General features: G+C 37.8%; 2 protein-coding genes and 1 pseudogene across 6 annotated transcripts; 1 reads left to right on the plus strand and 2 right to left on the minus strand.

The window, feature by feature from the left end:
- Positions 46292-969703, plus strand: IMMP2L (inner mitochondrial membrane peptidase subunit 2). Of its 5 annotated transcripts, XM_021079087.1 has the most exons (8): positions 46292-46373; positions 46867-46939; positions 50896-51004; positions 85274-85410; positions 113450-113553; positions 641901-641966; positions 722780-722882; positions 945600-946277. In XM_021079087.1, the coding sequence occupies exons 4-8, from the start codon at positions 85276-85278 to the stop codon at positions 945735-945737; spliced, it is 546 nt and encodes a 181-aa protein (XP_020934746.1). In that variant the 5' UTR covers positions 46292-46373; positions 46867-46939; positions 50896-51004; positions 85274-85275; the 3' UTR covers positions 945738-946277. The 5 variants fall into 5 exon arrangements, with proteins under 5 accessions (XP_020934746.1, XP_020934748.1, XP_020934745.1 ...); XM_021079089.1 differs by lacking the exons at positions 50896-51004; positions 945600-946277 and adding an exon at positions 969644-969703; XM_021079086.1 differs by lacking the exon at positions 50896-51004 and having other exon boundaries at positions 945600-946280.
- Positions 193830-203622, minus strand: LOC102167474 (annotated as a pseudogene).
- LRRN3 (leucine rich repeat neuronal 3) lies at positions 464225-505112 on the minus strand. The gene is made up of 2 exons (XM_003134770.4): positions 504529-505112; positions 464225-468285 (listed from the first exon to the last, which is right to left on the minus strand). Exon 2 carries the CDS (start codon positions 467924-467926, stop codon positions 465800-465802), a length of 2127 nt encoding a protein of 708 aa, XP_003134818.1. The 5' UTR covers positions 467927-468285; positions 504529-505112; the 3' UTR covers positions 464225-465799.

The following is a 1020301-nucleotide window of genomic DNA, read 5'->3' on the forward strand; positions in this document are numbered from 1 at the left end:
TTTACTTTACTCATTTGATGAGAAAACCAGGCAGATGTTGTGCCATTTCAAATATAACAGTTGAAAAGCCACATACAAAAGAATAAAGTTGGATGGATACGTTCCTTACACTATATACAAAATTAATTCAAAGTGGATCATAGACCTAAATATAAGAGATAAAACAATAAATGTCTTAGAACAAGATATAGGAAGTAAATCTTTGTGACCTTTGGGCTAGGCAAAACCTTCTTAGATACAACATCAAAAACCCAAGTGACCAAAAAATATTAGATAAATTGCATTTAACCACAAGTGTGTTTCAAAAGATGCCATTAAGAAAATGCAAAGACAACCCACAGAATGGTAGGAAATGTTAGCATATCGTATATCTGACAAAGAACTTGTATACCAACTATGAAGTAGTCTTACAACTCAATAATAAGAAGGCAATTCAATTTTTAAATGGGCAAAGGAATTGTATAAACATTTCTCAAAAAAAAGATATGAATGGCCAATCAATACAGGAAAAGATGCCCCAAATCATTACCTACCAGTGAAATGTAAATCAAAATCACAGTGTGATACCAATTCACACCTATTAGGATGGCCATAATCAAAAAGACAGACGATAACAAGTGTTGACAAAGATGTGGAGAAACTGGAATTCTCCTACACTGCTGTAAGTAATGTAAAATCGTCCAGGAGCCATCTGGGAAAGCAGACTGTCAGGTCAACATCACAAGAGTTAAACATAGAGTTACCATATGACCCAGCAAACCTACTTCTAGGTATACCCCAAGAGAAGTGAAAACATGTCTACACAAAAACTTATACATGAATGTTTATAGCAGCATTCCAAAAAGTGAAAAGCAACTCCAAATGCCCATCAACTCATGAATGGACAAGTGAAGAAAGTAATATCCATACAATGGAATAATATTGGACAATAACCATGAAATCCTGGTATGTATGACCACATGGATGAATCTTGAAATGTTATGCTAAGGGGAAGAAGTTAATTACAAAAGATCGTGTATTATATGATCCTATTTATGCAAAATTTCCAGAATAGGCAAATCTGGGTTGGTGAGAAAAGGGGAATTACTAATAGGTACAGTGTTTTGTTTTGTTTTTGAGGTGATAAAATTGATCTAAAATGGATTGTGATGATAGTTGCACAATAAACCAAGAACCATTGAATTATATACTTTAAATGGTTGAATTGTATATTATGTGAATTATATCTCAGTAAAGCTGGTATATAAAAAAATGACTAAAATTATGACTGACGACACATGTTGTCTGATATTAGGCAAAGTAGCACCAGGACTCCAATAAATAGAAATCTACCATCAACAGGGGAGCATTAACAACTCTCTAGAAACGTCACATTTAGACTTCGGTTTCTGAAATGTTTGTATAATGAGATTTTACTCATACAAATTTAACCTAGAGCAGGCTAAATGTCTCTTCTGAATTGATAACTCTTTCCATTTAATTCATCAACAATAACATATCAAATAAACCTAAATTTTTTTTTCTAGCACCTCTCTTTTTATAAGATGAAAGAACAAATCTTTGTGATTTTCAAGGAGACTTCAGGGGAGTTTCCACTGTGGCACAGCAGGTTAGGGATCCGGCATTGTTCCTGCAGCAGCTTGGCTTTAATCCCTGTCCAGGTGCCTTGGGTTATGGATCTGGTGTGGCTGCACTGGTGTCATAGGTTGAAGCTGTAGCTCACATTCAGTCTCTGACCCAGGCACTTTCATATGCTTCAGGTGCAGAAAAAAAGGGGAGGGGGAGAAGAGAAAAAGCAAAAAAAAAAAAGTATTTTCTGGAAAAATCTCAAAGACAGTTTTAGTTCTCTGTGGTCCTCAATAAGCTTGATGATCCCTGAGGGGGTCAGAGGCCAAACATGCCCCACTCAGGACAAAATTACTCCTTTTCTCGAAAAATGGAAGCATGTATAATGGCTGCATTTCTCTGAAGCTATGGCTCCTAAGTATAGTCTACACTGGTTATAGCACTTATAAATTTTACCCAAAGTATAGCTAACTTCTATTTCATAGAGAAAACTGGCGAGTAGATAATTGTTGGTCTGTCACACACCAGATTCTGCAGCACACTTGCAGAGGCCATGAACACACCCAACAAACTTTCTGCTACCACACACATCATTGACGTCTGCTTCTCCAAGTGGCGGAAATGAGCCCCTTCATTACAGACTCAAGACATGGGGTCGTAAAAATAAAAAGCAAGAGGATATAAAGTTAAAATTCTGATTAGTAATCAGCATTTCAGTATTCTATCTTACTGTCTTAAGATACTTACTATCATGCTAATTAATATTAAATGTCCACTGATTAACTTAGTGTCAGCCCAAAGTTTTTTTTAATTTAAAAAAAATTTTTGATTGATTGATTTATTTTTAATTGTTATTTCCCCAATACAGTTTTTTTTTCTACTGTACAGCATGGTGACCCAGTTACACATACATGTACACATTCTATTTTCATACATTATCATGTTCTATCAAAAGCGACTAGATTAGACATAGTTCCCAGTGCTACACAGTAGGATCTCATTGCTAATCCATTCCAAAGGCAATAGTTTGCATCTATTAACCTCAAGCTCAAAATCCATCCCACTCCCTCCCCCTCTCCCTCGGCAGCTGCAAGTCTATTCTCCAAGTCCATGATTTTCTTTTCTGTGGAAATATTCATTTGTGCCATATTAGACTCCAGATATAAGTGATATCATATGATATTTTTCTTTCTCTTTCTGACTGACTTCACTTAGTATGAGAGTCTCTAGTTCCATCCATGTTGCTGCAAATGGCATTATTGCATTTATTTTTATGGCTAAGTAGTATCCCATTGTGTATATCATATCTTCCTAATCCAATCATCTGGGACATTTGGGTTGTTTCCATGTCTTGGCTACTGTGAACAGTGCTGCAATGAACATGCAGGTGCATGTGTCTTTTTTAAGGAAAGTTTTGTCCAGATAGATGCCCAAGAGTGGGATTGTGGTCATATGGAAGTTCTATGTATAGATTTCTAAGGTACCTCCATACTGTTCTCCATAGTGGTTGTACCAGTTTACATTCCCACCAACAGTGCAGGAGGGTTCCCTTTTCTCCACACCCCCTCCAGCATTTGTTTTTTGTGGACTTATTAATGATGGCTATTCTGACAGGTGTGAGGTGGTATCTCATGGTAGTTTTGATTTTTTTTTAAAATTCAATGAATTTTATTGTAGTTTTAGTTGTACAACCAACATCACAATCTAATTTTAGAACATTTCCATCCCCAATCCCCCAGTGCCCCCCTTACCCCACCCCACCCCTTGCCAACGTGTCTCTTTTGGTAACTGTAAGTTTTCAAAGTCTCTGAGTCTGTTTCTGTTCTAAAAATAAGTTCATTGTATCCTTTTTTTAGATTCCACATATAAGTGATAGCATATGATGATTGTGTCTCACCATCTGACTGACTTCACTTAGTGTGATAATTTCTAGTCCATCCATGTTGCTGCAAATGCCGTTATTTCATTCATTTTTATGGCTGAGTAATATTTCACTGTGTTTATGTACCATATCTTTATCCATTCCTTTGTCAATGGACATTTAGGTTGCTTCCCTGTCTTGGCTATTGTATATAGTTCTGCAATGAACATCAGGATATATGAAGCTTTTTGAGTGATGGTTTTCTCTGGATAGATGCCCAGGAGTAGGATTGCTGGATCATATGATAATTCTATTTTTAGTTTTTTTGAGCACTTTCCATACTGTTTTCCATAGTGGTTGCACCAATTTACATTCCCACCAACAGTGTAAGAAAGTTCCCTTATCTCCGTACCCTCTTCAGCATTTATTGTTTGTAGATTTTTGATGATGTAGTAGTTTCGTTTCACATTTCTCTAATAATTAGTGATGTTGAACATCTCTTCATGTATTTTTTTGGCAATCTGTACAGCCCAAGGTTTTAAGTTATCTATCGATTTTAGAAATTGTCTTTAAACTGACTTATGACAAAATGTAATTACTGTTGACAAAAGTTTATCAAAATAACTTAATCTAGATAAACACAAATGTACATTTTTCATAATCTTGAACATTAAGTAGAAGTAATGTAGGTTTATTTAATCAATATATCTATTTAAATTTAAGAAGTACATATCCAACTAAAATAAAATTCTATAGTTATGTATTATACTTAACTCTGGCAAATCATAGATGACATAACTTTTTTAACAGAACCAGTAACGTTAAATTTGTCTTGTTTACTAAATTATGTGAAAGTGAATTCTTAAGACATTTCTGAGCTGAGTACTTTTTTAATTTGGCACATTGAAACTATGAGAAGTTCAATTTCCTTATTTTCTGAGAATTTTAGGAACATTCTATCTGTTCTTATTTATTTCCATAAGCCAATCAGAATAAAAAATTTTAAGATACATTTTATAATTTAATTTATTAGTACTATTTGGAAGTAAGAAAATATTACACATTCACCTGATGAAGAGGGAGAAAGCTTATAGCTTCCATTCTAAAATTTTAGCTGTAGGTCAAAAGTAATCAAGGGATTATAAAACTCACCAGTGGGCACAAAATTCTTAATTGATTTGATGTCAAAATAAGCAAACAAAAAAGACTAACACACTGGATTCTCTGCTGTCTCTCAGCCAGCAGAGTTTTCTGTTAACTGTTAATCCATGTACAGAGATCATCAAATGATTTGGTCATAAAACCAAATGGCCAACAACTCCTGGGAAGTAACTTATTGGCCCCAAAGCATCCAAACACAAAACATAAAATTGGTAGAGAGGAAACAAAATTAGAAAAGCAGAGAGGGAGCAAAGTTCTATTGCCATTTTGGATTCACCTCTGGGAGCCACGAGAAGATGACCTTGGGCATAAACTGCTCATGGAGTGTGCGTGTCTCCTAATGAACTTTTCCTGCCCTGGCATGTGAATGCAGTGAGCATCTCAGTGGAACCTCCAAAACTATTAAAGGATGATTTTCTAGAAAAGGTAAAATTATGACTCTCGTATGGATTTAAAAATGAACATGTGTTGTAGATTTTATTTTACTCCTTTGATGAGGGAACCGGGTAGATGTTATAATTGGTTTAAAGGAAAAGTCAAAAGACACAAATTTCTATGGAGTAAAGGAATAGGATGCAAATGGAGGGAAGTCAATTGAAATTCTATCAGACCAGACAGAATATGCATGTGCATCAATTTACAAAGAGTTGTAAAATAGTGCAAAGTTAATGAAAGGCTAAAATCTAATAATCCAGAAGGATATGTTGTGTGTAGATAACGCATAGTTTTCCATTGAAACACAAATTAATTTTTTTCTACAGTCTGTTCTTTTGAATGTCTTTATATAGCATCTGTTCATGTCTCCCGTAGACCCCATAAATGTTTAATTGCTCTGCAAATAAAACCCAGCTCTCCTATGACTGGCTGTTGAGACAAGATTCCTTCTTATGTGGTAAATGCAAAGCGGTTTGATTCTTTTCCCCTTTAAATAATATTGAGTTACTGGTTCAACTGATTTTTTTCATTTTTATATTAGTTTTCTGGGCATCATTTGTAGATAAAATACAAAAGAAAAGATACTGCTCATAGTTGGGAACAATTGAATTTATAGGCTGAAGGGGAGGGGCTCAGAGCTCATTTAATTGATTGATTGATAGACTGATTTAATAATCACTTAAGGAGTGTTCTCCATGGGCTAGACACCATGCTATAAGAAAATACAGTTTTGACTTTCAAGAATTTAAAATGTATCCGAGGCAGTAAACAAGGATGTATAATTTCTAAATAGTGGTGAGAATATTTTAATGCACGTATACAGAGGGTGTCTTAGGAGCACAGCCTGGGAGTCTAAGACACCTAAACTGAGTCCCGGGGAGTTAGCAAGGTCAGGGGTGTTTGTAGGTCTCAGGCACAATGAGTAACACGTGCATGGGTTGGAAGGCAAAAAAGCAGCTATCATTTTGGAAATGATGATTCCCTCCATGTAACTGAAGAATAGAACGTGAGAGGAGCAGATGGCAAGAGATGAGGGTGGGAGGAAAGTTGGGGTCCGCCGTGGGATGAGCCAATTCGGACACGCTAAAGAACCAGGGCCCTCGTTTGCTGCAGGTAGAGCATTTTAAGCTAGAGAGCTCCGCACTCAAATTTGCATTTTAGAAAGTTCTCTCAAGCAGCAGGGTGGGAAATGGATTGTTAACTCCGATGTTTCTCAGTGTATATTCTATGAATAATTTAGCAAAGATTTTTAAACCGATTTTCAGGTTTCCCCCCTGCAATCTTTGTTTACGATGTTTGGTCTGTAGCCACGGCTTTGCTGCATTTGGAGTGCAAGGCTGTGACTTTGAGATAGAGGATGAATGAAAAGAAATGAAGGGGAAAAATTGATGATATGAAGCAGGAGTCAGCAAACTGTGGCTTGCAGGCCAAAGTCCGTTGCTTGTTATTGTAAAGAACCCTTTATTGGAACCCAGCCACGCCCATCTGCTTCCCTAGAGTCAATGGCTCCTTTTGTGTCACAGCAGCAAAGCTGAGGAGTTGTGACAGGCTGTCTGGAATGCAAAGGCAAACATATTGACTCTCTGGCCCTTCAAGAGAAAACGTTTGCCAACCCCTGATATGAAGAGTTAAAAATTTGTATGTTAACTTATTTAGTTTATTTGATCATTTTTTATTTATTCCCTGTATTCAAAAGGATTTATGCAAATGTGTGTGGCCAGCCCCATGCAAAACCGTGAAAGCTGTGCTAGTAATGACACTTATGAAGATGACTATATTAACCCCATGTAGAAAATCATCTTTATGACATTAATTCTTCTCAACATCCTCCAAGAAGGAGCAGAAAGACCTGGTTTATATACTATGGTGCTTGATCTATTTTTGTTCAAGAAAAGATATTCGATTACAGATAACATTTAAATATTCTGCCTAACTTTTAGGACTTTTAATTCTGCGTAACTTTTGTGAATTTGAAAACCTCACAGAGAGTAAATACACGTATACCACAGAATAAAGTGTAATAGCAATGAGTTCCCCTGGATTCCTGGTTTAATGTCTCTGGCCTTAGCACAATGCCGTTATGTGTGGGAGAAAAGCAGAGACATATTTTGTCATTGACTAATTTTAGCGCCAATCTAAGCAAGACTGCTTTGGATTGCACCAAATAGGCACCTTACAGGGAGGATGGGACTCAAAGAGGTCAGACACAAACACTTCATAGCCAGTGTTTCACAAGCTGTCAGCTCAGCCACCCTTGGCTAGAACACCTTGAATATTTGAATATTTAGAAAAGAAGCAAAAACCTGTTTCGTGGTTAAATCTCCTGTAGTGTCTCAATACTCATCTCAGGAGACCGACTGACACAATGCTTCAGTAGCATTTACTTAATAAGAAACTTCTTTGAAGATTTTAAGTCCAGAGACAGTGATGTTAAAAAAAAAAAATGTATTTCAGCCCTTGATTGAAATTATCCAACATTTTGGGAAAAGTCAATTTGCATAACAGTTGGTGTTTCACCTCCTGGTGTTAAACCCATCTTCCCTACGCTGTCTTTTTGGATCTGTTAATCAAGTTTCCTGCCTTCTCTAGACAGCAGCCTAATTGCTTATGTCCTGCAGAAACCCCTCACTGAGAAAGTGATTTAATTTGTAGCTTAATCCAATATTTTTTATGCAGTATGGTGAAACACTATCACTTGTTACAGTATTTTGTCAGCTTCATCATTAGTCTCCTAATAGAATCTCTTTTTTGGATCTTAATCTGACTTCTCTTTTTCTGCTACCTCCGTCACAACTTTTGGCTTTCTTTTTTTGACCCAGAATATCCCTTCCTGCCTGAGAAAAATCATCATCACCTAAGAAATACTGATTGCTCGCCCATGGAGTGCATTACTCTGTACCTGCTTTCTTCCCTGATGCAGCAGAAAAACAAACAAACAAACAAACAAACAAAAAAACCCAAAGAAAATTCAAATAGCCAAACAACTACAAAATACAAAGAAAAAACACCCCACTTTGTGGCATTCTATATATTTGGAGAAAATGAAAAGCAGTATCCCAAAGTGTGAACCAGGCTCTAACAGGAATCTCAAAACCAGGTGACTTAATTAGAAATGTATTCAAGCCTGTAAGTATATTAGGACCGACCTTCCACCCTGTTTGGTTTTCTGTTTCTTGCCAGCATGACTTTCTCTTCCATCTACCTTCTTCCTTTTTGCCCCCATCTGGCCTTCTGACAGCCACAGAATGAGTGTTAGCTATGTACTATTATTTGACATCCTTCTTTTTATAAAATTGAATTTCTTTTGATAAATGTCAGAAGGGGACACACATTCTTCAGTAAAATGAGCTAAGCCTAGAACAGATTTGTCACTGCCACCTCTCCAGTCATCTCTTTTGCTTCTGACAAATACAGTATGTCCTGAGCTTGTCTGTCCTTGGTGACCTTAAAGAAATGGAAAAGTGATCCCATCCTTTCTGATTTCAGCACTGTGAATTGTCACAGAGGGCAAGTTAGAAATGATTAAAATGTTTACATATTCTTCCTCTGTTACTGTCCCCTCTGGGCAAATGTATAGAAGGATGGCAGAACCAAGCAATGTGAAAAGCCTTCTGGTAAATAAGGTTATTCTGGATTTTGGTTTGGAAACTTTTAATTCTCTGAAGATTCTATTAGTTTTTATTTCACAAATCCTTTTACAGTCCTGATAGAGGGATCGATTTTAAAAATAACCAATTCTTCATCATTGATTTTCCTTTTATGGATCATATTTTTAAAAAAGAAAGTCACATCAAATAAACTTTAGCTTTATTCCAGTGGAAGAGAGGAGGAAAATCATGTTCCTCCCCTTTCTAAGTTCTCTGCTGGGACACCTATGACAAAAGAAAGGTTAGCAGAAAAGAGCATGGCAGGGAGCTCCCTCATGGTTCAGTGGGTTAAGGATCTGGCATTGTCACTGCTGTGGCTCTGGTTATAGCTGTGGTGCATGTTTGATCCCTAGCCTGGGTACTTCTGCATGCCACCGGCAGACAGCCCCCCTCAAAAACAGGAAAGCATAGTGATGCATTTAATGTAAGTTTTAGGGGACACAGAAGTCTTTATAAGGAAATGAAGACTCAAAGAAATGGTTAAACCTGAGTTTTTTTACGTTAGCTTTGATGAAGAGAGGAGAGTCCTGGAAAGATGTAACAGGATAAAGAGTATGAGCTATATAGTAGCTATATAGTAGCTACCGTATAGCTATATAAAAGGGGTGGGGGAGGGATTTAGAAAGGACTGTCTACTCAAATTTCTCTCTGTGTCCCTTTATCTTTGGAGATAAGGATACTTCTTTCCTCCAGGTAAATGGAGGGCACTTCTCACATGAGGGTTTTATGACATACTTCAAGGGGAAGGTCAAAAAGTCCTTCCTTTACACGCCTTTTCTCAAATTTCTTCAGCTTAAAATATTTAATATGCTCAGGTGCTATATTTGGTAAGTGCCTGTGGTGGATGTCAGCTTAAAGAAAAATGCACAACGTAAGAGCTGTGTGTGAGTTAAGTTTTATTCAGGATTCTACTGAGGACTATAGCATGGGAGACAGACTCTCAGCTGCGCAGAAACTGCTTTGAAGTGGTAGAGAAGCTAGTTTACACATGATTTTTTGGGCTAAGAGATATATTCAGGAAAACATGTGTATTTTGGTCAAAGATTATTGCTAATCACAAAGAACAGATATCTCAAGTTAATGATTTTAATGCTTTTCCAAGTATGGAAGATGCAAAAATCTGGAGTCATTGAAATTCTTCTGAGGTATGCATCTAACTACATAAGCCTATTTATCCAAAGCACAGACTTCCTCCTGCTGTTTTTCATTATTAATTCTTCCCAGGTTGCACTGTGCATCCTGACTACAGTGAGTTAGGACTTAGTCCTTATAGAACTGGGTGGTGAGCAATATTCTTTTATTCTTTGTGCACATGGGGAAGAAGAAATTTTCCTCTATCCTTCTAGGGTCTTCACCTGCTCTAAGAATGAAATTGATATGGGATGGGTTAATAGCAGAAAATCAAACAAAAGCTTAGTAACATGCATGCATGGGCGAGACCCAGGAAGACAGTAACTCGCCCAAATGGTCAAAACCCTTACCTTATGTACCAAACTGAGATGAAGACAAAAGAGGATGTTGGGATAGCGGACTGGGACTTCAGAGGGGAGGAAGGCAAATCATATGAAGATGAAAAAGCAAATCTTCGGTAAACAAATATTTGCTGGGCCATGCAGAGACAACCAGGACAAAGAAAAGGATTTTACAAATAGACTTTGCTTAGTTCCTCTCTGTCTACTAATACCTACCTCCTACTGTAGTTTTCTATGGTGATAGCTTCCTTCCTGCAAAAGATCTTCTATCTACATTCATTTAGGCACCTAAGGGGAAAGTCAAAATTTCTTCCTGAGTCTTTTCAGCATTGACTGTTTTCATCTTAAAATAATCTGCATGACAATGAGTTATTTTGGGGTGGCAAATTTTGCTCCCCTGCACCTGTCCTGAACTCTGTTACAAGCTAGTGATCAGTCCTTCTCTAAAAACATGGTATTAGGTGTTAGTTATGCCAATGTCAAAACTGCCCCGAAGAGCAGAAACAGGAGATAAAATGAGCATGTTACTGTATTGAGATGAGATATCATCCTATTTTCAGGCAGTTAGTTCTAGCAATGATAGGAAACCCTTCTTTCTCAAATCTGCCTGAAAGTCTATAGGAGAAAGATTCTAGTTAGATTTTACACATCACAAATGAAGTGGATCATTCATCAATTTATTCTTTTAACAAACAGTTAACTAATCTCTATTGTGTGCAGATGAGGTGTTAAGCATGGAATGGGTGAAACTGAATAGACAAGGTTCTTGCTCTCATGGACTTGTCAGTAGACAAGTGAATTAATCTATAGATTATGGTATTGTCATGAAGGAAATAAGACGTGAAATAAAAAGTTAAGGAAGGACTACACTGGACAACAGTATGGAATATTGGAAGGCTTTATTTATTAAATAATTCAACAACACTTGTGGATATTGATCATGTATGGAGCATTTAAGTGTATGCTTAGTAGTCTTCTAAGTGCTTTAAATGTACTAATTAATCATCACAACAATTTTATGACGGAGGTTTTCTTGTTATTCCAGATTATGAGGAAGAAACTGAGGCACAGAGAGGTTTAGTAATTTGCCCAAGGTCACAAAGATAATGTGTAAGAGCCAGGACTTATCTTAGGTGGTCTAGCTCCAAAGCCTGGCCCTTAACTACTATTGTTAGTGTGATTTATGCAATAATTATTACATAATTTACCTAAAGTGTTGAATGTTGCCCAGTGTTGTAACTGAGGTCCAAATATGGATGAAAACGGTGCATTGCTCTCAGAAACTCACAATCTAGAGGGGAGAGAGAATGGTAATTACAAGGCATGGGGATAAATACAGTACTAGAAATATGAACAAATTACATTATGAGCACTGAGGATATAACAACACCATGGTTAGTGCTTATTGTTTTCTTCTTAAAAAAAAAAAAAAGCTAATAGACAGTAATCCGCGGTGAAGTTTAGAAAAGGCTGCTAAATTTGCTGCTAAAGCAAATGGGAAATTAAAGCGCTGCTAATGACTCTTTCCAAACTTGTGGAAATGTGTTGGTCCTTATAAGCCAAGTTCATTAACCCTCAGTGATGCCAACTTTCTCTGTACCCCTGCCATACAGAAACAGAATTTGGAAATGGGAGGAAAACAACTGTGTTGAAGTGGGCAATTAAGCCCTGCAATTATATTCTAAGTTATAGACTATTTTTCGATGAAGTTTACTTTTCTTTGTCCAGCAGTCTCTTTATTCTCCACTCTTCAAACCTATATCCATAATCCCAATCCTGCCTAACATCCCATATGAGTATTTCCCATGTTTCTCATCGTCAACATGTTCAACCCACGGTATTGATGTCTTCCTAGGCTCCTATGCTTGAAGCTTCTCTCTCCTTTACCCTGTAGATGAGTTTCCTAGAGCTGCTGGAACAAAGTGCCATAAACTGGGTGGCTTAAAACAACAGAAATGGATTTTCTCGGAATTCAAGAGGCCAGAAATTCAAAATCAAAATACAGCTGAGCCATGCCCCTTCCAAAGGGTTTAATAGAGTCTTGCTTCCTGCCTCTTTTGATGGTTCCTGGTATTCCTTGTTTTTTTGGCATCGTAACTCCAGTCTCTGCCTCTATCTTCACGTGGGCTTCTTTAGTTTGTGTCTGTATCTTATAACAAAGATTTTCTTTGACCGAACTCTAGTCAGGAGTTCTCTAAACCCTCTTCTTGACTAGGCCTCAGCCTTGGTTTCTTAAAAACTGCAGACTCAGAGTTCCCCAGTGGCCTAGTGGTGAAAGGATCTGGCATTGTCCCTGTTGTGGCTTGGGTAACCCTTGTGGCATGGGTTTGATCCCTAACCCTGGAACTTCCACATGCCACGGGTATGGCACAAAAAAAAAAAAAAACCCCAATGCAGGCTAAGCACAAATGATTTTGTCCATCCTCCCCTCCTGCTTACACATAAAAAGACTTGAATAAACATTAGCATAGTTTTAAACAGTTCAAGGCCGAATTTCTAGGCTGACTAGTCCAGTCCTCTTAAGTTCCTATCTGGGAAAACTCCAGGCTGCCAAAAGAATTTACTGTCTATTCCAGCCAAGATCTGAAGATAGGGCCTTATCTACCAGTCTCTGTGTGAGGGTAGAAGCTAACTCTGATAGTGCCAGATTAACAAACCCAGATGGATTTCATGTGGACCAAACCTACTCCTGGCCCACTTTCTGTAAATTTCCACTTCCTTGACTCTGCTCAAAGCCCTGACCTTTCTCCCTCCCCACTCCTTCATTTTCCCTTTAAAACACCAAGTCACTTCTGCACAAATTGAAGTTGCACTCAGTTCATGCAAGAGCCTCTTGCCTGTTCTGATAGTTTATTACTGATTAAGACTTGTCCTTAACCCTTTAACTAGTGTCTGGCTCTCTCTTTGACGTTTACAAAGACACTCATTGTATCCAGGGCTCATCCTAATCCAGTCTGTTCTCATCGCAGTCATCACCGTATTAACATCTGCAAAGACCCTCTTTCTAAATAAAGTCATGGTCTCAGGTTCTGAGTGAACAGAAATTTTAGGGGCACACAATTCAATCCACTAGTATCCAATTAGTCACTATGGCAGACTCATCATCCACCTAATATCCAACGTCTAATTATTCTGTGCTTTTTTTTTTTTTTTTTTTCTTTTTCCGAAAAGACATTGTGATCAGCCTCTAATTAGTGTTAGGCATCCATGGTCAGTCTTAGGTGATGAAGACACTCCCATCCCCCACTTAACCAGCCTCCCCTGCGTGTAGAGGCTGCCATGTGAGCCAGCTCTGGCCAGTGACACCTAATTTTGCTTTGAAGGAGAGGGTTGTTCAACATCTTGGGGCAAAAACCAAGAGAACTGAGAAATGTCCCTGACATTGGCAAGCTTCTGCACCGACACCAGCAGCCACCTGCATTTACTTGAGTAAAATAAGTCCCTACGTGTTAAGCCCTATTCAGCAGATATTCTGTTTGTTGTATTCAGATTCATTTCTAATTGATTTGATCACCAGGCTCAGTTAATTTTCTTTTTGAAATGTCTCTCCTATTTATTGCTTCCTTTCCATTCAATCAAGTCTTCGTCATTTCTCACTGGACAATTATAACATCCTAATTAGCCTCCGAGCCTCATTCCAGTCTCATCTATTTCCTGTGGGCTCACCAGAGTAATTGTTCTGAAACACAGATCGTGCCCTCTGTTCAAATATGTTCCTCAGCTCCCAATTATTTAGAGAATAAAGTCTAAAATGGTTAGCACTAATGATCTGGCCTCAATCTATTTTTTCTAGTCTCATTTACTTCCATATCCCTCCATATCCCTCTATCCTTTGCACCACCAAATTACTTTCCCAGACCCGCCACTTATTTTCACATCTCAGCCTTTCTCCTCCATCTGGAAAAAATTGTGGGAATCCTATTCGTCCTTCAGAATCCAGCCCAAACATAGTCGTCCTCATGAGGGCTTCTGTAATCATCTAGTAGGAATTCATCTTTGACCTCACACAGCATGTTGTTCCCCTGTATCAGGCAGTCCTAGGCTTTAGGATGCTTGACTTACAGATAACGTGGACCTCCATTCACCACGCATCTACACAGCTCATCCTCTTTCCTATGCAGAGTGTAGACTTGCATCCTTCACTGGTAAACATTTCACACCGTCACCAGGGGCTTCTGCTAGACAGCGAAAGGTTTTACCTTGGCAGCTTCATCATCTCCATCCCTTTGTAATATTCATGGAATTATCTGAATGTCCTAATGCATTTTGCTCAATATTCTATAAACATGAACATGGTCCTACTAATGAAAATATAATTGGGGCTAGCAATAATATCATGAGATGGGCTCAGTTTTGCTGTATCTTTGGCTTTGATCAGATACTCATTCTACTTAAACTGGTCTGCCATGTTTAATTATGAAGAAATGGTACAAAATTTAGAGAATAGGTAGAAAATGTGGGATATACTGTGGAAGGTTATGACTGGAAGTCCAGGTCTAGCAATGGGAGAAATGAAGACATATTTTAAGTTACAGATTAAGAATGAGCTGCAAAATACATTGCAATTGTCCAAAGGCATAGAGACTATCGCAGGTCCTTACAGCTGTTGATTGGAAGACAACTTAATAGGAATATTTTCTTTGAAGAAAAGAATGAGGATTGGTGATTTATTATTTTTTTTTAAATTAAAACATGTTGAAAATTTACAGGCCACAAAGTCAGCATCACATTTTCTGCAAAATCTCCATTAGCAAGTCCTTCTCCCCAAAATGGAAATAACTTTTTAAATAGGATATTAAACGCCATCTACGAGAGATAGAGAACTCTAAATTGAAGTAGAAATTACTTTAGAAAATTGCTTTTATTTTCTCTATTTAACATTTAATCTACATTTAGAAGTTTCTTAAATGTTAAAAATAACCGTGTACACATGCCAGAACACTTAGGGATAAAATAAACTGCACATTCATATCCTAATTACTTCTTGCATAACATGTTTAGCTCTGTCTAAAGAGAATCCCCCACATAGCTGGTCCCTGGTAGCTCAGTTTCTGCAGGCACAGTCCAAGGGAGATGTTAATTGAGCTCCAAAAGAAGAAAGACTTCCTGATCAAGTAAGTCTAGGAATGCCTTTACTACATCCCTGTCTTGGCGGTTCAAAATACACATTAGTGTATTAAAGAAGTCCCACAGTAAAAAAAAAAAAAAATCCATTTAACTTTTTAAAATTATTTATTTGTAAAAAGGAAGAATTTTCCCCCTCGGAACACTAACAAACAGCCTTTTCCCAACAAAAGAAAACAAAACTGTGTAAAAATTGAGTAGCTTTCCCTTATTCTCAATTTAAGAATCCTAAACAATTGATTCAGGGAAAGAGGCTTTATTTTGAATTATCTGCTGTACGTAGCACAGTGTTTAGTATAAAAGCTCTCAATAAATACTTAATACTTAATTAACGGGAGGGAGAAAGGGAAGACATGGTATGTCTGGAGCTCTGAAAAACTTTCAACATGCTTGACTTTCAACCAATAATCTTTTCTGGTGTATGTGCAGTAACATACACCTAACATAAAGTTTACAATTTGAACTTTTTAAAGGATACCATTCAGTGGCATTAAGTACATTCACGTCACTGTACAACCACCACAGCTGTTCATCTTCAGAACCTCGTCATCATCCCAAAAAGAAATTCTATACTTACTGTAGAGGAGGAATAAAGTTTTCTTCAACCCTCTTAGAGTCCCTGGATGGGTCTGGAAATTTTTTCTTGTTGTTGTTCTTTTTGTTGTTGTTGTCTTTTTTAAGGCCTAACCTGTGGCATATGGAGGTTCCCAGGCTGGGATCCAATCAGAGCTACAGATGCCAGCCTATGCCAGAGCCACAGCAGTGCCAGATCCAAGCCACCTCTGTGACCTATATCTATACTGCAGCTCACGGCAATGCCAGATCCTTAACCCACTGAGCAAAGCCAGGGATCGAACCCGCAACCTCATGGTTCCTAGTGGATTCATTTCTGCTGCACCACGACGGGAACTCTGGGTCTGGAAATTAAACTGAAAAGGACAGATAAGCAGGAGAAGAGCATACAAATTGATTTAATGTACGTTTTACATGACACAGAACCTTCATAATGAAATGAAGACCTGAAGACATGGTTAAACCTAAAGGTTTTCATGGCAGGTTTGATGAAAAGTGGAAAGTGTGGAAAGGTATTGAAACTGACAGCATTAGCCAGAATGCAGATTGGGACTTGAACCCAAGGTTTTAAATTAGAATCACTCACCCTGCGTCTGGACTCACTGAGGTTCAGGTTCTTCATGTCTCTGTGCAGAAGGAATTCAGCGAGAGACAAAGTGATAGGCAAGAAATAGGTTTATTAAGATAGGACACTTTGTGAGAGGTGCAAGTGGGCAGGCACAGGAGCTTTGCCCGAGGATCTGGTGGGCTGCAGTTTTATCCTCCAAGGGGAGTGGGGGTGGGGGCTGGAAAAGCCCGCCTCTTCCTTTCCGGGAGTAGCAGCTCCTCCTTGGTATCTAGTAAGGTGTGTACTCAAATCAGTAGAAGGGCAGTCCTCAAACTCCTGCCCTTGCTCTGGATCTGAATGCAGGCTTCATCCTATCCCCTGCCCAATGACCCAAGGCAATGCTAGCACTTCCTTTAGTCAAGCAAGCTGCCTTATCTGATGGCTTTTTGAGCAATTTATTAACTTAGAGTGATCTCCCAATGTCCCTTAAATTTCCCTCATCGTCTATGATCCTCTACTGGGACTTCTACAATGACCTGTGCCTACTCCATCCCTATCAGTATGATGGGACAAAGGTGGGTGAAGTGCACTAAACTGGGGGAACCTGGCAAGGCCAGCTGGTTTAGATTCTTCTAGATGTCCCTCTGAGGCAGAATATTAACTTGGGTAGTCAGTGTAGGAGCACGGGCTTCCAAGCATTCTTTGACACGGCTATTGATTAACATTTGTGGCTTAAGGGCTCCGCAGTAACATCCCCACAGGCCTTGTTTACTGTAGGGAATGTACCTATGTCCAGATGGACAATAATCCCTAGTCCCCTGTGACTCAGTTTATGGGAAGAAAAGGGCAAAGAAATGATGAAACCTACAGGACATTTCCACTCCTAAAACCCCTATTGGATAAGGACTGATACAGGTGATTGAGCAAGGCCAATGGAGAAAAAACACATCTTTCTGGACCCCACGTGGGCATCCCCCCATCTTTGAGAGATAAAAAACCCCTATAAGACAATAGAAAGCAGGGGATCTTTTCCCCCCTCCCAGCAGCCCTGGGAGCTATTTGCTTTCCTTTAATAAAGACTTTGCTTGCTTGCTGCCTGCGTGTTCAAGGAGTTCATTCTTCGACTGCGTGAACAAGAACCCGGATTCCGGTGACATCTTTGCTGCATCACCTCCATCTTAGTGATAAGGATGCTCCTTTTTCCAGATACAGGTGTGGTACCTCTCACATGGGGTTTTATAACGTGCTTCTGGAGGTCAGAAAGTCCTTCTTGCACATGCCATTTCTCATTCCTCAGCTTGAAATATCAATATGCCAAGTTGCTATACTTGGGAGTAGTGTGTCCTGAACCCCATCACTATTAAACAATAACCCCATTCTCCACTTCCCCTCAGTCTCTGGAAACTTCTGTCCTTCCTTTCTGTTTCTACACATTTTAGGCACCCCACAGAAGTGGAATCATACAATATTTCACTTCTTTCACTTAGCATAATGTTTTAAGGTTTACCCACATTATAGTACATATCAGAATTCCATTCCTTTTTAAGGCTGAATAATATTCCATTGTATTGAAGAGGCTCAAAGCAAGCCTCCCTAAAATGAGCCACTCTGGCCATGTGGATTACTTTGAGCTGAAAGTAATCAAAGCCCAAAAAACTCAGGATGCTTTTTTGCTTTGCTTTGTTTTGTTTTAAACCTTCTCCTGAACTACCTAGAAGAATTAGATAGGGGGCTTGGATCAGAGAGAGAGAAGGAGAGATTACCAAGATAACTTTTTATCTGAATGACCTATGTGTATGGCAAGGCAAACATCTAATTACCAAAAGCCACTCTTTTTTCAGCCTCCTGTGAATCACCTTCCTTCCTACGAGCCCCTATACTTTTCCTTAACTCAGGATGGCACATAAACCTCTTCTTGCCTGACTTGCTTTTGGGGACTCCTGTTTTATGGACTCCTGCATATACAAAAGTAAATTGCTTTTCTGCTATTAATCTGTCTTATGTCAGTTTGATTAGTAGACCAGCTAAAAAACTGGGAAAGGTAGAAGGAAAAGTGTTCCCTGCCTATAGTGTCTGTGTTCTGAAGGGGTTCAGAACATGCCGTCCCAATATATGCCACTTTGGTATATTGATCATTTTGAGCTCGAAGGCACTTGAAAAACAACAGATGCAGGAATGATCTCTCCCGTTGATACCTAAAAGCAGACCATAAAATTTCACATGAGAGGGGTGCCCTCTCTGTGCCAGAAAGAGAAGAAACTTATTATCACTGGAGCCTGAGAGCCTTCACCAAAATGGATCTACAAAAGCAAATCTGCTAAAATAACCGATTAGTGGAGTTCCTGTCATGGCTCAGTGGTGAACGAACCCGACTAGTACCCATGAGGGTGAAGGTTTGATCCCTGGCCTCACTCAGTGGGTTAAGGATCCGGTGTCGTAGTAAGCTGTGGTGTAGGTTGCAGACACGGCTTGACTCTGGCAGTGCCTTGGCTGTGGGGGGTGTCTGGAGGCTGCAGCTCTGATTCGACCTCTAGCCTGGGAAACTTCATCTGCCGTGGTGCAGCCCTAAAAAAAAAAAAATTATAGATATATATCCTATTAGTTATTTTAGTACGAACCTACCAAAATTAAACAAACTTATTAAAATAACTTCCATTATTTCCCACATATATTTTTTAGCCACTGTCTGACAGTTTACTGTCCCAACCCCAAACCCCTTTGTCTCATCACATCTGAACAATTTCCCATTCTTTGATTAAAAGGTACTCAAGGTTTGGGGCCTAAGGGTTTCTTTGGGTGTTCATTTTCCTTTTGGAGATTTCCTATGTACATGGGAAAATATTAATTAAAATTGTATTTTTTTTTCTCCTGTTGATCCGTTTTGCCGGTTTAATTCCTAGGCCCAGCCACAGAGTCTACAAAGGTAAAAGAAGTTTTCCTTCCTGTTTAATACACATTTTGTTAGCCGTTCATCTGTGGAGGGACACGGGTTATTTCCACTTTTTGGGTATTATGAATAAGTCTGCATAAAACAAAGGATGTTGCTTACCATCCAGTCGTGTAAGGATACAAGGATCAAGTCATTAGCCACTGAAATAGCTGACTGACAGTACACCCTGAATTTCAGGATGAAAAACAAGATAAAGCACTCTGTGCTTTGGAAAAGCAGATCCCTTAGAGATATTTGGAAAATACTTTAATGCACCCAGATTCTTGCGTCTTCTCATACATAGACAGCACTGAAATCATTAAGTGAGATAACTGATCCTTGTGACTAGAAATAGCCTTTTATTAAGATACAAGCTTGAGGGAGTTCCCGTCGTGGCGCAGTGGTTAACGAATCCGACTAGGAACCATGAGGTTGCGGGTTCGGTCCCTGCCCTTGCTCAGTGGGTTAACCATCCGGCGTTGCCGTGAGCTGTGGTGTAGGTTGCAGACGCGGCTCGGATCCCGCGTTGCTGTGGCTCTGGCGTAGGCCGGTGGCTACAGCTCCTATTCAACCCCTAGCCTGGGAACCTCCATATGCCGCAGGAGCGGCCCAAGAAATAGCAACAACAACAACAAAAGACAACAAAAGACAAAAAGACAAAAAAAAAAAAAAAAAAAAAAAAAAAAGATACAAGCTTGAGTGAAAGCACTCCACAGCCAAAATCACATAAATGTATATGGTTGTCCCCCTACCTCTTAGGAGAATTTCCTCAACTCGACCTGAGAGTCTATTTCCTCAGTAAGGTCTCCAAATAAAACTGAAACTCCTTTGGATTTTGTCTTTTTCTTTCAGTTGACAGTTTCTATACCCATTGGATATAAGTGTTTGAGCTCCTGCCTTCCATTCTTTTGGGTATATACCTGGAAGGGAAAGGCTAGATCCCACATTCACCTTTATGAGGAATCACTAGCCTGTTTCACACAGCGGCTCACCATTCCCCTCAGCAAAGTGTAAAGGGCCCACTCTCATGGATGTGAAAAATATCTCATTGCAGTTTTGATTTTATTTCCCTAGTAATTAGGGATGTTAAACATCTTTTCATGTGTCTATTGACCATTTTAATATTCCCTTTGTCTGTTTTTGAATTCCAGCCAATCCTCTTTTAACACAGTAAGATCAGGGAAATCTCCAGCTTGGTGATCAACTGGATATGTAAGTGTCATAAGTGATATAACACTTCTTTTCAATATAATTTTTGGCAGATGAATGAGAAGGTATAGGAATACATTTAATTAATTAATTAACTAATTTTACTTTTTTAAACTTTTATTATTATCATTATTTTAATAGTTATTTCCCCAATATTAATTTATTAATTTTCTTTGCCTTTCTCTTTTTTCCAGTTCCTATCTGACCTTGTATATAGTGAATAACTAGGTTTATTTAAAGAATGTGACAAAGAAGAATCTAAGAAAATAATTTTATGATTTTTCTAGATTATTCTGTCTCTCATAGATTTTCATATGTTTTTTTAAAAAAATTATAAAATATTTCAAATATTGTAAATTTTCATTTAACTCAAGATTCTCCCAGTTTTTCTTCCTTCCTGTCCTATAAGGAAATCCCATCAGGAAGAATTGTGCAAGATTTTCAAATGGGCGCAATTACTAGGTGTCCTTTCATTGGAATGTCTGACACTGCCCGTCTCTCCCCTCAGGTTCTCTATTCTCTTGGGGCCTCTGCTTTGAACTGTCCTTGACTTAACTATTTCACCACTCAGAACTTTGTAGAAAACTCACTGATAGTAAAATGCAAATTATTATTGTCCATGGACATGTAAATAAATTTTGTCACAGAGACACAGTTGATTTCTTCTCTGTAGAAAAGATGATTAAAACATTATAATTTAGTGCCTATAGGATCTATTTTTTTACATCTATTAGCAAATTTACTTCAGGATTCCTGACTGCCTTACGTATGTCTGTTCTGATTCTTTTTTGAACAGGTGACAGTATCTTACTGGCTTGCTTATTAATTAATGAGTGAAATAAAATCTTTAGCCTATGTTCACTTAGTATTCGTATTTCACCATTTGAAAATCATTCTTTGACAACTTAATTCTCAGGAGTGTTTATGTACATAGTTCTCTGGTCACCTTAGGCAAATTTTTAATGTAAGCAACACTTTGTCTTTGAACAAATCCAACTTTTCCCACTTAGAAAGTCAACACTGCCTATTTACCTATTAATAAAATATATTCTTATTAATTTTAAGAAGTATTATTTTAATATCCTCTCATCTTTTCTTCATCCCCATCTCCCAATACATTCTAATTGTCTGTTGCTTATCCAATCTAGGAGGGGTTTCCTTTTTTTGACAAGATCATTCAACTAGTAGATTAAGGAAATGTTGTGGAATTTAACTGTATATCTGGACTTGAGTATTGCATTTATTCTTTTCTGATAATTTTCCGTATAGAATTGAGAAGTGCAAACTGGGGGAGACTACAATTAGTGCTGTCCCTATCTTAATGAATATTTTACCAATCACTGTTATGCTCATTGTGGGGATGATTTAAATTAATTTTTCTTGAACACATACTGTTTTCAGGCACTTTTATTGTTATCTAATCTATGAAATATTATATTTATCTTATGTATGTTCAAGGACTAAATTAAGATCTGTAACTGAAAGTTATAGGGAAAATAATTTTGCTGAATATACAAGAGCAATTTTTTAGTTGTTAAAGCTCTCTGAAAATGGAAAAGTATGTTTTATGAAGCAGAAGGTAGTGGAGTGGCTAAGAACATAAAGTTTGATGTTAGGCAAACCTATATTTGTGTGTTCCAGGTCCATCATATACTAACTTCATGACCCTAGGAAAGCTCCTTATTTTCTTAACTTGTAAAATTAAGAGATAATAGTACCAATTATTAAATCAATAGTACCTAGTGTTCGCCCCCCCCCCTTTCTTTCCTAGCAGTTAACAATGTCCTCTCACCTCTCCTCCCATAGCGTGTGCCTTCACCAAGTTCACTTTGCTGAGGTGGATATTCTAGTAGAACCAAAGGCAACTGGCACTAGGATTGGAAGTCAAGTTACTTGACTTTATTAGTACTTCAGAGGTAGGTTGAAATGCAGCTGGAACTTCCTGGGAATTTTCATCAATGGACATTTGAGGAGACTCCAGGATCCAGGTTGGGTTAAGCTCTGATGAGTTCTTTTGAGTCTAGTTACAGCTTGAAGCTCCTCCTAGATCTTTGGGTTCCAGTGGAAGATGATGCTTTAGATCCTAAATTGATGCAAAGTAGCCTGAAACAACTGTAGAGCCAAGAAAGAGGAAGAAAAATTCAAACGTTGACACACTGTGGTGAGAGAAATATCCAGTCTCCTTCATAGTGTTTTTATGAGGAGTAAAAAGGATAGCATTTTAAAGTGTTTATAGCACAGAGTCAGGAACATAGTAAGTCTTCAACAAGTGGCAACTTTAAAAAAATACTGGAATTGCTATTTCTTTCTTTGTGATCCAAGGAGAATGAGAAACATATGGAACAGAATCAGTTCAGTTGAGCCCAGTCTAAGTCAGCCAATCCTTAGCTAGTCCATAGCCAGGAACAAATATAAATGTTCATTGTTTTAAGGTACTGAGTTTTAGGATATTTGTTATACGGCAATGGCTGACTAATATACCAAGATCTCTTTCAGTTTCAACATTCTACCATTCCATGGGAGGGTATCGGGCCTGTTTGCCCCCGCTTATTTGGAAGCTGAATTACAGACACTTTTCAAACATGAAGTGAAGAGTAAAATGCATCTGTTCTCATCACAGATGCTTATCTAGGTTTCCATTTGCTACACAGTTACTGTCTCAAGAATCTACACTTGATTGCTAATCATACTTCATGTTTCTTTTACAATCCTCTCATAGCTTATCTCTCAGAAGACAGATTATTGTTTGGTATATTACTACAAAAAGGCCAAAGTCTGTATCGCATGCACACAATGACTTATTAATATAAAAAGGACTGCTTTGTGTGTCCGAAATCACTGAAATGTGTTTTCACATTAATTCCTTATGATCTGTTCCTGCCATTGTTAGTGGAAGAATAGGAGAAATCTTTCTAGACTTCAAATAACCTCCTTCACAGCTTCAGGAGCCTAGGAGTTTATTTAAGATACTAGTTAATTTTAGTTATTTATGCTCAAGGATAATCTCTGTGCTTCATATCTGGTTTACTTTGAATTGTTAGTTGAATCTTAGCTATGTACAGGTAAAATACAAATAATAACTTATTTGGAATTGATTATTCAAATCATTAATTCATTTTTTTATTTTGTTGGATTTCAAAAATTACCTCCTTCACAGAAATTAAATAGATCACTAAAAGGAGATAAACTCAGACCACACAGTTTTATTTTATATTGTATGATGTAAATTATTAAAATATTTTAAACATAATTTTCAATTAAGTATGTGTTTTATCAGCAATTCATTCCTTTGTCCCATGTTAGCATACCAGTGTCTAGGATATGCTTACACAGTTTAAAAGAATAGTAACTTTTAATTAGGTAACCAGTTATTTTGAAAGAACTAAGTTGTTGAATTTAGCTCAGCCTTTTCATCTTCTAAATAATCTTCTAAGTTTTGTGGAAGAGTAAATTATTGAGACTCTGAAATGTTTATGTTGGTCTTTATATTCAAAACCTTAGTTTTTGCTACTGATTATTAATTTACAAATTAAAATTAATCCTAAGCATAGAAGAATTGTCCCAATATTTATTGCTAAGACTTTTTCTTTAGAGTTCTGATATTTAATCTTCTCTATGGCCTTGGGCAACTCACTGGAAATCTATGCAGAAAGATGTTTATTTCAGAGTATTTGCCCATCCTTTACTTACTGGGAATTGCTCCTGCAGTTGAAAGGGATGGACTCTGACAATCAGATTTCCTCTACTAGGGCCTGACCAACTGGTACAGCTAATTGCGAGACAGGTAAGTTCTTAGCTGTACAAAGTGATTCTAGCATATTTAAAAAGAAAAAATAATTATTGAAATAATTTAGGAATGCTCACAGCATCCCTGAGAAGAGCTGAAGCACTGGCCTTGGGGGGAAAAAAAAGCAACAACTAAAGGAGACCATAACATAGAACAGCCAAAGTCCTGCCACGCAAGGAACCTTGGGAGCATGTGCCTGCTTTCATTGCTCAGCAGTCATCACTGCTCACCACACTGGAAGCTGCTACTGTACTGCTACCACAGAGAGGTAGATGTTAAAGTCATGGATGCCACAGTTATAGAAAAAAAATCCCAATTGTTTGTATTCCTTGCTCCAGATTCAAAGTTCCAGACAAGAGGATCAGACTGGTTGAGCTAAAGGTCACATATGTTTGTTTTAGGAATCAAAGAGCCAGGAGTTGGAATGTCTGTCCATCCATCCTGAGATTCTCTTTAATTAGACACTTTTGGATGTTGAATAGATACCACTATTCAAGGTTCCCTGGAAGGATAAACTGGGCCAATCAGATTTTCTCTAAATACAGCTAATCGAAAACTCTTGATTTCAGCTTACCATCTTTGGTCTCTCAAATAAAAGATGGCTGTGATCTACCCAGCAAGTGGACTGAGAGGCAGAGAAAGCCTATCTTCCAAGAGAGAAAAATAAAGTAAACATGCAGAAGAAGTTATGAGAGATAAAGTAAGACCTGGTAACTTTTTAGCTCCTTCTTTAGGCTTGACTCTTTTCTGTATCCTGTTTAAAAAAAATTGAGTTATTTTATTTTATTTTCATTTTTGGCTACCTTGCAGCATATGGAGTTCCCAAGCCAGGGGCCAGATAGGAGCTGCAGTGCCTGGAGGGGCTTGAACCTGTGTCCTGGTGTTGCAGAGACACCACTGATCCCATTGTGCCATTGCAGGAGCTCCTCTTGTGTATTCTTTTTTTTTTTTTTTTTTTTTTTTTTTGGCTTTTTGCTATTTCTTTGGGCCGCTCCTGCGGCATATGGAGGTTCCCAGGCTAGGGGTCGAATCGGAGCTGTAGCCACTGGCCTACGCCAGAGCCACAGCAATGCAGGATCCGAGCCGCGTCTGCAACCTACACCACAGCTCACGGCAACACTGGATCGTTAACCCACTGAGAAGGGCAGGGACCAAACCCGCAACCTCATGGTTCCTAGTCGGATTCGTTAACCACTTCGCCACGACAGGAACTCCCTCTTGTGTATTCTTAAATGACGTTCTTGCTTGGGAAGGCTCAATATAGTTTCTGTTATCTATGACTAGGGGCAATAGAGAAGCCTATTTAATACAAAGTGGGTACCAGGGGCAGGTTTTTAAGAGATTCTTAAGCAGGAAAAGTGGAATTGGTGAAGTCAAGGTAGGATATAGGGTAAGAAGAGAGGGGAGGCATAAAGTCTTGGCATAAAAATTTATCAATTTCCTGTGAAATCAAGTTAGCGGGGGATTGGTTCCACAACAAAATTCACAGATGCTCAAGTCCCTTATATAATGACATAGTACAACCTGCCCTCTGTATCCGCGGGAATCCACATTCGAGGATTCAACCAGTGGCGGATCAAAATTCTATCTCAAACACAGGGTCCCCTTGAGGGAGAAATGCAGGCCAAACAAAATGTCTGAGACTTGAATTTGGCTCACAGGCCGCTAGTTTGAGACCTCCCATGCATTTCATCACATATATCTCATTATATTTTTTTCACTGGCCTTCCTGTGTGCAATCTGTCTTCATCCCTCCATAGCTGCTACCAGTCATTTAGACCTCCTTAACTTTGCTCAAGAACCTGCCATGGCTCCTCACATCTCCTAGAATGAACTCCTATTGTTTGCCATTCTTCAAGGTCAAACTGAAATACAAACCATTTTCTCAAGGGTCACCTTTCCAGTTCTTTCCCCAGCATTCCTCTATACACTATTTTGTTCCTTACTTCTTGCCATTCCCAGCATTCTAGTAATTTTAAAAAATTGATATTTAATTTGCAGTTTTTTGAATCTGTGGATGCAGAACCCATGAATATGGAAGACCGAGTGTGGTTAAATTTATGATGACATACAACTGACACCATTGTCTACCAAACCAACAGAGAACTTGATTTAAAAAAAAATATTGTATCTATTTTTTTAGCTGTCAGTAAAAGATTCAACAGCAGCAAAAGAAAATCAAGTTGCATTTGCATGACTAAACGCATATAGAGAAAATCTGAGCTTTCAAATCCATTGCTGAGGTTCAGATGAAGAAATAAATCAAGGAGGTTTGAACTGCAGTAGTCAAGTCCTGATTTGACTCCTCTTTTTTGGTGGATAAGATAAATGTCCTGACTGGGAAAGTGCAGGATCCTGGAAAGAAGAATGATGCTATCGTGGAGGAACCAGAAAAATTGTGAACCATTGACACTACTCCCACCTCCTTACCCCCATCGCTAAGATAAAATAGAAGAACAGGGACACCGCACCACAGCTCAACAGAAAGAAGGAATGCTGCTATTCTTACTGCCTTCCGTTAGGCCAGAGTTTATAATTTCTGTCCTAGGGTGCAGTGAGGATGGCAGAACCTTCAGAGTTGCTTCAGAAACAGTCAAAGGAAGGCCTGAGTGGAGTGGCCAAATCCTGGTTATTCTGTTGAGAAGGTAGAAAATTTTCAGCACATGACATAGTAAGATGCGTGCTGCTGGATTTTAGCACATGGAGTCCAAAATAATGTGACACATAGCCAGAAAGACCTGTAGGAGTTGAAATGCTGTTAAAAAAAAAAAATCTAGTGAGGAGTTCCCGTCGTGGCGCAGTGGTTAACAAATCCGACTAGGAACCATGAGGTTGCGGGTTCGGTCCCTGCCCTTGCTCAGTGGGTTGACGATCCGGCGTTGCTGTGAGCTGTGGTGTAGGTTGCAGACGCGGCTCGGATCCTGCGTTGCTGTAGCTGTGGTGTAGGCCGGTGGCTACAGCTCCGATTCAATCCCTAGCCTGGGAACCTCCATATGCCGCGGGAGCGGCCCAAGAAATAGCAACAACAACAACAACAACAACAAAAAAGACAAAAGAAAAAAAAAAATCTAGTGAAAGGAACCCTTAGTTGATGCAAACCAGAAGGGAAGGAGACTCAACTCTTAGGAAATTTTCAGACCCAATCCAAAAGACAGTAATACCAACTGGAAGCTCACTATTGGATCACTGAGAAATTTTCCAAAGGATTTATGGCAAAATTATGCCTGGGTAAGTCATAGATAATTTTGCTTTTCAGTCTGCCACTGGCTAGCAGAATAAATCATATGTTCTGAACCAGTGACCACTATGTGTTTTCTCCTTTTGCTACTTCTCTGTATGAGAATTTCCCTCCAGTATTATGTATTAGATATATTGGAGGTGGAGGTGGTTAAAAAATTGTAAGAAGATAGGAACTAAATTAAAATTAAATTAGAGAAGGAAATAGACATCACCAAGAAATCACATATGGCCCCAGGACAACATCATTTTTGGGTATGATATATCATCCAGTCATTACCTGGGGTAGCCTTCTGCTTCAACGCATTTGAGTAGGTATGTGTGCATGTGTATTTGCACTTGAATATGGGGTGCTTGGACCTTAATACCTTTGTCATATAGAGACGGCAGTGTGTGTACTTCTTAATATATGTGTGCACGTAGAGTGTGCTGATCCCCTAGATGCCTTCCTCATGGAATAAGTTGAGTGTACTTATCAGGATATCTGCCTAGCCATCTTTTCCAGGAATTGTCACATCCATAATGGCGATCCACTGACATCCATGTTTTTCCCTTGAGTAACTCAGCTAGAGCCATGATTGATTGGACCTAGATGAATACCTGTCTCAAAGTGGGACAATGAGTTTTTCTATCTCCAGAAAAAGGAACTGGTAATTGAGGGAAGGGTATCCTCTTCCCATCTCCACATTTCTCCCTTACGCCATCATATAACATTTTTAATCTCTTGGCAATATTATGGAACGTTTCTGCCCTTCTTTCTCCCCTTCATCCTCTCTTATCCCCTTGGAAGGTGGTGGAGAGACATAATTGGGAATTTGGGGAAAAGGTCCTTGAGCATTTTCTGACCAGGCTCTTTTTTCTCTTCTTGCATGTGTGCAAATAGAGTATGCTCACCTCCAGGATGGCTTCTCCATGCAGAAAAAATCACCAGATCTGGCCGGCACCCAAGATGGAAGAAATGCAGTTGCTTGATGATCTGCCTTTGATGGAGTGAGTTCAGTTCAAGGGGAAGTTGTAGAAAACTCGGTTTCTGCCCCAAGTTCGAGTCACCTTATCCAATCCAGTTTTACTGTGATTATTTATCAATTGGCATAGAAATCAGAAGAGAGAAGGATGTGATGAATTGGTAACATAAAGTCCAAAATAATTGAGGGAGCCAGTCATTCTGGGCTGGTCTCTTGAATGATAGAGATGTAAACTAGGGAGCTGTGGAATAAATATCTCCCACCTATCACGCAGCTGAGTAGCACAGAAAATACATTTGTAGAAATAGAGAACAAAGCAATTTATAGAGAGAAGCAGAGTCAAGACAGAGAGAGAGTTCTGCTGGCTTCTGTCCCCAGCTGCATTATGCTAGCCTTGGATTCTGTGAACCAGCCCTCAATCTTATACTGTCTTTCATTTTTGCTTAGGCTGGCTCAAGTTGCTTTTGTAATTTACCAAGAGTCCTTCCCAACACATTCTCTGAATTTCATTATTCTTATCCATAAATGGCAATTTTAATACTTGTCCTAAGTATCTCACGAGGAGAATAAAGTGAGATAATAGAGATAGAAAGAGTCATAAACTCTTAAGAGTCCCTTTGATAATATCCCCAATAAGTGGTTGTCCAGCCTTTCTCCTTGACAGGAAATCACTATTTCTTGAGGCAATCTGTTCTTTTTTCAGAGTTCTCTAGTTGCTAGAAAATGGATATTTATGAAATCAAAATTTTCTTCCCTATACCTCCATCTCATTTATCCTAATTCTATCCTCTTGGGTCTCACAGAATAAATGCAATTTCTCTTGTTCAGGACAGCCCTTGAAGTTTATGAAGCTAGATATCAAATTCTCACCTGAGCCTTTTCTTCTGAAGGCTGAACGTTTTCAAGTTGTTTAAGTATATGTCATTATTTCCCTGCATCTGAGTGCCAATAGTGACCAAGTTAAGTCTGGATGTATAAGTGAGAGAGAAAAAAATTTTGATTAAGGCCTACATCTTTGAAAGAGAAAAAAAGACTTTGTTAATAAGGCAATTGGTCTGCGCATTCATGTTTTTACAGTGATTTTCAATCCCCAACAGATATCTTCATGATTAAGGGGAAAAAAAAGGAATGCCAGGAACCGTAAGTTAATGTTTTTTTTTTAAAATCGTACTTTTGTTTTTAGATAATGATGGGTGACCATAATAATAAGCAGTGTGTCATTTTTGATAATACAGTTATTCTAAAAGTTTCAGAGTTTTCGCTGGAAAAAAAATGAAAAGACAACAAATACATGAGTATATATTTCAATAACGTGTAAAAATGATCTCAACCTGGTAATAGAAAAAGTTAAGAAGAGAAAATTAACACTAAATGAGCTCCAAATAATGCTGATTAAAAAGCTGAAATTTATTTCAAACTTATCATTCTTATTTGTTTGTTTGCTTGCTTTTTAGGGCCGCACCTGAGGCATGTGGAGGTTCCCACGCTAGGGGTCGAATTGGAGCAGCAACAACAATGCAAGATCCCAGCCGTGTCTGCAACCTATGCCACAGCTCACAGCAAGGTTGGATCCTTAACCCACTGAGTGAGGCCAAGGATCGAACCCACAACCTCATGGTTCTTAGTCGGATTCATTTCTACTGAGCCACAATGGGAACTCCTTGAACTTATCATTCTTCAAATAATAATATTAAAATACAAAAAACACAAACTGCCCTGATAATCTTGATCTCTGTTTTGTAACAAAAATTCTACATGTAGAGAATTTTATCTGGCATTGACTCTTGTGGAATTGTTAAGTGTGTGTTTAAAAGCATCTTGAAGTGAGCATTATAGAACATATCATATAAGTGTCTTTATTTTTATTTTGTCTGCTTGCCTTGATTTTGGAAATTGATATTGCTTTTGATAATGAAGATATCAGATCAGCTTCTTTTCACGTTGTAATGTTCCCTAACAATTCATATTTTGGCATGTCTTCTATTAGACTAGTTACAGAGCTGACTTCTGCTTCTAGCCAAATTAAAGCAGCTTTGTTCCTACTGGGTCCTCCTTCTTAGAATTAAAAGGCCTGGGCATAACTCCACAAACAAGCATAGGAAGGCTCTGAAGTTTCAAAAGAAGGTGGCATATTGGGACTTGTGGATGGAGGTGGCAGTGGGTCATTCCCTGGATTTCCAAGTTGCCTCCCTTACATCCTGGATAGGCCCCTGCAGAAGCTTCTAACCGGGAAGTACCAAGAGACGTACACCCAAAAACTCCAAGAAAGGCCTATTTGGCCACAGATTTTTGGTAATACCTGTTCTCCTCCAGTCAAACAACAATGGAAAAACTACACATCTCTCTCACTGGAGGTTTAATTGAGGCCAAACAGAAAGTTGACTTTCTATCCCACTCACTGGAAGCAGGCCACAGCTCTCTGGTTCCTACACAGGGTGGTGTTGACTGGCTGAGGGGCCAGCTGATCTTCCATCATCAGTCTGGCAGAAGCAGGTCTTCCCCAGAGTTTCCTGGTGGCTCACTGGGTTAAGGACCTGGCATTCTCACTTCTGTGGCTCTGGTTACTGTTGTGTCATGGGCTTGATCCTGGTTACTGTTGTGTCATGGGCTTGATCCCTGGCCCAGGAACTTCCACAAGCCTCAGGCTTGCCCCCAAAGTCCCCATAAAAGAAGCAGGTCTTCCCCACTTCCTGCCAGGATAGTATTACATCCATCCTTGGTGGCAAGCAGACTTATTGAGGCAGTAGGATGTAGTGTCACGACCTTGTCTCAGTTCCCACCCACTCCCTATCCCACCCCCAGTGTCGGCATCAACATCCGACACTTCATACCCAGCCAGCATCAGTAAGACTGAAAAAGAAAGTGTGATTCAAGTCTTGTCACATTCCACTCCCCGTGGAAGCAATGGGTTGGGCCAGTGGTTTACCGAGCCTCCACTCCGAGGCAGGGCTAGTTGGCACTCTGCTTACCTCCCTGCCCTCCCCTGGTGTCAGCAAGTCTCCATGAAAAACTGAGAGCTAAGATTCCACCCAACTCTGGCAGCAACAAAATGGTATGAATAGGCTGTCTGCTACTCTGCTCCCTGGTTATACGCCCACTCCGAAGTGTCTAGACGGTGGGAATGGGTGCCTTACTTTCACCCAGTGACATCAGGGGAGAATGAGTGAGGGGTTCCATTTTTGCTTGAGTGCTGTTGGTGGGCCCAAGGTGGGTTAAATATGCAAAATTCCCTGGCTTCCTGCTATACCTCATAGGGGATTTGTTTAAAAAAGTGGAATTCTACGTCTTATAATAGCCACAACATCCAGGATATAATTGAACATTTCCCATCATATGAAAAGCTAGGAAAGTCGCAACTTGAATGAGAAAAGAAAACCAACAGATGATGCCAAACCCAAGATGAATTAGATGTTGGAATGATCTTATATAGATTTTTCTCAGGGCTGCACCTGCCACATATGGAAGTTTCCAGGCTAGGGGTCCAATTGGAGCCAGTTGCTGGCCTATGCCCCAGCCACTGCAACACCAGATCCCGAGCCGTGTCTGTGACTTATACTGCAGCTCACGGCAACGCTGGATCCTTAACCCTCTGAGTGGGGCCAGGAATTGAAACCTCATCCTCTTGGATACCAGTCTGGTTTGTTACCACCGAGCCACAATGAGAACTCCCTTGTTCAGCTTTTAAGGCAGGCGTTATAAAAATGCTTCAACTAACAGTTACACATTATCTTCATACAAATGAAAACAAATCTCAGCAGAGAAATGTTATTTAAAAAAAACAACCAAATAAAAATTATAGAACTAAAATATATAAAAACACAATTAAAAACGTGTTGGATGAGTTCAATTGTAGCGTGGAGATGACTATAGATTGAACTAGTGAATGTGAGGACAGATCAATAGAATTCACTCAACCTGAACAACAGAGAGAAAATTAGCTGGGACAAAAAAATGGACAGGGTCTCAGGAACCTACAGGCGATAACAAAAGAGCTATCATTTATATCAGTGGAATCTCAATAGAGAGGAGAAAGAATGTGAGATTCAGAAAGTATTTGAAGAAATAATAGCTAATAACTTCCAAAATTTGGTGAAAGTCATAACCCTGCTAATTTAAGAGGTTGAACAAACCCTAAATAGGAACAAAAGAAATCCATCCAAAATATCCCAATGCTTCTGAAAACTAAAGATAATTTTTAAAAAATCTTGAAAGCAGCCAGAAGCAACATATTGCTTACAGAAGAACAGTGATTTCAATGAGAACGGATTTCTCATTTGGCAACAACGGGGGCCAGAAGGAAGTGGCACAACATTTTTCAAATACCTTCAGGAATGGGGGAAATAAAGATATTCTCAGATGAAGGAAAGGAGAGAATCTGTCAATTATACATTTTAATCATATGCAGTTTTAGCCATTGCTGCATCATTTAAAAAATTGTTTCTCTTTTATTTTTATTTTTAAATTTATTTTTCTTTTTTTTTTCTTTTTTTTAAGGGATGCACCCACAGCATGTGGAAGTTCCCAGACTAGGGGTTGAAACGCAGCTGTCGCTGCCGGCCTACACCACAGCCCCAGCAACATGGGACGCGAGCCCTGTAGGCGCATACACCACAGCTCAGGGCAACACGGGATTTTTAACCCACTGAGCAAGGCCAGGGATTCTAGTTGGGTTTGTTACCACTGAGCCATGATGGGAACTCCCTCTTGGTTCCTAGCCGAATTCATTAACCCCTGAGCCACGACAGGAACTCCTCTTTCTCTCTCTTTAACATTAAAGTTTAGTTGATTTACAAGGTTGTTAATTTCTGCTGTACAGCCAAGTGATTCAGTTATACTGAATATTTATACATTTATACATTTTAATGTCATTTTCCATTACGGTTTATCATAGGAAATTGGATAGGGCTCCCTGTGCTGCTATGCCCTAGGACCTTGTTGTTTGTCCATTCTCTATATAATAGTTTTCACCTGCTAACCCCAACCTCCTACGCCATCCCTCCCCCACCCTCTCCCCCTTGGCAACTATGTCTGTGAGTCTGTTTCTATGTTACAGATAGATTCATTTGTGTCATATTTGAGAGTCCACATATAAGTGATACCATACGGTATTTTTCTCTCTCTGGCTTCACTGAGGATGATCATCTCTAGTTACATCCGCGTGGCAGCAAATGGCCTTGTTTCATTCTCTTTCGTGGTTGAGTGGTGTTCTACTGTCTTTTATGTGTCCATCGTCTTCATCCATTTATCTGTCAAGGACATTTATGTTGTTTCCATGTTTTGGCTATTGCAAATAATTTTGCTATAAATATTGGGGTGCCTTATCTTTTCAAATCATAGTTTTGTCCAGATGTATGCCTAGGAGTGGGATTGCTAGATCATACAGTAACTCTCTTTTTAGTTTTTTAAGGGGCCTCCGTATTGTTTTCTCTAGTGGTTGTGCAAACTTACATTCCAACCAATGGTGTAGGAGAGTTCCTTTTCTCTACATCCTCTCTGGTGTTTATTTGTAGACTTTTTAATGGTGGCCATTCTGACTGGTGTGAGGTGGTTCCTCACTGTAGTTTTGATTTGCATTTCTCTAGTAACTAGTGTTGTTGTAGATCTTTTCATGTGCCCATGGGTCATCTGTGTTTCTTCTTTATATGAATGTCCTTTTGGGTCTTCTGCCCTTTTTTCTATTGGGTTGCTTTTTTTGTTGTTTAGTTGTATGAACTGCTTGTGTATTTTGGAAATTAAGCCTGTGTCAGTCACATCATTTGCAAGTATTTTCTCTGATTCTGTAAATTGTCTTTTGTTTTGGCTGAATCGTTTCATATTGATTATTCCTACTAAATCTACAATTCAATGTTTTTAATTTTCAGAGTTACCAGCAAGATATGGATCTTGGATTTTTTCCATTTTAAAAGACTTTTACTATATGCAGTTTTATTTGGAATTGTTCATTCCATTAGTAGTTATTATGGAGTGCTGGTTTGTAATTATTATCTGGTTAATTCATCAGAGAGAATTTAAGCAATTCCTTCAGATATGTCAGAATTGTCAATCAAAAGCCAGTGAAAAGAACTGCAAAATGTGAGGCAGGCCAGAATCTTTCATGTAACTGTTTCCTTCCTTCATGAATCTAAGGCTTTGGTTGATAGAATTATTTAGTAAGGCTTAAGGCAATTCTAATCCCAAGAGTTAATTTACATAAGTTATTATAAGGGAAAGAAATGAAAAAGATGAGCTATTTTCTGGCTTTTATATTTTGCATTATCATTTGTTGTTTTCCTATTTACTGCTTTGTTTTAGCTCTATAAGAGAATGGGGGGAGTTTACATTGTGTCTCAGTAGAGACAAATCTGACTAGTATCCATGAGGATGCGGGTTCAATCCCTGGCCTTGCTCAGTGGGTTGAGGATCTGGGGTTGCCATGAGCTGTGGTGTAGGCCACAGACATACCGAGGCTTGGATCTCCCATCACTGTGGCTGTGGTGTAGGTCAGAAGCTGTAGCTCTGATTTAACCCCCAGTCTGGGAACTTCCATATGCTGTGGGAGTAGGTCTAAAAAGCCAAAAAAGGAAAAAAAAAAAAAAAAAAAGAAAAAAAAAGAAAAATCGAGAGAGAGAGGGAGAATAGGGGAATGCTGCCTCTCGTTATACCAGATAAGAAAGGCAATGTCTTCACTGGATGGCATTATTGTCAATTATCTTGTGTGTAAAAGAGGGATGCAATCACCTACCTGTAAAAAACTGAGTAGGTCATGTCCCTGGGATTTGATTTTTGATACTTCTCTCTTATCTAGCATTTACCAGACCTTTGGAACTCATTATGAGTAATATCAAACCATAAGGAGAAAAAAAAAGAACTTTGTGGATAACTCTTCTAACTGATTTAGGTTTTAGAAGTCTGAATCTTTATACCTGGGTGATATGAATATCCTCTTAATTAACAGGGAAGAAAAGTAAGGAGAAGGAAGACTTCTTTGATTTTTGGCCAAAAGTGATCCTATAACACTTAGAGCATGAATAGTGTTTCTGAAAATGTGAATCTAGGTCATTCCTATCTTCTGGTCAGTTTGTGTACTGGGGGCTTACTATCCACATTGCAGGCTGACTAAAGACCAAACAGCAGAGAGTAATGACTCTTTAGGGTTAAACCAAGTCACATACTCCTGCTTAGAATTTGTCAAAACGAGGCAAAGCTAACAGATTTGGACATGAAAGGAACAATGAGCCTTTTTTTTTTTTTTTTTTTTTTTTTTTTTTTTTTTTTTTAGATGGGATCAGTTTATTACTTACTTAGCAAAAGCAAGAGTAGCTAAAGGTGCCAGCTCTCTGTATCTCTTACATAGGATGACACGGAAACAAAAGGGGCCCAGATGACTGCAACATGAATGATAGGACTCCCTTTTGTGGCCAATGCCAAGCTTCAGATACATAGTTTTATAGTCTGCAGCTCTACCCTAAGGAGGGTGAGGTAGAAAGTCTCATACCTCATCGGAGCCCAGGAGACAAGGAGAAACTGTCTCGTGATAGCCTTCACAGTAGATAGGGAGGGAAATGAGAAATAGCCTGTTAGCAGCTCCTCCAAAGCCTCCCACGGTTTTTGTGTTATTAAAGGGCATTTCACCAAGATTGAGATCAGCTGTGGTTGACTTGCTCACGTGGCCTGTGTGGAGATGTGCAAGGATGCCAGGGCACCAAAGTAGAGCAATTCGCCGCTCTTAGTTTCTTCCGCTATATGTGCAATTGTGATTTTGCTAATTAATAGTAATGACTTGGGTCAATACATTCTTTTTTTCTTCTTTTCCGGTTGTACATGTGGCATATGGAAATTTTCAAGCAGGGTCAAACTGGAGCTGCAGCAGCGACCTATGCCACAACTTGTCACAGTGCTGGATCCTTAGCCCACTGAGTGAGGCCAGGGTTCAAACCTGCATCCTCGCAGACACAACATCATCTCCTTAACATGCTAAGCCATAGTGGGAACTCCTGAATAAATTATTTCTTGAGGTAAAAGACAGATCAAGTAGGACAATTATTTCAGTAAAAAGAAGTCAAAATAATCTAATATAATAGCTTAGTCTTCACTAAATCAAAGTCACTGATTGGTTTAAATTCTAAATTGTTAGGATGAGTCAATCTGCCACTCTATGAGGCTGTTAATTGCCTCTTCATTTCCACTCTCCTGTCTCCCACCCATGTTTGCCCTGTTTTGTGGAACAAATATTGACCAGTAAGAGACAGAAGGCAGGAAAGAGTCCAGTAGAAAAAAAAATTGCAGGTCCTTTCCCTTCCTGGAGGATGGTTCTGTTATGTGGCACTTTCATGTGGCCTTCTTGAGCTGCCCCATGTGTTGAAGCAGCCAACTGCATACACTGTGGGGCTCTGATCAGCTTGTAACTTACTCCCCACATTTTCCTTCCCACTGTCCCTGCCTCACTCCCCTCTTTCCTCACTTCTGCTCTTTTAGGACTGTACCCAGCCCCTTCCCCCTGCCCCCATTTAGCATGTATACTTTCTCTCAGACATTGTTTTCCAGGAAATCTTAGTGAAAGCAGTTACTTATATTTATTTAAAATCTTTATTATGAAAAAATTTTGAACATACAAAAACAGAGGGAAAAGTATAATGAACTCCCACCTAATCATTAGCTAAAATCATAATTATTCACTTTTGTCAAATTTATGTCATCTATCCCTTTTTCTTTCTTCTTCCCTTTCTTTTTCTTTTTTGGTTCAGGGTTTTTTTTTTTTTTTTTTTTTCTTCTTTTTTTCCCCCAGTTTTCTTGAGAAATAATTGATGTACATCACTGTATATGTTTAAAATATACAGCACGATGATTCGATTTCCATAGATTGTGAAATAATTATCACAATAGGTTTAGATAACAACTATCATCTCATATAGATACAATAAAAACAAAAGTGAAAAAAAATTCTCCTGGTGATGAGAACACTTCGGATCTATACTCTTAACAAATTTTCTGTACAGGAATACCTCAGAGATATTCTGGGTTTTGTTCCAGACTACTGTGATGAAGTGATTATTGTAATAAAGCAAATCTCACAAGCTTTTTAGTTTCCCAGTGCATATAAAAGTATATTTTCACTATATCGCAGTGTATGTACAATATCTTAAAAATGTGTATACCTTAGTTAAAGATGATTTATGCTAGAAAATGCTGTCATCTGTGCCTTTAGTGGGTTGTAATAGTAAGTCACAGATTACTCATCACCAATCACCATAACAAATATAATAATAATAATAATAACATGATGATAATAATAATAAAGTTTTGAAATATTGTGGAATTATTAAATTTGTCACAGAGACATAAAGTGAGCAGATACAGTTGGAAAAATGGCACCAATAGATTTGCTCAGTGCAGGGTTGCCACAACTTTTAATTTGTAAAAAACACACAATCCGCAAAGCATGATAAAGCAAATTGCCATAAAACAAGATGTGCGTACATATCATCCAGCAGTGTTTACAGTTATCATCCCTACCTTCTTTTCCTTTTATTTTGGCCACACCCACAGAATTCAGATGTTCCCAGGCCAGGGATTGGACCCACATCGTAGCAGTGACTCAAGCATTGCAATGACAATGTGAGATACTCAACCCTCTGAGCCACACGGGAACTCTCCACTTATTTTCATTTAACTGGAAATTTGTACCTTTTGACCACCTTCCTCCAATTTCTCCTCCCCCCACTCTCTGCCTCTGGCAACCATAAATCTAGTATCTTTTTCTATGAGTTTAGAGCTTTGTTTTGTTTTGTTTCCTTTAGATTTCACATATAAGTGAAATCTATACTGTATTTGTCTCTGTCTGACTTATTTCACTTAGCAAAATCGTTTCAAGTTCCATTCATGTTGTTGTAAATGGTAGGATTTCCTTTTTTTGGGTGTTTTTTGTCTTTTTAGGGCCACACCCATGGCATATGGAGGTTCCCAGGCTAAGGGTCCAATCAGCGCTATAGCTGCCAGACTATGCCACAGCCAGCAATGCCAGATCCAAGCCGCGTCTGTGACTGACCTACAGCACAGCTCACAGCAACGCCAGATCCTTAACCCACTGAGGGAGGCCAGGGATGGAACCCGCCTCCTCATGGATACTAGTCAGGTTCGTTAACCACTGAGCCACAGGGGGAACTCCGGATTTCTTCATTATTTATGGCTGAATAATATTCCATTGTGTGTGTGTGTGTGTGTGTGTGTGTGTGTGTGTACACTGTGCATGTGTGTGTATGTGTATATATACATTTATATATATAACAACTTTGTCCACTTATTTATGGATGGACATTTAGGTGCTTTTAATGTTTTAGCTATTGTAAATAAAGCTGCTGTGAACATGGAGGTGCAGGTATCTTTTTCAGTTAGTGTTTTTGTTTGCTTTGGATATATTCGCAGAAGAGGAATTTGGCAAGATCGTACGGTAGTTCGATTTGCAATTTTTTGAGAAACCTCCATGACGTGTTCCATAGTGGTTGTACCAATTTACCATCCTACCACTGATGCACAAGTGTTCTCTTTTCCACACATCCATGCCAGTATTTGTTCTCTTGTCTCTTTGATGACGGCTGTTCTGCAATTTGAGGTGATATCTCAGTGTGGTTTTAATTTGCATTTTCCTAATGATTAGTGATGTTAAGCATCTTTTCATGTTCCTGTTGGCTGTTTGTGTATCTTGTTTGGAAAAATGTATATTGCCCATTTTAAAATTGGATTATTTGCTTTTTGCTATTGACTTGTATGAGTTTAGATATTTTGGATATTAACCCCTTATCACAAATACGGCTTGCAAATATTTTTCCTCATTTTATAGGTTTTCTTTTCACTTTGTTGGTGATTTCTTTCGCTGTGAAGAAGTTTTCAGTTTGATATAATACAATTTTTCTTTTTCTTTTTTTTTTGTCTTTTTGTCATTTCTTGGGCCACTCCCATGGCATATGGAGGTTCCCAGGCCAGGGGTCGAATTGGAGCTGTAGCTGGCGGCCTACACCACAGCCACAGCAACTTGGGATCCGAGCCACGTCTGCAACTTACACCACAGCTCACAGCAATGCCGGATCCTTAACCAGCTGAGCGAGGCCAGGGATCGAACCTGCAACCTCATGGTTCCTAGTCGGATTTGTTAACCACTGAGCCACGACAGGAACGCCAATCCAATTTTTCTATTTTTGATTTTGTTGCTTGTGCTTTATGTATGGCTTCCAAAAAATCCTTACCAAGACCTTTGTCAAGGAGCATTTTACCTGTGTTTTCTTTTAGGAGTTTCATGGTTTCAGGTCTTATATTTAAGACTTTAATTGGTTTCAAGTTAATTTTTGTGAATGGAGTAAGATAGGGGTCAAGATTTATTCTTTTGTATGTGAATATCCAATTTTCCCAGCACCATTTACTGAAGAGACTATCTTTTCACCATTCACTATTCTTGGCCCATTTGTCTATTTTTGTTTTTATGTGAAAACCACACTGTTTTACTTACTATAGCTTTACAATATAGCTTGGAATCAGGAAATGTGATGTCTCCTGCTTTGATGTCCTTTCTCAGGATTTCTAGATTTAAAATGTATAGAAACACTACTGATTCTTGCATGCTGATTTTGTACCCTGCAAATTTACTGAATTTGTTGATTAGGTCTAATATTTCTTTTTTGGTGGAATCTTTAATATCATGTCATCTGGAAATAGACACACTTTTACATTTTCCTTTCCAGTTATGATGTCTCTTATTTCTTTTCCTGCCTGACTGCACTAGCTAGGACTTCCAGTACTATGATGAATAGGAGTGATAAGAGTGGGCATCCTGTTTTGTCCCTGATCTTAGAGGAAAATTTGATAATCTTTCACTGTTGAGTGTTTTGTTAGCTGTGGCTTTGTCATATATGGCCTTTATTATGTTGAAATATGTTCCTTTTATACCTAATCTGCTTTTTTTTAAAAAAAAAATCATGAATGGATGTTGAGGTGTGTCTAAAGCTTTTTCTCTTTCTATTGAGTTGATTCTTTTCTTTGATTCTATTAATGTGATGTATCACATTGATTGATTTGTGTATGTTGAACTATCCTTGCATCCCAGGGATAAATCCCACTAGTTCAAATATCTTGAAGCAAATCCCAGACAGTGTGTTAGTATTTATTATTATCTTTAAAAAAAAATTTTAGGGCCACACCTGTGGCATATGGAAGTCCCCTGACTAGGGGTCGAGTTGGAACTGCAGCTGCCAGCCTATGCCACAGCTTGTGGCAATGCTGGATTCTTAACCCACATTGTTGTGGACACTATGTTGGGCTCTTAACCCACTGAGGCAAAAAGGGAACTCCCAGACAGTTTGTCATTTAACTTCAACTACTTCAAAATGTTTCTCCAAAGATAATGGACATCTTCCTAAATGAACACAATGCTATTACTATACTCACTAAAATATCAGTATTTCTTCGGCATTATCTAATACCAGTCCAGAGTCAAATGTCCATGAATATCTTAAAGCTTTTTGACTGTTGCAGTGTTTAAATTAGGACCTAAACAGTTCACACCTCGCATTTTGTTGCTATATTCTCTTTATCTGGAGCTCCTCGTCTTTTCCCTCCCCTTTTTGCCCTGTTATTAACTTGCTGCAGAAACAATGTCTGTTGCTTTATACAGTCTGTCACATTCTAGCTTTATCTGTTACCTTCTTTGTGGTGTCATTTAACTTGTTCCTTTTATCCTCATGTTTCCTGTAAGCCTTTAAGTGGAAAGTCACCTCTAAGCCTTGATTAGGTTGTTTTGCTTTTATTTTGCTTTGTTTTGTTTTGGCAAGAACACTTCATAGGTGTGCTGAGTGCTTCAGATGGCATTAGACGAGGAAGCACATGATGTGTGGAGTCCCATTCGTCGTAATACCTAAGAGTATTAGGCTGAGGTAGTGACACTGGTCTCTATTGTAAAGTACTCCATTGACCTTTCATTTAATTGTTTATTCTATTGATGATTATTGTTTGAATCATTTATTTCACAAAAGATTGCTAAATGGCAATTTTCCACTTCTGATACTTCTTCAATACATGTAAAAAACAACTGACCTTCAACAACGATTTGGTTTTCCGAAATGCAGTTAAATCAGGAAAGGCACTGCAAGTTCCAATTTGTTTCTTTTAATTGATGATTTTAGAATAGGGAATTTGTGTGCTAGTTACTTGCAATGGTGTCCAGTGAATTGTTTTGTGTTTCGTGTTTTTGTTCATTTTTGTCTCCCTTCTTTGGAACATCATTAAGAACTCTTGGGCCTTGGAGTTCCCGTCCTGGCGCAGTGGTTAACGAATCCGACTAGGAACCATGAGGTTGCGGGTTCGATCCCTGCCCTTGCTCAGTGGGTTGGCGATCCAGCGTTGCCGTGAGCTGTGGTGTGGATCGCAGAAGCGGCTCGGATCCTGCGTTGCTGTGGCTCTGGCGTAGGCTGGTGGCCGCAGCTCCGATTAGACCCCTAGCCTGGGAACCTCCATATGCCACAGGAGCGGCCCAAGAAATAGCAAAAAAGACAAAAAAAAAAAAAAAAAAAAAAAAAAAAAAGAACTCTTGGGCCTTAATACATTTAATGTATTTCAAACAACTGCATTCCTTACTTTTTTTGATTTTCAAATTGTCCCATCTTTGGCCAAAAGGACTTTTTGATTTTGGTTTCTGTCACCTTTGACACACTTATTTATTGTGGATGGATTCCTTGTTTTGTGTCACAAGATATTCCACACTTGTCTTGTATATATCCTGCCCCAGACCTGAAATCAGACACTCCTTTGAATGGCCCTGGTTTCTCTGAGTTGGAAATTGTATTTTAAATCCAATACTGAATGACTTAAGTTATCTCATTTGTAATAAAAATGAAAACTTATAAAGTTTGACTTCAAGGCAGGAAGTTTAGAAACTAGTATTTGTTTAGGTAATAAATAAAACTGTAGTTGCCTGTTTTTTTTTTTATGTTAAGCTCATTTTAAAATTATCCATGTAAAAGATGCACCTCATTCATTATAAGTAAACATAAAATTCATTAATAACCACATTTCATTTTCTCAGATGGTACAATTTATATTCAAAATTCTCCAAAAATATTTGAAATGATGGCTATAAATGAAATCTCAATTTTTTTTTTTCGGACTTTTTGTCTTCTAGGGCTGCATGCGTGGCATATGGGGGTTCCCAGGCTAGGGGTCGAATTGGAACTGTACCTGCCGGCCTACGCCATAGTCACAGCAACGGCAGATCCGAGCTTCGTCTGCGACCTACACCACAGCTCATGTCAATGCCGGATCCTTAACCCACTGAGCGAGGCCAGGAATTGAACCCACATCCTCATGGATCCTAGTCAGGTTCACTAACCTCTGAGTCATGATGGGAACTCCAAATGTTGTCTATGTATTCAAAGAAGAATATCAATTTCATCAGAGTTGCTATAGTAAAAAGCTTTGAAAAAACTTTCAGAAATGTGATAGTTTGATATCAGCTGTTAAGTTTGAGTTTTAGCTTAGAATAAGTGAAGGACTGTAATTTCAGGTGTTAGAAGACTTCCGTGTGGGAATGCACGATATTCAAGTAAATGAAATGCAAAATGCAGCAATTCTCAAAGTGAGATCTGAGGACTCCTAGGGATTTCTGAGATCTTTTTAGGGGGTTTGTAAGTTGTCTCTTTTTAGCCATGAATTTCAATATGGGCCAGTTTTCTCCATCATATTTTAGTTATAACAACACATCACTACAGATTGAATGCAGAAGCAGAATGTGAGCTCTGTTAAGCCAGACCAAAAAAATGTGAGAAAGGCCACTTTTCTCACTAAAAAAAAAATGTAGTCATTATTCAAAATATTATTAGTAGTAAACATGAGATGGGTTTATTATTTTAAAAATGAGTTAATAAACATTAACATAAAAAATTTTTTTTTTCCCCCTAGGGCCTCAGCTGTAGCATATGGAGGTTCCCAGGCTAGGGGTCTAATTGGAGCTGTAGCTGCCAGCCTACGCCAAAGCCACAGTAACGTCAGATCTGCATCTGCCACCTACACCACAGCTCACAGGCAACGCCAGATCCTTAACCCACTGAGCAAGGCCAGGGATCGAACCCACAACCTCATGGTTCCTAGTCGGATACGTTAACCACTGAGCCATGATGGGAACTCCCTAAATTTTTTTTTTTTTATTTTATTTTTTTTAATTTTATGGCTGCACTGTGGCATATGGATGTTCCCTGGCTGAAGACTGAATCCAGCAGCTGTGGCAATGCTAGATCCTTTTAACCCACTGCACTGGGTCAGGGTTTGAACTGCTGCAGTTGGATTCTTTACCCACTGTACCACAGTGGGAACTCCCTGTTTTAATTTTTAATACAGTAAGTATGGACATATATAAACCTCCTCAGTGACCCGAGCTGCTGCAGTTGGATTCTTTACCCACTGTACCACAGGGGGGAACTCCCTGTTTTAATTTTTAATACAGTAAATATGGACATATAGAAACCACATAAACAAAAGCTGTTTAAAGTCATCAACTTTTTTAAGAATGTAAGATCTTGAGATGAAGAATTTTGAGAACCTTTATTCTATGATATCTTGCACTATTTGCTTACCACTTGTAAGTATGTATGAATAGGGATATATTCAAAATATAAATGTGTACATAGAATTTGTAAACTTTATTTCAAGTTAACTTTCTTATATATCTCCCAGAAAAATAGACATGATATCTAACCATAATTTAATTTTGTAACTTAATTAAAAATATGATTCATTTGTTTTCCTGAAGAAATTAAAATTAATTTTAAAATTAATTGTAAAATTAAAAATTAATTAAAAATATATGATTCATTTGTTTTCCTGCAGACATTAATACCAGATGGAGGGCTGCTCTAATATAAGGAGACAACTCATTATGTTTCCATTATGCATATAAAGCCAAGTATTCAGTTTAGAATTTATGAATTTGAAAAATGAATTTATGAATTTGAAAAATATGGGATATTCTGAGGTTTACCCAAGCTTCTTTTCCCTTCTAGGGCTGCACCTGTAGCATATGGAAGTTCCTGGGCTAGGGGTTGAATCCGATCTACAGCTGCTGTCCTACACCACAGACACAGCGAAGCCAGATCCGAGCTGCGTCTGCGACCTATACCACAGCTCACGACCTATACCTAAGGCCGGATCAGTAACCCACTGAGTGAGGCCAGGGATCGAACCAACATAGTCATGGATACTAGTCCGATTCGTTTCCACTGAGCCACTAGGTGAACTCCCTTCTTTTTCTTTAATCCACGATTTTTTAAAGAAGAGTTTTAGGTTCACAGCAAAACTGAGCATAGAGTACAGAGAACTCACACTTTTCCAGCCTCCCCCACTATCAACATCCCGGCACCAAAGCGGTACATCTGTCACAACTGATGGAGCCACACTGGGACATCGTTATTAGCCAGAGTCTATAGTTTACATCAGGGTTCACTCTTGGTGTTATTCATTCTTGGTGTTATTCATTCTATATATATTCTATATATTCTATATCATACAGAATATATTTTCAGTGTCCTCAATATTCTCTGTGCTCTGCCTATTCTTCCCTTCTTCAATCATAACCCTTGTCAACCACAAATCTTTTACTGTCTCCAGTGGAGAGACTTTATGCTTTTTCAGATGGTCTCAGCTTCTTAAGTACATTTGATGAAACTTAGTGACAGGCTGGTCAGATTTAGCAACTCTTTTTGTATGTTTATTTATAAACATTTAATTAAGAAACACACATATCTGTCTTTGCTGTTTTTCTAGATACAGTCCATTCCAGGCTGCTCAGCTCCTAGTAGCCCAAAATTCCATCTATTTAATTTAGGACCACCTAAGTTAATTATTAATTAATTATTAATTACTAGTGCCAAGGTGTCCCAGTCCAATTTACAAATCGATTTCCATTGCTATTTGATGAGGGTGCTCTTATTAGCTGAGTGCCCTTGGAATTAAATCCTAAGCATTAGCAAATAAGAACTTACCTTACAGTAATTCCTTCAGTGACAAATAAGAAAAACTACAAAAACTGGTACATAACCCCTTCACAGGTGAGCAATTTTACTCTCTTCATGTCCATTTAAGTCTCTGAGTTTGTTTTGAAACCTTTAGAATTATTTTTAAACCAAAATACCAGAGCATCTGGTACTTACATTTGTGTTAAATGATTTGAAAATGCAGAGTAGTTTGTTAGTAACCAGAAGGACAATAAAAACAGACATACTCAGGGACGTATTTTGGAGAGGGGTATAAAAAAGTAGCTCTAGGTTACACTTTCTTTGAAGGTTGAAATAACCCAGCTTAGAGTTTGTGCCGTTTGAAGGCAAAAGCTTTGATATGAAATTCCAGTTTCTCCAAAGTAAACCACCTGTTCTGGATTACTCCCTTTGGCGTATCTAGAAGCAGCAAAACAATAGTTTTCCTGTGCCCACTTCAGCAGAAAAAACGCAGTAAGGAGGAGTCGACAGGGAGAGCCTAATATGGCAGTTTGCCACTGTGGCCTTGCACCCAAAGCAACTGCTGGGGTCTCAGTTTCCCCATCTGTAAGACAAGGGAGGGGGTAAAGACACAGTTTCACAGGTTTTTCAACTCTTGTTTCTCTTTCTGCCCTCAGTATGGTGCAGAGCTTGGAGCAAGTGCTCAATAGTGACTTGCTGTTAGTGTTATTTTGATCCGTTGTCGATCCACGCCGGGTTTTGGGCTTAACCCGCGCAGGCGCCCGGGAAGGCCGCTTAACCGCCCTGGGCGGAGCTTCGCCCGGCTCCCGCGCACAGGGGGCGGGGGCGGAGCTTGCCGCCGGCGGAGGGCGGGGCCTGCGCGGGGACTTCCCTTGGGCTGAGCTGCGCAGCGGGTGCGGAGGGTGGGGGGCTCCAGGACGGGTGGGAGGCTCTGAGGTTGGCGGGGGTGGGCCGGCGCGCCACCCCGGCTGACACCTGGTGGTCCCTAGAGCTTGGGACCCTTCCCCGGGAGCTGGTCCCAGAGGGGGCGGGCGTTGCTGGGAGGCGGAGGGCTGCTTGGCCGCAGGTCCTGCGGTGTTCGCGAGCATGAGTGCGTGCGCGTGTTTCTCTGAGGTCGGGCGCTGCGGCCGACTCTGCCCCCTCCTCCCGCTAACTCGGGTCGGCAGCGGGAGCCTAGAGAAGGCAACGTGGAGCCCAGAGCCGAGGCGCCCTTAGATCGCGCTCTCTGTCCCCAGCAAAGGGGACAACTCTGGCCCAAGTCCTGGCCTAGAGGGAGCGCTGTGGATACGCGCTGCCTTCTGCCTGGAAGTGTTGGGCAGGTGGTGGGAGTTCCTGAATGTCAGGGTTTTAAAACACGTGTTTGTCTCTGTCATTTTTACTTTTTAGGGTTTTGGCCAAATTGGGCGAGGGCACAAAATAACCACTTACCCCTTCTCACCGAGGAAGAACGGGAGAAAGGGTAAGTAAAGAATGGTCAAGGGTGGAAGAAGCTAGCACTTAATTCTGAGAGCGCTAGGGAGAGGAGGACGAGGTCCAGAACTGCCCTAGGGGGATCTTGGGAGCAAGTTTTATCATGTTATTGGGAAACTTTAGCCCACCTTCACGGGTCACAGGCTCCAAGCCCAAGAGTTGTTTCGGGTTTCCAGAGCCCTGGAGTTGGCTGGGAGTTTGACAGCTGGTATAGATCCCTTTTAGCCACTTGACCTGGCAGAAAACTCTCATTACCCTTCCCTTTTCTGGAATGTTGTTTGTCTCAGGCCCCTATGTCTGAGCTAACCTCCACCAGTCTCTGAGACTGTAGTGTTTAGGAGTCTTGGCTCCCTCTCTTCCCTCCCAAAGATCTGTCGTTCTTTCATTCTTTCTGCCTGCTCTCTGGGCATGTGGAAATTTCGGGGCCTGGGGTCAGACCTGTGCCATAGCAGTGACCTGAACCGCTGCAGTGATAATGCCAGATCCTTAACCCATTGCCCCACAAGGGAACTCCCTCAAAGATCTTTCATATTTGGGAAGGGGACTCCTGTAAAAATCCTAGTGGCTGGGGTGTAGGCCTGAAGCTGCAGCTCCAGAGTGGACCCCTAGCCCTGGAACATATGGAAGTTCCATGCCATGGGCGTGGTGGAAAAAAGAAAAAGAAAAGAAAAAAACCCTTTAGGATTCCAAAGTATAAAGTTAATAGTGCCATCACAACTGTTGAAGTTCTTTTGGGATCTTCTCCCAAGCTTACAGAGGAAGGTATTTTGTGAGGGAGAAATGACAGACTAGGCCTTTTTCTCTTGACTTTCACTTGATACCCACCCCTCACCAGCATTCTGTTCACTTCTGAAAAGCTGCCAAATAGCATAGTGAATTCTTTGAAGGTTTGCTGGGATTTTCAGTGCGGGCTCTTTTAATGGTTCTCCTCTGGGACATTTCCATCACTTCTCCAATCCATCACTCCTTCCTGACATGAAACACAGCCACTTTCAGAAGTTTGGGAACACCTTATGCATCCTCTCTCATATAAAAAAATGTTTAAAGTTAGTTAAAATTCAGGTTAGCCACAAGTGAGAATGTTGTAAAGCACATTCTTGGGTACTTACACAGGAAAACTAGACTTGCCCTCCATGGCATCTTGACATTGGATGCATGTGTCCTGAACCTGCCTTCTCATTTGTTTGTGCAGATGACCACATACTTTATTTTCTGAAAAAAAAGAAAAAAGGGAAGTTGTTTTTTGGTGGTAGGTTCATTTATGGACACACTAGATATTTGTCTTTTTTAAATTTTTTATTTTCTTTTTTAATCAAAGTGCAGAAAATAGTTGTTTTTTGGTGGTAGCTTCATTTATGGACACACTAGATATTTGTCTTTTTAAAATTTTTTATTTTCTTTTTTAACCAAAGTGCTGAGCACTTTTGATGCAAGTAGGATGGTAGAGTGAGGAGACTGTTGGAGATGGCTGTTGAGGGGCAGGCCCTTTATCAGTTTTCTTTGGATTTTCTGAATCGCTAGGTGTTAATGAACAAGACCTTCCCTGTCCTCCTGTAGTGGTTGTAGTGATGAGGGAGAACAGTGTTATTTTCTTGCCTTTCTGATATTTTCAGATAAAAACTTGCAAGGATGACTGACCAAGGTGATTTGTGCCCTGTAGTAAAAGTATTATGGTCATTTTCCTGTGTAATAAGTGTATTGAACCAGCATAGTAATTAGATGAAGATAATTTTTTGAAATGTTCCACCAAAACGACCTAAGATTAGAAAGCACAATGTTGGAGTTCCCGTCGTGGCGCAGTGGGAACAATCCGACTAGGAACCATGAGGTTGAGGGTTTGGTCCCGGCCTAAACCACAGCCACAGCAACACCAGATCCGAGCCACATCTGCGACTTACACCACAGCTCATGGCAACACCAGATCCTTAATCCACTGAGCAAGGCCAGGGATCGAACCTGTGTCCTCATGGATGCTAGTCAGATTTGTTTCTGCTGAGCCATGACAGGAATTCCTGCTCCTTAACTTCTTATCTATCAAAACAGAACAATGAGTATATTAAAAAATGTGCAGAAGGCAGTGCCTGGTGCACAGAAACTAAAATTGAATTCCCTCTCTGTTTCTCTATCTGGTCTCCTGCTTTCTCTTGATCTTCCTTGTGATTGTGGGAAGCAATCTAGTGCTTAATTTCCTAAAGGTGTTAAGCCTCCTGGGTATTTGCATTTTCACCTGTTCTATCTGATGCTAGAATTTCTGGGACAGGGACTGACACCCAAGTTCCCCTATCAGATCACTTCACAACCCTTTGGGGAGAATGTCAGCTTGAAAGATGAAGGGGCAGGGTTTCTATGATGTTGCTGAAAAAACTCTGACACTGTTCCCAAAGTGAGAGAGAAACACTACCACATTTAGCTGAGTGCTTAAAGTTAGAATTTCTATTTCAGAAATGCCTTTGGTTTATAAGAATTACCGTAACAAGGCCGATGCTTTGTGTCCAAACTGTCATGATTTGGCCAAGTTGTGGGTTTAATATACAGCTAAGCTGTGTATTTAGTGTAGCTAATACTGCTCTGGAAGCCAAGAAGACAAGTCCACAGACGTCTCATTTCACCCCAGACATCTGATTTCACTTTGCTAAGGACTACGTTTTGTCTATAGATTATAGGCATATCGGCTGTACTGCTGTCGTTGTGGCATTTCTGTCACACACCCTGATCTGTAGGGTTTAGTATGATGTTTTATTCAAATGACAGCACCCTGCAAATGAGCACCTGGTCAGAGAAGCACATTTCCCACAGGTGTCTCCTAGTGTCAATGTTCGTACAAGTAAACAAGGCGAAATTGTCTCTAGCCTTGGTGATTTTTTGTGGAAGAAAAATATTCTTAAGGAGAAGTCTCACTTAACCTCTTGTATGCTCTAAATAAATTTTCAAGACCACTTTTGTTTGTCATGTTTGAACAATGGACTTACAGAGAAAAAAACAACAAAGTGCATTTAGATTTCCAGGCCAGGATCCCAGAGCTTTGTTCACTCATTGTGTGCCGTTATATATCAGCAGTACTGTAGACTCTAACCAGCACTCATGATGGTGTTTTGGGGACTAGCGTTTTCTGGGTTCCAACCTAGAATGGCTGGACCACATTCCCCCTCCGTCTGGAGGTGGTCATTCCTGGCTTCTTGGGCTGGTGCTGTCATTGCCTCGTTGTGTGACCTTGGACACATATTCCTCATCTGTAAAATGGGATTACTGTGAGATTTAGTGAGTTTTTTTTTTTCATTTGTTTAAATTTAGTTTTATTGGTGTATAGTTGACTTACAATATTGTATTCGTTTCAAATGTACAGCAAAGTGAATCAGTCATACGTATGTATAATCCATGCTTTTCCCATATAGATTATTCCAAACTATTGAGTAGATTTTCCTGTGCTGTACAGTAGGTCTTCATTGAGCATCTCTTTTATACAATAGTGCGTGTATGTTATTGTCACCCTCTCAATTCTTTCCTCCCACCAACGGTTTCACCTATGGTCACCATAAGACTGTTTTTGAAATCTATGTTTGTGTTTCATAAATTCTTTTGTATCTTTTTTTTATTAGATCCCACATATAAGTGATATCATATGATGTTTGCCTTTCTCTGTCTGACTTCACACAGTATGATGATCTGTAGGTCCATCCATGTTGCTGCAAATGGTATTTCGTTCTTTTTATGGCTGAATAATATTCCATTGTATATATGTACCACATTTTCTTTATCCATTCCTCTGTTGATGGACATTTAGCTTACTTCCATGTCTTGGCTACTGTAAATAGTTCTGCAGTGAACATGGGGATGCATGTATCTTTTCGAATTATGGTTTTCTCCAGGTGAGTGTTCTTAGAGTAGTGCAGTATCTGGTACAGAATAGATCCTCAGTAAAGAGCAGTTTCATTTTCCTTCCTCTAGGTCCTGGCCACAAGGACGGACTCCTCCTCTCTATTACACCCCAGACTTGTGGCTTCAACTGAAGGGCGTTACCCCTGGAAGCTGGGGTTTGTGGTGGGACGGGGGAAGGGTAAGAGAATAATGACAAAGGAGAGGCACGGTGAACTGAGAGAGGAAGGTGCCGGTCTTTTGCTCAGTCCATGGACTTGGGTTGATGAATTACTTGAACCAGAGGAAAAAACCACCTTTAGTTCTGACCTGTTAATCTTTGGTCGGCTGCTCCATTGGAGACTCTTAGCTCCTAGTTGCCTGCTTAATCCGATGACAACTTTATCACCTTCATACTACCTGAATGACTGTATATTTATATATTTTTATTTTTTTATTTTATTTTTTTTTTTGTCTCTTTGCCTTTTCTAGGGCCTCTCCCGTGGCATATGGAGGTTCCCAGGCTAGGGGTCTAATCAGAGCTGTAGCCATGGCCTACACCAGAGCCACAGCAATGCGGGATCCGAGCTGTGTCTGTGACCTACACCACAACACCACAGTTTGCGGCAATGCTGGAGCCTCAACCCATTGAGCGAGGCCAGGGATCGAACCTGCAACCTCATGGTTCCTAGTCAGATTTGTTAACCACTGAGCCATGACGGGAACTCCTATTTATATTTTTTTAATGTGTGGGACTTAGTAATAGATATCTGTACTTCCTTAAGATCTAGAATTCTTTTTTCTGTACTTCAAGTGCAGTTGATCTTGTCCTTTTGTTAGCCTATAGTTCTTTCATTAATTCCTTTTTTTCCTATATGCTATGTGCATTGAATTAGTGCTGAGGATGTAAAGATGAAAAGTCATTTTCCCTGACCAAGGAGCTTATGGTCCAGAAGGGCAACATCTTGATCAACAGTTCTAATATTGTGTGCTGTTTGCTGTAATGGAGACATGTACACAATGCAAAGGAAGCCTAGGCAGAAGCTCTTGATCCCTGATGGAAATGCCAGGCAAAGGCTTTAGCGGTGGTTGTGTTTGAGCTGAGCCTTTTTTTTTTTTTTTTTCCATTTCTTGGGGTGCTCCCACGGCACATGGAGGTTCCCAGGCTAGGGATTGAATAGGAGCTGTCGCCGCCGACCTACACCATAGCCACAGCAACGTGGGATCCGAGCCGCGTCTGCAGCCTACACCTCATGTTTGAGCTGAGTCTTGAAAGCTGAGTAGGAGTGGCCCGGATGATAAGCAGTGCAGAGAATTTCCAGGTGGAGCTAATAGTGGGAGTAGTTTGGTATTAGGAGAGTGTAGTGTATTCTGGGAGCTTCTGTAGGTCATTATACTAGAGTGTGAAGGGCAAAGTTGAGAGTGAAAGGAGATGAAAGTGGAAAGCTAATTTAGGGTGTGTTTCCTGTCCCGTAAGTTGTCGTGAGCCACGGAAGAATTGTGAGTGACATGACAGATCACTGTGCTGGTAGATTGGGATGGAGGGGGTGGGGGTGCGGGGATCTGCCGAGACTGGGGCCAGAGCAGGCTGTGCAGTTCCTGTGGATCAAAGGAGGCTGAGAGCACAGACAGATGCAAGTAGTGGGGATGCTCAGAAGTGAGAATGTTTGGGAAAATACTTAGGAGGAGGGAGAAGTGGCTGGTTTTTGGTGACTGTTTGTAAAAGGAAGGGGAGCGTGAGGCCACTGCAATGACTACCAGGTTTCTGGGTAGTGAGAGGGAAAAGAGAAGAGGAGGCAGTTGCGAGGGGGAAGGTTTGCACGCATTGCGTTTAACGAGCTTGTGGTGGGTTGAAGGCATCTAGGCGGCAACTGGATATAAAGATCCTGGAGCATCGCAAGAGCTGTGGAGGCTGGAGATAAAGATTTTTGAGTGCTTGTCATATGGAGCGTTGAAGGCATAGGTAAAAAGAGAAGTGCTCAGGGGAACTGCAGAGAAAGAGAAAAGCATGGAAAGTAAGTCTTAGAGCAGACTGAAATTTTAGGGACAAACCAAGCAAAAGAAAGATGTAAAGATACTGAAAGAGAGTGGCCAGAGAGACTGGGAGAAGAGAGAAAACAAAACTTTTCAAGCCCGTGGCAGAGTTTCACAAAGCAGAACCCAGTTAAACTTTAAAGTTGGGAGTCAGTCATTAAGTGTGATGAAGATTGAAAGTGCCTCTTAGAAGTCACTGGTTGGAGTGGGGGGCCAGGTGCTAAACTAAAACTCCACAGCTGATCTTACCTTTGAGTCTCATTTTATCTTGTTCATGCTCCTCTTCCCTGGCTTAGGGGCCCCTGCTGTCTTGCTCTCACCACATCCAGCCTTTTGCATACATTATTCTCTAACCTAATCCAGCTGTGGGGGGAAAATCTCCTTTCTTTTATTAAAAGTGGAAAAATTTCAAGAGAATGTCTACTAGGAGGCCACGAGGGAAATAACCATACCAAACATAAAGATAAGACATACAAAAATCATACAGTTCAGCAAACACTGTTTTCATATCTGCTATCTTCAAGGCCCTGGATATAGAAGATGGCAAGAATGAATAAGATAGGGACCCTACCATTAAAGAGCCCTCAGGCCAGTAAGAGAAATGGATGTGGAAGTAAATGCTTTGTGCAATACGTGCTGTTTAGAGGTAGAGTTCAGTGTAAGATGGATGCAAAAAAAAAAAAAATGGGCTTCTTTACCTTCTGTGATCTGGAAGCCTTTACAGAGGAGGCGATGCTTGAGTTAAAGCTCGTCGCAGAGTTCAGACGGGGGGTGGAGAGGTTCAGGGAGTGGGAGCAGGCAATCAGGGGAATAAAATTTTCCTTGGTGGTCCCACGATAGCAGCAAAATGGGTTTAAGTTTCCCATCTCTTCCTCCTTCTTGTTCTGCTTCATTTATCGCAAGGTATCTTTGTCTTCGGGGATAAGGATGTTTTAACTTATGTATAAAGATATGCACAATTTCTCCCTCTATGGCATACACTTTTTGTGAATTTATAAACCGCTGGTTTGGGAGTTCCCATTGCGGCTCAGCGGTTAACAAATCTGACTGGCATCTGCGAGAACTCGGGTTCGATCCCTGGCCTCGCTCAGTGGGTTAAGGACCTGGTGTGTCTGTGAGCTGTGGTGTAGGTCACTGGTGCACCTCTGATCCCGCATTGCTGTGCTTGTGGCTAAGTTGGCAGCTACAGCTCTGATTTGACCCTTAGCTTGGAACCTCCGTATGCCACGGATGCAGCGTGAAAAGGACCTAAATAAAGAAATAAATAGGGAGTTCCCGTCGTGGCGCAGTGGTTAACGAATTCGACTAGGAACCATGAGGTTGCGGGTTCGGTCCCTGCCCTTGCTCAGTGGGTTAACGATCCGGCGTTGCTGTGAGCTGTGGTGTAGGTTGCAGATGCGGCTCGGATTCAGCGTTGCTGTGGCTCTGGCGTAGGCTGGTGGCTACAGCTCCGATTCAACCCCTAGCCTGGGAACATCCATCTGCCGTGGGAGCGGCCCAAGAAATAGCAAAAAAAAAAGACAAAAAATAAATAAATAAATAAACAAACCACTGGTTTATAATATAATAGATGGCTAAAACAGATCAAAGCAATTAAATCAGAATTTCTGGAGGCTGATACCCAGGTACTGGTAATTGTCAAATTGCCCTATAGGCATTCAGGTAGAGAACTACTGGCTAAAACATGGACAGAAGAAAAGTATGGGATTTGGAGCTAAAAAATTATACGTCGATTTCTTGCAATTCCTTTTAATAACTGGGTGTCCCTGGTTGAGTTACTTAGGCTCTCCTTAGCCCCATCATGCTTTGGAGAATGGGGATGATCAGAAACCTGTCCTACCTGTCTTGTGAGACGGTCAGAGGGGGTGATTGTGTGAGGGAGCCTTTCCTGCAGAGGTGGTTGTAATGGTGAAATGTTCTGTTGACCTTCTCCAGGAGCTGGTAGGCCAAGAGCCAGGCACCTCATCCTCCAGGATAGTAACCACTCTGTGGATTGGGATTCAAGATTTCACTGTCATGAGCATTTTGATGATACATTTCACTATACTTGTGTAATGTGGAAAGTTGAAGACTTAAAGCAAAAAGGCAAATCCTTCAAGAAACAATGAGCAGTTGCGCTAAAAACATTAATTTTGTTTAAAATTATACTCATGTTTATTGTGATTAAGTTTGTAAAGCATACAAATATGCGCAATGTCAATAATGTAATTATTTAGTATTAAAATCCTATCAATATGATAGGTTTTTGTTCTTAAAATCTGTATATTAAGAAAACAAATCTTCCAGGAGTTCCTGTCATGGCTCAGTGGTTAAAGAACCCGACCAATATCTATGTGGACCTGGGTTCGATCCCTGGCCTTGCTCAGTGGATTAAGGGTCTGGTGTTGCCATGAGCTGTGGTGTAGGTCGCAGACGCAGCTTGGATCCCGTGTGGCTGTGGTTGCGGTGTAGGCCGGAAGCCGCAGCTCTGATTCGACCCCTAGCCTGGGAACTTCCATATGCTTTGGGGTGTGGCCCTAAAAAGACCAAAAAAAAAAAAAAAAAAAAAAAAAGAAAAGAAAAAAAGAAAACAAATTTTCCAGAAGAGAGTAAAAACCCCAACAAGTACCATGGAGAGTCACAAATTCAATTATATTGTAGGTCCCATCGTGTCTGTTAAGTGAGCAGGAATATGTGCTCATCTTTGTACTGTGGAAAGCCTGGTGTATTAGTGCTGGCATGTTGTCGTAGAGGAATGATCATTCTTCTGATATTATAACTTGTTTTACTCGAGAAGTGGTGTTTAATGATGCAAAAACTGAATCTAAAGCTAGAGCCAGGATTCCAGAGGTGGTTTAAGTGCTCACTCCTTTATGACAGTAGGTAAATTTGCCTCTTTGAAGCCTGTGTGTAAAACAGGGCTGTGTTCTCTGTTGCTTTGTAAAACACAGCAAAAACATAGTGGCTGAAAACAGCTGTAATCCTTTATTATCTCATCGTTACTGTGGGTCTGCAGTTCACATGGTTCTGGCTCAGAGGTTCAACCGAGTGAGACTGTCATCAGATGCCAGGTGGAGGTACAGCTAGTCGAGGGCATGCCTGGGGCTAAAAGGGTCCCTTCACAGTGACCTCATCACGCGGCCGGCAAGTTGGTGTTGGCAAGCAGCTTTCCAAGGGGCTGTCCTGACTCTGTTCCTCAGAGTGAGATACAAGAGACTAAGCTCTCTCTGGTGTCACCCAGCACCATTACCCCAGTGCTTGGTACTTTGTTCGTGCTTCATGGGTATTTACTGAACTGAGTTGGATTGCTGGTGCAACTCCAGCTTCTATGCCTCCCCTGAAACATCAGATACAGAAGGGTTGTTTTTTTTTTTTTTTTTTTTTTTCCTTCCTTAGGTGGTGGTGGTGATCATGACTCCTGCCCAGAACCATTTGTAAGCCTGTCTTATGGGTCTCTGATTTGCCCCTGGAGTCCTCAGCCTCTCCCAAACGACTTAGGTATTTGGGTCTGCCAGTGCTGAGCCCGGCCTCCTGATTCATGAACAGAGCGAACCAGCAAAAAAACATGCACACATACCCCACAGTCTTTCTGCATGACTCTTGCAAAATCTCATTGAACTCTTGCTCACGTTGGTAACTCCTAGCATGTTTCTGATGTCTGAGATTAAGAATACCCAGAAGATAAAAGTGTCCATCTTTCTTTCCTATAATAAATCAATTTTATCCAAAAGTGTATTCTGAGAGCTAGGTCTTTGTAATGGCACTTTGACACACACACTTTTACATGTCTTTCTGTTGAAAAATGTTTATAGCATTTATGGTCAATTTTTGAGAAATCATCTTGCTCGTGGCTGGAGGACACACTGTAAACACATCATCAGGGTCTAGTTTTGGAATCATGTTCAGCAGAGACATTTTTTTAAAGATGGGAAATGCTTGTAATACCGTGTTTTGTATTTTAGGGTCATTTCATTTCATTTGTTTTTTGCATTATGTAGACCGGTAAGTTCAGAGCATCTCAGGATTGTTTTCTCCTTTCTGTGTTCTCTCGAGTATTTTCGTATAGATTCCCCTCTTTAGGAATTCTTTATCTTCTTAGCCCCTTCCTGCCTTCTCCATCTGTTTTCTGTGCCTAATTTTCTCCTTGTCTTTGGACTCAGTCTACCAGTATCATGTTAGAGGGTGAGCAGGCTACAAGGGGCAGAGCAGGTGCTGGGAGGAGCAGTGTGCATGCAAAGCAAAGTGTCTGCCAAGGTTAGGGTTGATGGCCAAGGGTGCTTTTGCTAAATGGGTAAAAGTAGATGGATAAAGCAGCAATTGAAAAGACTGTAGAGTTGCCGCAGATAATTTACCTTACATTTTTAACATAGACTTTATTTTTTAGAGGGGTTTTAGGTTTACAGAAACATTGAGTGGAAGGGACAGAGATTTCTCATATACCCCCTATCCCTACACATGCAGAATTTCTCCCATTATCCACATCACTTTCCAGAATGTACAGTTATTGATAGGCCTGCATTGACACATCATTTTTACCTAATGTTCATAGTTTACGTTAGGGTTCACTCTTGGTGTTGTACATTCTGTGGGTTTGGACAAATGTATGATGTCGTGCTTGATTCACCATTAGAGTGTCATTTAGAGTAGTTTCTCTGTCCTAGAAATCCACTGTGTTCCACCCGTTTATTCCTCTTCCCTAACCCCTGGCAACCATAGATCTTTCTACTGTCTCCATAGTTTTGCCTTTTCCAGAATAGTATATACTTGGAATCTGTCTATCTATATGTAGAATGTAGCCATTTTGCCCACATTTTTACTTTGCCTGGTGTAACAGATTATTTACAAAGCATTTTGGTATTTTTTCCAACAGTTTGTTTAGTGGTTACTTTAAGAAGACTTCTATTAGTGTTAGATTAAAATACTAAATAACTATTATTTGGTTTGTTAAATAATAATGATTTAGTATCATTATCTAAGAGTAGTTTGAAGCACTTTATAAACTAATTAGCTTGTGTTTTTTGTGAGTCTCACTTTTTCTTACGGGTAAGAGAGGTACTATAGGAGTTCCCACTGAGACAGTGAGTTAAGTATCTGGTGTTGCTGCAGCTGTGGCATAGGTCGAACCTGCAGTTGGATTCCATCCCTGGCCAGATATGGCCAAAAGGAAAAAAAAGAAGAAGAAGTACTGCAGTCAGAACAAATGGGTTATGATAACACATTAAAAGAGTAATAGTTTACAGCATGTCTGGTGTATATGAGCACATGATGCTAATACTCTAAACAGCTTATTAAAAATTTTTTTTGAAATTAAGAGAGGCATTAAATATAAATTTCTAGACATTAAATTGGTAATATTAGTAAAAAGAATTTGGATGGGGTTATGAAGATTTATTCAAGTGCCAGCTCTGCTGTCAGCCATGTGAAGAACAGGCACTTTTGGTCTCTGAATTCCAGTTTTCTTTTGGGGAAATGGAGATAACACGTACTTCATCAGATAATTTGTGGACTGTGCGAGCTATTTCTAAGAATCCTATGTAAATTTTAATTCATAAAGAAATGTGAGAAGTTATTTGGTTAAGAATCCTATGTAAATTTTATTTCATAAAGAAATGTGAGGAATTATTTGGTTAATGAGGAATTATTTGGTTAATTACTGTCTCCAATTTAAACATTTATTATATTTTTTTAATTTTGTAGAAAAGTAATCAAGGAGAATAATGATGGGGCTGTCCTGCTGAAAAGATGTTTATTTAGTTGTACCTGAGAAAAAACTGCATTTTTTTAAATCTGAGTTTGTCTTATTGATTAAGCCTGCTTGTATCTTCTTATGAAATGTATACACTTTGGGATATTCTGTTTGTGTGCTTGGCTCCTAATCATATTTAGTACCTAGTTGTCAGCTTGAAATGTTAGTCCTCCTTCCAAAAGCATGAATTATAGTGCCACATTCTGTATAGAGTCAGAGACACATTATTTCCTGTTCATGGTGGGAAAAGCCTGGATTCTAAAGCTCTAAGCCTCTGTGTGGTTGAAGCCACAAGGGCAGGGTAGAGTTTTGTATAAAGACTCTGGGAGGGAAAAATAAAAATAGTCCGCTGAAGTTGAAATCCTGAGGCAAGTGAAATGTTAAATACAATTTCGGTTTCAATCAAAATGTTCTTGTAGTTTAAAATACTTAGAGGTATGGTCAGTGACATACTAATGAATTAAAATTATAGGAAATTTTACACTTCTGAGTTTGAAAATGCTCAATAGTGCTTAATTAGTACAAGATAAAACTGTAATAGTCTTTTCCTGTCAGTACAACCGACATCCTTATTATATTGCAATCTCAACTTTTTGTGTCTCTACTAATTTACAGAGTTTTAAGAGAATTAATCTGACAATCGTATAGGATCAGTGCAAGGTAGAGGGAGTAATGAAAATTAGACCAATTGGGAAGCTGTAATTTGTTTGCGAGGTATTAAGGATTTTCACTATCATCATTGTGGGAATAGAAAGTAAGAGAAGCTCAGTAACCACTAAAGAAAAAAATGATAAACCTTGATTATCTGAAAGTTTTACATTGACAAAGGTAGAATTAAAAAAATATCAAAAAGTAAAGACACACTAGGAAGATTTGCAGTTCATATTGTAGGAAAGAGCTAATTTCATAAATGCATATAACACCCCACCAAATCAATTGGAAAAACCAGCAATCAAATAGAAAAAAATGGACAAAGATATGAAAGGATGTGAATAGATAGCTTATACAAGAGAAATGCAAAATAAAACTAAAGTGAGATACTCTTTTTTTAACCCATCAAATTGGTAAAGAAACAAATTTTGAGCACATGAGATATTATCGAGGGTTGGGGGAATAGGCAATGTTACTACTGCTAGTGGACATAGGAATTTTTCAGTTTTCATTGAGACCAATTTGGAAATAGTTATCAAAACTTAAAATGCACATGTTATTTGATTCTCCTGGTACAGTTAAACCCCCCATAGATCTTGTACGTGTGTGAAATAGTATATATTTTAAGGATATTCTTAGCAGCAATTGGAAACAAATACTCATCCTTAGGAGACTGATTAAATAAATTATGGTATATGTAGTGGAATATTTAATAGTTATTAAAAAGAATAAGGCAGATTATATATACTGAAATGGAACAATTATTAAGTCCAAAAGGCAAGGTCCAGAACAGAGGGTAAGAGTAGGTTACTATTTTGGAGGAGGCTAAATTGAGATACATATTTTCTTGCATATGCAGGAAATTATAAGAAAATGGAGGGAATTATAAGAAAATGGAAAATGCCTCTGGGGATTGAAATGGGAGGGAGTCTCATTTTCCACTGTATACGCTTGTTTGGATTTCCTGAATTTTGTATATGTTTTTGAAAAAGCCTAGAAGAGGAAGAAACATCTTCAACTCAAAGTATAGCTCTGTAGTGCTAATAGTCAACTCTGAAAAATTAGGGAATCGAAAAGTGAATTAAAAAATAACTCTAGGGGAGTCCTCCTTGTGGCTCAGTGGTTAACAAACCTGACTAGGATCCATGAGGATGGGGGTTCCATCCCTGGCCTTGCTCAGTGGGTTAAGGATCTGGAGTTGCTATGAGCTATGGTGTAGGTCGCAGATGAGGCTTGGATCCTGTGTTGCTGTGGCTGTGGTGTAGGCCGGCAGCCACAGCTCAGATTCGACCCCTAGCCTGGGAACCTCCATATACCACAGGTACGGCCTGAAAAAGACAAAAGACAAAAAACAAAACAAAACTCTGGTTCATATATCTGATAAGGGGTTAACATCCAGAGTACATAAAAATTCTCAAACACAACAACAAAGACAATTCAATTAAAAACTGAGCAAAAGACTCAAAGAAACATTTCTCTGAAGATATGCAAATGACTGATAAGCACATGCGAAACTCAAAATGACTAACCATTAGGGAAAGGCACCCTTAATACCATGACTATTATTACAAAAATAGAGAGTAGCAAGTGTTGGTGAGGATGTGGAGAAATTGAAAACCCTGTGCACCCTTAATGAAAATGTGAAATGCGGCAGCCACTTTAAAATAAAGTATGGCGGTTCCTCAAAAAATGAAAATAGTATTTTTGTATGATCCAGCAATTCCACTTCTGGGTATTCGCCCAAAAGAATTGAAAGCAAGGTCTCGAGATCTATGTCCACAGCAGCATTATTCATAGTAGCCGAGCGGTGGGAGCAATCCAGGTGTCCATGGGCGGATGACTGGAGAAACATAATGTGCTATATGCACACAGTGGGGTTTATTCAGGCCTGAAGAGGAAGGAAATTCTGACATATGCTTCAAGGTGGATGACCCTTCAGGACCTTTTGCTAACCCCAATTAGTCACGAGAAGACAAATACTGTATGATTACATCTCTGTGAGGTTCTTGGAATAGTCAACTTCAGAGAGACAGAAAGGAGAAAGATGGGTGCAGGGGCTGGGGATAGAGGGAAATGGGGGGACGTGTTTAGTGGGTATAGAGTTTCAGTTTTACAAGATGAAGCTTTCTGGAGACATCAATGTGAATAGACTTGTCACTACTGAACTGAACTCTATACTTAAAAATGAAAAAGAATCTATATATGTCTGTGTGACTGGGCCACTTTGCTGTACTGTAGAAAATTGACAGAACACTATAAATTAGCTATAATGGAAAAAAATAAAAATCATTAAAAAAAGAAAATTTCATTTGATTTGCATGATTAAGAAAATGGTGATGATTGTAAATTTTATACCATGCGTATTTTACCACAATTAAAAAAAAACCTAGTTCCTTTGGTGGTTCCTTTGGTGGTCTTTTTGACTAGTATCCACGAAGATGCGGGTTTGATCCCTGGCCTCGCTCAGTGGGTTAAGGATCTGGTGTTGCTGCAAGCTCTGGTATAGGTCGCACATGCAGGTCCGATACCAGGTTGCTGAGGCTGTGGTGTAGGCCAGCAGCTGCAGCTCCGATTAGACTTCTAGCCTGGGATGTGGTCCTAAAAAGACCAAAAAAAAAAAAAAAAAGAAAGAAATTAGGTAATATAATCCCCTCCCCCCCAAAAAAGATCCCCATGGTAAGAAAGATGGCTATGTAGATAAATAGCTGTGATTCTGAATATAATTGTGTCCAGAATGAGGTATAAACAAAGCTTTAGGGTAGCACAAGATGGGATGTCGATAACGGAGATTGCCTATGACTTTACACAATAGGAGGTGATATTTTGAGCTGGTATTAGAATGCAATATTTATGGGGTAGAGAGGGTAGAAAGAAAGTCTGGGCTGAAGGAGTATCACAGGTAAAGGCATATACAGGGAGAGGGACGATGAGAGGTACCATCATCAGAACAAAATGATGCTGGAAAAGAATCAAGACAGAGGAGTTCCCTAGTGGCCTAGCAGGTTAAAGATCTGTGTTGTTGGTGAGGTGGCATGGGTTCAGTCCTTGGCCTGTGAATTTCTGCATGCTGTGGGTGCAGCCAGAAAAAAAAAAAAAAAAAAAACAAAAGATTCTCAGTGTCTTTGAATGTTGGCGACAACCAGAGCCAGAGCAGTGACAACGTTGGATCCTTAACCCACTGAGTCACAAAGCAACACCTCGTTGTGAAAGCTTTTGAACTGAGTAATATCATAGTTTACATTTTAGAAAAGCATTATTTTTAGACAGGATATAGGGTTGTGTTAGAGGTACGCAGAATACTTAGGAGCCTGTTGAGATTCTGTGGGCTCCTTAAATGTGGCCATTTTGGAAGATTGTGCCTTTGCTTTACCGCAGTGGCCATGCTTCCCTCTCTAGTCAAACAAGTGGATGAATTCTGAGTATACCATTCAGGGTTGACTGGGAGATTAAGATGTGGTCAAGAGAGGTTTCAGAGAATTTGTAGGAAGCCTCTATGGGCAGAACTGACTAAACAGGCATCCAGAGATGCCTGTTTTCTTCTTCTTTTTTTTGCTAAGGGCCGCACCCGCGGCATATGGAGGTTCCCAGGCTAGGGGTCCAATGGGAGCTACAGCTGCCAGCCTACGCCAGAGCCACAGCAACATGCGAACCATGTCTGCGACCTACACCACAGCTCCCGGCAACACTGGATCTTTCACCCACTGAGCGAGGCCAGGGACCGAACCCGCAACCTCATGGTTCCTAGTCGGGTTCATTAACCGCTGAGCCACGATGGGATCTCCTCTGTTTTCTTCTTGATTTTCTTTTTTCTTTTTGTAGTGGGGCAGTTAAGTGTTTATTTAGAGAGAGAAGATAGGTAGAGAGAAAATATAGGCACAGGCAGGCTGGGTGGAGGGCGGGTGAAAGGGAGAGAGAAAGACAGAGGCACAGAGAGAAAAAGCAAGAGAGGAAGAGCTTGGTTTTCTCTTAATGCCATAAGGTATGTTGTTCCTTTGATCTGAGAGTAGGAGAGAGACAGAGAGAGACAGAGAGAATGAACACATGAGCCAGAGACTCAGTTCTGGGTGCAGACTTCTTTGTTCTTGGCGATGTATCTTATTCTGCCTCTCAGAATAAGAGAAGTAGGGTTTTGCCTTTTTCCTCCTTGGGTTTGCCTCACTCTTGTTTTGGGGTGTGAACTGCTCTCAGGGCTACTTTAATCCTGCTGTTTTGTTTCTCGCCAAATTGGTTTCGGCCTATTTCATTCTTAGAGTTACCAGTTACATTCCTTTCCCTGTACAAAGCCAGCATATATGATTTCACGTATGTCGAATGTACATTTTCCCTCTCCAGCCGCTTCTCTGTCATCTTGTTTTGCGTCTCTGTTGGAGGGTAGCTTGGGTCCTATTTGCCCTCCCCCCAGAGGTCATCTTCTTAAAGTTTTCCTCCCGCCAAGGGAGCAGGAAATGTTTAGAACCCAAAAAGCTAAAAACATTGTATTTCAAAGTTTTTCCCTAAATAAGGCAGTATACAATATCAATTTATGGGGGCTTATCAATAAACATCTAACTTAGTTGTTTTGTTGATGTTTCACTGTTTTTTCTCTCCATGCTGTAACCTTTTTCTTTGACTCTTTGCATTAGAGAAATATGAACTGACTTCCTAGAGTTGAGAGAAACTCCACGCATTTTTAAAGATAGAATTTGTCCTTTCAGTAGATATTAGATGGCTCAGTTTGTTTCCTTGAACTCTTTTTCTTCCCGATTCTCAGGTGTTCAAGGCAATGGGATACACATATCCACACACCATTTAGTAAAGGGGAATGGAGTGGATTCTGAATTCATCTTTTCTTGCTAATTTTTCTCTCCTGCTAGGAGAAGTGCAGGAGAGAAAAGTCTGAGAAAAAATATTTTCTGATCAGCTTCTATTGAAAATACTTAATCAAAGTAGTCAAAGGAAGAGAGAGATGCTTAAGGATTGCTACCTGATTATCCCATGAAAAAGTTATAAATCTATCTGAGGTGTGATTCTCTCTTGGGGAATGTTTACCATCCTATTAGCATTGATTTGCATATCTTTACTTTTAACAAATATGTGATTGGATCTGAAGATGGAAGACTACATTTGCTCTCATTCAAAATTTAATTTTATGGTAATATCATCTACCTAATTATTATCTTTGCTAAAAGTATCCATGACTGAGAAGTCTGGTTGGTTAGAAAGTGTGCTGTTGAGACCAGTGCCGTGGGGTTAATCAAGGGTGGTCTTGGCTCACAGAGAGGGCCCGTCTTGGCTTTTTACTTGATACATATTTTTGTTCTCATGCAAACTAATGTGGGTAAATCGAGGGAGAATTTGTCATATTAGTTGGCCCTACCAATGACAGGAGGTGACTGGGGTCGACTGACAGTGGTTTCATCAGCTTTGTATTTTAAAAGACAGAACACCCTAATAGGGTTTTAAATGTTTAAGAGTTAATGAAACCACTGCAGAAAAAGTGGTCGTTTAAAATTAATTGCCATTTTTGTTTAAAAAATGTGGTTGATTTTTAAGTACTTTGTTCTGTGTTTGCTTTTCTGTTTGCTGTAAATATTACACATAAAGATTATGCTTTAAACACTGTAAATTCGTTTTCTAGTATTAACTAAATGATCGTGGAAAATGTTACACTTTAAAGGTCACGTTGATTTTGTGGCATTTCCAGTTTTACATTTTACACATACATTTGAATTGGTTTAGTGTCTAGTTGAGTGTTTAGAGATCCAGGTAATAAATATGGAAGAGAAATTGCAAAAGGGCACAGTGTTTTAGAATGCACATATCTCTATATCTTCCATCTTTCTTTTGTTTCATTAGCGAAATTTCAAATTCCAAGAGGCAATTCAAAGGGCCGCAAGGACAGCACAATAATAAGAATGTTCAATACTTAAGTTCAAAGACAACTCTAATTATATTTTTCTATTAATTGTTATTACATATAGATTTGTACTTTTCTTCCTTTTGTAACCCTTCCCATTTGAAAATTAGTTAGAAACGAATGAGACTTAAGCATTTACCTTTTATATAGAAGAATAAACAAATTGTATATTCAGATACATTTTATATAAATTGCATCCCAGTGCTGTAAAAGCGGTTATGACATCAGTAACTCATCCTGCTCAGTGTTTAATGGGAATAGTGAGTATTTATGGGGAGTGATTCATGAATAACTGGGAGACAGTGGAGCGTGGTGCTTAAGTGCATAGACCACAAGGCAAATATTCTGGGTTCAGCTCTGCTGCTTACTATCTGTATGACTTTAGAAAGATTTCTCAAATACACTGAGCATTAGTTTAAATTGATATTTAGGGATAAAGATAGAGTTAATGTAGGGATTAGCTGATGTAATTAGAATAACAATTTTTATTGTAATATTGATATAGTGATATACTGTTTTACACAACACAAAATGAATTTTCCTTACTAGACTGAAATTTTTACTTCATTGGTTTCACAAGGGTTTTTTTTTTTTAACATTTTTTTTCTTTTTCTGATTAATGCCTCTTTCAGAGTTTACAGATTTGATAATAACTTGTAAAAGAGTGTTTTTGACTGATTTTGTGTGAGTGGCCAATCACTCCATCTTCATTACAAATGAAAGAAACCCTCACTGCTCTCTTTGTCAAAAATTTTTATGCAGTTAATATTGTTAACTCCCCAAAGGTAGCAAAATGTTAGTATAATTTTGGCCAAGGAAAAATAACATTTAATTGTTTCCTGGAGGATTGATTCAGTTTTCTATATATCGGTTCTAAAACGGACCTTTCATCTTTGATGGCTCTTTTTGTTAGAAAAGAAGAAATGAAATTGCCACCTTCCTTTTTAATTAATTAGACAACAAATTACTTGGCCAGGGAAAGGTCTTTGGGTGATATGCCTAGTCTTTTTATAGAAAAAAGGCTACTTTGGGTTCTTTAAAACTTCATTATTCAAAACTGAGATATTAATTTAAATTGCTTTGAATTCTTATGTGGCTCACGTTTTTATCTAGCTTGTATAGTCCCCCAAATCTATCAAAATTGTTAGTGGATTTTCTTTCTAAGCCACTTATTGTAACAACTATTGTGACGTTCCCTAATATTATTCGATGTTGATCAGACAATAAAAATAAGTTTCTTACAAAACTGGAAAGATAAGGGAATTATTCTCAGGGCTACTGAACTTTTGATTAAGTTGAAACAACCTAATCAAATTTGGTAACCTATAGGTGATCTATTTGGTGACCAACATGAAAATAATTTTGTTTATTATTAGTGGTGCTTCTTTGCAGATGGGGTCTTAACTTATATTTGCTGCTGTAAGCAGGACTATATTACAAGTTTCCCCAAGTGTGGGTATTATCCTTTATGGATCAGTCAGCTACTTGCTGTAGATTTGTTACATGAAGTGCAGATATGAAGTAAAGTTCAGACAAGACATTTAATAGTGCCATCATTAGAAATAACCATACTTTCATGAGTATGCTCACCTGTCACTGAAGTCAGAAAGGTCTTGGAGCACTGGTGCAATGATGATGCTGGGAAGTATCATGTGAGACAGGTGATTTTAGTACTGGGAGGACAGGGCCATCCTGTGGATTTCTGATATGGAAGATAAGGACCTGGAGTTAGACTTGTAGAGTCATAGATAGTTGGAGACAAGAACCTTAGAGGTAGTCTCTTCAAGTAGATGAAAAGAATTGCCTAGTCCTTGGCCTAGCTGGGACTTGAATCCAAGCTTTCTGATTTCTCATTTGCGACTGAGCACGGGAAGAGGAGAAAAGGTTTAACTCTAGAAGAGGAGGCTTGCTTGGTTCTTTGGAAATGGCACCTGCATGGAGGTGCTGTCTGATGGATTGGGCGGCTCTCAACACAGCCTGCTCTGGCCACCCGGGATTTAAAGGAAGGGCGTGTCTGATACAACCATACCAGGCTGTCTTCCCCTCATCTTTGCAAGTGGGTGGTAATAGACACCATATCGCAAATTAAACAAGCAGTCAGGAAACATTTATTTGGCACCTGCAAATGCTTAGTAAAATTCTCAGAGCCTTCGGGTGTTTAGGGAGGCGTGATGCATGGTGCTTCCTCTTTTGTGGAGAGGTGGGGAGAATGGACTTAGCTATAAAAGATGACTGAAAGTACTGCTGGCAAATGAGGGTATGGCTGGTAAATGCCAGCGGAGTTTGGGGGTGGAAGGTGGCTCTGTGGGTCACAGTGCTGGCCTAAGGTTTCCCAGAAGAGGTGAAAATTAGGTTGGTTGGTTCTGTTATTATCAAACACAGAGGCTGCTAGAGTGAGGCAGCTCTGATGCCATGGGAGGACCTACTTAAGCCAAAATCTAAGCCTGTAAATGCCTCAGGGTTTCAAGATGGCAACCTAAGGACAACCAATCACAAAAGACCAGTTAGGCTTTCAGTTGTAGCCATTCAGCCCTTTCTTTGCTTTGCTTCCTGCCTTTCTGTGTGCAGGTCTTTCCCTGAGCTCCTCTCAGTGAGGCTCTTCTGACCACTTCCTGCTCGGCACCGCCCTGTTCAAATTGGTTTTTGGTCACATGAACTCTTAACATTTCAGATAAACTCAAGACAAACATACTTCAATTTGTCTTTTAACCCTTCTCAGCACAGTAGAGTTTGTGAATAGCTATATGCTCTAAAGATTTTCGGATTCATCTTTCTGTTACAGAGCCGGGACTTGATTGCAGGTGTTTACCTGACTTCCAGTGGGTACCATTCCACAGTCCGCACGCTGGGCTGCATAGGACAGCAGAGGGCTTCTGGCTGAGGGCATCCCATTTCTACTTCCCATCCAGGGGTGTGTTCACCAGCAGAGCAAGTTCTCTCCACCGGTCTTCTGAATGTTGCATTCAGAAGCACCCCCTGGTTTCAGCTACCTCGTTCCCCTTTTGTTTCTTGGAAAAATAGCTAAAATTACTTGTTCCATGTGGGTTTGGTGCATTTTTTCCATTTAAGATGATCTTTTCCCTAAGACTACGAGAGTGAGATGGGATATTTGTTGATAGTAAGTGAAACATAGCAGCAGCTGGCATTTACAGTGGGTTTTTCTGTTATTCAATTAGATTATTTTGATATTCTGTGTTATGAATCGTTAGTCTGGAGATTGGTACATAAATAATGCCATTAAACCTTATCAGATAAATAAATTTAGCAACAGCCGTATCAGAGAATAAATATACCTTTCAAAACTCATGTTGTTTCTCTCTACCTAGATATTTTTGCATTCAAATGGTATTTCTCATTTTAGCACACGTAAGGGCCTATAAACCTGACAGAGATGAATTTACTCTAAACAAGAAATATGAAAAGACATTAGGGCTTGACTTATATAGTGTGAGCCTCAATCTGCTGCTCATTCTTTAAGGCGGTGATTTTTAACCTTTTTCTTTGTTCTTTTTCTTCTTATTTTAATGCAGTGAGCTCTTCTTTATGGAAAATCTTTTTTGGAGTTCTGTTCTTTTAAAAAAAACACAGCAGATGAAAGCACAGTGACTCTGATTGAAGCAGGGAGTCTGGGCTCAGAGCTGTGCTCACTTAATTCTAGCTCCTTTTGGTCCCAAAGCCTCTAGGGAATCCTCAAGACACCATGGACCATGGATTAAAACACTTCTTTTAAGAAAAAACGTGCTAAATACTTTTTTAAAAGAGTAAGCTGTCAATTGAAAAGACAATTCTTTCTTTTTTGAAAAGAAAATTCTTAATGCCGTGTAGTTGAATGGGTTATGAAAAGTTCCTTGACCCTTGTTACCCATCTTTACTGCCTTTAGACATGAGTGCTGTGCTATGATTTATCGAAGAAAAAAAGCACCGAAAAAAATCAGCCTCTTGAAGTTATACATACACTGCCATACACAAACATACATAATTAAGAAAAGAATTGCTTTCTTCTTAAATATCTTCAACTACCAAGTAGAACTATCAGGTGAGAGATGGAGATAATCAGAAGAACATATGCACATGCTCACATGTGTGTGCACGTGCACAACATACACACAATTTGTTGCATGTGGTCGACCAGTGCCTTTTTCTCAACCCATGCGTCTGCAGCATCCCTCACATTCTGAATCTAATGTGCAGAGTCTACACAGACAGGGAATTTTGAGGTTAGCCTACCAAAATCATTACTTAAGGACTTGTTTTTGGTGACGTGTTATGGGAAGTTATTTGTTAATTTCCTTAATAAACCTGTATTGACCATTGAACCCTTCAGTGCAAGGCACTGAGGGATGGCAGAAGACAAGGGTCCCTGCCCTGGAGGAGAAAATCCATTGTGATAAGTGCTAGACTAGGGGAGGCATAGGATTTATGAGAACACACAGAAGAAGCATCTAATTTAGATTTGGAGAGTCAGGGTAGACTTCCCAGTGGAGTGGCCTTTAAGCAAACCTGAGAGGTGGTGGCCAGGACAAAGAACGGTGGGAGGAGTGATGAAGACAGAAGGAAAAATGTGTAAGGGGCAGGAGACAGTAAAAGCATGACATATTCTAGAAATTGCATGCTAAGGAGCACAATATGCTAATGAAAGAGGAGAAATCATGAGACTAGGGACCTAACCCTGCTTATTAGGTCGTGTGTTAAATCTAAGGTGCTTGTTATGTTACAGGAAATGGAAAGTTAGCGAAGGCTTTCAAGCCAGAGAAGTTATCCGTTTTATTTTTTCAGCAGAGGGCACCTTGGTTAACTCCTGTGTTGACCTTGGGGCGGCTGTTTGGATGCTACAGTCATTCTCTGCGAGTAGAAGGACCAGACTATAGAATACTGTGTAGTTTGTCTTTCCATAACACCCCAACTGCCTCTCTCTTTTATGAAATTTATCTTTCTTCTTGTATTTTTATGGCCCTCTGAACCTTATCGCAAGGCCAGCGTCATTCAAAAGAACAACGGTTAATGTTCAGTCTCTATATAGACAGATATATCTTCATTCTTTCAGTAGAGAAGCAGTTTTGATGCCCAGCACATAATAGTTACTCAATAAATGTTTATTGGCATAAAAGGAGTGAATACCAAAAGAAAAGATGCCAGCTCAATTCTCTCTTTTTTTTGGTAACCCTTACTCTGCCTCCTCCATGTTCTTTAACTTTAGAGAATTTCCCTATCCGCTGTTCTTTAAACCTGCAAAAAGGTCCAATCATATATATATATTAGTAGTACTAATGATAATTACTAAAACTGAACATTTTAAATAGTTCAGATTCACAAACTCCATTTTTCTGCTAGTTCCCAAATTCACCTGACAGTTGATATGCAGATATAATAAAGAATAGTGGAAAACTTCAGTCAGCTCAACAGGAGTACTTTGGGAATTATGTAGAAGGGTCATTTATGAACTGAAAAAATTTCCCTGCCAGTGAACTTCATTTCTAACATATATCTGAGAATGATCACAAAGGAAAACACTATTTTGCATTTGATTAAACAACAGTTTATAAAATACATACATGGTATTAACTGCTTATACTAAATTAAATTAACATTACTCAGTTTACCTTTTGAGGCTAAATACTCAATTCTTTAATACTTCCCAATTTCAGAGGCTAAGCCAATCCATAGTTAGTTTTCAATGGTTTATATCATTACTGACCTAATATATTTAGGTGGACATACTTCCTCATATTTCACCAGTAGGAACACCTTCAAGGCAGGCCTGTGTGTCCTTTTGATGTGCTTCCGTGGTTTTTCTAAGCACTTGGCCTAACAAGATATTCCAGGCTCATTCTATACCTTCCTTGCCCCAGCCCTGGAGTCTCCCCTTTCTTGAAGTGCCCTGGTTCCCTATTGAGAGGAATGATATTAGAACCTAAGATCCAGGTACTAGATACACTCTTTGCTACTGGAATATTTTTTTTTTTTTTATGGTCAGTTGATTTTTAAAAATAATTTAATCTTGTATTAAGATATAGTTTATTTACAATGTTGTGTTAGTTTCAGATGTATAGCAAAGTGATTCAGTTATACATATACTTATATCCATTCTTTTTCAGATTCTTTTCCCTTATAGGCTATTACAGAATGTTGAGTCGAGTTCTCTGTGCTATACAGTAGGTCCTTGTTGGTTATCTATTTTATATATAGCAGAGTGTATTCGTTGGTATCAAACTCCTAATTTATCTGCCCCCCTCCCCCCATTACTGGCTTATCTTTGCTTTTAAGTCTCCAGAGGATTCTTCCTTGGCTTTCCCCTGTGTATTTATAGCTCCCCTTTTCCAAAGAGAGCACCCTGGCTCCCAGCTAACACTGTTTCCTTTCATTCAGTGCTATTGTGTATCTAAAACAGTTTCACAACGGTTTTCCTTATTTGCATTTCCCCTTTGCCTACCCCAGTTGAGGTTATGTAATTAAATACTATGTTCAAAAATTAACAGGGTTAAAAGAGGGTGCAAGGAAACTTTTGGAGGTGTCTGATGTGTTGATGGACTATATTGTGGTCATGGTTTCATGGTTTATACTTCGCACGCATCAAGTTGTATATATTAAATATGTATAGCTTTTGGTATGTCAGTCATACCTTATTACAATAGTTATTAAAAAAAAGAAAAATGATGGGTGAACTACCATGGTGGGCAATACAGGGTGAGTTTGAACTGCCTACATTCAGAATTTAAAACAAATTTTCTTTTTTTGGCCACCTTGCAGCATGTGGAGTTCCCAGGCCAGGGATCAGATCCTAAGGAAGGCTGGGACCTAATGCCTGCCTCAGGTCCTTAAGCTACTGTGCTGGGCCAGTGATCGAACCTGTGTCCCTGCGCTCCAGAGATACCACCAATCGCGTTGAGCTGCAGTGGGGACGCCCAGAATTTTTTAATGTGAGAAAGAAAATAAATCTCTCTCCTGTTTGTTTCACTTAAAAAAGGTTAACCGAATTAATCCCTCCATTCACCACAGTGGATACCTGTTTAACTTCTGTCTTGTTTAGATTAAGTGTCTAGTGGGACAAGGACCATTTCTCTTTCTCTCTCTGTGTATATAAACGTGTGGTGTAAATCAAGAATATTGAGGTTGTTTTGCCCAGTGTTTCACATCTTTGATTAGAAACTATTGCTGAAGCCAAGTAAAGTTTAATATTTCTTTTCTTTTTTTCATTTTTTACATAGAGAATGTTCCTCTACCTTTTTGCATTTTACTCAGAAATAGCAGAGACATTTCTCTCTAACTGCTGTGTTTGCATTCCTGAAAAATCTTTAATTCTGCAAAATCATATGCTAAAAGTGATAGTGCTTCTAGGGCAAATAGGGTTAGGAACAGATGGTTTAAAACCGGTGAAATTGTGTAAACAGAGTCAGTATCAAAAAATGATAATTGTTATAAAAACACCAACATGGTTAAATCTTCACTGGCCTTTACATCCACCCTCGCACTTAGCCTTAAACTCTAGTTTTCTTCCTTTAAGTTATGGGTCCTTAAAGTCATCCACTTCTAACCCAGACCGATTTCATCAAAGTTAAAAATCTGATCCAGGGTGTTTTCCTTTAAACACAAGGGGAAATATTTTGCATTTCTTCATCTGTACTCTCAGCTTCCTTTGGTTGCTTATGATAGTGGAGAATTTTAAGGCAGCGAATGAGACTTTCCACTTTGTTGCATGTGAACTAATTTACATTAAAGAAATATCTGTTGTAGCAGAAAAGACCCATGTCAGTGTGCTTTAATATATACAGATAATATATACCTATTATTGAGAATTGAAATAATATGGAAAAGTATAAGAAAAGTAAAAATCCCTTGACTGCCAGTAAATACTGCTGTTGTCATTTGTGTGCCTGCTGTTCCTCACCTGACCTTTTCTGATGATGATGATGATGTATATAAAATTTCACATAAATGAGTTCATATTGTATTTCGAGTGTTCCAACCTTTTTTCAAGACAGAACGTCTAACAATATAGCTATACGATATCCTTTTTAATGATTTCTCTATATGCTTGTTGTAGTTTCTTTCTTTTCTTTTTCTTTTTTTTTTTTGCACAGACATGCTCCTGTTTTCAGTGTATTCTCTGTTACAAACAGTGGTGTACTGGAAGTCCTTGCTCACATCTTTGTGCCTTAGAGATGATGTCTCTGCCTCAGAGATGTGTGTCCATGTGACACTTTGGCACGTGCTATTCTATTACGTTCAAGAAAAGTTGTACCCATTTACATTCCCAGGAGAGCTTGAGAAATCCTGTGCTCCCACACTGGGTAGCTTTAGTTTTCTAAGTCTTTATCAGTCTGGTAAGTTAAAAAATTGATATATATATATTTTTTTTGTTTTTGTTTTTGTTTTTTTTTTTTCTTTTTATGGCCGCGCTGTACCTATGGCATATGGAACTTCCCAGGCTAGGGGTCGAATCAGAGCTGCAGCTGCCAGCCTACACCACAGCCACAGCAACACCAGATCTGAGCCGCCTCTATGACCTATGCCACAGCTTGTGGCAATACCAGATCCTTAATCCACTGAGTGAGGCCAGGGATCGAACCCGCATCCTCACAGAAACAACACTGGGAGCTTAACTCCCTGAGCCACAATAGGAACTCCAATATTTTGTTTTATTTGTATTTGTTTTATTATTAGTGTGGTAGAACATCTTTATATATATATGCTATCCATATTTCGCTTTCAGTGACATGTATTTTACTCATTCTTCTCTCGGAACATTTACCTTTTTTCTTACAAGCATTGTATAATTTTAGAGATATTAAACCTTTGGAATTAATATATATTGCAATTTTTAGTGTCATGCTGATTATCTTATAACCTTATATTTGGGATATATTTATTTTTATGATGTCAAATCTATTAATATTTTTTCTTTTATGTATTCTGGGTTTTGTGAAATGTTCAAAAAGCTCTCTTTCCACTCCTAGAAGATTGTTTGCCTTTATTTTCTTTTATTACTTTTATGTTTTTATTTTTACACTTAATCTTTGAATTATCTGAAATTTATTATTCTATAATGAATAAAATAAATACTGACCTTTGGTTTGTTTTTTTTTTTTCCTCCCTCCAAACGGTGGATAGTTATTTAATATCATTTGTTAATTCAGTCCCCTCTCCTTCATTGCAAATGTCTCTAGCATATACCAGATTTCTTTGTGTCCTTGGATTTATTTCTGGGCTTACTATTGTATTTGATATTTCTGCAGAACAAGTTACCCCAAACTCAGTGGCTTTAAATGTTTATTCTCTCCCACGGTTTCTACAGATGGGAAATTGGGGAGCAGCTCAGCTCTACAGTTCTAGGTCATGGTCTCTGTTAAGGTTGAAGTTAAGATTACAGTGGGAAGCACAGTCATCTAAAGGCTTAAGTGAGGCTGGAGGTTCTGTCTGGCAGGTAGCTTACTCCCATAGCTGGTCAGGGGGTGCTGGCTCTTTTGGGGAGGGAGGCCTCAATTGCTCCCTAATTGGGCTTTTTTCTGGGGCTGGCTGTCCTCAGGACAGGTGCTGGCTTGCCTAGAAGTAGTGATCGAGGAGAGAGAGGCAGGAGGAAGCTATATTTTTAAAAACTAGCTTGGAAAGTCATATAGCATCACTTATGCTACATTGTGTTTCCAGAAGCAAGTCCAGCCTGCCCTTAAGAAGATGAATATTTTTAAACTGCCATAGTTCCCTTGATTGTTCCATTCATGTATTTCCCCACTTCTGCTCTAATATACTTTTTAATACATTGATTCATTGAAAGAGTCTTATATCAAATTGAGAGAATATTCCATAATACCCTGGTCAACTGTATTTAACAGTCTTTGAGTCTTATTGGTTAGGTATCTAAAAATAGATGCACAAAATAATATCGGAAATAATGTGGTCACATTTTAAGTTGCTTTATTTCCTAAGTTCTGATACTTCTTTGGAATTATATAGTGGGGATTGTTATATTTCACTGGAGATATCTACTTACAGCTTGAAACAAATTTTTTCATATGAGATCATATTTCTATGAGTAATTTTAAAGGCTTTGATTGGCAGATACATTGTAACTTCAGGGCACTGCCTATTAATGAAATTTCACAGGCATCTTAAACAGAATCTTCTAATATACTGGCAAGTAGGCAAAAATCGCAATAAGGCATTTGCGTGTGGGGAGCAATCTAAGTAAACATCTCAGCTCCATATGCTGCACTGTTCACCAGGGGCTCATTATGATCCCTGGACTTTCTGTGCAGCAGACACTTGAGTCCAGAGAGTGCTGTGCTCCATCTGCCTTAGTCTCCAGGCTCTATAGGAGGAGCCTCTTTGTGCTCTGACCTCTGGGCTGTCTTTTTTCTTTAACATATTGCCAGCCTGGCTTTTGCTGCCATTTCAACAAGTGCATGTGCCTGAGGGTGGGCTTGCACTTCTAGGTTTAAAGGGCCACAGCCCCTCATTGCAGAGGCCTGGGCTACTGTTGCTTTCCCTTTAAATGGTGTCAGTCTTCTCATCTGGCTCGGGTCTTTCTCTGGTGCCCAGCCTGCTCTGCCACTGTTGGAGCTCCCCGTGGACGTGCAGCTGCCATAGATGGGCTGTGGGCAGCCTTCCAGAACTCCCAACCATGGTTTGGACGGGTTTTCTTTTTGACAGACTAATCAGAGCCTTAATGTGCTTCCCCTGCTGGGGGAGCCTGTGTTTCTAATTTTTAGATTTATTATTCTGGGAAGAGTAATATCAGACCCTGGACTGGCCATAGGTTTGCTGGTTACCTTGTATTTCCCAGGTCCAACTTTTTTTTTTTTTTAAATAATTTTACCTTCCCATCTTTGCCCCTTTAGAGTCTGGTGGCTTTGACTATTTTGAGAAACCTTCCTATTTCCTCTTCCCAATCCTGATCAAAGGAAAAGCCCTGTTTTTGTTCCTTATCCCTTGATGTGAATTGGAGTTGGTGTCTGGTTAAAGAAAGCAATGTATTTGAGGCATGAGGGCTAGGGGTCAGGATAGGATTTTCATGAGACCCTCAAAGCATGTTCTTTTTAAAAATTCCCATTTCCACTTATTGTCCAACCCATTGGATACCCTTGTACTCTTTAAAACTAGGAGAAATGAGTAGGAAGTACTGTGAGACAGTAGACCAGACTCGGAGGTCGCAAGGCAGGTCAGGGCAGCTGTGCTCCAGGGACTGTTTCACATGGTGTTTCTGGGGACATTTCCCATCACTTGCATTATTGCCTGATGCTCACTTTCTGATATTCTTTTTGTTTATCTTGTGCCCCCCCCCCCCGCATGCCCCTTTATTTTTGCTTTTTAGGGCTGCACGTGTGGCATATGGAGGTTCCCAGGCTAGGGGTCAAATCCGAGCTGCAGCTGCCGATCTGCACCACAGCCACTGCAGCTCGGGATCTGACACACATCTGCGACCTATACCACAGCTCACAGCAACGCTGGATCCTTAACCCCCTGAGTGAGGCCAGGGGTTGAACCGGCATCCTCATGGACACTAGTTGGGGTCGTTACTACTGAGCCACAATGGGAGCTCCAAATTGTGCCCTTTTACACGTAGGTTCTCAGTGTTACCGTCTTTTCCTTATTTCTCCGGTCTCACTCCTATTTCTTAGCTTTGATTTCTGAAGGGTTTTGAGATTTTGTTTTTGAGAATGTTTTTTCTGTTTACATGCTCTCCATTTTTTAAAAGCCAATTTCACTCACAGCCTAAATGCTAAAAAATGTATTTTCTTTTTAGCTGTGTAGCACATATTCTGATACCGGAAATATGTTCTTTGGCTAATTCAAAATATTACTGCTTCGGGAATAAATATGCTTATGGTGAATAGTCCAAGGTCCTATAATTACTTTGTTTAGGTTGTGGATAAGTATGTGGTCTGCTTCATTTACACATATATTTCAGCTGCCACATTGTTAGCTTAACATCCATATTGCTTTTGGCTTTTACTTAATGACAGCAGTTATGCTTTTCTATTAAAATGGAAAAAAAGAGAGTGCAGTGTTGCAATCTAAATTTTGTGGTTATTGGAGTTTAAATCTTACCAAGCTTCTCCTTGCTAATGGTTATCATTTAATAGGATTTTTCTCATTCCATAAAAAGCTATTCGCTGTCCTGTTAATTCTTATGGCAAACTATTTTTGCAGAATTTATGGCATCTGAATAACTGAACTTTGAGCTTGGGCCTTAGTTGTAAATGCAGTCAAATGGTATCTATGTAGACTTAAAGGATAAGAATAATATGTAGGATTAGTGTGGCTTGCGCTGTCTCTTAGAGAGGGCTACTGCTGTGATGTGGATTTTGTCTATGTGGTTTCCAAAAATATTGTCGTCATGAAGATTTCCGTATTGCTAAGGAGCAAAATAAAGCAAAATAAAAAAAAATAAATATACTCTTCATGTTTCTCCTATTCCCTGGTCTGGATAGCATTCTTCCTATCTCAAATAGGCCATATGTACCTTTCCTCTCACAATCACATTTTCCTCTTGTCTGAGAAATTGACCAAATGTAATTTATCCTTATTTTTAACATTTTAATGAAAAAATCTAGACATATGGAAAAGTTGTAAGAATTTTATAGTGAACATTTTTAAACCTACCATGTACCTTCTAATTCATTTTTTTTCTTCTCAGCTTTTCTCATGATTTTTTTTTTCCTTGCAATTCCAGCTCTTACCATTCTTCACCCTCCCCCCCAGTCATGACTATATAATTTATTCCCGTGGTCCAGTTTTGTCACTAAGTCACGTTTTTCTTTTATTCTGCTTAAAAAATTCTTAAAACACCTAGAACTGTACTGATGTTGGCACTCCATAATTCTTGTTAATTGGCCAGTATCAGGAAATATGATCATCCCTAACCCATCAAATCTTAGAACAAGATTAGGTTCAAAGCAGACTAAAACTATCACTCTGGATGTTAGGTGTCCCATTATTTAGAAGATAGGCGTTATTGGTTTTATTATATATAATGGATATCCTTATATCTGTTGTCATTTTAAAATTTGCATTTGTATTGCCATAGTTTTATTGATTTTCAGAATATTAAAATAATATTTCATAGTGAAAAAAATAAAATTTGTATGGCTAGTCCTCTTCTTTGGACATGGCTAAGGCTTTTATCTGAAGAAATACCTTTGATTGTTCTCTAATACATTACACATATATATTCAGATGCAAGTTTTATGGGTTTTTTTTCTTTTTTCTTCATACGAATGCTTACTTAAAAAAACCACACACACATATGAACATTCTCCAAGTCCAAAACACCCGTAAAGTTTTTTTCACATGATAAAATTGTGGCTCAGGAAGATGCGGTAATTTGCCCAAAGTCACATAGGTGAATCAGGTTTGACCTGTGATTTTTTTTTAAATTCCGGACACGCCAACTTTCCACTGAGTTTCCCTCTTTGCTGATGCTGCTTCTGCGGAGCCCGGCCAGCCTTACTTCTAACAGAGGGAGTGCACCTCTTCTGCTGAGGCAGAGGGGGAGGTGGGCGTAAATGCATGAGGTTTGCAAGCTGAAGGAGTCCTTCGCAGATCTCAGGAAGCCTTTGTAAATGTGCATCTCCTAGTGGATTTCTGGTGGTGGTCTCTCTATACCGGCTGTAGTACAACATGCCGCTGAAGTTCATTTGCTTTTAAATATTTCTGACTTAAAATTAAATATGTCAATTTTCACCTCTCTTCTCTTAGCATCCAGCTGCTCATCCTTCTACCAATAGAGAGTTATAATTATCTCTGTTAAAGAAGCAGTTTTAGGTCAAGATAGAGGACACTTATTCTCATTAGTCTACCTGAGTGGACTTCAGAATTGGGCTTCTTTGCCAGAAGATGATTCACTTTATGTCTAACCCTATTACATTTCTCCCCTTTATTGTTTTTGGCTAGTTTTTCTTCATTCTTTGTTTCATCTTGCCTTTTTGTCCTTTCTGAGAATTTTTGAGTGAGAAACTCTTAAATCACACACGTTACAAATAATTTGATGCTGGATTTTACCTTCTAAAGATTACCAACTCTCTATTTTTATAATATCTATTTATAATCTGAAAGGAGGATGTGGCCCTGATTTTTTTTTTTAAATTGATACCCACTGATTGCTTTCCCAGATCTACTTCCAGTGGAATCTGCATTTTTCTTGTTCATCGGTTATTTTTTTTTTTACCCTTGATTCAGTTCAGATGTATTCTAATGCCTCCTGCCTCCTAATGTACCTGCTTAGGCTGTGTCTGCAGGGTGAGGGTATTAGTACCAGGAGCTCCTAGAGAGGTACCTGGAGGAGGGTAGCCTGATCATATGTCGTCATCCACTAATTTCTTGTGATCTGGTCACAAGTCCTTTGGGAAGGAACTATGACTCAGTGTGCCTTTTTACTTTTGGTGTCTTAGCATAGTGACGAGCACAAAGTAGGCACTTAATGTAGAAAGAATGAAAATGTGGCCAAGGGTCATGCCTGCCTTGTTCTGCATTGTTTTCTCTGTCCTTAGCACAGTTACATAGTAGGTGATCAATAAATATATGTTGACAGAGTCAGGAATTGGGTATCAGGTTTACTTGGACGCTGGCTTTTATATTCTCTGATATTCATAGTTTGATGTATAGTTTGAGTTTATAAATAAAATCTTGATTTGGTTATCGAAGTGTGCAGGCTGATTTCTATGATTGAAAGGTTACATTTTACATAAGATACTGCTTTGTAATTAATTGTTTTCCTCTTACTGTCAAACTTCCCACACAATTTTTAAATAGTTTTTATAACTAGGAAGACTTGAAGTGTATTTATTCACCTGGTTGCTATGAATGAGTGGTAGATGACTTTGAATGCAGGTGTAAGAATGGTCTTAGATGAATTCATGCATGATCAAAGCATAACAAGTTGTGAGAGGAAAGAGGCATTTAGAGGGCAGAACATTATGTGGTTGAGGTCAGTATCACCAAAACACTTTTATGTGCAGGTGCTATATACCAGACAGCAAATATGATTTCAACTGAATCTGAAAGCTTATTTAAAAATATTCTGTTTATGCACTTCAGCAATAAGCCAGGTGTGCCCTACTGCTTAAGCAATAATTTTCTCAGGAGTAATGTTTTGAACCTAAACGACTTGCGTGGTTACTAGAAGAATGAGGTTACTGATAAAAATTATTCCTTTTTTTGCTGGGGATGGTTTTAGCATCACATTATTATTGCTTAAAGGACATTTTCTCTGAGGAAGCAGACACTCGGTGCTTATTAGTGTGGTAGTTTTAAACATTTAAGGTGTGAACAAAAGACCAGATCATCCTAATGATTTTTTTTTTTTTTTTTTTTTTTTTTTTTTTTTTTTGCTATTTCTTTGGGCCGCTTCTGCGGCATATGAAGGTTCCCAGGCTAGGGGTCGAATCAGAGCCGCAGCCGCCGGCCTACTCCAGAGCCACAGCAAGGCGCGATCCGAGCCGCGTCTGCAACCTACACCACAGCTCACGGCAACGCTGGATCATTAACCCACTGAGCAGGGGCAGGGACCGAACCCGCAACCTCATGGTTCCTAGTCGGATTCGTTAACCACTGCGCCACAACGGGAACTCCCTAATGATTTTTTATAGAAAAAGAAATGCATTAACTTTAACAAAATGTGAGTGTTATAAAGTTTAAACATTTTATTTGCTATGACTTGACATAGAAATATAATGTTCGTTTCTTTATATATGGCTTTAGTATTCTAATGATAGCAGCTTCTAAAAGGGTTTTATCATTATGAGGTAGAGGTGTCTTTCACAGTTCAGGTAGGACAGGACTGTGCTGAGACTTCGCTTTTGAACCTCTGAAAACAGCAACCCCTTTATTTGCAAGGTGGCTTTTATTTTTTTCCCTTTGTCTTGGGGCAGAATCTGCACACCTTGAGACTGGTACACCTCTCCCATGTTCTTTGAGAATCTCTCAGTAGAAAAAATACGTGTCCTGACTGTTGGGCAGGAGATGGTGGCAGTGCCCTGGTCGCCCGTGGGGTTGCAAGTGTGAGAAGCGAAAGGGTAGTGACTTTCTGGTCTTCATCTGTAATCGCAATGTTCTTTTACATAATCTCCATTCGTTCTGGCTGCTTCTCTGCTTCCCTGTTAAACCAGTTGTTTAATGAAAGTGAAGTCTTTTTTTTCCTTTCAACACTTAGACAAAGTCTCAAACCTAAAAAATATATTATCTCTTCTTAGTCAATAATAACCTAAGTGCTTTTCTTTTAGTATCTTCCCAAAGTTCTGGAGAAACAATTGGAAAATATATAGTAATATAGAATGTTGACCCGAGGAAGGATCCTAGAAATGGAGTCTAACCCCTTCCTTCCTTCCTATCTCTCTTTCTTTCTTTCTTTCTTTTAAAAAAATTGTAGTTGATTTACAATGTTGTGTTAGTTTCTGGTGTACAGCGAAGTGATTCAGTTACAGATACAATATTCTTTTCTATAATGGTTTATCACAAGATGTTGAATATAGTTAAGTTCCCTGTGCTATGCACTAGGACCTTGTTGTTTATTTTATATATTGTAGTTTGTATCTGCTAATCCCGAACTCCTAGTTGATCTCTTCCCTTCCTCCTTTCCCCTTTAACCATAAGTTCATTTTCTCTATCTGTGAGCCTGTTTCTCTTTCATAGATGTGTTCATTTGTGTTAAATTGTATTTTGCTTATCTCTGGAATCTAATATATGGCAGGAATGAAACTTTCCACAGAAAAGAAACTGATGGACTTGGAGAACAGACTTGTGGTTGCCATCAGGAGGGGGAGGGAGTGGGATGTAGTGGGGGTTTGGGATTAGCAGATGCAAACTATTGCGTTTGGAGTGGACAAGCAATGAGATCCTGCTGTATAGCACAGGGAACTATATCTAGTCATTGTGATGGAACATGATGGAGGATAATGTGAGAAAAATAATATATGTATCTGTGACTGGTTCACTTTGCTGTGCAGTAGAAATTGACAGAACACTAAATCAAGTATAATGGAAAAAATAAAAATTAAAAAAACCTGTATTTTAGATTCCACATATAAATGATGTCATATGGTATTTGTCTTTGTCTGACTTCCTTCACTTAGTGTGATAATCTCTAGGTCTATCCATGTTGCTGCAAATGGCATTATTTCATTCTTTTTAATGGCTGAGTGGTAGTCCACTCTATCTCTGTATCACATCTTGATCCATTCATCTGTTGATGGGCATTTAGGTTTCTTCCATGTCTTGGCTATTGTGAATGGTGCTGCTGTGAACATTGGGATATGTGTATCTTTTTGAATTAGAGTTTTATCCAGATGTATGCTCAGGAATGGATTGCTGGATCGTATTAACCCCTTTCTTTGTACAGATGAGGAAACTGAGACCGAGAAGTGAGTTGATCAAAGAGGCAGCTAGTTAGAGACAGAGCCAGAAGATGCCATCTCAGGGCCCCTGACCCTCCTTACCGTGCTCCTTCCTGGGTACTACAGTGATTGAGTGGAGTCGCAGTAGAGAGAAGAGCATATACTGGAAAAGGAGTGGAGGTGTAAAATTCTGGGAATCTGAATTTAATGCAATTTACGTTAATGTCTCCTCCCTTAATTTACATTGAACTTGTACATGCTACCTTATAACTGGGCTAGCAGCAACACCATCATATCTTAAAGCTTTCCTAGTTTCTATTCTGCTGATATCCCAAATTATTTAGTGATGGTCCATGCAAGTAGGGCACAAGGAACAGCAAAGAGAACAATTATTATATTTCCTTGGTCATATGTTTGCTACTTTTATTTTAAGAGCTACAGATGTATAGAAGCATGTTTTTCTATTTGTATTTGTCCTATTCATATATTTTTTTTGAGTCAAGTTCTCTGGTTGTCTAAACCTGTTTGATCTGATCATTAAAATATTTTTAAGCAAGTATAGATTTGTGTGTTTAAAGCCAGTTTATTAATTTCTTACAATAGTCAAGTGGTCAGATTTGTCCTAATATGAATTGTTAGCATATTTTTTTGTGTTTGAACTCAAGTGCTTACTATGGGTGAATAGGAAGATAAGAATTTCTAAGGTTTTCAAACTCTCAGGACATTTTCAAAAGCATGTAATATTTTGTCATAGCCAGCATTGGCTATAAAAGAATTGCAGTCAGTTAAATATATTGATTGCTGCATAAATAGGGAAGAATTTTACTCAATGTTTTTTGTTTTGTTTGGAGCTACAGAGAGACTGGACTGAGTAAGTTCGGTTTGTTTATTTTGATGGGAAGGAGTTTTGGACTTGCTTTACCGCATAGTATCTATGTATTAAAGTAACTTCCTAGGGCCATTTTTCTTCCTTATTTAAATGTTAGAAACCCACAGAAGTTCAAAGAAGAAAATGGTCATCATCTATATTCCTAACACTTAGAATTTACCATTCTTACTATTTTGCTAAGCCTGCTTTTTTTCTGTCTCTCTCCATAGTTTAATAATAATTCTTGACATATGGATGTTTATTAAATGATTAAAACAATGATACAAAATAATAATCTATTTAAATTTTTTTTCTTTTTTTCCTTTTTTTGCTTTTTAGGGCTGCACCTGTGGGGCATATGGAAATTCCCAGGCTAGGGGTCAAATCGGAGCTACAGCTGCTGACCTATGCTACAGCTCATGGCAATGCTGAATCCTTAACCCAGTAAGCGGGCCCAGGGATCGAACCCACATCCTCATGAATACTAGGTGGATTTTCAACCTGCCGAGCTATCCTGGTAACTCCCAGTTTAGTGAGAATTTTTAAATGATATTATACTGTATTTTTAGCTATTTATCTTTATACACCCTGCACTTAGCGTTGGTTTTTTAGCAGTCAATAAATAAGTGCTAACTGAATAAAAAATTAACATAATTAAGTTTGTATTACTCCATCCAAATTGAACTTATTTTATTTTCTTAAACACCCAAATTTTATTTTGCTCCCAAGCCTTCACACATGTTGCTACTTTTGCCGGAAGTGCCCAGGTCTCTTCTCAATTTCCATTTCCCTTGGGAGGTCTTCCCTGATCATTTTCTGATAGATAAACTTCCTTCCTCCTTCTTCCCATGCCCCAGGGACTTTCATCCTTTTCTCTTGGAAATATTTTTTAAGGGCAGTCTTCCCCGGCACATAGTAACTCCTTGGGAGCAAGGACCATGTCAGCTTTTCACTCCTGTATCTTAGACCCAACTTATGACCTTGTACTTAGTATGACTGAGTAGAAGTTTGAGGGGTTGAATTATGAGCGTGTTTTTGGTACTCTGGAAAATAATCCAAGGGAATGACAAAACCACAGTGTTTGGATAGGTCACTACTGCCTCTTCTCTTACCTCCTCTCCCTTCCTTCCCCCTTCCCCATCCTGTCAGTTTTTTTGTTGTGGTGGTGGTTTTTTTTTTCTTTTTTTTTTTTTTTGGTCTTTTTAGGGCTGCACTCGAAGCATATGGAGGTTCCCAGGCTAAGGGTTCAATCAGAGCTGTAGCTGCCAGCCTACACCACAGCCACTGCAGGATCCAAGCCGCATCTGCGACCTACACCACAGCTCATGGCAATGCTGGATCCTTAACCCACTGAGCGAGGCCAGGGATCAAACCCGCGTCCTCAGTCCTCATGGATGCTAGTCGGGTTTGTGAACCGCTGAGCCCCGACGGGAACTCCCAATCCTGCCAGTTTTAACCTCTAAAATATGTATGTTAATCTCCCCTTTCTGGCCCATCTCTACCACCACCACCGTAGTCCATCCGACCATCATCCCTTGGGCCACTAGAATAATCTGGTCTCCCTGTATCTGTCTTGTCCTGTTCGAGAAATAGAACAGACTAAAATTATAGTCTGTTATATAGAATGAATAAGTATTGTTTTGAGAAACTTTTCAATTCTTATTTGTTGTGTGTGTGTGTGTGTGTGTGTGTGTGCGTGCGTACATGTGTGTGTACTCAGTTATTGCTTTGTGAGGAGAAATTTTGTATTCAACTTTTTAAGTGGACTTGAGCTATTGAAAGGAGTTAACTTTAGTTAATGTATTTGCCTTTGGGATTTCAAGTCAGATTTATTCCAACAGTTGTGGGATGAGTGAGAAACATTGAGATGATGTTGCTTTTTCTCAACACTTATTTTTCTAGTGCTCCTTTTGTGTTTTTGTTTTCCACTCTTTTTGAGACTAATTTCATATTTGTTTTCTTTATGCTTTTAGGTATGGCACAGTCTCAAGGCTGGGTGAAAAGATACTTCAAGGCCTTTTGTAAAGGCTTCTTTGTGGCGGTGCCCGTGGCAGTAACTTTCCTGGATCAGGTTGCCTGCGTGGCAAGAGTGGAAGGAGCATCAATGCAGGTGAAAACTAATATGACTTCATTCTCTAAAGCACATGCTGCATTGTTTCTCCAGCACCAGAAATTAGATTTCTGTAAATTATCTCTATCCTGGAAATTGAAAGCTTTGAAAAGTGCTTTGAACTCATATTTTACTTTACTAAATTTCTTTACAAGGTCTTCTAATGCAGTCATATTAAATCAGAGCAGAGGTGAATAAAATTAATTATCAGATAGTTTTCTGTATCTGTAGTTTTTTTTTTTTAAAGGAATTTCAAATGGAGAGTCTAAAGAAATTTTACTAAATGGTACCATTTTTTTTGTGGCTGTGGCCTGAGATTTTTAAGTTTTTAAAATTATCCGTATTTGAATGTGATCAAATTATTAGTACAGTTGCAGGTTGGATTTGGCTCAAACTCAGTTACATAATTGTTTTATACACGCACACACACGCACACACACTTCTGATAGGTAGAAGTATCTAGAACATTGGTTTCAGATACTCTAGTGTGTTCTTTAAGCATGCTGCTGATTGAAAAGATTAAATGCAATTTACATTGAAAGAACTTTGGAGTGGAAATTTCCAAAAGTTACAAGTTACGTGCAAAGTGTTCTGGAGTAAGTTAGAGAAAACTTTATTATTCTGAAGTTGATGTTAGGCACCTAGTTGTTTAAGTAAGTTAAGGCAATTAAGAAGAATTTACATTTTGTAGTATGGTTTGTTTTCTTCTGTTATTAGCATGTACATGCATGCATTGTGCCAAATTGGTGTATCACACAAATAAGTGAAATGAATATATAAGCTTCTAAGAGCTTAAAATAATACAGAGAATAACCAGCTTACATTTTTTTTCTTTTCGTCTTAGAAATAGTTGAAGGCATTGACATCAGCTTTGAGGAGTTAGAATGAATCTGCTTTTTAAAATTGTAATTATTGTCCTAAAAATCAGGTCTCTTCCTGAGTTCTGGTGGTCAGGGAGATCCTTAGAGTGTGTGCTCTTTGGGTAAAACTGAGGTTCTAGAGCAGGGCTGGCTGAATATTTACTTCTTCCATCATTTGTGGTGGTTGGAGTCTTCTTTTGAGCAGGGGGTTCTGAGCTCAACCCTATCTCTCAGGTTCCCTCTTGGAATCACCAGCCCCAAGCACACTGGTCACTTACTGTGAATGCAAAAATACTGTATTTCAGGGGTACAGCAAATATAAGAAGAGGAATTTACAGGTGAATGGCTTTATTCCTAAATCCAGTTAGTACATTTAACGCAAACTGGGTTTCACATTTCCCTCCTCTTTTTGAGTTTCCTAGCAGCTTCATCTTAGACCCAGTTCTTAGGAAAAGTGGAACTTTCTTTGCTGAGCTTTTGAGACACATCCTTCATTTGAGATTACAGCTGCCTTCCCCATAGCAACCCAAGTTCCTTTTTGGTTCCTTTGATCTGTTTGAACCCATAAACAGATATAAATCTTTTGGTAATAAATAATCATGTGAATAATGATTTTCTCCAATTTTGTTAGTGCTGTCTTACTGTACAACTGTTACTGTCCCTGAGATGGATTTTTCCAGAACGCAAAACCTTACCATGGATCTTGTGATATTCCAGAGAATCCCATGGCAGTCATAGCGTCCCCATCTTCATGTTGTTAGCCCACTGTATACCCCCTGAATATCTATGTTCATGGTTTATGCTAAGAGGAAATTCACTAAAAACACAAGAAACCAATCCTCTTAAGGAAACAGAAAGCTTATCTCCAGCGAAGGAAGTGTTAAATAGTGTCATCCTTAATGCCAGATCTGTTGACTAAATAGTAAGTTTGTTGCCGACACAGTAAGATTTCCTGTAGTATTCCTGGACCCTACCTCAAGAAGTCAAATGTGTTAACTTGTATTTTGTTTGGTATATTATGTAGAACTTCCATGGCTACTGGTTGTAGAAACACAGCTTGAATCGACTTCCATCTACAGGGAAATTGAAAGGCTTAAGATGTACCTAGGAGGAAGGCAGGAGTACGGCAGTTGTCGGGGACAACTGGAACCAGGAACTTGAATGCTGCCAGTGTGCTCAGTCTTTTCTGTTTTCATGTCTGCTTCTGACTTCATCTTGGCTTGGTTCTCTCAGACCAGCTTTCTTCTCCATGCAGGGCACATGGCTACTGGCAGCTCTCGTGCCTTTTTAGATGCCCAGTTTCATCACTGCCTGAGAGAGATTGCTACTCATGCCTTAATTTCACCTTGAAAAATCTTGCAGAAGGACTGTGATGGATTCAGCTTCGGTCATATATCCCCATCCTTACAAATATAGATCAACTCTGGCCAGAAGTTTATTGTGCCATGAGTGGGCTAGCTTGGAACAGGTGCACACCCCTAGCTATTGGCTAGGTGGAGTGAGACAGGGACAGCAAGTATTTGAGTCACATGGTTCTGTGGGCTTTCATGGTGAGGTATGGGTGTCATTCTGAGAAGAAGAGGTAGTGCTGTTCTTGGAATAAAAGGGGAAAGGATGTTCTAGGAAGAAAGGAAAAAATATATGTTAAGGTAGGGTCTATATTTTAGGAGTTTTAGCCTACTTTTAAGAATAATAGGTAATATATTTCCACTTTCGTTACATATCACCAAATCATACTTAAAATTATTTAGGAGCAGAAGTTGCAATAAGAGATATGGTGATTAGTTAATTCAGCATATATGAAGAGATCTTTGCAACTGTACAGCCTTGATGAACTGAACCTGTTTAGACCATGGGGTTCAGCAGAATTTTTGACAGAAAATTCAAAAAAATTCTTGTCTTCAAATTTCTCTAATGATGCAAGTACTAAATAGCTGGCAGGGTGTGTGGAGATCTCTGGAAGTCCCTGAGCATCCTGCAAGTAATACACCTGCTCTTATTGACTCTGAGGTCTGCAAATTATAGCTGTGCTATGGCTGTTGGTTGATTTTTCTGTGAACAGAAGGAATATTCTGGAGGTGTAGTGATATCTTCCTTTACCAAGGCTAAAACATGTGATAAGAGAGGCAGAAAAAGCAAGAGGCGAGAGAGAAAAAAAATGTGGAAAAGAGGAAAGAAAATACCATAGATCAGTGTGTGATAGAGGATGATGGAGAGAATTATTAGGTAACTGGGACACTGAGCAGGGGCCAGGGTGGTACAAAGGACCAGTGATGAACAGATTCAAGTCAGGAAAGGGCCTCAGGCCTCTTTGTGGAACCTCCCTTGGAGTTAGTTATACCTTGAATGCTGACCCCTCTCTGTGACATGTTTGCATGTAGCTTTGTGAGGTTTGTCCCCTAGCTATCCACTGTAAATCTCAGCATTCTTTGAGGGCATCTGTGTCTCATTTTGAGGGAGTTCCTGTAGGTGAAGGTTATCCGTCTGGAGCATCATTCATTGCATAGTGCTTTAGTTCTCCTGTGTATTCAGGTAGAAAGATCATATCTAGCCATTTCTGTCATTTCACATATATGAATAATTTTGTAACTCAGAAGATCATTTTGGGATATGGGCAGTAATAAAAAGCAGTGGTACCTGTGAGCTGGAATGGAGGATCTCTTATCAAATGACTGGTATGTGCAAAACCATTTTAGGTGCCCTAGGGGTGTGGTGAGTCAAATACTGATTCTGTTTTCAAGATACTCTTGCTTTAGCAGAAGAGGCTCAAGAATTATTAATCCTCCATGATGGATACCTCTTCTGGTGAGATTTAATATAGACAATATGAAGCTGTCAGATGTTTGGCCTGTTCCTGGCATATCCGGAAGTGAAAAAAAAATGTTTGATTTAGCATACTATTTTGGAGAATGACCTGGAAATTTTAATTTGATGCAGAGGGGTACCAGAAAAATATTATCTCGAGCCCTTTTATTGTTGGCCCATGTATTAACATTTACTGTGACAACAGAGAGATTTCAGCAGTTTACATAGCACATCTTTAATCCTTGCTCATGGGTCTGCAGACTCTAGACTAAGCGTTAGGTTCAATCTGCTTCCTGTCTCTCCTTGCAGGGCCTCTGCTAAAGGAGCAGTGACTGCCTGGGGCTTGCTTTTCTCATGAGCAGGACACAGAGAATGAGTAGAAACACTCAGAACATCTTAAAGCCTCAGTTCAGAACTTCCAACCTTCTGGTCCACATTCCTTTTGTCAAAACAAGTCACACAGCAAAGTCCAAAGCAGTTAGATTGGAAATGTATTCTACCCACAGGAAAGTCATGGCAAAGGTGGGGAGGGAGGGGAGAATTGTGCAAAGGTGAGTTTATCTACTACAGCCACTAGGACTCCAAGGACACATGATTTCAGAGATCATCTAAAAAGTTGTACTTACCTTTGACTCTGCCTAGGATGACCCCAGTCTTTGTAGTCCAAGTCTGACAAAATTGGAATAGATTGAAATTCTGAGTCACTGAATTCTGGAATTGATTGATCCATTTTAGGTTGGAAATAGCCCAGGGCCAATTAGATCGTCACTTTAGAGTGGCTTTTTTAAAAGGTCATGCTGCAATGTGTAGATATGTTATTTGAGAAAAATGCAATAATTGAAAGTTTGAATTTCATTAAATGGACATATAATACCACTCCTTTGGCGTTTATTGAATAAATACTATTACAGCCCTGGAAATTCCCTTTGAGTAACAAATTTTGCATTAGAGATCTCTCTCTCTCTCTCTTTTTTTTTTTTTTTGTTCTTTAAAAAATTCTGTTACCTTGAGATATAATAGGAGAAGCTCATTTTCAAGATTCCCTATTATAAGAAAGAATTCTCTACTTTTAAAAGTCAGTGGTTCTTTTTTTAAGGTTAGGTTTTCCATAGTAATTTACATTTCACTAGGTATCTGATTAGAAGGATGGAGTCATGGGAAGTCACAGCTAGTTGAAGCTAAGTCAAAAATGTAAGTAAAACTAATGACATAATTCAGTGACAAATAGGATTCAGTTTATGAAACACTTGATTTGTTATCCATTTAAACAGGTACATCCCTTTAATTGAATGAAATGTACCTTTAGTAATGCTCTGCACACAAGGAGCACTAGCAGAAATTGTTGGTTAATGATTATTCATACTGACCTATTCCCCTCTCATGCACATGAATCATTTCTACTGGTTGCTGAAAGGTTACTCTGAAAGTAGATGCACTTTTTTTTTTTTTTTTTTTAAAGCACTACCACATTACTCAACATTAATTTAACTCAGGCAACGAAGACTGATATCGAATACAGTTGAAACTATGGAGGGAATTTATGTCGCTGAGATGCAATTATTCAATTAGAAGTTCAATTGCTTACAGAGGCTTTTCGACTAAAAAGGTGCCCTAGGAATAGTTTAATGACCTCACACCAAAGTTTCAGATTTTATTTGAGTGAGAGTGCCTGCAGCTGGGTCACTGGTTCTTATAAAAGGTGTATGCCTCCCAAAATTAAAATTAAGATTTAAGACTTAGAAAAAAGAAATAATTTCAAGTGTCCTTGTCCTGTATTTGTTGCTGTTGCCACTTAATTTTGTATATAGTATGCCATGTTCCTCTTTCCATGTTGCATAGCCAGAGGGGAAAATACTTGAGAACATTACTACCCAATACTGTCTCTCTAGCTGAGACTTCAGAGAAAGATTTATGCAGAATCGATAAGAACATTGGAGAATGTGAGGGAAAATAGAGTCTGATCAGCACTGAGGTCTCTATTCATCAACAGCACACATTCATTGGTTCAAAACCATCTTGACTTTCAGCAACCTACAAATGATCCTGAAGAAACTGGTTTGTAATAAACCTCTTTTGACTTCTACTTGGCTCTTTGTAGTCATTATCTTGTTCCCTGCTGAGTTTAAAATGAAAAGTTCTGTCAAAAAAAGCAAGCAAAGAGGCTGATGCTCTTTCTCTCTTTCTGTCACATTATTTATTTTATTTTATTAAGAAAATTTTAAACCCATGATGGGCTTACTATACAATAGTTATGATTGGGTGCAACTATTATTTTGACCTTCTGAGAAGCCAGATGCAAATACTCTCAAGAAAAGAGACGTGTTGTCATTTATGTACCAGGGTTTAAGGTGGAGTTTGGGAGCTTTATGTTACCTGCTGAATTTGCACTTCCGAGATGCTGTGAACCACCTGGGCACACATTTCCTCTGATGCTGACTGCTCTCTGCTCTTATTCCCCTAGGTTGGCTGGGGCTCTACTTGAGGGAAGCCGGGACTTAATGTTGGAAGGCTTTACTGGCTTAGGCATGTACTTTCTTCCCAAATTACTTTTGGCTCAAAACTCTTACCTGAGGTTTTCACCCCTTAGGATATTATGCATTTTTATGTCGTTCTGCAACTTGTCATTAATGGAGAATTCAAATAGATCAGTTTGTATTTATAGCAAGAAACATATGTGATACCGAAGCAGTTGGTGAGTGATAACTTTATAATGACGCTTCTTGGATTTTCTTCATGTCCCAGGATAGGAAAACAGTATGCTTCTGGTACGTAGCCAGGGTTATATCTGTTATTTAAACACTGACGTCATAACACTCTTTCGCTCCCTTTTTAAATGCTAGGTAATTTTAAACTTACAGAAAAGTTCTAAGAGGAGTCCAGGCAACTTCCAGGTGTCCTCTACTGAGATTCACCAGTTTCTCAAGCATTTGCCGCCGTTGTTTTCTCCGCTTCCTCTTTCTCTTTCCTTTCCTCTTCTTCCGTTTATAACATATAAGATATAGCGACCTCTAATGTATAATAGGTATGTTTCTATGTGCATATGCTCACTTGTACGTGTGAGTATGTATACCCACAAGCGTTATTGCACCAGTTGAGAGTAGGGTGCCTGCACCCTTCCCCTCTAACAGTACCTCTGTATACTCTGCTGATTGGTGTATTCATGCTTTTCTTTTACAGACTTTCAAATTCAATACTTTATTCAGGCTCATAGGTATAGAACTTTTGGGACATTAAGACGTATTTATTCAGGTTCTAAACTTCGTATTTGCAAAAACTGAGGCCAGACATTTGAGACAATTGACCTAAATTCACACAGCCATTCCATTTTACAAGTGGCTTGAACCAACTCTGATAATGTGTTCCATTTTTACTAAATCATGACAAATGAAAGTTGTGCCGTATCACAGTGCTCTCATGTCTCCTTAAGGTATTCCTGCTCACAGAGATACTTTGTTCCATTTTGGTTTTGTTGATTGAATGATGTAATCAGTAAGTTATTTAATTGGGATGTCGTTTATAGTATATTTGGCATTTAAACAAAGATAGACATTAAGCTTATAAGTGGGAGATGAAAGATTTTAAACTTTGAAACTCAGGTTGATGGAAGATACCCTGTTCTACCCTAAAGATTACAGATTTTCTCAGAAGGAGTTAGACTTCCGTTTCTGGAAATGTGGCAGAGTAGACCTCTTGAAAATATCCCCAATGCGGAACTCATTAAAAAGTAGAAATACAACATTAGAAATCTTTAAAAATGCATAGCGACATTGCAGGAAGGTAAAGGAAATGATCAGAGGCTGCAGATAAGGGGGTACAATTCCAGAGAAGTAAGTGTGCGTTAAAATAAGCAGCTGTCCCATGGGCATTTGTCAGTTCCTGGGAAGTTTAATGGCCACATGGGGATCAGAAGAAAAGGCCCTGGGCTCATTCAAGGTAGAGAGTTGGAATAGAAGTTCTGAGTAAATTTGGGCCCATGGAAGAGACACATTTTTAGGGAATAGGTACACTGAAAACAAAACATTCTAAGCAAAAAGTTGTCTAGGCTCTGAGTACAGGGAAAAGCCCTAATGTGGGATTAGGGTTTAAATTCACATTCCCTGTAACTGAACAACCCTAAACAAAGATATTAATTTACAGTGGACTGGGCTTTAAGGCAACCTCAGGCACTTGGCAGAAGCTATCTCCAGCCTTCCTGGGCACGTGCAGTTTGATGCACATGATCTTACAGTAAAAGATATCACACAAGGAAGTGAGGACTGTGAGGGAGGGTGTTACCGAACAGCCTGTAGTAGGATCAGACCTTAAAGACTAAAGTCTTTAAGCATTAGAACTGTCAGCTGTAAGGGTTGTATGTTTAAAGGAATTAAAGAGGAAACTGAAAGTATGAGAAAGCAACAAAAGATTAAAGTGGTCAAGCAAAGTGCCATTGCTTTTTTTAAAATCACTTGTGCTTTATTTATTTATTTTGTCTTTTTGCCTTTTGTAGGGCCGCTCCCTCGGCATGTGGAGGTTCCCAGGCTAGGGGCCCAATAGGAGTTGTAGCTGCCGGCCTACACCAGAGCCACGGCAACGCCAGATCCAAGCTGCTTCTGCGACCTACACCACAGCTCACTGCAACGCCGGATCCTTAACCTACTGAGCAAGGCCAGGGATCGAACCCACAACCTCATGGTTCCTAGTCGGATTCGTTAACCACTGAGCCACGACGGGAACTCCGATCACTTGTGCTTTAATAGATTTTTTAAGATATAAAAATGGTATTGTGGTCAGGATAAAAAAATCCTTCCAAACTATGAATCTTATAAAATTTGCAATGAAATATCTATTAAATACCTGAGATTTACTTTAAAATGGATGAGGAAAAGTGGGGTGGGATTATAAATGAAACAAGATTGGCCATGAGTTCATAATTGTTGAATATAGATGATTGGATAACAAGGTGGTTCATTATACTGTTCTGTCTACTTTTTATAACATAAGTGGATTGAGGTATAATTTATGTACCTTTGGATTTACCCATTCTGAGTGAGTTAATGATTTTTAATAAATTTATAAAGTTGTAAAGTTGTACAGTCATCACTTTTTAGAGCATTTCCAAGATCCCTCATGCCTGTTTGAAGTTAATTTTTGCTTCCACCTTGCCTCAGGCAACCACAGATCTGCTCTGTATACAGATTTGCCTTTTCTGGACATTTCCTGTAAACAGAACAAAACAATATGTGGTGTTTATATGTATTGTACCATATATCAATTGTTTGTATGGTTTTATTGCTGAATAGTTTTGCATTGTATGAATGCACCATCTTTTGTTTCTCTTTTCACGAGGTGATAAACATTTAGGTTGTTTCTGCGTTTCCATTCTTGTGCATGATGCTGCTGTGGATATTTGTGTATTGGTTTCTGTGTAAACATGCTTTCATTTCTCTTGGGCGGATACATAGGATGGAATTGCTTGGTCGTGTGGTACATTTATGTTTAAATTGTAAAGAAATTGCCAAGCTCACACTTGGGTAGGAGAAAGTGGGCTGATAGCATGACACGCTCATTCTGCCTCTTTGTTGCTGGTTCATGGGACATGAAGGGGCCCTGTCCAGTCTCCCTGCTGTGGGTGAAGCTCCAAGTCCAGCTCCCCGCTCAGCCCACTCACACTGTGGTGTTGGGCCACTTGTTTTCTTTCATGTTTGGGTAGATTAGGACCGGTGTTATAAAAAAGGGATTTTGTGGAGTTCCTGCCATGGTTCAGTGGAAATGAGTCTGACTGTTATCCATGAAGATGTGGGTTCCATCCCTGGCCTCCCTCAGTGGGTAAAGGATCTGGTGTTACCTCGAGCTACGGTGTAGGTCGCAGACATCGCTTGAATCCAGTGCTGCTATGGCTGTGGTGTAGGCCGGTGGCTGTAACTCCAATTCGACCCCTAGCCTGGGAACCTCCGTATGCCTCAGGTGTTGCCCTTAAAAAAAAAAAAAAAAAAAAAAAAAAAGAAAGTGGTTTTCCTTACACCTGGCTACCCTTTCCCTGGTCTTCTCTTTAGAAAGGAGGCTCCTGTGGTGGCGTTGTTGTCCTGCCTGTTGGTGGTTCCTGGCTGCAGGGCTCTCCAGCATCTCATCTAGGATGCACAGGAGGGAGCCAAAGGGAAACCCAGGGAACTCGTCACCGTATCATTCTTCTACCTTTGAAGGTCTAACCTACTTTTGAGGGTCCACCTTTCAGAGTTTTCCTGTATTCATTGATTATGTCTGGGATGTTGTCGTTGTGAGAGAGGGCTAGCAATGAACGCAGCTACGTCATTTTGCTCCTAGACTGGATTATTTTTCACCTTTCCTCGTGGTCACATGTGACTGAGTTCTGGCCAAGGAAAAAAAGACCAGAATAGTGAGGTGTCGTTTCCAGGCCCGACCATAAGAGCCTTCTTTGGGATCCATACTCTCTTCTGTCTGCTGACCGGATGCAGAGGATCCGCTTGAGGACTCAGAGGCTGCAGGAATTGATGGAGCTGCAAGATTGGAAGAATATGGGATTCTGAATGACTGTGTGTAGTAAATCCACTCACGATTGTGTTATACATTGAGTTTGCAAGATTCTTTTTATAGGCAGTTAGCCTAGTTTGGCTATATAATAGGACTTAAAACTATACCTTTTCCTCTCTGCTTTTTCTTATCTTACACTTCTTTTAAGGCCAAATCCAAGTCGTTTTTTCTTCATACAACCTTCCTAATTCCATCATTCACTTATTTGAAATCCTACAGCACTGTACATTTAACTAATGATTATAAATTCTTTTGCATTGTCCTCTAGTCATCTTAACTATAAGTTATTACTAGCTACTTTATGAGCTTCTAAAAGAAAGAGACCACGTTCCTCTCACCTACCTGTTTAGGGGATGCTGAATAAATGAATATTAAATTTGTTCTTTGAAGCCTTGAAGTGCCTGAATAATTAAACCCTGCAGAAATATGATAAAATGAAATTATCATCATTAAAAATTTTTTTCCTTTGACTTTGAGGGTGTTTCTGCACTTTTCACCTGAAAAACTTTTAGATCCTTGATGAATCCATCATATTCTTTATAGCAGAAATTTCCAAACCTTTTTGCTCATGACTCATATTAAATAATATAGTTTTTCATTGCACACATAGACACACGACTGAAACAAAAGTTTCATGTAACAGTACTTAAACCATAATTACCATCATTATGTGCAATGCCCTCTGATATTTTCTATTCTGGTTGCAAGCCATTAAATTGATTCTATGACTCACTCATTGGTCATGACCTGTAATATGAAAAATGTTGCTTTACTGCTAGAGGGAGGCTTGCAAGGATGAAGCTGTTCAAATTGAGCTATAGCTAAAGGAGAGGAGCATGTTAGCTCTTGATTCTGAAATTTTAAATGTGGACTTGTCCTCACTGCTTCAGGCAGTAAATGTAACACAAAGGGTAAGGAGGCCCATGGTGTGAGAAAGCACCCCCCCCCCCCGCCTTTTTTACCTGATCTTTTTGTCTTTTTAGGGCTGCACTTGAGACCCATGGGAGTTCCCAGGCTAGGGGTCCAACTGGAGCTATAGCTGCTGGCTTACTCCAGAGCCACAGCAATGCGGGATCCAAACCGCATCTGCCACCTACACAACAGCTCACGCCAGATCCTTAACCCACTGAGCAAGGCCAGGGATCGAACCTGCCTCCTCATGGATGCTAGTCAAGTTCCATAACTGCTGAGCCACAACGGGAACTCTGAGAAAGCCCTTTTGCAGTTAGTGTGGTCCTGGGCCTATTTTATTATTATCACTTGGGTACCTGAGCCCCATTTTGGATCTATGATTTAGAATCATCACTAGGACCTGGGAATTGGGAATTGTGATAAGTTTGAGAATGCCTTTTTATTTATTTATTTAGAACTCCGGCTCTTGGGTAGGGCAAATTTTAGGGGAATTTTCCAAACATGGGAACTGCCTCGTTTAAAAAATCCTTATTGTCTTGGAGTTTCCACTGTGGCTCAGCAGTTAGCGAACCCGACCGGCATCCATGAGGTCGCAGGTTCCATTCCTGGCCTTGCTCAGTGGGTTAAGGATCTGGCGTTGCCTTGAGCTGTGGTGTAGGTCACAGACATGGCTTGGATCCCAAGTTGCTGTGGATGTGGCATAGGTGGGCAGCTACACATGTGATTGGAGCCCTAGCCTGGGAACCTCCATATGCTGTGGAAGCATCCCTAAAAAGACCGAAAAAAAAAAAACAAAAAAAAAACCCTTGTTGCCTTGGTTTGTTAAGTTCTTGAATGCTAATTCTTAGTAGTTTTAAGAATATATTTTTTCTTTTCCACTCTTTTGTCAGATTATTCACCATCTATTTCTACTAGTTTTAGCTTCTTGTTTCTAATCTCATACCAAGTTATATCAATTTATAATACTTTCAATTTTGATTTTTACTAGTTTATAAATTTTGTTTTATTTCTTCTTCCTAATTTTAATTTTATATTACCTTTCTCCTTTATTAAAATTTCAAAAATGTCTGCAACCTACACCACAGCTCATGGCAACGCCGGATCATTAACCCACTGAGCAAGGGCAGGGACCGAACCCGCAACCTCATGGTTCCTAGTCGGATTCGTTAACCACTGCGCCACGACGGGAACTCCTGTCTGCAGTTTTTAAAATGACCAGTAGGAAGCATAGAATGTCTGCAGAGAGAATGGCCCATTCACTTAGCATGGGAGACTTGTAGATTTTTATGGGAATGGCTCCTCAATGAATCTTACTTCCCTCACTGATTTGTATAGTCCCCCCACCCCCTCCTCGTTGATTCTGGCCATGCGACTTGCTTTAGCCATGAGGCATCAGCAGGTGTCATTCAGGTGGAACCTTGGTAAGTACTTTTGACCTAGGCACAAGCGAGAAACTCAGGCTATCCTGCTAGAGAGGACACTGGAGGACAAATGAGACATTCTAGGCAACAAACAGCAGGTAAATCCCTGATGTATGATGAGGGCCATTTTGGAATTTCCAGCCCCACTTGAATTCCAGGTGACTGCAGCCACATGAGTGACCCTAGGAGAGAGCAGAAGAGGATCTGCCCCACTGAATGGAGCCCAAACGGCAGGATCATGATCAAATAAATGGTTGTTCTTTTAAGACACAGTGTTGGAATGGTTTTTATGAAGCATAGGTAACTGAAACAAAAATTAGTATTTTTAGTGAGGTGCTGCTGTAACAAAATGTTAAAACGTGTAGCATTGGTTTTGGGACTGAGTGGCAGTTGGGGCCAGAAAAATGGTGAAGAGATTGTTGGTAAAGGCTGGAAAAATGACAAGCAACTGTTAATGGAAGCTAGAAAGGTGGTGAGGAAACTGTTTTTGGAGGTTGAAATGACGGTGACCCATTTTTATAGAATGAAACAATTTTATAAAATGTCACTTGCAGAAGCTTAGAATCCAGAGGATATATGTACTGAATTTATGGATCTGACTAAAGATCCAGGTAGAATATTGAAATTGTCAATTGGCTTCTGAGAGCTTTGTATAAGGTATGGGAAGAGTGAGGCCAGGGATCAAACTCACATCCTCACAGACACTATGTCGGGTTCCTGAGCCACCACGGGAACTCTCCTTATTCAGTTTTATGAGGAAGTAAAATATTTGTCAGCATATAGATGTATCTATGTATCTTGGTGTCAGTACATAGGTTATCCATGTAACTGGCTTAGATCACATACAGTAATCTCTCTTCTTGATAATATGTAGAAATGTTTATATCAATATTTCATTAATCGTACATCATGTTTCTCCTTATGATTAATTAGAGTTAGAAATTTGAATAGCTGTCTCCATATTTACTTTCTTAGCAGGGAAACAACATACATACATTTAATGGTAGTGTTTTATAATTATTGCATTATTGTGTTGAACCAGAAAGATTGCAGGTTTTAACCTTGCTATCTCGTTACAGTGATCTGAATAAGGGGGGAGCTTAAACACTAAAGAATTTGTTAAAAAAGAAAGGAAACTTCAAAAATATTTGTAATGAGCGCATATAATAATCAAGTGCTTTTTTTCCTTTAAAAAAATCATTATTTCCTTCTTAATCTAAAGCATTGCATTTTGATTAGAGAAAACTTAGAAAATACAGAAAAATACACAAAATAAAAATGATCTATACTGGCTTCCAGAATTATTTTTAAGACATTATTGTATAGGGAGTTCCTGTTGTGGCTCAGTGGTTTACAAACGTGACCAGTATCCAGGAGGATGTGGGTTCGATCCCTGGCCTTGTTCAGTAGGTTAAGGATCCGGCATTGCCATGAGCTGTGGTATAGGCTGCAGACACAGCTTGGATCCTCCGTTGCTATGGCCTAGGCCGGCAGCCACAGCTCTGATTTAATCCCTTGACTAGAACTTTCATATGCGTCAGGTATGGCTCTAAAAAGCAAAAAACAAAACAAAACAAAAAGATGTTATTGCATAATGCTAATAGTTAAAAAGAATGGAATGATCAGTGTGTTCCAGGCATTATAGTATTCACTTTAAATATAATAATTTATTTACTATCCCTGGAAATCCTATCACGAAGGTACTCTTACTAACCCATTTTACAGATGAAGAAACAGGAGCAGAGAGATTAATTTGTTGACAATTACTCAGATTGAAACCCAAGCTTTTGACTTCAAAGTTTGCACTTCTAAACCATTATAAATTCTTATCCCTTTCTGCAGTTTTCTTCTCTCCTTCCCTCCTTCCCTCTTTCCCTTCCCTTTCTAAAATGGTTCATACCAATTTGTTTTTTCCATTTAATCACATTTTTACTTAATTTCTTTTGCTAAACATATCTAAATATCCTTAAATATTTCTCTGCAATATGATATTTAATAGCTCTGGTATCCATGTATCATATGGTTTAACCATTATTATTTTAATCGGTTTTTGTTATTGGCATTTAGGTTAGTTTAATTATTCACTTATTGTAAATAATATATGATGAACATCCTTGTACATATTTTTGATTATTTCCTTAGGATAACTTTCTAAATATGACATTTCCAGGCCTAAGGATAAGACCACTTTAAAGACTTTAGATACATTTTGGAAAATTACCTTTCAGATAGTCTGTAAAGATATTTCTTTGTACAAGCAACATATGCAAGTGCCCGTAAAACTTTGATGTGTCCTTCTATAAAATTAGAAAATACAATTTAAAGATTAGGAGGATGAAAAGTTAACAGCTCACTATTTTTCCATGTTAAAATGGTATATATCCATTTAAAATTGTATTAATACAGCTTCAGAGACTTGCTTTTTAAAGAAAAATTAAGAAATTTGGTATCTACAGAAATACAGGTTATTTTTATGTGAATAAAATTTAATGGAGAAATATCAAAAGGATAAGGAAAATATTCACCTCAATTTAAAGTGAATATTTTTTAAAAGACTCTTAAATCTTTAAAAGGCTCTTAAATAAATGTGATTTTATTCATATCTAGAGTTTCAAGGGTGAGGAATCCTATTGCCTGGCACAATGCCTGGCAGAGTTGGAATTCAGTAGTTTTTCAATGATGAAGGAATTAATGAGTGAAAGAAAGCATGAAGGAATTTTTATAATTTCACCTCCTTAACCAAGTCATCCTATGTTATCTTTTAAGTTGGATGTATAAAAATACATGTCTGTTCCAACTCATGTGGAATCTGTCCAAAGCCTACATATTTGAGCAGAGAGGCTGCCAGAATTATCTGGTCCAGGTGGGGTCTAGGCCAGAGCTCTAAAGTAACAGAGTGAAAGGGGGTTTCATTTTGTTTTTCTTTTCCTTTTCCTTTTTCTTTTCTTTTATTTTTCTTTTCTTTTTTCTTTCTTTCTTTTTTTTATATAATTTTTTTTATTTTCCCACTGTACAGCAAGGGGGTCAGGTTATCCTTACATGTATACATTACAATTACATTTTTTCCCCCACCCTTTCTTCTGTTGCAACATGAGTATCTAGACAAAGTTCTCAATGCTATTCAGCAGGATCTCCTTGTAAATCTATTCTAAGTTGTGTCTGATAAGCCCAAACTCCCCGATCCCTCCCACTCCCTCCCCCTCCCATCAGGCAGCCACAAGTCTCTTCTCCAAGTCCATGATTTTCTTTTCTGAGGAGATGTTCATTTGTGCTGGATATTAGATTTCAGTTATAAGTGATATCATATGGTATTTGTCTTTGTCTTTCTGGCTCATTTCACTCAGGATGAAATTCTCTAGTTCCATCCATGTTGCTGCAAATGGCATGATGTCATCCTTGTTTATGGCTGAGTAGTATTCCATTGTGTATATATACCACCTCTTCCGAATCCAATCCTCTGTCGATGGACATTTGGGTTGTTTCCACGTCCTGGCTATTGTGAATAGTGCTGCAATGAACATGCGGGTGCACGTGTCTCTTTTAAGTAGAGTTTTGTCCGGATAGGTGCCCAAGAGTGGGATTGTGGGGTCATATGGAAGTTCTATGTATAGATTTCTAAGGTATCTCCAAACTGTTCTCCATAGTGGCTGTACCAGTTTCCATTCCCACCAACAGTGCAGGAGAGTTCCCTTTTCTCCACAGCCCCTCCAGCACTTGTTATTTGTGGATTTATTAATGATGGCCATTCTGACTGGTGTGAAGTGATATTCTTTTTTCTTTCTTTTCCTTTCTTCCTGCCTGCCTGCCTGCCTTCCTGCCTTCCTTCCTTCCTTCCTTTTAGGGCCACACTTGTGGCACATGGAAGTTCCCAGGCTAGGGGTCAAATCGGAGTTGTAGCTGCCGGCCTCTGCCACAGCCACAACTACACCAGATCTGATCTGCTTCTGTGCCCTACACCACAGCTTACCACAATGCTGGATCCTTAACCCAGTGAGCGGGGCCAGGGATCCAACCCGGGTCCTCATGGATGCTAGTCAGGTTCCTTAACTGCTGAGCCATGATGGGAACCCCCCTGAAGGGGGGTTTCTAGTGGGGACTTTAGAATATCACCAGATGCTCCTTTGGGGAGCCTCTGAAATTTGAAACAGGTTTGAAGAGCCCATTACTCTGTAGTTATTAATAGAGTGTCAGATATACCTAGGATTTAATAAGTATAAATTTCCTGACATGCTTTATAATTTGGATTTCTTCCTTCTAGCTCTCAAATGACTCTAGGTTTCAGTTACCTTGCCAGGTTAAGGGCCCTGAGGTCAAAAGTTTGAATACGTTTTGAATTAGATGGATTGTCATTGTAGGGGGAGGGTCAGGTATTAAGGGGTATGAGTAGTAAGTACCCTTTACTTGGAAAGAATGCTCCGTTTCTAACTTAAAGCTTCATGCACACTTGGGTATAGTGTAGTCCATTTTACAATGCACGCCCAGTAATACAAATCTGAGAACTCTTAGAAACCATGCAAACAGTACAGACCTCTGAGTAGCAAGAGAAGGAAGATAGCTTTTTAGACCAGGTTCTTTCAAAACTATGTCATCTAATAATAACGATGATGATGATTCTGTAATCAGACTCTACATTTATTTATTTATTTATTTATTTATTTATTTGGCTTTTTGCTATTTCTTTGGGCCGCTCCTGCGGCATATGGAGGTTCCCAGGCTAGGGGTCCAATCGGAGCTGTAGCCGCCAGCCTACGCCAGAGCCATAGCAACTCGGGATCTGAGCCGTGTCTGCAACCTACACCACAGCTCACGACAATGCCAGATCCTTAACCCACTGAGGAAGGGCAGGGACCGAACCTGAAACCTCATGTTTCGTTAACCACTGCGCCACGACGGCAACTCCCTCTACATTTATTTTAATTGTACTCCATGCTTCCTGGCCAGGGCTACAGTGTTAGAAAGTTGAAAACAAAGTGCTATTGCACCTTCTCTTACTGTAATAGCTCCTCCCCCATTATTTCTCTAAAATAACGGTTCTTAAAAAAAAAGTCTGAGGGTTACTGTTGATTTCTCATGGCTGCCACTGGGGGACATCTCATTGAAAAACACAAAATACTACTTAAACATTTTAGATAGAATATAATCAGGGTGGGTGGTACTCTTTATAAGTCTGAAAATGTTGACAGCACTGCTCGCAAAGTGAGGTTAAAACCAGGCTTTGTTGGTAGACTATAGTTAGTGAATTATGGCTATGGACTTTTTTTTTTTTTTTAATTAAAAAGCGAATGAGAAAATAAGTGAATAAGAAATTTATAGGAAAAAATCAAAACCAGAGTAATGTCATTTACTGATGGATGACTGGGCTAAATCTTAGAAGGTGAGAAATCTATCATGTCTCTGTTTAATTCTCTAGGGGAGTTTTGTTTTCCTAAATCAAGACATAAATTTCTCCAGAACTGTCATATGATTTGAACTTAGACACAAGCTGAGAATTCAGATACCTTGACAATAATGTTTGTTTGTAGGAGGAATAAAAATCCTTCAGCATAGTCTTTGATTAGAGAGAACATTAAAGCTCAACTTCTGTTATATTTGTTTCAAAAGTAGGTTTGATATCTGCTATTTCAGATATATTTATATATCAAGCTGTAACATAATTTATTAACATCTGTTGAAATCTCCCGGCTTATATTCTCTTTCTTAGAATGGATGATATAGTGCTTAGGTCAGAGCAAAGCTTGTAACTTATTTTTAATGTAACTTAAAATTTTTCAAAAAAAAATAACGAAAAAGAAAATTGTAATCTCATCAACCAGAGATAAGAACTTAGATTTTTAATATGTACTTTATATATGTGTGTATATGCATGTATTTTTAAAAATGAACATTAAGAACATCATGGGCATAATGTTTCTCTAGAAGATATTTTTAAGTAGTTGTGCATGTTGATTTTTTTTTCTGGGTTAAGTCCTAAAGGCAGAACAATACAGATCCAAAATAATAGAATGCTTACTTTACTTGCTTAGATGAAATGAATAGTGCACCAAGAATTTAGCAATGGAGGGAGGGTAATATTTTGAGCGTGAAGACTTCCAGTTTAGTTTAGGGATACCTCAGAGGTATTGCAGATTTGGTTCCAAACCACCAAAATAAAGTAAATAGCACAATAAAGCAAATCACATAAAGCTTTTGTTTCCCAGTGTATATAAAAGTCATATTTACATTATACTTTTGTAGTCTAGTAAATGTGCAGTAGTATTATATCTAGAAATAACAAAAAAATATATTGCTAAAAATTGCTAACCAGCATCTGAGTGTTCAGTGAGTCATCGTCTTTTTCCTGGGTTGTGCCTCACTGTTGATGGTTGCTGACTGAAGAGGGTGGTGGTTGCTGAAGGTTGGGGCTGCTGTGGCAGTTTCTTTTCTCTCTCTCTCTCCCTCTTTTTTTTTTTTTTTTTTTTTGGCCCCACCCCAGGCATATGGAAGTTCCTGGGCCAGGCATCAAATTTGCACCTGAGCCATTAGCAGTGACAATGCCAGATCCTTAACCCACTGAGATCTAAGAGAACGCCATGGCAGTTTCTTAAAATGGAATAAAATGAAGTTTGCCTCACCAATTTACTCTTCTTTTCATGAACAAGATCTCTGTAGCCTGCAGTGCCATTTGATAACCGTAGAACCTCTTTCAAAGTTGGAGTCAAACCCTGCCCCTTCTTTGTCAACCAAGTTTATGTAATATTCCGAATCCTCTGTTGTCATTTCAGCAGTCATCTGTACTAGGAGTAAATTCCATCTCAAGAAACCACTTTCTTTGCTCAGTGAGAAATAGCTCCTTATCCTTTAGTGTTGCTGTGAATTGTAGCAATTCAGTCACACCTTCAGGCTCCACCTCTAATTCTGGTTCTCTTCCTATTTCCACCATATCTGCAGTTACTTCCTCCACTGAGGTTTTCTACCCTCGAAGTTAGCCATGAGGGTTAGAATCAATTTCTTCCAAGATTCTGTTAATGTTGATATTTTGACCTCTTCTCACGAATTGCTAATGTTCTTAATGGTATCTAGAATGGTGAATCCTTTCCAGAAGGTTTTTGATTTACTTTGCCCTGATCCATTAGAGAAATTGCTAACTATGGCAACTATAGCCTTACAGAATGTATTTCTTAAATAGTAAGACTTAAAAATTGACATTATTCCTTGATTCAAGAGCTGCAGAATGGATGTTGTGTTAGCAGGCATGAAAACAATATAAATCTTGTTACACGTCCATCAGAGCTCTTAGACGACCAGGTGTATTGTCAATGAGCAGTAATATTTTGTAAGGAATTTTTTTTTTTTTCTGAGCAGTAGGTTTCCACAGACCTTAAAATATTTAGTAAACCATATTGTAAACAGATGTGCAGTCATTTAGGCTTTGTTGTTCCATTTACAGAGCACAGGCAGAGTACATTTAGCATAATTCTTAAAAGCACTATGACGTTAAGTATTGGCTTCAACTTAAAGTCTCCAGCTGCATAAGCTCCTTACAAGAGAGTCAGCCTGTCCTTTGAAGATTTGAAGCCAGGCATTGACTTGTCCTCTTTAGCTATGAAAATTCTGGATGGCATCTTCTACTAGTATAAGGCTATTTCATCTACACTGAAAATCTCTTATTTAATGTAGTCCTCTTCATGGATTATCCAAGCTAGATCTTCTGGATAATTTGCTGCAGCTTCTACATCAGTGTTTGCTGCTTCACCTTGCACTTTGATGTTTGGAGCCGGTTTCTTTCCTTAAACCTCATGAACCACCCTCTGCCAGGTTCAAACTTTTCTTCTGCAGCTTCCTCACCTCTCTCAGCCTTCATAGAATTGAAGAGAGTTAAGATCTTGCTCTGAATTAGATTTTCATTTAAGGGAATGTTGTGACTGGTTTGATCTTCTATTTATACCACTGAACTTTCTTCATGCCAGCAATAGGCTAGTTCACTTTCTTATTATTTGTGTGTTCACTGGAGTAGCGCTTTTGATATCTGTCAAGAACTTTGCCCTCACGGTTTGGCTAACTGGCCCAAGAGACTTGGCTTTCAGCTTATCTTGGTTTTCCATATACCTTCCTCACTAAGCTTAATCATTTCTAACTTTTGATTTAAAGTGAGATGTGTGACTCTTCTTTTCACTTGAACACTTAGAGGGCATTGTAGGATTATTTATTGGCCTAATTTTAATATTGTTTTGTCTCAGGGAATAGAGAGGCCAGTGCCAGGGGAGTGGCTAGTCAGTGGAGCAGTCAGAACACACGCAGCATTTATCAATTAAATTTGACGTCTTATATGCGTGGAATTTGTGGTGGCCCAAAACAATTACAATAGCAACAGCCAAGATTACTGGCCACAGATGGCCATAACAAATATAATAAGGGTGAAAAAGTTTGACATATTGCTAGGATTACCAAAATGTGACACAGAGACAAGAAGTGAGCATATGTTGTTGGAAAAATAGCACCGATGGACTCTTGATGCAGGGTTGACACAAATCTTCAATTCGTAAAAAGCACAATATCTTTGAAGCATAATAAAGTGAAGAAATAAAGTGAAGAGCAGTACAGAGAGGTATGCCAGTATCTAAAAGGAAAAATGTTCAGGTGATAAATAAAAGCTTAATCTTGTCTTGAATCTTGTGGAAAGGATACTGTCCCTGTTTTGTTTCCCTTTGTCCTGTTGTTGCTATTACTATTGTTACCATCTTTTTTGGTGACTGATATCATCTACTGTTAAGAATGTTTTCTGGATCCTCTCATAATTCTCATAACAACCCTATGATGTGGGTGGTACTGCAATCCCCACTTTATAGATATGGCAGTGAGGTTTAGAAAGCTTAAATGATTTGGGTAAGCTGGCCAGTAAGGGAATGAAGCTAGGATTTGAACATCGTTTTCTCTCAGGAGCAAGGGCTCTCCCAAAGACTTTACCTAAGGTGTTTGATTTTTAACCCTAATGCTCCACATTAGAAGCTAAGGAATTGACTGTGTGAGAATGCAAATCATGGAAGAAAACTTGGGCAGAGCAGCTCCTGGGTTTATTTTCTTCTTTGTTGGTAATCCCAGTGACTGGCTGTGTTTTTCCTCTTACTACTGGAAATCTCCTTGACTGGTGGCAGGAGCATCTGACACAGTCACTCATTTTGAGATACAGGTAGAAGCGTCTAGATTGGAGGGAATGTAGAGAAAAGGGAACCCTCCTACACTATTGGTGGGAATGTAAATTGATGTAGTCACTATGGAAAACAGTATGGAGGATCCTTAAAAAACTAAAAGTAAAGTTGCTGTCTAATCCAGCAATCCCGCTCCTGGGCATATATCCAGACAAAACTATAATATAAAGATGCATGCATCCCAGTATTCATAGAAGCACTGTTCATAATAACCAAGACATGGAAACACTGTAAATGTCCATGGACAGATGAATGGATAAAGTGCATGTGTACACACACACATAAACACATAATGGGATACTACTCAGTCATAAAAAGGAATGAAATAATGCTGTTTGCAGCAACATGGATAGTACCTAGAGATTAAATATTAAGTGAAGTTAGAAAGAGATAGAAAAAGACCATATAATATCACTTATATGTGGAATCTAAAATATGATATAAAGTAACTTATTTACAAAATAGAATGGACTCACAGACATAGAAAACAAGCTGATGGTTGCCAAGGGGGAAGGGAGGGGCGTTATATTAGGAATTTGGGATTAGCAGATTCAAACTACCATAGACAATATAAATAAAAAATAAGGCCCTACTGTATAGCACAGGGAACTATATTAAATATCCTATAATAAGCCATAATGGAAAAGAATATGAAAAAGAATATATATCTTTATCTGTATATAAAACTGCATCACTTTGCTATACACAAGAGACTAGCATAATATTGTAAATCAACTATACTTCAATAAAAAAATAAAACCCCTAGGTTAAGTACTCTTTGAGGTTTCTTACTTCAAAAAAGCTTTATTGTTTTCAGTTGGTTATAATTTTGGTGTAGTCTCTGGGAATCTAGGATTTGAAATGTTAACAAAATGACAATATAGACTCTGGTTACATTGGGTTCCCAATTTTTATGACTTTTTATTTCAATTTCATATGTATTACTTGATTTGAGAAGATTGCTTGTTCTATCTGAAGCAAACTGCCATTCACATAGGGAACAACAAGATGTAAAATTTCCAAGAAATAACATGGTTTACTGATTTTTTAAAAAGTACATAATCCACTTTCTGCATTTCTTATACAAAATTTTCATTGTGAAGTCAGTGCATTATTTTTCTTCTAAAAATTTGCTTTAGGAAACTCAAGAGGTAGTGTTTTCTCTTTTTTAAAAAATTTTTAATTGAACTACAAACAACTACAGTTTTTATAGTGCTACAGGAATAGTTTCCCAATTAAAGTTTTTTTTTTTTTATGGAAAGTGTTATTCACATTGGTAACTGTTACTCATATTTACACATGATTGTAAAGAAAAACTTTTATTCTGTTGTAATTAGCATTATCTCACTATGGATACTAATAAAGCTCTTTAATGCTTATTAAAGTCCAATTTTATTACTAATGCTTAAATTGCCTGGTTGATGCAACACAAAAAATTTCTTACAATATTTTCTCACCCAGGGTATGTTTCATTGAAAGAGATGTATACATTGTTTAGATAATGTACATTTCTTGGGAAACATCTTATTTAAATATGCTTTCAAACGTCTTTAATCTTTTAAGGTTTAAAGTATGGAAATACAGTCTTTCAGCCATGTTCTGGGACTGGGTATACTGACATGAAGAAATATGGTTCCTGCAATTGTTAAACTTACAGTTGAGTGAGAGTCATATGTATAGGCAGATACCTAGAATCAGGTTTTAAGAGCCATCCCCAAAGTTTAACTAAATTGCTAAGGGAGCACGGATGGGGAAGTAATTAATTTAGTCTTGTGAAGGAGAGGAAAGGTAAAAGAAAACTTTGTTGTTTCCTTTATAAAATCAAACAAGGTCTTCCAAGTGTTGACTGATGATTCTAATATTTTACTGCTTGAAATTAGACAGGCTCCCTTCTGGGATTTTTTTCCCCCCCTACATAAATCTTTTGTTTATAATGCATTACTTTTTGGTTCTAACAATTAACCTTAGAAAAGTTGGTGGATGATTGATTCTGTAAGGGAAAGATGAATGCAAGTGTCAAGATTTGAATCTATGGAGATTCTTCTGTCATCAACCACGGAGCGCCAGGATGTAATTTCCTAATTTCTGCAGGGGAATTTCAGGTTTTTTCTTTCTTTCTTTTAAGGCTTCACAGAGAATTCACCATAATCTGAGCTGGGCTTTGAAAGATAAATAGAAATTTTCCAAATAGGGAGAAGGCATTCTGGGAAGAGGGAAAGTCTGATGACAGGTGACTCAATAGGGAGAAGGCATTCTGGGAAGAGGGAAAGTCTGATGACAGGTGACTCAATAGGGAGAAGGCATTCTGGGAAGAGGGAAAGTCTGATGACAGGTGACTCATCCAAAGCCCTGTTTTAGCCCTGTAGGTGACGACTTATTAGTAGGTTAGGAGTTGAGGCTGACTCAAGAGTTTTCTAGTGTGGGGATAGGGTGTCTGGTGATACTGTAACTAAGGAGGGGTATATGGAAGTAACTTTGGGGCTCGGATGGAATATGATCTCTTTTGGGTATGTTAACTTGGGGAGTCTTTGAAACTTTCATTAATTGATTTTTAAGAAATTCTTTGCACTAAAATTCATTAATCATCTTACTTGCCCAGGTGTCAATAATGCAGACGTAAGAAATAATCTATTCCCCAAATCCTTGTAGACTCTTGGAGAGTGAGACAATCCAATAATTACAATATGCGCTTAAAACTGCTGTGATAGAAGCAGTCACAGGTTTTGATGGGGAAATTGGGAGTTTTGATCACCTAATGGAGATGAGGAGTGAGAGGAAAAAATTCCTGTAACATTGCCTCATGGAATTCAAGTTGTGAAGTATGAGTTAAACAGCTGATGGGAAGGTGGGAAGAGGGGGAAACATTTCAGGCAAAAATATTTATTTGGCAATGTGAAGAAATAACCTCTGTATAGATTAGCGCTTGTAATTGCTTTTATCTTGTAGGAATTATGGGATTGGTAGAATCCTACAGATCAGGTGTGTCTTGATTTTTATGTTGAAGACAGTCATGCTAGTAGTATTGGAGCTAGTGAAGAATTTCCAGTAGGGGAGTGGCATGATCAGATAAGATGCCCAGCAACCAGTTAGAATTATGTGCTAGAATCTCAGAATAGCCACTGGGGATAGAGTGGAAATTTAATTGGTGGTCATAATGGATAAAAAGTGTTTCCTGCTTAGGTGTGAAGACAGGTAAGTAAAAATGACATTTCAGCATGCTAAGTGTAGTATGAAGTGCTATGGAATGAGTACAGAGGAGGAGCAAGTGATTAGGAACTACACATAGAATACTCACTCGTAGGTGTGTGGGTGGTATTTGCAACTGAGAATATTGATGAGATTCTCTAAGGAAATGAAGACAGAGATGAAAGAACTGAAGGTAGACTTCTGGAAAAAGGCAGCCTTCATAGGAAAAGGTTAAAGAAGGATCATCCAAAGCCCTGTTTTAGCCCTGTAGGTGACAACTTATTAGTAGGTTGCAAAATCAGTAATAATGGGTGGGAAATTAATATGTTTGGTGTTAGACAGAATTTTAAAAACATGGGTTAGGAGAGAATAGAAATTATCAGGGCATATGTAGCAAAGGTAATTATTATTTTGTGACATTTTGTTCAGATGTGTGTTTCTGCATGTGTGTATTGGATACAGTATAAAATGCCTTTCTTATTATGAGTCGTAATCACAAATGTTTGAAAAACAGTACAAGAGACTAAGGAAATGTCATTGGAAATACTTAAATCACTTCTGTTCTTCACTACTCTGATGACAAGGAAAAGAAATGGACCTAGTGAAAGAGCAATGGGAAGGAGATTTTATGGTGCCAGTGGTCTCCTGCACCGTACAAGGACTTGCAAGATACTGAACTCAAAGAGAGGGTGAGGAAGAGAGAGGTAGAGAATATGAATGATAAGTATGGATGGGAGAGAATAAACCCCTATGGAGGACTGACTTCTAGCCCATCTCTATTGTGTGATGGCAAAAGCTCCATTCCCTAGCACCATGGCCCAAGGAAGCCCCCTGGATTTATTCTGCCATATCAGCTCTACTTCTTGTTAGGGATAGTGCCAGAGGAGAAGCCTGCGAAAAGGGTATAAAATTACCTCTCATTAAAATTATGATTTAGTCATATCCATAATAGAAGTTATTGAGAGCGTAACCACAAGTCAAGAACTGTTCTAAGCACTTTAAATGACCTCACTAAGTTAGTTAATACTTGTAAAGCCCTTAGAACAATGTGTTGCTCATGATAAGCTCTCAGTAAGTATTGGCTATTATTATTTAATTATTAATTAGGGAATAGTTACTGAATATCACTATTTTACTAGTAAGGAAATTGAAGCATAATAAAATTAAGTAACTTGCTTGAGATCATATAGCCAGAAAGAAATGGAATCATTCACTTTTGACATGGGGGGGGAGAGACTGATTCGTGTAGGTGCATGATTTGTTATATGATGATTGGTGCTTGAAATAGGATAATGGTAGAGAGAAAAGATGGGCCATATGTGAAAGACATTATGAAGGAAAAAAACCCCTTTAGCTTCGTGACTGGTTGGATATCAAGTAAAAATATAAGATTTTAATTTGGTTGACTGGGAAAATGGCACATAGGGTGTAAGAAAATAAGGAAGAAAACTTTCTTTGTTAGGAAATGACAAGTACCATTAAATCACGTTGCATTTTAGATAGTCAAGTGTTGAGTAGCAGGGAGTTCAAAACTAACTTTAGAGATATTTAGGCATTTTCACACAGAAGTCGCAGAAGGTGCAGGAGTATTTGAGCTCTCCAAGATAAGTCATGTTTTTGGCCATGGAAAGTCTGGGGAATCAAAGATAAGGTCATGATAATAACCCCCACAGAAAATTTCTTTAGGTTTCACACAAATCTGCTTTGTAGGTTTTGCACAAATCTACAGGTAAGTAATTCCAGGAATCTCTACAAAAGAGTATGTCACCACTGCTGCAGGGATGGGCTGTTGTCTGGCACCCACTGTTCTCTTCCCTTCTGCCCTGGTTGCTGTGGCTGTGTCTCCTCTTGCTGTCACTCCTGTGAAGGTGGAGAGAATCAGGAGTGGTTTGGAACCTTTCCCACCACCCCGGAAACTGCTGTCTCACTTCAGGACGTTCTCAGAGACCCTGGAGAATCAACAGGGGAAAAAGCTCTCCCAAGTCTTCATATTCTTTTGTTCACTACTCTCACCTCTCATGTCAGACTTGATATTTCTTGGCTTTTTCTGCACCCTTGTCCAGGTGACAGGTATATTGGCATCCTGGTTCCTCAATTTTTTATGCCTAGGTTCCTGACCTAAATAAAGATGAATTCTTACCCCCAATATATCTTAATTCCTGCCCCGTCAATCCTCAGAGACATCTAGACTTGTCTGAATCCTCGGGCGAAGGGTACTCATTTCATTAGGTTTAAACTGGGGTCAGGACCCTTTTTGGATGCTCTCTGGAGAAAAGAGATGCCAAAGCAGGAAATTCCATTTTCCAAGACTGTCCTATCATGTCTTACTTTTGGTCCCTAGACTTCTTCGTATGGTTGTTTTCCCAGTTGATCTGAGATTATTTCACCTTTCCCCCAAATGGAACAATAATGTGTACTACTGTGGAATTAGATCCTACCTGAATATTTAACAAAATACTGCTATGTTGTTTAGGTTTGGTTCACTTCTTCCTGTTAATTCTTCTCACAGCTTTCCATGCCTCTTTCTTGGAGTTTAGTAAAGATTTGAATATCTAGCATATTTTCCTTTCAAATAAGTATTGGTAATGTATTATTTTTTTTCTGGTTCCCTGTGAAGAATCCCAATGAACCTTTTTGAAAACTCATCATTTGCAGTTATTTTAGAACAGCAATTTATTGAAAGCTACTACATTAGAAATGTTTTATTGGGAGTTCCCGTCGTGGCGCAGTGGTTAACGAATCCAACTAGGAACCATGAGGTTGCGGGTTCGGTCCCTGCCCTTGCTCAGTGGGTTAACGATCCGGCGTTGCCATGAGCTGTGGTGTAGGTTGCAGACGTGGCTCGGATCCCGCGTTGCTGTGGCTCTGGCGTAGGCCAGTGGCTACGGCTCCGATTCGACCCCTAGCCTGGGAACCTCCATATGCCGCGGGAGCGGCCCAAGAAATAGCAACAACAACAACAACAACAATAATGCCACGGGAGCGGCCCAAGAAATAGCAACAACAACAAAAAGACCCAAAAAAAAAAAAAAAAAAAAAAAGAAATGTTTTATTGAACTGCACTACAGCTCTGAAGTGCAAGGAACCATGAAGATTGAAAAATACAAATGATAGATGTGTCTCTTTCTTCTTATTTTTTTAGCCTTCTTTGAATCCCGGGGGGAGCCAATCGTCTGATGTGGTGCTTTTGAACCACTGGAAAGTGAGGAATTTTGAAGTACAACGTGGTGACATTGTGTCATTAGTGTAAGTGAATCAGAGGCATACTATCTATTTGTTTATAAGATTATTTATAATTATTTCACTCGTAATTCACTGTTGGAACCCATATTGTCAATGATTAAATTAATAGGTCAATTTAAAATATGGTGCTTTTTAAAAGAAATCAATTTTGAAATGTAACAATGCTATAAAAAAAGGATTTTTCTTTTATCCTTAAAATATATCAGTTGGTTGACGTACTTGGCTTTGGCAAAATGTGTTTGGTGAAACGTTGATTAGAAATTTTTATGTTGTATTACCTGTATTTGGTATTTGGATTATTTTGAAATTTTGCATCTTGGAAGCAGCTTTCATGTTACTCTCATTAGCTTGGGCAGCTACCAAATATTTCTAGAAGATGATAGTTGTGACATGAAATTCAGTGACATTTATATCTATCAGCAATTTGACTGAAAAAAGGAAGTTTGGAAGGCTAGTAGCCTGGAGGCTTTTGTTCAGGACCAAAAGGTGGCACTGTTTCTCTGTTAAAGTATTATGACTGATTGGGAACAAAATTTCATTCCAATCTTAGTGTAGAAAAGGAATGTCAAAATGTACATAACTGACACAATGATAGTCCTAGTACATGCTTGAATGGTTTGTATTTGAGGTTTGTTTGCTTATTCTAAAAGCAAATTCACACCGAGAAGGCTGCCACAGAACTTGCCTAATTTCTGCTGGTTTCAGTTACCTATAAAAATGTTTTAATATGATTTCCCGTGTTGCCAGTTAGTGGTAGCAATTAATGTAGCAGTTACTGTCATTTGTTTTAATGATAGTAAAATCCTACTGTTTGATGAAGCCTTCCAACTTATATTTCTGATTCTTGAATTGGACTGATTGTTTCTTGTTGGGTGATAATTTGCAGTTGTTTGGTAAAAGCAGAACGTTATCTACTTGTTCATACTTACCTTTGGCTAGTGCTTTGTGGAAAGAGATATTGTCAAGCCTGTTCCCCCAAGATTTTTTTTTGGAAAACATATTAACTAAATCTGGTTAGTAATTAATGGAATAAATAAATTTGAGTGGAGTTTTGTATGGCAGGCATCCAAGGATGGGATTAAGTGCTTCTCGTGTTCTCGAGTGCTTTCTCTAATATTAGCCTACTCTTAGGAGTATACTCTTATTTTGTCATTCAGGGCACTGTTTCTGCAGCCTCCTTAACAACCTTTTCATGCTGGGTTAGCCTGTCGTGTGCTCATTATTCTTTTGCCTTTGGTTTGACAAGGTTACATCCTCACTTAGTCGGTGATGGAGAGGATACCCACCCAAGTGAAAGAGGTCACACTATAAGCAGACAATTGTGCAGCATTTTTTTCCCCCGTGGGAAACATGCTGACTATCTCTAACCCAGTGAATCTGAATAGGTAATGGGGAAAAAAAGGCTCCTTGAAATTCAGGGTGCATGGGTCCATAAAAGTACCCTAGCATATTATTGGCGATGTAAAAAAGGGAACACTATTCTCTTTATAAATATTAAAGTGATAATAATTAATATATAAATTAACTTCAAAAGCTGTGTATTCAAATTGCAGTTGATGTAGTAAATTATAGCTACTTTGGTTGAAGTGTATTTTTCACGAGTTAATTATGTGCTATTTCTCCATCATGTACAAATAAAACAAATTTTCTTTCATAATGCTAGTTGCTAGCAGGAGCTGTTTACATATAAGGATGCTTAGTGATTGGTATCGTATTATTGAACAACAAATAATCATTAAGCAGTAATTGTTGCTGTCTTTTGATGAACAGGAAGTCATACTACAATCTTTAGCGTCATGTAATACAGTAGAAAACATGGTTTAAAGCATCTTTTTCGTTTTATGAGCAAGAATATTTTCTAGACACATGTCCTTATATTAGAATATCCTATCTGTGTAAGAAATGTGTGACTAATATAGAAATGCATGACTACATTTTGAATTTTTGACTAAATATAAAATATGTAAGATACTAATTGTTTTGATAACACATTTCATTGATACATAAGAAATCTTTGGAAACAATGTAGTATGACAGTTTATATTTTAAATTACCCTGGGACAGCATTTTATTTTTTCAGAGTATGTGGAAATGCAGCATTTCTATTATAATATTATGTATGTGTTTATATATTAAAAGGCATATGAATTTTCTAATAAATAAACACTGCAGTAAATGTCAGATTTTACTTAAAACAAAAAGGTGTAGTAGCTTAATGGAAGGAGACATGAGGAAGGTTTGAGACTATCTGTGTTTACAAGGGCCAGGGGCATTATCATCTGAAGCTGCAAGTAGAGAAAAGATTACAAGCTTTTTAAAAAATGTGCTGATCTGAGAGATGTAGGCTCAGCTCGTTGTTTTGTGTTGCTTTGTTTTGTTTATTTATAACTTTATTTTTTTTAAAAGAAAGATCCCAGTTAACCTTGCAATAAACACTTCTAGGTGGAAGGTTGAACGCATAATACTGATTCCTTCCTAGCTGGCTGCTGTTAGTGTACTTAGCTTTCTGTTGCTATTATTAATGAGGCAAAACATTAATGACCTGGGAAGAAAATCACATATGAACCAGTGCAGCTTAGGCTTTATACTGAAATTCTTTCTCCATCTACCAGCTGCCTATGAGCTAATTCATGTTACAGGAACACAGGATGTAGCCTAGCCGACTGTCCCTTCTATTGCAAGAAAATTTGTTCAGGACTTAGTGACCAAGGCTGTTTCCTAAAGCAAGAAAAGTCTGGCTGAGGAAGGGTGCATATTGGAACATGCTTCTTTGCATTGCTTCCACATCTTTTCCTGTCACTTTCTTTCTATAAAAGGTTGGTATCAGTGGGGCTATTGTTTAAGCACATTATTCAGTATGGTTAAGTCAAAAGGTATATTTATTTAATAGCATTATTGGTGACACAAAACATCATCTGCTGTCATCAAGTCCTCAGTATTACTGAGTGTATATAGGTGACTTCATACTCTCTTAGTGGATTTGCAAACTAATCGTGGTGATTAAGGTAGATTTTCTATACTTTGGAATTGACTTTTCATTAACCTGTGTGATGGCCTTACTGCCATTGACTTCACATAAGTAGCACCATTTTATAGTGATATATCAATTAACAGCCCCCTTGGGACAGAGGTTCCTTCCTAATAAATTTCGATTAATCACATTTAAACATGTTTTAACTTTTTGTTTTGACATAAAATTAAAGGCTGTAAAAATATTATGGAGAGTTCCCATATATCCCCTAATAGTTTTTGAGCTTTATTAAGGTAAAATTTAGTTTTTAAGCTAAAATATTAAGGTAAATATCTTATAACTGTAAGATATTTAAAGTGTACACTAGGGTGAATTGATATATGTATCCATGTGAAAGGATTTTTCTCCATCAGATTGATTAACATGTCACCATTTTACCTTGTACGTGTGTGTGTGTGAGAGAAAGAGAGAGAAAGAGAGAGAACATTTAAGTTCTCTCAGCCAATTTCAATTATATAATAGAGTTCCTGTCATCACCATGTTATACATTAGCTCCTCAGGCCTTATTCCTTTTTTTTTTTAAAGGCTAAGGATTGAAGCCTATGCCACAGCCCCTGCAACGCCACATCTGCAAGCTCTGCTGCAGCTCACAGTTTGAACCTGCATCCTCATGGATACTGGTCGGGTTCTTAACCTGCTGAGCCACAATGGGAACTCCCCTTATTCATCTTATACCCACCAATATTAACATTATATACAACTGTAGTCCAGTTATGAAGTCCAGAAAATTGACCTTGATACAATACTGTTAACTAATCTATAGACCTTATTTGAATTTCACTAGTTTTCCCACTAATGTCCTCTTTCTAGACCAAAATCCTACTTAAGATCCTGTAATTCATTTTTAATTTTCATGTCTCTCTAGTCTCTTTTAATCTGTGTCAGTTCCTCCATCATTCTTTGTCTTTTTTTTTTTTTTTTTTTTTTTTTTGTCTTTTTGCCTTTTCTAGGGCCGCTCCCACGGCATATGGAGGTTCCCAGGCTAGGGGTCGAATCGGAGCTGTAGCCACCGGCCTACGCCAGAGCCACAGCAATGCGGGATCCGAGCCGCGTCTGCAACCTTCACCACAGCTCACGGCAACACCGGGTCCTCAACCCACTGAGCAAGGCCAGGGATCCAACCCGCAACATCAGGGTTCCTAGTTGGATTCGTTAACCACTGCGCCACAACGGACACTCCTCTTTGTCTTTTTTGACCTTGACCCTTTTTGAAGGGTTCTGGCTAATTATTTTGCGGAATGATCCTTTTCAGTGTTTGAGGGTCAGTCTGTCTGCATTGCTGTGATGGCATTTGCTGGGGAAGCTGAAGCCACGGGAACAGTTGGGGAGGTGGATGAGACAGGGTCAGAGGAGAAGGATATTTTCAGGAACAGTTCTTTTTAGTTTCTTGGGACCACATACTTGGGTCATGACTAAGAGGTTCCACGGCTTCTAGAATTCCACACAGTCAAGTTGATCGATGCTAGGAAGCAAAAGGGAGAGCTGTGCAGATGGGGGAAAGGCTGTAGTTGCTAGCAAGGGTGGAAGGGAAGGAACTAAGGCTAGGTCACAGATTATAGCATACTGTGCCAGCATTCAGTTCTTGGGCAGAAGGCTAGGGTGAAGGATTTGTCCTGTAATGAAAAGCGCTGCGTGTCAAGCATTGTGCTAGGTGCTCTGTATGTGCCATTTTAATTCTCATAACACTATCTGGAGATAGTTACTATTTTTGTGGGTGGTAGACCTATTTTTTAATTTATTTTTCATTGAGGTAACATTGGTTTGTAACATACAAGTTCCATATGTACAACATTATATTTCTACTTCTGTATACACTAAATCTTGTGGAAAGAGTTATTTTTAACATGATAAAACTGAGATTTAGCAAGTAAATGGCAAGAAAATGGCAGAGCTAAAATTTGAATGCAGGTCTTTTTGACTCTAAACCAGTATCGTATGATACAGTAGGCATATGTGGCTACTGAGCCCTTGAAATGTGGCTACTGCCACTTGTTAAAATAATAGTGTTTGGGTATATCCAGTCAAATAAAATATATTATTACAATTAGTTTCACCTATTCATTTTCCCTTTTTATTGTGGCTAGTAGAAAATTGGAAATTACCTATGTGACATTATGTTTCAATCGGACAAATGCTGTGTCTAAACCTTTCTTCAGTCTACACTGCTGCTTTCCTGGAGTGTGTATGTGTGAACTAAGATGAGATCCTAAAGCCTGAGGTAGGAAACATACTAAGGTACTTGCTATGAAACAAAGCACACTCTCAAAGATAGGTAACCACTGCGTTGGTAAGAGTGTTGGGGTGATCAGGTCCAAAGGCAAAGGTAAAAGGATTTGTAATCTACAAAGAGGAAAAAAAAATTAACCACAATATTTTTTTTCATAAAGCTGAAGTCCCTTTATTTTTAAAAATTTATTTCTTCTTTATTATTGAAATACAGTTGATTTACAAGATTGTGTTACTTTTAGGTGAATAGCAAAGTGATTCAGATATATATATATGTGTGTGTGTGTGTGTGTGTGTGTGTGTATTCAGATTATTTTCCACTATAAGTTGTTACAAGGTATGGTTCCTTGTGCTATGTGGTAAATCCTCGTTGTTTATCTATTGTATGTATAGAACTTTTTATCTATGAAGGCCATACTCCTAATATATTTCTTCCTACCTCTCTTTCCCCTTTGGTAACCAAAAGTCTGTTTTCTATGTCTGTGACTCTTTGCCTATTTTGTATATAGATTCATTTGTATTATTTTTTAGATTCTACATGTAAGTGATATCATATGTTTGCCTTTCTCTGACTTCACTTAGTATCATATTCTTTTTTTTTCATTTTTTTATTTTATTATTTTTTTATTACTCAAATGAATTTATCACATCTGTAGTTGTATAATGATCATAACAATGTGGGATGGAAATCCTGTGAAATTAGTATCATATTCTTTAGATCTACCTGTGTTGCTGCAAATGGCAACTTTGCATTCTTTTTAATGGCTGAGTAATATTCCATCACATCTATCTATCTATAAATATATATATAATTATATATATTATCTATTGGTGGGTATTTGGGTTGTTTCCATGACTTGGCTATTGTAAATAGTGATGTTATGAACATTAGGGTACATGATCTTTTCAAATCAGTTTTCATCTTTTCTGGATATATGCCTGGGAGTGGGATTGCTGGATAGTACGGTAGCTCTATTTTTAAAGGAACCTCCATACTGTTTTCCATATTAGCTGCACCAATTCACATTCCCATCAACAGTATACAAGGTTCCCTTTTCTCCACACCCTCTCAAGCATTTATTATTTGTAGACTTTATCTTGATAGCCATTTTGATTGGTGTGAAGTGATACCTCATTGTTTTGATTTGCATTCTTGAATAATTAGTGATGTATAACATGTGCCTCAAAACAGTTTTTAGTATTTATTGAATGTTTATTATTTTCTAGTCACTGGGCTGAGTTCCATGTTCATTTTTATTTAATCCTTATTAAAAATAACCCAGAAAAGTAGACCTGTTGTTATTCCTATTCTATAGATGAGAACACTGAGGTACAGAGAGGGTAAGTAACTTGCTTAAGAACATATAGTTGGCTGACAAATTGAAGAGCAAAGATTTAAACGGCTTCCCATCAAATCCTGTCAAACAATAAAGCTCTAACTATTGTGGTGATGGTTTGCTTGAGGACACTTGCTCTTAGCAAAGAAGTCATGCAGGCTCTAGTGTCTATATATCTATCAGATTATCCACATTTCTGTAATGAAATTTCTGATATAATATTTCCTGAAATGTGGTCTCTTCAATAATATCAATAGTGATAATACTTTAATATAAATATTAGTGTGCATATAATATTGACTGTTGGTTTGCATCATGCTAAAGTAATTGCCACTTTCTAACTGTGATGGCTACATCTCCAGCAGTAAATATGAGCAAAGAGTTATGAAGATTTGAGCCAAGGAAATAGATGAAATAGAATAGAGCCTTTGGAAAGAAAGAAAAAGAAAGAAAGGTGCTAGTTCTTTGTGTCTTGAATGCTTGTAAATCTTTAAAGGTCCTTTGACCCACCAAGGGAAATTAATTGCAGTCTGCTAAAACACGAAATCCATGTTTTGAAACAAATGCCCAGGGCAATGATAATACCGAATAATGACCTATAATTGTATTAAATGTCAGTTAATCTGTTGGGCTGGGAGAATATCATTGTAAATCCTCATCTATTCTATCTATACTTACTCCTAATTTTTTTTTTTTTTTTTTGGTTTAGAGCCAAATATTTTTTTGAGTTTTCAATTACCATTGTACATTTCAGGAACATAAATTTAGAGAGAACATGACTTTCAAAGTAAGACTTTATAGATAGAAAGAAGTACCTAGGTTTTTGGTTTTTGTTTTAAATTAATTGACAGTAAAAATGCTGGAGAGTGAAATCCTGGGCTGCAGTTTGTTTTGATGGGAGATTTAGTTTTTGGCACTTTCAATTACCCATAATGATTTGCATTCTTTACTAAGTGTATGTACAAATGATACTTAAAAAAATGACAGTATAAATATTATTGCTATTATTTGATATAAATTAAACTGCTTTTATAAATACTCTTCAGAGGCGTATAAAAAGTTTTGGTCCTCTTAGGGTAGTCCTTAACAGCAATTTCCTTTCTTGAGTTGGATAAGCTGCCTTCACAATTTTTATACATTTAATTATGCAATGAAACATTTTCTTAGTTCAGAGACAAATTATAGCTTAAAAATGTTTCAGTGATCATAAATTTCAATTTGAATTATTGAGACTTTATGGTAATGTACCTATAGGAGATATCCATAGCTTCTGCTCAACGCATTGCATAAATCTCATATCCTTTGAGAGATGACTAGAAGTTGTCAAAGAACAAAGTTATATAGGCAGCATTCTATGAAATAGTGGGTACTTAAAGTACTTAAAAAAAAAAAAAATTCAAGACAGCACTTAAAAAAAAAAAGTTCAAGACAGCACTTACAAAGAAGGCGCTCCCAAATGTCCCATATACACATTATATCTTATGGGTATGGATTCAGATTGAACTTTAAGGAGAAGCATGTTGAATATGTTTAAATAATAATTTTATCAGAAATACTTGAAAAATTGAAATATTTGAAAAATTTAAGAAGTAAGCAGCTTAGCTTTCAAACAGAAAAATAAAGTAGCCCATAAATATGTCAACCTATCTTTAATATTTTTGGAACCAGTAAGATATGGATATAGGCATAAAGAGAGAGCCACTAGAATCAATCCATATCTGATTTCCACTTTCAGGTATGATAGCCTACTTTATTTGAAGCTAAGGCCCATACTGAAAAAATCAGAACATGGTGTTAAAAAGAATACTTAAAGGGATTGTAGTACTACCAAGAGGGCAGAGACCCCAGAGTAAAGAAAAACATGTTGAGGTGAGCCCTGTATTCAGTGACACTTTTCTCCTTGGATTATTTGGCCCTTTGTAAACAGCACAGGCCATGAGGCTGCGAAGCAAAGCAGTGGTCCCTAAGATGAGAGATGCTGAGCATGATTTTTGGCAGTTTCACAAACAAGAATTCAGGGAGGGAGATGCAGGACCCTGGTAAAACATTCTAAACTTTTAATTGGGACCCCCGAAGAGCTAAATCCTAGGAGTTAGAACTAGAAATAGACTATAAAGTTACAAAAACTGAAATCAGCTTCTGATAAACTCAATTGTGATTTTCAGGTGATCTGCCTTTAACTGTCTGCCCTTGCCAGAAGCAAGAGACATCATGCAGAGTCTCTATAAGTTTTATACACAGCACCTGGCATTCTATAAAAAAATTACCATGTATATCACAAGCCAGGACCAAGATTAAAAAAAATACGAAACAAGAAAAATAGCAACAGTTTCATAGTGTTCTAGCTTTTGGAATTATCAGACATGGACTATAAAAGTAATCAATGCATTAAAAATTGAAGATGGATTTTATTAGTGAGTCAGAATCTAGAAGAACTGAAAGGAATTCTAGAAATGAAAACTAATATAACTGAAGAACTCAATAAATGAGTTTAATAGTAAATTCGACACAGCTGTGGAGAGGATTGTGCACTGGGTGATAAGTCAGTTGGAAAATATCTAGGCTGTGGTAGGAAGAAGCATTATCTGAATAGATAAAGGCCAAGCATGTTCTAGAACTCATGAAAGATATCAACCTACAGAATTAAGAAGTACTGCAAATCCTATCAGGATAAATACAGTGAAAAACCATAATTAGGATATGTGGTAGGTAGTCAGACCACTGAAAACCAAAGAAAAAGATAAAACACTTAAAAGGAAAAAGTATATTTTCAAAGAAGCAAAAATATAGTTGACTTTTCAACCGTTAAGATATAGGAAACAACTGAATGACATTGTTAAAGCACTAAAGGAAAAAAAAAAAATCCCAACCAAGAATTTTGTACCTATTGGAACTATTCTGCAAAAATGAAAGAGATGTATACTCTTTTCCAAGCAGATAAACCCTCAGGATATGCTCCACTGTCTATTGGATTTACAAAACAAATTACGGTTTTCACTGTATTCATTCTGATAGGATTTGTAGTACTTCTTCAGAGTGCTACAAATAATATCTGCAGAGCATTAATTAAGCCTCAAGCATGGGGCTCCTCTGAGCCAAGGCCCGTGGGTGATTGCACTGGTTGCATTCCTATGTAAGCTGGCCCTGTGACTGGTACAGGGGTAGACACTGGACCTAAGCAGGGCCAATCTTAGCCATTCCTGGAAATGGATGTATAAATGTTAGGAGTGAAAATTCACATTTTTGTTAGAGTTGTTAATTTTGGACAATATGACCTGTTAAAAAAAAAGTCTCTTTTTTAAAGTTTAGGTCAATAAAATAGGTTCTGAGCATAGCAGGCAGAATTTTGGTCTTCAGGAAGATTCCATGCCCTAATCCTCAGGACAGTGAATATAATGAAATATCGTGCCCATAATATGTTACCCTGTAGTAGCAAAGAAGCTTTGTGGATGTAATTAAGGTTGACTTTCAGGTTGACTTTGAAGTGAGGAGGCTAGCCTGGGTTATCCAGGTGGACCCGGTATAATGTCAGGAATCCTTAAAAGCAGAGGCAGAGGGAGAAATGAGGGAGAAGTGGTGGAAGTCAGAGAGACCCAAAGTGCAAAAAGGATTCTATGTACTTTTGCCGGCTTAAAGATTTCAGGTGCTATGAGCAGAGGAAAGCAGGCTGCCTCTAGAAACTAAGAATGACCTCTTCCCAAAGGCCAGCAAAGAAATGAGGACCTCAAGCCTAGACAGAATTGAATTTTGGTAAGAACTTAATGAGCCTGGAAATGGACTCTCCCCCTGGAAAGGACCCAAACTGGCCAATAGCTTGATTTTGGCCTTCTGAGACCCTAAGCAGATAACCCAGTTGAACCTGCTGGACTTCTGTCCTAGAAAATGGTGAGATAATGAATGAAAGTTATTTTAAACCTTTTTCTTTTAATCACTCCCTCTGAATATCAGAGTGGCAATAGAAAATTTTGTTGAGCAACGGAAAGATACAAAATGGTTTGAAGACTACCCTTAGAATGTATAAGGATGTGAAATTTTATTAAAGATTCTTACCAAACATTTGAAAAACACTGATTTTATTTAAGCAGTTGCTCAACTAAGTGAAAATTATTATTTTCCTTTACATAAAAACCTGTAAACCTCTGTTAGTTCCTTGGTACAAGAATATAGAAGTAAGCTTCAGAAGATCTTGCTTCTTTCAGCTGTTATTATTTAATAACTGGCTTAATGACCTTGGAGAGATTTTCCAAGCTACTTTTTTTTGTTTGTTTGTTTGTTTGTAATGGCAGCACTCAAGCTATATGGAAGTTCCCAGGCCAGAGATTGAATCCAAGCTGCAGTTGTGACCTAAGTTGCAGCTGCGGCAACTCCAGATCAGGGCCAGAGATCAAACCCGTACTTCCTCAGTGGCCCTCGCTGCTGTAGTCGGATTCTTAACCCACCGGACCACAGCACGAACTCCTTTCTGAACTACTCTTTAGGGTCAGTTTTAGCACCTGCAAAGAGGTATAGACTAGTTGGTCTGTAAGTTCTCTTCCATTTAAAAAATTGCATGAAGGTGGTTTTAGGAATCGAGAAGGAAACGTTAGAGCTAAACATAAGAATCAGTCCCTCAGAATATCGGAAAAATATGTTGCTTACTTTTGAAGCTGGAGTCAACATTGATTTGACATTTTTTAAAGAAGAGAAGCCGTCTTAGTACATGAACCAGAAATTTTAGAGTGGGTAAAGAGACCTTGAACAAAGGGCTTTTTTGGTGAAAGGTATCAGACGAATATATGCTTATTAAGATTTCACCTTCAGTTGAAATGATTGAAAAATTAGAAAAAATTAAAAGTTGGCAGGCAGATATTTTACAAGAGGTTGAGCACAGAGTCCATTCCTATTTAAAACTGTTCAAAATAAGCTATAGAAATCTTAGATATTTTTTATCCCGTGTAATTTATTCTGGGAGTTGAGTTTTTGACTCTTCATGGTTAATCTTGTTCTGGTTATCTTCACCTCTTGTCAACCTCAGATGAATTTCCCACCTGTCAACACTCTGAGCACTTAGAAAAAAAAAATGGTCCTAGATCCCATATTCTCTTTCATAGTTTAGGTCCTGGAAATGTGGAAGAAGTCTCAAAATGAAACTTAAACATCACCTTATTTGATCTAAAGTCAGGAGCTACTTTCCCCCCCTTTTTTTTCCTGTTACAAAAAAAAAAAAAAAAAAAAAAGACACTGTTTTTGGTGAGAGGAGATGGCAGTTGCTGGGAAATGTGTCTGTGGCTGATAAGGAAGGGGAAGGGCTTAAAGCGACAGCCACCCAACTTCATTAGTGTTTCAGAGCTCAGGAAAACATGTCTTTGCAAGAAGGGAACAGGAATACTTTTTTTTGTAATTGTTTATTTGCATTAATGAAAAGCCTTAATGACCCATATCATGAAAGGTTACTCTTTGCATAATCTAGTGACAGGTTTACTCACATTCAGAGGTCACATTAATATTTACTGAAGGCACAACAAGTATAAAGTTTCACTGTATTAAAAATTGGGTGGCTCTTGAAATTGCTGACAGAAGCTGACTCAGTTTGATTTGCCTGTGGATATGATAATTGTAACATGGCTTGCTGTGTTTTTAGAGGTTATAAGTTGCAAGATGTGTATTTGCATCTTGGGAAAGTTACCATAGCCTGCTTTGACAATGCAGTAGGAAGTACTTAAGTGTGAGTAGTATGTCGTACATAAATTGTGGCAGAATTAAATAAGAATCATTAAAGTATGCCAGGTTTATTAAAAATTCATTATTCTACTAGGGGATCTTTAAAGAGCAGTAAGAACTTGAAGAAATAATAGGAAAGCTTTGGTAACAGTGACAATGTGTTAATTGAGTTGAAAGAAGGTAAAGAATGTATTAACAGAATGGATCCAAATTTGGCAAAAAAAGATTTGTAATAAATCATGGGAGGAAATCAGTTAATAAAGAGGCCAATTATCAGTGAAGGAGGGGAGTGTATTTAATGATTCTAAGTGAAAGGTTAAACTGCTTTTGTGAATTTCAGTTTAACAAAAATGAAGAAAAGCAATATGGATAATTAGACAGTAATAAGATCATACTGAAAAATATCAGAAAACTGCCTTAGGTGTTAGGGGACTGTTGGTTAATGAACTTAAGCTCCTGCAATTATCTTCAAATACTCATTTTTTGCTCTAGAAATGGAGGGAGTGATGTTTTTAGTTATTTTTTGTCTTTTTTTTTCCCCCTAGGGCCGCACCTGCGGCATAGGCATATGGAGGTACCCAGGCTAAGAGGTCGAATTGGAGCTACACCTGCTGGCCTATGCCATAGTAACAGCAATGCCAGATCTGAGCTGCATCTGCAACCCACACCACAGCTCAGAGCAATGCTGGATCCTTAACCCACTGAGTGAGTCCAGGCATCGAACCTGTGTCCTCATGGGTACTATTCAGATTTGTTTCTGCTGGGCCATGACAGGAACCCCTGTTTTTAGTTATTTTTAAGGAGGTGTGATTCTTTAGCACATTTATTATAGTGTAGATTTTTAAAATGGTAACAAATAGTGAAATGAATTTCTCATGAGAAGCATATCTGACATCTGTAATTTTTTAAAGTACTGTAATTTTTGCTACGTATATGTATTTGTTAGGGGTCAGTTATTTACATTTGAATTCTACTTTATTCATCTGTTTCATGATGTAAACAACTTGAGACTATCAACCTATTTGAACCAATCACAGAAAATCAATATAGGATGTTATGATTCTTAGAAGAAAAAACTTTATTTAGACAATATTGGGATTTTTATGTATGTGTTTTTAATAAGGCCTTAATTGAGATTCACTTTTAATTAACCCAATAAAATATCGATGTAACGTATAATTATATGTTTACACGTATGTATAAAATCAATAATTATTAAAATCTATAAAGATGTTAATAGATTCTTGGCCATTTTTCAAGCTTCTTATGGCTCTGAATTTTGAGAAGGTCTTGGTAATCATTTCTGGAATCAACATAAGGACTAATTTTATATGACCTCTGTACTAACAAGCAAACAGAGGGAATAATAACCAATATAATGAAGTTCATAGATGATTCTAAATTAAAAGATGGTATGGCTGTAGAATTTGGGCTGATCTCAACTCCTGTGATGCTATGTTGAAAAAAAAGATCCTTTGATATATATGGAATTATCCTTTATAATTATAGACTCTCTTTGTCACTGATTCTTATGATTAGCTTGGTTTTTCTTTTATTATGTCAAATGTAGTTCAGCATCGTATATTAATGTTGAAAACCAATGAAAAAGTCCGCTCTACAAAATGTTAACAGCTTCCCAATAGGTTAATAGCTCAAATAGGTAATAACCCAAGGGGCAGTTCATGATTAACTAGTCAAAAAAGATTTGGACCAGATACCAAGAGACCTGGGTTCTAGGATCACTCTGGCACTATGGGACTGTGCATCAATTAATTTGTCAATTAACTTTTGTGGATAGGTTTTCATTTTAATAAAATGAAGGGATCACTCGATAATTTCCAAGGTATCTTTTAACTTGATAGTTCTTTTCTCTCTGATTATTTTATTTTCCACATGAGTAGGTTAAATTGATTTATGATAGGAGCATATCACAGCTTTACTGGACACTTAAAATATTTTCTTATATTTAAAATAATGACAATTTAATTATTTGGCAGATATTTTCCAGTTGTTTCCCCTGGGCACAGAACTAGCTTCTGTGATTAAAGCAGTAAAGAAAATACACAGGAAAAGCACCTCCCCTTATGGAACTTAGTATTCTACTGGATGGATGTATCTTGAATAAGACAAAATTGAAAATAGACATTTTTGAAACTTGTCAAAAATGGGAATACTAGAAGGGAAGCTTGATATTCAGTAAATTGGCAATTGCACCAAGCCTGGTATGGTGCTTGTACTGGTTACCAAGAGTCACTGTGCCCACATCTTTCCATCTCCGCATCAGCAACTTCATGTTGGTAGCTTGAAATCGGCTATGGTGGAAGTATTTATATCAGGGCAAACTCTACCCATCAGGGCTCATAATTGTTTACATTACCTGGTTTAGCAGCATACCATTGGTGTTAAATGTTATCAGGTGGCCCAAGAGAGATGGCAGACAGACAGTTTCTATCCATGTGTGTTGATTAGAGACAACAGAGACACGTTGTGTGATGAGTTTATAGGGCCACACAAACAACTGTTGATAATGAGTTACTGAAGGGAGAGGAGCTGAAAGAAAAGTAGGTGTGAATTTGAAGCCCGACTTCAAAGATGGATGGTTAGTACTTGACCAAAGAAGCAGCAAGGGAGTTTTAGAATTGGCATACATAACAATTTTGAGGCAAGAGTGAGTAGTTGTGTGGGAGAAGTGGTGAGGAGGTTTGTTATTCTTGAACAAGATGTCAAAGCTTCACCTCATAGGAGCATAACAATGTCTAAGTCGTATATTAGCCTATATCAGCAATGTCCTAGGCATGGCCAAATTTCCACAAGCATTGAAAAATGGAAGACTATTCTAGAATTGTGACCATATCTTTTAGTGATGCTTTGAGAATTAGAGAAATAATAGTTTAGAGCAGATTATAGGCTCTGTACCAAACTGAAGGCCTATGAAATGTTGCTTGAGGTAAAAATTTTGTTGAATGTTGATATCAAATGTACCACAGGAACTTCTGTGATTTCCTCACCATGACCTGCAAGTTACTCTTACTGTGGAACAGGTTCTGCAAGCATCGAAGGAGCAGCCATCATCCATGGCACCATGCTGGATTATTACGGTTTGTAGGCATAGATGATGGTGTGATGCCCAGCATCTACCATGTGCAGTAAGCTGAAAGAGGCTAATACAAGCAGGCAAAACTGGAAACATCTTTTAAGAGTAAGCCAAAGCTCTGCTTTCCATGAGGTAGCTGGGTCTGCACTTGGGGAAATAATAGCAGCCAGTGGGCAGGCTGCCGTATAGAAATGTGGGATGGTATACCTTTGAAATGGATGAGCACAATAATTCCAGTTATGTGAAGAGGGGTCACAAACAGCAAGGCAAAGAAATGAAAACATGCAGATGGAAATTGAAAACACCTCTTTGGAAGACACAGTTGTTTTGTGCATGCATAACTGCGTTAGCTAGATTTGTTTTTGTTTTTGTTTTTGTTTTTTTTTTTGCTTTTTAGGGCTACACTTGCGGCATGTGGAGGTTCTGAGGCTAGGGGTTGAGTTGGAGCTACAGCTGCCAGCCTATGCCAGAGCTATAGCGACACCAGATCCGAGCCTCATCTGCAACCTACACCACAGCTCACGGCAACGCTGGATCTTTAACCCACTGAGGGAGTCCAGAGATTGAACCCGAAACCTCATGGTTCCTAGTTGGATTCCTTTCCACTGAGCCATGATGGGAACTCCTGCATTCGCTAGATTTGTGTCCATCTTTTATCAGTGTGGTACAATGAGATAGCAGCAAATAGGCAAGAAGTGGAAGCTGGTATTCTTTACTACTCTCAATAACGTCATTTTGGAACGCCAAGAGTAGTTTTATTTGTGAAAATAAATGCAGGGCGTATGTATGCAGAATGAAATAAACATAATGCCCAGTCAAATAATCTTTTCATTTTTTAGCACTGTATTTTGGAGCGATAACTCTATAATGAAAATAACTATCATTTTGGCAGTTATTAGCTTATTAAACTATCTCACAAAATTAAGTACTATGCACAGTTTAAAGCAGTTTATTTTTTAATTTCTCATGGAAAATTAGCTTGAGAAGAAAATGCTATTTAAAAAATTGTGCCCTTTTTTACATGGGAGGTATAAGCAGATTTATGGTAGCTTGGAGTGTTAAAGAAATTACAGCCAGAGATTTTGGTTGGTTATAATTATTGGTGATCCTGAAACTTGGCTAACCTATAACATAGTGGATGAATGAGCTCTGAAGATTTCATTGGGCAAAGTCAGACTTTAAATTCTGCCAGAATTTGAAATATGGTATATCATGATATATTATAGCTGTACTTTGAATTTGCTAATTTTTAGCTTTTCATGAAAATTGCATTAAAAAGCCCTGATGTTTTTAGTGAGTTACCATTCTTGAGTGGCAGGCAATAACACAAGAGTTGAGAAGTAAACTCACATGAGCTTTTTCAAATGTTTTCTTAAAACGGTTTTTTAGGGACATATACTTGAATGGATGATACTGTCTTTAAAATTGTATGGAGTTGTGTTGAAATAAATTCTGAATGTACATATGCCCCAAATAAAATAAAAGCAAAATATAACATGGGTACTTTAAAAGATTAGTTATAATATGGGTTGAGTAGTGAGCATAGGACACTCTTAAGGTCATGATTTTGATGTTTGGAGGTCACATTTTTTGCTACAGGCAATTCATTTTGTTGGATATGGCATAGTATGAGAGTGTTTAACAGCTAAGATATTATTAACTTTTTAAATTTAAACATTTAAATTTTCACTGATATTATTTCAAGAAGTGAAATAATAGAGGTAATACCCATGGGTAAGTTCTAGTTGGATTTTGCTTCTAACTAGCCAGGTGCTTCTAATTATTTGTAGATTTTTTTGATGATGGCCATTCTGACCAGTGTTGGGGTGATAACTCATGACAGTTTCGATTTGCATTTCTCTAATAATTAGTCACGTTGAACATTTTTAAATGTATTTTTGTCCACCTGTATGTCTTCTTTTGAGCAGAGTCTATTTATATTTTCTGCCCATCTTTTGATTGGGTTGTTTGTTTTTTGATTATGAGCTGCTTGAGTTGTTTGTACATTTTGGAGATTAATCTCTTGTCAGTCACTTCATTTGCAAATATTTTCTCCCATTCTGTGGGTTGTATTTTTGTTTGTTTTCCTTTGCTATGCAAAAGCTTTTAAGTTTAATTAGACCTCATTTGTTTATTTTTGTTTCTAATTTCATTACTCTAGGAGGTGAATTGGAAAAGATACTCTTGCGGTTTAACGTTGAAAGGCATTCTGCCTGTTTTCCTCTAAGAGTTTTATAGTATCTGGTCTTACATTAAGGTCTAATCCATTTTGAGTTTATTTTGTGTATGATGTTAGAGAGTGTCCTGATTTCATTCTTTCACATGTAGCTGTCCAGTTTTCCCAGCCCCACGAACTGAAGAGAATATCTTTTTCCATTGTATATTTTTCCCTCCTTTGTTGTAGATTAATTGACTCTAGGCGTGTGGATTTATCTCTGGGGTTTCTGTCCTGTTCCATTGACATATACTTATGTTTTTGTGCTAGTACCATACTATTTTGATGACTGGAGCTTTGCAGTTTAGTTGATTTCAGGGAGCCTGATTTCTCCAGCTCCATTTTTTTTTTTTTTTTCTTTCTCAGGATTCCTTTTGCTATTTTGGGTCTTCTGTGTTTCCATACAAATCAAAATATTTTTTTGTTCTAGTTCTGTGAAAAATTCTCTTCTATCTTTAACTCTAGACATTCTCTTCAATGTTTTCCTCTCCTCTAAAGAATTTTTAAGTCCTAAAATTATTTTAAAGATAAAATTTCAAGCTTTTTTTAAAAAAATAAATTTATTTATTTATTTATTTGTTCATTTTTGTCTTTTCTAGGGCTGCACCCGCAGGGCATATGGAGGTTCCCAGGCTGGGAGTCCAATCGGAGCTTTAACCTCTGGCTTACACCAAAGCCACAGCAACGTGAGATCCAAGCCATGTCTGTGACCTACACCACAGCTCACGGCAATGCCAGATCCTTAACCCACTCAGCAAGGCCAGGGATCGAAGCCACAACCTCATGGTTCCTAGTCGGATTTGTTAACCACTGAGCCTCTACAGGATCTCCGAAATTTTAGCTTCTTGATGGTTAGTGGAAGAAACTAGGCATCAAGTGTGGATAGTGTAGCCTGGCAGCCCTTGGATACTCACAATAAATGGGAAAACACATGGTATACTTATGTGTATACTCATAGATACTCATAGATTCCCCTATACTCATGTATACTCATAGCTAGGTTAACAAACAGATTTCCTTGTCTCCCAGTAAAAGAAGCCCTGTATAGTTATTGCAGTTTCTTAGCAGCAGCAATTAATAGCATCCTGGTATCAATGAATGATGTATGCTTTATTTACAGATACACTTTCTGTGCTTGGAAACTAATATAGGGAAATATCTTAGTTAAGCCATGCAGCTTGGCTGACTTTTCATAGGAAAACGATAGATCCCCTGAGGTAATACTAATGTAAGTAGAAAGTAACTGGCAGTTAGTAGATCTAGTTGGGGTGAGAAAGAATGACTTTGTTCCCTAGTTTTTGTATTTTTTCAATTGGTTGTCTCTTGGTTTCGTTATTCTCCTAGCATATTTTATTTGAATGTGATGTTAGTTCTTTATAATGCAGTGTATTATTTCACCCAGTCCAATGCTATTTTATTAACCTCCTGTGCCTTAGATGGCAATGGGCTTCCTTTAGGTAGCATAGTCATTGATGCTGGGAAGAAGAGGATAAATATTAAATATTGGGGGGTGTTACTTCTGGGAGACCTTTAAGAAGAACCAAATATGCTGAGGAAGTCATTTTTGCTGTCATTTCATGGGTGTTTGTTTAAAACCTAATTGCTAGATTTGAAAGAAAACTAGAGGTCATAAAAAACAATGAATAAATAGTGAACAGGGATATTTTTGCATACAGTGAATATGTTTTGCCCTTTTCTCAAAAGAAAAACAGGATAATAGCCAATCATCATATTTAAAATGGTAATTAACCTTCTCATCTCTAATTCCAAGCAAGCGCGGGCATGAACTCAGGATTCAGCGTATTGTTTTAATGTAAACATCAGTCACCAGTGAAACTTATTTTCTAAAATCACTTATACTGTGCTAAAGTGAGTATAAACAGTGTGGCTCATAAGTAGAAGGAGAAAAGCCCCAAACTGTGACTGCAAGAAAATATTCCCTTTAAAGTAAATATGATCTTTCGTGGAGCTGTATACAGTTCTAGACATATATATATATATTTGGAAGTTTTAGAACTAAAAGTGTTTGAGGGCTTACTGTGTGTCAGGTATAGTTCTAAATGCTTTGTGTATATTAGCTGACTTCATCTTCCCAGTAATGGAGGAGGTAAAGAGCAGTTATTTTTACAGTGAGGAACCTGTGGCCCCAAGAGGCTTTGCATAGGTCATTCAGTAAATGTGGGAGTGAAGATTCAAACCAGGGCCTTCTCACCTGAGAATTGTACTCTTGGCGACTTGGTTCTTCTGCCAACTAGTTAGTCATGTAGTTGGCTGGTTGGTCATTCTACTTTTATAACAATGAACTCTATGGCCCCCACTCTCAACTAACAGCTAGAACTCTCATTTCAAGGATGTAAAGATAAAATATTTTGATGTATTGATAAATATGTACTGATATAAACACACAAATATAGTACATTTAAATGTATCTCAAAGGCATTTTGCACAGTAACAATCATCACTTTTATTCATGACATTTATTACATTTGAGATGTGTTCAGCTAAGCCAAGTAGTGAATTTTCTTCTAAAGTTTTTTTAAATCAATTTTTAACTTGAAGACTCAGAATTTGCAAAGATCAATGAGAGTTCTTTTCCCAGGTTATCTCAACTACTGACTCTTTCTCAAAATCCTATTGAATTTGATTTTTTCTTGTCCTTTTTGAGTGACATTTCCGCAATTAAACAAAACCGAGCATACACATTTTGGGAATGAAAATTGCTATTAAGGACCATCTCTCTGGCTGAAGGAGGGATTTGGTATCTACTGTTTAAAGAGCTTCATAGAACCTGGGGTAGTGGATGGGAGTTTGGTGTCTCCCATGCAGCCTGGAGCAGCCCAGGTTGGGAATTGATGAATACCACAGTCTTGTCTGACAGCATGCAAAGTCATCAAAAATGAGTTGAAAGGAAATAAAACTGATGACTTAAGATGTACTGCCAGTGTTGTCAGGGAGCCAGCTATCACAGAAGTGACAGGTCTTATTGACTTTTGAGCATTAGGTAGGTTGGATAGTAAAAGTGAAATGGTTGGCTGTGCTTTTAAATGTTCCTAGAACACCTTTGGGTAGGCACTTGGGGTCTACATAAACTGATTGAGGCTACATTGATTTAAAGCATAGATCAAGGGAAAAACATCTAGTTCAGAATGCTTGCTATGAGCCATGCATTGTTCTAAGCACTCGTTCTATATCAACTGATTGGGTTACCATAAAATTAATGTAAGTAATTTGTTGGCCATCTCACATAGCAACGCTTTGACTTATATACTCTTACTTTTACACCCATTTTATTAGCATGCAGCAAAGTTAAGTAATTGGCTTAGTTTATACAGTCCAGTAAGTGGTGGAGGCAAGAATCAAAGCAAAGCCATCTGCCTTCATAATCCATGCTCTTAACCTCTGTCATGCTGCTTCTCTAGATGAAGAGACAAGTGAGAGAGAGCGAGAGAGCAGAAGAGTAAGAAGGAATACATGGTATTGAATGATGCCTTTACTACCAGTTAGTTGAAGTATTGATTTGAGGCATCCATGACTGAGGTTACATTTGTGTTTAAAGTTTTGATAAACAAATCTTTTAGATCATCTCAAGAAAAGAAGTGGCTTATCCGTATGTAAAAGACAGGGTCTTGGTGAGAAACAGATGGCACGTTGGTGAGGGTGGTGAAGAGAGGTTAGTGAAGGGGCTGTTTACAAAGAGGTGGGCAGTGCTACAGGATTCTACCAGCAAGAAATGGTGAAGCAACCAGGGACTACTAACTGTAGGAAGTTATGGCAGCCTTATGCCAGAAGGGTCAAGGAAAGAGAATAAATTACTCGTACTGGTGAGAGTTTGAAGCCTGGGGAGCTGATGGACAGGAATGAGGGCCTTGAGAGACTGAATGTAGTGCAGTAAATTCCCCCTCTTCTCTCTTCTATTAGCTTGTGATCTCCTGTAGGTGGCCTCTCATTTATGGAACCCAATCAAAAGCAAGAAGTCAAGGAAGCTTGGGGGCTGTAGTTCACAGAAATCAGCCTCTGGGTAGATGGAAAATCTTTAGGTGCAAAACTCTATTTAGAAAATTTAGAAGCAAGATAGTGTTACTCAAATGATGATCATGTAATCTATCACATGATTATAAATCTATGATTATAAATTCTGTGTATCAGGTTGGAAGGCTGTTGATATAATTAAGCCACAAATTGACATGTGTACATAATAAATTGCTCAAATAATGATTGGTTATATTTTGAGTTAGTTGATAATTAAAAAAATTATAGAGTTTGGATAGTTATTAAAATTAAAGCATATAAAACTATAAAGATGTCTATAAAAATCACTTATAATATTAACTTGCTCCCTCCAGAAGATTCTATTTTTACAAGTATATGTGCATCCAGGTTTTTTTTTTTTTTTTTTTTTTTTTTTTTTTTGCTGTATTTGTGTGTACACATATATGTATATAATATGTTAAAAATAGAATTATGTCATATAAACATTTGTGTAGCCTACTTTTAAAAATGCAACAGCATAATGGCAACTAAACTTTTTTCTATCTCAGGAAATACAGCTTGAAGGACTACTGTGCAAACCCTGAAACCAATAAAGTAACGATTGTTTCCAAATTTTGTTAAACAGCATTGTGATAAACATACTTCTGCCTCTTAAACAACATGATAAACATCTCTGTAGGTAAATCATTGTTATCCAGTTCTTGTTCTGCATAAAATCCAGTTTGCATGATGAACAACAGAGCATCCAAAAAAGCAATTGCCAGTGTCCAGAATAAAATGAAAACTTAGTAGCATATCTCAATAGGAAAAAAATTCAGTAGGATAGAGAGAGATGCCAAAGTCAATGTATAAACAAAGACTTGAAATTTAAAAGAAGACTTTGGGGAGTTTTCGTTGTGGCTCAGTGGAAACGAGCCCAACTAGTATTCATGAGAATGCAGGTTCGATCCCTAGCCTTGTGCAGTGGGTTAAGGATGTGGCATTGCCATGACCTGTGGTGTAGGTTGCAGACATAGCTCGAATCCCATGTTGTTGTGGCTGTGGCATAGGCCGGCAGCTGTAGCTCCTGTTCGACCCCTGACCAGGGAACTTCCATATGCCTCAGGTGTGGTCCTAAAAAGCAAAATAAATAAATAAAAAATAAAAGAAGACTTCATGATAAACCTTAAGCTACACAGCAGGAGTAAAAATGATTATAGCCCTTTAAGGAAGCAATTTGGCAGCATGCAGAAAGAGCCTAAAAATTTCATATGCCAAAATATGAAAAAATGATTTACTTGGATCAGTGTTGTGGGTTGTCTTTTTTCCTTTTGTCTGATGTTCAATATGTTCCATATCTTCTATGTTGATTAATTAGTTTTATGGTGGGAAAGATAAAATAAACTTGAATTGTGATTAAAAATGAGTAACACCATATTTGGTTTTCGATAATAATACTACCTGACTCTAATGTTTATGGTAATTGTGGGACTTTAACTATAAGAACAAATGACATCGAGGAAGGATATTAATAGGATTTTTCTGGATTTCAGAATTTGCTGTTGACTGTTCTCATTCTCTCTTTTTCTTGTCAACTTTTCTACCTTTACCAGTTTAAAAAAAAGTCATTTATTTATGAATCTTCTATAAATACCTTTACTTATGAAATACAAACAAAACAATAATAAAAGACCTTGTTCTTCTGTCTAACCTTCTAAAATGTTAATTGATTGGCATTAAACTTGGTTCTCATTTCTGATTGGGCTTCCTCTAGTTTCTTGTAAGTCTTGGAATTTCCACTGAAACTCCTAATTGCCAATATGTTTAGCTGTGTTTTTAGAAGAAATATTCTTATTTGGTAAGATTTAGATTATAGCTGTTAAGGTGTCTTTAGAAGCTCAGCTTATGTGCCCACATTTTTAAATGTTTGTTCTGTTTGGTTGATTCATTGCAATTCAAATATATTGAGTTTGAGTTATATTTGATACCTGAGGCTCTGGCTGCAGTCTCACCTCCTTCTTCCCTGACCTCTCTACCATTGACCCCATCTACCCTTATCCCAGGGTGACACTCAGCCCATATAGCTGAATTGTAGCAGGAAGCATTTTGCTTGGTTTCTAGCTGCCTATTTTTTTTTTTTGAGCCCCTAGAGCTGCAATAAAACTCTCCTAGAGCCCTCCTATGAAGCATTTTTGTTTCACTGAAATCTATGAAAATGTTATTAGAATTCTGTGAATTAAGTATTCTCTGACTTTCTAAGTCAGCTTGATTTCAACAGTGCCTTCTAGGTTTTAGCAGCTTGCTTCGTTGATCCACATTTTCTTAGGAGAGGGGGCTGCACACCTGCAGTTCTTCCAAAGGGCCTTCTTGCACTGAATTCTTTTTAAGGGAGTTTCCTGTAACTTTCTGCTCAATAAAAAGTATATGTTTTAAGAAAGAGAACTTCATTTTACCATATGAAAAATGATTAATAATAATAAAAGTAACAAACTTTGCCTGCCATTTTGGTTGTGGTGACAGAGGGAGAAATAAGACAAATGGCCCTTAAAAACATTTGCCTAAAAGTATCACATACATGTGATACTTTTGGACAAAGCAAGTGAAATGGTCACTTAAAGCTGAGTGGAAATATATAGCAAGGATATAAAAGAATGTTAAATATTTATGAGTACTTTGATGCATATGATCAGCTGATTAATTTAAGTGAAATTGAGTACTTACTGCTTGCTGTTCACTGTTGTATTACCATGCCTGCAATATGTACAAAATAGACTAGATCTCAGATCTTCTGAAGCCAACATTCTTATGATAGCCCTATTTTGGAAATAAACTTCTCAGAATTATCAAAAGTTTTCATCATGCTTATGTCTTTTGGCTCCATAATTTCACTTCTGGATTCTATACTAAGGTGATAGTCTTAAATAAAAATTTGTGTAATGATAAATATTGTAGCTTTGTAATATTGAAAAATTAGCAACCAATGTCCAGTAAGGAAACAGGGAACTTTTATGAACTTAGAGAATATTATGCACTCATCAGTTTGTATTGAAAACAGTTGTTACATTTTTAGTGGCAATTTAGTGACCATTTTAGCATCCTGTGATGAAATAAAGGTAACATAGTTCATTCTGGGCTTAAGATGTCCCCAAATATGGGTTTATGTACAGAGGTATTAGGAGGATTGAGAGAAACTAGAAGTTTGGAATTCTGATAGCATAACAAGTCATTCAAATAGTCATACCTTGAAGGTAACTGGAAATAGGGAATCAGAGATTGGTTGGAGATTAGGGCTGAAAACATTGTTTGTTGATTAATTAGTATATAAATGTTAGTTGAACTTGGTAGATGAGCTACACAAGGAATGAATTAAGAGGAAGAAGAATACAGGCAGAGAATCAAAGGGGAGTGGTGGTGGCAGAAAGTGTGAAAAGTACCCTGAAGAAAGTGATGAACAGAACAGAGGGACTGGAGAATTAGGAAACGGTGCCGTTTTGGGAAATTTTGAGGTAAGAGTTTTTAAAAGGGAAAGAGAGCTGAGAGGTAGAGGGAGAAGAGATGGGGTAATTTCATTGGTACTTTAAACTGGGTTTTTTTTTTTTTTTTTTTTTTTGGTAATAAGGTAGAACAGTGGTAGGTTATTTATTTGTTAAAATAGAAACATATCATAGATATTATTGATGGTAATAATACCTTTCCATAAAAATTGATCAAAATTTTTTGTCCATATTAAAACTACATTTATTAAAAGGATCAAATGATAAAGCAGAAATAATTTGCATCTTAAATTGTACTCATACAAAGGAAATGTACTCATGCAAGGAAAATTCATACAAAGCTTTATGCTAACCATGTACTCAAAAATGACTTTATTTACTTACTGAAAAATAATTTATGTCTTTGAAATTGAAGCAGATTAAGTTGCCTGAAAGATTCAAAACAGAAGAAAATAAGAGGGTTTTTTTTTTTTTTGACTTTTGACTTTTGACGTCCCCAGGCTAGGGGTCTGATTGGAGCTGCAGCCGCTGGTCTAATGCCAGAGCCACAGCAACGCAGGATCCTTAACCCACTGAGCCAGGCCAGGAATCAAACCCAAAACCTCATGGTTCCTAGTTGGATTTATTAACCACTGAGCCACGAATGGGAACTCCAGAAAATAGATTTTAAAAATCCTTTAGATAAAATATCTGGGGAGTAGGATTCTATTTAGCAACTCAGGGATTTACATGGTATATCTTGAAGCAACTGAAGGACATGATGGCCATTTTTCATATGTCACAGTGTTTTGTATATTTGCTTTAAGGGACAAATTAGTGACATTTTAAGACTTACAATAACTTCGTGAGAAGAACTAGGGCATTTGCAACGGGAAAAGTGTAGTTTTGCCATGTACCAAAAGGTATGTTATAAGCTAGTAAAATGCAGCAGCATCCTGTATACCTGGAAGGGCTGCTGTGGCGGTTGTATCTGTATGGATCTCTTTTATAATTCTCAAAACCTTCTAGTTTTGAGTGAGTACAGAGAGGGTCCTTAGGCAGGTGGTGCGGTTGGAATACATTTAAATATTTTGTTGATGCTTTCTGTGTTCTTGTCCCGCTGTAGAATCTAACAGCGAGGTTTCTGCAGTGTCCTCCTTTTCTTTCAACACATTATGAGAGACTCAGTATTAAGTAAAAATTAACAGGATCTGACTGGGATCACTGATAAGGATGTGGAAAGACTATTAGGTTTTTAATTAGGAAAAGACTTAGGTCAGCTCTATTTCAGCTCATTTTTGCAAATGAAGAATTTGAGACACAGGGTGATTAACTGTTCTAGTCCTGCAAGAACTTGGCCACTGAACTGCCACTATTAGGTATTTCCACTAGTCTCTGCTATACCTAATTTTACACTATCAGGGCTGAAATGCCAGTGTAACCAGGTAGAGAATTTTCTCAGGTATAAGGGCTAACTTGCTGTTGATAGAGTTTCAGTAACTGCGCAAGTCGGTTACCAAGTACCATTTGTTAGGTGAGGTGAGAGAGGGAAGAAGGACAGCCCCTCAGGGAGTTCCCGTCCTGGCTCAGTGGTTAACGAAATGGACTAGGAACCATGAGGTAGCGGCTTCGATCCCTGGCCCTGCCCGGTGGGTTGGGGATTGGGGATCCAGCGGTGCCATGAGCTGTGGTGTAGGTCACAGATGTGGCTCAGATCACCGTTGCTGTGGCTCTGGTGTAGGCTGGCAGCTACAGCTCCGATTAGACCCCTAGACTGGGAACCTCCATATTGCCACGGAGCTGCTCAAGAAATGGCAAAAAGACAAAAAAAAAAAAAAAGAAAAAAAGAAAAAAAAAAAGGACAGCTCCTCGACATGGGACCTTACTCATAGGGTCCGGGATACAATTTTGATGTTGCCACTTATTAACTATGTGACTTAGGGCAAACTCCTAAACTCTCTAAAATTTCTTCAGATATGAAATGAGAGTCATGATTGTTGCCATACTTCAATGAAGATTGTTAGAATCAAGGCTATTGTGAGAAAGAGTCAAGGTCAAGTTTACCAATGTTTATAATTATTACTATGTTCCAGGCAGTACTGCAGACCCAATAGTAAAGAGCTATTAAAACTTTCATAACATACTATGAAAAGTCAAAAGTTGTGAAGTAAAATTTACCAGGAAATCTGATGGATAATGCTGATAAGTATTGAGAATAAGAGGTGTATAACTTGGAAAAAGTATTTGACTCTTCAAAACAGGACTCTGTCTCCTTTATCCTCAAGGAGTTTATTTATAACTATTTTTAGAGAGAGTATCCTTTAAGCAAAAAGTCTTAAGTTGACTGAGATTGTTATAATAAAGCAGTTTTACAAACTGAATTAATAATAGATTGAAGATGGGAAAGGAAAGTCACCAGGATATCAGAAAGAAGGAGGAAGATTATTTGCTTAGGAAGAATAGGAGTGACTGTCCTTTTTTATTTCTTTCTGACTTTTACTTTAAACCAGCCCTTTTATGCTAAAACAGCTTTCCTGTCCTTTTACTAGAGATCAAACCACCATTACCATTTTTTCAGTTAGCAGCAGATTGAATGTTGTTGATTCAATGAAGGACCCCATTTTTCTTTTTATGGATAAAGGATTATTTGTCTTCACTAAGATTTTGGGTCTTCATTTTAAGATTCATACATTGCTTGCAATCTATGTGGACTGTAATATCTCAAATATTTAAGTAATGATGATTATCCAGTGACAGGGTTTCTGATTGTAAGCTATTTGCCATTTATAATAGTGTTATATATTTGTGCACTTAGAACTATGTTTTTGTGGCTTCCAAAATGGAGTATAGTTGACTTGCAAAGTTAGTTTCATGTGTACAGCGAAGTCAATATATATTCTTTTTTCCCCATATAGGTTATTACAGACTATTGAGTAGTTTGTCTGTTCTATTCTGGAGGTCCTTGCCAGTTATCTATTCTATGCATCATAATGAAATTGAGTAGCTTCTTAAGTCCCTTGTTGGCCAGGTGGTGCTTTTGATGAAGTTGTTATTGTCTGTGCATGTAGGAATGTGGTCAGAGTGTCAATGCTTTGAGTTATGTATAATTTAGTTACCACTGTAATTCCTCAATCAGTGATCTGGCCTTGGAAAGATAAATTGTATATACACAAAGCTATGGAAGCAGAGCGTAGAATATATGACAAAGATGAAAAAAAATTACAAGAAATCTAAAATGATAAGAAAGCATTGTGTCGTAGTTGGTTGTTTTTTTTCCCCTCAGTGATATAGAAATAATAAAGATACATCATATAATGCTGAGGCTTTGGGTTCACTGATGTGTATCATATTACTTTAGCTTAAGTAATATAAATGGGACATATGATCTAAAGGAAATTTTAAGAAGGTGTGTTCATGGGAAGTGAAAGTCATTTCAAAAGTCATAGTTTTGCTTACAGACTCTGAAAGGTTACTTTTTAAAAAGTCATATCTTATTCAAATATAAAATGAATATGTCAAAGATTTTATTTAGCTCATTAATCAGGGAGCCGATAAGATAGTACAACTCATTCACAGAATTAAAAGAGCCGCATACACAGGCAATCAAAGATGTTGAAATGAATGTATGACAGATGCAAACTTGTCAGTATCCATAGGACATTGATACTGTGAATCAGATCTTCAATGACTCCCCCCTCCCACTGGACACAATTTGTTTACATTTCAATGGAAAAAAATCATTTGTGTATGTATTTTATAATGTAAAGAGTTATGAAGTACCTAAAAGACAATAAAAGGCTTAAAAGCTTTGATAGAATTGAATAACTCAGGCTACACCAATAGGATACCCACTAATATTTTGTGCATCTTTCAAAGTCTTTCACATCTTCTGACAAATCTTAGTCTTGGGAAGTTTTCCCAGCAGGCCTCTTAACTGAACTTTAACTTCATAGGAAGGATTGCATTCAGACCATGCTAGAAAGATCTGTATATATTACCGTTCTTCCTCTCTCACTCATTACTCCATCTAGATGAATTAGTGTTACTAATTTTGAATTTCTCTTATCTTTGGTCCAGTAGACTGAATTTAGCCCAGATTATATTTTGGGTTAGAGAAAGTACTTGAAAAAAACTTATAAATTAAGAATTGATGGAGTTCCTGTCGTGGCTCAGTGGTTAACGAATCCAACTAGGAACCATGAGGTTGTGGGTCCGGTCTCTGGCCTTGCTCAGTGGATCCGGCATTGCCGTGAGCTGTGGTGTAGGTTGCAGATGCGCTCCATCCTGCGTTGCTGTGGCTGTGGCGTAGGCTGGTGGCTACAGCTCCGATTAGACCCCTAGCATGGGAATCTCCATGTGCTGTGGGAGCAGTCCTAGAAAAGGCAAAAAGACCAAAAAAAAAAAAGCAAGAATTGACAAATACTTATTGATCATAGACCTTTTAAAAGTCCAGCTAATGAAAATAATTATATTTTGTTTCAAGAATTCTTTTTTTTTTTAACTGCAAATATGGGTTTTTACTTATTTTTTAATTTATTTTTTATATATATATTTTTTTCAAGAATTCTTAATAACAAAACTGTACAAATTAAAAAATCCTAGCAATGTTTCTTTGAAATGACGTAAACAACACATACTGTTAATGAACCTAGCTATATTTGAAAACAAGTCTTTGTATTTAATACCTTTTATACTTTAGTGAGTTAAGAATAAAATAATCCCAGTATTTTATATGAGCTTCTTAAATATGAAAAAATGGAAAATTAAATGTATTTGGTAAAGAGTAGAATGAAAATTATTATAACAAGATATGTATTACTTTAAAATTGAGAGTAAGTTAAAATTTTCATCCTGTTTTTGATTCATTAATTTTGGAGACAAGTATTCCATTTATTGTTGGCTGTATGACTGAGCATAAATTGTCACTCGAGAATTACTTGATTCAAATCAAAATTGTTTCAATTTACTGTTATAAAATTGTCTTTGATGTGTTGAATATATGAATGCATAAAATTCTTTTTGAATATCCATACACATTTATCTAATATTAATGTATTTATCAGTTGGTAATATACATTTTTGAGAGATAACCTTTTACATTTAAAAGGTTAAATGTAATTAATTGGGGCCAAACTTCCTAAACCATAGGGAAATACTCATTGATTCATTAATTTATTTAGCAAATATTTGTTAAGCACCTACTCTATACTTAGCACTTGTAAATACATGTTATTTTAGGGCACTTTTCATTCCACAACTAACAGGAATGATTGGGTTTTACTGTGTTGAAAGTGATTTGGGGTTAGCTTGAGACATTGCTAGGAGGTAGCCAATGGGTTAATATCTGCACTGCTCAAAATTACCCTGTGCCCTAGTGGCCCTGTCTTTCCAGTGTTTTTATTTTGTCCCTCACCAATTCAATGGCAGCTAGTTGGGCCCGGAGTTGTTTCATATTAATAGTAAAGGTCATTTCTTTGTTATATCCTGTCCTATAAGTAGCATTCACCTCTGTATGTACGTAATCAGTTAAAGGCAGAAGCTGACATCAAATAAAGCTACAACTTAATTTGAATACTGTTACAGTAATACATCAACATCTATTTATATATGTTAAATAGATTCACAGGTGTCCATGAATCTATTACTAATGGACTTTTTTTTTATGGTCTTAAACAACAAAGATCTATTTTCTCACAGTTCTGGAGGCTACAAGTCTGAGATTAAGTGTGTTGGGCACATTGGTTTGTTTTGGGGCCTCTCTCCTTGGCTTGTAGATAGCTGACTTCTTGTGTCTTCACATGGCTTCTCCCCTGTGTGTAGTCATGACTCTGCAAATTTCTTCTTGTAAGGACACCAAATCCACCCTAATGACTTCATTTAATCCTAATTACCTGTTTTCCTTCCTTCCCCCTCCCTTCCTTCCTTCTCCCTCCTTCTCTCCCTTCTTTTCTTCCTTCCCTTCCACTAATAGCCTTTTATGGAGGTTGTTGAGGGACTGTGTTGATTGGGGAAAATTCAGAGTACATCTCCTATAAAGGTGGGGAAAAAGCATAAAGGAAAGAACCTACACAATTACATGCTTTGAGTTCTTATGGCCAGAAAATAAAATCAGTGAAGAACAAAAGTACTGTTAATGTTTTAATAAAAGTTGATGCATACAGCTATCACTTCCAGGTGTTAGAGTAACAGACTGTTACCCATGATAATGATATTAGGCTGGGAAAGGAAAGGTGAAATGAAAATGAAGTAACCAGAATTGAAACAACATGTGGTTTAGTAGTGCTACCTCAGATGGGCGGGTAAAGCCTCAGGCAAAGTAATAGTTGCTTCCATTGTTGTTTTTTTCGAGTACCTGTGTTGTTTCTGGTACTGCTCTAGTTACTTGGGATAAGTCAGTGAACGAAATGATGTGGATCCCTGCCCTTGTGAAGCTTGCATCCTTTCTAATAAGAAGAGATAGATTTATTGATAAACGCTTAGCCACACTTATCAAGAAAAATAGAGGACTCATCAATAAAATTAGAAATGAAAAAGGAGAAGTAACAATGGACAACACAGAAATACAAAGATCATAAGAGACTACTATATGGAACTATATGCCAATAACACAGAAAACCTAGAAGAAATGGACAAATTCTTAGAAAAGTACAATCTTCTGAGACTAAACCAAGATGAAATAGAAAAGATGAACGGATCAACACAAGTACTGAAATTGAAACTATGATTAAAAAAACTTCCAACAAAAAAAAGTCCAGGCGCAGATGGCTTCACAGGTGAATTCTATCAAATGTTTAGAGAAGAGCTAACATCTCTCCTTATGAAACTATTCCAAAAAAATTGCAGAAGAAGGGACACTCCCAACTTCATTCTATGAGGCCACCATCACCCTGATACCAAAACCAGGCAAAGATACCACAAAAAAAGAAAAATACAGGCCAATTTCACTGATGAACATAGATGCAAAAATCCTCAACAAAATACTAGCAAACCAAATCCAACAATACATTAAAAGGATTGTACATCATGATCAAGTAGGATTTATCCTGGGGATGCAAGGGTTCTTCAATATCCACAAATCAATCAATGTGATACACCACATTAACAAACTGAAGGATAAAAACCATATGATCCTCTCAATAGATGCAGAAAAAGCCTTTGTCAAAATCCAACACCCATTTCTGATAAAAACCCGTCAGAAAGTGGGTATAATGGGAACCTACCTCAACATGATAAAGGCCATATATGGCAAACCCACAGCAAACATCATTCTCAATGGTGAAAAGCTGAAAGAATTCCTGCTGAGATCAGGAACAAGACAAGGATGTCTGCTCTTGCCACTACTATTCAACATAGTTTTGGAAGTCCTAGCCATAGCAGTTGGAGAAGTAAAAGAAATAAAAGGAATCCGAATTGAAAGGAAGAAGTTAAGCCATCACTATTTGCAGAATCCTAAAGACTCTACCAGAAAACTGTTAGTGTTCATCCATGAATTTGGCAAAGTCACAGGATACAAAATTAATATACAGAAATCAATGGCATTTCTATATACTAACAACGAAAGATCAGAAAGAGAAATTAGGGAAGCAATTCTGTTTACCATTGCATCCAAAAGAATAAAATACCTGGGAATAAACCTACCTAAAGAGGCAAAAGACCTGTACTCTGAAAACTATAAGACACTGATGAAAGAAAGATGACACAAATAGGTGGAAAGACATACCATGCTCTTGGATTGGAAGAGTCAATATTATCAAAATGACTATACTACCAAGGCAATCTACAGATTCAATGTAATCCCTATCAAATTACCAAGGACATTTCTCACAGAACTTGAATAAAATATTTTAAAGTTTGTTTGGAAGCACAAAAGACCCAGAATAGCCAAAGACATCCTGAAAAAGAAAAATGGAGCTGGAAGAATCAGGCTCCTTGACTTCAGACTATACCACAAAGTAACAGTCATCAAAACCATTTGGTACTAGCACAAAGAAATATAAATCAGTGGAACAGTATAGAAAGCCTGGAATTAAACCCACGCACCTACAGCCAACTAATCTATGACAAAGGAGGCAAGAATATACAATGGAGAAAAGACAGCCCCCTCAATAAGTGGTGCTGGGAAAACTGGACAGCCACATGGAAAAGAATGAAATTAGAACACTCCCTAACACCATACACAAAAATAAACTCCAAATGGATTAAAGACCTAGATATAAGACCAGACACTATAAAACTCTTAGAGGAAAACATAGGCCAAACACTCTCTGACATAAACAACAGCAACATCTTCTCAGATCCACCTATCAGAGTATTGACAATAAAAACAAAAATAAACAAATGGGACTTAATTAAACTTAAAAGATTCTACATAGCAAAGGAAACCCTAAACAAAACAAAACAGACAACATACAGAATGGGAGAAAGTATTTGCAAATGAATCACCTGACAAGGGATTAATCTCCAAAATTTATAAACACCTCCTACTGCTCATGACCAAAAAAACAAACAAGCCCATCAAAAAATGGGCAGAAGATCTAAACAGACACTTCTCCAAAGAAGACATACAGATGGCCAAAAAACACATGAAAAGATGTTCAACATCACTCATTATTAGAGAAATGCAAATCAAAACCACTGTGAGGTACCACCTTATACCAGCCAGAATGGCATCATCAAAAAGTCTACAAACAAGAAGTGCTGGAGAGGGTGTGGAGAAAAAGGAACCCTAGTACACTGTTGGTGGGGATTGTAAATTGGTACAACCACTGTGGAAAACAGTATGGAGATTCCTCAGAAAACTAACAATAGAACTACCATTTGATCCAGCAATCCCACTCCTGGGCATCTAGCCAGAGAAAACCATGACTTGCAAAGACACATGTACTCCGATGTTCATTGCAGCACTATTTTCAATAGCCAACACATGTAAATGTAATAAATTCACTGAGTAAATAAAGTCAATGCAACAAAGAAAAAAGAAGAGATAGATTTTAAAAATTGTGTAAAATAAATAGGAAGTCCTACAGAAAATATTGGTATAAAGAAGATTAAGAGTCTTGGATGAGGAGACAGTGGCAGTTGCTGTATTAAATAGAGTAACAAGTTGGCTGTGAAGAGTAGTAGCAACCTACTGTTAAGAGTTCTCTCTTTTCCTTTAAAAATCCAGAGAACTGAGGTTGGGCCTTCCTCGAGAGATTAGTGAGATTAGTGGCGGAGGAACAGGAAGTCAATGGTGGTGTGTTTTTCAAGATTATCATAAAGTTCAATAATGAAGAAGAAGAATAAAATATGTGATGGCCTTTTGTCCTTTCTTCCTCTAGTCGACAATAGGAAATAATAAAATATGTTATAGGAAAATAGGCAGCAAAATATTCATTCAAAAATAGGGATAAGTTGGAGTTCCTGTTGTGGTGCAGTGGAAACAAATCCGACTAGGAACCATGAGGTTGCGGGTTCAATCCCTGGCCTGACTCAGTGGGTTAAGGATCCCGTGTTACTATGAGCTCTGGTGTAGATTGCAGATGCGACTTGGATCCTGAGTTGCTGTGGCTGTGGTGTAGGCTGACGGCTACAGCTCTGATTTGACCTCCATATGCTGCAGGTGCAAAAAACAAGCCAAAAAAAAAATATGGGTAATTTATTGGAAATAAATCTTATGAAGTATGTTGATATCATATGAGTCATGCTTTATAGGCATTGTATGACAATTTTGTATAACTCTGGTTTGTTTAGGAAATTCATAATTTTTTAATCTCCTTCTCAAAAGACCAGTATAAACAATGTTTCTTTGGCAAAACCATGCATATCATGACAACTTGTCAAAATAATAGCTTCTGGCTTTCAGTTTCGAACATACAGAATGTATTGCAAATTGCCTCACTAAACCTGATTCATATATATAGCCATGGCAGATTATACAAAATTGTTGCTGATAAGAACCTTACAGTAAGGCTCAAAATTAGACTTAAACCTGCATCTTGATTAACATGTAGATGTTAATCTACACTCTTCCATGTATCACTGAGTAATAGTATCTCCTGGAGGTACCTCCCTTCCTCAGCCCCACTGCCTGTTAGTGACCAGAACTAAGTCTGGGTGGAAAGACACCATTAGTTTTGTATTTTCTCTGATCTATATGTTTTTTCTTCTGCTTAAGCCTTCCTTTTAAAAAAGAATTGATTTCTTTCTTATGGTACCAGTGATACGTTCAGAGACAATGTAGGATTTCTTTCTTAACTAGGTAGAATTCAGACATTTATTTGGCTACAATGGCGTTTCAGTCACTGATTATGCTCTATTAATTTATGGCCATTATGCACCTAGCCTGTTTAGTGGGACATCTCCTTTAATACTAAATCAATTTGCCTTGTCTCCTTCTTTCTTGCCTACTTTTTCTTGTTCCTCCCTTTTCTTCAATTAATCCTATTTTTCAACCTCTGCTCTTTTAGCACTTCACAAAAAGGGTAATTTAATTTGAGCTCAAAAGCATATTTGAAAATGCTCATAATATCTTAGAGAATGTGCTATTGAACTTCTATTCTCTATTTGTACTTTCAAGTTTCATTATTCTTCGTCTTCAGATTTGTGCTTCTTTTTATTCACAATGACCTTGTGCGGTGTTGGTCCTCTGAAGCCTAAAGCGATTTAAACACACTGTGTGTGTGTGTGTGTGTGTGTGTGTGTGTGTGTGTGTGTGTCTTCTCAACTCTTTTCCAGGGAGGAGGAGCAATATGTTGGTAGGAAGGAAGGGAGAGAGTAGGATGATTTCTTACTTGGGAAGATAGTCCCGATTTTAGCTGAGAGTGCTAATAGTGATAAAATAAAAGGAGTCGTACATTTTTCTTGGTGCCCAAGGTTTTTCTGTCTCAGTACAATATATTATGGTATGCATGGGGGTCTGTGAAAATGAACATTTTTCTGATGGAGCAGGAGATGGGTAGTTGTGAGAACTGAAACGGGAAAGGAGATCCTACGAGGGAGGCATTTTCTCACACAGATCAGTTTTAAAGAGTTTCTATGGAAGTTGAGGAGCTGGAAATTGATTCCTTTAAAAATAATGTGTGTACCTAACTACCCCTTAGGAAAATCTTGGTGTGATGACAGGAGTGTATGTATCCTAGTTTAAAGACCACTGCAGTATACATTAAAGTTGCTAGTCTCTGATTATTCTCTCTTATTTGTGTAGGTATGTAAATTATTGTCAGGCTTAATTAACTGTGGCCTGGTGTTGGTTTTCTAGGGTAAGATGTATGTAAATATTATTTATAATGCTGGATTTGATAGTTAAGCACTTGATAAAGATAATGCAGTGGAAATGATAATGATGAAAAAAGGAAGGAGAGAAGAAAGAAAAGAAGGAAGAAGTTAAAAACCAATTTCAAAGATTCGACACTCTTTACAGATATTTAATAGTGTCAGATACTATTTTAATCACCTTACAAATATTATATCTTTATTTAGCCATATTTAGAACCTAAGAAGCAAGTACTATTTTACTCCCATTTACCAGGTAAGGAAACCACACAGAGGTTAAGTAACTTGTCTAAACTTGTGAGTGATGGAGCCAGAGCTTGAACCAAGTATCTTGCTCTAGAGCCTTAACTACTGTACCACTTTTCCTGGCATATGTGTGTATGTGTGTGTTGGTGTGTGTGTATACATATACATGTTTGCTGATGCACTACAATATAAATATTTATATTAACAGTTGAATATGCAGATTATTTTAAAACATGAGAGAAAATTATTATTAATGGAAAAAAGAAGAAACAAATTCCAGAATCTGATAATAGTGAGATGTAGAAAAACAGATAACAAACTTCTCCCAAGTGATAAAGGAACTAATTTTTTTAGATAAAAGTTCTGCTTTTAAAAATTGCTTTCATAGAAATTTAAGGCTATGTATTTAATATTGTATGATATTGACAAAGAAGTAATTTAAAAGTCTATTTAAACATTTTTTACCTTTCAAAATTGGATACTGTCAAGACACATACAAATATTCTTTACACTTCAGTTTTCACATCTATAATGCATTAAAAAATTTCCTCCCTTTATAATGGATAGAAAATCAAATTACTCCTCTTAACCCCCCACTTCTTTCCATTGTGCATGTATAGAAAGAATTGAAAATACAATGTTTTAGAATGTTTACACAATTAAAAGTGGAGGAAAATTGGGTAGTAGTTGAATATATTTGAATTCGTTATGATAACTTTTGAGATCTGTGTAATTTCAGCCTTGTCAGTGCTGTTTCAGAACATTTGAAAAAATGGATTTTGAAATCCCTCTTAGATATTTTGAGGAAAGTTCTGATGTGTGAAGCTTAGACTGGGAAAGAATGTAAGCCAGTGGCCTGAAGTGTCCTCATACTCACGACTCGACTTGACACACGTTTGAGCTCTGTGTGCTCGTAGGCTCCAAGCCACATCACCTGTACCAGGTTTCCTGGGAGTTCAGTTCACACCGCTTATGTTGGCCGTGATTGTTTTCTCTGCATCCTTCACCAGCCCACTCAAGTTTCCTCCTCTGGGGACCATAGTCAGAATATTATTTTGAAGGTAGTGTGGTGCTTGGATAGATTGACAAAATAACTTACTCTATTGTATTTGAAAAATGGCCTATGTAATGGAGCATAGGCATAAATAGAAGAATTTTGTGTCTAATATCTTGTGTGGTCTTGTGTGACTCACCCTTTCTAGGTTTCATTTTCTCACCTTTCAAAAGAAGAGGATTGAATGAGATGATCTTTAAATCTTCGTCTTATAAACAGTTCATGCTATTATCTGCATATGTTTTCACTAACTGGTTTAACTGTTGTGTTGGCTGTTCTGGAAAGAGAAAGTGAAATGAAAAACGCTCAGTAAATTGTGGGTTTCAAATTGTGCTTTCAAAGTGATACGTAATGGAGACATTCTAGATGGTTGTGTTCCTCTTTGATGTTGTTCTTGTCAACATAGAGGCTTTTGTTCTGTTGTATTTAAATGGTAATTATCACTAGGACCCAGCCGGCTCAATTTGGCTTCTCAATTCAAAGGACTTGCTTGGATGGCAGCAGTTAATAATATGGGATCATTTAAGGTTAAAAACACTTTTCCTCCTATGATTTATAAAGAACCTCTTGGCATGTAACTTAGAAAATTTGGTTAGTCTTTACATTCAGCATTGAAGTATTATGTGCCTCATTAGATGCATCTAGTCTGACTTTATTTGTACCAGACTTTTTTTTTTTTTTTTGGCTGGTAGCTGGCAATTCTTTGAGGTCTCTACAAATAGATTGTAAGGAACATCTGGGCCTTCTCATCAGCATAGGCCGTTACTAAAGGTTAGAGGTGTACCTTGTAGCCTTCCTTAGTCTGATGGCTGGTTTCAGGGTTATTTCATCCAATCTCCTGGCATTGATGAAAGTTTATATTGGGAGCAGGGGGTCATTAAAGGGGTAAAATCCAGTATTTGGAAGGTCTAGAAATCAGTCAACTGCAAATGATGAAGTTCTCAAATGCATGTCTGTAAAGTTACTTCCAGCGATTGAAACTAGTTTTGAAAAGGCAAAAACTTGAAACAGTTTTTGATAAAACTTCCTGTAGAAAAACTGCATGAAGACTATCTTGGGACCGATTTGTGTCACATGATAGATGGTGCCCAGAAGGGAATCTGTCCTCTGCAGTGAGTATTTAACTGTATTTCTTTGGACATTCCCATGATAACTAGCTCAGACCACAATGCCTGCAAGTACTTTCACCTGCCTTGTTTTCTTGTTAGCTATGTACTTGTCTTTCTCTGACATGATGTGCAGACACAAGTTTTCTCCCCCCACGTCAGCCAAGTCTGGGTGTGCAGTTTTGAGGAGGTGTAAGAATAACCGAGGCAGAGAGAGTGCCTGAGGTGGGGAACCTAAGGGCAACTGGGAAGAACCATTTCTGAAGAGCAAAGATGAGGGGATTAGCTGTGGATTATGTGGATAGAATAGCTAGGGGAGGAGATAAGCCCCGAGGGGAGGAGATTCCAGAAGAAGAATAGATGTTGGGGTGCAGAACAGCATGGTTTAAGATGAGCCTCAGGAGTTCCTGTTGTAGCTCAGAGGTAACGAACCCGACCAGTATCCATGAGGATGCAAAGTTCGATCCCTGGCCTTGCTCATTGGGTTAAGGATCCGGCATTGCTATGAGCTGTAGGTCATAGATGTGGCTTGGATTCTGCGTTGCTATGGCTGTGGTATAGGTCGGCAGCTGCAGCTCCAATTGGACTCCTAGCCTGGGAACCTTCATATGCTGCAAGTGAGGTACTGAAAAGCAAAACAAACAAACAAACAAACAAACAAACACCAAAAAGATAAGTCTGCCCTGGGCTGAGGCCTGGAGAGCTGTTTGGCACTGCTGGACCCCACTTTGATTTGAGGCTGTGCCCATTGTTCCATTGCTGCCAGATCGTGACCTCAGATGAGTGTGAAGCTCCTCTGGGGGCAAGTAGTGTTGCCTAGTCATGCTTTATTCTGTTGGTGCCTAGCACATAGTAGACAAATTAAAAATCATTGAATTAAGTTCACATTCTCCAAGTGGGGAATAGGGTTGTGATTCTATTTTATGGGTGTGTGGGAGTAGGGGTGTGTTTGCAGGAATGAGAAACGTACTGTTTAGTAGCTGGCAGCCCTACTGGTCAGCATCTGTCTTTTAGGAAGATGAACGACCAAGCCTACACATTCTTTTCACATTCTTTGTATGCTTTCTTTGGCTATCAGCTTCATCTAAATTGTAAAAAACCACCCAGAAGAGAAAAGTATTGTATTTCATCATTTTTTCAAGCCACAGAGTTTTGCGTGAATAGAACAGTCTCAAGTAAGGGAGAGGTTGTTTACCTTGAATTACATTTCCCAGGAAATAGTTCTAGCCTTTAATTTTGATGACACTTGGAATTTTTGTTATCCAGAGGATTGTCAGACATTATTATAAAAAGAGCTATGTTTGGAAAGGGTGAGTATGGGGCTCCTGAATATAATTATAATTTAAACTTAAAATCCCTTATTTTATAAAACAGAGATGGCAGTCTATAAAAAATGGAGTTCTTTTGATTTTAATGCTTAAAATCCCTTTCTGTGCTTAAAACTCTGAATTAGAATTGAAAGTTATGAATTAGATATGAATATGAATTAGATAATGGGGTGTTTGTGTGTGTGAGTGTGTGGTATTCTTTGAAACTAATAGAAAATTTTAAAAACAAGTGGGATGTACCCAGTAGTAGGAAACTTAGTGTCTTTTGATTGAGAGAGACTTTAAAAAATTGATTGCTTTCTTAACTCACCATGATCGGCCTTTAATAGGTAACTCTTGCGGATTGGTTTCTGCCTCAGAAATATTTTGCGTTTACAGCTTTCATGGAATAATAAGGAACATAGTCATACATGCTTATGTGAAATACTGTTAGAGAAAATTTAGGAGTTGAAAACTTTTTTTTTTTTTTTGCTTTTTAGGGCTGTCCCCAAAGCATGGACGTTCCCAGGCTAGGGGTTGAATCTAAGCTACAGCTGCTGGCCTACACCACAGCCCCAGCAGCTCAGGATCTGAACCGCGTCTGCAACCTACACCACAGCTCACAGCAACGCCGGATCTTTAACCCACTGAGCAAAGCCAGGGATCTAACGTGCAACCTCATGGTTACTAGTCAGGTTCGTTTCCACTGCATCACAGTGGGAACTCCCCAGGAATTGAAAACTTTGAAGAACACATGTTTCTGGCAAGCATGCAGAGATGGGTGTTGAATCATCCCTAGAGACAGTGACAGTGTTAAGATCTCTGGCCGTTTTTGACATTATGATAATTAAGCATTCATAGGCAGGCCATATTCAACTGTACAGGTTTTGCCTTATATAATGATAGTGATGTATGCAGAACTTAACATGTCTGTATGTGTTAACTCTGGGGGTGAATAAGACGGGAAACACTCCTTTACTTCAGAAATCTACATTTTAGTGGGCCAGAAAGGTAATAAACCAGTAGATGAGTATGTATGTGAAATGTATCAGATAAAAATAAGTATTATTTATACAAATAATTCAAACAGTTTGATGTGATGGTGGTCTAGTGGCTAGTTTAGATGAGGTGGTTAGAAAGAAATAATAAAATGAAAAGAAATGATGATTTAAAAATAAAATCTTGGAGTTCCCTTCGTGGCTCAGCGATTAAGGAACCCGACTAGGATCCACGAGGATGCCAGTTTGATCTCCAGCCTTGCTCACTGGGTTAAGGGTCCGGCATTGCCATGAGCTGTGGTGTAGGTGGAAGACATGGCTCTGATCCTGCATTGCTGTGACTGTGGCCTAGGCCAGCAGATACAGCTCTGATTCGACCCCTAGCCTGGGAACCTCCCTTTGCCATGGGTGTGGCCCTAAAAAAAAAAAAGTGAAAATAAGATAAAATCTTTAAATGGCACAATTAAAATTATTATATATATATTTTTCGAGACTCATTTTTGTGCTTCTATTGCTAAAGATACTGAGTCTGACACAATTCTTTGTTTTCACTCTGGATTCTTTTCAACCTGATGTAGCAGTGGAATGTGTTTTTTAAAAGATCTATTTTGGCTGATATTCATAAATAAAGAGTAAGTATAGTTTTGTGTAACCATTTAACGTCAAATTTTTTGCATTTAACTCAGTGACAAGATTCCAAGTGTAATAAAACAAGGTTTTAAAAACTTTGAATAACTTTATTTGTATTTTTATACAAGAGTTTTTTTCTTAAGTATTCAGTGATAACAGATCTAAGATTGGGAAGACAATACTTTGAGGATAACTCACCTGTCTTAGTTAAAAATGCATCTTTAATTTTTCTGTCTTATGAGCAGTTTTGTTTTTGTGTTCTTGCATTGTTTGGTTCAAACTGTTGCTTTTTCAGAGGATAGCATACTGCCTTCCAGCCTATTTTCCAATTTTTTTTTCAAACAAATCATTTCCATGTCACCACTTGGGTTTTATGTCCATCATTTTGAATAGCTTCAAAATAGAAGATCAATTTGGTATGCCATAATTTATGTAATCATCCTTATTTTAATAATTTTTGATTGTTTCTAGCAATTTGCTATTGTAAGTTATTCTATGATAGACATTTTGTGGCCCTCAGATTTTTTTTTTCTGTATTTGGATATCTTAAGGGAGATTGTCCAGGTGTGAATTTCTAAGTATTAATTTTTTTTATCTAAAGAGTGTAAACATTTTTTAATAGAAATTAAGGAAGTTTTGATTTTATGATTATGTCAAATCGTGATTAGACAGTCTATGAAGGTTTTAACTAGAAGAAACAGAAGAAAAAATTTCTGAAAGAGAAACTATCTGTTGACTCTTCTACCAGGTTTAGAACTAGAGTTTTTAGTAGAGTTTTGGTAAAGTGTAATGGAAGCAGTGCTTTAATAAAGTAGGTAATCGAAGCTTGGAACTGCTTATATTTATCAAAAAACAATTTTAAAGTGTAACTGATCTAATTTATCTTCTCATATCTTAATTTATGTCTTTGGAATCCTCTGGAAACAAAAAAGATAAAAGCAGATAGTTCTACTAATCTTCAACTGTGCAAATCATTTCTTTCTCTTATGGTCTTCAATTCATTCTACCACACTTTTATGGGCCTCTCACCCTGTTATTTGTTCTACTGCATTTTATGGACTTACTCAGAGATTGGACTTAAAAAATTTCAACTTGAAGATTGAAAAGACTGGAGAGAACCTTTGTCATCTTGCATTCTGAACATTACTTTTCTGGCCACCTATCATAGGTGAATGGATGTTATGATACCAAAGTCTTTGCCTACAAAGAATTTATAGATAAATAAAACTAGTAAGAGTTTACAGATAAATAAAACTAATGAGTAAAATACTTTATTATGTGTGTGTTCTTGAGACCCAGTAAGCAAAATGACTTGCTCGTGAGTGTATAACAATTTTCCTTTCCATTGACCAGTGAAATCTTGAGAAGGTCCAAAGTGGTTAGTAATGGATGTTACTGTTTCATAAATTGCATTTCTTCTCTTGTTTATCAGGATTTTATTATCTAACAAAACCACTATAAATTCTGTCCTTATGCCACAGAAGTGTAGCACGTATAGTAACTGTCACTAAGATGAAGCATTTTTGTCCTCGACATAAAATAGTACACAATATATTTAAATTTAAAGTGTCTATTTTCTGTTTACTTCCTGGTGTAAAAAGAAAACAGTGAAAATATCTGAGCTGGTAAAGTTTTTTATTTTGTGCACCCAGCATCCAGGAAAATACTTTGTTACTCTGTTTAGATCCTTTAAAACAAAGTTTATTATTTTTAAAAAAAGTTCAAAGTAGTTATCCCACTACTTTTCAGAGTAATGAATTTTACTTGGCTTGCTTAAGTAAGGATTTTGTCTTGAAGATGGAGTATCTGGCAAATTAAGGAAGTTTTGGGGTAAAGTATAAGAATTTTATCTTCAATTATTCATCTCTTCCAAAGGCAAGTAGCAACAGATACTCTTAAAATAATAGCTCTGGGAGTTCCCGTTGTGGCTCAGCAGTAATGAACCTGACTGGCATCCATGAAAACATGGGTTCTATCCCTGGCCCTGCTCAGAGGGTTAAGGATCTGGTGTTGCTGTGCACTGTGGTGTATGTTGCCGATGCAGCTCAGATCTGGTGTTGCTATGGCTGTGGCCAGCAGCTGCAGCTCTGATTCGACCCCTAGGCTGGGAACTTCCAAATGCTGTGATTGTGGCCCTGGAATTAAAAAAAAAAAAAAAAAGAAGAAAGAAGAAGAGTATATAGATCTGTTATAAACCCAGAGTAAAAAAAAAAAAAAAAAAAAAAAAGGACCGGGTTAAAAGGCATACCTGATATCAGGCTTTCCCTAAAAAATTAGGTTTTCATGCTTAAAATTTTTTTTCCTTCTGGGAAAGAAAAAAAGAAAAATATTTTAGAGTGCATTATTTTTAGATAAAATAATAATAGTTTTTGAACCTATGTCACTTAGCTTATTCAGGAGGCAAACTGCAGAGATCGTGAACATATCAAATAAATCTTCCTCATCTTATTATTGATTTCCAATACCCTGAGTTGATTATGTATTATCCAATTTCACTTTTTTTCTTTTTTTTTCATTTAGAATGTTCTAATCAGGCCCTCAAACAGGGCTTTGTTATTGATAAGATAAAGCCAGACAGACTAGGTGTAGAGTGACTCAAATGTGAAAAACGTTACTTCATGTTTGCTTTGCATATATGTGGCACTAGCCACTGAAAGCCAACTATATCATGATCATTCTTGTCTAGAAACTCACGTCCATCCAACTAGTTTTAGAGCTAAGACCCTAAACCTCCTGATTTGCTTCGGGCCCAGCTTTCCATGTTTCACTTCTCCTGTTGTGCGTTTGATTCTTGAGTGTGGATTTCTCAAAGTGTGAGCTGACATGTTCAATAAAGAAACTTGCAAAATTATTTGCCACCATGGTAAATGTTTGTGAAATGTTCGGAGATCCCTGAGAAGGTATCATTTCTCTAAAGTTCTATTGACTTTGAAAGGGAAAATTTAGCTGTTGGAAGTCTCAGTTTACGAAACAGACTGTTTCATCTGGGTTAGAGTTAAAGCAGATGTGAATCTCTAAATTCTAATTCTTCTGGGCTATTGTGAAAGGATGATGTTTGATAAATATGAAATCAAGGATTTATGTTGATTTTTTCTTTTGGGAGGGGTGCTGACTTTCAGTGCTTTTGTTATATACCGAGGTCATGGTTACCTGCTGCTCTCAATTCAGGACCTGTGCCTGGCACCGTCTGTGGGTGCCAAAGCTTCCCTAGTCTGCATGGAAAGTTTACTTGTTCAAGCTGCCTAGCCAGCCTCTTCACTCAGGCCTGACTGCTTTGGATGGCAGGTGAAAGACCGTGATGAAGAGGAATTTTTAAAAAAAGGATAGGTTGTTTCTGGAGATCAGGAGAAGGAGCCCTTTGTGTGTGTGTGTGTGTGTGTGTGTGTGTGTGTACTCTAATAAAGACAGGTGGTCTGTGTATCTGCATGTTATCTTCAGGCACGTGGTAGGAATTTGGGCCGTGCTTGGAAGAGTTTTCCCTGCACAAAGGCCTGAATGCTGACACCTGAGAACTTTTGTGTCCTAACTTCAGTGCCACTAAAAGTAAGTTTTGAGGAGTTCCTTTTTAGGCTCAGCAGGTTAAGAACCTGACTAGTATTCATGAGGATGTGGGTTTGATCCCTGACCTCTCTCAGTGTGTTAAGGATCTGGTGTTGCCGTGAGCTGTGGTGTAGGTTGCAGATGTAGTTTGGGATCTGGCATTGCTGTGGCTGTGGTGTAGGCTGGCAGCTGCAGCTTCCATTTGACCCCTAGCCTGGGAACCTCCATATACCATGGGTGTGGCCCTAAAGAGACAAAAGAGAGTAAGTTTTGTGACCTGTTGTAGCCCATTTAGGCTTTTAATTTCATTTTAAAGAAATGTGTTTAACAATGTAGTTTCTAACCTCTGGAAGGGTAGCTAAGAGGTCTGGTCCATGTGAGCGCTCTGGTTAATGAGAGCCCCGAGTCTGAGTTTGTCCTGTGTGTTTGCTGCAATTGTTAGCATGGCTCCCCACCTCTGAGAAGACTACCTAGTATTGCCTTCCATTTAATTAAACCAGCAAAACACTTTGCAATAATGGGCCATAAGCTTCTTCTAGGTAATGATACCTTTAGGAAGCTCTTAATCTCCTTCAGAAATGAGTACACGAGTGGATGTCTATACACACTTGCCACACCTCCCCGTAAACCTTCACGTTTGTATCCACACCAGTGTGCGTGCCCATGCTTTATAGTCCCTGGAGATTTGTAAATCCCTTCCTGAAGTGCATTGACAGCCTCCAGGTTAAGAACTTCTGTAGGTGTTACTTAAGTGAAAGGAGGACGGAAAGATGGCATGTTTGTTTTTCCCTTGGATGGAAAGCGGTGTATTAAGTGGTTCACCTGTGCTTCTTGAGCATCTCTTCATCCAGCTACCTCTGTATCCACCCCGCCACGCCCTCATTTATCCACGTTTTGTCAGAACACTTTTATTTTTCTGCTTTTCCTTTCCTCTTAAATCAGAAACTATACTATTTTCTAAAGAGCTGTCGAAAACGAATGATTCATCACAACCATGAAGCTTTTCAAGGAGAGACTATGTATGTATTTGCTTGTGGTTGTGCACTACTACGCTTTTAAGCATTTGCAGATTTGGGAAGGTTTCGGGAATAGTCGTTTTAGCTGTGGCTTGCTTTATCGCCAACTTTTTTTTTGTACTTGGGAAAGTATTCCTTTGAACTTTTTATTCTGTTCTGGTTTTAAAATAAAGCACATTGTCAGCAAAAAACAAACAAACAAAAAAAACATATTTTCTTGGGTAAATATAAAATTATTAGGCATCTGCCCATTTCTTTAGAAAGGTACTCTATCAAAGTATTTTTTAAAGTTTTTAGTGAAGATTGTCCTCCTTTTACTCAGAAAAAAGTTTAGTTTCTTTTTGAAATAATAGATTAGTTTATTTCACATATTAATCATTTTTTAAAGATTTTTTTTCTAGGACCATAGGATTTCACTTAAGTATTTTTAGACATTCAAATTTTTTATATTATTTTTCTCCTAGCCCTTATTGCTTTAAAAAAATTCTGTCGAAACCCTTCCTTTAACATTTTTGGTATTCACTTTTTATTGCCTTATGTCTTATTTACATAAGAAACCAAACATCTATTTTTTTATATAGACAAGGAAGGCAGAGTCTCATTTGCTAATTGCTCTATTACTTTCATGATGATTGAAATACAAGATCAGGGAACAAAAAGAGAATCACTCTGAGTGTTGCAGTTAAAAAAAAGCAACATGATGGTTCAAATGTGTACAGTCTTCTGATGGGACTTTGCAAACGAGGCATGCAGCCTGTGTGTGGTTGCTCACAGCCTACACCTGGATTAAGAGCATATCTTAAAAAATGAAAAAGGGCAAATCCGTACTGATAGCATTCCAGTTTTTAAATGAATATAGTTAACATTCCGGCAAAAGAAACTTGTTTCTTGAGAGGGAAAGGTCAGTGTTGTGGACTTACCTATAGAACTAAGCCTGAGGCTCTGTCTTTGCTTCTGGGGCATTAAGGAAGATTTAACTGTTTTGAAATCTTTATGATATGTTGGGCTAGATTTATAATTCAGTGGTAAATATGACGAATGCTTTTTTCCTAGTAGAAATATAGCATGGAGATTAATAAGCTGATCAACGGTAAAGATCATTTTGCAAAATTGTTCTCAATGAATGGACTGTCCTGGTGCTCTGCCAGAAACATCCTTTTCTGTTTAAAATTTATTAATTTGGGTCACTTAATTGCCTTTCAAAGTATAACCTCAAATTCTCACTTCTTTTTAACTCCAAGTGATAATATTTTTCTATTAGTTTTCTAGTAGTTTCTAGTAGTTTTCTATCAAATAGTAAGCCATTATTATATGTACTAATGGATGAAATCAGGTTTGTCATTGAATTTTTTTTGTCCTAGAAATCTCTTTTCCCTAGAATTTCTGAATATCTTCATCTCCTTTAATAATGCAGCATTCAGTTTTAGAACTCTCAATAATACCTTTCCTACCTGACTTTTTCATAGTCCCTCAGCAGAAAAATCTGATTCAGCCTGGAGATCATTTGAAGGTACCCATAGAAAATGGTTTGAGACAAATGACAAAGCATCTGGAGTCCGAACCGTTAGCCCAACTCAGTCACTTAGAATTTTTTTTTCAGGATTATTTGAGGTGAAGGTCCAGTGATATTTCTATTCTCAGCCACTAACAGATAAATGATAAAAGAATTTTAAGGTCTTTGCTAGTGAACTCCTTAAAGAGTGCCAGTTTTGGGTGAGCAGTGAAGTAAGGAGTTGAGATCTGAGAGGGAGCAAATGAAAAACTCTCATGACCCTAAAGTGGTCAGTAATGCAGTGAGACTAAGAATTAGGAATTTGTTACTAAACTGAAAAGATAAAATGAATTCTGGCTCACCTTAACTCATGGACCAGGTTAAAAAGCATGTCTGTGCAATTGCCTGCATATGTGTATTCATTTAAACATTTTTATTGTTAATTACTCTTTATTGAACAGTAAGCACGAACCACATTTAAATCTCATTTAATTCTTACATTAAGCACATGAGTATATAGTGATACCTACATTCTGCAGATGATAAGACACATTGATGTAAACCCACAGGTGCTAGAATTTTGCTTGAGTTGGTTAAAGAGGCAAACTGCTCATTAAAGGAATTGGGACCGTCCATATGCCTTAAAAAGGAAGATGTAAAATATTTAAAATATCTCACTAGACGATAGACAGTTTGGACAATACTTTGACATTTGTCCTTTGTGCATTTTATAGTGGGCTAAGTTGCTTTGGGAGATGCTTGTTTTGTTTTGCTTTTTAGGCCCGTACCACAGCATATGGAGGTTCCCAGGCTAGGGGTCAAATTAGAGTTGCAGCTGCAGCCTACGCCACAGCCACAGCGACACCAACACCAGATCCGAGCTGCATCTGTGACCTACACCACAGCTCACAGAAGCACCGGTCCCCTACCCACTGAGCAAGGCCAGGGATTGAACCCACATCCACATGAATACTAGTCGGATTCATGGATTCATTACCGCTGTACAATGGGAACTCTGAGGTGCTTGTGTTTTTATTTGCTGCCTAGTCTAGGGAACTTTTCTAATCCTAGAGTATTGACTCTTGGGATTTTATGACTTTAGAACAGTGTTTTTTGAAGTGATTACCAGGTAAAATTTGTTATAGAAAAAAGTCCTTAAGAAGTAATAAAATCAGCTGGGGTCATACCTTTAATTATTTAAAGTGAAATACTTGAAGCTTGGGTTAAATGGTAAACAAAAGGTGCTTAGATTATATTGGTGACTGAAGAGATTGCAGAATCTTTCAAAAGCAGTATATAAGACAGTAAAAGGAGGATCTAACATATGTACATGTATTTTAAATATCTTGATATATTCATGAAGCAACTGCCATGTTACTCTTACCTGTAAAATAAAGTTTTTGTGTTACATGTTCACATACGCAATTTCCCACAGACTAGAATGAATTTTCTCCATCTGGGAAAATTTTACTTCTCCCTCCTGTTCCAGAAAATGCCCTTCCAGCCACATTCCTGAAACCCATAGTCTAAATCACATCGTATTACAATCAGGTTGTCCTTTGACTTTAACACTTAGAGATAATCTGGTACATAGGTGTTTGAGGAGTATTTGTGGAATGAATTGAAAGAGTGTCCTAATTTAACTAGATTTTTATCCAGTCTTAACTATTGGGCTCGATTTTTATAAAAAAATAAAATACTCAAATCAGTGGGCAACAAAGATCATAGTTCAGAATCTTTGGGAATACTTCCTGATTCCTCGTAATTTACTGGGTGAATTTTAAAGTAAAAAGGATTGTGAAAAATGATCTTGTAAATCGCAGAACATTTTATTATCAAAATTTTTGAACATGGAGAAGTTGAAAGAATTTTACCGTGAACACCAGGTTACCTACTTCTCACTTTAGTGAACATTTTGAGTTATGTTTCTGTCCATGTGTTCACCCCTCTATTCATCCATTAATCCATCTTAGTTATTTTTGATGCATTTCTGCCTAAATACTTCTCCATGTGTGTCCTCATCTAGAATTCGGCAATAGTTGCCAGTTTTTTTTCTTCTTGAGGTAAAATTGAAATGTAGCGGACACAGCTAGATCTTAAGTGAACATTTGCTGAGCTTTGACTTACGTCCATACCTGTTAACCCAAGCCTCTGTCAGGATAAAGAACACAATCATCCCCCCAGAAAGTTCCCTCGTGTCCATTACCAGACATCCTTTACCCTCCCATCCTCAAAGGCAATAATTTCTGATTTTTTTCCTCCACTCATTAATTAGTTTTGCCCAAACATGACATATTTAAGGAATCAAAGCATGTATATGTTTAACTGGAAAACATAGGAAGGTGATGAATTGCTCTGTGAAATGCTCTTAAGAATGATGGCCTAAAAACCCGAGAGGGCAGTCGATGAAGGAAAGCTAACATGACTTCAGGAAGTGACTAACGATGTAAATTCAGGGCAATGCCAGAGGTACACACAGCCAGCGTCCATTAGGCCTTGTAATTGCTTATAATGGCATTAGATTATATAAACCTGTAAGTCACTTGACAGGTTTTTGCTGGGTGATCAGCAAAAGTGACACAATTTTCTGACCCAAATAAGCATCTAGTTTTACAAAGATTATAAAGTTGAAATATGGCAGTTGTTTTCAAATGTTTTGCTTTTGTGATAGAATATGTGGCTTTTAAAACGATCTATCATAAAATGTTGATAAAAACAAAGTTTTCATTGTGCCATGGAGAAAAATATTTTGGAATATATAAAAGCACTTTGTATTTAGACTCTGTATTTAAAATACAGTTTTAATAGTGTAGTGAAATGTCATATATGGTTACAGGTGTAATGAATCCCAGGTGTTACGCAGGTACTTTGTATCTATCACTACGATATTTAGATTCTGAGCTTTAGGCAATAGTGAAAGAAATTACCAATAAAATCTATGAAATAGTAGTTCCTGTTGTAGTGCAGCGGAAATGAATCCAACTGGTTAGTATCCATGACGATGCGGGTTGGATCCCTGGCCTTTCTCAGTGAGATCTGAAGTTGCTGAGAGCTATGGCATTGGTTACAGATGTGGCTCACATCCTGTGTTGCTGTGGCTGTGGTGTAGGCTGGCAGCTGCTGTTCCAGTTCAGCCCCTATCCTGGGAACTTCCATATGCCGCAGGTGCAGCCCTAAAAAAAAAAAAAAAAAAAAAATCTATGAAATAGCACAGCCTGGACTGGGGACTGGTCCTCAGTTTATTAACTGCTTCTAGTCTCTAACCTCTCTTTTTTTGCATAAAGGCTAAATATTAGCTGATGGCTTTTTAGAATCTACACATCCCACCTGCCCAACTTCCTACTCTTGCTTCTTTTCCTTAATTCTCTCCTTCCCTCTCTCCTTCCTTTCTCTAATTAAACAGATATTTACTGTGTACCGACTATGTAACAGCATGTTAGATACTGGAGGTACAATGATGAGGAGAAAGCATCCTAGTGTAAATCAGGTTCTAAAGATGCTCCTTAGATTTGTAAACATTAACTTGTGATGAATCAGAACTTTAAAATTAATCATGCATCTTGGAATCTTTAAGTAGGTTTTGCAGAATATAGGACATATTGGTATATGTGATAGATTCTTTGAAGTTGATTGAATATTTGTGCCTTAGGCTTAATTCCTTTCACAACCAAAACACTGGACTTGCTCTGTTATTGACACCTGCCCTACCGCATCAACTCTTTGTGTTCAGTGAAGTCATCAATACTTTTAGCTATTTCTTTTTTTTAGAAGAGATTCACTTGTGCCTCTTCTTCTATAGATAGCTTTTTACTTGTTTTAAGAGAACTATTCTTGGTCAGAAAAATTTGGAATTTCTTATGTGATCTCTCAGTTTGCATGGTATTAGAGAACAAAGTTCATGGAACCAGAAGTCAGAAAACCAGTTTTCTTCATTTTATTAGCTATGACTTGGGCCAGCTTAAGTGCTTAGTTTCCATTATTTATAGTGATGTACTATCCAAACCAGGCTGAATCTCAGAAAAGAATAAACAAACATGTAAGTATAATTACTTGAGAAAAACAAATTTTTTTTACTGTTTTTATTGTTTTATTACCACAATAAAAATTGTTTTATTGTGATAAAATTCTCATAATGTAAAACATTATTTTAACCCTTCTCAGTGCCATTAAACATATCCTTGTTGCATAACCATCACTTCCATCTGCAGAATTTTTTCTCTTTCCAAACTGAGAGTCTGTACTCATTAAACAGTAGCTCAGTGACTCCTCATTCCTCCCCCTGCAGACTCTGGAAACCACCATTCCACCTTTTGATTCTATGAATAGGACACTCTTTTAAATAAGAGGAATAAGTTTTCTCTTTACTTTCATTCCTCTTAGGTAAAAACATAATTTTTTTCTTTTTAGCAAGTGTATCAATCAGGGTTAACTACTGGAAGATGTGTATTCCACGTCTAAATTCAGTTCTTTAAGTTTTTAATGTAACCTTTATTTTTTTCTTCAGTTGAAATCTTTTTGTCTTGACTGCCAATATATTATTCATATATTGGAATAACTTTATCCTGCAGCTGTGTGGGAGGTGGCAACAAAAGCTTTGAAATAAGTGTGCCTAGGCACTTGTATAAATGTAACCTATTTAAACTTTAGCTCTTCTATGTGAAATTAGGCATTTCATTTGATTTCCACCTATGACTATGGCTTTGAGAAATTTGATTTAATATTTATTTGATGTAATTTCAGGCTGAGAATATCTCTGCAATACAATAAATAGAAATTAGGTTATTTGACACATGGCTTAATGAAGCGTAAAGGGTATGAAATGAAACATAAATAAAAGGTAACCTAGGGAATATTTGCATAAATGGCATTTAGCTATTGAGCATTTTTGTATTTATAAGTGCATTTTTATAATACATAAAGGTTTTATGAATGTTGGATCATTTAGAACATTTTAAAAGTGAATGAGATGATTGATATTTGTGTTTTCATTTTATTAAATGAGTTGGTATTGTCAGGCTAGCATTTACTTAAGTAAATTGTGTGTTCAATGTTTTAGTCGTTTGAATAGCCATAACTGTAATTGTATTAAGAATTTCATTGTTATTAGCAGTACAAAGCACAAAGGTACTCACTGTAACCTAATTACCAGGAATGACATTTGTTTACTGAGATGTGGGTTGTGTTTGCTTTTTTTTTTTTTGGACTGAAGTTAGAAGAGATACCAGCTAAGGTCCAGAATGAGTGGAACGCATGTATTTCAAATTAACCCTTTTAAATCCCGGGATTCGATGACAGTGTTCTGACTGGGTTTTTAAATGTTGTAATATATGAGGAGTGAAGGAACAAAGATGTTGAGATTGCCAATTGATAAATAGATATATTTTTTTGATAAATAGATATTTTAATTGACATAATTTCCTAGCATCAGCGGCAGAAAGGTTTTTCTGGGGACTTGAAATTTAGACTTTTTGTAGGAGAGAGTCCTCTTTAGGAAAAAACATAGAAAAATTTCAAATACAAATTAATGTATACAAGGTAATGCTTCGAAAGAAAAATGAAATTAAAACAGATGGCAGATTTTTCAAAAAAGGTAGCTGCTGATGTAATCATCACACTATTTAGAAAAATGGACATTTTAGAACTTCTGGTTGTACTTTTAAACTACTTTTTAAAAATTGACATCTATGTGATGCATAGTCTTTGATTGCCTCGCCTTCTGACAATGCTATTCCAATATGATTTCCTGAAAAGAGATTAGAAAGATAGGTAAGTCTTTCCTAGAGCCTGGCTAATAAAATTTTGTTTTTATTACTAATAGTTGAAGTGTATAAAACATGCAGCATCACTCAGACATACTCATTTGTTCATAGAGCTGCTCTAGAGTTATTTGTAGAGCTGTGCAAATAGAGTTTGAGAAGTTCTATTTCATAGGAGTTGCATAGAAAAGAAAAAAAAGTATGATGCATTTATAATTATATATGCATTATCAATTATATTTCTAATTAGAAGTTCTGATTTGACTGGTCATTAGCTTAAAACTTAATTATATGCTTATACTATTTCATATATACTGTTTGATATATCATGATTGGAAGAATTTACCACAGACTATCTTCTAAGCTGTGTACATTTCAGACTTGCTTCTCCTTCACTTATCACACACCTGTGGTTCCAGTGTCCATGAGTCACCTAGATGAAGCCAGAGACCTCAGACTGTATACCTTCATTTCATGGCTCCAGGTGAGTTGGTGCAGTGAGGAAGAAGGTGTATTCCTAGAAGCCATGCCCCGCAGCAGAACAGATAGCAATAAATAATTACATGGGAAAATGAGTGGGAACCACATATATATACATATATCCCACTAAACCCAAGTTGAATGTATCAGCAATTTACCTTTCTATTTCTTGGACCCACAATTGCCTACTCTCACATCATTTGACACAAGAGAAAGGAACGCTGAAGCCTAAGCTTCATGAAGCATGTTTATGGTAAACCCAGCTCTGTGGATTTGTAGCACTGCTATCTACCATGGTGGAAATCTGCTGTCCAATATGGTAGCCACTGGACACATATAGCTGGTGATTACTTGAAATGTGACGAGTGCCACTGATAAAATGAATCTTTAATTTTATGCAATTTTAATTACTTTAAAGTTAAATAGATACTTGTAGTTAATGGCTACTGTATGGGACATTACAAATCTAGCGTCTTTATTACCATTTTATGTAAAATTAGAGTTTATTTAATTTTTTTAAAAGATACCATGTATTATATTCTGCTTAATTTATGTTGTTACTTAGGCATAAACTCTCCACTGCAACCTAAATTCTTTATTACATATGGTATTATGGACAGAATTTATATTTGAAGATCTATTTAAATTAAACTGAAAACAAAAAAAACACCTTTGAAATGTTTCTTATGGTGGGGATATTTTGCTTGTCTTGCTGGGAAACTATTTTGAACTAATCATATTATAATCTTAAATTAGGTATTTAAATATGTGCTTTCAAAGCAGGGGTTAAAAACTTGTTTGAAGCACTGTCTTTTTTTTTTTTCCTCTTTGGAAATCTAATAAAGCATTTCCAAAGACAATTGGAAAGTGGAATGTTTAATTGGTATGCTTAATAGTATATTTGACTGATGAATTTGCTAATCCTAGTGCTTCAACCAGACACTAAAATTTGGGCCAGATCTTGTCTTGCTATGACATAGCATTTGACAGTAATTCATGAATATTTAAATTGACAAAAAAGATAAAGCATGCATATAGTTTAATGCAGTTTTGTGAACCACCTCTGTGGGATATCCTTAAATGTATGCCATTCTGAAACTTTGCAAATTTTATTCATCATATGCCTAGCTCAGTATAGAACATTTTCATTATCGTTAATGCAGTCTACAGGTGACCTTTCAAGCTTTGTGTATGAAGTTTCAATGTGTATTTAAATGGGATAGTTGATGATTTTCTGTTCATGTGCTAGTGATTTTTTTATTTGAACAGCTGACTGTTGACAGAAAATGGGAATAGATGTTTTCTATATATCTACATATAATAACTATAACTAATATTCAGATTACTAGATTGACTTTTTTTAGTTAAGGTAAAAATCACATAATATAAAATTAATATTGTTGAAGTATACGGTTAATTGGCATCCACAATGTTGTGTCATCTCTGTTTAGTTCGCAACCATTTTCATCATCACCAAAGGAGTCTCCAGGTTTAAATGGATACACCTGTTACAGATATTTCATATAAATGACATTATACGACACATAGACTTTTTTACATTTTAGCATAATGTTTTCAAGGCTCATGCATATTGTAGCGTGTATTAGTTTTATTTCTTTTTAAGGTTGAATAATAGCCCATTGTATAGATAGACCACATTTTTTTTCCCATTCATCCATTTGAATAACTTTAAAAAAACTAAAAAAAAAGAGTTATTGAAGTATAGTTGATTTAGAGTATTTTAGAATAACTTAAATATAGCTGAAACTAGGTCCTTCAGTAATTTTTCTTAATCAGTTCTAAGCCTTTATTGACCATAAACATTCTTGTATGTAGTTATTCAATACTACTCAAGTGTAGCTCATTGAAATATGACCAATACTTCATTTTTGCTCTCAGACCCATTCATTAATTTCTCATACCCTATTTTGTGCTAAACTTATATATATATATATCTATATATATCCCTTAAAATTATTATTATTATTTATCTTTTTAGGGCCATAACCATGGCATATCCAGGTTCCCAGGCTAGCGCTTGAATCTGAGTTGTAGCTGCCGGACTACACCATAGCCACAGCAACTCCAGATCTGAGCTGTGTCTGCAACCTCCACCACAGCTCACCACAAGGCCGAATCCTTTAACCCACTGAGTGAGACCAGGGATCGAAACTGTGTACTCAGAGATACTAGTCGGGTTTGATACTGCTGAGCCACAAGGGTAACTCCTAAAATTATTTTTTAATGTTAATAAGATAGCCTTGTACAAAGGCTCTAAATTTAGTCTGGTGAATCACGGAATGATAAAACTGGAAGAAAAATAAAACTTGAATCTATGAGACCGATAATATTTTAAACTCTAATTTGATAAGAAAATACAAAGAAAAACCAAATATCATTTTTATCCACTGATCAGAAAGTCATAAAAATCTCCAGATATTAAAATTTTAATATCCCCTTTCATATCAGTGAATAGGAACTTTGTAAAAAAATGGTGAGCTTCACCAGAATTTTAAATTCTGATATAGAAAATGTGTTGAATGATGTTGTAAAGGCTCTTTGTTTTTAATCTCTTGTTTAGCTAGGCTGGGCATCACTTGACACATAGAAAAACATGAACATTGTTTATGGTAGACCTCTATTCAGAAGGTCGGGACTCATGACCTGTTTTGTTTGTAGATTTTTAAAATTTTGTTTTCTCTTGGCATTTTTTTGGAGTAAGAACTTGTACATATTTGCTTTCAAAAAATTAGCACTTGATAACTATTTGCAAAATTTTTAGTGGCATTTAAAAAGTGGCTTTCTGATGAATTGGTTCTTGCATTTTATTCTTGGTTGTGCTTTTTTTTTAAAAAAAAAAACAGGCTGTGGTTGTGTCATATGTGGTAGTTGTAATTTGCCTTTTCAAAATCTCAAATGCCAGCTATATGCAAAATAATTTACATTTTTATGATTGCGAAATTCAGTTCATTTTTCACAATAAACAAAAACCCCAAATGATTTCTTTTAGCCTCATTTGTTGACTTTGGTGCTCTGTTGTCATGTGACTAACAGACTGTAATAGTTTTCCATCCCTAAGTAACGAGTTACCACAAACTTAGTGGCTTTAACCAATGTAAGTTAATGATCTCAGAGTTTCCGTGGGTCAAGAGTATGGGCTCAGCTTAGCTGGATTCTTTGCTCAGGATCTCACAGGCTGAATCAAGATCTTGGCTGGGCTGAGGACTCATGGGGTGGTCTGCCCTATTTGTATTGTTGTTGGCCTCATTCAGTTTCTTGGGGGTTGTATGACTGAGGTCCTAATTTTTTTGCTAGCTGTTCACTGGAGACTGCTCTCATCTCTAGAGGTCCTCATAGGGCCTTGCTACATGGCCACCTCATGGAGCCCTTTTCTTCAAGGCCAACAAGAGAATCCCTCCCAGACTTCAGGGCTCTTCCTCAAGGAAAGGCATAATCCCTTCTAAAAGCTCACCTGATTTGCTCAGAATAATCTCCCTTTGACAGACTTAAAGTCAACTACTTTGTAACTTTATTTACATCTGTACAGTCCTTTTACCTCTGTCATGAAATATCATTTAATAGAGGGCATGAACCCTATCATATTTTCATTCAGGACTCTAAGAGATTACAGAGACATATACACCAAGGAGCAGGAATCTCGGAGCCCTGCCTAAGCTATACTTGGTTATGATGTGATATCCATTTAAATTTAATTTAAAGTTTTTTTTTTAAAGTTTTATAGAAGTGTACTTGATTTACAATGTTGTAATAATTTCCACTGTACGACAAAGTGATTCAGCTATGCATACAAACACATCCATTCTTTTTTAGATTCTTTTCCCATATAGGTCATCACAGAATATTGGGTAGAGTTTCATGAGCTATACAGCAGGTCCCTGTTGGCCAGTCATTCCATATACCAGGGTGCATATGTCAATCCCAAACCCCTAGTTCATCCATTCTACCCCCCCTACCTGTCCCTTTGGTAACCATAAGTTTGTTTTCAAAGTCTGTGTCTATTTCAGTTCTGCAAGTAAGTTCATTTGTATCCTTTTTAAAGATTCCACATATAAGAGATATCATAAGATGTTTGTCTTTCACTGTCTGAATAACTTCACTTAGTATGGTAATCTCTACGTCCATCCATGTTGCTGTAGATTATTTCATTCTTTCATTCTTATTTATTTCTGATTAATATTCCAGGGTATATATGTACCATATTTTTTAAATCTATTCCTCTTTTGATGAATGTTTAGATTGCTTCCATGCCTTGTCTATTATAAATAGTGCTGCAATGAACAGCACTTGTTGAATTACGATTTTCTCCAGATAGGTGCTCAGGAGTAGGACTGTTCGATCATATAGTTCTATTATTAGTTTTTTGAGGCACCTCTATGAGATTCTCCATAGGGATTGCATCAATTTTCATTCCCACCAACAGTGTAAGAGGGTTCTCTTTTCCCCACACCCTCTCTAGCGTTTATCATTTGTCAATGTTTTATGATGGCCATTTGGCTGGTGTGAGTGATGCCTCATTGTAATATTGATTTGCATTTTCCTCTAATAATTAGTGATGTTAAGTATCTTTTAATGTGTTTTTTGGCCATCTATATCTTTTCTTCAGAGAAATGTATATTTAAATCTTCTGACCATTTTTTGATTGGGTTGATTGGGTTTCTTTGCATATTGAGCTGCGTGAGTTGTTTGTATGTTTTGGAGATTAATCCCTTGTCATCGCTTCATTTACAAATATTTTCCCCTGTTCTTTGGGCTGTCTTTTGAACAATGTGGAAGTTAAGGACACTGACCCTTTGAGTAGTTGGAAACGCAAGTATAATTTATAGTTGGCCCTCTCTATTCCTGATTCTCTGTACCCCCAGTTTTGCATCTTTGGATTTAGTCAGCCCAGATCTTATTGTACTGTAATATTTGCTATTGAAAAAAAATCTGCACATAAGTTGACATTGGCAGTTCAGACCTGTGTTGTTCATGGATCAACTGTATTGTTAGATTTGCTTTGGTAATATTTTGTTCAAGATCTTCATGTCTATATTCATGAGATACACTAATCAATCATTTTCTTTTTGTGATGTCCATTTGGTTTTGGTGTCTTCTTAAAGTAAGTTGGGAAATATTCCTTCTTCCTCCTTTTCTGAAGAAGTTTGTATAGGATTAGCCTCATTTCTTCCTTAAATATTTGATAGAATTTACCAGTGAAGCCAAATGGTCCTAGAATTTTCTTCATGAGAAGACTTTTAGTTATAAGATCAATTTTTGAAATTGATGATGATCTTTTTGAGTCAGTTCTGTAAGTTGCATTTGTGAAGCAATTTATCTATTTAATCTCTTATCAAGGGTATTGGTATAAAATTATTCATAATAGTCTCATTGTTTTAATGTCTGAAGCTTCTATAGAATGCCTTTTTTTGGTGTGTGAACTTATTAAATTTAGTATGAGTTTGTTTTTTTATTATTCAAATGAATTTATCACATCTGTAGTTGTATAATGATCATAACAATCTGATTTCACAGGATTTCCATCCCACAGCCCAAGCACATTCCCCCACCCCGCAAACTATCTCCTCCAGAGACCATAAGTTTTTCAATGTCTGTGAGTCAGCATCTATTCTGCAAAGAAGTTCAGTCTGTCCTTTTTTCAGATTCCACATGTTAGTGAAAGCGTTTGATGTTGGTGTCTCATTGTATGGCTGACTTCACTTAGCATGATAGTTTCTAGGTCCATCCATGTTGCTAAAAATGCTGGTATTTCATTCTTTTTGATGGCTGAGTAATATTCCATTGTGTATATGTACCACATCTTCTTGATCCACTCCTCTGTCGATGGACATTTAGGTTGTTTCCATGTCTTGGCTATTGTAAATAGTGCTGCAATGAACATCGGAGTACATGTGTCTTTGGGAGTCGTGGTTTTCTCTGGATAGATGCCCAGGAGTGGTATTGCTGGATCAAATGGTAGTTCTATTTTTACTTTTCTGAAGAATTTCCATTCTGCTTTCCACAGTGGTTGCACCAATTTACAATCCCACCAACAGTGTACTAGAGTTCCTTTTTTTCCACACCCTCTCCAGCACTTCTTGTTTGTAGACTTTTGGATGATGGCCATTCTGGCAGGTGTAAGGTGGTACCTCAGAGTGGTTTTGATTTGCATTTCTCTAATAATGAGTGATGTTGAACATCTATCTTTTCATGTGTTTCTCGGCCATCTGTATGTCTTCTTTGGAGAAGTGTCTGTTTAGATCTTCTCCCCATTTTTTGATGGGCTTGTTTGTTTTTTTGGTCATGAGCAGTAGGAGGTGTTTATAAATTTTGGAGATTAATCCCATGTCAGGTGATTCACTTGCAAAGATTTCTTCCATTCTGTGGGTTGACTTTTCATTTTGTTTAGGGTTTCCTTTGCTGTGCAGAAACTTTGAAGTTTGATTAGGTCCCATTTGTTTATTTTTGTTTTTATTGTCAGTACTCTGATAGGTGGATCTGAGAAGATGTTGCTGTTGTTTATGTCAGAGAGTGTTTGGCCTGTGTTTTCCTTTAAGAGTTTTATAGTGTCTGGTCTTATATCTAGGTCTTTAATCCATTTGGAGTTTATTTTTGTGTATGGTGTTAGGGAGTAGAATGCATTTTTAAATTTCTGGTGTTCATAATTTGTATCTTGCATTTTATATTCCCTTAGTCATTTTAATATAGAAGTTTATCACTCAATTTTTTTTTGTAAAAAAAGCAGATTTGATTTGTCTGTTTACAATATCTTTATTTACTCTTAAAAATTATTTCCTCTTTTCCTATGATCCTTCTGTCATGGCTCATCAGTAATGAACCTGACTAGGATCCACGAGGATGTGGGTTCCATCCTTGGCTTCACTCAGTGTGTTAAATATCTGGCATTGCCATAAGCTCTGTGATATAGGTCACAGATGTAGCTTGGATCCTGCATTGCTGTGGTATAGGCTGGCAGCTACAGCTCTGATTTAACCCCTACCCTGTGTGTAGCCCTGGAAAGACCAAAAAAAAAAAAAAAAAAAAAAAAAAAAGAAATTTGTCTTTTAAAGCTATAGATTTTCTACTCCAAAATTTAGTTGCAAATTAAAATAATCTAAGAATTTGTAAAATCTACCAGTAGTTTTTTCCAACCCGGTTCATTGTGATTTAATTGTTGAAATGGAAATGGGTACAATGGGATGTTTAAAACCTCCCTAGTTGACTCTGATGAAGTCAACTCACATTCTGTGAAGCACCGGTAGGAGCACTACATCAGCTTCTCCCACAAATTCTGTTAGGTTGTGTTTTCATTTTCATTCACTTTAAGATAATTAAAATTTTCCCTTGTGATTTCTTTGATTGCTCCCTTGGTTGTTTAGAAGCATATTGTTGGATTTCTAAATATTTTATCTTTTTTTTCTTGATTTCTAATTTAAGTCCACTGTAATCAAAGAAAGTATTTTGAATGATTCCAACATTTTAAAATTTATTGGACCTTTTTTTTAGGCCTAACATGTGATGTCTCCTGGTTAATTTTTCATATGCACTGGAAAATTATGTGTATTCTGCCATTGTTGGATGGAATATTTTATAAATGTAAATTAGGTCAAGTATGATGATGGTATTAGTCAAGTATTGATTCTGCATACCTCCTGAATTTTTTTCTTTTCATTTTATGAGTTTACTATGAGAAGAATATTAATCTCCAAGTATTACTATGGGTTTATTTATTTTTCCATTCAGTTCTATGTGTTGTTGCTTCATGTCTCCTGATACTCTGTTATTAGGTGCATATACATTAAAATTAAATATTCTTGATGAATTAACTCTTTCATTATAATAAAATGCCCATATTTATCCTTGGCAATATTACTTGTTCTGAAATCTACTTTTTTTTTGTCTTTTTGCTATTTCTTGGGCCGCCCCTGCGGCATGTGGAGGTTCCCAGGCTAGGGGTTGAATTGGAGCCATAGCCACCGGCCTACGCCAGAGCCACAGCAACGTGGGATCCGAGCCGCGTCTGCAACCTACACCACAGCTCACGGCAACGCCGGATCCTTAACCCACTGAGCAAGGGCAGGGACCAAACCCTCAACCTCATGGTTCCTAGTCGGATTCGTTAACCACTGCGCCACGACGGGAACCCCTGAAATCTACTTTGATATTAATGTAACTACTCAAGCTTTCTTATGATTAGTGTTTGTGTAACAAATCTTTAAAAAAAATCATTTTACCTTTAACATATCTGTTTTTATAGTTAATTTAGTTTTAATTTAAATAGCATACATTTTGTTTTATTTGATTTATAAGCCAGCAATCTGTCTTTTTTAAAAAAATTTTTTTTGGCTACAATTATGCATGCAGAAGTTTCATAGCTGTGATCTGAGCCACAGCAGTGACAAGCCGGATCCTTAACCTGCTGAACCACCATGGAATTCTCTCTGTGACTTTAAATTGAGTGCGTATTAGACTTGCTCATTTAGGCTTCTGTAAGAAGAATAAGCCTACAGAAAATGATGAATGGATGTTTTCCCAATTTTCCTGCGTGTGGGACAAAGCAAGTCCCAATTGAGGTGCATGGGGAGAAGTTAATTTACTGCATACAATAAATGCCTTAGGGCCCTAGGGCTTAATTCTTCTGGTGAGCCCTGGTTAAGAGGCTGCTTTAGATTTCCATGTAATGTAGTTATTTAAATATGTTGTCTTGCTGTTTGTTTTCTCTTTGTCTATTTTGTTTTATAGTTGTAATTTCTCTTCTTGCCTTCTTTTGGGAAAATTAAGTATATTTTAGGTGCCATTTATTGCCACTATGGCTGTATGTTGTTATTTTTTAGTGGCTACTCTGGAGTTTACAGAATATGTTACTATGTATTACATTAGTATCTTATGTACAGTATGTATTGGTAACACTTTATAGTATATCTTCAAATAATTTTATAGCTTTTCACTTATAATTAACTGACAATAGTATACTTCATTAGCCCCTTCCATCTTTTATGCTATTGTGGTTATACATTTTACTTCTACATGTGTATAAACTCCTCAATACTATATTTTTGCGGCACACAAGTCAATGATCTTTTAAAGAGATTGAAAATCAGGAAAAAGTCATACACTTACTACACTTATATTGTTTCCATTGTCCTTTATTCCTTTATGTAGATGCAAATTTCCATCTTGTTACTATTTTTCTTTTACTTGAAGAACTTACCTCAGCATTTTCTATAAATATAGGTCTACCAGCAACAACATCTCTGCCTTTATTTTGTGTTTAGTTTTGAGACATTTGGGCTGGATATAGAATTTTAGTTTCATATATATTTTTTGAGCATTTTAAAAGTAGCATTCTGTTTCCTCTGACTTGCATTGTTCCTGGTGATACATCTGTGGTATTCTTTTCTTTGTTCCTGTGTACATAATGTACCTTTATATTTTGCTTGCTGCTTTGAAGATTTTCTATTACTGATTTTCTTTTACCAATTTCATTGTAACATGTCTTGTGTTTTTTTCTTTATGATTACTTTGCCTGGGCTTTGTTGAACTTCTTGGATTTGTAGGTAGTTTTTTATTAAATTTAGAGCATTTTGGGGCATGGTTTCTTTCAATATTTTAAGCCTTCTTTTCCTTCTCTTTTTAGGATTCTATTTATACAAATGTTATATATTTGATGCTGTCTCACATATTATTGAGGCTGTATCCACTTTTTTGTCTTATTTTCCTTCTGTACTTTGATTAAGATAATTTATATTGCTGTGTATTCAGTTCTCTGATAATTTTTTTTTTCCTGCAGCGCTTAATCTACTGATAATCCCATCCAGTGAAATTTCTATGTCAAATGCTATTTATCTTCAGACAGTTAATATAGTTCTTTTGGATATCTTCCCCTTTCTCTTCTCATTATATTCAGGTTTTCCTATAAGTCTTTAATCCTATCAAGCCTATTTTAAATTCCCTTTATGTTAATTTTTTCTTTTATGATTCTGGATCTATTTTTTATTGACTGAAGTTTCTCCTGGTTTTGTGGGTACCATTTTCCTGCCTTTTTGCCTGTTTCTTTTTTTTTTTTAACTAAGTAATGAGCATTAGAATTTACATTTTTCATCTGAGTTTTATGGTTTCCTTTAAGTAGTGTTCAATCTATTTGCAGATCAGTTTAGATCATTTTGAGGCTCATTTGCATGCTTTTTTATATTTCAATGATATATACTCCAGAGCTAGTTCAGCCTCACTGCTGCAGGCATGACTTTTCCAGAGTCTCTGCAGAAGGCCCTGGGTATAAAATGAGGTCTCTACATTTTGGAAATTGTTTAGTTTAACAGCTCCCTTGAAATGGCTCTTTGGCTGCTCGTTGTTCTTTGTTTGGCCTCTTGGAGTTTCATCCTATTCAGCTCAGATTGTACTCAAAGGGTGCTGGGATTCCTATGCCAATTACTGCAGCTTTTTTTTCTGCATTGCTCCCCCTTCCCCCTTTCTTTTTAAAACCAGCACTCTGCCCCCACAAGTTCTGGCTATCTCAGCCTCCCCAAATAGTAACTTTTGTTTGTTATGCCGTCTGTGAGGTTCTTTTTGGGTTCCCCATCGCTATTCCACAGACTGACTTTGCCTTTAGGATGGGCAGTCTTAGCACCTGATCTATTTGTCTTCTCTTAATTCACAGGCCTGTATTGCCTTTTGTTGAATACCTGAAATAGTAGAAAAGCAAGCAAAAAAAAAAAATACATATCAAACTATATTCAGAATTGGGAGAGCAGTTGAGTAGCAGTTCAGCATAGTTAGTTTTTCCACTTAAATTCATTGTGGTAAATGTAGTTGCTCTAAGCCTGAGTATTGAATTTGGTTACTTTCAGAAGCAAGCTTTATGTTGTGGTATATTTTTATTTCCAGAGATTTCAAAGACTTGTTTTATAGAGACTGAAAGGTTATGTAATGAAAGTTATAACAACATCTTAAAATAATAGTTTCTATAGAGTTTAAGACAAGCTTTAAGTCATTCTCCCCACCCCCCTTTTTTGTGCACGTGGTTATTTAATTCATTACATTGGTAATATCTACAGGTTTTTTTAAAATTGAATTGGGACTCAAAATGAACACATGCTGTTGTAATGTTTCTTACTATAGTGTGTGTTGAATTATGAGAGTTACTCCTGGTGATATTTTACCCAGGAAGACTATTTAATGTGCTTGGTTATATAGATCTACAAATTTTTAGCTATGGGCCGATATCCATATTGAATTATAAATTTATTATTGATGTATTGCATTCTGGGCAGACATGTTATACTCTAAGGGTAGGAATTCATTTCTGTTAAGGAATGGTTTCTTTGGCTTTAAATGAATGCTTCAAATATGCATATTGCTAATTTGTATAGCCAATACACAAAAAGAGTTATTTAATTATTAGATTGGAACATTAATTACAAAGTTTTCTAGTAAAAATACTAGAGGAAACATTGAGGGAAAAATATTTCCACATAAAAGCACTTTAACTGACAGAAGCTTGTCAGGCTTAGGAACATTTATTCACAGTTATAAATGGCACGTTTTTAAGCACCGTTTTTATTCTAGCTTCCATCGATATATCATGTAGACAGAAAGTGCTGATGCGGATTTTTGTCTCAGCCTGGAAAGGTATTAAAGGTGAATTTGGTTTTAGTTATACATCCTGTTTCTTCCACAGTCTGGGTATTGTGTTTTATTAGGCTGTTTAAAATAAATTGTTGTCAAATATATGGGCTTTATATGAGGTGCTTTCATTTAAAAAAATATTAACTCCAGATAAGGGAGTTCATTTATCAGCTTTCTTATTTAGGACTATCTCTAAATTTGAGAATATTTTACTGGAAGATGCATGAGAAGTTATTGCCCCAAGTTTTCCATTCAAATTGGTTTACTGCATGTGAAATTTATAACTAAATTTTCATATGAAAAAGATAAAACACACTGTCATATCATCCTGTCTCATTGTACTTTTCAGTTATAGGAGCAATGATACGCCTTCAGTTTAGTGACATGTTGCACTAGAAAAATTTTTATTATAGTGTTTGTGACTCAGTGTGGTGTTTGTGTCTGTTTATGCCTGACTCATACAGAATAAAATTGTGCATATATACATACAACTGTGATGTTTCTGTATCTGTAGAAAAATACTGTTTCAGTAGTTTATGGGTACTCTTTGTATTTGTTTACAAAAATTTTCCCTCTGAATATGCACCAGTTAGTGACCAAATTATTCTGTAATAAATATGTTTGTTTATTTATTACTGGTTTCAATGGCTAGTAGAGATAATTATAACTGTTCCAAGTTGGTCACTTACTGGACCATCTTAAATATGCTATTTATGATAAGCTTACCATGTTTATATACATATGGTGCTATCTTTTGGTTTTGATGTTAATTCAGATAAATGCTCTATTTAGCCTTTCAAGGTAGAATGATGTATTTTTAAGAGTATGAATCAATTAATATATTCTTAATGTATTTTCTTCTATGGTATGAGCATGTAGTTAAATTTCCACGAGCTGCAGTTATTTCATCTGTGTATTGGGGATGAAATAGGTCCTGTTACGTGGGCTTACAAGGAAAATTGAGTTAATACACGTGAAACTCATTGAACAGTTATTGACCCCTAGCAAACTCACCAAGGATTAGTTACCACCATCATTACTATTACTTTATTTAAAAAAATTTTATTTTTATTTATTTTAAATTTTCACTATGATTGATTTACAATGTTCTGTCAATTTCTGTTGTATAGCAAACTTCCCAGTCATATATATATATATATATACATATATATATATATATTCTTTTTATCACAGTATCCTCCCTCATGTTCCATCCCAAGTGGTTAGCAATATAGTTCCCTGTGCTATACAGCAGGAACTCATTGCCCATCCTCTCCAAATGCAAAAAGTTTTTATCTAATATCCCCAGATTCCCAATCCATTACACTCCCCCCAGCCTGGCAAACATGAGTCTGTCCTACATGTGCATGATCTTTTCTGTTTTGTAGATAGATCATTTGTGCCATATTTTAGACTCCACATATAAGTGATGTCATATGGTGTCTGTCTTTCTCTTTCTGATTTACTTCACTCAGTATGAGAGTTTCTAGTTCCACCTATGTTGCTGCAAATGGCATTATTTTGTCCTTTTTTACGGCTGAGTAGTATTCCATTGTGTATATGTACCACATCTTCCTAACCCGTTCATTTGTCAATGGGCATTTAGGTTGTTTCCATGTCTTGGCTATTGTGATTAGTGCTGTGATGAACATATGGGGAGCATGTATCTTTTTCAATGAAATTTTTGTCTGAACATATGGGAGCACGTATCTTTTTCAATGAAATTTTTGTCTGAACATATGCCTAGGAGTGGGATTGCTGGCTCATGTGGTAGTTCTATATTTAGTTTTCTTAGGTACTTCCATGCTGTTTTCTATAGTGGTCGTACCAACTTACATTCCCACCAACAGTGTAGGAGGGTCTCTTTTCTCTACATCCTCTCCAGCATTTTTTTATTTGTTGACTTGGTAATGATGGTACTTTAACTGGTGTAAAATGGTACCTCATAGTAGTTTTGATTTTCATTTCTCTAATAATTAGTGATGTCGAGCAATTTTTTGTGTTCCTGCTGGCCATCTGTGTGTCTTCTTTGGTGAAATGCCTATTTAGGTCTTCTACCCACCTTTCAGTTGGGTTGTTTGTTTTTTGTTGTTGAGTTGTATGAGTTGTTTGTGTATTTGGAGATTAAACCTTTGTCAGTTGAGTCATTTGCAAGAATTTCCTCCCATGTGTGGGTTGTCTTTTTATTTATTTTTTTAATGATTTCCTCTGCTTTGTAGAAGCTTTTGAGTTTAATTAGATCCCATTGGTTTATTTGTGTCTTTATTGTCTTTATTCTAGGAGGTGGATCAAAAAAGATGTTGCTGTGATTTATGTCAAAGAGCAAATGCAAGAGTTTTTATCTACTATCCCCAGATTCCCAATCCATCACACTCCCCGCCACACCTGGTAAATAGGAGTCTGTCCTACATGTCCATGATCTTTTCTGTTTTCCTATGTATTCCTTTAAGAGTTTTATAGTGTCTGATGTTACATTTAGGTCTTTAATCCATTTTGAGTTTATTTTTGTGTATGGTGTTAGACAATGTTCTAATTTCATTCTCTTACATACAGTTGTCCAGTTTTCCCAGCACCATGTATTGAAGAGGCTATGTTTCCTCCACTGTGTGTTCTTGCCTCCTTTGTCATAGATTAATTGACCATAAGTATTTGAGTTTATTTCTGGGCTTTCTATCCTGTTGCATTGATCTATATTTCTGTTTTGGTGCCAGTACCATACTGTCTTGATGACTGTAGCTTTGTAGTAGAGTCTGAAATCTGGAAGCCTGATTCCTCCAGTTCCATTTTTTCTTTTCAATGTTGCTTTGGCTATTCGAGGTCTTTTGTGTTTCCATACAAATTTTAAAATATTTTGTTCTAGTTCTGTAAAGAGTGTTTTTGGTGATTTGGTAGGGATTGCATTGAATCTGTATATTGCCTTAGGTAGTATTGTCATTTTGACTATATTGATTTTTCCAATTCAACAGCATGGTGTATTTTTCCATATATTTGTGTCTTCTTTGATTTCCTTCATCAGTGTCTTACAGTTTTCATAGTATAGGTCTTTTGTCTCTTTAGGTAGGTTTATTCCTAGGTATTTTATTCTTTTTGATGCAATGGTAAATGGGATCGTTTCCTAATTTCTCTTCTAATCTCTTCTCTAATCTCTAATCAGATATGTCATTGTTAGTGTATAGAAATGCAGTTGGTTTCTGTGTATTAACTTTGTATCCTGTGAATTTACAAGATTCATTGATGACCTCTTATAGTTTTCATGTAGTATCTTTAGGATTTTCTAGGCATAGAATCATGTTATCTGCATGATGAGTGATAGTTTTACTTCTTCTTTTCCAATTTGAATTCCTTTTATTTTTTTTTTTTCTTCTGTGTTTGCCATGGTTAGGACTTCCAAGACAATGTTGAATAACATTGATGAAAGAGGACATCCTTGTCTTGTTCCTGATCTTAGTGGAAATGCACTAAGTTTTTCACCATTGAGAATGATGTTAGATTTGGCTTTGTCATAAATGGCTTTTATTATATTGAGGTAGTTCCCCTCTATGCCCAATCTCTGGAGAGTTTTTGTCAGGAATGGGTGTTGAATTTTGTCAAAAGCCTTTTCTGGGTCCGTTAAGATGATTGTATGGTTTTTATTTTTTATTATTTTTTAAAATTAATAAAATTTTTTTCTTTTTGTCTTTTGAGGGCTGCACCCACGGCATATGGTGGTTCCCAGGCTAGGGGTCAAATTGGAGCTACAGCTGCCAGCCTACACTGCAGCCATAGCAACACCAGATCCAAGCTGTGTCTGCAACCTACACCATAGCTCATGGCAATGCCGGATCCTTAACCCACTGAGCAAGGCCAGGGATCAAACCCATAACCTCATGGTTCCTAGTCGAATTTGTTTCTGCTGCCCCATGATGGGAACTCCCTGGTTTTTACTTTTTAGTTTGTTGATGTGGTGTATCTCATTGATAAATTTGCAGATTTTGAAGAATGCTTGCATTCCTGGGATAAATCCTACTTGATCATGGTGTATGATCTTTTTAATATATGTTTGTATGTAGTTTGTTAATATTTTGTTGAGGATTTTTGCATCTATGTTCATCAGTGATAATGGCCTGTAATTTTCTTTTTTTGTGGTATCTTTGTCTTGTTTTGGTATTAAGAGTAATGGTGGCTTCATAGAATGAGCTTGGGAATGTTCCTTCTCTAATTTTCTGGAAAAGTTTCAGAAGAGTTGTTACCTCTTCCTTGAATGTTTGTTAGAACTCAGCTGCGAAGTCATCAGGTCCTGGACTTGTTGTGTTTTCAAAGTTTTTAAATCACAGTTTCAATTTCAGTACTTGTGATTGGTCTATTCATATTTTCTATTTTTTCCTGGTTCAGTCTTGGTAGGTTGTGTTTTTGTGAGAATCTGTCCATTTCTTATAGGTTGTCCATTTTATTGGCCTACAGTTGCTCGTAGTGGCCTCTCATGATCCTTTGTATTTCTGCATTGTCAATTGTTACTTCTTTTTCATCTCTAATTTCATTGATTTGAACCCTCTCCCTTTTTTTTTCTTGATGAGTCTGGCTAACGGTTTATCAGTTTTGTCAATCTTTTCAAAGAACCAACTTTTGGTTTCATTGATCTTCTCAATTGTTTTCTTTGTCTCTATGTTATTAATTTCTGCTCTAATATTTATGATTTCTTTCCTTCTACTAATTTTGGGCTTTGTCTGTTCTTTCTTCTCTAGATGTTTAAGGTATAAACATCTGTTTATTTGCATTTTTTTCTTCTTTCCTGAGATAAGATGAAATTGCCATAAACTTTCCCTCTCAGAACTGATTTTGCTATATCCCATAGGTATTGGATTGTTGTATCTTCATTGTCATTTGTTTCTATGTATCTTTTAATTTCCTCTTTGATTTCTTCAATGATCCATTTAGTAGCATATTGTTTTGCTTCCAAGAGTTTTTTTTTTTTATTGTTTTTCTCTTGTAGTTTATTTCTAGTCTGATAGCATTGTGATGGAGAAAATGCTTGAAATTATTTTATTTTTTTAAATTTATCAATGCTTGAACTGTGGTCCAAGATGTGATCTATCTTAGAGAATGTCCCGTGTTACTTGAGAAGAAAGTGTATTCTGCTGCTTTGGGGTAAAAGTTCTATAGATACCAGGTAAGTCTGTTTGGTCCAGTGTATCATTTAAGACCTGTGTTTCCTTGCTGGTTTTCTGTCTGGATGATCTGTCTGTTACTGTAAGTGGGGTTTTAATGTCCCCCACTATTATTGTGTTACCGTCAATTTCCTCTTTTATGGCTGTTAGTAGTTGCCCTGTATATTGTGCTGCTCCTATGTTGGGTGTATATATTTTTAAAATTGTTATTTCTTCTTGTTGTGTTGATCCTTTGATCATTATGTAATGTCCTTCTTTGTCTCTTGTGACCTTCTTTATTTTAAAATCTATTCTGTCTGATGTGAGTATTGCTACTCCTGCTTTTCTGTAATTTCCACTTGCATGTAATATTTTTTTCCATCCCCTTACTTTAAGTCTATATATGTCCTTAGTGGGTCTCTCTCTCTCTCTTTTTTTTTTTTTTTTTTTTTTGCTTTTTAGGGCTGCACCTGTGGCACTTGAAGGTCCCCAGGCTAGGGTTTTTAATTGGAGCTGTAGCACTGGCCTACTCCACAGCCACAGCAATACTGGATCCAAGCCACATCTGTGACCTACACCACTGCTCATGGCAACGCCGGATCTTTAACCCACTGAATAAGGCCCTGGATTGAACCCACAACTTCATGGTTCCTAGTTGGATTTGTTTCCACTGCACCATGATGGGAACTCCAGAAGTGGGTCTTCTGTAGACAGCGTATATATGGGTCTTGATTTTGAATCCATTCAGCTAATCTTTTTCTTTTAGTTGGAGCATTTAATCTGTTTATCTTCAATGTAATTATGGGTAAGTATGTATTTATTGTCATTTACTTAAATTTTTTTTTAGATTGCTATTTTGGGTGTTTTTTCTTCCCTTCCTCTTTTTGTTGTCTTGTCTTGTGATTTACTGACTATGTTTAGTGTTATGTTTGTCTTGGTTTTTCTTTTTTATGTGTGTGACCATTATAGTTATTTGACTAGTGGTTCCCATTATATTTTGATATATACATTTCTGTGTGTGCAGAATTGTTTCATCTTGCTGGTCTCCTTAATTTTAAATGCATTTTCAATGTTCTGCATTTGTCTTCTCCTCTTCTCATGCTTGCTAGTTTAGCTATCGTATTTGTCAATGGGTGATTTCCTACTTTTAAATTATCTTTGCCTTTATCAGTGAGCATCTTCATTTTTAATATTCTTGTTTCTAATTGTGGCTTTTCCTCTTCTGCTTAGAGAAGTTCCTTTAGTAATTGATGTAGAGCTGGTTTGGAGGTGCTGAATTTTCTTAGCTTTTGCTTGTCTGTGAAGTTTTTCATCTCTCCATCAAAACTGAAAGAGAGCTTTGCAGGGTGGGGTATTTTTGGTTCTAGGTTCCTCTTCTTCATTGCCTCAAATATATTTGGCCACTCCCTTTTGGCTTGTAGAGTTTCTGCTGAGAGCTCAGCTGTCATCCTTCTGGGAATTCTCTTATATGTGCTCTGTTACTTCTCCCTTGTGGCTCTTAGTATTTTTTCTTTGAACTTAATTTTTGCAGTTTGAGAATGCTGCTATACATATTGTTTACCAGTCCTTTCATAGATGCGTATTTTTGTTTCTTTTGGTAGATTCCTAGATGTGGGATTGCTAGATTGTGTGCTAAATTGATGTTAAACTTTTTAAGAAACTATGAATTCTTTTCCATAGCAGCTGTGGTTCCATTTTACATTCCTACCAGTTCTAGTTCTAGTTTTTCCACAACCTTGCCAATATTTGTGATTTTCTGTCTTTTTGATTATAGGTGTAGTGTTAATGTGTAAAGAAATATTACACTTCCCTAATTAATTTCCCTATAGCATATTCTAATGTGTCTTACCCAAAGCTATGCCCCCTCTCTGGGAGTACCATGCATCTCACAATACATCAATATGTGGACTCAAAGACCTCAGATTCTCAGTTTGGGAATTCTGAAGTGCCATCCCCACTCGAGGTTTCAGTGACATTGGTTGAAGCCTCTGTTGCAACTACATTGCAGGTCAGTTTCTCCCTCTGCCTGTCCTGCTTCTTTCACTCCCTTTCAGGTGTTTTTCCTAAAGACATTCTCCTAAATGCATGCAAATCTCAAAGATTTGGAGTCTGTTTCTTGGGACTCTAACTAATTTATAGGGAATGATTGAGGAAGGTGGCCTCTATCTTGAAGCAGTATTAGAGCAGAGACATGAATAAAATGAGAAAGTATGCCAACTAGATATCTGTGGGGAAGAATTTTCCACAGAGGAAAGTAAGTGCAAAGATACTAGGAGGACTATAGTTGATGCAAGGAGACCCGTGTGGAGAAACCAACAGAGCCAGATCCTGAAGGGCTTTCAGGGTCATACCCTGTGTGGCCTTTGAAGTATTTTCAGCAGTGGGTTCTCAAGATCATTCTAGATGCATTGTGAAGATAGAACGGAAGGGGCTGAGAGCAGCAACAGGGAGCCAGTCAGGAGCTCTTGTAATGCGCCAGCTGAGAAATAGTCGTGGATTGAGTTAGAGTGTTAGGATTGGAATGGATAAGAAGGGGTCAGATTCTGAATGTATTTTGAAGATAAGTAATTTTTTGGTGGTTGGAATAAGGAGAGAAATGTGAGAGAAAGAAATCAAAGATGATTCTAAAACTTTGGCCCAAGCAATAGGATGAGCAGAAATGGGCATGTGGAGACATGGAAGTTGTAGGAGTAGGTAGGGTTGGATGGAAATGACATTTCCAGTTTTAGGCATATTAAATTTGCATGCCTATTGGAAATCTGAGCGCAGATTTGACGTGAAAAGTTGGAATGTATGTCTAGATCCAGACTGAAAATAGAATGTGGGGAGCTGTCAGGGTATAGATATAAAGCTGTGGGTCTGAGTGCATTTCCCTAGACAGGGCTGGACAGACCTTTTCTATAAACATTCAGGTACACCATAAGGTCTGTTGCAACCATAAGACTTTGCCCTTGAATTGGGAAACACTGTGAGAGTATTGAAACAAATGGGTGTGACTTTGTTCTAATAAATCTTTGGTTGTAAATATTGGTAGTATGTTGAATTTGGCCTCCGGGAAGCAGTTTGCTGACCTCTGAACTAGATAATGAATAGAGAAAGATCTTAGGTCTGACCCTTATCTGGGCCCATGGGTAGCATACCCCTAGAGCCAGGAAGATTGAAAGGAAGCCAGAGATGTGGAAGAGAAATTCAAAGAACGTGTTTAGGTTACAACTGATGTTTATCCTCACTTCACTTATATTTGTAATTAGACAGGTAATTAATGTAAAAATATAAATGTGAAATATTTTAATCTCTTTTGGTCTTAGACATGCTAGTTCTCTAATATTATGCTTTATAAATCATTCCCTAGAATTTACAGAAATGTATTATGTAAACTGCTCAGAATTCTTTAGACATATGAGTGTGAAGTTCTAGTCAGAATTTTTAGTGCATTATTCCAATAAATAGTGAAAGTAGAGGAAGAGAGTTCCAAAATAAAAGATAAATCCTTTACATTTGAGCATTTTTCATTTCTTAAGACCTTTGGAGTCTTAAAGAATGTTATACACTTTCTGTTAAATAACTAAAGAATGAACTGTGTAATTGCATGCAAATTCACTAAACCAGAGTTGGTAAAAAGGAATGTCTAGTGTCTTAGCTTACAAATATAACTGATTAGACATTACTGGAAACTTTGGTCAAACTTACATTTGATTTATAAAATTGGAGTTCTCATAAGTTATATGTGGTATAATTTTTATTTTTCTGATATTGTTATAAGTAGCAGATACAAGGTGAAGTAAGAATTAGGGAGCTACTTAGACATAGTTTGTTTTTGGAGTTTGGTCACCAGAAGTGATTCTGAAATTTTTGCCTTGTCTACAGTTAGGCATTATGTATAAAGGACTCTCATTATTATAGGTCACTGAATTAATTTAAGAAATACCCATTGACATGATTCCTTTAGGGAATTGTGGGCTGCTGTTTGATATTATTGTCTTTGTCAAATATGAAAGTCTAGAGTGAATTTTATTTTCAGTGTTTTGGGACTTCAAGAATGAAGTGATTTTTCTCTTCAAATTTAAATCTTCTCACCTGGATCAGAAGTGAAATTTATAGCCTTTATTTCCACCTCACCAAGATAGTTAAGTGTTTGAATTTTCCATGAATTGCTGTATGTAGTCGCTTATTCCTAAATGAAAAAAGAAACTTCTAAAAAGCGTTAAAAATACTTTGAGTTGTGCTCAAGTCATTTTTTACTTGTGGGTGAGGGTGGTCATAATTGGTATTCCTTATGTGCCTATTATATCTGAAAGCATTTTTATGCTGTCAAATATAACATGTTCCAGATGAGATCATTAAGAAATAAAAATTTTTCATTATCATTATAATAGTAGTTAGTCAGGCCTTCTTTTGCTAAAAGGCTCTCAGTAATTTCTAACACTCCTAATATTTCTGCTTTTTGTGATAACCACTTTTAATTGTATCACACTGAACCTGATTTTTTTTTGTATACTAGTTGTGTTAAATTGATTTTCTCTCTATGATCAGGCCTGGCCTGGCATTTTTCCAGTTGCTTCTTCACAGTTATTTGAGGAATCTCCTGCAGAAGCAGTGGTCCACTACTAGTCAGAGCCCATTTTTGCAGAAGTGCTGCAAGAAGCACAATCTACAGTGAACCTTTGAAAGGACATGGTTGGGTAATTTTCCCTGGATTTTATTGCTGAAAGAAGTACCTTAAAATTTGGAACAGTATTAGAGCTAGTTTTAATCCTCTCTACTTATCTATATTCTTCTGATGCTAAAATCCTTTTTGCTGCTACAGAAATCATTTCTTTTTCTTTAAAGAACCATTTTATTCTACTTTGTGTTATTGTTGAACATAAGTTGATTTCACCAGAATGTATACTTGTTGGGAAAGAAAACCTGATTTTGATTGCTGTTGCTCTCCCATAACTCTTAGCACAGGTAGGCAATCAGAAAATATTTAAGATCCTATCCTTAATAATTATATGTAAATATTCACTAGAAAATTGCACTTTTATTTTACTGACTTCATTTGAACTCATGTTGTAACTTGATGTATCACATTTGGAACATTGGCTAAATTTTATTGCATCTCCACAAGATACACTATCTCAGCACATGTCACCAATTTTTATTTTTAGAAAATAAAAGCAAATCCGTTCAGTCCAAAGTGAAGTTATTCCATAAATTTCTGAAAATATTTTTTAAAAAGCCAGACTAGAGCATGGAAAGCAGAAAATATAAAAAACAATTTTTTTTTTTTTTTTTTTTTTTTGCCATTTGAGACAACATGGATGGAGCCTAAGGCTATTAGCCTAAGTGAAATAAATGGAACAGAGAAAGACAAATAGCGTATGCTCTCACTTACATGTAGAATCTAAAAAAAATCAAAGAACAAAACTACACACACACACAATACCAAACTGATAGAGAAAGAAAGCAGATTGGTGGCTGTCTGACACCAAGGGTAGGTGGTTGGAGAAGTGGGTGAAGGTAGTCAAAAACTACAAACTTGAACTTATAAAATGAATACGTCCTGGGGATGTGCCTATAGTTAATAGTTCTCTGTTGTATTTTGAAAGCGGATAGGAGAGATCTTAAAAGTTCTGATCACATGAAAACATTAACTGGTGATGATGAATGTTAACTAGACTTATTATGATAATTATTTCACAGTCGATATAAATACTGAATTATTATTATGTTGTATACCTGAAACTAATATAGTTGTGTGTCAGTTATGTTAAATAAAAAAATCCCAAACCACCCCAATCTCTCCACATCAGAATATATTTGAGGGAGTTCCCATCGTGGTGCAGCGGTTAACGAATCCGACTAGGAACCATGAGGTTGCGGGTTCAATCCCCGGCCTTGCTCAATGGGTTAAGGATCCGGCGTTGCCGTGAGCTGTGGTGTAGATTGCAGTTGCAGCTTGGATCTTGTGTTGCTGTGGCTCTGTCCTAGGCCGGCGGGTACAGCTCTGATTAGACCCCTAACCTGGGAACCTCCATATGCTGCAGGAAGTGGCCCTAGGAAAGGCAAACACACACACACACACACACACACACACACACACAACACAGAAAAAAAAAAAAGCATATGTGTGTGTGTATATATATATGAGAAGGACTTACTAGTGTACAAAATATATATATTTTTGGTGTGACTAAAAAGCTCAAATGTTGTTTCTATTGGTGATCATTATGGAAATGAGTTATACAATTACAAAATGATATTCATCCTCTTTACTACATAGATAATTTATTTTAGAGTAGAAATGCAGTCATGCCTCATGCCATATGCTCTCTAAAGATGGAAGCAGATAGGACGAGGGCTCCTCCCCAGACTCCATGCCTGAATGTTCCACGTCACTGCTGTCTTCCCGCCGAATGTCATGGCAATGTCCCCGAATGTAAATTTACCACGAGAAAGGTGTATTAAAAGGTGTTGTCATTCAGACTGCATATGCGCATGCTTGATTACATAGAAAAGCCCTGAAGAGAACAGGGTAGGAACATTTTAAAAGGACAGTAGGATAAGGTTGAGAAGGTCAAGTGTAGAAGTTGGGGGCAAGGCAAATACCTCTAAGGTCAAGGTCCAGCAGCAAGGAGTGTAAGATTCGGTTCTGGAAATAGAGATTATGTCATCCTAGAATGTTGAACTTGAACAGACTTAATAGATAAACTTATTTTATTAAGAATTATCCATTTCTGAATTGGACACCATAGCCTTTAAAGATTAAATGACGTGTTTACTATTGTAATTATAGTTCGTCCTTGAACAACACAAGTTTGAACTGGCGGGTCCACTTATATATAGATTTTTTTCAGTGAGTTATAGTACTTTGCATTCTTGTGTTTTTGGAGACTATTGAGGGATACTGAAAAATGCTGTTTTTACACTGTCAAATTAAAAAAAAAAAAGCTATGTACTGTTGCCATAATCCCAATAATTGAAAGGTGAAGTATTTATGTGTAGACAAAGGACTGGAGGAATACATAATATATATGTATTGTGAATATATCTATTAGTTGTGATTTATAATTTAAAAAAATATTTTGTTTTCTGTAGCCGTATACATTATGAGGAAAAATTAAAAGCCACAGACTAGCAATATATATTGTATTTATACAAATAATTTGTCAACCATATTTCTTAGGGCAATATGATATATCAACATTAGTTAGAATTACAGTTTAAGTAAATTTATTTAATAACATTGTTCAGGCATGGGTCCAGGCTGAATCATTATTTCTTAGTTTTCATTTATGAATGTTACAGAGGAGTTCCCGTTATGACTTAGTAGGTTAAGAACCTGACATGGTCTCCATGATGTTGTGGGTTCAGTCCCTGGCGTTGTTGAGTGGGTTAAGGATCCAGCGTTGCTGCAAACTGTGGCACAGGTCATGGATGCAGCTTGGATCTGGCGTTGCTGTGACTGCGTATAGGCTGGTGGTTGCAGTTTCGATTTGACCCCTAGCCTGGGAACTTGAATATGCTGCAGATGGGGCCTCAAACAAGAAAAAAAGGCTACGGAATGTTACTACAGTTAATCGTATATTTTTGGTATACCAGAGTTTAAACTATATTATGCCTTTAATCAAGTTATTTTAAATGGGGTAAAGTAAAAACCAGCAGAGTAAAGAAACAGTTTCACCTATAAAAATACCAAAAAGCTATATACTGTTTGTACTCTTCTTTTAGAAATACTGTAGCTATACTGTATTTGTCATTAATATGTGGATATTTTAAAAAAATTAGTATGTGTTTGATTTACAATATTGTGTAAATTTCAGGTGTATAGCAAAAATGATTCAGTTATATGATACATCATATCATACACTTTTCAAATAATTTTTCCATAATTTATTTCCAAAATAACCTAAAGTTATTACAGGATATTGAATATAGTTTCCTGTGTTCTAAGCAATTCTTGTTGCTTACCTGTCTTATTTATAGTGTATTGTATCCCTTAATCCTATACTCCTAATTTATCCCTTCCCACCTTTCTCTCCCCTGTGGTAACCATGTGTTTGTTTTCTGTATCTGTGAGTCTGTTTCTGATTTGTATATGGAGTCATTTGTATTAAATTTTTAGATTCTGTGTATAAGTGATATCATATAATGTTTATCATTCTCTCAGTCTTCTCTTACTGTGATAATTCTCTAGGTCCATCCATGTTGCTGCAGATGGCAATATATATATTTCAGTCTTTTTATGGCTAATATTCCACTGGACATATATACATGTGTTCTTCAGCCAGTCATCTGTTGACAGGCACTTGGGATGTTTTTGTGTCTTGCTCTTGTTAATAGTGTTGCTGTGAACATAGGGGTGCGTGTATCATTTCAAATTAGATTTTTCATCTTTTCAGAGTCTAGGCCTAGGAGTGGAATTGCTGGGTCGTATGTTAAACAGGTTTAGGGTCATATGTTAAACAGGTTTAGGTTTCTAAGGACCCTCCATACTGTTTTCCATAGTGGCTTCACCAATTTACATTCCCACCAACAGTGTAGGAGGGTTCCCTTTTCTCCCCACCCTCGCCAGCATTTATAGTTTGTAGATTTTTAATAGTGGTCATTATGATTGATGTGAGAAACCACCTCATCATGATTTTGATTTGCATTTCTCCAATAATGACTGATGCTGAGCATCTTTTAAAATGTGGGTATTTCTTATACTAGTACATTCATTAATGGGAAGTAAAATGACTTTGCCGAAATGACTGTATGATACAGTATAAAGTCAAAATGACTGCAAGTAGTAATGTGTGATTAGGCAAACAAAATTGGGCTACAGTTTTTTTGTTTTTTGTTTTTTTTTTTCCCAGCATGCGGGGCTGTTTATTGATGTTCACTTCCTCACTGGTCAGGGTTTGAAGAACTGGGGAGGGGATTGGGAGGGGGTACAGATGGAAGCCAAAAGGAATACTTCGAATGTGCTGTGATGGGTTGAAAAGAGGTCGTGTCTGAGATTGACAAGCCCCCCATTTTAGAGGCTCAGGAAGTTGAGCCCAAGAATGCACATTCCTTCAGCCAAGTCCCTGCCATCTGCTGGCCCTCATGCCAGGCATCTTCCAGACTGGCTGTTGTACCAGTAGGACCACTAGTGCTGCAGTGGCTTTAAGAGTCTTGACTTAAACAAACAGGGGACACCTGTCCTGGCTTCATGTGCACAAGCGGAGACAAAGGTGACTGATGAGCAGGAGATCTGATCTGCGGGACACAGAGGATGGGAGAGGGCAGAGCTTGTCAGCATCAGGTAATGACTCTGAGATGTAGTGTAAATCTGCAAGGCAGGACATGGGGATAAAGTAAGAAAATGCAACTGTCAGCTGCCCCGGCTTCTGGAGAGACTTCCGAGGCAGTCTCTGCTCACAGGGTGTTTCAGTCCCCCTGGCTCTAAACTATCGGGGAAGCAGAAGGAAGTGGAAGCCTGCCCAGCTGGAGCCTGGGGACTGTCATGAGTGTCCAGCTCTCTGTGGTCAGAGGGCATCCCAGCCACCTCAGATCCTGAGCCTGGGACAAAGTGAGGGAACAGGACTTTGGGCCCAGGGCGGGGCGGGGGGACCACCCCCACCGGGCTCCGCAGGCCGCCTCTCCTACCGCCTCTTCTTGGCCACCTCCTTGGGCCTCTTGTTTGCAGAAGGAGCAGCGGCCTTAGGCTTCCTCGTCACCTCTGCACTTCTGGGCTCAGATGGTTCTGCCTCTGCCTCATGGGCCTTGGGCATGGGCACAGTGATGGCCAGCACACAGAGGAGCTGGAAGATGGCCCCCAGGAAGAGTCCATACTGCAGCAGGTTCTCCAGAAACGTGGGCTCGGGCACCTCGGGAGGGGAGAAGCCCCAGCTGCCTGCTGCCCGAGGTCTCCTCCAACTCAACACTCTTCAAAGCCCACCTCTCCTGTGCTGCTGCGCCACCACCCTGGAAGTGGGCTACATTTTTTTTTTAAATTTAATAGAATTCTCTTTAATTGAACTAGGAAAGCATTTTAGGCTATTGTGTACGAAGACTGAAAAAAAATGGCAGAGGGTAGGAGACTGATGTGGAATAAAAATAACTTAAATCATCTGAAATTATGAGTTGGTAGTTTAAGTTAAAAAAGAAAAGCATTAGAGGCATTTTCAAAGACTCCAAACTGTGGAATTGTCTTACATTCTATTATCCAGTGAGGTTTTTTTAATAGTCTATTATCCAAATAGTCTTTTGATTTGGTAGCTAGTAACAGGGTCTTACAGGATCTCGAAGGATATTGAAGTCCTTTTATAGGAAAAGATCCCAATCTGTTGGGCTTGAATCTTCTGAGCCAGGTCATTTTTGCACAACCTTTAGCAATTGCATCAGATTTTTACTGGTCTCACACATGGAGAAAAATGCAAAGTTTAGAAAATGAGGACAAAAACAAAGGCACTCCAAGAAAAAGCTGAATTAAGGACGATGCATCAGAATTCTAACTTAATCTATCTTTATTTCTGAATTTCCTATTACTTGTTTAGAAAAATGATGATGACAACCACAGCAAATAAGATTTATCGAGTACTTCCTATATGACATATCCAATGCTAAGTGCTTTACAAGAGTTATCTCTGGTGATCAACCAGAGGCTGTTGGGAGAGGAACTCACTATATTTTATCAAATTTAAGACATATCTTTATTTTATATACCACTAAGAAGAAAGTACTGTCACTTAAACTATGTCATCATTGACTATAGGATAAATCCTGATTCCAGAGATGATAGAATATTTTAAAAATTGTATCCTAATAAATGAAATATGTTGGTTGGTGGATGGGAAAGTGGACTAGCAGACCAATCAGTTGCTTTTTCTTATCTTGAAGGTCAGTTTTTAACAAGGTCATTGTCACTGAGAGGAGAAGATGTTGAAAATGGGAGATCATGGCAATTAAAAAACAATGCATGATTCAATTCAGAATGAAGTTTAGTGGTCTATTCTACTACTTGGGCCCTTGGCTATCTTTTGGGTCCTTTTCTTTTTGGGAAAAGGATGTGTATATAGAACTCATTTACATGAACAAAGAATCAGAGAAAAACATTCTTGGGGGGACTGCCTGTCTTCAGGTAGGGCTACTTGTTTATGTTTGGCAAAAGCTAAGCTTTAATTTCTCTTAGTTTTAAACATTAGATCACAAAGTTGTACCCTTGGCAGTGGGAATGGTGATGAGGCTTTATTTGTTTTATTGTTTTTCTTTTGACCACACTCAGCCATGTGGAAGTTCCCCGGGCAGGGATCAGATCTGTGCCACAGCAGCAGCAGAAGCCACAGCGTGACAATGCTGGATCCTTAACTCACTGCACCACCAGGGAACTCCTGGGAGGGCTTTAAATGTAAAACAGAAAAAGAACTTAGAGAAATACATTCTTCTCAGAGAAATGGTCTTTTTAGAGACGTTGAACCTGTAAGCAATTCTTTCCTACATAAAAGGTCATGAGCAAAATTAAAAAGCTCCTCCTAGTATGTAGTGTTTACACACAGCAAATAGTCTGAGTGGAGCAGACAACAGACTTAAGTCTAATTGAAAATGTGTGATATTCAAAATCTTGCCTGTTATCTGGTACAAACTTGGATGAAAGAGGGAAGGGAAGGAGAAATGGGGGAAGTTTCCCACTAGAGTTAATGTGAGAGGAGCGGTTAAAGAGTGTGGGTCACAGTCAGGGGCTCTTGCTTGTAAAGTAGTCTATGGAAAAGTGGGGGAAGGAAGGAGGAGTTAACGTATTAATGTGGTGCTAGAGAGAGATGTTTGGTCTTTGTCTTCAAGTTCTAGCACAGAGCTCCTAAAACTCTTGGAACCTTCTGTGTGATAAGAGTGATATGAACATCTTTTGTTCTAAGGAGGCAACACTTGACAGGCTTTTAGGTAACTCTTGGGGATGGCCGGTCACCAGAACTGCAACCCCTTTGAGCTGCACCTTACAACCTCGGCTAGGGGAGAGAGATGGGAGATTGAGGAGGTCACTGATGGCCAATGCTTTAATCAATTTTGCCTAAGTAATGAAAACTCCATAAACCCCCTAAATGACAGGGCTCAGAGAACTTCAGAGTTGGCAAACACACCCATGTGCTAGGAGAGTGGCACACCTCAACTCCAAGAGCATGTAATGTCTCATGCTCAGGACCCTTTCGGACCTCACGCTATGCACCTCTTCACCTGGCTCTTCATTTTTATCCATTATAGTGCCCTGGTAGTAGAGTGGAAAGTGTTTTCCAGTGTTAAAGGCGCTATCCTGGTGAACTGTTGACTCTGGTGGGAAGAATCAATTGCGGGAACCTCCCGACTCTGTCTCCACATTGGACAGAAGTGTGGGTAGCCTGGGGGCCTGTTGCTTGTGACTGACATTTGAAGTGAGAACATCTTGTAGGGAGTCTGACGCTAACCCCAGAAACTTAGTGTCAGAATTGCATGGAATTGTAGCACACTCAGTAAGTGTTAGAATTGATTGGCATCAGGAAGAAAGACGCTTCTTATTTGATGTCAGAAGTGGTGTGAGTAAAATCTGGTAAAGCAAAATAGGAAAAGCATCAAGTTAAAGGCCAAAAAATTCGAGGCAGGTGAGGAAATACCAGGTTGATGGGAAATGCAGTGAATGGTAGCAAGGAAGATAAGCCAGCAGACTATTTGTAGTAGTAGTCAAACCAGATGCTTTCTGATCTAAATCTACAAATACTAGGCCCATGGCAGAAAATTCTAGTTATGGTGGCTCTTGTACATTTCCCATAGGCAGGGAATATTGACCATTAAAATGTGGCTCAAAGAAGAAAAAGAGGCTCCACTGGTCCAGGTAACCTTTTTTTTGTGGCTAGCCAATACATCCTTTGGCAAGAGTGCTCACAGGATTGGAAATGTGTTCAAGTGAGTAATGGCTCATGTGACTGTGGGGCCAAGAAATAAATACTTGTTTGAATCCCACCTTGGGTAGCAGGTGTCCAAAGAGAAAATACAGTTTGCAGATGTGATAGGCTGGACACAAGTGAAATCAGGTTCATGATGAAGAATCCATATATGCAAAGCAAGGCAAGGACACTGAAGCAAGCAGGGAAAGAACATTTACTGAGCCTTCACTGTCAACCAGGAAAAATGAGCCTGCGATGGAAGCAGTGCCTGCTGTAGGTCAGAGACGAGGGGGCAGGACTAAACATCATCCTTAAAAACAGAGGGCAGCAATCCCACCTAGAGAGGGGAGGCAAATGAAAGAGAGGCGTGGTTGTATTGCTGTGTACTAATGAATCCTGTCTTGGCTTCCTTGAACTCCTGTTCTTATCTCACTATTTTATGTATTTGCCAGTTTTTGTCACAGGACTGAAAGTCTTTAAAAAGTTTGAATTTTTGGAGTTCTTGTTGTGGCTCTGTGGAAATGAATCTGTCTAATGTCCATGAGGATGCGGACTTGACCCCTGGCCTTGCTCAGGGGATTGAGGATCTGGCATTGCCCTGAACTGTGGTATAGGTCATAGATGCAGCTCGGATCTGGCATTGCTGTGGCTGTGGTGCAGGCCGGCAGCTGCAGCTCTGATTTGAATCCTAGCATGGGAAATTCCATATGCGACACCTGCAGCCCTAAAAAAGCAAAAAAAAAGAAAAAAAATTGGAGTTTAGCATAATCATTCTTGTGTGAAGCACATACATAATGTGTTATCTACAATTTATTACTTTGATTTATTAAAAAGAAGAGATTTAAGACACAGAGCATTCCGAGTGTAGAATCCTTCTAGATTTGAATGATTTTTTCCCCCTAATTGTCCAGAGTCTAGCCTTGCTCAGACCTAATATGTTTATATTTTTATTGATTCATCTTTATTAAATCTTCACAGCACATAGTACTTATTTTTCTTAGATACAGGTGTTTTACCCCTTTTGCACTTTGATTTGATCAGCTTATGAACGATTTAATTAAATTACACAATTACAGCAACAAGAACAATTGCTAACAAGTGTGGAAACAAAATAACCACCTTGAGTTACAGCTCTGGGTTGGGGTAGAAAAGCAGATGCATGGTAGAGATTGGCCGCCCAAAGGCATCCGTCTGCGTGTTTCACGGGGGAATGGAAAGCGTCCACTAACTGGGTATCAGGCGAGAGATCTGCTACTGTCTGATGCTCAAACTCTCCAGGCTTTTTTATTTCTATGCTTTCTCAAATTCTGTAGTCCTTTGAGAATCTTTGATTTACATATTAACCATAAGCCATACTTATAATTATTAGTACAAGTGAACATAATGAATTAGATTAGTAATTGGAACTGAAATTGTAGTAGATAATAGAGTTGCAAATAAAAGTTGTAAGAAGTCTCAAATTTGTAAGTAAAAAAAATTTTTTTGAAAGTTGAATGCATTTTGTAGTAATGGTAGGGAGTGATGATACAAATTGATGATTGAAATCTGTTTTTTTAGACTTACCCTATAATTACAATTTTACTCTTCATAGTTCTATGTATATGAATTTGTGTTTTCTTTGTTTCAAAATGGGATACTAAAAATGCACACAGAAATTGAAATTTAGTCCCGCTGCAGTCCCATAATCTCCTCTTATTTTGTTCTGTTGCTAAGTCAGAATTCACATTTACTAGATTATTATCTATTGCCATGGAAATCATTTTGTTATATTTCAATTTCACTACAGGAGCAAGCCGCAGGAGCTAATGGACCGTAAGAGGAAATTTGTTGTTTAAACAATGATTATCTTTTATATTTGGCTAACATGAAAAGGGGAAAGTACAATTTTTCTGTCACACAGCATGAGAAGGAGAGTGATGGGAGTTAGAGGCAGAATTCACCTTAAGACAATTCACAGCTATCTTGTGAGTCAGAAGTAATGTTACGTGCTCATAGGACGCAACTGTAAAATGTGCCCACATCAAGCTATGTTTTGACGAATACCAAAGGGAGAGGCCTGTTGTAGGTTGGGTTCCCCAGAAGCAATCATGGAGATGGAATGGGGATGCAAGGCATTATGTCACGGCTCAACCACTGTGAAAGGAAGGGGAACACAGAGGATTGGGCTGAGGAAGAAGCCAAATTCCTGTGCAAGGCTGATAGAGCTGCATGCAGGGGTGGTGGGGAGGGGTGAGGTTAGTGGGGCTTCTGGAGGCCCTACTTCCCTCGGCTTTGTCTAGGGTCACCCCTGCTCTGTGGAAGGATGTGGAACCCCCAGGATGGGGCTGCCTGTTCCCTCTCTGCAGCTGAGGCAGGTGTCAATCTGGAGACTTGTCAACTGACCACACTCCCACGAGCTTGTCCTTGAAGAGGAAGTAGGTGACACATGTCTTTATCTACACAGGCCGTCCTAGTTCATGACCATCAGGGCTGTTCTGCAGTTTTATCCTGAAGATATTTGTAGTGCTCAGAAAATATATCACCTTTAATCAGCCAAGTATCGCAGAAGAATGGACAGTTGATTTTTTTAGACGTATTGCTAATGGAAACCCTTTTAATGTCCTTATTTTGTTTGAGCACTTTTAGAATTATGTAGGCAATCTTTTGTCTATAGCTGTAGCATACTTTTTTTTTTTCCTTTATAAAGTCATAACAGATTGTGGCTTTTCAAAGAAAGTTATGGTTTTTCTTAATAGTGTATGAACATTTGTGACCAAACATTTCTTTTTTTTAAACTTTGTATTTTACAATGATTTCACACTTAAACAGTCCAAGAATAGGATAAAGAACTCACATATGTTCTTCACTCTGATTCCCCTCCTCTTAACATTTGGTTATAATTGTCTCATCATATTTTCTCTATCTTCTCCCTCTTATCTCTGTCCCTTTCCTCTCACATATTATTTTGAATTTTTTTTTTTTTTTGGCTTGAGAATAGAAGCTGCAGACATGACGCTCCAGCACTCCCTTAGTATTCCAGTATTTCCTAAAGACAAGGACCTTCTCCCACATAACTTTAGTTTTTAAAGCTTTTATTTATTTATTTTTCCTTTTTAGGGCCACCCCATGGGATGTGGAAGTTCCCAGGCTAGGGGTTGAATCCGAACTATGGCTGCTGGTCTACACCACAGCCACAGCAACAGGAAATCTGAGCCTTGTCTGTGACCTACATCATCACTCACGGCAATGCCGGATCCTCAACCCACTGAGCAAGGCGAGGGATTGAACCTGCAACCTCATGGATCCTAGTCAGGTTCGTTAACCGCTGAGCCACGAAGGGAACTCCTCCCACATAACTTTAATATAACCATCAAAATAGGAAATTCCTCTTGGTATATCATCACCATCTCTATCATAAATCCCATTCATAGCTCCCCAGTCACCCCAGTGATGTTCTTCCTAAGTCCAAAATCCAGGATGTGCCTTGTATCTGTTATGTCTGGCCCTTCGGTCGGCTTCAACTAGACTTTGTTCCTTAGTCTTTGATCTGGACCTTTTTGAAAAATACAACTGAATTAAGTAGGTTTATCTGGTGTTTCCTTATGAACAAGTTCAGATGATGTATTTTGAGCAGAATTATCACAGGACTGGTCTTGTATTCTCTATTTATTATGTTAAAACGTGGTCCAGGTTTATTTTATACTTTTCCTGTCCCAGCCTTAAAGTTATTAGGATACACAAATCTCTGTGTAAGTATGTATGTATATATCTATAGGTTGATCTTAAAAATGATCACAAAGATATCTCCAGTTCCAATCCCAAACACGATTTGTCTTTTCCCCTTTTTAATACTTGTAGTTTATTTCTTTTCTTTTCTTTCTTTCTTCTTATTTTTTTTTTTTGGTCTTTTTAGGGCTGCACCTGTGGTATATGGAGATTCCCAGGGTAGGGGTCGAATCAGATCTGCAGCTGCTGGTCTACACCCAGCCATAACAACGCCAGACCCAAGCCGCGTCTGTGACCTGTATACCACAGCTCAGGGCAACACCAGATCCTTAACCCATTGAGCGAGGCGAGGGACCCTTGTCCTCATGGATGCTAGTCAGAACCGTTTTTGCTAAGCCACGATGGGAACTCCTATACTTGTCGTTTCTTGAATGTTAAAAACTCTGGCTCTCATTATCCTCGACAGGTTTACTTACTTGCTCAGTTCCCCCTGTATGTAAAGAAGCTGTTATTGATTGGCCACCTCCTTGGTGTGGCCCTGCTGTCTCCAACCAGCCTGGTTATATACTTGGTCTTGGCTTTTTTGGCCATGCCAGCTAATTCCTCTGCTTCAAATCAGGGAAAGGGACCCCCCCCCCTGCTGCTTCTTGTATTTTCCAGGCCTTTTATTTTCCTTTGGGTATAAAGTGTTACCGGGTCTCTAAAAGTGATTATGCTGAGCAGGCAGTATTTGTTATGGGTTATATCAAAAATTTAACCAAGTTAAAAAAAGAATTCTCTAATATTTTAGTTTTTTTATTGAAGTATATTTAATTTAAAGTGTCGTGTTAGTTTCAATTGCACAGCAAAGTGATTTACTTAAACGTGTGTGTGAATGTAATTTTCAGATTCTTTTTCATTATAGTTTATTACAAGATATTGAGTATAGTTTATTGTTAGTTTTTTTTTAATTATTATTCTAAGGTGTGAATGACAGGATTTTAGTTCTTAGCTTAAGATTCTATTCTGGATGATAATAATAGCACTGGTATATGTGCTAGCCATATCTGATATTAAAGAGTTTCTTAATAAGAAACGGTCTATATTGTAAAGGCAGATCCTTCTTCAGTTTCCTTTGGATTTATTTCTTGGCATCTCAATAAGCAATGGCTGTTAGCAAAAACAATTTTTGTTGAGCCTTGTTTATTGGTTTGCAATAATGAGAACAGTTATTGAGTCCAATAATTTTGTGCTTTTATTTTCAAGTAACAAAGTGTTCTTGTTTCATGATGATACCAAGGGAAGGTGGTTTAAAAGCTAGTTTTAAAGGATCTGTAGCTTTGAGAGGTTATAATTTAGAATGGAGGCATGGTGGTCAGAGGAAATGAGCCAAAGTTAAAAGCCTTTTCTGTGCCATTGCATCTGTAACCATCCTCAGAGTGCTCTGCACTTTATGTCACAAAAAAGCCTCCAATCCTGTGGGTAAATGTTATCTGCAGGAACCTCATCATTTCTAAAAACAGTTCTTTTATTCTTATAAGAGTGTTTGAAGAAGAAATACAAATAGTAGTATTTTCTTCTCTTTTTGCAGGACAACAAATGGGTATAGGGCTTCTTCTGCTATTTTTGAATAAATGCTTTGTGATGTAAAAAGAAAAACCAAATTTAAAATTAATAGATGGTAAGATACAAGCTGAAGGTGTTATCTTGGTTAAATCTCTCTTTTGCCTCTTTTGTGAAGCAAGGGTATTAGTTCTTGTCTTTTTTCTTGAGATGGTTTTATGCCTACTTTTCTCTTGGAGGATAAAATATAATTACTTGTCAGCTAAAAGTTTATGGGGTAGATATTTTTGCAAGCAGCTTTAAAGGTAGATCTGGATTATATATAACCTAAGGAACACAGGGAGCCCAGAGGATGTGGGCAAAGCAGTTGATGAACAGTGAATATGTTTGTACAGGGAAGAGAAGTGACTGAAGTCTCACTTCGTTATTTTTCTTTAAATACCTTTGCATTTTCTCATGTGTCTTTTATGATTTCTTCTATTCTCATCTAATGTAACTTTAGTTGCTTCTTTTCTTGTTCGCCCTCTTTTTTTCTGCCCCTCTCCCTGATACAAACTCACACACGTGCATGTACATTCATACTTGAATTTAAATAATTGACATGTGTAGAAATATCCCCAAATGAAAGTTACACGGGGCCTTTCTATATAATTGGTGTGCATTTGTGCACAATGCAGATACTGTGGTAGAACAGTTAACCACTCAAAGGATTTGGTTTATGATAGGTCTTCAGCTCATGTTTGTTAAGTGAATGAATATCAGCCCCTGAACCAGAAGTGATACGAAGGACTAGAGCAAATTAGGCGAAGGAATGGGCAGTCTCATGGAGACCTAACTTAATGCATGGAAGACTTGTTGTAGAGGTGGTGACTTCAGGGTATTTAGTAATTGTACGCAACAGTTGTTGGGTTGTCTGCTCCTTTTACCACTGTCCCCTACCCCCAACTTCTGAATCAGCTTTCCCTTGTGATTGGTAGGGAATAACTACTGGATGAAGATGGTGACTGGGGTATGGGACCAATTTTTATACTTTTCCCTCCTTCTTATTTCAGCTTATTTTCTGTCTTGGGTCAGTCCAGTAACTCAGTAGAGTCAAATGACTTTGGTATGATCGGAACTATAATAAACCACTTAGGACACTAGCTTTTCAAAACAGCAATAAAAAGATCAAACATGCTCCTGTTACACCTTTAACATTGTACTGTTTGGAGTGGTACTGTGACTTCTGTCGATGGAAATTGCCACTCAGCATCTTTCCGGAGTCGCTGAGTGTGCGACCAGGGACCCACTCGAACATGGGATGGTGCTCTGTGCCTTGTTTAGGATCTTCTGAGCCGCTTTCACGATGTGCCTAGAAAGCTAACGACAGGGCTCTGCTGCTTCTGCTATTTTCCTGAACGTTGACATCTTCCTCTCGTAGAAGTAAATTGCTGTATGTTAAAGAGCTATAATAATCAGTGGAAATCCAAGATTTGGGTTACAGTTCAGACTAACACCACCCGCCTGGTTCTGTGCTTCCCCGTTCAGGTCTCTGCTCAAATATCATCTTGTCACTGAGGCCTTCTTTGGCCATCAAAAGGGCCTCCTTTTCACTCTGCCTTATTTTCCCATTAGCACCACTTGGCGTATTTTACATTTTATTTATTTTGTTTTTTATGTCTTCCACATTAGAAAAAGTTCCACAAGGGCAGGGCTGCTTCAGTCCCAGTGCATTGCTGATGAAAGGCATTTATGTAATATTTGTTGATGTATGAGGCCTTACAGAACACAATTTATTTAAGACTTCATTTCCGTAAGTATAAAATGGAATATTTGGAAGTACTTCATGTTCTGTGATGTACTTTATAAGGTGCTTTGCCATTATTAATCAAGTTAGATACTCAGTACTTGGTAAGCACAATCTGTACACTTCCTAACTTACTTTCTCCAGGTTGAAAATGTGTGTGGAGTACTGTTGATAAAATTCAAGGGGACAGCCCCAGCTGCTGGCTGTCTTTTTGGCTTCAGCTCTGTTGACTCATGACTCATTTTTACTGTCTCTGGATCTTCCTGTGAGCCTGATGATGTATGGATTTCCATAGCTCCAGGCCAAATGGAGCAGTGATTGGCTGATGGGTCAAAAGATTGTTCCTTTAGTTCTTCCTGTCTGGGCCATCAGATGAGTTCAGGTTGTTTATCCATGAAACAAAATCCTTCTGGGTCTGTTTCTTTCTTCAAAAAAAAAAAAAAAGGGATGGTGCTGATGGAGTGCTCCTGGGCCCAGTAGCAGCCCAACACAGTGCGGAGGGAGTTGAGGGGAAGGAGAGATGAGGTGTAACTGGAAGCAGGGACTGATCTTGACCATGTGTTCAAGGCCAGGGATACAAGGCCGAATTTAGCCACCTCTGATTTACTAGAGGAGATATATTTAAATAACTAATTATACCAAAGGGCTTAATAGAGATATAAATAAAGCCTGTGAGAGGATAGATGAGGGCAGTGATACTTAAATCTAACTGGGCATATCAGGGAAGACTCCCTTGAGAAGACGACATATGAAATTCATGGATTTGAACATGTGATGGTAGAAGGGGAGAGGACTTCAGGAGGGTCAGGCAGAGGAAGAGAAACATGAAAAATAAAAGAGGCAGAAAAACTTAGTGAAAATTTTATTTTTGTCTGTTGCTAAGGGCTTTTGGATAAGGGAGTTTCAAGGTGGGATTTCAATAGTCGAATCCCTCTGCTTTACCCTTCCTGGGTTCTGGGGTTCTGGACTGAAGAATGATTTACGAAAAGGTTTGGAAGCCAGCAGGGAAATAAAATGCTGCTTTGTAGCCTGGTGACTGCTTGGTGACCCTCCATATCTGGCTTTTCTGGTGGGTGTTGAACCGCGAGGCTGGGGTTCAGAGGCTAAACTGTGTTTCCTACTCCCACGAGCCTTACTCCCACTTAACTCCCAAAGTCGTAGGTGGAGGATATGGAGCAGAGAGGAGATAAAGAAGGCCAGGTCTCTGATATTTAAAAATCAAACAAAATTATCATGGCCATTCTGCCTGGACGTCTAGAACCTGCCTAGGTGCACCTCTCCAGTGCTGGAAATGGGGAGAGTGGCGGTAGAAGGAACCTGGGTTCCTGTCTTGAAGGCACAGTAACTCCACCCATAAGGTTTAAACTGTGGCTCAGTGTCATGGCTGTGTCTCTTCCCTTGCAAAGGAGCTAGTGAGGGGCTAGAAACTTTTCCCTCACATGTACGTGGGTGGGAACCCTAGGGGGACATTCCTCTTTGAGACTGAAGGCAATCATTTCTGAGAGGTTTTGCGTACTAGAACCTGTTAGGTCTTTGGCCGTGGGGTAGACTGACGTTGGCTTGCCCTGTGATGACTCTGTGCCCTTGGCTTTAGAACACGTGCTATAACTAAGTATTAATCAGAGACTTGGAATTGTGGAACCACATTTGCAGTTATGCGTAACTAAAGGAGCCCAGTGATTTCTATATAACTTGAAAGATGTTTTAATACAGAAACTAGAGTTCTTATTTGTGTCAGAATTGATTGTTATCTAGTATGCCACTTTTACTTCTGTCTTCAGGGGAAAAGATGCTCGTTTTCCTTGTGCAAGTTGCTTGTCCACCTGCGTTCTAGGTTTTCTCCTCCCCCTGTCCCCGCTCCTCAGGTTTCCGATCCATGCGTTATTCCATTTTTTTTTTTTTTTTTGGCCTTTTTAACCACCCTCTCTGCACTAACTGCTTTTTTGAGCTTTTGAACATGTTCAAGTCTCTGTCATATCAAAAAACAAAGATGAGAGCACCCCGCAACCTCCCTTTATTCTGTGCTCACTGCTTTGTTGTTCTTTTATTCACAAGCAGGGTTTTAGAAACAGCTGTCTCTACTCGGCCTCTCTCCTTCCTGGCTTCCCCTTCTAGAGTCTTACCTATTCCCCCCTCTCTGCTAGAATCACCTTTATGAAGGTCCTTGATGATCCCTGACTTGCCACATGTGCTCTTTCCAGTGCTTTTGTGAAATTATCCTTCTGATTTGATCTTAGGGAATGTTACTTAGGCCTTCTTTTTTTGGCGTCTGTGATGCTACCCTTGATGGGTTTTTCTCCTTCATATCTGGTCGCCCATTAGTGGACTTGCTGTCTCCCCTTTTCCTCTTTTTTTAGTGTTCTTAGTGTTGTTCTTCCTTGGATCCTGTAGCTGTTATCATTTTACAGTCTTTCTCTGAGCAGTGACACCCTTCTTAAGAATCAGCTGCCAATTAAACACTAGTGCCAAGCTCTCTAGCTTGAGCATAGACCCTTCTCTTGGATTTTTAGATCCTGCAATCCAAATGCTTCTCAGATGTTTCCATTTAAAAATCCGTTAGGCAACTCATTCTTGCTGTATTTGATAAGACTTCCTCTTGTATGGGCGACTTCAGTGGATATTAACACTCTCCTCTCCATTTGCCATTCCAGAAATGTCGATAAGCATTTCTGACTTGGATAAGCTTATTACTGCATTTACCTGGTTACTCTAAATTTTATTTTATTTTTTGCATACATCTTCTCACCAGACTCTAAACCTTTAAAAAATTTGTTTTAATTAAAAAAAATTGAGCCTTTGTGTTTCTAATGGGAGGTCCAGTGCCTGGTGTAACATGCCTACTCGATATATATTTATTGAATTACTCAAGTCCAGAAGAGTTGTTCACATGTGTTCAAAGGCAATGTTTTAACCATCGAACTTAACTAGCTACAACATTTTGTATGGGGTTGTCTCAGCACTGGCTGACGGAAGCGCAAGCATCTGCATGAAAACATGGTTCTCTTTATCCCCAGATCTGCTTGTATCTGAACAAGGAGCTCTGATTTGTTCTCTCATTTTGACGCTGTGCAAGGTAGACAGCAGTGAAAACAACTGTCTGTTTTTCACTTGGAAGCAACCTAGATACTCAAAAGAAATAGGTTCTTTTACTTTTGGTGAAGGGAGCTGAACTTAAGTTTGTACTCTGAGGTTAGCAATTTACGCCCAGTATCTTAAAAGAGATTTCTGATGACATGATACAGTCTCAGAGTGTATCAGAGATAAGCCAGATGGCTTGTTTCTAGACTAGTTTTACTGCTAATTAAAAGGCTAATTTTTCTCTCACATACTCAAGAGTGTGACTATATTTATTTTCAAAATATTCAATCGCTGGACCAGCTGAATTGGCCCAGGAAAATCTAATTGGGTATTTTCCATTTTGCATAACTCTGGTGCTTGTGTTTAAAAGAGCCTGGGGAATGGCTGTTAGTAAAGGTATTGATTATAAGTCTGCTGCATTTTAATAGCTGTGTATTAACTTCAGTTAAGTTTCAGAGGACTAAAATTTTAAAGAAAAATAAAAATCTATGCAGTTAGTACTAGTCCTGTCACTTCCACTCAGGTGAATAGTTTCACTTTGATTACATTCTCAGCATTGTTGTCAGTCTGTGTGAAGAGAACCACAGGACTGGATTGCTCTTATTTTGACAAAAGATCATTATCTGGCCGGAACATGTCCTAGGAGCCAATAAAGATATAACAAGCTATTTCACATTCTTTGAAGATGTTAAGTGTGGCCTCATTTTGATTGTAGAAGGTGTTTCTTAGTAAATGTTAAAAAAACTCTTGGCAGGGTCTTAAAGTGACAACTAACAAAAATATGCCATTGGGCAAGTGACAACAACAACAACAACAACAACAACAAACATATTAAGTGAAGTGTCTTCAAATTATTTAGGTGCAATAATAAAGTATCATTTTTTTTCCCTGACAAATAAATTAGTGATGAATGAATTCGTTCATGTTAATTTGTGTTGAGAAATATAAACAGAAGTTTTGATGAAGCTATTTCTACTGTCTTGTGGTAATTCACTTTTGATTTTTATTCAGGTAATTTATAATGTTTAATTATCTGTAGAGAACAGTTGCCATTTATGCATGTATATAAAATAGATGTATGATATATAATTTTTTTTTGCCTAATCTTACTGTGTGTTTATGAATCCTGTTATTAATGTTAGGAAAACAATACAACCAAGATCTTGGGTTAGAAAATTGCTTGTGAATGTTAAATAGTTTTGTTATTTAGAGTTTGATGGTACGTGCCATTTTGATATCTCCGGAGTTTTCTGTTCTTGGAGCTCAAAGCCTTCAGATATGTATTGTTATTACTGATATTACCATTATTATTCAAGAAAGTGACTGGCATTTTACTTGCCTTTCAACATAGAATCTTTCCACTATCTTCACATGACTAGGGAACTGCTTTCTGGCTCAGCGAAATATCAACAGTGTTTTTCTGAGATGCAGTAATCTAACGTGAGATTATTTTAAAGTGCAATGTTATGAAATTTTATTTCACCATTTAGTCATTATGGCCTATCTTGCAATTTAAAGAATGACTTGTATTTAAATACCTATAACAACAGCAATCCTGAAAAATGGATGTTTAATTTATATGTACTCATTATATAAGTTCTTTGACTAGAATGTAAATTTGCCTTAAACCTATCAGTTTAAGTGGGAAGCTGATATTGCACACGATCTTTCTTATCTCTGATATGACTTTTTTACTGTAAGGTTTATGAGGAGCTTTTGGTGATATTTTATGTTTAATTCCAGTCTTCTCTTCTGTGTACAGATGTCACAGATCTTGTTCTCCAGTTAATAAACAGCTTGTATTCTACTGTCTCATTAGCCTTTCAGTAAATGAGATTCAAAATGTCCTCATTAGCCTTTTGATAAATATCATTTTAATTAAATATGCATACATATGGAAAGATCTACTGTGTAACAATGCAGTAATTACCATGTATTTTATTATTTTGTATTCTTATGGAATTGTGTACCTATTTGTCATGCAGAATAATTACACTATTAAGAGTCTACACTAACCTGTTTTCTTTGTTTGTAAAGATCACTAGTCTATCAAGTAGGTATCTTGAATTAATTTGATTTCACCTTTATCAGAATGCTGAAGGAAATGATATTCTAACTTCTCATGTGCCAAGAAGTAAGGAACTCAGGTTTAATAACTTTTTGTGCTAATTTAGAAAAGTAATTTGTTGTTCGCAGGATTTTTATAAATAAAGATGTTTTAACGTAATTGACTGTTATAAAAGCTCTTCAGTTCAATATCTCAGATAGTCATTAAAATCATTGTTAAGATATTACAGAGGTGTAGGTTAAGAAATGAACTTCTGAGATACGAAGACCTGACTTTGAATCTCAGATTTGCCAGTTAAAATATCACAATGTCCTTGGGTGATTATAATAACAACACCTGCCTCCTAGGATTGATTTAATGCATATGTGAGGTAATACGACTTATTAAATACTAAAAAGTACAGATTATAATTCATATCATAATAATTAAAGCCATGAACTTTTTGTCCCAAATGTATTTAATTTTTTTGGAAATTTTGTTCGTCAATCTTTGTGACAATTACAGAATGTAGACCAGTGGATGAGTGTACCATGTTGCCAGCTTTTTAGGGGAATAGCTTAAAGGACAATCTAATCAGCACTTTGAAAACATTACATAGTTGACATTTAGTAAAATTGAATTGAATTTTCATGGCTTCAACTGCTGCAAGATGAACGTCATGCACTTTTTCTTATTTCCTGATATATAATTGTTTTGTAATTGTGTATTATCTGTCAAACTAAGTGGTAAATAAAAATTGATTAGAAATTATTTTTCAGGAGTTCCTGTTGTGGCTCAGTGGTTAATGAACCCAACCAGTATCCATGAGGACGTGGGTCTGATCCCTGGCCTTGCACAGTGGGTTAATTATCTGGCTTTGCCATGAACTGTGGTGTAGGTTGCAGACGTGGCTTGGATACCTCATTGCTGTGGCCAGCAACTACAGCTCCGATTCATCCCCTAGCCTGGAAACTCCCATATGCCATGGGTGCAGAACTAAAATGACAAAAAAAAGAAAAAAAAAATTTTTTCCGGTTTTCTCTCATCTAAAAGTATACACATCTTTTTCTAACCACCAAGTCTATTCAATAAATGTTTGTTGGATTCTTTTTTCATTTTTTAATTGTTATTTCCCCAATACAATGATTTTTTCTACTGTACAGCATGGTGACCCAGTTATACACACATGTACACATTCTATTTTCACACATTATCATGCTTCGTCGTAAGTGACTAGACATAGTTCCCAGGACTACACAGCAGGATCTCATCGCTAATCCATTCCAAAGGCAATAGTTTGCATCTATTAACCCCAAGCTCCCAATCCACCCCACTCCCTCCCCCTCCCCCTTGGCAACCATAAGTCTATTCTGCAAGTCCATGATTTTCTTTTCTGTGGAAAAGTTCATTTGTGCCATATATTAGTTCCAGATATAAGTGATATTATGTGGTATTTGTCTTTCTCTTTATGACTGACTTTACTCAGTGTGAGAGTCTCTAGTTCCATCCATATTGCTGCAAATGGCATTATTATTTTTTTTAATGGCTGAGTAGTATTCCATTGTGTATATATACCACATCTTCCTAATCCAACCATCTCTCAGTGGACATTTGGGTTGTTTCCATGTCTTGGCTATTGTGAATAGAGCTGCAATGAACATGCAGGTGCATGTGTCTTTTTTAAGGAAAGTTTTGTTCAGATGTATGCCCAAGAGTGGGATTGCTGGGGCACAAGGTAGTTCTATGTATAGTTTTCTAAGGTATCCTCCATACTGTTCTCCATAGTGGTTGTACCAGCTTACGTTCCTACCAACAGTGTAGGAGGGTTCCCTTTTCTCCACACCTCCTTATTTGTGGACTTATTAATGATAGCCATTCTGACTGGTGTGAGGTGGTATCTCTTGGTAGTTTTGATTTGCATTTCTCTAACATTCGATGATGCTGAGCATTTTTTCATGTGCTTGTTGGCCATCTGTACATCTTCCTTGGAAAAATGTCTGTTCAGGTCCTTTGCCCATTTTTCCATTGGGTTGTTGGCTGCTCTTGAGTTGTATAAGTTGTTTGTATATTCTAGAGATTAAGCCCTTGTCAGTTGCTTCATTTGAAACTATTTTCTCCCATTCTGTAAGTTATCCTTTTGTTTTCTTTTTGGTTTCCCTTGCTGTGCAAAAGCTTGTCAGTTTGATTAGGTCCCATTGGTTTATTTTTGCTCTTATTTCTGTTGCTTTGGAAGACTGACCTGAGAAAATATTCATAAGGTTGATGTCAGAGAATGTTTTGCCTATGTTCTCTTCCAGGAGTTTAATGGTATCTTGTCTTATATTTAAGTTCTTAAGCTATTTTGAGTTTATTTTCGTGCATGGTGTGAGGGTGTGTTCTAGTTTCATTGCTTTGCATGCAGCTGTCCAGGTTTCCCAGCAATACTTGCTGAAAAGACTGTCTTTTTCCCATTTTATGTTCTTGCCTCCAAAGATTAATTGACCATAGGTGTCTAGATTTATTTCTGGGTTCTCTAGTCTGTTCCATTGGTCTGTCTGTCTGTTGTGATACCAGTGCCACACTGTCTTGATGACTGTGGCTTTGTAATGTTGCCTGAAATCTGGGAGAGCTATGCCTCCTGCTTGGTTTTTGTTCCTCAGAATTGCTTTGGCAATTCTGGGTCTTTTGTGGTTCCATGTAAATTTTGGATTGTTTCTTCTAGTTCTGTGAAAAATATCATGGATAATTTGATAGAGATTGCATTGAATCTGTAGATTGCTTTGGGTAGTATGGCGATTTTTACAATATGGATTTTTCCAACCCAAGAGCATGGAATAGCTTTCCGTTTCTTTACATCTTCTTTAATTTCCTTGATTAATGTTTTATATTTCTCAGCATATAAGTCCTTTAGCTCCTTGGTCAGGTGTGTTCCCAGGTATTTGATTTTTGGGGTGCCATTTTAAAAGGTATTGTACTTTTGTATTCCTTTTCTAATATTTCATTGTTAGTATACAGAAATGTGACTGATTTCTGAATGTTAATCTTATATCCTGCCACTTTGCTGAATTTGTTGATCATTTCAAGCAGTTTTTGGGTTGAGTCCTTCGCTTGTATAGTATCATGTCATCTTCATACAGTGACAGTTTTACCTCTTCTCTTCCTATTTGGGTGCCTTTTATTTCTTTTGTTTGTCTGATTGCTGCGTCTAGGACTTCCAGTACTATGTTGAATAACAATGGTGAGAGTGGGCATCCTTGTCTTGTTCCATATTTTAGTGGGAAGGCTTTCAGCTTTTTTCCATTGAGTATTATGTTTGCTGTGGGTTTGTAATAAAGGGCTTTAATTGTGTTAAGGATGTTCCCTTTATACCCACTTTGGTAAGAGTTTTTATCATGAATGAATGTTGGACTTTGTCAAATGCTTCCTCTGCATCTATTGAGATGGTCATGTGGTTTTTGACTTTTCTTTTGTTAATGTGGTGTATGATGTTGATTGATTTGCATATGCTGAACCATCCTTGTGCACCTGGGATGAATCCTACCTGGTCATGGTGTACAATATTTTTGATATGTTGTTGGATTCAGTTGGCTAAAATTTTGTCAAGAATTTTTGCGCCTATGTTCATCGAAGATACTGGCCTATAGTTTTCTTTTTTGGTGGTATCTTTATCTGGTTCTGGAATTAGGGTGATGGTAGCGTCATAGAATGTCTTTGGGAGTGTTCTTTCTTCTTCAACCTTTTGAAAAAGTTTAAGGAGGATGTGTATAATTTCCTCTTTGTATGTTTGGTAGAATTCACCTGTGAAGCCATCTGGCCCTGGACTTTTATTTGTAGGAAGTGTTTTTATGACATATTCAATTGCATTTCTAATGATCGGTCTGTTCATTTGATCTATTTCTTCTTGATTCAGTTTTGGCAGGCTGTACATCTCTAGAAAGTTGTCCATTTCTTCTAGGTTGTCAAATGAAATAGAGATTAAAAAAACAATAGAAGGAATCAATAAAACTAAGAGCTGATTCTTTGAAAAGGTAAACAAAATTGACAAACTTCTGGCTCAACTCACCAAGAAGAGGAGAGAAAAACCCAAATAAACAAAATCAGAAATGAAAAAGAAGTCACAAGGGATACTACAGAAATACAAAAAAACTGTGAGAGAATACTATGAACAACTGTGTAAGTTTTTTGTTTTTTTTTTTTTTTTTTTTTTTTGAATACTTGTTTTTAGTTCTCTTGGGTATGTAGCTGGGGTGAAATTGCTGGATCATATGGTAACTCTTTTTTTTTTTTTTTTGGTCTTTTTGCCTTTTCTAGGGCCACTCTTGTGGCATATGGAGGTTCCCAGGCTAGGGGTCAATTCAGAGCTGTAGCTGCCGGCCTATGCCAGAGCCACAGCAACAGGGGATCTGAGCCGTGTCTGCAACCTACACTGCAGCTCACGGCAATGCCGGATCCTTAACCCACTGAGCAAGGGTAGGGATTGAATCCATAACCTCATGTTTCCTACTCGGATTCGTTAACCACTTTGCCACAACGGGAACTCCATGGATCATATGGTAACTCTTATATTGAACCATTTGAGAAACTGCCAATCGGGTTTTCAAAAGCGGCTATACTATTTTATGTTGTTACCAGCTGGGTAAGAAGGTTTAAATTTCTACAAATTCTCACCATGTTAAATGTCTTTTTGTTTATAGGTATCCTAGTGGGTGTGAAGTGGTATCTCGTTTTGTGATTTTAATTTGCATTTACCTGATGACTAATGATGTTGACTTTTTGTGTGCTTATTGGTGTATATATATATTTTAAAATAATGAAGTCATGAATTTTTTCACTTTTATAATTTGTATTTTTTATCTAAAAAGGTCAGATTTTCCCATTTCTTACTTTTCATTTTTCAATTTTTGTGTGAGTATTCAACACAAATTTAGTTACTCATAATTTCTCTGTGAGCTAAGTATTATACCTATAAAAAATTAGGGCTTAGAAAAGGTAAGTAATTTGCTCTAGGTCACAGAGCTAGTAAGTGGTATAGAATTTGAACTTGGGCTTATTTTTTTAATTGTAATTTTTTTTTTTTTTTTTTTTTTTTTTTTGCTTTTTAGGGCTGCACCTGCAGCATCTGGAGGTTCCTAGACTAGCAGTTGAATTGGAACTGCAGCTGCCGGCCTTATGCCTTAGCCATTGCAACTCAGGATCTGAGCCATGTCTGCGACCTACACCCCAGCTGACGGCAGATTCCTTACAACAGGAGTTCTTGTAACCGCTGAGCCACAATAAGAACTCCTGGACTCAGGCTTATTTTAAATCCAGTACTTGATTTCTTAAACATGACATTATAGTGAATCTCAAGATACATATATTCTCAAGTTTACTGTGTTGTTGTTTTGTTTTACTTGCCTTCGTAATCTGATATGACAAAGACTTACATATCAAAGGGACCTCATAGGTCATCACATAGTTTTGACTGGAGGTATAAACCTGTCCACAGGTTTCCTAAGGCCTCGTTGTAAAGCTACAGCTGGGGTTGTATGTCGTTTTCCACCTACATCCGAATCAACTCAGTTGTTTGTTAAAAATGCTTTTTTTCTAGGCTTCAACCCTCCACTTCCATGAATGAGCCAATTGTGTCAGGTACTAGGAACTGACATTTTAAGCAAGTAGATTGATGGCATACATCTCATTCCCTCACAAGGCTACTGTTTTGTTGGACACGTTTTCACCTGTTTCCTGGTTGCTTTTATCCTTTGATTTGCCTCCACTATTTGTAGCAACATTCAACAAACCTATTCCCTTTGATGCTTGGCAAATACTCCTCTGGTTGGGGAAAGACAGGGCATTTAGTCTGCAGTTTGATCCCAGAGGTTCTGCTGAGTTAATAATTAAGAATCTCTTGCTCAGCACCTCCTGAGTAAATGGGAGATGATGGCACCTCTACTGTGCATGACCTCTGCTATGAGGGAGGTAAAACTCTGGTAGGAATTTTAACCATTAAGCAGAAATACTGAAGTCTTCTTCATATCGTGTTTGCATATATCTGATGTGAAAGTTTCATTATTTTTTCCCTTTGGAAACAAAGATCTAGTCTTAGTGATAACAGTTCCACCTGGTTTGGTGTAAGAAGTTTTCTGAGCAATGTGATAGCTACAGCTAATATCAAGTGCAGCACCCAGTGTCCTGCATAGGCGATAACCCCTACACTTTGTTTTCTCACTTGAGTTGCCAAGCTAAGAGAGAATACTATTAAAGGGTCAGACTCATGCGTTCAGGTCCTATTAGCTTTTGATTTATGACCAAAGCCATTTCACTTATGTCTCTTCTTATTTGACTCTGAGGACTTGACTGTCCTTTGGTTTTAACTTAACAAGAATTGTATGGATGGCACTTTTGCTATTAATACTGTGAAAAAATGCAAGGAGCATGATGATAAGTGGGGATTATTAGATATAAGAACAATAATAATGTAGTAACTGCATGAGCGTGGTAAAGCTCAATTTGTACAATTGCTAAGTTCTGTCACTTTTTTCTAATGTTGAATATTTGCTTTCCCTCCTGCAAACTGGCTTCTTTTTACCAAGTTCTAAGGCTTTATCTTAGTCATTCTCCTAGGCTGCATTTCTTTCCTTTTTTTTTTTTTTTTTTTTTTTTTAATACTGTCATTGGCCTAGTTTAGGATATTATTAGCTACAAAATGATCAATACTAGGAAAGGTTATAAAAGTCAGATGTTAATTTATTACATGAGTATTCACTTGATTTATGCAAATGCATTGTCAACAACTTACTGATTTGCATTATTCAATATTCATTTATAGGCACTTATGATGCTGTCAAACTCTAGCATATGAGCAATTTTTAAAGACCTGCTTTGTGCTTAGTTCAAAGCAGCTCCCATTTAATAACTTGAAGTTATGATGATGAAGGTTTGGGTGGTTTTTTTTTTTTTTAAGGAATGAGATCTTTACTGAAGACTAAAGTAAGAAAGGTCAGGGCAAGCCTAGAATTAGAAAGAGGTATTTTTACTTTTTCCTTCATGATTAAACAAAAACAAAAACAAACAAAAAAAACAGTGGATGAAATAAGCCTTTTAGTAACTTTGATTTGAATCAAAAGAGTGTTTTCTAAAGAATAAGCCATTCCTGTGATGTGTGAGTCCCTTACCTTAAAAATAGGTTCATTTAAATCTCTGATGTACTTCCCCAGGTTCTCCATTCAGGCTTAGGGTACGGGTGATCTTTGAGCTGTTGTACTCATCAGAGGAGAAATAAATTTGGCACCAAGTATGTAGAATTGGATCTTAGCCTTTTTTTTTTTTTTTCTTTTGGTGTAAGAATTCATTCTGTCCTCACTACTTCATCCTTGAAGGCATTTCCCTTTACTTCATCATTGTCACTGATCAGTTTGTCACCTATAGGAACTTATACACATAAGCAAAGCTTATAACTGAAGTTGTCAAGAAAAATGGACAGATGGAATCTTTACCTCAGTTCAGCTTTGTGAGTAGCAATGGGGGGAGTACCAGGGAACCTGAGAGGGATCCAGACCACATTGCCTGTTTCCCGCCTTGCTTACTTGACAGCATCGAAAGGCAGTCTTCTCATCTTTACTCAGTGTTTTTCTCAGTTTGAATATTTTTACTACCTGGCATTTTCCAAGCATTTTTGCAAACATTATCCATTTATCAAAACAGTGCTGCCTGTGGGGTGGTACCAGCCTTTCTTCCAGCACACCACACTCCCTGTCCTCCACTATAGCAGCTTCTTTGACCAGCTCTGATTTTTTTTCTTCTCATAAAAAATTTGTTCTCCTTTCTTGGATATTTTCAAATAAATTTAAGAAATGTTTGGAAATTCCTGTTGTGGCTCTGTGGTAACAAGCCCCACTATTCATGAGGATGAAGGTTCAATCCCTGGTCTTGCTCAGTGGGTTAAGGATCGGGCATTGCCAGGAGCTGTGGCATAAGTTGCAGATGCGGCTGGGATCCCGAATTGCTGTGGCTGTGGCCAGCAGCTGCAGTTCTCATTCAGCCCCAAGTGTGAGAACTTCCATATGCTTCAGGTGCAGCCCTAAAACAGCCAAAAAAAAAAAAAAAAAGAAATGCTCATTTAACAACTACTCTGTCAAGAGGTATTTGATATCTTTTCTTCTGAAGTTAGAGTTTTTTTGGCATCATTTATACCATTTTAACTGCTTTGGATTAAGAACTTAATCCTTTGTGATGAGAAAACTGTATAATTTTGTAGGCCCTTTCCCTTAGTAAATAACAAAGAGTTGCAATCAGTATTTGGTTTTTCACTTTTATCCTGACTAGTTTTGCACCTTAAGTGTGTAGGTTTATGGATATTTTGTGAGAGTGTGTTCCATGGTCTCACAGCACTTGAAACTAGAACATGAAAATGGTTAGGAATCCTGACCGCTCAAGCCATTATTTAGTTGGTTTTAGTCGTGCAAAACTTGTATTTCTTGCTCATACTTGTGCCATCCTTGCTCGTACTTTATGATCATGACCTCAAGACGAGAAAAAAGCTATTATAGCTCAAATTTCCTTACCCTGTCTGCTACTCTGCCCCCAGTCTCACCATTTCATGAAACAGAATTTGCTTGTATTATAAGCCCATCAGAAGAGATGACAGTGTCAGTGATCATTTGAAAGACTGTGTACACCTTTATTTATTAATTTTTAAAAATAATACTTTTTTTTTTTTGTCTTTTTTGCCATTTCTTGGGCCGCTCCCACGGCTTATGGAGGTTCCCGGGCTAGGGGTTGAATCGCAGTTGCAGCTGCCAGCCTACGCCAGAGCCACAGCAACGCGGGATCCGAGCTGCGTCTGCAACCTACACCACAGCTCATGGCAATGCTGGATCCTTAACCCACTGAGCAAGGGCAGGGATCAAACCCGCAACCTCATGGTTCCTAGTCAGATTCATTAACCACTGCGCTACAACAGGAACTCCTACACTTTATTTTTTAGAGCTGTGTTGGGTTTATAAAAAAAAACTAAGCAGGAAGAACAGAATTCCCAATAGCTCCCCCAGTGCCTCCACCACACACAGACTTTGTTCTATTATTGACACCTTGGGTTCGTGTGGAACATTTGTTGTAATTGGTGAGCAAGTAATGATATCATATTATCAACTAAAGCCCATAGTTGCCATTGGAGTTCACTGGTTGTGTTGTTGTAGTCTGTTCTGTGGACTTTAACAGAGGTATGATGTCATGTACCATTATCACATCTCCCTGCTCTAAAATCCCCAGTGCTCCACCTCCTTCCCACCCAACCTCCCAAACCCCTGGCAACCACTGTACTATTTGTTGTCTGCACAGTTTAGCCTTTTTCAGAATGTTATACATGTGGAGTCATAGAGGGTGTAGCCTTTTCATAGGGTATGTGGCCTCTTTCACTTAGGAATGTGCATTTAAGTCTCCATGTCTTTTCTTAGCTTGATAACTCATTTCTTTTTTTTTTTTTAATTTTCTTAAATTTTTTTTTAGAATGTAAGTAATAGAAACTTTACTTTAGAAAATTAATTACCGATTCATTTTTCATTTGCCACAATCATGGATTCTGATTTCTCACAATATTAAGAGAAAGTATGCTAACAGTTCATTTCATATTTGCAAAAGCATTTACATTCATCTTTTTTTTTATTTTTTTTTTGTCTTTTTAGGGCCGCACCCAAGGCATATGGAGGTTCCCAGGCTAGGGGTGGAATTGGTGTTGTAGCCGCTGGCCTACACCGTAGCCACAACAATACCAGATCTGGATTGCTCATTTCTTTTTATCACTAAATAATAACCCATTACACAGATGTACCACAGTTTATCTCTTCGCCTGTTGAAGAGGACTTGGTTGCTTCAAAGTTTTGGCAATTATGAATAAGATGTATAAATAAATATATGCGTCATGGTTTTGTATGGGCACATGTTTTCACTCAGGTAGGTAAATACAAGGAGTATATATCTTTTTTAAGTGATTTAGAAAAGTAGAATGCCAATGAATATTTTGAGCTTTTAAATAATTCATATAAAAAAGAGTAAACATGCTCATTAAAATGATTGTGTTTGATTCTTAAAATACATTGTGAAAAATGGAAAGCACTTTGAAAATAATTAAGAAAGCAATTAATTTTGGAAAATTATTGACTTGAGAATGTTTATATCATGTATGAAAAGTTATTTAAAAAATAAAAAGAGGCCCAAATTACCCTTTTGAAAGCTACATTCCAGGATTGATAGTCATAGTTTTTGGTAGTATTTGAATGTATTAATTTCACATATTATGAGTCCCAGCCTTCCCTCGCTTCGGAAAGAGTAAATCTTGTCAAGTCTAGAAACAAAACAAAACAAAACAAAACACCTTTTTTCTCACCCTCACTTTTTTTCTTCAAGAACTCTTTCTGGATATTCCTTTATGGACAAATGCTGAGTAGTTTCTATATGCTGGGGATACAGCAGATAACAAAACATGAAAATCATTGCCGTCGTGGATAGTACCTCTTAATGGGAGAAACAAGCACGTTACATTCATAGCGCAGCAGATGTTTCCAAGTAGTCATGGAAAGATTAAAGCAGATATAAGGGATGAGGAGCCCCTGGTGATTCTGGGGTTGCCCCCTTGGCCCCCAGGGCCTTGGGTAGAGAGGTGACCTGGGAGCTGGGACTTCTCTGGAAGCCGATGAGAAAGGGGAAGAGACGACCTGACACATTTAGTTTTGATGATCCAGAGGGTGATAAAGTCGCTAGGAGTGTGAGTGTTGTTCTGAGTGGGGGTGAAGGCTCTGTTTTCATTCCTCTCAATGGCTTTACAGGCCTCGGGGAGGATTGGTCCTGTCTGGTGAATGTTTGCTGATGGAGGCCCAGAGATTGAGGGAGGTGATGGCTTGCCCAAAGTTCAAAAGCCCCAGTGACCTTTTTTGACAGATAAAAATGAGAAGACTGGGGAGTTGCTGTCATGGCGCAGTGGAAACGAATCTGAGCAGGAACCATGAGGTTGCGGGTTTGATCCCTGGCCTCATTCAGTGGGTTAAGGATCCGGTGTTGCCATGAGCTGTGGTGTAGGTCTCAGACGCAGCTTGGATCTGGCATTGCTGTGGCTGTGGTGTAGGCCATCAGCTGTAGCTCTGATTAGACCTCTAGCCTGGGAACCTCCGTATGCTGTGGGCATGGCCCTAAAAAGAACAAAAAGACAAAAAAAAAAAAAAAAAAATGAGAAGACTGGAGTTGGGCTAGGTGTATGTGAGGCTGGGTCAGTGCCTTGACCAGGTCACCAGTGTCCCATGTGCCCTTCACTGCCCTTGGTACCTGCTTCCTTCTACCGCAATCCATGTCACTTCACAGATGCACCTTCTCCCGCCCACCATCAGAAAGAGAACGAGAGATGGGTGGGCTTTTCCGTTATATGTCTCCATTATTTTGTTGAAGTAATCATTATAAAGCAAGCTGTAACCTGAAGTTTTTTCCTTTGTTTTGTTTTGTAATCATTTGCAATTTTTAAACGCAAGGCCAGGACGGAGCCGTCAGGCAAGCAGTCATGCAGTGCTGGCTGCTCCTTGCTGCTAGAAGTGGGAGGCTGAAGTTGTGGAAAAGCCAGGCTCTCTTACCCAGAACGGTGGCCATTTGTTAATGTGCTTCACAGCTTGGAGACTGGCAATTACGTTTGAGTAGCTAAAATCTAAGACATGCCACTTTCCAGCGCATATTTGATGCTGACAGGCTCATTTTTAAAAAGAGTGATTTTGTATTGTGTTTTGTTGGTTTGTATGTGTGCTTGCTTTGTTTGGCTTTAAGGAAAAGTTTCCCAAGCTGAGTTTGTTTATTCTAAAATACATACACACACACCCTCCTCTTTACACTTTTTTGAATTTTAAACTTCTGGTTTCTGCCATGTATATTTGCTTCCTGTGTCTTTCAGGGAATGACCTTTCTTTGTGGACTTGACTTGTGCATTCAGTCTCTGCATTGTCTCTATGGTGAAACTGTATCTTTATGAAAGGAACGGTCCATTGCAGGTGTCTGCCAGTTATGGTGTACCTTTCTTAGAAATCTCACAGTACGTGCTGTACCATAATCTTCTTTTGAAGGGTGCTTAATGCACATAGTACCAACGTGTTTTAATCCTGTGACCTCATCATCCTGATCACTGACTATAGGAAGAAAGGCAAAACACATAGTCATGGGAGGGGCTGGACGTGAGAACTCTCTTCCACGGGGTACTCTCCACCGGAGGTGTGCAGATGTTCTGAAAGAAGGTAGGCAGCAGAATCCAGGAGGCTATAGCAGCCACAAAGAAGACCGTGCCATGAGCTGATGGGAAAGGGCATACTGAGAAGTTAGTGTATTAGTAAAGCAGACTGAGGAGGAAGAAACTAAGTTGCCACGTGACTCCTCAAGTCACAGTGTATTCTGAGGGCAGGTGGAGTCTAGTTTTCCTTGTCTTGTATCCTTTCAACAGCCCACAGTCTCCTCCCACCCCCACCCCCCAATTCCTTGTCTTTGACAAACTGAGTTTCTGGAGCTGCCTGAAATTCATCCCTGATGTCTTAAAATTGCTACTTGAAGAATAAATTAATTTTTGAAAAGTGATAATACAATTCTTAAATAAAGACCTTGCATAATGACTTTGTCTAAAACCGGAAAAATACCAGATAGAAAAGTGAAATATCTTAAAAAGAAGTGATATTATAGGTCTTTGTGTTTATGTTTTCTTAACATGTACAGATACTATTTATCTTTAATTAAAACTTGGTTATATCATAGCTCTCAAGAAACTACATAATAGTTTAAAAGAGAAAGAAAAGATGGCTATATACTAATTTGGCCTAAGAGAGCTCATTAACATAATGGCTTTGTGTGTGTGTGTGTGTGTGTGTGTGTGTGTGTGTGTGTGTGTGTGAGGTTGCTAAGTTCCACTGATTGGGTGTGAATTTAGAGAAGCTATCATCCTGATGACAGTGTTGCCAACTATACTTCATCCTCATTTAAATTTCTCTTTGTGTGTTAACATTTGGTTATTCAAGTTTCCCAGTGTTAACGATTTTAAATACACATCAGCCTCACAGGGAAATGATGTATGAACAAGGAGACAACAAAGCATTACAAGGTTTTCCAAAGATATTTCCTGTGTAATTTCCAGGAGATTTTTGACTGTTATCTCCCATGTGCCTGGAACAGTGCCTGACATAGTGTAGGTACTTGATAACAATTTGCTGAAGGAAGACTCCAACAGAGATATGGATTTCTATAACATAAAATAGATTCATGTTATAATTGGAGGGGAAATGCAAGATCTCAAAGTATGACTCCATGAGTCGCTTCACAGATGAGGAAATTCAGACCTAGTGAGATGAAGTGAATTTACTTAAGGACACAATCACTGGTAGAAGGAGGGCTACATTCTGTGTCTCCAAACAACTTCTTGAGTTTCGCTTGCCCAACAGGAGGGTGGGAACTGGGGTTTAAACTCAGGTGTGACGGACTGTGAATTCCAGTATCTACATAGGAGTTTATTTGTATTTTTTATATTTTTATAAAGGCTTAATATGTTACTTTTTCTCTGTAGTTCTTTCTCTGCCCCCAAACAGAATTAATTACATCCTTGACAGCACTAAATAACCATCTGTTTTCTAGTATGTATGACATTACATGCAGTCGGTTTTCACGGCTGTGTGTGCCTTAAGGCCAGCCAGCAATTTTTATTCCTCTTTATTACCCTAGAATTTAGCATAGCGACTTACATGAAAGATGGAGTTCCTTGTGTTTGGAATTGGGTTGAGAGTTGGGAACAAATGGTATACCCCATCTTAGATTTAGGGAGATGAAACTTTCATGAAGAGGAACGAAATCTTACAGCCTTTCAAATACACTTAATACTTGATAAATGTTAATATTAAATAATCATGATTCTTGTGGACGTGACTTAATCACTGTTAGTCTTCTTGGTTCGAATGACTTTTGGAAGAAGACTTCACTTTAATTTTTAAAGAGCTCGTAACCTTTTCTGTGGTTGTCTTGGTTTCAGTACTAAAACTCACGACCTCATGATAAGTCCTCTCACTCTTGTTTCAGATCCTCACCAAATTAGAAAATTTTGCTTGACCTTGCCTCCAGTAATTTTAGATCTCTTTGGTAAATTGAATCCCTAGCCCTGTTATGGATATATTCCTTAGTAAGTGCACCCATCAGTTTTATGCACATTTAGCTGAACATGTCTATCCAATCACCATTGAATTTTAAATGGAATTATTCTCTTGAACTTGAAAGTTTTAAATAAGGCTGTTACTTATATAGCATTTGAAAACATGAAGGAAAGCACCTATCAGGAGAATAATTGTGATACTAGAAATGTAAAAATCTGTAGAAATTGCATTGTTTTCCTGTGGATATTAAAAATATCATATTTTCTCTATAACACTATTTCAAACCTATTTATTTTTGTATAGCTAGATCTAGTGAGGCATCTGATGTTATTCCCTTAGGGAAATAGTCTGAAAGTATTTGGTTCCTGTTCTTAATATTAGATACTACAGTAACATCTTATTTATTTGAGAGAAGAAGACTATATTTGTATTATTTATATTTTAATATATATGATATATATAAATATAAATATGTATTTATAAATATAAATGTTAAAGAATATAAATTATTTAATTTATATTAAAGAAGAATGGGAAATATTAAAGTCAGCAGTTATCCATGTCCTAATTTCTTGAAAGAAGGTCTATGTTACTGGTGTTTTCATTAAGAGTCTGATCTTTTCTATGAAACATAATATTTCATTCAGAGATGAGGAAGAAAAATGAAGAATGAGTGAATGCACACCTCAAATATTCAAGCCTACTAATGAAAACCTAGGCCAGAATGCAGATCTTCAAATTCCTTGGCCAACATATTTTCTGATATGCCACACTAATAGAAAAGAGTAAAAGTCATCCAAAGGAATAATTAATTAGATTATATAATTTTCTCTCCTTATAATTTTATTCTCTGCCTTTATCATTTTTGTTACCATCTTTGCCAGCAAAGGACACAGACTGATTTAAAATCAAAAAAGGAATTTACTAGACGTTCCTAGGATGGAAAAAGCTTTCAGCATTGAAGGAAGAATGCATAAATATGCTTGGAACCGAGAGGAATCAGGCAGATGCAAAGAAGGGTCTTGGTAGCAGGAACACTAGACAGAAATGCCCAGGCTCTGTTGCCAATGTGGTCATTTCTGACCACATCGTTGACATGTGCTGAGGCTCTGTTTAATAACCCAAGTCCCAAGAGATTGTGTTTGATTGACTAATCTTGGTTCTGTGCTAACCAACCTGTACTAGGGGTTGTGCAGAAATTTTGCTGAAGCTGCCTCTGAGGGACGCCTTTGGTTTTCATAATTGGAGAGCATGTATTTAGATGTATGTTTCCATTACGACAACATAGCAGAGGTGAAAATTCCCCAAAAGGGAGTTGAGTGATGTCAGGAAGCGGGGGCGGATGCTAGGCTGCTACAAATGACATATGTTCATGTCATCCATCTGTCAGTGATCATATTATGCTGGAAAGCCTTTTCTGTGTCCAATAAAATCTGCCTTTTCTGAACAGCATACTAAGTACATTTAAAATGTGGGTTACTTAGTATACATAGATGGAGATTATTTTTAAAGTTTTACTCTACTGCTTTATTTCTGGTAGCATTTTAATAACTCAACAATACTTTTTTTTTTTTTTTTAAAGACCCATGAGGGGTCAGTGGAAGTAAGAAACAGGAATTCAAATCTAAGATAGTGTTGGTTTTTAAATTTTATATACAGCATGTGCTGCCCACAGTGAATAGAAGTAATGGCTATAATTTACTTTTTACCTACTGGTTTAAAGTACTGGATTTAAAGCACTATGGTCATTTTAGCTATATTTTCAGCACAAGAATGATTTGAGGTTAGAAACTTAGGTTCAGAAAGGTAATAAAAACAGATGGAGAATGGTATTTATAATTATGGGGTCTAGAATGAGATTTCCTGGATTCAGATTTTCACTCTGACACTTGCGAGATGTGTGACCTTCTACAAGTTACCCACCTTTCTGTTTCTGGGTTTTCTCTGTCTGAAGAGAGGGAAGATAGTAGGATCTATGTCATAAGGCTGATTGGGATAGTTGTAAAAGATAGATATTAAGCACTTACTGACATAGCAGTGTTAGTAGCCCAAAACTTAGTAAGCAATATATACTTAATTACTGATATGGTGGCATTAGTACATTGAACTTAGTAAGCAACAAATATAAGCTATAATTATTTGTAGTAACCCTGGTTAATTGTATTATTTATTAACATAAACACACACACACATATACTTTTTATTGAAGGGAGAAAGACCAAATTGAGGAATAAGGAAGAAATTGAAGAACTGGGCATAAAAACAGTACTATGCTTTTAACTCAGTGTAATAAAAATAAACTGATGCTTATTACTCCAGAAATACTTATTAGTTTATGTTGTGCTTGCATTGTGAGGGGTTTTCATATTCTTTAATTTTTTAAAAAAAATTGAGGTGTAATTGACATATTACATTAATAGTATTAGGTGTACAACATAATGATTCAATATTTGTATACAGTGCAAAATGACCACCACATTAAATGTAGTTAACATCTATCGCCATACAAAGTTACTGTGTTTTTTCTTTGTGATGAGAACTTTAAACCATTCTGAATAATTTTTTTGTGAATGGTTTAAGATGCAGTCTAGTTTCATTCTTTTGCATGTGGCTGTACAGTTTTCTAACACTGTTTATTGAGGAGATTGTCTTTCCCCATTGTATATTCGTGCCTGTGTGAATAAATTAATTGACCATATATGTATGAGTTTATTTCTGGGTTCTCTGTTCCATTGATCTGTGTGTCTGTTTTTATGCTTTTGCTGTAGTGTTTTGATTACTATAGCTTTGTAATGTACTTTGAAATCAGGGAATATGATTGCTCCAGCTTTGTTTTTCTTTCTCAAGGTTGCTTTGAGAAAGAAAGTATTTGGAGTTTTTTGTGATTCTGTACAAAGTTTAGGGTTGGTTGTTCTATTTCTGTAAAACATGCCAGTGGAACTTTGATAGGGATTTATGGAGTCTGTAAATTGCTTTGCATAGTATTGTCATTTGAACAATATCAATTCTTAATAGTCCGTGAACCCAGAATATATTTTCATTTATTTGTGCCTTCTTCTCTTTCTTTCATTAATATTATACAGTTTTCACTACACAGGTCTCTAACTTCCTTGGTTAAATTAATTCCTCGATGTTTTATTCTTTTTGATATAAATTGTAAATGGGATTGTTTTCTTAATTTCGCTTTCTGATAGTTTGTTATTAGTGAATGGAAACACAGGAAATTTTCATATATTGATTTTGTACCCTCAAACTTTACTGAATTGGTTTGTTCAGCAGTTTTTTTGGTGGAATCTTTAGTATTCTGTATATATGAAATAGTGTTATCTGCAAATAGTGACAGTTTTACCTCTCTGTCCAGTTTGGATGCCTTAATTTCTGTTTCTTACCTAATTGCTCTGGCTAGGACTGCCCATACTATATCAAATAAAATTGGCCAGAGTGGGCATCTTTTTCTTGTTCCTGATCTCAGTTTTTTACTGCTGAGTTTGATGTTAGCTATGGGCTTCTCACATATGGCCTTATTACGTTTCCTTCATGCCTGTTTTGTTGAGGGTTTTTATCGTAAAAGGATGTTGAATTTTCTCAAATACTTTTTCTGCATCTATTGAGATGACCGTATGATTTTTATCCTTCATTTTCTTAATGTGGTTTATCATGCTGTTTGATTGGCTTATATTGAACCATCCTTGAATCGCTGGAATAAATCACACTTGGTCATAATGACTCTTTTAATGTTGTTAAATTCAGTTTGCTAGTATTTATTGGGGATTTTTCTTTCTGTGGTCATCTGTGATACTGGCTTTTAGATTTCTTTTTTAGTGGTGTCCTTGTCTAGTTTTGGTGTCAGTGTAATGCTGGCCTCCTAAAAGGAGTTTAGAAATGTTCCGTCCTTTTAAATTTTTTGGTAGAGCTTCAGGATAGGTATTAAATCTTTGATTATTTGGTAGAATTCACCCATGATAGCTGTCTGGTTCTGTTTTTGAGTGGAGGGAGAGGTTTTGGTTACTCTTTCAATCTCTGTACTAGTGATTGTTCTATTCACATTTGCTATTTCTTCATGATTCAATCTGGGAAGATTGTATGTTTCTTGAAATTTATACATTTTTTCTAGGTTGTGCAACTTGTTGGCATATAGTTGTTAAAGCAGTCTCTTAGGCGCCTTTGTCTTCCTGGGTTATCAGTTGTAACTTCTCCTTCATTGCTGATTTTATGTATTTGAGCCCTCTCTTTTTCTTGGTCAGTCTAGCTAAAGGTTTGTTAATTTTGTTTATCATTTCAAAGAAACAATTCTTAGTTTTATTGTTCTTTTCTGTTGTCTTTTTAGTCTCCATTTCACTTACTTCTGCGTGATCTTTATTACTTTCCTTCTACTAAATTTGGACATGCTTTGTCCTTCATATTCTAATAGTTTTGAACTAATTATTGAAATAATTTACTGAGCATTTTATCTTTATTCTCCTTTGTAATATGCTACTTTACACACATACGTAGTTATATATTGAACATATGTAGTTATGAAGTGCGGTATCAAGAGGAGCATTTGTGGAGTTCCCATCGTGGCTCAGTGGTTAACGAATCCGACTAGGAACCATGAGGGTGCAGTTCGATCCCTGCCCTCGCTTAGTGGGTTAAGGACCTGGCGTTGCTGTGAGCTGTGGTGTAGGTCGCAGATGCAGTTCCGATCTGATGTTGCTGTGGCTCTGGTATAGGCCGGCGGCTACAGCTCCGATTAGACCCCTAGTCTGGGAATCTCCATATGCCGCGGGAGCGGCCCTAGAAAAGGCAAAAAGACAGGAAAAAAAAAAAAAAAAAAAAAAAAAAAAAAAAAAAAAAAAAGGAGCATTTGTCTATCTTTCATGCATCTGCCTCATTCCCCTGCCTCTCTTACATGAGCTGGGTTTTGTCTTTTTCATTCTTCTGCCTTTTTTTTTTTTAAACTTATTTGGAAATAATTTTAAATTACAGATAAGTTGCAAGGATGGTACAGAGAACACCTGTATACTTATATATGTTTAGCAACATTATGTATCCACCCTACACACACAAACATAAACGTAGACATTCATCTTTTTTTTTTTTAGAATCTTTTGAGAGTAAATTGAGGATGCCATTGCCTTGCTTCACTGTTAAATATCTCCGTATGGCCTCCGAAGGTGTTTGTATGGCCACAGTAAACGTTCCAACTTCAGTATGTTTAATACTAATTTTGTCTAAGTTACCATCCATGTTTGAATTTTATCAGTGCACCCGATAATGTACTTTACATGATACATCTGTGTTTTTTCTCTTTTACAGGATCACATACTGCATTTGGTTGTCATGTCTCTTTAGTCTTTATATAATCTGATAAGTTCTTTTTAAATTAATTAATTAATTAATCAATTAATTTGGGCCATGCCTGTGGCATGTGGAGGTCCTCGGGCCAGTGATCTGAGCTGCTGCAATGACAATGCTGGATCCTTAACATACTGAGCCACCAAGAAACTCCCAACGTACAATTCTTAAGCTTTTTTGTTTGTTTTTTTTATAACATTGCCATCTTTGAAAAATACAGTATTCTTCCTGTTTTTTTTTTTATAAGCAGAATGACCCTCTTATGAGGTAGCTTTGATGTTTCCTCATGATTTAGTTTCAGACTTCACATTCTCAGACAGAATACTAAAAAAGTGATGTTTTCTTTCCAGACATTATATCTGAAAGCACTCAGTGTCCACCTGGTCAAGGTGTTGTCGTTTCTCCCTTTTATAGTTAACAATTTTCCCCGTGTTGCTCGTGAGCAGTCAGTGTCAAAACGTTATACACACATATAACCTATCCAATTTCTAATAAAAATAATAAAAATTTCTAATAATAATAATAATTCTAATAAAAATTTCTCCTCTTGACTTGGCATCTGTTGCTAATTCTTGCCTGTGCCTGGTGTTACTCTGCTGATTGCAAAACGATGACATTCCAATACCAGCAGCAGGTCCCTTTTTACCTTCTTTCCTTCCCCTCCCGTTTCTATTTTTATGATTTTCCTTCAGCGATTTATCGTTCTAAGTCCTTATGACATGTCCTCTCAATCTTTGAGCATTTCCTTGCTTTCTGGTATAACAAGATGTTCCTGGCTCAAGGATACCTTCTTTGCTCAGGCCTGGAGTCAGTCCTTTCTCCACGGGGCTGTGTTCTTTTTAGTGAGGAATGGCTTTAAACAGCAAGATCTGGGTAGCAGGTTTACTGTCTTTGTAAGTTGACTAAGTTGTGGTTTTTAAAACACTTGGCAATTCTTTTCATCCTCAAGCCAACTGGTTATTTACTGGGCATCTCTGACTTAAATATATATACATATATACATCCTTCAAAACATATGATGCTTTTAATTCTTTGCCTTATTTGTAGTCCTTTATGTGTATGGGGTAGTACTTCTCATGGGTGTGGGGGTCGGCCTCCCTGGTGTAGGACATTCAGTAGCGGCTCCATGCGGGGTGAAGTGAGCAGCTGTACAGGATTAGTAATGATATCTGTCTCAGGCAGAGGGAGAAAACCTTGTGAGGTGGGATTGTTGAAAAGGGTAAGCATGGAAGTATTTTCAATAAATGAAATATTCATGACAGCAGATTGTGTTTCAGAAGCTGAACAGTTTCAAATAATCACTTAACTTTTCTATATCCTCCTTGAAGTTACAGGAAACTAAGGAAATAAAGAATTGTGCAAAGGCCACTCCAGGATATTAATGTGATACTGAATTAAAATTTAAAAGTTCAGTAGTATGAAGATTAGGACCTGCTCATGTGAAGTTTATCTTATTTCTTAAGGAATTTCCTTTTGATTTAACATTGTAACCCCTAGAATTTTTGCTATATTGAATATGATTTTAACAAAAGTTGATACTATATATGCAATGTTTATAATTTATATAACATTTCATATTCACATCCTCAATTTGATACTTACCTAATATGATTTTGCAGTTATTATTTAATTAATATAAAGGAACCATAAATTGAGACAGATGATATAATTTTGCCAAAGTCAGGTAGCCATGTTCTTTATATGTACTCACATCCAGCCTAGGAAAAAAAAGGAATTGAGGTTGATTTTTTTTTTTTTTTAAAGGATAAATCCAAGACACAGAAACTGTCAGATGACGTACAAACACTAAAACACAAGAGCAGGGAAGAACCAAATATGCTAATTGTAAGAGCTATTATAGTGCTATGATTAAGAAATAAATTTCATTTTATTCATTTTGACTTCATCTTTATCACTTGCTTCATGCCATTAATTTTGTTAGTCCCTGCAGGAGGTTCTTGTCTATTTAAGGAGACAGATTATTGAATATAAAATAAGTGCTGTGGGGAGTACAAAGAAAAGAAACTTTATCTGTTGTGTGTGCATGCACGCACATACCTGAAAGCTTCCTGGGGGAGAAAATGCTTGAGTTGGTCCTGGAAGTACAGATACAAATTAGCCAGAGAATAAACAGGGCAAAGGTATTCTAGGAAGGAACAGCATAATGGATGGTTACCACACATGGTGTACGCAGGAAGCTATAAAGATAATTACGGTAGGCAATGAGAGGTGGTTACGTGATGAGGCTAGAGAGTGAAACAGGGGCCTGATAATCATGGCCTAATATACGTGTATTTTATTTTGAGTTGGAAACACTTGAAGGGTTTTTTAGCAGGCGGCTGCCATGGTCAGATCTGTTACTAGATTCTACTTTCACAGCTGTGGGGAGAATACACTGAAGGACATTCCGCAAGTCCAGGATAATGAGGAAGAAATGTGTTTCCTGTATATTTAGTTGGAGCCTTAGGGTTTTACAAAATAAACTGCTTGGTGCTAATAAGATGGACAAAAATAGAAGCATGAGGGTTACCTAATTCTTCTGATCAGAAAGGAGGAAACACTATTTCTTCTCTAGATAAATTGTTTCTATATATTAAAATTTCAAAAAGTATTTATCCCCTTACATCAGTGTTTATATACTTATCTACATATAAATCACCTGGGGATTTTGTCAAAGCAGATCCTGATTTAGTAGCTTTGGGATGAGGCCCCCAAATGTGCATTTCTAACAAGATCACAGATACTGATGCCTTTGTTCTGAGGACTATACTTTGAGTAGCAAGGATCTAGAGAGCATACTTAGTGCTGTGATGATTGTGCCACCAACAGTAGTTTTCTAATGTTTACAGAGGTGATCTTCATATGATTGCTTTCTATGAATGGGCTTGGGGAAGTATGACAGATGCCCTTTCTATGAATGAGCTTTGGGAAGTATGACAGATGCCCTTTCTATGAATGGGCTTTGGGAAGTATGACAGATGCCCTTTCTATGAATGGGCTTTGGGAGGATGAGAAACTGGTTTACCTGAGAAAGCATCTCTCCAGGAGGTTTTCCTTTACAAACTCCCCTCTCCCAACTTCTCTTTGATGTTGCAAGAGGAAATACAGATAGGCCTCTCACCCATTCCTCTTCTTACTATGGTGCATTTTTCCAGGGTGGAAAATATCCCTGGCATCAAGCAGAGGATCTGTTAGAAATATTGGTATTGATATTGAAAAAGTGAATTACTTAAACACTAGGTAACACATTCTTTTGCAACTCAGATGGTTTCCAGCTTTTTGTTTTTGAGAAACTTGTGGGAAGATGTAATTGACTTATCAGATGATAGAATATTAAAAAATATTTGTATGATTAATTGTGATTTTTAATAATTGTTATTCTAACAAAATGCTGTACTTATTTAAGTGAACAAGGTTTTCTCAGTCCTTTCATAAAAAGAGAAAAGGATAGAAAATTGATTTGTAATCTTATGCTAGCAATAAGTAATATTCAGAGACCTATGAACAATTAAAAAAAAAATCTAGCCCCATCCATTTCTTTATATTTTTAGCTTGAACTTTACAGTCCTAAGAAATAAAAAGTTTATTTGTAAGATTTTAAGAAATATTTTATTGTAGATATGATAGGGTGGTCAATAAAAACTTTCAGAAATAATGTATTATATAAGGGTAAAACTCTGTGTGGAAGTGAGATATAATGAATTCAAGCAAAAATGTGAACCCTGTAAATTTCCTTGCTATTAAATGCTGTATTTTGAAAACAGGTGAGGGTTTATATCAAATGGCTGTGAAATTCAGATTCCTTTGGTACTCTTAAAAGAGAGATGTGCAGTTGTGTTAAAAATGAGAATATTTGCAACATACCGGAAATTACACCTTTACAGCTGTTCAAGCTTAAAGTGAAAAATTTTGAAGGTCAGATGAACAAGTGTGTTGAAAAATTTTAGGAACTCCTTTTGGGATTATGGGAGGAAAAAAAAGAGGGCTATTTCTTTAGAGCCCTTTTTCTCAAACCCTAGCTTTCCTTAATAAGACTTTCGGTAGAATTTGGATGACAAAAAAAATTGAGATCATACTCATTGAGAGCGTATCATAGAGTTAGTAATGGAGAGCTGGTTTTTGGTTTTGGGGTGCCTGATAAACAGATCGTGATAAAGTTGGTATTCTGCCATTAAAGATGAGCATCCTAGACAGCTCTCATAGATGAACGCTTTACACCGAAAGGAGTGTCCTTAGGCAACACCAGAATTTTCCTGAGAAAGAAATCTTTGGATCAAGGCAGACATTTGAACAAATAAGCTTTTTTTTTTTGGCTTTTCTAGGGCCGCTCCTGTGGCATATGGAGGTTCCCAGGCTAGGAGTCTAATCGGAGCTGTAGCCACTGGCCTGTGCCACAGCCACAGCAATGCTGGGATCCGAGCTGTGTCTGCGACCTATACCAAGCTCATGGCAGCGCCGGATCCTTAACCCACTGAGCAAGGTCAGGGATCAATCCCGCAACCTCATGGTTCCTAGTCAGATTCGTTAACCACTGTGCCACAACGGGAACTCCGAAATAAGCATTTTATTAAGACTCCATAAAGCAAGACAGGTATTTAGAAAAAATTTTGTGATGGTTTCAGCCATAGTTCATTGTGCTACAACTGCTACTGCAAAATGTATAAACCAAACAGTGAGTTAGCTGTGAAATACACTCTCTGATAATTGAATTAATGTATGTAATTATATAAAAATCACTGTATAATCTTGGATAATTAAATGTTCAAGAATGCTTGCAAAATGCAGTGATTTTAGGTTTGATACGCTTACTGTTGAGTTTGTCATATTGGTATAAGTGAGAATGATAAGGACCAGATGTCCCCACAGCTAATAGTTGTGGAACTGGTATTTAAACCCATGTCTTTAATACCATGTTTTTTCTACTATACGGATTAGAAAGGCCGCCTAGTATTTTATATATGAAGAATGCTGGTCAAATGTAATATGATGTATTATTTATTAGAAGAAATTCTGGCAGTGTTAGAGAATTTTGCTGATTTCTTTAGTTAAAAGAGAGATCTTAAAAATTGAGGACCCCAAAGAGCTTTGGTTTACATGGCTAGATATATCAACACTTAGCACCTTAGAAATTTGAGAAGATTAAAAGTACAAGCTCATTTAAAAGGAATAGTACCCATCATATGTTAATATAAACAAGATATTTTTATGAAACATAACTATTTCCTAAAACAATTATATCAAGAAGAGTGACCTTTGTCAATCTCTTTAATGTGTGGTTTAATAGACACAGCTGGATTCCCATATCTGCTCTTGTGTTCAGGCTGATAGAATACATTGCTATGGTTGAAGTAGGTGAAGAAAATCTACCCTTACACAGGTACATACTTGGAAAAGGGAGACCTCATGGCACTCCTGGAAGGTTCTTAGGGCCCCCACTGAAGGTCTTTGGACCACACCATGAGAACTGCTGCTTAAAAATATTGTCGTAAGCATTATATCCAACCTTTGTAATGTGTATGCACATAATAAAATAGGACTACAGCTTTTGAATATGTGTTGTTTTGATGTCTGCATTTGATTTTTAGCTTCATGTATTATGGAAGACTTTTCCCTTAACTCGTAGATATGTAATTAAGTTTATGACAAAATTATAATCCTAACCTGAAAGCATTTAACTAAAATTATGGGGTATATTACAGCGTGGCTCAGCGGAAATGAATCTGACTAGCATCCATGAGGACGCAGGTTCAGTCCCTGGCTTCGCTAGGAGGGTTAAGGATCCGGTGTTGCGGTGAGCTGTGGTGTAGCTCTCAGATGAGGCTTGGATCTGGAGTAGCTGTGGCTGTGGCCTAGGCCAGCAGCTGCAGCTCTGATTTGACCCCTAGCCTGGGAACCTCCATATGCCATGGGTGAGGCCTTGAAAAGACAAAAAAAAAAAATGTGGGGTATGTTAGAATATAAGTTTCTATAGGATGGGCATTTTGGACAAGTGTTTCTCTCATTCAGAAAAATCAATAGAAAAGAAATTCAAATATATTATTATTAATTAAAGTAGTTATAATTCTAAACTTCAGGAAAGTATTTATCCCATAAATTCTTTAAAATAATCTCGGTCTCCATCTATCTGTCCATCGTTTTCCAATTCTTTCCAGCTTTCCCTCCCTCGTTCTTCTTTCATCTCCCTCTCCCTCTTCAAAATTCATTCAATAAATATTTGTTGGATTCTTTCTAGGTTAAGGTGAGCCCTAGCTTCTGTAACAAAGAGGTGAAAATGTGCAGTGGGAGTTTATTTGTTGCTGCATGAACGAACCTGTTTCTGTTTGGGGGAGGGGCTGCCCATTGCAAGAGGTGGCTGGACAGCTGGGAATACTGTAGTTCGTGCCCCATTCAGGAACCACCTCACAGCTGCAGCTCTGGGATCACATTGTCCCTGCCGTGACTCACAGTGGTTAAATGGATACCTGCCCTGGCTTGTGACACTCACGAAAGCAGGAATTGGACTTTCTGATCTGTGGTGCAGAAAAGTCAGACTTTCCCCTGACTGATTCTGCAAGTAAAAACAGCAGAGACCACAGCAGCCGCCCGGCCTCCACCCTAGTGTGTTTTAACTCCGACTTAACGTCATGTCAGTGCGTCTGCTTGGCCAGAGCCAGATTCTGTGCCAAAGTCTGGCTGTCAGGGAGCTGAGGAAGTGACCTCTAGCTTTCTAGCTTAGCTTTCCAGCTGGGCATGCATGACAGCATGGAACTGGAATGGAGTTGAGGGAACCAATCTGTGGACATAGAAATAAAACAAAAAAACTGATAGGAAAGATTTTAGAATGTTGACAGCAGAGCTCCCTGGCCTTCTCCTTCCTTTCCTGTCTTGATTTCCGTCCTCCTCCATGTTAATCTTCATCACTTTAAAAGAACCTTCTCCGTTCTCCTCTGGCTTTTACACTCTCTCCCCTCAGTGCTGTAAGAGCCTAAGACAGTTCATCATTTCCCACAGCCCCAGGAAGCCTACCTCTGGGGTGAGAACGTCTCAGCCTTCTCACGGGGATGGTAGTGTGTACTGAACTAGCCAAGCCTTTCCGTGCGTCTACTCTGCATGTTGAAATGGGTCAGCCTGGGTCATTCTCACTCTGCTGCCTCGTGGGGATGCTTTTGGATTCTAACTCCTAACTGAGCTGGGGCATTATGGTGACCAACATGTATCATGTCATGGAGGAAACCAAGACGACGCTATGCTCGGTGTTCTTTCCCCTCAATAGGTGGGAATTGTTTCATCTCTTCCACACTGATGCCTGTTGAAGTCTCCATAGCGCATACAGTGAGAAAAAGATATTTTTGCTAATGCTTGGGGGTTGCCTAAGTAGCTGGTGGAGTAAATAATTTGTTCTCTCTTCTGGGTGCCTGATATCCTGGTTCTTTGAGTGACAGGGATAAACAGAAGGTAACAAGACAGTGCATTTGCAAGTGGTTTAAGTGAGGAAAGATGAAAGGGTAGTTCAGGAAGGAAGCCACATCCAAAGATGCCTGGGCTTCAAATCAAATAGTTCATTCTAGAGAGACCCCTAGCCTGGGAACCTCCATATGCCACAAGTGCGGCCTTAAAATAAAAAAAAAATAAAAAAAAAGACAAAAAAAGAAAGAAAGAAAATCTATGCAGAGGGTAGAGCAGAAACAAGCCAGTGGTTTTGTTTTCTGTATCCACAAGCTAGGTGGTTGACAGGCCAGTGGAGAAAGGGTGTCCAGAGCTGAGGCAGGCTCTCCTAAGGGTGGGGATCGCCCTAGGGTGAAAAGCTTCGGTTCTTTTCGGCTTGTAGAGATGAGTGAGTGTGAGAGAGGGCTGTGCATGGTGTAGGAGTGGCACAGCAGTGATTCTGACACTGGCTGGTGCTTTAGCTTATCTTCAGTTTCCTAGTTCATGGGAAGATCTATCCCATTTGGTTAAAGGTGCCAAAAGAAGTGGACCACAGCATCATGAATATCTTATCTATAAATTCTTTATGATGACTCATGTTGTAGTTGGCTGAGAGTTTTTTTTTTTAACGCATTGCTCACCTCATGAAAATCAATTTGATGGATTTAGTTACATTAATAAAAATATTTAGACATCATAGCTAGAGCTGGTGAATGTTACCAGTAATATAAATTTAAAAACCAAGTACAACGTTCAGACAAAACAAGTTAATTTAGTTGACACAATTCTGAGTTATAAAAGCACAGACCAGCATCTGAAGGGAATGCGTTTAGGATTTTTAATGTGGCAATTAAACATGGTTAGGGGCCTATGTAAATTAGCATGTTTTTAACTGCATTTATGGTCATCTTAATCTGATATGGCTGACTTAATTTCATAGTCATTTGAGGATAGTTAATTCTACTTTATAGTTACTTACCAGGAAATTATGCCTCATGCTGTGTAGTGAGGTTTTGTAAATGAATCTAAAGAAAATTGTTATTGTTGGGGGAAAAAAATTCTTTGTTTAAGCACCATCTCACGGTTGCTGCCTCTAAGGGATTGTTGCTGCATGGTATTTAAAAAAAGATTTTAATGTGTTTTATATCTATCTTGTCAGTTTTTGAGTAGAAAAACACAGATGTGTGAGTTTAGTAAAAAACTTAAATACCTCTCTGGGACCAGTCTATGGCCACATCTCCCTGAACTATTGGTGATTATTTCTGTGGCATAGATGAGTTTGCAGTTTATGAAGTACTGTACTAGTTGATAATAATCTTTTGGCTTGTACATACATATTTAAAAAATCTTTCAAATAAAATATATGTTAAGGGAGTTCCTATTGTGGTTCAGTGGTAATGAACCCAACTAGTAAACAGGAGGATGCGGGTTCGATCCCTGGCCTTGATCATTAGGTTATGGATTTGGCGTTGGCATGAGCTGCAGTGTAGGTTGCAGACACCACTCAGATCTGGCCTTGCTGTGGCTGTGGCATAGGTTGGCAGCTGTAGCTCTGATTTGACCCTTAGCCTGCGGCGGTGTGGCCCTAAAAAAAATAAATCTGTTAAAATGTCAAATCTTTTCTTTTTAAAATCCTGTTAGTTTTTTAAAAAACTAAACTCTTTCTCTTTGTTGATAGTTTAATCCTAGCTAATGATGAAAGTTAAGTAATTTACTCATAAATAGTATTACATGTATGAGAGAATTCTGCAAATTTTCAATTCTCTGTTAAAAAACAAACATCCTGGATTGGATACCAAATAAGGCATTATTTAAACGTGTCGAATGAATGGATTTATTAGTGTAAAAAGAAATCTGAGTCTTGATTTTATACCTGACAGTATTTTATTTAATATATGTGGCTTCGTGTGTATGTAATACCTTTGTGTGTCTAATTTTCTAAATTCTGTGTCAAACCCCATATGGCTTAAATATTATCCTTTGGAGTTATTTTTCAGTTTTGGAATTGTAAGATTTTTAACACTATTAGATATTTTTAGATAATTAAAGACCTATTGATGGAAAAATAACTTGAAAAATACTCGCAATAAAGCTTCAACACAAATCTTTGAAAATTAAAGCAAAATTAAAATAGGTTGCATTGTATTATGTTTTCGTCAATTCATGTTTTGATTCTTCAGAAGAATGATTTGTTGTATTATAAATTATAGATTAAATTAGTTGTATAGGTAGAGTTTCAAAGATTATTGTCAACATTCTTGTATATCTCAGTGAGTAGAGGTTTTTAAATTTTGCTTTTTTCCTGCTTTAAAAAATGTTTTTCTTTTTTTGAGTAGGTTTTCTTTTTTTTTTTTTTTTTTCTTCTTTTTAGGGCCGCACCCATGATATATGGAAGTTCCCAGGTTAAGGGTAGGAGCTGCAGCTGCCAGCCCACTCCACAGACATGGCACTGTTGGAGCTGCATCTGCAACATACACCACAGTGTGCAGTAATGCCAAATCCTTAACCCACTGAGCAAGGCCAGGGATCAAACCCTCATCCTCGTGGATATTAGTCGGGATCAAACCCTCATCCTCGTGGATATTAGTCGTGAGGTTCTTAAATCTGCTGAGCCACAGTGGAACTCCTGAGTAGATTTTTCTCTTCCTTCCTTCCTTCCTTCCTTTCTTCCTTCTTTCCTTCCTTCCTTCCTTTTCGTCTTTTTTTTTTTTTTTTTTTTTTTTTTTTAAGGCCACACTTGTGGCATATTGGAGGTTTCCGGGCTAGGGGTCTAATCGAGCTGTAGCCGCCGGCCTGCACCACAGCCACAGCAACACCGTATCCAAGCTGCGTCTGCAACCTACACCACAGCTCATGGCAACGCCAGATCCTTGACCCACTGAACAAGGCCAGGGATCGAATCCACAACCTTGTGGTTCCTAGTCAGATTAGTTTCCGCTGTGCCATGATGGGAAGTTCCTGAGCAGGTTTTCAAAAAATGGTTTTAAATACATTTAAAGCATTTATGAAGGAAATTAAAGAAGAGCAATAAAGTTTGGAGAAATATTGAATTAATAATTAGGATGGGTTATGTAAACTAGGTAATACTGCTCACGATGACAGTCTACACTGAAAAGTTTTGAAGACTCATAGCAATTTGCATTTGTACCGCTGGTTAAAGTCTCAAGGTGTTTAGTTATTTTCATCATTTATTTATTTATGAAGAGAAAACATTCTGCCCAACTTACTTCATGCTTGCGTATTATTACCTATGTTATGTCCGTTTAACTTTTAGAAATTGATTTCATTTTGATTTTTAAAAAAACAACGTGTTTATTGTAGAAAATATGGGGATTGCATAAAGTATATTTACTTTCACCTTTCAGAGGCAACTGTTGTTTATATTTAATGGAAAAGTATCAGGTTTAGTGTAATGTGATACATTCATGGAGGCATCATAAAATGTTTGCCCTTGATGATGGTGCTGCAGATTGACATGGGGGAAACTGAATTCATTAGCAGTTTCGCAAGTGGTTTTCTTCCCAGCGTCTCTGTATTCTCGCCTATTTTATTCTCGTACCGACACAGTTGTATTCATTTGTTGAGATATTTATTTATTTATTTATTTATTTTTTTAAAGACTTCTCCTGGTCCTCTCGATCTTTTTTTTTTTTTTTTTTTTTTTTTTTTTTGTCTTTTGTATTTTTGTCTTTTGTTGTTGTTGTTGTTGTTGTTGCTATTTCTTGGGCTGCTCCCGCGGCATATGGAGGTTCCCAGGCTAGGGGTTGAATCGGAGCTGTAGCCACCGCCAGAGGCACAGCAATGCAGGATCCGAGCCGCGTCTGCAACCTACACCACAGCTCACGGCAACGCTGGACCGTTAACCCACTGAGCAAGGGCAGGGACCGAACCTGCAACCTCATGGTTCCTAGTCGGATTCATTAACCACTGCGCCACGACGGGAACTCCTGTTGAGATATTTAAAACATCTGGAATGGGGGGGTTGCTATAAGGTAGGCAATTAATTTTTTGTCAAATGAATGGCATTTCTTCATTTTTCAGAACTTTTATGTCCTTTGGTAAAATCTTATAGCTTTCTTCTTATAAATGGCACATTTCTTTTTAGATTTATTCCTATTTATTCCACATCTTTTTGTTGCTATCTCTCGAAACATCTTATTTTTTTTCCCCAGTCAAATTTGAAATTGATTTTTTCTGTGTGTAGGAGAGTGATTAATGTTGACTTTGGTTCTGACCACATTTCTGCATGTTTTTATTCATTCTTAATAAAGCTTTTTAGTTGATTTTATCTGTCTTTATTGGTAGGCATAAACAAAATCTTGTACTTCTTGTTTTTTCTTTTATTTCTCCTTTGATTAAAACCTTGACTTTTTCCTCTCGACTCACATGGGAACCCTTCTGCTGTTGACTATTGATTGAGTGTAATATTTGTTTTAGGCTCCTCCTATGTCCTTCTTTCCTCTTATTTGGTTAAGAGGCTCTTTGGGATTTGTTGTCTGTTTTTTGGTTGTTAAATGTTTATCTTAAAGTGGAGGGGAGGTTAGATTTTAAGTACTTTTAAGTATTTTCAACCTTTGTTACTAGGAGATCAATCAAGATAGCAATAGGTGTGTGTGGCATTTATCTGCTGGTATGGCAGATAAATATCTTTAAATTTACTCATTTTGCTTACCCGTGGTTAAGTCCTATTTGGTCATGAAGGGATACTTTTATTTTTTTTGTTTTTGTCTTTTTGTTTTAGGGCCATACCCGTGGCATATGGAGGTTCCCAGGCCAGGTCAAGTTGGAGCTGTCGCCGCTGGCCTACGCCACAGCCGCAGCCAGATCCGAGCTGCATCTGTGACCTACACCAGAGCTCACAGCAACAATGGATGCTTAACCCACTGAGCAAGGGCAGGTATCAAACCCATGTCCCCATGGATACTAGTCAGATTCGTTTCCATTGAGCCACGACAGAAACTCCAGGGATAGTTTTAAATATGTAGTGGATTTGTCAAGATTTTATTTGGTGGCTTTGCATCTTTATTTAAAAATGTGAATTTGTAGGTTTTATTTTCTGGCATATTTGTTAATTTTTGATAGCAGAGATAGACTAGCTTTGTATCTCCATTACTCATACATCTAAAGCTCTATGCTGTACCCTTGATTGCTTTTACATTCTCCCTAAATAGTACCTCTTCTCACCATTCCAGTCACATGCCTGCCTGTACCACCTCACCACTAGCATCCTACCAGAGGGCCTGCCATAGGCAGCAGTACTCGGTATTTCAGGTGTTTTCAGAAGCAGCAAGGAGGCAAGGGGAAGAAAGATGGTGGAGGTAGAGGAGAAAGAATATTATCAAAATTTATGGATAAAACCATTTGTTTTCCATAATTGATGTAACACATATAACTAAATACATTTGGGTTTATGGACTCTATCATTATATATCTTAGCTTTTGTCTTTTGACATATTAACTGTGTAATTTCTTTTTAGTAAATTATCTTTTGTTTACAAATATGTAAATGTGTATATGTTTATGTTTTTAATACCCACAGCCCTTTTCCCGTTAAATCGCATTCAAACTTATTACCATTACAGTTTTATGTTGGAGAATAGATTTAAAACTTTTTAAAGAAGAGTTACATTCTTATTTTCTGTGTTCTAAGTAGGCTGCTGAAATTTACAGCTGATGCAACAGTCTTAAAATCCAAAAGGTTTTTGCGTTGAAGGAGCTGAACTGTGTTTGATAGAAAAGGTTTTGAGTTTTCAAAGTAAAGCTCTGAAGATGCCAGTGCATAGATGTATTTATTTTTGAAAATTTAAACAGTACATTGGAATTAAAATTAGCTAGAAAAATGAGACAATCTCATCATAATGTTGTATAAGCACTCTCTTAGGCTAGGGGGAGATTTGTGATAGAAGAAAGACGCAGTAGACCTGGTGGTCCTGCGCCTTCCCTTTCTTTCCTTTTCAGGCTGAGGCATGGAAGAAATGGCGAGAGAAACTCCCATCAGGTGAAGCTTGAGCAGATTTAAGCGTCACTCGGTAGGTGAAAGCTAGGGAGATGGGAGGACTTATATAAACGCATACAAGGTCCTGTATGACTGTCGTGTGGTGGCAGAGCATTGGAATGGCTGGAGCCCCTGCCCCTTCTGGAACTTGACGAGGCGACCATCGCATGGGTGTGTCCTACACTAAAGTGACATGGGGTCAAGTAGGGTAGAGAGGCTTATGAGAGGAACCTGGAGCCAGAGAAGATGAACTATTAATCCCTGTTTCCCTTTGCATCCCAGGAGGCAGCTAGGACTTTTTGTATTCTGGGCCAGAGCAGTTGGTTGAGAGACCAGTGCTGGCAGTTAGGATGGCGGGGATGTGAGAATGGCAGCATGTAAACGATTGCATTTGGAGTGGATAAGCAATGAGGTCCTGCTGTATGGCACAGGGAACTATATCCAGTCACTTGTGATGGAGCATGACAGAAGATAATATGGGAAAAAGAAAAAATATATATAATGTATGTACAACTGGGTTACTCTGCTGTACAGCAGAAATTGACAGAATGTTGTAAATCAACGATAATAAAAATGTTTTTAAAAAAGCAAAAAAAAAAAAAAAAAGAAGAATGGCAGCATGGAGCATCAGCTCTATCACTGAAAACCAGAGGCCAAGCAGACTCCAGCTATATCACTGAAAACCAGATTCACAAATGCTGTTGACTAAAGACTTGGCAGATGCCAGAGCAGGGTACTTCAGATCCAGTGCCTCCCATGATGACATGTGGGTGAATTGCCCCTCACCTATAACCCTCACCTCACAGACAAGGGAGATGAAGAGGCCTGAAATCTTGAATTGAACTTATATAAAAATTACTGAGGAAACCCAGAAGTGACTAAGTTTGTCTAGAAATGACCTTACATTAGCTAGAATAGGAACTTGAGTGATAGGTGTCAAGTTACACTGTAGAAAACAAAAATTTATATTTGCATGTCAGAATTTTTATTGTATCTAGTAATGCATATATAAAATCAGTATATACTTTGGAACCTAGCATCCTCAAAATGTGGTTAAAGGAACCCCTGGATAGATACCTGAAACCCTTTTAGGGTAGTGTCTATGAGGTAAAAACAATTTGTACAATAATGCAAAGAAAGTTATTTGCCTTTTTTCTTTTTCTTTTTTGTCTTTTCAGGGCTGCACCCATGGTGTATGGAAGTTCCAGGTTAGGGGTTGAATTGGAGCTGTGGCTGCCAGCCTGCACCACAGTTCAGGGCAATGCTGGATCCTTAATCCACTGAGAGAGGCCAGATATCGAACCCACATCCTCATGGATACTAGTCAGGTTTGTTACCAATGAGCCATGATGGGAACTCTTTGTTTCCCTTTCTTTTTTTTTTTTTTAACTTCGATTCCCTCATGAGTATACAGTGCAGTTCGGCAGAGACTATAAGACTTGACATCACAGCAGATTAATTCATAAGTGGATATAAGGATCTAGTTCTCTCTATAAAGATTCAGAAAAATGTAAAACCCTGACGCTCTTTAAACTGTGTTGGGAAAAATACAGTTAGCTTTAAACAAAATATGTGTTATATATGTTAACAGGTAATGGGTTTGTTATCGTTATTTTAAAATGAATTAAAAATTTTAGGTCATCAAGTTTAGTTTCTAATATGTTGTAACTTGATGAATACAATCCATATAAGGGAGAAGTTTTTAGAATCTTTAGTAATTTTTTAAAATGTTAAAGGGTCCTAAATCCAAAATGTTTCAGAACCATTTGCTTAGGCTAATTAGATCCAGCATCTGGACTGGAGGTTGGAAAGTGAAAGGAGAGATTGAAATCTGATTGGTACTTGAAAAACATTGACTATGTTTCTGAGTCTCATTTTCCTCATTCATAAAATTGAGATAATAATGTTTAATTTATAAGAACTTGTGAAGGTTAGAGACAGCATATGTACATTGCCCACTCAAGAGTCCTGTCCATATTAAGGGCTCAATGCTTTTTGGGTGGATGGACGGTTAGATGGATAGTTATAGTCCAGATATGACTGGGGACATCTATGTGAAAATAACCTGTAATTTTTTTTTTGACTTACTCTGTCCTTGAAACCCATTCACAAGTTACAAAATGGTTGAAAAGATTATTAATACTCTTTCTTAACATAAAATGAACAAATTTATAGATAATGATATTTATAGATGAATATAGATGAATATAGATATTTATTTATAGATAACATGAGTTTATCTTTCCCTAGCATTTTTGAGCCAGCTATTCATCAAATATTGTTTCCCTATGCCATATAGCTTTAATTTATTCTATACTTTCTTTCTTTCTTTTTTCTCTTTTTAGGGCTGTACCCATGGCACATGGAGGTGAGGTTCCCAGGCTAGGGGTCAAGTCAGAGCTACAGCTACCAGCCTACACCACAGCCCCAGCAACGCAGGATCTGAGCCATGTCTGCGACCTATACCACAGATCACGGCAACGCCAGATCCTTAAGCCACTGAGTGAGGCCAGGGATTGAACCCACATCCTCATGGGTACTAGTCAGGTTTGTTTCCAGTGCAGCTTTTTGTCAGCTCTATACTATGCATATATTTTTTGGTCCTGTTTTTAAATACTGCTCCCATAGCCTGCCAAGCATTACCATTCATGTAGGCTTTGTCATGACTAAGGTGTTTGTGCCTCTGATTGCAAACATCTAGCTGATGGATTGCATTTATACCTTTTATTCATATGTCTTGGTGATACAGAATCATTTGTTATCTTAACGACAGACTGATAAAAAAAAATGCTACTTTAAAAAATGGCACCGATAAAGGAAATATTCCCAGTCAAATGCCATGTTTAAGTGAACATCTTTTCACTGAGAAGCTGCCGCCTAATCAAATTCAGTTTTATATTAATAAATCAAATATATTGAGGCACTCTGTAGCTGCTGTCTTGAAATACACAGATCCAAACCCCTCAAAGGAGGTTCACTGGATATGTGATACAACATGGGTGAAATTGAAATGGACGGTGTGTCTGCATTTCCTCATTTCAGAAGGATGAGGTTTAACATAATAATGAAATAATTAGATAATACAATAAAGAATCATGAGTGGAGCCTTAATTTTTATAGTCTCATGTTATTATAGCCACTCACATAGCAATTTTTATCTGTGGCACCTGTTTGAAATTGACATATCTCAAAGGAATAGGGTTTTTTTTGGCGGGGGTTTGGTCAGGAATGGAAGGAGAACTTGATGACAAAATGATCTTGGTGATGAATTGCTCCCATTGCTGGTTATCTTCTTGAATTGGGGGTTATCTACAGGGCCGTTTAAGAAAAATAGATGCCACCCTCATTCTTTTTGATTAAATGTGTTGCAGTAGAATGCAAGATACCATTCCCCCTGCCCCCACCTCCCCCAGCGCACATGCAAGAGTGAATTGAGCAAAAACAGTATTCAGAAAGCTTTTTAGTTTTATGTCAAAATCGATACCAGACTATTGTTGAAAATTTTAAGACGATGATCTCCTTATCAATTTGTGTTGTGCTTTCATCTCCTACAATGTGATATTGGCCATGTAACCCAATACCATTAAATGCAGTGATTGCAAATGCACACTTTTTCACTTATCTCATCATCCTGAACAGCAGTACTAGTGTTCTTCGTTTTGTTCTAAGTAAATGGAAGCTCTGTGAGGAAATCAGTGTCGTGGGGACGCAAATAAAAATAGATCAAAGATGTAACGGGTGAAAATCTTCACAGTGACTGTAAACAAACTGTCACACGTTTGGGATTATTTTTGAAAAAGTGTTCATTTCTGCTTCTATTTACTATAAAATACTGTGCAGAGAGGAAAGGAAAGAGTAAACGTTCCATGGTAAAGTGAAGCTGAAATCTCCTTATCAATTAGCCGCTTCATAGAAAACCGTCGATTACGTATGGAGAATAATTGTATAAGACTCAGATAGTTAGGAATCTAGAAGCTCTTATTTGTGGGAGGAACATCGTCTCATGATAAGGTATTGAACACCTACGATGTATTTCCACACTCTGCAACTACTAAGATGACCCTGCCCTCAAGGAGTTCATTGCCGTGTCAGTTCTAATAATACAATGTATTGGTAAGTACAAAATAGTGGTAAGTCAACAGAGTGACTATATATGCAGTTTTAATGGGGAATATATTTTATTATTTTAGCAATTGGTATCAGGGTTCTCCCTTAAGAAAGCAGTATCTTTGAATAAAATAATGCAATCGATTCAAATGAAGTAGATGAGACCCATGATATTGCAAGCGGTTTGGGTGGGGAAACTTTGCTGCGTCAGAGAAGAAGCAGCATTCATTTTGATGTGGACAGGGAGAGGGTTGTGTGCGACATGAGAGAAGAGGGAGAGGCCCAGGTCTGGATTTGGGGGGGCGGAGGGTCTGACGCTCCCTGGCAAAGACCCACAGGCCTTCCCCCTCCTTCTGTTTCGCTGGTGGTGGTTCTGGCTCTTCTCTCTCCTCAAGTCTGAGATCCCACTCTACTCAGCTCACTGGTATCATATGACCACCCTTCTAGAGACATTCTGAGTTAAAGCCTGTTGGAGAGGATTATCCGTCAGTGTTTTAACACCTACATAGTTAAGGCTCATATGGCTTCTGTGAAAGCCAAGATGAAGTTATTTGCTTTACTAAAGTTTAGAGGGAAAAGCTGATTTTTATCATTTGAAATTTAAAAAGGCACCTGTTGTAAATGAACTGGCTGCATTTGTTGAATACTTGCTCAAAAATCTTTGAACTATTTTGTTCTTTCATGTGTGTTCGACCCCAGTTGCCTGCACAGTTCTTGGAGTGTAGGAATAAGATTTCCTGCAGTTTGGTTACCTTCCTAATACCTAACATAGCAGCTACCCAACATATGGACTCATTCATGTTTGTCACATAATTTATTGTTCTTAATATTAGTAAGTAATCTTTTTTTTTTTTTTTTTTTTTTTTTTTTTTGCTTATGTTCTTCAAATTTTAGAGAAAAATAAAATTGAGATTGTAATCCCATGTTTTGATTCTGGTAATTAGGGCTCTAGGAGGCTCCTCTGTTTTGCTAATGCTCAAAAATCATTCTTCGTGGTACACTACTTAAATTACAGACAAACTATATCTGGAGGGAAAAAAGCCTAGGATGTGTTCAGCATGCAAGACCAAGCTTATGAAGTATTAAGAAATCAGTCTACTTGGGAAGAAAATAAATAGTTGAAAGGATTTTTGATGAAGAAAAGATTTCTTTGCTAGTTTAAATTCATCCTAGGCCTAAGGTCCTTAGGAATTTATGATACATACACATAAGAAGGACAGAAAAAAAAAAAAAAGATTCCTTGTTTCAGATATCAGAAGCTTTAGATGGCAAGTTAGCTAGTAAGTAAATGGCAGAGGTTTAGTTTCTGCAAGGAGAACATAGGGGGCCTATGAGACCTAGTTTAATGCTATCTTAGTAGGTTCTAAAGACTCTCCCACAATTTTAGTTCTATTAGTGTTACTAATAATGTTACTGGGCATATTGAAAAGCATCACAAGGACAATGACCTTATTTGTAGGTCAGATTCATGTGAATTCTTTGCTACAAAATATTGTCCGTATTTCCTGTGCTATGCAATATAGCCGTGTAGCTTTTTTATTTTAGAGGTTGAGGATTGAAGTATTTGTGTTCTTTTTGATGACAGCCGTTCTGATAGGTATGAAGCGATAGCTCGCTGTGGTTTTGATTTGCATTTCCCTGACTAGGGATGTTGAGCATCTTTTCATGCGCCTGTTGTCCATCTGTATTTCCTCTTTTGAAAAATGTCTGTTCAGGTCTTCTGCCCATTTTTTAATCAGGTTTTTTTTTTTTTATATTGAGTTACATGAGCTGTTTATATATTTTGAATATTAATCTGTTATCAGTTATGTCATTTACAAACATTTTCTCCCATTCTGTAGTTTGTCTTTGTGTTTTGTTGATGGTTTGCCTTGCAATTTTTTTTTAAAGCTTTTATGTTTAATTAGGTCCTATTTTAAATTTTTTGTTTTTGTATCCTTTGCCTGAGGAGACACATTTCAAAAAAATACTGCTATGATTTATGTCAAAGAATGTTCTGCCTATGTTTCCTTCTAGGAGTTTTATAGTTTCCAGTCTTACTCTGAATCTATACTTTTCCCTGTTGCCTGCTTTTCTGGAAGAAAGAGGATCTCTTGTTTCCATTTGACACTTGTTCTTGTGCTTGGACCCATTTCTCTCCTATTGCTCTGAAACCAGGTTAACCCGTTAATCTTTTGTACCTTAGTCCCTCCTTGTTTCCAGGCTCTTCTCTTTCAAACTCTAAAGGCTTGTGTCATCCATCAAAATAAGTCACCTTCCTCCCCTGGCTTTTATATCTTTCTACTTTCATAGCCAAATTTCTTTAAAAGGGTAGACTACACCCTGGCATTTAATTTTATATTTGTCCATCCATTGTTACCTGGCTAGCCCTCAAATAATTTCAGGTTCGTTATCTTTGAAACTAAACTCCAGATCTTCTTGCTTGAGCCTGACTTGCCTGTGTTCCATCTCTGAGTTCATCCAGTTACCTAAGCAGAGACCTGGAGTCACCCTAGACTACTTTCTGACCCTCTCTTCTTCCTTCTCTTCCTTGTCATTGTCATGGTAACTTGTAGTGAGTATTTTATGTGATGTGGGGCCTTTCTAAACCTTCTACATTTATTATCACAGTAAATGTTGCCACCATCTCCATGACTTAGGTGCTCTTATCCCTGTTTTAGAGTTGTAGACACCGAAGTACAGCATCAATCACACAAATTACATCATGGAGCTGCAATTCATACCCTAGTCAGATCAGAGCTCACATTCTTAAACCAGTAGTATACCACAGCTCATAATTTTAACCATCACTGAGTGCTGTCAAGTCTGCTTTTTAAATCTCTTGAACCCTTGCACTTTGTTCCATCCCCATGTGACTTATCTAGTTCAGACTCTTGTGCAGGAGTCATTTGGACTGTTGGGAGCACCACCTTATTCCTCAGTCTCCAGTGTGGCTTTCTTTCCATCCATCCATTTATCAACCCTTAGAGTAAATGTTTAAAGTTACTTTAGTAAATGTATAATTCTATCTCTTAAAATACCAAATGGCCTTTTAACTGAGGTACATTCAGACCTCTTCCTAAGCATTTGACGGCTCATCTTGAACCTTGCTTGGTTTAGCCTTTCTTTTCAGTTACTTGGAGAAAAATGTGGTTGTTGACATTGATCACATGAGCAGCTCAAGTGAGTTTATATATTAAATGACATAATTAGGATTTGACAAATGTTCAGAAGCTTCTGTTCCCCCATCTCCCCTCCACTCTGCTCAGGTGTTGCCTGAAATAGTCCAGAACAGGGGCTAGGCTTTGGAGTCAGATGTGTGTTCAATTCCTGTACTTGTCACTAACGATATAGCCTCTAGCAAGGATTTCTATTTCTGCCTCTAGCAAGGATTTCTATTTCTGTAACCCTCAATATCTTCATTGTAAGATAGTAATTATAAGCCCATCCTTATTAGGATTTGGTGAAATGACATACAACACACTTAGAGCATATGTTGTCTTAATATAAGGTTAGTACAGTTGGCTTTGATGGTTGAAATATAGCAATAACATATTTAGATGATAGTAGTTAGGTAGTTAAAGTGACTTAACACCATGCCCTACAATCAAGGTTACAGTTGAATAAGCTAACGCCGTCTAATCTGAAGACAGGAAAAATAAGGCATGAAAGTACACATAGCTTTTTCCAGATCTTTGTAGGAATGTCGAAAGTGAATTTGACTTATTTTCTTGGTTCTAGGGAGTATAACCTACCTAATGGGAATACATTAACTAGTTTATTTTATTTTATTTTCACTTAAGTAAAGAATTCTGTGACAGAGATGTGTTAAAACAATCTGTCGGATATAGCAGTTGTTGTGATGGAGGCCAGAGTGGTCAGATGGGACATTAGTGCTTTGACTAGAGATTCAGACCTGTAAACCATTAGCCAGAACCACCACCAGGTAATCCCATGGTGCCACTGATCTGTGTTGTTCCGCGAGTCAACTCAGTTTTTGTACAACGTATTATTTTTCAGCATCTCCCACCTGGCCATTTACAGATCATAGTTTCTGTGGTAACCAATCCTTGCAATAAGTTGCATTCCTCAAATAATCAAATACCATGCGTTATTTTTCCTTCTGTAGTGGCTTACTGGCTTTTATATTTCCCCAAAGTGTTAAATCTGGCCTTTAGGAATCAACATCCTGTAAACCCCAGGAGGTGTTCTAATGCTTGTCTGCAACGTGAGGCTTATTGCAAACAGCTGCTTATTGCAGAGTGGTGGGGAGCAAATTGTACCTCAGGTGACCAACATAAAATGAACCCGAGTGCATCCAGCTCTCATGAAGCACAACTGAACCATTTGGCTGTGAGTGTAGGTACATGGCATTTTCACCCCATCTCAAATTAGTAATATTACACATTCAGCAATATTAGACTTACCTAGGAGTTAGAAGGGAATTGATTGACTCATAAAATTTGGATTACATTCTAGGCTATTCTATATGAAATTGCCAATTCTCATGCTTAATATTTCTGCGCAGGGAAAATTCCGGGAAACACCATATGTGAAATGTGAAATAATCAAGGTTAATCTTTGCTACTACTTCTGTCCTCATCAGTTTTTCTCCTGTTTAGTCATGTGTTTCAGGGACTCAGATGTTGTTTTGCTTCATTTCTTCCCCCTCCCAAGCCTTATCATGTGTCTTCCTCCTGATATCACCACCCTTAGGTGGCACTTCAGTTTTAGAACTTTCTGAATTTATTTCTTTTATCAAAGCTGTCAAGTATTTTATTTTCTATTTCCCCATGATCCTATTTCATCCCTTCTGGGGTAACAACTCTCTACTTTTATTGACTCAATTATATCAATCCGTGCCTTATCTCAGGTAGCTTATGCATTAACGATAATCTTCAGAACAGAAGGCATTTATTCAACTCGGTGATGGATGTCAGACTGTTGAAGGTGAAATTTAGAGAAAACAGGGAAGCACTGTTCACATCAAAATAGACTGCACATCCTCTGCCCATATACAGCTTCCCTTCTTTTCATCTTCCTTCCTGAAATGTTTTCAGTCTGTTGCTGTGTACGGAGGCATGGCTCACCACTTTGAGAATTTGCTGCGACGAAGGAAAGTGTGGTAATAGAGAATACTGGGACTGTGGGCTGGGGGAACCATTTACATATGGTGTTCAGGGAAAAGTCTCTCCGAAGAGAAATGACATTGAAGCTGAAGGACGTTCAGGAACTGACCCTATAAAAAGTGAAGAGGAGAGAGTGCTACGCAGAGAGAACAGCACATGCAAAGGTTCTGAGGCAGGAAAAAGCTTGATATGTTGCAGGATCTGGAAGGAGGCCAGCATGGCTGGAACTTTGTGAGGGCATGGGTGGCTGAGATGAGTCTGGGGAGATCGTTAGGGGCCACATCATTTAACAGGGCAGTAGGACATCTTTGAGGGAGATTTCAAGTAGAGTGACTGTTCAGTTTATAGTTTTTCTGACAGCTCTGTGATAAATAAATTGGATAAGGCAAGGATGGGAAAAATTAACCTGAAAGTCTAACAGAGAAACTGGGTTACTGCGGGGATAGAGAAAAATGGAGAGAAGTGGGCAGATTAAAATCCCTCTCTGGAGGTAGACACACAGGCTTTTTGGTTAGATGGGGTGTAATAGTAGAGGGGGAGAGAGGAAATACAGATGATGGCAGGTTTGCTGGTTTGGTCGGTGAGTAGATCGTTGCATCCTGTGATGAAATGGTAAAGGCCCCCCACTTTACAGAAGAGGAAGATAAAGCTTGAAGTGCTTCAGGAATTTCTCCACGGTCACCTACTTCTCTTCTCTGCTTTTTCAAATTTAAGCAAATGCCCAGACTATGGAATTATTTGTGTGGGAAATATATTTTTATTCTCTGCTGTGTCCCATGAACCCAGCATTCATATTGTTTATATCCAGGGAGGGCATTTATATCATTCACTCATCCACAGATAATAAACTTTCTAGGTGTCATCGGGTACAGAGTAGTGACACAGAGAAATGGTCCCTGTCTTGCTGAAGGTGGGGACGGTAGGCCATTAAGTGGTATAAGCCAGTGAGAGTTTATTCTAGGGGTGAAGCTCTGGGTATGTGGGGAGCCAGGAAGGTCTTGGTGCAGCTCATTCCTTCTTTCAGGTCGGTCTTGGAGGCTGAGTAGAAGTTAGGATGAAAGATCAGGGAATAGTATTCTAGGGAGAAGTGACACCTCGTATTTAGGGCTGGGAATCCACAGAGCTCAGAGAACCTTTAAGTGGAGCCATGTGGTTGAAACACTCAGTTCAGACAGAGTGGGGAGAGGTAAGACTGCACACATAACTAGGGGGTGCTGCCTCAAAAGTCCTTTTGAGAAACTTTGATATGATTTCTGTGTTAGAAGGGAAACCATTTATGACTTTTAGAAGGGGCATGACTTGACAAATTACCATTTTAGAAAGACCGTTGTAACTGTACTGTGGAGAATGGATTAGAAAGGAGTACAACCACTCAATAAATATTTGTTGGTAATATTCTACAGATGTCTAGTGTGCATAATAGGCAGTTGCGAGGATTTGCAGCTTGGTTGGGTTGAACTGATGAAAGATAATTTGAAGCCTCTAGGGAGTGGCATAAACAGGGCTTCAGTGAGTTTGACTGCTATTTTATTCTGTTATTTGGATTTTTAGGCAATTTGATTGTCACATATACATTCATAAGTATTTTTTCAGTTTGCACTTTTGTACTAGAAGGATGTTAAAGTAGATTTTAAAAAATCACGTTGCTTTTTAGAAATTCTTATACTTTTTATATTTGAAAAGGATATATTTACTGATATAAACATTATTAATCTAGCTAGAATTACAATAAAAATTAACATATTAAAATACTTAAAGATAATCTTTCAGTGAAAAAGGAATATAAAGTTTTATTTCTGTTATAATTATACTATATATGTAATTATAATAGCCTTTTAAGACTTGTAAGATAATAGAGTAATTTAAATGTCAGTTTATTATGAATGTAATGTTGCGTATGGCTTTTATTTTTACTATAGTATATATACAATAAACATTTAAAATATGCCATATTTTAATATGTTTTAAAAACTCCTAATTAATGAGTCCTATTGTTAGGATTAAATCCTAGAAGAGTCCTATAGATCACACTAACCTCCCTCCAGATACAAATTATTTCAAGTTTCTCTTTTAACACTGCCTTTTAAAATGTTTTGGTTACTTAAAGGTCCTTCTTAAATATTGTCCTAATCTCTTTCTCTGAAAAATCTGCCTCTTTGGTTCCAGCTCTGTCCTCTGTGGTTTCAAGGAAATGCTTAAATATTTCATGTTATCAAGACTTACTCATGGAAGATTTATGCAGGAGTGTTAATCCTGGGACAGGCTTTACTTCACAGCCTGATGAAATAGTTATTTAAAGCTAGGTTCCCTTCTGTGTTTATGTGTGGTCATATATGATCACACTGGATTGAGAGTTTCATTTGGTATGTATATATCCATGTCTGTAACTTTTCAAATTGTTGATTGCAGTTCCCCCTTCCCTTCCCCCTCCCTTTCTTCCTTCCTTCCTGCCTTTCTTTTCATTATATTTGCTACATACTTTCTATTTCCACTAGAGTAAAAATGACAAGTGCTACAACAGTGCTCTATGTGTAGTAAGCTCACCTGAATATTTGTTAAATGAATAAATATGACTTGAAGTCTTTCAAAAACAAGAAATCTCCAGAAGATCTCTGAGATTTATTGGCTATTAGAATTATCTCTGGGAGGTTAAATTATGTTAAAGATCCCATGGCTAGTTGGTAGAAAAGTCATTACTAGAATCTGATTATTCTGATTACTCCTGCTAGGATGAATTCATGACTCCAGGACGTAGTCCTAGAAAAATTCTGATGTATGCTTAATGTTTTGAGTGACAATATTAAATCGAAATATCACATGCAAACAGAAAGGCGTGCACATCCTAAGAGTACAGCTTGGAGAACTTTCCCAGGGTGGTTGCCCAACTAACCACCACCCAGGTGAAAGTGAAGAAAGTTGTCTCCCTCATGCTCCTTTTCTGTCCTTCCTTGACCCAGATGACTCTTTTCCCCATAGAATGGTTTTACCTGTTTTTAAAGGTATATATAAACTGAATTATACAGCATGTAATCTTTTGTGCCTTTTTTTTTTTTTACTACTTAATTATGTGGTTGATCTTCCTCCTCACTATGTGTGGTGAAAATTCACTTTTATTGCTAGGAAATATTCCTTTGTAAGATTACTCCACAATTTATATTTCAGTTTTACTGTTAATAGACATTTATGTTGATACCAGTTTTTGGATACTACAGATACTGCTTATATTTCTATATATATATCTAGGAATTTCTCTTTGTTCTTGACCCAGGAGTGGATTTGCTGGGGACGTAGAGTATGAATGTTTAGCTCTAGGAGATACACCTAAAGATTATTCTACGCAACAGAAGAAAGGGTGGGGGAAAAAAACTGTAACTGCAATGTATACATCTAAGGATGACCTGACCCCCTTGCTGTACAGTGGGAAAATAATAATAAAAAAAAAAAAAAAAGAAAAAAAAAGATTATTCTAAAGTGGTTGTATTATGTATTAGAACGTGGTGAACATCAGGAATGTGTTTTGATGAAATGGGTATCATATTGGCAGAAAATATTGTTCTAAGAAATATAAATAATATGTTATTTTTAAAACACCTAGAATAGTATCTTTTATACCTTTTTGTCCCAACTTTTTAATTTGATACAGAGAAAAGCTGAGTGGGTAAGTGTATTACCTTTTAACAGTAATCTTGAAGTACAAAGAGATCGGTAACTGAACTTTAAAAAAATTTGAATATCAAGGGAACATATTAAGTTACCAAAGATACACTTGATGCCCAGTAACAATGATTTTTCTTGCTCTATATATACTATAAAAAGTGACCTTTGGACTTGAAATAAGGAAAAGAAAAAATTGCAGATTTCAGTTCATTTGACATCTAATAAATTTTAATTTCTTTCCCTCTACTAGAGCTTCTTGATTATGTTTAGTGTATTACAGACAATGAACTGTGTCTATAGTATTCTTTATACAGAATGAAAGTTTCAGTGATCAAGGTAGGAATGATACCTCTTTGGCAATTTTAATCTCTTTTTAACCCCAAATTAGCACTTTGAAGGGGTATATGCAGATCTCACCATGCATTCTGAAACATAGACATCCTTATTTTAATATGGTTTTTGAGTGCTATTTCAGTCTCAGTTACCTTAAGTATAGTGTTTGGAAAGTATTTTGAAGTATTGCAGAGGCTAAGGGCTCAATTTCACCAAATTCCTTTAAGCAAGAGTAGGTTAGAAGAAGGGGTTGAGTTGAAGTTTTTAAATGAGATGGCAGACTGAAAATATCACTCATTTTCATATCTTTGTTTCATATTCAAGTTGTACTGAATGGCTTTTTTCGAGCTGAGAGCAGTGGTATAGTTTAATTACTCCCCTTTACATCTGGTTCTTTCAGCTAGTATTTCTGTAGCTTTGGGTAAACTCTGCTTCACTGAGTCTTAGTTTCATTATCTGTTACATGAGAGTGTGGGACTAAGCTGGCCTCTTCTAGAGCTAATTTCTGGGTGTGTGTTCTATATATTAATATAGGGTTGCTGAGACCAGCTCAGCAGGATGGGGCTGAAGATCGGGTGCTGTGAAACTTAAGGAAAAAAGTTAACATAAAACAAGACACAGAGACATTTATCTTAAGTAAAGGTGGGAACCGGGGGACTCAAGGTCTCAGGGACCAAGAGCACTGCCTCAAGAAACCACACTGCTTTTATTGTGCTTTTTAGGATGACATCAAGTGAGGAGGGGGCTATAGGTGGAGGATATAGGGTTTTTTTTTTAATTACTTTATAAGTTCTTTTATTATTTTAAAAGTCACTTAGCTGGTAGGTAGATGGTTAAACTTTTACTCTGAACTTTAAGCATTTAACAATCATTAGCATTCGAGTTAGCTATCTATACACAGCATTTCAGAGAATCCTCACTGTGCTTCTGCAAAAGACATGCCTATTTGCAGCAACCCTGCGTGCCTAGGTTTGCACCTTGATTCTCTTTGCTAATGCATATTCTGCTAACGACCACTCATAAACCCCTTGGCCATGAGGTTCCTCTTTCTCTTATTCTTTTGAGGACACATCATGCTTGTGCAAATGGGCGTGCCAAGACCAACACATTATGTCCTCATTTAGCTGACCCTATGAATAGCTTATGCCTTTAGGTCTTTGTTCATTTACCAGCACTGCGACTGTTTTTCAAGCAGGAAGATGGGGTAAAGTAAAGCAGGACAAGATGGAGTTTTCAGCAAAGAGGCTAAGAAAATATTGTAGAAACATGTCTCGTGACAGAGGGTATTAGGTGTATATTTAATAAAGTATTGCTTCAGTGGGCATCTCTGGTTTTCTTTCTTATTCCTTACAAGAGGAAGGGGATATTTCAGAGAGAATAACTATCCTTTCCCTTCCATACTTTCATAACTGGTGCTAAATGAACCAGGGAGGAGAGAGATCTGCTGAATCATGGCATTGAACTTGTTGTTCTAAGCATTATACTTTCAGATGAATAGTGTCTCAGGAGACTTTTGTAAAATGATACATTCTGACATCCAGTGACCTTTTAAGCTAATATTTCCATTATATAATTCTGTTGCTTCTGTTTCCTGGAGGTAATAACATTAGTTTGTACTGAGGTAGATAATGATTTTGTTAGCAATTTCCTTTGTGGTAAGTGTTTTTACAGTAATTTAGTTTGAAGGAAGAATAGTTTGTACAAATAAAAGCCAGAGGAGCTCACCTGTAGTGTACTGTGATCAAGACAAGTGATCAGCGACTTCTGGGGTAATAGTCTTGAGACTAGGGGTAAATGGTCACATTGAATTTATTTTGAGGAAACCTTGTTGCCAACTACAAATCTTTTTAAGACACAAACACACACAATACAATGGCAAAGGAACAATGCAATGGAATCAGACCTATTGCTGGTTCTCTCTGTGATGAGAAGCAACATTACAAACTTGGGTTTCTTTATCCATAAAACAAGTACTACTACTTTACAAGAGTGTGCAGTAAATATTAAGTGAAGTGATAAACAGAATCATCCCCTGTAGTACCTGGTGTGCATTGGTCTTTTAATACATATCAGCAATTTTTCTTTTCCTTCATGGATGCTGTAAGGTCCTAAGCTGCCAAAGACAATTTTGATATGCTTAGCTAACTTTTACTGCTAAGTGTATTTATTATATTCAGATGCATGTTATAGTCATTAACTTTTTACCAGTAATTGACTACTGAGAATACCTGGTCATTGCTTATGCCTGACGACAGTTTACTCTAAGTAGAATAAGGAGGATGGAGAGGCGTCTTACATTTTAATCTAAATTCTTTGTAGTCTTAGCAAAACTAGAAAAAAAGAAATAGCATTTGTTTTCTTCCACAGTTTGCTTCTATTCTTTATTCGTACACAACTTCCACACACCTCTCCTCTTCTAAACTGATCTCACTGTTGCTCACAGGCCATCACCTCCACCACTGCATGTGATGGCAGAAGCTTCTCTTCTCTGCTGTAGCCGAGGTCTTGTCCCCTCTGTGAGGTTCTTTTACTGTGCCTGCTTTTGCCTTCTTCCATTATCTCACCTTGTTCCCTGTATCACCTACTTGCCACTGACACAGCTACCTTGAGTTGTGTAAGACACACCCTCTTGGGTTTGTCTTCTCCAGCTGGATTGTGTGCAGAGGCATTCTTTGTTATTTATTTGTGTCTCTAGTGAATCTTAGAGTCCTTCACAGGGCAGATTTGTAGTGAATGTCTGTGGATGCTGTCGATCTTTCTACTCCTACAGATGTCAAAAAAAAAAAAAAAAAAAAATGGAAAATCTGCCCCTAGACATATGACATTTAGTTTTGTCATTTCTCTCATCACTTAGAATAACTAAGAAACTCTAGGTTTGATTAATTTGAGATCAGATTTGATTCTTTCTGCTGAATGGTTAATTCATTTCCATTTATCTTTTGTCCATCTGTTCATCCATCTATCCATCCCAATAATTTATTTGGTGCTTTCATTTAGATAATGCAAAGCATGTGCTAGACTGCATGTGAAATACCAAGAAATAAAAGAATAGGGGATGATTACACTAATCACTATTACTGGCTATTCCTAAATTGTTCTATATCTTTAAGTTCGAAAGACTAGCAAATCAATGTTTATTTATATTTCTAAGTTAAAACAAACTATTTATTTTATTACTTTTTATAATTCTTTGCTTTAAAAAGGGACCATCTCAGGGAGTTTTTGTTGTGGCTCAGTGGGTTATGAACCCAACTAGTATTCATGAGGATGCAGGTTCGACCTCTGACCTGGTTCAGTGGGATAAGTATCTGATATTGCTGTGGCTGTGGTGTAGGCCGGCAGCTGCATCTTTGATTTGATTCCTAGCCTGGGGACTTACATATGCCATGGGTGCAGCCCTAAGAAGCACACACACACACAAAAAGGCAAAAAAAAAATTTTTTTAAAGTAGTTTTTATTTGCATTTACATGAGCGCTGTACCATCAAAGTAAGTTTATTTTTTATTTATTTATTTATTTTTGTCTTTTTGCTATTTCTTGGGCCGCTCCCGCGGCATATGGAGGTTCCCAGGCTAGGGGTCAAATCGGAGCTGTAGCCGCCAGCCTACGCCAGAGCCACAGCAACGCGGGATCCGAGCCGCGTCTGCAACCTACACCACAGCTCACGGCAACGCCGGATCCTTAACCCACTGAGCAAGGGCAGGGACCAAACCCTCAACCTCATGGTTCCCAGTCGGATTCGTTAACCACTGTGCCATGACGGGAACTCCCGGCAAAAAAAATTTAAAAAAAAGAAACCATTTTTTTTAACTGACAACTGTTGATCCTTGTTGCATTATTTAGTTTTAATTCTAATATAAAAATCATACTGAACCGATAAGTATTATAGGATTTCTGAAGGCTGAATATTCAAACTTAAATAATAGCCATGTAGGCTTGCTTTTAAATAACTTGACTAAAATTTGGAGTTGAAACAAGATTGGAGAACCGAAGATTAAACATATATGAGACTTGCTAATTTGTTTCTTGCACCATTCGTGTTTATTTGGTCTATCTCATCTGATCTAATTCTGTTGGGCCACTTAATCTTCTCCAATAAATGACATAAAAAATAGGAAAAAATGTACTTTTGAGAAAGACAGCTTGATCAATAATGCAGTCACAGATTTGCTTTATATAAAATTAGTTTAATGGAGGGATCTGATAAAAACTTTAAAATACGTATGTTTGGCTTTTTCCTGGTTGATAAATGAAGAAATAGCTTCCACTGTACTAGAGCTAGAAATTATGTAGCAAAGCAGGCAGAACCAAATATGAATGTGTGGATATAAAAAAAAATTAGAAATTGTGGAATTGAAAAATGTCAGTGAAAGTAAAATACCACTCTAGACAGGAAGCTTTTTAGAAAATTCCCAGTAAAATTTTTTGAACTGGAACATGTTGTTGTGGAATCCATACCAAGATCAAAGATAGACAAAAAGAAAAGGGTAAAGGAAAATATAAAAATACTGAGACTAAGGGATAGATTGAGAAATGCCATCATAGCTAAAAGTATCTAAAACATTTTAAATAAACTATATTTTTTTAGTCTATCATTTTCTTTAAAAATAACTTAAGATGAAATTATACAAGTATGCCTGAAAATATTCTTGATGTAACAATTCAAACAACAGGTAAGAATATACTGAATTAAGAAGTATAAGAACTGGAGTTCTCTTGAGTTGCAGCGGGTTAAGGATCCTGTGTTATTACAGCAGCCTGAGTTGTTGCTGTAGTACAGGTACAATTTCTGGCCCAGGAAATTCTGCATGCCATGGGTATAGCCAAAAAATAAAGCACTTTTTTATTTTTTTAGCCTGGCCCAGTTCCCACCCACAGGTAACCACTATCCACTTGGCGTGTATCACTCCTGATCTTTATTCTTTTATTTACATGTAGAGATAAATGATACTCTGCTTTTTATAGGAGTTGAAATTTTTTGTATTGTTATATACCTTTAAAATCACTATTAAAACTCCCTTTTTAAATTAAGTATGTCTCTAGAATAATAGATGGTTAGAGATGGAAATAAAATTGTTTGCAAATTTTTAGTTTTGATCTCCTATAAAGTTGTATCACTTTACATTCCCACCAGTATTGTGTGGGAATGACTGTTTCCCCAGAATCTCACTATAATGCTGGATGTTGTAAGTGAAACTCTTACATTTGTAATTTCATGGCGAGAATATTTTTATTTTATTTGTAATTCTTAAATTATCAGTGATGTCGGATATCTTTTGAATTCTATTTTTATGTTAACTGAATATTGATAATTTTTACCCATTTTTATTTTGAGTTGTTCTAGATAATAAATATTAACCTTTCATTTGTTACATGTGCTATAAATGTTTTCTCTCTGTCCGTTTGCCATTTTGCTTGGTGATATTTCTACTCTTTAGATATTTTTCTTTTTCAAGCTGTCCATTGAATTTTTAGACCTCTCCGGGCTTATGTCATATATATAGATACTTCGTGTGTTTATCCTTAAATTGTTCTTAAATAAAGATAGGTCTCATTTTTATCAAAAATGGTTATAAAAAGAGAAGGTATGGGAGCTCTAATTTTCTGTGGTTTCCTACCTTTTTTGTAAGGAGCCCTTTCCTGTCTCCCCTACTTCTTGTGCCAGTGGTGAAAAGGTTAGTTTCCAGAAGAGCAATAGTGTGAGTCTCTCCTGGGCTCATGGGAGTGGCTTGTGCCTTGTTCCCACCGCAGAGAGAAAGGCCAAGGAGAGCTACTCATCAGAGGTCTCTATGGGATGATGAACAGCACAAGAAGAATGTGACTGGAGAAAGAATAGGTGTCTCAAAATTTTGTTTTCCCTTGTTACCTGTTTCTGCCTTAAGTCGGCTTACCTTTTCCTTTGGTTTTCTTTGTATTGAGACATGGTAGAAAAAGCGAAGGGAATGTTATAAATAAAAGTAAAGTGTAAGGTAGTTCTATATATAGTTTTCTAAGGTGCCTCCATACTGTTTTCCATAGTGGTTGTACCAATTTACATTTCCACCCACAGTGCAGGAGGGTTCCCTTTTCTCCACACAGCTATAATGGAAAAAATAAAAGTCTTTATTAAAAATAGAATAAATAAAAAAAAGTAAAGCAACCTGGAATAAATAAAGGAAGGATTAAAAAAGAGAGACAGAGACATTTAGTAGTCTCGGATCTCGGACATGGGGCTGTATACCTTCAGGGAGCTCAATTTCCAGGAACTCTTTTGCACCATCAGGACAAATGGAAAAAACAGTGAGAACCTGCAGCATAACTGGTCCTATCTTTGTGTAGTCATACATGTAGGAAATACCATGTTACACTAATTTATATTTTGAACGTCAGCTGAGGTTTTAATTAATATATGGCACATGAGTCCTTAAAAGTGGAGAGAACCTTTTTAGACTGGGTCAGAGCTGGGACAGAAGAAGAAAGAGAAGTGAAGTATGAGAGGCGTGGACAGTCTTTGCTGGCTCTGAAGATAATTCATGTTTTTATTCTTTCAATTTCATTGAAAGGAGGATGTCAGTCTATGGATTTTCATATGATCAGTGTTTTAAAATATCTGATATATAGTGTTTTCATTGCAATTTTTAAAGATTTTTTTGGGTTGTATTTACCCTTTTACCCTAGAGTTGTTCTTAAATTTTTTTTTTTTTTTAATTTCAGGTAGGAAGGGCTTTTTACAAATCTGCTTAAATAACATTTAGTTTTATTCCACTGAAACCAGAAAGTATTGGTTATAGTATTTCTATTTTATAGAACTTACTGATATTTTCCTTGTGATCCAATACATGATTGATTTTTGTGATATTCCATATAGAGGAAGGTTTATTTTCTATTTTCATAGTGTGAAGTTTAATATATATCCACAAAATCACATTACTACTTATATTTTTGAGTTAGAAAATCTTTTCACACTTTTAGTCCACCTGATCTCTCAGTGGTATGTTAAAGTCTCCTATTGGTTTTACTCTATCTTCTGGCATCTGAGTTTTTGCTCTACAGAGAGGAATGCTGTGTCATTGGCTACATAGGTAGTATATTTGTAGCTTCATTGAGATTTTTGGTTTTCCATATTAAACAGTGTCCTCCTTTTTTACATTTAATAGTTTTTGTTTTGCATTTCACTTTGTTTGATATCAGTGTCACTATCCCTGCTCACCTGTTGTTTAAATCCTAGTTTATTTTTGCTTAACCCTTCATATTTAGGCTTTTGACTCATTTTTCTCTTCAGGTGTATAGCTTATATACAGTTTGTAGTTAAGTTCTGCTTTGTGAGCCAGAGTAGAAGTCTTTTCCTTTTATTAGGTTGGTTAATGTATCCAAAGTTAATGAAAAGACTATTGTGTTTGGTCTTAATTTTATCGTAGTATTTTGTATTATAATCATTTTGCATGTGACAGTATATTTGCTGGGTTTCTTTGACTACGTGAAATTTTTCTGTCTTTTATGTCTTTGAATTTCTTTTCTAGAAAGGCTTTGTTTTTGTTGTAGTAGTGGAATTATGCCTTTATTCCCAATTTAAAATTTTCATTTTTTAATGATCTGGTTTGTCAACTTTGAATGGTATTGCCTATACAACAAGCTTATTCTACTTTATTCTTTCCCTTTCCTTCTTATCCCGTTGTTCTCAGTATTATTTCTACTTCGTGAGAATATTCAGTACATAATGTATTGTATGTATCATAGAACATATTATTTCCCCATATTAACCCTGTCTTTGTATCTTTTATCTACAAATATATATGTAAGTACACATTATTAAGTTTTGCTTAACTTTCCCAACAGTTACTCAATGGAATTAAGTTCTTCTTCTAATGGATTCCTCAAGGACTTGTGGATGCAGAATTCCTTGAGCTATTACATGATTAAAGCTGTTTTTTCTGTAGGTTTTATATTCAAAGACAGCTTGGCTGGATATAAATCTTTAGATTCTACTTTACTTCATGGACATTAATGGAAAGGCTGCCCATTAGTGTTTTTCTTTGTGTCTAGTGTTTGACAAACCTTGCCAATATAATATTCTTTTCTTTTGTATATTATTTGAATTTTTTCACCAGGAGACCCTGCAAATTTTTCCTTTAATGTTGGCTAGTTTTAGTAGGAGTTGGTCACTGCTGGTCATTTTTCACTGGTGCCCAGTGGTCCCTTTCCATGTATAGATTGAAGTCTTTCATTTTTGAACGCTTTATTAGAGTTTCAAGTATTAGTGCTATTCCTTTAGAATTTTTTCTTTAGGAATTCCATTTATATGTAAATTGGATTTTCTTTTGTCTGTCTTCCACTTAAACCATTCTCTGTGACCCTTTTAAATTTTTTATCTCTTTAATTTTGTTCACTTGGTGGTTTTTCTGTTGTTCATCTACTATCCCTTATTATGTTTTCATCCAAATCTATCTTTCGTTTAGCACTTTGTAATTTAGTTTTTATTTGTGGTATGACTTTGTATTTTTCTGTTTTTCCCTGAGTTCAGTTAACTTTTATAATTCTTGCTTTTTTTCTGATCATACATTTTATTTCAGTTTTTAATTTATGTTTCATCTACCTAAATACGGTTTTGTGGGTATGTTATATTGTTTTCTTCTTTTGTGGCAACTTGTGAGGAGGGGGTAGAATTTTCTTCAGATGAATTGTTTGGTTATCATTTTCAGTTTTCTTTTTATTGTAGTTTTTTTTTTTTTTTTTGGTTTGTTTTTCCAGTGAGTTGGGATGACTCTGATGTTCTTAGTTCAAGAGCGCTGTGTTCTGTCATTGCAGGCAACGTGTTGTTTCTCCACTGGATGTCATGCGTCTTTTGATTTTTAAATTTTCTTTTGTCTTATGAGATTCTGTTTCCCCTTGCCTCTTTACTTCTCTGAGTATAATTTCCAAAGAAACCTTTCCTTCTGTTTTAGCTCCTTTTCCCTCCAATAGCAATCCTTTCTGATGTTGCCTTGTCATCTTCAATATTCTTTTTCAGGTGCCTTCTCTGTGTCAGTGCTTTTTTTTTTTTTTTTTTTTTCCATTTTCTTTATAGGGCTGCACCTGTAGCATATGGAAGTTCCTGGGCTAGGGGTGGAATTGGAGCTGCAGCTGCTGGTCTGTGCCACAGCCACAGCAACACCAGATCCCAGCTGCTTCTGTGACCTACACTGCAGCTTGTGACAATGCCGGATATTTAACCTGCTGAGCAAGGCCAGGGATCAAACCAACATCCTCACAGGCAATATGCTGTGTTCTTATCCCATTGAGTCACAACAGGAACTCCCTCAGGGCTCTTTTCCAGCACATATTGATTGTTCAGTTTTTTCTCATATAGGATTAACTTACTAGCAGTGGCATTAAATCACATTCAGGGCTGTCATTAGCTCGCCTCTTCTTTCTCTGTAATTTCTCCTGAATTGCTTTTGGTCTCTGTGAAGCCTGGTGGCAGGAGAACCAGTGAGAGCATGCTGGAATTTAATGTTTATTTTAAATTATTTATTTATTTATTTACTTTATAATGATTTTTATTTTTTCCATTATAGCTGGTTTACAGTGTTCTGTCAGTTTTCTACTATACAGCAAGGTGACCCAGTCAAACATACATGTATACATTCTTTTTTTTTTTTTTCCTGTCTTTTTGTCTTTTTAGGGCCACACCTGCAGCATATGGAGGTTCCCAGGCTAGGGGTCAGCCTACACCACAACCACAGCCACGTCAGATCTGAAGCATATCTGCAACCTACACCACAGTTCATAGCAACGTCGGATCCTTAACTCACCAAGTGCGGCCAGGGATCGAACCCACAACCTCATGGTTCCCAGTTGGATTCATTTCCGCTGCGCCATGATGGGAACTCCACATGTATACATTCTTTTTTCTCACATTATCATTCTCCATCATAAGTGACTAGATATAGTTCAGTGCTACTTAAAAGTAATTTGAAATAGAGAGGTTTCTTTCTTCCAGTTACACTGAGTTATGAGTTTGTGTAGTTAAGTTTTTCCTGTTTTTGTTTGTTTTAAAAATGTTGGGACTTGGAGATTTATATCACTCCCACTGCTTCGGCTATTCAGAATCTTCTCTGTCCACTGATGGCACTCAACATCATGTAGCAACTGAAATGTTTTTAAATTTTGCTTAGTATGAAATTCAAATATTGAATATACATGAAAACTTTCCAAAAGAGAAGATATTTTAGATAATTAAATTTATACACCATAGGCTTTATCATACACGTAGTCTGAGCAAGGTAAGAAAAAGGGGATTCTTAGGTCTTACCAAGGTCTTACTAATATAAAAATCAATGGCTTTTTTTCTCTCTGTTATTAATGTGTAGACTCCCTAATGTGTTTTGTGAGGCTAAATAATAAAACAATGGGAGTTCCTGTTGTGGCCCAGTGGTTAACGAATCCAACTAGTATCCGTGAGGATACAGGTTCCATCCCTGGCCTTGCTCAGTGGGTTAAGGATCCAGCACTGCGGTGAGCTGTGTCGGTCGCAGGCACGGCTCGGATCCTGAATTGCTGTGGCTGTGTTGTAGCCCGGCAGCCCCTACAGTTCTGATTTACCCCCTCGCCTGGCAACCTCCAGATGCCTCAGGTGCAGGCCCTAAAAAGACAAAAAGAGAACAAATAAATAAAACAGTGATCTTCTTTTCAAGGGTGATGCATCATTTACTGCTGACTCTTTTTGCTAAGAGCCTCTGAGACAACCGCGTGTGCTTAGTAAGTCCAAGGGTACGTTGAAGTTTCATGTGGAAAAGTTACATGGGAATTTGCTGAAGCAGTTACTCTGCTGTTTAATGACAAGTAATTATCCACATCACTTCCCAAGCTATACATCTCTCTCCCCTTCAGCATCATGAACATCCCACCCGTTGTTATGCACATTCCTCTGCACAGTATCCAGCTGTTACCTACTCTTAGGACGGAGCACACCTCTCATTTATATAACTAAATCTCGATCTTGCTTCACTGGGGCTTGTAGATCTAAAGTGTTAATTTTGATAATAGCCTTTTTTAAATCATTATATTCTTCACACTGTGTAATGCTTTTAGAATCTGTGGCCCCTGAAATAAATTTTGTACCAATAAGAAGCAAGAAGGGACAGTAACTCGCCTACTGGGGAAAACTGAATAATCTCGTAAACGCATTTCCAGTTATCATTCTGTGGACTCCTTATTCATTTCTAGCTGCCATAGATTTCTTTGTAACATGTCATAATTGCCCTAATATTTTTTAAATTATCTTTTCTGAATTATATCAGTTTTTAAAGCATCTTTACTATTTCTTTGGACCTGCTGCAGTATTGAAAAGAACTCCAGCTGTATTGACAATTTTCCAAATAACTTTTAAGAGCTTATAGGAGCGTATTCTGAGAGAGCTGTTCCAGTGGTGCTCTTTTTAAAACCCAAGACAAGTTCTCTGAGTAAGATTGGATCATTGTGCTTTCATTAGTTCTATTATGACTGAGAGGTCATGAAGTGGCTACCACTGTTATCTTTTATATTCTCCAGCCTAGCAATGAAAAGATGGAAAAATATGAGCAGTTCCTGTGCTTCATAAGGCTTTTTTCTTACACTTATTTCCACATATTGCATGTTACGATATTTACCTCTCCTCCCCAAATATGTGATCATGTATGTAGATAAACCCCATTTTCACACCAAAATCAAGAGCTTTTTCATATGGAGACACGTGGAGAGTCCAGAATTTTTTGTATTATGTGCTCCATGTTTTTCTGCTTCCATTTCTGACCTCGAGCAATTTGTGGCTTTCTCCTTCTACCGCTGCATTTCTCTTAGGTAAAACAGAAGATTTGATGATAGTATTTAAATTATCTAGATACCATAAGATTACTTTCTAGCTTCTAACTTACTTCTGAAAATAGCTTAAAATATTTTTACTCTTTTACTCAGAAGCAGTGCATTGATGAGTTAAGTTTTCATATTTTTATTTAGCTTTTCTTTGTTCACATATTGTACAGTTGATTGTATCAGATGTCATGAAAAATTTGGTTCAGTCTTCTGGGGTGCAATGAGGTAGATGGATAAATGAACAATCAGTTACAATAGCTTGCAGAAGCACTTGTAATAGATAAAGTGCAGCGATGGAAGTAGGGAACAGACCAAGGAAATTAAAGAAATTGTTTTTTTACGGAGACACGTTTATCTGAACTACATCATGATTTATATCTATGTTGAGTGAAAACACAGATAAAGCAGGTTAAATGAGCCATTCTGCTGAGGCAATATTTTCTCATGTAAAGTTTAAGAGCTAGTATCTTTAGTTAGACTCTGGTTTTTTTTGCGTATTAGTTAGGTTTTCTCACTTAAGTTGAGGAGAGTTCTACTTTAAAACCAAGATACACAGGGTTCAAAGAAAATCCTCAACCTAGAGATTGTAAATTACTTTTTCTTCTTTGTACAGATGCTCACTTACTCTATAAATAGCCATACAGTGCTGTCATTTATATAATAATTATTGAACTGAAAGTGTTTGAGTGACACATATCTAACCTTAGCTAAGTAGTGAAATCACAGTCTATGTTTGTGCTTATTGAAGAAGAAAAAGCTTTTAGGAAATTCTTTTTAAAACTCAGTATGGGGATTTCCTAATTTCTAAATTTCACAATGTGAAATAATTTTTACTAGATGCATTTGTATTCTGTATTTCTAAGTTGTATATTACATATTTGCATATGTTTTCTGAACACATACATTATTTTGTTTTCCAAGATTTAGTTAAATTGACTTTGGTAGCTGAATTAAGTATGCTGTCTCTTTTTTTCCACTGCTGGTATATTTAGTAAAGTCTTTGTTGCTTCATGCATATATCATCTAAAATGATCCGTATTTTCAAATTTGAGATGATAAAATGAAGTTGCAAGTTATAGAAGTAAAAAAAAAAAGCACCTAAAAACTATAAGTAAATAAGATTGGTACTTGAACAATTTAATGTTATAATCCTTATTTTTATTTTTGTCCAAATAGCAATTGTGTTGACAGAAGAGACAGAAAGGAGAGAAAAAATACTCCAAAGCACAAAAATAAATTAATACAAAGGAAATGATACCTGCTGCAGTCACAAATTGGGTGACTTTTGGCAGGTGCGGGAGGAGAGGCCGCTCTCAAAGCATGTGGAAATTCCCAGGGCAGGGCTCAAACCCATGCCACAGCAGTGACTTAAGCTAATGCAGTGACAATGCCAGATCCCTAACCTGCTATGCCACAAGAGAACTCCTGTGTGGCTCTTTTGGGAATCTCACTTAGGACTTTGAAACAGTGCTTCATCCCATAACAGTTGTACTTAATGGACAAAGAACAACTACACCTGTTAATAGAATGGCAAAGAATACTGGGTTTGGAATAGATTATTTTAGATTACATCTGTAATAAGTACCAGACCCTTCTTTTTAAATGGGATAAAAAGTACATAGCACGAAGGGAGTGTTTAAACTGTAATGTCATTATGAACCCGTAATTTTCCGTTAGTCAGCTAATTTAGAAGGATTAAAGAATTGCAAATTAACTATTAACTATTCAGGTATGGGGGCCATCTTTCTAAATCAGTTTACTTGACAAGACAATCTGTAGTTATCTATGTATAATTTAATGTTACTTTAATGTTATTTAGACTATTTAGTGTTAATAGGTATTTCATGTTAATATTAACTAATTTAAATATTTATACTATTCCTCTCCCCAAATATGCAAGATAACAGAAATCCTCCATATTTTCACCACTCTGAATATTAGTACTCTTCCCAATTAATGTGGGTTTTCAATAGAGCAGTTTGGGATTAGACTTTTGGAGATCAATAGTTAAAATGTTCATACTTACGTATTAGAAAGGAATAAAACTATCGTCCTACATAAAACTACGACTACCTCTTTTTACACCTAAGAAAATGAACAGTAATTGTGTAATGTCGTCTGATATCCAGTCCACAACTGTCCCCCAAATTGTCTTCCGTAGTTATTTTTTTTCTGGTGCGAAGACCAATGAAAATTTACAAGGTCGTTATGTCTTACACATCTTTTTAAATAAAAGCCAGTGCTTTCTGTTTGATAGCTGTGACTATGATAAAGAGAAGTAGCTCTCTCCCAGGGATTATCTCTGGGAAAAAAAAAAGCAGTTTGGGGTGTTTGCCACAAAATCGTAGTGGTGTATAGTATTAAAGACCTTGATTAAGAGTTCCCATTGTGTTCAGTGTAATGAATCTGACTGGTATCCATGAGGACACCGGTTTGATTCCAGGCCTCACTGAGTGGATGAAAGACCCAGTGTTGCTGTGAGCTGTGATGTAGGTTGCAGATGTGGCTTGGATCTGGCATTGCTGTGGGTGTGGCATAGGCTGGCAGCTGCAGCCCTGATTAGACCCCCAGCCTGGGAACTTCCATATGCCATGGGGGAGGCTCTAAAAAGGCAAAAAATAAAAAAAAAAATAAAGTGCTTGATTAATCTCCTTTGTTGACCCAAATAGAATTAACAATGTAGGAAGCAAAATTGTCTGAGTCCATTCTTACCTCTCCATCTTTCCTCTCCTTCACTTTGCCTTTTGACCTCTGTTAATCCAGATTCATGAAGCAGGAATGTCATTGGGGAATAAAGGTAGCTAAATGGATTTTTGAGTTGGGCCTTACAGGAGACAGCTGAAAACTGGCACTTGGAACTTTCCATCTGGAACCAGCTTGGAACATTCACTTCTGGAGGAAGATTATGTATTACGGTTTTGGGATTATTATAACTTTGATGTTAAAAATGAAGAGATTTTATTTCTAATCTCTGATCTTCATTAAAAACTTCTTTTCTGTGATTTTGAAAATCTTAAAAAAACTTTCATTTATCAATTGTTTACTAAGCATTCTTTTTTTTTTTGCAGTCTCAATGTTAAATACAGATAATTCATATTCTTAATTAAGGTGTGATGATGGATTAATTGCTTTAAACATACCTCATAGGTAAAAGACTCTTAAGTATAATTTTCTTCATGTCTGTATAAACCTGAAAGTAATAAGAAGGGAGGACAGAAGACATTTACTCTGATTTGGTTTGGAAGATTTTATGAAATGTAACTTTAATAAAAGTACTGTACATAATTTAAGCAGAGCATGTCTTACCCTGTGTGGCTTGAGGCAATAATAAATTATAAATAGCAGTGTTGCTCACAATTCAGTTATAGGCAAAGCTACATTATAGTTTAAATTCAAAGTCCAGTAGTCTATTACTATGGTAAAATTTCACAAGAAGTTCAGCCTTTCTAATAAAGAAATGCAGATGAATCAACTGTGGGATGCTCTTTTGATTTACCAGATTGACAGTGCTAAACAGTGATATCTAGTATGAGCAGGGGTTCAGGCAATGGAAGTTTACCCTTGTGGTGGTAATGTAAAATTCTTCAATCTTTTTGGAAGGAATTAGATGATATGCATTAAGATTTGCATCTTTTGCTCCACTAATGCCACCTCAAGGAATTTTTCTCAAGTCATCAGAGAGGTACACAAATAATTACATGAAGTGTTTTAATTACAGAAGGATTCATAATATTGAAACATTAAAAAAATACCTAAACACTAAAGAATAATGCAATGATGAAAACTATTTTGGTAGGTCCAAATGATTATCACAATATGCATTTATTTAAAATGACCCTTTGGGGAGTTCCCGTTGTGGCGCAGTGGTTAACGAATCCGACTAGGAACCATGAGGTTGCGGGTTCGGTCCCTGCCCTTGCTCAGTGGGTTAACGATCCGGCGTTGCCGTGAGCTGTGGTGTAGGTTGCAGACGCGGCTCGGATCCCGCGTTGCCGTGGCTCTGGCGTAGGCCGGTGGCTACAGCTCCGATTCAACCCCTAGCCTGGGAACCTCCATATGCCGCGGGAGCGGCCCAAGAAATACCAAAAAGACAAAAAAAAAAAAAAAATAAAATAAAATAAAATGACCCTTTGGAAGTTATTTACCGGTATCTTAAAATGATTATATTATTAATATTAAATGAAAAACTGAAATACGAATTGTATTTATTTTGCTTGCTTTCACATTTGTCTTCCTTAAAAGTATATATTTATCTCCATACAAGACTACTGAAGTAAAATATACCAATAATGTTAACGATTATTACTTATAAAGATAATAGATTATTTTAATGGTCCCATTTTATATACTCTTGAATCTTCCAGGGTTTCTACTATTAACAGATATTATTTTAAAAGTAAAAATACATTATTTTAAAAAGCTGTCATAATTAGGCAAAGAATATGCACCTACAAATAAGCATGCATATAATTTTGTGACTAAAATCTTGAATTACCATTTTTTTCTTCTTGACTAAAGTATTGTTGGATTTTATGCTAGTAAAATAATATTCACCAAATATCGCATTCTCTGTGGGATAGCATTTACAAAACTCATATATTTAGAGAACACAATTATGTCACTGAATTGAAATTAATGAAATGGCATCCCACACAGGCACCATAATTTGCATATTAATTTCAGTTAATGTTTTTATGGATGTGACAGACTTATTCTAGTCATATTTGATAAAAAAAAAACAGATTGTGAAGCATCCAAATGTTGAACAGTTGTTCAGTAGATTCACAATATTCCAAAAAACATCTTTAATAGGCTATTTTTTGGCACTTCGGCTTTTGATCTATTTACCTCTTAATACTTTTTATAGTCCAAATTCACTGTCAATAAATAGGTAGTTGTTGGGAGTTCCCTCCGTGGCTCAGCACTTAACGAACCCGACTAGGATCCATGAGGATGCGGGTTTGATCCCTGGCCCCACTCAGCAGGTTAAAGATCCGGCGTTGCCATGATGTAGGTCACGGATGCGTCTGGGATCCCGAGTTGCTGTGGCTGTGGCCTAGGCCGGCAGCTGTAGCTCTGACTAGACCTCTAGCCTGGGAACCTCCATATGCCGTGGGTATAGCTCTGAAAAAGGAAAAAAAAAAGGTAGTTGTTGGTGCTGAATATTTATTTTTTTTGACAGTCGAAGATTATTTCTTCTCTCTTGAATTGGAAATCCTCATTTAAAGAAATAACATTTAAATTAAAAAATTAAATTACACATGACCTTAAATAGATTTTGTTATTTGAATCCTGCTACCATTGTTAAAAATATTCAGTGGCTTTCCTTTAAGGTGGTATATCTCAACATAATTTAAGGGACCTCTTGTGAATTATGGTCTGTAGGTGATGAATTAGTTCCACCATTTTTCTGCACATTTGTTCAGTAGCATTTGCTCTCTATTAAGGTCTGTTTTGCCAAATATTTTATTTCATCTATGTCTTCAAATTTGTTTTCATGTGCAATTGACTCTATCTTATTATTTTTTATGGCTGCACCCATAGCATATGGAAATTTCTGGGCCAGGGGTTCTGATCTACACTGCAGCTGTGACCTACACTGAAACTGCAGCAATGCTAGATTTTTTTTAACACACAGCATCAGGCCAGGGATTGAACCATGACTTTGCAGTGCCCAGAGCCACAGCATTCAGATTCTTAACCCACTGAGCAACAGCAGAAACTCCTATCTTATTCTTTATTTCATTTCTTCCTTTCCTTTTCTGCTTCATCGCTTTTGATTATTTCTTACTATTAATCCTTATTATGTTTTTGGACTTTCTTTTTTTAATGTATATATATATATATATAATGATTTTTTTTCCATTATAGCTGGTTTACAGTGTTCTGTCAACTTTCTACTGTACAGCATGGTGACCCAGTTATACATACATGGATATATTCTTTTTTCTCACATTATCATGCTCCATCATAAGTGACCAGACATTGCTACACAGCAGGATCTCATTGCTAATCCATTCCAAAGGCAATAATCTGTATCTGTTAACCCCAAGCACTCCAATCCCTCCCGCTCCCTCCTCCTCCCCCTTGGCAACCACAAGTCTATTCTCCAGGTCCATGATTTTCTTTTCTGTGGAAAGTTTCATTTGTGCCATATATTAAATTCCAGATACTCACCCTGCTCCCCCTTCCCTTCCCTCTTAAAAGTTAAGTTGGCTAGTAGTTTGTCTATTTTGTTGAATGTTTCAAAGAGCTAATCTTTAAAAACATTATGGCAGCAACATTGACATTTAACATTATACTAGTTTCAAATATACAACAGAATCATTTGATATGTGTATGTGTGAAATGGTCATCACATCATCACAGTAAATCTAGTTAACTTCTGTCGTCACATATAGTTAGAATTTTTTTTTCTAATGAGGATTTTTAACATCTCCTTGTTCAGCAATTTTCAAATGTTCTATACAGGGTTATTAGCTATAGTCATCATGCAGTGTACACGTCCCCATGACTTATTTTATGATTGCAATTTGCCCATTTTGATGTTTTTCCCCTCCACCCACTGCCCTGCCAAACGCACATAACACTCTAGCAACCACCAATCTGTTCTTGTGTCTGTGAGCTTGTTTCGTCTGTTTCTTTGTTTTGATTTTTGGATTCTATGCATAAGGAATATCATACAGTCTTTTCTTTCTGTAGATTATGTCGCTTAACGTAATGCCATCACTGTCCATACATGTTTGCTGTCGGGTGTGAAGTGATTTCCTTTGTGGTTTTAATTTGCATCTCCGTGGTGATTAGTGATGCTGAGCACCTTTTTCATGAACCCAGGGCCATCTATATGTCTCTCTCTTTTTATGTTTATTCAGAGTCTCTGCCCAGTTTTTAAGTTGTATTTTTTTTTTGGTAGGGGTTGTATAGGTTATGTGTTTTGACTGTTGGCCCATTATTAAATATATGAGTTGCAAATACTTTCTCCCCTCGAGTAGGTCGGTCGCCTTCATTTTGTTGATTTCCTTTGATGTGCGGAAAGCTTTTAGTTTGATGTATTCTCACTTGTCTATTTCTGCTTTCATTGACTTTGGCGTCAGATCCAAAAAATGATCATCAAGACCATTCACGAAGCACATCATTATGCTTTTTTCTAAAAGTTTTATAGTTTTAGGTACTATATGCAAGTCAATTCACTTTGAGTTAATTTTTGCATATGATGTAATATAGTGGTCTGATGTCATTCTCTTGAACGTGGCTGTCCAGTTATCCAACACCATTTATTGAAAAGATTGTCCTTTTCCCATTGTATGTTTTTGCTGCCTTTGTTGCAAATTACTTGATCTTGTATGTCTGGGTTTATTGCTGGGCTCTCTGTACTTTTTTTTTAGATCCATTTATCAATAAGAACCAATTTCTTTATTAGTTTTATAGTTTTTCTATTTTTATTTTTTACTAATTTATTACTTCTGATGTTGTTTTGCTCTAGTGATCTATTTCTAGCTTTTGAGTGCAATGTTTAAATCATTTTTTTCCTGAAAATTTATGTTTGTAAATGTTTAATGCTATGGATTTTCTTTAGAGAAGTGCTTTTGCTGTGACCTCATAAATATTAGGTCGCTTCTGTTTTTTGGTTGTTGTTGTGATCAGATAATGCTATTGCTGTATTTTTAGGTTAGTATTAATATACTACATTGTAGTATTATTATTAATATACTGAAATAGTACAGGCATACCCTGGAGATATTGCAGATTTGTTTCAGGCCTCTGCAATAAAGCACACACTGAAATAAAGTGAATAATGCAAAGTTTTTGGTTTCCCAGTGCATATAAAAGTTATGTTTGCACCATACCATAGTCTCTTATGTGTGCGATAGCATTATGACAGAAAACCCAATGTATATACTTTAATTTTAAAATAATGCTATTGGAAAAAATGGCACTGATAGAGTCCTTGATTCAGGGTTGGCACAAACTTTCAGTTTTTTTTTTTTTTTAAGACATAATATCTGTTAAGTTTAATAGCACGAAATGACTAGAACAAGCTATGCCTGTATTAATATATTTCTTTTCTTTTCTTTCTTTTTTTTGGTTCAGTTTCTGTGCCACACAGACTCTGAGTTCTTTCATTGTTTTTGGCACCTGTATATTTCTCTCCCTTAATTTCAGATTTGGCTATCCCCTCAAATTCTTGTTATTCCCTTCCCCCTTAGCATTTCACTGATTTGGAGGAGAAAGTGACTGATGATTCTGTCTGCACAATCCACTATAAAATTATGCTGAGGTTACACTTGTGTTTTATTCAAATTCAGGGTATCTTTATGATGTAAAGTAAAATTCTGTGCCTAACCAGTCACAGGGTCAATTTGACCTCACTGAATATTTATTGAGAATCTGCTATCTGTCACGTACTATTCCAGTGGGTCAGGCATAAAGGAATTTTCTGAGACACCTTCTTATTTGTTAGTAATTGCTCTGTAGATATCAAGTCCTAAAGTCAGAGTGTCCATGTTCAGGACTAATTATGCAGGCAGCATGACAAATTGGAAGCCTTTATCTTACATTCCTACAGGCATATTTCTTGGCATTGTTTTTTTCTTGCAGAAATTACAAGGGTTTAAAAATGAAGGGATGGGAGTTCTCGTCGTGGCTCAGTGGTTAATGAGTCCGACTTGGAAACAATGAGGTTGCAGGTTCGATCCCTAGCCTTGCTCAGTGGGTTAAGGACCCGGCGTTGCCGTGAGCTGTGGTGTAGGTCGCAGGCTGGCTGGGATCCCACTTTGCTCTGGCCTAGGCTGGTGGCTACAGCTCCGATTCAACCCCTAGCCTGGGAACCTCCACATGCTTCGGGAGGGGTCCTAGAAAAGGCAAACAAACAAACAAACAAACAAATGATGGGATGTGCTTTAAGTATTGTGAACGAAGCATCCTTTGTTTTTTAAAATATGTTGGGTTTTTAACATAGTTTGGATTTTAACATAGGCATTTTAAGTTAAAGCATTTGTGTCCTAACTCAGAGTATTTTAAAGGTGTGTTACGTAGCCACAAAGGCAAAGAGGAAAGCAGAGTCTTGGAAGTATTTTACAGAACCTTTGAAAAGGCATGCTCAACTTTTCTATACGAATTACTGTACATTTCTACACCTTTTAATTAAACTGCTATTTATGTTGTTTTCCTGTTACTCTTGGACTTTGAAGAGTGAGTCCTTTAAGAGGATATTTAAAACTACATTAAAATATTTATATTCAAGGATTTCTGAATTTAAAGATTTCAGGAATAGTAACATAGTGGCTCCGAGCTTTGGATTTAGGACTCCAATTTGGAAATGCAGGATTTTTTTTTAAGGACTTATTTTTTTTCTTTAATCACTCCCAAGATATATTGCAAACACCTGAGAAGCTCAACCTCAAAGATAATTTAGGAAAAAAAGATTTTGGTAGATTTTTTTTCTCCCCAGTTGAGAATATTTGCATTTAATTTAAGACATGAGTACATGATCTCAAATCAGAGCTCTGAGCAGTTGTGAGCTTCCAAGGAACACTCAGAATGGATGGAAAACATTCTTTATAATTACTGTCATTTATTTAATCAGTGTGCAGTGATTAAATCATGTAAGGAAGCAGGATTTTGATTAAAATCCTTTTCTTTGAGTAGAGGTGGTACTCTGCTGATGCTGAGCCAACTGGGTGCTGGCTTGAACTCTCATAGCATGACTAGGTGTTTATTCAGTACCATGGGGAGACAAACAAGGGTAAGTCAAATCTAAAGGCCAGCATTGCTCTGTAGACTCTCAAGAAACTTTCCTTGATTCACTAGGAGTCCTGGAATTTCTGACAAACTCTTAGGTGTTATTTTTCTCTTTTCACAGACCAGGAGAGCCGCTTAGCATAGTTCATATACATTTTGGTGGTTTTTTTTTTTTTTTTTTTTTTTTTTGAAGAAAGCATAGATTGCATAACCTGTTCATCCCCACATTTATTTGTGTTTTCTTTTTTATTCAGTAGATATTTACTGAGAGTGTCATAGGCTTCAAATAGTATGCCAAGCACCATGATACTCTTATGAATAAGGTTACTTCTGCTTTTGAGGATCTTATAGTGAGGGATGGAGAGAGGGAGAAAAAGTATGAACGGTATGGTAACTCTCAGCCCAGGGTGCTTTTGCAGCACATGGATGGGCAAATATGAGAGGTCTAAGCGTGTTTCCTGGGAGCCAACAAACTGAATTAAGCTCTGAGGAGTGAGAGCTGGTGAGACTTGGTGCTGAGAGAGTATGGGTTACTCTCAGTATATTCTCAGTTGAATTCCTAAGTATTGTAGCATTTGCTGTTGTGAAAAGCAGCGGTGGTTAAGAGAGGAAGCTTGAGATTAAACAATCAGATCGTAAAGGACCTGTAAGTTGTGTTAAAGAGTTTGAACTTGATCTCAGGGTGGTGGGGAGCCACCTAAAGGTTTTAGGAAGATTACTCTGAGTGTGTTCTGGGGCATGAATTTGTAGGTCATGGAAACAGAGGCAGAGAAACCAGTTAGGAACCTGATTAAAGAACATGGCTTAGAAATGCTTACGTGAGCACTGAAGTGGCCAGTTGCAGAGAAACCAGGCAGTTCAGGAGCTAATAAGAATTTGGACTGATTGACTGTGGGGTGAGAGGGAGAAGGTGGGGATGAGTCCCAAGTTTCTGATTTGGGTGACAAGGTGGAGGTATGGTGATGCCACTGAGTGAGGACAGTGAGTGAGGAGGCAGAATTAGTTTCTGCCCTGGACAACCCCCCGGGGAAGTGTCCTCTGCTTTCCAGCGCTGTGAAGGCCGTGTGATCTCCCGAAGCCTCACGTGACTTAGGGCTGGGGATCAATGACTGACGTCTTCTGTCTGCGAAGGTGTCTTCCTAGGGTGGGGGATGCTGTAGGGACAAGGGTATTCTTTTAAAAAGACCTTTATGCACAGACATAAACGGTAATGAATAGCTAAAGAGGGAGGAAAGAGTTCCATTTAATAGTAGATAAGTTAAAAATATAGATGAGAGAGAAAAATAGACGCAATTTTCAGGTAAAGTCATTGTTATAACCTCCTGTAAAATGTTGCACTTGAAATATTAACCATTAGTTATTCCCTCATAGGCCTTGGGCATTGCCTGAAAGAGTGCCCTGAAGATATATCTTCAGCCAGTGTTCTGGTGTTCCTTTAATCCGTTTGTTGCCTTGTTTATACTCTGTGCTATTTTAGCATTCTAGGAAGTCTTGGGCATTAAATTATCAACATTGTGACTAAGACTCTCTTTCCTAAAATAGTACCTGTTCCTAGAGAATATATTCTTCCTCGAAACAGATTATGGGATTGTTCTTGAGGGCTGGCCATTGGGATAATCACACATATAACACTGGTTTATGATAAGACTTGGGGTAATTCATTGATAATGTTCTCTTGCGATCTGCTTCCTTAAGCTTCTCTCCCCATCCGTTCGCACCAACTCATCAGACAAAACGATTCCTGTTTGGATTTGCTCTCCTGTTAATTTTTTACTCTTTTTTAAATAATATTGTATGACATTTGGAACATATTGAAGTCTGTAATAGGTAGTACGTTAGTGTAGAGGGATATTCTACTTTTCGTGTGCAGAGTTGGCTTTTAGTGCTTATGGGGACTTCAAGCCTTAAAACATCAGGATCACAACTTGGTATTGCTGACCAGTTCTCCGATGCTGTGAGGGTGAAAAAAGAATGCTCTCAGCACTTCGTTGAGTGTGACATGATTACAAATGATGGCTCACAAAGTCCAGAATGTATATAAGCATGCCCTCAGCCTTGTCCCTGCAAATGTGTGTGATAGCTTCTACTTAAACTCTCTAAGTCTAATGGAGTCTTACCTTAAGGCACATGGTGGTTTTTTGATTACCATGATGACACGAAAGGGATATTTTCTTTTGTTATCCCAGTGTGTGACAATGTGTATACAAGTTTTAAGATGATACAAACAAATATTTGCTGTGGATAGCTAACCTCTGGCTAATTAGCAGACCGATCTTAAGAGTTACTCAGCATAGTCTAACACTGAATCTTGCAAAGAATAGACAATCTACCTGCCCTGTAGTTGGTTTGACAGAATCATTTCTACACTCAAAATATAAATAACACTGGATATTTAATAGTCCTACTTTAGTAACTAAGATATTTTTAAAAGGTCTGTTAGCTAAAAGAAATATTTCTCTCTCTCTCTCTCTTTTTTAATCATTTGTCTTTTTAGGGCTGTACCAGTGGCAAATGGAGGTTCCCAGGCTGGGGATCTAATTGGAGCTGTAGCTACTGGCCTATACCACACAGCAGTGGGATCTGAGCTGCCTCTGCAACCTACAGCAGAGCTTGTGGAAACAGCGGATCCTTAACCCACTGAGTGAGGCCAGGGATCAAACCCACATCCTCATGGGTTCTAGTTGGGTTTGTTAACAACTGAGCTACAGCGGGAACCACAATGGGAACTCCAAGAGAAATATTTCTTAATTATATTCTAGTTCCAGTCAGTCCTCCATGTCTTCAGGTTTCATATCTGTGAGTACAGAGAGCTCCCTGTACTATGTCATGTTACATAAGGGACTTGAGCATCTGCAGATTTTGGTATCTGCAGGGCCTCCTGGAACCACTTCCCATGGAGACCAAGGGACAGCTGTATTTAGTCTTCAAGTGGCTTGTTAAGGTATTGTCTTTCCCAAGTGCTGTCTTGCAAGTTTGCCATGTATCAGAACTAGAAAACCACTTTCTAGTTTGATCTGAGCCATACCAGTATTTTGCAGTGAATGATTTGGTTGCGGTTTAGTGATGTTGAAGCCTGTTGTAGTTTTGGCCCTGATCTGAGGCTCCCTGTGATAGCTTTTAGGGTGAAATATTTTTATGGGGAACAGATTCCCATACCTCCCTTTCTCTGCTTCCTTCAGACATTTGTATGTACCTGCTATCATTTATCGCCAGACTTCACCGCCTTCTCTTGTACTCAACTTTGAGTATATGTCTGCTGAGATCCTCAGCTCTTGGTTGTAAGGGACCCAAATATTAACCACGCAGCCGGGGAAAGGCTGCCACCTGCTTTGTGGCAGAATCAATCTGCCTTTCAATTATACTGAGACTCAGACGTCTTCAAGGTCCTCTCCTGGCACCTGTGGCCCTCCTTCCCACTTTAAATTTTTAGACTCTGTCCTATATCAGAAAAAAATAACTGCAGAATTATAAGCCAACATAATTTCTATTTTTCTACTCCTCCGTAGCTCGGATAAGTATAGCCTTATAAGGATTGCATTATAAGTAATGTTTATATTTTGTTAATATTTATTTAATGTAGTTGGTGCTCATCAAAGGGCAGGTTGGAAAAATGAAGCTTTTAAAAACATAACTGTCTACTTGATACTCTTTTAAAAAAATGAGAACACATAGAACCTATGACACATTTTATTCAACCTTTCCTGACATTTTAAAAGTTTGATTTAACTCTGACAGGTTTAGGAAGTAATGAAATGTTAAACTCACAAACTTAAATCTTACTCTGAATAAGTTTAAAGAACTTTAAGAGTCTTAAATTTTCCTTAAATTGACAACAAAATAAACAGTCTTTACTAACCCAGAGAAATCAGTGACTTACAGGCTGTCCCCAACAGCTCTCTAATGGTCTCTTATTAGGCCATGGTAATTAGACCTGAGAGATTGAAGAGGAATTGTTGATTTTTATGATTTTTCAAATTTCCAAATTGAAGAATTAAATAAAATCTCATACGCTCTTTGCTAAGAATGCTTGCCTTTAATTTCTGGAGCTTTGAATATTTTATTACTAGTTTATTCCTCTAATTTATTACTGCTTGGTCTTCAAGATGCTGAATGTCTAGGGTCTGTTTGAGTGATAAACCTCAATTTCTTGGGAGCCGTGTAATATTCTTTGCATATTTAATGTTGGATCATAACGTAGAAATATTCAGCTAAATCACATTGTGCTTGACTAAATCTTTGTTTCTACATCAGGTCTGAATAATAATGCGTTGACAATTTGAGTATTTATTTATCTCTAGATAAGAGTGGCTTTAGATATTTTTGAACTTTGTATTATGCGCATCTCTTAGGTGAAATCCTGGTATGGATACAGAGTTTAGGGTCCGAGGCCTGGGTATGAATCTGGCTCTTCCATGTCCATTTATCCTCTTGAGCCACTTTTCATGCCTGTTTAAAGGAGCCAATGATCCTCTCTTAGAGTTGTCAGAATTGTAGGAGATTAGATGTGAGGTCCCTTCCAAATGCTCCTTTACAATTGCTTAGAAATTTGAGGGTGTAATTTTTCTTACTGAAGCATGTAAATATATGATATATGTGCTCAGATATGTTCATTCATCTCTTTATTTTCCCTTTCTTCCATCTTCTTTTTTAAAAATTTACTTATTCTCTCTACTCCTTTGTAAAGAAATATGTTAAGATGAGGTCCCTGGTAGCCTGAGTCTTTTAGTGCTGTGGTGCTTCAGAATGGAGTCCTAAAGAATAATAAAAACCACTACAGTGATATAAATCTTTTCATTGCTAAAAATTTGGGGGAGTTTTTTTTTTTTTTTTACTTTTATTCCAATCTATGTATTCATCTCTTAAATGGTACACTCAGATCCAATGAAGAATTTTACTTCGTTGGCGCTTGATGCAATGCACTATGTATGCTGCTTTTTAACTCATGTGCCTACTTCCTTTTTTGCCATATCCTCTTCTCTTTGTTCATGAATTTCACTTAAGGTGGCTGGCTTGTGCTTTAAATACATCCAGTACCTCCCTGACTTCATCTCTTAACTTAAGCCTTTGCTTTTACCTTCTCCCCACTTGCAGTTCCTTTCCTCTCCTGAGGTGCTTTCCTATTAATGTTCCATTGAGGCACGGCCCATGGCATAAGTCTTACCTCCTCCATGAAGTCTGCCCAGACTGCCGTAGCCAGTGGAGTTATTCTGTTTATCCTCCTGTGGCATGATTAGCTCTACCACTTGTCTTTTCATTAGTTGAGAAGTAAGAAAGCCTTTTTTTTTCATCTTTTTCTAAAAGACTCTAAGGAGTCTTATCTTGTGTGTCACTTGCCTAATGGACTTAGTATCATTCATTTCTACTGAAGTACTAGTTGGTGGTAAAGAGGTGGTACCACGATTAGTTCAGATTAAACAGAGCTTAACTCTGAAGCTGGTGCAATGAATTTGGGGGAGTAAACTGCATTAAATATACAGATAATCTAATAACACCCCCCCAAATGTATGCGTAAACTTTAAAATATCCAAGATCCTCAGAAATAGTTTAAAAATCAAAGTCCTTTCTTTTTAGGAATGCATTACGTCCAGAATCCTACTGAAAAAAATTTAAATTAATCTTCGCTACTTGAAATGAAAAGCAGTATTTATTTCTGAGTGATGATAACTGTGAAAGGGCTAGTTTATGAAAAAGGATTGTTAGGGATTGGATTGCCCTGGGCAGTACAGAGGAAGAGGCATATTTCGTCTCGGACCTTTTCCTACCTCATCTGTCAGTATCTGTCCCTTTCTACAACTTCTTTCCCCGTCTCTTTAAGCATCTATTGAATATTTATGATGAGCCATTCCTGTGCTATGTGCAGTGCATAAGAATGGATAATAATTGGTCCTGACATCAAAGGCTCTCAAAAGCTGCTAAAGAAATCAGATGAATTTTTAGCAAAGTATCATTAAGTCCTATTACAGGTATAAGCAAGATGCTTAGGGAAGCACCTGTGTTCTGTTTTCTTCTCACCTACCAAGGCTAGTTCTCTATTTCTTGCCTTGTTGCTTGGACCTCCCTCTACTTAACTGCCCCAATTTTCCATAGCAAGGGCTTAATAAAAACGTTTTGTGCAAAACTATTGATTGTGATTGAAGAGGACCCCTTTCCTGGTGGGCAGTATAAAATGGGCTGTGATAGTGTCACAACTGATTGCCTTTTAATACGATATGAAAAAGTCGGTGCTGTTCTGGGGGAGGGCCACCTTCAAAGCAAAAGGAATCAATTCTTAATTTTTCTATGGGTGGGATTTGCCACTACACTTTAAAAATATTTTCCTCTTGGTTTGCTTTGGGGAATTTCTAGTCCTTCTATTTCACATGTTTGAGGGAATACGACAGCATTTAAATGATAAACGGAATATTAAGAGTAGATTTGCTGTAAAACAGTCGTAACAAAATAAGTGAAAAATAGAATATATTCCACGCCTTAACTCACATTGCTCTTGACTAGCTTCTCTTTTCAGTGATGTTCCACAGGTCTCCATCTTTTGTTTAGAAAAATCTGTAGGATAATTTTATTAATCTCAATAGAGAAACATGGTTATTAAAGTGGTCATTAGAATATATATGGATAGTTTTGAAATGGGCTTACCTGACAGATTGATTAGAAGCTTGGGAACTTATAAAAGGAAGGAGGAGGAGAGCCAGGCTTTTCTTAGGCAGTGAATATAGGACAAGTGGGGATTTAGTTCAGTTTATTGCACCTTTAGTGCTATTTCCTCTCACTGGAATAGCTAACTGCTCTTCCATTCCCTCAGTGTCATGCTCTCTAATCAATCCTCCTCTCCTCTGGCAGTTATCTTTCCAGGATGCAGGTTGGATCTTACAGGGCTGCTGTATGAAGCCCTCAAACACCACGTGATCAGCTGTAGGAGAAACAGAACCCTATTTCACCCCTTGTAACCCGTCCAGCTTTTTGCCCAGTTCACCACCCCCCTCAGCTTCTCACTTGATATTCCAACCGTGTAACTTTCTGCCACTTTCCAGGCATGCTTTGTCACGTGTGTGTACCTCTGCACCTGCTGTATTTCTGACCTGGAGTACCCCTTTCTTGTTATATTCTCGCCAAACTCTAATTTTACTGCAAGGTGTTCACTTCTTTCCTGAAGCCTCCCTGACTCTTTTGTGAGCGGTAGTTCTCTCTTCTCTAGATCTGGTGCACGTAGCCTAGTTCTTATTATATTGTATTTTGTTTCTTTCCTCAAACTAGTGTTAAAAACTCCTGGAGTTGATTTTTGCCTATTTAACTCCAGGATTCGACACAATAACTGGTACATGGGAAATACATGTTGAACATTGAGAAAGCTAAGATAGAATGAAAAGGCATTTTGAGTACTCCCGTGATACCTTTTTTTTTTTTTTACAGTTCTTAATTTACCATTGAGCTTACTTGTTCTATGGTGAAGCAAAGATAAAAACCGCCATACTCTATTTAACCACTGGTGTTTAATTATGTGCCATCGAGGGCTGTCATCTCTCAGCTCCATGCCTGCCCTTGTACACTCCACTGCAGGGATACAAAGCCTGTGAACCACGTATGCCAGACACCGTTGCTAACAAGGTGTCTGTTAGATAGAGCCAGTGGAAGGTGATGATGAAAGATGGAAGGGCGAGAAGGAAGAAGAAGCTGTTCCCCTTTATTGGAAAGTGTCCTTCATCCAGCAGGAGTGGAGGATGACTGAGGGTCACTACACGTGGCTGGATGTTTTGCTAGCTCTGGGCTTGGTTTCTTAAGCATCTCTGTCTGTGCTGCTGTTGAGAAATATGAGCTCCACGGAGCAGTAACAGAGCAGTCCCACGGCCACTGTGGCAGTGTTTCCAGTTCAGCAGTAGTTGCAGGCGTGTGGGCCCCAGCCCAGCATGGTAGTGCCCTGGCTTTGATGAGCAGCCCTGTTTTTATTTTGTGCCTCCAGCTATGCACCCTGTTGTTGTTCTAACCCCTGCATATTCAATTTCTCCTGTTAACTTCCCCATGTTTGAAATACCCAGAATAATTCAATTCTAGGGGATAATCACCAGGACTGGTCTCAGAAAAGATTTCAAAGATGAGAATCTGGAATCGCTTATCTGGACTGATTGGGATTGACCACAGTAGGCTCTCATTGCCAGCATGCCCTGCCATGTGCTTTTAGTTACTTAAATTAGCAGCTTTCTTATTGGAAGTCAAGTGTTCTCTAAAGCCAAAGCTTTGGGAAATCAAATGGAAGTTGTAATTGACCATTGTCGTGGGAATGATGAATGACTTCCAGGAGTCTCCAGTGGGTTGGCTGCTTTTGACTGCATAGAAAGGAAATGATGAGTTTAGGGCTTTAAACTCTCAATTCGAATATGGTGAGAAAAACAGAGAACTCCTTGATGCACTTGGTCCCTCAAGATTGTCCTGTCTGTTATTGTTGCAGTGCTGATGCAGCAGAAAATAAGACCCCAGATTTCCCCCCTGAGGGTTGTAGAATCACATGTTAAGTTAAATTCACAGCCTCCCGAACTTTTTGATGTAAAAGATAAGAATCGATTGGGTAGACATGGGAACAGGAAGCTGAGGATTTTAAACATCGGTTTTCTCTCTGCTTTATTTGTAGTTTCACCTGTGCTTTATTGTGGAGCCAGCCCCTCCTTGTTTCTCTGAGGGGATTAATTTTTCCCAGCTTGAAGACAATATAATGGCCTCAGCTAAACTAGGGAGATAATAGTGGATATATCCTGTGTGACCCACAAACACTTGCCTTGTTGAGATATTGGGAAATGCATCAGTGGAGGGAGCGCTCGAATCTTGAAAAAATCCTGGGATGCTCTAATTGCCTTGGAATATGTTACGTGCCGCTCTTGAAATGGGCTCTCATTCTAAATGGAATCATGGAATCCAGGAGTCACAGAGGCTGGGGGTCTAGGTGTAACTGTTGGAGGCAAGGTGGGTATAGTCACTATAATGTGTAGAAGAGCCAGAGTGACAATCGAAATTGTGTGACCTCAATGTGGTTACCATTGGTGGTGGCTAAACCATTAAAGTACAGTCTTTAGGGCAGAAACTTTTGGGTCACATGAGCAGAAACCCAATTTCATTCACCTTCATGGCACACCATGGGCTCTCACTAAGTTTCTAGACCTGATCCAGTTAACAAGTCCAGTACCCTTAAATAAAAGGGGGAGAGCTGGATTCCTTTGGGAATAACCATTGCTATTGCTATAAATATATACTGAAAATCTTTGTTCCTTGGTGGGATCTCAGTTATTGATCAGAGTGATTGAACATTATAGAGGGGAAAATTCTGAGCTCTTTTAGAGGTTCCTAGACATGACCTTCACTTGATACTAAACTTTGCAGGGAACCAAACCCTGCCATCATTCTGGAAGGATGAGACCTTATGGTGAACAGATGATGATTTTGCTCCTTTCCTCTTTCCCTCCCTCTCTCCCCCTCTAGATTGAGCTCATCTCACTCTAGTTCCAGGGAGTCTGTATATCTACTTTATGATCATTGTCCTAGTTCTTTGATGCTTATTACCCTACCGAACTTTTATATTTTCTCTGAGTCATGGTATGAGGGGTATTATGAAGAAAGGGGGCCGAGTGGAAAGCTCTGGACGTGTTCTCCAATCCAGGAGACTAAGACTATCACAGGAATTGCACAGATTAGAGCTACCCTGACATACTTGAGCAATTCAGTAGTAGGCATTTTATCACATACTCATTTTATTCACCTTCTTGGCTTGTGCAAAAGGAGGATGGGCCTGGGCAGCTGTGATGTTTTATTGTAAGTTTAATCAGATTGTGATTCCAATTGCAACTACTGTTCCAGATACAGTCTTTTTACTAGAGCCAGTCATCCTGGACTCTGGTGTGTAGCTGCTGATCTTGCAAAACCTTTTCCTCCCCTTCTCCAATATCCATCAACCAGGATCACAAGAAGCTGTTTACATTCACTGGGCATAGAAAGCAGTCTACTGTCAAGGTTACGCAACATCTTCTCTCCATCATAAACTACTTCATGTTGAAGTTACTTTTAAAATAAATTTAATACTTTTCCCACTGTTAGTGTAAAACTTGAAACAAAAGAGCACTTGCTAGAACCAATAAAGGAGGGACGAGGAAGATGTCAATTAGTGCTTAAAGCTGTTTTTATTTGATTGGCTTCAGCTAAGAAGATTGTCCTTACAGATTTAAAAAGTAAGGCAAAACTAAAAAAAAAAAAATTTAACACAAAATATAATTTTAAGCTCCAGAATTTCATGTCTTCTTCTTTCCCTCACCTTGTTGGGTTAAACATAAAAGGTGTTTAAGAGAGGTTTTTTTGGTCAATCTGGGGAAGTCCTTGGCTGTCACAGAATGTTTTCAGATGCACAAAATATGCATAGGATTATAAAACAAATGAGTTAAGTTGAAATATAGTCAACAAAATACTTTCAAATCTCCAATATACTAACAATTGTATGGTAATAATAAGTAAGAAATGGTATTACTTGTATTAAGTTATTTTAATTTTGGAGTTAGTGATGAGCATGACACTATTTCAGAATATCTGTGATCACTGTTGGCCCAAGGTAGTGCTAATGCTACTGTCCTTTATTGTCTGCATTCTTAATAGTGAGAAATTTAAACATTTAGTTAGATGTAAGTGAAAATAAACATGTGATCTCTTTTCCATCCAAATATATGGACCACCCCCCAGATTCTCTCTGTCAAACTTTCTGGCGAATGAGGGAGGAGTACATGAGTCTCGCTTAAAGAGCCTCTTTTCTGAATGGATTTGTGTAACACGATGGCCCTGAGACCACGAATATTTATTACCTTCTGAACATACTTGCTTAATCACACATTTTACCACAATGCTTTATTTCCTTTATGGGGAAATAAAATTCTCTAACATAATGGAAAGAGAAGACTAAAGTGAGTCTATGTGAACAAGTATTAATTCTTTGGTCAGTGACATACCACATAGTACATTAACTATTCTAATATACTGAATGTTGCCTCATGGACATTTTGAAGTAAAATTACTTTAAGTGCATGCTTTGTTTTGCTCCATTTTGTCAACTGGTTCAAGCTCATTTGCTTGTAATGCTCAACTAGACTGGCTGCATAACATCTCAAATTTTTGTTTGTTTCCGAAAGATTGAGCTTCTGCAATAATCTTCACTAATTGACTGGTGTGAAATTCTTACTAGAGTATTTACAAAAGTATTATTTGTTGTACATTTGTCAGCTCCCTCAAATAAAACTGCAAATAATGAAAACAACTGCATTTTGCCCATTACAGCTACAAAATAATTTCTGCATTTTTTTTTTCCTTATCCACATTTTCAGCCCCAAATTATGACAATTTCACTAGCATTTGAAAAATTATTATGTTTATTGGATTATTTGCAGGTGGGGCTCTGGGCTTTGGTCTACAAATCAGTGGTTAATTTAATGATGCACTAGTTTATATTTAGCAAAATGAAGCATAACAAGCTCAGCTGAAAAAATGATTCTTGTTTTAACCAGTGATCTTCACACAGCTGTTTAAATACCATATTGTACTTGTTTTTTTTCCCCTTTCCTTATTTAGGATGGCACATGGTACTTGTGTAATCTTTGCTTATTTTAAGCTGGCATAAAAGAATGGCTCTCAGCAAATTGGAGGCAATTTGCAAAACTAAGGGATATTCTTATGAATTCAGGCCAAGTTAAATTATTTTTTGAAGACTATGTCTTTTTCTCCCCAAAATTTCTCCTTAGACTTTTTAAAAAAATATGTAATATTATGTTTCAAAGTTTATGACAGAGGTACTTTTTTTCATTTGTTCCACATAATTTTTTTCCTTCTGTGTGATAATACCTTTAAAGTCACATTGGCCAGGAAAAATCAGATGTTTTAAAATTGTAGTAGTTCACTTTTTGTGTTACCAGTTTTATAATATTTTTCTGCCTAGAAAATATTGTAGCTCTTTAAATACAGATGCAAATGCTGATGAAAATATGACAATGAGGTGAAAAGTTGAAATAATTATTTGTAACGATTTCCCCCCAAACCCCCACCCCCGACCTGGTTCTGCAGGGCTCCTCTCCTCCACTCCCCACTCCTACCCCGCCTCTCAGAATCGCTTTGCTTTAATTTTACTTTTGTACCAACTGTATCAAATGAAACTGTCTCAAGATTTCATTATTTTATTTGCCTTTATACATTTATTAACTTCCATATTTTCATGAAATATACTGTAATAGTTTCAGATAGTACCATTTTGTCACAATACCTCTGTGAAGTAGGACACTATACTAAGTCTAGATCTTAAATCTGCATTTTCTTTCTTTTGTCTTTTTGTCATTTTCCAGGGCCACACCCGCTGCATATGGAGGTTCCCAGGCCAGGGGTCTAATTGGAGCTATAGCTGCCGGCCCATACCACAGCCTCAGCAACGCCAGATCCGAGCCGCATCTGCGACCTACACCACAGCTCACAGCAACGCTGCATCCTTAACCCACTGAGCAAGGCCAGGAATCAAACCCACAACCCCGTGGTTCCTAGTCGGATTCATTAACCCCTGACCCACGATGGGACCTCCAAATCTGCTTTTTTGTGTAGTACTCTTTCCTGTGACCTTACTGTCTTGCACATATGAACTTGGAGACAGTAACCACAATTGAGATCGGAAACCTAAGGAACAGAGTTGCAGAAACACAGTCTTTTTCTTTTCTCTGAGTTGAAATATACCCGTGTAATTGTTCTACTTTGTAGAACAGCTCTATCTGCATTTCTGTTTCCTCTAATGTGTAGTATAGCTTAAAATGCATAATTATATTCTATATATTTGTACTCTATGTATTTATCCTGGATTCTCTGGATGTCAGGCCTGATTTTGACTGTATTTTTTTTTTTTTTTTTTTTTTTTTTTTTTTTTTTTTAGTTAGGCAGAATTATTATGTTTTTGTCTTATAACTAGATGTAAATCTAACAACTACAAGCATTGTCCCGGAGCTGTTATGCCAGTAAAAGTTGTGCTGCTGTGGATTTTTCAAGGAAATTAGAAATGCAGTGAGAACCTATAGGGAATAGTTTTGAGTAAGGAAAAAAAATTCCTGTCAGAGTAAAGTTGTGCAAATTATGAGTATGGGTAAAACTTATGGTAAGCTTGTGACTTGATGATTAATTTTTTGAATTAATAATCAGTTTTATTTATAATTACATTTTATAGTAATGTTTATAGTAAGTTTTCCTTTACAGATAAACTTTATATATTATATGTAGCATGTTTAATTTGAAGAAGTGAATATTATTCTGGGACCTTCTATATTTTGACCTGCTTAGAGGCAGATGATCAGTTTTTCCTAGTTGTATTTTCTGATAGAATATAGCATATATGAATATGTTTTGCACAAAGTTCAGGACTAAAATTCCTAAGTCAAATTAGAAAGAATGGAACTCAAAATGAAAACTCAATGACTTGAAAGTAATGGTAAATGTTATTAAAATAAGAATAAAATGACAGAAAAACATTCTATGATATAGCTCTCAACCAAAGAAGCAATTTTAAAAAAATTAAAATCTTTAAATAATGAAAGATGTCAATAAAAGACTTCTAGAGTTAAAAAATTAGAATTAGGTATTAAATTTTTATTATGTTAAAGTATGTTCCTTCTACATCCACTTTGGTGAGAGTTTTTATCATGAATGGATGATGGACTTTGTCAGATGCTTTTTCTGCATCTATTGAGATGATCATGTGTTTTTTTTTTGACTTTTCTTTTGTTAGCATGGTGTATGATGTTGATTGATTTGCATATGTTGAACCATCTTTGTGAACCTGGGATGAATCCCACCTGGTCGTGGTGTATGATCTTTTTTATATGTTGTTGGATTCGGTTGGCTAAAATTTTGTTGAGAATTTTTGTGTGTATATTCAACAAAATATTGGCCTATAATTTTCTTTTTTGGTAGTGTCTTTGTCTGGTTTTGGTATTAGTGTGATGGTGGCATCATAGAATGTCTTTGAGAGTGTTCTTTCTTCTTCAACCTTTTGGGAAAGTTTAAGGAGGATGAATATAAGTTCCTCTTTGTATGTTTGGTAGAATTTGCCTGTGAAGCCATCTGGTCCTGGACTTTTATTTGTAGGGAGTGTTTTTATGACATATTCAATTTCATTTCTAGTGATCGGTCTATTCAGTTGATCTGTTTCTTCTTGGTTTAGTGTTGGCAGGCTGTAAGTCTCTAGAAAGTTGTCCACTTCTTCTAGGTTGTCAAATTCGTTGGCATATAATTGTTCATAGTATTCTCTTATGGTTTTTTGTATTTCTGCAGTATCCATTGTGGTTTGTCCTTTTCCATTTCTGATTTTGTTTATTTGGGTTTATTCTCTCCTCTTCTTGGTGAGTCTGACCAGAAGTTTGTCAATTTTGTTTACCTTTTCAAAGAACCAGCCCTTGGTTTTACTGATTTTTTTCTATTGTTTTTTGAATCTCTATTTTATTGATTTCCTCTCTGATCATTATGATTTCCTTCCTTCTGATGACTTTAGGTTTGTTTGTTCTTCTTTTTCTAATTCAATTAGGTGGTGGATTTAGTTGTCAATTTGAGATTTTTCTTCTTTTTTGACGAAGACCTGTATTGCAGTGAATTTCCCTCTAAGCACTGCTTTTGCGGCATCTCATAGATTTTGAATGGTCATACTAAGTGAAGAAAGTCAGAAAGAGAAAGGCAAATACCATATGATATCACTTATATCTGAAATCTAATATACAGCACAAATGAACCTTTCCACAGAACAGAAAATCATGGACTTGGAGAATAGACTTGTGGTTGCCAAGGGGGAGGGGGGAGGGAGTAGGATGGACTGGGAATTTGGGGTTAATAGATTCAAACTATTGCCTTTGGAATGGATAAGCAATAAGATTCTGCTGTATAACACTGGGGACTATATCTAGTCATTTATGATGGAGCATGATAATGTGAAAAAAAGAATGTATATATGTAAGTGTGATTGGGTCACCTTTCTGTACAATAGAAAATTGACAGAAACACTGTAAACCAGCTATGATGGAAAAAATAAAAATAATTTAAAAATAAATATTTTACAGTAATTTAAGATCATAGATATATGGTATTTTGAGTTTTCCATCTTATTCATATGTGAAAAATGGACTTCAGTGATAAACTAAGAATAACTGAAACAAAATTATTTTAAAAATACAGAATTTCTTTTAATAGTGAGTGATCAATTCTAAAAGTTTAAATTTTAAAGTATAATGCTAATATACACCAATAATTCAAATAGTTTTCCCTCCATTTTGCTGAGTGTAGCAGACTCTTAACTTCTTCATTTTTCACTGATTGAGCCTAAGGGATAAAATTAGGATACATCAGCAAATTGATAAAATAACTTGGACAAGAGCTTGGTTACCCCTTCCTGAAATAAAAGACAGATATCATTCAGCATCCAAATGTGGGAGTTCCCATCATGGCTCAGTAGTAATGAACCCAACTAGTATCCATGAGGACACGTGTTTGATCCCTGGCCTCACTCAGTGGGTTAAGGATCCAGCATTGCTGTGAGCTGTGGTGTAGGTCGCAGATGCAGCTCGGATCTGGAGTTGCTGTGGCTGTGATATAGTTCCATCTCGACCCCTAGCCTAGGAGCTTCCTTATGCAGCACATGCAGTCCTAAAAAGCAAAAAAAAAAAAAAAAAAAAAAAAAAAATAAAGAGAGAGAGAGAGAGAAGAATGGATAATGTAATCCTATTCTTTGTAAGAAAAAGATTTGAATTTGATAAGGCCCGAATTTGGCTTCCTGTGTTTAGATTGTTATAACATTGGAAATAGGCCTATATTTCAGAAACAAACTATTTGGTTAGAAGGTGATTTGAAGGCATCAATTTAAGGGATATTTTGTAGAAAGAATAGTTATCTCTGAAAAGGATAAAAGAACAGCTCTATTTTTAATACTAGTTTTAAAACAGAGTAAAGGGAAAATATTTTTAAAAGATACATCAATTATGAAAAGACAGTGGTTCTAAGAGTAACAAGGGAATCAACGATAAACACTTTAATGTTTTTTCAATTAATAAATTAGGCTGACAATTAAATGTATTATTTATGTGCTATATGTTTCTTTATGTATGAGATCCCAGTAATAGTTACATCCCAAGGATTGGTTGTGCCACATTGTTTTCTCAGGACCGCCCATCATTATAGCATGTCAATCAGTAACCTTTTTTCTGAGTTGAAATAAAAATACCAATCTCCAACCCAATGATCATCATTGTGGTCCCCTATAAAAAATGAGAAGCTTTTAAATATTTCTGAAAATGTGTTGATGCTGATACCAGATAACATCAGATCTGCGCTAGATTTTTTTTTTATAATACTTTTTCCTTATGTAGATGTGCACTTTGGAAAACTTAGAAATTGAAAGAGAAAAAAGAAAATCATGACGTTCCCTTCATGGCTCAGTGGTTAAGGAACTCGACTAGTAACCATGAGGTTGAGGGTTCAATCCCTGGCTTTGCTCAGTGGGTTAAGGATCCGGCGTTGCAGTGAGCTGTGGTATAGGTCGCAGACATGGCTCGGATCCCACGTTGCTGTGGCTGTGGTGCAGGCCAGCAGCTTTAGCTCCGATTGGACCCCTAGGCTGGGAACCTCCATATGCTGTGGGTGCAGCCCTAAAAAGACAAAAGACAACAACAACAGCAACAAAAAAGAAAAGAAAGTCATTTACACATTTTGATCTAAGTCTGTTTTATTTCAATAAAGATATCAAAATAATCCTTGCCAATTGAGCACACTATTTTATTTGTCATTTCATAGTATTTAGAGATCCACGTATGCCTGAAATTTGTGCCACTTACCATCCTCTTACCTCCCCCACTCGTGAGAAGCTCCCCCAATTTTCTTGAGAAGATGCTTCACTAATTCTCACCTACTTTTTGTATAAAACACTGCAGATGGAGTCCAAAGGAATTGAGACCTCATCCAGGGCAGTGACAGTCTCAGAGGGAGACTGTTGTTTCAAAGACCAAGTTCTAGGATTTGGTTCTCAGCTTTGCAGGTCCTATAACTTATTCTCCAGTGTCTGTAAGTTTATCAGTTTTTCTGTTCTTGATTCACCAATGAAATTCATGAATGTATATTTATTAATTAGTTTGATTTATTGATTAGTGATTCTACTTTAAGGAAGTGGCTTTTTTTGTTTTGTTTGTTTTGTTCTTCTGGTTTTGTTTTTGAAGCCCTGAAGCCCATTGCTGCTCTTTTGGCCAAAATGCCAATTCTTTCCCAATTATCTGGCCCGTTCCCTTGCTCAGTTCATACTCTGAATTTTTTTTTTTTCCTCATAACCAACTTTCCACTCTTCCCACCTCTTACCACCCTTTGCACAGCCCATTTCATTGTAAACAAAAGAACACAGCTCCCAAGATAAAACAGTTTTTTTCTATATTCTTACATCTTTCATGGAGTTCTCTTATTCTACTTCCTCTCACAACTGGCTTCTGCAGTCTGGAGCCACTTTCCTCAACAGAAGACTCTCTCTTCCTTGGACAGTCATACTTTTAAAATTCTTATTTTGGGGGCTTTCTTTTTATCAATGTCATGCAGATCATTCTTCTTTGTTCACATTTTTAAAGGAGAAGAGGAAGGGTCATGTTTAAGCTTTTGTATTTATATTTTCCTTCTATCATGCTTTATAAAGTAATATGTGTATCATCTTGATGTTGGATATTGATGTCCAGATAGATTAATCTCCTGTTTCTAGGCTTTTTTTTTCAGAAAATATACATATATATTATATGTAATACAAATAATTATATATTTTGAATCAAATGAATATTTAACATTCATACATAAATATATATTTGTATCTATGTATATATGTGTATGTATAGATATGTAAATGTATATATATTTGGCTCAAAATATTTCTGCAAATGGCTAAACATTATATTTCGATTCTCCTCAGTGTATTTTCAGGGTATTAACTTCATTTCCATTTGCGGCACAATATTTACTGTTTTTCTCTTTATCCACTCTACTACCGCTAGTATATTTCAGCTGTGGAAAAAGCTACCTCCATAAATACCGTGGCATTTATTTTCTGTAAATGCTTTAGCTACACATTTTATTTGGACATTGATTTCTCCTCACATGACAGAAACGGCAAGGGGAGCGGTGCAGGAGAGACTCTCACCTGGGAACCATATATTCGTCCTCTCATTAGTTTGATTCATGATAATAATCCAGACAAGCTCTGACCATTAACTCCTTTTAGGCAGCAGAGTTTCCCAAAGGCCATTCTTTGTTTTTGAATAATTAGTTTCTTCAGTTCATTTTAGTGTATGAAGTTAATACTCTACAGGAATCAATTTTCTTTCTGATGCAATAAACTTTCCCTTAATATCTGAGATTAACTTTTTATTTATTTTTTTCTTTTATAGCTGCTGGTTAGAGGATCCAATAGAATATTTTGTTTCGTTCAGACTAAAGCTGGCTTGTGGTTTTAAAAGGGAGTTTGTGGTTTTAATAGTTGTTCCCTCGACTCTGTTCCTTCCATCACACCTTTTTCTTTCATTGCACAGGAGGTGATGAGGTTTCTCCAAAAAGCATTTATGAAATCCCTGAAGAAGCCTTGTAAAGGTGCTGACATTGATTTTTGTGTTTCTTTTTTTAAAAAATACTCAGAGAAATTTAAGAAGCCTATATCTTTGGGAAGCTTAATATCAAAAAACTATCTACTCAGTTCTTAAAAACTGCCTTGTTTTGCCATTATTGTTTCTGACAAATGGATCAGATATAGTTCCAAAGAACACGAAAATCAGCCAAAAGTTATTTCTTCCCCAAATGAGAAGGGAGTCTCACAGAATAAAATGCAGGAGGATATCCTAACTTTGCACAGTCGTGCTCAGAGAATTGAAATCCTCAGGCACTTTCTAGAGATAAGGAAAGGCATGGTAGAAATAAATAATCGACGTTGGCTGCTTCCAAACAGCAAATGTATGTAGGTAACGGAAAAAAAATTGGCTTTATGAGACTGAGCTTTTTAATTTATTCAGCCAAAGATTTATTGCTCTGATTTTCCTGTGATTTTCTTTTGAAAGAAAGATTTGAGAACATATTCATATTTCAAGAATTCCTAATGTTCACTGAAATAATTTGTAAATAGTAAATGTTTTAATTTTTCAGATTTCTATAGGTTCCTTGGGGGGAGAAAGGCGGTACTATGAGGACACTTAGTAAGAAGCAGAACAAAGCTTTCAAAATCAGAAAATGTTTACTTAAAAATGCATTTTTATTTTTATAAGTTTGTGTCTAGTTTCAAAGTTTGAATTGTTTCAAATTTCAAAGTGATATTTATGTAAATAAGGCTATCTTTTGCTTTCTAAAACTTCAAGAGTGGAGGCAAAGAAGGCAGTATACCCAGCTGTCTTAAGGCTGGTAGGATACAGTTAAGTTTGAGGAGGAAATTCATTGAATACTCTATTTGGGGTTGAGGTCCCTGAAGTCAAATGAAAAGCTAGGGATGTTGTAGCCTGGTAATTATCTTGCAAGTGAATTATACTGAGGAAATTCACCTTAAAGTCTGTTCTATGTCATACCCTTTCCTGATAAAGCAGTGCTTTTCTTTGGGACTGGAACTTGAAGTAATCAAATAAAAGGTAGTAAGTAATAAAGATTTTGGCATTCGTCATCATCTCCATCAGTGAAGCCAGAGAGAAAGAGGAGAACATTCTTCATTTCACTACTTTTTTTTTTTTTTTTTTTTTTTTAGTGTGATGACTAAGCATGTAAATAGCCTCAACCTGAATTCTTGTACTGCCACTTCATACAATGGGCAACTTGGTTGAGTAATTAACTTGTATGTGCCTTGATTTCCTCATTTATAGGATGAAGACAATAATAACACCTCTTAGAGTACTGTCCCAACTAAAGGAGCATATTTGGCTTTTTAAGGGATGTCATATTTAAGTTGAGAGCTGATGACAAAAAAATATACTGTTGTGAAGATCTGGGGCAAGTGCATTCCAGTGAAGAGTTTCTAAGATGTGCTCAGAAAACAATAAGAAGTCTGGTGGTGCCAGTGGGTAGTAGCCTGGGCATGAGCCCACTAGGTACAGCCTGGGAAGCTGAATGGGATCTGGTTTTGTAAGGCTCTGTGAGCCTGGCCATGGAGCTAGGATATCATTTTACATGTGGCAGGGGACTCTTAAAAGGTTTTTAAGCACAAGACTGGCATGAACTCATCCACATTTGTATAACTATTTTGATTAAAGCCTGTGGTAAGGCACTGTGGTATTGGTGGAGGGACAGACACATAGGTAAATGGCACAGAATATAGACCCAAGAAATAGTCCTCCACAGAATTTTGACAAACTAAATTTTGACAAAGGTGCAAAAGCAGTGCAGTGGGGGAAGGATAGCCTTTTCAATAAATGGTGCTGGAGTAATCAGACATTCACAAGTAGAATAATAAAATTGACCTAAAACTCATACCTTATAAAAAATTAACTCAGAAAGAATCATTTATTTAAATCAATGATTTAAATCATTGATTTAAGTCATAAAACTATAACAATTTTAGAAACAAAAAATAATAGGATGAGATTTTTCAAGATGTATGGCTAGGCAAAGAGTTCCTAGACTTCATACCCAAAGCACAATCAATAGGAAGAAAAGTCTATACGCATGACCTCGTTTGTTCTGTGAAAGACCTCTAAGAGAATGAGAAGATAAGCTACAAATTGGGAGAAAATTTTGCAAGCCACATACCCAACAAAAAAACTAGTATCTAAAATATGTAATTAACTCTCAAAATTTAGCTATATAAAAGCAAACAGTTCAATTAGGAGATGGGCAAAAACAAGAAGAAATATTTCATCAAGGAGGATATACAGATGGCAAGTAAGTACATGAAAGATAAACTTTTCTCTAATGGATCATTAGCCATTAGGGAAAAGTAAATGTAAAACTACAGAACCTTATTACTGCACACTTATCAGAATGACTTAAAGAAGGTAACTTCACCGAATGCTGCCGAGGATGTGAAGAAACTGGATCACTCCTGTGTGCTGGCAGGAATGTAAAACGGTACTGCCCCTCTAGAAAACAGTGGTGGTTTCTCATGACTCTACACGTGCAGTTACCTTATTACCCAGCAAAAGCACTCTTAGGCATTTATCCCAGGGAAAATGATAACTTATGTTCACACAAAAACCCATACTTGAATGTTCACATTAGCTTTATTGGTAATCAGCCCAAATTGGAAATATCCCAGATTTTCTTTACAGGTGAATTGTTAAACCGCGACACATGGAATCCTACTCAGCAACAAAAAGGAGTGATAGGTGAAATGACTTGGGTGAATCTCCAGGGAGTTATTCTGAGTGAAAGAAACCAGTCCCCAAAGGTCACATATTGAATGATTCCATTTATATAACATTCTTGAAATGACACAATGACTAAATGGAGAACATTAATGATTGTAGGGTTCGGGGCCAAGGCTTGGGATTGGTGGGAGAAAGAAGGCGATCATGGCAAAGAAAGGACAGCAGGAAAAATCCTTGTGGAGATGCAATCATGCTGTGTCATCACTCTTTGAACATAAGCATCCTGGTTGTGAATTTGTGCTATCATTTTGCAAGATGTTACCACTGGGAGAAACTGGATAGAGGGTACATGGCATCTGTCTCTAATTTTTTTTTTTTTACAACTGCCTATGAATTTATGATTATCTCAAAATAAAGAGTTTTAAGGGAAAAAACTCTTATTTTAGCAGATCAGTAGAGAATGTATAGCTTCCGGCCAGTTTATTTTGACTTTAACTCCTCAGAGCTGCGGTCTGTCTTGTACTTTTAGGAGACCTTCAAGTGATTCTCCTGTGCAGACAGGATTGAGGAGCTCGGAAAAACTGCATACAAATACCTCCAGACTTTACATGTGGGATGTTACCATGCCTTCTTTGGGCTGTGATACTTACTATAGGTATTTAACATTGTGTCTGTGACCTCATCCCCGGGGAGTAGTGTCACTTTCTCCCCTGAGACCACCAACTAAATTATTTGAGATATCTGTGTATTTACACATATCTTAATATTTTCCTCTTCAAAGTATGTTTTCCTTTGTGTTCTTCTAAGGCCTATTCAGTTTTTATTTCAGACACTTATTGAAGTGTTTTCATGATAGTTACTGTAATTTTGTTAGCAGGGATGCAAGCACTGCTTATTCATGCTTGCAGGCTGTCCTTTTGTTCCCCCTTCTTTTTAATAGGGGCCCTGGCACCAAAGTCCTGTGTGTGAAGACAAGTCCAAGTTTCTTTGCTTGGTAGTCAATTTAAAAATAACAACATCAATTCAAAAATAACAGCAGTAGTATTTAATTTACATATCAGATTCCTCCTTTGAGTGCCTGCTTCTTAAGATCAGAAACCATGGTAAACTGTTACCTTATGAACAAGTTTTTTTTTTTTTTTTTTTTTTTTTTTTTTTGTCTTTTTGCTATTTCTTGGGCCGCTCCTGCGGCATATGGAGGTTCCCAGGCTAGGGGTCGAATCGGAGCTGTAGCCACTGGCCTACGCCAGAGCCACAGCAACGCGGGATCCGAGCCGTGTCTGCATCTACTTGATATTCTTTATAGCCTATACCATATTTTGCAAACTTTATTAGGGTATAATATACATTTAATAAAGTAAGCTCATTTTAAATATATAGCTTTCTGAGTTTAGACAAATGAATATATCTCTGTAACCAATATCACAGTCAATATTTACCACATTTCCTTCACCCCAGGTGACCCTTTGGTATCCCTTCCCACTTGGTCCCACCCCTAGCCCAAGAAATCATTGATCTTTGTGTCACAATGGATTCATTTTTCCTGTATTACATTTTTGATAAATGGAATTATAAAGGGTATACCTTTTGGTTCCGGCTTTTTTGTTATTTTTTAGCATATTTTGAGATTCATTCTTGCCATCGCTTGATTGGTAGGTCATTTTTTCTTGTGCAATTTCGTTGAATAGATGTACCATGATTTGTTTATCCCTTCATCTATCGATATTTTGGGTTGTTTCCAGTTTGGGGCTAGATTGAATAAAGTTGGCATGACAATTTACGGATAAATCTTTGTATGGACATAGGGTTTTCATTTCTCTTAGGTAAATACCTCAGAATGAACTTCCTGGGTCATATGGTAGGCATATATATATATAACATTATAAAAAATTGTCAAAATGTTGTACAAAGTGGTTGTGTCATTTTACACTCTCATCAGCAGTGAATAAGAGTTCAATTTCCTTCACATTCTTAACAACTCTTGGTATTGTCTGCTTTTATTTTTAAAGCTGTTTCTTCTGAAATAATGATAGAGTTATACTTTCAAAAATAATAGATGTGGTCCTCTATACTCTGCACCCAATTTCCTCACAACAGTAACATCTTATATAACTTTACTGCAGGGTCAAAACCAGGAATCCACAGATTTCACCAGCTTTACATATGCTAATTTTTATGTACATGTGTATATAGTTCTCTGGAGTCTTTCCATAGTTAGACTGATGTAACGACCACTGTAATTAAGATACAGAACTCCGCTCTCACTGCAGATTCTTCACGCTAACCTGTTACAGTCACATTCATCCTTCTTTGCTCCCTTCTCCCACCTCTTCCTGTTCCCTTTGTGAAACCCTGGGAAAAACTAAGCTGCCCTTCATCTCTATAATTATGTCATCTTATTAATGCCTCACAAATGGAAAAATAAAGTATTTAATCCCTAGACTGGATATTTTTACTCAGCATAATGCCCTTAATTCCTATATGCAGTGTTGGCTTGCATGTATCAGTGACTAGTGTCCTTTTCATTGCTGATTGGCATGGATGTGGCCCTTTACCTATTGAAAGATAGTTACATTGTTGCCATTTTTTGGCTTTTCCAAAAAAAAAAAAAAAAACAAAAGCTACTATGAAGTACTCTGAATATGCTTTTGTGCAGATACAAAGTTTTGTTGTTGAATTGGTTTTGTTGTTGTTTAAGAAACTGTCAAAATCTTTTCCAGAGCGGTTGTACCATTTTACAGTTCCACCAGCAAAGTATGATTTGTCCAATTTCTCTACATCCTTGCCAACATTTGATATTTCCATTTTTTTCTTAGAGAATTTTCTTAATGAATTTTATTACATTTATAGGTGTACAACAATCATCACAACCAAATTTTATACCATTATTTTTTATTTTAGCTACTCTAATAAAGTGATACTATTTCATTTAATTTGCATTTCCTTAAGGGCTAATGGTATTGAACATTTTTTCATGTGCAAATTTGCCATCTTTATATCTTCTCTGATGTAATGTCTTTGTACAGTGTTATCAGTTTTTAATCTTAGCCATTCTAATAGTGGTCTTAATTTTTATTTTCCTATAAGCTAGGATGTAGAACATCTTTTCAAGGGTGTATTGGTCATTCTTGCATTTTCTTTAGTGAAATGTCTGTTCAAATTTATTTTGCTCATTTTGAAGTTGGTTTTTTTGTCTTCTAAAGCTATAAGAGTTTCTTAATTTTGGGTGTCAGTGCATTGTCAGATAAATGTATTGCAAATATTTTCTACCTTTTTTTAGAAAATTTTTGAGGAGTATAGGTTTCTAGTTTTAATGAATTAAAATCTGTCCATTTTTTCTTTTCTTGTTAGTGCTTTTTTGCATCCTTTTGAAATAACAAATCTTTGACTATTCAAAGGTCATGAACATTTTCTCTTAGAAATTTTATAGTTGTAGGTTTTACATTTAGGTCTAGGTTCCATTTGGGAGTTAATTTTTGTTCATGTGTCACATTTTTATTATCCAATCCTCTAGTGATTGTTACTAAAATTTATTAGCATAAATAACACTGATGGCTCATGTCATATAAGGTTCTGTGTAACTATATGGAAAAGTATCTCTGGATAGTAAGGCATAAAATATATATATATATATGCCTTTATATATATTAAATATTAGTATGTATTAAATAATATATATTTCATATTAATTATATTGTAATTATATAATATAGAATAATTATAATTTATTGTAATTATATAACCTATAATTACATAGTTATATAATCTATATGTTAAATTATATACATAAAATATAATAAATTATATATGATTTATATAGTAATATATTATTTATTTATTTATTTTCTTTATTTTTATCTTTCACTTTTTTTGTCTTTTTTTTTTTTTTTTGCCATTTCTTGGGCCGCTCCTGCGGCATATGGAGGTTTCCAGGCTAGGGGTTGAATCGGAGCTGTAGCCACTGGCCTACACCACAGCCACAGCAACACGGGATCCGACCCACGTCTGCAACCTACACCACAGCTCATGGCAACGCCAGATCCTTAACTCACTGAGCAAGGGCAGGGATTGAACCCCACAACCTCAATGTTCCTAATTGGATTCGTTAACCACTGTGCCACAATGGGATCTGCAATATAATAATATACAATTTATTATGTTGTATAATTAATTATATACTATGATCATAATAAATAAATTGTTAATAATTATACATAAATAATTATATTTTTAAATAAATTATATTGTAATAAATATTATACATAAATTATTATATAAAATTCTATATTTATATTTATATTTATATATTTATATTTTATTATATATTATATATTATATATATTATATATTATATATAATTATTATAATATTAAATTCAATTTTATATTAAATATAAAAATATTTATATATTTATATACATATATTAATATAATTATAATATATATTTACATTTATATTTATATGTTAATATATTTAACATATATTAAATATAATATAACATATTAAAATAATTATATTATATATTATATTATATTTATATATAAATTATTTATATATTTATATTATTCAAATATAATAGATTTATATAATATAATATATTATTATATATAATATAATATAAATATAATATATAAAAATTATATATATTTATGTTATTTGTATATATAAAAATTATATATATTATATATAATTTATATATAAATAATTATATATATTTAATATAAATATATTAAATTCACTAAGTGTATGCAAACTGCTAATCACAATGGTTGCACACATTTATACTCCTACCAGCATGGTAGGGAAGAGTACCTGCTTCCTTTATTTTGACTTTTTGTAATTATATAATAAGATTTTTCCTTTACTTCTAAACTCAGATTTCATATTATTTTGTTCTCAACGTGCTTTCCTATGACAATCTGTGACTCTTTTCTAATTCATTTACTCTAATCTTTTGTGGAAGGAAGAGGAAACCAGTACTCATACCTGGTTCAAATTGCGTCTGAATTCTGAGTACATAGGCTGAGTGTGAAGGCCATAGGTTCTGTACCATTAGTTTAGTGCATAGTCCTTATGACACAAATTTTGCCAACCTGACCACTCTTTTATCTCCTGTTTGGTTCTCATCTTTGGTCCTTACTTTTCATCATGTTGAATTGGTGACCTCAGGTAAGTGCAATGTTAATCCATATAATTAAGTGCCAAATTGTGTGAAGATAATTTTTAATATAGTTGTGAATGTATATGAATTTAGGTGAAAATGTATATGAGCAGATGGTGATGAGAGCAATAACTTCAGTACTTCAACAGGGATCACACCTTAAAAGTCTCTTAAGTAGTAAAGGACAAAACCATCGTGTTATAAGGATGCTGGAAAATGCTGTAATACGCAGTTTGAAACTTCTCATACATAAGAAGACCTTGTATTGAACAGATGTTTCAAGTCTTAAGGGCTGCAGTATAAGCCAGTTACATTTACATAATGACTTTATAGGCTAGAGTATTAGTTATCGTCTCACTGGTTGAAAAGTCCATTCATTGCTATACAATACTTAGCTGGGGTAAGAAATGCTGGGACTAACATTCTCTCTGAGTTACCAACTTAGAAAACTACATGTGAAAATAAGAGATTCCTTTTTTAAATTTTCTTTGCTGAGTTCCTTGAATATTAATATTAGTTTTGAATTATATTTATAGAAACTGTCACTTGCATTAAATGTTACTTACATCTGGTGAGCATTCTTTCAAAATATAAGCAATTCAGTTTGAATGTGTCCTTGCCAGTTTTTGTGTCAAAGCCAGAAAACACTGAGAAATCTTTGTGCATCTTTGACAAGGTCCTGATAGTTTCTTTGCTGTGTTTCCCTAAAGTGCGTATTTTTCCCTCCTGTTTCTCTGGTAGCTAAGCCTTTACATTACGTGAATATCAAAAAAAAAAGGAAAAAAATCCACAACACAGATGTAAAGGCTATTACTTGCTTATAGCTTTATGTGTAATTTCAAACTGCTCTGCCATGTTTAAAAAAATGATGTTTGGGAGGCAGGATCAAGATAACAGAGGAGTAAAATGTGGTTTTCTCATTCTCCCACAAACACATCAAAAAAAAAAAAATCTACATTTAAAAAAATGACTATGAGCACAATTTTTTTCCCCATCATGTTTGATAGACAAATTTTAGGTTGTTTCTAAAGCCGTATAATGCACACTCTGATTTGCCCAGGACAGTTCAAGTTTATTCATTGTTCTGGGTGTGATTATTGATAGTACCCCTTTCTCTCCTGCAGTGAAATATGCCTTCTCATATATTTCTCACATCAGTTTCCTCTCAACAGCCCTGGGCTCTTACTCTGGCCCTTCTACTAACTTAGCAATATGACTGTGGGTAAAGAAAATCACCCAAACTTTCTGTGCATTTCTTTATCTATAAAGTGAAATAGAATAGTAAGAGTAAATAATCTCTGAAATACTCCCAAAAGCTGTAAAATTCTCTTTCCAAGTGCTTTGTTACTTCTAGTCTAAGAGTGGTTTAGAGAAATGGCTTTCAAAAAAATTTATTATTTTATATTTTCCTATAACGGTTATTTTCTGTTCTATCACATCTTTAAAAAAATTGCTGTTCATGACCTACTAACCTGACTTCATGACCAGAACTGAGTTGGGTTGAGATTCATGTCTTGGTTTGGATATTTTCGAGTATGAACTGTGTCACTGTGAACAGTGGCTTACCTTCCGTGGACTTGAGTTTCCTCATCCACCTCTGGTGAGGATGTTGTGAGGATTAAATGAGATAAGCTGTATAAAGCACTTCATATAGTGCCTGGTGAATGAAAGAACTTATTGTACATACTACAAACATGATTTTCCTCTGATAAGGTTATTTTACATAGAATATAATTGATTAGAAGTTTTTACCACATTATTGAGAAACCTTTTAGAATCATGGATAAAATTATATTCTTGTCCATCAGCAGTTTGGAAGCCTATCCATAAATGCTTTGTCAAAGAGTAGTTAGGTTTTTGTACTACTCCTGTGAGAGAGGTAACTGTTTGGTTTTTTCAGCTGAGTTGAGTTCCTAAGAGGACAAATATAAGGGAAGTCATTAGAGAAAACACATTATTTTGGTATTTCTTGCCCTCTTCTGGTCAGGGTTCATTTAAGTCTTTAAAAAGAATAGAAAAATTTTCACCTTGTTTTGCATGAAAAATCCTGTATGACCTCTTGACATTGAAACATATATGCCTTTCTGAAATATTAGAGTCAAAAATTGTTTTCATAAAGTAAAGAGTAGATGTTCCCATTGTTGCTCAGCATATCCAGAACCCAAGGTAGTGTCCATGAGGATGAGGTTTGATCCCTGGCCTCACTCCGTGGGTTAAAGATCTGACATTGCCACAAGCTGCCGCATAGATCACAGATGCAGCTTGGATCACGTATTGCTATAGCTGTGGCGTAGGCTGGCAGCTGCAGCTCCAATTTAACCCCTAGCCTGGGAACTTCCGTATGCTGCAGGTGCAGCCATAAAAAAAAATAATAATAGTAAAGTAAAAAGTATTAATATTTTGATTATTGCTGAAGCAGTAAGCTGTGGTCTTCTTTTCTAAAATGAAATATTAAATTTATATCTGATACCCTTTGGTCTAATACTCACTAATAGCTGGGATAAAGAGTCAAATTCAGATGTTTGGCTTCTAAGTTTATTGTGCCTATATCAGGTTACTCTTTTTGGAGTTTCCCTATGTTTCTTATCTTTGCAGGATTGCCTTTCTCCCATTCTACATGCATTGCACTCTCTTGCCTGAAAAGTAGGACATGGTGAGAGATATGTGGAGAGTTAAGGCCTTTGACTGTTCCTTTGACTAGCCTTCCATGCTCCACATTGAGTTTCATTCTGAGAGAGAATGAAGCCGTTTGACTTTTGTCATTGTGCTCTGAAATGACAGTGGCTTTGATGTTTGTTCCATGAAGGTAAGGTAATACATATTAGTAATAAATAGAACTGATACATAATTTGTATCCATAATAAATATTACTGATACATAATATAGCAGAGTCCTTATGCTATATTCTTTCCATTAGTAACTCAAGTCATTTCTCAAGATAGCCTTCTGAAGTAGGCATTACTATCTTCAGACAAGTTCAATGTTTGCCAAATAGTCCTGAAAATAGTAGATGGAAGAATTGATATTTAAACTCAAAAGTGTCTGATTTACATTATTTTAGGCTCATCCTGGGAAATTTGTGGAAGTGCTTTCTGAATAATACTCTCCAGATCACAGTCTTTCCCCTAGTGTGTTTTCATTTTCATTAGTGACACGAAATATCACCAAACCAGGATGGGATTCCAGCACTCTGAAAAACAAGAAAAAGATTACAATGCAGGGATAGTCATGGCAAATTGGAAGAACTAGTAAATGTAAACAGAGTACAGCTTAGTAGAGACATATGCACAGTCATTCGCATAGGGAAAAAAAGTGTACAATTGCAAGAGTGAAAAATTAAGAAGCTGCCGGAAATTCTTTCTTTCCTGCAGCTCTGGTCATGACTTTATTATGTAGAATTTGGAGAGAATCCAGAGGAACCCAACAGAAATTATTAAAAGCTTTGAGAAATCTGCTCTGTGATGTAGGGCTAAAGAACTGGGTTTATTTAGCCTAGAGAAGTGAGGTCTGCATAGGGACTTAATTACAGCCTTCAAGTTCAGTGAAATCACAGACACAGAAGCCATGAGTGGTTCCTAGGAGAATTGTCTTTTGACAGGCACTCTCAAATATGGTTGTTTTCCTGGTTTTCACTGCGTATGAAAGGATATTATATGAGTGATGATGAACAGCTGTTCTTTCTTCACTGCAGGGAGACAAGAAAGGGCTTAAATCACCACAAGAGTGATTTAGGGAAGAACTTTTCAACTATCTTTGGGAAACTGGTAGAGATTCCTTCAGTAAAGCCTTTTTTTTTTTTTTTTTTTTTTTTTTTTTAAGAGTTTTAATTTTGTGTGTAGACTGCCAGGATTCAGGGAATGGATGTGAGACTGAAAAAAAGAAAAAAGGTTGCATTGTTCTTTTCGCCTGGTTTAAAGGTAAACACACATTTTTTAGATCCCTTCTCTCAAAAATCTGTGAAAGTGTGAGCGCACCTGTCAAAAATAAGGCTGACTGATAGACATTTTCGTGTTATAATTTTAAGCTTTAGTTCAGTTTGGTAGCACCACTTAGGCACCACTAAGGCCCAGGAAGGCCCTGATCTTTGAGAAAGAGGGCATTCAGGCAACGTGAGCTGCTGTGACAGTGTTAGCTGTGAAGACCGTTTTATTTCTCTGCTTTGTTTTTGTTGTTGTTCCTTAAAAGCACGCTTTTGTGATTGAATTGCAAAATATTATCTGGGCCTCTTCATTGCCTCTTTACAACTAGAAGAATGTTCTTAGTGGCTAGTCTCATCTAGGTTTTAAGGCAGGGTTGGTTTCTAATTAAAGTGACATAAGTTAGAAACTATAGCTAAATAGGCCTATGGGATCTTTACATGGAATTCCCTTCTTTTTTTCCCTTCTTCCCACGAATAGTCACTGAAAATCCTGCTAGTTAACAGCCTCTGTTATAGGCATGGACACAAAACAGACAGAAATCTCTGCCCTGGAGAGGTGGATAAAAAACAGCCCACATAGTGTGTTAAATCGTGATAAGTACCACCAGAAAGAATGAAGCATTAAAAAAGGGGATTCTGCAGGTTCCAAAGTTTGGTTTGAAGTAGGTTTGTCAAGAAGGCTTCACCTATCTTGGCATCACAGATATCTTTGAGTTGCCTGTCCTGGGCTCCTATCTCTTTTTCCCCTTGCTTACCAGGAGAAATCAGTAGCTTGGCACATTACTTCTTAAGGGCTGCTGACTTCTGATAAAAATAGGGCCTGAAAGATTTAAATCATTTACTTTGTTTTTGAAAAAGAAGCCTAATGCAGTTTTGATAAACATTAATTATGGTTAAAAATTAACAGTGAAGTCATTTAAAACACCCCAATGTCTATACAAATACGGCCAGAATTTAGCAATCCTAAAGCCCTGTTTACCACCTTCAATATATCTGGAAGAATATGTCTTCTCACTTTGTATTTCATTTTATGTTGTGTAAGGAGTATGTGGGTGGTTTTGCAAAGGTCACTCGGCAATGGTGTGTGAAAGGATTCAACAGCCCCGTTCCCAGAAAGCCACTTAATACCCATGATCCACTGATGGTGGGTCAATAGCATAACCTTTATATTAGAATTAAGAATGATGTGGAATTACTGCCGTAAGCATGGGAAATGATTGAATTATATTCTTGGGGTTTTTTGTAGTGGTGAGCCGGGGAGTGCAAGACATTTAGAGATAGGGCACAGGTTAGGTTAGAGCTTGCAGCAATCTCTAACCTAATGTAAATTAGTAGCTTGCAAGTGGGTGTGTTTGAATAGGGTGTCATCCAGTTTAAAACACTTCGAGGTGGTGGATATTGAGACATTTAACTGCGCTAGTAGTTACTGTGGTCATTAATGTAATTCCAATTCCAGGAACCTTTAAAATGATGTAAAACCTGGATCTGTATCAACATCAGAGTGCTCCTGTGGGTACAGAACACTTATGTAAAAAGACGCAGCAATGAAGGGTAATAGATGTAGGTGTATCTTTTCGATTTTTGAATAAAGCCATTGGATGATGCTTGAAGTTTGTTTCTGGAACTCTGGAGTAGTTTAGATTTCATTCCTAAAATTTCCAGAATTGGTCTTATGATTTGTATATCCCTTTGAAATCACTGAAAGAACAACATGGGATGCTTACCCAGTGTTGTAATTTCACGTCCAGATTCAGTTCAACACCATCACCATTGCTTAAACCTTACGTCATCATTCAGGGCCATTCCGAATTTTCCACTAACTTGTCTTTCCAGGCTGGCTTTACTTCTTAACAAATTGCCTAAGTCTGGGTAAATAGGAATTGCCTCTTTTAGAATGCTTTCTTCATTTTGACAAAATTTAGTGTCCCCCACAAAGACGCATCTTTATTCCTACTTCTGACTGCTTATCTCCAGTTGGATATAAGATCTCCTTTCTTTCAATCTTCTGCAGCTCTTTGTCCAACATGCATATCTCAGTGCCTCAGAAACAACAGTAACAACAAAAACAATAAGCAAAAGTCCAAAATAAATTGCAGGAAAATCTTCACATGACTCTTAGAAATGTAATGTGGGCAATTTTTGATGTGTTTGCTTATGGAGTGAATTTGATTATTGTGCTTATGGAAACCTAGACTCTGCTTTGCTGAAATTTGGATAGTTGCCATTCTCAGCTTCAAATGTTGCAGACTTAATAGATGCCAAGGATTGTTTCTCTTGCTTGCTTATAACTATCTTTCATGCAGGAGGTGGCTGGTGTGAAGTTGCCCTGCCTGTGAAATTGTCTGAGGACCTTTTCAAAGGGTTGGCTTCCATTCCTCACTCTGGTGGGCTTTGCTTTTCTGGTTCTCTGTGAAGAATGATCATTTTTGCCCCTAACTCTGGACCCAAATCAGAATGATGACAGCTTTTAAGTTCATGCCAACTTTGAACAAAATTAGCAAGCAGCTTTCATGATATTCATATTCAGTACCTTGAGGGAAATGTCTTAACAATGCACCAGTGTTTTTGGTGGGGAGCCTTGATTTTGGGGAACAGAAGACTCTAAGTTGTGTCTATAACCATAATGTCGGTGCCCTCCTCTCTTTGCTACTCAGTTATGGCCCCGCTACCTAACAGCTGTGGTGCTTAAACTGTAGTCATTAAAATCAGGGTCTGCTCATATTTTTGAGCAGGTGAAATAGGAATATCTTAATAGTTTATATACTTCTAGGTGGGTGGGGTATATTCCCCTTCTCACTTTTCTTCCCACCTAGAAATGAGAAAAATCACGTTCTTTCTCTTGCAGTATTGTGACTGTATTACCACAAACTGGGAGGTGGAAAGGGGCGTGGTCTTTAACGAAAATTCTTCCTGTTATCTAATTATTGTCTTTAAGAATGATTTCAGAGAACTCTCTCTAAAATCAGTTGCAGACATCTTTTAACATTTTATTAATTCATAGCTGACAGTTCTGTAGAGCAAGTTGTCTCACTTAGGGCGCAAGAGTCTATTTTGTCGCCAGTTTGTCTTGAAAGATAACCTGAAACATTCCCTAATGTGAAATATTTTCCAGATGTTGTCTTACATGTCTTTAATAGTATGATGATGGGAATGCCTCTTTGAAAATTGTGTATCCTAAAGTCCTTGTGGCCAGACTCCAAGTCTCTAGCATCTCAGGCACCCATGGATGAGCATGATAAAGAGGATCCAGGACCGTTTCTTGAGAGAAATCATAATCTTCCTCCCACTGAGATAAGATCCACGTCCAGCTGTCAGGTTTTCATGCGATGAGGCAATCCTGGCTGTTAGCCAAGTTCAGCATGCCCTTAATTCATTCCTGTTTCTTCTCAAACTCTCAGCCACTGTGCCTTATCAAAACTCAGTCCTGAAAAATATTATCTGTGAAATATTACTGCAGCATATGTAATCCATCCATTTTCCTAGAGATCAGATCTCGTTCCTTAATTCAAGCCAGACCATCTCAGAGCTTCATTTTGACTCCCTTGAGAAGTGCGTTTACTGAGTTGTACCGTGGCGTTCTGTCATTGGCCAGACTGAGGAAAGTCATTGTCATGTTCATCACAGTGGAGCGGGCAAGGAGAAGGTCTGCACAGCACACGGTGTTTGCTTTATGAACATCTCCTGAGCCTCAATGTCAGGAGAGGCTCAACTTCTGAACAACTATTGCTGCGAATCCCATGACTAATGATTTTGCTCTCCAGCTCTGTCTTAACTTCCCTTAAACTTTTTGTGAATTGCATTGACATCATCTTTTTCTATTATTACTACTTTCCTTTACCCTGACTACTAGTCTTTGCATTGTTCTGGTGTGTTTTTGTAAGCAATCAGAAATGCTTTCGGAATGAGGTGGGGATGAATGAACAAAAAATTACCCAAATGTATTCTTTGATGGTATTGTCCTCCTTGATTTTGTTTTATAGTACTTTAGTTCGTTATCTGATCTCCCTAACAAATGCAAAACCTCTTAGGGTATTGTCTTTCTCATTTCTTGATTGTGTAGAAGTATTAAGCGCAGATATTTTTGCATTAAATAAGTATGCATTTATTGAATCTAGGTACTGTTGAGTATACAAATAAGAGTAAATACTCAAATATGAGCAAAGGTCACTGGCCTCAGGCAATTTCTTTACTTTACAGAGAGAGTGTGAAGAGTTGTCATATGCTGTAGAAGGCTTGGGAGACTGATTGGGGAAGCTCTGGAGATGACATGAAGTGAGCCTGAAAGGATGAGTGGGATTTTACAAGGGGAGACTACTTTGGGCAAGTCCGTTCTTAGCACTGAAAAGTGAATTGCCTGGGAAATTTATATAGTTCTTGGATGCTCCAGAAGCACTTTCTTTTTCCTTTAATCTTCAAGGATTCACTTTTAAGCTAGTGTTCTGAAATTTAGAGAATAATCTTCTGTAGATGACATGGTTTCGTAGACTTCACTCCTCTCTAGTTCCAAACTTTAGAGCCTTAATCTTTGCAAGTTGTCTTGATATATTAGCTTCTTCCTTTCATTTTCTGATTATTTTAAAAGCTTTTCTCTGAACCTTCTCAAGTTAATTAGATCTTTCCCAAGGAAGCCTTATTTAGGCCATGGTTTTGTACATGATGATTTCTGCTTCTTTTGTAGTACTTGTTTCTATTTTTTATTTTCCTCACAGTGTATCTTATTTAGTAGATCCTATGACTTTGGGGTTGTGGTCCTATTTTAAAGGCCATTGGTGGTCTCCATCCTGAAGACTCTGTCAGCTTGTGTCCCTTCACTTCCTCTTCATAAGTCACCCTGTTGGATGTCGTAGGAGCAGCTGCTCCTCCTCCTAGAAGGCCCTTACTGCATCATGTTGTCTCTGTACAATCCATCCCATCTTTCATGATGCTTATGACCGATGAAGCCTTGCCTGACACCTCAACACAATCACTTCATCCCTGCAGCTCATGACTCTAGGTGCACGACTCCATCAGTCCTCATGTTGCAGGTAATAATTGATATTTCTCCCTCTCTGTGCACTTGAGCTCCTAGAAGGCCAAGGCTACATTTTATTTGACTTTCTTCAATGCTTAATAGAGTGAGTTTCTCTGAGTTTGCAATTTCCTATCCAGCCATGAAGATGCACAATCTTGCAGTACGTGAAGAATCTCTTGACTTTTGATTGCCTCGCAGAGCTTATTGTCATGGCTGAGCTAGAGATTCCCCCTCTTCACTGCTTCATAAACATGTAAAACAGTCATTGTACTAGAAAGGGTCTCTGAGGTGCACTTGTTTAAACTACTTTTATCAGAAAAGTCCAGGTTGATTACTGCCTTTTTTTCTTCTTCCTAAACTAATTATTCGTGACCAATGTAGAATTAAGCAGACATTAAGTGAGTTAGTGTGGGTTTTTTACACAGAAAATTTAGCTTTTAGGTTTTTTCTTTTTAAATTCTGACCCTGTTTTATTATGTTGATCTTAGGTGACAACAAGTATATCTTGGCTACCCTCAATGATGTTAGGCAAAGCCCTAAATTCATGTTAACCTGATTTTTAAAATCTTTTTAGTGTGAAACATGGTCTGATGTTTCTCTGTCTATGGATACCCTCTTGGGAAATGCGAGTAGGTTGGTCAGATGTCATGTTTCCTTACAGAAGTCAGGTCTTTCCCTCCATGATTTATGTGTACTTAGGCATCTGCGGTTGAGAATCACTAATAGGAGAATATATTCTTAATCATTTTTCCATTTTTCTTATGTATTTGTTCACATAAACTGGGTGAAGATTTATTTAAAATAAGGTTTTTTTTTCCTTTGCATCCAATTATTTTGCAAATCAGAAGAAATTCTTAGTAAAGCTATGAAAATTTACAGCAAGCTAGAAAGCAGGGACTGTTATCAAATTCTTAAATGACTTCCTGCATCTGGGTTCCATGAATTGCTCTTTGACTTTAATGTTCAATAATAGTGAGACACCTAATACTCTCCTGATATTTTTATAAAGTTAGGCAATGACTCAGAGTCCTAGGGTAAGATTATTTTATTCTATCTTCCCTATGCAGTGTATAATTGGGCAAATAATTTTATTTCTATGATCACTGTATTATTATTTTCTTGCAAATATTTTGATTTTTTGAAAATGTCAGGAAAAACCTCTGAATTTGTATTGCTATACCCATTGATTTTGGATGATGGGAAATGTCCAGCCAATGTGAATTATGTTAAGCAAAGCTGTGGTTTAATTTTATGCTCTGTAATTCTTTGCTGTTCGAAGTGCAGTCTATAAACCAGCAGTATTTGTACACCCAGGATATTCAGAAATGTGGGAATATTTGGTCACCTGAAATTTAGGTTCTCATTACTCTTAGTTCTTATTACTCTTATTACACATCAGTGTCAGCCAAGTGCTTGTTTTCTAGATCTATGCAGACATTCAGGTCCAAATCCTGACCTACTGAATCAGAATTTATACTTTAACAAGATCCCCTGGTGATTTCTATGAACATTGAAATCTGAAAACATTGCTTTAGATTATATCCTCTTCCTGAAGCTAGCTTACCTTGAATTCTAGTTTTAGAATAAATACAGGTATTATTCCTTTTTTTCCCCTTTCAAAATGCCTCTTTCACAGTCTTCACTGGAACATGGCCAGGGCACTTGAGTAAGGATGCCTATTGTCTCTGAATACACAAACAAAGGGAGACTCTCCTGGCTTCCTTGATAACTGGCTTAGCCTTCTGACATTCTCCCCTTGAGTACTTCTTTCCAGACTCTTCAATAGACGACTCTCCTACTCTCTCTTATTTTTAGGAAAATAGAGGAGGAGTACGCCATATTTTCCCCTACCCATTAGGATTTCCAGAGCTTTATTATGCAAAATGATTCAATGATTTCTCTTTGAGAACATTTCTTCCTTTGGGTTTCTTTCTCCATTTTCATTTCCTTCAGCCTCATCCCTGCTGTTGGGGCTCCTTCTGGGCATTTTCCCTCTTTCCTCAATGGTAGTTCTTCATTGTTTTCTTCTTCCTCTCAAGGCTTGCTACTTTTCTTGTCTGTAGCATTTTTAATATCTCAGCTTCACCCTCATTCTCAGCTGTACTGACCTTTATTTCCCCTTCACTCTGGTTCTCCTTAAGTAAAGTCATCATCACTCCCACTTTTCCCCTTGGAACTCCCCAACCTGATCCAAGTTCAAGAATACTGAACTTCCCTTCAAGCTTCCCTTTTTGCACACTAGAGCCTTCTTTGCCAATTTCTCATTCCTATTCTCTCCATCACATCTTAGCTTTGTTGTCCTGACCACCACGGTGGGCAGCTATAACCGTGCCTCTTCCACGGCGCTTTCTATTTTACTTTTCCTGTACTCATCCTTGAATCCTGGGCTACTTCTGCCACATGCTTTATCTGCTTTTGTTTTCAGGCTGTTAAGCTTTGCCTGAGAAAACTATGAAACCAAGGTGACAGAGTCAAATGAAATAATTGGCTTTATAACCTCAGCTGGATGGACTCTTCTGCTCCACTGTCCTTTATGCATTTCCTGTGGTACCCAATCCCAGGTACACGTTTATAGTTTTTTAGGAGAAATGGGAAATATTCTTTGAATAGGAAATAGTAGTAAGGCTTTATGCTTTTAGATTAAAATTGCTGGTTGGTTTCTAAATCATTATGCTTTTATTTCATTACATTTTTTTCTAGAAGAGTTACAATAAACTTAATATATTAGCACATTGCTGTGTTGCCGATTTTATTATGGTCTTTAGATGCAGTTGACTTTTACCTTCTCCTGGAGATAAACAAGGGTAACAAAGATCTGGTGTCTTAATTGGTTTCATTCCCTGTTAAGCATTGTTGCTTTAAAATTGCTACATATAAGAAAGTGAAGTGGATATTAAGACTCTTTCCTAGCAGCATTAAAGTATAAGGAAACACAATTCAGGTATAATTTGTTCAATTATATTGAATAACCAGCAAGGCTAAGTAAATTTAAAAGAAGAAGAAATGTTCTTCAGTTTATGGACAAAATATCTCTAGGAATTTTGCACTGTTTGTGCAGTAAAAAAAAAAAAAAAAAAGTAAGTTCTATTAAATTGCTGCAGTGTCCCTAGCATTGTGCCAGTACTTGCGACGCCACAGGAAGTACAGCATATTTTTGCCTGACTAGAAAATGTTGTGTTATACATTGAGAGAGAATGGTAACATACACGAACACTGTGACACAGAATGTGATGGAAAACACAAATCTGATCATGTTACTTTCCTTTTTACAAAAAATTAATGGTGTCCTACTGCCCAAAATGGAGTTCATACTCCATAGAATAATGAACTTGGTCATTAACCATCTGGCCCTAACCTTCCTTTCCATCATCATCTCTCTCTGCTGCTTTCTGCTACCTCATGCTCTCCATTCACTCGAATCCGCTCTAAGGAATATAGCATGCACTTTAATAATAACTCCCTGCTTTTGGTAAGCTGCTTCTTTATGCTTTCTATTCTCTTTTTCCATGTCTTTGCCACAAAAATTCATATTCACCTTTTGAAACCCACCTTAAAAGTTGGTTCTGCTACACTGTGGAACTGTCTTGCATTTTTTTCCTATGAAGATTTAGTATGTATTCTCTGTATGCTCCTTTAACTCCTTGCTAATTCCCATGCTGTTGTTTACTGTATTTTCTTCTGATTTCCATTTCGATTTCATCTTTGATCCATTAGTTATTTAGGAGTGTCTTAGTTTAGGTAGGAATATCATAAACCGGATGGCTTATAAACAACAGAAATTTATGTCTCAGGGTTCTGGAGTCTGGAAGTCCAGGATCAGAGTGCCGGCATGGCCGGGTGCTGGGGAGGCTCTCGTCCTGGTTTGCAGAAGACCATCTTCTGCTTGTGTGTTGCAGACAAGCTCTCTGTAGCTCTTCTTAGAAAGCACTAATCCTGTTCATGATGGTTCCACCTTAATGACCCAATTTCCTCTTGAAAATCTCATGTCCTAGTACTACGATACTGGAAGTTAGGATTTCAACACATGAACTTAGGGGGACATAAACATTCAGTCCATAGAAAGGAGTATGTTATTGAATTTCCATACATTTGTGTGTTTCCTGCATTTTCCAATCTATTGATTTTTACTTATTTATTTATTTTTATTTTTATTTTTATTTCTTTTCTTTTTGCCTTTTCTAGGGCCGCTCCCGCAGCATATGGAGGTTCCCAGGCTAGGGTCCAATTGGAGCTATAGCCACCGGCCTACACCAGAGCCACAGCAACGCAGGATCTGAGCCGTGTCTGCAACCTACACCACAGCTCACGGCAACGCCGGATCCTTAACCGACTGAGCGAGGCCAGGGATCGAACCCACAACCTCATGGTTCCTAGTCGGATTCGTTAACCACTGTGCCATGACGGGAACTCCTATTGATTTTTATTTTTTTTCCATTGTGATCACAAAATATATCTTGCATCGTTCCTGTTCTTTTAAATGTATTGAGGTTTACTTTATTGCCTACCATATAGTCTGTCCATGGGCACTTGAAAAAAATGCATTTTGAGTTGTTATGTGAAGTGTTCTATACATGTCTTTTAGGCAGTGGGTTTATAATGTTGTTCAAGTCTTCTGTTCCCTTGTTGATCTTCTCTCTCATTGTTTTGTTACTGAAAGTAGCATGTCGAAGTCTCCAACAATTATTGTGGAATCATCTATTTTTCTCTTCCTTTCTGTTAGTTTTTTCTTCATATATTTTATCACACTGTTGTTAGCTATGTTTGAAGTTGCTCTATCTCCCTGATGCACTGATCCTTTTATCATTATAAGGATAAAGGTAAGTCCCCCTTTATCTATGAACTAGGAGTGGAGAGAGAGGAAAAGGCTTGGTTCAAATACCGTAGACTCTTGCTTTTCTCACAGAATTTCCATAAATTTTCTTGAATAGATACTTTTTTCATTTGCTCTTTGCCCTGAGGACCATTTCCTGAGATTTTAAATGATTTTTGGGGGCTTATTTTTTAAAATATAATTTTCACCAGCTTCACTGGAGACCAGATCAGCAGAGCTTTTAATGCTGCTATGCCAGAAGTTGATCCGTATGCTTCTTTCTATAATATGTGTGTGTTCTTTTCTTTAGTAGCTGATGAGTTTTATAAAAGTCTCGAGACGGTGATCAATTCATATTTATTTGCCCATTACCTACCGTGATGCTTGAAATATTGCATGTCAGTGATTCTCAAACATTTTCTATTTTGGACACAATTTTCAATACGGAAATTTTTGGTGGTGCCTTTGAAGGTATTGAAAGGATCAAAATAACATTATATAATTTACAAATTATGAAGCATTTATTGATAGTTTAACAGCATCCCATAGTGCCCATAGAAAGAACACAGCTGTCCTGACATCCCTGTGGTATCCTTCCAGTGCCCTGTAGCTTTCAGAGGAGAGCTGCTTACAGCCTTGACTTATCTACCTTGTAACATTATGAAATCAGTGTTTGTTTTTAGTGCAACTTGACATCAAATACTATCCCTGACTTGTCTCATGGTATCTCTATTTATGTAATATTTAGAGCTAACATATTTTAAAAAGTGTTCACTCCATAGTTATTTCTGCTATGACATTATATCTACCTAGTTTTGGCAAGAATAACTTTTCCCACATTAGTCATAGTGGATGAAACCTCTGGATTTTAGTAAACCTACTGAGTATCTTTTGCTGGGTTCTTAATCCACACTTGGTTACTGTTGGATAAATCAAAAACTAAATTCTGAAGTGTAGACTCTAAATGTAATGAGAAAAATAATGTGTATATATTTGTATTACTGGATCACTTTCCTGTGCAGCAGAATTGACCTTGTAAATCAACTATAATTAAAATTTTTTAAAATATTAAAATAAAAAATAAATGTTACGGACATCTTCCGTGTAACCTAAGCTCTAAGACTTGGGACAGTTTCTTGATTTTCAGCCTTCCTGTTCCTTATATCCTGTGTATTTAATTAATAAGTCACTGAATTTTATTGCCTTTCCCTTCCGGAGGTCTCTAAATTTCACCTTCTTTGCTGTTCTGACCGATTCAGTTCATATCTAGGCCTCGAACACTCATCAGTAGCTTGAAGTAATAGCCTCTCAATTTGTCTCTCTCTTTAGTTTGTGCCTTTTTGGAAGCCCTCCTAGACTCTACCCTCAAGACCAATTTTCTTAGAGTACCAGTCCCATCATTCCGTTTTCTTAATGCTCATCACAGATGTTTTCTGATGTTTGTTATGAGCCAATCACTGGTCTCAGGACTGTGGTCTAGTAGTACACAAGCTGGACAAGGTCCCTTCCCTCTTGGACATTCTCCTCTGTGTGGCGCTAGGTAGTAAATAAGTAAATGAATGAGAGTCCCGTTTTGTGATAAGTGTAGTGGGAGTAATAAATGCCATGAGGGGGTAACTTAAGGGGAACACCTGAGGTAGGTGGTGAGCAAAGACCTCTCTGAGATGTGATGTGATCTGGGATCTGATGGAAGAGGGTGGGGTAGCCAGGAGAAACTGGAAAAAAGGCTTCCAGGGAATACCATGTACAAAGGCTCAGTGACAGAGAGGGGCTCGGCATGTTTGTGAACTTAAAAGGAGACCATTACAGCTAGAACGTCATGGAGGCTAAGAATGTGATGTGAGAGGATGTTGATGAGAGGGCAGACCACATAGGGCCTACCTAAGTCGTGGCAAGGAGAGCCAGTTTTATTCTAAGCACTGGGAAGTTATTGATGATTTTAAGAGAAGTGAGATGACTTGTTTGTAAATGGTAAATATGGCTTCTATGTGGAGCGTAGTTTAAATAGACATGAGTAGAACTAGCAGACCACTTAGAAGGCTGTCGTCTGTTCTAGGTGAATGACACGGGGAACTTATTCTAAAATAGTGGCACGTAAAGATGGAGAAAGGCAGTAGATGCAAGACACATGTTGAAGGTTGAGCCAATAGACTTGGCCGTACATTGAAAGCCTGACCTGCTTGTTGTTTACATGCTGTATCACAGACAAAATGCTTTTGTTCCCTAAGACCTCTGTAACTTGGCCTCTTAGTGTGTCTATTTCCCTTTATACACAAAGGTACGCTTCATTCTTCGAGTAAAAGAGAGTATAACAGTTAAAACACATTCTGTAGTGTCATGCTTCTGAATTCACATCCTGGCTTTGTCCCTTCCTATGTGATCTCAGATCGGACACCCTACAGTTTCCTCATCTGCAAAATGAAGACAATAATATCACTAACTTATAGGGTTGTTATTAGGATTGAATAAGTTCATGTGAAGCGTTTGGTAAACACTTGGCTGTAGTAAGTGTTCATAGATGATTAGTATGTTTATTTCCTTGGGCTGTTGTAAGAAATTACAAAACAGGGTGACTTCAAATAATAGAAGTTTATTCTCCCACAATGCTGGAGGTCAGAAGTCTGAAACTGAGGTGTCATCAGGGTTAGTTCTTGCCAGAGGCTGTGAGGGAGAATTTGTTCCATGGCCCCCTCCTAGTTTCTGGCGGTTCGTGATCTTTTGTGATCTTGGGCTTGCAGAAGGCGCTCTGATCTCCGCCTCCTCCTGCACCGGGTCTTCCCCTTTGTGTTCCTATCTGTAGTCTCTTTTCTTCTAAGGCTTTGCCTTTGAACTTAGGGCCAGTTTTAATTCAGGATGCCTCCCATCTCAAGATCCTTAGCCTAATTACGAAGACCCTTTTTGCACATGAGGTCACACTTAGAATTTCTTGGGGTTGAGACGTGGACGTATTATTTTGGGAGGCTGGTTGCCATTCAACTGACTGCAGTTTCCTGAGACCACTCATAGGCCCAGCTTTGTGCCTCTTCTGATGTTCAGTAAATCCTAGCCAGTTGTAAAAGTCTGGTTTAAGTCTTTTTGTGTTAGTTAAGTGATCTCTATAAAATAGTCCCTACTCTGTGCAATTTGCTCTCTTCCTCAAGTAAAATGAAATACAAAAATATTGTTGACTGTTTATCAATGTAAGAACAGCCCGGGAGACTTAAATCTAATAGACTACACAGGTGCCTTGGCTTTCATTGATTATTCAGGGAGTTCACATCCCCTCTCCATGTTTTATTTCTTAATGATTAGGAAAAATATTTTATTCTCTTGGAAACTTACTTTAGTGACCTAGAAGCTATTAAAAATGAATATTTCTGGTTCTGTTAAGAAAAATAAAACATCTTGAAAGCTGGACTGGAGGTAGAGTTTTAAGTCTAATTGCTGGGGGCCAGTTAGGCATAGATTCCAAGGAAATAGTTTTGGTCATAAAAAAGCTAGATTGTTGCTATATGTGAGAAAGGTAGAGAAACTCCTATGCATATGAGCTAGAAAACGATAAAATGTGTTATGAATAAGAGACCATACTTTATTAGGTTTTCCTTCCTCATGTTCAAATTCATAGCTTGAAGATGAAAAAGCATTCAGTTAGAGCTTTAATACAAATATATATAAATCATGCATTATTACAGAGCTTCACACCGGCTGTGCATACGTCGTATGTTTATGCATGTGCCTAAAGAGGTAGGTGGAAGAGTGTTTACTGAACCATTCACCATGGTTAACTCTGAGTTGGTGGAGCTTGAGGTGATTTTTGATTTTTAAAATCATCAGTTTTGATGGAATTTTTTTACAGTCCATCATGGTCATCATGGGGGAAACAAGGAGTCAGAGAGTGACCCCCAGGCCAGTGACCTCTGTCTGCACAGGCAGGTTTATACGTTTACCCATGTTCCATACAAAGAATGGTTTTCTCTCTATGCCCCAGGATAGACAAGATTGGGAAGTGGTACATAATGTATCTGTTTAGACACAGTTGTGTTGCCTTGTGCATGTCTCATGGACACGAACACACATACATATAGAAACACACCCTTGTCTACACACACGCGCGCACACACACATGCATGCACCAGCCTGATTAAGGTACATCTGATTTGTTCAAAGTGGACTTTTTATTATTAAAATTTCACTACGATGACTTGCTTTCCTCCCCAGTTTCCCACAGGTGTGTGTTGGGTGTGGGGTCATTCTGGAAAGCAGCTCAAATTAGAAATGGTAGGGGTAGGGAGAGAAGAATTCTGATCCAGAGCCATTAGGAATTCATTACGGAACATAACCTTCCTTTTGAACAAGCTGGTTCCCCTCAGAAATATTCGAGTTTGTTGGTAGAACTGTTCATGTGCGAGAGCTTCACTGTTACTTGCAGAGGAAGAGGTGTTGGGGCCGTGCCCATGTCTCATTAGAGGGCGCCCCACTTTAGTGGACGATGCAGGCTTATTGACTTACAGGCACTGCCATGTGATCCCTAAATCCCTCTGAGCAGATCCTCTCAGAGCCTCCATGGGATTCCTAGGAGTACGCACAGGGCAATTGCATTTTTTTTTTTTTTCCAAACATGAAGGAATTCAAACAGGCTGGAAACCTGCCAAGTCTGATTTTGACACATGTCAAGATTAGAATGTGTAACTGGAGAGGCAGAGTCGTCCCTTGTGCTACTGCTTTGGAACCCGAGACTGGGGGCTGTTGCGGGGGGTGGAGAGGCAGAGCTGTAAAAGCTGATGCGTGAGTGCTTTACATACGGATGGGAGCTGCCAGTAGCTGTTCATGTCTGTGCTCTGTTGATTCTCTAAACCCCTGTGGTATTACTCTTTCTGTTGGGAATAGCAGGAAAAGCCATCCTCTGTATTCCCTGCTCCTGGGACATGTGCCTATTTGCTTGAAGACTGGTCTTTGAATTTTGGCTTGCAAAACAGTGCTTCAGAAAACAACCACAGCAGTCTACTTCAGAAAACCCTTCTCTCTTTTGAGATATAACCAGCTTGGTGATTCGTGTCTGTTAATTGCAATAAAGCTGCTATTGTAATTTAGAATGCTTGTTAAGAACAGTCCAACAGTCCTCTAAGGGACAATAGATAACCTGCTATGTGTCTGGCTTAGGGAGCCAGTAATTATTTTACTGTAAATGAATCTAACAATAGCCTATTGGAAAACCACAAGAGGGACAGCCTTTGAGGGAGGAGTGTTAAAATCAAGGCTCTTCTTTATTGACTACATTCATCAGCCCAAATTACTGGCAATAAGGTTTTTAGAGAGGTTCAAGTAAAGAAAGTAAAATAATTAAGATTCTTTTCCAGTTACTGTAAAAAAATTCTTAGTATGAGTGCATCCTCTTTCAGAATCATTTTAACCTTCCTTTTAATGGAACTTTTAAGGTCTCCTATTATGTAATGATGACTTTTTGCTTCTAAAAGGCTCTCCGATCAGATCAAAGACTTGTAAATTTTTTCCTGGAGGAATTGCTTGGCTATTCTCACTAATTTTACATCTTAGAGCTACCAACCCTGTTAGATTTTAACTTTGATTAATTTTTTTCTTTTCTGAGGAAAGCAGGTGTAGGTAAAAGCCAGGTGCAAAGTAATAATTTGGGGGTGTTATTGGCAGAGTATATAAAGGAAAATTTAGAGAAGCACATTTTCTTTCCATGGGAAGACTTGCAAAATTAGGTGTTGGCTGAGGAGACTTCAGGCAAGTTACTAATTTTCAAAAATTTCAAGAACTATATATAGTATTTAAAGCAAAGTGGAGTTTATTATAGATCAAACTGGTGGCTCAGGTATATGCCTCCTTCTGGCATCAGGTCCAAACCTCCTCTTAGTTCTGTCCGTTATACCTGATTGTCACTCGTGGTGCAGTCACATATAATTATTAGTTCTCAGAATATTAGTGCACCTTCGAGGCTTTGGGTGTGATTTTCCTTCAGCTTTGAGTGTTTCTCACTTCAGCCTCCACGTGACCCAAGCTTAGGACCCCTGCAGACCCAGCTCCCTCAGGAAGCACTTCCTCGTTGGGCAGAATGAGTGTCCTCTATCTCTGAAGTCTGCAGCAGGGTGCCCGTGCCTCTTGGTATCCTCAGGACAGAAGCTTATGAGCTCTGTTCACGAGGACCCTGCTCCCACGGTAAGATGATTGCTTTCCTGCCCCCAGCATGTCCTGTAATTTAGAGCTCGTCGCTCTGCATTACGTTCGGTGTGCCAGACCTTCCCTGGTAGGCTTCGAGTCCCAACTGCTCCTGTACCTCGCTTCTCCATTCCTGCTGCTGCTTTGCTGGTTGAGCCCCTCACTGTGTTTCTTAGATGGCCACAGTGGCCCTTTCATGCCCGTCCCTGGTCTTGTGCCCTTGAATCTCTTCTCCAGAGATTCTGTCTTTTAGAATAATCTATCAAAGGGTGAATCTTATTGTGCCAGTCTTCTTCATGAGACTTTATGGTGGTGTCATTTGCCACAAGAAGAGAGCCTATAACCTCCTTATATGTCAAGTCAAATAAGGCTGACCCCTGTCCGTCTGTTGCAGCCCCAATTCCCACTCCTTGGGACTTTAGACCTTATGCTCAGCTGAACTCTGAGGCTTTAGACCTTATGCTGAGCTGAACTCTGAGGCTGTGGATATTTTACGATGCTGGACTTGGCTCATGGTGTACCTTCTGCTTCTAAAGTTCTTCAAAACACGGTTAATTTCTGATTATCCATCAAGACTGCATTATTGCTTCCTTCAGAAAGACATCTAGATCAGTTAACTGATTTCTTGACTCTTAGAGCCTCTTAATACATACTTACCTCTGATAATCTTTGTGATCTCTTTAGAGGGCAACAGTTATTTCTTATTTATTATATCTTCCATGTCTAGCATCATATTTGGCTCACAGTATTTTCCAAGTAACTTTTTGATTGAATGGATGGAAGAGCAAATATTAAGAATACCCCATGGGCCATAAGAAAGACTAGAGCACGAATCTTGGCAAAAGCAGACATGAGTTACATGGCAAACATTCTGTTGAGAGCTTCCAATTTAAGAGATGAGTCTGTGGGGTTAACGGCTAGCAGTGTAGCTCCTGTGAAAGCCTATGTTGATTCTGCCTCAGTGTCCATTTGCAGCAGGAGAAGGCTTTTTTGCAGTGAAGAGGCTACCTTTAAAGATTCAAATAGGTGGCTACTGTTGGGGACGGTCTTATTGGGATAGCCTAGGTTTTCGTTTTAGTTGGGTCTCAGAAGTATGCTGGATTTTGAGACAGGAAAGCACTTACTGGGGCATTGTGCTAAAACACGGTCTAGGAGGATTGGTAGAGAGTGTGGAAACAGAGAAATAGGCACAGCAACCATATGGAAGCTTGGTTATTGCAGAGCTGAGCTAGGATGTTTAAGCAGTGCGAGAAGATTGCTGAGGAAGTGAGAAGCTTTCTGGAAGTCTTTATCTTCTTTCTTCCAGTGGCCAGGATTGGTCTGGATACTAGGGTGTGTGGACAAAAAAGAGGGCTACGTGAGACCTGTTGAAAAGGCTGGCACTGCGCCGTGAGAGCAGACAGAGGCCAGACATTGCAGCGAGCTTAGCCAGCCACTTTCTACTTCTGTTCACTCCCCATCTTTGGTAACATATCAAAACTGTTGCAGTTGGATAGGTATCTACCAATCAGTGCTTGGTTTGGGACTCTTACTACTAGTTAATAAGCAATACACAAGGCCTTGGGATTAAAATAGTGGCCAAGACATAATGGTTCCTTATGGAGCTTCGCCAGTGAGCTACATGAACAGTGAAAAAGCATTTTCAAATGTGATTAATCACACTAAAAGGACAGTGCACAGTGACTTGGGAGAATATAGTTGTGATTTAATTTATTTTCGTTGAATCAAGGAAGATTTGCGTTACACATGAGACTGAAGCTGAGATTCAAGGAACAAGAATCTGTGAATCTTCATTTGCTAGAAAAAAGCAAGGCGGAGGATGTATAGGGCATCACCATAAGCAGAAGCCCTGAGGTGGGATGGAGATGTGGCAGAAGGCCAGCATGGTTAAGTGGGAGAGTTTAAACTGGATGAGCCTGGAGAGATACAATAAGGGGCCTTTTTTTTTTTTTTTTTTTTTTCCTTCCTTCAAATAGCTTTTTTTTTTTTTTAAGTGATTGATTGATTTTTGCTTTTTAGGGCGAACCTGTGGCAAATGGATGTTCCTAGGCCAAGGGGGTGTTTATTGGAGCTAGAGCTGTCAGCCTACACCACAGCTCACAACCCACTGAGTGAGGCTGGGGATCGAACCTGCATCCTCCCTAGTCATTTTCATTTCTGCTGTGCCACAATCGGAACTCCAGGGGGCCTTATTTTAAAAGGCTGTGGAAAAGCACAGCAAACTTTTAGACTTTATTTTAAAAGGTCTAGGAGTCATTGGAGTGTTATAGCCTCACCATGCTTATGTTTTAAGATGATTGCTCTGTCTATATCATGGAAAAGAGATCTTAAGGGGGCAAAAGTAGAAACGACGTGTCTAGTTAGGGGTCTGTTACTTTGTTCCAAGCATGAGATGATGCTGGCCCTGATCAGAGTGATAGTGGGGATAAAGTGTATAGATTAGAAAGATGTATAGCAATAGAATAAATGATTTTGGCCAATTGATTAGATGTGGCCAGAGAGAGAGAGAGCAAGAGCGAGAGCGAGAGGTTGAGAATGTCTTTTAAGCTTTACCCTTGAACAACTTGTTCAATGGGGATGCCGATTTGTTTCCGAGGTAGGTTTTGGGTGTGATTCAGTGTAGGGTATTTTGCACTCAGGACCCTCCAAGACATCCCAAAGGGCTGTTGGTTAAGTCTGGTAATGAATTGGGTCATTCATGGAAGGCATCTGTGTGGATGCAATTACTGAGCAAGCGGCTTTCAAAGTAAGATCCCTAACCAGCAACAATAGTATCACACTGAGAACATGCAAATTCTCAGGCCCCAACACAGACCTACTGTATCAGAAACTCTGAGTGTAGGGCCCAGCAATCTTTATTAATAAGTTTCCACACGATTCTGATGTACATGGAAGCTTAAGAACCACCCCAAAGGTAATGAAAGGTAGACTGAGTCAAAAAAGAAGGTCGAGGGCATATGTATGTTTGTTATTTTACTCCCAAAGCAGCCCTAGTTTATGATGAACTCATTCCATCAGCTGGGCATGTCAGTGGAGAAGTCCACAGTTTGAATAGGAGTTGTATAATCCTGAAATGGTATCTTACGTTAAGAGTTTTGAAAATATTCATGTAAGGTAACAGGTAAGTGCTCTTTTTAGAGATGTGTTTTTGGTGTGCATAACATAAGTGAAATCCAATTGTTATATCTTTCCAGAGGACTGAGGAAAAAAATGCTCTACGTAAGAAAATAAGCAGATACATACTTGTGTTTTTGTTAGATGGAGGTCTCTTCAGGTCAAAATTACAGTCTGTAAATTGTTGAAATATTGGTATTGTGCAAAAGTTACTTAGATTAAATGCTTTACCTTGGAAACTACTTTCCAAAGGGTAAGCTGCTATTTGGTAAGCCTTTTAAAGTTGCCTTTGACAGCTAATTTGCTCACATAATAGGATAAGGTTTCTTCTCTCGTATTTCATATTTTTTAAAAGAGATTTTTTTCCTTTATAATGAACGCTGATAAACCTATGAGATAATTGATGGACTACATCTGCATAAAAAGCGTTCAGCTTGCTAAATACAGTGCTCATGACAAATGGAATGCATTTAGATGCCTCAGTTCTGGGAATGCATTCTGTCACTGTGCTCTAGAGTAATACGGAACATTATGAAAAAATGAAAAGCAGATCAGTAGAAGAGGCTTTTTTAAGGCCGCATTGAAGTTTATTTATCATAATGGGAGGCAGGTAATGATAACTTTCAAGTAATGGAATCTATGCTTTAGTACATTTGCTTGACACATTTTCTTTGAATGGAGTAGTTTTTTTTTTTTTTTTTTTTTCCAAAGGCAAGCTGGCTTCGTACTGTCCCCATTTACTGGGCAGCTACATGGTAGGCACTAGCAAAAGAAAACGTGAAGATCAATGGGGAAGATACACACACATATACACAAACACAGATGGTAGGAGTAGGAATTGCACAGATTCAGATACAAACACCAGTGGATGTTGCCTGAGTTGAATCTTGAAGGAGAGAGGAGTTAGCCAGTATGGAGAAAGGTATTCTAGTATCAGAAACAGACTGTGAAAATGGCAGCTGGATGCAGGTATTAAAGACCATGACACACTTAGGAAAGTGCGATTGTCTAAGGTGGTGTGATCAGAATATTGGGTTCTTAAGCAGGAGCTGTGGCAGTGATGCTAGAGAAATAGCTAGACACCTGACTGCAAATACCTTTGGTGCAACACCGAGAATTCAGGCCTTAATCTTGAAGCCTTGTGTTTCTGTGTAGATATATTAAAATAGGATGTCATAAACTCAGATTTGCATTTTAGGAAGATCACTGCACAATATTTTGTTAGCATATCAGAAAGCACCAGCCTGAGATAGCCTTGGCCTCTCAGGTTTTGGCTTCAAGCAGTAAGTTAGACTGTTTATCTCTTTGCCCATTTCTTTATTTTTCAAACAAAGTTTGATGCTTGTACGCGAGGTAGACATAGGAAGAGACCCAGGAAAAGTCATAGAAAAGCCTTCGTCAGACAGGAGGAAGAGAAGAACGCGTTCCTAGATGTGTGTATGAAGCAAAGCAAGGGGAGAATTTCAATAGGACCTAGTGGCCAACAGTGTTACATGGAATGTTGAGATGGAACAGGGACTAATGTTTCTCTAAAGGGAGCTGGTCAGTTCGAAGAGTGCAGTCTTCAGAGGGTTCTCTGGGGTGGAAGCAGATGCAGAATTGTTGAGAGACGAACACTAATTAAATGCTGAAGAATCAGAGTTGGGGTAAATAGTTTCTTTTGGAAGTTGAGCAGAAAAGGAAAAAAGGACATAGGTTGCTAGGAAATGGTATTATGTGAGAGCAGTGGTTTTACCTTGCAAGAAGCCAGAGGGGGAGATTGAAGATGAAGAAGAGAGAAGGGGGCACTGATTGATGATAGTCCCTGAGGGAAGTGGTTGGATGGGATCCAGCACCAAGACGGTGGCTTAGTGACAGAGGAAAGAACAGATGTGCTTGCTCTCAGAGGAGCTGCAAGTAGCCCAGGATGGTGTATTTCCAGGAAAGTATCTAGGTGGGCTTTGTTATACTCTTTAGGAAAGCATTTCTATGTGGGGAGTTTGTATTCTGTAAATTTTCTTTCAGAGGTGGTAGTGGGGGGCTTAGCTGGATTTAAACACTTAATTCCATATATTGATAATAGAATTTTGTAATTTGTTACCTCTTCTTTCATGGTGTCAACACTGTTAGTTTTTTTAAACTTTAATATATACTCTGAGAAATTAAAATTTGTATTTACCGTCACCATACACATAGAGAAGAAAATACTGTATTCACTGTAGGATACTTGCAATTATTTACAGAAGTCATTTTAAATAAATAAGTCACTTTATTCATCAATTCTAAGATGAAATAAATGATTCTCTGAAGAGAGACACCAAAACATGTATCAAACACATAAAGTTTTGTATTTGCTACTTGATTTTACAATTATTTGAGTACTTAACATGTTTTTCAAGATAATGTATACTTGATTTGGCTTAAAAACCTTGTTATTTGTCTTCCCCTATGAATGCTTTTTTTATACACAGATTTCTTATTTCTTAATGCTTATTTATGTATTTTTGTAGCATGATGAGACAATGTAATAATACAGAAACTTAAAAGATTGATATTTGTTTTGACAAGGAAAAGAATCACACAAAGGTGTTTCTTAAATGGGCAAATGCTGCTTTTGATATAAATTTTACAGGAAAACCTCCCTTGTCTCCACAAACCCTGCTCTGCCATGTAATCGAATCATGCTTATGTGTGATCTCAGACTCTGGGGCTTCGATGCAACACAGTCCTGATAGCTGGGTTCTGAGCATGGAGTCCTCTCATCTGAGGTGGTCCTGGCTTTTATGCCTTATGTGATCACTGGGCTTCGCTCCACCTACCTTTTTTTTTTTTTTTTTTTTTTTTGGTCTTTCAAGGCCACACCCTCAGCCTATGGAAGTTCCCAGGCTAGGAGTCAAATCAGAGCTGTAGCTGCCGGCCTACACCACAGCCACAGCAATGCAGGATCCGAGCCACATCTGCAACCTACACCACAGCTTTGGCATTGCCAGATCCTTAACCCACTGAGCGAGGCCAGGGATCAAACCTGAATCCTCATGGATGCTAGTCAGATTGGTTTCTACTGTGCCGCAAGAGGAGCGCTCTCCACCAACTTCCAAAGAATTAAAGAACAGGCAAGATTTGCAGATGCTTCCAAGTTACCAAGGACCAGCAAAGATAGCAGTTTGTAGAGAGATGTGAAGTTTTATGCATATCTCTACCCTAGGAGTATAGTTATTATTTTATGGGTTTTTTGTTGTTGTCATTGTTATTTTGGGGGTTTTTATGGTCAGGGTTGAAGTTTTGAAACCAGTAAGCTTACCTTTTTGCCATTGTGTTTTCCCATTGCTACCACCACAAAGCTTAAACCTATTATTGGGAGCCTGCCCTGGGCAAAACCGTGAAATAGGTGAAGTTTGTCTTAGACATTCTAACTCTGCCAGCTCCCAAACATCTAATACTCTTGAGTTCCTCCTGCCTGGGGGGCTTCACACAGTGTTAGTGATTGATTTCATCCTAATATCTTACATCTTCCAAGGATATCAGCTTTTTAAGAGACTATCTTGAGGGGTAATGTAAACCTCAAAGGAATAAATCTCTAATGGCAGAATTTATTATGTGGGGGGATGATGAGTGAGCAAATTGGGGCAGAGATCTTCTAATTCTAAAGCAAATGTATAAGTGACTGCTTCCTCTCGTGTTTTTATAAAGCTGGGGTTAATAATTAGTGCTAGTTAAAAACACTTTGAATTACCATACTTAAGTATGATAATATGCAGGCATGAATGGACCAGCATTTCCTTATGCTTCTTTGAAGAAGATATTCTATAATGATTGAAAAAATGACCTGAGACTGTTTTTATGCAATAACTCATGAACTCATCAACAGGATGGAACAATCCTTGTTTAACATTTCAATTTGTGGCCTATCTTGGAATCATATTTTAATTAACCCAGCCCATACCTTTGTGGGTGATAAGTAATATTATCTGTGGAGAATGGTATGTAGAAAAAATATAATCTCATCTGAAAGCTTGAGAGGGGAAAAAAATTATTGCCCTTATCAAATCTGTGAAAGATTGGGTTAAAGAGATAGCTCAAGGTTAAGAGTCTCCTGCTAAGAACTTGCCCAGTAAATCAGTGAGAATTGAAGAAGAACATCTGAGCTTCTGGCCTCTTAGGGCATGGAGTCACTGTTTACTTTAAGTCCGTGTTTATAATCACAGTTAGTGACCTCGGGAGACCAGCGCTCCCAGCAACAAAGCAGATGGCATGCTTCCCCCATCAGCCTACAGCTCATGAGCTACAATGCTCACCACGTAGGGGAGCACTGTTAAATAATAACAAATTAGGCTATGTTGAAATCGTGGCATGGCATATATCTCAATAACTTTCTAACTTTCTGTTTCCAAAGGACTTTAGAGTTACATTTATAACCCATTCAAACGACTTAAAATTCCTCTAGGTCAAAATCACCATGCTTCTTTTCTTTCCTTTTTTTTTTTTTTTTTTTTTTTTTTTTTTTTGCTCTTTAGGGCTGTACCCATGGCATTTGGAGGTTCCCAGGCGAGGGATCAAATCGGAACTGTAGCCACTGGCCTATGTCACAGCCACAGCAACACAAGATCCGAGCCGCATCTGTGACCTACACCACAGCTCATGGCAATGCTGGATCCTTAACCCACTGAGCGAGGTCAGGGATCGAACCTGTGTCCTCATGGATGCTAGTCAGGTTCATTAACTGCTGAGCCACCAAGGGATCTCCCACCATGCTTCTTTTCTTGCTTAAAGATAATCGCTATCTGGTGGGATTATACATATTCTGATGGTGCATTTCTATTTAGAAGGAGGAAAGGTTATCAGCTCCACCACTGGGTGAGGTCTTATTAAAGTTTATAGAAATATTGCATATTAACACTGAAAGGGATCTCAGAGGTTGGGGAGAAATTAATTTGTAATTGGGATCCTCAGACCAAACTCATTATCAAAACCACCTAGATAACAGAGTATTAAATCAGTTAAGGTTGGTCTTTGGAGAAACAAGCTTTCTGGAACATTGGAAAGCTAGGGCAGAGATTGATCAAGGGCACCTGGGCCCTGACTCTGCTATCTCCATCTGGATAAGGCTGTGACCTTGCTCACACCGAGTTTGATTCAGGAACCAGGAGAGCTGCTGTTTGTAAACGTTTCTTTTTTCTTTTTTCTTTTTTTTTTTTTTTGTCTTTTGTCTTTTTAGGGCCGCACTCATGGCAGATGGAGGTTACCAGGCTAGGGGTCAAATCAGAGCTACAGCTGCTGGCCTACACCACAGCCACAGCAACGCCAGATCTGAGCTGCGTCTGAGACCTACATCACAACTCATGGCAATTCCAGATCCTGAACCCACTGAGTGAGGCCAGGGATGGAACCCGCAACCCCATGGTTCCTAGTCAGATTCGCTTCCGCTGCGCCCCGACGGAACTCTTGTAAACAGTTCTTTAGTGGAAGCATGTCTCTAGCAGCCAAGTTCTTTCTGGGTAAATGATTTTATCCAAATGTATAAAAGTGCAGTGACATGACAACAATTTGGCTATTTCACAGATCAGGTAGGAAGGTTCCATAGCTTTGGCTAATTAAATTGGGACCTAGATTAATCCTACAGTAGGCATACGTACGTTTAATTAAGCCTTGGTTTCACAGATGAGAGAAATGCAGTTCATGAAAGAAAAATGACTCGTCTAAACTGACAGAGCATCATAATGCCAGAGCTGGAGAGGGAAGCCAGGCGTCTTGCCCCTGCCCTAGTGGTCTATAGCTCCATGACTCAGAAGCGGAAACCTTGACCCCAAGGGTTTCTGTTAATGACAACTTTGGACTTCAGTCATTTCTGTCTTCATTCATGTATTCGTTAATTTGATGCATATGCGTTAAGTACCTTCAGTGATGGGTATACACAGTGAGCAAATCAGATCAAAATCCTCATCCTCATGAGCCTAATATGGCAATTGAGGGAGACAGGCAGAAAACTAAATGAGTAAGACATGGTTTAAAGGATGTTTGTTTTGAGTACGTTACATGGTGGCCCCTGCAGTTTTACGTAGTGTGTGTGGTCAGGGGAGACCTCACCGACTCGCTCATCGTCGTTTCCCCTGTCGTCACGTAGCATCTGCTCCTGTAATGCCTACAGCGTCTGTATGTCTCTTTCGGTTTCCCTGAAAGGAAAGGGAAAGCTCCCACTGTATCTTTTCCTGACCAGAGATTCTCTGTCTCTCTCTCATATTCTAAGGCATCCATTATCCTGCCTCCAGCCTCATTTCCAAGAAATCAAGCCTGGATCACAACACCCCCACCCACCCCTGAAGTCTCCCGTGATTCCTCATTCAGCACAGCCTCTGCACCAGGAGATTTAAGCCCTTAGTGATGCAGCCACAGCTCCTCTTCCCTCCCACTTCCCTCCTACTTGGGCAGGCCACTCTCTTCCCTGTTTCTGTCTTTGCTCATTGAATGCTTTTCCATCAATTAAAACACTGGCCATCTGTCACAGTCCACCTCAAAGGATGTCCCTTACCATAGAGTTTTTCTGATTTTTTCCTCCCTTGCCACTAATAATAAGAATAATTGGAGTTCCCGTCGTGGCGCAGTGGTTAACGAATCCGACTAGGAACCATGAGGTTGCGGGTTCGGTCTCTGCCCTTGCTCAGTGGGTTAACGATCCAGCGTTGCCGTGAGCTGTGGTGTAGGTTGCAGACGCGGCTCGGATCCCGCGTTGCTGTGGCTCTGGCGTAGGCCGGTGGCTACAGTTCCGATTCAACCCCTAGCCTGGGAACCTCCATATGCCGCGGCAGCGGCCCAAGAAATAGCAACAACAACAACAACAAAAGACAAAAGACAAAAAAAAAAAAAAAAAAAAAAAAAAAAAACAAAAAAACTTCCTCAATGAAAAGAATTGTTGTTAAAAAAAAAGAATAATAATAATTCCAGTTTATTCCTTCAGGGTAAGAATTGGTCGCTTAATCATCTTTTCTTTAGCACAGCTCTTGGCACATTGTAACTGCTCCATCAGGGTTTGTTGAATCTAGTTGAATGATATTTGTCAGATACCACTGAGAATCAGAAATCTCCGCAAAAGGTGAAATTTCTTTTTTCTTTTTTTTTTTTTTCGTTTTTATTTTTAGGGCTGTACCCATGGCATATAGAAGTTCCAAGGCTAGGGATTGAATTGGAGCTGCAGCTGCCAGCCTAGACCGCAGCTATAGCAAGGGGGTTCCGAGTCTCGTCTGCAACCTACACCACAGCTCGCGGCAACACCGAATCCTTAACCCACTGAGCAAGGCCAGGGATCGAACCTGCATCCTCATGGATACTGAGCCACAGTGGGAACTCCAAAAAAAGAGTTGAGATTAAAATTTGGGTTCAATATACTATTCGTAGAAAGGGAGCCAAGACATAGGAGAAATAATACTTAATAGAATATATTTCAAACAGAAAGAAGCTTTCAGTAATATAGCCTCTTCTATGTTCAGGGGCACTTGGAGAGAGAAATGCATTCACGTGAATTTCTGTGGGAAGCTGGCTTTCAGCTGAGCCATGTGGAAATGAATCTGCCTTAAACTGTTTTCTGCTAAAATAAGCAACATTTTAGAAATGTTGTCTATCTCTTTAGGTTAGTGCTAAATTATCCCACAGCTCTCCGAAGCTCATCAAGTTAATAATTGCTTCCAATGATCTGTAAACAAGCTTGCTTTAAACAATTAACCCTTTTGCTTATTTATATAAAAGACATACTTAACAAAGGATTAGATATTGATAGGGTCAGTTCAGGATATCTGTAACCTTGACTATTGGCTCCTGAGTATCATGCTGTACAGCTGTGGGTACCAAAATCTTGCCCCTGGGCTTTTATCCCTTTCTCCATCCGCTCTATATTTACCATGACTTAGGAGCTGCTGCTTCAATAGTGGATGGCGTCTGGGATTGGATGGCTGCTTCTATACACTGTGTCCCTGGCATTGGGGTAAAGGGGCAGCCTCCCTTTTGGCCATATGAATTGTCCCTAGATGCCAACCTTAGTATCTAATCTTCTTTGTAACTACATGGTTGACTTCTGGTCTGTCAGTTTCAGAATTAATTCCAGTTTGTAATTAATTCCAGTTTGTAATTAATTCATGGTATCCAGCCCTAAATTTCCCCTTCAATTATGAATTCCTCTTGGGCAGAAACCTAAAATAAAAGATTCCTACTTGGAGAATTAGTTTCTTCTCAGCGACTTTTTCAAAAGTGTTCTTGCCAAGAGGGTACATATTAAACAAAACAATACAAATAAAATCTCCATCTGTTGTTTCCAACAGAAATGATATGGAAAGGGTTAGACTGTGTTGGGTGAGCTACTAGACCCAAATCTGGATCTCTTCTCTTAGAAGGATGAGGAGTTTTAATTCTACATAATTTTGATGATAGACTAACTCAGTGTCCTTGTTCTTTAGTGTCATTCTTAAAATGAGCTCTCTAAGAAGTCTCATTTTAAGAAGAGACCGGTAAAAAGCAAGGAATTATTATTATTGAGACTTTTATTTTCCATGTTTCCTGGGTTAATATGTGGATATTTCACTTTATTAGTGAGAAATGTGGTCGGGGACTTTTATTAAACTTTGAAGCTGAGTGTGGAGAATCATGACTGTACTTCCTATGTCTGTCTGAATATTACTGTTGTTCACCCACTCTAACCATAACCTCAGGAACCATTTTTAGACAAAAACCTATGTGTTCTACCTTTTATGGGCCTAGCACACTTTGGGTGTATGACTCTGTTGTCTTGTTTTCTGCCTTTTAAACAGCTCTTTTTATTAAGGTCACAAGTGACTTTCATGTTGCCACATCCAATGAACACATCTTAATCTTCATTTTTCTTGACCATCAGGTGAAAGGACACAGATGACCACTCCCACTTCTTTGAAATAACTTCCTTTTTCGCTCGGCTTCCATTGAAGCCATGCCATTCACTGCTCAGTTGTCTCTCCTGCTCTTCCCCTTTCTGATTTCTAATGACTGGAGTCCCCCAGTGGTCTGTGCTTGGGTCGCTTTAATAGCATTTCGTTTCTTAGTGATTTCCTCCAAGCTCATGATTTTAAGTACCATCTGTATGCTGATGAATCCCAAATACGTATCTCTATCCCAGACTCATGTATCCCGTGGTCCACTTGTCATCTCCATTTATGTGTCTGATTAGATTTGAAGTCCTGAATAGGCAAAGCAGAACTCCCTGCCATTCCCCCATAGTCTTCCTCATCTCAGTAAACGGCTACTGTATCATAATGTCCAGGTTCTTGGGCTAGAACTTGGGTTTATGCTTGACGCCTCTCTTTTTCTTATACTCCTCATCTCATCTGAAAGCCGATCCTGCTGACTGTACCTTCAAAATGTGTCCCGAATATAGGCGTTTTTCACCACCATCCAAGCCACCATCATCCTCCTTCTTTCACCTACTTACTATAACAACCTCCTAACTGATGTCCCTGTGTCCGCGCTTGGCCTCCTATTCTTTTCTCAAAACACCAGTCCCCACATCATTTTTTTTTCCCCTTCAATGGTTTCCAGTCTTTCTCTCAGAAAGTGTGAAAGGCCTTACAGTGGCTTTTAAAGCCCTGTAATTTCAGGTCCTCATTTACCACTCTGAACTCACCATTTTATGACTCTTTCCAATCATAATGTTCAGCGCACTGGCCTCCTTGCTATTCCTGCTCGAACAAACAAATAAGACTAGACAGTCAAATGAGATCAACATGACTCAGAGATCTTATCCCATGTTACTCTTAAATTATGTCAAGGAATCAGGCAATCAAAAGGCTTAAACCAATGAGAAAAAAGTCTAGGGTATCAGGGGCAACTCCCAAGGGCCTTTCTATAATGGACCTGATCCTCTGGCTTAGAAGAAATGAGATATCAAAGTGGGGTTCATGAGATTACCTCAGACAGAAGGAATATTTAAATTATGAAACATCTCCATTTTATCCTCCAGACAGTTGTATCTGTATATGACACAAATATGATACATATATGATAAGATGTTATACAGGAAGACAAACCTCATACATTTTAGGATTATCTGTAGTGAGTAGAACCTAAGCTAGGGACATCTTGTTATAGTAGCAAGATTTCAGAGATTGTCTCTTCTTCCTGGGTAAATACATTAGTCTACTTATTCAGAAGTCTTTGTAGCTAGTGTTTAGATAGTTGACCCTCTTCCAACCCCACCTCCCCACTCTTTCCTCCCACTCAGGCAAGCACAGTTCTGCTATGGGTCATTGTACTTGATCTTCTCTCTTACAGAAATGCTCTGGACCCAGATGTTCGCATAGCCTGCCCCTTAACTTCCTTCAGATCTGTACTGATCTTCTTAGTGAGATTTCAGATACATTCTTTTGGTCCCAGCCTTCTCCCTTTTATTCCTCGTCCAGTATGAAATAGTATTATCTCACTTATCCGGCTTGTCTGTCGATTGTTTGTCCCATTAGAAAATAAATTCCAGGAGGGTTGAGCATTTTGTTCACTGCCGTATCTCTAGTCCTAGAATGGTATCTGACAGTGGGGGCTGCTCACTCTCTCCTTGCTGAGTGGGTTACTGTGGCTCCTTCCCTACTGCCAAGACCATGGTTGAGGGCCTCATCACTTCTCACGTCAATTGCTGCACTTGCCTCCCAGCAGACTTCTAGATGATCTTTCTAAACATGATCTTTCTAAAGCTCAAAGCAGCTCTGTGGTCATATCTTACTCCTGCTTAAAATTCCTGTCTTGCCGTCATCTTCAAGGTAAAGTCAATATTTCTTATCATGACACCCAAGGCTCTGCTTAAATCTCTGACCTCATTGCAGCCTTTCAGTCACTTGTACTTAAGTGCTTTCCCCCTCATTTTGTTCCCAGATTTTTGTGCCTGAAATGCCTGTCTGAATAACTGGCTCCTCCTTGATGATTTAGCCTAAGGCTCTTTCCTGTATGTTTCACCTTATTCCCTTTAGTCTGGATTAAATGTTCTTCTCCCATAGCAACCATGCCTGTCTTTGCTGTAGCATTTATACATTATGTAATGTCTTTAAATGTATGTGTCTTACTCACTAGACTTCAGACTTCCTGAGTTCTACTCATTTTGTCAGTCTAAGACATTTGATAATTCGATTCATATTAGACCCTTAAAATGTGTTGAATATATGAAGCTCTTGGAGTTCCCATCATGGCTCAGTGGTAAAGAACCCAACTGATATCCATGAGGATGCTGGTTTGATCCCTGGCCTTGCTCAAAAAAAAAAGTATATATATATGTAAAAGCTCTAAGACAAAGAATAAAGGGGCTTTAGATAGTAGCTTTAAAAAATAGTTCTGACTTAGTTATAAAAGCCACAGAAGACATTTCCTTAATCAGGTCTCCTTCTGTACACCTGGTAATATATACAGAGAGCAGCAACCAAGTAGGTACCCCTTCTAGGATCAAGTCTTGGAGTGAAATGATGTTGCTGGAATTGGTGAATGCACAGGGAGTATTATGCCACATGTTTGCTTCAAAGTTCTAAATATTGATAAAGGAATTTTGAGGAAGGAATTTTGCTCATCTTTATCCCATCTTTGAAGGCTCTGGAGAAACTGGCCACAATTAAATAATTTTAATGTCATTAAATAGGTCATTAAATAGGTAAGTTAAAGAAGGTAATGTAGATTTTTTGACCCATTATCTTGTTATACGATGAACTAAGTGTTTACTCATGAAGAACACATTTTTCACCGAGATTCACAACTCTTGACTTTTTGGAGCTTTTGTTCTTGATTCCAACTATCCAAATTGGTCATTTACACCACCACCCTAGTTTATCCCTGTGTGTGTTTACGTCAAAGTCAAAGATTAATAAAAATAGGATTTAAAAATTATCAGTTATCAGAGTTCCTGTCAGAGCTCAGTGGAAACGAATCTGACTGGTATCCATGAGGATGCAGGTTCAGTTCCTGGCCTTGCTCAGTAGGTTACGGATCCAGCATTGCTGTGACTGTGGCTAGGCCGGTGGCTACAGCTCAATTTGACCTCTAGCCTGGGAATCACCATATGCAACAGGTGCGGCCCTAAAAAGACAATAAATAAATAAAATTGTCATTTATCTACTGGTTTATTAATTTAGGCTCTCATGTTTTTATTAAATCCATATACATGAGAAACTTTATCGCTAGGGTAAATTGAAAAATTCAATTTTGTGCTATATTTTTAAAAGACAGTTTATGTTCCTGTAATTGATAATACTTCTTTCAATTGTTTAATTGTTTAAAGAAAATAATCCCTTCCTGATATGTCTCACATAAAGCAACTAATGCTTATAAATATTTTTAAGTAATGCAACCCATTATGATAAAAATGTTTTGGGAAATAGACGGTGTAGAAAAGATTTTTACAAATATAGATCTAACCTGGTTTATAGGTGTTCTCCAAAGATATCAGATCTTTTTTTTTGGCTTCTTTAGTTAACATACTCACTAGAGAAGTCCCAAACGACCTACCTTAATACTAGATTCTACTTTGTAGTGAGCTGGCCAGGGGTCCAGTAGAGCTTGATCTCAGCAGTACAGAAATCAGGTTACAGTTTAGGCAGTTAATTATTTTGCTTCCTCAGTTATGTGCTAGTAGCCATAAATATAAGTATTGAAAATTAATTTTAACATGTTAATTTAAAAAATAAACTCTCATCCATAAAGCCAGTATTTAAAGAAGATTGTTATAAATATAAGCCATTATATAGAAGATACACAAACGTGAGAAGGTACTCAGTGGTTAATTGAAGCCCTTCTTTGCTGTTCTGTGAATATTTGTTAACAAATATTTGTGACTTTCATGTTTCAATCAAATCACCCTTTTTCTTCTCAAGTAGGTACATTGTACTTCTTTGTGGTTACCCCGCATTTGAGGGGTAAGTTAGCAGATCTTTAATTCATGTCTCCACATATCTGCTTCATTCATACCTGTGATGGAAAGAAGTGTATAGGAACAAATCTTAGCTATCATTATTTTATTGATGATCCAAGAATTTACTTATTAGCCTCCATGCGAAGTTGTGGGGTTCAGTAATCATACATTATTGTGCTGGAGAAACATGCTTTGCTTAATTATTGATGCAAATGTCCTTTGGAAAAAGGTGTTTTAAAGATGTATAGGGCATATATTTTGTACTCAGGGTAATCATTCTCTGTGTTGTTTAAGCAAATAAGCTAGTTTAAATAAGCCCATAATGAGTTTTTAATTTATAGAGAAATGAATCAGTAGGGCAGAGAAAGGTGCAAAGTCTTAGAAGAATTTGCCTCGTGTAATAATTGAAGAATCACTTGAGTAAAATCCCCCACTGAACTAGCTTTTGTTGGGCAAAAGAATGCAATTATATTAAAAATTAATACTTCAGTGTAATATGAAACCAACGCTGCCTGAATTATTATGTGCCAAATTAGGTTGCTGTAAACAATAACAAAATGGGTGACTGTGCAAATGAAAGCACTGAGTTATTTAAACTTGCAGTAGCATGTTTAATGAGATGCAGTGAAAGCAGAAAATGTTTAATTTAGTAACGGGTGACCTGAATCAATCTGTCCTACAGAGTGACAGGCTTTGGATTAATTTTCAGTTAAAACAAAATAACTGAATAACCACCCCTATTAATGTATAATACGGGCCATTTCATATTATTCTTTTTTTAGTCAGAGAAATGGCATCTTTCATTGGGAATTATTATGTGTTCCATGTGAAACCCTGCCAACCAAATTAAGTCTTGCTTGTTTTTTTTCCTACGGGAATCTGAGAATGCTTTGTGTTTATTTCTGGTTGGATCATTTTAAGATCATAATCTAATAAGCACATTGAAGGGAAAACTTGTTTTGGTATTTGGAATATAATTGTGTAAGTTTATTCTACTTTTATAAGTTATAGGTAGTTTAAGATGACTGAAATGATGGACCCATATTGAGAAAGTTCTCTGGAGCTGAAAAGAATTTGTGGTCATCTTTGTATTCCTTGTTCATTTATTTATTTTAGGGCCCTACCCATGGTATGTGGAAGTTTCCAGGCCAGGGGTCCAATCAGAGCTGCAGGTGCTGGCCTACACCACAGCCCCAGCAACTTGGGATCAGAGCAGCATCTGCTGCCTATGCCACCGCTCATGGTGATGCCGGATCCCTATCCCTCTGAGCGGGAACAGGGATGGTACCCATGTCCACATGGGTACTAGTTAGTTTCATTATGGCTGAGCCAGCATAGGAACTCCCCAGATATTTTTTTAAGTGCCTGAAACTGCTTCTTGCCCTTGTGTTTTCCATCTTTTAGAGTCATCACAGTTCAGGTATTTTGAAAACGTCTTTCTCAGAGGGTGTGAATTCAGTGTATGAAAATTTATTTGGGCAACCGAGGGCAGAGAGTTGAATTATTGAAGTGTCACTTTGCATCACTTGAGAGATATTCAGTTTTATTTGTTTCCTGTGATAGAGAAGACCACTTTACAATTTTACTAAAAAAAAAAAAACAAAACAAAAAAACAAACAAACCGCTTTTCACTCTAGGCAGCCTGGTTCTGTATGAACAATGAATGGACATAAAGTGAACATCTGTGTGATAATGAGAAGCAGCAAGTATCTTTTAAAAATGAACCTGCTAATTCGTAAATGTGAAGTGCAGTTGACTGTCTCAGTCCTCCTTCCAAGGGAGGTTTCCTTGATGTATCTTATTCATTTGAGTTGGTCTCCAAACTGAATTAGAAGAAAATAGCAGGTACCACCTTACACGATGAACCAGAATGTGTCCCTAAAGTCACACTTGTAACCACTCTAGTGTTACAAATGTTAGCGTATTTCTATGTCTGAATTCTGCACAATTGTGAAAGTATGGTATTTTTTTAGAAGAAATGGAATGTTAGATTCGAACATTATTTTATAAATTCAAAAATTATTATGGTTTATGCATGCACCAATTGGAGATGTGCAACCTTAAACCTATTTGGTTTAAAGGCAAAATGAAGATGTACAAATGCCATTTTGTAACTCCATAACTTTGATAAATAAATGTTTTTGAATTTAAGAAAACCCCTAAAATAACACTTTAAATAGGAAAAAGAGCAGAAGAGATGTTTTATGAGCTTGCCATATAGTATTATCAAAATCAAGCAACTCTTTTAGGTAAAAACGATCTCCCTTTTCCAGAGAAACAACACACAGTGTATTGTATAAAATTCTATGCTTCGGTTTCCTTTGCAGAGAAAAATTTTCATGGTTTATTCTTCTAAATTCTGAGCCTTTAGCCTGTTAGAGCAATTGAATATCTCTTTTAAAAAATAGAGAAAAAAGTCAAAAGCACTTACTGTTTCCAGAAACATTTCTTGGAAATTGTGACTTCGAATAAGAGAATGCAGGTAAATCTAGAATGTGGGAATTAATTTCTGGGCAGAAACAGCATATAGATAGATAATCTTTCCTTGAAAATAATTTTAATATTTAGCCAAAACTTTTGGTTTGGGTAATACTTACTACAAGATGCTCTCTGTACTTCATTTATTCCAGAAATACTCATGTTAACCAGAACCTGAGCTTTGGGATTATAGACTTCATTTCAAATCCTGGCTCATCCATCTGTGGCTCCTTTATTTTTTAGATCCTGGACATAATGCTTACCTTTCTTGAAGCTTATTTTCTTCACTTGTAAACTTGTGTTCACAATTCAGAACTCAGGGTTTTATGAGGGTAAAATGACATACATGTGAAAGTTTTTGTTAATTATACACTGTACTAATGGTATATATTATTATTAGAAGGTTCTCTATAAGGAAATGCTATAGTGAATCATTTTAAGTGGAGAATTTCTTTGTAAAATGAATGATCACCACCTTCCCTTCTCTCCCACCGTTCCTTTGTTCCGCTGATTTTATACTCTGAAACTTTCAAATACTCTGTTTAAAATTGTGTCTGTCAGCATTGTGCTTATAATATATTTGAGAATACATTCTAACCTCAAGGAAATTAGGGTGTTCAATTGTGGTCAAGGTTTAGTTTCATAAGTTATGATATTTGTAGTGCTTTTGAAAGAGAAATTAGTTTCTCAGTATTTGTACCCATGTTTATTACTATGGGAAGCAATGATTTAAACATCTATTTATTGGTAATATGCTTTTAAGTTTCCTCCATGTCTTTTAATGGCTTGATAGTGCATTTCTTTTTGGCGATGAATACTATTCCATTGTCTGGATGTATCACCGTGAATTTATTCATTCACCTTCTGAGGGATGTCTTGGTTGCTTCCATGTTTTTGCAATTATAGATAAAGCTCTTGTAATCCCAGTTACAAGAAACTTTGAATCCCAGTTGAGCAAAATATTATTCTCCAATAAGGAATCCTATTGTTTCTACTAGTAGACCTGTATTACAAAAATAAAGCTATTTTTATATTTGGGGATTTTTAAATAAAATGTGTGGAAATGGAAAAAATTCACTGGTGGTGGTAGTTATAGTAGTTAGGGGTATTGGAGTACAGGTGGAATTGCTTATAGAACTGAAAGGTTCATCAGTCCAGAATTACTTGATATATTAGTTTGGAATATAGACTAAAAATTGCAAGTGGTTTTATCTGGGTGTGGGATAATGGGTAATTAATTTTTTTTTTTTTACTTCATGTTACTTGACTTTCATTTGAGAGTTGCTAGGTAAAATTGTATGTAGAGTTGTTATGTATGTTTGCTATGTAAAATTTGTGTTGATAAAGAGCTGAAGATTATTTTCCAGAAACAAGTATACAGACTAGATAAGCATTCATGTGTAGCTTGATTTTTTTTTCTTTTTGTTTATAAAATACTAATACCTTGGGATCATCAGTTATCCAGTAAACTAGTGTTCGCTGTGCTGACAGTCCACCATGAGGATTAAATAGTGCCATGAGTACCATATTCAGTAGTGAAATGTTCTGTCTCAGGGGAGTTTTTCATCCGTGAAATAGCGTCCTTGTGTTCATTTCTGTTTTCCCAGATCACAGATTGATAGGTGAAATCAAAAATATTCCACAAGGGTTATGATCCATATGTAAACTTTCCCCTTTGCACATCTGCCTTTATTCAGACACTTTTAGGATCCTTCTGAAATGCCTAGGAGCAGCCACTTTGAGATGAGAAAATTCAAATGAGACATGGGCAAACAGATTTCTGCCCATGTGAGAACTAGTTAACTTTTCTCTACCATGAATAGCCACCAAAGCAATGTTTTAGAAACTTTTATCACCCAGAAATGTCTTCCAATGAAGGTATTTGGGGAAAATATTTATCTCAAATCCGAGATAACCTGATACCTGCATCCTGTCTTAATGAATTTATTCTAAATGGCCTTGCAATCTGTGGAGTTAGAAAATTTCCTCAAATATTCTTGTGTGGTACTTTATTGTTTTGAGAAACATTGGTGTAGTTGCCGTTAAATTAATGTGTTTCACCTAAGAATCTTGATTTTTTTTTTTTTTTTTAAATGTTGGATCAGGCCATGTTGCACCTAAAAACCCTGCTTGGCAGTGGTTTGGGGGCTGAGTTATCACTGATGTGAGTTCACTAAGGGCTCCACTGGGCCTGTTCCCTTGATCATATCACTTGCCTGGCTTTTGAAAACATTTGATTTTGCGAGCTTTGGTCCAAATACTTGTCTGACTTTAGATAAAGTTGTATGTGGCAGGTTTTGAGACTCAGTACAAGTTGATACATAGGTTGTGATTCTGTGGTAACTAACTTTGACCTCACTTCGTTTGTGTGATCTTTCTGAAACTCAGTCTTTAGATACCCCAGACTGAAGCTCTTTGAGGGATTCCCTCCACATATCACTGATATTGCGGATCGTGACCTTGGCTTTGCCTTGCTCTAACGGGCTTTATTTTCTGGCAGTCCCCACAGCCAAACAGAGTTGCATCCAGCTTCCTCTTACCTCTGCACCTTGCATGTTCTGATGTCTGGAACACTCTCCCATCCTCATTCTCTGGCTTTGCATTGTCCTCCCCCTCCTCTGTGGACAGCCTTCCTCACCCTTGCTCGTCTTAGCTTGCCTGCCATACCTGGCTGAGGGCACTTTGAGTCCTGGCTGGCACCGTCATTGCTGCACTCTGCAACCACTCACAGCACCTGTGAATATTCATTTAGTAAATGGCTCTTAAGTTTTTCTGATGTCATTTGTGTATCACAGTTCCTTCATAGCATTGATCTTGAGGTGGTTTACATTTGGGGAAGTGTTTCACCCCCCAATGTGCCTTCACACACACTCTCTCCTCCCCAACCCTCCTCTCCTTGCTTCTTGTACACAATCTAGGTGAAATCTTTTAGCACATAGAATTTGTTTGGATTACAGCGAGGCTTTTATCTTCCATGTTGTCTTTCTTACCATATTTTCCACTACAATAAAATTGGAAACATTTGTAGAAATTAGAGGATGCCCAGGCCACACTGGTAAAATTTGTGAAAGTTTTTAACTCTCTTTGTATCATTTTTAACTTTTAAAAAAAGCATTGTATGTAGACTCAAAGTAGTTCTTCATTCTTATAAATGACATTGTCAACCATGGAAACCAGTACCTTTAAAAATATATTTCCAGGAATACTCCAAAGTTTTAGAATAATACTCAATAGATAGCTGCATTTTCTAATGCTCGGGACTTACAAAAAAATGTTCATGCATCTGAAACAATATCGAAGGATATCTCTGAATAATTAGCTGCATATTGTGCCAATGCTACTAATCTTAAATAGACTCTTCATGGCTTCTCAAAAATAGAATTTTAATGTAAATGTTCAAAACACTCAATTTAGTGTTGGCTTCAAGCCGAATGCAGCATTGGAGCCACATATTATTTGCCAGAGGCTGGTATTCTTTTCCTTTCCTATATTCCATCCCAAATTATTCCTTGTCCCTTTCCCTTTTTCAGTGGCACTGTCCTCTTATTTTCTCAAGTCATGTGACAGCTATTTAAAAACCCTTATGACGACAGTTAGGGCTCTTGCTTATCTAATATGCTGTATCTCTGTAATCTGTTTTCCACACTGGAGTTTATACTGCCCAATTCAGAATTTTTTCATTGGCATATTTCTAGTAGCCCCATACTCAGACTTTCATAAACACAGAGGTAGGTACACATGTGCATGCATGCATGCACACACACATACACACACACTTTGATTTGTTTCCCTAGATGGTTGATGATGCCTGCCTTTTACATGACATATATGATACCTGCCACCAGAAGAATAAACCATTGCTTCTTTTGAGTCCATTCCTGAGGGAGAGAATTCTGCATGTGGGTATGGATTAGAGAGCAAGATAATTCTTCATACTCTTGAATGATCTACTTTAAGAAATGATTGATGAAATTCTGAGATATGTTCTCTTCTCCTTTTGTTAGAGCCAATTCTATTTCTTTTTTCTGTTTGTGTCACAGCTTTCACAGATATCAGACTGTTTTGTTAGGAAGGAGTGTACTCGCTGGGCCTTCAGGGAAGATCTTAGATTCGGGAATGAAACTCATGAGGAAAGTGGTGACAGAGTGTCATTGCAGTTTTAGATGGAAGATGGAAGTTCAATAGAAATAATACTGTCCCTCCAACTGGATTTTTTTCTTTTTTAATCCTTTGGAGTTTGTGAATTTTAAGATAAGAAGATCTGTGGAGTTGAATCTTTTACTTCTCTAAAGTTGAAATTTTTACTTCTCTAATGCTTGTAAGTTTCCTGTCACATAGGATCGCAGTCCAATACATGAAGGACTTTAAGATGTATTTTTGTTGTGGAAATGACTACTCCATGCAAGAATATCAACTTTATCAACTTGAGCATTTACTAGTGCAGTGTACAGTGCTGACAGTGTGCTTCTGCTATAGTTTAGCTTTTAATTCTGCAGGGGATTTAGATGGACGATTACTAGTGATAGTGCACAATTTCAGCAAAATAAGTATTTCATACTTCAACATATTAATACATATATAATTCATATTCAGAATAATAAATATTTCTGGAATGATTGAATATGACCAGTGAATAAGGCAACATTGTGTTTTTTAAAAATTGGTGTTACTTTTGAAGACAACTTATATTTACTTGGGGTAGAAAGAATAGGGCTGGTTTTTTAATAACAATATTTTTCACCTTCAGACATCTGAGTCACAAGAGAGTACACAGAGAGATTTGTCATGTGACAAAAAAATATTCTTCCCTAGTAAAAGACAGCTTACTAAATATAACAAACTAAGAGCTGGTTATGGAAGATCAGATAATAATGTTTCTATATAATTGAGTCATTATGAAAAATAATAGTATAGCAGAGGCCAAACTTACTTAATTGAGGAATATTTATAAAATTCCCTTTGCTTTCTGGAAACATTCTAACATGTTCCTGTCTTTAGCGTCTCACATTTGATCTCCTTCAATCAGTAGCCCTAATCTGTTGTGCTTTGGCCTTGATTGAGTTGGAGGAACTTTTACAGTGGTCACCTGACAGGTCTGGCAATTCACTGATACACGAGGCCTTCAGAACTAAGAGGAATGTTTAAACAACTAAATAAAAACCCCAGCCAGCTCATTTGCATGATATGGTTGGCTTACTAGGCAAACTACAGCTGATGCAAGAAAAGTACAGGGATGGTTCAGGTTAATGAATTGTTCTCTGTGGCTTGTTAGATTTTTCCACCACTTCAGGAAAAATCTTTCCCTACTGTTCGTTTATCTAAACTCCTGGATTGTTGCCCTTTTGTTTTCTTTTCTGCTCTCGAGTTGGAGCTATGAAAGGCAGCTTCATTTATTCTTTAGTGGAATCAGAATGACTGCAATTCCACAAACAAATTGAACTTCAGTTAGCAGTGCTTTGTCATAAATAATCCTGGAAGAGATTGTATTCTTTCCTAGCTGATAGACTGCAGCTGTATGTTAAAATCAGGGTCTCAGAGGGATTGATTTATTGCCAATCTGAGTGGGAGCTGAGCAACATACACCTGTCCTCCTCTTGCTCTATTTTGTGGTCTCTATTTCCCTAAAGTGTGTTCAGCAAAAGTTTATGGTAGGGAAAACAAATATTCTATTTTCTGAATTATTCTTTTCCCTTTAGCCTCCACTTTAAAAAAACAGCAGTTCTACAACACACAACACTCTCAGTGAATACTTCTTCATGATCTGGAAAGAAAACTTATTTCATAGACTGGTTAAGGGCATGTTTCATGGTTGGGTCAGATGCAGCATACTTTCCATATAAAATATGAAGACACTTTAAAATTTAATACATTTTTGCCACAGGCTTCAGATACCTAAGCGATACTTGCAAATGCCTCTTTTCATTGACCGTAACAATTTTTTTTGTCTCCACTAAAGGGTATTTATTTTGTTCCAAGTTATTTGGTTCCATAAATCATCTGGAGACATAGAAAATATTACAGTTTTCTCCTTCATGGAAAAGATATATGTGTGTGTATATATGTGTATACATGTATCTGCGTGTGTGTATAGATTTAGATAAATACAGTATGCACTTTGTACTTATATATAAAGATAAAAGTAAAAGAGTATACATTTGACTAGACCTTGGTCTTTAACTAGAACTGCCATAATAAGTAGCAGTTTGCTTCCTTGATTCATAAATTCTGCTGTAGTCAGTTATACTCTGTTGGTAAGGATCATTTCATGTAAGTAGACTAAGTTGGCATTAATTTTTATACATTTTTTCTAGACACTTTACACCTGTTATTTAACTTGAAATACTATCTCCATTTTTACAGATGAGAAACTTAACACTTAAAACTGTTAAATGACTTACCCTCAAATCACACAGCTCGTAAGTTGTAGAGCCAGAATTTACATCTGTGTCTGTCTAGCTCCAAAGTTTATGTATTTCATCTTTGCCTTCTATTCAGTGTCTTACGTAGAGATGGTTTTTATAGAGCCGATCATTATTTTCAATTTGATACATAACAGAAAACAGTGCTGAATGTGTTTAATGTGGCCTCTTTTTTGCAAAGATCTATTTATAAATTGGAATTATTATTTATTTTCCTCAAACAAGGCACACCTGTGGAGACTTAAAGTATATTAACAGATATTGTAGATGAATATACTTTCATTGGTAGTGTTCAAAAGCATATTAAATTCGTAGTTTTTAGAAAATAAGATACAAATATGAATTAGATGTTTGTCTAATTAAAACACAAAAACATAAGATATTGTTACTTTAATGTTTTAGGCAAGAATGTGCACATCACGCTATAGAATTGACCTGTGCCAGATATGCGCAGTTATTGTTATTGTACCACAGGTATTTTAGGGGCTCATGGGTTACATTTTAAAAGCATTTAGTGTTTATAAAACATAAGGTGCGAGTGTGTCTGACGTCTAATGTGATGCTGATAAGCAGTTCATTGTGGCAGAGACTTAGGAGTGGGAGCTGGAATGGGAATGATGATGTTTAATTCTTCTGACATCAAAGCAGCACGCTTCAGGGAGAAATTTAGCAAAGCTAATTGGAGTGACTATCAGTACTGTAAATTACGTCCATAGCCTAGACCTGTGAGCGCTAGCCTTTACAACAGACTTGACAGCAACACAAATATGTTAAAAGAAAATGGAGCTGCCCCTGACATGAAATAATGGGATTGTCATAGAGACAACACATTGTGCACTTTTTCCTTTTAATTACCGGAGGAGAAGAAAATCATGCTTTGCAGCTGATCCTTCCTCATTTTCATTTGCCTTGACTAAATCTCACACCTAGGGGTTTGAAACATGACAGACAACAGGTGTGACTCTGTATCTAATAATTGACTGTAGTTTCTGTCCTTCCTTTAAAAATTGGCCATGTTGTAAACATCTGTAATTCTAATCAAACAGCCTTCCCCCCTATGTGTTAAATGCTGTCCAAACCGTGGTTAGACTATATATCTGAATCAAATAACGAACTTAAGTAAGTCAAGTTATTACATTGCTCTTTCTAGAAGAATAGATTTTAAATGATGAGTTTCAGTGTAAGTGCAACTGGCAAGCAGGTGTTCCTTATGGCCTAGTGTGGCATTGATTTTGGACCAGAAGACATGGAAACATAGCAGTAACTGTGTGTCCTTAAGGAAGCATTCTATGTTTTTGATATATCTTGTTTCCTTAGAAGCTGCTACCAAAATTTTATTCAAATTGAATTTTGATTGTATTATAAGGAAATCTATTCATTGTTGAAGTCAAAACATTCATTATTGTGAAAATAAGGTGCTAATCCCAAACTCCTACCTTAGCAACTGCTTCTCCCACTCCTCCTTGAGGACACAAAGTGTTTTATTATAGGCAAGACCTCTTTTTTAAGCAAAAATTACAAAATATACTTAATTATATTTGTAGGAACATGTGGGCTGACTCATTGTGCAGATTAAATAGACTATCGAAACAAAATCACTTGATTTGGCTCATTTTTTTTTTTCTCCTACACTTTCTCCAGTGATTACTGCTCTCAGCTACTTGCCAAATTGATGGTACTTGGCAGTAAGAAAATAAGCAGTTGAAAATGTGGAAGATAAAGTTTTCTGAATTTCATAGAGGCTCATCAGAGAGAAAGATTACAAAAAGAGTTGGTCTTACCAGGTTGATATGTTGCTTCCTGAGTGGTCTGTTTTCAACTATAATCATCTAGACCTAATTTTAGAACCTTTGCCTTAAGAGAGAGTGTTATTTTTGTTTTCCAGATTTTGATAAATATAGTGGATTTAACCAAGAAGGTGTTGATCATTTTTACACGATTTGTCTTTGTCTTGTCATTAAGTGTCAGAACCTTAGATTCAAATTGTATTAAACGTCTGTGAAAATTAACAGTGGAAAGTGGTTTAGTGTTTAATTTGCATAAATTAGGCCTTGTTGAAATTAGTGCCTAGGATATTGAATGTTGGCTCGAGGTCTGATCATCCTGAATGCCATACATAATAAAGTCTATTTGTGTAAAGAAAATAAAGGAGGGAGGTGGTTTCAGGGACAGGAGGTAGTTTTCACTCACAGCTGTAGCTTGGATCGCAAATTGGCTATTGGCTAATGTTGAATTTAACGTGGACTTGAACCAGTCATTGAAATTCCAATTGGCAGAGACCTGGACTGAGTCCAAATTTGCATATGAGGAGGATGTTCTGAGGCTGAGGCACTAGAAGGGCTGTTGCTGCTTTGGGCAAAGTGACAACCAGCTTGATCCATCTTCTTCAGCTGCGGGGGGTGGACCTCTTGATCTTCTCTCTGCCTCCTTCACTCTGATCATGAAAGCTCTAGTTATTGTAATTATGGCAGGCACATTACACAGATTCCCATTTAATTTTCAGAATAATTCTGAAAGGTTGTTGTAAAGGTGAAAATTAAAACTCAGAGAATGTAAAGAACTTCATTAAGGTCATTCAGCTCATAAGTGGCAAAATTTGGACTCAAACTAGGTCTGTCTGATTGCAGAACCTTGATTTTTTCTACCCACCACATTAGAATAATTTTTTTATGTAACATGTCTTTATTGGGTCAGCTTTCATCTCAGCTTATATCTTAAAAGCTATTTTTTTACATGGATATTTTACCTTCTAAGAGATCTTTATCACCTAAATCCTACTTTTAGGTCATTTGGGATGGGGGCTTAAAAGTCATCAGCTGCCGGAATTCTGTTCCTAGACTGACCCTGGAATTCACCCCTGCCTGTTTTATCTTTCCCTACATACAAGCTTGCATGTAGTGCTTTCCTGCCTCTCCATTCCTCCTGGTTCTTATAATATTAAGTTATTGAGTGTTTGCCATATCTAAGGCTCTGATATATAGTTTGAAATCCATAAATCACAGGCAGGAGAAGAAGAAAAAGGAAGAGGGAGGGAGAAAGAAATGAGTTGGTTTGGACAGATGATCATCTCCAAGAGAGTTGGGGCCGACTTCGAAACCTGCCTTTCCAGGCCATCTCTGCTGTGCTGTGTTGCTTTCCCACTGAACTGTGGTCTCCCAGGGTGATGGCTCCTGCATTCATATATAACTAAGTGATTGTTCTTTGTAATAAAAATTCTGCCCCCCTCCAGGAACTCCCATGGAATCCAACTAATATCCCTAAGGATGCTGGTTAAATCCCTGGCCTTGCTCAGTGGATGGGTGATCTGATCGTGCTGTAAGCAGTGGTGTAAGTTGAAGACACAGCAGCTGGGATGGCCTTAGTGCCCTCCCCACTCCCAGTTGCTGTTGCTCTAGCTGTGGCTGAGGTCAGCAGCTGTACCTCTGATTTGACCCCTAGCCTGGAAATCTCTATATGCTTTGGGTTCGGCTCTAAAAAGCAAAAACAAACAAACAAACAAAAAACCCAAAAAACAAACAAACAAAAAATGAATCACTGTGGTGAATTAATTAGGGGAAAATGTGTGTTTTTGTGGTGTAAGCTGGGTTTTTTTTTTGGTGTTTGTGAATGTTTTAAATTGAAGATTCTTTGTTCCTAACATTCTAAACTGCTTTTAGGTCCATAGAAACAAATATACTGGCAAGAATTCTGTACTCTAATACTGCTCCAAAGTTCAAAAATGATAATTATATTGAAGTGTTGTATGTAAATTCATGTTATTTGTCTACATTTAAAACTGTGAAGAAGGAGTTCCCAATGTGGCTCAGTGGAAATGAACCTGACTAGTATCCATGAGGATACAGGTTCAATCTCTGGCCTGGCTTAGTTGGTTTAGGATCCAGCGTTGCTGTGAGCTGTGGGGTAGGCTGGCAGCTATAGCTCTGACTCGACTCCTAGCCTGGGAACCTTCATATGCCGTGGGTGCGGCCCTAAAACAACAAAAAGACAAAAAAATTAAAAATAAATATATAAATAAAACTGTGAAGAAAAGGGTTGTAGGAATATTAGGCATTTATTCATTCCACATTTATTATTTCTTTTGTATGTGTGATATCGAATCTGTGTGTGTTTGCAAATCATTTTGTTTAGTAGGGATGTTTATTTTTTAAGGAGTTTTTCCCTGATTTTCCATTTTGAACTGTCTTAAGATTCAAACTGACTTCGTAGATGGCACTCTGGAATCTGGCGATATTCCTTATGTAAGAAATTATTACACTCGACAGGTGTATTATAACGTATTCCTGGAGAAATTCTCAGAGGAATATTTCCTTCATTTTCACAGTGTCTGCACTCACAGAACTTTTTAATGAACGTTATAATGTATATTTATTCATAGTTCTCTGACTTATTTTACTCAACTACTCAGTCATCATTGATTCATTCATTTTCAGTTAATAAATATTTACTAAGTCCCTAACATATGTGTTGCTCTTAGTAGATAAAACAGGCATGACTATTTCCCTTCTGCGGCTTATACTGTGCTTGGAAGACAGATTGAACAAATAAACATACTAAGTTGACCACTGGTATAAGGAAAAGAACAGTGTATTAGGAGAGAGGCAGCTACCCACTTGAGAATGAGCAAACAGGACCGGCCTCATTGGGGCAGTAAAACTGAGCAGAGAATTAAGGGATGCTTAAGAGTTATTTAGCTCCATAAAGGTTGGGGAGAGAGCCTGTGGAAAAGCCTGTGTATCTGCTGTTTAGGGGGACCCGCTACTGTGCCATTTTACATAATGGACTTGAGATCCATAAACTCCGATATCCATGGGGGGTCCTGGAACCAATCCCCTGCAGATCCCCAGGGAAGACTGTGTGCTAAGGAGGAAGAGAGCTGGGCGGCTTGGAAGGATCGAAGAAGACCTGTGTGGCAGCTAAGAGTAAAGGCTAAAGTTGTGCAAGGTGGGGTTTGCCGTTTGAGGATTTCCCAGTATGAAGTGAGGTTTGCTAAGCTTTCATGCATTGATTGTAGTAGTAGGAAATATATGACAGTGTAAATCATCAGAATAATTTACCTTCACCGTTTAAAAATGGAGACAGCTTGGTGTTATGGTAGCTGTCAGTTTTTTTCAGTGCTTGCAAAGTTAGACAGACCAAATCATTTGATTTCTGTGGGACTTCTGAACAATTCTTGGTTTTAGTTTTATGAATATTTTTCTTTTTTTATGTACTTGCGTACATGTGCGCACGCCCATGCGTGCACACACACCCACTTGTTATTTAGCTGTTTTTCTTCTGAAGAAATCTTTATTGTTCATAAAAATGTATAAGAAAACCTCTATTAAAATTTTTATTTACCTACGATATTATCTTTAAAAAGGCAAGGTGAACTTATTTTCCATTTTTCCTTTATTAGCTTCTTGAAAAATGAAAACCCAAAGTCTTTTGTCCACATTACTGTTTTAAGCTGCTAAAGTAAAACAAAAGATATATTAACCTGTGGGTTTTGTGATTGTTTGCAGACAGCGTGGTCCTTGAACTAACAATGTAACCTAAACTATTTTAATTAAATGAGCTGCTAGAAGTGAGCATATTTTTCATTTATTACTTATATATTTCTTTTTGTATTGCATTGTCTAAAACTATTGCCTCCTTTATTATATTTATTATTATTATAAAAGATTCTGGTTGCATTCATTTGTTGAACTAACTCCTCTTAAATTCTGCCTGGTAGCCCCAAGTATTGTCTTGAGGACATTTTTGTCCCTCAGGATAACTTGAAGTTCCTGTTGCTTGAGTTCAAAATGTAAATATATTTTTTCATTATTCCTTCCAGCCTCCATTATATTATTAGTTGACTAATCTGATAAACTGGTTAAGGAGAGTATGTTTACTGGTTAATGCTAATGTCTTGCACTTAGAATGTTGTTTCACTATTTTAAAACCGAAGGAATAATGAAGACAGTAGAATGCTATCACTGAATTGAATTTAAGAGATCTTATATGTGTATGTGTGTGTATGTATACATATACATATATATATCTCATAATATGTATTTTTCTTAATTTACATTTCTTAAATACTGTTTTAGGCGAGAATATTACCTTAGAAATTGGCATTTTTGCCATTCTGTTCTACTATCTGATTGCCATGCCAGGTTTCTCCTCTGAGCTCCAGACTTCTACATCTGATTACCTTCCTGATAATCTCCACTAGGATATTTCAAAGGCGCCTCAAGTTCAGCATGCTGGAGACTGAACCAGGTTCCCTGCCAGCATTTTCTATCTTAGTGAACAACCGCAACACATCCGCTGTATAAGCACCATGTCTCAGATTTATCCTTAAGCCCTCTTGCTACCTCATGCCTCATACTCCTTCTACCACTAATTCCTCCTGACCTTATTTTTATCCACTACCATCCATCTCCAGTGATAGCATCTGAGTCCAGGACTACTGATTAACTGTGTCTCCTCATCTACTCAGCTTCACAGAGCCAGAACCTTTTGTCTCACTGCATCCAGGTGATCCTTTGAAAATTTAAGTTTATTGTCATGTGAAAAACCTTCATTTGGTCTTAAGATGAAGACTAGTTTATTAATGTGGCCTAACATTTAGTCCTGGCAAAGTCTGATCTCTGCCTACCTCTCCAGCCTCACCCCCTCCATTTTAATGTAACATTTGGAATAAAAGAATGCATGCAAAAAACTTTTAAGTTGTGAAGACAAAATAAAACAACACCTGAACGACTGAGAATCTGCTTCCCGACTTCAGAATCACTGCATCGCCTTGTGGGTACTTCTTCATTATCTTTATTGTCATTATATCTCCTGGCTGAGGTGTAAACATTCTACTGAAGTTTGTGTCCTTATAAATCCTCGCTTTAAAAAAAAAAAAAAAAGGAATTCCCATCATGGTTCAGTGGAAATGAATCTGACTAGCATCCATGGGTACGTAGGTTCAATCCCTGACCTCCCTCAGTGGGTTAAGGATCTGTGTTGCTGTGAGCTGTGGTATAGGTCAAAGATGTGGCTCGGATCCTGCATTGTTGTGGTTGTGGTATAGGCCAGTGGCTACAGCTTCGATTTGACCCCTAGCCTGGAATCTTCCATATGCTGCAAGTATGGCCCTAAATAAATAAAAATTAGAAAAAAATAGCATGATCAGTGAGAGAGTGAGGGAGAGATTGATTTTCCTCACTCGGAGATTTCCCTTAGCAGCAACGAAGTAAAGCTGTGTTGTTACTGGGTCTACTTGTAAGGTCATTGAAGGTCTCCCCAAGAGTTAGTTGCTGTGAAACCTTAAGTGAAAGTCTCCTTCAGATGCTTCTGCTCAGTTAACTCTTTCTATTCCATCCTCTGCTCAGTTAGTTCTCCATTCCAGCTTCATTGTTTATTTTTGCTCCTTGATAACCTCTTGTTTTTCCCTCCTCCCAATCCCTGCCCATCATAGAAATTACGTATATTTTGTTGCTTTTGCCAGAACTCACCTGGTCCCTGTTAACTTCTACCTGTTTTTTTCCCCTCTCAACTCAAGCATTTCTTTTCCAGATAAAGCTTTCTTCATCCCTCTTCTTCTGTAACCCCAAACCCAAGACAGTCTCCTTTGTTATAGACTATTCCTGGGGCTGTGTTTCCTTTCTTTAGACTGTATCTCATTTTGTAGTTGCACACTTTAGGAATGTGTTTGATTTTTCCCTGTCTGTCTCCCAGACCCACTCAGTAAGCTAAGAAATAGGCATCAAAACACTGACATATCTTTAGGGCTTGGCACATCTGAGTGGTACACAGTAAATATTTGGTGAACAAAAAAAAAAAAAAAAAGAGGAAAATGAAAAGAGTAAATGTAATACTACCTCAGCCTGAAGCTTCCTGTAAAACAGAGTTAGCATTGTCCCACACTCATTGTCTCTCAAAATATACTATGTGGTTTAATTATTTAAGATTTCTTGAAATTATACAACACCTTTATGAATATGTTAATAGTATCAAAATTATCTTTAAAGTAAGGGTTAAATAAGTATTTCACCTTATGGATCTTCCTTCTGCATTTCTTTCCTTTTCAGTCTCTTTATTCCTCAAATTCCTGTGTGATCTAGAGTATGGGGGACCTTGCTAACATTTCAGTTGATATCAGACCTCAGTGGGCATTTAGAAAGTGAAGAAGTGAATTATTTGTAAGAAACTGTCCTTCACACATATTAAATTGGTTGTAGAATGATCCAGTGATAAAGCGCACCAGTACCCCACTTTCATCATTAAAACAAATGCCTTTGGCACACATTTCTCTTCTCTATGCCATCATAACAAAGAAAGATCTTGTCATTCCATCAACTCATTACTGTTTGTTTTCTGGTAACGTCCAAAGAGATCTTTTGTAGTTATGGTTAGAAATTTATTAAAACATGCAAATCCCTGTTGTTCCATTAAATTCAAAATCAACCATATGCTGCTAGCCCATCCTACCGTGTTCAGGGTCCTTGTTAGAATTATATCTAAGAGCTGAGATAAGGAAACAGGTTTTTTCTTAACCAAAGTTTATATAATCTTCAGTTCTTTACATTTGGGCTTTTTCTGAGCAGTTCACCAGGGTAACGTTTCCTGCATGTTTAGACGTAGTGAATGAAAAAATACTTCTAATTGAACCTTGTCCAACATTTGTCTTTGAAATTTGAAAACCTTAGTGCACACTAATGATATGGAGTATTTAATATATGCAATAATTCCTTTTCTCTTTTAGTCACACATATCCTGTGAATTCCTCACTTAAATCTAGTATTAGCCCTTGTTGAGGTCCCTCCCCAAGTAAGCACTTACATGGCACTTACTGTCATGGAAAGATGGAAGAAGGTGGCTGGAAGCGGGATCGGGATGGGCTGAGGGGGTGTGGGAATGTTTGGAACATCTGCAGCACATTCCATAGTACCTTGCCTATCAAAAACTAGGGAGGATTTCAGCTCTAAGAAAAAGTAGTTTTTTGATCACCTGACTGTCTTTTCAGAGCTGATAAAATCGTAACTGGTACATATGTATCACTATCACACCATATTTTAGGTGTTTTTAATCACTTCAGTATTTGAGGTACAAACTACTATATATAAAAAATGAATAATTATGGAAGTTCCCTTCGTGGCTCATTGGTTAACGATCCCGACTAGGATCCTTGAGGATGCAGGTTCGATTCCTGGCCTCGCTTAGAGGGTTAAGGATCCGGCATTGCCGTGACCTGTGGTATAGGTCATAGATGAAGCTCAGATCCCGCTTGCTATAGCCGTGGTGTGGGCTGGTAGCTAGGAATGTCCATATGCCACCGGTGTGGCCCTAAAAAGCAAAATAAATAAATAAAGCAAAAAATAAAAAAAATAAAAATAAATAGTTATAAAATAAATAATATTGTAAGTCAAATTATATTCAATATAAAAAGGGAAAGAAATCTTTAAAAATGTTTTAGTGTTTCCTTTGAAACAGAAATTAAAGATTGTTTAAATCAGTATTTTTCTTTTAAGAATTAAAGATGCAATTAGTGGCGTTACTGTTGTGGCACAGTGTGGGAGTGTTGAGACGCAGGTTTGATCCCTGGCCTGGCACAGTGCGTTAAGGATCAGGCACTGCCACAGCTGCACCTTTGGTCGCAACCGTGTCTCGGATCTGATCCCCGGCCCAGGAACTCCACATGCCTTGGAACGGCCAAAAAAGAAAAATAAATGAAATTATTAAGAATTGATTTTTGTTTCCATTGGAGTATATCCATCATCATTGTGGAGAGCAATTACTTTGTAATAGTAAAGGTGATTGAGTAGAACCAGAGGTTTATACACTGTTGGTGTGTTGGTAAATTGTTGGTATTATAGGTATATGACAAATCAGGACTTAGTATGACATTAATAGTAGGTAATTAAAAGAAAAACCAGCATTGCTAGTGCTTATTGACTTACCTGTTTTGTATTTTGATGCTTATTGTTATGCCTTGGTCATTTTTTAAACTTTTTTTTTCTTGGCCTCACCTGCGGCATGTGGAAGTTCCTGGGCTAAGGTCTAGGGATCAGACTCATGACACAGCAGCGATCAGAGCCACTGCAGTGACAATGTTGGATCCTTAACCCATGAGCCACAAGGGAATTCTTAAGTTTCTTCTTAAAAATTGATATCTGTAAGGGCAGGGGATATATTTATTCATAGTCGTCTTTTTGTAAATAACCACAGGAATTTATGCATTTTTGACAAAGTTGCGGGGGGCAGAAATTCTGCCCTTGCTGAAGTTAAGAAATCCTATACAGGGAGTTCCCATAGTGGCTCAGCGGAAAAGTATCTGACTAGTATTCGTGAGAATGTGGGGTTTGATCACTACCCTGGCTCAGTGGGTTGGGATCCGACGTTGCTGCGGCTGTGGCGTTGGCCGGTAACTGTAGCTCCAATTCGACCCCTAGCCTGGGAACTTCCATTATGTTGTGGGTGCAGCCCTAAAAAGCAAAAAAATAAATAAATAAATAAATAAATAAATAAATAAATAAATAAATAAATAAATAAAATAAAATAAAATAAAGAAAAGAAAGAAATCTCATACAAAATTCACCAAACTCGCCCAGTGTATGGTCAGTTTCTGGGGTGGGTGTAGCTGTGAACGTCAGCTTGTTCCCCAGGCCTCTCTAGTTCCAGCACAAACTGGAAGAGCTGCCCTGTGAAACTGTGCTGGCCTTGGCCGTGTATTCCCAAGGATCAAGAAGCTGCCTCTGTTCTTGTGCTTGAGCTCAGTGCTGTGTAGCTTTGTGAAGATATTTCCAGATTGAGACTTTTTTGAATTTGGCTTTTTTTTTTCCACAAAAGGAAAGTTCTTCCTGTGGACTCTGATTTTTTTTTTTTTTTGTAAATGACATGACAATCTACTCTTCTCCTGATACAAATTGATTGCAATAGACTTCACACAGTTTGTACTTTCTCTTAAATTCAGAAGAGAACTGTTTTCAAGGAACTTTTTTCCTATCTTTTTTTAATAAAACACAAAGATAAAACTATTTCAATAGCAGATAATCTCTTAATAAGAGGATTCCTGGTTAGCCCAAATGAGGCCAATCCTGAGATTCTTTTTTTTTTTTTGTCTTTTTCTAGGGCCGCACCCACAGCCTATGGAGGTTCCCAGGCGAGGGGTCTAATCAGAGCTGTAACTGCTGGACTATGCCAGAGCCATAGCAATGTGGGATCCGAGCCACATCTGTGACCTACACCACAGCTCACAGCAGTGTGGGATCCTTAACCCACTGAGCAAGGCCAGGGATCAAACCTACAGCCCCATCGTTCCTAGTCGGATTCATTAACTGCTGAGCCAGGACGGGCACTCTGGATCCTGAGATTACTTCTGATGGATTTCTGTGGCCTAGGGCTACGTTTCAATGGAAACAGTTTAGGAATCTCTCTACGTGCTGCTGAAACCAAAATTTGTCATCTTGGGCTCTCTAATAAATACAGCTAATGAGAAAAACGTATTAATAGTAGAAATTTTCAAATATCATTCCTAAGTATTGATTCAATTGAAATGCTAGTAAATACTAATCTGGATTAAACTTCAAAGTGGGCCACCATGTGATACATTTTTTTCTTGTATGTGCTAGAATTCTGCTTATAAGAATGCTTTATCGATTATATTTTAAATGTAAAAAGATATGCACGGACAAACACCCATACTGGTCCTCAGATGTCTATTACATGCTTGGAGTGTTTGTAGTGATTTATTCCTGACCTACGTAGAATTATGAAAGCAGCCTTATTGGGGGGTTTCTACTCAGTTTTTGTGTTTTTAGACACTGACTCTATAGACACGTGTATGCCTTAGGATTCCGTTTTACCATAGCTCTTTGAGACCGGCTAAGCGCATTTTAGGTAGGGGTTTGGAACAGGTTGCTATGGTGCATGTTCCCTCTTGGGTTCTAAAATAACAATAATAACAATAATAATAATAACTAGCTCTTACAGCCTAAGTCTAAATGAAACCAGGTAGAAAGAGTGTAAGGTATCCCACTTCTTTCTTTGCTCACTGATTTTTGTGGACGTGTGTTGACCAGAGGCAGAGGTTTGTGTTCTCTTATAATAATTTGCGGAACATTTGAAATGCAGAAAAAAGAAGCTAAAGAAGCAGTGTTAATGGACTAATGCAGAATAGTGTGAGAAAACGCATTTTGGCCTAAATGGTGTGCTTGTGAGAAGGAAATGGCAGTATGGCCCTTCACGTTGGGAAATTGGCAGGGTGTGTGTGGTGAGAGCTGCTCTCTGTGTTCTCAGTGCCAGAGGGAGAGGTCTGGAGCCTGGCACATTCCAACGCCGCTTGCGCCCATCCCTCTCTGCCCTCTTTTCTTTTCACCATTTTCCGTGTGTTCATCTGCTCTCATCCATTACCTTCTCTCTTTATCCTGTTCTCTCCCATTTTATCAGGGGTATCACGTCACCAGTCAACTTCCTATCGTGATGGCATTTCCAGTCATTTCCTCTCCCTTGGTAATTTATCTTGACCCATATCTTGCTCATGTGGTTCTAAGGAGTTCCGTTCCTTCTACCCTATCACAATGTTGCTTTATTATTTCCTTTTCCTTGTAGCCAGTTTTCTAAAAGAATGTTATGTTTTTGTGGACTCAAAATTATTGCATGTGGGAGTTCCCGTTGTGGCACAGTGGAAACAAAACTGACTAGAAACCATGAGGTCGCGTGTTGGATCCCTGGCCTCGCTCAGTGGGTTAAGGATCCGGCATTGCTGTGAGCTGTGGTGTAGGTCACAGACGTGGCTCGGATCTGGCGTTGCTGTGGCTCTGGCTTAGGCTGGCAGCTGTATCTCCGATTAGACCCCTAGCCTGGGAACCTCCATATGCCGCAGGTGCAGCCATAAAAAGACAAAGAAAGAAAGAAAGTAAATAGTGCATGTGATTATTCTCAAGACTCAAACCAGTCCTGTGAGGCTGGCAGGTCATTGTCTTTATCTCCCTGTGGGTAATCCTGGGTTGAGAGAGGGAAGGTGGGTTGGTGAAGGCCACAAGGAGCGAGTGGCAGAACAAAGCTGAGGTCCTCTGTTTTCAATCTCCACGTCTCTTCACTGTTAGGGCACTATTTCTTTCCTTGTAACAATTCAAAAGGCATTTCATACTTTTCTTCCTAGTCTATACAGGACTTTTCTGTGGTCATTTCATATCATATGATGCCTGCACAGGGTGTGGACCTTGATAAAAATCCCGAGCAACTGAAGAAATGGCCACTACCGATAGGTGCTGTGGTCTCAGGCCTGATGCTGCTTAGAATTCTGTTGTAACCGTGAAGGTGAATGCCTTTTTAACATTAATAAATATTAGCCACCCCAGGTATGAAATTTTTAACCCCAAGGAGAACCATAGAAAGCAATTTATATAAACCCTGCAGGAAATGTGAAGCGAAACAATACAGAGAATAGAGATTTGCTGGGTAATTAAGCATGTTACCAAATGAAGTTGACTGACTAATCTATAATCATACGCTGGGATACATAATACAGAAAGCTGAAGTACATAGTATGAATTCATTAAAAAGGGATTTGACAAATTTACAGTAGCGGTGTGTTTGCATATTATAAAAATTAATTAAACATTAGTTTATTATATTTCTTTGTGGTCCTTCTTTTTGGCCAAAAGCATTGAACTGAGCTTCTCAGCAGTCACTTTATTTAATTGGAAATTTTAAAATCTTTTTTACAAAAAATTTGTTAGGTTATGTTTTTGAAACACTGAAAATGATAGAGAATAACAATACATATCCATGTGACAACCATTCAGTTTTCTCTTATTTTAACATTTTGCTATATTTACTTCTTTATAAAATTTATTTATGTATTTATTGGCCATGCCCATGGTATGTGGAAGTTCTGGGCCAGGGACTAAACCCGTATCACAGCAGTGACAGTGCTGGAGTCTTAACCCACTGAGTCACCAGGGAACTCTTATTTGGTTCTTTTTTTTTTTTTTTTAAGAAATAAAGTATTATGAAAGACAATCAAAGCTCCCTCTATACTCCTCCTGAGGCTACACTGGTCACTCTTCAGAGTTTATTATTCTGAATTTACTATTTGGTTTTTATAATGCTTGTTTTTATACTTTGATACATATACTTGCATTGATACTCATAAAGTATGTTTTCATGTTTTAATACTTTATAAAATTTGGTGTCATTATTTATCATTTGACAACAACAGTTTTTTCCCTAACATTGCTTTTGGGATTATCCACTTTAACATGTGTAGCTCTGATCGAGATATCTGATGCATAGTGTTCATTAATGACCGTGCCATAATTCACACATACATTCTCCAGTTGGTGGCAATTGAGATAGTTTTTTATAGCAAGAATTGGAAGCAGAGTCACAACAAACCTTCCTTGTGCATTTGGCCAACAGTTTCTTTAGGGTATATACCTACAAATAGAACTGCCCAGTCTGGGGAATGAATATGCTTCTTTAGCTTTACTAATTACTACTGCCAGTCCAGTTGTTTTCTTTCTATTTTAAAATTAAAAAAAATCAGATTTTAATGTATTTTGAAACCGTTTTTATTTGGAAAACTTATAAAAATAGTACAAGGAATGCTCATAAATCATTTACACAGATTTTTAAAATTTTGGCATTTTTTTCCAGATCTTAATATCTTGTCTTTATTACTCTCTGTGTGTGTGTGTGTGTGTGTGTGCGCGCGCGCATATGTGTGTATGTGTGTGTGCATATGTGTGTATAAGGTATTTTTTTCTCACCAGAACCATGTGAGAGTAGGTTGCTTTGGTCAGGTCTTTTCATCCTTTAATAGTTGAGCACGTCTTTCTTAGGACTGTGAACCTTCTCTTACATAATCACGGGACAGTTAGTTTAACACCGAAAATCCCTGTATGTAATCTACAGTCCATATTGTAATTTGTCGATTGTCCAAATAATGTCCTTATAGCATTTTTCCCCGTCTCAGATGACATTGTGTTTACCTGTCACATCTCTTTAGGCTTTTATAATCTGGAAGATTCTTTAGCTTTTCTTTGTCTTTTGTGATATTGATATTTTTAAAAGGATATAGGAAGTTATTAAGTGTTTCTCATTTTGTGTTTATCCAGTGTTTTCTCAGGATTAGATTCAGATTATGCATTTTTGGTTAAAACTAATGTTTTAGTGATGATGTATCCTCAAGGAATTATTCCTTTTGTTGGCATTTTTTTCATCTTTTGGTTGAAGAGTCATTCATTTTCTCTACCATATTTGCTTTTTTTCCTTATAAAATTAATAAGTAGTTTATAGGGAATCACTTTGAGATATTTTAAATGTCCTGTTTATAGTCAAACCATTTCCCCCGAGATTTAGCATCTCTTGATGGCACTTGCCTGACTCACTTCTTACCACTATAGTTGGAAATTGTGGCTTTCTAACTTCATTATTCCTTTGTTCTTTCTATATATAGTGCCCTAGTTCTTTAGTAGGACTTGAAAAAAATACTCATGAGCATGAATTCATAGTCTAAGTATTAAATTCAGAATTTATTTTGTGAAATTTCTTTTCCTATTAGGCATTTGTTTTCTTGAGAAAAGAAGTTAAATCATAATTCCATTGCCCATATCAATGTAGAATGACTCTGAGATCACTTACTTGTATAATTTATACCTCATTTATTTATGAAAGGACTAGAGAAAGCTTTTTAAACTGAACACAAAACAGGACAAAAAAGGTAAAAATCATGATTATTCTAGTGGTACTGTTTAAGTTGAACATTGAGTTTAGATCATGGAAATCAGCAGCTGAGGCAGAGAGACAACCATATTGAATTAGATGTGATTTCACTGTTTCAGAAGAGAAAGCATCCTGTAAGAGATTAATAAAATACATATATGCAAGGAAAAGAAGCTCATGTAATTTGAATAACATATAATTTAATTTCATGTCATCAAGAGGGCTGATTTTTGTGTTGAGCTAGTTCTGTTTATTGAAAATTTATGCACTGGTAAAAACAACAGTTCAAACCAATGCAGACTTATTTAGAACTTTCATTTAACATTTAAGATCCCATTTAAGATTCCAGAGATTCTGGTTCATTAGGTCTTAGGAAGGGTCTGCATATTGAACATCACAGATGAACCTAGAATCACACTTTGAGAAAACGGTGCCTCAAACAAAGAGATGAAAGTTAGGATTTTATTGTAATTGAGTCAGTATTGCAGAGTTGCTTGTAAAATTCTTCTAGTAGTCTCATATTTAAAGTATAATAACTTTTAGGAATTTCCATTAAAAAATAATTTGGGTTGATAAATAAACAGCTAAATAGCTAAATTGAATCCTTATGATGTACATCAGTAGTGGATTTAGTGAGTCAGTGGTGTAGACTTTTCTACTCCAGCCTAATACCTATACTTCCTCAGTATTTTCATAACCTCCTTAATTTTTCATTAGTTCATTAACTTCATTAGTTTTAGTGGCTCACCATAAATAGCTTATTAACTTGTACACATATTCTAAGTTATAGAAGGGCTTGTTAAATTCAATTTTTAAAGAGAATACTGGATTTGTTTGGGGTTTTTTTTAATATTCATTATTTTGTATTAGAGGAGACAGGCCACCGATTTCTAAGATTTATTACTCTTTTGCAATAACTGGCTTTAGCCAGGGGCCCATATTTCAGAATTGTTCATAGGAAAGTAATTTCCACGGGTGTCATTGCTAGTTGAGTGAGTGACTTTGACATACATAGCTCTGGCCTACAACTGGCCAGCCTGAAATAATTAATCAGAAACAACAACTATTTTAGTAAGACTGAATTCCAGTTTATAAACTAGGTTAATTGAAGATTTTCCAACAGTAGAGACTTTCCAACGTAGAGCACAACGGCTGTTGGGTTAATGAAAATATTTAAGATCTAAATGAAAATGTAAGCCTTGGACAGTTCTGTGATTTCTCTTAAGTCTATATGGGAGACATTTCCTTTGTTGCCTGAGCTTTATTGCTTTAGTTCTCTTTAACATTGCAATGGAAACATCTGATAAAACTTCTGAGACTGTGCTGAAAGTTTACCCCTTTGTTTTATAAAATGTAGCAAATATAGCTTATAATAGCACTGGTACCTGCATTCTTGATTTGTGACTCTTTCAGAAGGAAGACATTTATTTTCATAAGAAATGTGACATTTATAAGGATTGAACAGCTTAAAAGAGTGTGCACAGAAAGTGGTAGGACTTATAAAACAGTGGTTTACCAAGCCTGGTTGATGACTTGTGCGAGACAAATTTAGAACAGGAGCAGCGACTTAGTGCCCAGCTTGGAACATTTGTTTATATTTTGGTATTTATTTATAAGATCATGGATACAAAGCTAAACTATTTTCACATATGGAAAGGATGACTAAAGGGAGAAAATCCTTATTATTGTGCTTATGATTCAAATTCCTTGTCCACCATAGTCCTTTGAATTTTTCTGCTTATTAAAGTACAAAAAGGCGATAGCATTTCCGCAGCTCATTATTTTGAGAAGGAAAGTGAATAAAATGAAAACTACTATTGATTCTCAGCCCTGCCCCAAGAGAAATACTGAAGACCCTCAATTCATAGTAGAGATATAAACATTTCAAAATACTACATTTAATTTTTTTTATTTATTTTTTATTGTTATTACCCCCAACACACTTTTTTTCCCCCCCACTGTACAGCATGGAGACCCAGTCACACATACATTGCTAGAGTATATAGGGAATTGATAGTTATTTCATCTCTAGTAGTTTTTCTGCCCCTGTCTTAGAATTTCATTCATAGTGGCTGTTTTCATCTTCATGATTTTGAGGTTTCCTGAAGTTACTGTAATTTGCTTCTAATCAGATATAACTTGTTTTGTTTTCTTTAAATGGAAACAGTAAAGGAAGTAGATAATGTCAGTAGAACTTTGATTCCAATCAGTGGACATTGGCTGGTTTTCTACTCAGCCTCCATTTCACTTGCTTCTGTCCCTACACCTGCCTCTGTCCTTCATGCAACTCCTCTGCTCTCCTGGATGCTTCCAGAGAAGCCAAGTCCTATCCCAGCTCCAGGAGTGGGTTGATGTGTCTAAAGTGAACCCCATCTTTCATACTTCTAACAGTTTCATATGAAAAGGTTCAGGTGAACACTTGAGCTGACCGATGTTAAAGAGCAGCACTGCTGGTGACTTTTTGGAAAGTCCTCACTGGGAGAGCTTCCAAAACTGATTCTCTTTCTCTGCTGCTGGGCTACTGCCTGCATCTTAATACCAAAGGGAGAAGTAGCTTTATGCTAAGGATTCATCGTGGATCAAAGAGCAGAGACAAACCTTCCCACCCAGGAATATCACAACTCCACTGTGTGTGTATATGTGAGTGTGCTTGTGAATGTGTGCGTGTGAGAATGAGAGAGATGGATAACAGTAAATGAGGAATATCCTACATAAGAATAAACATCTGCTTCTTTTTTCCCTCCCAGAAATTTACAAAAGGCAACATTAAAATGTGCCATTTGGGGCTTTCCTTTAAAGGCTTGCATGAATCAAATCATCTGCATGCCTTTGATAAAATGTCTTTTTTCTGTTCCCCTCCCCCTCAGAGACACTTATTTTTCTCACTGAAAAATTTCAGAATGCTCATATGGTTGGCTGAGTATAAAGTCATAAAGCCAAGCCTTCTGAACCTGAAAGGCTTATTGCCTAAAATGATGTTCTTTTGATTTATAGTTAGTTTTCTGATGTTTGCATTTTATGGTGCCTCATATGGTGGAACTGGACTTCTCATCTTTTGCCCAAAAGTTATTTGATCAGAGAAACCGTTTACTTGCAAATTCTAATTTATTAGAAATTATATCCTCAATGGAAATTTAAAATGCAAGCTACACTTTGAGTCACTCCTTTTTTCTTAGGGAATAAATAAATACAGATAGAAATAGTCCTTCCCATGTTTTCCTGCTCTTCTGTCTTCATAGGCAACATTTGAAAACAATGCTCTTAAAAAGGAATACCTCAGAGGTCCGCCTGGGACCTCATATAAGTAAAGTGAGATGACAAAACTGGTGACGTGTGACTCCACACTCCAGTGACAGAGAAGATAATTATATTGAGGTCTTCAGAGTGATTTAGAGGTGACCTGGAATTTTCCAAGAGACAATGAAGTTATATTTGTGAAAAACAGACACCCGGGGGGAGGGCATGTTATTTTAGCCACATATTCTTATATATATCCTACATAACTTAAAAAAGTATGACTTTCAAGAGGACAATAAAAAAGAAATTATAGTAATCAAGATGGGAAATTATTAAGGGTTTGGGAAAAAATTTTCAGCCGAGAAGCAATGTGAAGATTAAGTATAAATTCTAACAGTCTGGTTGACAAGTTGATGAGCACATTTACGGATGAGAACTGTACAAGGAACAAAAGGATGACTCAACAGTTTTGTGTAAGAGCCAACATTAGGTTAGGTTTGTATTAGAAAGAATCAAAGTGGAATTTGAGCAGAGAAGTGTCTGAAAGAAGGAGAAAAGCAGTGTTTTGCCAGAGTTTCCTTCTGAGGCTTCCCTGCAGATGGACACGCTTTTCTTTCATGGTTGCGTGTTTGTGGGGTGGCCAGGGGCTTTCTGTATCTGACTTTTCTTTTACTGTTGAAAGAAATAACCAGAGAAATCAGATAAGAGAGATATCATTTCTGAAGTTAATCTAAATAGATACCTTTTTTATTTGGCCTGTTGTGGGTCATAAATTTGATCGGATGATATAAAGACAGCTCTCTTCAAACAGAGACGATCACCATTAACTTCTGTCTGGGAGAAGCGGGTGGCACTCCTTGCTGGGCCAGGGCTGGAGAAGCACTGGATCTGTGGTCTGGACAGGCAGCTTCAGGTCTAAGCCTGTCATTCAGCAGCTCTTCGAGTCTGAGTGAGACCCTTAATGACTTTAGGCAGAAAGCTAGATGGTCGGAAATATGGATGAGGGGCTCTCCACTGATTGGCGTGGCTCTTTAGGTGATCTGGAAGGTATCTATGGGGCTGAGGAAATAGTACTCCTGTTTTTTCCTGTTACAGTGTCTCTGCGTGGAGCCACCCACAGGCTCTTTTATCCACCATTAAACTATGAAGAGTGGTGGGGACTTGACAAACTCAGCTGACTGCCCAATTAAAGCGTGTAGTTTTCACTCAGCTCCAAGTGATTGTTGACGTGGGAATGAAGGCTTAGTTTTGCCGGAATTTTCAGAACTTGCAGTTTTTGTTTTGTTTTGATTTTTAGGAGCTGCCTGAAATAAGGATTTTTTTTTTTTTCCATGAAGTCCCCCCACCTCTCCACCCTCAAAAAAACAGCTGTGCCACACTGATGTGGGTCAAACGAAACAAGTCTTTGAGCCAGATCTGCCCTGTGACTACAGTTTAGTCTTTTGCTTTAATCTGTTTTTCTTAGATGTTTATTGAGATCTTGGTAAGTTTCATAGCAATGTACTTGCCTCTCTTTAACTACCGAACAATATCCAAGACAGTCCTGATATCCTGAGTTTTCTTTAGGTGACATTTAAACCTGTACATAAATTTGATTAAAAAATACTTTGTTGGGTTAAAGATAAGACTCCTAACAGTATATATGCTACTGACACATGGGAAGAACTAACAAAAGAATGATTGATTTCGTTTCTTTAATTCTGTTGAGTTACTACCATAAACTTCATCATCTGTGTTTCTTACAGAATTTTCTAAATGAGCAAGAAAAGATATTTTGGAAGGTTCTGTGGACATTCAAAGGTGAAAGGTGGTAAATCTTTATTTAAAAAAGTCTCTTCAAAATAAAACCATTGTCTCCATATTAAATTAATTTGTAAAAATATGTTTTCTAAGGCTTACCAAAGCTAACTACTGATGATATGTTTTATGCTGGAAAAATGTGGCTACTTGCAACTCTTCATTGTTTGTATGAGTGAAATCCTTCTATTTTTTTCCCTCTATTCTTTGGCCACGGAAATTAAGACTAAGAACTTAATTCTGCAAATTAAGAATAATAACTTGGGAGTTCCCGTCGTGGCGCAGTGGTTAACGAATCTGACTAGGAACCATGAGGTTGCGGGTTCCATCCCTGCCCTTGCTCAGTGGGTTAACGATCTGGCGTTGCCGTGAGCTGTGGTGTAGGTCGCAGACGCGGCTCGGATCCCACATTGTTGTGGCTCTGGTGTAGGCTGGCAGCTACAGCTCCGATTCGACCCCTAGCCTGGGAACCTCCATATGCCGCTGGAGCAGCCCCAGAAATGGCAAAAAGACAAAAAAAAAAAAAAAAGAGTAATAACTTAATTCTGGTCACTTGCTAATTTTTTTGGTTTGGGAAAAACTCTAGAAATAGATGAAGTGCCCATAGTTTGAATCAAATGACCCTTAGAGGTTGTTGGTTTGGGTATGGGCCCCTGTTCCAAATCAAGCTATAGGTCACTGGTCCTGTGACACAGCCTGATTGAAAGTTGATTAGACAGATGTAGAGAAAGAGTTAACCTCTGAGAGAATGCCATGGAGTAGGAGATGGCCATGAAGGATTATGGAAAGCACAGAATTTATAATGAATCCAACTGTGGGTGCGGGTGAAGACATTACAAGAGAAAGAGGAAAATATGTAGAATGTGAAGAGTAGGAGTGTTCTGGAAGAATCCAGGACAAAATACAGTTTCTACTCCAGGGAGCAGGCATATGAGGACCAGCTGGACAGTAGTATTAATGCAGAAAAGCAGAATCAATGCCTGGGAGCACTATGGGCTGGAACCTCGAAACTTCCCTACCTCCTTTCATCGCCTGATCTATTCCTCACCTTTTTCAAAGCTCCTGGTTCTTCTATCACAGAAATTCCTCTTGTCGCTAGACATTTGCTCACACTGGTCCTTCTTCTTCAATTAATCCCTGTTTCCCATTCCCCTCTCCCCTTCACTGTCCCCACATTCCCTTTGCGGCCAGCTCTTACTCATTCAGCAAGTCTCACTCAAGATTTCTTTTTTTCTGGGGTTCCCGTCGTGGTGCAGTGGAAACGAGTCCCACTGGGAACCATGAGGATGTGGGTTTCATCCCTGGCCTCGCTCAGTGGGTTAAGGATTTGGCGTTCCCGTGAAATGTGGCGTAGGCTACAGATGCGGCTCAGATGCTGTGTTGCTGTGGTTGTGGGGTCGGCCAGCAGCTGTAGCTCCGATTTGACCCCTAGCCTGGGAACCTCCATATGCCGCAAGTGCAGCCCTAAAAAAGCCAAAAAAAAAAAAAAAAAAAAAAAAAAATTCTTTTTTCCATGAAACCTTTGTTGACTCTCCATTTTTTGCCTTTGTCCTTCTTATGATCTCTCAGTTGCCCCCTCTTCCTATCTTATCACACAAGTTCACAGCCTCAAAGGACTTCCTTTTTTCTACCATATGACCCAGTGTTGGGTCCTCATTATCTCATTCAGAGCCTGAGACTTAGCCTCAAGGTGTGACTTTCTACTGCATTTCTCCCTATCCAGAATTTTGGATGCTTTTCATAAAGTGAAGGAGAAAATCATATCACCCTGCTCAAAAATTATCACTAAAGTTTTAATTAGTACTTAATTAATTCTTACTTACTGAAGCCTACCGTTACAGACTTTCCAAACAAGATTCCAGTCTCCTGTCCAACTCTTCTGACTGCTCCTACCCTGTGAGTGTCCTATGAGGGCACCAAATCAAACCATTGGCTGCTTCCACTCTTTTCCTTCTCAGGTTCCCTGTGTATTTCATTCCCATTTTCTGGCTTTCCTCCTCCCCCTCCCCAACCAATTTTTTCAGCCATCTTTTTCTTTTTTTTTTTTTTAGGGCTACAACCAGGGCATATGGAGGTTCCCAAGCTAGGGGTCGGAGCTGTAGTCACCAGCCTACACCACAGCCATAGCATCTCGGGATCTGAGCTGCATCTGCTACCTACACCACAGCTCATGGCAACACCAGATCCCTAACCCACTGAGCGAAGCCACGTATTGAACCTGCATCCTCATAGATGCTAGTCAGATTCGGTTCCACTGAGCCACGATGAGAACTTCTCAGCTAACTTTTAGGGTGCTCCTTCTTCCGTTCTGCCATGATCTGCTTTTCGGCATTTTTGTTTTTGTTTACATCACACGTTCAGTCTCACATACACAAGGAAATAGAATAGAGCTTTATCTAACACTACTCTTAAGCACGGTGATTAAGAGAATTGGTCAAGGAGCCAAACTGCTTGTGTTTTAACAGTTCTCTCTCTATTTCCCTGTGGCCTCAGAGATGCTGTGTAACCTCTTCTTGCCTTAGCGTTCTTATCTCTAAGAAGGAAGAAATTTGTGCCTACCTGACAGGGTTATTGGCCAGATTGAGTGAATGAATCCATGTCAAACACAAAGACAGTATCTGGCACATAGTAGGTTCTTCATAAATATTGTTATTGTTATAGATTGTCTAAGTGAGAAACACTTTATTGTAATGGAGTGTTTTTTTCACAAGTCATCAAATACACAAAAGGAAAGAAAAGAAGGGAGCTCGTCACCAATGACTAAATTATTTGAGTAAAGGTTTAGGGAATTGGTAAATTAAGGCATTCTCTACTTCATTTTGGGCTTGAGTATTAAGGCAATACCATAGAACCATTTTAATCTAATTTTGAACCATTTCCTCCGGGGTTTTTAAGAGTTTCATTAAAGAAATCTCAAAGTAAAGATGGCTACTTTTTTTTTAACACTGAATTTTCAAGCTCCTTAGAGTAAAGGTAAGATCTGTGCTTTTTTTTTTTTTTTTCATTTGAGCTTTTGATGTCTTTTCTCTCTTATATCACTTCCATTAATGAGAAAGCCTTCCAAATCATGGTTTAGCCTGTCTACTTAATTGCGTTTCTCAAGAATAACAGGCTGTTTTATAATAATTGCCTGAATGACTAGATTAAAAACGAAGATGAGAACAAGTTGAAGAATTCACTTCAGTTTGAAAATGTGACTTCCAGTTGACCCTCGAGAAATGTGCTGTGCAAAATGCATTCGCCTCGACAGAAACACTGGTCTGTGTTAGTTTGTGTAGTTAGTATTGAAGGTATGCCTGCAGTGGGGCAAATAGTCTCTAGCAATAACCAAATTCTCAGTGAATTTGGAATAGAGTGGCCTGAAACAGGGACTATGGATACCATAGCAGGTGGCACATTTCTTTTATCTTCTCTGGTGATGCGAAGTCAGTCTTTCTCCGTCACCTCACCTAAACCTTCCTTCTCCACAGCCCCTCTACCTCTGCCTCTAAGATGCTCAAAAGCTGGGATGACATTCATATGGCACAGATCACTTCATTCTGGGTTGGGCATCATAACACATTTGTCCATCAGAGGTTTGGGGAGAGCAAATGTCAGAAATCTCAGTCAATTTATCTCAAGCTAATAGTTCAAGGGATGGATTAAGAGATTTGGAATATGGTTTATTGATGCATGACACTGGCAGGCCCAGGAAAAACTGACCTTGGAAATCAAAGTACTCAGATGTTGGCATCACATATCCCCCTTCTTCCTCTTTGTCCCATTTTTCTCAGCTATGCTTCTCTGTATTTATTTTTTCCTACATGACGCAAGGTTTAGAGGGGCATATGGTGGCAATTATTTTCAGACATATATTACTTTAGCTTAGTTACCCAGAAGGAAGACAGTCTTTTTCTCTCATTGAACTCATGAAATTCCAGGGAACAACTCTGAATTTGCTCTGGTCTTCTGGCCAACTGTTGGCTTAGACACTGTGAATACAGGTTCAAAGATGTGTAACTGGCTAGGTTCTTGGCAGAATTCAAGTATCAGGATTGAGAACCTTATCACGTGAATTGAGAATGGGAAACCCCCCAAGGAGAGAGCAGAAAATGGGAATGGCACTGGGCAGACACAAGTAGCAGGTGTCCCTTACTTTTCACAAACCTGACCTTGATTATCTTTCACTTTTGACACCATTGCTCTTTTTTCACCTCAACCCTCTTTGTGTAATAGTAATATTTTTTATAGTTGGGTTTTAACATCATTTTATTCATCCATTGAGTGTATTAAAGCATCTGTATCTTTGTGATGCAGGGTAATACATAATTGGGGAACACAAGTTGCTTGCTTCTTAAAGGAAACTCCATGATGTATTCTTTTATAATGCATAATTAACCTTCTAGATGAGGGTTCTTAGACCACATTCATCATTATAATTCCCTGGAAATTTAAGAGACGGGAAGAGAGAGAGAGACCTGGTTTAGTATATCAAGTTGAAGACTGGGGGTATGAATGATTAAGATGATTTAATGATTATTCCAGTTCTGTTGACAAAGTAAAAAAAAAAAAGAAAGAAAGAAAGAAAGAAACAAGAACAGCATTAAGCAGGATTTCAGTCTTCTAACCTGGACTTTTGAACCTTCAATCTTTTCTTTGTTTAGTCTCCATTTTTATGTCTCCTGGCAGGTGAGCAGGGTTTTCCCACTAGTGTTTTGTTGTAAGCCTATCTACATGTTTGTACTCTGGGCTTTTCCTTTACTGCTTCCAGACTTACCTGTCTGGTATTCTTTCCCTCTCCATAACTTGTTTGAGGCAAATTCTGTCAAAGTATCCCTAAGAACCAAAAAAATACTATACAATGCAATACGATACAATACAATACCATACAATACAATACAATACAATACAATAAAAATTAAAAAAAAGAGAAACGTTCTCTAAGAGCTTGAGATTCTAAAATATAGAATGCTAAGTTCCATTAGCAGACTGGTTTTTCACTTTCACCATATTGGCTAGTGACTACTCTTACATGACAGCTGTAGCACATTTAGAGCAAAATCAGATCACAGAACAATTTGTCCAAGGAGACTGTGATCTATCTAGTTAAGGCGAATGTGTCCTCTTGAGAAATCATTCTCAGGATCTTACAAAGTCTACTTCCTACCTTCCACTTTCTCTGAGCTCCAACCCTCGTCTCTCCCTTAGTAGACCATCTTGCTTCTTTGTCTAAAAATAGACAAACATTTTGATATAACATCCTTCACCACCCTTTTTCTGTCTGGAAAAAAAAAAAAATTTTTTTTTCCCTGAACCTTTTAGCCTCTTCCTTTCTCCTTTTTCAATGACCTTGTTTAAGAAAGATTTTCCCCTCATGCATATCTTCCATCGCTTCCTTTTCTCAAAGTCAGTGAGTGGAATCCCTCTCCTTTATCTTAATACCTCTCACTCTCAGCCTTGCCCTTCATTGTCAGGTTTCTCCAAGGGAGGGGAAGCACCTGTGGGAGTTACTGCCTCTCGTGCTCTCTCATTCACCTCCTTCCAGGTCGTCTGGCTTCTACATTCCCCACTCTATGGAAATGCCTGCTTTTGAAGGTCAAAATTGGTCAGGCCTTTTCCTGCTGTTTTTCTTCCATGAATTCTCCATGACATTTACAATATTCCCTAGTGTTTTCTGCTTCAAGTCTCTTTGGCTTCAGGTTCCCTGGGTCCCCTTCCTTCCTCTCCTTCACCGGCCCATTTGCTCATCCTTCTGCTTGAACTCTGTTTTAGACTTCCTATATATATAACTTCCTAGGTTCTCTTCCAAGGTTTTGTTCTCTCTATTTTCTCCTTTTTGAGCTCATCCTTTTTTTAAAAAAAAAAAATTGATTTTATACTAATAGTGTGCTGAACATTGCTAAATCTATATTTTTCCATCCTTAGTCTTTCTTATGAGTTGTTCTTATTTTTAGCAGCCTATGTCTAATATATCTTCCTTATTTTAGGCCATCTCTTAGCTTCTTAAACTCTGCTTATTCCACCTCATTGATGCTTCACCAGACATCTCTTTCATTTCAATTAATGTGTGTCCCAGACACAGGGGCAGATCTTTGGAATCTTCAACCATCTTTTTCTCTTTCCCTTTACGATTTACTTATTTTCCTAGTTATGCCAATTATAGAATGTGTTCCAAATAAATTTAAATATCACTACATGTAACATTCTAAACACACAAAATAATACATGATACGTACAATATAACTTGAGCGTGTTTTGTATATATGTGTGTATGAGGCATAGGGAGAAAATGAAAACTCATGAACCCATTATCCAGTCCAAAAACTATACCATTGTATGTTCCAGTTTTTCTTTCTATTCTAATTTCACTTTAAGATTTGTGTTTCAATAGCCCTCCAGTTTTTCCTCTGCTTACATAATATGCTTTAAAACTATAATATATGTCTTTGCCAAGCTTCTGGTCATATGCCCTTGATCAAAAGCCTTCTCAGGTTCCCCATTACTTTCAGAGTAAAATAGACTGAGCCTAATACTTAATACCTTGCTGATCTGGCCCAACCAGTGATCCAGCCCTATTTCCTACCATTCCCATTGAATTACTCCCTGCTTGAAACTCAAAGGGTCTTCCTTCCTTCTTTCATTTCTTCCTTTCTTTTCATGAACAAACCATTGCTTTCCTCTTTCTACACCTTTGCTCCTGTAATTCTACACTGAAGCATCCCCAATAATGTTCTGCCTTATTTCCTTTGGTTAAAATCTGACTATGGTGTAGGGCCTACGTGAAATGCTTTCCTGTCCACGCAGACCAATCATACGTGGTTTCTTTGCTCTGCAGCACTCACTCTCTCTGGTGTAAAGTACTTGTGGTTTTTCTTATACAAATACTGCTTTGAAGTATTTGTAGTTCTCTTATATCTCTTTACATCCTTCATGTATCACATGAGGTCTTGTGTAAAGAATGTACTTAATAAGTATTTGTTAAAAGAATTTTTGGAGAGAGTATTTGTTTCTTCCTATAAAAAAGAATATAATTTCTACTTATGTTAAATTTCTTACTCTACTTCTCTTTTCTTTTTCATTCAAGGCAGATCTGGGGAAGGCAGAGGCCCTATCCATATTTACACTGTTCGAGGACAAATCACAATATTCTCAAGTTCTGGTATTATTTACCTTTTTTTTTTTTCCTTATTAGGGCTGCTATGGAAGTTCTGGGCTAGGGGTCGAATCAGAGCTGCAGCTGTTGGCCTACGCCACAGCCATGGCAACGCCAGATCCAAGCCACATCTGCGGCCTGTGCAGAGCTGTGGCAACACTGGATCCTTAACCCAATGAGTGAGGCCAAGGACTGAACTCACATCCTCATGGATACTAGTTAGGTTCTTAACCCACTGAACCACAATGGGAACTCCCTTATGTCACATTTTTATTAGTGTCCCAGTTCTTACTTAAAGAAAAAATTTGAAGATTTCTTAATTGGGATTCTTCCTTCAATACTCACAATACTATAATGAAACAAGGGCAGCTTTTGTTTTCTTTTAGATTTTGCCTTAAGTGGCAGTACTATGATTAAGAGTACCAATGGATATAACATTTCTTATGTTTTACTGGTTGGAGAACCTCGAAAAGGAAACACACTTTAACGTGGGTGACACTTAATATATCAGGCATAGAGGAAGGGAAATATTTCTTGCCTGTGGCAGGAAGAAGACACCTTAATGGGGTTACAAGTAAGTTTGCAGATAGTCTTTAGAGTTTTCTAAGAATGATGAGGCTCCTGTCTGCCTGGTTGAAGAGACTTCTATCTAGAAAGAGCAGAGTAGATTAGATTGAATTGTGTAAGTTTTTCTAGCTTCCAGTTTATATGTGAAACAAACCCAGTTTGAAAACCTCAAAAATTTCCACATAGTTATGTTGGAAATGTGCTCTATCTGTAAAGAAGAACTTTTTAGGGAGTTCCGGCTGTGGTGCAGCAGAAATGAATCTGACTCTATCTGTGAGGATGCTGGCTGGATCCCTGGCCTTGCTCATTGGGTTAAGGATCCAGCATTGCTGTGGGCTTTCGTGTAGGTCGAAGATTTGGCTTGGATCCTGCATTGCTGTGGCTGTGATGTAGGCCTTCACCTGCAGCTCCGATTTGACCCCTAGCCTGGGAACTTCCATGTGCCATACATGCAGCCCTAAAAAGCAAAAAAAAAAAAAAGAGCTTTTTAATTTTTAAGACAAATATGCCGCTGAAATCTCTCGTAATCATCACGTCGGAGGTCTCTTTCTATGGAAATGGTGATGCTGAGGAAATCTTAATTAAGATGAGCAAGGGAGTTAAGAACATAAAAAACAAAGTCTAAACCAAAACGCCTCACTAGGAAGGTGGGCAGTGGGGCTGGGGCGGGGAGAAGAAATTGGTTGTTCACTCTTGGAATGTGAAAGGACAGGGAGAATACCAGGCTTCCCTCTGCAGAGTGGAACAGAGCTGATGGGCAGGTAAGAGAGAGAGCCTGGCGACCAGGAACACCCGAGTCATATTTCTCCACCTGACCCAAGCCTCAGGCCCGCCTCTAAGTGTTTTCCTGACCTATTTCTGGGCAGGTCATGGCTGTTATACTAGTGCTGCAATAAAGATAAATGAAAAAACTTACCTTGTAGTTCAAATATCATTCTATGTTGTTGCTCGAGTAATCTGGTAGATATGATCTTTAATGGCTTGTTCAATACAATTACATCTTCTAAAAAGTCATTTGATTTTTTTTTTTTTTTTTTTTTGGTCTTTTTGCTATTTCTTTGGGCCGCTCCCGCGGCATATGGAGGTTCCCAGGCTAGGGGTCGAATCGGAGCTGTAGCCACCGGCCTACGCCAGAGCCACAGCAACGCTGGATCCGAGCCGCGTCTGCAACCTACACCACAGCTCACGGCAACGCCGGATTGTTAACCCCCTGAGCAAGGGCAGGGACCGAACCCGCAACCTCATGGTTCCTAGTCAGATTCGTTTACCACGCGCCATGACGGGAACTCTTCTTTTTTTTTTTTTTTTTTTTTTTTTTTCATTTGCTCTTAAAGTCTGATTGAACCATGCTTTGTGTTAGTAAAGGAGGGCATCTTATCCTGATAAAGCTGGCAATTATTTATCTAGCTAAGCAATCTTGTTGATTTAATATAGCTAAACATTTGACATTTAGGCTAAGAAATACCTTTAGGCTTGATTAGTTATGTGAGTAAATTGAAAATGAATATTAGTTTTGCCACTTTTAATAGCTGAAGCTACATACTAATTTTTGAGTTTAGATGTAATTAGTGATTGCTTAGTTTCTGAAAACAACTTTAAATTTCTCAAGAAAGAATTAAATTGTGTTCTTTATGTTTTCATCACTGTATTTTCAGAAACGGCCTTCGTTTTAAACTATAAACACGGAGCTAACACCCGTGGTAGTAAGGTAGTGGATATTTAGAGCATTTGTGCATAAATCGCCACAATGGATAATTAGGTGATTATAATGGTCCTTGCTGTGAGATAGCTAATTAAAAATATCTGTTGCTCCCAACTCTAATTGTTTGAGTAATGATCACATGTTAGCAGCTATGAAACTTCAGTTATGGCCAACCTCATTGAAGAAAAAAGAAAAAAAGTAAACATGTTGGCATTTTCTACAAAGACCCAAAGAATGGCACCGGACCAATCTTTCCATTTTCTGCTCTGTGTTCTGTGTTCAGCCTCTCAAATGTGTGTATGCTGAACCACCTACACTCTGCATCATTCATTTGATTTCACTCTATTTGTTTTGGTTTGTTTTATAACTCTCCATTTGGCACCAGGGAGATAATTTTCTGCCTCTTCTCCACCTTTTGTGAACCTCTGAAAGAAGGCTTTTATAATTAGACTTCATAGCTTTAGGAAACATTTCATAACCTGCCAGTAAAAATGTCAGTTCTCTGGGGCCAGGTCTTAATTAAATAAGTATCAGTGGGGTAATTCATCCGCAAAATAATGTAACTTAAAAGGGGTTATTAATTGAGATTTTGCTTTGATTTTGGAATTCTAATCAATAATAGACTGTGTTATGGACAAAATCTTTCTTGATTTCATCATTTCCATTACTTGGTGTATTAAAAATAATAAAACTGTGTCAATGAAATCTTTATTCTTTTTCTGAATGATTAGTCACCTGAGAAAATATTGTTAAAATATCAACAAATTATATATGGTCAAAAACGAATGTCTTGCTGTGAGTCTTCAGAACCAAAGCTAAGTGATACCAGCAATATATATGACTGTCGTTAATTGAGCTCTTAGTTCTTGGGGTTACAGGTAAGTGCTTTAGTCTATCAGCTCAATTCTTCTTACAACCCTGTGAAGTAGGTCAAACTCCCATGAAGAAACTGAGGTGCAGACTTGACTTTATTAGTGGCTGAGCTGAGGTGTTTAACCCGGGCAGCCCAGTTCCAAAGCCCAAAGATTTGGCTACCACTGTATGTCCCTTCCAAGGTAAATTTTATTGGTGGTAATGCTTTCAGTACATTTAAGCCCAGGGCTGTATCCTGATGATGGTTTTTATTATTTATTTATTTTTTTATTTTACTACAGTGGAGTTGATTTACCATGTTTCCTCAGTTTCTGTGGTACAGCAAAGTGACCCAATCACACACAGTTCCCTGTGCTGTACACAGGACCCATTGCCCATCCATTCCAAATATAAAGCCCTGAACTGCCCATCCATCCCACTCCCTCCCCCCTCTCCCCTGGGAACCACAAGTCTGCTCTCCTTGGCTGTGATCTGTTTCTGTTTTGTAGATGGGATCATCTGTGCCATATTTGAGATTCTACAAATAAGTGCTATCATATGATATTTGGCTTTTTCTTTCTGCCTCACCTCACTTAGTATGAGAATCTCTGGTTCCGTCCATGTTGCTGCAAATGGCATTCGCTTATCTTTTTTCATGGCCGAGTAGTATTCCATTGTATATATGTACCACATCTTGTTAATCCATTTATCTGTTGATGGATATGTAGGTTGTTTCCATGTCTTTCTCTGCAGCTACAAGTCCTGCACTTTTCTGGTGGTCCCTCCCCCAACCGGGTGGATGGTGAGTGTTCCCTATAGCTGCTGTGAAATAAAAACTTGAGACAGCAGGCCCCCCTCAGCTGCTGGCTAACCATGCAAACATACGCTGCTTCTGAAGTCCCCTGCTTGATTGTTGGCAGGGATCACGGAGCTTGTGCTCTTCCTGAGATCACTCCACCAGTCTGCCAGGCTGTTTAGCTCTCTCAGACTGTGTGCGTTGTTTCCAGGTTGACTTTGCACCTTCGCCGGATCTTTTGGAGCTTTCCACCTGCCCACCTAGCTTCTTGTGACTCTCCGGATCCTTTGTGTGTTTCCAGGTTCACTTTCTCTACCCCCCCATGCAGGTTGCAGCTCTTCACCGGCCCACCAGGCCTTATGTGATTCCCAGGACCTTTTGCACTATTTCTGAAATAGCTTTACCATTTCAGGGGGCTTTTCACAGCTCTCCATCCACCCAGAAGGCTCCTTGTGGATTTCCAGGATCCTTTGCTCTGCTTCCAAGATATCTTTCTCCACCCTCTGGGGAAATAAGGGCTCTGGGCCTGCCCAAGAGACCCCTTGCAGAATCCCAAAGACAGTCTGCTCTAATTTCCAAATCACTTTCTGTCCCCTAGGCAAGTTGTGGCTCTGTGCCCACCCAAAAGTCCCCCTGCAGATTTCCAGGATCTTTCCCTGTTTCTGAGGTAGCATTCTTCACCTAGTAGGGAGATCTTGGCTTTGTGCCCTCCCAGAAGGCCCCTCGTGGTATCCCATCCCCCTGTGCTGCTTCAGAGATAACTTTCTCCACCCCCTAGGTAAATTGCAGGGCTGCACCCATCCTAAGGCCCTTTGCAGACTCCCAAGACCCTGGATCTTTCTAGCTGTTTCCAAAAGAACTTTCTCCACCCCCTATGCAAATTGCAACTCACTGTCTGCTCAGGGGGCCCCTTTCGGAATCCTGTCTGTCTGCACTCTTTCCAAAATCACATTCTGTCCTCTAGGGAAAACGGGGCTCTCCACCTGCACACCGGGCCGTCCTCGATCCCCTGTGCCTCTGCAGTGTTACAACAGTCACTTCAGTGTCCCCCTGCCTGGCTGACTGCAGGCTGGAGTCCTGTGAACTGTGCAATTCCCTAGTTCCCTCGGTCTGCTCCAAGGTCGGATTCCCTCTGCTTGCTCCACTTCTTCTGTAGCCTTAAGGGCTGTGGGCCACTCAGCAACTACTGCTAAGCAGCTACTGCTCGAGGGTAGATCCTGGAGCTGGGGCCTTGGGGTCTTGCAGTCTGAGAGCACTCACGGGGTGTAAGGCTATAGTGGTGGATCCCTCCCCTTCTCGCCAGCACCCCCTAACAATGGCACTTAACCTCCAAGCCCAGCTGGGATCCCTCAGCCTCAAATGTGGTGACTCTAGACTCCAGTCCCTCTAGGCCGTCTCTGTGCTACCACTCCTAGTTTTTTCCCAGCTAGCCAGCTCTAGCTTTTTCTCTGAGTCTGATCTCCAAACCTAGAGTTTCAGTTCCCGACCCCTGTCTGCCCCAGCTTAGGGTTGGGGAGTGCAAAGCAGTGACACTGACCGTTTGCAGAGAACTGTTTCCATTTTAACTGCTTTACACCAATTGTGTATTCTCCTCCAAGACTCCGGAGTTCTTCCTCTGTCTCAGCTGGTCCCCACGCTGATGTGGGGGAACCCCCTAGGGTGCAGAGGTGTTGTTGTTTTTTTTTTTTCCTTTTCCAGTTCTCTCCCAGGGACACTGGTCCTGACCTGCTTTGTTTCTCCTTTTCTCTCTCTTTTTTTTTTAATCTTCTTTAATTGTCCTACCTAGTTTTGCGAAGTTTTTCTTTCTCTATCAGAGTCCTGGGTTGTTTTGTCAGCATTCAGCAAATTTTCCGGACATGTAGTTCCACAAATAGATGGATTTTTGATGAATTTGTGGGAGCAGGTGAGCCTCATGTGCTACTCCTCCGAATGATGGGTTCTGAATGGCTATTACTACATGGAGGTATAGGAACTCGTAGAGAGTTTGACATTGAGTATTTTGTGGTAGGGAGGGACCCGCCCCCCAAGGTTAATTCAGGAAATAGATTTTCCTGACAGTCTTAGAAGTATTTTTATAGAAATTATTTTTATTCAGAAACAATCGAGGAATAATGGCACTTGCTGATCTTTTATGTGCTTGAAATATTTACTTGCTGTGCGCCTCTGGGGCCTAAGAGTAACCCCTCGGGAAAGATGTCTCCCCTGATGAGGATTCTTGTTTGCTTCTTGGTTTTGTTCTGTTTTTCTTTTGTTATTGTTGTTTTGTTTGTTTTTTGTTCTCTAGCTTGAGAGACGAGGATACACTTGTAAGGCTCTGCTCTCCCTTTACAAAATCTGAACATCAGAGTCACTGATGGTGTTGCTCACACCGGAAAGAACATAAACATACCTTACCTTTACTGCGTTTCGAGAAGCTGATTTGGGGGAACCAACAGAAAAGACTGGAAAATTGCCCAGCAAGTCTGGGCTTATGTCGTTTAGAGCTGGCAAGCTTCGGGGGACTTACTTGCATGAAGGGATATTAAAAGAAACATGTTTTTGTTTGTTTCCTCAGGATGAATAGAGAAGAAATAGGCTTATATTAAAGCAAGCGGGATCTAGTGTTCTAAAATAGATGTCATGAAAAACCTCCAGATTTTACTACTAAGTCGTGAGATCTGAAGGAGTATATAGATTTTTTCAAATCACAGTTGTATAAGAATAAGATAGTACATGAGATAGTTTTAAAGCAGTCTGGTGTACCATTAGGAAAACAAATTTAATGTCATCCAGCTGTCTTTGGAGATTTAACACTAGGTACTGCAACGTGTTTTAATTGTGCAAGCTCGGGTTTGGAGCTATATAGGCAGTTCTCTGCTTAGAGTGATTGTGCTTCTAGATGATGCAGAAAGGCTTCCAGCCAGATTTCCCCATGTTATTATGTAATGGCACTTAATGCAAGCAGGGCACAAATGAACTCGCCCCAGCTAGTCTGATTCCTGATGCGAATCACATAAGGCCCCCTCATCTACAGCCCCAGCTTGTTCCCGTGGGCTCCTCCGTGGAACTCTGTATAGGATTAGACCCAGCTCTGGAGGAATGACAGCCGAGAGAGCAGAGCGGCAGCAAAATAGCAGGGCTGCTCTGCAGTTTCTGACGTGATCATTTTTTTTTTTTTTTAAGTCCAAAACCTCGAGGTTTTTGTTGTTGCTCTTTTCTGTAGCTTAATGTTAGTTATTGTTTTTGTGCTAAATGATTAGTTTATAAATTTCATTCATGGAGTCAAATCAAAGCGGTAAGGATGGAAGAAGGGACAAAAATCCGTATCTGGCTAACAGAAGAAACCTTTTTAATGTCCTGTGACATTCAGTGGACTGATTTCCCAGAGGAGGTGGTAAATTGGCTCTGTGACGGTTCCCAAAGAGAAGTTCTAAAAGTGACAGGGACACTGCCCTTGAAATAAATACATAGCCTGTCTAATAAAATACTTTGACATGCTGCACTCATTTGATGTGTGAGGTCTTGTGTATTACATGCATGTATTATTTTTGATGTATTTATGGAATTCACTGTATTTATGTAAATTCAGTCTCAGCACTATATAGTCACACCTCAAATCCCAATCTACTTTTTGAATAAAGATATAAGTAGACCTCCCAGCAATAATGACTATACTGACAAAAGGATTTTTTTTTTTTTTAAATCTAAGAAAGACTTGATTGTGTCAATTTTGTACTTTTGGTATGTGCCATTAGTCAAGTGAGCTTTAAAGGTTTGCTTGTTTCATCTTTTAAAGTTTATTTATTTTGTACATTGTGGAGAAATCATAGAACGAGGGGGATCAGAGCAAGGATATTTTGGTGCCATTGAGGATAGATTCATGCATGAAGCTCTTGAATGTCAGCAAAGGGTAAGTTGCAACTTTGAGTGCCACTGGTCTGCAGCTTGGGCACTGTAGGGCATTAATTTTTCATCCAGAGAAATTTTCTTGGGAGCATGAGACTGGTACAACAAACTTCTAAGGAAGTTTTCTCTAAAAAAAAAACAAAAACAAACAAACCCCCCCCCAAAAAAAAATATCAGGGATTATTGTTTCACCCAGAATCTCCTCTAAAATCCTCTGTCCTTAAAAACTCATAGATAGGACTTAATATTTTATGCTGTGATTATTTGTTTGTATTGCCTTTTTTTCATGTCAAAAAGGACTACTTCAAAGGTAAGAAATTTGCTTTCATATTTTTTTTTTTCTTTTCCTGTCTTGCATTGTGCCTGGTTCAGAGAGGTGCTCAGAATACTTCTGTTTAAAAAACAAATGACTCCCAGAGTTCCAGGAGTTCCCATTATGGTGCAGGAGAAACGAATCCAACTAGGAACTGTGAGGTTGCGCGAGTTCGATCCCTGACCTCGCTCAGTGGGTTAAGGATCTGGCTTTGCTGTGAGCTGTGATGTAGGTTGCAGATGTGGCTTGGATCTGGCATTGCTGTGGCTCTGGCGTAGGTTGGCAGCTATTGCTCTGATTAGACCCCTAGCCTGTAAACCTCCATATGCGGAGGGTGTGGCCCTAAAAAAAATGATAATAATAATAAAAAAATCTCCCAAAATCTCTCTGCAAAAATCTTTCTAAATTCTGTGTCTTTGCATCTTTGTCTATTTGATTTACCTTTTTCCTCCATTTATTTCTATCTATAAAATAGGTCAAGGGCACTTTTATTTATTTTTTATTTTTTATTTTTTTTTGTCTTTTGTCTTTTTGTTGTTGTTGTTGCTATTTCTTGGGCCGCTCCTGCGGCATATGGAGGTTCCCAGGCTAGGGGTTGAATCGGAGCTGTAGCCACCGGCCTACGCCAGAGCCACAGCAACGCTGGATCCGAGCCGCGTCTGCAACCTACACCACAGCGCAGGGCAACGCTGGATCGTTAACCCACTGAGCAAGGGCAGGGACCGAACCTGCAACCTCATGGTTCCTAGTCGGATTCGTTAACCACTGCGCCACAACGGGAACTCCCAATGGCACTTTTAGAAGGAAGTAGCAGCTGAGTAGAAGCTTGGAATTGAAGGCTAAATAGAATTAAATCTAGATTACTGTATTTTTTCTTTTTACATACTTTTAAATTTAATTTTTTTATTGTGGTAAAAAAACTTGTAACAGAGATTATTATTTTTCGGTTAATTTATACATGTCTTGGAACTGTAGTCTATAAAATAGTTCATTAAACATGCTCTTTTATGTTTCCAGATTCCTTTAGCATCTGGCCTTTGGTAAGGATTATAATCTGATATTATCATTCTATTTCTCTGCGAAAATAGCATCAGTTTATATAATTCTGGTCTAATTTGTTTTTGTTTGTTTCTGTTTTTCCCTAGAGAGTTTCTAGCAGTTGTCCATCTGTGAAAGACTGGGGTTTGAATCCTAGCTTCTTACTCTGTGGTCTTCAGTAGGTTAGTTCACTTATGTGAGCCTCAGTTTCTTTATGTTTAAAACAGGAGTGGCAGGAGGTCCTGCCATGGCTCAGCAGAAACAAATCTATTTACTGTCCATGAGGACGCAGGTTTGATCCCTGGCCTTGCTCAGTGGGTTAAGGATCCCACGTTGCAGTGAGCTGTGCTGTAGGTCTCAGACGTGACTCAGATCCCGAATTGCTGTGGCTGTGGTGTAGGTTGGCTGCTATAGCTCTGGTTTGACCTCTAGCCTGGGAACTTCCATTTGCCTTGGGTACAGCCCTAAAAAAGACAAAAAACAAAAAACGAGAAACAAAACAAAAACAAAGGTGGCAAAACATACCTAACAGGCTGTTGAAAAGATTAAATTACTTATTGCATGAAAATGTTAGGTATGATACTTGAATGTAGGTGGTGGCCAAGCTTTGTGTATGTATGTATGTGTTTTAATAATTTGTTATTTGTAATCTAAATGGCAAAGTATAGTATTGTAGAATTTTCGTGGGAGAAAAGAAACCTATAGATCATTGCATTATTATTAGATATAGCTACTTTATGTTTGTGCTAATACACATAATATACATCAGTCAGCATTAGTGAATACTTAGTATGCATGGAAAATTTTACTGAATATTATGTTAATCAGACTTTTTTTTAATGTGTGTTGTAATGCAGAGGTGACTACATACTCTGAGGTTTATTAGAGAGTAAAATGAGATTCTTGTCTTCGGCCTTGCCATTCATATTGTAATTTGTTTAAACAAAAGGGGACTATAAATTTCATTTTAAAGGTAGATATCTCTCATGAGGTATTTGCACCACTGAACACTGTGGACTTTGGAAGTATTTTCAAAACTATTCACAGCTGGATTTGTCTCAGTCATTGAAAAATTCTTGGACAGGACATAATTTCTCACCCACCAGAGAAATGATATTATTTTAGAATAATATTTTAAAATGCAGATCCTGTAAGAAGTGATAAATGACTCTGCTAAAGTGAGATTTATTTCCTCTCTGAGTGTAGATTGGGATGGTTAGACTTTAAGAGCATGACTGATCAGTGAATCTGGTCTATTCAGCGGTTCTGTAGTGTGTAGATCCTTGATATCATTAAAACTACAATTTAAAACTTATTTCTAACAAAGCTCTTATGAGGGTAACATGTAAAGTAGTCCCAAAGACATAGATTTTAGTGATTTTTTTCAAACAATTGGGACCTATCCTGAGAATTTGTTTCATCTCTTTGCATCAAACCTGTGTTGGTCTTGCCTAAAAATGGAAGAAAAGGGGAAAGCAGAGATAAAGTATTTTACCTCATGTTTGACACTGTTTGACAGTGACCAACACAGAACAAGTAGCACTGTAGATCTAATTTCTTCGGTTTTTTTTTTTTCAGTCTTGCAATTTGAATTTAAAAAAATCCTACTAATTAAAAAATGTAGTATAATCATAGCCTATTCTTTCCCAAACATTATTCCTTTTCTTCTTTTCTTCAAAAACATGTGCCCGGGCTTTCCTGACCACCTGATTTACAATAACACCCTCCCCAATAATTCCCCTTCCTCTCTCCCTCGTAATTTTTTTGTAATAGCACTGTTGCCATCTTTCATACTATGTATTTTTCTTTTTATTATCTGTCTCCTTCATTAGAAAAGCTCTGCAAAAGCAGAAACATATATCTCTTTGGTTTACTGCTGTATCCCAGTGCCAAGAACAGCACCTGACACATAGGGTTCTGGGAGTAAACATTTATTTCATGAATGAAGTCAAAGCAAAACAAATCAAAAGAAAACCTATGGCTCGCTTATTTAGATAACAGAGTAGTTCTTTTATGGCAACATTTGTTTGAAGCATCCATTCATCTTAAAGAAATAAACCATTAAACATTAGCCATTTCCCTTTTTCCTGGTATCTGTCCAAATAATTAGTCCTGATTTGGGAGGTTTTAGTTTTTACTCCCGATTTTCTAGATAGCAAATGGCCTTTCTGCAAAAAGCTGAGCTTACTTCCCCATGACTATTAGTGTTTGCAGTTTGGGGCAGGAGACCACCTCTCGAGTCCTCTCTCCTAGGCTCGGTCTCCCCAGATGGTGGGCACCTGTGGATTTCTTCATTTGTTTGCTTCGTGGTTTACTTGTTATTAGCCATCATTTTCTAAAATGGATTTCAGGAGGCCGGCTGTTTAAGAATCCACCGCAAGCCAGACACGCTTATCTCTGTTTCTACTCTACTAAACAGTCGGTATTGGGTCAACTAGAGTTGGTAGAGTAAAATCGCTTTTTAATCTCTTTATATCCCGTTCCTAAAGAGAAGTAGTCCATTTCCCCAAATTCCCTTCTTGCTCGGATAATGTTTTCCTTTGAAGCTGTATTTTTTTTAGCTGCGTTTCAACTCCTGTCTGTGAAGAGTCAATTCTACCTGCCCTCTTTACTGTCGATCATTAGCGTGCAGATACTTAGAACAAAGCAGCAGCGATGGGATTGCTGGCTGGGTTAGGAGTGCAGCTAACTGGGAGGACACTCATCTTTGCCCCTTTGGGTTTATTTGGAGTAGATCCGTTTAAATGATAGGCCTCCCTGGGAGAAAGGAAGACACTTCTCTAATGATGAATTCTACGTGACGGGAAACCCTGAGTGTATGACAGGTGTGGTTCTTTTTAATTCTTGAAACTTGTCATCAGAATTATCAGCCATGTGGACTCTGGGGCCAGAACTTCAGTTAATAGTTCCTTTTCCCAGACAAATTTAAGTTCCATTAATGGATTCTAATTGCGTTGACTTTTTCCCTGCCTAAAATCAGGATCGTGAAAGTTAATAACCTGGTATGAGGAGTTCCCGTCGTGGCTCAGTGGTTAACGAATCCGACTAGGAACCATGAGGTTGCAGGTTCGATCCCTGGCATTTCTCAGTGGGTTAAGGATCCAATGTTGCCGTGAGCTGTGATGTAGGTCGAAGACGCGGCTTGGATCCCGCGTTGCTGTGGCTCTGGCGTAGGCCGGCGGCTACAGCTCCGATTCGACCCCTAGCCTGGGAACTTCCATGTGCCGCAGGAGCAGCTCTAGAAAAGGCAAAAAGACAAAAATAAAAATAAAAATAAAATAACCTGGTATTAAAGTAAACAGAAATCCTTCACTTGGCTTCTGACTGTTTCTCATTGATAATTCCACTTTATCCTGGGAGTGATATATTTATCACATTCAAAACATGTTTAGTCAAGTAAAGAAGCTACTTCTCCAAAGATGTGCTTTGAGATAGGTATCTAGTTTTTCATGTGGATTGGGTAGTGCAAATCTCCAAAAATTGCATGAAAACTGAGTTCCTGAAATTGAGGCAATTGCCTGTGGATTTGACATGATAAATGTTGGGTGGGGACAACACATTGATTTTTATTATATAGCTGTAGGATGTAGGCATGCTCTGCATATTCATTTAATGGACTGTTTGTGTTTTCAAGGTATCTTTGGGCCCTCCAAGCATATGTGTGTGATGCTGTGTTTTTCATATGAATTTCTTAGAAGAATAGATAAGAATTGTTTCCAAATATCTGAACAAGCTGAGATAGGAATCCAGGTTGTATGATGATGAGGATCTGATTTTGCCCTTGCGGAAGAAAATAATGTAGGAAGACGTCCCCCCGCCCCACTATAATACTACATTTTTATTGAGTTTTTTTTTTTTTTTTTAATTTGCTTTTGAGGGCCGCACCCACGGCATGTGGAAGTTCCCAGGCTAGGGGTCAAATTGGATCTGCAGCTGCTGGCCTATACCAAAGCAACGTGGGATCCAAGCTGTGTCTGCGACCTACACCACAGCTCACGGCAACATTGGATCCCTAACCCACTGAGCAAGGCTAGGATCGAACCCACGTCTTCATGGATGCTAGCTGGTTTCATTACCGCTGAGCCACAGTGGGAACTCCAAGATTGTTTTTGACTAAAGTAAATACAAATTAAAATATTAATTTCTGGGAGAGTACTAAATTTGCCAGTCATGCAAACTTTAGGGTTCTTCCTATTGTTTGCAGTGCCTTTGTATCTCTTATCTGGTGAACTCCTGGTTATCCTTCACGCTCCAGGTGGAGTATCACCTCCATGAAGTCATCTTTTCTCTGCCGAGCAGTTGGTAGCTCTTTCTTAGTGGTCCCCTTACTGCTCTGAGTTACCTGCTATCAATGTAGATGTCTATTATATTTAGTATAGCCATATCACAATGTATTATAACTGTTCTGTCTCTTCCCCTCCCCCAGAAGATAGTGAATTTTCATGGGCAAAGATAATGCCATAGTCACTATTTTAATATCCTTAATTAGGACCCAGTATGTACTGGGTTCTTTTGCTGGGAAAGGTAAACAAACAAAATTGCTTGTGTCTACCTTTAGTTCATTTGTAACAATCTCAGCTTTGGGGTTTGAATTAGAGTTTGTGTAGAGAAAGCCAGTATGTCTGAAAATTTTATATGGATGTGTGCTAGATATAATAAAGAGGCTTATTAAAGATCTACCAAGTTAGATTAAACAGTGTTATACTCTCCACCACATCAATAAGCCAATTTGAAAGGATTTTATTATCCTTTATTCCAAGAAGGCAGTATCATGAATCCTGCTTTATTAATACCTAAATATGTTATATACTTTGATATAGCCGTTGCTTGGTTTTGAGTAGTTTTTGTATGATGGAAAGGATATTGAAGGAATCAGACTAGAAAGAGATTTTAATCTTCTGTACTTTTCCCTGTAATTTTGTAAACTTGCATCCCATACATGTCAGTGACGATAACTCTATATCTGTATTAAAACTTCAATATCTTCATTTATATTTAGAGTAGTAGCAACATAAAATTGAAAACCTGAGAGTGGTGAAGGATATAAAGTCATGTTTTAATAGAGAAACTAAATTGCTCCTTCAAAGAGCCTATAAAACTGAAAAGCATTCATTATAAATGTAATAAAAACTTATGAGTCCCATTTTATTAAAACTACACCCAGTTTCCTGAAGGGGTTGGATCATTTAGAGGTAAACCAGTGACACTTTATGTCTGACAACGTACTTTCTGTAAGATAAGGTATCTACTGAAATGAGGTTGGTGGTTTTAACAGGATCCCTAATGGATATCCACTCATGTTAAAAGATTAGAATTTTTACTTTAGCAGAGTTTGCAGCTTCTGATGATAATGCACCCAGACCAGGTTAATGCCAAGAGTAAATTACTTACTACTCTAAGTTCCTTCAAGAAACAGAACAATAGTAAAAGGCAAAGCTTGTGTTTCTACTAATTGGTGTGTTACATCATCCTATTGTCCTGGAAAATTCTTACTCAAGTCAAACTATATAGATTAACACTGTCACAGGATAATAACTTTATAGCGATTACCATAGACCTTTCTTTTTCCCCCTCAGGTACGGTGATGTTTTTAATGGATTATAGGAGAATCATTCTCTTTTAGTCTTTGGGTGCTTTACAATGGTTTTCACGTCTGTGTGTTTCATATTTAATTCTAGTTTACGTAGTCCGTACACATATCTCCATATTATTTTAATTGATGATGTGGTTATATTAGCGGTAGTGTTTTTAAGGTACAAAAGGAAAAATGATGAAGTGATAGACTAGGTTGTCCAGTTACTCTTGGTTTTAGAATCAACTAGCTTTAACAGGAGATACTTATATGAAAGAAATGAAGTATTTAAGTTAATATACACAGGTCTTATTGATTTATTTAGAACATAAGGCAAAATTTCTGGTAAATGATGGCAGAGGAAAACTGTTCATTCCAATTTCCTTTCTTGAAACACGTCCCACATATAAATAAATGAATTATATGATTGGAAGGGCAAATCTGGACCCATGTTTAGAGGAATCAGCATGTCAGGCCAAACTTTTATAGAAAGAAGGTAAAGCCGGTTTACACAGAATAGAGAGAACATTTTCTTCTTTTTTAAAAAAGAAGTGGAAGGAAAGCCTTATTCATTCTCTCATTAGTAATTGCATTCTGGTGTCTAGAGAATAGGAGAAGAGTACCTTCCCCCAAATACACTGGACGGCTTGGAGAAAAATTTTAGTTAAAAACTAAACATCCTTTTTTTTTTTTTTTGAGGCTTACCCACAGCATATGGAAGTTCCCGGGCTATGGGTCGAATCAGAGCTACAGCTGCTGGCCTACACCACAGCCACGGCAACATGGGGTTCATACTGCATCTTCGACCCACGCCACATCTCACGCCAACTCAGGATCCCTGACCCCCTGAGCGAGGGCAGGGATTGAACTCACATCTTCATGGATACTAGTCCAACTCATTTCTGCTGTGCCACAGTAGGAACGCCTAAAACCTAAACGTTCTTAAACTTAGTTCCTCTTCATTACACTGTTCAGTGTCATCTGTCTACAGATTTCTAAATTATATTCAATGTTTTTTCATTGTTATTTGTTGCTATCATTACTGTAAGGCAGATATTTGTCTCAAAATCCCTTCTAATGTGGGAAAATTCCAAAGTATGAAGAATGTTTTAATTTGAAAGTAATGGCTTGGCAACAAGAGAAATTTTCAGGGGAGCAAAATCGTCTTAAACTTTTAAAATTTCAATTTCAGCATTAGGTCAGTTTATCATTTTATAGAATGTGACAGTGCTAAGTAAGCACATGGGAGGTTTTTATATGATACACTAGTTTAAATATAATTAATTTTCTCATCCTTCCAGCTGACACCTCCTTTAAAGTTTCTTGGAATTAGGATGTATATATAGGAAGTGTCTTCTTCATTTTAACTGACAATATATTCCACTTTGGTTCTATAATTAATTTTTTTTGATCTTTTTAAAGATGTATGAAAAAATTTTCATCTGATAATTAACTTTATTGCCCTAAGATTTATTTTCCTGTAAATGCTTAGTTCATTTATAAAGTAATTGATTAGCTTATTGGGTCTTCATAAAGGCTGCTGTATTTCCTCAACCTTTTCAGTATTCTTCAGGTCATGTAAAAAAAAGAACTCATTATTTTAATTAGTCTTTATGAATTCTAGAAAATGCATGGAAATTTGGGATAGCTTTGTTTTTAATAGTGAAAAGGTGGAAGTAGCTCAAGTTAACCTCAACAGAGGTAAGATAAATTGTGAAATATCGATAAATTGTGAAATATCCAGTCAGTGAAATACTACGCAGATATGAAAAACAGTGAGCGAGGGCAGATATGAAAAACAATGAGCGAGTTTTGTGCCTGCTCTTAGAGTGAGATGCCCAAGAGATATATTTCATCCAAAAGAGTAAAATGTAGACTGCAAATAGTATGGCTGCACCTATGTCAAGCTAAAGCCATACAGATTCATAAATAGCAAGTATATATTCAGAGAAAAGTTCTTAAAGATTTTCAAGGAACTGTTAACAATGGTTACTTCTGGGGAAAGAATCTAGGAAAAATGAGATGAACTAACATTTTCTTATTAATTTCCTATTTCTCTGCCGTGATATTATTTTTCCTTCTTTCTTCTTTTCCTCTGTTTCTGTCTCTCTTTCTCTCTCTCTCTCTCTCTCTTTTTTTTTTTTTTTTTTTTTTTTTGCTTTTTAGGGCCACACTTGCATCATCTGGAGGTTCCCAGGCTAGGGGTCGAGCTGGAGCTGTGGCCACCAGCCACAGCCACAGCCACAGCAATGCCAAATCCTAGCTGCATCTGACTTACACCACATTTCACGGCAATGCCAGATCCTTAACCCATTGAGCGAGGCCAGAAGCCAGTGATTGAATGCGCAACCTCATGGTTCCTAGTTGGATTCCACAATAGGAACTCCTCTTTCTCTCTCTTTTTAATGATGAGCATGTATTACTTTTTTTTTTTTTTTTTTTTTTGGCTTTGACTTTGGCTTTGGCTGTGACTTGTAGAAGTCCTGGGCCAGGGATCAAACTTACATCACAGCACTGACCCAAGTTGCTGCTGCGGTGACAGCACTGGATCCTTAACCTGCTATGCCACAAGAGATCGCCAAGCATGTATTACTTTTAAAACAGAAAAAAAAATTTTTTTTAAAGTTCCCATTTGCTTGGAAAGTAAATAAGTATCTTTTGGTATCTTCCAGGACCTTTTTTAAATGAAAATTTATTATCCCCTAATTTACAGTGATAGTAAGAAAGCTTTAGAGAAAATACTCCACTGGATTAGTTTAAAATTTCTAGTGCTGACTCGGTCATTTTACTGAACTATTTATTTTTTTCCTAGTTTGTTTTTATAGTTTTATTTTTTTATGTGAAAATGAAGAGCAGGGCTATGCCTCGGCTTGCAAGATGTTCTGCAAAAGATCACTACCCTAAAACATTTTGTTATTTTGAATGAATAACAATTTTTTACTTCATTCCAAAAGACTAACAGTCTTAGTTATATAGTTCTTGTAAGGCCAGAATTTAGCTTGGTTTAAAAAAATTAAATTTGATGAACATTGCAGCATTCTATTCATATTGCCAAAGTAAATTTATAGATTTGGAGAGAACGTGAACTTTTTCAAGTGTGTGTTAAAATTTATTTAACATTTTCCTGATAATTTCAAAACATTAAATCCATATTGTTCTAAAAGGAACATGGATTTTGAAATCGTACGTACTTGTAAAAAGTACTCATACAGTGGTTAAAATGAAAACAAATGAGATATCATATGTAAAGCTTCCTGAAGAACGACTTGACTGCATAATAAATGGTTAGTAAAAATATTTGTGTGTGGTCTATTTTTAAAAACAAAAGTCCTTTCATAGAAAAGATCATATATGGTATAAAAGGTAGTGGAGCAGTGGATGAAGTGATGCAATTGAAATTTCTCACTAATGTTTGACTCTTTACTTTGAATGTACTGACTTCTCTCACTAGTGTTAGCACTTATATTCAGCCAGCCTGTCTCATTTTTATTCCTTGCAACTTTATGCTTTGATGAAATTAGTCTTCTGAAGCAACTGATAATGTCAGTTCAGTTTGTAATGAGATGACAGAAAATGCCATCACTTGAAACAGGACTGATAAGTTTAAAAAAAAAGTTTCTAGCCTCTCATTCCATCTTTCAAAGATACTAATGGGATTTAGGTTTCTACTGTCCTTCTTACTTTAGAGTAGATGCTATTAATTCAGCAGACTTAATAAAAATCTTTGTAATTCTGTATAAGGATAAATGGAAGCCAAGAGTCTACTACATACACTTTATAATGTAAATTTTATGTAGTGTCAATTACATCTTTAAAAACTAACATAAATAACATACCAAATGCTGGCAGTTAGGTATTATTTTAAAATAATTTATTCTTTTTCAGCAACTCACTGAAATGCATTATTTGAAGTTTATTATGCCTACAAAAATATAAATGATCTATTTCTGCATTTGGAATATTACCTCTAGAAATAATAGGTAAAAGAATTGTTTTATTGTAATTTGGGGACAATTTAAGGGTATAGCAAAATAAACTGGAAATTTAGTGTCTATATGCTAAATGTAAGAAGTTGATACTGACTGGAGCTAGCCAACTAGATTCTTTAAGTGATTTTGTGATTTAAGATTGGAAATAATAGCACTTCTCTTGCTTCACAGAGTTGCTGAGAATAATTTGTAAAAGAAATTTCATAAAGGAAATACTATGTTTTAGGGGTTGTTATTTTATTTAGAAGCAAATGCTGATTGATATTTTAATGAACTACATATGGTTTTATTGGATTGTGAGATCAGGACTATTCATTCCCAAACATTTATTGTACTTGGTGTGTACTAGACATTGTACTAGGCAGTGAGTTTAGTGATATGTAAGATGAGGTTCTTGCATTGATAGAGCTCACTGTTAACAGAGAGGGTTCATTAAAAGCAAATAATTATAATGCGGGCTAACAAATATTGTAAACAGATGTAGTGGAACAAAGGAAGGATTGATTCTGTTGGGGATCTCAGGAATTCTTCCTAGAGTCTGTGCTTGGAGAGTGATAAATAAGAGCGTTAATAGCAAAACGGGATAATGGTTATCATAAATAGACTGAAATTAGGCAAACATTTACAACAATATTAAAAGAATACAAAATGTAGAAGGAGAACTATAGTCAGTTCATTGAATAGCCGTAAGGGATAAATCCCTGTGTTAGCCTTGGGATGGGGGCTGGGGAGGTGGGGTTAGAAAGCTGCCAAGATCTGGTGTCTGCTCTAAAGGAGCCAGGGTTCTGCTCCCCTGTGTACTGGGGAGCTGCGCCCCGGGGCAGGGGCGGAGTCAGGGGGCTGTGGGAACTTCCTGGGTCTGCCCAGGCCAGGGCATAACTGCTCAGTCCCAAAGAGCCACCTGTGGATTTGTAAGTAATTTGGCCTCTTGAGTATTGAGTTAATAATAGAGGGACATGAAAGAGGAGAGAAATTTTAAGAAATCAATAGTATTTTAAAAACACATGTGACATAGTCTTGAACACTTAAAAGACAGGATCCCATTGAAATAATGGGAAGCTGGCCAAAGTTAAGCGTCCTGAAGTAATAGGTGCAAATAAGCACTACCAGAGGGATTAAATTTATGCTGTCTATAGATGCTGTTGCCTCACCCATCTAGAGTCTCTTAACTAGGTTTACCAATCAACGTATTTACTAAGAGCTTCCCACCTAAAGGAGGAAGTTTTTTCCCATATGGCCACAACCCTCTCTAGTCAAGATCTCTGGGTGTGGATGACTTCCCGGGCACAGGACCATATTTAACAGCTCTCTTCTCTTTCATCTTAAATAATCACTCTTGAGAAGTCTAAAACATGGTGAAATAAGAATTTTCCCCCCTTTCCTCCCTCCCTCCCTCCCTCCCTTCCTCCCTCTCTCTCTCTCTGTCTCTCTCTCTCTTTCTTTCTTTCTTTCTTTCTTTCTATTTTATGGCTGCACCCATAGCAGATGGAATTTCCTGGGCCATGGATCGAATCCAAGCTGTAGTTGAGACCTACGCAGCAGGTGTTGCAACGCCTGATCCTTTAACCCACAGTGCTGGGCTGGGGATTGAACCTGTGTCTCCACAGCTACCTGAGCCACTGCAGTCAGATTCTTAACCCACTGCACCACAGCAGGAACTCCAAGAACTTTTTTCTCTTTCAAGAAGGTTGGAGAATGTTTTATTCTGTTTTTAAGAGCATTTCTAGGTTTTTCATTACGAATCCTTCCCACACGTTTCCACCACTGGATGTATATTCTCTCAACTTTATTTTTAGCAGGCTTTTAAATTTGTTTATGTATTCATTCTTTCTTCCCTCATTCCTGGAGTGGGAGAAAGGCACTTGAATTCCCTTTGATGAACAGAGTTTCAGTAGGTGCTCTTCATCTGTCCCTTTGCTTTTTATCCGCTTCCTTTTGTATTTTAATTTCTTCTTCTTAGGGCTCTGACTAAATCCTTCAAAAGAAAGGAAGGTAGGGAAGAAGGAAGAGAGAAAAGGGACGGAGAAAGGTAGTTCCTCACACTGGTTTCCCCTCAAACTTTTCCTTTTCTCTTCTTTTACCTTTAAACAGTTGTGCTCGCCTACTATATTTATGCATTTCCTAATGTTCCACCTACCACCCACACCATCCATTCTAATGAAGCGAAGCTCAGTAAGGTTGATGAGGACTTCACGTTGCCAAACATCCTCTCCTCAGGTGCTTGATGGCTTCCGCATCTACCTGGTCTGCCATCATCTCCCCTAAACTCCGCCCTTGCCTTGTTGGCTACTGCTCCCTCTGCTTTGTTCTGACTTGGTTTTCTTTCTTTCTTTTTCTTTCTTTCTTTCTTTCTTTCTTTCTTTCTTTCTTTCTTTCTTCTTTCTTCTTCCTTCCTTCCTTCCTTCCTTCCTTCCTTCCTTCCTTCCTTTCTTTCTTTCTTTCTTTCTTTCTTTCTTTCTTTCTTTCTTTCTTCCTTTCTTCCTTTCTTTCCTTCCTTCCTTCCTTCCTTCCTTCTTTCTTTCTTTCTCTTTCTTTCTTTCTTTCTTTCTTTCGTTCTCTTTCCTTCCTTCCTTCCTTCCTCCCTCCCTCCCTTCTTTCTTTCTTTCTTTCTTTCTCTCCTTTTACCACACCTGGAGGACATGGAGGTTCCCAGGCTAAGGATCAAATCGGACCTATAGCGCCAGCCTACGCCACAGTCACAGCAATGCAGGATCCGAGCAGAGGCTTCGACCTACACCACAGCTCAAGGCAACACACCGGATTCTTAACCCACTGAATGAGGCCAGGGATTTAACTGGCGTCCTCCTGGATGCTGGTCGGGTCCATTAACTGCTGAGCTATGAGGGGAACTCCTGTGACTTTGATCTTAGTTGTTTCTTCTCTCTTTATCCTGCTTAAAAATGTGGTTATCCAGTTGAGTTCTGTATTTGATCTTTTTACACTTTGCACACTCTTGGGCTTTCATCTACTTCTCCTTGATTAAACTGCCCATTTGACTCCCCAGTCCAGTCCAGGTTTCTCCCAAGTTCTAGATTCATAGTTCCATCTGGGTGGACCAGGCACGCTGAACCCTGGTATGTCCCAGCCCTTCAATGATATTTATCTGTTGTTAACCAGAATTGAGACTGGTCTGTTTCAAAACAAACATCTCATGCCACTTTTTGGAAATATTTTACGTATTAAGTTTTGTCAGTGGAAGAAGGAAAGGCATTATGGTTGGTGGCAGTATTAGATTGTTCATTTTGCGGACAAAATACAAGCTTAGGGCATTGGTATAGCAGAAAGCAAATTTTAGAATTTTACCTAGGATATTTAAAAAAGTCATCATAGGAAAAAAGGAACTTTATACTTTTATACTAAGTTTATACTTTATACTTTATACTAAGTTCTTTATACTTAGGTCATGATATAGTATTTTTACTTTAAAATACGTATGTGACTTTAATATATCGGAGTATGGGGTCTTGCAGTATTTTTAAGGCTTCTGGTAATTTGATTGTGGTTGATGAGTATTATGACAGTTCATGGCTGTATTCTGAGTTTGTTGGCTTCTATGCGAGTCTGAGAGAAAATTACTTCTTCTGCTTGGAATCACAGTTGATGAGCCAAACTGTCGGGGATTCCAGACGTGCGGCTGCTCTATGTAAGTGCCAATCATCGTGGCCCCAGGTACCGTCTGCCAGGTCCTGATGAACACAGCCTCCCGTGTGGCCACCTTCCTCCTTGCCTCTGTCTACAGCCGCCCTCATCTGCTGAGGCCACACAGGTCCTGGTTACAGAAAGAAGACCAAGTGGCTTTCTGTTGCAGAATAAATACATTTATCCTTAAACAGCAACAGAGAACTAGAGTGATGGAATAGGGTGGGGAGAAGGATTCCTATTCTTTCATAGGAAAGGCGAAGGGCCCTTTTAAAAAGGATTTTCTTGCTTCGCTCATAGAAGATCAACTACTCTTTGGCCTGAGTTCAATTTCTAAAGGCACTCACTGATCCCATGGCATGTGTAAGGGTAAGAGAGACTAGAATCTTCTTAAAGAAACCGCATTGTGCCGCTAACCTAAAATACTTCGCAACAGGAGGAAGGAATATACAGTTACTTGCCTTTAGGGTGTTTGCTTTTAAAAGTATAGTGCAAGTCACTTCCAGTCAGAGCACTTGGTTTAGCAGTAAAAGTGTGCAGGTGGCGTGTTGGGTGTGTGTATGTAAACAACAGTATTTTATCCAGCTGCAGATTGTAACTGTATTTTTGGAAGTATTCTGTTGGCACATGTATCTGTGATGTAACGAATGCATTTTACATGCAGTAATGGAATTTAAATTGTTCTGTGAGTCTAAGTAAAATCGGTAATCCATTTTTGGCCTTGGTTTTCTTACCTGTCGTTTGGGGGAGGAATACGGCAAGGGGCGTTTTAAAAAATAGCAATATCATTCAAAATGCAAAATAATACACTGTAAGTTGTATTAAGTCATTTAATGCAGTTAAACTGAAAATGTGTATGCCAGGCCAGCCCTGGAAAAAAGTTGTGAGCAAGGCAGTACGACTTTGCCGCTTCTCACCCTTGACTGTCTCATCGAGAATGTTCTCCTACCTCTCATTTTAGATATGCTGTGGGCACTCCTTTTCTTTCTTGAGAGCCCGCTCCAAGGAAAAGGAAGTAGCGTGATTTATGTTTGCTGTGTGTCAGCCTTGGTATGAGATGTTTCACGTGTATTTTCATTCAGCTAAAATGACAGTCAGACTTGCCACACCGGCCTGCCCTCCTCGGCTTCAGTTTTTAGTTATTCAAACTGTCTAGTCAAGATTGTTATGAAATGTATTTCTTTTACGTGATGATATGCACGGATACCCACGTATCTGCTTACTAAGGTAGATTAATAATCCTGTTTTATATAAAGGAGTGGTGTGCCCATCATGGTAAAGAGTATAGCTTTTGAGGCTAGAACGCTTGAGGAAACCAAGGCTCCGGAGATTGTCACCTGCCAGAGGTCACATTTTACTAGTGAAATATCTACTCAGTGCATTTGGATCTGCCTGTGATCGGCTCCAATACCCATTCTTTCAACTACTTTCACTCAATAATCTCTGCATTGCTCTTGTTTTTATTCTATTAGTGCTTGAAAGAGTGAAATAGTTCCTGAAATCCTACATTTTTGTTGTGTATGTCACATTTTATGACAAACAAAAATAATTTTCACCTTTGTTGACTCTAAAGCTATATCTGATGATAAATGAGGAAGATCCATAGTCTGAATTTGGCAATGTGATGATGCTAGGTTTAATTTTACACCAGAGCCTGAAGGACTAGTAGAATCAGAGAAAACCTTGTTTTTTTTCTTATTTTTTTCCCTTAGATGTCATTGTTTACCTTGAGCATGAAAAATAGAGCAAGTAGTTAGAAAGCTTAGAGGAATAAAAAATAATAACCATCACGCTGCTCTGGAAATAAAAGGAAATGATAAAGCATACACCTCCTAGCTCAGTGATCAGTGATTTTAGCTATTGGCCAGACATTTAATTTAGTGTAAAAAATGGTGTGAGATGATGCTTTAAAATGTATATCTGCAGACAGTTTTTTCTGTGTCATTATTTATTTTGATATACTGACAACTGGCCACTTTAATTTGCACTTGTGGTACAACTGAAATTACTTCACCGGGAGTTCCCGTCGTGGCGCAGTGGTTAACGAATCCGACTAGGAACCATGAGGTTGCGGGTTCGATCCCTGCGCTTGCTCAGTGGGTTAACGATCCAGCGTTGCCCTGCGCTGTGGTGTAGGTTGCAGACGCGGCTCGGATCCCGCGTTGCTGTGGCTCTGGTGTAGGCCGGTGGCTACAGCTCCGATTGGACCCCTAGCCTGGGAACCTCCATATGCCGCGGGAGCGGCCCAAAGAAATAGCAAAAAGACAAAAAAAAAAAAAAAAAAATTACTTCACGGACATATACCTCAGCTCCCCTTCTACCTCACCCCCCCGCACCAAACTGGGTGGTTGTCCTGTAAACAAAACCTTATTATACTCGAACAGATATATTAAGGCTAATCTATGATAGCAGTTAGCTTGAACAGACACTTAGGCGAGGAGGCATGCTTTGCTCTTAAAAGATAGGGTGAGTCTTTCCTTCCCACCCCCAAGTCCTTCTGCTCTCCATCACTGGGGTGGGATGGAAATGGAGAAATCATCTTAAGCCAAGTGAGTTCAAGGTCATAAAAGCTAAGAAGACTGATAACTAAAACTTCACTGTATTAAAAAATGTCACCCTTATCCCCTTACCTTCATCTTTACCCTAGTTCTGGCTTAAAGGATGCCATCACTTCTACATTATTTGTAGGGCTTAGGAGAATGTGGCCCAGCACATCTTTCTTCTTTGGATTACTTTCTGTGCATGGGCTATCAGTGATTGGAACATTAAAGGAGAATCTATGAGTAGAGTGTAGAAACATTAAAGAAAAGCTATTGAGAAAATAACTCCACCATATTTATTAAGTATTAGCACAGTTTTCTGGTCATTAATGTTGAGCTAATTTCCATCCTGGCAGGCCTTTGTAGTATTTCTTTTTTTTTTTTTTTTTTTCATTAAAGATGTGGGTTCCCTGAAAGCACTGATGTCTTCAATAGTTAAAACGGATACAGAGGACTCTGGGGCCACAGAGGCAAAGTTTCTGCTTTGGGGACCAGTTTCTCTGCTCCTTTTATCCCCTTTGGGATAAACCGTGATTTTGAGATATGCCTTTAGAGTCCTGATTGGAGAAAAAGGCACAGTGAAGTGTAAAATGCTGTTAAGTTTTTTTGAGTAGCACGCTTGCACTCATGGTGCGTATAGACCATTCTCGAGAGCTCTCTCCCATTGGCTTCCTGCAGGCAATTTTCTCTCCTCGTTTATCCTGATCAGTGTGACTAGGATACCTGGGTGATGTTAACAGGAAGCATTTAGCGCTTAGGTTTCCTGGGAAAGGACTTCTCACCAGTTTCTACTGGATTGTCTTTAGTGGAACTGTTTATCTCCCCTTGCCGTTTTGTGCAAAGCTGCTCACCCCTCCCCCAGTCAGTGTTTCAGGGTGCTTTTTCCATAGCATGGTACTATATAAATATGAAGTTGGACTGGTCCTTGAACACGAGAAATGTCTTTGTTAGCCATTTAAAAAAAATTTTTTTTTTTTTAAAGTTTTTGGCTGGGCAGAAAATTCCCAGGCCAGGGATCAAACCTACACCATAGCAGTGACCAGAGCCACGGTAGGAACAACTCCAGATCCTTTAACCGCTGGAACCCCGTGTAAGCCATTTTTATAGGTCTGGTCTTACTTGAAGTTAGTTGGAATAAGGTTCTTGGCTTAAAAATAGCTTCAGAAAGTATCTTTTTAGGTCAGAAACCTTCCCTATTGAATGAGTGGAGGTAAATTTACACGATTAATAACCTAATAACAAGCTAATGTGAGTAATGCCCTGTCTCTTTCTTTGGAGGGATGGCAGAAATGGCCAAGTTTGTGGGATGGACTGGGAGTTGGGAGTTATTAGATGCAAACTGTTGCATTTGGAGTGGATAAGCAATGAGATCTTGCTGTGCAGTGCAGGGAACTGTATCTAATCACTTGTAATGGAACATGATGGAGGATAATGTGAAAAAATAATATATATATTTGTATAACTGGGTCACTTTGCCATACAGCAGAAATTGACAGAACACTGCAAATCAACTATTAAAAAAAAAAAAAAAAGTGCCAAGTTTACCTTGTGGCCTTGATGGACCCCTTCCCATCACACAAGCTTGCCTGACTCTCCTGACCCTGAGCTCCTCCCAAGGCCGAATAGTTCCCCCTTGAACTCCAGGATTCAGCTTCGTCAGGCAGCTCCTGCTGCTGAGCACTATGAATTGACCTGAAAAGTGGAATACCACCTTTATGTGGAGGCTTTTGTTAAAACAGCTGCAGAGAATTTAAGTCAGGCTCTGACCGGGACTGACAAGAGCAGAGCAGGGAGGCAGAGTAACGGAAGCTGGAGGGGGAGTTCAAGCATGGTTTCTACGTGTCTTCCCCAGAGGAACCCTGCCCAGCGTAAGGTTGGGACCCTTCCTATGGTGGACTCTCCTTCTCCGGCAGGTGTCCATCAGCCTGATCTCCTTCATCTCTCACCCTCTTAAAAGAATAATTTTCCTTTTCAATGCAGTATCATCTGTATCGGGGTAAGCCATATTCTGACGGGGCAATTTGGTGAAATGCCTAAGACCCCAGACTCTGGGGATTTGCTTCTCAGATCTGTACTTACTGAGAAGTGCTTTTAGACAGATGATTTAAGACACCTGTGCTTCAGCTGGTTCCTCTGTAAATAACCCTTGTGAGCCTTATAAAGAGAATTGGGAGTCTGTATTTATATAACCCTTAAAACAATACCTGCCATATAGTAAGCTTCTTTTAAGTGTTTCCTATTATCATCATGACGATGATTTAAAATCCTGAGTCTAAAGCACTGTATTCTATCCTGTACTCTTGGTTTTTTGTTTTTGTTTTGCTTTTTAGGGCCACATTTGCGGCATATGGAGGTTCCCAGGCTAGGGGTCTAACCAGAGCTGTAGCCTCTGGCCTACACCACAGCCACAGCAATGTGGGATCCGAGCCTTGTCTGCGACCTACACCACAGCTCATGGCAATGCCAGATCACTGATGCGTTAAGTTGGATAAGACCTCCATTAATGAGAAAAAAAAGGACCTGATTTCCTTGGGACCCATCAGCTGTGGGAACACCTCTATCTTACTCCCCTTCTACATCACCTTTTGTCACCCACCACCTGTGTGCAGTGGCCCCAACAACATACTTGTATTTTATTTACCCATGCTTTTTTTTCCCCCTGTATAAAAGTGTATACATTTATGGGGGGAAAAAATTCTACTCCGAGTAGAATAATTTAGACTCTATTAAGGAGACAGGAATATGCTAAAACTTAAAAAAAGGGTAGAGTTACAGAAAATTTTAAGGGGACATTTCCAAAAACACACATGTGGCCTCTTCCCACTGTTGTCTCCGTCTGACCCTGTTCTTGATATATGACTCCCAAAGGTTCTTGAAGAGCTGGATAGGTTCTTAGGTTTTTATATTGAAATTGATTCCCTCTTTAACCTGCCTGATAAAAGTTGAGATATGGTCCTGGATGCTTAAAACAATGGAGGGGAATGATATTAGGATGTGTAGTGGGTAGAAAAGAGGAACGGAAGCCTAAGGAGGCAGGAGGGAATGAGAAGCACCACGGCCGTAACTCCAGGTCTGGTGACAGTCGTGTGACAGAAGCCCTATGTATTGGCATCACTGGCATGTGTGGTATTTCCTTGGAAAAAGGTACTTATGGAGTTCCCATTGTGGCTCAGCAGAAACGAATCTTACTAGTTCCCATGAGGATGCGGGTTCGATCCCTGGCCTTGCTAAGTTGGTTAAGGATTTGGTGTTGCAGTGAGCTGTGGTGTAGGTTGCAGACTCAGCTTGGATCCTGTGTTGCTGTGGCTGTGGTGTAGGCCGGCAGCTGCAGCTCCAATTTGACCCCTAGCCTGGGAACCTCCTTCTGCCACAGGTGCGGCCCTAAAAAGGTAAAAAAGACACTCGTACCTTTTCTTTGCATCATGGCTTCCTTTGGTATGAATCGTCTACCGCCTATAGGCCCCTTCTCAGAAAAAAATTTTAAATGAATAAAACCTATAGGATTTTAAGGGAAGCCAGTTATAGATAAAGAATATATTTATTAGAATATTTTAAAATTTGCGATGTGCTGTATATGTGCTTCTTCATAATATATCTAAATGTATAAAATGTGTTGTGATCTAACACTTAGTGTAAAAATGACCATAACTCCAAGGTGGTGTTGAAAGGAAAAGTACTGCAATTTATGTCGGTGATGGAATCATAGCAACTGCTGATAAGACTGTGTTGTTTTTGGTGGTGGGGGTTTTTTCCCTCCATTCACAATAGAATGAAATGATTACCTTCAGGGAGAAGTTAGCAAAGGAAAGATTTTTTTTTTTTTCCTCTAAGATTTCCAGATATCCCTGAATTCTACGTGTAGACCCCTGGGTGTCTGCACCCTAGATTGAGAGCTCCTGTTCGGAAGCAGCATTGACTACAGTACCGCCAGAGTGGGGGTGTGGCGATAGATGCTAGAGGACAGTGGAAAATTCTGCATGTTGATGAACTTTATGGCGAAGGAATCCTGTCCTCCATTTTGGATTTTTAAGAGAAAATCGGAAGGGTATGATTTTTAAGTAAGGTTTTCTTCAAGCTTCAAGGCCCATTTCATTTTCCATACTAATGCTTTGAGTTACCTATAAAATTCATAGAACCCTATGAGCTTTTTCACTTAAACACTGAATATGAAATATTGCCAATAAGAGATAATTTAGGATATTTTTCTATGCATGGACATATTATATAAGTCCTCATTATAGTTTTTAGTTTAAAGTGTATTCCCCCACATTTCAAAAAACTAGGCAAGCTAATCGCTCATTTCCGATTGCACTTCTCATGTCATTTACACGTATTGAACTAAATATTTGAGCAGAGTTGTTGGCCAGTAAGTAATGCAAGGGAATGTGGCAAAGAGTTTGCTCTAATTTCCTTGCTATTCTTTTCATGAGGTTTTAGAAATTGTCTTGTTCTGACCTCTAGGAATACACTTAAAGTGAGTTTTCAGTTTTGTTTAATAGCTGTTTACTTATCTGTTGATTTTAATATATTCTTGTGTGTAATTGCCAAGATCTTTTAGAAAGAAATCCTTGGAGGTAATGTGCCCAGAACCTATAGATTTTTAAAATTTTGTTGTTACTTTTAGATCGTCAGTCCTCCTGCCTCCTGACATACAGACCGACTTCTCTCTCGTACATTTTATTTCCAGTTGCTAAATGCAATGAAGAGAGTCAGACATAGTCAGAAGGAAGAGGCCTATGAGTTATGGGTGATTGCTTTTATGTATTAACGGTGCCTACGGAGGGTCTCATTAACACACACAGCATGGGGAATTTTTAGAGCCACCACGCAGAGCTCAGAAAACCCAACTGAAAGAAGACTTGATTGTTTACATCTGGGTATTTTTATTTTATTTGGAGCTTTAAGGGACTTTAATGAAACTTCTTGGGGCAGGTGTTATGCCATGTGGCACAGGCACTGGACCACCGCCATGGCTTTAGAGATTTATTGAAGCTTCTCCTTCTAGTGGGAGTGATATGAATCCTTGGACTGTTTCCATTCAGTGATGACATGCGCGTACAAATCGGCAATAAAGCTGCTTAAAACAACCAGCAGCCTTCTAGAAAGAGACTTCTTGGTAGGGCCTGAAAGAGAGCATCTTTGTCAACGGTGTCTTTACTGGATGCAAATCTTTCTTTCTCCTTACATATTGACTTATTTTACCAATTTGATGCAGATGCTATTGTGGGGGATATAGATGTGGTTTCCTATACACTAATGAATGCTCCTAAACTCAGATTGAATCTCTCTCTCTCTCTCTCTCTCACTCACACTCACACTCACACACACACATTCATATCTATGGTTATGAAAGGTGGCATAGCCATTAAGAGCAGTATCTGGGACCTGCTGCAGGTAACACCAGGACTCACAGTGCTGTTCTGAGTTCTACCACTGGCACAGAAGCCTTCCTCACCACGGTGCGTCCACACCAGCCTTGAGGCCGGGACGAAAGAACAGCCTTTCCAGGACTGCTTGCGATAAGCATTCCTCGTGGGCTCTGTAGTGAGGCCAGAAGCTCTGGAGAACGAGACGGGGAGGGAAGCTTTTTCAGTGCCTGCCTGCGAGAGTGAATGGATTGTGTCCTCGTTTAATAGAATTTGGAGAAATCGAATATTTGTGATTAGGTCACTGACTTCAAATTATCAGTATATTTGTCCTTTGGAATACTATACATAATTCAGTTGATGCAATATAGTCTTTATAAATAATGGCACTTTGGAGGCTGGCTTATGGAAATTGGCACTGCAAATAATTTTAAATGTAGATTAAAGAATGTAGAACGACATTTCCTTATTGACTCAATTTTCACGATTTTTTTCCCCTCATTTCTCTTTGATTCCTAAGGCAGAATTAGAATTTCTCTCGGGAAGACCCCAGAGTATTTTTTGATTCATGCCTGCTCATGTACCTGTAATAAGGAGTGAACCATAATGTGAAAAAATTTCTTTCATTGAATATAAAATATAATAACTTCCATTCACGGGCACTTTCTATTTTCATAAACGAGCTACACACCTTATATTTACTCTATTATTGTGACAACAGTGCAGGCTACATGCTATTACTTTCATTTTATAAATGCAGAAAATGAGACCAAGAAAAATCAAGTAACTTCTTCCAGTTCTCACAAGCAGGCCTTTTAAGACGCCAAACCAGCTTTTAAAAAACCATTATCCGTTGAACTCCTGAGTCCATGGTCTTTCCTTTATGCCTAAAATTCTTTCTTTTGTTTCATGGCAAGTATTGCGTGGGGATTTGTAATTTCTTGAGTCGGACACTTGATTCTCTAGAGGTAAAAGGCCCAGTGATGATCTCCACAGAGGAGGAATTGCTCTTTTAACAACAGCAACAACAGCAAAACTTAGAAATGAGAGGTCATGCTAATGAGAAACAAGGTACAATATAGCTGTTGAGGAAAGTGCCAACATAACTTCTGGCTTTCAGTCTGAGAATATAGCTTCTGCTTGTCCCAGTTTGAATGCATATGTAGTCATTTCCCTTTATAACTCTCCGTGGACAGAGTTTGCAATATCAGATGTGAGATGATAGAAGTAGCTCCCGCTAAAGTGAAGCCTAAGGAAGCTATGGCCTAAAATATAAACTCTTTAAAAAAAAAAAAAAAATTGTTTCCTTACTGAGCTTGCCAATTTCCATAATTAGTCAGAGGCAATTAAGTACTTTAATTAGTTTGATCTTTATGGAATTTCCAGCATATTTTTGTTTTGTAATCAGAACTATATTTGAGGATATGACTAATATCCCTTGTAAAAGCTTACATTAACATGCATCAAAATGGTTTACTTCCCTTCCAGGACAGAGATATTTTATTGGCATAATTTTAACATGCATTTCACAAAAACACAGTGTTTATACATTACTACTTACTTGAAATATCACATCATCCATCTGCAGACAGCATGGGGTTAAGCAGAACATAATAGCTTTTCTTCATTTTTTTAGTTTAGATGCAGACACAAAATAAACACTTAAAATGCATTTATAAATACTTAATATGTCTTAGCATTTAATATAAATGATAGTTTAAATTTTTGGTATAAGATAATAGTTAATATAAAAGTTTATGTAATCTAGCAAGGCACCAATTTAAGAGAAAACTGCCAGTTTATGTCTGTAAGATTTAGCATTTAAGTCATGGTACAAATTAGGGTTGATGTGATTAGTGAATCTGCTGAGTTCCAGATTTAAATTTACATAAGCACTTGAGAGAATCCAAACTATTTAGAAACTAGCTTGAATTATCTTATTTTCCTTGTGTGTGTCTCTCTCTGCCTCTAGGTTCCTTGGTTCATTGGATATATCTATAGGATCAGATTTTTTTTCTTTCTTATTTGCAATTAAATCCTTTTTTTTTTTTTCTTTTTTTGCTTTTTGGGGCTGCACTCACGGCATATGAAAGTTCCCAGGCTAGGGGTCAAATCAGAGCTGCGGCTGCCTGCGTATGCCAGAGCCACAGCCACAGCCACAGCAATGCCATATCCAAGCTGTGTCTGCAACTTAACACCACAACTCACGACAACGCCGGATCCTTAAACTACTGAGCAAGCCCAGGAATAGAACCTGCATTTTCATGGATTCTAGTCGGGTTACCACTGAGCCACAATGGGAACTCTCACTAAATCCATTCTTGAAATCATGACTGTCCTTTACTCAAAACACACTCTCAGCTCCACCTCCAGCTATTTTTTTCTGAGGAACATGATGGAGTTTTTCTCTTTGTTGTTGTTGTTTTAAATTCTTAACCCCTTAAGTCATTCTCTTAACTTTTTCATGGGAATACTTCATGCTCTATTTTCTAATTCTATTTTTTAAACTTAATATCTTCTTTTTTTCCCCCTTTTCAGTTGATTAGTTGGCTGACAAACTCTATCTTGAATCCATGCTGAATGCTTTCTTGAGTTTACAGAGAATCTGAGGATCCCTTTGAATGGAATGTGTCACAGAGGTTGAGGGGTGGGGGCTGGGCTCCGAAGCACCTGCCTTCTCTGAGACTGAATCCTGTTGAGGCCTTCTTGATAACTTCCTTAGATAGAATAGGATCAAAGTGGTCAGTACCTGGTGGTAGTAGGACCAGAAAAATGAACAGTGAATTTGCTTTCCTTAGTGCTATTAGCTCAGCGAATGGGAATTCTGCCCCAGAGTTCCACTGAGCACCCTGAGTAATTGAGTCCTGAAAACATGGAAGTGATGAACACGTAAATAGAACTGACGGTACCGAGGGTGGGACTTGGAAGGAAAAAAAAAATAGGACTCTGTATTTTATATATCAATTCCATATTCATTCCCTTTTCTGCCACTTAGAGGAGAGAAATTCCAAAAAAATCTCCTTTTTTATGCTTTTTGTGCTTATTTTATTGAGTAAGAAATGACTGTGTTGAAATATTTATTGTTAAAGCTTTTGAATAAAAAGCATTTTATTCAATTCTTATTCTTTGTGTAAGCAAGGTTTGAGCATATCTAAAGTGACAGATGAGCTACAAAATTTATAACTATAGGTTTTAGCTGTAAGAGGTAATCAACAGCACAGAAGCAACGATAAGACGCCCTCAGTGTACTTTATTCTTGTGTTTGCTTTAATCAGACTACTGAAAAGAGTTAAGGGCAATTCTTTGTTATTGTTTGCAGCCTGCAACCAGATAAAATAACGCTGGACATTTGTTTGGGATTATCCCAGTAGCCACTTTCAAAATTGGAAAATTCAGCAGTGTATTTTAGGGCATCAGAGCCTTCCTTAGTGCCTCTTCCTGATCGTCTAAGTTTGGACTCATTGTCATGCTGCCAAACATTAGCTGTGTATGTGGGCCATAGCTTATGAATCAAGCTGGGGGCACCCATAAAAATGTATGCCTTAGCTCCTCCATATCTCCTTTCCAAACCATTAATAATTTCAGCATTGCAGGGTGGCCAAATGCATGATTCTCTGCTTTATCAAATGGATTTACTGAGCATTAATAATATGTCAGAGTATGTAGAGGATTGCATTTGTAACGGTGCATAAGACAAGCAAGGTCCCCGTTCATAGGGCTTCCATTCTATTAACCAAACATAAATAAATAAGAAAATATCTGTGTAGTGTTAAGGGTGACAAAGATTTAAAACCATTCATTAGAAGCATGTTTTATAGTGTGTGGTTAGAGGAGCTATTATCCATTCCTTCTTTGGAAAATCACATGAAGATACTGCTTTACTGATTCTATAGCCAATCACAGCAGGGGAAATTGGGCACAGTGATCTTAAGACATTCATATTATGTGGATCTTAAACATATGTGCAAATTGTCTACTGGCAGCAAAAATAGTATGGTAATAAGGGCATCAGGTAATTCATCCTCCTAATTGTATTTAAATAAGTCTACATATAGGGATAATAATTGTAAGATAATATAGTTATAATTGTACAATAGAAAGATAGTATAGAAATAATGGCATAATATTTGGTGCTTGTAAAAACTAAATGTCCTTTTACTTTTTCAGTAGCATCAACCAAGCACCATAATATGTTACTTTGGTATGCTGGGTTTAACTTTAAAGAATAGCATTTTTCTATCCTGGAAACATCATAAGAACCTAGTAACCAGTGTGCCAAAATTCTCCTTGATTTATAGAACAAAGTGCATATCTTACATAGAACAACCAGAATGAAAAAAAAAAATAGAAGTTGTGTCCATGTGTGTGCACAATTGAATCGAAAATAATTAGTACATTCACTTCAACACAATTTTATTACATGGTTCTGTGATTCATGGGAAAGATGCTTGCTGATTCCTGGGAGTATATAGGTGCTAACTAGTTGGAAATAATAAAAATATGAAAAGCAATTGGCATACCCAAGCGCATACCATGTCCCACTCACAGTATTAAGTGATTTCTTGCTCCATTTAATTGGATGACCTTATTTTTAAAGCAAAAGAATGGGACGATCCTGGTAAATGCACCAGGGAAGGAGGAAGCTAAGATTCAACTTCCTTCTCTGTGATTCCAAGTACCTTGCAGGGCTTTCCTACTCCTGGTAACCCCATCTTCTTGTAATATTTGATGTACCCACATGTAAATAAAAGAAATCTCACAAGCACCTAACTTTCAGTGAACATTTTTTTGACAAAGACTAATCTAGGTTAAAAAAAAAAAATTTGTGGGTCACCTCCAAAGGTCATTGTAACAATGATTTTAGTTACTTCATGGATTAAAGAATCTACAGTTAGTACATGGCAACGATGACTGATCTTTAGTTTTATATTCACTCTATTACTCTATTTGACACCTACACCTTTTAAATTTGGAGACGTGGAAAGACAGAAAGTAATAATTAACAGAGGAGCAAAGTGAAGAGGACAAATGTTCAAAAAGTAGGGCAGTTTGAAACTCCATAATTAAACCAGGTTTTTGTTGTAGTGACAAACTTTCCCTGACCATTTTCTTATGAATTTTTCCTGGAATACTTTCAAGATTAAATATTTTTCCTATTTTTTTTTCATACACATTTATCAGTGAACTTGAGGATTGCTAGTCATCAAGTGAAGTATGTATTCTGGAAGAAAAGAATTGTATGAATAAAGGAAAAGATATTAAAGAGGTCAGATTCTTCCTAATTTTCACTGGTTAGAAATGAACTGTATTAAACACTACTGCATAACTAGAAGAGAACTACTGACAAGCCATAGGCAATAAGAGAGTCCACACCATGGACCATTCATTTTTCTTTCTGGTTTAAATGAGTTTAAATGATTTTACATTATTTTTATGCAGCATATTTTAATTTTCATGACTCAGCAAAAGGTGGAGGTTTGATGCTTTTTTTTGGCAATCAACATTTGTGAGTATATTTACAATTGCTTTAGACTCAACAAATGACGTTCATGTGAGAAAACTCAATTTTTTGGTTCTTCTTTCCATATCTAATGCATATATGATACTTTAAGGTTGAAAGTTACTTTTAGACTGTAATGAGGCAAATACATTTTTCATATTGACTTGTGAATAAATATATTCCCCAATATAAAGTAAAATATTGTTTTTCATAAAAGAAAAAAATTTATTTCTTATGCTTAAAAAAATTCCCCATTACTTAAATTATTTTGTGTATTTTTTGTTTTTAAGTCTTCATGTTGTTTTCTTAATTCCTTTTTGGATAGTTCATTGCAAGTGTATATAATACACTTTGATTTTGTATATTGATCTTGTATTCTGTACCCTTACACAACTTGTTTATAAGTTCTAAAAGTTTTGTAGTGGATTAAGATTTTCTAAATACAAGATTATGTCATTTGTGAATAGTTTTATTTCATCCTTCTAACGTGGATTCCTTTTGTTGTTGTTGTTGTTTTTCTTGCCTAATTATCCTGGCTAGAACCTCTGATACACTTTTGAGTAGAACTGGCAAGAGCATGTATCATTGTCTTGTTCCTGATCTTTAGGGGGAAAGCAGCCAGTTTTTCTCCATTAGGTATGACGTTAATTGTGGATTTTTAATAGATGCCCCTTGTCGAATTAAGGAAATTCACATCCGTCTCTAGTTTGCTGCATGTTTTTTGGTTGTTGTTGTTTTACTGTGAAAAAGGTATTGGGTTTAGTCAAAGGCTTTGTGTGCATATATTGAGATAATTGTGTGATTTTTGTTTTTTATTATTTTGGTATGAATTATTACATTAATTGATTTTCAAGATATTGAACCAACCTAGGATTCTTGTGATAAATTCTATTTGGTTATGATGTGGAAATCTTCCTATGTGTTGCTCCACTTAGTTTGCTGGTATCTGGTTGCTATATTTGTATCTGTAGTCATAAGAAACATCTGTGTGTTTTTTTGTGATGTTTTATGTCTGGTTATGGTATCAGGGAAATACTGGTCTCAGAGAATGTGTTAAAATGTTTTCCTTCCTCTTCTACTTGGGAAGAGTTTTTGAACACATAGTTTTAATTGTTAATATGTTTAGTAAAATTTAATGGAAAAGCCATGTAGAATTGTGCCTTTATGGAAAGGTTGTTTTTTTTTTTTTAAGTTACTTTGATCTCTTCATTTGTAATAGATCTTTTTATATTGTCTGTTACTTTTTGAGACAGTTTTACTAGTTTTTGTCTTTCTGGAGGTGGTGCATTCATCTAAGTTATCTAGTTATGTTGCTGTACAAATGTTTCTAGTTTTCCTTTATAATCTTATTTCAGTAGTGATATCCCCTCTGATTTCTGATTCTAGTAATTTGAGTCTTCTTTCTCTTTTTGAAGAAGTAAACTTTATGTAATTTATGCCTTAATAAATTTAAAACAAATTTTTTTTTTACCTTTTTCTTCATTTAATCTTGTAATGAAAACCTCTTTTGTTCTGTACTCTCTACCCCTATTAGACTCACAACACTTCTGATATAAGATGTGTGGGTTTTTCTGATACTGACCAATTTTCTGATACCAGCTGTGTCCTACAATTTAATTCCATTCTGACACTATCTATATGGAGTTAGCATCAGATGCTACAAGAGTTGCGTGAGAGTGCCCCCCTTTCAGATGCCAATTACAAGTCCCAAGTTTTCATCTGTGCTTCTCACCAACCAGCTAAAAATTGGACTTTCCACTTCTTCCTTCTCAGGTTCATTAATTCGTTAGAATGACTCACAACTCAGGGAAACATATACTTACGTTTACCAGTTTATTATGTGAAAAAAAGATACAGATGAACAGCCAGAGTTTCATAGGACTGGGTCTGGAAGGGTCCTGAGTGCAGGAGCTTCTGTCTTTGTGGAGTTGGGTGTGCTGCCCTCCTGGTAGGTGGCTGTGTGCACCAACTTAGAAGCTTTCAGGACCCTATAATTCAGGAATTTTTATGGAGGCTTCATCATAGAGACCTGATTGTTTACTCAATCTCCAGCACTCTCTCCTCCTGGAGTGTGGGGTGTGGGGCTGGAATTTCTAAGCTTCTGACCATGGCTTGGTCTTTTTGGTGACCAGCTAGCATCCTGAAGCTATCCCAGAGCCCACCCAGAGTCATCCCATTAGACACTTCTGTCTTTTGGGAAATCCCAATGGATTTAGGAGCTCTGTGTCAGGAACTGGGGTCAAAAGTCAAACATGAGAACGTAAGAAGTAGCTGATACATTTATTGCCTAGGAAATTACAAAGATTATAAGAGCTCTATCAAGAAGCTCTTGGAGGGAGGAAAACCATATCAACATTTTAAGATAGATAATCTTATCTTCTTCATTTTAGAGAGAGAGAAATCAAAACGTGGAAAAATGTAAGTGCTCACCCTGATTGCTAGGGGTTGATTCAGGCTTTTTTTCTTTCAGGCTGAGTTTCGTTAAGTCTTTATCTTTTCTGGATGAAAATTAGACTTTAAGCTTGACTTTTTAAATTCAAAAGTATGAGAGCTTTTTGTTCCTATTGCTTAAGATAAAAATTTCAGTCTCTTAAATAGGAGTGATGGGTTCAAACTTTTTTTTTTTTTTTTTTTTTTTTTTTGCCAGAGGCTAGGCATATTACTGTTAACTCATCTTCCCATGAGCTGACCTAATACCATTCTAACTCTTTGAATAGGTGAGGGAGGTTTGTAGTTAGGATGCAAGAGATTGGGTATGCACTTAGACATATTTGAAAAAGCAAAACAAAGCAAAACAAAAAAACTTAAGTTAGGATGGGGAAGTGTTGGGTGCTTTAGTAAAACCTTTTCCTTGATCTTCTGCTGACACTCAAATTTATTGAGTTTGACATGGAAGCCACAAGTTACTGTGTGCTGTGTAGTTAATCCTAACCTGGCCGTGTAGAGTTGGAATACATAGCGTCAGGAGGATTCAGGAGGAAATGAAGATAGTAGTTTATTCTGACTTTCACTTTATTTCTGATATATTTAAAAAAAAATCCTTTTCAATTTAATAGAGCTCAGCATTTGCTTTCGTAAAATATAAAGGCACCTTAAGGCAATAAGAAACTATTAAGTGCCTTCTGTATGCCTCGTATGCCAGCAGGGGTCTTATCTATCTCTGATTTGTTGGCATTTTATTCTTTATTGAAAAGACCAGCCCACTTAGAGGAATTTTTAATTTTAAGCGTTATATATGTATTCCTTGCCTGCTTTTCATATTTCCCTCTGACCATATATTGCACATGTATTGATTTCAAAACATCTTTCAGATTCTTTCTAAGCAATTTGAATTGGTGTATTTGTGCCAAGAAGGGATTATATTTGTTACCGTGCACATACTTTATGAGGTTATGTTCTTTTTTTCAATAATTGTTTTACCAGAGTCAATAGGAGCCTGGTTAATAGTTTTTCATACGGTAATATAATTTTCTGAAGCAGGGAGAATGAAATAGTGAAATTTAAAAATAAGCAAACAAGGGCCAAAAGATTTAGGCTGCATATTTCCTGTAAGCACTGTGAACTTTGAGACCAGCAAATATTTTTACATGGGGTAAGGTCATAGCTTCAAAAATAAAACATGCAGTAAAAATAGAGATTATGGCTCTAAGCAGTGTGTGCGTAAATACTTCCGTGTGTGTGTGTGTGTGTGTGGTAATATTCATTGAATCAGGAATTACAAGATTAGGTTTTGTCACTCATTGGCTGTAGGAGGTCATTAATCTCTGTCTGCCCCAGTTTTCTAATTTGTATTACCCCCCTTTTTTTGCTTTTTTTTTTTTTTTCAGGGCCCACAACCTGTGGCATATTGAAATATTGAGGCTCCCAGGCTAGGGGTCTAATTGGAGCTACAGTTGCCGGCCTACACCAGAGTGACAGCAATGTAGGCTCCAAGCCGCGTCTGCAACCTACACCACAGCTCATGGCAACACAGAATCTTTAATACACTGAGCAAAGCCAGGGTTCGAGCCTGTGTCCTCATGGTACTAGGCAGGTTTGTTATGGCTGAGCCAAAACAGGAGTTCCTGCCTCATTTTTAAATGTACAATGAGATTAACTCTGTGAAATGACTGGAAATTGTAGAGTTGTTCAATTGTGAAATGGTATTATTATAAGTCCATGTGTTTGTAGCCAATTCACTGTTGATTATAGTATCATTTTAATGGGACTGAGGCCAGGGTCCCAAGATTTTTTTAAAAAGACTTGCATGAGAGAGGGAGAGGGGAGTGTGTGTGTGTGTGTGTGTGTGTGTGTGTGTGTGTATGTGTAACTTTTATTTCTGATATTAGGCAGGTAGTGAAAATTGAAGGATGATATTCTGTACAGATGGATACCCAGGGAAGGGTCATTTTGTGGGAAGTGTTGATGTTCAGAATTCATTTTAAGAGATGTTTAAAGTTATAAGTAAGCATTGTTACATTAATATATTTAACTTCAGTGTAAGTTAGATAATTTTAGAATAGTTTGAAATTTTAAATTTGTTTATTTTTAGAGATGAGAAGGGCCATGACATGCTAAAACAGATGAAGGCTGATTATTGATTTGTGGGTCTCTTAAAAGTTAAAACAACCACAGAAGGTCTTTTCGTCATAGTCGATCTATATTTTCTTGATACATGCGCTTCGTAATTGATATGTCTTAAATTCTCTTATGCCATTTCATACATGGATTCCATTCCCATCCTGGCTTGATTCTTCTGATAATATGATAAACATCCCAGCAGGCACACTGTATCTGCTGTTCTGCTAGGAATTGAAAGTGACAGTATTATTCCAGAAATACATTCACTCCTGCTCTCTGATACGGCGCATACTGAATATAGTTCACTATTACCAACCATGAGAAAAAGAATGAGTGCCTGGATCCCCAAACCATGGGGTCATCGGTGGTTCAAGCAGTATGTGAAAATCACAGATTTTATCAGTACTGCTTTTTTTCTATCATGCAAACAGAGACTTGCAGCATCTTTAGAAAGTTTTCTCTATAGCTTATAAGCAATGTGCAGCAGAATGGGAATGAGAGGCCTAATTCTGGACCCGTAATTCAGTGATTCAGGTGCCCTCGGTTTTCTTCTTGCAACAGTTGTATTTTCTCCTTTGTGAGCATTTGTATGTGGTCCTTTGTAGATTGCTATAGGAGGTTACCAAACTCTTCCAAGGAAATTGTTAGTAATAGGCGTGCCATTGTGCCCCTGATATGTGGCACTTGATCCATACATGCTTGTGCGGCAGGCATGTCCCATGTATGGGACAAACATTAGCTCATTTAATCTCGTGATAACCATACAGATGAGGAAACTAAGGCAAAGAGGTGTTGTGTAACCTTTCACACAGGTAATAGCAGAGGCACATGTTAAACCTGGTACTAGTATCCATGAGAATGTGGGTTTGATCCCTGGCCTCGCTCAGTGGGTTAAAGATCCAGCATTGCCATGAGCTGGGGAGTAGATTGCAGATGTGGCTCAGAACATGCGTAGGCTGTGGCTATGACAGAGGCTGGCAGCTGCAGCTTCCATTCGACCCATAGCCTGGGAGCTTCCATACGCTGCAAGTGTGGCCCTAAAAAGACAAAAAAAAAAAAAAAACCACCTGCTCTAGAACTCTGTTTTCCTTCCCGGTCCAAGCTCTTATCTACTTTGCTATGTTCCTTTCTGGTCAATTAATCAAACTACTGGTTAAGTTAAGTGATAAAGCTCTTAGAAAACACAAGTTCTGCTCTATGTCACCTCTGGAGAAATTAGACCATGGGGAACGCCAGGTAACACTTGTGAGTGTCTGCAGTTCGTAGAGTATCTGCTAATGTGGGAGAGGGAGATAATGGCCTTTCCAGTTTTTCAGTTTAAATTTTGTTTGGACTATTGCTTATGGTCAGTGGAAATGGCAGTCTTACTGTTCTGTCTGTGATGAAGTAGCTTGAAGAGTGAGACAGTTGGCTGAATCCTGCATTGATTCGACAAGATGCTGGGCACTATTCTGAACGTAGGTCACATGACGGAGATGAATTCAATGTCAAGACAGCTTACAGATTAGTGGTGAGCACTGTGGCCTTTGGCAAGTCTAATTTGTTATGTGGCTATAAGACTCCTAGTCTATAAAATGAACGAATTATTTTCCTTATGTTAGAATTCGCAATGTATAATGCTCTTCATTATGAGTTAAACATAGCGTGTTTAAAGATAATGCAATAAAAATCAAGTGAGCGTCCTCCTACATGATGTAACCATGACGCTTCTCAGATATTAGATTTTTTGTTTTGTTTTTACTTTTTGAATCAGTTATTAATTTAGTGTGTTTAATACTTAAATTTTTATTCATGTAGAAAAGTTTTAGAAATGACTTTCAAAAAGTTATTCTGTAAAAAATATATCAAAAAAATGTACTGTTTTGCATATAAACTTGTATTTTTTTCTAAAGAGAGTAAGTTTTCAGATGCCGTCATCTAACTGTGTTAAATTCTGAAAAAGAAACTTCACTTATTAAAATCTCCAGTCTCGGGCTGCAGCACTTTGGTAGTGATGTTAATGCCTTGGGGGAAAAGCTCTACTTCCAGGAGACTGGAATCTCCAGGGACTTTTATGCCTGAACCTCTCAGTTCTTCTCTGCTGAAATTTTTACTGGCTTCATGTGTTGTTCATTTGTCTATAGCATATGGTGTAGTAACAGTCCCTCAGCAGGTTACATTTCCCTCTTTACCATGTAGAGGGGGAGTAGTTCTTTTGTTTACATAGATTATTGCACTGTGGTTTAGCCAACATTTTACCTGCATTCTCTGCGTTTTGTCAATTGCAAGTTGATTTTAATTAATTCAATGGTGTATTGCCTGTAAAACATCCTTTTATAACACACAGCATTGAAGAAATATTGACAGAGATAAAAGTTGCCTCCTAGAATGTTGCAATTTGTAGATTAAATTTAATATTGATCTAATATCAGTAATAAGTAAAGCTACAAAGTTGCATTTCGCCTTTCTCCAAAAAGCGTGAAGTTGAGTGGCTTCCTTTTTTTTTTTTTTTTTAATTGCTTTTTTTTTTAGGGCTGCACTCCTGGCATATGGAGATTCCCAGGCTAGGAATCTGTAGCTAATTTGACCTACAGCTGCCTGCCAGCCGACACCACAGCCACAGCAATGCAGGATCCAAGCTGTGGATGTGACTACACAACAGCTCACTGCAACGCCGGATCCTTAACCTGCTGAGTGAGGCCAGGGGTCGAACCAGCAACCTCATGGTTCCTAGTCGGATTCGTTTCCACTGAGCCACGATGGGAACTCCTGAAATTAAGTGGCTTCTGCTTAGGAACCAGCATCATGATGCTACTTGTATTACAGAAGCCCGTTACATTTCATGCCATTTAGCAAACAGATTTAGCATGTGACACACATCATTTCTTTGTCTTCCAAACATTCTCAACAGTGCTTCTGTTCACAATACTGAAGAGATTATTCTGATTATATATTATGTTCTTTATTGAGATTAATACTGGTTTCTATTAAACTAGAAAAGAAATTACCAATTGCTTGTTCCCTTTTTCAGCCCACGCTATGCCCACGCTATGCCCTCACCCTTTCCTTCTAGTTACTAACTCCTACTTTCATTTCCACGCTATGCCCTCACCCTTTCCTTCTAGTTACTAACTCCTACTTTCATTTCCCACCCCTTAGCTTACTTTATTACTTGGCCCTCATCTTTTAAAATACGTGATTTAATCTATTTTTAGTTACATTTCTATCCGCTTTTAGTGTAAACTATCAGGATTCTTTTGTTTTTGTTTTTGTTTTTTGTTTGGAAGCAACAGGATTGTAATTGTAAAGAAAAAAAGATTCCTGTTGTTTCTTATCTAAGGAGCATCTTACAACATATTCTCAACAAACCCCAGCTTGATGAGGAAGTTGACAAATTTCTTTCAGGATTTTAGGCACTCCCCCTGCCCCAGATTCTTTTATTATAAACAGTATGACTACAGTCTTTAAACATTCAGTGTTATGCCATGTATTTTCCATAAATGATTGTTTAATCATGTTCTTCCGAGACAGAAGAAGCTTAAACCTTGGGAATAGAGACAAGAAAGGCTAAAATTATTTATGCTCTACAGGTTGTCTTTTAATGGTTCTCTCTGCCTCTCTGGGCTTTAAAGCCAAATATTTAAATAGTTGTTGTGATATGTATAAAATTAGGAGAGTTGAGTATTTCCCTTGAGATCAGTGATTTCCAACATTGATTTAATGTTACCCTAGTGAGTGTCTGATAATTTTGAAGTAGTACAATATTGAAAATGCCTTGCGGGAAAATTTCCTACATGGTAATTTTAAATATAAACATATGCCGTATGGTGCTCTTGCTCAGTCTCTGGCCTCTCTCCTCCCCTCTTTCTCTTCCTCCCTCTCCCCTTCAACGTGTGTATGTGTCTGTCTGTCCGTCTGTCTGTCTGTCTTGTAGACCTATGTTTCTGTTCAGAAACGAGTTGTCGCAGGTGCTTGTGAAGAAGATTGATCTCATTCGTTGCTGTATACTTAGAAAAGTCTTCGACTTTTCTACTGGTTCCTGGAAGTAAAAGGGACCTATGAAATAGAGGCAAACACATGCTCAGAATTCTTCTCTTGCTTTCTGAGCAATCAGAACAATTTTGATGGCCAGATATTTAGAAAAAATCACTTTTTTTTCGTATTTTATTATCATGTGTCTGAAACTCTGTTTTTCTGTTTCAAGAATCTTTCCAACTACAGGAGAACTCGTGTGGGTGAAATGATACTTTTGGTGAACAAGAATTAGGAAGATAATGATAGGAAACCTCAGGCTATGTTATTAATTGATCAATTGACTGATTGAAGTATAGTTGGTTTACAATATTATAATAGTTGCTGGTGTACAACACAGTGATTCAATACTTTTATAGATTATACTCAACATTATTATAAAATATTGGATATATTCTGTTTGCTGTACAGTATCTCCTTGTAGCTTATTTACTTTATTCATAGTAATTTGTACCTCTTAATCCCCTAACTTTATCTTGCCCCTTCCTCCTAAACCTATTCCCACTGGTAACCCTAGTTTGTTTTCCATTTCTGAGAGTGTGTTTTGTTATATTCACTAGTTTGTTATATTTTTTAGATTCCACATGTAAGTAACGACATATAGTACTTGTCTTTCTCTAACTTATTTCACTAAGCATAATACCCTCTAGGTTCATTCATGTTGCTGCAGATGGCAAAATTTCCTTCTCTTTATGGCTGAGTAGTATTCCATTGTGTATGTGTTTTGAATACATACACACACACACACACACACAGATACATACCACATCTTTATCCTTTTGTCTGTTGGTGGACACCTAGGTTGTTTCCATGTCTTGGCTGTTATAGATATTGCTGCTCTGAGAGTTCCCATTGTGGTGCAGTGGTTAACAAATCCGACTAGGAACCATTGAGTTGCAGGTTCGATCCCTGGCCTTGCTCAGTGGGTTAAGGATCCAGCATTGCCATGAGCTATGGCACAGGTTGCAGATGCATCTCGGATCCTGCATTGCTGTGGCTCTGGCATAGGCCAGCAGCTGTGACTCCGATTAGGCCCCTAGCCTGGGAACCATCATATGCCATGGTGCAGCCCTAGGAAAGACAAAAAGACTATATATATACTGCTGCTGTGACCATTGGGGTGCATTTATCTTTCCAGTTAGTGTTTTCATTTTCTTCAGGTATATACCCAGCTGTGGAATTTTTGGATCATATGGCAGTTCTGTTTTTAGTTTTTTGAGGACCTGCCGTACTGTTCATATCTTGTTATTTAGACATGCCCATCACTGGGTGGGTTTGTGGGATTGTCATTGCTGGAACTATCCCGTCCACATTGTCTACTTTTATATCTGCTTCCAGTGCTATCGATTTCTTCTGGAAATGACTGCCCTAGACTGTAGTCCTTAAAATGTGCTTGCCTAAACTCTTTTATTATGGACTCCTTTTCAGGCCTCAGTCTTCTTTCAAACAGCTATGTTTCTGGCCTTTATGTTCATGCCGATTGTTTAGACTTTTGCCCCTGCCATGGTCATCCGGAGAAACTGCAGAAACCAAACAACTCCCTTCTTTTTTTTTTTTTTTTTTTTTTGAGCTTTTTTATTTATTTATTTATTTATTTATTTATTTTTATAATTTTTTTTATTTTCCCACTGTACAGCAAGGGGGTCAGGTTATCCTTACATGTATATATTATAATTACATTTTTCCCCCACCCTTTCTTCTGTTGCAACATGAGTATCTAGACAAAGTTCTAACTCCCTTCTTAAATTGGCTTTCATCTCCTTGTCAATACATCTGTTTGCTGCATATCCAGATTCCCCAGAGTTAGAGATGCCTTGATTTCTTAGTTTAGTTGTTGGTCGTCTGTGGGGTTGGGGGACCCAAGTTAAAAAAGCAAGCTACCTTATTTTCTTTTTCTTTTTTTCTTTTTAGGGCTTACAGTTGTGTCATATGGAAGTTCCCAGGCCAGGGGTCGAATTGGAACTGTAGCTGCCAGCCTATGCCACAGCCACAGCCTACGTGTGTTCTGAGCCACATCTGCAACTGACCTACGCCACAGCTCATGGCAATGCTGGATCCTTAACCCACTGAGCGAGGCCAGGGATAGAGCCCTCATCCTCATGGATACTAGTCATGTTCTTAACCCACTGAGCCACAGCAGGAACTCCCCTATTTTCTTTTTTAGGAAAGCATTCTTAGAAGTAGTCTTTTCTTCCTAATGTTAAGCCCTAACATGTGCCAAACATGAGACTCACTTTCTGCAATTTTACTGTTAAACTCTAGGTTGCTTTTTGAAACAAATCCTGAATGTATACATGCATAAAGAAACCAAAAAAATTCTGTCATTTAAGCCACATAGTTTGTAGTACTTTGTTATAGTAGCCCTAGCAGACTAATCAGATTTAATTTGGTAACAGATGATCTAATACCCACTTAAAAACCCATAGAAAATTTACTTGCGAGGTCAGGTGTACAAACTAGATTATTTCCTCATGACAATTTATTTCCTATAGAGGGATTGCAGGAAAAGTCTAGACTGTCACTCACAACCTTGCTTGAAAGGTATACAAGCAGATCTTCAAGATTATCTTTAGGTCTGTTTTTCAAATTAAGGGAGTACTTGTTAAGTCCGATCTATACAGCAATAGAGAAGATGCTTCAAAGACAGGAGTACAAAAGCAAGATGAATTTAGCATAGGTCAGTAAGTGTATATATTGTCCTGGAAAGAAATATAAGTTGGCAAAGCAGCAAGACTCTTTTCTTCTTTAATGATGTGATGGTTTAAAAATGCACTGACCCACTCTCAACTTACAGGGCTGGCTCCCATCCAGACCTCCTTCTTATAGAGGCTGCTAGGTAGTTTGCTTAGTAACATACTTAATGGGACTGCAGGGAATTTGGTTTTCCAGCTAAATGAGTTTAGAATGCTCCAATAAAAGCCAAAGTTGAGATGGGAGGAAAAAAAGTAAGAAGAAAAAGAAGAAGAATTTAAGAAAGTCCACAAGTGAAAACCACTCGCACATATCATATGCAGATAGTTTTTCACAAGTTTCTTTTTGTTATTCTGTATTCACAAATAATTGACACTCAGAAGTAAATCTATTTTTTTGCAGAAAACACAGCTGACAGAAAGTCGGGTTTTAGAGTTTGCCATAAAGGTATTCCTTAAATATATCTACATTAATTTACGAAGAAGAAAACTTAATTTTTCAGAAAGAGTTAAGTTTTTCTGGCACTGTTGAACTTTCTTCAGGCAGGCATTTTAAGGGTCATCTGGAGGTGTGCCATTGAGCTATTAGAAATGATGCTAATATTTGTTGAGATGGTAATGATTTTCTCTTTTAAACCTGTTGATATGACGAATGAATGACATAGATCTTTTAAAAATAGATCTTTCAATGGTAATCTTCTTAACATTCCAAAAAGATGAACTTAAACCGTAGAAATGTTTTTATGAGTCACTGGATTTGCTTTTTAGTGTTTTGTTCACCATACCTATATTATATATAAGATAGACATATTACTTTCTGTTCTTTTCCCATTTCCTGGTTTTGTTGTCAAGATTATGTTGGTGTCATAGAGTTGGAAAATAAATCACTTCACCCTTCCTCCCCTCTCCTTTTTTCCTATGTCCTGGGAAAGTATATGATTGAAATTCTTTGTTTATTCAAAGTCTGATGAGACTTGCATCTAAAAATCTCTGATTCTGTATACTAATTGTGGAAAGATATTTTTTTAAGCTAGTAATTCCATTTTTTTAATGGTTGTAAATATATTTGGATTTTTATTTTTATTCCTTCTTGAGACTGATTATATTTTGATATAGATTTTTCCATTTGATGAAAGTTTTCCAATTAATGGCATAAAATTATTTATGGAATTATTTTAATATCTTTTAACTCTGTTGTATCTCTGATTATGTTCTCTTTTTCATTACTAGTATTTATTTAGCCTCTTTCCTATATCATTTTAATGTTTCATACTCACTAAAATTTTATCTGAATCATTTTGTTTTTTCAAAGAATTAACTTCAGGCTTAATGATTGCCTGTAAATCTTTTTTTATTATTTAATTTTTGTTCTTACCTTTATTATTACTTCAACTAATTTTATTTTTATTTTTCATCATCTAGCTTTCTAAATTTATAGTCTTTCTTCTGTCAATAAAAACGTTGTCTTTAAACTTTTTAAAAAGTGTTCTCTTAATATATGTGATAATGAGCCAGTTGGTTTTTAGATTTTCATTGGTTTACTTGGCTTATTTATAAGGAAAGTGACTTATTTATCATAGGAGCTTTAAACTTTTAATGATTTAAGTTTGAGTGTTAGTAAAATCTTCTTTTGGTAAACTCCAGCAGTAACATGGAAATTTCAGTGGACTACTCTGATGTATATAAATCTAAACAAAAACACTGCTCAGAGATTTATTAGTAGGACTTATCATTTTTCTTATATATGACAGTTCTATTGAACATTTTGTTTCTTTTTTAAATTATTGAATAACTTTGTACTAATTATAATTATGACATAATTTCATGGATGTAAGTAAAAATTTCCTTTATTTAATTTCCCATTTTATTGGTTTGGTGATATTTAATAATGATTTGTTTTGTTTATGCATATATATTTTTACACTTTTTTGATTTTTTAGGGCTGCATCTGCAGCATATGGAGGTTCCCAGGCTAGGAGTCAAATCGGAGATATAGCCGCCGGCCTATGCCAAAGCCACAGCATTGCCAGATCTGAGCCATGTCTGAAACCTACACTGCAGCTCAGAGCAACACCAGCTCCCTAACCCACTGAGTGAGGCCAGGGATCGAACCTGCAACTTAATGGTTCCTAGTCAGATTCGTTTCTGCTTAGCCACAATGGGAACTCCTGTTTATGCATATTTATAAGGAAGAACTTCACTTATCATCATTGGTGAGGTTGAACCAGAATTAAAATTTTAAAAACTGAGGGCTAAAATACCCTTTATAAACCATATCATTCAGTAAGTGAAGAACAAGAAGCCTAAAGCTGCATTGTACAATATGTTATTACCAACTGTGGAGCCCTTGAAATATAGCTAGTCCAAACTGAGATGTGTCTTAAGTTTAAAATACACACACAATTGGGATTTTTAAACTTAGTATGAACAAAAGAATGTAAAACATCTCACTAATAAATTTTATATTGATTACATGTTAAAGTGATATTTTGTTTAAATTGAATTAAATAAAATATATTATCAAAATTAAATGTTTTTTTTTTTACTTCCTTAATGTGGCTATTAGAAAACTTAAAATTAACATAGATGGCTCATCTTAATTTCTATTGGTCAGTGTTGGTCTAAGAGTTAACCTCTTCATGTAAACTTTCAAGGCAAATTAGGGAGGAATTGAGAAACAAAACTACTGACTCCCTTAGGCACTCTGACAATTTCAAAAAGTAATTTATCCTTTTCCCTTTTGTTTAGTGAAGCTTTTTTTCTGGCTAAGTGTTTACTTAATTTGGAGAAGTTATTAAACATCACAGGAAACGCTATTGTTTCCTCAAATAAACCGCATGAACCAGATAAATGTTTTAAATTATAAACATTGTGAGCAAAAAGGCTCTTTCTTAGTGGAATACTTCCATAAATATTTTAAATTTCCAAATGTTATACTATTAAGTAACCAAGTTTAGAATTTCTAAAATTATGACACTGGGTGGATTAAGTGTCTAGAGATTAAGCATATACTTATAAAAGAAAAGAGTCTTAACTGAATTTTGGTCGTGCTTATTTCATGGATAGTAATGCATTTGGGTGGATCCACAAAGTGGCTGTTGGCGAAAGGTTAAACTAGCTTCTCAGTTCAAATTAGACTGTGAGTTATCCACGGACCGAATAGTTTAAAATGGAGGCTCATATTCTACTCTACAGAACAGTTTCATTGTTCTCCAGTTTGACAGCTCAAGAAATCTGGAATAAACAATCCTTTTTCTACCTTATCCAGGAGAAACATACATATGCATAGATCTTTGAGAAAAAATGTACATTATCACGTTATCAAACAATATCAAGTGTTGTATAGCATCTGTGAATATGGCAACGCTGAGAGAACTGAATGCAGTGTGATTTAAAAAAATCAGTGTTTTGGATAGACGTTGTATTTGCACTTTGTAACAGTTTTTCATTCTAAAATTACACTTAGCAATTGTAAAAACACAAAATTACTTCCAAGCATAATTGCCACTACTTTCTATATGAAGTGAACAGTGTTTAGTCATAAATTTTATAATGAATTATATTATACAATTAAAAAATCTCATCTTTATGAATTGTGTGATGACAGCCTGTCTTTGATTGTGGCTTTCTTTTGAATGCAACACTGTTTAGAGATCGTGTATATGTGTGTGTGTGTGTGTGTGTGTGTGTGTGTGTGTGTGTGTATCTGTATCTATCCATCAATTATCAGAATGCTTGGAAGAGCTGGAAAAACTGGAATGTGTTTTCTTTGACATAAAAAATGCAGGAATCTTATAATTGTCTGATTCTGTGCCACAGTGCATGTTTGCTTCTTGAATAGTAAAAAGCTAAAATAAGATGTTCATCTTGTAAATAGATTAGGGAACTAGAGCGCAGTCACATGCTAGAAAATTGTAATAAAAATTTTGACAAGCAGTACTGACAGTAATGCCTTTTAACGCTGTCATCATTGAGGCTAGGTTTTTCCCCTGCTTTCCCTACTGTGTAGCAGAATGAGTTAATGTAAGTGTTTAATAACCGATAGTCTCTAGAAGATGTGCCTACTATTGAATTATGTTTTTCTTCTCCTATTGGAACTTACAGTTCTCTGACTGAGTGCTGTTCCCAAAATGGAGATAGAGTTCTGTCACTTTATAGACTTTTGCCTTTTCCCCTCTTTATGAAGCGTGTTCTGCCATGAGGGAAAAATCAACTCTCGTTCATAGTTGCTTAATATTATTCATAATAGAGAGAAATTTGCAATAGTTTTTTCCCAGAGATACTGATTCATAGGGAGGAAGTCAGGAACACAGATGTTCCTGAGTCATTGTTCAGAAGCACAACATTCTGCCCAAGCCCATTCCTCCAGCCACAGCAGAGCATTCACTTTTATAAGACTGAGTTTTGGCCATTCCTAATGATTTCTAAGGATAGCAGTTTCACAGTTCTTATCAATACGATGTTTTGGCATGCAAAATTCTATGGACATTATAATATACTGCAGGATTATTTTGAGTATAGAAGGGCAAATCTGTCAAAAGACAAATGTCTTACATGCTTGCTATTTAGTGATGCATGAAAGGCAGAAAATGACCTGTTTCATTATTTATAATGAAAAATAAGTGGTTTACATGCTTCTGTGATCTGTTGTATAAATAATTATAAAATATTAAACTGTTTGTACATGTGGGTCTTTTTGTATCTTTAGTGCTCTGGGGCTGAATTAGTATAAGGCAATAATTTGACATTTTGTTCCATAGTATACCTGGGACTCATGAGATCAAACTCTTTCAAGGACAAGAAAACATTTTTGTGATTAGAATATACTGTATGTGCAAAATATTTGTCATAATTTTGTCTTTTATACTTTTAAACCATAGCATTTCATTGCAAATCTGTTTCTCCTTTTAATCTGAAATATTCTCCAGACTAAACTGTGTAATTTTTCTAGATAGGAGTTTAGCAGCGTCATTAAGATTAATATTAACATCTACAAATTTATTTTATGAGCTTAGTCAAAGATGTATACAGAGATTAGCATACAATAATGTTTATATGCCATTTATTTCTGAATGATAAAGAGTTGGGAATAACATAACTTCCAGAAACAAACTGTTGATTAGTCAAAAATATATATAGGACTTCTAATGTAATGGACTGTTGTGTGACTATTTAATGTCGTCCTTTTAAAGATTGTCTGATATTGGAGTTCCCTTCATGGCTCAGCAGAAATGAATCTGACTAGTAGCCATGAGAATGCAGGTTTGATCCCTGGCCTCACTCAGTGGGTTAAGGATCCAGCGTTGCTGAGAGCAGTGGTGTAGGTCGCAGATGTGGCTTGTGTCTCGTATTGCTGCGGCTGTGGCATAGGCCAGCAGCTAGAGCTCCGATTTGACCCCTACTCTGGGAAACTCCATATGCCTCAAATACAAGCCATAAAAAGACAAAAGAAAGAAAAAAAAGAAAATTAAAGATTGTCTGATATTTTATGGCATTCTTGTTGTGGCTCAGCACATTAAGGATCCAATCTAGTGTCCATGATGATGCAGGTTCAATCCCTGGCTTCGCTCAGTGGGTTAAGGATCGGGTGTTGTCGCAAGCTGCGGTCTTCGTTCACAGATGTGGCTTGGATCTTGCGTTGCTGTGGCTGTGGCGTAGGTTGGCAGTGGCACCTCTGATTTGACCCCTAGCCTGGGAACATCCGTATTCCTCAGGTGAACCCTAAAAAGAAAAAAAAAAAGATTGTCTGATATTTTTAAAAAGAGGTACAATATAATGCTAATGGAAATAAAGTGATAACCATAAGTATATCCTGTATGGTGTTAATTTTATATTTGAAAAAATTGCACCAACTATATCTTAATTATTCATTCTTGATACTGGACATGTTACCTTCAGAGAATGGGAGTGTGCTTGATATTTTTCTTGTTTTGACTTATTTTTGAAATTTGCTTTATATTGATTATGAATTCCTTCTATGATCAGAGGGAGTCACCATAAGTATTATTTCTGAAACCAAAAGCTCCAATAGGGTGTGCTGCCTCTGCATTTTATTTTAGGTCACTAGGCAACAGGGCAGCATTAGCCCTTGATTGTGAAAAGCAAGATTCTAGTTCATAGTACTGTGAATTTCTTAAAAGTTAAGATCTTGAATTGTAAGCCTCTGCTTCCTCTTTATTTTTCATAAAATGCATGTATACCCTGTTCCCCTTAGGAGTTATTAATTATTTCCCTACTCTGTGTCATGTCCTAGGAGGATGCAAAGATAAATAAGATAGAATCCTTGGACCAGAGGGCTCTCTTTTTTTTTAAATACAAAAGCAACAGCAACCACATCAAAATTTAAAAATGAATAGGCGTGTTTGTTTTCAAGATAAATTTATGATAGCTGCACCACAGAGCATTAGTACCGTCCTTTTTCCCTCTTTATAGATCCCACAAAAGAAAAGTGACACAGATAAAAGGTTTTGATAGGCAATGACTAGGTATTTATAAGATTAATTATTAATGATGAGTCAGAAAGGAACAGGACCCAGGAATATCACTTTCTCGCTTAATTCCATGAAACACGTAAGGACATATGAGGGTTTCTTTCTTGCATGCAAGCGAATTCAACTCCAGAGGTAGTAAGTCTCCCGCCTAAAGTTATACAGTCAATCGTGGTTACACTGGGATTTGAGCGAAGAATCATTTCGCTTTTTTCCTAAAGTTACTTCAGTTAGTATTTATACAGATGTATAATTTTAAGAATCCAGCTGATTTAGATTTCCTTCTCATTAAATGCAGTTGTGAAGGAACTTTCATTAATAGTGGTGCTGGGGTAGCTGATACTAGTCTCTCCTTCCTGCCTAGAAAAAACAACAACAAAATAACAGAATAAATGAGAAGAGCCTGTTTAGGGGCACTGGAGCCAAACCAGTTCATCCAAAGTCATGGAGAAGAGAGCAGGGTAGATGTGTGAGCACTGCCTTCTCAGCACCTTTCTTCCCCTGGGCATTTGGAAGCTCTCATCATAGAGCAGAACAGAGGATGAGAAATTGGTGGCTCGTAGCAGCAAGGTCACTGGTATTTGGGATCACAGATTGAAGGAGAGCATTCTGAGACAGACAGAACCTACTGCTCCTAGGAAAACACAAAGATGGGGACTCAAACCAGTGTTCAATTTACCACATCTTTTGAAGCATTTACCTACTTGTTGGTGCGTATATGGAGAGTGAGACTCCTAGAAACCAAGCAGAACCCATGTTGCTTCCTAGGATATAAAAATTAGATTTCAGGACCAGCTGCAAGGAGGCCTCCTGATTAATACCTTGCACTTTTCGTGGGATCCTCTGAAAAGCTTTTTTTCTTGGGAATAAAGGCAATTTGAAAATATACTACCTTCAGATGGATCCAAGGTATTTTCTGTCTTGCCAGGAAAAAAAAAAATTCTCTGTAGGAAGATAATATCACACAAACTTTAGTTTTTTATGTTTATTTTCTAGTATTCTTTGAAAAATTACCAGTAATGCCAGGAAATATGGAGAAATAAGGATAAAGCAATAGCAAAGGATGATCCTGATGTTAGAAAAGCCAAACACAGATGTTAAAATAATTGTCATTGATGTAAGAAAATAAATGAAAATATTGACTATGTCACCAGAAAGCTGGATTTTCTAAACATCATCAATTGGAAATTCTAGAACTGAAAATACACAAGTAAGAAATATCTATCTTGAGCATAAATGGAAACAACTTGGGAACATACAACAAGAACTGAGATATAAAGGATATGGTTAAAAGATTAAGCAGTTGTGTAGTCGGAGTTCCAAACAGGAAAGTAAAAGAGAATGTGACAGAAGAAATATTTGAAGAGATACTGGCTGTACATTTTTTCAAAGTAATGAAAAATATTACGCTAGAAGTGATCTCAGAGAGACAGCAGTGAGTCATGGCTTGGAGAGAGATCTTCATTTTCTGCTCAGGAATTGATCCTGGGCAGCCAGGATGAAAACCAGGAGTCCTAGCCACTAGATTAGCTAGAGGCTAAAAGTACAATTGCTGTGATTCCTGCCCCCTGTTGAAAGCAAGAATGTTTCAAGGAGGCAAAGTCTGTGAAAACAGATATGAAGTTAGTGTTAGAGTCACAGGGCAACATGTGGGCGAGCACACAGAGAAGTGATTTATTTAAGTCGGAAGCAAAGAGGTAATACACACCCTAAAGAGTTGTGCGGGTGCAGGCGTCCCCCCTCAAGGAGGCGCGGGCCAGAGAAGTGATTTAATTCACTTATATAGGACAGTTCTTCTGGGTCTTCGTTTCCCTTTAGCCAATTATCTTGTTTTAATTCTCACACCTAACTGGACCCAGGACCCTCCCCAACGTGCGTGTTCATCTTTTGACAAAGATGGATTCCAGAGCAAAGGGTGCCAGGAAGGAATCAGGCCTGGCGCCCCCTCTCTTTCTGACCCCCAGGAGTCTCACTGAGCATGCGTAATTGGGGAGCTCTCCTTGACCCCAGGAGTGTTTGAAGTGGTCATCTTTCTTAGGTGAAAAAATGAAACAAGGTCTGAGAGGACACAGTCCCATGGAATGGATGAGTTCCCAAAGACAAAACTAGCCCAAGGCCACAGACTACATGACTCAACAAAACAACCCTGCCTGTTAAAAAAAACAAGCACTTCCCTGCGGTGGGGGAGCCCGAGTCCGGCCTGCTCAGACTCCTGACCACTCTGTTGGGCAGCAAACTCTGCTTGCAACCTCATTGCTCCAGCCTCTGCCTTCTTCCTCTCCTCCGTTCTAACATTCTCTCTACTCCAGCAGAGCTCAGCTTCTTCAACTAGCTTTTTCCTTGACGTGTCAAAGAGAAACAGGGCCCAGTTTACTTGCCTACCAAGTCCCAGCCCAGGGGCCCATCTATCTCCTACCTCAGAAGGAAATGCTAGATACAAAGTCAGCACACAAAATCAATTGTATTTCTGTGTACTAGTACACGATTTAAAATGAAAATGTTCAAAGATGATAATAACAGTAGCATCAAAATCATTGAATACTCGGGGTGGGGGGAGGAAATCTCACAAAAGACTTGAAAAAACTGTGCGTACAATATCTCAAAACTAAAGGAAACATATGAATGAAATGATATACATGTGCTTATGAATTGTGTCAATGTCAGTGCCACAAACTGACAGCAGATTCACTGCAATCCTGATTAAAAATTTAGCAGGGTTTTGTTGGGAAATTGACATGCTGATTCTAAAACACGAATGTAAATGCAGAGTGTCAGGATAATAAGGTCAGACTCGGAAGATAACAAAGTTGGAGGATTTACATGATCAGATACCAAAAGTTACTACAATGTTGTAGTAATAGAGTGTAGTGGTGGTTTAAGTATGAAAAGAGATCCGTGGAACATAATAGCGAGTCCAGAAATAGACCTATTCATTTGTGATCATCTGATTTATTGACAAAGTATCACTGAAATACAGTGTGGGGAAAAATAATGGAAATGCATGCCACGGAATTACATGTATCTGAAAAGAACTCAAATCCAGAATAAAGAATCACTAATCCCTAGGAAAAAATAATGTCATGAAAGTAGGAGAAATACTTCGACATTCCACAAAGAAGCTAACGCAATGGTCAATTAATATATGAAAAGATAATCAGCAACTTTAGTTCTCAGGGATATGCAAAATAAACCTGAGAGACACCTAAGTCCCACCTGAATGGCCTAATATTAAAAACTAAAGTAATTGAAAATTATCACGTGTTAGAAAGGAGAGATCCAGAACACCCAGAACTATCAAGCTGCTGGTGGCAATGGAAGTTGGTCTGACGGCTTTGGAAGACTGTTGGTTGTATGTTCTAAAGCTGAACTTAAACAGTCCCTATGCGCAAGTTCTTCCACCTTAGATATAGGCCCATCATGAAGATGCATGTGCGTATGCCAGAAACGTGTATACCAGAGTGTTCATGAACATTTTTTAGAATATCCCACAGTTGGAAGCAAATGTAATATTTGTTAAAAATAGAACAGATAAATAAATTGGGATAGAAACTTAAATTTTGTAGATCAGTGAAAAGGAATAAAGTATTAAAACCCAAACAACGTGTATAAATTGCACAGAGACGATCTGGAGCAAAAGACGTCAGAAACGAAATGAGTTCATATCATCTATTTCCATTTACAAGAGTTCAAAGGCAAAGTTAATCTGGGATGTTAGAAGCAGACATTATTGTTACCTGAGAAGTAGGGTAATGACTGAGATGGGACGTGAGGGAGGTCCCCTGGGATGGTGGAAGCAAAAGTGTTCTCCTCATGAAAATCCACCCAAACGATGCTAAAATGTGTGCACTTTACCCTATTTATGTTATGGCACGATGAAAAGCTTTAAAAAGGTATTATTTTTATTCGGTGGAAAACATGTGTTGTGATGGAAAATAACAGACAATTATATACATAGAGACCAAGAGACAAGATATAAGTACCAGGCTTTCTAGTGGTCTCTTCAGATAGATTAGGCATTGGTTGGAAGAGATGGTAGTTTCTCACTAAACAGCCCAACTTATTTAGCCACATCTACAGGACTTCACAGAAGGCTCATGCCTACCTAGAACAGATGTAAACACTGTTTCTTTCTTAGCCCCTTGGTTTCCTAGTAAACAAGCAGTTGCTAACAACATCCTCCCATTAGGCAGAGCAGCCAGAGCTAAAGGTTATGATCTAGCTTTGCAAATGCCCTTTTATCCTGAAGGCTCCTGTCACTATCCTCCAAAGAAAGGACATATATGGCTACCTCCTTCTGCACAAGGAAGTATCACAAACTTTGAGACAAACTCAGAAACAGAGAAGCCACACTCATCGTGATCTGGAGGAGAAGGCAGAATTATTGCCCGGAAATCTCTGGATGTATCTCTTCCCCCAGCAGAGTTTTATTGATGACAATTTACAGGGATTTTTACATCCCTACAGTGTCCTGAGTGACCTGTAAACTGAAACAGCGACCAAGGAGGTTATTGATTATCCCCGGTTCCCATCAGTTAGGATTCAGAACACCAGGGCCTGTATTCCGGTGAAAAGCCCTTTTGTAGCCATTGTTCCTTGTTTCGGTCTGCCACCACCATTTTTCTCCTTTGTGAAATTAATTTGCAAGTCAGATCTAACAACGTGAGTGATAAAAAGGGGGGAAAAAAAGTTGAGGACTCATGCTAAAGTGAGGACTTTCTCGTGGTGTTTTTCTTACTGTACTTTCAAAGCAAAATTCTATTTGCTTGCGCAGTATTAACGATTCTCACAGGGCAAATCCTAACCAATATATACATGCCGGATAATAATGCTAATGTCTATCTTATCTACTGTGATTTATGTTTTGAACAGAATGTTAAAAATCTGGGTGAGAAAAAAAGCAACCAGCCAGTTAGTTAGTCCAGGATAAATCAGGAAAGATAAGACAGCAGGGTTTTAGAAATATCCATTATAGATGTTTTAGAGCAGTTTTAATTTCATTTTTCACATGCTTTAGCCAACTATTAAATATAATACTGTGGCACAACAGGGCATATGCATCTTTAATTTTAATAGACTAAGAAACAAGATTAAGTAATGAATGAATCATTGTACTGTGAAATTAGTGGGGATTCTTTTCTTTTTCATAAAAAGCAAAAAGCAATGATACATGAGAGCCTTGTTAGTATGAATCTGACTGAGAGAATAATTTGATGAAATGTGAAGACTATCTGCGGTGCAGTTTCTAGTCCAAAGAATTTAAATAAGTGTTAGGAAATATGAATTTGTTTCTGCTTCATCTAACTAGATTTGGTACAATGGGGTGTGCAGTTAGGGAGAAAAAGTCTCTGGTACTTAATAAGGCAATAATTCATGCTGAATGGAGATGAGCAGTCATTCAGTGAAAAATTGATTTTTATCGTGTCCTAGACTTGGTAACTCTTGGAGATTTGTGGGCTTATTGTCCAAGTACCGTAAAGAAAATACGTGGTTCTCATTAAAAGGTGAGTCCATTTTTTTTCTGTATTTGATAGATATTTATAAAAAGTTTCAGCAGTTTTCATTTGCAATTTTGGATACTATGTTTCTAAGAAGAGTGAAGGTGAAGAGAAATAGCAGTGGCTGCAGAGTTCACTGTTTCCTCTTAGTCCAGAGTGGATGTATACATAAACTAGCTAATTTCCATCCTTAGCAAGAGAGGCTAGGCATAGTTAGTTGAGTTTACATTGCAAATCAAGACATCCTTTAGCAGTTTTAAAAAGATTATCAAGTCGGGAGTACCCTTCATGGCTCAGCATTAATGAACCTGACCAGGATCCATGAGGATGAGGGTTTGATCCCTGACCTCACTCAGTGAGTTAAGGATCCAGCGTTGCTGTGAGCTGTGGTGTAGGTCAATGACCTGGCTCAGATCCTGCATGGCTGTGGCTGTGGCTGGCAGCTGTAGCTCCAATTTGACCTCTATGTCAGGTGTGACCCTAAAAGCAGAAAAAAAAAAAAAAAAAAAAAAAGGCTGCAAAGTTAAGATTACTCATCAGAAAGTTAAGACTCTTTACTGAGTATGTTGTAAATAAAACTACTGCACTAATTCTAGATAATAGCATAGTGTGCATTTTTAGAGGGTGTCACAAATGGTAAAACAAATAATTTACTTTTAGTAGATATAAGGCTTTGCATTGACATTTTAATGACAGAGAAGTCTGAGTATTTGTAAATTAATCTTCTTTAAATTCCCCAGATTCATGATGACTTTTAGATACTGCTTTGATAAGAGCTTTTTAAAAAAGTTGAAAAGCTAGCTATTTGTCCTAAGGCAGTATTCCCAAACACATAAAATGCTCTTTTAAAGAGATAGGATTCTTTTCTCATTGTAATTATCTTCTCTTTTGGCTTATGTAAGGACCTTTAGAATTCCTTACAGTAAAACTGCAGTTTTTGCATTTATATCAAGTAACACAAAAAAACATTTCTATCCATCAGAATTAAAAAAAAAAAATACTTTTGTTGTTATTATTTACCTGATACTGTGCTAAACTTGGGATACTAGGAATAACAATTGGTTCCTAAGCTGTTAGCTCACAATCCAGTAGTAATAATTTAAAAAGAAGTATTGAAGAGCTGAGATAAGAATAAAGTAAAAATAAGGATAGATGAGTTTCATAATTAAAGCCTAAAGAAGATGATATGATGGCCTAATTTATTAGTGAGTAGGAGCTGAATTGTGGACACAGAACATCCAGCTCATGTTTGCTGTGTTCTCATAGCAAGTTCCTCTCTCTCTCTCTCTCCTCTCTCTCTCTCTCGCTCGCTCGCTCGCTCTCTCTCTCTCCTCTCTCTCTCTCTCTCGCTCGCTCTCCCTCTTCCCTTCCTCAGGACAGACATTAAAGTCGCCCAACATTACAGTGTTGAAGAAACCAAGTTAGTTGTCCTGTGAAAAGTTTCTCCCATATTGCATTTTGCTGATTCAATCTCTGTATGGTCATTGAACCTAGTTCTGTGTGCCCTAGATTTCATACAAGCTCATGATTAGATCTCCCTAGACATTTTAAAGATCTGGGGAAAAGAAGAACAAATCAACTAGATTGTCCTAGATGGGTGTCAATAGAACTTTGGCCTTCCCCCTGGCAATTATTATTTAAGTCTAACAAACATGAATTGAATCTTCTCTGTGCCAAGGTCCTCTGACACGTGGACTAGACATTCTGCAGATCAATCAAATTCAAGGTCTGTTTTCAAGGGCTCACGTATCCTTCCCTGTTACACAGGAGCAGCACTGGCCAGCTTGCTCAAGACGCCCTGGGACTATGTCCTCGATAACATCCTGACCCTAACACAGGCAGACAGAGCAGCTCTCTGGTGGGAAACAGCTTTTCCTAAGGCGTAAAAGCCATCAGTGCTTATAATCTCTCCAGGCGTCAGGAATGGAGTGTGACTAATGAAATGGCACAGTTGGTCCTGTGGAAGCCATGCAGAAGAGCAGGTAACCTCAGGTCCTCTGCTAGGAGACCAAGGAGAAAACTGAGCTCCAGAAGGATTAGTGGAGCCATTGAAATAAATATGATCATTTTTCAGAGAAGGGAGTAGCCACAAGGCTTGCTTTTCTGCCTTACAATGAATACATACACATATATGTCTGCAGACACAAATCTGTGTATAAGTATTATTTTTCAACATCAAGAGTGCAAAGTGACCAATAATCTTTTGAGTATTTGGTAGTTTTTAAAACAAAGCACAGAAGATGTGCTTTAAAACATGCAAAGCCAGCTCTGTGACAGAGCCAATCAAAGCAAAAGTCTGTCAGATGTAGCCCCAAGGACTCAGTCAGAGGTATCGCCCAAGTTTGTCCTGTCAGGATGGTTGGTTGGTTACAGGATCTTAAGGTAATAGCGGGCAATGCAGTCATTAATGCCACGCAGTTCATTTGCCTGTGGTGACAAGGGCACAGCTGAGGAGGGGACCGCGTGTTGGGACAAGGGTGGTGGACTGACTGCCTAGGAATGAGAACACCCCGACCGTGCTCGCGATGACTGGGAATTTGAGGAATTCGTTGAAGACATGAGAGGCCTTATGTAAAACTTCAGAATAGAGAGCGTGTATCTATGGTGGTTTGTATGAGCGCCTCTGTCAAACTCGAATGCAGTCTTTATCCCTGAAGGAGATCATTGTATTGTGTCTTTCCGTGTCCTGGATGACATTTTCAGTGCTTTCCATGTTATGGTTGACATTTTCAGTTTTTTGAAAGTTACCACATGATAAGGGCAGGTGTGAGAAAATTAATAAAACAAAGTAGTACTGAAAATACCGTAAAGATAAAAAGTGAAATAAAAGTCTGTTAAGGTTTGGCTTTCTGACATTATCCAAAAGCCCTGGTGAACTGGCAGTGTCTTTCTGCACGGAGTATGAGAAGAGCCAGTGGTGGGCATGCTCTCAATAGGAACGTGACTAGTCGTTAATGCCACAGAGCCCTCAAGGAAAAGTAACCTTGAGCATAAAGTGATCTCCTGTTTTTTCATAGGCACTATTGTAGATGACTCAAATATCCATTTAACAATTTCCTGTGTTAAATAGTTCTTTAAAATCACATATACGATTTTTTATTTTAAATATGTCTTTTTTCTGCTCTTACCTGTCATGAAGAGAGTTTTGGTTTTTTACAGACATCTTCATCATCAAGGTTTTCCTGACGAGAGCCATTCTCTGCATCATTTAACACCGTTTCAGAGCATATCTGCCTTTCTGTCTTAGCTGAAGATGCACATGATGTTCTAACTGGAAATTATATCCCAGGCTATGAGAAACTATTTACAAAACGTTAGGAAATGGTTTTGGGTTCTCTTTTTTTTGTTCTTCTCCCTGTAATCCATATTTGTGATGTCTTCAGCATAACTACTTATTACTTTTAACATGCTTCCGAAAAGTGTTTATTACAGGGAGTTCCCATTGTGGCTCAGTGGAAACGAATCCAACTAGCGTCCATGAGGATGCAGGTTCGATCCCTGGCCTTGCTCAGTGGGTTAAGGATCTGGCGTGGCTGTGAGCTGTGGTATAGGTTGGGAATATGGCAAGGATCTGGCGTGGCTGTGGCTGTGGCCAGTGCCCGTAGCTCCAACTTGACCCCTAGCCTGGGAACTTCCATATGCCACAGGAGCAGCCCTAAAAAAAAAAAAAGTTGTTTATTATAGAAGCATCACGGCACATGGCTAAAAGCACAGGCTCTGCATCTGGTCAGCCTCGATGCAGATTTCAGTCTCATCATTTACTCCATATGTGACTTTACACTTGTTGACCTCTCTGCTGAGGTTTCCCTCTGAAGTCAATAACAGTACCAACGAGCTAGAGTCACTTTGAGAATTCAGTGAGTTATTACATGTGAAACATGTAGAACAGCTGTTATGTGTTTCATGACTAAGTGTTAGCATTTGATAAAGAACAAAGTATCATAAGCATTTGGTCGTAATACCACTATACATACACACACTCTCTCTCTCTCTCTCACATACTCACAGACCCATACATATGCACACGGACCCCCACACAGAATATCTACTACTGGTAATTGTGAGTTCATATTCCCAGATGTTATTTCTAGAATGAATAAAGTTGGAAGCCCATCAATAATGTCAGGTGACTGCTGCTAAGCTTAAAATATGGAAATTATCTTTTTTTTTTTTTTTTTTTTTTTTTTTTTTGTCTTTTTAGGGCTGCACCCATGGCATATGGAACTGCCCAGGCTAGGAGTGGAATGGGAGCTGCAGCTGCCAGGCTATGCCACAGCCACAGCCGCATGGGATCCGAGCCGCATCTGCGACCTATATTGCAGCTTGTGGCAATTCGGGATCCTTAACCCACTGATTGAGACCAGGGGTTGAACCCGCATCCTCATGATACTAGTTAGGTTCTTAACCCACTGAGCCACACTGGGAACTCTCAGAAATTATATTTCATTTTCATGTGAATGTGTCTTTAAATGTTTTTTTTGTCCCAGGTGAAAACTGTCATCTACTTAAATGCTTTTAAAAAGTATCGAGATATAATTCATGTACCATAAATTTCAGTATTTTAAATTGTATAATTCAGTGGGTTTTTGTATATTCACAGAATTGGGCATTTGTCACCACTCTGCAATTTCAGAACGTACTCATTACCCCAAGGAGAAACCTACACTCTTTAGCATCTGTTTCCTATTTCTTTCCCCCACAGCCCTAGTAAGAGCTAATCTACATTTACTTTGTTTCTATGGACTTGCTTATCTATTCTGGTCATTTCTTATAATTGGAATCATATAATATTTGACTTATGACTGGTTCCTTTCACTCAGCATGTTTTCAAGGTCCCTGATATCATCGCATGTGTCAGAGCTTCATTCCTTTTATTGCCAAATAAAATTCCATTGTATAGATGCCATATTTTATTTATCCATTCATCGATTGATGGAGATTTGGGTTTTTTCTCCTTTTGCTTGTTATGAATAGTGCTGCTATGAACATTCGTGTTGAGGTTTCCATGTGGGCATTATGTTTTCAGTTCTCAAGGGTATATACCTAGGAGTGGGACTGCTGGGTCATATGATAACTGTCTTTAGTAACCTTCACAGGAACTGCCAGACTGTTTTCCAAAGTGGCAATTTAAAATGCCATGAAGCTCATTGTTTTTAGCTAGATTTATCCATTTTTGTTCAGTAGGTGCTTCTCAGATTATGTCAAACCTTTGGTTAATTCCTAGATTTCTGAAAGCGTTTAACAATTGTGTTTTGGTTGCTGTATGGAAGAACAGATTTTCAGAGGTCATTATTGGCCATTCCATCAATGTTTCCTGGCATCGGATGAAATGGACACAGTGGGCCTAGGGAGGGAACGGCCTCTAATGGGATTTTAGTCCCTGAGAGTAAGGCAGGATTAAGACCGAGGCATCTCTGAACCTCCATGGTAGGAGAGCAAAGAGAGGGGACAGGAGCTGTGGCAGGGAAAGCGTGCACTGCAGTGACCCAGAGGATAGATCTCTTTTTATTGGGACAGTCATAACTGTTACCAACCTGCTTTCTGATTTTCCCCCCACGTGTCGACATATTGCTGCCCCTTTTCACGCATCCCCAGTTCTCATAAAATAGTTTGTTGTGGTAACTAGTAACAAGGATGGTACAGATCCACTCAGATTGAATTAATAGGCGTCTATGTTTTCAGTTAAAAGTTTTAGTTAAAATTAGCTGCTAAACTCATTTCTGAGAATATCACATTGTAACCTCTCTTCATTTATTTATTTTTCTGCCCCTATGATTTTCCATTCCTTTAAACACATTTATTTTTAGTTGGTAATCCTTTACTCTCGCCTAGCAATTCAAGATGTCTGTTTCCCAGCTGCCATACTTTTCAGTAACTTCTCCGGGCTGGCTTCAGATGGCAATGGAGAACATCTCCCCCTTAGCATTTGGTCTAATGGCACATTTTCCAAAGCCATTTTTAGAAGTATGTTTTTATTTATTAATTTATTTTTAATTGCCCATGAGTTTTACACATTATTTCTCCCACTCCCCCAGATTTTGCTTCACATCATTATACTCCTTAGTAAGAAGTGGCTCAAAATCCTTGGGAGTTCCCCTCGTGGTGCAGCAGAGGCAAATCTGACTAGGAACCATGAGGTTGCCAGTTCAATTCCTGGGTTAAGGATCTGGCACTGCTGTGAGCTGTGGTGTGGGTCGCAGATGCGGCTTGGATCTGGCATTGCTGTGGCTGTGGTGTAGGCCGGCAGCCATAGCTCCCATCGGACCCCTAGTCTGGGAACCTCCATATGTTGCAGGTGCGGGCCCCCCGCCCACCCAAAAAAAAGTCCTTACAGCTCCTTAATATTGCTTCAGTGCCAGTGACTACCAGACTCAGCATTTTCCCTGATGCTCAGATGACACCCAGAGCGTGGGTGACAGAGCTCACCTAGTGACTCGTCTGGGCCACGCACCATTCTTACAACCTCTTCCTCTTTGGAAGCTGCTGGTGTCGGTGGTCCCGCTGATTCATATCTCCCTCCTGGGTGACTCCTTTAATATTAGCACTTTGAGAGGGTATTTTCCATCTGTGACTTGTTTATAATTAGATTCAGCTGTCCAAAAAGTCAGTCCCTTGCTGACTTAACTCAGTGTTCCATTTTGTGTTGCTCATGAGATCCTAGATCTGTTTTTTTTTTTCTTTGCTTTACTTTCGTGGAGACTTTACCAAGGTCATTATATATTATTCAAACATAATTATTTGAAAAAAGAAATAGATATTCTCAATTTAACACTAATGTGTTAAAACAAATTGCAGTAGGAGATCTTGCTAGGGGATACCATTTAGACCCAGGGCTTAATTAACATTGATATGTTAATGGTTCCTAGGTGTGGACTTAGCCCCATCCTTTCCTTTGAGCTCCTAGTATCTATACTTGACATCTCTATTCCAATTCCTTAAAGGCACCTCAAATGCAAGCATGAGAAAAGCTGACTTTCACTTCACATCTGTCTTTTAGTATTTGCTGGAAGTGAATGATACCTCCATTCATACAGGTACATGTCAGAGATCCAAGATTCATTTTTACAGATTCTCTTTCTAACCTCCATTATGCAATTCACTGGAAACAACTGTTGACTTTTACTTCTAAAACTGTCATCATTCTGATCTTCTTACCATCTCCACTGCCACCTAACCCTCCACACGCCACCACAGGAGCCTTCTGCTTGTTCTCTTAGCCTTCACCCTTCCTCCTGCCAATTCTTCCCACCAGAACCAGTGGTTTCAATAGATTTAACAGTGTTTTCTTTTAAACAGGTAATAAAAGTACAAAGATAATTTTCAAAAGGCACAACAGGCTGTGCACTGAAAAGTAAATCTCCTTTCTCCCTCTGTCCTCCAGAGCCCCTTGCATCCTCTTTTTAGAGGCACTACTCGTAGTCCCTTCAGATATATTACTTGCGAATATTAGCAAAACAGCTTCTTATTGAGTAAAACCTAAATCCGTAAATTGGCTTTTCAGGCCATGCTTTGATATACTTGCTGGAGTGTATTTCCTTAGCTGGGTTTCTCAGCACCTTCTTTAGTTTCCTTTCCTTCAGTCCCACTGTGCCTGCATCCTTTCTTCTAGTTGTTGACCCTGCCTAGCTTTCTCTAAGCTCCTTATACCTCCTACCAGAAGGTTCTTCTTCCTTCTCTTCATTTAGTAATATTTTACCTGCTCAGCTCTAACAGTCCATGGTTAATAGTACTTTCCGCAGGGAATCCTCATGAACCCACTGCCCAGAACAGGCCCCTCTGGAACCAGATCCCATGGTTAGCCTTCACAGCATCCGTCACAGTTGGGGTTTATACATTTAGAGATGGTTTGATTAATTTCTTTCTCCTCTGCAAGACTACAGGTACCCTTAGGGCTGTGTCTGGCTCCGTGTTGTCGTTCAGTATTAGTGCATGGATAGTGGATAAACACTAGCCTTTGGGAAGCACCTTTCTCCAAGTAACCCATGCAGTTTCTTTCTTATGTGCTGTGACTTTACACTTAACCAGGCCTCCAGAACTTCCACCCTCTCTGGGTTCAATGTGTTTACCTGAGCGACCCTCAGATAAACAGCAGTGACTATTTTGGGTATTAGGCAACTATGGCAGTACAAGGGAAAGGATGATTCTGGGGGTGGACAGGTTGTATTTAAGCTAGCGCACCAGTCAGCATTATGGTTCCTCCTCCTCCCCTGCCCTGTGGATACCAAAATTCACGGATACCCAAGTCCCCTAGTTGGCCTCCTTATCCTTGGGTTACACATCTGCGGATTGAACTGCAGATTGTAAACATAGCACAGGATCTGCGCTTGGTTGAAGCCATGAACATGGATGCCAGGATCACACTACTTACTCTTGTTTCTGGCAAACAGGGACTAATAAGTTATTTGCTCACTTGAAATTTAAGTTGAATGTGGCTCCATTGTATATTGACTTAGAAGTATTATAGGGAAAGGAATAAATAGTTATTAAGGGAGACTCTGGTCCATTGTCACTAAAGGCAAATAGTGGGAATGAATAAACAAGTGGTATTTGTGCTCATAGTTTTGGCTCTTTTTGTCGAGTGAATGTCATGGAATTCAACATAATATGGTGGGTCTGCCTTGCAAGTGAAATTGTCTTACAGCGTGGAGGTTTGGTTAGGCCCGCAACGAAGTCTCCTGATTTGACAAGGTTGCAGGTATAAGTTATGATACTAAAACAGAAATTATAATTTCTAAAAAGCTTTGCAAAGCAAGTCAGGATAAAGAATGAATAAAATAAAACTGTCTTAAGGGTTTGGTTACATCACTAAACCAAAGAGTGCATAAGAGTCACTCTGAATATACTGTTTCTGAATTGGTTTCTTTCTAAGGCATAACATATTTACTACTGTTATCATTTAACATAAGAATGCATTGGGAGTTCCCGTCGTGGTGCAGTGGCTAACGAATCCGACTAGGAACCATGCGGTTGCGGGTTCGATCCCTGGCCTTGCTCAGCGTTGCGGTGAACTGTGGTGTGGGTTGCAGACGCGGCTCAGATCCTGTGTTGCTGTGGCTCTGGCGTAGGCTTGTGGCTACAGCTGCGATTAGAACCCTAGCCTGGGAACCTCCATATGCCATGGGAGCGGCTCTAGAAAAGGCAAAAAGACAAAAAAAAAAAAAAAAAAATTAAATTAAATTAAATAAGAATGCATTTTCCCACAGTGGCTAGCAAGATCCATACCCAATACCCTGAGTTTCATAATGGCCCTGATGAAATTTCCTGGGTGTAGTTTCAGTTTACTTTTGTGTGCTTAAATTGTGAGAGCCATTGTCATCAGAGATATTTATTCCTTGTCTTGGCCTTAGTAAGAAGTGTCTGCAAGGAGTGCTTTCATTTGAAATCAGTGGGACAGGAAGTTCGAAGGCAAAGAAAATAAATTTTGAAGAAATAAATATTTGTAAAACGATCCGAGATAAGATTTTTAAATGTTGGCATGATTGAGCCTTTCTATTTAAAAAAAAAAAAAAAATATATATATATATATATATATATATATAATTCAATAATTGTTGGCCTTTTACAGGGAATTGCTTCTCAATATTTTAAGGGTAACAACCCATGGTGTCACAGATTTACTCCTGGACTTTTTGACCTAAGAGTCAAAGCTGCATGGTCTGGAGTCAGGGGTATCTACTCTGCTTCTTTAGCTTGGGAGGAAATTGGGGGAATAGGAAGGGGGTGTATCAGAAAAGTAAGTTACTTCTTGGAAACTTACTAAGTTATTATATAGGGTCATGATTATATAATATGCTGTCTCTTTTTAAATGAGGTGCTTGTGCTTATTTCATTTGAATTTATGTGTCTTTGTATAATAAAATAGAAGTTTCTAATGATAGCTTTTTTGTAACATTCTGATTTTTTATATTGACAGATATTTTTCTGTCTTTTTTAATTTCAAAACAAACATGCACACATAAAACAGGGATTGGCGCTCATGCAAAAGTTAGGTAATATGGTGCTTCAGCTACTGAGTAATTGTGAACTTAGGAACTATGTACTTTCCTTAAAAAAACAAGAAGGTGCACAACTCTGTATGTAGACAGTGATACAGGACAGGTTATGTTCTGCTCTCTGTCTACAACAACAAAGATGTTGCAATCTAAAAATAAAATCAGAATGATAAATTTCAATCACAGCAGTAAAAGTTTGGGGGCCAGGAGACTTGTTCATCTAATTGAGGGCACCGCCTTCTCCCGTCCTCAGGTATAGGATATTGTTCCATTTTAAGCCATTGTGGGAGAAGGGCTTTATATTTTAAATTGCAAGCTAATAAATGCTCTTTTCCTCATTAACACCCATGACCTCTATGATTTATACTCTCATGCACGCTGGCCCAGTTTCTCAGTCTCTGTTAATGATGTTGAAAACCTCTGTTTAACATGAATTATTTTCCTACTGAATTTCTGTAAATTCACAATAGATATTTATCGTAGTGATCTGCTGTGTCCTCTTTAAGAAAGAGAAATATCAAAATGAACCCTGCTTGTTGTACTTTTGTCTTATTTCTTCAATATGTGTACGAGATAAGTCCGTTTATTGGAATTATGCAGACAGCTTTGTCACACTTCTGATATGAGATTTAACACATGAGGTTCTTATTTCAAATAATAAGGTATTTACTGTTCAAATATCAGTTAGTAGAGTCGGAGCGAGAAAGGCAGATGAAGGATAACTGATAATTAAGTTTAGAGGGCTCTGTCCTACTTTATGTTCTGCTTTAATTAAATATTCTCATATTGTTTTGCGTTCCTTGACACAGGCGGTTATGGAATTTGGGTTTAATTCCAAATCCTTAATGTCTGTGGGAAAGTCTTAGGAAATGATAATAAATGCATTCATAAATGTACATAATTAATTGAGTTAATTTTTACTTTTTTAAGTTAGCCAAGAAGGTAATTTAGGGCTAGCACTTATCAAAATATGCAGCTCAGGGGAATTTTTATTCTTTGGCATAATTATTGGAGTATCATTTTACCATAAGTACCAAAAAGATATTTCTGATAGCCCTCATTTTGACCAGCCTAGGAGGTGATATTCAGGGCAGCGGAAAAATCATTCCATAATGGGCATATGAAAAAAGTAGATTTTGTTGACTCATGGAATTATGGAATATTAAAGTCAGAAAGTGGCAAGGAGATTATTCAATCCAATTTCTTACTGATACCAGGAGGAAACCAAGACTGTGAGATACAGTGATTTGTCACATGCGTACATTTTGCCAGGTTAGTTAGGAGCTAGACTAGAATTCAGTTTTTAAAATTGTTTTTCTTTATTACCTCACTTTCTTTCTTAACTCACTTTTCATAAGAATGTATTTCTACCTTCATTAAGGTGAAAGAGAATGCAGTGAAATTTACCCAATAGAATAAATGGAAGCTGTTGTGTAACAATTTGACAGGACTTTGCACTGGGCTGTGGCTGTAGAGGAGTGTCTTTGATATTCATGAGCCTTTTGGATCATATCTAAGTTTATGTAAATAAAGTGACTGAAGCTAATGGCAGCCTGGGGGCTGGTCTGCTGATGAGACTAACTGTGTGATTAACATGTTAGAGCTTTGAGCCATGTGGTAGCAGCCCAACTTCCCAAGCTCCAAGGAGGGGTGCAGGGCTGGAGACTAAAATGCCCAAAGAAACTCTGGATACAACTCAGTGGAGCTTCCCCGTTGGTTAATGAACACATTCCTGTCCTGGAAGAGTGACATGCCCTGATGTGACAGAGAGAGAGCTCATAAGCTCTGCCTTTGAAACCCTTCAGGACCTTGCCCCTTGGTTCTTGTCATTTGAATGGTCTGATTTACATTCTTTATAATATAACTGCAATTGTAAGTATAGGACTTTTCTAAGTTCTATGCATTCTGAAGAGTTATCAGTCCTGAGGATGGTTATCAGAATCCCCCAAATGTATAGCTATCTGTTCAGACATGCAAGTGACTGGGAAGCCCTCTCATGGCTTCTAAAGCGAAAGCAGTCTTATGAAGCCCTGAAGTCCTTCACTTGTGGGTTCTGTGCTGACTTTGAGTTGTTAGCATCGGAACTGAAAGGTATTGCAAAGTGCCAGTTGGGGTTAATATTGGTGTCAGAATAGAGGAACTGAGGAGCTCCCGTCGTGGCTCAGCGGTTGGTCATGAACCCAACTAGGATCCATGAGGATGCGGATTCGATCCATGGCCTCGCTCAGTGTGTTAAGGATCTGGCATTGCCATGAGTTGTGATGTAGCTCGCAGACACAGTTTGTATCTGGCGTTGCTGTGGCTGTGGTGTAGGCCAGCATCTACAGCTCCGATTTGACTCCTGGCCTGGGAGCCTCCATATGTGTGGGTGCAGCCCTAAGGAAAGAAAGAAAAGAAAAAGAAAAAAAAAGAATGGAAGAACTGATACATGAATGCTATGCAGCTTCCTAGTACTCCTCGTGATCTTTTTGTTGACAGCTGATTTGGTGCAGAAAAACTGGTCAAGTGTGAGTCAAGTCGGCTACAGATTGTGGAGCTCTGACCTGGATGCCTGTTGCTCTTCTTCAGGGTGGCATTATGCTTCCTCTGTAAGGGAACTGTGCTCAGGAACATTTGTATGTATACTAAGCTGTATACTAAGAATATTTTCCAAGTTTGAGTAGGTCTCTCCAGTTTCTACCCTTCTTGGATAAATGATACTTTCTAAAGCTTTTCTACTCAGTGTAGTTCCTAGACCAGGAACATAATCTACAGTTCAGCAAGCTCCAAGATGAGTCATAAACACAGTAAAGTTTGAGAAACGTTAATCTAAAATTTGGAGATAATGAGAAAGATTTATATTAAACTGAAACCCAAACTTTTCTCTTGAAAAAATGAAGATGAAAATTCTGGCTTATTTTTCTTTCTTTTTTTAGATCTGATGTGTATATATGGATGTTGACTAACAAAAAAGTTGTGATAAAATTTTATTTTGAGCAAAGATTGAGAGGGGAGATTCATAGGTCTATCTATAAAGGAACTAAATCCTCATTCTTCACAATATTATTTCTTAATCAGTACATTATATCCAAGACTTTAACCTTTAATATTAGTGGTATAGGTTTGGAATATGGCCATAACACCAGAAAATAATAGCTGAGTTAGTGTTGTCTCTTTTGCTTTCTCTCAGTCCCAAACACACCAGAATTTATGCATACTGATGCACGGTACAGAGACTGTTGGATTAACAGCCAGAAGATCTGAGTGCTCTACCACCAGTGAGCTATGTATTTTTCAGTGAAAAAAGCATGATGTTGCATGATTTCTATACCATTTTTTCATCCAGGTTCTGTAGTATGTGTCATAGCTCTTTCTCTCTGCTGGAGGCAGAGTAGACAAGAAAAGTCAGTTTCTAGTAGCTCCCCCAATGATATTAAATTTTGCTTTGCTTTGTCATTTAGTCATTTACCCAAGCAGCTCTAAAATTACCCTTTCAGAGGAAGAATAGACCAATTTTTCTTCCCAAGCAGCCAAATAATCTTAGTAACTTGGAGAACAGCATGGAATTAGCATGAATGAGGAGCAATAGGTTCTTTCGTTTGGCAGATGGAAATAGTTTCAGTTCTTGCACCCTGTGACATTTGTGCGAAGTTCACATATTTCCAAAATTACAAAATGCCATCTGGCCAGAATGCCTTGGCCCTGTTAACTTATTCACCCCTGCCCAATTAATATTTTTAAGCTTTCTCATCATTTGTGATCCAGGTTTTTATTAAGTTTGTTCAACAGTAAATTGATAATAGTAAAGAAAAAATAGTATTTTTGAAAGGCACACAGCTATGACTTTGAATTTTGCTTAGATTCCAGAACCCTGTAGATTGAATGTGTAAGCAGAATACATCTAAACTGACTCACCTGGGCTCAGGAATAAGTGATCCTTTCCAAAGGGTTCACATTAGCCAGGTCATTGTCATTTTGTGTCATACCTGCCTTTGCCAACCAATTTTCTAGAGGGTAGTAGAGAGCAGGTGACACCAGAGATAAGCCAACATTTAATGAGGGCAAATAAAGTCACACTTCATGTGGACAGAGGGCTTCCTCACAACACCCCTTGAGTCTCAGTCTGTCTCTCTCTTCCCTCTCTCTTGCCCCAGCACTGCCCATTGTCTCTTCCTTTTTTCTTATCTTGCCTTTTAGTTTCTGGTGTTTCTCTTCTTCTCCTCCATTTGTCTCTTCTGCTTTTCTTTTTTCTTTTCTTTGCTCCAGTTGATTATATTCCAAGCAAATTACAAAATGGGAAATTGCATTGTAATGGTAACTGGGGTTTAGTAGCTGAGACCATAGAAAGGTAAGATGCAACTGTAGAAATAAAATTAGAGTTGCAGTTTTTGAAGGAATGATGCCAACGGCATAAAGCAATCTCGTTAGAGAAAGAATTATCCTAGTTTTTCCTTTTGCTGGGGAATTGTGAGTGAACCACATTTTCGGCTAGTGAAATATATCTTAATAGATGTTCTCTTTTCCTGGCTCAAAATAGCATTTTTAATTCAGAAGAAAATGTATTTTTTTTTTTTTGGTATTTTAGAAAATGGAGATTTATTGCTATTTTTGCAAAGAGACTAGGCACTATTTTATGTGTCTTCTGTTACAAAAAGAACAACTTTGTAGATGGGGGATGGTTATCTTGAAGATCAGGATCAGTTTAATTACTATTATCTGGAATTTTCACCAAATATATCTGCAAGCTACTTAATTGCCGTATCCTTTCTTATCGTTCTTTCCTCCTGATAGTTTTTCCCACCATAGATAATTCTCTAAACTCTGGCAGGGAAGGCACATATCTGGTTCATCTTTCTGCATCCTAAAGCTTCTAACATTTTAATTTCTTAGTAAATTCATTAAACAAAGAAATATCAACCTGGTTCAGTCTATGGCCATTGTTACAGTTTATTACCTGCTCATAGAATCATTTAGGCTTTTTGCCTCTGGGTAATAGCTCTGCTGAGATTCCCAGAGTGCTAAAATTGTATCTTAATTTAGCCTTTTATTAGCTCAGTTCCAAAATTTTTTCTTCAATGTACAAAGTAAATAGGGCAAAGATAAAAATTTCAGATTTATCCCTTCTATTGGTGAAATGCCTGACATCCAATGGACATCTTATTCATTTGTTTGTTGGATTTTTTTTTTTATAGTAGCCAAACAGCATTTTGAATAAAGCTTTCAATGGAGGAAAAAATGAGGGAGTTCCTGTTGCAGCTCGGTAGTTGAAGCATCTGATTAGTATCCAAGAGGATATGGGTTTGATCCCTGGCCTTGCTCAGTGGGTTAAGAATCTGGCCTTGCCATGAGCTGTGGTATAGGTCATAGATGTGGCTTGGGTCTCACATTTCTGTGGCTGTGGTGTAGGCTGGCAGCTGCAGCTCAGATTGGACACCTCACCTGGGAACTTCCGGCCTTAAAAGGAAAAAAAAAAAATTGAAATCATGTTAACTGAAACATATTTAGCAGTATAGTATTTTCTGCTCTATTAGTAGTACTTGAATGTATCATAATTTTCTATACTCTTCCTTCCTAGAATATACAGGTGCAGACAGTTCTCTTGTGCCTTAAATGGTTTTATAAGTAACTTCTTTCTTATCTCTAATCTTTTTTCTAGCTATGTTCTACTTTTCTTACAAGACTATTTTAATTTATTGCAAATCATTTTGCAGGGTTCTATCTATAAGTTATACCTATCTTGGAACAAGTGATATCATTTGTTGGTTTATGGCTAGCTATTAAAATTTAAGAGGGGTTAGCAGTTACATAAGAAACAGTTGATTATATTTCCCATGCAATAAGCAGTAGCTACCCCAACTAAACAGAAGCACACTCTTTCCTTCTTACTTTGGTCCTCTGGCCCCAGGAATTAATGTAGGGCATGAAGTATCAGAGCTGGCAGGATGCTGAGTCACTGGACAGACTGAGTGGCTTTGGTTATTTTCTTTATGAGACTATCACCATATTTGTGCTAGTGCTGAACAGGTTAAAGCAGAGGAACACCTTTAGCTAGAGGGATCATGTTTCTCCCAGTAGGCCAAAGGCATCAGAATGGATGTGCGCAGATGTATAACTGAATCTCTTTGTTGTGCAGCAGAAATTATCACAACACTGTAAATCAATTATACTTCAATAAAACTTAAAAAATGATTAGGCAATATGACATTATCCAAATACATTGGAAAGAATGAATGAGATCTCTTTGTATTTGAAAGTAGGTTTATACCAAGGGGTAGGGAATACATCTATATTACAACTGTATTTTGAAATGAGGGTTTTTTTTTTTAAGTATAATTTCTCAACTCATTCATATTACAATTCTCACAAGAAAATCAGCACTAATTTCTGTTCTTTGGTAAAGCTGTTGAAATACCTCTTGGTCTTAAGAAACTGAACTGCTTTTGACTCTGTGCTTTTGTTATTCAGAGCATCGAAGTAGTAATTTAATATCTTTACCCCTCAGATCTAATTATTTTTTTTCCTATCATTTGCCTGCTTCTTGGCTTATCAAGCTTGATTACATTTGCCTTTTCTTACCTTGAGAATGTGGTCTAAAAGTGTACAATAGAAAAAAAAATGATCTTCATAAGTATATAGAGCAATATGCCATTGTTTGTATTAAGTTTTGTTTTGCATGATGGAAAATTGTAACTCTGGCTTAATATCTTTTTTTTTTTTTTGCCATGATTAGGAAATATTGAAATGGATCATTAGCAACTAAATAAACACTGCTTTAAAAATTCTTACTTCAGGAGTTCCCATTGTGGCACAGCGGAAATGAATCCAACTTGTATCCATGAGGACATATGTTTGATCCCTGGCTTCACTCCGTGGGTTAAGGATCTGGCATTGCTGTGGCTGTGGAGTAGGTCAGCAGCTATAGCTCCGATTCTACACCTAGCCTGGGAACTTCCATACACCATGGGTGTGGCCCTAAAAAGCAAAAGTAAATAAATAAATAAATAAATTAAATAATTCCTTACTTCAAACAAACAAAAAAAAGGTTATAAGGCATCTAAATGGCTCTTTCAGTGTGATAATTAGTATAAATTGAATATAGAATGACTCTTTCTTGAAAATTAATTCTAATTTATTTTTGGTGTGCACTTTTGTTATACCATTTTATTTATTTTTTTTTTACTTTTTATTTTTTATTCTTGGCTGCCCCATGGCATATGGAATTCCTGGGCCAGGGATCAGATCCGAGCCATAGTTGTGACCTAAGCCATAGCTGCAGCAATGCTGGATCCTTAACCCAACATGCTGGCCCGGGGATAGAACCTGCGTCCCAGGGCTCCCACGATGTTGCTGATCCCATTGCACCACAGCAGGAGCTCCTGTTATACCATTTTATATGCCATCAAAGAACTGAGATGGAGGACGTGTAATACTGTTGCCACTCGGGGTTGAGCTGAGCCATCATATCTTTGCAACTTTTCTGCTTTTGACAAGAACTGTCTAGTTGACATCCTAGATTTATCCATTTCTATCTGCATGGAGTGAGTTGAATTGTGTCCCTAGAAAAGACATATTCAAGTCCTAACCCCAGTACCTGTAAATGTGGCTTTATTTTAAAATAAGATCTTTGCAGATGCAATCAAATTAGTCCAATAACTGGTGCCCTTTTAAGAGAAAGGAGTGGAGGTTTGGATTTAGACATAGGGGAGAAGGTGTGTGGTACTTTCTTATGGCAGCCCTAGGAAACAAATACTCTGCTCATTTCCTTAAATGAAACTCAAGAAACATCCCCAGGAGTTTCTTGGTGGCTCAGTGGGTTAAGGATCTGGCAGTGTCATAGCTCTGGCTCTGTTACTTCTGAGGTGCGGGTTCAATCCCTGGGCCTGGGAACTTCTACATGCCATCATGGAATCTACCACTGGACATTTTCATTTAGAAATCTATAAAAAGTTTATTTTAAAATCTGATTTAATTAAGATTTTTGTTTCTACCCTTGGAGAGGTTTTTAGAGTAGTATCAGATGTATCAGCATAGTAAACAGATGCATTTTAAAATTATTAACTTGGAGTTTCCATTGTGGCTCAGCAGAAACAAATCTGATTAGTATTCCTGAGGATGCAGGTTCAATCCCTGGCCTTGCTCAGTGGGTTAAGGATCTAGTATTGCCCTGAGCTGTGATGTATGGAGCAGACGAGTCTTCGATCCCGTGTTGCTGTGGCTGTGGTGTAGGCTGGCAGCTACAGCTCCAATTAGACCCCTAGCCTGGTAACCTCCTTATGCTCCAGTGCAGCCCTAAAAAGACAAAAAAAAAAAAGTAAAAAAATAAAATTATTAACTATATTCCTATGGGCTATTCTCTAACCTATGTAGGAATTACAAACCCTGGAGTCCTGTGGATTTGGGTTTTAATCACTGCCCTTTGGGCAAGTTACTCAACTCTCCTAAGCCTCAGTACGTATGTAACATGCTCTTCCTTCGTCTACCTCTTCACGTAGCACTGCTGCCATTTTTTCCTCTCTTTACTTTCACTTATCATCTTAGAATGAAAAGACACAATATTAAGATTTGTACTAATGACTACAAAAAAGGAACTAAATGGCAATTCCACACATATTTCTTGACTTGCGGTTTATTTCTGACCATGGTTGTACCAGTAGGTATTTAATGTTTTTCAAATTTGCAGGTTGTGATTAATTGGTAGTTAATGAAATCAACTAATAGATCATTGAGAATTTTTTAAAAAAAGAACTGGACTAGAATAGAAAATATACTGAGTTTGAATTGCACAGTTAGAATTTTTTTGATAAAACTTAAATTTTGTGTGTTTATGTGTGTCATGAAGTATTATATCCATTTTGATGTGGACCACAGTTAAAAACAAGTTTTAAAGCCAAGTAGCTAAACAAAAACAAGCTTTAGTTATTCTCATCTATACTTTCCTGCTCAGCATCCTATTAACTCATGATGGGGTTAGAGTATTGCTGGTGAGCTAAGCAATGAATTAACCTTGGTGTATGGGAATGCTTTCATTAGTTTTCTTTTTGAGTACCTGCAATTGTCCTTCTGATGGTGACTGAAAGCCTTGTAGCTCTGTTGATTTCTCTAATGACCGTAGCATCATGGAGATATAATTGCTCTGCCTCTGTTTTCCAGTTTTCGTTTGTGTTGGTCTTTACTTTCAAAAGTATACTATCAATGAACTCTTTCTAAGCAGAGATTTTTAATTTTCTCCTCTTAGGATAATTATTTATGATATTTAAGCTATCATAATACCCATCCCTACTACCTGCTGAATGACATTTATCTAAGAGGTCATATCAGTTCACATGAGAAATTCCAAGGTTTACAGTAGCTGTTAGCAACCTAACAACCTGTCGCTTTGCTTTTACATGGAGAAAAAAATTCTTCTCACCACTGCCCATAAAAACTTACTAGAGAAATCTTGGTATGTCACCTAAACTTTCTAAATATATGTTTTCTCACCTATCATATAAAATATGCTACTGATAGAATCTTCCTCATGGGGGTTAGATTAGAATATTAGGGCTTACCATTTACTAAGCGCTGTGATGATGGCATTGGTTATGCTACTAAGCAAAAGATTTGGCATCAAGCATGATGACCCTAGCCTGCCTAGAGTTGGCTTTGCTTTCAGTTGAAAATCCTGCAGGAATTCTGTTGACATTGCTCTCCAACCAATTAAAGAGGCCTAGCACACCTGCGGGGTTGCATTCTGTTTCCGGTACTATAATTTAAGAGAGACTTTAATGACTTGGATCATCTCCAGAGAAGAGTGACCTGAATAGTTTTAAGGACACGGGTTTCTTCAGTGCAAAAAAAAAATATAGAGACATGATAGCATAATGAATTTTCAGGGCGGGCTGCCCTGCAGTACGTACATTAAATCCATTTTTTTTTTTGCCCCCTAAAATAAAACTAGAGAAAATTAGAAAGAAGCAAATTCTCAGTTGAATATAAGAGTAAAAATCTTTCTATTCCTTAAGCTTCAGAAAAATCTAATAGACTGATTATTAAGGGACTGATCTAGGAGAGAATGGTATCAGTCATGACATTGGATTTGGGGGCTGGTGAGATGATGAGGTGAGCAGTGAAGTCTTCTTTCACCTGAGACTGGAGGTCTTTAATACCATTTTTGCAGTCTGGGCAACTTTAGCAGCACTAAGAGTCAAGGTAGTAGAGTCAAGAGATAACATAAATTTTGTGGAAGGCAGGATAACAGGCTTTTATAAGGGGGAGCTGAGAGAATATGAGGTCTCTTTTCTGTATTTTCTCAATTTTGTGTAATGATCACGTTACCTTAGTAATAAAATACATAAGGCCACTAAGACAGAGTTATGTATTTTAAAATAATATATTTTGAAGGAATAATGTGATATCATGATGATGAGCTTGGAATTTTAAGTCAAAGAGGTTTTTTTTTTTTTCTTTCCTTTTGCCTCTTTCAGGCCATACCATGGCGAATGGAAGTTCCCAGGCTAGGGTTGAATCTGAGCTGTAGCACTAGCCTACAGCACAGCCACAGCAACACCAGATCTGAGCCGCATCTGCGACCTATGCTGCAACTTGTGGCAGTGCTGGGTCTTTACCCCACTGAGCAAGGCCAGGGATCAACCCGCATCCTCATGATGCTAGTTGGGTTCTTAATGCACTGAGCTACAGTGGGAACTCCAAAGAGATTTTTAGGAGAGGTTTAAGATAAAAACTCTTTTCTGAGGCCAGATTATTTAAAGTTCATAGGACTGGCTTTTCCAACTACAGTACAAATCTTTATTGCTCAGCCCATTGCCACCCTGAAAGGTACCCACAGATGTTTGACAGTATATACTTTGGAGCAATAGAAAGATTCATTGCATTTATAAATTTGATGATCATTTTATTTGATATCTCCTTTGCCATGACCAATAATTCATCCAAGTAGGTTAGCATATTTTTCCTGACATCACAAAGTAGCTACGGATGATATCTTCAAATGACAGACATAGCATACCTGAAAATGTCTTGTATCTAAAAGTGCTTGACAAATGTGTAATCAGAGGTCTATGGCATCTTCCTAAGTTTAAGATTGCAACTTTAATTCTGACATCCAGGGCTACTGATTTCATAGATCTTCTAGTACTTTATATATTGTAGCCTCAGGGATGCTAGGCTTGCCTTGTTTTTTCAGGAATGAGATGACATTTCATGCTGGGCCACATGCATACTCTAATCCAGTGTGAGTATTCGCACTGAAAAGCAGTTGGCCTGAGTACCACAGCCTATTCTGGGGCAGAGTTACTCTTATCAATTAAGTAAAAATCACTCTTGTTACACTACTTAGTAGCATTTTGTCTAAAGGCTGCCGGCTCTTCTCTTGTCCACACAGAGTGAAATGGAACAGATGCATTTGCCATGGGGAGTTGGAGCCTTCTCCACAAATAGGCGCTCACATCAAAGTGTCACAGAAATCTTTCTGGGTGTACCCAGAACTCAGCAGTTTAAATATCACGGGAGAGTAGCTGTGCCTTTACCCAGTTTATTTTCTGTTTGGAATTTACCCCTTTGTTTCTGTAAAAACTCCGATAAAGTTTTCAAATACATATATTGAAAGATTGAACAGTAACTCATTTAATAGTCATTGTATCACAGTTCCCCAAAACCTTTTTGAGATAATTTAATGGCTAAAGTATTTCTTAATTTTTCATTTTATGAGAAAATAAAGAATTTCTCAGACAAGCACAAACTAAAAGAATATAATACTAAAGCTACTGTAAAAGAAATATTGAAAGGTCTTCCCTAAATAGACAGAAGAAGATATCGGATGGAGGAAATCACAATTGGAAAGTAATGACTTAAATAAGACAGTAACAGATCAAAAGGGAAAAAAAAACTATTTCTGAATTTTTATGCTGGTGTTTATCATTTCTGTTATGTTCATTATTATATCTATTATGTTTATTATGTCCGTTAATTTTTAAGTACATCTTCAGAGTTAAACTTTAGATCAATGACATAATTCACTTCTTTAGTAATCTATATTAGACTTGCATTGACAATCTTAATACAATTTTTTTTTCTGGAGAGAGCAGTGTTGAGAAACCATAGAAAATCTAGAATGAGTGTCTGATTCATGTGGGTCAGTACTTCTACCTACTCTACTTTTTCCTGTTTTAAGTTCTTTTTTGAGTTCAGAATCTCAACTGGAAACATGTAAGAACAATTTCTTTTCCTATTATCTGAGGAAAGTGGTATCTATGAGACCCAGTTAGAACTGAGTCTGGTTTGGTAGAAAACATATTCCAAGGAAATGAGACCCACTATTTTTTCCTGATGTTCCGAAGTCTGTTTTTATACTTATATCCTTATTAAACTCAATGTAGCATATGTGTGAAATTTCTGAAAGAGAAATACAACTGACAGTGGAAACAGAATGAGATTGGTCTTAAATTCAAACACATAGGACCCTAATTTAACATTGCATGGGTTTTTATGTACAAAACTGTCCAGAATACCTAAGGCCTCTTTCATTTATTTTTCCTTCAGAGAAACAGTGGAGAGCTGGAATAACGTTTTGAGCCTCTGTTAATTTCATGGGAGATATATATTTTTTAATATCTGAAAATAGAATATCTTATATCTAATGGATTATACTTACCCTGAATGTGAAGAGTGTGTGTCTGAGTGTGTGCTTGTGAGGGTCTTGAGATAGAGTCCGTGTGTGTGTGTCTGTGTGTGTGTGTGTGGCTTGGTTTTTAGATAAGGGGAAATCTGAGAAGGTAGTGTATGTGTGCAGCTATGTCTGTTTCCTTTTTTATTTCCCAACACTTCTCAGCTGTCTAATTGGGAGCTTGTTTAGAGGCGGTCCTAGCTGTTAGAACCCTTCTGAGCCCCTTTATAAATAAAACCAGTACCATGACACAAGTGTAAGCTATCCCCATGCTTATCACATTTTTATTAACCTATATTGCAGTTACCAGATTCATTTATTGGCATCCACCTGCAGACCATAAATTTTATATGCCAGGTAATTTGTCTATCACAGTCATTATTGAACCTCAAGTAGCTAACACTCTATCTGGCGCATAGTACATCCTCAATAAATGAAGAGTGCACGAGTAAAATTCATTTATGAATGAAAACATGGCCACTCCTTGCTCTGTTAGAAACTAAAGGAGTTCTGCATACAAATGATTCATAAAAAAGAAAAAAAATCAACATGGGCTGGTATCTTTGCAATGAGCACATGATTTGGCAGAGTGACTTTGAAATATATGGAAGCAAAAATTAGCACCCATTGAATACTGAGACACTTCTTTACACATAAAATCTACATGCCAATTTAATTCTATTGAAGCTTACTAATCTATGGTAATGTTTGCTTGCTTAATGAATTACCTATTTCTTCCACTGGGACATATAATCAACTTCCTATATGGACTTCTGTAGGTTTTAATTTCATGGATAGGTCTAATGGTGTCAAGTTTTTATTTAATATTTTTGCTGCCCCATTTATCAATGAACAATCCGTGTTATCTAACCTATATCAAATAATTTTGTTCCCCTAGAACAAACTCATTTATTAGAGCTCCTCAGAACCAATGCATAAATTCCAATACATAAATTCATAAATTAGAACTCCTCAGAACCACAGTTTGTAATAGACTGTATGTAAGTTGTCCAGTGAAGCTAAATTCTATCAGTGGGCACTGACTTATGACTATCTAAGGTGTTGGTGTTTATGGCACCAACAATGCGAGGATAGGGGTGTTGGCAGAAAGTTGAAGGGAAAATTCTTCCTCCTCAATCCTTACTCTTCATGTAGGATTCTCCTTCTAAGGTCAGAATTATCATGTATGACAGACATAGAGTCAGAAAGTAAATAAAACAGGTAATTGACTATCCTGAACTTTCTGTAACGGGACTGAAAACAAAAGAGCTTCATACACGGTAACTGTGAATAGATGCGTTGAAATATTCATAGAAAAGTCTTTTATAAGTCCCTAAAAGTACTTTGCAGCCTCTGAGTACTTAGTGAATATGCTTATTTTCAAAGTTTTATTGTAAGATTTTGTGCAGGGTTGTTTTGTTTGTTTCTGCATGTGTCTTTTTGATAAACCAGTGCTCACAGTTCTGTCTTTGACAAGTAATAACTGAAAGTTGGAAAATTGGAGCCCTTTCCTGCAATTCCTCATGCAAACCTGAGATAGAATATTATAAACGAGCGTAGAAATATAGTTAGGAGGTAAGAAGCACAATTAATAAATCTAGTACACTATTGATAAATTGGTCCCTCCCCCTCATATCACCTATTAGTTATTTTTTGGGTTGGAGCATGCTGAAAAACTACATGGGTGTTGTTATTTCTCGATGTTGTGTCTTTTGGTTTTTCAGCTCTATCTTATTGTTATCTCAGAAAGAAAATTACTTGACATCTCAGAAACTGATTTACAAAATGGGAATGTTAACACTGTACCCACAGGGGTTTCATGAAAATTGAATTACTGTAAGAGTGTGTGTGTGCGCGCGTATGTGTGTTTGTGTGTGTTTGTAGGAGAGAGAGAGACAGAGAGGGAGAAAGACAGAGTGACAGAGACTGAGGGAGAGAGACAGAGCAGGAGGGTGAGAAAGTACATCCCTCGGTATCCCTGACACACAGTAAGATGGTAAATGTCCATTTTCCCACACTCCTTTACATCTGCAGTGGATTTCTTGTGACCACAGCAAATGTATACTCTGGCACTTATTCAGCATTTAGTGAATGTTTGTTTCCTTCTTTTTATTTTTTATCTTGCTACTCAGTATGAATGTATGTTCATTCACATATGATAAAGTTAATAATGTATTTATTAAAGCTATGACTTTTATGTGCCAAGAAAATATCTCCAACATCACATTGTTGCTTCAGAGTGAGCCTGGAATTAGACGCACATAACCATTGGTCAGAAAATGTAACTCCCTTTACTCTTGCAGGTTTTTGGTGGTTTTTTTTTTTTTTTTTTTTTTTTTTTTTTTTTTTTTTTTTTGGTGGAGGGGGCTATACCCATGGCACATAAGGTTCCCAGGCTAGGGGTCTAATTGGAACTACAGCTGCCAGCCACAGCCACAGCAACACCAGATCTGACCTGAATCTGCAACCTACACCACAGCTCAAGCAATGTGGGTTCTTAACCCACTGAATGAGGCCAGGGATCGAACCTGCATCCTCATGGATGCTAGTCAGATTCGTTTTCACTGAGCCACGATGGGAACTTCTCACACAGTTGTTTTTGATGTAGCTTGTTTTAAATCTGTACAAAAATATATAGATAGGACTTCGTTAGAAGAAAAGAAGAAATGTTTTCTTTCCTTCTCTTTTTATACCTTTTGTCAACTGAAGGATTTTATTTTTACCCTCAAGTTTGAATTGGATAGAGTCATAAAATTATATAAATTCCTGCATTTTGTTTGTATGTGTTTTTTTCAAAATCTAAAAACAAATAATTTAATATGAAAATTATGTATTGGAATGTTGGTTTGTTGGTTAACTGACTAGGAAACAGGAATGAGAATCCCAGAAGCTTTAAAGTTACTTTGGAGACATGACTTTTTATTCTTTATTGAATATGTGACTCCTCTTGGTAAACATTATTAAAGGGATGTTTACCAGAAGTAATGTCTTTAATCCCAGTTTTGATTGTGTATTTCAATTTTATATGGTATTCTTTTGAAGAACTTTTTTGGTGTGTTTGATCATATTCCTCTAATAATGGCCCCTCTGATGGTTTAAGAACTATTTGTCTTTACCACCCTTGAATCTGGTACTACAAATGACAGGGTCATTATTTTATTACTTTCTGATTCTCTCAATGCTAGGATTTTTAGGAGGGTCAATTTAGGCCCTAAGTTGCAGAGGCTAGAAAACATTTTAAATGAACATTGCATTTGGATTTTGAATCAGTAACTTCAGACACCATACCATATGTTTTAAGGAGAAGCTGGATTTTCCTTATAATGGTTACATAATGCTATTAGTTTCTTAAAATAAATTAGAGTTAGAAAAGATAAATATAAACACAAAAAGCATGTGAGGTCTTCAAATGCCATTTAGTTCATTCTTCTGAAAGACTTGCCAAGGTCAACCACAATCCCTTTTGCTACACTTTGTTACTCTGGACCACTCTACAAAAATTTTGAAATCGTATGTTATATTTGCTCTGAACTTATTACTCACTTAAATATCTCACTGTGCTTTTAAGAGAAAGATGTATCCATGTAACCTCTTATTTGGTACTGACTATCTGGCTTTATTTAAAGGTAAGCCAAGAGCACTCTGATGTATATGTAAAGTGAACTAGAATAGATACATTCAAATCTCTATGGGCTTATCTATTTTCAACAGGCATAAAAAGGAATTGTGTTCCATTCTCACTTGAGAATACTGAGTGTTTACTAGCACCTTTGTTATATCATTAATAAAACGTTTAGGCCAGATTTTGGAAACAATCTATATTTTACTAGAATATTCTTTAAAACTTGTCTTTTAGTAATTTTACTTGGAATTGGATATATGGACTATGGCTATTACAGTTTACTCCGATTTTGCCGTTTTATTCCTATGTACAAACTGTGTTTTTTTGTTTTCCCCTTGCTTCAGAGAAATGATGCCAAGGTGGTGTTGACCCTTAGCAGCACATAAAGTCTTCATTTTTCAAATTAACACAGGAAAGCAGCCACCATTGTGTTGAAACCGGAGTCAGTTTCCTGTCTTTTGCTAGGACTCTATGATACTGATTATAGCATTTTGATTCTACACATGGCTGTTTCATTCCAGTACAATACTGCCAAGCTCCCCAGCAGCAGCCTAGCTCGCACTGCATAAGCCAGGGTAAAATGATATTATAAAAGCTGGGGCTCTAGACTAAGGATGAAAAATATTACCATCTGAAAGAGAAGATGATTTTCGTCTTTCTGTTTAGATTTATCCCCAAAGACCATTTGGGATGTTTGATGTACTAAATATAACATACCCGTGACAAATATATTCTTTGGAAGAACTTTTACTTATTGTTATAATTTGTTTTGGCAAGTTAGAGAGTCAGAGAGACAGAGATTGAATCAAAGAAAATGTAGCCACAATATAATTAGTATTTATAATTCCCAGTCTCCCAGACAGTCAGCATTGTGATGAAGCTAAAGATGTTGCTTGGTGGTTATATATACAATGAGAATTTTTTCCTGTTATTTGTGATAGTTATGGAACATTTTATTGGAGTGCTCTCTTTCTCCAGCAAATACATATTTTTAAACTTTTACTTGTTTTAATTGTTTGCGTTCTTGGGTACTGACCTGTCACTTCTACTTTTTCTGTAAAAGGTTAATCTATGGAATTTTTCTTCATACTTATTGAAGCTTTTATAAGAGTGAATAGAGTAAGGTGGCTTCCTCAAACAATGTGTAAACATTTGGCAATGCTGATTAGTTCTTGAATTTAACTTGTCATATTTCCTTAGTGATCCATCTATGTTGAAAATAGGTGAAACATAATATTTAGCTATATTTCTATGCCTAGGAATCATATATGGTGTGTACATATGACTGTCGATTTAAGCATTCTAGGGACGGTGTTAGACTAGCCTATATATACATAAATATATAAAGTGAATAACGTCAATTATAAATTTGAATTAAGTTCCTAAGTCAGCATGCTGTGATAAGTAAAATCTGATTTTCTGAGTATCAGCATTCTGTGAGAGTATGAATTGAGCTGGATCTCTGCTAGGTAACATCGTTGACATATATTTTTGAAAGCAGTGCTGCATAACCAGAATGCATTCCAGTTGAATATAAACCCCTTAATGGTAGTGAATTTTTCCTGTTCCTTTGTGTTTTTCCAGTGGCTAAGAGCCATACAGTATAAATATATTGAATATAAACAAAAGAAAAGATAGTTAAATGGACTAAGAGATTATAATTTTAATTCATGCTTGCTGTTATGTAGTATTGCCTTAAAACTTTTTATATAATTATAATAAAAAATAACTGAAATAAGTATCAAAGTGATGCTATATGTACCATAAATCTATTTCATTCTTTATAAGCAAAAGGGTCACATATGCCTGGCAGTATATTATTACTTGGCTTTGTTGACAGTTACACACCTTGTTCTGCATTGTTTGTGTGCGTTTTTGCATTCAGTTAGACATGCCTATATTCATAAAATTTGGATTTTATTTTGTAGTGTAAATTATAAAATATGTATAGTTTTTTAAACATTGTTTTTTGTAAAGAAAAGTTTTCATTCAAGGTGAGGGATTGAGGTGATATTCAGAGAGATGTAAACTTTAGAGTTTTATTTTAATAGGGATAGTTTGCTTTTATGTCCATCACTAAATTGTAAGTTATATGCTTTGAGTCTTTCACCAGTGCTTAGTTAATTTTATGTGAGGTTTAGAAGATAACATAGGGAGTATGAAATGCCGTTCTGTTTTGAGAGCAAATGTCTTTTTTTGTTTTTTCCTCACTGGCAATTTAGATTAAAATTTGAGCAAGTGAATAGGATCATGATTTGCTTTGAGCGTCTGTATTTATTCATCTGTAACAAAAATACCTCACTTTAGTGCTCACTTTTAGGTGTCTGTTCAGAGTACTTATTTATGCAATTTCTCTAAGAAAAATGTTGCTTGCAGTGGGTTCTCAGCTTTACCATATGTTTGTTATAATTCTTCATGCAGATAGGTTTAAAAGAAACATACCAGATACCTGAGCAAGTTCTTGCTGACCTATACAATACCTGCAACCTAATAGGTCATATTTCAGTTCCTATGTTTTTGATAAATAGCCTGGCTCTTAAAAGCTCTGTCCGTGGTGCTGAAACCTCTCATGATGTATGAGCATGTCTTGCTGATAAATTCTAATGTCAGCCTCTCTGTGATAGTGATTCATCAGGTTGTAAAATTTGTGTTTGGGAAACACATGGAATTAGCAAGTTTCATATTTTGGTTGTGTTAAAATTAACACAATTTGTCCTTCAGTTTTACAGAGTTCATAACATTACCTTCTAACATTGTCAAAAACAGCTAGAATTTAATTAGAAATCATCAGTGTTGTCACAAAAGCAAATGTCTAGTAGTAACAATTAAATTGATATGACCAAAGTGCTAGAAATGTTTACAGGCCAGTGACATGTTGATAATAAACAGCAAGCTACTGTAAGAAAAGTTAAATACTTGATGATGAATAGATAGAGTAGCAATTAACATGGAAGCCTTGTAGCTTCATAGAGATAAACAATTTTCCTATACAAAATAAGGCTTATTGCCTTAGTTTTCTTTTTTTTTTTAAACTGTGTCAGGATGTTTTCTTGTACACAAATACATTTGTTTTGCAGGGCTATGAAGTTTTGTTTTAAATATGACTGAAGCCCTAAACAAATCTTGGTTGTTTTTTTTTTTTTTCAGGTAAAATTCTTGCATTTTTTTAAGAGTCTAAAATAATTCATAATGTTATTAGCACTTCTGTTAAATGATTCTCAACTTTTTTGAGCTCTGTCCTTTAGGTGCCTGAAAAGTAGTCATAGAGAAATCAATTATTTTTTTTCTTTTATTCTAAATTAGTCTCAGAAGTTTCTCTTTCATTAGCAAAGCTGTCTTCTTAAATTTCTGTTGAATTCTGGAACTTCTACTATGAATTATTGTATCTTAAAATTTAAAAATCCAAGCCTTGGGAAAACCCTCATCTCCAAAAATACTAAAATCCGTTGTTGTCCTGAGGAAAGAACCATCCACTGTGATCATAGCAGTCTTTAAGTCAGTTTTGACTAGGTCAGTTGCTATGCGAGCATATAAACCTCTTTCTTTGGGAGTCATGTAGAACATGTTCTTTCTGAGCTGCATTTGCAACATAGAAAATTATTAGATTATTTGCTTGTTAGTAGTGAAGCTCATTAAGTATTTACAGTCACAGCAAGATTTGAAAATTATACCTAGATCATTTGTCCTATTGAAATTTGGCAGTGTTTCCTGAAAAGCAAGCAGCCTGATGTTGGTCTACTACCGATTATTAAAATAAGACTTGCAGTTCCTTAGATATTGGATTTACATTATGTGGACTTAATAATGAAATCCACCGCAAAAGCTGCTTGTTAAGAAAATCTGTAAGTGAATATATATCATTCCCTAGAGGATTTCTTTCTGTCAATAAAGGGTTAAGTACAATATTACTGCCTTTCAAAATTGATAAAGTGCCTTCTAAAATCCATTTTTGTGCATTATAAAAACATTGTTGCATCACCCAGTAAAAATGTCTTACTCTTGATGTTTCAAATTTCATTATAGAAAAACACTTTCTGAAAATATTGTAATTTAAATGATATCTGATCAGATGGTATTTCCCAGAAATTATTCTTTATTTAGAAACAAAAACAAGACAAAAGCAATTAATTTTAATCCAAAATGTATTTTTCCTTATAAAAGAGGTCCACATACTCACTGTGTCTACTCTACAGAATTTGTCCATTTTTATTACACCACGTGTCAATTCAAGTTTATCTGGTCACTGCAAAAAACTCGTGGCTAATATGTGTAATACAACACAGGAGGAGGTATTGCTCAGTTCAACTACTCTTATATACTTAAAAAAAATACAGAAATGTTTTTGTCCACTTTAACGGTAGTCCAGACATAAAAGTTACATGAAAGTTCTAGAAAATGGAATTATTTTATTTGGTTGCCACAGTACCCTTTGAAGCCAGTTAATTAAAATGCTGAACTTGTACATATGTCCATTGGTCAGGAGCAGCACTGATGAAGCTTGAACTTCTTTCTAGAAAGTAAAATTTCTCTGCCTTCTTTAAAAAAGTTCCACAGTTTTGAGTTTTTCTTTGAAGTAGATTTAGTTGGTTGCTTTTAGGACATATGTGTTGGCACACCTATAACAGTTGCTTTCACTTCCAATCCTGTACCTTTTTCTTTGCCTGTTTCCCAGAGGTTGATGAGAGGAGGATAAAGCTCACCGAATGCAAAGGTTGGTTTCTGTAAGTAATTTCTCACGTAGCTATGTCCACCATCACAGTTCATTTCTTGAGAGAGACAGCTGAAAAGACATATTACACCAATAATCCCCAGAAAGCCTCCAAGGCAGGCCATAAATGTTGTGGTGTTACTCTTTTCATATCCTTTTTGATCAGGGTCCAAACTTTTGGTGGTGACATTTACACACTGTTTTCTGCTTTTTTGATAGATAGTGGGGATATCAATACAAATCTTATACTCAGTTGATGGGTTCAGATGAGTGAGATTATACACCTTGACATCAGATGGTATTCGAGCACTTTGGGCAGCACGGGCATTTTCAGTCTTGACAAAGGCTGTCCATTTAACACTGGATTTGAGAATTTTAGAACTTGCTTTCCAAGATACCAGAACCGAATGGGCCTGAACATCTTTTATTTTAATATTCAAGGATCCATTGTTATCCCGGGGAAAAGAGCCATCCACCTTGATCATAATAGACTTCAAGTCAGCACCTACCAGGTTAGTTGCTATGCAGGTATATAAACCCCCTTCTGTTGGGGTGATGCCAGTTATATCTAGTGTGCCTTCAGAATGGACATAGAACTTGTCTGTCAGAGTATTAGGCAAGAGTTTTTTGCCAGAAGGGGTTACCCAGTAGATTTCAGGCTGTGGCTCTGCAGTAGCTCTGCAGTGTAAGGAAACATAGCTCCCAGCTTCTAAATCCAGATTAGATGGAAAACTTTCAGGAGCTATAAGAGGGAGACAAATTTCCATCATTTCCCTAAAATGCACCTGCCGAACATTCTGGCCTTGGAATTCAGGTGGGTCCACACAAAACAGTGAATCCGGCTCCATAAATCGAATGTTGGTTTTGTTCATATTAATCCAGCGGATGACACAGTCACACCTGATGGGATTGCTGTGAATGCTGATTTCCTTGAGGTTCGGCAGAGACTCAACTGTACCGTGGTACAGGGCACTGAGGGCATTGCTGTTAAGCATGAGTGATTCCAGCTTGGGTAGCCTGAAAAATGCATTGGGGTGAATATAAGACAACCTGGGGTTGTTAGTAGCTTCTATTTTTCTTAAATCTGGCAAGTTATCCACAGCAAGACTGTCGATGGAAATCAACTCAGGCATATTATTTATCCCCAACTCTTTTAAGTGTAGCATATTGCTAAAATCACCCCTCCGTATTCTATTAATGGGATTTTTATTTAGATCCAAAAATTTGAGGTTTACCACTTTTTGAAGGGCAACATGGGGCACTTTAATAAGCCTGTTGTCATAAAAAGAGATGCTTTCTAAGTTTTCAAGTCCAACCAAGGCATTATCTGGTATTTCTGTGAGGTTTATACCAGCTATAACCAGGCTGCGAAGATTGATAAGAGGCTTAAAGTTCATGTCTTTGATTCGGATGATTGGATTTTCCCCTATCATCAGAATCTCCAGATTGGGAAGAGCATCAAACCACTTACTGTTGATCATCTGCAGTCTATTTGAATTGAGATGAAGTCGAAGAAGATTATCTAGGCCAATAAAGGCTCCAGGTGAAATTGTAGAAAGCAAGTTGTGATTAATATAGAGTTCTTGTAAGTTGCTCAGTCCAGACAGACATTTTTCAGGCAGCTCAGTAAGTTTGTTTTCCTCTAGGTACACAGAGAGAAGCTGAGGCATCTTTTTTATATTAATATTGGTGACTGAAGATAAATTGTTTTGCGATAAGTCCAGGCCAGTAAGGTTGACTGGAAAGTCTATGGAGGATTCAATTTTTGCAATATTGTTAGTCTGTAAGAGCAGAATCTGTGTGTCAGCAGGCAATCTGGCTGGGAAATTTAAAAGACCTAAATCATTACAGTCCACTGTTGATGCTTCCATATAAATGGATCTAGGTGTAAACCAGGGCCGGATTTCACATGTACATAATTGTGGGCAATCTGCTTTTTTATCTACAGCTTGTACTAGTGTAGTGATAGCTAGGCCAAGTAGCACATGAATTTGGAGTGGCAGGTCCTTCATCTTAGCTTTCTTCTTCAGAAATTTAATGGGCCCTTAAGGATTCCACGGTCACTGCTAGTAAGATCAGTAAAAGCTGATTGATAAGGAAAATAGTTGCATTTGTCAAATGACGAATGCCATAGAACTGCCGAGTTTCTCTTCATGGAAATAACTGCCAGTGCCACAATTGCATTGTCCAGAAATGTCATGCATATTGAAAAAAAGGTTCCTAGCTCCTTTATGATAGAATTTTGATATACTTTTTGAAGATGGAGTATGTATAAATGGTCACAGGAAATTAAGCAATTCATTTATTTAGGAGGAGAATATTCAAATCCCATGCTTGTTCAGTACTTGCAGGAATAGCAGCATGATGCTCACTATAATAAAATAAAATAGAAAAGAAACAAAGAAGAATTAGTCCAAAGGAAAAAAAGGCAATATCCATTAACTAATTGTGGTTATCTTATGTACGACATTCTTAGTTTATAATTCATTCAGTATGTTTTGATGACTTCATCCTTGTTATGACTGTCTTTAATGGTTACCGGCCCAGACATTGGATAAGCTGAAGAAATGAATTTTAGAAAACCTAAGTTACATTATACATAATGAATTCACTATCAGAATTTTTCTGTTTTTTTTTAAGCAATCTTTGTTTATACCTTGTAATTTTATTTATTTGTAGTTCTCTTTGACAGTAATAGAGAAAAAAAAGAAAACCTTTTAGTGACGGCTTTTTAATTTCTCCTAAAACAAAATTTAGAGATTATAAATAAATAATACGGTATAGTTACAATTAAATGAGTTAGCCTGTGATTCCTCAGGTTCCTAGGAGACAACATTTAGAAACAAAATTATGAAATGAACTACAAGTTGTGGTCTTTAGCTGAATTTCCTATTTTCATTCATTCATAGAGTCATTTATTATTCCCTGAGAAGAACCTACATTCCATTAGTCACCTAACAATGAAAAAGTAACTTTATTACATCAGTAAAACAGAAATTTAGATATTCCTTCTTTTAAATGACACCTGGTGTCTTTATGGTAACAATAGGCAACCCCAAACCAAGTTGCAGTTTTGATAGGTACTATATTATGAATACCACAGGACTGCGGTGAGCTCTCCCTGCGAGTGTGCAGGACAGCTGAAGCATGGTTGGGCTGTTCTTCTGAGATATCTTGCACACCAGCAGTAATGGTCTGCTGAAAAATCAGCCTGTGAATACTGTTCTTTCATCTCTGTCCAGTATCGACCTTCCTAATGGCATTGTTGACTGACTAAAATAGATGCTTCAGGGACAGAGATATATGTATTTGGAGACATGGTCTCTATAGAGATAAAACACTTTGGAAATTAAAAGAACTCTTTGTTTCTTTAAACATGTAAAACATTTACAGTCAAAGTCCTACCTCATTTTCCTGTTACCCTTAAGAGGTGTGATAAAACTGGATCATGAAGTTCACATAACTACTAAGTTATCTTGAATTAGATGTCTTTGCTTTTTTAAAAAATTACTTCATCTACTTGCTGATCTAAATCCCTTCCTTTTAAACTCTTCAGCTATTACTCAGTCTGTTTTAAGTAGGCTCTAAGGCCCTTGAGGAAAGAATTTAATACAAATCCATCTTTCCTGAAGATGCCTTATAAATCTTTGGCCCTCCAGGATCTGAAGTCTCTCCTCTCTTTCTCCATGTTTCTTGTCCTCTGCCATTCTCCTGCACGCAGCCTTCTTTCTGCCAATGGAACTGTGGATGCCTCACATTCTTCTCTCTGCCTGGATTGCCTTTTCTGTCTTTTAAGTTAGTTCTTGCTCTTTTATCAACTCTCTGTTCAAGCATCACCTCTCTGGGAAGCCTTTCTGTATAACCCCTCCCTGCCAGTTCTTAGCCACCCTCCAACATGGTTCCATGGCCCCAGCACATGCCTCTATCAGAATATTTGCTTGGTTCTCTCCCCAACCAGGCACTCACTTCTTAAGAGCATGAGGCTGCCTGACTGCATCCCCAGCTCCTGGGCATGGTAATTTGAACATAGTAGATGCTCAAGGAACGTTTCTGACAAACTGATACATATATATATATATATATATATATATAAATTGATAAATGTATATATGTATCTTGGCTACCTATAATTTAAGCAGGTTGGTTTACTTTCCTAATTTCAGTATTCAGCTGATTTAACTTGCATAAATCTATTACACAGATTGTGTGTTACTTTTATTACTAAAATCCAAAGATTCAATATGAGTGTCACACAAAAGAACTAGTCTTTAGGGAAAAGTTCATTGGGTATTTTATCTTAGTTGATTCTTTAATGTATTCAGTCAACACTGAATGAACACCTTTTATGTGCCAGTAATTGGGTAATAGTTGGAGATAAAAAGGTGACTTGGGTATGATCTCTTCTGTCATAAGTTTTCAGTCTTTTGGGGGGGACACAAGTGAACAGATGGTCACAATTCAATGTCAGAGCTGAAATGGGAGCACATAGAAGAGGCACCTGGAGACAACTTAAAATAGAAATCTGTTGCCTCTCTATTCTCAAATGAAGCAAAGGCCTGGGAACAAAGTCCAAATTCATTTCTGCATGTTTCCATAAATCACTCAGTTGCAAGTTGAGATACAATTTCCCGAGTAATCAGTTAGTTCCATTTTCTCAAGCAGAGCAAAGAGATGCCCATATTCTCCTATTCTCCTCCATGTTAACCAGAAATGTTAAAGGTGAACATTCTTTTTTTGGGATATTAACCTAATAATGCCCCTTTTTTAAAAAAAATCTTGTATTTTCTTTAATTTATATTTATGTTTAATTAGAAACTCTTTTCTGACCTTGGTTTTTCATTTCGACATAGCCATGTGCCAGAAACAACCATATTTGAACTACATATGTTCTGGAAGCTTTTGAAAATGAGGAGAGTTCTTAAAGTGGTGAACAAATGCAAATTTAATTTCTTCTGTCCATATGAAGGATTGTCAATATGGGAAGCAAAACAGATGATATGTAAATTTTGCCTTTCTTGATTGTAATATTGATTTTTTTCTCATGTCTTTGGAAGTGATTATGATAATTTCACTAATGGATTATCTGGCATGGATCATTTGCAGGATAGTAAGGAAGTAATAATATCTTTCATCTTAGTATTGGATTGTTTCAAAGCCCTATTTCATTCATTGTTTACTTTATATTAATAATGACCTTAAAAAGATTGGAGAGGGACTTTAATCCCCATTTTTTTGGGTAAGGTTACCAGGCCCAACTGCCCGAAATCACACAAGTATTAATTGATGAGGTGAAATTAGAACCCAGGTTTTATCTTTAGGCCTGCAGTTCTTTCTAGGAAGCCACACCCATACATATGTAGAGATGTGATGAAATCACTTTGACAGAAAGGTAGTGTAGTGTAGTGATTTATTTCTTAGGAAGGGCTGGCATCCCTTTGTCTTCAGCTTTTCAAATTTAAAAAATTAATTTTATCAATCTGTTAATAGTGACTGGGGTGTGATTCACACTAACCAAACTCACAAGGGTTAAAACCCAAGTGCTATTACAGTACCATGAAAAATACGACTATCAATAGAGTACTGATACCTGAATCTTCTGGCCAGTGCTTTTGCTCTATTTTTAAAATGTGCTTGGAAATACAAGTTATGAATAGTAGTTTGTGAATGTAGAATCAGAGGCAGGGAAGATATGTTAGAGTCCTTAATTATCATCGTCATCAGAAATGATAGCCTGACACACTTGCTTTAGTGAAGAGCATATGGTCAGGAAAACAGGAGCTCTCGAGTCTCATGGCCCTTAGCATGACCTCAGTCCCCAAATACCTATGCTGGGGAGCTTTTCCTGGATTCATTCTTGGTCATCTCTCACCTGTGTCATGATAGTCATTTGGTTACAGTTCTTTTTTCCCTTATTGGGCATAATTATTAGTATATTATTGCTAGACATTAGATTATTATACTATTTCCTTATTAGATATAAGAGTATTAGATTATTTTCTTACTAGATTTTGAGATGATTATTTTTAGGATCAATGTTCAGGTTACTTTTGACTTGGTTATTAGTACATTTGATTGGTTGCTTAGCACCTAGGCCAATATACAGGTCATTAAAAAAATGTTTGCTCAATGATAACTTACAATTATGATTGTGTATAATTTGTTGGATGATAGCATATGAAATAGTAATAAAAATGACTTTTTTCCTTACATAACTTACAATAAACAACATGGAAAAAGATATGCCCCCAGAATTTTGCAGAATTTTTTGCTTATTATTTAATGGTTAAAAAAATTGAAGTATCCCTGTTATACTGCAAATGAATGGGTGTAAAGTAAATGGCATGTAGAGCTCTTCTTTAAAATAAAGTAAGCCATGCACAAGTAAAACTTAATGACAGTGGATGCATTTTCATTAAATGATTTCCTGTTGTTAAGGTACACATTCATATAGGTGGTCATATTAAGCAGCTAAGAACCAACCCGTAATTAACACTTGTTCTTTTCTGTTGTTTTTTCATGTAACACTATTTTATAAAGTCATTTTGGATCCTCTTTTATTTTTCAAAGCAAGAGACTCTCTCATATATTAAAGCAAAATAAGTTATAATTGTATATTATACAAGTTCAGAAGATACTACTAATGAAATGTCACTAGGAATGAAAACCGACGTCTCAATGAAATGTATTCTATAAAGGCTCTTTTAAATGACTTGAATGAATGACTCATACGAGTTCACAGTCAGCCCTCATTATAACTTATCATCTATCTACTTTTTCCACCCATTTGTCCATTTGATTTTTCAGTAAATATTTGCTGAGAGCCTACTGCATCAGTCACTGTGCTTTCATTTCTATTCTTTATACTTTATAAGATTTTAGAAAGCCTTATAAAGGTTAAATATGACTTTTTAAATATTTTTAAATAGGAAAGGATAAATAGGATTTTTTTTCTTTCACAGAGTATAATTTGGCAGTGAACATAAGACTTTTAGTTTTTAGGGGTGGATTCAAAAAACTTATTTTCTTTTTAAATTTAAAAAGAATTTTAAGATGGGGAATTTATCTAATGCATATGTCTTTCTCTGCTTTCTGAATTTTTCTCACAGTATCTTTAATTTTTTTGTTGGCTTCCTCATGTAGATTTTGCCTGAGGGAGAGTCAAAGGTTTGAAGTGTTATATATGTTTAAATTAAACAAATAATATGTGCATAATTAGACTGAGGCCAGCAGCATGAAACCTCCCAGTTTATGCCATTAGAAAGAAAGTGATTTTAAGAATCCTCATATCTTATGATTTTTTTAATGCCTCTGGACATGCATAACTTTAGATTTATTTAATGTAAAAATAGAAATCATTTCCAGATATAATTATATGTGGGTCTTTTGAGAGCAAAGGCTACTTTTCTTTTGATTAAAAGATTTTTAGCTTCTTCTGTTTTTCTGTTTATGAAACCTTGCCCAGACACCTCCTTTTTGGCAGGCACTGTTGCAGCCACTGGAAACTCAGTGATAAATAAGATGAAATACCTGTTCACCAAGTTCTCAGTTATTGAAGGAGTAAATAGCAGAGGATGCTGCACAGTAGAGTTGACTTGTTATAATAATAGTATGTGCACTGCCTTGTGGATGCACAAAGGAAGAGGAATGCTTAGTTCTATCCGTCCAGCAGAAGCAACCTGAATGTTCTGTGTTCTTTTATGATGCTTATAAAATCAACTGAAGTAGTAGGGAAACACGTGGGCAAGAAGATTTAAAATCCACTATCTTTCAGATGAGTTTTTGCAATCCTAAAGCATAAGAACAAAGTGTAGCTTCTTCCCTGTACCTCATTGTGTGTATTATAAAGACTACAGAGTCTGAAGAAGAGAAACATTTGGATGCTGAAGTTCAAAAATTGTTAAAGATAGGAGGTTGCTATGGCTACATTAAAGCCCAGTTTTTCCTTTTCTTCTATAGCAAATTGCTAGCTAAGTTCATTTGTATAAAGAACTTACATTCTATTCTCCCATTATCTGACTTTATATTCCTTTGTTGTAAGATTCAGTCTTTCTTCAATTCTAATTGAAGGTTCTGTATCCCAAAGGTATTGTTGTGGTATGCTAAATGCATCTCTATAAAAGGCTATTCTTTTTCCCTTGGGGAATTTTTATTTTCCATTTTTCAAAACTTATTAACTGTTTAAAGTTGTATGCCACCTTTCAGAGAATGGATAATGGTGACTATTTAGAATAGTTTAATGAATCCTACTTAAAATATTTATCTGTTCATAAAAAATTGATATGGGGTAGAAATTTTGCTCTGCGTTATGAATCATGGGTCAGGTTTACTAGGTTTTGTGACTGTAGATAGGACACTTCACTTTCCTGTGCTCGTTATCAGTCATTAACATTTAGAAATTAGTTACATGATCATTACAGTCTCTTACCTTCTAAACTTATATGAAACTGCTGTGAACATGAAAGATGTTTTAAAAGATGTCTAAAAAATAGCTGTGGGTAAGCTGACTTACACTGTTTTAACGATTGCATTTAATTGATCACTAGCCTATATTTAGTACTATACTCCTATGTCATAAATACATTAGGGTCCCTGAGTTTTAGTCATTATGGGGCTTTTAGATGCTATCAGATGACTTGCCATTATTCCTATTTCATTCTATGTTTATATCTAGTGGTAGTAAATGAGGAAGATAGTTACTTGATTCATCATATTATAACAAACTAACTACTGGGTAAGTAAATTGCCTGGATCAGATCCCTTGATGGAATAAATGGACCAAAAGTGAGTTGCCAGTAATTATTAATATTGACATATAAATAGTATATCCAATGTGATTATTTTTTATCAATTTGAAAGACATGAATTTTTATAATATCAAAGTTTCAGCCACCTGAGTAAATTTAGTATCATACAAATTAACATATTTTTGATGTCAAAGAAATTTTTAGCTAGAAATGGGCATACAGAGCTATCGATTATCAACCCCATCTCAATTATGAGGCCCTTTGTTGAAATAAAGTCTCACCTAGATTCTCAGTAAGTCAAACGTAGGAAAGCTCTCTTCTGGTTAATAGATCCTTAACATGGGAGACGGGATGTTGGAGGAGAGTGTAGCATCAGGAAAGATCTAGATGGTACCCAGCTTGGCCTTCTTGCCCACACTCTTCTTGAAAGGGCTGCAAAGACCTTAGTTTTCTGAACCATTTGTCCATTTCCATCCTTTCTTAGAAATGAGGTGATGGGGGCCCCCAGGTGAAATGACTCATTCAAAGTGGTTCATACTAGAGGAGTGTTAAAAATTTGGAGAGGACTTTAGGCCTTCTTTCTAAGGCAAATTCCCCTGTTATCTCAGTCTAAAGGCCTGCCCCAGGGGCATCTGTTCCCCTTGGCCTGGAATAAATCCTAATTGGCCCCCTCTCCTTTCAAGGTGGGAAGAATCCTTAAGTGTGGTCTGATAGCACTCAACTCTGTGGGAAGTGTTGGTTGCATGAGGGGTGGGGCCGGCAAGAAGGAAGTGTTCAGGGGGAGGGTGGGTGTGGCAGGAGCAGTTAGTAACAATACATCAATGGCACACTTGCCTGGTGTAGAGACCAGTGGTCTCCTGCCTCTTGTGAGTTCTCGCAGGTCATCTCTTTCCGTAGATGCTAATATCATCTTTAATTTTCACATGTGGCCAAAAAGTTAAGTCTTGCTAGTCAACAGTCCTTCAGATTCAGATCCCCTTATTTCGCCTCTAAATCCTGTAAACCACTGTTAAATTAATTAAACAAGGAGGCCATTAACTGATAGGCCGCCACAGCATTAGAGTCCTATGTAAGCAAACTGAAATCTAAGTCTGTAAATGCCTCAAGGTTACAAGATCAAAATGCTGAGGACAGCCATTCACAAACAGCCAACTAGGTTTCAAGCTTCAGCCAATCAATAATTCCCTTCCTTTGCTACCCCATTTTCTCTGTCAAAGCCTCTGCCTGGGCTCCTGCCAGTGGAGCCTCTTAGCCACATCCACTTCGGCTTCACTCTCTTCAGATTGGTTTTTGCTCAAATAAACATGTTAAATCTTAGTATTCCTCGGTTTATCTTTCACTACCACCAAACTCTACTTCCTCTGACGTGTTTATTAGCATAACCACTTATCTCACTAACTATGCGGAAAGTTACTTCCTACAACTGGATGTGTCCACTGGGTTTTGTTGTTTGTGTCTTCTTCTCCGACAGAAAAGTTTTTCTCAGATGGAATTGAAAACGCAGTTAAGCGTTGCAGAAGGGGAACTAGAATAAGAAAATCTGTTTTCTAGGCCTAGTTTTGCTGTGCGATTCAGATACATCACATTGCTCTCTGAGTCTTAGTTTCCCATAAAATGTAGGGTTTGGACATAATTTTCACTATTACTTCCAAATTGATTATTAATGTTCTAGGAAATCCCATAAAGATTTATTTTTGTTGTTGTTTTGTTTTTTTGTGGGTTTCCCCCCCTCTTTTTTTTTTTTTTTTTTTTTTTTTTGTCTTTTTGCCATTTCTTGGGCCACTCCCATGGCATATGGAGGTTCCCAGGTTAGGGGTCGAATTGGAGTTGCAGCCGCCGGCCTACACCAGAGCCACAGCAACGTGGGATCCGAGCCGCGTCTGCAACCTGCACCACAGCTCATGGCAACACCAGATCCTTATCCCACTGAGCAAGGCCAGGGGTCAAACCTGCATCCTCATAGACACTAGTCAGGTTTGTTACCACTGAGCCACTCCGGGAACTCCAAGATTTCTTACAGTCAGTAATGTAGAGCCTCTGTTTTTTTTGAGTGAACTTGTTTTTGTTATTGTACTGAATTTACATACTAAAATATATGCAATGAATACCAATACATTTAATGGATACTATCTTTGAGAATGGTTTCCTTAGAAATTTTGAGATACTCAAATCAGATATTTTGAGATTCTCAAACTGGCTAAATTCTCTTTTATCATTATGATAGGAATAGCTATAGGTAAAAAGAAAAGATTAGGGGAGATCTGATACTGTCTTACGTCCTTATTATATGCAGAACATTCTATTTGAACAGAGACTATTAGTGCAGCTCTTAAACAAGTTTTGTACTATTTTCAACCCTCATGAAACGAGGCTCAGCTGACTCCCTTAGATTAAAATGTAGGCCTTGGAATGAATTTCTTTTAGAGAAACCAGGAGTAACTTAAATAGCACAATTCCTTTTTTTTTTTTTTTTTTTTCCTCCCAAATCTTAAAATATGCTTTGGCCAGATTTTGAGGGAGTCTTTGGACTTTTTATCTTTTTCTTCTGCTGTTTTCAGAATTTGGGGCTTGTGCTATGTGGGGAGATCCATAGGGATTAAGTAAAATAGGATCAGTATAGTTTTCTTGAAAAAATAATTCCAAATATGGCACCCCCAAACAGCAGATTTGTGGAAGCTCGTTACAGCACAGCTACAGTCAGGAGGGGTAACTTGTGGTACAAAATTTCCTCATTTATAATTTTCTTTTAGAGGGTGGGGAGTGCCATCTGAGTCTCAGGAGTGTTTCACTCTGGTGCCTGATTTCTGCAGACTTATGCATTCCAGCTTCTCGTAATCGTGTCATTTCTCATTGTGAAAAGAATTCTGATTTGTATTTACTTTTAATTACAGTTTTTGCTCAACTGAGCACTTCATTAATAGCATGATATTTGAAGTTGATTTTTGTACATAATTAGCAAATGATATTTGCTATACAAATGATATTTCTAAGCCAGAACTTGTTCTGCCTATTTATGCTTGTACTTCTTCTGTGAGACTCATTCCATGTATTGAGGAACGTAGATTTATAATGTAGCATAACAGTACTTCTCTCAATATTGTGTGAGAACCAATGGAATTTGATTGGCTGATTTGCTTTTTTAATTTCCTTTTTGTCATTCCCTTGTTATTTAGCATGTGTATAGTCCCAAGTGTAGGTGTCTGTGGGGAAAATCATTCATTTATGCATTAACCTTAACATTCACTCCTCTTAGATTGATGTATCATCATCTTATTTTCCAAGGTGGAAAACAGATTAATGGAAAATTAGCTTCAGGTTTTAGCTGAACCATAGATCTCTCTCTGGGTGATTAATAGTAGTTGAGCATCAGGGTATTGTGAAAACTTTCAGACCCAAGAACTAGGAGACCTCATGACCGTGAGGGACTTCGTTTTTATAATGAGAGGCCCCTTCAAGTGCTATAATTACATAATGTTTTGCAATAATCTTAAATAAGATCAGAAGTGCTTCAATGTATTTTCTGAGCAAACATTACTGAACAGATACTGATGGCATTTACATGGAGAGTTGATGATATTTTCAGGTTTCATCATGTTTATTCACATGTTTTACAAGTGAATAAACATATTACTGAACAGATACTGATGGCATTTACATGGAGAGTTGATGATATTTTCAGGTTTCATCATGTTTATTCACATGTTTTACAAGTGTGTCAAACTATGGTCTATAAATAGGGCAGTAATTTTACTAAGAATCAGAAGTAATCTATAAAATGATTCTTATGATCTGTGTAATTCACAGCGAATCTGGATTTTTTTTTTAACTCGTAGGTCAGGAACAATTTATATTTGTATAAAAATAATTACTCTCTTTGCAAAATGTGTATGTGCATACACACATGTGTGTTAGTTCAGAAAATGCCCATTGTGATTTAATAAAGTTGTATACTCCCATATCCCATTTGTTCCTATCAGTAGATATTTTGGGTAACTGATTTAGTTTAGGCATTGATTTGTATTTGAATATTTTCATGTGGGTAGAGAAGACAAGTCTTCCTAAATAAACTTTCCTTTTTCTCTTGATACTTTCATTTCCTAAAAGCTTGTTCTTGCTATCCAGTTCTAATTTATTAGTGAAGTTAGTGCAGTGGGATGATGTGTAAATGATGCCATCCTTTTATCTCCAGAGGCATTTCCAGCTACATTTGGACAGTTGCTAGAGGCTAGCAACTCCTGTGATTGTATGACGTGAGAAATACTTGGAGATCCCGTTGTGGTGCAGTGGTAACAAATCCGGCCAGTATCCTGAGGATGTGGATTCGATCCCTGGCCTCACTCCGTGGGTTCAGGATCTGGCATTGCCATGAGCTGTGGTGTAGTTCACATATGCGGCTTGGATCTGGCATTGCTGTGGCTGTGGCATAGTCTGGCAGTTACAGTTCTAATTCAACCCCTAGCTTGGGAACTTCCATATGCCATGGGTGCAGCCCTAAAAAGCAAAATGAACAAACACAACAAAAAAGAAATACTTATATGGTACCTTGCAGTATAATGATTTGAAAATGCATGTCTGATAAAGATGTGCTTTCAATTAATTATCCTCCATTTCAGATGAAAACATTGGGGGTCATTTTCTAGATAATTCAAGAAATTTTTAAGTATTTTTCTTCTTCATTGGAAGGCAGCCAAATACCGTAACCTAAGTCTTTGAAGTCTCCATTTCAGAAGACCGTCCATCTCCCTGGTGTAGTTAAAAGAAATACAGAGTGATTCCAGCTTGAGCTGATCCTGTGGACCAGGTGCATGTATGCTGCCCTGGGCCTTCTGATCACAAGCACTGCTGTCCCTTGGGTCTTATACCTGGGAGGACATGATAGGCATATAAACCATCCCCACCAAAAAAAAAAAAAGAAAAAAAAAGTGTGATCTATATTTATTTCCTCAAGTACAAGTAAATGCTTTCATAGTGATCTCAGGAGGGTTGGTTTTTGAAGCAGAGACATGCCCTAAAAGGATGGCAGGAAAAAGATTTTCATCATGTTTGTGTTCTTTCATTAGCTCAGTTAGGCAGAACAGAAAGTCAGTTTGTAAAGAAGATAAGGAAGCCTCTGAACAACAGTCCAATGATGTACTACCGCTAGAGAATGAAGAATATTTTGGTTGCAATATTATTACAGAAAACACAGCATCACATTTCAGCAAAGAGTATTCCTCTGACAAGAACTCAGAGTGCACGATCCCTGGGTAGTTCAGCTTCTGTTCTGCATTCAATAAAATAATTGGTTTTCATTGCTATTAAACAAAACAGCATGAATACAAGTGTTTTGTATTTTCACTAAGAATTTTGAAAATAAAACATGTTTTGAAAGGAATTGAAATGAGCTCCTATGGTCAAATGATTTCTTCAAATGCAGTGAACAAGGGGATGAATCATAGCACCACATTTCGGGTGTGTCAAGGGTCAGTGCTTGTCTGCTATGACTGCAATGATGGATGATGCTTTCTGTGACTGTAACTGAGGGATAATTTGATAATACAGATACGGTCTGTATTATTAGTTCCTTATAATGAGTGTGGAGTTGCTTGTCTATTTTCATTTACAAAGCAAACTAGATTTCCCTCATGCTCTACGACTTCTCCCTTATACTCTTGTCAAACTGTTTAAGACCACAGTGCTGTATTTGAGCCCAGGGGCTACAAGACAGATTTCAAAACAGAGCAATAATAGAAACCCAACTGAAAGCTTGCAAAACCCTTTCCGAATTTGGTTTTGAGTTTCAAAAGTAGCCATCTAAACAAGGTATGGGGAGAGGGGTTCACACCTGTGCCCATGTTTGTGCATCTTTCATTAAGAAGAAGCTCATTACTGCATGGGCCAGGGGCTCTTTCTCTAACCTCGTGTGGACAAATGATTATCATGAGATGACATGGCTGTACTTTGAGAAAGCCTGAAGGAGCAGACAGTGTTAGTTCATGATATACCGTTAAGACAGTGAAGCTTTATTACTTAACTCATGTGTAGAAATAAAAAGTACTATATGACACTTAAAGCTTTAAGTTTCCTTCTTCCTGTCACTTATAACCACTGAACTTTCCAGGAGCCTCCCAAGAGCTCTTTACTTGGCATTAATTATGTGGGACTACCGGAAGTGAACAACCTCGTAAGATTTGGTTGCCTAAAACCTTGAATTTATTTAAAATGATTATCGACACAGGGGACACAATTTGATTCACATCATTACCTACTCATCATGGGCTTTATGATGTATTCTACTTTAATAAGTTTCCAGTAATATCTAACCACCATACCATTTAAGGGTTAGGCTGCATTTGGGTAATGAATGGTGGATATGAGGTGCCCCAAAACACTGACGTAAAAAAAGGAAATAAGTATTACCTTTAAGTAGTGATCAGAAAGGATCAAAGTTAAAGGAGGAAGAGTAAATGGACACATCTTTGAAAGGGAAAGTAGTGCAATTTGTGATGCCTACAAATTTTAGTTTTACATTAATGGGCAGTATAGTTCCTTGCTAACATATCTTCTCTTACAACAGGTACCTCACAAAGAGCTTGGGCAATACTCCAACTTATGCATCTTTTTTTGAGGTTGTACTTTAGCTAAAGAACCAGTCCTGGAAAGGATTCTAAATATTAATTGAGAGAAAGGGTTCTTTCAAAGCAAAGTTGTAAATTTGCATCCACTTTACACTTAAAAGCCCAGTATTCATCTCATGTATAGGTTAAGTGAAAAACTAGGTGACACATCATCTGTTTAGAAGAATTTCTTAATAATGATAAACTCCATAGAAAATTTAGTAATACACTTCAAACTATCATTTTAGGCTAAGAAAAGCAAATAGTTTTGCGTTGTGTTATAGCAGCTTCACAGGGTAGGATTTAATATGTTTTAAATTTTTTTAAAATGACTTTTATTTTTTCTGTTAGTTGGTTTACAGTGTTCTGTCAGTCTTCTACTGTACAACAAAGTGACCCAGTCACACATACATACTTACATTCTTTTTCTCACATTATCCTCCATCATGCTCCATCACAAGTGACTAGATATAGTTCCCAGTGCTATACAGCAGGACCTCATTGCTTATCCATAATTTTGATTGCTGGATTTGAGTTTTGAGAAGACACTTTCCCTTCACAGAGTTGCATGCTTCAAAATCTAGAATCCTTTAAATTTTACCAGGGACATACACCAAAATTTACTATTCCCATGTGCCCAAAGAGAATTATTTTGTAAAGTAAGTTTTTTACTTGTGTACTTATGTAATTTTCTACCTGTGTTGTAGAAATAGCTCATATTGCTCAGCTAAGAATTATTTAACATTAATTGCATGCTATGGAGCAGCTTTCTTTGAGGCCTGAGAGTTTTTCGTATTCCATATATGTGTGTGTGTGTGTGTATATATATATTTTTTTTTTTAATTAATTAATTAATTTATTTTTTGCCTTTTTTTAGGGCCACACCTGCTGCGTATGGAGGTTCCCAGGCTAGGGGTCTAATAGGAGCTACAGCCTATGCCATAGCCACAGCAACGCCAGATCAAAGCCACGTCTGCGACCTACACCACAGCTCATGGCAATAACGGATCCTTAACACACTGAGCAAGGCCAGGGATCAAACCCCAACCTCATGGTTCCTGGTCGGATTCATTTCCGCTGAGCCACAACAGAAACTCCCGTTATGTATATTTTTCGTATCACACTTACATTTTAGATATTTTCTTCAAGTATAGCCATGTGGTAAATCTAGATCAAATCACTAGGGAGTCAGAGTTTAAGATCTAAATGCAAATAGAATAAATTTTGTGTGATTTCTCTTAACTGCAGCACATGCCACTGGTTAGTAAGATATCTTTGTGATTATCTTTGGTATTGCGTATGATTTCTTGGAAGGTATGGTTTTGTTTCAGTGAATGAAAACTACCCTCAAAATATGAGAAGAAAACTGTGTCAGGGTGATGAAAAATATGGAGTTGAAAATTCCAGTTTTAATGACTGATTCCTAGCAATTGTGTGGAGAAGCATAGATTGAAAAAGTATGTAATTTTCTCTAATATGAACTTAATTCCAATATTCATGGATGGATAAGGTCTTTGATGCTTTACTTATACTTTCATGTTTTACCATAGTCCTGATCCTAGCAATTCTTCAAGGACCTTATAATTTCCATGGATTTTTAAATTTCTTATCATATACATAATAACAGCAATAAATAACAAAAAGAATGAAAGCAATGGCAGTCGTAGTATTACATTGCAGGAAAAATGACATTTTCATATATGTCCTTATTTGATTCCCAGAATAATTCTGTCAGCATGTTCTATTTTACCCACTTAGCAGGTGAGTGAGGCTCAGAGAGACTTAGTGAGTTGGTCACAGTCAACATGCTGGTAATGATGGTTCCTGAGCTTGATCCCAGATCCCTGACTCCATGCTCAGTCATCTCTCTGTCCGACTGTGCTTTGTGAAGCTTTGTGTTATAGACACCTAAGTACATGGATGGCCCTTTTATTAGTTGTTCATAAAGCATTCTCAGGTCTACACCAATGTCTTACTCACCTCATAAGCATACACAAGGGTGAATAGTCTTTTTTGCACAATCAAATTAAAAGATAGTTCTTTTTAAAATTTGCAAAGGAGAAGTTGATGGCTCATCACAGAGTTGGCAGTAAACATGTTAAATTGTATTGAAATTATCTTAGACATTTGTTCTTTAATTTTGGCTTTTCATTTTCCTATTTGGTGATAACTTGTTTACAGACCACCTTACCAAAAGTACTGCTTCGGGTCATTGTCCCTGTTTGTTTTCCTTATATAGCATTCGAGACCACTAGAAACTGTTTATTTATTTATTTTTTGTTAATTGCCCGTTTTTTACTACCTCCAACTAGAAAGTTAGCTTTATTAAAACAGTTTCCTATTTTGTTCTCTGCTATGTCTCCAATGCCTCGATAGAAAAGTGCCTAGCTAGTTAAATATCTGCTGACTGACTGAATGAATGAATGCATATTTGTTGTTTTTAATTGTACCTTTCCAAAACAGCATCATAAAAAAAACATTTACTGTACAAGAACTTCATTTGTGACCTTGATTTTGCTGATGAAAGCTGAGTTCTTAACAATAGCGTCTCTGAGTGGAGTATTGAATGTTAACATAAAATTGGCCAAATGAGAAATAAATGTGTATATGTTTTTGATTTGGGAGGCTAAAGAAACTGTTACAAAAGCCACTTTTAAATAGTAGCACCTGTAAAAAATGTAGTTAAATACATATTGCTTAAATCTAATCACAAAGTACCTCTAATCCAATCTCTACCCTCTTAATAGTATCTTAAATAAATCCATCTGGAGAGAACTAATGAAGCTAGTGTTTTGTGAAGATACCTTTTTCACTTACGTTTTCTTTAGCTGGTTTTTACAGATTATGTCTACAGTGGTAGTATACTATAGTGAGACTGTAAGGTATATGGATTATTTCCTTAACGTTTGTGGCGTATAGAAAACCATGTAAATTTGGTCATGATATGTTCTTACTATCTGGAACTGCCACAGATTTTTAAAAAATAATAGAAAATGCTATAATGATGATAAAAAGAATAAGAATTACAAACATTAAGATAATTGCATCTAAGTATTGAGGAAACTCCTCTAGAAAACTGGTTTGGTGTGGCTGGAAGGCAGACCTTGCTCACTGCCAGCTGAGAATGGCCAAATGGGAAGTGGTCATGACATCAACAATCTAAAGTTTTCATCTTTAGTAAGCCCAATTGGAGCAAAGAATCTGTGCGGGAATATGAAATTTACAAAAACTCCACTGTGTCTCCCTAAATACATTAGGGCAAACAAACAACAAACAAACACCCTTGTAAAGAAAGTCATACGCTCTCTGTTAAGGAAAAATTTGATGCACAGTGGAATGATATCTGCTGTTAGTCAAGATTGGTTAAAGATTGTTGGTACCAAGTTTCAGTTGAAGCACCCAGAATCCACGCAACACATATGAAATGAATAAAATGTACTTAAATGTAAGCTCTGTATACTAGATTCTATAATATTATCAGTGGAATTGGAAGTACACTGCAATACGACTCCGAGCTTTGAAATGGACAGCGAGTGTTGCAAATAAATCTTTGGAAGTTCATTATTATCCAACAAAATTATTGCTCACTGTATCTGAAATAAGAAATCTATGGCTTTGACATTTAATCAGAGCATGAAACACATTTATTGAATCTCATATTTGAGATTATTTTTTCCGTAGCACCCCAATTAAAGCCTGTGGGTTTAAAAAATTCCTTTCAGACCACCTAAAATTCACAGTGCTTGTTATACATGCAGATTCTTTTTATTCTTTACTTCATGTTCAGTTGCCTTTTCTTGAACATGCTTATTCTGAGTTCTTAATGAACAGAAATGGCTTTAATATAAGTACACAAAGACCAAGCCAAGAATTTTTGTATGTGTGTAACAAAGGACCTAGAAGGATGAAACTGCCTATGTTTCCCTGTGACTGATCAGTTGAATATAAAGTATTTACAACAGAATATGAAAGGAAGTTTCTATCTGCTATAGGGCCGGTGTTGTAACATAAGGCAATTTTATATGCCTACATAATTTGAATTATTAGACTTTAAAGATGCTCCCTAGTCAGAGTCCAAGAAAGAAAGGACGGAAGAGAAGCAGAGAAGGAAAAGAGAGGGTGAGAGGATGAAGGGAAATCGAGGAGGAATCTGACTCTCTCCTCCTCTTGTTTTTCTCTTTCTAGTGAGAAAAAACTGCCTATTCATGAGCTACTGCAAATCACATACATTGCAGCTTAACTGTCATCTCTGATTTAATATAAACTTTGATTGTTTTCTAGGATTTACATCCAGAGTAATTGTTTTTGCATTTTAATATAGTAAGAAGGAGATTGAATAAATACATATTAGAAATGCTATTAAGCAAATGATTCTATGTGGTACTGTTGCATGAATGTTTTCCTTTTCTCTTATGAACAAAACACAAATTTCTCCAATTATTTTTAAATTGATTGTTCTCTATTATTGCCAAAGGAAAAGTGAAAAAAAAAAAAGAATCTATTTGTGTGTTCATTCCATTTCTTTTGTATGATTAACTGGAGCAACAGAAGACTAATACATGCAGTCAGGAACTTTTGCCTCTAAGATCTGTGAGGGGCAGTCTTATGTATCTGCATCCTGGATACATGGTGTTTTCACACATTGGGACTTTAATTCTCGCTATCTTGTTATTTGTATTATAAATCCCTAGTATCTTTTAGCAGCCTTACCTCACCAGTCTTTACCTTGTTTGAGTCCCTGCCTCAAAAGAGTCAGCCCTTAACTCAAGCCTAGGGTTTTGAGAACTCCCAGAGAGCATTTCCATGTGGTGGCAGTGGTGGCGGTACAGGACTTGTCTGTTTGGTTTGTTTGCTTTTTCAAGTGGGCTATTTTTCTTCCTTTCTTTTTAGGGCTGCACCTCAGGCAGATGGAAGTTCCCAGGCTAAGGGTCACAGTGGAGCTGCAGTTGCTGGCCTACACCCCAGCCACAGTAATTAGGGATCTGAGTGGCATCTGTGACCTACATCACAGCTCACAGCAATGCCGGATCCCCAACCACTGAGCAAGGCCAGGGATGGAACTTGCATCCTCATGGATACTAGTCTGGTTCATTACCGCTGAGCCACTAGGGGAGCTCTATAGATGTGCCATTTTTTTAAAAAAGAGCTTTATCAAAATCAGTGAGCTTCCAGAGAGGAGACTTCTGTTGTTTCAAGGGCTGATACTTGAGCTCTTTCAAAAGGAGTTGATCCTCCCAGTCAGAAGATCAACATCCGGAGAGTTTTAAAAGTTATCAAACTTGGAGTTCCCGTCGTGGCGCAGTGGTTAACGAATCCGACTAGGAACCATGAGGTTGCAGGTTCGATCCCTGCCCTTGCTCAGTGGGTTAACGATCCGGCGTTGCCGTGAGCTGTGGTGTAGGTTGCAGACGCGGCTCGGATCCCGCGTTGCTGTGGCTCTGGCATAGGCCGGTGGCTACGGCTCCGATTCGACCCCTAGCCTGGAAACCTCCATATGCCGCGGGAGCGGCCCAAGAAATAGCAAAAAGACAAAAAAAAAAAAAAAAAAAAAAAGTTATCAAACTTGACATTGCATAAACAAAACAATGACTCGAGTTTTTATTTTCAGGGCCTTACATGATCTACATTTTCTTCAATTTTAATTTTTTAATTTTTTAATGAGAGCATTATAGTTGATTTACAGTGTTGTGCCAATTTCTGCTGTACAGCATAGGGACCCACTCATACATATATACGCATTCCTTTTCTCATACTATCTCCCATCATATTCTAGCCCAAGAGATTGGATATGGTTCCCTGTGCTCTTTTAGGTCTTCCATTCTTTTAGGTCTCAGTGGAGAAGCAGGTAAAGGATGACTCTTCCTCTTCCCATTTTATTAAGAGTGGAGGTGTTAATGCACTTGCTCCTCTGTGCAGAGATGTCAGTAACGTGATGTGGTTTAGGGTCCTGCACACCCACCTTATGAACAGGCTCTGTTATGCAGCCCTGTGAGCTAAGGAAAATGCCTCCAAAGTAATGAATGATGTCCTACTTGTACCTTGCTTTTGTTTTTGGTCCCGAAAAATAAGCCTGCCCTTGCTGATGCTTTAAGCATTGAGTTCTCAGTGTATTCCTGGGCTTATCATTGATGCCTCAATGGATTAAACTGGCTAAAAGAGCCATCGATGATAAAAGTGGGGATGCTGTAAAAGACAACGGTCACAACAGTCGTGTGACTCATGCAGTCTGTATCCATCTCTTTTCTATTTCTATGGATTTTTTTTCTTTCCCATTTGCATAAATTGGTTGTATACATAATAAAAATGCAAATGACAGAAAGCAAACCCATTTTTAAAGCTCTGAAAAAAACAGATCTACTGTCAGGAGATTTCTTCTCTTGTAGCGGGAGGAACAATAAAAATACATGCTGTATTTGTGTCTTAGAAGGTGCTTGGAGGTTTGTTTTTTTTTTTTTCCTCCTGGCAAGCTAAATAGCACGTGGCAGTTGCCACAGCAACCCATTTTTGTGATTTACAGAATAAGGGAGCAAACCCGATGTAGATTGTCAGTCAATAAGTTTCTGTTGTCATTGAAGGTGGCAACATATGCAGTCTCATTTGGTCAATTTATCAACTTTTGCGGTGTTTTGTTCTCATCTGTTCTTTTCCAGATGCTGTCATTAGGAATTAGTATTCTGTTCCTTGGCTGCATAATTTCTAAGTTTCGTACATGATTTAAACTGGAACAACTAGGTGTCAGAATCATAGAAGGTTGTTGTTGCAAAATGAAGGTTATTTGACATCAGTTTTGTCACTTTTCAGCATATGACACAGGGATTCTTTGGTTTATCACATGGAGAAAAATCAAATTAATTTTGAAGGGTGATTTAAAAGTTCCGTGACTACTTTATTTGGAAATACATATTTTCAGTCCACAGAGATGAGTGCACTTTTTGTCTCCATGATTCCTTTGCTGTGCAAATCAAAATTGCTCTGTACTGGGAGCTTTTGGAAGTCACTAGCCATGTTTTCTGCTCTCTGTGTTCTGGCAAGTGGACCCACATGTTGGGCCTAACTCGCTTCTAACAGCTATTGTACCTGCAGCTTCTCTTGCTTTTTAATTTTTTTTTTCTTCTCTTTTTTTCCTCTTTCATCTGCTTGTTTTTACTTTCTTCCCCAATATTCTGGAAGTCAGGATTTTCTCACCCTGGGGAGATTTTGCCCTTGCCTCCAATGGAATGAGAGCCTGGGTATTTGCGTGTGTATTTTTAAGTTGACATGGTAGTGCAGCTTACAGCTTATTAGGGTGCATCAGTATCTCTTGCCCTGCTGCCCCCTGGCAAATCCTCGAGCTTTTCTGTTCCTAAGACCAACCCTCCCTTCCTACACTTAAGAATCTTTCTTTAGCATTTGTTTCAAAAAGCCAAAGCCTGGAAAGACTAGGTAGGGGGGATTCATGACAAGACTTTTCTAGTGTTTAACACTAGTTTCAACTCTTGCTGGCACCTCTACTGAGTAGTTAAATGTATGACATCCCCTTCTTCCTTTGAAAACTACTGTCAGCAGTAGTGCAGTCATGGCATTAGCGGCTGCACTGACAGCATAAGGACACACAAAGTCCATAAACTCAGAGCACTAGAAACATATGTAAAAACATTTCTAGAACAAAAGGTAGCACTTGGTTAATCTAAAGCAGATGACAAATGAAATTATTTCACGCTCTAGAATAACCCAGAATTGCAGCTTACAGAACTGTACAATTTATGAGAAAGCCGACACAGAGAGAGCGGGAGAAAGACAATTGCATGACCGCGCTCTCTTCTCTACCTGGGCTTTCCTCATTTCCTGGCTCCAGCTGTGAAAAATGGAGGTGTGTATGTGCATGCATGAAGGAAGGGAAGAAGGAATTCTTCAACAGCAGGAGACATTTTCCCAGCAAATTTGGCTTTCAGAATGGTTGCCTGAACATAGGCCCAAACCCAGAGATTCAAGTGATGTATGCTTGGGAAGTGAAAGGGAAATTGTAGCCTTTGCCTCAAACCCATGTTAGAGGCATTATCAGTTTTTATTTTTCCCATTTCGTCCTACATTTAACACCAGTACTTGTTAAGTAGCCATGCAAATGCTTTATGGTATTCTCTTGCCCTTTGACACTCTCAGTGGTGTTCCTGAGAGGCAGCCTAGTGCTGAAGCAATCAGACATGGACTCCAGTTCTTCCTCTTCCTCTGTCATTGATTTCTCATCTATTAAGTGGTGAGTGATGATGGTACCTACCTCAGAGGATGCTATGAAAATTAAAAGAAATAATCCTTGAAAAGCTCTTGATAAAAAAAAAAAGTTCTTAATATTAACTATACTGGAAATAAAATAATTACTGAGTGATAATCACTATCAAATTAATAATAGTCATAATAATGGTCAAATTGATTAGAATTTGTTGTAACTTAAAAGTTAGCTTGGAGGTAGTGGTGGGAGAACAGCAGAAATGACAGAGAAGAATAGAGCTACTTGAATGGCATTTGACTGATTTGAAGAAAAGGTTGTAGGTGTGGGGTTTTTTTTGTCTTTTTTTTTTTTTTTTTTTTTTTTTTTGTCTTTTTAGGGCAATACCTGCGGCATATGGAGGTTCCCAGGCTAGAAGTCTAATTGGAACTATAGCTGCCAGCTTACACCACAGCCACAGCAACACAGGATCCCAGCCAGGTCTGCAACCAACACCAAAGCTCACAGCAGCCCTGGAGCCTTAACCCACTGAGCAAGGCCAGGGAGCAAATCTGCATCCTCATGGATACTAGTAGGTTTAGTTTCTGCTGAGACACGATGGCAACTCCTGGTTGTAGAATTTTACTTGCCTTGTAGTTCAAGCATCCTTTCTGACCACAACACTATGAGATTAGAAATCAACTATGTGGAAAAAAAAAAAAAACAAAACTGTAGAAAAAAACACACACATAGAACTCAACAATATGTTACTAAGCAATTTGAGGAAATCAAAGAGGAAATCAAAGAATACATAGAGACAAAAGAAAATGAAAACATAATGATCCAAAATCTGTGGGACACAGCAAAAGCAGTCTAAAAGGAAAGTTTACAGCAATAGTCTTACCTCAGGAAATAATAAAAACCTCAAACAACCAACCTAATCTTACACTTAAAGCAACTAGAGAAAGAAGAGCAAATAAAAACCAAAGTCCGTAGAAGGAAGGAAATCATAAACCAGAAATAAATGAAATGGAGATGAAGAAAACAGGAGAAGAGATTAAACTAAAAGCTGGTTCTTTGAAAAGATAAACAAAATTGATAATCCCTTAACCAGACTGATCAAGGAAAAAAACAGAGAGGGCTTAAATCAGAAACATTGGAAATGAAAAAGGAAAAGTCACAATTGGTACCACAGAAAGACAAAGGCTCATAAGAGACTACTATGGGCAATTATATACCAATAAAATTGACAACCCAGAACAAATGGACAAATTCTTAGCAAGGTACAATTGTCTAAGACTGAACCAAGAAGAAATAGAAAATATGAATAGACCAATCACAAGTAATGAAATTGAAACTGTGATTTTAAAACTTCCAATAAACTAAAGTCAAGGATCAGATGGCTTCTATAGGCAAATCTTTTTTTTTTTTTTAATGATTTTTTTCCATTATAGCTGGTTTACAGTGTTCTGTCATTTTGGCCATATATCTGGACAAAACAACAGGTGAATTCTGTCAAACATTTAGAGAAGAATCAATACCTATCTTCTGAAACTATTCCAAAAAATTGCAGAGGCAAGAACTCTTCTAAACTCATTCCATGAGGCCGCCATCACCCTGATACCCAAAACCAGACAAAGATACTACGCAAAAAAAAATTACAGGCCAATATTACTGATGAACGTAGATGCCAAAACCCTAAAGAAAATGCTAGCAAACTGAATCTGGCAGTACAGGGAAAGGATCCTACACCATTACCACGTCAGATTTATCTCAGAGATGCAAGAATTTTTCAATACCCAAAAATCAATCAGCGTGATACACCACGTTAACGAACTGAAGAATAAAAACCGTAGTTGGAGAAATAGAGGCAGAAAAGGCTTTTGACAAAATTCAACCCACATTTCTGGTAAAAACACTCCAAAAAGTGGGCATAGAGGGAACCTACCTCGATATAATAAAGGCCATATATGACAAACCCACAGCTAATGACATTCTCAATGGTGAAAAGCTGAAAGCATTTCTTCTAAGATCAGGAACAAAATAAGGATGCCCATTCTTACCACTGGTATTCAGTATAGTTTTGGAAGTCCTAGCCACAGCAATCAGAGATGAAAAAGAAATAAAAAGACTCTAAATTGGAAACGAAAAAGTAAAACTGCCACTGTCTATAGATGACATGATACTATACATAGAATAACCTAAAGATGCTACCAGAAAACTGCTAGAACTCATCAATGAATTTGGTAAAGTTAGGGGATACAAAATTAATACATAGAAATTTCTTGCATTTTTATACACTAACAAGGAAACATCAGAAAGAAAAAAAAGGAAACAATCCCGTTCACGTGCCTTGTAGATTTTTTTTGTAATTTTTATGAGAATAACTCATAAAATGCACCACAACATTTGTCATCTCAGTTTCATTGCTTGTCTTAGAAGAAAAATTACTGGAAACCATGTACAAGTAAGTGTGGCTAGACTTAATTGAAATATTTACAAACTAGTAAGAACTATCAACAGTTGGCAGCTGTTAAAAGAAGTCAAGTATTTGTGTGTGTGCAAGTGTGTATTGCATGCCTCCATGCTTTTATCAAGTTGGCACTGAAATAGAACTATAGAAATACTATTGTTAGCTATAAATCTACAAAAATGCTAGCATAAATTTTTGTAGATGATGGGATAGGTAGTTGTCACTTCTTGAGATACAGTTACATTTGGGGGGAACAAGTCCTAAAAGATTGTTAAAACGTAAATGTCATTCATCAGTACTATAAAAAGGATTTTTCAAATGAGAGAAAATAAAAGCTCTTTCTGAAGTCATTTTGATAAATAGGCGCTCTATGCTCTAAGAGGAGATCATGTTATCAACAATGCAAAATTTTTATTTAGCAGCTCAGGGCCTTGAGTGCTCATTATTCTATTTTCATTCTTTTGGGAAAAAACACACTGTAGTTTTTTTTGTTTTTGTTTTTTGATTTTTTGCTTTGTAGAGCCACACTTGCAGCATGTGGAAGTTCCCAGGCCAGGGGTTGGATTGGAGCTATAGCTGCTGGCCTATGCCACAGCCACAGAGAAGCCAGCTGAGCAACGTCTGCAACCTACACCACAGCCCACAGCATTGCCAGATCCCCGACCCACCAAGTGAGGCCAGGGATTGAATCCATGTCCTCATGCCACTAGTTGGATTCGTTGCCACTGTACCACAGTGGGAACTCCATTATAGGGTTTTTATAAAAAGTTCGAAAAAAAAAGTTTGAAATGAGATTTATAATTTCAAATTTTGTAATTACTTTGTATGTGTTATAAAGCTTCTTGGGTCCCTAGCAAAGAGAATTAAGGAAGAATGATCTCAGACTCTTTTAAATTTGAGATGGAATATCCAAGAGGTGTAGAAATTTCCAAAAGAATAGCCCAAAGAACGCTATCATTCCATTTTGCATAATTATGAAACCTGCTTTTTGTATGGTAGCCATTTTTTAATTTGTGTTTTTTTCCACTTAATAATTTCTCTCTCTCCCTCTCCATCCCTCTCCCTCTTTCTCCCATACGCTTGACTTAAAAATGAAACAAAACACCTCTTCTGCTAAAACCACACTTTAGGGCACAAATTCAAAACCCAGGTATCAAGTAATTAACATACAGCAGCAACATATTAATGTCAATAAAATGCCAATCTAAAGAGGCATCTAGGAGAGTGACTGGATGTGGAGGATTGGGCTTCTGCCAGATTCCAGCAGCTCAGAGTTGTACAAATATGGGCCTTTCACAGGGAAAGCACTGCTGAATTTCTCTACAAGGTTGAGTTTGGGAACTTTTGGTCATTATGGTGCTTATGAAAAGGAACAATTTGATAGGAGCATATGGTCCAATCTTTTTGAAGCTCTGCCATCACAGTCAATGTGCTGTGAAATAACCTCCAGGCAAGGTTTGAATCACCTGGTTTCTGGTTCCAATTATGTATTTAAGTAGTGAGGTCACTTTGAGCAAGTGACTTAATATCAGTCACATCTCTGTTTCACGATTCTGTTATGTTGGGTCTGACTCTTTATATTACTCAGTGGCGTTTGAAGTTACTTCAGCAGGCATTGTAGCATTCATTCATTAACGATGCCAGTGGCAGTTTCTGGGTAACCCTCCTTTGAGTCCCGCATAGAATGTGATATAGCATTTAACACAAGAGTTTGTGAATATGTGGGAAGAAAGGGTTTTGCCCATTTCTGGCAGACTCCTCTTAAGGATACCTGATACCTGATCTAGATTCTGGCAGACATCATCTGAGAGCCAAGAAATGCCTACGGATATTTTTTAGACTGGGGACTGTCGATACCACAGTCTCTCTCTTTACTGAGAGCATCCACTTCAATATCCCAGCCAGATCCCTGACAACCAGACCCCTGACTCATTTCGCCATACCCTAGTCCCAGTCTTCTCTTGGGAAAAATATAACACAGTATATACCTACTGTATGCACATTCTGTATAAATTCAAGCAATTGTACATCACTAATAAGCAGTTTTTCTAAATCTGAAACAAAAACGGCAGACAATGGACAATGAAAAAAGACTTGAATTTTAACCACTAGTTCTGAAACTCTGCACACACACACACAAAATCATTAAGGATTCTTAGGATCTCAGAGATTCTGACATTCTGTGTTAAAAAGAAGCACCATGAATTTGATGGTGATCATCACACATACAGCTCAATAAACTTTGCTTTAATGTAAAAATGAATCAAAATAAACAAACATATTATATAACATTTAAACAATGTGTTTTGCAATACTTTTGGAATATGTGCCTTTGAAAATCTTGATAGAATGGCACCTGCTGAGAAAATTTAGATAGGTAGATACACAGATAGGTAGATAGGTGGAAAGATGGGAGGGCAGGAAGGAGGGACTTGGTTCTATTTGTTATATTATACATCAGCAAATAAATAAATGTTATACATCATTTCTTATCAGTATCTCAAAGTTCTCTTCATTGACTATGGAAGTATCCGTGGTCCATTGTCACTGACTAAATAATCATGATGGGGTATGAATGACTAAATGGTAAGTTAATTCAGAATATCATTCCTTTCAAAGATTCATGGGGAGTTCCCGTCGTGGCGCAGTGGAAACGAATCTGACTAGGAACCATGAGGTTGCAGGTTCGATCCCTGGCCTCACTCAGTGAGTTAAGCATCCAGCGTTGCCATGGGCTGTGGTGTAGGTCACAGATGTGGCTCAGATCTGGTGTTGCTGTGGGTGTGGCATAGGCCGGCGGCTACAGGTCCGATTAGACCCCTAGCCTGGGAACCTCCATATGCCACAGGTACAGCCCTCAAAAAAGACAAAAAGACAAAAAGAAAAAAAAAAAAAAGATTCACGGAAATCTCTATCAGGTAAAGAAGAGAGTAGTACATTGATTTTATAATTAAACATAATTATCTCAAAAGGGAAACTTTATGCTTAAGTGAAGTTAAGAACTCAATATACCATTACCTTCACTGTTGTGTAGGAAGGAGTGGGGGCAGGAAGTGGTGGTTGAAGAGGAGTTACTTTTTCTAGTTAGGAAAAATTCTTTCGGGAGTAAATTTGAACTTACAAGTGTTTGTCATCTTTCCTAGATGTACAAACTATAGAAAAATATAAAGAATTTTCAAGTATTTCATAAACCTGGTGAGCTACGTTCAGGGGAAAAGGATAGGATTGAAACATGTTCTGCATGTTTAATTTGGAAGGTATTTATGGCTTGGAAGACTTTCCTTATTTCATTCCTGATTTCTGTTCCCTAAGAAATGGTAAAAGATCTTAGATGTTCACAAATCCTTTTGGATTTCAATTATAATCTTTTTTTTTAATCACACTTTGAAATTACGCAGATCAATGGCAACGTTGAAGTAGAAAATCCACAAGTGATACTTTTATCTTAGATTGTTTGTAGTATATTAAATGTTCATTATATTACTCATAAAATACTAATCAGGTTGCACCATATAGTAAAGCTGAAGTTTTATTAATTACATAAGTTTCTGATCTATGCTGAGAAACTTAAAGCTATAGAAAAAGCCTGTTGTTGGATGCTTCTCCATGGAATGTAAAATACTTCCCAAAGGAGAAATATATTATGCTTAGTCTAATATACATATATATATATATATATATGTATATATATATATATATATGTATATATATATATATTTTTTTTTTTTAAATAGAACGAGCTTTTGGAATCAGACATTTGGAGTTCAAGTCAGGACCCTGATGCAAAGGGAATTTTGGCAAATGCTTCCCCATTCTGAGCCTCTGTTCCCTCATGGAGCTGTGACATTACATGAGATGGTGTGTAAAGCACTTAATGAGAGTCCAGGTTGTGGTATATGTTGAATAACTGTTGGCCAGCATCCCATTTTTTCTCTTCCTCCTTACTATATATTAATGTAAGAAGTACCAGGAAAAAAATCAAAAATTCATTCTTTATTTTATACCTACATTGAGTTAGGTTATTCATGATGCACAGATATTTTAACCTTTTGTCACCACAGCTTGAATTTCACTTATCAGTTGCCTGATTATTTATAATTGTTTTTTTTTAAAGTCTTCCTTCTGATAAGAAAATACATCTGACCACAAGCTCACTGAACCCTATTCCTAATTATTGGAAGAGTCTTCAGTAACATTTTGGCCTTAGTTTCACATTCAGCTTTTTCTATGTAGGACAGCGAGATTGAAGGACTCCCTTGAGAGTTCTTGGAGGAGGTCACTGAGTAGAAACGCTGAAGTTTTGCAAACAGCTAGGACAGAACAGTTCTGCTGAAGTTTTAGGTTTGGCTCAGCAGGTTCCATTTGCAAAATGGATTACAGCTTTTATCAATTAACTTTACAAGGCTAGAGGCTTATTGATAATGAGGATTGATGAATTTCATTGATGATTGATGATCATCCTAGTAGTAAAATTGTATTTGGACTGTTTTCAGCTTCCTGGTTTAAAGGAGAATTTGTGAGGAAAGGGAGGATCCCCAGATTGGAATTGGACCCAGGAAGGATTATTATAAATAGTGAAAATTGAGACCTGTGAGCTAAGCTTTGCATTTCTCCTTTGTGTTAATGGTTGCACTGCATGATCTCAGTTAAAGAAGCATGCTGAATTCTACTTGACAGAAACATGGTAAGAGAAGACTGTGAGCCTGTGAGCCTCCATTCAAAGGTCTAGCTGTGAAGTGAACTGAAGAAATCATTTTAGTTGATCAAATGGATAGTGATACTCAAACACAACTAGTATTTGATACAATTGGATACGAAATCATCCCTTTTTTTTCCCACTCAGAAACAAAAAAGGATGAAAATATGAATGAACTCTGCCAAGAGAGAATATCTTACGTATGAGAAGAATGCATGCTATGAACTGCCAAGTGGAGTGATGGTATTTGGATAGAGTCTGACTTCTGGAAGGCAGGAGAGACTAGTTATATTTTGACAATACCAACCAGAAGCAGTGTTGCCTCGTGTACGAAAGCATAGTCTTTAGAGCCAAACTGACTTTGGTTCCTTTAGTAAGTTCTATCTTAAATTAGATGAGACAAGTTGCTGTTCTTCACTAAGCCTTCTTTCTCTCATTTGAAAATGGGGTTAATAATAGTACTTGCTTCATATGATTATTGTGAGGATTCAATGAGAAAATGCATGGGATGTGTTCTGCACGGTAAGCCTGTATGTAAAAAAATGAGATCTGCTAATACTGAGGTCATACCCTTAGCCAGTAAAGGGTTGTCAAAGAGACATAATGTGATTTGAACTCATAAAGTCTCTGCTAACAGTATTTTATGTCATAAAACATGTAATTCTTCATTTCTCTGACCATTTTGTCCAATGGCTACAGAGTATGACACAATTTATAGTGTAAATGAAAAATGAGACTTTGATATTTACATGGAATTTGCTTGCTCATTAAAAATAAAGTAACTGATTAAGGAAATGGTACTTTGGCAAATATCTCACTGATTTTAAAAAGTTAGCTGAACATCACCTTATGACATTCTCTGAGCAGCTATGGCATTTATGTAAGAACATGTGGGTAATAGACTACAGCAAGACAAACAAATATAAATTGTATCTTTGGTAAGTGAATCAGTTCAGCTATTCACACAGAGTTGACTTGAAGGGTGCATACAGTCTAGGCTCGAGGACTTATAATGGCATTTTACAGTAATGTTTTTCATTTAGTAATTACTAGGAAAAGAGCTTCCAAGTTTTAAAAGTGCTTAGAATATATTTCTTCTTCATATGTGGTGGCAGTGTTGTTTTCTTCCTTCCATCCTAGTCTACTTTTGTTTCAGTGATACAGCATTGCTACCTATACTCAGGCCATTTTTACATTTTACTCTATTGTTTAATTCTCCATGCCTTAGGCACATGCAGTATAAGGCCATTAACCTCTTGGCCTTTGTAGAAACAAAAATACTGTCTTGTCTAGACGTATGTTGAAATTATCTCCTGCAACTATTGCAATTTCAATAAAGGCCATTGTGGTCCCATATACTCTGTAGTATGTATTCAGTATTTGCTGTTTCTGAGTGACCGATTTTTTTTTTTTTTTTTTAGGGCCACATGTGTGACATATTGAATTTCCCAGGCCAGGGATTGAATTGGAGCTGCAGCTGCAGGCTTATGCCACAGCCATAGCAATGCCAAATCCAAGACATGTCTTCAACTATGCCGCAGCTTTTGGCAATGCTGGGTCCTTAACGCACTGAGTAAGGCCAGGAATTGAACCTGCATCCTCGCAGATACTAGTTGGATTCTTTACCCACTGAGCCACAAAAGGAACTCTGAGTAACCAATTTTTGATGGCCATAGAATTAAACATGGAGCCCTGAGACCTTGTTAGCAAACTGTGATAAGACCAGTATGTCTTGGGTGAACGACTATAGCAATAAGAAAAATATTCTAATGACTTAAGGGTCAATATGAATTATATCTCTGAAAAATCTCTGAAATATATGTATTTTTTTCTTTTTCAATTTAATTTAATTTCTGTTTTATATTGGAGTATAGTTGATTTACAATGTCATGCTATATGTCTATTTTTGACATTTTTTAAAGTTAACCATTTTTTTCTTAATGAAAGTAAATGTGTGACAATGTAATTTAAACAGCTTGACCTTTCAAGGTTATGAGACTGTAAGAAATTATGGAGCAAATTTTACCAGTGGAAATGAATCTACTAAAATATCTGCCCTTGTTCCACTATAGTCATTTTAGTAATTTAATTTCCTAATTTTAGAGCGCATCTGTAATGAAGCGCATTCAGTCCTTTACCACAGTGCAAATGGGACGTCTTTAAGTATTGTCTGTAGTCAAACTACTCCGTGTTACTCATGCTGTTGATTAGTGTTGAGACTTCCTGTAAGCCATGGCTTGGCCGTGGCACCTGAGTAGGCTCAGTCCTGGGGGAACACATTCCACCATTCCGGAAGTTGCTGCTCTGTGCAAGTCAGGAAACACCGTGTCCTCCCTACTCCTTGGGGAACTAAATCCCAGGGATTTCAGGCCCCTGGAAATAGAAAATGTTGCCTGTTGATGCTAAGCTTTCAGTAGATTCACTGAGTTACCGGGGAGTCTATGGGCCTTTTCAGTGCAGATATGGGAGGAAAAAACAGTGACGTTTACATTTTCCTAAACTCAGAGAGTATCTGCGGAAGGCTTCACCTTCTGCAAGTAAAGCTTGACGTGCCCACCTTTCGAACCTGTGTTTTAGTGATTTTCATTTATTCCAAGGATGACTTGACTTTGGAAAGACAAAATCTCCTCTTGAAAGGGCCCTCAGAATAATCTGAGTACATTTACTGGCATTTTGAGATCTTTGAATGCTTTTTTCTCTCCAAGACTAACTTTAAAGGAGATACCAAAGAAGTTGTTTTTCTAGTGAACTTTATCCATGGGTTGTGCTTCACATGCCTTTGAGGACTTTTGTTCAAAATTTTCCAGCAACCTGGAATGTGCCTGAAACATTTACTCATCCTATTTTATCCAAGTTGTAAGGCTTTTGCCAACTATCTGTTTATCAAAGTGCAAATGCTGTCAGACAAACATATGGATGAGTAGGTAGAAGACATGCAGTCTTTTTTCCCCAAGAATAGATGTTGGTTGTGTGGGGTTTTTTACTTCTTTAACACGGGCATCTTATTATCTGTGATGCAAGTTAAGAAGTACAGATTTTTAATTGCAAAAAGCTATCCACATACGATGTGCTATGGTGCAAAGGCTGTGGAACTTGAAAGGGTTAGGCTGGAGTAGGATTTCAGGCAAGAAGGAATGGATATTTACTAAGGGGCTCATGAAATGCCAGGCACTGTGATCAGTGCTGTACCATTTTTGGAGCCAGAATACCCATTTCCTCCACATGTTAGCTCACTAGCTGTGGCCAGTCTCTAACCTCACAGAACCTCATTCTCCAATCTTAGAAGGATGACCATCATCCTTTCCCCCCCACCAGGTTCTTGGGAAGAGCAAATGCCCTTTACTCTGCAAACGGTAGAGCTCTAAACATATAGTCACAATTACTGTGTGGTTTTTTTTCCCTTTGTATCCTCCTTTACTTCCCCAAAGTTTTTGCATCTGTTCATTACTATTATCTTCAGCCAGATTTTGCGAGCACACTTAGAAAAAGAGAAAAAGGCCAAAAAGGAAAAAAAAAAAAAATAGAGCTGTAAAATTAAGGAGCTATGTCATGGTCTACAAAGGCTTTCACTCTAACCTTGGAACTGAAAAGTTACGATAGACCAGGGGAGATGGAGAGAGAGAAGGGTAGGGTTTCCATTCTGAGAACCTCCTCTGTGAGGTATAGAAGCAAAGCATGAGGATGGGCACTGTCTATAAAGAAGACACATGCAAGTGCCCTAACATATTACAATTAAACCCAGTGAAAAGGGATTAGAGACTCTCTTCAGAATTCATGGGAAGACTTCAGTGGATGACCAAGAGCGAAATAACCAATAGGTGAAGGAGAGCACTATGCATATTGAGGGAGTTTAAAAACAGAGCAAATCTCTAGTAGACTGTACCCAAAAGACAAATAATGGTTTGAAATATTTGGTTGTGAGAGACTTAAATCATACTGCTTCTATTGCTGAATGTCTACTTTTAAGTTTAGAGAACTTGATTATCTAGGTAAACACTGCCTTAAGGTTTGGGTTGGTTTGTTTTTGGCACATATCTCTAAGTCTTTCTCTTTACTTTTTAAAATATTATCTTGGAAAGAGTGAGTAGGCAGACTTTTAACAGACTGCTGGAGGGAGCAGTCTAAGGGGTTCTACCCTAGGCCTCCAATAAAGAGCTGAGTGATTTGGGATAAAGATGTTAAAGCCTTTGGGCCTCAGTTTCTTCACCAGTAAAATGAGGATATTAGACCATTTACCAAAGGTCCCATTCAATCCTAAAAGTCCACTATTATATGCAAACATCTTCCTCTTCATTTCCCTACGCTGAAGTTGTGTACTGTGCTTTTAGGAATGGCCCCTTAAAAAAAAACAGCCCTCCCTCATCACAACCTAAAGATAAATTAACATAATAGCAGTGATGTACAAATATGATAATTATGCAAATATAGTGGATGGCCCGGTGGGCACTGCGTTTCTTTACAAAATTTGAGATGAGCATTTTGCTGCATCTGCTCCCCCTGACTTAATGACTTTTAAACATCATCTACTAAGATCTTCTTCTATCCCTCCCCTCAAGTTAAAGAAGACATTTTTATTTCTCTCTGTTACTTTTTCTGTCCTCTGGCACCACCTACTTTCTTTATATGAAGTTTGATTTCTTTTTACACTGTGGCTGAGGGTACGACTGCTGTCATGTTCTGTTTGCTAGGTATCCAGCCAGACATCATTTCATCAGAAGACAGGCAGGGAGGCGCTCACTGCGTTGTGCACGGGACCCGTGCTTAGCCTTCACACGGTGAAGCTTTCCTGAGTGTAGGTTGTGTAGCCAGCCTCAGAGGGCTTTATCTTTGACAGCGCTGACAAGATGCACTGAGGCATCATTGCCTCATGTTTACTTGCTTTATTTAGTTGCATGGGGGCAAGGAATGATACCTGACTGGTTCAGCCCTAAGAACCAGGTCTCCATGGAACATTTTAGTGGCTGCACGTGTCCACTGTTTCTCCAGACTGTCTGGAGTGCCATTATTTTAAATTATTCTTTGGGGGCATCCTCACTGAGGCTAGAAGTAGGGACTCATTTTTTAGCATGCTATTCGCTTCCTTTTCAATGATCTTCTTCAAATTCCCCAGCAGATAGTTCATCTCTGACCATCTTTGGGAGCTGCTAATTAAAGATTAATATTGAACTTATTCAAGTGTTATTTTTCAACTCTGATCACAAACCTTTCTCATCAGCATCCTTAGTTTGGAATCAATACCGCAATGTCACATTACACAGGCATTTTGCACCAGGAAAAAAAAAAAAGAAAAGAATCAGAGTGAGGGAAAAAAGTAAAACATCAAATCCATTTGGTGGCAAAAAAAAAGGATATACAAACAAGAACAAAAATAGTAAAATACAGTTAATGAATTACAAGTTGATTCCCGTTTTCATAAGGTTCATAAATTGCTGGCCTAGAAAGCTGATAACACTGGTTTTTAAGCCATTAATGGCAGCAACAACCATCGAAGAAAAAATTCCACCTACTCATCAGCATTCTAACTCAGTGTGCTGCCTGTGACAAGCAACACTCTGAAAAGATGGTCCTTAGAAGCTTGTTTTGCCGGAAAGCTATGATTTCTGGTATAGCTACATGACTGGGGGAGACTGTGGTTAAGTTTGCATGTGTGGTCGTATGTCCATCATCCGGCTTTAGTAGCTGCTGGCCAGATCACTAAACTCCCTGGCATACACCGAGTGACAACCCCGGGGGCCTGGAGTGATTGTATTTCTCAGGCTCAAGTGGCCACGTTATTGATTTCTGTAAATCCACAGAATATGCACGCAAGCTTTACCGAGGTTAAGGAGTGAATCCACTGTTCTTAGGTGTCATTGATTGCAATTTTAAAATAGGTTGGGTAGGATTTAAAAATGTGTGTGTTTGATATGAAAAGTTTCCCTAGAAAAGGTCTAGCAAAAAACTGAAATCAATACTGCAATGCTACATTATCCAGGAGTTTGAAATCGAGAGGTTGGATATCTGCGTTAAGCTTTTTCTCCTAGCCAGGAACTTAGGAGGTACCTTAAAAATAGCAGATCTGTTCTGTGGTAAAAGGCACACTTCTAATGAATAGCAGAAAAGCAAATACAACACCTTTTCCTCTTTGTAATAAACCATTTTGTTTTTTTCTATAGATTGCGTGTGGCGTTTGAGGCAGAGCGAGCAAGCCTGCCAATATTTGGAGCTAATGCTTCAGCACCTTTCATTTTTCACTCTGAGCAGGAAACCTCTTCTTAAACTTGTTCATTTTACAGAGGGAAAATCGAAGCCCCGTGGCATGTTGTCAGAGCTGCTTTATTGTCATCATTTACAAAGGTCACTGGAATTAATTGACTTCTTACGTTACATATTGTGAAGTGACTCATTTTTTGACACATTTATGGGAAAGTGGCAGGATCTTAGTGGCTGGTTATTGTCTCCTGATTTTGGCTCATATCATCAACTAGAAAACCAATAGTAACTCTGAAATTGTAGTTGTTGAAAAAATAACATGCAGTTGGAAAGAAGCAGGGTCCGTTAACTCTTTGGTTAGTTGAACTAAAGGGAGGGAGGCGAGAACTCCAGAAGATGAACTATAAATACTTGGTTTGTTTTATTGTCTTTACAGGACCCATTAAAGGAGGTAGGGAATGTTTCCATGAACATCCTCAGTTGATGTTGTCTGTCTGAAAGCGTATTCTAAGTAGCTGGCTTCCTTTTACACGACTGGAAGTATAAATTAACCCACACTGTATTCCATGAATCACCGCTGCATGGATGCTCGGAGTTTACTGAGAGTAATTTTGTCTCAAAGGCATTGCTTCTGAAACTAAAGAGGATAAATGTAGGATATGAGCATTATTTACAGTGCCAGGGCACACTATTTTCTAGATAGATCTTTCTAATCTTTACTTCTTCCTTTTTTATTTTCACATTATCCCCTTTTCACTAAATGAGGAAGGTTCTACTCATCCTCCTAGCCTGCTTTCACAAAAATTAGAGGCACGGAAACAAGGACATATTGTTATAAATGAATAAATTAGAGGCAAATTAAGCCATCTAGCTCAATAACAGCAAAGGGAATATAGTAGTTGATTTGAACAAACAAGCCTCTTAAATAGGAAATGTACTTTAAAGCTATCCTGCTGTGATCCTGTTAATTACCACAGAAGATTGGAACTCTTCTGGTTCATGGGATCCTTTTACCTAGCGTGTGTCAATTCCAGCTGCATTAGCCATCAGACATTTGCACTGTCCTTTCAAACCAGTGAGGGGATGTTATTAAAGGATACTCATTTACCCCAATCCGTAAGATGTAGCCTGGCAGAAATTCAATAACTGTTTGTGATATGCTCATTCCACTGCTCTGCTTAGTGGTTTTAGCTCTTGACATGCAGCAGCATTTGCCTTAATTTCCAGCAGTAGATGAAAGGGAGAAAAATGCCCCATTTGGGGGTTGGTTTCAAAACAGAGAATGATGTGTGACCTGCTTTTCATTGCAAATAATGTGAAGCAAAGGAAAATTCCCGCGCCCTCTCTCCCTGTCTCCTTCTCTCCTCTGGTCTTCTCTCCCACTGTCCCCTTCTCTTCTCTCTTGGTCTCTCTCCTTTCTCTCCGCCCCCCCCCAGCACTGCTTTTTCTCTCCCACTCACATCCTCTGATGGGCGTTCAAGCTAGTAAAATTCATGTTGGAGAATCCCACAAACACAGCTAGACATGCACAGAGCCAGAGGGCTTTTGCATTTGAATTTCCTCTCAAAAGTAAAATGGAAAGAAAAGGCGTTCAGAATGCAGACAAGAAGAGAACATCAAAGGAGAATTTCAGTGTTCAAACAAACAAACAAACAAACAAAAAAACCCAGCAAGCATCAGCTAAACAAGAAATAGAGCATATTTAAATAGAAATGTGTATTTCAAACTTACCCAGCAAAAGCGTTTCTGTGCTACACAACCTTCCTGTCCCCGTGTGCTGGACTCCTCAGTTCCTTAGTTGCGATAATCACATGGTTGTGTTCTTGCCCGCGTATAAAGAGGTGCATACGTGTGTGTACTAAAGTATACACTAACGTGTACTATAGATACGCACACATGCCAGCAATCTTATCTCGGTATTTTAAATTACAAACGGAGGCAGGAGGCTGCAGCTGGGATTCCTTCTTTTTCCCGGAACTCTTTCTCTTAGTCCGCAGGCAGGCAGGCTGAGGCTCTCAATCCAGTGAAGAGAGATCCCGAGAGCTGGCTTTATTTCTCCTGGTTTCCATGGTGGTTAGTGGTGCATCGTTCACCCGATCAGTTGTCACACTGACATGGTGCTGCCTGCTCAGCGGTCATTAATAACCGAACACCCTCCACTCCCCAGAGAGGAGCCAATCGCTTCGGACTGCCAAGATGTAGCACTCGCAGCTGCTCCCGTCTGGTTGGCTGAAACAACCTGTCTGTTCTATGACACTGCTGCTTAGGATACAAATAAATGAAACAGGCTCGCATATTTTCCTGGGTATCATTCCCTCCCTCCCTCTCTCCCTCCCTCTCTCCCTCCCTCCCTCTCTCCCTCCCTCCCCTCCTTCCTTCCTTCCCTCCTTCCTCCCTCTCTTCCTCCTTTCCTCGCTCCCTTTCTCCTTTCCCCGCTCCCTTTCTCCTTTCCCTCCTTCCTTTCTTTCTTCCTTCCTCCCACCCTCCCTCCTCCCCTTCCTTCCTCCCTCCTTCCCTTCCTGCCTCCCAGTCAAAAACTGGGAATTTTTGACCAGGTTTCCCCTGTTTAGGTTGTCAGTCATTCAGGGAAACTATGTTTTCTCTCTGAAAATAGCAGGACACATTACTAATAAAGATTTCTCTAATATTAAAAACTCCTGGGAGAGATGCAGAGCCTCCAACTTGCTCTCTCTGAGCTTCACCCATGGCAGTATTATTTAAAAAGTGTGGCTAGAAACTGTTTGAGTGGCATTTGGTTTTCTGTAGGTCCTACTTCATATAGCATATGTGCTTGCTGTTCAGTAACACTTTGTTTTTAAAGCAATGATATTTATTACCTGCACTGACCAATTTTTTAAAATAAAGCACATATTTGCTTCTCTATCACTTACAACATTGGCCTATGAGGGGGTATTTTTTAAAAATACTATTTCCAGTTACATTCACTCACTTGTCCTTATGTGGTGAAATTAATTTGCCAGCCACATGTGAACAGGTGCGTATGTCAAGGTGTTTGTGTGGGTGTCTGTGTGCGTGGTATGTTTGGGGTGTATGTTGTACTACTTTGGGGGAGCATTTCAGAAGAAATAAAATTAAATCCTCAAGAAAATGATTTCTCTTTATTCTTAGACCTATTTATTCTGAATTTATATTTACCAGAAGAATATACTGTATACACCACATATGTAAAGCACTTAACTGAACTAGCAGAAATTTAGAAAAGAAACACAGAAAAGCATAGCAGTGTATGAGTAAATACACAGCAATTTAAGAAATGCATGTTTTAAAATCTTAATTAGTATACTAGAGAAGCATCTTGTTAAAAAGAATGGAACATGAGGATTAATTTATCAACAGGTCAAAAACAGGTTAGATTCCTGACTCCAGCCCTAGTTTTGGGAGACTACCCTCTAGTGGAGTAAAAAGAGATGACATTTTCATGTTAGTGGATTTACTTGGGGAGGGGAGGAAAAAAAAAAAAAAAAAAAAAAAAAAAGCTTCGCACCTAATTGCTCCTTAAGTATTTATTGAAACGTCATAGACCAATAGTTTACAATTATTATAATCATAATACCAGCTTTTGTTTCTAACTGCTAAATATTTTCACTCTGTGGTTTTCTTTAAAATATTTCCAAATGCTTTATTTTTTCCCTCTAAAATTTTATTCAAATGATTCCTAACCTTTTGAATAAAAATGTTTCAGTTTATCACTTAACCTCATAATACTTATTTCAGAGTGTTACTGTAAGACTCTCTTCTTTACTAGACACTCTAGTGCTTAATCTGTAAATGTTAGGGACTTAGGGTCCTGCGTTGGGGATGTTGTGATGCGCTGTGTCTACATATAATTTAATGTGCTCGTGATAAAAATCATCATGCTTATTACTCTTCCCCCAATTTTACTCTCTCCAGCTCCATTTGCTTGCATATTCCACATAATTTCACCATTTGCAGATTTTTATTTCCAAATACGGAAGAATTATGTTAAAACTGCGATAATTATTTGAAAAAGGAATTTATTTGGAAAACCAGTTTGTACCATTGGTTCCTGAAGCATTTCATTTTGGTTGATTGGTATTGACTGTATAATTAACAAATCCAGTAATCCTACCCCTTATAATGTACTCCCATAATGGAAGTAAGTGATGATAATCAAACAGCCATATAATTAAACTACTTTCTTGATTTTATAAATGAAACTAACAATAATAGCTAATATTTTAAAAATTCAGTCCTTTTCAGAAACCAAAGAAAAATCTAAGTTTAAATCTAATGAGAGAGGAATATTTTAATGCTACCTTATGCTGTACCATAGGAAGTTATTTTAATTTCCTTTGATTACCTTCTTTTTTTGCAGATGGGAGATGAGATGGTTTTTCTTCTAATTGCCCATTTGGTGTAGGCCCATGATAAATTCAAAAGGTTTCATGCTCATTTTTATAATTTCAATATATAACATGGGACATTAGAAATGAGATTTCAGTGTGAGAGAGAAAATAACCTGGCTTTGGATGAAAAGAGTGAGGGTTTTATTCTTTAGCTCTAGTTTCCTTTTTGCTGTAAGAACAGTAGCTGAGTAGAATTCACGTGTTTGAGGTGATTTTTAACTTTCCTGTCAGGTCAGTCATTTACTGGTAATGAAAAATAGCTCTCCAAAAAGATATGTTAAAAACTTATTTAGTTATTAATCTGTGTAATAAAGTACTAAATTTAAAGATGTTAAATTGTGACAGGATGAGATTTCAGGGCTTTTGAATTAGTATAATTGTGAATGATCATCAAATGAGAAACGTAAAAAATCTTAAAACTCTCTTGCCCTGAGTCCTAAAAGGTCAGGAGACTTGGTCAGTACACGTGGCTGGCCAGAGAGAGCCAGACTAGAACGCCACTAGGTCTTCCAAGATTTTTCCATGGTACCGCCTTCTCATTTACTGGATGATTGATAGATCTCTGTTTTTTCTTCTTTCCCTCTTTCCCTTTCTTTCTCCTTGCCTTTTTTTTGGTTGTTGTTGTTGTTATTGTTCAAGTTTTTTTCTTTAGAATCGCCTGTAAATACATTGTATCACATGGATGTGTACATTGGCTACCTAGTAGTTAAATATCTGCAGGGTTTCCTGAATGAGTACTCACTTGTAATGAAAATGTATTGAAATGATTTTTAAATATAAAGGAATAATTACAGACCTTAAGTTATGTTGAAAGGGTTTTGCCTTGATCATCAAATAAGAAAATATAGGGGTGTGATAAATATGCTTTTGTTGCTTTGATGGTTGTAGTTAAGTTACTCGTTTGTGAAGCTTTATTGCTGTTTCATGGAATCCTGGGTCGTGTTTGCCTGTGTGCTTTTGTGTTAGAGAAGTATTCTGGGTAGGGGAACAGAGTGCAGATCCTGAGGACAGACAGTCAGGGTTTGGATGCTGGACTTGCCACTTCCTAGCTTTATGATCCTGAGCAAGAACTTAGCATCTCTGCATCTCTGTTTCCTCCTAGAATTGTTTTGAGAATTAAAGTGGTTAATACATGTAAGAACTTACACAAGTACTTGGAGCATAGTAAGTGTGAATGGATGTTTGGATAGCAAAGTCATCATCATCATCATCATCATCACCATCATCATTATTATCATCATCACCATCATCACCATTATCATCATCATTATCATTATCATTATCATCATCATCATCATCATTATCATCATCATCATCGTCATCACCATCATCATTATCATCATCATCCCCATCATCACCATTATCATCATCATTATCATTATCATTATCATTATCACCATCATCATCATCATTATCATCATCATCATCACTTTTTCCAAATTTCTCCTTCCTTAGGAGTCCTTTTCTACCTTCCACGCTAAGTCCCTGCCTCTCACTTGTCTACCTGCTCCTAAAAAAGTTCAGTTCAAAAGCTGCTTCCCTGGTGGAATCTTCTCTGACCCTCTGACAAGATAAGAGCTCTCATTTGATCTAGAATAGCATTCTTCATCCTTCCTATCACTTACCGCTTGTTTACACATTGTAGCTGTTTCTGCAATTTGACCCATTTCCCTAAATGCACCTGTGGCAAATGGAAGTTCCCAGGCTACAGGTCGAATCGGAGCTATAGCTGCCAGCTTACACCACAGCCACAACAACACAGGATTGGAGCCGTGTCTGCCACCTACAGCACAGCTCATGGCAATTCCGGTTCCTTAACACACTGAGTGAGGCCAGGGATCAAACCTGCGTCCTCATGGATCCTAGTAGGGTTCCTTAACCACAGAGGGAACTCCCCATTTCCCTTTTTAATTTATGAGGTTCTCCTGGAGGGGCGGGGGGTCTGTTTCTTTTTTATCTTTAATATCCATAGCATATAAAAACATGGAGAAAACATTTGTTGAGTACTGCGTACGTTTTAAAAGTTATTTAATCTTCACAACATCTTAATAAGAGATATTTTTATCCCTGTTTCACAGCGTAGAAACATTGGCTCAGAGAAGTTAGGTTAGTTGCCCCCAATGTCCCAAAACTATTAAATAATGGGGCTAAAATGTGAACTGGGTTTGGTCTGCCTGTAGAGCCAAGGCTCTTTTTACTGCACAGGGCACTCAGTATTCATTTGTAAAATAAATGACTGCTTGATTGATGACTGAGCCAGCCAATTCCATGTAGTCAGCAACAAGGGATGCTAAAAATAAAAATACTATTTTTAAAAAGGAATTAATTTATGCACTAGACAGTAGATGTTTTTATACAATTAGAGTTGTTCAGCGTTAATGACAGAATTTTTATTGCAGACAGGATTTGAGAGATAGAGCGCTGAAGAAATGCAGCGCCTGGGTGGGAAAGAGGAGTGGGTACGTTAATACCCGAATGGCCACTGATGAGGAGGGGCTGACATTGTGCTGAGATCTTCTGAGGCTTTGTCCTCCCTGTCTGATTCTGAGAACAGATTAACTCTTAATTAAGTTAGAAACAGGATGTAAGGTGAGGGACCTTGGCTGTTTGTTAGAAGGTTGAACTAAAGCAGACTGGATTAGAGTTCTCATTTTCTTTTTCAAGAGAGTTTTGGGAAGTAGGCTTGAAAAAAAAAATTGGTCCTCATTTAACCGTAGGTCTTGCTTTTTAATAAGGAAGGAAATTCACAACCAAGAAGGAGGAATTTGTCAGAAATCAAAGAGATACATCTCTGTCTGTCTCCTCCCCAGATTCCTCTCTCCTCCCTTCTCCTCCTCCTTGTCTCTCATCTTGGCTTTTCTTTGCCCATCTCTTCATTGTCCCCTTTCAGAGAATTGACCTTTCCTTTTTTTCTAGCCATGTAAAAAACAGTGAAATAGTAAAATACATTTATACAAATACGTAATAGGTAAATAGGTTAGTAGATAGATAAGTAGTTTGTATGTTGCATAGAAACAACTGAAAAGAAATCTGTCAAAAAAATATTCTCAACTATTGGCAGTAGTGATCTTTGATGGGATAAGAGGTGTTTTTGTTTGTTTGTTTGTTTTTCAGAAAGTGCTGACCCGTATATGATATCATCTTTGAAAAAGTTGAAGTACAGTTGATTATATTGTTGTATTAGTTTCAGGTATACAGCGAAGTGATTCAGTTGTGCGTGTGTGTGTATTTTTCAGATTATTTTCTATTATAGTTTATCACAGGATGTTGAATATAGTTCCCTGATGTTTTGCGCTAGGACCATGTTGTTTATTATTTTATATACAGTAGTGTGTATCTATTAATCTCAAATTCCTAATTTTTCCTCCACATGCCTTTTCCCTTTGGTAACCATAAGTTAGTTTTCTATGTCTGTGAGTCTATTTCTGTTTTGTAATTAGTTAATTTATATCATTGTTTTTTTAGATTCCACATTTAAATGACATCATATGATATTTGTCTTTGACCTCTCTTAGTATGATAATCTCTAGGTCCATCCATGTTGCTGCAAATGGCATTGTTTCATTCTTTTTATGGCTGAGTAATATTCCATTGTATGTGTGTGTGTATATGTGTGTGTATATGAATATATGTACATACACACATACACACATGCATACACGCACATCTTTTTTTTAATTTTATTTTTTTGCATTACTCAATGAATGTATTACATTTATAGTTGGACAATGATATAGCATTTCAATCCCAAACCCCTAGCATCCTCCTACCCCCCAACCTGTCTCCTTTGGAAACCATAAGTTTTTCAAGGTCTGTGAGTCAGTATCTGTTCTGTAAAGAAGTTCATTGTGTCCTTTTTTCAGATTCCACATGTAAGTGATAATATTTGATGTTGGTGTCTCATTGTCTGACTAACTTCACTTAGCATGATAATTTCTAGGTCCATCCATGTTGCTAAAAATTCTACTCTTTCATTCCTTTTAATGGCTGAGTAATATTCCATTGTGTATATGTACCACATCTTCTATATCCACTTCTCTGTTGGTGGACATTTAGGTTGCTTCCATGTGTTGGCTATTGGCAACAGTGCTGTTATGAACATTGGGGTGCACGTGTCGTTTTCAATTAGGGTTTTCATCTTTTCCAGATACATGACGAGGAGCAGGCTTCCTGGATCATATGATAGTTCTATTTTTAGTTTTTTAAGAAATCTCCATACTGTTCTCCATAGTGGCTACACCAGTTTACATTCCCACCAACAGTATAGGAAGGTTTCCACATGATAATAGATGGTTTTTATTTTCTTTTTATACTTTTTAAACTTTTTATAGTCAATATGTATTATTTTTATATTCAGAAATAATAGCTATTTTTTAAAATATGAAGTTCTTTAGGGGTAAAATTTTACTTCTATATCTAGAGCTGTTTTGTTTAGTAAAATATCTAACCCTCTTGAACTAGTATTCAGTTCTAGTTATAATATAGTCATTAAAATAGCAACACAAGAACAATAAGAGGGAACCCAGCTGAGCATGTTTTGGGACTTGATAGTGTAGCTTTTTCTATCTCGGTGCAGAAAGAATTCAGCAAGAAGCACAGTGACAGGTAAGGAGTTTACTAGTATAGGACGCTTGTGAGAGATACAAGTGGGCAGGCAGGGACGTGCTGCCCTGAGAACTTAGTGGGTTACAGTTTTACAATCAAAGGAAAAGTGGGGAGTTGGAGAAGACCACCTTCTTCCTCATTCTTGAGTAGAGGTCAGACTTCCATCATCAGCTCTACCCCATGTCTGGCAGCAGAGTTTTCTCGTCCTTATGTGGTCAAACTGAGACCGTCATAGCACAATGGAAATGAACAAAAAGATGATAACATACACTATAATATGGCAAGTCATCTCACATTTCAGCATCATGTCACCTTTCCCTATGTTTTTGTTTTCAGTGTGGACAGAGAAGCACGTCCTAGGAATTGTTAACTTACTGACCTCAGTGGGCAGGTTGTGTGTCGCAAGACATGTTTCCTTGAAAACTCCACCTTGTCCTTCTTTACTTTATCCCATCTTCTTGTCTTACTTTATCCCATCTTCCTGCTTGGAAAAACAGTCACAGTGCTGGTAAATGACTTAAGCTTAAGAACAAGACCTAAAGGCTTAAGTGACTTAAGCTTAAGAACTGTTATGTGCCTAGAGGTCAGAGTAAGAGCTTAACCCTTTACCACCTAAGTAGCTTTTTAAATAGTAAAAGAACTTATATAATAGTAAACAAACCCTGTATCATCCACCCATAGCCACTCCTCACTTGCTCTCATCTAAAGAGCACAATAAAAGCAGTGTGGTTTCTTGAGGCAGTGCTCTTGGTCCCTGAGACCTTGAGTCCCCGGCTCCCACCTTTACTTAAATGTCTTGTTTTACGTTAACTTTTTTTCCTTAAGTTCCACAGCACCTGTTCTTCAGCCCCATCCTGCTGAGCTGGCCCCGGCAGTTGTGGGTCTCATTTCACCATTGCTTTATTGTTTGGGGGCATACCTCATGCTTCTGTTGCATGATTTTGTTGCTAAGCAAGCCTGCTTTCTTGAGTGATCACGACTTTGCAGGGTTCTCCCATACTTTTTTTACTTACAATCTCCTAGTGGGATTAACTATTTAATCACCTACTCAGGCCCTTTACTCTTTCCCTTTCATCAGCAGACAACATTTATTGAGTTCTTGTCTTGTGCCAAGTTGTCTGTTAAGAGTTTCTCATGAACTCTCTCACTCCATCCCCCCTACTAGAATACTAGGTAACTGTTAGTCACATTTTAAAGATCAGAAAACTGAGGGCGGTGTGTGTGCAAAAACTCGCATAGTTTCTCATTGGTAGGGTCAGCAAGCAAACCGAAGGCTGTGTCTGACTCTAAAGCCGACACCTGTAACTACCAAGCTACACTCACTCTGATGTTTCTCGAATCCCTGCCTAGTCATTCTTTCTATTCCCACTTCACATGCTATCCCTCAGCTATATCAAATGCCTTATCATTTACTGAACGTACCTTGTGTGTTGGAGTCTTAGCAGTGATTTCTTACTATTTCTGTAAGGCTTCTGCTCAAAAATCCCATCTTTTAAGACGCCCCCCCCCAATCTCAATGAGAGTATTTTCTTATTTTACCCCAATTTAAATGTACTTTTTATTATTGTATTTCTCATATTCCAATACCTATTATCTTTTATGGTTTATTTGTGCCTAAAGAGTAAGCAAGTTGAAGGCAGAAAACTTGTCCTATTTGCTTTGTATATTCAATAGTGCATTTTACATATTAAAAGGTCAGTGTTTGATTAATTAAACCTCACTAAGTGACTGAAGGTATAATTTACTACTCTCGCTTGTGTGCTGGTTTTCTTCCAAGCATTTGAGTAAAGTGAGAGAATTCTTTGGTTAATAAAAAACCTGTGCCTCCAGGGGGTAGATTTTGTCAGATCAGTGAGTTCATTTACACATGAGGTCATTCATAAGAGAGAGATTATTTATGGGAGAATAGATATGGCCGCTCTTGACATGGCTGCTTTTTTTTTTTTTTCTTTCTTTCTTTTTTGCTGGCTATTTCCTCTTTTGATCTTCTTTGATTAGTACATAGTAAATGTAGTTGAGTTCATATAAGTACTAAGATTGATATAAGTTCTGGGCAGAGATTAAACTCCAAGAACCAAATGGCAGTTTAGTTCATATGAATTCTAGGCAGAAATTATGAACCAAGGAGTTCCCGTCGTGGCGCAGTGGTTAACGAATCCGACTAGGAACCATGAGGTTGAGGGTTCGGTCCCTGCCCTTGCTCAGTGGGTTAACGATCTGGCGTTGCTGTGGCTCTGGCATAGGCCGGTGGCTACAGCTCCAATTCAACCCCTAGCCTGGGAACCTCCATATGCTGTGGGAGCAGCCCAAGAAATAGCAACAACAACAACAACAACAACAACAATAACAACAACAACAACAAAAGACAAAAACAAATAAACAAAAAAAAATTATGAACCAAGATGGAAAGAAATAGCACCTGTACAATATTCTTAGGCAAAGTCTGTTGGGATCTTCTTGCTCTTACAGGAGTTCTTTTGTAAGGTGGGCTAATGAATAGTATCAGTTTATATCTAAGCAGGAGTTAAAGACAGCGATTTCTGAGCAATAAAAAACAAACTTTTTTGTCAGTGACGTTTTTTAGGCATCTATGTATATTGCATTATAGAAGTTAAAGAGTTATCTGAATTTTCATGAATATTTTATGTTGCTTTTGCTTGACTTCTACTTGATGGGAAAACAAAGGTGATGGTTAGCATTCTCATCTGGTTCTCTTACTTCATCGATGGAAAGTATACGAGACCCAGAGCTTAAGTTCCCTGTGACTTAATGATTGTTCACAGAGTTATTCCTTTTAGTACAAGTAAGATGCTTTCAAGAATGAAAGCCACTTACTTCAATTAGCAAGGATGGTAGAATAGATGGGAGATTCCTGTAGTTATTGCCTCTACTGAGGCCACTGCTGAATTTTCAGCTTTAAATCTTTTTTCAACTGTATCTTATAATCCTCCTGCATTCTACTAGGACTCTTTGGGGTGGGGAGGTTATACTCTAATCTTTGGTTTTAACGAAATTTGTAGAAATGAGTTGATACGATCATCAGGTAGCGTAGTTCTGGGCACATACTAAGCACTCAGTACATAGGTATTTTTGACAGTTACTGCTTCAATTATTAGCCCTCTTTTTTTTTTTTTTTTTTTTTTCTTTTTAGGGCCACACCCATAGCATATGGAGGTTCCCAGACTAGGCGTTGAATCAGAGCTATAGCTGTTGGTCTACACCACAGCTACAACAACTTGGGATCCGAGCTGAGTCTGCAACGTGTGCCACAGCTCAGGCAATGCAGGATCCTTAACCCACTGAGTGAGGCCAGGGATTGAACCTACGTCCTCATGGATGCTAGTCAGATTTGTTTCAACTGGGCCGTGATAGGAACTCCAACACTCTGTGTATTTTACTCAGGTCTGACTCTCCTTGGATTCAGCCTGTTCATCAGTTGATTTCTGATTCAGGAGCTGGGAGGGGTGAAAGAAGTTCTGGGTTGTACAAGGAGTATGCAAATAAAACCATATGCAGGTGGATAAATGTTCAGACTTTGCTAGATGGAATTTGAGTTTTATCTCTCAGTGGTACTTATTGACCTCTGGGTGTAGATAGAGCATTCTTCAAGGAATCACTAGAAGGGAGTAACAAATTTTCCCTTTGAAGTAGCTGTTCATACTAATCATATGTATTAAGCAGAATACCTTTGGCTTCCAGGAAAACAAACACCGTTGAAACTAGTAAAAGGTAAAAGGTCAGGTTATGGCAAGAGTAGTAGTCTTATATGCAATAATAATATGAGCAGGGGGAAAACCGTATCTCAGAGACAAACTTACCATGGACTCACATATGCCAGGAAGTTCCTTTTCTATTCTCCTTTGTCTGCTTTTCTTGGAGTGTGGGGTTTATTCTCTTTTACTGCTGACTGGTTTTCTTTACCTGTCCAACAGCATGGCCACCACCAAGAGCACTCAAATTCTTCCCCTCATAATTTTACCTCCAGAAAGAGACTATCCTGACCCCTTTGTTACAATTTGAAAAAATCGGAAGGAAGCCCTATCAGAGCCATATGCTCATTTCTAGATAAAACACTCTTCTGTCATCCCTGCTCAAATTAAGGGGTAGGGGACTGGGAGAAGTTGCCCAGGAAAGGAAGGTGTCCACCAGGTACTCAGTAAGGACTTAATAATGCCAGATACCATCCATCGAGTGCTAGGTTCCAGACACTGAGCTAAATAAGCACTTTGCTTACAGCATCTCTTTAATGTCTTAGAGTTCACTTGTAAGCAGATTTCCTCCTCTTGCGGATAAAGAGGAAGCAGTTACTTCACTCCCCCTGGTAACACGGCTTGTGAATGGCTGAGCCAGGGTTGCAGTCCACATCAGTCTGACTCTGAAGCTTGAGTTTTGAACCCCTCACTGTGCTAAGTGTAGCATGGTTATCAAGTGAGACTTAGAGCTGTGTGTGCACACACCACTCCAAGGAGCACACACTTAATGTTTCTCCACCGCACAGCAGTGCTTTACAGCCTGTCAGGCTGTGCATGCTGCCATCAGTAGCCATGGTGCCAGTGGTGAAGGACCTGCTGACGGCCATGTGTCCTGTCTGGACGTGTAGGGAGTCTGACAGGGTAAGCCCTGGAGCCCCTGCCTGGCCCGAACCGTGTCCTCCCTTCTGCCCTCGGAACTGTGAATAATCTTTAACCGAGCTCACAGCCTGTAACCCTCACCATCTGTTGGATTCTCGGTCAAGTCGCTCCCTGAGATTTGACCTTGTTTGGTCCTTTCGGATATCTGTGGGTATTTGAGGCAGGACTCTTCCCACCTTGCCCCTCATTCCACGTGGTTTTCTTGTCACAGATGCCAAGGCCTCTGGCACCCTCTCACATACCATCATCTGGCTGCTCTGCTTCATTCTACACAAATCCTCCCAATTCCTTCCACCTTTCCTACTTTTCATTTATAAGCGGATTTCCCCTCCTTTGAGCTATAAGCCAGACCTCCTCTCCTATTTCTTTCTTTAGCGGAAATCTAATTTCCTTTCAGGACTTGATTGTTTTTATAGCCTTCTCTGCTTGGAGAACAGTTTCTTTCCCACCTCTCAGGCTGAGTGTGTGTGTGTATGTATAAGTCTGTGTGTGTCTGTGTCTGTGCACACAGGTGCACACGCATGAGCATATTGATGGGGGATCATGTTTTGCCGCCTCCCCTGGCTTCCCAATTCCAATTTCAAGCCACTAATTATTAACTTTCTGTAAGGCACATACTACTCCTTACTGCCCAGTGGCTGTTAACTTACTCGCTTCTCAATAAAATCCAGTCCAGTCTTTTTTTTTGTTTGTTTGTTTGGCTGCAGCCGTGGCATGCAGAAGTTCCTGGATTAGGGATTGAACCTGCGCCACAGCCACAGCAGTGACAAAACTGAATCCTTAACCACTAAGCCATCAGAGAACTGCAAGTCTTAACTTGATAGCTGGGAAATGATGTTCTTTTCCACCCAAACTGCTGCTAAAATCTTGGGAGATTTCAACTTTTAAGTAATAAACCAGTACAAAATTACGAAGTCTTCTTAAATGAAAATAACGTTCACTTTCACTTCATTTCAAAACCCCACTCCCCTGGATACTCCCTTGATGATGTTGGTAACTAGAATTATTCTACAGCGAAAAGCTTGAAAAGCTTGAACCGGAGTGTCCTGCTTTCTACCATAACTCTCTCTCTCTCTCTTTGAAGTGTGCGCCACCTGCATCTGCTTTTTGACACCACAGAGACCTCAGGCTGCCTGAGGCCAGTTCTCCCCTGATCATTCTCATCTCTTTCCCTCTCCTACCCACCATGGTTGATCATTTAAACCATTCAGTCGCTTTGGTTCTCTTGCTCTGATCTCCCATGCATCTGTCCAGTCAGCATCCCCCTGGCCAGTGCCAGGTCGTTCTCTGCTCTTATCTCCATGGGGCAAAGTGTTCCTGGAGGAAATCATAGAAAGTAGAGAGCATCCCGTTTCAGCTGGGTCTTCAGCAGTGCCCTTCCATCCTTGTCTTTGTCCTAAGTCAGCTCTTCTTCCCACTCTCTTCAGAGAGGATCCCAAACTTGAGCACTCTCTTCAACATCCCTTCTCCATCTCTGAATATTCTTAGGGATGTGCCATTGCTTTCAGCCTCACTGAACTCAGGCCTGTAGCTGTGAACTCCCTTCATTTCACAACCTCCCAATCTACTGATAACTCTTTTTTTTTTTTTTTGTCTTTTTCACAGCTGTACCCGCAGCATATGGAGGTTCCTAGGATAGGGGTCTAATCAGAGCTGTAGCTACTGGCCTACACCAGAGCCGCAGCAACTCAGGATCTGAGCCACGTCTTCAACCTACACCACAGCTCACAGCAACACCAGATCCTTAACCTACTGAGTGAGGCCAGGGATCGAACCCGCGACCTCATGGTTCCTAGTTGGGTTTGTTAACCACTGAGCCACAACAGGAACTCTGCAATCTACTGATGACTCTTTATCCATACTAATCTTTCTCTCTGTTATTTTAAAAGATGAGACTTTTTCTCTCTACATCCTTCTCTTTTTTCCTTCAAATTCATCTACTTCTTTGTTCTTAACGAATTTGTGTCTGGAAGGCTTAATCCCCATTCCACACTGCAATGGACATATTGCCACAGAATCCATAGACATACTTAATTCTTACTCATACTAAAATACACCATTCCTTTTTAACCTTTAATGCTACTCTATCATTCTGTGTCTGACCTCCTTATATAAAGTTTTCAAGAGAGCTATCAACATTTGGCAGTATCTCATCATTGCTTTCTACTTACTTTTCCAGCTCACTTTTTTCTGGCCATGCTGCCTTTGGAAATTTCCTTTTGGAACCTCATCAGTGCCCTTCCAGTTTGTTTCCTGCACATCAAAGCCTCCCAGTCATGCTCAGGCTTGTCCACACATTCATTCGGCTGTTGTCCTGGGCCCATCTACCTCTTAAATATTTATCCTTTCTTCTTTTGCCTACTGCTCTTCATATGCTCTCTTAGATAATACAATCTCTTCTGCTTATATATTCATTACTCTCTAAACTATATCACTGCTCTTGCAAATAAAATTCTCCCCCATTTCTATTTAGATAGGCTCCTCAGACTGATAAATGACTCTACTTGCATGAACCCCAGGCACCTCACACTCCCCATGTCTGAAACTGACCTCTTAAGTTTGTTTCCAAAGTGGCTTTTTTTCCTTTAAAAAATCAAAACAAAACAAAGCACTTATTTAGTTGTAGTAGCATCACCTGTTCTCCTGGAGACGCCTGAAGGAACCCAGGTTCTGTGGTCCTCCTTCTGTCTTAATGCAACTGGTCACTAAATCCTGCTCATTTCACTCAAATTTTCTTGAATCATGTTCTCTATCAGCTTGGCCTCTATCATCTCTTGCCTTGGTTGCTGCAGTTCCATACTTTCCTGCTTCCAGTCTCATTCCTTCTAGTTCATCCTCTGCAAAAACAAAAACAAACAAACAAAAACAACAAGAAAACAACACCCCCAAGCCCCAAAAAACCAAAAACCAAAACCCAATGTGTTTCCCATCACAAACATAAAACTATTCTAAGCTCCTTAACATCCAGGTCCTTCTGTAAGTTGAATCCAGACATTCCTTACTGGTTATTTTACTCCGGCCATGTACAATGTTTTGTGTTCCCCAAGCACCATGTTGGTTTTCCTCTCCTCTGTGTCTTTACTGACACTTGGTGTGCTGGCCCCCGTGCTGGCAGACAGGCAGGTATTTCCTTTAGCAAGACTGCCTCCCACTCTTCACCTTTAACACTCAGTTCAAAGATTCCTTCTTGGGAGAAATCTCTTGCCTGCCAAAAGAGGCTGGGTTTAGTACTCTGCCTCTGGGCCCACAGTACAAAATAATTGATCAGAATGTATTATTGAATAAATGGATGAATAAAATTTGAGTAGAGTTTTGATGGATAAGGAAGTAAAATTGCAAAATATTTAAGCACAGCAGCATTAAGCCTTTAAATCTATAACTGTTCTGATCTGGCATTGCTGTGACTGTGGTGTAGGCCAGCAGCGGCAGCTCAGATTCGACCCCTAGCCTGGGAAATTTTATATGCTGCTGGTGCAGCCCTAAAAAGACGACAAAAAAAATAAATAAATAAAAATAAAAAAATAAAAAAAATCTGTAACTGTGGCTGTGTAGACTTGTATAAATGAGACAGGATTATGCTTTGGTTCTTGTGTGAGACAATGAAGCCATATTCCGTGGCTAATTGGGTAAAATATCTACACTTGATTTCATAGAGAGTTGATGGGCAAATAGCAACCATGAGGAGGAATCCCTCACAATTTATGGGGGGGAAAAAGAGGAGCTTATGACTATCAATGATAGGGATGCAATATTCTCCTTAAAAACAAATTTAATATTGTTGTTGTTGTTCTGTTACTGTTGTTGGTTAGGGAAATACGAATGATTTTCCTTGAGCTGTCCACAAAACACAGTGGAATACACATCAGAATTTGAAAATACATTGCTCTACACCTGTGGAATTTATGTATGCTGAAACAATAAAATACCTAGAATAATAATAAATAGCATTTGTCGAGGGTTAACTACATGCAAGACATCAAAGTATGATTAACACCGAGTATGTTCAGTTTTCTTCTTATTTCTTCTTACTGTGAGAGCTTCAGGCATTTGCCCCTTTTTGCAGAAGAAGAAACTGAGGTTCAGAGAGGTTGGTTAACTTTTGCAATCTCAGAGGTACTGGGGAACCAGGACTGAAATACAGGTCACATTCCAAAGCCAACACTTTTAAAACTCTATTTTCTTCCCTCCAGCTATCTTCTGAGGTTCTCATTCTCCTTTTCTTTGCATGTTCTACACAAAAGCTTTTGATTCTTGTGTTTGCTGATTTGTAACCAGATTGATACGATGCATTCCTAGGAAAATGCTAATAATAATTTAGCTGTATTTCACTTTGCTCACTTCAAAATCTTTGACTACATTCTTGTCTTCCTAATTGGATGATTTTATCGTAGTGTGATATCAATAAACTATTATCCTCAAAGGCAAGCATTATATCAACTCAGACAATTTTTAAAAATTTTCGTGTTGGTTTTTACTATAAGATAGGGTCCGTACTTGACTGCCTCTTGGGTCAATACTTAAGATGAATGATGGCTGTCTTACTCTATTAGAGAAGCTGGCTTTTTTTCTAGTTGTTGTGTTGTCCTAAAAATGGATAAGTAAAGGGATAAATGGAAACACCTACGTAATACTTCACCATTGCTGTACTTAAAACTACTTTACTATTTTATGTTTAAAAATACCTTTGAAACTATAAACAGGCAAAATGCGTACCCTTTTCTAACAGAATTTCAAAGCTTTATCTAAGATGATTGTTATGCAGAAAACTGAAAAATCGGAAGCAGCAGACATGAGGCATAGACAGAAAAAGAATAAGACAAGCTTAGGCTTTTAAGGTAAGAACATGTTATAAAATATATTCAAATGAATGAACAACATGTGTCTCTTTTGTGAAATCCCTTATCTTTCTTTGCATTCCATAGCCATGTTGCAGAAAAGGAGTAAATTAACCCACACTAGTAAGAGGACTTCTTCCATCCTTAACCTTTTATAAAGGGTATGTTTTATTAGAAATGCAATGAATATTCAGTGTGTTGGCCATTTGAGACTTTGAGGGTGCTCCCCAGCTGTATAATGCTCACTGAGAGCCTATGTGTGGATGGCAGGGCGGGGAGAAGCCTGGCCAGAGGGGATGTGCCGAGCGCTTTCACATAGTTGCCATTACTAAGGAAACCACTCGTTTTGTCTGAACATGCTCTGAATAGATGTCTCATTTGAAGTCTAGTGCTCAAACCATGAGGATTGCATTATGGAGCCGAGAAAGAAATGAGGGGAACAAAAAATGCTTGAAAATGCCACCAAGCATTCACAAAGCGTCGTACTGTAACAACATTCCATGAGACAGAAGGTGCATTTATTTTTGCCGCATTCCAAGTTATTTTGGTGTTATAAAAGCAAATTCCTTTGCCTGCCCACGTAATCAAAATAAGCAAAGCAGATGTTCTTCTGACCTATTCTTAATTCCTTCTCTTGTTAGGGTCTCACTCAGAAGTGTGACATACCGCACAGGAAGGACAAAATATGGACTCCCATATTAATCTAGCTTTGCTGCGTTGAGCCTTGTGACTAAAAATAGTGCTGTCTCCGTGCCAATAAACAAACACATGTTCAGAGTCAGACCTCAGAATTTGCAGCCTCCAAACTGTCACGGTTGGATTCAGAATGGCTACTGCAAACTGGTGCTTGGTCGTCTTTAATGAGCCTCTACTTCAGATTGGGGGTGAGAAAACACTGCTTCTAGAAGCTGCTGCTTCCTTATCTAGCTTCCGCCAACCCACAGCAAAGAAAGTAGCTCCTGCAGCAAAATCAGATGATCTTTCTTCCTCCCCCTGGAAAGTAGGGTTCATGGGATTTTGATTACAATATAATCTTTATTAGTCCATTCCCCATTCTTTGAGAAGGGCAATTGACATCTTCTTAAATGTGCGTAAAGTGCTGTACGGACACTCTAATCAGAGGTCGCCACCTCTAAGCCCATAGAGAATGTCAAGAGCCACTACTGCAGGGAAGGGAGGCATTATTATCTTCAGTCGGAGTTACCATAATCCTTTCAGCAAACCAGAGGTGTATCAATACATCAGTTAACCCACAAATGCAGAAATTAATATCCATTTGTAGATTCCGTGCCATTTACTGTTTTGCTAATGCTCACAGCAGTAAGATAACTTATCTGCACGAGTGTCAGGGATTGAAGGGAGTCTTGGACTTCAAGCCCAGCACTTTAGCTCTGCCCTGTGGACAGAGTCCCCTGCAGTCTTTCCTTGGGACGCCGTGTTATAAAGAAGTGCTAACAAGTCTAAGACCTAGAAACAAGCATAGGAAGCAAGTGCAAGTTTAGTTCCTTCATACAAAGCCAATAGCATTGTCAGAAGGTCTTGTTTTTTTTCTAACTTCTCCTTTTCTCCCAGTTGTGCATGTTTAATAAACACTATTTCGGGTAGATGTCTTTTACAGATTTCTTGCCTGGCCAAGTCTAAGACATGCCAATCAACAAAGCTGTTTCCTGGAATTTAATTGTATCCCAACAGTACCCAAAGGGCTCTAGATTTGAAAGAAAGTTTATTCTTTTACCTAAGTACTTATCCTATCAATAATAAGTACCTAATAATAATAAGTAGCTAAGTACTTATCCTATCAATAATATCCTCACTAGTTGTGATTATGAGTCTTCAATTCATTTGGAAATGAACAGCCTGAAGCTACCAGCTGTTTTTTGTTTGTTTGTGTTTGTTTTGGCCTTTTGCCATTTCTAGGGCCGCTCCCATGGCATATGGAGGTTCCCAGGCTAGGGGTCGAGTCGGAGCTGTAGTTGCTGGCCTACACCAGAGCCATAGCAACGCGGGATCCAAGCCGCGTCTGCGACCTACACCACAGCTCACGCCATGCCAGATCCTTAACCCACTGAGCAAGGCCAGGGTTCGAACCTGAAACCTCATGGTTCCTAGTCAGATTCGCTAACCATTGCACCATGACAGGAATTCCTTGAAGTCTTTTTTTTTTTTTTTTTTGCTACCAGCTCTTTTTGATCTGAGGTGCCTACGGAGTATTTACTCAGAGTGTATGTTTAGCACTTAAGCTGTCATGGTTGCTGACAAGAGAATTCTAATACTCAGACTTAGGAAGTTTGTCTTCCAAATGAGTATGCATTAGGTCCCTTATAGGTGATCCCCTCAAGGTTTGGCACAGATCAAGATGTATATATCTGCTATTCTTGGTATCAGCAATTGCTATTTGCCAGTTGCTGAACTCTAGCACATAGCACGTGTTCAGTAGAGGAGACTGAACTGAATTGTTTGATGTGAGAAAAATACTGCAAACTCAGCATTTTTAAATGATTCTTCGCCTGGCCTAATTGAGTGTAAAATGATGGAAGCATCAAATATTTAACGTGATTTAATGTTTAGCTAATAAAGTCTAATTTTTCCATGGCCCTTCAATCACCTATAGCCCTTTTTGAAATGTTTTTATAGGTATATAAAAATGATGAAATTACACTGAAAGTATTGAATCACATCTGTCATACAGCCTTTGCTCTGTTTCAAGCCTACATGGTTATATTTGTATTTCATTCTCTTAATGGGAGAATTCTCAAAATGTCTGCAGGTACTGCGAGTCATCAGATATTCATTATAATTCCATTTCTGCCTGCAGCCATATATTTGCAGTCTGTTGTAACAGTCATTCATTTCAATTACCATCAAGCATCATTTTATTTGGAGAAGTAAGTCCTGTTTAGAAGACTCGAATTTGTTAATAGACCAAAGAGATTATTATGTGAGCAATAGTGGAGAATTTACAGTTATTATCCAACTTAATAGTACATATCTATGACTTGGTGAAGTTAGAAGCTGGTTTTGTAATTTTTTGGAGATGTTATAGTCTTCCATATGCATATTCAACCATATACATTTCTAATCGTGAAATATCTCATACATGGTTTAGGACTTTGTGTCAAGGTAGACCCAAGTCAAAACTTACCTTCCCAGGGCAGATACATTTTGAGGATGATTAAAATATAGTGAATTTAAATATAAGCAAATATCCGCTCATGCAGTATTATATTTAGAAAGTGAGTGTTTAGAAGTAATTATGGCCATATTTAACTTTGCGAAAGTTGTATTGATTCTTTAGTTTTTTTATTTCACTAAATAAATGTCCTTTTGTTTTTCAATTTTTTTTTTTTTTTTTTTTTGTCTTTTTGCTATTTCTTTGGGCCGCTCCTGCGGCATATGGAGGTTCCCAGGCTAGGGGTCTAATTGGAGCTGTAGCCACTGGCCTACACCAGAGCCACAGCAACGCGGATCTGAGCCGTGTCTGCAACCTACACCACAGCTCATGGCAATGCCGGATCGTTAACCCACTGAGCAAGGGCAGGGACTGAACCCGCAACCTCATGGTTCCTAGTTGGATTCGTTAACCACTGCGCCATGACGGGAACTCCTGTTTTTCAATTTTTTAATTAAAGAGTAGTTGATTTACAATATTATGCTAACATCTGCAGTTATAGCAAAGTGACTCAGTTATACTTAGCTATACATTCTTTTTTTAAATTCTTTTCCATAATAGTCTATCCCAGGAGATTGGGTGTAGTTCCCTGTGCTACACAGTACGACCTTGTTGTTTAATTAAATAAATGTCTGTTTAAGATTGCTTATTAACAAAATAGCCCAGATTTATTTTAGAAAATGTGCAAAATTCAGAAAGGCTCCAGAAGAGAAGAAAAAACATTTGTCCACCAAAGTAGGCATGGTAGATACTTTGGTATACTTTGTTTTGGTATGATTTTATTCTTAACAGAAGAGAAAATATTCCATTTTAAAACTATGTCATAAAAATAAAAGAATCTTTATTATTTTAAGTGCATATATTTAATACCAGATAGATTACCCATTCCCTAGGTACTGGATATTTGCTAATTTTTTTCATTGCTCTATTGTCAATAATATTGTGGTACGCATTGTAGGATAGGATTGGCGTAAGTATCTTTCTAGCCCAAAGGATTTGGGCATTTTGAGTCTCCTGGTATGTATTACAGCTGACTTTCCTAAAGTCAGTGTGTGAACCTCCTTCCCACCATGCCCTTGCCAGCATTCATTTATTTATTAGTTCATTCAGTATTCAGGAAGTATAGCGGAACACCAAGGAATCGTTCTGAGTGCTGGCAATATAAAGGTGAAAAGATAAAGTCACTGATTTCAGACATTTTATTTGTTGGGGAGATATAGGAGATGAATGATAAATAGGCAGTAATACATTTGCAAGTGTGTAATAAGGTGACTCTAGAGACTGGTATTTGAAAAAGTTAAAACAAAGTAATAGGATGGTGAATAACAAAGAGGAATCATTAACATCCAGTACTGATGTGGTTCCTTCTGAGAAGATAACATTTTTGCTTAGACTTGAATGTTGAAAGAAGAGTCAGTTCAGTTGTGATATTCTAGGCAGAATAACTGTGCATGCAAAAGTCCTGAGATGAAGATAGCATGTCCTTGGGAGAGAAGAAGACCAGTATGTCTAAGTATAACGAACAAAGAGGAAGTGATGGGACACAAGGCCTATAGTGACCTGAGCTGAGATTACCTATGGTCTTATAAGCCACTTGAAGGAATTGGCTTTTAATTGTAATGCGCAGCCATTAAATGGTTTTACGTAGGGTAGAGCTATTATTGGATTTGTTATTTTTTGTTCACTGTTTCAAAAAGCACAAGGGTACTGCATTGACAATTACTGAAAGGAAGATAGCGGTTAAGGGGAGAAACAGGCTAATGGCTCGACTCCTGAAGTGGCTGAATAGATGATGAGACACAGAAGCATTGCAGAGATATTTTAAATTTAGACATAAAAGAATTGCTAACTGGTTGTGTGTAAGAGGGATAGGAAAAGATGATTTAAGCAAGACTGCTACATTGCGGTGCACCTATCTTGGTGGGTGGATATTAAGTGAGATGTGGGATTCTGAAGGAAGAGCAAGTTGCCTCCATCCCCAGAGTTCTGTTTGGCTTTACAAGGGTGGTATAATATTTTAAAAGTACTTAAAATGCTTTCATATTTTGCTCAACCATGTAAAGCAAAAACCAAAACCAAAAACCAAAAAACTTTGCCCTCATCTGTACTACTCATTCACTTTCCTGGAGGAAGATTAAAATTTTTAACAGAAGGGATTCCAAGAAGTCATCAGTATAATATTCAGCTCTCTTTTTTCTTTAATTTAATTATGCAATGAGCAGAAGAAACAATTAGTACAAATGCCCCAAGGCATTTTCTAGCCGAGATATGGCAAGCTAGGCTCTTATTTGGGGATAAGATTTCCCTGATTCCATCTGAGTACGAGGGTCTCAGTTCATATAATTTTTTCTCCACTTGGAAAGAGACTCTTCACTATTTGGTAGAATCAAATGGAAGCAAAATAAGATCTCAGGGAAGGAAAAGAAAAGCTTTTTATTTGCTCCAGTCTGGGAACTTGTACAAAGAAAACAGTGGAGAGAGATGAGAGTTAGGTGGTTGGAGAGATGTCTTCCAAAGTGTTCTCTTAGAGATGGATGAATACATTAACTAAGCAGTAAAATCACTGCTTATGTCTCTGGTAAATATCACTGTTTTGCTCTCCCATCGCTGTTACACCATGCCACAATGCTTTGATCACACCATACAGTCAGCCAAAAGATTTTAGCTTTCCTGGGCTGCAGGAGCTGGGTTGAGAGACAATGGGCCAGAGGTCAGGGTCCCTACAGCAGAGGCTGGTCTGGTATCTGAGCTACACACTGAGTGGGGGACAAGTCAGTCAATTCAGGAGTTTGCCACTTGTGGGTGCTGAGGTGAGGATGATTGGACTATACAGAACTGCCAGGTTCTGAGCAAACTGATGAAGACAAACCACGACCAAAAACAAAACCAAAAATACCAAACCAAACCAACCAAGCAACCAACATCCCACAAAAAATGGTAGCAACCATAGATCACAGCTCAGAGTATCAGCAGGGCAAGAGGTATCCAGGTACATCCTGAGTGGATGTCAGCTCTGCTGTGCTTCTCAGACGTGAGAATCTCTTAAGGATCCAGTTAAAATGCAGATCCTGATCTAAGATGGCTGGGAAGTGTAGTATGGGTCTCTGCATCTCAAACAAGCTCCCAGATGATATCAATGCTTCTGGTCCACACACCACATTTTGAGTAGCAAGGAGCTAGTACATAAGAAGGATCATCACGAAAGCCAATAGGCCTCTCCCAGCAATGTCAAGAGGGCAGATATTTGAACAACCATTTTTCTTTTTTTTTCCCCAAAGAGAAGCAAAAGATCTCTCAAACTATCAGATCAGGTCTGTCCAGACTTAGACCAAGTTTAAACTCGACATTTTGTGCATTTGATTTTCTTAGAGCTAGCAGGTGGAATGCTAAAGGGAACAATTGTATTGGCTATAAATAAAAGTAAAGCATTACTTTGCTTTCTCTATGCATTCCAAAATAAGTCCAAAATAGTGAGTTAAGCTTGGGTTGCCTTTTAGCCAGGTAATGGCCACATCACATTTAGGATGTATAGGCATGGAGCCCAGAGGAGAGAGGAGAGTTGACTTTGTAAATTGGGAAGGCATCTGCATGTCCTTAGATGAAAGGCCCTGGGGGAAGGGTGTCCACCGACAGAGAGGTCCGGAGACCTGATGGAAAAGGAAGGAGAAGGAACAACCAGCAAGAACACAGCCAGAAGAGCTCAGTGTCAGGGAACCCAGAGAAGAATGGAGTGGCCAGCTGTTTTAATGCAATTGTGATTTTGTTTTGAGAACAAAATATTGACCCTCAGATTTGGGCACTACTAATGGAGATTTATGATGTATACCGAAAAAACTTTTAAGAGTTTGAAAGCAAGCCATTTAAAAATACAACTGCTAGAATTTTCTGCTCCCAATATAATCAGACTTCTTGAGAACATTGCCATATAGCCATTGTCTCTACTCTCTGGCTCCCGGAGAGCTTTTTATTCTACTGTAATTGGCCTTTGATTTTTGTCCTTCCATTGAAAGGTTCTTATCAGTCACCTCTGTGTTGCCCCAGAAACCACCCCCCAGATTTCTTTTTTCATACAGATTCTGTATGAATAGATTTTCAACATTTCTCTTTTTTGATTAGAACAAAAAAATACTACAAAACTACCCTTATTGCTGAAATTTGGTGTGTGATTACCATCTTGGACAGAACCAGAAGTGGAAAGAATAACGGGCATTCACATGTTTCTGAAAGTAAAAAATGCAGTATTTTAACAAAAACTGGGACTCTGTCACCCTCTTCTTTTGTAATCAAGCCTCCTTAACAAAAACATTAGAATGTTGATTCCCAGCAGGGTCTGTATGAATGAAATCTCCGAGAGCCAACTTCCCTTTTCCAACATGTGCTATATATTGTTGAGAGAATTCTGGATAGTTGGCAGAGGAATGAGCATTTAGGCAGAGCTATGTCCAAAATGGGAGAACTAAAGATATGGTTCATGGGCCCCTGTATTTTACATGGGACCAGGATTAACTGGGTTTTGCTCCGAACCTTAGGAAATAAAGCTCTTTCCACTTTGTTAGAAATAAATCTGGCTTTGAAAGATTATTGCACCACATGTAGTGTTTATGAAAATCAAACTAGTTTAGTATTCTATACATTTTCTCAGTCACATAAAGTAGTAATCAGCTAAAACAAAGAGACTGAACCATTTGATGAGGCTTCATGGTAGGTAGAGAGACCACAGGTTAAAGTATGAATAGACCAGGTTTTTACTCTGGGTCTGACCTTAATTAGTTAATTAATTAATTGATTTTTGTCTTTTTAGAGCTGCACCTGCGGCATATGAAAGTTCCTAGGCTATGGGTTGAATTGGAGCTGTGGCCTCTGGCCTATGACGCAGCCACAGCAACACCAGATCCAAGCCACGTCCTTAGCCTATACCACAGTTCAGGACAACGCTGGATCCTTAACCCACTGAGCGAGGCCAGGGATCGAACCTGTGTCCTGGATACTAATTGGGTTCGTTACTGCTGAGCCTCAAGGGAACTCCTGACCTCAATTTAATGTATTAGTTTGGGTGGGTCATTTAACCTTTCTGGACTTTGTGCTTTGTCTACAGAATGAGGGGATTAAACCTGGTTGTCTCTGAAGTCCCTTTCCGCTTTGATATTTTATGAGACTAAGTTCATCCATTGGAATCACTAGGTAGAATCTAGGGAGTGTTTCTGCACAAAAGTTACTGCCATTTAAATGGTTGAATATCAGAGCTTGGACAGTGCTAGGTTATAAGGACTGACCAAGCAGTAGAGAGAAAGAAAGTACTGGCAAGGCTAGTGAGCCCACATCCTTACGCATACCAATTTATCCCAAATACAACATTTAACATTTTTTCTTACAAAGAAGCCAAAGGTTAGTAATGAAAGGAGGTTGGTGTACAGACCATTCGTAATAAGCATCATCTTCCTGAGTAGCAAGTTCTGCTACCTAATTGGTAACACAACAAAGGAAGCATTTCAGGGAGACCTCTATTTCAACAAACGACAGTTAACAGAGGATACCTCTCCAGGGAATGGTGGAATCCCACACACTGGAGACTCCTGAAAGTGGACCCAAGTTAGCCTTAAAAGTGATGCCACAGGGAATAATCTTGCACTGGCAAGCAGATCGACACAATAAACAAATGAGCTTTCTCATTTCTTTTTGCCATGCTTCTAGGGGGCAAGTGACAATTAAGAGATAGTGTGGCTGAGAACACAGTTTCTAATCTCTGTATATAAGCATATAGGCTTGAATGAAAACAAACTTAGCTTAGGAACATAATTTTTAAAAATTTAGTTTTTGATTTAAAAAAATTCCAAACTTTTAGAAAAGTTGCAAGAATAGAACAATGATTGCCCCAATACTCCTAACAATTGATAGCATTTTGGTATATTTGCTTGCTCACTCTCTCTATATGTACACACACACCCCACACACACTTGTCATTTTTATTGCTATCATTATTGCTAACCTATTTGAAAGTAAATTGCAGATATGATGACCCTTTAACCCTAAATACTTTCTAAGAAGCTTTTCTCTTATATAACATAGTACGATGATCAAATTCAGAATTTTTGACAGCATCATAATGCTATTGTCTAATATGAAGTCTGTATTTAAGTTTCATCAATTGTTCAAGTAGTGTTCTTTATAGCCATTTCTTTGTCCTAACTAAGAATCAAGTTGAGCACCACACACACACATTGCCTGTAGTTACTCTGTCTCTTTTGGCTGTTTTTCATGACACTGGCATTTTTTTGAATTTTATATAATGTCCCTTATTTTTTTTCCCTAATATTTCTTCATGATTGGATTGGTGTTTTCTGTTGTGAAAGAAATGCAACTTGTACGCCCTATCAGAAGGCACAGGATGCCATTCTCCCCCAGTTTTAGTGATGTCGGCGTTGCTCTCTTAGCAAAGGTAGCATCTGCCAGGTTTCTGCACTGTAGCACTAACTTCTTGTGGGGAGGGTATTTGAGTAGTATGTTTTATCTGAATATTCTATTCCTTATTAACTCTTATGTAGTAGTTTTAGCATCCAGTGATGATCCTTGGCTAAATCAAGTACTATTATGATGTTACCCAATGGTTATTTCTATTATTCCTTATACCGTTATCCCTTGGTATCCACAAGGGATGGGTTCCAGGACTTCCCCCACCCCAGCACCACAAGTACCAAAATCTTTGAAATGCTCAAGTCCTTTATATACAATGACATAGCACTGTTGGCCCTTCCGTTGCTGGTGGTTCCAAAATCAAGGGATTCAACCAATGTGTGACCTTTGCCTGAGTTCTTTCACGTCACGTAGTTTTTGTGGGCTCATTCACATTGTAGCCTGTATCAGTACTTCATTCCCTTCCGTAGTGAATAATATTCCATTGTGTGTATATCCACATTTTGTTTATTCGTTTGTCTCCTTATGGACATTTGGATTGTTTCTGCCTTTTGGCTCTTGTGAATAGTGCTGCTCTGAACCTACATGTACAAGTATTTGTTTGACTACCTCTTTTCAGTTTGGGAGGGTATATACCTGGGAGTGAAATTTCTGGGTTGCATGGTGATTCTATGTTTAACTTTTTGAGGAACCACCAAGTTGTTTTCCACAGTGACTGTACTGGTTTACATTTCCTCCAGCTGTATGTGAGGGTTACAATTTCTCTACATCCTTGCACACACTTGTTATTTCCATTTTTTTGATTCTCACTCTTCTAGTGGATGTGAAAGATCTTATAGTTTTGATATGTATTTCTGTAATGCCTGATTATTTTAAGCCCCCTTTCTTGTGCTTTTTGGCCATTTGTGTGTCTTCTTTGGAGAAATGTCTATTGAAAATCTCTGCCCATTTTTGAAATGAGTTATTTGGGGTCTAGTTAAAAATATTATGTTTTATACATGTTGTCCCAGTCTCCTTCATTGTGGCCACTATGTGCAGCAGAGACTTTTGGGTTCCCTAGTGAATCCGGAGTCCTAACTCATTGGGGAAAATCACCTTACACTCAGTATTTCCCCAGTGATGCTCAATATGGCGGACTTGAAAAGTCTAGTTTTCAAAAACAACTCACTCTGGCAAGGCTTTGACCAAATTTTTGTATTTTCTTAATAAAAATTCTCCAATCACCAATTCCTTTCTAGGCAGATAATGTTTTTACTTAACAACTAAACCTAGATTTTTCTAGCCATTATCTCCATGTATAATTACTTCCCTAAACTATTATTCATCAGCTGAATACTAATCCCTGTTTGGCATAACAGTCATCAGCAGTGCAGCCATGGGACATGCTGCGTTAAACTTCAGTGGAGTGTTTTGCAGCATGTCAATTGCTGTCATTTTCAAATGCACAAGCTTCCTGTTTTGAGGTGGAGCCTGAAACTCTGTACAGTTTTGTGGCACGGCACTCACTATTTTTTTTTTTCCCAATGGGATTTATAGCTTTCTTTTTATTATTCCAAGTTTCTTGGACTTTAACTATTGGCAGGTGTTTTTATCACTATGGTTTTTTATCTAGTTTTATATTCCTGACAAAAACGTGAACCACTTTTGCTACAAATTATTTTCCTTTCAACCTATAAATCTGTGCTCTGAGGTTCTGGATAATATTTATCACCACTCCTCTGCTGTGGACAGTCTTTGGAAAAGGGTAGGGATGGCAGGTATCTTGGATGCGAAACTTCCAGGATAGTTGTACTGGAGACAGATGTGACTTTTTTAATGATATATTTGCAAATAGAAAAGAAATTTTGAGGGGACATTGTCCTGTCTTTGGCTCCAGAAACTGGTTTGATAGTACATTCTGGACAGTTTTGAAGGTAGGCTGGAGGTTGTTTCTTTTAAATTGGCGAGGCCGTCTTTCCACCTAGTTGTATCTCCAGAAAGGAGACCAGTTCCAGATGGTCCAGTCTCCCCTGGATCTCTGGGCCCTAAAGGGCAATTAGGTGAGGGTTACTTAGAAATACAGCAAGGGTCCCAAAGAGAATCATTGCTTTGCATATCTATGTGTTTAGAGACTAAAGGCTACTTAACATTGTTCAATTTAATCATCAGTGTTTATTATAATTATTAATCTCCAAATAGCAATTAAGACACATTTAAAAATATTTTCAAAAAAGAGGAATTTCCATCATGGCTCATCAGTTAATGAACCTGATTGGCATCCATGAGGTTGCAGGTTCGATCCCTGGCCTTGCTCAGTGGGTTAAGGATCCAGCGTTGCTGGGAGCTGTGGTGTAGGTTATAGACGTGGCTTGGATCCCGTGTTGCTGTGGCCCTGGCCTAGGCCGGCAGCTTCAGCTCTGATTGGACCCCTACCTGGGAACCTCCATGTGCTGCGGGTTCCACTCTAAAAAGAGAGAAAAAAAAACAAACAAAAAAATTTCTTTTCTGCCTAGAAACACAGAATGTTCTAGTTTTAAGAGACCCTAGATGCTAGTCACTACAATTTTCTAATTTTTTACATGGAAAAACTCAAGTCCAGTGTTCTTTATGGACTATTGTTATAGACTAGTTCATTATTATTTTTCATTATACCAAATGTTTGTGTTCAAAGGACATCCAACAGTTGTCTAGGAAACAAACAGCCTGTCCAGTGCAGCTTGCCCATGGCAGATGTTGCTAATAGATTGAAGTGCTCCTTCCTCCTGACCGTGGAGCTTCCTTCTTGCCATCTCAACAGTCATTACCAGTAAAAGAAGTTGGTACAAGGTAAGGAATCTACTTGCCTTACCAGATCTAGTTCAGTCCCTTCAATTTCAAGAAAAAGAGATTAAAGAAAAGTAATAGGTTATTTACCCAGATTGCAAAAGGAATCATTTGCTGAGCAGACCTCTTGCCTCTTGGTAGAGCATCCACTTTGCTTTGCCAGAGTGTTATCCATGCATCCAGCCTTCTGTCATAGCTAAGTATCAGACTGAAAGCTGAGTAGAAAGCAACTCTCTCAAGGAATTCCCCTTTTATCGTTATTGGCAGAGAGATAGCTGGCTTTGCCACCTGGTTAGCCCGTTAATTCAATGAACAAAAGAACAAAAGGGATTTGCGTTAGACTTCTGAGATGTCTTTTCCAAAATTAGAATGACCTCATGGTTTCTTCTGGGAAGTTAAAAGTTTGGAGAATAGATAATTAAGGTGTCTTTCAACGTTGCTATTGTCTGTATTAAATTTTCGTTGCAAATTAGAGGCATCTTTTTAATTGCTTTTGCAAGCACTGAGGTTTTTCTTTCAGTTGCCTAATGTTGTTATATATACTGTTATAAATACAAAAACAGTAACTTGGAGAGAACGTAATTTATTGTTTGATGTTTTTCCTTAAAAAACATTTTTTGTTGCGTTTGAGAATCTTTGGCTAAATATTAGATCCTATTCCTTGTGCTTTCTGTCATTCTGCCCCCCCCCCCCACTGTCCCCTACCCTGGAACTGAAAAGTAGCACTGTTTTACAAAATATGCATAAAATGACAAATTTAAGCTCCATATTGATTTCATGAAAATATGAAGATCAATCACTTTTTTTTTCTTGGTGCTTTTTGTGTATTAATTTATACCAGCTTGGAATTGTGAGAAATTATTTCATACAGAATACATTTTTCTCTGCCAAGGTTTACTGTGAAATGTTCCTTTCTCACAGTGAAAAATGCTACCCATCAGTCACAAACATTTTGCAAAATTATTAGTGATACATGAAACAAATGTAGCCATCTGTCTCCTCACACACTTTCCTTCTCTTATTCTGTATTCCCATGGCCTCTTTATATGTGTGTATGTGTGTGTAGGTAGGCAAGTGTGTGTACACACCCTGATACACACTCACACCCTGATACACACCCACACCCTGTTCTTCACTATGATTAATTGACCTGCATGGTGTTTACATGATTTACTTACTTATTCATATTTTACTTATTTATTTCTTCACATTTCAAATGTCCTGGTGTCACTTTGATTTAATTCAGGGTTTACTAAGCACTCATTCTTCTTTGAAGGAATTGATATCTTCACACTGCTCCCCACCACATCCCCAGTGCTTGCTGAAATTCTGTTCGAACCTGTGACCATGCATCTTCCTGGTTCTCTGCATATTTCTCTTGCTTTTCCTTCTTTATCTCCTTTGTCTACTTTCCTTCTGCCTCTCCTGGAAAGAATATCTATTCCGCTGTTAGATAAATTCAGATTCCAGTCTCACTTCTACCTTTAGTCTGTGACTTAAAACAAGCTATTTTTGCCTCTTTGAGCCTCTGTTTTTCTCATCTGTAAAATGATAACTTATTTTCTTTATCAGTGAGACTCTTGACAGGAAAAAAAAAAGGCCCACAAAGTTTTGGAAAAATTGAGAAGGATTTATTTATAGGAGGACTAATTATAAAAGTGTGAGTGATAAAGAGAAATAACGAGAAAAAGTAGTGCAGGAATCCAAGGCCCTCAGCATCACAGCGGCTGTCCCCCACCTTCGCTTCTGCATCTTCCTTTTCCATCCAAGAGGAGAAGGGGAGGGGAGGGTTAACCACATTGTAGAATGAAAAACTGAATCATGTAGAAACTTGCCTTAAGAAAAGCGGTGATTTTTTTTTTTTTTTTTAATCAAAGAGGTACATAGCCAATGTGAGACAGTCCTGCTGGGAGGGAAACCCAGCTTCTCTCTCCTCACTCTTTCTAAGCTTCATCTGAGATCCCTGTATTACGAGGCTATACTCAACCTTCAGTTAAAGAGTGAGTCTATCTCTGTCATCTGTACAGGTCAGTTCCCAAATTAGAGACCATGGTGAATGTAAGAGCTGAAGCCCACTATTAAATTAGTGGGAACTTCCTTCCAAACTGCTCTCCCCTCTGACGCCAACTGCATGTGGGAGGGAATTCTCAAAACTACCTTTAGTTTCTATATTTTGCTAGGAGGACTCACATAACTTAGTGAAAGCCCTTATCCTTAGAGTTAGGGTTTATTATAGTGAAAGGATACAGAGTTAAATTGCCCCGTAGAAGAAGCACATAGGGCAGGATCAGAGAAAGTGCCAAATGCAGAGCTTCTATTGTCCTCGCATTGCAGAGTCACACTATAACACATTATTTTCCTGGCCTCAGTGTGTGACAATATGTAGGTAGTACTGCCAGCCAGGGACGCTCAGCTGGGCCTTGGCATTCTGAGTTTGTATTGAGTCTCTGTTACATAGACAGGGTCGATTGAGTGCCCACAGGGTTGGTGTCCATCTCTGAGGGGACTGAGACCATGTGACCCAAAGCCCCCACCCTAGATCCCATTGCTGTCCTTCGCTGTCGTGGTCAGCCCTTACCCTAAACCATGTAGTTAGACCGTCGAGCATGACCCAAGGCTCCCAGGCAGTTGGGGACTCTCCTAAACTTGGGGTGAAGGCCAAGATTAGATTTTTATGACAGTGAAAAGAATAGAGAATGGGTCCAGAGGGGCAAAAGTTAGCTATCAGGCCCATTGCCTTCAAGAATTACTTCAAAAATTAAAGGAAGTAACCAATGTAAATCACTTCCTGTGATACCTGAAACAGGGTTCCTGTCTATTTAAAATGTTACCTTCCTAAGCAGTTTCTTTGAGCCTTTTTGCCTTTTACTTCAGAAATAGCATGTTTCCATAACTTCTCCTTTGTTTCGTTAGTAATTTTTATATTTTAAAGTCTCCTTCATTTGTTTATCAACGTATTCACTGAATGAGTAAATACCTACATTAAGTAGGTACCAACATTATTCCAGTACAGATGTGATTCCTGCCCTCATAGAATCCATAGCTCCGTATGGCATATAAACAAAAAACAATCAATCACACAGTAACACCCTCCACACACACACATGCACACATGCACTATCTTACACACACCAGTAAACAACAACAATGACAACTGAAATAGAATAACTCCAAATTGCAGAAAGCACTTTAAAGAAAAGAAAATGTATTGAGTCAGAGAACAAGAGCAGAACCACATTGAATGGGGAAGGAGAAAACTTTGAAGCTGAGATGCTCAGGCTGGAGAGGAGCCAGCTCTGACATGATTTGGTGGTAGTCAAAGAGCTTTCTGGAGACAGGAAAGAGCTTCATGTGAAGATAAGTGAAAAAATATACGAGTGGCTAGAATATATTGTAAGTGAAGAGCCATGAAGAAGAACATAGATTTTAATGAAAGTGTCACAGGTAAATTATTAAAAGGCCTTTATGCAAATAAATAAAATCGTTCATTTAACACTTTAAAATATTATGTTGGTTGTACATTGAAGAATTGACTAATTGTAAACTGGAATCCAAAAGACCTCTTAGAAGTCTGTTTGGGCAAGCAGAGAGAATGGCTTAGATGATAAAGGTGGCAGTGATGGAGTGAGTCCTAAGCCTGTGGACTGGAGATATATTTGGAAGACAATTTGGTAGGATTTGCAGATGAGGAATGTGGGGGAGGGATAAGAATAGAGCATGACCCCCAGCCACCCATGCTCACGCCATCCCTCATCGAGAAGTTGGTACCAGTCCCAGAGCTAGAGAAGATTGTCCATAGATTCACAGCTTCATCATTTCTGGTGCCTCCACTAAGTCTTACCTGGAATTTCAGCTGTCAGGACCAACAGTCATCCTCACCTGGACAATGAATTCCAGACTCCGCTTATTCGTCAAGGCCCTCTATGCGTTGGTGGCCTTTCTTGCTTTATTGACCACGTCTTCACTAGTGTATATGCTTCACTAGCCAGGCTGATTAGTTGCTCTGCTCTGAACGGCATGTCCGCTTCTCTCCAGTTTGTGAACCTAACTTAGCTCAGACTGTCTGCCATGTTTATCACTGAAATCTTACTTTTTAAAAACTAAGCGATATGCCATCTCTTACATGAAACCCTTCCCTTATTTTCAACTCTCCCCGTGTAATTAAAAACTAGACTAAAAATGCTTATATGAACACTCACAGACAGGCACGGTAGGAATGCAACCAGATACACAAAAACAAGCACCATTCTACTCCAAGTCTTTTTTTTCTTTTATTATGCATAAGAGATTATGGAAATTTCAAGATTTTTTTAAAAAGGGCATTGGTCCCTGACTTAATCTAAATCCCAGAAATGTAATGCCACACGTTTCTTATACTTTGTGAAGAATGAAACTCATCTAAGTGAAATACCCAAACTTTTAAGACAGTATCTGAATCAAAACAAAGAAAGCAAACTTTGAAAACATATACAGTACCCATTTCCCCAAGCAGCTTCATTTTCAATCAGGGATTCATATTGATGTATAATAATAATTAACTTTTATTGAGTTCTTAATGTGTCACAAGTCTTGCCCTAGCACTTTTCATGATTTAATTCATTTAGTCATTTGAATGAACAATAAGATGGATGCTAAATGACCTCCACTTTCATAGATTTCAGACTGAGCTTAGAAAATAGAGGTAAGTTGCCCCAGAATATTAAAACCAGTAAGTGCTCCAGCCTGGGCCTTAATACTCTGTTTTCTGAGCATTCCTAGCTCCAAACACCACTATGGTGCCTCTTCATAGACTCTCCATGCAGTATGATGAGTGTACAACTGAAGGATTTATTCTGGCTTGCTGAGGGCAAAAAGCAGCATTCTTGAGTATTATTTCATTTTGTAGATTTATATTATCAAATTTTCCTGAAAGGTCAGAAAAATAATAAAGTACACGGTAAAATAATGTGATTCCTTATGTAAAAGCCACAACGATGCAAAATTGAGGGCATTTTAAACCTTGAGTTGTGGTAGTTCCTACAAATGCAGTTAAGATAAATGAATGACTACTTCACATAGTCTTTCTGGATTGTCAGTAATAGGCTTGGGTAAAAAAGGTCACATCCATCTTGATAGCAAATGAATATTTATTTTTTAAAAATTTGCTTTTTTGGCTTCCTTGGGTTTATTACACTGCTATTTACAAAAATAAATCACTGAAGATTTGGCATGTTACAGACTCTGTTTTCTAGACACTGAAGGAAATGCTGGCACCATTTCCATTAGCTTACTAAGTAATAAGACAGCATTGGCTACTTATAAAGGATTTGGATTTTGGCAAGAACAGCTTTTTTAAGAACAGCTTTCTCCCCACAATTAGGTATTTAATCTTAAAGTTATTACTGCATGTTGTAGAGTCAAAATATATTTATATGTACATACTTTGAATGGAAAGGCTCTACCTTCTTAAGCCATATAAATGGATATAACTTTAAATACTTGAAGTCATCAATATGAAAAGGCAAGCATATTAAGTTTGCCCCTGCAGAGGATTTGCTCTGCGATTTCCTGCTAAAATTTTGAGCAGTAGCTGAATGACCCTTCCATGTGGTGCGCAGAATATGTAAATGACAAATATCTGCATCAAAGTGTATACAGCCAATTCATTGAACATTTATTGAGTGCCCTGTGTGTTCTAGCCACTATTTTAGACCCTGGGAGAAAAGAGATGGTGATTAGATAGAGCCTTCTCTACCTAATCCTCCTGAAGTGTCTAGTCTAGCAGGGGAGATAGGTCTGTAAATAAATATTTTAGGGAACTAAAGCTGGGTACTATGGGACAGTGGGCTACAAAGGGGAAAACGCTTAAATTTTCCGTGGAATAGTTAGAGGAAGCTTAAGTTTTGTATAATCTTATACCTGAAAATACACATTCAAATATTTTAAACAACATGTTTAATTTCATTTCAGTTCCTGATCCTATTTTATATGGTTAAGGTACTGCCTGTTTAACTACCACTGATAAGCTGTGAGAAGGGGACCATGGGGGGGAGGAAACATGGTGAGAAAGCATCGGGGTGAGAAAATATAATGGATTTTTGAAAGAAAAATCGAGATGATGATTTCAGGTATTCAGTTCAGTTTTCAAGGGTTTAGTTTTCTTTAAAGCAGGGCTTAAGTCAGTATAGCCTGGTCACATTTTGAAGTTGAGTATTTCTCTAAGACTTTGGTTAACTCCCCTGAAGAGTAGGGAAGATGCAAATAATTTTGATAACTCTTCCTGGATTTCTACATGCTGCTGTATTTCCAGATTTCTTAAAGTTTCATACTTAAGAAAGATGGGTTAGGAGGTAGCGTGGCACCCTACACTATATAGATTTATTGTTCTGCTCTTAGTTGTTTCATTTTCATAGATTGACTCAAAACTTAATTTAACAAATATGTAACACAAAAAAATCAAGTTGTATTTAATTGTACTATTATTTGTGATTCTGTCCTGAGTCCACATTTAATGGGAGCAGACTGTGTTCTACAAATACCAAGAATTTTGCTTTAAGCTTGTTCTTACAAGAACTGTTTGTTCTTTCATATCTGAAGTTTGAATTATTTCACATAGGCTAGCCCACACATTTCAGAAATTAGTCTAAAATATACTTTACAATTTAGTGTTGTCATGGTATAAATTTTTAATGCATTTTTATTGTCTTTTACTTGAACTCATGATAACTGAAAGTTATCTTTGAGGTGATAGCCTGAGTTAGAAAGGATGTGGCTTTACTCCCCCTTTGAGGTGCCTGTGTCTACTTTCATGTGGCTTTGAGAATAGAGGAGATAAGTTTGTTCTTGGAAATTCAAGGCATTTGACTTTTAGTTGACCAAATTCTGCCTGTAGTAGAAGTGGAAATGTTTGTTTCTTTGGGAGAGTATATTGTGACGGTGAGAGATCTACTGAAGAGACCGTAGTACAAAACCTGAATAATCTTTCATTTCATGCCTAGTGTACACATATGCTATATAAATCTCTCATGGATAAGAATGTTTTACAATTATCACATGATTGGAGCTCCTGTCGTGGTGCAGTGGTTAACGAATCCGACTAGGAACCATGAGGTTGCGGGTTCAATCCCTGGCCTTGCTCAGTGGGTTAAGGATCCAGCGTTGCCGTGAGCTATGGTGTAGGTTGCAGACACAGCTCGGATCCTGTGTGGCTGTGGCTCTGGCGTAGGCTGGTGGCTAAGCTCCGATTGGACCCCTAGCCTTGGAACCTCCATATGCTGCAGGAAGGGGCCCTAGAAAAAGACTAAATAAATAAAAAATAAAAAAAACAATTATCACATGATTTAAATTAAATAAGGAAGTTTTTACAGTGATTATTTCCTTTCTTTCTTTTTTCTTTCTTTCCTTTTTTTTTTTTTTTTTTTAAAGGCCATACCCATGGTGTATAAAAGTTCCCAGGTTACAGGTCGAGTAGGAGCTGCAGCTGCCAGCCAGTGCCACAGCCATAGCAACACCAGATCCAAGCTGCACCTGCAGCCTAACCACAGCTTGCAGCCACGCCGGATCCTTTACCCACTGAGCAAGGGCAGAGATCAAATCTGCGTCCTCATGGGTACTAGTTGGGTTCATTACCACTGAGCCACAACAGGAACCCCTACAGTGATTATTTTCTTTCTCTTGCTGGATAATTAAAGGTGGCATTTCATCTGGCTTGAAAGGACCAAATAATACTTAATGAGCATTCAGTTGATGAGAATTTTGACCTGAGGGTTAAGACTAATATCTGTGATCCCAAAAGATACATTTATTAGATTCAAAGGTACCAGTGCTACTGACAAATGCCATTTCACTGGCAAATCTTGACTTATACGTTGCCATTTATTCAGTTTCATTTAATATGTACACAGATTCCTAAGAATGGTAAATGGTTTCTAAAACTTCTTTAGAATGAGTGCCTGGAGGATATTAACCAAGAGAACATTTTATTTATTTTATTTTAAAAATTCTTAATTTTTTCTTCGGTGAGGCTTGTTTTGGTGTTCAGCTATAATGAGTAATGATTACAAGTGAAAAGGATTATTTTATTTATTTATTTATTTATTTATTTATTTATTTTTGTCTTTTTGCCATTTCAAGGATTATTTTGAAATCAACTTTATATCGCCTTCTCTTCTCAGAGAAGGATGAGCTCAAAGCAATATTAGTCCCTCCAATTTTCCGGAGAGGTAGAACACACAGACGGCTCGTTCCTGCCTCATAGAAAGCATCGGTCTGCACTAGGTGAAAGCAATACACCAATGAATCAATCTAGGAAGCAGGCTCTGGGAAATGCAGAAAAGGGAAAATGCAATTCAGGAGCGAGCATTCTTATATTAGTTACTATCCCTGGAAGGCAAAATGTCATGTCCCTTATGAACTGAAGAAAGGAATGTTATTTGCAATTTGGAAAAATTATACCCGTGAGCAAAAGTGACAGATTTTAAGATAATTATATCCAGACCTGAAATCCCGCTGAATATGATAAACTCTATTAAGTAGATTTGGGATTGTGTATAATTGATATAAAAGGGCTTCATAGTAAACAGTTTAAATATCTGAAATTTATAGCTATTTGGAACAATGCTGATATATCAACATATTTAGAGGTATTTAACCCTGTGAATATCTTCCCAAGTAAACAGTTAAAAGAGTATAGACATGGAAGACCTGCCTCCAAGTAAATAGTTAAAACAGTGTAGATAAGCGCTTCCTTTTCTTGTACTTATATATCTCAGACTTCATCTTGACTCCAGGCCTAACAGGCAAGAAGAAGGGATCACTGATCAAAGTTATTGATGCCATGGCCCAGTCTTACGTGGCTGGCGGAACTCATTAACTGTAGTGTTTTATGTAGTTGAATGTGCTATAGATGATAAAGCCTGCATTAGTGTTATTTGCTTTATTTTTACTAGAAGACTTTTATTAATAATGTTAATCCTGTTAAATTCTACGTCATGCTAAGTAAGTATGAATACACTCAGAGACCCATAGACCCACTATTTTTTTTTAAATAAACATCTTACTCTGAAAGGCATCTTTAAATATAAAATTAGAGCTGAATTTAAAATAACAGCTGTGGATCAGTTAGGTTTTAATTGATAAAATATAAATCTTACTAAATATTAAAAAACAATTAAATGGAGTTCCTGTTGTGACTCAGCGATAATGAACCCGACCAGTATCCACGAGGACAAGGCTTCGATCCCTGGCCTCGCTCGGTGGGTTAAGGATCTGGCATTGCTGTGAGCTGTGGTGTAGGTCACAGATGTGGCTCATATCTGGCACTGCTGTGGCTGTGAAATAGGCCGGCAGCTGTAGCTCCGTTTCAATCCCGAGGCTGGAAATTTCCATATGCTGTGGGTATGGCCCTAAAAAAAAGAAAAAAAGAAAGCGAAAAAAAAAATGGAATGTCGGAAGTTGTTATCAAATGTGCCAATTCCAAAAGGACTAGCCAAAGCGTGTTACTGCCATCCTTTCATCGATCTGATGAATGTCTGCTATTAGCATGTATAAGTCAATAGAATTTATCCATCATATCCCAAGGTTATGAGGAGGCCTGTTTAACTGCCTCTATCTGCGGGTTAGGCTGGTGTTTAGAGACGGATCAAGGCATCCTCTCCAAGCTCAGTCCTCTTCCCTCTCTTCCTTGGAGGCCTAGTGGATCGTTTTTCTGTCAGACCTTTTTCTGCATCCCCACCCATGGACAACAAGCTGGGGCAGAGCGGCCTAGGACAGCGTTCCAAGAATCCAGTCCGAGGAAGTGGTTGAGCGCGTCACTCGGCCAGGGTCAGAACGGAATCGGAACCAGTGCCCAACGAAAAGGCAGATATCACAACCGGGTGCAGAGGACCGGGCATGACTGGGGAGCAAGTTATGTGGGGGTTCCGACTGGCATCTTAGCCACAGGAAGAATCTTCCGAAGTTCCCGTTGTGGCACAGCAGAAGCGAATCTGACTAGTATCCATGAAGATATGGGTTCCATCCTTTCCCTTGCTCAGCGGCCTTGCCATGAGCTGTGGTGTAGGTCACAGATTGTGCTCAGATCCCACCTTGCTGTGGCTGTGGTGTAGGCCGCCAGCGACAGCTCTGATTTGACCCCTAGCCTGGGAACCTCCATAGGCTGAGGGTGCAGCCCTAAAAAAATGAAAAGAAAAGAAAAAGAATCTGCCAAGGAGGAAGGGCAGTAAATGTAGTAGAGCCCTTGCCTTTCAAGGTGGAGGCTTCCAGGCTGGAACCACATTCGGAGACAGGCTGATGCCTTGACTGCAGAAATGAGTGAGGGCGGGGTGGGTGCTACTCCTGGCAGCTACTTCGGAGCCAATTCAACTCTTTTGTTTTCTGTTAATTTATTGCTATTTTTTTTTTATTTTTTCAAGTAGAGAAGCTGTAAGTTGAGGGTATAACTTTAATAACAATTCTCTCTCCTTTACCATTTTCTTCTTTGAATTTATCACATTGAGAAGACTTTTTTGGAACCTGTCAAAGAGTTGGTGGAGAAAGGAAAAAGTCTATAATTTTTTTTTTTTTCCTGCTGTTGTTTTTAAGCACTGACAAGGGGGATTTTCTTTCCAATAGAGGAAGATACTGGCTGAGTTCCATTTCCTCTGGCCACACCATCTCTCCCAGAGAAGGCATTTCTCATCATGGTGTTCAAACTGGTGTTCAGTTTGAAAAGTCTCCTCTCCTGTGTGGTGACTAGCATCCTCCTCTGTGTGTCTGAGGCAAACATCTGCAGGAGTGTATGTGCTCAGTTCCTGAGGCATAGATCACTGGTAAAGAATAAGTCTGCATGAGGAATCGTTCGACATTTCTTGGGCACATTTAAACTGTGTATTGCAAAGACTGCAAATGGTTTAATTGGGCCATTTGGTGTGCCCTGATGCCAAGCATACATGCCAGCTGATGTCCCTTTGATAGTTGCTTCAAAATGAAGTATTTTTAAATGTCTTCAAGATAGGGAAGCTCTTATCATGGTTGAAAAACAGCTGAAAGAGAGAAAAGGACATTTAAAAAGTCAAAACAACAGAATGATTAAAAAATCTGTCTCTAGGGCATAGATTTTTAAAAAAATTGAGATATCTATGTATAGTTGAATTTTTAAAGCCTGTATGTTAAAATACATCAAGTAAAATTCTTTTCAAAGTGCTGTCTTAAAAATGTGTTTTCACAAAGAAGATGGTGGTTTTAAAGATTTTAGTGCACTGATTTGCTTCTTTCCCTAGTGACCCATTTTTTTCTTTTTTTTTTTTTTAGTACAAATTACCACTTCATTGATTCCTTTCTTAGTAATGATTCACATAAATCTAATTTCTCTTTGAGAATGACTTGATTTTTCCCGGATTACCTTACCTCACTACCATAAAGACTTTGATTAATTTGCATTGAAATACTAAATACAAAATGATTAATTTGTTTAGCAATTAAGAGTTTTAATATTCTGTAATCTGATCTAGTTCCCTCTTGCTAAGTCTTGTGAAATTGATTCAACAGAGATACACTTGTGTATCGGGAGAATATTTGGTACATTGCCATTGAATAGAGTTTCCTAGCCAAGATATGTTTCTCAGGATTCTTTCTCAGCTGCGTTTTATTGTCTGTCTGTTCTCTGACCCCTAGCTAAGCTTTTTTTTTTTTTCCTCCATGCCCATCACATGCGGAAGTTGCTGGGCCAGGGGATCAAACTCTCACCTCAGCAGTGACAACACTGGATCCTTAACTGCCAGGCCACCAGGGAACTCCTAGAGCTAAGCCTTTGTGATGCTGAGTTTCAGTGGGAGAAAGCAGAAACCTAATAGGAGGAGAGGAAAAGAACAGGGAAATGACAAAACTTGGAAGCTGATTATTTATTTAGGCCCTTGAGCTGGAGAAGCATCTGTTCAGAATGGGGAACCAGACTATAAAATTCTCTTTTCTATTGGCAGGCTATGGATTCTTATCAATATTCTTTGTTACCTATTTTAAAAAGGAAGCTGCTTATGGTATAATCAATCGTTATTCTTCTTAAAATGGTACAACATATGTTGTTTTTTTTAAGGTTCTTCAATATATACCTACTTTAAGAGTTCCCATCAGGAATAGTGGAGCAGAGGAAATGAATCTGACTAGGAACCATGAGGTTGTGAGTTCAATCCCTGGCCTTGCTCATGGGTTAAGGATCCGGCACTGCCATGAGTTGTGGCATAGGCTGGCAGCAGTGGCTCCAATTGGACCCCAGCCTGGGAATCTCATATGCCGTGGGTGTGGCCCTTTTAAAAAGAATGAATATATATATATATGTATATATATATATTTATACCTACTTTGAAGATTTTTTTATGGTGCCTTATGTGATTAGTCACAATTAGAGTGAATCTACTCTTTTTATTATTCCAGCTTATATCTAAAAGAGTAGACATTTCTCAAATATTTTTCCCTAGGAGATTTTAAAGTATGAAAGCATAAACTCTTGTGAATCTCTGAGGATTTTTTTTTTTTTTTAATGTTGACATCAACAGCCTCATGTTTGTAGAGAAATTTTCATTTAAGGGCTTCTGGAACACTTTAGAAATGTTTTGATGATAAATAAGAATAGGTGTGACTCTTCAGAATGCACAGATCTAAGACACATCTCAGATTTCTTTGTTCTGTTTTCATTCACTGGACGAGTTTACTCAGAAAAGTTCCTGGAGGCTTTCTCTGGGTCCCCCAGGGAAATATTCAGAGGTCTCAGTAACAAAATAACTTAGTGACCTATGGAGTTCCCATCTTGGCTCACCAGTAACGAACCCAGTTAGTATCCATGAGGACTCGGATTCAGTCCCTGGCCTTTTACCAGTGGGCTGGGAATCCGGTGTTGCTGTGAGCTGTGGTGTAGGTTGTGGATGTGGCTTGGGTCTGGTGTCGCTGTGGCTGTGGCATAGGCCATTGGCTACAGGTCTGATTCCACTCCTGACCTTGGAACTTCCATCTGCCACAGGTGCGGCCTTAAAAAAAAAAAAAAAGAGAGAGAGAGAGACAAAAAAAAAAAAGAAAAATAACTTAGTGACCTAAGAAAAAGACAAAGCATTGAAGCATTGATGCAGTAAAAATGCTGACAAAATTGAAATAAACACTCACAAGCTAGCCTCTCTTTGTTTTGGGATTGGAGTAAATGCATAAAAATACTTAGCCCATTGAAAAAGCAAAAATAAAACAGAAACAAAAAACAAAACTACCCCATACCCTGCTTTGTAGGGTGGTGAATATTTTTCTTTTATGCATTGTTTCCCAGTAACTCTTAAGTCAGCTTTCTCATTTTGTTAATTTCTTTTCCTGTAATCAGCTCACTCTGCTTTCACTGAGGTTTTTCAGACAAGAGACCTGATGACTAAAACAGATTGAGTATATCCTATGATTTTCAACTAACCTACTTCTTAGATCTGTTAGACATATCTCATGGATACAACAGATGTATGTTTTTATGGAGGGAAAAAAAACTTTTGAAAGGATGTGGTACATATTAGGCGGAAATGTGGTTGAACCCAAAAGGGTGTATTTTCTAGGCTTTCATCAGTAGTTAGTCAAGAATTATGCCCAACATTGAGTCATCTGTAAAACTGAGACTTAAGTTACTAAAATCCACACTCAGTAGATAATTCATATATTTGGTACGGTCACTTCAAAAAGACTGGCAATCTGCCAGACAAAAAGCAGAAAAAGAGATTTTCGCTTTACTTATTTTTATTTTTGTCTTTTGAGGGCCATACCTGTGTCATATGGAGGTTCTCAGGCTAGGGGGTCTAATCAGAGCTACAGCTGCCAGCCTACACCACAGCAATGCTAGATCTGAGCCATGTCTGCGACCTACACCACAGCTCACGGCAATGCCTGATCCTTAACCCGCTGATCGAGGCCAGGGATCGAACCCGCAACCTGGTGGTTCCTAGTTGGATTCGTTTCCGCTGCGCCATGACAGGAACTCCCAGATTTTCACCAGAGCTACTACATTAACACATGTAAAGAAAGAATGTATCTATAGAAAGGGGGTAAAAGAGGACAAGTAACCTTTTTAGTACCTTTTGATATTATGAGGATACTTTATGTTGGTTTTCTTTATTCATCACAGCAACCTTTCAATTGCATTTTTTTCTTTTTTTTTTCCTGTCTTTTTAGGGCTGCACCCACAGCATATGGAAGTTCCAAGGCTAGGGGTCAACTTGGAGCCTTAGCCTCTGGCCTACACCACAGCCACAGCAACGTGGGATCCGAGCCTCATCTTCCACCTGCACTACAGCTCATGGCAACGCCGGATATTTATCCCATTGAGCAAGGCCAGGGATGGAACCCATGTCCTCGTGGATACTAGTTAGGTTTGTTACTGCTAAACCAGGATGGGAACTCCTCAATTAGGTTTTATTATCCCTATTTTACAGATAAGGGAGCTGAGCTCATAGAGGTTAATTTCATTTCCCCCAAAGTTTTTTAAAAGGACAGTGACAGTAACTACTTGCAATGTGGTGAATTTGACTTCAAAATATGTGGGGTTCTTTTCTGTACTGCCCCCAGCAGCATCACTTTCCATGCAGTAAAAAAAAAAAAAGCTTTAGGTGAATTAGGAAAGGTTTTTGTGGGTGAGCGATTCAGGATTATCCAATAAGTGCTTATTGAATACTTCTTATGTACTAGAAACGGAACTGTTGGGGCACACTCATTTTATTTTACTAGCGTGATTGGAAAGAAATAAAGTTTAGAATTTGGGAATTCCATGCTCCTAACTCCACCCTCCCGCCCAAATCAATCATCCTCATACCTGGTCCAAGAAAAACTCACAACTCAAATCTTTGATGAGGGAGTGATGAGTCATGTTCCTTAGATTTCTAAGTGGGGGTCATATCACTATGTCACCTGTGCTCCCAGTGGCATATTCTAGTGGCGCCTTGATTTTTTCCAGCCCTTGGATAAACGTTCCCTAAGGATCTAGTTCTTCCAAAGGGTCAAAACCTTTATACTCTCAAGGTGGGTGTTGAACTGCAAAACCATTTTTTTGACTACTTCCTCTGCAAGTTCTGTAAAAGTGAGCTAGCATTTTGCTAGTACTTTAGAATTTGCATTGAAAGTACTTTACTTTGGAAGTACTTTGAGAACTTTTGTTCTCAACTTTTTGGGGCTTCAGGTAAACTGGGACAAAGAGAGTCAATTAACTATTCTGTTGTTGTACACTGTTTTACAAAGGAAGAAAATTTACTGAGTAATATAGAATTTAGGTGGATCAAAGAGAAGAACTGTTCCAAGGTAATGACCCGCTTTTTGCTGAGAATGATTGGTTGTCAGAATTTTAAAGGAATAAAAAAGTCAATTAACTATGGGCTGAAGTCATAACATCCCTTAATACTTTCTTAAAGTACCGTAAAAATCATCGCTAAGTTTTAACAAAGCAGTTTCTTTCAGTACTGTAATTTAATTAGTTGTCCTGCGGGTATTTGGCTATCAGATGTAATGGTTGGTCTCTGCTAATGGATTTGAATATGCCAATGTAATATTTGTGGGTCCACTTAAGAGATAATTTTCCTTAGATTTCAAACCGATGTATATAGTATTTGAATAATCTGATCCCCTTTAGTGACATTCACCAGCTTGTCCACAAGGGGCAGCTTACAAAGTCTTACTGCCCAAGAATGTGTCTTGAGATCAGACTGTTAGTTCAGTTCAGTGGCTGCAACAGCATTTTAGCTTAGACCACTTATAATTGATTAAATTCTTGAGTCTAGGGAAGTGTATTTTTTTTTTTTTTTAGGGCCACACCTGCGGCATATGAAGTTCTTGGGCTAGGGGTCAGATCAGAGTTGCAGCTGCCAGCCTATACCACAGCCACGGCAATTATGTATCTGAGCCACATCTGTGACCTATGCCAAGGCTTTCAGCACCGCCAGATCCTTAACCCACTAAGTAAGGTCAGGGATCGAACCCACATCCTCATGGATACTAGTCGGGTTCTTAACCTGCTGAGCCACAGTGGAAACTCCTAGAGAAGTATATTTTTAATTAAAAAAAAAAAAAAAGACCTGACAGACTTCATTACATAGCTCTACCCCAATTACTCTCTTTCTGAGACAACTATAGTTATTAAAAAAAAAAAAAATCCATGTTCTTTTTCCAACTTGGAATAGAAAAGGTGGAAATTTTAAATCTGAAGGAGACTAAGATGATAGTTACTGGGATTCTATGCAGTGGGGCAGCTGACTGTCAGTTTACATAGAAGTCAGAGCAGTCCCTCTAGATTGCAGGAGAACAAATCCACTCTTAAAAGCTGGGGAGGGAATTCTCATCAGCATCGCCCCAGCTCACTTCATGTCTCATGGTTTCCTCAAATAAGAAAGGAGTCATTGGTGGTCCCTTGTGGCACATCAGGTTAAGGATCTGGCACTGTCATTGCAGAGGCTGGTGGTGGTTGGTGGGGGTCATTGCTATCTTGTGGGGGTTAGACCCCTGGCCCAGGAACTAACACCTGCTGTGGGCAAGGCCAAAAAAAAAAAAAAATTGAAAAAGAAGGGAATCATGGATGATTTATTGATTTTATTTGCTTTTTAGGGCCACACCCTTGGCACATTGAGGTTCCCAGGTTGAAGGTTGAATTGGAGCTACAGCTGCCATCCTACGCCACTGCCACAGTGACGCCAGATCCAAGCCACCTCTGTGACCTACACCACAGCTCACAGCAATGCCGGGTCCTTAACCCACTGACTGAGGCCAAGGTTCAAACCAACAACCTCGTGGTTCCTAGTCGGATTTGTTTTCGCTGCGCCACAGCAGGAACTCCACGGATGATTTTTCAATAAGGGACTAGTCCCTAGCTTGTCTGATGAGTGGGCAGTCCAGTACCAATTCATTGTTGTCCTAAGGGAAGCAACCAGATAACCTGCCAAGTGAACTATGCCTGCATTTCATTTTCCTGTTTCTTTTGTCAACTTCTCTGCTCTTGGCCATCTTTCCCCAGCTCCTCTCCTTTTCCTTGGATGGACACTGACATCTGAATCCCACTTGCAAAGTGCTAAAAAAAAATGCCCTGTAGGAACTGGCAACATATTCATCAGATGCGTATTCTGATTTTCAAACTTAAATGAAGAACCATTGCTTATACATAGTATATTCCAGTCATTTGCTCAATGGGTCTGTATTACTTAATGTTACCAACTCTCAGAAACAGGAAAACTCTTGATAGGAAGGCTGTTTTTCATCTCTTCTACTGAAATCTCATAAAAACATTTTTCTGTGACACCTAAAAGGTAGAATATTTCTTATCTCCTTTGGTCTCTGTGCCCTTGTCATCAGCATTACTCTTTCTGGGGATAGTGGGTCTCTGGTGAGTTACCAGTTTAGTAATTAGATGATTGGAAAGTTTCACCAGGATTTAGCCCCTTTACATAAGAGGTTGCTAAACTTGTGTCCACATTGGAATCCCATAGGAAGCTTTAAGAAATGCGGATGCCTGGGCCCCAGGTGATTTAACGTGGCCTGGGTTGGCGATGTTTAAAAAAGATCCCCAGGTGTCTAGACATAGTTCCAGTGCTACACAGCATGATCTCATTGTTAATCCATTCCAAAGGCTAAATAGTCTGCATCTATTACATGTATGTATAACTGGGTCACCATGCTGTACAGTAGAAAATTGTCAGAACACTGTAATCCAGCTATAATGGAAAAAAATAAAAATCATTATAAAGAAAAAAAATAAAAAAATAAAAAAGATCCCCAGGTAATTCCAATATGAAGACAGTTTGGGGGATCACTGCCGTATAGTCATCTAGGGAGCTTTGAAAAATACTTCTATTTAAACCTCAGCTCACACCAATCAAACTGGAACATTTCGGAATGGGGCTCAGATTGGAGTACAACCAAGATTGCCAACCACTGCTCCAGAGAAACTCAAAAGTTGATATCTTTCTTAAAAAGAGAGGCTCTCTCAAACCAATATTATCCTTTCAGTCAGTTATTGAGTGCTTTCTAAATAGTTGGGACTATGACTTAGTTTACTAAGCATTCTCACTAAGCATGCAGTTGATTAGACTGTGTGGGGTTCCTGCTGTGGCGTGGTGGGTTAATGCTCTGGCTTGTCCCTGTAGAGGCACTGGTTTAAAACGATCCCCGGACCAGCACAGTGGGTTAAGGATCCAGCGTTACTGCAGCTGTGGCTAGGTTTCAACTCTGGCTCGGATTCAGTCCCTGGCCCAGGAACTTTCACATGCCTTGGAGAGGGCAGAAGAAGAGAAAAATAAATGTGTTTTATCCACATAACCTCTAAGTAACCTATAAAAAACGAGTGTGGGTAGACTCACTAATACATCCCCATAAAAACGGTTAAGTCATTGGTTTTGATTTCCTGGCTGCCAGCTATCTTTTTTTCATAGTCATTCTAACATTCTCTCTTACTTGATTCTTGAAGTGGTACTGACTTGTGGCTACAGATATTGCTGGAAGTTTATTCCTCCATAAACCTTGATTTAGCTCAAGAACCATCTGTAATTGGAGTTCCCATTGTGACTCAGTGGTAATGAACCTTACTAGTATCCATGAGGACACAGATTTGATCCCTGGCCTCACTCAGTGGGTTAAAGGATCTGGCATTGCTTCAAGCTGTGGTGTAGGTCACAGACGTGGCTCAGATCCCACATCGCTGTGGCTGTGGGACAGGCCGGCAGCTGCAGTTCTGATTGGACCTCTAGCCCAGGAACTTCCATATGCTGCAACTGCAGCCCTAAAAATCAGTAAAAAACAAAAACAAAAACAAAACCTATCTCTAACTAAGTGTATTCTATCAGCAACTACCCTTCCTTATCAAGGATTTTCCAGCTACCTAGAGGTTCAGTTCCCTTTGTTGATTAATTCCATGTAAGTGTCATGAACACTTTCTATGTATCATGTATTGTGGTAGTTACTGGGGATGTAATTTATGAATAAGACATAGTCCTGGACCTCAAAGAACTCACAGACTATTTTAATTCATTATGATGAGTGCTAAGATAGTGGTAAAAAGATGCCAATTACTGTTTTTTTAATATAACCGCTAGGAAAGTGGCTCAGGGGGCCATGACCACTTGTTCTTTTGCTGCTGCTTTTTGGAAATTGGATTCAGCAGGGTACTTCACTGTCCCCAGACAGAGAGATACATAACCCTCCTGTATCCCTTTTCCTCCTTAAACTGATCAGCCATCCCCTGTGGAGAGAGACTTAAATATAATCTCAACACTGGTAGCATTGTCATCTGTTAGTATGTTGGTTCATACACATTTTTGTATACCTCTGAAATGGCAAATAAAGGCTATCGCTGAAAGGCTAGGCTCACTTTAGTAGGTAATTCTCATTTAATTTATTTTACAATACATCTCTGAGGTAGTTTCATTTCATTTTCTAGATAGGAGGAGCAGGCATCTACATACCAATATTGTGCCAGATGTGAAACAACATGGGATAAAACTAAGCTTCCTTATTTACAGTCCAGTATCTTTTGTCTTAAATGACTTAAAGTTCAAAAAGTTAATGTGAGATTTCGTTCTGTGAAGAGCTTCTTTCATGTCATGTGTGAAGGGCTTCTAGCCAGTTTTGAATGGGTCCTGGTAATGCTCCTTTATACTGCACGGCTATTAACATCTTAAGTAGAATAAGCCCCATGGGAAGATGTCTTGCCTTCTTGAGGGTTTAAGGATCACTCCTAATGGTGCACACTGAGCCTTGCTAACTACTTTCCTATTGCCAGCCTTAAGTGTGTGACCCAGCATTACGGGATGGAGAGTCAAGCATCTCATGTGTAAAGGGAGCAATTCTTCCTTACCCATGTATTATAAAAAAGACTCAATTCATCTAAAACTGTGTCTGTCTGAGTTGTTGCTATATAAACTCTAAGCCTAGGCTTTCCAGGCCAATGACTTTATATATTTACACAATCTTTTTAAACAAAGGTCGGTAGTATATGTTAATTAGAATGTTTTGATTTGATTTTTTAATATAAAATTTCCTTATTTTTAATACTCTCTTATCAGTTCAGCTTCTGAAAACATTTTACCTTTTTTTTTTTTTGGTGTGCTGTTACTTCTATTCCTTTCTCTGGGTTCACTTTTCATTTTACTGAAGTCAAGGGCAGATGTGGTTTTGTGGAGCTTGCAGCTAATACACTTGGGGACTTTCTTTTAATAAAATAGAAAATTAGGAATGTAATTGTCAGTTTTTTTTAAAAAACAGAGAAAGAAGATCCAATAATTATTAAAGACTTGAAGATTCAGGTCCTTTCCTTATGAAATTTCTGCAGGCAGTGCTCCAGAAATGCCTGATTGATATATTTTTTCTCTCTGGTATATTCTGCAGCTTCCAACAACACCCAGAATTACAGGGTGTGCAAATGAGGGACCTTGTAGCTTAAGTTGCATTAGTTTATAGGAAGTCCTTCTCTACCTGATCTTGATGCTTTAGTTGGCTCATTCTTGAAGAATGGTTTTAGGTGATACTGAGTTCTAGTTCCTTCAAGATTTTGAAAATAATATTTAATAGTCTTCTGTAATGTTGCCAATGAGAAATCAGCTGCCAGTCTAATTGTCATCTCCTGCAGACAGTAATTTCTTTCTGGTAGCATTTAGATTTTTCTCTTTATCTTGACATACTGCTATTTCCCTATGTTGTTTTTATAGGCTGATTTATTTTTTTTTGTTTTCTTGCTTGGTCTTCAGTGTATAGTTTCCTGCATAACTTTCTTCAGTTCTGGAAACTTCTCATCCATCTTGTTTCCTAATGTTCTCTAGCTTTGCAACTCTGTCTTCTTGTATTACTCCCACTGGGTGTATGTTGGAGCTTTTCAAATCTCTCCTCTATGTCCTTTAAATGCTCTTTCATGTTTCTTAATGCCTTATCTTTTGGGGATGCATTTTGTGTCTGCACAATACTATTTGAAATTTACTAATTGCTAATTCTCTTTGGCCACAGTAAGTTTACAGAGTACTCTATTTTTTTTTTAATTTCAATAACTATATAGTTTTAGCACCAAATTTCTAACTGGTTCTTTTTCATATGTACTTGGTGCCACTTTCTACCTTTTTAAAATTTTTTATATTTCATTGAATGGAGTTATTCTTTTTATCTTTTGAGTTCTAAAACTTTTCTTATTTTCAAATCACTTTAGCTTATGTTAATTTTTTTCTGATGAATACTTACCCCAGTTTTATTTTATTGGCTTCTTATCATTATTCTTTTTAAATGTATTTTGGAATTTTTGACTGTGCTCTCATCTTATGTGAGAGATTTGAATTTAATTATAATCTCTGTTAGTTTTCTATTGCTATTGTAGTGAATTACCACAAACTTAGTGGATTAAAGCAACACAAATTCATTATCTTACAGTCCTGTAGATCAAAGGTCTGATGTGTTTCACTGGACTAAAATCAAGATGTCCACAAGGCTGCATTTCTCTAGAGACTCTAGAGAAGGATTTGTTTCCCTGTCTTTTCTAGTCTTTAGAGGTTGTCTGTGTTCTTGGCTTGTGGCCCCCTTTCATAATCAAAGCCTTGACAGTCTTTCTTATATACCACCACTGACTCTGACTGTCTGCTTTCTGCTTTTACTTTTAAGGACCTTAATGATTATTTTGGGCCCATTAGATAATCCAGGATAGCCTCCAATTACTTACAGTCATCTGATAAGGAACTTTAATTCTATATGCGACCTAACTCCCCTTTGCTCATTAATGTAACGTTTTCACAGGTTCCCAGAGATTAGGACATGGATATCTTTGGGAGGCCATTATTTTGTCTTCTACACAGCCCCCACCATTTCTGCTGTCTAGTAATTTGCATTTGCCTCCAGCCAGTCTCCAGGGTCCTGCAGTCTATAAGTCACAGCTGCCTTTCCATGCTTCTGGGTCTAGAGCCTCAGACTCCTTGACAGCTAGATGTTTCTGTTTATGGAAACTGTATTAGACAACATAGGGCACCATTTACATATAAGCTGCAGAGCATATTATTTTTAGTGGTAGAGATATTTGTATCGGTGGAAGGGTTAAGAGGGTTGATTTGTGCTGAGATACTGATTTTTTTTTTCCACTCAGTAATTTCTTATTTATTTATTTATTTTCTGTCTTTTGTCTTTTAGGGCCTCACTGGTGGCATATGGAGGTTCCCAGGCTAGGGGTCTAATAGGAACTGTTGCTGCTGGCCTACGCCAGAGCCACAGCAACGCCAGATCGGAGCCGCGTCCGCGACCTACACCACAGCTCGTGGCACTGCCGGATCCTTAACCCACTGAGCAAGGCCAGGGATGGAATCCACAACCTCATGGTTCCTAGTCGGATTTGTTTCCACTGCCCCACGATGGGGAATGCTAGCAATTTCTTTTTAAATTTCTCTTCTCATAGCTATCTTTTTGTTGTTTTGTGTGTGTCATAGGGACATGGACTTAAAGCATAAATCACAGTATCGTCCTGGCTGGAAATCTTTCCCATGTTACCTTCTATGAAATACATTTGTCAGTCCTTTGGCTCAACTAGGAATGGAGGTTAAATTCGATTTTTTTCTGAATTTACGCTAGAGTGGACTGATGATTAATGCACCACCTCTGCCATTCCCTGGCTGATTAGAGTAGCCACTTTTCACACCTGGTAAGCAAGCGGATTCTTACGCTCACTGCTGCTCCTTTCTGAATCTTGGCTGAGAGAAACAGAGGTTTATGAGGGCTATGGGGTTCACTGATCCTTCTAGATACTCTTAAGACCTACTCGTTGATTTGTCAGACCACAAGGAGCTGAATGCTGGAATTATGTGCACTCCCATGGTTACCTTCGTCAATTATATGTTGTCATGTCAATGTTGGCTTCTATTTAGGAAAATATTGATTATAGAGACATGTCTCTTGATCCCGGTATCTGGAATTTTCATTTTATTGAGCTTGATTCCATGTTATGGGGCTGACAGTTTCTCTCCTAACATGAAGCATACATTTTATTTGGGGGCAGAGAGGTAGACCACAGACAAGGAAATTAAGATAATTTTATTTAGAAATGTTAGGAAAATAAAACTAGGTGGTAGGACTGCACTGTGTGTGTGCATGCACGTTTTATTTGAGTTTCTAGTAGAGGATTTTTTTGTTGTCTTCTTTTTTGTCTTTTTAGGGCCACATCCACGGCACACAGAAGTTCCCAGGCTAGGGATCTAATCGGACCTGCAGCCGCAGGCCTACACTGGAGCCATAGCAATGCCAGATCCGAGCCGCGTCTGCGACCTACACCAAAGGTCATGGCAATGCTAGATCCTTAACCCACTGAGCGAGGCCAGGGATCGAACCCACAACCTCATGGTTCCTAGTCAAATTCGTTTCTGCTGCTCTATGACGGGAACTCCTCTAGGAGAGGTTTTAAGAAGATGATATTTCAAGTGAGTTCTGACAGAACATAGTTAAGTCACGCTAAAGTTCAAAGAATGAGTGTTTTGGGGGGCACAGGAACAAAGAGCAAAAGCAAGGGTTCTGAAGCACAAACAAGTGTGGCATATACTGAAAAACAGAAAGCATTTGCCGGAGCATCATGGGCCAGGGGGAGAGTCATAGGAGAAGAATTCCTAGAGGGAGTCAAGGTCCAGATCACGAAGGTCGCGGGAAAGGCTGGAATTCATCAGAAGTACAATAGGAAAGCAGGAAAGGCTGGAATTCATCAGAAGTACCATAGGAAAGCGGGAAAGGCTGGAATTCATCAGAAGTACCATAGGAAAGCGGGAAAGGCTGGAATTCATCAGAAGTACCATAGGAAAAGCGGGAAAGGCTGGAATTCATCAGAAGTACCATAGGAAAAGCGGGAAAGGCTGGAATTCATCAGAAGTACCATAGGAAAAGCGGGAAAGGCTGGAATTCATCAGAAGTACCATAGGAAAAGCGGGAAAGGCTGGAATTCATCAGAAGTATCATAGGAAAACGGGAAAGGCTGGAATTCATCAGAAGTACCATAGGAAAAGCGGGAAAGGCTGGAATTCATCAGAAGTACCATAGGAAAAGCGGGAAAGGCTGGAATTCATCAGAAGTACCATAGGAAAGCGGGAAAGGCTGGAATTCATCAGAAGTACCATAGGAAAAGCGGGAAAGGCTGGAATTCATCAGAAGTACCATAGGAAAGCGGGAAAGGCTGGAATTCATCAGAAGTACCATAGGAAAAGCGGGAAAGGCTGGAATTCATCAGAAGTACCATAGGAAAAGCGGGAAAGGCTGGAATTCATCAGAAGTACCATAGGAAAAGCGGGAAAGGCTGGAATTCATCAGAAGTACCATAGGAAAAGCGGGAAAGGCTGGAATTCATCAGAAGTACCATAGGAAAAGCGGGAAAGGCTGGAATTCATCAGAAGTACCATAGGAAAGCGGGAAAGGCTGGAATTCATCAGAAGTACCATAGGAAAAGCGGGAAAGGCTGGAATTCATCAGAAGTACCATAGGAAAAGCGGGAAAGGCTGGAATTCATCAGAAGTACCATAGGAAAGCGGGAAAGGCTGGAATTCATCAGAAGTACCATAGGAAAGCGGGAAAGGCTGGAATTCATCAGAAGTACAATAGGAAAGCCATGATGTTGTTTACAGAGGAGTGACGAGACTTGATTTGCATTTTACAAAACCGACCCTCTTGGCTGATAGGTGAAGACTCCTGGGGAGACCAGAAAGGAGATCTTTTGAATAATCAAGATGAGAGAGGGTAGTATGTTGAATGAGGGAGCATCTTTGGAGATGGAGAGGACTGGGCGTATGTTTAGGATATATTTTGGTGATAAAACCTTAAGGATTTACTTACAGAAAAATCTGGAAAGAGAGGGGAAAAGAAAAATCAAGGATGACTCTTGTTGGCTTGGCCAAGTAGACTAATGAGGAAGTCGAATAATGGTCCTTCTGCAGAGAAGCAGGTTTTGCTTTACCTTAGAGCTATTGTGATCTTTGTGTCCGGAAGCTAAGAATGAATTTTGTGAGTTGTTTTTAGCAATTCCTTCTAGCATGCTTTCATTACTGAAATTTATATGTTAATCTCACTATTATCTCCGTATTAGTTTTCTGTTTATATTCCCTCTACCTTATTTTTCTCACTTTTAAATTATTTTTTCTCATTATATTTTTCACATCTCTCTAAGCTGCCTTAAATTAGGGTGGAATATAAATAAGTTATAAGTAAACATAAATAAATTATAACCAGATGGCAGCCTGAGTTGTCAATTACCCATTGTCCACACACGTAACCTTTAAAATGATCATCATTCATTAGTTTGTTACACACACACAGACACACACCTTAACTTGTTGATGGTATAAACACGTATCAGATTTGATCAGCTGTTAAATTTTTGTTTGTCAGTTTTCCCTTTCTGCATCTGTGTCGTCTATCTAAAATTATTGTGTTCCATCACTTACAAATTTTGAATAGCGGAGTTCCCTTCATGGCGCAGTGGTTAACGAATCCGACTAGGAACCATGAGGTTGTGGGTTCGTCCCTGCCCTTGCTCAGTGGGTTAACGATCCGGCGTTGCTGTGAACTGTGGTGTAGGTTGCAGATGCGGCTCAGATCACCTGTTGCTGTGGCTCTGGCGTAGGCCAGTGGCTACAGCTCCGATTCGACCCCTAGCCTGGGAACCTCCATATGCCGCTGGAGCAGCCCAAAGAAATAGCAAGAAAACAAAACAAAACAAAACAAAAAACCCAAATTTTGAATAGCAAGTAATAAGATATTAATAGATTGATGAATGGTTGATCTGATTTGATCAACCATTGAGATCTAAAACTACAATATTCGATTCTAAATCTAGGGCAGTCAGAGGCATTGCTGAGTTAGTTTTATCCATTCTTTCTCTTCTATGCTACGTAAAGATGAGACAGTGATGTTGCTTTTAATGTTGATGGTGAGGATGCTTCCAAATAGATCAGAAGGCATCTAGGGAACAGTAGGTTCCTGCTACTAAAAATGGTTCAGAACACAGTTGCTTGACACAACGTCTTTTGATGATACTGAGATGACAAGACTCAACTTGAGTGTTTCATTAGTTTTGCTAAAGGATCACCATCTCTTGTATTATGAACTTTTTTTATACATATCTATTAAATCCCTTCACTGACAAAAGCGCTGACAAATTATTAGTCATTCTTTCTTATTTGAAGGTGGAGTGATTATCCCTATTTGACATTCCTGTCCACAGCTGTTTTTTGTCTCATATTTAGTAATTAAAGCATTTCCTTCTATGCTACTTTCTTGTCTAGTACATATTAACTAAGCCTTCTTCATTATGCCTCTGCAGAAATGGCATGAAGAAGGCCACAGATGTAATTATTTTTGTTTTAGACTAAAAGCTATTATATCTGAGGTCACAGATTAATAGTAGCATTTTCTAGGGTCGAAACACCACTTTTCACTGTTCTATTCCTTCTCTCTTTTTTGAAACTGATTTTTAACCCATAGCCTTTATAAGGGAATGAAATTCTACCTAAGGAAAAAATCTCAACTTCAGCTAAGGTGGAGAATATAAAATTCTGTAGGACTGAATTGGCAGATATCAAATTTGCATCTCCTGTAACGTTTATGTGTTCCCTATAGGCAGTTTTGGGTACTGTATAAATAAATCTTCAAGATATTGATGTTGGGGGGAAGGAGGGACAAGAAGGTGGGATATTAAGTAATCATGAGATTTTTAGGCTTCTTGGTTGAGTTAATTATAATTCCACATTATTGTACTGTATTAATACTTTTTCTCAGTTTCTTACAGCTTTTTAAAAATCACCGTGTTAGGTATGTTTAATTCAAGAGAGGCCTTTAAGAAAGTATCTTTTGACAATTAAAGGAGGATTTTTATAATAGAATGCCCTTGGCACTTACTGCCACTCCTGTTCAGAATTAAAGGAATGTGTGTGGATGGGGTGAGGTAGAATAGGACTGTGGTGTGTGATTGTTTCTGAGGCAAGTATAGTCCATAGATTCTGCTATAGAACTAGGAATTTGAAATTTTTTTGACTTATTCAATTTTGACATTTATTCTTTTATTCAAGAACTATTCATTGAACTCCACTTATATTCCAGGCACTCTGCTAGGTGCTGCGATATAGTAAACAAGATATGGATCCCATTCAAAACTCATAACCAGGAGTTCCTGTCGTGGCTTAGTGGTTAATGAATCCGACTAGGAACCATGAGGTTGCAGGTTTGATCCCTGGCCTTGCTCAGTGGGTTAAGGATCCGGCGTTGCCATCAGCTGTGGTGTAGGTTGCAGACATGGCTCGAATCCCATGTTGCTGTGGCTCTGGCATAGGCTGGCAGCTACAGCTCCGATTGGACCCCTAGCCTGGGAACCTCTGTATGCCATGGGTGCAGCCCTAAAAAGACAAAAAAACAAAAAACGAAACTCATAACCACCTTTCACTTCTACGTAGTTTTTGCTAGCCTTGGAAAAATAGTGCATGGGAAAAACAAGATTATCATGGATTAGAGGGAATGGAGGAAAGCTGAGATATGAAATTCCAATTGAAATCCCAATTTAGATGTTAGCCATCTGTTGTAACAGGGCAGACCTGGCTGTTCAGGATTCACAGTCAGATCCCTGGAAGAGCATTGAGTCGATCAGCCTCTTGCCTGGCCTGCCCTGTCTCCTTGTTTCTTTTTTATTTAGCCATGGACCCATGACTCTTATCAGCATTTAGGTCCCTGCTGGAATTTTACTGTTTTCCCAAGTGCCTCAAGCTTAGGTAGTATCAACAGTTTGACCTTTACAGGAGATAAAATATTTAAATGTTGCCTATGATGGCCATATTAAAAGTCAAGACAGGTGGCTTTACAAATGCAAGTATACGTGAGAGGATGGATTATAAGGGAATATTTTAAGAATCTTAAATTATAATATTACACATAAACAGATGCTTCATTTAGTCCTATGTGCTGCATTCTAAGGTCACTCTTTTTTCTTTTTTTTTTTTTTTTTTTGTCTTTTTTGTCTTTTTGGGGCCACACCTGCGGCATATGGAGGTTCCCAGGCTAGGGGTCAAATTGGAGCTATAGTTGCTGGCCTACACCACAGCCATAGCAATGCTAGATCTGAGCTGCATCTGTGATCTATACCACAGCTCAGGGCAACATTGGATCCTTAACCCACTGAGAGAGGCTAGGGATTAAACCTACATCCTCATGGATACTAGTCACATTCATTTCCACTGGGCCACGATGGAAATTCCTCTAAATTTACTCTTACAACAGCCCAACAAGGTAAATTATTATTATTATCACCAATATTTTAAAAATAAGGAAACTGAGGTGCAGAGGGGTTAATGGTTTGCTCAAGTTCATACACCTAGTGGACCTGGGATTCAAACTCAGGCATTCTGGCTCCAGAATCTATGCTTTTAACCCTAAATTGCCTTCTCTCTCCAAAATTGTGCATGGGATATTCACATGCTCTGCCCCAGTAGGATGTATGGATTAGAAATTCATACGAAAGACCTGAGCTGAGGACAGGTCAGAATTCACAAGATAGAGGTGGTGGTTAAAACCTTGGGAGTAGATAAAATCCCATTAGGAGAGGACAAATAGAATGAGGAAAGGAGATCCCCAAATATATGGCCCTGGGATCTAGCAATGTTTAAGTGACTGGTGAAAAAAAAAAGTCAGAAAGGCTGACTGAGGATGAATTGATTCAGGAAAATGGTATCTTGGAAGCCAAGAGAAGATAGAATTTCTTTGAGAGTTTAATATTGCCATGTGCCCCTAGGTGGTTAAAAGAATGCAGGCTGAAAAAGGTGCTGGATCTGACAGTTAAGGGGCCACTGGTGCCTTTTGCTAGAGTTGGATATTTCTAGTGAATGCAATAGGATGTACTGCCACAAAGACACATTTTAAGAAAACATAGGTACATGATTAGACTTTTAAATGTATTTATTACAAGTTTTCAAAAAAAAAAAAATCAGTGGATTTCAACTCTTCTAAAAAAAAATACACTTTTTTTTCTTTCTTTTTTTTTTTTTTTTTTAACCACAACCCAGCTTAGTTTAGTATATTTCACCTTGTCGGCACTTAGATATTTCTTCAATAATGGAATATCAAAAATTTATGAGCCTCAGGAAAACAATAATTTAAGATTCCTTAAGTGGTACATTACCGTCAGAATTAGCTACCAATCCCTAAGCGGGATTATCTTCTGGAAGATTTATAGTACCAAAATACCAGCTGTAAATCATAATTTGGAACAACCAGAATTACTTGAAGACATTACACATTTGTAATTGAATGCGTGCTAAAGTGAGCGATTTGAGTATTTCCCTTTAGTGCAATATCTGAGCCACGTAACGGCAGCCATGTTAATTTATGATACTTTCTGATGTAACCCAAACTTGATTTACGATACAGTGTTTCATTGCTGTAGTTAATGTCTTATACATCCTTGTTATGTGTCATTCTTGGAGAATATGTCCAAAAAATCAGAGAGCAGTCATAGACTCTTTAAATAAAGGAGAGAGAGTTTTAGATGAAAAAGTATTTCAGGATATAATCCAATGTTAGGTAAATATGGTTATCTTTGCTATAATTGTTTAGCGTAACACATTTAAACTTGGGAGGAAGGTCCCTTAAACAGTTAAGAATGAAAATTCAAGTGATTTGAATTGTTTTCAACGCCATTGTTGTTATCACTTTATGTATATTGATGTTTCCCAATTTGTGAAATGTTGTTGGTCATTGTGGCAACTCCCCTAACTGTGTAAACGGAGTATAGTTATTTACTAGAAACATCAGGGAGTTCCTGTCATGGCTCCGCAGTTAACAAACCCGACTAGTATGCATGGGGTCACGGATTCAATCCCTGGTTTCGCTCACTGGGTTAAGGATCCGGCATTGCCGTGAGCTGCAGTGTAGGTCACCAATGTGGCATGGGTCCTGTGTTGCTGTGGCTGTGGTGTAGGCTGGCAGCTGTAGCTCCAAATAGCCTCTAGCCTGGGAACCTCCATATGCCTCAGGTGCGACCCTAAAAAGACAAAAATAATAATAATAAAATAAAATAAATGTGAAATATAAAATTCTTTCAAGTGAATCATTTCAGGGCATTTGGCTTAAATTCTCATCCGTGGAAATAACCACTCAGTGTGTTGGCCATACCCTTTTATATATGGGCCTGAACACGTAAAACTAGGCTGATGAGCAGCTAGTGTGGAATGGCAGCCAGTAACTTACATGGAGAAATGGCAAAACATTCTCTGGGTGACATTTGGATGTGCTTAAGGGAGTAGCAGAGAGGCTGGAATTATTTCCTGACTTCTATATTTTTATAAACTTTGGATTAATGTGATTAAAAGTGATAGTTTTTTTGCTCTTTTAAAAATTTTTTACCATGTTAATGCTTGATTATACAGTCTAATAAGTGAGTAAGTGTTACAAAGAGGAGCGCTCACTGACCTGAACTTACATGACTTTCTTTGAATTAGGCTCACTATGCTTGATGCTAAATACAATGCTTACTGTGCAAGTAACACATCCTTCCTGATAACATCGCCCAACATAGCATCAAAACGTATCTTCCTTAAAGTGCCGTAGGTATTATATTTATATTAGTCATAAAGGTTATTAGACTTGCTTATGATACGTTTAAAGAAGTATATTCTGTTTTTTATTAAAAGTAAATTTGCTGTTTTGAAGTTTTTTATGATTGCTAAGTGGACAACACCACTCTATTTTTTCATCTCGGCTGACATTTGAATAACTGAGTCTTAATAAATAAATTGTGAAGCTTAGGCTTTCCAATTTGAGATTTTATGTTTTCCAAATTTAAAATGAAATATGTGTCCTGAATTCATGGTTGGAACAGTTACAGTGACCTCATAGACATAAAAAAATAATGTTGAGGGAGTTCCCTTTGTGCCTCAGCAGTTAAGGAACCTGACTAGCATCCATGAGGATGCGAGTTCTATCCCTGGCCTTGTTCAGTGGGTTAAAGATCTGGTGTTGCCGTGAGCTGTGGTGTAGGTCACAGATGCGGCTTGCATCTGGCATTGCTCTGTAGCTGTGGTGTAGGCCAGCAGCTGTAGCTCTGATTAGATTCCTAACCTTGGAACTCCCATATGCCCCAGGTGTGACCCTAAAAAGCAAAATAATAATAATAATAATGTTGAAAGATATGAAATCAAAGGTATCTTCATACTACTAAGGCAAACTTTCCTGTTCTATATATTGTGGCAATCAGAGTTTGGATCGGAAATTAAAAAGGAAATGATAACTGTCTTGCAAAGATTTTAAGTCTTTTTTTTTTTTTTTTTTTTTTGTCTTTTTGCTATTTCTTGGGCTGTTCCCACGGCATATGGAGGTTCCCAGGCTAGGGATCGAATCGGAGCTGTAGCCACCGGCCTGCGCCAGAGCCACAGCAACGCGGGATCCGAGCCGCGTCTGCAACCTACACCACAGCTCACGGCAACGCCGGATCCTTAACCCACTGAGCAAGGGCAGGGACCGAACCCGCAACCTCATGGTTCCTAGTTGGATTCGTTAACCACTGCGCCACGATGGGAACTCCCAAAGATTTTAAGTCTGAATGAAAAAGAAAACAATTTCTTGATTGCTGAGACTTAGAAACATATTTCTATTACCTTCTTATTTATTAGGTCATGAGTGGAAGCTTTCGTTTTGGTTAATGAGTTATCATTCCCAAGATTGACCTTAATTATTACCTATACTAGGAGAAGTTTCCCACTAATCCTCTTCCCCAAAGTTTTCAGTGTGTGTTCCATTAATAGCATGATCAATGAGAATGATCCCCGTTGCTTTTAAACGGTGCTTCACTTCAGCGTATTTCAGGTAAAACATTGGTTCAAGAAAAGTATCAGAAATGATGCCCTCTTTTGTACACACTCAAGAACCAGTCTGTGCCTCTTACTATTCACTATGTTTCCATCGAGTCCTAGAAGCAGTGTAGTTCGATGCTCAAGAGCTTATTTTACTGACGGAGCCAGAGCTCTTTACCTCTCCATTTTAGTTAAATGCTGATGCCGAGGTCATTGTGACTGCTTGGTGCACACCATTCAGGATCGTGGTTGAGTTGGGTGAGCTTGCTAACCTAGGTTAGGGTCTTTGAACCCACTCTGTTTGTTTCCAATCAGCAGATGGCGTTAGCAGAGTCAAACAGGATGCCTTTCGTTCCCTCCCTTCCCCTTCCTCCATTTTATTGTTAGTTATTGATGAGGATAAAATCCTCAGAAATAACCACAGCAGACAGGGCTGGGCATTCACGCCTGTTGTTCTTCCAGATTGCCGTCCCCTAATCTATCGCTTAACTTTTCATTGATAACCACAAGGAATTCTGGATGATCACACTTAGATTTTATAAGAATAAGACTCTTTGGATCCTTACTCTCTTCCTTTGCTTTTAAACCTTTGTTAAGGCTTTCTGGACAGACACGAGTTAGTCTCTTAATTTAGGGTATGGTGCTTATACCTACCGCTGATCATAATACAATATTTCAACTTCAAATCAGGGTTCTTCATTGCAACATTTGCTTGCTATGGTGTGGTTGATGTTTTACAGGTTTGTTACTAATTCCATGCTGATCTAGAGGAGAGAGTTTTTCTGTGATAGACTTTTTTTTTTAGGCACAGTTTTTAGGTAGTGGGAGCACATCAACACACATTTTTTACCTTTTAATAAAATGCAGTGCATTTTAAATTGTTATTTGGAACTAAATAAGCAACTTGAATATCTCTATATCTCATTTTCTGTATTTTCTGCAAAGGATTAGTCTTTTTTCATTAATCCCCTTGTTAGATTATTTTAAATTATACATTGTGAATTACTACAAGTTGTTTTTGTAAAATTTACTTTGTTATTCAAATTCTATTATGTAAATCTTAATACATGAGCGAACCCAAAAAGTAAATACTTGAATAATAACTACCTTCTTTGAAGACAACTGAGTTTATTTATTGTAAATGTTATTTCACACTTCAGTCAGTTTTACCTTGCCAGGTAATAAAGGCCCTGAAATTAAAATGACCTATTTTCACAAAATATAACTATAGGATTCATTTACAATGAAGCTGCCTCAGTTTGATATTATTCCTCCTGAAATAGGAAACAATATCCTACTGATGCATATGAAATGGGCTCTAAAACCATCCAAGGTATACTTTCCAAATTAGTGACTTATGCTTGCGGCCTCAGTTACCTCTTGTGCTTTTCCTGATGTGCTTACTTTTCCTCTGTTTCTCCTCTGACTTTATAAGGTATCTTATTGGCTGCATTCCAGATCTCTTACAAACTTTGCACTTCAGACAGACTGTGTATTTACGGCTGCCTTGAAAACATTTAGACCTGTACAAACTTGAACACAATTCTAAACATTAATGTGCTATACTAGGTATGGTAATTTAAGGTCATGGTAGCCTTTTAAGTATAAAAGCACCTAGCAGCCTGATGAGGAAAATCACCTTACAACAAAACAGTGTAATGGCGACAAATTGTTAATTAAATTTTTCCTTGTAAAAAGATTTGTTTTCAGTCGGAGTGAGCTTATACAACAGTATTGCCGACTAAGAGCAAGGGATTTATTCAGCAGTTATGACTGCTTATTATTGGTTCTTGACATTTAGTTCCTACACATATTTATTCAGCTGCAAAATATTATATCACTTTAAAACATTAATAAACAAAAATGTTTCTTTTTAATTGCAAAGCTCCCCAGATGGTGATTTCTTATTATATTAGGGAGAAGCTTATAATCATAATGTATGCATTAGGAAAATAAGTGACTACTGATTTTAAACACATTAAGCCCCTTATTTACCTCTCCAAAACTGTGGAAATGATAAAGTTATCTGGTGTGTAAAATACCTTTTTACATGGGTGCATTACCTTTAAAAAATGTTCTTTTGCATTATAGAATCAAATAGCTTTTTGATAAGGAAAGTATCAATAAAATATAAGTGTAACATCAATAAAATTCTGGATTGCATCTGGAAGTACTGATGTTTGTATTAATCCTTAATTTTTCACTCCCTGGACATTTTTTGGTGAATCGTCCAATTTCCAAATGAGCAAAGTGCTATGGAGAAAAAGGAAGAGAAGAATAAAGATCCTGTCCCAGAGGATCTTGATACTCATAATCTAGTTAAGTGTCTAGAGATAAATTCTAAAGCGCCAGAATGTCAAATTTCCAATGTCATGTAAATATATTAAAGAACACTAAGGGATTGATTGAATCAAATATTAGAAATAAAGGGACCTTAGCAATTCTCAAGTGCAAACACTTTATTTTAGAGATGAGTAAGCTAAGGCCACCAGACAGAAGGACTTAACCTGAGGCTCACTGGCTGTCCTTGGTAGAGCTGGGCCCAGTGTTTTCTCACTGTCCTTAAGGGCCTGGTTTATGCAGAAGGTTTTCAAGAAAATGTGCATTTTGAGCTGAAAGGAAGTAACATTATCAACAGCAGGAGCCACATCTAGAGATTTGGGTATCTTTTATCTTTCTAAGTTTTTTCTATTTCTAAAATTCCATATTTTTTATTTTGATGGGTATTAAAGAAAGAATAATATAAGCAAATAATGATGAAAAGTAGTTATGATGATAAGGGCTGAAAGTTATAGAACTTCGTCTGTGCGAGTCTGTCCTTTAGGCCCTTTTTTCATCAGCTCATCTAGTCCTCACAATAACTTTATGAGGCAAGTGCTGTTTTCATTCCCATTTTACAGATGAGGAAACTGAGGCTCAGAGAGGCAACCTGCCCAATATCAAACATCGAATGTTATAAAAGTAGGTATATGTGGAATGACCAAGCTTGTCAACGTCAGGTGCCTCCAATTAAGACAAGTGTTACATTGAGCAATGGAGATAAGGGCTTCTCTAGTAAGCAATTTTTTTTGAGGGGAAAAAAAATCAAAGAAAAATCTAGTAAGTCCTTATTGTGATATAAAAGGATCATGTCTAATATTTCTACAGTTTCAAATAATCCGTGATTTGAGAATGTCCAGTCATAGCTTATGTCCATAATTCTCAAGTATATTATAGCTAGCATTTATGTATGTTAGCATGTGCATGATGGAGGCAAGGATCACGTGTGTGGTGGTCCCTTAACAGTCTGTCATGCGTGTGGAAGCAGTCACTGTTTATGGCTGTGTTCTTTGGTCCAAGGTCTCACTCTAACTAAGCAACTCCATCTCTGAAAGCATTTGTGGCTAACTACGAATTCATGTTGCTCCACATTTTTCTTTAGAGTTGTGTGTATCTTATATTTCTTGCTTCCTTTAGAAAATTTTCTTTAGCTTTTCCACTTACATTTACTGAACACTAGCTATTTATGTGAGATGATGTGAACAGGGTTAACTGATGATACCTTTTTATTCTTGTCCTTGCTTTCCACTTTAGGCATGGACTGGTATTACTGGGCTAAGTGGCGCAAAAGATACATAATAAATTAGTAGTTCTAGTAAAATACTCATTTCTGTACACTTGGAGAAGCCGATGCCTTTCTGATGCAGGATTTTTTTCCTATCAAAGGAATATTGGATTCCTTAATGTTTTCTAGTTTCTTCTAACATTTTATTATTGACTTTACTTAGAAAATGATAATATATACATATCTGAGATGGATGTACCACTAATTATATGTGGAGTTTTCCTCTATATATAGTTCAATAAGCTTTAATTAACAATCTGTCTGTTCTTTTTTCATTCACCAATATTTACTCAGCTCCCATTAAGTATCAGGTACCATTGTGGGTGCTGGGGTGTGTTTTTGCCACTATGGTCATTAGCCTATTATCACTCAAGGTTACACATTGAAGTAGACAGTTTCTCAATGGATTAGATTTAAGTTTTTGCAGCCAAAATAAAGCAAATATACAGTGTTATACAGCCTAAATTTATTCTTGCTGTTCTGTAGAAATTATTGGACATAAAGCACAAGATAATAAATTCTTATGATACAAACTAAGTCTGGAGTGTTGCTATTCTGCACTACAGAATTCTGGTTTTCTTCTCCCTCCCTCCTTTCTTCTTTTCGTCCTTTTTGTTATAGAATCATTGGGGAAAAAATTAAATTAGGTCTATAAATTAAATGCATTTTCTATTAGTTCTAGCTAGTGAAAACCAGACCATTATTTGGAACATTTGGTAATATCTAGAGAACAAATTGAATAAACTCTAAAAGTCTGCTACAGTCAAAGTATACTTAACGTTTGGAATAATGTTTTATAAGCTAATATCAAAACAAATAAGAGTTCAATATCCGGTCACATAGAGGTTGATATACTCAGAAATTTTGGAGCTGTCACTGTAATTGCCTTCTTGATACATCTTTTTCCCATGTTAGCACTCAAAGTCCTAAGTCCCAGGAAACCCTTAAGTCCTGAGCAACCAGGATAGTTGGTCACCCTAATTTTATCTAAATCTGAAGATTTAATTTCCTTCATCTCATGGATGAAGTAGTTAATGAACAAATATTGTGCCCAAATGTATTTAGCTAAAGGGTTCATATTAACATGTTAATGTTTGAATACAGTGATAGATGATTGAAAGATGAGACAGCAAGTGGACAGACAGATGCATGGGTGGGTAGATAGATGAATATATAGGAAAATAACTGTGTAATGTACCTCTGAATGGTTAGGAAACATTATCCGTTAAAATCCTAATCACCTTGTAAGGCCCAGCGTTATTTCTCATCTTTTGGTCAAGATTTATCTTGCCTGTGCCTGCAAAATTCTGTTGATGACTTTATTATTTGACTCACCATAGTTGGGTTCTGTTTGCTCGTATGCATATCTGTATTCTCCGCTAAACTATGAATTCCTTGCAGAGCAAGAATTGTGCCTTAATATCTCTTTGAATTTAACCCTCCACCTGCTGCCTTGCGCTGAGTCCAAGCTGAATATGTTATTGCTGACATGCACATTTGTTTTCCTCCAATGTTAATAATCTTCATTGAAATGTAACTTACCTTACAGTTAAAATTCACCAGTTTTCAATGTTCAGTTCAGTGAGTTATAATAAAATCAAGATAAAAAACCATTCTAATCACCCCCAGAAAGTCCACCTGGGCCACTTTGCCATTACTCTCTCCCTGTCACCCTGGCCAATATTCCTTTTTCTGGGAATACAGCAGTTCATCCATTTATCTACTGAAGGACATTTAGTTGCTTCCAACTTTGGACAGTTATGAACAAAGCTGCTTGCAAACAGCCCTGTCCAGGTGTTTGTGTGAGTATAACTTTTCAACTTTGGGTGGGGGGAGGGCAAATACGAAGAATCTTACTTAGGAGTATGCTTAGTTCTGTAAGGGACTGCCAAATTACCTTCCAAAGTGACTGTCATTTTTCATTCCCATCAGCAATGAATTAGAATTCCTGTTGATTCCACATCCTTTCTAGTGTTTGGTGTTGTCGGTGTTTGGGATTTCAGTCATTCTGATAGATGTTTAGTGGAATCTCATTGTTTTAATTTGCAGTTCCTTAATGACATAATATTTGAGCATCTCTTCATATGCTTATTTGTTGTCTATATATTTTCTTTGATGAGATATCTATTCAATTTTTTTGGCCCATTTTTAATGAAATTGTCATTCTTGTTGAATTTTAAGAGATCTTTATATATTTTGAACATGCCATTTATCAGATATGTGTTTTGCAAATTTTTCTTCCAGTTTATGAATTACATTTTTATTTTTTAAATTTAATTTTATTGGAATATAGTTGATTTACAGTATTGTATTAGTTTCAGGTGTGTGGCAAAGTGAATCAGTCACACATACATTTTCATTTTTATAACTGTTTTTTTATATGTGGAAGTTTGTAATTTTAATAAAGTCCAAGTTATTAGTTTTTTTTTTTTCATAAACTCTACTTTTGATGTATCTGGAATGTCATCACCAAACCCAAGGTCACCTAGCTTTTCTCCTGTGTTATCTCCTAGGAGTTTTATTTTTGTGCCTTTTACATTTAGGCCTATGATATATTTTGAGTTAATTTTTGCGAAGTATGTAAGGTCTATGTCTAGGTTTTTTTTTGTTGTTGTTGTTACTTGTGAATGTCCAATTGATCTTGTATCACTTGTTGGAAACTTCCCTTTCTCCACTGAATTTCCTTTGTCAGTGATTAGTTGACTATATATGCGCTGGTCTATTTCTGGATTCCCTCTTCTGTTTCATTGTTCTATTTGTCTGATCTGCCTTCAGCACACAGTCTTGATTGTTACAGCTTTAGGTTAGGTCTCGAAGTCAAGTAACGTCAATCCTCTGACCTTGTTCTTCTCCTTCACCGTTGGGTTGGCTCCTCTGGGTCTTTTGCCTTTCTCTGTAAACTTTAGAGTAAGTTTGCTGACGTTCACCAAATAACTTTCTGTGATTTTGACTGACATTGTATTGAATCTGAATATCAAACTGGGGACATCTTGAGAATATTGACTCTTCCTATCCATGTAGATAAAATAGCTGTTAGTTAGATCATTTAGAGCTTTGATTTCTTACAGGCAAGTTTTACAGTTGTCCTCATATAGGAGCTTGTATGTATTTTGCTGGATTTTTACCTTAGTTTTTCTTTCCTTTTTTGGGGGGAGGGTTACTTATATTAGTCAAGGTTCTCCTGAAAAATAGAAGCAATATCTGTGCACAAGGTTCGTTCCTGTATGGGGATGGTTGCTTCTAGGACCTTTCACCTTAAGGAACAAAAACAAAAACAAAAATCTATATTTTGCTAATCTATATATATGTGTAATACACACACACAATTATAGACATTTCTAGATGTAACTCTCTGAGTCTGTATTAAGCTAAACATGAGTCAATACTTATGTCTCTTGTTCTAATACGTTACCGTGGGGATCGTTCTGATTACCACCACCCCCTTGCTCATCTCTGACCTTCCCCTCCAACAATAAGAAAATCTGGCTCCCACCATCTGTGGTTTATTAATTGTTCAGTTTGTGTGAATCTGTGTGTGTTTTCAGTTTTGTTGTTATCTTCATTTTGACACTTTTTTTTTCCTCCAAAATTCTTGGACTTTTTGTAAATTGATGCACTTCATTTATTGGCTTACTGGAGGTCAACCATACAAAATATACAAGTGAGGAGTAGAAATTTATTCGGGCAAATGAGAAAATGTAGAAGAAAATGACTTTTCAATTGGGAAGTACTGTGAAAATATGAGGTAGTTATCAGGTTGTCACTAATACTATCAGTATTTCTATGTTGCCATTTTATTAAGTCATTAATTCAGCATGAAGTTCATCTTATACAGAATTGTATCGCTGATGACTTTCTTTAGCTTCCATGTTTTGTTCTCACCATATATATGTTTGCTTGATATTGGTAACATGAATTACATGAGTAATTACATAATTACTTTTGGCATATCGACCTGATTGTATACAATATAATATTTTAAAGTATGATTTAAGAAGACAATATAAATATGAAAATAAATGACACATTAGTGTGAAGATCAAAATACAAAATAGGTTCTAAGGTCTTGCTCAAATGTTTATTATAATTATTTAAGAGAATACACAGCCAAGTTATAAGAGACCAAGGAAAATGTGTAGTATTTCTGATTGTAGGTGATCCATGATTTGTTCATTTGAAAGTTTCTTTAAATGATATTTTCTCTTAAATCAAAAATAATAATAATAGGAAGAAATAGTATTCTTGCCAAATGCTTCTGCATATTGGAAAATATTATTTTCCTCTGTGATTTGATTGGTAGTTGTTTTTAAATTACATGAGTTAAGGTACCTTAGATTAACATACCACAAAGTCAATAAGGAAGTTAAAATGGGAAATAATGTTGGATAACTATGTAGTTAATATTAATTAATGGGTAACTAATTATATTTTACTAATGATTGCATTTCACTAATGAAAATATTATTCTTAACAACCACTGATAGTGATAACTTCGATAGCCAACCTCCACTTCCAGGGAGTTTCTGAGCTTGAATCTTAGTGACAGCAACTCAGTGTGATTTTTTGCAGGAGCTTCACAGCTAAATCTTTAACTCAAGTCAAAATTGGCGTCTTTTTTGACTTCTCTGTGTTTGCTCTGTAGAGCCTTCCACCGGTTCAAAGCCTATGTGAAGCAAAGGAAAAGAAGCAAAGATATTTCCCAGAAACAAAATGCATTATGTAATCTGTTGACATACATTATGCGATTGTACATTTTCACATTAAATGGGAAAACTGGGAAATAAGAGTTTGTCTAATGAAAGGGAAAAGAAAGCTTTTTAAAGTGTGGCATCGTTTTTCAGCACATTTATGGGTCCTTTTTCACTTGTTTCTTCATTTTAGATGATGAAATTGTAGAAAGTGGCTGATATATTTTTTTAAGTAATTACTTCAACACTCTAATTTCTTTTCAGTGATTAGATGTAGCAGTTTCAGTCCCAAACCCTGTAACTCCTTTTCACTGCCATTTAGCTCTTGAGGTAGAATGTCACCTGGCAGGACCCAGACTTCTTTTGATAGTAATGAGCTGGAATGAGCTAGATCCTGGTTCTGGAAGGACTCAGGAACTTGGGAGAAGGAGTGATTCTGGAAGATTAGGTTTTAAAATTTTCCAACTGTGAAGGGACTGACACTTTGTTTTCTTTTAACATGGCCTGTGAAACATGATCTGGAATCTTGCCGGAAACCACTCTTAGGTGTCAGTATTTTTTCAAGCTGTTGTTTTTGACCAACAAGGAGTTCTTAAAAATTGGGGATATCAGGTTCGCTCTTTCCTTCAGCTGCGTCAAAAACATACTGCTTTGGAGTTCCCATCGTGGCTCAGTGGTTAACGAATCTGACTAGCAATGAGGAGAACGCAGGTTCGATCACTGGTGTCGCTCAGTGGGTTAAGGATCCAGCGTTGCCCTGAGCTGTGGTGTAGGTCGCAGATGTGGCTTGGATCCCACACTGCAGTGGCTGTGATGTAGGCCATCAGCTACATCTTCAATTCGATCCCTAGCCTCAGGACCTTCATATTCCTCAGGTGCGGCCCTAAAAAGCAAAATATATGTATATGTATTGCTGGATTGAAGTGGCTAAAGTTATAGCTGGTGTGGCAAGGGGCGAGCCATAAACTGAAATACCCAAATACCTTATGTTCTAAGTATAAAATCATTCTATTTTTTCTAACATGGTAGGCTTGAATGTATATATGTTTTTAGACTCACTGCAAAAGAGTCATAAGGAGTCTGACCATTAGTAATGGACTCCAGCTAAGACAGGGTAATTTGAGGTATTTATTTCTCCACTGAGGCTAGGCTGTTTTAATGTCAACGTTTGTAATTCAGTCTTTATTTATTTATTTGAATTTTGTCTTTCGTATTTTGAACCGTATTAAAGCAGGACATGTTTGCGTTAAACAACTGATTTGTGCCTAAAACAAGTTTTTAAAGGTTTATTCCTGCTTCACCAGAACTGCCTGATGCGGAAGCAGGTAGCTCTCTCTCTTTGCCTGCTTATTGGTAGTTTGTTCTTATACATATTACTCGACCTCCCTTTTATTTTTTCACCTGTTAAATGGAGGGAGTACCTGCCCAGAGGCCCCTACTGCACAGAGGAGCCCCTAGGAAAGTGGGGAGCCACTGTCTCCCCTTCCCCTCAGCTGGCCCAGAGGAAGCAGAGAGCTGAAACCGCCTCTCTCCCTGAAGTCGTTCTCTGCTTGACCTTCCCTGAACTGCGTCCCAGGGAAGCTGTTAAACCCTGTGCTATTACACCTAATGGTGCCACTGCTGTATGAAAATCGGGTCGATGTGCATGAGCTCTTCGTCTGTGGAAAACTCATGTAAGAAGTGATTATTTTACAAGGACATCTGATCAGCTGTAACTACCTAAAAGAATCTTATTTACCATCTTTAATTCTGTCTGAATAGTTTCTTTAATATACTATAAATAGTGATTTTTTTCAGAAGGCTGTTTAATAAACACTGTTTACTAGAGTTAGAGGAAATACTTTAAAAATGGATTTCAATAGTCCCCTTGAGTATTAAGGAATAGTGGTTGCTTTATGTCAAAATCATATAATTTTAATTAATGTACTGTGTATCCTAATTCTTTAGACATATCTCAGATTTTCTTAAGAGGAAGGTTCAGATTCCAGGGACATTGGAAGAAAATCTGATTTGATAACTTAGTTTCCGCAATACTACTCAAAAGATTTTTTTTCCTCTATCCTAAACCCAATCATTTTAGATTGCAAATACATCATTTTTTCTTTTTTAATACGCAATCTTTTCCTTGGCAATACATTGTGATATTAAGAGAAAATAAGAGACAGAAAGCAAGGAAAACCATGGAATACTAACAAAAAGCTTAGTATGTTAGCAGCATCTAGTACATATCAAAGAAACAAGTTCTCAAATAATGAGGCCCATATTGAAATACAGCCTAGTTGTTATTTTTTTCCCAGAGAACCTCTTTTTGATGGTATATTTAATAAGCAGTATCACAGACAGTTGCACCATATTCATTATAAATAAATTACATAGTCTTTCCATGGCATAAAAATCTCATCCTAGCCTTTTGCTGTTATCTTTGTTTAGAAAGAAGGTGATTATTAAGTATATTCAGCAGTAATGGCAGACATAGAGATTTCGCTGTGTTGATTGCAAAATCTAATATGTATAATTTGTAGAGCAAGTGAGAGAGAGCGAGGGTGTGGTAGAGTGCAAGGGAAAAAGCACATGCCAAACAATGTATTTTCAGTTTGTCACTGGCCCAGGTGTTCAGTATGAGGGTGTTTGATGTGGAGACTATCGGCAGAGCTGCCAAGTTTATGATTCCTGGACTTGATGGTGCAAATTCATTTTACCAAGCTTTGGCTAAGGTTAAAAAAAAGATTCTCATTTTCTGTGCTAAATTTGGTGACTTATTTGCAAACATTAAGAGAGATTAATTTTACCCCACAGGGTTGTTAAGATGTCTGTAAAAAACTGCAAAAGTAGATTAACAATTGTGGTGCTTTTATTCTTTTTAAAAATTTATGTCTGCTGTGTGTTTTTGAACTTCTTCAATTTGGAACAACAGGGACCTTTACATTATAAACTTTAAGCAAGTAGTTCTCTAAAATACACAAGGCTTATTTTTGCCCCCAGGTACCCAAATCTGTTAGCCACATATCTGTTTCATCTTGCCTTTGTCTTTTATTTTTAAGAAATCATTTGTCCTAGTGTTTGTCTATATTGTGGTTTTGTGATTAAAAATAATAATAATCCTGCTCTAGCCTGTGAATTTAGATTTCTTCCTATTCTGAATTTCTGCTCCATGAAATATGAAGTTAGGATTTTTTGTCCTTTCTGTAGATCAATGAGTTTTTGTGTTTGGGTAATTTTGAACTCTTCGATAAATAGTGTTAGACTTCCCTGCCATGGTAGATACTCAATAATGTATGTGGTTTATCGGCTGAAGATGCAACATATTATAGTAGTCATTTTAGTAAGCCCTTCCACTGTGGCTGTAGATCAATCATGTTTTTACCACGTACACTGTCCAGATCCAGAAGCTCCCACTAAACCGAGGGTTTCCCACTCCATGCCCTCAGCCATCCTCGTTGCAGAATGCTCTGCAGCTCTTGTCTTGTCCTCTCTGTCTCTCTCCCTCTGTCTCTTTGCTTTCTTCCTCCCTCCCTTCTTCCCTCTCTCCACAAACATATTCCCCTTTATTAGGAGGAAACGTTTTAGACATTTTAGCTTGTGTCATTTTGTCTGTGAAATTCAGTGAATTATATATTTTCAGGTATTTACACAGAACAAATCATTGTGATCTATTTCGTAAAATATAAAGCATCACCTGTGTTATTTCAATGCATGGATAGTTAGCAAAATAGCCTCTTTTTCTCTGCCTATCCATCTAGACCCACAGGCAAATTCAGAAAACGAGAACTCTGCCCATACTGGTCACATGCAGAGTTGTTTTCTGCCACACAGAGTTGTTTGTTTATACCATCTATCAAATAGGGTTCTGAAAACTGCAGAGGAAGTTTAAATGGCTCTTTATAAGCACCGGATCAATAAATTTAGTTGTTAATCTGTGGTGAGTTAGTGGTTAGAGACTGCTAATGAGGTTATACTCGTTACAAAATGTCTTGCAGTGGGAGAGAACATGACAAGGGCTGAAAATTTAAACCAGGTTATACGGAAAGATAAAAACAACTTATGTGGGACAAATCTACCTTTTTTCATTTATGTTTTTTATTGGGCACTAGCCAGCTCAAGAACCATCCTTCTGATGTAGACAGAAAAATCCTAAGAGAAAATTAAAAAACAAAAACAAAAAACATTGTATATCCCAAACATCACACTACAACTCTATACAATATTTAATCCTTTTTTTTTTTTTTCTCCAGCATGCTAAAAGAAACCTTGACTGAAGGGCTTCAGAGCCATGTGGGAATAATTTCAATAATTTAAAAAGATGTCGCTTGCTGTAATAAAAATTGATTCCATTTCTTTTATTTACTTGAATACATGCTAGTTGTAAACACCTTAAAATTAAATTGAAATGCACCTAATCCATGTTTTTCTGAACTACTTGATTCAGTGTTTTTGAGAACATTTGTGTGGGAATTTCTGAGCTATTTATATGTAAATGGAGTCTTCTGTAATTGGCACAAGGAGAGCCTGCTAGAAGCCCAGTAATCTAATCTTAGTTGCACATTTTTTCGCCTCTCTGTTATACATTCATTATGGCATTTGAGGGCAAACAGTTTGATCCTTATGTCAACATCACTCTCCTTAGCAATAAGGGAAAGAATAGGGAAACTTTATTTTAAGGATTAAATGGTGAAATTCTTCTGTGACACACCATCTTAGAAAGAGCTGCCAGGTTTTATAGAGAGCAAAAAGATATCATTAACTTCTAACTACTTGGAATAGGAATTTAAATTATTTGCTTCAGGTGGTAGAATGAAAGTAAAATTGCCCAATTGTTCTGGCTGTGATAGACCTTATTTTATTGAATCTTATTTTATTTTCAAAAATATGTGCTACTTGAGACTTTGGCAACAGTGGTATTGAAAGAGTTTTTCTGTTTTTGCATTTTTCCTAATTTGTGCTTTTTGGGGAAAATATTAGCCAAAAGACCTATCAGATGGACAAGGACATTTAACTATGTCAAACATCCGAGGCACTTGTTATATGCCTGTTATAAATCATGGAATGTTTAACTTTGAAGGGACTTGAGAAAAAGATCCCTGAATCCGAAATTTCATCTGGAGCTAACAATGTTAAAAAAAAAAAAAAAAAAGGAAGAAGAAGATTTGATGCTGTATTAGTTAAAATGAGATTTATTATTCTTCCAGTCATCTAGCCATCCATATTCAGGTATCCATCCATTCGTTCAGTAAATATCATGCCCAGGTAGCTTAAGCACTGGGTTGGATGCTGGGAGTACAACAGCAAGCAAGAAACCCACGTTGCCCTCATGGTGACCACTGCCTTGTAATTAGATCTGTAAGCCACAGTACGTAATTGAATGAAAGCCATATTAAAAATTTAGCTATTTGCCATTGTCAGGAACTGGATAGTTCTGAATATCTGTCTTTTCTGGATGAGTCAGAGGTAACCATTTAAGCATAACTTGTTTTAAATAGATCTCTTTCTAATGTATGACCCCTAAATGGAAAGTATTGGATACAATCTTTATGTTTTCAGGATCATGGTTTTGGATGTTATGCTGACCTGGATTTCAATATCTAAAATAATCCAGATGACTGATTCATTATTCTGGGTTTTTATTTGTGCTTCATTTTTGACTACCAGGCTGTCTGATACTGTCCTCCTGCTGGTTTCTGTATCTGCTTCTGCTGCAGAACCCTTCTTGCCCTACGCCTCGCATTTCTTTTCCTAATCTCTATGGGTACAGACAGGACACATGTTCCCTAGGGTTACTGCAATGATTTTTAAAACAAGAGACACTTTATAAAGTGAGGCGCTTTATTTTATAAATAAAATGCATCTTTTTGTGCTATAATTTATTTTTGTTTCCCAGAGGTCTTCTTCAGATTATACAGCTGACCCTTGAACTACTCAGGGGTTGGGGTGCCAACCACTGTATAGTCAAAATTCCCAACATTGACTCTCCCAACACTTAACTACCAATAGCCTACTGTTGACTGGAAGCCTTGCCAATAACAGTTGATTAACATGTAATTTGTATATTCTATATGTTATGTACTATGTTCTTTCAGTGAAGTAAGGTAGAGAAAAGAAAATACTATTAAGAAAATCATAAGGAAAAGAATACATTTACAGTAGCATACTGTATTTATTGATACCATAAGTTTATATTATCTGTTTATAAGATGAATCGCCTGTCAGTACCTACATCAATACTGTCTTATATGACATAAAACACTGTAGATGTTATATGTATTACTAACATTAGACATCAAAAAGGAAAAGATAATGTAAAAAATAAATTCACATTTATTTACGGGTATAACAGTTCATACATTAATAATGAAGAAGGAACAAAATGATTGCTTTATGGTAGCCTAGTGTAATTGATGTGGTTGTTTCACTATAGCCTAGCTTGTACACTAATGAATGAATCATTGTAAAATTTGTATGGCATACAGTATCACAGTCATATCCATAATACCATTTTGGAAACATTGTTACTTTTTAAAAAATGCTTATCGGTGATGATAGGTTGATCCACAGTTTCTCCAGTTATGAGAGATGCATACTGAACAGCAATATAATTTCTTGAAAGCAAAGTTATAAAACAGTAAGAAACCTAACACCTTATTAATTTCTTTTCTTTTTATTTTTTTTAATCTCCCCAATACGTTATTTTTTTTCCTACTGTACAGCATGGTGACCCAGTTACACATACATGTATACATTCTTTTTTTCTCACCTTGTCATGCTCCATCATAGTGACTGGACATAGTTCCCAGTGCTACACAGCAGGATCGCATATTAAATATCACTCACCTTATGCCTACAGGAGAATATATCAATATCTACAAATATTTTATGCAATCATGACATACATACCTTTTTCTTAATTTTTAAAAATATTTCCAGGCTATGTGGTTCATCTATAAACTTTTTTATATTGTTATAGATACCCAAAATTTTTTCACATGTTTCTTGAAAAATATCTGCAGGCAAATGGACCTGCACAGTTCAAACCTGTATTGTTTCAAGGGTCAACTGTATTCTTGCCTCTGTTCCTATTAGACAAAACCATACTTTTACCATCTCAGAAAATCAAATCAAAAGGATGGCAGTACCAACAATCCAATGTGAGTAATAGCACATTTTTTTTAGTATTTGTGGCAACACACCTTGAATTTTATAGATAACAAATGGTATGTACAATGCTAATTTTCTAAGCTAGGCAGTGAATAATATCTGGTTTGACTCTCATAATTCTTATGGATACAAATAATGAGTATTGGCATAAAACTTTGAGATTTACCAAAGGAAACCTTTTCTCATGTAATCTTCACAGTATTGATAGCATCACTAACCACTTCTTATAGACAATGAAACTCAATCATATATACCACCTGCCTGGTACCTGTAGATGTCTTATGTTTCAGACAAGTTGTTTGATCAAAATGACACAATCCTCAGGTGGTATCACTGATAAATTTCAGAGTGATATGGGATAGAGTACAGTGGGGGAATAGGAATGGTGATGGGATGGAAGGAGCTAAAGGGATCCCATGGATGAATCTGGAAGTCACAGTAGTAAGCTTTCAGAACCATCTTCATTCCTATTTGGAGAATCTGATAATTTGATAAAGATTATTTACAGGTAACCAAAACTTCAATAGTTTTCCCCTCCCCTAAATATTGCTGGTTTCAATACTCCCTTAATGGAACCTCTTTAGCAGTCATTTTCTTTTTTTCAAAAAAACAGCCATTCTCCCTGATAATGTCCAATATACTTGAGGAAAATTTGGAAAGTAATTAAAAGTAGACAAGTTGAAGTTCCCATCGTGGCTCAGTGGTTAACGAACCCAACTAGGATCCATGAGGATGTAGGTTTGATCCCTGGCCTCGATCAGTGGGTTAGGGATCTGGCATTGCCATGAGCTGTGATGTAGGTCACAGACGTGGCTTGGATCACTCCATTGCTGTGGTTGTGGTGTAGGCTGGCGGCTACAGCTCCGATCGGACCCTTAGCCTGGGAACCTCTATATGCCGCGGGTGCAGCCCTAAAAAGACAAAAAGACAAAATAAATAAATAAATAAGTAAATAAATAAAAGTAGACAAATCAATGATATCTTTACCCTGTGGGCCATATTTCTTTGTCCATAAGGGAATAGTAAGTTTTTTGTGTGTGTAGTATGTGTTCCAGTTATTTCGTTGTTATCAGAGGTGAAGGGGAACATCTACTTTAGGACAGGATAGAGTAACAGGGTGTGGATTTGCCCTCCCACCTGAAAAAAGAGAGAAATAGACAAAAAGCAATACATTGGGCATCAGGAAACTTAGGAAAATGTTCCTGGGAAATGGAAAACAAGCTAGGTATGCGTACCATTGTCCCAGCTTACTTCCAGGGCACAGCAGAGAAAGGAGAGACCCAGGCAGAGTCCAGAGGGCTACCTGAGTTGAGGGGATGGAACTGAGAATCAGGAAGACCAAGGCATTTGGAGTTCACAGTTTGAATGTGGCAGAGAGGAGAGAGCCAGTCCTGAGCTGTGTACCAAGCAGCTGGTACGCATAAGGAAGTTATTCAAGATAGAGGAAAGAACGATCTGGAAGGTTTAGAGGCAACAGTACCCAGTACTCACACAAGACTGGAAAACTCAGGATTGAGAAAGGTCTTGTCCTAAGAATGGGGAATAATTATCCCCAGTTGAACACTGTTTAAGAAAGCAAGATCCAAATGATTTAAACTGTTTCCAAGAAACTTAACTATGTTCTAGAACAAAGCTAAGGATATTTATAGAAACACAAAAATATCCATCACCCAAACAAGGAAACTTCATAATTCTGTTAGCCAATAAAAAATTCTCAGATATGCAAAAAAAGCATCAAATAGGACCCATAAAGAGATCAATGAAACTAAACCCAAACTGTTAGAATTCGAAGTCAAGAAGCCTAAAAGTTTTTATAACTACATTTCATATGTTTGAAAACTGAACCTCTCATATATTGTTGATAGGAACGTAAAATGATACATACCCTTTGGAACATAGGCAGTTTCTTAGAAGGTAAACATATTATATGATCCGGCCATTCAAAAACTAGATATTTACCTAAGAGAAATGAAAACATATGTACATACAAAGACATGCATAAATGTTATTAGCAGCTTTTTTCGTAATAGTCTGAAACCAGAATCAACTCAAATGTTCATCAACAGTTGAATGGAAGAACTCTGGCTTACTTATACAGTAAAATGCTCCTTAGCCATCAAAAGGAATAAACTACTGATCCATATCACAACAGGGTGAATCCCAAAATAATTATGCTGAGTGAAACAAGCCAGATAAATAGGAATATGCATTAATTTCCCTTGGCTGTCTGTAACAAATTACAACAAACTTGGTGGCTTAAAACAACAGAAATTTATTCCCTAACAATTTCGGAGGCTAGAAGTAAAAAATCAGGGTTCTGACAGCCTTTACAGAGGCTCTAGGGGAGAATCGTGTTCTTTTCTTCTTTTAGCTCCTGGTGGGTGTCAGCATTTCTTGCTTTGTGCCTTGGGCTGTTACACTCTGCCTTCACCTTCATTTTGCCTTCTCTCTTTGTTTTCTCCTCTGTGTGCTATCAGATGTATCATTGGATTGATCTCAATCTAGATAATTCAGGATGATCTCCTCATTTTAGGATCCTTAAGGAGTTCCCTGATGGCCTTGCGGGTTAAGAATCAGATGTTGTCACTGCTGTGGTGTGGGTGCAATCCTTGGCTTGGGAACTTCCACATGCTGGAAAAAAAAAAAAAAAGATTCTTAACCCAATTGCATCTAAAAGGACTCTTTCCTAACATGATAACATTCACAGGTTCCAGGGATTGGGACATAGATATATCTTTTTGGAGGTTCAACCGACCACACTGAATGATTCCATTTATATAAAATTCTGGCTAATGCAAACTAACATATAGCAATGGGGGTAGGGCTGGAAGGAGGAATTATTGAAGGATTTTGAGAAGTTATAAGGATGATGGATAGGTTCATTATTTTGATTATGGTGATGGTTTCACAGGTATATATGTCTGTCAAAGCTTACCCAGTTGTACACTTTACAGATATACTGATTATTGCATACTGATTATAGCTTAATAAAACTATTTTTTTTAAAGTATGGATATAGCTTACTGAATTTTTGACTTGGAATTTTACTTGTTTGTGAGGCCATCTGCATACTCTATGTCAATTCCCCAGATAATAAATTTCTGATTCATAATCTAGTGGTAGAACTCGCAATGACCCAATATTTTCAGTCTATTCAGATATGGGTCTAACGTGGCCACCTACAAATTACTGATATTTTTTGCTTTCTCTTGTGTCATGAGATTGCAATTGAAAATACCCTTGACTCTTCACCCATATCTCTACATTAGTGATTCTTAGCCTTTGTAGAATCATTTGCCCTCTTGGCATTTTTTTTTTTTTTCCACGCCATGGCACATGGAATTCCTGGGCCAAGGGTCAGATCCCAGCTGCAATTGCGACCTATGCCACAGCTGCAGCAACACTAGATCCTTAACCCACTGTGCTGGGCATGGGATCGAACCTGCATCCCAGGGCTCCAGAGACGCCTTTGATCCTGTTGCGCCACAAACTCCTGCCCTCTTCCAAATTTAATCATAATCAGGGACTCTTGGCCTATAGAAAAGCACATGTTGATTCCTGATGGTTTCATAACCCTCTGCCCCACCAATAATGGTCACAAAGTTTAAGACCCCGTGATTTAAATAAAATTTCCAATTTATATTTACTTGAAAAGGAGCATTTTGAACTATATGATCCGTTTATGTATTTTTTTAACATGAACGCTTGAATATTTAAGTATTAATTTAACAAGGAAGTGATGTCATTTTGTGTACACATGTGTTTAGCTGATACAGAAAATATGTTAACTCAAGTTTACTTTGAGTAAGCTTTTACATTACTGCAGATGCTAAGTAAACAGGAAGGACTTGCCTTCAGGACACTGTTAAAAGAGATGTGAAATCGCATCAGGCTCGGCTTCACACATCACAGCCTCATGTCCACAGCAGCAAATTTGCAGGGTCTTCTGTGACCATGTAGTCCTGTCAACAGCCTCTCTGCTACATTATGTATGACTCTCTTTTACTGAGGGAATGTGTAGCTGGTACAAAGCTGAAAGAGTGATTTTGTATTGTGTCTGGTTCAGGGCTCAGAAATGAATTGGTTCTGCCTTGTGTATTTGCCATATTTCTCATTCAATTTTGCAACATTTTCACATTAAAAAAAAAAAGGAAAGAAGGCCAACATTAAAAATGAATAAAATATATTTTCGACTAGAGCTCTGGGATGTTTTTAAAGGTCATCTCAGGTCTGTTGCACAGAGGTTGGGGAAGCGTCTGTTGATTTGGTGGTCCAGAAATTGGATGTCATGATATGAATTGGTGATCCTTCTGCTTCTGTTTTTAGTCCTGGAGCTACAGGATATAGATTATCCTTGAGGTGAGCCCAGGGTTTTAGTGAGTGTAGACGTATTTCTCTGTTTCTCTCTCTCTCTTTTTTTTTTTTTCTGCCCCCAATACTCACTAGGGGCATTACACATCAACAGCAGCTAATTCCTAAGATTCTTAAAGGAATATGGTGTCTCCGAGTCTCTAAGCTGGAATAGAGTTTTACAAGTCCTTCCCACCACCCCCATCAAGCTCTGGAGAGCTGATTCATCTCCACACCCCCAGATGGAAAAACCACTTGTATAGATTGACTCGTGACATTGAATCCGTCAGAAAATAATGACAGCATAAACCAAGCTCTAAGTTGTGGTGTTGTTTCCTTTGTTGGGTCAATGGGGAACTGCCTTCTAAGGATGCCACTCAAATCCTGAAGCTGCAATGCCACAGAGCTGCAATTTCTGCTGCGACTGACCTATCTTTATCCCTATCATCCTCGTCTCCGTAGGCATTTTTAAAACTAAGATCATGTCTCACCTGTCCTGCAGTGGGAAATATGAGATTTAAACACTGGCTCTGGCTCTCTCTTCACACTGAGATTTGTTGGGCAGACAGGGCTGGTTTTAGTTCACGTAGAAGGAGGGTAGCATAATGCTTAGCACAAATATTCTACTTAAGAAATGCTGTTGGTTGATTAAGATCACTAAAGAATGCAATTGTGAAGAATAGTTATTATGTATACCCTGCTTGATTTCGGATAGAATTTTCACAGGCTTATGAAAAATTAACTATTTACTACATAGATAGACAAGGAAATGAGAAAAAAGAGATGAGGAGGAAGAAAGATGGGTTGGGTCTTGGAATGAGCTTCATCTCCTCTGAGGAAGTGGCTCCCCTCTAACTAAAGTGTTTGGTGGTGGCTTCCTAGTGTAAATAATAGTGTGTTATAGACTCCTTTTCCTTATTGACCCAATAGTACGGTCACTGAGTGATTTATTAGCAATTTCAATGTATTAGAGAGATTAATTATGTTGCAGTTTCCATAAATGCTCCTGACTGCTTGAGATTAAAGTCCGGGGAGGAAGTTCCTGATGTAGTTATTACAGATTACCATAGTTTCTTAAAATGAGCGAGAATTCAGGAAACACCTCGTGACACCTTTTTAAAGATGCCTTAAAAATAATTTGAGTTATGTCTGTGACCGATTTTAAACGTCCTTCCTCCCTCCCTTCTCTTTACCTTATTTTAATGAACACCCCTTTTGGAAATAGTCTCAACGATATTGTTTTTAAAGTTTTTACACATCATCTTTAGTACACTGGAAATTGAAATGGAGTTTTTCCTCTCTTCAGAACAACTTTACATTTATCCACTTTTTTGTGTTTAGAATACATGGTAAAATATAGGAATTTATACCAAATACACAGTCAAAATATTCTGAAAGTCCATCAAAGGTAGCATGTTTCAATACTTTGGGGAAATTTAGATTTCCTGTTGATTTCAAAGGGTTGAACGCAACTCTTTCTTTTTTTTTTAAAGTTGTGCTTTGTCTATGTAAGACAGTCTACTAAGCGAGGTGAGAATTCAAAAGTGTAAGCAATATAAAGTCTATTGTCCAGTGAGAGGCTTATAAAATATGTAATATAAAGTGTAAATCTATAATTTATTATAAAATATACTGTTTTTGAATATAAGCTCCCTGGAAGCAGGGATTTGTGTCTTTGTTCTTTACTTTATCTTCAGTGTCTAGAAAGATGCCCAGCACACGGCGGGCATGCAATAAGTGTATGTTGAATAAGTGAATAGGATAGTAAGTGGCAGCTAGGATCTTTCTAGATCAAGTATCATTCCAGTGATCAGAAAAGGGCTTCAAGGGAAAGACGGCATTTTGGCGGCCATGCAGAGATGTGTGGCAGTGTTTGAGAAAAAAAGTGAAGGTATGAATCAAGAAAGCAGGGGAAGGAAGGTCACTTGAGTTTCCTTTCATTTTATGCCCTTCATTACAATATATATATTTTTTTTTTTTTCTGAGAATAATTAACAATGTCAGCAGGCCAGGCTCCAGAATCCTGGGTAGCATGTTCCTTCCAAAAACATTAACTGCTGATTTACTCTGGCTCTTAAGATGTTTTAACTCTCTAGGCATGAATCTGACTTTCTTCGGTGTTCCCTTTCAACCCTGCCTTTTCTCTTTTCCAAGCAAGACAGAAGACCCTGAGTGAGAGGAGGCGAAATCCTTTCTCTCAGTTTGACTTCTTGGTTCTTTGAAAAGGGGTGGTGGGGGGAACCCTTGCTGCCTGCCTCCCCCTCAGCCCCCTTCCCGAATGCCTCCCTCCTGCCTGCGCTCCCAGAGAGGGCTCTGACTTTCAGCCACTGCTGCTTCCCTGCTGAGGGACCCTCTCTGATTTCCCAGGCTCCTTGCCCTGAGGCTTGAGCTCCCTTCAAGCCCTGCAAGGATGCAGGGAGCCTGGACCATGAACCTCTGCAAAGAGCGGGGAAGCTGTGCAGCAAAGGCGGCAAGGAGGAGCTCTCCATCACCACTGTCTCCCTTCCTCTTCCCTCATCAGTGTTCTGGCCCCTCTGTGCCACCGGGCATTTCCTTTATGTAGTGTTGATGTATTTACCTTCTGTCTTCATTCAGCACACTTACTGAGTGTTTATACTAGGCTGAGTGCTCAGAATACAAAGATGAGGATCTCTTCTTTCAAAGAGCAGAATTATCAGGGCAGGATCTAGGCATAAAATAATGGAGGCCGTCATTGTGCTTGTCTACACCCCCCACCCCCAGCCTGACTGTGTTCACTAACTATCATAGGTAACATTTTGTCTTTGTTAACCAAGCCTGTTTATTGGAAAGATGGAGCCATGTATATGTAGGTGTAGCCTATGTAATTTAAAAAAAAAAAATCAATGTCACCATGAAATAGATATTCATTAAAAACACTGATACTTGTAAAAAAAATGCTATTTTTTTAATTAATGAAGAGCATGGACTCTGAAGCCAAACTATGCAATTCAGTTTTTAAATTTTCCCCCTTTTTTTTAGGGCTGCACCTGCAGCATGTGGAAGTTCCCAGACTAGGGGTCCAATTTGAGCTACAGCTGCCGGCCATAGCAATGAGGACTCCAAGCCACATCTGCAGCCTACACCACAGCTCATGGCAACACTGGATCCTTAACCCACTGCGTGAGGCCAGGGATCAAACCTGGATCCTCATAGGTACTAGTCAAATTTGTTTCCTCTGAGCCTCAATGGGGACTCCTTTGAGTCTTAATTCTTTTTAATGTGAAATGGAAACAATAATGTTACCTACGTTTTGGGTTAGTTGGAGTGATTGTTTAAAGATTAAATGAGCATATGCAAAGGACTTAAAACAGTGGCTGATGCACGAAAAGTGATGTACAAATGCTAGCCACTATTGAAAGCATGTCTGCTTTCTAAAATCTTAACCATGGAGTTAAATTCCTCTTTTGAACAAGAGAAAATGTTTCTTTTCTCTAGAAACCACCCTGTGTTTCAGTGCCCCGTCTTTTATGCAGAGTTTCATACTTCTTCAGTGAAGGATCTAGAGATTCCAATATATGTTATCATGTACAATTTATCCATGCTTGTTTCCCTAGACCTGCTAACACTGTGTCCCATTAATGCAGAGTCCCACGCTCTGCCTGGTGCTTTTAATGAACACCCAAACTGGTTTTGCAACCATGAAAATTGCCTCGCTACCTTTCAGAATAATGATGCTTATAAAAAATCATTTGATTTTTCCTACTTTTGAGAAATAACTTGAGTTCAAATAATAGACTAATGATGCTGCCTTAGATTTGTAAAATAGAATAGCAAACAGTTCAAGATTAGCTGTAACTTGCATGTGATCGATATTCTATATTAGAGTCTAAATGCACCAAAGATACCCATCTCTCTCATTTTCCAAGATGACCAACAGTTTGTCCGAAGGATATTAAGTGTGTTTATTGCTTTGGAAAAATAAGCCTTTGTATAATTCAAAATGATGTATTTTTGTAAAGTTAGGAGCCTTTATTTCTGCTCAATGGGTGTTTTCTTTGTTTCTGTAGGACCTTTTCCACTGGTGGTTTTGCCTACCCTCTAGGGGGCTTATCTAAAGCTGCCTGAGCTCTGGGCAGAGGACTTGCGCCGGGGTCTGATTTGGGTCTCTTAGGGGGAGAAAATGTGAGAGAGCATCAAAGGTCAGAACCAGAGAGATCTCCACCTGGGATAGGACTGGTAAAGAAGGGATTGTGTCCAACATAAAGGCCAGTTGGAAGTAAACCAAATGGGGAATAAAAAGAAAGGACAATAGCAAAGGAAGAGGATCTAAAACAATTTCTGTAATTAGGGCTGGGGGGTTTAAGCCTCCTGTTTTTTTGGTCACTGATCTGTGGTCTTTGGGATTAGAGATGCAAGACTGGGATATACCTAACCTTCCTTCCAGCTCACCCACAGAGTCATCTCTGTTAAAAGCAAGAGGTATCGCATTTTCCTAGACCTTTGAGATGACTGGAAAACAAGTAACAGCAATAGACTTGCAAGTAAGCAAATATATTTTCAGAAAATACAATTTGAATTCTATTGATTCTAATAACTGTGAAGTATTTATTGAGGGGAAGGGATTGCTGTCATCTTAGTGAAATTTCTGCTCTATTTTCTATGCCCCGAATGTTATTAAAGTGTAAATATAATGCATCTTCAAAACAATTATCACATTTTTCGGAGATATTTAAAAAATTTTGAACTTTTTTTTTTTCCAAATTTGAGGGAGAAAAAGAAGACAAATAAGTGTTCTTGTAACTAACCCTCTTCATACTAAATCCTTATCTGAGTTTAACCTAGATGAAGCACAAGGCTTTTAGTGCAAATTGAAGATGTAGTTTTAATTTTAGATGTTGAGATAGGATGTCAAAACATCTTATTCAAGCTGCCTGATCCATACAGTTGTTTTCGCAATGCACACTCAATCTCAGGCAAGGGGATTTCATATTTTTATCCTTGAAATTCTCTGGCCTTATGGCCTTGTTTTTAGCAGAACACTGTTAATGTTGCACTCTAGTTTGTTGCCTTAGGATTCTTAGAGGATTCTTAGGGAGCTGACTGCAGTGGCTCAAAGAAAATAATTATTAAGATATTTATCTGAAAAACTACTTTATAATATCACTTATCTTTGAAGGGGTTGCTGAATGGTTTGGAATTGCTCAATAGTCTCTGTTTGACAGTTAAAAGCGGCTGTATAAGAGGGAGACAAGTGTGTCAATCAGTAGACATCTAAAACCTTTTTGAAATTGTACATTTCAACAGTTTTTAATATATTCAGTGTTGTACAACCATCACCAATATTTAATTTCAGCACATTTTCATGACCCTCTGAAGAAACCCTATAGCCAGTAGCAGTCATTCTCCATTTACCTCCCATCTCCCCAGGCAACTATTAATCTATTTTCCATTTCTGTAGATTTGTCTCTTCTGGACATTCCATGTAAAAAGAATCATACAATATGTGGTCTTTTTTTTTTTTTTTTTTTTTTTGTAATGGTAGTAAATAACGCAAAACATACCATTGACAATTTCAGACAATCTTAGCCATTTTTAAAGGTACAGTTCAGTGGTGTTACGTATATTCACATTGTTGTAAGACAGAGTTCCAGAACTTTCTTATCTTGTAAATCTGAAATGATGCGCATTAAATAACAACTTTGGCCCTCCTCCCCTAAGTCCCAGGTAACCACTATTCTACTTTCTGTTTCTGTTTTCTTGACTGCTTTAGATATGCAGAGTCACACTGTATTTGTCTTTCTGTGACTGACTTATTTCATTTAGTCATCCATGTCTTAGCATGAGACAGAATTCCCTTCCATTTTAAGGCTGATAATAGTCCGTTGTCTTTATAGCTCACATTTTGTTTATCCAGCCACCTGTCAGTGAACATTCAGGTTGTTTTCACTCTTGGCTATTGTTAATAGTACTCTGAGTGCTGAGGTACAAATATCTCTTTGAGACTCTGCCTTTAATTATTTTGGATGTATATCCAGAAGTATAATTGCTGAATCATAGAGTAGTTTTATTTTTAAATTTTTGAGGAGCCTTTATGCTATTTTCTATAGTGATTTTATCATTTTACGTGCACAAGGATTTGCTGTCTCCACATTCTGCCAACGTCCATCATTTTCTGTTTGTCCGTCTTTACTGTAGCTGTCCTAATGGGTGTGAAGTGATACCTTCTGTTCTTTTGATTTGCATTCCTCTAATGATTAGGGATGTTGAAATTTTTACGCACTTTTTATATAGTCGATGGCCATTTTACAATAATCTTTGGAGAAATATCTATTCAAGTTCTTCGCCTACTTTATTTTATTTTGTTTTATTTAGGGCCACACCTGCGGCATATGGAAGCTCCCAGGCTAGGGGTCGAATTGAGCTGTATAGCCAGCCTATACCACAGTCTCAGCAAGATGGGATCCAAGCCACGTCTGTGACCTACACCACAGCTCATGGCAATGCTGGATCCTTAACCTACTGAGCGAGGCCAGAGATTGAACCCGTATCCTCATGGATGCTAGTTGGGTTCATTACCACTGAGCCATGATGGGAACTCTCTCTTAGCCCATTTTAAATTGAATTATTTGATTTTTTTGTTGAGCTATAAGAATTCTTTAGAAAGTCTAGATATTAGCCACTTAGCAGATGTATGACTTGCAAACATTTTCTCTCATTCCAGAAGTTGCCTTTTCATCTGTTGATTGTGCCCTTTGATGCACAAGTTTTTAAGTTTAATGTAGTCCAGTTTGTCAATTTTTGCTTTGTTACCTGTGCTTTTGGTGTCCTAGTCAAGAAGTCATTCCAAAAGCCTTTTACAAATTCATATGTATATGGAGAGAGAGAGGGAGAATCAACTTTTAATTATGAAAACTGAGGTCAATAATTCAAAGATTAATCCAGGAGTCATTTATATTTACCTTTCAAATGCAATTTATATATATCTGATTATGAGTGTGCCTACAGTTCTGAAAGGTAATTGCTGCAAAATCATGAAGCCTTACCATTGAACATATGACTCAAGAAAAGCTGGAAATAGGAGTTCCCATCTTAGTGCTGTGGTTAACGAACCCAGCTAGAAACCATGAGGTTGTGGATTCCATCCCTGGCCTCACTCACTGCATTAAAGATCCGGTGTTGCTGTGAGCCGTCGTGTAGGTTGCAGACGTGGCTCGGATCCCATGTTGCTGTAGCTCTGGTGTGGGCTGGTGGCTCCAGCTCTGATTAGACCCCTAGCCTGAGACCCTCCCTTTGCCATGGGTGCGGCCCTAGAAAAGACAAAAAAAAAAAAAAAGAAAGAAAAGCTGGAAATATAACTGATTTTTGTGGTTTGACCCCCTGAGGGAACATTTTACATTATCCCTCTTTCAAAAATTTTTCTTGCTAGGATTCAGACTATGCAAAGAAGTAAACATGATGTGTGTTATAAAACCAAAAAATATCATCAGACTATTTTGTGTTTAGACTGATGAGATATGCTGTAAATGAAACTTGAATAAAAGATGTGCACAATTAAGATTTAACTCTTCAACAATGCTCAAGTTACAGGAACTTAGGCTACTTTGCTGTAAAACGAATTCTTTTCCTGCTTATCAGCAAGGGTGTGAATATGTGAGTGTGTGTGTGGGAAGGATTAGTTTGCAGCGAGGCATATCCTAACCTCGACACCTGCTCTTTCTCCTCCCAGATTTCTTTCTATGTGTGAATGGCTTCCCGTTTACCACCTTACTTAACCAAGATCCTAAACTCCTCCCCTCAGTCTCCGTCTCCCTCACATATCACATCCAGTCAGTCACCAGAAGAGTTTAACTTTATCTCCCAAAATCTAAGGCACGTCCCCATCCTACTGCAGCTGTCCCTGTGCAGGACCCCATGTTCCGCCTTAAAGTGCTGCAGCAGCCTTTTTCGCTTTGGTCCGCCTGCCTTGACTTGCCTTCTTCAGTCAGAAGTCATCTTTCTAAAATGTAAGTTGCTCATGTCTTTCCCTTGCTTAAAACCTTTATATGATCCTCAGTGACTCTTATGACTAATACTGAACTTATTAGTATTGCTCACAAAGCCTGCTGCGGTCTGGCACACACTTAGCCCAACAACCTCATCTGCTATCCGTACCCACCCCTCCCTATATAGCCTTTATCATAATAACTTCTTCTAACTGCCTCCCTGCTTGTCTGTTCTCTCAGTGGATTGTGAGGTTCCTGAGGTCAGGAATCTTGTCAGTCTGTCCCACTGCTGTAGCCCTTGTGCCTACGGAGCACAATGTATGGTACATCAGGCGTGTGACAAACCTGTGTTGAACGAATGAAAGCAGCAGTGCACGTAAGCTACATGGGCCCCCGTCCTGTTCCTAATTGCAGATTGTCTTATAGTAATTTAGCATATTCACTATTTTCTGCCTTCCAAGGAGGCTTGAACAAGTTCCTAAGAATAATATAAGGTGAATCCTCTAAGCTTCCATTGCCTCATCTGTAAGATAAAGACTTTGTAGATAAATCTGTAATCTAAAGGAGGTAGACCAGGCCATCTGTGACATTTAGCAGTGATCCCAAACGTAGTCACCTAACTTTACCTAAAATTCCAGAGTAGCTACCACATATGTTATATATATAGAATAACATGCATATATAGACTATATACACATAACTATATGTGTATATAGAAATATGTTATTCTATATATAAAATATATGTATATATAGAATATATAGAATAAAATATAAAATATATAAAATGTATTAAATAAATATAAAATATTTTATGTATAAGTGTTCTAAATCTATATTCATTTGCCTGCTGAGTCCCTGCCACAGCTCAGTGGAAGTGCATAAGAATCCGACTGCAGTGGCTTGGGTCACTGTGGAAGTGTGGGTTCATCAGATAAGTGTGGGTTCAATCCCCAGCCTGGCACAGTGGGTTAAAGAATTTGGCACCACCACAGCTGTGGTGTAGGTTGTAGTTTTGGCCCAGATTTAGTCCCTGGCCCAGGAACTTCCATATGCTTCAGGTGCAGCCATAAAATTAAAAAAAAATCAATCCGTATTTGCTTTTTAAAGCTTAATCTTTATTACGGTTTATTTAAACCTTTTCAATGTCAAATATGTGTCTTTTTCAACTTATGTTTGACTTGCCTCAATGTTATTATCATATAAACATTACTCTATGTGAATACCTTCACTGTAATCTGAGAAACTAGAAAATAGATGAAATGAATATATCCATGCCTGTATGAAATATGTATTTTTGAAAATTTTACCAGCTACATGAATATTGGGTACTATTACCTCTGTCATGAGGTATTTCTGAGGGTAATGGCCATATTATATGAGGCACTTATGTTCCTTAAAGGAAGAACATAATGTAAGTTCAAAATAATAATAGAAAAAAGAGTTCCCATTGTGGCTCAGCAGTTAACGAAGCCGACTAGGAACCATGAGGTTGTGTGTTTGATCCCTGGCCTCGCTCAGTGGGTTAAGGATCCGGTATTGCCGTGAGCTATGGTGTAGATCACAGACGTGGCTCAGATACCGAGTTGCTGTGCCTTTTGTAGGCTGGCAGCTACAGCTCCAATTAGACCCCTAGCCGGGGAACGTCCATATGCCACGGGTGTGGCTCTAGAAAAGACAAAAAAAATAATAATAATAATAATAAATAAATAATTGCCTTGTTTACTCTGAATAGTCATCCTTATACATCTCAGCAGAAATATTGTGTATTAAAATTAGCTAGATCAAATATTAATTGAAATAACCATAGCCATTTCTTTTATTCAAGGTCCTTTGATCTACATTACATTTCGTCTGCTTTAATAGAAACCTCTTTCTTTGCATATCTTTTTCCACTCTGACTCACTAAATACCTATGGGCAAGAGGCTAAGAATGGACACACTTACTCTCTCGGCAACCTGAGCATGAGCAGAAGTGAATAGAAAAGTGAGTTCTAGTTACATGCTTCCTAGGCATCAAAGTCCGAGAGGGAAATGTGGCAGGAGCGGGGTTAGCAATCAGGAGGTTTCCCACCTTTTGTCATACCCTTCCTCACGCAAAGCATAGTTTCTTCCTGGCGAGAATTGATCCATAATCTACCAAATGTGTGCAAGCAATGAACAGTTTCTCCTTTCATCCATTTGTCTGTTCGTCTGCTCATCCTTTATGGAGAATTAGATCACTTGACACTCTTTCTTAGTTGTGCAACTAAGTATAACTTCAGTACAACACGGTGCCAAAATTCATTCCTCCCCTGGTGGTAAAGTTGCAGACTCTCAGATCATGCCAAAGAGACGTCTTGGCCAGAAGTTTCATTACTGAGCTGTGGGAAATGATCCCGGCCCACAAAAGAATGAAGGATCCCACAGAGCCTCTCTTTTTCACTCCCCTCCCTCCCCCAGGTTTCCTTTCAGAGGAATGACAATGCAAACTGTCTTTCCAATGTATTGCATCCCTACAGGAAAATGTTTCTTGAGAGTGTGTTTTTGTGTATATTTTATTCTTTAATGGTAACACGTACACCTATCCATTTTGGGCGCACATAGCTTCAGGAAAAGGTCAAGAGCAGGATTTCTCCAGGTATACAGTTTAGCCATCACTTAGTTAAAGTGTTAAGACTGAGTTAGATATTAATGAATGCTGTGCTCAGCAAATAGGAGTTCCTTTGAAATGTAGTTTGAGTAACACGTGATTAAGCCAGAACACTGCTCTTTCTCTTTATACTGGTGACTGGACCTCGGAATGTGCAAAATCCCCTTCGGTGGATACTGTTCTCTCTGCAGTTGCTGCCGACCCTTGCATCTCTACCATGCATCAGTGCCATCCACTTCCATAGCCCCTTCCTCGTTGTCACTCTCATCTGCTGATTTCTGGATCACCCCCTTGCCTTCCATGGTAATGGGGCACCTGACACATCTCACCCTAGGGACACTTTCAACACCTGGGCCTGCATCTTGACTTTCTTTCTTTCTTTTTTTTTTAAATCTGACAGCCTCATTAAGTCGTCAGCTTCGAAGCTGTACCTCCAACTTGTCTTCAGTTGAAATTGTGCTGCTTTTGCAGTTGTGACCGTTGAGCGAGCGTTCTTTCCCTGGCTAAAATATGGCCTATGCTTGCAACTCTCTCCTGTTATGTTCACTGCCCCTACCCTGTGCACTCAAATGAGCTTCAGTTCTCTGATTTCCCTCAGTGTACCTGGGATTGAAGACCCAGCTGGCTCTGTGACCTTATGTGAAACTCATCAGATACCCACAAACCACAGTTTGCCTCTATGTTTTGTCTTTTGTTTTTGCGTTTATCTTTTAGCTCCATACCTATGGCATATGGAACTTCCCAGGCTAGGGGTCAAATTGGAGCTGTGGCTACCAGCCTATGCCACAGCCACAGCAACGCGGGATCCAAGCGACCTACACCACAGCTCATGGAAACGCCAGATCCTTAACCCACTGAGGGAGGCCAGGGATTGAACCTGTGTCCTCACGGATACTAGCCCGGCTTGTTACCTCTGAGCCACAATGGGAACTCCTGCTTCTGTGTTAAATAGTTGTCTGGAAGGAAGCATGAATAGTCCCTTCCAATCATAAATTTTATATACTTTATCGGTAGTGAGTCTTTTAGAAGTAAGTATGCTAATAAAGTCAAATTATCAATTCTTTATAGTGCTAATATCAAGTATTTGTTTTTGATCACTTATACCTGTGAGCCATGTGCTCCTTGATTTTTTTTTTTTTCCTAGTCTGAAGGCATCTAAGTGTATATGCTGCTATTGAATGGAAGAATTCACTAAAATGATTAAATCTGATTATTGGTGCTAGAAGGAAAAGGAGGCAGTATAACAGGGAGAAAGTTAAGCTCTATCTCTGTTCACATAGTTGTTGAACTAAAATATCTGCTACATTACTGCAGACATAAGACTCTGTGATTTGTCTAAAACCTCTTATTTGGTGTTAATGAAAACATTTATATTTTGAATAACAGGTCTTTGAAAATATGTGTCAGGAATGAGATGTAACTAAGAAAAAATAAGCAGAATTTTATGCTAAGTATTCTAGAGAACCTTGTCTGCTCTAAGGCTCTCTTGACTCTTTGCCTGAAAAATCTCAGAGAAATGCTTGGAATATTTATCTATGGAACCTGCAGATATGCTGATATAGTTAAAACCATCACTGTCCAATTAGGCCGCCATTGTAAATCAGCCCTTGGCCAGGTTGTCTTAGTTGCATGGACACTGACACGGGAAATTCTTTTCTTAATTTCCTGAGTAAATGAGGGCATACATTTAAAAATAAAAATGTTGCCTGGAAGCAGTGTTGAGGAACACAAATAAGATTCGGAGCCTTTGTTTAATTTTTCTTCCGCATTTTTGCAGTACTTTCAAAACCGCCGCATTTGTTTTCTCAGCTTCTACTCAGAATATTTCAGGAACCCTAAATCCTTTGTCCAGAGGAATATGAATATGAGGGGGAGTGCTTTTATGAGCCTTTGGACTGCCTTTGACCATGTGGCCAAAAGCCAGCTTTCTCTTTTTGTTCAAACTGGAGACAGACTGAAAACAAAAACAAAATGAAATATGATTAAAGCCAAATAGAACATGTACCTTTCAGTTTGTCAACATTTTAATGCTTCGCATATTAGCCACTTAAATTGGAAACATTTCCTCTTCAAGATGCTTCTGTATACCTGTGCCTCATGTTCCTGTTCTGACATTTTTAGTGCCTCTTATGTGTGAGGTCTTCTGTTAGGTGCCCTGAGCAACACATAGTCTCTGCCCTTGTGGAATTTACAGTCTAAGGAAAATTGTTAAGATCAAAGCTAAAATGGAAAAATAGACTGAGAAATACACATATGCTCTGCATTAAATCTGCAATTAATTTGACTTGCTAATATAGTGTTAATTAAATTATTGCAATTACAGTTTTTTACCAAATAATTAGGAGACTGTTTTGGCTAAAGAGATGGTTTGCAACAGTCAAGTTACTTAGAGGTACAATCTTATCTAGAATAATCTGATAAGGGTGGACCATCAAGTTTGTTGTTGTTGTTCTGTTTTTAAGAAGTTACACTGGTAGATTGTTATGGCAGGCACATAGTGGATAAGCAATAAATGTTTATTGATTATATTAAAAGAATGACCAGAAAAAAAAAGTATAAGAAAATGTTGAAGTAAATATTGGATTCTGTGTTAAAGACCACACAGGCCAGCCAAAGAAGTTTCTGTGTGAAAACAATCATTGTAAACTGAGATTAGTCTGTGGGGGAGGGGTCTTCATGAATAACCTACCACTTTCATGATCCAAAGTGACACAAGATCAGCATATATTCTTGCTTTTGCTCAGACTATCCTATTCCATTTATGAAAATCTCCAAGTCTTTATAACTCCAGACAGGCCAACATTGGGTCTTTCCATTGCAACTTTGCTGGACCTTCCCGTATGATTATTTCCTCTGTACTCATTCAGCAAATAGTTTTCAGTTCTATGTGCCAGACATCATTCCAGCCACTAACCTCCCTGACCCAAGTCCCTGTCAGCATGCAGTCTACACAGTTTTGTGTACATATAGAGATAGGGGGAGCATTGTAAAAATAAACAGTAACAGCAAAATCATGTGTGAATAGCCATACATGTAAGCATTATGGAGAAAACTAAGGTACAAGAGGGGTAAGAAGTGCCCAGAGGCCTAGACATATCTTTTACATGATTGTCAGGGAAGACATTTTCTAATATGGTGACATCAGACCAGAAACTTGAAGGAAACGAGAGAGGGGAGAGTGTAGACATCTGTGGGAAGAGTGGTCTGGGCCGAGGGACCATCGAGGGCAAAACCCTCTGAGATAGTAGCATTCTTGCTCTGCACAAAGAACAGCAAGACAGCCAGTGTCACTGAGAGTAGAGCAGGTGAAGGTAGAAGGAAGATGACTTCAGACAAGTATTAGGGCAGTTGTAATGTGCAGGGCTTTAAATGACATCGATGAATGTGAGTAGAGGAATACCTGGATCTGGTCTGGTGAAAGGTTCCCACTGGAGTTGTGCTGAGAAGAGAGAATAGAGAGGGGCAAGAGAAAAAATGGAAAATAAGATAATAGGAGTCTACTGTAGTATTCCAGAAGAGAGATGCTTGTGGCTGAAGCCAATGGTCAGAGAGATGGTGAGTAGCTAGATTCTAGATGCATTTTGAGGAGAGGGCAAATAAGATTTGGTGATAAGTTAGATTTGGTGAAAGAGAAAGAGGAGAGTCAATAATGCCTTAAGGTTTGTAGCCTGGAAGAAAGGTGTCATTATTAACTGCAGTTTGGAAAACTGAGAAGGCTGAACAACAGGGTGGAAAGTGAGGAATCGGACTTTGGTTAGGGACATCCTAAGGTTTTAGATGCACAGGATACATCCAGGTAGAGATAACAAGTAGGCAGTGGGATATGTGAGTTTGAAACCAAGAGAAGGTGGGAATGAATATATAACATACATGCATACATGTCTTTGTATGTATGCCCTGACAGATATATGTATGTATCTATACGTACACACAAATACACATTTCAGTGGCATTTAAAAACACGAGACTGGATGAGATTAACTGGAGAATGAGTGTAGATGAGGGATGTTGTACAGTGTGATACCTGGGGAATTCTAAGAGAGGTTGGGGAGAGGATGAAACATCAGCAAGGGAGACTGAAAAGGCAGAGCTGATGAGGCAGGAAGAGAATTAAGAAAGGATTGTATAGAGAATTAAGAAAGGATTGTATTTCAGAAGCCAGGTGGAATACACAGTCCAGGGAGTGATCAGCTGTGTCAAACGGAGCTGACCCCTTAAGAGCTTGTTTTGATGGAGTGTTGGAGACCAAAGTCTAAGTGATGAAAGTTCAAGAGAAAATGCAAGAAAGGAGAGAAGTCAGAAACATGGCAGAGGTGTGGGGTTAAGAGAGCCTATATAGGTGTTGATAGAAATAATCCAGCAGTGGGAGAGAAGTTGATGAAGCAAGTGATAGAGGTGATAGTGCTTTCCTTGACTTGGTGAGAGAAGGCAGAGCTCAAAGAGCTTGCTTGATTATGGTGGGGTTTCAGAAAAAGAGATGAATGTAGACTCAAAAAGTGAGAGCCTGGTCGCTTTGGTCCAAATGAGGAAGCAGCTGGAATAATCAGATGCTGAGATTCTCAAAGGGACTGGTGACACACTCACCTGATGACAGCAAGGACTTTGGAATGTGGGTCACTGGGTAAAACTACCTCTCCTAAAAGAAATACAAAAGCAGGGAAATGTTTCCTCTAGTATAGCCTCTGTCAAAGATTTGTGAGTAATAAATGTCTCATGAGTGAATAAATATTCAAGGAAATGCTTGTGGGAAAATGTACTTTGGCTTCAAGGGATTAAAAAAATTTTTTTTTCCTGCTTTTGCTTTGCTTTTAATCACTTAGTGTTAACAGTCTATGAGCTCATCGGGAAAAAAAGGCCATTATACAATGCAAAGCCTAGATAATATGATGTGGATGTCATCATTTTCCTTTGTTCTGTCCTTATCAATCATGACAGATCAGTCGTTGCACTCTCCCCACCCCCTGAGTTGAGTGTTGTCCTTAGAATCTTTTTTCACATCAGTCAGCCACTGCTTTTTGATTGGCTTTCGCATTTGAGGTCAAATCTACATATCACCACTAGAATATTTTTATAAGTCGATAGCCACCACTAAGTCTTTCCCAAACCAAATGTGAGGTGTAGGCAAAATTCACCCTAAAACCTGTACATGTCTCCCAGACACAGACCTGGGCCATCCCCTGAGAGTTAGTAAAAGGGAATGGTGTGTGGAGGTTCTAGGAAAGCTCAGTTTTCTTTGGTTACACTTGGGCAAGGGGTCTATGACTTTCAAAAGTTGGAAAAACTACTGCCCTAGATGAAGTTAGTTTCTATTATCTGCCTGATGGTGTTCACTAAGCAATGATCCAGCTGCTAGTTCAGTGCACACGCACCCTGAAGCTCGAAAGAATTTTCCTGGGGGGCAGTCTTTGGCATTTAGTGACTAGAAAGGAAGAACTCAAAGATAACAGTTGCATTTTCCTGAGTGGTTGTCTTCATATCAAACTTGAAGAAAGGCATAAAGGAGTCCTTTCGTCACCATTTAATTACAAGAGACCAGACTTATCCAGAACAGAAGCAAATCTGGCCATTCGTAATTGTGACTCTCTTACTGGGACATCAGTAAGTGATGAACTCTGCAGACTAAATGTCTCCTTGATTGAGGCAACTGCAATTTCAGGACTCTGCATGTGATTAGTTATTATGTACCTTGGTTATGTATATGCTGGATTTAGTAGTTTCCCAAAACTACATCTTAGCGAAGAATGCATGTGTTTGCATACGTTCGTTCTCTCTGGTGATTTGGGTCTTACCTACTTTGCCGTATAGGTCAAACCAACCTACTCATTAATTTCCAAGATCTACTTTATAAAAGAGTAGGAGAAGTATTATTGCCAATAAGAAGTGCTATATCTGTCTATAGGAGAGACAGCTTGATGATGGAACAGTTTTGACTGCATATGTGCCAGCATTGTGCTTGGACCAATAGCAGAGCTACAGTAAGGCAGGTGGGATTCTAAATGTAACTGCTGACTTGGAAAGCCACAGATGAAGCACTGAAGTGACAGCCACATCAATAGAAATATGAGTGCAAGTTCTTTGAATCTTGACTATTAAAATCACATATTACAACCTTTCTCATGATAAGAGTAACGTCCCTTCAGGTAGGCTATAGGGCTGTTCATGACTTAGTAGCTGTAGCATGTATTGAATCTTACTGTGCCTTGGGACAGTTTGAATTAGATATAGCTACACTTATTGAATAGTTTTGATGGGATAAGTAGAAATATTTTTGTTTTCCTTTATACATCTACCCTGAGATTTCAAAACTCAACTTTAGTATGTATTCTTCAACACCTAGTTTTATGAATGGATTTTTTTTTTTTTTGAAGGTGAGGAAATAAACCTCTCATAGCATATGCTGAAGGAATAACTATGCCTAGCTATAGGAAGCCCTGGGTACATAACCAGAAACACATGCTTTGTGCAAAATCTATAGCGCTTTGCATTCCTTAAAAGGGATGGCTGGCTGAGGACCCCCTGTGTTTTATTCGGCTCTGGTCAGATTTCAGGGGCCATGGCTTTGCTTTTATTCTGGGGATAGTGCTTTGTTTCCTTTAAAAACATCCCTTTCACAAGGAAGTAGGAGTAGAAACTGGAGACCTTAATGTAGCGAGAGTTATTAGTTCATATTTATCAGATCTGTCCTCATTAAGACAGTGAATGGTAAAATCGTGCTTCCACACCTAGGCAGTGTGCTCCTGACCTCCCGGTCTCCGCTGAGCTACACTGAAGTGTGCTGGTCCCAGTCTTTTCGGTCCTTTCATGCAGAGATTCCATGAGGTCTGGCCATGACTCATTGCTTTCTTTCTAAAATTTATCGATATGTGCTTGCTTTTTTCCCTGACCAGCCTCATTGGTCGTGAACACATTCCTTCCCTTCGGATGTTTATGCCTTTCATTAAATAATCGATTGTACACCTCGATCCTCCCTCTTTGGGCCTCAAGAGAACTCTGTCATTTTAGGGTATCTTTTACCTATATCTTACTTCTCCTCTGGACTGATTGTATTAAACTTATTTTCAGAATTCTGTTGGTACCTCACAGCGTCTGTTTACTTATACTGCCCGCCCTTCACTCTCACAGTCTCAGGAAGTTCACCTCATCTTATATATACCAGCGAGCCCTGAAGTTCTATTTTTGTTTGCTCCATTGTGATTATATTGGCCTGTTGGAGGGATTTGGGTGGGGTCAACTTCGTAGCCCTTGGCTCTAGGCAGCGTACATCAATCTCACAAACACTGAAATGGATTGTATGTCTGTTTTTCTTGGTGACTGATTTTGAGGGTGGGGTTGGGCTGAAATCTTTTGGGGAGAAAAGAGTCTGCTCCCCTTACAAATGAGAAACTGTAGTTTGAACGAAGTTTACCGCTAATGCTCATTATTAACTTGACCTGACACTGAAATGTCATGTTCATTATTTTTAGCAGTGAAGAATTTTGGCAGATTATTACCTGAAAAATTCTTATAAATGTTTATTTAGTTGAGCCATGTGAGGTATAATTAACTGCCTTCCAAATTTCATAATAGTTTTTTTTGAAATACTTAGTTATAGGGAATCGAGATCTTTTTGATATAAAAGCAGCTGATTTTAACCTGCCCTCCCTCTCAAGTTTTTTTTTTTTTTTTTAATATCTTGAACTAATCTGTCAAAGCCTTTATAAAGGACACTATTATTTATTTAATAGTTTTATATTTTTATCACACTTTCATACATGATTGAATATAATAAGATATGAAAAGTATGTAAGTTGAAGTTATGCTCCAATGGATTTTAATTACATTGGGACCCTCATAGAAGACTGCCTTAAAAAGATGTTTGAAAAAATTAAACATTGTTTTATTTTATAGGAACAAAGTCAGACTTTTTACAATGATAACTAACAGGTAGTTTTGCACCTGCGTTAGAGATTAAAAATCATGTTTTTGTGACTCCTCAGTGACACTGGAATCCTTATGCTGTGATTCTGCAAGTATGAGTTTACCCAGGTTCCACTAATAATTCTATGTTCAGGCAGTACCACCATCTAGGGACCTGCTGATGAATTGGCCAATCAATACCGCTGTCTACATAGAATGTCTGTAGTTCTCATTCAGTGGTCTTGCTACTAACTTTGGCTTCTCTGGCTCTTTTATTATGTTATTTGTATATTTACAAAGCAAACAAAAATGTTGCAAAATATTGGTGAGTAGTTCCATATTTTTAGCCTGCCCCAGGGGAATCACCCATCTGTTTTCTGATGAGCATTTGTTAATAACAGATACATTGTAAATGGTATATAGTAGAAGGTATTTACAAAATGATGTCCCCCTTCATGCAAATACATTATCACCTAATTGCCTTTTCTGTTAGAGCATCTTCAGGTGAGCCCTTGAAATTTGTTCTTCTAAGGCAGGAGCTGTTAAAACAGCTGAAATGAGACTTAATAATAAAAAAAATTATTAAATTTTTTTAATAATGTCTGCACATGGAGCATATGAACGTTTCTAGGCATTGAATCTGAGCTGCAGCTGTGGCAGTGCTGAATCCCTTAACCCACAGCGCCAGGCCAGGGATCAAAACCATGCCTCTGCAGTGACCCAAGTAGCTACAGTTGGATTCTTAACCCACTGCATCTCAGTGGGAACTCCTATTAAGAACTTTTTATTAGAAGCAGTAGGCCAGGAATTTGTGCTTGCCTTCCATCCCTTGTGAAATGTTTTAAAAAAGATAAACTTTTAATAGAGGAGGGGAACTCTGGACTAAGAGTTATCAAGGTCTTTAGAGGTTTTGGTAAGAAGTGTGGCTATCAACAGATTGAGAGAATCTCTATCCCTCACCTTAATTTCCGTTCTTAGAACAACGTCATGTGGCAGGTGTTCAATTGAAACAACAACAGCAACAACCAAAAAAACCTGTCGGTTCTTCTGTAAAGAAATTGAATGGATCAACTTGGAAAAACTAAGGCTTCTAGATGGATAGTGATGCTCCAGATTAAAGAGAGTAAAGTCTTTTTGTTCTGCCAGTTGAGGAGGTTGGACTAAATCTGTCAGGTGGCTCCCTAAGTTTTTTTCTTTAACCTGCAAGTTGACAGGTTTCCTCTTTGCCTTTGATTCCTTTTCCTGATGCTACCCTACCTTGCACAGATATCCTAGGCAGAATTTTCCCTCAAGGGAAAGACTCAGTGAGGAAAACGTCCCTCTTAAACAACAGTGGATGATACCTATATCAGCAACTCCATCTTCTGACCCAATAGCATGTAAGTAAAAGACTGAAAAAAATGAAGAAGAAAGCTGATTCCCAGATAAAAATGTAACAATTCGTGAAACATAAGTTTCTTTTCTTAAAACAATTATCTGATGTATTTAGAAATATTTGAAGGCCCTGTTGTATCTGTAAAATAATAATTATGGGTACTGTTACAAAAGATCCATTAGAAAGCTAGAGAATATTCTTAGAGATTAAAAAAAGATTATAGAAATTATATCAATAAAGTTAGAAAATAACTTTGAGAAAATAGACAAATAGTTTAAAAATATGAACAATAAAGCAGTAAGGCATAGATGTCAATAAAGGAGGTACAGTATAGGAATTTCAGAAAAAAATATTAAAAAGCAAAAAAGAAATTAACAAGAAAATAATAGACAACAACCCAGACCTGACGAAGGAAATTGGCCATTTGACTGCTCCATAAAGCAGTCTACACCAAGTTATTAAATTTTTAGAGCACCAATGCTAAATATGAGCTTGATCATGAACTCTTCCAGAGACAAAAGAAAAGTTCTTAAAAAAGATCATGGATCAGATTAACATCTTAGGCACCAAACTGTACATCACACAATAGAGCATTGTTTTTAAAGTTTTGAGGAAAAAAATCTCTTTTTCAACTTTAATTGGTATTTGCCTTCAATTCTGTAATTGCAGACAAGGTATTTTTAGATATCTAAGAACTCAGAATATCTCTGTCCTAATCTACCACCAAATCATGTGGTGGATTGAAGATTGCTGTAAATTATTTATCCATTCATTCATTCAGTTTTTGCTTTTTAGGGCTGTACTTATGGCGTATGGAAGGAAGTTCCTAGGCTAGGCATCAGATTGGAGCTGCAGCTGCTGGCCTACGCCTCAGCCACACCAATGCAGGATTTGAGCCATGTCTGTGACCTGCATCACAGTTCATGACAACACTAGTTACTTACCCAGGGCAAGGCCAGGGATTAAACCCTCATCCTCGTGGATACTAGTTGGGATGGTTACTGCTGAGCCACAATAGAAACTTCCACTGAAAACTTTTTATGGTCCTTCATGTTGTGAGATGTGACCCTGTATCAACTCCCACATGCATTTGAGGGGGCTTTATGACTGCTTTAACTAGCTGAGTACAGTGGAAGTGACACTGTGCTAGTTTCCTAGCCCAGGCCTTCATAAATTAGCAGTTTTCATTTCTTATCATTTGGAAAACTCTTAAGAGATACCCTGAATCTCCATGTGAGGCATCCCGTCACCCCAAGCCTGCCTTCTTGAAGCAGCCCCACTCAGGCATTCTAATTGACAATCCCAGCTGAGCCCACCCTTCCATTCACCCCTGCCACACGAATGTGAGTGATACCATATTGGAATTTACAAAATTTTCATGAGAAACCATGTAAACATATGCAATGTGATAGAGCAGAGTATATATTGCCAAGTAAGTGAACTTTGATTTACTTAGATAAATATTTACTCCTTTGCAATGTGTAGCTGGTAATGGCTGGGCAAAATAGATATGGGAGGGACATTCAATTTCATGGTTACGTAACTCTCCCTGCTCTTCGTTTCTGTAATAGCCCCAGCCTAGGAGAGCGAGTGCAGTCTCTAGTACAAGGAAACCTTAGACTTCTGGAAGTAAATTGCAGGTGTTATAAGGACTATTGTAGAAATTTTAGGATGGAGGAGGTAAGAATAAAGAGGCACCTTGAAATCATGTGCTAACCCTTAAATACTAGGTTGACAAATTCATATTTTTTTGTAGGCAGTGGGAACAACTGAAGATGTTTCGCTTGGTAAGTAGAAGGAAAGGATTCTTTCAGGTCTTACTGAGGAAAGGGCATAAGCGCAGTGATCTGAGACGCAAGTAGGCAGATATCCTGAAACATCAATTTTTGGCAAAGAGATATGCAGTCATCTGAATGGACTACTCATTAAGAATAGTGATATATTGTGGAAGGAACGTGTCTGCAGGGACAATAGGCAGATGTGGGGAAACAGGGGTTAAAATGGAGCAGATCCTCACCTCCGTTTCCAGAGCCTGTCACAAACAGTGGTTTTATCAGCAGGGTCCAGTATTTAAGGGACTTTGCAAGTTCTGAGTGTTCCACATACATATGTATATTACTTTTTAATTCCCTGATTCTTTATAATAATTATTGTTTATAATCACTAATAAGATAAAGCCTGGAAGAAAATTTGGCAAACCACATATCTAACAAAAGATTTGTATCTGGAATATATAAAGAACTCTCAAAACAACATAAAAAAGCCAAGCAATCCAATTAGAAAATGGGCAAAAAAAAAACACAAAGGAAAAAAGGATATGCATGTGGCAGATGAAGGCATGAAAATATATTAAACATCTTTCATCATTAGGGAAATGCAAATTAAAACCACAATGAAATATTACTATACAACTGTTAGAATGGCTAAAATAAGCAAAAGTGGAGGCACTAAATGTCATCAAGGTTGTAGAGACTCTGGATGACTGATATATTATTAGTTATAATGTAAATGATACTGCTGCTCTGGAAAACAGTTGACAGTTTCTTATAAAACTCAACATGCAAATACCATGTGCAATTACATACCAGCTATTGTACACTTAGGTATTGATCTCAGAGAAAAGAAAACTTATGTTCACACAAATCCTGAACGTGTAAAACAGCTTTATTAGTAATAGCCCAAAACTGGAAAAAATTCATATATCCTTCATCAGGTGAATGGTTAAAAGAAACTCTGGTACTTCCATACTGGAGAACAGTACTCAGCACTGAAGAAGAATGAACTATTGGAATATGCAATGACTTGGATGGATCATAAAGGGATTATACTGAGTGAAAAGAAAATCCAAAATTATCTTTTACCTGGTACCATTTATATTGCATTCTTGAAACTGTGAAATTATAAAGATGAGGAACAGATTACTGATTACCAGCATTTAGGAGACACAGAGGGAGGTGGGTGTAGCCCTCAAAGGGTAGCATGAGGGCCTCTTGTGGTAGAACCGTTCTGTATCTTGACTATGGGCGTAGTCACATGGATCCACATGTGTGGTAAAACTGCATACAACTCGGTTTATACACCAGCACCCATACACATGCAAATAAGGGCATGTAAACCTGGTGAAATCTGAATAAGGTCATTGGATTATATAATGCCAATATTGTAGTTATGATATCGTACTTAATTATGTAAGAGTTTACCATTGGGAAAACTGGATGGAGGGTACATAGCCTCTCTATTTTTTTCAAGCTTCATGTGAGTCTACAATTATCTCAAAATTTCAAAATTGAGAAAAATAAGAAAAAGGCCTTTGTGCTTTTGTAGCCCATTCAGACAGAAAGAGGCTCTTTTTTTTTTTTTTTTTTTTTTTTTTTTGTCTTTTTGTCTTTTTGCCTTTTCTAGGGCCACTCCCATGGCATGTGGAGGTTCCCAGGCTAGGGGTCTAATCGCAGCTGTAGCCGCCGGCCTACACCACAGCCACAGCAATGTGGGATCCGAGCCGCATCTGCAACCTACACCACAGCTCACAGCAATGCCGGATCCCCAACCCACTGAGCAAGGCCAGGGATCGAACCTGCAACCTCATGGCTCCTAGTCGGATTCATTAACCACTGAGCCACGATGGGAACTCCAAGAGGCTCTTAAAGATATCATTCTAGGGAGTTCCCTGATGGCTTAGCAGGTTAAGAATCCGGCATGGTCACTGCTGTGGCACAGGTTCAATCCCTGGCCCAGGAATTTCCTTGTGTCATGGGTGTGATCAAAAAAAAAAAAAAAAAAAAAAAAAAAAAAAGATACTATTCTATGAGGAGGGACTATTTACTGGTTCTTTCCTTTCTGGTCCCAGAAGCAGTGACCATAATGAAGCATGTACTCAGCCTCAGTGTTACTTCCCAACAGCGATGACAGAAGCAGCTTAGTACATGCCTGTCACCTCTACTTGGAACGACCGCTTGTGCTGGCCTGTATTGTCTGGCACCTGCATACACCTCCAGCTTCATTAGACTGAGCTCCTCCTCACCCTCTGTGCTCCAGCTAGACGTACCTTCTTAAAAATGTGCCATATTTTCTCCCCACATGGCACATTTTCCCATGGTGTTCTCCTGCCTGTAACACCCTTAACCAAACCCTGGTTAACACTTTTCATCCTTCAGATCTCAGCTGCAATATCACTTCTTTAAGAAACCTCAGATTTTCCAAACCCCTTTACTAACCCCTCCTGCAGTATTTTGACTTGTCATAGCGCTTACACATGCCATTATATGCTTGTCTGCGTTGTTACTTGATCTTAATTTTGCAGCATAATACGCCAAAGTTTAGAGGTGTTTTATGAGTTAGACACCTACTCCAGTGGTAGAGCTGGGATTTAACTCTGAGTCTGTTTGACACTGAAATCCATGCCTTGACTGCTGTGCTCTAAGGCATCCTATGACTGTATACATTTGGAGGGATTTCTCACTGCAGGATTTTATAAATCCTGCAGCAGGATTTGTTGAAAATGACCTAATCTGTAGAGTTATATTTCTTTACTAGTGTAGTATTTCTGGTGGTTTATAGACTGGTAGGAGACACACATGCAGCTTGTGATTCATTTGGCTGAGGATACAAAGGCTGGCAGAAACTAGAGAGGAGATACAGCACATCTTAGCTGGGTGTCCCTTTGTCCAGGTTCCCTAATGGCATTCGTGGCTGCGTGTGATGTTGCAAGAATATTTAGAGTCATGCCAGATCTATGAAAACATCTAATTCTTAGAAACTTGAACCAGAAAGAGCTAAAATACAAAATCTATGCACCAGACATGTCCGTTCCAAGGGCTGGTTATGGAGGTCAGACTCTCCTTGTCATTGAACCAAACTCGGTAACCACAATTCACCTCCTTCGCTCAGGAAAGAAAGCAATTTCACCGTGGCCCTGATGACTTTGTCACTTATTGGTGGTCAGCATCTGGGAAACAGTTTTCTTACAACAACTCTTTGACATAAACACAAGTATGATCAATAACTACTTGACGATAAATACATTTCAGTGAAATTCAGGTATGAACTCAAGTTTTCTCCTTACTACAGAAGTTGCCTTAACTTTGAGCTGGGTTCAAGCAGCTCTTCTGATCTAAGTTTCTCTTCTGTGCGTTTCCAATTCCATATTCCTCTTTAAAAGACCCCGTAAAGTTCCACCTCCATGGGATTGTAGCTTCTTTTTTTTTTTTTTTTTTTTTTTTTTGTCTTTTCTAGGGCCGCTCCCACAGCACATGGAGGTTCCCAGGCTAGGGGTCAAATCGGAGCTGTAGCTGCCGGCCTACCCCAGAGCCACAGCAACGTGGGATCTGAGCCGCATCTGTGATCTACACCATAGCTCACAGCAACGCCAGATCCCTAATCCACTGAGTAAGGCCAGGGATCGAACCTGCAACCTCATGGTTCCTAGTCAGATTTGTTAACCACTGTTAACCCCACGATGGGAATTCCAGGGATTGTAGCTTCTGTTTCTCCTGATCCTTATTTCCAAGTTCTCAGTTTTTGTATGAGCCAATGACTGATGTTCCTGTTAGTTTTACTTCTCTCCCTTGTGTTCTTCAAAATATCTCCTTTTCTATCTAATAGAAATTTTATGATGGCTGCAGCTCTCTAATTTTCTATCCACCTCAAATGTACCATAGCTGTGGGCCTTTTTCTGGGAAGATTTATTTTCTTATTAAGGTCCAAACTGAAAATATGTTCTTCTGTTTCCTGCGCTTTGTTCCTTTCTCTGTAATACCAATTAAACCTTTCTCCTGCATTAGAAGCTCAGGATTGTTACTGCCTAACTCCTTGCTGTACCGTATCTCACGATCACACTTGTCATCATTGTTCACAAGTAGGAGAGGTGTTGAAGAGATTCCGTCTGTTTATTAGATAGCCTGTCATATTAGTTACTGTAACAGAAATTGAAATAACAAAGGCTAAGTTTATTTCTCTCACACGCAAACATCCAAATTATAGGTGGTCCAGAAAAGGGGGCTGGGGAGCATCACACTACTCCAAGAGGCTGTTCAGGAACCAGACTCCTTGCTGGTCCTTGGCCCCTGGGATGTTTTTGGAATCAGCATGGTCAAAACTGGAAAGAGGAAAAGAAGAGGAAGGCCTATTCCTTCCTTATACAGACACAATCTGGGATTTTTATGCGTGGTTTCTGCTCATATCCCATTAGCCAAAATATAGCCATATGGTCACACTTAGCAATAAGAGATGCTAGGAGATGTAGTGTTTAGCTGGGGACCACACTTTTCCTACTGCTAAAAAGAAGGCAGTGAGTGTAGACATTCAGGAATAACATATTATTTTGGCTTGAGGAGGGGAAAATAACTCCACGAATAAAACTTTTTTTTTTTTTTTGGTCTTTTTGCCTTTTCTAGGGCCGCACCCGTGGCATATGGAGGTTCTAATCGGAGCTGTAGCCGCTGGCCTACACCAGAGCCACAGCAACGCGGGATCCGAGCCGCATCTGCGACCTACACCACAGCTCACGGCAACGCCGGATCGTTAACCCACTGAGCAAGGGCAGGATCAAACCCGAAACCTCATGGTTCCTAGTCGGATTCGTTAACCACTGAGCCATGACGGGAACTCCTAAAACTCTTTAATAGTGGGCTGAGTTCCTCTGGCATGTGACAAAAGAGAAGAGATCCTAGGAAACTGAGCAAAGATCACCTGGGATTATCAGTAGAAAGCCAGGTGTGTGGTTTCTCTATACAAAATGACACGAAGAAGAGATAATAGTGAATGGTTTAAGGAATGAGTAAATAACTCAGAGCTGGTCCCCAACAGATTCGTGTGAGCCTGGCATTAAGGATGGAATGCACAGGGACAAAGAGAAGCTTGCTTTCTTTTTATTCCAGGTAAGAACCAATGAGAACTAGCTCTGGAGTGTGTACAGTGAGAAGGACAGAGGCAAGACAGCACAGACACTGCTGGCAAGGCAGGCTCCGCTGAAATAGGCAGAGAGGGACCAGAAGCGGAAGGTTTCTGTGCTGCGGTTTGTTTTGTTCGTGATTTGTAGTTTGCGGCAGTAGGGGAGGGGGAGCGGTACATCGAGTTTCTGACCTTTTGACTTTGAGGTATCAGCGCAGCATCCAGGTGGCTCTGTTCAGAGGAAAGACCATTGTGTAGGCAGTAAAAAGAGCTCTGGAACTTTAAGGGGAAGACTTCCTGTCCTTTTCTTTTTTTTCTTTTTCTTTTTAATGGATCTAATAGTTGAAGACATGAGAATACCAAGGCAAAGAGTGAAAAAGTCAACTTTGGGAAGGACCTCTTTATTAGAGGATGCTAGAAAAGGAACTTTAAAAACAAACAACACAAACAAGCAATCTTCATTAACGTTGATAAGATTTTCAAGGAGGAGAATTTTAGAGAAAATCAGGATACTTTTTTTTTTTTTTTTTTTTTTTAGAGAAAACAAGGACAAGGAAATAGGTCCAATGGATTTACTCATTGAGAAATCGTTGCAACTTTGAAGATACCAGTTTCAGTAGAGTGACAGGGGGATGAGCCACAGCTACACAATTAACTTCTGTGCAGAGTTAGCAGCCAAGGGAGCGGAGAGGAGGGTGCTGTGAGGATGTGTCCTTTTCCTTTCAGCCATTCACCTGACACGTGTCTGTCTGTTATCTGAGCTGGAGGGAGCTGGTATATGAGGAAAGGTTGAAAGGCAGGAAAGACTTGGGAAAACTGGTCTTTTCCTTTAAATTATTTGATATGACAGTATAATACTTCTTCTTTCTCAATCAGTTGCCTTATTCTTCTTGTGATTTTAAAACATACATTTTTTGGAGTTCCCATCATAGTGCAGCAGAAACAAATCTGACTAGGAACTATGAGGTTGTGGGTTTGATCCCTGGCCTCGCTCAGTGAGTTAAGGATCCGGTGTTGCCATGAGCTGTGGTGTAAGCTGCAGTTGGGGCTCAGATCTGGTGTGGCTGTGACTGTGGTGTAGACCTATAGCTGCCGCTCCAATTTGGCCCCTAGCCCAGGAACCTCTATATGCGGCCGGGGCATCCCTAAAAAGACAAAAAACAAATAAAATAAAACATACGCTTCTGTTTTTATATAACAAGAGAAGGTTGGGAAGTCAGTAAGTGTAAGTAGGTTATTCTTTTCCCCACTATGTATCCCCTTTGATGCAGTGAATTCTCACTAAAGAAATCATCTTTTCCCCTCCTAAGTGATTGTAGTTGGAGTCCAGCCAAGTTGTTTTAACTCTGGGGACTGAATACAAGTGGCCTACAAGGACAACATTAATTTATTTGCCAAGAACTTGGCAATTTGAATAAGCATTAATTATGGCATTATTTCTGAATATATTCTTAATTATAGTTATATTGATATTGGCTAAGAGTTTTGATACATTTGGATGAACCTTCCATATGAACAAATGCCTGAGTGGTCTGATTAAGCTTCCTAATGAATCTGTTGTATATTATAAAGCTCTTGCCAAGACATTTAGGAACTCAGTTAAAGTTTAAAAAAAAAAGTAATACATCTTTATTTGAATTTCAAATATAGCTTAGATTCTGTTTGGAAAATTAAACTAGATCATGACTCTGATATATCTTCCTTTTGAGGGCCAATAGCATTATTGATGCATTAACATTATACTTACTTCTTTGTTTAATATTTATGAAGTACATGCTTTATGCCTGATATGTTTGAAATGGGTGGCAAATCTATAATTATTATACATGTTATGGAATAACTCAGCTGTTAAATAATGCTTGAGTATTTAAGTTACTGAAACCACCAAAAATATTTACATCAGGAAGTGTATTGCCAAACTCTGTGGCTCTTGTAATTTCTAATTAATATGTGCTTAGCAAATATATAACACAGTAAGCCAGGGGACACAGGTAATGTAGAGATAAATACAAGATTTTCCTTGCCCTCGGTAGACTTAGACTCTCTTGGAGAAATCAATTGAATAATTGTATCATATTATAATTTAGGTAATGAAAAATATATACAATGCAATCAAGGATAAAAAAATCCAAGTGTCAGCAACAGTGACAGTTTCATACGAGAGAAGATGTTTAAGAAAAGACTTGGCCGATGGGTAGGATTTGGGTAGAAGAAATGGGGAAGGGCTTTCTAGGCAGAATGAGTAGCTTCAGCAAAAATAAAGAGGAGAGCAGGATCTAAATGTGGAATTGAACTGTGATAGGCCAGGTGCAAAAGGTGAGCGTGACATGTGAGAGGTAGGGAGTGATTGCCGAAAGCATGTTAACTGGAGAAGGTGCTTGCAAGTGTTTCGATTAACAGGTAATAGGAAGCTGCTGTAGTGCTAAGGATTATTGTTGTTAGACCCATGCATTTCCTATTCAATTAGCAGAGTCTAATAGTAGTACACCTTTGAAAAAGTTCTGTGTCTGAGGACAAGAACCAGAAGCCTCTCAGGGAGGGCCAGGAGGGCCCTGTGTACCTGGGTTCCCATGCAAAAGAGGCCTCAAGTGGGGGATTTGAATGTTATTCTGTACGTGCTAACACACACCAAGATTGAAAAGAAAGTGGTCATCAGCAAACTTTAAGCTTTGCTCTTATTATTGACTCACGCCACCTTTAGTGCCTTGTGAACTATTCATTGTGATGATAACAAATCTTAATTTGTGAGTAGCACAGTTTTATTGCATTGCATTTTTAAATGTTCAACACGTTAATCTGTTAAAGATAAAGGTTTTTTTTAGGGCCACCCCCACGGCATATGAGCATATGGAAGTTCCCAGCCTAGGGGTCGAATGGGAGCTGCAGCTGCTGGCCTACACCACAGCCACAGCCACGCATGATCCAAGCCATGTCTGCGACATACACTACACCACAGCTCACAGCCTATTGAGCGAGGCCAGGAATGGAACCTACATCTTCACAGATACTAGTCAGACTCGTTTCTGCTGTGCCACAATGGGAACTCCAATAAAAACATTTAGAGTAAGCCTTACAATATGTAGTAGTGTTTTGGCCCTTCTCCCATTTTTTTGTAATATGCTGAGAGGTTCAAAAAATAAAGGTGGCCTCGTCTTTCTCAACCTCGGAGAGACTTTGTCAGGCCCATAACATTTTCTTATATGTACAGAACATTATCATTTATTAATCTTCTGTAGACTTTGCATCGATCATCCTAAGTGAAGTGGTTTGAAATACCAGTACTATGTAAACAGTTCATAGGATTTGTGCTAATCCAGTGTAACTCATGAAATTTACTTTTAATTATGAAACACACATTTTCATCTTATTGCATGAAAATTAGAAAATTTTCCTTTGCAAGAGAGGAAAAAGCATTCAAATGTCCCTTTAATACAAAGGTGCCACAAGTGAAAATGAGTCTGTTCTTGTCCAGCAACGCATCAGAATTTGCCGTTAAAATTGGAGAGCCAAGGAGAGTAAGGCCAGGTCAGTCTAATGGATCAACCTTTCTATGTATCATGTAATTGGAGAACCAGCAAAGTTTTCAAGTAGGAAATGATATCCCAGGGTTCTGTTTTTAAAAGCCATTTCTTGGTGGTAAGGTAGCGAAGAGCACTTTGGCTCTGGAGTTAGGGAGGTTGGTTACGAGGTTTGTGCAGTAATGCAGGTACCAGATAATAAAGGCTTGGATTTAGAAAGTGACAGGAAAAGGAGCCTTCCCATGTCAAAAATCCAAAGCACTGAGTGTGACCCCAATGCCTATGATCTTTCTACTATTCCAGGTTGCTTGTGAAAACTAAGTATGAGTTCTGTCCTCTTGGTACTTATGATCTAATTCAGATGTAACTAAAATAATTGAGATTAAATATTTAGAGGAGTGGTGCTAGCTAGGAGTACAGAATACAGCAAGGATGATAAATGTAGGTATAAATATAGTTTTCCTGTGGTCTTAAGTATGGCCTCTTCAGATTTCTTATTCATCTTTTATATCAGGATATTTAAATTTAAAATATTGCCTAGGACGTTCCCATCGTGGCACAGCAGAAACGAATCTGATTAGGAACCATGCATGAGGTTGCGGGTTTGATCCCTGGCCTCTCTCAGTGGATTAAGGATTCAGCATTGCCGTGAGTTGTGATGTAGGTTGCAGCCCCGACTCAGATCTGATGTTGTTGTGGCTGTGGTGTAGGCCAGCATCTGTAGCTCTAATTTGACCGCTAGCGTGGGAACATCCATATGCTGCGAGCATGGCCCTAAAAAGCAAAAAAATAAAATAAAATAAATAAAATAAAAAATAAAATTTTTCCTAGTATTACTTGTGAAGGCAAAAGCCATGAATTTTACAGTATTCTTGAGGAAGTTCTCAAAAATAGTTACTTGAATGTTACATGATCAGAGTTCCCATCTTGGCACAGCAGAAATGAATCCGACTAGAAACCATGAGGTTGCAGGTTCGATCCCTGGCCTCAATCAGTGGGTTAAGGATCCAGCGTTGCTGTGAGCTGTGGTGTAGATCACAGACGCGGCTGGGATCTGGTGTTGCTGTGGCTCTGGCATGGGCTGGTGGCTACGGCTTCGATTAGACCCCTAGCCTGGGAACCTCCATATGCCTCCGGCGCGGCCCTCAAAAGACAAAAGACACACACACACACACACACACACACACACACACACACACATACACGTTGCATAACCGCTTCACCATTAGGAGAGATAATTATAAAGATAGTTACAAAATATGAAGGATGTTGTCACAATATAAATTATTAGAATGCCTTATTAATGTGGCTTTATAGATATACGTATATATATTTGAATTATTGCTTTACAACCCTATTTTCTGTGTTTTGTTGTATGCTTCTCATTAGAATCAATAAACAGAAAATAATGTATGGGTTTTTATTGAACAAGGCTCTGGATGGAAAGTGATTGCTGGTCCAGCAGCCAACACAGATACTTGATGGCACAAAATAGCACTGTCTTTGTCCATCTAGATTCATAGTGAAAGCTCAGAAATATTTGTTGTTTGTTGAAATTATAAAAGAAAAATTGGAATAAAAGTTGAAGTTATTAATTTTTTCACTACCAACAATCACTTTTACAATTTTTTTTCGTGTCTGAATAGAATTTTCCCATCAGCTTTTTGTGGAGAAAGAGAGCAAATATATACTTTGTGTTTTGTCTTTATTTTTTACTATAAAACAACTTCAGAATTTTATCATTGGTATATATTTAGTTACATATTAATATTTGTATTTAAAAATATTTAGTATACATATATTACATATTATTTTCAAAAATAATAAATCACAGATAAAAACTTTAAAATTAAACATTTATAATCCCGACACCCAAATATAGCTACTCAGAAACAGTATCTTAATGGCTGTCTTTCTAGGCTCTTTCTCGTTATGGTTTTTAGAAAAATTAGGTCAGATTGAACATTCTCTATTTATGCATCTAAATATTTTGTGAAAATCCTTGCATATTTTCAGACATCATGACATTATTCTACAACATGGGGTTCACTGAGTACATCATACTCTATTTTTGATGTTTGGCTTAATTTTACTTATTCAGAAGCAGCTTTTTGTGTCTTTTTGTTTCTCTTTGTTTCTATACAAACAAATCCAACACTGGGCAGTTATCTAGACCACATACGTGTTTTGTTTGTTTGTTTTGTCGTCCTTGTTATGCTTTGTGACCTTTCCTTACTGTACAACCCCATTTGTCACCTCTTTTTCCCTTTACACAGGCAGCAAAAGCTCCTACCTGTTCACTGAAATCTACACTTTCCTCTTCTTCCTGTGCACTGACTGGACCACATCTCACAGCTTCTCCTGTTATTGTGGCCACATGACTGGATTTTAGCCGAAGAACTATGAGTGAAGGGATGTGTACCAGTATAGGTTCGGCTCAAACTATCCCCCATAATTGCACCTCTATTTTGAATTTCTTTCCCACTGATTGGGATGGAGTCAACCTCTGGGGTGACCATGTGGTGAAGATGGAAGGGCCATTGACAGCATAATGAGGTTCAGTGGCATGCCCTCTATGGCACCTACCAAAGTGGAGCACTTTGAACTGTTATGAGCCATAAGTGAACCATGTTTAGGTTTGAGCCATGAAACATTTTGAGATCACTTTGTCAGAGCAGTTAGCCTGCACGTAATAATAGCCCCAAAACATTTTCCCTAAGCCTCCAAAGACTGAGAATTGAGGCTCTCCTTTGCCCTATATAGTCAGCTTATCCTATTTCCCTAAGTACCTCTTTTTCCTCTCTCCCATTTGTTTTCTGGCATCTCTGTTAAACTGATCTAGAACCAAGTTGTTAGAGATTGATAATAGAAAAATATGCCATTTTTTTTCTCAAGAGTATTTTTATTTTAGTAGAATATTTTTGAGAGATTAGGGATCTAAGCTGACAGGAACCGCTGCAATTTTTAATTAATATTTTTAAATGAGTGTAATGCTTCTTAACTAAATCATAGAGCAACGTCGTCCATACCATCTGTGAGATGTTAACACATTTTAGGCAAAAAAGAGATTCTATTCTTAAAGACATTTTGGACACCTGCATACTATACCCATCTGTTTGCAATGTGCAGTTCAGATTAGCATTTGAAAGGCTCTAAGAAACCTTGCAGTAAAGAAACTCATCTCCCTTCTCTAACTTAGTGTTTCCAAAGCTTAATTTCCCATGGAAACCTTGTCTTAAGGTTCTACCAATAAAATCTTGGAATCTTTAAATCTAGTGTTCCATGACACAGAATTTGGGAAATACTATCCCAGTATATTAGAGCCAAAGAAACCTTTGAAATGATTAACAAAAAAGCAAATGGCAAGGACCATTTAAAATTTTGCATGTAGTTTCAAAATGATAACTGTTCCAGTTCAAATAGAGTTGTCATTGTATTATCAAAACAGGTTTATTAAGTGGAATACAGTGCGTTGCGAATAGCTGTCAGCTCTGATTATCCTTTCCTCTGTCAAGAGTTTAAAAATAACAAGAACACTTGTTTTTGTGAGAGTTCAAATGTTATTTTCTTTCTTGACATCTTAAAAGGTATTAAAGATTATTGAATTCAGTTAAGTAACTTGTTCAACCCGAGTCTTCAATTTTAACTTGTTATCTGCCCATTCATTATAGGTAAACGTAAAAATGATGGCGTTATCTTGAAAAGAAACATTTATGATAAGTTTGATGTTTTATTCTTCCTCGCCACTAGTTTGATGTATATTTTTTCATACTCTGCTATCTGTCACCTGAGTTAAGAATTTTTGACTCTGTCAGTGGGAGTTAGCTGGAGGTCCTGATCATAACATTATGTAGTACTTGGTCTCCCCTTAGGAAAATAGGTAGTCCAAGAGGAAAAATAATTAAAGATAAAATATGTGGAACATTATATAAAGTCCTAGGGTGTTCTCTTGAAGGGGGGATAGTGTCACTGTGTGATTTTTTTTTAAATCAAGCATGAAGATGTATTTCAACCCACCCTAGTCATAGTGTCATAGCACCGGAGGGAATGTTGAGGAGACTGTGTTTTACAAATAAGCCAGCAGGAGCCCAGAGAAGCTCTGAGATTTGAGACCAGAAATTAAAATGAAGCTTTTCTATTCTAAAGTTGTATTGTTTCTTAGTTATCTTTTTAAAATTATCTTTCTCTGGGACAGGCTTCACCCTGGGGACAGTAGAGGACAATGACTACATCAGGATTTGCAAGAGACCTGGAAGTCTTAGCGTTAGGACTATATGAACTATTATTTTTAGGAAGGAGGACAGATCTTTTATTTGTGTATGCATTACCTGGATAATTAGGCTTTTAGGCTTCCTGGAAGTCTGGGGTCAAATAATTTGCTTATTCTACTTCCTCTCAGTACTTACTGTTTTTTTTCTTTCATATACAATAATTGCCAATAACTTCCATTTAATGGCAGAGCTGACCAGTTTTTCTTATATTTCTTTATAAAACTTACTCAATGTGGAATTTATCAGATGTTTTCACTTCAATAAGAATTTATTTGTTGATTTTTTCTTGAGTATAAATAGAATCAAAGTGATACATGTGTGATATTCAATTATAATGAACATAATTTTAAAGATACAGCCCTAATTGAGGGGGGAAGGCGTTAAGAGGTTATATCGTTAATGATATTTAACCTATGACTTTCCGTTTGGGATGGTTAAGCGGTCATAGTTAATGGTTCTATCAGATGATTTTTTCAAATAAGATGAGAAAAATTATGTGACTTAAGGAAATTCACAAACTACCATTTCTATAAAAGAGTTGCGTTGCAAAATCTTGTCTTAAAAAAATACCTTCATCTAAATGATGAAGTGAAGACTGGATTATTTAATTTATGATAATTAAGAAAACCTTAGTGCATAAGAAAAAATAAGTGCAGTTGGTATATACTGTTTATATCTCTTCAAATATCCATTAGTTCCCACAAAGCATACTTGTACAGTAACAGTAGAGTCTTTTTAGGTAGTTCATGGACCCTGTTGTGTTAGGTCCTTCATAGCGGACCAATTTGCTTCATTTTTGACCTAATGGGACCACCTCCAGGGATCAGAGAGTTACCAGGTCTTCATGTCTATTCAGCCCCAGGATTCTCTACTGAGACTGCCAACGGAGGTGCAAATTTTGAAGTTCTGTGTATCTTTTTCCCTCCTAATATGAGCACTTATGCAGTAAGAACTCAACTAAAACAACTTGACTTTGAGTAACTAGTGATCTCGCCAAGGTCAAAATGTTGCCCTAAATAGGGAGTTCCAAATCAATGGCTCCTTCATGGAGTGTGTACTCAGATATGTGACCTGATTCAGTTTTATACCTTTGCCTCAATGACGCAGCAGGGTCTAGCTTTTGGAAGACAGTAGCTCAAATCTCTCTCTGTTATTTTGGATAACATGAGAATTACATGGGGAACAATCACTGTGTTGTCTTTGGTTTTCTAATAAAACCTGAAATCAGTTGCAGGTATTGATAAATTTGCCCAGTTTCTACATGAGCAATCCTCACTGGAACTTTCAAAAGTCTGAAAATGATCTTGCAATGTATATTTCACCTTAAATGTCCTGTTACCAGTTTTTAATTAATCCCTTTCTATTTAGTTTCCCCATTCACTGTTTCCAAGAAAGGAGAAAACAAAGGTTAAGAGAAGGTAGTTATTATTCCAGACATTGAATACAGTTGTTTCAGTTCTCTGAGAAAGTGGCAGGTGTTGCTTTTGTGCAGTGCTTGTCTCCATGGAACAAAAATAAGGAAGGCAGCAGAAGTGGAAGAGGACCCGAAAAGTTAGTAAAAAGTAAGGTAGTTCTCAAATTTTCTTTTAAATATTTTGTCATGCCCCAGGAGAGTAATTGTAATTGTTTATTTTGTCAGTCTGGATCCTAATTGTAAGCTTAGCAAGGTTTTACTAAATGCTGTATAAAGCATGACCGATTGTTTTGATTTGCCAAATATAGACCTAACTGTAGGCAAGAATTGTTAATTACCCACATAACTTTAACAGTGTGACTGCTGCCAAACCCAATAATTCAATTCTCTCAAGGCTCTAATTTGGGTCAGTCTCTCACTGAACACCAGTATTGATAGAATAAATCAGATAATCACAAATCACTTTTAATTTGTGTTAGTCCTACCTGAAACTTCTCATTCTGTTAGGAGTTAAGACTTGGAGGAACTTGTCGTTATAAGCTATTACATTCTAAAAAAAAAAAAAAAAAAAAAAGGAAGATTATAAAATAGTATATACAGTTCTATGTTTTAAAAGTAAGAAATGTATAGAGTTAGAAAAAAATGAGAAAGATAAATACCAAAATGTTTATGCGCCATTATTTCTGGCTGATGGGAACAGGAGTGTTTTCAGGAAAAAATTAAGGAAATAATGAGTGGGAAGCCAAAAGTAATAGGAAAGTCTCTGGAGCAATTTGTAGTGATAGGCAGAAAACATTGTACCTCTTTCCCCAAGAGAATATCGGCACATGTGTATATAGATTCATGTGGGTATATACATGTTGTACATATATTCTGGAAAAGTTGTAGGTATTTTTTAAAGCTATATGTATTTTTTAAAGTCATAAAATTAAAAAATGTTTTTTAAGAGGGCATAGTATGTTTGATATACACCTTAAAATATTTATCAAGGAATTTTAGAAATCAAAATGTCAGAAAATTACCTGGAAGGGTCCACAGGGACTTTGTATCTATTGCTAATTATTCAAACTGGGATTAAATAATTTTATGTTTCCGCATGGAAATATGGAATGTTTAGCGTAGATGATACTCTTAATTTAACTGTTCAATAATTAATAGTTTGATCTTGTTTATTCCATATCAAAATTCATTGCAAATATACAACTTTTTAGAGAGAATGAAAATGAAAACAATTTTAGACTGTCACCATCAATTTCTCTTTGGTGTTACTTAAATATTTCTTTATCGCAATTTTTAAATGAAACCCCACTGACAATATTAATAGCAACCATGAGAAAGTATAATAAACTGTTCTGAGTAATAGATGAAGAGTCCTGTATGCATGGTCCTGGTCTCATTTCTAACAATCTGATTTGAGATTTTTGGAATTTTTTTTTTCCCCTAAGGCCACACCTGTGGCATATGGAAGTTCCCAGGCTAGGGGGCGAATTGGAGCTGCAGCTTCTGGCCTATGCCACAGCCACAACAGCACCAAATCTGAGCTGCATCTGCAACCTACACTGTAGCTTATGGCAATGCTAGATCCTTAACTCAGTGAGCGAGGCCAGGGATCAAACCATCTTCATGGATACCAGTCAGGTTCTTAACTTGCTGAGCCACAATGGGAACTATGTTTTTGGAAGATATGTATGGCATATCACTTCACTTTAAAAATATTACTGTAAGCATTCCAACCATGGCACCGTGGGTTAAGAATTCAACTGCAGTGGCTCCGGTTGCTGCAGAGGCTTGGGTTCAATCCCTAGCCCAGCACAATGGGTTAAGGATAGGGCATTGCCATGGGGATGGTATAAGTTGCAGCTGCAGCTTGGATTCAATCTCTGGCCCCAAAACTTCCACAGGCCACAAGTATGGCCATTAAAAAATAATAATAAATAAATAAATATGAAACTAAAAGGTGGACAAAGGTCTGTCATTTGCTGACCTTCTGGTGGCTTATTCTGAATATCTCTTAGGCTTTGGATTTCTTGATTTGTTCTTGTTTTAAAGATGTCTTATGAACCATTTGCTGAATTTCCCAAGCATTTAATACAATACTATTGTTTGTGTTACCTAGTTTTTTTTAAGTGAGGAACAATTAATTAAAATACACAGCAGACAGAACAATTAGATTCCCTTCACTTTCCACACAAATTTGGTTGATTGAAATTTAGCATTTCACTGGAGCAATTAAATTGCCCAGTAAGAATACATTTAGCTACAAATTTAACAGCTCATGAACTAATGAAAAAAAAAAAATCAACAAATTACTGGGCCTAAAAATGGCTTCATCTATCTATACCATCTCCAGTTATTAACAGGTTTTATGCAGAAGATGCTAAGGAAGGAAGGTAGAAAGAAGAAGGGAAAGAAAGGAAGGAGGGAGAGTAGAAAGAAGGAAGAAGGGAGAGAGAGAGTTAAGGGCGAAGATAGAAGCTATTTGATCTTTATTTGGGAGAAAAGTGAAGCTTTCTCCTTGGTGACAGAATCCTTGCATGTAATAGACCACAGCATACGCCTCATGGAGTGTGACATAGTGATCCTTGTGGTGAAAAGTTCATTTTGCGGTCTCAGTTCCAGAGATTATAGCTTCTTTCCCAAAGTAAGAATTGGACCCAAAGTAAGTTTGTCAGTACAATTTATTGTCTTCCTGAGGTTCGTTCTATAAAAGCAGATGCTCAGAAGCTTTTGTTTAATCATTCATTTCATTTCCACAACATTTTGGGGTCAGCAGTACCAATTGTCATCACCTTTTTTACTTGTGACATGATAGATACTGAGAGAGGTAAATGACTTACTCAAGGTGATACAGCTCACATTTGGGTCTGAATCCTAATAATATCATGAGTGCCATAAATTGTAATAAGGTCTGTGTTGTAAACTAGTGCCATACAGAATGCCTGGTACCAGGATGTCTTCCTACAAATATTTGTTGAGTTAATTCATGACTATAAGGAATAAATTCTTCAGTATCTCATACTGTATGTAGCCTTCTGTTACATTATAGTTTCTTATCATTGTATCTGCTGCCCTGGGTGAGGTTTTTATATGCTAAGGAACCCTGGAAATGGAACATCTTCCTCTTTCTTCCTTGAGTTATGCTGTTTGCTACTAGTTGTAGATCTAATTCTAGGTTAACATTAAAGTATGGAATAATTAGAATTTATTTTTTCCTGGTAGGAAATCATGTTTTCCCACTAGTTTAGAATTTTGTACATGTTTTAAAATCAGTATTATGCACTGTGTTCATTTTGGAAATATTTTAATGGCTTTTCTTTGTGGCTTATATCTTTTTTGAATGTGTGAGGATCCAGTATACTAAATTTCATAGAATTGTCATGTGGGGGGTTCCAGATGTGTCTAGACTAGGACCACCTACCTCAGAATCATCTAGGTGCTTTTAAAAAAGTAGATTCCACATTCCTAGATTTCAACCTCGGAAGTTTCCAGACCACAAGTCCATAGACTAATAAGTAAGATCTGCAGACTACAGGATTCTTCATTTTCATTTCAGTATACATTTTCTTGGAAAGAATTGAGGAATTATGAGTTTTTTCAAAGTTTCAGCTGGTATTTTTTATTTGATCATTAAAAATATACCAATATATTGCTCCTGGGTTGATAAATCATTTTGTATGCTTATGACCAAGGACTAGTATTAGTCATGAAAATGACATTTATGGGAATGGAATTCAGATACATGCAACAACATGTATAAACCTTGAAGACATTATGCTAACTGAAATAAGCCAGACATAGGAAAATATTGCATGTTTCCCCTTATACGGGATACCTAGTAGCAATATCTTGATATATTTCTTATAAACTAATCACTGTGACATACTTATTACTTGTCTTTTTAAGTACCAGTAACTGACTTGGGATGGTGTGCAATGAGAAGGTTAAGACAATTACTACTTTGATGTCTTCCAGTCTATCTGAGGAGACAGAAATAATCAAAAAATAAATAAGTAGCAAATGGGACGTCCCTGTCATGGCTCAGCAGTAATGAACCCAAATAGTATCCATGAGGACATGGATTGATCCCTGGTCTTGCTCAGTGGGTTAAAGATCTGGCATTGCTCTGGCTGTGGTGTAGGCTGGCAACTGCAGCTCATATTCAACCCCTCTACTGGGGACTGTTATTAAAAAAAAAAAAAAAAAAAGACAAAAATAAGTAACAAACGGAAGCCGGAAGCTGTTTTCCTGTTTTAGTTTGGTATTTCAGGATTTAAATAGATTACACAAATGAGCCTAATGTAACTTGAAAGAATCTAGGAAAAACTGTGCGGGACACACTAATGCACTGTTAATCAGCATACCTTCAATTTACATTGAAAGCACTCCAGTTTTGTGTTTGGTAAGATTTCTAAAGAAACCAGTGTTTCGCTGTAACCGTGACAATCAAACCTATTGCAGTGCTAATGTAGCTCTTCACCTCTATCAAGTAAAGAGCCTACCACAAAGCTGCCATTCAAAATGAAGACGCTCCCTTGGAAGAGGATGTGCCACCAGGTCAATATGTTGACTTCGGCTGACTCTAGCACAAGACACATAGGAGCTATGGTCCTGAAAATTAGCTTTCTGGGTCAAGATGGTTTATTAGTTGGCAGTTAAGAAATTCTGCATGCGTTCTCCAAAGCTAAGGTTAAGGTGATAAAGCGGTTGAGCCTTTTAATGCTTAAAGAAAGGTGGAGGTGAAATGAAATAACCATTCGAAACAGCAAATAATTAATTGAGTCTCTTTGTTAACAGGCAGGAGGTCAAGTACACAGGGCCCCAGCAACGACACAGCCTGCATTCTAAACAGCTGCTCCTTTGACTTGAAAGTGATTGGATTGTTGGGAACCCAATAAAATGGGATTTTAATCTAGAAGGGCAGTGATAGAGTCTGAAAGATACTATAAGAGATTCAGATATGACCATTTACCTTTTTTGTCTTCACATCAGTGCTGTAGGCTTGTGACCCTTGAGTTCCATTTCCTTGCCTTTTCTTTTATTAAATCATGTTACGTATTTGTTTTAAAGTTATACCTAATAGTTCTACTATAGGATATTGATTATATGATTAGATCCATGTAACTATGAGTAATTAGACTTTTATGTATTAAAAATTAATAGAAAGGAAGTATGACTATTCCAAAAACATTCGCATTAGCTACACCTTCATTACAGGACTGATTCCTCTAAGCATTGCATTTAAATCTTTAAAGCCCAGAAATATAAGGAATTAGGGAAGGGTGATTGTAAAAGATGAGATACATACAAAGTTTTCCTTCTACGTACAATACAAAACCATGTAACAGGAAATAATTGTGTTTGAAACAGAAGGCCCAAAGCATACTTACATATTATCTAATTGAAAAATGGTATCTGAGGAAAGTAGTATTCAAACCATCCAGGGGGCAGTGTTCAAAAAAATCTTTGGGAAGAAGAATTGGAAAAGACCTGAGACATGTCTTGGATTGTGCAATAAAGAATTAGAGGGAGCCATCTGAGTGCCAGTGAAGAGCCTGGAGGGATGGGCAGTGTGCTGGAAAAAGCTCACAAACAGATGGCAGTGGCAAGAAAGACCTGATAAAAGGTGGGAGAGGGACCATGGTATGCATCAGCAAGGCTTGGGGCTCTACATTTTTAAAGGAAGCTGAATCAGAGGATTTTTTGTGAGAGGTATTTTTGTGATTGTGTTATATCTTTTCAAGAAAAGCATTTTATTTTAGAGAGTAGACTCCAGTTAGTTAAAAGTCCGAAGCAGAGTTTAATAATGTACAAGTGAAACTCTCTCTCCATGTGGTCAACCTAAAACGTGATGCCATTGCCTATAAACCCACTCTAAAGTAGGTGGAACCCCTGCAAATGTATTCTATCCTGGAGATCCTTCTTAATCACTGATGTTTGTGCTCTTGTGTCTTGGCAAAGCTCCCATGCCGCAGCGAAATGAAACTCATACTTTTTTTACCATTCAGATGAAGAATGGTGGGTGGTGAGCATATGTTTCTGAGAATCTGCTTTTACTTAAATCAAAACCTGCTTCATGCATTTAACCCATGGGCATGTCAGACCAGTTGGAGATTATTTCCCTTAATTCTATTTGGCCTTGTTTTACTCCACTGTAGAGGTATTTGAGGATTACGAATGGTTATACCTGTATCTGGAAGACACTCATTAAGCTTCAGCTGTGGGAACCATATGGAAATCAGGCCCCCTGTGACTTCCCTGCACACATGAAGAGCAGAGTTTGCTTCCATTTTGACTTAATAATCTCTCACTGCTGCTCTGGTTTTGAGGAAAGCTGTTGATCATGTTTGAGCTGTAGAGTGGTTTCCGAGCCTGTGAAATGTGCAGCTCACGGAGAGCATCAACATGACAGCTGTAGAGATTAAAGTCCATTTTGTGTGTGTACAGAATTAGAGGACCAATGCTCAGGAAAGCAGGTGAGCCTCCTCACATTAATCAGTGTCTTTTAGCCTAGAATCAAAGTGACTTCCCGGGAGGAAAAACACAGGTGGGTAGACATTGTATATTCCGTTTTAAGTGGGTCCCCATTATTTGCAATAAAATTTTATGGACTAGAAAAAAAAGTGTCTACAATATGTGTAGACTAAAGCATGATAGAAAAGGGTGAATCACCTGGCAAATTGTAGCTTCGACATACTCAGTTTTTATTTTAAAAGACATACCTGAACACATTTTATAGTTATTGCTGACTGTATACACGCAACTAAAAATAGCAAGACAATCTTTAGCCTTGTGAAAGAATGCATCACAGGTTGAGATAGAGTTGTAATTTCTGAAAAGGGATTCCTCTGGTGTTCTATATCCAGAACACTTGCAACCGGGGATATTTGACTTCTGAATTTTCTTACAAAGAATAAAACTTTTCCAGGATAACCTGACAGGGGAAAGGATAATCACGAGATTGTAACAACAGCAAAACCAACTTTGTCGGATTCTGAAGCTCTGTTAAATTACTAGAAACCAAATTTAGCAACTCCAAGAGTCTTCTGTTTTCAATGGGCTATTTGGTGAATCTCCTGGCCCCCCACCCACCCACCCACCTCCACTTCGTACTTACTTGGCTGTGTTGCGCTCCAGCCAGTGCTTTGTACCTCTGTGGCTTGGTGTATCCTAATAAGCTAATTTCTGGTAGTTCTTGGAAATACTCACCCTCCTTTTTTCCTTCTGTGGTCTCCAAAGTTCCCTACATCTCTCACATTTCTTTTTTTCCATTTTATTTATTTTTTTACTTTCATTTTAATTTTTTAAAATTATTTTTTAGGGCCACACCCACAGCATATGGAAGTTCCCAGACTAGGGGTCAAATCGGAGCTACAGCTGCCAGCCCACACCACAGGCACGGCAAGGCCAGATCCAGGTCCCATCTGTGACCTACACCACAGCTCACGGTAAAGCCAGATCCTTAGTCCACTTAGCAAGGCCAGGGATTGAACCCAGGTCCTCATGGATATTCCTCGGGTTCGTTACCACTAAGCCACCACAGGAACTCCCTTTTTTTTTTTTTTTTTTTTTTCTTTTTAAATTGAAGTATAGTTGATTTACAGTGTTGTGTTACTTTCAGGTGTAGAGCAAAGTGATTCAGTGATGCATATAAATATTCAGTTACACATGCAAAGATTCTCTTCCCTTATAGGTTATCATAAAATATAGTTCCCTGTGCCATACTGTAGGTTTTCATTTGTTATCTATTCTATATATAGTTGTGTGTATATGTTAATCCCAAACTCCTATTTTATCTCACAATTCTTTTAACCCCTCAGCTAAGTACCACTTTCAACCTGCCTCCTTTTATCAAAAGACATTTATTCTCAGCCACTAAAAACTCATTCTCACTTTAAGCCCTTCTTGCTTATCAGACATTAAACTCATCCCTTTCTGTAATTCCGTTTACTCCCTCCAGTAGAAAGGAAGAAGGTAACACTAGGAGACCTCGAAACAAATAGAAGTTAGACATTTGATTTATTCTCAGTATTTTTTAGTTTAAAGCTTTATAAATAAACTATCCTACCAATAAGTTATTGCAGTATAAGTAGCAGAAAATAAATGTTGAGAAAAATGTTCTTGATAACTTAGCAATGAAAGCTATATAACTTGCTCTAAAGCTGAGCAAGTTAGTGATAATGCTGGTTCAGAGGTGACCAGTTGGCAGTTGATTTTGTAAAATCCTAAACATCATATATATATATTTTTTAAAGATAATTGTGAGTACTTGTCAATGTACTCTTGGGAGCATAAAGTTGACATTTTCAAGGGAGCAAATTATGTATAGCTACTGGAGCCTAAATGAGAATTGTTTTCTTCTGCAAACCAGTAGTACTATATTTTAAAAATTAATAAGTCCACCAGTGTTAGAACAGAAATGAGCCAGGAAGCTTCATATTGTACTTATATTCTAACCTGTACATTGTCAAATCCTCCATGAGATTGAGTGTTTTAGAGAAATTAGGATGGTTTCCATTATTGTGTGGAATTTCACCTCTCCTCACACATACACCTAATTCACTTTTACTAGGAAATTTTGAATCCAGCAGCACAGTTGATACTTTAATAATGCACGTCACCATAGTAACTAGAGATAGTAATCCAAAGATATATGCAATAGAATAAAGGAAATGTATTGGGTGCAAATTCTTAGGCCATAAGAACCAAGTATGTGAAAATATATACCTTTATATTGCCATTTCTGAATATAAGTTCCTTATTGCTAGCAAAACCTTTTTTTTTTTTCCAAAATCAGGATAAACTTAAGAGCTTTCTGAAGCAATTCAAGGCAAATTAAGTCTGTTTATGGTTCTATATCTTGTCAGAGTAGCATCTAAGATTTGGAGAGTTTATATTGTGGTAGCGTCAGGGGAGGGACAGCTGCACCTCGGTCCATGCTGGTATCTATTGAGAGATATGTTGACATGTCTGGTTCTTAGTTATAACCTGGCAACCACCCCACCACCCTCCACCCCCGTGCGGCAGCAACTGAAATGCCCCCATTCCCATCCATCTCTTTATTATTTATTGCCGGACCCGGAAAACTAGCCTGTGGTGCCAGTAGTGAGGAGACCAAAGGGGCAGGGGTTGGTAATCAGTTTATAGTCACAATTTTATCTGATCACAGAAAGTTGCGTTAAAGACTTTCCAGTCATGTTGTCTGGAATGCACACCTCCGACGGGCACATGTGAATTTAACAGCTTCTGTCCATTGCAAGCACCGGTGGGGCCCAATTAGGCAAACTTCAAAAGCTTAATTCACCATAGGTAAAATATTCATTTTTATATTTATGTGGATAAAAATGCCATCTCATTTTTTTCAGGTATTTGCCTGGTTAGAAATCCATTTGGGGTGAAAAGGTGGGTGGGAACTAAATGCTTGCTCCAGGTAAAATGGTCAAGACTGTCTTTGTTCTTACCTGACTCACTTTGAGCAGAGTGTCTCCTGCCCTGAGCTTGGCATCTCATACTTCTCAGTATGACCAATGTCGTGGCAAACTGGTGAGTGAGCTGAGTTAGAGACAGGATGACCCTTATGCCTTATTTCCATTAACCTTCTGCAGCTGACTACAGATACCTCTAATGTCTTGTATGAGCATTGATGTAAATGTCCTCACTTCAGCTCTTACATATTAGTACACTTGTCCTCATTATCCACGGGGAACTGGTTCCAGGACCACCTTGGATACCCAAATCTGCAGATGCTCAAGTCCCCTATAGGAAAAAGGTGTACTATTTGCATGTAACATATGTACATCCTCCTATATACTTTAAATCATCTCTAGATTACTTCTAATACATAATACAATATAAATACTATGTAAATAGTTGTTATACTGTATTTTTTAGAGAATAATGACAAGAAAAAATCTGTGCACATTCAGTACAGATGCAGCTATCATAGACCTCACTACATAGATGTCAACAACAGAGCATTTTCTTCCTTTAAATACTTACAGGTTGCTCTCATTTAATGATTTAAAAGAGAAATACATAGAATAAAACACAGGAGATTTAAAATACAAGTACATATAAAATAATTATAAATAGAATAAATGTAAATTCACTTCTGTCCCACACACATACTGTTCACTCTCATCAAAACCCTGATTCTGGAGTTTCTGTTGTGACCAGCAGTTAACGAATCTGACTAGCATCCATGAGGATTCAGATTTGATCCCTGGCCTTGCTCAGTGAGTTAGGGATCCGGCATTGCTGTGGTGTAGGTTGAAGATGAGGCTCAGATTCTACGTTGCTATGGAGAGGGCAGCAGCTACAGCTCCAATTCAAGCCCTAGCCTGGGAACCTCCATATGCCGCAAGTGCAGTCCTAGAAAGCAAAAAACAAACAAACAAACAAACAAAAAAAAAACAAAAAACAAACAAACAAAACCCCAATTCTTCTCTCTTGAAAACTCTCCTATGAGGATGAGGATGAGGATTGTTGTATGATACCTACAGTGCCAATGGGGTGAGGGGGCAAGGTTTCTGGCACCATTGGTAAGTGGTAAGACATCAGGTAAACTTGAACTTTCTGGCAGGATTTCAGAAGGATCATTTACGTCAGAAGAACTAAGTTCTAATCACAGACATTGACACTTTGGAGGAGGCTTAATGATACTCTCAGGATCTATGGAGGTTGCTGGCTGAGGATCTTCAAGCTTGAAGGCCAAGGCTTCACAATTGCAGATGCTTTAGTTAGAAACATTGTTGTTGAAGCTGTTTCTTCTTTTCTCTTATTCATCAAATAAATCTTGCAGTGGTTGTACACATGTCATTATTCCTTGGGTGACACAGAGGGGTCATTCCATCAAAGGGTCATACTTGAAGTTCATAGTCTGTAACACGTGAAACTGTCCAAAAAACTGCCTCACATTCTTCAAGGGTCCAAACTGATGGCTCTGCCTTCTCTAAATCTTCTGCACCATCATCACCATTGTCTGCAGAGGATTTCAGTGGTTCCTTGTTAGTAAGTGTTTCTCTATGTTCCTCAGCAGTGTCCTCTATTATGTTAGAGAAGCTTTTCCCACTAACTTCCCTTGGAACATTAAAGATATTCCTGACTTTTGCATCAGTAGCGGGGGACGCTCCTGAAATTATGGACTATCTCACTCCATAATGGCTTCTGACATGCATCGACTGTCTTGGGCTTTAGAGCATTTACAGTCTCCGTAATTGTGAAGCTCTTCCAAAAATCTATAAGTGCTCCTGAAGATAAGGCAAGTGTAAGGTGCTTTAATGCACTTGATGATGCCTGGATCAAGTGGCTGCAGCAGTGACACAGTGTTTAGAGGCAGGAACATTACTTCTGCATTCTCCTCTGTGAAGCAGAGAGACTGGGGGTGGCTGGGAACATTGCCAGTGATGAGGAGCCCCTTGAGTGGCAGGCCCTTCTTTTTGAGGTACTTTTTCACTTCAGGAATGAAACGCTGCCAGAACTTTGCCAGTAACAAGACGGCCATCACCCAAGCCTCCTTGTCATGTTACCAGAACACGGATGGGCAGTTTTTTGGTTTTCATCACATTTCATCACATTGAAAATTTGCTCTGGAAGGTAGTCTTTTTCTTCTATGAGTTTCTTGAGCTCTTCTTGGGATGCTGGTGCTGCTTTGGCATCCGCAATGCTGATTCTCCTGTGATCCTTAAGTTCCCGAGGCTGCAGCCCTTTACACAGCTAGCCAGCCATCCCTTACTAGCCTTATCTTCTGCTCGCTCCCCTAAGCTCCCTCACAGTAATGCTTATAAAAGCAAAGTGCTTTTCACATGTAACTTTGCCGTCAACGGTGATATACTCCTCTGACTTGTCCTCCAGGAGCACAGTTAAGGCTTTTCTCTGTCTTTGCAGCATTTGAACACAAACCAGAGAGACAATGGTTGCCATTGTAGAGGCAGTGCTAACACATCTGCAAATTTCAGCTTCTTTTAGCTTCTTCTCTGCTTAGGGTGGATGGCCGATTCATTGTTCCTGACCTTACTGTCTGCTTTGGCAAGAGACATGCCCATTTCACAAGAGCTAAGATTTTTGTTTTCTCTTCGAGAGAGAGCACTTTACGCTCCCCCTTAACCTTTGAGGGATGTGTTGACCACTTAGTTTCTTTTTAGGGGCCATTTTTTCCATAGACACAAAGGATGCACACAACATAAGCAGCCACCGAATAAGGCGCAGGGTAAACCATGCTTAAATGACAAGGTGCTGGAGAGAGACTGAGGATCCATGGAATGAATGGCAGAGGGCTACAGCAGGGTGTGCTTTCAGTGGATTTAGGTTTGTTTTTTTGAAAATTCCTGGATTTTTTTTCCCAAAGGTTTTCAATCTGTGGTTGGTTGAATTCGTGGATGCAGAACCCATGGATAAGTGGGCTGACTGTATTCATTTTGCATTTCAGTTAATCATGGATATGGCTTGATATAGGAAATATCAGTAGCTTGCCCTTTCAGGTTTTGTGTTTTTTGTATTCGTCAAACCTACCACAAGTGTGTACTATTGTTTCCCAACCTGCTTAAAGCTTAAAATATAAATCTGGTTAGCTTAAGTGCGATATTAAGATTATAAATCTAGATTGATGGTTTTAATTCATTTGAAGGACAGTTAATTTTATTTTATTCCATGGCCTTAAATGCAGTCTACTAAAATTCATACTCAATAAGATGTTGCAGCTAGAGGGCCAAAATCTGTCTTGACTACAAGCAAAAACCTCTCAGACACTCCTGAGTGCAAGTTCTACTCTGTCAATAGAGTAGCAGTATTTCTATGTGAAGGTCTGAACTTTGAGAGTCTATATTGAAAGAACTTTCATTATTTATGTTCAGTATTCATATCCTCCACTAACACAGATATGTTGAATTTGAAACATATTCAGTGTCTAAAAACCCAAATTTATGGAATAAATAAATAAGAGAATGTAATTTTTTATGGCCACACCCATAGTATATGGAAATTCCTGGGCCAAGGATTGAATCCGAGCCACAGCTATGACCTGCGCTGCAGCTGTGGCAATACTGGATCCTTTAACCCACTGTGCAGGGCCAGGAATTGATGCAACAGCTCCACAGCGACCACTGCAGTAGGATTCTTAACCCACCGTACCACAGTGGGAACTCAAAGGGAATTTTTTTTTCAGTCCAGAAGTTTCTTTATAGGTCAGAGGAGTTTATATAAATAATATGGTTCCATATTATATGGTAGAACACATACACATATATATATTACATATATGCTATATATTTTAAATACGTGCTACATATATTCATTTACATACAGTTCTAACCAGTGAAGTATGATTGCAGTTATGTTCATCTCCTGAAGATTGCAGTGTTCTATGTTTTGAAATGCTTGAATCAATAAACATCGGTAGAAATTAACTCATTGTTACGATTATGCCAAATTTTTTACATTTTTCACAGTTAAGTGAAGACATTTATTTTTCAGAAACAAAATAATCGATTACAAAACTATTTCAGCTTTTTCGATTGCAAATGTTAGAGTTATAATACACATTTAATTGATTTTATATAATTTAGGCTGATTTACTAAGACCAATTGTCATTATTTGTTTATTAAGTTTTTTCTAATCGTAGTCAGTGACAGAGAGGCAACTCAAATTTAACCAATAAAATGTTTATCAATAGACAACAGTTTGTTCATTAACTCTTTAAGTAATTAATTCATTGATTAGGAATTAATTAATTAGTTCATTAATTCTTTAATGTTTTTGTTGTTTCATAAGTACTATTAGAATAAATTTACTCATATAAGGAATTATAGGCCGTAAATCTGAGACATAAGCTTATTGTTCCTACTGCTACATTCTTGGATGACTAGAACCCTGACTGGAATCCCTTGGGTCTGAAAGATTCTATTCTGCTCCTCAGGAGCGTGATTCAGGAGCATTATGCTCTGAGAGAATAAGCTACCCCTTCCCTACCCCATTCCCCACCTACAAAACGGCCTGCCCAAGAGCATTGGTCCCAATTCTGTGCTCTGAAATTCTACTCATTTCTCCCTGGGATTTTCTGCACACACAGCAACCCTCCACCCCTGCTGGTGGTGACCCTTTCCCAGGATTTCCCTTCCCTAAGACCTGTTCCCTGTGTAAGAAAATATGGAATTATAGGAGAAAAATTTGAAGCATTAACCTGGGTCCTCAAGCCTCATCTGTAATTCACTTTTCTAACAATGAGGCCCTTGGATTGGAGTGTTTATGAGCTATCTGGGCAAAAGTAATTGTTCAGGATTGCATATATATGTACATACATACATACAAATGTATATACACTTTCCTGAAACTATGTATCTGAAGTTATACAAGCTTCATACTTGTGAAGATTTCAAGACTAAACTCAAAGAGCAACAAAGAAGGCTTGATAGTTTCTTTTAAATTTAAAAAATTCACATGATACAAAGAGAAGTCTTCAAGGGGCAAAAATGAGGCTGAAATGCTGACCTGTGTAAAAACTTTTAGAGTACTAATTAATAAAACTGCACTGATTTAGAAAATGAATCATTTTGCAAGGGGGTGTATGCACAAAGTTCATACTACTGCTGATGGTGAAGCAAGTGTACAGAATGGAACATGGACATTACTCATTTTTATCATGATTTTACGGGCAATACCCATTTAATTTAAAACTGGCCTGTGACTTTCCAATATGAATACAATTATGTTTCGCTTTCATGTTTCTTTTGTTAATTGTGTAATAAAACTTGCCCAAACCTTTAAATGTCTTTCTTGCCCTCTAATGCAACAGACTTTAAAAATCCTTTTATTGGGGGATTTTTGAAATAAACACTCTATCTTTGTACGTCTAAAAAAAAAGAAAAGAAAGGATCGAAACAATTTGCTTGGGTCCAGTCAATTGATCTTTCTTTATGAATTTATTTTGGGAAGAGATGGCTCAAAGGTTTACCAACTATCTGCTATGTGTTAGACCCTCTGCTGGAGCTTTCATATGTGTTCTCTCAGTTGTTATTTGATGCCAGAGGAAATCTCAAGGTTTCTAGAGGTTCCCAAATTCACATGCCCTCGGGCACTTAGACTGTGTGAAGCAAGCAGCTGGGACTGTGGCAAATCCTTAGAATCTGCTATTCAGCTCCAGTGGATTCTTTTCATGCAAGATGGTGGGCTTAGGAAGGTCAGATCTTTGTATTTTTCCAAGAGAAGCAACAGATGAGAATTTTTATGTAAAGTCTCCTGTTTCTTGGACGGCTCCAAATTTTAAAAATAAATAAATAAATGGTGCATGGACCAAACAAAACATTTTACAAGCTAGATTTGATGATATGGCTTCTGGTTTTAGGACTTCTGATCTAGCTTTATCTCCCTGAAAAAGACACTCAGACTGGTTAAAACCTTGCCTGCAGTCAGCAGCTCACTCACTGTAGCAGAGGTGGAACAGTGACTGCAGACTCCATTTCCACTGTCCTCCAGTCCATGCATTTGAAGGACACAAGGGGCCCAAGCAGAAGTGCCCCCCCCATACGTATATGTATGTATATATATTTTAAGATACAAATGTACTTCTTTACAAAACAGAAACAGACCCACAGTTATAGGAAACAAACTTATAGTTACCAAAGGGGAAAGGGGAGTGGGGAGAGATAAAAATTAGGACATTGGAATTAACATACACACACTACTATGTACAAAATAGATATACAAGCATCTACTATATAACACAGGGAACTATGCTCAATATTATATAGTAACCTATAAGGGAAAAGAATCTGAAGGTGATAATAGATATATCTGAATCACTGTGCTATATATCTGAAACTAACACAACGTTGTAAATCAACTGTACTTCGATTTTTTTTTTTTTAAAAAGTGTTTAGGCCATAGAGAATGTGTGAGATTTAATGTTGTGAGATTAAATGTTGCCAGGAAAGGGCTCGGTACACACATAGGGCTTTTCTAGCTCTAACCTTCTAGGACAATTATGTCAAACCCAGGCAACATTTTCCAAAATTAAAAAAAAAAAAAAAAAAAAGGTGGAGGGGAAGAGAAGTCATCATTTGTTAAGAATTTTTTATAGGCCTTTTTGTATTGTGTAGATTTTTCATTCTCATTTTGATGATTAAAGCAGCGGTACTTGCTTTTTTATTACGATGATGATGTAACATTGGATGGTTTACTGCATGACCATCCTTTTGGACAGTATTGAAAAAATAGCCTATCCAGTATAGGCCATTCCGAGAATATTAGTTCTTAGTTTTACCTCGTTAATAAAGAGTTGAAATTTAGACCTTGCTGTGATATATGCCAAGGTGACTTGCAATCCTGAGGTGAATTCTATAATAATCTGGGCCAATCCTGAACCATATAAATATGAAAATCTACACAACCCATAGAGGGAGGTTTTAAATTTTTGCTATAAATGAGAGCGGGGTGAGCGTGTTTAGACAAAGCATTCGGGTGTATATCTGACATCAGGGTGGGCCCTGGGGTTGGGAACAGAGAGGGTGGCACACTAGCTAATTTCTTCATTCCCACAAAATACAAGAGGGCCTCTCTTGAGTTTTGCACAGTACCCTTCCCAGTGTGCCAAACAGGATCAAAGTTACAAACCTTTGGGCCATACGAGAACACAAAATCAGCTACAGAGGTTTGGAGACAAATGACACAGCTCTGCTGGACCTGTCCCTGTGTCGAAATGGCACCACTTCCATCAAGAAGTAGAATTCAAGGAGAACAAGTGTCATGGAAATCTTATGATGATGATGCTAAACATTTCTCCTTCCCCCAGCCATTCCCATTAGAGAAAATTCTGCCCCATCAAACTGATCTGCTGAGACCTACTCAGGATAGAGACAATTCTGGGCATCTTGTCCAAACCTCTGGAGAACCTTGCCTAATTAAATCTTTGGCATAAAACAGAATGCTTAAAATCCAGGCTCCAGGAATAAATATTGTAAAAATGCTTATTATGAAAACACTAAAATTATAAATTTAAATGCAAGTTTTATTGGGTAGCATACATTGTATCCCTAAAGTAAGGCATAATTCTTCACTTGTTATTCTTCACGCTTCTAGAAGACAGGCAAGTAGCCAAAAAAATTTAGACAAAGGGATGTTCAGTGTCTTTGCAATGTAAATCTGTAGTGACTCTCCTACCGTTTCTACTTACATCCAAGTAATGCCCTCAGCAGCCTAATGATTAAAATATAGATATAGATTTTGAGCAGTAATGGGATTAATGTTACTAATAGCCTTTAAAAATGTTTGAATCATGGGATTAGATTGATTAGATTAATATTACATTAAAATTTATAGATGTATAGTTTTATGAAGTAGTAATTCATAAAACTTTAATTACATAGATAGCTTACTTTGTATATTCTACTTCGCTTCATGATCTTAATATATAGATTATTTTAAGATGTAAAATATTTTTCAAGTATCTCAAAAGTTTAAAAGCTCGTTGGTATAAAAATACTGTTTTATGCTGATAAGGTTTGCTTTTCATATTATTTCATTAATGTTAAAATCATGTCAATATCAGTGGGGGACTTGGTGATTTGTTCATGTCTCACCTCTGCCTTGGAGCATTTCTTCTCAGGCAATGTCATCTGGCACAAACATTTGTCATCTTCAAATGGATTTCCCAGTAATCTGAACCAAAAATCCTGGCATGCGTTTTATCACACATAGAACTGCACCCATCCTGCTTTGTTTTATATCCTTCCCGATTTTTCCCAGCAGAGTTACATGCATTTTTGTCTTTCTAACTAATGATGTAAGGTCACGGTGCACATAAATTTTCCAATTCGCATGTTCAATCCATATATTTGTTGATATTTCCACATCATTAAAAACTCTTTCATAACATCTTTAGTAATTGGAAAATATTTTATTATGAACTATAATTTCACCAATGTATTCTTGTTGACTTTTCTCTCTCTCATCTTTTTTTTTTGTCTTTTTAGGGCTGCACCCCCAGCATATGGAAGTTTCCAGGCTAGGAGCTGCAGCTGCTGGCCTACACCACAGCAACGCCAGATCCTAGCCACGTCTGCGACCTATACCACAGCTCATGGCAACACTAGATCCTTAACCCACTGAGTGAGGCAAGGGATCAAACCTGCATCCTCATGGATACTAGTTGGGTTCTTTACCTCTAGTAAAGAGCCACGATGGGAACTCTTCTCTTTTTTTAAAGTAAACAACTAGCTAAAGTTGTCAGCCTAAGTAGCTAAAATTTTGTATGCATGCATAACCATTTCTTTAGGATAAATTCTGAATGTAATTGATATGATAAAGAGAATATAAAATCTTGGCATATTTACAGAAAGGTATGTTACACGATCACATACATTTTGTACAGAGTACCCATGTCCCTAAACCCTCAACCACAGATTGTATTAATATTATTATTGTTATTTCTTTGTCAATATAATAGGAAGATAGTATGCAATTCTTTGGTGATCACTGAGGTTGAATATTATTTTATACATTTCTGGTTGTCTAGACAGAGAGATTTGGGGATAAAACTTTCTGTAGTTCTATAAGTAACCCTGCAGAGAGGACATGAATCCTATCATCTTTAACGTGCCCAGATCCCTCACCCTAGCTCTACATAGACGTTAATTTATAGGGAGTTCCTGTTGTGGCTCAGTGGTAATGAATCTGACTGGTATCCATGAGGATGAGGGTTCAGTTCCTGCCCTGGGAACTTCCATATGCTGCAAGTGCAGCCCTAAAAAGCAAAAAAGAAGAAAGAGAGGAAAAATAAAGTAAAAAGACATTAATTCATAGAAATAGAATGCTTAGGCAATTTTGTGAAAAGGTAGTTCTGTCAAAAACTCTGCTTAAATTTTCTATTTAAATAAAGAGTATTAATAATTTAGTGAAAATTTTGTCACTACATTTCAAAGTAGACATAAATGGTTCAGATGGTTTTTTTCTCTGTGAGATATAATGTGAAATATAAACCTTATTGAAATTGTGTATTTCCTTTGATGAAGTATTACAACTTGAATGTGTTTAATCTTTTTACTATTTGTGCACTTTTCCTTTTTAAAGGTAATTCAATTCAAAATGCAACTTAAATTGAAAATATTTTTATCTATCTCTGATTTTCAAGCACATATTAAGTGATCATTTATATGACGTGTGAGATGTCTCTTGAAACAGATCTGTTATATCAAAAGACTGAGAATATTATCGGCAGGAAATTGGATGTATTAAGATTGATTTACCCTTTGCTGTGGAAGAAAGTATTCCAACCTCTAGCAGCTTAAAACAATAAACACTCATTATCTCACACATTTTCTTTTTCTCAGAATCAGGAAGCCAGAGCAGCTTAAGTGGGCGCTCTGGCTTAGGGTCTCTCTGAGGTTGCAGTGAAACTGTTGGCCTCAGCTGCAATTTCTGAAGACTGGTGTCTGAAAGATTTACATTTTTAAATAAAATTGAAATTTAGTTGCTGTACAATGTTGCATTAGTTTCAGGTGTACTCCATAGTGATTTGGTATTTGCATATGTTAGGAAATGATCAACACAAGAAGTCTAGTAAATTACCTGTCCCCATACAAAGGTTTGACAGTATTATCGATCATATTCCTTATGCTGTATATTACCTCCCAGTGGTTTATTTAATTTAGAACTGGAAGTTTGTACCTGCTAATCTCAACCTCTGATCCCCTTCTGTCCTGGCAAGGACCTGCTTCTAAGCTCATTCACATGAAAACTGGCTGATCTTAGTTCCTCACCAAAGAAGTGTCTCAGTAGGGCTGCTGTGGACAGATATGGTTTCCCCCAGAGTAAGAGATCCCAGAGATGGGGGGGGGGGAGCGGGGGAAGAGTATTTATTTAGAGTAAATAGTATTATTTTAAGTAAACATTTACCATAAGCTATTAATCATGGATTAAAATAATTGATGCCTGCATTCAGGATGTCGGAATCTATCAGTTTCTTTTAACTGTCAATAACTTTGTTTCAGCAGTCTGAATTACATAATCTTTAAATGGCTAAACCTAAAAGTACTTTAAAAGAATTTCCTAATTCTTTATGTTTTCCAAAAAATACCTTTTGGAGTTCCTGTCATGGCACAGCAGAAATGAATCCGACTAGGAACCAGGAGGTTGTGGGTTTGATCCCTGGCTCAGTGGGTTAAGGATCCGGTGTTGCCATGAGCTGTGGTGTAGGTCACAGACTTGGCTCGGATCCCGAGTTGCTGTGGCTCTGGCGTAGGCCGGTGGCTGCAGCTCCGATTCGACCCCTCGCCTGGGGACCTCCATAGGCTTCGGGTGCAGCCCTAAAAGGACAAAAAAAAAAAAAAAAAAAAAAGGCAAAACGAAAACGAAAACAAAACAAAACAAAAACCCTTCATCATCAGTGTTTCCTTGAGAATTTAAATCAAACTCCTCTGCTTATTTTAAACGAAATGAAGAAACTTAAGTATGTTATCATTTTAAAGTAATGCGTAATTATTTTCCTAGGTATGACTCCTCTTTCTTACAGGCACTTAGCTTTAATAATAAAATTCTTTATCCTTCTGCTTTTTTTAAATTTATGTAAAATTTCAGTGTGGCTCCCTCCCCCTCAGAGGCTGAAAATGAGAATTCCTTCCCTAGCAGCTCCCTCTCACTTGAGACCTAACTAGGACTCATGTCATGTCATGGATGCAAAGGATCCTGTCATGGCTTTAATATAGCTTATTTTCTTGTAGAATTTCTTTTTGTTTTCTGAAAACGACAGACATAACTCATTGTATAACCTTATCTTATTCTAGGTCCCCGAAGAACCCGGAACAGAAGATCATTAAAAGAGTGATTGCTCTTGAAGGAGATATTGTAAAGTAAGTTCTTAAACTGTTATTTTTGAGTTCACGTTATAAATATCTAGTTTTTTGTTGAGTTTTAAATCACATTTCATGGAAGCACATCTCAGTTCAATGATAACCAAAGCTTTGGAGTCTTTCCAAATGAACTGGTACATTTTCAGGGAGTACCATCAGAATATAACACATACGTAAGCTGTCTGATAACATTATTATCCTTTAACTGGGAGGCTCAGGAAAAATAAATATTAAAAATTTTATAAAATGACCATTAATTGTTTTTCAGATATTAAAATTAGCATTATTGTTTTAGATTGTGATGTCAAGATTTATTATTTTAGATGCAAATACAGAAACTAAGGGGGAGCTTTTATTGTAATAGAGATGGGGGAATATGGAAAAGGATGTGAAACAGAAACTTTTGGATCAGTGACAAAAATAGTAGCTTTAGAAAATAACATAATGATCAGGTGCTTTACCAAAATGTGTAGCAATGTCATTTATTCTACTTGCTGATAAATCTAGAATAATGTTTGAGCTTCTGCAAGTAGGTATTGATGTGGCATGATAGGTCTCATATTGCTTAATTACCTTATTTTAAGTTGTAGCCAAAACTATACATTGTGGGATTCCATATAATTTGAAAACTATATTCCGAAAACTTTTTAATCCTGTTTTCCCAAAAAGTTTGATGCTAGACTATCTGTAATGATAGTACAGTTTAAGCAATCTCATTCACGTGAACCTCATTAAAATAGCCTAGAGCAGAATCTAGTACAGCTGTTCTCAAAAGATGGCCCAAAGACCATGGGTGTTCCAAGACCCTTTGCGGGGGAGGGGGGCAGTCTGTGGGATCAAAACTCTTTTCCTAATAATACTGAAATGTTATTTCTCATAAGTGTACAGTGGAGTTTTCCAGAGATTACATGATGTATGATATTGCAGAAGTCTGAGGCAGGAGTGGATATGGGCTTAATTTTCTATAATCCAGATACTGAAAAGACTGAAAACTATACTTTTTCACTAAACATGTTCTTTTACATGTTGCTTTATTATTGTTATTTTACATTGATTTCACTAGTTTTTTTAAAAGCCTCTGTTTTAATTTCTAATATGGTAAATATTGACATCTCATACCCACATAAGCAAGGTTCTTTGAGACCACAGTTATTTTTAGGAGTGTAAAATTTTCCTCAGATCAAACAATTTGAGAACTTGCTGATGCAGGAAAGAATGGCAAACATTTTCGTCTAGTTTACGTGTTCATTAGTACCTGCATCATATCCATGGAGTTATTGAGATATGGTTTGTTTAGTTTATATTCATGAGTATTTGTTTGGTCTTTTTTCTTCTAAAATTTTTATTGAAGTATAATTTATGTACTGTACAAAACATATACTTTAAGATATAGTTCAGTGAGTTTTAATACAAAGTTATACAATTGTGCAACCCTTACCACAATCTAGTTTTTGAACTTTTCTAATACCTTCAATCATTCCCTTCCTGTTTACACTTGACTCTGGTTCCCACCAGTCCCTCTTGCCGTTGCCACACAATCATGGATAAGTTTTCTGCCTTTGTAGGTCAGGCTTTTCTAGAATTTTATTCACATGGTAATATACAGTATGTAATCTCTTGTACCTGGTTCCTTTCACTTAGCATAGTGTTTTTGTTGTTGTTGTTCTGCCATGTTGTGAATCTGTAATATCTTCCTTTACATTATTCATGGGATTCCATTATGGATGCACAGCTCTATGACTATGAGTATATTAAAAGCATGTTTTACTTTTTAAATGGGTAATTTATGTGTTACATGAATTACATCTCAATAAAGCTATTAAAAAACCAAAGCAAAAAAGGTGATCAACAAAGCAGGCAAAAATTTCATCTTTGTAAATTAATCTAAAAGGATTAGGAATGCCAAGGGATCCATTTTATGGTATAATCCAAGACAACACAGCTTCAATTCAAGTGTATCATTATTGGTCACAAGCTAACTAGTTAACAACGTGAGATTGTAAAGCTTGGTCAGACATTAAAAAAGAACTCTATGCAATCAGATACTACAACAGACCTCTCTGAAAAGAAGGCTGAGTTGTTGCTTTCCAATGGAAATATTGGGTTCACAGAGGAGAGGCTGAGCTAGAAAGAGGGTTAATGGTGCAGGGTTGAAGAATGAGAGAAGGGGACATGGGACTATGGTAGGTTTACACCTTCTTTCCTCACTGCCGAAACCCACATGTGCAAAGTCTAGCTTCTTTGTTCCATCCTAAAAATTGACTTTGGACATACATCCCTTGCTGTCCCCCTTCACTATGCCTCTATCATAGTATAATGAGTATCAAATCTCAAGACTTTTTCACTGTCTGTCCTTTTTTTTAAAGCTAGTGATTGAATATTCCTGTAATGCCTTTCTAATAGTGTTGAAAAACGCTAAGGGATATTTAAGGAATAAAATATTTACTCATGTTCTTTTCTCTCCAAACTACTTTTTAAAATGTGAGAACACATAAAAATTGGAGGGTTTTTTTGTTTGTTTGTTTGTTTGTTTGTTTGTTTTTTGTCTTTTTGCCATTTCTTGGGCTGCTCCCACTGCATATGAAAGTTCCCAGGCTAGGGGTTGAGTTGGAGCTGCAGCTGCTGGCCTATGCCACAGCCACAGCAACGCTGGATCTGAACTGCATCCATGACCTATGCTGCATCTTGCAGCAATGCCAGATCCTTAACCAACTGAGTGAGGCCAGGGATCGAACTCTCATCCTCATGGTTACTAGTCGGGTCTTTAACCTGCTAAGCCACAGTGGTAACTCCTAAAAATTGTTTTAATATGCTGTCTATCCCTGGAAGTCATTAGTTGATTTGTGTCCTAACTTGTATTAGGCAAGGTGCTTTGGTCTATGATAGGGACTTTCCAGTCCCACCTCTATCTTGGATAATACTGGATTACCTAGGAGGCAAGCTAAGCACAAACATAGGGCTCTAGGGAGTTCCTATCATGGTGCAGCAGAAATGAATCCAACTAGGACCCATGAGGTTGCAGGTTCAATCCTTGCCCTTGCTCAGTGGGTTAAGGATCTGGTATTGCCATGGGCTGTGGTGTAGTCTGCAGACATGGCTAGGATATGGTGTTGCTGTGACTGTGGTGTAGGCTGTCAGATGTAGCTCAGATTCAACCCCTACCCTGGAAACCCCCATATGCCACAGGTGCAGCCCTAAAAAAGACAAAAGACAAAATCAAAAAAAAAAAAGTAGGGTTCTAAAAAATTTTTTTGCAAAACTTTATTTTATTAAATGACCTGAACAAAAAAAAATTTGACTTATCAGGACTTGGTTATACATACTGTGGGTTTTATAGTATTTTTATTTTGAATTATACATAATTAGAGGGTTAGAGGGAACCATACTCTTTTCAGAGGTTAAGCCCTTGAAAATTTTAATCTAGTCCTCCATTTAATGCTCTGTTAAACTCCTTCCAATTACAGTAACAGAGAGAAAAATATAGTTGAAAGAGCACTCCCTTCATTATTTTTATTTTTTATTAAGGATTTTTATTTTTTCCATTATAGTTGTTTCACAGTGTTCTGTCAATTTCTACTGTACAGAAAAGTGACCTAATCACACATATATATACATTCTTTTTCTCACATTGTCCTCCATCATGTTCCATCATAAGTGACTAGATATAGTTCCCTGGGCTATACACCAGGATCTCATCACTTATCCACTCCAAATGCAATAGTTTGCATCTATTAACCCCAGATTCCCAGTCCATCCCACTCCCTCCCCCTCCCCCTTGGCAACTGCAAGTCTGTTCTCCAAGTCCATGAATTTCTTTTCTGTGGAAAGGTTCATTTGTGCCATATATGAGATTTCATATATAAGTGATATCATATGATATTTGCCTTTCTCTTCCTGGTTTGTTTCACTTGGTATGAGAGTCTCTAGTTCCGTCCGTGTTGCTGCAAATGGCATTATTTGTTCTTTTTAATGGCTGAGTAGTATTCCATAGTGTACATATACCATATCTTCTTAACACATTCATCTGTTGATGGGCATTTAAGTTGTTTCCAAGAGCAGTCCCTTTAAAACTACATGGGGAAGCAAGAGTGCTAAGAGTACAGGACCAGCCTCACCTCACTGAAGAAGAGGAATGACAGTGCCATACTTCTTGTTCTGTTCCCTTGTGCCCTCCATCTGCTGGCACTTTGCTTTTGCCTGTCATGTTTATTTCACTTGGGTTTTGCCCCACTATCAACTCCTGACTTCCTTGAGTGTGGCCTATGTTTAAACTACCTGAGAGAAATCTGAATGAACCCCTTTAAGGTGCAGATCGAGGCTCTGTCCACCTGACAGGCCACTGGCCCACCAATTGATCAGCTGCCTTTGGGGTAGGTACCTTTCCCTGGTCTAGTCAGCTGTGTCTAGGTAGGCCATGTACCTGGTACAGACCCTGTAGTTATAAGGAACCCCTTGGAAGGGCCTTATAGATGTGGAGAATACCCTGAGGCATCCCACATTGTGGCAGTGAGATTAGCTGTCTTTGCTCAGCGTTACCCTTCAAAACCTTGTATTTAGTGAGACTATAATCTGTTCTCCTGGAAGTTCTTCTCTTCTAGGGAAGAGAAGCTTTCTTTTTAAAATTACGGAAATAACGTGTGCTTGAAAAATGAAAAGTGCTGTAATGAACATCCTTGCCTACATAACTTCATAGACTTGTGTGTTTATACTTGTCTGTAGAATAGATATCTAGAGGTGGAAATATTCAGCCAATATATGTTTGGTTTTGTTTGGTTTGGTTGTTGCTGTTGTTATTTTTAATTCTAATATATGCAGCCAAATTTCCCTCCCAAGAGGTTGGTGTATATTTGTACTTACCAACACTGCGTGAAATACCCTATCAGAGAAAGTTGATTGAAATATTATGTGATCATGTGCAACACGGAATTTGTGGACTTCAGATCCAAAAACCAAAAAACATGGCAATACAAAATTTGAAATTAGTTCTAGATGATCAAGTTATATTTAATGTTATCAGCTCACTGACTGTGTAAGCCTTAGAACCATTCATTTAATGAACCCTAGTCTAGATGCTAGAGAGACATAGCTGATCAAAAGACACAGAGTCTCTGACTTCATGGAGCTTACATTCTAGTAGTTGGAAGCTAATCATAAACAAAATATAATTCATAATGCAGTGTCATGAGCCAGAAGTGCTGTGAAGAAAAAGTAGGAAAGAATGTATAATGGGCATCTGAGGTTGCTATTTTAGATAGGATGTTTAATACATGTTTCTAATGAGAAGACGTTTGAGCAGACTCTTAAATAAGTGAGGGAAGGAGGAGGAGAGCCGTACTGGTATTAAGAACAGTGTAGACCAAAGGAATAACAAATGCAAATCTGAGATGGATACATGTTAGGTGAGTTTAAGGAATTGCAAGATGCCAGCATGTCAGACCTTGGTGAAGGAGGAAAATTGAGGTAGGAGATTATGTCCAAGAGGTTCACAGGGCTTTGTGGGTTACAGTAAAGACTCTGGATTTTATTCTCGTGGGAAGGCAGGCCAGTGGAGAGTTTTGAGCCATGGAGCAGTGTGATCTGATTGATGTTGTTGCCTGCTATGAGAAGAGACCAAAGGGAGGCAATCTGACCCAAGTAACGGTCAAAGTGTTTTTCTCTTGAGAAAATCACATCCAGCTCCTTCTAATGGTAGTTAAGTGTCCTTGTTTATGACATGAATGATGACTACTTTGGTATGTTATTTTCACAGTGACTCATAAAAATAGTCACATTATTTGTAATCATCGTCATTATGATTATATTGGCAAGGTGAAAAGTAACATTGTAGTATTTGTTCAAAGAATTCAGATGAATATTTCAAAGACTGTAAAAGAGGGAGATTTTCGGGGTCCGAACGTTTTATCTTGGCATCAACTTTGATTAAAATCACAAAGCAATTGCTTGATTCCCTGGATAGCTTAGCTAGGAATGTAGTCATTGTCATCAAGTTAACCCAAATGGGGATGCTTATCTGTAACATGAACAGTCAAGAGCTAATGAAAGTCATATTTAGGCAGACCCATGAGTTCCATCAAAATATCTTTCATAGTTATTTTTTTTCTTATTAAATTTATTATGACTCTCAGAGAAGTCCTGTTTTAGAAAGCATTGGGATGAATACAAAGTGCTAACCTACAGCAAATCAATATGAATTAACCACAACTGAAATTTCTAAGGCATCAACATTTTTTATCGGGGCACTTAACACCTCTATTTCAGAGATTTTTGTCAACCCAGTCAGAAGTAAAAATCTAACATCTTCGCTCCTCTTACTTGGTGAAATACACTGTAGAAACATTTGGAATCTGGGCTTCCATAGTTAGCAACCTCAATGAAGTAAGTGAGTTGTCTTTTTAGTGCCCAGTGAAGAGAGAAACCATATAATTTATCACCTAAACGAGGACACCTTTGAGAGTGAAAGAGGATGATGATTATTACCTGGGAATAATGGGCATAGACTGAACTGCTCAGGCAAACCTCCACAAGTGGCCGCCCTCCCAGTGAAGGGCGATCTACCTTATAACTCACTTCACGTAATTCGATTGTGTTTAGTTTGTGGCTGTCCTTGTTCAGGAGAATTCCAAGAAGCGTTCATAGAAAACAATCACTTGGTGGCCCCAGGGAGGAATTAGGTCTGGCAGGATCAATGGTGGTGTGGAGAAGCGTGTTGTGCTCACCGTGCACTGATTTTCCTGCTGCGAAGTGCAGTGCAAGACTTTCTCTCCCAAGTGTTGATAATTCAGAGTGAGTCTGAGGTGGGGAATCATGAAATTTCCCTCACTGCAAAATATTTAAATAATAGTCCCTCTTCACATCTGGAGACTACTGTGTAAAATGTCAAAACACCCTAATTTATAAAAAATAACTTTCTGCTATTAGCAAAAAAAAAAAAAAATCCATTGACTCACTCACTAGACATTAAACATTTTAAAGCTTATTGATTTTAAATGTGCTATTGAAGATAGGGAAATCAATATTAACCTATCACACACAGATGGTTGGAACATATTATGTTCCAGCAAATGAGGAAGCTTTATAGGAAGCAAAAGAGAACTAAGTAAAGTTTTCCCCAGTAAAACTAAAAATGACACATATTTAATAACTCTTTTTTATGGTTGGTGCAGTAGCTCTGAATAAGAGAAGCCTAAGTTGTCTCTTTGGCTCTCTTTGAGGACCATGTCTCCGTGTATGGAATTTTGGGTAGATTAGGGATTAGGAATGCACCTGTCCTAAAAGGAAGGATAAAATGAAAAAGGAACTTGAAAAGAAGCTTGTGTCTTGGATCCTGACAAAGATTTGTGAAGACAGTGTTTTGGAGCATGGAAGCTAATGGTTTTATTTTATAATTCTCAAATGGGAGCCAGATAGATGGTTGCTTTTGATGACAAGAGGATATTTACACACTGTGTCCTAGTTGTTGGTAACTTGAACAGAAAGTTTTCAGAAATCTCTGAGACCCTTTGGCCTGGTTTAATTTGAACCCTGAATTTTTCCATAGCAAAGGAGCATGTCAAAAGAGCAAGTCCTTGCTTATTACTTAGGGTCTAACCAGTGCTGTTAATTAATAGGTAAGGGCTCGAACAACAAAAGCAATTATCCTGGAGTCTGTCTAAGGGTTTAGATATCTCTAAAAAAGAGACATTTGTGAGAAATCACCAACTTCCCTCTGATGTGAACCTGAGAAATTATTATATATTCTGGACATTTTTACTTTCTTCTTGCCAAAAAATTTTAATTCTTCTTTATTAAAAAATTAGAGATTGGTAGGTCATCCATACCTTTTTGGAAGCATTCCTTTCTTTTATGTAGTTGTAGATGATGATTTATCACGTGACTGCTGTATCCATGAATAAAAATGGAATTGATAATAAAAACTCTATGTCTTAGCAATTGGTATTTGTTTCTAACCATCAGAGAGACAGTTACCTTCAGTTTATACACAGAAATGTTGGTCTCGGTTTTTTAAAGTTGGAGTCATCTTTCCAGCATTGCCATGAGCTGTAGTGTAGGTCGCAGATGTGGCTCAGATCCCACATTGCTGTGGCTGTGGTGTAGGCCAGCAGCTACAGCTCTGATTTGACCTCTAGCCTGGGAACCTTCATATGCTGCAGGTGTGGCCCTAAAAAGACAAAAAAAAAAAAAAAAAGAAAGTTGAAGTCATTTATGTAATTGGCTTAGCAATGTAGGGAGATTTCCAGAATTACTACTCCAAACTGTATACAGTATATACACTTCCATCTGGAAGGATGCAACAGTTGTTGTAAGTTATAGACTATTTAGATTGAATTGCTCTTTTCCAATAATGGTAACCTATATTATTGTGGTATTTTTCCCATCCCCATCAGTGTCTCTCTAGTTTCACTTTTTAAATTTTTTTTTTTTTTGTCTTTTTGCTATTTCTTTGGGCCACTCCTGTGGCATATGGAGGTTCCCAGGCTAGGGGTCGAATCAGAGCTGTAGCCACTGGCCTACACCAGAGCCACAGCAACGTGGGATCCGAGCCATGTCTGCAACCTACACCACAGCTCACAGCAACGCTGGATCGTTAACCCACTGAGCAAGGGCAGGGACCGAACCCGCAACCTCATGGTTCCTAGTCGGATTCGTTAACCACTGCGCCACGACAGGAACTCCACTTTTTAAATTTTTTGAAATTAAAGTATAGTTGATTTACAATGTTCTGTCAATTTCTGCTGTACAGCAAAGTGACGCAGAAATACACATATATACATTCTTTTTGTCATATTATTTCCCATCATGTTCTATCACAAGTGATTGGATGTAGTTCCCTGTGCTATACAGCAGGACCTCATTGCCTATCCATTCCAAATATAATAGTTTGTATCTACTAAACTCAAACTCTCAGTCCAACCCGCTTCTCCCCCCTGGCAACCACAAGTCTGTTCTCCATGTCTATGAGTCTGTTTCTGTTCTGTAGGTAGGTTCACTTATACCATATTTTAGATTCCACATTTAAGTGATATCATATGGTGTTTATCTTTCTCTTTCTGACTTACTTCACTTAGAATGAGGTGGTTTCATTTTCTTCCTTAGTCTTTGTGTCTCTTGAATAAGAGTCTTCTTTAGGTATGAAACTCTTTCATATTTATTCATTCATGCATACAGATTCAGTCTGATGTAGAGGTTATGAGCACAAACTATGAATTCAGACTCCCTTGATTTGTATCCCAGCTTTGCCACTTACTGTGTTATTTTGCCAAATTACTTAATTCTCTCAACTTAATTTTCCTCCCCTGCCTGTAAAATTGAGATTATAATAGAACGTACTCTAAAGAGTTTTCTTGAGGATTACATGAAATAGTGGATATAATTTGGTTAGCATAGTGCTTGGCACATGTGTTCAGGAAATATCAGATATTATCACTGGTAGCCGTCATAATGTAATCATTATTTATTGACTGCCTGGAGTATTTACCAAGTGCCAGTTGCTGTGCAGGATTCTGAAATTATAAATATTAAAAGCCACAGGTAGTTCTTGCCTTCCAAAGCTTATAGTTTGGTCTGAAAACATCAAAATCGGTAAAGAAATAAAATGAAATAAAAAAATTGCCACCATGGAGATGTGCCAAAGGCCCCTGGAATGTAGGAGAATGGCATCTGGTCAACCCAAAGAGCTGGCTGTATTAGAGACACCTTTTCAGGCTGAAATTTGAGATGAAGAGGGCATCCCCAGCCTCTTCCTTCATTATGAAAGTAATTCAGGATTACTACAGAAAATTCACACCATACTGGAGCACATGAAGTAAAAAGGAAAGGTCTCTTTTTCTCCTAACCCTAATCATACCCCCAGCGGTAAATCTGGTGTAGATCCTTCTAGTCTGTGTCTCATAGTATGAGATTGAACAGGTTTGAGAAATACTTATCTTACAGCAGTTTTTTCCTTGAATACACCACAAAGAAAAAATATATACTTGAGATGTATTCGAAAGTATTTCTGTTCCCCAGTATGTATGTTATTCAAGTGTATCTATGTATACTATTATGCTCTTGTACCTGTACTAGGTAGGTATTTATAAACATGGAAATTCCAGAATTACTTATTTAGCAAGTCCTAAATAATAAGCAACTAGGAGAAACATACACAAAGATACCATGGATGTATTGTTGGGTAGCAACTATTTATGACCTCGACAAAACCATTTATAGAAAACTAATGATCATTAGAGGCAGAGCAAGATGGTGGAGGGGTAAGAGGTTGCACACACCTTCTCCCACAAACACATCAAAAAAACATGTCTACATGTAAAACTACTCACACAGAGCATTAGCTGAATGCTGGCAAAAGAACTTCAACCTCCAAAAAGGGCAAGAAACTCAACATAACTGGGTAGAACAAAAGAGAAAAGAAAGAGAGAGAAAAAGAATCAGGACAGCACTAGCATTCCCGAGAGGGAGCCATGAAGGAGAAGAGGAACCCACCTTCTGGGAAGCCATCTAACTGATGAAAGATCAGCCTAGTCGGGAGGACCTCAAAGTCACTGAGAAAAGTGCAGCAGCTGGACTGAGAACATCATAGCAGAGTGAGAGCTGCACAGACCATCTGAACCACTGGCCAGGACACCACAGCCTGAGACACTCGGGTGAGGTTGGGCACTGAGACTCAGGCTCTGGAGGTCAGTCCCGGGAAGAGGACAGGGGATGGCATGAGGGGCTACAGAGCAGTGTGCCACAGGCTAAGGAGGGGAACGCCATGGTAGAGGGAACCTGGGAGAAGGTCTGGACCCACAGGAGAGGCAAGGCACCATTGTTGGGGATGGGAGAGGAGAAGGGGCGGGCAGCCATAGGAAACTCCCTGTGCTGGAACGTGCACATGCCCATGGGCTTAGAGGGCAAGGCAGTTCAGCAAGAAGCGTCTTGCTCGTTTAGGGGAGATTAGGTGCTTTTTTGTGCAAGCTACCTGTGGCCAGGCACCTATTGTGTGGGCTAAGGGCACAAGGGGCTAAGTGCAACATGGTGCTTCTTGCATGATCTACAAGTGGCAGGGACAGACTGCAGTTGTCTCAGAGGCCAGAGGGAGGTGTGGCTTGCCACCACTTAGGGCCTGTGAGTGGGCTCCATCCGCGATCCCAGTCACCTCAGGGGTTGGCAAAAAAGAATAAAAGAGGGCACTGCAACCAAGCACAATATGCTGTTGCTCTCACTCCCCTGGGAACACAGCCGCCCTGCAGCTGCCCCTGCAAAATGCTCTGGGCAGTGCCCAGACACTTGATCACTGTTTTGGGAACAACAGCCTGCTCACACCAAAGAAAGAGACAGCAAATATTCATATTCAAACTCCCACATCAAAAATAAATAGTAATAGCCCCCCCCCAAAAAAATACAAAGGATTATTCTTGCATAGAAGTAGCCTTACAAGACTACAGTTTGGCTTCCCTGAACTCACAGAAAAAGAAAAACATAAGCAAGATGAAGAAGCACAAAAACCTTTCCCAGTTAGAGGAACGGGAGAATTTACCTAAAGCAGTAAACAATGAAACAGACCTCTGTAATCTGAGAGACATTGAGTTCAAAAGGGAGGTAATGAAAATACTGAAGGCTCTAATTAAGAGAGGATATGAGCAGTAATGCAGATTCCTTTAGAAAGGAACCAGAAAATAGAAGGAAGAGCCAAGAAAAACTAGAATATTCATTTGCAGAGATACAAACTGAGCTAAAGGTAATAAAGAGCAGAATGAATAATGCAGAAGAACAAATTAGTGACATGGAATATAAAATAATGGAAATCACCCAATCAGGACAGCAGACAGAAAACCAAATGAAAAAACATGAAAGCAACATAAGAGACCAATAAAGCAGGCCAATCTATGCATAATAGGAATTCCAGAAGGAAAAGAAAAAGAAAGGGAGATTGAAAGTGTATTTGGAGAAATTACGGCTGAAAACTTTCCAAATCTAAAGGATAATGATATCAAGATACAGGAAGCACCAGAGTGCCCCAAACAAGTTGAACCCAAACAGGCCCACACCAAGACATATAATAAAAATGGCAAAAGTTAAAGATAAAGAAAGGATAAGGCAGCAAAGAAAAGCAAAGCATTAATTACAAGGGAACCCCCATAAGGTTATCAGCTGATTTCTCTACAGAAACACTACAGGCCAGAAGGGAGTGGCAAGATATTTAAAGTGCTGAAAGGAAAAAAAATTGCAAGCTATCCAGCAAGAATATCATTTAAATTAGAAGGGGAAATAAAGAATTTCTCCAACAAACAAAAGCTAAAAGAGTACAGCAATATTAAACCCATTCTAAAAGAAATACTGAAAGGGCTTCTCTAAATTAAAGAAGAGAGAGAGAAAAAAGAATTAGAATGGAGGAAACCACAATTGGAAATCAGTCACTTAAACAGGCCAGCACACAGATCTAAACATGAAGATGTTAAAAAAAAAAAAAAAAAAGGCATCAAAGTCATACAATGTGGAGAATGAAAGTAAGAATATATAGATTCTTTTTTTTTTTAATTTTAATGATGTGTTTAAGCCTATATGACTATCAGGCAAAAGCAAGCAGATATAGGAAGGGCTTAACATGCTTAAAAAACAGAACCACCACAAATCAAAACCAAACATTACATTCACAAAAACTGAAAAGAAAAGTACTCAAGCATAAAATAAATGGAAACCATCCAACCCAAAAAAGAAAAGAAGAAAAGAGAAACAGAATCAACTGGAAAACAAGGTTTAAAATGACAATAAATACATAACTATCAATAATCACCTTAAATGTCAATGGACTGAATGTCCCAATCAAAAGACACAGAGTGGCAGATTGGATAAAAAAGCAAAAACCTTCAATCTGCTGTCTGCAAGAAACTCACCTTACAGTAAAGGACACATATAAATCGAAAGTGAGGGTGTGGGAAAAGATATTTCATGCCAATGGACAAGACAGGAAAGCGGGAGTTGCAATACTCAGATCAGACAAAATACACTTTAAAACGAAGGCCATAAAGAAAGACAAAGAAGGACACTGTTTAACTGTTAAAGGATCCATTCAAGAAGAGGATATTTCAATCGTCAATATATATGCCCCTAATATAGTAGCACCCAGATACCTACAACAAATACTAAGAGACATAAAAGGAGAAATTGATGGGAATACAACCATCTTGGAGACTTTAACACCCCACTCACATAAATGGACAGATCCTCTAGACAGAAGATCAATAAGGCAACAGAGATCCTGAAGGACACAATAGAAAAGTTGGACTCAATCGATATTTTCAGGACATTACATCCAAAAAATCAGAATACACATTCTTCTAAAGTGCACATGGTTCATTCTCAAGAACTGATCACATCCTGGGGCACAAAGCTAACCTCAACAAATTTAAGAGTGTAGAAATTATTTCAAGTATCTTCTCTGACCACAATGGCGTGAAACTAGAAATCAACCACAGGGAAAGAAATGAGAAAAAACCTGCTACATGGAGACTACACAACATGCTACTAAAAAGCCAATGGGTCAATGAGGAAATCAAGAAGGAAATTAAAAAAATACCTCAAGACAAAATATAAGGCACAACCACTCCAAATTTATGGGATGCCACAAAAGCTATTCTCAGGGAGAATTTCATAGCAATACAGGCCTTCCTCAAAAAAGAAGAAAAATCTCAAATCAACAGCTTAACCCAACACCTAAATGAATTAGAAAAAGAAGAACAAACAAAACCTAAAGTCAGCAGAAGGAAGGAAATCATAAAGATCAAAGAGGAAATCAATAAAATAGAGATTAAAAAACAATAGAAGAAATAAATAAAACCAAGAGCTGGTTCTCTAAAAGGAAAACAAAATTGACAAACCTCTGGCTAGACTCACCAAGAAGAGGAGAGAAAAAAACCCAAATAAACAAAATCAGAAATAAAAAAGGAGAAATTACAAATGATACTATAAAAATACAAAAAATCATGAGAGAATACTATGAATAATTATATACCAACAAATTTGACAACCTAGAATTAATGGACAACTTTCTAGAGACTTAACAGCCTACCAAAACTAAATCAAGAAGAAATAGGTCAACTGAACAGTCTGATCACTAGAAATGTAATTGAATATGACATAAAAACACTCACTGCAAATACAAGTCCAGGACCAGATGGCTTCACTGGTGAATTCTACCAAACATACAAATAGGAACTTATACCCATCTTCTTTAAACTTTTTCAAAAGTTTGAAGAAGGAACACTCCCAAAGACATTCTATAATGCCACAATCACCCTAATACCAAAACCAAACAAAGATACCACCAAAAAAGACTATAGGGGTCAATATATCTGATGAATATAGATGCAAAAATTCTCAATAAAATTTTAGCCAACCGAATCCAACAACATATAAAAAGATCATACACCATGACCAGGTGGGATTCATCCCAGGTTCACAAGGATGATTCAACATATGCAAATCAATCAACATCATACACCACATTAACAAAAGAAAAGTCAAAAACCAAATGATCATCTCAATAGATGCAGAGAAAGCACTTAAAAAAGTACAACATCCATTCATGATAAAAACTCTGACCTAAGGGGGTATAGAGGGAACATAACCTTAACATAATTGAAGCCATTTATAACAAACCCATAGCAAATATAATACTCAATGAAGAAAATCCGAAAGCCTTCCCATGAAAATCTGGAACAAGACAAGATGCCCACTCTCACCACTGCTATTCAACATAGTTTTGGAAGTCCTAGCCACAGCAGTCAGACAAACAAAAGAAATAAAAGGCTTCCAAATGGGAAGAGAAGAGGTAAAACTGTCACTGTATACAGATGACATAATACTATGTATAGAAAACCTAAGGAATCAACCCCAAAACTACTTGAACTGATTAACAAATTCAGCAAATTAGCAGATATAAGATTCAGAAATCAGTCACATTTTTGTATACTAACAATGAAATATTAGAAAAGAAATACAAAAGTACAATACCTTTTAAAATGGCACCCCCAAAAATCAAATACCTGGGAATAAACCTGACCAAGGAGGTAAAGGACTTATATGGCGAGAACTATAAAACATTAATCAAGGAGATTAAAGAAGATGTAAAGAAATGGAAAGATATTCCATGCCCCTGGGTTGGAAAAATTAATATTGTAAAAATGACCATACTACCCAAAGCAACCTGCAGATTCAACACAATCCCTATCAAATTACCCATGACATTTTTCACAGAACTAGAACAAACAATCCAAAAATTCATATGGAACCCCAAAAGACCCAGAACTGCCAAAGCAATTCTGAGGAACAAAAACCAAGCAGGAGGCATAACTCTTCCAGACTTCAGGCAATATTACAAAGCCATAGTCATCAAGACAGTGTGGTACTGGTACCAAAACAGACAGACAGACCAATGGCAAAGAATAGAGAACCCAGAAATAAACCCAGGCACCTATGGTCAATTAATCTTTGATAAAGGAGGCAAGAATATCAAATGGAAAAACAACAGTCTTTTCACCAAGTATTGCTGGGAAACCTGGACAGCTGCATGCAAAGCAATGAAACTAGAACACACCCTCACACCATGCATGAAAATAAACTCAAAATGGCTTAAGGACTTAAATATAAGATAAGACACTCTCTTGTCCTGGAAGAAAACATAGATAAAACTCCTGGAAGAGAACACAGGCCAAACATTCTCTGACATCAACCTTATGAATATTTTCTCAGGTCAGTCTTCCAAAGCAACAGAAATAAAAGCAAAAATAAACCAATGGGACCTAATCAAACTGACAAGCTTTTGCATAGCAAAGGAAACCAAAAAGAAAACAAAAAGACAACTTACAGAATGGGAGAAAATAGTTTCAAATGATACAACTGACAAGGGCTTAATTTCTAGAATATACAAGCAACTTATATAACTCAACAGCCAAAAAGCTAATGACTCAGTTGAAAAATGGGCAAAAGACCTGAATAGACATTTCTCCAAGGAAGATGTACAAATGGCCAACAAGCACATGAAAAAAAGCTCAACATCCTTGATTATTAGAGAAATGTAATTCAAAACCACCACGAGATACCACCTCACACCTGCCAAAATGTCCATGATTAAGAAGTCCCTAAATAATAAATGCTGGAAGGGGTGTGGAGAAAAGGGAACTCTCCTACACTGTTGGTGGGAATGTAAGCTGGTACAACCACTATGGAGAACAGTATGGAGGTACCTTAGAAAACTATACATAGAACTACCATATGACCCAGAAATCCCACTCTTGGGCATATATCTGGACAAAACTTTCCTTAAAAAATACTCATGCACCTGCATATTCATTATAGCACTATTCACAATAGCCAAGACATGGAAACAACCTAAATGTCCATTGACAGATGATTGGATTAGGAAGATGTGGTATATATACTTAGTGGAATACTACTCAGCCATAAAAAAGAGCAAATAATTCCATTTGCAGCAACATGGATGGAACTAGAGACTCTCACACTGAGTGAAGTAAGTTAGAAAGAGAAATACAAATACCATATGATATCACTTATATCTGGAATCTAATATAGGGCACAAATGAACCGTTCCACAGAAAAGAAAATCATGGACTTGGAGAACAGACTTGCAGTTGCCAAGGGGGAGGGGGAGGGAGTGAGGTGGATTGGGAGCTTGGGGTTAATAGATGCAAACTATTCCCTTTGGAATGGATTAGCAATGAGATCCTGCTGTGTAGCACTGGGAACCATGTCTAGTCACTTATGATGAAGCATGATAATGTGAGAAAATAGAATGTGTACATGTATGTGTAACTGGGTCACCATGCTATAGAGTAGAAAAAAAAATTGTATTGGGGAAATAACAATTAAAAAATGAAAAAAAAAGAAAACTAAAGGCAAAAACATGAAAATAAATATTAACTAATATCCTCATTGTTTAATATTCTTCAAATTAAACTCACTATCTAAAAGGAAGTTATTAGCACTGTAACATCCACTGTAGGTTGTCCTTGGACTGAAATCACTGCAGTGCTTCAGGTAGGAAATCAATTTGCTTAGCTTAATTATACAAAAAACTTGGAGTTCCTGTCATGGCTCAGCCTCTGTTGAATCTGACTAGCATCCATGAGGACTCAGGTTCGATCCCTGGCCTTGTTCCAATGGGTAAAGGATGTGGGCATTGCCATGAGCTGTGGTGTAGGTCTCAGATGCAGCTTGGATCTTGTGTTGCAATAGACCAGCACCTACAGCTCTGAGAGCCCCCTAGGCTGGGAATCTCCATATGCTATGGGTGTAGCCCTAAAAAAGCAAAAAAAAAAAAAAAAAAAAAGAGAAAACTCCATAACTGGGGGGGTGGGGAAGGAGCTAGAAGGATGCTGTGATCTGGCCACATCCTTGATGGCATCTCCTTGCTTCGCTCTAGAAGATAGTAATCAGTTTCTACCTTTATGCTTTTCACTAAACTCCTTTTCTCTTCTCTTGGGCTGGCTTTAGGCCTTTACTTCTCAGTTCTGTCATAGGCAGACACTTCCCTCAGAACCGACAGATCATATGAAGCTCACTTTTGGAATCTGATATTTGCTAGTGGGAAGCATGTGACAGTTGAAGCTGGCTACTGTATTAGCGTTATTAGCCTTCTTAGCTGCTGGCTTGATTACATACCTTAGTAGTATTACTTTCTGAAGTTGTGGACACCAAGTTAAAATAGAGAAATGCTAACTTTTGTACACTTCTTTGAACTAAATATTGATTTTTTTCCCTCTGCTCACAGTAATGTTAAGTCTGTCAAATATTTTGAAAAGACATATAAGTATAATTATCTCAGCAGGAGGTTTAAAAGATTGTCTTAAAATACCTTTTTAACTAAGCTTAAGAAGCATGCTAAAAAGATTCAAGAATATTTCAGCCTGAATAATTACTTAATAATTAAAGAACAGATAGCTCTCTTCTCTTTTTGTTCAATTTCAGTTAACCTTGTTTAAACTTAATATTGACCATGGTTTCTCTTTTAAAATGTTTGAAAGAAGAATTTCATGTAAGGAGCAGATGTGTTTAAGGTATTGATTTAATTACTCACGAATGCTCTAAAATTACTGTTAAGTTTTTTCATATGAAAGTGTTTTTTTGAAGATACTTAAGGACAATAAGGGTAGCATGATGCAGTAGAAGGAGTGTTGCACTTAGAGGAAATTCAGAATCAGCTCCGTTTTCTTACAAGCTCTGTGACCTTGGGAAAGTTATTGACTTCTCTGAGTTTTGATTTTTCAAAAATTCCATTTTCAGGGTTATTTTGCAAAACAAATAAAGTAAATTAATATATGTACTAATCCTATATGAATTTTAACACACCATTAAAATTAAGGTAATTTAATTTTCTACATGAAATAATGGGTATAAATTGGTTAGCTCAAAGCTAACCCAGAGCTTAGCAGAATGTCTCACCACTTTAGTTAATCAATTTTTTTTTTTGTCATTGTTGAAATAATTTGACTCCACTACTAGGTTGATATAGCACCATATTTTGTGAATCTGAGAGGTGGAAGGAAAACACTTTTAAAACTTTCCATGCAAGTACTCAAATGCTGGCAACATATTTCACAATTTTGATGTATTTTTTCTTATTACACCTACAGCAGGAGACAGTATACTTTCTATGTAAAAGGCTCATAGTAAATAGTTTTGGCTTTGCAGGCCATGCTGTCTCTGTCAAGTATGCACCAAGAAAGCAACTCTCCATGTTGCATAAAATAAATGTTGTAGAAAATTTTATTTACGAAAAGAGATGTTGGACTAGATGACCCACAGGTCATAGTTTGCCAATTCTTGGTCTCTGTTTCCTACCTTTATTTCCTTAACCTGGAAATTAGTAGAAAATACCAAACTTACTTCCAGTCCTGGCCAATCGTTTAAATAGAAGAGAAGAATGAGCCTAAAAACCATGGATTCTTTGGTGATATATAGGTTGAGGCAGAGGGCAGTGGGAGAGAAAATATTGAGCTGCTTCTCTGAGATCGTTGCTGAATTGCTGGAAGTCACATGGGCACACCTGGGCAATGAAGATATTTGTCTTGAGCTGGATGGGGAAGAGCTGTTATATTATAAGAAGCCTGCAAAGCATCTTCACTAGGGAATAGTCACAATGCTCATAAAAGAGTAAAATGAATGTCATTGCCCACATAGTTTCTTTTTAATACAAAAGGAATAACCCTGCAGTTGGGAAATTTTTGTGTCAGAATATTACCCTCATGCTATTTATATATCCTCTTATAAGCCCAACGTAGAACTCCAATTATCCTTTGGCTCTTATTTTAGCTCAGTCTGCATATACTGGACCAAACCAAGAGTACAGGAAGCTAACAACCTTGAGGATCTATGTATCTATTTTCTTTAGGTAATTTAGTTCTTCAGTTCACTTCATTGTGTTATGGAAAAAAACTCAAGTGTTATCTAACTCGTTGTGATGGACTTTTGTCTACAATAGTATCTTAGGCACAAGCAGTAATTATTCTCATACTTTAAATATTGATTTTGAAGCTGCAGTCTACACAGCTTTATAAAACTGGAAAATATTGAACAAATATTTATTTTTAAAGTTTATTTGTATATTTATTTTTGCTATTTTTTTTTCTTTTTTTAGGGCTGCACCCGTGGCATATTGAAGTTCCTAGGCTAGGGGTCAAATGGGAGCTGCAGCAATGCCAGATCCAAGCCACATTTGAGACCTATGCTGCAACTTGTGGCAATGCTGGATCCTTAACCCCCTGAGTGAGGCCAGGGATTGAGCCCACATCCTCATGGATACTAGTCAGGTTCTTTACCCGATGAGTCACAATGGGAACTCCTTGTTAACAGAAATAGTAATTGTAAACTGTTCATTGAAAAAGGAGTGTCCTCCTATTTTATTTTTTCCTGCAAAGTGAGCCTGTGTGAGAATCTGAATGGTTCATGCTAGCAGAACTAATAAAATTTTGAAATTGATCATCCTTAGTGTGACTCTAATGAGAATTGGAGTGAAAGTAATAAAAAATTTCTCCATTACTGGGGGGCTGACAGTTGGTGATATTTTCTTTCAGAAGGGTAAGTTTTATGTGAAAAGTTGTATATTTGGATTATGATGAACAGCAAACCATTGACTTCAGGCTTCTGCAACTGGTCACCTGGGAACCAAGGAAATTTCCTACTTTGCTTATTACACAGATAAATTCTACTCCCTGAATATTATGCAATACTTGATTTTAATATGCACCTGGGAGCAGACAGTGATAAACACTGCGTCCTACACTGCTGCACCTCCAGCTGTATTGATACTTCCAAGGGACATTTCTGGAGTCTGAATTTCAATTTTACATACATCAAAAAGTAAATGACTATTTAATCTTTTACTCTAACATGAAGAGGAGCAAGTAATACATACTGGAATGGAGTTTAATAGGATGGAAAGCCAAACCGAAAGATTTTCTATTTGAGATGAAAGTATAATAAGCAGTAAGCTTTACAAAGGCATGGAATATGATAATAGAAGAGGAAACGAATGACGGGATTAGAATTTGGTATACATATGAGAAACTAAGGTGACCTTTAATGGATTTCTGAGGCCATCTTTGGGGGATTATGTAAATCAAGCCTGAGTTCTAAATCTAATACAACTATCATTAAAATCAAGAGAATGCTTACTGCATAATGGAAATTGAAATGACTCCTAACTTTGTAATGTTTCTGAGCTCTAGTTTTTCACATGACTTTCAAAAAATGCTTTTTTTTAAAAAATTTAAACTTGCAACATCCTTAGTAATAAAGTAGAGAAAATCAAGGAGGGTATGATAACAAAATGTGTGTGAAAGTTTTACTGTGCACATTGCTCGGACGAGCATTTCACTGGGTATTGAGCCAGCAATAAGTATTAACATCATTTTAGTCTTTGTTAATGTGAAGGGTTAAAAAATGTTTCTTACTGTTGTTTTCATTTATATTATTGCTAGTAAGAATGAACATTTCCTTTCCTAAGAACTGTCTATTCTAGATTTGCCCATTTCAAAAGGTATTAAATATTTTCTTCTCAATTTGAATATATTAAGTATGTTAACTCCTTGTCATATTTAGATTGAATATATTTCCAGTTTGTGGCTTGTCTTTTAGTTTAATTCGTTCTCATAGTTTATTTAAATAAGCTTTTTAAAAAGTCATTTAATCTTATTTTTGACAATTAAAAGTTTATGAAGTAGAACTTTAGAAATTGAATTCTTTGAACTAACTTTTATGCATTTATCTATTGTGAGTTAATGCTATTAGTGCATTAATGCTAATCTATGAGTTTAATGAATATAGAGAAATGGGACTTCATTATAAAGTTGATAACATATTTTTTTCTCACTGTTTTAGAGATATAAAAATCTAGGAACATTTAATTGTAGATTACATATGTCTAAGTACATTCTTTAGGCAGCATAGCTGGTTTTTTTAACTGAATGGAAAATTCTTTAAATTTTGCAGTGCTTTACAATTTTCAAAATTTTCACGCACAAAAGTGGTTTCCTATAATCCCACAATAACATTTCCCCAGCCCACCTCTGTCATGCCCCCTCATCCTTTCCCTCTCCCCACTGGTAACCACTACCTTGTTCTCTGTACCTGTGACTTTGCTTCTTTTTTGTTTTCCTCACTAGTTTTTGGTATTTTTTAGATTCTACACACAAGTGATATCAGACAGCAGATTCTTAATTCCTACTCCATGGCCCCAGCCCCCTCTGTTTAAGAAACCCTCCAGGTGATTCTGATGCACAAATGTGCAAAAAATCCTTGTGTTAGATCTCTCACCAAATAACTATTTGAACTTGAGCTGAGTGGTGTATCTTTTTAAACTTTTGTCTAATCAGGTATAAAATGATGCTGCTACCTTCCCACAAAATGGAGTGTAACATTTTGCATCACAGATCTCAAGTGTCTTCAAGTTGGCTCCGGCTGCCTCACTGCCACTGCCTCGCTGCCTGAGCTTAAACTCCCACTGTTGGCATTTACTTTGAGAATTTCAATGGGAAAAATATTCCCCAGTGGTGGTGCATCCCCCTGTTCTTTTCTGTTACTCCAATGAAAGCATCAGATTCTGACCACTCCTTCCACTCCAGTCATTTTTTTTTAGGAATTCACTCCTGCTTTTTTTGTAATGCCCTCCCTAAGATCTCACACCTTTAGTAAAATGGACAGCAGCTCACAGTAAATTTGAGGACCCTTGGACGAAATGAGACTGAATGATTTCTGACATGTGCTCCAGCTCATAAATTATATAATAGGTTTTTTTTTTTTTTGGTAGAAAATAAGGGAGCCATCAATATATAACTTTTTGTAGAAGGATTATCACTGAGAATCTTTCCCCATTCCAAGGTAGAGGTGGATCCCAGTGGTGGGTCATTCCCAACAGCTGCTTTTGACTCTGAGGCATCTTAGCCACCGGATAAAAGGAGAAAGCACAGAGGCAAGCAAAGGAGGACCTTCTCTCACAGTGCCCGAAAGATGAGCTACCAGCTCTCTCTGTTTTCTCCCTGGATCACAGTGCCTGCATCCTAACTGATTACCCCGTTATGCTCTTGCCAACCCATTCCCCACACTTCCACAAGTATGATTTTATTAAACTGTCAATCTTGTTGGAGGTCCCGTCTTGGCTCGGAGGAAACAAATCCTGCTAGTATCATTGAGGACGTGGGTTTGATCCCTGGTCTTGCTCAGTGGGTTAAGGATCCAGCGTTGCCAGTGAGCTGTGGTGTAGGTCACTGATGTTACTTGGATCCCGCGTTGCTGTGGCTGTGGCATAGACCAGCGGCTACAGCTCCAATTCTACCTCTATCCTGGGGACTTCCATATGCCACGGGTGTGGCCCTAAAAAGACAGGAAAAAAAAAAGTTAGTCTTATTATGCCTCCCACACTCAGGAGCATTGACATGTATGGCTCCTCATGATCCGATGACCCCTGAGTGTCTGTCCAGCTGCGTTCTCTCTGGATGTTCTAGCCATCCTGGTAGTTTTGTAGTTTCCTGTTAGTTATGCATCTTTTCACCTACCATTCTCTTTGCAGGAAGCACCTTTCCTTTTGTTTTGTTCCTCTCATTTCGTTTCTGCCTGGCTAACTCCTAGGTAGCCATTCCATTTCTAGGAATTTATCTGTAAATGGATTTGCACATGAATGCAAAGGAGTATATCCAAAGCAGCATTGTTTAGAATAGCAAAAGGCTGCAGCCTTCTAAGTGTACATCAATATAGGTAAGGATATCGGGGTACCTTCTTAAATTAAAACACTCTGGAACAATTAGGAATAAAAGGGTAGCTACACACACGTGTATATGTCTGTATGAGAGTAAACTGTCAGATATCAGGTCCTGATCACCACTTCCACCCAAGCATTTTTCTGCGAGTTCACACCCACTTTCTTTGCAATCTAAACCGGTAAGTAGATTCTAGTTAATGTGTAACCTTTGCCTTTAGAGAAGTGGAGGGCCTGGCCAGGGTCAGGAGTGTGAGGGAGAGTTTTCACTGTATATCCTTTAATATTATTGGATTTTATCTTGAGGAAGGAACATCTCTCCATCTCTCTCTCTCTGTCTCTCTCATACATACACATACACAAAGTTATTACATGTATAAATATGTGCAAACATGTGTGCATCTATGTAATGTGTGTTTGCATATATAAACCAAAGATTCAGGTCAGGCATTTCTTTTTAAATTCTTTGGTTGGGATTAGGTCCCTCTTGTGTATTGTATGCTAGCTTACCTCTCTTATACCATTTACCACGTGAAGTAGACAGGTTTCCACTTTCAGCTTCTTTCCTTCCCCATCCTCCTTACGCCCGTGTGTGAGCGTGCATACACACGTACAACCATACTCACCCTCCACACACACACACCCACTCACACACAGACAAGTGTGCTAAAGCTCTATTTTCCTGGTTTTTTAAAAAATTGACGCTTCTCTAAATATGCTCACTTTCCATCCTGTGCTCGGCAGACCCTCCTTCATTCCTGCCCCATTTAACAAAATCCTGTGTCCTTTTCCTGACGGAAATGATTGTCCTCTTTTCTGTTTCCATAGTACTTTATTGATTCGGCAGGTGTAAAATACATTGGATTGTATTAGAGCCATCGGAACACGCGTCTCTCTCTGCCTGTGAGCTCCCTGAAGTCAAGGGCAGCAATTTATTTCTGGAGCCCAGCATCTAGCAGAGTCCAGTCTTAGGGAATCCAGCATATTGTGACATGTGCTCAATAAGGATTTGTCATATTTAATGACTACAGAAGGCTCTGTGCAATATTTATAAAATTTTAATCCTGCATATATCCCTCTGTGAAACGATTCTATTTTTTCCTGGAACTATTTCAACTTAGTCCAATTAGCATCAGTCCCAACTCCTTATCTTTAAAAATGTAAACTCTCTAAATTGCTGAACATTAGTTTTTCATGTTGCTGAAGGTTAAGGAAAGCGAGTGGTAAGGAACATGAGTCGCAGCCATCTGTTTTCCTTTGCACTCTCCAGCAGCATCAGTGCTGCAGGGATTGTCCCTGCAGAGCAAAAGGGATGAGGATGTGCTTGTTTATTGTTGAAAAGGCTTGCACGGGTCCTGCGTCCCTCATCTCACACTGATTTCCTCGGTGATAATCGACTACCCCCAAATCTCCATGGTTGATTGTTACAGGAGCCTTTTTTCTCACTCTCTTCACTGTAGGTTGCGTGACGCTCTGCTCAATGTTTCCTTCCCTTAGCGACTCAGGCTGACAGGATATTAATAGGCACAGAGGAGATGGAAAAGGAAGCATGATAGAACCGTGGGATGGCCTTTAAGGCTTCTATTTGGAAGAGGCACGTATTTTTTGCACTCACCTGTCATTGGCCAAAACAAGTCATACGGCAAAGCCTGTTTTTGACAGGATGGGAAGCAAGTATTTTAAACAATAACACACTCGACTGACGTCTCTTTCAGAGTACTTCTCTTGTAAATGAATTTGGTATGCTTTTGCACCCAGCGTGCCTGTTCGACACACATTAATTGAACATGCACCGCAAACAGAGCACAATGGTGGGGTGTGAGGTTAAGTCAGGCTCTCTTTTAAGGATGTGTCCGAAGAGCCTAAAAATCCATGTGATCCTTCCCTGCATGGTGGGCAGGTTGGTGTGCTGGAGGGAGCACTTGGAGGAGTGGAGGCTGTTGGTGGAAAACTGTATGCATTTGCTAGTGATATCTGAATAGATTTTTGTATTATTATTTTTTAATCTCATCCTTAACGGTGTACTGTTGGAGGATGCATCACATCTAGCTGCCCTTTCATTCTTGTCATTATTTCAGAAATGCATATTCTACACACACGCACATATAATTACTTAAGAGATAAATATTTGCAGGTGTGGTGATAAGGTGGTAACGCTGATCAAAATGGCTGGTGTTACTGTATCAGTCATACTTGTAGGGTGTTGAATGTGTATAGTCGTACCCAGAAATCTTACAATACTCATTAATAGCATAGTTTTATAGTATTTTAACCTTCCACCTATCTATTTCATTTTCTTCTTACTTATGTGTTGCTTTGTGTAACTCTCATTTTAGTTTTGAAGGAAGAAATCTGCTCATGCCCTGTGCAGGCCTTGGATTTTCTGGCTTGGAAATTACTTTCTTGTCTGCCCACCGAATACATGGTGCTGATACCCTAAGCTGTCAGTGTTTTTCTCTTGGTAGATTATTCCTCGTCCATTGCTGTATAAATATATATTCAGTAGGATCATATTTTAAGAAAGGATTAAGTATTTCAAGGGAGAAAAAATCATTCTTCTGTTTCTAAAGCGTACACAGCTGTTAAACTTTAATTAAACAGGTTTATAGTAGGGGAACTGGAGACTAAGTTCATAAAACCAGGCAGATATGCTTTGTAAATGAAGAAGAAAACTAATTAAGCCAAGCAGAGCAGCTTAATATTAATTTTTAAAAACACATCCCATGTATTTTTTGTAAATCTCGACACTGCTCTTGCATATTTCCTAATGAGTTATTGTACAATTTCAGTTCAGCATGTGGATGTCAAGGATTCCTAGTCAGTTGGAAAATTATAAGATCTTCCCATGTTATGTTAATATTTACTACAATAAACCTAACTTTTGAATGAGATATTATTCATCAATGAAATAAACAGTGAATGTATACTTTGGAAATAGCATTTGTTATGTGAGCTACAAAAATAATCCACAGCAACCTATAGGTTTTTAAAAAAATTATTTTATTACCAACAGGTTCTAGACACCAAGATTGACAAAACAGATTTAATATTCAGTTGTGGTGCTTTGAGCTTATTCTTAAGCCTTGTCACCACGTTATGATTTTTTTTTTTAATTACTGAAGGATAGCTATACCATTTTAACAGAAAATTGAGCTCAACAAGTGCACTTATAATTCTGTGTGGGAGGAAGAACAAGAAAACCCTAATGAATTACAATTTATTGCCCACTGTCAGAGACTAAGAAGCCTGCAGATGCATTCAGTTATTGAACTGAGTTTATGATTTTCCCTTGTGTTCTACTGTGCATGGACTCCATGAAGGAACACTTTTAAGATTTTGATTTCACCTTTTCAATGAGGAAGGCATACAATAAAAACTTTAAAAGCATAAAGGTGTTTAAATTAAGCCTGATGGGAATAAATGTGGTGAGTAAAACCAAATTGTGATTTATTTAAATTATTCATATGTTTAAACCTCTGTTTCTCATTGAAGGATGTGCCCTGTTTTTTTTTTTCTCCTCAAAATAGAATTATGACCAATAAAGTAAGCATTGCACGTATGCTTAGATGCATTAATGTAATTATAAGAATGTCAAACAATTACTTAATCAGAACAGAAAAGGCCTCTTTCGCCTGTGTTAAGCATAAAAAGCACAGGCGGTGTTCACTCAAAAGACCACCAAAGAATAAGAAGATATTTAGGACCGCATGTAGTTTTTCCAGACAGTCACAATAGCTGCAAATAAATGAAGCTTTAGAAACAAATTGTGCTGAACAGTGTACATTGTGTGGCATGTTGTCTTGTGGTGCTTCAATTAATATATTGTGTAGCCATAATCCTGTCATCGACAGACCATCTCTGCCAGTGGGAGGTTTCTCCCAGTAGGTTTCTGGGTAAAATGAAATATTTCACTTACGTTGGAGATGAGAAATGGATAAGCCACTTTTCTGAGAGGTGTATTCAACCTAAAAGGATGCTGTTCCTCTAGATTCTAATTTCCATTTTAAAGGCAGTATTATCACTGATCATGCTGGATGTAACTCTCCATGATAGCGGTTTCCTCTGTTCGGAGTGGAGCATATTCTCTGGATGAATGGCAGCAGTGACGATTGATCCTCTAAGTATTTTATCAGGCCTGCTTCCTTCATGTAGCACACTGTCAGCTTGTGATGTGGTCATGATTACAACCCCGTTTATCAGCATATTCATCAGAAAGACTTCTCTAAGTTCTTCTTCTTTCCTTTTTTTCTTCCTAAACCATCTAGTAATCTAAATATAATCTGAGAGTTTTTCTTTCTCATGACACTTGAGTATTCCCTGATAAGGAAGTTACTCAGGATGTCAGGCTTCTATAGAAGCCTGCTGAGTGGGCCAACACATCTAAAGATACTTGTTGTCTTTGCTTAATTACTAAATCACTGAAAGAGTGATATGCATTTGCATAACTGGATCCAAGAATTTCAAAGATTGAGTTCAGTTCACACATGTCATTGATGAGGAAGCCAGACATAAAAGTTATTCTGTGACTTGCTCACGTTTGTGTAACTAGCTAATGAGCTAATATAGCTTGCTGGTTCAACTCCCTTAACCCTTCATCTAGCTGGATCAGATGATTCTTATGGGAAATCTGTAAACTTCTCCGCAATTATCCTTCATTCTCTTGGGTAGAGGAGTAGTTGGGTGAGCTATCTAAAAATGGTTCTCTTCCTGAGATACTATACTTTTGTGATTTCTAATGAATAACCACCAACTATGCATATGTGACATTTCATTTCTATTTGTCTGTACTATTACATAAGTATTTATAATATTTTAAACATCTTGATCGTTTATTCCACTGTGATATTTCTTAAATTAGATCTCCCTTATTTCCAAGTAAGACTTTGGGCCAATGGTGGACTTATAATGTAGCACTATTACTTTGTCCAGTTGAAGTTTATAATGTCAGGTTCTGTGTCACCTTTCCACAAAATTCAGTAGACGATTGTGAGTATCTGTGTCAAAAACTCCAGGGATCTTTTCTGTGCAAAATCTCTTTTGCTGCACTTATGCTTTTGGGTGTTACATGGCAGCTTTTCCAACAGCCCACTACATGCTTTGTTGATACAATGAATACAGTGAGTGTGCACACTTCAAGTCAGTCACTGAGCTCTACCTTAATGCTTGTGGATGTGGCTGCTTATTATGGGCATACTTTTCTAATGGGAGATAAATTTGTCTTCCCTTAAATGGGGACAGTGAAGAAGTCATTTGGTTTGCCTTTTTAGGGCTGAGGTTTCCAGAAAGAAAGGAAATTGCTCACTGCTTTATAATATTGTCAACATCACTTTCTAGGCAGTCCAAAACGCCATGAGGTCTTCAGGACAGCGTTTGTCCCACAGCAAAAAGAGTCTCAGCACATTACTTTTTGACCCTTGCATGCTGGCTGTAGGATTTTGGAACCAACCAACTCCACTTTCTGTAATTTTGCCTTAGGTCAGCGGTTTTTAAAGCCTGGTCAAGAATGGAAGCTCTTGGGCCATTTTTAAAAACAAAAATGCCTGGGAGTCATTTCAAATCAACTGAATTGGAAACGCTCAGGAATGGAGCCCAGAAATCTGTAATTCTGAAGAGCTTACCTGTGACAGTAAAAAGAAAAAGAAAAAAAAAAATCTGGATTCCCTGCCAGACTAATTAAATCCAAATCAATGGAGGTGATGCCCCAGGATCCAACATTTTAAAGCTCCCAGGGGAATTCTCAGATGTAACTAGGGTTTAAAACTAAGGTTCTAACATTTTTTTTTCTTCTGTCTCTAAGCTTTGCTCTACAGAAGCAAATAAAAGAATCCCCGACTGTCATTTGTATGTTCCTGACTGTCATTTGTATGTTCCTGAGTAAAGTGATTTGGTAATCTCTTGCCAGTCACAGATTCTGTACTATTGGAATATTAAATTTAGTGGTATGTTCAGACTTCCTGAGAGAAAGCGATTTGCATATGAAATCATCTAACATTTAGAGCTCCATTCTGTCTCACCTTCTGCTTGCTGTCTTATCTTCTAGTAAGAACTGAGTGTTAGATTTAAAGATATTGTTTCTCATAGGTGTCCATTAGAAAAAAAAATTTTAAATCGAAACTCTGTCAGTGCTTTCCTTAGTCACATGTATAAGCCATAAATGGCATATATATATATATATATATATATATATATATATGAATTAGTTTTAGAGAGGCTGTTTGTATTTCTTGTTTCATTAAAAGAAAGGTGTTTATCGCATGCGTACTTTCAGTAAAAATGTGTGTTTCCTATCTTATTTTTTTCCTTAGTCTGGCTCAGAAAAGACTATCAGAGCACTTAACCCCTGTTCCTTGACCGTATTGCTTTTACTATGAGATGTCTCCCTACCTCAGCCACAATGTGTTTCGGATCGTTTTGTATGGTTCCTCCCCTGCTAGCACCTAGCACAGTGCTCAACACAGGTGAGCAGCTTGCTATGCTATAAACGTGTGTTCAGTCATGTATTGACAACCTGCCTGCATCTCAAGGAGAGCAGATCTTATTGAATTGTTTGCTGACTACCTAATAGATGATAACATGGACATTGGCTGCTCAGGAGCCAGGAATTGCTGAACTGATACTGTGAGAGAAGGAGATAAATGTGGAGTAAGACCTGGAAGGGAGGGTTCGGGGAGCAGGAACAGGAGAAGGGAGTCAAGGGAGCCAGTGAGTTAGCGGGCTACCAAGATGACAGGCAGCCACTCCAGATGACTCCCAAGTTCATCAATAAGCTTTTAAAACTCCAAACGCTTGGTATACATGGATTTCTTGTAGAAACAGTAGGGTCTCTGTGTGCATCCCCCTTGGCACAATTGAAACTTAGACGTGAATCACAGAAGGGGGAACCCAGAGCTGAGTTACTGTGAGAGCATACAAAGTCTCTTCTGCCAGGACAATGCGATAAAGTACAAAATGGGTTTTGTACTTTCACAAATGAGAGATTGGTGGCAAGGGCCAAGTGGAACTGGCTTTGCAAAGGATAACAGCTCTGAAAGTGAAAGACTTTTTCCCACTCCCTTTCTCACCCCTCATTGTATGTGGTTGAACCAAATGATACTGACATTCTGTCAGTAAAAAATGGCCCAATGAGAGCAGTTTCATGGCATCTGGGTTAGAGGAACTAGACTCATTCACTAGAGACTCTTGCCATTAAGTAGCAGGGCTATAAGTCACTCGTGGAATTTAGAGGACTCTGAACTTGTCCTCAGATACGTAAACTGTTTCAACTGGAGCCCTGCCACTCTGTGAGTGTCTCTATTCTCATGGTGTAGACAGGGCACGTGGGAGCCCAGGGGCCCCCTCCGCTTAACACCAGCATCCACAGCCAGAGAGGGGACTGTTGTCATCCATGCCATTTCTTACCATCTTTGCTTTTTGTATTTGTTTCCATCATGAATTAGGAACAGAAATCCAAGTGGGGAGAATCTGTCCTTTGTCCTTATTGAAAAAGAGCCTCTGGAGCCAGGGCTGGCCTTATACACAGAGAAAGATTTGAGGGAAGATTGAAAACATCTCCTAAATCAACAATAACACAGCCTGGAATTTCAACATCAGAGATGAGACATGTAGAGGGAGGCTGAAGGCTTTTTAAAAATGTTCATGAGTCCTGTGTTAAGAAAGCACATAACTTTTTACAAAAGCATCATAATTTATCTCTTTTGACATCACAAGAAGGTTAATTCAGTCATTTCTCTTCTATGTATCTACTCTATTCATAGAAAAATACCTGGGAGTAGAGAGAGAAATAGGTGTGGTGGGAGCGTGAGAAGTAACATACGACTTTTCTATCAAAGGAAATCTTGGTTACTTCACTTTGCTCTAGTTTTGGCTGAAATGCCCTCCTGCGACCCCCTCTTCTTTCCCTCTTCTCCCAGCAACAGTTTGTTTCAAATTAGCCAACCGGGAAGAATGCACGCCTTGACCTGACCAATGGGAAGGGGACAGGTACATCGCCTGCATTAGGGATAAATAGGGAGGGTCTTTTCTTCTTTGCACGTGCTTTTTGAGCACCCACATCCTTCTGCAGAAGTAAAGAGCCTTGTTGAGATCTGCCCATGTTCGTGTGTCTCATTTTCTGACACTGACCATCCGAGCCATTCTCCAAGAGGAGGTGTCTTTAAATGAGGTAGACATTAGGCAAAGGTAGACCTCACAAACTTAACCACATCTCCCCTTGTGTTATCCATCTAGCACATTTCCAGATATGTCATTTCTGTTCTGTGTGGTGTGAGCCAGAGAACCCAGTGTTGGGTCAGTGCCTCATTACCTTCCACTATTCTAGGGGCATCTGGCTGTACTGTTCAAGTTCAGGGCCTCTGCCAGGCCCTTTCTCCAAGTCTATTTCTCTAGATAACACACTATGGAAATGGAGCAGCAGTGCTTTCAAGTGTGTGGAATACTTAACTGTACATGATAAAGTTAATATAGCTGTCGTTTCCACACACTTCTTGTTTGTGATTATGTTTCAAGTAAGCATAGTAACAGCAATCTTAAAAACCCTGTGGCAAAAGTGAAGAGAGTTAGAGCACTTCCCTGATGTAATATTCTGAAATAACATTTTTGCAGCTTCCCCTTATTACTGAGGGCGTGTATGGTAATATATCATTTTCGAAAATTCGATTGCATTCTCCAGAAAGGTAACATGAAATTTTTTTATACTATTTCAATTATCTCTTTCATCCTCACATTATAATTCTGGGGTTAGATTTCCATAGGGAGGACCACAGCACTCAAAACATGTGGAGAAGAAAAATGTAGGTGACATAGCTTCCCTTTTTTTGCTTTGGCAAGCACATCAAGTATTTTTTCTAACATCATTTGAGATATAAAAATGTATTCAACACACTCAAAAAATAAATTCTTAGGCGGTGATTTCAGAAAGGGTTTAAGCACATGAGACTTTTCATGTGATTTATTTATTTTGGAAATAGTTATTGAGCCTTACTATATGACTGGTGTTCTAAGCAACGTGCACAAATTCGTAAGTGTCCCTCATGAGTCTGTATGAACTGTGCGTAAGGAAAAAGGACGTGCAGAAAGACGACACACGAGTAAAATACAAGATCGCAGTAGGTGCTATGAAGACATTGAAGTGGGTGTGGTGATATCCGTTGGCTGGATGCAGTAGAGTAGGAAGGTTTGAGCATCTGAGTAGTCAGAGAAGGCGACCCAGGCCTGAGTAGTAGGAAGGTCAGGGATCGAACCTACATCCTCATGGATGCTGGTCAAATTTGTTAACCACTGAGTCACGACGGGAACTCCAGGTGTTCCTTCTTTAGGTTTTGGTCTGACCGGGTATGTGGTAGGAATGGTTACTGAGAAGGGATACTCAAGATGGGGGAGAGAACAAATTGGATCGGAATAAAGGTCCATGGGAATGAGGTGTAAGCTACCTGAACACTGTGCTCAGTTGAGAAGAGTTAGTTTTGCTGCGGCTGGTGACATCCTTTCGTAGAGGTTAGTGACGACCTTTCATTTTCATAGGCTTCTTCAAGCCAGGGAAATTCCTGATGCTCTACTTTGTCCCCAGGGAAGCATGTGGCACATTCCCGTAAGACATAGAATGAAATAAAATGATCTCATTGATTTCCGACTCGAGGCTCTCATCCTCATCCACATGCTTTACTTCCCATTGTCTGCTTGTCAGCCTGAGCTCTGCCTAAACACCTCTTACCCCTGCCCTTCCTTCTCTGGACCATTATAACTCCTGTGTCTGTCCTTCACCATCTCTTCTCCCCGGAAAAACTGCTTCTTACATTCATCAGATTTCCGGAACCCATATCCTTTACGACCTTAAGAGGGTGCTTTGAGGAGTTCCCGTCATGGCTCAGTGGTGAACGAATCCAACTAGGAACCATGCATGAGGTTGCAGGTTCCATCCCTGGCCTTGCTCAGTGGGTTAAGGATCCGGCATTTCTGTGAGCTGTGGTGTAGGTCACAGACACAGCTCGGATCCCGGGTTGCTGTGGCTCTGGCATAGGCTGGCTGCTACAGGTCTGATTGGACCCCTAGCCTGGGAACCTCCATATGCCGCTGAAGGAATCTGGTTCATGGAGAAGCTGGTCGCTATCTTTCGAAATAATAGTACCGCAGAGGGAAAGGAAATAAAGGTTTCAGCACAATAATGAAGTTTTATTGTCGAAGCACCTGTTAACTATGTATTGACTTAATGGGGCTTCTGATTTACACTGCTCAGTCCTAAATAGAACGAAATGATTAAAAACAGTACATTCATTAGCAGCAGGACTGATTACTTCTTCTGAGTGAAGACTAAATTTGCCACCAAGACTGAGAAATTTGTCTCTTGACAGACTATTTAAGAGCAGTTATCTTCCCCGAATCTACCACCTCCTTTTGTGGTCATTTTCTTATTATTGGGAACTAGAAGAAATTCGCAATTCAATCATTCTATGACATTCCTCTTTGTAAATGGCACCTTCTCTGTCATTTCTTGATCAGTGAAGAATCAGAGAGTTAATGACTCATTCCTGAGTTGTTAATGCAGAACCTTTTTTAATTTAATCATTTTGAGACAGTCATGGGTAGTTATTTAGCTCTGCCAATTCTTTGTAAGTCATGAGCCTGCCTAGGCAGGAGATGTTGAGGAACTTGTTGAATTATGCAAAGTTAGGTTCAAAAAGTCAATCTTGATTTACAGCTGTTGCATGAACAATTCAGTGCAGGCTCAGTGAAGCACATCATCTGCAAATAATACTGTACTTGTATAGAAACAGCCGAACAGAAGGAGACTTCATTGTATATGATTAACGTACAGTGCTTTATAAAGTGTGAAGCACTCTACTGATACAAAACAGAATTTATAGGCCGCATTTATAAGACCATGGGCGAACCTATCTCAAGGGTAATGAGGAGTTCTAGTGATGTCCAAGAGGAAAGGGGGCCTTACTTTCTCGAATAGAGGTAAATATCTCAGTTATACTTAATCTATACCCTGCTTCACAGGTTTCCACATTTTGTTGATTATGGCAATGAGAGCAATTTCACTAGCTATTAAATCCTGTGGGCATTAAATACCAACCATTGTAAAGTTACAAGGAATCAAAGATGCAGTCCTTAGGAATTCCTCGGATTTTGTTCTCCCTCCGCATTGATTCCCAATAGCCAAATTGCTTTGCTAAATCAGAGGGCTCTGCAGAGAAGGGAATGTGTATACACTTGAGCATCATTTTTGTTTCTCCTTTTTCTGGCTTATCCTTGGCAAGCAGCATAACTCTGCTTCTGCCCCCATGTAAGGGGACTCTTCGGCCCTTTCTTTTGGGGACAGAATTTTAGAGATCTCAATAAGGTGTCTGAAATTACAAATTATAATATTGAAAGGGAGTAGAAAATTGCTGCCCAGTGGAATCATGGCTTGGTCACAGTGCTCTACTTGATGCATATATTTTGGAGTGTTAAGTAGATAGGAGAGACAGAGGCACATATTTAATAGGTTGTTCAGACCACATGCTCCCCGAGGGTAGGGGCAGGGAAGGGAAACTGAGGCAGAAGCCTGGGGACATGGATGTGGTCCATACAGAGATGGTTGCACCAGGTGGCAGGTAGTGGGCAGGCAAGTACAGAAGAGTCAGGCAAGTAACCAGAAGAATCCCTGTTGTCAGGTGATTGCCTCTACTCTACAGTCGCTGCCCTGATTACCTCGAGCTCAGGAACTGAGAGGCTGAGCTGCCTTCAGGTTACTTGGGTTCTGAAGCTGAGAAGCATAAGGAAGGCAGATTCACGACTTGCTACGAGAGAGATATAATGTTACAACCCAGTGTAATGTCACAAATTCTCAGTAAAAATACCAACAAAAGGCATGTGCTGGGAGTGTTAATTACGCCATGAAAATGCCCTTCTCTTCTTTCTGAGTGTACCTTTTTTTGTTCTGTTTCTATTTGACTATCTCCTATGTGTAGCTGTGAAGACCTTTCTCTCCATCATACTTTTTTTTCATCATCTTTTTTCTTCTGTTTCAATGTCTTTCTCTGTGAACTCCTTTTATTTATCTTCTTTTTAAATAATCTCTTCCTTAAACAGAGACAGTACAAAGCTGAAATGTATGGTGTGTGTGCCAACATGCACACTTGTTTTTTTTTTTTTTTTGATTAAAGTATAGTCGATTTATAGTGTTCTGTCAGTTTCCACTGTATAGCATAGTGACCCAGCTATACATATACATACATTCCTTTTCTCATACTATCTTCTGTCATGGTCTATCCCAAGAGATTGGATATAGTTCCCTGTGCTGTACAGTAGGACCTCATTGCTTATCCATTCTAAATGTAATAGTTTGCATCTACCAACCCCAAACTCCCTGTCCATCCCATTCCCTTCTCCCTCCCCCTACATTTTAGTTTTTTATTGTATTTTGGATAATAAAACACAATATTGGAAATTTTATTTCTTGTTCTTAAAAACAGAAGAGTTAAATACTCTATTTCCCTAATTTTAGAAAATATTAAATTAAATATTTGCTTTTGTCTTGGGTTTTTGCCCTTCGTAGCTATTGATCTGCTTTAGAGGTCTGGTTTGGTTTGGGTTTTGATATAGAGAAATAAAAGATACTTTTATTTATAAGTTGTGGTAAATCTATTGTTTTAGTCAATCTTATTTATTTATTTCTGGCCCTGCTCTAAAAGGATTTGAGGTAGTATTTTTAAAAATAAACATCACACCAGAGAGAAAACATATCAAAAGAAAGGAAACCTTAGGGTGGAGATATGAGAGCCTCCAAAGTTGTCAAATGTGACTCATTGATTGGGTTTGAACTTCCTTAACCGAGAATTAAGCAAGGTCACTGTTCCAATTATAGAATTAGTAAATAAGAAAGCACCTCCCTCCAAAAAACAAAAATAAAAACAAAACAAAACAAAATTTAGAGACTTAAAACCAAAGTATATAGTTTTCTGTTGCTGCCATTATAAATTATCACAGACTTAGTGACTTACCACAAATGTATTGTCTTAAGGTTCTGGAGGTCAGAAGTCTCAGGACAGCTATACATATACATCTTATCAGGCTGAAATCAAGTAGAATCCCATTTCTTTCCGGAGATTCTTGGAGAGAATCTGTTTCTTTGCCTTTTCCAGCATCTATAGGCTGCCCTGTCTCTTGGCTTATGATTCCTTATCTCCATCTTCAAAGCCAGGGATGTTGCATCTCCCTAACTATTCTTCTGTACTCCTATTCTGGTCCTCTTTTTCTGCCTCTGTCCTCCCCTTTTAAGGACCCTTGTGATTACATTGGCCTACCTGGATAATCCAGGATCATCTCCCTGTCTTGAGGGCAGCTAATTCCAAGCAAATTTAATTCCATCTCCAAGCTTAATTCCCCTTTTCCGTATAACCTACCACATTTGTAGACTCCAGAGGGTATGCAGGTTTGGGGGTTGTTATTATGCCTATCGAACAAGAACAACAACATTTATCCTGCTCAGGAATCTGTAATTTGGACAGAGCTTACTGGCTCACTTTGGTACCACCTGGCATCAGCCAGTTTGGGTGGAAAGTTGGGACTGGAATCATCTCAATGTTTTCTCACTCAAATATTTGGCACCTAATGCTGGGAAGACTCAAAGAGCTGAGGCTGGAAGAGCTGGCATTCCTTGAGCATCTCTGCTTCTATGGTCCTTCCAGATGTTTTCTCCAGCATAGTGGCTTAGGTAGCTGAACTTTTTATATATATTGGCAAAGGTTTCCAAGGCATGAAGATAGGAGGGGAGGAGACAGAGTGGGAGGCAGGCAGGGACGGAGGGAGAGAGAGAATTTGAACATGTTTTTTTAAAAACTACCACAGTCACTTAAAATATTTATAGTATCCCCTGAACAGCTTTTCTTGGAGATAACAAGTAAATAAAAAAAAATTTTTTCACAGATCTCGTAAAAGGACGCATTGTGTGGTATAAAAGATGATAGCCCCACCAATAACTGTACCAAAAAAATGTGATGATAAAATTCATAGAGATGTTTATTATAGCATTTCTGGGTGCTAGTAGCAATGTACATTTCAGGGGAAAAAAAATTGTACAAGTTTCTAAAGCCTTTATTCCAACCAAGGTCCCTAACGGACTAAAGAGAATCCAGGCAAAAACTTAAAGATGATAGAAAAGTTAATGGACTATATATCCTTCAGCTGATGCTCCATGAATATTATATTTTATGATAAAACATTTAAAAGACGTGGGCATCAGAGATCGCAATTACATTTCTTGACAAGAACCAGAAGTAAAAATAGTCTTTGTGGCCATTTAAGGTTTTTAAATTAGTCTGGTGTTGAGTTCTAGATGAAATAAATAAATTGTGTTCCTCCTCATATAATCACCGATTTCAGACAAATCAACACAGACCATTTTTTATATATGGGGGATGAAAACACATCAACTTGAAATTGGTTGTTTTTCAAGTTTCAGTGGAAAAGCCTCTGAGCAGATGTCCATTTGCTGCTCTTGACCTCCCATCCTTGCACGTGAAATGGTTATAGTAATTGTTCTTCATCATTAATATATCTTTACAGGTGTTTGAGTCTGAGGAGAAATATTTTTTAAATTTAGAATAAAATTAATGAATTAAGTAAGTTCGAGTGTGAGAGTTAACTTTGTGCTCATGCTAAGTACTTTTGTGGATTACATCCTCCTATTTTTGCCTTCTTTATATTGTCTTCATTAATACTTTTTTCTCTCAAGGATTGAGAACAGGATCATTCACTCACATATTTAGCAATTAGTGTACACATGAGCAGTCTACTCTTTTCTTTGCTGTTAAGTAATATGGGACACAGACTGTGAAATGAATGAATAAAAGATAATTACATGGCATACTTAATAGAAAACTAAGTTCACCAGCCTTTTAATGTTCTTTCATTTAAGTATCCACACGTGATTATTGTCGTGTTTTTCCCCTACTGCTACTTAACAGAACAGGAAATTACAGAGAACTTCTGAATGCTGTCAAGTAGTCTAATATCATTTCTTCTCAGACATAATGTCAGTAAATTCACACGGAAAGGAAATGCAGCATCTATGCTAAAAGTCTACATAAAAGTGGATCTATGAGCGTATTTGGGGGCTGATCCCTTTGGGGTTTGTTTTCATTTTTAAAGATAGTTCCTCATATGCTCTTGATGCCCAGAGGACTGATGTCTTGTGTAAGGCCATGCTCTTGCAGTGAGAGTTGCTCATTAAGATCAAATATTGAAAATGATGTCTAACTCTGTGTTCGTTCAATCTGCTAAAAACAACATGGTTTACACGTTTAAATATCTCTGTGTAGAAAATGAGAGATGATCTTCCTCTTCTCTCCCTCTGGAGCGCTGAAATATTTCTTAGAACGGGTTTTTCTCGTGTCTTGGGCCTTAATTTGTTTGGTTTCCCCAGCAGATCCAGTTTTACAAGCCCACCTCTCCCCTGCCAACTTCTATTCTTTTCCTTCATTATCATGTACAGCCGTGAGTGGTTAGATGTATTTACAGTTTTTCAACTGTTCCTTCTGTTTTGTTTCTCTTAAGAAAATTTCCCCCCTCCAAAAAAAAAAAAAGACAATTTCCTTAACCTTTTCTTGAATGATATATGTGGAAGGCTCTAGGGCAGTATAGGGGCAGAGGCATAAATAAGAGCATTTCTTCAAATTAGTTAATCAACTGTATAGCAGTTCTACTTTGGAGTAATAATCAGAGAACATAGAAGTGATTAAAAAGTGATACATCCGGAGTTCCCCTTGTGGCTCAGTGGTTAACAAATCCGGTGGTTAACAAATCCGACTGGGAACCATGAGGTGGTGGGTTCGATCCCTGGCCTTGCTCAGTGAGTTAAGGATCCCGCGTTACTGTGAACTGTGGTGTAGGTAGCAGATGTGGCTTGGATCCCGTGCTATTGTGGCTGTGGCATAGGTCAGCGGCTGGCTTCAGCTCCGATTAGACCCCTAGCCTGGAAACCTCCATATGCTATGGGTGCAGCCCTAGAAAAGACCAAAAAAAAAAAAAAAAAAAAAAAAAAGGTGATACATCCAAAACTTCCAAAATCCATATCCAAAACATGAAGATATGAAGTTAACTTGAGAATCCTGTTCTCCTAGTAAGGAAATTATTATCTACTGTTTACTTGCATTTTTAGAATATTTAATTTTTAAGCTAAAAGCCATCTGTCCAGTTTCCCGCAGTGGCAGAAACGTGTAATAAATGTGACTCCTACATCCAAGAGGACCCTGTGACAGATGAGACAGGTGGTACCATGTGCGTCTTTTGCGGGAATCCTTTGGCAAAGGTGCTGCCCAACTGGAACTTCCAGAGTCTTTCTAACATCCAGAGATCATTTCCTTGAGAATTAGTACTGATTCTAAAATATTCGGGGGAAATAAAAATAAACCCCGATCCCTCTTGACACTGTTTTATCTACATGAGGAACTACAGATGTTTTCACAGAAACCTTTTCTCAACTCTTCGGTTGAGGTGGGTTGAAGAAACGCTGGGGAAAAAGAGAAACAGTTCTGCGCCTGTACTCATCGGCCAAAACCTGGCTTCATGCTGATGAAGGCTGGCTGTTGGAATAAAGCAGTGTTCCACGTGAAATCACAAAGTGAGGGGGGAAGAAGCTGTAGACAGAAGACAGAATTTAAAATAATCCTGTGAACTGTTACATTGTTACACAGAAGACTCAATTAGGTAAACTTGCCACCAAGTGACAAGGTGAGCTGAATGTTACCTTAAAGCCACTGAGAAGGGTAGGCTTTTAATTCCTTTGTACAGCCATCCATGGGGGATTATTTCTGGGCAGGTTTGAATCTGCACTTCTGTTGTCAATCAACAGAAACAAAGCTCCAGTGTCAGAGCATCTGCAGTGCACTGGCATGTAGCACTCATTAACCTAAATGCTGCAAAATCAGTTTGTCTACCTCAAAGGAATGTTTAAATAAAGACTGTAATAGTAGAGTGATAAGAAATAATGCTCTAATGTAAAAAATGAGATCTTTGGAGTCACAATTCAGATCAAATTAACATTGTGTTAACAATGTATTTCAGTGATTAACCAATAATTAACTGTGGCCAAAATATTTATGTATGAAGTTTATCTGGTAGACACTATGAAAAAGTAATACTTAAGTGCGGTAGACTTGGTGAATTTTTTTAAATGTTCTCGTGTTACTGAACCAAACTTGTGTCCATTCATCCGCGCACAGTAAAACCCATCTCCTCACACCGGGTTGTGGTGAAGCAAGTGCAGCCAGGAGCCCAGGAAGCTCGTGTCCAAAAAGCCTGGAATCCCTGATGCATTTCAGGAAAGCGTTTTTAAAGGCCTGGGGCGGGAGGGGAGTCCCAGGGCATGTGCATACCTTTCTTTTCTTTTCCTTTTTTCTGTAATGATTTTTATTTTTTCCATTATAGCTGCTTGACAGTGTTCTGCCAATTTTCTACTGTACAGCAAGGTGACCCAGTGACACATAGGAGACATGTATACATTCTTTTTTCTTACATTATCATGCTCCATCACAAGTGATCCCATGTGGCTCACAACATAACTACTTGGCATTGCTTCTACTGTGCATATTTTCTGATTGGTTGGTGGTGAGGCAACAGGGCAGTGTCACATTGGGTTGACATTACCAATCTTCAGGCTCCAGGAGGCCTGGGCTACGTGTTCATAGTCCTCTGGTAGTTAATAGCTTCCATATGATAGGCATTTAAGCATCTGTAAAACAACTCAAAAAAGTGCATCAGATGCTTCAGAGAGAGCTAAAGAAGAGGATATGGGGTAGGGGTCTGTCCCAGGAAGACCCCATGGAGTCCTGCTCAGTTACACTAGTAATAAAAGTGAAATAGTCATCAAGCCTACTTTCAGGTAAAATCTATATTTAAAATTTCATTTTTTATGTGTTCGTTTTCTATTTTCTTTTTCTTTTGAAAATTTACCTTCTGTTTGTTTTATTAATGACACCAAATGCATATGTACTTTGTCTTTATGTGGAAAGGTAATTTGCTGGGTAAGTGACCTTATTAAATGCTTTCTTTTTTCTTTTTTTTAGGGCCACACCTGTGGCATATGGAAGTTCCCAGGCTAGGGGTTGAATCGAAGCTACAGCTGCCAGCCTATGCCACAGCCACAACAATGTGGGATCTGAGCCATGTCTGCAATCTGTACCACAGCTCTTGGCAAGCCTTAACCCACTGAGCAGGGCCAGGCCTCATGGATATTAGAGCTCGTTACCACTGAGCCACAATGGGAACTTCCATCAAATGCTTTCTTTTAATTAATTCTCAAAGTGGTACTTTATAACAGGAACTTACATTTTTCTTGTATTTATGGTCAAACAAAAATTTTCTCAAATAGTATAAGAACTACTTATTCTTGAGAATTAAAATCAAAAATTATTTTATAGTCATGGACACGTGTTCAATCCCTGACCCTGCTCAGCAGGTGAAAGATCCGACTTTGCCGTGAGCTGTGGTATAGGTCTCAGACACGGCTCGGATCCTGCGTGGCTGTGGCCATGGCTGTGGTGTGGGCCGGCAGCTGCAGCTCTGATTCAACCCCTAGCCTGGGAACCTCCATATACTATGCCATGGGTTCAGCCCTTAAAACCAAAAAAAAAAAGAGAGATGGTTATTGGTGGGGCAGAATGCTTATGCCTGGGGGCCTAGCCAGGGGCATAGTCACCATAGCAACTTCCCCAGGCTTGTGTCTTCCCATGTGAAGTTTTGAAATGGTGAAACCCTTTGACACAACTGATCTAATTGTTGACTGTGCCATGCAGTGGGGGCAAATCAGAAAATCCAATTCCTTCAGTTTCCAATTTCTACCCCGCGACACTCAGTGCAAGTCTTAACTATCAATCTGACGAGAAAAACATGACATCCAGAATTTAGCGAGAAATCAAATGGCTTGCTCCTACTACACCTCCCAAGCACCAGGGCAGCCTCATATTCTCAAAGTGGATGGTAGAATTTTTCATAATTTTAAATCCTGCTTGAAGTATATAAAACAGGACACAGTATTAAACCAGGGTCTTTCTAATTTCTGTGGCCCCCTCTGCCGAGTCCAGACATTAGAGTAAGTAAAGAAGAGAAAAATAATATTTTAAAGCTTCAAACATTTATTATAGGTTTGAGTCATTTAATTTTTAAAGTCTTCTAGGGATATGAATATGTCAAATGGATTTAGATGGTTCAAGTAAAACATCAAAAATAAACCTTCTAAAATATGCTATTAAATTATAGCAAGCTTCAAGTTGAATGGGGTTTTTATACTTTGTATATATGTTTCTGCTGTTTTTATTTAAATGTAATTTATAACTTTAGCTTTTTTTTTTTTTTTTTTTTTTAACTACCATGCTCCTTTGGAGCAAATGTAACAGACAACTGACGAGTATTCTAGGATTTGTATATGCAACTATCTGTGGAAGATATAAAGAAGTGAATTGCATTTAAGCCTGAAGTTTGCATACTTTTTGCACAGTTCATGAACATTAGCAAATGCATTCTCTCCTGAGCACTGGGCCTCCCAACAACCTCTTAAATAAGTAACAATTATTTCCACAATTTTATAAATGCTTCTATTTCCAAAGCAGAGTGGAATTACTATTTTCATAGTGTCTGGGCACCGTGAATGTTGTATAGGAGTGGTGGAAAATACTAATGGACTGAAGTTTATTCTTATTTAACCAAAGGAAATACTGCGGCTGCTAATGTTTTTTTCTACCTAATGAACCAAATCTATAATAAAGCTCCCAGTTTCAACAGAGCTACAAGTACTGTGCAGTACACTTAGAAATGACACTGCAAGAAATGATAATTTCTGACTAATGCCAAGGACTGTAGAGAATTACTAGAAAGGAACTCCCTAACCAGTTATGCTGAAGTAGTCTACTGTTCACTTCTAGGAGAGATGAAGCATCTTCCTTGTGCCAGAGCAATTTATGATTCCAGCATTCACAGAGGTGTCAAAATAATGTTCCTTGTGGTATGCCATGGGTAGTTAAGCACATTTGTTATTCCAGGATCCAAGCTTTCACATTACAGAATACATGAAAATATAATGTGATCCCAGCCAGTGCTGCCAGTCTGCAAAGCAGAGGAGAAGAAAAAACAGCCGGGGGTGTCATCCCAGGCCTTTCTGTCCCTGGCCTGGTTTTCTAGAATTCTTATGTGCCCTCGACATTGAAATTCCTCAAAGGGAAGGTGATTTGAAGTAAAGCACCTTGGCCGCTATTGACGAATTGGATAAGAGCTAGTAAAAGAGTTCACTGAGGAGTGTGCATACATGCTGGTTTCACATCACCTCTTGCTTTGATATGAGACAGTGGAGGAGCTTGTGTTTTCCACAGATCTCAGTGCGTGTCTGCGGCCACCACTCTCTGACTAGGACAGGGCACTTCCAGTGCTATTCTCTTGTGACACCTCACCAGACAGGACCGGGGCTGCCATCCCCAGTGTAAAGGACTATTTTAGTTCCATTATTTATTTATTTTTCATTTTTTAAAATGTTATCAAAGTATAGTTGATTGCCAATGTTGTGTTAATCTTTGCTGTACAGCAAAGTGATTCAGTTATACATACGTTTACTATCCATTCTTTTTCAGATCCTTTCCCCATACAGATTATCCTAGAATATTGAGTAGAGTTCCCTGTGCTTTACAGTAGGTCCCCACTGACCAGCCATTCTATATGTACATATGCCAATCCCAAGCTCCAATCCATCCCTCTCCCTTAGCACCTTTCCCCTTTGGTAACCATTAATTTGTTTTCCAAGTCTGTGAATCTGTTTCTGCTCTGTGAATAAGTTCATTTGTATCCTTTTTTGTGATTCTACCTGAGTAATATCATATGGTATTTGTCTTTCTCTGTCTTGTTGACCTTAGTATGATAATCTCTAGGTCCATCCATGTTGCTGCAAGTGTCATTATTTCCTTCTTTATATGTCTGAGTAATGTTCCACCATGTATGTATACCACATCTTTATCCATTCCTCTGTTGAAGGACAGTTGGGTTGCTTATATGCTTTGGCTACTGTAAAAAGTGCTGCAGTGAACATTGGAGTGCATGTATCTTTTCAAATTATGGTTTCCTCCAGATAGATGCCCAGGGAGTGAGATTGCTGGATCATATCATAGAAGAACTACCTTTAGTTTTAAATGACAAAGGAGGAGTTCCCGTCATGGCTCAGTGGTTAAAGAATCCAACTAGGAACCATGAGGTTGTGGGTTCGATCCCTGGCCTTGCTCCGTGGGTTAAGGATCTGGCATTGCCATGAGCTGTGGTGCAGGTCGCAGATGCGGCCCAGATCCCGAGTTGCTGTGGCTCTGGTGTAGGCCAGTGGCTGCAGCTCCAATTAGACCCCTAGTCTGGGAACCTCCATATGCCACAGGAGTGGCCCTAGAAAAGGCAAAAAGACAAAAAAAAAAAAAAAAAAAAAAAAAAAAAGACAAAGGAGAGTAGAGAATGAATTGTGAAAAATAAATATTTGTTTATATACTTACTATGTCAGAGTTCAGCCAAGTTTATATAATAAGTAATACATAAAGTAACATTGACAAAGCTTATCTCATCGAACAATTATGTTTCAAACATAAAATAAAAATATTCTGTATTATGAATGTCTCATTTAAGAATCTGGCAATTCTAATTCCTAATCCTTTTTCTCTCTCCAATAACTGGTTATGAAATAATTCTTTAAAAAGTCAAAATATCAGAGTAGAAAAAAGACGTCAGTGGAAGAACTGTAGAAATCTGAATAAAGTTTGTAGTTATTTAATAGTATTAAACCAATGTTAATTTCTTATCACTTTTATACAATTATTTTGATAATGGTGCTTTGGTTATACAAGGTATTAACATGAGGGCAATCTGGGTGAAAGATATATGGGGGCTCTCTCTAATATTTTTCTAACTTCAAGTTTATAATTTTGTAAAAATACTTTTTTCACAAAAACTCAGACCCGTTCCTGGGGGAAAGTTGTGGCATGAGTAAGGACTGTGTCAATTAGTGGGTCCTACACCACAGTGCTAATTTCTTTTTTAAAACCTGCAGGTGTAATGAGAGCTAGAAGCTTGGGAAAGCATACTAAATTTGAAAATACTGTTTTAAAAATGTGGGAACACCTAGGATCAATTCACAGCATTCAGATTTTCAAATTTACCTCACAGCTGGCAGGAACCTCAATAATGCAGGGTAAATTATGGGATCCTCCATTTGAAAGGACTAAGAAATCAAATTACTTCTAAAACCTTTAAAAGAATAGCTCTTCGAAGACTTCTGAGAGGAGTTTCTGAACTCTCCAGAACAAATCAGCTCCCCTGTCTTCTATAGGCCCTGGGGCTTCCTATTACCACCCCTTAGCATATCCCACTGTGTCCCTACCTGGGGACCCATTGCTCAAGGCAGGAGACTAATTGTTCATTTATGCCTTAGTCCATAATAGGTACTTGTAGAATTTTTTTTTCCCCCAAGGGATCAGTGAATTTGTGGGGAAAAAAAATGTGTATGTTGTAAAACCTTTTTTTTTTTTTTTTTGTAAGAGCATCTGTGGTTCAGGGTCCTCCCTAGAGTTCAAGTGAGGAACAAACCATGAGATAAACTCTTCACTGAAGCCCTGGCTATCCTGAGGGTGGTGAAAATACACCCTCCCTGCTCCACAGAATTAAATATAAGTGGTGACTCTGTGACAGAAGCCTTTTGTAGTGTAGGCTCAATTTATTTGCTGATTTTGCTCTACGTTCCATTTGTGATTACTAATAGGAAAATCCTGGTTTACTTAAAGGTTTATGTTGGTTGAGTATATACCTTGCCATGATTTTCTACCCCAGCCATTTTCTGTATCAAATGGTTTATTTCATGACTCATAGTGGAGCAAGTCAATCAAAGAGTATCCGTAATCCGTTTGTCATTTTAAATACTGCATTGAACGTTGTGAACTAAGAGTTACATTTGAAAGTAAACACTGAAAAAGGAAAGTCATGTAAAAGTCACCTTATGGAAATGGATCATTCTTGGAAGGCCCTGAATGGGTCTTGGCTTCATTTTCTTCATGGTTTGTGCATTTAGTATGCACTGTGGCGGCTGCTGTTTGAAGGTTATTAGGTTTGACCTAGATTTTATTGGTGTTCCCTCTAATCTACTCAATTATCTTTTGGGGTTTGCATGTGTCTCTGAGAAAGATGAAGCACTGACTTCGATTGGCGTATTGAGTAGTTGCAAAGATTTGATAAAATGCTAATTGATAGTAATGAAACACAGGTCACTATTTCACTAAAAATTTATTTTCATGTTCTTTGGCAAATTAGTAGAGACACTCTTTTTAAATGAAAATAGGAGTGGCTTAATAAGGAAGAATCCTGGGAAGAGGACTATAACAATAAGAATCCTTTTTCTTGGTAGTTTTGTAGCTCATACATTTTAGATAGGAGTATTAGGGTGAAAGGCACTAAAATTTTAGAATTATCGGTTCAGGAATAGCTATTAGAGTTCATAAATATTTCCTTCACCTAATTCTAAATCTAAGTGCAAATTACTCAAGGTGGAAAGTCTCAATTTTCCTTTCCTTTCCTTTTTTTTTTTAAACCTGCCCAGATAATGGAGGATCTGGAGATCCTTAATTTAATTATATCTGCAAAGACCCTTTTCCAAATAAGTCCCCATTCACAGGTTCTGGGGATTAGGATGTAAATATATCTTTGGGGGGAACACCAGTTACACACTACAAATGTCTTTTTTGTGATTTATTTTATGATGATTAATTTATGAGTACAAAATGTGTCACGAACTATAATGCAAATATAAGTATTAATTGACGTTTTGTTTTATATTAATACTACACATAGGAAAAGTTTACTGGCAACCTATGAAAGATAAAATTATTAAATTGATAGTTATAAAACAGGCACAAACTAAGAAAAGTATGTTCTTTTTACTAGTACTATTATTTGGTTTTCTTGCCACCTTTGGTTCTTTATGTATATTATTGTGGGGAAGAGGGAAGGAAATAGAGTTAGAGGTTCAAAGAAAATGCACGATGGGTTTTAATCCCACTCAACAAGAGAAACTTGAATTGGCTTGTCACATTTTGAAGGATTCACTCTTATTCTCTGTTGTAAATATTCTGTTCCAATGATGACCTGCCTCCGTTGTATAATTGTAGAGTGGCTTATTCATTCTGCAACAGCACAAAAGAGGTGGAAGACATAGCAAGTCCAGATGTATTTTTTTCTATATCTTTTGGAACAAAAAGAATAGATAAAATGTTAAATGTTTTGTTTGAAATCCTTATGACTCTACTTCAAAGATCACCATTTCTAATAGAGAAAACTCTCGATTGCATTATAAGCATTCAAACAAAGGAATCTTATGCTACAAAAGCTTCAGTTCATCCACCAGGATCATGGTAGTCACTGCATTGTTCTATAATTTGGGTATGACCAAATCAGATGACAATGCACTGATTTTTTTATTCTGATTTTAATTTTTTGTCTTTTTGCCTTTTCTAGGGCCACTCCCGCGGCACATGAAGGTTCCCAGGCTAGGGGTTGAATCGGAGCTGTGCCGCTGGCCTACGCCAGAGCCACAGCAACGCGGGATCCGAGATGTGTCTGCGACCTACACCACAGCTCACGGCAACGCCGGATCCTTAACCCACTGAGCAAGGCCAGGGATCGAACCCGCAACCTCATGGTTCCTAGTTGGATTCGTTAACCACTGAGCCATGATGGGAACTCTTGATTTTAATTTTTTATGGTTGATTATTTATAGCAACTGCACACATCCATAAAGTTAGTAGTGTGTTAGTGGCATTGTATATTCAGTTATCCTTTTAATAAACTTTTTTTTTTTTTTTTTTTTGTCTTTTGTCTTTTTGTCTTTTGTTGTTGTTGTTGTTGTTGCTATTTCTTGGGCCGCTCCTGCGGCATATGGAGGTTCCCAGGCTAGGGGTCGTATCGGAGCTGTAGCCACCGGCCTACGCCAGAGCCACAGCAACACGGGATCCGAGCCGCGTCTGCAACCTACACCACAGCTCACGGCAACGCCGGATGGTTAACCCACTGAGCAAGGGCAGGGACCGAACCCACAACCTCATGGTTCCTAGTCGGATTCGTTAACCACTGCGCCACGACGGGAACTCCCTAAACTTTTTATTAGTTGGCAGAATTAAAAAAGTATTGGGCATCTAGAACAATTAACCTTATACTAGGTAAGAAATGCATTACTAGTCGTTAAAATTCATGGCTCAGCCAAGATGGTAGAAGTGGTTTAGGAGATGGTATGATTTTTCACTGGTAAATAGCTTCCAGTTGAATTATTAAACTTTTCACTCTTAAAGCTTTTCTAAATCCTCTTTCAAAGCATGCTTTCCTTTTTTACCTGACAGAATATGTTCACTGATGCAAATTTGTTTTGTGGATTCTTGAGGGAAGGAAAACCTAACTCTGGCATTTGCTAACCAGCTAGTTATGCAGTTTTTTCTTGACCCTTTGGTGCTCATTGGATCTCAGTGTCAGGTCTTAAGCTAAAGGGCAAGTTATGTGCATAGCCTCTCACCTGTTGCCCAATACCCAGTGGTTATTAATCTACCTTTCTAGACTGAAGTGAGCCATCTGCTCCTACTTCCTTCTTCTCTAAGAGGAAGACTAGACATTTCCTTGCAAGTTTAAATCGGACTTGAGATTTTCTTTGATGACAGAACATGTAAAACTACAACTTCCAAACTTCACTGCTTCCAAAGTTCTTTATTCCTCTTCACTTGCATGTCTTTTTCTTTTTTTCTGGCCATGCCCATGGCTTATGGGAGTGCTTGGGCCAGGGTTCAAACCCAAGCTGCTGCAGTGACAAGCCAGATCCTTAACCTGCTGAGCCACAACAGAAATCCCTTGTATGTCTTTATCAGATGATCTCAGCTTGCCAAAATGTCATAGGACCCTGTCCCTGTCTATCCATGTCCGTCCTCCCTGCTGCTGCCGCATGCTAACAGTTGTAGTCATTGAAAGGAGGCAAAATAGCAAGTTCTCACAGTGTGGGTTGGGAGAGGCCCCAGCTTTGATGTCTCAGGATATCTGGGCAGTAGGCAAGGTGTTCACCTTAATTTTTGAATGGTATAGCCCTTGATTATCATCTAGGAGGAAATAGCAACTGCTTCTCAGACAGTCTCTGGCATTTAGTCAACCTTCTTGTTTGCTTTCTTGTTTTTACATGACATTTAAAAAAATCCAAATACTGAATTGTATAAAAGAAAGGTAAGAGGTTTTTTTCCTGAAATAATGTCCCATTATCCAAACTCCTGTGAAATGAATAATCTTAACATCTACATGTGTTTCCTTTATAATTTTTAATTTTTGTAAAAATGTATACACACACACACACACACCTGTATGTATTTTGGTATTTTTTATTTTATATCTATATATATCTCTATATATTCAGAACTTGGGTTTTCTGTAACTCCATATCTCCACTCTTAGATCCATCCCACATCTAACTCAGTATTTGTAACCTACACCCAACATTCCCTAATTTAAATGTTTTATAATTTTTAAACCATTGATTTATTGTTGAACACTTACATAATTTTTATCAGTTTTTTGCTATTATAAACAATGTTGTAGTGATCGTATTCATGCATATGTCCTTATGCAGTTTTGCAATTCCTTCTGCAGGACAGAATTTCAAATTTGCTGAGTCAGAAGATTCACACCTTTTAAAATCTGACAGGTGCAGCCAAATACCATATTTTAAAAAAGAGGAGAGGAATGAATGATTCAGCCGTCTTTCATTTATAATGTCCTTCAGAACTTTTGCCTTTGGTTTGTTTGTGTATTTGTTTCTTCTTTTGAATTTTAACTGATTTCAGGAAAGGCTAGACCTACTTTTGGACTGTGGATACGTGACCAATATTTGTAACATTGTTTGCACTATAGAAAGCCACCTTTTTCTAGGAATTTTTTCTACTTTCCAGGAGGAGAAATTTCTCAGTGCATTTACTATAATTTCAGTAGAGGAAATTATTTTGAGACATATTGACTATTCCATAAAATGCCTGAATGTAAGTACATGAATTTTCCAGGAAATCCCGGATAGAAATTGAAGTATTAAGTTAACGTTGGTAGCAGTAATAGTTGTCTCTGTATTCTTTGATAAATGTGGGTAAAGCTAGAGAAAATATTTTGTTTGCATTGTCAGAACAAAAAATAAGTGTATTCCTGTCAAGATGGGGAAGTAAAAACATATGCAGTTCTATTCCATGGTGTACGTTTGATAACTTGACACCCAGAGGGTTTTTTAAAACTTCCTTTTCAGTGTCTTTTAGCCAATTAGGTTTATTAGGAGTACTTATTATTTACAGGTATGAATTCCTTTAGTTGTATACTTTCTGATGTACTATTTAAGCAGGGGCAAGTCATTTATTCTCTATTCTTTGTTTCCGTGTTCATGAAGATAGGATAATTTCCTCATAGTTGATGTTAGAGCATGACTGCTACATCCAAGTTTGTTGACTGCTTAACAACCCTTAGAGGGAAAGGCAATTTTAGCATAAATTAATAGCTTTTGATTTACATTTTATAATGTATTTAACTTTTATTTTAAGGCTGAATTTTGTATTCATTCATGTTTATAATTCTGTTTTTTTAGATTTAAACTTCTTGCCATGCAAGGTAGTTTAGGTAAATGGTATTGAGAAAGCATGCAATTCTTGGTTGAGTAATTTCCTCTTCTGTAGCTTTGTATATTATAATTTTAGTTTCTAGTTGCTCATAAAAACTCATTTATGACTTGTCAAATAGTAAAAAGCATTCACAAATTTCTTTTAAATGCGTATGTGGGATTATTGATAGTTTATTTGGATAAAGTCTTGAATAAATGTTTGGGTCTCTTCCACTGCTTGATTTTTGACAAGTTCCACTATCCACATCTCTGTAGGAAGAAATATGTACAAACCTGAATGTATATATATTTTATATATTTTGTGTGTATATACAGATACACATTTATTTATGTGTATGCATATATATGATTATATATTCATAAACACATAAACATACTTAAGATATATTTAGGAGTAAATTAAAATGTTCTTTCCTAAATACCTTTTTTACAAATTCTGCACTCCTTCCATTAGGTGTCTTCTATATTAAATCTCATTAACATGAACATGCAGGCAGAATTTTGATGTAAAAACTTCTCCTAAGTCAAAAATATCTCCTCCAACGACTAGTGTAATATTATGTGTCCCAAACACCAGAATTCTGTTTTGTCAACCAAAAATAAGGAGTGGAAAGCAAGGATTATCAGGTCCTACATTTGTCAATAGGACTTCTCCACTCAATGAAATCACTCATCACCTTAAACTCAGATTTCCCCAAATATGACCCAATTTTCTGCTTGATACAATAGTTCTGTCATCCCAAACAATGGAATCCCTTTGACTCCCCTCTTTTGATTTAATGATTTAATCTATGATAAGAATTCTGCAATCTCTTAGATACCTCCTTTCTATCACTATGTTAGACTTTTCAACACATATTAATGAATATCCTTCTTACTGGTCTATTGTGTATCCCAGCACTGTGTTTGGTGGCTATTTAGGAGTTGAATAAATGTGTGTTGAATGAGTGGATAAACACTATAAGATTCATTGTAATAATTTATTACAGTTATACAAAAATACAGCTCTCATCCACTCTCAGCGGATTTCAGATACCAACAGGGAAAGATCTAACTCCTCACTAGAGTGTTTGGGGCTCATTAAGATCTTACTCCCCTTATTGCATTGTAATCACTACTCTCTGCAGATGCTTTCTTATAGTCATGCTATTTTTAAATTTCCCCTAATATTTCACGCTTCATCCCAAGCCTGGCATGTATCCTTCATTTATTCTGTGTTTCATTCCTTGGTTGCTTACTCTGGAATGACCCAGCCTGTCTCGTCTCCTTCTCTAAGCCTAAGGCTTAACTGAAATGTCCATACTTAAAAGTTCTCTCAACTTTGGCCCACTCTAGGATTTCCTTCCTTGCCGTGGCCATGGATTTAATGGTATCACTTTAACACTGCTACCTTTCTTGAATGTAAGGCTTCTTCTCCCAAGTCAGGAGAGTTGGAATCCACCCTTCTCTTTCTTTGGAAAACCCAAATATAGTTGATTGAAATTGGAAATAGTAAGTGGAATTTATACACCCTGGGAGTGTCTGCAGGTAGAGGGTGGAGAAGGAGGAGATGTCTGGGTGAATGGAGTCTTTGTTGCAGACAAGTGCTCAAGAGGGCCCTGGGGCGGGGGCGGAAATAGTTCATGTTCGGCCCCAGGAGTAGTTTCTGGATGAGAAGAAAGTTCACAACAAACAGACTATAGAGATGAATGTTTCCTTCTTCAAAAATTTACCTTGATAGAACCGCGCCTGGTATTTCCCAGGCAGTGGAAGCGATGTCATGGCACTGGCCTCTGGGTGTCAGTGCGTTGGGAGTTTTCCCCAGTTCCTGTAGGTGAAAGCCTGAAACTCATCACAGCCTTTCATGCTGCACAGTCCCGTCTCCTAAGGTACTTCTTTTAGGGCCATCAATAACTGAACTTCCATGAAAAATGAACTCGTTTCCTTGTGACTGAGAATGTAATTATTCCATCTACCTTGACTGAACTATTTATTTAGGCATCTACTCAACTGAATAAACAAAATCCTTGGACTATAATCCTTAATTTTCCCAGCCAAGTGCAGGACAGTTGGGCCCCTGCTCTCTACACTTATCTCATTTTATTGTTCTTTCCCTCTCCCTTTGCCTTTCTGCTACTCTGGTCTTTTAGTCTCCCAAGGGTCCTGGATTTCCTTTGGTCATGTGTGCTCTCAATCTGCCTGAAACTTTCCTTCTCTTCACAGTTCCCTTCATTCTCCCAGACTAGGTCAGAGTCCCCTTTTTATGGTTTTGTGGTTTTCAGGTTCCTTTCTTTCATAGTTCTTATGATATTCCATTTTAATTGAAATATGGTTATTTACAATGTGGTGTTAGTTTTAGGTATATAGTGAAGTCATTCAGATATATATATATATATTCTTTTTCAGATTATTTTCTATTGTACGTTATTACAAGATATTGAATATAGTTCCTTGTGCTATGCATTAGGTCCTTGTTGTTTATTTTATATATAATAGTATGTGTGTGTGAATCTCAAACTCCTAATTTATCTCCCCTTGCCCCCACTATCCACTCTGGTAACCATAAATTTGTTTTCTATGTCTGTTGGGTCTATTTCTGTTTTGTAAGTAAGTTCATTTGTATGATTTCTTTAGATTCAACATATAGGTGATACCATATGATATTTGTCTTTCTCTTTCTGTCTTACTTCACTTAGTATGATAATCTCAATCTATCCATGTTGCTGCAAATGGCATTATTTAATTTTTTTTAGTAGCTGAGTAATATTCCATTGTATATAAGTACCACATCTTCTTTATCCATTCTTCTGTCAATGGGCATTTAGGTTGCTTCCACGTCTTGGCTATTGTAAATAGTGCTGCAATGAAAATCGGGGTACATGCATCTTTTGAATTTTAGTTTTCCTTCCTTCCTTCCCTTCCTCCCTCCCTCCCTCTTTCTCTCTTTCTTTCTTTCTCTTTCTTTCTTTCTTTCTTTCTTTCTTTCTTTCTTTCTTCCTTTCATTTTTCACTTTTTAGGGCTTCACCTACAGCATATGGAAGTTTCCAGGCTAGGGGTCAAATTGGAGCTACAGCTGCCAGCTTATGCAATGTGGGATCTGAGGCATTTCTGCGACTTACACCATAGCTCACAGCAACACCAGATCCTTGACCCATTGAACGAGGCCAGAGATTGAACCCACATCCTCATGGATACTAGTAAGATTTGTTTCCACTACACCATAATAGAAACTCCCAAATTATGGTTTTCACCAGATACATGCCCAGGAATGGGATTGCTAAATCATATGATAGTTATATTTTTATCTTTTAAGAACTTTTGTGCTATTCTCCATAGCAGTTTTATCAATTTACATTCCACCAGCAGTGTAGTGGTAATATTCTTTTCTCCACACCCTCTGTAGCATTTATTATTTACAGATTTTTTGATGATAGCCATTCTGACAGGTGTAAGGTAATACCTCATTGCGGTTTTGATTAGAGTTTCTCTAATTATGAGCAATGTTAAATATCTTTTCATGTACCTTTTGGCCATCTTTGGAGAAATGGCTATTTAGATCTTCTGCCCTTTTTTTTTTTTTTTTTTGATACTGAGCTGTATGAGCTGCTTGTATATTTGGAAATTAATCCCTGTCAGTTGCCCATCATATTATATTTTAAATGATTACTTGACTAATGTCCATCTTTCCCACTAGATTTGAAGGTCCTTGCAAAAATGAGTTGTATCTGTCTTCTCATTTTTTTGTATCCCAATACATGGCAGCTACAAGGTACTCAAGAAATGTTTATTAAATTAAGTGAACTGAGAATTTAAATTTCACTTGTTGGAGTTCCTGTCATGGCGTAGTGGAAGCGAATCCAACTAGGAACCATGTGGTTGCGGGTTTGATCCCTGGCCTCACTCAGTGGGTTAAGGATCTGGCATTGCCTTGAGCTGTGGTATAGGTTGCATATGCGGCTGGGATCTGACGTTGCTGTGGTTCTGGCATAGGCCAGTGGCTACAGCTCCGATTAGACCCCTAGCCTGGGAACCTCCATAAGCCCTGGGTGCAGCCCTAAAAAGACAAAAAAAAAAAAAAAAAAAAAAGAAAGAAAGAAAAAGACAAAAATAAATAATAAATACATCAATTTCACTCGTGAATCCCATTATTTTACTACTCCATAAACAAGCTTTATTGTGTAAATTATTACCCTATATCTAAATCCTTTAAAATGCAAAGGCATTGAATATATATGAAAAGACTTCTAAGGATAAGTAGTTGAAAACAGGGTTTCTATAGTTATGTGGTTATATATTTAGCCAAATATTAATTTTTTTTGCGTAATAAATAGGGCATGTTGATAGTTCTTTAAGGATGGGGCGTGTTTTGCCTTTTGTGTTTTTTGGAAACCTTAAATCCATTTTAAGTATCAATATTTGCCCAATTCCAGGGAAGATTGCACCCTGAAAAATCTGAAACATCCTCAAAGGCTTTCACGTTTCAAGAGAGGGAGCATAATGATTGTACTACTCACCTTTGTTGTACAGTTTTCTCAGCAGAATGAACACTAACTCAGTTATCCAGTAAGTTCATATTAAAAGAAAGGTGTTCAAAGAATTATTCCACAAGACTTCTTATGCCTGCATCTTCAAAGAATGCCTGCATGGTTTAGTGATACTAAACTATAAATAATTTTAAAGGGGAGAGAGAAGTTTGATAGCTTAATAAGAAAGAGGTCAGTTAATTCTGGTCACTGAGGTTTCTGCATGCAGAGAGAGAGACTGTTTATGAGATAGGCTCTAGTTCCTTTTGTAGCTGACTTTGTGAGTTTCTTAGAAATACCTGCTTTGACTTTCTTACTACTTTCCTGAGTTTATCCATAAAACCAAAAGAGATGGAGTATTTGAGTGCAGCTGCATAGAAAAAGGCATCTGTGATAAATGTCTTCAACTCCCCCCCACCCCCATATTGGGAAGCAGCCAGCACTTCCAGTTCCACCATGACCCCTACTTGTCCTCCACCTGTCTGTCCTGGAAGTGTCATAGCTCAGCACCAATAACCTATTAAGCATGCTCCCCTTCCTTCTTTGACCCTTACCTCACTCCCCCATCTTTCCCTCTCACTGTTGGCATGCTTCCTTCTAAAGTGCAAACCTGATCGCTCTTTCGTTTAAAATCTTTAAATGGCTCATAAGAACAACAACAAGTTAAAACATTTTTTAAATTTGCTTGTTTATCTGCCAGGCCCTATTCAAAGTCCTTTAAATATATTAGGTGACAATTATGCTCTGGGACAGTATATCAAGAAACTTATTGGGAGTTCCCCTCGTGGCACAGTGGAAACGAATCTGACTAGGAACCATGAGGGTTGCGGGTTCCACCCCTGGCCTTGCTCAATAGGTTAAGGATCCAGTGTTGCCATGAGCTGTGGTGTAGGTCACAGACGCGGCTTGGATCTGGCATTGCTATGGCTCTGGCGTAGGCTGGCAGCTACAGCTCTGATAGACCCCTAGCCTGGGAACCTCCATATGCCATAGGTGAGGCCCTAAGAAGACAAAAACAAAAACAAAAACAAACAAACAAAACAAGAAACTTATTGGTCATCACCTTGGTATCAATGAAGTTGATGTCAATTGAGCGCCTATTTCGAACAGGCACTCTTCTAAGCACATAATTACAATGTTAACTCATCTAATCCTAACACCCCATGACTAAGACTTTTTTTTTTCTTTTAATTATGGGGACTGAATGACCATATAAGTGTTGTATAGTGTAAGGAACTTGCTAAAGTCACATGGCTAGTAAATGGAGAAGCAGCATTCAAGGCTAGGCTGACCTGCTCCTAAGTCCATGTTCGGAAGCACGGCTCCTACTGCCTTTCTTAATAAGCTCCCTAGTTTTAAAGCCTGACTCACAGCGCTCAACTGGTCCTTCTCTATAACCTCCAGTTTCATTGGCTTTGCATTCTCCTGTCTGCCTGATCTGCTACACTGAATTAAACAGACGCTCTCTTAAAAGAGTCCTTCATCTGGACAAGCTTGATTCACACAAGCTCTCTATTCCTTCTGTAAAACATTTATCTGAGCCCTGTGACCTAGAATGCTCACAGCTAGGTTACTCTCTATAATGTGTACTTTTGTTCCCCCAGCTAAAATGTGTGCCTTAAAAAAAAAAAGTGGTTATTCCCATGCATGTTTATGCTAGTTATACCTACTATTATATGCATCTAATTTAACTAAATATTATACAAATTGATGAAACATGAGTAAGAAAAAAGACAAAAGTTTTGGTTTTTTTTTTGTCTTTTTGTCTTTTGTTGTTGTTGTTGCTATTTCTTGGGCCGCTCCCGCGGCATATGGAGGTTCCCAGGCTAGGGGTTGAATCGGAGCTGCAGCCACCGGCCTACGCCAGAGCCACAGCAACGCGGGATCCGAGCCGCATCTGCAACCTACACCACAGCTCACAGCAACGCCGGATCGTTAACCCACTGAGCAAGGGCAGGGACCGAACCCGCAACCTCATGGTTCCTAGTCGGATTCGTTAACCACTGCGCCACGACGGGAACTCCAAAAGTCAAAAGTTTTGAAAACTAACTTGTCATGAGTTTTCTTTTCTAAATGGCTGTCAAATGGGGTGAAGCACAGTGAAAGCCTGGGAAAAATTTGTGAAAGTCTAGAAGGATTCTGTATTCAGATTTTGTCACAAATCTCTTTACCTTTTCTCTCAATCTAAAGAAACTGAAACTAGTGATTAACAACAGTTTAGTATGTGTATGGTTTATAAATGACTTCTCAGAACTTCATCTTATGGACTTAGACCCAAAGAGAATGACTTCTTATCTCAGTGATTGGTGAGTTAATTGTGCAGTGTATTTTTTTATAATGCAGTGGTATGATTAAGAAATGAAAGTATGATATTTTAGTATAATTCTATACCTTGCCAACTTAAGAATCACCTGTTATCAGTCTGGACTGTGTTGGATGATAGGATTTCCAATCTCTTTGAAATATGGTACCATATATACCATCACACCCACATTCCAGCCAAACCACAGAACTCAAGAGTTCTTCTAATATTAGCCTGTGAAGAACTTCCTGATCTCTCATTTTCTGCCTTTGAACATGCTCTCCTTTTGCCTGAAATGCCTTTTCCTAACCTTCTTTTTGCTAACTTTAACTCATCTCTTAGTTTAAAATATTGCTCTGCAGTATCTTTCTAGACCTCCCAAGACTGGCTCTATGCTCCTCTAAGTCTATTAGAAAAAGAAAAATACCCAGAAAAAATGTATTATAATTAAACATTTTGGAGAAATGATGAATTCATTCATCCTTTTTACTTTTTTTTTCTTTTATGGGAAAGAAGTAATAGGACAGTTTTTAAAACTGTACTTATAAAGGTGATATCCTAATATCCTATCCAGAGTAAATCTCCGGGCAATCCTAATATCCTAATATCCTAACCAGAGTAAATCTCATCCGAATATCCTATCCAGAGTAAATCTCAGGGCAATCACAGACTTGACCATGACTTAAAGATGAATAATTTTGTGCTAAGGATAGAACCTATATGACAAAGGAATCATGCAAGATTTTGATTTGGTAGTAATCAGCTCCAAAATCTTAGGTTTTGGTTTTTTTTGTTTTTTAAAGGCATGGTGGTCAGTCAGCGTGATCATTTGTAGGAGGAAAAGCTGTTAGTAATAAACAACCGCAAGGCAGGCAAGTCACTAAGTATGAAACATAACCGAGTGAGACAGTAAATGGCAAAGTAGGGTTTAGGTGACTGTAGAGGTTTCCATGGTAAGCTTATTTCATCTAATCAAAGCGGTATTTTGTAATCATGAAGAGAATATAATTATAAGCAGTTATTATCTAAGTGGGATGATTTTTGATAAGGGTGAAACAAGATTGCTTTTATTAGAATGAGATAGATATCCAATCACAAGATATAGAGATTATGTTAATTATGTTGTTCTGGTGCTTAAGAGGGAAAACATGCTTCTTTTGGACTCACTTTCACTGGCAAATAGCCATTTAACCTAAAATGTGCTAGAGCTGTGAAGCTGCAGTACTCAAATATTTTCCTTCCTTGCTGATCCTTCTACAGCAAGTTCTCCCCCTCAAAAAACAGGAGAATGAGTCGAATGCAGTTAGGTCTCAGTAAGAACCATCATCCCGAGTGAAGTGGCCACATAGCATGTACCCTGACATCTTGTCTGGTAATCGGCAGAAGCTTGGTATGTGTAGAAAGCAAGGGCCATTCTCTGGAGGCGACTGAGTGAACTGAATGTAGCTGGAGGTATGGTTTCCATTGGCAGCTGACTATCCAGTTAGTCCTATGAGTATAATTCTGTATGATCTTGTAACTCTTTTGATCAACACCCTTCACATGTTCCTTGTTGCCTATAAAATGGGATATATATATACTTCTTAGATTGATATTTAAGGTTGTTTTTGATATTTATGTTTTTATGTATAAAAACATAAATATCAAAAAAAACCCTCAACCTACAACCTACATTTGCTGGCTTCTATTAAACTACATTCCAGCCAAATCAGAGAATTCAGGATTTGTCTAGTATGAACACTTGGTGCACTTTATTATTTATTTATTTATTTCTTTTTGTCTTGTGTCTTTTAGGGCCACTCCCGCGGCATACGGAGGTTACCAGGCTAGGGGTCGAATCGGAGCTGTTGCTGCCGGCCTCTGCCACAGCCACAGCAATGCCAGGTCTGAGCCGCTTCTGCGACCTATAACACAGCTCACAACAATGCCAGATCCTTAACACACTGAGCAAGGCCAGGGATCGAACCTGCAACCTCATGGTTCCTAGTCGGATTTGTTTCCACTGCGCCACGATGGGAACTCCAGCCTTGGCGCACTTTAGCATCTACATACCTTTTATCACATCTTATACCACTCATGATCATACTTGCATTTCTCTAATTTCTCAGATCAGGATCAGCCCAGTCAGAATTAATCTTTTGTCTTAAGTGAGTGTAGAATAGTAGTTAAGTGCATACGTTTTTGTGTACTGGTGTTCGAGTTCCTTACTCTTTTCTTTGCTTGACAAAACCTAGATTACTGTCATTTAGTACACTATTTGGTCCATAATCAGTACCCAACAGATAGTAAGCAATTGCCATCATGATTGTATCTCAAATCCAGCATTTATCAGATTCTGCTTTTGTCATAGTTTCTATGTACTTACTCCATTTCTTGTACTACATTATAAGGTTCTTAAGGGTTTGCCATCCTTAACTTTTTAATACTTCTTAACCCTCCAAAATCATGTTCATTTTTGGATGCTCATTTTATTAAATGTTAATTGAGTTGAATTGGTAGGAGTGTATCTCACTACTCATGTTAAAAATTACCAGAATCTACAGTGTATGTTTTGATTTATTCCCCTAAAATTTTACAACTTTGATGCAAATAGGTCTATAAAGTCCATAAGATGAATCCATTCAGATAGTGCTGGTGCTAAGTATCTGATTCTATACTTTACATACTTTGAGTTATTTTAGTTTATAGCCATAAATTAATGCAATTTCTATGAACTGTAAGATATCAATTTTCTTTCAGTGATTCTTTTACTACCTGATATGTTACTGAGTGAATTTCCCATCTAAAAATCTAAGTCTAAAAGATCTCTACTTAACAAGATAGCAACTCATTCTTAAGTAATGATACTCAAGACCTATATTCATGTTCAATTCAAATTTTTTTATTTTTAAAAATTCTTATTAGATTTGATTTACAGTGTTTCTTCAATTTCTGTTGTACAGCACAGTGACCTAATCACTCACATTTCCTTGTGCTGTACAGTAAGGCCTCACTGCCCATCCATTCCAAATATAGCAGTTTGAATCCCCAAACCCCAAAGTACCCATCCATTCCACTCCCTCCCCCATCCACCCTGGGAATCACAAGTCTGCTCTCCTTGTCCATGGTGTCTTTCTGTTTTGTAAATAGGATAATATGTGCCATATTGTAAATTCTACAAATAAGTTATATCATATGGTATTTGCCTTTTTCTTTCTGGATTACTTAGTATGAGAATCTCAGGTTCCATCCAAGTTGCTGCAAATGGCTGAGTTTGTCTTTTTATGGCTGAGTAGCGTTCCATTGTATATATGTATCACATTTTCTAATCCATTCCTCTGTCAATGGACATTTAGGTTGTTTCCATGTCTTGGCTATGGTGAATGGTGCAGTGATGAAAAAAGTGTTCTATGTATTTTTTAAATTGTAGTTTTTTTCAGATATATGCCCAGGAGTGGGAGTGCTGGATCATATGGCAGTTCTATATTTAGTTTTCTGAGGTACATCCATACTGTTTTCCATAGTAGCTGTATCAGTTGACATTCCCACCAACCATGAAGGAGGGTATCCTTTACTCCACACCCTATTTAGCATTTGCTATTTGTTGACATGTTAATGCTGGCCATTCTGACCAGTGAGAGGTGATATTTCAATGTAGTTTTGATTTGCATTTCTCTAATAATTAGTGATGTAGAGAATTTTTTCATGTGACTATTGGCCATCTGTATGTCTTCTGCGGAGAAATGTCTAGGTCTTCTGCTCATTTTTCATATGGGTTGTTGAATTTTGGTTGTTGAGTTGTGTGAGTTGTTTGTATATTTTGGAGATTAAGCCTTTGTCTGTTGAATCATTTGCAGATTTTCTCTCATTCTATGGGTTGTCTTTTTCTTTTTTTTTTTTTTTCCCACTGTACAGCATGGGGACCCAATTACACATACATGTATACATAATTTTTTCTCCCATTGTTGTGCTGTGTTGTAAGCAACTATACATAGTTCTCAGTGCTACACAGCAGGATCTCATTGCTAATCCATTCCAAAGGGAATAGTTTGCATCCGTTAACCCCAAGCTCCCAATCCCTCCCACACCCTCCCCCTCCCCCCAGGCAACCACAAGTCTATTCTCCAAGTCCGTGATTTTCTTTTCTGTAGAGATGTTCATTTGTGCCCTATATTAGATTCCAGATATAAATGATATCATATGGTATTTGTTTTTCTCTTTCTGACTTATTTCACTCAGTATGAGACTTTCTAGTTCCATCCATGTTGCTACAAATGGCATTATTTCATTCTTTTTATGACTGAGTAGTATTCCATGGTGTATATATACCACATCTTCCTAATCCAGTCATCTGTTAATGGACATGTGGGTCGTTTCCATGTCTTGGCTATTGTGAATAGAGCTGCAATGAACATGCGGGTACATGTGCCTTTTTTAAGGATAGTTTTGTCCGGATATATGCCCAAGAGTGGAATTGCTGGTAGTTCTATGTATAATTTTCTAAGGTACCTCCACACTGTTCTCCATGGTGGTTGTACCAGCTTACATTCCCACCAACAGTGCAGGAGGGTTCCCTTTTCTCCACACCCCCTCCAGCATTTGTTATTTGTGGACTTCTTAATCATGGCCATTCTGACTGATAGTTTTGATTTGCATTTCTCTAATAATCAGTGATATTGAGCATTTTTTCATGTGCTTGTTGGCATCTGTATATCTTCCTTGGAGAAATGTCTATTCAGGTCTTTTGCCCATTTTTCCATTGGGTTGTTGGCTTTTTTGCTATTGAGTTGTATAAATTGCTTTTATATCCTAGAGATTAAGCCCTTGTCAGTTGCATCATTTGAAATTATTTTCTCAACATTTAGTTTGTAAATGAAGTTTCCATTAAGGTGAGAAAAATACTCATAAAGGAAGATTGTAAGAGAAGCCCTGAAATTTTGTTTTCATCATTTTGATTTTTGTGATTTTTAAAGCTCAATTAAAATAAACTAAGTCTATCATTGTTGACAAAGTAATCGCTCCAGGCCTTAAATTTATTACTTGTAAAATGACTGTGTTACCTGAATATTTCTAAAATCTTTTTCAGTTTAAGATATTATAGGGAGCTAATATCAAAACAAGAGAATCAGCAGCCTCAAACTGTTTATAGCATTCTAAAGAGGACTACTATCAGAATTCATACTTCTTCATCCATAAAGCCAATATATATTTACTAAGCAACTACTGATAATATAGACAGGCCCTGTTTTAGAAATTGGGAAGACAGTGTTGAACAAAATAAGTCTCTGGAGGAGAGGAAGACAGAAGTGCAGTGAGGAGCCACATCCCATAAAGCGGTGATTCCAGGAGAAGGTGACTTTGGCTCCTGGGGACGTCTGGCAATGCGTGGTAATGGTCTTGGTTGTCACAGCTATAAAAGGGATGCTACTGGCATCTAGTGGGTAGAAGCCAAGGATACTGATAAACACCCGCAATTGCACAGGGCAGTCCCTCATGACTAAGAATTATCTGGCTCAAAATATCTGTCGTTCCTGGCATGGGAATCTGGGATGTAAAGGGCTCGTTGGTCGCAATAAGCAATTTGGATTTTAGTCCAAGTGTGAAGGGACGCCACTGGAAATTTTTCATTGGGGCAGAAGTATGGCATGATTAGACTTGTGTGATGAATGACTAAAGATAGAGAAGAGCAGAGGCATGAAATCCAGTGAAGAGGTAACTGCTGGGGTCCAGAAAGGAGATGCTCCACCAGCATGGGAGCCAGGGAGGAAGGAAGTAGTTGTTGGGCTCCAAGTATAAATAAAAACCAATCTTTTTTTTTTTTTTCCATTTAGCTGTGGCTTTTCTATCCAGTTTCAAAGTTTCACTAGGTGACATATCATTTAAGAATTTCCTTTAGGAGAACAGTAGTTGGTGTATGTGGCAGAATATCAAGAGGATGTGTCTATGGAGGGAGGACTTACTCTTCAATTTCTATCTTCACAACAATATGAGAAATCTTATCTTTTTAAGACACTTTATCCACTTGAATCCAGTTTCTCACAGGTCGGTCCTTACCATATGAACTGAGTGGATATAGAAGTCAGTTTTATGCTACTTAATATTATTCTGGGTTACATTAGAAGTTAAATAAGACCTCATTAAAAGTGACTTCCAGTTCTTTCTCTCTGAATTGAACATCCCCTGTATTTTCTCTCCCATGGTGGAAAACTCAGGCTTATACTCAAGAACACATTTCTTGGAAGCTGATAAAGTTGCTCTCTACTTCCTTGAAACTTAGGTCATTGATAGCAAATGTTCATAGATAAGTATGAAACAAAATATCCTAGAGGCTTTAAGTAAACTTTATGTTTATAGCAAAGCCACTTGGCCCCCAGGTTCTTGATCCATAGCTTCATGCATGCTTTGCAGCTCAGAGGATTCCTAGGTAAGGACTCTGCCACCATATAATAATCCTAGGGAAGGAAAAACATCATCATTTCTGACGTTAGGACAAGCTCACCTATTTATGATTGCTGGCATGCAAACATTGTAATATGGATTTATAATACAGGTTCTTATAGGTTGGAGCAATTTGGACTTAAATAGCAAGATCCCTTATTCAGAACTTTATAAAACCTATTTTATTCATATTTATATTTTATGAAGAATAATCTGTAGCTGTCAAATGTGTAATCTAGTATGGTAATTCTTTTAAGAAGTCATTAGATTCTCTTTCTGTAGTAGTAGTTGTTTGAATGAAACTGTTAAATAAAGACATATTAAGGAACATTTGGTTGGAAAAATGATTGATGATTAAACTAATCCCTACTGATTTTGGTTAGTTAGTTCTACTACTTTACAATATTGATCATATAAAAAGAAGGATCACAAATTAAATTTAACTGAATCCTACTTAGCCTTTGTGATACAGTTTGTACAGAAATATTATGGTAGGTGACTAAAACTTTAAAAATGGTGATTATAAAAAAAATAAAAGTTATGTTCAATAGATACTGCCTCATGCTACACTTTGAAGATCAGATAGTTTCTAACCAGTGTAGGTAATACAAAACAAGCAGCGTTAACAGAAAAACAAATTCTCAAGAAATCAAACTGCAGGCCACCACAAAGAACAGATAAAAAGAAAGTGAATCAGTCAGTTCACATGCCTTGATTAGAGGGTCGTTTTGTGTCCTAGAAGGCCTAAAAAGTGGCTTAAAATCATTAAATCATCAACTGTGCAACAGGAGTTCAGAGACAGAGGTTTCCAGAGCTTTCCATTCCAAAGAGAATAAGTTACACACTAATGATCTTGTCGAATGATGGCTAATAAGTTCTTTCATTAAAATGAAACCAGGAAAAATAACTGATTTTGCAAGTGGAGGGTCTCTTTTGATTCTTCATGAATTTTTGTCAGAAAGGACCAGAGCAGACCCAGCCCCTCAGTAGTCAGCCATTCTGATATTATTCTCTCTTAATTTTAATCATAGGTGGGGAGCAGTCTCTGGTGAAGTCAAAAACATAGATTCTTTGGTTGCTGTTCTTATATGATTTGGTGTTTTTATATTTTTTGTTTGTTTTTGTTTTTTGCCTTTGCCTGTGAAGGGTGGCAGAACATGCTATCCCAAAATATGTCATCTTGGCATAAAGATTATTTTGAGTTAAAGGGACTTGAAAAGCAGTAGATCCTGTTCCCTTCTTTTTATTAAAAGCAAGCAATGAAATTCTCATGTGAATGATGTCCTCTAATAAAAGCAAGGTAACATTCTTATCATCAAGGATAAAAAATTGAGACTCAGAGAATTCTACACAAATGGACCTTCCTTTTTTTTTTTTTTTTTTTTTTTGTCTTGCCTTTTCTTGGGCCACTCCCACGACATATGGAGGTTCCCAGGCTAGGGGTCGAATCGGAGCTGTAGCTGCCAGCCTTCGCCAGAGCCACAGCAACGCGGGATCCAAGCCACGTCTGTGACCTACACCACAACTCACGGCAATGCTGGATCCTTAACGCACTGAACAAGGCCAGGGATCGAACTTGCAATCTCATGGTTCCTGGTCAGATTCGTTAACCACTGAGCCATGACGGGAACTCCCACAAATGGACCTTCTCTGATCATTCTTATCTTCCTTTAGCCTCCCACATAATTCAGTTACTTTCCCATAACTGCCTCTCTTGGTTCAGCCTACTCTAACAACATGCAGGTTCTGCCTTCCTCTGGATCTTTATCCCTTATGAGGGTTCCCATGTAACATAACATTTATATAAATTCATATACAGGTAGTTGTCCCTCAGTATTGGAGGGAGATTGGCTCCAGGACCCTTCATCAAATATCAAAACCCAGAGATGCTCAAGTCCCTTATATAAAATGGCTCAGTACAGTTGGCCCTCCACAACCAGGGCTTCGGCATCCATGGTTATGGAGGGCCAGCTCTACTTTTTTCTGGTTAATCATTTTATGACAGTTTAATTGTCAGGTCCAGCTGAAAATTCTAAGAGGGTAGAGGTAAAAATTTGTCTTCCCTATACTTTCAGGGAAAGACTGAAGCCAAACTTTTAAGCCTTTGGGAAATATGAAGACATCTCATTACCGTTATATAAACAGAAATGATGTATGTTAATAGGCATCCTACTGGAACTAACATTTGACAGATCCTTTGCTTAGAGCAATGAATGGCTAATTGGGGATGGTTAGGTATGGCAAAATGATGGCTATTTTGTTCCTGCCCCCCTACAATCTTTATCTGCTGATTCATTGAGTCTAAGAGGAAAGACCACCAAATGGGAGGACCCCTGGAAATGTTGCACACAAAGAACACTTCTAACTTTTATAAAGTAGTGTCTGTTTTACACTTTATTGTTATTTTTTTGTCTAGTTTCATTGCTTTGAAACAATGCTGTTTAGCTCATCTCTAAAGCTTTAATTCATATTTCACATTTATAAGAATACATATGCATAAGTTTATATTGTGTCTATTTCAACAGGAATCCACATAGATTCTATACCAAGGCATAAATATGGTAATATTATAATGCTTTATTTTGGTGTATCCTTTGAATTTTTTTTCCTGCTTTTTGTCTTTGTTCTTATTTCTTTCTCCTGTCTTTGCATTAATTTTCTCATCCCCTATTCAGGTCTACAGTCTCTTGTGTTTCTTCAATATAATGGACCTTTTGCTCTGCTTTGACATATATAGGGACTTTTTTTCATTGTTTCTTCACAAAGGAGGAAACACATCACATGTACTTTTCTACTTTTATCGCTCAACAGTACTTTTTGAAAAATCTCTCAAGTCAGTTAATAGCTTTATTTCGTTCTTTCTGTGGGTTGGATAGCATTCTGTAGTATGGGCCCACCATCACTGATTAAACCATTCTTCTGTTTGTAGTTATTACCTTTGCTTCCAGCTTCTTTGCCACAATGAACAATGCTGTAATAAGCATTGTACCTATGTCCTTATACAATTATTGTATGGTATTGACTCCCAGGAGTGGAATTGCTAGGTCATAGGCAAATGAATTTTTAAAATGTTACAGATGTTGCTGATTGCTTTCCAAAAAGATTATAACTCTTCCTATTTCTACCAGTAATGTGAAAGAGTACACTTTTCTTATACCTCTGCCACCACTAAGTGTTACAGATCTTTTTAGTTTTTCAGTTGGTTATAAAGTAGTATCTTATGTTTCATTTGTATTGCACTGACTACTAGTGAATTTGAGCAGTTTTTCATATGTCTCAGCTGTAACTTGTCCATTATATCTTTTCCCATTTTCTATCAGATTTTTTTTCAGTGTGAATGACTTTGTAAGACCTCTTTTATGGCAAGAGAAGTTATCTCTTTGTCTTTTTTTTTTTTGTTGTTGTTGTTGTTGTTGTTGCTGTCTCTTGGGCCGCTCCCGCGGCATATGGAGGTTCCCAGGCTAGGGGTTGAATCGGAGCTGTAGCCACCGGCCTACGCCAGAGCCACAGCAACGCAGGATCCGAGCCGCGTCTGCAACCTACACCACAGCTCACGGCAACGCCGGATCGTTAACCCACTGAGCAAGGGCAGGGACCGAACCCGCAACCTCATGGTTCCTAGTCGGATTCGTTAACCACTGCGCCACGACGGGAACTCCCGTTATCTCTTTGTGTATCATTTTTTCAGTGTTTTCCCCCCAAAGTATTGACTTTAAACTTTATCTACGTTACAGTGTTTTAATTTTTAAATATTCAGGGATTTCTACATTTTATTTTATAGCTTTTGGTTTTTAGTCTTGCTTAAGAAGACTTTCTGTAATCCTTGTTTGTACATGTAGCTTTCAGTTTATTTTATTTCTATTTAAAATACTCATTTCTGGAATTCCTGTTGTGACTCAGCTGTTAACAAACCCAACTAGTAGCCAAGAGGACGCAGGTTCAATCCTTGGCCTGGTTCAGTGGGTTAAGAATCCTGGAGTTCTCGTTGTGGCGCAGTGGTTAACAAATCCGACTAGGAACCATGAGGTTGAGGGTTCTATCCCTGGCCTTGCTCAGTGGGTTAAGGATCTGGTGTTGCCATGAGCTGTGGTGTAGGTTGCAGATGAGGCTCAGATCCAGCATTGTTGTAGCTCTGGCGTAGGCTGGTGGCTACAGCTCCGATTAGACCCCTAGCCTGGGAACCTCCATATGCCTCAGGAGCGGCCCAAGAAATGGCAAAAAAAAAAAAAAAAAAAAAAAAAAAAAAGTCAAAGAATCCGGCATTGCCGTGAACTATCGTGTTAGGTCTCAGTCGAGACTTGGATCCCACATTGCTGTAGCTCAGCTCTGATTGGACCCCTAGCCTGGGAACCTCCATATGCTGCAAGTGCGGCCCTAAAAAGACATAACAAAACAAAACAAAGCAAACCTGATTTCTAAATTGGTTGCATCAACTGAAAAAAAAAAAGGTACAATCTAAAAGTTGAGAATTATGTTTTATTTGGCAGACTTTCCGAGGACTCAAGCCTAGGAGGCAGCCTCTCAGCACTGAGACGGCTCCCAGAAGTAAGAGAGAAGCCAGAATATATAGGAGTTTTGTGACAAAAACCGGGTGGTCAGAATGTCAAAGATTACTGTTAACTAAAGAAAACCAGACATCTCAAGTTAATGAATTTAGCACTTTTCTGTTTATGGAAAGATACCAGAGTCTGGCATCACTGAAATCATTCCTTTGATATGCACCTTAGCTCTCTAGGGCCGGTATCCTGCCATCCCATCCTGAGTCAGGGGTGGTGCAGTGGCTGATGGCCACAACATCCTTTGTTTGCTGATGTGTCAGGCAACATTCTTTGTCCACAGTTGCAAAATTATATACCTTTTCCTTCACTTAAATTTGTTGGTTTAGGGATGCTGATAATTTACACACATTATTTGACTCATGGATGTTGATAATTTCAGAAATATGGGTATAATCTATGAAAAGTGTCACCTTTTCCTGGAAACTGTCCCTGTAGCCCTAGGTAAGGTCGATATCTGTTACCCAATTTCTTTTGTTGCCCTCTCTGCACTTGTAATATTGAACTTATCACTCAAGTTGAAAAGTTATATTTTAAATAGTCTATTTAGGAGTTCTCACTGTGGCTCAGTGTTAACAAACCCAACAAGTAACCACAAGGGTGCAGGTTCAATCCCTGGCCTCATTCAGTGGGTTGGGTATACGGCTTTGTCACGAGCTGTGGTGTAAGTTGCAGCTGTGGCCCAGATCCTGCATTGCTGTGGCTGTGGCATAGGTTGGCAGCTGCAGATTCGATTTGACCCCTAGCCTGGGAATTTCCAAATGCTACAGATGCAGCCCTAAAAAACAATCCATCAGTCAATAAATAAATTTTTTTTAAATTGTCCATTAACCCATCTAAACTACAAATTCTTCCAGGGCAAGTCTTCGTCATATTTAAGTTTTCATCTCTAGTGTCTAATAATTTCTGTTACCATTAGGTACTTAATAAGTATATGTGGAATCAATTTGACTTAGAGAAGATTTTTTTTCTAGCTGTCTTAACTGTTGCATCATAATAAGAGATAAGCTTATAATTCTGATAATAAATTTTACCATTTATTGGAGTGTACTCTGCCAGGCACTATTCTAAAAATGTTACATGCATTATCTCATATCTCATCACACCTCTGTGAAGCAGAGGTATGAATATTAATATGAATACTCTTATCCTCAAGGACCGTGAAAGTAGGAGGTGGCAGCACTGGAATTCAACCCAACTCTGTCCTGGAAGCCAACATTGATTTTCCCTCAGCCACACTGCTTTCCTGCTTCAAAGTTATGTATTATTCCTTCTCTAAAGAGATATTTTTAAAGAGGAGCCATTGTTTGGTGATCTCCTTAGCTCTAAAGCACTTATTTTTTGTTTTACTAGTAATTAATCCCAAGGCTCATTAATTTTGTTTGCAGGAAATAAAGAGAATAGTAACTGTTCCTTTTTAGTATTAAAAAGTTAAAGTTATAGGACTGAGATCAGAGCAAACAGATGGAAAACTGTTCAGGGTTCCTGTAATATCTAAGTATTACTGGATCTTACACTAAAAAGTACTGAAATGTAGTTACCTCCCCTTCAGTAACTAGCATGTGGAAAAAACCTGCACCACTAAATGATGCATGATGTGGACACCCAGGAAATTATCCTGAATGAGGACTATGTAAACAACTGCAACAATACCATTTGTAATACATATTGATTTTTTTGAAAAATAAAATTATACATTAAAGTTCACTGTGTTACTTAAATTGGTTTGCTAGGAAGCCATGCTTGGAATAATGGTATGAGTCACTATTTATATTACATGATAAGATGCAGTTAATGGGTAAACTGATTATGGTATTTGTGCCTTTGACATTTCATGTAATCAACAATAATTTTAACAAAAAAAACTGATTTTAAATATATGCAAGTTAGAGACATTATTTTCTTTACTGTGTGGAGTTATCTTTTTTTTTTTTTTAGTGGCCGCACTCAGGGCATATGGAAGTTCCCAGGCCGGGGACTGAATCCAAGCCACAGCTCTGGCAATGCTGGATTTTTTAACCCACTGTGCCAAGCCAGGAATTGAACCTGCACCTCCTCGGCTACCCGAGCTGCTGCAATCAGCTTCTTAACCCACTGCACCACTTTGGATCTTTTCTATATTCAGATAGCTTGTATAATGTTTATAATCATGCTGTAATTCAATAACATATTTACTTGTTAATATCAAGTGTATTGTAGCATATGGAATATTTAAAAGAGAAATAATACATTTTAGGTTAAAATAATTTAAATTTTTCAGTTTTTCTATAAAATTAAATAATTGAATATCTTCCTTAGAAAGTGATTTATAGGGAGTTCCCGTTGTGGCACAGCAGAAACAAAGCTGACTAGGTACCATAAGGTTGTGGGTTTGATCTTGGGCCTCGCTCAGTGGGTTAAGGATCCAGCCTTTCCCTGAGCTGTGGTGTAGGCTGAAGACTCAACTTGGATCCTGTGTTTCTATGGCTGTGCCATAGGCTGGAGACTACAGTTCTGATTGGACCCCTAGCCTGGAAACCTCCATATGCCATGGGTGTGGCCCTGAAAAGCAAAAAAAAAAAAGAAAAAAGAAAAAAAGAGAGATTTATAAAGTATCTCTTTTAATTTATGACAGTATATCTCCAGAAAATAATGCATTAAGGAAAGGAAAAGAAATCTTTTTTTCTGCAAGTGAATGGGATTTGAAACACACACTACCTTCTTTACCTTTTAACTTTATTCTGTTCTTCATTTCTTGATTAAAATATTCTTAGTGCCTTTTCTGACTATTCCAGCCTAAAATAATACCAACCTTTGAACACCTATGCACTTAGCAACACATGGCATTCATTCGTTTATTTATTCCTCCATTCACTATTTTCTTGCAGATGTTTCCAACTTGTGGACTTCTGTCTATGGTAATTTGTACCCTTATGTATATAACATATCTTGTATACTGCTTTGTGGCTTATATTTTGAATCACGCTCTAAGTTATAATCTTGATAGATGGGGCAGGATCTTATTCTTTTCTGTGTTCTGGCCCACACCTTTACATGTTTCACATAGTAGTCATTCAATAAATGGTTGTTTACCCTAAGAAATCCGAAGCAGATTTCATAACCTTATCCTCATAAACTAACCGTAATACACAAAATCACATAGCATAAACTGCTGCCCTATTGCTGAATCAATCAGCATAGCCTCAATTATCGGGTAAGCACATGGCCTGATCTAGCATGGATGGAATTTAATGCTCCATCATTGTTGACATCTTTCTCAAATTCTCACTAACAATTTCATTGATTTTTGTGGACACGCATATTTTTAGGATGCATGTTTAAAAGGAGAAAACATTCTATATATTAAGGAAATTGTCAAGCTTCTATAATCCAAATTTAGAAAAAAAAATCAGAAATATTAATCACTCAAAAATTTTTGTGTTCTAAGAACATTCATGTTAAATTTATAAAATTAATCCTGCAACTTTATTGTGAGATATATAGCTTTTAATTTAAACGCACTAAATAGATTTCTCTAATCACCTAGTACCAATCTCTAGTCTATTTAGAAAACGACATTTCATTTTTTCCAGTGAAAAGATGCTAAGACATATTCTTTGGCACTTCAAGTGGTTATGATCCATGCTATGGAAAGGAAATTATGGAATCTGGATTTTATCATTTTTACCCTGCCACTAACTAGCTATGTGATTTTACCTAAATGTTTTTTGCGTGTTCTTTATCTGTATAAAAAGGAGTTATAGTAGATCATTGCTAGGGTCTTTCCAACTGTGATCCTGAGAAACGTAATCACTTACAATTAGCTATATGTGATTGAACTTCCTAGAAATATTATCACTTAATTTGCTTAAATTCAGCCTCTATTAATTACATACATTTCATTTCTAATTCAGTTCAAGCTCCAAGGAAAGGAACATTGAGTCTACTTAACTTCAGCATTTAATTACTAAGAAAACATAACAGTTGGCAGCATTTAAGCTTGGAAGAGAGAATGGCCTTATCGAGCAGCAAAAACCTTATCATGTTGGGATAGCAGAGGTGTTTGGGGTTTTTAGGATAGTGCCCCTGACCGTGGATTTTAAAGAAAAAACAACTTTATTCATTAAATACTTTTAGGCTCACTTTCCTGCTTAAAATCCTTCTATAGGGTAAAATAGGCCGTGATGGTGCTTTATGATAAGATTCTCTTATAAATTCAGTCTCATCTCAGAAATCTGTTCTCCTTTTGTCTGATATTAACACAGCCATTTTCTGAATGATTTATTGTTTTATTATCAAATATCTATGTCTTTTTTTTGTTTCTCTCTTATAAGCAGCATATAGCTAGAATTTTTCCCTAGTTGGACAGTTTTTTCAATTAGCTTGATTAGTTCATTTACTTATATTATGAACAGTGATATATCTCGATGCCATTGTATTTTTGTGCTCTCTAGTAATCCTTCTCTCTGTTTTCTAATCCTTCCCTTCATTATTTTGCATTAAGGGCTATTTTTAAATTCTATTTTTTTGCACTGATTTGGAAATTGTAGACTACATTAACATCGTTCTTATACATGTCTACTCTTCCCTAGAAAAGTTTAAAAACTTAAGAAAAATTGATTTTCGATTAATTTTGTCCTTCCTGCATGTTACTAGTATATCTTCTCATGTGTGGAACAGAGAGAGAGGGAGAGAAAAAGGGAGAAAGAGAATGAGCTAGCTCTCTCGTCTCTCCTTTTTTTTTTTTTTTTTTTGCTTTTTAGGGCCACACCTGTGGCATATGGAGGTTCCCAGGCTAGGGGTCAAATTGGAGCTACAGCTGCAGATCCTTAACCCACTGAGCAACAACCACAACATGGTTCCTAGTCGGATTTGTTTTCACTGTGCCACAGTGGGAACTCCTCTGGTCTCTTCTAATAAAGGCACAAATCCCATCATGAGGACTGTAGCCTTATGACCTTATCAAACCTAATTATCTCCCAAAGCCCTCCATTTCCAAACACCATCACACTAGGAGATCGTGTTCAACATGAATTTTGAGGGGGCATAACTCAGATCGCAGAATAAGGTAGATCAATGAAGAAAGACTAGGCTTTTCAAAGAATAGTGCTAGAAAATTTGTATTTCCATATGCAAAAAAAAGGAAATTTGAATGTTTCTTATCATATTTTGTAAAAGTCCTAGAACTATAAAACTGGGAGCGGTTTGGGGGAGAGAGAAAAATCTTTGTGATTCTGGATTAGGCAAAGATTTCTGAAGCTATGAAAATCATGGACCAGGAAAGAAAAAAATTGGCTAAATGAATTTCATCAAAACTTCAAGTTTGTGCTCTTTGAAGAAAAAAGTATTAAGAAAATGAGAAAGACATGCCACAGATAAGGAGGAAATGTTTGCTAAGGCATATATATCTTATGAGTTTTAGAGAGACTGTATAAGGAAATCATACAACTTAGAAGTAAGAAGATACACCACTACATTTAATTTTTAAGAAATTTAATAGGCATTTCACCAAAAAAGAAAGCAAATGACAAATAAGTACTCAAAATCATTAGTCACGAGTGAAATGCACATTACAACAACTACATGCCCTTAAAATGGCTAAAATTTCAGTGAATGGTAATTGAGTGTTAGCGGAGTGTGGAAAAACTGGAACGCATGCATTGGTACAGCTGCTTTGGAAACCAGTTTGACAAATTCGTTGTACGATTAAACATTCAGTTACCAGTATGGCCCAGGCATTTCTCTTATAGATATTTACTCAGGAGAAATAGAAACATGTGTCTGCACAGATACTTATTTTTTCATAACTGCTTCATTGATTGTAGCCAAAAACTGGCAACAGGGAGTTCCCGTTGTGGCATAGTGGTTAACGAACCCGACTAGTAACCACGATGTTGAGGGCTTGATCCCTGGCCTTGCTCAGTGGGTTAAAGAACTGGCGTTGCTGAGCTGTGGTGTGGGTTGCAGATGTGGCTTGGATCCCGTGTTGCTGTAGCTGTGGTGTAGACTGGTAGCTACAGCTCCGATTAGACCCCTAGCCTGGGAACCTTCATATGCTGCGGGTGCAGCCCCCCCCCCCCAAAAAAAACTGGAACAACCCAGTGTCCATAATCTATTGATTGATGAATTAATTGTGGCATATCTCTATAACAGAATACTGTTAAGAAAAAAGTATCAATTGACTAATATATGCAACAACATGGATTAATCTCAGAAGCAAAGAGACTAAGTTTTTTAAAAGCCAGAAATAAAAGAATGCATATCAAATGATTCCATTTCCATAAAATTCTAGAAAAGGCAAAGCTATAGTGACAAAAAGCTCAGCCATGCTTATTGGGAGCCAGTGACGGAGGTATGGGCGGATTTTCCCTCAGAAGGGCATGAGGCAACTTTTTTTGAGTAACTGAAGTGTTTTATATTTTGATCTACTGGTTATGTAATTGCATACATTTTTAAAACTCATTGAACTGAATATTTAACATTACTGAATTATATTTCAGCAATATATAATTATATCCTAACAAGAGAATTCTGTTGTCAATTTATTCCTACTTTGAAGATAATAAAACATTTTTCCTCCTCTGGCAGCTTTTCAAAATTTTTTTTAGGAGATAGGGGTTTTTTAGTGTCCTGCAGTTTCATTACAATGTATGTATCACAGTGTGATTTCTTTCTATTTTTGTTTATCTTATTTGTGATTCACTTTGAATTTAGAAGCTGGGGAGCTCCCCTTGTGGCTCAGTGGAAATGAATCCGACTAGTAATCGTGAAGTTGTGGGTTCAATCCCTGGCCTCGCTCAGCAGGTTAAGGATCCCACATTGCTATGGCTGTGGTGTAGACCATTGGCTACAGCTCCAATTCGACCCCTAGCCTGGGAACCTTCACATGCTGCAGGTGCAGCCCTAAAAAAAAAAGAAGCTGGGAATTTATGCTTTCATCAGTTCCAGAACATTCTCTATCAACATCTCTCAAATATCATCTCTTTCTTATTCCTTTTTATTCTCTTCCTTTGGGATTCTGATTGCGCTTATATTACGTTTTCTAATAATGTTCAGTTTCTCTTCTACTTTTTGTTTCTTTACTTCTCTGTGCTAAAGTCCAAGTAATTTTTTAGGTGTATAGTTCTCTTTTGTTTATGCATACCTGCTTTTTAATCTACAAATTTAATGGTATATTTTATTTTTAGAAAACATTTGTTCTTTATTTGTTCTTTTGCAAATGCCTATCTTTTAAAAATAAATATTGTTCCTTGCTCATGTTTTTAATTCCCTTCTTTATTTTTTTAAATATGTGAAGATGTAAAATTTATGTTCTATGATTGAGAAATCCAGTCTTTTGAGTCCTTGGGGCCTAATTCTATTATTTATTGTTGAGTCCTGACTCATTAATGCTGGTTATTTTCCTAGTGAGTTCTAATATTTTGGATTGTGAGTACCCATTGGCTAGGATGTAAAACTTGAAAACTCTGAATCGAGAGATTATCCCTGAAGAGATTTCTCTTTCATTCCGCTAGGATCCTGGAACCAGTTAACCAAGTTGATTAGTAACTGTCCTAGGTCACGCAAGCAGTATGAATTTAAATCCCAATCTCACCTGAGAGCAGGAGGTAGATTCTCAAGGGAGAATTTTTTCCCTTCCAGAAGTTACCCCAGACAAGCAAATGTCCTTTCATTTTCCTATCCTGATGGTAGATTACTTTTTTCTATTCCATTCTATAAATGATGATAAAAAGAGATCTAGTTCCAGCTCTTGACCTTACTGAGTCTTGAGCCCTAGACTCCTGAACCCTTCTTGACAATGAAAACCTTGGGGTCTAGGATCCAGGGAGTATCCAGTATACACCCTCAGGACAGCCACTAAAAAATCAATAGAATGGTTTGAGAAATAAATAAATACTTTAATTAATCATGAAGTATTGTACTCATTACCTAAGTTAAGAATATATGCGTATATATTTGGGAAATACTTTGAATTTATTTTCTTCTTATGCTATCAAGGATTACATAGACAACTTTGTATTCAACTGATGATAGTCAAAAGATTCAGAGACTTAAAAAAAATTGTTTTCAAAGTCAAATCAAATTGGAAGCAATCATTCTTCATTCCATTCGTAAGACCTAGGTAACCTATCTTGGTAAAGCTAGTACTAAATATGCCTTTTTGTAGACAGGTAGTTAGAATACCATACAGAACTCATTTTTTTTTTCTTTTGTCTTTTTAGTGCCTCACCCACGGCATATGGAGGTTCCCAGGCTGGGGTCTAATCGGACCCCTACACCACAGCCACAGCAACGCCAGATCCCAGCCATGTCTGAGACCTATACCACAACTCACGGCAATGCTGGACCCTTAACCCACTGAGGGAGGCCAGGGATTGAACCAGAAACCTCATGGTTCCTAGTTGGTTTTGTTTCTGCTGTGCCACGATGGGAACACCCAGAACTCATTTTTGACTGTCAAAACCGAAGTTATTTGCAAGTCATAGGTACATGTAACCTTGTAGGCTGACATCTCACTTAACTGTTGTCACCTAAAAGATTATCTTGTCTTTCTTTTATGTAAATGCAGGAGCACAAAGCTATTTAAAATACCCTCTCTAAAGAAATTCTATTAGGAATACTGTATTTTATTGGTAGTACTAAAAGGACCCAGCTCAATATTTTAGCATCATATTTTTTAAAGCTACTTTGAGTTACTTATTAAAAAGTTAGATTGAAACCTGAGAAATAAAATATGCACTCTGTGTATGGCATGAATTTTAGCAGCATTCTACAGCTCAAAGTGTTCTTTCACACCTGTCTGGTATTGAGGTAAACCATTCTGCATTAGCATAGCAACATTCAAATATGTGAGTGATTAGTTAGTGAAAACACAAATAGATACATTGTGCTTTCACCTGCTACTCTCTGCATGTTTGAATCTGCACAGATAGATTGTGTTTTCACATTCTGAGTTTTAGAATATCCCTGAAGGGCATAAGAATAAAAAATAAGATTCATTGTACCATTAAATATATTCTATAGCCCCCGTGCAAATGTGGGGAAAAAAAATTATTGAAGCATAACTCAGGTAATTTTAAGAGACTGATGCTAATAGTAGAGGCTGAACACATTCTGAATTATAAAATGAAAGAAAAGAGTGGACCAAGGAAGATGATAGCAAAAATAACTACCACTTATTGAGTTCTTACTATATATCAGAACTATATTGAGTGCTTTACTGAATAAGTCTCAACTCTTAAGCGAATCCATTTATCAAGTGTTTAATACATGCCACTTTTATCCATAGAACAACTTTTTGAGTTGGAACTATTATTTGCTCCATTATACAAATGAGAAAATCAACACTTAAGAGCTTTATCAACTTGCTCAAGAGCACATAAACTTGACCATGTTAAGTCAGATATCAAAGCCAAGACAGAGTGCAGAGACTGCTCTGTAACAACCTCTCCATTACATTCTCACCTAACCCATCACAACCCAGTTAGGGTATGTCTAATCCATCCCATTTTCTTTTATTTACTTTTTTTGTCTTTTTGTCTTTTTAGGGCTGTACCCATGGCATATGGAGGTTTCTAGGCTAGGGGTTTAATCAGAGCTGCAGCAGCCGCTGGCCTACGCCAGGGCCACAGCAGCACCAGATCTGAGCCGTGTCTGCAATCTACACCACAGCTCATGGCAGTGCCTGATCCTTAACTCACAGAGCAAAGCCAGGGATCAAACCTGCAACATCATGGTTCTTAGTCGGATTCATTTCCACTGAGCCACGATGGGAACTCCATAATCGAGCCCATTTTAAGGGTGGACAAATAGAGGTATAAACTAAGTAACTTGTATGAGAGTTCTTGTAAGTAACAGCATCAAGATTAAAACTGGTCTAGCCTGTCTCCAGACTCTATCCACTTTCTACTATATAATTCAACCATGTGGCAGTATTTTTCATTCTTCAATTATGCACTCTTTTGGTTACTCATTTAACAAACGTTTGTTGAGCATTTTGTACCATCTATTCTTTTGCGCTCTGGCAATCCTCTAGTGAACAAGAAACATGAAGTTCTAAACTTTACCTTCTTGTGGGGAAAGTAGGCAATACACAAAGTAGTAAGTGAATGACATGTTAGTAGTTACAATGAAAAAAAAAATAAAGCATTGTAAGGGGCTAGAAAATGGTATTTAAACTTTTAAAATAAGATGATCAACGCAAGTAAACATGCCACTGTCACTCGTCACTTTATGATCCTGTGATTTTCAATCACAATCTATCTTGACTCCTTGGTTTATATGGCATTGAAACGATCTCTGACTTTTATATCATTCTTCTGGTTTTCTGAATATGCTTGATTTAAAATCTACCATTTCATTTCAGAAATCACTGGGTTTATTTCACAATTCTTCATGAATGATTATTTAAAGAGACAAAATGGTTGTTTCCTTTCTAAGTATTTATTCAAAATAGCCAGCCGAATAAGGTAGACAAACAGTTGGACAAGTGTGCCTTGCCAACAATTAAGTAAAAGGGTCTTCTCCCCATTCTTGACACTGGATGTAGGATATTAGTTGCTAGAGGGAATCTCATGATGAAAGCAGTAGTGATGTCAAGAGCTAATTGACTGATTTTAATTGAAGAACACTTACATGACAGTATGATGTATTCAGTGTGTTTCTCCTTTTCTTTAAAAAGCTGAAACTCTTCTTCCCAGTAGTAATTAAAAATAAACAACAGTCATTAACTTACTGTGGGCTTCTAATGGCCACAACATTGCTTCCTTGCATGAATGATTTACTGATCTAAAGCAAAGTAATTCAACACTGAAATTATCTTGAAAATTAAAAGCCGCTCTAGATAACGAATAGTTTTAATTTCTACAGTGCCAATTTATATGTAGTTTTCCCTTTTTAGGTGTTCTTCTTGCACATACAAACTTGCTAACATAAATGGTCTAATAGGGACTACACCTCGAAGAACAGTGTACAAACCTCAGGCTCTGGGTTTAGCTCTATAGACTTGGGGGTGGCATTTATTAATTTATTCAATCCACCATCATTTATTGTTAAGCTTAAGCTAGGCCTTATCTGGAATTCTTTGGAGAATAAAAGAAAAAAATAGTTTCTGCCCTCAAAAGTAATTTATTGTTATAGTATTGGGATAATATTTAATCTAATTCCATCTCTTTTATTTAATTAGTTGTATCACAGTTTATTTAACTAATCTTTTGTTGATTATTTTGAAAGATATATAAGAGAGGGAGCTATGAAAGGCTTGTGCTGAACATCTCTAGTAATTAATATTTGTACATATTTCTGAGTATTTCTTTGGAATTGATTTCTCTTAGTAAAATAAGGGAAAAGGCACATACATTTTAGTCTATTAATAAATTTGACAAAAATATGCCCCAAGTAGCAAAATAGGAAAAAATTGCATCATTTGACATTGTCACCAACACATTCTGAGAAAGCCTCTCCTTACTTTTTCCTTGTCAGCCTGAAGATAGAATGTTCTACTAAATGCATGTCGTCGATCACTGATCTCTAAATACAGTCTTCAAACTTGTTAAAAAAATGTTTGTCATCTCCAAGAATAATTTATGAAATAAATAGTCCTTCCAAAATTTTGCTTGGCATCGATCATTTATATTTGACAAGAGATATCTAGGTTTCTTCCTTATATATGCTGAATTTTAAAGTATTAAGAGGTTATGAAAATGCTGTCAGTTGTTTGTAAAATTTATCTGACACAAAAAAATGAAGTTTGCAGCTGGCCAAGTTAACCGTTGAGATAAGAACAAATGTCAGAAAAAAAAATAGATCTATATTTGGTTGGGGTTTATTGAGCGAGCTTCATACACATATAGGATACTGTGAATTAAATTAAGTAGCAAACCATTACATCTGGTGCTAGTGCGTCTTGTTTAAGCACTAAATTCCTACCTACAGAAACATGAAAAAAAGACTGTGGACAGGTTTACAGGGTCCTAACCACATCTTATTTACAAATGAGATCCTGGAGTGGCCTTATTGCTCCCTATAATAATCTGCTACATCTATATAGCGGTATTTTTGCCCTTCCTGAATTTGTGTGCTTCGCTATTTGATCTGTCTCTTTTCTGATCTTTTCTCAATGGTTATGCTATTTATTTCTAGAACCATGGGACACAAAAACCGCTATGTCAAAGTCCCTCGGGGTCACATCTGGGTCGAAGGTGATCATCACGGACACAGTTTTGACAGTAACTCCTTTGGGCCGGTAAGTCGTCTTGTTGCTGATACAATTGGATTGCAGGTGTAGGAACAAAAGTACGTGATATAGGTTGCTCAGGGAACCCAGCCAAGACTAATCATACATTTTACAGTATAACAGTTTATGTTGGAAAATCTCCTTTTAAATATCAAAGTAAGCGGTCAAGGTGGGTGTGTGTGTGTATGTTTGTGTGTGTGAGAGAGAGAGAGAAAGAGAGAGAGTGTGGATCTAGACAAGAGCTTAGACAACTCAGGAAAGTACCAAAAGATACTTTCTGCTTACTAACTGATCTCAATAGAAAGGGTTGTTATTTTCTCACTTAAGTGTTTTGTACCTTATGTTTTCAGTTAGTGTTTAACAGAAATGATATGTCAAAGACCTACAGACGTCAATTTTCTAAGTCATTAGTTAAAAATGAATGTATAAGGAGTTCCCTGTCATGGCACAGAGGAAATGAATCTGACTGGGAACCATGAGGTTGGGGGTTCGATCCCTGGCCTTGCTCAGTGGGTTAAGGATCTGGCGTTGCCATGAACTCTAGTGGAGGTCACAGACGTGGCTTGGATCTGGCATTGCTGTGCTGTGGCATAGGCCAGCAGCTGTAGCTCCGATTTGACTCCTATCCTGGGAACCTCCATATGCCGCCGGTGAGGGCCTAAAAAGAGACCAAAAAAAAATGTATAATGAAAATCACATTGGTAAGTAACATTTTCAGCATTTAATTTATAACAGAAATGCTGATGTTCCTTATGCCTTGTGTATATTCCATAAGATAGGTGACTAAACTCAGATTTTATATCTTTTTCATTTTTGAATGCATACAGAACTCCTTTGTGAACCCCTGCCATAAATCATTATATAAAGTGAAGAATATTTTAGTTGATGGAAACTGTGCCTGATTTCTAGTCACCTATGTGTGTTTCAATACTTGGATCTTCAACTCATTAGATTTTCTTCCATCTAGACATATCCATACTTGTATATATGTATAAGCTGATATTGAGCACTTTGATAGGTTTGCAAAAAAGTTACCCACGTTCTTGTCAAAAACTAAATGTTGGTGTTCTCTATAAAATAATTTCCTTCATCTATTGTGAAGAACTGCTATTATTGTCACTAGAGGAGCGATCATGTGACTCGCCTTTGGCTAAAAGGACGGTAAGAGATTTGGGGTGAGATGCGCGTTATGTGTAAGTGGAAGGAAGCTTTAGGACACTACTCCTACTTCGAGCTTCAATGATCATCAGAAAAACATCGAAGACCTTTCTTGCTTTTGAGTAGCAATTATTAAAAAAAAAATACAACTTGATCTTTGCAGGGTACATCAAAGAATGGATAGACTGGAAATGCTTTAGGTCACTTAGAGCGCAGTAGACGTGACCATCATGGAAAAGCTTAGTCGCAACTTGAAAGTGAAAATAAGTCATCCGAAAATAGTGCTATTTCTCTCTCATCAATTCGATTAAATCTATTAAATGAATCATGATGTTGGCCAAGTTTACATGAAAATGAGAGTTAATTTCACTTTGGGTTTTAATTGGTGGGGTGGTGACTCTGAAAGGAAGCGTTAATGTTGTTTGCTACCAGTTGTGGGATGTGGGGTAAATAATGACTTACTACTAATAAAGTACTAAAGTTTGAGATTGGGTTACTTTTTCTTAATAGATAAAACCAATGCAATATTATCTATATAATTAATATAATCACTCCCGGTCATTTGTATTCTAGATGCTTTCTTGTTTCAAAGAAAAAACGATTAAGTTGATTGCTAGAATACTGGGAATTATACATAACCCTCAATGTCAAAATTAGAAAAAGAAATTGTACTGAGATGAGGGGAAATATTTGTCACATCATGTAATAATTTATTTTGTATTTGATGAGTTTTAGTACATATATTTTTACCCTTACAGTGATGTCTCATGTTTTGTGTTCCAATAGCATTTATGACTACGAAAGATTAATATCGATGCTCCCAGACACGTTTTAAAATAACAGAGGGTAAAAAACTGAATTAAAGTCCTACAATTTTTGTTTAAAGCTAAGTTGTGATGATTGAGCATGGAGATTTTCTATTGCATATCGATTAATTAACGGTTATCTGAAAAATTCAATTATTTTAACATTTTTATAATTCTAAAAAATAAAAACTAAAGTTTTATAATTCTTAGAAACAAAATAATCTTTAATCTTAAAATCCACATAGACTTTAAAGTTATTATATTTATATAATATATAATATTATAATATATTATATATTATTATATTTTTCCAATAATTCTCAGGCTTATCCATCTGTATACTTGGAGATGTATGTGGAAGATCAGTAAGCTCCAGGCTTTCTGGATGGTTGATTCATTTCTCCCTTTGGAAGTAGGGAATGCACTTTTCCTGGTACACAACCAATCTAAAAGCAGCTGCCAATGGGGAAATGCTATATAATACAGGGAACTCTATCCAATATTCTGTGATAATCTGTATGGGAAGAGAATTTGAAAAAGAATGAGTGTCTGTATATGTGTAACTGAGTCACTTTGTTGTACAGTAGAAATTGCCACAACACTGTAAGTCAACTATACTTCAATGAAATTTTAAAGATTAAAAAAAATAAAATGCCATATATTAGATTCTAGATATAAGTGATATCTTCTGGCCATGATCTGTTTCTGTTTGTTTGTTCATTTGTCCATCTGTTTGTTTTAGATAGGATCATCTGTTGCGTATTTTAGATTCCACAAATAACTGATATCATATGGTATTTTTTTTTCTTTCTGGCTTACTTCACTTAGTATGAGAATCTCTAGTTCCATCCATGTTGCTGGAAATGACATTAGTTTGTCTTTTTATGGCTGAGTAATATTCCGTTGTATATATGTACCACATCTTAATCCATTCATCTGTCAAGGAACATTTAGGTTGTTTCCATATCTTGGCTATTGGGAATAGTGCCACAATGAACATAGCAGCCCATGTATCTTTTTCAATGGAAGTTTCATCTGGATATATGCCCAGGAGTGGGATTGCTAGGTCATATGGTAGTTCTATATTTAGTTTTCTGAGGTATTTCCATACGGTTTTCCATAGGGGTTGTATCAATTGACATTCCCAACAACAGTGAAGGGGGTCCTTTTTCTTCACACCCTCTCTAGCATTTATTTGTTGACTTGTTAATTATGGCCATTCTGACTGGTGTGAAGTGGTACCTCATTGTAGTTTTGATTTGCATTTCTCTAATAATTTAGTGATGTTGGTCATTTTTTTCATTTGCCTGGTGGCCATCCTTATGTCTTTGGAGAAATGTCATTTAGGTCTGTTGCCTATTTTTCAGTTGGGTTGTTTGTTTTTTTGTTGAGTTGTATGTATTGTTTATGTATTTTGGAGATTAGGGTGCCCTTGTCTGTTGCAAAAAGATTTTTTCCCATTGTGTGGGTTGTCTTTTCATTTTTTTAATGGTTTCCTTTGCTGTGCAAAAACTTTTGAGTTTAATTAGGTCCCATTGGTTTATTTGTGTCTTTATTGTCATTATTCTAGGAGGTGGATCAAACAAGATATTGTTGCAATTAATGTCAAAAAGCATTCTGCCTGTGTTTTCCTCTAGGGGTTTTATAGTATCTGACCCTACATTTAGGTCTTTAATCCATTTTGAATTTATTTTTGTATACAGTGTTACATAGTGTTCTGCTATGTTCTTTTACATGTAGCTTCCCAGTTTTCACAGCACCATTTATTGAAGAAACCATCCTTCTTCCACTTTATGTTCTTGCCTGCTTTTCATAGTTTAGTTAACCATATTGCTTGGGTTTACTTTTGGGTTTTCTATCTTGATCCAACAATCCATATTTCTGTTTTTGTGCCAGTACCATATTGTTTTGATAACTATACCTTTGTAGTATTGCCTAGAGTCAGAAAGCTTGATTCCTCCATTTTTGTTTTTCTTTTTCAATATTGCTTTGGCTATTTGAGTTTTTTTGTGTTTCCATACAAATTTTTAAACATTCTGTTCTAGTTCTGTGAAGAATTTCTTTGGTAATTTGATAGGGATTGCATTGAATCCTATGGATTGCCTTGGGTAGTATAGTCATTTTGATAATATTGATTTTTCCATTCCAAGAGCATGGTATATGTTTCCGTTTGTGCCATCTTTGATTACTTTCATCAATGTCTTATAATTTTCAGAGTACAGGTCTTTTGTCTCTTTAGGTAGGTTTATTCCTAGGTATTTTATGCTTTTTATTTGATTATAAATGGGATGATTTCTCTAACTTCTCCTTCTGATCTTTCATTATTAGAATATACATATGCAATTGATTTCTGTGTATTACTTTTGTAGCCTGTGACTTCGCCAAAGTCATTGATGAGTTCTAACAGTTTTTTGTTGCTGTCTTTAGGGTTTTCTAGGCATAGTATCATCATCTGCAAAAAGTGATAGTTTTACTTCTTTTCCAATTTGGATTCCTTTTATTTCTTTTTCTTCTCTGATTGCTGTGGCTAGGACTTCCAAAACTATGTTGAATAATAGTGGTGAAAATGGACATCTTTCTCTTGTTCCTGATCTTAGTGGAAATGTTTTCAATTTTTCACCATTGAGAATGTTATCTGTGGGTTTTTCATATATGGTTTTTATTAAGTAAGGTAGTTTCCCTCTATGCCCACTTTCTGGAGAGTTAAGATTTTTTCTTTTTTCTTTTTGCTTTTTAGGGCCACACCTGTGGCATATTGGAGGTTCCCAGGCTAGGGGTCAAATTGGAGCTATAGCTGCTTGCCTACACCACAGCCACAGTAACGTGGGATCTGAGCCATGTCTGCAACCTACACTGCAGGTCACATCCATGCTGGACCCTTAACTGACTGAGCAAGGCCAGGGATCGAACATGTGTCCTCATGGATGCTAGTCAGACTCATTTCTACTGAGCCATGACGGGAACTCCTGGAGAGTTAAGAATTTCAATGACATCACCTTTTTGATGTTGTTTTAGGTGAATACATAAAAATAATGTAATATACAATATTATGTTAATTATCCCATGATTATAGTCAATTCTATTTTTATACTTTGTACTTATCTATATTTTAAAAGGTTTGCAACACATTTGTATTATCTTTATAATCAGAAGAAAACTAAATATTCAAAAAATAAGATAAACATGATTAAAGTAAATGACTTCTAAGTTTCACTCTGACTCTAAATTTTGTAAAAAATATTTTATGCTGCTATGGCCAGAAGGAAAAATATCACACATGTGATTGGGTAGGAAATGATTCAGTCATGAATATGTCTCTGTGGAAGATTCTCCATGGTAAACATCTTGAATATATCATCACTGTACAAAAATATCTGATAAAAAAATATCCTGTCTTATAATATGGATTCACTAATGTGTGACGTCAACTCAGATTTCTAGTGTGAGAAATATGTTTTGTTAGTTTCTTTTACGATTGGATTATTGTCTAGAAGTGTTTTTCAGTGCATGTTACTACTTGATTTCACTGGATTGTGTAGTAAAGATATCTGATGATTGTTTCGAATATTTGTAAGGCACTCCTCTTAGGAATTCTTTTGCTCTGTGAAAGACTTAGTCTTTGCCTTTACCATCCCTACTTCCCTGTGGATGACATTAATACATTTCTACTGTGGCCATGCTGTTGTTCTTTGCCAGCATCCAAAAATAACTGATTATAAAGATATTGATGAATTTTCTGCTTGCTGTAAAGGAAAGCTCATAAAAAGCAAATTTCATATTTGTATGTGTGCATACATGGCTGTGAATTTTCAAATAGTGTCTTTTAACTATTTCAGATTAGCAGTCCCTCCATCCATTAAAAATACAGGCAGCAGTTCTTTCTCCTATTTATTATAAGTACATTCATTTCAGTACTTGTGTTTAAAACAATCTCACAGATATTTTTTCCTTTTGGTGAAAACATAAATGACCCTTTCCGTGACCTCTGTTTAGTTTGTACATTTCCTTTGATTTTTTTTCTATAATTTTAATCTAGTTTTAAATCATGGGCCACTGAAATATGTTCACTGTTGGCTGTATAATGACTTGTTGTAAGGGTACATGTGAAATTCTAGGTTTTTAGTGTCTAAAATAAATAATTTATTTTAATATCATTGACCAATGGAAATTAGGGGAAAAAATTTTCGGTTTAAACATTTATGGGGTGAAGATAACCTTTCCAAGCCATATAAAAGTATTTTGATTTTTAGGTTTATGATCATAGTGTCACCTTGTGAACAATTTGTGTGTGGGAACCATGAAGCAGAACTGAACAATTTGGTGCAGAAACTATGCATGATATACTGCTTCTATCTGAGAGTGGAAACTGGGAGTTATACTAAATATGAATTCTTTTTAGTTCCAAGTCATTTGGAAAAGAGCTAACCTAATCACTTATTTAACAGATACTTAATTAAATAAAATACTTGCCCCCTAGAATTTTTTCTTGAAAGAAATTTCCTCATAGATAACAGTTTTAGAATAAATGAGTATTAGAAATTTTGTTTATAAATTAAATAAGCTAATCACCTGAAAGTGATAATCTATAAGGAAGCACTGATACAAAGATTAAAATTTCACAGAATTCCTTTTGAATTTAATGAAGTTACAACACTTTTTACTGTTTAAAAAATACTAAAGAAGTAAAGGAGAGGAAAAGTTGATGTTTTCGTAGTATGCAATCTCTTCATTTATGTCTTTAAGATACATTTTTGAGCAGCTACCAATTATCCAAATTGATTTTTGCCTGGATTCCACTGAGCAGAATGGATCAGAAGAGATGAGGATTGTATTAATTAGAAAGAGGGTGCTGGATTAGGTAATATGTGGAAATAAACCTTTAAAGAGGTTCATTATCTAGTCATGCCTGTTTTGAATTTTCTCTCTGTACTTTATGAGTTTTTGGTGAAAAAGAAATACAGTATTTAATTGATGAGGGCAGCAGAGCAAGATTCTTGGAGATGTAAGGAGGCTGAAATGAGAAGAAAGGAAAGAGAGGTTAGGATATTTTTGAGACCAACTGACAAAGGGAAGGGTTGGAATGGAGTCTGGTAATTTGTATAAAGGATTCAGAGTATTAGGACAGAGATTCAAGTTATGGATAGTAAGGACAGCACTGAGCCTGATGAGTCTTCCCAATCTGTGTGCCACTGTCAACAAGAGATGCCATGTTGCCTAGGAAGAACATGAGACTGTCAAAGATACAACAGTGAGTGAGGTATAATCCCTGCCTGCAAGGAGGCAGACAAATAATAGGGCAAAACCAGCACAGTACTCCAAGCAGAGGTTTTAGACAGAGCCTGTTAGAGGTATATAGACATTTGTGTACTGAAAACCCATAAGAAAAACCTACAAAATCTTCTGGAAGGATTTGTTAGAACACAGTGTTCTAAAATTCATGGAAATAATAACTATTTGGTAAAATCTGGTATTGCATAAAACACTCTGGCTGCTTCATGTGTTGTGAATGAATTGGTTTATGCCTGGAGTGGTTAATGTGTTTCAGCTGCATTGAAAACACTCTGCTTATACAATACAGAATAATCTTGTGGACATCTGAGAACGAATTGACATTTCATTTTATGTATTGTTGAAGTGTAGAGCTTTCCTTGTGTAAATTCTCTTGAGCAGCTAGAATAACTTTTATTTAAAATCAGCCATTTTCAAATAAAGAAAAAGGTCATTAGACTGTGTTGACAGAATCCAAGGAAAGTGTTCTATTCACACTTTCTTTGAAACATGTTGCTTAGCCTTTAATTAGTTATATTTTCTTGTTTTCTTGTAGTACATGCTTTTATTCATTAAAAATTTTGTTGGGAACCAAACAATCTCTATTTATAGACAAATATTTGTGACAAAAGTCCCATGGTTCTTAAAATCATAAAACCTTACCTTAGTTTTTTCCTTCAATTGTTTTTCATAATTCCTTTAAACAGTGCCATATTTTACTTAGGTGTAATTATTATTTGGCCTATATAGACCAAGGCATGCATTTCATAGAAAGGTCAAAGCCATTGAAAAGGAGTGCCATTATAACTAAAATATCTGTATATTCAAAGATAGGTAAGACTCAGAAAGTAGCTCATTTTCTGGAGAAATATTCAAAACAGAGAAAGGCTCATACAGGGCAAAAACAAACAAACAAACAAAAACAACCCACAAGAGTCCCTTAGGATTAGCATCTGCTGTTGGTTGGACTTACTTACAATATAGTTAGAATATCAAAAAATATAAATAATTTTTAAAAAAAAGCATGGAAACATAATACCAACTAGAGATACAGTGATGAAGTAAATAATTTCATCTTTCAACCCCCCCCCCGAAAACAGACACAAACTAAACTTCTATTTCTACCAAATCAAATTTTGTTTCTGTCTCAATTATTCTGCTAGTGTAGAAAAATCATTTTCCCTGTGACTTCACTTTCAGATAGGAGAAATGTCAGCAGACTTGTCCTTAGACTTCATGGCTACGGCAGATACTATTCCTTTGGGCTGTTTAGTAAGAATTAAGCTTGTCCAATACATTAGAAATGGTGTATTTCTTGACAATGGGTCAGGAACTAAAATTTAGTGAAATATATGCAGTGTTATTAGTTTGGCAATTTTATAAGTTCTTGAACTTTTTTACGTGGGATTGGTGTCTACATTGCATGTTTACATAGAAAAATACAATGGAAGATATAAGTGACCTGAAAGAAAAGAAAAATCTTCTACTGCCTAGTCTAGAAAATACATGGAGAAAAAAAAAAAATCAGCTATTGCATATACTGTGATTCAAGGTTTGAAATTGAATTTCCTCATTTATATAGATATTTACTTATATTTTCTGAATAATTGTTTACTCTCTACTTCTCTTAATATGCAAACACAAAACTATGTAAATTATTTTGTTTTTTGATTGAACTTCTGGGAGATACCTTTCTTTGGAAATTTTTAATTTTCCTACCAATTTTTGGGTAATCTTAAAAATGGCTTGCTTTGTGTCAGTATCTCATTGTTTCGTTTTGTTAAAAAAAAAAAAAAAAAAAGAGAGATCCCCTCGTGGCTCAGTGGTTAATGAATCCGACTAGGAACCACGAGGTTGTGGGTTTGATCCCTGGCTTTGCTCAGTGGGTTAAGGATCTGGCATTGCCTTGAGCTGTGCTGTAGGTCACAGACGTGGCTTGCGTTGTTGTGGCTCTGGCATAGGCCTGCTCTGATTAGACCCCTAGCCTGGGAACCTCCATAGGCTGCTGGTGCGGCCCTGGAAAAGACAAAACAAATAAACAGACAAACAAAAAAATTTGCAAGAAGATTAAAAAGATCACTTTGATTGTCAGTGGCTTGGACTGTTCTTTTCTGTTTAATGAAGCCAGGTATGGAGCCTGTAATGAATCACAATAACCATGGGAATAACCCTTGGAAGACCCATGTGGGTTTGTGTTATATTAAAATTTGTATAACTTGGTGAATCGAGCAAGTGAAAACACAATTCTTTATTACAGTGGTCAGAATCAGAACCATGAGGTGTATTCTACTGATGGGGCATCGCAGGCCCCATGACTTTTTCATGAAATAATGTCAATTCCTGTAGTATGACTACAAGGTATTTCTGCTTCAACTCATCCTCCTGTCAGTAAGAATTTTTGTGAAAAAAACTCTGATGACATCATCCCACTTCTAAAACAATATCATCAGCCTACAGCACCTATCATAGTTAATGAAGAAATGTTAGAAGCTTTCCTTTTTAAATCAAAAACAGGACAGGAAGGTTCTCTTACCACTTCTGTTCAACATTGTGCAAAAGGTCATTGCCAGAGCAGTTTAAGGCAAGACAGAAATAAAAGATGTGGCGATTGGAAAGGAAATTTTTAAGCAGTTTTTTTTTTTTTTCCTAACATGTTATTGTCTACTTAGAAAAGCTAAGCATAATCTATAGAATTTTAAGACAGTTCTGCAAAGTTATTAGTATAAGAACTACCATATACAATGATCACACAGGTCTAGACCTCATCAACAAATAGAAAGCACACTTGTAAAGAATTTGCCATTTAAAATAGTAAAAGGAGTTCCCTGGCAACCTAGTATTTAAGTATTCTCTGTTGTCACTGCTGTGGTTCAGGTTTGATCCCTGGCCTAGGAATTTCTGCAAGCTGCAGATATGGCCAATAAAATTAATAAATTAAATAGCAATAAAAAAATCAAGATAGGGGTTACCTTTGGAAGGGATGAGAGTGAATGTGGTTGGGACCAGAGAAACAGGGATGCCAAATTACTGGTATTGTTTTAAATCTGAAGCAGCCTGGTGAGTATAAGCTATTGATTATATTATACTTTATATCTTTTCTGTCTGAAATGTAATAAAGTATTTTAATAACTACATAAATTAAAACATTAAAAGTTGGCCTCAGTGGCTACACATTACTCACAGCAGGACTCTTTCTAATATTTGTAGGACCTAGGCATGGACATCCACATGCCACATACCTAAATATTTCATAGCTACAAATCAAGATAACAAACTGTGAAATGAAGTATGTTCCTTTCTCTTAACTTGATAAATATACCTGCAAATGGCTCAAACTAGCAAACATTTCAAAAATGACTGAATTTAATATAAGTCTGCATATTCTGCTAGAAGCCCTGGGATGTTTGGGAGAGTAACATAAAACATATAATTCATGAATTATTCTGTATTTATCTATAAAATGTTTCTGACCTCCGTTTTGGCAAAATCACTATGTTGTTATAGTAAAGATTTTCACATAATTTGCATTAAATTTACAATAATTATATAAATGATTAAAATTTGTAAATTGCAATAAAGTATAGAAAATTTGAATATATGTTTATCAAAATGGTAGTGAAAGGTAATTTTTCTCAAATGTTTTGTTAAATACCAAAAGTACCTTTTAAAATCAAAAGGCAAAATAAAATGACTACTAATGAACATAAAAATTGTATCAAAATTATTTAGATAAAAATTTAAGAATTTAAAAATTGTATCTTATTACATATTTTTATAAAAGTAAGTTTATTTAAAATTTGAGGGTTCAATTTCCACATAGTTGTCCATGTAAAGGGTCTGCCTTACACTTTATGCGTACTATATTCTGAACTACATACACACAAATTTAAGAGGCATTTAAATATTTTGCACAGGAAGGTTTGAGTAAGAAGAGGCACATCAGCAAGACTGACTTGGGAAAACCATGAATGAAAGATTAGAGTGCAGATAGGCTTCAGGTAAAGAATGCAATTACTCGATGATATTATTAGTTCAAGTGGGAGATGATTAGTTCCTAGACTAAGGTGGCAGTAATAAAAAGATTGAAGAAGTGGATTGATTTGAGACTCCTTAGGGACCAAGAATTGATTGTATGCATGTTAGATTCTACTGACTGGAATTAACTCACAATATTTGTTAAAGAAGTTCACCAGTTGAAATACTGAGCTGCCTTTGTGCTCACCTATCATGGATCAGACCTTAAAGTTAAGCATAATGAGCTTAAATCATCACGATATTTTTGTGATCATCTTAATGTGGAAAACCAAAATATGGAAGTGACAACTTGATGTCTCCAAGATTCTTTAGTTTGCAAAGAGATATTTCAGCAGGCACCTTGGCTACTTGATGAGTGTGTTGACTTAAACTGATTAGACTTGCTGTTCTGATGTTCAAGGGCAGAGCTGAGTCTTACTCATGACTCATTAAAACTTAATTATTATTCCATGAAATTTCTCTTACTCTTGGCATTCATGCCAGTCCATACACTACCCACCCATTTCACAGGCCTTCTGGGTTCTCTGCTCTTTTTCACAAATTCTCATGTATTTCAAAAGGTAAAGATGAATCTAAGATTATAGAGGCAAATGACAAGGAAATATATTACATAACATAAGTATTTTAATTGTTAAACTGGCTGATAGGAAAGCAAGTTTAATTTTTTTATTATTTTTAATAGTATTATTTAAAATGTAAATCTACATGATATACTTCAAAATTAAGAGAGTTTTAAAAAGCAGAAACAAATTGTTAGTTTTTCAGAAGAAATGATGTAGAATTATTTACACTAATTTCAATATATGGTAAATGATCTTCCTTTTAAATAAAACTACAGTATCAGGATAAATATAATGGTATTATGATGAGTGGAAGGAAAGGGGAACTTATAGGGCTTCACCAAGTTGTGGAATTTGGAGTTTAGTTTTTCTTATCACTAAACCTGATTTTCATAAAGATAATAATTATTAACTGGAATTTTCTTTAGACGAACATCTACATTAGGCTAATGTTTAAATAGACCTCCAGTGCTTTTTATTTATGGTTGAAGAGCTTTAAGTGAAATATTTTAAAAACTACTTAAATCTTCCTTGTTGTGAAATGTATTTGCCTATTCCCCACAGAGGCTTTAAACTCTGTCTGCCTAGTATTTGCTGAGAAACTGAAGGCAAATGAAAGTTTCCTCTCAAAAAAGCTATGATTATGTTTAGATTGTTCATATAAATTAAGCTTACTTCAAAAAAAAAACTAATAAGATTATAAATTATGTCATTTCTACAAGACATTATGGAATTATATAGACTCTGGTCAAGGAAAAGTTCTAATCTTAAAATATTTGCCCCAAAGTTTTTTAAAACAAACTTAATCATGTGCTTCTTTTGACATTAAAACAAAAAACAAAAAGCAAACAAATAGTAGGTATTGGTCAGTCTTTCCAACAAAGAAAATTTATGTACTGCATAAGGAATGGTAGTGCCATTAAATTAATGATTTCTTTAAATCTAAAGACATGGTTTTAGTGGGCTGTTGTTTTCAGATTCAATGCATTACCCTGAAATAACTGAAAGCTAATAGTCCAAAATGGGCAAGGTCATTCAAAGGTCATCCATCCAAGTGCATGGCATTTAAAGAACTTTTTTGCCCAAATGGACATTGCTGGTTAGCTGTTATATCTTTTCAAATAGTATTATAGTGTTGAGTCACAAAAGTGTGCTTGAAAAGAACTTTAAATAAATTTTCAAGAGTAAGGTCTCATTTGATATAGTCACATAATACTTCTTTACGTTTTAATTTGGAAAGAAAATTAAATTAAAGCTCCACCGTGCTTTAGCTGAAGTATTTTTCCCTTTAGGTGAAACTACTATTTAATTGCAGGGAAGTCTCTCCTAAAGCCTTTATATAGTTCACAAAACAATACTGTATTAATGTGAATTTTTATTATGTGCTTCTTTACCCGATCACTATCCCTAACTGTCTCATTCCTCATTCTTTTGGAGTTCATTTTCCATAATACATTTTGGGCTGTTTGTTTTACCAAAGAAAATTTAGTATTTGGTTTTAAGAAAGAATATGAGTGCAATGTCCCTTTATGAAAAGGGTTTAAATAGGATGTGCCTGTGTCTAAGGACATTACCCTAAATTGATACATCATTATCCTTTAGGTTCAGGAAGATTGCCTTCTTTATGCAGTTATTTTCCGTAGTCTCTCTTTTTAAATCTGGAAATCCTCCAACATGGCTATGGGGATTCTTATCCTGATCCTTTGATTAGTCTATCTGTTTGAATGTGCTTTTCTATAACTTCAATCTGGTTTAAAAATAAACCAACCAAAACCATCATGAATCATGGAGAGGAGAATCATTTACAGATGCATGAGAAATATACTGTATACATTCTTCCTGCTCGATTGAAAATAAATGGCCTAGAGTAAATGAAAATGTCTTCAAAGCTTATTATACATTCTGCATTCTTAGCCCCTCTTTCTTTTACCTGTGGTAACAGTCCCTCATTCTGCCTTAGGAGCCCAGATCTATTCTGCTCTCCAAATACTATCCCTCTATTCTTCCCCAAAGGAGGAAATTTAGTAACCTTTCAAAGACAAAAAGAGAGAGAGAAAGGGGCAGAGGCAGCAGTGAAGGTGGAGAGAGAAATAAAGACTATCTCTTGTAAATATTACTTTCAACATTTTATAAATGTGGCATGAAGCTTTCTCCTCCACTCAATGTCCCCATAGAAAGAAAAACTAATACGACAGTAGAAATAAGCTAGCAAGCAGAGGATTTATTATTATTATTATTATTATTATTATTATTATTTTTGGTGATGCCCCACTCAAAGTATCACAAGGTCCCCTGAGGCAATGATGAATAACACTTTGAGAGTGTTTTGAACCTTGAGAGCTAAAGAAGTGGCCTCCAGCCTCACCGTGACTGAATGCCTAACTCCCCGACCTCAAGGCCTTCTCAAGCCAGGGAAACCCACCCCCATGGCCATAGCTGTAGACCTCCTCTCAGTATGTTACATATTACATATTACATTTTACAGTTTGAGCCAGAGGAGAAAATAATCTCTGACTCAATCCAGAGGTTCATTTGGGTCATGTGCCAATCCTGAACCAATAAACTGTGACCTGTGGTGGAAAACCTAGATGAGAAAGGACTGTGATTGGCCTAGTCCATCCTCGAACAATCACTCATTGTCAACGGTGGGAAACTGACAGTATTAATGGCCTGAACCTACCTAAACCCAGATTGGGACTTGAACACAAGGTTTTGAATTAGAATCACTCGCTCTGTGTCTGGACTCACTGAGATTCAGGTTCTTCCTGTCTCCGTGTAGAAGGAATTCAGTGAGAGACAAAGTGATAGGCAAGAAATAGATTTATTATGAAAGGACACTTGTGAGAGAGGCAAGTGGGCAGGCACGGAGGCTCTGCCCAGAGTATCCTGTGGGCTACAGTTTTTATCATCCAAGGGGAGTAGGGTTGGAAAAGCCTGTCTCTTCCTTTCTGGGAGTAGTCGCTCCTCCTTAGTATCGGCTAAGGTGTGTATTCAAATCTGCAGAAGGGTGGTCCTCAAACTCTTGCCCTTGGTCTGAATATGAATGCAGGCCTCCTCCCATCCCCTGCCCAATGACCTGAGGCAATTCTCAAGGCTCCACTAACTGTACGCAAAGCTGCCTTGTTCTGATGGGTTTTTTGAGCAATTTATTTACTTACAGTGATCTCCCAATGTCCCCTAAGTTTCCCTTGTTATCTGTGGTCCTTTATTGGGACTTCTAAAAGTACATGTGTCTACTCCATCCTTATCAGTGGGACACTATGGTAATCATAGTTTGAATCAGGTAGCTACTTCTAGATCTACTAATGTGGCCAGAAGGCAGTGTTACATAAAAATTGTGACAATCCCATGGAAAATGGGATTTTGCTGATGCCAACACAGAGAAAGAGGTTCTTGTTCCCAGTTTCTGCAGGGTGATAGAGAGACAAAAGAATAGACCTTGCTGTCATATAATCAAAGGTAGAAAGCATACATGCCCAGCAGAGGCAGAGATAAAACATTGTTAAGTTCACAGAAATGGTTACATCCAGCAAGAAAGAGTTGGATAGATTCCCATGAGTTCAACTTCAAAGAAAACACAGGATTGGGGCTTGTGGGCAAATGGAAAAGTAACTTTCTAGAAGTAGCCAGCAAATTAGAAGCAGAGAGGCAGAAGCCTTTAGGACATGTCCTGTGTATTTGAGCAATTTTATTTGGGTGGAAATTCAACTGTAGGAAGGGCAAAGTCTGAAGCCATGACTAAGGACCTTGAACATCACACAAAGACATCTGAACATTATTCTGGATTATTCTTCAGGCACCCAGAAGGCTTTTGGGCATGGTGGAGAAGTGATTAGAATAGCAAATTAGGAACAATAATCTGGCAATGTGTTTTGAAGCAAATGGGAACATGAAACAAAAGGGGAGAGAATTTACCCTGCAAAATTCTGCAGTATCACCCACAGTAAATAAATGAGGGCAAGGCTTCTCAGGCTTTAATTTACCTGGGAAATGCTAAAGGAGTTTATTAGAAATGCAAATAGCTGTGCTTGCCTCTCACAGATTATGGTGTGTAAACGTGAAATGGGGCTTTGGGATTAGCATTTTTTAAAAAAGCATCTGTTGACCTGAAAACATGCACAACCTGAAAGTCGAGAGTTAAGTTTTATTTGGGGCCAAATTGGGAGTGAAGCCCAGGAGACAGCATCTCAGGTAGCCCTGAGAAACCGCTCTGAGGTGGTGAGGGAAGAGCTAGGATATATAAGGGCTTTTGCAATGGAGGGCAGGGAGCAGGAACAAAAGAGGCCTGGGCTCACTGAAATTATTTCTTTGATATGCACCTCCACTATTGGGGCCAGTATCCTGAGTTTTCGATGCCTGCCGGACTCACCAGCCCTCACCCTTGGAGACATTCTTTATCCTTAACTATAGACCAGTCTGAAATGCCACCCAAGGGGGAAAAGGGGGAATATCAGGATAAGGTAAAAGTGAGGAGGAGGTGCATGCAGTATACACACATTTTACAAAAGTTTGTTGCTGAACTCCTGAAGGTTACTACCAGTCACAAGGAGCAGACATGGCCATGAAGGATTTTAGTGTTTTTCTAGATATGAAGAGTTGCAAGAATTGGGCACATAACATCTCCTCAAAAAACCCTGACTATCTAAAGGCCAGTTCTTCCAGTTTTCCCAGAGCACAGAGTGCCTCACTCCTGGTCTCCACCCTAAGCTCCACTCACTGGGTGCTGCGAGTTGGTAGCTGCAGTGGCTCATGTTTTACTCCATGTAGAGGCTGATGGCAAGTGCCAAACTTCAGTTCACACACCTGCTGAATGTGGCAGCAGGACCGCACTTTGAGAAAGGCAGCTCTTGGGATAGAATTTGGAAAATGAGTCTAAGAATTGAGTATGAAAGAGCTCTGGTTCACCCTTGCAACTTGGAGAGCTTTTGGAGTGCTGGAATTCAGCCCTGGTCTTGGTGTAACATATCTGAAGTCAGAGCCAAAGCAGGAGATTGAAGACACGAAGGCTCACTCCTCTTCAAAGTTTCCATGGCTCTGTTTCATGTGGTGCCATCTCTCTGTAGAGAAGTCAACTGGAGATTTTGCAGCGTGACTCACCCAAAGAATAGCATTGAGTTCTGTGATTTCAGTTGGGGAGCAGTGCCAGAAATGATTAATGTATTCTGTTTTAAGACCAAGTGTGATTATTTTTTATGTGGCTTCAAGATTCCCTTCTCTACTTGCCATCTATGCAGATTCAAATTCAGTGCAATTTAAACAACAAAGGGTGCTTCGGGCTGTTTAACAAATGGGAGATATGTATTAATCATTAGGTTTTGGATAGTTTTATTCTGGGGAGAGGGAGGGGTTATAAATATTCCCAGGAGTACCTCCACAGATGCAAAATATTTGTAGACTTTGCTTGGCTATTCTTACCTTAATAATTAATTAGAAGTCTTTTCAAAAATCCCCTTACATCTTCTGAATTAGGAGCAATCACATTTTTATCCTGTGCTGATAAATTCTCAGATCCACCTTTAGCTTGATTTAATGTGTGTGCCAAATAGTATATTTGTTTTGTTTTTAATTCTGTTGTTCTCATATGATACTTTAAGGTTAAAAGCTGCTGAAGGTCTGAAGCTGTGCTAAGATTGTCTTTGTCTCCTCTTCTTTTGTCTTTTTCCCCTTCTACTTTTCTTCAATAATTTTCTCTTGCAGCTCAACTAGATGCCTAGGCTTTGAAGAGATAGTTCATTCATTTGGCTCAGGGTTTCTCAGGGCTACTTTCATGTTGCCAAAACTAGTGATTGTTTCCATGTATTCATTGTATTCGGCCTTTCAGCAGTAGTCTATATAGTTGACCACTTCCTCTTTAAAACGATTTGAGATTTTTTTTTCTCTTAGCTTCCTTGAACTCATGCAACTAGCCATTTTTGCTTGGCATCTTTTTCACTTTCGTTCTTCTCTGTCAGACCTCCAAATGTGGCCTGCCCCTGGTCTTGGTGTAACATATCTGAAGTCAGAGCCAAAGCAGGAGATTGAAGACACGAAGGCTCACTATCCTGAACTTTCATCCCTTTTTAGAGCTCTCCCTAAGAAGATGGATCCCATGTCTTTAGAAGATGTTTTTATATATTGGTGCTCAGATTTCTATCTCCAGATTGATCTTATCACACTTGGATATTCAATAAGCATCTCAAATTTAACATGTCTAAAATGAAACTCTTAGTTCCTTCCCACTCCTGTCTCCTTTCCTCAGATTTCCCAGATTTTAGTAGATGACATCACCATCTACCCAGTTGCTCAAGCCAAAAAGTTAGAAGGCATCTAATGTCTCACTTTTTATCACTCCTAACTGCAGCCCACCATCAAGGCTAGTAGCTCCTCCCACATGATGCATCCTCAATGTATCCAATTTCATCCATCTCCACTGCTGCCTCCCTAACCCACTTCGTCATCATCTCTCAACACAGGAGCATCCTAACTGGCCCACAGGCTTTTCTTCTTCATCTTCTAAACTCTAATATCAAGATAGTGGCTGAAATCAACTTGCCCTCAGACCAGGTCCCTTTCCTATAAGAAACATTTCAGTGGCCTCCTGTTGCTGTTAGAATTAAAAACCACCTCCAGAGTATCTTCTCTGAGTCACTTGACTGTGGCCTTCAGGGGTCTCACACTATGCAGATCCTACATCTTGGTTCTTTCCATGCTTTGCACCACTCTGGTCTTTCAGTTCCTCGAACAGGACATGTGTCTTTTGTACTAGCTGGATCCTCTTCTTTGAATTGTCTTCCCGTAGGTCTTTCTACAGCTGGCTCCTTATTTTCCCCACTTGAGAGACGATTTTTCTGTGCACCCAGTCTAAAATGAAACACACCCACCCACCCTACTGCCATCACTAGTATTGCTGTATTATTTTCTTCGTAACTCTTATCCCTGTCTTATATTATTTTACTTCTTTATTTACTTTCTCTCCTCCATTAAAAATTAAGCTTCGTAAGTCAGGGGTTATGTCTTTTGCATTCATTGCTATAGAACAGTGCTTGGATCACAACAGGCACTTCATACCTCTTTTTGAAATGGATAGGTGGATTTCTGTTTTGAGAACGAGCTTAGCTCTAGTGGTACCTCCTGGTTCAGAAGTAAGAAATTAATGAAACATATACAAAGATATCCTGGGAAGAAAAAGGGGCTGTCTACTTATAGTGGCCAGTGGAAGCTGGAAGTAGGCTCATGGCATGATGCACTTTCCAGGAAGCATTGGATAAGATTAGAGAGTGATATGAATCCCACCTGAAAAATAGATGATCCTGCAGTCTCACCTCTGGGTATATATACCAAGGAGATAAAACCATTATCTCAAAGAGGTAGCTGTACTCTGCTGTTCACTGCAACATTATTTATAATAGCCAAGATATGGAGATAACCTACGGGCTCATGAAAGGACAAATGAATAAAGAATAAATAAAATATAGTAGCTGTATACACATATGTGCAAAGGTGTATTATTCAGCCATGAGAAAGAAGGGAATTTTGCCGTTTGCTCCAACATGGATGGACCTTAAATGTATTATGCTAAGTGAAATAAGCCAGACAGAGAAAGACAAATTTTGCATGATATCTCTTATATGTGGAATCTAAAAAAAAAAAAGTCAAACTCATAGAAACAGAGACTAGTAAAGTGGTTTCCAGGGGCTGGAAGGTATAGGAAATAGGGACAGATTCGTAAAAGGGTACAAACTTTTAACTATAAGATGAATAAGGTCTGAGGAAATAATGTGTAACGTTGTAACCATAGTTGATAACACTGCATGTATAATTAAAATTTGCTAGGAGAGTAGAACTTAAATGTTCTCAACAAAAAAATTCCCCAAACTATATATATATAGTGTATATATAGTGATGGATGTGTTAATTAACTACATGGGTGGAATCTTTCCACAATATATATGGATGTCAAATAATTGCGTTGTGCACTTTAAATATCTTACAATTTTATTTTCCATTTATACCTCAAAGCTGAAAATAATTTTAATTAAAAAGATGATGGGAAAATAAAGCTCAACTAAGTAGGTTTTTTACTCTAAAACATTCGTGCTCTACTACTAAGAATAAAATAAACTGATTAAAAAAAAAAAAAGATGGTGATTCAACCAAAGCAAAGAGGACAAGGAGAAATATCCAAGGTTTCTTGTAGATGGAGCCCAGGGCTTTTGTGATAGGTAAGTGGACCAGGCTGGCTAAAACCTGGAAGAAGGGCAGAGTGGAAATAGAAGTGGTAGGAATCTTTGGGGACACCAAAGTGGTAGGACTATCAGTTATTGGTGCTTTCAGGTATCACTAGGGTGTTAAGAATTTAAAGTCGCATTTAGTACACAATGATCTGGAATCCAGGGGTGAAGATAGAAAGAAGGATAAAACCAAAATTTCTGATTCCATTCTAAAGGTCTCTAACCTGAATCCTTGTTATCTATGACTAGAATCTTACAGCACTGTTTTGCAAAAACTTAGTACCTGGCATGCTTGATTAAAAATAGAAATTTCTGGTGTTTCCATCGTGGCTCAGCAGTTAACGAACCCGACTAGGATTCATGAGGATGTGGGCTTGATCCTTGGCCTCGCTCAGTGGGTTAAGGATCTGGCGTTGCCCTGAACTGTGGTGTAGGTTGCAGAAGCAGTTCGGATCCCTCCTTGCTGTGGCTCTGGTGTAGGCAGGCAACTGTAGCTCTGATTGGACCCTTACTCTGGAAACCTCCATATGCTGTGAGTGTAGCCCTAAAAAGCAAAAAGAAAAAAAAGGGAAAGAAAAAGAAATTTCCCATCCTCCATGAGATACGGATTTTTGTAGTACCTGTGTGGATTTTGGCAAGCTGCATTTTAGTGAATAGTCCCCAAATCTAACTAAAGCATGGTCAGGCCATGCCTTGATAAATGCTGGCATAGAGAAGCCTATAGTTTCATCGGTTCTCACATAGCATTTAGATATAGTTCAATAATGTTGTGAATGCCTGAAGTTTTGTTTTAATTGTTAGTTATTTAAATACAGTAGAACGCTAGACATGTTTCATTCTAAAAATTAAACCTTCTCATTTTTATTGCAGTTATGCATACTCTGCCTTTCTTTTTGGTTGAATTTTGGATAATTTATAAAGTATTTGAATTTACAAAATCAAACTTAGAAAATTAGATGGGAAAAATGAGAGAGTATGTTAATTAAAAATATATTTTCTTTTATTAGAAGTTTTAGTTGCCCCACATACAGTTGTTTCTACCCATATAATTTTTCAGAACTATGGGAGCAGAAATTCCACTATTTGTTATTTATATAAGCAGTTGGTATATGACAAAAAAAAAAAAAAACCTGAAGAAACTATTTAAATCAAAAACATGAGTGCATTCTCTAGAGAAAAATACTCGTCTTAGAAAAACTTAGAGCTTTCTTTTCAAGAGAATATTAAAATAATTGGAGTTTTCCTTATTTTTAAAAAATGCTTTTTTTTCCAGAAATTGTTTCATATTCAGTTCAGAACGGTTAAAAGTTGGCTCTTTCCCAAAAACAAAGATTGATTAGATTGTAGAAAGAATAATGGAGATAGACTGGTTGATTTAAGGAAAATTGTATGTGTAAGAAGCATGGAATATGGTGCTTAGTGGGGGTATTTTGTGCATTACAATTATTCATTTAAAAACAGTGGCTGGCAGACTGCTTGTATAAACAGAGCAGTGCCTGCCCTATGCCAATCATATATTCTACAGTTCGAGATTTTCGGAAGATAAAAAAATGTCTGAGTAATCTCTGTGTCTGTTCTCTTTACCTAGCCCAAATCCTAACACTCGAAGGTTTAATGCAGGTCCGGATTAGAGCAAAGCAGTCTGGAATACAATATAAAATAATCGTACTATGATTTGAACCTCTAGTCTCTTTTGATGATCAAAATTATAGTGATATAACCTACTGGGTTACAGTTATGCTTGGGGTGATTGATCTGGGTTCTCGTGGCTAAGCTAGCACAGAGGATTGTCTTGATCCAACATAGCCACTATCGCTTTAATTACTAAATCTACAAATTTCATGCCTCTTATTTCAAACAGAGACATGGGCTGGGGGAATAAGAAAAACAAAGAAATCCTTCGCCAGTATGACATACGGCAGGTGTTCTCTTTCTCAGCTTGACTTAGTCTTGCTCATCCAGTACCTCATGCTTGTCTCTATCACTGAATTTTAAAGTCGATTACACATTTTTTTTTTTTAACTCACAAGAATCTTGTATTCAAAATAAAAAGAAATTCAGATAGAAACTTTTCGGTTTGAGTTTGTATCTCTTTGAAGGTCAGCTGCCTTTAGCTAACTGCTCTATTTTCTTGCTCTGTATGTTGATTACTTTCATGAGATCCCCAAAGACCCATGGGGAGCTCCTAGGGTGACAGCGCTGTGACTGAGTGGCATGTATGAGGGGGCTGAGAAGTGTCAGCGTCAGAAACCTCCACATGAGGATAATGAGTTCAGGCATTTCAGATACGAGCTAGCGTCAGAGAATGGCATTGAGTGGAGTCATGCTTCTTTTTGAAATTTTAGAACTTGAGGCTCACCTACTGAAATAAAGAGCTTTCAAACAAAAGCCTGGGGGGGGGGGACCTGGATTGGTGGTTTCTTCCACATGCAATGACGTTGCCGTTCAACTTGATTCGAAGTGAAATCCAGAGATGAGGGCAAAGAAAAGATACTCAAAGGCAGTTAAACTCAAAGAAAGTTCTATTAAAAAATTCATGGCAAGATTTTGGGGTAATAATTGTGTTTTTATTTCTCACCTTTCTTCTCCCCACGTCCATTATTTTATTACTTTTTCTTTTGGTAACTTAAGGCGTGTCCTCTCACTTCCATGGACTGAATTGTATCTTCCCAAAATTCATATGTTGAAGCCCTAGCCCCCAGTGTGATTTAGAGATAGGGCCTTTGGTAGGTAATTAGGTTTAGATGATTTGGGGAGCCTTGGATCCTCATGAATGGATTAGTGCCATTATAAGCAGAGGACATGTGAGGACACTGTAAGAAGGCAGCTGTCAGCAAGCCAGGAAGAGATCCCATCAAAAACAGACCATGAGGGCAGCCCTGGTCTCTAACTTCCAGCCTCCAGAACTTTGAGAAAACACATTTCTGTTATTGAGGCCACCCAATCTATATATTTCGTTATGGCATCCAGCGCAACTAATGCACTCAAAGGGTAATAATTAGTTACCATATGAGTAGCTTCCTGGTTGAGGAGAGTGTGAATAAAAGATCCTATCTAAATAAAATCTCCTTTAACCAATGGCATGTGTGTGTATGTTTGTGTGTGTATGTGTGTATATATATATATATATATATTTTTTTTGTATATGAAAATGCATCATTGTATTTGCACTTGGCAATTGTGGCTTGAGGTTCTTTTCATTCATGTTGGGTTCTTTGACTATCTTGTAAAATATTGCCTGGGTGGGATACAGCAAAACAGGCAGCTGCATGTGTATGATTTGATTTAGGGAACACTGAGATCTCCTAAGAACCAATCAGTAGATGCGAAATGCCCAGGATTTGAGATTCATTCCTTTAGTTAGTTTAAGGCTTCATGTCCCTGGGAAACCCTCAGTCATATGTCAATATTCTTCAAAGAATAATTTCTCGATACTTCGCTATTACTTTCTCGACATGGAGTAATCTTTAAGATTGACAAATTATGTTAGAGAAGAAGCTTAAGAGTCTGAAGAAGAAAAAAGGAGATTAGAAGAGGGAGGTTTCGCAATGGAGAAGATGAGTCATGACAGGCACTCAAATGGGGCTTTGGACAAGCACCCCTGGGATTGCTCTGGAGGTAAAGGAAGAGCCGTTGGCAGTGAGTGCCTGGAATATGCCAAGAGGAGGAGATACTCTGTCCTGCCTCCTCTCTGCCTCTGCTTCATAACATGAATATCCTCCAGCCACTGCTTTGTGCTGTTTTAATCCTCGCTTCCATCTGCCAAATATCTGCGTGTCACTTAACATGTGCTTACCTCCATGGTCACTTAAGCTTCTTGCTGAAATTCGTGTTTTTCATCTGTTCTTCTCTTTACCACAATGAGAAATTACACAAAGTAGAGTTACAGCAAAGAGCCTGAATTTTGTACCAAGACAACGAATATAATAGATTCCCATGGATAAGGATTTGTGATCAGGCTTTGCCATTGGAAAAAAAAAAAAAAACAACACATTTTTAAAAACATGTCAGTTATGTTCTTAAAATATTATCCAAAGATTATAGAAATCCTCTTTGCCAGGCAGAATCCTTTAATTGCTCTTTTTCAGAGAGATTTGTACCTTCTCTCTATCCCTTTACTCTCGAAACTCTGAATACTTAGATGCAGCTTGACATGCCTAGATGATTTTTGAAGTAATTCTGCTTTGTATTAATTTGTTTGGTTTTGGTTTGTTTTTAAGAGCCCAGGTGCAGCATACGGAAGTTCCCAGGCTAGAGGTTGAATTGGAGCTGCAGCTGCTGGCCTACACCATAGCCACAGCAATATGGGATCCAGGCCGTATCTGGGACCTAGGCCTCAACTCCTGAAACACCGGATCCTCAACCCATTGAGCAAGGCCATGGATTGAACACACATCCTCATGGATACTAGTCAAGTTTTTTTTTTTCTGCTGAGCCACAAGGGGAACTCCTGTATTAATTTTTTAATCTATATCTAAGTGCACTGATGCCCACATACTCCATGAAAAAATTTTATATGAGGAATAAATTCAGGATTCTTGCTTTATTTCCCCCATGAAAACTGAAGCTGAAATGAGGTTAAATACCATAAATGAAGAGCTACTTTAACTGTTAGCCCTCTTAATTAACGAAAAGAGAAAAATACAGAAAAGTCTATATCTAAGATGACTTTTTTCTTTGGGTTCATCAATGCTGCCTAGCTGATTGTTTTTTGAAGGAGAGTGTCTTTTGTGATTAAGTCACTTGTCAGATTTGCATTGATATGCAAAGTCTCATTTTATATCTCAAGAAGCTCTACCATCTGTTACTAACATTCTTCCAGCAGGAAGTTCAAGAGAATAGCATTTGTAAGGTAAAAATACATCAGCCATAGCTAGAACTTCAAACAATTGTTTATAGTTAAGAAATAGAACTCAGAGTAAATGCCTATTGAATGTAGTTGATAAGAATGAAAGGAAGGATATCACTGGAGAGTTGAGACAAGATGTGAAAATGCTGAAGGACAGGAAGTATATTTCCTTTTCTTTTTGGAAAAATTTCAGAAAAGTCTCAGTCTTAATTTTTACTTTAAGAAAGCGGTTCAGGAGTTCCCCTCATGGATCGGCAGAAATGAATCTGAATAATATCCATGAGGACTCAGGTTTGATCCTTGGCCTCTATCAGTGGGTTAAGGATCCAACATTGCCATGAGCTGTCGTGTGGGTTGCAAACACTGCTTGTATCTGGTGTTGTTGTGGCTGTGGCATAGGCCAGCAACTACCTCTCCAATTCAACCCCTAGACTGGGAACCCCCATTATGCTGTGGATGTGGCCCTAAAAAGACAAAAAAAAAAAAAAGGTAGGGTGGTTCACATTCAGTGTGTGTCTTAATTTGTCTTTTCTTTCATTTAATTAATACTCACTAGAGCCAAAAATGAATGAAAAAGTGCATGTGTGTGTGCGCAAATGTATGCAATTCTTACATTTAATGTGTGAAATAGTAATATAGGCTATAGCTAACATTTATTTTTAAATATATAAATTTCAAATACTGAAGCAAAAGCACTTGTGGTGAACATGGATAAGAATAGTAAGACAATTAACTATCCCAAATAACGTTATATAAACAGGATGATAACAGATAAATATGTAGATGTTAATGATTTGAGTATCTAAACACTTAGATAATTTAGAAAATATCCATTCAGTGGAACCTAGGCAGTTTAAAAAGAATGGATTTGGTTAATAAATCAAGGCACATGGGATTATTAACTTCATGAGAAAGTAATTAAGGATAAAAAGACCTGGTAGAATGGAGTCATTTGACATGGTTCTTAGAATCCCTCCATTATGACTTCTGATTTGAAATTAGGCAAATAGATTAAGTAGATCATTTTGTATTGGTTCACTGGCCTCAAAGTAAGGTATGTTTATTTCATGCTGAGTTAGACTCTGTATGTGGCAACGAACAGATAATGAGTTCAAAGAGATTATTTGATGAGAAGATGGCTCAAAGGATGATAATGTCTAAAACAATCCAGTGGAAAAATCATAAATAACCCTTCATGTATCCTCTGTTTCTTGGCTGTGATTGATTGATTGATTGATTGATTTACCACATCCATGGCATATGGAAGTACCCAGGCAAAGGATGGAATACAAGCTGCAGCTGAGACCTACACCACAGCTGCGGCAATGCCAGATCCTTAACCCACTGCACCACAATGGCAACTACTTTGGTGGTGATTTTGAGAAATATAACAAAAAAATTTAAAAGGGAACATAAGAGAGGCGAAGCACACTTGTGAAAGATTTCTTCTAGGAGCTTTGGTTATGATTATTAAATGATGACATGGTCAAAACTTGGCATCAGGTATATGTTCATTCTCTTCATAGTAGGAAACAATTTATCTGTACTCCTCTTAAAAATGGGTTTTTCGTGTTTGTGTGTTCCTGTGCATATTTGAAAACATATACTACATTTACTCCAATAGCATACCATCTTGTTGAGCGCATACCTACTGCCAAAATCCAAAAAAAAAAAAAAAAGAAATCATTGAAATTTGGTTTGTTCTTTGCTATCATGACTGTAATACAAAACAATTAGAAATTATTTTTTTCTTTTTCTTTTTTATATGATGATTTTAATTTTTTTCCATTATAGCTGGTTTACATTGTTCTATCCATTTTCTACTGTACAGCATGGTGACCAAGATACACATATATGTATACATTCTTTTTTCTCACGTTATCATGCTCCATCATAAGTGACCAGACATAGTACCCAGTGCTACACAGTAGGATCTCATTGCTAATCCATTCCAAAGGTAATAGTCTGCAGCTATTAACCTCAAGCACTCCATGCATCCCACTCCCTCCCCCTTGGCAACCACAAGTCTATTCTCCAGGTCCATGATTTTCTTTTCTGTGGAAAGGTTCATTTGTGCCTTATATTAGATTCCAGCTATAAGTGATATCATATGATATTTGAGTTTCTCTTTCTGACTTACTTCACTCAGGATGAGAGTCTCTAGTTCCATCCATGTTGCTGCAAATGGCATGATTTTGTTCTTTTTGATGACCGAGTAGTATTCCATTGTGTATATATACCACATCTTCCTAATCCAATCATCTGTTGATGGACCAACAAGCACATGAAAAAATGCTCAACATTACGGTTTATTAGAGAAACGCAAATCAAAACAACCATGAGATACCACCTCACATCAGTCAGAATGGCCATCATTAATAAGTCCACAAATAACAAATGCTGGAGGGAGTGTGGAGAAAAGGGAACCCTCCTGCATTGTTGGTGGGAATGTAAGCTGGTACAACCACTATGTAGAGCAGTATGGAGGTACCTTAGAAAACTATATATAGAACTACCATATGACCCAGCAATTCCACTCTTGGGCGTATATCCAGACAAAACTTTCCTTGAAAAAGGCACATGCACCCGCATGTTCATTACAGCACTATTCACAGTAGCCAAGACATGGAAACAACTCAAAGAAATGATTTTGAAGCATGGAGAAGATCTTTAAAATTTTTTACTTGGTCTTAAAATAACTTGTTATGTTATGTCATGTCCTAATATAACCAGTTCTAACATAATTACCATTTACTGAGTATGTGTTTTCTTTGGAAGAATGAATTACTGTCTCTATCATTCACTCGCCCTGCTTGCATGCGTCCTTACCTTTTTCCACGTGGGCTGAAAATTCTTCGGTTCATCCTGGGAGGAGAATCTATTTCCTCACTCCATTGATATCAGGCTTGTAAATGTGCCTGGTCATTATTGCTTTGGTCAGTAGAGTATAAGTGAAAGTGATGTATGCAAAGACCAAGCAAATATTTTAAAAGCCATAATATGACTTATCCATCACTTTTTTTTTTCCCTTGGGGTATGAGAACTAATGATGAGGCTGTTCTTTTAGCCTCGGAGGAAGATATGTGGAGCAGAGCTAAGCTGACCTACAGTGACACATGATGAACATGTAAAGTGGGCAACTCTATGGAAAGGTGAAATAATCCTATGTTAGGATAAGCTCCTGAGATTTGGAGGTTGTTGCCAAGAACTGTGGAGGTCCTGAAATTTCACCCTCCTTGCGCGCTAATAGGATCATGGTTTCTAGCAGAGGATTTGAGACTTTGTCCGGAGACAGACAGTTTATTACTCAAAGCAATAGGGGTAGTCAGAATATCAGATTTTGTGCTGGCTTTGTGAGCCCCCGTTTCCACAGGGTGATATGAAAGGGGCCCAGGTGCCAACCACACATGAAGCGGGTTGTGTTACAGGAGAACCCTGAATCATTTATAAGGGAAGATAAGTATGGCAGCCCAAAGCTTCTGAGGGAGCCATCTCTGTCTTCTGAGACTGCAAGCAAACCTGCCCTTTGCGTGAAAGGGAGATGTTATCTTCATCTTCTAAGGCTGTTTACTGTGCAAGCATCCTTGAAAGATAGTCTGGAACAAAGACAGTCTGTGCCTCTGCTCACAAGATAGACAATAATGCAAGCGACCTATGGAGAATTGTCTCCTAGTAGTTCTTAGTTCAGCATAACCTAGCAAGAGCTGCCAAATGCACCACGTGTTAGGCACTGCTCTGGAAGTTTACCTTTACTGTTTCCTATCTTTCTGATTTTTTGAGTTATTATTAGAATAACAGTAACTTATTGAGTGCTTATCATATACCTGCTCTGAACAGGGCTAGGAACTCAAACATATATAACTACTATCTGCAAGGCAGTTGTTATTATTTGTTTTATATATAGAAAAACTAAACTCTAAAGAGGTTAACTAATTTGCCCAAAGTGATGCTATTATTAATTTGAGGAGCTGGGCTTCAAATCACACGTATTAGGTTCCAAAACATATGTATGTCCCTCAAGCTACTCCTTCCCGCTAGTTGGTATTTTAAATTGGATAAATATGCTTCCAGGTCGCTATGATAGAAATGTCAGCTAAGAATGAGCCAAGAAAAAAATTCTTGCCATAGCTGATACCTATCCATTCATTAATAAGTCCTCTGTGGATAGGAGTGTTTAACCACTTGTGAATACACCCAACTTGATTGTCACCCATCCCTCAGAGTTCCATTTTGCCTTTAGGATATTTGAGGAGGTTTTGGCCAATCCACTCAACCTAGCCATCAAATAACTCTACTGCAAAAGAGGGTATAGTTTAGGTTGGTGTGTCTTTCCCTGTCTTCTTTCTAATTAAATACAAGTTGGCTCCTTTAAATCATCGCTTTCTTTTCTAAGTGGTTGTATATACATGATTATAGTTTCTAGAACCTACCTTTTCATATCTCTTACGTACTTGGTTAAGTTAAATTTGGGTTTTTGAAAGTAGTTTAGAGTTTAGAAAATGCACATGAAACAGTACTGTTGCTGAATTAGGACACATAACAAAAGAAACCAAGGAATAGGTTTTTAGCATAGCCTTATAGCAATCTCTGTTTTGAGGACAAAATAAACCTCCAAGTGAGTGCATGTGTATTATATTCTTTTGAGAAGAACCTGATTCATACAAGTTAATATATCTTGGACTGTTTGGGGGACATTTTATTGAAATTTTATATTTTGATATGTGTAAAATATATTAATCAAATGCTAAGCTGGGAAATGGATAAGACAGAAGTGATATTTGCCTTCACTTTACAGTCAACAGAGGGAAAGATATATTCATAAATACTTACACAGATAAATATGAAATGATAACTATAATAAATGCTATGAAATAAATCCCACATCATGCAAAAGAACTTACAAAAGAAGGAACTAAACTAGTCTTTGTAAGGAATGCAATCAGATTCTATTCAAAAAAATCATTATCCACAGGTAAAGAGGATTGAATACAGCAAATATGTCTTAGATACATAGCCTTTTTTTCCCCACAGAAATCTGTATTCCAGAAAATCGTCAATTTGAATAAACATCATCACAATTTCTATGCAGGGAGTTTTCTTCTAGCTTGTTTAAGTTGTCAAAATAATTTGAATCTATAAACCAGAAGGTAGAGAATCATATTCTCTCATGTAGTGATGGATGAGCAAATGTGTGTTGAGTGCAGAGAACTATACCAGCCATCTAGGAGCTTTCATTCTAGTTGGAAGGTAAAGATGACATCAATGGATAGAAAGGATAGATGAAATGTGAACACTCAGCAAGGTGAGTTGATGGATGATAGTTTCTCCTGTCCCTTTTAAGGAAAGGTGTATTCCTCCATTACATTTTCAGAAGGCCAAGATCAGATCAAATTTTTTCTTTTCTTTCTTGTGTATTTTTTTTTTCAGCCTGAATGTTGTCTCACTTTCATGCGTAATTCTTGCTTCATCTGAATGAGCAGGGATACAGAACAAACTGTGACATTAGTCAATTTAGGAAGAATTTGTTCTAAATTGTCACAAAATATAGGTGTTTGCCATTATTTTGCATTATTATTCAGTGCATTTATAACAGAATTGTTCTTTTTGGAAAAACAGACTAAATTAATGTGTTTAGAAAGTAGAGTTCTTTATGAGCTCTGGAATAATTGGTAAGGTTTAGTGATTTTGAGAATCCAAGGTAAAGTTTTTCTTCTTCTATTGAATTTTACTTTAAAAGTCTACTTCTCTAAAGGAATTCCTATTTCTCCCTGAGGCGTGTGGATGTAAAAAAATCCATATATATGTATATATGAATGTGTAATTATGTTTACACATTTATAGACAATATGTTTAAGAAGACATATGGTCTACTGGAGATAAAACAAATTTCTGAAGTATTTATTACATAAAAATGTATTTTTGAAATAAATCATGCTGGTCATGTGCACATGATTTATGAGTTTTGTAATGTAATAGTGTTAATTTAAATTAACAGGTGTTTTTCATGTCCTCTGAATCTGCTATAGACATTTAAATATTACAATAAATACTTACATTTTCACATTGCATTGCTTTAGTCTAATTTTTAAAAATAGAAATATGCTTACAATTGGTCAAACTCTTTCGAATTAGTTGAGAAATAAGAAATGCATATTTCTGATTTTTTTTTTCTTTCTGGTCTATGGTTAATGCACAGGCTTTTGGGGACATTTGAACTGTATTTTCAGATTATCAAAATTCAAACTTTAATAATTAGAGTGAGAAGACCACACTTTCAAAGGTTTGCCAAAGTTTTGCCAATTTTTTGAAAATGATTTTCTTTCTTTTTTTTTTTTTTTTTGTCTTTATGCGTTTTCTAGGGCTGCTTCCTGTGGCATATGGAGGTTCCCAGGCTAGGGGTCTAATCGGAGCTATAGCCACCGGCCTACACCACAGCCACTGGCAACACGGATTCCGAGCCGCATCTGCGACCTACACCACATCTCAGGGCAATGCCGGATCCTTAACCCACTGAGCAAGGCTGGGGATTGAACCTGCAACCTCATGGTTCCCAGTCGGATTCATTAACCACTGTGCCACAACGGGAACTCCTGATTTTTTTTTCTTAATGAAAACCACCAAAATGCATTTTAATGGTGGAAACATATTTGATTTCCTCCTCTTGATCCAAAATGATTTTAGGTCATTTGTCTTCTCTTTCTCTTGTGGAAGCATTTTCCCACTGCAATAAAGGCATCAATGGCACAGCTTAAAACAACTTCTGATGTTAGACTTTCTTTCTCCTCTTGGCTTTAAGATAAAATAAATCTCTTCAAATAATTTGTAAACTTTTGGAATCAGAAAATATTGATGTCAGTGTCTATGCATTTGCTGGATCCATTATATACACTTTTATCTCCTAATATTATTTGACTAATTCCATGTAAGTGGGTCTGTTTGAGCTTTTGAAAATAAAGCACTGTTCTGATTTAAAAAAAAAAAAAGGAAATTTAGTTAACCTCTGTTTTAGTTTTCTTAGGGTTTCTTTTTTTCAAAAATGGCTTTGAGAAATACAAAGGAAGTAGGTAAATTCACTTACAAAATATGTTTGAAAGAGCACACATTATGATTTTGGAGTTGATGACAGATGTAAAGGCAGGAGCTATAAATTTATTCTCTGTATTAGTGACTGTCAGTACAGTTGTTGCATCAATTAAATGATACATTATTTTTCTCCATTTGTATAGAAAATGATACTAGCACTAATTCAGTTACATGAATCTCAAAGCCAAACTTCTTATAATATTTTTATTGTACTAGCGATACAATAGTGACAGATATGCTTTCAAGAAATAAGAGGAGTTCCCGTCGTGGCGCAGTGGTTAACGAATCCGACTAGGAACCATGAGGTCGCGGGTTCGGTCCCTGCCCTTGCTCAGTGGGTTAACGATCTGGCGTTGCCGTGAGCTGTGGTGAAGGTTGCAGACGCGGCTCGGATCCCGCGTTGCTGTGGCTCTGGCGTAGGCCGGTGGCTACAGCTCCGATTCATCCCCTAGCCTGGGAACCTCCATATGCCGCGGGAGCGGCCCAAGAAATAGCAACAACAACAACAAAAGACAAAAGACAAAAAAAAAAAAAAAAAAAAAAAAGAAATAAGAAATTTTGTCTTTGGTTTCCAGGAAGTACATTTTTCAGCTCTTACAAGTGTGTCTGTTAATGTTAAATTGGCCAGTAAAAAATACTACCTTCAACCTGGCATTGCTTTTTAACTAATTTCAGGGAATCCAAAAACATACAATATATGCAAACCCTTTGTATAGAAGATAATATTCACTATCAACTTAGTTCTCTAGTCATAGCATATTCAAATGAGTGGAATATTTTAGAACTATGAGGGAAAGTGGAAAATGTGTTGTTTAGAAGTTAGATGGTCTAGATATAATCCTCTTATATTTTCCTTTTTTCCAAACCCAATTTGTTTACTTTGCCTGTTCTGCAAAATAGAACATAATGCTACCCAGCAGTTGATCTGTTTATTCTGACCCGCCTAAACATTGATGTTGATCTCTACTTAATCAATTTGGAATAGACTAAATATTGATTATAACAGTGGCAAAAATAAACAGTGATGCATGTTGCAGTTTAGTTCATAAGTTCCTAATGTTAATATTTTAGGCTAAAACTATGACAGCCATTTAAGTCCATGGTAGATAAAATCAAGTAATAAACTTATAATTTAGAATTCCATATGATTATGAAGAATGGTCTCCAATGACTTGAAACTTTATTTACTCTAAGTTTCAAACTGAAAAATTATACCCCTGGGAAGGGAGACAGTTAAGATTTTATTTGCATGACATTTTACTTCTAAGATATGTCTTTTAGTAGACCTTTTTTTAGACCAGTTTTGGGTTTACAACAAAATTGAGTAGAAGGTACAGAAATTTCTTAAATATTCCCTGTCCCCATATACTCACAGCCTCCCCCACTTTCAAAATCTCATCCCAGGGAGTACAGTTGTTATAACCAATGAACTTGCACTGATACATTATCATCCAAAGCCCATGGTTCACATTAGAGTTCACTCTTGGTGGTATAATTCATTCTGTAGATTTTGACAAGCATGTGATGGCATCATATAGAATAGTTTCACTGCCCTAAAAATATGTTGTGTTCTACCAGTTCATCTCCCTCTTCCCTGACCCCTGACAATCACAGATTTTTTCTTTTTTCTTTTTTTGTCTTTTTGCCTTTTCTAGGGCTGCTCCTGCAGCATATGGAGATTCCCAGGCTAGGGGTCTAATTGGAGCTGTAGCTGCCAGCCTACCCCAGAGCCACAGCAACGTGGGATCCAAGCTGTGTCTGCGACCTACACACACCACAGCTCACTGCAACACCGGATCCTTAACCCAGTGAGCAAGGCCAGGGATCAAACCGGCAACCTCATGGTTCCTAGTCAGATTTATTAACCACTGAGTCACAACAGGAACTCCACAGATTCTTTATTATAGCCATAGTTTTACCTTTTCCAGAAAATCATATAGTTGAAATCATATAGTATGCAACCTTTTCATATTAATTTTTCACTTAATAATATGCACTTAAGTTCTCTCATGTGTTTTCAGGCTTTGATACATCATATTTTTAGGGCCACACCTGTGGCATATGGAGGTTCCCAGGCTAGGGGTGGAATTGGAGCTGTAGCTGCTGGCCTACGCCACAACCACAGCAATGTAGGATCCGAGGCACATCTGCAACCTACACCACAGCTCATGGCAATGCTGTATCCTTAACCCACTGAGAGAGGCCAGGGATCAAACCTGCGTCCTCATGGATACTATAGGTTTATAACTGCTGAGCCACAGTGGGAACACTGGTCATTTCTTTTTAGCACTGGAGAAAATGTCTTTGTCTAGATGTACCATTGGCCATTTATTTATTCCTTTACCTGGTGAAGGTTATTCTAGTTGTTTCTGAGTTTAGGCAGTTATGAATAAAGCTACTATAAACATCCATGTGCAAGTTTTTGTGTCAACAATTTTCAACACATTTGAATAAATACCACAGAGTGTAATTGCTAGTTTGTTTAGTAAAGGTATGTTTGGTTTTAGAAGAAATTGCCAAACTATCTTCCAGAGTAGCTGTACTGGTTTTTATTTCAGTTAGCAATGTTTGAGAGCTCCTGTTGCTCCCTATCCTCTCCAGCATTTGGTGGTGTCAGTACTCTAGATTTTGGCCACTCTAATAGATGTATATAGTGTCTCATTATTATTTTGATTTATAATTTCCTAATGACCAATAACGTGGAGCATTTTTTTCCCTCTATTATTTGCTGTCTTTGTATCTTCATTGAGAAGTGTCTGTTGAGGTCTTTTGCTCATTTTTAAATTTAGTTGGTATTTTCTTATTGGTGAACTTTAGTAGGTCCTTGTATATTTTGGATAACAGTCCTTTATAAGATATGTGCTTTGCAAATATTTTCTCTCAATCTGTAACTTGTCTTCTCATTCTCTTGACAGTTCCTTTCATAGATCAGGACTTTTAATTTTAATGGAGTTTGGCTTATGAATGATTTGTTGCATGGGTTATGGCCTTCATCTTATATCTAGAAGTCCTCACTATATCCAAGGCCATCTATATTCTCCTGTGTTATCCTCAAGAAGTTTCATAGTTTTGTGTGTTACATTTAGATCTGTGATCCATTCCTAATTAACTTAAAAAAAGTTTTAATGTAGTTTATTTATAATGTTCTGTCAATTTCTGCTCTCTAGCAAATTGACCCAGTTATACATATATATACATTATTTTTCTCACATTATCCTCCATTATGTTCCATCAAATTAATTAGATATAGTTCTCTATGCTATACAGCAGGATCTCATTGCTTATCCTCTCCACATGCTATAGTTTACATCTAACCCCAAACTCCAAGTCCATCCCACTCTTTCCCTCTCCCCCTTGACAACCACAAGTCTGTTCTCCATGTCGATAAGTATGTTTCTTTTCTGTAGATAGGTTCATTTGTGCCATATTTGAGATTCCAGATATAAGTGATATCATTGGTATTTATCCTTCTCTTTCTGACATACTTCATTTAGTATGAGAGTCTAGTTCCATCCACATTGCTGCAAATGGCATTATTTTGTTCTTTGTTAAGGCTGAGTAGTATTCCATTATGTATATATACCACATCTTCTTTATCCATTCATCTGTTGAGGGACATTTGGGTTGTTTCCATGTCTTGGCTATAGTGAATAGTGCTGCAGTGAACATAGGGGTGCATGTATCTTTTTCGAGGAAAGTTTTGTCTGGATATATGCCCAAGAGTGGGATTGCTGGGGTATATGGTAGTTCTATATTTAGTTTTCTGAGGTACTTCCATACTGTTTTCCATAGTGATTGCACCAATTTACATCCCTACCAATAGTGTAGGAGGGTTCCCTTTCTCCACACCCTCTCCAGCATTTGTTATTTGTAGACTTACTAATGATGGCCATTCTGACTGGTGTGAGGTGGTATCTCATAGTAGTTTTGATTTGCATCTCTCTAATAATTAGTGATGTTGAGCATTTTTTCATGTACCTATTGGCTAATTATATGTCTTTGGAGAAATGTCTTTTCAAGTCTTTGCCCCATTTTTCCATTGGGTTGTTTGGTTTTTTGCTATTCGTTTTTGCTATTGGGTTTTTAAAAAGTTGTAGGGTCTGTATCTAGATTTATCTTTTTGCATGTGCATATCCAGTTGTTCCAGCTCCATTCTTTGACATGTCAAACTTTCTTGGCAAAAATTAGTGTGTCCACTTAAGATTTTAATCTCATACCTTTCTCTGAAATATTTTCTAAGAATTTTCTTCATCTGAATTTCTAACATTTTGGTATTTATTTATTTATTTATTTATTTTCCTTCGTGGCAAAGATATAAGTCTACCATAGTTAAAGACTGAAAAAAGACTTTGGAAAGTTCTAAATTCTCTAATAATACAGTTCTTTCGGTTAAAAGCCTTTAAAGAAACCTTTAAATCCTCAGACTTTTGGTGAGCACTCTCAGTTTTATCATGAACTCTTCATTTGGGTCTAAAGAATTCTAAATTCACCGTTTACACTAATCGAAGTAGGTAACCAGCTGGACATTTCCAGTTAAATGAAGAAGAAACTGTAAAGGAAAAGAATATATTGGCCATGAACCATAAGTTTCAAACAAGTTAATGGTTTGTCTTAATTCTCTACCTCTCTGCTATTCCAAGGAATTTATTTTAGAATGTTCCATAAAAACTTTAGTTTGGAAACAGTAATCATCTCTCTGGATTTCTTAGAGACCAAGGATACCATATGACTAATTCAGACCAATTGCATTTCTGTCCAGGTAAATGTATAGAGAAAAATAGAAACAAACAAACAAACAAACAAAAAAACCAAAAAAAAACCCTATCCCCACAGGGATAGCAAAGAATAATCAAAATCAAAGAGGATAAAAATTATAAAACCATTATAATTTTTATTTGAGATTTCCCCCCATATCCTGCCTTTTTCTAAGAGAACTTTGGGAATTTTTTTTCCAACTTAGAAAATATTAATACAGTTGTCATTGAAAGGGAAAATAGATCAAAGAGCAGGGAGGAAACAAATATGCTTACCATGAGGTTTAATGTTATTGCTGTAGTTAGGCATCAGTTTGGTTCTGAGCTTCCTGGCAGCCCAGGGGAAAGGAGAGATATTATGAATAACAGCTTTTATAATCAGGAAAATGACTTCACAAAATTTCTTAGAAAGAGATAGAACAGACCCTGAGTGAGGTATTAGCAATGCCCTTTTTAACATTTTTATGGCTCTGAGGACTGACTGGATTCTGAATCCCACAGATTGGTGGTTTTTAATTTACGTATTCATAAGAATCAAATAAAGTTCTTGTTAAAAATATAGATACTTGGGCTGTATCCCTGTATTCCTCATCTTCAACAGAATTTTGTCTGTTGAAGATGAGATCCTGGCATCTGAATTTTTAACAAATCCCTGATAGGATTCTGATACAACTGGTCTAACATTTGGCAACCACTCTCTTGGACTCTCTTTTTTCAGATTTCTTTTATGTTGGTTAAAAATTTTACAGGAATTAGGTGACAGTTAGCTCTGGAGACAGCTTAGATGGCAGGTATGCTCCAGTACTGGTTAAAGGCAGATCTACAAGGGATCAAACAGATGGGAGGGCTTTCATTCTACTATGAAAATTATAGAACCAGACTGATACCCTAGGCTACACAAGACAGCCCCCCAAAGGTTTCCTCTGGTCAAGACCAGATTCTCCTCAAGAAACGGTTTTGAGTTTGCTCTTGCACTTGTGTCACTTATGAATTCAAATGTCAAGTTAGAACAAGTCAGAGACAGTTTTTATTTGGAAATCTTTGAAGAGAGTGTTACCTATGTCACACCATAGCTATACAAAAAGCCTTAATATGACCCTGTGCAGGTTTCTAGATATGTCTGCTGGGATGAGTGAGCTGCTAAATGTTCCCCAGACAATTCAACACATTGACCTGTTACACGGTGTGATTTAATATCGACCAGATGAATGTCTGCCAGAGGCAGTGGTTTTTGTTACATCAAGGTTAATGATGAGTCATTCTTCCAAACAGCTGGTAGATCCCAGAACTCCTTGTCTCTTAAGCCCACTCCTGTTTAATGAACATCAAGCCATTTTGTCAGCATTTAGGATGCCTAAAATACTGAAACTTTTTTTTTTTTTTTTTTTTTTTTTTTTTTTTTATTCATTAAAGGTCCTGGTCCCAGCTTCTGTTGGTTAACTGATAACACTCCAAAGCATGTCTTCATATTCGTGTTCATTTGACACATGCATTGCTTTATTTTTTCTTTTTTGGACCAGAAAGAAAGAGATCATGGACCTTCTCCCTTTTTCAAACCAGTTTCTCTTAAGTGTAAGACTGATTTGACATGTCAGGTCTTGCTAGCTGCTAAAACACTTACATAATTTTTGATCTTTTATAAGAAAATATCCCGATTTTCCCTTTTTATAAATTGGTAGCAGATTAAATAATGTCGTTTTCACTATACCTTGCCAGACCTATGGACAGCTGCTTTTGTTTTGCCTTAATTTCTAAGTGATTGGTGTCCCTTCTATAAATTAGCATAGTTTTCCTACCTATCTTGGAAATGGCATCACGCTGCCCTTAGCTAAGTGTACTTAGAACCTTGCCAAATCTATAAAGACTTTTTAGTTGAGGACTTAAAAAAACAATGACATGAAAAAGAACTCTTGCTTTAAAAAGATAAAGTCCCTTAAGCTGCTTTTCCATGCAATCTCACTTTAACGAACTTGATGATGAGTGTTTCTAAGTGGTAGTTTTGATGCGGTTCTCACTGTCTTTTTGACTGAAAGTTCCATAAATTTGGTAGTTAGGAAAGAAAGTCCACTTAGTCAGAATGATTGCTGTGGTGGTTTAGCAGACCTTGTAAGAGTTATGTGGAAAGAATAATTAAGACTTGTAAGAGTTTTTTTCTTTTTTTTTAACATATTTTCAAAACTTTTTCTAAAACTTCAGGAAAAATATAGTTTACTATAAGCATATCGTTTTCCATTGTCGAATCTATCACATAGTTTTATGAACATTGAGTTGATTGATTAGTTAATGCTTCTATATTAGTATAAACTGTAAAGAGATTACCCAGATAGGTGCTCATATATAAATTAAAATATAGATTTGACAGTGCATGTCTAATTTTAACTCTAAGGAGGGGCATATCTAATTGAACTATTGTGGGACTGATTATAGCGATCAAATAAAAGTGAGTTGTTTGGCAAGGAACCTTGGAGAAGATGGGTTTGGCAGAGTTTTGAAAAAAAGGGAAGGAACAAGTTTGGACAGGGAAAATGGAAATATCATTCAACTTGAGTAAACTGACATATAGCTAAGGGTACAAGGGATATTCAGTGTTCCTTTTAGGTTCATGAAGATTTATCTTCCTTTTTTTGCAGAGTCTGCTTCTGCTCAGAATGGTTCTTAGCACAGAATCTAGTATTTGGAATATTGTCTAATTCATCTTATATATTGTACCTTATGAAACAAAGCCCTGAGAAGTGAACTGCCCTCCCCAGCACTCACAACTACTAGTGGTGGTAGAAGTGGAGCCAGAATGCTCAGTTTATATACATAGTTTATTACACTGCATTGCACTAACCATAGATTTTAGAATTCTATTATCCTAAACATTTTAGACTTATAGAAAAGATAGACATGCCCACTGTAGAGGACATTAAGTTGTATATCTTCATTTATCCATTAATTTTTTTTCTCTTCCAAACTATTTGTAGAAACTTTGCTAATCACTTAAGATTTCTTTCTAAATTATGCTTGACCTTGATTTTCCACCGCACTGGTATAATTTGCCTGTTATCTTAGTATGTATTCTTAGATTGACTGAATATTTTTGAGACTGTCTCATCTTGGTGTGTTTTCTTCAATTGTGATGGTACTGGCCATAAACAATGTACTTATCCCTATATAGGTTTTATTGTTAACATGTATTTGAGAATATGATGATTTTTTTTTTTTGCTTTTTTTTTTTTTTTTTTTTTTTTTGCTTTTTAGGGCTGCACTTGCAGCATAGGGAAGTTCCCAGGCTAGGGGTGGACTTGGAGCTGCAGCTGCCAGTTTATGCACCACAGCCACAGCAACACAGGATCTGAGCTGCATCTGCGACCTACACCAAGGCTCAAGGCAACAGATCCCCCACCCACCCAGCATGAATTAAATATGTTTTTAAAAGTGATAATAATATTTTTTTAAGTGATAATAATCTTGAAATGTTAGTGTCTTCACATATCAATTGGTTTTTATTGTTATTTCATTTGGCTAGATTATTTGTCATGGGATTCAAGATCTAGTAATATGGCATTCTGCTCAGCAGTGTTTTAAGGGTATATTTAAAGTTACAACGTTATTAAGACAGAGGAACAAAATACACATTTGTGTTATTTTGACACAAAAAAAATCTTAATGTAGAATACTTTTAGAGACCAACATTTTATATTAATAAAAAAGGATACATAGTTATTTCCTATGGATTTTCCAAATTCCTCAGAGTAAGTGATGGTCACTGTTACTGTTTCACAGAATTCCTTCCAGGGGGATCTAGTAAGGGAGAGTGGGTATAATATTAAATTTGTTGTGAGCCACACGGGAAGTCCCGTCGTGGTGCAGTGGTTAACGAATCCGACTAGGAACCATGAGGTTGCGGGTTAAATCCCTGCCCTTGCTCAGTGGGTTAACCATCCTGCGTTGCAGTGAGCTGTGGTGTAGGTTGCAGACACGGCTCGGATCCCACGTGGCTCTGGCGTAGGCTGGTGGCTACAGCTCCGATTCGACCCCTAGCCTGGGAACCTCCATATGCCGCGGAAGCGGCCCAAGAAATGGCAAAAAGACAAAAAAAAATATACATATATATATATTAAATTTGTTTTTTGTGTTTCCCACAGATACATAATAATTGTCAAAAATTTTTTAAGAAGGAAAATATGAGTGTAGTTATCATTTCTTTCAAAGTTTGTGGTAGCATTATATACTTGTAGATATTAAAATGCATATATTTCAAATATATTTGCACCATCTGAGTAAATACTAACTCTTTTTAAGAATTTGGGACTAGTTATTTATGATTATAAGAAATATACTCTTGTTTTTTGTTGATTTAATAATACTTTTAGTAAACAGTGAGTCCACATTTTTAAATAGAAAAGTTATTCTGCTTAATATGAGAACAGCATTTTCAATAGACTTTTGTGGTTATTGTTTGCTACAGGAGTTAGAGTTTTTTTGGCTATTTCATATTAAAGCCAGATAACCTCCATAAATATTCATTATTGATTATTTTGCTTTGAAACTCTCTTTAATTGAATTTTTATTACATGAAAATGTTAAAGTTATTATGTCTACCCTTTTATTTTGAACACTTGTATTTTCAACTTCAGCATTTTCTTAAGTCTATTTTAAAAAGGTACTTCTGAAGAGAAAAATAGGAACATGATAGTCAAGATCAAGTTTCAAAATAATAATAGAACAGGCACTATCCATCTTCATGTATAAGAGAGCACTTTCTTCCTTAAACGTCCCCTAAAGGTCCTGTCATCGCATAGGCTACAGAAAATGGCCCAACTTTTCCACTTTAAAAGAAAACAGTTTTTACTGTCTGAAAGCATCCCCACTGCTATCCTAATTACCTCACATCACTATATATATGTACTCAATGCCTACTCTTTATAGAAACTTTGGGAGGAGGGAAGGAAATACAAGAAAGAACACATAATCCAGAGATTAAGGTATATTATATACACCATTCTATAAAAGCAAAAATCTTTTTTTCTGCTAAAACTAATACATGTCTTTATTTTTTAAAATAAATTAATACATATAAAATAGAAAGTCCTACCAGCACGAACCATTTTGGTGTATCATTATATTTGTGTGTGTGTGTATTTGTCTCCTTCCTATTTCTAGGTCTGTGTGCACATATGTACTCAGAGATACAGCTTCAAATGAAACTAAGTTACACATTTTGTTCTACAACTGCTTATATAATTTAATTCATCGCAGACATTTCTCCTTGTTCAAGTTACCTATTGCTGCGTAAGAAACCACCTCAAAATTTAGTGGCTTGACACAGTAGCAGCATCTCCAGCCTTGGGCAGGACTCACTAGGGCCAGTCCATCTCTGCCACACTTGGCATCTACTAGGATGGCTTGAAGTCTGGGGGCTGGAATCATGTGAAAACTTGTTCACTCATGTACCTGGCAGTTGATGCTGGCTCTTGGCTAGACCTGTCAATTGGAAAGACTCCACTCATGCTCTCCATGTGGCCTGGTTTCTGTTGGGAGACAGCTCTCCGTGAATATTTCATGTTTCTGCAGGGCCCAGGTCTTCTGAACAAAGGCATTTATGGCCATTTTAAGAATATTTTTATAAGGAGATATTCGAGGATAATAAAGCTCAGAGATATCTCCCTCCCCAGAGACGGTCCAAGGCAGTAAAGACAAAAACTGGTCCTTTCCTTCCCCAGAAGATTTGCTCATAGTCCAGAACCAAGATTAGATCTCTCTCCCCTGAGGGGTGGACTGGACATCACCAGCAACCTCGTATTAGGTCAGAGTTTCCTGATGTGGAGCCTCTTCTACCATGCGCCCCACTGCATGATCAGGTGCCGCCTGGCCATCACCATGTCGCCCTGTGGGATCTGGGGTTTGGGAAACTCATGCATGTTGCTCTGGTTGCTACTTTTACTGTGAGTAATAAGCTGTTTTTGTCTCTGACCACAGGGCTCATGTTTTGTGTGTATTTGTGTCTCGTGAGAGAAAGAGAGCGAGATAGTGCTCATAATTATTGTATTAGGTATGTGTGTACCTTCTATATCCATATGTGCATACCATGGAAGTCTAGGTCATTTACTTGCAAGTAAGGTGAAATCTCATTCCCTTCACAGTTTCTGACTTAACGGTTTCCTCACAAAGTGGTCACTACGATCAAAAGGCGTTTGTCTTGAGAAAGAGACAGAACCAGATGGAAGCTGTGTCACCTTGAGTATCGTAGCCTCAGAACCCATGCTGTGTCAGTCTTGATAGATTTCATTGGTTGATCACTCTCAAAGGCTTGTCTAGGTTCTAGGTTCAAGGTTAGAAGTAGATGCCCACTCTTAACAGGAGAGTGGTAAGATTCTGAAAGAGAATGTGAGACCAGCAATGTTGCCGGGACATTTTTGGAAAAATCAGTACAGCTTAGAACAATATAGTGAATACAATATAAGCTGTATATGAATACAGTCGAAGCTATCTCATCCTTTTTACCTTTTGCATAAGTTCCTAGTGATGGACATGCAGAATTTATGCTTTGCTTTTAGCTTGGGATTCCTTAGATAGTATCATATACGGCAAACACTTTTGTGCCATAATGGTATAGGTTTGGCCAATCCTAGGGGATAAGAGAGGGAAAAGGGGAGTGAGATGGGATGGTGGCAGAGCCAACATGAGAATGATTTATTGAGCTGCCCACTGCTCAGTATCCAGCACAATTGAACGTTCAGTCTTGCAGAACCATATTCTAAGAGGCAGCATAAACATTGTCTGTGGATGAGGAAGGAAGGGAGAGTAATTTATCTGCTGACTCGTATCTCCCATTGTTCAGATTCCTCATGGGACTTCCTTTCCTCTGTGCATCATGCACCTGCTTGGGGGCTGCCACTTCTACCTTAGACGTAGTAAATCTTAAGTGGCTGACAGAAGGTGTTAAATTTTTTTTTTTCACTGCCATGAATTTTGGTGTAAAGGTCATCAACTTACGTAAATCCATATGCACCTGCTAAATTACAACCTTAAAATAAGTTGTAGAATTGAAGATTATTGTATACATACATTTTAAATTTTGCTCTCAGTTGACAAATATTACTAATTTTCCCCCCATACAGTTTATACTCTACCAAGGAATCAGAGAACTTAATCTCTTATTCCAGACTTAATCAATGTCCTAATTACTGCCAATCTAAAAGGCAAATGAAAAAGATTTTTTTTTGTTTCCCTAGTTTCTGTTTGATTTGTTTTCTGAGGATAAACATCTTTTCACATGCTTATTGATTATCTTCATTTTTCCTTTAGTAAATTGTTCTTCATATATTTTTCTTTTTTTTTTTTTTTTCCACGGAGGGCATTCTCTTTTTCTTTTTGATGTTTTAGCTGTGTGGGTAATGAAGAAGTAGTGTCTGTCTAAGTTTGCAAAAATGTTTTCCACTTTTCATTTATCTTTTATTTTAATTTTGGTTTTTATCTCTCTTATCAAGTAGAGGATGAAGATCTATCAGTCTTTTGCCTTTGCTTTCTGACTACTGAACATTCAATCTTATGTTTTATTTTTTGTTATATTTTTGAATTTGCCATACCTAGTATATATAATTTTTTCCTTCAATTTATTTTTTCACTAGACATTATACTATGTGGTTCTAGTAGTTTTCCTATTGATTCTCTTTGAATTTCTAGTTAGATAATTATATCATATTTAAATACTATTATGCCCTATATATTTTTTCACATGCTTATCTTCTATTTTTTTAAAATAAAATATCTGAAAATTGTTACATTATGAACATTTCCTAAGACCACTAAAATATGAATTTAAATTCCTGAATTATTTTCTTCCTATGTACTGTAATTTTATACCCTCAGGTTGTTAGTGTTTTTTAACATTCTTAAGTAATGCTATAATTGTCTATATAAATGAATTTTTTCTATATTTCTGATAATTGCTATAGAACTGATTTCTTGAGGTAGTGTTAGTGAGTGGGTTAAAAGTAGGACCATTTTTTAACCTCTTAATACATACCATTATGGTATCAAATTGCTTTCCAGAAAGTGTTTAGTGCAATGTCCATCTCACTTGTACTTTATTACCACTGCATTCTATCACTCATCTTAATTTTGTATTTATGTGATAAGTGATAAACTTTTTTTTTTTTTTTTTTTTTTTTTTGCTTTTTAGGGCCGCATCTGCAGCATATGGAGGTTCCTAGGCTAGGAGTTCAATCAGAGCTACAGCTGCCGGCCTACGCCAGAGCCCAGATCTGAGCCACGTTTGCAACCTACACCCCAGCTCACAGCAACGCCGGATCCTTAACCCACTGAGCAAGGCCAGGCATCGAACCCACAACCTCATGGGTTCCTAGTCAGATTCGCTTCTGCTGTGCCACAACAGGAACTCCAGTATCATTGGTTTAATTTACATTTTGCTTTGATTCTTGGTAGAGTAGACTGTTTTCTGACATGCTCATTAGTGATTTGTATTTAACCTATGATTTTTTTCTTCCATGAACTTAGTCCATTTTAAAATTTCTGTATGATTTTCATATTGATTTATATAATAAGTACATTAATTGGTCATGAGCTATATTTGGGGGCAAGTATTTTTCTTACATAGTAGTTGGCATTTTAATTTTGTATGCAAATATACTTTTTGTTTTAGTGCAGCAAATCTCTTGATTATTATGCTTTCTGTTTTCTTTCACTTCTTGTAAATTCTTTTTCTTCAAGAGGTCAGAAAGAGGAGCTTCTCTTATGGCTCAGCAGGTTAAGGATCCCATGTAGTCATTGTAGTGGCTCAGGTTTTGTTCCCTGGCCCAGGAACTCCCAAATGCTGCTGATGTAGCCAAAAAATAAAAAGAGAAAAAAGACGTCAGGTAGATACACTGAAATTTCTTTAATCAATAACATTTCTCTTTAGAGCAGTTTCAGGTTCACAGCAAAACTGAGGAGAGAACAGAGAGAGCAGCCTTATGCCCTCTGTCACCACATGTGCACAGCCTCCCCCAAAATCTATATCCTGCTCCACAGTAGTATATTTGTTATAGCTGATTAACCTATACTGACACATCACAACACCAGAAGTCCATAGTTTACATTAGAACCCAGTAAGATTCCTGGCCATAGGTGATAGCAGAAGAGGCAAAGATAGACACGTGAAGTGAGCTGGGAGAGCAACTCTGTCCATCCTCAGCATCTCCACACTCTCCCATATGATAGGTATGCCTTTATCATCCGTCTTGGTCAGCTTGGGCTGCTCTAACACAATAACACAGACTGGCTGACCTATAAACAACAGAAATATGTTTCTTACAGTTGTAGAAACTAAAAATCTGAGATCAAGGGCCCCAGTACGGTCGGGTTGGGGTGAAGACTTTCTTCCAGGTTGTAGACTGATGACTTCCTGCGTCCCACTCAGTAGAAGGGGAAATGTCAGCTCCCTTGCTTCTTCCCATAAGCGTAGAACCCCATTCATGAGGGCTCCACCCTCATAACCTCATTACCTCCCAGAGACCCACCTCCAAATGCCATTACACTGGGGGTTAGATTTTAACCTATGAATTTGGGGGGCACACGTTCAGTCCATGATGCCATCTCTCCTCTAGACCGCTGGAGAAATTTCTTAACTACCTTCCCTGCTACGAGTACTCTAGTTCCTCTCCCAGTCACTCTTTTGCATGGGTCTGCAGTTTTCCTTCTAAAATACAATGTCTTCTCTGACTTGAATTCATCCACGTTTCCCCACTGACCATAGGATAAAGTTCAAACTCCTTAGCACATAAGATAGCCCCATTCATCCCATCCATTTGCCATAGGTTTACCTTTCCCAGTCTTTTTCTTTTTTTCCTAAATCCAGAATTGCTGAACTTCTTTTTCCTCCATTCCCTTCCCCTCCATTCCTTCTCTTCTAAGCCTCCATTATTTTGCAGTTGCGACTGGCTGGAATATTTTCCTCTTACAAGACTCAGTTCAACGTTTATCAATTTTGTAACATTTCCCCTAGTCTCCCTTAGCATTTTGTACATACCTCCAAATACACATCTACCTGTAATAAATCATATTTATTTAATAATTTGGTATATTTCTGGAAAGCAAAATCTAAGCTTTATTGATCTTTGCATTCCCTTCCTCTTCAGTGGAACTGGCAAACAATAGAAGTTGAAAGTTTTCCTCAAATGAATATTAAATGAATGTACTAACCAGCGTGCTCTGGGGATCCAGAGACCTCTCTTTGGCAACAGCGTTGGCTCAGCAATGACAGCAATCTTTTAAAAATGCAAATCCAATCATGTCACTTTTCTGCTTAAATCCATCCAAAGGCTTCATGCTTCACTTAGATCCTAAGCCTTGGCATGAATTCCACAATCTTTACTGGCCTGCTGCCTCATCCTCCTTCTCCAAGCTCATCTCTACTCATCTTCTCCCCCTGCAGTTGTCCTGGCCACCTTGCCCACCTGGAATTCTGGGTGCTTCAACTAGGGCTGCTCCTCCTGCCGGGGATATTCTTTCTGGGCACTGGTGACTGTTCCTTCCCTCAACTTCCAGTCTAGGTAGGATACCATGTCCTCCTTGAGGCTCTTATCCGAATCATATTTCCCTAGTAGCAGCTCACTTTGGTACTTTATACATTTTGTGGTGCTTATTTCAATGTGTAATTTACACCTATCTCTGTTATTTTTGTCAAAAACTATCCTGTTCACTAGCCCTTAGTCTCCATTGTGGCAGGTCCCTTGTCTATTTCCAGCACAGTGCCTGAGACTTATTTGCCTCATAAATATGAATGAATGAGTGACAAGCTTTAGGATTTTATGTACTGTAAATAGCTTTCTCCTCCACTAGTCTCCTCTTATTTTTAGCCCTAATGCCCCATACTTATCTAATAATTGTATTATTCTGTTAACTGTTCAGCTGCGCTCCACTCCATACCCATACTATTATCACCTTTGAATCACAGCAGTTTTACGTAAATGTCTAGTTCTCAAATGAGCAGTAAATTGGAAAATTTGGTTTGCTTCTTCCAGTATTTTTCCCAACAAACTTGACATTAAGCTTTTCTTTGCTTACTTTTGGGGGAGGGATTTCTTCAGGATAATTTGGCAGGAGGCAGCTATTACATCATTTTCTTAGAACCTTTACTATAACGTTAGGAATAAATGTAATAGCATGTAAAGTTCATGCTCACTATTCTCTTTATCTTTGTTGTTGTTACTTCTCATAAAGGCTGACTTTTAGCATCACCAGTACAATGCTGTACAGCCTATCATGGGTAATCCAATAATAACCATGCATTTTATCTCAGATTTTTTTTATCTGATTCGATAGAGCTAATTTAGTTTTTCTAAGCTCTGGTTTTAAATCTAATTAAGACATCTTAAATTGCTCAATTTCCATTTGGGTAGCCTGCTTTGCCCATAATTTTCAGGTTTCAAGTCTTCTCTAATGAATTTCTTCCATTGCTTTTCTGCAATTAAGCTTCTCTTCCATTAAACTCTGTCAGACTTAGTCATAATGCAGACTGCTAGCCAATCAGTCTCATTAATTAAGAGCAAGAGAAGACTTTTAAGAAATTTCCTTTGTATACAGGGTAATTTAAAGGAATGACCTATTGTTGTGCAAATGTTCATATATCCTTTTCTTAACATAGCAAGTTATTGGTATTTTGATTTTCTTCCCCCCCCCCAACTTCCTCACCTCTTTTGTGCCTCTGACCTCTCAAAATCACCTGCCCCTCCACCCCCCACTGAAGGTTAAAACGCAATCACAGCCACATACTAAGATAGAGCCATGGGCATGAGGAAGGTGGCATGTAGTTTGCCCTTTGGCAGCTGAGTCCAGCAGCGCTTGCCAGCCCCAGGCCCTCCTAGTTGAATATGTCACTTCCCCATCACAATCTGCCTCTGTTGTCCTGTGGCCTGTGGACCTGAACTTAAGCCTCCATTTCAAAGGCATTATGCTACAGCGCACCATCTGGTCAGCTGGCCCCGCATCCAAAGAGATTTGGAATCACAGTGTAGAGGAGCTAATTATGACCAGTGAGTGTTTCATGATTTGCAGTTCTAGCCAAATAAACAAAAATAAATTATTTAAATATTTCCTTTCTGTTCTCCCCGTTCATCAGATCCAAAAGTATAGGGGGAACAACATCTCTAAATAGTGAGAAAATTATTGGAGAAGCCATTGAGTCCATTTTGCATAACTGATCCTGCATATGTTCTAAATTGTAATCCTTTTGGACTTGAGATTGATAAGAATATTTATGCGTCTCTGCCCCATTTTACAGCAGACGGTTTTCATGCTAAGTGCTTATAATGTATGTCTTCACCGCTAATGTATCACTTGAGGCTCTGCAGTTCAAAGCGTGGAGTGTACTTTATGAATTTGAGATTTACTGACCCAGTGTTTATTTTAACGAAGGCATATTTATGTTTGTACCCTTTTGAAAACCATGCCATTGGGACAGAGGCGAATTTGTAAATCTTACATCTGTTCTTACGTGTAATTTGATAATGGATTCATTTTTCTTTCCAGTTACTTCTGCAAATGCTTAAGCACCTTTTGTTTGCCAATCCAGATGTAGTTCAGCTTGTACTCAGTAGCTCTCACCTACAGATTAGTTCCCCTCTAAACCCCAGCTCTTAAAAGAAGACTTCAAGGAATAGTACGTCAATATTTGTTAATTCTGTATCGACTGAAATCATGTAAAATTTGATTTGCAATGTGGTGTGAATGACAAATCTATTATGATGAAAGGAAGACAGGAAGTTACAAAGCAAGCATGAACATATTCGTGTGGGAATATTTGTCTAAACTCTAATTGAACTAAATGATTGTAGACTGGCCTTACTAAGCTATCTAAAAATAAATACCTATAGAGAATTACTGCTTTGTAATCTATCATTAATTTTCATGCATAGATTTCCCATAACAAGTTTTAAGGATAAGAGCTATCTCTTTTTTTCATTCATCTCATCTGCTGTTTATATATCAAGAAAATATAAATGTCAATTAAAATTTCTGAAGTAAATGTTCTATTGAGAAGCATGCGTTTTATACAGTTAATCCATCTGATATGGATTTTTAAATCCAAAGCTTTAAAATCTAAAGTTAACTATACATGTAAAATTCTACTTTTTCTATTTTATTGAATGGACCCCTGAATCAAACAAACATCACTAAATCGTATCTTTTTTACTTGAATACTTGGTGCCTTCCCACTGCTAAAATCCAGCCAATTGTTTGTTATAATTAAATATTACCAAAATTGAGTTTATCCCCACCGGATTGCTAAAATTTGTAATTAACAGTTCTATTAATATCAGATAATTTTAAATACTCTTTGAAAGAAAGTTTAGCATGTAGGCTTGTGTGCAAGAGTTTAAAAAACAAGTAGTTAGTAGAAAATATCCAAGTGTTTCAAGGAGTTTCTATAGTGGCTCAGTGGGTTAAGAACCTGACACTAACTCCCTGAGGATGAGGGTTCGATCCACTGGTCTTGCTCAGCGGATTAAGGATCTGGCCTTGCTGCAAGCTGCAGCATAGGTTGCAGTTGTGGCTCAGATCCAGTGTTGCTGTGGTTGTGGTGTAGGCCTCAGCTGTAGCTCCAATTTGACCCCTAGCCATGGAACTTCCATATGCCACAGGTGCGACCATGAAAACAAAAAAGAAGCTTTTCAGAAAACAGGCGTGTATATGAAATAATCATTTAGGGCAAGAGTATATATATTTAAATTGCCCTTTCATATATCACATTGCATACATGCAAATTATAAAAAGATAGACATTTTAAGGTCTTGTTTCTAAATACAGTTTCTTTCTGTCATGTAAATTCAAATTATTTCAAGCCAGCATATAGATAACAAGTTATCCCATGGAATGTTCTACCTTTCTTTTCCCCCTGCATTAATGTGACAATACAATCACCTTTTCAGTTACATATCAGCAGCCCTTAACCAGTGATAGCAAATGAACCCCAGTTATCTCCTGTGCCACGTTGTAAACTGTTTGAGAGCAGAATCAATTTCTAATTTGTTTTTATTTGTTGTAGAGCTCTTAATAGATTCTTACCATATCAATGCATGGATCAGAATCCCATAAGAAAAGAGATAGTATGCTTCATTGGACTAGTTGTGGACTGTGTAATAAGGGGACTATTTATGAAGCTATGAGCACGGATGGAGGTGACAACAAAGATGGTGAAGCACTCTTGGGCTAGCAATAGTGGGGAGCTATTTCCATTCCTATGTCTGAGGGCCCACAGTGGGGAGAGATAACAGCCTCTGAGAAGAGCTGTAGCTGAGATTGTAGCTCTAGGAGGGAGCTGCTGGCAAGAGCTCTGGTCTTCAGAGACTTGAGGCCACTGCACAAACGAAGCCCAGCAGAAAGGGAGCTTCATTCTCTGATGCCTTCTCACTGCTTTTTGTTGGCCTCCTTCTGGCTGAACCCAAACCAAAGCCAAGGACTAGAGAAGTCTGTCAGTACACCCTATCAAAGACTGCATCAAAGAGCACAGAGAAAGATGGAGAAAAACGGGAATAGATGGAAGCAGGAGGAGGAGTGTGTGCAAGTGGAGAATACCTATCTCAGTAGATGTTCAGTTAATGAGCGGGGCAGTGATGAAGTCTTAAATGTTTCAACTCACTAAAATATATTTTCTGGTGCTTAAATAAACTTCACTGTACTCTCTTAGACCATTCATCTGGGCATGCCTATATTTGAGTACTTGGGTAAGAGGAGAGCGTGAGAGGAGACAGAAGTTCAGGGAGACATACCTCACATACTCTTGTAAGGACTGAGCTTTTCTGTCATAAATATGATTCTTGGTAAATCTATACACAGGTCATCAGAGAAGGAAATTTGTATTAACCTAAGTTGAAAATGAATTAACCTTTTAGCATAGGCTGGATTAGTCTAATAGGCTTTTTTTTTTTTTTTTGGATTGTCTAAGCATTGTTTACAAGGCCTAATGAATATCACTTTGTTCATTTGATGTTTCTACTGATGTCCATCTATGAATAATGTCTATAAATAGCATAATTTTGCAAATAGCCAGTTGAGTTAGTTATTTAAAGATATCCCAAGATCTGTCTTTCACTGAACAAAATAATCCCTTTATTATGTGAATCAACATCTCCTAATTTATCTTTTAAGTCTGTATGCTCGTATATTAAAATGGCTTAAATCAAGGGATTTAAAGGTCAAACAACAACACTGAAATGAATTGCTGAACTAAAGAATGCAGTGATATTGATTGTGTTGGTAAATCAGTCATATTAATAAGGACATCTAGTAGACCTACAGTGTTAGGTATTTGGGGGAAATAAAATCACTCTACCTTTAAACATTGAAGACTGCATTAATTGAATGACAGAGATTTCTCCTTGTGATATATTTTTCTAACTCAAACTAATCATTCACCATTTCTAATGGAACTTATAAATGCATCTAATAAATAAATATTAATACTTGTAAACCCATAAATCCTAAAGAGGAGTACACAATTCACAAGAAACACAAAGAACAATCCATTGGGGATGCATTAAGGAAAAAATATCTATTTCTGTTTATTTTCATCAAAAATTAAGTCAAAGTATTGATTGACAATAGAATGTATGTGTTGGTTATAAATAAACTTACATTTATTAGAAGGGCGTGCTCAACAATTCTTTAGGAATATTTGATTAAAGGCCTGGACAATTACTGACTGAAACTGATTATTTAGGGGGTTAAGAACATGCCTATTGAAAATTTTCACTACTATTTCTACCTATGGTAATGAGTACATATCTTAAGCCAAGACTTGTCCTGGAAGAACAGTCCATTTAATTTTTTCAGAGATTTATTAGGCAAAAGCAAAGTGGGTACCTCTAGTCCTGCCCCAAAGCAGTATGATCATAGTCTGTTGGTTTGTCACCTTGAGTCACCTCAACGTATACATTGGAATTAACAGGTAGAAGTTGAAGACTGAATTGCAAGGCCTTCTGGACATTTTCATGCCCAAAGTATATGCTGGAATTCCTGCTGGGAAGGAAAGCACTTTTCGTTTTCACTTGCAACTCCACCCCAGTCATACCAGAAGGCTTCATCCAGCTAAAAGTTGGTTCCTTCTCACCAAGTAGTTGGAGATCCCTACATCAATTATGTCATCTTGTCTTCTTTAGATGATGCTGTCCATGTTTTTTTAAAAAAGTGGGCAGCAACGCTTATCCACGTCCTCTGTATTAAATAAAACCCTACAGAGCTGCATGAAGGAAAATGAACACCTTCACCTTCCCTCTTCCATCTCACTTCTTTGAGTAACCTGTGTTAGGTACTCATCTGCAGGGTACTTTCCCTATGCTTACATAAAGACAGACACGCACACAGAAATGGATTTGCACACCGAAATGGATTTTTGAATTTTCCCTTCATTTACCTGTTTCCTTCTCTCCTTTCTCCACCCCCTGCCTGTCTCTCTCTTCTTTCTTCCTCCCTGTTTTTCTCCCTCCCTTTCATAAGCTGGAATGACACTATACATATATTGTACCCCTGCCTCTTTTTTTTTTTTTTTTTTCTTTTTAGGGCCGCACCCGAGGCACATAGAGGTTTCCAGACTGGGGGTATAATGAGAACTATAGCTGCCGACCTACACCACAGCCACAGCAATGCCAGATCCGAGCCACGTCTGCGACCTACACCACAGCTCACAGCAATGCCAGGTTCTTAACCCACTGAGCGAGGCCAGGGATTGAACCCTCAACCTTATGGTTACTGGTCAGATTCGTTGCACCAGGACGGGATCTCTTATTGTCCCATCTTTTTATACAATGTATCACATGCATTCCTCTGATGTCAATACCTATAGATGAAATGCATTCTTTTTAAAATGCATAATATGCCGTAATGTGGAGGTGGCATGTTTTCTTTAACCGTTCCTCTATTAATGAACATTCAGGTTGTTTCCACCTTTGAGCCACCACTCACAATACTGCAATAAATAACTTCGTACAGAAATCCTTGTGTATGCTCCTTCAAGTATGTGTGAACGAGTCTCCCAACCTTAGGTTACTGATTCTCAAGGTAACTTTGCCTTTGTATCAGAATGTATATATTACCATATTACTTTCCAGAAAGGTGATGGCAGTAAACATGGCCATTAGCATTAACATGGTGTGAATGAGATTCCCCGCATCTCTAGGCATCCTTGCTAGTGTTGGATGTTATCAGTCTTTTCCATGATTTCCAATTTGAGGGGTAAAAATAAAGTAGAATTTCAATAATGCTTTATGTTTCATTATACCACATCTGCCACCTGAAGTATGAGGGCAGTAAACACAAGCCCTAGGGTCGCAGAAGTTTTTAAAGGGATTCTTTAATAATTTATGATTTTTGCCATGTGTGTTTATGTGTGTACCCCCTCTCCCCAAATTACAACAGCACTTGTAAATTCAGGTCTTAGCTTCAGAGAAACTCTGGGAGACAGCCAGCTTAGAAGATATGAATTGAGTAGGTTGACAGAACAGTGAGAATATAGGAACTGATATTAACTCAACCTTATCATTTCTTGACTGTTGCTAGAGGAATTCCATCCTATCAAGTCTTGTGTTTGGGGTTCAGGTTCTCCCCACCCCAATTTATGCAATACTGACTGAGATGTGTTATCTTATTAACTCTCCATAGGATCTGTAATTCATTGGAACATGTCATTCGTAGGTGCTTCCAGCTACAAATGAGAGTGAAAAATTGGGTGTTGCCATGGGTATAAATGTAATTACAGTGTTCAATTCAGTGTATGCCATGCTCTACAAAGCCAATGACCCATCAGGGTAGACAGTAACCCCTGCAATGTGATACATTTGAAAAAAGATCTGTGAAATGAGAAGAGAAAGAGAAGAGAAAACAGTGAGAATGAGACACAGGCTTATTAAAAGATTTTAAACCTTCTATTATTTATAGTATTTATTGAATACAGTTTCATATATGCAATAATCATAGTCTTATTTCTACCCAGTTAAGTTCACAAAGAAAGGGAAAAAAAAAGATTTAGAAACAAAAATAGAGCTACTAAGTTTACCTTTGTAACAAAAGGATGATAAATTTGTGGAGAAATGACAAGACAAAGGGTTTCGGTTAGGGATAAGAAATTATGGGAAAGTGATTAGGAAATCTAAGGGGGAAATTAATGGAAGACAAGGGTTATTTCAGTCAATTTGTTTGCATAGATCCTCTGCATAGGTTCCCAGTTTCCAGTGATAAGAATATTCTCTTCCTTGTCTAGGGAGACCATCTTTCTCATGGAAAATGTTATGACCTGCTTTTAAGTACAAAGAAGGAGATCAGAGAGCTCTTTCTCTATCTCTACTGTCTCAAGTGTCTTCAGCTCAAAATAATCAATATTCCAAAATGGCATCTTTTGAGGTGGCGTATTCTGATCCCCTTAAGCGAAGCATACATTCGCTTACATTTCTCTTAACTTCTTTGTATTAATATGGTAGATAAGGCCTAACTTATGCCAGTTGGCCATTGCCTAAGCAATGGACTGCTGTGCTAGTCCAGGAAAGAGCTGTACTAAATTGAGTGTAATACAGAGGTAACTGCATCTGGTATATTTACGTCGCAGCCCCTGTTTACAAAATATAATTAAGCTATCATTTACAACAAAGACTTGAGGAAACTTTATAAATAAATCACAGTAAAAACTAGGAAATTCAAAATACACTTAGAACATACAATGAAATTATAAGGAGCAACTTCCAATTGATTTATTAATGTAGATGTGCACTAAACCTAACTCTGAAGTTTATTGGCCATTAAAGCAACAAAGAAAACATTTCAGTCTACCTTGTTGAACTGAAAGGAGCTTTCACATTCATCTCAGGGACCCTCAGGGCAGAGGCCGGTTTAAAAAAAAAAAAAAACCTGAGTGAAGAAGGTTTGTGTGAACCACAGAGAATGGTCCAACTGTGTTTGCCCCATCCAGAGAAATTCAAACGAAAACCAAACCAAAATAAAATCTTGGCTGGCCAAATAACACCAGAGGTGGGGATAAGGTTAGATCAACAACTCCTGAACTAGAACTGAAATCCAGGAGAAATGCATCTCATAGGTCTATTTGGCATTCTGTAATATAAAATACAGTACATAATGTATAAATTATTTGATTGACAGAGCACGGAACTGGCCACTGCTAGAAAAGATCTTTCTAGTACTGCACATCTTAAGCTTTAGTATTATTGTTTTTGTCTTATTGAATATGCTGTGAAATCTCTAGAAATCGGACATGCCCCCAAATGGTGTAACAGTGCCTGTAGGGGGAAGGACATACTTAATTAAGGATACTTTGATTTAGTGATTAGAGCTCTTCTAAGAGATCCACTTTTCCTTGTTCTTGAATGAGTATCTTCCATGATTTCTAGTTATAAATGTAAAAAATTTTCTGGTCCTTTGATTAAATAGGAAGCAGTGGTATTCAAAGTATATTGATTATATCTTGCATATGACATAGGGGATAGCGGGGAGGAGCCAGGCATTGTACATCATTCGTAGAGTTTCCAGAGGACAACAGGTCAGGAAATGCACTGGAAGAAGCAGAGAAAACACTTCTATCCCTTTCCCATACTGACCTGGTTCCTAAAGTCAGCTTCTCGGGTCAAAAAGAGAAAGTCCCCTTTGCATCGTCTTCGATTATGTCCTTTAATTGGGGAGACTAAACTGAATTTGGGGAAAAGAATGCTATTTTCTCACTATTGATTAATTTTTGGTCTCTAGAATTCCTATGAATAATTCTAGAATTTGGTGGTACTTGTGGGGAAAAAAGCACAAGCCACAACTTTTCTCCATTGTCAGTGTCAAATACCTATGAGATGCCTGCCCAGGGTTGACTGGAAGGCCACAGGATTAAAAACTCAGTTTTGAGTGGGTGTGGGGGGGAAATACAAAGCATGCTTGGTTTTCACCGTGTTCTGAGCCAACCCATGACTACCAGACCAGGTAAAGCAACAGAAAAGCTACAAAATATGTCAGCAGCCCTTTTAGACAATGACACAATTAAGAGAGGCCGGCTTGTCTGCTGAAGAGAGTGTTGAAACCTCTGACCACTGGCCACAGATGAGGAGTGTATTAGCTCCTGAGCATCTCTGACTTCCAGAACAGCTGATTCTGCTCAGATGTCATTTAGCAAAACCCATGAATATGCCAGGATAAAGACAGTACAGTGCAAATACTGGCTACAGTCAGAATGACAGAGTGGTTTTGAAGTCAAGTCAGTTTGGAAGCTTCTCAAACCCTAGCTGGAATCTTTAGATTCAATTAGGGACTTTCACCTGGGCCCTTAGCAGGTCTCTTTGTTTCAAAGCACTAAGTACTTTAGACTTCACCTAGCAAAAAGTAACATCTGGGCATCTCTCAATAAATCAGTGACCCCAAATGTCTAGAGAACAAATGAAGCTTCTGCATGCTCTTTCCATCTAGTATTTTTGTCAATCTGGGTCAGTCTTCCTTTAGTGCATGCTTATTTTATACTTGCTATTTCAACTCTTTCAGGTTTCGTTCACAAATTTGTACTATCTCGTAATAGACCTCCTTGATTTCCCTTGAATCTTCATTTTGCAGTGAAATCTTAATTGCCAGCCTGTCACTTGCAACTTTTGGCTAGATATGCAGTATGTTTTAGGGGATGTAAGGGGTATGTTTTAAAGGGCCAAGAATTTGTTTTTAAACTGTGGTAGGCAGAATACTAAAGGCACCCTTCCAAGAGCCCCATCCTCATGCTTATTCAATTGAAGACTCACCTATGCCATGAAAGGACTTTGCAGGCAGAAGTAAGGTTAATAGTCAGCTGACCTTAAAAATAGGGCAAGGAGCTTGGGTTTTTTCAGGTGGGTCCAATATCATCACATGAGACTTTAAAATCGGCGGAGGAAGGCCAGAGAGCCAGTCTTAGAGATGTGGTTGAGGAGGGAGGCAGAGAAGAGAGGTAGCAAGCTTTGGAACATGAGCCAGACTCAACCCATTGCCACTGGCTTTAAATATAGAGAAAGGCGGCCGGGAGTCTAAAGTGTGGCCTCTTGAAACTGAGAATGATGCCTGCCCCACAGCCAGCGAGGAAATAGGACGTCAATGCTACAGCCGCATGGAAGTAGAGTCAGCCAGTACCCTGAATGAGCTTCCAAGGGGATTCTTCCGCAAATCAGAGAACTCAGAGCAGCCAGTCCCACCTGACGACAGAACTGTAAGGTAATTGATCTGCGCCATTTTAAGCTTGCGTATGATCTAAGTTGTTTGAAGTCTGTGGGATTGATTATAGCGGTAATAAAAAAAAGTGATATATGGCAGGCTCAGAATGCCTAGGAGTACCTTAGTGCCCAGGGTAACTTGAATTCGAGTTTGCCTAGTGAGGAAGAGAGATGGATGAACAGAGGAAGAGAGAGAATAAAAACAGAAGGAGGAGAGAAGGGGTGTAACATTACAAAGTGGAGGCAATTTAGCCTCCATTCCTTTTAAGGAGACTTATGACTCCAAGTAGCTTCTTGCATGCCTGGTGGCATTCATTTCTCAGGAGACTGAGTGTGACTCTAGTATTTAAATATTTCAGTGCCTTTGTGTGTGTTTGTGTGTATGGTACAAGATGGACTTCTTCATTATAAACTGTGTGCTGTTGAATACATTATATTTATGTGTCATTAGAAGGTGGTATATGCAAAACCATACCTATTGTACCTTAGGGAAAATATGAAGGATTTTCAAGGATATTTTGATTTCAGGCTATTTTTGCCTAATAGGCTGATTTTAGAAACTAACTCTCATGAGAGATCCAACATCATTGTGCTGCATGCCAACTCTTGTAGCAACAGCCTTATGGAAACTTGAGCTTCTAGAAAGAGGCAACCTACAGGAAGGTGAAGTGGCCTCCCTGTGCTGGGAAGTTATTCCATGGAGAGGCACACTGTCAGCCCCTGAGTTCTCACCACCCAAGAGTGGAAGGTACCTTTCTCCTTTCCAAGGATTCCCACCAATTGCTCCTTTTTTACTTTTTTCCCCTAACAAGTAACCTGGGATGTTAGTGATCGATAATCTGACTTAATCTATAAACAAATGGCAGGTGAGGGAAAGAGAAGCACACCCAGCATACATGGGATTTGCTCCAGCACTCTCACCCCTTGGTAATCCTCTAAGACCAGGAACAAAAGGGCTGATGGAGCTAAATTTCATCATCCATGATGGCCTTTCTCTTTGGATAACTGGAGCTTCTTATTGCTGCGTTTTCAAACCTCTTTGTAGTTTTCTGTGTAGGAAACTGTAGAGGCCTCCCACAGATTGACTCATTTGAATAAAAATACATTTCTTCTGCCCTCTGCAACCTTCAGGAACCTTCAAAGATGAATCTAATTATATACATTTAAAAAAAGCCTCAGAATTTTGAGGATTTCATTTCTGAAACCAAATTTATTATGTTCAAAGTTGTGTCTGGATAAAAGGCAAATATAACATTAAAATATTAATCCATTCATGCCATTTAGTGACTTGAATTATTCACAGCTGCTTGTATTTTATTTTTATAAGAGTATGGCTTTTATCTATGAGGCCAATCAAATTGAAAGGAATATTCTTTGCTTTTAGAATCCTTCCCAGCTGAGGTTGTTTTAATATAGAACACCCCTCCTCCCCTTCGTATATTTTATGGGCTGTATTCCTAAAGCATTTACATTTGGTTGAAGCACTTAGAAAAACTAGGTAAATTGAACACTAACAGCTAAGGCAAAATGCTAGGCAACTATTTCCAAATTTATAGTGCTTTGATGCTGTTAAACTGTTAAATCCCACTCCCCAGCTCTCTTCCCTAGCCTCTCCTTTCTCCTGGAGTATAAAGGAGATGATGCTTTACAAAATATTTGGTGGCATCTGTTCATTTTCTAAGGTAATGTGGGAGCTTCACTTTAGTCCCTGCCCTTTTTATGACATATGTCAAGAATCTTTGAGGTGGGTGAGCAATCCTTTTGCATTTAGGCTTCGTTATTTGTAAAAAGGCAGTAATACTTAGCTTTGCCAATCTCAGAGGGCCAGGAAGCTCCAGTGATAGACTACACAGGGATATAAACGCTACATAGCTATACAAATATAAGAGATTAGTGGTGTTACCTCAACACTGTTATTAGCAATAACTTTATAGACAAGATATTGCAAAGTTTCAGAAGGCACAGAACTTGTAATTGGTCTGAACCAAGGACTCAGAATTATCATTCAGACCTAGAATGCTTTAAATTCTAATCTTCGTTTCCAGGCATTTGGAGGTGAATATTATGCCTACTATATTTCTGCTTTCCATCCTTTCCACAGTTCTTTCAAAGATACTTGTCTTTTTAAAAGTTCCAGAGTTTTCTAGGTCTCTGGTTGCTTTCCTGTGAACAGTCTTGTTAGTGCTTTACTTTTTTTTTTTTTTTTTTTTTTTTTTTTTTTTTGTCTTTTTGCCATTTCTGGGGCTGCTCCCGCGGCATATGGAGGTTCCCAGGCTAGGGTTCTAATCGCAGCTGTAGCCACAAGCCTACGCCAGAGCCACAGCAACGCAGGATCTGAGCCGCGTCTGCAACCTTCACCACAGCTCACAGCAACGCTGGATCCATTTCATAATGGAATGAACTGGGAATACTTTGGGGAAGAGACTTATTTTGAGATAATTCGATACAATTTAGGAAGGGCCACTGCTGAGTATATAATCCAAAGATTCTGATTCGATTCAAGAAACATGGACCAGGGTAGTAAAGCACTTTGCCTAAGATCATCCAGCTGGTTATTAGCAAGGCAGAATTAAAAGTCAGTTCCCCTGATTCCAAGTCTACTCGTCTTTCCATTCTAATGTGAAAAGGAGAAGGGCGTAAAAAGAAAGATGGCTTAGAGCAGGAGTCAGCAAACTATGGCCTATAGGCCATATGTGGTCCATGGCTTATTTTGTAAATAAAGTTTTATGGGAACATTACCATGCCCATTCATTTACATTTAGTCTCTAGCTATTTCCACACTGTTAAGGCAGAGCTGAAGAGTTACATCAGAAATCATCTGACCTACAAAGCTTAGAGTATTTACTGTCTGGCCCTTTACAGAAAAACTTTTTTAACTTCTGGCTTAAAGCAAAGATGACCATGAGGTTTGGTTGGGTCTTATTGTGAACAGTCTCTTTAATTTATATATTTGTCCCTGTTTGTAATTTAGCATAAGCTGTTTAGACATTAGGCAAAATCAGGCTCTCTTGGTTAATTACCAGGTGATGTTAACAAATGCGAAAATGTATTTGTGAAAGAACGATCGATACGTATTTTCAGAAGGCATTTCCCAAAATATGGGGATTTGTTTCCTCTACGCATTCTTATAGTGCATTCTTCAAGCAATGGAGATTCTTAATTCAAAGTAGTGAAAACTTATGCAGGACACCCAATAGCTGTATTCAAGTATGTGAAGGACCAGCCTGTGAATAAAGGGATTCGATGATGTATTCATCCTTCAAGTCCAACTCAAATGCACTTTTGCTGTTTAAGGCCCTGATCCCCCACCCCTCCTCCTCACTTCTTTTGCAGAATTAATCACTTTCTCTTCTGTGCTTCCAAAATACTTTGTACAGAGTAATATTACAGCATTTATCATACTGCATTACAGGTCGTTGTTTACACATATATCTCCCCAGGCAATTGTGAATCCTTGAAAGTGAGGACAATCCTTTATTCCTTTTTGGCATCTCCATCATAGGCTCAGTTCCTGGTTTATACTTGATGAATGAATGTCTATTATAATATCAGAGGGCAAAGCAAGGGCCAATGTGAAGTTTTGGTCAAAAGAACTTTGTGACAGTATTGGCAACCAATAGAAAGCTGTCCTAAGCAATGCTGCATAGTCACTAGAGATGAGAACTTAGGGTTATAATGCCTAGGTTTTAATTTCAGCTGTGCTGTTTACTGTTTCTTTAGGTAGGTTATTTAATATCTGAACCTCAGTTTCCTCGCTTTTTTCATAGAAATGATTTGGGTGCCAATTTTCTAGTTGTGGTCTGCAGACCCCTGGGCATCCCCAAGACCCTTTGAAGAAGTCCGTGAGGTCAGAACTATTTTATAAGAGTGTTAAGACATTTACCTTTTTCACTGAATTTCATTGATGGTACAAAAGCAGGTGGGAAAAGTGCTGGTGCCTTAGCACAAATCAAGGCATAAAATTGAACTAGTATTAATGTTTTCTTCATCATGCACTGGCAGGAAAAAAATGCATGCTATTTTCATTGAATAATGTTCTGGATGAAGGAATAAAATTACTGATTTTTATAAGTTTCAACCTTTGGATAAAATGTCCTTTTTAATTTGTATGATGAAATTGGAAGCACATATTTTTGCTACATTTTATTATTTATTTTTTTAGAAAATGATTTTTATTTTTTCCATTATAGTTGGTTTACAGTGTTCTGTCAATTTTCTACAGTACAGCAAAGGCTTCATTTTAAAGTATTGGCTATCTTGGGGAAAGGTATTTGTGGTATTGAGTTGCCAGCTGAACTGGCCACTATTTCACATGGTAACACCAGTTTTACTTAAATCCCTGATAAATTACAGTATAGCTATACAGACTTTGGTATTTTCAGATACCGTCTCAAAAGTTGATGAAGTAAACCTATCATTTCAACTATAGTATTTGTTGCCAATGATTGAATTAGGCTTTTCAACATTATTTTGAATTTTGGAAAACTTGTCTATTTCACCATAAACTTTAGAACTGCTCAGTTCTTAAGGATTTTTGTGAAAACAGTGGTACTGTAAAGTATATTAAAATACTATATAAGGAAATAAGACAATTTTTTTTTTTTTTTTTTTTGCTTTTGAGAGATGCACCTGTGGCATATGGAAGTTCCCAGGCTAGGGGTTAAATTGGAGCTGCAACGGCCAGGCTCAACCACAGCCACAGCAACTTGGGATACGAGCTGCATCTGCTACCTACACTGTCTCACAGCAACACCAGATGCTTAATCCACTGAGTGAGGTCAGGGATTGAACCCACATCCTCATGGATACTAGTCAGGTTCATAACCCACTGAGCTATGACAGGAACTCCCCTGTTTTGTTTTGTTTAAATGAAAGAATAATTATAACATTTGAGAATGAAATTTCTATATTGAATGTCTCCAAGATCTCTGAGCAACTTAAAACATTTTCAGAATTTCATTTCCCGCCACTAGGTTTCATAGCATTCACTTTGCCCATTCATTTTGTTCTCAAAGTATAGAGGGGCCACTGGAACAAATAAGCCAGCATTCACTTAGTTCTGTGCTATGCCACGACAGGAATGACTCTGTCTTATGACAAGGATTGTCTTAAGGCAAGAATTTAGCATACTTGTTTCACAATTTGCAGTTCCATAAAATATAATTTATTTCATAGAATGCCCTCATTTTTAGCATAAACTTATCCTTACAACAGGTTGAGGTAAAGAAACAAATGACACAATTTACCTTCTTGAAATAGAGAACATTCTAGATTTTATTGTGTTCCTCACTGATTGCCACTACTGCTTATGAAGAGTCAAAATATGATTACACAAACATAGAGACTGTACATGCAAATATTTTTTTTTATATAAAATAGGGCTTAAGTCATTGTGAGAAAAGTGGATGGACCTTTCTGGAAGAACAGATTAATAATTTATCTCAAACATCTTATTGAAAGAAAAAAGCCAATTTGAATAATGTTAGGAAATAAAGTATACCAATATTATGGTTTATTTCTTTTATTAATGACTTAGGATAGTAAAAACTCAAAAATTACATTGAAAACTCATAAACATTGTTCAAATTTTCTTTCCTCATTAGTCACATTTATGAAACTGGCATTTCTATTTAAATGGTATTTAATAACAATAAGATTTCATATATTGAATCAAACAATCCATGAGCTTATTCACTTACTCACTAAATATTTGCTGAATGCTAGATTGCGTACCAGGTACTGAGGCTCCTGTGGTGAGTCAGATTTCTTTCTTTTTTTTTTTTTTTTTTTTTTTTTTTTTGGTATTTTAAGGGTTCAATGGCCAGGGGAGCAGACAGACATATAACTTGTAATAAAATGCTATGGTGAAATCAGAAGAGCATGGGGTTTTGGAGAATTAAATTAAAACAAATTTGAAATCTCGCCTTCACATGTGAAACTTTCCAACCTCTCTATATTTCAGGGATTTCATCTGTAAAATGAAATGATATTTTCTTTTTTTAAAAATTTTTTTTGTAATTTTTTTTTCCCCCACTGTACAGCAAGGGGATCAAGTTATCCTTACATGTATACATTTTTCCCCCACCCTTTGTTCTCTTGCAATATGAGTATCTAGACATAGTTCTCAATGCTATTCAGCAGGATCTTCTTGTAAATCTATTCCAAGTTGTGTCTGATAAGCCCAAGCTCCTGATTCCTCCCACTCCCTCCCTCTTCCATCAGGCAGCCACAAGTCTATTTTCCAAGTCCATGATTTTCTTTTCTGTGGAGATGTTCATTTGTGCTGGATATTAGATTCCAGTTATAAGTGATATCATATGGAATTTGTCTTTGTCTTTCTGACTCATTTCACTCAGTATAAGATTCTCTAGTTCCATCCGTGTTGCTGTACATGGCATTATGTCATTCTTTTTTATGGCTGAGTAGTATTCCATTGTGTATATATACCACCTCTTCCCAATCCAATCATCTGTCGATGGACATTTGGGTTATTGTGAATAGTGCTGCAATGAACATGCGGGTGCATGTGTCTCTTTTAAGTAGAGTTTGTCTGGATATATGCCCAAGAGTGAATAGTGCTATTGTGAATAGTGCTGCAGTGAACATGCGGGTGCATGTGTCTCTTTTAAGTAGAGTTTTGCCTGGATATTTGCCCAAGAGTGGGATTGCAGGGTCATATGGAAGTTCTATGTATAGATTTCTAAGGTATCTCCAAACTGTTCTCCATAGTGGCTGTACCAGTTTACATTCCCACCAACAGTGCAGGAGGGTTCCCTTTTCTCCACAACCCCTCCAGCACTTGTTATTTGTGGACTTATTAATGATGGCCATTCTGACTGATGTGAGGTGATATCTCATGGTTGTTTTGATTTGCATTTCTCTTATGATCAGCGATGTTGAGCATTTTCTCATGTGTTTGCTGGCCATCTGTATATCTTCCTTGGAGAAATGTCTATTCAGGTCTTTTGCCCATTTTTCCATTGGTTGATTGGCTTTTTTGCTGTTGGGTTGTATAAGTTGTTTATATATTCTAGAGATTAAGCCCTTGTCTGTTGCATCATTTAAAACTGTTTTCTCCCATTCTGAAAGTTGTCTTTTAGTTTTCTTTTGGGTTTCCTTTGCTGTGCAAAAGCTTTTCAGTTTGATTAGGTCCCATGGGTTTATTTTTGCTCTTATTTCTATTGCTTTGGGAGACTGACCTGAGAAAATATTCATGAGGTTGATGTCAGAGAGTGTTTTGCCTATGTTCTCTTCTAGAAGTTTGATTCATTGCATGCTTTTTTTTTAATGGATTAAATAAGATGTGTTCAAAACACAAGGCCTTGAACTAAACTCATCAGATGGAATATGTAACCCTAAAACTATGATATGAAATGAACCATAATAGGGGAAGGACAAGAAAGAGAGAGTGACTAATTTGGGAATGAAGAGAGGTAAGGCAGAATTTTTTAGAGGAGGGACTGTTTAGAATAAGGAGGTGCTCATAACCAAGAGAAGAATTCAAGGCAGAAAGATTTTCATGCACAACAGCATGGAACTTGTGCTAAAGTGTTAGGAACTCTGAGTAGTTTGGTGAGGCTGTAGCCAAGGTTATAGAAGAGTGGAAATGGGGATGGTGAGTTAATGGTCCTCAGTCACTGAGGATCTTTTATAGCCCACAAATGATTCAAGATTTTTCACAACAGCAGTGGGAATGAGTGTATAAATAGATGTGAGCCATATTTTGAAGGTAGGAACTGTGGAACTGAATGACAACATGGGACTGAAGAAGACACTTCCCACTTTTTGGTTTGGATGAGTAATTATTGATGTCACTATTCAGAAGAAGGAATTTAGGAGGAAAAAGGAGGTTTGAGGAGAGAAGTATAAACTTTATTTCACTTTATCAGTTCTGACTTGTCAGGATCTTAGGAGAGAAAAACCCACATTGCAGAAAGGGTTTGATAGTGCTAAACATTTAAGCAAGATTAGAAGCCAGGAATTTGAACTTTCTGACTTGGCTGTTTTTTCCTTGTTCTATTAAAGATTTAACGCAGCTTAGCTTTGTAATTGGGAAGTCTTATAAATGTCTGGGTCTTAGCTCTGAATTCTCATAAATTAAGGGCAAATGGAAAAAATTACTCAATCTTCTTCACAGCATTGTTTTAAGAATCACATTTTTTGGAAGTTCCTATGTGGTACAGTGGGTTAAGGATCCGGTGTTGCCACAGCTGTGATGTAGCAGATCAATTATGTCTCTGGGTCCAGGAACGCCTATGTGCCACTGGTGTAGCCACCCCCCCCAAAAAAAAATCACATTTTTTTGATAACTTAAATCCCTTTAAAATGTTGCCTATATATAAATAGAGAAATACAGATAGAGCAATTAAAGATTTAAGTTAGATTACTATTAGCAGAAATGGGGCTATTAGCAAATTCACTGATAAGGACTCTGTAGTTACATTGAAGTACATAATCAGATATTATAAAGTAGTATAATAACTGGGAGTGTGTGTTCCCAGTCAAACTGCCTGCATTTGAATATCAGCTCATTATTATCTCTTTGACTTTAGGCAAGTTGTTGAACCTCTTTTCTCAAATGGAAATAATGGGAGTATCTACATCATCGGTTGCTGTGAAGATTGAATGAGTGTATATAAAGAATATAGCATACTGGCTGACTAGTAATTAAGGTCTCAGTGTGTAATTGACATCATCAAAGGCAGTAGCAGCATCATCATCATTTATTATCATCAAATGGCAGGATTTTAATGCAGTGGGGGGATGCCAGAGATAATCATATCCAGTGTTATAGCTGAGGAAAAGGAAGCCTAGAATTGGTGAAATGTATTCAAGCATTCACACCCAGCAAAAGACAGGACTCAGGCTCCAGTACTGCTCAACTGTATCCTTCTTGTCACCTTTTGTTAAAGTAGGGACTTAGGTTTTTGTGAGAAGGTCAGGAAAAAGTATAATTTTACTTGATAATTAGTATACCTTACACACAATAGAATTAGAAATATTATTCTTTATTAAAGAATTTGCTAATGGTCAGAAATTCCCCCTGTTGATAATTAGTTGAAATTGGACATAAATTATGGTTATGTGTGTATCAGAATTATCTATTCCTAATGTTATACATATATAAGTTCATAATGTTATACATATTTAATAGGTACTCTGTAGTGGTTTGTAGACTTCCCAAGATTCAAGGGTAAACAAAATATCAAGATACCGTAAGACACTTTCTTGATATATTTTCAATTTTATAATTTTTTTCTGATTAAATAGGTGAATTAAACTCATACTCTAAGAGGAGACTTTGTTTTGTAAGTTTAAAACTTAAAATATTAAACCTCAGGCTAAAGCTATTGAAAATTTGCACATAGGCACACAAAACACTGTGATAGCATCACAGAATATTATTTAATAATATCTGCAGGGGAAAAAACTTTATATGAAACTCAAAGACCAGAGCTTTTCATAAATATAGATGCTGTTAATCAAAGACTTGAATGAATTGATGGATTTTGTATTATACTCTGAAGATAAGTAGATTTTGATTCTTACTGGATTTGTGTAGTCTAGGAGTTAGGTTGAAGTGATAAAAATGAGTGCAGTTTTTTTATCATCTGCCTATAATAACAAAACATTTGTGTTGTCAGAAACAAACAATGGCTTAATTGTGAGACCCTATGCATGAAAAAACTAAGATAAATACGGAAAATTAAATAAAACAATGTTAAATGTTAAAAGGTATAGAGAAATTAAGAGGAGAAAATGGATCTAAATAACACACACTAACATTCTAATTTAAGTACATCATGAAAAAGAGTAGTTACAGTTTTGCTTGGAAGATGTAGTTTATAATTATTTAACTGAGAGTTTCACCCACTTCTTTTTAATTTGCACCATCATTCATTTTTTTTTCCCCATTCTGAGCTCATTTAGCTCTAAAATTAACATGGGAGTTCCCATTGTGGCTCAGTGGTAATGAACTCGACTAGTGTCCATGAGAATGCAGGTTCGATCCCTGGCCTCACTTCAGTGGGTTAAGGATCAAGCATTGCCCTGAGCTGTGATGTAGGTTGCAGACGTGGCACAGATCCCACATTGCTGTGGCTGTGGCATAGGCCAGCAGCTGCAGCTCTGATTTGACCCCTGCTGCGGCCCTGAAAAAGCAAAAAAATAATAAAATTCACAGAATTTTTTTTTTTTTTTTTTTTTTTTGCAGTGAGGCATTTTATTTAGTAAAATCATTGGGGCCTCACTGATTAAAAAAAAAAGAGAGAGAGATTCATACTGGGTAGTTTAAGACGTCCCTAATGAATATCTAAGAACCTCACCTGCTGTGGTCAGTGCTTTTGTTACCTTTGATCTTGGCGCTTGGGTTTACCCAAGTGGATGAAACAGTGGAAAGAAAGTGGATGAAGGCAGTCTTTCATCAACACATTTTTGGAGTCCCTTTCCTTACCTTTACCACATTTTTTCCAGACCTGCTGAGTGCGCGACTCTTGGTCCAAAATGGACACACACCTGCACATCAGCCAGAACGTGCAGCTCATATCTGTGTGTAATGTCCACATCCTGCACCAGCTGTTTGAGCTTGAAGGTCTTTTCAGATCCACCTCAGCATCTTCTCCCCCAGCCCTCTGAGCCTCCCCGAACAGATACCAAGCTGCTTTTCTCCTTGCACTCATCTGTACTTATCATCAAGGTCCCGCACAAGCCTCAGCTCTTGCATGAACCCTCTGTAGACTTCTTCACGTTGATTTACTGCATTTCACTCCTGGAGCACTCTTTCCTGGTGCCTCACAATTCAGCAATTATTGTTCTATGTGGTTTTATGAGGCTTGCTATTATCTCAATTATACTTTAAGCTTCTGAAGGAAAAGAGCCACGTGTTTTGTTTCTGCACCTGCATAGTATCTAGCACATCAAGGAGGACATAAATGAAACATCATAATACATGCCTGTTAGCAAGTTAAGTACTTGACTGCTTTTTGTCTTAAAGTTCATTTTATGTTTACTATACCTGTTTATAATGACACTAAATTTTTTTTTCTAAGCAATGTTACTGGAAATCTACATGAAAATAAATTTTGCTTGTGTATAGTTCTGTACTCAACAACATTTTTTTTAAAAAAGAAAACTGGTTTTTTGATAAATGTAAGATAATATTAATCAAAATAGCATTTTGGTTTGTGATGGTTTTTTCAGACAAAAGTGTTATCTATTTTAGTTCTTAGATATTATTAATATTCTTTATAATGATTTCTTTTTGCTATATAAAATGGTTTTACTTGGTTTTCTCAAGGTCACGGGTATTTTAATCTTTGAGAAGACTAAGTTGAAGTACGTACTGTTTAATTTTTGTTTAGTCATCATAAAATATACTTAGATGCCAGTATGTGCAAAACTCTGACCAAAATATAAATTTCAGGTGGACCTTCCTTAATGATTTCTAACCCAAAGTGGCAACTGCATATAAAGATATTATATATTTTTTTTGTCTTTTGTCTTTTTTTTTTTTTTTTTTTTTTTTTTTTTAGGGCTGCACCTGTGGCATGTGGAGGGTTCCCAGCCTAGGGATCTAAATCGGAACTGTAGCTGCCAGCCTATGTCAGAGCCACAGCAACGCCAGATCTGAGTCACATCTGTGACCTATACCACAGCTCACAGCAACACTAGATCCTTAACCCACTGAGGAGGCCAGGGATCGAACCGGCAGCCTCACGGTTCCTAGTCGTTTTCATTTCCGCTGTGCCGCCACAACAGGAATTCTGAGATATTACAAACCATCATTTCTGTAACAAAGGAAAAATTTCCCCTGGAGGAAAAATGGAATGGAATTTGGGATGTTGCTTGCTTCCCCATCTAGAACTTAGAACTGGGCCTGAAAAGACTAAAAAGAAATTGAAATGTAGCAATTTCCTGGCGAACTGCATAAGCAGAGACCCCAATCCGGCCCATCAAATCCAGCACCATTTGTTTCCTTGGGGGAACAAATTTTTACTCAAAAACATAAAGGATAGTTTATGTTCTGAATTAAAAATAGAAAATATTTTTCTGTCTAGGAAGTTAGTTTAGATGAAGTTATTTTATCTGAGGAAATAGCACAGTAAAATTACTTCCCTTTGGGTATAATTTTAAAGTGTTCTTTTTTATCTTAAACTCAGTTTAAAAAGTACTAAAAATGTGCTTTACTAGAGACTTAATAAATGTTAAATTAGCCTGGGGCAGTGTCTATATGGAAGTGAAAAAAATCTTGAGTATTTCCTTGGAATTTCTGAACTTTCTAAGCAGAATTAAGATCTTTAGCTTTCTTATATTAGATCATCAATTAACTACAGTAATACATTCTTCTCCTGTTCTCCCTGGTAGCTCCATTCTGATTAAACTTAATGTTTTTAAATAATCCAAAACCTACCGATAATTAGGAATTACCATACTTGGTACAGACATGAAGTAATGCGCAAAATGGTAAAATTTTCCTGCAAAAATGGTCCAATCAAAGTGGAACAATAGGCAACACTGGGCACATTCAGGGTGATATGGCCCTAAAATAGGTACAAATGAACCTATCTACAAAGCAGAAAACTCAGAGACATAGAGAACAGACTTTTCATTGCCACGGGGGAGGGGAAGGGAGTGGGATGCACTGGGAGTTTGGGGGTGGTAGATGCAAACTCTTGCATTTGGAGTGAATAAGCATCCATACCTATACAGAGGTCCTATAGGGCACAGGGAAATACAGCCAATCTCTTAAGGTAGAACTTGATGGAAGATAGTATGAGAAAAAGAGTGTGTATGTATATATGACTGGGTCACTAGAGTGTACAACAGACGTTGGCATACTACTGTAAATTAGCTATACTTTAATTAAAAATAGCTCATTTCAGAACAAAGGGTGGGGGAAAAATGTAATTGTAATGTATACATGTAAGGATAACCTGACCCCCTTGCTGTACAGTGGGAAAATAATAAAAAATAAAAAAAAGCTCATTTTTAAAAATGGAACAATAGTTTGACCTCATTTTCATTTTGTTTTGCTCAAATGAGAGAAGTTTCCATTTAGAATGGGGATCAGTTATTGAATAAGGTACAAAAATTAGAAAATTTAGAAATAAAAATTCCTGTACCTCTTTTCTCTCAATATCCTTTCATTTTATGACAACTTTTTCATAATGTACTTAATCCTAAAAAGAGAGGATAGTGCTAAAATAAAGGGGAAAACACTTTACTGTAGTGATTTCACATAACTCTTGTTCTATTTGATGCTGTTTTAGATCTTCTAGCTGGGTTATTAAGTAAACTAGCTGGCATAGGAAAAACTCAATACCATTTGAAAATGCCACTTACATGAGTATATGCATATTTTGATATAATAAAAATAGACTTGGCATTTGCTTGACTTGCCTTTTTTGAGAAGGGAGCAATGTGCAAGGCAGTATAATCTATATATAGAATATTAGGTAAGAATGGAATAAAAGCAAAATGGAGCCATTATAATCTCCTTCTTTTAAACCATCTTTTTTTTTATTACTCAAATGAATTTATCACATCTGTAGTTGTATAATGATCATAACAATCTGATTTCACAGGATTTCCATCCCACAGCCTAAGCACATCCCCCCACCCCCCAAACTGTCTCCACCAGAGACCATAAGTTTTTCAATGTCTGTGAGTCAGCATCTGTTCTGCAAAGAAGTTCCGTCTGTCCTTTTTTTCAGATTCCACATGTCAGTGAAAGCATTTGATGTTGGTGTCATTGTCTGACTGACTTCACTTAGCATGATAAATTCTAGGTCCATCCATGTTGCTAAAAATGCTGGTATTTCATTCTTTTTGATGACTGAGTAATATTCCATTGTGTATATGTACCACATCTTCTTGATCCACTCCTCTGTCGATGGACATTTAAGTTGTTTCCATGTCTTGGCTATTGTAAATAGTGACTTTAAACCATCTTGTTCTTAGTTACTTTACAAAAAAGATCTTCTCTTCATGGAATACTACAATGGATTAATGTACATGATTATGAAATGAGTTTTTTTCTTTTCTTTCTTCTTTCTTTCCTTTTTTTTTTTTTTTTTTCTTTTTAAGGGTCATACCTACCACATATGAAATTTCCCAGGCTAGGGGCCGAATTGGAGCTATAGCTGCCAGCCACAGCAGCACGGGATCTGAGCCACATCTGCAACCTACACTACAGCTCAAGCAATGCCAGATTCTGAACCCACTGAGTGAGGCCAAGGATCGAATCTGCATCCTCATGGATACTAGTTGGATTCTTTCTGCTGTGCCACAACGGGAACTCCAGTTTTTTTCTTTTCTTATTTTAGGCTCTTTCTTTCTCTTCCATTTCCTTTTTAAACTTCTTCTCCCTTTTTCCTCTCATCTCCTTTCCCCCACTCGTTACTGCCCATAGGTACATTGAACAAAATGTACTGGCTTGGCTAAGCACATAGCGTATATGCCAGGGATATGTGACAGAATAAAACAGATGTGGTTCCTGTCCCTACAAAACTTAAAATTTCATTAAAAAAAGGCTTTACGCCAATCATTACAATTAAATTTTCTATAAATATGAAAAAGAGTGAGGCATATCAATCTTCCATAACTACTCCACTTACAGTATGTTGTGTATACATAAAAACATAATTTTTGCGTGTGGAATATTGAGTAAATATGGGTCCTGACCTAAGGAATTAAGAAGTATTAATTTAAGACAGTAAAATCTAAAGTATTAAACCACCATTGCTGTGGTTCACATATGGAAACTTTCTGTTTAATGATCGCTTAGACAAACCCATTTGGTGGTTTGACAAGGCCAACTCATAAGCGTATTTTACATAAGGGCCTATGAACAGCTAGTGGTCCCCTAGGTCTCAGTCTTTTCATACTTGTCATTTCCTTGGTTCCTGCATTCATTCCCTTGAGTCAACTGAGATTTTAGTCCCAAACTCCCAATCCAGATTCTGGACTTGTGGCTCAGTTTCAAGGCTAACTTAAGTCTGGTTTTGCTAGAATCAGACTTCTTGCTAAATAAAGCAAGCCTTCTGATGGCAAATCCTGCTCTCCCAGATGAGACGCTGAGGAAGACAGCAGTGCAGATGACATGCTTCTTCTGAGCTGTGCTGAGTTTCTTTACGTTTTTCCCAGGCCCAGTCTCTCCAACTGGCTCTCTTCCCTCAGCAATGGCTACTTCTAATCTTACAGCATTCCTGAAGTGCCAACAAATGATGGGGTTTCAGAAATGAGATTATTGCTTTAGCCTGTGTTTTTCTCCTGTTGTAGCTCCCTGTGGGATAGAACACCCTACCGGTTCCAGTAATCTATCTCTTCTATGTGTTAGAATACTATGCTATGATTAAGAAAATTAAAGTACCTCTTTTCCCCTGAAAGGAAAATATGTGAGTGAAAAAGTAAATTTGTTTCATATATTTTACAGTTCAACTTAGAAACCTTATTTATATGAATACATACATACATATACACACATAGTGTGTATACACATGAATATCAGCATATATACATATATATATATATACATCGGTGTATATACATATGAATATGTATATGTCTATAGCCTATATGTCTAGGCTTATTTTATTGACAAATATATATCACAGAGAAATGAGTCTGGATAGAAACATACCAAACTAGTTATCAATGATGATACCTGGAGAATGGAAATAGAGGTAGAAGTAGCCGTGAAGCTGCAAAACTGAATCTCGGCAAATGATTTAGGTCAGTAGCTAATCTCTGAGCCAATCTCTTTGGCCAGAGGGTTAGAGTACTCTTATTAAATGGATCCACCCAAACCACAAGTATTAACAGCTGGGGATTGGTGGCTTTTCCACAAGGAAAATGAAGATGCTCTTTGCAGAATGGACAGTGGATGTTGAAGGGTAAACACAAGAGCTGTGCATATGAGACTCCTCCCGCAATATCTTGACTTGCTTATGACACTTGTGTACTATTACAGTAATCAAAAGGTTACATATGGTAAATATTGACATATATGTAGACAACAAAAATATACAGATTTTTGGAGTTCCTGCTGTGGTGCAGTGGCAATGAATCCGACTAGGAACCATGAGGTTGCAGGTTCAATCCCTGGCCTCACTCAGTGGGTTGAGGATCCGGTGTTGCCGTGAGCTATGGTGTAGGTTGCCGACGTGGCTCTGATCCTGTGTTGCTGTGGCTGTGGCGCAGGCCAGCAGCAACAGCTCCGATTAGACCCCTAGCTTGGGAACCTCCACATGCTGCAGGTGCAGCTCTAAAAAGACAAAAAGACAAAAAAAAAAAATAAAGATTTTCAATTTTAATTAATGTTTATAGAAGTTGATCAAATACTTGTGACACATCATAAGGATAAACACAAACAATAAAGAAAAGGTTTTTTGTACACCCATCCTTCACCTGTACAGGCACTTTGGTGAATAAGCCCAGTATGCTATTTGTAATAAATTGCCACCCCTTATTTTTTTATGAATATATTACCCTTTATCACATTTCTTACTAGACCGATGCTTGGCATTAAGGCCTTATAGATGTGAGTTTTAGGATTTTGTGGCATCTTGGTTAGTTGTTAAGGTTATTCTAGAACTGGCAAAGTAAAATTCTTTTTTGATCATTGAACTTTATGGTGCTTTGAGATTTCCTACAAAAATTAAAGTATCTTACAGTGTTGTAGGAATAGAGATAATTGCCAAAAATTAATAAAATTCCTTAGGAAGAAGGACTTAACAACCCAACAAAGAACTAATACATTTGTATCATTATCTGCCAAGCAAATAAAAAACATCCAAGCATATGGGGCATGGCATCATCAAAAACCTGTCTGAAAAGTCTTTACTCACTCCAGGCTCTGTTCCCTGTGCCTTCACCTCAGCCTCTCCCATCATCCTAGGGTAGGTAGAAGGCATTCTGTGCTGCAGGCCTGACAGAAATAGAAATGGTTTCAGCTTTACCCAGCTCCGTGCATTTTCAGGGAAACACAAGGTTTTAATATTGAGTTATATGGCACCCATAATTGAAATTTCAGAGTTTAATCTTATTACTACTTTGAAGAAAGCCACACATTTAAGACCCAAATAATTTCCCAGTACTATGAAATGAATTTGAGTATCTCTCATCATGGCTAACCCACTCTCAAGCTGACTTACACTCTAGGCTTTTTCTCCTCCACCTTCAAGTTCTGCTGTTGAAAAGTGCTAGCGTCCTAAGGCTATTATAGCCATCCTCATGGCTAAAGGACTGACAAGCAGCTGTGTATATTAGGCTTGAACAGTCACTCCCATGTCAGCAATTCAGAATTTCTTTCTAGGCTGTTTAGTAACTAGTGTCTCTAGAAAGGGATCCTATGCCTCCTGGTGTATTTCCATCACCTTCCCAGCTCCTTTGGAAGCAGTCTATCAAATTTTAACCAATTATTTCTTCAATGTGTTGTAGCCCAACTTTTCTGGTTGAAGGATTCAGATATAAAGAGTCTTTCACTCGTTGGGCTGCAAGTGATAGCAGCAGCCATATGTGAATTCTTCACAGTCCTTTTTAACAGAACATGGATAAGATAATTAAATGCAGCCGTTGTGGTGTTTGTACCAAGTTAAGCGAAAGGCAAGCAAGTGAGAAGAAAAGAATTAAGAGGACTAAACAGGGGATAAGCACAGCAGTTTTAGCTGGAAGTCGGGAATGAGATGGATGCTGGCAAAGCAGAGCGGTGAGGACGCCTGCTCCAGGCGGCAGACATTTAGGAAAAGAGACGTCACACAAGCGAACAACCGCTTCTGGCCGGCATTGGTGTGCTTCGTTTTTGCTTTTTTCATCATGCAAGGCTATTGCTATTTGCCAAAATGTGTTAAAAGCCTATGGAATTCAAGTATGGGGAAGAATAGAGCAGTGGAGAAGAGGAAGAGTTTCTTTTCATTCATTCATTTCATTCATTCATTCATTTATTCTTTTCACTCATTCATTCATTCTTTTCACTCATTCATTCATTCTTTTCACTCATTCATTCATTCTTTTCACTCATTCATTCTTTTCTCTCATTCATTCATTCTTTTCACTCATTCATTCATTCTTTTCACTCATTCATTCTTTTCTCTCATTCATTCATTCTTTTCACTCATTCATTCTTTTCTCTCATTCATTCATTCTTTTCACTCATTCATTCTTTTCACTCATTCATTCATTCTTTTCACTCATTCATTCATTCTTTTCACTCATTCATTCATTCTTTTCACTCATTCATTTGATCCATAACTAGAAGCTCAAAAGTGGTAGTATCTGTTGTTCCTCTCTCTTGTTGTATATGAAACACTATGCCTATATATTTATGTGCATGACAACATTTTGCGACTGCTCTAACTCCAATGTCTAGAAGAGTGTCAAGCACATCGCATAACCAGGTTTGTTTTTAGTATTACTATCTTCGTGTTCTCCAGTTGATTTAATGTACAGTTATTACTTTCTATCATGTTAATAGGCCAAACCCATTCTTTGCCATGACTCTGCCCTGTTCCTGGATACTGACCGGTCTCCAGTGTATTATTTTCTTTCTGCCATGGTAGAATAAATGATATGAAGTATAAATGGTAACCAAGCCTCACTCTACGTTGTTATTTAAAAGGAAAACAGTAGGTTAGGTTGCACTCCAAGGAGGGAGAATGATGGTTAACAGATGTTGCCATGATTTTCAAGTGCCTCCTTTAGGGAAAGGGGATTTCAGTTTTACTCATCTCAGCATATTTTCAAGGAAACCTAAACTTTTGATGATGTCGAGGATTATGAATCATGACACCCATAATTGAAGTTTCAGAGAGGTTTAATTATATTGTTACTTTGAAGAAAGCCACACAGAACCATATTTAGGTACACTTTCAAAATCATTTTATTCAGTTTTCACATCTTGGCTTTTCTTTTAAACTCTCTGGTAAACATCCAGAGTTTCTGAATGCTTCTCTCTGATAGATGCAAAGAGCATTTAAGCTAACACTCAGCTGTTTGTTTGTTATGTTTTCAAACTTTTTCCAGTTTCTGTTTAGCATGCAGTGAAATAGTGTAAAGAAAACCATCTGCACTGCAGCTGCAAAAGGACTACCTTCAGTTCTTTTTAAAAAGAAGCCAAATGCCCCTTGTGCACAGCCCTGGACATTGCTTGGATCTTACACCGTATGTTTTATATAGCATTCCTGGAGCTAAGTCAATTAATAGCTCAGAAGATACAATTAGCCTTTTAGTGACTGCACTTATTTATAAAGTTCTAAAACAAAGGAACTCTTGCTTCTCTACCCCTATGATAATTGCAGGCTAAAAATTTGAGGTATTGGATGACAGCAAATGTACTGAGGTCATTAGCCCATGGGGGGTGATCTGGTTTATACAGCCTGCTGCCACCATGTCAAATCCCTAGGTGTGTGTAGCCTATTGGCACAAAATAAAAGTGAAATTATTCTCAACAGAATGTATTTAAATGAAAGTTTAGCAGTCTTTACTATATCTTCACTTAGCTTTTGTCTCTATCCAAATGTGTATTTTAAGCCAATTCGAGTTGAGAAACATGTAGTGAAATGTAATTATTATAGTGAAAATCCATTATTTTATAATTCACTGTCCTTACTTTGTCAATCTCTGTTTTATTTTCAAAGGTAAAATTAAAACCCTTTGAAAATATTTCAGCAAACTCACTCATAACATTTTCTTAAGCAAAAGCCTCTAGGCAACCATTGTAGTCATAACACAAGGGTATTAAGCCAATGCATATCATCAATTGGGGCAGAAGTTACACTGATTTCTTCTGACGTCTATCTGGTTTGAAGGAATGTCCAGAAAGAGTCAGTCATTTAGCTGGGGGTCAGTTTTGTGAGGATGACAGGACTTGTACATAAAATAAAAAATCCGCTTTTTCCTCATTAGGATGACACCTTAAACAACTATAAAATTAATGAGGTGGCATTGAAAGGATACATTTAGATTTCTATACAAAGAATTCTAATCATTTTTAAAACATACGTATGTCTGTATTGAAATGATTTTCCTGAATAACTGTTTGGGAAATACCAGTAGCTTTCATGTGAGTCCTAAGTAATATATTGCAGATTATCTAATACTTACTTGGCAGAAATTAGACTTTGTGTCTGGATGAATACATGAAGAAAGGGGCCACTCACAAAGGAAAGTCATGGGAGGGGCAGTATTTGTTTCCTTTTGTTTTGTTTTGTTCAAGATGGAGATGGGTAAAACAGAAGTTTTTCTCATACGTGGAATATTCACATACACTTTTTGAATCTGTTATTCCATGGCCAAAGAGAAGTCACCCTGGGTTGAGAATAAAAAAGAGGGTACTGCATTAGACAGAATGGAGCTAACAGTATCAGCATTAAAATGGGACAGAACTCCATGAAGTCTAGAAAGATCGGTTCCAAGAATAGAGGTGCTCTGAAAAGAGCAAACAGGATAAGTGTCTACAAAGAGAGTATGAAATTAAAGCATTATTTTTTAATGTACACAGTAGCAAAATTTTAAAACTAAGACCCAGAAAAAGCCTTGTCAACAGTGACCAAAGGTGATGCAAAGATGGGTACTTCTTGGTTATCAGAGCAATTCATCCTAAGAAAGCATTTAACTTTTTCTTCCCTCCCCCAGTGCTATCTACTTTATAAGATTCCCTTATACTTTCTGGCAAGATTAAGATTTTCTCATCTTTCATGTCACCATTCTCTGAATATGCCAGAAAATTTGGGGAGGTGTTGATTTAAAAAAAAAATAGCATTGGCAGTAGAGCATATTTCTGTATTGGGAAATCAACCAGCCATAGCTCTGAGCACAGCAATATTTTTTTATCTTAATTGCTGTTTTGATGTGTAGTATACCTTTAACTGGATACATTTTTTGAGGCCATTTCTTTTTTTCTTTTTATGAAAGGTTTATTAAAACTTTTCCATGCTTAACATAGAATGAAGAGGATTATCTCCTAAAGCACACAAATAATAAGGACTGAGACATGGCGTACTTTTAAAACTACGGATAAATCCCCTCATTAATAAAATAGGTTTCATGCTATCTTGGAACCATACCTTATTTTTCTACCATAGTACCTATTCTATTTTAATACACTTTGTCATGTTAATATGTTAGTGTTTCTATGAGTTAAATGAATGGAAAATATAAATAACATATTGAAAAATTATGGTGTAGTGAAGTCTAAAGTGAGTTATCTAGAATGATGAACTTCAGAGCCAGAACATGAGCCATCTCTCTTAAACTGACCTTTGAGCTCATTGCTTTAAACATATGCAATGGAGTTGAAATGTTTTTCTGGTAATGTTACAGATTTGCCTATTCATCTTAGTACTCACCAGGGTCTTTCTGTGATGAATAGCAAGCATTCCTAGTTAAGACTGTAATCTTTGATCTTAAAATGGGACAAAGATAACTGGTTCACTAATTAGCTTATTGAACGAATAGTTTTTGCCCACTTTAGCAAGGGTTGATCCAACTAGAGTAGTTGACTGGAGCCCCCAAAATATACTAGATAATGTCAAACCTAAAGTGTTTTTCATTGTTTTTGCCAGTATAAATATGTGCTCTGGGTTTAGCATTTATACCACTTCATTCATTTGTAGATTTATGAAAAATTTCAAAATAGTTTCTCTAAAACATAGCTATATAGAGTAAGACCCATGTTTAAAACACACCAGGATTGAAAGGCCAGTGTTATTCTATTACTACAAGGGAACTCACTCTTTATTTGGTTGTGATAAAAATACAACCTCATATTCTACTACATTTTTCTTAAGAGTTCTAAGAGTTCATCTTTTCCCATGACACAGCTGCTCATAAATCTTGAATTTAATCAGTAAGTCCAGTGCCAAAAGTTCTGTTAATTATAGAGTCATGGGATTTTTTAAAAAATTATAGAATTTAAGAAATTTGATTGTGGTTGATTTTGAGGTTTAAATATTTCAGGATAGGTGAAAATCTTTCAGTGCTTTATTTGAATGTGTCTCTTCTGGTTTTTCACAAACATTAGATTATAAAGAAATTGCATTTGTTCATTCTGCAATCTTACATAGTGCCTATTACGTGGCAGGAGTATTTTCTAGCTTCTATGTATTTAGCAGAAAAAAAAAAAAAATTGACTTACTGAGCTTCCTTTTTGGTAGTGATTTATATGATCAAACAAAGTTACCAAATACCATTCTGGTCAGGCTTGGTCTTATAAATGTTTTAGTTACCAAAAAAATTCTATTAAATTTTCTATTAAACTTTAAGTAATTTACATTCTATCATAATAGATAAACAACTTCCTGGGTACTTATTTATTCAGTAGGATTTCTGAAGTACCTATTTTTTAAAACTAGTGTGACTTATTTGTATTGTTTGAGAATAAGATATACTTTAATATGGCAGCTATGGTAACGTGACAATTAAGTTAAATTTCTTTCCGAGCAGTTTGGGAGCATGAAGGGCATCAATGACCCTACTTCCTTATTTAATTACAAGTATTTTTTTCTGATGCAGCTGTAAAAGTACAATTTAGGGGAAAGGTTAAGCAGTCACAAAAAATAATAAAGGTTTGTTTCTCACATTTCTGTCCTAGAGTGACAGTTTAGTTCTGCACGTTTAGGTCATTTGGAAGCCCGGTTCCATCTTCTAAATTGTTATCATATGCATAGTTGAAGCTAGATTGCTACCATCTCTGCACTCCAGCCCTTGGCGGGAGGAGGTTGGGAAGAAATTTCAAGGAAAGATGGTTGTCTTTAAACTGAAGATAACTAGAAATCACATGCTTCATTTTTCTCCTATCCTGTTGACCCAGACTTAGATGGCCGTTCCATGCTGCAAGGAAGGCTGGGAAATGTAGTTTCTAGCTGAGTCACCTCACACCCAGGAAGAATAGGAGAATGCATTTAGAGGACAACTAGTGTGCCAAAGAAGGAGCCAGTGCACATTAGAAATGAGAGTTCCATTTGCTTATCCTTTTAGACAGTGAACTCCCTGAAGGCAAGGATCATACCTTGGTTTTATCCTCAAACAGATAACTGGCCCACAAGTATGTACTGCTGTACAGGTATTAGCAGTGTGCCCATGTTGCTGTGTAATTTCTGCCCTGGCCTTCCTTATGTGTATTTGTCCTTTATTCTCTTTACATGCTCCTTAAGTATAGGCTTTTGTTTTTAGCTTCATGTTCTCATGGTTTTTAGTGCTGTGCTTTGAAGAAAGCAGATGTTCCATTAATACTTTTTGAATAAAAGAACCTTGTATATAGTTGGTTGTTTTTTATGGCCTTTAACAAAGAACATGCCAATAATATATACATTCTGAATATAAGTCTACACCTTACAATTTTATTATACATTTCTTGATATTTGAATGCTTACAGTATCCTAAGATAATGAGCTCTTTATAATCTGAATGTTTTAAAGAACATTTATAAATAAAATTACAAAATAATGCTATAGGATATTAATTTGAAATAATCCACAGCATTCCACCTATGTGGAGAAAATAGAATAAAAACTGTGGCCATTGCACCTACCAAGCTACATACACAATTTGTCCTTAAAATTAAAAAAAAAAAAAACACACAACTTTTAAACATAATCATCCCATCAAGTTAACCTCAAGTCTTCCACATTTAAGGGAATTGAGAAGATAATTGTTAGTAATGTAAGCTTCTTTTGATTTTAATTCTAAATCATACTTTCTATGTTTGTATTTGGTTAGACGAAGGAATCTTATCTAGCTTCACAAATGGGCAAGATCATTGACTTAGAGTTAGTTCAAATTTGATTTTACTCAAGTTCACTCCTAACACTGCCAAAAATATGTATCTTAGGGCTGCAGTGTATGCCCAGGGCTTTGTGTATTTAACAGAGATACAGCAGAGGTTTGGTGATCTGAGCTGCCGCATAGAATGAGACCTCTCTACCAAGTAAAAGATTCTAAAACTATGGGCCTTTTATCCCACTCAGTCAACACCAGAGAGGGCACATAGAAGGCAATAATTCTATTGGTCAATAAGTAGACCACCCAGTATCTGTTACTAGCACAGTATCTGTTATCCAGTGTTCCGGGTCTTGACAGTCCTGCCACACTAGCCCTGGGAAATTGACCTTTAGAAATGCATGTGTCCAGGGCCTGCGTATCTTCCATTTATATCCATAATGGGACTTGGCCTGACTAACCATGACCTACCTCCTTTATTAGTTTCAAAATATTTGAAGCTAACATAATTGAAGAATAAAGTTGTTTTCACAATCTGCAATCCTATTCAGTTTCTAATTCTAGCTAGATTGTAAGTGGCATAAATAATGTCTGTTTTCTTACTCATCCTCTTAGGATTTGATTAAAGGGCATCACTGTTGGATTTTTTCACAATCCTTATTCAGAATCTCACTCAACAAAACTTAGTCCACATAATAACAACAATAGGAATTCCCTTTATGCCTCAGTGGGTTAAGAACCTGACTAGTAACCATGAGGATGTAGGTTTGATCCCTGACCTCGCTCAGTGGGTTGAAGATCTGGCATTGCCACAAGCTGTGGCGTAGGTTACAGATGTGGCTCAGATTTGGCATTGCTGTGGCTGTGGTGTAGGCCAGCAACTGCAGCTCTGAGTCAACCCCTAGCCTGGGAACTTCCATATGCCACAGGTGCAGCCCTAAAAAGGACAACAACAACAAAATTATGAATGAAGCACATATTTGGAAAATCCAGCTTTGAGATTGAGGTCTATAGTTCATGTATTCATTGCTAATTTGGGCAGTTTGAATAAAGTTTACATAAGCAACGTATGGAAAGGCTCGAACTGATCAGAATATTAGATTCAAACAGCAAGACACTTCTGTAGGGACAACTGTATTAACTATGTTAACAGCAGATAACATGTGTGGGCTCTTTCACGAGATGTGCATGATTTTTATTTTCTATCCAGATAGAGAAAGCTGTGAGGAACCTAAGACTGACATTGTTTTCAGCTATGTACGGCAAAGTCAGGGAGCTAAAACTCATAGATAATAGCCTTCTGCCATCCATATATAAAGCCCTGTGCTTTGATTTTATTTGATTAGGATGTTTAAAAGTACTTGATCCACCTTTCCTATTAAGGTACCCCAGCTATGACCAGGACCCCCATTTATGAAGTAGTGACCTAAGGCCGTGAAATAGACCAGATTTATCCTGGGAGCCATATCTTCACCCTAAATCACTGGCATTCTATATTTTAGAGATTAAGCCCTTCTCAGTTGCATCATTTGAAACTATTGTCTCCCATTCTGTAAGTTGTCCTTTTGTTTTCTTTTTCGTTCCCTTTGCTGTGGAAAAACTTGTCAGTTTGATTAGGTCCCATTGGTTTATTTTTGCTTTTACATCTGTTGCTTTGGGAGAGTGACTGGAGAAAACATTTGTAAGGTTGATGTCAGAGAATGTTTTACCTGTGTTCTTTTCCAGGAGTTTGATGGTGTCTTGTCTTATATATGTAAGTCTTTGAGCCATTTTGAGTTTATTTTTGTGCATGGTTTGAGGGTGTGTTCTAGTTTTATTGATTTGCATGCAGCTGTCCAGGTTTCCCAGCAAACTTGCTAAAAAGATTGCATTTTTCCCATTTTATGTTCTTGCCTCTTTTGTCAAAGATTAATTGACCATAGGTGTCTGGGTTTATTTCCGGGTTCTCTATTCTGTTCCATTGGTCTGTACATCTGTACCACACTATCTTAATGACTGTGGCTTTGTAATATTGCCTGAAGTCTGGGAGAGTTATGCCTCCTGCTTAGTTTTTGTTCCTCAGAATTGCTTTGGCAATACTGGGTCTTTTGGGGTTCCATATAAATTTTTGGATTGTTTGTATTAGTTCTCTGAAAAATGATGTGGGTAATTTGATAGGGATTACATTGAATCTGTAGATTGTTTTGGATAGTATGGCCATTTTTACAATATTAATTTTTCCAACCCAGGAGCATGGAATATCTTTGCATTTCTTTACATCTTCTTTAATTTCCTTGATTAATGTTTTATAGATCTCAGCATATACGTTCTTTTACCTCCTTTGTCAGGTGTATCCCCAGGTATTTGATTTTCTGGGTGCAATTTTAAAAGGTATTGTGTTTTTGTATTCCTTTTCTAATATTTCATTGTTAGTATACAGAAACACGATTGATTTCTGAATGTTAATCTTAGATCCTGCTACTTTGCTGAATTTGTTGATGAGTTCAAGTAGTTTCTGGGTTGAGTCCTTAGGGTTTTCTGTATATAGTATCATGTCATCTTCATACAGTGACAGATGTACCTCTTCTCTTCCTATTTGGATGCCTTTTATTTCTTTTGTTTGTCTGATTGCTGCGTCTAGGACTTCCAATACTATGTTGAATAACAATGGTGAGAGTGGGCATCCTTGTCTTGTTCCAGATTTTCGTGGGAAGGCTTTCAGCTTTTCTCCATTGAGTATTATATTTGCTGTGGGTTTGTCATAAATGGCTTTTATTATGTTAAGGAATGTTCCCTCTACACCCACTTTGTAAGAGTTTTTATCACGAATGGATGTTGGACTTTGTCAAATGCTTTTTATGCATCTGTTGAGATGATCACGAGGCCTTTGACTTTTGCTAATGTGGTGTATGATGTTGATTGATTTGCGTATGTTGAACCATCCTTGTGAACCTGGGATGAATCCCACCTGTATGATCTTTTTTATATGTTGTTGGATTCAGTTGGCTATGGATAGAACTAGAGACTCTTATACTGAGTGAAGTAAGTCAGAAAGAGAAAGACATACCATATGATATCACTTATATCTAGAATCTAATATTTGGCACAAATGAAACTTTCCACAGAAAAGAAAATCATGGTCTTGGAGAAGAGACTTGTGGTTGCCAAGGGGAAGATGGAGATGGAGGGGGAGTGGGAGGAAGTAGGATGGACTGGGAGCTTGGGGTTAATAGATGGAAACTGTTGCCTTGGAAAGGATTAGCAATGAGATCCTGCTATGTAGCACTGGGAATTCTGTCTAGTCACTTATGATAAAGCATGTTAAAGTGAGAAAAAAGAATGTATACATTTATGTGTACTGGGTCACCATGCTGTACAGTGAAGAAAAAAAATAATGTATTGGGGAAACAAAAAAAAAATGACTGACATTCTGTCCTTACCACCTGTACTATGTAAAGTAGTTATGATTTGTTCATATCCAGTTATGTGAGTCTTGTAATGGTAACATGGTTGGGGCCAAATGGTACTAGCCTATCATTGTTTTCAAGAAAATGTACAAATGTTCTTTGTAACAATGAGTAAAAATACTATAATTATTCTTAAAAGTATTATGTTAGGGAAAGTTTATTATGAGAAAATTGATTTATATAAATACATTTTTGTTCAAACAAGAATATAAACTTTGTGGACAGGCACCATGGTTCATTCTCTTTATAATTTCTCAAGGAATTGATGGGTATGCACATACAGGAAAACACCATGAATTTTGTTAGTGTAATCTTTTTTGTCACTTAGTATTTGTCCACATGTTTTCTGGTTTTATTCTCGTCTCCTAATGGTCATTCAAAAATTCTCTACAGATTATGGAAAACTCCAAAATTAGTTTACACAGAAAAGATATCATTAGATCAGATGCACATGTCTTTCAGCTGGGGAGTGGGAGAAATCTTCATTGTTTGGTCTCTGCAATGTCATGTTCATTTTTGAACTGCTTCTAATACCCCCATTGTATCTATTCCCTCAGATTTCTCACTTCAAACTTCCTCATGTTTCCTGAGATCTTGTGTAATAAATACTTTGTTTGTGGAATGTACAGCCACATAAACTAGACTAGAAACTTGGAAGTGACAAGTCTAGAATCTTGGAAGTGACAGGAAAACAGGGATCAGAGAAAAAACTCCCAGGTTCCTCTTTCAAGTCCCTGAATTCTGTTGGAATAGATACGACTTTGCAATAAAGAAGAAATGGTTAATATATATTTTAAAGTTATACATTTAATATTTTAGCAAATCTCTAAGGTCGATTTTGTGTTAAAATTATTTATAGCACAACTTCAGGGAATTTTTATGGAAATGAATTTCAGAATCCACCCTCACTGTCAGGAGATGACTTACAGTGGAGTTGACCTGCTGGGCTGGTTATGTTAGAGACTCCTGGGTAAACCAGTATGATTGGTAATTCAGGCAAAGCCTTCATTATCACTAATCTCCTTGGTCTGTGGTATCCCGACTTTGCTTACATGTGCTATTCCTGAACATTTTCTGTCTTTAGTTTAGTGAAATAAAATTACTGAAGGTAAAGAAAAATGGTGAATTGTCGTCTTTAATAATTCTTCTCGAAATTATATTCTCCAGTTCCTTGAGTAAATGTGACTTCTACTATGTTCCTCTTGACTAAATTATCTGGGCAATTGTGTAGCTAATTCGATATGGGTGATATTTCATACTTTACAGGAAGTGCTTCCAAAACAAGTTCAATGACATAAAAATAGAAAATTTTAACATCTTAAAAAAGCTTAGTATCTAAATTGATTTTATAAATATCCTCAATAAATTAGTCTTAAAAATATATTATGGTCTTAGTTTCAGCAACAAAAGCAAATCGTTCACTTAAAATGTATTGAATTGTTGTCTTTAAATTTCCTTTTCACTTGGTTTCAGTGAAAGAGTCCTCCTTTTAATAACTGATTTTAACATCCTCAAATTCAGCTTTTATTTCCTAACTGTAAGCTTTAGGGATGCATGGAGTACACATCCAATTCACAAACATAGGATTCTGTTTCTGAGCATTCATTGTCATGCCCTCAACCTCAAATTGACTACTGTCTAGCTCTGTCCATAGAATTGCAGGGGAACTCCTGGCATTTAAGATTGTTGATAGTCACCACTTATTCCTTTACATTTCTCCCAACTTTATGTTAAAACCATCACTAGCTTAGCTACCAATAAAAATGCTTTATTTGGCTTACAGTTAATTGACACTCTTTTAGTTTTTATCGAAAGTCTTTTACACCCAGAAAGAGTCTTTCTCCATCTTCTGCAGGAAGCTATTGACGTCAGCACCCATTAAGTTACCCAGAGTTCCTTATATGTAAGTTTGTACAAGAAAAAACTTCCTTATAAAATAATTTCAAGAAACATCTTTCTCTGAAGACTGGTATATTCTTTTAGTCAGAAAATAATAGCTGCAAAATCAATTCCTTTCCCATTTCCTTGGCTTGGTAGAGAACTCAGAAAGACCTATGATGTTCAGGTGACTTAACCATTTCCTCAGCTAGAAGTGTTTTTTCTTTTTCCTTTCTGTTTGTGTTCTAATCTTTTTTAGCGTTGATTGTAGCTTTTCCATTGCAAGTTGGTGTAATATTTTTCTAGGAATAGGTTGAAAACAAGTTAAATGACAAAAGTTAGGGATTCATTCATTCTTTAGTCATGCATTCCTCTTAAAAGTTTATTTCTTAAAAATAATAATAGATTCATATTGTTTGGGCCAGTACTGGACACTGAGGATAGAGTTGTGAATGTGGTATAATCCCAACTTTAGGGAACTTTTCCTTACCTTCCATAAAGTCAAGCACAGAGTGGATGTTCAACAGATAGGTGTAAACCCCCTGCCTCTTCTCTTAATTATTTCCCAAGCTTTCTTTCTTTGATTGTTTCAAAATAAGATGAACGTTCACTTTCCTGAGTTAACTATAGCACCTAAACCTTAAAATGGCTGTGCATTTTTTTCCCTGTCATTGTGTTGTGGTACAATTAGAATCAAATATAATATCTTATGTTTTGTTGAATCAAAATTAGGCATAAACTCTATGACCGCCAAAGAATTCTTAAGACTTTGTGATTAGTTACAAAGCATATCTTATACTTTGGTATTTGTTTCACTTATATAACTATCATTTACCCTTCTGTTATTCTTGGAAGATGGTAGCTATTGTTTAAATCTATCTTCCTCCTCATTTAATTTTTTATCGGCAAGTACAGGGATTCATTTCAAAACATATAACCTGTGTTAGATGATTTGGCTTTTCTTGATGCAGTCATGTCCTGTAAGCATTCAGACATGTCTTTTACTTCTGTTAGTAGATCTCAACTTCTGAGAGGTCAGGGATTATCTTATAACTTGACTCTACCATGGGGCCTTGCAAGTGTCTTCCAAATAGTAGGTAACCAATAAATATCAGATGAATAAATTAGTTCCCAATGTATAATGTAGTCATGTAAAACATTAGACATTCTTAAGCTAGTACCTGGTGTGCTCACACTTGCGGGCACGAGCTTGCTCTGGCACAATAGAAATATGTTGTCTGACTGCTTCTTCTCTCAATTATTTTTCAGGCTTAATATATTTGAATGTTTCAAAATAAGGGGGCTTTTACCTGCCTGAATTAATTACAGCAAGGAAATTAAGGGTTGGCATTATAATGAAGTTATTTCTAATTCAATGTACATGGTTCTGTAGGATCGTCATCTTTTGATGGAAACATTCTTTTCCTTTCCACATGCCCACTAAGTAAAAAAAGTATTTTGTCCGAAGGTGGAAATGGCAACAGTCATATACTGTGGTAGAGTCACCAGGATGCTAGGGCTGTTTGTTTTGTCGTAGTGGTTTGTTGGGTTATTGCTATTGCTTTTTCTGTAAAGATTTATGTCCTAAATGTCTTAACTTAAAAAAAAAAAAAAAAGAAGAGGAAGAAGAAAGAAATAGCTGATAGAATATAAGTACTGGAAGTACTGGGTGAGAACAATGGAAGGTGTATTTTTTTAAAAAGTAATCATTCATCAGCACTGAAAACAAGCCATACTAAGCCTAAAATTAAGCCCCAATAACTATTAAGATTAACCAAGTGGCAGAGTCTAGACCCTGCACTAGCACTGAGTCAGGAGGGAAAAGAAAGAAAATGTCACTGATTCAGCACCCATATGCCAAGCCTTTCAAATTTATTTCCATTTAATTATAACCAAACCCTATGAGATAATATAGTCACGTCTAAGGTTAAAAAAAAAAAAAAAAAAACTGGGAAGACAGTTCATTTGCCAAACTTCATAAGCTATGGATGAAGGGAATAGGTTTCAAACCTCTCTTGACTCTCTGCCCAACCAGCTGCCTCACTCACTCATGTATATGAAGAAAAATGAAAGGGAGAAGTATATGTAGATGTTGGTAAAAATCCAGCTCCCAAACTAAAGATAAAATTTAGTTCCCTCCTCCAACTTTGGGTGGTGAGATAGAGGACATTTTTTTTTTTTTCCCTAACTCATATTTTCATGGAGGGAGGTCATTTCTACTTCACTCTCTAGGAGGGAAATGCCTGCAAGGAAGGGGTATTCTTCTCTCCACCTCATCATCTGCTTCTTCCAGGATAGGAGGAATGGCTTCTTTTCATCATGGACTTGGGCAGGAGGAAATGAGCGTCCCCAGATCGCTCCTATGGCTCCTTTCTGCAATAGACACTGCTCTTCTACTCAGTCCAGGTTCTCCCCTGAGGGAGTGCCTGCAGTTGTCCAGCATCACTAGCAGCTGTGCAATGTGGGGCTTTAGAAAGTATTGGGGGCTCACTAGGATGGCACCTCTAAGCCACATTCTTTGATCAGCTTTATCCGTAATAAAGCTAACATTTTGATCTTCTTCTTTGTCTATCTCTCAGCTGATTCCAAACTGGGAAAAGAAAATAATTATATTTTTTGGCCCCTGGAAAACTCAAAAAAGGGCAGGACAAAGTCCAGAGAATCACTATTTTTTAAAAATTATATATACATATATGAAATTATCACTATATGTAAATTTCATATATATTTCATATATATGAAATTATCACTTTATATATATTTCACATATACATGAAATTATCACTAAAGACAATGTAGTAGCAGTTTTCGTTTCTACTTCTGGAGAAGAGATAAAGAAAAATCACTGCCAAAATATTTTAGAGAAATGAATGACTAATTTGTTAAAGGGGTTACTAGCTTATGGAAGAGATATTCAGGTAAGCTTGCTTTTTCTTCTTGGAGCACAGCCCATTTTAATGGCTGTTCCCTACAGAACTGTACTTTTTAGCATGTTTCAATATTTTCCATTCCTTTTTAGCCCTGGTCAGCAGCTATCCTACAAATTCGTTTTCTTTTTATGTGCATGTTGGGAGAAAGACATATAAGTACTTAATTCCTTATATGAGTGTTTTTTGGTTTTTGTTTTTTGTCTTTTTAGGGCTGTATCCATAGCATATGGAGGTTTCCAGGTTAGGAGTCCAATTGGAACTGTGGCCGATGGCCTACGCCAGAGCCACAGCAATGCAGGATCTGAGCCGCATCTGTGATCACAGCTCACGGCAATGCTGGATCCTTAACCCACTGAACAAGGCCAGGGATCTAACCTGCATCCTCATGGATCCTAGTCAGGTCTGTTAACCGCTGGCCATGATGGGAACTCCCCATATGAATGGTTTTGTATTAGGGTTTTAGTGGGGTTCCACCCCCCTCCCACCACAGGGTATCTATAAATGTTCTGAAGAAGTATGTCTCTGTGGAATTATCTCCATGGCTCGCCTGCTGGATAGCAGTCCTATCAGTCTTCAGGTTGTCCGGTTGGGCCATTGACACGTGCAGATGTCAGGGGTGCTTCTCCAAGACACTGGCGCATACAGGTCTCCATTACGTGAGGGTATAACTCTTAATCTCTTTGTTTATTTTTATTGAAGTTTAGGTATTGTGTCCAGGGATCTCTGAGAATCAAAGAATTTACCCGTTGGGTCTTCGAACTTCTATTGATCTAAATCATTGTACAGTTGGACATTGCCTCGGGACTAGCTTGCCAACTCTGAATTCATCCTATGAAAATAGGACCCTTGTTTAAAGTAAAACTACTGCGAAAACAGGACCACTGTTTAACCATTTGCTAAGGCCAAAAATCTAGGAGTAATCTTTGTTCTCATTATTTATATCTAACTTAACAAGTCTGTTCAGTTCTACTTTCAAAATATACCTTATATCTGACCACCCTGGAGTCCTCTGTCATTCCTATCACAGTTCAAGGCACCGTCATCTCTTACTTGTCTGAATTACTGCTGAGTCCTCTGGACCAGTTTCCCTAGCAAGTCTTTTCCACTTGTTTCTCATACAGGCTGTTTTCTCTAAACATTCAGAATTATATTTTTAAAATGCCAGTCAGATCATATCACTGCCCTTCAGTTTCTTCCCATTTGTCTTGGTCATAGCCTATAAGTACCTGCCTGATTTGGCCTTTGATTTCCTCTGCTACTTCCTCTGATTCACTCTCCTCTATATACATTCTGTCATGGTCACACTGTTTCTCAAATAAGTCAAGCTAGTTCCTATTCAGGGTCTTTTCACTTGATCATCGCTCTGCTTTGAATGGTCTTTAACAACAAGCATGTTTATCGAGTTCCTACTATCACTAGGGAGTACCCCTGTCCTGGAAACCAGAGCTTTTAACAAGACAAAGTTACTCTCCTCTAGAAGCCTTCATCATATAGGAGAGAGAACACAATGAGAAAAAAACCCAAATATATGATAACTTAAGTGATGGTAAATCAAGATAATGATAGGTAAAAAACACACTATCTTAGGAGTTTCTATTGTGGCTCAGCAGGTTAAGGACCTGATGTCTCTGTAAGGATGTGGATTTGACCCTGGCCTTACTCAGTGGTTGAGGATCTGGCATTGCTACAAACTGCGGCATAGGTTGCAGTTGGGGCTCAGATCTGGCATTGCTGTGTCTGTGTCATAGGCCACAGCTGCACCTCTGATTCAGTATCTGGCCAGGGAACTTCTGTATGCCACAGGTGTGGCTGTAAAAACAACAACAACAAAAAATACCAGTATTTTATGTGAAGTGTTTGGAGAATACCTCTCTGACAAAAGATGACTCATGAGCAGAGGCTTGGTAGAGATGAGCAAGGGGACACATGGCTATTTGAGGGAAGCATGTTGCAGGCAGAGAGAAGAGCAAGTACGAAGGCTTCGAGGCGTGAGTGTGCTAGATGCATTTAAGGAACAACAAGGATACCAGTGTACCTAAAATGCACCAAGCTAGGCAGGGAGAACAGGAGAATAAGAGAGGCAAAGTTCTGAAGGCCCAGATCCTGAAGAGTTTTATAGGCCATTAAGGACTTTAGCTTTCAAGCTATAGCACAAAGAAAGCCGTTGGAGGGTTTTGAGTATTGAAGTGACATGATCTTACACTTTTAGAAGAGTATTCTTCCTACTGTGTTGAGAATGGACAGCATAAGAGGGAAGGTAGAAGCAAAAGGACTAGTTAGGAGGCTACTGTAATAGTCCGGACAAGAGAGATAGTGGTGTCAAGTCATAGATCCTGACATTTCAAAGGAAGTGCCAGATTTCACAGAATCTGCTGATAGACGAAGTGTGGGTATGAGAGATAAAAAAGTAAAAATATCTCTCAGAATTTGGGCCTGACTAGCTGGTAAATGCATTTCGGTTACTATTGCTATAATAATCTTAGTGACATAAAATATCCATAATATTTTGGTCTCAGGTTCAAAGGGTTCAAAATGCAAAAAAAAAAAAAAAAAAAAAAAAAAAAAAAGCCCAGGAGGGAGCTCTTGTCTCTGTTCCACAATGTCTAGAGCCTCGTTTGGGTGGACTCAAAGCCTAGAGTTGACTCAGTGATAGAGAACTGGAATTACCTGAAAACATTTTCATTCACAGGTGTAATAGTTGATGCTAGTTTTTTGTTAGGACTCAGCTTTGTTATTAGCTGGAAGACCTGTGTATGACCCAGCTCCAGGCAGTCTTCGTGTGGGCCAGTTTGGGCTTCCGCACAGCAAAGCAGCTAGGTTCCATGAGTGAGGGACCCAAGAGAGCCAAGTGGCAATGCATGGAATTTTCATGATCTAGTCTTTGAAATCACATACTCTATTAGACAGAACCATCACCTAAGTCAACCAGGATTAAAAGTGAAAAGGGACAGACACCTTACCACTCAATAGAAGGCATTTCAAGAGAAGAAGTGCATGTGCACTGGGCAATATCGCACCAGCCATCTTTGGAATACACAGTCTGCCACAATGGGGGAAACAATGAGAGTAGCAAGTATGTGTGAAGTGCAAAATTAAGAATTAGTTTTGAGGCATTTTTTTTTTGTGATATCTATTAGGTAAGTGGAAGTGTCAAGTAAGCAGTTGGATATCTGAATCTGGAGAGGGTCTGTGGGTTGCAGAGACATTTGAAAGTCACTTACCTACTTAAAAGCATGGCCTGGATGAGACATAGTGAGTGTAGATAGGGAAGGGAAAGTCCTAGAACTGAGGCCTGAAGCACTTCAATGTTCCAAGTCAGCAAGATGAGAAGGAACAGGCCAAGAAAACTGAGATGGGTACCCTTTCCTGCTAAGAGAGTGGTGTGCTCAAAGCCAAGAGGGAAAAAAAAAATTCAAGAATTTGAATGCAGTTAAAAGAAGCAGACTGAGAACTGACTTTGGCAATATCAAGGTTATTGATGACTCTGAAGTGCTATCTCCTTCAGTAGCGGAGCTCAAAGCCATCTTGATGTGGGTTCAAGGACAAATGGAAGGAAAAGAAAACTTTGATTATAGATAACTGTTTTGAGGACTTTGGTTGCAAAGGGAAATAGATGAATGATGTGGGATGATTTTTAGAGGGAATGTCAGGTCAAAAATAAATATTTTCATCTTCAGGATGAAAGGTATTAATGCACATTTGTGTGCTAGTGGGGAAGAAAGTGGCATAAATCATGACAGAGTGGGGACACCTGTAGGAACAAACCCCCTGAGCAGGCAAGAGCAGAAGGCATAAAGTTTAATCAATATTTGCCTGCTTCCTTTCCTCCCTTTGTCCAGATTTCTGCTCAAATGTCTTCTCCTCAGAGAAACCCGCTCTACTATGGAGAAGTCTGTACCTTTTCTCTTAAGCTGCCCTGTTGTTGTTCATGGCATTCTACCATTAGCATTTGTCGCCTGTAGCCCCATCATCACCTAAGCTCTGTGAGAGCAAGGATATTGCCTGCCTTGTTCATTGACCTGTTCCTGGCGCCTAGAATCCAGTGCGTTGAGAATATTAAGAAAAATGTTTTGTGTAAATTACTGCTGAATGAATGGAAGAGGATGTGTTTCTATTGAATCTTTTTGTTTTGACTTAGTACCTTTTAAAATTATTTTATAAACATGAGCAGTTCAGATGTAATTTTGATATGACTTCTTAATTAGGGCATCATTGTGAGATTTTCTAGGGGTAAAAGCATGATTTAATGGGAAATAATTTGGCAGATTTTATACTGCCTAGTACTCATCCTTAGCAACTTGACATTTGAAAGATCCTCACTTGACAGACTCCCTAGATAATTGGTGTAAAGTAAGTGTGGATGTCCTCCTCCACCCTCCGGTGTTCACACTGAATAGAAGTTCCATTGCTCAGATAGATGACTGAATATCAAGAAGAAGGCTGTAAGGAAGGTACCGCAAAGTTCTTAGAGAAGCACCTGTCCATACTCTAACTCATCATACCTAGTAGGGAAAAGTGTGTGATAACACAGTGACACTTTGCTGGGGGGGAGAGAGTATTGAAACATTGTGAATTCACGTTAGGGACACACTTTCTTCAGATACTCTTTAAGTTCACGGTATCTTTATCTTGGTAACTATGACAAAAACATTCACTCCACTTTCCTCTCTTATAAGTCACTTCTTATTGATTTGTCATATCAGATAATATTATATTTTCATACACATCTTCCCCCCCCTTTAGAGTCAGAAAGAAATGTCGCAGTGAGAAAAGAATACTATTATTGTAGAATACATCCCATATATCCTAAGGTTTTTTTTTTTTTTTTTTTTTTTTGGCAAGCACTTCAAATTCAACTATCGACTGACAAAGCTGTGTTATTTTTTCATGATGTTTTTGGCTTTCAGGATTATGGAGAAATGCCTGATTAAAAGGAAGTCTGCAAGTGAATTCCCAACATGCCCTTTGGCAGCTTTTTCATTTCACTTAGGGGTGGGAGCAGGTGGTGTCATTTAGAATTAAATACATCGTGTCTCAGTTGGCAGAAAAACAGCATTCAGTGATGAAATATCCTTGCAATGAATCTCATTAATTGTTTGCCAATTTGTGGTAATTTTATTTATATTTGCATACATAATATAAGTACAATGAGGTATCATATATTTAGATTATTCTTAGTGTTAAGCTTACCTATAAGCTGTAAAAGGCCTTTGTTATAATAGCACTAAAGGGCTGATGTGTGAGTGCCAATCCATCCTCTCCAGCAACCCCCCCTCAAAAAAAAAAACAGCCTTATTTCATTTCCTCCAGCTTCCAGCAAAGTGAGAGCAATTTTGCAAAACTGTGGCCGAGCTTAAGCCTACACTATTTTTAGCATGTTTATTCTGGAAAAAGATAGAAGAGATCCTGTTTGAACACTCATGTGTTTCCAGAGGCATGATACTCCTGCAAATGATAATGTTTTGCTAGTGTGTAAATGTTTTTAAATGCCAAAGGGCAACTACAAATCTGATGTTTTTATTGAAAGCTATATTTTTTGATTCAAGTAACTGTATATTTTATACAGTTTATTCAAAAAATAACTCTAGGAACATTAAGTTAAAATAATTATTTTCTTTTTATGTGGCTGTTTCCATCATAGAATATTTGAGCAAATAAATATGAAAACTTAGAGCAGTAAAAAATGTATATTGGTAGGTAATACACAAAAAAGTGGCAGTATCTCTAATAAATATTCCTTTTTTTCTGAGTTTGTTATTTTCGTTTATACAAGGACTCGTAGGAAGTCCCCTTGTGGCACAGTAGCTTAAGGACCTGGCATTGCTGCAGCTGCAGCATGGATTCGATCACTGGCCCAGAAACTTCCATATGCTGCAGGTGCAGCCAAAAGCAAAAGTACTTGTGCCTTTCTTATGTGCCAAGGTCTGAGTTGCCTTGTGGAAAACACCTAAGATAGCCTCTCTCTTTCAAGGACACTGAAGTACCTTTGAAAAACTAGGTACGTGGAGTTCCCTTGTGGCTCAGCAGGTTAAGAACCTGAAGTTGTGTCTCTGAGGATGAGGGTTCAATCCCTGGCCTTGCTCAGTAGGTTAAGGATCCGGCATTGCCACAAGCTGTGGAGTAGGTCGCAGATGTGGCTCATGTCTGATGTTTCTATGACTGCGGCATAGGCCTGCAGCTTTAGCACCTATTCGACCCTTAGCCTGGAAACTTCCATATGCCACAGGTGTGGCCATACAAAGGAAAAAAAAAGAAAAACTAGATAGAAGCATATGAAAACATAACAAATATCAATGTACAATTAACAGATTACAGTAAACACATCCTGTTAACAGTATTTTCCATAATTAAAGGTGTATAGTTATAATAGGCAGATAAGACATTGCCACAACAAAAAGCCTAAATGGTTTACAGTTACTTTATACAGATAAAAATGCACTTTTGTCATTGGTGACACGAAGTATTATCGTGAAAAGACTAATGGAAATGCAAGACATTGATTCTATCTTTGCTTCACCTCTTTGGTGTGTGGCCTTAAAGAAGTCACTTATTTTCTAATTTTTTTCCTCTGGTAATAAAATGGGAAGCTTCATGTAAAATCTAATGTGTTAGAGTCCATTTGTTGCTCTTGCAACTTAATGTACAGTCCTAATATTGAAAAGGAGCCCCAGGATTCTTTACCACTCCAGAGCGTAAGGCATCTGATTTACAAGTTTAAAGGAACCATTTCTAAGCCCAGCCATGTTGATGCTAAGTCATCACCAACAGAACTAGAAACATATAATAAGATATACTGTTGAAAAATAACAAAGTGATAAATGGAAGATTATATTGATGCAAATTTTTGAAAGATGATAAGCTTTGTTTCAAGTATATTTTCCTGGTTAAAGAACACACTTTTTTAAATTTAAGTGACATATACTACATGTTAATGAACTTGATAATTTGCTTGATCAAATGCAGAGAATAACTTTGTCACGTACATCTTTATACTAGTAAGGCTCTTGTACTGAGAATATAATTTATTTTTTTTAACTTTTTGTATAATGATTTTTATTTTTTTACATTATAGCTGGTTTACAGTGTTCTGTCCATTTTCTACTGTACAGCATGGTGACCAAGTTACACATACATGTACACATTCTTTTTTCTCACATTATCATGCTCCATTGTAAGTGACCAGACATAGGTCCCAGTGTTACACAGCAGGATCTCATTGCTAATCCATTTCAAAGGCAATAGCCTGCATCTGTTAACCCCAGATTCCTAATCCATCCCACTCCCTCCCCCTTGGCAACCACAAGTCTATTCTCCAAGTCCATGATTTTCTTTTCTGTGTTGTTTCATTTGTGCCTTATGTTAGATTCCAGATATAAGTGATATCATATGGCATTTGTCTTTTTCTTTCTGACTTACTTCATTCAAAATGAGTCTCTAGTTCCATTCATGTTGCTGCAAATGGGCATTCTTTTGTTCTTTTTGATGACTGAGTAGTATTCCATTGTATATATATACCACATCTTCCTAATCCAATAATCTGTCAGTGGACATTTGGTTGTTTCATGTCTTGGCTATTGTGAATAGTGTTGTAATGAACATGTGGGTGCATGTTTCTTCTTTAAGGGAAGTTTTGTCTGGATATATGCCCAAGAGTGGGATTGCTGGGTCATAGGGTAGTTCTATGAATAGTTTTCTAAGGTACCTCCATGTTCTCCATGGTAGTTGTACCAGCTTACATTCCCACCAACAGTGTAGGAGGGTTCCCTTTTTTCCATACCCCCTCCAGCATTTGTTATTTGTGGACTTATTAATGATGGCCATTCTGACTGATGTGAGGTGGTATCTTATAGTAGTTTTGATTTGCGTTTCTCTAATAATCAGTGATATTGAGCATTTTTTCATGTGCTTGTTGGCCATCTGTATATCTTCCTTGGAGAAATGTCTATTCAGGTCTTTTGCCCATTTTTCCATTGGGTGGTTGGCTTTTTTGCTGTTCACACTTTAACTTTTAATCTCCTTTTACCAATAGCTTTTGGTTAAAAGGACTTCAGACATGATTGAACATTCTGAATTCTTCCATTTCCTGCCATAATTTATTTATTTTTGTCTTTTTTTTTTTTTTTTGCCATTTCTTGGGCTGCTCCCACAGCATATGAAGGTTCCCAGACTAGGGGTCTAATTGGAGCTGTAGCTGCCAGCCTATGCCAGAGCCACAGCAACGCGGGATCCAAGCCGCATCTGCGAGCTACACCACAGCTCACAGCAACGCCAGATCCTTAACCCCCTGAGCAAGGGCAGGGATCGAACCCTCAACCTCATGGTTCCTAGTCGGATTCGTTAACCACTGCGCCACGACGGGAACTCCTCCTGCCGTAACTTTAACACCAAATTTTCTTATCCTATCTGAATCTAATCTTTTAAAAAGAATGTGTCATGGACTCAATGACAAACTATAACTGATTTTATTTTTGATTAACTTGTATCTATCTTCTAATTTCATGTTTTAGAAAATAGATTATAAATATGGTTCTAGCATCCTATTCAAGAAGTATTAAGAATGTATTTAACAGGAAAATATAATTAAAATTTTAAGATTCCCAATGGGGAAATGTTCACACACACTAAACTTGAAGTTCAAACTGTGTTTGACTTCCAACTCTGCTCTTTATGCGTGGATGATCTTAAGAAAATGGTTTCGTATTTCTGACCTCAAGCTACTGAATGGGAAACAGTGAGAGCTAACTTGTAGTCTTCTTGTAAGATGTCATCAAGAAACATATTTGCAACCATGAAAACTGCAAAGCAAGATTCAGTTATAAGGAAAAAAAAAATCAACCTCTAAGAAAGTATCACAATCAAATTTCAGCTAGGAAGTTGTCTGCATAGTTTCCTTTTTGATGAAGCCCATGGTTCATTTTCTAGAGCCATTTACTTTTTTCACCTAAATCAGGAATTAGCCAACAACAGCCCACAGGTCAAATCCAGCCCCCCCCCGCCCCCACCTATATTATAGTAAAGTTATACTGGACCATAGCCATGCTCATTTCTAACTTGTCTATGGCTGCTTTCATGCCATGGTGACAGATGAATATGTGCGACAGAGACCATAAGGCACTCAAATCCTAAAATATTTACTGTCTGGCTCTTTAAGGAAAAAGTTCCCTGACTTCTGACCTACATCATTATATTTAGCAGAGTCTCATTTAATGAAGAAAGGCTGAGAGGTTAATTTCCTGTTATTTCAAAAGAGAATTGGAATTCAGTTATTTGAGGTTTCACAGGTGAAGTATTCCTCCACCTAGGCCAGTGACCATATAGTTTGGTACTTTTGCCTGATCACCCCCTTGGGAGTTATACTGCACACTCTTAAAATAGGAAAAATTCAATCTTGGCAAATGCAAAAGTCGGGAGGAAAATAAAGAAGTGTATTACACCTCATTGGCCTCATTCAGGGAGACCCTCTTTGCAATGATAAGCGTTCAGTAGAGTAAGGAGTCAATGAGACCCCCTCATTGCAATTGTAGGATAAGACTGGGGGATGAGGATCATGTGAGCTCTTTAAAAAAAAAAGCCATTAGGGTATAGTTAATTTACAATGTTGCATGCGAGCTCTGTTTACAATCTCTTCTTACACTGAGTACTATCATTACCTCTTCAAAATGTAATAAGATGGTACTCGCATATATATTTGGTGGTAAACTACAGGACTAAAGAATGCTTCACATTAAGAAGAACCTAGAGGGAGGTTGCTCTTGAGCAAATTTTACTCCGGCAATGACAGTTACTGGCTAAAATGTTAAAGAATTATGTGCTTTCCACTTCAAAATGTTTACACACTTTCTGAAGAATATGGCAGCATTGTTTGAGATTTCCTTCTGTTCATATAGAAAGTAATATTTTTCTTCAGTATGTTAATAAAAATATAGTTTTCTATTGCCATGCTAAAGGAGATTTTTTTATCCCTATGAATAGATTTTAGCAATAAAATACTAAAATGAAAAATAAGCTTAAGAATACAAGTTTACATGTAGGTACATATGTATATAGATGTGTGTATGTATGTTGTGTGTATGTGTGTGTGTATATATATATATATTAGCTTACTATAATATATAGTGTAATATGTAAATATAATTTATATATATATATATATAATTAGTTTACACTCCCTGGGGATCACTGTGGTAGGAGGTGAAGGGTATATATCCTAGTCCACAAAGTTATCTAAAGTTTATTTTACATATTAGCAATGGACTCTCTGTTTGGCATATTGTCAAATGTTTTGTAGAGTCAACATTTCTAACATGGCAGTTGATATTCTTTTTTTCTGGTGGTATGTCATTTGTTCAGCAGATATTTAAATCCCAGACAATGTGCAAAAGAAGATATTAACTGTGTTTACAAAACTTACTAATAGGAAACATGGACATTATATAGTCTCAGAAATGTGTGTATCAGAGAGAGATGCCCATTTGAGACCTAAAAGATAACTTTGAATTAACTTAAAAAGAAAAAAGGAGGGAAAGAATGCAACTCAGGTAGAGAGTGTACACATACCTTGTGATGGGAAGGAGTGAAATGACAGAAATGAAGAGAGAGTGAAGGCAAAGCAGGAGAGTGGGGGGTGTGGTGCTGGCTAAGGCTCCTTAGTGGAGCTGTCTGCCAAAAATAGAACACAAGCCACATGGACAATCTTTAAGTTTCTGCCAGCTACATCAAAAAGTTGAAGCACATGGAAGTAATATTCATGATGTTTTCTTTAACCCAGTATTTCCACAGTATTATTTCAAGATATCATCAATATTAAAAAATTACTGAGTTATTTTACTTTGCTTTTCATACTGCCTTTAAAATCTATATGGTATGTTTTACAGTCACATCATGTCTGTATTCAGACCAGCCACATTTCAAGAGCATAATGGCCACCTGTGGTATGTGGCTACCATATTGGATGCTGCAACTCTTGAGCTCTGGTTCTCAGCCCTGGAGGAACAGGAAAGTTTTCAGTGGAACTTGTAAAAATCTCACTTCCTAGCTTTATCCCAGACTAGTTAAATAAGAATCTTCTAGGGTGGGGCCCAGGCATCAGGGTCTTTATTAAAATTTTCTAAGTGATTTCAATGTGCAGCCAAGTATGAGGACCGCTGTATGGATTGGGGATCTTGTCAAGGGGTCTTTGCTTTTATCCTAAAACAATGATAAACTTTTAAAAAGAATTTTAAACAGGGACAAGGCATGAACAGATTTACATTTTTATAGAATCACTCAGGTGAAATCACAGAGCAGAGATGAGAGGAAATAACATAGATAGAAATGCAGTCTGATCCTTTAGGTGGCTTTGGAAGGAACCCAGTACAGAGATGCTGATTCTGTTCTCCATGTCCATGAGTTTCTTTTCTGTGGAGAGGTTCATTTGTGCCATATGTTAGATTCCAGATATAAGTGATATCATATGGTATTTTTCTTTCTCTTTCTGACTTATTTCACTTAATATGAGAGTCTCTGGTTCCACCCATGTTGCAGCAAATGGGCATTATTTTGTTCTTTTTTATGGCTGAGTAGGAGTCCATTGTATATATGTACCATATCTTCTTGATCCACTCCTCTGTTGATGGACATTTAGGTTGTTTCCATGTCTTGGCTATTGGGAATTGTGCTGCAATGAACATATGGGTGCCTGTGTCTTTTTCAAGGAAAGTTTTGTCCAGATAAATGCCCAGGAGTGGGATTGCTGGGTCATATGGTAGCTCTATATTTAGTTTTCTGAGGTACCTCCATACTGTTTTCCAAAGTGGTTGTACCAATTTACATTCCCACCAACAGTGCAGGAGGGGTCCATTTTCTCCCCACCCCTCCAGCATTAGTTATTTGTGGACTTCTTAATGATGGCCATTCTGACAGGGGTGAGGTTGTACCTCATAGTAGTTTTGATTTTCATTTCTCTAATAATCAGTAATGTTGAGCATTTTTTCATGTGCTTGTTGGCCATCTGTATATCTTCTTTGGAGAAATGTCTATTCAGGTCTTTTGCCCATTTTTCCATTGATTGATTGGCTTTTTTGCTGTTGGGTTGTATAAGCTGTTTATATATTTTAGAGATTAAGCCCTTTGTCAGTTGCATTATTTGAAACTATTTTCTCCCATTCTTAAGTTGTCATTTTCTTTTTTTTTTTTTTTTATGATTTCCTTTGCTGTGCAAAAGCTTGTCAGTTTGATTAGGTCCCACTGGTTTATTTTTGCTTTTACCTCTGTTGCCTTGGGAGACTGACCTGATAAAACATTTGTTAAGGTCGATGTCAGAGAATGTTTTACCTGTTATCTTCCAGGAATTTGATGATGTCTTGTCTTACATTTAAGTCTTTAAGCCATTTTGAGTTTATTTTTGTGCACGTTGTGAGGTTGTGTTCCCGTTTCATTGATGTGCATGTGGCTGTCCAGTTTTCCCAGAAACACTTACTGAAGACTGTCTTTTTCCCATTTTATATTCTTGCCTCCTTTGTTGAAGATTAATTGACTACGGGTATCTGGGTATATTTCTGGGTTCCCTGTTCTGTTCCATTGGTCCGTATGTCTGTTTTGGTACCAGTACCATACTGTCTTGATGACTGTGGCTTTGTAATATTGCTTGAAGTCTGGGAGACTTATGCATCCTGCCTGGTTTTTATTTCTCAGGTTTGCTTTGGCAATTCTGGTCTTTCATGCTTCCATGTAAATTTTTGGATTATTTGTTCTAGTTCTGTGAAAAATGTCATGGGTAATTTATTTCATAGGTATTGCACTGAATCTGCAGATTGCTTTGGGTAGTATGGCCATTTTTACAATATTAATTTTTCCAACCCAGGAGCATGGAATATCTTTGCATTTCTTTGAATCCTCTTTAATTTCCTGGCTTAATGTTTTATAGTTCTCAGCATATAAGTCCTTTACTTCCTTGGTCAGGTTTATTCCCAGGTATTAGAATTTTGGGGGTGCAATTTTATTTTATTTTAATTTTTAATTTTTTTGTCTTTTTAGGGCCATACCTGCAGTATATAGAGGTTCCCAGGCTAGGGGTACAGTCAGAGCTATAGCTGCCTGCCTACACCAGAGCCACATCAAGGTTGGGATCCAAGCCACATTTGTAACCTATACCACAGCTCACAGTAATCCCAGATCCTTAACCCACTGAGTGAGGCCAGGTTACAAACCCATGTCCTCATGGATGCTAGTTGGTTTCGTTAACCACTGGGCCACAATAGGAACTCCTTTTTGGATGCAATTTTAAAAGGTATTGTATTTTATATTCCTTTTCTAATATTTCATTGTTAGTATACAGAAACATGACTGATTTCTGAATGTTAATCTTAGATCCTGCTACTTTGCTGAATTTGTTGATGAATTCAAGTAGTTTTTGGGTTGAGTCCTTAGGGTTTTCTATATATAGTATTGTATCATCTGCATACAATAACAGTTTTACCTCTTCTCTTCCTATTTGGATGCCTTTTATTTCTTTTGTTTGTCTGATTGCTGTGGTTAGGACTTTGAATAGTATGTTGAATAACAGTGGTGAGAGTGGGTATCCTTGTCTTGTTCCAGATTTTAGTGGGAAGGCTTTCAGCTTTTCTCCATTGAGTATTGTATTTTCTGTGGGTTTGTCATAAATGGCTTTTATTATGTAAAGGTATGTTCCCTCTACACCTACTTTGTAAGAGTTTTGATCATGAATGGATGTTGTACTTTGTCAAATGTTTTTTCTGCATCTATTGAGATGATCATGTGGTTTTTTACTTTTCTTTTGTTAATGTGTATGCTGCTAAAAAAAAAACCAATGGGTCAATGAGGAAATCAAGAAGGAAATTAAAAAATACCTTGAGACAAATGATAATGAGGACACAACCATTCAAAACCTATGGGATGCTGTAAAAGCAGTGCTTAGAGGGAAATTCTTAGTGATACTGGGTTTCCTCAAAAAAGAAGAAGAATCTCAAATTGACAACCTAACCCACCACCTAAATGAATTAGAAAAAGAATAACAGGCATTCCCGCCGTGGTGCTGTGGAAACGAATCTGACTAGTAACCATTAGTTTGTGGGTGTGATCCCTGGCCTCACTCAGTGGTTTATGGATCCAGCGTTGGTGTGAGCTTTGGTGTAGGTTGCAGACTTGGCTCGGATCTGGCGTTGCTGTGGCACAGGCTGGCATCAACAGCTCCAGTTAGATCCCTAGCCTTGAAACCTCCATATGCCATGGGTGCAGCCCCAAAAAGAAAAAACAAAAGAAGAAAAAAAAAATAAGAAAAAACAAAACGTAAAGTCAGGAGAAGGAATGAAATCATAAAGATCATAGAGGAAAACAATAAAATAGAGATTCAAAAAATAGAAAAAATCAATAAAACCAAGAGTTAGTTCTTTGAAAAGGTAAACAACATTGACAAACCTCTGGCCTGACTCACCAAGAAGAGGAGAGAAAAAACCCAAATAAACAAAATAAGAAATAAAAAAAGGCAAGTCACAATGGATACTGCAGAAATACAAAAAGCTGCAAGAGAAGATTATGAACAAGTATATGTAAACAAATTTTACAACCTAGAAGAAATAGACAACTTTCTAGATACTTAGAGCCTGCCAAAACTGAAGCAAGAAGAAATAGATCAACTGAACAGGCCAGTCATTAGAAATAAAATTGAATATGTAATAAAAACACTCCCTACAAATAAAAGTTCAGGACCAGATGGCTTCACAGGTGAATTCCACCAAACCTACGAAGAGGAACTTAACACCCATCCTCCTTAAAATTTTCCAGAGGGTTGAAGAAGGAACGCTCCCAAAGACATTCTATGATGGCACCATCATCCGAATACCAAAACCAGACAAAGATACTACCAAAAAAGAAAACTATAGACCAATATCTTTAATGAATATAGATGCAAAAATGCTCAACAAAATTTTAGACAGCTGAATTTTTATTTAATAGGTTTAAATGCCTTAGAGGGAATACTGGTCAAGTTGCCTTAAAGACCATTGAAATAGTGATTTGTTTTTTTTTGTTTTAAAGTTTGAAAGAACCTGTATGTTTCATGCAGGTGCTCATCTCCTGCCTCTCCCTAATGAAGTTGCACTAATGCATTTAAGCAAATAACCTATTTTCAGAAAAGGAAGCTGTCAACTTGTAAATGCCTCCTAAAACTATTGGAATCACATGGCGAGTAAGACTTAGACCCCATTTGTTGATTTTTCCCACCTCCTGTTAATTCTAGTTGAATTGCCTGTATGTACTGGAGTTTGTATGCTGTCCATCTTAGGCTTTAAATGTTTGCAGTCATAAATTGTAAGTCTAAGAGTTCCTATTGTGGCTCAGCAGGTTAAGAACCCAACACAGTATCCACAGGGATGTGGGTTTGATCCTTGGCCCTGCTCAGTGGGTTGGGATCCTGCATTGTCACAAGCTGTGGCAAGGGTACCAGATGTGGCTTGGATCTAGTGTTGCCATGACTGTGGTGTAGGCCTGCATCTGCAGCTCTGATTTGACTCCTGGCCCAGGAACTTCCATATCTTCCATATGCCACAGGTGCAGCTGTGAAAATAAAACAAATTAATTGTAAGTTTAGTGAGTCTCTCAGAATCATGTGTGTGTGCATCTAGATTTAAAGACTAGAGATGGCTTAGGTGCTTATAGGGTGGCGCCAACCCTATAAATTAATCTTAAGATCTCATCTGTTTCACCCACAACCAAGTTAGAAAGAAACTGGAATAACAAGCTAATCTTTTCCTATTTCAAAGAAGGTGGCTTAAAATTAATTGAATAGAGTGATTATTATCCTTTGTTTGAAAAAAGAATTTGATTTCTATTGCCTATTAATTTTTCAAAAAATTTAAGGGCTATGTATTACGGATAACCTTAGGTATATAATTACAATGAAACTTTATATGTACTTTTTGTTATTAAAGTAAGTATAATTAGATAGGCTCACTTCCCTTATAATTATCTCTTTAAAGTTTTATTTCAGGCACAGGTTATTGTTAATATTTTATATGGGTCTGTTTTATTTTGGATGAAGATTTTTGACAATTCATAACATATTGTCAGATAAGTTCCATTTATATCTTGCCTAAATTATATTTGAATGTGGAAAATGAATATTTTAGCTCATTTTAGGGACATATCCTGTGCATGGTTTTCTTGGAATAAATTATAAAACACCTTTATTTTAGAAATAAAAATAATATATTGAACTGATGTTTGGTATTATTGATAACTAATAATACCATAATAGCAAGTTAAAATTCGGTGATTTATTTTTTGCCTTTCTGAAGATGGAGATTTAAGAGAAAAGCTATGTATTTAATTTATTTAAAATTTATTTGAAAAAGGTACAGCCCTTAGCTTGAATTTGCAGTACATACGTAGAATAAAAGATGTTGCATTAGGCTGAGAATTTTTACTGAGTATAGTGAATACAGATATTCCACATTATTGGAGTAGAGAAAGGAGCATATTTCTTCAACTTAATTTAATAAATGGATGATCTTTGTAGCACAAGCTCAAATATTTTACTGAGGAAAATGTACATGCTTTTTGGTTGGCCCTGTACTAATGTTAAACCTGGTATACGACTAAAAGCCTCTTCATTGATCCATGAGTTCTTATAAAACTATGATCAAAATTATCCTTATTTTTTACCAGGTTAACAATGGTAGATATGTATAGAGTCCTTCCTTCGAACATCTTAATCTCCTGATGAAAAGCCTACATTAAGAGATAAAAAGCCCACATGAGTGGGCTTATGCAGCTTAAACTTAGACAGCTTCTGAAGTCAGGAGATGGAGAATGCACATAATGAGATGTAGGGCCTCAAGGAGAAGGCTGGCACTCTGACCCTAAGCTGTGAGGAATTAGAAGAGTGTGGTGAAAGCCGCTTTCTTATCTAAAGGACATAGATGCACTTGAGTTTAGACAAGTAAAAATTTCATTTAAATGCAGATAGGTTTTAAGGTAAGGCTTGTAGATTTTTTTTTTTTTTTTTTGGCCACACTCTGGCATGTGGAAGTTCCCTGACCAGGGATGGAACACTTGCCAAGACAGCAACTCCGGCTGTTGTAGTCACAATGCTGGATCTTTAACCCACTGCATAAAAGAGAATGCCTATTTTTTTTAATAACTGATGCTCTACAAGGGATTAATTGACTGACTCCTAATTAAGAACAAACCACAGTGGGCATGCAGAAGTAGCAGTGGCGATGGAGAGAGGTACTGTGAGAGGGCAGGCAGGTGTGTGCTTTAAGAGTTGTGGAATGAGGACTTCCTGTCGTGGCTCAGGAACCATGAGGTTGAGGGTTCGATACCTGGCCTCTCTCAGTGGGTTAAGGATCCAGTGTTGCTGTGAGCTGGGGTGTAGGTCGCAGATGCAGCTCCAATCTCACATTGCTGTGGCTGTGGCGTAGGCTGGTAGCTACAGCTCTGAGTTGACCCTTACCCTGGGAACCTCCAAAAAAAAAAGTTGTGGTATTAGAAGTGGTGGTGTCTGAAATAATAGGATCAATTGGAATCTGAAAATTTACTTCTGAATACCTCTTGATGTCTACATGGGAGTTAGTACTACCTTTGCAGAGAGACATGGGGAAAATGCTTTTCTTTTTTTGTCTTTTTTTTTTTTTTTTTTTTTTTGTCTTTTGCTGTTTCTTGGGCCACTCCCACGGCATATGGAGATTTCCAGGCTAGGGGTCTAATCGGAGCTGTAGCCGCTGGCCTAAGCCAGAGCCACAGCAACTCAGGATCCTTAACCCACTGAGCAAGGCCAGGGATCGAATCCACAACCTCATGGTTCCTAGTCGGATTCATTAACCACTGAGCCAAGATGGGAACTCCATGGGAAAATGTTTTTCTTAAGGAATATTTTTCTTTTTTTGCCAGTGGTTAATTCTCACATCTCTTTAAACCAGTGTAAACCTTAACATTTGATTTTTCTTAATACAATATTTTTTTCCATCTACTGTATAGAGAAATAATCCAGAGAGTCAGCTTCCAATTCAGTTATAGGAATCGAACTGTACACTTAATTTTCTGAATACCAATTTATATCAATGTTTTTTCCGAAGCTGTGGTGCAAGGCACTCAAAATAAAATGAAATAGAAAAACCAAGAAGCTTCCTAAAGAGATTCCTATCCCGAGTTCTCAGGTGGCCTACTGGTTAAGGACTTCCTGTTATCACTTCTGTGGCTCAGGTTACTGTTGTGATTGGGTATGATCCCTGGCCCAGGAAGTTAAAAAAAAAAAAAAAAAAGAAAGAAAAGAGGGAAGGAGGAGGAAGAAAGGGAGGAAGGAAGGAAAGAAAGGGAGGAAGGAAGGAAAAAAAGATTTTTATCCAGGCCAGCCATCCAAATAAATTGTGTCAAAGATGACTTTAAAGACAGTACAAGAAGTAGAAAAACACGACCTACTGATTTTATTTAATTAGCATTAGAGGATATTCTTTTAAAAGTACTCATGTTTTAAAACTTGTAGGAAATGGTAATTTCATGTACTTACTTTATAGCCAACCTGTGGTTTAAAAAAAAAAAAATTGACATCAAAGTTTCAATCTGATATTGACTTTTATTTATTTATTTATTTTATTGGAGTATAGTTGACTTACAATGTTGTATTTATTTCAGGTGTACAGCAAAGTGAATCAGTTTGTTCATATATATATAGACATTCTTTTTTTTTTTAACCATATAAGTTATTACAGGTTATTGAGTAGATTTCCCTGTGCTATATAGTAGGTCCCTGTTAATTATCTAATTTAGGTACAGTAGTGTGACATGTTATTTCCCATCCTCCTTTTTTATCCCTCCACCTCACAGTTTCCCCTATGGTAACGATAAATTTGATTTCAAAATCTGTGAGTTTGTTTCTGTTTTATAAATAAATTCTTTTGTATCATTTTTATTAGATTCCACATATAAGTGATCTTATATAATATTTATCTTTCTCTGACTTACTTCACTTAGTCTGTTAATCTCTAGATTCATCTATGTTTCTACAAATGGAATTATTTCATTCTCTTTATGGCTGAGTAATGGTCCATTGTATATATGTACCACACCCTTATCCGTTTCTCTGTTGATGGACATTTAGGTTGCTTCCATGTCTTGACTATTGTAAATAGTGCTGTAACGAACATTGGGGTGCATGTATCTTTTTGAACATATGAGTTTCTCTGGATATATGCCCAGGAGTGGGATTGCTGGATCACATGATAGTTCTAGATTTAATTTTTTAAGAATCCTCCATACTGTTCTCCATAGCAGTTGCACAAATTTACCTTTCCACCAACAGTGTAAGAGGATTCCCCTTTCTCCACACCTTCTCAGCACTTAATGTTTGTTGACTTTTTGATTATGGCCATTCTGACTGGTGTGAGGTGATACCTCATTTTAGTTCTGATTTGCATTGCTCTAATAATTAACAATGTTGAGCATCTTTTCAGGTGCTTTTCAGCCATCTGTCACTATTCTTTGGAAAAATGATTTCCTGCCCATTTTTTGATTGGGTTGTTTGTTTTTCTGATAGAAAGGTGCATGAGATGTTTGAGAAGAAAGTTCTCTGGAAAATTTATTCCTCTTTTCCTTACTATGGAAAGAGCAGTCGTAACTATTGCTGTCACCCCAGCCCATGAATAGCTCTTTAGAGTTTAAGAGCCAGCTCCATAGGTAGCACATGACCAGAAATGCCTTTAGTCAGAGGACTATACTATCCATACCATGCTTCATCCCAAGTCATGTTCTTCTCAGTGACTGAAACGTCAGTGTTCAAATTTAGTAACAACAGTCCCTGGTGACTCAGTTTTGCTTTGCCTCCAACATAATTCATTTGTGGCAACTTTCTGTATCTTTCAGGTGTAAAAGAAGTTTGAACAAAAAGACAATTCATTAGTCACTGCATATGAAAATTATAAGTGCGATTTAATTTTGTGTATAGCAACAGCTATAAGGCTAACTAGTAGAATCTTTCCCTTCATTCTTGCTTTTATGTCAAACTGTTGCAAAGTAGACAAAATAAAATAACTCTTCTAGGTAATGTGTGCTGAAGCTGTCTTATACTGGCTTGTGGGAGTCAGTTAAAATTTTCAAGAATTTTGTGAGTGGTGGTTAAAATAGCCATCATTAAAAGTTTAAATTTTATAAACTTGAAAAATAACTGTAATTAAAAATAATGATAATCCTCAAAACCTCATTTTCTAATTATTTGACACATTTTACTCACATTGAACATAATGGTGTGCCACTAAGCATCTCTTCCCAATTCCACATCCAGTGATTTCATGTTGGTAGCTTGAAATTGACCATGCTCGGAGTGTTTACGCTGTGGAAATAGGCAGACCCTACAAATCAGCCTGACTCCACCCTGAGGGCCAGTTGTTGAACACTGTCTGGATATTCCTTCTTATAGCTGAGTTTTGTTGAAAAATGATAGATGCTATTACCGCTCATAGGGCAGTGGTGTTATCGCAAGTGGTAATTCTGACAGCACCTATGTTACAGTCCTCTCCTGGGCTTATTTAGAAATGTAGTTACTTTGGTCCCACCCCAGACTCTCCTCCATAGAGTTATTTTGTCCAAGTAATTGATTTTTGACACTAAAATTTGAAAACCATTTTCACAGAGGTTTCTAAATCCCAGGGGATGTACAAATAATTTTGCTTTATTCTTTTTTAGTTTATCTTTACCTTAAAAATAACTCTGATGACAGGAGTAATGTTCAAGCATAGGGATAAAAACATTGACTAACTTCCAAGGTGGTAAATGATGATGCATGGACTCATCCTCAGAGACTGTCTTCATCTTTATATCTCCCATGTTGGTGCCAGTATATGGCATAGATGCTAAGTAGGTGTTTCTTGAACAAAAGACAACATTCTGCATTGTTCTATGTCTTCTATTTGCTATCTTTTGTCTAAAAAACTATTTTAGGATGTACATTTATGAAGGTTTAAAAACACCCACCAGATTTCAACTCTAGTTTGTTTTATTTGTTTGCTTGTTTTGTCCACCCTTTCAGATTCTTTGTCCATTAGGTTTCTCCACCAGAAAACTTTTTCGTGACAACTTTTTTTACATCTTATGTTTTCCCCTTCATTTGGTGACTCTAGAAGCCAGATGTTCATCTTAGTTAAGTTGACATATTCTCATCATCTTCTTCCTAACTCAGCCCTGCCTTAAAAACTGCCAAGAAATTTTAAGTGTGGGTGTTTTAAGTAAAAAGGAATTCACTGCTGTCCATCAGTTACAAAATGTTAGGTTTCCTTTTTTAGACTAGCAGAACAATAAATGAAAAACAAATCAAAGTCTTAGAACAGGAAAGACTTATTTTTAGCCTCTGAAAATTAAAATAATCTATTCATTTTAAAATAAGTGGCTGCATCCACAAGCACCAAACCATATCTTTTTTGACAGTTTATTTGGTATTAAGATTATTTTCTCTCTTGTAACTGTCAATATGGAAATTTTAGTCTAGTAGATCTGCAAGCCACCACTATAACAGATCCTCAGAATAACACATATTGTAGCAAAAATAATGCAGAATGACACTTCTGCCAAATGTATTTATAGAATGAAGCTTATATAACATAAGACATCCTATTCTAGAAGCAGTGTTCATTCTCTAGCTCGGCAGCTTTCTCAGCAGTATTCCTCAATATTATTTTTGGTGTAGAATATTCATACTAAATTAATGGGCTTAAGAAACTATTTCATTTCTGGGGTCTTATTGGAGCAACAAGTTTACAACAACTTTTTCCTGGGGAAAAATATAGTGCAAGAAATGTATATAAGTGGTAGGTTTGATTGCTTTCAGATTTTCCCAATTAATTGCGTCTTGCTTATTAATATTGGGAAACAAAGTGGTATATAAGTGGTAGGTTTGATTGCTTTCAAATTTTCCCAAATAATTGTGTCTTGCTTATTAATATTGGGAAACAAAGCCTGTAGGTTGCCATAGCCTGGAGGAGTTGCATTTATGTATTTATTGTCTGTGTCTTCCAAATGTGGCCTGGCCCCAGGGTTGTCAGGCACACCTACTGAGATGGGCTCTTATGATATTTGCCTGGGGATCACCCAGAATGGGATGCTGATGAAAAGAAGGCACATAGAAAACAATTTGAGATATTCCCAGGAATTTCCCTAAGTCCTCGCTATTTTTTTAAAACAAATTTAACAAAGATCCACTGTCAAATTTATAGCTACAAATATAAAGAGCACCATCCTGAGATGAAATTAAAATGAACCATTTTCTAAACTTAAGTACAAAGAAACACAGTGAGTGGGAAAGGCCCCAAAAAAATTTTTTTTAAATTAACACTTTGCAGTAGAATATAATAAATGCAGTACCCTGTACAGTGGGAGGCAAAAAGGAGAAAAGGAAAATACTGACCAGGAAGGTGACCCTTGAGCTGAGTTACATAGTTGTCAGCTTTTGTGTGAAGTACTGGTAACTTTCAGAAATTGAGGGTAAATGGGAAATATGGGTCTTTCCTCTGCTGTATTAAAATGAAAGCAAATGTTAGTCTGGATTCTGCCATAGATTTGTTAGCATACAGGCACAAAACCAGTCCACTCTTTGCCCATTTAGGAACTCCTGACAATGAGCTTTAATGCAAGCTTCCCTTCAAAGATGCAGTGGCATTAAGGTAACAGGATCAGGAAGCCCTGTCTTTTTCCTCAGATAGATGACAGGGCCCTCCTTTAAAGGGGGCACACAGCTGAAAGATATTCTAGACTTCGAGTGCTGTATGTCCTCTGAGTTCTTCCATTTTGTACGTGGAAGAGTAGAGATAACCTGTATAATCTTTCTAGGAAACCACCTCTCTTAAATATCACTCGTTTTATTAAGAATAATTATTTTTAACATTACTCTCACTGGTGATACAGACTTAAAGGTGATATTTGAAGTGAGTGACACAGCCGTCGCTAGCGTGTGAACTCCTCATAGTGATCTTTAGGTGCTAACTGCCCTGAAGTATGAATTCTGATTAGGGTAGTTTGCCGTTCGCTAAACTTGCCTATGCTATAAAGATAATTTAGATGTGCACAGTCACTCTTGATTTTTTTTTTTTTTTGTACATGACATATTATTATTGGCCAGCATTTGACTTTTAACTCTGCTTTAAAGTTTATTAGTTCTTTACTCAAGAAGACATTTTCTCGTGGGTGTTTTGTTGTTGTTTTTGTATGTGTGTTTTGTTCTTCTAAGAGCAAGTTGGTTTTGTGGCCCCTGGGCTTGTGCAGAACCAGGGTGATGTGTGGGCATGGGTTACACTAAATGAGGGGCAGCTTTCCTCCTCAGGAGCAGCTCCCAAATTATTTTTCTGTAGGAGAAAACGGAGCTCCCCATTTCTCTGGTGGCTGCTTTACTTTAACTGTACATTTACTTTACATATGATATTTTGTCTTAAGTAAAGAATAACATTAGATGTAACCAAAGCAAAACAGATTTTTCTTGAGCACTTTGAATTATGAAAGAATAGCAATTGAACAAGATGGAAAGTATCTGAGGGTTCCTTTAGGAGTGGCTTTGAACCAAAGACAAATGTCTTTGTTTGAAAATTTAAATGCAATATACATTTTTGTATCTTGGGATGACAGAATGAAACCTTCATGGCCTTTTCTCCAGTAAGGGTTTTCTCTATCAGTAAGGTCTAGACAACATTTCATACAATTGCCTTCTTTAGGTTTCAAATTGCTGTCAGATATTTACTTGAATTTAAATGGAATATTGCTATTTGGGGTGACATTAACCTTAACTATGAACTCCATTCTCTGTCATTTCCATTTTTGAAACTGTTCACACCAAAGCAACAAATACAAGCTAATGTTAGATCAGAACCACACATACACATGATTGATTTAAACATTACATGCTCATAGAAAAAAATTTGGAAAATTCAGAAAAGTATAAGAAAACATGCGTATCTCATTATCAAGAGATGGTTAATAATGTTTCCTGCAAGTATTTCATATATGCATATATTATTTCAAAACTACAGTACAGAATACATAGTTTTATATCTTCCATTTTACCTACTATGAGCATCTTCCTTTACCATTAAATAATCAGTAAAGGTATAGTTTTTATTGTTTTCATGGTATTCTATCCTATGGATTTTCCATGATTTATTCAGCTGTTTTGCTATTCTTTGTAACACTTAAAATTTTTGTTTACAGGAGATCCCGTCGTGGCGCAGTGGTTAATGAATCCGACTAGGAACCATGAGGTTGCGGGTTCGGTCCCTGCCCTTGCTCAGTGGGTTAACCATCCGGCGTTGCCGTGAGCTGTGGTGTAGGTTGCAGACGCGGCTCGGATCCCGCGTTGCTGTGGCTCTGGCGTAGGCCGGCGGCTATAGCTCCGATTAGAACCCTAGCCTGGGAACCTCCACGTGCCGCGGAAGCGGCCCAAGAAATAGCAAAAAAAAAAAGAAAAAAAAAATTTTGTTTACAATTTAAAATGTAGTTTCTGAAGGTGTCATGCATACACGTGTTTAAATTTTTAAATGTAAAAAGGTTTAAGACAGATTTATTTTATGACTCAGTGAAGGTTTGTTTATTTACATGTAAGTAAAAGTAATAAAACTTAGAGATAAAGTAGTATTTTTATAGGCGATCATTTGCTGTGGGATGTGGAAAAGCAGCTGGGAGTATTTACTTAGTGCCACGTTTACTTTTGAATTTTGCCCTTTCCATCCTTGCTTGGTGAGATTTTCAGGCTGAAAAGCAGTTTCAACTACTAGCTAACCAAGGAACGTGATCAAATTTTGGGTGACCGAGGGTTTACCAATCACCGACACTACTTTCTTTTCCTTTACAAAATGTTTTCCACTTTGCTATGGACTAGTTGTCTTTAAACTTGGAGCAACTACAAAACACTGGACGATATTTTTATGTGGCAAACATACCATATTTCAACCTGTCCTTCTCCCAAAGGATTGTTAAATACAAACAATCTCAAACAGTAGCAGTTAGGAAAGATAAAAAGGAAGTAATTTTATTTCTAAAGATACAGAAAATCAATGTGTCTGTTTCCAACACTAACCCTTTTTCAAATGGCTATTCACATAAATTTTTAGATTATTTTCTCCAATGTTATGATTTGAAGCTCTAGTGAAAAATACTTTTAAAAATACTGAAACCATTATTTTCTAAAGTGCAGCATCTTTACAAAATTTTAAGGTTAAAAAACAGCAGGTGAGTCAATTGCCATTGAGCTTGCCTGATTGCCCTCCAGGTCAGTCTGACCCTCAAGTAAAATGCATGATTGAATTACCCTGGTCCTTTTTTTTTTCTTTTTATAGCCACATCTGTGGCATATGGAAGTTCCTGAGCTAGGGGTCAAATTAGTGCTGCAGCCACGGCCTATACCACAGCCACAGCAATACAGGATCCTTAACCCACTGAGTGAGGACAGGAATCAAACCTGGGTGGTCATGGATATGAGTCAAGTTCTTAACCCGCTGAGCCACAACAGAAACTCCAGTATGTTGGTCCTTCTAACTTACAACTCTATTTTGGAAGTCCAGGTTGCTAGGGTATCTTTCTGGATAACCAGGCTAGATGGTGTAAAAAATATTAGCACAGCTTTTTTTGTTGTGGTGGTGGTTTTGATGTTTATACCTCTTTGAAAATATAGTTGAAGGAAAATTGTCCTTATATCAATATATTACAAGACAGCATTTGGCCATATTTCCGTATCTAATTCTATAACTGACAATTAATGACTAGATTGCTGATCTTATAGACAAGACCCCTAATTGTATTCCATAATATTTGGTTGAGATGCTGGTTCAGAACATCTTCAGAAAAGAGTGATCTAGTGAATCATTTTCAATGTTTTCTAAAACACCCAAATTTTCTGTGTGTCTCAGCCAATTAGGAGATAGATTTAGTGCTCTTTGCTTAAAGCAGTTGCAAGATTATAGCCCCAGGCAGGTTGTGAACATTTTTGTCAGGATAGAGACCTTGAAATATTGAAAGGTTCAGCCTTTGAATTTGTTTATTCAGTTGAAAATCTGTGGGTTTTTTTTGTTTGTTTTTTACCATACACTGACAAAACTAATAATGCCACTTTTTCTACTTGACAGTCTCTTGTTAAACCTTGGCCCAAGATGACCAGGGACATTTTTAGGTCTTATTATTTGAAACTCACACATTGCCTTCGGAAAGATAAGTGTGTGTGTATGTGTTACATGTATGTCTATATATCTACATATACATGTGTGTGTATGTATATGCACACATGTAAGTTGATTTACTTTCTAAAATTCCATGTTTGTAATTATTTTAGGAGTAGCACATATTTGAAAGGACAAAGGAAAAAAGAATTGAGAGTGGCAGCTAGTGCTTCTAGTTCTAGGATTTCCCTCTACACAATTCAATGCAAACAATGCACTGCAATTCATCTCTGGAATGAAGTGCTTGAAGCATCCCAGCTGTAATAGTGTGGGACCAGTGGTCGGGGTTTTCCGCTGGCACTCCTCTACACCCCAGGGGTTGTGTGGTGCTCACAAAGGATGAGAGCAGGGGAGTCAAGCCTGACTTGGATACCTCACAGCAGTTGAAGCCCCGGAATAGAACCTTGTCCAAAGCTAGGAATCCTGAACAAATTGCCCCCTCCAGCAGTTCCCACACATGCTAAGGCAGCATCTTTCCTTTCTAAAGAGAATTAGCTGAATCCTCAGCATTATACTCATTGAAAGGATATCCAGCTAAGCTGGCCATGGCCAGTGAGGGATGAGAGTATAGAAATGTGAGCTGTGGAACAGCTATAGACTAAAAGAGAAGGGGCTGGTTCCTTATGTTAGACCTTGTTTCAGGTGAGGAAACAGACCCAGATAGGTTCAGTATCTCACCCAAGGGCACACAGCTCGATGGCAGAGCTGGGAGTCAGGCAGTTTGGAAGTCCCTGCTTCTAGGCATTCTGCTTTTCCAAATCTCCACTTTCAAGGTGTTTTTCATTTCTTTAGTAGCCCCACATTCCCCTCTGAGGATGAGCCTTGCTTTTTTTCTCACTGTCTCTCAAAGATATGGCCTAATTGGTTGAAGGCACTGCCCCTACCAAGGAGTCTCGGGATGACCCCTTCATCCTACTTAATAACAGCCTGGGCGGTTATTCTCCCCCGATCCTAGTCAGTGAGATTTTCATCCAGTATCTCAATCCCAAAGTGGCTTTCTTGGCCTAATCTCAACTCCCAAATTGAAGTAGAATTCTGCCAGAAAATCCAGAAAATCACCTAAACAGCAATCCCTTTTTCGGGGGGAACTCCAGTTCTTTACCGTTAGGATCCTCCAAATTTAAGTTTCTGGCCCTTGTCGTATGTTGTCTTTCCCTTCTTACCAGCAGCCCAGGTCTCAATGTTTATGCCAATTCCAAGTATCCCTGGGGACCCTAGGAATATAGCACAGTCCCCACGGAGCAAGCATGTAAATATTACCAGGGACAAATCGGCCCTAGGGAAGTCATGTGAATTACATGGTGGTTTTGCCAGAAGGATATTCTTTTCACCATAAAGTAATGTGTACTGTTCAGGAACCCCCCCCCCATTTTCCTAGGATATCTTCTATAGCGTCAAATATTCCAGGAATGGTCTCTCTGCCTGATAACACAAGGTCCTCAGGTAAATCTTCTTCACACAACAATTAGTTTTTCTAAATATCCCTAACATAATAATTACCCAAATAAGAACATTAGCACAGCCTTCAGTACCTTCCTTTGAAGATACAGAGCAGCTCAAAAGGAACATTTTTCCAAATTGCATATACAAAGATAACTCTGGAAACATCTACTTCCACCAAACACATCAAGAGGATTTTGACAAGGACAAGACAATGCGTGACAATGTGAGGATTTGAACTTCTATGATGTTTGACGGGGAGGTGGGAGAAGGGGGTACTTCATTGTTAATCTTAACGTATCCAGAAAAGCCCATGAAATAAAATACATTTTCACTGATGTTTTCTAATTATAAACAAAGGCTAATTTTTTAAAACCTTTTAATATATTCACAGAAATGTCTGTACATTCGCTAATGAGGGCTATTATACTGAGGGGCACATTGCACACAGAGGATCCCATTAATGCGGGAATGACCCTGCATAAATGCAGATGGCAATGGCTTTGCATTTGCTGTAAGGGGATTAAGAATGAGACCCTCCATCCCCTGAGTTCTTCATGGAAAATAGTTAGCTACTGCTTTACTGAAGTGCCTAAGATTTCATGGCAATATTCTTTTTTTTTTTTTCTTGTAGATTTTCTTAAGAAAAAATTCAAATCTCTAGGTCCCTTTGGAATTAGGAAAGCACTAGTTATGTGCCATCTAGTTGTGTGTGTATGGCAGGGGTCTATTTGTGTGAGCATTTGGGAACTGGGGACTCTTCAGTGGCTCATATCTTCTTGTACAAAGACCATTATAGGGGGAGAGGACAAGATGGCGGAGGAGTAGGGGGACACGCTCGCCCTCTCCCACAAACACAACAAAAAAAGCACATCTACAGAAGAAATGACTCGCACAGAACAACAACCAATCGCTGGCAGAGGAACCTAAACTCCAATAACGGCAAGAAGTTCGTGACATTATTGGGCAGAACGGGAGAAAAGAGGAGAGTGAGAGAAGGTGAATCCGAGCGGGACGGGCGCTCCCGAAAGGGAACTGCGGAGGAGAAAGGGATCCCGCACCCTGGAAAGTCTCCTACCGGGGGAAAGATCAAACGAACCGGAGGAATCTCCAGATGCAGAGAAGAGTGTAGCAGTAAGTCGGAGTACGGAAAAACGATCAAGAACCCAACGGACCATCTGAACTACGGGCACAGTCACCAAAAATTGAGACGCCTGGGTGGGGGCTGGGCACCGAATCCTCGGCTCCAGAGGTTAGTCCCCGGGAAAGGGCCGGGGGACGCCTGGGTGGGGGCTGGGCACCGAGACCTCAGCTCTGAAGGTTGGTCCCCGAGAGGGGGCCGGGGGACGCCTGGGTTGGGGCTGGGCACCGAGACCTCGCCTCCGAAGGTTAGTCCCCAAGAAAGGGCCGGGGGACGCCACCTGGGTGGGGGCTGGGCACCGAGACCTCGGCTCCAGAGATTAGTCCCTGGGCTAGGGGGGCGGGGAAGAGCGGAAACTGCTTGGGAGGTCTCTAAACCATTTCACGGGGCAGAGACTGCCTGGGAGACTAGAAAACAAAGCTGTCGCAGAGGAAGGGAGCAATACTCTAGGGGCGGGGAAGTGGAAAGCCGCCTCAGAGGGAACCTGGGAGAAGAGCCTGGTCTGCGCCCGTGCTGGGGAGGGGAGAGAAGAAGGGGTGGGTCCCCATAGAATACCACCCACGCCACAGCAAGCTTACAGGCCCGCTAGCTAGCAGAAAGCTGTGCTTCCCAGTGCATTCCCTCCCCCCCACCCCCGCCACCCCCTACGCTCTCGCCGAACCTGGGGCTGCCTGCCATCCAGGAGGGCTGGCCTCAACAATTGCCTGAAGCCTACCACCGCAGGGGCTCTCCCTGCACAGGCCTGCTTGCCCTTTGGAGGGGCTACACTTCCACAGAGCAGCACCAAACACCACCAGCCCCCTAGAAAAGGCCTGCAGCCCAGAAAAGCTAGAACAAGCCTAGCCAGGCCGTGAATAGATCGAACTAATTCTCCGACGGTTTTTCTGAGATGGGCTCCCCCGGGGAGGAGCCTCTTGAGTCTCCAAGGGCCTTGCTACACGCCCAAGACCCCAGGGGGTGCTAAGACCTAGTGGACCAGCTGCATAGGACTGCCAGCTCCAGGCAGGACCCCCTGCAGCCCAGAAAAGCTGCAACAAGCCTGGCCGAATCGGGAAAAGATCTCAAACGGTCTTTCTGAGTCGGGCTGTCCTGGGGAGGAGCCTCTTGAGCCTCCAAGGGCCCTGCTACCCGCCCAAGACCCCAGGGGGTGCTGAGACCTAGTGGACCAGCTGCATAGGACTGCCAGCTCCAGGCAGGACCCCCTGCAGCCCAGAAAAGCTGCAACAAGCCTGGCCGAATCGGGAAAAGATCTCAGACGGTCTTTCTGAGTCGGGCTGTCCTGGGGAGGAGCCTCTTGAGCCTCCAAGGGCCCTGCTACCCGCCCAAGACCCCAGGGGGTGCTGAGACCTAGTGGACCAGCTGCATAGGACTGCCAGCTCCAGGCAGGACCCCCTGCAGCCCAGAAAAGCTGCAACAAGCCTGGCCGAATCGGGAAAAGATCTCAGACGGTCTTTCTGAATCGGGCTGCCCTGGGGAGGAGCCTCTTGAGTCTCCAAGGGCCCTGCTACCCGCCCAAGACCCCAAGGGGTGCTGAGACCTAGTGGACCAGCTGCATAGGACTGCCAGCTCCAGGCAGGACCCCCTGCAGCCCAGAAAAGCTGCAACAAGCCTGGCCGAATCGGGAAAAGATCTCAGACGGTCTTTCTGAGTCGGGCTGTCCTGGGGAGGAGCCTCTTGAGTCTCCAAAGGCCCTGCTACCCGCCCAAGACCCCAAGGGGTGCTGAGACCTAGTGGACCAGCTGCATAGGACTGCCAGCTCCAGGCAGGACCCCCTGCAGCCCAGAAAAGCTGCAACAAGCCTGGCCGAATCGGGAAAAGATCTCAGACGGTCTTTCTGAGTCGGGCTGCCCTGGGGAGGAACGTCTTGAGTCTCCAAGGGCCCTGCTACCCGCCCAAGACCCCAGGGGGTGCTGAGAACCAAGTGAAATCTGCTACCATCGTGGGGTGGACCTCCCAGTCCTGTCTGCCCTCAGGAAGTCCTCCTTTGCTTCAAAGAAACACTGTTAGTCCCATCAACACTCCAGAAAAGCCACACTGCCTCAAAAAAGATTGACCAACAACGACAGCCCTCAGGAAATATTCCAGGGCAGTGACAAGGCAAACACTACCCGATAAAGGAGAGTACAACTCCCTCAGGAGAAAGAAGACAACAAGCAAGATGAAGAAGCTGAGAAACCACCCCCAGTCAAACCAACAGGAGAACTCACCTAAAACAGTCAACAATGAAACTGATCTCTGCAGTCTGACAGACCTGGAGTTCAAAAGAGAAATAGTGAAAATACTGAAGGAATTCAGAGAAGATATGAACAGCAATGCAGATACCCTCAGAAAGGAGCTAGAAAATATAAGGAGGAGCCAAGAAAAACTAGAACATTCATTTGCAGAGATGCAAACTGAACTAGGGGCAGTAAAATCCAGAATGAATAATGCAGAAGAACGAATCAGTGATATGGAAGATAGAATAATGGAAATCACTCAATCTGGTCAACAGACAGAAAACCGAATCAAAAAACTGGAAAGCAATATAAGAGACCTATGGGATAATATAAAACGGGCCAATCTACGCATAATAGGAATTCCAGAAGGAGTAGAAAAAGATAAGGGAATGGAAAATATATTTGAAGAAATTATCGCTGGAAACTTCCCAAATCTAAAGGATACTGGATTCAAGATACAAGAAGCACAGAGGTCCCCAAACAAACTGAACCCAAACAGACCCACACCAAGACACATCATAATAAAAATGGCAAAAGTTAGTGATAAAGAGAGGATCCTAAAGGCAGCAAGAGAAAAACAGAATGTTACCTACAAGGGAACCCCCATAAGAATATCAGCTGATTTCTCTACAGAAACACTACAGGCCAGGAGGGAATGGCAAGAGATATTTAAAGTGCTCAAAGGAAAAAATATGCAACCTAGAATACTTTATCCAGCAAGAATATCATTTAAAATAGAAGGGGAAATAAAAATTTTTCCCAACAAACAAAAACTTAAAGAATACAGCAACACAAAACCCAGGTTAAAGGAAATATTGAAAGGGCTTCTCTAAACCAAAAAGAAAGGAAGGAAAGGGAAGAAAAAAGAAAAGAAAAAAAAAAAAAAAAGAAGAAGAAGAAGAGGAAGAACTAGGACTGAGGAAGATGCAATCAGAGAGCAGTCACTCAAATAAGCCAGCATACAGATTTAATCATGAACATGCTTCAAACAAAATAAAATTAAAAAGAAAAAAATAAAAGAGTCATCAAAACCATAAAATGTGGGCAAGGGATGTTAGGAGGTAAATAATCCTTTTTGTTTGTATGTATGTCTCTCTTCTTAATTTTAATATAATAATGAAGTGTTTGAACTTACAGGACCATCAGGCTAAAACACACAATTATGGGAAGGGGTTAGCATACTTAAAAAACAGGGCAACCACAAGCCAAAACCAAATATTGCATTTGCAAAAAATGAAAAAAAAAAATACACTCAAGCAGATAATAACAGGAGACCATCCAACCAAAAAAAAAAAAAAAAAAAAAAAAAGAAGAATGGAGAACCATAGAATCAACTGGAACACGAGGATCAAATGGCAATAAATAATCATCTATCAATTATCACCTTAAATGTCAATGGACTGAATGCCCCAATCAAAAGACACAGAGTGGCTGAGTGGATAAAACGGCAAAAACCTTCAATATGCTGCCTACAAGAAACTCACCTTAGGACAAAAGATACATATAGATTGAAAGTGAAAGGCTGGGGAAAAGTATTTCATGCCAATAGACATGACAGAAAAGCAGGAGTTGCAACGCTCATATCAGACAAAATAGACTTTAAAACAAAAGACATAAAGAAAGACAAAGAAGGACACTATTTAATGATTACGGGATCCATCCAAGGAGAGGATGTTACTATCATCAACATATATGCCCCAAACATAGGAGCACCCAGATACATACAACAAATATTAACAGACATAAAGGGAGATATTGATGAGAATACAATCATAGTAGGAGACCTTAATACCCCCCTCACATCAATGGACAGATCCTCTAGACAGAAAACCAATAAAGCAACAGAGATCCTAAAGGAAACAATAGAAAAGTTAGACTTAATTGATATCTTCAGGACACTACATCCAAAAAAATCAGAATACACATTCTTCTCAAATGCTCATGGAACATTCTCAAGAATCGACCACATATTGGGACATAAAGCGAATCTCAATAAATTTAGGAGCATAGAAATTATCTCAAGTATCTTCTCTGACCACAATGCCATGAAATTAGAAATCAACCATGGGAAAAGGAAAGAGAAAAAACCTACTCCATGGAGACTAAACAACATGCTACTAAAAAACCAATGGGTCAATGAGGAAATCAAGAAGGAAATTAAAAACTATCTTGAAACAAATGATAATGAAGACACAACCTCTCAAAATCTATGGGATGCTGCGAAAGCAGTGCTCAGAGGGAAATTTATAGCAATCCAGGCCTTTCTCAAAAAAGAAGAAAGATCCCAAATTGACAACTTAACCCTCCACCTAAATGAATTAGAAAAAGAAGAACAAAGAAGTCCTAAAGTCAGCAGAAGGAAGGAAATTGTAAAGATCAAAGAAGAAATCAATAAAATAGAGACTCAAAAAACAATAGAGAAAATTAATAAAACCAAGAGCTGGTTCTTTGAAAAGGTGAACAAAATTGATAAACCCCTGGCCAGACTCACTAAAAAGAGGAGAGAAAGAACCCAAATCACCAAAATTATAAATGAAAAAGGAGAAATCACAACGGATACAGCAGAAATACAAAAAACCATAAGAGAATACTATGAACAACTATATGGCAATAAGTTTGACAATCTGGAAGAAATGGACAATTTTCTAGAATCTTACAGCCTGCCAAAACTGAATCAAGCAGAAACAGACCAACTGAACAGACCAATCACTAGAAATGAAATTGAAGAGGTCATAAAATCACTCCCTACAAATAAAAGCCCAGGACCAGATGGCTTCACAGGTGAATTCTATCAAACATATAAAGAGGAATTGGTGCCCATCCTCCTTAAACTCTTTCAAAAGGTTGAAGAAGAAGGAATACTCCCAAAGACATTCTATGAGGCCACCATCACCCTCATTCCAAAACCAGACAGAGATACCACCAAAAAAGAAAACTATCGCCCAATATCATTGATGAATATAGATGCAAAAATTCTCAACAAAATCTTAGCCAACCGAATCCAACAACATATCAAAAAAATTATACACCATGACCAGGTTGGGTTCATCCCAGGTTCACAAGGATGGTTCAACATACGCAAATCAATCAACATCATACACCACATTAACAAAAAAAAAGTCAAAAATCATATGATCATCTCAATAGATGCAGAAAAAGCATTTGACAAAGTTCAACATCCATTCATGATCAAGACCCTCGCCAAAGTGGGTATAGAGGGAACATTCCTGAATATAATCAAAACCATTTATGATAAACCCACAGCAAATATAATCCTCAATGGGGAAAAACTGAAAGCCTTCTCACTCAAATCTGGAACAAGACAGGGATGCCCACTCTCACCACTGCTCTTCAACATAGTTTTGGAAGTCTTAGCCACAGCAATTAGACAAACAAAAGAAATCAAAGGCATCCATATAGGAAGAGAAGAGATCAAACTGTCACTGTATGCAGATGACATGATTCTATACCTAGAAAACCCTAAGGACTCAACCCCAAAACTCCTTGAACTGATTAATAAATTCAGCAAAGTGGCAGGATATAAGATTAACATTCAGAAGTCAGTTGCATTTCTGTATACCAGCAATGAAACATTAGAAAAGGAATACAAAAATACGATACCTTTTAAAATTGTACCTCACAAAATCAAATACCTCGGAATACACCTAACCAAAGAGGTAAAGGACCTATATGCCGAGAACTATAAAACCTTAATCAAAGAAATCAAAGAAGATGTAAAAAAATGGAAAGATATTCCATGTTCCTGGATTGGAAAAATCAATATTGTGAAAATGGCCATCCTACCCAAAGCAATCTACAGATTCAATGCAATCCCTATCAAATTACCCAGGACATTTTTCACAGAACTAGAACAAACAATCCAAACATTTATATGGAACCACAAAAGACCCAGAATCGCCAAAGCAATCCTGAGAAACAAAAACCAAGCAGGAGGCATCACTCTCCCAGACTTCAAGAAATACTACAAAGCCACAGTCATCAAAACAGTGTGGTACTGGTATCAAAACAGACAGACAGACCAATGGAACAGAATAGAGAATCTGGAAATTAACCCTGACACCTATGGTCAATTAATCTTTGACAAGGGAGGCAAGAACATAAAATGGGAAAAGGAAAGTCTATTCAGCAAGCATTGCTGGGAAACCTGGACAGCTGCATGCAAAGCAATGAAACTAGAACACACCCTCACACCATGCACAAAAATAAACTCCAAATGGCTGAAAGACTTAAATATACGACAGGACACCATCAAACTCCTAGAAGAAAACATAGGCAAAACACTCTCTGACATCAACATCATGAATATTTTCTCAGGTCAGTCTCCCAAAGCAATAGAAACTAGAGCAAAAATAAACCCATGGGACCTCATCAAACTGAAAAGCTTTTGCACAGCAAAGGAAACCCAAAAGAAAACAAAAAGACAACTTACAGAATGGGAGAAAATAGTTTCAAATGATGCAACTGACAAGGGCTTAATCTCTAGAATATATAAACAACTTATACAACTCAACAGCAAAAAAACTAATCAATCAATGGAAAAATGGGCAAAAGACCTGAATAGACATTTCTCCAAAGAAGATATACAGATGGCCAACAAACACATGAAAAAATGCTCAACATCGCTGATTATAAGAGAAATGCAAATCAAAACTACCATGAGATACCACCTCACACCAGTCAGAATGGCCATCATTAATAAATCCACAAATAACAAGTGCTGGAGGGGCTGTGGAGAAAAGGGAACCCTCCTGCACTGTTGGTGGGAATGTAAACTGGTACAGCCACTATGGAGAACAGTTTGGAGATACCTTAGAAATCTATACATAGAACTTCCATATGACCCTGCAATCCCACTCTTGGGCATCTATCCGGACAAAGCTCTACTTAAAAGAGACACATGCAGCCGCATGTTCATTGCAGCACTATTCACAATAGCCAGGACATGGAAACAATCCAAATGTCCATCGACAGAGGATTGGATTCGGAAGATGTGGTATATATACACGATGGAATACTACTCAGCCATAAAAAAGGATGACATCATGCCATTTGCAGCAACATGGATGGAACTAGAGACTTTCATACTGAGTGAAATGAGCCAGAAAGACAAAGACAAATACCATATGATATCACTTATAACTGGAATCTAATATCCAGCACAAATGAACATCTCCTCAGAAAAGAAAATCATGGACTTGGAGAAGAGACTTGTGGTTGCCTGATGGGAGGGGGAGGGAGTGGGAGGGATCGGGAGCTTGGGCTTATCAGTCACAACGTAGAATAGATTTACAAGGAGATCCCGCTGAATAGCATTGAGAACTATGTCTAGATACTCATGTTGCAACAGAAGAAATGGTGGGGGAAAAACTGTAATTGTAATGTATACATGTAAGGATAACCTGACCCCCTTGCTGTACAGTGGGAAAATAAAATTAAAAAAAAAAAAAAAAAAAAAAGACCATTATAAAGTGGAATGGTTCAGACAGTCAACCCTATTGGTTTTTTAATCTGTAGTGTACCCAATAATCAGCAGATCAGATAAATAAAGCATCAGATGGATGTTTATCCACAGACACACTATTTGCATCAGGACACACTATGGAAGCTGCTTCAAATCCAGGGCAGCCTGCACTCAGTCTTTGGTTGAGCCACATTCTACTCTTGACCTGGCTCTCACTTCTTGCTCTCTTTTCTTTTCATTTATCTCTTTAAGTTTTGCTTCCCCCACTTTTGCCCATTTTCTTTCTAACATCCATATTGAATGGTGACCAGAAAGAGCATGGATAAAGGACATCCGTGGACAGTTTATAATCCTCCTTTGAGCCAATCATTTATTATTGTTTCCCATCAAATCCTCTTATGAGAACTGCTCAAAATGATCAAAATGGACTCGCTTGCATTTCACTGCCTCTCTTCACCTTGGCATGTTATCCAGTGAGAATACAAACAAGTTGTGGCAAAAGATGGAGAAAGAAGTGGGAGAGTGAAGGCAAAGACCTAGGTAATCTATCAATCCAAGAATAATGAGTAATTAGCTGACACCTGAATTACAAGCCTGTATGTAAACAAAGGGGTGGGGTGGGGTAGGAGCAGGGTGAGAGTTCTCCATGCAGAAGGTTGTTGCTGTCTTGCCTGATGAACACAAAATGGCTCAGAAGTGAGTGTGCAAGTATATGAGCTTAAGAGGCTGGATGCAAAATGAGAGATGCAACCAGGAAAGAGGGAGTACTAGCCTAGGAAGGTAAAGAAAATAACAAGGAAAATAGCAAGCACTGGCAATCCAGAAAATGATTTAGAAAAATAGTAGAAAAGAATGGGAGAATACAGTTGCACTTTTGAAATGTGTGCTGAGAAAATGAAAATGCATTCAAAAGATTGGACCGGCGGAATCAAGGCACTTAATAAATTGTGCTATCAGACAAAGAGCTGCCAGGACATTCACAAGGAGTTTGGAGCATATTCTGTTTATTTTCTTTGAAAATTTTTAAGCATACCTACTTTGATGCTTGTTTCCATAAAGCCATCTCTACCTGTAAGCACTCAATAGCTACTATTCCTTTAAAAAGCTATTTTATTCATTCAGAAAATGTTTTGAATGCCTGTTCTACATCAGGGCTCTGTGCTGGTACAGGATAAACAGGGATCGACCAGGCAATGTGTGTTTTCAAGAAGCAGATGATGCAGTAAGAGAGGTAGATAGCTAAGCATCTCAATGCGCTAGAACAACTCCTGTGATGCTGAATCTTGAAAGCATGAAGGAGGGATGTGTGTCTCAGTCTGGGATGGAGAAGAGACTTCCTCTAGGCAACGGTATTTGCATGGAGGGGTCCAAAGGGCAGGTGGAAGCTGGAAGGGGGAAATAGAAAAGGAGGTGTTGAGGAAGATATTCCAGGCAGAAGAAGCATGTGCACAATGCCCTGGAGAAAGGGTCTTAGAATCTTGTGAGGACAAAAGTAGTTCACCATGGCTATAGCATAGTATGAGAGACAAGGAAGTGAAAAACACTGAAGGGAACTTTTTAAAGACTTTCCCCCCACCCCCAGTTTTATAGAGATATAATTGCCGTATAACTCAGAGTAAGTTTAAAGTGTACAATATGATTGTTTGATACAAATGTATATTGTGAAGTGTTTACCACATTATGTGAGTTAACACATTCTTCACATAATTACCATTTCACTATCATTAAGGTGAGAACATTAAAGCTCTAAATCTCACAGCAGCTGTCAAGTGTACATTACAGTATTGTTAACTACCATGCTCTCAGATCCCCAGGAGGTATTCACCTTATTATCAAAAGTTTATACCTTTGACTAACATCTCCTCATTTCCCTCACCCTTTAAGCCCAACAGTCACCATTCTATTCTGTTTCTATGAGTTTGGTGTTTTAGATTTCACATATGAGATCGTATAGTATTTGTCTTTGTTCAATGCATTTCATTTAGCATAATGCTCAAGGTCTATCCATGTTGTAGTAAATGGCAGGTTTTTCTTTTTTGTGGCCAAATAATATTCCATTATGTATATTCTGGTATTTAATATATATGTGTATATATATATCATTATATATTATATATACACAGACATAAACATATATACATGTCATGTATATATTATGTATCACATTCTCTTTATCCATTTGTCTGTCACTGAATACTTTGTTGTGTCCACATCTTAGGTATTGATAATAATGCTGCAGTGAATATGGGAGTGTAGATAGCTCTTCAAAATAGTGATTTCATCTCCTTCAGATATAAACCCAGAAGTGAGATTGTTGAATCAAGTGCTAATTCTATCTTTTGTTTTTTGGGGAGACCTCCAGACTTTTCCCAAAGTGGCTGTACCAATTTATATTCCCACCAACAGGGCAAAATGATTTTATTTTTTCACATCTTCACCAACACTTCTTATCTCTTGTCTTTTATGATAGCCGTTTTAACAGGTGTAAGGTGATCTCATTGTGGTTTTGACTTTTTGATTTGTATTTCCCTGATGATTGGTGATGTTGAACATCTTTTCATGTACCCATTGATCATCTGTATATCCTCTCTGGAAAATCTATTAGAGATCTAGTTAAGTCCTCCACACTTTTTAAATCATATTTTTTTCTTTATTTTTTTGTTTTTTGTTTTTTTGTTTTTTTTGCTGTTGTGCTGTATGAGTGCATTATACATTTCTGATTTTTAACCTCTTATCAGATATATGGTTTGCAAATATTTTCTGTTGGTTGTTTTTTCATTTTGTTGATGGTTTCTTGTACTATTCAGAAGATTTTTACCTTGATATAGTCCTACTTGTTGATTTTTGGTTTTGTGGCTTTTGCTTTAGGTGTCATATCTAAAAATCATTACCAGGATTGATGTCTAGGAGCTTTCCCCCTGTGTTTTCTTTTAGAAGTTTTTTATGGTTTTAGTTCTTATGTTTAAGTCCCTAATCCATTTTGAGTTAATTTTTCTACATGATATATGATAGGGGCTCAGTTTCATTCTTGTGGATGTGGTTGTCTAAATTTTCCCAACACCATTTATTGAAGAGACTGTCCTTTCCCACTGAGTATCTTGGCTCCCTTGTCAAATGTTAGTTGACCACATATATGTGGGTTTATTTCTGGGCTCTTGAGTCTTTTCTATTGATGTGTCTGTTTCTATGCCAGTACCATACTATTTTGATTACTACAGCTTTGTAATATAGTTTAAAATCAGGAAGCATGAGATCTTCAGCTTTGTTCTTCTTTTTCAAGATGACTTTGACTATTTGGGGTCTTTATGTTTCCATACAAATATTAGGATTTTTTTCCATTTCTGTGAAAAATGCATTGAAATTTTGATAGGGATTCCATTGAATCTAGAGATAACTTTGAGTAGTATTGATATTCTAACAATATTAAGTCATCATGTGTATTTTCATATATTTGCATTGTCTTCAATTTTTTCATCAATGTCATATAGTTTTCAGCATATAGATGAGGGAAGTTTTTAGTGTTGTAAATCAGGTCACCACTCTCTCTGCCTAAAACCCTCCAGTGATTTCACACTGCATGAAGAATAAAATTGAGGTGTTCTTGTCATGGCACAGAGGAAACAAATCTGACTAGGAACCATGAGGTTGAGGATGGGTTAAGGATCTGGTATTGCCATGCGCTGGGGTGTAGGTCACAGACATGGCTTGGATCTGGCATTGCTGTGGCGGTGGCATAGGCCGGAAGCTGTAGCTCTGTTTCAACCCCTAACCTGGTAACCTCCAAATGCTGCAGGTGTGGCCCACCCCAAAAAAAAGAATAGAATTGAAACTCGGAATCATGAACTTAAAAGTGTGGTATATCAGGACTCACATTTTTTGCTCTGTTCCCCCTGGCCCCCATCCCTTAAATGTGTCACGCTCATGCCAGTCCCAAAATCTTTATGTCAGGATTTCCTCTGGTTTCCACATGTTTCTGCTTATTATTCAAGATTCCACTCACATGCCATCCTTTCTTTGATGCCTTTCTGAGCAGAGCAGTCTACAACAAAGTAGCATTCTAAGTCACTCTCTGTAATGTCCTATTTTATTTTATTCATAGTGCCTATCAATCCTAAAATTACTAAATACGTTTTCATGTTTGTTTTCTACCTTCCTCCACTAACAGTGAGACTTGGCGGTCAGAGATTCTGTGGACCAATTTACTTTTGTATTCTCAGTATCTGGAATAGTGTTTAACACATAAAAGGTATTCAATAAAATTCTCCTCAAGCACCAATAGGAGAGTAAGCATAGATCATCTCCATAAATACCATGCTTAGGGCTTTACACTGAACATAAGTTTTTAGCAGAGTCAGGACATTACTACAAGTCATTATTACCAGAAAAATTATCCTGGCAGAATCATAAAGCATGAATGTGGAGCTGGATGAATGTAGAAAGATTAGTTGGGAAACTGCTGAGATTGTTCTAGCCCTCTCCCCACCCTACCTGCTGACTTGAATCAAGGGAATGGCATTGGAAATGAAGTGAAGTAGAAACAGAATACAGTTGACCCATGAACATCATGGATTTGAACTATGTAGGTCCATTTATATGTGGATTTTTTCAACACATAATACTATAGTGCTACAGCATCTGCAGCTGGTTGAATCCGTGGATGCAGAGCCATGGATACAGATGGCCAACTATAAACTCCTCTTGAGACTTTCCACTGTACAGAGGGTCAGCATGCCACCCTCTCCATTGCTCAAGGGTCAACTCTCCATTATACTTGATGATTCATAGGATAAGCATGGGAGGGAGGAGGAGTCAAGAGGATATGCAGGTGTGTTTCTCCTATAACTGAGTAGAGAGAGAGAGATGCACAGGAGGTCTTGATTTGAGGGTCATCAGTGAGTGGATGAAAGTGTATGAAATCATCTTGAGAAGAAGGTGACAAGAATGAGACTGAGAAAATTAAGGCTAGAGGGCAAAATCCTGAGGTAGACAAATGTATAAATTCAAAATCAAATGTAAAAAAAAAGTTTAAGCCCATATTGAAAGTAAAGTAATTTCAAAATTTAGGTTTGAGAAAATTCTACCTTGTGTGAAGTCTCTTTCTGGTTCTATCTGCTTGTGTTTCTGATCAACTATCAACTTTGCTAAACCAAGTAAACAGCTCTCAAGTAGGTAAGGTTATATTTAGGCAAGGCTCCCTAACTCATAAGCAAGAACAATATAGCCTCATAGGATAAATAAATTATGTGACAGATTTAAAGGTCAGTTTTGCATCTTGCAAAATAAATATTAGCACAAGAAGAACAGGAAATACTGGTGGTATTGCAATGATGCTAATGTTAATGCTTCCAGGTAATCATTAATCAAATCATTGTAAATGCCAAACAAGCAAGACCTTGTTTCCTCTCCTCACACAGACAGGATCCATTGGCCCAATTAAGCATGAAAACTGCCAGAAATTTCATCATGAGCACTGGGAACTCAAACACTAGGTTATATCCTCTGAATACTTATTGAAGTTTCTGATTAAAACTCTCCAAGTTCATCAGAATTTCTAATTAATTATGATTGTGTCTTCTTTATAAGAGACTAGAAATCAATATATTAAGCATGTACTCGCGAACAACTAAAAAGTTAGACCAAACGTAAATTCTCAATTTTCATAAGGGAAACAGTTCAAAGGGATTAAGAAATTAGTGTGATTTTATCACCTGTCTACATCCCCACCATAAAATCTCCTATTCCCAAGTCAGAAATGAAAAACTATTTTTCCAGGTTGCATACATTCATCATGTTTCACTAATACTTGATGAAGTAAAGCTCTCAGGATTGGAGTGAAATTGTTTATTAAGTGCTAGAAAATGGTTGGAAAGAGCCTATCATTAGCTTGTGTTTCACCAAATAATTCATTTAAACCATCTCTACATTATTAGGAAATGTTTAATTTATTCTATTTATAGGTAACTCAGTAGCCAATACAGTCATAAAAAATTCTAGTGTTTAATAAAATTATTAGAGCCAATAATTATATGGCAAATAAATTATAGCCAAGCAATATGGAATTTCTGTTCTAATATGATATATATGGGCCTTGAAAATACCCACAGTCTGTAAAACCACATATTGGAAATAGCTGAGTTTATGGCGGGAAGCAGTCTTGAGACAGACCAGTCACAACTTTTGCAACTTTGCAACCAATCACTATTAACAATTTTTTAAAAAAATCTAGTAAAAACACAGCTCAGGTGAAAAGGCATGTTAAATTCCAATTTAATAAATAAATATTATAGTAGATATAGGACTTGGTGTTGAAGACGAAAGGAAGACACCTTGATAGAAGAGGGAGAAGGCAGTCTTGTGGCTGTTCAACTATGAAAAGAGACAAACTGAAGCGCAGTGCATGGGAGAAGTAAAGGGTCCCTTCTCAGGACAGAGTGTGGCCACCCTGAGTTGGAAAGGATAGAATGATAGGATTGGGTGTCATGAACAGTACTGTATGCAAATATGGTCAGCCACTGTTTCTTGCGGAGGAAAATGTTAGAAAATTGTTTATGAAACAGTGTTACAGCCTTGCTTTTCTGACTTCATTCCGTAACAGAAGAGACTATATCTGCGTTTGATTAACTGGCGCAACATATTTATAATGGGGGCTCAACCTGATAATGTAAAATAGAGCTAGAGCTTGCAAAGTTTTTACCCTAATAATCCCTATTTTATCATTTCTGACTTCTGAGAAATGAACAACTTCATCTTTGGAGACAAAATGCCTGATATTAGGTCCACGGTCATATACCTCCAGTTGGGGTTGTTAGGGGCAAGGGGCATGACTTCTGTAACCCACTCTTATTTACCCTTGAAACAGAAAACAATGTCAGTTGTCTCTTACATTATTGGGCAGGTTAGAGATGATAATGTGAGAGTAGGCACTGCCACAGAAGCCAATGCACAGAAAGTTCTCCAGAAACTATATAGTAATGATAAAGTGAAATCCCTTTTGACAATCAGCCCTCCAAATTGGCCACATTCATTCCTCATCTTGACGGCTTTCCTTAGAGAGTATTCCTTTTTTTTTTTTTTTTTTTTTTTTTTTAAAGCCAGAAGATACCATTTAGTCATTTAGTCAAACTTGCACCAAGGATTTTTTCAAAGGAGCAGATTAGGTCTCCACAGACATCCAGATGGGTCCTAGTTCTACCCCAAAACGATGGATCCTCTTGGGCAGCTTCTCAGAGGGAATCAGAGCAACAAGGGGAAAAAAATAAGTCTAGATTTAATTGATAACGTTTTCTTTTTGTAGTAAATTTCACTGCTTTGAGACCTTTTAAACATAGACTTGACCTCAACTTCCCAAACCCAGCCCCTTTAAAAAAGAACCTTAGGAAATTTGGGATTTTTTTTGTCTCCACTTCTGAAAGTATGGTATACTGAATGGAATCTTTCTTTTTATCAAATAATAATATTGGACTTTTACTTTACAGTTTTATAACATTAATTGCTCTGTCATGAACTTTGTAGGAAGAACAGAAAAAACAGAATTTAAAAAACAAAAACCTCCCTGATGAGTTTTGCTTCTGGAAGTGTAGGTAACTTAAGTTTTGAAGCGTGTCTGTAGCAGTACAACTAGATGTGGAAAAGTGCACCAAAGATTATTTTTAATGCCTTCTAAACCTAGAAGAAAATGAGAACTTTCTGCAGATTAAGGCACTTCTCATTCACAAACATACCATAAGATTCTTTAAGTATTAAATAAGGAATTAAATTGTAATAAAAATATTTTAAACTAAGTCCAACACTATATAAAAATCATCAATCATGACCATGTGGGTTTATTATGTAAACAAAGGATTTAACATTAGAAAATATAAAATGTAGTTCACCTTTATTAACAGATTAATGGAGAAAAGGATATGATCGTCTCATTAAATGAAGAAAATGTTTGATAATATTTTACCTTCGTTTATTATTTTTAAAATTCTTCAAGCAAACTAAGAATAGAAAGGGGCTCTGTTGTCCTAATACAATGTATCTACAAAAGCCAACAACAAATACCATTCTAAGCTAAAAATTTGGAAAAGTTTTCTTTCAACTCAGGAAGAAGGCAAAGATATCTGTTGTCAGCACTTCTGTTCACCCAGTGGGAGAGATCTTTGACAAGAAAAAGGAATGGAATGAAAGAATTGGAAAAGAAAAAAAATCAATAAAATGTGTATATTTAAATTTCTACCTCAATCACTAAAGGAGTACATGTAGAATAGAAACTACTAGTAAAAGGAAAAGGTTAAATTGTAAAACATAATCACTGCAAAAGAACCAAAAAAGGAGAAAGAGAAAAATAGGAAAAGTGAGATAGATTTAAATACATACACATTGTGTGTGCATATGTGTGTGTATGCATGCATGCATGAGCACATGCCCACGCACTTGTGCGCGCGCACACACACACACACACACACACAGAGATCCTGGAAAGAAATCAGCAGTTGAATCAAGTAAATGAATTGGTACTAAATAAACCAGTTGAAAACCAACATTTTAAAAAATAAATTTAAAAATGTTAACCCAAAACACTGGATAGGGATTGCCTCGTGGTAGGACAACACAGAATGGAATCAGGATGAAGCATAAACAGCCTAGATAATATGTGTTATTTTCTAATTTTGTTATGTACTGAAATAGACCTCAGTATTATTTTTATTATTATGCTCTATGTCAAATATTTTTAAAAGTGAGAAACTATATATGAAGTATTACAAAATTAAAAAAATATATTTGAACTTCGTAAGAAGCCTTAAAATATAAACTAAGCCCTTCCTTTTAAATAAATCTCAAAATTTTAGCAATATCCTCTAGATAAAATGGAAAAATACTTCAAAGGAATAAAATGTTATCGATAGAAACAACTTTTGACACCAAAATATACTAAGGGCTATTCTCAGATTTGAGAACCATAGCAAGAGCCAAAATCCAAACAAAATTTAAAAATAGTTGTTAAGGCTATTCTGATTAATGTATAAGAATAATTAGGGATTGGATTAAATCAGTAATAAGGTAAATCTTAGTATTCAGATATTTTTTAAATGTGTTCTCCAGGACTATGTAATTTTTTGTCTCATAAAGCTTAGTTTTCATGTAAAGATTGCTATAAAATAAGTTTTATATGATATAAACAGAATTTTTAGTAGGTACTTTAAAGATTTCTTAAACGAATGAATTTTATCCCGTTATAACCTAACCATTACCGCCATCTAGTGACAGCATACCCTAATTATAGGCAAAGCACTGAATTTATAATCATTTTTTTTAAAGATTTTTATTTTTTCTCTTATAGTTGATGTACAGTGTTCTGTCAACTTCTGCCCTACAGCAAAGTGACTGAATTTATAATCTTAAATAGAAAGTGATTATGGTAATGTCACATTGCAGAAAGTCATTTGAAAAATATTTGGCATTCTCTTCTCTCCATACTGCCTTCCATTTTTAATGGGCATGTATGGAGCATCATGATAACTGTTCAGCCTACCCACAGTTTCTGCAAACTTGAGATCTCATTAGTAATCCAACCTTATCTTCTGGGATATAAACAGGTCTGTCACTTTCCTCTATAAGTATTTAATTTCCTATGATAATGTTTATGGTTAGAAACTTCTATTCATCATTAACTTTAGGTATTTGATATATTATGGACATATCATATTTTATGAAGAGAAAAGGAAACTGTTCCTCTTCTTCTACCCAGTTTTGCATAGAAATTACGCACCCTCCAAATCAAGAGAATATCTGGCACCTTGATCCTGCAATACAGTGGAGATGTTAAGCTTTTTCCTCCCAGATTGCTAACATTATACCAGTAGTATGTGTAGGTCAGTATGTGTATTTCTTCATTTTATACAGGTGAAAAAATTGAGGTTTGGGATCCAGGTTTGAGCCTTTACTGAAATGGTGAAGTTTTCAGTCTCTTCCTGTTGTCACCTTGGATCATTTGTAAGAAACCGTAAAGATAATATGTCATTTTTAATGATATGACATCATGATTGGCTAGTAAATTAGAAGCAAAATAATGATAGTTTTTTTTTTTTTTAGTATGATGGATATATGAGTATTGCATCAAGGGTAGTAATGCTACATTAAAATACTAACATTTTTTCCTCAAATAATTTAGTAACACGAAAAAGAAGCTGGATACTTATTTTCCCTCTTTGGGGTCATAACTCTTTCATTGACAGCCTCATTTCTCCTACATTTGACTTTTTTATTATTGTAATTAAATGCTACTTTATGGACAATCATTTCAAAATAGTTCACTTTTTTTTTTTTTTTTTTTTTTTTTTTTTTTTTTTTTTTTAATGGCAGCATCCATGGCATATGGAAGTTCCCCAGGCCAGGGAATGAATCCAAGACACAGCTGTGACCTATGCTGCAGCTGTAGCAATGCTGGATCCTTTAACCCACTGTGCCAGACCAGGGACCAAACCCACACTTCTGCAGAGACCCAAGCTACTGGAGTTGGATTCTTAACCCACAAAGCCACAGCAGGAACTCCTAAGTTCACATTTTTTTTTAACACAAGTTTTATTGAAATGAATTGTGACTTATACAGAGAATTCTCACTACCAATGAGTTATTGAAAAGCTTGAATAACTTAAGTATCATGATATACTGACATGATAGAAAATATTTTGTACATCTGTATTATCTCATCTACTCCTTTGTGGTGAACTAAGTAGGGATATTTGGCATTTTGGAGGAAGAGAGGCTCTTAAGTTATTCTATGACTAAATGAATTAAAACCCCCCAAATCAGAAACCTCTTTTGTTAGTAATTCGGTAAGGTTATAAGTACTTATGAGATATTGTAAGCCTGACTACAAATAAGAAAAGGGACTAGGATACGTGAAGTTCTATTCCTCTTCAAAGTGTTGTGTCGTTGGCAATGTCAGTGGGTGGTCAGAGCCCTCTCGTTTTACCAGGAGATAGATGCTGAAGGTGATTTCAATGTTGGCACGTAGTTACCCAGCTCTGGTACCCTGCATTCAAGTGAGTTTTACATTTCTTGATTGTTATTTTCATTAAATGGAAACGAGGATGTGTCGCTTCATTTAAGGCTCCTGTGAATTCAGAGCTTTGAGTAAAACCTCATTAATCTGTACCCCATTTGTTCAGAGGATGTAATAATTTAGAAAAGTGCTGGGCTGAAGTTTACTTTCCTGTTATCTATAAAGAAAGGATTACTAACCCATTAACCAAATTAATAGTGCAAACAAGATTGGAAGAATAAATGGCATTAAACCCCCTAAAGCCCTTGAGAAGCACCCATATACCTAAAGCCTATCTCAACTCAAAATACAAAATATTCTCAGAGTTCCTTAGAGTATGATCTCTGTCCAGCAGCACTGATGAGAATTTTAAATAAAGGAGTCTTATTTGGAATACTCCCCTAAATCACTCTTTCCCTGCTTTAAACCCAGTTATTTCAAATCCATCCGTGAAGCCAGGCTGAACTCGACAAACAATTTACGAAGTTTGTGGAAAGACTAGGTTGCTTGCCAGTGTTACATAGTGATCCCAAAGTGGAGACGGTCCGTTTCAGTGGGCAGTGTTTAGGTGAACCTTTGCTGTCCCGCTTCTAGAACAGTCGGCAATTTGGGATGAGAACATTTAAATCATTCTGTGTGCAATACTTTTTAAAAGCTTAAAATTTTTTTTTTAAAGATTTCAATTATTTAGGAGTTGCCGTTGTGGCTCGGTGGTTAACAAATCCGACTAGGAACCATAAGGTTGTGGGTTTTATCCCCGGCCTCACTCAGTGGGTTAAGGATCTGGCATTGCCATGAGCTGTGGTGTAGGTTGCAGATGAAGCTTGGATCTGGTATTTCTGTGGCTGTGGCAAAGGCCGGCGACTGCAGCTCTTATTAGACCCCTAGCCTGGGAACCTCCATATGCCGCATGTGAAGCCTTAGAAAAGACAAAAAGGCCAAAAAAAAAAAGTTTCAATTATTTAGATGAGTTATAGGTTTACAAAAAAAGTAAGAAGGAGGTACAGAAGTTTCCCATACACTCTGTCTCCACATGTGCAAAGCCTCCCCTATTTTCAGCATGACTCACCAAAATGCTACTTTTTTTTAAAACCAAGAATGAGCCTATATTGGCATATTATAATCACCCCAAATCTCTGGTTTACCTTAAAGTTTACTCTGGATAAAGGACATTCTATGGGTCTGGACAAATGTTATAAGTATATGTATATATATATATGTATATATACATATATATATACACACACACACACACATATCCTGCAGAATATTTTCTACTGCCCTAAAAATCTTTTGTGCTTTGTCTATTCACTTCTCTCTCCTGCCCCAGCCACCACTGAATCCTTTTGTTGTCTCTATAGTCTTGCCTTTTCCATAATGTCATATAGTTGTAATCATACAATCTGCAGACTTTTCAGATTGGCCTCTTTCACTTGGTAATATATGTTTAAGTTTCCTTTGTCTTTTTGTGGCTTGATAGCTCATTTCCTTTTAGCATTGAATAATACGCCACTGTCTGAATATACTATACAGTAATTTTTCACAAAGACTTGTCATAGAAAAACCACAGGTTTGGACCAAATACACTACCTACCACAGGGTTTTGCTTGCAAATACTAGGCACCCAGTGACTTTTGAGTGAGTGAATGAATTCATCTATTTCTTTATGTGCTAGAAAGTGTGGCATCATGGTAGAGAGTTCTTTTCTGCTCTGTTGAGTAGGAAATGCTTTTTTTCATCTCTCTTGGGAACAAAAATAAAGGATTTATTTCAAACCTTGAAATTCCATACCTAGTTTAATAACATTTTAAGCATGATCTCTCACTTGACTCTATTTTCCTCCCCCCACCCCCAATTACTTCCTGAGACTGCAGATTTCTTTCTCAGGATATTATCCCGAGGAAGGAAAGAAACCCAGTGTGGAATTTCATCATTTCCTTCTCCTCCTTTTCTGAACTGTGATCACACACTGAAAGCTCCATCCTGTGCTGATGTTGGAGAATCTGTTACCATGGAGCTATTCCCTAGTACAGAGGATGGTTTTATTGCATACAGTGTTAGAGGAAAAGAGAATGATTAAAATTAAACTTTAAAAAATCCTGATTAATAATAGAAATGGAAAAAATGTTTCCAAAATCAAATACATGGTGGAGTACAATGCATGTTTATGGTCTCCCTTGTTCTCCAAATATTACCTTTATTTTTTGCTTTCCAGTCTGGATAATTGTATTATTTCTAAAAGACCCTGCTGTCCACTAGCTTCTGGGCACATGTCCAAAGTACAAGTGGGCATTAACTCAATTCAGCTGATCAGATTTCCTTAGAGACCTCCAGAAGACTTCACTGGTCCATACCTACCAACCTGCCTCTGACCTCTGCCCTCCCAGACAAAGCTACTTGAAGGAAAAAATAATGAGATTCAATGCTTGTGTGGAGGTCAAGACAGATACAAAGGAGTGAAGGATAAATACAAGATTTTGCAGCAGAGGTGACTTGGAGAACGGAGGTAACCCTGACATTGAGGCATGTCTGGAAGGGAGCTGATGTGGACGCCGTGTGGTAAGCTCTTTAAGTGAAGGTCTGCATCATTTGGAGACCCTGTCACTTTGCAGCCAGGATGATCCTACGGTGACAGTTATAACCTTTTTTCTTACATGGATTAAGTGATCAAGGTGTAGAGTTTTTGTAAACCCACAAACTTAAGTGTTTAGAATTTTTCATTTGTACTCTATTTCAAGTACTTTTGTCCATTTTATACCACTTGGAAGCATATGAATGATGGGGAAAAAATGGTATGTTTACCAAAAGCCTCTTTTCCTGATAAAACCCCTGAAAAGTTACTTTTTACAACTTTTAGGAGAACTGAAATTTAGAAATAACATTAAGCGGCAAATGAAATGAGTTGCAATTAATCTTTCAAAATGTCCTAAAGGTATTTGTCAGTTTCCCGATTCTTTGGAAAGTACACGATGATAGCTTTGTTACAGAAAGATTTCAAGGCATTCTGTACTTTAGGACCTAAGTCTAGATAGAAGTTCAGGAGTGTGTCATGTGCTGGGAGCTGGGGTATGGATCCAGCATTGGCCAGGAACAATATGTAGCTTTGGCACAAACAACACGAGTATGTCACATAGACTTGACAATTGTCATTGTGACACCAGGAATCAGAAGTTAGGGAAATGAACAGGTTATGACTTATAGTCAGCATGGAATAGAGGTTAAGAGCTCAGCCTTTCAATTAATAATTAACTGTTTGTTTAAACACTTTAAACCTCAGGTTTCTCATCTGTGAAATTGGATTCATAATTGTATTTACCTCATAAGGTAGTTGTAATGATGGAATTAGATAATATGTGTAAATTAGGTTCACCATTATACATAGTAAGGTACCAGCAGAGAGTAAGCAAGCAATAAATATGAAAGTTACTTCTATAAAAACATAAAGTCTCTTGAGAGATACTTGGTACTTAGCTGCTTCAATTTCATGGCATTGTGGAATTTCCAGAACAGTATGTTGCATTTTGGAGAACATGTGGAAGGATCCTATTATATTGCTGTTTTCTTATAACCAGGGTAAATGGGTCTCATTCTATATCTCAGTCTAGGTGAAGGGTTTAAGATTTTTCTGTCATGGAGATAGTATCACTGATCATTTGAAAGCTTTATTCTGTACTTGTTCTCAGGGCTTGATGTGAGGTGGATAAAGAGGAATGGCTATACTTTTTTTTTTTTTTCTTTTTTCTTTTTGTACCGTCTCCATCCTCCAGATGCCATGATTTCTGTTAAGCAGTCTATAGTTTCTCTGGTAGAGTGCTAACATTCCACAGACTGTGAAACCGCTGAGTCCCATCTGGAATATCACATTGTTAGAGATAATTGCAGAGACCAAAAGTTTAAAATCTGATTGGCTGAACACTGGACCACCTTAGAATCTCAGCTCTCCAGAGAGAGCTAGTGATGCAACCAACAGCTCCCTTTCTCTATGAAGGCAAAATGCTCTTAATGTGCTCATTTTCCTCACTATTCTTGCACTGTGATATTTGCTCTTTTTTTTTTTTTTTTTTTCCTCACCTCTGTAGGCCCATTTACGTAACTTCGAAATCTGGTTTGACTTAGGATCTGGCTCTCATGGTTTCTTGGGCCCAGATTTCCTCTGGGGTCTGCATGACACTTGCGAAGCTCTGCTGGCAGTTACCACGTGTGGCGTGCGACTCTTGTCATAAGAAATGAGTGTTTAGTCAGAGCTGTTACAATAGTCAACAAACCTTTGGAGGGTTCCCAGGTACGAAATGCTATGAGAGATTTTTCAAATCATCCTACCAGAGAACAACATTAAAACACACTGCCAAAAACCAGTTCTGCAGTGTGTTTGGAGGAAAACCCAACCAAGCACTGCTTCTCATCCCTCTCACTGGGGTCCGACAACTTCAGGACATTTCATTCTCCCCGGGAGTTGCCCTTCTGGGAGGTGAGGACCCCAGAAGCTCTGTTTGTGTATATATACATTTACATACATATGCTGAAAGCAGTGAGTAGAGGATGAGGGCCTCTGGTTCAGTGGCTGGTGTGGGCATTTCGTGTCTGACCTTCCGTGTATCTATCCACACAAACAACTGGCAAAGGAAGACATTGGCTTCAAAGCCCTTCATGACTCTGAAACATGTTCATCTACTGCTGAATTATTATAGTTTCATGAAGACAAGTGGGATGTAGATTATAGGGAAAAAAATGTTGCCAATTTAAACTAAACGTGAAGGGTGGGCCAGTACTGGATATAGACAACGTACATCTGAGGCAGGTGCAGATAGAATCATTGCTTTTCTGTGAGTGTTGATCTCAGGCCCGAACATGGGAAATTGAGACCGAATTCTCAAGGGGGCACAAGGGCAAGTGAAATCTCAACCCGAGTAGATAATAATTAGAAAAAGAAAATTTTTCTTTTTTGAATGCAAAGCACAGATGGCTCCACTTGATTTTATACAAAATGGAAGGCTTAAGTGCCATCGTGGGAGAAAGGAAGCAGAGTTGGTTTGCTTTTGTTTTTTTTTTTTTTTCCCCTCAGAAAGTGACTGAAGCAGATTGTCTATTAAAAAGCCTAATAGAGAATTTGAAGACAGAGACCTCACAGCAGGGGAACGAGAGTAACTGGGTTGGGAAAGAGTGAATCTAATAGTGATAAGTAACTTTCCTTCTGCCAGGGAGTTCAATGCTGAAAACTTACATTAATGTAAACTCTATTTATTTATCTCCTTTCTTCTTTGAGAATATTAGAGCTATGGCTTCCATAGTTCATTGCTGTCAGTAGTCTCCTAAAATAAAATTTGGTAAAGGGGCTTTGTGTACTTTCTTAAGGAAATAAACCCCTAAGTTTATATAACACAGATGTTATTAAGAGAGGAAGTAGAAAAGGTCAGAAATCTGTTTTTTGGGGTTTTTTTTTCATATTAAAAAAGCCTGGGCAAGAAAATGTTTCCTGACTCTTTACCAAAGCAATCCTTGGAAACTAGAGTCTTTTTATAACATGCTCTAACTCGGTAAGTGTATATACCATGCGTCTCCCTTTCTCGTGAACAATTTACACAAACCTCCTGCCTCAGGATCTATTTATTCCATTTCTCCCCTTGGATATCATGCCGTTGTATTTGATCAGCCTCCATTCTGAAAGGTATGTATTGAAATTCATTCATCAGCAAATATTTATCTCCTAACTACTCTGTGCCAGTCAGTCAGGGGAGCATAAGATAAAGTGCTTATCAAGTAGGAGAGGAGACAGAAAGGTCAACAGGTTCCAGCCTGGTCAGTGTCACAGCACAGGTGTGAAGAGAGTGCAGCGGGAACACAGCAGGAGATGTTCTTCCCTGGGGGACCCAAGAGTGCCCCCCAGTGGTAGTGATATTTGAGCTGTGTCCCCAAGGATGAAAGGGGTGTGTTTAAGAATCTGTAATCAAGCGGAACATGTGAGAGACTCGTGGAAATAATGGCAACTAGAAGATTATACATACATTGTTTATATAAAAGATAAATCTCAGAAATGAAACCTAATTATAGAGTATGTTAAGACAGGGAGAGTAAATATCTTTCATTTGGAAGAAACATAAGATATACAAAACAGGGAATAATGCCCTATGAAAAGACCTGTATGTGGCTGTCGCTGGGTAGCCATCTGATCTACAGGTAGTTTTGTTTTATTTTATTTTTTCTCTACGTGGCATTCTACAGGGGCAAGCATCAGAGAGACTTGGTGCCAGGGAAGATTTCCTTAGATAACTTAGTAATTTGCCAGACACTACCTTGGCCATTAGATACTATACTTCATAATTAAAAGTGCACTAAGTCAAAGAAAGGTTCAATGTCCTGTTTAGGCATCTTGGAGCTCATTAGTGACAAACCATGAATTGAACTTCAAGCTCTTGGTTACATATTGGTGCCCTAACTGTTCACACAGTATTAGGAGGTTTTATTGTAGGAAGACTGAAAGTCAATATTGATTGATTGATTATTTTCTAAATAGCTCAGTGTCACATGCCTGAGATGTCTCCCTAATGATAGCTAAGGCTGGAGCTTGCTTATTAGATCCCATTCCCTTTCACCTATAAGGACACAGCTTGAGCAATTCTTATCTTCTCTCCTGCATCATTGATGTTTCTCTGTCTATAAAGTCTTTCCTAACAGCATACTAACATGCTGATTTTTATTCCATCATTTAAAAAAAAAAAAAAAAAAAAAAAAGCAGTTTCTGTTGTGGCTCAGAGGATTAAAAACCCGACATAGTGTCCATGAGGGTGCGGTTCGATCCCCGGCTTGCCCAGTAGGTTGAGGATCTGGTGTTGCCGCAAGCTGCAAGCATAGGTTGTAGATGCAGCTTGGATCTGCTGTGACTGTGGTATAGGCTGGCAGCTGGAGCTCCAATTCAACCCCTAGTCTGGGAACTTCCATATGCTGCAGGTGTGGCTATGAAAAGAAGAAAAAAAAAATCCCTGTACCCAGCCTCTCCCCCTAGCAACCTCCTCGTTTTCTCATTTTCTTCATTGCCAAACTCAAAGAGGTGTCTATACTCATGGTCCGCGTTTCTTCTCCTCCCATGCTCTCTACACCCATTCCCATCAGGCTTTCACCCAGACCACTCTGCAGAAACAGCTCCTGTGAAGGTCATCAGCGAATGCCAAGCTGCTGACTTCAGTGGTCCCTTCTTCAACTTCGTCTTAAGTGACTTGCAGCGGCCCTGCGCAGTGGAAGGCCAGTGCAGTAGAGCCCTCTTCTGCTCTATAGCAGAACCACAGTCCTTCCTTCCTGAAACACCTTCCTCAACTCCCAGGACAACTCATTTTCCTATCTCGTGGCTACTTGGGTGTGTAATCAAAGTTTAAAGCTCATAATGTCTAAAACTGAACTCACAGGCTACGCCACTCCCTCCTCAACCCCTGTCCTATATCCCCCGTCCCTTCCACCAACTTTCTCAACATCGTTCATGACAGCTCCGCACTTGCAGCTGCTCAGGGGAGAAAACAGTGGCTCAGTTTCCTTCTTTCACACCTTGCATTCAATCCATCAGCATGTTGCTTTGGCTCTACCACAGGTGTGACGGATTCTGACTGCTTCTCACCAGCTCTGCTGCTATCAAACCATCATCACTTCATTCCTGGCACATCACGATGGCGCCCCCCACCCCCCAGCCTCTCAGCTTTGATCCTTGCTTGCGACTGCTCCTGAGGCAACAACCACTGTTTTCCTGGTAAAATGTCAGTCCTCACCTCCAAAGGTTCCACAGGGTTCATAAGGCCCTAAATCCCCTGTCCTACTGTCTCTGTGATACTGCCTTCTATCACTCCCTCCGCCACCACAGACAAAACTCTCCACTCTCTGGCCTCCTTCCTATTCTCCTGATTCAGGGGTTGGCAAACTTTCTGTATCAGAAAAGATAGTACATAATTCAGGCTTTGTAGCCATGTGGCTCCTGTCACAACTACTGCAGTCTGACACTGTAGCACGAAAATAGCCATAAACAATGTGTACATGAATGGAGGTGGGTACACAAACAGAGAGCAGACAGGATTTGTCCTACAGACTATTTGTAGACCCATTCTTTTTTCCTTTTTTTGTTATCAAGGTCTATTTGATTTACAGCGTTGTGCCAATTTCTGCTATACAGCAGAGTGACTCAGTCATACATATTTTTATGCATTCTTTTTTTTTTTTTGAGGGCTACACCCGGGACATATAGAAGTTCCCAGGCGAGGGGTTCAGTTGGAGCTGTAGCTGCCGACCTACGCCACAGCCACAGCAACATGGGATCCTGCATCTGCTACCTACACCATAGCTCATGGCAACACCGGATCTCCGACCCACTGAGCAAGGCCAGGGATTGAACCTGCGTCTTCATGGATACTAGTCAGATTTGTTTTCACTGCTCCACCATAGGAACTCCATCATGCTTTTTTAAATATTATTTTCCATCATAGTCTATCCCAGGAAATTGGATGTAGTTCTCTGGATTGTACAGTTGTTGCTTATCCATTCTAAATGTAATAGTTTGCATCTACTAACCCCAAATTCCCAGTCCCTCTCCCCTCCTCCATGGAAACAAGTGTGTTGTCTATGTCTGTGAGTCTGTTTCTGCTCTATAGATAGGTTCATTTGTGCCATATTTTTGATTCCACCTAAAAGTGATATCATATGGTATTTGTCCTTTTCTTTCTTATTTAGTGCGCTTAGTATGATAATCTCTAGTTGCAGTCATGTTGCTGCAAAATGATATTATTCTGTTCTTTTTTATGGCTGAGTAGTATTCCTTTGTGTATATGTACCATATCTTCTCAAGCCATTCATCTGTCAATGGACATTTAGGCTGTTTCCATGTCTCAGCTATTGCGAATAGTGCTGCAGTGAACATCGTGGTGCATCTATCTTTTTGAATCATAGTTGTGTCTACATATGTGCCTAGGAGTGAGATTGCTGGATCATATGGTGGTTCTATATTTAGTTTTCTGAGGAAACTCCATACGGTTTTTCAAAGTGATTGTACCAATTTACATTCCCACCATCAGTGTAGAAGGGTTCCCTTTTCTCCACACCCTCTGCAGCATTTCTTATTTGTAGTCTTCTTAATGATGGCCATTGCAGACTCTTTCTGATTCATGAGGCAGCCCCTCCATTAGAATCCTGGCTGTTTGGAATTGTTTTCCTCCAGGTAGCCACATAGCTTCCCTTCACTTCTTTTAAGAATCTACTCAAGTGTCACCTTCTTAATGAGGATTTTTTTCAGTCAGAATGACACAGATGGCATACCCAAATGAGAAAAATTTAAGAAAGGTTTAATAAGCTCTGGGCAGAGTAGGGAGACAGAACAGGTATGTATATGACAGCCCTGGTGAACAGAACTTTAAATGGGCCTTAGATGAACAGGAGTAGAAGCAATTGCAGAACCTAGAAAAAGAGAAATGGGTGGTCGGGACCTCTTCAGAAAGTAGTGACCTTTTGAACTCCTGCTTGGGCTCCCTATTATTTAAACCAAGTCTACAGCCAGAGGGCAGAGAAGGTCACTGATAGTGTCTATGTCGGCCACCACTGAAGACAAAAGTTCAGAGAAAGGAGTGGAATATACCTGGTGAGCCAAATTAAAGACAGCACTCACAAGGGGCCTCTTCACTCACCACGTTGAAAATCACAACTAGGACCAAGTATCATTGATTGTGCCACTTGTTTACAAATTGACAAGTTCAAGACAATGGCAGTGGAGTATTAAACCCACATGGAGCCTTTCTGAGCATGGGGCCCTGCGTACCCAGAAAGCGAGCCTTGACGTCAACCCTCGCCCCCTGCACTGAACTTCATTTTCCTCTTTCCTGCTTTACTTCTCTCCACTACACCTGTCTCAGTCTCACATGCTATATAATTTAACTTATTTACTTAGTTTATTATCCCTCTGCCCTGCTCTAGTTTGAGCTCCCCAGGCAGAGATTTAAGTATCTTTTTTTATAGGCTGTGTATAATATCTCGAACACTCCCTGATACATAGTAAATCCAAAAAGATACACACACACATAGTTATATACATATATAGTATACATTTATATATACATACAAATATGTATACATACACATATATGTGTATGTGTACATATATGCATGTATATATATGCATATATACATATATAAGTGTGTGTGTGTGTGTGTGTGTGTATATATATATGTTTCTTCTGCAAAGGGGAGGAAGAGAGGCTGCAGAAAGCTGTCATCAGACTTGTATTGGTTTAACTTTGTTCCCTTTCCATAGGTCCTTCTCTTCATGAGCCAAAAACTCAAAGTTAAGTGCAAGTCAGTATCTCCACTAGAAAGTTAACTTTTAAAATTCTCAGTATTTAAGATCATCTGCCTTAATAACTTCTTATATAGAGATAGTAATCAAAATAAGACCTCCGAGAGTTCCCACTGTGGCTCAGCAGTAATGAACCCAACTAGTACCCATGAGGAGTGGGGTAAGGATCCAGCATTGCCGTGAACTGTTGTATAGGTCGCAGAAGCAGCTTGGATTCCGTGTTGCTGTGGCTGTGGAATAGGCCGGCAGCTATAGCTCTGATTTGACCCCTAGCCTGGGAACTTCCATAAGCCATGGGTATACCCCTAAAAAGACAAAAAACAAAACAACAACAACAAAAAAACAAAAAACCAACAAAATTCCAACTTAATACATTAACAGTTGGCATTTAGAATAGAAATGTATTCATGAATATAAATTTTAAGTTTTCTAAGGATTATTTCCATGGTATGATCTTAGCTAATATTTTTTGTGGCCTGCCAATCCCAGAATGACTCTTTCTCAGAGTTTAGTGATACTTCTATTCTTACTGTGTACACTCTGCAGAAAACTCATCTATAGCCACTGGATCAAAATAGCTCTTAAAGTAAAAGAGGCACAAGCATTCTCTCCAGCCTGAATCTTCTACCTGGGCTGTGTATGCCAGCGTCCAGCTGCCTACTACATAACATTACTTGTAAGTCTCTCGGGGATATGCGACCCACTCAGAATGTATGCAGTTGCATCTCCTTTCTCCCACTGCAGCCACCAGCCTGCTCCTCCTGCTCTGCATCTGCATCTTCATCCCTCATGACCCCTGCCACAAAGCCCAGGAGTCACTGCTGACATCTCCCTCTTCCTCATATGCCATCCAATCAGCCCCACAGCCTATTGTTTTTCACCTCCTGAATATCTTTCATATCTTTTCATTTCCACATCTGTTACCCTAACTCATTTTGACATTGGTCCTCTAAGTAGCCTTCTGGCCTTTAACCCTGATGTGAGCTCTGTCCTTCACCATGCTGCTAAGGCAGCCTTCTCACATGCAGACCTGGCCACATCCCTTAGGTAATTTGTTCAATGGCTTCTCTTCATGGATAACATAAAACTAAGCTCCTTTAGGTGGCAAGTAAAATCCTCCAAGGTATCATCTCCCTCAATGCCTTCTTTTTTTTTTTTTTTTCTTTTTACAGCTGCACCTGTGGCATATGGAAGTTCTGGAGCTAGGGGTCAAATTGAAGCTGCAGCTGCTGGCCTACACCACAGCCACAGCAACACTGGATATGAGCCACGCGTGCGACCTACATGGCAGCTTGTGGCAATGCCAGATCCTTAACCCACTGAGTGAAGCCAGTGATCAAACCTGCATCTCCTGGACACTATGTCAAGGTTCTTAAACCACTGACCCACATGGGAACTCCTAAGTGTCTTTTCAATGTATGCTACTTTACCAAGTGATTTGTACTTATTCATTAAAATCTTTTCCATGGTCTCTAATGCCTCTTCCTGCCTCAGCACTCTAAATGTAGAACAATATTTTTCCTCCTGCAGAGGTTGCCTTCCCCAATCTATCCAACCCAGCAAACTTCTGCTTCTCCTCTAAACCCACCTCCCTCCCCTCTAGTCCCACTGCACCCTGTAATGACTCCATTATAGTCTTACATAGCACATTATAATAATCTGTTCAGATATCTTGCTTTCTACTAGATTCTGAGCTCCTTTGGAGAAAAAAACATCTTTATATCTTTGTAGCACCATGTCTAGCACAGTGACCAGTACATATTAGGTGCTAAATAAATGAGATGAACAGCTACTATATTTAGATTTTGGCTATCACCCAATGTTCATACCTGTGCATAAATTTAAACCACAATGTTAGAACTACACTTTAATAATTTGAAATATGTAAGTTTTAAATCTTTTAAATAATATTCTAAATAATTATTAACTTTTCTCTATTTTTGTCTAGAAAGTTCTAAAGGAAGCTAGTTCTGTTTTTTTTTTCTTAATGACTTAGAAAAGTTACCTTTTAAATAAAAATTAGTAAATTTGTAATCGTTAAATTTAATTTAGGCTTTAAAGAGAAAACTAAATATATCTCTCTGGATCAAAATACACAAGTACACAATATTTAATAATATGTATGAAGAAAATATTTCGAGAGTTTAAAAAGTATTTGTATAGACTAAACCATCAGTCATATTTAATTAAGTTTTAGACATAGTTTATGTTGAAATTATTATTTATGTCATAACACCATATCTATTTCACTCTGCACCAAATAACTCTTTTCACTTCAAATATATAATAATTTTCAAAGACATTGTCAGAGCCTGAAGGTCAGATTAAAATTTCGCTATAATATTTGAAAAGAGTAGCATGTGCTGAAACCATGCCATGTTGCCTGGATTTCCAAGGGACACATTAAAAGGATTATGTTCTTGTTGGAGGAATATATAGGGCAATAAACAGTTTTGTGGGTAATTAAACAGCGAAGAGAAACTGAAACTTCCAATTACCAGCAAAAGCCTCTTATTGCAAATATGTTATGGTACCATGAAAATTTCTTTTTTGTATATTAGTTTTTATAACATATTATTTTATGAGCTTGATTATTATTAGTTTTACACTAAGCATTAAGCATATGTGAACACTTAGAAAATTCCTAAATTGAATTTCCAAAATTCAAAATCCAAGTTAATATAACTAGACCCAAAAATAACCTTCCACTTTGTATAAACTATTTCTAGACCCAGGGAAAATAGGAGAAGAGAAGAGAGGACTGACATTTAATCCAGAAAAGATGTGCCTTTGGGTAGAGATAGCTGCTGAATAAAGCTGACAGATTTCCACAAAAAGTGCCGTTCATAGATAGAAAAACTATATTCCACATCTGCCGGCTATTAAATCTAAACTTTCTGTACAAAGACAGTTTAGCTAACCCTGGTCATCTCTGAAATAAGATATTATTCGTCTTAGAGTAGCAGTGGTATTCACTGATTATGTTAACTGAATTATGATTTTTAAAATAGAGTAAAATGTAGAAAAAGAACTGGAAAACCATTATGTTATTTTTTTCCTCTGGCTCTATGAATTGAATGTTGATATCTCTTACCCTTTGACCCCATTTTTAAAGACAGGTTTCAAAAAGAGATATATTATTTAATGGGGACGTGTAAGCTTGAATAAAGAATTGGAAAAAAGCTAGCCAGAAGAATTTCCCTGATACTGTAATACATGTGATGGTGGTTTTATTCTGTGCACCATATTTTGTAGAAAAAAACCCAGTAAGGCTTGGGTGGCACTCCAAAATCTTTATGACAGGAAGTAGAGATGGCTGGTCCTCTGTTTGTCCATCCCATTCCTTGTAAAGAGACTCAAGATCTCTTGAATAAAGACTATTCATTACAGTGATGTTTAGATAGGAATTTCTTCTATTGTCCACTGATGGATGGGGCTGTACTCTCAACCCAGCCTCTTCTCTGGACAGGCTGTTCTTTCTTCTCTTTTCCACATCCCTTCACAGTGCAAGGGTTTCCTCCTTGACTGGCTGGAGGTGGGCCAGCCTGCCTGCCTCCACTACTGCCTCCAAGTTTTGGAGAGGGTCGTTCTGATGCAGATAACCATGCTGCCACAACAATGGGGTCTGAGAATCCAGAGCTTCCAGAATATTCCACCTAAAAACAATAGCAATATTAACAACTGGGAGTGTCCCAGTTACTTTCAGTTGTTTAACTGAATTGAAACCAAAACTTTTAAATATGAGTGAAATCAGGTGAAGAACCCAACTAGTAAACATGAGGATGCAGTGTGGATCTCTGGCCTCGCTCAGTGGGTTAAGGATCTAGCGTTGCAGAGGGCTGTGCAACCTGGATCTGCTGTCGCGGTGGCACAGGCCAGCAGCTGCAGCTGTTGTTCGACCCCTCGCCTGGGAACTTCCATATGTCATACCTGTGGCCCTATTAAATAAATAAATAAATACAAATAAACATGAACTGTATTATAAACATACAGTATACAATGTAGGACAATGACACATTTTAAAAAATCCACAAAACACTATAATCTTTACTTAGACATTCTAAGACTGAGACAGTGAAACATCAGAACACAATTTTTAGTTTTTTTTTTCCCCCCCTGTAGTAATGGCCTATTATGCTATTGTAATTATGTAAGCAGACTGTTTTAATTATCATCGGTCAACCTTATTTCAACTGAATCAGAGGAAGAGATCTTAAATCTTATAAAATGCTTTGTAGCTGACCATGTCTATAGTACTAAGGCCTCAAAATCTGTCTCATGAACTATTTCCATCATGCCTAATTTTATTTATTTATTTTTACAGCCACACCAGCAGCATATGGAAGTTTTTGGGCCAGGGGTTGCATTGGAGCTGCAGCTGAGGCCTTTGCCACAGCCATAGCAACACCAGATCAGAACCACATCTGTGACCTATGCCTCAGCTTGTGGCAACGAGTGATCCAGCCTGCATCCTCAGGGACACTGTGTTGGTTCTTAACTTTCTGGGCCCCAATGGGAATTCCCGTCATGATTATTTTTTTAAATCCAAATTAAAACTCTGCATTCACCAGTGATTAAGGCATATAAGCATTGCCAGTGGTGCTTCTTCAAAATGTAGCTCTTTGGATACTAACCCTAGACATACTGATTTAGGAAATTCAACATGGGACTTAGGAATTAGCAATTTTAATACTCCCACCTCACTGAGGGAGTGAGAATTTATCAGATGGACAGTCTGGAGTGGAATAGAGCGACTCAGAAGTTAAGCAAAATTTTGTGATACATATAGTCTTCTGAGGTCTTATTCATATATTTGTTTATTTCAAAATAGTATTAGTTTACTTTTTAAAATCTTAAAGCATTTAATAGTAATGAATATGAAGTATTTAAATGTAACACGTAATCAATGAGTTATTTGGAAATTACCGTTTTCATGCATAGCATATTTCATAGGTTTAAACAAACCAGACTTTAGTTCTTTAACTATGAGAGTTTCTTAGTTATTAATTTAACATGTTACAGCTATAAGGTTACTTTTTTACCTTATTATAACATATTATGTTACAGCTAGATCTTGTTTCAATGTTCCAAAGAAAATTTCCCCGAGCACTGTCTGGTGATCAGGGCTATTCTTTTTTCTCTTCAGTGTTTTTGCTTTTGTTTCTTGTGTATATTTCATCTTACTTCCTCAAGGCATCTCAGAGTGGCTTGAATGTTGGCTTTCAAAAAGATTGTAAAAGGCTTGGGGAAATAAGTTGAAATGTCTAGACAATGAAAAAAAGGAGGTTAGCCAAATATATTCAATACATGTTTCTAAAGGAATGTCATAATGTTTCTTTAAAAAATTTTTCCCTTGCTCTAACCATGCATCATATTTGGTATTTGCTTTGTAAATACTGATGTGGGTTTTTTTCAGAATGGCTTTCTTCTGAAGACCATGTCTTATGGATAATTTCCTTTCAGTCTTCTAATGAGGGAAAAAATTGAAATATTCTCACTGGTGTTTTGTCTTGATGTTCCCAGGAGAGAATGATGTAAAGATCCTAAAGATACTCTATGAAAAAGCTTTATCTTTTCATTTTAAAAACATTTTTTCTATAATATTAAATTCTTTTTTAAAATCGAGATGTAGTTGATGTATAATTTTGTATATATTAGTTTCAAGTATGCAACATATTGACTTGATATTTGTGTATGTTGTAAAATGATCACCACAGCAAGTCCACCTAATATTCGTCACTATACACAGGCACACAATTTTTTTTTTAATGATGAGAACCTTTAAGATCTACTCTCTAATCAACTTTAAATACGAAATACAATTTTATTAACTATAGCCACCCTGGTATACATTATACCCCCATGATTTACGTATTTTATATCTGGAAGTTAGTGCCTAAAGACATTTTTTAACATGAAAATTTTTTTTATCATTTCCACTCAAAGCAAGTCGTCTTTGGTACATGCCTTGTGACAGATCTTATCTATATTCAAATTTTGATATTTTTATCATGTGTTCTTTGCACTAGCTTTATATTTTAACATTTTATTAAGATATTATTTGATTAATGACGGGTTGTGTGCCCCTTAAATTTGGGTGCCTGAGGTAAATGTCTAAGTGGCCTCACCCTAGACTGGCCCACTTCCCTATTACTAATATACTCTGTAGAAAGTACAGTATTTAGGGTGTTCCTGTCGTGGCTTAGTGGTTAATGAATCCGACTAGGAACCATGAGGTTGCGGGTTTGATCCCTGGCCTTGCTCAGTGGGTTAAGGATCCGGCATTGCCATGAGCTGTGGTGTAGGTCGCAGATGCAGCTTGGATCTGGTGTTGCTGTGGCCGTGGTGTAAGCTGGTGGCTACAGCTCCGATTAGACCCCTAAATTGGGAACTTCCATATGCTGTGGGTGCGGCCCTAGAAAAGACAAAGAAAAAAAAAAACAACAAAGAAAGTACAGTATTTAGGAAGTATTAACAGTGGATCTCAGCAGTAGTGCAGACATCCAGTAAATTGAATTGAAATTTTGTTTAGCATTAAGTTGCAAGTTTTCCTTATTTTTTAATCTTAAAATTTCCAGAGTGAATCACCATAATTGCCATTGATTTATTATTTTCTTGGCTTGTATGTTTCTTTCTACAGTTGTGAAATAAGGAAGATAAATGCCAACATATGTATTTTTTCAGTAACACTGTGCTTTAATTTGCAACATAATTCAATATCCCAGTAGATACTCAAAGAGTTTTCCCAAAGTTGTCTGTCATTCCAGGGGTTTTCAGTGTTTTTCAGAATCATCCTTTTAGAATTTGCCCTTGAACAATCTCTTTCGGAAGTGAAGTAAACAGTGCTGAGTCTTCCTATAATGCAGTGACCTTGCTTTGTATTGACAAAAAATCTCTTATAGCTGGTTCTTAGGTACTGCCTGTATTGATGTGTTTCTGAAGGCCCAGATCAGTGAGTAGAAGCTATAACTATACATTCTCTTTGTAGATGTTAGGGAAAAAAATCCTTTAGACCACAGAGATTTTTGGCAATATCATTTCAGATTGAATTTGCACTTGGAAACTTATACCAGGTAATCCTTGTAGTGTTTATCTATTGAAAGGTTTTTATATTAGTGATATATTTATGCTGTTATAGGTCAGTCCTAGCAGCTTTTCGGAGTAAAAACATTACTTTATGGGAGCTGAATCTTAGCTGTGAAAGGTTTTCTCTGAAGTTTAACCTAATGACAGTTGTTTAATATAACAGTTTAAATAAATAGCACACCTTATCTTGATTAACTTGTATTTAATACTCTGAAAGTTACCTTGAAATAATATAAATATGACTTCTGCATATTCAGATTCCAATACATTATTTGATAATGCATTGTTTGGAGTTCCCGTTGTGGCTCAGTGGTTAACAAACATGACTAGTATCCACAAGGCTTCAGGTTTGATCCCTGGCCTCGCTCAGTGGGCGTTACTGTGAGCTGTGATGTAGATGGCAGACATGGCTCAGATCCAGCGTTGCTGTGGCTGTGTTGAAGGCCAGCAGCTACAGCTCCAATTCGACCCCTAGCTTGGAAACCTCCATATGCCATGGGCATGACCCCCCCCTGCCAAAAAAAAAAAAAACCCAACAAAGAAGATAATGCATTGTTACTATGAGTAATTACTATCTAAATTATAATTTTGACACTTCCTGTCACATGGAGTAAAATATCCTATGTGAATGTCCTTCTAACTACACTTTCTCCAACCCAGGGACCCTATGTCTCTCCATTGCCTAGCGCTATAAACCTATAGACTTCTTTTTAGTATTTATGAACTTGGAGAATCTACATATATTTTGTCAAGATAACTAAGATTGATTTTCAATAGCACTAGTTTTGATTATGTGAATGTAACACCAATTTTTGCTATAAAATTCAGAAAATATAGAAAACTTTAAAGAATACTAAAAATCATCCTTAATGTAACTCTCTGGGCAACATTAAAATTTGAGAGAGCTTCCATTAGGCTTTCATCTGTGTAATCTAAATAGAAATGTGTGTGTAAGAGGGAAGGTGAGCTGTGTGGGAATTAATTTCTTACATTGCTCACCCCAGTTAATGTGTTAAATCATGGGCATTTTTTTTATGTCATGAAATAGTCTTTGAAAGTATAATTTGCATAATTTTTACTCTATAGCTGTATCATAATTCACTTATTTTTGTCTATTTTGAGATAGATAAGCAGTTTTTAATTATTGTATTGTTATACATTGATTTTCAATGAATACCTTTATTTATAAATATATTGATAAATATATAATCATATCTCGGATTCTCTCCCTAGGATTAATTTTTAGAAGTTTATTCATGAAGTAAAAACATTTATAAGGCTTTTGAATACATATTGCCATTGTACGTTCCCAAAACATTGATATAATTACCTTTTTGAAACAAGTTCCCATTAGATGAAATACATAGAAATAACCTCAAAGTCTTATGTACTACGCACACACAGTACCGCAGAGTCTTCAGTCTTAATGCCTAGTAATGTGTATTATTCCTGTTTTCCACATTGTTCCGTAGTAGTGGTGTTTTTGCATGCTAATATTCTAATTCTTGCAGGGATTCTAAAACTTCTTTCTGGTTTTGCCAATGCTCAGAATTAGCCCAGCTGTCTGAGTGGTAACTTTTCTCAGTGGAGATAGTGTTTTCCTCAATAAACTGGAGAATTGCTCATATCCATCTAGACTTTGTAGATTCTGTGACTATTTCTTTGCCAGTCTGCAGAAGTAGGATCTAAGTGTTTTTAGGGATTGCCTCTAAAAATAAAATAGGAAATTTTATTTATATTTTTATTTTAACAAAATTATTTGTCTATATTTTATAATTTCTATAAAATAATAGTATAATAGAGCATGTATATAATTTATAATTTATTGGGCTTACTTGCTCACATTTTTAAATTCTTGAATATGTATTTATGGCAGGGATTGAGAATTGCCTTCCAAAATCTATCCATCCTTCCTTCCTTCCTCCTTACTTAGAAAAACATGCATTTCCAACTGGGTACTTTGTCACCTATCTAAAAAACTGCACTCTCTGGATACTCTTTGTAGTTAGCCAGAACCTCATAATTAAATTTTGGCTAATAAAATTTCAGCAGAACTATGTACAATTCCCAGTAGGTGCCTTGAAAGGAAGGCCCACCATTCCTCATCTTCTTCCCTCTAACATCTGAAACTCCAGATGTGATGCCTGGCACTTCAGCAGCTAGCTTGGACTATGAGGTAACTATGAATGGAACAGCACCTACTATGGTAGAAAGTTTAGATAGAAAGAAATTAGTCCTGATAACCTTGTAGAGCTGTCATATTAGTACTTGACAGCATAACTACAACCTTTATCTTGTTTAAACCATTGGGTTTTTTTTGGGGGGGAGGCTCTCTATGTTTCTTGCAGCCAAATCCAATCTTAATTGATAAGCTATCAAAGAAGTTGGAGTACATCATACTTGAGCATTTCTCCTTTCCATTTTGTAACTCTTAAACCAGATGTCTGAGCCATTTATTAGGCAAGGAGCATCTGGTTGCTTGTTCTGCACTTAGGAAATCATTACCTATCAATAAATTGAAATGGTTGACATGTTTCTAAAAGTCCATTATTTGGCTTGGGAGTACTTTTCATGAGTTCCTGGTGTTCATGAACAGAGTGCAAAACCCTTATAAAGGCATACTAGTATAAGGCCAAATGAAAAGGCTCTTTTCTGCTACCTGTGTCTATTCTTTCTCAGAGAAGGTGAAACCAGTACCATTCTCCAAGCTCTCAAATCAAATGCACATTGCCAGAAGTGCAGAGAGGCAGCCCTAAAGATTGCTTTAGTGTTGATTAGAAAAGGATTTAGAGAGTTTCTGTTATGGTTCAGCGGGTTAAGGACCTGACATTGTCTCTGTGAGGATGCAGGTTCGACCCCTGGCCTTGCTTAGTGGGTTGAGGATCCAGTGTTGCTGCAAGCTGTGTTGTAAATGCAACTCAGATCCAGTGTTGCTGTGGCTATGGCATAGGCACCTGGCCCAGGAACTTGCATATGCAGCAAATGAAGCTGTTAAAAAAAAAAAAAAAAAAGTAAAAAGAAAAAAAGGATTTAGAATGGCTTCTTTTCAGTCTTGTACTCTTTGATTAAATGTTAAGATTTTTTATAAAAAGCTACTAGCATCTATTAATAATAATAACCAAAAAGAAATGTATGTGCTTAATATATAGGGAAATACTTTTATTTGCAATTTTTAAAGTTTTTCCTGAGGAGTCACAGCTCATAGATTTTTCATGATCTGCCCCTGGTTACCTCTTCTGCCCTCCCCTCCCCACTCGTACTCTCCCAGGTCACTGAATCCTTTGTGCTATCCCTCCCCACCTCTGAACACCCCCTCCTGCCTGTGTTCCCAGTACAGTGCCCCTCCCCACCACCCACTGCTCAGCTTTGTCATCCATCACTATGCACAGGGAACTCTTCTGAAAAATCCCTCTCTTGTGTTCCTTTGCCTTCAGTACTTCTCCATTCCTAGCAGATAATCATATTCTTTCCCAAGTGCTGATAACTTGTGTGTGTCCCTAACTAGACTGAAAACTCCTCAAAGGGGTCACTTTTTTATCTAGCACTTAATTTAGTACCTGGCATATAGTAGGTGCTTAATAACAAAGCAATGATGAGTATATTGTGTATAATTAGTGATGACACTTTTATATGTCTCATTCTAATATCATAAGGAAAAAATAGATTTCTCAGTCTCATATGCAGGATGTAAACATCATAATATTTGAGCATGTCAGTAGTTCTTCACCTAATTATTGCCAAATATTATTTTATTTTTGTCACTTTTCATGGTTATATTTGTATATATGTCAATGCTGTTAGGAAAAAAAAGCCATAAAAATAGTAACAGGAGATTGAATTCCAAATACTGGGCCATTGCATATACTGTGTGTCTTTGCAAGCTCTTCTCTGTGTTTCCTTAAACTACAGAAGTTCAAGGTGAAGTCCATTATCTTAATGACAAATGTGTGAGATCACCATTCACCTCATTTCTGAATGCTGTGTGCATTCTTGCTGTTAGTAAGGAACCCAGAACATCTGCATTTATTAATTAACATTTTGGAGCTCTTTCTGTATGTCGAGCATTATACACATTTGGGCAGCTAAATATTTATATTTAAGTTTTTTTATGATATTCTGTATATTAAAATACAGTAAAGTCTATAATAAACAAATGCTGATATTTTACAGCATTTTAGAGCTAAAAAGTAGTTTTTATTTGTATATGTACACTTTAATTCCCTTGTATGTTTATAATACTTTATATATACTTTATTTGTATCCATGTATATATGTAGATACATATATACTTTCATTTAAATAATCCCTATTCTAAATATCAGGGACCTGAGGTTATGAGAAGTTAAAAGAAGGCATGAAATAAAAAATTACTTCTCAGAAGAGTTTGCCTGATTTGATATTATGCTTTAAATTCATTTCAATTTCTACTTCTTCCTATTTATACCCATTAAATAGCGAACCCATCAGTTGCAATATGTGTTTAATTACTATTTGGTTTTGTATTTTTCTAACATGAAAACTTTTCACTTGAAATTAAAGGGTAGTCTGCTTGATTTTATTTCATCATGTCCAGTGTATTCTAAAAATACTTACTCACTATGACTAAAGAAGGATTTCTTCTTCATAAAAGTCGCATTGTTTAATTTGTTACTAGTCATCTTTAGTGAAATCCCTCTAAATGTGCAGCATATTAAACACTTGACCCCAAAAAGAAACTAGTTTTTATTAGAAAAATAATCTTTTGATTACTGTAAATTGGCAAAAATGTTGACAATAACCCTTTCTCCTGGATCGGCCTCATGGTGGTTGCGTTACTGTGAGATAAGTTCCTTAACCTTTGTAGGTCCTAGATTCTCCTCAAGAAAATGCAGCTAATAAGAGTAGCCACCTCTGGGAATGTGGGGAGGAATGAATGACAGGATGTGTATGGAGCCCAGAGTTCAGCGCATGGTGAAGACAGGCATGCAATGAACATTTGCACTTGTTATTGTTATTTTTGGTTTTTTCGAGGCTTGACTTAATACTGCCTTTTGGATTGGGGGGTGCAGTGGCTATATTTGGTCTATTGATTTTCAAATAGTTAGAAGGTTAAATAAAACATAATGGTGAACTTCTCTGGCTGTTCTTTGTGGATAGGGTGGGTCAAAAAGAACCATTTACTGTTACTATTGATAACAGCTGGCGTAGCACATCTCTTTTTTTTTGAGTGCTTATTATAGATAAAGTACTAAATTAAATGCTTTCACGTATTGCTTCGTTTCATCCTCCCAACAACAGTATAAAGCATATACTATCACTCCTTCTGTTTTTCGGAAGGAATAATAGTATATACTCACACTCAGGCAAATGGGCTCCAGAGCCCAGACTCTGAAACTCCTTGTGTTGGCTTTTACATTGTGATTGGAAGTGAGCAGAATCACATGTGTACACCTGCTCAATCCAGAGATTGCCATATATGTAGCTGCCACATTGACTAAGTGCAGTGTGTTAAATGTAAATTATAAAGCATTTACTTTAAATCCCCTTAAATATACTCTGTGAAGCAAGTTTCGTTCTTGCCCCTTGATAGATGTTCAGGCAGGCCACCTGACTTTTCTGGATACTCTTGGATAATAATATGTCTTATAGTACTTTTTCGGCCAAATCATAGTTTCATTTTAATAATTTAAATTATTTAGCTAATATTTAGTATTCTAGACTTTATTTAAAGTTTGTCCCCTTGAGCTCCAAGCGCAGGTCTTCTGGAGGCAGAACCTATCCTTCTCCCTGCAGTGGGGAAGTAAGAGTTGGTCTCCTGTCTCTTTCACCACCTCGCTGCCAGCTCCTCCATCGTGTTTGGTAATACCAGATTGTGACTCCTCTGAGTTTGGAAACAGGGATGGAGGGAAGGATGGGAAGTTCTTCCTTAACAAATACTTTAGTGTTAGCCTAGCATTGCTGCTCTCTGAACGTGGGGGTTAACCCTAACTTGTTTGTGGATGCTTTCATTGGTTCTCTGTAGGCTCTCCCACCACAGTTGTTTTAATGGGGCAAAACATCTCCATCTCAGCCAAGAAAGCCAGTGGTCTCTCCAGCTTTGGGGATCTGCTGACCCCCTCCAGATGGTCTTCCTAGACCTTTCTGATTCTCTCTTCTGAAGTGCCCACGTTTGGTCCAAAGAAATCACTCAGACATTATCATCCCCAATGTACTCTTGGAATTGGTGATTCCTAAGTGACCATCTCCCTTTTGCTCTACCACTAGTGGAACTAACCAGTCACTTGGCAGTAGGTTTCTTGTGCGTGAGTCAGACACCAGTCCACATGCCCATCAAATTGCAGGGGACACATATTGAGGTCTCCAAAAGGTCCTGCTGAAGTCTCTCCCCAGTCTGAAGTGAGGGATAGACATCTCCTATCCTCCAGAGTTGACTTCACAGAGTATCAATCACTTTCTCCAAAAAAATTCCCCTCCCTAGTTTCCATCTCTAGAATTTGGATGTGGATGTGGCATTTAAGAATTGTGTGATTGGGTCTTAGATTCCTCCTTTGGGAATTTATCATATAGTTTAACACTTCCCTTGGAATGTGTTAATAATGGTCTTGGTGCTTCAATCCAAACTCCTATTTCAATATTCTATTATGTATATGAGAATTACTTTCAGATAAATTGGATTTCCATGCTTTTATAGATTTTCTTTTCTTCATCCACTTTCTTCTATTTCTCTTCCTCCTCTCAGGACAGTGAATTGGAAGCATATGGCAGGAGGAATAAGGGACTGCTGTAGACTTCATGTATCTACTCAGATGGCAGGGGAGGTGTTCAAGCAGCCCAGTGACTGAAGATAGTGCCATCATTTATCTCCTAACCATCCTCTGTTACTAGTTATTCCTTCTGTTTAGGTTAGCCTGTTGATCCTCCTCCCTGGTGAATTTTTATAGGAAGGGCACTTTGATGTAGTAGTTGTAAGTTATGGACTCTGGCACTAGAGGATCTAGGTCTAATCCTGGCTTACCACTTACTAGTTATATTTCCCTGGGCAAGTCATTTAATCCCTTTGAACCTCATTTTCTTCACTGAAAAATAAGGATGATAGTACTTGTCTTATAGCATTATTGTGAGAATTAAGTGAGTTAATACAGGTAGAGCTCTTGCCTGGCATATAGCAAGATCTATGTAAGGTGTAGTAGCAATAGCTGTAATTATTATTGTTGTTGTTAAAACTGACTGCTACGACTAGTTAGTTCTTCTTTAGGATTCAGTTTAAATATCTCCTTCTTTATGGATTCTTTGGGGGTCATCTCAATCTGAATAAGCTAACTTTTAATCTGTGGTCTCATTGCACTTTCTGTGCTTTGTTGCCACCCTTGTCACAATGTATCCGGGTTAGTGTTTAACATATTACCTTTTCCACTAGCCAGTGGTTGTTGTATTTCTTGCTGGACCCAGTGTTTAAACATAGCAGATATGGTCAGCAAACAATAGCTCTTTTCCCCCTCTGTCACTTTTGCTGAATGGTTGAATCTAACTCTTAAGATTTAAAAATTATAGTACATAAAGAATTTTTAAAATAAGAATGTTCTTCTAAAAATATATGTAGAAGGCAAATGCCATATAAGTTGAAAGTAAAGCATTTTCTGATTTTTAATGAAGTCTGCCAAATATTTGCAATTGATATTAGACCAAGAAAACATTCTGTTTTGTACATACAGTAACAAAAGCCAACATTTACCAAAATATTGGCTCCTTAAAGAAGGTAGTAAAGCAAAATATTTAGAACAAGAATATCTTTAGTAACCAAGTACACAGTAATGAAAAATGTGAACCTGGATTCAGTTGTTCACATGTATCATCATCTCTGGTTTTCTCTGTGTTAAACAGATGAGCAAGTCTGACCTGTGTCTGAAATGCTTTTGGGCAACGAGGATAAGGTGAACCTTGGCATGATCAGTGTAATTGCAGAACAAAGACTTTGAAAACACCACAACTAGTTGTAACAAATGTGTTGTTGAGACAGGTTCTGCCTCATTTTGTCTACCCCAAGGGTCTTGGAGCTTTACTATTCTCATACTCCCTCAGCCTCAGATCTGTCATCCAGCATAAGGGTCTAGTTAAATGAATTGTACTTGGAAATGCTTTAACTTGAGTCAGGGTCGTGAAGGTTTTAACACTACCCAGTCTTGATAAGCCACTCACAGGTACAGATGCCCTTAAGGATAGTGATTCTTAGATGAAAAGGAGGGCTCAGGCGATGATGGGAGGAGGCTTTGTTTAGTTCTGGTGAATTTTGATAGTCATCAAAAAGGAACCTGAGTATTCTTTTTTAAGAACCATATTTCTGAAAACACATTTACAAAATGATTTGAATGATTGGGATGCCTTTTTTTTCTTTCTTTCTTTCTTTTAGGGCTGCACCTGCAGCATATGGATGTTCTGAGGCTAGGGGTCCAATTGGAGCTACAGCTGCCAGCCTATACCACAGCCACAGCCACATCAGATCCGAGGCGTGTTGGCAACCTACACCATCACAGCTCCCAGCAATGCCAGACGCTTAACCCACTGAGCAAGGCCAGTGAGGAAACTCGCAACCTCATGGTTCCTAGTCGGATTCATTTCCACTGTGCCACGACAGGAACTCCCTTTTTTTCTTTTCTGAATCTAATTTTTCAAATATCTCTTTTCTGATATTCGCTAAAAGAGGATAAGGGCATTATCTTCTCATCCTTAGCAGCCTTGAAGTGTCCACTCCAACATTCCTCAGGGAATCTGCAATATTACCTGAGAGAATATTACCTGAGTTTTAGCAGTGTATCTATACCATTGTGTATCAGTGCACCTGACTCTTGCTTTCCTACATTGTAGCAAATGTAAACTTTGGTTCCAGAATGTTCCTGAGTGCAACACAGTAAAAATTTATTGATATGAATGCATTGCAAAAGATGCCACTGACAGGATCCAATTTGTAAGTTAAGGTGATAACTGACTGTAGTTCCTCTCTCAGTGCCCACCCCATTCCCCCCCCCCCGTTAAGCTAAATTTGGAAGAGTCTGATACAGAGAAGGATCTAGCATATTCTCCTCAAACTATTGGAGCATAATTCTATTTCAGATGGGAAACCACACCAACTAAAACTTCAAACCAAATAGTGACCATTTGAAATCTGTTTTATAGTTACAAATCTCAAAATATTATACATGCTTAAAATATGAAGATATTTTGACAGTCACAAATTTGGTTCAAATACCATGCATGCTACAATATTTTGAGGGTTGTTAATAAGAATCACATAAGGAACAGAAAATAACTAGAAATGATATTAGTCAAAGTAAGATCAAAATTTAGCATAAACACTTTAGTTGCTATTATAATTCATATAAATTATTTATAAACCCATTCTACCAAGAATTTGCAAGTGTGTGTGCTAAATATTTGCTAAGTAGTATTTTCCTCCTAAATTTCTTGTTTCAAGTCCAAAATATATGTTCTTAGGTATGGGAATCATTTGGGGGATTGCCATTGAGGGTTATATGGCTTATTTCTATAATTACCTCTAATTCATTTATCACCGTGGACATAACAAGAGACCATAATATAAAGGTTCCTGTATCTCTCAATGCTGTGGGTGTTTTTTTTTTTTGTTTTTTTTTTTACAGAAAGCATTTTATTCAAACATATTGCCAAACATATGGACTGTATCTTTCTCTATCAGTCATCTTTTTAGAACCACTTCAATTGCAAATCAGCAAAGATTCATTAAGAGCATTAAAAAAAAAAAAAAAAAAAAAACTCCAAAGAATAAGTCACTATCTGTTACTTTTTATTCCCGTTAGTCAGTGAAAATATTGACTGCAAAGAATAAAAGCCAGATACTCATGTGCACATGGATTTCTATTTGTTTATGAGCAGGTCTGCCCTGTGGCAAGTGCATACCAACCATAGGATCAAAAACGTGGTTTGGGGTTTTGCATCAGACTGGTGGTGGCTTATTCCTTTAGCTGGTGTGACAGTGACTTCCAGCCATCTTCCTTGCTTGGAGGGGAATGTTTATACACATGCATAACTTCTGTCCCCATTGGTGAACCCCTCAAAGTCTTCATCGTAATACATTCTGGCATCTCCATCTATGGTCCAGTAACTAAAGTTTCAGATTATTAGTATATTGGCCATGTTATTATTTCTAAAAGAGTGGGTTTTTTTTTTTTTCCCAGCTTTTAGTCAATAACGTCTGTTTTAGAAGGTGCACTACAATATCCTAGGTACAAGGAAATCTTCCTTCTAAGGAACACTGGGTGAGGAGGACACAAAGCTAGAAGGAGCTTTGGCAAGTTCACAGAGGCTGCCCACTCCCCAGCTTGAGTTTTTTGTTTTGTTTGTCTTTTTAGGGTTGTACCCACAGCATGTGGAAGTTCCTGGGTTAGGGGTCGAATTGGAGCTGGAGCCACTGGGGCCTGTACCACAGCCACATCAATGCCAGATCTAAGCTGCATCTTGACCCATGCCACAGCTTGCGGCAACACTGGATCCTTAACTCACTGAGCAAGGCCAGGGATCAAACCCTTATCCTCCTCATGGGTACTAGTAGGGTTTTTAACCCACTGAGCCAAAATGAGAACTCCTTTTTTTTTTCTGCCCAGGTTGTACCAAATTCCATGTGTTTCTGGCATGAGAAGCACGATAATAAAGAATGCAAAGCTTTTATTTGCAGAAATTGCTTTGCCCACACATTTCTCTGCTCCACAGCCCTACCCTGTCCTCCTAGAATTTATATCCTCAAACCATCTCAGCTGGTAATTTTAGGAAAAGCTGTCTGAGTTAGGCTCACTTCTTGTATCATTGTACCAAAGGCCTGGAAGCTAGGCCTTTATTTCCTCATCAGAGAGTTTACCTAATAAACCTCTAATATCATCTGTCATAAAAACAGAAGTTGGAATGGATTTTCACACAGATTACAAGCTATAACATCTACTTGCCCAAAAAAGGTGAGGAAGAAAAGTAGATCCTGCTATGTACAGAAGATAGATTACATGATTTCTTAGTTTTCATATCACAGAGAAAATATTCATGTGAATTAAGTAAATGGGTTTTAGAATCAGGGAGCGCTGTTTGAACCTCAAGTTTATTACTTATTATCTGTATCACTTTCAGCAAGTTTCTTAACTTCTTTGAACCTGGTTTCTCATTTTAAAAAACAGAGATGGTATTGTATACATTTTAAAGAGTAATTTTTAAGAAGTAAATGAGATCAGGAACATAAAAACTTATTTCTGGCATGTAGTGAGTACTAAATAAGCATTAGCCACTTAACTAGTCCTAGGGTATGTAGTGAGTACTAAATAAACATTAGCTGGAGTTCCCGTGGTGGTGCAGTGGAAACGAATCAGACTAGGAACCATAAGGTTGCAGGTTTGACCACTGGCCTCACTCAGTGGGTTAAGCTGTGAGCTGTGGTGTAGGTCGAAGATGCAGCTCCTATCTGGTGTTGCTGTAGCTGTGGCATAGGCCAGCAGCTGTAGCTCTGATTAGACCCCTAGCCTGGGTACCAACATATGCCGTGGGTGTGGCGCTAAAAAGCAAAAATAAAATAAAATAAAATGAACATTAGCTATCTATTTAGTCCTACCATTACTGATATAATGTTGCTCCCACTGCGGTTTCTATTAATATCTGTTGTTATTCCACCATGCTACTCAAAACCCTTCAAGCTTTCCATTGCTCCATCCTTACCCCAGTCTGCCTACTTGACCGTTGCTCTTACTATGCCTTCCAAATATCCCCAAATATTTTTATCCTGCCATTCATCCAGGAATGCCCTCCTCTTTCTCACCTATTGAAAGCCTATTCATCTTTTAAGTACCAGTACACATGTGTCTTCTCAACTAAATCTCCATGAGAATACTCAGGTGAAATCAATCCTTCACATAGCTGTGCCTTCACATCGCTAGGTTTTCACCTTTATTAGAGCACCAATTTGTTCCTACGGTTGGTTACAACTCTTTCACTGTATTAAAAGATATTTTAAATACTTTCTTATTTAACTTTATTCTCTCTTCCTACACACAATCCTCACCAATGTGCACAAGTCTTTTCCTCCTGGTTACAACTCAATAAACACTTGTTGAAATTAACCATTACCTAGAATTCTCTGATAGCAAAGATTTCCATTATTTGCTAGTACGATGAAAATTAATGGTCATGCAGATAACTCTGAGATGATTTAAGAGAATGAAATACCCTCTAAATTATCAAATGACATGCAGTGTGCTTTAGAATTGCGGGGGTTTTTTTGTGTTTTTTTTTTTGGTCATATCATGGTCTTCTGCTAGTTGGTCACCTGTTGATGCATCGATGGTACATTAATTAGTTTAAGAGGGCTGCCCCAACAAAATACCACTGACTGAGTAGTTTAAACAAAAATTTATTTTCTTATCCTCCTGGAGGACCGAAGTCCAAGGTCAAGGTTTTAGCAAGGTTGGTTTCCTCTGAAGACTCTCTTCTTGACTCAAAGAAAACCACCTTCTTGCTGCTGCTTCATGTGGCTTTCTTCTGGGTGCATGCACCTAGGGTTCTCTCTGTCTGTCCTATTCTCTTCTTTCAAGGACATCAAATTGGATTAGGGCCCACCCTAAGGGCCTCTTTTTAAGGTAATCACTGCTTGAAAGGCCCTATATCCAATATAGTCACATTGTTAGTTACTGAGTGTTAGGACTTCAATATAAGAACTTGGAAGGAACACAATTTAATCCCTAACAGATAACAACTCATTTTCTTTTTTTTTTTTTTTTGGTCTTTTCTTGAGCCGCTCCCGCGGCATATGGAGGTTCCCAGGCTAGGGGTCTAATCGGAGCTGTAGCCACTGGCCTATGCCAGAGCCACAGCAACTTGGGATCCGAGCCATGTCTGCAACCCACACCACAGCTCATGGCAACGCCGGATCCTTAACCCACTGAGCAAGGGCAGGGATCGAACCCGCAACCTCATGGTTCTTAGTCGGATTCGTTAACCACTGCACCATGACGGGAACTCCTAACAACTCATTTTCTAACCAGAATTTATTTACCAGAAATCCTTATTTCCTAATAATTTGTCCCCTCGTAGTAACATAACTTATGGCCCTATGATTCTTCACAAATGAAAGTTTGAGCAAGTAATAGAATACAGAGTACTTGTGAGGTACTGTGTACTGCTTACTAGTACAAAAAAAGCCCTCTATTTCTTACAAGTCTTCACAGGTATTAGTGTGGATTTTTTCCAGTGGGTAAATTATTTGAGAGAGAAAAATCGCAATACACACTAATCCAGTAATAATAATAATATTAAAAATGTCCTTAATTGAGTACTTCCCACTTGCCAAATACTGCCTGGGTACTTCACAGTAAATCAGTTCATTTAGTCCTTGCAACTACCCTAAACACTCTGAGACTTGGGGAGGTTAAAAGTTTCCCAAGGTGACACACATAGAAAGAGATCATGCCAGTGCCTTTTAGCTTATAGGTGGTATGAGTCAGAATCAGTCGGATGCCCAGGTCCATGTAGCTGACCAGTGAACCACACGGCCACTCGGTGATGCCCTTGAATATAGGAAGGGTATAGCATGGTGGTTCCACTGGACAGGAAGCAGCTCCTCCTGAAACTGATCTTGTAAAATGAACACTATTTTGGCATATTGTGTATTAATCTTGATGGTGATGGATGGGGCTGGTGCAGCTGAGAGAAGGAGGGAGGACTAATCTTCCCCAAGGCACTTGCTTGATTCTATAGTTGCTGCAAATCCAGAGTCAAAAGGAGAAATCTTTGTTTCTCAGTACCCACGAATGCAAGTGCACCTTTGCCTTCCACTTCTTCTGAAAAAACAGGATGGCAAGAATCAAAAAATATTTCTTCACTGTTGTAAAGCAAGTAGTCATGACCACTAAGAGAAATGCACTTAAAAGTGTTCAGAAATATTCAGCATCAATTCTGTTTCCAAGGGTTATGTTCCCATGAATACAAGATAACTCACAAAAGAAGAAAAAGGCCATGGGCCCAGCCCCCCACCTCTCGTTGCTGCCAGTTTTTATATTTCTCAGCCATTAATAGCAGAGCAAAGATTACATTTTATCTTATTTTCCAAAATTTAAATTGGTATGGGAATCATTTGGGGGATTGCCATTGAGGGTTATATGGCTTATTTCTATAATTACCTCTAATTCATTTATCACCGTGGACATAACAAGAGACCATAATATAAAGGTTCCTGTATCTCTCAATGCTGTGGGTGTTTTTTTTTTTTGTTTTTTTTTTTACAGAAAGCATTTTATTCAAACATATTGCCAAACATATGGACTGTATCTTTCTCTATCAGTCATCTTTTTAGAACCACTTCAATTGCAAATCAGCAAAGATTCATTAAGAGCATTAAAAAAAAAAAAAAAAAAAAACTCCAAAGAATAAGTCACTATCTGTTACTTTTTATTCCCGTTAGTCAGTGAAAATATTGACTGCAAAGAATAAAAGCCAGATACTCATGTGCACATGGATTTCTATTTGTTTATGAGCAGGTCTGCCCTGTGGCAAGTGCATACCAACCATAGGATCAAAAACGTGGTTTGGGGTTTTGCATCAGACTGGTGGTGGCTTATTCCTTTAGCTGGTGTGACAGTGACTTCCAGCCATCTTCCTTGCTTGGAGGGGAATGTTTATACACATGCATAACTTCTGTCCCCATTGGTGAACCCCTCAAAGTCTTCATCGTAATACATTCTGGCATCTCCATCTATGGTCCAGTAACTAAAGTTTCAGATTATTAGTATATTGGCCATGTTATTATTTCTAAAAGAGTGGGTTTTTTTTTTTTTCCCAGCTTTTAGTCAATAACGTCTGTTTTAGAAGGTGCACTACAATATCCTAGGTACAAGGAAATCTTCCTTCTAAGGAACACTGGGTGAGGAGGACACAAAGCTAGAAGGAGCTTTGGCAAGTTCACAGAGGCTGCCCACTCCCCAGCTTGAGTTTTTTGTTTTGTTTGTCTTTTTAGGGTTGTACCCACAGCATGTGGAAGTTCCTGGGTTAGGGGTCGAATTGGAGCTGGAGCCACTGGGGCCTGTACCACAGCCACATCAATGCCAGATCTAAGCTGCATCTTGACCCATGCCACAGCTTGCGGCAACACTGGATCCTTAACTCACTGAGCAAGGCCAGGGATCAAACCCTTATCCTCCTCATGGGTACTAGTAGGGTTTTTAACCCACTGAGCCAAAATGAGAACTCCTTTTTTTTTTCTGCCCAGGTTGTACCAAATTCCATGTGTTTCTGGCATGAGAAGCACGATAATAAAGAATGCAAAGCTTTTATTTGCAGAAATTGCTTTGCCCACACATTTCTCTGCTCCACAGCCCTACCCTGTCCTCCTAGAATTTATATCCTCAAACCATCTCAGCTGGTAATTTTAGGAAAAGCTGTCTGAGTTAGGCTCACTTCTTGTATCATTGTACCAAAGGCCTGGAAGCTAGGCCTTTATTTCCTCATCAGAGAGTTTACCTAATAAACCTCTAATATCATCTGTCATAAAAACAGAAGTTGGAATGGATTTTCACACAGATTACAAGCTATAACATCTACTTGCCCAAAAAAGGTGAGGAAGAAAAGTAGATCCTGCTATGTACAGAAGATAGATTACATGATTTCTTAGTTTTCATATCACAGAGAAAATATTCATGTGAATTAAGTAAATGGGTTTTAGAATCAGGGAGCGCTGTTTGAACCTCAAGTTTATTACTTATTATCTGTATCACTTTCAGCAAGTTTCTTAACTTCTTTGAACCTGGTTTCTCATTTTAAAAAACAGAGATGGTATTGTATACATTTTAAAGAGTAATTTTTAAGAAGTAAATGAGATCAGGAACATAAAAACTTATTTCTGGCATGTAGTGAGTACTAAATAAGCATTAGCCACTTAACTAGTCCTAGGGTATGTAGTGAGTACTAAATAAACATTAGCTGGAGTTCCCGTGGTGGTGCAGTGGAAACGAATCAGACTAGGAACCATAAGGTTGCAGGTTTGACCACTGGCCTCACTCAGTGGGTTAAGCTGTGAGCTGTGGTGTAGGTCGAAGATGCAGCTCCTATCTGGTGTTGCTGTAGCTGTGGCATAGGCCAGCAGCTGTAGCTCTGATTAGACCCCTAGCCTGGGTACCAACATATGCCGTGGGTGTGGCGCTAAAAAGCAAAAATAAAATAAAATAAAATGAACATTAGCTATCTATTTAGTCCTACCATTACTGATATAATGTTGCTCCCACTGCGGTTTCTATTAATATCTGTTGTTATTCCACCATGCTACTCAAAACCCTTCAAGCTTTCCATTGCTCCATCCTTACCCCAGTCTGCCTACTTGACCGTTGCTCTTACTATGCCTTCCAAATATCCCCAAATATTTTTATCCTGCCATTCATCCAGGAATGCCCTCCTCTTTCTCACCTATTGAAAGCCTATTCATCTTTTAAGTACCAGTACACATGTGTCTTCTCAACTAAATCTCCATGAGAATACTCAGGTGAAATCAATCCTTCACATAGCTGTGCCTTCACATCGCTAGGTTTTCACCTTTATTAGAGCACCAATTTGTTCCTACGGTTGGTTACAACTCTTTCACTGTATTAAAAGATATTTTAAATACTTTCTTATTTAACTTTATTCTCTCTTCCTACACACAATCCTCACCAATGTGCACAAGTCTTTTCCTCCTGGTTACAACTCAATAAACACTTGTTGAAATTAACCATTACCTAGAATTCTCTGATAGCAAAGATTTCCATTATTTGCTAGTACGATGAAAATTAATGGTCATGCAGATAACTCTGAGATGATTTAAGAGAATGAAATACCCTCTAAATTATCAAATGACATGCAGTGTGCTTTAGAATTGCGGGGGTTTTTTTGTGTTTTTTTTTTTGGTCATATCATGGTCTTCTGCTAGTTGGTCACCTGTTGATGCATCGATGGTACATTAATTAGTTTAAGAGGGCTGCCCCAACAAAATACCACTGACTGAGTAGTTTAAACAAAAATTTATTTTCTTATCCTCCTGGAGGACCGAAGTCCAAGGTCAAGGTTTTAGCAAGGTTGGTTTCCTCTGAAGACTCTCTTCTTGACTCAAAGAAAACCACCTTCTTGCTGCTGCTTCATGTGGCTTTCTTCTGGGTGCATGCACCTAGGGTTCTCTCTGTCTGTCCTATTCTCTTCTTTCAAGGACATCAAATTGGATTAGGGCCCACCCTAAGGGCCTCTTTTTAAGGTAATCACTGCTTGAAAGGCCCTATATCCAATATAGTCACATTGTTAGTTACTGAGTGTTAGGACTTCAATATAAGAACTTGGAAGGAACACAATTTAATCCCTAACAGATAACAACTCATTTTCTTTTTTTTTTTTTTTTGGTCTTTTCTTGAGCCGCTCCCGCGGCATATGGAGGTTCCCAGGCTAGGGGTCTAATCGGAGCTGTAGCCACTGGCCTATGCCAGAGCCACAGCAACTTGGGATCCGAGCCATGTCTGCAACCCACACCACAGCTCATGGCAACGCCGGATCCTTAACCCACTGAGCAAGGGCAGGGATCGAACCCGCAACCTCATGGTTCTTAGTCGGATTCGTTAACCACTGCACCATGACGGGAACTCCTAACAACTCATTTTCTAACCAGAATTTATTTACCAGAAATCCTTATTTCCTAATAATTTGTCCCCTCGTAGTAACATAACTTATGGCCCTATGATTCTTCACAAATGAAAGTTTGAGCAAGTAATAGAATACAGAGTACTTGTGAGGTACTGTGTACTGCTTACTAGTACAAAAAAAGCCCTCTATTTCTTACAAGTCTTCACAGGTATTAGTGTGGATTTTTTCCAGTGGGTAAATTATTTGAGAGAGAAAAATCGCAATACACACTAATCCAGTAATAATAATAATATTAAAAATGTCCTTAATTGAGTACTTCCCACTTGCCAAATACTGCCTGGGTACTTCACAGTAAATCAGTTCATTTAGTCCTTGCAACTACCCTAAACACTCTGAGACTTGGGGAGGTTAAAAGTTTCCCAAGGTGACACACATAGAAAGAGATCATGCCAGTGCCTTTTAGCTTATAGGTGGTATGAGTCAGAATCAGTCGGATGCCCAGGTCCATGTAGCTGACCAGTGAACCACACGGCCACTCGGTGATGCCCTTGAATATAGGAAGGGTATAGCATGGTGGTTCCACTGGACAGGAAGCAGCTCCTCCTGAAACTGATCTTGTAAAATGAACACTATTTTGGCATATTGTGTATTAATCTTGATGGTGATGGATGGGGCTGGTGCAGCTGAGAGAAGGAGGGAGGACTAATCTTCCCCAAGGCACTTGCTTGATTCTATAGTTGCTGCAAATCCAGAGTCAAAAGGAGAAATCTTTGTTTCTCAGTACCCACGAATGCAAGTGCACCTTTGCCTTCCACTTCTTCTGAAAAAACAGGATGGCAAGAATCAAAAAATATTTCTTCACTGTTGTAAAGCAAGTAGTCATGACCACTAAGAGAAATGCACTTAAAAGTGTTCAGAAATATTCAGCATCAATTCTGTTTCCAAGGGTTATGTTCCCATGAATACAAGATAACTCACAAAAGAAGAAAAAGGCCATGGGCCCAGCCCCCCACCTCTCGTTGCTGCCAGTTTTTATATTTCTCAGCCATTAATAGCAGAGCAAAGATTACATTTTATCTTATTTTCCAAAATTTAAATTGTTTTAATGCATGTGAGTGAATCATCCTGTGGCTTCATTAAATTATTTTAAGGTAGTAATACTGACAGAGCCATTTTTACTTATAAAACCTCAAACAATTATGACAGTAGTCTCTTGTGGTGAACTGTTCCATTATTGTTTATATTCTTGCTTTTCGCTCATCCCTTTCGTCGCCTTTTATTTCTTTTTCTAATTGTTACAACAGCCTTAAAGAAGAGTGATTACTCTCTACATAAATGTTTTGTTAGCATAATTACCAGACTCAGCTGGGGCTCCGACTCTTTCTCCTTAGCTGACTTTCTAGCATAAACCAATGTCTCTGTATTTTATCATCCTGTAACAGCCACACCTTCGTTCCAGTTTGGGTGGCTCTTAAAATGTAGCTGTTCATAATCTCTCACTTTGAGCTTCGTAGTTGATGGCCTCTTTCCTATGAGGTTCCTATGAGTTTCATCCGGTGGTAATGGTCTGCTCATGCTCCTCTTAGTTAATTTCCCAGACATCATGAGATTTCCAGGATTTCAGTTGGAGTACATGCGGTCATCCAAAATTGTGATTTTTTACCCTTCAGACACTGAGATGTAAAATAACTCTCATGTTTTACAGCTGTCAGGAGTAAGAACATACTGAATCAGTTTAAGCCAAAAATACTTCATCTCCAATTTGATTTACTGGATATTTTGGCCAGAAGTGCAGAAATGCCATAAATAGTGGGAGGTGATTTACAGTGTAACTACATAAAAGAGTGCTATAATTCAGAACCACAGGATAGAGCCTGTGATGAACTCTTGTTATTGTAATGTGACCAAATTGACAGCTTCTTCTCATTTAAAGCTGTTTGTTTTCTAGGAAGATCACAGGCCAAGGTCATTTGACAATGCAAACGACATTCTGCTTCTTTGATCATTCCTTCAAAGATGTTCAAGTAGAATAAAGCATCTTATATTCGACTGACACACACAAAAGGTTATTCTTATAAGCATCCCAGACTTAAAAGAACTTTCTGTTAGTTGGTGCAGCTGTCAAACAGAAAAGCATTAGGATATATTTTGAGAAGTATACTTTTGTATTTAAACAATGGGTTGGAGTTTTGTTTTTCACAAGCCCTCTTACTTCATTTGTAAAAACTCTACAGCTTTTAAATTACCTATTTAAAAAATTTCTGATTAATTGCCTGTAATACTTGGTTGTGTATTATATAAGTAATTAAAATTAGTGGGAAAAAGCCTCCCTTTTTATCACCTTGAAATACCCAGTCCTGAAATTATGGACTTTAAATGTCACCTTCATGGTGGGCTCACTTTTGTGTTGACTCACTCGAGTATCGTGAGGCCTGTGTCAGATGGCACACAAGGCCATCAGAACATCTGTCTTAGATTCTTCCTTTCCGCTTGTCTTTGCTCTTTTCTCCCAGATCGAGTTCAGTGTTTGACTGGATTTAGATCCAATTACCTTTGTTTTGAATCTCTCATCCTTATTTTTCTGAGCTCTGCCAGAAGGCATTTGATTTCCCTGATTTTGACCTTCAATGTCACCTAAGGCAGAGTTTTAGTTTTTCCAAATCCAATGTGTTCTGCTGCACAGACAGTGAAGAGATTTGAATGGGTGCTAGGTGTCTGGGATGTGTGTCAGGCAGTAGGACCCCTTGTCCATCGTCATTAATAGCTTCAGACAGCCTAGCTCTTTATTCAAATGTGCCAGACAAAAACTAGCATTTGTAAAGTGCACCCACCTGGACTGCCCTCGAGGACACACACCCATCCTCTATGTCCTTGCTGCTCGTCCCTTTTTTCCTATTAGCTCTGAGCTGACCTGCTATCTGCCCTGAAGATCCCATCTCAGCCTGGAACCACATCCAGAGAAGTCTGCCTTTCATTCTTGGCCCTTTCCTTCCCTCCCTCCAGGGGAAATGGATCCAGGATTCCCTCAGGGGAAATGGATCCAGGACCATTATCCTCTCTTATCCTTGAGGCTTCCACCTTCCCTTATCCTTATCCTCTAATTCCTCTTGTCCTTCACACTCTTGAAGCATTTTAATCACTCCCACCCCCTCCTCTTAAACCTAAAATACTCTGCTACCTTCCGCTCCTCTCACCACAGCTGACTTGCTAGAGTTATCAATTTCAACACCCTCAACCCCCCAGTTCCTACCCATCTACACATACTTCTTTGCCAACATCCAGCCTTGGATTAAACCTGCCAGGCCCCTTTGGTTTCTATACCAGGACTGCTGATTGCCACTGGAGAAAACCAAACCACTGAAGCTAGCTGGTCGAGTCAACCCAAATTCATCATGACTTCAGCTGGAGAGTGGCAGCTCTTTCATCTGTCTCTGCTAACTTCCTTAATACAAAGTCAGAAGCTTCCCCAAATATCTTCAAAACACTTACTTTACTCCTCACCCTTTAAAAAGATGGCTTCGTTGCTACTTTACCGAGAAATCTGAAGAATAAATGCCCTCACACTTCCTATACTCACACCAATAAACATGCCTGTATTTGCTTCTCTTCTATTCATTGATGGAGGTATGAGGTAAGAGGTATAGAGCACCACCTTCTACCAGAAACCTGACAGTTATCTTTAATTCTTCATTCTCCTCACTCCATATTTAATCACTACATAGATAGAGAGAACTTGAGGTACCTCTGGTCTTAGAATGATTCTGCCATCTCTGCTCTACAACTTATCTCCTCCATGTCCCAGCAGCCAACCTGTATGAATTTTGCCCATCTCTGCCTTTATATTTCTTCTTCCTTTTGACTTATTTCCCCACATGTACACCTGCTCAGAGCCTCTCCTAACTTGTATATAAAAAAAGTTCTCAATAAAGTTTCCTCCTCTAGCTTTATCGATTAATAATATCTTCTCTTGGAGTTCCCATTGTAGCACAGCAGAAACGACCCCGACCAGTAACCATGAGGTTGCGGGTTCCATCCTTGGCCTTGCTCAGTGGGTTAAGGATCTGGCATTCTACCCCTAGCCCTGGGAACCTCCATATGCTGTGAATGCGGCCCTAAAAAGAAAATAATAATAATGATAATAATAATGCCTTCTCTTCTCTGCCAGTCTTTTTGAAAGAGAAATATCTTCACCATCTCCCTTGCTTCATTATGCATTTGCTCTTCAGTGGATTCCATTCCAAATTGTTCTTTTTTTTTTTTTTTTTTAATCTTTTTAGGGCTGCACCCATCGCATGTGGAAGTTCCCAGGCTAGGGGACGAATCCGAGCTACAGCTGCCAGCCTATGCCACAGCCATAGCAACATGGGATCCGAGCTGCATCTGTGACCTACACCACAAATCTTTACAATGACAGATCCTCAACCCACTGAGCAAGGCCAGGGATCAAGCTTGTGTCTTCATGGATACTAGTCAGGTTCATTAAGTGCTGAGTCACAACAGGAACTCCTGACAGTTGTTCTTGATAAGGTTTTTAAATGACTTTCTAATTGCCAAGTCCCACTATCATATCTTTTGTTTTTGTTGTTGTTAATTTTTTACTATGATTGATTTATAATGTTCTGTCACTTTCTGCTGTGCAGCTAAGTGACCCAGTCATACATATATATACATTCTTTTTCTCACATTATCCTCAATCATGTTCTGTCACAAGTGATTAGATATATAGTTCCCTGGTGCTATACAGCAGGATCTCATTGCCTGTCCACTCCAAATTCAAGAGTTTTCATCTACCAACCCCAGACTCCCAATCCATCCCACTCCCACCCCCAGTAAACACGAGTCTGTCCTACATGTCCATGATCTTTTCTGTTTTGTAGATAGATTACTTGTGCCATATTTTAGTTTCCACATATAAGTGATATGGTGCCTTTCTCTTTCTGACTTACTTCACTCAGTATGAGAGTCTCTAGTTCCATCCATGTTGCTGCAAATGGCATTATTTTGTCCTTTTTATGGCTGAGTAGTATTCTATTGCATATATGAACCATATCTTCCTAATCCATTCGTCCATTGATGGGCATTTAGGTAGTTTCCAAGTCTTGGCTATTGTGAATAGTGCTGCAATGAACATACGGGTGCATGAATCTTTTTCGATCAAAGATTTATCTGGATATATGCCCAGGAGTGGGATTGCTGGCTCATATGGTAGTTCTATATTTAGTTTTCTGAGGTATTTCCATACTGGTTTCCATAGGGGTTGTATCAATTTACATTTTCACCAACAGTGTAAGAGGGTTTCCTTTTCTCCACATCCTCTCCAGCATTTGTTATTTATTGATTTCTTTTTTTTTTTTTTTTTTTTGTCTTTTTGCTATTTCTTTTGGGCCGCTCCCAGGGCATATGGAGGTTCCCAGGCTAGGGGTCGAATGGGAGCTGTAGCCACCAGCCTATGCCAGCACCACAGCAATGCGGGATCCGAGCCACGTCTGCAACCTACACCATAGCTCACAGCCTCGCCGGATCGTTAACCCACTGACCAAGAGCAGGGACCGAACCCGCAACCTCATGGTTCCTAGTCAGATTCGTTAACCACTGCACCATAACGGGAACTCTGATTTATTGATTTCTTTTTTTTTTTTTTTTTTTTTTTGTCTTTTGTTGCTGTTGTTGTTGCTATTTCTTGGGCCGCTCCCGCGGCATATGGAGGTTCCCAGGCTAGGGGTTGAATTGGAGCTGTAGCCACCGGCCTACGCCAGAGCCACAGCAACGCGGGATCCGAGCCACGTCTGTAACCTACACCGCAGCTCATGGCAACGCCGGATCGTTAACCCACTGAGCAAGGGCAGGGACCGAACCCGCAACCTCATGGTTCCTAGTCGGATTCGTTAACCACTGCGCCACGACGGGAACTCCCTGATTTATTGATTTCTTAATGATGGCCATTCCGACAGATATGAGGTGGTACCCTATTGTCGTTTTGATCTGCATTTCTCTAATAATTAGTGATGTTGAGCATTTTTTTTCTCCTGTGCTTCTTGGCCATCTGTATGTCTTCTTTGGTGAAATGTCTATTTTGGTCTTCTGCCCATTTTTCAATTGGGTTTTTTGTTTTTTTGTTGTTGAGTTATATGAGTTGTTTGTATATTTTGGAGATTAATCCTTTGTCAGTTGAGTCACTTGAAAAAAATTTCTCTTCTTCTGTGGGTTGTCTTTTCATTTTTTTTTAATGGTTTCGTTTGATGTGCAGAAGCTTTTGAGTTTAATTAGATCCCGTTGGTTTACTTGTGTCTTTATTGTCTTTATTCTAGGAGGTGAATCAAACAAGATGTTGCTGTGATTTATGTTCAAATGAATTCTATGTTTTCCTCTAGGAGTTTTATAGTCTGGCCTTACATTTAGGTCTTTAATCCATTTTGAGTTTATTTTTGTGTATGGTATTAGACAATGTTCTAATTTTATTCTCTTACATGCAGTTGTCCAGTTTTCCCAGAACCGTGTATTGAAGAGACTATATTTCACCCACTGTATGTTCTTGCCCCTTTGTCATAGATTAATTGACCATAGGTATTTGGGTTTATTTCTGGGCTTTCTATCCTGTCCAAAGATCTATATTTCTGTTTTGGGGCCAGTACCATACTGTTTTGATGACCGTAGCTTTGTAGTAGAGTCTGAAGTCAGGGAGCCTGATTATTCCAGTATTTTTTTTTTTCTTCTTCTTCTTTTCACTATTGCTTTGGCTATTTGGGATCTTTTGCGTTTCCATGCAAATTTTAAAATAATTTGTTCTAGTTCTGTAAAGAATGTCATTGGTAGTTTGATAGGAATTGCATTGAATCTGTAGATTGCTTTAGGTAGTATTTTTATTTTGACTACATTGATTCTTCCATTCCAAGAGTATGGTATATTTTTCCATCTATTTGTGTCTTCTTTGATTTCTTTCATCAGTGTCTTATAGTTTTCAGAGTACAGGTTTTTTGTCTCTTTAGGTAGGTTATTCCTAGGAATTTTATTCTTTTTGATGCAACGATAAATGGGATTGTTTCCCTAATTTCTCTTTTCGATCTTTCATTGTTAGTATATAGAAATGCAGTCAATTTCTGTGTCTTAATTTTGTATCCTGAAACTATACCAAATTAACTGATGAGCTCTAATAGTTTTCTGGTAGTGTCTTTAGGATTTTCTAGGTATAGAATCATGTCATCTGCAACAGTGATAATTTTACTTCTTTTCAAATTTGGATTCCTTTTATTTCTTTTTCTTCTTTGATTGCCATGGCTAGGACTTCCAACACTATGTTGAATAACATTGGTGAAAGAGGACCTTGTCTTGTTCCTGATCTTAGTGGAAATGCTTTCAGTTTTTCACCATTGAGAATGATGTTAGATGTGGCTTTGTCATAAATGGCTTTTATTATATTGAGGTAGTTCCCCTCTATGACACTCTCTGGAGCATTTTTATCAGGAGTGCATGTTGAATTTTGTCAAAAACTTTTTCTGCATCTGTTGAGAGGATCATAAGGTTTTTATTTTTCAGTTTGTTCATATGGTGTATCATATTGATGGATTTATGGATATTGAAGAATTCTTGCATCCCTGGGATAAATCCTACTTAATCATGGGGTATGATATTTTAAATGTATATTTGTATTTGGTTTACTAACATTTTGTTGAGGATTTTTGCATCTATGTTCATCAGTGGTATTGGTCTATATTTGTCTTTTTTTTTGTGGTTATCTTTGGTTTTGGTATCAGGGTAATGGTGGCTTCATAGGATGAGCTTGAGAGTGTTCCTTCCTCTGTAATTTCCTGGAAAAGTTTCAGAAGAAGAGGTGTTAACTATTCTCTGAATGTTTTTTAGAACTCAGTTGTGAAGCCAATAGGTCCTGGACTTTTGTTCCCTATACTCTAGTCCCTCCAGGCTGTTTCTGCAAGGCCAACCCCGTTTTCTTCCCCACATAGATGGCCCCAGCTTCCTCTTTGGGTCTGATCTTTAAGGTCAAAGTTTTAGTTTCCATCACCTGCTGGCACCCCCTTACATTTGCCCATTGTGGGAGCTCTGACCTTTTGTGGAGGACTCTATCCTTTTTACTGCTTCACACCATTTGTTTAGAGGTCCTCCTCTGTTTTGACTGACCTCGTTGCTGGTGAGGGAACTTCCTGGGGTGCAGGAGCTATTCCTCTTTCCAACTCTCTCCTGGGAGAACAGGTCTAGTCTTGTTTCCTGTCACTTCTTTTTTTCTTGTTCTTACTTTTGTCCTGTCTGGTTTTGTAGTGTTTTTCTTGTTCTATCATAATCTTGAGGTCTTTTGAGTTTTTTTTGCAAAATTTTCTGTGAGAATAGTTCCACATATAGTTGTATTTTCAAAGTATTTGTAGGAGTAGATGAGTCTTATGTTCTGGTGTTCTGCCATCCTAGACTTCCATCCAACTATCATATCTTACTACTACTATGACTTTTTTCTTGAAATGCTCTATGCATTTTGTCTTCACAGCATCACTTTCTTGGTTGTTTTGTTTGTTTACTTAACAAGTGCTTTCCTACTGTGTTCCATGTAGTCTAATAAGGTGCTGTGCATTATTTGTATTTTAAACTGTGCCTTTCTAGTCTACTTTGATGTCCCATCATGTTTCAAATAAACCCTTAGGTATTTCCAGCCAAGAATTTCATCTTCAGCCTTCTTTTTCATTCCAATTGGCCTGTAAGACAAACTTATTCAAATCTTTAGCAGCTTGTATTCTTCATGCTCTTATGTCTCTCATATCTGTCATGAGCTTTAATTCCATATTTCTAAGTGCTTTACTCTTCTTTTGGGTTTCCAATTCCAATGACTATTACCATCATCTTATACTAGAAATTTTAGTTATCCCTTCATTCCTGCCCCTTCATTTTTTTCCCCTGCATTTTTAATTACATTTAATCAGTCAAAAAATCTTCAGATTATATATCTTTTATCCTTAACATTTGTAACAACTATTTATTCTTTCCACAGTTGATTATTCCTTCTTTTGATAATATTTATACCAGAAATACTGGATTAAAAAAAGGACTACAAAAAATAAAATGACTGCACTGGCATAAAAGTGAAAATTGGCAGAGGAAAATATTTTGACCTTCTTCAGCCCTTTGCATTTGTTTCAATATACTTTATAAACTTTCATCAGCTTAGCAACATTAATTACCTGAGGAAACATCTTTTAGGTCCTGGACAAAATCAGTTCACAACGAGCAGATACGATGTTACCATGAAGTAAGTTTAAAATTGCAATTATTTTTTCAGTCTGGAATATAATCAGACATTTACTTTCCGATCACCTAAAGCACTACTAGACACCATTTAACAGTCTCTTCCTTCTTTTTCTTTTTTATTTTGCTTTTTATTTTTTTTAGGGCTGCACCCATGGCACATGGAGGTTCCCAGGCTAGGGGTTGAACTGGAGCTGCAGCCAGATCCGAGCTGTGTCCGTGAGCTACAGCCACAGCAATGCCAGATCCGAGCTGTGTCCGTGACCTACACCACAACTTACAGCAAAGCAAGATCCTTAACCCACTGAGTGAGGTCATGGATCGAACCTGCAACCTCACGGTTCCTAGTCAGATTCATTTCCACTGTGCCATGATGGGAATGGCCAACAGTCTCTTTCTTCTAACCCAACCAACTGTTGAAAATAATGTGTTTGATGAGGTATTAGAGGTGTTTTAGCCAACTCTGATCTCTTGATTATCCTTGGTAGTGGATCCGCATGGACAAAAGACATTTACAGATCATTTCAAACTATCTTTTTAGCCAGTAGCTATGAATTCCTCCATTCCCTAAATTCCTCATGATGCCTGCTAGTAAAGAGCAGAAAGTATATGTCTGGTTTAATCTCTTTTCAGTCTCTATAGTTATTCTGGTAGAAATAATAATGGGCTGATTATGTATAAAAATTACTATTGACTTTTACCATTGGATTATAAAATAAGTTGACTTTTTTCTTCCAAAAAGAAGTGATTTGATCTGGTCTAAGCAAATGCTTTCCTGGAAAGTTTTCTCAGATTTGGCAGATGCCGTGAAATCAGAGTAAACAGTGGTAAGTACGCATGTGTTAAATGCAGGGCAGAAGGGCAGTGTTAGATAAACAGGATGAAGAAAGAATCTTAATAATCTCCCAAACTGGTTAATTAACTTAAAGATGATTCACACTGGCTCTTAATATTTTCCCTAAGAGATTGCTGAGTTTACTTTTCCTGATCGTCTCATTCCTTGAAAAAGGCAATTTATTCTTAGTCTGGCAAAACCAAGTGAAAAGAAATCAAGTGAATAGAAATTGACATTTAGAACACAAAAACTTGAAAAATGGGGTCAGACAAAGTTAATAGCCTAATGAATAGCTTACCATGTGGTCTAATGTTCCGTGCTGTCACCCGAGTTCAGGAAGGGACAGTTCAGGGAGCATTGCCACAATAGCAGTTCGCCAAGATGCCAAATTCCCCACATATCAAAATGGTTAGGACAGAGTCTCTTAGCAATTAAGAGAAGAGAACTATACATGTTACTGGGAATAGTTTACAGTTACACATTGAATCGAAAAGTTGTACTGTTTAATAGGTGTGATAACATTGTAAGAGAAACTTGGAAATGTTAGGAAGGAGTGATATTCCTCAGAGAGATAATTCAACCTGATGATGTAACTCAGGCTTGATTTTTTTTCCTATTTAGTAATCTGAAGGTTGTTATTAACACATTAAATTGGTGATTTTCCCACTATACATACTTAACAAATATAGTTACTTTGATTTTTTTTTCTTTAGAGAGTATAAAACCAATTGAGAATATTAGGAATTTGAGGAAGTAAGGCTTAAAACCTTTAAAAAATTACCCATTTAAGAGCAATTGGAAAATCCATTTCTATATAGAGTTCAATATGATTTTATTGAACTCTTTTTATTTTGAAACCTGGTCATTATATAAGTGGTAATCTTCATCTCACAAAGAATTATTTGACAACATCAAGGTTTATTTTCGGAACACGTATTGTTACTGACAATATTTTGAGTTTCTTCACTCCCCATTGCTTCTGATAGCTCATACTTCTAAAAAAATTTTCCTACAAAGCCAACAGATTTTGTGTAGAGATATATTTCAAAATGTGAATGAGCAGACAGACACTGGAGTTTTGGATCATCTAAGTGAAAGGAATTACGTCTGGGGAGGGTGTTTGGGGAGGTGAAGCAGAAATTACGCTGGTAAAACTACTGGGTTCTAGAACTTTATTTTTGAATACAATAACATATAAAAAAGGAGGAGGAAGAACACTTCCCAAAGTATTTGAGAAGGCAAGAATTACTTTCAAAACTAGACAAAAACATTTACAAGGAGAGAAAACTACAGACCAATATTTCTGTAAACATAGACACGAAAATCCTTATCAAAATATTAGCAGATTGAATTTAACACTGTATAAAAAAAGATAATATGTTACGGCCAAGGGAGGATTTTCCCAGGAATGCAATGTTGTTTTACTTTCAAAAGTCAATCAATGTAAATTTTCATGTTAACACAATGAAGGCTCAAAACCAAATGATTATCTCCACTGATGCAGAAAACGTTTGGAAAAAACCTCAGCATCCATTCATAATAAAAACTGTGAGAAAGCTAGGAATATAAGGGATCTTCCTCACTGTGATATAAGGTATCTGTAAAAACCTACCACATCACCACAGTTAATTATAATGCTTTCATAAATCATAAAGAATTTTATAATCTAAAGCATCAAATGCATTCTCCCTGAGAAAACAAAGCATGGGTATCTGGTTTCACCACTTTTTAAAAAAAATATATTTTTAGAGATCCTAGATAGTATAATACTCTTAAGAAAAATGAGGCATACAGATTAGTAAGTAAAAAGTGAATATTTTGAAAATAACATGATTATGTGTGTAGAAAATTCTAAGGAATGTACAAAACATGGATAAAACTAAGATATGAGCTTAATAAGGTTAAAGAATACAAGCTAAATATAAAAAAATCAATTGCATCTAGTAGGAATGAACAACTGGAAATTTTAAAAAATTCAATAGTGCTATTTATAACAACAGAACCAGGAAATACTCAGGGATAAACTTAACAAATACATGTAATGCTTTTGAAAACTACAAAATATTGCTCAAATAAACATAGAAAACCTAAATAAATTTTTAGAAATACTATGTCCTTGGATTAGAACACTTACATTGTTAAAATGTTCATTATCCATGATTTGGTTATAGATTTAATATAATTCCAGTTATAGATTTAATATAATTCACCTATGATATATTTAACTTTATATATAGGTAATTATTGAACGAAGTTTTTTTGTAAATACACCCTCGCACACATAGGTGTGTATGTATGTAGTAGAGCCAAGTAAAGTGTGAGCCAAAAAAAATCCAAATCTGTGTCCTAAATGATCACATATGCTACCTTTCAATGAAACTTTAGAAGTCTTTCAGCAACAGTTTATTTGACTCTGTAGATACAGAAACAAAATTAGAACTGGTACATCATAATTGGAGATGAAATCTGGTGTCAGAAAAATTTGGATTTAAATCTTGGTTGGCAATTATGTTCTCTTTTGAAATTTGTCTAGTGTCTTAATCTTCTAATTTCTCATCCATAAAATGGGAGCTCCTCTGTAATCATCTTTGGCCCAGATTTAATGAAATAATGTATGTAGAGCATTTAAGATAATGCCTGCCACTTAGTAAGCACTAAATACTTGGTAGCTTTTATTATTATTGATAATGATAGTAACTGCTATTAGAGGCAGTAAGTCCTATATAGTACATGATATACCACAATGCAGGAAATTCCCAATGATCAGGAAATACTACAATTAATTTATTAAAACTGAAGTATGATAGTGGATACTAACTTTTTCATATGAACTTTGTAATGTTTATTCCATTCATGTTCAAGATAGCTTCAGCATGACCTCATGTATATCAGAACATGTGTCATAAAACAGAAAACATATTCCTTAACTATAATATTTCATACTTTTTTTTTCTTTTTGCTTTTTAGGGCTGCACCTGCAGCATATGGAAGTTCCCAGGCTAGGGGCTGAATTGGAGCTATAGCTACCGGCCTATGCCACAGCCACAGCAATGCCAGATCTGAGCCACTTCTGCAACCTACACCACAGCTTGTGGCAACACTTGATCCTTAACCCACTGAGGAGGCAAGGGATTGCACTCGCACCCTCAAGGATACTATTCTGGTTCATAAGCTGCTGAACCACAACAGGAACTTCTTTATTTCATACTTTAAATCTGTTAAAAATCACTTAGACATATTTTAGAAAAAATGTCAGGCCTATAAAGTGGATTCACATATTTTGCAGATATTCAGTTGATGTTATAATTCATTCCAGTTTCTCCAAAATAAACATGTGAAAAATTAAATTATACATATTATATCAGCATATAGGAGTACTAATATGTTAGCAATACTAAATAAACATTTAATAATGACTTTGCTTCATCCTTAGAATCGGTGGGTGGGCTTTTGTTTTGTTTTTCAAATACAGAAGGAAAGAGAGGTTGAAATAAGTGACCAGATAAAAAAGTCTAATAGATACACTAATCTAAGAACAAACCAGTTAACCCCAAGAATCTGCAATGAGGCAAAAAGTAACTTAAGAAGTAGTAATGCAAGGAATTGGAGATGCCACGGTTGGGGGCATATTTCTAAAAATCCTGTCAGGTCGTTATTGACAAGGAGACCTAACCATGGGTAACGTCTGAATATTTGTGAGGGTGGTGGGGACCATTAGTTAGGACCTGCCTGTTTAAAAACATAGGATTCACCAAAGTAAGGTAGCGTCTATAAGGCAGTATGTGGAGGTGGAAAAATGAGGGATCCTCAGAAAGGTGTCCAAAGCTGAAGCTTTGGGGTTGTGGACTAAAGCCCTTGGGATTAAGAAGGGCTTTAACTAAGAGAAAGTGAAAAGGCCGCTCCTGGGGTGCTGGGTCCCCAACTGGAAACAAGGGAGGTTTGAGGAAGGTACTAGTTTCCTATGATGCATAACAAATTACCACAAGCATAGTAGGTTAACACAAAATGTTGATTATCTTACAGTTCTGTGGGCTAAGAATTGTGACGGACTTAGTTGGATCCTCTGCCCAAGGTCTTTCAAAGTGTTGGCTGGGCTGTGCTATTATCTGGATTGGTTTCCAAGCTCATTCAGGTCTCTGGCAGAATTCATTCCTTTGTGGCCATAAAAATGAGACCTGTGACTTCTAGCTTTCGCCTGGAGGCACCTCAGGTCCTTAGCACAGGGCCCACTCTGTTGGTAGTTTACAATGGGCTTTTTTTCTTCTTTGTGGTCAGCAGGAGAATTCCTCGTACTCCAGTGTGCCAAGACAGTCTTATACACGAGCATGTGGTCATAGATGTGACATCCCATCACCGTTTCCATATTCCCTCAGAATAAAGTCGTAAGATTCACCTGCACTCAAGGGGAAGGAGCCATACTCAGTGGATGGAGATCATTGGGACGCATCTCAGCATTCTCGCTCCCACAGAAAATGAGCTCAGTCATGTTTCTTGGTGTAATAAGCTCTAGGTCCTAACATGTGCCTTAATATTCTGGGACCCATAATAGAATAGGTACTTCAGGACTCAGGAGGGAGTGGCACAGGGTCTAGGGTAGAATCCTTTCTGCAACTAGGGTCATCTCTTAATACAATCGAGAGAGGCTTAGGAACGCTGAGGCAAGGAGAAGTAATAGGAGGTGGTATGCTTATGAGAAAGAATAAATGCTATTTCCTCAGTGGGTACCAATTTTAGCAGCTTGATAGCACACCAAATTAAGGCCAGGAAGAATAGGGCTTTTAAATCCTCTTACCTTTCACTGCCACAGTCAATCTGACACTTTACTGACAACTGTCAAAGCACTTCACCTTTCATTGTAAATATACATGTAAAAAATTACCACATCAAGCTTGGGGTTAATAGATGCAAACTATTGCTTTTGTAATGGCTCAGCAATGAGAATGATGGAGCATGATAATGGGAGAAAAAAGAATGTATACGTGTATGTATAACTGCGTCACCATGCTGTACAGTAGAAAAAAAATTGTCCTGGAAATAACAATAAAAAAATTAAAATTCAGTTAAAAAAATTACCACATCACTAGCATTTACTTAAAAAATGTGAATTCGATATTTCTGAAAGTAGCTCAGACAGACACAAGGCCACAGACTATCTAGGCATGGGCTGGTGTCTTTCTGTGCTTTGTTATTTGTGAAAACCTTTGAATGAATTGTAAACATTATAGCTTTGAATTATGTAGCCTTTTATGTTTGGAATGGTGTAGTAAAAAGGTGAGAAGGTGAATACTGTCTACATAATGTGTATATTAGTGGTGGTTAAAGTTAACGGTGTATAATGAAAAATCCACTTGGCTTTCTCCCCCTCTTAAGAAGTCCAGAACTCCTGTCTTCTAGCCCTGCCATCCTTCCAACACAACATTTGTCCTAATGGCAGGCAGTTGAAATTTCTGTGTCTCTTTCTATGGCTGCTGAGGTTCTGTCGCTTCTGAATTCCAGAAAGGATGAAAGAGGAAAGCAGTAGGAATTAAGAGAGATGGGATCTTCTCAGACCCTATTTATTTATTTTTTTAGGGCCACACCCATGGCATATGGAGGTTCCCAGGCTAGGGGTTGAATCGGAGCTGTAGCTGCAGGCCTACACCAGAGCCACAGCAACACAGGATGCGAGCCACGTCTGTGGCCTACACCACAGCTCACGGCAATGCCAGATCCTTAACCCACTGAGCAGGCCAAGGTTCGAACCAGCGTCCTCACGGATGCTAGTCGGATTTGTTTCCACTGAGCCACAATGGGAACTCCTTAGCCCCCTTTTAAAAAGCCTTTGTGAAAGTTTTACCTATTAACTTCCACTTTTATCTCCTGACTAAACTTGGTAAAAAAGGAGGCTAGGAAATTCAATATACCGCCACAGGAAGAAAATCAGTGATATTGTAATATGGGAGCAAGAATAGTGATTATGTGAGTAGCAGTCTCTGCCACATATTACAAATTCTGTGTACTTTTGTGTAACCTGGGGAGGGATTACTTATCCATCCATCCGTTTATTCTTTACTATTCTGGATTCTAAAGTAGACTTTTAATGAAATAATATGACGTATATTTAGGGCTAACTACTTTGTCGGTGTCATTAGTAAGGGATAGTATAACTTATGTTTTATATTGAGACATAACATTAATATCTCAATGACTGAACCCTATATATTCCATTAGGCAGCAGTTATGGATGATGGATTTCACATTGCAGAGAACATACTGCCTTTGTTAGGCACTTTCCTATACTTTACTTTCAGTGTATTGTTCAAATTAAATGTCAGCTCCTCCTGCCAGTACACTGCCAGTGACTTGATGGTGGAGAGTTTGGGTAGGAACTCAACCTCTTGTGTCTTCCCTTGTGCCCAATTTCCAGGCCCTGCTGACTCCTCATAGAATTTTACTGATAAATTTGGTTGGAAATTACTGATGATTCAAAATATTGAAAGTCAGCTTTTTAGAACAAATATTTTGACAAAAATGAGAATAAAGTGACATGGACTGTTTGCCATAGTATTTTAGCAAAAAAAAAGCTTGAATCTTCCAAATTATTAAATAGGTGCACTCACACGTGTACACTGTACAAAGAAAACATGCTGGGCTTCTCCGCTTCCTTTCAAATAATATTTGCAAGTAACTATCTTATTCATTAGAGGTGATTTCTTAGAAATTATTTCTGTATGCAGTTTTGGTTAAAATTCTAAACCATGGAGGGGCATTTTCAACCAAAAAAAAAAAAAATACTTTGTTATGGTTTTGGAATTTCCTTTCAACCACTGAATAAGATAAGTAAGCCATTTCTCTAAGGTAGTAAATATTTTAAAGTTATACATTTGGGGGTTCTCCTATGTTTGTGGTCATATCATAACCAATGTGCTTCAGATATAGTTCCTCAGTTCACTCTGAATACACCTACATCTGCTTTTGTCCTTGATGTGTTTCCATTTTAGCCATAAGGTTATCATAAAACATTTGCCAAGTATTTAACTGAAATCAAGATATACCACGTCTAGAACGCTTCTCTGACTTATAGTCCAGCTACCTTTTCGCAAAGCAATTGAGGTTAATTTGGCATAACCAGTTGGCAGAAAACTCATACTTGCTTCGGGTTGATTTCATTTCCCCAAGTGCTCACCAGCCATCTGCATAACAAACTTCGAATTTCAGCACTCACACCTTCATGATCATCTCCTAGGCTTCTAATCTCCCCCAGGCTAAAATTACTATCAACTGGGCATCTCCACCTGGAGGTTCCTCTAGCATTTCAAACATACTGCATGCAAAATGGAATTAATATCTATGCCATATCCACTGTCTAATTACCCACAATAGTACCTTTTTTCGCTAATGACACAATTACCCTCCTGGTCTCCCCAGATCAATGTTTCACGTGTCTTTTTTGTTCCCTGCTTCCAGTCAGCTTTCTAATATCTATTTTATCTGTCCCTTTTCTCTGATCCCATGGCCATTATTTCAGTGTAGGTACAATTTCCTTTTGCCTGCACTATTAGAATCAATTTCTCATTGCTCTCCCTGCCTCCAGTCCTTTTTTCCTCTAACCATCCGTGCACATAACTGCCACGGTAATTTCTCTGAAGCACACAGCTCATGCCATTCCATGCTTGCAAACCTCCATGGCTCCCCATTAACTAATAAATAAAATGTAGACTCTTTAGCCTGGCACTCAGGCCCTAGTCTGGCTGTAGCCCTCCTTGCTAGCTTTGTTGCTGATACAGCCTTCCATGTGTGTGATATGCCTTGTGTCCCCACGTGCTTATTCACTCTTCTTTCTCCCAATTCCACCTCTGATCGGTCAGCAAGTGTCCGTGCAAATGTTCATGAAGCTTTCGCTGTTGCCACATTTGAAATTTTTTTCTTCTGCCTCTGAATGATCCTAACTTACCTCCATCCTGGCAGAGGATCTTCTGAAAGTCACAGCTATATTAGTGTTAGCTTACAGAGATAGCTCTCCTTTATTAACCTTTGCAGTGTTCGGAGTACATGCTGCCATTGGAATACATCATTCATCTTTTGTTTCTCTTGTCTCTCTGGTTTGCATTCTTCCTAGAAAGCACTGTGGGTTTGGAGGGTTTTTGTTTTGTTTTGTTTTGTTTCTTTAGAGCCGCACCCTCAGCACATGGAGGTTCCCAGGCTAGGGGTGGAATCAGAGCTGCAGCCACTGGCTTACACCACAACCATAGCAACACCAGATCCAAGCTGCATCTGTGACCTACACCACAGCTCAGAGCAATGCCGGATCCTTAATCCACTGAGCGAAGCCAGGGATGAAACTCACATCCTCATGGATACTAGTCTGGTTTGTTACTGCCAAGCCATGATGGGAACTCCTAGAAAGCACTCTTCTTAAGGGTGTGTCTCACCGGGGGTTGTCTGTGTCTTCCTTTCATAGTTCAGTGGCTTCTGCATGTCTCTACACTGTTAGCTCTGTGAGATACACTCACGTGATGCTGCTACTCTCAGGTCTGGGATGTTCCTAGAAGCACATCCCTTTCTCTCATGTACCACCGCCTCTCCCTCTCCTCCCCTCCCTGCCTGTCCCTGCTTTTTAAAAATCATTTAAGAAATACTTTTTAAATTTTGAGACTTTTTATTATTTACTGAGATAAAATGCACATAACTTGAAATTAACTATTTTAAAGCAAACAATTCTGTGGCATTTAGTGCACTTGCAGTGCTGTATAATCAGCACATCTAGCTAATTCCCAAATATTTTCATTACCTTGAAAGGAAACCCTACACATATTAAGAAATTAATCCCCATTTCCCTCTCCCCCAAGCCCCTGGCAATGATCTGTCTGCTTTCTTTATGAATTTACCTATTCTGGATAGTTCATATAAATGGAACAATATAATATGTAAGCTTTTAAAAAATTTATTAGAGTATTGTTGATTTACAGTGTTGTACTAGTTTCAGGTGTATAGCAAAGTGAATCAGTTATGCATATACATATGTTCTTTCTTTTTTCTCATATACATTACTGCAGTATATTGAGATTCCCTGTGCTATACAGTAGGTCCTTGATATCTATTTTATATACCGTAGTGTGTATACATTAACCCCATCCTCCTAATTTATCCCTCCCCCCAACAGTTTCCCCTTTGGTAACTGGGCAATAAGTTTGAGTTTATAATCCATGAGTTTGTTTCTGTTTTATAAATTAGTTCTTTTGTATCATTTTTATTAGATTCCATGTGAAAGTGATTTCATATATTTGTCTTTCTCTGACTTATTAGTGTGATAGTTTCTAGGTCTATGTTGTTTCAAATGGTATTATTTTGCTCTTATGGCTGAGTAGTATAAAAATAGTCAAAAGATCTAAATATATGACCTTTTACATGTGCTTTTTTCACTTGGCAGAGTGCTTTCTAGGTTCATCCATGTTCAAGTACCAGAATTAATTCCTTGGTGTAAGTGAATAATCATTGTACATATGTATCACAGTTTGGTTATCCATTCCTTCATTGGTGGATTTGGGGTTATTTCCACTTTAGACTATTGCGAATAGTGATGCTATGAGTATTCACGAACAAATTTTTTTTTTTTTTTTTGTCTTTTTGCCTTTTCTAGGGCTGCTCCTGCAGCATATGGAGGTTTGCAGGCTAGGGGTCTAATCAGAGCAGTAGCCGCTGGCCTACACCAGGGCCACAGCAGCGCAGGATCCGAGCTGTGTCTGTGACCTATACCACAGCTCATGGCAACGCCGGGTCCTTAATCCACTGAGCAAGGCCAGGGATTGAACCTGCAACCTCATGACTCCTAGTCGGATTCGTTAACTACTGAGCCATGATGGGAACTCCATGAACAATTTTTTTTTTTTTTTTTGAGTACCTGTTTTCAGTTCTTTTGGACAGACACCTAGGAGTGGAATTGCTCTCTGTTGAAGTTTTTGAGAAACTACCAAACACACACAGTCTCTCTTAACCAGTGGCATGTTCAGTCCTGAGTACCTTCTCATAAAGCCTTAATAATGTCTTAGAGATCACATTTACTCCTCTGTGTCAGAATTTATGCTCTGATTCATGGACAGTTAAAGACCTAAACACTAGACTTAAATTCCCTTCCCTCTTAATATTCTCCTGACAGGTACTCAACTTTTTTTTCTGCAATATCCATCATTCTTGTTTGTATATGATTTTATTTGGGTTTAGAACATCTTCATCCAGTAGGCAAAGCTGCCAAATGCTTTCTTCTCTGTCTTCTTGCAATTGTGCCTTATTCCTGCCAGGAGCCAGTCATTCCGAAATCATAAAAAGTCCTCATCCAGAGAAACAAATTCTATTCTATTCCTCTATTTTCAGCCAGCTTTTCATTTATACGTGATTTTTTTTTTTTCCAAAGGCCAGATTGACTGGGAAAAAGAGATAAACTTAATCCTTACATATCTCAGTGTGTCATAAATCTGTAAGGAGATAGTTTTTTATCCTTCCAGGGTCAGACATCAGAAACTGTGATGTCTGTGGTCTCTTATATACTTGGGAGACTTAGCCCAGGTAGGAAACATAGCATCTGGTAGAGATTATGGTCCATCTGTGGTCCCTCTTCACGGAAGCCTCCATAACCAGCACACGACCTCCCACTTGCTAGGGTCTCCATGGCATCCCTTGCATCATTCCTATTGCTACTATTCCACAAGGACTGGTTTGACCTTCTGTTACAAGAAACTAATTTCTCTCAGAGTCCTGGGAGCTGAGAGGTCCTTCCTTTCTTTCCCTTGGGTGCGAAATTCGTCCCCATGTCAAACTCATGGCACTGGTTTGGTTTGTCCAATGCCCACAAGAGGTCTTCCATTCTGGTCTTCTCTGGATTGTTTTCCCTTTCTCCCTAGGAATTGTCCTTCCTCTCCAATAAGCCAAAGGGGAGAGAAGAGTTCCTTAAGCCTATTCATTTATTTATTCAATAAGTATTTCCTAACCCTGTATGTGTGCCAGGCAGCCTTCTAGGCATTAGGGATACAGCACTTACAAGACAGAGTCATTGTTCTCATAGTTTTTATAGCCTAGTGAATAGCTACAGACTAAATAAATGTGTGTAATATGTAATATATCAGTTACATGTGGTAATTGATAAATTCTGTGGAGAAAAGGATAAGGAGAACCAGATGATGCTATTTGAAATGTGGTGGTCATAGAAAGCTTTTCTAACAAAGGGGCATTTGAAACCAATCTGGAGACTAATGAAATAGTCCTAACACAAGATCATAGTGTCTTGGACTAGCATGGTTGGGACAGATGTGATTTTTCTTCTTTTTTCTTCTGCTGGGAGATCACTTTGCATTAGAGCATACAAAAGCCCTGACCTTCCTGAGAAACAGACAATTTAGTGCATAACCTATAGTTCATAAAAGGTGTCTTTGGTTTTCATTCTTCGTCTCAAATGGAACCTCAACTTTTTTTTTTTTTTTTTTTTTTTTTGTCTTTTTGCCTTGTCTAGGGCTGCTCCCACCGCATATGGAGGTTCCCAGGCTAGGGGTCCAATCGGAGCTGTAGCTGCCAGCCTACGCCAGAGCCACAGCAACGCGGGATCTGAGCCCCATCTGTGACCTACACCACAGCTCATGGCAACGCCGGATCCTTAACCCACTGAGCGAGGCCAGGGATCGAACCCACAACCTCATGGTTCCTAGTCGGATTTCTTAACCACCTAGCCATGACGGGAACTCCAAACTTCAGCTCTTTTTGATATGCCCTGAATTTTTGCACAGAAACTGTTAAATTTTACTCATGTCACCAGTTGATCTCAACCTTGAATGTAGAAAAGCATGGCCAGTAAGAATTTTTTTTTTTTTAAATTGGAGATTCAAATAAGCACTCTGGGAGACCCTTATGCAGAGGTCTTGGACTCCATTTGGGGAATGTTGCTCTTAACCCCATTATCTTTTTTTGTAAGATTTTTATTTTTTCTATTATAGTTGATTTACGATGCCCATTCTCTCAAGTGCCAGACTGCTATCCACAACATAAGCAATAAAATAAGCTATTAAGCAACTTTTGCCTTCTGAACATGACACCTTTAAAATATTGTATTATTAATATTGGGTAAAAGTTTTGCCTAATTTCACATGGCTAGTAACAGGCAGATCTAGGATTCAGACCTACTCTGTCATGTTTCTTTACTGTGCTCCTTCCTGTGTACGATACTGCTAAACTAATAAATTGTCATATTGCTAGCAACTAATAAATCACTAACTGATCACACTGGCACTTATATTATCTAATAGAATCTCCTGCCTTTCATAGGAATAAGCAATATTTTTATTTTTCAGCTTCTAGCTGTTTTCACACTGGTTCAAATTACTGAGTTTTCTTCCAAGAAAGAGCTGTTTGTGCCTCCAGTGATAATCAACAACCCAAAAAAAAAAAAATTAAGTACCAAATCTTAGATAATCTTCAAGGTTTGAGACTTATTTTCTTTAATAAAAGATTATTTTCCATTCCTCAAATGAAATGTGACACTTCTATTTAAGAATCTATAGATTAGAATCTAAGATACCTTATTAAGCAGAGCCAATTTTTTATAACTGAGTTTTTTTAATTAATTGCAAGAGCAATGTAACAATAGCGTTAAAGAAAATGTAGAGGTTCCGCCAATATGGCAGACTGAATGAATGTTAAGTTTATTCTTTCTACAAACACTTTAAAATGCTGTGTATTATACAGAGTTGACCATGTGAAAAAAAAATGTGTAGAAAAGAGAGAAAACATGAAACCAGGAGAACTGAGCTCGATATGAAGCTGTTGTATTTGGGAGGTTACCAGACCTGATACAGGACCTAGCATCCTCGGGTGGAAGATGTGGCATTGTGTGAGCTGAAGGGTGCATGAAAGTTGAGTCACCCCTGCAGAAGGCCTGGACTCTGAAAGGCTTGACTCCTCAGGAAACGTCTGACCAGAAAACTTAAATAGTTGTTTCCTAACACTTTGGGTAGTTTGTTTTGTCCCAAGACTCTGAATGACAAACAAATGAATAAAAAAATCATGAGAAAAAGAAAGCCTACACTCTCACCTGTAGAGAGTATACCATCTAAATTTACACCACATGCATGATGCATAAAATTTTATGCTTAGAAATCAGGGCACAAACTGGTTTAGACTAGAGAAAATCCTCAGGTACCTGGCAAAAATATATGCAAATTCACGTTGAAATACTTATACAACCTCTCTCTGAGACATGTACAAATAAAACAATTCTCTAAAGACAACTCAAAATCAAAAATTATAAAGCACATGAATGACTTCAAAGAGGATAACAAAGGAAGTTCCCATCGTGGCTCAGTGGGTTAAGAATCCAGCTAGTATGCAAGAAAGATGTGCATTTGATCCCTGGCCTTCCTCAGTGGGTTAAGGATCCGGCATTCCTGTGAGCTGTGGTATAGGTCACAGAAGTGGCCTGGATCTGACATTGCTGTGGCTGTGGTGTAGGCTGGCTGCTGCAGCTCTTATTTGACCCTTAGCTTGAGAATTTCCGTATGCCACAGGTAAGGCCATAAAAAGCAAAAAAAAAAGAAAAAGATAATAAAAAATGTGTTCTTATAAGAATTAAAGAGATAAAGAAGAAATATACCCCCCCCCAAAAAAAGAGGTCACTGTGAGACAAAGTACATAGATTTGAAAAAGAACAAAACATTTAAAAATGAAAAATAAAGCAGTTTGAAATGAAAACTGATTAGACAGAGCTAAAAAGACTATTAGTGAACTAAGTACAGAGAGATGAAGATTTTAAAATAACAAAAAAGCATGCGAAGAATAGAAAACAAGGGAGAAAAAAATTTATGTGCATAACATCTTTCTTTCACTGAGTTCTTTTTAAAACAATAGCCTTTTAAAAGTTTTAAGAGAGAAACACATTCACTTTTTAAAAATCAGACAAGAGAAGTAAGACTATAGTTCCCAAGCTTTAGCATACATCATAATTGCCCGTAGTGGTGTTGAAACATAGAATGCTGGAAGACACCACACCTAGAGTTTCTGATCAGTAGGCCAAAGTTGAGGACTACAAATATGCATTTCTAGGTGATGCTGATTCTGCTGGTTGGGGAGTATAGTTAAAAGAAGAAAATAGGGATGAACTGCAACCCTCCTCCCTAAGGATAATAACATACTGAATGGCATCCTGTTTAGTCTTTTTTCCTGCAAGAAAAAATACATGTGTGTTGGCAGGGGGTAAGCAGGGGAGACAAATACATATTATTCTTTTTGATAACTCCAAACGAGATTGTTTTATTCAGTTTTGTAATTGGCTCTTTACATTTTGAACATTTTTAATTGTCAATATAGCGATATCATTTTTAATAACTACATAGAATTTCAGTATTGGTATAAACCATAATTCATATAAGTGATGCATTGTCAGAATACATGTTTGCAAACTATTCCGATTATTATATACTATATTTCTTTGACAGTCTTCAGCTTACTTTATAACTTATTCTTCAGTGTACCTTGTGTAATAGAAATTTGACTTGGAAATATTAAAGAAATGTAATCCATTTTTCATATTTTTTCCTAAGGACATAATTAAAGGGGAGGTTGTAAATAGGTCAGTATTAGGTTTTCTTCAGCATTTAGATTGCACAGCATAGCAGTTTATTGTTTGTAAGATTAACTGTTTTATAAACAGCATTTTTTTAGATTTTTAAAAAATATTTTTGTGTATAGTTGGCTTAGAGTGTTGCATTAGATGTACATAAGCAAAATGATTCAGTTATTCATATGCATATATCCATTCTTTTTTCAGATTCTTCTTTTCCCATATAGGTTACTACAGAATATTGAGTAGAGTTCCCTGTGCTATATAGTAGATCCTTATAGATTATCTATTTTATATATACTAGTATGTATACATTAATCCCAAACTCCTAATTTATCCCTCCCCCACCCGACCTTTCCCCTTTGGTAACCATAAATTTGTTTGCTATGTCTGTGGGTCTATTTCTGTGTTATAAATAAAGTCATTTGTATTATTTTGTATTTCCATGGATGTAGTTCTACGTGTCCACTGTAGTGATGAGTGGTGTCTCCACTACATATTGCTGTATAACAAGCAACCATTTTATTTTGCTACAGTTTTGTGCACCAGGAATTTGGGAAGGACTCAGCTAGGTGTTTTGTGTGTCTGACTGCAGCAGGAAGGGCTGGAGGACCCACTTCCAACATCTTCTCTAAGATGTTTGGGGCCTCAGTGTTCATCGTTCTTCCCCTCTCTCTTTCCATGTGCCATTTGATTCTCCAGAGTCCCTCAGTGTGGTTTGGGCTCTCACAGAATGGTGATCTCAGAGAGTCACAATTCTCATGTGATGGATAGTTTCCAAGAAACACGAGCTGTCAGAGCACTTAAATGCTGTACCCAGAATTGATCAGAGCAGTGACAGGTATCCATTCACAAACAGATGAAGAAAAGGCTTCACCTCTTGAAGGGAGAGAGGAGTGGAAAGATTACACTGTAGAGAAGCTTTTAGGTTGGAAAGTATTTTTGCGGTCATCTCTGAAAAATGAAATGTGCCATAGATGGTTTTTTAACATAAAAAAATAATACAAATCATTTATATATACAAGCTTTGACTATTTTGCCAAAAATGTAAAATCTTAAACATTTCTTTTTAAGGGTATACTTCTGGGCTCAATAAAAATATCTGTATTTTAAAGTAATCAATGCTATAAAATATACTTCATGCTAAAATTAATGAACAGGTCAGTCACATCCTTAGTGATCCTTTCCTGAAGTGGTCTTATTTAGCGGAATGTGGTTACTTCAGAATTCTATTATTTGTTTAGGGAGAAAGTGTTTGTGGAGTGCCCATCATGGATAAAATGTTACATTGAGTAATTTAAGGGATAAAAAGACATATTTCTGCCTCAGAGGACCATATGGCTATCTAGGGAAGATGTGGCATAATATGTGATTATAAATAAGGTAATGTCAGAGAAATATATGGAATGGGGGATGGAAGAGAGCCATTTGAAGAAAGTTGTATGGAAAATGTTGCTGGAGATCGAGGCGTGGGTAGGAGGAGGCTGTGGAGGTGGTGATGCAGGACGCATAGAGGAACGGCAGGAGTAAAAGCAGAGGTGCGGAGGAACCAGGCAGTAGTTGTGAAAGGAAAGAATGGAAAGGGAGGTAAATGGACCTGTTATTTGTCTTGAGTGCTAGGCCATGCACCTCTTATGTGTATGATATGTTGTGAAGAATTATGGAACTGTGATGGTCATGGGAATGACCTGATGAAGCCTCGCTTTAGAACCTTATATGGTACCATTGTGTTTAGCAGTTGTAGCAAAACAAGGTTGGAACTGGGGAGTGTGGAATAGAAGTTACTCTATTCATTCAAGGAAGGGGAAACCAGAACTTGTCCCTGGATCATGGCTGTGAGAATGGAAAGGAGCAAAAGGATGTGACTCTGGCAACTCATTTGATATGAAGGTGGTGAAGCAAAGCCAGAAGCCTAATTATGGCTTTAAGTTGCAGTTAAAACTGGGCAATAACAAAATCTCCACATGAAGAGGCCAGGGTAAGACACTCATTTAGGGGAAGGGCTGATGAGCGGGTGTGTTGCATACATCATGTTCGTGTGAGGAGGACTCCCTGTTGGGGGTGTCCAGAGGGCCACTGAGAGCCAGGTCTGCAGGTCAGAAGAAAGGCTAAGGCTGAAATAGGGATTTGAGGGTTATTGGCAGAGTCATGGAAGTTGATATAACAACAGATGGGTTTACCAAGGGACTATGGCAATGGATGTGTTTAAAGAGAGAAGACGTAACCTCAGGGAATACCTAGTTTCAGGGAACAGGGATGATGATAAGCCAGTAAAACTATAGCACATGTAGAGCACTAGGAAGAGAACTAGGGTATCACCAAGGGTGACTTTCTAGCAGGGAAAAATCAGCAGGTTTGAAAATTACAGAGGAAGGTGGAGGCTGAAGACAGGCCACTGTTGTTCAAGTTGTCTATTCAACAGCATTGTGTCAAGAGAAGACAGCAAAGGTGAAGGCATTAGTCAATGGTCAGGACCTGGCACCATTTATAATGCAGTGGTATTTTACTGAGAAAGTTCATACTTCCCAGAGACCTTTTAACTGGTATTGAAGAGCTGGGAGAAAATCAAGAAAATATTGCTCATTTACCTAAAAGCAATTCTTTGTGATCTGTCACACATGTAATTTAAAGCAACAGTGGAGTCCTCTGTTCCCCTTTTGTTCATTACTGCAAATGCCTTTACCAGAGCCAGATGTCTCTTAGGGATGTTACCTTAATCCAGAGGATTTTGTTTTTATTGAGTTTATCTCAGTACACAGAAGAGCTCCTTCAAAGTTCAGCCCTGTATCAAAAAATGAAACATAGCGACAACATGTTTTATTGCTGTTATTGATAGAGGCCCAAAGAAGGAAGTTTATTGGGACAAGAATTCTTGTAATCATTTTTTGTACTTATAAACCAATATCATAAACCAAATATAAATTTTCTGAGGCATAACCACTAATTGCATACCATTCACAAGTAACAATGGGATACAATATAATGTAGCTACTTTGAATACCTCATTTAAGAAAATCTTTTGTTATTCTATTTTACTTCAGTCTTCTACTGTACCTGATTTACTATGAGGCTAGCATAGTAGTTAGTGTGTTACAAGGTTCTGCTCTAGAGCTCAGCAAACTTTATACCCTTTCATTCTTATGGCAACATTGCAGGGCTTACATTTTTGTTTCCATTCTGACAATGAGAAAAGTAAGGCTGAAAGAAGTGAAGTAATTTATCAGAGATGGAGCGGCTATTAATTTTCCCAGTCTGAATCCCACTGTGGTTTCCTGACTCCAAAGCTTATACTCTTAGCACTCGGCTACTGATGCTTTACTCCTCTTGCTTGGACCATCTGTATATCATGTTATGCCAGGAACACAGGCAGTATGCTGTTGATGCTGAGTCACAGGATTCTTGATGATTAGACAGGATCTCTTTTGACTCAAATAGATTGGTTTGTATTGAGGTAGTCTGTCTACCTCCTTAAGTTAAAATTTCTTTAAAGTAATGAAGCAGTTGTCTTCGCAGCTTTAAGATGACATGGAAAAGCCAGGCAAGAAAAACAAAGTGCTAAAAAGAAAGGAAAACTAATTGGAACTGTTGCTTCAAATGCCATTAATATTGGATGCAGTGGGCTAAATATGGCCAGGGATTTTCGGGAAAAGACTTCATCCAAAGGCAAAGTTCTACTCCTGGAGCTTCATGCACTCCACCCCCCCTTTGGTAGGAAAAATGATGGATGACACTTTCTTAATACTGGGAGGATGGGATAGAGCATGCATGAAGACAGTGTCAGATATGTTGAAACCTTTTAACTCATCATCAGCCAAATCTCTGTTCCTCTCCACGCGGTAGTGAGTGTTTCCACGCAGCAGTAGGTGTGGTGGCACCAGAGCTGAGCTCATGTCTCTCTTTAGGCTTAAGTCCTGACAATTTAACACTACCCCATGGATTTATAAAGCACCAAGAGTTTTAACAGTATATATCAGCCTATTGCACTATCAAGATTAAACAATATGTAAAACCACAAAATTATTTGGTACATAAAACCATCATGTAACCAACTTATTTATCTAAGTCAGTGGAGTAAAGGCATGTATAATCCTAGCAGCAGATAAGAGATAATTTGTAACTTTGCACTGGAGAAATAAAATTGCCCTTATTATATTTTCCTTAGGCTACTATTGAACTTATCAACCTTTTCCCAGGGGTGTGTGGGGTGTGTGTATAACAAATGTAGAGAGAAGACATTCAATCTAATTGGAGAAAGAGTTTAAAATATAGAAATTTTCTATAAATAAGCCACACATAGTCCGTAGTTAACTCTGAGGAATTCCTTTTGTTTTTAGTAGTCCTACTGGTGTTTATATTATTGCTGCTATGTCATCTTTGATGTGGCTCATTTATCATTATATAAACTTCAACTTTAAATATTGTCTATCATTAGCTTTTAGACACTAACCGTGCATACTCAAAATCAAAAGACTAAATGTTGTTTACTCTTACCCTAATTTCAATACACTGAAATTACTGTCTCATACAGAGCATCCTAGCTTCTGGCATTGTGCTAGCATGATTATTGATTGACTGTTAAGTAACCCTCAAGAGATTTCTCTGAATCAACTACTGTAATCAAAGTACAAAAGGAAGATAACTATTATTTGCAGGAGCTCAAAACTAACCCCCAAATCATGAAGGCAAAAGAAGGCATAAAAAGCTGAGATGACTCCATTAATTTAATTCTCTCTAATACACAATTAGGCCTATATATTCAGGAACTTAATATAAAATTAAAATTGACATTAGGCCGATATGCCTCTCCCTAACTTTACTGAGGAATAATTTACTGATAAATATTCCTCAATAAAGGGATATATTGAATCTATTTAAAATGTACAGTGGGATGATCTGATACATGTAAATACTGTGAAATAACTACCAAGATAATTGACACATCCATCACCTCACATAGTTAACCCTTTCTTTGTGTGTGTGCTTTTAACATATCACAATATCATTATTTTGTTGATCATTTAAACTATACTAACAGGATGACTTGTCAGTAAGGCAACGGGATTCTTTCCAATGCATACAAGTAACAAAAATCTATGCAAGAGTTTAAATTTTTGTTTTTATTCACTTAGAAGTGAACCTAGTTAAAAGTAAATCAGTAGGGGTGTTTGTATCTTTTTCAATGAAAGTTTTGTCCAGATACATACACGCCCATGAATGTATATATCTAGAATCTAATATATGGCACAAATGAACCTATCTACAGAAAAGAAACAAACTTGGGGACATGGAGAACAGACTTGTGGTTGCCAAGGGGGAGGCGGAGGGAGTGGGATAGGCTGGGCATTTGGGGTTAGGAGTCGCAAATTTTTGCATTTGGACTGGATAAGCAATGAGATCCTGCTGTATGGTACAGGGAACTATATCTAGTCACCTGTGATGGGACACGATGGAGGATAATGTGATAAAAAATAATGTGTACACACTATATATGGGTCACTTTACCATACAGCAGAAATCCATAGAACATTGTAAATCAACTATAGTAAAAAAAATTTTTTAATAAAACTAAAGGAACATGCACCTCACCCTGAAAAATAAGTAAATGAACAGATAACATTTAAGCTAAAAGGTTTATCCCTCATAAATAGTATTATAAGTGTACTTATAAATAGTATTACAAGGGATAAATAAATGGCTCATAAATAATGTGGCCATTTAAGTATCATTTTTGGTTCACACAGTTTATTTCTGACCAAAGTGATATTAGGAAATTCATTTAAAATTCAGCTAAAAATCTTCAAAAGCATTTTACTTAAACATTTTGCTTTCAGAAAGGTAATAAAACATTTATTTCCATTAGCGGAGATATTTTGATCACTCCACTGATTTGTTTCTGTAGTTTATTCTATATGAGTCATGTACGAATGTATAACCACAGTAGGTGAACATAATTTTCAGAATTTTAATAGGTTTTTTCCTGGATTTTTATTGCTTCTCTAGGCTCAGTCAAAAAAGAAAAAAAAAAAAAAAAGACCTAGTAACCACAGTTTTAAAGGTGATTTACAACTATATCTGTGCTCTACTCTCAATGCTCATTGTTTTACAAGCTGAGAGCAATATGTCTCTACCTGTGCAAAAATCTCACAAGGTCTCGTGTAGAGGTAGATGTGTTACTGCTCAAGAAAATGTATTGATTCTTGAATGTAGCTGACAACTTCCAAGCATTGCCTCTGAAATACAGTGTTCCCCCAGGTCTGTTTCCTGAGCACTCTTTAGTGAGCACTCTTCAGTGAGCACGTTAATCCCCATGGTTACAACTGGGTGCTTCCTGACTAATTTCTACTTTCCACCCGTGCCTGAACTCTTGCACAGAATTTTCAGTTACATGCAGGATGTGTGACATTCAATAGGAACCTCAGATTGATAATCCAGACCTAAATCATCATTTCCCATACCTGTCCCTTCTACCACGATCCCTCTGTTATGAATGGTGCCACCACCTTTCCAGGCAGGTGAGAAATGAGCCATCTCCACACTTTGTTCTGTAGTCAGCTCTCAGGTCCAGTCAGTTGCCAAATGGTTTCTAGTCTAAATCCACATGGTCTTATTTAATCAAGCCACATTTTTTGAGCTTTTTACTTTCATGCGATGGATTTAGAATATGAGACAATGTCTGCTTCAAGAAGCTCCTACCTAGTAAGAGACCAAGAACTAAATGAACCCTCACTGTACCTGGTGATAGTCACTTTATCATTAAGTAAGCCCAGACTTCTGAGACTAGCAACAGGGCCTGGAGGCCCTGTGGGAGGAAGTAACACATGAGCTGTGTCTAGAAGAAAGAAGAGAAGTTGTCCAGGTGGAGAGTAGAAGAAAGGTTCTCAGGAGGCTGACAAAGCAGTATGTTCAAAGTTACGGAGATGTGAGAGTGATCCAGGTACAAGTTGAGGTGTGCTGAGCCATGAAGCAGAGGCATATTTATGAAGGACTAGGGATATATACCTATGCTAGGAAGTGTGAACTTCACTCCCAAAGGCTCCTTTCTTTCCTTTGCTCTTATACACAATCATATCTCTTGCCAGCACCATTGCAAAAAAACCCCCCAAAAAACAAACAAAAAAACCCCAAAACCCTCCTGATTGTTCTCCTGCTCTCCATCTCTGCCTTTTGTTTTCTTCTCTTAGGCTGTGGCCAGAAGTGGCACCCCCTGTTACAATGTAGACTATGCATCTCCTCCTAGTCCTTCAATGGCCTGAATGAATCCCCAGATCACTCTCATTTCCTGCAACCCCCACTTCTACCAAACATATCCTGTGGCTCAAGCTTAAGACAGCCGTCTTGCCCTCTGGCTCATACATCCCAGTGCATTTAGAACACTATTCCCTGCGTTTTGTACATAGTAGGCTTTCACCTACGTAGTAGGCTTTTCACTGTTGGGTTGAGGAAAGAGAGTGTCTTTTAGAGTCTTTCCCTGTTTCTTCATTTTCCAGGCTCTTTTATGCACACCCACATAATCGCATTGCTGTCAGCACTGCCTTTCCTGTCACTGCCAGCAAGTGTTGCTTACAGCCCAGTGACTTGTAACATGCCCTGCTGCTAAAAATCAGCAACAGTTCCCAGACAAAGTGGCAGGGATGTGTACAAACTTTAATGTGCAATGTTTTGGTTCTATTTTTTTTTTCTGCAGAAAATGAAAGACCTCACTTTCCCTGGGGTAAAAGTAGGTTTAGAAGGCATCGATGCAGGGCACCATGCCAAACATTACACTTTGCAGGGCTCTACAGTTTGTATCACTGACAGGTATGGTGAAAATGACCTTGAACCAGAAGCCAGTGCTAAGATGAGTCTCAGTGCTAGCTGACTATGGGTGTTTCTGAGCCTCGATTTTCTCACCCTGTAGGACTGGAGATTAGACCTAATTTTTATTTATTTATTTATTTTTGTCTTTTAGGGCCACACCCGCAGCATATGGAGGTTCCCAGGCTAGGAGTCAAATCAGAGCTACAGCTGCCAGCCTACACCATAGCAACTCAGAATCCGAGCTGTATCTGTGACCTACACCACAGCTCTGTTGGATCCTTAACCCAGTGAGCGAGGCCAGGGATTGAACCTGTGTCCTCATGAATTCTAATCAAATTTGTTTCCACTGAACCACAACGGGAACTCCAAAACCTAATATTTAATATCCTTATAAACCTTATTCCTGTGTCAGTATTTTTGTGGCAGTGTATCAGTCAAGTATCCATCAAATAACAAACCCATCCTGACTTTTTTTCATCCTAATTTAAGCAGAAACGATGTCATTGCGAGGACATTTACATTGGATTATCACTGAATAGATGGGATGAAAACAAGCCTTGAGAATTAAACAGTTAGTGGCAGGGGACACCCTTATGTCAGACAAAAGAGCAGGATGATGAGTTTGGCAATTGCTGTCACTGGACGCCTCCTGGCACTCACATCTCTGCCAGTGACCTCTGACAATCCCTGTGTCTTTACATTGCTCCTTCCACATTCATGGTCATGGATGTGGATATCCAAGAGTCTGAGCCCCAGTCAGGTGCCTTCCCTCAGCTTCTGGCACTAGAGAGAAAGAATATCTAGACAATCCAGTTTAGGAAGTAGGCAGTGGTGAAGGTATTGCCTTCCTCTAAGATTTGCACAGACATGCCAAGGTGGCTGAGACAGGTGGTGCCCATGCATGCCAGGCCCACACCTATAACAATCTCAGTGATTGTTAAGATCCTGCTTCGCCAATTGCACCTTTAACGCTTCCAGCCCCTGGTAGACATCTCTTCCAGAGAGGCTAGTTTTACCAGGGTTTAGACCAGTCTTTCAATTGCCTTTTGTTGTGTTGTATACTTTTTTCTGAATTATCTCTTGCCACAAACAACACAGAGAAGATCTTACATGCCAAGAACACAGCTGAAAGAAATGATATTCAGAAAAAACATTTAAAAGGCATTTTATCTATCCTTGCTGCCAGGTAACTTATCATTGGAATAAGTTAGATTTATAGGTTAGATACAAGACCATGTTACCTTAATCCCTTGCAGAACAGCATTCAGTGATTGCCAGCCAGCAAGTTGAATGGTGCTGCTACCTTTTGGATGGAATTTATTTCCTTGGACAATGTCCATTTTGATGCTTTGAGTATCCTGTAGGAGAACCCATGTGAGAAATCACTTGTGGAATTATTTTTAAAAATGTACTGGATCATAGTTGATTTACAGTTCTGTATTAGTTTCAGTTGTACATCAAAGTGAATTAGTTGTGTGTGTGTGTATGTGTTTGGTACCTATTCTTTTTTCCCACATAGGTTATTACAAACTATTGAGTAGATTTCCCTATGCTATACAGTAGGTTCTTACTAATTATCTATTTCATTCAGTAGTGTGTATATGTTATTCCCATCCTCTCAGTTCCTCCCTCTTCCCCCACCCCCAGGGTTTCCCCTATGGTAATCCTAAGATTGGTTTTGAACTCTGAGTTTGTTTTTGTTTTATAAATAAATTCTTTTGCATCATTTTATTAGCTTCCACCTAAAAGTGATATCATATGATATTCGTCTTTGTCTGACTTACTTCACTAACTATGATAACCTCTAGTTGGATCCATGTTGCTGCAAATGGCATTATTTTGTTCTTTTTAATGGCTGAGTAATATTCCATTATATATGTATGTACTTTGTCTTCTTTATCAGTTTCTCTGTGGATGGACATTTAAGTTGCTTCCATGCCATGGCTATTGTAAATAGTGCTACAATGAACATTGGCGCATATGTATCTTTTTGAATTATGGTTTTCTCCAGCTAGATGGGCAGGAGTGAGATTGCTGGATCATATGGCAGTTCTATATTTGTTTAAGGAACCTCCATATAGAAATTTAATCTGACAAAAACAAGTTTCTCTTAAAGCTAAGGGAATTTTCCTCCTCTGCTTTGAGAGATGTGTAAGCTGGCTATCTGAGAGGCACATGAAGAAAATGCCAAGAACCAAGCGTGCTCCACACAGTCGCTATCTTGGCCCTTGTAGTTGTCACTTTTAGTTATCTTCTTTTTTTTCTGGCTGGTTGTTTTGTAAGCCTTCTCACTTTCTTTTTGAAAAAAAAGTAACAGAAATAGGATGAGAAGTGGGGAGAGATGCTTTTATAGAGGCTGGATTCCAGATAAATACTCGAATCAGCAGAGGTGACGACAGAAGGGAAGTAGCTGCATCCACCATAGCAGTGGGGCTGGCGATAGCTATTGGATGCCTTATTGTCCCAAATCCTGTGTTTTACCAATGGTGGTTGAGTTTGACTCAGTGACTGTCTTCCCAGTGGCCTAAATATGGTTTAAAACAATGTCAGCAATGATAACGACCTTTACACCTCTCCCCTAGTGTATTAAATGAACTGTTTTATCTCCTGCATAAAAATAGCATGTGGGACAGCAGCTACTAGAGAGAACACAAGTAAACAATGTGCCATCATCAGCAATGTCATCCTCCATTGTGGTTTATTGTTGGTACAGTGAGTTGCTAACTATCCAAATTATATTCAAGTATTTCATCACCTGCTTAATCAAGCTGCAAAATAACGAGTTAGACCACTTCAACTCCAGTAATTTGATTATGTGGTAAGGAGACTGGTGCATAAACATTAATCCTAGGAAATTAATTCATGAAAATTAGCTGGAGATACCCCTAGAGGCCTGTTTTGTATCTATTTTTGCATAAAATGTTGAACTAACTACTTAGTGAAGGTGTCTTGCAGGGGGACTAGAATGATTATGCATGATTCTGTAGTTATCTAGAGAGAATCGTGAAGAGGCCATGAAGTGACCTGAAACTGCATTCTGATTAAAGCTCAGTCGTGAACAGGGAAATTGCCTTGAAATGATTAAAGTTAAAATTGTTGGTAATGAAGGAAAACACTTGTCTTAGAATGAGGCCCTTCAAAGAGAGTCTCATTTTGAATCTTTTGTAAAGCACATGGCTTTCCTTTTCGATGGCAAAATATTATGTTGTATCACCGTATCACATTGTCTAAATTTTCCAACTCAGCGGAGGATAAGGAGCATTAGGAAAATGTTCTAGACAAATATCTGGCAGGGGATGTCATGGGTGAAGGTCTGCCTTCAGGGGAGGGAAGTCTCCACCATTCCTGGGAGCCAGCCTAGTTGCATGGGTCCAGTGGAGCCTTCCCAAGGCATGACCAGAGCCTCTGTTCCCAGGGCACTTGGCTCTTTCATGTGTCTGCCATGTCGGGTTGTATTTTGATGCATCGGTTCTTCCCATCAGATGATAAGATCCCAGAGGAGAGGAATCATCTTTATTATTTTTCATGTATTTCCTGCATCTAACAGGGGTCACATCCCACTTAGGACTGAGCCCATAACTGATTACATTTATCCTCTTTGGTAAATATTCATCTTTGCAGATATTTAAAGATAGTAATACTATATCTAAAGCCTTGGAAGGTAATTGCGTTTCAGAACCCAGACTTTTCAGATATTGGAAATGTGGTATCACCATCTATAAACAGCATTTAAACAACATCTATGCTGTATGGAACATAACGCTCCCAGTAGAGTCTGGGACATCATCTATAATCAAGTGCGTTAATTATGAATAAGCACACTCATAGGATAAATAAAGGCTACAATTTCCTAACAGTTTAGGTCTAGTCAGGCTTTGCTACCAGAGAGTTACAAAAAAAACTGAATTTTTGGAGCTCTTTGGATTCTGGAATTGCAGATAAGGTATTGTGAGCCTTGTTACATCTTCAGGAGCGAAGGCTTTCTCATCTAAGGGAAATATTCCCAGGTACTATAAGGACCCTTACTCCTGTCAGTTCAGGGACAAGGAAGAGAACAGTGCTGGGTTTTTCTGGATAGCAACATATTCTCATAACTGACGCTACTATTAGGGTCCTTGCAGGAGGGGATGATGGAAATGGTTCATTCCCTATGAATCAAGCTTTTTCATGTGCCACCATTGACTCTGTACCTTTTACCTTATCTGATGCCATGCCCCCTATTCTTGTTTCTCCATTTTTCTAGAGCTTTCCTTCTCTCCTCCCTTATTCATAGATATTTATATAAAAATATTTTATTATGCAAATATATTTATAATTATATAAACATATATTTATATATGTGTTTTATATATTCATATTTATATATTTTATAAGTATATAAATTTTTTTCATTAAAGTATAACTGATTTACAATGTTCTGTCAATTTCTGCTGTATACAGCAAAGTGACCCAGTCATACATATATATTTTTTTACATATATATTTTTTCTCATTATCTTCTACCATGTTCTATTTTTTTTTTTAATCATGTTCTATCACAAGTGATTGGATATAGTTTCCTGTGCTATACAGTTTTTGATTGGATATAGTTTCCTGTGCTATACAGCTTTTTTTTTTTTCCCCCTTACCAGCTTAGGTCTTAAGGGTGTTGATAACTTCCTTGTCTGTCTTCTGCATAGTTAGCACCTGACCCTCATGCCTGTCACTCACCTCAACAACCAAAGCTTTTCTCTTATTAGTTTGTCTTTGAATAGGTGTCAGTCAGTGCTGGCTTAGAAAGGAAGCAGTCTCCATACCTGTTTTTGTTTAGGGGACTATGTTTATCTGCTCAATACTGGGTAGAAAGCATCTTGGGAATATGTGCTGGGTCTGTTCTCTTTAGGACCTTGTCTCCTGTATGAAAACATGGTGATGAAACCATCAAATCTGCATTTAAAAAATAAAGTAGGTAGTATTTCTATCCTTCAGACTTTTAAAAAATGTCCTTTTCATATTTTAAAAGAGTGCAGTTGCTTATTTTTCCATATGATGTTTTCCCCGTCTTTATTTCTAATTGTTTGATTTACTTAGACCATGCCTCTGTTTTTGTGCATATTTGCAAGAAAGCTCACTTTTATGCTATTTGATGAAAGAATTATTTTGCTCTCTCAACCTCTCTTTGTCTTTTAGGTTGTGTTTACATACCTGCTTTTAGTGTTGTTGTGTGATACTGACAGTACCAGAAAATGGTTATCACATAGGCAGGGTCAGAAAGGCACATCTCTGCCCTGTCAGAGCATCCTTCTCTGCAAAGCAGAGGACCACCACCACCCAAGTGGAAGCTGGTCTTGCTCTGTCTCTCCTCTATGTGAGTAATGCACTGTTCCATCTAGTGCTTGACAGCTTCATGTTTTCCCTCACGACTCTGACACCAGGATGCAGTGGGTGGGTGTTAGACTGCTCTTCCTGGTGGCTGGCACTGTGATGAGCTCTGCTCTCCTCCATTTGATTGGAGTCCCTCCTGGGATTAGTACCTGGTGGATGGTGCCCTCCTTCATTGGGACTGATCACCGGGACACAGGACTCTGCCCTACACTCTCCACTCACAGTGTCATGTTGAACACACACTACCAATGCACAGGCTCTGAGTCAAGTCCCATGTTTCTCCCTAGTGGCCTGCTGTCCAGGTACCTACCAGTTCCCATCTCTGGTCTTAGCAGCAGTTCTGAAGACAACACCCTCCTTTAAGGTACTCCAGCCCAGAAAGAGCTGGAGGGCTTGGTCAAGGCAGGTGAGAAGTGTTCCTTGGCTGCCACCAAGGATATTGTATTCAAGGAAATTTTACTGTATGGAAGAGGACAAATAGCAAGAATTGTGGTCTCTTACTCAAATAACCAATGACATTCACCCCAAGAGACTGAGGACCAGTCATTTTATGTTTCTTTGCTCCCTAATATTATATTGTTCATTTGTTTTGGAGGTAAATGGTGGTCACCAGAGGTGATCCGAACCAATTTTCTCTGCAAGTGTAATAAATTTTTAAAATTCTTAAGACACAGTAAATATGAAAACACAAAACCTATCCATCATGTGTATATCTGCTTTAAATCCCATTCTGTACCTTTTAAAAATTCTCCTGAGACTGTACCAAAGAACCATATCAAGAACCATGTCACAGCTCTTATCACAGGTAAGACTAGTGTGTATGATCAATCTGTTGTGGCACAACATCCATGGAGCTCTCCTATCAGTTAATACTGTTTTCTAGAGCACTATGGATGTTTCTCCTAAGGTAAGTTAGGGAAATGTCCTTGATGCCTGGATCATAAAATACAGTTTTTCCAGATTTAAGCTTCTCTCTTTAGTCAACATTCACTCATTCAACAAACACTTGTTGCTTACAAGTAGTCCCTAATCTTGTACAGAAGACTGTGCTAACTTACAGAAAAGATGAGATATAGCTCCTGCTCTCAGAAATGTTAGAGTCTAGATCATAGACCAGGAACTGGTGAATTGTGATCTCTGGGCCAAATTTAGCTTGCTGCTTCTTTTTGAAAGTAGTCTTATTGAAACAAATCTTCAATTCACTCACATCTTGTCTGTGGCTGCTTTGTGCTACAAAGCAATAACAATTAAATAGTCACATATTTATATGTGAGACTATATGGCCTGTAACATAAACTAGTTCCCTCAGACCCCTTAGAGAAAAAGCTTGCTGATCCTTTATATAGACAAGGACACATAAATCATTAAATCATATCATAGGAGATACAGAACATTACAGGGAAAAGAGGAGAGCAGGGTGAATTTTGCATCTTAACTGTTTCAGGTCCTAGTTCTGTCATTGACTAGATCACTGTGACCTTGAGTACATGACTTAGTATTTCTGAGCCTCAGTTTTTTTTTCTGCAAAATAGAAATACTATCTATATGTCATGGGTTTAACATAAGAAATAAAGGCAATAATGTCTATCTGAAGCACTCAGAGCATAACAGTCAATAAATGTTCCTGTGTCAAAAGAATGGGATGATGCATAGGTTGGGTGATCAGGTGTCCTGGAGCCTGATTTCTGTCTGTGGACCCAGCATAATCATCAACACTCCTCTTGCCTCACAAATGTCCCAATTTGGAGAATTATATGGTCACATTTAGAGCACTTCTTAAATTTCCCTTTGTAATTATCTCATTTTAAAAGAAGAATCAAATTTATTTAAGAACTGTGTATGGGGAGTTCCTGTTGTGGTGCAGTGGAGACAAATCTGACTAGTAACCAAGAGGTTGTGGGTTCTATCCCTGGCCTCGTTCAGTGGGTTAAGAATCTGGCATTGTGGTGAGCTGTGGTATAGATTGCAGATCCGGCTCAGGTCATGCATTGCTGTGACTGTGTTAGACCAGCAGCTGTGGCTCCAAGTAGACCTCTAGCCTGGGAACCTCCAATACCATGGGTGTGGCCATAAAAAAGAAAAAAAAAAAAACTGTGTATGGGCTGTGATAAAATAATAAAAATAAAACCAGTTACTTTGTAACGGGTCATTTCTGACCTAACCACACACATGTTTTGGCATTCATATTATTAAACTTTATCTGTCTATGCAAGGCACATGTATAACTCCATAATGGTGTTTTTTCACTTCTGATAATGGACACTTAGAGGTAAATAAATCAGTGAAAATAAAGTTAGACTTATGTGACAGCCTCCCAGTAGGTGGCCCAATGAAGAGCAGGTCCTGATGTTGATGAAAAAGAGGTAGACTTGACAAAAGGTAAACTTAAAGAGAAGTATATGGCCACGACTGTGTTCATTTGGGGAAGTTACTAGGGCTAGAAATTGGGGTCTCCTTATAAACAAGCACCTGAAGGAAGAGATCACTGGCAGACAAGTCATGGTCCAAGATGAGTTATTACCTAACACTAACCAGTAATTGTATGCAATTGGATTACAGCTCTATGGTCCCCTGGGTCCAAAGGCAAGAAGTCAAGGAGAGAAGTGTTGTGAGACAGATATCTCTCTCTATATATATATATGTGTGTGTATGGAAAGGGACCAACATGTTTTAGTTAAAGGTGTATTTTAAAACACATTGGTCCCTTTTGTCTTCTAAGAGCTTGATGTTGCCTTGACTCCCTGGAGCAAAAAGATACAAATGGATGAGAGTTGGGGTGGCTGCAAAGGACTCAGTAGAAAAGTTGGACTAAATTAGGTTTCACTAGAGGGTTAGGAGGAAAAGGTTTGCAAACTGAGAAGACAGCAGTGATCAGAAGTGGGAAAGTGGACATGGCATGTCTTGTTGGGTGCACAGTGAAGAGGCCCTTAGACTAGAGCGCTTGTACTGAGAAATCCTGCAGATGAGTTTGGACACGTGACTGTGAAGCCCTTGGATGTCAGATTGGAAAGCTTATTTTATAATATTTATTTTTAATTGAAGTATAGTTGATTTACAATGTTATTAGTTTTGGGTGTATAGTAAAGTGATTCGGTTATACACATATCCAGAATTTTTCAGATTTTTCCCATACAGAATATTGAGTAGAGTTCCCTGTGTTATATAGATCTTTTTTGATTATTTTATATATAGTAGAGTGTACATGTTAATCCATCCTTCTAATTTATCCCCCACCCCCCTTGACTGACTTCTTTAACTTTGGTAAATCGGTAGTTCCTTTAAAACAGTGTTCTTCAAAGTTTGGATAATGTTTCAGTTAGATTTGACTTTCAAAAATAATTGGAGTTCCCGTCATGGTGCAGTGGTTAACGAATCTGACTAGGAACCATGAAGTTGCAGGTTCGATCCCTGGCCTTGCTCAGTGGGTTAAGGATCCAGCATTGCCGTGAGCTGTGGTGTACATCGCAGACACGGCTCGGATCCCGCGTTGCTGTGGCTCTGGCGTAGGCCAGTGGCTACAGCTCCAATTCGACCCCTCGCCTGGGAACCTCCATATGCCGAGGGAGCGACCCTAGAAAAGGCAAAAAAGACAAAAAAAAATAATTGTAGGTAATTTCATATTTTAGAATAAATATCATCTGACTGCTGCTGGAAATTTGTTGATGTGGAAATTTCTCTTAGCCTGCTAAGTAAATTCATCAAAGACAGATTTCGTTTGCTAATAGCGCATATAAAATATGTTTGTATTTCTTTTTCAGAAAATATTTTAATCACATAAACTTGGAAATTTTGTGCTTAATCTAATTTCTCATATTGGTCTCCTTCTCACCCTGGCTCTAGTTCTGAAAATCTTTTTAAAAAAGGTCTTTGCTCCCACTAATAGTCATTTGCTTTCTTCTTTACCTTCTTTTCTGTGTTTCCCCCTCTATCATAACTCTAGACACATGTGCTTGTGTATATCCTTGCAAGCTCTTCCTTCAAGAGAGGGTGTTCTGAAGCCTAGAATCAGAAGAGTGTTCTGCAGACTTCAGATCTATAGAAAGAGGGTGGAGGGACCAGAGAAACATGCACCTGTGCCTCTGGCACCTGAAGCAAAGGCTGGGCCCATGAAGGCTGTGCCTACCAGATGCCAATGCAACTTCTCAGTAGAGCCAATTCAATCAAAGATAGGCAATTCAGTGTAAATTTAATCCATGTTGTTCCTTGGCATAGTGTGGACAAAACAAACCAGTTGATTGATAGCACTGATCACTTTCCAGCCCGTAATGTTGGTGTTTCCTGGAGAAGGCATCCCTAGAGAGGGAGCAAGAATATGCATGGGTGTTTATAATGATCCCCTAAAAAAAAAAAAAAAAACTTGGATCTGAAAAATAAGAATTTGAGTTTTACTAACATTTGGTTTTATGGACTGTTAATACCAACATAGATGTATCATTTTTATATAATTATATATGATGTTATAATTTTATATATCATATCATTTTAAATATATAAAAGCAAAGATGAATTCTCAAGTACTTTTGCTGGTGGGGTAACACTATCAACATAGTTTGGTGACTATTATCAAGATCATTGATTCCCAATCTTTGGGCAACAGACTTATTGTTAGAACCCCATTAATACATGAAAATGGACCTATTTTCTCATTCAGTAGATATGAAAAATACAGTGATCTGCTAAGGGTTTGTGTTTTTTTATTTAATATGTTTTTGTTGTGTTTTGAAATTTATTGTAAAAATGAGTTCCTCAAGCCTAAGAATATTGCGAATCCACTGAAGGAGACACATTTACACAAGGGACACAAAAGGGCAAAGAGAGGGGAGTGCCGACACAATAAAATATTAGCTTGGTTGCTCAAAGTATTTAAGCTATCGCAGAAGTTGTGTATACTTACATACTTTAGCAACTCTTTTTTTCTCTCTCTTTAATAAAAGGATTTTTCTTTTTTTCATTTTTCTCCTCCTCCTCCTTTGTTCCTCTATTTGGGTGAATATTGGGAACATCTCAGGAACTGGCTTCCAGCACAGTGTTCCTTTTTATTCATGTCTGTACTAGTTGGCGAGGGCTGCTATAACAAAATTCCACAGATTTCACGGCTTAGAAACAATAGAGATTTTCTCACAGTTCTGGAGCCTACCAGTCCGGGATCACAATGTTGATGAGCTGGTCTTCTTTGAGGCTCCTCTCACTGGCGTGCAGATGGCTTCCTTTTTGCAGTGTCCCCACATGGTCTTTCCTCTGTGCATGTGTAGCCATTATCACTATGCGTGTCTTACTTTCCTTTTCTTACAAGCATACTGTCAGATAGGGTTAGGGCCCACCCTAATGACCTCATTTTAACTTGGTCACCTCTTTAAAGGCCCTATCTCCAAATACAGTTACATTCTAAGGTACGAAGGTTTAGGGCTGCAGTATATGAATTTTGGGATAATACAATTCAGTCCAAATTTGTGCCTTTTCTTTTGATAAATCTACTTGTTTCAGGAAAGTATGTGAGACCTGGCAATATCAAGATGAAATATGATAGGGATAGTCCTGGACAAATTATCATCCTGACTTAATTTTAAAAGTGCCCCCAGTGACTATCAGCCCCTCATTTTTATGCTCTAGGGTGTTCATCATGCAGAGGGCTGCGAGCCAGAGGTCATGCGTTAGAGGCTCAGCTCAAATATATTGTGCCTAAGTCCGTTCAGCTATGAACTACAGACAATACTAGTACCCGCATCAGGGTTATTGTGAGAATTAAATGAATCAGTATGTATCAGTATGTATCAGTCGTTCAGAACACTGCCCCGAATCTAGTAAGCACTGCGTGTGACACCGAGGAAGCACAGAGGAAGTGTCAGGGGTGACTGCATTTGTCAGGTGTGAGGGTTAATTTTGTGTGTCAACTTGGCTGGGCTAAGGTGCCCAGTTAGTTGGTCAGATATGATTCTGGATGTTTCTGCGAGAGTCTTTTTGGATGAGACTGACATTTAAATGGGTGGACTTTGTTTTCCGGTCTGTGGGTGGAACTCATCCAACCTGTTTCCAATCAGCTGAAGCCCTGAAGAGAACAAAAGGCTGACTTTCCCCCAACCAAGGAGTTTACTAGCAGATTGCCTTTGAACCTCAACTATGTCTCTTTCCAGAAGCCTTCTGAATCAGATTTTGGACTTACCAAGCCTCCATTATTGCATGAGCTAATTCCTTAAAATAAATCTCTTTGTATATATGTATACACATCTTTTGGGTAACACAGTGTGTGGATACCAAAGTGGTACCTGAAGAGTGGCTTTTTTAAGTTTTCTAAAATTTAACATATTTCTGGATTTTTATGCCCTTCTAAATTCACTGTGTTCTTTGATGCCTATATACATACCAATAAAAAAAGATCCATGACCAGACAGCTAAGACAGGGAACAAGCACTCTCCATCTTCATCCCCGACTTTAAAAAACATTTAAATTTTGCATTCACATAGCATGTTTTTAAATGATGCTGATATTCTCCATCTGGGAGAATTTTCACCATTATTTATAATTATGAAAATGAATCTTTTTTCAGGAAGTGAGAGTATCATCTCTAATAAATGCTTGGAGTGAAAGTATAGGTTTTGGTAAAGTGAATGTTGATTAAAAAAAAATTGAATCATTATGTTAAGACTGAGCTCCAAAACTAGAAAAGCAGGCAAATATATTGGCAAGAGTTCAGCCAAGCTAAAAGATTGGCAAATCAACCTTCTGAAAAAAAGTTAAACAACTTGGAAAAGCAAATAAATTCTCAAGGAACAACTTGAGTAGCAGCTATCACGTCTAAAAAGCGTTACTGTGGAGGGAACGGAGACCAGCTGTTCTCTAGCTCAGCTGAGCCCAGAAAAGAACAAAAATAGATAAAAACGGCAGTAGGACAGACCATTTAGATCTAGGCCTCTGCAGCTAATATGCCTAGAATGGTTACTTAGGGCGTTCTATATACATTCCAAAGAGGTCTTAGAGCTGGTTAGGTTTACCTTTTCTTAGTGTGAATCTAAGTCCACATCTAGCTTTCTAGTGGGGTTAATCAGAATCATTTCGGTGTGGGGTGGGGCTTTTGTAAAAACCATAGGCTCCATTTCTAGGACATGTTAGGAAGCAGTTTCCAGTATACTGTTGAGAATTAAAACACCATGCAAAAAGGAATATATAGTATCTATCTTCAGTATGAGAAAAAAAGGAAATAAGAAGGTATATATGTATGTATATAAATACTGATTTGAAAAATGGGTATTTGGGTATGTTTCTCATTTAAAGAAAAAAAAAAGGATAAATCAGAAACTTGGGTGAGATAGAAGACGGAAATGGAACTTCTCTGTATTAGTTTCCTATTGCTGCTGTAATATATTAGCCAAAGGTCAGTGGCTTAAAACAACCTAAGTTTGTTATTTTATAGTTCTGGAGGTCAGAAGTCCAACATGGATCTCACTAGGCTAAAATTAAGATGTCAGCAGGCTGCCTTTATTCTGGAAGCTCTAGAGGATCATTTGTTTCCCTGCCAGCTTTTTGAGGCCACCTGCATTCCTTGGCTCATGGCCCTGTTCTGCATCATTAAAGCCAGCAGTGTTAGCATCTTCAAATCTCTCTAAATCTGACCCTTCTGCCAAGCTGGTCCACATTTGAGACCCTTATGACTACATTTGTCTCCCTGGGATCATACAGGATAGTCTCCTTATGTTAAGATCAACTGAGCAGCAACCTTAAATCTATCTGTAACCTTAATTCCCCTTTAGACGTGTAACATTACACCTTCTAAGGATCAGGGTGTGGGGGGCATTATCCTGCATGTTATGCCTTTTAAGATTTTTGACTCTTAAACCATTTAAATGTTTATGCAAAAAAAAAAAAATTGAATCCAAAGTTTGAATAAGGAGATCCCATCATGGCTGAGCTGGTTAAGAACCCCACCAGTGGAGTTCCTGCTGTGGTTCAGTGGTAATGAACCTGACTAGTATCCATGAAGATGCAGGCTCAATCCCTGGCCTTGCTCAGTGGGTCAGGGATCTGGCATTTCTGAGAGCTGTGGACTAGGTTGCAGATGCGGCTTGGATCTGGCTTTGCTGTGGCTATGTGTAGGCCGGTAGCTGAGGTTCTGATTTCACTGCTATTTTTTTTTTTTTTTTTTTTTGGTTTTTGTTTTTTGCTTTTTCTTTTAGGGCTGTGCTCGCAGCATATGGAGGTTCCCAGGTCGAATTGGAGCTACAGCTGCTGGCCTAAACCACAGCCACGACAATGTGCAATCCAAGCCTCATCTTCAACTTCCACCAGAGCTCATGGCAATGCCAGATCCCTGACCCATTGAGTGAGGCCAGGGATAGAACCCGCATCCTCATGGATACTAGTCAGATTCATGTCTGCTGCACAAAGGGAGCTCCCTGATTCAACCCCTAGCCTAGGAACTTCTGTATGCTGTGGGTGCAGCCCTAAAGAGACGAAAAAAAAAAAGAAAAAAAAAAAAAAAAAAAAAGAGAGAACCTGACACCTAACTAGTATCCAGGAGGTTGCATGTTTGATGCCTGGCCTCACTCAGTGGGTTAAAGGATCGGTGCTGATATGAGCTGTGATGTAGGTCACAGATGTGGCTGTGGCAGAGGCCTGTAGCTGCAACTCAGAATTGACTCCTAGCTCAGGAACTTCCATATGCCACAGGTACAGTCCTAAAATGAAGGAAAAAAAAGTTAACGAGAGCAAACGCTAAAATTGAATACAAATACAAACAAATGGACCTAACTATATATATCAAATGGAAATATGACTATATTGGGGAGGGAAAAAAGTATGAATTCAAATAAGTTTTGAACTCTGCCAATCCACTGTTAAAATGAGATCTAATTTTAGGAAAGAAATAATTGCAAAGGAATCATGATTTTCACTCAGTATTTTTGTTGGTAGTAGTATATATCATACGGTGATCTCAAAATTATTTTTTATGGATTTTTAGGATAGCGTAAATATATTGTTGTGGGGAGACAGGGTGCTCACTCTAGAAGAAGGGGGATAGGCATATGGAATGCAGGAAAGTCAGAGAGAATCCTGTGGTTTGGGATTTTTTTATGTTTATCCCCTGAAATGACATAGAAGATTGACACTCCCAGGAGCAATGAGAACATCTAGTACCAAATCTTGGTTTCTAAACAGCATTCCTTGGTAAAAGAAACAAAGGCTCCTTAAAGAGATGCCTAATTTCAGATGGAACAGGTATAAAGTCCAAGGTAATCCCATGACGCCTAATGATAGTAAAAAGTTAGGAAGTGCTCAGAGTCATGGAGACATGTCCAAAAATAAACAAAGAACTCTCACTAGCCCAATGTAGGACATTTGAGTATCAAATAAACCAAAAGAGAATAAGATTTCAAATTTAAAAAGCAATATTAGAGTACAGGCATTTGAGGTTGGTGGGTGGACGGCGTTTTATGAGAGGAGAATGAACGCTAATAAAGATTTTAAAAATTAAGAAATTTTCAAAAGCCGTCTTTTGTAATCCTCAATGTAGTAATTGTTTCAGGTAGGATAACTGATGGGTGTTAAGATTATTTCAGATGGTTTAGGAACCTGCCTCCTTCAGAGAACACCGAGGTAATATGTTGTGGACATACAGGATATTTACATGTTTCAAAATATCATCCCAACAATTATTAATTACAAAAGGAAAATGATTGGTTTATAATAGAGAAACCTCGTCATCATCACCTTAATCAAGTGCTCAAACTTCACACAACAACAAAGGGATGAACTGATATCTTGTATTCTTCCCATTCTAGCACATCCAGGGGTACAGCATCAACTATGTGGTATTCTTGTCAAAACGACTTAACATGGATCTAGTCAGCAGGTGAAAATCAGGCAATTACTGATGTAAGAGATTAAACCAAATGTAAACTGAAGCCAAATAGTGAAAATTACAATGCAATTTGTGACCTCAAATCCTCAATTGCAGAACAGAAACAGACTCACGGACAAAGAGAACAGACTTGTGGTTGCTAAAGGAGAGGGGGAGGGAGAGGGATGGACTGGGCGTTTGAGGCTAGGAGATGCAAACTATTACATTTAGAATGGATAAGCAATGAGGTCCTGCTGTGTGGCACAGGGAACTATATCCAATCACTTGAGACAAAACATGATAGAATATGAGAAAAAGAACATATATGTATAACTGTCACTTTGCTGTGCAGCAGAAATTGACAGACCATTCTAAGTTAACTATAATAATTTTTTAAAAATCAAAAAAAGGTGGAAATGACAATAAAATAACAAAAGAGAACATGTGTGCTCCAGAGAGGAAAAAAAAATGGTGAAAAAGTTATCTGTTATAGTAATAATAACTAATAGAACCTGCTTTTTACCCACTAACTTGACAATGATTAAACATGAATAAATGTCTAAATGCAAAAAAAAAAAAAAAATCTTAAAAATAAAATAGCTCTAAAAGACACTATTTTGACCATGGGGGAATTTTGTCTATGGGCTGTTTATAAGTAGTAATGTGTCAGTATTAAATATCTAGTGTAGAATGTATTGTGTTCATGTAGGAAAGAATCCTGGGAGACCCACGTTGAAGTATTTGGGGATAAATATCAGCATGGCAACAACTTTCAAATGATGCAGAAAAAAGTATATGTACAAATACATATACATGTAATAGAAATGAATGCAGCAAAGTGTAAAGTGGTGAATAGCACTGTTTTGTATACATTTTCAAATTTTCTATAGGTTTGATTTTTAAAGTAACAAGTAGAAGAAAAATTCCTTTATTGGGCCTGTGGGCTTCTTGATACCCTCTAGGTTTATTTTGTTTGTATTTGAAGCTGTTATGGATGTTTTTGTTCCTTCTTTCTTAAATGTGCTGCTAGCTGTGTATTTGGAAGCATCTCCCTTGACATCCAATCTGAGTCTCCAGGCAATGTGAACTTTCAAACACCTATAAACAGAAGAACATTAAGGAAAGCCATCTTGTATGTTAATTTCTATGAACCTCCAATTTATAGGAAAAACATTTGAAAATAAAAGTCACATAGTATTTGGTTTACATGCATATTTACTCAGTAAATATGCACTGAATATGAGTGTGTTTTATATGCTTCTACCTACCATTAAAATATTGCCTGATAGCACCACCAGCAAAGGACACAGATTTCCAGGTCGTCTCTCAGACCTATGAAGGTCATCTTTGAGGAAAGGACCTTGATTTGCATTTTACTCAAGTCTGGCGCGGTCTTTCAGTCTTTTGAACACTGTAGGTGATGTCCCTAGGGAACTCTACCATGTCTTTAAGGGCTCCCTCCCTCACAGGAGGACTCGGTCTTACATCCTCCAGGAACAGTTCCCTTCCCTTGCCTCCTCTTCCATCCTGTTATATCTTTGACCATCTGCAATGATCTTCATCTAGATTTTCCTCCACTTATGATGGGGTTACGTCTTGATAAACCCATTGTTGGTTGAAGACATCTTAAGTAAAAAATGCATTTAATAAACCTAACCCACCAAACAGCGTGGCTTCCCTAACCTACCTTAAACGTGCTCAGGACTTAACATTAATTTGTGGTTGTGTGAAGTTATCTAAGCCAAAGCCTATTTTATAATAAAGGACTTAACATACTGGATACTGGACTGAAAGTGAAAAATAAAAGGGTTGTATTGGTTGTTTGCCCTTGGGACTGTGTGGCTCAAAGGCACTGCCAGCATCACGAGAAAGTATCAGGATCAAATCAGATGTCACTATCCCGGGAAAAGGTCAATACTGGAAGTATGATTTCTTCTCATCATGTCTTGCTTTCACACCATCATAGTCAAGAAACCGTAACTCGAAACATCATCATTTGGGGACTGCCTTTACTGAATTATTTTCCCTTGATTCCCATCCCCACCTTTTTGACTTTCCCTTGGTTTTTAATCTCTCTGTAAGCACGGGATCCACACTGCTCAGTGTACTTTCAGTAGAAGCACCCTACCCAGTCTACCACCTCACTCCTACTGCTCCTCTAGTCGGTGGGACAATACCTTTTTTTTTTTTAACCAAGTTTAGATTTTTAAAATATATCTCTGACTTTTCCACCAAAAAACATCTGAGAGACTGGGAACACTGGAGGAAGATCTGAGAATGTAAACTAGGTTTATGCTTCCTACGTGTAGGCAAGAAGGCTACTGAGGAGAGTGGTGAAGGTTGCAGACCCTGAAGTTAGACTACCCAGCTACTACTTGGTTGCTACATATGTTCTGGCAATTTCTTAAACCCCCCTGATTGCAGTTTTCTTCTATGCAAAAAGAGGGGATAATATTAGTACCTACCAGAAATAGTTGTGTTAAAGGCATTTATATGTAGAAAGCACCAGGAAGAATGCCAGTAAGTGTTTACCATCTTAATCATCACCATTATCTTTCTATGGAATGTCAAACCTGGATCAAATTGTTTTCAAGATATTAATGATTTTATATTAATTAATATGAAGAATGTCTTTCTTGCTTTCTTTTGTGTCTCTCATGGGTTCAGGTTTCCTTGGGGCTCTTGCATGCCCATGCTACACATATCCTGTGGCCTCCAGAGCGCTGGCAGAAATTGGAATCTGTTCTTCCTCCAGAGCGCTTGCCCGTTCAGACTGAAGAGGAGTGCCTGCATGGATCTCCCTGAGCTGCTGCTGTGGAGAGGCCACCACCACCACCACCAATCACAGGAAGAGGGATAGATAAGAGACACACTCCAAAAGGCAAAGCTTCCCACAATATGATGCTGTGCAAGATACATTTCTATCACATTAGGATGACCTGTATTACTAGAGAAAGAGTTGGAAAAGATTAAATGGCACCAGATTTTGTTAAATTGTAATACCATTTTGTTTAATGCCAAAAAATGCAGACATTTGGGAATATGAATATTTTATTCCTATATGTTTTTAAAGAGGATAAATTTTGGGTTTTGTTTTATGCATACATATTCTGTTGATTGATAGGTTTCAATTTTGCTGCTGGCTGCTGGATAGAAATGAAAACTAATATTTGATGAAAGTAAATGACATCAGTCAATTACTCTTAAGATGGAACTTAAAGAAACATATTATGCGCATAGTGATGGGAATTACACTGTAATTGACAGTATGTACAACGCAGTGACTGCCAGTTAGGAAGAACAGTAAACTGTGATGTAAAAATAAAACACTGATTTGCTCAAGTACTATTTTTGGTGTTTATCATTGAACCTGGAATAATAATCCACTAATGAGGAATATATTCTCTCTTTTGGAAGAAATTAAAGTGATGGAGAACCAATTCTATCAATACTTCCATACAATCAAATCTTTCTTATTGGCCCCCTTTTAATCTAAAACTTATTAATATCTTGCATTGATGAGTAAACTCACTTATTAATAGTTGGTCACTATTTAGTAAAGTGTTCCGAGTGAAATGGAAAGAAAAAAAAAATCACTCCAGATGAACCAAGTTAGATTTTCCCCTGAATGATTTTTCAGTGCTCATGTCTGTAATACTGAAACCAGCAATTGAAAAAAAGGGTAATATTGGCAATGATAGATTTTGTAAATGTATACCTAAGGAAGTAAATTCCCCACATGCAAGTTTATATTTGTGAAGCTTTTCTTTTTTTACCTCCCATTGCATAGAGGTTTGTGCTGATAGAAACTACCTCTCTAGATGTAGTTTCCAAAAGCATTCTATATACCTGGTCTCCTCTATATGCCTGGTCTCATTTCCTTCTATTTCATAGGCAGATAAGATCCCAAACAAAGACTAGCCATCCTGCAAATATAGATGCAAATTCATTATTAGCTGGAAGGAACAGAAAGTGCGACCAGCAAAAAACATATGCATGTTAAGTGCATGTATTACTAATAATTCTTTAGCATAATAAAAGCTAGTTCAATAAACATCAATGAGTACTTTTTGGGTGCTTAAGAGTATTAACTCTTTAGTTTCTAGAGCATAGGAAAGTCTGGGGATGGTGGAAGAAGTGGTTGGTGGTGATACAGAGGGGAGACAGAGTAGAGAACAAAAAAGGGGTACATGGATTAGCTGCTATTTACCCTGGTATGGAAGAATTTGGTATTTTAACAGTTCAGAAAACTGGTTATCAGCCTTGCTACTTTATTGACTATGTATGTCTTCCTACTCAAATTGTTTTTTTGGTTTGTTTGTTTTTTATGGCTGCACCTGGGGCATATAAAAATTCCCAGACCAGAGATCAAAAATAAGCCCAGCTTTGACCTACACCATAACTCCGGCAACATGGGATCTTTAACCCACTGTGTCAGGTCAGGGATTAAACTTGCACCTCTGTAGCAACCCAAGATACTGCAGTTAGATTCTTAACACACTGCCACAGCAGGAACTCCCCTAATCAGACTATTAATTCAAGTTTGTAAATCTTCAGACAGGAAACTAATGCTCCTAATTAATTTTGTATTCTCTATCCATCTAGCATATCAGCAGCAGAATTAACACTTGATGCTTGTGGAACAACTCTGCTCATAAGTTAACCTCCTCAAAAATGCAACTCAAGGCAGAGTTTACAACTGTTTTCCCTGGTACATACTTTCATGCATGTATCAATCCCCCTCTGTAATTTTTTTTTTTAGGGCTATACTTGCAGCATATGGAAGTTCCAGGGCTGAGTTTAGATTGGAGCTGTAGCTGCCAGCCTATGCCACAGCCACGCCACACCAGATCTGAGCCACACCTGTGACCTACATCACACGTCGCAGCAAGTGTGGATGGATCCTTTAACCCATTGAGCAAGGCCAAGGATCAAACCCACATTATCATGGATATTAGGTTCTTTACCTATTGAGCCATGATAGGAACTCCCACCCTCAATATTAACCAATGAAGAAATAGTTAACTGTCTCCTACTGTCAGGGAATGGCAAGAGGCAATAGACCCAGGAGCCCAGCTTTTCTGTGAAAGAGGCCTATTACCTTACATTCATAACTATGACCTAAGTCAGTTTCTAAGGCTTGACTGTAATCCCTTCTAGGCACCTCAGAGTATAGGCATTATCTTTGCTCTCTTCCTCTGTCTCATTCCAGAACACCATTATCTCCTAGAGAAGAACCTTACACCTGTCTGGTACCCTGGTTTTTGTGGCTGCCACCCATGGTACACCTTTTGATCACCTGGATCTGGTAGCAAGCAGGGCTGGTACTCAAGTGTCCCACAGGACTGTAACAATTGGAGAATCAATTCTTAGCTAGCTACCACCTCTAGGACATTGCACACACAGAGACTGAAAAATACTCCCAGTTTTCCTATGGAAGATAAAGTCTTCTTGACCTGGAGATTTGGCTGGAGAGGCAGGGATCTGGTTTAGCATACATCTAAGGTCATACTGAGCTGAGGATACAAGGGATGGAGGCGGGTGGATGCTATCTTTGTGTTCTCCCTCTGCCTCATGTCAAGATGCCAGCATCTCTCAGAAAAAAACTTGGATACTTGTCTGGCACCCTGATTTTTATGACTGCCACAATCCAGGAGACTCTTCTAGGTTGCCTAGCTCTGGTGGACACTGGAATTTATCCTTGTAATCTCATAGGACTATATGTATTTATACTTTGAAAGTTATGCCAGAGCATATGCTTCCCAAGTCATGAATCTGGGTGCTGAGATCCTTCCATCCACTGACAGATCTTGGCACACCTTCAACTATGAGGTGCTACTAAAAATAAAACAGGCTACATGGACAATCAAAAAGGATTGAGAGACAACCAAGAGCTGAGGCAGAGTAGAACAATCAGGTTCATCTCCTTCATGAGGCCATTCCTTCAAGAGTAGGAGATATGGTCGTTTTACTTAGTGCATAGAAACCAATGCATAGAGTTAAGGAAAATGAAGAAACAAGAATATATTCCAAATAAAAGAACAAATTAAAACCTCAGAAAAAGTCATTAGCAAAAGAGATAAGTGATTTACCTGATAACAACTTCAAAATATTCACCATAAAGAAACTCACCAAATTTGAGAGAAGAAAGTGAACACAGTGACAGCTTCAACAAAGAAACAATATAAAAAAGTACCAAAGACAAGTCACAGAGCTGAAGAAGACAACTGAACTGAAAAATACCCTAGAGGAATTCAAGAACAGACTACATGAGGCAGAAGAAAGGATCAATGGAGTTGAAGTCAGAGCAGTGGAATTCAATCAGATAGGCCAAAAGAAATTAAAAGAAAAAAAAAGAGATAGTTTTAGGGGCTTATGGAACAACATCAAGTGGATCAATGTTTGCATTATAGGAGTCCCAGAAGGAGAAGAAATAGGCAGAAACACATCTGAATAATGGCTGAAAACTTTGCTAAAATGGGGAAGGAAACAGACGTCTTGATCCAGAACATCCAGAAATTTCCAAAGATGAACCCCAAAAGACCCACAACAAGGTACATTATAATTAAAATGTCAACAGTTAAAAGTAAGGGGAGAATCTTTAAAACAGCAAGTGACAAATAACTTATATACAATGGAACACCTATAAGATCATCAGCAGATTGTTTAGCAGAAACTTTGTAGGCTAGAACAGAGTGATAAAATATACTCAAAATGCTGGAAAAAAAAACCGGATCTCAACCAAGAATACTTCACCTGGTGAAGTGGTTGAAGGAGAGGTAGAGAGTTTTCCAGAGAATAAAAAGGTAAAGGAGTTCATCTTCACTAAGTTATCCTTACAAAAAATGATAGAGACTCTTTAAACTGAAATGAAATGGTGCTAATTAGTAACAAGAAAACATGAAAGTATAAATCTTATGGGTGAAGTTAAATGTAGAGTGAAATTCAGAATAATCTGATACAAAAGTGGTAGTTGAATCACTTAAAGCTAGCATGAAGGTAAAAGGCAATTAAAATAAAAATAAACTACAATAATTAAAGATAGAAAGATGTAAAATATGATATCAAAACCATAAAACATGGGGGAAGAGTGAAAATATAAAGCTGTAGCTTGCATTCAAACTTAAATTATCAAGTTAACTTAATTGTTAAAAGTTGTTAGATGTAAGCTTCGCTATAACCACAAAGCAAAAACCTAGACACATAGAAGAAAAATAGAAAAGAAACTAAGCATACCACTACAGTATCACAAAAAGAGCAAGAGAATAAGACAGGATCAAGGACTATGAAACATCCAGAAAACAATGAATAAAATGGCAATAAATACAAACCTATTGATAGTTATTTTAAACATAATGGACTAAATGTTCTGATCAAAAGACTTAGAATGGTGGAATGGATTATTTATTATTATTACTTTCATTAATCAATGAATTTTATTACATTTATACTTGTACAATGATTATCACAACCCAATTTTACATCATTTCCATCCCAAACTTGCAGTGCATCTCACCACCCCCCAACCTGTCTCATTTGGAAACTGTAAGTTTTTCAAAGTCTGTGGGTCAGTATCTATTCTGCAAACAAGTTCATTGTGTCCTTTTTTTAGATTCCACATGTAACTGATAGCATTTGATGTTGGTTTGATGTTGGTGTCTCATTGTCTGACTGACTTCATTTAGTATGATAATTTCTAGGTCCATCCATGTTTTGGGTTTTTTTGTTTGTCTTTTTGCCTTTTCTAGGGCCTCACCTGTCACATATGGAAGTTCCCAGGCTAGGGGTCTAATCGGAGCTGTAGCCACCAGCCTACACCAGAGCCATAGCAATAGCAACATGGGATCTGAGCCACGTCTGCCATCTACACCACAGCTCACAGCAACACCAGATCCTTAACTCACTGAGCAAGGCCAGGGACCGAACCACCTGTGACCTCATGGTCCCCAATCAGATTCATTAACTACTGAGCCATGACAGGAACTCCTCTAGGTCCATCCATGTTGCTGAAAATGCCATTATTTCTTTCCTTTTAATAGCTGAGTAATATTCCATTGTGTATATGTACCACATCTTCTTTATCCACTCCTCTGTCTATGGGCATTTATATTGTTTTCATGTCTTGGCTATTGTATATAGTGCTGTAATGAACATTGAAGTACATGTTGGGTGCATATATATTTACAATTGTTGTATCTTCTTCTTGGTTTGATCCTTTGATCATTATGTAATGTCCTTATTTGTCTCATAATATTTTATGGTCTATTTTGTCTGACATGTGTATTGCTACTTCAGCTTTCTTTTGATTCCCATTTGCATAGAATATTTTCTCCTATCCTTCCACTTTCACTTTGTATGTGCCCTAGAATGAAGTGGGTCTTTTGAAGACAAGAATATATATGGATCCATATATATGTGGAACTTGTTTTTGTATCCATCAGCCAGTCAATGTCTTTTGGTTGAGGTATTTAGTCCATTTACATTTGAGGTAATTATTGATATGTATGTATGTTCTTACTGCCATTTTATAAACTGTTTTAGATTTATTTTTGTTTTGTTGCTCTTTTTTCTCCCCTTCTTCTTTTGTTCTCTTCTCTTGCAGTTTGATGACTATCTTTAGTGTTGTATTTGAGTTGCCTTTTCTTATTTGTATGTGTATCAACTATAGATTTTTACTTTGCAGATACCCTAAAGTTTTGATATAGGAGAGTGTGTGTGTGTATATATATATATATATATATATATGTATACACACACATACATACATATGAGATTGTTTTAAGTTCTTGGTCTCTTAATTGCAAGTGCATCTCTAGTGTCCTGCGTTTATACCCTCCTCTTCTGATAATTTCTGATTTTGGTAGCATATGTGTGCATGGATGTTTTCCTAACTTTACTGTATATATGCCTTTACTGGTGAGCCTTGTCATTTCTGGTATTTTTGTTTCTAGTTGTGGCCTTTTCTTTTTTGCCTAGAGAAGTTTCTTTAGTATTTGTTGTAAAGCTGGTTTAGTGTTGCTGAATTCACTTAGCTTTTGCTTATCTGTGAAGGTTTTGATTTCTCCTTCAAATCTGAATGAGAGCCTTTCTGGGTAAAGTAATCTTAGTTGGAGGTTTTTTTCCTTTCATCACGTTAAGTATGTCATGCCAGTCCCTTCTGGCCTGTAGAGTTTCGGCTGAAAAATCTGCCAATAACCTTATTTGGAGTTCCCTTTTATCTTATGTGTTTCTTTTCCTTAGCTGCTTTCAATATTTTCTCTTTGTCTTTATTTTGGTCAGTTTGATTAGTATGTGTCTGGGGGTGTTCCTCCTTGGGTTTATTTTACATGGTACTCATTGTTGCTTCTTGGATTTGAGTGAGTGGTTCCTTTCCCATGCTAGGGAACTTTTCATCTATTATCTCTTGGAATATATTTTCTGTCCCTTTCTCTCTCTGTACTCCTTCTGGCACCCCTATAATATGGCTGTTGGTGCATTTAACGTTGTCCCAGAGTTCTCTGAGACTATCTTAATTTCTTTTCACTCTTCTTTCTCTTTTCTATTCCATATCAGTGATTTCCACTAGTCTGTCCTCCACCTCGCTTAGTCATTCTTCTGCCTCCTCTATTCTGCTGTTAGTTACTTCCAATGATTTCTTTTTATTTCAGTTACTGTATTTTGCACCTCTGCTTGCTTAAGTTTTAATCTTGTATTTCTTTGATCAGTGTTTCCTGTAAATTATCAATCCTTCCCCCCAGTTTATTTCCAGTGTCTTGCATCATCTTCGGAATCATCAGTCTAAAGTCTTTTTCCTGGAGGCTCATAACCTCCAGATCACTTAGCTGTTTTTCTGGGTTTTTTTTTTTCTTGTTCTTTTATCTGACTTATAGTTCTCTGCCTTTTCATTTTTGTAGGTTTTTGGTGTGGCCTCCTTTTTGCAGACAATAGAGTTGTAGCCTCTCTTACTTCTGATGTCTGCCCCCCTTGTGGCTGAAGTTGGTAGGGGGGCTTGCTGTAGACTTCCTGATGGGAGGGGCTGGTGCCTGCCCACTGGTGGGTGGGGATTTGTCTCTGGGTGAGATTAGAGGTGGCTGTGTGCCTGGGGAGGTCTTTAGGCAGCCTTTTACTGATGGGTGGGGCTGAGATCGCACCTGGGTTATTGTTTGGCCCGGGGCTTCTTGGCACTGATGGGTGGGGCAAGATTTTCCGAAAATGGCCCCCTGTAGAGGAATACATGCTGCTGAGTATTCCTGAGACCTCTCCCTCCAAAGTCCTTCTGCCACAACAAGCCACAGTTACCCCCTGTTTTTCCAGGAGATCCTTCAAGAAGTGCAGTCAGGTCTGACCCAGATTCCTATGGAGCCTCCACTTTGCCCTGAGACCCAGTGCATGTGAAAGCCTGTGTGCGCCTTTCAAGAATGGGGGTCTCTGTCTCCACCAGTCCTGTGGGGCTCCTGCACAGAGGCCCCACTGGCCTTCAGTGCCAGATGTTCCAGGGACTCTTTCTCCCAATGCTAGATCCCCCGGCATGGGCACTTGACATGGGGCTCAGAACTATCACTCCTCTAGGTAAGTCTCTGTGATACAGTAACTTTCTAATCTGTGGGCTTGCCACCCAGGGGGTATGGGGTTGCTAATATCATGCAGTTGCCCCTCCTACCATCTTGATGTGGCCTCCTCTTTGTCTTCTGGATTAGGATATCTTTATGAAAGTTTCCAGTCCATTTGGTTGAAGGTTGTTCTGCATTTGGTTGTAATTCTATTGTTTTTATGAGAGAAAGTGAGCTCCAGATCTTCTATTCTGCCATCTTAATCCCATCTCCCCTGGATTTTTTAAAAATAACTGACCTATATAGGCTTACTACAACACTCACTTGAAATGTAAAGACACACTAAAATTATTAAACACCATGGGAGAAACTGATAAAGACACAAGTAAATGGAAAGCTAGCTGAAGCTCATGAACTGGAAACTCTACTATTGTATGACCCAAAGAAATTTATAGATTTAATGAAATCCCTCATGGCATTTTTCACAGAACTGAAACAAATACTTCCATAATTCATATTGAACCACAAAAGATCCTGAATTACCAAAGCAGCCTTGAGAAGAAAGAACAAAGCTGGCACTATTACAATTCCTAAAGTGACATTATATCCCAATGTTTGATGCTACAAGCATCAAAACACTATGGTACTAGCACAAAAAAATAGACATAGATCAATGGAACAGAATAGAAAACCCAGGTATAAACTCATGCACTTATGATCAATTAATATACAACAGAGGAGGAAAGAATATACAATGGAGAAAAGGCAATCCCTTGAACAAGTGGTGCTGGGAAAACTAGACAGCTACATGTAAAAAAAAAAAAAAATGAGCTTAGAACATATCTCCCACCAAAATTTTAATGGAATTTTTCACAGAAATAGATCAAGTAATTCTAAAATTTATGTGGAACTACAAAAGACCCTGAATATCCAAAACCAATATTGATAAAATACAAACTTGGAGCCATCGTTCTCCCTGATTTCAAACTACCTTACAACCTTAGTAATCAAAGCAGTATAGTACTGGCACAAAAACAGACACATAGATCAATGGAACAGAATAGAGAGCCTAGAAATAAACCCATACATATATGGTCAATTAATTTATGACAAAGGAGCCAAGACTAAATAGGGAAAGGACAATATTTTCAATAAATGGTGCTGGGAAAACTGGACAGACACATGCCAAAGAATGAAACCGAACTTGTTTTACACTATGCATAAAAATTACCTCAAAATGGATTAAAGGCTTGAATATAACACCTGAAACCATTCAATTCCTAGAAGAAAACATAGGTGGTAAGCTCCTTGACATTGGTCTTGTGATTATTGTTTGGGTTTGACAGCAAAAGCAAAGACAACAAAAGCAAAAATAAATAAGTAGGACTACATCCAACTAAAAGCTTCTGCACAGCAAAAGAAACTGTCAACAAAATGAAAAACAAACCTACCAAATGGGAGAAAATGTTTGTAAATCATGTATCTGATAAGGCCTTAATATCCAGAATACATAAAAAAACCCTCAGGAGTTCCTGTCGTGGTTCAGCAGAAACAAATCTGACTAGGAACCATGAGGTTGCAAGTTCGATCCCTGGCCTCGCTCAGTGGGTTAAGGATCTGGCATTGCCATGAGCTGTGGTGTAGGTTGCATATGTTGCTCAGATCTGGCGTTGCTATGGCTGTGGTATAGGCTGGCAGCTGTAGCTCCAATTCGACCCCTAACCTGGGAACCTCCATGCGCCTCCGGTGTGGCCCTAAAAGGACAAAAGACAAAAAAAAAAACAAAAAAAACCCCACCTTATACACCCCAATAAAAAAAAGGAATGGAAAAGGCTCTGACTAGATATTTTTCCATGGAAGACATATAGATGGACAACAGGTACATGAAAAGGGACTCAACATCACAATCATCATGGGAATACAAATCAAACCTGCAATTAGATCATTGCCTCATACCAGTTAGAATGTCTACCAAAAAGAAATATTGGTGAGGATGTGGAGAAAAGGAAACTCTTGTGCACTGTTGGTGCAAATATAAATTAATGCAACCACCATGGAAAACAACACAGACATTCCTCAAAAAGTTAGAACCACCATATAATCCAGCAAGTCCACACCTGAGTATTTAATCTGAAGAAAACAAAAACACTAACTCAAAAAGATATATGCACCCTCATATTTCTCAGCACTACTACAATAGCCAAGACATGGCTTCAACTTAAGTATCCATTGTTAGATGCACAGATAAAGAAAGTGTGGCCTGTATCTATCTCCAATGAAATATTATTCAACCATTTTTAAAAAGGGAAATCTTGCCATTTATGACAATATAGACCTTGAAGGCATTAGGCTGAGTGAAGTAATTCAGATAGAGAAAGGCAAATATTGTATGATTTCACTTATATGTGGAAACCAAAAGAAAAAAAAAAAAGCTTGTGGATACAGAGAATAGGTTGACAGTTGCCAGAAGTCAGGAATTGGGGGTAAAATGAGTAAAGGAAGTGAAAGATACAAACTTTCAGTTAAAATAATTCATGGGGATGCAATGTACAGCATGGTGACAGTGCACCAATACTGCATTGCATATTATTTTTAAAGTTACTTCAGAGAATAGATCTTAAAAGTTTTTATCACAAGAAAAAAAATTATAACTGTGTATAGAGATGGATGTTAACTAGACTTATTGTGATAATTTCATAATATGTGGAAAGACTGAATCATGATGTTGCCTACCTGAAACCAATAGAATGCTATATGTAATAAATATATCTCAATAAAAAATAATTTGGAGAAAGCTATTTCTCCAATTTAGGTTTTGATTTCTTGTTATGTTTTAAATTCTCTTCTCTCCTGCTAAATCCAGGAAGTGTAAGTGATCCAAGCTATAATTTATCACCAGGAGCTGCCTTCCCACACTATGGTTTTCCTCCTTAAACACGAGAATAAAATCTCTTAAAAGTTGATTTTTTTTTTTATTTTTTTTTTCGTCTTTTTGCCCTTTCTTGGGCCGCACCCACAGCATATGGAGGTTCCCAAGCTAGGTGTTGAATCAGAGCTGTAGCTGCCGGCCTACGCCAGAGACACAGCAACGCAGGATCTGAGCTGTGTCTGCAACCTACACCACAGCTCACGGCAACGCCAGATCGTTAACCCACTGAGCAAGGGCAGGGACCGAACCTGCAACCTCATGGTTCCTAGTCGGATTCGTTAACCACTGCGCCACGACGGGAACTCCAAGTTAATTTTTTTTAAAGTCAGAAATCTTGGGTATCTCTCTTACAACCACCTTACAATAAACTAAATTCTCAGTAGTATCCTTATTTTGCCAGATTCACTGTTTCCTGCATTAGTATGGTTGAGGCTTCAAGTAGTTCACCAAAATCATTTTCCCCTTTTCCCCAGAAATACCTCTAAGTGATGTTTTCCAGATTCTCCTGCTGTTACTTATGACCATCCTTCTGAATTCTTGCCAACTCAGATTATGAGTAAAAGTGATTAACGTGTCTGGCACATAGACATCTCCTCCAGACTCTTCCCATGTCTTCCAGTGGGATGCTTATGATCCTAAGGCCTCATGAGTAACAGAAATACATAATGGAAAATGCAGGGGTCCCTGAGTGACCACCTGACAAAAAGTCAATCCAACTAAAACATTTTCCCAGGACTATGAAGTAAACAAGAAATGCAGATCTATTGTATAAAGTCATTGAAATGTTGGAGTCTGTTAGAACAACGAAGTTTCCCTTAATTAATATAGAAATTAATTAACAGAGATTCCTATAAAGAAGGATTCCTAGCATAGCCTAAATGACTATCTTTGGGTTAGCTTTTCTTTTCTTCAAAAGCTAAGGTCTCTATCTATAATTTAATAAATATATTTTTAATTTTATGGCCATACCCATGGCATATCAAAGTTCTCAGGCCAAGAATTGAATCCAAGCCACAGCTGCGACCTAGGCCATAGCTGTGGCAACTCCAGCTGTGTTGTTGGAGTTGGCCCACTGTGCTGGGCTGGGGACCTGGGATTGAACCAAGCCACTGCAGTCAGATTCTTAACTCACTGCACCATGATGGGAACTCCTCTATTTGCAAATTATGATAACAAACTTCACATGCATTTCAACTCAAAATCAGCTGATCACTTAAACTTTTGATCTTCAAATATGCAAGATACCATTATGAATCATTCTAATATACAGACAAGTAGAAAGATTATAGAATGGAAACTCATTTGACAGGGCAAAATACAAAGGGTATCAAATTCACCTGGGAAAATACATCAAATTCAGGAGCAACAAAGCCTTTGTTAAATGGTTTACATAACATAGACTCAATTTGGGCTTTTAATTAGTTTGATCTTCTTGACATTTAAGTAGAAGTTACAGAAGATTTTTCATTAATTTATGTGCTTTAAATCACAAGATTACCAAGTCTTTAATCAATCCTCCTAAAAGGGTGGTATCCAATCCCCAGATGCAAAGAGGTCAAATCCATCCATTAGAGGGCTAGAAATATCCGCAAAGAACCTCAGGTCCCTAACAAGAGAGTTCAGCTCCAAACACAGCATCCGAGGACTGATAATAGTGAGGTCCCACTGACATTCTCCAACACAGGTCTCTAGTTCTACTTCTTTCGGTCTCCTCACAAAATGTTTATCCTCTATTTTAGGTGAAACTCTACTTCTCCAAGGAGAATGGGAACTCTAAGTATACATATACCACTCCCCCCCACCCCCCCCCACCCCCGAACCATCATAGCCCCATTTTTCCTTTCTGCAATAACAAAATACTTCTCACCAATTTTCTCATATTGTGCAGTTTCTGCATTTTTTTTTAAATACAGAGCTTTACTCTCTTGTGGTGATGTTGTAGATAAAAATGCAATGGGACCCTACTGTTTAGCACAGGGAACTGCATGTGATTGGGTCACTTTGCATCGCATCAGAAATTGAAGAAACATGGTAAATCAACTAAACTTTAATTATTTATTTAATTTATTGAGTCTTTCTAGGCCCATACCCATGGCATCAGGAAGTTCCTGGGCTTGGGGTCAAATAGGAGCTGTAGCCACCAGCAGATGCCACAGCCACAGCAATGCCAGATCTGAGCCATGTTTGTGACCTACACCATAGCTCATGGAATGCCAGATTCTTAACCCAGTGAGCAAGGCCAAGGATCAAACCTGCATCCTCATGGATACTAGTCGAGTTTGTTACTGCTGAGCCACAATGGGAACTCCAAAATCAACTATACGTCAATTTTTAAAAATTAAAAAATTAAAAATAAATTAAAAATGCTGTCCAGACTCAAAACTACAGCATGTCTCTATCCTTCTCCCATTACATTTATCTCATTCATCTGGTTACCTTCACAGATTAATTTATGCCTTCTCCATTTGGACAGGTTTTCCACCTTCTCCCAATACTCACCCTGAACTAGTGACTTTGCTTCCAATTTAAAGAGAATATACAAGGAATAAGAGAAGGACTTGAGCAGGCTACTATAACCATATTCAACAGCCTATGTGTACCTATATCCAGGCACTCTGCTTCCTGACTGTTCTGATGGATAAATAATTAAATTGCACCTTTCCATTTTAGAAAACTGAATCCATGACTGGGAAGATGAATTAAAAAAATATATCCAGGAGTTCCCGTCATGGCTCAATGGTTAGCAAATCTGACTAGGACCCATGAGGCTGCAATTTGATCCCTGGCCTTGCTCAGTGGGTTAAAGATCTGGTGTTGCCGTGAGCTGTGGTGTAGGTCGCAGACGTGGCTCAGATCCCGCATTGCTGTGGCTCTGATGTAGGCCGGTGGCTATAGCTCCGATTCAACCCCTAGCCTGGGAACCTCCATATGCCATGGGAGTAGCCCAAGAAATGGCAAAAAAGCAAAAAAAACCCAGACTTCAATACAAGTTACTTGGAAAAATGTATATGTAAAATTTCTCTTCTGTCCACTGTGTATCAGGCCCAAGCCTTTTTACCTAGTCAAGAAAAGTACTATAGTAACTGACCCCTCTCGCCTATATTACCAATGTTTCCTTCCCTCCCTCCCCTGTCATTCAATCAGCATACAAATATGCTGTAATTTATCCCACCTGACAATTCTTTCCCTTGACACATGGCCCCTTGTACTCCAGTCACTCTCCTTGATCTCTTCTTTAATAAAACAAGTCCTCAAAAGTGTCACCCATGTGCTTTGTCTCTAGGTCCTCCTCTCTTATCCTCTTTGAAACCACGATGCAAAGTCTGGTGCTCACCACTCAAACTAAACTTTTGGTGTCAAGGTCACCAGAGGCTTCTAAGAGCCAAAGTCAATCTCCAGTCTTCATTTTACTTGACCTTTCAACAGCATTTGATACTGCTCTCCACTCCTACCCTTAATATTTTATTCACTTATCTACTGGGGAGTAACTATTCCTTCGTGTCCCTTTAGTTCACTAATAATTCCTACTCAGTAGCCTTTGTAGGTTCCTTCTCAACTTCTACTAGTAGAATTCTCTAGGGATCTTTCAACCTCTTCTTTCTATAGACATTCCATTGATGATCCTGAGCCTTGGAGAGGGTAAGCTTTCTGCCCAGGATGCTCTGAGCCATGGAACCGTATGAGATTCACAACTAGAAGAATAATGGTTTGCAAGTATTTTCTCCCATTGCATTGATTGCTTTTTCATTTTGTTGTCTCCTGTGCTATGCAGAAACTTTTCAGTTTGATGTAGTCCCACATGTTTTTAGTTTATCACAATCCTTTAACAATGTATATCAAATCATGTTATATACCTTAAATACATACAATTTTTATTTGTCAGTCATACTTAATGAAGCTGAAAAATGACAATGAAGAGGTAAATACAGCTCACTCTTTTCAAAACTAGATATGAGTATCAAAATCACTTAGAAAGTAGTCTCGAATCTTATTTCCAGATAAAAGAACATTCCAAAATATTGAGTGAAGAAACCTGAATTTCCAATTACATTTTTTATCTTAATTAAATGTAAAGAACCAAGCCCTTCTTTAGTAAGGTATTTCTTTAAAGACTAGAGAAATGAGCTTAATGCTATACCCACCCCACCTCCACTAACCATCAATATAATGACTATGGTGATAGACATATTGTGGCTATATAGGAATATGCAATTATTTTAGGAAATATATCCTGAAGTATATCAGGTTAAAGTATGCTACGAAAATATTTAAATTGTTGAATATAAGTGAAGGGCATATAGGTGCCCACTGCCTCATTCTTCCAAATTTTTCTACAAGTTTGAAAATTTTCAACAGTTTAAAAATAGGAGGAGGACATAAGAATAATAAGGATAAAGCAATAGCTTTCCACTTTATTGCTTTTCCCTGCACCTTCCTGCAAAAAAAAAATATATATATATATACATACATATATATATATATATAATAAAACCAGGGAAATGATATTGCAATTTGTTTCACTACAACCTCAGTGCTATTCTTTTAGGGATTAGTTTATATTTTGGCTATTTTTCTTCTCATTTTATTACAGGAAATCTTTCCAGGTACTTTCATATATCACTTCCAAGAAAAAACAAAAGAGAAAACAGGGAAATGGATATCTCTCATGAAAAAAAAGAAAAAAAATTTTTAAATATTCCAAAGTTTACTATTCATGAGCCTATTTGTAATACATATTTTACTCTTTCCTCTTGCCTGGTTTCCATTCACTTGCTTTGTGGGTGGTTTGGGGGATGTGGAGTGTAATGTGGTGGTGAGTGGAATTCATACCCAAAGGACACAGTAGTAAGTAGACGCAGGGAAAGAGAAAAAAAAATAATGTAGAACTGTATGCAGGTGATATGAAACTATATTCAGAAAATCCTAAGGACTCCACACAAAAATTACTTGAACTGATTGACGAATTCAGCAAAGTATATAAGATTAACATTCAGAAATCACTTGCATTTCTGTACACTAACAATGAAATATTAGAAAAGGAATATGAAAATACAACATCTTTGAAAATCACACCCCCAAAAATTAAATACCTAGGAAGAAACCTGACCAAGGAGGTGAAAGACTTATATTCTGAGAACTATGAAATATTAATCAAGGAAATTAAAGAGGATGCAAAGAAATGGAAAGATATTCCATGCTCCTGGTTAGAAGAATTAATATTGTAAAAATGGCCATACTGCCCAAAGCAATCTATAGATTCAATGCAATCCCTATCAAATTACTCATGACATTTTTCACAGAACTAGAACAAACAATCCAAAAATTTATATAGAAAAAAAAAATGGAATTTCCATCATGTCTCAGTGGTTAACAAATCCGACTAGGAACCATGAGGTTGTGGGTTCAATCCCTGGCCTTGCTCAGTGGGTTAAGGATCTGGCATTGCCATGAGCTGTGGTGTAGGTCACAGATGCAGCTCAGATCTTGCATTGCTGTGGCTGTGGTGTAGGCCAGCAGCTTAGCTCTGACTAGACCCCTAGCCTGGTAACCTCCATATGCCATGGGTGTGGCCCTAGAAAAGACAAAAAGACAAAACAAAAACAAAACAAAAACCAAAAATTTATGTGGAACCTTAAAAGACCCAGAATTGTCAAAGCAATCCTGAGGAACAAAAACTAATCAGGAGGCATAACTCTCCCAGACTTCAAGAAATACTACAAAGCCACAGTCATCAAGACAGTGTGGTACTGGTACCAAAACGGACATACTGACCAATGTAACAGAATAGAGAACCCAGAAATACACCCAGACACCTGTGGTCAATTAACCTTTGACAAAGGAGGCAAGAATATAAAATGAGAAAAAGACAATCTTTTCAGTAAGTGGTGCTGGGAAACCTGGAGAGCTGCATGTAAATCAGTGAAACTGGAACACAACCTCACACCATGCATAAAAATAAACTCAAAATGACTTAAAGACTTAAATGTAAGACAAGACACCATCAAACTCCTAGAAGAGAATATATGCGAAACATTCTCTGACATCAATTGTAAAAATGTTTTATGTCAGTCTTCCAAGGCAAGAGAAATACAAGCAAAAATAAACCAATGGGACTTAATCAAACTGACAAGCTTTTGCGCAGCAAAGGAAACCATAAAAAAAAGACAACATATGGAATGGGAGAAAAAAGTTTCAAACAATGCAACTGACAATGGCTTAATCTCCAAAATATACAAACAACTTAAACTACTCAACAGCAAAACAACAACAACCACCCAATTGAAAAATGGGCAAAAGACCTGAATAGACATTTCTTCAAAGAAGATATACAGATGGCCAATGAGCACATGAAAAAATGCTCAACATCACTGATTAGAGAAATGCAAATCAAAACTACTGTGAAGTACCACCTTACATCAGTCAGAATGGCCATCATTACTAAGTCCACAAATAAAAAATGCTGGAGAAGGTGTGGAGAAAAGGGAACCCTTCTACACTGTTGGTGGGAATGTAAATTGGTATAACCACTATGGAAAACGGTATGGAGATACCTTAGAAAACTATATTCAGAACTACCCTATGACCCAGCAATCCCACTCTTGGGCATGTATCTGGACAAAACTTACCTTGAAAAAGACACATACACCTGTATGTTCATTGTAGCACTATCCACAATAGCCAAGACATGGAAACAACCTAAATGTCCATTGACTGATGGATGGATTAAGAAGATGTGGTATATATTAACAAAGGAATACTACTCGGCCATAAAAAAGAACAAATAATGCCATTTGCAGCAACATGGATGGAACTAGAGACTCTCATATTAAGTGAAGTAAGTCAGAAAGAGAAAGAATACCATACAATATCACTTATATCTGGAATCTAATATCTGTATAAATGAAACTTGCCACAGAAAAGAAACTCAGGAACACAGAGAACAGACTTGTGGTTGTCAAGAGGGAGGGAGAGGGAGTGGGATGGACTGGGAATTGGGGGTTAATAGATGCAAACTATTGCCTTTGGAATGGATAAACAATGAGATCCTGAGGTATAGCACTGGTAACTATATCTAGTCACTTATGATGGAACATGATGGAGGATAATGTGAGAAAAAGAATGCATATATATGTGCGTGTGTGCAGGTGACGAGATCACTTTGCCATACGGTAGAAATTGACAGAACTCTGTAAACCAACTATAATAGAAAAAATAAAAATCATTTAAAAAATTAAAAAAGAAAAAAGTGGGAGAAGAGTAACAGATTAAGAAGTACACTCAGAAAGAGGAGTTCCCATCGTGGCGCAGTGGTTAACGAATCTGACTAGGAACCATGAGGTTGCGGGTTCGGTCCCTGGCCTTGCTTAGTGGGTTAAGGATCCGGCGTTGCCGTGAGCTGTGGTGTAGGTCAAAGACACAGCTCGGATCCCGCATTGCTGTGGCTCTGGTGTGGGCTGGCGTCTGCAGCTCCGATTCAACCCCTAGCCTGGGAACTTCCATATGCCACTGGAGCGGCCCAAGAAATGGCAAAAAGACCAAAAAAAAAAAAAAAGTATACTCAGAAAGAAAGTGATTTTGGCAATTTGTGGGAATAAAAAGTCTCCCTTTCTGAGACTAGAAATAGTCCCCTCACCCATAAAAGCTCTTTTTGCCCTCAATTGCTTTAGTGTTCCTGGAAAGGGGGTATTAAAGGTTGTGACGAAAAAGAGGAGTTGAAAAGATCTTGAATACAAAGATTCAGGTTGTTTGAGAGCAAATGGAGACGATGATAATGGAAAGAAGGCTGGCGGTGGCATTTGAAATAGTGGATAATGAGGAGTTCCCATTGTGGTGCAGCAGGTTAAGAACATGACATAATGTCTGTGAGGACGCGGGTTCCAGCCCTGGCCTCCCTCAGTGGGTCAAACGTCTGGCATTGCTGTGAATTTCAGGGTAGGTCACAGATGCAGCTTGGATCCCACATTGCTGTGGCTGTGGCATGGGCCTGCAACTGCAACTTCGATTCAACCCCTAGCTTGGGAACTTCCAGATGCCATAGGTGCGGACCTAAAAAGAAAAAAACAAAAATAGTGAAGGGTGAGAACTAAGACCAGCATAATTCCTTGTGCCTAGCTTAAACAATTCTAGGGCCGGAGGCATAGTTTTCCATTCCTACATTAAAGAGTATTGAGATTAAGCACAATAACCTATCTGAAATACCGAACTCAACGTTAAGACTGTGACCCAAACAGACAGCCTTTTCACCAAGACTAATTTCAAGACTCTCATTTGCTCTATCCACCAATCCAAAGCTATTGTGTGATACGCTTTGTCTAGTCCCGAGAACACATCACAGGTGCCGAATCCCTATAGATACCCTTTCCTCATTTCCCCTTTTTTAGACACTACTACTAAAATGTTGGCGCAGAGATGGTCTCCCCATGCAGTATATCTTTGTTTAACCAGGTTTTTCTGGTGTTCTTTTGAGAAGCTGGCAGTGAACACATGGAAGAGGATGTTATAATTGTAGGAGAAAATAAGATTTGGTGCTCTAGAAAGAAAAGGCAATTGAGTCGTTGTGAGAGAAAAAAAAAAATGTGGGGAAACTATACAGAAGAAAATTGGGAGTTTCTAAATATACAGAGTCCTAATAGTGAAGAAAGCTTGAGATCCTTTGAGGAAAGAGCTGTGAGAGAAAATGTTTGAATTCTTTTCTTGCTACAAAAATTTGACAAAGTATTGATTTTTTAAAGATTCTCCATTAAAATTCCATCAAAGACACCTCAAGAGCAGATTTCTGGCCTAATTCCTTTTATTATGTCATGAGTCCTATCGCTTTTAGAATATACTACAGGGTCAACCTAGCAAAGCGATGTTTTTCTGGGCCTTTCCTGGTCTGCCCCTCACCCTTCCTCCTCTGCCAGCACCCGGGGGCACTGTGCACCCAGCAATTACTCCACTACTTTAATGCCAAAAATCCCAGTTCATTGTCTTTATACAATTTAGAAATTATGATAGTCACATTTTCTGATAAGAATTTTTTTTTTCTTTTTACAGCTGCACCTGCTGCACATTGAAGTTCTCAGGCCTATACCACAGCTACAGTCACACCGGATCCAAGCCTCATCTGTGACACATGAAGAAGCTTGCAGCCATGCAGGATCCTTAACCCACTGAGTGAGGCTAGGGATCCAACCCAGATCCTCAAGGACACTATGTCAGATTCTTAACCTGCTAGGCCACAACAGGAAGTCCTGCTAAGAATTTAATAAAACTAGCAACTAGCAGAGCTGCACATACACACATGTACAACATACACATGCCCATCAAGCAAACTGGAAACCTAAAAATCTAACCTTAAAAAAAATGGAAAAAAAATTCCTAAATTCTTGGGCTGGGGAACTAACTATACAAATATAGACAATCTAGAATATAATTAAAATCAAAAAAATTAATGAAGACAGCCAGGGTGTGCTTAGAAAAAAATTTAACTTTTAAATACAATTTTAAATAGTGTATACAATCACAAGTCTGTGAGAGAGTCACATGCAAGTTTGAGTAGAAGTGTATCTATATGTAAATAATATCTCTGTTATGCAATTACTGATGGCTTTTATTTACATTTTTCTTTCTATATTTTCAACATCCTTTGGCACAAAAAATCCTTTAGTTATAATCATCTATAAACCATACATAGTATAAATTTTAAAAAAAATTTTGATATTTGCAATTGTGAGTAATTACTATATGACATTACTCATGGTACTTTTTAGTATCTAGTCTAGTATCTAGTCCCTGGTCTCACCATTTAATGAGGAACATAAATGTATGAATAGGCAACTATAGTAAAATACTCTATATTCTATAGTAGAGAAATATGTAGGATGCTATGAAAGCATAACGGAGGAAGCAACTACTCCATTCAAGAGATTTCTAAAGCAGAGAGGCTAAAACTGAAGCAGCAGAATTTCAAGACTATTTGCTGATATCCAGAGAGAGAATGACACAGTAGGCTTAAGTAATACTCACCCAGTTGTTTGCCCTGAGGTAGAACAATTTAAGTGTTAATGAGTAGTTGAGTAAAGATCAAACCTATAATTAAAAAGTGCTAATTGTGTGGCGCAACACACATTAAGCATCAAACAGCAAGTGGAAAAAATATGTGGGGGCAAGGGGCTATGTCCCCACACCAGCACAAGATCACATAGGATCAATTTCAATACCATTATCTCCCCAGTTAGGAGTTCACTCTTCACTCCTCTGAGTAGTCATAATGCTTTCCCTACTCCTTTCACATGACATTTACTTTTAAGCCTAAATAAGCCATCCCTAGCTGAGCTTTTTGATGTCTCACTTTTCTATCTTCTCAAACACCTTTCAGAGCCTTATGTATAGAACTGCTCAATAAATATTGATAGAATGAATCACTAGTAATAGAAGGCAATACTAGAATTTGTAAAAAAAAAAAAAAAAAAAGCTATTCATTTAACATAGTCTTTCTTTTGGGAGTTGAGAGACCGACTGAGGAAGCAATGACAAAGTGGAAAATGAGACAATCGGGAGGTAAGGTGCGAACAGATGGTAACAGCGGAAGGGAGGGGACCATGCTGAAAATGTTAACAGTCATAAGGAGAAATATCCTGGCTCATTTCCATGATACCCTTGGAGCAACTCCAAGACCATCAAGATTTCTGCTCTAAATGTATTATTATATCAAGTCTCACTCAAAATTTATTGTGTATGTGTATATGCACAGTTACCGCAAGGAGAGCAGGGCTTTTGTCACTCGTCTCCAGGTACTGTGACAAAGAGAATATTAAAAGACTCAAACTGGCCCAAATCCAGGGGAAAGTAGACAGACTGAAAAGATAAGGCAGGTAGTTAATCTTCTGGAAGGTACTGCAAGGGAAGACAGGTTTGTTCACCCAGCTCTCTGTCTCAGGTCTACTTCGGTTTGATTTGTTATCTTACCCAATGGGAAATCTATGTCTTGACATTGACTCACAAAACAAGGACAGCTGGGTCACTAAATAAGGTTAGTCAATGAAAGAAAAATGTCTTTAGTCAAACTTTATGCCAGAACTGAAATCTAGGCAAAATTGGGCTCCCTGTCTTCATAAACACATTTATTATGACTTGAGGAAAAGGGAAACCAATGAATTGGCAATGAGCCTTATTATTACAAAGCAATCATTTTTATCATCATTCAGTAATGATGGTAGGTGGATATCTCAGCCAGAAAATTGCACTTACTGCAAAAAATTATATCATTTGTATTACCATAAAGATGACACATCAGTTGTCAAAAACATTAAGTGCTACTTAAGTGGATAGCCTAGATACTACAAAATTCACAAATGGGTCAATGTTTCACATGCATTCTATAATGTGACTTTTCTTGGATTGATATAAGCAAATGTGGGATTTTAACAGAACTGCTATTATATCACTTATAGGGCAAGCTTAAATATTTTTGTCATCTAAAATATAGCTTACATGATTGGTATAATGGCTTTGCTTTCTCCAAAAATGTGCCTAAGATTTACATGTTGTACAGCTGATATCCTATTTTTTTCTTTACATACATATCAATTTTGCCTACTATTTGTAAATACGCAGCTTGGAGGATTAACCCGCAGCTGTAGAGGTAAGCTCTGATTAACCTGAGGCAGTCAGGATAATCTTGTGAGCCTTGATAAAGTGTCTGGTTAAAGGACACACAGACTTGGAAATTTCCTGAGCATAGGCACTGACTGAGAAAGGGACATATGATTCATTCCAAAACATTAAGACTCAAGGATAAGTTTCTTGGGTTCTTCTAAAAAGGATACTTTCTTACTCATAAGAGTATATTTAAGCAACTCTCTTCCTCTCAGCATCATGGGATATGGTTGTAAAGCTATAGAGAAACAGCAAATAGAAAATCAAAGGACCACAAAAAATAGTGCTAAAGGCATCAAGTTTTTTGCTGATCCTAATACTTGACTGCCATTTAGACTTACATTGACATTAGTAAATACTTCTGTTACTTCAAGCCAAAATCTTTTTGATATGTGTTAAAGAGATGGCTATTTAAAATAACATATATTTTACTTAATAACTATCTGCCCAATACATAGTAATCAAAACTAATAGATCGATCTTGATTATCAGAAAAGACAGGAGAAGAAAGGAGAGGAGAGGAAAGAAAGGGAGGGAGGTTGGGAAGGAAATGAGGGAGGGAGGGGTGAGAGCACTAGGTCTAAGGATAAGTTTTTGGGAAACTACCTGCTCTTCTCCAAAGTGGCTGTACTATTTTATGTTTTCACCCACAAAGTATGAGTGATACAATTTTTTTGGCATCTCTGCCAGCATTTGGTACTATCAGTATTCTTTATTTTATCCATTCTGACAGTAGGTGTGTACTCATAGCTTATAGTGATTCTAATTTTCATTTCCTTAAAGGCAAGCAATGCAGAGCATCTTTTCATGTGCTTTCTATTGCCATCCCTGTATCTTCTTTGGTGAAGTGTCTGTTCCATTATTTTGCCCATTATCTAATTGGATTGCTTGTTTTCTTACTGTTGAGTTTATGGAGCTCATTATACATTCCACATGCAAACAACTTGCCTGATACATGATTTGCAATCTTTTTCTCCCAGTTGTTGAGGAACTTTTCATTCTTTTTGCCTTTTTACCCTCTGAACAGGATCTTTTGCAGACTGACAGTTTATTTTTTTTATTTTTATAAAGTCCTTTTTTTTTTTTTTTTTTTTTTTTTGCTTTTAGGTCCATACCCATGGCATGTGGAAGTTCCCATGCTAGGGAATGAGTCAGAGCTATATGAGTCAATGCCAGATCCAAGCTGCATCTGTGACCTACACCGCAGCTCACAGCAATGCTGGATCCTTAACCCACTGAGCAAGGCCAGGAATCGAACCCACAACTTCATGGATCCTAGTCAGGTTCGTTAACCACTGAGCCATGAAAATAAACCCTACTCTTTTAATTTTATGGATCATGCATTTGGTGTCATGTCTAAGAAATCTTGCCTAATCCTAGGTTGTGAATAATTAATTTTTATGATTCATTTCTTCTTATTCCATTATATATTTAGCATTTCAATTTCTTCTTGCCTATTTTCTCTTTTTGGCATTTCTCTCCTCCAATTCTCAACTACCTGGTTCTATCTCGTCCTTGTAGCTATAGAGGCTGCATAACAACCCTGGGCATAGTGCTGGTCTTCATGTGGATCCACCATGGCTCCTAACCTGTGCTTTGGTTTTTTCATTTAGGTGACCCATTCAGACCCACTTCTTGGTCATGGTTTCCTCCCCTAGCTGGAAGACCAAGTGGAAGGTAGGTATATCTGAGTACACAGCGGTAGGATATTGGTATGCAAGGCCAGGTGCCTTGTACACATATTTATGAGAGCGAGGAAATAACAGATGTTATGTTCAAAGGGGAACCCAAGCTCAACGAAGAGTAACTCAAGTCTTCAATTTTGAAAAGCTAGATAAAGAGGAAAGCCAAGGGAAGAGCCTAAAATAGAGAAACCACGGAGGCAAAGGAAATATAAGAATTGATAATAGGCAGGGAATACAGACAATGAGAACTGATATAAGCTAAGGTGTGTCTGTTAGCTTTAGAAATAAAGTTAATAGCTAATTCTTACAATTCCATTCACTCTGTGACAGGCACTGTTTTAAACACTCTCCGTCAGCAATGCTCAGACTGTGATCAAGAGAATATTCATGTATCCCCAAGACCCTTTTAGGGGTCCGCATGTTCCTTCCAATCTATTTCCATAATAGTAGTAATACATTGTTTGATGTTGTCAGTCTTTATTCTCTCATGAGTATACAGTGAAGTTTACTAAAGGCAATAGGATGCATGATAACAGCTGTAGATTGAAAGCAGAAGTAGATATAGGAATCCAGCAGACTTTTATTAAACCAGACAACATAAATGGATTTGAAAAAAAGGTAAAATAATGCTACTATCTCAAATTTTTTTCTTATTTTGGTACAGAGAGCTAGGCAGGTAGGGAGATAGTTAGAACTAGAGAGAGAGAAACATAAAGGCCCCACTGAGGGAACCCTCTTATAGATTTAATTTATTTTAGCCAGATGAAAAGTTATAGTTATTATCCCATATAAAGATCAATTCTATAACTCTTTCCCCCAGGAATTTCTACACTTTCATCATAATCTGTTACATTCTCTATACCTTTGTGTCAGTTGTACTGTGGGGATACTGCAGTAAGCTAAAGAGCAACCTGAGCAGCATCTGCCAAGGGCATCATGATGCTAGGAGATGATAGATGGCTAGCCTAGAGTTCTGGGGCTAATTAGCAACAAAGCAATGAAGCTCGGAGTTACCAATAGGGACTAGACATGAACAGATAAACTAACTATGGCAGAAACTAAAGAAGGGACAGGTGTAAAAACCAAAATATTCCCCTCCCTCTGGCTAAATACCTTAAAGGAAACAGACTGTGGAAAGTGGGATGGCAGGGGATTAAATTATAAATGCAACATTAATGAAGAGCATAGGGAAAGGAGTACACTATTTTCAAAGAATCCCTAAGGAACAAAAAGGGAAAAAACTAGCCTATGTAGTCCTAAGAAATAGACTTTTAAAAAATTATTGAGCATTAATTGCATGTGAAATAGCTATTCTTGACCCTAGTTCTGTATTTCTCGAACTGGAATGTACACGGGTGTTCTGGGATGAAAAACACAACATAAAATGATACATATTTTTGGATTGTTAGTTATATCTCATGGAAAGTAATTTAAAGTATGTATTTGTATTTAAAAAATCAAAGCTATATTATAAATAGAACACAGAATTCATATATATTATATACACTATGTATATTATATGTGTGTGTATATATACATACTATGTATATTATGTATATATATGTGTGTGTGTATATATATATATTTTTTTTTTAAAGATGGATAATTTGTCAGGGTCTTATCTGCTGTCTTTCAGGAATTGGAGAGAGTCCCCAACTGGCTCATGACTTGCCTTCATCTCCTGTGGGCAAAATTGTATTTCCATTTATTATTACTGTCATTTTACTAGTCTTCCATCTTGAAATGAAAATAAACACTGAAATCTTAATGATATGGAAAAAGTATCAAGGTAAGATATTTTTAAAAGATAGGAAATTATCAAAACATTCTAATATTGCATATGTCGACATTTGACCACTGATTTAATATGTCCCTTTTACAAAGTTTAATATGTAATATATTTCTGGTACTTCATCCTGGGGAAAGTATTAATGATTCTATATTTGGCAGTTAAATTGAAATGAGAAAAATATTTTGTAGCTATATCCATGCAATAAATATAGCCTATAAAAGTGTGATGCATTTTGACTATGGATCATATGTTTCATCAGGAAAAACACATCCTACTGTGGTGATGTTGTGCTTTTCAAGGGGCTATTCAGTCCAGTAGAATCAAGTTTAGTCTACAGCAGTGTTTAAACAACAACTATTTTTTAACCATAGTAAATAGTCAATAAGAGTTACACACTGGTGGATCTGAAAGCAAACTCAGAAATCATCAACATTGTAGTACTGTGCTGGCTGAAAAGTGAAGCAAACCAAAGTGTCAGAAGGCATACTCTCGAAGTAAATGGTTAAGCACATAGAGTAGTTAAGAGCATATAATTTATGGGAGGCAGACTTTGGTTTTTATTCTGCTCCATCACTTATCTATGTAATACCAGAAAGTTATTTAACACTTCTAAATTTCAACTTCTACATTTCTAAATTGAGATAGTAACTAAATTGATGCTTGAAACATGCTGTAATGTATTTTATGGGAATAACAATGCTGTAAATGTAATAGTTCTCTATCAAAAATTTATTAATTCAAGTTCTAAAATTAAATTACAGATTATATTTATAGCATAGATTTTGTTACAGTCATAGAATATATTGGAAATGTCACCCATTTGAATGTTAAATATTATCATGGCTCAGAAAATCATGAGGTGTAAGATAAAAAAGAGAGATGAAACATATGAAGGGTATGAACGTCCTAATTTTACATAGAGGGAACCAAGAGACCTTGTCAAAGTTTAGACTATAAATTAAACAGTTTATGGTCCATATTCAATTTAAAGTTACAAAAGGTAACATGGGAGTTCCCCATTGTACAGTGGGTTAAGAATCCAACTGCAGTGGCTCGGGTCCCTGTGGAAACATGGTTGGATCCCCAGCATGATGGAGAAGGTTAAAGGATCTGGCACTGCTGTAATTGTGGCAAAGGTCATAGCTACAGCTTGGATTTGATCCCTGGCCCAGGAACTTCCACACACTGCCATGTGAATTTATACTCCACATGATTTCCATAATAGTTACATTGCACTGTATGAAATTCCAAATATAAAATACTAATATTAATATGAATAATAAGTACAGAAATAAAATAGTAATATAAAGAAATGACAAAGTTTGGAGGAAGGGAAGGAAAGGTGATGTAAATAAAATTAATGCCTTATCTTTGATTTTGATAATAATTAGTGGAGATATAAATATATCATTTAGTGTTAGGGTTATAAACTTCAAAAACTGGAGAATGAAATAGGGAATAGGAAATAATATGAATGCAGAGGAGGCTTTTACTTTTCAATGTACATTTTCCCACATATTAATAACTTTTTTCCAAGTGTATCCATTAATAATAATCATTTTCAAAAATAATTTCTCTCATATTTCATAAAACCCTGAATTCATACTTGCTATGGCAACTATGAAGCTCTTAACTTTTAGAATATGAATTTTCAGAAATATGAAAGTATCTCCAAATTGTTCCTATAGTCATATTTTCTCATATACTCCTACACAAGAAATTAATCTCTTTTCAACTTAAAATTTTTTTTATCTGTTTCATTTGTCTTAATTTTTATAATGATTTGAGGGAAGACATTCTTTTTTTTGTTTTGTTTTGTTTTGTTTTGTTTTTTAGGGCCTCACCCATAGTATATGGAATTTCCCAGGCTAGAGGTCAAATCAGAGCTACAACTGCCATCAGAGCCATACCAACACTGGATCCAAGTCACATCTGGAAACTATACCACAGCTCATGGCAATGCCAGGATCCTTAACTCACTGAACAAGTATAGAGATCAAACCCATGTCCTCATGGATCCTAGTCAGGTTCTTTACCACTGGACCGCAATGGGAACTCCAAGGGAAGATATTCTTATAAAAGAATAGTTACACACATCTCTTCTTGTTTCATCTATGAAGTAGACTTTGGGCTAAGAGATGTTAGTGAGTCTAATACACAGCAAAATTTCAATGCCATCCTTCAAATTATCTGAATTTACTGCCTTCCTAAGAAAATCACAATATTTATCTCTTTCTCTTCACTTCCATGATCAAATTGACATTTGACTTTTATTTATTCATGTACTTATTCTGTTGTTAACTTATTTTTTAGGGTATAGTTGATTTAAAGTGTTGACACAATTTCTACTGTGCAGCATAGTGACACAGTCATACATATATGCACCCATTCTTTTCTTCCCATTTTCCTCCATTATGGTCTATCCCAAGAGACTGGATATAGTTCCCTGTGCTATAGAGCAGGACCTCATTGCTTATCCATTCTAATTACACACGTATATTTATTCTTTGTCGTGGAGAAAATATAGAAAAGAGGGTTTTAATTACACTTTTAAAAATAAATGGACTATTTTAGAGCAGTTCTGGGGTTATACAAAAATTGAGGGGAAAGTACAGAGAATTGTTATACAGCTCCTCACCCTGACACACACAGTGTTTCCTCTATTATTAACATTGCATTAGTGTGGTATATTTGTTACAATTTATGAACTCCTGAACCAGGACCACTTATTTTTAGATCTATAATTTTGTATCTATAATTTTGTATCTATAATTGGCTTCTATAGTACTTACAAAAGTCAGTTTCTGTAGAAAGAAACTATCCTTGATATCATATGTAGCAGATAAAATATTTATTTCACATTCACACTACATACCCAGTATAAAGCTTTGCTCCACACAGTCATTCAGGGACCTTGGCTAGGGAAGGTTCTATTATCTTGAAGGTGTTTTATTTAGAGTATTTCCCCTCAAAGTGTGGAGTGCAGACCAGCATCACCGACATCATTATGAACTTCATTAGAAATGCAGAGTCCTAGCCCCTACCTTAGCTCAAATCAGAACCTGCATTTTAACAAGATCCCCAAGTGATCTGTATGCACATTACAGCTTGAGAACAGTGGGACCAGAAGTCATGATGGATCCCTACACCAGGGGAAGAGAGATGCAAAAGCGAATGTGGGCATTTTATTGCCTCAGCCAAGAAGAGACAAAATTGACCAGAACCAGATACTTGGCATCATCTAACTACAAGGAGGCTGGAGAACACAGGTGAAATATTTGATGGACATCACTATCTTTTCATTGCTTCAATATCCTCCACTAAAAATAGAATTTTTTTCAATGATTATGGGTAAAAATTTTTAAATCCTGAATGTGAAAGTTATTCACTTAAACTTATCAATTACAAATTCATCTTTTCCATTTTTGTTAATATGCATAAGTAATATAATAGCTTTATACCAAATGATGCATTAAATTTGATTAATCCATGTGCTCAGTTCAGATATTCTAGGAAAAATTCCAATTCCACTTAGTTCCTTTTTTTATCATAAATATTGATGTTCATCATCAAAATTGGCATATATGTGACACAATATTTACATACCCTAAGAAGTTCCTGGATCATTTATATACTTCATGTTCTTTGAACAAACTGTAATAAAATCAAGTATAATCCTCAGGCAATAAACTTGACATTGTTGATCATTTTTATTCAAAGCTAATATTATAGCTCAATATTTTTACCTGAGGTTAACAGACTCCTTATGTGTCACTCAGTGTACACAACACAGTCCCCGAGATGAACAGGTAAATTTTAAGTAACATACAGGGGCAAGAGAAGAGTGTCAGAATGAAAGAAGGTCAGTTATTATGTATAAGAATGTAGGAATCTAGAAACTTTCATTATCTGTGTCAAGGTCAGACACCAAAGTGAAAGGCAAGTTAATGGCATAACAAGGAATAGAGATCTGAGCAAAAATTTTAGACTAGACTAGTATGAATCTGGAATATGAAATCCTAAGAATTATTTGAGGATATTTTCAAGGAGCTAGCACAAAATATCAGAGTCATTCATTCACTCAGCAATATTTATTCTCAATTGTTCTATAAGGAATCTTAAAGCCATTGTCTAGTTTTTCTCATAGTATCCTTAATTGCTGAATTTCTTAGCCTTTGCAGCTTTTGAAATAAAGCAAGTTAATATTAACCATACTGTGTCAACTATTTAAACCTTCTTATAATAGATGAACAAATATAGATTGTTGCTATCTCACCTCAGAAATTGGAGTGGTTGTTTATCAGCATTTCTAGGATCATCTTAATTACATAGGGCATGTGACATTTTTTTTTTTTTTTTTTTTTTTTTTGGCCATGCCTGCAGCATAGAGAGGTCCTCCAGCCAGGGATCGAACCTGTGCCACAGCAGCGACCTGAGCCACAGCAGTGACAATGCTGGATCCTTAACTCATGAGCCACCAGGGAACTCCTGGGCATGTAATATTTTTTTTTAATTGAGTAGCACTACAGCATAACTGAAGTCCTACTGCTAAGTCCTACTTGTTACTTCAGGCTAGTTACTTAACCTCTCTCGCCTTCATTTTCCTCATCTGTTTACTGAGGATAAAAATGTCTATCCCTTATACAGAAAGTGGGTCTAAGACTTTAGGTGGTCAGGACCTAACACCTGGGTAACATTAAAGGAATGATACCTATTATTATTTTGGAAAATAAATTTTTGTTTATCTCAAACACACAGTAGTGCCACGGCTATTATGTTTCTGATTGAGGTATATCCAGTCTCCATCGGAACACTTTCATTGACAGGGAGCTTGCTAGCTTACAGGGTTGGCCAATCCATTAATGAACAATTCTAATTTTTAAGACTTTTTTTTTCTTATGCAGACCACCTCTTATGTGGATCTGCCTTTTTACTACATATATATGTGTGTATATACATATGCATACATCTATGTGTATATAAATATATATATTTGGTCTTATTAATGCCTTCTGAAGTAATCCAATATTAAATATACTTAATTTGATGTCAAAGGTAATGATATTAGGAATGTTCTTTATGAAATGTTAGTTTATTAATTCCATATGTCTCATATTATAAAGTCATCCTTTAAAGAATTTTTCCTAGATGTTCAAACAAATGCTTAAGCCATTGATTGCTGCATAGAAAAGTGCCTGTAGGTCATGTACACAAGGAATTTCAGGTACCCACTAAAGAAAGAAAAATGACGCACTTCTGAGAACAGTTCACTCTTTGCTTCAAGCCAGCTTCATATAATACAGGCTCATCTTGAACAATCTTACATTCTGCAGAATTGAGCACCAAAAGTAACAAGACTCATGGAAAAAATAGAATTGGGGCTATGTCAGAACCGTGTGACCAGAGCATGAACAAAGACAATGATACCCCAATTAAGGATCCTAGTAAAGTTAAATATCTACTAGCATCGCTGCCAAAAAATTCTTTGCAATGTTTTACCTGTATGTATCTGTTTTCTGCTTCCAGATATATATTGTAGAAGGCAAATACTTTTGACAAGGACTTTTCATCAGAATTCTTTTTTTCCCCACATTGTTTTAATTCAGGGTGAAATGTCTTCACACCCGCATTTCCCCAGACAGCTGAACATAGTGGAAAGCCTAGCAACTCTGGAAGCAGGTAAACAGCCACTTTCTGCTCTGAAGGAGGGCACTTTGGATCTTTTCTGCCTTTTTTTTTTTTTAAGCTCTTTATATATTGCAAAGATGGTCACTGTAATTTTAAGAAGCTTGCCCAATTCCTTCAAAACATAAACAGCCTGGGCATAATTGTGCATAAACCAACATCAACTCCATATCACACTCATACCATGTCATGATTTACCAATGGAACATGAGATGGTTCGAATCAAAGAAACAGATGGCAGAAGAAGAGACTTACAAACCATGGGAATCTTATTTCTCCAGCTGCTTTTCGACAGTCACAGAACAGAGACCCCCCACCGCCCAGGACACCTAGTACCTCAGGTGGTCACAGGCTAATGGCACTTACTTGCTCCTCCAAGAAACAGAAGGTACTTTAAAAAGGCTTTAAGGTTAGAGGAAGGCATTTAACATTTTTATTTATTTAAAATTTACACACCACTTCCTTCCAAAAATGACTTTAGGTAATTGCCAGGGAGGAAGGGACACATGCCAAGGAGAATTTCATGCTCTTTTTGTTTGTCATAATGTATAAATCAGACATAATTTCAACCCAAATTTTAGTGGCTCCAAATGGCTTGAGAGCTTAGTGATTAAGAACATGAATTTTGGACTCAAGCAAAGCTGGGTTTAAATCTTGGCATGTCACTCACTAGCTGTGTGACATTGAGGGAGTTCCCTTCTCCAAGCCTTGGCTCCCTCCTCTGTGAAATGAGGCTAATGGCATCTGACAAAGTTTGCATGAGAGCTGAGTAAGATAACATATGTATAGCAGCACTACAAATGATCACTAGGAACCCTTTAAATATACTAATTATAATTAAATATACTAATTTGATAGCATTATTTTGTCTTTTGCCAAGAGTAGATCTTAGTCAATACAATTATACATCTCTGCATCATCTCTACACTTTATATGGTTTCAAATTTTCTTAATTTACAGGAGAAATTCATTTTTAAGCTTCTACAGGTTCTATTTATTTTTGAAACTCTAGCCCAAACTTCCCATCTATCCTGGCATCCTTTAGCAGTGCTGAAGGTCATCGAAATCACATTATCGTTATTGTGAATCCAGACAAGTAAGAGTGAAATGTCAAGAACTAAAAGTAATGCAGGGAACTCACTTTGTTTAGTCAATAAAAGTGATTGGACCTGGTTATCTTTCCTGCCTCCTTCATTAACCCAGGAGACAGTTGGAGGTTATAACTTAAGCTGTTTCTAACACAACATAACAGAACGAACCTCTTTCTGAGTATTAATATTTTAACAACCAGTAGGTGACCATGCATTAGCTTTCTAAGTGCATGTGTGAGAAAAATAAAAGGAATACGGACGTTGACCAGACATTTTTTTTTTTTTTTTTACTCCTGATTAGTTTTACACTGAAGGTTTTAATGATGATACTGGTTTGTTTATGAGTCAGGAAAACACATCACAATGTGAAAAAGATATGTTCCATACTGACCCAGACCTAGGTGGTGCCTCTTCGAATTGCTACCTGCCCTTCAGTCTCTTGCTACTTAAAGTGTCATCCCCAAGCTGGCAGCAAGAATCATCTGGAGCTTGCTAGAAAGGCAAGAGCCAGGATCCTACTCAGACAGAGTGAATCAGAATCTGCATTTTAACAAGATCTGGGGCTGATTCCAACGCACTTGAAATTTGAGAAGCCCTGCCTTATGTGTTTCTCTTACTCCAGTGCCTCTCCCTTCCCTTTGTTGTCCTCCAAACAACATCCCAAAACCCTACTAATACCCTGGTAACATTTAATGGAATTTCTACTAGTCCAATATGTGTATCCCCCACCCCCCACCACCAAATGCATGTTCTTTGAGAAGTAACAGTGTTGGTGGGAAAAAACAGTATTGGGAGATCATTCAAATTCTAAGCTACTTTGTAACCAGAGGCTCTAACCAAAACCATATTTGAACCTCCAGAGATAAAATGGATGGCTAGGCAGGCACTGAGCATGACCAGAGGCTGCTTCAGAGGTATTAAAAATTGACATAAAAACAGTAAAGTAGGAATGCTGGCTGACAGGTGTAGAGACAGTACAGATGGAAATGGTGCTCTGGATATAGGAGAATGAACAAATTGCCACAAGCGGAAAGCTCATTAAAGTAGGGATTCAGCCTTCTGGAGAGGAATCCCTAGTGTAAGAGCTCATTTTCTATTGCCTCAAAATATGGCCAAAAGGACTCCTAACTGTATAATCTTCAAGCTAATGGATTTTTCTTTTCCTGGAGAAGTTTCTAATTATTGCTACACCAGCTCACTTTGGCCTAGAATTATTCACATATGAGCCAACATAACTTCACCCTTAGGTTGAAATAATTCCCATGTTTATAAATGATGTCAAGATCATAGTCATTATAGCAATTGTATTCTGACGCTTTTATAGTATTTTCAATAAGAAGAAAAACAAAATTCCCCCCTTGAACTAATTCTCACTAAAGTGTTAAGGACTCATTATAGGTTATGTGAAAAGAAAAATGTGTAATATTCAGAAACAAATTTTAGTGGTGAAATTTTAGATATTTCAGTAGTGAAATTTCAGAACATGTATTTTAAAAGAAAGTCTTCTCAAAATCCTTTAAGCTACACAAGCAGACACTGTCACCTGCTGTTACCTTTCTTTCTTCCCTTCTTTGTTATTTTCTGGCTACCTTCCTTCAGCTATCATCCATGGAGCATCCACAACATTCATGACGTTGTGTTGGATGCTATGGATAAAAGACACAATGGTAGGACCATTTTTAAGAAAAGTATTTAAAGATCAAGGCAAAAAACACAGATATTGATCAAAAATCTGTACAGATTTTGAAATAAAAATCTGTATAGAAACATTAGAGGGAATCAGGTTATTGATCCTGAATAGATTGTCAAGGGCTCACCTCAGAAGCAACGATAAGTATTGGAAATACCATTTGATCAAGTGGGTTGCCCAACAATTCTCAGAGATTCTCCCAAGAGAATAAAGAGGCTTAAAAACTACGAAAAGAGGATTGGGATTAAGAGTTTAAAAGACTATCCTACAATGAGAGGTACAAAATGTTGTTATGCTTGAAATGTAGAAAGGTCAAAGCTGGCAAACTTAGGAGCATTCTCATCCAACAGAAAAGCACATCCATTTCCCCCCCAATACACCTGATCCAGCTCTTCCAGGGCATTTGATAAAAACTCACTCACATGAAGCTGAGCAGTTATCATCTAGCTCCTATGCAAATTACACAATGGTTGGGACCACATGGGAGTTCTATCCCTTTAAAGCAGAAGGATGGCGATTCAATAGCCCTCTAGCTCTTCGGTTCGTAGAACCCTTATGTGTGATACCATCACCATTACCTTTATCATCACTGTCACCACCTATGCATAGCAAATATTTATTAAGGAATTTTCTATGTGCCTGACATTCAATGCACTTAAGAGCTTCACTTGCACGCTCTGATCAAATCCTCACCAAGTAGGACTATCTCATGCCAATGTCCATGTGGGTGGGGAGGACCTCTGTGCAAGGAACGAGGGGAAAAGGGAGGGGATAAGGGAAGGAAGGAGGGCCAGGAAGGAAGAAATCAATAACTATGTTGGGTGATAGCTAGTTTAATTAGCATAATTGCAGCTGTTACATCACAACGTATGTGTTCATCAAAGCGTCAAATTTTAAAACTCAAATATACAATTTTTATGTTTATCTGTCCATTATACTGCATTAAATCCAGGAGTAAGAAGGGGAAAGAAAATTATTCCTGTTAGCCAGGGTCTTTTTGAGGAAGAATATTGATCGCTGACCTGAATTTCTCTCCTGCCTTATAGTTAGATTTTCTCTAAAAGGCTTGGCAATGCTATTTCCTAAGAGATTTCTAGGTAGAGAAATTTAAGAATCTCTCTTGGTTTTTCAATTCCATTCCTCCATCTAGAGAAGTGAGGAGGTTTTCTTAGCTTTTTTGCCTCACAAATTTGATCTACTTAATAAATTAGACTCCACAAATACGAAAAAGAATTCTGGACTTTTGTTAATCATTTTGTGTATTTTAAAACCAATTTTATATTTGTAGGTTTAGGGATATGTCTATCTTAGTTTTAAATACATCATAGATCTATCTCAAATTTACAACATTTTATTGCTGATAGGATAGTTTTGCATCTTCATGAGTGAACAGGTTTTTCCTCAAGGAAGTAAACATGTTTAAACCCCCAAGAGTGGGAAAGGCATTATTTTAGCTGTTCTAGAGTCCCAGGACACAAGATGTACATATTCCTGCTAGAAGTCCAAATTCAGTTCACAGCTTCTGCTTCATATATCTCGTCCTTAAATATCTTGTTCCTTTTACATCAAACAATAGCTTCTCCTCCTTGAGAGTGAGGTTGCATATCCACCCCTAGGCAATCTAGCACTCCCATTACCTGGGCTATTAATTCCCTGCCCTGTATGTATTTCTAAATCATCCTGTTTCTAGATCTCCATCTCAGTCTCTTCTACCAAGACTGTGAAAATGTAGAAAGAGTATAGCTAACTAACCATCACACACTCGTATTTGTATTCTTCATTTGTGTGTATGTATATGAGTGTGCTCACACAAAGTTCATGTGTTTGTCTGTGTGTGCTATGTGTATCTGTGGTGTATGGGGTTTTTGTTTTTGTTTTTGTTTTGCTTTTTAGGGCCACACCCAAGGCATATGGAAGTTCCCAGGCTAGGGGTTGAATCATAGCTATGGTGGCCTACACCACAGCCACAGCAGTGCAGGATCTGAGCCATGTCTGTGACCTATACCACAGCTCATGGCAAGGCCAGATCCTTAACCCACTGAGCAAGTCTAGGGATAGAACCCACGTCCTCATGGATACTAGTTGTGTTCTTAACCCACAATGAGAACTCCTGTAGTATGTGTTTTTATGGACATATGTAATATAATTAGAATGAGAGAGAGAAAGAGAGAGAAGGAGACTAAGAAAAAAATGAGAATAAGAGAAAGCAATTTCTAAAATCTGTATCTAATGTGTTAATTCTAATCCATTGTTCAATAGCTTCATATTATAGTTACACATGATTTTATTATCTTACCTACCAAGACGAATATCAAATTTCACTCTCCAGCCCTCTCTTTACCCCATCAAACAAAAATTAACTATCTCTAAATATTATCCATAATTACACTAGTCATTTTTATTCAGTGGAACTTCTAATACCTCCATGTCTTACTCTTTATATTTTCATAGTTCATCAATTTTTTTTTTTAGTTTTAAATTTTTTCTGGCATTTCAATAAGTTTTGCAATGACTTTTTTCTTTTCTTTCTTTTTACATACAGCCACATCTGCGGCATATGGAAATTTTCAGGCTAGAGGTCAAATTGGAGCTGCAGCTGCAGGCCTCAGCTACAGTCACAGCAACACTGGATCTGTACCACATCTTTGATCTACACCACACTTATGGCAATGACAAGGATAGAACTTGCACCCTCATGGGCACTATGTTGGGTCCTTAACCCACTGAACCACAATGGGAACACTGCCAATGATTTTTTTCACTTATTAAGAATACAGAGATGAAAGAGATTAGACAGATTCACAGACTTTCTAAAAGAAGGACTTAAATATAGAACAGATATTATGCTTTCTTTTAAGAAAGGAGGCTAATGTCCAATGCAAATGTTCCTATAAAGCATTAAAAAAAAACATTAAAAAAGTGAGCTTTGTAAATGATAAATTTTATTTTCTGACGTTTTTATAGCATATTTAATCCAGCAAATAATTCTTAAATAATGTTTAACTTCCTGTTGGAGGTCATCAAGAGGATGTAATGTCTGGTTTGATCGAGAGCTGGACCCAGGCAACTGGAGGTTCCTTACCCACCTCCCCCTCTGTTTTTGGAATGTGTTTTTCTGCTTGCCTTCCCCTGCTCCTAGAAGCTTCCCCAGGATACAGCCTTGAGCTGAGATAGTAATGTGGGGATGAAACCATCTGGACTGGGTACATGACTGAACCCAGTTAAAGTCTCTACATAAACATATAACATTATGGTGGGCTGGAATGGAGCTCTCCTTGTCTTACAGCCACTCAAGACAAGCCTCGGAAGTTTCCTTGATTACTAAACCTGCCACCTACCAACCTGGAGTGGTCTGCCTCCTTCTTTGGTCTTCCCCTGCCCTCTGTGCATAGGGACCAGTATCAGATGATACCTGGGAATCTCCTGAGGAGGCTGCAAAGTAAAACTTTTGAAAAATGCCAATGTTTTTAGCAAGCCCCTAAACTACTGGTTAACAAATGTAGTTAATGCAATCAACTTGGAAAATTTTTCTAAAAGAATAAAATTCACTAATTTTGAGAAATAAAATAGAACAAAATTTATAGTTATATTTTCTCTAATCAGTGTAAATAAAGTATTGGGACAAGCCTGGTCTTTACCTTTTTATAATATTCTAAAATTTGGATATGGAATAAAAGATGAAATCATGTATATCCTTTTGTGTTTTAACTCTACTTTTTTTTCAAAGCAAGACAGTTAGACAAAAGGAAGAATCTAAGAGGTGATTTAATTCAAGTTGTACCCAATACTTAATCAATGACCTCTATAGCATCCCTTGAAGCAACAGACTCTGCTTGAAAATATTTAGTGAGAGAAAAATCACTACTCTCCTAGCTCTCTTGAGTTATTTTTTTTTTTGTAGGATTTTCTTTTTTAAAGAGCAGCATTTGAATTCTATGAAGACTATTCCAATAACCCAGATCTTTCTCATAAATAATGAAAGACCAAAAATGTTTATGTTACAGAGTTTAAGCTTGAATAGCAATGCTCTATAGCTGCCTAAGTTAGAAAGACATTGAATCTCATGAAAGAGCTTGGTCTGGCTTGGTAATGGGTAACTAAACCTTGTGTGTTATGGTTCTTTTATCTCTCTGTAGCCTTATTGTCATTTTGGGCTTATACAGACCAGACTACATATATCTAATAGTCTTTCTTAGATATTTAATCTCTATTTCCTTCAAAGCAATGATCTATACAACATGCAAATGCCTTTCCTTCCATTCTCTAGTTCCAATGCTTCAAATCCTCAATGCCATTTCAACAAGAGATCATGTTTTCCTTGCTTATGTTCTCCTCCTTTCTCAGACTCCTAGCCCTAATGTGATATTCTCAGTACAAGGACTCTTCTTTCTATCTTAACTCTTTCTATGACTTGCTTCTTCCATAGGATAAATGACCAGTCACATTAACTAGAAGGTTTTCTTTGTCTCCTCTCAGGTCTGGTCTTTTCCCTAGCTTTATTTCCTAACTCTGATGAACAGAAATGTTTTCAGAAATGTTCCTCCTGCCTTTTCTTAGTGTCTGAAGGCAAAAACCTAACCACCTCTGTTCATCTATGCTATTTAAACTTACCCAAAGAAAGAAACAGGTTGGTTCAAATAGTGAGCAATCAGGACAGCATGCCCTGAGGCATGATTTCTCATGTTACTACCTCATTTGCCATACTCAAGACTGACCACTCTCAGCTCAGGGGTCCAGCCTTGTTCATAACACTTGTAGCCAGCAATGGTGCAGTTCATGGCATGGATCACATGATGTGTATCATGTATCATGTTGTGACCTATGAAGGTAATGAACCCCTCAGGATAAAGGAAGGGGCCAGTGGTTTGTGTGGCTCATTGAATTTAAAAATATACTACCCATAAAATAAGACAAAGAACTCTTTGGCAACTTATACATGATTTATCACATGTTGAAAGAGTTCAGAGCAATGAGAAGTTTTACATTCAACCAAAAGGTATTCTTAGGTGGAAAAATGACAACATAGGAAGAGCAGTAGGGCACAGACAAAGGCATGCAAGTAGGACTGAGCAAGACAAGTGTGGGTATCTGGAGGGGTTTGGCTAGACTGGCTAGTTACTGTAAAAGATAACTGAGGCCCTAGACATTCGGCTAATGGCTCTTATTCAAGGCCTCAATTATATGTTACATCTTCACTTGCAGTGGTCTTCTTTGACTTCCTGTTCTAAAGGAGACATACTTTATTTTTTCTCTGATACCATTCTGTTGGTTTTCTTTTTAGAATTTATCAAATACTGCAATTATTGATTTATTTTTATATTATTTGTTTGGCATAATGGTTAAATATGTTACTCTGGAGAATGACTGCCTGGATTTGAATACTGGTCCTGCCACTTTCAGGCTTCGTGACCTTGGACAACTCTTTGTATCTTAGTTTCCTCACTCATATAATGGAAATAAAAATATTGTTCCCCTTTGGTTCATTGTGAAGACAAAATGAAGTTATATATACTTTTAAAATATTTTATATATATATATATGTTTTATGATATATACTTTACAAGTATAACATAACATCTAGTATATTGCTTGGAACATAGTAGGCACTCAAAATTTGAATGTAATCAAGCTAGAAATAACATCAGAAATACTGGGACTTGGATAAACACAATGTATAGAACTTCAGCTAAATAACCAAGAAAAAAAGAGAAGTCTCAAATTACTAAAATCGAAAATGCAAGTGGAGACATTACTACCAATTCTGCAGAAGTAAAAAGGATTATAAGAGTACTATGAAAAATTTTATGCCAACAAATTAGATAATCCACACTAAATAAATTCCTAGAAACAAAAACCTATTAAGACTAAATCACAAACAGAATATCTGAATAGACCTAAACTAGTAAGGAGATTGAATCAGTCACCATACATTTTCTTTCAAAGAAAAGCTCTGGACCTGATGGATTCACTGGTGAATTCCATGAAAAATTTAAAGAAGAATTAACACCAAATTAACTTCTCAAACTTCTCCCAAAAAATTAAAGTAGAAGTAGCTTCTAACTCATTCTTCAAGGCCAGAATAACCCTAATACCAAAACCAGACAAAATGCTAGTAGAAAAACTACAGACAGATATCCTTTTTAACTTTGATACAAAAATTCTCAACAAAGTACCAGCAAACTGAAATCAGCAGTATATTAAAAGAATGGTACATCAAGTGGGATTTATTCTAAGAATGAAAAGATGATTCAATTTACAAAACTTGATCAATATAATACACTACATTAACAGAATGAAAAGAAAACACAAACACACAAGATCCTCTCAATTGATACAAAGAATCTGACAAAATTCAACATCCTTTCATGACCAAAAAAAAAAAAAGAAACCCAAAAAAAAAACCCAACAAATTAGGAATAGAAAAAAATGACCTCAACATAAAAACCACATATGAAAACCATGCAACAATCATCATATTCAATGACAAAAGGCTGATAACTTTTGTTCTAAAATTAGGAATAAGGCAACAATGCCCACTTTCGTTGTTGCGAGACATGTTTTTATAATATTTTCTTAGCCTCTTTGCTGAAAACTCCATCTTGTCCTTCCTTACTTTGTCCTGTCTTCCTGCTTGAGAAACAGTCATGGTGTTGGTAAATGACTTAAGCTTAAGAACGAAGACCTAAAGGCATGGTTTATTTGCGGGGTCAGCTGAAGGAGGACATAATACATTGGTCTCGGCACTCCAGACCTGTGCAGATTAGCACGCCATTTGCACAAGCATGATATGTCCTCTAAAGAATAAGAGAAAGAGGAACCTCATGGCTAAGTGGTTTATGAGTGGTCGTTAACAGAATATGCATTAGCAAAGAGAACCAAGGTGCAAACGTAGGCACACAGGGTTGCCACAACAGTGAGGATTCTCTGAAATGCTATGCATAGATAGTTAACTCAAATGCTAATGATTCTTAAATGCCTAAAGTTTAGAGTAAAAGTTTAACCATCTACCAGCTAAGTGACTTTTAAAATAATAAAAGAACTTCTAAAATAATTAAAAAAAACCTATATCCTGTAGCTACAAACCCCTTTTTCACTTGATGCAATCCTCAAGAGCACAATAAAAGCAGTCTGGTTTCTTGAGGCAGGGCTCTTGGTCCCTGAGACCTTGAGTCCCCCGGTTCCCACCTTTACTTAAGATAAATGTCTCTGTGTCTTGTTTTATGTTAACTTTTTTTCCTTAAGTTCCACAGCACCTGTTCCAGCCCCATCCTGCTGAGGTGGTCTTGGCATTTTGTCACTTCTGTTCAACAAAGTACTAGAAGTTCTAATCAGAAAGGCAAGAAAAAAATAGTCATTCAAATCAGAAAGAAGTAAAATTGTCTGTGTTCACAGATGACGTGATCAAAAATATAGAAAACTCTAAACATTCAGCAGAAAAAACTGTTGAGACTAATAAATGAATTCAGCAAAGTAGAAGGATACAAATATAATATACAGAAACTAGTTGCATTTCTAAATAGTAACAATGAACAATTGAAAAGGAAATTAAGGAAATTCCTTTTACAGTGGCATCAAAAACAAATACCTAGGAATTAACCAGGGAAGTAAAAGACTTTCACAATGAAACATACAAAACACAGCTGAAAGTAATTAAAGACATAAATGAAAGGAATTCTATGTTTACGAATTGGAAGATTTAATACTAAAATGTCAGTACTACCCAAAGCCATCTACAGATTCAATTCAATCTCTATCAAAATTCCCATGACATTTTTTACATAAAATTACATCCTAAAATTCACATGTAATCTCAAGGGACCTAGAATTGGGAAAGGAAAGCCTTTCCAACAAATGGTGTTGGAAAAAGTTGATATCCATATGCAAAAAATAAGTTAGATCTTAACACAATATAAATGAATAAAAAATTTAAAAATGAGTTAAAATGATAAATCCCTTTGAATAAAACATAGGACAAAATCTTCACAACATTGGATTTGGCAGTGATTTATTGGCTATGACACTAAAGTCATAAGCAACAAAAAATAGACAAATTGGTCTTAATGAAAATTAAAAATTTTTGTACATCTATAGACACTATCAAAAGAATGTCCGGGCAACATGCAGAGTGAGAGTAAATATCTGCAAATCATATATATGGTAAGGGATTAATATCCAGAATATAAAAGAACCCCTGAAACTCAGAAATAAGAAATAAACCAATTTAAAAATGGGCGAAAAACTTAAATAGACATTTCTCCAAAGAAGATATGCAAATGGCCATTAAGCCTAAGAAAAAATGCTCAATATCATTAATCATTAAAAAATGCAATATCAGAGTTTCCATTGTGGCACAGTGGAAACGAATCCAACTAGGAACCATGAGGTTGCTGTTCCATCCCTGGCCTCACTCAATGGGTTAAGGATCTGGCATTGCCATGAGCTGTGGTATAGGTCACAGACATGGCTCGTATCTGGCATTGCTGTGGCTCTGGTGTAGGCCGGAAGATGTAGCTCCGATTAGACCCCTAGCCTGGGAACCTCCATGTGCTGTGGGTGTGGCCCCAAAAGGACAAAAAAAGCAATATCAAAACTACAATGAAATACCACTTTATACCCATTAGGATGGATACCACATACTGTATAAACAGGCAGAAAATAACCAATGCTGGTGAGGATGTGGAGAAATTAGAACCCTTGTCAACTGTTGGTGGGAATGTAAAATGGTACAGCAACTATAGGAAAAAAATATGGCTGTTCATCAATGATTAAAAATAGAATTACCATATGATTCAGCAATCCTACTTCTGGGTATATACCCGAAAGAAACAAATCTGGTTCTCAAAGGGATATGTGTATACTGATGTTCATAGCACCATTATTCACAATAGCAAAGATGTGGAAGCAAACCAAGTGTTTGCCAACAGATGAATGGATAAGTAAAATATGGTGTATCTAAATGCAATGGAATACTATTTATCCTCAAGAAGGAAGAAAATTCTCGCATATGCTACAGTATGGATGAACCTTGAGGACATCATGTCAAATAAAATAAGCCAGCCAAAAAAAGTAAAGTATTTTTTTTTCTACTTATGAGAGGTGCATAGAGTGGTGAAAATCATAGAGAAAAGAGGGTGGTTTCCAGAGGTTGGGAGAAGAGGAGAATGGGGAGGGTGGTTGTTTGTTTGTTTGTTTGGCTGCTTCCAGGGCATATGCAATTTCCAAGCCAGGGATCAGATCCGAGCCATAGACTTTACCTAAATTGCAGCTGTGGCAATGCCAGATCCCTAACCCATTGTGCAGGGCCAGAGATCAAATCTGCATCCCAGCGCTCCTAAGATGCCACTGATCCCACTGCACGACAGCAGGAACTCCTGGGCAGTTATTTTTAATAGGCAGAGTTTGTTTCTTATGATAAAAAGGGTTCTGAAGATGGACAGTGGTGATGGTAGCACAACATTATTAATGTGCTTAATATCACTGAACTGTATACTTAAAAATGGTTTAAGAGGGTATATTTTATATGTATTTTCCACACTAAAAAAAAATTGGAAAAAGTACAGCTGACTCTTGAACAACATCTATTTGAATTGTATGGGTTCAACAGTAAAAAATTTTTTTAATGGTAAATACTATAGCACAACACAGAGAGCTGCTCCCAAGAATTAAAAGAAGGTCCAAGATCAAGGTTAAAGATACCAAAGTCTTTGGTCCACTCCAAGGGGGAACACCAAATTCAGCAATTGCTGGGTAATAGCTCTTCTAAGTACTGGCAAACAATGACACATTCACTGGTACAATCTTAATATAGCAGTAAAAATAACAATACTTATTCTGTCTTCTATCCACACACAAACGTAAATTTTCTAATAGCTGCTCACTTGCTTTCTCCTTCAAATTATAAATACTTAGTATTTGAAGTTTAAAATATCAGAGGCATATATATGATAATATGTATGACATTATATTAGAGCTATTTATGATCACAGGCTCAATATTTTATTTCCAACTTGGAGGAACCAAAATATTTAAAATTAGCAATTATGGAATTACATTTTTTTTTTTTTAATGGCCATGCCCATGCATAGGAAATTTCCCCAGCCAGGGGTTGAATTTGAGCCACAGCTGCAGCAATGCTGGATCCTTTAATCTATTGTGCCAGGCAGGGGATAGAACCTGCACCCCAACAGAGATTCCAGCTGCTGCAGTCAGGTTCTTAACTCACTTGCCATGGAGGGAACTCATGGAATTACTCCTAAAAATCATTAGTGCTCTGATAAATTAAGGTGGTACAAAATTTCCTAGAGGTGTTGGGGATTTGTTTTAATAGATTTGTTTCTAAGCCAATGGTGATATGAAATTGGGTGTAATTTAAGAACCTAAAGCATTCTTTAAAACTTTTTCAATAAATTTTAAAATGCTTTCAAATGCTCAGCTTCAATTATTCACTTCTTTAGAACATTTCATACACAGACCATAGAGATGCACAATAGCACAACCTTACGCCAAAATAATTTTCAAGATTATTACTAAGATTTTTAAAGTAATCAAGAAGTGAAACTTCACGGGTGGTATAGGAAGGGCAGAAATCATTTTTATAATTGACCAAGAAGGCCTGAATATTTTCCTTAGCTTAACTAAATTTTATTTTATTTTTGCTTTTTTTTTTTTCACTAGGGCCTCACCCAAGAAACATAGAGGTTCCCAGGCTAGGGGTCTAATTAGAGCTGCAGCTGCTGGCCTACACCACAGCCACAGCCACGCCAGATCTGAGCCACGTATGTGACCTACATACACCACTTTCATGGCAATGCCAGATCCTTAACCCACTGAGCAAGGCCAGGGATTGAACCCACAACCTCATGGTTCCTAGTCGGACTCATGTCCACTGTGCCGAGATAGGAACTCCTTAACTAAATTTTAAAAAAGGTTCTTCCCAACTCTATGCCCACGGCCATCTTTAATTAGCGCATTTACTTTAGAAAATTTATACAAAGTTCTTTCTCTGCCCCTTTAAAAATCTTTTTGCTATTTTTAAAACCCAGGAATGTCTTTCTCCAAGAGCTGGGAGCCATCAATTTGAAATGTAATCATCTAGAAGATGGTGCCCTTATCTTCCAGTTTCTGTGGGAGGGTGGGGGCCTAATTTCAATAGGCACCAATTAGTTAACGCAGATGATCTGATCAATGTGGGACACATCCCAGTGATCAGTCTCCCCCAAACACCCTCCTTCAGTCTTACTCCAGTGCTTAAAAACACTCACACCATTTGTTTCCAGAGAGTTGAGCTGAGTTTCTCTGCCCTATTGCAATAGTCTTCCTTGCTTGTTTAACTTTGTCCAATGCAATTTTTGCATTGACATATGAAAGATATGGTCCCCAATGGACCTAAAAAAATCATTATCTGAACTGCTGTTACTATTGTCTACAGTGGTGAGCTGGCCTCAGGCATTCTCTTGTCAGTGAAAGCTCATTTAAATAAACCAGCCTCATACAGCCTCTGAAAAATGAAAGACTTGATTGAATTGAAAGAAGATGGAACCACCACACCAGTTCTGGATCTTCCACGAGGGAGAAATGGAAGCCAAGGAAGCAGCTCTCCTCCTAGGTGCACAGCCTAGAAAAGAGAGAAGCTCAGTGCATCACAGACTAATTTGATACTTTAGTCCAATATATTTCCAGGTGAACAACAATTTGAAGACTGCATCACTTCCTGCAGGACCAAAAAAAGAAATCCTTACAACTCAAGAAATAAATATGACCTGAATCTTCAAAGGTAAGCACAATTATACAGAACTGCATTTCTAAGCCAAAGCCTTTTTTGTACTTATCACCTTTTGGTGTAGGTGATAATTTACTGACATATAATGAACAAAATGGATAAAAGAATACTGAGAAAATTGGACAGTGTGTGCAGATAACAAAAGACTTCTGCCTTTCATTTTTTCTTATTCTTCAGTAGACTATTCATTTACTAGAGCTACAAAATGGCCCTTGTTCTAGGAACTCCCTCTGCAGGTGGAGGAAAGTTGTGAATCCTTGTAAAGGTTTTGGTGATGGAAGGTTGTAAACTAGTCCAAGTATCCACGCCTCATGTTAGTCATTACTGTTTAAAACTACATGGCATTGAGTGGTAGGAGGTGTTTATAAATTTTGGAGATTAATCCCTTGTCAGTAGAGTGATTTGCAAATATTTTCTTCCATTCTGTGGGTTGTCTTTTTGTTTTGTTTAGGGTTTCCTTTGTTGTGCAGAAACTTTTAAGTTTAATTAAGTCCCCTTTGTTTATTTTTGTTTTTACTGTCGTTGCTCTAAGAGGTGGATCTGAGAAGATGTTGCTGTCGTTTATGTTGGACAGTGTTTGGCCTATGCTTTCCTCTGAGAGTTTTATAGTATCTGGTCTTATATCTAGGTCTTTAATCCATTTTGAGTTTATTTTTGTGTATGGTGTTAGGGAGTGTTCTAATTTCATTCTTTTCCATGTGGCTGTCTAGTTTTCCCAGCACCACCTATTGAAAAGGCTGTCTTTACTGCATTGTATATTCTTGCCTCCTTATACCTCCTACCGCTCAATACCAAAAAAAAAAAAAAAAATACCAAAATCAAAAAATGCTCAGAAGATCTAAACAGACAGTTCTCCAAAGAAGACATACAGATGGCCAAAAAACACATTAAAAGATGTTCAACATCACTCATTATTAGAGAAATGCAAATCAAAACCACTCTGAGATACCACCTTACACCAGCCAGAATGGCCATCATCAAAAAGTCTACAAACAAGAAGTGCTGGAGAGGGTCTGGAGAAAAAGGAACCCTATTACACTGTTGGTGGGGATTGTAAATTGGTGCAACCACTGTGGAAAACAGTATGCAGATTCCTCAGAAAACTAACAATAGAACTACCATTTGATCCAGCCATCCCACTCCTGGCCATCTATCCAGAGAAAAACATGACTCGCAAAGACACATGTACTCCAATGTTCGTTGCAGCACTATTTGCAATAGCCAAGACATGGAAACAACCTAAATGTCCATCAACAGAGGAGTGGATCAAGAAGATATGGTACATATACACAATGGAATATTACTCAGCCATTAAAAGGAATGAAATCATGGCATTTTTACCAACATGGATGGACCTAGAATTAATCATGCTAAGTGAAGTCAGTCAGACAATGAGACACCAACATCAAATGCTTTCACTGACATGTGGAATCTGAAAAAAGGACAGACTGAACTTCTTTGCAGAACAGATGCTGACTCACAGACATTGAAAAACTTAGGGTCTCCAGAGGAGACAGTTTGGGGGGGTGGAGGTATGTGCTTGGGTTATGGGATGGAAATCCTGTGAAATTGGATTGTTATGATCATTATACAACTACAGATGTGATAAATTCATTTGAGTAATTAAAAAAAAAAACAACAACAAAGTTCCTACCATGACATAGAGGGTTAAGGATCTGGCACTGTCTCTGTGGTGGTGCAGGTTCTATCCCCTACCCAGCGCAGAGGGTTAAGGATCCTGTGCTGTAGCAGCTGTGACGTAGGTCAAGGCTGCCACTCAGACTTGATCCTCGGCCCAGGAATATCCATATGCCACTGGTGTGGCCAAAAAAGGGAAAAAAGTATTAAAAAAATAATTACTGTTGTCCTGTTATTAACTGAAGATAGAAATCACCCAAAGGTGGATATTGGCAATTCATTATAAGAGAAGTATTCTGAAAAACTGAGCTGAAACAATTTGATGGGAATGAGAGGATGGCATGATTTAGCCAAGAATATGGAGTTATTTTTAAAATTTCAATGCAGCTGGAGGCAAAATTTTAAAGTAAGACTGTTTAAGTTCTATCTAACCTTCTTCCCTTTCTATTGAGCCTCTTCTTCCTGCTGCATCTGGGCAGCAGCACACAGCCCTAACCCCACTAACTGGTATCTGCATTTCATTCAGAATGTCTTATAGACTGTAAAGCTCTCACAAGCAAAAAAGAAAATATCCAAAGTTTCTTTCAGGTCTTTGAGGTTTTATTTGGAGGGCATCCTTCCTGCACACCTTAAATTTCCATAAGTAGATCATCTGACTTAAACCACTCGTCATTAAATGTTTTATGTCAAAATACACCACATATACAAGTGATTAATCCTAAACCTATTGATCAAACAGAAAACCTTAATAAATGATATAAACTTTTCATTTGTTCCAATTTGAAAATAAACAAGCTAGTTTTCTAATTAGTCTACATTAGGGCTAAAAAAAACATATAGGAAGTAGAAGAATTTTCCTTGATTTTTGAAGACCTGAAGATAGAAAGAAGTATGAAGTAAGAGAAATTTGGCTTTGAATTACTCACAACTTGAGGGATGATGGGAAATGTTCCACTATTTGAAGACAAGGTAACAGTGGAATTCTAGATATTGATCAGTGCTTGTTAAAAAGGACAACAGGTATAGAACCTAAGCATATGCTGCCAACCTTGCCATTTTTTCGTATTATACTTGAATTTCATGGTTGGGAAAATTACACTATTTTGAAAAATTCAAATGAAAGAAAGTTGGGGAAGGTACATATACAATCAAAAACATTATCAGTGTACTTGGTGTGAAATTTAAAGCAAGGATTTATCAATGCATACATAAAAACTAGCTGAACAGTTATTTGTTAACTGCTTACCAAAAATATCATCAGGAAAGGCTTTTAAACAATAATTCATCACTACAGAATTGGCTGTCAGTGAATACAATGATCTCTTTCAGCAGAACAATGTACTTATTAAAAAGTATAATTTGCTGTTTCATCATACCTTCTATCCACCTTGGATTTGAAATGCTAATCATTCATGGTTTGCTGCTGTTGTTTGCAACACTTTTAAAATTCATTACAAACTATACTAAGATTGTAAACACCTATATATTTCTGCATACATATGTATAGAAAATCAATATTGCTATGCTAAAGTGTTTGAAAAAATATTGCAACTATCTCAGCACTTCTACCGATCTGTTACTACTTTGATTTCGTTTTATGGTATTTTTTATGTTTTTGCACTACGAGAAAATACATGGTCCCAGTTTACTTATCCTTCTTGTTGGGAGAAAGATAGTTCACCAAGTCAATTAAAGTTGCTTTTGGAATGTATCTTTCAAAGTGTAAAAAAGTCTTTATCCAGATGCTAAAATGAGCAAATGAATATTTAACATAATTTAACAGGTCCTTTCACAGGATCCCTCCTACACAGTCATTCTCAGGCTACAGAAAAAGAGAGAGTTTCCTTGGAGACAATACTGAATTAACCAAGCAACATTCTTAAGCCTTTGTTTGAATGTTTTTCAAATGTTTTAGAAAATTACCATAGAAGTCTATGCAGTCTTCCTTCTGAGAGCAAAACATTGGCTAGCTTGCAAATAATTTTGCCAACTCACAACTATCTAAATGAGGGGCATTCACTCATTCATTCATTCATGTTAATCTAAGTACTCTTACTTAACTTAAACTGTACGTGGACAATGTGTAAATCAGGTGGAAACAGGCCCCTTGTGGTGGATAAGAGCAGGAACAAACAAACTATTCTGAAGGACTCCTCAACTTCTTAGAGGACACTGACCATAGGTGTCTGAGTACTAATCTAATAAAATATAGTACATTTTATTAAGTAATGTAAGTAAGGTATATTGTACATTTTTTTACTCGGTTTAAGCAAAAGAAAACAGGACTTTGTATCAAATGACATCATTTTTCATTCCAGTAATACTTTTTTTTTTTTTTTGTCTTTTTGTCTCTTTAGGGCATCACCTGCAGCATATGGAGGTTCCCAGGCTAGGGGGTCCAATCAGAGCTGTAGCCGCCAGCCTACACCACAGCCACAGCAACGTGGGATCTGAGCCACTCTGTGACCTACACCACAGCTCAGGCAATAGATCCTTAACCCACTGAGCGAGGCCAGGGATCGAAACTGCATCCTCATGGATGCTAGTCGGGTTTGTTAATGGCTGAGCCATGATGGGAACTCCTCATTCCAGTACTACTTATTAACAACATGACTTTGGGTAAATATCTTCCCTTCTGCTTGTTGTCTCATCTGCAACATCAAGACAGCTTCCCCTACACTGGCTAATTCCTAGCATATAGTTGGCCTGCATAAATATGATTTTATTCTAAATTGATGGAAAAATAATATCTATGTATACTTCTATGGCACACTTCCATTTTAACCTCAAAGTCTCCTGGGCGTCAGGCAGAGCATTTGTTTCTGTTCGGGTTTATCAGAGATGAACCTACATGTCAGAAACATACTTTGCACTGGGTCATACAGGAAGTCTGGCAAAGAGCAGCACCTAAACTCGAACTGAGATAAACCCGGAGCACTCCACACCTCTGCTACCTAGGTAAACAGCCATATCATGGTGCTAATGGGGTCCTGTAATCATCCCAAATCTAAATTATCCGCCTACGTCTTTATTTTTGTCCACATTAAATAAGTGGCACAGTCACTGTTTGGGAGCAGAGCTACTTTCTCTACCTAAGAAACACTATCATAGCAACTCTTTCAGTTTCTTAATAGCTGGGTAAATACTGTTTCAGGAAAGCGCAGACAATTAAAGTCATCCAAAAGTAAATGCAAATACTTCTGACGAGGGTATTAGGTATTCTTTCAATAAATATAAAGCCCTTTAAAGGAGAAGGGGACTCGGAGGACATTAGGTGTTGGAAAGCAGGGTGCAAGATGGCCAGGAACTCACCTTCCCAGAGAGGTGATCCGAGAGCTCGTAAAGAGCTGTGTCTACTGTTACCTCCCTCACAGCACCCTGTTAATTTCTTTCACAGCACTTATTACTATTATTTCTTTGTTGAACGTTATCATATCCCTTTCCAGCTGCCCACTAAAAACTTGAAAAAGGCCAGTTTCATGTGTGTGGTTTCCCACCAATGGCTGCTCAGAATTTTCAGTAGTGGCTTGGTACAGAATAGGCACAAAAATATTTATTGAAAGAATAAATGAATGAGTGGTGTTCAAAGCAATGTGGGGAGCAACAATGCACCAGCCAGAGTGAGATCACAGCTGAAACTAGAAGATGCTGAATGAGAAGGTGTTGTCCTGTATTTTATTGATGGAGAGTGCATGTCCAGAAATAGCCAGTTGTAAAACAGGAAATGAAAGTTTTTTTGTTTTGATTGTTTCCTGAGTGGTTTTTATTTTTCCTACTGTTGCAAAAGAGATTATCATTCTACTGTAGCAACTATAAACCACAGCTACTTTTAAACCATTAAAACTTTAAAAGTTTCTTTAACCTGGCTTTATAGATAAGAGAGCAGTATGAAACGGTCTGAATTCATTCTTTTTTCATGAACTCTGGAATTTGGCACAAAAATTCTGGTTATGTTATAAAAACATTAGATTACCAGTTATCTTCACCTATTTAGTTAATTAAAGGCTTATGCAACATAAACAAGCTCAATTAATTCAGATTTTAAAAGCCTGTTATATTCAATTTACCAGGTACTATCATCAGTAGATACAACCACCAAATTTTCCTTTGTGTTAACAGTCTTCAGCTTCCCTCTGATAATACCTTTGATAGGAAAAAACCCTACAACCATTACCTAAATCACACGTAGAAGTTCTATAAAAGAAAAATCCTTTTATTAGTGTGTAGGAATTCTAAAATATCAGTATTCTGAATCTAATATTTGAAGAAATTCTTCCAACCACATGAGTCCATATTCTGTTTTTCCTTTAGTCATAACTGACAATCAAGATAGAATGTGTAAATCCTAATTTGTAAAAGCTGCTTAAGGAAATGTATCTTCCTCATCATTTTACCTTTCACTCTGCACTTTTTCAAATATTTGGTAGTAAAGTATTTGCCTCACCCCAAAACACAACCTGGCAGTAAGCCCTCTTTTCAGTTAAGTTAATTGGCTCTTATCAGCAAAGAGAGAATTACGGAGTTCAGTGCTGCTTCTTTGGCCTGATATTCATGAAAGCTCCATATAAGAGTGGATTAGATTGCTACTTCACTTGAATTACAGAATAATTAGATTTCTCCTTGTGGGAAAATTTTCACATATGTGTTTAGAAATAGTTATTTTAATGGAAAAGCCAAATTGCCATGAGAAGGCCACTGAGATATCTGTTTACTCATTACTTCATTTATTCATATATTGAGTGCCTACTATGTGCCAGGTATCATACTTGAGGCTAGGGTGTCATAATTCAAACAAAAGCAAAAAAAGAGTTTCTGTCCACAAGGCTCTTACTATGTGGTGAAGAACTAGACAAATAAACCAGAAGTATACTGGAGTATGCCACTCAGTTGGGGAAAAATAAGATATATAAGCGAACACATGAAAAGATGACCTTCCAGCCAGGACAATGGGGCGTGGGGGATGTTAGGAAAATCTTCAGTGATAAACTGATTCACTGACTGAGTCTGGAGAGCCAAGTTTATGTGATTCAGGCAGAGAAAGTAAAGGCCTTCCAGTTGCAGAGGACAGCATGCGCATGGACACAGGAGAATGAAAAAATAGGTTGCTGCTGCATCTACTATACATGACTGATACTGAATTGGGAAGGTACTGCCCATTGTTGACTTTTGAAGGAAGCCACACCATTAGGAAGATGCCAAATTGGGAAAGGTAACAGCTGCTGAATCAGGAGACGACCTCTACAGATACCGACACCAGAACCACACTGCCTCTGCTACAATCTGCCCCCACACAATGGATGCCCCTTAACCCCAGGTTATTCAGTTATAAAACCAAGTCCTGCTTAAGTGCATATAATTTATACATAAAACTGTAGCTTCAAGAGAGTCTGGAAGGTGTAGATTTTAGCTTTCCATTTTTTATACTGTAAAACTGATTTAGAATGAGTAGTGAATGACCCAAACCCAATTTCTGCCATGGATTTCAATTTGAAATCACCAGTCAAAATAGTTAATTATTCATTTTAAATAGCAATTTGAAGACTAGCCTAAACTCATACATGAATCAATTTTTTAAATAGTAAAAGTAATATGAAATACAAAATATTGCAGATTCTCTACAGTTCTAAATAGATTAAAATGCCAGTCAATTAAAACTTTAGCTCTTATGTCTTTGACCTGCAGTCAGGACTTCTAAGGTCACTCTTGTGACAAGTCAGGAAGAAGTCTGAGCAATATTACTATTAAAGTTGGGAGGAGTTCCCATCGTGGCTCAGTGGTTAATGAATCCAACTAGGAACCATGAGGTTGCAGGTTCGATTGCTGGCCTCCATCAGTGGGTTAAGGATCTGGTGTTGTGGTGAGCTGTGGTGTAGGTCGCAGATGTGGCTTGGATCTGATGTTGCTGTGGCTCTGGCATAGGCTGGTGGCTACAGCTCCCTTTCAACCCCTAGCCTGGGAACCTCCATATGCCACGGGTGCAGCCCTAGAAAAGACAAAAAAAAAAAAAAAAAAAAAAAAGGGGAGGAAAAAGAAAAGGTGGTATTAGGACCCTGGAAATAGGAGTAAACACCATAATAAAACTATGAGTTTTAATGTCATGAGAGCAAAGGGGAAAAGAGTTTTCATGGATGTGTTTGAACCAACAGAATTAAAAGCCCAGGTTGAAAGAGAGAAAAGGATAAAAGAATCCTCCTTGGCTTTGGCAATTCAGAGATCAATGGCGAGGGAAGCAGTTTCAGTGAATGTGACGGGAGAGAAGTGGGCTTTGTAGGGGAAAAGAGTGACAGCTGGACTCCAACATAATTTTGAGACAGTATTTTGGTTTGGTTTAGTTTGATTTGGTTTTTGATGGGATATCACTGAGCATAATTAAATGACACAGAACACTTTTTTTTTTTTTTTTGGTCTTTTTCTATGGCTGCACCTGTGGCATATGGAGGTCCAGCCGGAGCGGTAGCTGCTTGCCTATGCCAAAGTGACACCAATGTTGGAACAGAACCGCATCTGTGACCTGCACCACAGCTCACAACAACGCCAGATCCTTAACCCACTGAGCAAGGCCAGGGATGGAACCCGCAACCTCATGATTCCTAGTTGGATTCGTTAACCACTGAGCCACAGTGGGAACTCCAACACAGAACACATTTTAAGAACCACTCCTAATGTTTAGCCCAGTCTTGGAATGATCACTTTAGTTATTTGGCATTTATATGCTGCTTTGACAAAAATAAACTGAGGTAATTCAGTTTTTAGGCTTGAAAAAGCCAATACGCTTCAATATACTGAGTGCTGTGAGTACTTAGCAGAGTCAAAGACTTGCTGACTGTCCAGCCGTTCTGTAGAGAACCCATCAGGGGCACACATACACCAGGTATGTCTGAGAGTCTGTGGGAGTAATGTTGAATTATTACAAATAAAATCTGGGAGTTCCCGTTGTGGCTCAGTGGTTAACGAATTCGACTAGGAACCATGAGGTTTTGGGTTTGATCCCTGGACTTGCTCAGTGGGTTAAGGATCTGGCGTTGCCATGAGCTGTGGTGTAGCTCACAGATGTGGCTCGGATCCCGCGTTGCTGTGGCTGTGTTGCAGGCCGGCGGCTACAGCTCCGATTCAACCCCTAGCTTGAGAACCTCCATATGCCATGGGAGCGGCTCAAGGAATGGCAAAAAGACAAAAAAAAAAAAAAAAAAAAGAGTAAGATTCCTGAAAGATAGCAGACAAGGGGATCAAGAAACAAATAAAATCTGAAATTAAATCTTTTGCTACTGATTGCAATAAATTAAGTCTTAAGTTCATAAGAAAATTCAGGAAATTCATAGAAAGTGAAAATTTTTTAAGACACATAACTGGATTCACAGCTCGTTATGGACCAAAAAAAGAGAGAGAGAGATCTCCCCAGAGGGACCACTTAGAACAGTTAAAGTATGATAAAGATGATAAAAATTCATCTATTTTAGATTTAGCATATAATGAATTCCTACATTCACTTTAGTTTGCAAAAGAACTTGGATCCCAATATTATGCACATTAGTTTCATTTTCCTGGAGAGTTAAGATAATGGAATAAAAATGTTTAAGAGATTATTTAAAAGTTTCATGTGTAGTTACTTTCTATGCATAGTTCAGTTTTGTAGCTATCACTGTTTTGTATACTTCATTTTATTTAGAAAATTTTATGAGTTGATAAGAAAATTTTTAAATTCCATGTAAACCTATTCCATATTAAATATAAGCTATACCATGATAGAATATCAGAAATATTTACCCTAAATATTTTGAAAATGAATAGCATGTTCTACATTAAAAAAATGGATTAAGTATCACATATTTGAATTAAATTTACAAAAAATTAGTCATCTTTGAATTGGTAGTTAGCTAATTAATAGTCATTAAATTAATACAAGATGATAGGATTTTAATACTTTTAGGCATTTTCAATACTTAAGTTCAGCATTTTCATTTACTGCTGAAGTCGTAGTTTTTCCCCCATTTCTTCATATCTTAATTCTAATACCTCACATTTTCAAATTGCCAGTAGGACATGTAAAATTACTTTTTTTTTTTTTTTTTTTTGTCTTTTTTCCTTTTCTAGGGCTGCTTCCCGCAGCATATGGAGCTCCCAGGCTAGGGGTCAAATCAGAGCTGTAGCCACCTGTCTACACCACAGCCACAGCAACTCGGGATCCAAGCTGTGTCTGTGACCTACACCAAAGCCCACAGCAACACCGGATCCTTAATCCTCTGAGCAACGTCAGGGACTGAGCCTGCAACCTTTTGGTTCCTAGTCGGATTTGTTAACCACTGTGCCACGACAGCAACTCCTTTTTTTTTTGTCTGCACCTACAGCACCTGCAAGTTCCCAAGCCAGGGAGTGAACCCACACCACCCAAGCCATAGCAGTGACAACACTGGATCCTTAACCTGCTTAGCCACCAGGGAACAACCTTAAATTACTTTTTGACAAAAGGTATTTGTGTGGTGGATGGGTGTGGAATATAGAGAACAAGGGAAGGAAGGAGGCAGAGGAACCAAGAGCAGAGGAAGAAGAAAAAAGAGAGGTAGAGGGCGGAGGGGTGGGAGGCAGAGAGAGAGACGGGGGAGAGGGAGCCACCCTTGGCCTCGTGTTCTAGCTAAGGGCATCTTCTCCACTTGAGTAAAATCCCAGGCCTAATCCACTGCTCAAGAACAAGGCTCTAGCAATTCTTCCTTCTCCCCTTTCTCTCCTGTAGCACCACGATAGCCATTTCTCCTTGATGACCAGTTTGCAACCATTAACAAGCATTTCTCTTATTTAAAGAAAGGAACAAATGAGCAAACCTCTTCTGATGTCAGTTCTTCCAGTCAAGACCTGCTCTCCTTTATAACAAAATTCTTCACACTATATTCACTGATCCCAACCCATCCTCTCCTACAACACCTTCTTCAACCTAGGCCTCTACCCCACCGTTCCTCTGAAACTGCTTGGTGAAGATCACCAATGACCTTCATGTTGCTCAACACAATGCTGTATTCTCAGTCCTCATTTCTAGACCTGTGAGCCTTATCAGACGCAGGTGATGCATTTCTATACCTGTGAGCCTCACCAGACACAGGTGATGCATTTCTATACCTGTGAGCCTCATCAGACACAGGTGATGCATTTCTATACCTGTGAGCCTCATCAGACACGGGTGATCACTCCTTCAAATGCTTCCTCACTTGGTTTCTAGGACACCACTCCGCTGAATTTCTTCCCTATATCATTGCCTCTCACTCTCTTTGGCTGATTCCTCTTCATCTTTCCAACCTCTAAACAAAGGAGAAGCCAGAGGGAGCACCTCCGGCTTCAGTCCTTAGACAATTTGTCTACTTATCCTCATTTATTTAAATACCAGGAAGAGGTGGATGAATCCCGAACAGATATCCCTAGACCTCAAACGTGAACCATAGATTCACATATCTAACTGCCTTCTTGATAATTCCACCTGGACATCTAGTAGGCATTATCAAACTTAAAATGTCCTTGAACAAATTCCTCATCTTCATCCTCAAACCTATTCCTCCTACAGCCCTTACTATTTCAGTAGATGGTAATGCCATTCTTCCAGCTCTATAGGTCCAAAACCTTGAGGTCACCCTTGACTCCTTTCTCTCTCAATCCTTCAGTAAGTCCTACCAGCCGTACTTCCAAAATATTTCTAGTCAAGCTTCACTACCTCCACACTGACCCCATGGTCCACTGTCACTGCTAATCATTACTTCACCTGTATTATTGCAACAACCTTCTAGAATTCTCCTTGCTTTCACTCTTGATTCCCTGCCCCCAATGTCTGTTCTTTACATGGCAGCCAGAGTGATCCTTTCAAAGTAAGAGTTTACTCCTCTGCTTCCAAGCCTCCAGTGGTTTTCCATCAAATTAGTGCCAAGTCACCACAATGGCTTAAAAGCCCTGCATTATCTCTTCCCCACTATTTCTCTGACCTCATTTCCTACTGCTTTCCCTCTCCCTCATTTTGCTCTAGACAAGCTGTTCTCCTGCTATTCCTCAAACATTCCAGTCATGATTCAGCCCAGAAATCTCTGCTATCCCTGTTCCCTCCACTTGGAATGCTCTTTTTTGGTGTTTACGTGACCTGTTCCCTTATGTCCTTTGCTCCAATATCCCTTCAAGGAGGCCCTTCCTGATCATCCTATGTACCAGTGCAACCTACCCACAACCCAGCACTCCCTATTAAATTAATCCTATTTTACGTTTATCCACAGCATTTGTTATCATTTAGCATTGAAATGTCACTGTTCATTTTATCATCTGGTTGCTCCAAAAAGAGTAAACACTTTTATCCATTTTTAAAAACAGATATAACCCCAGCACTTAGAATCCCACCAGGCACAGAGAGTGCACTCAGTGCCTCTGTCTGACCTCATATTTAACAACTTCCTGATTACTGTGTAGAAAAAACATAAAAATAAAATAAACATTGGAGGACAAAACAATAGAGTATTGTCTGGAGATTTTCTCTCTGTGAAGCTCATCTGGGTTTTCTTGATTTTTAAAATCCCTTGAGTTTCATCTACCACTGATTAAAGTTAATAAAGAAGTAAAAGCACTAGCAGTTAATGCAGACTGTCATTATTCATTTATGCATAGTCACTTTTATTTAATGCTAAGAAGAGATTCAAAAACACATTGAATGAAATGAACAGGGTAAGCTGACATTTGTTTCTTATAGACACCAGTACCAAGCTCAGAGCCCAGCCAAGGCGGTATTAAGATTGAAATTTATAGTGTCTTCTATCACAAGTATATGCATGTTCTACAAAATAATAAATTATAAAATGAGGTTGTAAAAGCCAAACACAATTCTGCCTTCTCCAATTATTCCTACTTCATATAAATTTTTGAAATATCAGGAGTTTCCATTGTGGCTCAGCAGTAATGAACCCAACCAGCATCTATGAGGATGTGGGTTTGATCCCTGGCCTCGCCCAGTGGACTAAAAAGCTGGTCTTGCCATGATCTGTGGTATAGGTCACAGACATGGTTCAGATCTGGCTTTGTGGTGGCTGTGGCCAGCAGCTTCAGCTTGGATTCAAACCCTAGCCTGAGAAACTCCATATACTGCAGGTGTGACCCTAAAAAGACAAAAAACAAAATTTGTTTTGAAATATCAAACACATTCTTCAAAACATATGCAGCACCCTTCCTATTATGAACAGAATATTTATGTCCCCTCAAGATGCATATGTTAAAACCCTACCCTCTGATGTGATGGTATTAGGAGGTGGGGTCTTTGGGAGGTAATTATGATTAGAAGGGGTTACCAGGGTGGAGCTCTCATGAAAGGAATTAGGGCCCTTATGAGAGCTTGCTTCCTCGCTTTGCTCTCCACCTCAGGAGGTTATAATAAGAAGAGGTCAGTAGTCTTGCAATCAGGAAAAGGGCTCTGAGTTGAACTTGACCATGCTAGCACTCTCATCTTAGACCTCCTGCCTGCAGATCTATAAAAAAATTTATTTTTATTATTATTAAACCACACAGTCTAGGGAACTTTGTTTTAGCCATGTGAACAGACTCGGGCACTTGCTTTGCTATTGCCTTAAAGCATTTGCTTCGTCTATAATTCAACCCTAGATGTATCAAAGGAAACATTTACTGAAAGAAAAAAGTGAGTAGATATTAATCCAAGTGGATTTTTTTTAAAAAAATTCTGCAATGAGTCAGTAAACAGAATCCTGTCAGATAAGAGTAAATTTGAAAAATAAATGTTCGCTCTCTTTTACTGTCATATCTTAAAAGAAATTGGACCCGGCTCTAAGTACTAGCTACTCTCCAGTGACTCCCAAATAACTCTCTCCATCTCTGACATCTCCCTTGAGCTACAGGGTAATACATGCAATGGCCCAGATGACATATACACTTGACTCCCCAAATTTAACTTATCCAATCATTTTCTATCCCCCACAAGCCTCCAAACCTGCTCACCATCCAGACTTCTCCATCCCATGGTAACAACATTATTCACATTGCCACTCAGGTCAAAATTTTTGAACCTTCCTTAACTCTTTTTTTTTTTTTTTTAATCTCTATCCATTTCTTCAGCAAGAAATATATATCTGCATGCATGTAAAGCCTCCCTAACACCACTATTACCACCACAGTCCACGATTCATGCCCACATTATTGCAGCAGCCTCCTAAATAGTCTTCCTGCTTCTGCCCTCCAACCCCTGAGCTCATTTCTCATACAGCAGCTTGAGAGGTCCTCTACTTTAAACCCTCTTCTTTAAACCCTCCAGCAGCTTTCCAGAGTCCTCACAATAAACTCCACTCTTTTCTGAAAAATTTACACTGGTCTCAGCCCAGTTTTCTGGCCTCACCTCCAGCCCATGCCCTTCCTTGCTCACTCCTCTGAGCCCTACTGGCATTTTTGACTGCTCCACCAGCTTTAAGTTGGTTGCTCTGTGGTGGCCCCTGCACCTGCTCTTGCCTCAGCCTCCAGGGCTTTTGCTCAGATCTGTTCTAAATTCTCTCTCCCTCTCTCTTTCTCTATGTCTCTATCCAAATCCTACCTTTGACCAAAATGGCTTTAATATTCCCCTTAGTTTGACTAAACTTTACATGAGTTTGTTTCCAACTATAGACCTCTGACCTCCCTTCTCTTTTAGAAAACTTGCAACATTAAATTCTTTCTCAGTCCCATCTGAGGTGTAAATCTTCTTTCAGCCACTTGCCAGTCTTACAACCAAGGGATGTGTTTCTCAAGGACATGGGACCACCTCTCTGATATGTAATCATCATGGAAGATGATACCACTGTCTTCCAGTCGCTGTGAGAGGACAGGCGCCCAACTTCCATAAGGGAAAATTAGCAAACAAGATGGCCAAATCGCTTGACCACCTACCCCCTAATATCCTTCAGTAGTCTTCCACTCACTCGCCCCAGTCCTTAAAAACTCTTCCACCTTTTGTGTCAGGAGAATTGTTATCCCTTTCCTCAAGTACAATAGTCTTGACCCCACTGCAAAAGTCTTGAGTAAAGTCTCCCTTGACTGTTTAATTCTATCCAGTGCAATTTTTCTTTGATATCTTCTCAGGAAATCTGTTCTGTTCCCTATGTCTAGAATAGCCTATTCCCACCACCCTCCACACACCTAAATCTAGTCACCCTTTATGTCTCACCCTGCTTTATTTTTCTTAAGAGAAGTTATCACTACCTGACATTATATTACACATTTACATACTTATTACTCTCCCCACTAAAACATCAGATCCCTGAGTCTGGTGATGTTATTTTTAATTCATTACCATTGAATCCTCAACCCCTAGAAATTTGGCATGTTGTAGGCTCACAATAACTGTGTGCTTAGAGAGGGACTGGGGCAGGATAAAGGAAGGAAGGAAGGCTAGCAAGCTGGTCAGGATTAGGGATTTTTTGTTGTTATTATTTTTTTAATAGTTATTAACCTAATACATTTTTTCTACTGTACAGCACAGCGACCCAGTTACAAATACATGTACACATTCTATTTTCACACATGATCATGCTCCATCGTAAGTGACTAGACATAGTTCCCAGGGCTACACAGCAGGATCTCATTGCTAATCCATTCCAAAGGCAATAGTTTGTATGTATTAACCCCAAGCTCCTCAACAACAAGTCTATTCTCCAAGTCCATGATTTTCTTTTCTGTGGAAAGGTTCATTTGTGCCTTATTTTAGATTCCAGACATAAGTGATGTCATACGGTATTTGTCTTTCTCTTTCTGACTGACTTCACTCAGTATGAGAGTCTCTAGTTCCATCCATGTTGCTGCAAATGGCATTCTTTTGTTCTTTTTTATGGCTGAGTAATAGTCCATTGTGTATATATACACCACATCTTCCTAATTCAATCATCTGCCAATGGACATTTGGGTTGTTTCCATGTCTTGCCTATTGTGAATAGAGCTGCAATAAACATGTAGGTGCATGTGTCTTTTTTAAGGAAAGTTTTGTCCAGATATATGCCCAAGAGTGGGATTGCTGGGTCATATGGTAGTTCTATGTATAGATTTCTAAGGTTACTCCATACTGATCTCCATAGTGGTTGTACCAAGTAGGAAGAGAAGAGGTAAAACTGTCACTGTACGCAGATGACATGATACTATATACAGAAAACCCTAAGGACTCAACCGAAAAACTACTTGAACTGATTAACAAATTCAGCAAAGTAGCAGGATATAAGATTAACATTTAGGAAATCAGTCACATTTCTGTATACTAACAATGAAATATTAGAAAAGGAATACAAAAATACAATGCCTTTTAAAATTGCACCCTAAAAAATCGAATACCTGGGAAGACACCTGACCAAGGGTAAAGTACTTATATGCCAAAGACTATAAAACATTAATCAAGGAAATTAAAAGAGATGTAAAGAAATGGAAAGATATTCCAGGCTCCTAGGTTGGAAAAATTAATATCATAAAAATGGTCATACTACCCAAAGCAATCTACAGATTCAATGCATTCCCCATCAAATTACCCACAACATTTTTCACAGAGCTAGAACAAACAATCCGAAAATGCATAGGGAACCACAAAGACCAGAATTGCCAAAGCAAACCTGAGGAATAAAAACCAGGCAGGATGCATAAGTCTCCCAGACTTCAGTCAATATTACAAAGCCACAGTCATCAAGACAGTATGGTAAAGACACACAGATCAATGTAACAGAATAAAGAACCCAGAAATAAACTCAGACATCTATGGTCAATTAATCTTTGACAAAGGAGGCAAGGATATAAAATGGGAAAAAGGAGTTCCCATCGTGGCGCAGTGGTTAACGAATCCGACTAGGAACCATGAGGTTGCGGGTTCGGTCCCTGCCCTTGCTCAGTGGGTTAACAATCCGGCGTTGCCGTGAGCTGTGGTGTAGGTTGCAGACGCGGTTCGGATCTCGCGTTGCTGTGGCTCTGGCGTAGGCCGGAGACTACAGCTCCGATTGGACCCCTAGCCTGGGAACCTCCATATGCCACGGGAGCGGCCCAAAGAAATAGCAAAAAAAAATAATAAAATGGAAAAAAAAAAGTCTTTTCAGCAAGCATTGCTGGGAAGCCTGGACAGCTGTATGCAAATCAATGACACTACAACAGACTTAACGACATGCATAAAAATAAACTCAAAATGGCTTAAAGACTTAAATATAAGACATCAAACTCCTGGAAGAGAACATAGGCAAAACATACTTTGACATCAACCTTATGAATTTTTTCTCAGGTCATAGGCAAAATATTCTCCAACATCAACCTTATGAGTTTTTTCTCAGGTCAGTCTCCTAAAGCAACAGAAATAAGTAAAAATAAACCAGTGGGACCTAATCAAACTGACAAGCTTTTGCACAGCAAAGGAAACCAAAAAGAGAACAAAAAGACAACTTACAGAACGGACAAAAATAGTTTCAAATGATGCAACTGACAAGTGCTTAATCTCTAGAATATACAAGCAACTTACACAACTCAACAGCAAAAAAGCCAACAACCCAATGGAAAAATGGGCAAAAGACCTGAATAGACATTTTCCCAAGAAAGATGTACAGATGGCCAACAAGCACATGAAAAAATACTCAACATCCCTGATTATTAGAGAAATGCAAATCAAAACGACCATGAGATACCACCTCACACCAGTCAGAATGGTCATCATTAATAAGCCAACAAATAACAAATGCTGGAGGTGGTGTGGTGAAAAGGGAACCCTCCTGGACTGTTGGTGGGAGGATTAGGGATTTTTTAAAAGACAGCTCATGAGAGAAAATGTAAAAGAAGATTCCATGTTTTCGATTCTACCAACCTTATATTATTTTAGGCTTCCTGAATGCTTGGGACTTTTTTTTTTTTTTCTAGTACATTTGAACTACTTATATATCTTAATTCTATAGAGTTCTCCACTTACATCAGGCTGTGATTAAAGTTCCTATCCCATGTTCACCGCTTCCCCCAATTTGAAGCTGAAGCTTTGAGAGCAAAGCCAGCAGGGGCAATGTTCCCCAAAGCAGCCCTGTCTTCTCTGTGGATGAGCAGCCCCATCTATTCCTTCTCTTTACAAAGATGCAAAGACATTCCTTCACTGATCTTTGTCTTGTTAACCCCTCCTTCAAATTCTAGATAGGCTAGGAGAAGAAAACCCACATCTCAGCTGACCATTCAAAGCCCTGGATCTCAGAGGGTATAGAAAAGTTAATTTATCCTTTCATTCAGCAAACATTATGGAGTCATGAGCATATGACAGTAAGTGAAAGCTGAGCTACCTTCTCTGCCCTCAGAGCCAACATGGAAAGTCCATTCTCATGGTGAAGAGATACCTATGTTATCACAAGAATGCACAATGAGGATTATGATACAGGAACAAAAGGAGCAGTACTAGAGAAGCAACCAAGACAGACTGAGACTTAAAAGATGAGTGGAAGCAAGCCAGAAAGGCAAGAATATTTTACAGGGAAAAGGAACCATATGTCAGAACATAAGGGTAGAGATGGAAGAGTCTGGGGCATTTAGTTCAGTACAGAGAAAGAAGGATTGCTGAGCATTAAGGATATTAGGGAGTTCAGGATTTTGAGGACAATAGCAACACTGAGAATTATAAGGATGTCTGCTTTTCCGAATGATTGTATGAATTACAAGAATCAAATGTCTTACAGTGAAGTCTATGTTAGAAAGGACCAAAACTGAAGGCAGGAAGATATTTTGAGGACAGTTTTAAGAATCCAGACAAGATACGTCAGAGGCATAAGTTTGAATGTGGGATGGAGATAAGTAAATGGATGAGTTAATTATAGCAATATTTGGAATTTGGATGTGAGACAACAGGGGAAAGGGAAGAGTTATGTTTGGTTTCTTGGGCCTCCATTCACTGGGATGAGTGATACTGGAGGAAGAGTAATGTTCAGAAAAGGTGTGATGCTCGCTGGTTTTGTTCAGGACATTGAATCATGACTCATGCCCTCTTGCTCCCCCCCCACACAGGTAGGCAGCCACTCATACACTTCAGGGTCACATAGGTTTGCAAACTATTGTGTTCAGCCTCATTCCAAGCTGCCAATTATATTTTATAACCTGACCTCCAGTCATCTGTTACTGAGATGAGAGAAAGGGCTGCAGTTTTGATGCTCAAAATTGATGGGTAGAATCTTTGTGGTTGCAGGAAAAGTCTAAGGCGCAACTGGTCACGCTTTGAAACTGAACCTTGATAAGAGGCCATAGAACCCCTGCCTTATAGCCTCTTGCTAGTGAAGTGTCGATTTCAAGATATAGCTGACAATTGCATTTCACATATGTCTTTCTTTTTTTTTTTTTTTTTTTTTTTCTTTTCCTCTCCTTTCTCTTTGGATGTGGATTTTAGAAATGCTATGAATGGAGAAAAAGGAAATGAGCTCCCATGGAGAAAAGACTAAAAGATGTCATCACCTCTTTTCTCAGACATGAGTGCATGGCAGGGAGTTGTTCTTTTCTATGCCTACAGCTAGTCAGGCAGCTAGATTACAGATGATGGGTACATTTCAGACTCATTTCGTCTTTGGAACACTGGACTTTTTTTCATATTGAAGGATTCACCATGGGCAAAGGTTACAAAATAGGAAGGGTACTAGTAATTGAATGTTCTTTTTAGAACGTAGACAGGTCACAGGGGATGAATGGTGGAAACAAGTTTTCATGCTGAGTCCACTTCCACAACCCAGGTCAAGTTGCTGCTGGATGGATTTCCGATCAAATGAAAGTACTGGAGCTTTAGCTTTTAAAAGATGCTTATTTACATTATGGTGATCAATGTCTGAGAGAATGATGTCTGTATAAAAACAGAAAGAGCAAATAACACCAAAAGTCAAGTCGCCTTGCGTACTTTACGGCACAGACAGAGTTGCTGGGCTAGGAAGTCTAACTCCAACATAAACACTGAGCAAGCCAGGAACATCCAGTAAAACTCAGTGCCTCATCATTTTTATACACCAAAGTATTATAGCTTCATTTCAAGTATGCAAAGAAGATAGAAATATCAGTATATAGGTTCTCTGGAATTGAGCATATATGTATTTCTGGATTTTTTAAATTTTCAAGTATCTTTTTCTATTTGTCATAGGATTTAAACCACAGTAATAGAAACATGGCTACTTTGGCTGGTGCTAAATGAAAGCATTTGCAAAATTTCAAGAAAACAGAATCTTTTTTGCTTACAGTAAAGTTAACAGTTCAAAAAACAAATTTTGCTCATCCCATGCCAGCTTAGAATGCTTTTTGTGCTAGTTGTCTTTAAATAAAAATACATTAGTAAAAGAAAAATTCTGGACCTAAAATTGCATAAACTTCTATACATGTTTATTCTTTATTTTAAAACTGATCTCCTTGGATAACATTAATAATATAGTCCATCGATAGACGATTGGATTAGGAAGATGTGGTATATATACATAATGGACTATTACTCAGCCATAAAAAAGAACAAAAGAATGCCATTTGCAGCAACATGGATGGAACTAGAGACTCTCATACTGAGTGAAGTCAGTCAGAAAGAGAAAGACAAATACCGTATGACATCACTTATGTCTGGAATCTAACATAAGGCACAAATGAACCTTTCCACAGAAAAGAAAATCATGGACTTGGAGAATAGACTTGTTGTTGAGGAGTTTGGGGTTAATACATACAAACTATTGCCTTTGGAATGGATTAGCAATGAGATCCTGCTGTGTAGCCCTGGGAACTATGTCTAGTCACTTACGATGGAGCATGATAATGTGCAGTAATAGAATGTGTACATTTATTTGTAATTGGGTCACCATGCTATAGAGTATAAAAAATTGTATTAGGGAAATAACTATTAAAAAATAATAACAAAAAAGAAATAATCTACAGCAGTCCAAAACTGAAACTAAGATGATACAACACACATAGAGACTCTAGGTTCTATTCAGCAAAATATTAATAATGTTATTCAGCAAAATAATAAATGTTTTTATGTTATCTCCTGAGTCTATCTCTCTAATGAACCATCACAACCATGTCCAACCTAAGCCCACCATCCAGGCCCACCACACCTGTTGAATTTCCCTCATATCGTCACTCCAGGAATTAAAAATATATATATGTAATCACCATCACTGTGAGACTTAGAACCCCAGCACTTTTTCTCCTTTGAATTTGCTGATGTCACCCCAAATTCAGTTCATATTTGGCATACATAAATCTTCTTTCTTTCCAGGTAAGAAATCTTAGGATGGGCAAGACAGAAAAAGAATTCTGAATTTGTTCACCTTTAGAGAAAACTGGTGGTTTCACCATATTCAGCTTGTGTTTAGGGTTTAGAAACTTACCTGCTTTTCCAGGGAAGGAATCTGGGGGCAAGCAAGTTAGAGAGAGGTCTAAATTTTCATCCTAGTGACCACAGCTAGGTCACCTGAACTAATTCTATTTATGAGAATCTCTGATTCTTAAGGAAACTCAGCATATTCTGACTGAGGCTGGAATTATTTTCAACAACTGACAACTCATGTTTATCCTCAGTGCTTTCCTAATGTACACACAGGCACACATCCACAGTGTATGTGTACATGAGTATAAGATGTTTATATGGTTATTTATACTCTTTATACTGTTCTAAGTGCTCCAAGTCAAATTACTTGAATTCTGTCACTTACTATTGAATAAATAACACCTACCCTCAACAAGAGTCTCTTCATTCAGACTTATCCCACTCTATTCTAGCATATTTTTTACCGAGTCACTTGTTTGAGTACATTTCTCCATACAGGTCCACACTATCTGCTTCTTTAATGTTTACTAATTTCCCCCAGCTTTTTAAAGGTATGATTGACAAATAAAAATTGTATACACCTAGGAGTTCTTGTTGTGGCTCAGTGGGTTAAGAATCCAACCAGTATCCATGAGGATGTGGGTTCAACCCCTGGTTTAACTTAGTGGGTTAAGGATCCAGCACTGCTGCAAGGTGTGGTATAGGTTGCAGATGCAGTTTGGCATTGCTGTTGCTGTGGCATAGGCTGGCAGGTGCAGCTCAAATTCAACCCCTAGCCTGGGAACTTCCATATGCCACAGGTGCTGCCCTAAAAGGAAAAAAAAAATTGTATACACTTAAGATGTACAGCATGATGCTTTGGTATGCCTTTCCATTGAAATGATTACCACATTGGTAAATGGTCGCCAAGCTAGAATATCCATCATCTCACAGAGTTATGTTTGTGTGTGTTTAGACCACTTAAGATCTATTTTCTTAACTTTTTTTTTTTTTTTTTTTTTTTGGTTTTTAGGGCTACACCCATGGCATATGGAGGTTCCCAGGCTAGGGGTTGAACTGGAGATGCAGACACTGGCCTGTGCTACAGCCACAGCAATGCCAGATCTGAACTGCACCTATGATCTACACCACAGCTCACAGCAATGCAAGATCCTTAACCCAGCGAGTAAGGCCGGGGATCAAATTTGCATCATCATGGATACTAGTCAGATTCATTTCTGCTGAGCTACAATGAGAACTACATCTATTAACAAATTTTACATGGACAACACTCTTATTAACTAGAGTCACAGTACTGTAGATTAGATCTGCGAAACATATTCACATTATATCTGAGTTATGTACCCTCTGACCAAAGTCTTCTCTAGTTAATTGCTATCTATTATAAAACAACTTTATACAACCCATATTTATAGAGACCCCTATAGCAATAGCTTCTCTATTAATAAAAAACTGAGATGACTAAAATAGTCATGTCTCTGAAAATGGGGAAATTCACCATAGTGACTATTTTATAAAATTAAGCAAATCAATAATTTACCAAGGAATGAATTTTCAGCAAATAAACCCTCTCAGTATTTAGCATCATTTAGCCACCATGGGCTAAATTAAACAGCCTGTAATTTGAGTAAATTATGTTGCTATCTCTAGTTTACTGGAACACAGAAAAGATTCTCCATGTTTATAATTTTGAGAATGTGGCAACTGAGAATTTAGTTTTTGGGAAAAAATCTTGGCACAAAAAGGCCCTGGCCTAAGATGAATGAACTGAAAAAAAAAAAAAAAAAAAAAGAGCTAATGGAAAGAAAAGAAGGAGGGAGGAAGAAAAAGAAAGAGATAGAGGAACAAAGACAGGAAAGGAAGGAAGGAAAGGAGGGAGGGAGAGAGGGAGAGGAAAACAAGTGAAGGAGAGGTAGAGAGAGCAGGGAGGGAGTGAAAAGATTATGTTTAACCTTAAAAAAAGGAACAGTAAAGTTAATTTGAAGACTACTATAAGAGAATATTCGAAGGGAAAATCTTTTACGGTGATTTGGTTCAGATGTGATTCAAGAGGTAGAAATATGGTTGGTGTCCAAAGATACGCTCAGGGGAATCAAGACCCATGAAATCTGAGCATAGTTTTGCAGAAGAAAAAGGTATTAAAGAGATGGTTCTGAGGTTTTGTGAAGATGAATCATCTGGCCAACTTAGAAGTGGAAAGGAAACACACAAAGTGAGAATTTGCCGAATGAGTTAAGTAGCATTGATCCATTTTAAATAATAGGTATTAGCAAACTATTCTCTATATTGTTTGAATATGCTGGACACTAAATTGTACTTCACAATTGGGTATTGCGGCATTGTGCTGACGTTAGTTCAGGCTCAAGTCATTCCTCTCTAGTCACTAATGTGCAGAAAATATTACTAAGCATCTTCACTTATCTGCCAGAAGAACAGTGTGAGGTTAAATATAGCAATATCAGATCAGTGTAGAGGAGCTCCAAGATATTAAATCACCTAAGTCAAAGAGAATAATTAACGTTTATTTTGAACGATATAAAGAGTATGTCTTCAAATTTTATCTAAACTTAGAATACTAAAGGAAAACAAGCTTTGAGAGTATAATTGTAAGGAGATAAACTAGATAAATCATCACAAAAGAAAATACAATTCATAAGAGTCTTAAAGTCTTCCTTCAAAAGGTATTAACTCTAGAGATATACCTTCTGCCAGTCAATGTTTTAATAGACATTATCATTTCTATCAGTATTTCCTTAATCTTTAATATTATAAGAGGAAACTGTCTCCAAAATATCTCCTCATTATGCACTCCTTTAAACATAGCTAACTATGTTTCTTATAAATCCTTTTGAAATAATTTTAAATTTTTGGTAGGATAAATTATACATGATTAATTACTAAAAAGTGATGTTAGCTGTATGTGTTAAGGTTCTAATGCTTTGATATAAAGGTACCACAATATTTAGCTATAGGTATACCCTGAAGATTTTCAACCATAATATATACTGACCATTAGATACTGTTTTACTAACAGTCAACTGAGTTTCATCTTCTTCATGACTTTGGAAAACTGAAGATTTCTTTAAAGAGAGAACACGTTTGCTCTTTTACTAAAGTTCATTCCTGCTATTTTCCTGGACATCTCTTGGGTCTTGCATAGAATTTGAAACTGGTTGCTCATCAAATTCTGTGACTGATATGAAGCTAACCAGTGTCAACTACTAGAACTAATCCATCACATACAGTTGTCATAGCACAAAGAATGTCAATTATCTCTCACAAAGTAACTGAGATGGCAAAATCGATCCAAGAAGGTGCAGCAAATTATCTTCTAAATATAGCATGAAAAGCTAGAGTCTGTGATATTCTCAAAAGTTGCTTGGCTAAAGAAAAGCCAATGACAGTCTGTTAGACAACATACCAGATACAGAGATTTGAGGCCTGAAAAATGGGAAAATTCCTATGCATCTCAAATGGAAGGATCCAAGTATAATACAGAGGTGAAGAAAAGCAATAGCTCTCAGTTATGAGCTAAGCTCTTTTTCTTGTTGGCCCACTGAGGTAGGATTCATCTTAGTTTTCCAACTGAAGGGAGAGAAAGAAATGGCATCCACGTAGCACGATGTTCTTTTATTCCTGATTTATCTAAAAATCCAATCTCTCACGTGAGGGGTTTATGTGGATGAATTATGACAGAATCATAAAACAGTTTTAAGTGATGCATCATGTAGAAGGTTAAGGTCAACTGCTCTGGATTAGCATTATAAAAGAAATAAAACACATAAAACATCGCTTAAAACCGAGATATAGCTATTTACATAAACCACTAAAAGCCAGGTATTTACAACATTTATTTTAGGATTTGGAAATTTATTCTGAGTGGACAAGGTCAACAACATCATTTCTTTCTTTCTTTTTTTTTTTTTTTTGTCTTTTCAGGGCTGCACCCGTGGCATATGGAGGCTCCCAGGCTAGGGGGTCCAATCAGAGCTGTAGCTGCTGGCCTACACCACAGCCACAGCAATGTGGGATCTGAGCCCTTTCTGCGACCTACACCACAGCTCACAGAAATGCTGGATCCTTAACCCACTGAGCGAGGACAGGGATCGAACTCACCACCTCATGGTTCTTAGTCAGATTTGTTTCCACTGAGCCAAGAACGGGAACTCCAACATCATTTATTTCATACTGTTTATTGAGCACTTATTATATCAAGCACTAAACAAGTTGATAGTATAATGAACAGGCTAAAAAAGGTTTCTATACGCATGAAACTTACACTCAGTAGAATAAACTGTAATTTTTGAGAAGAATTAGTACATTCCTATTATATGATTTCTCCCTCTTTGTGCTTCACTTGTTGAGATGCATACCTGACTATTAGTGATAAAAGGGCCTTGTCCTGACAAAGTGTAATTTCCCTAAGTATATTTTAATTACTTTGTAATGCCTAATAGAAAAAAAAAAAGTGAAGGAATTGAATGAAAGCCTCTTTGAACAAAGACAACACAGAATTTATTAACAATTTAAAATGGAGAGCAAACTTATGCTTAATTCTACATAGAGTTTAATGATCTCCACCAAAACCCTGACAATATTAAAAGTGAGACCCTAAGAGATCAGAATTAGAAATTGCATGAATATGTATAGTAGAAATGATAGAAATTGCATTCCAAAATTATTTTGACAGGTGCGATTTAGTTTCAATTAGTTAAAGTAATTTTAGTTGTATTGTGTTACTGATCTTACAGAACATTTAAAAATTACCTAATTCTTTCCTAGGAAATAGATGGCATTGGTGAGAAATTTTACGGGAATACCTGAGTTTTCAGATTAATAAAATAAGAAATATTGGTCTTCATCAAACATCTATTTTATTTCTTAATCTGCCAATAAATGAGAAAGGACACAGAACAGATTGATTTTTCCAGGAGGTGTCGTTTTCTGTGAAGACAAGAACTAGATAATCAGTAACTTGTTATTCCATACGAATGAGCCATGTCAGTCAAAAAGTCATGACATTGCTAAATTATATGATGTATAAAGGGGTGGGAGTGGAAAAGAGAAGGAGTCCTTGAACCTCATTTTCTAAGCCATTTTTAAACGGCAGAGCAAATAAATGGCACCCCAAGGGAGTAGTAGTATTAGTATTAGACCGAGATGAATTAGTCTTTCGGGCTTCGATGAATGTTCTAAGAATTATGTTTAATGAGTAAACAGGATCTTAGGTTTCCCTGTGACCATTTAAGAAAATCACATTTAACCTCTTGACTCTGTGCTGCTCAGCCCTTGTAGAATCCAAAAAGACGCCACCATGAAATTCTCCCACTCAATACACTATTCTGGTGAGAAGCAAAGTGTTACAGAAGTACATGTTTGACCTTGGTATTTTGAACACTGCCAAGAGCAATATTCTCTTAAATTTTCTCCTCCTAATTAGTACAAGCTGTCTCTTGCTTTTTATCTCTCTACATTTAAGTGGAAATATGAGTCAAAAAAAGATGAATTGTTCTTTGCTCCTTTCCTAGCTGCCACCAAGACAAATGGTGCTCCTATAGGTTATGGGAACACTTCAAGTAGCTAAGAGCCCTTTATTACTTTTTACTAGTGCCATGTGTAATAAAAGGAATGAATAATTAGCAGTATGGCACATCACTTAGATAATGAGAACCTACTGAATTGGAAGCATTAGAAGTGCCTTAGTTGACCATTCTACTGTTCATTCCTTTATTTTTGTATATTTGGAATAAAATAAGTGAACAGAAGGAGATATATATGAATCCATGGGGTTGTAAGTGTGGGTGTATGTATATATTCTGCTATGCAATTTTCAGGTGCAGATGTAAATATAGTCTCAGAGATGATAAAAGGTAATGCCAATTTCAAGAAACATTTATATACACATATATGCGTGTGTGTATATATATATATATAATTTTCATGGTACATTGTATAAAAAAGATTTCCAAATATACTAGCATGCAAGTTCTACATAACAAGAAGGATAATAGATCGTAAAGGATAGATAAAACTGGGCCTTAAAGGATAGATAGAAAACTCTTTGTCCGTATGACAAGTAAGTTCATGCAGAAATATGCCCTAGTACTCCCCATTCCTTCATTCTGCTCCAGAAAAAAAAAAAAAAAAAAGTTGCGAAGGCATTCAACCCTGCACAGAATTCAGCAAAAGAGTAGAATGGAAAATATTCACAAATAGTGACAACAGTGTGATTTATAGAGGGGAATAATATGGAAGAACGCAACGAGAGGTAGGAGTTAAGGACCTTTTTACTCTCTCCACAATGTTTTTTTTCCCTTTGGGAAATAAAAACTCTGTAGTAAAAGATGATAAATTAACTGTTTTTTACTCTGAATGGCAAGAATATGGATGCTTATTATATTACCAATGCTTTCACTCATTTATTTTTTCAAAAGCATTAACTGAATTTCCATAGTTAAATAGAAAGGGAATAGACTTGAGTGTCTCAATAGACACTTGAGAAAAAGTGTCAATAATTCAGCAAAGTCATCAAGATATATAAATTAGAAAGTATAATTTTAGACTTTTGTTACCAGAGTAAGAAATCCTGAGTTTCTTTAATGAGTAGTAAATAATCTTACGAAGCTTTTGAAAAATATGATATAATAGAAAATGTTCCTTAAGATGGTAAATCTAAGAATCAGAAAAGATTTAATTCTTGAAATCTGGTATATTTGTAGTGTCTTGATTTAACCTAATGCTCTTGCCTGGGCTAGAGAACCAAGAAAGGGAAAGGTAACAGGAGTCTATTCAAGTTATTCAGCGAGATGCTAGCCAAGGACTGAACTAAGTAACAGTAGGAAACAACAGATAAAAGAAGGATAGCTAAGTGATTGGACATAGCAAAGGGAGAGAGAGAAGCCCAGAACATCTCTTAGGTAACTGATAAGGTTAAGAGAAAAGGAAATCAGATTTTTTTTTTTAGAGATGAGAGATATTACAGCTTTTTTACCTACTGATGGGAATGAATAAGCTAAGAAGGAAAAACGTGTGCTGCCAGAGAGAATGGTCTCTTACAGGATGCACATCCTGTGGTAGGCAGACAGGGTGGAACCCAGAGCCTTTATCACGTCTCAGTCTTAGGGTCACTGAGAGTTCCTCCAGTGTTACTGTACCTGTAGGGGGGTAGATATGGAGATGTGTGTGACTGTTCTGTTTCTATGTTCTCAAATAGAAGCCAAGTTTGCTAGCTCATAAAGAAAAGAATGGTTGGGCTGGATGTTCGAGAAAGAAGTACAATAGTCATCAAGGAGAATAAGAGAAAATTTATGAAGGAAATGTAAGTGTTGCTGGAAAGAACTAGGATCCTATTTAGGGATAATACTCATTTATCTGAAGTAAGATGAGAGAATATTGGTAGCTATTTTCTCCAGCCATGAGTAAATGCAGAGTTTTCTCCAGATATGTGGAGACACAGAAGAGGCTCACAGTTGAATATGACTAGGGTTGGGTTTGGCAGGCATATGAAAAGATGCAGTGAAGGGACCAAAAAGGAATTCCTGTTGTGGCTCAGTGGGTTAAGAACCTGATCAGGATCCATGAAGATGCGGGTTCTATCCCTGAACTTGCTCAGTGGATTAAGGATCCAGCATTGCCCCAAGCTCACAAGCT

Source organism: Sus scrofa, chromosome 18 (genome assembly GCF_000003025.6).
Source record: "Sus scrofa isolate TJ Tabasco breed Duroc chromosome 18, Sscrofa11.1, whole genome shotgun sequence".
Taxonomy (NCBI): Eukaryota; Metazoa; Chordata; class Mammalia; order Artiodactyla; family Suidae; genus Sus; species Sus scrofa.

Bases quoted from the DNA above. Each gene is read 5' to 3' on its own strand.
- IMMP2L (XM_021079086.1), top strand. From the start codon at position 85,276: ATGGCACAGTCTCAAGGCTGGGTGAAAAGATACTTCAAGGCCTTTTGT. The intron at 85,411-113,449 runs GTGAAAACTAAT...TTATTTTTTTAG, and splicing joins TGGAAGGAGCATCAATGCAG to CCTTCTTTGAATCCCGGGGG. The intron at 113,554-641,900 runs GTAAGTGAATCA...ATCTTATTCTAG, and splicing joins GGTGACATTGTGTCATTAGT to GTCCCCGAAGAACCCGGAAC.
- LRRN3 (XM_003134770.4), bottom strand. From the start codon at position 467,926: ATGAAGGACCTGCCACTCCAAATTCATGTGCTACTTGGCCTAGCTATC.